This window comes from Vulpes vulpes, chromosome 13, assembly GCF_048418805.1.
Source record: "Vulpes vulpes isolate BD-2025 chromosome 13, VulVul3, whole genome shotgun sequence".
NCBI lineage: Eukaryota > Metazoa > Chordata > Mammalia > Carnivora > Canidae > Vulpes > Vulpes vulpes.
Window position 1 is genome coordinate 89,364,830 of NC_132792.1, and position 1,153,433 is coordinate 90,518,262.

Consider the following 1,153,433-nt stretch of genomic DNA (forward strand, 5'->3'; position numbering starts at 1 on the left):
GAGTAAACATTTGAAAAAATGTATGAGTTTGACACTGCTATGAAATTCAAACACATTTTATATTTTATAAACTTATTGGTTCTTGACAGATTAGGATTTTTAAAATTCTGCTCTTTCAGAAGCTTTGTTTAATAAAAGAGTGTTTGAAAAATGCATTTTTCAGGCTATTTTAAAATTTAAGGTGATTTTCTTTTATACTTTCTCAAAAGGCAAAAAAAAAAAAAAGGGAAAAAGAAAAAATTCTGCCAAAATGAGTTAAACTCATTGTTTTAAGGATCAAACCTGCTCAGATTTTCCTTAACTGAGGCCAGCCAAGATATGACTATCAGTTGGAAATGGGTTTCCCACTGGTTGGGGTTTTGTTTTACTCCTACCAGAATCATATCAGGAGTGGAAAGGCCTCCAAACTACCCTTTCTCTTTATTTGATTCTTTTAATTCTCTATTTTCTATTTCCCTGCCTTTTCCTATTTTTGATTAAAGGAGCAAACTAGTTGAATATTTTTCAGGACCTTATTTGAATGGAGACAAACTCTAAAGAATGTTGCTTTTTAAAAATTTGATTTCTTGGGGTGCCTGAATAGCTTAGTCAGTTTAAGCATTGGACTCTTGGTTTCAGCTCAGGTCATGATCTCAGGGTCCTGAGATTGAGCCCACTTATCCCTCTCTGCTTTCTGCTCCCCACCCCCTGCTTCAGTCTCTCTCTCTCTCTCTCTCTAATAAATAAAATACATTTTAAATCCTAAAAGTTAAAAAAATTTTATTTCTCTCACCTTTTGGTGAGTGATAAGCTGATTTTTTAAGTGTCCATCATTGCCAACTAAAACACCTCAGCAGCTCCCTGTTGCTAACTACATTAAAGATAAATGTATCTTGCTTAAGAAGGGTGAGATGGCTTTCCTCACACTGGCGAATGTGTATATGTGTACAACAGAGGCAGACAGCACTTTGGCACCTCTGTCACTTGACCCCCTTGTTTCCTAGGGGTAGCAAACAGAGTTGAGAGCCCCACTGCAGCAAAGTCTAAGGTGTTATGTTGTGAAATAGAACTCGAGGAGCTGAGCTTTGAAACATAAAATATTCACACTCCCACCTGAAATCTTTTTCCAAGTTACTCTATACAGTATTGGAATGTGTCTAACACAGGAACTATGCAAAGTCTAAATTCTCTGAGGTACTTTATTGTGACCATCTCATTATTCTTGAGTGTTATCAACCGGTAAAAAAAAGGGGGCAAGGGGGGAAAAAGGAATTGGCTGAAATATCATGAGGGTCTATTTTAATATCTGCACAGAGCATAAACCTTTGCTACTAGTTCCAGACTTGACTAGAACAGGCACCTGAGATTCTAAAACTGAGTAGTCAAGGTGATGGAAAAGCAGCATGTAAGAGAGGGGAGATGTTTTAAAAGCGTAATGCACTTACATCATTGATCTTTTTAAGCAGCATCTCTTCTATGGGGAAAGATTCCTCCGTTTATCACAGGACTAATTAAGTTAAAATTACCAAATTTCCAGTAAACTAGCAACATTTATCTAGCACCTACTTCATACAGATTATCATCCTAGCACTCAGAAGGAGGCATCTCTATTAAATGTAATTACTCATTCTTGCCAAAGCAATGCTTCTATAGATTGTGGTGTGTGTGTGTGTGTGTGTATGTAATATTAGCTGTTCCTATGTCTCATTTCTGACTAGACTGCAAATTGTTTGAGGGCAAAGATTAAGACTTACACATCTCTGAACCCCCTCAGTGTCTATTACCATGCTTTCTACATATGAGATGCTCAAAGAATGCTTGCTAAAATGAAATATTGGAGGAATAATGGACTAGTCAGGTGGGGCTCAGATAGAGGAGATGACTACAATTGAAAGTGAGGTTTAATTATTAATGAACTCATTTGGTTCCAAAAATATTGTCTTGCACCTACTATGCACTAGCCCACTTACATGCTAAGAGTATAGCTGCAAAAAGAAAAAGAAAGAAAGAAAGAAAGAAAGAAAGAAAGAAAGAAAGAAAGAAAGGCACATATCAAGCAGTCAATGTAACTCTCGTGGAGTTTACAACTGAGTTTGGGCCCAGGACTAAATGGCTTTATTTCTGGTGTCACACTTGACTTAACTCTGCCGCAGGTATTTATGCTCCTCCTCATCTCACCCCTGATTTCTGACATGTATATACGTGTACCCAGGATTGCCATGATTCTACTTTGGTTGCCAACAGGTATGAAAGTAACAGTGTCTGACTACTATTCCCATTCTCTCTATCCTTAAGAAAAATAAAGACCAGAGTTTTTCAGAACTACCTCACTCTTCCCGGTGTCTAGTTTTCTCCAAGATTTGCTGCTTTGGCCAACCCCACCAGCACACAGACCAGAGTCAGCAACCATGTAGGAAGGCCCAAGCATTTAGTAGAGGGCAGTGCAGTCTAGGATAGACGAGAGGACTGGGGATCTGGGTTCAAATGTCAACCACAATGCATAGTAGATATGTGGCCTGATGCAAGTCACTTGGCTTTTCAGAGCTGCACGTTTCTCAGCGTGCCTAGAAAATAAAGATGCTCATGAAGTAAAACTGATGAACATTGTAGAATGGAAATAGTAGAATTTTGAGCATCAGAATTATCTCAAAATGGATCACAACCTGAAATAGTAAACCTAAAACTCTATGACTTCTTAAATAAAACAAAGGGGAAAAAAGTGTTTATGACCTTGATTTAAGCAAAATTTTCTTAGATACAACACCAACTGCATGGCCCATAATAAGTAAAATAATGAATTGGATTTCATAAATTAAGGACTTCTGCTCTTGGAAAGATACCGTTTAGAAAATGAAAAGACAAACCAGTCTAGGAGAAAAGCTTTGCAAGTAATATATCTTATAAAGAACTTTGCCCAAAATCTATAAAGAAATCTCAAAACTTGGGCAGCCTGGGTGGCTCAGTGGTTTAGCGCCGCCTTCAGCCCAGAGTGTGACCCTGGAGACCTGGGATCGAGTCCCACGTCAGGCTTCCTGCATGGAGTCTGCTTCTCACTCTGCCTGTGTCTCTGCCTCTCTGTGTGTGTGTCTCTCATGAATAAATAAGTAAAATCTTTAAAAAAAAAAAAAGAAATCTCAAAACTCAACAATAATAATAAAACAGACAACCAATTAAAATGGCAAAAAAAATTTACTAAAGGAGATATATGAATGGCAAATGAGCACATTACAAACATGTCCAAGATCATTAGTTTGTAGGTAAATGCAAATTAAAGCCACATGGGAATACCTCTATACACATGTTAAAATGTCTAAAATTAGGAAGGTTGAGCACACCGAATATTAGTGAGGATATGGAGGAATTTACATTCTTATCCACTGATGGTGAGGATGTAAAATGGTCCAAACATTTGGAAAACAATATGGTAGTTTTTCAAAAATTAAACACACACTTACCATATGACCAAAGTTATTACTCTCCTGTGTATTTTTCCAAAGCATATGTCCATACAAAGGCTTGCTCATAAATGTTCATAAAAGGTTATTTTGTAGTAGTCAAAACCTGGAGAAAAAAGTATCCATCAATATGTGAATGGATAAACAAATAGTGTGTATGCTCACAATGTAAAACCACTCGGAATAAAAAAGAGTGAATGTTATCAGTATACACAGCAGCACACATGACTCTCAGATACACTTTATTGAGTGAAATAAGACAGAGGGAAAAAAATACTTGCTATACGATTTCCTAGAAAAGAATCTATGGTAACAAGAGGGCAAAACAGAGTTTGCAGGGAAAGAGTGGGTATAGTAAAGGGTGGGAAGGAGATCAAGGGACAGGGGAAAATGGCGGTGGTGATGCTTATATATTTCATTATCTTGAATTTGATGGTAGTTTTATGATGCTTTTACATATATGCCACACACACACACACACACACACCCCAAAACTGATCAAATTGTACAATCTAAGGTACAATTATTATCTATCACTTCTATTTCAACAAAGCTGTTTCATAAAACTGCAGAGTTCTCTGCCATCTTAAACACTGTATAAAAATAACATTTCCTCTTTTGTTCTAACTCAGGAAAATTATAGGGTATATTAACCATGTTTTAGGACCATAGTAAACAATGGTGCAGAGCCTCTATGGTTTGTGAAATTTTGTTTCAGTTTTTTTATAGTTTATTTGTTTTCTATGATTTCAGATATCAGAATTCCTATTTTTCTGACTTATAGTCTTACACCTGTCATAAAAATGGAACCCTTATCATGCAGTTGTTAAAAGTCAGCCAGAGAGTCTAAGAGGATATGTTGTGGAAAATACAATCTTTAAGGCCAGTAAATTCAGGTTCAAGTTCTTATTCTTCAACTTAGTGGCTGAGGATCCCAGGAAACTCAAGCATCAGTTTCCTTGTCATGGAATGGGACTGCTTTTGGTGAATTCATAGGATTGATTGGAAGAATTAACGGTGTGTATGCAAGATATAGTACACAGTGGACACTCTAAAAACTCCATTCCTTATCTCACTGTATTATTAGATGAATTAATATGAGCTCTCTAACTGACAAACTCCCAAACCTCAATGGCTAAGTGCAATAGAAATTTCTTTGTTGCTCATAGAATATCCATTTGGTAGCAGGGGATAGGCGAGTGTTCTTTGGAGGTTCCTGCCATTTTCACTGTAAGGCACACTCCACGTGTTATCCAGCCAGCCATGCAGAGTGAGGTACTGGAAGGCATAAGGCATTTCTTTGAGCCAGGCTTTGCAAGTAGCATCCATCATTTCTACCTGTATTCAACTTCCCCAGAATGCAGTCATATGGCCATAACTGCAGGGTCATCTGGGAAAGGCAGATGAACTCTGTGCCCAGGAAGGAGTGGGAATCAAGTTTTGATGAATAGCTACCATATTCCTTGTATAGATTAAGAATGAATATCTGAGGAACAGTCAAATGAGCTTTAGGATATAGCCTGAGAAATGCCCCTTTGTTCTGCAGAGCTTATGGCATATCTCAGTTCTGATTGCTGGGATGTAAATTCTTATGCAAGGTGTTCTCACTCAAACACTAATGCTTACAAAACTATAGTAACAGTAATCATTGTGGACCTCATCAACTACCATTTCTTGAAAGCCAACTTTCCAACAAGCATCACTTATGTATTTTATCAATAATATTTCATCAATTTCTGCTTTAGAATGAATAAGTCTTAAGGAGTGAGACATACTTTGTTCTGTTTTGTTTTGTTTGGCTGCAAGTCTCAAGATGTTGAATAAAAACAGGCTATGATATTTTTTGAAAGAATGAATATCGGAAACAGAATCTTAACCCCTAGGAACTCTATCTTAGTCATTCTAGCTTCCCAAACATGAATGTACACTACCAAAGTTTTGAATTTATCTTAAAATGTCTTAGAATGGGCAGACATATCAATATTAATAATGCATGTCTGGAGGTTATACTTCTGAAGATTCGATAAATTATATCTTATGAAAAATGTATTATCTAAAGAAACTGATTCTTAAAAGAATATGGCTTATTCACAGTATTCTTTGTAACTTATCCAGCTATTCATGTAATCACTGGAAATTCACTGCTGACTTTCCCTAAATTATATCTTCTTTCATAGGAAAAGGAAGATGTTTTCCTTCTAAACCTGCTGCACACAACAGTAAAAGCAAAATAAAACTCCATACAAATAATGTACATGCTTATTGTTGCTTTAGTTACTAGCTTTTGTTAACTTCAGGTCATTCCAATTTTATGAATTAGCCTTTAATCTAGATTCTCCTTAACAAGGGTCACATTTATGTAGCATTTTCCCTGACAAATCAAAACCATATCTATCTTTATATGAAAAATTTAAATATAAACTGGTTTGAGAGAGTCAAGTGTAATGCAGAGACAAAATATTGAAATTAATAATGTAATTACTTACTCTTTCAGTTGGCTGGATATATTGCATATAAAAGTAAAGGTCAAATTCTAATCCCATTATTTGTTTTTAAAACAATTTTACTTAATGTAGTCTGTCAAGAACATTTATGTCTCTGGAGAAATTAGAATACTACATAATTATGAGCGATTTCTTGAAAGGGTAAAATGTCTTGCTCAATTAAAATGCTTAAAAGAGAGCTCTTTTTCCCCCAGCTTTATTATAATCGACAAATAAAATTGTAAACTATTTAAAGTGTACATGATGATTTGAGATATATATATATATATATATATATATATATATATATATATATATATAAAATGAAAAATCTCCTCTCTTCTGGTTAATTAACACATCCATCACTTCTCATATTTCCTTCCTCCCTCCCTAACTTCCTTCCTTTTCTTTCTTTTCTTTTTCTGGTGAGAACATTTAAGATCTGCTAGTTAGCAAATTTCAATCTTATAAAACAATGTTATCAATTACAGCCACCATCTTTTACATTAGATCCTCAGATCTTATTCATGGTAAAACTGTAAGTTTGTACACTTTTACTAACCTCATGTTATTCCCTCATTCTCCAAACCCTGATAACTATTTTTCTATTTTCTGTTTCTGTGAGTTCGTTTCTTTTATATTCCACAGACCATTATGCAGTGCTTGTCTTTCTCTGTCTGGCTGATTTCACTTAGCATAATGTCTGCCAGTTTCATCTGTATTGTCACAAATGGCAAGATATCCTTTCTAAAGGTTGAGTAACATCTTATTGACACACCACGTTTTCTTTATCCATTTATTTAGAATGAACACCTAGCTTGTTTCTATGGCTTGGCCATGGCAAATAAGGATGCAATCAGCCTGGCCCAAGCGCTGAGTTAACTTTCAAACTTTTGTGAGTGTCCTGGCTTCCTCTGATCCCAGTGGCCCCCAGTAGTTGAAGATGTGCCAAGACCTCTGTGCACCAAAGGTCTGGAGAATTTTAGTCGGCACCTAGATGCACATGGATTGGAAGGTGGACCCTCAGACAGCAGCTGGGATAGTAGATAGGTGAGTCCCTTCCAGGGGCTACCTGGGAGGTGGGGATTTTGTCTGCTTCCTCTGTGCTGGGCCCAGGTGGATAGCCAAGGGAGGGGTTTGCTGCCCTTGTCATACACTATTTCTTTGTTTGCAACAGTCCTGTGAGACTCATGAATACAAGCCCCATTGATTATTAGAATCAGGAAATGTGAAGCCCGTCCTGGGTAGTGGTTGTAAAAGCTGGGGCTTTACATATACACACAGATACATATGCACACTTACAAATACATATACACGCTTCTTCCAGGAAGATACTGGCACTTTGGCATTATTACTGGGAAGGACCAGAGGGAAGAGATGGGAGAGTAATCCAGCTTCTCTCCTCTCTGAGGAGGATTACAGCCAGTCCGTAGTGTTTGCTAAGTTGTAAGTCTGACCATCAGGCAGTGGTTTTTAAAGAATGTAGGGAAACCTCTTTAAGAGAAAGACTGGGAAAGGGAGGGAGATTTAGCCTGTTCCTTCTGTGCTAAGCCCTGGGAGGTAGAGGCCAAGTGAGAGCTGGTGCCCATTTAGATAGATTTTTTTTTTTTTTTTTGCTATAGTCTTAGGAATCTCATAGACATAATCTCATTGGCTTTCAGAGCTAGGTATTTGGGGATGCCTTCCTCTAATTGGGGTCTTAAAAGTTGGAGTGCCAGATATGGGTTCCCACCCTTCATCTTACAGGGAAAAGTGAAGATTTGAGCGCTCCCTCCTGATAATGTGCTGCGATGCCTGGGTGGTCTGTATTTTAAGAATATGTCTCAGCCTTTCCTACCCATTTTGATGTGGACATTATCTCATTCATCCTGTGTATAGGAATCACTCATCTGGTTTCTGGCTCAAAGAACTGTGCTCTGTGGGTAGCTATACATTCAGTGCATCAATGGGCAGAGGGAGGCTCAGGAGTCTTATGTCACCATCTTGTTTGACTTTGAATCTATGCTTTATTTTCTGTTTTCAATTTCTTGAGGGTTCTCTGTATGGTTTTCCTAAGGAAGTGGACACATTTATATTCCTACCAACAATGTAAAAGGGATTCCTTCATCCATAGCCACATGAATTCCTAGTATATTTTGGATATTAACCCCGTATTCGATATGTGGTTTGCAAATATTTTCTCCCATTTCATACGTTGTCTTTTCATCTTGTTAATGGTTTCCTTTGCTGCATGAAAGCTTTTTAGTTGATGTCATCTCATTTGTTTTTTGCTTTTGTTGCCTTTACTTTTGGCATCAAATCCAAAAAAAAAAAAAATCACTGCTAAGTCCAATGTCAGCTTACTCCCTATGTTTTCTTCCAGGAGTTTTATAGTTTCAGCCGTAATCTTCAAGTCTAATCCATTTTGAGTTGATTTTTGTGTATAGTGTGAGAGTAGTCCAGTTTCACTCTTCTGTAAGTGGCTATCCAATTTTCCCAACATTTCATTGAAGAGACTATCCTTTCTCCATTGTATGTTATTGGCACCTTTGTCAAGGATCAGTTTACCATAAATGTGTGGGTTTATTTCTGATCCACTGGTCCATATGTCTGTTTTTATGCCAGTATCCTACTTTTTGATTACTATAGCTTTGTAATATAGTGTGAAGTCAGGAAGTATGATGCCTCCAGCTCTGTTCTTTCTCAAGATTGCTTTGGCTATTCAGGGTCTTTTGTGCTTCCATACAACTTTTATTTTTTTTAAAGACTTTATTTATTTATTCATGAGAGACACAGAGAGAGAGGCAGAGACACAGGCAGAGGGAGAAGCAGGATCCATGCAGGGAGCCTGATGTGGGACTCGATCCTGGGACTCCAGGATTACGCCCTGGGCCAAAGGCAGGTGCTAAACCTCTGAGCCACCCAGGGATCCCTCCATACAACTTTTAGATTTTTTTTTCTATTTCTTTTTTTTTATTATTTTTTTATTTATGATACTCATACAGAGAGAAAGAGAGAGAGGCAGAGACACAGGCAGAGGGGGAAGCAGGCTCCATGCACTGGAAGCCTGATGTGGGATTCGATCCCGGGTCTCCAGGATCGCGCCCTGGGCCAAAGGCAGGTGCCAAACCGCTGTGCCACCCAGGGATCCCTTTTTTTCTATTTCTAGGAAAAATGCTATTGGAATATTGATAGGCATTACATTGAATATGTACATTGTTTGGGGGTACTATGGACATTTTAACAATGTTAATTTTTCTAATCCATGAATATAGAATATCTTTCATTTATTTGTGTTTTGTTCAATTTTTTTCATCACTGTTTATAGTTTTCAGTGTACACATCTTTCAACTTTTTGGTTAAATTTATTCTCAAATATTTTATTATTTTTGATGCTATTATAAATGGGATTGTTTTATTTTTTAATTTTTTAAAATTTATTTATGATAGTCACAGAGAGAGAGAGAGAGAAAGAGAGAGAGAGAGAGGCAGAGACATAGGCAGAGGGAGAATCAGGCTCCATGCACCGGGAGCCCGATGTGGGATTTGATCCCGGGTCTCCAGGATTGCACCCTGGGCCAAAGGCAGGCACTAAACCGCTGCGCCACCCAGGGTTCCCTAAATGGGATTGTTTTAAAAGGAATTCTTACATATAGTACTTCTATACAAAAAATCTGGAGTTTTATCTCAAAATGTGTACAATAATACATTCATTTATTTTTGTCATTGAGGTATTCAAATTCTTTTTCTCCCATTTACTACTATGCTGATATGTAATTGGCCCAGAGTCATGTACTATCTGCAGTCCCTGGTATATATGGGTAAACATATGTACTTTTTTTGTATTTATTGTTTTAAAAATTCATTTATATTTATTTTTAACTATGAGTTATTTCCACCCTGTTAAAATCATTTTTAAAACATTTTTAATCCAGAATGTGAAAAGTCACCCTATTCAAAAGAATTATTTTGATTTAATGAATTTAATGAAGAATCAGATTATGAAGGGCTTTGCATGCCCTACCTAAAGTTTTAGATTTTATCCTGAAAGCCACAAGAATGTTCTGAAAAACTTTAAGTTGTATAGTGAAATAGATAGCTTATTATTGTTTTAGGAATTTGATAAAACTTGATGACTAATTAGATGTAGTGGATAAGGTGGGAGGAAGAGTCTCAGAGTGACTTCTGTATTTCTGGCTTCAGTATCTGGGTACACGATGGAAGGGATTGTCAGTGGGAAGGCTGTGTGGAAAAGTGCTAAGATGGCCCATTTGGTGTGCATCTACTGAATTTGTCAGATCTATACATTTCTTGCAGGTGGATATATGTGTAGAAATGCTAGTTTGAAATTCAGCATCAAACAGGTCTATCTCCTAAAATTCTTTCATCCTTTGGTTTCCATGGAACTTCTGATTTCACGGCACTGCTCTTCTGGGTTTCCTTCCACTGTAATGTTGGGCTTCTCTGCCTTTACCAGTGGGTATAGCCGAGACCCTCCAGGTTCTGACCGAGGCCCTTTCTCTTCATAGATTTTACCTCACCACTGGCCTCAGCTACTATCCTAGAAGCATGATAACTGCAGTGTAAGAGAGGTGGTGAGAAAGCTTGGGGGCAGAGAGCTAGAAGGAAAACCAGGAGACACTCAAGTAATGGAAGTTTCTGGTGGGAAACTTGAAAAATCAGTTATTCACAGAAGATCATTGTAGTTAGAGATCAAGTAAAAGGAACTGCAGAGGGTCTGTTGTTGAGAAAATTAGGCCACCTTTATCAGAACAAAGTCACATTGCAGTGTACAGTGCTCACACCACATTGCAAGGGTGAGGGCGGGGGTGTGGGGGAGGTAACAAGGAAGAGGAGATAGTGTACATAGCTTAATTTGTGAACAAGAATGGGACAGAGTTCTGTCTCTCATGAATAAATAAATAAAATCTTTAAAAAAAAAAAGGGGGGATGCCTGAGTGGCTCAGTGGTTGAGCTTCTGCATTTGGCTCAGGGAATGATCCTGGAGTCTTGGGATCGAGTCCCACATCGGGCTCCCTGCGTGGAGCCTGCTTCTCCCTCTGCCTATGTCTCTGTCTCTCTCTTTCTGTGTCTCTCATGAATAAATAAATAAAATATTTAAGAAAAAGAGAAAGGGACAGGGTATAAAAGATGGCTTGGGGCAGAAGCTAAATTGTATTTCAGCATTTATATCTTTAATAAAAATGTTAAATAAAGCATAATGCAAAAATGTTCATTGGAAATCATCTGAGAATAACAAGACTTTTATTTCACTGTATTAAAAAGTAAAAATAGACATGATGTCTTCATATATCTCTCCTCAATATTTTTTTTGTCTTTGTTTAAGTATGAAGAAGAAAGCTTTCCATATTCTAAACTTGATGAATGATGGGTTTTAAAAGTGCACTACAGGTTATATTTTTATCACACATAGGCTTCTACTAAATTACATTAAGATGTATACTGACATCACAAAACATTCTCAAAACAATTTGGGTTAATTCATCCCACGAATATGTATTGATATTCTATTCAGAGGCAATTATTGGGCTAAGTAAGGGGATCCAAATAGGGATAACTACAGATTCAAAAAGAAAGCACATAACCTGAAACTTTTAATATAATGTGGTAAAAACCAAGATAGTAGTAGGTACTGTGAGCATTGGCAAATTAATTCAACCTAATGATTCAGGCATGAGGAACACTGAAGCAAACCTTGAAGGAGAAATAAATATTAGCCAGCAAGAGCAGAGAGAGGGCATTCAAGACAGAGAATTTAATATGAGAAAAATACAGATATACTCCAGAGCGTGTTACTTGAATGGCATTATAAGCATAGTCTGATTTACTGAAGCATAATATTTAAGTCATGAGAGTCAAGGCTGAAGAAACAGACAAAAGCAAGTTTATGGAGAGCCTTGTATGTTGTTATAAGACACTAAATTTTATAACTATATAAGGAACTAAACTGTAGGTAGAGCACTGGAGTAACATGATTGGAGTTGGTTTTAGAAGATCATTTTTGTTACAATGAAGAGCAGGAAAGATGGCAGAGTAGGGGGTTAGGAAAGAAGCTAGGAGGCAATATGACAAGCCCAGTGGGGACATGGGAATATAGGAAGGATCCAAGGTGAAATCAGAGGGTAAGAGGAGTCAAGAGTATTGGTGATGGACAAGAGGTGATGGGTAACTACAGAAATCCAGCATAAGTCCCAGGTTCTCATGTTGGTGACTTAGTTGATCACAGTGCCATGAACCCATATATAGTATAACAAGAAAAGAAAGAAAATTTGAATGGAGAGAATGGGGATAAAGTGATGAGTTTATTTTGTACTTGTTGAGTTTGGGATACAAGTGGAAGTTTCAGGTGGCTTTGTCTTTGGATTCACAAATATAAAACTTACCTGAGGGATCAAGGCAGAAGATAAAAATCTGAGATCACCATTTAAATGTTACTTAAAACCAGGAGAATGCTTTATTAATGCATAAGAAACTTGTATATCTTTCATACCATTCAGTTTCCCTTTCAGTTCTTTTTTCTTTAATAATTTTGCTTCATTTTAATGGAATTTTACCTGTTTGACCATGTTGTGGTCTAGGAGAAATGCACCCATTTCAATTTAACCAAAGACACAGAACCTTCTGAATAGTAACTCCGTCTGTCGGTGGTTTCTAACTTTCTCTTTTTACCGATATATTACTGACTTAGCCTCTTTTATTTATTTTTAAAGATTTTATTTATTTGACAGAGAGAGAGGAGAGAGAGAGAGAGAGAGTACAAGCAGGGGGAGCAGGAGAGGGAGAAGCAGGCTCCCTGCTGAGCAGGGAGCCCAATGTGGAGCTCCAACCCAAGACGTTGGGATCACCACCTGGGCTGAAGGCAGATGCTCAACCAACTGAGCCACCCAGGTGCCCTCCTTTAAGTTATCTACTCCAAAAGTAGCTGTAACTTTCTGTGTTTTTTTCTATAGGCAGGGCTCTCATGCTGCCTGCTACCAACAGTATGCTTTGGAGAGGGTGCTGTCTATATTAGTCTTCCATGGCTCCTGCTGTTACGAATTACTAGAAACTTGATGGCTTAAAGCAACATGCATCTATTTTTACAGTTCTGGAGATCAGAAGTCTGAAATCAATTTAACTGGGATAAAATCAAGATGCTAGCAGACTGGCATTCTTCTTCGAGGCTCTAGGGGAGAATTACTTCTTTACCTTTTCTAGTTTCTAGAAACTATCTATATTCCTTTGCTCATGGTGGCTTTCATCCATCTTCCAAGTCAACCTCTGCTTCCATCATCCCATCTTTTCCTTTTGCCTTTGATTTTCTTGTTTCCCTCTCATAAGGGCCCTTGTGATTACATGTGGCCCCATCAGGATAATATATAGAATGATTTTTCCATCTAAAAAATCTTTAACTTAATCACATCTGCAAATTGCCATGTAAGAGAACACTTACTGGGGCACCTGGGTGGCTCAGTGGTTGAGCATCTGCTTTTGGCTCAGGTCATGATGCCGGGGTCCTGGGATCAAGTCCCGCATCAGGCTCCCCACAGGGACCCTGCTTGGCCCTCTACCTGTGTCTCTGCCTCTCTCACTGTATCTCTCATAAATAAATAAAATAAAATCTTAAAAAAAGAGAGAACACTTATTGGTTCCAGAGATTAGGATGTGAACATCTTTCTGTGGCTGCTATATAGCTACCACATTGTCTATAACTGGAAATGAACACAGCTGCTAGGCCTGGATTGCAGTAGTACTTATAGGTACTATAAATATACATAAGGTAACTGGTCACACATATATTCAAATAGCATTCCTTAATTAAAATGCATATGTACAATAACCAGAAAATAGGTGCTATCAATTTTACTTGCATAAATATCACCGTTTATTTCTAAGTAATTCTAAGAATTATGTGAATTTTATAGCCAGCCGATGTAACAGACATTTTTTTTCTTTTTTTAAACCTCAGCATCAAATTATCTTTCTTAACATCTCCCTGAACTTGTTTTACACTTGCCTTCCACCCATGGAAGGATGATCAAGCCAGGCACCTGCCCTCTGGTCTAGAAGTCAAGGAATCAAATATTTTCGCTCTTTCTCCTGGTACTGACTGACTGAAGTTGGGCAGGTCAGATGCTCTTCCCTGTGACTTGCATCTTGATCCAGTGATATGACGTCAGAAGAAACAGTTGGCATTTACTCATGTGGACCATGTAGCACCAAACCAAACTGCTCTTTCAGGCCCCCTTAGACTTCCGGTATTGCCTTAAATCCTGACTGGTTCTCAGACTGCTTTCCAGCCATCGCCTCATTTCTGGAAGCTTTCAGGATCTTTCCAATCAATCACCTTCTCACAAGTTAGCCAAATTTGGTTCTGTTGCTTACAGTCAGAAAACCCTAATCATTGTGGTGTTACATAGATAATGTTGTTGGTAGATTCAATCTACCATAAGAATCGTGTGAGAAAATTGATTTTCTGCTTCAAGTAATTTTATTCACTAATGTCACCTCATTTGAGTTAAGACATTCTTATTTATGTGATCTCATTAAAAACCTATGGATTAAACGTATTTACAGATCTAGAAAGGCAACTCTTTCCAGATTAGGCAGGCTATTTTATTACTTTGCCTTTTCATGGAATCTTAGTTGAAGCACTAAGCACCTGTGTACAACCATTCTTGAACTGGCTGGGGATGTCTTTTAGAGTTCTGTTAAAGTATTCATGATCATGGTACTACAATGCTGAAGATTTACCTCCACTTCTTTGGATGTTTTGTGGTTTAAAGATATTTTTTTGTCTTTAATGGAAAATCACTCAGTGAAATTGCGGAAAAGTGAATATTTATCTGAGTCATATTTTTTATGGAACCCGTTTTTCACTTCTCTGCATTTTTAGAAGCGTTTCTTTAAAAAGGATATTCTATTAATATTTATAATTAGATATCACACAAAGCAGATGCTAAATCTTATGCTATAACTTTATGGGTAAAATTACATAAAGAAGATTATATGCTCTTTGGCATAATGTCCTCTCTAGGAGCTGTAGAACAAAGGGCATTCTCCATGAAGACGTCTTTTTTTTTTTTTTTTTTTTTAACTAGAGGAAAACAGGAAGATGGTGATTAAGCGTGATTATTTTAACTATTATCCAGAACATTAGTATTTAAGTGGGTCGAGCAGGAGCTCAATAAATACTTGATTGATTGACTTTTTTTCCTCTTTGATCCACATCTCAGTTCGCCTGTTCACACTATCTCTATTCTTACTTTGAAGCCACGTGGATTCTTCTTATTTGCAGAGCACGTGAGGGATGTGGTCCTCACCCCCGTGACCCCGCCTGGCTTCCAAATACACGTGGTAGGGGGCGGGTAGTGGAGAGTTTACTGAGGTCAGAGGACGAACGGGGGAAAAAGGAGATTCGGTTTTGTGATTGCCTTTAGATCAGTTCCAAGAGGGACCAACGGAATGAATCTTGTGTAATCTAATCCACGCAGCCACCCAAGACCCATCTTTGTATAGACGGGGAAACTGAGGTTCCGAGGAATAAAGGTTTGAAAGTAATGGCACGGGTTGGGGGGGGGGGGACCCCGGTTCCTGTGAGTCTAGGCTCTTTCCACTACCCGTCTCCTCCCTGGCGATGCCTTCCTAAGAATTCTAGTACCGAGCGGGGGATGGCGAGGGGAGCCAACTTGATCTCCTGTGATGGAACCTGCTGTGGGTTCTGCCGGGGACGAGGGCGGGCAAGATGAGGGGGAAGGTTCAACCCCCGGGCCGGGCCGGGCCGGGCCGCGCGGCGCGGGGACAGGAGGGGGCACGCCCACTGGCGGGGCCGCCTGGCCAGTCCGTCCCCGGGACGCGAGGCTTCGCCTCGGGCCGGTGCGAGCGCGCGGGAGCGCACTTGACCCCGGAAGGCGGCGCGGCCGAGAGCGCGCAGGCCGAGAGCAGGCTCCGGGAGCCGCCGGCGCCTCCCCGCGGCCTGGGCGCACGTGCCTGGGCTGGGGCCAGGACTAGTGGCCGCGCCGTAGTAGCTGGGCGGGTAGGAGAGGCTGGCTCCGGGCCGCGGCCGCCGCCCGCCCGCCGGCTCCGGTGGTTGGGCGGAGGAAGCGCGGGACTCCTCCTCCCCACCGTATTAACATGCACCCAGGGGCGGGTGACCAGCCCAGCCTCGCCGCCCCAGCTCGCCGCGTCCCGGCGCTCAGCCTCCGTGCCAGAGGCGAGCGCTGCGCTCCGGGCGCCGCAATCCCGAGGACACGGCCTCCCCGACACCTCCAGCCCCGGGGAGTCGGCGGCATCCTCCGCGGGAGCGGGCGCAGCCGCCTCGGCTCCTCTCTCGCGTCCTTGCCATCACCTCGCTGAGACCCTGTCCCGGCCGCGGGGACACCCCTCCTCGTCCTCCCCGCGAGGCTCGTGGGACCGACGGACGGACGCAGGGATCCAGGGCCGGACTGCGGGCAGCGGCAAGGTAACGCCGGGCAGCGCGGCGGGGCTGGGGCGTGCGCGCTCGGCGGCGGCCACCGGAGCCCGGGCCGCCGCCACCACCGCGAGCCGGGCGCGCTGGGTGTCTCTCGCCCGCCGCTCGGTCGCCGCTCCTGTCGCCGGCGGAGGGACGGTGGGCTGGGCTCCCCTGGCCGCCTCTCCATCGCCATCCGCCGCCTGCGGCGCATCCCGGACCCCCTGGGGACCCCGGGACCCCGGGGGTCTGCGCGCCCCTCTCCGGGCTTGCGGTCCTGGCGGCTCCCCTTGGGGCCCGGGAGGGGACACATTTCTAATTGCGACAGGGTCCTGGAAGGGGGAGGGGAGAAGAACACTAGTTCCCGTCATTTCCACCGGCCAAATTCACATCTCGCCCCCCCCCGCCCCCCCGCCCCCAGCTCCTGGTACACCTTGCACGGGAGGGGGTGCTGCTCACTGCAGGGGAGTTCTCGACAGGCTCCTGGGTCGTTTGCAAAGCAAGTTGTTGCACTTGCTTTTTAGGTGACATTTTGGCTTTCGGGGTGGAAAGAGCCTCCTCCCGTGTGTGTGTGTGTGTGTGTGTGTGTGTGTGTGTGTGTGTGCGCGCGCGCAAGAGAGAGAGAGAAAGCCTGAGAAACAGAGACAAAGAGACAGACAGAAGCACGCAGGGGGAGACCGAGATACAGAAAGAGAGACCCACACAGAGGACGGGATTCAGGGGGAGGTCACTGTAGAGTCGCCCCCCGCCCGCGGGCCGAGGCCGATGCCCGGCACATCGCGGGGCCAACCTTGAGACGCGGTATTCAGCGCATTGAATGAGCGGGGCCCGGGCCGAGACCCAGCAGGGACTCTCCTCGGGGCTGGGAGAGACAACAAATTGCACTTTCATTGAGGGGCGGCTGCAGCTGCGGGAGGGACCTGCGGAGGGCCGCGTGGAGATGAAGACCCTGCATTCAGGACTCCGGCTGCTGCGCTCTTCGAGGAAGGCGAGCTGTCCCTGCTTCACCCGGTGGCCCCCGGGAGGCCGTGGGAAGGGGCGACGGGCGCTGGGGACACTGAGCGCCTGTGCCGAGCGCGGCTCCCGCCCGCGGCCCCCGGGCTCGCCTTCCTCCCGGCGCGTAGCGCGGCGGGTCCTTCTATTTGGAAGCTGGGGGTCGGGAGGAGGGGAGGGGAGGGGAGGGGAGGGGAGGGGAGGGGAGGGGAGAGGAGGGGATGGGGGGGGCTTGCGGTGGCTCCAGGGCCCAGACCGCGTCGCGGGCGGGCAGATGTTGTTTCTTTTATGGACTCGGGCAAGACCCCATTTACACTCCTGACACAGTGAGCCTGGCTCGGGTTGTGAGAGGTGGATGCCTCCTGTCTCCCTTGGCAAACCGTGTGAAGTTACGGAATTACAAGGATGCAAGACGTATAATAAAAGTGACAATTAAAACCAGATCTGTATCTTTTATAGTGTTCATGAACGGCTTCGTAGAGTGGTGATGGACCAGCATGAGCTGCGTGCAGTCAGACGCTGGGAGGAAGAATGGTTAGAACTAGGAAAGCGACCGTAGGACCGCACTCAGAAACATCTTGCCAATTATTTTTACCAGGAAGAAGCTAACTGCCTTTTGACTGCTATTTATAGCAGAATTTCAGTTTCAGGAAGCAACTTGCTATTGGCCAACGTGATTTTGCATATATAGCGGCAAGAAATGATATAAGGATCCCAATTTCTAAAATGTCAAAAGGATAAAGTTTTCTTTGCTTAAATGTTTACAGGGGAGATTCAAAGCCACAGAAACACACTGAATATGCATTTAAGCCAAATATGTGAAACGTAAATGCCCATTCAGGTCATAAAAATTACTCGGTTCAGAAAATCTATACTCTGGCATAAATGGGAAATTTGATGTCAGTAGCTATGTTATTAATTTCCCGCAGATTTATCTCTTCAGGTTAAAGTGGCGGCAGGGGAAGTCACTGCTTTGAAATATTCCGGGTTTCAGATCTAAAATTCCATAACTACTTTTGGAAAAACAAACAAACAACTGACTCACTTAAGAGAAAATGTTACTTGAACGAGAAAAGACTTGAGCACCTTTGCAAATATAGGATATTTTAAAAAGTTGGACCTATTTCTATTTCTCTATATGTTTCTATCGGGGTTTCTATTCTAAGATTGGTTTGGCAAATAAAATATCTTCTCTCAGATAATGTAGGCAGCATTAATATTGGCAAACTGAACTGGTTGAGAGATGGCTTTAAAAGTTGTGAAGTGATTTTCTGACAAAACTCTTCAAAATAACACATAAGTTGTGCTTTTGAGAGATAATAGGGACATGGGTTTTCCCTGTGGGGAATTTGCATGGGTTAGTATCTTTAATTTCTCCTTCAACATAAACTTTATTCTGCCGGGACTAAAACCTTGATGAAACATATCAGTAATTATTGAAAGCAAGACCTTCTTAAAATATTACATAGCCTCTATGGAGAAATAGCTTAAAACTAACTTTCTAAAAACTTCTAAGCTTCAGTGTTCTGTTGAATCAAACTTGTAAATAGAAATTGCGTACACTGTGATTTAACTCTTCTATTAGATATGTGTGCCTTTCTGCCGTATAGCCATTTAGATTCATTATTTTTTAAAATCTAAACTTAAAACGGGGAAGCGGGGAACTGAATTTTTACTAACTCCTCATTTAGAGATATGTAGCATCGTAATATTTTCAGCTGCAGCTTAATAGAGGCAAGTCCCAAAGTCTATGTATGGCAACTTCTGGAAACAAAACATTCAGCATTCTGATTTTGATTTCATATAATATTTTAATATTATATGAATATTATAATATTTTGAATTGAGTAAGGATAGTAAAATGCTAAATGTGTGTTCTTATGGTGAAGTTTGTATGTTAGACTCCAATTCATATTCTAGTGTCTTCTCGAGCATTCCTACAATTTGCTCCGCCCTTTATCCGATCAACTCTGCTCCCTGCACAAGTTTTCTGTTCCTCTCAGGAAGCATTGAACTGGAGGATTTTTATGAAGATTGCATCTCTATAGAAACCACACTTGCCTCTCTTTGCTTAATTTAAGGAAACAATGTAAGTTCTTTTGTTTCTTTTCTTTTTTTCCTTGGTAATTATTTCTCCCTGCTAGAGGAGCAGCACCTTTAAAGCACAAGGCCGGCAGGCAAGGACTTTTCAAACCTCTCAACACTTTGCCCCACCCCTCACCTCTCACATTTATAATCTTTGCCTTATACCTGTGGTATGTTGCTCTCTTGATATATTTTTATTTTAAAGAAACACAATCACAAGAAGGCCCTTTTCCAGCATTCTAAAAATTCTTGTGCTGCTGAGACGCTTGGAGCTTCAAAAGCACCCCATTTCTTGAGTTTCTTTTATTTCCAGAAGATCCTAAGGGCTTCTAATTCTCCATTTTCAAAGAGAAGAATCTTTTCACTGGCCCTCATATGACTCCCACCTCCCTTTTCAAATCATGGGGAATTTGTCATCTGATTCCTGTCACTGCCCAGTGAAGATGACTTTCTTTGGATGTGTGGTCTCTCAGGAATTGCTGGAAATGTTCCTTCTTCTACCACAGTGCAAGATTTAGAACTAGTCTTGAGTCATTTGCTTTGATTTATTAGACATCCACTGATAACTCATTGTATGAGATACCAGGTACCAGTTTCTTTTCTTCTAACACATATTTGGTCGATGCAAAATAATATTAATAAATTAATTAAATTAAAATATATATTAAATACCATTAATACATAAAGCATTTATGCATATTTGCCACATCCCCCCCAAAGTTGGTATTGCATATGAGATGTGTTGACTCATCAATTTTCCTTTCTTCATTCTAGTAAATGGCAGGGGCTGGACAGGTGGTGTACAGATGAGAAACTAGAGTTATTCTCTTCCTTTATTGACCTAAAGGTTGATGTGTATTGTTTTCTGCTTCCTGTAGGAGTTAATGATTGCAAGGTAAGTAAATCCCACTTCAGAAGACCAACTCCATACACAGGAAGCCCTCTGGATATACAGCCATAGATCTTTGGCCCAGATTCCTGGATCTCTCATCTTGGTTAGATGAGAACCAGTAAAACTGGGGTATGATTGTCCCAGTTGGGGTTGTTGTCAACAAGAGATAGCAATGCTTCGAATCCGCTGTGAAGAAGCAAACCCGCTTTCCTCCTGGAATTTGCCCCAAACTAAACGGTGCATTTTTATATTTACTTAGCGTAGTTTGCTCACCTGCTGTCATTGACAATTCCTATATCTTCTCTCAACATTTTGTTAGATTTGTAAGCAACAACACAAAACAAACCATGGAGAATGTAGTTTGGCAGTGTATTAGCTGTCCAATCCTGCCAGATTTTCTTAGTATTCAGCTAAGTAGGGGCTTGTTGAAGCCATAGATAAGCAATTAGGAGAGGAGGGTTTGTAGTAGGGCTGCCTATCTCCCTAGCTGTGTGTCCCTGTCTGCACTGCGAGGGCTCAGAGACATTGAAATGGCTCCCTCAGGCGGCCTAGGGGGAGGTCTCTCTCTCTGTCTCTGGGCGTGTTTCCAGCCCTGCTGCTTTACTCTGTGACATGGTTTTGGCTAATTTGAAAACATCTGCTAGAGTAACTTCCCTTTATAATTCTACTACAGGAGAACGCTTAGTAGTATACGATAGGAGGACTGGCATTAACCCTTACTCTGACCTCAAGATCATGTCCTCTCTTTGGAGACCCTTTATTGGTTTTAATTTCAGTGGAAACTCAGAGTGAAGTCTATTTCTGGACTAGAAATTTCCCTGCTAGATATCACTGAGATTTCTTTACAAAACACATGCTGCAGTTTCAGAGGCAAATGGCATTTTGATCTTGTCTCAGATTTTGCAAACAGATCTTCCATGATATGATTCATCACACAACTCTAGTAAAAAGGCAAGGTGTGTAGTCACTCCCTTGGAAAGCTCCTTTCCTAGACATTAACCCAGAAGGCAAAGTAACCTTTTCAGTTTTTCAAACGGGGGTGTTCTTTTCCATTAGAGCCTTGGGGTTAGGGGCGTGGGGCTGGGACTCTGAAGTAGTAAACATTAAGCAGTAAAGATTAAGAAACAGAAAACAAATAAACAGGTTTATTGTGTGAATCCTTGCCTAGGCAGTTTAGAGGAGACTCACTTGATTCTATATCTTCTGTGAAGCAGGGTAAAATGTCTCTTCCCTACTTTCCCTGGACCACTGTTTCTTACATTATTTCCTCTTTCCTAGACCTCAGCTGAAAGTAATTTAATCAACGAGGTGCTCCAGCTGAATGCCGTTTTAGTGCTTTATGCTTTTCTCATGGTTCTTTCACAGTAAATAATGCTGCTTTGACTTTTGTGATTATCCTATCAATTGTCTTCCCCACTGAACAGTGCATTCCTCCAGACCAAGAACTAAATATAGCCTGTTTATCAGATATCAGCAATGCATAGCGCAGCTCCTGGCACTTACTAAGTGATCAGTAAACATCAGTTAAGTGAGTGAATTAATAAGCAAACGAGTGAATGCAAATCTGCATTCTAACTGGAAGGACCATGACACTGAAGGTAGTATTATGTGGCTTTTACAGCTCCCCCCACCCCATCTTTCTCCCTGCTCCTTGAAGTCTTAAATTCTACATTATGTGCTCTGATAATACTTGGTAAACACAGGGCTGATCCCATCATGGCCGACATGTGATGGGTTAGGTTGTGCTATATTTCCCGATTAGGGAAACTGCAGTCTACTAGAAAACAGAGAAAGGTTCTGAAATAAGATAAAGAAACAGAAAACAAATAACCAGAAAAGCCTCCCATTCCTTCCTCTTTCTTCTCTTTCTTACTCAAAATAAAAATAATGACAGCTTAATCACCCCATCTGCATTGTGCATGGAGTGCCCACCTCCCTAGGCTTAGCACTAGCTTCTTTCTTACTCTCCAGCCCATAGGATTGAGCACTCCTTCCTACAGCTCCATGGAATCTGATACATATTTATTTCTTAGTTTTGTATTCCATTTTCTGTGTATGTGCCTATCTCTGTAAGACCATAAGCTGAGAGATAGGAGATAGACCGTAAGCTAGTATAGGAGTCGCATATGGAAGGGATACAGGTGTTCAATGGATATTGAAAGATTGAGTGAGATCACAAGAGAGACAAATCTAGTGGGATGGAGAGTAGTGGATACATCTGGTTTTATTACTTGAGGCTGATTTTTGTGTATGTACATACAACCTCTGTGGGGTGGCTCTCATTCGTAGGTGATGTTGAAATCTGCCATTTAAAATTATATGGAATCACAGCCTTCTAAGTAGTTCCATGATTTTTTTTTTTACACTAGTTTCTGGCCAGGCATGTAGTATAGAATATATTCCATCCCTCTCTGTGCTTCTGAGATACTTGAATGATGCAGTGAAATGGGCTTAACTTGCACTTGGGACCCTGCTTTACTTGCTGGATCCATTATTCAGCCTTAAATGAGGAAAAATAAGACACAATAGAGACATGGCTCGTGTTATTAGAAACTATCATGTGTAATAATTTATTTAAGATTTGTTTTTTTTATTGATTATTTAAGATATATTGCTTTGATGATAAGAATCCTAGGAGATGTGGATGATTAATGCAGATTTTGTCATGAATGTAGCCTCCAAGTATGGGCAAACAGACAACAAAATTATATTATCTCCCATGTACTCATTAGTCTGGAGAATACAGAAGTGCAAACATTGTCCAAATCCTTAGGTAGCTTAAAATCTAATCCAAAGGATAAGATTAAAATGAAGAAAATAATTAGTTAGAACATGTTACAGAAAAAAACTAAGGGCTCAAGTATCTGGGACCAGTCATACTTATCCTGGGCTTTTATGAAGGGACAGAACTCAACAAAAAAAATGGGATCGTTGTGGGATCCTCCCTGAAGAGGTAGGTCTTAGGCTGGACTTCCTGGATAAGTAAGAGTTAAATGGAACAAGGGATAAGGCAAACATTTACAAAGACATGGAAATATTCCTGGTTCAAGGAGATAGTCATCTGTTCTCATTCCTCTAGTGCATTTTAATTAGACCTGGAGATGAATTTGATTGAGAAAGATGGAGAATGTTTAGAGTTGATAAGGAACATTGAAGGATTTTGAAAAGACGGTGACACAGAGAAGTGGCCTCTTAGGCTAATGGAAGTAGATCAGTCTACCACCAGATTAGAACAGAGAAGCATTAGGAGGCTGTTGCATTAATTGGAAGCATAAATGATGAGAACCAGGTCTAAGGACTTAAGAATGGGGAAGAGAAGACCTGAAATGTTTTGGAAAAAAATTCAAGTCATATTTGACTCCTTTCTTTTTTACCTGTGTCACAAACTATTTAACTATTTAACTCTTTATAATTAATTAAAAATTGTGAACTATTTCAATAACACCAAAAAATTAAATATTAAAATAAATACATATGTATCCACCCCCAGGTTATGAAATAAGTCATTACTGTTAATACTCCTAGTACTTTCTCCAAGCATATCTCTCCTCATGGTAACCTCTCAAGAGGCAGACCTCAGAAATATTGCCAAGTTCTGGATGACTGCAATAAAGTAAATATCACAGTAAAATGAGTTAAATGAATATTTTGGTTTCCCAGTGCATTTAAGTTATGTTTACACTATGAAATGTGCAATAGAATTATTTCTAAAATAGATGTATATATGCATACCTTAATGAAAAAAAAATACTTTACTGCTAAAAGATTCTAACCGTCCTCTGAGCTTCCAGCAAGTTGTAAATTTTTTGCCTCAGAGAGGCTGCTGATTAATCAAGGCAGTGGTTGCTGAAGGTTGGGGTGGCTGTGGCAATTTCTTAAAAGAAGGCAGTTGATGAAGTTTGCCACATTGATTGACTCTTCCTTTCATGGGAAAACTGAGAGGTCATTGTAAGGTTATTCACTTTCCTAATTTCAATATTTTTGTGTCTCAGGGAATAAGGAGACCAGAGGAGAGGAAGAGAAACAGGGAATGGCTGGTCAGCTGAGCAATCAGAACACACAGTAGATTAAGTTCGCCATCTTACATGTGTATGGTTCATGGCACCCCAAAACAATGACAAAGTAACAGCAGAGATCACTGATCACAGATCACTATAACTGATATAATAATCATGAAAAGTTTGAAATATGGTGAGAATTACCAAAATGTGACAGAGAGACATGAAGTAAGCAAATGCTGTTGGAAAAAAATTTTCCGATAGACTGACTTGCTCAGTGCGGGGTCGCCACTGACATTCCATTTATTAAAAATGCAATAAAGTGGAGTGCAATAAAATGAGGTGAATTCTGTGCTGAACTCTGTGTTTATCATTCCCATACATTTCGTTATGCTTTGCTATGTATTTATGGGTACTTAAGCTGTATAGTCTCATTTTGCTGTTTTTAAACACGTTAGTATTAACGTGCTCTATAGTCTTATTTCACCTTACTTTAATTAATTAGTATTTTGTTGAGAGATGTAGACCCTTTTTAGTCATTTCTACTGCAATATGATATTCCATTGCATAATATATCATGATTGATGTATCAGTCTTCTGTTGGTGGACAGGGCATTTTCCAACAAGACTGCTCTGAACCTTCATATGCATATTTCCTGTAGTAACAAAGGGGCCTCCTTCACCTATCTCCTTAGGGGTAGAATTATGGGAGGATGGGATTTGTACCTTCATATTAAGCAGATAATGCCAAATTACCAAAAAATGTTCTACTTCTTTATGCTACCACTAGCAATCTAGAGGAGCCCCCCCCCTTTATTTTTCCATATCTTTGCCAATTCTTGGTGATACGTATTATTTTTTCTGAGTCTTATGAATGTGAAATGATAGCTCTTTATACTTTAAGTGTGTTGTTCCCTGACTGACTGCTAGTAATGTTGACCATTTTTTTTTACTCTCTTGAATAACATTTAGGTTTCTTTGGAATGCTTACTCATACATGTTGTCCAATCTCCCATAGCTTTAAAAAAAGTTATTGATTTGTGTTATTTATATATTCTGAATATATATGTTTTTTCTGTAATATGCATTTCAATGATCTTCTCCCAACTGTTGGCTTGTCTTTCATATTATTTATTTATTTATTTATTTATTTATTTATTTATTTATTTATTTTTTGTCTTTCATTTTTAAAATGTCTTTGGGTGAAAAGATTGTTTTATTTTATTTTAATTCCAGTATAGTTAACATGCAGTGTTATACTAGTTTCAGGTGTACAATATTATGATTCAACAATTCTATACATTATTCAGTGCTCATCACAGTATGTTTACTCTTAATCCCCTTATTTCACCCATTTCTCCACCTACCTCCCCTCTGGCAACCACCAGTTTGTCCTCTGTGTTTGAGAGTCTGATTTCTTTGTCTTTTTTTTTCTCTTTGTTTTGTTTCCTAAATTGCAGATATGAGTGAAACCATTTTTTTCTTCTCTGACTTATATCACTTAGCACATTATACCCTCTAAATACATCCATGTTGTTGCAAACTGCAAGATCTTTCTTTTTTATGACTAATATTTCACTGTGTATGTATATATATATACCACATCTTCTTTTTTTTTTTTTTTAATTTTTATTTATTTATGATAGTCACAGAGAGAGAGAGAGAGAGGCAGAGACATAGGCAGAGGGAGAAGCAGGCTCCATGCACCGGGAGCCCGACGTGGGATTCGATCCCGGGTCTCCAGGATCGCGCTCTGGGCCAAAGGCAAGCGCCAAACCACTGCGCCACCCAGGGATCCCCTATACCACATCTTCTTTATCCATCATCAATGAATGGACACTTGGATTGCTTCCATATCTTGGCTATTTTAAATAGTATTGTAATAAACATAGAGGTGCATATATATTTTCAAATTAATGTTTTCTGTATTCTTTGGGTAAATACTCAGTAGTATAATATCATATGGTAATTCTATTTTTAATTTTTTGAGGGACCTCCATACTGTTTTCCACAGTGGCTGCACCAGTTTGCATTCCTGCCAACAGTTCATGGGGCTCTTTTTCTCCACATTCTTTCCAAGTGTTGTTGTCTTCCTGATTTTAGACATTCTGACCTGTGTGAGTTGATATCTCACTGTGGTTTTGATTTGCTTTTCCCTGATGATGAGTGATGTTGAGCATCTTTTCATATGTGTTGGCTATCTGTATGTCTTCTTTAGAAAAATTTCTATTTGTGTCTTCTGCCTATTTTTAAATCAGATTATTTGGCTTTTTGGTGTTGTGTAAGTCCCTTTCATGTCCTTCTAGATAGTTTGAATGTTTTACCACAAGCAGAGATTTCTTTTAAAATGATTATTTCAAAGCCCCCTCTATCCTGGAAGGCTGGTCAAATCTCACCTGTCACACAAAGCATTTTATAATGACTCTAGTCCAGGGTAAACTCTCTTCTGAATTCTAGTTGTATTTTTCTGGATCATTTACTCTGTGATTTACATTTTTTTTTAAAGATTTTACTTATCTGTTCATGAGAGACACACAGAGAGCGGCCGAGACACAGGCAGAGAAGCAGGCTCCATGCAGGGAGCCCGACGTGGGTCTAGATCCCAGGACTCCAGGATCATGCCCTGGGCCAAAGGCAGGCGCTCAACCGCTGAGCCACCCAGGCATCCCTGTGATTTACATTTTAAAACTTTTATGTGAAAACTCCTAGATTTTAAGCTCCTTTAGGGATTTCTTGGCTTAGGCACTTATGTATTTCTCTAAAGCCTGAGCAAAGAGCCAAAAGAGTGGGTTTTCAATGGGTCACAGTTGCTTTTTCGATGATTAATAATTAGTTACTGGAGATGACATTGGGTGAGTGAGGATTTGGAATGTGAAGACATTGGGATTAGTAACATTGCTACAATGTATAAGAATTTGGGATAGGGAGCTAATTCTTGGTGAATAAATTGAGCTCTATGTTGTTTATGTTGATTTTTGAGACAATATTGGACATGTCCCATCAGCAACTTGGAAAACATTAAAACTGAGTTTTAGAAAATGACAAAATTTAAGGTGTCGACTAGAGAGTTAACTACTGGAAGGTGATCAGTAGATTCATGATGCCAGCAGCTGTTAGGGATGTTCCCCCAACTCCAAGCTTGATTCTTCTATCCTAAGTCATCTAACTAGCTAGATGACTTTGGGCAAGTTACTTAATTTTTCTGAGCCTAGTTTTCTTATCTGAGAAATGAGGGTAACTATATTTACTTATCAGAGTTTTTGAAAGGATTAAATGAGCCAACCTATGTAAAGTATCTAGTTCAATGGTGGCCACTTAATAAATGCTGTTATTAATAATGTATTTTATCTGTAAAACCTAATCTGTCAACTATCTTTTTACATCAAAGTAGCATCAAGAATTTTAAAAATACTTGTCTACTCATGAAGTATTTCTTCTCCTATAGAAAATTCCTAGATCTTCTTTCTTTTTTTTTTAAGATTTTATTTATTTATTCGTGACAGACACAGAGAGAAAGGGAGAGACACAGGCAGAGGGAGAAGCAGGCTCCCTGCAGGGAGCCCGACGCAGGACTCTAGGATCACACCCCAGGCCGAAGGCTGCGCTAAACCACTGGGCCACTGGGGCTGCCCTCTAAGTCTTATTTCATGCTCCTTTATTATCTGACCCCAGTGACAGCAATTTACTGAACAAGTTCAGTAATAGCTAATGTTTATTGAGCACACACTGGTATTTGTGGTCTTGCAGGATTCAACTTTCAGTATTACCTGTATGCTCCATGTGCTACATCTATAGGGAAAGAAGCCCCTGTAGGGACTCTACAGCCCAGCCTCATCTGATAGTGTGAGGAGATTACAAAAAAATATAATAATAATAATAATAATAATAATAATCAGCCATCTTTTTCTTCCCAAGGGGTGGAGAATTATGAAACAATTCAATTGTGAAACAATTCAGTGCCTTTCAAGCAACATTCAAAATGTGAATTTTAATTTACTCTGGTCAGAATACATATTTACTAGGCATATTACTAGGACAGGGAAAAAATCCAAAGGCTAACCAGAAAGAGGAAGTTATGCTGGATCTGCACAGAGGAGCAGCTCCTTTTTTCTAAAAAAATATTTTATTCATATATTTAATATACAGAGAGAAAGCACAAGCAGGGGGAATGCCAGGCAGAGGGAGAGGGAGAAGCAAGCTTCCTGCTCAGGGATGAGCCCAGTGTGGAGCTCGACCCCAGGATCCTGGGAGCTGAAGGCAGACACTTACCCACTGAGACACCTAAGCACCCCAGAGAAACATCTCCTAAAGGTTCTGGTGAGCCCTGGGATGATTGTACATTGACAGGTGGAGCACAGGTGTCTTCTGATAGCATCCACCTTCCCTGCTCCATGGGGTGTACCTTCTGCCTCCTGTCTTCTTCAGTCAGCTAGCTCACAGTTTCTCCTAGAAAGGGCTCAGCAGATGAAAACCAGTACAAATCAGAATAAGAACTTTACTCATCAATTAGGTGGGGAAATTCCATTGTTTTTTCATCAAAGGACATGTTTCTGGGCAGTTATAGCTAGATGATTTGAGTTTTATAATTTGTTAATCCATTAAGTAACACAATATTTTTTATTTTTATGATTTAGGTTTAAGATTTTTATTTTTTAAAGATTTTTATTTTTATTTTTTTATTTGAGAGAGAGAGCAATAAGTGGGGAGGGGCAGGGACAGAGGGAAAGAAGAAGCAGACTCCCTGCTAAGCAGGAAGCCCCATATGGGGTTCCATCTCTGGACCCTGAGATCTTGACCTGAGCCAAAGGCAGACACTTAATAGACTGAGCCACCCAGGTGGCCCCATGATTTAGCTTTAAAACTCCATAGAACATCATACAAAATATTTTTTTCTCAAATCTTTATTTTTTCAGGAATTCCTTTTGGGTAGAAATGTTGGCACACATCAAGGGCTTGATATACGCTTCATAGAGAGATGAAAAAGTCACATTAAATGTAATTTAAATGTTGGCAATACTAATTTACAGTTCTAAGGTGTGTTCCAAAGATGTACTTATAAGATGAATATTTTTGGACGTCAAACAGGATTATCCCATAGAAATGGTGCTATCTAATGTAACTGACTTCTCAAGTTAAATTTCTAGAGTATTTTTGACCCATTTTCTACAAACAGTATTACTCTAATGAATACCACAACTATCTAAAATTCAGAACTCTTTTTTTTTTAATTTTTATTTATTTATGATAGGAACACAGTGAGAGAGAGAGAGGCAGAGACACAGGCAGAGGGAGAAGCTGGCTCCATGCACCGGGAGCCTGATGTGGGATTCGATCCCGGATCTCCAGGATCGCGCCCTGGGCCAAAGGCAGGCGCCAAACCGCTGCGCCACCCAGGGATCCCTCAGAACTCTATCTATGAAAAAAAGTAATTCTACGTTTTTAAAGGATTTTATTTTTAAGTAATCTATACACCCAACATGGGGCTCAAACTTACAACCCATGATCAAGAGTTTTATGCTTTGCTGACTAAGCCAGCCAGGTGCCACAAGGGATTCTAAATTTTGACTGGGAACACACACTACTCCTTCTACTGCAGAGTTAGGAACTGCCTGCTTCTGCCAATGGTCAGATGCTGGATGATACTCAGGCAATACAGTGATATGGTTTCCATTGATCCAGGACCAGAATCTAGTGAGGGGATAAGGAAACCAAAAGTTCTTACTTATTGGCACTAATAATTGTTAAATGTCTACAATTATGTAAACTATTTCTCTTTACCTGAAGTTGAATAAAGGAAGGAAGCTCAAGAATAGATCAAGACAGGTGTGTTATTTATAAGTTAGATGTCAGTAGATTGGGAGTGATAAGTAGAACTGTATTTCTTTGTACTTAGGTCATTTTTGCCAGATATTTTTTCCCTATGCATTTCAGATCCTAGAGATGTCCACTATTGGATGATGGGAATTACCAATTCATTCATTCACTCATTTAATCAACAACAATTTATTGAAGAATTAGTATATGCTAGGCAGTATTCTAGGTGCTCTGAATTCAGTGCTGAACAACAAAGACAAAAGAGGCATGCCAGTTGAGGAATTTGCAATCAAGTGGGAAGAAACAGACAATAAACAATAAGCATAATAAACACTTCATTTACAATGTTAGAAGGATTGACAGCTATGAAAAAATTGGATCTGATGAAAGGGATCATTGAAGTACTATTCTTTGATAGATTTCTGATATAGAAGGAAATGAAGTTTTTGTTTGTGTTTTAATTCAGACCTTCACTTGAAATGTTCTAGCTTTAGGATTTGACAAGGCTCTAGGAGAGATGTGTGATTACCTTCCCTGTTGTGTCATTCTTCATCATTTCTGTTTTAAAATCTGTGTGTAAAAAAAAAAAAAAAAAAAAAAAAATCTGTGTGTATACTCCTCAGACAATAGTATCTACCATATTACATGGTAGCTAGTTCTGTTTTTAAGTCTCCCACTAGACTATGAATTATAACATAAAACATGTTTCTTACAAACTTACCTTCCTTCAATAATACTGCTAGTAATAACAATAGTGATTATATATCTTATTCAATGCTTGCTATGCACTAAGCACATTATGCCAACATTATGTGGAAAGTGATATTAGTTTATAGAATATCTTCTTAGACCATAGAACTACCATGGGTAGAGCTGATAATTGTACTGAGGTCTGTTAGCACGAAGTTCTTTTTTTTCTTTGTGTGTTTTGTTTTGTTTTTCATTAGCACTAGGTTCTGTACTCCCCTGGTGCCTAACCCAGTGCCTGGTATTTGGTTGGCATCCAAGAAATGAAGAGTGAAATGGAAATCAAATAAGCTGTAATATTGTGAAACTCATAAGTCTCACAAATGTGTCTCCAGTTGTCTGCAAATTATACCCTTCTCTTGTTTTAAATTGTTGGACTTCACAGTCTAGCTGACCCAAGAAGTGGTTATTTGGAAATTTCTTGAAGTGACACACTTTGCTTATTTTTCTTTAATTTCTTCCTCCCATTTCCATGTATCTCATATGTGGAGAATACAATAGAAATAGAATTACTTTTGTTGAAATCACTGCCCTCTAGTTTGAAGGTGAAACTACTTTGCTCTATAACATCTGTTATAATAAAGAATCTCCATGGATTCTTTTTTTTTTTTTTTTCCTTTTTTGGTACCTGCTTCAATGGGTTCTTTCAAGATGCAGGCATTTTGATGGCTTCAGGAACCAAGTGCATAAATAGTTGTGATTTGGCTTAACATTTGCTTTCTACCTGCTTCTTCCTACTTGTCAGAGAAATTTTGTGTGACAGAGGTGAATCTCAGTGGGACCTTCTAGGGGTGTGACCATCTGCTTGCTTTGAGGAAAATCAGTCCCTTCTTTCCAGGAAAGGGTCTGTTGGCTGCAAGAGAAACTTGAGCTGTCTGCTTCCTGTTGAGTAATCTATTTGAAAGGATAAATGAGAACATTCCTCAAAGACAAAGAAGTACAAACACAGATGAGCTCTTCAATAAGGACTGCAATTTAGAGAACACAATGAACAAACCTGACACATCTTTTGCAAGGTCCAGATTAGGACTTTAGTGGCAAGGGGAAACAAAGATGTTAGATCATCCTCCTAAGATAGCTCTGAAAGAAAGAGTTTATTGCTTCTTGCTTCTTAGGATTCTTTGCATTTTGGTATGATGGGATTAAAAAACTTACAACTGTTTAAATACACATTGGTAAATCAACATTGGTAAATCCTTAACTCCAGAATAAGGCGACTCAACTGACCTATAAAGCAGTAGACCTATAAACTGCTCCTATAGTTTTTTTTTTAACTTTAATTTTTTAAGAAAAAGGCAAATTAGTTGTATAAGTTATCGACACAGGGTTTTTAGCTCAGGTCAGTTAACAGAAGCTGAAATGTAGGTGAGTACAGGTAAAACTGAATGCCTTTAATGAAGTCCTTGCTGTCCTGATAGTATTACAGACAACAAATCATTTTATAAATGAAATATCATAAATCTTTCTTTCCATGTTTCTATATAGATTATTTCTACGGCTTTTGTTCAGAATTTATATTCCTGATCCCAAATGCATTTGAATGTCCAGTTGACATGGGACATAAACTTAGTAAAAGTTCTAGACAGGTACTAGTAAAAACAATGTACTAATAAGAATGCATTAATTTGTTGAAGGCAGAAAATAAATGGCTATAAGCTTGGCTATTTTTCAATCTGCAAGTGTCCTACATTGAAATTTGAATTCAATTTATATTAGACATCTTCTTAAAATTAATTTGTATAGACATGTATGGAGTATATGTGGGTCAAAACATTTTATTAGAAATTGTATAATTGAAATTGAGAAGTTCACATCACACAATTACATATGTTCAGGTAAAGGTGTAAGAATAACATTTTCTAAGATATTTTGTTCCATCTGTCTGTAATTTTGCCTCACTCCTACTCTCCACTCCTTTTCACATGACTGCTTTTTTTTTTCCTCATTAATGCCACTTATGACTACATTTGAAAAATACTTCAACCTATCCCCATTATTCTCTTTCTCAGCATTCTAGCATAGAATTTCTTAATAAATATTTGTCAAATATTGCTTCTTTTTTAAAAAAAAATATTTATTTATTCATGAGAGACACAGAGAGGCAGAGACACAGGCAGAGGGAGAAACAGGGCCCCTACAGGGAACCCGATGCGGGATTCAATCCCAGGATCTCTGGATCACAACCTGAGCCAAAGGGAGACACTCAACCAATGAGCCACCCAGGTGCCCCTGTCAAATATTGTTTCTTACTAAAAGTTCTTCCAGAGAAGGAATATGAAGCAAGAACTCAATAATTTAAATTTCTTGCTTATAGTAACAAGGCATGTTTGAATACAAAGTTTACGTCATCATTAGTTGAATAAATGGAGTTTAAAGTTTTGGTTTTTAACTCTGAGTCCTACAAATATGTCAACTCCTTATGAGTTGTTTGTAACTCATCATCAAAAATAGAATCATCCCTATTTCAGTGAACTCATAGACTAATGAGAAAGAAGGTTAATAGGATTCAATTCTTTGAGGTTATTAGGATGATGGGGTGTTAGATGTTGCTGAAGCAGTACTACACAGGGTCACTAACTCAGCAGGTGAGTATCAGGGGAGGAGGGTTTCTCAGAGATGGGAATCAATGATGCAAAGGAAGTGGTGGGAAAGAAGTGCTATAGCTCTTTACTGAGCCTTTTATGGCAATTCACAGGAAGCTCCTTCTCTTCCTACCATTACCTTGCCAAAAGCAGTGCTCTGTGGCATGTAATGTGCACCTCTCTCAAGGTCTGTTTATCCTTTTGTCAGCTGACAGGGATGATCATGTGATTTTGAAGTTCTTTAAAAATACTAATACGCACTGTAATTTCAGGTAAGACTGGTGTTCTGTGGAAGTTTCAGTGAAATATGTAATATACACTGAAGTTGAATGACTTTACAAATCATGTGATTATAATGATGAATTGGCTAGAGACCCAGCAGTTAAATTTTGAAACGCTAGGAAGCCTGTGGAGGAAGATTGAGTATGTTTTATGTAACTAGTAGGTAGTAAGTGTAACAAAGGAAGCTGAAGCTGAACTACATTTCTTTGGGGGAACTATGGGATATATTTTTGGACAAGGAGCCTGATAAATGTGATGAAGGGACAATGGGAGGATGAGGGCAATGGGGTGGTGTTGGGGGTAAGTAATGCAGTGGTTTTGGGGATAAGTAATGTGGGAGTCCTGGGGAATAACTAATGAGGTGGTATTGGGAGTAAGTAATGGGGTGGGGTTGGGGTCAGTAATGGAGTGATGTTGGAAGTAAATAATGGGGTGGTGTTGGGGGGTAAGTAAGGGGTGGTATTGGGAGTAAGTGAACACTGGGAGGGAGCATGAGATATTTTAAACAGTTGTGTGGATTGAAAATCTTGGGAATTAAATGTCTAAGAAGGATTTGTAGAAGTTTTCTATATCATACACTATGTAGAAATCCTACAGAAAGATATACGTTATTCTTCATAATTTCTGGAATCATTTTTTAATCCATCAGATGGAACTGGGCTTTAAGCATTACTGCTATGTAATAAGAATGTAATACTAATAAGAATGAATAAATAAAAGTTATGACTACTTTAAAGGATCATGGGCTGAAACATCACAGCTAGAATGATTTTTAATAGGGAATTAAAGTGAGGTGGGACCTATTAGGTGCTACCATCAGTCTAATATTTCAGAAACATTTATTGGTGATTTTTTGCCACGTATTATGCTTGATACTGTGGTAGAAAAGTACCAGGTCCCGGAGAAACCAGTATATAAGCAAAATTCGGCAATATGTTATAGTAAGTACACAAGAGATACTGGTAGAACCAGAAGAGGTGGTATGTAAGTAAATCTTCCAAAGGAAGCCATGTAAGCTCTTGAGTTGTTTTTTGAAGGGGACAGTCCATTATATTGATGACAAAAATTAGCCCTAGTGAAAGGAAATAAATACCCTCTCCCTGATAATTCCTGTTTCTCTACCTCAAAATATCTTCCAACTATATGAAGTGGGCAATTCAAAGGTTCTAAGAAGCAAACAGAAATGCCATTTCAGTATTTGATAATTTTAAAACCATAATTACTGTGCAAGGAAGGGAAATTGGTTTTAAACAAAAATCAAGATCATACTAGTATGGTATATTATTTTAGATCTTGTTAATTGATAAATTATTTAGTAATTCTGAAAAATGCAAAAGAGGTTGCAAATGTTATCTCAAGATTCAAGCATCTCACCCAGCTTGCATGTTAATAAGGGGCCTGATTATTTTCCCTGTCTCTAAAGTTGCATTAAAAAAAATCTTTGTCAATGTTTCAGTCAGTCGATATTCTTCATAAGATTTCAGAAATGAAGCAGTCCATCTGTTCCTAGAGCACTGTCATTTCTCGGCAACTTTATTGGATTTTCCTCTTGGCTGCTTTATTATTGTTTTGGAAAAATTGTTTTTCTTCTATGTCTTGGTGACATGGATGGAGAAAACCAAAGTCTTCCTTCCATTGTTAGAGGTTATTTCTTTGTTGCCTAAAGATAAATTGAACCTTTTATAATGGTTTATAAATTATTGATGATATTCCCTAAATACTTTATTGGCATAAATTGGACTTTGATTGAATAGGAACTGTTAGTAAAGTGCTTTAGTTAAACATGATCATGATTAGAGTTCATGAATTTAAACTTATAGGCCTAAAGAAAGAAGCTAGCTCCGCTTCAGAAAGTTGCCTTGCCGAATCTAAATTAAGAATTAATTTGCCATCATTTAACTCTATGGGTCCATGTAATCATCGACCTTGCCTAGGTATTGGAATCATCTAAAAAAAAAAAAAAAAAAAAAAGACTGATCTCAGGTTCTATCCTAGACTGCCTCAATATCCATCTCTAGGTTAGGTTCAGTATGAGCATTTACCAAGCTTGTCACATGAATCTGGGGCACGTCTAGGAATAAACCTGGATGGCCAATAGCAGTGGTTCTCACAATATGATCTCTAGGCCAGCAGCATCACATCATCTGGAAGTTGTTAGAAATGCAAATACTTGGGCCTAATTAGGACTTAATGAATCAGAAACTGAACCGTTGGCCATTAGGTTGCCACCTCCAGCCAGGTACTGCTATTTGTATGTCTCTGCCTGTAGGTCTCAGACAATAATGCTTGGGAACTGGCTCTTTTTATAAGAAGAAAACATATAACAGATCACTGCTTGAAACAAGAGCTTGTTAATACAGTCTCCTTAACCTGGACATGTTTGTTTGTCTACCATTTCCCTGGGGACTTGCTACCCTGACTACTTACAGGAATATTTCTCTGAGCTCCTGACCTTTTCTTTGCTACCAAAATAATCTTTTACATTTTGCACTTCTTTGCTGATTGCATTGGCCATTTTTGTTTTAGTCTACTCCTTTCTAAACACCTCAATTATGATACCCCCATGTACACCTCCTTGGCTTTGAGCTACTGAGAACCCCTGAAGTTATTTGTGCACTTACAGGCTATCCTCAGCTTCCCTGGCCTCACTTTCTGAAGCTGTGACCTGTTGCTAACTCTGCTTTGGGGGCTATGCAGTTTAATCTTTTCATGTACTGGGAGAGGGGAGTTAAAAAAAAAAAACTCAGAAATTAGGCAGCTTCCATCTCTTCAGAATTACATTTTTGTAGAGTGATTTTATTACTGTGATTAAAGACTTATGAGTTTGTAGAGCATCTGGAGCAATTGCATTCAAATATTACCAAAACCCTTTCCAGAGTTAAATTATGGATGCAGCTAAATCATGGTAATCTCACATCAGTGCCCTCCCTCCAGTGGTGTGGGGATTGACAGATGACTGAATATTGCCAGCCCTTTTGTGACCATTTTTAACTCCTCTACTTAAATTTCCACTCTCTTCTATCTTGTACCTCGTTTTCTGGGACGGTAGGAATTATCTTTCCTGAGCCCTATTCTCTCTTTTTCCTTTGTACCGTACTACCTTTCCATTATTTAGAATTCTTTGCCAGTATTTTTATGTGACTGTATTTTGCATTTCATGTACCTTATACATCTAGTTGCACAAGCCAGAAATCTGAGGCAGTTTCTGAGGTAGCCTTCAAGGAAGTCAAAAGTGAGGTAGCCTCCACTTTCACTTCCTCACGTTCACTCATCAAATTCTACCAACACCTACCTTTCTCTCAAATAAACTTCCCTCCCACAACCTGGGAACCTCAGCCTACCTGGTCACCTTCCTCATCTCTTTTCTCTGCTAATCTAAGAGCCTCCTTAATATCTATTCTAGGTTGCCTCCCACCATCCTCCAAACTGCCCTCTGAAGTAATATTAGATAAATCATTTTGAAATGTTTTTATTTAGCCAACTTTCCAAATTAAATCATTTTGATGTCTAGCCCTCCATGACCTGTAAGATAAAGTTGCAACTTAGTGTGGCATTTGAGCTGTTATAACCTGGTCAAGTGTTATTTTCTGGCCTTAACTCTTAACACTTGCCTACTGTCATGTGGTTTTATGCCTCAGGCCATCTTCTCTGTCATTTCCTAAATGATGTCATGTTTCTCTTTAGGTCTTGCGCCTGTGGTTTCCTTCCCTCAGGCCATCCTTTCCTGTAAGGCAGTCCTTTTTTTTTAGGTTTTATTTATTTCTTTCTGAGACACAGAGAGAGAGAGAGAGAGAAAGGGAGAGAGAGAGAGAGAGAGGAAGGGAGAGAGAGAGAGAGGAAGAGAGAGAGAGAGGAAGAGGGAGAAGCAGGCTCCATGCAGGGAGCCTGATCTGGGACTCAATCAGAGGTTGAGCGCAAGGCAGTCCTCTTACCAGTGTTCAGGACAGATGGAGTCTTCTGCAGCTTACCTGGAAGGATTTACAATACCACTTCCTTTGGCTATCTCATGTGTACCTATTATGACATGTTGCAAAACACCTATTATGACAGGTTGCAAAATGTTGCCACCATGCTAGTTTCCCAATGAGCAACCATGACCTGGTTGAGAAGATCCAGCTTCTTACAGGACCATCCGAAGAAGCATTCTTCCCCTGAAAGAAGGTTGGGAGTAGGAAATATGACAGGACACTGTGGGAACAAACACTAAGTATGGGGGACCCAAGGATGGTGAACTGGGGGATGGAGTCCTAGCTGCATGAAAAAAGGAAAGAGACTGATGTGTAGACTAGAATAGAGACACATCTAATTTGGGCAGATTCAAGAAGAAAACCGGCTTAGGAGAGAAGTTCAGAAGACAGTATAGCTCAAAAAACAAAGCGAGAGAAAGGAAAAGGTAGAGAAAGTTAGTTCAGTTATCTTTTGTTGCTTAACCAGTCACTACAAAACAGTGATATAAAACAACTAATTTATTATGCTTGCAGATTCCGTGGGGCAAGAGTTAAGATAGGGCATGACATTCTTGTTAGAGAGACATATGTAGATGAGCATCTTTGATATGAAGCAGCAGAGGAAAATGCTATCGTATAGGGTCATAATACTTTGGGGGTAAGAAACAGGTTTTAATTCATGAATTAGAAAATGGAATGGAGAAAACTTTATGAAAGAGTTACCTTCTGGGTTGGGCTTTGAAGGAGAAGTTACATTAAAGGTTTGAGTCAAGAATGAAAGGGCTAAGTATGTTTAGGCAGTGCGTAATTTGTGGTAACTGAAGCATAGGGTGTGTGGCCAGACATAGATCCTAGAGAAGTTTGGGAGCATAAACTAAAGAGTTTGATTTTATTAGTATCATGCTGCAAAGAATCAGTGATTTTTTTTAAAGATTTTTTATTTATTTATTCATGAGAGACAGAAAGAGAGAGAGAGAGGCAGATACAGGCAGAGGGAGAAGCAGGCTCCATGCAGGGAGCCTGACGTGAGGCTCGATCCCGGGTCTCCAGGATCAGGCCCTGGGCTGAAGGCAGCGTTAAACCGCTGAGCCACCCGAGCTGCCCAGAATCAGTGATTTTTAAATATAATTAATTAATTAGCAGAATTGTCTCTTCTAGAGCCCATCTGGATTTCATCACTAGCATATTTTGGAAGTGACCGAAGAGGGAATAGATGACAGTCAAGTAGATGTGTAAGGGGGATTATGTCCTCAAATCTCTAATAGGTAAGATGCTTTAAGGTTCTGGTGATGACTCTGGAATAAATGGTCAAACTGAGGAGAATGATCCTTCCTCTGTACACTGCAGTGTCTTTTAGCATAGTTACTTCTTTGGTTGGGACAGGAATCTCAGCTCTGTGAGGACTGCTATATATATAGTAGCTAGAACAGTGGCTAGTATATTAGTAAATGTTAGGTTAACACATGAATTAGAGGATTTTTTTTATGTGTATCTGTCATATATACCCATTTCCCTTTAACCTCTTCAGAAACATGGTATTCCTGGTAGAACTAGGTGGTTTTTGGAAATTTGGTTTTGGTAACTCATACCTACAAGCTATTTGAACGCTTTTTGTTAAAGAGTTGATTATTAAGTCAAAAAAAGAGCTCCCAAGAACAAACTGCAATTATTTAGAATTATACTATGCTGGAACAGAAAATGTTTCCAGAGAGCTTTAGTCCATTTCCAGCACCTTATTACAGATGAATAAATTGAGACCTAGAGAAGTTAAATGACTTCACCACAGTTACCTGACTAGTAAATGTCAAAGCCAAGGTTAGGAGTAGGCTTCTAATATGCAGTCTGGTGTTGTTTTGATTCTATAAAGCTGTATGCCCCCTTTGATTTTAAAGTCAAATCTTAGCTTGAACTGTACGGAAAAAAAAAATCTCCATCTGGTTTTGCTGAATTTCCAATGGGAGAAGCCACCTCATGTGGCTGTTGAGAAATTTAAATCCTAGAATGGCAGAGCTCAGGAAAGGAGAGGAAATTAGCAGTGTGGTGCAGCTAAATAACTTCATGTTTGAAAAGGCCTATGTGGATGCTCCTACATTTGATTAACTTCTTGTGGGCTTATTTTCCAGAATTGAATTCAGGTAGACTGGATTTTATCTAGAGTAGAAGGCTCAGTGATTTATAGAATTATAAATATAATATATATTCTAATATATTTTCTAAAGAATATATAAAAAATATGTAAAATATATTCTCTAGAAAAAACCTCAAGGATTGCTATCTAGGACCTGTATTTTCAGGTTGGAAATAGAGGATTCCTGAAGAGATTCACTAATGCCCCCAAAGGTTTCAAAACTATCAATGATGTTATCAGAACTGGAAACCAGAACTCTTAATATGGGAGAAGTAAGTACTGCTTTTCAGGGATAAAATGCACATGCTTAAAGGAAATATTTGAGTTTAAGGTGGTGTGTTTCAAAAAATTTTTATCTATTTTTTTTTAAAGATTTTATTTATTTGAGAGAGAAAGAGAGGCAAAGAGAGGGTGCACAAGCTGGGGAGGAGCAGAGGGAGAGGGACAAGCAGACTACTGGCCAAGCACGGAGCCCAACACAGGGCTCCATCCCACAACCCCAAGATCACGACCTGAGCTGAAACCAAGAGTCAGACACCTAACCGACTGAGCCACCGGTGCCCCAACAGAAGGACCTCTTTATGCAAAATAGGATACCACCAACATGCTGCCGTGATGATTATATCATCATCACTCCATGTGCTGATTTCCTAATGTTTGGTCCCCTTTCATTTTCCACAATGAACTATTCTCCAAAGCTTTTCCTTCTTATCATTCTCTTGCCATTTATTCTTTTACCATTACATGCCTTACTCCTAAACAATCTGTTTTTTTTGGCTTGCTTTTTTGAACTTTGTCAAAATGGCAGCAAAATATTCAAATTCTTCTGTAAGTTGCTTTTTTAAAATTTATAACAGTATGCTTCAAAAATCCATTCATGCTGAAATACAGTTAATATCTTTTCAGTCCTGTACAAATTCTGGTTTATGATTATTCCATCCATTTTTGTGTTTGGTTTGTTAGGTAGTTGTTTTTATCTGTATGTTTGTTTGTTTTTGCTCTTACCAACCAGTCTGCCACATACATTCTTATGCATGCCTCGTGATAAATCTGTGCTAGAGGCTGGGCTATGCAATGTGCCAGTTTTTCAACATAATACCCAGCTGTTTTAGGAAGTGGCAGTGCCAATTTGGAATCCCACAAGTGGTACATAAGAGTCCCCAGTGTTCTCAGTCTTTGCCAATACTTAGTCTCACCAATCTTCTTAATTTTTTGCCAATCTGCTGGGTGAATATTAGCATTCACAGGTTATTTTTATTGTGATTTGTGGTCTGTTATTTTTCCACAAGAAATACATATACAAAATTACAAGGAGATTCAAAAAGAAGACATTTTATAAATATTCATTTGAGACAAAATGATTAGGAAAAACACGACACATTTCCATGAAGAAAATCTATAATATTTTTGTTAGAGGATATTTTCACACATTCAGAGTGATGGTTGTTGACAAAATCAGCAATAACACCTTCATGTTCATTAATATTTAATGGTGATCTTGATTCAATAAAATGAAGTTCAATTTATTCGTAGTTATTCATTTTATCCTCTGTTTTAACTCATCTTGGAAAGTAATATAGTAAGAAAAAATATATATAAATTATATATGAATTATATATATATAAAAGACACAGGATGAAATTATGTATTTACTAACTTGATTATGTTGCAGGTTCTAGAAAAAAATAACACTACCTCTAAAAGCCATTTTGAGATTTTCACAATTTAATCTTTTTAAAACCCTCTTAGGTCCTTGGTTAAAAAGTGCTCTGGTTATGCCTATTGTGTGACATGTAATGTATGTAGTGATGTGACACAGGCTTTCCTGGCTCATGTTATAGGTTAGGATTTGATATCGTAACACCCACTTTTTTTTTTCCACTTACTATTTTAATGTGGTGGTAAAGCATTGGAAACCCTAGTACCCACTCCCACCCTCCACTGAGTAAAGTAAAGGCACCTTTGCTATAATAACTTGTTACCAAAAATAGAAGAATACACTCAGAGAAGTGGAGCATCTTTTGATAAAGACCTGGTACATGCCCAAAGTTAAATGAGATTTAATAAATGCCTCCCTCTCTGATCACAGATCTGTACAGTTTATATTTAGGGTTGGAAGGAAAGGTTGTATTTGTAGTATGAAATTATTTTGTAATGAGACATTGAACATTGGCGCAACAAGATCATGTCAGACATTACATTTGCCATAAGGACCTGGGATGGTCACATATCAATAATCAGAAAGGATGAATTAGGAGGCCAAGTTTACTTTAGGATCCACTTGGAGTCAACATTTCCCCTACAATTTACAGTTGAAACCTGTGACCATCCCAGAGTATTTCATAAAAATGGATGACAGCAGTGAACCTTTTTTCTCTCTGAAGCTGGATTGAACAGGCCTAGTCACTCTTGATTCCTGTCCACCCCTCCTACTCCCTCTAGGTGGGTTCCAGCCTTTGGTGACAGCAAAGATCACAATCTAAATGTCAAGCTGTGAAAATTGTCAGAAACCAAGTCAACTTACAAAAGCTCCCCAAAGAAAAAGCTCTAATAATCCAAACTTCTTTCATTGCATGATGAGGCCCAGTAGAAAAGCTCAGGGTCTGTGGAGTCCCAAACACCTGTTTTACTTGCACTGGCAGATTTGCAGGATATAAGAACTGACAAATCATAGCCAAGCATATCCCTCTGGGTCCCACTCTTTGTTCATTATATAACCCCCTTCACTACTCCACCTCCAACCTTCACCCAAGGTGGACCTAACCCATCTGCTTGTTGTTCTGTCCCATTTATTTTTCTCTTCCTCTGCATGTGGTTTTTGCTCAATATGATATCAGTAGCATGGGAAAGCAGTCTCTCTGCTCCATTTGGTTAATTAATCTCCGACTGTGTCTGTGGCTCACCTTGTTCTTATGTTTACAAGATTATAAAAACTCTGAAACTTTACCTTCTTAGTTTTCTTTGTATGTCACACCAAACAATCATTTCCAAAATCCACTATATTAAGGTCTTCTATGAACTCAAAATCCATAATACCTGAAACATTAATGATCTCATAGTCCTATCTCGACAGATGATCTTCTGAAATAAATACATTTCGTATACTTCTGTGTTTTTAAAGATTTTGTTTATTTGAAAGAGAGAGAGAGCAAGAGATACATGAGTGGGGAAGAGAGGGAGAAGAAGGCACCTCACTGACGAGGCGCTCGAGGATGCTGGGATCATGACATGAGCCAAAGGCAGACACTTAACTGACTGAGCCACTCAGGCACCCCTGTACTTCTTTTTTTTAAGATAATAATAATGGACTACTTTTACCAATAGCCGACACTGTCCTCAACATTTTATATCAGTTAAGTAAATTACCATTTCCCCAAGATGAAAGAGTGGAAGCTAAATCAGAGAAGTTGAGTGACTTGTCCTGAAGACTATTCTTTTCAGAAGTGTAGTAAAGGAAGAGAAAGTACAAGGAATGGATATGGAGATACCAGGTTTAGTTTATCATTCAACTGAATTCTTATCTGAATCCTGTCCTCTTCCCTAGAGAAGATGGTGGCTGTATGCCTGGCCCAGAGTCAAGGAAACACGAGAGGGATAAGAGATGAACATGGCAGCTTCCCTAACTTGGAGGTGCTTATGGGCTGTTTGATGAGGCAAGAAATAAACACACAGATAAATACAGAATAGGTGGTGCTTTTAAAGGTGGATTGTAAGGCAGTTGCTTGGGATTTGGAATACATTTTATGTCAGGAACTTTCTAACAATGGGTACTTCTTTTTTTTTTTTTAAGATTTTATTTATTCATGAGAGACAGAGAGAGAGAGAGAGAGAGGCCGAGACACAGGCAGAGGGAGATGCAGGCCCCATGCAGGGAGCCCGATGTGGGACTCAATCCCAGGACTCCAGGACCACGCTCCGGGCCGAAGGCAGCACTAAACCGCTGAGCCACCTGGGCTGCACAATGGGTGCTTCTATAGCTGCATCTGTAAATCTAGTTTGTCCCTTGACTCAGATGAAATGCTGTTATGTTTGTTATGAAAATTGGTATGAGAATTGATGCTGTGGTACTAATAATTAAAGGAAGCAAACTATACAGTTGAATAAGACACAAGTTTTAATGCTGGTATCTGAAGAGAAGCTGGTTTAATTAGGAGTGTTGGATAAGGTAGATGAAGCCTTCAGTCAGATTTCTGAATAGGACATTGGTGCTTTCAGGAGTTTTAGAGGAGGCTGCATGGGTTCTTTATCATGTTTAGTTTTACTCAAAAGCATATGGCTTTTCATTCTTTAACTTGGTTGCATCCACATTGCTCTTAATACTTCTCAACCATTATTAGAGCTTTACATTGAATCATAAATGGAACAAAGAAGAACTGTTAAGGTCACCATGAATCCCTGACTCCCTGGGAAGTGTTTCACCTCCTACATACCTGGCCCTTGGTTTCCACAATACAAGGACCTAGTCCTGTATCTTCCCCAATATCTGCCTTCCTGTGTCCCCCCCTCTCCATACTACCTCCTTTCCTCCATCTGGAACTCCTGAGATGATTTATCTCTATTTTTATACCTAGCCTCTGCACTTATTTATACAATCCCCATGTGCTGCCCAACATTGACCATAAGATGATTGCTGCTCCCACTTTCCTTGAAGTAGCAATATTTGTACTTGTCATATCCCACCCTTACCCATTTTTTAAAAATCAATATCTAATTGACATAAAACATTATATTAACTCAGGTGTGTTATATACTGATTTTATAGTTGTGTTTATTGCAAAATAATTACCACAAAAAGTCTAGCTAACAGATGGGTGGTGTTTTTTTTTTAAGTTTATTTATTTTATTTGTATAAGTGATCTCTACACACAACATGAGGGCTTGAACTCATGGCCCCAAGATTAAGAGTTACATGCTCTTTTGACTGAGCCAGCCAGGTTTCCCCAATATCATTGTGCTTTGATTTGCATTTCTCTGATGATTAGTTATATTAAGTACCATATCATGTGCCAATTTTATATATATATATATATATTCTTTTGTAGTAGGCTCCACACCCACTGTGGAGCGCAGCATGGGTCTTGAACTCACAGTCCTGAGATCAAGAGTCAGATGCTTAATTGACTAAGCCACCCAGGGACCCCACCAATTTCATCTTTTAACTTAATGTCATAAATTTCCTCTTTCGTTGCAATGTGTTTCCTTTCTGATCAGTGCTACTCAGTATTCTTGAAGATACTCAATCACATGTTATTGGTTTTACATAATTTTAGAACTAGTTGGGTAGATTGGTATATATCTAAGGGGAAAACATGATAATTTAACAATATCTAGAATATATTGAGATCTTATCCTGGCCTGAACACATGGTGCTTTGCTAAGTATGTTATGTGTATTATCATTTAATTTTACAATGCATGATATAATGGTATTATTATCCCCATTTTATAGATACAGAAACTGAGGCATAGAATTGTCCATGATTACAGAGGAAGTAATTTATGCAACTCATAGAGACAGAATGCAGGCACAAGAAGCCTACTTCTAGACCCAGCATACTTCATCACTAGTCTCCACTTTCTTATTAGTACACATATTTCATACATATTTCATCCTCTTTAAATCTTCCCTGAATAATATGGGTTTTAAATTTTTTTTACCATTATTATCTTTTTAAGATTTTAAGTAATCTTTGTACTCAACATGGTGTTTGGACTCACAATCCTGAGATCAAGTAGCATCCTCCACTGACTGAGCCAGCCAGGTACCCAAAGATGCCTTTTTTTTTTTTTAAAGAAATTATTTATTTATTTTAGAGATGGGGAGGGGCAGAGGGAGAGAAGGAGAAAATCTCTAGAAGACTTCCTGCTTGAGCCCTACATGGGGCTTAATCCGACAGCCCTGAGATCACAACCCGAGCCCAAATCAAGAGTCAGACTCCTAACCAACTAAGCCACCCAGGTGCCCCCTCCAGATGGATTTTTAAAAAATATTTATTTTTTAAATAAATAAATCTGTTTCTTATTCTGAGAATATGGGCAAAAAGTAGTACAAGAATTCAAGAGCAGAAGCTATCATAGCCAGTATTTATATTTACAAAGAAAGATGCTTGTGGACTTTAACTCAAATGCATGAATGGGTCAGGACTTTCAAATGATGTATGAATACCATTTAGGGAGAGATTTTTAAGGAGAGCACATCTGCTTCTACATTGCCCTCAAGTCATGCCATACTGATTTCCTAAATGCTTTAAGAGTGTGGCGACGGGAGTTAGGGTGGGGGGGGGGGGGGGGGGACTGGAATTGATTGACAGTTAATGTGCATGTGGAATGTCAGTTGAATTGTTACATGACTAAGGCAACCATCACACCCTGATCCATTGAGAAGTTTTACCACATCTGTGCTTCAGGGTTCTGGGTGCTATAACTTTCCTTTGCTATTGCTTTTCCCTGGAAGATAATATGATCTTATCCATTTTGTAGGAAAAATACTGGGTCAATGCAATTGGATATTACAGGAGGTCATAAAAATATCTATGGTTGTAGGGTTCCTGCCCTTAAGGAATTTACTATCATGTCGGAGAGAAAAGACTGGTGCAACCAAACTCACTAGGGGGGAAAATTAGTAGAAGACTTTATGGAAGTTACTATCAAACCATTATAGTATGATGGTATTAGGAGGTTGCAGATGTGGAGAGGAAAGGAATAGGGTTGTCCATTTTCCTTCCAACCTTCCCTCAGTGAATCTTATTGTTTAGGTTACATGAAGGCAGTGGTCAGGTCCACCTTGGTCACTACAGTGTTTTCAGCACCTGGCATAATGCCTATCCTTGTAGCAGATGTTCAGTAAATGTGTGAAGGCATGAATGAAGAAGCATGTGGTCTAAAAGATACAGGGGGATAGTTTATTGCATGACTGAAAATAACGTTTAGAGAATTGACTATATTTTGTGTCTTTAAGTAGAGGTGTAAGCATCTGTGGCCCGGGTTCAATTCTATTTGCAAGGCTGTGTTAAGTGTGCCCTGTCTTAGTGGCTGTGCCATTGAGCCAGTCCCTGGGAAGTAGAGCTGACACCTTCCTTCACCTTAACTTCAGCAGTGAGACAGAAGGTGCCTGAGCTCAAATCTGGCTCAAATTAAGAGCATGAGCATGATTAGTCACTGGTGTCCAGCTTTTGTACTTGTGGCCAAATATGAAACAGATTTACATTTGGGTTTCAAAACAGTATACAATATATTGTTATACTCAAATATGAATTAACTGTGTTGCTATCTTATAGTAATGATTTGTGAAACCATCTATTTTTTAAACTTAATACTTGTGCTAGTTTTGAAAGATTTTCCTAGATTTGGAGCTTGAGGAAGGAACACCAAAATTAAATACAATGCTCACCGAAGAATATATAGTTATGTTTAATTTCCTTGGACACTTGCATGGAGTTTGTTGAGTATTAGGCATTACAAATGTATTGGAGTGAATGGGTAGCTGGACATAGCTATATTTTAGATTTAAAAGAAGTTTTTTTCCAGTAGAATAAACAATAGCAGTAAATGTTAAATCCATGCTGCTAGGGTAATCTACCAATAAATTGGTTTTGGGAAAGTAAATGGAGAAAAGGTGACTATTTAGTCGTCAATTTCACCAGCTCTTGTATTTGCACTTTCCTTCCAAAAATAAAAAGGAAAAAAAGAAAAAGAAAAAAGTCTTCTAAGAAATAAATACTTAAGCAAAACTGCTGCTTACTTTTTCTTTTTTCCAATTTGTGATTAATAACTTTGTGCTTTCAGATATGCAGTGAATTGAATCAGAATCTCACAGAGAACAGTATGCTCAATATTTGGTCACAGTTTGAAGGCATCCCCAGATGGTTTTAGAGAAAAACTAATTTTAAGAGAATGCAGTATGAATGACTAATTTTATCTTTGAAATTATTAAAGGTCCCTCTATCTAAGTGACCATGGTCACCTGTATTATCTTCATATGAAATGTACATGAATTTAAATGTATAATAAGAATTTGGATAATAATAAAACTGGGAAGATGGTATAACAACCAGAAACAGAAGAGTTGGATTCTAGCAAATGTGTTAATGTTTTAAGCTTTCTCCAAACTGGAATGAGGATTCTGGGTTTCTGGGATATGGCACCCTGCATGTTGTCAACTCAGTTGTTTTTCTGGAATCAAGTAAAATTAGACATAAGTTTGCTTAGATACTCTTCTGACCTGCATGGATCTTATTGCATCCTTTTAGAACTCTCCACTAACCTCCCCCAAGTGCATAGTATATTTGAATGGCTTCAAATTCTCTATCCTCTTCTTCCCTAGGCATTGATAAGGTCTCTTCTGGCCACCTCCCACTTGTTGCTGCCTCACACTCTCAGAGTCCCACGATATATCACCCTTTTCAGATTATCTATAGATGTCATTCTGAGGTGAACAACCTTTTAAGAATCCTATGAACTGACACAGTTGAAACAGATATTTCATGATTAGCATCTGTGTTAGAAAAGGTTCATTTAAGAAGTGCTAATTTCTCTCAATGACAGAGATGCGAATGAACGTTTCTACCCTAGTTTTCCTATCAGACAGACGTTAGAATACTCTAGCAACTTCTATTGATAAAATATGAATTTGGAAAAAATGTCTCTTAGGTAATTTATGATGTGAACAAAGTTGAATTATTTACTATATTTTGTTGTAGAAGGCTGAGAATTACAACCTGCAGTAACAGTTTAGGGTAACCATTCTTGTAGCTTGATGTGAAATGTTTTGCATTTAGTAGGCAAACAGTCCTAGAGTGAATTACAAAAAAAATTAACAACCTAATCATTTTCAGTTGTTAAATGAACTGTGCACTACTTCTTACCTTAGTATTAATGCAAATGTTCTGCTATGAACACTGCACAGTTTCCATTATTCATTTTATGGAGAGCTACATAAAGTTCTCCATAAAGCCTTAAGAAGACATTTTTTGATTAATCCATTTTCCAGATGAGGAAGCAAATACCAGTGGAAGTGAATATTTATTGGTTTTGGAAGAATTGGTGGATCACATTTAATGATAGCAAAAGAGCAATTTCATATTTTTTAGGTTTAAGCTATAAAATATACTCTGTACCGGTAGAACATAAAAGATCATTCTTTTATGAGTTAAATATAAATCAAATTAAATCTTGAAAAATGCATTTTGTGGGCAACCGTATCAATAATCACGACACTTAATAAGATTAGAGTTTCTTCCAGAAACAATTAAGTTTCATAATTTATGTGTGTAATTTAAGTTTATAGATGTAACTCATTCACAGTCTCATTTACCAGGCACACATACATAATTGGCTTTTAAATGGCTTGTAGAGTATACTTACAGCTATAGGCTAGCTTTTTCTTAAATAAGGAATATTTATTATACTCAGGAATAAAATTTTTATTTGTTATAAATAGATGATATTAGTATTAATATTTTATATAGGTAATTCAAATTGTGACATTTGGACCTTGTAATATTTAGAAAACAGATATTTATGAATTCATTCATATATATTTATATAGTTTTCTTTTTTAATCTATCAGAAGATAATTTCTGGCCAAATTCCAATGAAATATCTGAATGTTTAAGAATGATTATAGGGCAGCCTGGGTGGCTCAGCGGTTTAGTGCCGCCTTTGGCCCAGGGTGTGATCCTGGAGACCCAGGATCGAGTCCCACGTTGGGCTCCCTGCGTGGAGCCTGCTTCTCCCTCTGTCTGTTTCTCTGCCTCACTCTCTCTCTCTGTGTCTCTCATGAACAAATAAATAAAAGCTTTAAAAAAAAGAACAGTTATAAATATATTTTTGAAGAAGAGTTAATACATATCTTACAAATGAAGTCACATTTTGATTGTTTAAAAATATTATAAATAAGCTCATTGAAGAAAAAAATTCAAAAATCATGGATAAAAATGAATAAAATTGCATTGATCCTACTGATATTAATATGTATATGATCAACTCATTCAGATTTTTAAAAATATTTTATTTATTATGTTTATTTTGAAAATATTTTTTTTTTAGAGAGAGGAGAGAGGGTACATGAATGGGGAAGCGGGGAGGGGCAGAGGAAGAGGAAGAGAGAATATTATGCAGACTCCACAATGCAGAGCCCAACATGGGGCTTGATCTCATGACCCTGAGATCATGACTTGAGCCAAAATCAAGAGTCATATGGTTAACTGATTGAGCCACCCAGGCACTCCTAAAAGATTTTATTTTATTTTATTTTATTTTATTTTATTTTATTTTATTTTATTTTATTTTTAAGATTTTATTTTTAAGTTAATTTCTACATCCAGTATGGTACTTGAACTCCCAACCCTGAGGTCAAGTCACATGCTTTACCTAATGAGCCAGCCAGGAGCCCCTCATCTATATTCTTTTAGATGTACCTTTATACTAAAATGTGATCCTACTATATATACTGTTTTATAATCTTTTAATTTGATGATATTGTGAGGTTTTTTTTACATGCTATAAACACGGAATTTTATTACCTAGTTTAAATATTACACATGATGTCATTGTATGAATCAAATATATGAATGTGTGTATTATATGCATTATGTATATGTGTGTATATTGGTATACATGTATAGATGTCTATATATATATGTTTATGCATATACATAAAAATATAATTTAAAACCAGCTTGACCCCTGTTGTTGGGCATTGTAGGCTAGATCTAGCTTTTCTCTTAGGACATAAAAAAAACCTTTTTTTTTTTTTTAAAGATTTTATTTATTCTTCGTGAGAGACAGAGAGAGAGGGAGGCAGAGACATAGGCAGAGGGAGAAGCAGGCTCCGTGCAAGGAGCCTGATGGGGGACTCGATCCCAGATCCTGGGATCATGCCCTGAGCAGAAGGCAAACACTCAACCACTGGGCCACCCAGGCGTCCCTAAAAAAACTGTTGAACACACTTACATGTTCATATATGACCAAATATCTTCTTGGGATAGACTTCTAAAATTGTAATTATTAAATTACAGGCAATATGCATATTTTAAAAGGCTTTTTCTTGACCTTGCTGAACTGACCTCCAAAGAGATCATATCAGTTTGTCAACCCTAAATGAATACCCTTTCCCTCAGACCTAACAGTGATTTTTATTATTTTAAATTTTTGACAAAGTGCTTGAAGTAATCTGAATAGTGGTCTCTGAAAACATGAGTCTACATCCTAATCCTAGTGCCTGTCAATATCACCTAATATGGCAAAAGTGTGAAGGTGACCCTATAATGCAAAGATGTGATTAAATTGATGATCTGAGAGGAGGAGTTTATCCTAGATTATGTGAAGTCTGAAAAAAATGCAATCACATATGTCCTCATAGGAGAAGGGCAGAGGAAGTGTTGAAATAGATACTTAGAAAGGGAAAGGTAATATTAAGACAGAGCAGAAGTAGATGCAGCCATAAGTCAATGAGTGTTGATAATCACTAGAAGTTAGAAGGGCAGGAATGGATCATCTCCTAGAATTTCTGGAGGGGATGTGGCCTTTTAGACAACTTACTGGCCTTCAGAACTGTGAGAGGATAAATTTTTATTGTTTTAAACCATTTGTTTATAGTAATTTGCTACAGCAGATACAAGGAAATTAATACAGTAGCATACAGAACTCACTATGAAAAGATATTATAGTTTGAAGGATAATTTTCTGATCCAAATTCTCAAGTATCATCAATACCTAATCAAGTTCCCACTTTGTCTTTTATGTCTATTTATAATTCTCTCTTATCACCTCAGTTGCCCTCAGCAGGTCCCAGAGCTTTGGGTTACCTTATTGGCTCTATCCTTACATAAGTTCTCCTCCCTTGGAAAGTCTCGTTCATGCTCAAGACTTCAGTTATTACTGTGCACTATTAAGTCTCAAATTCTTATTTCTGCCTCACCTCTCACGGATCAGATCTAGACACTAGACAATCACTTTCTGGATCACTTATTAGTACCTTAGCCTAAGCAAATCTATAGCTAAAGTGCACATCTTTTTCCATGGTCTTTATCATCTACCTCCTACCTCCCTGCACTTATGTGTGTAAGCCAGAATTATACATCTTCTCATGCAAAACCTCCGTGTGAATCTATTCTCAGGGCGTTATTAGAATGACAAGGGATGTCTTTGGATATCTTATTCCTGCATACATACCCATCTGCCATGCTGTCTTTGGAAAACTATGCTCTAGTAATTGGAACCAATGGCAGCCTTCCAATTTGCATGTACTCTCACAATGTCCTACCTTACACAAATTATTTTCTCCCTGGATATTTCCTTTAACTTAGGTAGCTACTAATTCATTAAATCTTTTTGTATGCTTTTTTATATAAAAATTTTATTTATTCATGAGAGACACACAGAGAGAGGCAAAGGAAGAAACAGGCTGCCTGTGGGGAACCTGAGGAGGGACTTGATCCCAGGACCTTGGGATCATGACCTGAGCCAAAGGCAGATGCTCAACTACTGAGCCACCCAGGTGCCCCTAATTCATTAAGTCTTAATGAGAAGTCTACTATATCCAAGGAACTTGTTTAATTCTCTCAGTTTGGTACAAGCAGCATTTCTTCATGGTCTTCATTTTATGTTGAGTTGTAATGTTCATAAATCCATGTTAGACTATGAGGTTCTTCAGGGTGACAATGGTTTGTCATCCTTATCTCAAGTTCCTACAAAAATGCTTACTAGTTATTGGAAATTTAAAAGAAACTTAGCTGAGATTTATTCAATACTTAACATATGCCAGGCTAAGAGTTGTGCTAAGAGTTCTACGTAATTCTAATCTAATCGAATTCTAATTCTTGTGATATCCCTAGGAAGTAAGAATTATTGTTACCTTCATGCTAGGGGTTAGGAATTTGATACACTAAGAGGTTAAGCAAATTGCCTAAGAACATGTTTTTAGCACGAAGTGGGCCCATATTTGAATACTGACAATCTGACTTGAGAATTATTATTTTTCTAATATTTCATGTTTTTCTGATCATTTTAATACTGTATATTTTCTTCCAAGCATTGCTTTAGCTGCGTCCCACAAATTTTGGCATGTTATATTTTTATTTTATTTCAGTTCAAAATATTTTCCAATATTTTCCATGTTAGAGGATATACTTTATATTATTTCTATTATTTTGAAGTGTTTAGGTTTTTTTTTTTTTTTGTAAGCCAGAATAAAGTATATGTTGGTGAATAGGTCATGTGAAATTAAAACAATTGTATATTCTGATGTGTCAGAAGGAGTGGTCTGCAAATGTTAAGTGTAAATTAGATCATGTTGGTTGATAGTATTGTTCAGGTCTTCTTTACCCTTACTGGTTCACTGTATACTTGTCTGTCATTTACCTAGAGAAGAAGCTTAAAGTCTTCAGCTATAATTGTGCATTTGTGTATTCTTTTTTTTAGTTTTTGTTTTATGTTATTTTGGAGCTCTGTTGTAAGGTGGCTATATACATTTGGAATTGTTAGTCTTTTGGGGAATTGACCCCTTTATTATGATGTAATGTCCTTCTTTATCACTAGTAATATCCCTTTTTCTGAAGTCTACTTTATCTGCCATGAATAGGTACTTCAACTTTCTTTTGGTTACATTTTACATAGTTTGTCTTTTTCCATCCTTTTACTCATAACTTATCTGTATCTTTATATTTAAAGTATATTTCCTCATGCTAAGAAGAGCATGAAGCTCTTGATCTTAGGGATCATAAAATCTGAGCACCACCCCACGTTGGGTGTATACATTATTAAAAAAAATAAACTTTAGAAAAGTAAATAAAGTGTGTTTCTTATAGACAAAATATATTTAGGTCTTGTTTTTTTTTAACCATTTATATTATTTATTTTCTGTTTCATCTGTTGTTTCTTTTTTCTTTTATTGCCTTCTTGTATAAACTGAGTTTTTTTTTTAATTCCGCTTATCTCTTATAAACTTGTTATTTGTTAATTTGTATTAATTTTTAGTGTTTTCCCAATGATATGCAGTACACCTCTTTAATTAATTAAAGCCTACTTTCAAAGATCTTTATATCACTTCATGCATCATGTAAGGACCTTGTTTATATATTCTCAACTCTTCCCTCTCATCTTTTGTTCTATTCTTGTTTTAAATTTTAGTTACTTTTTAAAGTTTTTTTGTTTATTTATATATTTTTAAGTAGTCTCTACACACACTATGAGGCTCAAACTGATGACCCGTGATCAAGATTCATATGCTCTTTTGACTCAGCGAGCCAGGTGTCCCTATATATTTTACTTTTACATATGCTTTAAACACATAACATATTGCTACTAATCTTGCTTTTGACTCAGTTATATTTTTTCAATTAAAAATAAGAAAAAAGGTATTTCATATGCATTGACTCACACCGTTTTCAGCATTCTTCATTTCTTTGTGTAGATGTAAGTTTCTGTTTGTGGTCATATTTCTTCTGCCTGAAGAACTTTCTTGGTCATTTTTTATAGGGCAGTCTGCTGACAATGAATTATCTCAGTTTTCTTTGTTTGAGATATCTTTATTTCTTTATTTTTGCAAATATTTTCACTGGGTATAAAAATCTGAGTTCACTTTTTTTTTCTTTTAGCACTCCATTATCTTTTAGCTACAAGTCCACTATAATTTTTATCCTTCTTCTCTGCATGAAGTGTGTTTTTGTAGCTGCTTGCGATGTTTCCACTTTTTTTTTCTTCATAGTTTTATTTTGATATGGCTAGGTGGATTTTATTAGCTTCTTTTTTTTTTTCTTTTTTCCTGACTCATGTTCTCTGAAATTCCTGGATCTGTGGTTTGGTGTCTGTCTTTACTTTTGGAAAGTAAAGACAGCCATTAGTTCTGCTCTATTCTTTCTCTTCTCCTAGGATTTTAAGTCCATATATGTTAGACCATTTGATATTGTTCCACTGATCTGGAATATTCTGTTGTCTTTTTCTTTTTTCTTCACCTACTTTTCTTTCTGTATTTTAATTTGATTAATTTCTATTGATATATCTTCAAGTTTCTTGAATCATTCTTTGATTGTGTTAAGTCTACTTATGAATATGTTGAAGGCATTCTTTGTCTATTTTACTTTGGATTATTATTATTTTTTTAATTCTAGCACTTTCATTTGATTCTTATTGTTTCTGTCTTTCTGCTGAACTTTCCAAACTGATCTTATATGCATCTTCCTTTTCCATTAGATTTCTTGATACATTTATCATAGTTACTTCAACTTCCCTGTCAGATAGTTCCAACATTGGTGTTATAGTTGACTCTGGTTCTGCTGATGGCTTTGTTGGGGAGTATATTTTCTTTCTTGTCTTCCCATGTGTCTTGTGATATTTTTTGTTGTTTAAAACTAGACACTGAAGTAATTCATTAGAGACTGAAATAAACAGTTTTTATGCTTAGAAATGGGCATGCTGTTACTTTTTCTAGTTCTTTAGTGCAGTGGTTTGAGTTATTCTAGTTAAGAAATGGGTTACTTTTGATGTTGTCACTGTCATTAACCTCAGTGGACTATATGCTTCAAATCCCTCTAGTGACACCTTGTGCTTAGGATTGTTTGGCTTTTTGAGGGTTTTTTTCACCTCAATATTTGCTTCATTTTTAGCTTTAAGTCTTCTTTTTGCACTGAACCTCAGAGAGGGTATCCTCCCATACCTTTGTCCCTCTCTGGGCAGTGTTTTTTCTATGCATGTAACTTGAGATGTGTTAGCATGACAGCAAGACATGGTGACAGAATGTTTTCTGTTGTTATCATTTATGCTTACTATTAGGCAGATATTATATCCTTGGGTTTTTGAGGTGTGGCTTCCTTAGTTCTCCTGCCTTTTCTCCATGTGTAATTCTGAGCCTAGCATATGTATTTTTCCCTCCCTCAGGGGTAGGTTACTTGTTTTGTTTCTGTTTTCTTCCCATAGCTGCAGTGGGTTTTTTCCAGTGCCCTAGGGTGGAAGTATTTGTTGACTTTCCCCCCACAGATTAATGCTTTAATTCTGTAGTAGAGATAGGGAAGGAGATTTCAGGTGGAGTTCTATGAGTCTTTCCTGCTATTCCCTTTCCCCAGGTCTTTTCTCACCTGTCCTTAGATATTGGGCCATGTCCAGCTTTTCATTATAAGTTTAGGAGTGATCTCTTCCCAGCTTTCCATATTGCCAGGTAGAAGTTGTAAGTCCCCAGAGCTCTTATTTTTTGCTAAATCGTTACAATGAGGTGTTCAGGACCCTTTACACAAAATTTATTAAAACATGGAAGATCCTTTGCTTGTGTAAGTTGTATATATTGCCTTTTCTATTTTAGAAATTAAAGCTCAGGTATTTTAAAATAATGTATTAATTCATTTAAAAATAAAAATAATAAGGGGCACCTAGGTGGTTCAGTCAGTTAAGCATCTGATTCTTGGTTTCCACTCAGGTCATGATCTAGTGGTCATCATATTGAGCTGACCCCAGGCTCTGTGCTCAGCTTGGAGTCTACTTCAGATTCTCTCTCCTCCCGCCTCTTCCCTGGTTCCCACAGGTGCTTAATCTCTCTCTCTCTCTCAAATAAATAAAATCTTAAAGAAATTAAAGATAAGTCCATTACATATTAACATAACTTTTTAAAAAATATTTTATTTATTTGAGAGAGAGAGAGAGAGAGTGAAAGAGAGAAAGAGAGCAAGAGTGGCCGGGGGAGGCGGGGCAGCAGAGGGGAGAGAAACTGACAGACTCTCTGCTGAGCCAAAGCCTGACATGGGGCTTTGATCATAGGACCCTAATATCATGACCTGAGCTGAAGCCAGATGCTTAATTGACTGAACTACCCGAGTGTCCCCATATTACCGTAACTTTTTTTGAAAATTAAACATATTTTATAGAACAAATATATTTACTGATATTTTATTGATTGTTTTATAATTTTTCTTTTTTTTGTTTTTTGTTTTATAATTTTTCTAATCTATTTACTGCCTGGTTTAAGACATAATGCAGCTGAAGTCTCATATCTCCTTTCTGCATTCAGTGGATTGCAATGTCACATAATATAACCTCTGGAAAATTCCATGGTAAATTCATGAGAGAATGAAAGTGGAAAGTGGAAATGATGTCTTTTGTCTTAGTATTATTATGAAAATAGTTTTGATCTTGCAGAGAAAACAAGAATTTATCACCCCCAGTGGGTATGGGATCACTGAAATAAGTAATAAATGCAACTATGTCCTTGACTTCTGACCCTCACACTGATGAGTATAAATCAAGTCCCACTGTGTGGAAGTTTGATTTTCTTATAGTGTACAACACTTTGGAAGTTTTAAGAAAGAGAAACATATAAAGGCAAAGCAAGATCCAGTAAGTGACTAATATCATGTTTGAACCCAAGTCTACCTGACTATAAGGTCTCTCATGCCATTATGTTTTTGATGGATTGAAAAATAGGCAAATCAAAATGCACTTTGCAATCAGAGCATGTTTCCTATCGTACTTTATATTGGTCTCCCAGAAATTTATAACAGTAGCTCTTACCTTCTATAGCAATAAATAAATATTTAGAAAATTATTGAAAATATAGAAAGTTAAGTAATGAACATTACCTTTGGGCATTTAGAATTATATGGCTATATATGTATTTAAGTAGTTTGTAGACTTCCTCATGTTTCAGATATTAACCAAACATGTTTAATATTTTTTCAAAGGTCGTATTCTATGGTCTCCAAACGTCTTCTGATAAAATTCTCACTTGAACTAGAAGATAGCCTTTCAACTCCCATGTGCAGGAGAACAGATATGTTACAGAGAAGTGACTCCCCTATATCTAACAGACATTAAACAGTGTCTGGGCATAAAGCACCTAAAGCTAAGAGCCCCAAGTCTGGTCACTCCAAGGCCTTCATTTTACTTTTAAAAAGAACATCAGGTTCTTCAAATCAGGGATGCCGCCACCAGGAACCATCTTCATCATCATCATTATAATCGTGCTTAATGATGAGTTGTGGATTGCTAACTCGCACAGTTTCCAGCGGCTTCTGAACTTCCTCATCAAACACTTCTTTGCACACCCCCAGAACTTTCAATTTACATTCAGGAAACCTCAAGACTTCACATAATTTCATCATTCCTTCATACCCTAAAGTATTCTGTTTCAGGTTTATTTTTATCAGGTCTTGGTTGCTTCTAAGAGTAGATGAGAGATCCTGACAACACAGGGAGGTCAAACCACAGTATTCCAACCCAAGCTTCTGAATATTGCAGTTTGGATGTCTCAAAGCCTCATACAGAATTTTTACTTCATTATCCCACAGGTCATTGTACCCAAGGTCCAGGTTCCATAGATGTGAGTTGTTCAGAATTACTATTAATAAGTAATTCTTTTACATTTCATGAGTGCAGTGTAGAATTTATTGTTAATAAAATGTGTGTATTTTGATATTCCTTTCTAGTGTAGCATAACTCAAATTAGCAACCTATTAACAGTCTGACCTTGGTATTAGCTCATCTATTGAATTTGAAATTAATATAAGTTATCTACTAAGGACACAATTGCTGGGACATCTGACAATAAATAATGACAGGATAGACAATATTTTGTGATGAAGTGAGAACATATGCTTTGTTCTCTTTCAAAGGCCACTCATCTTTGTAGAATTTCATGATGCATTAATATGTCACTACACATTTAGGTCCTGAAGCATAAAATATATTTCAGCTAGAATGCTTGCCAAGATACTAGTGCCAGAATTGAAATACTGTAATGTGTTTATTGAACAGCATAAACATAATGAGTAGGACTGCAGGTTTGTATTTTACTGTGAAACCTCAAAGCAATTAAAAGAGAGTAAGAACTGACAAGTTCTGTAAAAACTAAAACTAAATCAATTCTAAGGGACTCACCAGTAATATAATTTGTAATGCAAAGCTCATGATATAAATAGCCCCCTTTATTGAATTCATGCTATATTTCAGTGTATTAGGCTCTTTCCTGACTTTACTTCTATTCTTCATAATTACCCTTGGAGGCAGGTGCTACTTCCATTTACATAGCGAAACTAAGGCTCAGATAGGTAAGAGACTTAGCTTAAGACACAAAGTTCATAAGTAAAAGAGCTTATATTTGAGCCTTTATCAGCTGAAGTGCAAATTTTATACATATCATTTACCTTCCACCAAACATATTTTTGTAACAGTAGAATAAAGGTAAACCAAATTTATAATAAAAACACTACTATTTGTTCTTGGAATATTGAATTGTTATTCCTTTGTTAAAAGGCAATTCAGTATGTATAATTCTGTTGTAATGAGCTTTAAAAGTCTGCAACCTAATTTATTACATATAAGTTTTCTAATCTAAAAAAATTTAATTTATCACACAAGTAATACAACATAAATTTCAATATTATAAACTTTTTGCAGTTTATATTTTATAAAACATTGTCATATTATCAAATTTTAAAAATCAATTTCATAATTCAAATTGTAAAGCGCTAATTGGGGAAGTTGTCCAGAACATGATACGGTGGTCTAAATATAGATTCCACTTCTACACAATTTTTATCTCATCCATTATAAACATTAGTTAATAACATGTTATTAAAAGCCTCTGTGCTAGATACTAAGGTTTATAGGAAATATGAAACATGGTACTTGATTTAAAATTTCTTTGAGAATTTTATTCATTGATGAAAGACTGTTCCCCTAATACCAACAGCCATCATATAACATGTCCTTGACCATAAATAGGAAAAGAAATGAGAAGGGTGACAATCAACCCAGTGTTCTAAGCACAATGTTGCCTTATTTAATATCTCAGAAAATCCTGTAGAAGGATCATCATCATCCTTACTTTAGAGATGAAAGACTATAGATTCAGAAGAGAAAAAGCTCTCAGACCCAAAAAAAAAAAAAAAGAAGAGAAAAAACTTGTGCAGATTGTTGCAACTAGTAATTGGCAAAGTCAGAATTTGAATATAAGAATATCAAATTTTATAGCCCATGTTTATTGGATAATATGAAGAAGTCACTGACTCTCACTTTGCTGAGAGAGAGTATAGTCTCTATTACTTACCATTGTTCTTGTAGCAGACTAAATAGATGTCATAATAGCAATGATTATTTATAAACTGAGCATCACATAAATATAACTTTGTGATGTACCGTAACCCCGGTAATATCTGTTTATTTTTATGGATAAAATAAAACAAACTATATCATCTTTATTTGAAAAGCCTTTTCCAAGACATGTTCTAGAAATAATTTAAACACACTTTAATCCCTTCATAAAAAGAAACCATGATTATTGACATGTTACTAAGGACTATATTCTTGGTCTTCTGTTCTTTAAATGAATTGTCTTATTTAGTAATTCACAACAACTCCATGGGGTACTATTTTCATTCATGGGAGAAATGAAGAAATAGCGTTAACAGAGTTGAAATCTGACCAGTTCTAAATGTTTAGTATCTAAGTCTAGTGTGGAATACAGGCTATTGAATTCAAAGCTTAAGGATGAAGGGTGATATTTCATATTTATCTTGATCATCTTGTGGCACTTCAAAAGTGAAATCATTTCTGAATTGTCGGGATTGTGAAGTGTAGATTTCTAAAAAGCATTATCTTGAAGTAGAATATATAAATAAAATGCTAGCAATCGTAATTTCCTAGCTTGCTGAGTTTTCGGTGTGACCATATCCACGTTGTCGGCACCCAGTAAGAAATAAAACATTATCAGTTTTTTACGAGCCTCTTATCTCCTCTTGGAGCCATTGCTGCCCTTCAAGAGAGACCACTGCACTGATACCTAACGCTATTTTTTATTTTTGTCTTTGTTTGAGCTTTTTATATTATATTTATATAATATATATATTTATATATATAACATGTAATATAATAAATATATTATATTTATATAATATAAATATTGTTATACTATATATATTCTTCTGTGTTTGGCTTCTGACTTAGATTAGCTTCCCTAGAAACTGAGATGGAGACTGATAAGCAGGAAGTTTACTGGGGAGTCCTCTTGGCAATATTACCTGTAAGGGAATGGGGGGAAGGGGTATCAGTATAGGAGGAAGTTGAATTGAGATGCACTTACACCAGAGGCCTCAACCAGTCTCATTTGGGACTCCAGGGCTGGGTGACCCAGATGGGCAAGGGGACCAAGCCCTTGTATGCCCACCTTGACCATCATTCTTGAAGAGGAGATTGAGGAAGTTCACTTAATATCTACTTAGTACACACACTGGGCTAATGAGATTCACTTGATTCATTTAATCTCATGGGGATAATATTCTTCCAGAATTTTAGTTGGTCTGTTTTCCTGAGGAAACTTTCAAGAGGAGGGCTAGTGGGGTGAAATCAAGCCCTTGCTATATCAGCTGGTCTCTGGGTCACAATGAACACTCATCATGTCTTTCCGTTCCTACCAATTCTAGAGTCCCCTTGTTCTCAGCACCTCTGCATGTCTGGATGGATTACCATGTAGGGTGATCCACACCATCTTCTCTAAGGGGTCTGAGTTCCTGAACTGAACTCTGTCTTTCTTAGGTTGTTGCACTTAACCATTTACCATGGATCAGGAGGCTATCAAAAATGCCCTGGTATCGCCGTTGGTGGTATAGTGGTGAGCATAGCTGCCTTCCAAAAATACCCTGGTGAATTACTTGAGTATTAAACATGACCTTCACTGCCCGCCCCCTTGTGACACATCAGCCTTATCTCCTCCTGATGATCAGAATTCCTGCCAGACTTGTAACTTCCTGTTTGCTGGTCTGTTGATACAAGATGCTCAGTGACTGGGTGGCAGCTTTAGCTTAAATTTTTTGTTTCTTGGGGTGCTTGGGTGGCTCAGTCGGTTAAGCCTTTGGCTCAGGTCATGATCTCAGGGTCGTGGGATTGAGCCCAGTGTTGGGCTCTCTGCTCAGTGGGGAGTGTGCTTTTCCACTTTGTCTGTCTGTCTGTCTCTCTCAAATAAATAAATAAAATCTTTAAAAAATTTTCATGTTTCCTTATGTATCCTCTTTGGAAGTGTTTGGGAACTTGACTTTCATACGGAACTTGACTTTTATACCTTCAGGACCTGGAGTTTTGAGTATGAGAAGAGTATTTTTCCTACGTGGGTCATTGGGAGAAATATCAGATGAACCACTCTTATATTTGCCCTTGGTTCTTAAACAATCTTGATGTATAATCCATCTGTGTAATATCATACCCCCGGCTGGCAAAGGATCACTCCAAGCTGGCACCTCAGTTGCAAATTCAAAAGGCCATTCCATCACTGTTAGGCTGGCAGTTTTGGGGTGGTAGGACCTTGTAGGACTGGTAGATCCTCATGGTCGTATGTCCATCCCCATACTTCATTTGATGTAGATGGTCCTCTGGTTCAATGCAATGTTACGTAGGATCCTATGCCAGTGGATTAAACACTGTGAATCTGTGGACAGTGGTTCTGGCTAAAATTCTTTGGACAGCAAAAGCAAACTCACACTTGGAATATGTATCAATTCCAATTGAGATGAATCAATGCCTCTTCCAGAGTGGAAGTTTTCCAGTGTATTTCAGCTTGCCAAGTGTCTGGTTGTTCTCCCAGAGGGATAGTGCCAAATTAGGATATCAGCGTTAGTTTCTGTAGCTGGCAAATGTGACATGTGGCTGGGGCAGTAGATAGATCAGTCCTAACAAGTTGGAGCCATGATGTTGGACCTGGCTCTCCGACCACAGCCAATCTGTTCTTGCACCCATTGTGCTACCACTGGAGTGGTCAGTGGGAAGCTGGCTGATGTCAGCTGACTAAATCATCTGTCTCTCTGATTGTGTCTGCCTTTCCTGTGGTGGCTGCTCTCTGGTGGGCTTCAACACGGGCTAAAAAATTCTTCAAGCTCTTCCTGCTGGATACTCCCAAAGGTCTTTCCAGGTCTGTCTTCCCTTGACCTCCTTCCTCTCTCTCTTTTTTAAAATTTTATTTATTTTCTCATGAGAGACAAAGAGAGGCAGAGACATAGGCAGAGAGAGAAGCAGGCTCCCTGTGGGGAGCCTGATGCAGGACTCGACCCCAGGACCCCAGGATCACGATCTCAGCTGAAGGCAGATGCTCAACAAGTGAGCCACCGAGGTGCCCTGACCTCCTTCACCTCAATCTTACATTTATTCTCTCTCCAGGTCTTTGACTAACTAGGCAAATCAAGTACTACTGCTGGTAATTTTGTATATTATATCTAGCAGTCCTTTATGTGACTTTATTCCCCTTTTCCTACTTTGTGGGAACCTAAGTAAGGGTCTGTAAGCACCTTTGCAGGACTGTGGGAAATATTTTTTTAAAGATTTTATTTATTCATGAGACACAGAGGCAGAGACATAGTCAGAGGGAGAAGCAGGTTCCCTGTGGGGAGCCCAATACATGGTACTTAATCCCAGGACCCCAGGATCACGCCGAGCCAATCAATGGCAGACACTCAACCACTGAGCTACCCAGGCATGCCAGGACTGCAGGAAATATTAACATGTATGTGCAATGAGCTTCTGGCCTTTCTTCATAGGAAACCTGGCTTTTTATTTCTGTTTTTCTGTTAGTTTGTGGGGTTAGATACCTAAAACTTGGCTCAGGTCCAGAAATTAGGCAAGAGATCACAAATTTTTATTGAGGCAGCTATTCTTAACTTCATGATCGTTCACTTTTGATTTGTTTTGAACATGTAACTGGGAACAGTACCCTTTCTGGCTGCCCATCTATCTCTGCAAAGAATGCTAAGTTTTATTAACCATCTCCAGTAGCCTATATGGGTCAACCATCCATGGCTGCCATTCCTGATAATAATTGTGTTCATCATTGCTGTCAGAGGTATTGCTCTGTAATAGTTTCTCCTCAGCCCTGGCCTTGGAGGACAGCACCATTGAGCGTGTCAGTATAATTCATGATTGTTTAGTGCATTCCTTACGACTTTGACAAACTATGTCCTCCAGCATCTTTCATAGAACATGGTCACCTAGTGGTTTTTTTTTCACCTGAGTATATCCTGGAATATATACTGTGCCATACTCACTTATCTGTACCTTTTTTTTTTCCTTCTTCTTTTTTTTAAAGTAAGCTCCATGCCCAATATCGGGCTTGAACTCACAACCCCAAGATCAAGAATAGCATGCTCTACCAACTGAGACTACCAGGTGTCCCACTTTTCTGTACCTTTTGATCTTTTTTGTTTTTTTCCCTATTGTCTGCCATGGTGTGCACCATTGCTCCCTCCAAATTTCCAGAAGCCATCTTAGCAGCCTGTTAGCACTCTCTTCCAGGATTATTTTCAGGGAGTTAAAGCCTATATTTTGGATGATTATTCTCATATCTGTAAGCTGGTCCTTACTAAGCTTGATGATCCTCTCTACCTGCTCCAGCATCCTAAGAATCCAAACTGAACCCATTCTCCCCACTCTGGCCATGCATGTAGCCTAGGTCCACACCTCCTTCAGTATACAGGACCTCTCCTCCCTCAGTGGACCCAGCATGTACCCAAGTAGATTATATTGTGATTGACCTAGTAATTTTTCTGTCAGCTCAGAGGGGAAATGGGCTGTATTCCAATGGTGACACTGTTGTCTTGCACTGTCTTTATACAGGGAGTAGTGCCAGTCTTAGAAAAGTGGAGTCTGCCAATTGGTTAGACCCAGGAGCTTCAGGGAAATCTACTGATCAAGGATTTTCAAGCACATTGACTGAGATAGCCATCCTTTCCAACAAAGAACCTGGTCTTGGTACAGCAGACTTGCTGAGGCAGGCCAAGTAGTCAAATTTCCCCTTATAATTAAGCTCAGAATCTCATCATCTGCCTTTTTCTGCTCTCTGACTACAGACACTGAGGGAGCCTCTTTATATGATACCAAAACTCTTTAGCCAGTTTCTACTACCATCAATTATTTATGAGTTTTATTGCATATAATTTCATATTCCATTTTAATTTTTGGAAATATGATACTTTATACATGTTATAAACCTTATAGGTGTACATATATATGTATTTCTGATAATTCTTAATTAGAATGCTACATTATTCAGAAATATTTAGAATGCACTTTTTAAAAAATGATTTTATGTCTTTGATTATGTTTGTATTGAAAATCTAGCTGATATACTACATTTTTTAACCTATTTAATTTTTTTAAGGTTTCATTTATTTAACTGAGAGAAAGACAGAGAGAGCATGTGCAGGGGGAGGGACGGGGGAGAGGGTCAAGATGACCTGAGTCGAAGTCAGAAACTTGACCAACTGAACCACATAGGTGCTCCTCAACCAATTTAATTTTTACTCCCTTAAAGCTTTAGCATAAAAATCTGGAGGATTTATTTTCTTTTCAGAAATGTTAATTTTGTATCTTCTGATCCCTTCAAAAGGAGATAAATCTGTTGTTATAATAATTTCCAGATTTGTAAACTTTGATAGAGGTAGGAAGACCAAAAAGTTATTATTTCTCAACATGACATGTTTCTGTGAGGTACCCAAATTCACAGCACACTGTGGTTGACTATCTTTCACATGTGAACTTTTCTATAGATTTTAACCTACTTGAAAAGAGAGGATTATGGAAACTAAAGAAGAAAGAAAGAAGTCAGAAATATAATCTAAGGTTCTTTTTTCTGCTTTTTTTTTTTTTTTTTTTTTTAATGAACACTGTCAGTAAGCACCTTTTCTCACCTAACCTTTTATTATGGTTATTTTCCTTTTCAAGAAACAAAGCTTATGTCATCATTTTAGTTATTTTACATATTCCGTGATGTAGGTATATCATTATTTAAATGTCTTATTGGGACACCTGGGTGACTCAGTGGTTAAGTGTCTGCCTTCGGCTCAGAGCATGATCCTGGAGACCTGGGATCAAGTCTCACATCAGGCTCCCTGCATGGAGCCTAATTCTCCCTCTGCCTCTATCTCTGCCCCACTCTCTCTCTGTGTCTCTCATGAATAAATAAATAAAATCTTTTAAAAAAATAAATGCCTTATTGCTGGGCATTTGGGTTGTTTTCAGGTTTTTTTTTTTTGTCTTTTATCAAAAAAGCTAAGATATAGTCTTTCATAGTAGTTTGATTTGTTAACTAAGCTTAAATTCTAGAAAGAATTTCTATGTTAGGTTAAAGAGTTTTGCTAGATATTGTCAAATTACTTCCCAAAATATTCTTATTTGATAATGTCTTATCTCTACTGTTGGGTATACAATTTTCTTACATTTTTGCTGACAGTGAGCTGCCTTTGAAAATCTGATTTATGGTTAATATATGTTATTATTTTAATTTTATTTCTTGTTTAGTAGTGAAACAATATTTTAGCACACTTTAATCAGAAAATTTACTCTTTAATTTGCAAATTGTCTTTTGTCCCTTTTAAACTGTTCATCTTAAAAAAAAATAAATAAACTGTTCATCTTTAATCAGTTACCGTCCACTATAAACCCTTTGCTATTCCATTGCTAATATGTCCTCTATGCCATATCCCACATGTCAATGTCATGTTTCTATCTTGCCATTGTTTTTTGACTCTTACTGTATTTTTGACAAATTCTTTTTTTTGTTTGTTTATGTTTTCTGATTTGGCTTTATAAAAGACCTTTCTAACCCCCCTTTTTGCCTGTTTTAGATCTTAAGTTGGTCATGTCCACCAAAGTGGACTGCTTACTGTTCTATTTCTATACTTTTTCTTGATATTTTTTATCACTAGGAGAGCACCACCACCCCACTCCCATACATGCTAATTTGTACACCTCTGTAACTACTACCAAGATTATGCACCTGATAAATATTGACCCCTTTGTGAAAACTTAGATCAAGGTTAACCTTTCCCTTGGGGGTTTTTTCAAGTCTCCTCCTCTCATCCCCTCTGTAAAGTTCACTGTTCTTTTTCTTATCCTTCCCTCTACCACTCCAAAGTAGTTATCATAACACCTCCAACACTTTAAGGCTGCAACTTGGTAACATATTTGTATGATTTTATTGAACTTTAAGTTCTTTGGACAGAATTCATATTATGTTTCCTCTTCAAACCCTCAACAGTAAAGCATAGTTATGCACAGATGTCTGTTGAGTACCTGTTGGGTACTATGCATTCAGATACTGCTGGGTGCGTTCAGATATGTGACTGAATGAAGTGATTTGCCCAAGCTCAAGCTCAGAGAGCAGCCAAGAAGCCCAGCCAAGCCTAATCCCAACAATCTATTCTTTTGACTGCACTGTGTTGCTGCTGGTCCACCTGTGAAGGAATAAGGACCATTAATGGATATCTTTGTACGGATACTTAATCCAGAAAGTTCAAATTCAGATTTCCTCTTTTTCTTATCTAGTTTTCATCCAGCTAGAACTTATTTAATTTACTTGTATAAAGATGACATTTCTTTCTCTTATATAAGGGAAAAACTTGAGCAGCCAAATTGTACTTTGGGGTGGTTTAATGGAACACTTTTCCATTTTCTTTAGAATTAAGTTTCCTCCCACCCCCAATTTTCTTGTTTCTTGCTGCAAATGTTAGTTTTCCCCCCTTTTAACTAAATTGTGTTTTGCCCATTATTTTTTCTGGTTGGTAAAATTTGTATTGCTAAAGTGGGATTAAACTTAACGGTTATTGTTTTGTGGCTACAATTGCATGGAATAAGCCCCCTTCTTACATAAAGTAAATGGATTTCATGCTTCAGCAACTAACAGAAAACTAATTTAATGTGACAGGAGAACACAATTTTAAAAATAAAGATCCAGATGATCATATCATCAAATTTTTTTGAGTTGGAAGAGACCACAGAAGTGGTTGGCTCTTTAAATCACCAAAGTCAATATCATAGGAAAGATTAATTCAGCTTGGATCATCTTTTTTTTTTTCATTTGGAAATGAAATGAAGCCACTCATTTCATATAATCCTAGTTATTATAAGGTTTCTTTCTATTTCAAGTTTTGTTGGCCCCGTTATCTCTCCATTAAGTGCCTGTTTGTGGGCACATACTCAACTGCTCTTGTACTTGGACTATTGCAGTACATTTCTGACCGGCATGCTTGTTCCCATCTAATTATCCCTGTCCCACAACCACTTCCAATCCATATTGCACATGAATTCCAGTGTCCTTGGGGTGCAAAAAGACATCTGCTTGCCAGTAACTCTCTTCCCACCTAGTGCAAAGGTATCTCCCTCTTCCCATGCAATATGACCTTGGACATTTTCTGACCTTCTGTTAACCTCAGTATTCTCAGTTATGAAGGATGATAATACCTCTGTCACCTTACAGAGTGGTTTCACAGGGTAAATGGGATGTACAAAAGCCACTATTACAACTAAACTTCATGGTTAATGGTACAGTGTGGGACACTGAGTTCTAAGTCTGTTCTAGGGAACTCTCACCCGACATGTCGAATCCTGCTTCAGTGTAGTCTTGTGAATGTTAAAGGCCCAATGGTGTGCCTACATTCTTTCCCTTATCGACTCTCTCTCTCTCTCTCCCTCTCTCTCTCCCTCTCTCTCTCTCTCTGAGCGAAACACCTGCAGCCTGTTCACTGTTTCTTTCAGGTGCTCATTATTGATACCATAGCTGTTCCTGTTTCTGCTCCTAGAAAGCAATACATTTTTGTTGATTCCCCTATTCTTTCCAGCTCTCAGGACAGTGCCTTTCATAGTTGGGAGGGAGCCTCAGGATGTGGTTGTTTCAATTTCGTAGCACTCTGGCACCCTTACTTGGAAGCCAGTCTATTCCTATAAAGCCAGTTTAGGCTTCCCAGTGAGTGACACCATTGATTCTGCTGCCGTAAGTGAATTCACTGTACCCAGTCTCTGTCCTGGGCGGTGGGGGGCGGGGGTAGGGGAACCTTCAGAACACACGACCTAAGCCAATTAGGTAAGAAATCCTGAAGGCCACTTCATATTACCTGTGAGAATGTGAAAGGTCAACTGTGAGAACTATCATGCCCCCTTTCTACCATCTATTTTTGTTGTTATATATATATTTTTAATTCTCAGAAGGCAAGACACTTTCTGAGAAAGAAAGAGAGATTGGCACTTTGATAATTCTTTATGTTATTTGTTTTTGAATAGTGCTGACCCAGTGCTGGACTTCAGGAAATATGGGGGCTTATGCTGCCTTCTTCCCCTCACAAGTAATGGTAACTGTTTGCATGTCATGTTCGGACTACAGAAAGTATGCAGAGAAAGTGACCTCATACGTGCTGCTGAATCTATCACAAATGCTGTCCATCAGGGGGAAATGGACCAGGAAATTTATACTGTGATTTAGATCCCATCAAGGAATAGCTGTGACATTAATACTCATGCTTGGCTACAGCTCCATTCTGGGTACTGATGTCATTCCAGTTTCAAGTTGTAGATTATAATTGCATAGAAATCCTTTTTTCTTTTCCAGCCACTAACTATGCCAAGTGTTGGGACCTCACTTATGAATGTGAACATTTTTCTACCTGTGTGTGACTGAATGTATTTAATTTTAAGTAGATCTCTGATATTCTTGTTCTTTTTCTATGCAGTGAAGGTACCATTCTCCACCATGCTTATTCTGTGTCTCAGAGATTTGTTCAAAGAACTGGTAAGATATAGTTGTTTCTATTTTTAGCCTTTATTTCAAGATTATAGGAAAGGATGGGGAACAGTTCCTTTTTAATCATACCGTGGACAACCTACAAAATTGTCCTCTGTAAACCATGCAGGGATTTTTCGTTCTTCTGATGAGTTTTCTGTGACTTTGCTATGTTTGTCAGTCCCTTTTATGTTTTCCACTTATTATTGCATCCTCTGAATTACTAAGATTTGGTATTATATTGATATTTTCCTTTGAAGGAATTTGAAATAAATATATATATGACAAAATTTTGTAGAATAAGAAAATATAGCATCCACTCCAACTCATTAGATTTATTTTTAATAAATAGAGAAGGCCTGAGAGCTATTTTCTAGGGGGTGTATGTGAAAGTAAATCACTGTTTAATCTATATGCTATATTATATGTAGCAGTATATATACACCATACATGATAGAATATAGTACTGTATATATACTATACATGATATAGCATATCATGATATCTATACTTAGATTATCCACCTTCTGTATTACTTGTGATAGGTATATACACTTCTGTTGTATAAGCTTTTTAAAAAAGATTTATTTACCTATTTGTTTATTTGAGAGAGAGAGAGAGAGAGAGAGAGAGAGAGAGAGAGAGAACATGAGCAGGGTGGAGAGGGAGAACCAGCTCCCCACTGAGCAGGAAGCCCAACATGTGGCTCAATTCCAGGACCCTGGGATCATGATCTGAGCCGAAGGCAGACGCTTAACCGACTGAGCAACCCAGGCACCTTGTTGCATAAGCTTTATTTTAACTTCCTCCTGCTTGCCAAATTTTCTTACTGTCTCACAGAGCAGTTGGTTTGTGCTCAATAAATGCAAACTCCTAATAATTATTAGGAAAGAATGGTTTCACAGGAAAAAAGATCAAGATGTATTTCAGATTAAGCTAGAATTTTGGGTTATCTCATGCTCTTAAATGAGATTTCATTTGCTTATATTCCTAAATGTATATCTAAATTATCTATTCTTTCCAAATAAAATGTAGTAAAACACTTGTGTGCATGTAGAAACAAGGATGTCTTGGATACAGAATATTTTCTCCACCATCTCCAAACCTTCTCCCCTTCCTTCCTTTGGAGTTCTGACTTTGGTGTCTGGCATAAAGCCACCCTCATTCAACACTGGCCATCTGTAGGATCTCTACTGTCCCTGAACCTGAGAGTATTTAGTAGAAGCGGAGTCTTGACTGGGATTGAAACACTTAAAAGTTGATGACTGGATAGTGTGAGAAGGAGCAACCAGGCTGGAACATGTAGGGAAAATAGGCTGCAGAAGGGAGTCAGAGAGAAAAAAAATAAAAGTGAGATTCAGTTCTCTTTAATATTGCAAAGCCTAATAGACACACAAAATTTTCCTCCAGAATATCACATCAATCCTACAAATAGTCCATAGACTCTCAACTAGAGTTTGGCAAGAAAAAAGAGATAAAGGAAGGATGGGGTGGGGAGGAGGAAGGGTTATTTCCATCCTGAGAGACAATCTCCACTCTTACAGTAACTTTTGCTTGAACATGAGAAGGTTCCTCATTTTGCAATGGAACAAAACATGGATTTGCATAACTGAAACACTTCTGAAAACATAATTTAGAATTTGCCAGGAATATAGACTTACTGGGGGAGGGAGTCTTTATCATCAGAATTTTTATATTTTAGAGACACCTGGGTGACTCAGTGGTTGAGTGTCTGCCTTCAGCTCAGGTTATGATCCTGGGTCCTGGACTTGAGTCTCCCATCAGGCTCCCTATAGGGAGTCTGCTTCTTCCTCTGCCTATGTCTCTGCAAGTTTCTGTGTGTGTCTCTCATGAATAAATAAATAAAATCTTAAAAAAAAAGAATTCTTGTATTTTAAAGCATGCTGACTCTCATTTAAGAAATTATTCTCCTAGGAGAACTTTCAGCTAAAGACATTACTTTTCCTTTTCCTTTTAGAACATGACAGCATTAAACACCATTCTTATAATACTGAGTTTAAAAGATGGAAAGAAGGGGATCCCTGGGTGGCTCAGCGGTTTAGTGCCTGCCTTCGGCCCAGGGCATGATCCTGGAATTCTGGGATCGAATCCCACATCGGGCTCCTTGCATGGAGGCTGCCTCTCCCTCTGCCTCTGACTCTCTCTCTCTCTGTGTCTCTCATGAATAAATAAATAAAGTCTTTTAAAAATAATAAAAATAAAAGATGGAAAGAACTAAATAATTTGAATTGTTAATGTCTTGGTCAAATTACATTGTAGTTTCTGAATTAAAAAAAAAAAATTCAACCTGTATACTCCAGGTATCTTGTAGTTGATCATGGAAAAGTGGCCTTTTTGGCAATACTTTGTTTAATACAATACAATACTTTGTTTAAAGACCAGATGAACATTATATACTCTTAATTCCCATTAGTGACCTACAGCTCACACATTACAATGGAGACTTTTAAACTGTAGTAGGGCTTATGATTAAAAGTAAATTATAATGTATCAACATTGGCTGACATTTCCAAGTCAGGACTAATTGTACCTTAGGTGAACTTATGAGGAAAAGAAACCTGTAGTTTGCAATATTCAGAAAAAAAGAAAAACAAATGGTAAGGATTCCTTTAAATCTGATATTAGCCTAGGCCAGTTTCTGTCATAACTAATACATTGAACCATTACCTTTTGCAGTATGATATTAAGTGAGGATTTCAAAGTACACAATCATGTTGGAGATAAGAATGTCTAAATTCACACAGTCTCCATCAAAACTGGCTTGACCTGTAAGCATTTCAAATAATTTCTCTTGGGGGATGAAAGAGACTGAGACAGAAATACAGAGAGATAGAGAGATTTTATGGGGACTGTGATGAAAACAAGCCAGACCCTATTTCCTGGTAGCCCTGACTTTTCCTTATGGCCTCTAGTGGTCCTTCTGACTTTCTTCTTTTTCTTTTCTCTAATACTGCTTGTGAAATTTTGCCTTTGGCAAACCACCTAGGAGTAAAGTGAAAAGTGAGTATAATTTACAACATATAAAAGACCTATCTGACCGGCAGGCATACATAGAAAAGGGCTTCCAGGTATATAAGGATGAACTTTACCTACACAAGTATATGACTGAAAATAATTATAATTATTGTTATTATAGACAGATTAATCCTTTTACAAGGCAACTTTTGACCAATTCAGTGCTTTTAAATAATAATAACCAATTAGTGCTTTATAGTGGTGAAGTCCTAATGTCAAAAAAGTTGGCTTTGAGGTCTGATTCTCATGTTTATGGACAATGTGAGCTTGGAAATGTTATTTTAATCTACCTGAATTTTTATCATCTGTAAACAAAACTAACCGTGTTTGTCCTCCCATAGGTTTTTGAAAAGCAAATACGATAATACATATTGTTATTTTGAAAATAATTGCTTTAGATGAATGAGATTTTATGATTTCAGTTCCTAACATTAATAATGTAAGTAGAAATATCTGTTTCTGATTAACTGGTTTTGTTCATCAATGTAAAAATAATTTCCGAAAAAAAAATGATTTCCGCAAATTTAGTGGATTTAATAAAACATTGTAATAATATAATTGTGGGTTCAGCTATGATCCCTCATGTATCTTAATATCTTAAAGAAATATTCAACTTTATTATCACAGCTAGATATCACAAAATAATTGATTTCTATGTAGGTACTTATTGGTCATAGGGTAGCAACTTCAGCTGTTGCTATATGGACAATAACTCTCACTGTTCTCTAAAAGCTGCAGCCAACAGCCCCTGCTATTGGTCTGTGGTTACCTTCTTTCCAGGAGCTCTGGGCACATTATTCTCTTTTGTCTGTGCCCCTCAGTCCGGTACTTAAATCACCTTTAAGTGATTTGTTAAAGGTGCTTGTTAAAATACCAATTCCTGGGCCCTTTAACCAGTGAGGTTTTGGGATTATGTGTTTTTTAAGATTGTATTTATTTATCTGAGGGAGGGACAGAGACACAGAGAGAGCATGAGTGGGGGAGGAGGAGGAGGAGGAGGAGAAGGGGAGGGAGAAAGAGATTCCTTGCTGAGTAGGGAGCCCAAAGTGGGGATTGATCCCGGGACCCCAAGATCATGACCTGGGCCAAAGACAGTTAACTGACTGAGCCACCCCAGATGTCCTGGGATTATGATTTTTGAAGAATATCTCCAGGTGCTACTGGTGAATACAAATGATTAGGTATCACTATTTCTTGATCAATAAATTAAAGTGACGAATCAGTAAGTGTAATTCTTCTAAGTTTTATACAGGGAAAGCTGGCGGAGGGCGGGGGGGGGGGGGGGGGATCCATTATCATGCCTAATATAGTGACCAGTACTTTTGTTTTAGATCTTCTTACCAGTAGTTATGGCTAACTATCCTGTTCTATTCAGGATGAGTGGCATTATTTTTGAAAAAATAAATACAAATATGAGGTTTAAAGATTCAAACATCTTTTATACCTTTTGTTCAATGACAGCCTATGAATATTAACTGAGAAATTACATAGCTCATTTTGGCAGAAGAGTTTTGTATTGCCAAATGTAACAGGCATTGATTTGGCTTAACACACCGCTAAAACAAATGGTTGAAACTTTTCATCTGACCATTAACCATTTGGGAATGTTCCCCCCAACATGACTGATAGAATGTAGGTCGAGTTCTCCTTTGCATAATTAATCTACCCTGATACAATTCTAGATATCCTGGCCACATCTAGTCTTCAAAGTAAGTTAGAAGATTTAGCCACTTTCAGTTACTCAAGAGCAGAGTTAACTTGTAGACGGTGGGAAAAAGGACATCTGGTGTTTTCGTGAATAGTAAAGTTGGTAGGAGGAGGTAGCTGGAGGTAGGGGAAAGGAAATCTTTAAAACTTTGAAGCCAGGGTGGATTGGTCTATGGAATTGGTTCTGCAACACATTGGAGCTTGTCAAGAATGTTCCAGCTGCACCCCAGATTTACTGAATCAGAAACTCCAGGTAGGGGAGCAGGCCTGGTAGTGTGTGGGTCTTATGCATGCTAAAGCCTGAGAACCCCTGCTCTACAGTGTAGTTTGCAAGCCCTAGGAGGTAGTCCAACTCTACCTCCTTTCTATATTCCCAACCTAAAACCGCTCCCACTAGTGTTGCTCACAGGGAGGTAAGCCTGTGACACGGGAAGGGCTGGCCTCACCCTTTACTTCTGTTGATTTGAATCAATGCCGCTCTGGTTCAGCCTCTCGGAAGCACATGGCCATCACTCGTGACTAGCAGATGCTGTAGCAGCAGGTTTGAAAGCTCTGCCCATCCTTTCTCTTTGCAGAACAGCAGCAGGAGAATTGTCCTTTGTGATGCACATAGGGCAAAACTTGCATGATTTTACCAAATAATCCAGGCCAGCTTGTCTCCCGCTAAAATCAAACCCATCAGGCACCTATTAAACATCTTGTCAAGATCCCTGATGATCTCTAGTTCCAAAAGCCACACCTGCTCCCTCCATGGGACAGGTCCTGTATTTATTGGCATCCCAGTGCCTTTCCAAAGTTAGGGCTTTGGTATTGATTCTATGAGGGCCACTCAGAGACTGGACATATCTAGCTTCCTGCCCAAATCAAGTCACTACTTAAGAATGCAAAATAATGAGGCTGTGCTTATGCACACAATTAGGCATGGAAGGAGAAAATGCAGGTCTTGGGAAATACAGGGCACTTACAGAATAGGTGCATTAGCAACACACAACCTGAAGGTTTCTTCCTCTTTCCTTTTTTCCCCCTCTCTCATAGCTGGCTCTTTCTAGGCCTACTTGCTTTTCCACCTGTCTCTCTTAATGAAGCCTACCTTTTCACCTATACTTTGAAAGAAAATAAGTGAAACATCCCATGCTTTGGGATTAATTGCGCTGAGTCAGAGTGCTACCAACAACCTCAACAAAGAATTTCTGAGAAAAGATGTGGATAAAACTTTCCTAAACATCATGGCATAGAGAAAAGCAAACCAACAAAACATTCAACATCCGTTATTGTGTTTACGTTTTTGTTTCTCAATGCATTAGCCATTTAACTTCGGACAAATAGCTTTCTGACCCTGTTTCATCACCTGTAAGTTGGGATAATACTCATTTTACAGTATTTTGTGTGCCTCATATAATTAATCTAAGGTACACACATATAAATGATGCTTAAAACTGGTCCCTTCATTTGTTCCTGTTACATTTAGAATTTCATGCTGGTATCAAAAGATCAAATTTATTAGCGATGCAGAAAATGTAAGTTTAAAAAATAGAACTAGATTCTTTCTTTATTAATAATTTGACATTGAAACAAGTTACCAAAAAGATGTTTTGAAATCCTCTTCCTTGAAGATCTTTACAATAGGTCATATTTGATGTAGAATAGCCTGGCTTGTCTTCGATGACTAACCTCTAAAACTTTTTCCCCATTTGGAGATTAGTGATTTATCCCTGGCCTAATGGACACAAAAAAATGATTTAAGTGACATAGATGAAAGCAAAGGAATAACAGTTGCTCTCAATTTACCAATTTCCAGTGTTTGTGAAGTGGTTCCTATGTTTATCTTTTAGTAGCAGCAATAATGCTTTCAACTTTCATCCCCATAATCATCCTCCATCAGTTTCAAAACATTTTCTGCAATAGCTGTTCAGATAATACGCATTTCAGAGTTGGTAAATAATTTGTCCAGGATAGAGAGGGGCCAGGCATCTCTAATTTCAGGCTAATGTATCGACAGCATATCTACTGAACATAAATGCAGTTTCCCCTTTCAACTCTATTTGGCTTTAACATTTAAGATAATTGGAAAATGTGAAAAGTAATATTTCTAATAATGAAAAAAAATTGCTTTATTAAAGTCTTTTTTTTCTGTATTCCTGTAGAAAAACCGAGGGGCCTGCAATATAATCAGAAATATATATTTGGTCTTTATTCTGAACTTTTGAAATCTCATTGGTTTTATTCAATGACTCAAGAATTGGGCATATCCAATCTAACAGGTAGAAAGGAGCTCTGAGGAGCTGTACAAAACAAGAGACTTTTATAGGTTGAAGGGAACAGGAATGGGGAGGTTACACCAGGCAAAGATACAGGTTGGTTTTCGCAAAATTACTTTCATTTAGGGTTTGGCTAGGGTCTGTCACACACATTTCCTCACTAGTGCTAATCAGGCAATTCCTGATTGTTTTAAGATTCTGATTTTGTGGATAAAGAAGATGTGGTTTATGTATACAATGGAATATTACTCAGCCATTAGAAACGACAAATACCCACCATTTGCTTCGAGGTGGATGGAACTGGAGGGTATTATGCTGAGTGAAGTAAGTCAATCGGAGAAGGACAAACATTATATGTTCTCATTCATTTCGGGAATATAAATAATAGTGAAAGGGAATATAAGGGAAGGGAGAAGAAATGTGTGGGAAATATCAGAAAGGGAGACAGAACATAAAGACTCCTAACTCTGGGAAATGAACTAGGGGTGGTGGAAGGGGAGGAGGGCGGGGGAGTGGGGGTGACTGGGTGGCGGTCACTGAGGGGGGCACTTGACGGGATGAGCACTGGGTGTTATTCTGTATGTTGGTAAATTGAACACAAATAAAATATAAATTTATTTAAAAAAAAAAGATTCTGATTCTGGGAGAGCCAGAAACTATAATTGAGTTAAGTCTTGATTTGGTGATATGGGGGTTGGCATAGCAATGACAATTTTTGGCCTTTTGCTTATTTTTAACACCACTCAATGTGTTTCACTTCTTAAACATATGCTGATCTTTTTCCACTGCTGGCTTTACATGAGTATACCTTACCTCCCAATGTGATTTAATATGCCCCGTGGTTCTGAACACATAGTAAGAATTTATAACTATTTTTTGACTTGAAATTACTATTAAACATACACTGATATTTCTAAGAAGTACATATGGCAGAAACAATGCACATTTTAGTACATACACCCTAACTGATATCATATGTTCCATTCTCTGTTGAGAATTTATGCATTAGGGCATGACTACACCTTAAAAATAAAAGCACCCACTAAATTAGAGTAATATTGATGAATGATCTATAAAACAGATTTATCTACTCATAAACTCAGCTTAATGGCCAGATAACTATGTCCTGAAAAAAAGTAGCATTAAGAAAATCTTTACCTTGAGCTGCTTAGATTTTAAATACCATTGGCTCCTAAAATGAGAAAGGATTGAACTACAACTACCACTTGGTTTATCCATTTGCATCCTAACATTCTGTTAAATACAAAAATAATAGGTGAAATTTACTAATTTTGGTACTAATAATTCCAGATCTGTGACAGTTTTACCGCACTAAAAGGTGTGGGTTGGGGATGCCTGGGTGGCTCAGTTAGTGGAGTGTCTTGACTTTTGATTTCCACTCAGGATGTGATTTCTGGGTGCTGGGATTGAGCCCCTTGTGGGGCTCCTTGCTAGTGGGGAGTCTCCTTGTCTCTTTCTCCCTCTGCCACAACCCCTGCTCGCTCAACTCGCTCTTCTCTCTCTCTCTCTCTTAAATAAATCTTTTTTAAAAAGCTGTAGGATTTGTGATGTGCTACTTAGGGGAAAAAGGACTTGGTACTCCTGGAAGTGTAATCAAGAACAATGTATTTGAGAAAAAGTATTTGGGGACTTTAACCTATTCCTTTACAATAAATGGATGTGGGTAATTTCAAGTGAATGTTGTCTGTACAAGGATGGTGAATGTAGGACCCAAGAAGTACTATGATGGAAGTAAAGTGTGGTTTCTAAGTACAGAGAAGGAAATCAAGTTTTTAAATATTACATAGACTTTTGCAATATAAAATGATCTGTTTTAGGATAAGCTCTCACTCTCACTTTCACACTAAGCAACTGCAACAAATTGATATCACTCTCATGAAACTGAGGAAATCTAGGCTTCTGATGACTTATAAATCATGGTTATGGAGGAAACTACTGCTAATGATGACAACAACCTGTTAGACCCAGTTATCCACTAGGTATTACCCAAAGCACTTGAAGTGATTGACTTCCTTCTCACAAATACCCTAAGGTGGAATACTTTACCATCCCCCCTTGACGGGCCAATGCAGAGACTCCAAGTTTAGGTGACCTGCTTTGGTTACACGGCTAGTTAGTAGGAATAGGATTTGAACTTGGTTGTGTTTGGCTCCGGAGACCATATTGGTATCGTTTGGCTCTAAATTCAATGGCAGCTTTCCCCCTTACTTTCGTTCTTTCCCCCCTTTGAAGTATTGCACAGATGAATTCTAAAGGGTTCAGGGAGCAAATCAGTGCTTCTGCAAATCTTCTTGCAATAGAAGTTTTGGAAACAATGAGCAAAACCTAGGCAGGGCCCCTTAGTTGACTGAACCACAAACCCTGGCCTCCAGCCCATTGGCCCTCCTTACCTACCTCACGTACCAATGGTACTGTCAGCTCCACGTGGAATTGAAAACCTACCTTGTTCTTTGGTTCTTGGTAAAGGTTTTTCTTTACTAGATCTTGGACCTCAGAATAACATAATTATTAAGAACAACCCACTCCCCTTAATTTTGAGACTTTGGAGAAATGCTTGGTCCTCACCATTAGGAAGATCCTGCCCTTGAGGGGACAATAGAATTCCACATTTATAGTCTTTTTACAAAGTGAGAGAAATGAGTCTTCAGATGGCATCATCTCTGTGTCTCTGGAAAATGGACTTTGTGTTATGGAAGTTCAGTTTGCTCTCCTGTTTTTCCTTATATTTGGAATCCAGTTTTAAAATTATATTTTTTCATAGGAGTAACTGAGGCAAAATCCTCTATTCCAGACTAACTTATCATGTTTCATCTATTTACGACCAATCACTCTAGCTCCTCCTTGTGCCTAAGAACTATGGAGTGGGACTCTTATTCTTAGTTAAACTCAGGATAGCACTCAGTATATCTGTTTCATAGGATTCCTGTTTCTGGAATAGAAAAAGCCCTGAGTCTGACTTGTGTAGTCTGTCACTTTTCTGATGGTCTGGGGTCAAAGTGCAAGTGATGGTGAATTTGTCTTTATCCTAGGGTTTAGAAACATTGTGTTAATTCCATTGTGTTAATTCCAACTCAGCACATTCAGTGTTAGCTGTGCTATTATTGACTGTGAGTGGTTTTCTATAATTCCTTTTTGGTATTCAAGAGAAGCTGTAAAGCATCCTTGCTTTCCTACAAATTGGGAGGTTTATAATTCAATGAGTATTGACTTAAGCAGTTTGTTATAAACTTGTAGGGTATTAAAAAATCATTAGGTTGTAAAAAATGCCACTTTGCCCTCGGACTATGCATTGTATTTCTCTACATTTACCAGAGTAATTCACCTTTTAATCTTTCCTGCATCTGTCTCCATCCTTACTCTTTAATTAACAGCAGATATTTATAGGATACCTATTTTATGCCCATTAGAATTAGTAGGTTAAGGAATCTTCCTCATCCAGTTAGAGCTCATGCCCTGAGTTCTCTCACTGAGACAAGACAGTATAAAAATAAGAATCTTTAAAATGAGACAAAGATTGTAATCTTATTTTAAACTTGCTACTCTATTTCAAATGTGTTTATCTTGATTGATTTTGACCCAGGAGACTGCAGTACTTGCCTCACTAATTTTTTTTTTTTGAGACCATCACAGTAATATAAAAAGAAAAAAAAGTAAGATTAAATAAGTTAGTGCTCATTTGAAATTTCATCTTCTCCTCTTCCATATTTCCTATGTCGAGAGGGAAAGAATATAAGCTCAATAGGAAATTCCAAATGCAATATGCTATCTTTCTTACAACATGTGTTTTGTGTTGGAACACTTCAAAGTTAAATATAAAACTCGAATGAAAGACTGAAAATCGGAAACTGGGAAATTAACATTGGTGTTTCTCTGTAAGTAAGACTCTTCCTTTTTTGACATTATTGAATACTGTTCTCACTATTCTGAGGAAGATTTTATTTACACTGATGGCTTATTTTCAGCATAGCTGGGCCGAAAGAAGGTATTCCCCATGTGTATCTCAGGACAATCATTACCAAATGAGAGCTGAAATCCCTATAAATTGGTTTATGAAATCCTTTATGATAAAGAACTCTTAAAATGTCAGTGTTGACATCAGAACCTTAATAATTTCTCTCATCATCAATCTTGATTGTCAAAAATAGACTTTGTTCTCACCTGCTTAAAACAATTTGATTCACTGGGAGAGGAATTTAAATTACAAAGAAGGGATATTTTAACAATAAAACTGAAGCTTTCATTTAGGAGCTCCATTTTCATGAATAACTAACTACTTTGAAAAAGCAATGGAGGCCAGAGATTTGGGACCTTCTGTTTTGGAGATTTTTTTTTCCTTAATGCTTTGAGAAAATCTTTCCATGTACAAGTGTGTCTTTCTGTGTTTAGTTTAGATGTTATGCTTAGACTGAAGCAAGTTCTTTTCAAAATGCCAATGAAATAGTGAAGGAGGAAATGAAAGTTCAGTTCTCACACTTTCAATAGCTCCTTGTTTCCTCCTGATGGAGGAATGGTGCACATGTGATAATTGCTACTTCCTAGAATTTCAAAAATCTGTTAACAGCAAAATCCATGTCCTCTAGTAAATGGATACTTCCTGAAGCCTATGAGGCTCAGTGCACCTTACTATGGCTTTCTCCTTTTTCTGCATACACAAAGGAATTCACTCCTTTTTGTCCCATTACTACACTCCGCAGTATAGCTACTTTTAAGTTCAGTCAGTATTTATTGAGTATCTCCTATGTACTTGTTTATACTAGGGGATGGGACTGTAGAGCAAGTGAAACCTTGTGCTTCCAGAGTTCAGGAGATGGCAGGAGAGCCAAAACCCAATAGAGACAAAAATGTCAGTAAAAATGGAATCCTCAAGTAAACAAGCTATAGATGGAGAAACAGAATAAGAGGGGATACTAGTTTAAATGGGGAGGATGCACAGGGAGTAAGGGTGGCCTCTTTAAGGAAATAACATGTGAGATGGGACCCGAGTGATAAAGAAGCAACCAAAGGATAAATGGGAGCTATAGTACATTCTAGCTATGTGCAAATGTGTGCAAAGGCTGTGGGTAGGAAAAATGGGCATGCTCAGGAAACAGAGCAAAAAGATTGCTGTGGCTGAAATATAGTGAGAGTGGGACATGAAATCAGATAAGAGGCTACCTATGGAAATAAAACAAGGGACTAGACACAGTTTTCAAAGATCACAGTAAGGACTTAGAATTTTAAGTGCAAAGAGCACACAACAAAATTGTTGAACTATGAATATGATGATCTCATTCTTGTCCTAAGATTTTTCTTGTTACTTCAAGGAAACCCCATCTCCTAGGCGTTTAACAATTATTTGGGGGACGGCTGCAATTAAAGGTGATAAAGGTCTAGTTCAAGGTTGTAGCAGAGAATATTGAGAAAAGTAAATCAAGACTTCATGCATTCGGGGGATTGAGTGGATGACTTGCTAAAAATGGATCCCAAAGAGTACTTCTTCAACTGAAGGAGAGGGACAAAGTGCAACTCTGATGTTTGACCAGTTGCCTCCTGGTGCCCTATCAGAAGAGGGAGAAGCTTGGGGTAGGGAGTAGATGAAGGCTGTTCTAAGTTTGAAACATTTTTCAAATGCCTAAGATGGCAGATTGGCAGTTTGAAATGTGCAGCTGAATCTCAGAAATGAGACTTGGCCTGGGGATAAAAATGTGGGAATCATAAAATGTAAAGATATTTAAATCCATGGGTCTGGGTAAGATCACTTTCAACTATACAGTTATTTTAAAGAGCTCAGTAGATCATAAAATTTCGTATCTTAGCCTTTAAAACTTAAGCAGGTTGATCCGCCAAGATAAGACATCAGCAGTCTCTTTTATTAGTTGTCCTCAGGAAGGCATTTTAAGTGTAATATGATATGCGGCCAAGTTCTTTTTCTTCCTGGAGCATCTGAAGCTTGGCTATAGTCTCAGAATAAATGATATTCTAGTAAATGATCTATATTGAGAAACCAATCCCCTGATGAATCTCTCCTTCTGAAGCAATCAGTTTCTAAGGGTTTGTAACCTAAACTCCACCACAACAAATAAGTAATAGTGATAAAACCAACTACCTCAGTCTCAATTGCTGGGTAAGATTTTTTTTTTTTTTAGATCCATTTACAGAGGGCCTGGTATTAAAGCAACACACACATGTGGCAGGATCAAGGTCAGACTGCTTCTCCATTTCTGTGAACTACTGTCTGGAATGTTGAGAAACTCCTTCAGCCCCAGCAAGATGATTGATCAGCCTGAGATCTGTTTCTGGGTGCATACTTTAACAAAGGGTATAGATCTGCTTCACTGTTAAACAACATAAAGGTTACTATTTCTACTTCAGCAACTCTGAAGGTTGCTGCTGTGGGGAAGGAGTAGTTAATTTAAGTTGCAAGCCATAATTCAAAGGGGCTATTTTTGGCTACATGGTTGTTTGGTCAATTACCTTCAAGCTAAGGTGCTTTTCATCAGTTAGGGCCATAGAAGTCATCATCTAATTGATGGCAACCTGCTGTTTGTTGGGACCAACATCCCTCATCATTCAAAATTGCAAAGAAACAACCAACAGGAACTCTAGAGAATGGTGTAATGGATAAATAAAGCTCTTAATTGCACAAGGAATCGAGACCCTCGAAATGTAAAATGGTGGTTCAAGTTGGCTAAAGACAAAAGTATGATGAAAAAAGCAAATTTTCTGAGCAAGTCCTTAGCAACTAGACTCTGTCATTTTTCTTGAATGAAAAGATGGGGAAAATAACCTCGGTAAATTTCCCTAGAGACATCTCTTGCTCAGTGTTCTTGAGGGCGGGGAGGGGAGTGCCTGCGTTTCAGAAAATGATCACAGGAGGAACAGTCTTTTCTAGGAGATACTTAGTTTTGTGGAATAGAGAAACTCTCCTTGAAGATGAGGTATATCCAGTTTAGAGCAAACTTGTACAAAAACTTGATCAACTCTATCAGGCTGAATTGGGTTGAGTCAACCGATGTTGCTAATGATGTGTGTGTTCTGGACTGTGCAGTCCTGCATCCAGCTTCCCTGTGCCTGGATGTATGCGGGCTAATGGAACTGGCCCACTGTGGAGCACTTAAAGGTCAGAGAAAAAAGACTTGAACATACTATGCGAGAGGTCCTGTAGATGTGCTGAGAAGGAGCATACATACCTGCACCTGAGGTTTGGGGTAGCTTTATTCCCAATTGCCAAAACGTGGAAATAAACAAGATGTCCTTTAGTAGGTATGTATAGATAAATTATAGTATGTCCAGACAATGAAATATTAATAATAAAGAAGGAATGAGCTATCAAGGTATGAAAAGGCATGGAAGGTACTTATATGCATATTACTAAATGAAAAAGGCTATTCTGATAAAGGTACATACTTTATTATTCCTGCTATATAATGTTCTGGAAAGGGAAAAATTATGAAGGTAGAAAAAAAATTAGTGATTGCCAGGAGTTAGGAGGGAAAGAGAGATGAATAGGTAGCACACAGAAGTTTGGCAGTGAAACTATTCTGTATGATACCATGATGGCAGTTACAACTCATTATACATGTGTCAAAACCCATACAATGTGCAACATTGAGAATGAACCCACATGTAAAATATGGACTCTGGGTGCTAATGACGTGTCATTGCCGGTCTGTGAACTCTAACAAGTGTACCACTCCGGTGGATGACGTTGATAATAGGGGAAGCCATGCATTTGTGGGGGCAGGGAGTTTGTGGGAAATCTCTGTACCCTCTCTATTTTGCTGTGAACCTAAAACTGCTCAAAAAGAATAGTTTATTGTAAAAAGAAAAGTGAGGGGCACTGATTCTCACAATTCATTGACCAAAATGGTGTGAAGTCTGTTTGATCCATAAAGAAAAACAATATTCTAAAGAATAATATAATCTGTAACAACCTCCTCAAGATCAAAAGCTCTGCTGATTTATCCCTGTGTTCACCATAGTAACTAATATTGTGTTTATGTGTCAGTGGGGTTCTAGCAGGTAAGTAAAATTGAATTAATCTTGTAGAAGTATCTAAAAACATGAAAGAAATAGACTTCTAGATTAAATAATACTACTATTCACCAGTAGTATTTAAATTATGCATTGTTAATTACAAGTTGTGGTAATTGTGCATCTTAGTGGATAGTCACTGCTATCAGCAGACTCATGACTTAGAGTATATGTCATAATTCAGTTGATCTGAAGGCATGTTGAAGAAACTTAATTTGCATATAATAGATGGTCTGGGCTTGTTAGTTTTAATAGCCTCCGTTTTGATTGTAAAAGATAAATATCCCTTTGTAATAACTTTGGATAATCCACGAGAAACATGAAAATAATCATTTAATTCAACCAGCAATAGAAAACTACTATTAATCTTTTTTACTATCACCATTCAGTTGCTTTTAAAAAAAACATAGCAAAATACATATAGCTTGAAACTTACCATCATAACCCTTTTTAAAAAAAATATTAAAGATTAAGAAAAGTTTTGTAAAGTAATCTCTACATCCAATATGAGGCTTAAACTTAAAACCCTGAGATTTAAGAGTCCCAAACTCTACTGACTGAACCAGCCAGGTGCCCCATATCATAAGCATTTTAATGTGTATAGTACAGTAGTGTTAAGTACTTTCAATTATTCAATCTCCCAGGAATTTTTCATCTTGCAAAAAAAACTTTGTACCCATTAAACAACTCCCCATTTCCTTCTCCCCCCAGCCCCAGCCCTTCTAACTGCCAATGTACTTTCTGTTTCTATGAATTTGATTACTCCAACTGACTTAAGTAAGTGGGATCATATAGTATTTGTACCTTTGTGATTGGCTTATTTCACTTTGTAACTTAAGGTTCCTCTGTGTTGTAGCATGTGTCAGAATTTCCTTCTAGTTTAACACTAAATACTCTATTGTTTGTACATATCACATTTTGTCATCTGTTGATAGGTACTTAGAGTTCTTCCACCTTTTCACTGTTGTGAATAATGCAGCTATGAGCATGGGTGTATAAATATCTTAAGATATGGTGTACAAATGTTCCAGTTTCTCTACATCCTTGTCAATGCTTATTTTCTGTGTGTGTGTGCGTGTGTGTGTGTGTTTTATGGTAGCCATTCTGGTGAGTGTGAGGTGATACGTTATTGTGGTACAATTTGCTTTTTTGATGCATTTTTGAGATCTATTTTTTTCAAATTTTTATTTAAGTTCCAGGAGATCTATATTGATATGTATGAAATATTCAAAATATTCTATTTTTGTATGAAATAACTTAAAATATGTTAAATAATTTATTGGTTAAAATGTCTTGGCTGTAAGTAAAGTATAACTTTCACTCAATTTTACTGAAACAGAAGAGTTTAAGGTAACTACTTTGCAGAAATCCCACATTATAGTTTTGAGAATTTCTGCATTAAGATTTTACTTTACACTGGATAATAAGAACAATCTATGGAAGAATATTTCAGAGATAAATTTTCAGAGTTAAGTTTCAGGATACACTTAAATATTCTTAAAGGAAGCAGAATGGTTTGTAGAGTTATGACATCAGGATTTAAATCCCAGTCATATCTCTTAAAAGCTAAATGGCCCTCAGATTCGTTGTCCTTAGATCCATGAAATATTTCTGCAGTAGGCAATTTACAATTATCTCAAGTCTTCTCCAAAGATCTTTATCAGTGTCAGTTATTCCTGGGATTAATAAATATACTTATCCCTGGGCTCTGATTCAGGCATCATTCCTGTGATATTTGCTAGCTATCACTCTCTGCTATCCACTCTGAAATATCCTGTCATGTTCTTAAAAGTTTCTAATGTTTAAATCAGCATTGTGCTGTCTGCTGCTCATAGGAAAGAGCTGTCTTGGCCTTGTCTCCAATCTGTTCCTGTCTATTATGCTGTTATCAGAAAGATGAGAATGAAGAGAAGAAACTGGGGAGTCTAAGTAAGGAAAGAACCAGGTAATGAAGGGTCTCTTGTGCCAAGCTTGGAAGATCGGGCCTTTTTCTATAGGGTTTGAGTGCCTAAGTGGGAAGTATAGGGGTACACAGCATGGAAGGTAGATTGGAGACTAGCTATAAACACCAAGAAAAGTTCAGAGATCTTTGCAATCTTTTGAGAGAAATGAAGTTGTATATTAGGGTAAGAGCAATACTAAAGAGCCATTAAGAGAGAAGACATAGTAAAATAAGGTATAGAGAAGGAGAATGGTTTCAAAATTTCTGATCAGGAGATAGTGGAGCTAATGACTGAAGAAGATTTTGAGGGGAAGAAAAAGGCTTCCGTTTTGGACATGTATCCATGGAACATTCAATTTAGAGAGGTATAAGAGTATATGGGTATGCAATTTTGGAGTCCAGGAGAAAGTCCTTGATCTGCACATATAACCCTATCGGAGTCTTCAGTGAGGAGGCAGTGGTTGGAGCCATGGGGATGATGGGAAAGGATGAGATTGCCTGGTGAGAGCATGTAATTCAAGAACAGAACTGTGATACATACCATGCCAGGGATGGGCAAAGACAGAGAAGATAGTGAAACAGAATAGGGAGGTGTAATGAAGTAGTGAACTACAGATGACAAGGTAACCCTGCTTTTCCTAAGTAAAGTCTTTATTAGCATCAGATATCCTATCAGCAAGAAAAAAATTACTTTCCCCAAACTTCTTTAAGTGCAACTCAAAACTTGTATGGATTTGGCATTCAGGAGGCCTTCTTTACACCTGGTTGTAATAAGAACTAGATATGATGTAATGTAAGACACAAATCTCAAGGTAAGAAATAGAACTCAAAAAAGTGACACAGAAAAATGACAGTGAGATGTGGTAGAAAGAGCTTGAGAGAGTTGAAGTCCTGAGTGCTAGTTGAGATTTTGGCACTGAATAGCTGTGTGATCTTGAACATCTAATTTAATTTGTCAGAAATTCAGTTTTATCTTCTGAAAATTAGCACTGTTCTTCATTTCTTCCTTGCTCTAAAATTTTATTTTACTTTATTATTATTTTAGAAAGGGAGTGTGCATGTGTGAGCAGGAGTGGGGAGAGGCAGAGGGAGAGAATCTTAAGCAGACTCCATGCCCAGCATGGAGACCAAGGAGGGTTTGATCTCATGACCCTGAGCTCATGACCCGAGCTGATCAATATCAAGAGTTGGATACTTAAAACCAACTAAGCCATTCAGGCACCCCTAAAATTTTATTTTAAAAACAGTCATACATTGTTTTCATTCAAGGTCAGAGAAATGTGCTGTGGAAGAAATGATATAATATTTTATTTTATTTTATTATTATTTTTTGGTATAATATTTTAAATTAAAATTTACACTTAGGACATTTCCATCAGTTATTTTCAGTAACTTTTTCTCAATTTACTTAAATGCTAAAAACCCGTTCAGCCTTTCTCCCACCCTCTACCCCCCACATCTGATAACCATTGATCTGTTCTCTGTATCTATGAGGTCCTATTATATATGTTCATATAACCCATATATAAGAGATCAAACAGTATTTAGTTTTTGTCTTATTTCACTTAGCATAATGCCCTCAAGGTCCATACATGTTGCAGATAGCTAGATTTTATTCTTTTTTATGACTAAATAATATTTCTCTGTGTGTGTATATTCACCTTTATTACTCATCCATTGATGGACACAAGAATTGTTTACATATCTTGGCTGTTATAAATAATGCAACAGTGAACATTGCAGTGCATGTCTTTTTGAGTTATTGTTTTGTTTTCTTCAAATAAATACCTTGAACTGGAATTACTGGATTATATGGTAGCTCTTTTAAATTTTTTGAAAAATCTCCATGCGTTTTCCACAAAGGCTGCTTCAGTTTACATTCCCACCAACAGTGCACAAGGATTCCCTTTCCTCCACTTCTTTGCCAACATTTGTTTTTTTCTCATATTTTTGATAATAGCCATTCCAACAAGTGTGACATGATAGTTCATTGTAGTTGTGATTTGTGTTTCCCTGATAAGTGATGTTGAACATCTTTTTATGTACCTGTTGGTCATCTGTATGTTGTCCTTGAAAAAACATCTACTGCTCTTTTTTTTTTTCTTAAGGCTGAAATTTGCCTCTCTTATGTAAAAGAAAAGAAACTCTAAGGATGATGGTTCAGGTTGGAGTAGGGGCTTTGTGACATCATCAGGGACCCAAACTTTGTCTGCCTCACTCATATGCCTTTTCCAGCTGTGGCTCCTTCTCATTTTTCCCAGCAGCCAGTGCTACTCACTTGTCATCTAGAAGAGTGGTTCTCAAGTTGGCTATACACGAGAGAATACCTGGGCCCACACGCCAGAACAATTGAATCAAAATCTCTAGGGGTAAGAGTGGGAGAGGGTGAGATGGGACCCAGGCCTTTTGTCCATTTTTAAATCAGGTTCTTTTCAATCCTCGGGTTGTGTTAGTTCTTTATATATTGTGGATACCAGCCCCTTGTCAGATATGATTTGCAAAATGTTTTCTCCCATTTGGTAGGTTGCCTTTTTTGTTCATTGTTTCCTTTGCTGCATAGGAACTATTCAGTTTGATGTGGTCCCATTTGTTTTTTGCTGTGTTGCCTTTGCCTTTTTTTTTTTTTTTTAAGATTTGATTGATTGATTGATAGAGTGAGCAGCAGTGTTGGGGGGAGCAGAGGGAGAGAGAATCTCAAGCAGACTTCTTTCTGAGCCTGGAGCCCAACCTGGGGCTTGATCTCATGAACCTGAGATCATGACCTAAGCTGAAATCAAGAGTTGGATGCTTAACTGACTGATTCACCCAGGCGTTTTACCTTTGCTTTTGATATTAAATTTAAAAAATATATAATTGCCAAGCCTTATGCTTAGCACCTGTTTCCTTCTAGGAGTTGAATGGTTTCAAGTCCTACCTGTAAGTGTTTTTGCCCATTTTGAGCTAATTTTTGTGTATGGTAGAAGATAGTGGTTCAGTTTCATTCTTTGCATGTAGCTGTCCAGTTTTCCCAACACCATTTATTGAAGAGACTATCCCATTGTGTATTCTTGACCCCTATGTCAAGGGTCAATTTATTATTAATGTGTTGGTTTATTTCAGGGTTCTTGATTTGTTTTACTGGTCTGTTTTTATAGCAGTACCATACTTTTTTGATTATGATAGCTTTATAATGGGAAATCAGGAAGTGTGTTGCTGCCAGCTTTTTTCTTCTTTCTCAGGATTACTTTAGGTATTTAGGGTCTTTAGTGATTCCATCCAAATTTTAGAATTTTTTTTCCTATGTTTAGGGAAAATGCTACTAGAATTTTTAAAAAGATTTTATTGATTTATTAGAGAAGGAGAGAGAAAGAAAGAGAGAATAATCAGGGAAGAGAGGGAGAAGCAGGCTCTCCATAAACAGGGAGCCCAATATGGGGCTTGACCCCACTGGGATCATGACCTACCTGAGCTAAAGGCAGACGCTTAATTGACTAAACCACCCAGGCACCCCTCTTTTAGGCTACTTAATTCTTTTCTACTCCCCAGAGAGGCTAATAACATGCGTATAGACATGTTAGTAATAGAGGTCCAATAAATGTCTTGTAACTGATTGATATTACCTACCTTTCCACTCAACCTTGCCCCATTATTTCTCTTTTTTACCCTTTTCATCTATTCCTGTTGTTTTTATTACCATTCCAATGAGGTTTTGAGTAGTTAGAGCACTGTAGGTGTTCAATAAATATTAAAGAACAACAGCACACTTCCCATTCTAATTTAAATCATGTTTCATTTACAAGACAGGTTAGAATTGGTAGTTTTACTCTTGCTTATCTGAGTATTATAGAAGCAACACTTCTACCCGAAATACTCTTGATCCATAGATTTTATACCCTAATTATACCTATTGTGCATCTGTGATACTTCACTATTTTTCTTTTCTTTTCTTTTCTTTTCTTTCTTTTTTTTTTTTTTTTTTTTTGCCTCATTTCCTTTGTTTTAACTGGCATCTCCTCTATTCTAAACATAGCCTTACTTGATGCTTGTTTTCATTCTTGGATTTCTAAGTCTTACAATGTTGGTCTCCCAGTTAGTTATCTTCTAACGTTCTCTAAAATATTGCCCACTGCTCCATGCTTCAACATGCTATTCATACAAGATCCTTTCCAATAATACAAGGACCTAAGAGGACATTTGCCTATGCTTTTTCATTCCCACTTGTATAAACTTTTAACCAGCTCTTTGACCTTGGGTAGATCTACTGGCCTATCTGGGTATGGCTAACTTAAAAAGGTGTAATAACTGTAACTCCTGCTTCTCCAAATTGCCAGTGTGGCATTCATCATGATGAACTGCAGTTATATTTGGTAATTTGCCATATCCAATGGACTATAAATTCCTGAAGGGATGTTTCAGTTCCCAAAGGAGGTCATAGCTATCATTGTAATCACACCACAACCCATCTCTGGTCATAAATGTGCTTAAATATTTGAGTAAATGACCCCTTTAAGACACTTTGTCAGCCCACAACACTACATTTCCTAAATTCTCGGGGCAGTGCTTAAAGTTTGTGGTTTGTATTTTATATGTTCATATGTTCCTTTGTGCTTTTCTATGCTTGAAAAGCTCTCATATGCTTTCCTCTAAAGACCTACAAAAACTTCATATTCTCTACAAAAATGATTTGAACAACAGTATGACATTATGGTCAATTTAGGAGCATGTTTACCCTAACTCAGTTCCACAGTGCTCCACAATTAATATGGGATTACTCATAAATTAAGCGATGAAAGTAAAATAGAAAATACCAATCTAACATTTTATGGTATGTGTGTATCTCTGTATTTTTATTATATGTATTTTAGTAGCCTCTGGGTGGCAAGAACTCTGAAAATGCAGATTTTTTAGTGGAACAGCTTGTCAGTTCTATGATACCCTGTAATTTTTTAAAGGTCCATATGCTAATTGCCATAGTTATTATTTGATTATATAATGTGGTAAATTATTCTTTGCAGCCACAAGCAATCTGCACCTCTCTACTTAGATGTTGCCTGATATCACCTAGGAGTACATATACGAAAAGAGTGAATAAGGGAAAAGGAAGTCGAAGGGTCTAATGACTTGATCAAGGGAGTGGTTGTTAGTGACAGTAAGACTGAGTTCTATTTCTGGCTCTAGTTTCCTTTCTTGGCTACAGATCTGGCTGCCAAAGCTCTCATTATTACTTACTTTATTGTATTGTATTGTTTTTAAAGTGATTATTTCCATGGCAACAAGGCACCATTCCAGGCATCAGGGAGGCATGACAGCCACAGTGGAGTTGGGAACCAGCAAAGATAAAGGGGGTGGAAGAAAAAGGAGTGGGGGTATGAAAATCTTTGAGGGCAAAGATGTAGGATGGATCTGGCAAAATACCAAAGATGTTCTCATTTGAAATGCCAGTTAATGGAAAATTTTGGTTTCTTCATGTTTCCTAAGTCTAGTGAATAATGTAGCTGTTTTTATTTTTCTAATAGTGAAAAAATAATAGAAGACTACCCTGAGATAATATTGGTAATGGAATTATAAGGTCACACTTCTAGACAGAGTAGGTAGTCTTTCCTGACCTAGCCGTCATTCTTTTTATGAGTGTCCAAATGATCAGTGATAATGGGATAATTTTAGCTATGTCAGAATGAGGGAATATATAGAGTTCTTGATCTGGAGGCAGCCCTGATGTGTTTCAAGGGGAAAAAAACCCTCCCACTGTTGCATTGAGGTTCAACCTGTTTTCCAGAGATGAAGGCATAAACCCTTCTAATCAATTAAAACATGGAACATGAAGATTGATAATCCTTGCCATTGCATTCTGACATCACAGTGGACTATGGTAGTTCCCCAGGAAAACAGTAGTGAACAGATTAGTGAGAATGGTAAGGATCTCAACTTCTTGAGCCTTTACTTAGCACTGGTCTAATCAATTTCAATGTATTAGAAAATTCTCTGATAAGAGGGCAATCTTTTGAAATCTTACTTTGTGTGCAATCACCTCCATTATGAGAACCTAACTTTTAAAATGTCATCACTGGACCTGAAGATAAAGATATTAGCTAGGTTAGGGGCGCCTGGGTGGCTCAGTGGTTGAGCATCTGCCTTCGGCTTGGGGCATGATCCTAGTATCCTGGGATCACATCCCACATTGGGATCCTTGTATGGAGACTGCTTCTCCCTCTGTCTGTGTCTCTGCCTCTCTCTGTGTCTCTCATGAAAAAAAAAAAAAAATAAATAAATAAATAAATAATCAATCTTTAGAAATGATATTAGCTAGGCTAGATATTTCTCATGATTTGTCAGATATGGTATTAAATCATACATTTGATTCCATCATTAGTGCTCACCTTAAGAAATATCCACTAAGCTCCAGTTGACTTAAGTGATTTTGGAGGATGCAAATTCCTTCAAGAAGAATTGATTCAAGAAATTTACCATTTTAAGGTATTACCATAGAGCATAGCGTTTAGAAGCTTTTGAACTTTTGCACATCATATTGGCAAAGTGAAAGGACATTTTGTACTAATCTTGTCCTTTTCACTGAATTCCAGAGAAATGATCCAGACCTAATTTATTAGATTAAAAGTCATTGAAATGATCTCAGTTAACCTTATTCTCAAACTTGCGGATTGTATATACAGAGACTATAGGTTCAAATGGAAATGAAAGGATTTAGTTTCTTGCCTTCACTATCATGATACATGGGTTTTCTCCATTTACTTACTTTAAAAAGCCACATGGGTTAAAAAAATCCATTATCTTTGAGTATTTTATATTGTATATAGCATAGTCCCAAAACAATTCTAGTTGTTCCTCATGAGTAAACATTCCTTTGAAATATTACTTGTTTTTTGAATTGGGGATGGGAGAGGGAGCTACATTTTATACAAATCCATACATAGTTCATTAAATGACTAATCCACTTAAAACCCAAGTCTCTTAAGTCCCAGTCTAGTGTTAATTATAGCACAGCCTCCTGCTGCTGAACCAGAGATAGCTTATATTCTGATTTTATTAAGATTATATTTTCAAAATTTAATTATATGGAGAAAGAAAATGAACAGTATTGAAAACCATGAAAGTCTCCTTAGTACATTGAATGTTTTGGGTTCAAGTACATAATACTTTACTTGTTAATAAACATGCTTACACAGTAGTTAAATTTTAAAAGCTAAAACTCCCAAGATAATCTTTCAATTAGATGAATATTAGAACATTATTCCCCAGATGATGATGTAATGTTTTGTTTGTATTTTTATACTCTCTAGAAGATAATGCAGTCATTCTTAAGACATTTAGTCTTTGTAAGAAGTGAGGCTAATTAACCTCTGATTCCATTGCTATGTTCTGTTAGAAGGCCTATCAGTCAGTTGACCTCTATTAGGCAAAATACTGTGGTGGAAAGACATGGCCAGGAATCCTGTTAATTTTAAATACCATTATTGAAATATTGGCTGGACTTATACATGTCACTTGGTTTCCAAGTTATCTGGTTGCCCTGGCTTTGAGATAATTCATCACATTGCTATTTAATCTACAATGCTAGAAGGTAGTGTCAAATTCAAGTTAGATTTAAAGAACAAATGGCAAGGTTTCCTTCTTTTTTATGATTTAATAATATCCCTGTGTGTGTGCGTGTGTGTGCATGTATGTGTGTGTGTATACACACCATATCTTTATCCATTTATCTGTGGATGGACACTTGTGCTCTTTCCACAATTTGGCTACTGTTGATAAGGCTTCTATAAGCATTGGGATGGGGGCACACAGGTGGCTCAGTCAGTTAAGCATCTACCTTCAGCTCAGGTCATGATCTCTTGGTCCTGGGATTGAGTCCCATGTAAGGCTCCCTGCTCAGCAAGGAGTTTGCGTCTTTCCCTCCCTTTGCCCCTCCCCCAGATCCTGTTCTTCTCTCTCTCAAATAATCTTTATTAAAAAATATCAGGATGTATGTATCCCTTTAAATTACTGTTTTTGTATTTTTTTTTTTTTGTAAATATCAATAGTACAGTTACTGGATTGTAGGCTCGTTCTATTTTTCACTTTTTAAGGAATCACCATACTGTTTTCCACATTGGTTGCACCAGTTTGCATTCCCACCAACAGTACACAAGGGTTCCTTTTTCTCCACATCCTCCCCAACACCTGTTGTTTCCTGTGTTGTTGATTTTAGCCATTCTGGCATGAGGCGATATCTCATTGTAGTTTTGATTTGCATTTCTCTGATAAGTGATGATGAACCTCTTTTCAGGTGTCTGTTGGCTATCTGCATGTCATCTTTGGAAAAATGTCCACTTCTGCCCATTTTTAACTAGATTATTTGTATTTTGAGTGTTGATTTATATCAGTTCTTTATATATTTTGATTAGTAACCCTTCATTGGATAGGTCATTTACAAATATCTTCTCTCAGTCAATAGGTTGCATATTTAGTTTTGTCGTTTCCTTCCCTGTATATAGCTTTCTATTTTGATGTAATCCCCAAAGTTTATTTTTGTTTTTGTTTTCTTTGCTGTGAGAGACATATCTAGAAAAATGTTGCTATAGCCAATGTCAGACATTTCTGCCTGGGCACCCTTCTAGGATTTTTATGACTTCAGGTTTCACATTCAAGTCTTTCATCCATTTTGAGTTTATTTTTGTGTATGGTGAAGGAAAATAGTCCAGTTTCATTCTTTGCATATAGTTGATCCGTTTTCCCAATACCACTTGTTGAAGACACTGTCTTTTTCCCATTGGTTATTCTTTCTTCCTTTGTCAAAGATTACTTGGCCATTGAGTTTTGGGCCCATTCCTGGATTTTCTATTCTCTTCTATTGGTCTTTGTGTCCATTTTTGTGTCAGTACAATACTATCTTGATTCCTACAGCTTTGCAATATAACTTGAAGTCCAGAATTGTGATTATTTCAACTTTGTTTTTGTTTTGCAAGATTTCTTTGGACTATTTCAGGTCTTCTGTGGTACCATACAAATTTTAGGATTATCTGTCCTAGCTCTATGAAAAAAAATGGTGTTGGTATTTTATGTCAGATGTGTCTATTGCTTTGGATGATATAGATATCTTAATATTTGTTCTTCCAATTCATGGGCATAGAATGTCTTCCCATTTCTTTGTGTTGTCTTCAATTTATTTCACCAATGTTTTATAGTTTTTAGAGTACAGGTCTTTCATCTCTTTGGATTTATTCCTAGGTATCTTAATGTTAAAGGTGGAATTATAAATGAGATTGTTTTCTCTCTTTTTTTAAGATTTTATTTTTAAGTAAGCTCTACACCCAAATGAGACTTAAATTTACAACCCCAAGATCAAGAGTCACATGCTCTATGGACTGAGCCAGTTCCTGGATTGTCTTCTTAATTTCTCTTTCTGCTCCTTCTTTAAAAGGGTGTAGAAAGGGAACAGATTGTAGCATATTGATTTTGTAAATACATAGAACTGTTGATTCACCATGTTGGATAGTGTTAAACATCAGGTTATAATTTTAGTCAATTTGGTGTACATAAAAGAACAGTTTATGAACTGGCACTCTACACGCTGAAAGCAAGATGAAGCTTGAAGGTGCATTGTCACAGAACCACTTATAAATGTGGAAACTATGTAACCTTCACAGTGAGTAGTTTTAGCAGTGGAGGTTTCCAAATGGCGATATGGGTAGAGTGCTTATCTTATACCATTTTAGGAAAATGATTTAAATCTTGTTAGGTTATTTCTTATAAATGCCTCTAACAAACAGAGTTCTGCTTGTGTTGTAGAATATACTAGATTAGGTTTTGCTTATGTGAGTTAACTGGTTTTGTAAGTGTGGTAGGTTCTCAAGTCAGGTCTCCATTTTCATTTAATATAGTGAATGAAGATTAAATGGCAAAGAAATAGGAAATGGGGATCTCTTAACCTAGTTGGTTTCTATCTGTTGGAATGTGAAATGAAGAGTAAGACAAAGTTAGAAAGGAGGTAAGAAGTACATTGTGGAAGACCTGAAATAGGAAATAATAGAAAGGCATAATAGTGCCACTGATTGGGAAACCTTGACTTTACTCCATGAAAGATTATCTTGGAGGATTTGGAGAAGATTGAATTGATCAAATATTACCTCTGGACTGACTTTTGGAAAATATGTTCCTTACAACTTCTATCCATTGGATACCATTGTGATCATATTTTATGGTATGAATATGCATCCAAATATTTTATCTTTCTTTTTTGTATGTCTATCTCTGAAAACAATTGTAGGCCTAGATGAAACAATGGCCATGCAAGGTCTTAAACTTCTAGGTCTTAGCAGAAGCATAATAATTTTAACATGGGAAAACCAGTAAACTATAGGTCAACCATTTCAAATAGTATCTATAGAATATAAGAAAACATGCATAATCTTTGAGTAGTATTTATCACTTGAGAAATGTGACATGGTAGGCTGGTTGGAAACTAAAGAATATTTATGGAAAATTAAATAAATTAGTATTCTTGATTGTTGGCCAACCCTCCTTAAATCTCAATTTAGGGTGTGTATCACAACTTAACAACCTGTTTTAATCAAGTCAGCAGTGAGGGAAGTTGTATGTATATGTGTAGCAGAATAGAATTTAACTGGTTTCTGCATCCTTGTTTGCCTTCTGGAGTATATCTTGAGAGGCTGAGTCCTGATGCCAGAACAATGGATCAAAGACCTATCTCATTAGTGCTATATCAGAGTAAACTATACCCAAGCAGTGAGTTGAGATACTGTAAAACATTAATGGGGCAGACAAATAGGGAGTCAGAGATTAGTTAAAATGAAGAGCCAGTTTATGGTGAATATCTGCTAGGTTATATTCTATTCTCAGTGATATTTCTTTTATACTTAGTTCAGTGTGCTTCTTGGGATTGGGAGCAGGTCTATAAAGTGATCAGCTTGCACATACATCATCTTTAGTAATGGAAAGAAGGAATGGTTTGGGAGAAGGGAAAAAAAGTGGAGATATGTTAATATGCATTCTATTTCTTTTATGACTCTTTACCTTCCATTTTTACTCTATTTGTAGACTTACTTTCTTCAGCCAAGGCAAATGCTTGTGCTCCTATTGAGCTTGTTGAATTGGCAGGCTTTTAAAAATTGCTTTCTGAAGGATTAGTTATTAAGTTTTAGTGAAAACTAGAACAAGTACAATTTTCAAAATATAACTGTATCCATTTTATTTTCTAATAAATTATATTTGGAAAATCCTCAAGGACTGTATATTTGTGATGCATTGTATTACCCACTAGACAACTCCTTTTAATAGTCATGAGTATAATTTTACTTAAAATTTTCATCTATCTTATTTATTCTATTCCTAGAAGAATATTTGTATAAGGGATATAACACACCAACAGCAATATTTTATTTGCATTCTTCTTCCATGAGCTTGCATCTGGCTTTTGAACATGAAATTGGTGCTTATCACATGTACTTTAACTCTAAATGTTTAAGCAGTGTATACAGGCTTAATATTCTTTTTCAAAATTGACTTCCATTTTCCATTATATAACATTTCTTTAGAGACCTCTTCTTAATTTAAATATTTTTATTAGCTCTCAATTGTAGAATATGTAGAATACATATCTTAATTATTTAAGTTGAATGAGCTTCAGTTATATTTTTGGAACAAAGACTCAGCAACTTAGTTATCATATTTCTCAAATGCCTACTGAGTGGTCCGAAAGCATTCCAAAAGTATTGGAGAAATGTTTACTTCTGCCCTAAAGAAGGTTCCAATTTAATTACTCATAGCCTATCAATGTCATTGCATTACAAATGGAAGTTGATCCCATCTAGGCTTTCTTGTAAGGCACAGACTGTGTGGTCTATTCAGGGAAGGAATAATCTGTGTAAAGTGGAATTGTGTTTTTATTTCCTGTGATTCAAGAAAGAATCTGGGCCTTGAAAGATGGGTAGGTTTGGAATTAATACAGGGAAGATCGAAGGGACATTCTTTATCAGGTATCTAAGACAAGACCCTGTCATGTTTGCTTCACTAAAAGCATACTTATGAAAATTGAGGTGGTAGGCAGTAGAACCAAAGGAGATGAAGAACTGCTAGATTTTCTAAGGGTTCAACTAAAAGCTCTTTAGGAAGAAAGTAGCTGTGTCCCCTCTTCTCTGTTCTCCCTCTACTCTTGTTCTCACTGTCCTCATTTGGTTCCTCATTTGGTTCTTTTTCTACTTCCAAGTGCCTGCAATCTGACTCTCCTGTGTATTAATTAGCACAGATAGTCCCAGGGACTTCCATGGCTCCTGATTCTGCATGATTTTTAGCTTCAAGAACAACTAGTAATGGATTTGGTCTTGGAGGCTATTACTATCTTGATGAAATTCTTCAGAGAGGATATAATTGATTAAGATGATGGATGGAGGGTGGACTCGGTCCCCAAATTGTGATAACACAGGATGGGTAAATGAATATGAGATTGGGGACCCACCCTCTGGAAGGGAAATTCTGGGAGTGTAATTGTCATAGGACTCTCAGAAAAGGAAATGTTGACTGAAGAGGTAACCCAAACACATTAAATGCAAAGGTACATGGTAAGAATAGCATGCTGTTCATGGAATTGTGAGACAACCAAGCTGTAGGAGAAAGAGTCTGTTTTGGGGAAGGGTAAGAAATAAAAATGGCAAGATGGGTTCAAATTAAACAACAAATTAAAGCTCACAGGAAGACAGGATACTAGTACTTAATGAATGCTTATTATGCACTGAGAGTCTTGGTGCTTCCATTTTTTAAAGATTTTATTTATTTATTTGACAGAGAGAGAGAGAGAAAGTACAAGCAGGGGAAGCAGCAGGCAGAGGAAGAGGGAAAAGCAGGCTCCCCCCTGGACGGGGAACCTTTCCTGGGGCTGGATTCTTGGACTCTGGGATCATGACCTGAGCTGAAGGCAGATGTTTAATGGACTGAACCACCCGGGCTCAGTGCTTCCATATTGTGTAGACTGCTTCTTCACCTCCTACTTAGCCCACATGCATATGGGGAGCTACTTTTTGTTTAATTTTGCTTTATCTTTTGAAATAACACTCAGACTGAATTTTCATAGATAGTAACTGTTGACTTCTGTTTCAAGGTATCAGATTAATCTACTTATCAGTGCTATAGAATTACCACTCTTTCAGTTTGGGTATTAATTCTATTTCCTCAGCCTACTTCATAGATGTTTGGTTAATTATAACTGTATGATTTTGTGACTTGAAAGTTAGTTTATTGCATTGCTCCTGTGAATTTCCCTTTTAAACTTTGAAGTGATACAGAATCCATACTTAGTGTAAAACATTTGAAACAATACAAAAGGCTAAATGTGAATGTAAATTGTGAAAGTTTCTATCGCCTCTTTCTTGGCCTCCACATTTCCCATTCCTCCATATTGTAGTATTTTCATTATAGATAACCATAGATTGTAGTATCCTTTAAGATTTGTTTCTAACATACATACACAAACACATAGATAAGTAGGCAGGTAAACTGCTAGTCTTAGTTTTTATGTAAAGGAGGTCATGCTGAAGATGTTATTTGGTAACTTGGCCTTAGATTTTTCATTGAATAGTGCATCTTGAATATCTTTCCATGTTAGTAAATGTAGCTCTACCTCATTGTATTTAACTGCTTTGCTATTCCATAATAGGGATTTAGTCATACTCCCAAGTTCATGCCATAAAAGTTAAGGAATTATACTATTAGTATTAATGCAGTAATATAATTTTATAGATTGTGCATGTGTCATTGTATCATCTTTTTGTACCTCCGTAATGGATGATGGACTCCAAATTGTAGAATCTTTGGATCAAAGCATATGTACTCCTTAAATTTTGATACAGTCAAGTTGCTTTCAAAAATGGGTACTAACATACACTCCCACCTACAGTATATGAGGTGTTCTGCTCCCTCACCCGTTCTATAAAGAATATTTTTGGTACCCTTTCAAAGTGAATCAAGATTGTGTTCCTAATACCTCAGTATATGGATTAAACTGTATTTCATAAGAAAACAGTGTACATGTCATGATATAAAGACAATGTAGGTAATTTTTAAATGATTAAAGATGAAGTTAATTTAAAAATTCTAAGGAATATAATCTCTTGAATGAACTTGTTTATCTTTTAGCAAGAAATGTTTATTACACCTGACTCAGTGAGAATGAAGTAGGCTTCATTTTTCTCTTAAACAAGAAAAAGGTGGCTAATGACTAAAGGTTTTAAAATTTTTATAGACCTTTTTAAACAATACATTTGCATGAGAAGAATCAGCTCAGTCTAGAAATAATGAACTCATGGTAATATGCCAGTTAATTTCTATTCTGAACTCGATTTTTCTTGATGACCAGAATGGTAGTAAATGCTCTCTCCAGTTGCAAAAAGCAGAATGTATCATTCACCTTTTCTTCCTTTCTTTTTTTTTTTTTAAACCTCCTCTGTATTCAGATGTGGAGGGAGCATCATCTATAAACGAAGGCATCATGCCAGAACTTTGCATGTGTGTGTGCATGTGTGTGCATGGCAGATGGATAACAAATACAATCCTCTGAAATCCTTAACATGAATGGGTTCCATGGCAAAGTCCAGACCTTTGAAGATCCCTTATGTTGGGAAGGGAATAGTTCTCTCTTAGATTCACTAGATGGAGTCAGAATTTTTGGAATCTGAAGACTCTGGCAAAATCTTACTCATTCCAAATGACCTAATCTGTAAGTAATCTAGATAACCATTGCCAAGGAAGTTATATATTAAGTGTGCTCTGGATGGTTTGGGATTAATCTTATAGTGCCCCAATGCACAATACCAAACACCGAAATTCTAGGGTGCCGCTTTGTTTCTAATACATGCTTAATGAATCCATTAAATAAAATGTTTCACCTCTAGAGTTAAAGGAGAGAAATCTAGCCAACTAAGAATAACTGACCAAGTGCTCAGAATCATTCTTCAAATAAATCCTGACTTTCTTATAAGACTGTCATTTTAAAGCTAATGACCATTTATTCTGAGAAAGTTTCCTGTCGACACAAGTTATATCTTGGCTAAAACAAATATTTCCCAAATCAGTGAGTATTCCTTCATAAGAAATGACAAAGATCACAGTCCTCAGATAGAAACAGTAGAGTTTCTATCAACTGAGATTGTGGTAAAGATACATCACTTTAGTTTCCACTGAAATTCAAATAACCATTTATAACAGTGTAAGGCAATATGAGATAAAGCAGAGTGAGAAAGGACACAGAAATCGGCCATTTCCATGTGGATTTCAATAAGGGAGTTGTGGTTTTTACATCATGGAAAATGTAATCAGATTGAAAGCTCTCGAGATAGAAAAGAGCAAGTTATAGAACTGGAGTATGTGCCAGAAGTAATTACTGGATATTCTGAAAAATAATTTTAGTAAATTGCGTAGGAGAGCACCAAAGACATTAACAGCTGGTTATTGCCTTGAACTGCATACAGTATTTGAAATAATGCCATTATATATGCCAACTGTTGTTTATGCTTATGATAATTTTAGGTAGCTATTTGATATATTTTATGATTAAATATGATCCAGTGTTTTCAGTTTGCTTTCCTTCTCTTCAGAAAGGTTTTTCTTATTTTAGAATCTACAGATTTTCCTTTTTACATAGATATATCCAATATAAGCATATTATAAACTAAAACTACCCATGTCTGCCAACCTTCTATATATCAACATTTATAAATGATGAGTTTAAACTGATAAAAAATTGTCTGTATAATTATAAGCAATGGGCCTCATATGGATGTTCTTAAATATTAACTAGAAATAAGGATTTGCTGTTTGAAGTAAGCATTTATTTTGTATGATAAATTCAACTCTCAGGTCATAATTGAAAGATTTTATTCTGTTGCTGCTTATTCAGTATAGACCTTTGCATGCAAACATACTGAAATTTCATTTCATGCCAGGTGCTGTGCTCAGTGCTGGGGTGGGCATGAAGAGTGAGGAGCCCTGTCCTCAAGGCATGTTCAGATGAGTATGATGCCTAAGGCTTATAAGAAAGACAATAGAATAACTTTTTTATTGTAATGTTGAAATAAATTGACCTTGGGGCCCTTACAAATAATGCTTGGAAAACCATTTGCTTAAGAAAGAAGAATGGAGCTTTGGTCTCTTGTTGGTTGGTCTCAATTTTGAAGACCAAAATCTATGTATCACAAAGGAGACAACTGGCTCCTAGCATTGGGTGTGGGTGAAAGGGCCCTGAGCAAATTCAGAATATAGGATATGTTTGGTTGACTAACATCTGACTGAATGCTAGCAATAAAATGTCTTGATGAAGCTCAAATGGGGTGAAAGTATTGACAAGATTTAAATTTTCAGACTAATTTAATCTACTTAATCCAAATGCTACTATTGACCTTAGAATGCTATACTATAACTTCATTTGGTTCCTTATCAGCATCTATTTATATGTCTTCAAAAAACATGTTTAGGACTCTTTGACCAGTGGAAAACGTTAAGAGTAAACTGATAAAATTGTATCTGATAAAAGATAAATATGAAAAAAAAAAGGGAGAGAGATATGAACTCATAGTCAAGGAGCTTCCAAACACAATTTAATTTCTGGATCTTCTCCCTATATTATGTGAATCAAATTTCTTTCTTTTTTTTTTTGGTGAACTATGCATAAATTGTTTGAAAAGCATTAAGTCCTCTAAGCTATTAGGAGGAAAAAAAAGTGATATTTTAACTTTTCTGATCAGTTTTTTTATTGGTAAAATTGTTTCTTTTTATTTTAAACTATAGATTTACAGATTACCCGTAATTATATCATATTAAATAGTATTTTTAACTCCCTAATATGATCAATGTGGAAATCACTGTATTTTCTTTTTTACTTCGAAACTCTCACCCCCATCACCACCTGATTAGGTTTTTAACATTTACCTTTTTACTGGTAAAAATACTTAAGCCCACCGTTATTCAATTTAAATGATCTATTGTATCCCTGGTCTCTAAAGGAAAGAAAATGAGAATCTTTAGACAGAATTTTTAGACCATTTTTAAACTTCCTTTTTCAGTTTTTCTGACAGTATTTGTATTCTCTTCTGTTACCATAATCCAGAATTCATTTTAGCCTTAGTTCTACTGTTGAACAGATCTAATGCCCATTGGTAATCATTAGTTACACTTTTTCCATTCATCTCCTGGATGGCTCTAATAGGTTTGATTATACATGTTCTTAGAAAGATATTACAAAATATTTTTGCTTATTAAAACATATGGTGTGGGGGCTCCTGGGTGGCTGAGTCAGTTAAGTGTCTGACATCTACTCAGGTCATGATCTTGGGGGTCCTGGGAATGTGCCCTGCATTGGGCTCCTTACTCAGCAGGGATTCTGCTTCTCCCTCTCCCTATGCTTGCCGCCCCCCCCCCCGCCCCCAACCACTTGTGCTTTTGCACACACTCTCTCTCAAATAAATTCTTAAGAAAAAAAAAAGTTTCTTTTTTACCCAGATGCTACTTGGCAGAGTATAAAAGCTCACTTTCTTTTTTTGTGTGTGCATGTGTTCAATGAATTTTGTAAGCTTTGTTCCAACATCCTTTTGACTATGATCTGAAGCAACCAGTGACTAGCCACCTCACTTTTTTCTCTTATTATTCTTTCCTGCCTATCTTCTCAAATACTCTTCTATTTTTATGGTCAAGAAACTTAGGTTATGTCTCAAAGTTGACTATTTTCCTGAGTTCTTTTCCAAGAAGATAATGTGCTCCTTGAACCTACAGAGTATAATATATATTTTTAAAATATCCTTGAAGTACATTGTTAAGTATTCTCTGATTCTTGTTACTATTTTTTAGGGACTCCAATTACTGCCTACCTAAAACAATATGTCCCAAACAAAAATACTTAACGTGTCCTACAAACTTGCTCTCTGTGACAAGATAAAATACCAAGTGTATCTAAATATTGAATATTGATACTGATCTCTCTATTCCCCAGACATGTAAGATATGCAGATCAAGGGAGGATTTGTTCTTTAGATGGGTGGGGTGACGGGAGACAAATTGAAGAAAAAAGCCTAATAACTCAAGAAAAAGATAACCAGAAAATGATAGAGTATGTATTTTGGAGTGTTGAAAAGAGGATGTGGGAGAGGAACAGAGGGAGACTGCTGTGTGTGCGTGTGCCTGCGTGTCCGTGTGCCTAAGCAGCAAGGGGCAGGGCTGCCCAGAGGCGGGCACTGTGAGCAAGCAGTGGAGGCAGGAGACACTTAGTTAACATTTAATATTTGGATTCCCTTTTGCACCCAAGATAGAACTCGGGGAATGTGCTTGGATTCCTCCCATTTCCTCACCTTATTTTCTCACTTCCATTGAGCCATGAATAAGCCTCTATTTTCTGTTGATTCTGCTTCTGATCTGCTATTTCCTGTTAATTACCCCCGCTTGTCTTTCGCTCCCACCTTAGTGAGACCTTCATCCTCTACCCTTAGATTATTGTCAGAGCCATTTCATTCTCTCTTCCTCTGTAATCAATTTTTAACACTATTATTAGAGTGATCTTGCTGAAATTCAAATGTACCTTTCTCGCAATTAAGTTTTCTCAGCAGCTCCCTACTGTCTATATAGGAAAGAGGATAAAGCCCAAACTCTTTGGCGTGGCTTGTGACCTGACTCCAGGCTCTTTTCTAACCATCTCCCACACACTCCCTGTGCTCTGGCCATGTACAGTTGTAGGTGTTATTTTTGTACTTGATATATTTGTTCTTTCTTTAATCTGTACCTTTTCAGATATTTCCCTCTGCTTCCCCCTCACTCTTATTTTTTTAAGACTGCTTTAGCAGCTCCTGAAGCCTTTGTTCATGTTGGCACAAATATCTTCCACCAAAAACATCTGTTGTAGGTTAGATGAGCCCCTCCTAGTCCTCTTGATACCCTATCTGTATCTCCAGCACATACTATTTTGGACTCATTCCTATAAATCTTTATTGAGTATTAGTACCAACTGAATCGCTTAGAAAGTCATACCTTGGTTCTCCATAGCTACTATATCCCATAGCACATACCAAGTGGTAGACATGTGATAAATGCTTGTTAAATGAACTCATAATTAGCAAGTACTTGTGTTTATTTACATGTGTATAATGTAAATATTAATATTTAATATTAGCTATTTCTCATCTGATTGTATATGTCATGTGAACCAGTAAGCTTAAACTCAAGAAAGAAACCACATATTCTTTCTCTTAAACAATGTCTATCCCCATCTCATAACATTTTGTTTATTACATACATTAAAATTACATGGTCACTTAGTATATTCTTGATATACAACTTGGACTGCTGGTAGAAGTGTGTGCTGTAGTATGATTTAAAGGAAGAGATTTTTTTCTATACCTGAGAACAGCAACGTCGTCTTGATATTAATATCTCTTTAGAGGGATGCATTATTTCTGGTTGAAAATGTCTTTTTTCATGATAAGAAATTAAAACAACAGTACATATTTTTAGATTTATTTTTATTTTATTTTATTTTATTTTATTTTATTTTATTTTATTATTTTATTTTATTAATTAATTAATTTATTTGAAAGATTTTATTTATTCATTCCTGAGAGACACACAGAGAAACAGAGACATAGGCAGAGGGACAAGCACACTCCCTGCAGGGAGCCTATGTGGGACTCCATCTCGGGACCTCGGGATCATGACCTGAGCCAAAGGCAGATGCTCAACCACTTAGCCACCGAAGTGCCCCTTAGATTTATTAATTTTAGAGAAAGAGCATGAGCTGGGGAAGGGGCAGAGGGGGAGGAGAAGGACAGAGAAGCAGACTTCCTGCTGAGTGCAGAACCTGAGACAGAGCTTGATCTCACCACTCTGATATCATGACTTGAGCCACAATCAAGAGTCAGATACCTGACTGAGCCATGGAGGCAGCCCAAAACAATAGCACCTTGATCAGAATTAAGGTCTTGGGACAGTGTTTAGTACATCGCTGAGAGGTCTTGATGAAAAGGACAGGAAAGGGGGATGATGTATTCAGAGACCACAGTTCGCCTGCTTTGCCTTTTTGTCTCAGGCTAATCCCATATACCATAGGGGTGTATGTATCCCTTTCAAATATTTAGTCTGTGCAAATGCTTCCTACATTTGTAGTCTTCCTGCATTTTCTATTCCTAATTGAAATAGATGCATAAGGCCTGATTTTAATAGACAATGACTAAAGACTCCGTCTAACTAGAAGTTACAGAGGTGACTAAAAATGCTTAGAGCAATGATGAAATAGAGCGGGAATGGGTAACAACACTGGAAGTGAAGTAGGCTTTGAGTTATTCAAGTCTTTGTGGGTTAAGAGGGCTGTCTGTTTAAATCACAAATGCATGTGATGTTATTGGTCCTACTAAATATTCATAGATAAATGAACAAAAGGCAAGTTTTAAAGGCAGGATGCTTAAATGCAAGGTTTCATAGTGCCCTACTTTGGCACAACAGAGATAATGGAATTTTCTTTGGCTTCTCTAATTACCTCCCTCCCCTGATCTTGCATTTGGCCATATACATATGTAAGCAATTGCAATAGATTGTTGCCCTTATTAGACTATAAACTCCTTAAGGATATTACCAGTCTTATCCACACTTCCATCTCTGTATCTAGCAATGTACCTAATACAACAAATTGGGTTTTTAAGTTTAAATTTTAAATTTAAATTATTACATTCCATTTTAATTAATTATTAAATTTAAATTTACATTCAAGTTACTTAACCTAGAGTATACTATTTGAGGTATGCAATATACTGATGCAACACTTCCACATAATACCTGATGCTCATCACAAGTGCCCTCCATAATTCCCATGATCTATTTAGCTCATCCCCCACCAGTCATCCCCCACCCATCATCATCATCATCCACTATTGATGGAAACCATGAATCAGTTCTTCATAGTTAAGTCTGTTTCTTGGTTTCTCTTTTTTTTTCTTTTGCTCCTTTGTTTATTAAATTCCACATATGAGTGAAATCATATGATATTTGTCTTTGACTTCTTTCACTTTGCATAATACTCTCTAGCTTCGGGCAGCCCGGGTGGCTCAGCAGTTTAGCACCACCTTCAGTCTAGGGCATGATTCTGGAGTCCAGGATCGAGTCCCTCATCCGGCTTCCTGCATGGAGCCTGCTTCTCCCTCTGCTTGTGTCTCTGCCTCTCTCTCTGTATCTTTCATGAATAAATAAATTAAATATTTTTTAAAAAATGCTCTCTAGTTTCATCCTTGTCCTTGCAAATGGCAAGGTTTCCTTCTTTTTTTATGGCTAATAGTCCTGTGTGTGTGTGTTCATGCACACATATGCCACATCTTCCTTATCCATTCATTAATTGATGGATTCTTGGGTTTCTTCTATAATTTAGCAATTGTAAATAATGCTGCAATAAACATAGAGGTGTATGTAACCATTTCAATTAGTGTTTTTATGTTTTTGTGGTCAATACCTAGTAGTGCAATTGCTGGATCATATGGTAGTTCTATCTTTAACTATTTGAGCAAATGGCATAAAAATAAATACATAGATCAATAGGATAGAATAGAAAACTCAGAAATGAACCTACAACCATATGGTCAATTTATCTCCAACAAAGGAGGAAAGAATATATAATGGGAAAAAGTCTCTTCAACAAATGTTGTTGGGGAAACTGGACAGCTACATGCAAAACAATGATATTGGACCCCTTTCTAAACCCAAAATGGATGAAAGACCTGAATGTGAGACCTGAAAACATAAAAATCCTAAAAGAGAGCACAGGCAGTAATTTCTCTGATACTGACCCTAGCAAAGTTTTTCTAAATATGTCTTCTGAGACAAAGGAAAAATAAACTATTGGAACGACAGCAAAATAAAAAGCTTCTGCCCAGTAAAGTAACAATCCACAAACTAAAAGGCAACTTATTGAATAGGAAAAGGTATTTGCAAATGACATAGCTGATAAAGGGTTAGGATCCAAATTATATTAAAGAACTTATACAACTCAACACCCAATAAATAATCCAATTAAAAATGCACAGAAGATATGAACAGACATTTCTCCAAACAAGCCCACAGATTTTAAAAATTCTAGACCTTTAGTCCTGCTGGTTGTAAGGACTTAGGAAATGAGCTCCCTTTCACTTTCAAAGTCAAATATTATGGAGATTGGTCTTCCCCTTGCAGGCTCCCTGGTGTGATAGTCTGTTTCTCACCCTTCTCTGTGACCCAGCTTCCTCCCAGTGGCACCTAGTCAAGGTCTGTTTCACTCCCAAACCTCATCTCCGCCCTTCAGCCCTTATCCTACAAGAACTCTACTTTTTGTCCTGCCAGGTCTCCAGATGGCTTTTCAGGTTTTTATGATGATGATGTGAGTGTTATCTAGTTGTACCTGTGGGACAAGATGAGCTCAGTGTCCTCCTCCTCTGTGGTCTTCCCAGTCTCTTCCTAGATTATTACTTTTTTTTTTTTTAGATTTATTACTTTTGACTAAAAATATACACTTGACCCTGGAACAACCCAGCAGTGAGGAGGGCCAACCCCCTAAAAGTCAAACCTCCATGTGTAACTTTTGTCTTCAAGGGCTGACCATACACTACGCTGACTGTTGTGGAATAGTGGGTTATTTAAATAGTTAGTTGATTATCTCAGATAAAGGATGGAGAGAGGTTAGCATTCTCTCTCTCTCTTTTTTTTTTTTTTGTATTGTTTTCTCCAGATATCCCAAGCATGTCTTAATTTTGAAAAGCATCAAAAATACACATGAATATACACATGCAACAGAATTAGGGAATAGAGAAACAGATTTTAAAAGAAGGTTGTACATAATGTCACCATTTCACCCTTATTCCGGAGGGTCACTAGCAATGTTCCTTTAGGGGAAACAGAATCCAAGCTCTGTTTCCTTGCTCTTGCCAGAGATGAGACACTGTAATTAGCTGTTGGTGCTATTAAATCCTAAAATAAGATTAGATACATAATGATAAAAGAAATACTAAGGACAAAAGAAACTCAATGAGAAGAATTTTTCTTTTTCTTTTTTGTTTTAAGATGTATTTATTTTAGAGAGCATGATAGTGCATACAAGCAAGGGGGTTAGGGTGGTGGGGAGGGGAAGAAGAAAGAGAGAGAATCTCAAGCAGACTCCCCCCTGAGCACAGAGCCCCACAAAGGGCTCCATCTCACAACCCTGAGATCATGACCTGAGCCAAAAATCGAGTTGGTTGCCCAACCAACTGCAACAGCCAGGCTCCCCAGAAGCAATTTCTCTTTAAAAATGGTGCTTTGGCTTCATGATCTCGTTAATTACTATAGTTTTAACCGCTTGTGTACGTTTAGTGCTCTAGCATCTATTTCCACCCTTTCATGAGCTCCAGGCCTTGCTATTTAATAGATAAGTGAACAAGTTCATGTGAATATTTTATAGGAACTTTGTATTCATGATGTTACTGCCCTCTTTCTTTTCCCTCTACCCCAAATTTGTTTTTCTGTCTACCTTCTCAAGCTCAGCTAAAATATTTATTTTTTTAAGATTTCTAAAAAATTTATTTATTCATGAGAGACATACACACAGAGAGAGGCAGAAACACAGAGAGGGAGAAGCAGGCTTCATGCAGGGAGCCGGACGTGGGACTGGATCCCCAGTCTCCAGGATCACGCCCTGGGTGGCTGACGGCGGTGCTAAACCACTGAGCCACCAGGGCTGCCCTCAGCTAACATCTTTAGATCATTCTTCACTTCAGCCCTTTCTCCTCCACTCTAGAACCATTCTGTAGGTCCTGTTGATTTTGCCACTTGACATTGTTTTTCAAATCCAGCCCCTCCTCCTAGTCTTACTACCTTTGTCCTAAGACTCCAGTCTTGCCTTTGCCCTGTGTGCTGGTCTCCTACTTAGTTTTTCCACCTCCAGTTGTGCTCCCCGTACAATCCTGTCAAACAGCAGTTGTGACAACAATGGCTTCAGGACTATATCACTTCCCCTACTCACACCTACCCCAGCTCCATCTCCTGCCCTGTCCTTTGTATGTCCACATCCTTGGATTATTCTAGCTCCATCACATAAGCACCATTCTTTTTTTCTTTTTCTCCTGACGAAGGCAAGAGTTGAACCAGGTTTTACTACCTCTCAAAATTCTTCCCTGATCCTATTTGGCAGACTCCCCAACCCCAATCACACACTTGTGTTCCCTTTCTCTCTGGGCAAAACTTCTGTTTATTTACCTCTTGGGCATAATTTTGTCACTAACTATAGCATCGAAGTGAGACATTTGTTTCTATTCTTCTAGCATTGTACCTGGCTGTTCAGTAGGTATTTTAATTTTACTGCAGAAAATATAAGACAGGGTCCTAGATGGGTATTATAGTTCTAGAGTAATCAAACAATGTTGAATTATTTGAATTAGATTAAAAAAGAAATGTTGCAGGAAACTAAGGGATTAGTAATGATTCTAGCTCTTGATGGTAATTATAATCAGAAGATAAGACTGAGGAGCTTCTGTCAGCCACAAAGTATGAGAACAATATTTGGCTTCTCAGTAAAATATACACGTACACATACACATATGTACACAGTTACGAAGAATTATTCCATCTGAAGAGTACATCTCAGATGGAGAGGCAGTTCTATTTCTGGCTCTCCCATCAGATGATTTTGTGACCTTACACATCTGTCTTTGCTTCTCCAAACCTATTTCCTTCCCTTGCAAAAACAACTCGCTGGCTCAATAGTCTGTGTCTATCTCAACCCCCTTTCTGTAGAGAGTGGTGTAAATTTTAGTAGCAGCTGTATCTCAAATAGCATTACATGGAATGAACTTTTAATTAATCTAAAAACCTTTCAGTAATGGTATACCACCCTGGAAAATGAAGAAAGCGTTAGAAGTCTGTAGCTGTCAGGATTCTCCAGAGAAACAGAATTACTAGGATAAAGGGTATGTGTGTGTATGGGGAGAGAGAAAGATTTATTTTAAGGACCTGGCTCATGATTGCAGGGACTGGCAAGTCCAAAAATCTGGAAGAACAGACCAGCAATCTGGAGACCTGGGGAAGAGCTGATGTTGCAGAGTTCAAAGGCTGTCTGTCTGCTAACAGAATTCCCTCTTTTTTTGGGGGGGGGGGGTTCTGTCTTTTTTTTAAGGCCAGGGAGCTCTTGTCAGCTAGACACAAGGTATAAGATGAGCTCGCCCAACTAATTGAGTCAGGGATATCCACAGTCTTGAGGGCAATCTGCTTTAATTGTTAATTTCATCTAAAAATACCTTCGCAGCAATATCTAGGCACGTTTGTACAAATATCAGGGTACCATGGCCTCGCCAGGGTGACACAAAACTAACCCTCACGATATTTAAATCCTAAAATTGAAATACCATTGGCAAAATTGGGAGAGAAAAATGTCATGGATAGGAAGGAGAGTTTTTTTAGAAAATTCCTAAAATTTACAATAAAAACTTTAACTATGAGGATGCCTCTGATTTGCCACCATAAAAACTATGTCTTAGGTCTTATATTTACACTTTTCTTGTGAGAATCAGGAATGTTTCCCAGTGTGTTCGTATCACATTTCTTGATCTCCAATTTAAAGGTTATTAAAATGAGTGCATTGCTTCTGTTCTTTGTACAAATATATGTTGATAGAAGAAGATTCACTATTTTTTTAGCCCTTTGAGTAAAATATGTGATCAACTAAATACTAAAGTAGTATCTTTTTAACAAACCCACTTAAGATTCCTGAGGAAACTAATTTACTATTTCTGAGTATTCCTTCTGTTTCTGTAAATCACTTTTTTTTTTTTTTTGGTATAACATTTGGTAGAATTGCTAAATTTCTTAAGGAATAATTTGATTTCTTGGTACTTCGGAAAGAAGTGCATACATTTAACTTAATTTGGAAGCTTTGCAATTTCTTATTATAAAATAAAACTTATTTGGTAAGATGAAGGCAACTTGAAGATGACGTTAGGAAAGTGATCATAATAGATACATTCTTGAATCTAAAAATATTGACTCAAATCATTGGGTTTATTTTTCAAATAGTTCCGAAAGCAATATGCCAACTAATTCTTCGGAAATTATACTATGCTTGTTCCTCTAATGTATCTACATTGTGACTTCTGAATAAATAACTATAGTATGTGTTTAGATGTAATTGGTGCTTAAAATTAGTTTGCTTGATGGTCTTGAAGCCAGTCCTTTATAATTTAGGTCAGCCAAGAAAATGCCAGTGTACTAGATTAGAACAGTTCTCGCTGTTTTTGTTCAACAGCTGCAGGGTAAGAAAACTGAATACAAGATAGAACTATATACCAAGTTACTATATAGAATTTACATATTTGAAAATAAGGAGCACAAAAATAAATTTTTCCATGAGATTACTTGGCTGTTTGTCTGCATTGTGTTTGGTTTATGACATGAACAGTCAGAAATACTATTGACTTTTTAAAATAACCTCTAGAAATATGCATGGTAAACGTTTTTGTATTTGTAATGTTATTTCACATTTTTAGGTAGAAAGAGTTCACTTTTGTAAGGATAATGGACAGGTTCTTAACTGTGATGAAATTTTTTTTTTAATGTGGAGGGGAGAGCCAGATAAATTATTTGGAAATTACTGTTCTTTTCATCATTGCCCCATTAATAATCTTATATAGACATTTTTTTTCTAATCAGTGTCTTGTGAAACTTTAATACCATATATACTATATCCTATTGATGTCCTCTGGCCTTTGGAACACAAGCCATGGTAGCATCTAAGATCTCTCACTTTCCATGAGAAACCATCTCCTTGTTGAAAACATATGATCTAGCTCTTTGTAACTCTTCTCCATCAGATTTAGAAATAAACTTTTAAAGGGATTCAGATCTTTTCTCTCAGAACGCTACATTTTTAAGAAAAACTCAATTTCCCCAAACACTCTTAAAATGGTTCAAATTTTTCCATTCTTTTATTTATATATGAAAACATCACAAGAAATTGCTGAGTAATTAGGACCCAGATGGACTGTTTTCAGAGTTTCAGGATGATGGAAATCCATTTGATACTTAAACTTTGGTTGGTGAAATCCAGATTTAGACCAATTTTATTGGAGAAAGTGGCCCCTGACTATATCAAATAAATCATTTTGATGGTATCTATATGTCTATAAATGTTTGGTCAAAGTTATGATGATTTGTTGCAATTAAATATAATTCTACTTGAAAAATCAGACTCTTTCGGGGGGGGGGTGTCTGAAATCACACCCTGCATCAGGCTCCCTACAGGGAGTTGGCTTCTCCCTCTGCCTATGTCTCTGCCTCTCTGTGTGTCTCATGAATAAATAAATAAAAACTTAAAAAAAAAAAAAGAAAAATCAGAGTCTCTTGCTAAAGAGGAAAAATAAGATTTATTTATACTGATAGGAAAAATCTCCCACAAAACCCCATGCTTAATGGACAAGGTAACCACATCATTGTGGAAAGAAAGAGCGTTTGACTTAATATTTCAGTGGTAAATAAAATTTAGTTTTTTAAATACAAATTTTAACTTGAAAAATTAAGGCCATGGCCCAATAGTTTTATCCATTTAAAACGAAATACTTAAAATAAGGGGGTATTTTATTGGCTATAAACTTATAAGCAGCAGGATTAAATAAATCTCTTTTTTATGTCTGTGCTTAGCATTGGATAGTTCCATTTGGTAATACTCAATTTTATTTGTTTGTGGTATGTGCATATTACTCCACTGCTGGTGAGGCAAATTGTCTTTTAGTCACTTTATTGAAGTATAAATGAAATAAATCATTGAATTATACAACTACAATGATTAATTTGAAAGTATTTATAGAATTACACTATCATCTTTCCAATCCAGTTTTAGGACATTTTTCTATCCCCCTCAAAAAGATCCTTCACACTGCTTGCAGACAATTGCTGCTCCCAGTTCTAAGCAACAGTCACTAATCTGCTTGCCATTTCTATAGATGTGCCTTTCCTGAACTCTTCATAATAATGGAATCTATTTGCTTTGGGTTAAGTTTGCTCTCTTTCTAGTTTTTTTTAAGGTGGGAATTTAGGGTACTGATTGAAGATTCTTTTCTAATACTGGTGAGTGAAGGTATAAGTTTGCTCCATAGCCCTGATTTAGCTGTATCCCATAAATTTTGGTATGTTATAGCTTTGTCTTTAGTTCAAAATATATTCTAATTTTCTTTGTAATTTCTTCTTTGACCCATAAGTTATTCAGAACTGAGTTTAGTTACCCTTGGAAATAGTTGGGCACTTCTCAAATTTCTTTCTGTTGTGACTATTGAACACACTGTATAATTGTTATCCTTTTAAATTTATCAAGATTCTTTTATGGCCTAGAATATTGTCTGTCTTAGAATACGTTCCAGTTCCATGTGAGCTTGAATATGTGTGTTGCTATTACCAGGTGGTGTAGTCTATACAAAATGATTACGTGATGTTGACAAGTATTTTGAGTCTTTAATGAGTTTGATTTTTCTGTCTAGTATTGATTACTGAACCTGGGTATTGGGGTTATTATCAAATTATCTGTTTCTAATTTTGAACTTCTAATTTTGTCAGTTTTTTTTCTCTAGCAAAGAAAGAAATGTTTTAAAATCTTCTTGGTCTGGTATTAGTATATCCACTTCAGCTCTTCTGTGGTTCCTATTTGCCTGTTAAATCTATTGCTATCCTCTTACTTTCAACTTATTTGTATTTTGAATCTAAAGTCTATCTCAACTAGGCAGCATATACTTGAATCTTGTTTCTTTGTGATTTTTAAACATTTTTTGTTACTTTTTGTACGACATGGTAGTACACATTACTTTGTATAATGCCAGCTTGACAGTCTTTACCTTTTGATTGCAGTATTTAATACGGTGACACTTCATGTAATTGCTAATACGGTTGGATTTGTATCTATGATTTTGCTCTATTTCTCTGCCTCTTTTTTCTCTCTTCCTCTTATGCTGCCTTTTTTAGAATTAAGTATATACTTTCTAATGTAAAGAAAGCAACAAAGAAGTTAATACGGTGGTGTGTGTGTGTGTGTGTGTGTGTGTGTGTGTGTTTCTGGTGGTTGTTCCAGGAATTATAATATGCATTACTTCAGGTTAGTATCAATAAAATGCCAGTAAAACTTGGAAGCCTTAGTTGCAATAAGACTACATTTCCTTCAATCTGCTTGTGTTACTACTGTCATATTTTTACATCTTTAAGTGCAAGGATAGTTTTACAGCACTTTATGCAGTTAACTTTAAAATTCATTGAGAAGAAAAATAAAGGTTCACATTTACCTTTTTTCGTGCTTTTATTTCTTCCATCCCATTGGGCATGACTTTTTTTCAGCTAAAGGACTTCCTATAGGGCTGGCGTGCTAGCAGGGGATTACCCCAGCCCTTGTTTGTTTGCTGATATCTTTTATTCATCTTTGTTTAGAAGGAAGTTTTGCTGGATATAGGATTCTCAGTTGATGGGTATTGTTCTTAAACACTCAACATTTGAAAATGCCATCCTACTGCCTTTTAACCTCCCTGTATGTGAGAAGACATTTTTCCTCTTGTGTCCTCCAAGAGGAATATTTATGGGGTTTTTTTTGGCGGGGGGGGCTTCTTGGGGCTTCTTGTGGATTAATGTTTGTCATCAAATTCGGAAAGTGTTCAGCCATTTCTTAAAAATTAGTTCCTTTGTGTCCTTTCTATTTGGGGTCCTCATTTGTGCATATGTTAGTAAGCTTGATGATATCCTATAGGCCTCTATTTGTTCATTCCTTTGCTTTCCATTCTTAATATTGCACAATTCCTTTAAAAAAAAGATTTTATTTATTCATGAGAGAGAGAGAAAGAAGCAGAGACACAGGCAGAGGGAAAATCAGGCTCCTTGCAGGGAGCCCAATGCTGGACTCGATCCTGTGACCCTGGGATCAGGCCCTGAGCCGAAGGCAGATGCTCAACTGCTGAGCCGCCCAGGCATCCCAATATTGCACAATTCTTATGGCCTGTTTAGGTTCAGTGATTCTTCTGCCATCTCAGAGATGCTTTTGAGCCTCTTGTGACTTTGTTTCAGTTATTTTACATGGGAGTACACATTTCAGACTATCTGGGATCAGAGGAAGCTAAAAGTAGATGTATATGCTTCCTACCAGCTACATTTCTTGCTGCTCTTGGGCTATGGAATCCCCAGGGACAAGGGAGTAGCTAGGCCTTGCCCTCCAAGGGGACTCTGTTATTGAGGTCTGTGACTATGAAGTACTTGGCCATGTGACTGCCAGACCTTGCAGAGATGAGGTGATGTCTGCTGTGCTTGCCAGAGCTATCAGTCATGGAACAGATGGGGTTCTCTGTGGTTCTTCAGATCTTACGGAATTCTTGACTACACATTACTCCAAATACCGCAGCTTCCTTCCTACTTGGAAGTAGAAAGGTATTTGGATAATTGTTTAAATAATAATTCATATCACAATTGAGCCTTACATGTTCCAGGCATGATTTAGACAACGGCAATACAGAAGTATAAAAATGGACAAAACCACAAGTTCTGTGAAGTTTGTTTTTTAATGGGAATCCACAGATGATAAAGGAATGAATGGTATATCATTTTTATGATATATGAGGTGGTGATTGCTGTGGAGTATAGTAAGGCAAGGAGTGATGAAAATCCATCTTAAAGGGTAACATGTGAGTACCTGAAATAGAAAGAGAGAAAGTTATCCTTGTGACTACCCATGCTGTTGGAACAGGAAATACAGAGGCTTGTACTTGGTATGTTCTAGAAAAAAACAAGGAGGCCAGTGGATTACAGCAGAGTAAACAAAGGTGCTCACAGTAAGGCGTGAGATCTGGAAAGTATAGGGTATTTGAGGTCAGAGGGTATCTCGAACAAACTATAATTTAAAAGAATTACTTGGGTCACTGCACTGAACATATACTGTAGGGAGCAAGGCCAGAGTAGTGAGTTACAATACCATTTGAAAAACCTAGACCAAATATAATAGCAGATTCAAACAGGGTGGTAATAATGACAGTTGTGGGAAGTTCTCAGATTCAGTATATATTATAGAAGTAGAGGCACTGGTATTATTGATTGGACATGGTTTGGCTTGTGTTACAGGAAATACAGAATTGTCTATTTTGAGATAGGAAACATCCTAGAATGGGCACATTTGGTGTGTTAACAGGTGTTTGGCTTAGGGTGTGTGAAGATTAAGATGCCCATGAATTATCTACATAGAGATTGACCATGGCTGCTACATACAAATCTGAAGTTCAGGGAAGAGGACTAGACTAGGAATATAAATTTGGGAGTTGTCAGTGGATAGAAAAGTCAAACCAAGGAGACTGGATGCATTTACCAAGAGAATGGGTTGACAGAGGGAAAATATCTGGGAAATATAGAGCAACCTCCAGATGAGAGTGAATGCCACATGAGAGAAAAGGAAAGCCAGGAGCATCTATAAAGTAAAGAAAGCATACTTAGGGATATATATGATCACTTCTGTTGAATGTGGTTGTTAGATCAAGAGTGATAGACACCTGATGAAGATGAGCAAATGACTTCTGGACTGAGGAAAATGGATACTGTTGGTGATCTTGATGACATGTTTTAGAGCTGGTAGAGGGGTCAGAGCTATGACTAGAACAAATTTAAAATAGCAGTGTGGGAGGGATGCCTGGGTTGCTCAGTTGGGTAAGATTCAGACTCTTGATTTTTGGCTCGGGTCCTGATCTCCTGGTGGTAAGATTGAGCCCTGCATCAGGCTCCACACTTGACACGTAGTCTGCTTGAGATTCTCTCTGCTTCTCTCCCCTGCTAGCACATACTCTTTCTCTCTGTCTCTCAAAATAAATAAATAAAATCTAAAAAAGAAACAGCAGCATGGGAGCAGTGTATCAGACAACAGATAGCTTTTGAGAAAATTGCTGTAAAGGGGGCAGAAGGGAAAGCAGAGAGCAGTAGTTAGAAAAGTATGGCAGGAGAAGATTTCTCTTTGTATTCTTTTATTTTGAAATCATAGATTCATAGGAAATGGCAAAGAAAAAATGTACAGGGGGGTCCTGTACAAGTTAACTCTGTTTCCCTCAAAAACAACTTGTATCACTATAGTACAATATTAAAACCAAGAAATGGACATTTGGTACACGCAACGGTTAAGATTTCATCAGTTATACGTATACTCTGTGTATGTGCATGTGAGCTCTAGTTTCATCAGATGTGTAGATTTGTGTAACCACTAGAACAATCAAGATCCAGAACTTTCCATAATCATATGGTTCCCTCGTGCTACCCCTTTAAAGCCATAGATATTCCATCCCTGACCCCTGGCAACCATTGTTCTATAATTTTGTTATTTCAAAAATGCTATGTAAATAGAATCATGCAATATAACCTTTGGGGATTGACTTTTTACACTCAGCATAATTTTCTTGAGAATGATCCAAGCAGTTGTGCCCAACAATAGTGTTCCATGGTCTTTTATACCCATTGAAGGACATTTAGGCTTTTCCTGTTTTGTGCTCTTAGGAACAAAGTTACTATGAACAATTGTATATAGAGTTTTTTTTTTTTAAGATTTAATTTAGAGTGGGGAGGAGGGACAAGGGAATGGGGAAAGAGAGTCTTAGGCAGACTTTGTGCAGAGCATGACCTTGACATTATGACCTGAGCTGAAATCATGAACAGATGCTTAAGTAAGCCATTCAGGCACCCCAATTATGTACAGGTTTTCTTTAAAAATATTTTATTTATTTACTCATGAGAGACACAGAGAGAGAAGCACAGACACAGGCAGAGGGAGAAGCAGGCTCCATGCAGGGAGCCCGACGTGGGACTCGATCCCAGGTTTCCAGGATCATGCCCTGGGCTGAAGACGGTGCTAAACCGCTGAGCCACCAAGGCTGCCCCTATGTACAGGTGTTTTGTGAACATAAGTTTTCTTTTCTCTGGGGTGAATGTCCAAAAGTGCAATTGCTGAGTTGTAAAGTGTATGTTGAGTATATGTAGTTGTGTATGTATTCAATTTTTTTGTATTCAATTTTTTATTTAAATTCCAGTTAGTTAACATACACTGTAATATTAGTTTCAGGAGTAGAATTTAGTGATTCATCACTTATATATGAGACACCAGTACTCATCACAACAGGTGCCCTCCTTAATGCCCACCACCCATGTCGAGTCTTATAATATACTGCCAAACCATTTCCGGAGTGGCTATGTAATTTTACATTCTGACCAGCAATGTGTGAGTGACAAAGGTTCTCTACACCCTGGCCAGCATTTAGTGTTATCACTCATTTTACCCATTCTGATGTGTGTGCATAGGGAGAGATTTCTTTTTAAGAAGATTAATTGGAGAAAAGTTGGGAGTCCACTTGTACTTCCCACCTCTTCTAAGAGAACTTGAAGATTGTTAAGATCTAACTCATATGTTAAAATTTTGAGCCTTTGCCGTGGCATGTATGTACATAGAGGTGATGTTGATTTAAAAGGTTATGCTTAGTAGATAAGGAGGTGTGGAGATCATCTTGCTCTGTGACATGAAGACCAGTGATGTTATGCTTCACACAGAGCTTCCGCACCTGTTACCAGTGGGAGCAATATCCAGTGAGTGTTTCTGTTTCCTAGCCTAAACAGATGGGTTGAAGTAGTACACATCTGGATACTGAGACTGCTCAGACAGTAGGGGGAAGTTATAATAGATAGCAGCAACCCAGGAATTATAAATTTGAGTTCATGTATTTTTTAAAGATTTTCTTATTTACTATTTGAGACTGAGGGGAAGGGTCAAGGCAGGGGGAGACAGAAAACCCTAAGCAGGCCCCACACCCATTATGGAACTGGACATGAGGCTCAATCTCATGACCTTGCAATCATGACCTGAGCCAAAATCAAGAGTCAGATGCCTAACAAACTGAGCCACCCAAGCACCCCAAGATCAAGTATTTTTTAAAATATTTTGTTTATTTGAGGGAGAGTAAGAGAGAGAGAGAGAGAGAGAGAGAGAGGAAACATGAAGGGGGGGGGCAGAGGGAGAGGCAGACTCCCTGCTGAGCAGTGAGTCCAATGCAAGGCTGGGTCCTGGGACTCTGGGATCATGACCCAGGCTGAAGGCAGACACTTAACTGACTGAGCCACCCAGGAGCTCCAGTTCAGGTATTTTTTTTTTAATCTATAGATCTTTTTGTAACAAGGATAGAGAATATATAACTTAAAAGTACCTATAAGTTGATAGAAGCTAATCAGACACTGGGGAGCCTAACAACCCCAAAAATAATAATAATAAATGAACACTTGAAAAATAGAGTAGGGGGAATCCCTGGGTGGCTCAGCAGTTTAGCGCCTGCCTTTGGCCCAGGGATCGATCCTGGAATCCCAGGATCGAGTCCCGCGTGGGGCTCCCGGCATGGAGCCTGCTTATCCCTCTGCCTGTGTCTCTGCCTCTCTCTCTCTCTCTCTCTCTCTGTCTATCATAAATAAATAAATAAATAAATAAATAAATAAATAAATAAATGAAAAATAGAGTAGGGAAAATATTTTTACATAAGCTTTATTAATATATAAATTCGATATATTTAAAATATAAAGTTTCAAGATTTCCACATTTTAGGATATAAAATATTTTTCATTCTTAGTCTGAAAATATTGTTTCCTCTAAGCCAAATTTGTTCATCACTAAAAAAAAAGGATAAAAAGCTGCAGAGAGCCCTTCATATTGAAGAGAGAATTGTCTTGTGAAGGAGAAAGGGAAACCTGAAAAGTGCCAGTTGCAGGATTCTGCAGCTTCTTGGGGGACCTAAAGGAGGCTGTACTGTGGTGGTTTTGCTTGGCATGGGGTTCCCTCTTCATGCTGCTTGTAATAACTTGACTGAACAGATGTAGCCACTTCAGGTCACTTGCAACATGTCAGCTCAGGAAGGTTGATCAAGGAGGCATTGTGACTTGTTGCCCCCTACTCAGGGGGATGCCTTTATTGAGCCAGTGCATCTCCTGAGACCTAAAGAAAGAAAGGAAGAACAAAAAAAAAAACAAAGCAAAACAAAATAGGAGATGAGCAGCCAAGTGTTTTGGAGGCCGAGAGCAAATAATTAAAAAGTGGGAAGCTTTGGTGTGTGATGATTTGTATTTTAAGTGCTATTAACTCCTGATTTACAATAGATCATTTAAAAGAGAGTTTTCTGAGAGCTAGAATTATTACTCAAATGCTTGCTTCCTTTCAGTTACTTCCCCTACACTTGATCTATAGCCTTTTGGAGTATAGTTCTGCCCAGAAGACTTACAGGAATGAGTAAAGGAACATCTACAATTCCAGGCTGATAATCCTTATAATCACAGAGGACATTAATGTTTAATTGTGCCAAGGACTTTAGAAAGTTACAAGTGGCCCCTCCTCTCCATGAATATACAACCATCTATACAAAACTAATTGAGAGTCACATACAGAGGATCATTGATAAGGAAACATGAAGTCAAATAAGAAAATAGACTTAGAGATTTCCATAAAATACTGGTCATGAGTGTATGTTTTAAGGGCAAAGTCAAGAGTGTGTAGAATTCCAGGTGATGGTTAGTGGGGAAAGGGAATGCTGGTTTCTCTTAATTCAAATAGAAAGCTTAAGGAAAAGACAAGATGTCATGTGTGGGTAAGTGGATGAGGTTGTTTGACTGCTGGGAGATTTCTCAGGCATCAGGGGCTACTTTATAAAAGAGGAATCACAGGACATCTTTCTTTAAATAAAGATGTGGTCTATGTATATGTGTGTTCCCTGTGATCTATGGATATTTGTGTTCATCAGAGCCATTTAGAGCAGTGACTGACTTAGCAGGTGCTAAGTAAATGGCATTCGCTTGATTAAAAGTTAGAAGGGATGGCTGTCCAAGCCGTGGTAAGAGAAGGAAGTGTTGGTGAGAGGCCAACCACACAAACCAGAGAGATAAGGTACCAAGGAAATGGAGAGATATGGAAGCATTTTTCTCTGAAGGCCAGAGTGTTTGGCATTCATAATAAAATGGGTCTGGCATATTGTAGATAGTCTAGCAGCATAATATTCTTGTTTTAGTTTGCATGAGAGAACAACCACAGTCAGGTAAGAAAGAAATCTGGCAAGAGACGAGGAGGTGTATCTTCATTTTGATGTAAGTGGCAAATGCCTCTGAGTGATTAAATATGTGGTTTGATGTTATTGAAAAAGTTGAGCAAATTTTCTACAAGCAGTACTATGAATACTTTTCTTCATTGATGATCTTATTGTGTGGCATATTTCAGGATCTCATAGTTTTATTTTGAATTTGTAAATTTATAAAGTGCAGCAATTTATGATGTATGATTCTACTTATAATAGAAAAAAATAACATTTAAATATTTCAAATATGCTGAAACAAACTAAAGGATAATTAGTTTTAAATCTTAGCATAGTTCAAAAGAAATGTATAAAGTAGAAAATTTGAACCTAGTATAATCTAACAATTCCATTTATACATTAAGTCTAGGTTATTCATAATGAAACTCATATTTTGATACACAACCAGCTATTCAGATTTATCTTTATTTAAAAAGAATCAGAATAAACTTAAGCTAAAATGCATGATTTTAGATACTAATTTTTCTTCAATTTATTTTAAATAGTATGGATTTTAAAATATTTCATAGTACTGTATGTATATGTATCTTTTAAAGTTAGAGATGAAACTCTATTTACTTTGGAGATAATTAGCTGGATTTTATGTGAGAATGATCTAAGGTTTTAGCATGTGTAATAAAATTAAATTTATCTCACAGTTACTAAGAACTTACAAATGTGACCCTGGAATAAATAAGTATGGCTATTTTTATAAATTGTTACAAACCAGAAAACTCCTCCCTCAAATATGTCAAGCTTAATTTTCTGCTCTGTGGAGCACAGCTAGTAGGGTAGCAAAGCCCAGTGACATTTTCCACAGTGTGAGTTGCCAACCACTAGAAGCCTGCAGCAGTGTCTAAATCTACAGCAAACAAGCTAACAACTGGTTGAAGAACTGATTATGTAATTCTTCTTCAATATTTCTTTGCATGATGTTTACAACACTGTCAGAATCCTAAAGGCAGAGCTTGTGAATGTCTGCTAAGGTAGCATTTTAGTATAACTATGAGCCAATATAATCTGTGCTTTTGTGCAGTTTTATTTACTAACTTCTCCATCTTTTGCTAACCTTGTAAGGAAATGGATATTTGAGTGTGTGTTAGGGCTGTGATTTCAGTGGCCATTATTTCTGCAGCAGGGCCTATATTAATTTCTAAGTCTCTGGGAGAGCATTAACTAGTAAGATAATATGTGTTTATTTGGGTTCTGATAATGCTTCAGTAGTTAGATGAAACCTACAAATTGAAACATTGGTAATGGCAGTGGGAAGAGTTAAATTCAGAGGAAGAGAGAATATTATAAGATTAGAATAAAGCAAAAGTCAAAAGAGGACTTCTGCAGTATAACGCACAGAAATACTTGTACATCATAAAACTCTATTAAGGTTCTAGAGGAAATATAATTATAAATGGTCCTATTCTCATCTTTTTTCTGGATCTGTAAATGACATTGTATGTATGCACAGTAATACCTCATTTCCTTGGAAATGATGTCGAACACAAAGGTGATAAATAAGGACATTTTCTAGATAATTGAAATATGTCCCAATTACCAGAGTTAATTTATTTTTTTGGCTTTTTAAAATTGAATGTATATGTAATTACCAGCCTTCTCTTAATAGAAGATGTTGATCATAATTGGATGTTTTCCTTTCTCCTTAAGGGTGTTACCTTTTAGAATCTAGAAAAACAATATATTGTTAACTGACCATATTGAAGACACTGTATTATAGACCCTGTGGGTAGCGTAGAGGCTAAACATAGACAGTTTATTGGTAGAAATCTATACTTGTATGACTAGTATTAATATTTCATATGTCAATTATGATTTAGTTATAATTCTGTCTTCCATAAAAGAATATGAAACACTTAAGGGACAGTATGTTCATTTTTTTAAAATGGGCTTTCAGAGAAAATCATGGATGACTGCAGTTGAGATTTCAAACTCACTATTGTTAGTTGATTGAGTAGAGTTGATAGAGATGGAAAATTCTAGAAATTCTATCATGGGAGTTAAATGTGATTGTGATTGTAGTTTAATGTTGAGGAAAATTGAAATACATGCTTTTGCTTTAGCACCTTTATATAGGTAGAAGTATATTGTTAGTTTAGACAACTAAAATGCCTCACTACAATGTTTTCAAAACAATCAGTTTGGTATACAGAAATTAAAAATATTTTTCTAAGCTGGCCCAGAGTGCTAACTCTGCAGTATTTACCAGTATCCAATATCTCCTGCCATTTTTTGAGAAAAAATAAACACTTTGTAACAGATGACATAGTCAGCATTTGTAGTAAATGCCAGGATATCATCTTTTATTGCTCTACAAAGTAATAAGTAGATAGCTAAAGCATCCAGTTTCAGCAAAGGGATTGAAAGTTTAAAAACAGTTCTTTTCCTTTTTTCTGTTATTTATGGAAGAATATATTCTCAGAAATTAATACTTGGTTTTAATTTCATCCTTGAAAGCTCTGTCTGGGAATATGTCATGTTTAAACTTGAAAATTGAGACGAAACGATACATTCAGGAAAAAAAATTCACTGAATTATAATCTATATAAATTCATGTGTAAACCACATGAATCTTAAGTGTACAGTCTAGTGGACATGATGGGTACTGGGTTATACTTGTGTAACCCTTAGGAATATAAAGTACTGAATATTATCTCTAGCCCAAGAACTCCTGTGTCGTACTTCCTAATTAATACCCCCAGGGGTAATCACTATAATGCATTTTTCCACTACAAATTAGTGTTATCAGTTTTTTGAATTTTATATAAATATAATACCCTATGCTCAATTTTTGTTTTTGTTGTTACTCAACATTATCTCTGTAGATTTGATGATGTTGTAGGCAACAATATTTTAATACACTTTGTGGCTAGAGAGCAGTCAATTTTACAATTATAGCATAATATATTAATCAGTTCTGTTAATGAAGAAAATTTGCCTTGGTAGTGGTTTTTGCTTTCATGAGTGAAAAACCTGTGAAGATTCTGGTTCCCATCTTTGGCGCATTCACATGATTATTCCCTAGGAGTGCAATTGCTGATCGAAGACTCTGCATTTGTTCAGCTTTAGCTATAGTCTTTTTAAGTGAACCATTTACACTGGACCAACACATGTGAATTTCATCTCCTCTATCTGCTAACACTAGGTTTTTGTTTTGAACCGTTTTTCTAGAAGCTATCTCATTTTACCTCTCATATTAGTATATAATCCATCTGGCATTATTTTTATGTTTTGGATAAAGTCTGAAGAACTGGTCAAGACCCATTTTTTTTCCACATGCATTTTCAGTTTATCAAGCACTATTTACTGAAAAGATCCAATTCATTGTTTTTTCCATTCATATGAGATGTCATAAATTAGGTAGCTATATATGTGTGGGTGTGTTTCATGACTGTTCTGTTTTGTAAGTTACTGGCATGAAGTTTTTTCTGACATTCATTTACTGCAGAGATGTCTTTATTTTCATGTGTTACTGCTAAATTTCTCTTTTGTTTTCCTAATGTCTTAAGAGTTTCTAGAAACAGCTTTTGTTTTTTTCCATTATATACCTGGTTTCAACTCAATTGATTTTTGGATTCATTTTAATTCATTCCTTTTATCTATTATCTTTTGAATTTAGTTTGCTCATCTTTTTCCCAGGTGCTTTTAAAATGTTTTTAAACTTTCATTTTGAAGTAAGGAATTTCAAAACATTTGCCAAAGTATTACCAAAAGTTGATATAAACCCATCACCCAGCTTCACTAAATGTCAAGATCTTCTATAATAACTGTGATACAATTATAAAATTGTGAAGTTAATATTGATACAATTCATAAGACTTTTAAAAATTTTGCCAATTGTGCTACAAATGTCCTTTTTCTAGTTCAGGATTAAATCCAAGATCTTACATTGCATTTAGCTGTCATATCTATTATCCCTTGAGATGGGGAACTTAAACTTCATGTATCTTCGTGACCTTGACCTTTTTGAGGAGTGCTGACCATTCAAGTTGGGGAATTTCTCTGAATTTGTGTTTGTCTGACATTTCTTCATGGTTAAAGTCAGGTTCCTCATTTTTTTAAAGGATTTATTTATTTTAGAGACAGAGTGAGCTGTAGGGAGGGTATAGAGAGAGGGAGACAAGCAGACTCCCTGCTAAATGGAGAGCCTCGTGCAAGGCTCTTATATCAGGACCTTGAAATCAAGACTTGAGTCAAAACCTAGAGTCGGTCACTTAACCACCTGAACTACTCAGGCACCCCTCAGGTTCCTCCTTTTGGCAGAACTGATGAGGTAGGGGCACTTGGGTAGCTCAGTGATTGAGCATCTGCTTCCACTCAGGTAGTGATCCTGGTGTCCTGGGATGAGTCTCTGCTTATGTCTCTGCCTCTCTCTGTGTCTCTCATGAATAAATAAATATATTATTTTATTTTATTTTTTATAATAAATTTATTTTTTATTGGTGTTCAATTTGTCAACATACAGAATAACACCCAGTGCTCATCCCGTCAAGTGCCCCCTTAGTGCCCGTCACCCATTCACCCCCGCCCCCCACCCTCCTCCCCTTCCACCACCCCTAGTTCATTTCCCAGAGTTAGGAGTCTATTTTTTTAAAGTAATAAAGTAATCTCAGTGCCTCCTATCAGGAGGTACATAATGTTGACATGCTTCATTCTTGGTGATACTAAGATAACTTGATTGAGGTGAAATTTGTCAGTTTTCCCTATAATGTATTTATTTCCATATATAAATATATGTAACTTATAAATATATTTAATTATAAATACATATATATTTACAGTTAATAGGTATCTTGTGGGGAGACAGTTTTAGACTATGTAAATAATGCGTATTCTCATATACTTTTCCCCAGTAACATTAGCCTTTGTCAGTGATTCTTGCTTCTGCAATAATTATTACTCTGCTGTTTATGAGATGATGATTTTTTTGCATCCTTCCTTCTAAATTAATTTGAATTCTACTCTAAGAATAAGCTGTTACATTAAATAAATGTCCTTATTTCTTCATGTAATTTCTTACTTGTAGTATAGACTCAGGATATTTATTTATTAGAGGAGATAAAATTCACTCTTGTTTGGTTTGTTAACTTTATTCTAGGTTTGGCCATTGGGCATTCTTTGAGACTGGATCCTTTATTCTTTTGACATGCCATCAGATTTTGAACATTTACTTCCTTTCTGTCATTACAAGATCTTGCTGGCTCTTCTTGCCCCATTTCCTTATTCTTCTCTCTGCCTCATTCCTGAAATCAACCATTTCTCCAAGGACTTTTAGTTCATTTTATTGAAGAAGGGTATTTGGAAACCAAGATCTGGGTGCTGGGTGTGCTTATTGAACTTTGTCCCTGCTTCTAGGTCCTTTGTCACCTGAACTAGGACATATGTGCATATATGCAAACAAGCATATACACACATCTATCATTTCTATCTCTGTTTCTACTCACACATACAATTATGATTTCATTGATATATCTAACTCCATTCCAACAACATAGGGTTTATTCTGGCAAACTCCCCTCCATTACTAGTGATTTGTAACAATGAAAAACTTTACTCTCATTATCATCAATATATTTCATTATTAATCTGTAAGTACACATGAAGTACAATTTCATTGTACTGCAATTTCATACCATTGTGAAAAACAAATCTTTAACTACAATACAGCATGTGAGTAGCCTTATAGTAAGCAAGCAAAACACTTTTTCAACAGTTACTTAGGTAAGTTTTTTTTCCTCTTCTTTTCAGTGTGGTCATATTATTTATTTATAATGAAATGTATATGAAAGGTATTTCTAAATACTAATTTTACATTCTGTTGCCTTACTAAATTATTTTATTGAGCTACTACTGTTATTCTTTAGCATTTTCCAGATGTCACATTGTTCATAAGTAAAAAGTTTCACCTCTTCCTTACCAATTCTTATAACTGAGTTATTTTGTCTAAGTCCTTTTGCTAGTATTTTCAGTACACTAGTGAATAATGAGATACTATGCATCCTCCTCCTATTTCAGATCTGAGTAGAAATGCTTCTAGGGGTACCTGGGTGGCTCAGTCTGTTAAGCATTAACTCTTGGTTTCAGCTCAAGTCATGATTTTGGAGGTCGTGGGGTTGAGTCCTGCATAGGGCTCTGTGATCACGGGAGAGTCTTGTCTTGAGTTTGTTTCTCTCCCTCTCCTTCTGTCCCTCCCCCCAGTGCTTATGAGTATGCTGGTGCATGCCCACACACTCTCTCTCTCCTCCCCTGTCTTTCTTTAAAATAAATATTTTTTTAAGTCTTCTAGAACCTTCTCATTAAGTAAGAAACTGGTTTTTAGGACTGAAGAGTATAAATATTTTTCATATAAGTGTTCTCTCTTATTTTCTTGAGTGTTTATTATAATGAGGGAATGTTGAAATTTCATTAAAACATGTATGCACCTAAGAATGGTGTATGATATTGAGAGATTTGAACCAATCTTGCATTTCTGGAATAAATCACACTTGGTTGTGTGCATTATTTTCTTAATGTGATGCTGTATTCTGCTGACTCAAATTTTATTTAATGCCTTGTGTTTCTATATGCATAGATAGGATTGCTCTGTGAATTTCTTTTCATAAAATTTCTTTTTTTTTTTTGAACACAGTTTTTAGTTTAAGTGTCAACATTATAGTGGCTTAATAACAAGTTTTCTTTTACTTTGAATTTATAGTATGTTGGAACTATGGGGACAATTTCATAGTGTTGGTCTTTGTATATTTTTTGTATATTTGGTCTCTGTATATTTTTTGTTTTTTGGTTTTCAACTGTGATACTGTCTGGCCTGGTTGTTTGATGAGATTGATCCTTAATAGCTTTCTCTTTCTTCTATGGAAATTGATCTCTTTAAACTTTCCATCTTTGAGGGGTCAATTTTGGTAGTATGTATTTCCCTGGAAAACTGTCCTTTTTAATCTAGATTTTAAAACTTAAAGTTTTTTTTTTTTTATAAGCCTAGATGTCCGTACAGTAGTCCCTTATTTATTTATTTATTGCCTTTTTTTCAGTAGTTAATTCCTTCTTGTCATTCCTTAATTTTTATAGGTTTGCCTTTTCTTGACCCCCCCCGCCCTGTCAAAGTAGCCCTGTATATTTTGTAAAAGTTTTTTGAAAGAATATTAATTCCTTAATTAGGTTACTCTTTTCTCATACTTTCATGATTAATTTATGCTTTTATGCTTTGGTCTCTACTTTTTCCCGTTTCTATTGATTAGATTGATTGACTTTTTTTTTTTTTTAATTTTTTATTTATTTATTTATGATAGTCACAGAGAGAGAGAGAGAGGCAGAGACATAGGCAGAGGGAAAAGCAGGCCCCATGCACCGGGAGCCCGATGTGGGATTCGATCCCGGGTCTCCAGGATCGCGCCCTGGGCCAAAGGCAGGCACCAAACCGCTGCGCCACCCAGGGATCCCGATTGATTGACTTTTGAGCTAGAAACTTAAGTTTTTCATTTCTTCTAATGAAAATACTTCATCTACAGGGAAAACAAAAACAAAAACTAAAACTAAAACAAAAAAAACATGATCCCATTATATCATGGCAGACTTTTTTTGTGGAAAATAACCAACTGATTCTAAATTTTATGTGGAAAAGAGATAAGAATAACCAAGATGATCTAAAAGAACAAAATCAGGAGATATGAATAACCAGATATCAAGACTATAATATTAGAGTTATTATAATCAGTTGGTATTGCCACAAGGATGGACAGATATCATTGTGTAGGGCCAGAAGGAAGGTAACACAAAGATGGACTCAATATTTGTGACAAAAATTAAACTGCAGAGCATTAGGGAAAAGACTGTATGAATTAGTGGTTTATACATATGAGGAAAAATAATTCTTCATCTCTAACTTACACCATTCACAAAAGCCAATTTCAGATGGAGCATAAATCTACATATAAAAGATAAACAATAAAACTGTATAAGTAAACACAAGAGAATAATTCCATGACCTTGGACTGAGCAAATCTTTCCTAAAGAAGAGATTTAAAAAAACACTAACTTTAAAAAACAAATTATAAATGTAACTTAAAAGATTCTACTCTAGTTACTCTAGTCCACTAAAAGAGTGAAATAAACCACCGCCGAAGAAAATATTTACTGTAACTATTATACATGATGTTATATATACATATAATATATATAAAATAAAGGACTCCTTTCCAGAATATTTAAAACTGCACAACTAAAATAACTTTAAAGTGGGCAACCAACCTATTAAAAAAATGATAAATTTTGCACTGGAACTTCATAACAGGGAATATCCACATAGTCAATAAACAATTTAAAAAACTTCAGAAGTCATTAGGGAAATTCTAATTGGAACCACAGGGTAATGCCATGATATGTCCCCTAGAATCACTAAAATGAAAAAGACTGAAAATGCCAAGTATTGGTGATGATGTAAAGCATGGTAGTTTTATATACATTGGGATAATAAATATCTCACACATACACACCCCCAAACATGTATGCAGGACTGGCTGAAAAACAGTTGAATTGGTCTCATCTACAGCTAATTTGCTAGAAATTTGATATTTTTTTGAAGAGGATTTGTAGGAGAAATTTCTTTGGCTTTTCATTCTCTCCAAAGCCAAAGGTTGATAGAGGTGATGAGAAAGCACCAGAGGCTTGGAATATTGGATGACTTCTTTATATAATGATCAAAGTTTATTCCCTAAGTCAACAATGAAGAATGCCTGTGATGGTGGTAGATGGCAAGAATTGGCAAAATATTATAGAGCTCAAGACAGGAACGTTAGAGACTGGAGTCATTGAAAGGCACCAATGTTGGAGATGTGGGATGTTTCTGACTCAGGAGAAGCTGCAATGAAAGAAGAGTCCTCACAAGAGAACATCGCAAGGATTCCAAGTCATCAATCCCAGCAGTTGTCAAATGAATGGTGGCAATTGGGGAAGAGAGGAGGGACAAAAAGGGGCATGGTGTGGCAGGGGTGGGGTGGGGTGGAGAGTTAGGGTTGGAAGTCCGGCTGCTATAGGTTGGTTGGGCTGGTTGAGCTTTGAAAGGAGACCTCTTCCAGACGCACAGGACTCAGAGTTACCAAGCCTCTCTCGCAGGTATGAAATAGCAACCGCAGATGAGGGTAGTGACAAACCTGGAAGAGGCTCTGCAGGTGAGCATAAGGAACAGGAAGATCCATTAGACAGTTGCATCTCTAACTAGGCAAAGGGTGTACCAAGATAATTGAAAGAAGAAAAAAACATGTGATAACAGAAATGGGCAAACATTTTCATCATCACCATCACAAAAAGTAAGTTAAAATCAAAGTCAACCATAAATTTAATTTTCTTTGTCTGCCAAATATGAAAAACTTAAAAATACAACCAGGGACAGCAATAAAAACAAACTGATTGTCATTCTTTGTCACGACTAGCACTGATATCCTATTCTAAGAAGACAGCCTGTCAATGTACATCAAGATCTTAAACATGTTGATTTAGCGATTCTACTTCTGAAAGTGAAGCCAGTGGTGACGTATGTTGATTTGGAATGCAGATGCTGGAGTTAGGCTATCTGGATTCAGGCTGCAGATGTCTGTCATTTCCAAGCCCCGTGGAATCAAGCAAGTTACTGAGGTTCCTTGTGCCTCAGTGTGCTCATCAATAAGATGAGATTAATTATAGTTCCTACATTATCAGGGTATTGGGAGGATTATTTGAAGTAAAGCAGTTAAAATAACATGCCGGGCAAATGCTAAGCACCACATGAGACCTTGTTACTATTTTAAGTCTACAACTGCTCATCAAAGATTCTAATCAGAAATCAGATCTTGTTAGATTTTAGAAAAGAACATGAGATAAATAGGCTATATTACATAATGGCCTTCCTGTCCCTGGGGTGTACTGGGGTAGAACCCCGTAGTTAAACCCATTCATAATTTCACGGTGAATCATCACAATATTCGTGTTGAGCCTTTTAATTAATAAGTGGCTTCATATCAGTTCAGATCAGATCAGATTTTCCTACCAAATGAGAAACAAGAAAATCCTTAAGAGAATTTTTGGAGTTTGATGTTGTCATAGGAATCATAGATCTGCATTCCGTAGTTTAAAAAAGTGAAGTTTTACATAAAATGTGTCATGCATTATTTTTTAAAACACTTATTTATTTATTTTAGAGAGCATGTGCCTGTGTGTACACAGGGTGGGGATGAGAAGCAGAGGGAAAGAATCTCAAGCAGATTCCCCACTGAGCATGAAGCTAGATGCCGGATTTAGTCTCACAACTCCTAGATCATGACCTAAGATGAAATCAGAGTCAGACGCTCAACCCCTTGAGCCACCCAGGTGCCGCTATCCTGGATTATTTAATAAAATGTTTACAAACTTTTAAAACTGAACTTCTTGTTCTAATATTAAGTAAACAGAATATAGTGTTGCTATATATCTAGGAAAAATCTCACCATAAAAATAATAGTCTGTAAAAGATAGTATATTATTAACAATGGCTATGATGATGTGGTGGGAATATGATTAAATATTTTTTTTCTGTTGGCAGATTTTTATTAAAGATACTATTATAATGAAAATCTATCAAATTGACTTCAGAACACGACTTTACTTGTTCTATAAATTTGACTAGTAATTTGAACAAGTTGTGTTTTGTCAGTTTTTTCCATGGTAGTCAATGTCAGTATAAATCAATCTTTCATGATATAGAGTTAAATAGAAAAACTTCTTTGAGGGGTGCCTGGCTGGCTCTATTAGCTAAGTATCCAACTCTTGGTTTCAGCTCAGAACATGATCTCAGGGTCCTGAGATCGAGTTCCACACTCAGCAAAAGTCTGGTTGGGATTCTCTCCGTTTCCCTCTCCCTCCCCTTCTGCCCTTTTCCCCACTTGAACACACATTCTCTTTCTCTCTCTAAAATAAATAAAATCTTTAAAAAAAATAAAAATTTCTTTGAATGTTCTAATGTGTTTCATGGTTGAATTTCACTGAGTAATTTCGGTTGCACTCATTCTGTCTCCTAAAACTGAATGTAAGTAGGGACATCTGGGTGACTCAGCAGTTGAACGTCTGCCTTTGGCCCAGGGCATGATCCCGGGGATCCAGGATCAAGTCCTACATCGGGCTCCCCGCAGGGAGCCTGCTTCTCCCTCTGCCTGTGTCTCTGCCTCTCTCTGTGTGTCTCCCGTGAATAAATAAATAAAATCTTAAAAAAATCCTGAATGTAAGTAAACTTAGGGCAACTTTATAAAAAATAGTATATTTTAACATGAGATAATATGAAACCAATAGTAAGAGTTAAATTTTATGTTTGCTGTTTGCTATGGATAGCATCAAAATACTCAAAGTCAGCCCTCCAGCATGAGAGTTCAGAAGTAGCAAAGAATTTGGAGATCAGACAGACATGGTTTTAAGTTCCAATTATACTGATTTCTTGTCGTCTACATATGATAAATTACTAACTCCCCAAATCTTGGTTTCCTTATTTGCAAAACAGATTTAATAACATGTCATCTGAAGATGAAGTGAGATAATTTCTATAAAGTACCACCTACTGCTCTATATTATGTGCTCAGTTAATGGGTGTTCTGTTTTCCTTTCACCAGGAAAAGGAAAAAAAAGGTGGGGGGGTAGGAAGAGATAAAACAACTAACTTTTACTGAGCCACCATTAAGAGCACTGGTATTAACATGTCTTTTTCACAGTCCTCTGCAGAGGGTGTCCATAGCTTGCCCAAGAGGCAGGTGGGTTGCTGAGGGGTTGACCTGAAGTCTCGACATTGGACGCAGAGCCCACATTCTCATTGACTAGATTAGCCTGCCAATGAACTATTGGTTAAAAGATAAGATGAGGCTGTTACTCATTTGGTTTAACATGTGTATGTTAACCAAGTAACTACGAAACTCTGTTAACAAATCTGTGCTTGTTTTCTGTTTCCCCGTGTATTTCAGCACTTTGTGAATGGTGCTCCGGAGCACTTTCAGTGATTACTACTCATACCTCTTCCTGGGAAACTGTTGAAAGGACCAGCAAACATCTGGTTTACTCAGATATAATCTCAGATTAATGGAATTGTGGAACAGATTACACTCGTCTCACTAAGATCGGGTAAGAGTTTCAAAATACATTTACTCTTTGCAGATATCTGACATCATGACCTGCTCAGGAATATTTCTGCCTTCTTATAAATTGGAAAGTTATAACTTAAGAGACATATGTTGGATGGGAAAAATTAGGCTACCACAAAGAGGCATTGGTATATGGATTGAAATGTTTATTATTAGCTTAGCATATGCTGATGTATTTAAAGATATTTTTATTACTTATGTAAAGTATAGGGACTTAACATTTAATACAACGGGAGTTTCATGACAAGCATTCTTCTTGTAAAATAATACTACAATACAATTTTATGAAACCTGTAATTGCTACAATCTACATTCTTCTTATTGCTGTAAAATTACTGTAAAATGGAGAGGCTATCCCCTTGAAATGGGTTATGATGAAAATGGACCTATTGTGATTATCTGTATGCAGATCCTCCCCTAACTGTGAGTTTCCCTTACCTGTACTTCAAATGCATGTACATTTGCTTCTGTATATCTTTCCCTCAATGTCAAAATTTTCTGCTCCAATATATTAAATTGCCAGTCACACCAGTTGCGATTAATTAGCAAAACAGAACTGGAATTGAAGAAAGACAATGACATTTAATCAGACGGAAGAATTGTAGCAGTTACTCCAGGCAGTCCTGGGGAGGAGGGGTGATGAATTAAATGAGCAAAGGTGACATGCCATCTCTTAGACGTATACTCCAGTCCAGTAGCTGCCAAGAAGACACAAGCTAAGCAATGAAATGGTGCTTTGGCCATGACATGAATTTATCTTGGGCAGATAGATGTTGAGAAATACAGGTCATCCAAAGGTTTTGCTTCTTGAGCATACAAGTATTCTGCATCTCAAATACCTGAGATTCCAGGTCAGTCAGTACCTCTTAGACATAAATGGAAAGATACAGAATATTTAGATGGAGGACTAGATCTCTTGGAACGTATATTCACATTTAACCTGTAACAATTTTTCAAATATCTTACACATAATGTAGGGAAGGGGTATTCTGAAAGTTTTGTATTGAACAAAGCCTGATAAATGAAAACTGGGGAGACTGAAAGCATGTAAATGCTCTAGATCATTAGCACTGTGGCTGAGAATGTGAACTTTAGGAACAGATTGATATCTGTGTTTTGGACTCTGACTGGGCCACCTTCTGGCCGTGACTTCCCAAGTACTTGTGAAAATTAAAAGAGCTAATTAACAAAGAGTGCCTAGTACTGGACTTAAACATTAAGTGTTTCAATAAATGACTTAAGTGATCATGCAAACATTTATAAGAGCTTTTGTAGATTCACTAGTCCTGGATTTTAATACTATTGTCTCTGAGGACTTAATTTTTTCATATGTAATTTCTACCTAGTCAACCATAGGAAGACAATATATTTTTCAAGAGTAGAAATTTAAAAAAATCTGGCATGTATTGTATTTCTGAAGGTCACTGATATTTTAAACTCTGATTTCAAATCTGCTGCTTTGTAGCATCTTCATATTGGGTCAATTACCCTGTTTCCAAATCTTTTCATGTTTGAGATGTGAACAATAGAATATCTATCTACAATAATTTTTTGTGAATAATAAATAAGATCTAGTGTATGACAGGGAAACACCCAATGCATGTGAGCTATTACTAATACTACTACTGTTATTATTGTAATTATTCTTCTTAAATACATTCTTACCTACCTCTGGTGTGATTGCTGCTGTTTGTAATTGGCAGAACTTGAAGCAGGATGTTCTACAGAATTTTTAATAAAATATTAATATATGCAAATTTTCAGGTCACGGTTTAAATCTTGAACAGGATTCATTATGTTCATCACTTTATAACCACAAAATATATAAATTTAGTTTAAATGCAAATCTCATTTCATGATATTACTAAATTACCTCCAAGAACAACCACTTATAAAATTCCCAAACTTGATTCTTTCCAGAGGAAACTACATAACTTCTATTTTAAATTGCTTCACATTATGATGATTCCTAATATTAGAGTTCAGCCATTTCATTCATAACTTTTTACTCTTAAAACTGCTGACCTAACCTATGAAATCTGTGGCATTATAAAACACTAGGTAATCAGGATACCATGACTTTCTACTACCACTCCAACTAAACTTCTAACTTGACGTGCAGTCTTATCTCCAGGGTATGTATAGAGTGCTTAGAACTGGATTCTATAATCTAATCTTTTTTTCCATAATCCAATCTTAATGCTCAATTCTGACTCAGATTATATTCACTATAGTACACTATTATGACCAGTGAGATTTAGGCAGTGGAAAACTATGGCTCTCTGTCTCTTGTGGAGGTCTGATACTGACCATGGAAAAACATATACTAGGATTGATGATGATGTTCTTTATAAATTGTTGAAGACAAGAAAATGAAAATTTATTTAGATTTTTTATCCATTTGATTATCCTCATTTTTTGTTTTTTTTTTCCCAAGATGTTTTGAAATAAGTTAATTGTATGAGCAAGCAAGAATAAAAAAATAAATCTTTCAATATACATATAAAGATTTATGGCATATATAGGATTAACCAATAAAATAAATTGTTAATAGATCTAATCTACTTAATTAACCTTTTTATATGATCTGAATTTAAGCCAAATTTTTTATAAGATCAGTATAATTAAATAATTTTACTGAAGCATTTACAATTATGTATATTATAAGGTCTTTCAGAGAGCGCAACAAGGCAATATTAGACCATTAGAACAAATTTTGTAACTTTTTTTACTAGCCATGTATAGTACTTAGAAAAATAAAATAAAAGTACTTATGTAATTTTATAAAAGTTAGAAACTATGAGTGAAAAGAAAGCAAAAGATTGAAACCATTTAGCCTTAGTGGTATAAAATATTTCTTCAGTATTTAAAACATAAGATCTTTGAGGGTGTCCAAATATTTAACATATTTTTCTATTTATAATCCTTGAACATAATCCTGTATAGTGCAAAAATATAAATAACAAACCTGGAAATCACATTGCCAGTCATTAGAATCCAAGCATTATCAAGTTGGGGGACTCTGCGTTAGGTGACCTCAGTATTACTAGAAATAAGTACTCAGGGTTACTGGAAACACTCCGTCACAGTAGGTAATCAGAGGAGACTATGGCTTTTGGAATGTTGTGCATTATCAGATATTTAATATTGTGGCTTTTTAAAATCTATGGACTGGGGAAGGGAAGAATTATTTAGTCTTTACCACATGCCAAAAATTTTACTCAAATTCTAGAGATGATCTTTTGAGAATAGTCCAGGTATTCCCTGTTTTATTTGTGGATAAAATGAAGATCAAGGAATTAAGTAACCTGCTCAAAGTCATACCTCCAAGAAATGCACAGAGGCACGGTTGGAGTGGGCATAGAGGCTAATCTATATCCTTTTAAATTCAAACCACTTCCTGGTCACCTGGATGGCTCAGCAGTTGAGCGATTGCCTTCAGCTCAGGGAGTGATCCTGGAGTCTGCTTCTCCCTCTGCATATGTCTTGGCCTCTCTCTCTCTCTCTCTCTCTCGGTCTCTTATAAATAAATAGATAAATAAATAATCTTTAAAAACAAAACAAAACAAAACAAATAAAAAAAAACTACCTTCTACTACTATCACGTTTTCTACTTTACTCTTCTATTGAAGAGGAAAAAGTTGCTTTCAAAGTTAGGACCAAAATATGTTTTTTGTTTTTTGTTTTTGTCTGACAGAAATATACAATGTCAAGAACATCAACCCGATTTTTTAAAAGTTTCTAGATTGTTTATCCTCTTTTTCATATAGTTTCTTAGGACTGTTTCGATTCTTGGGCAGGAGTAGAACCCAGGGTTAGATTTGTAGAATGGTGAAAGCATTAGGGAAACTTCAGGTATTTGATTACATATATCTAATGTATTCCAGGACAGTTCCTGAGAAGAAAATTCTATTCTCCAGTGCTCTGAAGGGAACTAAACACTTGGTTGGTATTGGTGGTTAATAGAAATCTAAAGCCAACTTTAATTGCTATGACGTTTCATTAAGTCAATACCTAATCATATTTGGTATTGTTTACTGCAGTGTTCAATGATAACACAGTTGTCTTGTTTAAGTTGTTTGGGAAATCTGCAGAGACAAAAATCTCTTTGTCCTTATGATATTTTTTGTTTTTCAAAGTGTATAATACATTATTTGTACTTAGTGTGCATTTTTATTTATTTTTATTTTATTTCTACTTTATAAGAAAACTGATACTTCTCTTTATTCACATTCTCCATATGTTATTTGCATATCCTCATCCTGAAAATATATGGGTAATAGCAGTAATTCATAATTCTTGATACCAATTGACAGGAAAGAGCATATGTGTGATTAGGAAATATAATTTATAAGAAGCATCCCTTTCTCCCTATAAGCTGTATTTCTTGACTATAGTTGTGGACTTGTCCATTTCTCCATTTGGTCCTAACAAATTTTGCTTCTTGTATTATTAGGCCCTGTTGGTATGTATAGACCTACTAAAGATTGTTAGGGCCTCTTGGTGAATTGATCTCTTTATTATTATGAAATATCTCTATTATCCCTGGTTATATTCCTTGTTCTAAAATTTTATTTGACTTTAATGAAACTATTCTAGCTTTCTTTTTATGAGTACTCACATGATATATGAAATTCCCATCTTTTTACTTTTAATGTTTTACACTTTAAATATTTCCACATGATTGTGCTTTTTCCAGTCCTCCATTAATACACCCCCATTCCCCTGACTTTATGTGTCAGTGAATAGAATACCATACACTCAGTTGCTCAGAATAGAGAGCAGGGAAATAGCTCAGTTCCTCTTTAATCTGTCAAATATATCCTTTTTAAAAAAAGATTTTGTTTATTTATTCATGAGAGACACAGAGCAGCAGAAACATAGGCAGAGGGAGAAGCAGGCTCCCCAAGGGGAGCCTGATGTGGGTCTGGACCCCAGAACCCTGGGATCACGACCTGAGCCAAAGACAGAAGCTCAACCACTGAGCCAGCCAGGCGCCCTGTCAAACATATCCTAATGATTCTCAAACAAATACCACACATTCATCCGCTTTTCTCCATATCTATAGCATAAACCTAAGGTCAAAATCTTCACTACTTTACAGTTCCTGACTTCTTCCCTAGCTCTTACCCCTGCCTACCTTCACTCCATTGTCTATGCAGCAGCAAGGGTAATTTTAGCATACATTATATCTTCAATCCATAAAGTGTATAAACCCCGCAGTCTCTCCCATTGCACTTAGAATGAACTCTGAACTCTTTTCAGAACCTAGAGGTCCTGCATGACTGATGTCCTAACTCCCCTTCTAAATTCATCTCTCCGTGTGGACCATCCTGGTTTGGTTCCCCCTGCTCCATTTCTTGATTCTATGAAGCTTTTTTTTTTTTTTTTTTTCCTGTTTGGGACCTCAGCTGTTGCATCTCCCTGGAATAAATTCACCTCAGTCATTTGCACTGTTAGCATTTAAACTGAGACCTCATGCATGCAAAAGAGATATCTCTTCATTAATTCATCCTTTCAACAAATATTGGCTCAGTGCATGCTAGATACCAGACACTGAGCTCCATGCTGAGAATAAATTGGTAAGTCTAAAGATGTTTGGTCTTTGCACTCAAGGAGTTTACAAATCCATGAAGAAGACTGACATCATTCAATGCAAGTGCAAATATTCCCTGACAGGAGTTCCATAAACTGAGCATAGCTCTATGAAACCCATAGTAAAACTGAAATAGACTGAAGTTATAAATAGGCTTCCTTGCAGAGTTCTTTGACCGTGATCTGAAGGGGGGAGTAAGAGTGAAATGACACTTTATAAATTCGGTAGAGGTAAAGACACATTAATTGAAATTTTAGCTCATATACGGAACTGAAAACAAGATACATTATGATTATTTTGATTAGACACATCATGATTAGTAATTAGTTACAACAATCCTCAGTTTGGCATAATCTGATCCTATATCTAAAAGCAAAATGATGGGTTTATTATTTCAAATAGAGAACAATGATATTTTGTACACCATGAGATAGAAAAGCTAAGAAAAGAGTAATGGCAAGCTTTAAAAAATGAACTTCTGATTCCTTTTTGTAAACTTAATAATAAAAACCAATTTACATGACATGACTGTAGAGATTATTTTAATGAAAATAAATGCTTATATTTCCAGAAACACATTTCTTAGGCCTCATTCAAATGTTTCAACCCAATTAAACTCTTCTTTTGACCTGACCTTAAATCTAGAGTCATAATGGACCAATATAAGGGACAGGAACATCAGAGCATTTTGGATTTTTTTCTAGGTCTGTCACCTCAAATGGCCTGGGTTGAAGATAAAGCTAGTAATCTAATTAGAGATATGATGTTTCATGTGGTCTGTCAAATTGACTGAAGTGTAAGAATTTGCTCTTAAGTCCCATTTTCCATCTGTCCTTCCAGCTGTGCTGAATTAATATTCTCATCTTTCTGCTTACCTGTATTTACCTAAGTTTTATTTTTATTTTTTAAAGATGAGTTTAAAACTAAAGTTCCTCAGCTTCTCCCCACTTTATAATAAAGTTTCTCTGCTGGCAAATTCTGGTAATCTAAGCTTAGTAATATTTAGCCATGTTACCCTGCTTTCCTCTGAAATTGTTCTAAAAGCCACATTACTTTCCCATCATGTATCAGTTAACCCTTGATGTTTAATAAACCACCTCAAATCTAATGGCTGAATGCAACAACCATTTGTGTAACTCAAAATTCTACTGGTTTGAGTGAGGTTCAGTTGATGTGTGAGGTTAGCTCATGGATTTGAGATCAGTTTGAGAGTTAGCTGGGAGCTGCTAGTCCTGGAAGGCCTCACTAACAGATCTGGCAGTTGGCTATTGATTTAGATCATGTGCTTTTCATCTCTAGCAGGTTGAGCTATGCCTATTCTCATGGATATCAGGTATTAAAAGTATCTGGAGGGAAAGTTCCAGTGGTAGGCATTCTTCAAGACTCTGCTCACATCACTTAGGCTAATGTTGCATTGGCCAAAGCAACTGACTTTTGGATGAGACAATCTGTAACGTCACTCTTAGCACCGGGAAGGAAAGAATTTGTGGTCATCTTTATAATTGACCACATCCTCAGATTAAACAACAAACAAAAAAAAAATCATGTCCTTTGAATCCCTAAATCAATGCCACCCATTTATGAGAAGCTCAAAATAATTTCTAACTGAATACATAAGCTGTCAGAGATGAAGATATGAAATTCACTTAAGTATCAATTGAAATTTTTGGTGTTAGCACATTAATGCCATTTTCATACAAGTTGATCAGAAGAAATAAGATAACACAAGTTCTTGATTGAGCATCTTGAAACCTGTGGATTTCTTTTGATTTCTGGGCCTCATTTGTTGCTGCAAAAGTGCCACCCTGCCCCCATTACTGTGTTAATGTATGTGGCCAAAGAGTTCTGCTGTGATGATATGATGACAGAGAGCTTCTTCTTCTTTTTTTTTTTTTTTTTTGCAAAAAGGCCATAACCTGAGTTCAGAGATGTTTCTTTATAGTATCAGGTCATTGTGTTGAACTTCAAATTGCATTCTACAAAGGATCAACTCTGTAGGACTACAAATTGCAAGGGAGTGCAGAGGTTTTCCATTTCCTTAGGGCAGGATGGGAAGAGGTATGAAAGCACAGCAATCACAACCATTAGTATACCATTTCTCACTTTCACATCTGCCTCTGAGTCAGGCTTTTAAGAATGCTTTTTAAAAAGGCATATTCCTTTGAGTTTTCACTTCATCTAAATTATGGGAAATTTGCAGTAGTCCTAGTGATACTCCAAGTCTTTGGGAAAAATCAAAGGACCAATAAAAAATTCCATGAGGAATTTTAAAAGCTCAGTAGTGTTTGGCTTTGAACAATAATTAAAAATTGAACACAAATTATATATTTCATGCAATAGATGGATTGAGGTTCTAATACTATTAAAAATAAATTGGTTTTGAATGAAATGAGTGAATGGGGCCAAAAAGTGCAAACTTCCAATTAAAATAAGTCATGGGGATATAATAGAGATATAATGTATAGCATGGTAGCTATGTTTAATCATATTCTGCTGCATATTTGAAAGTTACTAAGAGAATAGATCTTAAAAGTTCCCATCACAAGAAAGTTAATTTGCCCTGAAGTATTTAACAAAATCCATAACAAACTTGAAGCAAATACAAAGCAACTTCTTCATCCTGAAAAATAGCATTCACAGAAAACTTGTGGTTGACATTAGATTTAACACTGGAAAATACTTTCTCCCTAATATCAGAAACAAGGCATAGATGTCTATTCTTACTTTTACTCAATATTTTACTTGGCATCCTTGGTAGTGCAATAAAACGGGGGGAAAAAAAAGCATGAGACTGAAAAGGAAGTGAAACTGTTTTAATTAGATGATTCAATGTTATTTGTAGAAACCTCTAGAAATGTGAAAGAAAAAACAAAACTAGCAAATTTTCAGAAAAAAACAAAAATATATTTCTCTATACTAATGAACAATTCGAAATTGAAATTTAAAAAACAATATAATTTATAATAGCATTAAAAAGTCAATACTTGAAAATAAATTGAGCACAGTATAGTCAGTGTTTATAGGCTGAAAACTATAAAACATAACTAGGAATTTTTAAAAGAAGTAAATGCAGAGGTGATCTCTGTTCATAGATTAGAAAACCTAATATTTTACTATTCCAAAGTGATCCATGTAGTTTCAATGTAATCAGGGAGGAAATTCCATAAAACATCTTTGTAGATTGACCAAGTGATTCTTTTTTTTTTTTTAATTTTTATTTATTTATGATAGTCACACACACACAGAGAGAGAGAGGCAGAGACACAGGCAGAGGGAGAAGCAGGCTCCATGCACCGGGAGCCCGACGTGGGATTCGATCCCGGGTCTCCAGGATTGCGCCCTGGGCCAAAGGCAGGCGCCAAACCGCTGCGCCACCCAGGGATCCCATGACCAAGTGATTCTAAAATGAAAAGAGATAAAGAAAAAGAATAATTAAAACAACTTTTAAAGAAAAAGTGAAAAGCTTATACTATTTGATTCCAATTCTTACCATATATATATATATATACTACATTTGAAAATTATAATACAATAATCAAGACAGTGTCATGTTCAAGTAAATATATTTATGTAGATCAATGAAAAAAAAATAGGAAGTCCATGAATATGGTGAATTGACTTTTGAAAAAGGAACCAAAGTAATTTGATACAGAAATGCTGCTTTTTTCAGCAAATGATGCTGGGAGAATTGTACATCTGTATGGAAAAAAATAAACCCTACTCATTACATCACCAGTGAAGAAAACAAATTCAAACTAGATCATAGACACATAAATTATAAACTATAACATGTAAAAGAAAGCAAAGATTATTTTCGTGACTTTAGGTGAGGCAAAAAGCACTGGTCGTAAAAGGAAAATGATAAATTGGACTTTTTAAAATTAAAATATATTGCTCTTCATAATATACTACTTAGAAAATTAAAAGATAAGCCACAGACTGAGAAAACATTTGTAAAACAGGTGATAAAAATTTTGTGCTTAGTAAATATAAGGACTCAACAATTTAACCTGATTATTTGACTAGGCATTTCACCATAGACTATATAAGGAGTGGCAAATGAGCTCATGAGTAGAGGCTCAACATCATTAAATGCATGTAAATGAAAATCACAAGTGAAATCACACCCGGGAGAATGAATAAAAAGAAAGCCTGATAACACATGCTGGAAAGGATGTAGAGCAACAGGAAATCTCATACGTTGTGAGTAGAAATGCAGAGTGGTGCAGCTACTTTGCGAAACAATTTCATACCAAGTAAAGCAAGCACTTTCCTTGTGGCTCAGGACCCCAGTAGTAGGTATCTCTCCAAAATAAATGAAAACACCAGTTTATGCAAAGACGTGGTCTCAAATGTTCTTGGAAGCTTTATAAGAAAAACTGGGAATACCAAGTGTCCATCAACTGGTGGATAAATAAACTGTAGAATAGGGCTAGGGGAACAAATTATTAATTCATGCAAGTTGGATATGTCTCAACATCATTTTCAAAGTGAAAGAAGCCAAACACAAAACTTTGCATACTGTGTGATTCTACAGATAGAAAATTCTGGGAAAAGCAAGTTACAGGGACAGAAAGCAAAATAGTGGTTTTAGCAACTAGGAGTAGGGTGAGAGTGTCAACTACCATGGGCACAAGGGAACTTTCTGGGGATGGAAAGAATATTCTATATCCTGGCCTAAGTGGTGTTTCTACAATGGCATATAATTGACAAACACTAAATTGTATATGATTTTATTGTATGTGGCTTGTATTTAAATTAAGCACAGAAATATTTGATTTTCTACAGAGACCATAAGGATGATTCATATTTATATTCTTGAGTAATTTCTATTACTAGACTTATAGATTGAATAAAAAATTCTGGAATTTTAAAGTTTTTCATTACTTAAAACTTTGAAGAGTGCAAAACACTGGACAAAATAGAATTACCAAGAAACATTGGGCTTCCTGCATAAAATGCTTTTATAAAAATAAAAATAATTTCATAAAAATTATTTGAGAGTACATTTAATTCCCTACCACCTCCTCATTTTATTACATAATACCTAGAATTAAGAGATGTCCTAACTAGTAAAATATAGAATGTTTTTTTAAGAGTTTTTGAATTCTCATTACTATTTCCAATTATTTGACTGACTTATTTTAATATTTTTCCCAGATGACCTATTGTTCTGCTCTGGCTTTTCTTGGAGTGCTCAAAAGCTGTGTTCCATGTTCAAATGGATGCTATTAATTTTGGAAATCATTAGTGTTTCTTTCTTAGAGTCTGATTTTAAAATGAATGTGATCTGCAGGATGGGAGCTATTTAAGTTGGAAGTTGCTAGAGATAAACCCTTACTATCATACAGAAAAGCACCCTTGCTGTTATTCACCATAACGGAAAGGTCACTGACAAATCAACCCTGTCCCCAGACTTGAAGCTGCTGAGTGTTTTGTCATAGTTGTTTCTCATAAGTATGTAATATTCCTAATGACTAAAGAGATTGGCCCTGTGCAAATTACTTTCACCAACTTATGTTAATAGTCATCTTATATAAGCTTACAGCAACTAGAACTGCTGACAATATGAATAATCAGTTCTGCCTTTTGAAAATGATTTTTGTATTTATCTACGTAGTCCTCAAATGAGAAAAAGGCATTGATGACGTCGCCTTTTAAAATTTTTCTTTTATGAATGATGACAAAGTTAATAACCATGTTTTTCAGTTGTATTAAGTGCTGTTTGTTCAAAAATAGCTACTTTTCCATCCTGAAGTTCTGGAATTAAAAGTGTTATAAAGGTCATTTTAATGTTAGCACTCAGAAAGACTTCATTAAATTTCATGGTATGAAATAGATGCAAGAAGAGGAATTGTCTTGGCAATTTTCACTTCTTTTAAACAACATCTGAGAATCATCAGTTATTTCTGTCATTAGTCTTCTATTTCAATCCTATGTGTTTGTTATTATGCAGTAGTAGTGCATGTGTGTGTGTGTAAAATTTAATTAGGGTTTCCACCACAGATTTTATTTTTCTTAAGGCTTGGAAAGGGCAACTTTAATTCATTATAAAGGAGGGCAACAATGAATTAAGATCATAGCTGTTGATGGTGTTTACAGGAGAGCAAATGGAGGGGACTTAGACTCATTGATTAGGAAGTCCCACACTTGACAGATCTCCTGCTGGCATTATGTGTTTGCCTCCTACTCTGTTTTGCTACTGCTTTGGCTAAGAAGAGAGTCAGAATGTACTGTGGGGGTGTGTTCAAGAGAACAAAAGAATTATAAGATTCTCCAGACTATGACAGAATATATCATTTATTGGACTATCATAAAAGAACACATATATTTGATTCAAACAAACTTATAAAAAGTAGGTCCAGTTTAGCTGTTCCACTTGAATGCATCTAGAAAGAAAAGGAGTTCATCAAACAGGCATCTTCTTCCATATTTGGAGTTGTTATGGTCACTTCCCCTAGCCCACCAGCTAAAATGACGCTAAGCAGCGCTAAAATCGTGGGAGGGACAAACACTGGAAATATGATCAATAAGTTTCTCACTGCTTCACTGTTTCTCAACTGCCTCTTTTCAAAGTATGCTGTGTTGAAGGGGGGAAATGCCCCTAGAGCTTTCTGCTGTGCTCTATTTTGAAAGTGTTTCTTCCGGAATTGAATTAATACATGATAATGAAATTCTTACCGGGCAATCTTAATGGCAAAGGCAAAATAGAAGGGAGAAGAGACCAGGGATGGGTCAGGTTCCCTCTGGGGAGTCACATGTTAAGACCTGCTCAGGAGTGGATCGATTGTCCTCAGAATCGGAGGGTAAGAAGGTAAAGATGTAAGTGGATGAGTGCGAAGTGCTGAAAGTTCCTCCAGCTGCTGCCAAGCTCTGTTTCTAAAGTTCAAATGTCATTTTCCTACTTGGAAACTTTCAGGGGCTACTGTCTACAGTATGGAAATCAGATGGGGATTTAAGGGCAAAAATGACCAGGCAATCTCCTCTCTTAATCAACTTGTTCTCCTTCTCCTTTTAGACCTATCCCTTGAAATGCTGCACCCTGAGTGCACCCAAGTAGATTTGAGCCTTTCCAAAATATCTTTCCTTACCATGTGTTCCTGTTGATTTCTATCAAAACCTTCAGACTTAGTTAAAATAGTTCCACCTTTCTATAATACTCTATGATAGCTACCTATAAGGGGAAAATTAATTTTTCCTCCTGGTACCATTGTGTTTAATAAAACATGCACCGATAGTACGGATTGTTTCATGTGCTAGGTTTATTTGTTTTTAGTTTCCAAACAGAACAGTGCACTACTTTGTCTTTTTAGTCTTTACATTCTTAACATTGTCATGTAGCAGAATTAGATATTCACCAAATGTTTAAATGTTATGTCACGGTATCCCTGGGTGGCTCCGCTGTTAAGCATCTTCCGGCTCAGGGTGTGATTCTAGAGTCCCAGGATCAAGTCCTACATCGGGCTCCTTGCATGGAGCCTGCTTTTCCTTCTGTCTGTCTCTGCCTCTCTCTGTGTGTGTCTCTCATAATAAATAAATAAAATATTTAAAAATAAATAAATAAATGTGATAACACAGAAGAAAATAATTTGAGACGATACAGTACCATGTTCAGCTATATAGTACCATTTTCTCATAAGCAGAGACCTATTCCTTTTAAAAACACAGAAAAGCAGTGAGTGCTATGTAATGTAAAACACTTACTGTTATTTGCTGCTCCACAGATGATGAATTTAGAAATTTAAACTTTTATAACAGAGGCAACTGTTAGTAAAACAAGCAGAGGCTAGGAATTTGTTGAAAAACAAACCAAAAAGACTCTTAGATATATCTTGGTGAAAAATTTTATATTGATCAGAAGCTCTGTAAAGTACTTTGGATATTGATAATAAATATAAGATACTTTAAGACCTAAATATAAGGGATTGTAGTATAATGTCCTTATTTAGGTAGGTAAATACACTGAGGGTTTTAAAATTATTATTATTGAAATGTGGTGGCTTAAGATGGTTATTCTTAATGAACTTGCAAATTGAAAATATCATTTTTGAAAAACAAAGAAAAGAGACCTTGCTCTTCCTGGTTTTCTTTGCCCCAAGATAGAACTCTAGTATCTTCAAGAAAACCTTTGTGAGTATATTCTACTGATATTCTTGGAAAGCAACTGCACTAAGTGAAGACTCTCATTAAGAGTTGGCTTAATGCATTGTTTTAAATTTTGCCTGCCCTTGAATCAGGCTTGATTTTAATGTGTTAATGATGTTCAGATTTCCCCTTGTCATTCACACAATGCAGTTTTATGGTTCAACAGTTCGCATCTTAGTAACTCTTACTCTTCGTAAAGATTTGGAAATTTTGCTGTGTGAACCACTAGAAATGACCTGAATTTTCCTTCAAATGAAGAATGGCAAAACCATAAGAGAGATGTTGCTCTAATGATGTATGGAATAAAAAGAATCCTGGGAGGTATCTGAGCCATTTGCCATGTCAGGATGCTATGATAGGTCTTCTTTTTAACTAGGTCTTTCCTTTTTAGTACCACTTTCTCATAAGCAGAGTCCTATTCCTTCAAAAAGATGACTTTTAGTTCTTTTTATATATTTTAGTCACTATTCTGTATGTTCCTAACTGCAACAGCTGTTAAAGTTTGTGTTTGATCATTTGTGGGATCAAGTGGAATTACTCTTCAGCTCTTTCCCCTCCATCCTATATCTGTACTTGAGACTCTAGAGGGGAAAAAAAAGATACTTTAAAGGAAACAAAATCATGGATGAATAGGGAGTATTCAACTCACTTTGGGAGAGCTTGTTAACTTGCCGATTTTTTGGTATTCGTCAGTAGAGTGAAAGAATTATTCATGAAATACTGACCTTGGAGCCTTGGAAAACATATTTTCCCTCCAGTCCTTTTGATCTCAACTTCAGGGGCATAAGATAGAGAAGAAATAGACTCCTTTATTGTTAGAGTATGTAGGAAACTTCGTGGAGTACATTTTCAAAGATAATTACAGGCCATGGTATCTTAAAAAATATACTACTGCTTTAAAATGAGTGCCATATATCTATTTCTATGTGATGCCATGGTTGGGCATGGCCTGCCCAGTGTTATTAGAGCAGAGGAAGCATGGTGCTAAGTCCAGCCCAGTGAACAGAATCTGTGATTCAGAAAAGATGGTACCCACTGAAGACTGTGAAGAAGGTGAATGTGTCAGTAACATAGGGTCCAACAGCAAGTAATGAATGGGTAGCAGGTGGTAGAGCAGAGCAGCAAGGAATCTCAGGTCCATAGTATGACTATGGCCACGTGTATGAAACAGAAAAGCGTGAGGACTTATCTTTATTTTTTATGCTCTGTCAAATTTTGTATAGAAACAGTAAAACCTGGCTAGACTTCAAAATAGGCAAGTGCCATCTCCACTTTGGGTTTTCCATGTCTCAGGTATGTCAGTGTGGGCCTGGCTGGTAGGCTTGGGTGCAGGACATGCAGTGAGACCAGTGGGGTAGGAGAGGGATTGATAGTAGGAAATGCCCCCACCCCCACTGGAATCTTTAGTTCCACCAAATCCTTGGAAGGGGGTGGTGGCAATAAACAAGACCCTTGTCCTAAATAAACTGGAAGCTCAGCAGGGATGTGGGCGTGGGGAGAAAGTCATGGATTGAATGACCAGATGGTGGCACAGGGTAACCAACAGGGCTTAGAAAAAGTCGATCTTGATCATTTCCTCTTAACTGGGGCACAGAGTAGAGCCAGAACTTGATAAATGTTCAGCTTCAGTGCCTTAAATCCTTCCTGACATAGTCAGGATGTGGCTGCAGCCATGCAGAGGGAGCGGTGGCAGAGGACAGGGCACAGGACAGAGGCTAACACTGTTCATCAGTGGGCTCCATCATTGTTGTCTTTTGTGCTTGGAGATCCTTCTGCTAATCATGGTGCTCCTTGGCACAGTCGTAGCGGGGGAGAGAAGTGCAGTTTCTAGGATATCCCCGAGGAGGTCTAGGTCAGAGTGGCACTTGAAGCAGGGTTGCTACTTATATCTATGCCCCCCCAGCCCCGTCTTATCCCTGTCTTCCCCATCCACCCTGTAATAGCACTTTACTATAGGAAGGGAGTAGAGGCCAGAGGCACTGCTTTTCTCTATCATAAACCTATGCATAGTAAATAGAACTTGAGGTATTTTTATATCCAATATAGAGTTTAAATACTACATAGTTATTTGTTATGATACCCATGTGAGATTGTGTTACTCTTATTGCTCTGAGCATACTACACTATATAATGCAGAGACAAATAAACATTGGCTGCCCAAACTTGATGAAAAACATATAGATGAGAATATCAATATGATGGATTCATTTGAGCACAGGAAATGTGCTTCTTCTGATTTCCCTTTAATCAATCATATTTTCAACTAGTAAAAGAATAAATCCTAGATAGCAATGAAAGAAGATTTAAAAATTTTTTTCTTGTATCAGTTCTTCGACATTTTTCCTTCTATTTGTCTGCCATAGAATAACATATAGTACGGTTATTGGTAATATATTCAGTAGTGATAGATCCCAATCATTCCATGAGCTGCATAGCCCTTCACATATGAAATATTATCACTTCAGCCATTTATTCAATCAATATTTATCAATTAGTTACCATGTGCCTAATATTGTGCTGCTTCACTCATTCTTACTTCAGAGTACAAAAATCATGATGATCTATCGTGTAAATATTAGAGATGATGTGAATACTTACGAAGTATGTTCACAAGCTTTGTGCATTTTTATTCCTTTTTCTTTAATATCTGGTACCTGGGCTGAATTCAGTTTATCAGTTTAACTTTGAAAATCACTTTATTTTAAAATTAATTGATTGTCAGGTTGATTTAAAAGGTATAATTAAAATTAATTTGGTAATTATAAGCATAATAAATAGCATTCAAAGCATATTATCTAAGAGATTATAAATTTTCCTTTGTCTACTTCAACGAGGAATTTGAGGAAATGTACTATTGTAAAGTACCTGTAAAAAAAGATTTATTAAAAGCTCATTAAGAGGAGAAAGAGAGAATTGCCAGGTACCAGGGATGTTTGCTGGGGCAAGTAAGCATTTAATTCATTGTTAAATGTTCAGAAAGTAACATGGTAGTCTGTAGGGTCTATATTATTAAAAATATATAGTTAACAAAAGCAGTAAGAACATATATCGAATTTACCTTATGCCAGGAACTACTGTAAGCACTTCATATATGTAATATAACTACATTCTTGCTACTACCCCCATCTTCCAGATGAGGAAATTGAAATTAAGTGACTTGTCTATCCTAAAAGGGACAGGATTAGGAGGCTACCCTAATGGTTTGATTCCAGGTTTAGGGCTCATACACCCTCCTTCAAATTATTAAGTTAATGCTTCTGCTAGGGATAATATTTTAACATCATGGAAAATGCATTTTAGTTTAATTTAATTCCCTAAATTTAATTTTTAGGAAAAAATACAATATAGTTCTTCAGATAAATGTTTCCTACATTGTCCCTCTATAGACCATGAAGGAAGAACAATGTTTTCAGTTCTTGAAATCAGTACATTTTCTTTATTTCTATAAACATTGGTTCTTTTGTTATTTGTTGCCAACTAGCCTTTCACGTTTGATTTTTTTTTTCTCTTGACTATACTCCTTTGTTACATCCTACTAAAATAATTGGCTACATTTTATGTCCTAATCACTCTGAAGCTCTGTTTTGTGGATGTCCTCATTTACACATTTGAGAAACATTAATGGTGGTGTTTGTTTGATCCAGATACTGGGCTAGGTGCTGGAGAAACAATGGGAAGTAAGACCAACAAACCTGGTTCTTGGCCTTAATGAAGCTTTTATTTTAGAGGGCAACACATACTGTAAATCACTATTATATAATTAATAATTCCATTACATTTCTAGAAATCTTATGAGCTTGAAAAGCCAGGCAAGTTTATGTAGTAGGAAATTTGGGAAGCCTTCTTTGAGGAAGTAATAATTTGAGTTGAGAAATAATACACATTTAGAAGCTGGCTTCTGAAACTTCTATCTCGATCTCTGGCCCCATGGTAGGGGAGGATGGTTCTCCATCTGGGCTCCAGACATTCCTCTCCTCAACAACATTTCTCTAAAAGACCCAACTTGGTCCATCATGGAGGTCTTGTTGAGTACCGCTCCTGGCAAAGTTCTGATCACTTCTTTGTTTTCACTTCCTTTACTGCCTGTCCCTGGAGCATTTTTAAGTACTAACCTTTGGTGAAGTTCAACTTGTTATCTGTTCTTTTTCAATTTATTATAATGGTAAATGCCATCAATTCAGGAGCCCACCTCCTGGCTGCCTGTCTTCTTGCTCTCAGAGCTCCCAAATGATTCCATCTCTTTCAGTTCAGAGGAAAGCCTGATGAATTTCTTACCAGAGTAAGAAATTTCTATCCAGTCTGTTTGCAGAAGAGAAACAATTACCATCTTGGGCTGTTGAATGATGAATCTAGTTTTTTTACAGTTGAAAGTTTCTCTAACAAGAATAAGATTGTACAATCAGTTTTAAGTAACAAAAATATCCTTGACTGACCAGGATGAACTTCCCTCCTCTTCCTGCCTGGCTGACTTCTCCTTTGTCAAGTCAGCTTTCTCAAAGATGCCTGCCCGGGTCATCTTCTTCAGTGTTCCAGCTTATATCAGCTCTCAAGGCGCCCAGTACTTTCTATCAACTAACCCAGCCTATGTTTTTTTCTTTATTCCAGAGCACACATCACTTTCCAATCTACTAGAGAAGTTACATTCATTCATTACATCTATTGTTTGTTGTCTGTCTTCTGATACTAGAGTGTAAGCTCCATGTGAAGGTTGTTTTATTCTACTGATGTATGCCAAGTACCGTGAACATTGCAATCAACAAATATTCAATGGATGAGTGAATACAATGTACAGAAAACATAATAAGCATAATTCTTCAGCTGAAGAATAAGTGGGTCATTTTAAAATAACTTTTAGTAGTCTAGGAAAGAAGTGAAGAAAAATGGAAAAGCAAGGTTTAAATGGTTTGTGTGTACATGTACAGGCATGCATGCTGTCCAGTTAATACCAAGATGTTACTATGGAGATTTAGTTAATAAATTATTATTTTTCCTAAGCAAGTTTTCAAAGGGTATTATTATACTTTTAAAGCATTTATATTTACTCATAATTTTTTTAAATGGCAAAATTCTGTATATTGGTGCAGACTTTATTATAAAAGTAAGTATGAGATTAGTAATAAAAAGTATTGAAATAAAACTGACAGATAAATCTCAGACTATAAATACTACAAATAAGTTGAATAGTTTTTTCAGGAATTTTATAATTTAACTCTATTTTTCAAAATTGAAGTACCTCCTCATTTATTGTAGGATAAAACTTGCTATAGGTTGTAGTGGTTAAGACCCTACAGTCTGGAATCAATATGTTCAAATCCTAGATTAGCATCTTCTTTAGTTGTTAAATACTGAACAGATTTTAAAATGTCTTGATTTTTTTGTACAAAGAATAAGTACAAAAGATACTTTACTGAGTAGCCTTTAGAAAAAAAAATTAATGAAATAATTGGCATTGGATCTAGAGAAAACCATATACATGATTCAAATGTAGAACTAAGTACCAGTCGTACACTGCTAAGAATGTTCAAGAAAATTCTAAACGATACACCAATGGCCTATAATTTCTCGTGTTGGAATCAATATAGAAATCTCAAGAAGAAAATAAACAGAACTTGATTCTAATATAGCCCCTAGACTATTCTAAGGATTTGTTACAAAAAGACATTAAGAACCTAGCATTAATATTTCACAAATGTTGTTCATACATATTGTATTCAGTGCTATAGATAGAAATTGCAAAGACATCCCTGGCCTTTTGGGCTTATTATCTAAATAAAGCAGACAGAAGTGAACCAACCACTATAATTATCCCAGTGGGCACTCCAAAAAAGTGTGGCTGATGTGTAAATTAGGAGGTTTTATGAATTAGAGGCTAAAAAGATTTTGCCTTTGTCAAAGTTTAGCTGTGTGCAATAAAATGCTGAATAGTTCTGCTCAAGTTAGTACCCTGGAGCACTGATACAGATGGATTTTACTCAAAGGGAGAACACTTCCTTATTAAATAGGATGCTTGGGCCTGATGCAATGGAATTATACTTTGACTAATACCTAGGCTTCCTTTGTTTAATGCTGAGAATTTTTGAGTTGTTTTTCTCTTTAGACTTTAAGGGAAGAAATAAGTCAGCATTGTTTACATGCAAGCATAGGGTAAATGTGCATTTAATGAGCTAACTAAAGAACTTGGAAGAATTGAACCCAAGAGAGAATTACTAAAGTGGTTTGTAGGGCAGAGGATTGGAGACAGCTTACATGGATAAAGAACTGGGACAGGTACATGCTGTCTTACATTCAAGAATAAGTTGCAGAAGCATGGAAGAAAGAATAAATGAAACCTTTTGCTTTCATACCTGGAATAATATTTACTATTTAAGTGCTAATGCAAAGGGTGCCATTTTTGTTTTTTGTTAAGATTTTATTTATTCATGAGAGACATGGAGAGAGAGAGGCAGAAACACAGGCAGAGGGAGAAGCAGGCTCCATGCAGAGAGCCTGATGTGGGACTCGATCTCAGAACTCCAGGATCAGGCCCTGGACTGAAGGCAGCACTAAACCGCTGAGCCACCTGGGCTGCCCGCATTTTTGTTGCTTCTAGATAAGTATCTTATAGTCTTATCTACGGAGTGCCTCACTACATGCCAAACTAAACCCAGGATACAAAGAGAGAATCAGATTGTTCCTGCCTTCAGAGAACTCATAGCCTAGGGCAGGAATGAATATCACAACACTATGCTAGGGGGAGCATGACACAAAGTATGAGGTTATCACATAAAAGGGACATCTAATCTAATTGGAGGAATGGAATGGGTTGCATAAGCCTTGAAGATGTGGCAGATGAATTGATCATAAAGAATGAGCTGGAACTTCCCTGGGTAAGATGACAGGTGAAACCTGATGTCAGATTTTCAATTTCAAAAAAACCAAATTAACTAATCATGCATATGTACTCATTAACACACACAATAGTGTTAGAGAATGAAAACAAAAAAGAAAATGTATAATTGAATGCAATAAAAAGAAATTACAGCCATGGAAATGAAGAATATTTTCTGAATGAGAGCCATCTATTCCCACAGAAACCGTTGACTCTAGGCAGACCACATCTGGTGTGGACTCTTAGTGAGGCATCTCATAAGTGAGAGCAGGGACCCAGGGATTCTAACAAGGACAGGGCAATGCCTCAACTGAGGCTTTCCCATTTCTCCTGTCACTTAATAGATTACGAAAGATAGGAATACATCACAAAATATTAAGCCCTCAAATGTAGCTCAGGGAGGAACAAACTTGATTTCATGTATCTGACAAATGTCCAAAAAAACACTCATACTATCTCAGAACCAATACTCAGGTCCTGCTTCTCTAGACTCTGGGAAGTGGCATGAGAAGAAAGGAGCAAAGCATTACTGTAAAAATTTCATTTTTAAAAAGGCAATGAATAGAGTCTTATTGCCCCTGACCCCATCTTGCAGATAAGAAAACTTACCTAGAGGTTTAGAAATGCTAAATAAATTGCCCTAGGTCATAAAAGTAAGAAAATTCTGGATGAGAATCAGCCTTCATTCCTCGTGAGCCAAAGCTGTTGATTTTTCTGACATCGTGTTGCCTCTGTGGCTTGAGGAATTATCTTCCCTTCTCCACTAATCTTGAAGACGTTGGGTAAGGAAATAAAAATGAGGTCAACTGAAATTATTTAATTTCTCTTGATGTCTCTCAGGTCTGTGATTCAGGTTTTGGAGAAGTCAGAGGCCAGCTTTTAGAATGAGGTGCTTAGTTCAGTCTGACCCCTAACCTTTCAGAGTAGACCTGCTCATCCATGCCTGCTCTTAAACTTTTTCAAATCCCATCAGAACTGCAAACCTGAGTGCCTCGCCCCCTCTTGCTTTTGAAACCTACTTCAGCATTTTAAAATTGTTCTCCTCTGACCCACAAAATTCAGTGCTGGCTTATATTATCTCATATATTTAGTCTTCTTCCTCTGGACATTATTTTCATTTCCCTACGTGGTTCAAAAGCCCAGTGTACATGGGTTATGCTGTAACTTTCTTCTTGAGCACCCAAAGCAGCTCTGAGCAAACTGCATTCTCCATGAATGCTGTTGTCAGCGTACTAGTGACCAACTCCTGAATTGAGAATGAAATCCTATGTGTCACCGTTTTTGGCTACCCACATCTAACCTGATCGCTGTACAGGGCCTCTGGTTTGTGGAATGGTTCTGCGTGCATTATTTTATTTTTTACCTGGCCTCCCCCCTCCATTATTTATATGACTTAGTTGTAATGATCAGGGGGTGTTTACTTTTTGATTTGCTTGCTAATGAATGAAGCAATTACACTTCTTCTTCTGGCCTCTATATCATTAAAAGGCTTAGACTTCACATGTCTTACTGTTTAATAACTTACTTTAGCTTAGTCAGAGCTTTTAAAAGGTGAAGTTCATTTTATTTGGCCAAGAGTGTGATAGCTGCTCCTTTGCTTGGGGCATTGTGTTTGGTCAATTAGGTTTTTTGCCAGCTTTTCACAGAAAAATGGATGTTGTCCTTCACTGTTCTCCTCCCCTGTCTTTCCTTACTTGAGGTTCATTAATAGATCTATAACTATTTGTACAAATTTCAACCTTTTAATTTGTGAACATAGCCTGATCTTTCTTCTGTAATTTTTCTGTTGCATATTCTCAAGATCAGTCCCTAAATTTTTGTTCATCTGGTGGAAAAGTTTTTGATTTTCTTGAACCTGAAAAAAGAGTAAGATGTTTAAAGTTTTACGTATGGCAGAAAAATAGATTATTCTCTTTTCACTTAGGGTTTTCTAGTTTGATTTATCTTCCATAAAATTGAAAATGTCACTGGAGGGGCACCTGAGTGCCTCTCAGCTGGATGGGCATCTGCCTTGGGCTCAGGTCATGATCTCAGGGTCCTGGGATGGAGCCCTGCATCAGGCTCCCTGCTCAGTGGGGAGTCTGCTTCTCCCTCTCCCTCTGCCACTCCTCCTACTCATGTGCTCTCTCAAATAAATAAATAAAATCTTAAAAAAAAAAAAAAAACATCACTGGAGATAACTATTACAGCTTACAGTATGTTAATTACTTTATAGAGCAGAAAGAGTCATTTTAATCACTATTTCACGTGTTGGGCTTATTTCTTAGTTCCTTTTTATGTGGCTTCAGATAAATTTATATTGATTAAGTACTTACTAGAAGTCAGCACACAGCTATAGGATGGTTCTACATGATTACAGATATTTAGTCAACAAGCAGTTTAAACATGGGATGCAGGCAACAGCACAGTGGAAAGGAACTCTGGGTCAGGACAGGACAGTTCTGAGGACACATGCCCACTTGGCCACTTGTTGGATGTGTCACTTAGTCTCAGTAAGCCTCAGTTTCCTGATGTGTGCGTATAAATAGTAGCAGTGCCTTGGTCATCAGTTTGTGTTAAGGTCCTAACAGGATGGCAGGTGTTTAACACGTAATACGAGGGCTGGCATAAAAGAAACTCTCGAGGTCACTGCTGGTGTGCAGAGCGGTGATGAGCCAAAGTGCAGAAAGCACAGGCTCTGGAGCCTGGTTCTACCATTCTCTACTTCTGTAACCAGGCACATTATTTCTCCAAGCCTTAGTTTTCTTCTCTATTAACCAGATGATGATTTACTAGAGGGTTGTAATATATAAATCTTGAAAAATATGTAAAGTCTCTAGGATATTGTATAGTATTTAGCAAGACTTAAATGAAGGCTCTTTGAGCACATATGTGTATGAAGAAATGTATTTGCCAAATGCATTGATGCATTTCAAAGGCGAAAATCAGACATGGCACTGGAGAGGCCCTTGAGGACTGGAAAGTCTGTCCTTGAAGTGACATGAAAGAGGAGTAGGAGTTTGCTGCCTGGCAATGGATATCCCAGCAGGAGGGAAAAATCCAGAATATTTCAAACACTTGTGTCTCTGTGCAACATGGAGATTCAATTCTGTTGTGTTAAGTTTGTCTTTAGGGATGCATTCTTTCAGAGATCCCTGGGTGGCTCAGGGGTTTAGTGCCTGCTTTTGGCCCAGGGTGCAATCCCAGAGTCCTGGAATCAAGTCCTGCATCGGGCTCCTGCTTCTCCCTCTGCCTGTGCCTCTGCCTCTCTCTCCTCTCTCTATGGTTATCATGAATAAATAATAATAATTAAAAAAAGGTTGCATTCTTTCCAGGACAACCTGGACACATTCTGAAAGCATTTTGGTGCTCAAAGAAAGGCTCCCTGGGCCAAATCTAAAATTCCCAATTTACTAATTTGGGTGGTTTTACTTATTAGCACCAAAATGGCTCTGTATTTGCATTTCCTGTAATTCTACTATGAAGTCAGCTGGTATGCCTTTTCAAAGTAAAATTACAAATTATTGCAAGAGAAAAACAAACAAAATTCATTCTCTAAAGAATCCTTTACCTATAACCTAAGAACATAAATAATCTGCTTCTCCAGAATAAAATTTAACAGACTTAATACATCCTCCTGTAAATTATTTAAATTGCCTTCAGGCAGATAACTCCCATCCTAGGTTTTATAGTAACATGTAATTTGAAGAAAACATACCAAATCCCCAAAAGAGGCTGAGAAGAGAATTTCAGTAAATTAAACAACTAAAAATAATCAAATCCCTAACTCCTCTATCACTGGGGAAATACATTATAAAATAATTATCAAAATGCAATAAGGGATAGTACCCTTTACATTTAATATTTAATTTTTTCAAAGCTATCCAAAGAGTTTTAGAAGGCTTCCGTTTTTTCCCTCCTCCTTGCCTCTCCTCAGCACCAGCCCCATCTTCTCTCCCTCTCTTTTTTAAATATGCTTCTAATATTACATCAAAATTTTTGAAGTGACAGTAGCCTGATTGTCTGAAAGGAAACCAACTGTTGGTCTTCCTGCTTCCTACATAGGCCGTCAATTACTCTACTCATGCTCCCTCTCCAAGGAACCTGGCTAGAACTGACATGGGAATCAATATGCTGCTAAGCTTGCTTTCTTTTGTTTTTTAAAGATTGATTGATTGATTGATTGATTATTTTCTTTTTTTTCAGATTTATTTATTTATAAGTGGGGGGGCAGAAGGAGAGAGAATGAGGGATAGAGAGAATCATAAGCAGACTTCCACTGAGTCGGGAGCCTGATGTGGGGACCCCAAGATAATGATCTGAACCAAATTTCTGGAGTTGGATGCTTAATTGACTGAGTCATCCAGGTGTCCCATCAATGAGTTTTTGTCAGAGTTTAGGCAGTAACCTTCCTCCAATATGATAATGCTGTTATCCATCATCCATCAGTTTGCCAGACTCAAAATCTTATTGCTCTTCCCTCCTCTTCTGTAACTCTCTCTCCATGGTGTTTCAGAAGTGCCACATTAATGAATCTGATATCATTGTACTCAATGACTTCCCCCAAAGCAAAACCTAAAATTCCTCTGACAAATAAACAGTAGTCATGCCATGTTTCCTGTACTTTCCTCCCAGTTTCCACACTTTGTCATCTTTTTCATTTATTTATTTATTTATTTATTTATTTATTTATTTATTTATTTTTGAGAGAGAGAGTGAGCCAGTGTGAGTGAGTATGTGGAGGGGAGGGGGCTTGTGTAGGGAGGGGCAGAGGGAGAGAGTCTCAAGCAGACTCCCTGCTGAGCAGGGACCCCCAACTTGGGGCTGGATCCCACAACCCTGAGGTTGTGACATGAGCTGAAATCAACAGTTGGACACTTGACTGACTGAACCCCCCTACCCAGACATCCCTCTATTGTACATTTTTGTTTTCGTTCAGTATCAGAAGTGACAGGTACTGTTGTGAAGTGATTCAAAACCTGGGCTTTGTACTGGCAAAGGATAGAGATGGTTATGTACTTCCGATGACCAACTCTTTGATACAGAGAATGTTAATCTTGTTAATCTGTCTGAACAAGACTTTATCATGAGTGAAGTTGGGATGAAAACAGTACTTAGAAAATTGTTGGAAGATCAGGTGGGATCAGCACATATACAAAGTGTGCACCTTTAGAGACTCAGTGTGACCTGTGGAATTTCTAGTTATTGTTTCTTCTTGTACATTTGCTGTCTCCCTTCCCTCTTCCATCTCTGCTCCCCTTGCATGCCCCTGCACCCCAATCGAGACATGCACACCTAGAACACGAGCTTCTTGAATTCAGGGTCTCTTTGTGTCCCCACCACAGGGCCTACCACATGATAAGAATAGGAATATTTATTGAATGAATTGAATGAGTAAATGAATGCACAGATTCAATACTGTGAAGGCTGAAAAGGATGGGTGAGGAGGGAAGTTTATAATGTTAGGAAGATCTTTGGATGAGTTATATTAGCAAATAAAAATGACTACACTTATGTCAGTTCGATTTGAAATAATAAGATAATAATTTTTAATACATTTGCCTAAAGAAGATTCTGCAATATTAATGGAAAAACAAAATATGAAATACCCAGAAATGGAATTGTTATATGGTAATTCTATGTTCAATTGTTTGAGGAATCACCATACCGTTCTCCACAGCAGCTACTCCTTTTTACATTCCTACCAGCAATGCATAAGTGTTTCAGTTTCTCCACATCCTTGACAACACTCACTATTTGTTTTTTTTTTTTTTTGGTAGTGGGCATCCTAATGGGTGGTATCACATTGTAATTTCAATTTGTATTTCTCTAATGATTAGTGATGTTGATCATCTTTTCATGTGTTCTTTGGCCATTTGTATATCTTGTATATATTCTTTGGAGAAATGTCTATTCAAGTCCTTTGCTCATTTTTGAATTAGTTTTTGTTGTTGCGTTGTAGGAATTCTTCATATACGCTGGAAATTGAGGGGTTTTTTTTCTGATATGTGCTCATTCTATTGATGGTACATTTATAAGATGAATGCAATTTTAAAATCCCCCAAATTAAATGTATATATACATTTGTATATGTACATACATGTGTACACACATTATACACTTATGCATATATACCTAGCTTGTAATCTCTTCTGAACAAATTATTGATATATACTGGAGTATGGTATGTATATATGTATGAGTGTGTGTGTGTGTGTGTATGTGTGTGTATGTGTGTGTATGGCCAGGCCAGCATTGCATGCTGATGTTAATAGAGTTGATATTATAGACCTTATCATTAGTAATTAACTAGTCCATTCTTAGTACACAATTACAACATAAATTGCAGTTGATGTTATCATAACCAGTTTCTCAATTCTATGAATTGAAAACTAAAAAATGTGAGGTTAATAACTACTTACCACAAAAATGTTTGAATGAAGAAAATTTGCATTCTCATTGGTAAATAGTTAAAATACTTATAATTTTGCTGAGAAACAGCACAGGGGTGTTCCTTTCATCTTGTTATTATCTAACTCATCATCTCTTGAAGATTTTCAAACCAAATGCTAACATCCCACCAAGAATCCCATTAAAAATAAGCCAAAATTCCCAGGACTAAGGTGGTATCCTCAGTGCATTTGACTTTTACCTTTCCTGATGTACTTCAGAATAGACTCAACTAAAATAATGAAGAACATTTCTCTAACAGGGATGGAAACAAGAGAGCATTCTACTTCACATAATTGAAGTTTTGTAGTTCTCATAGGAAATGAACTGGTATGCCACACCGGTGTCCTTTCTCTACATAGATCTAGTTGATAAGCAAGCAGAGTCCTGTTTTTACTACTAAATTAACATTAGTTTGGAGAAAAAAAAAAGAGTTCCAGCAGCCTAGAACCCTCACTATTCTATGAGATATGAACCTGACCATATACCAGAAAGAAAGAAGGTTTCTGCCCATGCCACTCTTAGCTATGGGTTGTCAGGACCGACACAGGCAAATACCTTACCCTGATGAATGGAGCTCCACACTTGGAGCTGTGTGGCCCTCTACATCCAGTTCAGTTCCTTCTCTCTGTTACCCTGAGTTCTCTAGGTTACTAATGAAAATATAGAACAAAACCTTTCTCTTCTTTTGGCTTGGACCAAAAGAAATGAACATAAGCCATTCATCTGAGCTACCAATGTTGGACTAACTAGACTCATTCACTCATTCATTCATTCATTCATTCACTCTTTGGCCTTTATGGACTGGTCATTATTCTGGTATGTAGGAATCTAGTCAACAGAAGAGGTTCCAGCTCTTAAATTCTAGTGGGATGAAGCAAACTGTAAAAAATTACATAAATGAGATCATTTCACTCTGTGGTAGGTGCCATGAAGAAAATTAAGCCTAATGAAATGATCCAGTCAAATGAATATCTTTGGGTTTAGTGATCAGCAAAGAAGGTGACCTTTGATCTGAGACTTGAATGACAAAAAAAAAAGCACCTAACTTTAGCAGTGGGAGTTGAGAGACAGGGGTGCATTCTCAAAAGAGAACAGAACAGGGACCCTGATGTAACAAGAATATACAAAGAATTCCTACAGATCAAGAATAAACCTATCATTTGGGGGGAATGACAAAAGAAAACATGTTTTGACAGGTCAGGACTCAGAGGGTATAAAGTTTACATATAATATCATGAATAACACATCTGTGGAACTATTTCAATGGATCTAAACATGCCCTGAAAGGAAAGACATTTTAGAGCAGAAACTGGTGGGTAGTAATAATGTTAGAGCTCAGAAGCAAGTGTAAGCGATTATTATTTTTAATGTGGGTGTGAAGTTTTGTGGGTTTGTTTTAAGATTTATTTATTTGAGAGAGAGAGATAGAGCATGCTCGGGGTAGAGGGATAGGGAAGAAGGAGAGCAAGTCTTAAACAGATTCTGCACAAAGTGCAGACCCCTCATGGGGCTTGATCTCACCACCCTGAGATTACAGCCCGAGCCAAAACCAAGAGTCCAGTGCTTAACTGACTGGGCCACCCAGGTGTCCTGCAGGTGTGAAATTTAATGCAAATATAAAAAAGCATTTCTGGAAAAGAAATACAAGATTTTTAAACCATAAAGTCAGGAGGGGCATGGATTGTATATTTGTAGGCATATTTGTGTAGGGGGAGGGAAGAAATGTGAAGAAAGCAATGTATAAAATTCTACTCAAGAGTTTATCTTACATGTGATATCGATAGTCGAAGTACTTTTAAATGTATAGATAAATCCTAGTAGAATACAACTGGTATGCATAATCTATAAGTGGCTGAGGAATTTTTTAAAGCTTTATTATTTTAGCAAAATGAAGCGAAAAGTGATGTGATAATAACATAGTCAACAAAGTCATAAATAAGATGAAGACCAAATATTGTCATTTTTGTGGATTAGCTCTCCCTATTAAAAGACGAACCCTCTTAGAATGAATCAAAAAGCAATACTTAAATGCTTTGTATAAAAGGCTCATCTGAAACAACCACTTTTTGCAAATGAAGACACAGGCAAAGCTTTATCACACAAATGAAAAAGAAAATCTGCTGTTACAAATGTTACTTTTCTTTTGAATGGTCTGAGAGGATTTTGTTGGTACATAGGAAAGCAATTGATTATTTGTAATTAAATATTTACTGATCTCTTACTAGTTTTAATAATTTTCCAGTTGAATTTATCCTAAGGATTTACTTAGACTACTGTGTAATATATTTTGCAATAAAAAGTTAAAAACATATATAAGCTACAATAGTGTACAATAGAGGATGGATTAGTTATAAGTAAACTTACAGTATAAGTTAAGTATAGTATAAGTTTATAAGAATATCCTGTTGAAACTTGATATCCAATATTATTGTAAGGTAACTTTTTTTTTGGTTAAAACATCTGGAAGAATACATAACAGATGTTAATTTTTTCATTCTTTTTCATTTTAATTTTTTCATTCTTTTTAAATTACTCAGTATTTTTCATGATTAATCACAATTAAAAAGTTAATAATTATATTTTTTAAGGCAAGACATTTAACTTAGAGACAATATGACAAAATGTGATTTTATTTTCTTAGATGCTCGGTATATATTATTAACTTTGTATCAACTAAGTAACATAATTATGGTTGAGGAAACTCTTCTGAGTAGTGCTACATCATGGTCATGAATGTAGAGTTTGTACTAGAATTTATTAACAAAACCTCGAAACAAATAGGAATGATTTCTTCCAAGAAATCCAAAATGTTTTAGAGATAGATCTGTTGGGTGTTCTTTTAAAATGAAATTGTTACAGGACATTGTCAAATGGAATGATTATAACTAGAAATAAAGTATGTGTCAGTGGTTCGTAAATTTTATTGTAGGCCTGAATTACCCAAAAGGGTTTAAAGAATAAATTGCTGAGCTCCAGCCCTAGAGTTGCTGATTCAGTAAATCTGGGCTGAGGCCCAATAATTTACTTCTCTAACAAGTTCCCAGGTGGTGCTAATGCAGCTGGTCCAGGAACCCACTTTGAGAACCTCTGGTATTCTGAAACTAGGAAGGTTCTCAAATTCCCTTCCTTGCAAGTGAGCAAGTGAGCCTGACAGTTTATGCTTGCATACTAAAAGAAGACGCTAGGCTCTAGATTGGAGATGCATGGTTTGTGTGAAAGCTTCAGCCAGAGAACTATCTTTTCTCTGTTCCCAGTTTCCCATAACCCAGGTTCCAAAGGAAGATGCTGTAAGACCAGATATTTACTTGCCCTTGCTGTAGGTTTGCATAATAGGAGAGAAACACGAACATTTGGAGGCTCCACTAAGATTAGCTGCTACATATCTGTCTTCCCTCCATTATCCTGGAATGTAAGCAAACTCTTGCAGAAAATTGGGAAGAACAAGGCTTGGTCTCCACATCTCTCCAGTGCTCTCTATTCTAATGGAGCCACTGTCTCTAGCTTCTAAGGCTGTCTGTTATGCAAAGACCCTTATATCATTCTGCTCAGAAGACTGAAGATCCTAAGGAAATGTGAAAATAACCAGGGATCATTGTTTCTCAATCATGGATGTAGAGGATGTGTTAAAATGACAGCTACTTTACATTTTCACCTGAATATCTTTTTTATTTTTCTCTTCATGAATTAGTTTTAACACTAAGAACTTAATTTTTCCCATATGTATATTATACTTCAATAACTTCATGCCCAAAGGGAAGGGATTTTCGTAGTTGGGTTCACCTACATGGATTCCCTTCTTTGCCCCTTGTTAACATCTTATCTTGATGCTAACCCATACTTAACCTCTTCAAGCCTGTTTCTTCACTTATAAAGTTGGCACATTTTCCTTATTCTATTTTTAGAAGATAAAAATAATATGTAATATTCTATATAGCACCTACTCCATAACGGGTGTTCACAAATTGTAATTGTTATCAGGTATGCCACAGGCAAACACCCCTGTGATCCAAAGCAATACACAGGTCTGTTCCATGCCTGAGTCAGGTGAAGTATGAGTGTCATCATCAGCAAAATAACTCCAGATGATGTGCCCATTTATTGTGAGGTGCTGTTTGATGATTAAAGATGTGGGAGGTTTGAATCCATCCTTTGAGCAGGAAGCAGCTGCTTTGCCAGGTAGAGGAGAGCTGCTTGGGAAGATGCCACCTGGTCCAGCAATTACTTCTCAGGCGATGGGAGGAGATAGGAAAATATGGTCTCCAGTGGTGATAGCCTGGCCTCAGGAATGCCGTTCCAGGTGGCTCTTGAAGCTCTTGAAGCTGAGGTTGCCAGTATGCAGAGATAAAGAATTACTTTGGAACACAAACTATTTCATACAGCAGAGAAAGCAGACATTACAGAACTATTAATTAAGGCATCCAAGCAGAAAGTGGCATTAACTGCAGGATTTAGGAGAAAAGGAAGCTATAATGAAGCTACAGAATGTTGCAAGATTAAAGGAAGATGAACTAACCAAATTACAGATTTTAGGGACTCAACAGATTGTATCAGAGAACATGTGACTCTGAATGTGCACCTGTGTTCTGTTTGGGTGGTCTTGCTTATTTGCTCATTGCTAGTGTTTCAGAGGCTGGGCTTCCCTTTCGTCTGTGGTGCCCTCTCCACCTTCACACAGAAGGGGTTTGTCACCTCCTCTACCTTTGTGTGTTCTGTGTGCGTGCGTGTGTGCGTGTGTGTGTGTGTGTGTGTGTGCGCTCCACTTTGGGGCCATGAGAACTAGCAAGGTGAATGACACAATCTCTTTCCCAGTGAATTCACAGTTGATTAGAAAACTAAAGGAAGGTGGGTAACACAGAAAATGATAATAAGGCAAAGTCTAGCAAAATCAAGACACAGGGATCCTGGGTCATAATGCACGGCTGCCTTCTGAGAAGCTGGCTTGAGTGTTGCCTATTTGGTAAGAGCCTGGAGAATGAAGTGAGAATTCTCAGTATTTTTTCTTTCTCCTTGATTTATCTTAAGACTGTTACTATATTATAACTTATTTTTTCCTTGCTAAATTATATAAAATAATATAAGTGAGATGGTGGATGATGGGCCCACAGTAAATGCCCAGTACTGGCTCAGTTGACTCTCTTACCACTTTAATCATTCACATCTTTAAGCACAATTAATAATAATAAGGGCTTTTGATAAGGAGTCCAGGCAGAGGACTCTTAGAAACTATATGATGAAAATAATGTTTATCAAGTATCAGCTTGTGTTTCTGGTGCTTGCTTAAGCACTTTATCCTACCTTTCTTTGATTTTTATAAATAATCCTAAGAGTGTGATACCTTTTTTATCCCTGCTTGACAGATGATACAATAAAAGATTAGAGAGTATATATCACTTGCCTAAGGTTGTACAGCTGGTAAGTGATAGGGACAGATGAAGTGCATACCAGCTCATGTAGGCATTATCTCCATTCATTCATTCTTTCTATCTTCTATATATATATATAATTATCTATCTCTTCTATTATTCTGTCTCCACCCTTGCACACTGCTAAAAAAAATCAATCTTCTGAATATCTACCACTATCTATTCCTATTAATGCTAGACATTGTGCACTGGGGAGTAAGAGACAGTCTCTATTCTGGAGACACAATATAGTGCAATGCAACAAATGTTTATTAGACCCACCTAAGATGAGGCACCAAGGCCGCCATTAGTCTCCAGGGGAAGCCAGATGTATAACCAGATAGCTACAACACATGGTGGTGAATGCTTGTCATTCTGGTGAACATAGATCCCTTTGGAACCACAAGGATGGGAGAGTACAGAAATGGAAAATGTTTAATATCTGCACTGTATTGGATGCTACACATGCCTTGTCTCATTCTCTCCTGACACACAGCTCTGAAAGATCACAGAGGACAGGTGTGGTTTTCTCACAAAACCCTGACTCTTATCCTGTGGAAACCAGGATGCCATCGGGTAGGTTGGGTCATTGGAGCTGTATCTTCCAGACACATTTTAGCTGGGAATATAACCTACCAAATATGATTCATCTGGGAAGAATGCAGTTTGACCTAATTAGAAAATAGTCTATTTTTCTAAGGATGAGCAGAAAGTGAGGTGGGGGAAATTCTTTAGAATAAATTGGTGGAAGGCTTCGAATATCATGCCAGGGAGAGTTCTTGATTTCCAAGTGAAAAAGGTATGTCCCAAAGGATAAAAAATATTATGGATAGGAGATATTCTAACATTTGGTTGTTTAAAACCCCTTTATAACTCACTAATTTGCTAGTATTTGGAAATGAGAGGAAACAGGGTGGGGACAGAGAAGTAGAAGATACCAAGTAAAGAAATAGAAGATACCAAGACATACTTTTTTTGGCATGCCTGAAAAATTAAATTATTCTGTAACCTGAGAGAGTGCCTCATGCATCTGATTTCCTCTGATTTTAGACAGTTGGTAGAAAAGAGGTATAATTATAACATTTTTAAGTAAACGGTGATTTTTTTTCAACAAGTATTCCTAAAGCGGATTAGGCTCTTAATAAGTTTGCATTTGATCTGTCTTTGAAAATGGACTCTAGGTTTTTCAGTTTCACTCACTCTAATAAAAACTTTTCTGTATTAAGTTTTCAGTCTGCTCTTTCCTGAGAATGTAGGAAAGTCCCTTAGACATGGATTAAATCTGGGAAATGAAGTAGGAATGTATCATTTTAAAGTGAGCCATCTTATTCTTAAAACTTTGAATTCTGTCCTTGGTAGGGTGTTGGGGGAGGGGTGCTGTCAATGGGCTGCAGAAAAACATTGAAATGCTTTTAAATGCAGTAAGGGTTTCTCTGATCTGAAGGGTTTTTGTCATAATGATAGTGATTCTGTATTCAGTAAAACACACACAAACATAACCTCTTTAACAAATGCCAAAAGGTCTTGTACATATCTGAATAAAAATGAGTATTAATAGTGACATGTGGTCTAGAGAATTTGGTATCCTGTGACCTAATTGGTTTATATTTGCATGCAGAATCCTGCAAGAGGTCACGCTACTTTTAAATGAGTCAATATTGTTTCTGGGCATAGTTTAATCTGATTTTGCCAACGGCAGCGTTCTTATTTTAGTCGTTGCAACTATGATTTCTTTTAATATAATTGAATTTAACATATAGACTAGATCATACCTATTCCTCCACCTAGAAATTAGGAGATTTGTTTCTCAGTCAGAGTTGACATCTACTAATTGACTCTATCATGGACATTTTTTTCAGATGTATTATTACAGGGAGTGTTCTCTCTATTCCTGAATGGCACTGTGTGTAATAATGGTATGCTTCATATTTGAAGCCAATCTCTACCTTTGACATTTGTTTTGACCATCCTGCACTATGCAGAGAGAAGAAATTTCTGTAGTATCTTCCAAACATTAGAATCATAATGAACTCCATCCTTCAATAGGACCTTAACCTGTCTTGGATTTTGTCTCCTTTGTCCTTTGGAATAATAGTGTGTGTATTGTAATCACAGCTTTATCCAGTTGACCAACTAGTAATATTAGGGTTTTCAAGCGTAGCCCACACACAGGAATCCGTAGTTGGCTACAACAGATCTGTGTTCCCTCATGCTGCTGGCTGCCCTAGGAACATGAGGACAGGGATCACCTGGTGCTCAAAAGCGGCCCTAAGCCTCTTCTACAAGGTGTTCAGTCCATGTCATGCCATCCCTTACTGTATTTCTAGCCTGTTTTCTCCCTTCTGTGACTTCTAGTTCCCACTCGGAGAGAAAAATTGTTCTTGAAATTCTATCTGGCCTAATTTTTACTTGCAAGAAGATAAAATATGTAAGTGTGTGTGTATGTGTGTATTTAACCTCGAAGCCCATTTTTGGGAAATACATTAAAAGATGGAGGGAAAAATTATCCTAAGGACATAATCAAAGAGCAGTATTTAATAATGGATATTTTCTTCCAATTGGTTTAAATAAGAAGCTATTGATACAGTAGATGAAAATCATGAAATGTAGTAAGATATCATCTGACAATATGCAAAATGATCATATGTTGTTACATGAAAAACTCACTAGAATGTAGTTTAATGATCTGATTTTAAAATAAGTATATAGATGTTCAAACATTAAAAAGAAAACTTTCATGGCATTGACAATTGCTGAACATTTTGATAATAGGTGGTTATTTAGACTTTTTGCTTTTATTTCTGTTTTCCAAAACCAGCTACGGATTATTTATATAATTAAAAAAATTTTGAAAAATTGATTTGCATAAGCAGGATCAGTTTCTCATTACTCTGGCCCATCTTTATGGTTACTAAATCTGCCTAAAGAGGACAACTCCACATTACTTAAGCTATAAGCTTTGAACACTGAGTTTATTAAGGGCAGAAAATATATTGAAAAAAACCTGTTCATGTTTTAGATGAAAGCCAGCTAGCAGTGATTTCTGCATATTGCAGGGACCCTGGTAAAAACATTTATCAGTCACCTATTGAATCAATGTATATGCGAGACTCCAACAAATGTCTTTTAAACAGTGCCCCAAGCAATTCTAGTATGTAGCCCTGATTTGGGAACTACTGGATAGAGGCAGCTTTGACAAAATACTTTTCCTTCCTAATTTTATTTTTATGAATTTAAACCATTTTGCTTTCGTGATCCTCTTCTTTCAAGGTCAGTACTTCATCATTTTTCTCAGATCTGCAATCATCAATATTCATTAAATTTCTGAGTGTGTATAGAGCTAGTATATTATTAGGCTTCCTTTGTCAGGTGAGATATTAATAATAAACTCAATAAAAATTACTAGTGAGACCTACAATATTACATAGCACCATACTTGTGGTTCTTATGGTAGGTACAACTGTACCTACTTTATTGTAATAACTGAAGTCTATTGGTGGATTTAAATATGTGATTGTTTATGAAGTAATTTAAAGTTTTTTAAGGAAAAAATATATGTAGAGTCACATCTCATAACTGGAATTTGGAGAGCTAGTTTTTAGTTTTAGATTATTGGGTCATCTGGTTATGGAAAGTTCTAAACTATGTACTTAAGTAAATATATAGTAGTCCCTCATGATAAGAACCACACCTACATGCGTAATACCAAGCAGAAAGTCCTAGTCTCCCAGGGTCACCCCTCCCCAGGACAAAACCAGAAAAATGGAAGCAGCTCTGTAGTTAGTTGTACAAAGACCTTTCCTCCCTTTTAATGAGCTTTAGCTTCTTCTCAGTCTGTATTTCAATTTCCATTTATATTATCTGTCTGAACTGGACTGAGAGCAGGAAGCCCAGTGTCCTTACTGCCATCACACGTAATGTAAATATTCAAATTAGATTCCTTGTATTTTTAAAGTCTGACATGTTGGCTTGAGCTCAGAGCAAATATTTGTTTTAAAATGAAACCTTGATTCCCATATCATCCTATTCCTCCACTTACTATGCTTTTGATTTCTAAAAAGATTAATAATATACAACTGGAGACACCTGGATGGCTCAGTGGCTGAGCATCTGCCTTAGGCTCAGGTCGTGATCCTGGGGTCCTGGGATCGAGTCCTGCAGCAGGCTCCCTGTGGGGAGCCTCCTTCTCCCTCTGCCTGTGTCTCTACCTCTCTCTCTGTCTCTCATGAGTAAATAAATAAAATCTTTAAAAATATATACATATATACAACTGTATTTTAGTTTCTTTTTTCAAATGTTCATTTTGTTATTAACAGAAATAAGAACTATCAAAACATGTTGACAACTCCCAGTATGGCTATTTTAGGGCCATGAAAAGTACATCATAGAGCAAACAATTAATAAGATAGACTACATAGGCAGTTTTCTTTTCATATTCCCTTAGAAATTTTCATTTGTTCCTTCGCTTTCAATATTCATTTTTTTTATAGTAAAAAGAAAATTATGGGGGAGGTGCCTGAGTGGCTCAGTTGGTTTAGCGTCTGCCTTTGGTTCAAGTCATGATATCAGAGTCCTGGGACTGAACCCCAGGTTGGGCTTCCCATTCAGTGAGGAGTTGGCTTCTCCTTCTCCCTCTGCACTCCACCCCTTCTCCCCCGCCAGCTTGTGTATGCTCTCTCTCCTTCAAATAAAAAAATTTAAATAAATAAATAAATAAATAAATAAAATCTTTAAAAAATTTATGGGATTAGGAATGTTAACCCTGAGTGATTACTGATTAAAGTAATGGCCTTCTGTTTGTTTTACTTTTCTTGGATTTTAATTTGCAATTGACATCTTTGGCTTTGGAAAACCTAAATGTATTACTTCGACTGGCCATCTTCTAAAGGTTCTAAAGGTAAATTCTAAAAGGTTGTTCAAGAGGGACTGAACTTCAGTCCTGTATCCTTAACAACACAAATAATGATGCTTACTGACCTCACTAAATATTTTTTTTAAGATTTTATGTATTTATTTGGGAGAGAGAGAGAGAGAGAGAGAGAGAAAGCAAGAGACAAAGAACAAGTGGAGGAGTTAGAGGGAGAGGGAGAAGCAGGCCCCAGAAAGATCCCACAGCAATTTTAGGTCTGTGCGCATATCAAACTCTATTCTCTCTGCCCTGGATTCTGGGAACCCAAGAATCCTATCTCCTGGCGTGGCTTCTCCCTCGTTCTGTTAGCTAAGAATCACTTCTGAAGCCTACACTGAGGTACTGGTTGATGTTTTTCACTGCCCATGCCCTGAGGGACTTCAGACACCATCTTCCCTCAGCTTTGACTTGTGTAGGCTTTGAAGAGTGATCCCTTTTGCCATATTTCTACTCATAGGGAAGGCTCAGCCTCTAGTGCTCTGCTTCCTTTCAACCAGGTTCACCAGGGCTTGCTTGCTCGCTTTTAGGTTGGTTGGTTGGTTTTTATAAATGGCTTCATTTGGCCCATTTCTCCTATACCACACAACACTGTTCGGCCCCCCAAAACAGAAAACTTTGGCTTATGGATCCTGAAATTGTTGTTGTCGACGTTTTTGTCCAGTCTCTGTGCCTTGAAGTGTTCGTCATGAAGAGGTATAAAGTTACTGTGTTCTGAGTTGGCCAAAGCATGATTTTGTTTCCTAAATCAATTTTGGCCTCATTTCTTTCTCTGAGTAAAGTGGTTTTACCCTCAGCCCAGGACCACACTCCATCAGCCTGGCTACTTCAGAAATCAACAGAATGTATGTAGGATGTATGCTTTTTCCCTAAAATCTCTTTGAACTGTCTTATATGTTCTTAACATTGTCCTAAGGTAGTTTCTCTGGTCCCTCCACCAGCATTATTTTCTTTTCAATTTGCTTCTTTGCCTCTGTTCTTTCTTTAGACTTTTGTTTTTAACTAGTCCATTTCTCTTTGAGTCTCTTCTTGGGATTCTAGATTGAAAAGATACCTATAGGTGTAAGAGCTTTCAATTTATTTCTGAACGTCAAATATGTAATTACTGCACTGAACATTTCACTGTATGGGGTTACAGGGCAAAAAAAAACCCAAAAAAACAAACCAAAAAAACAACCAACCAAACAAAAAAAAACGTTGATAAGATGTCTCCTCACCCTACTTGGTTCTTTAGCATTTAGAACTACCACCAATAGTCTGGGTCCCTGGGATCCAAATGATCAGGACCTAGGTGAGAACAACCAGTGTTACTGGAGGTCTTTGAAGCCATCATTCCAAAAGCCCCGTGGATCTAAACTGCCTCCTCTAGGAGAAATCACATTTATACTTCTGACACTGACGGGCTTCTCTCTACTTGGGTGGCCTCACAGGATCTTTAACCGGACATGACCTGTGGCCATAGATTTTGAATCCTTTCCTTATGTTCTTTTATGTGTTTTCTTTAGCACAAGAGGATCATCTGTGTTTGTTTCCACCTTTAAGCCCTTGAAGTTTGTTTAATTCTTTTGGCCTCTCAGGACTCTGGGTACCAGGTTATTGGATCAGACAAAAGCATATTGGTTCTTTGGTTTGATGTGACTATATTCTGCTTAAAATTAAACTTAAAAGTTTGTTAGAAATAGTACTTTTTTTACTTATTAATTTCATTGGTGAAAACCTTGTGCAAGTATGTTGATGACGTCTTGGCAAAGTCTTTTCATTAATGGATGTCTCCATTATTATGTTTAGTATGTTTGGAAAGATTCTTTATCCCAAAACTGCTTCATCTTCTTAAAACTTATAAACTCTACCATTGATAAAGCCTTTCTACAGAATGCCACATAGCGTTGCACACAAGTTTTCTTGGGGAAAAAAAAGGAGTTTCACTTGTAGAATGAAGCATAATGAAATTATTTTTGCCAGAGTTGGCAATCTCCATCAGTTACCATTTTTTACAATTTTTTAATTTATTTTTGCAGGGCCATTTATTTATGCAGGGTAGCAACTAATATATTTAGGTGTCAGTACTGATTTCAGGAAATCAAAATAACTCTAATCCTTCTGTGTTCATCTCACAAATATTTCCTTGTCTCATTTTACGTATTACACCTCCTCATTTTCTTTATCACTCCTATTGCAAAATTTCAGGAGCATTTACTTTATTCTGAAAACAAATCAGCTCATCAATGTTCCTTTGGAAAAGGGACTCCCAAAAATAAGCAGTCTAAATCAGGTGGGTAGGATTTATGCAAAGACCATTGAGATTATAATTTATTTTATTTTACTTCAGTTCTACAGCCTAGTATTTTATTAGCTTCTTTTGACAACCATGGGGTATAATAGAGTAATACTAAGCCTGCAGTGCTCCCTCCTATTGCTAGTTTCATTCATTTTGTCATTTTCCACATGACCCTGATGTCGAAACAAATTTTCCCCATCCCGTGGGGTTGACTCGGTGAACAAGCTCATTACTATTTTTGAAACTAAGTGTTATAAAATAATGTGACTGAGACAAAATAGTCAAGACGGTTTGTTATAGTGTCTGCTGATGTATGACATATTTCCTGTAATTATTTGCTATCATCATATCCATAGTCTATACAATTTAACTTGAACTTAAGGCATGCTGCCATGACATAACTGGAAAGCATGCTCTTTTCTTTCAAAGCTGGCCCTGTTATATGATCACGTTGCTTCTACTTTTTAAATGCATAAGTTTAACAAGGCTTTCCTTTCTTAGCAAATATAGTTAAGGATTTGCTAATGCTTTATGACATTAATACCTTCTATGGCAAACTCTGTTTTACAGGTCTAAAACGTTTTAATATTTTCTAAAATTCTGGCAATGCTGATGTGCTACTTTATTTGGGTAGAAATGCAAACTGGCAAGTTTAGTTAAGATTAATCTTTGGATTCGTACATACTATTTTCAGTTCTACAAGGGACTAATTTATTAGAATACATGCTATCATCAGGTACCTTATCTATACCAATTCAACATTTCGTCTCACCATTACAAAATCTATCATATTTATTCTTTTCATCGTGTATGTTTATAGCAGTTAGGGATACAAATCATTTGGATTATTATTAAAAAGCTTGAGACATTTCCTAGTGACACAAGTGCTCATAAAATGTAGAATGATTTTTAGAGTTTATTAAACTACTACCCTTATAGGAGTTTCACCCAGAGAAAAGCTCTATTATACATGGAATCATAAATATAGGACGCACATATATTTATTTGTATGTATTATGTATGTAAGGAAACTGAAAGAAATTAAGGAGTAAGCTCAACTTTGTGTTTTCCAGGAAACCATGAATATTTATATTGCAGAAAAATAGCTGCAATTCTCTTCGCTTAGTGATATGGAGAACAGTAGAAAATGACAAGTAGTATTTAGGAGTGCATGAAAGCTAATCATGATAATATAAATAGCATCAATGTAGGATTTGTTGATGGACCACATTTTAAAATATTTGAAAACAAGGAAACAAAAAAATATGCAACTGTAAGACTCTAACATTTCCCCAACTTTTACATCTCTCAGAAGTAGCTGCCTTCAAGTCATTGACATAAAATAAATATATGTTAGCACTCAAAAGGTATTACTTTATGGGAATTTCAAATGATGAAACCTGAAACTAGAATAAATTTAGGGCGATAGTTTATTCCAGAATTAGCAAGCGTAATTTGTGTATTTTTATAGTATATCTCAAGATCTAACCAAAGATAATTTTTTTTTACCAAAGATAATTTAAAGAGAAATATTTCTGCTAAGGCCATAAAAAGGTCAGGAAATTTAGCAGCATTATAAGAAAATAAGCTTTAAATGACGATTTATTTCATTATAACTGAAAGGAAACTGGGAAAATAATGACCTTTTTATGAATAGATCAAATTTTTGATTAAATAGTCACAAGTGTATCTTGATCATTTTCCTGATAGTAATAGGAAGTAACATCAATAAAATAACCTGGCATGGTTAATGGAATGTATACAATTAATGAGAACCATTGTGTTGAGATGATATGTTTGTTTTACCAGTCTTCAAACAGTTGAAAAATGATTTTTTGAATATCAGTAAATTTGATAAAATATTTTCTGTTTTACAAGCAATATTTAGTTAAGAAAAATTATTTAGCATCCTTTTAATATTTAGAATGTGAAATGCATTTAAATCATTTTTAAAATTAAAAATATCAGCACTCGAGTGTTTGTTGAACTAGAAGGAGATCAGATAATTTGTTTACCTACAATTCTCTCTGACTTTTACCCCTCACACACTTCCACTCCAGGACCAAGATTCAATCAATCTTTTATTTTTAAAGTCCATGTAGTCTTTACCAAACAAGAAGGCTCTTTAACTATTACCTTACATTAATTCTAAATCCTCACAGCCTCTGGTGTTAAATAACCTTACTGTGGTAGACATTTCACAACCTATATATATATCGCCTTTTATACTTTAAACATACACCATCTCATAGGTCAGTTAAGTCTCACTAAATCCGATAGAGAATAAATTAATAAATACAGCCTCTGGCACTCACCATAAAAACATATTACCCCTGTATCTAAAATGCCTCAGACAGAGAATCCTGGCCAAATAAAAATTAGTAAATGCCAATGCTACTTGTGTTCTTAATCTAATGTTAAGAAAAATGTATGGATGTTTAAAGTTTTTTTTTTATATTTTCATGAATGTTATTATGATTTTTCTATGAGATGTTATTATTCCTATTTCACTGAAGAAGAAACATAGACAATTTAACCGAAGTGCAGTTATTACACAGTTGTAAAGAACCATTAAAGACTTAAATCTACTGTTACCTACTTTAGTGCTTGTTTTTCATGTCACTGTCGCCCACGTCACCAAGGTTCACAGCATCATTGCCTTCACAAAAGACTGCTTCTGGTAGGATTCCAGCTTGTTTGAGCCAGCAGATAGACCAAGGATGTCGGTGTTTACAACTCCATCCACCATTAAGGAATACTTCCTATGTTGGGGAGGAGGGATAATAGAAGGTTTTCTTGTTTGCTTACGGGACTACAGCACTCTTTCAGATTGTCATTCTGAGAGTAAAAGTTCCATGTCAATATAAAACTAACCCTCTCATATACATATTTAACCTGTAGAGCATGCTGTATTTTAAAAACCATAGATCTCCTATGAGAATATTATTACCAAATACTAAATAACAACAATAACAACAAAAGAATAATGAGAACCAAAGATAGGAGAGGGCCTTTTTTTTTCTCCTAAATCAATGTGACTTTGTCCAGGAGTCCCAAAAGATAAAGAGCTGTCCCCTAATTGAAGAGCTGTGTGACTGTAGGTTAGTAAGATAAAGTAGATGGAGAAAGAGGCTTTTAGAGGAGCAGGAGTAGAGTGAGGGCAGAAATTCTATTTCCAACGACTGAAACTCCATGAAGAATGGGATTTAATGCCAATATTCTTGCTATTTGGGCAAATCAAAATTCAGCAGCCCAAATACATAATGGGAGAATAGCAATAGCTTTGTGCCACCCCTGCTGGGTTCCATCACAGTGGTATCTCTGGAAACTGTCTGGGATACAGTAATATGTGATAACAATCCACAAAAGATAATTAGCACTAAATCACCCCCCCAAAAAAGATAGTTATAGCAAATGCAGTTTGCTATAGGTCATGATCTGAGGGTCCTGGGATGGAGCCCCACATCCAGCTCCCTGCTCAGTAGGGAGTCTGTTTCTCCCTCTACCCTTCCCCCCACTCATGCTCACTCGCTTTCTCTTTCTCTCAAATAAGTAAATAAAATATTTTTAAAAAGATGCAAAAAATAGTCTTGGTTCCTGTACTAATGATCTACTAGATATCCTTCATGAAACGTATGACATACAACTTTCCCCACATAAAACCCACACAAACTATTTTTACTTTCTGAATACCAACTCACCTTGGGTTCACAATCACATGACATCCTAAAATGATCAGAACTGGAGTTATAGCTGAACAGTGCATGCTGGCCTATATACACACAGACTCAGACATGTACCCACATGTACCCACAAAAACTCCCCTTTTGTGAAATGGGGTTGCAGATAAAAACATGAGAATTCTGTAAACACATCTGAAATAACATTGTGGAATTCCACGTGTTTAATTAAGGTTCTTTCTGATGAAAGAAACTTGTGGCATTATTGGATCATGAGGATCTCCACTGCACATGATCCCCAGTTGGAGTGTGTCTATTTTTCACATCCTCTGTGTCACCTACATGCATAGGAAGATGATCAAAAGGCAATTACACTGGGAAGGGGAAAAAACACTCCTGGTGACATTTTATTTCAACTCTTTCTCTTTTTAAAAAATCAACATGAACCAAGTTACTAAGAAAATGTTTTTATGAGTTGGAATCTCTATTCATTAATTCTATCAAGCAACTGAAATATGAAATGAACCAGGAACCAATATGCATGCATATTAACCATGAATTTAAGATACACATTCCCTTCATACATATATATTTATGCATATATATATAGCAACAGTCAGATACATAGTAACCGTATTTCTTTATTTAAGTCCATCAAAAGATGAATGGATAAAGAAGATGTGGTCTATTTATACAATGGAATATTACTTAGCCATTAGAAACCATTTGCTTCAACGTGGATGGAACTGGAGGGTACTATGCTCAATGAAGTAAGTCAATCGGAGAAGGACAAACATTATATGGTCTCATTCATTTGGGGAATATAAAAAATAGAGAAAGGGAATAAAGGGGAAAGGAGAGAAAATGAGTGGGAAATATCAGTGAGGGTGACAGAACATGAGAGACACCTAACTCTGGGAAACAAACAAGGGATAATGGAAGGGGAGGTGGGTGGAGGGTTGGGGTGACTGGGTGACGGGCACTGAGGAGGGCACTTGATGGGATGAGAGCACTGAGTGTTATGCTATATGTTGGCAAATCAAACTCCAATAAATATACAAAAAAAAAAAAAAAGGTTTACTTCTTCTAGGTTTAAGGTATCACATAGAATTTAGGGTGCCAGATATTCAATACTTGATTTTCTCTGACTTTATAAAATTTTTTAAAATATATAGAATTTGGGGCAGCCTGGTAGCTCAGTGATTTAGCGCTGCCTTCAGCCCAGGGCGTGATCCTGGAGACCCAGGATCAAGTCCCGCGTCAGGCTTCCTACATCAGAAGCCTGTTTCTCCCTCTGCCTGTCTCTCTCACTGTCTCTCTCTCTCTGTCTCTCTCTTTCTCATTGTGTGTGTGTCTCCCATGAATAAATAAATAAAATCTTTAAAAATATATATAGAATTTGAAAATTACCTATGGTAGACTCATACTGTAAAACATATTGTAATTATATCATGAAATACTTTCAACTATGGGAAAATGCTATGTTTTAATCTATTTTAACCTCTGTCTACAAACAAAAACTCTGAAATTATCCCAGAAGGTCAAGAGCCCATTATAATTCCTCAAGCCGAAGCCAAAACAGTCTCACCACAACATAATTATGATCATATCTCTCATGCCTCCCTACTTCAGTCCTCTCCCCCAAAAACCCCTTGTCAGTGACTTCCCATTTATCCTAGATAATGAGCAAAGCCATCATATAGCGCACGAAGTCTTGACTCTCAAGGTTCTTCCCTACCCTCCTGTAATCACATGTACTCCTCAGTCTGTCTTCCCATGACATACAGGGTATTTGCACATGCTCTTTCCTTGTAAAGTCTCTCCTATACTCTTTCCCTGGATATTCCTACTTATATTTCATATCTTGGTTCAAGAGTAATTTTCTGATATTTGAACAAAGTCTTTCCTAACTGATGAATTCTACCTACAAATATAGATGTTGTTTCTTCATTACTGTGTTCCACAGAACTGTTTCTTTCCTTCAGAATACATATGTATCTCAATTTATAGTTCGTTAGGGGTGAGTATTGATTAATATATATCTCCCCCAACTCAAAGATAAAGACCACCAGAAAAGAGAACAGGTACTTTTTTACACATAATGTAGCAATATGGCTAGTACAGCGGTTAGCATATAGTAAGTGCTCCGTAAATACTTCACAAATACTTCTCATGAAAATGAGCCAAGTTCTGTTCTGGCACTTAATGATATTCAAGAGAAAAATCCCTGCTTCCTTAGGATTTGCATTCTAGCTAAGGGAGAAAGATAAAAATGAACATAATAAGCAGGTAAATGATAGAGTCTGTTAGAAAATTATAAATGCTCTGAAATATAGAAAATGTATCAGGAGTAAGGAGGTCAAGAGTCCCAGGGGAAAGGAGACCTATGGAGGCAGATCAAAATTTTAAGTAGAACTTTTATTTAGGTACTCCTCTTTGAAAAGGTGGCATTTGAGAAGAGGTTGAAGGAAGTGATGAAATTCACCAGGTGGATTTTATTTTTAAAGATTTTATTTATTTATTCATGAGAGACTCAGAGAGAGAGAAAAGAGACATTGGCAGAAGAAGAAGTAGGCTCCGTGCAATGAGCCTGATGTGGGATGTGATCCCAGGAGCCTGGGATCACGACCTGAGCCAAAGGCAGGCGCTCAACTACTGAGCCACGCAGGTGCCCCACCAAGTGAATCTTTGAGCATTCCTGGGAGAGGAAATACCCAGTGCAAAAGTAGGAGGGTTGCTGGGATACCAATGTGGCCCATGTGCCTAGTGGAGAATGAGCAAGTGGACCATGGTGGTCAAAAACCTTAGAGAAATGATGGGGGCCAGATATGTTAATGGAAGTAATGAAAGGTATAAGACTTTAAAATGCATTTTGACTCTGTGTCATTATTATTAACCACAATTTATAATACTAATTATAATTTGCTACCAGATAGAGATATGTTTCTTCTATCTTCCCAGATGAATTCCCCAACTGCCCAAATTAGAAGTCAGACCTATTTCAGGCAAATTCTTGGGAAGAACTTTTATCTTAAATTTCATAAGTATTTTTCAGTTGGACCATACCAATGGGTTCATTTTGAACGATCCATGGAATCTAATTTATTTTAGAATGTTCCTGGTTAGGAACTGGCTTTATCATTTCTGCTGGTTAGACACTGATATCTCTGTGTTTAGATACTCAGTTGTAGTTGAAGTTTCCTTAATCATAGCTGTAAGAATTATGATTTTTTTGAATTGCAACAATTGCCAAGTTCTCCACTGATTTAAAATAAAGGAAGCCTGAATGGATGGGCTGTCTATGTCTACCTGAACCTTATAAAGTTTCCTTTTCATTTGGATAAACACAGACTGATCTGAATTCCAAGGCCTCTATCAGTCATATCCCAGTAGATAGTTTTCAATTACTTATGTTTTAATCTACGTGAAAAATGTTAAGTAACTATTTGAGTTTCCAGAGTTACAGGGAAATGAAACATTTTCCAGGATAGACCAAAAGCTAGGCCATAAAGCAAACCTCAGTAATTTTAAAAGGATAGGGGGCAGCCCCCGTGGCCTAGCGGTTTAGCGCCCCTTTGGCCCGGAGCATGATCCGGGAGACCCGGTATTGAGAGTCCCACGTCGGACTCCCTCCATGGAGCCTGCTTCTCCCTCTGCCAGTGTCTCTGCCTCTCTCTCCTTCTGTGTCTCTCATGAATAAATAAATTTTAAAAATCTTTAAAAAAAAATTTAAAAGGATAGAAATAGGTTCTCTGACCTCAATAGAGTGAATTAGAAATCGTTAACAGAGATTTGGGGAACTCACAACTGTATGGAAATTATATAACACATTCCTAAATACCAGTGGGTCAAAGAAGAAATGGAAAGGGGATGGCCTGGCTGGCTCAGTCAGTGGAATATGTGACTTTTGATCCTGGAGTTGCGGGTTCGAGTCCCACTTTGGGCATTGAGACTACTTAAAAATAACATCTTAAAGAAATGAAAAGTAAAATTAGAACATATCTTTGAGGTGAATGAAAATGAAGTCATCACATATTAAAATTGATGGAAGACAGATAAAGTGTTACTTAGAAGAAAATATGTAGCTATAAATGCTAATGCTAATTTTAGAAGGAAAAAGGAATTTTAAATCAACAGCCTAAACTTTGACCTTAAGACACTGGATAAATAAAGAACAAACTTTATCTAAAGCAAGGAGAAGGAATGAAATATTGAAGATTCAAGCAGAAATAATGGAAAAGAGAACAGAAAATGAGAGAAAAATAAATGAAACTAAAAGCTGGTTGTTTGAACAGATCAACAAAATTGACAAACCTATAGCTATACTGACAAGAAAAAAAGGCTGAAATTGATAAAATCAGAAATGACAACAGGATGTTACTGCTGCTTTTACAGAAATAAAAAGCACTGGAAGAGAATACTGTGAAAAATTGTACACCAACAAAATGGAAGTGGTAGGACCCTTAGTTTATATCATACATAAATTAAAACATAGTCCTAAATGTTAAAAGCTATAACTATGAAACTCTTAGAAGAAAACATTGGAGTAAATGATCATGGCATTGGATTTGGCACAGGATTCTTAGATATGACACCAAAAGCTTGAAATTTCCAATGTTACAGAGAAAAGTTGCAAGAACAACAAAAATAGGTAAATTAAACTTTCTCAAAATGAAAATATTTTGTTCTTAAAAGGACAACATAAATTAAGTGAAAAGACAACCCATAGGATGGGAAAAAATTACAAATCATATATTTGATAAAGGACTTGTGCCTAGAATATATAAAGAACTCTTACAACCCAATAATAAAAAAAGGACCATCCAACTAAAATTGGTCAACTGATGTTTCCAAAATAACATAAATGGTGTATAAATGGCCAATGAGCACATGAAAACATGTTTAATATCATTAGCCATCAGAGATGAGCAAATGAAAAGCATAATGAGCTACTACTTCCCATCCACTAGGATGTCGGGTACATGAAAAGTCAGGTAACAAGTGTTAGATAGGATCTAGAGAAACCTAAACTCTCATAAACTTCTTGTAGGAATGCAAAATGGTATGGCTGCTTTGGAAAATAGCCTGACAGTCCCTCAAATGACTAAACAAACCTATGACCCAGAAAGTTTACTTTTATGTATATACCTCAGTGAAAACATATGTCCATACAAAACCTTATACACTTAATGTCTATAGCTGCATTATTCCTTAGAACCAGAAGGTGGAAAAATTCATATGTGTCAGCTGAAAAGTGGATAAAGAAAAAAATGTGTTATGTTCATAAGAGAAAATAGTATTTGGCAATGAAAGGAATGAGCCACCGCCACATGCTATAATATGGATGAGCTTCATAAACATTACATTAACTGCAAGAAGCCAAACACAAAAGATTTAACATTGTATGACTCCTTACTATGAAATGTCCAGAATAGATAAATCTATACAGACAGGAGATTAGTGGCTGTTCAGGGCTAGGAGGCATGGGGATGAGAAGAGGATGGGATCAGGAAGGTGTGAGCTGAAAGGGTACAAGATTTTAAAGAAATCATGAAAATATCCTAAAGTTGACTGTAGTGACAGTTGCACATATCTTTGAATTGTACAACTTAAGTGGGTGAATTGCATAATATGTGAATCATTTTTTAAGAAAGCCTTTTCTTTTAAGTAATAGGAAAAGGGATTAGCATAGATGAATGGAATCATGGTAGCTGCAAATCTTAGTTTAACCAAGTAATATACCTACTCTAATATAACACTGGAAGGTATTGGTAAAATTCATGTGTTTGGGTTTCATTCCTTAGAAGAGAATCTAATGAACGTAGTCAAGGGAAAACGATCAATCAATGAATGGAGAAAGAGGAAAGGGTCTACCAATCTCCATCCATCTAGGGTAACTGTCAGTTATCAGTATGCAGCTACTAGAGGCCTGGTATGCTCCAGTCGGTCAAGATCACTTGGTCTTGCAGAAGACATTCCTTGTAATGAATCGATGCTACCCACCAGTAGGTCATGCCAGGCCAATCTCAGTTCAAGTGCATAAGTGTGTGAGTGTCTTAGCTAAGCCTTTACTGAACTCTAACTTTTTTCTGGTGGAATATATTCTTAACAATTGTTGGCATAAATTTGGGTGCAACCAAAAAACAAATATTGTCTAGACTATCCATTGTTTAGAAGAAGATCTTTATATAGTGTAGAATTAGGTGTGCCTTAGAGGAAAGTTTGTGTTCCATGCCACGATGGTGAACAATCTTTTCCTGCATAATGGCCATTCTAGGAAAACTAAACATGTTTATTGGTAGCACTTCTATTTATATTTATTTAAAATTGCAAAATACAGAATCTGCAATCAGACTTATCTGTGATTTTATTATCTCCAAAGCATTTCTTTTTCTGGGAGAAAAGATACCATCAACTTTAAAAACAGCATGCAGACATGATTGTAATGCTCTGCTTCTGAACATGTGTCAGGTAATAACTGGTACTGTTGGGTGAAATGTTGGAGGGATTTTCTGGTCAGCCAAGACCAGGAAAAGAAAAGTGAGTCCCAAGAACAGATCTGTGGGAGCTCTGGAGGCAAGAGGGGGAAATGGATGGTTTAAGATATCAGATCATTTCCCAACATGGTAGGAGGTTAACCAGTGACCATTTTCCTTCTTCACTCTCAAATTTGTTAGAATGGAGCATATTTGTCTTGGTGCCGTATTAGTTTCCTAGGATTAGCATTAACAAATTGCCATAAACTGGGGGACTTCAAATAATAGAGATGTACCCTTCCATAGTCCTGAAGACTAGAAATCTAAGATCAAGGTGTTGGCAGGTGTTGGCACCTCTCTCTCTCTCTCTTTCTCTCTCTCTTTCTCTCTCTCTCAGCTTATTTGACTCTTCCTAGCTTCTGGTGGCTCTTGACAATCCTTACTGTTCCTTGCCTTACAACTTAAACGTCTGCTTTTGTCTTCATGTGACCTTCTTCTCTGTATCTTTGTGTATCCTGTTGTCGTCTTATAAGGACATCAGTCACAGGATTTAGGGGCTACCCCAATCCGGTACGATCTCATCATATATATCTATTTATATCTACAAGACCTTATTTGTGACTGAGATCACATTCACAGGTACCAGAAGAAAACATATCTTTTAGGGGGCATAATTCAACCCATTCCAAATGCTTTCCTTGGAGGAGTGTTAGGATAAGCAGGGAATCCTTTTACATTTATGGAATCTGTCTCTTGCTCCTTGCCTCATTTGGTGTTGAAATGAGTCCAACCCTGTCAACAGTCATATCCCACCTTGGCCTACTGAGAGAAGAGTAGCCTTGAATTAGAAAAAAAAAAAGAAACAAACAAACAAACAAAAAAAAAAACAGCTTGAGGACCAAAGGACTAACTGGGATTATTTACTTAACCTAAACATCTCAAGGTGTTTTGTAGCTGAAATGGCTTCACAGGGTATATAATGATATTAGATAGAAACTTTTAGCACATGGATGCTGTATTTCTCTGTATGTTTTATAGGGAATTTTACCCCAGGGATAGCATTTTGTGAAGATATAGAGCCATCTCACATTGCATATATATTTCATATGTGAAAACCCCTATTGGCTTTAATGCAAAAAGGAAGAATAAACTGAATACACCCTATACTGCAACTTTTTGATGGATCCTTCTAAAAGGTTCCAGATGAGGAAAACTTTTATAAGTTTATAAGTGAGAGCTTTTCAGATGCAGTTTCAGTGACAGAAGTAGACAATTATGTGGTTCTAAAAAACGATTTTAATACTGTGAATTCCACTTAATACCATCAGCACTACTCACCTGAATCAAGTTATAATACACTTTGCAAAGATCATGAACCCCATATGTTAAAAACCAAGGAACCATGAATTACATGTATTTTAAAACAATTGACATGTGTTCTCTTTGCATAGGGCTCTCTGACTTCTCTTCCAGCATAGTTACTTTTCACTAAGCCAGTGTTGGAGGGATTGGAGCTAGACCTAGTTATTAATGATAGTTTGTGTAATCTAATCTGCCACATCTGGATTTTTCCAAGCTACAGATTAAGTGCTCTGATGTGGGGTGAAATTATAATTAGAAATTATAGCACAGGGGAGCCTGGGTGGCTCAGTTGGTTAAGCATCTGCCTTCGACTCAGATCATGATCCCGGGGTCCTGGAATTGACCTCGCATTGGGCTCCCTGCTTAGCGGGGGGGAGTCTGCTTCTCCCTCTGCCTCTGTGCCTTCTTCTTGCTCTCTCTCTCTCTCTCTGTGTGTGTGTGTTTATCAAATAAAATCGTTTTTAAAAAAGAAATTATAACACAGAGAATATCAGTATAATATGTTGTGGTAGTACTCATGGACTGTGAATTTGGTAATTGCACCTAGTATTACTTTTCTCACCAATTCTGGAAATTCTAGTTGGAAGAATTGTTGCATTACTCTATTTTATGAAGTATCATCTCCAGATGTCTTCTCTGTCTTTACATTTTCAGCTATTTATCTTATTTAGATCATTTTGCAATCAACTGGATTACAATATATCAGGCAATCTCGTGGCCTCTTTATCAGAGTGGTTCTTAAGTTTAGTGTGCATTTGGGAAGCATGGCAATGCTTCGGCTTGTGCTCAGGGACATCTGCTCACTATCTGAAACTTTGGCCCGTCTCTCATTCAGAGCAAGGCCCTTTTTCTAAATACTGTAGATTTTTTATTCTAACCTACTTATCTAACATTCAGACATCTGCCAATTTGAATTGTCCTGAATACAGCCATGAAAGGAAAATCACTGTTAAAGAATCACAAAGGGAAAATTGGTTCTAGTGTTCACAGGCTTTCCTTTGCAGGAGAACAGACGACCCTATGTTCTCACAGCAGAGCCTACTGACCATGAATTATATGCATCACCAAAGTATTGATTTAATAAGCACAATTACCTGATCTCTCAGGCTTTACAGTCTCCTAAAGTTACATTCAGCCATTTCAGCATAATCAATATTGGCATTATCAGATTAGAAGCAGAAAGGGCAAAAGCAAAGGAAAATGGGTGGGTGAGGTCAGCCAGTTTTAAGTACTAAGAAGTAATAATTGAGACTGATGGATGACAAGAATCATTACTCCCAAAACTTTCAAAATTGACACCATTTAGTGGAGGCACCTAAATATCACACAGACAAGATGGTGCAACCACAAGTGTTTTATAATGATGACATTGAACTGTCAAGAAAATATGAAACTACATTTAGTACAATTTCTCCAGGGCAAGAAATTACATAATATCTCTTTAAAAGATTTCCAACCAAAGTGTTTACATTTTTACTATCTTAGCCTTGATAGACCAGATTTCTGTTATCTGGATAATTCTTTAATTCGTAATAATGGTTCCCCAAGGGTAGCAGGTAAATGATGTGTTTCTCTAAGACTAATTTCCTGTCAACTCAGATATGTGAAATTATATAGTTTTTTTTAAAAGGCAACACCATAGTAGTGTCTTTGTAAATCTCATTCTTACTAGAAGTTTGCAACTGTGGTTGCATTTAGAAATACCTGAAGAGTTTTAAAATACTGCCCACCCACCGCCCTCGTCCCTACTCCAGACCAATCAAATCAGGATCTCTGGGCATTGGGTCTGGGTTTGAGTTCTTTGTAAAATTTTCCCAAATGATCCTAACATGCAACCGGTTTGGAAAAGTTCTGTTCTAAATGGATAAAAATCTTACTGTACCCCAAGAATCTCAGACCACTTTCTAAATCAGGAAGATTCTCAGTTTATAGATAGGGTTTTCAGACAGCTAGCCCTTGTACTTTCTGGAATGAGTCAGAAGGAAGCTGCCTCTGAAATCCTGTCTGTACTTAAGAAAAGAATCCACAGGGAAAGGAAGATTCTCTTATGAAAACTGTTACTTCGTAAATGTTAGTGTTCAGATCAAACAGTAAAAGGACATGGTGAATAAGGAGTATTATTCACCATGAAAACTTTAAGGTATAAGTCAACATCTGAGAACAGCATCTGAGACATGCCCACACAAAATACATGACAGCAGTTCTACAGAAAATTGTTCTTGGAACTTTACTTTTGGAAAGTAAGCTTACAAATGAAGCATCTAATTACTGAATAAAAAACCCAAACCAGCTACTGAGAGCCACTGAATTCTCTTCAAAGGTCTTGGAAGCTCACGTTTGGGGCAGGTGGGCAGGGAGGGTTAGGAGTTTCCATTTTCCAAATGTAACAAATCTGAAAGAGATTTCTTTTTCCAACAGGGAAAAATACTGATTCCTTTTCTGTGCTGTAATTTTTTAAGTTTTCTTCATTTTCTATGAGAGCTCTGCTTAAGAAAAACCTATGCTAAGTCTTTAAAAAGTATTACTTTTGTGTAATAAAACTACTCAAATATTCCATTTTGGTGGAATGTTAACTTACCACAGAATGAATTGTTAGGGAAAATATTTCCTGAAGTTTTCAATGAACAGATTACATATCCTATATCACATATTTTGTACTCCTTTGAAACGGTGCCATTAGAGATGTTGGGATGTACACTGACAACACAGGAGCTGCAGGGAGGAAAATATCTCTGAAAATAGATGTGTCTCTCCAGAGGTCTCTGGGATACTAGCAGAACAAGGTGGCTTTGCCTTGCATCTTACTTTACCTAAGCTGAAGCCATGAAGAGGACAAAGAAGCCATTGCAAATGGTCTACCAGGGGAGGTGCCACATGTTAATGAACTTGTCCTGTGTTTCTCCCTCAGTAATGCTTGCTCAGTACAGCGATGCATCCCATCTGCAAAACTGATTTTCTCAAAGAGTGAATCTGGTTCCTCTAGTAAGAAAAACTTTGACCTTTTTGTCTAAAACTAAGTTTTAACACAGAGTTTTTTTAAAAAATATATTTTATTTATTTATTCATGAGAGACACACGGAGAGAGGGAGAAGCAGGCTCCCTGTGGGCAGCCTGATGTACGACTCGATTCCAGGACCCCAGGATCACGAACTGAGCCAAAGACAACCACAAGATGCTCAACCGCTGAGTCACTCAAGCATCCCTAACACAGAGCTTTCAAACAGTTAAAATTGTATAATAAAATGTGAAGGATTCTATACAAATAGCATGTTTGTATTGTAATCATTAGCTTGCTAACCTGAAACTCACTGCAATAGGGAAGCCAAGATTTCTAAGGAAGAGCTAGAAAGAAAACAGTAGAGACAGAATTTAAATAGAAGTTCAGAATCTGATTACTTCAGAAATCAACTCTTCCAGCTGGTCCTTATGCTTAAACCTAGAATTTTCTAGATAGATGAATACATTTGCAGAATATCTCTGGTGTTCAATACCTTGAATTCACATTTGGAATTTTTCTTTTATAGTGTAACAATAATTTTAGACTTTTTCAATGCTGCATTCTAATGTTTTTACTTCTGGGTGAAAATAAAATATTAGAACATGAATGGAATTGTTATTTTGTTTCCCAAAGGGAAATTATTTCTACTATCAGCATGTTCACATTTAGTCAATATCACATGAGAATTAAATAGGCATGTTGAAAGGTCAAACTGTATTTGTTAGATACATTTACCATGATATCTGACTGCAATTTGTCAGCAATTCAATAAATTAGCAATAGACTTATAAAAAGAGTTTCCTAATATTATAACAGTTAATATTTATTATGACTACTCAAATTTACCAATTTTTTAAAAGATTTTATTTATTTATTCATGAGAGATACAGAGAGAGAGGCAGAGACACAGGCAGAGGGAGAAGCAGGCTCCATGCAGGGAACCCGACGTGGGACTCGATCCCGGGTCTCCAGGATCAGGCCCTTGGCTGAAGGTGGCACTAAACCACTGAACCACCGGGCTGCCCAAATTTACCAGTTTTTAATAATTCATCAATCTGATATGTGTTTGTCACTGCTAAAAACCTTATTTAAATTATCTTTAAATAACTGCCAATCACTAAGCAAGAAAAAAATTATATATAATTCAGCACTAATGAAGCAACTCTTTAAAAATCATTATTTGGGGACACCTGGGTGGCTCAGCAGTTGAGTCTCTGCCTTCAGCTCACGTCATGATCCTGGAGTCCCAGGTTTGAGTCCTGCATCGGGCTCCCCATAGGGAGCCTGCTTCTCCCTCTGCCTGTGTATCTGCCTCTCTCTCTCTGTCTCTCATGAATAAATAAATAAAATCTTTTTTAAAAAATCATTATTTGTATTGTTGATCTTATTCTTCACCAATATCTCTAATGTCTAAATTCTTAGTAATAGTTTTAATATTTACTATCTCAAAAATACTAGCAGATACTGAGCAGTTTTGCCATATTTTGGGTACAAATGGAGTAAATGGAACTGTAGTCACAGCACATGAAAATGGATCCAACTCACAACCCTTACTGCTGACACTAGAAATAGAAGATTAATCCCATAATATGCAAAGAGGAAGGAGGAGAAGTGAACTATGGTCACTGTGGCAAGAGCAGTGGTCCAAATTATTATCCTAAGACCCACTTCAGCATCAAATAAGCATTTATTCATGTTTGCATCTATTTATCTCTCTCTCCTTCATTGGTTATTTTTTCTTCCCTGGTATACTTCCTTTTTTTAAAAAAGATTTTATTTTTATTTATTCATGAGAGACAGAGAGAGAGGCAGAGACATAGGCAGAGGGAGAAGCAGGCTCCCTGTGGGGAGCCTGACGTGGGACTCAATCCCAGGACCCCAGAATCATGCCCTGAGCCAAAGGCAGATGCTCAACCACTGAGCCACCCAGGTGCCCCCCTGATATACTTTCTATTTAGCAATGCTATAGAATAAAATTATTCAAGGCTGTAGGGTGGCCAAGTCAGTGGGAGTGTCCAACTCTTAGTTTCCACTTGGGTCATGATTTCAGGATTGTGAGATCAAGCCCCTCATCTGGCTCCATGCTGAGCAGTAAGTCTGCTTGAGATCCTCTCCCTCTGCCCCTACCCCTGCTCATTTGCTCACTCTCATTCTCTCTCCCAAATAAATAAATCTTTAAAAAAATAGAATAAAATTATTCAAAAATGCTGTTTCTTCCCTTCTAAGAGTTTCAAAAATAGCAATGAGATCAACACTTTCATATTCCAATAATTAAATATATATAATTACAAACATATACTATTTATAATTTTATATATGTATATATAAGCTATTAAAATCAAGTGAATTATAATTGTTTCTGTCCTTCAGCTCTTAGGAAGGTGAATTTTGGTCTCTGAAGAGTTGAACAGTTTTAATTGTACAGAAATATACAGTTGTACAGGTTAGTGGAGACCTCCAAGATAGTCTTCATTGACCCCCACTTCTTTGTTTTCACACTGTTGTGTAGTGCTGTCCTAAATTTTAGTAATTATGTGTGACCAGTAGGATACGGCAGGTATGATAGTTTGTCACTTCCAAGGTGCAGTTGTAAAAGATTATATCATCTATTTTGGCCAATCTTTCTTGCTCCCTTGGGCCCCTCACTCTGGGGGAAGCCAGCCCTATGGAGAGGCCTGTGTGGTGGGGAACTGAAGCCTCTTATCAGCAGCAGGCATCTGAGTGGTTTAGAAGTAGAGCTGTATGTCACATTCAGCCTTCAAATGTCTGCATCACCAGCTGACGGCTTTCTGCAACCTCGTGAGAGATCTTGAGCTAAGTGGTTGCCAGATTCCCAAACCTCAAACTATGTGAGATAATACATGTTCATTGTTTAAGGCTGCTAAGGTTTGAAGTAGTTTGTTGTGTAGCTATAAATAAATAACACACCATCCGACGGGAATACTTCCTTTGGGTGCCAGGTTAGAATTTATGGTTGCAGACATGTCTTCCAACTCTAATATTGGTTTAAAAAAATGTAGATGGAGAAAAGTTTCTCATTTAAACATATGGTTGTTCAACGAATTCAGATATCAGTCAGCAAGTTGAGGGGTCATGCTAATGAGCTAGTTTTAGTCAATGTAATATGCTTTGGAAAATCAGATTAAAGAAAAATGGCTCCCTAGTCAAAATGATCTCTCAGTATTTCAGACTCTATTAAAATTTCAGACTCTATTAAATCATTGAGATTAGTAATCACATTTTTAAGAAGCAAAATGTCACAGGAGAGTTCCATATACAGAACAATTGAGTGTTAATTCTACTTACTGGATTAAAACTTTGTAGGAATCTGTTACTCTTTGAGAGAAAGTCTTAACTGAAGCACAGGGAGAAGGAAAAGGAATGTGAGAATTTCTTGTAAGTATTTATTGCATAACCCGAAGAATTTTGGAAAGCAAATGAAAAGCACAAAGGGAAATTCAAAGGTGAGATTGGAAGTTTCCATAGACAAATTCTGCCTTCCTTGTGGTTTTACCTAGGGCCATGATGGCAGCTGGTGCACCTGGAGAAAGCCCTACCCATCTGCTGCCTTCCCCTAGCATTCAGCTTGCCTCTGCTGGAGGTGAGCTTCCAGAATCAGTTGGGAAGACTAAGAACCTCGAGTTCTATTAATTCAGCCCAAGGTCCCCAAGGATTAGCATAATGAATCTAGATTTAGCCAATTGGCCTACATTTCCCTATACCCACCCGTCACTGCTAAAAGTTGATGGAAAAAAAGCAAGTGAAAGAAATGAGTCATATCAGGGTTTGGCTCAAGGCAGGGATTCTGAGCAGCCAGGTGACAGACAACCTGGGCAGAAGTCCAGACTCAGAGAAGGCAGGGGCAAGGTGGAAAGATGGTGAGGTGAAGAATAAATGCAGGTGGGGAATGAATCTTAGGAACCAGTAACAGATGTAAAGCAGCCATGGAGAGGGAGAAGGTCAAAGACCAGGAGCAAGTCTTGTACAGTCCTGCTTGGGAAACATTGAAATTGGACTTCCTTCTGCTTGTTGGACTGGATCTCAAAATATAAGCTCAGTGTGGAGTATAGACATGTGATGGCTGAGATGGGATCTGAGTATGGGAATGAGGAAACAGATGATTGCCCTGGAATGACTTCAGCATGTGGTTGTACTCACTACCTCTTCTTCTCTTTTCCTCTTTATTTTTAGTTCAATGTACTAGGATTTCCCTGGCTCCTGAGAATCTTAACAACTTTCCCTGAAAATGCAAAAATGCACTGGACAAACTTTATGGATTTTCCATTTTATAATTGATTTTCCCTCCATAACTATGGCCCTCTGGAAAGTAATTTAACAAAGCACATATGACCAATTTATAAGAAGTTGTGGGAAAATATCTTTGTGTGTGCTGCTTGAAGAAACTTTGCTTAGGAAATCTTTCATTATGATGTACTAAGTCTTAGGCAGTTCTGCAATAGCAGCAGTACCAAAGACAGAGTGACTTATAAACAACCGAAACTTATCCCTCAACAGTTCTGGAGATTCAGAAATCTAAGGGCAAGGTGCTGGAAGACTTCATGCCTGGTGAGGACCCTCTTTCTAATTCAGAGGTGGCCATATTCTCACTGTGTCCTCACGTGGAGATGAGGAAGCTCTGTGGTGTCTCTTTTAAAAAGGGACAGATTTCATTCATGAGAGCTTTACCTCATGACCTCATCACCTCCCAAAGTTATTCTCTTCAAATACCATCACACTGGGGATAAGGCTTCAACATAGGAATTTGGGGCAGGTGCAAATACAAATATCTAATCTATAGCATAATAATCAATTCAGTGTTAACCATACTATTTTTAATGAGTAGGGAGTTTTATTTGTAAATCATTTTCTGTTGTTTATGTAGTTGAATGTTCTGAAGTAGCTGTAGCTTATTTAAAGGAAATATATTGGGACACCTCGGTGGCTCAGCGGTTGAGCGTCTGCCTTCAGCCTAGGGCGTGATCCTGGAGTCCCGGGATCGAGTCCCACATCAGGCTCCCTGTGGGGAGCCTGCTTCTGTCTCTCTGCCTGTGTCTCTGACTCTCTCTCTCTCTCTCTCTCTGTGGGTCTGTCATGAATAAATAAATCTTTAAAAAAAAGGAAATATGTCATTAACAAATATGAAAGGCAGTGTATGAAGAACACCTTTCAAATTTGGTAGCAACCCGTTGTCATAGGACATGTTGAGATAAACCATAATTGATTGATTTATAAATATTTAAATTCTAGGCACCAGGTACCAAGATAAAATGAGCAAGATCAATATAGATCCTTCCTTCACTGAACTTAGAATTCTGATGGAAATGAAAGTATTTTTCATCTAAAATTTTCTTTGTCTTCTTTAGCTATGCATTTTGCAGTCAGATTTTACAACCATTTATAAAATCTTTGTTTTTCTTTAGTTTTGCACTTTATTTAATATGCAAGTATTATTTAAACATAATACTTAAAACAGTTTTAATAAGTATTCATTAGAACTAATGAAAGAATTGATTAAACCTCAAATGAGGCGTAATTGCATCTCAGATAATTAAAAGCAATGTAGAAAGATGTCTACTCTGTTCATTTTCTATGGCTACTCTAATAAATTACCACAGGCTTAGTGGCTTAACACAACACAAATTATCATGCGGTTTGGAAGGTCAGATATCTGACATGAATCTCGTTGAGCTAAAATAGAATTGTCAGCAGGACTTCATACCTTTCTGGAAGCTCTGTGGGAGAATCCATTTCCATGCCTTTTCCAGCTTCTAGAGGCTGATCGCATAGCTTTGCTGGTGACCCCTTCTTCCTTCCATGAAGCCCCCAGTGCCCAACTGAGTTCTTGTCATGCTGCCCTCTCTCTTATTATTCTTCCGCCTCTCTCTTCCACTTTTCAGAACGCTTATGATCATATTGGTTCAATCTGGATAATGCAGCATGATCTCCTTATGTTAATTCAGCTAATTAAGAGGTTTAATTTCGTTTGCAACCCTAATTCCCCTTTGCTATGTAACCCAATATAGTTATAGGTTCTGGTTCTCAGGATATGAGCACCTTTGGAGCTTTTATTCCACCTACTATAGGTGCTGAATTGTCTGTCAGTGCAAGAAATGACCACCCAGTCCAATACATATCTGTTCTCTTCAGGAAGAGATTCCAGCACCTGTTTGAGTTACATGCTTCAATTTTTATTAACGTTGTCTAGTTCCCTGTACTGAATCTGAGGTTCACCTTGGACTGTTTGGGCCTTTGCACTTTTTCCTATAGCTCTGGGAGTTACTAGCCGTTATTCTTCTCCATTCGGAAACGGTTCATCCTAGCTACCTAGTGTCCATCAGGAGACTGTAAGGAAGATGTGGTTTATATATACGATGAAATAATACACAACCATACAAAGGATGAGGTCTTGCCATTTGCAACAACATAGGTGGATCTAGAGGATATGCTAATTAAAATATGTCAGATTGAGAAAAACAAATAGTGTATGATTTTACTTGTGTGCAGAATCTAAAAAACAAGTTTATAAATGAAAAGCAGACTCAGACCTGCAAATTTAGATTGCCAGAAAGGAGGGCATGGAGGAGTAGGCAAAATGGGTGAGGGGGGTGGGGCGGGAGATACAGGCTTCCAGTTGAGGAATGAATAAGTCATGGAGTCATGGTAGTCAAGGACACTGTAATAGTGTTGCATGATGACAGATGGGACCTACACTTGTGCTGAGCACAGCATAATGCACAGACAAATTCAATCACTATGTTGTACACCTGAAACAAATGTAACATTGTATGTCAACTGTACTCAAAAAATAAAAAATAAATTGCTGCTTTAGAATTAAAAAAATAAAAAATAAAAATCTTTCACAATTAAAAAAAAAAAAAAAGAAGAAGCCATCACAGCACTCAAGCTTAGTTACTGACAGATGCAGAAGATATATAGAAGATTGGCTTTATGCACAATATTAAACGTATTTATCTTATAGGTTTGATAAGTAGGAATCATAATAACGATAGCAGCTAAACTCCTGGTCATTATTAATTCATTCAATTATCTTAACAATGCTGCAAGGGTAGGTACTTTCCCTGCGAATGAAAATCTTGATGGGAAGGAACATAACTTACTGCATGTCTACCAATCATGATTCCATAGTCTTTATATCTAGCCTCATAAATAAAAATAAGTAAGTAATAACATTTTACTTTATATTGATAACTATGGAGCCAGTTGGCGTAAAATTGTGTCCTGGTATAATTATGACAACTAATATATTTTTAAGATTTTTTATTTGTTTATTCATGAGAGACACAGAAAGGCAGAGACATAGAGGGAGAAGCAGGCTCCCCAAAGAGAGCCCGACAAGGGACTTGATCCCAGGACCTCCGGATCATGACCTGAGCCAAAAGCAGACACTCAACCACTGAGCCCCCCAGGTGTCCTGTGACAGCTAAATATTCATGCATATTTCCCGTGAGTCAAAACCTGGTCTTAGTGCTTCCTGGGACATATCTCATTCAGTGCTCCTCACAAATTTGTTATGTAGGTGACACTGTCCTCATTTTACAGATGTGGAAACTGAGACACGCTAAAATTAAGCAAATTGTCCAGGAACACACAGCTACAGATTACTAGTCCTAACCCCAGGAAGCTGGGGACAGAGACTACCCTGCTGTGCTGCCCACACATTGCTTTTATATTGCTGTGTCTGGGAGGCTTTTAAAATCTATTCATCTTGTCTGCACCCTGAATTACTAGTTCATTCGAACAGTTTTGTTGTTGTTCCCTTGCTTGCCATTAAATCCTAACTATTACTTGATTTTGTTGCACTTAGTACAAAATGCATTCATTTCTTTTGTTTGTTCATAAGTGGGGCCACTATTTTGTGATGGTGCAAGAAGACACTGTAAGTCCTCCTCAGTATTTTCTCTTTGCTAATTTCTTTTTTTAAAAAATATTTTATTTATTTATTCATAGAGATGCAGAGAGAGAGAGAGAGAGGCAGAGACACAGGCAGAAGGAGAAGCAGGCTCCATGCAGAGAGCCTGACGTGGGACTTGATCCAGGGTATCCAGGATCATGCCCTGGGCTGCAGGCGGCGCTAAACTGCTGCGCCACCAGGGCTGCCCTCTTTGCTAATTTCTGATAATAGAACCCACATAGACAAATATACAACCTGCGTGTTTGTGTGCACGCACATAGGCGCATGCACACACACACACACACACACACACCGACTGCACAAGAAATACTTTTACTTCATTAGTTAAGGAACTTAGAAGTGCTGAGGACTAGCTCAAGTTTGCAGTTTTTCTGGTTGTATGCTGCTATTCTGCAACAAAACCTTGGAATTGCTGGAATTAACTAAATGCAGAACTACATAGTTATTGATGTGTTAAAGATACAAATGGATATGTTTTTCTTACCTTTGACAAGGAAAAGAGAAGAGAAAACAGAATCTTAACATTGGAAGGATCTTCAACAGTACCTAATGACCTAGTACATCACTCCAATCATGAAATAATTTTTAGTTAGCATTCATGGCATTTTTAATGATGGTGAACAACTTTTTTATTCATTCCATTCTAACTTTAAGCAGATCTAATGTCTAGAAAGTTGTTCCATTATTGAGATGAGTTTCTGCTCACTTTTTCTTTGTAGGATTAGGTAATGAAGCACACTGCTTCACTGCTTTGTGCTTAATTAGGAGTCCAGTATAGGGACACCTGGGTGGCTCAGTGGTTGAGCATCTGCCTTTGGCTCAGATCGTGATCCTGGGTCCTTGGATCAAGTCCCGCATCAGGCTTCCACAGGGAGCCTACTTCTTCCTCTGCCTATGTCTCTGCCTCTCTCTGTGTGTCTCATGAATAAATAAATAAGATCTTAAAAAAAAATACGGCCTTTAAAAAAAATAGGAGTCCAGTATATATTTGTTCGATGTATATTCATTCGCTTTTAACACAATGAACATTCAGTTCAATTTAGTAAAAATCTGTTCACAGCCACTAGCAGTTAGATAGACTTTCTTTTTTTTTCTTTTTTTTTTTTTAGACTCTCTTTTTACTAGTTCACTGGCTACAGGAGACCAAGTCATACATGGATCACTTTAATTAAACATATATTACAAAATATGCAAAGGATGCCCCAAGATATCCCTAGAGGGATTTTGAATGGGCTGGGGAAGTGGAAAAGAGAGGAGGAGTCACGAAATGTTTTCTGGAGTAAATAAGCTTGAGCTGAGTCTTAAAGATGAGGAAGAGTTACCCCTGAAGAAGGAAAGCAGAGGCGACAGGACACTTTAAGAAGAAGAATAGGAGCAAAAGAGCAAGGAGACAGCATGCTGTCAGAACAATAGAAGCAGCTCTGTAATACAGGAGTGTAGATTAAAGCAGAGAGCAAGCTGCAGGCTGGAGGGAGGATGAAGCCAGCCCATCAAAGGCCACAAATACAGGTGTGGTCACCTTCTATTTGTGAGAGCTAGCTATTAAGGGCGGCACAGGGTCGCACATGAACAGCTATCCTCTTTTCCTTAATTTGGCTTCTTTTCAAGCAAAGCAGCTCATCCCTTTATTCCTGACCCTCTATGACACATTTTCAGTCCTGTTCCCACTATGGACATTCTTTGAATATCTTCTAGATACCAGTGTACTGCTTGAAATGGGGATCCCTAAACTGAACTGGATATTCTGATTGTTTCCTGACAAAACCAAAGTGTAAAGAAATTCAAGTTTTTCTTTTGCACACTCTAATCCCATTAACGCAATCTATTTGCATTAACTTTTTGGTAAGCCATGTCATACTGTTGATACATTTGAGTGTGTAGCCAATTAAAATGCTGAGTCTTTTTTCAGATGGCCTACTTTGTAGGCAGGACTTTCTAATCCTTTCCTGATGTCTTTTTATTTTATTTAACCTTTGCGCATTTCTTTGCATTATTAAATTTCACCCAGCTCACCATGCCTTATCTTCCTGATGAGATCATTGGAATCCAGGCTATGTCTCCTGTATAATCACAGATTTAGCTTTTTGCCATTTACCTATGTGATGAGCATGATTTTATATCTTGGGGCAAAGCAGCATAGATCTATTTGTTCCTAAGAATTTGAGGCTTTGTAAAAGGCATGAAAAAGATTCTCACTCATCTCCTCCCACATAAAATATATATGTAACATTTGCCTAGAAATATGAGTATTAACAAGTGGTTTAACCCCATGAGATCTTCATTTATACTTAATATGTCCATGCATAACAAAATAAACTGAAATACATGCCCCTAAAGAAGATAATGCTCCTTCCTTTCCTATTTCAGACAAAGGTAGAGACATTATTAAATATTTAATCACAAAAAAATGATCCTTGTTTTCAACATACATGTCCCTGACATTATATGTACTCATTCCTTGATTTTCAAGATCCATGTCCTCTTTATTATATGCAATTGTTTTTATTTTCAAGAGTTCTTGCCCTTAACATTATAGACTAGAATGTATACAAAGTAACAGACAATATAACACATAAAAGAGAAATCAGTAGACAACACAGAGAGATTATTCTGAGGGACAGTACATGTTATTTAGAATTCGATTTGAATTCTCCTTTAGGGTGCAAATAGCCCTTTGATGAAACTTGACTGTTTATTTTTGTTTGTTTATATTATTATTTCTATCATTTATATTACATATCACAGTGCATTAACCTTGCTGCCAAATATTAGGTGTTCTACTCTCTAATGACACATAGGTCAGTACCCAACCCAGTAAATGTCAAGGGACTGTTTTAGTTTTCTCTGGGATTTGGTTTATATCTAAAGATCATGTTACTTCTCCTGCAGGGTAATGCAGACCCAGAAAGAAACTGAGTCTCACCACCACCACCACTGAATATATCATATCAGTAAAAATTTTCAGAGCAAAGTCTCTCTGCCATTTGGTAAGGAGAAAGTGGATGGACTTAATTAATGGATAAAATATATTTTCCTTTGCCCTGTACCCCCAAAATATCCAATTTGTGTATGGTTAGGCTCAAAGTAAAAATACTGTTTTCTGTATGACTTTTTGAGTAGCTCACACATATGAAAATAGTAAAGAGCTATTTCTTTGGGTGTGTTCCACATTCCGTATCTCTAACCCCTCATCTCCTCTCACTAACCTCTCTGGTACTTCCTTTCTTTCCCCTCCATCTCTCCTCTGTCTTTTCCAGTTCCATTCTAACTGCCCCCCACCCCCTGCAGTGGTTTGCTGCTTTGCTGTATATACTGTGCTGGGAGTCCTTGAATTCATTTGTGTGCCAGGCATTGTCTGAAACAAAAATCATTGATGCCTTGCACATGTGTATGACTAATGTGTTCAGAGGTACGTAGTTGCTTTCATGACTGATAACCTACAAAGTCATGTACAGGCCGTGCTCAGTTTGCTTGGCTGTATTCCTAACTTGGAAAACAGCTTGTAAGATCAGTGTTTCATGAGATTTGTATTAGGAGCACAGGGAGATAAAGGTTTAGAAATCTGCATGGCTCCCACTCTTCTCAATATCTCAAGGTTCAAGATCACACAGGGTTCCAAAGATAAGGCAAAAGCAAAAGCCTAGGAAATTAGTGCATCCTCCACACTTGCTTCTGTTTGCTCTGTGATCATTTTCATTTTGGTATATGCACTACTAGGGTTAGGGAGGTATTGCTATAATGAAGTATTAGTTAGGAAATTATTCAAATGAAATCAATTAAATTGTATTAATTTTTCCAAGTTGTATTATAATTTGGTTATGGCATATACTGTTTTAATATATATATTTTCAGTTTTCCCACATAATTTTGATATTTACATTATTCTTCCCTTTGGAGAGGAAAAGGAGAAAGTTGTGGGTGATAAGCCTTTCTAGCTGGGGTGAGAGGGGGAATGAAATATAAAATAGAATGTGAATCCAAATCAAACTATCCTGTCCTTCAAAGAGGGAAACTTTACATAGAGTAATTTGTCAATAGTTATTTGACAGTCTTGATAGTTATTTTGAAAATGGGGGTCTTTTGGGGTGCCTTGGTGGTTCAATGTGTTGAGCGTCTGCCTTCAGCTTAGATCATTACCTCAGGGTCCTGAGGTTCAGCCCCATTTCAGGCTCCCTGCTCAGCGAGGAGTCTGCTTCCCCCCAACTCTCTGTCCATCCCCACACACACTCTTTCTTTCTCTCAAATAAATAAAATCTTAAAAAAAAAAAAGAAAATGGGGCTCTTTATTTTGTCTAAATACATATTTGACTCTTCCAGGGAAAATTCTCAAGGCTAATCCTAGCCCTGAATTTGGGGTGATAACATGGATCAGATGAGTCACATGCTTCTCCGAGGGGAAACAAAAAAAAAACCCTTGCTTTTAGCTGACAGACTTTGACAGTTTTTTTTTAAATATATGTATAGCTCCTGTCACAATCCATAATAATTGCTTAATAAGGAAATGGAAAATGAAGTGGCCAATTTATAATTTGCTCTAATTCCCTTTCATGTTGATGAGCATATTAATTCCTAAGGGTTTACCTATTGCTGGATTAGTTTATCTTTTGGAGGGCAGGAAGCCAGCAGGTATCTCAGTAATACAAAATCCTGAGAGTAAATCAATCAGGGGAGAGTAATAGAGCTTTGGGTCTTTAAACTAGAGTATATAAATACTCTGGAAGACAGTTCATTGAGAGAAGTAAATGATTTGACTGTCAAATTTCTTTGATGAATATGGTTTTAAGGCAAGTTCTCGTTAACAATTCTAAAATGCAACAGTTTCCATATTAAACCCTAACTATTTAGCCAGATGTTGCAATGAAGGTCATCTATACATGTATATGACAAACCCCAAATTTCAAGTTTAACAACCTAATGACTTGGCATCAGGTTATATTTTACCAGCTGAAGAGACTTTACCTGAGTGCCCTCCTCTAGCTCCTAAATCAGGTAATGGTCCCTCTTGCCACGTTGATGATTTTGGCATCCCATATACAATTTTGACATTTTGTTCAATATTTCTCCTCATTTTCCTCTTAGGGATCCTCTGCTTACCCTGTATCTTGCATTTACAAGGGTTTCAAAGTGTAAACACAACTAACCTCTTTACTCTTTCTGCCGGCTTCTCTCCTTGAAGTGGTAATAAATACACACACCGTTAGAGTCCTTGGCAGCATGTTATTTCTGCTCTTTCAGCCAGAATCAATGTCAGCGTCACCTTGTGGAAGTTTTAATGGTGCTCTTCACATCTGCTCTGTCCGGGAGAGAGGACCCAGACATTGCATTCCTTCCCCTCCTCCTAGCCATCGTTTTCCTTTTCTTTTGGTCAAGACACACATTTATTTGTGTCTTTGGGCTATCAAGGAAGCCTTGACTTATAGAGCAAGAATAGTCCAATTGCTTTTGTAGCTCATTGTGCTTTACAAGGAGGACACATTTTTAATATATTTGTACAGTTTTAGTACTTAATGTTCTCTGAGGAGAGAGCAAAAACCAGAATATTTGTATAAATCCAAAATATTTTTTCAAGGCTTTTACCACAAAGGACATTCATATAATAATAAAATGAAAACCTTGGTTCATCATGATGTATGTTTGTGCACACACACACACACACACGCCCAGTGGCATATTTTTTCGCTAAGGATTCTAAGTTGAGTAGGTCAGAGTAAATGTTACAAAACACATGGGAGTAAAACTGATTTTTTTTTTTTGGAAGTAGCAAAAGTTGTGGACAGGAGTATGATTTTTATTCCTAGTATTGCTTTTGACTAGGTGTTGCCACAGGGCTGGCCAGAAGAGCTGTGCATTGAGTGATTTGCTTGTGGTAATGCAGATAGTCAGTGGTTCAATCTGGATTAACATCTGAATGCTTGCTTGATGCCTTGAGTTGTCAGTGTTCCACTTCACTCCAGTCCTTGTTCATAAACATGAATACTAAATAAATTATTGGGTAGGACATTAACATCTGATCTTTATTAATTCTATTGCTAATGAAACCAAATAAAAAATACTGACAAAGAATTCCCTTGGGATTAATTGAAATTTTCTAGGTCAAAAGTTTGTAGTATTTTATATTAAACACGGTTGCCTTTGTACCTTTTTCTTTGCCTTTGCAAAAGTAAAAAAAAATTAAATTTATATTTAGCTTATTTGGGAAAAAGATTATTTATATCACCTCGGTAGAGGTTTAAGTAGTAATGCCTCTCAGCCTTAGTTTTAGAGCTGAGACATGTGGGAATACTTTATAAGAAATGACCCGGACTTCAGGATAGATGAAATGGTGGCAGAAAGATGCTGAGTTTCATTAGTAGAGCTCTTTTTTTCCATGCTCAGAGTTGGCACTTTGCTGAATATGGAGAACAGTGGTCACTAATGAGCACAGATAAACACACTCACACACACACGCGCGCGCGCACACACACACATACAAATAAGTAAAATCAGCTTGAAGGAACACAGCAAAGGGTGAGGAAAAACAATTTCCTTAGCAAGATAGTAGACAGACAGTACTTTGTTGAATAAAGTCATGAGTTAAGAGCACAGAAATCTGCAATTTGGGACAAATGAAAACAAGTCTTCATAGTCATTTGTCCCCTTTGCTTCCCAAACAGGATCACTAAATTGTGGCAAAAGGCAATCTGAAGGCGAAATGAACTTGAATGTGTACACTGTTCCATAATGCATTGAGTCTAAACCTCTGTGAAGGGTTAGAATTAGAATTAGATTCTGAATTAGAATTAGATTCTGAATTAGAATTAGAATCTGATTCTAATTCCTGCAGTATTTCCTACTACCCCTCAGTGCCTCTTTTCTGTTTTGACCAGGTTGATTTGATTTCTTCACTGGTTCATCAAGAGAATGTTATGCCTTTGTTTATGGTTTCTCCCACTCTGCCTTTTAAAGCCTCTGCATGTCTTCCCAGATTTTGTCCCATTGAACTCCATACTAGTCTTCACAGTGTAGCACTTGACTGCCGGCTGTCCCTATTCATCCTTCTGTATGTTTCCTCTTCCATTAAGCTATTTCAGGTCATGTCTTCCTCATTTGTGTTTCTATACCTATCACAGAACCAAGGGGCACTAGAGGACATCCCTTGATTCAGTGTGTCTCTGTGAGAAGTAAGAAGTAGGATCAGATGGGAAGAAAATTTTTGCATTTCAACCTTTCCCCAGTTTTCATAAACTGGGACAGGTCAAGATGTACATATTTATATTAAAAAAATGCTAAATTTTTTTATGCTCCCTTAGTGACCTCAGGGTCTGATTGTCTGCAGGAAAATATAAACAATGTGATTGGAAGCATTATTTTAGATTCTGGATGTGCTTCCACCTATAGGACTAAAGATAGGAATAATGTCTTAGATGAGTCATGATGGAGTCTAATAAAACCTAGATATTAGACCTGCCTCCATTACCAGTAGGTAGGCATTTCAGAATTAACATCAAGAGCTATCAATTTTCTTTCAACAAGCTGGGCGACCATGGCCGTGGTGTTTACCTTCCCTGGGTATGATCATCCTTATTAAGCTTCAAGGCAGTTTGGACCAATTGATCTATCTCTAATTCAATCTTGGCAGGGCCAAAGTTTCCATTTCCATATAATTGTTGATAACTGAGGTCATCAATCAATAGAAGCATCTCTTCTTCTTTTTAAAAAAAATTTTATTTATTTTAGAGAGAATGTGTGGGAGGGGCAAAGAGAGAGGGAGAGTCTCAAGTAGACTACATCCTGAGTCTGGAGCCCAATGTGGGGCTCGATCTCATGACCCTGAGCTGAAACCAAGATTCAAATGCTTATCTGACTAAGCCACCCAGGCACCCCAACAGAAGCTCCTCTTTATGCAAAATAAGATACATGTGGTTTATGGCACTTAGAACAATCATTTCTAAGAATTAGAATTCTAAATTTTAGGCCTTGAGAAGAAAAGCCTCCCAGAAATCATTTGCCATGGCCAAGCCTTTTCTCTCTCCTACAACCGTGCCCACCTTACACAGCACAGCATGGACATAATAAAGATGTGCAGATCTTCAAAGTTATTGCGCATCATGTGGTGAGTAAAATATGAGATGTTATCTACTAAAGACTTATTTTTGTCTTCTCTGAAGCAGAAAAATTCTAGAAAGGGAAAGGCAGGGGAGCTGGCACAGAGATGAGAGGTACAGGGCCCAACCCAAGAGCAAAGGGAGATGGAAACAACAGACCAGTACAGATGTAAATGGAACGGACTGCTGGAATTGGATTGAATTACGAAGGACAAAAAAAAAAAAAAAAAAAAAAGAATTACGAAGGACTTTTGTCTGATCTTGAGCAAATCCTACCAGAGATTGGGTAGCTATTTATACTTATTCTGGCCCAAAGCAGCTGTTAGTATCTATACTAGCCTAAATTGTGATCACATTAGAAGTAGGGATAATGTCTTTTCATAATAAGAAATAAGTCCTAAGAAATATCTCTGTCTCGTTTACTATGTTCACATATCTCAGAACATTATTTTCTTTTTCTCACTGAAACTTATCTTTTGGGTAAATCATAATCCTACTGCTCTTTTTTTTTTTTTTTTTTTAACTTCAAAGCATCCTGCGAAAGGTCAGGACTAAATGGATGGTCTTGATTGGCCACAAAATCGTACTGTGTCATGTGTTAATGTATTTCTTAGGATGTTTCCTTCGTGTGACTTTGCTGAGTTAATGAATGATCATTTGCTATTTCCCCAGAAGCAGAGCAAGTTGGTGAGTAGCTGATATATTACTACCTACAGTTCACACTGCAGCAACTGCCTGCATTTATCCTCTTCAGGGGATTTCAAATGCCAGCCCCCAGCACTAGGCCTATTGATAACAATCTTGAACTGCTAGGGTACTTTGAATCTGAAGATCAATCTCCATGTATCTTAAAAGCATTCAGCTTCAAAAATTCTTGAAAGTGAGAAAGATGTGACTTTGTTTAAGAAAGAAAGGTGGCTCATGATTAGTGGCCATCACAGCCATTGTGAAATGTGAATTGGTTTCTGATGTTCAGTTCTGCGGTGATAAACAGCACTGACATCTGGGGCAATGTTCTCTCTTGTCTCATCATCAGCAAATGTTTTCTTTAATGGCTGCATTTGAATTCGGCAAAAAAAAAAAAAAACTGTTATTTTTGGATTTGAAGGTAAACCTAATTGCTTTGTTTTGTTTTGAATATTCAGCTTTCCCTTTCTTAGCTATTAGATTAAACGGAAAGCAGAAATGTTTTAAAAGCCCATTGCTGGAAGAGAGTTATGAGTGCTCTTTTGCGCAAAACAAAGGAGTCAACAATTCAATGTTTTGTGGGAATGTTGCCAATTTTTCTTTTTTTTCCTTTCTAACTCCTCAATATTAGTGAGCTCAGTTTATTTTCAGTGGGTATAATAAAGCCATTGCCAACCCCACCTTTAAATATTTTCCCCAGATTCCCCCTATCGATACTGAATACTCTCAATATTTCAGAAAGATATACTCCAAATTGTTGTTGTGTCAGGCTCCACTTACGGAGGTCTAAGTGAATAGACATCATTGCACACTCACAATAACAGAATGACCAAAAGGAGGCAAAACAGAAATGAGACCCACTCAAAATTCCACAGAATGCCTCCCTCTCTGTTGCGCATGAAAGCATTGCTCCTCTGGTGACACAGCGCTGGTAGACGCTCCCTGAACATTCCTTATGGCTTGAGACAGCTCAGTGTCACTCCGCATGGGGACATGCGCTTCAGTTCTAGGTGCCAGATGCTTGTTAAGTTCTTGGTTCAGAGCTCCTTGAGAGCTAGGATGGTGCCTGGGATAGTGAATGCTCAGTGTATTCACGTTACCCACCCCTCTGACAATGCCAAAATAAATGTGGGCCTGGGAAAGAGGAGACACAGCAATGATGGATGCTTTAGAAATAGATGAAGAGGGTTATTTGTCTTAGAGACACATGAGCTGAAAGTTAAACCATGTTCTTTCTCCCCTCGTAGCCTCAAGCATATGTCCAAGGTACTCTCCTGAGGCTTAATAGGGAATGCGGCCGTGAGATCCTCATTCATATTTTCTTTAGCAAAGCTCAGCCTACATCATTTTTAACATTGGCTTCTGTGTTGGATGTTATTTGAACCAAGGGCCATGGGGCTACCAAATATTTTTAAATCCTATTTTGTTGTATAAAGAAAAATAGTATGTGGCCAACAAATATACTCTGTTTTCACTGGATTTTAAATGATGCAGAGCACTCATGGGCATCTGCTTACTCATCTGTCAAGTGAGACATTGAATTTTTAGTCTTCTTTAATTTTAAGCAAATTCTATCATTCTCCAAGGAGGGCCATATACTACAGGGGATGGTCTCCAAATTGGTTACTAAGAAAATGACTAGCAGGGAGGGGCACCTGGGTGGCTCAATTGCTTAAGCGTCAGCCTTTGGCTCAGGTCATGATCCCAGGGTCCTGGGATGGAGTCCTGCATCAGGTTCTCCGCTCAGCAGGGAGTCTGCTTCTCCCTCTCCCTCTGCCTGATGCTCTGCCTACTTGTGGGCTTGCTTTCTTTCTTTCTTTCTTTCTTTCTTTCTTTCTTTCTTTCTTTCTTCTTTCTCTCTTTTTGTCAAAGAAATAAATAAAGTGGGATCCTTGGGTGGCGCAGCGGTTTAGCGCCTGCCTTTGGCCCGGGGCGTGATCCTGGAGACCCGGGATCGAGCCCCACGTCGGGCTCCCGGTGCATGGAGCCTGCTTCTCCCTCTGCCTATGTCTCTTCCTCTCTCTCTCTCTCTGTGTGTGACTATCATAAATAAATAAAAATTTAAAAAAAAATTTTTTAAATAAATAGAGTATTTTTTTTTAAAAAGAAAGAAAAACCCTGGGGGCAAAATAAGGACCCCCTTGGTCCCATCTTGCCTGACTGATTTAGTAGGCCTCCTCTGAGCTCAGTGCTCCCATCTGTAAGATCAAGTTCTCAGATTAAATGAACTTGACAGACCTTCCAGCTTGCAAAGTCACACAATTCAACATCTGGAAAACTTTCTTAAAAAATAAATAACTGATAGGACTTATGTCTATGAGGTCTTTAAAAAGAAAGACAAACACCTATCCCTCTCTCTGTCTCAGTGCATCTAAGCATGTTTTCCTGGAGCCTGGGCCCCTCTTAAATTAAAGTCCTTTCATGTCTGTTTCTAGAAGGTATTTAGTCCAGTTGAACTTGGCTTCTTGGGGCATTATATATTTTACTTGTGTAAATTCTACTCATGGCTTTGTGATCTCTTTCAACCAGAATTGGGACAGGAAGAGGACTGTGTTTTTATTTGTGTGTACAGGTGTTTGGCATTTTTTTTTTGCTTTGTTTTGTTTTGTATTGGATATATTAGACATGGTAGCTAACTCAACTTGTATAGTTATATTCTTCCTAAATCCATACTTCAGGATTTTGTTTTATTTTTTCAATGTTACATGGATTTGCTTTTAAGTAAATTGTTGAAGCAATCAGATGTTGAAAAAATTCTTGTTTTTTAGTTCAGCTCTACAGGGGGAGTCTGTATGACAGAAGTGACACATTGTCACTCCCCTTCATAGTGGGAAGTTGCATTAAACTGGGTACAAAGACTCCGTTTTTCTCCTTATTTAGGTAAAGTTTCTCAGTAAAAATGCTGCTTACAAATGATGGTGATAAGCCAGAGAAGGTGCAAGACCACTAAATATGAACATAAAATTATGAGAACACATATTTCTGGGCTGAAAAAAATTAGCCCCTCAGCAATTTAATTAAACATGAAATATAAAAGAGCGAAAATATTCTTTAATGGTGATCTTCAAAATTGTTGGCATCAGGACTTTCTCAGGTACAGAGAAACAGTGTGACACTGCAGCTGACGAGTTTATTTTTTGCTCCTTGTGAACTACTCAGGGAGGTGACAGCTATGAGTGTTGTACCTAATAGCAGGAGCCAGCTCACCACAAATTATAAATACCGAGGTTAACGTAGTGATAACTTCTCCCACCTAAACATTTTACCCTCTCAAGTAACAAAACCTTTTGTTTCTTCCAAGTCATAACTTTTCTTTTGAGACTGCTATGTGGGCCAAGGGCAAAGAAAGCATCTTGGACTAGAAGGGAAGTTTCCCCAAGACATCTGCAGATACTGCCCCCTGCCTGCCATGATGTTCCAGAAGAATTTCTGCTGGATTTGTATGTGCAGTTTGCTTGGTGGAGCTTAAACCCTTTTCTCTACAAAGAGCCCAGGCTGGTAAAGTGACCTGCCCAAAGGCATGTGGCTGAAGCATATCAGTTTAGAGACTTTAGATGCAATTATGGACAACAGAATAGTAGGACAAGATAAAGAACGTTTGCAAATGGCCTATGGATATGGGGAGATTGAAAGTTGAAAACCACATAATAAAATCCCTCCCTACTGAATGGCTACTGACTGTGCTTAGGGTCACTGTGTTGCTTGACTCCTTTGGGCAAATACATCTAGAAACAATATCCATTGTTATTTATCTTTGCCAGAACATCCAACCATATCAGGCCATTAATTTGATAGGTTCTTTAGTGCTCCCAAGTAGCCAAGAGCACACCTGGTCTGTTTTCTTTATTTTACAAAATGAAATTCCATTCGTACTTCATTCATTCACTCCTTTATTCATCAATTCAGGAAATACACATGGAGCATTTAATGTGTACCAGGAGATGTTCTATGCATTGGGAATAATAGTGTGAACAAAATGGACCAAAACTTCTCCTCATGCTGCTGACATTATAGAATAGGGAGCATACAACAAGGAACAGAGTAAATTCAGACAGCACATATAGTGTCTGATATGGTGATGGGTGCCCTGGAGAGAAATAAAGCAAGGAGGGGACAGTGTTGGAATCTACAGTACAGGAGGAAATGAAAGAAAGCCTAACCGAACAGGTCATATCTGTGCAGATGGGATGTAGACAGGTACTAAGTGGACATCTGGATGTTCCAGATGGAGACAGCACCCAGGGCCCTACGTGGCAGGCTGTCTGGCAAATCTGGGTATGCTGATGAAGCAGCAGGGGTGCTGGAGAAGGCTGAGGCCAGGGGCTGCAAACATCAAGGAGACTTGGATCCCACTGAAAGGACTTTGGCTTTCCTCTGAGGGAGAAAGAAAACTACTTGGTAGGCTTTGAGAAAGGAGTGACATGACTGCCTTTTTTTCTTGAAATATAGCAGACATAGAAAATTATATTAATTTCAAGTGTAATTGACTGTGTAAGAGTCTCATCGTGGCCACTGTGTTGAGAAAAGACTGAAAGGGAGAGATTGGGCCAGAGTGGTGGGGGGTGGGGGTGGGGGGGCATTTGTAAGCTTGAGAAGGATAATAGGCATCCAGGTGGAGGTGAAGGAGGAGAGCTTGATACTTGAATCTGGAGTTCAGGGGAGCTCTGCGTTGATATTTCTAGCTCTCCTTTTCTACATTTATGGTAATGTGTCTAAATGTCTCCCCTCTTCCCCCGTGAATAATTAAACAGATTCAGCAGCTTCTGTAAGAAAATGATACAAAAGGCAGTTAATTAAAGCAGAGAGCCATTTGTGGGCCTGATTTACGGGAAAATAATAGAGAAGAAAAGGAAGTTTCACTTCAGGATAAAATAAATCCTTATGGGTGAAATATTGACAAATATTGCAGACTCCAAGGAATAAACATCCTTAAGGAATTGAAAATATGGTTAGGGCTTCTGCTTAGGGCTCCTGCCTTGTGTTCTTCAAGTCACTGTGAAGGTCATTGTTAATTGTTTCCTATGAGCTTTAAAGTCAACATTGATGCTTGTTTATTCATTTTTTTTGTTTTTTTTTTTCTCCTCCTGCTAGGCTAATTAATGCAGTTATATAGGAATCCAGGATAGGCTTGTGGAGAGGCAGCATGAGCCTGCAGCTGGAGCTCCTATGTGAAGGGCAAGGGAGCCAGGAGTGCCCTGTCTAGTGCTGACATTTGAGAGTGACTTTGATTAAAATCACCAAGGTTTTGTTCATCTCCCTTTTCACTGGTACCAGGTTAATACCCAAGGAATTAAAGTAGTTTAGTTACGTTTCTCACTGGAATATTGAATTTGAGATCTCTGTATATACCAAATTCTTAGAAAACAGGGATTTAATGATATAGTAGAAACAAGAGTGAAAACTTGGTTTATACTCTCACATATATCACTGAGTGACCTTGGGAAAGGCATTTAATCCTCTTGACTATAGTATCTTTATCTTTCAAAACTTTGCTAAGAAAAATACAGGATAACGTTTCTACGGATGCTCTCACAGTAATGGGAAATAGAAATGAGGTAGTAGATCATAATCATTAAAACCATGAAAGCTGAGTCTAGACCTACTCTGGTTCCAGTTTTCATCCCAGCTAGGTGAACTTGGCCAAGTTTTCTGAACTTCGGCGAGCTTCAGTTTCATCATTTGAAAAATGGGACTACTAGTATCATATCTCATTTAACAGGTGATTCTGAAAATTAAATGCCTTAATCCATACCGAATGCTTACACTGTGCCCAACACATGAGTGTGCTGAGTGGGGATTTGCCGTGGATAGTACTACTCGTATGGCTACTGCTATATTCCTCTTCCTCTTCCCCACCACCAGTACCACTGTAGGTAAACTTCTCCACATAACCAAAGCTTCTTAGAGGGTAGTAGAGTTCCAACACATAATTTTGGAATGACAGACCTTATCTCATTGGGTGTTACAGCTTTGAAGATATCTTGATGAAAGAATTGGTACCTCTCTTGCTCTCTCTCTCTCTCTCTCTCTCTTTTTTTTTTTCTTTTTCCCTTGAATTGAGAAATCAAGTTAAGTTAATAGATGTCATGGGGAGTTGGAAAGAAACCTAATGAACTTGGGGCTTTGTCATTCCAAATCAAAGAAGATACTTGACCATCTATTGTACAGGCCACAACAATTCTGACACAACCTTCATTGTCTGCTACTCTTTTTCATGAGGTGATGATCTAGAAGAATCTTGTTTTCTCTTCTAAATAGTTACCTTGAAGACTGAAGTCCAGATTCACAAGGAGATGGGGATGTGGGGACAGGCGCTGTGGACCGTGGGACTCACGCTAGCCAACTCTTCACTGGAGCAAGAAGTGGTGGCTGAGTTCATGGTCTGCTAGATTCTCAGCACCCCCAGAAGTGTGGAGCATGTGACGAACACTCAATGGGGTAAAATGGGAGTTAGAGGTCTAGTGATATCGTAGATACTCTGCTTTAACATCCCCCTGATATAAATGTTCTCAGGCTATCTGTGCTTAGCCAAAGGCCCACTTGAAAACAAATTTTTAAAAAGCAGAAAGCACCCCCAAACAGAACACTGGTAATAGAGACATTCTAAGTCAGTGAGTAACAGAAAACAAGGATGGGGTGGTTTCAAATAATGGGTACATAATACTTATTGAAAATTAAATGCATACTTTATAGAGTTCGTTGTATACATACACATGCTAACAATACAATTGGTGTGTACTTTTCTGTTACTACCAAATCATCCAGTTTTGTTACTTCTAAAACTGCTATATGAAAATGTTTTTTCCTCAAAATTCTGACTAAATGTGTTTGGTCTTCTGAAATAACACCTGCCATGATTTTTCTTCTTCTTCTTCTTCTTCTTCTTCTTCTTCTTCTTCTTCTTCTTCTTCTTCTAAATAAGGGAAGTGAAAAAAAATCAGAACATTTTCTTCCCTATTGTTAAAAAATGAAATTCAACTGAGTAAATTTTAAAGATCTTATTGGCTTTATCCAATGATTCACGAATTGGGCAGCATCCAATCTAGCAGAGAGAAAAGAACACAGAGGAGCTGTACTAAATGAAAGACTTTTATAGGCAGAGGGTATAGCTGAACTAGTGTGAGTTTGCTCCTTGGTGAGTCAGAAACTGCACCAGGTTAAGCTGGCACACAAAGAAAATGTATTTGCAGCAAATACGGAGACCACGAGTATGGCTTCCAAAGCTAAGCCTCTCTAAGCAAGGGTGAATGGGTTCCTTTTGTTGACGGTTAAGATGAATATTTACATAGGGAAATATGTCTTGTCATCCCTAGAGGCAGGCATAGGGCTGTGCACGCACCTTGAAAAAACATGCCTTTTCAAATGTTGTGTTATGTAAATGAGGCTTGTGCTCCTCCTTGGGTGGAGATTTTAGTATTACAATGAGATAAAGGTGATTGTAGGTCATTCCAAAGGTCACTCCAAGCTGTGTGAGTCTGGGGTTTAGCTCAAAGGGTCTGGGTGATATGGGCAGAGGAAAATCTTGTGTGTGTGTGAGCGGGGCATTGCTACCATTTGAGGGATGGTTTCTGGTTTCATTTGCCTGAGATAAGAGGTAAGCTTGAAAGAAGAGCTTAAGGGAAAATGTAAGATAAAGGTTAGTATGAGCAGGTGGGCAGTAAAGGTCAGATCTTAGGGTCTAGCTGGTGACAGGGGGAGCAGGAACATGGAAGTTTTACTAGCAAACAACAGATTGGTTGGAGCAGGGTCACCTTCTTTTTATTTATTTATTTTTCTTAAATATTTTATTTATTTATTCAATGAGAGGCACACAGAGAGAGAGAGAGAGAGAGAGAGAGAGAGAGAGAGGCAGAGACACACAGGCAGAGGGAGAAGCAGGCTCCATGCAGGGAGCCCCATGTGGGACTGGATCCCAGGTCTCCAGGATCACGCCCTGGGCTGAAGGCAGCGCTAAAGTGCTGGGCCACGGGGGCTGCCCTCACCTTCTTTTTAAACAGGTTATTTCACTAGTTCTGATCAGATGATCTCTGATTCATTGGTTTAAGATTCCACTTCTGGGAGATTTGAAACTGTAATTAAGTCTAGCTTTGATGATAGGGGGCTTAGCACAAGTGACTGTATTTTGAGACTGTTGTCCTCTTTTAAATAAATATTTTTGTTAAGAACTTCATAAAACCTAATTATGCTTTATTATATTTTATAATTTTATCATCCTCTGCTCCTTCTGGGGATATCCCCTAGACACACATGCACACAAACGCTCTCTCTCTCTCTCCACGCAAATAATAAAAACTCCTCAATAATAATAACTAAGACAAAAAGTATGGGGATGCAGAGTTCCTCCTCATCAAGTGGTGCTAAAATTGCATGTTTTCAGTGGTAATGTCTGCATATGTATTGAAGGCACTGGATGTTTATAAAAAGATTCTCCCATTCCATGAAGATGACTTAAAAGGAAGCTTTGCATATGAAAAACTGATGAATCCGAACCCTGCCCCCAATCTTATTTCCTTTTCAGTAGGTAGGTGTGATCATGTTAGGTGAATAAAAGAGCGTGTTTGCATTTCATTGATATAAATGCTCTCCAGCTCTCTAGAAATAGCAGCAAAATCAAATCTTACTTAAAAAGAAAGCCTAATGCTTCTTGGCAAAGTGATACTGCCCAAGCGGATTCTGATGATGCATCATTATTCCCTGCTGTAAGGTCAATGAATTGCTCTGGGACTCTGTGTTATCTCTGTGCTGCTGTTGTTTGGAACTTGCTGCTCATTTTGAAATCTAGGCCTATTGCTTATAAAGAAAAATAGCTTTGCTAGGATTAAGACTTTGAAGACATTGGAATGTTTGTTTTATTGCCTTAGAAGAAAAAAAAAAACAAAGCAATAAAGCTGCTAAAACAGCAAGCTTTGCTTTTTTTCTGAAATCCCTTACTTTAGTAAAGAAATGTGCTGGAGAATCTCTTTGTAATATTAGCTCCTGAATGAGAACATCTATCTTTTGTGGGTTTCTGGTCACATTTCTAACTCATCACAATATATGTCTTGGTAATACTGATGGAAGAAAGGGTGTGCATAAAATGTTGGAGTGCCAACGGCAATTAATATGGCAATATTTGGACTTTACAAAATTAATAACCATAGTACTCGCCCTCATGAATGCCGCGTGCCAAATATTCTCCAAAGCATGTGTAGGAGCTTACACAATTTGAATGCTGGGGTGATATTTTGAATAATAACAGCAGTTGTTAAAATAGTAGTAGACTGCAGCTATCACAACTGCCAGGTTGAACCCTAGGAAATTGCTAATATTAGATCATTTTTAACCTATGAAGTGGTAATTGCATATAATTTAACATGACTATACTTATAAGAATAACAAAGAACTGAATGTTTATTGAATTTTATGAGCTGTTGAGAAGATGTTTTACCAGACCCTTGCCACCTCATAACAAAAGTTCTAGCGATTTGTAATGTTGTCACAGTGTACTTGGCATTATACTGGATTAGGGCAGATATAGAGATGTAAATAGCTAGAATTTACACTATGCCCTTTGGCCTGTGAACTAAAAGCAATTTCATCCTATATTCTTTATCCTCTTAATATCCTTGTGATGTGGATAGTGATAGGATCCTTCCTATTTTATGGTTGGAGAAAATGATGCAGAGATCAAGTAATCTACCTAGAACCATTTAAGTATATGGGCTTGGGAGGGGGACAACATCTGATATAGAATTAACAAAAAGTGACCAGTCACCTTCATTGTACTGTCATTGCCATTTCTCTACTCATTAACTTGGTGACTCCTAGCAATATGATTATTCTGTCATGCTTAAAGCAGTATTTACTCCAAAAGTATTCACCACATGGTTTCTATTAGGTATATTGTGTAAAGTAGGTAGTTTTTTTTTTTTAAGATTAATTAATTTCAGAGAGAGAGAGAGAGTGGGAGAGAGCAGGGGGAGGGGCAGAGAAAAAAAGGAGAATCTCAAGCAGAGCACAGAGCCCAACATGGGGCTCCAATTTATGACCCCAAGATCATGACCTGAGCTGAAATCAAGAGTCAGATGCTTAACCAACTGAATGACCCAGGCATCCACGGTAGTTTTGATTTTGAAGAGATTGAATTTAATGTTATGGTGATGTTGAAAATCTCAAATCTCAAAATCTAGGAAAAAGGATGTTATCTGATGTATAATTCTTTTAAATTAGAAAACTAAAGTTATTTGTTGAATTCTTAAGTGGCACATTAATCTGATTAAAGCATATTCATCTTAAGTATCCTCTCCTCCTACAGAGGATTTTTAGGAAGAAACAGGATCTTGTTAGCCAGACTCCTGCTGACATTCTTACCTATGAAAATACATTTTAAATTATGGTCCTAACTGATGTTAGATAACATTATTGCATTACAATGCCATTTCTTAAGAGTTTATTCAATCTCTACACCCAATGTGGGGCTTGAACTCATGGCCCTTAGATCAAGGGTTGCATGCTCTTCTGACTGAGCTAGCCGGGCACCCCTCAAAATGCCATTTTTGATGTACTTCAGATAATATGATTATGTAGTAGAATATCTGAGTTCTTAAGATACAATGCTGACATATTTAGGGATAAAATGTCATGATGTCTGCAACTTCAAATGATACAACAGAAAGGAAACAAAAAGTAGCAAGGATGAGCAAAATAATGATAATTGGTTAAATGAGATGATGAGTACACCAGTGTTTCTTTTATTACTATTAACTTTTCTGAAAGTACGAACAATTTGGAAATAATGAATATAGAGAGAAAACTTTCCAAAATATTGATAGCCTGATTTTTTAAAGTTCATTTACATGTCTCTTACCTTTTAACCACAGTGTATAGTAGCCCATCTAGGAAAAAACAAACAAAAATAGATAACTGGGTTTACTTTTCCCAAAAAATGAAAACTACACACCTGAATGCAATATCCCACTATGCTTATTTTAAAAATGGTAAACATTTCTGATGCCAAGGATAAATCCCCAAGTGATAATATTTATCATCCAAGTAAATGGACTTAGACATAAACAGCGTGAGATATGGGGATATCATGGGATAGTACATTGCTATGGAATTGTGTTTGGTATTTAAATTTGTGTTATCATGGGTTTGGTGGTGAAATCTAAAACATATAATCATGTACTACAAAGTGACCTTGAGTCACCTCTCTATCTGACAATATCAGTGATGAAGACTATCTTCTCCCACAGGGATGGATTCTCTTCACATGATGCCCCAGGAATGCTGAGCCATGGGAGGACCTGGCAGTTAGTTTACTAAAACAAAACTGGGACAGGACTGCCCTGGTACTCTCAGCCCATCAATTATCATTTGCCTCCACATACCTGAGAAACAATCACAATAATTCTACTTACTACTTCTGTTACTGTTATTTAGGGAACACTTAATTATATGCCAGGCACTTCCTACCAGGAAGGAATTATTATTATATTCATTTTACAAATGAGGAAATTAAAACTGATAAAAATTTTAAGTAATGTTGTCCAAGAAGCCATTTTTTAAATGATCTTAGGCGGACTTTTAATGCACGTAGGTACGAATCCAGAACTACCCCCCTTCGCCATTATGCTGCAGTTCATGAGCTTCACCAAGTGTTGCCTGGTGGCAGCTTCATCGACAAAATTAGCTCTGAGTTTGGGGCAGCCGGGAGGGCAGGTGTGTTGGCAGGTGTTTGCATATTTTCCAATTTCTTTCTGATGTATTGTCACCACACTCTTAAGCTCTGCAGCAGCTGAACAGCTCATGGGCACATTGCATCAATGCATCTCTAACCTTGTGTGTGCTACATGCATGATTGCAGGCAGCTATTTAATTCCTAATGTTACTGCCCACCCTTTCCCTTTGTTTTCTGCTATGGTGTCCTAATGTTTCAGAAAAGAATTTTTGAATGAGCCTAATAGCAAGCTATCTTTACTCCACTATATCAAAAAGAAAATCATGACTCGTTTCTAAAGAAGAAATGTTTCTCTAAGTTTGCAAGTTTCTCTAAGACCAAATCTACCCTCAAACACTCCTGAATGTCTAGCTATTTTCATTCTCTTTCATTTCAAGTCTGTCTCCCAGAATGCTGGGCGTGCTTGCCAATACACGCTGGAGCAGTCAACTGTGACAATGGATAGTGTCCTTGAAAGGGTGATCCATGAGCAAAGTTAATTCCTGTGGATTAAAAAAAAATAGAATAAATAAAATATTTCAAGATGAATCTTGATAAAGTTGTCATACAGAGAATACTCCTTTGGCCTCTTAAAACTGGGGAGTAAGCTGTAATCTTCCACAAACAATGAAATGAAGTGCACTTTATTGTTACGGAAAGACACATTCTACAAAAAAGTCAGAATCATGCATTAACAGCTCAAAGGCTGTGATGAAGGGGAACTGCTTTTGAATAGCAGGTATGTCTGGCACCTGATCGTTTCCATAATGAAACCAAGATAATGCATCATTTTGCTATAAAATGACAGATGACCATCCTACAAAAATAACTACAAGGGAGAAAATCCCAAGATAGTATCACTGGCCACTAAATATATGAACAGAATCATTGATGGGCTTTTTTTCCAAAATATTGGAGCATACTAATGTGTGGCAGTATAATGGCAGTCTTCAAAACCCATGGTTTTTAAAAACAGAATAAAAGAGGGGGATGCAGCTTCATATTTTCTGCTGGAAGCATCCCATATCTAACAGCCAGGGCTTCAGGATTTTGCATCTAATTGTTTAAGATGAGTGGCAAATTATTTCCTTTTCCTCACTCATCCATTCAACAAAGATTTACCTCTTTGTAGGTGCTGTGTAATTTGTTTTTTAAAAGATTTACTTATTTTATTTTAAAGAGAGAGCATGCAGGGGTTGGAGGTAGGGGCAGTGGGAGAGGGAAAGAGAATCTTCAGCAGACTGAAGTGAGTGCAGAGCCCCACATGGGGCTCCAACTGATAACCCTGAGATCAAGACCTGAGCTGAAACCAAGAGTCAGAAGTTCAACTGAGCCATCCACGTGCACCCTCCCTTTTTATTTAAGATTTATTTTATTTTAGAGAGAGAGAGGTTATTTATGTAATTTCTATCATATATTCATATTTCATATGAAATCATTCTTTCAAAGAGCTATTTTCTAAGCTGATACAGTGTATTTCTGTCTAATTTTCTTTAATTTTGGTGAGTTTTCATCATAGTAACATAATGGAAGTGAAAGTCTATGAAAATTCACAGACTGATTCACTCACAGATGCCATTACCAGAGTTCAGTTCTCAGGTCGTGGGATTAACATCACCTGGAACCCTGTTAGAAAGGCAAATTTGGGGGCCTGACCCTTCACCCATGGAATCGGGCATCAGCAATCAGTATTTGAAGAAACACCTTGCATCAGAATCCCCTGGAAGTTTGTTCCATCACAAGATGCTGAGCCCCATCCCCACAAATCTAGCAGAAACAGCCAGTAACAGAGGAAGCTTTGAACAGTAAGGAAAGACATGAACAAAGGCCTGGTAACTTACTGCTTTGGCTTTTAATAGACCAAAAATGTATTTCTCAAGTTAACCAAAAGAGAGATGAAAGGCCATTGTTTTTGTCTGCTTTCTCAGCATCTCCATTAAAAGGAAGAGGAAAGTGATAGTGAATGATGGGCCCATTAACCGTGACATCAAAGGGCATGGGTATCTTCTTTATATTCCGTATCCATCATCATGGAGCCAAAATGAAATTGTGAAAGTTTGTATGATTGCATGGAAACCACATGGTACTTATAAGAAGCCCATCCATCAATTGTTGATATTTTCAACAGGAACATAGCATGCCATAAAACAGATCTGAAAATTTTGCCAATTTCTAGTAAAGTGATTTTATATTCCAGTGTTCTTAACAATTCAGTTCATATAGATGTAGAAATTTTGGGGTTCAGACCCGATGGCCAAGAAAGAATTCTTGAGACATCCTCAGTGCAAAAAGGTGGTTTTATTAAAGCACAGAGATAGGCCCTGTGAGCAGAAAGAGCTGCACTGGAGTTGTGAGGAGGGGCTTATTATATATTTTCAAGTTGGGAGAGAGTTAGGGAGAGCGTCAGTCTCTAAGGAACTTTGGAAGCAAGGTTTCCAGGACCTTGAGGAAGCTAACTATTGCTGGCAAAAGGTAATTTGTTACCATCTAATAAACCCTTAGTAATGAGACCCTTCAGATGTACATGGTTGGGTCATATGCTTGGAGGATGATTGCCAACATAGAACTTGGGGCTTAGAGATAAAGGAAGTTTCAAAAAGAATTTTTTTTTTTACTTTTTTATTTTTATATTTTTTAATAATATTTATTTATTCATGAGAGAGAGAGAGAGGTAGAGGGAGAAGCAGGGTCCAAGCAGGGAGCCCAATCTGGGACTCGATCCTGGGTCTCCAGGATCATACCCTGGGCTGAAGGCAGCGCTAAACCGCTTGAGCCACCGGGGCTGCCCTCCAAAAGAATTTTTATATGTTAAAGTAAACTCACAGGATCCTGGGGTCAGGCTAAGATTGCCTTTTGCCCTTAGCAGAGTGTCAGCATTGAGACAGCTGAGCAACTGGAGGAAGGTTACTCTGCCTGTTCAAAGGCTTGTCAATGAGCTCTAGGCAGTAAGGAGATCAAATTTTTCTCTTTTGCCTTTGTTTCTCACATCAACATCATAAGAGACAAAGTTATTTCTATGGATAATAACTGGAATTACCCAGAAGGCTCTTACTACATAAGTCATGTTAGGATACTTACAATCCTATTCTATTGGTTTCATTTTCATACCTATCCATATGTAGGAAGAGAAAATTATTACACAGCCTAATCTTTTAAAAATTTTTTTGAGGTTTTCAGTCTGGTTTTATATAAGTTCTACTCTTATCAGAAAGTTTTATTTCAAGAGATTAGTCTTAGTCTGATACTGATTCTAGGAAATTCCTATCATCAAAATTCCTACCACATCATGATGTTCATTCTAACTGATAAAATACACCAACTAGATTTTGATACATAAGTACATGTGATAACATTCATTGCCAAGGCTATAAGGAAAAGGAAGTACACATTTTTTATTAGAAAATACATATAAATATTATGGAAATCAAGTAAATAGTAATCATTCACTGGAATTTCCTTGCCTATTAAAAATAACTTGTAACCAATAACTGGTACTACATTTCAGTAAAGTATGTTTGGTTAATTGAGAATTTCTAACATAAGTAAATAACAAAATACAGGAAACATCTCTTTGGAGGGCAAACGACATGCTTGAAGGAGTAAGAAGATGAAAGAAGATATTTAAATAAACAGAGCATAGTAAAAGGATAAACAATATGGGTGAGGAAATGATAAGGCTGCAGTCTTAATGGATTCAGTGTTGATTTGCTGAACCACATCCAAAATTGAAAAATATGCTCTTGAAGTTGTATCAATTTGGATGACCTACACTAAGGTGATGATTTCACTGCTTAACCTTCTAAAACAATAACATTTAGATTCTGTTACTGAAAATACCCATGAACATGCAGATAATAAGGAAGCTTCTATAGTTTGCTTTTAAATTGAAGATACTTTGCTTAACATTTGCTTTGAGAGAATTGATGTTGACATGCTGTAGTTCTGATTGTGTCTCTTGCAGCCACTCATTCTGATGATCACTCAACTACATACCAGTGGCTAATTTTTATAATGTGAGACTATTTCCTACAGAAGGAAATAAAGTTTTGCTACTATTTCCAAGGGAAGAAATAGATTTTTTAAAGAGATTTTTTACCCCTCAGGGATGTTTAAATGTATACTAAGTAACAACAGAGCAAAGACTGATAATACACATTAGGAATTTTTCCTCTTAGCTCCTTGTTTTAAAAACCTAGACTCCCACCAAATATATGATGGAGCAAATGGAATTTTCCAAATAATGTCAATAATTGATTTATTGTTTACAAGGTAGATCAAAATATAACCCTTTGTACATCTCATACTTAAGGACATTGGTAACTGAGGCTTCAAAAGATATAAGTAGGTACCCCTGGGTGGCTCAGCATTTTAGCACCTGCCTTCAGCCCAGGACTTGATCCTGGAGTCCCAGGATCGGGTCCCACATCGGGCTCCCTTGTGGAGCCTGTTTCTCCCTCTGCCTGTGTCTCTACCTCTCTCTCTCATGAATAAATACATAAAATCTTGAAAAAAAAAAAAGATACAACTAGTTTTGGTAACTACTCCTTGGTAGTTGGAAGATAATTAATTAAGTATCGCAATTAGAGCTGCTACACCATAGACTGTGACATCAACAGCACCCTCCAAAGCTGTCCAGTGTGCACCTCCAGCATCATACAGTTGCCCTACTGTCCCTTTGCTCAGTGATAAAGTCTACTATAGATGACCACAGCTATTGTTTTCAAATTTTGATGTTCATGAAAATACATGGAACATGTGTTATCAATGTGTTTTTTAACTCTTTAATAAAGAGTAATTCAGTAAATTGGAGGGGTGGGGGAAATTTCACAAATCTACTCAATAAAAATGTTACTCCAAGTAGTCATTTGGACATAGTAGTTTATAGATGACTCTTGGAGAGATCTTTACCTAAAGTTACACATTTCTAACAATCTGAAATTGTGAAGCAGCCCCCATTGCCGGCTCACTTGCTTTCAGCAGCGTGAAAAGACAGTTACATATTGTGATTAGAATTAATGGTGCCACTATACACGTATAATCTCTCATTATCTTGTATCATCATGTTCCTTTTTACTGAATAAACCTGCTCAATCATTACTGAATACCTTTTTTGAAGGAAGGATACCAAAAATGAAGAATGACAAGAATTTAAATTTTTCAAACTTCCATTATGTATTTACATAGTCGAAATTTTTCCCCCAACTCCAAGAATGCTTTTCTGCTTCTATTTAATTAAAAGAAAACAGTTTAGCAAAATGTTGTCAGGAAGTTGTCAAATTGACTTACATTAAAAAGCTAGATTTATTCTTTTATGTGGTCTAAATGAATTCAGATTTCAGCCCCTTTTTTCTACTTAACAAGGGCATAAACTTCACTTTTAGTTATCAATAGAACATTGTTCGGAATTGCCGTTTAGATTAAGCTCATAATTTATGGAAGATCTTCTGATTACTTTCATCAGTATTATCTCATTTCACTCATAATACTTTAAAGAAGATGGTATCCTAAAAAAACAAAAACAACAACAACAAAAAAAAGAAGATGGTATCCTCGTTCACAAATGAGGAAATCCACTTTCTGCAAATAGAGGCACACCATAACAGAAATACTTTACATGGAAGTGCCATTTATAGGTTGTTTTCACAGGTAGGGAACCCTAGGGAGTTCTTTGCTTTGCATATATAATAATACTGCATCAGAGTATTTTTATTACAGCTTTACAACTCATAGTAACTTATTTGACACTAGTTATGATCAGTGATAAGAACTAATTACCAAGAGATTGATGTTAACATAACTCAGTTTAAATTTAAGAATTCTTGTGTCACTGGAGCTATTTGTGCATGAGTTTCATCTACAAAACTCAGGCAACAGTTGCTTCCTTTTCTTCCCCCTTCCCAAATGGTATCTTTTGTTGCTGTACAGAGAAACTGACTCTGTGTAACCAAGGCATACAGGAATTTATTAGAAGGAACTTGGGGAAACTAATAAATTTGAAGGGAAGGTGACAGAGCCAGTCTTAGAAAAGGCAGGAACCTAGACACGCCAGGCACTTGGTGGCGGGAACAGTGTGACTGAAGTAGCCAAGTGCCTACTCCCCCAGAATCAAGACAAGAACTCAAACCCTGCCTTCCGTCTTTGGTTTCTCCATTCAGTTCACACTCCTAACGGAAGGAGGCACCAGGGACATCTCAAGCTTCCAGGACTTGTCTCCCTTAAGAGTCTGCCTGTTGGAGGAAAGGGGGTTTCCACAAAATGATCAAGGTGTAGTTTTGAGAAGGAAAATAAGTATTAGCCGACAATGAGAGCAAAATGATCTCAATTTGGGGGAAACAGTAATGAGGTGGTTCAGAGTGCTGGGGTTCAGAGCCAACATCCAGGAAAGAATTATTGAGATATTTTTGGTGCAAAAAGGGGTTTTTATTCTAGCATGGACAGGACCCATGGGCAGAAAAAGCAGCTCTGGGGTTGTTAGGAGCAATTGAATATATACTTTGGAGTTGGAGGAGGAAAGACAAAAGAAAGTTTCCAAACAGATTTTCTTCCGTTTTTTTGTTTGTTTGTTTGTTTTTTGTTTTTGTTTTTGTTTTTGTTTTTTTTATATAAGATGTATTCATTTATTTTTTTTCAGAGGCGGAGGTGGGCACAGGGTAAGGTTGGGGAGGAGGGTTAGAGGGAGAGGAGAAACAGACTCCTTGCTGAGTGGGAAGCTTGATTAGGGGCTCAATCTCCTGACCAGAGATTAAGACCTGATCGGAAACCAGAAGTCCCATGCTTAACCCTTTAACCTACTGAGCCACCCAGGTGCCCCTCCAAAAGGATTTTCATATACTAAAGACTTAACAGGATTCTGGAGGCCTGGCTATCATCTGGCTAGGGTTGTTTTTCTCTCTAGCAAAGCATTACCATTAAGATTGGGAGTTCCTGGTGGAATGTCCCACTCTGCCTACCTCTAACACTTCTCAGTGCACAGCTCGTTATAAGGAAATTTAATTTTATCTACATTTCTTTCTACCTCTGTTCCCCACGTCAATAATACATAAGCTCCTTGCTCTTCTGAATTCAGTCACACATACACACACACACACAAACATGCACATGTACACATGCACACACATAAAAACACACATATAAACAGAAAGAGATAGAGAAATTAGAGGTGACCACGTCACCTGTTTAAATCACAGTCTGACTGGAGAATGAGGTGTTAGAATTTCATCCATTTGGGCTTGTTAGATTCTTCTGGAAACAGACTCACACACGTAGGCACTGGTACAGCTGGGAGCACCAGGTCCCCTGGAGGAGGCCCCTGACCAAATGGCAGCCTGCAGCCCAGCATGTGGCCTTCTCTCTGACAGGCAAACCCCTGAGAGAGATGCTAACTTGAGCATACTTGATTCCTTCCATCCCATCACTCCATAACTTGCCATGGAGTAGGTGAATCCAGGACCACCTGTCAAACAATGTCCACCAAAACATGAAGTAGGTGAATCCAGGACCACCTGTCAAACAATGTCCATCATAGTTTTAATTTTTGTATCATAAAGTAATTCTTACATAGTATAAAAAAATCTAGTCAAAAAAGGAAGATATAGGGTAGCCCGGGTGGCTCACTGGTTTAGTGCCACCTTCGGCCCAGGGCCTGATCCTGGAGACCCGGGATCGAGTCCCACATTGGGCTCCCTGCTTGGAGCCTGCTTCTCCCTCTGCCTGTGTCTGCCTCTCTCTCTCTCTCTTTCTGTGTGTGTGTGTGTGTGTTCTCTCTCTCTCTCTCTCTCTGTATATGTCTCTCTCTCTGTGTCTCTCATGAATAAATAAATAAAAAATCTTTAAAAAACAAAAAAGAAAGAAGGTATAAGTAACAAAATTAAAAGCCCCATAATCCTACCACCCCATAAAACCACTGTTAACATTCTGATGGTCACGGTTCTTTCATTCCAGGCATTTATGTACATATCAAACCTACATAACTTTACTTATATTTTAACACATATCTTAACTCTCATGTCTTAACACACACTTAAGAATGAATTATTTTCTTTAGAGATTTATGTATTTATTTTGAGAGACAGCATGCTGGGGTTGTGGGGGAGGGCAGAGAGAGAGAATCTCAAGCAGACTCCCCACTGAGTGCAGAGTCTGACACAGGTCTCAGGGCTCGATCCCTCCAACCTGAGATCAGGACCTGAGCTAAAATCAAGAATCAGTGCTTAACCAACTGAGCCATCCAGGTCCCCTAAGAATGAATCCTTAACTATGCTTTCTCTGTAGTTTTTTGGAGAGCATTTAATGACAATATTTTATCCTTTGTTGAAAACACTGATGATACAGATATACATAGAGAGAAACCCAGAGAGTTTCCAAGGAAGATTACTGAGATGTTTTTTTGTTGTTGTTGTCTTGTTTTGTTTTGTTTTGTTTTGTTTTTACTGAGATGTTTTAAGAGGTGATGCTTTTGTCTTGTAAAGGACAGAGAAAGAGACCCTACAAATGGTTGTAGCTACTAGTTACAATAGTTGTGTATTTTTTTGACTCCGTAACATCAGCATAGTAACAACATTAGCTATTTACTTGGTGTGGAGAACAAAGGCAAAAGAAATGTAGACAAAATTAAATCTCTTTACAACTTGCACCCTATTGACAAATAGTCAAGGCAGTCAGAGTGACTTTCCTCCAGGAACTCAACTGCCTCAATGTTAGTACTTTGCTAGAGGCCAAAAGCAATCTTAGCTTGACATTAGCCTGAACTCTAGGCCCCTGTAGGTCTTCTTTAACATACAGAAATTGATTTGGAAATTTCCTATATCTCTACCCTATCACTCCACAAGATAAGTGTTAGCAATCATCCTTCAAACATATGGCCCATTGATACACATCTGAAGGGTCGCATGACTGATGTTTTACTAGACCATAGTACATAACCTTTTCTTTTTAAAAAGAAAAAAGATTTTATTTATTTATTCATGTGAGAGAGAGAGAGAGACAAAGACACAGGCAGAGGGAGAAGCAGGCTCCAAGCAGGGAGCCCAACGTGGGACTTGATCCCTGGTCCCACATCATTTCACCTCATACTTACCCAGAGACTGTCTTATCCAATTCCTTAACTTTACAGATAAAGAAACTAAGGACAAGAAAAATGTAAGCTACGCTGACATCACGTTCTGTACATTCCACCACACCATACTGTATGACTTTACAATAATTAAGTAAAAAAACTTTGACTTTATTGGGGAATGATAACAATAGCACATGTTACATGCTAAAAATTCCATTTTATATCTTAATCCTTACAATTTTTGCAATGACAATTATCATATTCATTCCTCAGATAATGAACTGAGAGTTCCTGTAGTCTGACTCCAAGTGTTTTTAAAAACATGACATTATATTGGAATGCATTCCACACATTTCTGACTGTGGAAAAATAAGGGAGAGAAACCCCAATTCCTCACTCATAACTGGAAGAAGTATCTAGCTGCTAGTAATAAGTCATGAAATTCTGGTCATTATTATGCTTTGCATTTATTATATTATTTATCTTTATTACAAATCAACAAAGTAGAACACATAATCATCTGAAGCCATGAGATTTAGCAATTTCCTAGGGACACACAACTAGACAATTCAAGAGCTGTGCTAGAGGCTCTCCACTTTGCCTCTCAGTTCTCCTGGTAATGTTTCAAAGCAGATGCTTCAGTAAATTAATTATTCTTATAAAGAATAATATAATATAATATAATATATTTATATTATAAATATAAATTGAAAGACTTTCCAGTGTAGGAACTGTAAGGGCCAAATAGTTGACAAAATGGTGAGGATCATGGCCTTATTTGGTAATTGATGGGTACATTCAGGAGCAGTAACAAAGCATGTTTCTCACTAGGGTTACCTCTAAAGACTGAGCCATTCATTTGAAAGTGTCTTTTGGGAAATGTAGTGGAGTTAGCAAGTTTGACTCACTCTGTGTAGGGAAAATATATCTGGACCAGGAGGAATAGTGGATGTGATTGACTGAATTTTCAAGGATAAGAAAACTACTTATATGTTGGTCTCCCATGCTAAATTGCATGACCAAACCAATCTCTTGAAACTTCTAAATAAACATTTGCTAAATAAAAATGAAGGGAAAAGAGTAAGGGACTTATAGCTAAACAGTTGGTTATTCAATATTCTAGAGATTGGTAGGAACATAAATCTTACATGTTTATAAATCATCTAGAACAAGAAATTGTCTAGATAGTGTTATTTTCTTTCATGTAGTAAAAATCATTTCCTCAAAAATAAATATCTATGAAAATAACTCAATTTCTTGATCTGTAAATGAGGGAAATAAATAATATTGCATTAAAGTGTTAAGATAATTAACTTCAGGCTGTGTGTGTGTGGATGCTACAACTTATTTACAAAACAGAGAGAGTCTGAGCTATAAAGTGTAGCCTGAGAATCATGGAGTCCATTTTTACTGGTTTTTGAAATTATTTGCTATGAACTGCTATGGCACATGAGCCAACAAATTCCTGAGCATCACTAGGAATATATATAAAAACACAAGTGAAAATACTATAACACTCTTACATCATTCCAAGCTTTGCTATACTATGTGCAATTTGCACACTATCCCTCCAGAAGACCTCATGGACATGAGGATCAGAAAAGGGGAAGTTCAATGACTAAAGGCATAATGTCATTTTTACTAAGATAATTATATTATATTCAACACTGCCTGAGTCCTTACTTGTATGCCAGTCCAAGTGGGGGCTTCTTTACATGTATTTATGAATTGGATCTCACAAAATTCATCGTGGGCAGGCAAAAGCATTTTCTTCCCTTTTACAGATAAGGTTACCAACGATCACAGAATATAAGTGACTTACACATGTCATCCAACTAGTAGTAAGTGGCTGGGGGAAGATTTAAACCAAGGCAATCTGGTCATAAAATCCATGCTCATAATCATGACACTAAACAGAGTAGGTCATGGATTCCATTATGGGAAGAGGAAAGCAGAGAAAAGACATTATGGACACTTATAAAACAGTAAACCATGCCAACAAACTTAACTTGGATGTGTTTATTTATCATTTATCAAAACACTGAAAATCCTTTATATTTTCAGACAAATAAGAGACAATGTTTATTTAGACAGTGCAGACAAAACCAAACAATAACCTTAACACATTATTCTAAATAATGCTAGGAATAAAATACCAGCAGATTTTAAAAAAAAAAGGCTTAGATAATTTCATGGATTATACATCCATAGCCAGAATAACTGCTATTTCACCAATGAACATTAAAATTTTTCATGTATTTCACACAATGGCAATATCATGATGTCACCCTTGGTCCTCTATTTGGAGGAGGGGAAATGCACCAGTTCAAAGCCTGTGTTGCTTCTCTCCATTCTTAATAGGTAACTATCATGGACAATAATATCATTTACTTTCCCTTCACTACCACCTCATTTAACAATTTCTTCATACTGGTGCATCTTGAACCTTGCCATGACTCTAACAACTCCATGTGTGAAATTGCTAATTGGCAGTAAATCATTCTTAAATTCATGTTCTTCTTTATTCTTATTATCCCTCTTCTTTTGCATCAACGCCTCAACTCCTTTACCCCACAGTCACTGAACTCACCATGCCATGATTCCAACCTTAAATCCAACCAAAATTTCTCTTCTATCTGCTTTTAGTCAGCTAGAGAGTATCTAAACAAATGCAGTTCCTAATATTTAACATGCAGATATTAAATATAGGATAAATGAGTCAATAAATACAGGAGACACAGAACATCTCTTCTAATTGACTGCCATGCATTTGTGATTTCCAACGTCAGGTGATTCATTAATACCCATTGGCAAGTACAACTTAAAGCCCTTTACAGTATCACATGCTGGTTGAGAACCTAACACTGGAGCTACATTTTTTAACAACTTAACATCTCTAAACCTCAATTTCTGGATCTGTAAATGAGGGTAACAATAATGCCCAGCTTAAAAGTTGAGGGTTTTTTTTCCTTACTGTGTGTCCTCAGTTTTCTTCTTTGAATATAAACAATTTTGAATTTTTAAAAGAAAATACGTTTTTAAAATTTAAACAAATTTTTAATGGATGTCCACTGTGTTTTGGATACCATGAGGTTACAAGATGAATGTGCTGTGCCTTCTGATTCCAAGGACAGCCTCATCAAATGGCAGAAGAAAATGTGCTTCTAGTTAAAATAGTGTTGAGGGATTCCTGGGTGGCTCAGTGGTTTAGCACCTGCCTTCAGCCCAGGGCATGACCCTGGAGTCCTGGGATCGAGTCCCACATCAGGCTCCCTGCATGGAGCTTGTTTCCCCTTCTGCCTATGTCTCTGCCTCTCTCTCTCTCTCTCTCTCTCTCTCTCTCTCTCTCTCTCTTTCTCTGTGTGTGTCCCTCATGAATAAACAAATAAATTCTTTAAAAAATAGTCTTGAGAAAAATAAGTGTTACAAGAGAGGGACAAAAATGTTCTGGGTGAAGTCTTTAAAGGGAACAACACTGACTTGGACAGAAGTCAGGAAATTGTTCACAAATGAGATAAAATAGGCTCTATAATTGTCTTTTTCATCCTATATTAAGAAAAACGGTTAAAAAATAAGTTTTAGTGTCATCATACTTTTATGTTACTTCTTTAGCAAACAACTTAACTCTTTTATATTTATTTTTGTGAATCAGAAGAGAGACAAAGACTGTCTAGGTCTATCCATATTGCCATGAGTAGAAAAGAGTGTAGCAGTATTAGAGGCTAAGGCTGTTTCTTCCTCCTATATAACTACTAGTTATCATAATAGCACTAAATTTGCTCACCAATCGCAAGTCTTCTAAAGGAATATGCATTTGCTAAAATATTATTGAAAGAAATGCTATTATTTTGATAATTTATAGAACAAAAGAACTGGATTATATAAAATATTTTCCACTTGATATATTCTCTCAATCAAGGTTAAAAACCTTAAAGAAACCTTCCAAAGGAAATTATTGTTCTCAGAAGGCAGAGTGGAAGTTTATGATTTGGAAATTAAGTTGGCTGGGTGAATAAGAACACACTGGAAACTTACAGCACTTGAACTGGGTGGTGTTATCATACCAGATCACATATTTTCGTTACATACTGTCAAATGGAAATAGAAATTAAAATTAAACAGAGCCTATTAAGAATTGTTAGTCTAAAGAGCACTTCATCAGTTCTGAAGTATATGTAAGTGTCATGGCTAATTAAAATTGAATTTTACTGCTACTAATATAATCTGCAATTTTAAGAATCTGCTATCTGGGAACTTATCCAGTATTTTGTCAAGATGTTCTTGGTACCATTATTAGTATTCATTGGGGACCATTATAGTTATATCTAGTTGACCTTCCATCCAAAAAACTGAACAACAAAGCATAACAAGAAGCTTCATATATCTTGTGTATAGAGAACAGATTTTTTGGTGTAACTGTAGATATTTGGAATTCTTTTCAAATTGAATTGGAGTAAAATTGAGATAGTTAGGCTATTAAACCATACTTTTCAAAACCTTTTTAAAAATCTGATGTTATATATTTATGGCAGGAGAAAGATGTAATTTATGTGGATTATTTTTACTCATATTAAAATACATATAGGAATAAAGAAATAGTGACAGGCTTAAGAGTAGCCTGAAGGAGAAATATTTTGAAACAGAAATACTTTCCCAAATGTCCTATGGCATTATCTACGTCCTATGCAATCATCTATTTCCATCAAGAAACTGTCTTCTATCTCTAATCATTGACTGAGCACTTTTTTTTCTTTCTTCTTCTTTTTTTTTTTGAGTGAGTGTGTGTGTGTGTGTGTGTGTGTGTGTGAGTTGGGGTATGGGGGGAGGAGGTAGAGGGAGAGGGGAGAGACACTTAATCAGACTCTCTGTACTGAGCCTAGAGCCCACCATGGGGCTCGATCTACACCTTAGGATCATGACCTGAGCCCAAATCAAGAGTCAGATACTTAACTGCCCAAGCCATCCAGGCTCTCCCACTATATGTGGGGTTAATATATATGTACAAATTCTTTGATCATATTCCCTCGAAGTGGTGGATCTTAACTCCTCTCACCTTGGGTGTGGGCAGAACTTAATGACTTGCTTCTAACAAATACGGTATGCAAAAGGAAAAATATAACTGTAGGAGAGAAAATTGGCATTCATCATCTTAACTAGACTAGTGATAATTCATGTCATTATCAGGTACCTTGAAATGATGTGATAAGAGGGTGATAAAAAGGGCATTTCACCTCTTTCTAAACTCATACCTCCAGTCTACCTGAGAAAAAATGCTAGAAAATTCCAAATGTTGGGACATTTTACAAAATATTGACTAGTACTGTTCAAAATTTTCAAGGTCCTGAAAGACAAGGAAAAATATAGAATGAAGGAGACCAAGGAAAAAAGACAACAAAATCCTATATGCTTTTTCTGGCATAGAGGAGGACCAGAAATAGAACATTAATGGAAAAGCAAGAAATCCAAGTAAAGTCTCTAGTTAGGTTATAGTATTGTACCTGTGTTTCTGAGTCATTAATTGTGCTACAGTTATGTAGGATAACTTTAGGGAAAATAGATGAAGGATATAGGAACTCTCTTCACTAACTTTTCAACTGTTTTGTAAATGTAAAACAATTCAGAATAAAAATCTTTAAAAATAACTATTTCACGGGGCATCTGGCTAGCTTAGCTAGTTAAGCATTTGCCTTCAGCTCAGGTGATGATATTGGAGTTCCAGCATCAAGCCCCACATCTGGCTTCCTGCTCAGTGGAAATCTGCTTCTCCCTTTCCCCCTGCTCATGCTCATTCTCTCTTGCGCACTCTCACTCTCTCAAATAAATAAATAAGTAAAATCTTTAAAGAAATAACTAATTCATGAGACATCATGGTTCTTGTAATTAGTTAATCTTGTAGAATGCTCCAAGATGGTTCCTTACAATCCTTGCTGTCTGTATTCTCATACTTTTGTATGTCCCTTTCATTTTGAATCAGGACTGACCTATGTACCAGAGTACTACAAAAGGGATGGTTTGTGATTTCTGAGGCTAGACTATGAAGGTGTTGTGGCATTTACCTTGTTTTCTTAGGCCACTTGGTCTAAAAATTAAACTCCATGCTTTGAGAACTCTCATGAGGACCTGTGGATGGATAATCCTATACAGATAGGAATAAGATCTACCAACAGCTAACAACACCTACTAAGCATGTGTTTGAACCACCTAGAAAATGGATTTCCAGCCCCAATGAGGCTTTGAGATGGCCATAGCCCAGCTAATATCTGACCTTAATCCCTTGCACCAAAAATACCCAACTGATGATCATTGTTATTTTAAACCACTAAGCTTTGGAGTTAAGCTTTCATTATACATCAATAGATGATCTGTAAAATTACTTAAATTGTAATGTATAAATTCATCAAATTATTCATCATCCTGACTAAGGAGATGATACTACATATTATTTCACACTACTTAGAATGTTTTAGAACTTTATTAGATGATCAGCAATATCATTAGCTGCAGAATTTGGAGTTTAATGCTTAGTGAAATGTGTGATTTCTTTCAAGATAGCAGTAAGAGTAAGGCAATGAACACGAAAATTTACCAAACTGAAGAATAATTAAAATTTTAAATATTCATATTTCTTATATTTGCCCTTACTTGAAACTGTTATTTTTTCCCACATTACTATGAATGAGATACATTTCCATTTTTTGAAAATTAAACCTTGACTAAATCTAAAACTCTAGATCCTCTGTAGACCTAATTTCTAAAGGAAACTCATAATAGTTTCACACATCATCAATTATATTGGGGGGGGGGGGGACTCTTCTGTTCTACACTTATTGACTGCTATTTTTTTTCCAATGAACTATAACAGAAATTTATCCTTGACCTTTTCTTTGCATTTAGTTACTCTTCAGAAGCCAAATATTGCAAAATTTCTCACATTTGTTATGCTGGAACTTTGTTTTCCTATTCTAAGTATCTGAATTTTAAAGTTGATGGTTAATTCCAGACTCTTGCAGTTATTTTTGCAAAACTGGCCTTTATAACAGCCTTATCTATCAATTCTGTTGTACTATTATAATCTTTATACCTTAATTCATAAAATGGAACAACTAGCAGACTCCTTCAGGTTGCTGATGTATTATAAGAAGAGAAGTATTGAGAAAACAAGTATAACCCTTTATATCATCTCTTCTATATGTCCTGGCCCATCAATTAGTATATTTGCATCCCCTATGCAAGTATGCATGTCCTTAGCCACATTTTAATTTAGGTTGAGTTGCATTCAAGTATAGATTCTTTTACATTTTTGAATCACCTATCAATAGAGTAAAATAATTTTTCTGTAACTAATGTTTTATTCTTGACCAATGGTATATGTTTTTGTGTTGGGTACCTAAATTCCAGGGGTAGTTTGTGGGTTTTATGCTCAGTTTTTCTCTTTGTGAAACTGGTGTATGAAATTAATAGGCCTAGATATGGTTAAAGGAATCCTTGATTTTAGTAATAATTTATTCTGAAAATTTGAGGTAATGTCTTAGTAAATTCCAAAAGTTTTAAAAATATTTATTAATACCAACTGTTATTAATGGACACAGTGGGCTAGTGGGCTTGTGGAAAAGTAGCCACATAGTTCATCTACAGGGCTTATACCCTATCCTTTACTAACTTGTATATTTTATGGGTATTTGATGTTTACTTCTTGTCTACTAGTATTCTGTTTTCTCAATTGGATATTTTAGTTATGGTTCAAAAACCTTTTGTGTTTTTCATGGTCCTGGCAGGAAATAAGTTGCAGTCAGATGGTTTAAATGAAGAAAATTTTCTTAAGAAGAGTTTAGTTACGGAGTTACTAGCAGGAATAGAAAACAAATAGAGTTGTTAAAGAACCTAGAGAATAGCAATGGTGGTAAAAAGTTATTTCCGTTAAAAACTAAGAAACAACAGAATTAGCCCAGAGAGGACTGAGCCCTATAAAGGAGATCATTCGATGGGAGTTAAAGTCTTCAAAAGTTACAACTGTTCCTGATAATATTGCCAAAATAATAAAGATGCAAGGAGAAAATCTCTTGGTCTCTTTCATCCTACTTGCCAATCTCCTGCTTTCCTGAAGATGTTACCTACAGGCAAAATCCAATCAAAAGCTTGCTAGTTTGACAACATGTCCAAGAGATTAGCCACGAAGGCCTCCAGACCAGGACAGAGCAGTAGGAAGAAGGGATCTTGGAAAAATAATAAAAAAAACAACATAACTTCATATAAGAAAATACTTTATTGGTGACAGGCATTCTGATCTTCTTAAGTCATACTTTAAATGTACTTAAATGTAAGGAAGGATTTGTAGTTATCTGAGATTTCATTCAAATATTAATATAAGTTGAAATAATTATGACATTCATGAATGTGACATGGCTCTTCTCCTAAGACAACATATCTGACAATAAATAAGCAGTAAAAAGAACCTGATAGATCACTGTGAGATTAATTTAAGTATAGACCATTTAACGAAACAAACACTGGTGTGAGTGGCTTCTTCAGGACCATGGACAGACACTCCCCTCCCCCACTGCTTTGTGGTTTCAACAGTATATTATGCTTTTCCTATTTCTCTAGATAAAATTTCCCGAGTAATATTGAAAGCTATGTATTGAAGCTATTATATTACGGATTATATAAATACTTTATGAGATTACAGCTAAACAGTTAAAATTATTAGGCTCTTAGGTGTAGACATTTTCACTGATATGACAGCCCATATGAGCATCTCTGCCACAATGATGCTCTTAGACTAATTCTCTCTCCTCTGTACAGGATAGGGAAGGATGGCTTATGTTACATAGCCAGATGCTAGAAAAGTAAGTCTGTCACTACTATGACTTTTAGAAAATTTGCATTTCTGGCACAGAAAAGAATAATGTAGAGTAGCTTTTAGTAAATGATAATAAAGCCTTTACATATATATTGACCTTCAACTATTGTTACATAATCTTGAAATTTATTATGATCCTTATAGATAATGAAATTCCAGATGACCTCACAAATCACATTTTTTTAACTATGTCAACGAGATCATTTCCTTAAAACAGAAACTGGGTTTTTTTTTTCTTTTTTTTAGGGGGAGGAGTTCTTTTTTCTTTCTTTTTTGCATCTTTGTTTGTTTTTGCACTTAGCACATCTTGTTCAGATGTCAGGAGCACCCACTAATACCTCAGATTGCTACTTAAAAGGCTGCGTCATTTTTGGTGCAGAATCACAGACTAAACCACTAAACTACAGGTCCACTAAAAATGGATCAGTTCTTGGAATATTTGTACAACTTAGGAAATATGAGGAACAGTAAACTAGGTCAGCCTTATTCTCTAACAAATTATAAATTTTACTTCTTCATAAACATGCTTCATGTTCAGCTGGAGATAAGAAAATACCTATTTATATTTTTATTAAATAGTAGTTAGAAGAAAGCAATATTTGTAAAGCATTTGTAGAGTTACTAGCAGGAATAGAAAGAACCTAGATATGGTTAAAGGAATCCATAATAAAGAAATAAAGAAAAATAGTACACTGCACACCTATATAGCTTACACACAGTTTTAAAGGAAAATGGTAACAGTATCCTGAATGTGTATTATTCCCTTGATGTTCTTTTTGTTTCTCTTGAATTATGTCCTTTTATTTTCCTTCTACATTTTAACCTCTTAAAATTAGAAATTCTGGTTTTATTCAGTAAATGTTGTATAAATTTACCCACATATTTGCTTTCTTCTTGTCCTTTACTATTTTTGCATTTCAGACTTCCATCTGTTGTCATTTTCCTTCTGCCTGAAATACATCTTTTGGAATTCCCTTTAGAAGGAGCCACAGCTCTACACACTCTTTATTTTTAATATGTATGAAAAGTTATTAATTCTGTTTTGTTCTTGAAAGATATTTTTACTGAATATACAATTCTAAGCAATATTTTTGGTAGCCCCTTAAATATATTATTCCACTAACTTCTGGCTTCCACTGCCAGTTCTGAGAAATCACTTATAATACTGTAGTCAGTGCTTTAACAACAAGTGACCTTTCCTTTTAACTTTTAAAGGTTTTATTTATTTATTCATGAGAGACACAGAGAGAGAGAGAGGCAGAGACATAGCAAGAGGAAGAAGCGGGCTCCCTGCAAGGAGCCTGATCCCAGATTCAATTCTAGGACCCCCAGATCATACCCTGAGCCACAGGCAGATGCTTGCTCAACCACTGAGCCACCCAGACGCACCTCCTTTTATCTTTAAAATCACATCTTTATCTTCAGTTTCATCCTAATATGTGTAATTACTTTTTATTTATTTTCTCATTTACTTATCTACCTATTATCTATCAAACTTGAAATTTTGGCACTTTCTCACAAGTACTGTAAGAGAAATAGACCAGGACTCTGTGTCATGAAGCTCATAAGGAGGTGAGAGAAAATGAAACAAACACTGGAAACAATGGTTTGAGGCAAAGGGTTATATATATTACATTTTGGATATTTAAAATATATATTTTTTTAAGGTATTTCAGGAGAGATATAAAGTAGACAATCTGACATCTATGTCAGTAAGTGAGAGCAGTTCGGACTGAAGATATAAGTTTAAACATCACATAAGTAAAAGAAGAAAATAAAATCACAGCTTAGTTGAAATTTCCTAAGATTAGAATGTAGAATGAGAAGAGATGAGGTCTTAGGATAGAGTCTTGAGGAACTCCAACTCTATTTAATGGCCAAGGAAATAGGGAATGAGGACTGAGAGGAAGCAACAACATATTGAGGAGAAATCAGAAATAGTATAATTCAAAGATTGCAATAGAATCTTTAAAAGAGAATGTTACAAAAGGAAGAGAATGATCAACTACTCGAAATGCTGCTTGGAAGGAACTTAGTTAAGATAGTGCTGAAAAATGGTCATTTAATTTACTGACACGTAGAAATGAAGAGATAGCCCTGAAGTCAGATTGAAATGTGTTGAGAAGTAATGGACAGGGGGAAAATGGAGGCAAGAAGCCATGTACAAGTCCGTGCAGGTTAGAGTATGAGGCAGTAAAGAACGACATTAAAATTTAAATGGTAACACTATCACAGAGGATGATTTTGTGCTCAAACTATTTTCCATTATGGATTAATATCAGCTCTGCTGATACCCTATATCATTTAGGACCAGATGAACTGGCAGCCATTATCTGGCACATTAGGGGTCCTAAAGAAAAATAAAGTGGCAAAACCATGCAATTACTCTAAAAGCTTCTTCTTGAAAGTAGAACATACCATTTTCACATGTATTTCATTAACTAAAAAGAGTCACATGGCCAAGTCCAATGCGAATGATTTAGCATGTGGGGAGGGAATATTTTAATTAACCCATAGTCTATCATATGTATAGAAAACATTTTTCATTATTTTCATTGTAAGTGAGGAGAATATGAAATGACAGAGTAGCCTAAATTAGTTGATTTTTTAAGAGAGATAATTCATAATGTTTGATTATGATGGGGAAGACTCTAAAAGAATTATTGAATATATTGGGAAAGGAGGGTTGGTTGATATTTTGAGGTTTCTAAGAAATAGAATCCAAATTATGAGCAGTGATCCTAAGCCCTAGACAGGAAGAACTTCTCCCTCAGTAATAAAATAAAAGTAAAAAAAAAATAAGAGCCCTAAGTAGATTTATATTTTGTTCATACTTTGGATGGAATTTCAATATGTATGAGGGCTTCTCTTTGTGAAGTAGAACACAAGAAATCTAACATGAGAAAATTAAGGAATGTTTCAAAGGTCAAGGAAAGTAAAGTTTTGAAACATTCGGTGTAGAGAAGAGAGGGTGGAACAAAAAATATAGTCAAATTGCTAAATATTTGAGGGTCAGTTTGATTTTGCCAATTATAAAGTTACAGCATCACCATCTGCCCTCTTGTGAATTCTCCAGCTATATTTGCTCAGATGTAGGCAAAATAAAGCAGTTGAGTTGTATTCATCCATCATTGGAGCTTTGCCAGTTGGAAATGAAGAAGTAAGAGGGACAGGAGATAATAAGTTGTTGGCAAAGTGTAACTGAAGTTACGAACCATGGAAATTAAGCTGAAAAAAGAATGAAGTGAAGAAAGAATGGTCTATTGTACAGAGGTGAAGGTAGGTCAAATTGGAGATTTTCATGAAGGAGAAGTGGAAGTCATTCATTGCACACAGAAGGCTCAAAAGAGAAGACGTGTTGGAAGTGAGTACTTTTAGTGATGTGGAATTTGAAGAGTATAAGGTATGACAGGTTTTGGAATATGAATGCGGAAGTGGAAGAGGGTAAATTAAATTAAGTAGCTTGGAGAAGGTAGCTGAGAAATTGGATGGGTTATTTACTTGTGTGCTGAAGATATCCATTGTCATGAAAGGAGAGAGAGACTATGTGCTGGGGCCAACAGCTCTGATGAATAACGACTAATATAATTATCTGTAACTTCTGGTGACAAGAGCAACATATGGAGACCTACCAAAATATGATCTTCAATGAATACCCCTTTTTTTTCTCCGAGAAGATAGAAATAGTAATGGTAGATAGAAATGTGGAACAAATAAATCTAATCTTCAGAAAAAGCATTTGAGAAAACCCAACACTCATTTGTGATTAAAGCTATTAGCAAAGTAGGAATGTAGGAACATATCAAAATGTTCAATTGATAAGCAAAATCTACAAACCTCTTACTACTAACAATAGACAATGGTTAGAAATGAGAAGCTTTATCCCTAAGATCAGGAACAAACCAAGGATGACCCATTTCTACCACTCTTATTCAACATTGTATGAGAAGTCCTAACTAATGCAATAAGACCAAAAAAGAAACAAAATATAGAGGAAATAGAATGATCTGTTCTTAATGTCATGATTGTCCATGTAGAAAATCACAAAAGAATTGACAAAAACAGTACTGAAACTAATAAGCAATTATAGCAAGTTTACAAGATATAAAAACACAATAGCATTTATATTAGCACCCAAAAAACCCTAAAATACTTAGATATAAATCTATTATATCTATTCTATATTATATTATATATTATATATATAGGATCTATATGAGGAAACTATAAACTGATGAAAAAAATCAGAGCTCTACATATGGATATTCCATGTCAATATCATTAAGATGACAGTTCTTCCTAATTTGATTAATAGATTTAATGCGATTCAAGAAAAATCCCAGCAACATTTTTAGTGACTATCCACAGACTGATTCTAATGTTTATATGGAATGGCAAAAGACTCAGAATAGCCAATAAAATACTAGATAAGAATAACAAAGTCAGAGGACTGGCTACTGATACTACTTGACTTCACGATCTAATACAAAGCTATAGTAATTTAGATGGGATGATATTATTGAAAGAATAGAAAAAAAATAGTTCAGTGGAATGAAAGGGAGAAATAGACTCATACATTTATAGCAAACTAATCTTTGACAAAGGAGCAAAGGCAATTCAGTGGAGAAAGGACAGGCTTTTCAACAAACAGTGCTTAGACAATTGGATAACTTTATATAAAAATAATTTCTGAAGACATTACCTACCATTTTTCACAAAAATTAAATCAAAATGGATCAGAGATCAAAATGCAAATCAAAAAACAATAAAACCTTCAGAATATAAACCCAAGGTGACCTTGGGTTTGATGATGAATTTTTAGATACAATACCAAAAGTACCAACCAAGGATGCCTGGGTGGCTCAGCAGTTGGGTGTCTGCCATTGGCTCAGGAGGTGATCCTGGATTCCTGGATCGAGTCCCACATCGGGCTCCTTGAATGGAGCCTGCTTCTCCTCCCTCTAACTGTGTCTCTGCCTCTCTTTTTGTGTCTCTCATGAATAAATAAATAAAATCTTAAAAAAAATACAAATACACACAAAAGCACCAACCATGAAAGAAAACATTAAGTTAGGCCTTACTAAAATTAAAAACTTCTACTCTGTCGAAGGCACTGTCAAGAGTTTTTAAAAAACCACAGACTGGGAGAAAATACATGCAAAAGACAAATCTGCTAAAGGACTGTTAACCAAAATATACAAACTCTTAAAACTCAACAGTTAAAAAAAAAAAAAAAAAAGACTTGAACAGGTACTTCATGAAAGAAGATATTCAGATGGCAATTATAATATGAAAAGATGCTCCAAATAAGCTATCATTAGGGAAACACAAATTAAAACCACAATGAGATACCACCACAAACCTATTAGAATGGCCAAAACCCAAAACACTGACAACACCAAATGCTAGCAAGGATGTAGAGCAATAGGAAATATCCTAAATTTCTGATGGGAATGTAAAATGGTATGGCCACTTTGAAAGACAGCTGGGCAATTTTTTACAAAACTGAAAATATTCTTACCATATGATCCAGCCAGCACGCTTTTTGATTTATCCAATTGAGTAGAAAACTTATGTCTACCCACAAGCCTACACACAGATATCTATAGCACCTTTATTCATAATTACCAAAGCATGGAAGCAGCCAAGATATTCCTTAGTAGGTTAATGGATAAACAAACTGTGGTACATCCAGACAATAGGATAATATTCAGCACTAAAAATAGATGAGCTATCAAGCCATGAAAAGACATGGAGGAACCTTAAATGCCATTTCACTATGTGAAAGAAACCAATCTGAAAAGGCTGCATACCATATAAACCAACTCTATGACATTCTGGGAGAGATAAATCTATGGAGACAGTAAAAGTTCGAGGGATTCCTGGACAGAGAGGGAAGGATGAATAGATAGAGCACTGAAAATATTTAAGGTCTTGAAACTATTCTGTATGATACTATAAAGGAGAATGTATGACATATGTCTATCAAAACCCATAGAACTGTACAACACAAAGAGGAAGACCTAATGGAAACTGTGGACTTGAGCTGATAATAACATATCAGTATTGGTTCATAATTTATAACAAATGGACCATCCTGATGCAAGACGATAATAAGGGAAACGAAGTGGGGGGGGGGGGGGGTGAGGAGAGTATGTGAGGGCTTTTTATACTCTCATTTTTTTCTGTGAACCCAAAACTGCTCTAAAAGCAAAGTCTAATAATTTAAAGAAATTTAATATTAACTCAATTCCTTAACCCACTTCTATGGAGGAATCAGATAGATGTTATCTACTCTAAGTGTCTTGTGCTTGTCTCCATCATCAAATTTCACAATGATAGGTGCAGGGTAAACCTGCAGGCTCATTCACTGTTAATACTAAGCTACAAAATGTTTATTAATGCTTGGAAAAATCAATGTGAATGTGTCTATGTATGTTTATGTATGACATCCACACATTTTTCCTAAGCATTTGAAATGCTATTTAAAAAGTTTGACTATGAACGTAGATATAAGATAATAAGGAAGAAAATTAAAGAGACCAGCTTAGAATCAGTTGGCAAGGGGCAGTTGGGTGGCTCAATGGTCGAGCATCTGCTTTTGGCTCAGGTCGTGATCCTGGGGTCCTGGGATGGAGGGAGACTGCTTCTGCCTCTGCCTATGTCTCTGCCTCTCTTTGTGTGTCTATATTAATAAATAAATAAAATCTTTAAAATCTTTTGGTAAGAGGTGGGAGATTTAAAGGATGCAGCGTGTTTGTGTATTGTAAAACTGCTTTATGCGTATCCCTTTTTGTCTTGATTACTTTGATGCAAACCTTGACTTGTTCCCATAAACTTCCAATGTCCATCTTCCTTCCAAAACTCACTTCTCTTACGCTTTTGGCAAGGATAAGGTACACTCACCTTAAGGAAAGCTAGACTGCCAACAATGGGATGTTTTACCCTTGCTATGAAAACTGCATTAGTGATTGTTTTAAAAGCACAGCAACCCATTGCTTGAATGTCCAATTCCTGTCAACGTCCTTGGCACAAAGAGCATGCTCCAAATTAATGCTGATACTCTTCACATTTGGCCAGTAAGTGAGCCAATTTGTTTTAATGAAAGAAGGAAACATGTCTTTTACTCGTCACTTAGACCCAAAAAGACTGAGCTAAGTATCAAAATGGTTGCTGTGCTTCCAAGAGTATTTACTTTTAAGGTTCATTTGGTAAATCAGTTCAATAAAGACACAGCAGTGATGCACGAAGACCTGGGTCATTTGAAAGTACAGTTCAAAGAATAAACGTCTGCTTGCCCCTTTTTGTATCTGTTGATTTGTTCATTCTTTCTCTTGAGACTCTTGGAAATTGTGTGAGCCTATCTTTAAATATAGACATACCATTCATTGGTAGCAACATAAGTGCTACATAAAATAGCATTTTTGTCACATATAATATTTAAGGTATTTCATTGTAGTATCTCCCACTTGATGTACATCTAGATAACCTCATTGTGTCTTCACATTGAAGAATTTTTTAAATAATCAAAGATGCCATTTAAATGTATAAAATAAAAATTATTTGTGCAAATAGAAGAATTTCAAAATATTTTTAAAATTTTTTTCCAAGTTTTATTTATTTATATGAGAAAGAGAGCACACAAGAGCAGAGAGAGAGAATCTCAAGCAGACTCACCATGAAGTATGGATAGAGCCCAAAGTGGAGGCTTGATCTCATGACCCTAAGATCATGACCTGAGCTAAAACCAAGAATCAGACATTCCACTAGGCGCTCCCAAAGTATTTTAAAGTTTATCACATTCTTTATTAGATATGTAGAACATCAAAGTATCTTGTATCTTATATACAGGGAAACTTTTACAAAATAAAATGAAACAAAGTGAAGAATAAAAAAATCATTTGGTATTACAATAAAACAAATCCCAGCTTCCCTGATAAATTAGACTGTACTTTTCATTTATTATTTTCCCTATTTATAGATCTAAATTGTCATCTTCATTTTATTATGCATTTTCATATCAGAGGAAGGACACACTATATCAAAAATTACATTATAATCCTGATAATTAAGGTAAAAGTTTTGGTGTTTATATGTTTTGTTCAGTAGGGGTCCTTTCCCTAAATGAACCAGATAATTAATTATGTTCCCCAGAGTGGAAAATTGGCCTAATTAGACCAAGGTCAAAATGAAATCCCCTGCTAAGGTTAATTAATTCTGCTCCCTTGGCTAGAATTAATAACTAATCTAGTCATCTAGTGGTCAACATTTATGAGATTGTATTTTACAATTATGTTAGAGTAGGTAGACTGCTTTAATATTGGCTTTCCTGTCTAAAAGAAAGGTATATATGAGTTTTCTGTACCCATTACAAGCTATAAATAAATGGTAAGATTATCACAGATTGCCTTTGAATTAGAAATGTTCGTGTGCACCCTCTGCCTCTACCCCATTCTAAAGCAGTGTATTCTTTGGGGCTAGGACCTTGTTGGAGTTACCATTATGACCTGTGAGTGCCTAGAACAGTGTCTGAACAAGATAGATCTTTGATAAATCTTGTTAAATGAATAGGAAAATTGGCCACTGTGAGAATGAAGTTACAGTCACATATATGGTTTTACATGCCTCCCCAAATAAAACAATGAAATGATGGACAACTCTGCCTCCTTAACTTGTAACTGTATGCTCTGATTAATTTGTGATCCAGATTAGTGCCCTGGATCAGTGCCTTGATTCCCATCTCCATCTACCTCTTCATTAGTTTTCCTCACTTTCCTTTCAATCTCAAAAGCACATTTTGACTCTTTATCTATTGCCATGCTTTTTCATAGCCTTTACACTTGGGTTTCTTGGAGGCATTGTCTTCACAGTATCTTATCTTTCTTATCTTCTTTAGCAACTATTCCTCATTTAGGGCTCTCTGCCCCCCATTGAAACTTCTTTGTCCTATGTCCTCTCTTTGGTGCCAGATCAAGATGTCTTCCTCTCTGGTCGCTGAATCAGTTGATGCTCTCTGCCCTGTTCTCTTTCCTTACCTTTAGTTTCTAAGACATGGACACCACTCACTACTTGGATTTTCCTCCTGCTGGTCTAATTCCCAATCTCATCAGGATTTTCAGTACCTAACTCTTGGGAGTCCAGGGCTTGTTCTTGCCTTTGTCTTATTGATCTCAAAAAACCATTCCCTGGGATGGAGGGGGTCTCCTATGGTTTTCTATGGTTGTTAGACAGTGTTGATGCCTATATCTATATAATTCCCACTTAGAAATCTTCCCTGAGTCTCAAGGGGAACCATTTCTATTAGAATTTGCCATTGACTTGACATTTTCAGTATAAAATACCCAAAATGTATCTCATAATTTCCCTGCTATTAAACCTGCTATTCTTCCTTTGTCACATCTCTGTGAATGGCAATATCATCTTTCTGGAGACCCAAATTAAAATTTGGGAATAACCTCCCCCCTTATTAGTTCTAAAACTATTGGATTTTATGGTCCTAATGTCTCTCCAGTGCATTTCCTTCTCTCCATTCTTCCCACTGACTCTATGTTGGTTCAGGGACCTACCTGGTACCATTTCTTGCCGAAATTACTTCAGTGGCCATTTAGCTGGTCCCTTGCTGTCCTTTCCCATACCAATATAAATGAAAAGCTGGTCATGTCATTTCTCTCCTCCATACCCCTTGATAGTTCTCTGTTGTCCTCAGTGTAAAGATGAAATCCCCAGAACTGATGTTCATGTTTCAGCCCTATTTACTCTAGCATCTACTTCAAGGAAGGACAAAGATTATCTCATTTATTTTTATCCCTCAAAAATTTAGCTTAGTGGCTTGTACTTAATTAATGTCAAAACATATTTGTTCAATACATAGGCAAACAGGTGAAAAATACAAATAAATGTTATCATTATGCTTTAATACATGGGAGAGAAAGTATCTTATGAAATAACAAAGTGTAATTTACTTGTCACTTTAAAAACCACAGATTTCTTTTAACCTGGCCTCCCTCATGAAAAATATGAATATTCATGTTACTGCTGGTTATTGGCAAAAAACTTCCTGCAAAACATTTCAAATGATTAGAAATTAAGTTATATTAACTTCAGTAAATAGTGTGTTTTTATACTCATTAAAAATTAATGATTCATGTATGATATATTGATACTATTAACATAAATATTTGTATCATTAATGATATTATTTAAAGCATATGGCACACCCATTAGGCTACTTAATTTTCATAAAGGTCTTATGATGTGGTATAATTATCCCTAATCTAAGGAATGCATCCTACTCCCTTCTTTTACATTTCTAGATTAATAGCAGAATCAGTCGGGTTGGGAGTTTTGGACACAGCTGAAATAGCTTAAGGACTAAATGGCTCCAGCAGCATCCTACAATCCAGCCAGACCATCTGAAAGTCGTCATGTTTGATGACACTTGGAGTTCAGTGTCCCTTGCCCTTCCATTAGTACCATTCATTAGGCACAAGCTGCCTGCTTTCCTGTCACAGAGTTAAATGATGTACAATTGGAGCTTTGCAGATTCTAACACTGCAGGGAAAATGTATTCCTGTTGGGAATATCTGCTCTTGGAAAAAGAAACACAGGAAAGCAGCAATAAATACAAAAGGTGGTAAATGAGCACATTTAAAAAAACATATACAAAACTTGTATATATTTCTATTTTTAAAGAGACTTTTTAGAACTGAAACATGAAAACGTGTTTGCATTCTCTTTTTCTCCACTGGGTGAATGAGCTGCAAATGATCAAAATAAGAGAAAAGGTAGAAAGTAAAACTGAAATAGAATTCAGAATAGCCTCATTAGTACAATAAGTTATGTTACCATCACAAAAGTAGCATCCCAAAACTCACCTGTAGTGCTATGGTCATTTTACATAGTGATTCAGCATATTATCCTGTCTGGAGAGATTAAAGGAGGATCTTGACCCTTGTTTTTCTATAGAACTATATTGAGTGCTGATATGTCTGGGTAAAATGAAGGGAAAAGATTTATCAGCAAATCGTTCAAGTAGGATCTGTGCCAACCTTATACTAGTTCTGTTGGGGGCTGTCTAGGGTATTCACTGAGGAAGTACTTGAAAGGGCAGATGTCTTACTAGGCTCTAATGAGACATCAATTCGCATCACCCTCTGCCATTTGCACTGAATAGGTTTAAACTAAAGGACCCCCACAAAAAAAAGTCCCATTAAGCAATCTTTTTCAATAACTAATGATAATGAAAAGAATTAATGCATACTTAAGGGCTAAGTCTGTACACTGTAACATTGATTCATTGTTTTTCTTCTGTACTTAGGAGTTGAGAATAAAAAAATGTTTATCATTTCTACAAGCTGCTCTTGGATACTATTAGTAACTCACCCCCACCCACCCACCCACTGCGCTCCTCATAAAACCACCTGCTATATGCAGACCCACTATCATCACAAGTTTAGAAAATCTGTGAGATTTATTATTATCGTGATTCACTAAGCAAAGTGGCTGAACTGGAGAGTGTGGGCCTTTTCTCACTCTTGTACCTTTGTGCTTGGGTGGAAAGAGCTAGTGTCTACCTTTAACTTCAAAAATGTATTATTATAAGAGGATTAAGCTACATTATCCCTTTTGAAGTTGAAACAATTTTATTGTTTCAACTTCTGGCCAATTCTTGTGCTTCTTTGTTAATTCTAATTTAATCCTGTGAGCTCTGGCTTCCAGGTCAAGAAACTGGATTTGTGGTCCTAGGTTGACCAATAAGGGCTTGAGCAATGCCAACAAGTCTCTCTTGCGATCAGTTTCCCTACTTGTAAATGAAAGAGTCAAACTAGATCAGAGTTTTTCTTTGCATGTCAGGATTACCCAAAAATCTTTGAATGGATCATAAGGGCTCACCCAGACCTAGTGAGCTGGAATCCTCTGGGACTGGATTAAGGAACCCCCCTAAGCTTTCTCGGGTATTCTTATGCAGCCGTGTTCTATCTTAGAGATATATTTTATGTCCACCCCTGCTTCTCATTTTCATGTTCATTCTCAGAGGGGCTAGCACCTCCCTTTCAGCTGCAGAGCTAACTCTTTCCCTGGCCCATTTACCTGAGTGGTATTCTGTGAATCGGAAATAAAGAATCAGGACACCTGGGTGGCTCAGCGGTTGAGCGTCTGCCTTTGGCTCAGGGCGTGATCCTGGAGTCCCGGGATCAAGTCCCACATCAGGCTCCCTGTATGGAGCCTGCTTCTCTCTCTATGTCTCTCTGTGTCTCTCATGAATAAGTAAATAAAGTCTTAAAAAAAAAGGAAATAAAGAATAAGTCAAGGCAGTAAAAATCATGTTAGTAAGTCTCTTTCACTTAAATAATCCTTTCCTTTTCCTAATCCAGTACATATGGGACATTAATGATAACTTATATGTCAATTTTGCTTGTTGTCAGTAGTGTTTGACTTCAACAAAAAGAGAGAGACCAGTCATGCCATGACCTGACTTTGGCTACATCTGCACCCACATCCTGCCATCACTCTCCAACTTGAACTTGATGCCTCTGGTTAGGATCATAGAGCTATTCTTCTTCCATTCATGTACTCGTTCCTTCATCTGTAAGTACTTACCCAACACCTTTTAATTACCGTACACTTGATAGGGAAATGAATTCAGTGAGAACCTAACTAAAATGATGTCTTGATAGATGATAGATAATGAATTGACATTTTAAGAAGGTGTGAGGAGTGATAGAGGTCACAGGGCATGCCATGGGAACACATAGGAGGATTAACCCACCCAGTCCACATGTTTAGGAACAGTTCTCCAAGGAAGCATATTTTGAGCCCAGGTGGAATTGCTGAAGAATGACACGCTCAAGGCCAATGAAAAAATCACCTGTGAAGACTCCAGGTTTTAACGAGGTAAAGCTGAAGTCAAATAGCAATAAATTAAGGAATAGGTTGGAGGGCCAGGAAGTATAGACATTGACTATTTTATCCTTTCTATTCCTGGAAATATTCCCTGTGTCTGTTCCCTGTACATCTGCCTCAGTAATACACTGTCTACATGGTAGTGGCCAATTGCTATGTGTCTATCTTCCCCAGCTATGAAACTGTGAGATCTTTGAAGGTAAAGACAGTCTTATTCTTAGTTTCTTTAACCTCTTCCACAGTGCATTAAATGAGTAAGTATGCAAAATTGCCTTTCAAACTCAGCCTCTCCCTGCCTCTGTCTCCATCTTGGCTTCTCTTCCACCACCACCCTTGTGCACGCTTTGTTACCACAGATCTTCCTCATCAGTTATGACCCCAAACCAGGAGGGCGGGGGATGGGGGTGAATGGGTGACAGGCACTGAGGGGGGCACTTGATGGGATGAGCACTGGGTGTTATCCTGTATGTTGGCAAATTGAACACCAATAAAAAATAAACTTATTATTAAAAAAAGAATCATGACCCCAAACCTATCCTCCTACTCTCCATTCTTCACTTTATGCCCCAAAACAAATTCTTCTTTTTTTAAAGATAAATATATTATGTTTTGTGTAAACCCTTCAGAGGTTAGAGGACAGAAATAGAGGACAGAAATTTCCCATGTGGCTTTTCTCCCTTTCTGTTTCTGGCTTCTTCATATCATTATGTTTTCCATAGGAAGTAAAAGAAAAGCTGCCCTCAAACCTCCCTACACACTGAAAAAGTCATTATCTCACATGTCCAAGTGCAGAAGTAGAATGGTTTCTAGGTGCCACATATCAGGGCTCCAGCTTTACTTCTTTGTAATGAGTCTGCTCAGCCTTTCTCAATGTAATGCTTCATTCTTAGTCTGGTAGCAAAATGGCTATAGCAACAGCTCCAAGTGTCAAATTCCAACTTGAGCATGTCTAGAAGAAAAAAGAGGGACTTCAGTGTCTCTTGTGGCTTTTGTATGATTTTTCTGGGGAAAGCCCAGAAACTTACTCTCATGTTTATCTTTCAAGAATGAGAAAAAATGGAAGAGTTACTATGCTTGACATGGCTTACTGTACCTGACATGACCGTACCTGTTGGTCTGGGGCTGGGATCATCTTCTCTTGAGCAAGGAGGGGTGGATATCTGAATGGGGTTAGGGTTCTGTTGGCAGCCAAATGGACAATTATTGCTGGGTACACAACTAATGGTGAGAATTACCCTCAATGCTTTCCTGATCTCCCTTACTTCCTCTCCCAGAAATAAACCAGTCTCAATAACCCAAATATCCTAGTGCTATCTGGAGGTTTTTTTCCCTACTTCCTATACTCCTTCCACTGGCTAACTCCAGGCTCTACTTTATAGTGTATTTTAGACATATTCTTCTCTCAAAAAAGGATTTAAATTTGAATTGATATAATGTAACCATCACAAATGTATTTAAATGTGAGGCATGCAATCTTTAATTTTACTAAGTTAAAACAGGAGTGTACGTTTCAAATGTCTGATGGCTGTATCAGTGTAAATTATTCAAATTGAAGACTTGATAAAAAGAAGAGTACTTTGAAACAATCAAGGTAGATATGTTTGTCAAATATTCAGGATTAAAAAGGAAGTCTCTGACTTTACACACACACACACACACACACACACACACACACACCTGGCTACTGTTCTTTAAATAAAAATGTTGTTGGGGAGCCTAAGAGGCTCAGTTGGTTAAGCATCTGACTCTTGATTTCTGCTCAGATCAGGATCTCAGGGTCATGAGATCAAGCCCCACATTGGCTTTGTGCTTAGCACAGAGTCTGCTTGAAATTCTCTCTCCTTCTCTCTCTGTCCTTCCCCCTGCTCTCATTCCCTTCATCTCTCTCTCTAAAATAAATAGACAAAAACTTAAAAGAAAAGAAAGTGTTGTTTGCCTTTGTGACCCTCCTATTGTCTAGCAAGAATGACTTAAGTTGGCCTGTTTTGGCCTCTTAATACTCTGTGGAAATTTACCACTGCTATACCTTAATCCTTCCTCTGTGAGCACCACAGCCAGAGGAGCCTCAGGTCTCCTGTCTTCTGTATGATGGTGGATGTGGGTGAACCATTATACTAATCAGTTTACTTCAGTGCCTGTGCATTGCTTATTAACCTTTCCTCTCCTCTTTGGTAGAGGCAGCAGCTTTATTTTTATGTTATTTTCCATGGTTTTTCCTCCAACTGAGAACAGTTACTATTGTTGACTTTTCTTCCCACTATTTGGCAACTTAATTGCCACTGACAGATACTGTGGTCATGTAGGAGCTCTTTCTTCTGTGGTAGAAGATTCCGATTGTTGTGGCTGCCATTTTGGCTTCCATCTGAGTGCATGTCTGGATAACTGCATCTCATAGCTCCCATCCATATTCCCTCTCTGTCTACCTCTCTCTTCCCTCTTCTTTCCTCCCTTCTCCCTCTCTTTCCCCCATTGGTCTTGGTGAGAGAGGGGCACCTTGATTATTTGGGGTTTAAAGATTATGGAAATCAAAATTTCTTCCCTCATCGCCACATTCCTCCTAAATTACAAAAACATGTTACATTACTGCATAATGAAAATAGACCAGAACAAGCTCCCAGCTCTTCCTGTGGCTAAGACTCGAGCATTAAATTAGTCAAGCAAGGCAACACTGGGCTTTGCATTGGTTCAAAAAGTGCTTCGATGTGTGTAAAAGGAAAGCAAACCATGACTCCATATGCTACTTTCTACTATTTTGTGCAAATGTATGGTATTTCAAGTATATTTTGTCTCAAATTGCTTGAGTTAAAGTGGATACCTAATTACAGTTTCTAATATTTTTACTGTAGGAATCAGGATCTATATTCCAAACACATAGTTTACTAGTGAACTTCCAATCATAGCCTGTAACTAAGGTGATGACAGCCTCTACAGGAAATCATAATGGCATAAATATTATGCCTTATTTCCTCTTTGATTGTTTCAAGAATAAGCAGAACAATTTCCATTTTAAAATTTGTATAATGTCTCTATGTAGCTAAGTGTTCACTCAAAATTATGAAGAATATTTCACAGATACAAATACTCGCGGTTGATTAAAATTCTAAGTATTTGAACTGAAACAGATACCTGGAATCATCCTTTGAATGGAAAAAGTAGCATGAGCATGCCTGCAAAAAATGTTTATGACTTTTGGTTAAAAACTGACAATTTGAGGCATCCATTCTTCTCTACACTTATCAATGTTTTAAAATAAATAATGAAAAACGGAAAGATTACAAGACAGAGTTAGGATTCCAATCAAGATAAATATATCCCTGGGCAGAAAATGAAACACAGATCTGGGATTGGGTCCAAAAAAACAGGTGATAGTGGGTGACAATTTATTCTTTTGGGATTACAAAGACTGACACATTCTATGTAGAGGAAGGCGTGGACAAAGCCTCTGGGTTGATGTCTCTCAAGGCCAAGAAGCTGCCAGGTACTCCCAGAAGCCATGACTTCTATGGAGCCAGATGAATAGGGAATCAATCTGCAGGAAGGCTTGGTGACTCCCTAATGAATAATTCTTTTGAAGCCTTTAGGATTCAGGTTAGGTGCTTTCCCTTTCCAGAGTCTGCATTCTTGCCTCCTTTTCTTCTGTAATGATGGAAGCGTGGTTCCCCTTCCACTTCAGTGCCCATCTGCCACCCGTGCTTTGATCCCATCTACTCCAACTTTGTAGGAGACAACATCAAGGAGGCTTTCTCTTCTGTATCTTCTGCTCCTTGGTCTTTGCAGTCTCTTTTACATGAACATTTAAACATACTCGGTGAACTCTTATCCTAGAGAAACTATTTTTTACCTACCTGTCTCCCTCTATTGTTCATCAATGCTTCCATGCATCTTTTTGTAAATCAGCAAATAGGAATGCCTTCCTGTGAAATGAGCAGGAAAGTTGCAGGAAGGAATGAAGGTAGGAGTGATGTGGGAGTTAGGATGTTCCTCTCTTTTGTGAAGTAGGTGGCTTATTCAATAGCTAAAAATAGAGGATGGAAAAGAGAAGTTTGGGGTGGTGGCATGGCCTGAAGAAATGAAAAGTACAATACTGAAGCTTTGAACAGTGGTTCAGAAAGAATTTCCTTATCTGACAGTAGGTAGACCCTTGACTGCTGATGTGAACCCTGTCCAGGCTCCAGGTGGACATTAAAGGCTGGTGGCCACAGTCCCTCAGATATCTAAGCATCGCTGATCCTCAGACCTTAATGATGGTGACACTGGATAGCAGGAGCCATTTCCTCGTATCCTCAGCTGGCCTGTATTCTTTGTGTTGCTTACTTGCAGCTTTCATAGTAAAATAAGGTTCAAAACCCCTGAAAATTTGACTAAGTCATGTTTTTCCTCCCAATTTGAGCCTCAATTCTCCTTTCTTGTTTAACTTACTTAACAAACTTTTAAAAGTCAGGTGAAAGCCGAGAATGCTTGTTTTAGGCAATTGTGAAAGGAAGCCAATGGTAAAGGAAAAATAATGAGAATGACTTCACAGATACCTATTGACCCAAACTTCCTAAGTCCCAGGGACCTACAACTCAACAGGCCAAAAGATTAACTAATATCTGCTCTCTAGCCCACTATAACTTCCCCTAGTATCTTCCGGTTAAGGCATGGTCTTTTTCCCAGGCATCCACACAAGGAACTTAGTCTAGTGCTCTTAGTTCTACACCCCCACCCCCACTCCCAAACTTGCTAAAATAGGCAGCTTCCTCCACTTTCCCACAGCTACAGTTCTATTTCTGTCTCTGAAAGAATTCCTTCTTATTGGCCTTCTAACTCCAGTCCCATCATGATCCCTATGCCTATCCTTCACACTATAGGAGTTACCTGTTTAATCAAGTGCAGTTTTAAACAGGTCAGTCTCTTGCTTTAGAATTCACAGTTGGATATGGTTTCTCCTTACTTAAGGACACACTGTCCCAATAGTACTTTCAGTGATACGGAAACATTCTGTATCTGTGCTGTACAGTATGGTGGCTGTGAGTCACACATGGCTACTGAGCACTTGAAATGTGCCTGGTACAACCGGGGGACTGAATTTGTTCTTGTATTTCCTTTTAATTTAAATGTAAAAAGCCCCATGTGGTTAGTGACTATCAATGGGACAATGAAAGTCTAAAGAATAAGATCCCAAATCTTCAGCATGGTAAGATCTTCCAAGGACCAACCCCATCTTTGGCACCTTCCTACTCCCCTCCCATTCAGTGGGCACCTGTGGACTCACAGCTACTTATCTCCTCAGAGCATGAAAAGGACATCACGTTTAAAAAAATAATAATAATAAAAGAAAAGGACCTCACGTTCTGACTTATTCTTTGTATGTGTTGATTTGTGTATATTTTGTCTGATACACTCTTTTTCTTCTTAAGCCTTCTTTGAACTTCTGTAAATCCTGTAAGGCTATGCTCAAATGTCCTCAGGCATAAATTGACTTCCTTTTCAGGGTTCTCATCCCAACTTGTATATTTTCTAATAAAGCATTTAATGCAGTGCCTGGCAATTATTTGTTTCCTTATCTATTATCCTAAGTCTCATTATTCCCCTTAAGTGGTCAGTGAGAAAACAAGTTTCAAAATGTATGACCTATAATAGATAACTAATATGTTGAGGAGAAAGGGGTCACGCTAAATTTCAAATGAATTATGAAAAGGAAGAGTGAAAAATGAAGTAGGAATAGGATCACCAAGTTACCATCACGATATACTTCAATGCATATGTCTTTTGAGAGAATATAAGGGGAAGAGTGACTTTGACCTTCACAGAACATCTAACATTTTCCTTTACAATTCTAAACTGTATTCTTTTACCTCTTACTTTGTCTATATTTCAAATGTTTCTATTTGATCTTTTAAAACTAACTAAATGATAAATTTTCCTTTGAGCACACCATGTATCTTTCAAGGTTAAGCAAGAGTAAAACACTTCCCTGGATTTTCCATTGTAAAATTGATTGGAGGGAAGGGAGTGATATTTTTAAAGTGATGCACTGTGGTTAGGGGGAAAAAAAAAAACAATTGTCAGTTAAAACTGCAATATACAGCCAGCCTTATATGTTTTATAATTGTTATAAAAAATCAATGTATTAATGATATTTTTGAAATTTCCTGGGAAAATAACTTCCTGCTCATTGAAATATCTTGGCAACATTCCCATCTCTTGAGCTCACTGGAGGGTGAAGAGAATAGCATCCTTATTGTCCTGGTTTTATGGAAAGCAAAGCAATCTGGTATGTTTTTGAGGATGATATTACCATTTTTTTAAAAGTAATTATTTTTAAAAGTCTGCTCCTTAGTACCTATTCAAATTATTCTGGTTTCATTGACACTATTATGTGCAGACAGTTGAAAGAATTATGGCTATTAAATGGAGTTGAATGTTATAGGAAATGAACACATAATGACTGGGTTTCTGTTACTTTCTATTTTTACTACGAAGTGTTTCATAGTCAACCAGATTTAAAACTATGAACCATGAGTTATTTGATAGTCAAATCTAGAAATGCTCGTAATCCTAACCCTCTTGTTTTTGTGGGAATAATGTCAGGAAAGACCTGAGAGTGTCTAAATGTTAACCCAGGTACCTCCTCTTTTTATTCCTTTCTGACCTCCTGAGGCCTGAGTGGGAAAATTCTCTATGCTCCAAAGCACTCTGTGTACATGTACATTTATCACTTAATTTACCAGGTTACATTGCAATTAGATGTGTATATTTCTACAACCCCACTGGCCTGAACTCATTGAAGCTAAGGTCTATGTACTATTAGTCATCATTACCTTCCCAGCACATTGCCTTAAACTAGAGATGCACTCAAGCAAATATGAAGAGAAGGAAGAGAAGAAGGTGGGGATTATTTGGGGGACAAAATTAATGATGAGCATATTCTCATTCAATTTTAAGAGACCTAAAAGCCTAAAAGCTTTAAACCAAAAGGAAACCAAAAGGCTTCAAAGTAAGATTAATAAAATAAAAATAAATACTCAGGGCAAAACAAACTTATATTTTAAAAGATTAATTGAGAACTGCTTCTATATTAACGATCTAAAAAATGGAACTAAAGTCTACCCATTTCCAAAGTATTTCCTCATGACCAGTTTGAGATCCTTGAAAATATTTAGTGGATATTTCAAGAAGGTATTTTTGCAACTTGGGAGTATTTTATGCTATCTCTTTAAAATGACACCTTTTTTTTAAAAGAGCTCAATATTTTAATGAAGTGATTTAAGGACCACTTAAGAGACTATCTGCCAATGTCCATTTGTACCTCTAGAATGCAGTACGATTTCAAGTATTGTTTCCCAGTGAAATATTTCTTAGCACATGTTGTTTATGTTGGAATAATTGTTGCCATGTGAATAAGGGAAAAATTGTGGCTCTTCTCTGATTTTGTGGCTATGTTATTGCTATGTTTTACTGGTATATGAATGCCACATTCCAGTATCTCCTAAATTAGGGGGTCAGAATTTAATTATGTTCTCATCTGCATTAGTAATCTACTGATGACAGCCATGCCCACATCATCTTGATCTACCTTGGACTATGCTGTTATATTTATTAGAGAATTATGGTCTGATTTGGTGAATATGTAGTTGGGCTTCAGAATGGATACCCAAGAAGTCACCATTAGTTTCATCACTAATGTTAGAGATTAAAAGATTTTTGAAAACGCTTTGCCTAAATTTGCATTTTAGCAATCAGGTATGAAGCCAACTTCCTTAAGGAAACTTATCTTTAAGCGTCATGTGCAACCGTTGAACATTCAATGACCTTGGGTGCTGTTCCCTTGACCAGTAGCTACCCATGCTCCATGTGCTATGCTCTCTACTTTATCTACTATCCCTAACAAATTTATTTTGTTGTACATCTCAAAACCTAGTCATCTTAATACCCAACTTAATTTTATAAGTCCTATTCTGAAACATCTTAGCCCTGTATAGTTCACCAAGAATGGAATGAAACTTTCTGATCAGAAATGGTAAAATCTTACTGCCATCTTTGTTCCACCAAACAGAAGTGGGTATCTAAAACGTCATGAATTCTGTTACATATGCAAAGCCATATAGATTGAAAAAATTGTAATAATAAATGAATGTTTGTCATCATTAGTGTGATGATGCATTTTCTATTTTTGTCACTATCAAGCATAAAATTTGACTTGTTTTTTTTTTCTTTTAATCTTTTAGAAATATTTTCTAACTTTTTCCTGGTTTGCCATAATGTGTTGTTCTTATTGATGTTGGTTTTAACTGGATTTTCTTTTTCTATTTGATATGGTCTTTCTAATCAAATTTTACTCAAAGTCTAATAGAATTGAGGAGAACAGACTCTCATTACGAAGTCATGATGATACTAATGAAATGAAATAACCTCAATTTTTCTAGGGCCTTCATATTTCCTGCTTTTCCTACCTCCCTAAAATTCTGAAGCAAATTCTTTAAGTTGGATAAATGGAAGTGTAATTGACAAATGGTAACACTAAAATGGGAATTGTGACCAATCATTTGCTTCACACATGGAAATTAAGGCAAGAATTGCCCTAGCTTCAATATACAGTCCCCCCCCCCATCCAAATGTTAGTGTTCCAATGAAGTTTTTCATAAGCCAAATGGTTTAAAGCGAAGAAGCAAATAAATACCATTAATTAATGTGAAAACATTTCTAAAAATTCCCAGACCCAAATAGTAACCTTTTATTGGCTTGTTTGATACCTTCAGGCACATCTTGCTAACAGATACACAAAATAAATCAAGATAAAGTACAGATGATGGCAGACACTGTTCAAAGCTATGGTGACTTGATGTAGAAATAATGAATGTAGTTTCCGGGGACAGAGCTCAACAAGGACCACTCTTGCTGCTTGAGGACATATTACCCCTCTAACAGCTTACTGCAAGACAAACACTGAACACTGTTTTCGTTTTTTGCAAAAATCCTCTTCAGATTTCTTTCTGTTAGCAAAAATCAGTCATAGTGTAGTTATTTCATAAAAGCAAAGTGGCCTAATGAAAACTTTTGAAAAGCAGGAGATACCTATATACAAAAGTCAGTCGATTATAATTTACCTGTGATCTACTGGAGGCATTTATCTCAAAATAAATACAATAATGGTGTTTAGTATCACCATAATTATCTAATATTGTTTTGAAAATTTTGACCAATGCAGTACAAAAAAGAGATCTACAAATATTAGAGACTGTTAAATAGTGATTCTTACTCTAAGCCATTTTCTTAAATATCTTTTAGATCAAGAGGAATCAGTTGAAGAAAATTCAGTTAATAAAATGGTGGTAACTTGGAGAGATATAAGATTCAGAATAAGTTCAATTTTTGTGAACATTCTTTTAGAAAGTAAAATGAAGATATTTATCTTGGCAAAATATATAAAATGGATGGTAATCACTTAAATAAGAATTATATATAATCCATGTAAATTTAAAAATCATAAGAGAAGACATTTCTAAAAGAAAATGGTACATATTGGGATGCCTGGGTGGCTCAGCGGTTGAGTGCCTGCCTTTGACTCAGGGCATGATCCCAGGGTCCAGGATCAAGTCCTACATTGGGCTCCCTGCATGGAGCCTACTTCTCCCTCTGTCTCTGCCTGTGTCTCTGCCTCTCTGTCTCTCATGAACAAAAAAAAAAAAATCTTTTTTAAAAAAAGAAAATGGTACATATTATAAATATTTCAATTCTCTACCATTAAACAGGTTTATTGTAATCCTAACAGAAACATATTTTTTTAAAAAAATAAATATTTTTAAATTTCACCAGGAATATTGAGGAGGAGATAAAACATAAAAATAAGTAAGGAGGTCACAAGTCAGCATCGCAAGACATTTGCCCAACAATAATTAACATAATGTGTTGTTACCTTGAGAGTGGACAGATGGATTAGCCCAGAAATAGATTCTGATATATATAGAAATTTAATAACTTTTTAGGACAATTATAAGTCTACAAAGAGAAAAATTATTCAATATATAATATTAGAATACTTAGCTAACAAAAAGATAATGAAATCAGTATAAGCCCTCATCTCATATAATGCAATAAAATAAATCCTTAAGAATTAAAAAAGTTTTTTGTTAAAAGAACAGTTGAAAAAAAAATGAAAAAAAGAAAAAAAAAAAAGAACAGTTGAAGAAAGTTTTTTTAAAAGATTTTATTTATTTATTCATGAGAAACAGAGAGAGAGAGAGAGAGAGGCAGAGACACAGGCAGAGGGAGAAGCAGGCTCCATGCGGGGAGCCCCATGCGGGACAGGATCCCAGGTCTCCAGGATCACACCCTGGGCTGAAGGTGGCGCTAAACTGCTGAGCCACCCAGGGATCCCCCTGATCTACTATTTATCAAATGTGTGAATGGTAAAAAATATATATATATATATATATATTGCTTTCAGAATATATAAAAATAATAGAAAATATTTAAATTTTCTTCAGCTTCTGGGTATCAAAATCCCCATATAAAAAGGCATAACAGAATGTTGCATATTTATTATGCAAAATGATCATAACAATTAAGTGAGAAGGCTAAAGTAACTCAATATATAAATAGACATAAGTGGGACACTTGGGTGGCTCAGTGGTTGAGCGTCTGCCTTCAGCCCAGGGTGTGATCCTGGAGTCCCAGGATCAAGTCCCGCATCAGGCTCCCCGCATGGAGCCTGCTTCTCCCTCTTCCTGTGTCTCTGCCTCTCTCTCTGTGTGTGTCTCTCATGAATAAATAAATACATAAGCATGGACAGACAGTTCACAAAACAGAAACATAATCATCAAGCAAACATGTAGAAAGTTATTCAGCCTTATAATTAATAAAAGAAATGCAATTATGTTTAATTTCTTATCTATTAAAAAGAAGCCCACAATAAAAGTAAAGCTGTTCATCATCACTAGACTCCTGTGCAAATATAATCTATCCTACTATACATTATATACAAATAACTAATATACTTATTCTACAAAAGTCACAATAAAATATATACCCATTGATACCCTTAATCTTATTTCTCACACTCTGTGTAAAGAAATCTTTCAAAATACACAAATCTTATAGCTTTATAAGTTTTGGAATTTTGGAAACAATAGGGAAAACCACATGTAAACTACAGTACCTTCATTTAAGAAACTGTTCTGTAGCCGTTAAAGATGACAGTTAACAAAGGCGAGATAGCACTCAGAAAATACTTGTAATCCCATTGTAAAATAATAGACACAATATACGAAATTACATATGCTTACAATAACAGTGTAGAATATGCTCTTTAGAAAAGTCTAGAAGAAAATGCACCCATAATATTAATAGTTGTATTTGGATAATAAGACTAAATTTATAACCTGGACGATTAAAAATATATTGCAATTCAGGGCCTTTTGAAGAATGGAATTATTTATCTAGGTAGTCAAGCTATCATCGCTATACTGCTAATTCCCTATAAAGCTCTTACAGAAATGCTTTTCTACCACAATGAGACTCTCACATCCTCTTTTTGATACCCAAAATGCCAACACTCTCAGGAGGAAGAACTGCCAAGGAGTGAGGGAGTATTTTGCTTTCCCATTTTTTCCATGGTCTTAAAGCTAATTTATTAAAATAGTTTTCTTGTAGCTGTCCAAAAATGACTTAATACCTCAAAGCAAATCTAGATATCAGAGATTGTCCCTGTATGTGTAGTGATTATTTTAAGGCAATGATTAAATGGGAGAACATTTCCCCCTCAGTTCAGACATGTCAGATGATATTAACAATTATCTCCCTTTTCAGAAAGGGAGAGGTGGGGAGGGGGAGCAGAGGGAGAGAGAGACTCTCAGGCAGACTCCATGTGTGGAGCGGGAGATGGGGCTCCCTCTCATAATCCTGAGACCATGACCTGAGCCGAAATTGAACCAGATGCTTGACTGACTGAGTCACCCAGGCCCCCCCAACATAATTATCTTAGTTCACCAAGCCTGGCACCAGTTGTAAAATACACTGTAGGAATGCCTGGGTGGCTCAGCAGTTGAGCGCCTGCCCCTGGCTCAGGGCATGATCCTTAGTCTCAGGATCGAGTCCCACATCAGGCTCCCTGTCTGCTTCTCCCTCTACCTACATCTCTGCCTTTCTCTCTCTGTGTCTTTCATAAATAAATAAATAAAATCTTTAAAAAAATACACTGTATATACCATTGAGTCAGAAAAAAAAGGTTCCTAAACTATGATACACTATTGACTGTAAGAAACATCCTTGTCTCATAGATGTCAATTTTTTTAAATGCACGTTAAAATTGATGAAAACAATGATACCAACTTGCTTACGATCACTCCTCCTTTAGCCTAATCAGGAAAAAAATGTCTGAAAGCAAGCAAGAAGAGACAAGGATGTTTATCCCCAGGGTGGGCAGGATGTCTGAGTGGATGATCAGCGCTTCTATGCTGCTTCCTTGAGCTGCTTGCACACAGGCTCAGTCTGCATTTCCATTTTCCACTTTCATGCTCACGAATGCCCTATTATCATTCATTGTCAATAAAAAGGAAGGTATATTTGTGGTAGGACTCTCATGTAGAGCACCACCCAGGTGTGTGTGCAGCTGCATCTCTGCTTGAGCACTTGAGCCAGAACATGCCTCTTGCTGACCCTCTCACTTAGTTTCCTGTTCTCCTCCCAACACTTGCTTTTGCTTGAGCCACAAGACACTGTGGTGTTTGTGCACCATTCCAGTGCAAGTGAGAATGACATTGTTATAATAATATCAAACATATCTTTTAAAAAAAAAGATTATTTGGGAAGGTAGAGAGAGAGTGAAAGAGCAGAGGGAGGGACAGAGGCAGAGGTGGAGGGAGAGAATCCTCAAGCAGACCCTGCTGGGCATGGAGCATAATGTGAGGCTTGATCCCAGGACCCTGAGATCATGGACCTGAGCCAAAACCAAGAGTCCAATACCTAACTGAGCCCCCCAGGAGCCCCAATATTGAAGATATTTTACTTGATTTTAAGTATATCATTGAAAAACTTAAGTGTGCACCAACTATTTGATATACATCTATAAAGAGTCTGGGAAAAAGATTATTTGTAGCTTGAGGCCAAATACCATAAAAACCTTGTCCTTACTCATGTTAAAGTTCTGCCAAATAGAGCATGTTAAAGGTGTAATTTAACGAAACTGCATAGGGGCACCTGGGTGGCTTAGCTGGTTAAGCATCTGATTTGGCCCAGCGGGGGAGTCTGCTTCTCCCTCCCCCCCCACTCCCTCCCCCTGCTCCTGTTCTCTCTCTTGAATAAATAAATAAAATATTTAAATAAACAAACTGCACAATGGGAACCTTTACTACAACATGTAACTTGAGCTAAACATTTGCTGATATTTCTGGCAACTCTTTCATCCTATTAAATTTAAGGGACTTCATATTTGAGATTAGAGAGTTGTTACACTATTATCAGGGACAATCCTAATATATTTTTAGAGGATTGGAAAAGATTACATCTGTCTGAGGCATTATTTAAATGTGGATTATTCAAATATATTCTTTAATGATATCTACTGATTGTTTAGTGGACACGTTACAGTACTTAAAAGAATAAAAATATGTATTGTCATGGCATTTATAGGGGTAGAACTAATTGCTTTCTCTGATAAAACACTGATTTGAGATCTCCAGAAACCTGGTTTCTTTCCCAGATGTGGGATATGTCTAACATCAGTTATGACCCTGTCTTAGAAATATAAGAATTGGTTTTAGCTTCTTTCTCCTCAGTTTTTCAGCTGCCCACCTACTGCAGCACCTATGTGGCCTCTGAGAAATAAGGGCTGGCTCCCTCTTCTCAGGCAATGTTTTCACCCTGTTGAATCTCCAGTATTCTAGAGGTTTCAGCTGACACCTGAATCTTTTGTATCCTCTCTTCTCTTAGAAATTCCAATTCTGTATATTGTGCTGGCAGCTTGAACCTTGCATGTCCATAGAGGAAACCATCATCCCCCTCTACGCCTACCCTTATTCTCTTTTGTATCTCATTTAACACATTGAAAACTTCTTTAACTTTCTCCCTCTACCCTCCCTCACATCCAGTTCATCACAAATCTTCTCAAGGTCATCATGCTGTGCCATGTCACATTGCTGCCAGAATTATCTTCCTCAAATACAGACCTGATCATGGCCACCCTGACGCTGCCAGAAACTCACATCCAAACTCCTAGAATTCTATCATTCTAGGTCCTCAGCATTTTGAGATCAGCCTATTTCCACAAAATCTCTGCCCTATATCCTCCCAAGAACCCTACAATCCAATGTGCCAGCAGGGCCTACTCCACATTCTTTATATTTCTGGTCTGTCTGCCTCCTGCTGTATTTGGGAGGTTCTCCCAGTCTGGAAAGACTCACTCTGGAAGGGTTGCTGCTTTTGTTTTTCCCTAATTTTCCCTTAATATCCATTTATTTGTGCCTCTCTTTGTGAAAGATGGATCACAAAAATATGTGTATTTGCAATGCTGTCAAATTACATAAAATGGGTGATGAGGGGATGCCTGGGTGTTTCAGTCATTTAAGGGTCCAACTCTTGGTTTTGGCTCATGATCTCAGGGTCATGAGATCAAGTGCCCGTCACTCACCAGTCAGGCTCCACATTCAGCAGGGAGTCTGCTTGAGATGCTCTCCTCTGCCCCTCCCCTAACTCTTATTCCTTGCCTCTCTCAAATAAATAAATCTTAACAAAAGGAAGTCAAGAGGAAAATGATAGAAATGTAAGTATCTAGCACAAAATCAGAAACCAGTTTAGTTTAAAATTTTTTTAAATGACAATAGACTCCATGCACTTGCTCAAGGTAGATTCATCACTGTGATAGCCTTTACCTGTACTCTTCTGGTTCCTTCTTATTCTTCTCTCACCCTCTACCTTGTCCATAACAGTATATCCTTCTGTCCAGGTAGTCAATAAGCACATTGGAAGTAGAAGTTCTGTCACATATTTGTATTGTAGACAATGCGTAAACCCTACTCATGTAGGAAATGTATTTTTATAAATAATTAATGAATAGTTCTCAGATAAGATCCACATGACAAGCAGATTGGTGCTTCTCTTTTTCTCAAGCTGGGAGCAAAGAACCTTCATTTTACTCCCTAAACAGATCATCCATAGAAGCTTTGCCTGTAACCAGGTGAGGTTGGCTTTCTTCCTTATTTCTTTTTTTCTCTCCAATTTCTTCCCTTTCCCTCACAGACCATTTCTCCATGGCCCTTTTCCAGTTTGTAATAATTTATTCATTAGCATGGCACTTAATAGGTGTCTCCTTTACTATGATGTTCATAAGAATGGACTCCTGACCCTTCCTTTTCACAAGGGCCTCACTGGGCACTTGGCAGGCAGTGGTATCCAGTACTGCATTGTTGAAGCACTGAAACGAGGCTGCACATCCCCATTACTGCCCTCTTTTCTTATTTTTAAGGTTTTTTTTATTGAAATATAGTTTATACACGATTTTAAGTTAGGTTCAGGTGAACAACATAGTGATTTGACAACTCTGTACATTAGGCTATGCTCACTGGACATGTAGCTACTGTCACCATACAAAGCTATCAAAATACCATTGACTGTATTCCCTGTACTGTGCCTTTTATCTCTGAGACTTATTTATTCCATAAGTGGAAGGCTGCACCTCCCACTCTTCTTTACCCATTTTGCCCATCTCTCCACAGCAACCATCAGATTGTTCTCTGTACTTATTACTTATGGCTCTGTTTCTGCTTTTGTTTGTTTTGTGTTTTAGATTCCACATATAAGTGAGATCATATGGTATTGGTCTTTCTCTGTCTTGACATATTTCACTTAGCATAATACCCTCTAGGTCCATACATGTTGTCACAAATGGCAAGATCTCATGCTTTCCATCACTGAGTAATATTCCATTGTATATGTATGCACCATATCTTCTTTATCTTCCCAACTATCAATTGACACAGGTTGCTTCCATATCTTGGCTACTGCAAATAATAGTAATATTGTAGTAAATATAGGAGTGCATATAGCTTTTTGAATTAGTGTTTTCAGTTTTGTTGAGTAATTACTCAGTAGTGGAATTATTGGATCATATGGTATTTTTATTATAATTTCTTCAGGAACTCCCATCCTCATCCCTTTTGCTGTACTAACAGTAGACCAAGTAACGGCCGAGCCTTATTTACCCTACCTGGGTCATGAGGTGTGAAAGACAACCAACTGATAGATAATAGCAATAACCAGGATGCAAGCAGAGTGTGTCTTTTCTGTGTTCTGATTTTCTTATTCCTAAAGTTTATCTTGTCTGCAAACTCCCTCATCCTTGAGTGTGACATTTGCTGTAGAGAATAAGGCTGTCCTTATAAAACCAGTCTTCAATGAAAAAAATTGTATCATCTGATCTTCTGATGATGATTGAAAAATCAAGCCATCATAAGCAGCATACAAATTTCCATCTCTCATCATTTTTAGAATAAAGCAAACATAATGGGGGCAACAGGCATAACACATTTGAAGCTTCTTCTACTTATGGCTGCTCATAGGTTTAAGAGTTGGTAAAGATGCACATTGGTTCTCCAGTGCCTTGTTTTTTCATGGGGTTGGTTTTAATGAGGGAAAAATTATTTTTATACCCTTTTATATTCTATGTCTCATGAATCTTGGATGGAAGTTGCTTAATTTAAGAATCTTCAAAAGCACGATAGACTCTCTGTGATAAAAATTTGGTACCTTTCTATACTATATTGTTTCTCTAAAAAAATTAATCATTAGTGATGGGGGTGATTTCTTTTTTTTTGACATATTTTTTTCTTCAAATGATCTTTGTGAATTAAAGCAAATAATCCTATAAACTCTATAACATAATGGAAGACATCCTAAAATCACAAAACTGGCATATAAATGAATTTTGTTAAATATAAAGGCAGAGTTAAATTTAAAATGACTATCAGTAGAGTTCTTTCCATTGAGAAATGTTGATTCAAGAATAATGTATAAATCTAGAAAATATTAAGTAAAATGCTAGAACATGTTTTAAATACCTACATATATTAAATATACAAGAAGCCTTTGGTGTCAGTTGTAAACAATTTTAAGATTGTTTTGGCCTTGAATTTACTATTCCAATTTGATAAGATTTTTTATGTGCACCAAAGATAATGATTTAGGAATTTATATATATATAGGTATATATATATTTATATAATATATATATTCAATCCCTTTGTGTGTGTGCATATATATATATAATTAATCCCTTTGTTTCTGTATTACTCACTAACATTAAGAGGTATTTCCAAAATTTCAGCTTCAGTTTCCATATTTGAAAAATAAAGACCAAGAAAACTCTTTAAAACAATAGCTGCTGAAAACTAACCTCTTCTATATCTATGTTATTCTGTTAAATTTCTAGACTTTCACATTAGCATTCAGACCTGAGTCATTAAAAAATTATTTTTATTGATGTGGATGTTTTTGAGTTTACCTGGACTTCAAAAACATAATAAAAACAGAAAAGTCAAGGAGCCAATGTAGAAGAGAATATACAGAACTCCAGCTTTCAGCTTTGTTTCAAACAAATTTCCCTCCTCGCATTCATTCACTATCTATTGAACCAACATTTATAAAACATGAATAAAAGACATCTTCAGATATCATCAAAACATTCATTTATAAAATCCTTTGGATATAGTTATTGCTATAATCATGTCTTTTTTTAATCAAAAACTGTAAAGCTGTTTAATTTTATTTGTTGTTAAATCAATCTCTTCATAGATTCCAGGATTGAAATTGGTGTTAGTGTAGTGTTTGACCCTTTTTCCCCCCCACAAAAGCTCTTGTTTCTGGGCAGTTTCATAGTTATCATATTGGCTCTACTTCATACAACTGCAAACCTTCCCTAAGCCTTATATTTAAATGGAAACAAAGAGGTGAGTTATTAATGTCATTCAACTGATGCTTTCATTTTTGACCTAGTTTCAATAATGTATGCATAATTTGGAAAACATAAAGAAAACATCTCTAAAATGAGATTAAAAAATGAAGCTAGCCAGCGCTGGCAGTATCCCAGTATTGAAATCCAGGCCAGGCCTTCATCCAGCTCAGGCTGTCCTCTGCAGCATGCCCCAGAGAAGCCATATCATCATCCCAGAGAGCATGGAGACCATTGACCCTTTAGTGCACTCACTGGAGTGTAACAATGTCCCGGATGGCACTGGCATCCACTTCTGTTCAGTGGCTAGCTCTTCAGTGCAGGTGGCAGCCTGCACAAATAGCACATAGAAATTTAAAGTGAACCTCGGTAAGGGGAAATGTGAAAACCCACTGTACTATGTAGTTTTATATCAGCCTTTAAGGGCCTTTAAGATATGTTTTTCCTGGAATTTGGATTAATGCCATCTTTCCGTGAGAAGTTGCTTCCTATCACTGCCTATCTTCTCACATTGCAGTTCATTAACAACTTCTGTCAACGGTGTGTCCAAAACATAGCCTGAATTCCTCCCAAGCCTGTAGAACCCATGATCTGCTGTCTGCCACAACCTTAACCTCATTGGGTTCTATTCTCCCACGTTAGGGAACACTGGCTCTTCCCTTTGGCCTGCTGCTTGTTTCCTCCACATCTTCCCTTGGCTGCTTCCTCTTGGCTTCAAGGTTGATTCCTCTCAGGGGATATGTTGCAGGATCATAGAAATAGGCAAGATCAACAGCTTCTCCCTGTACAAGTCTTTTCCAGCTATGTCCTTCTAATAAGGTGCCTTAAGGAGCAGTGTCAGAGAACGAGTTCAAATTAGTTGGGGTTACAGGGTAAAGGTGTTCCCATGATAGCTTCTGATCATAACGATTAAATTACCTAATTTTACTCTGTTACCACTTCTAAGAACTGGCTGTTTGGGGGAAGGAGAACGAGTCACAGTGGTTATCAAATGCTATGCTTCTAAAATCCCTGTTCCTTCTCTGAGTGTCACACTGATGTAATCCATGCGTGTTAGGGCTGAGGACCACTCTGCTTTCTCTTGTTCAGTCAACAGACTCATCAGGCACTTTAAAACAGAACAGAAATTCAAAACAAAGCTTTTGGGTTTTTTAATGGCTTTTCTCAGGACAATGGGAGATAGATTATGACATAGAATGCCCATCCCTCACATATCAGAAATATTATACAAGAGAACCCTTTAATGGTCAGAAAAAGAAACAATGTCCTAAACCAAATATATTGTGGAAGTTAGTAATCTAAATTTGATTATCCTTCTTCCTCTGTCATCTCTTTGCAGTGAATCCCTTGTTACTTTTTGTTTCTTTGAGATGATTTAGAAATATCATCAATGCATAAATTTTAAAAAATATTTATTGAACATCTATATGCTGTGTGCCCTGTGCTAAGTTTGGAGATAGATACAAGCTTTGTGCATCCACGGAGCTTATTTTGCATTGGAAGAGACGAGAAGCAAACAGGTAATTCTATAGATCACTGTATCACTACAGATGGCTAAGTGCTCTGAAGGAGCTCACAGTGTACTTCCCTAAGGAGGTACCATATAAGCTGAGTCCTGAAGAATGAAAGACAGCAGAGAAGAGGGGAGAAAACAGTAAACTTTGTGCTTGGAGCCTTTGAAGGATTTTAAGTACACATGTGCCGTGATCACATTGCACTTAAGGGCGATCTCAATGGGTATTCTCTGCAGAATGGATTAGAAAGGAGGAAAATGAAGGCAGAGAGAACAGTCAGGAAGCTATTAAAGTAGCCTGGGAAAAAGATGGTAATGGCCTAGATAAGGGAAGGGTATTGGAGATTGAGAGAACAGATATACTTTTCAGTTATAATTAAATCTTATGTAAGTACTACTTGGGGACTTGCAGAATTCTGATTAATAGTGTATCTATGGTGTTCCTTATTTAGCATTCAGGCTTTATTTAAATTAAAATTTATATAATAACTTCTTTGATATGAATTGTTAGGTTGAATATTTAGAAATACACTTTGGTTATCAGATCTCATGGAGTAATCATACAAGTCATGATGCAATCATGAAAGGTATAGAAATAAATGTAAAAATGTCATTTTCCATCTGTCATAGCACATGTATTTTGATGTGCTAAATTTAAAAAAAAGCAGTTGCATAAAGGAAAATATTATTTTCAAATATACCTCCATGAAGGAAAAAACCAAAATTTGTAACCATTGGTAAGAAAGTGTATGCTAAGTACATTCTTTCTAGATACTTCTTTCTAAATTAAGAGAATAAAAAGATTTTTTTTATACTATCGGTTTCTTATTTAATGATTTTTCACTTAGAGTGATATGCTTTGAAATATTTCAAATGAAAACAGTTATTCTCAGATAATTTTCTCTATTCCAAGGATAGTTTAGCATTATTTCTAGAAAAGAAATTTAAAAATTTACTTGTATTTTAAAGAGAAAAAAACTGGTCCTTAGAACTTCTGTGATAGCAAATTTACTGCTGTTTCTTCATAGTTCCAAAGTTTCACTGAAAATTCGTAATATATGAAGAGAGTGACAATATCTACCTTTTTTAGTTTTATTTTTTAAGTTTTTATTTAAATTCCAGTTAACATATATTGTATGTTTTTATGTAGATTTTTTCTTTTTTAGAACAGTTTCATATATGCAGAAAGCACAGAAAATTCCCATATATACCCCCTTCTGGACACAGTTTATCCTTTTATTAACATCTTGCATTAATGTGGTACATTTTTTCACAACTGGTGGGTCTTTACTGATACATTAATATTAATTAAAGTCCTTAGTTTACATTAGAGTTCTCGTTGTGTTGTACATTGAGTTTTGACAAATGTATAATGTCACATATCCACTGTTATAGAATCATACAGAATAGTTTCACTACCCTAAATATCCCGTGCATTCCATGTACTCATCCTTCCTTCTTCCCCCTGAACTCTTGGCAGCCACTAGTCATTTTTTTGTCTATATTAGTTTTGCCTTTTCCAGAATGTCATATAATTAAAATCATAGTGGCTTTTTAAGACTGGCTTCTTTCACTTAGCAATATGTTTGGAAAATTCTTCCATTTCTTTTTTGTAGCTTCACAGCTTATTTCTTTACATCGCTGAGTATTATCCCGTCGTATGGATGTACCACAATTTATCTATTCACCTGCTGAAGGACATCTTGGCTGCTTCCAGTTTTAGCACTTATGAGCTTGTGTGCAGGTTTTGCATGGACATTACTTTTCAAATAATTTGGATAAGTACCTAGGAGTGCAGTTGCTGGATTGTATTGTGAGACTATGTTAAGTTTTGTAAGGAACTGCTGGACTTTGTTCCAAAGTAGCTGTGCCACTCTCCAATCAGTAATGAATGAGAATACTTGTTCCTTCATAAGGCCTGTGTCTAGATGCATTTGCTTGCGTATGGATGGCCAATTGTCTCAGCACCATTTGTTGAAAAGTCTGTCTTTTCTCCATTGAACTGTCTATGCTTTTTGTCAAAAGTCAGTTGACTACCTTTGTGCAGGTCTGTTTCTGGACTCTGTTCTGTTCTATTTATCTGTTTGTCTCCACCTTTATGAACTCTGCACTGTTTTGATCACTGTAGTTTCATAGCAAATCTTAAAGTCAGATAGTGTCATTCCTTCAATTTTGTTTTCTCCTTCAAAATTGTGCCAGCTATCTGGGTATTTTGCATTTCTATATAAACTTCAGAAGCAGTTTGTCACTATCCATAACGTAATTTGTTAGGATTTTGATTGGGATTCTGTTGAATCAATAGAATGAGACTGAGAAAACATAACACCTTAATAGTATTGTCTCTTATTTATTTAGCTCTTCTTTGATTTCTTGCATCAGAGTTTTGTAGTTTTAATGCTTCCTTTTTAGATGATGTATTACAGAAGTTAAAATTTCTCATCCTAAATGTGATAGAACTTTATTAAGACATACTTTTAAGCTACTACTATTTTTAAGTAATATTTTCCAGTAATCAAAAGAACTAGTTGCAACATCTGGGGAGGCCTTGTTGAAATAAAAACTATATCAGTAATGAGAATTAGCAAAAGCAGTTTTAATACTTTATGCATAAAATACTGCAAAGTCATTGGTAAAAAAAAAAAGGCTAGTTGCACAACCTTCATTATATGAAGATGTCTTTCAGAAATAATGCAATTTTTAAAATTTTTGGTAGCATGATTCCTGGATGTTTATAATATTTGATCCCCTACAAATTGGAAAGGAACCCCCCCCAACAGAAAAAGTAATAGTTCATAATTTTTGAGAGTCTTTATAAAGAGATAAACTTTAATATGACTAAATGTGAAATAAACCATTGACAGCAATGTCATTTAAAAATATCTGCAAGGATATTATTTCTGCCAAGAAATTCAATGACTAAAATGTCTACCAAGTGAATTTATTTGATTTAACTTAACCTGTCATTGACTTTAAATGATGTTTTGCACTGTTGCAGAGAGATTTGAAGTAACCTATAGGAATGAATCCAATCGGAAAATACTGCCTAATATAAGTTGGTTTTCAATAAATTTTTGAAATTGAATGAATGTGTTTTAAATTCACAAGTATATAGAGACAAAGGAAAGTATGACATTTTTAAGATAAAATCGATCAGCACAAAGAAATAAGAACACATAAATGTGTACTATATTTTTTCTGAAAAATTACCAGAATTAGTTTTTATCAATCATAACAAGGAGAAAAAATAATCAGATACCAATGTCCTTTAGATATAAATTCCAATTACACAATTTATTCTTGAACAAAATAAGTTGTTGATTCACTTTAGAAATATCGTTAGTTTTTTCATAAGAAGGGTTATTCTCTTTAGTCCAATTTTCAGGAAAATAATTGTGCCATAGCCCAAATTTCATTGCAACAATACAGAAAATGTTGATAATTATACTTGGCTTGTCATCTGATTGAATTCATTTATATACTCATTTGACTATATATGCGTGTATTGTGTGTATATTTAAACACAATCTTCTGTATATCATATGTTATAAATTATATACAGATATATAGCACATGTGTTTTATACACACACAATATGAACATAGTAAGACTTAAAAAGGGGAATTTCTCTAAACAATAGTTCTAGTTCTTAGTACTTCAGCACTTAACATCTCCATATAAAACATAAAGTAATATACTTTAAAGAAAGATTCAGAGTTTAAATACAAATACTGCTTGGTACACACGTGGGAGCATTTACAGGAACATTCACTCACACCTTACATACATTCACTATATATTGAAATAATAGTGTCCAACAGGCACGGTCCAGAGCCCTGGGAATAAAAAGATAAATAGGGAAAGAACGACAAGGAGAATATACCATCTAATAGAAAGATGGGATGTTCACAAAACATCAAAGGAACCAGAGAATTGTTGCCATGGAAGGATCTCTGAGGGATAGTCCTGGAGTCGACTCGGAGCACATGTGTTCAGGCTTCAAAATATCCATGACTTTTGCAAGGTACTTAGAATTACTCCATTAAAACTGCATACAGGTGGTAGCTTGCATGATGGGACACCAGAATTATAGTTCTATGTGACAAAATAGGTAGATGCCATTCCTAGCACTAAAAAAAGCACATGAAAAGGCAGAGGACTGTTCATACTTAACACCACCATTGGACAAAATCAGCGTGTCTGTTGCTGAGATTTATGTTTAATCCCAATTTATTGAACAGATTTAGAATAATGACCTAATGTTTACATTAAAAGGTTTGTTTGTCTTCTCTGGATAAAGTAAATTATGGTCTGCTAAAGTCCAGTGGGAGAATTTTTGACTTCTGAAAAAGTCTATTTTAATACACCATTCACCAGTAAAGACTTAGCTATCTGGTGTCCCCCTGCCCCCCAAAAATGATCCTCATCTCCATATTAACAAATGTAAATACTTATTCTGCCATTTGGTAATATTAGGATGGCTGTGAATTTTCTTTTCCCAGCGTTTGGTTCTGGTACTTAATGTCACACTACAAACTGCAGAAACAAATTTATGTCTTGATCAATATGAGCAATTAAAAAGCCTTTGTAAAGTGGCTGAGCCTTTGAATTCATTTAATTATTTTAGATCCAATGGGAGAAAAGAAGAGGTCACTTTTTCTCAAATTTTATACAGAATTATTTCACACACTTAAAGAAATTTGTTCTTTTTGCTGTACAGATTTGCTTTGCGTAAACCAGTTCTATTAGCCTAAAAACAGACTCCTCGTAGAATATTATTAACTTTTATGTGTAGGCACTTATGCACATTCTGTACTGTCACTCCCTGTAACAAGATGAGAAAATACCCCTGGATCTCTTTTTTACTGTGAAAGCTTTCTGGAAAAATAAAATTACAACTACTCAGACCATAGTTGATGTGACAAAAAGTAAAGTATTTTCAGATGTTAGTAGTAGACTAAGAGGCAGAGTAAATTTACAGGTATGACACTTAGCATTGTTAAAGAAATGATTCTACGTGAAACACATATAAAGGCTATTTGATTGTCTTCCAAGGAAACCTATGTGGAACTTAGTTCTTCTTGGATTCTGGAAGAAAGGATAAAATCCATATATCTTACCTGTTTGAAGGAAAGAGTATGTGGACTACCTACGGTAACCACAACATTTTAAAAGAATAATAGTTTAAAAGCTAAAAACAAGGTGAAAAGCTTAGGAAAGTGAAATGACAGTGCACAACATATTGGAGACAGGTTGATGATATGACTTTTACCTTGAAATAATTTTTTGTTTCTCTAAACTGCCTACTTTTAGTGATTATGCACAGATACACACACAAATATATAATATACATGTAGATATATCTGATACATAATATTTTTTAAAAATGTAAATAATATACAAGGGAATCTTCTCTTCAATCTGTCTGTTCTCATACCATCTATGCAATCTATGAAGCTATGATCTACCTGCCTTCTTTCTAAATACTTACTTCCTCAGTTAGTCTTTCACATTAAATCAATTAACAGTCATTCAATTTTGTGCTACAGTTAAAGTTGTCTATTTAAAAAAAAAAAGAAACAAAAACCTCAATTAGGGAAAGTCATTTGCTTGGTAGACACAGTTATGTGCAAAAGGTACTGATGGCTTTCAGCATGACATGTGTGTTCAACCTTCTTATGTAATCAGCATGCCAAAATTGGATTTCATGTATTTTTTTCTCTAGAAATGTTGTCTTATTTTTTAGTTCTTGTTGTCTTTTAGCTCTCTTGGCAGCTTTTGTTTCTGTAACCACTAGCCATTAGTTTGTCTGTGAAGTAACAGAGATTTGTTTATAGTTGCTGTTTTTAAGGACCCCAACTATGATCATCTTGATTTGAAAATCTTTCCTTCCTTATTCACCATCTTCTCCAAACGTTCACTTCCTCATGCTGCTTACAAAGTGAATTTAGTATTATCAACTATTGATAGACAACAACTTATTGACAGACAATAGCTCAACACTTTTTTCTTTACTCAATTCTCTACCTGTCTATGATCCAGTATTCATAAAGCCTGAGTCATAACCCGAAGGTCTTGTGTAGGCAATGGTTTGCTGGTAATGTTTCATAACCAACTTTCAGAATAAGATGTGTGGTATTTGCCAGCTTCCATGGTGTGTGTATTTTGTCTGTGGTCATGGTCAAGCCACACAGATCCCCTGGTTTGGGAAGAGAAGAGCATAATCTCTCCAGCCCATACCAGCAGGCCCCAGATCTACCCTATGAAATAATTTTGAGCCTGAGGTTCTGCAGATCCTTACCTCATCTTCTCTTTAATTGGCTGCACTTAGCTCTACAGATTGGGATACATGTGTTGCCCTTGGTGTTTCTTTTAAAGGAAGAAAAGAGCCCCTGTGTTATTACCACCGCTACTATTGTCTAAGAACTCCCCTAATCTCTTTCCTTGGAGCAAACAGAACATTATCTACCCAAAGTGGCAGGTGTAGATGTGTTTGTTTATTAGAACACATAAATAAGGCCCATGTGAGAAGCAAGAACACCAAAATACTAGACACTTCAAAAGGAGAAAAAAATCCAAAGAGATTTTAACAAGGGACTAAGAAAGTAAATTAAAGGTTGATTTTTGTCCACATAGAGTAGTAAAGATGCTGAGTGGGCCCTTGAACTTCTATTAGAAGATCAGATAGAGGAGCTTTGAATTTTGTTATGTATAAAAGTGTGTTTTACCAAGATGATAGTGCTACTTCTCGTTTACTGATGTATATTCTTCTGTTCCAGATAGCCATTACTGAATTTTCTCCTTTATACTGCAGGAGTATATTTTTCACCCAACTGTGAAATTAAAAAATTCTCCCTGTAGCAGTTGGATACAGTTTGTTAGTTTGTATCTTATCAAAAACTGCTTAAATGTATCTCTGGTGGCATTTCAATGATAATTAAAAGCAGAATTCCAATGTTTCTGGAGTGAAGAATATACTGAGTTACTACTTAACTCATCTGGTTTAACTCTGCTGAGAAACTTGTCCATCATGCAAAGTAACAGGGGTCTAGGTCTTTCCATGGTCTTTAATTTTGTGCCACCATTTATAAATATCCAAGGTGAGAGAATGGATTTGATAAATGGGTCTGTATTTTTTAGAAGAAAGGCAAAGAATCTAAGACATAAATCATCTTATTAAGTTAGGTCAAATAGTCAAACAAATGTGAGGCACTATTATCTGATTTGGGCAGTAAAAGAATATTATTTCTTTCTTACTCAAACCCAGGAGTAGCTTCTGTCCATCAGCAGAGGTTCTTGGTGCAGGAACTGCTCAGCACCCTGTAGAATATTCTCTGTCTCCAGACTTTTCTTCTTTCTAGACTTTATTGCACACCCTTGCAGTTGTTACCTTCCTAAAGCCAAGGTCAGAACATTTGATTTCCCAGTAACTAGCTGCGTAAGGCCAGTTTCTCCATTATTTCTTTCTGGTTCGACATGGTTTCTCCTGCCTCTGAACATACCTGGACTATGTCAATTTAAAAAACAAAACAAAACAAAAAATCTTCACCACCTAAAAAATACATAGATGTGTGTGAGAGAGAGGAAATGAGGAAAACACAAATGATAAAGCAAAGGGGTAAAATGCATTAACATTTATACAGGTGAATCTGAGTAAAAGGTCTGAGTGTTCTTTGTACTATTTGTATTCTTGCAATTTCCTTGTATTTAAATTTTATTTCCAAGTAAACAGGTAAAAAAAAACATAAAATGAAAACCCTTCAGTATCTGATCCCAATCTAAGGAGCTCAGTTATAATTCTCCTCTAAGTGCTATCTGCTCCATTCACACCAGGTGATCCAAATGATCATGGTATGGTGTTTGTGGATTAAGCTTTGCAAGGTATACACCTCCTATTAGAGCAACACAGGGGAAGAAGTCAAATATGTGGGGACTTGAGAAAGTGTAAGTCCTGTGAGGTAGGGTGATCAACTCTTCCAGTTCCCTTGGAGAGCAGGGTTTCCCAGACACAAGAATTTCAATGCTAATCCCAGGTAAATTGGGATGAGTTGGTCATCCACCCTACTCTGAGGAGACTGAATAGATGAGTTTAGCCCATTTCGAAAATAGGTTTCAGGAATGCTGGGAAATGAGGCTTGAGCAGAACCCTGGATTCCAAATGAAGGTATTTCAGCTTCACTCTGTGCACAATGGGAAACCAAACAAGCAGATTGAACTATGATGGAACAGAGTTGTATTACAGGAAATCTAGGTTGTATTAAAAGAAAATCTGATATACACAGGATTGTTCAGATAAGAAGACTGACTCTATTGAAGATCTGTGTGGCTTCATTGTTCGTAGATTCCCATTGTCTACTCAGTGAAGTCCAAATTCCTTAGCTCAGAATGAAAGACATATTTATAAGAACAACTAAGTATCTAGGACTGTATTATAGAATCTCCCCCAAATTTGTGAAGTTTGTGTTATCATGTCCAGTTTGCAGATATGGGAACTGAAGATCAGAGGTATGAATTGCTTTCCCCAAGGGCTCTCAGCACCATTTGGCAGAATTATAAATCACACCAACATTTGCCTCTGGATTCTCGCACTTCTATCCTAGTTAATTAGCCACAGCCTCCCCATAGAAGACCATGTGCTCTAGCCTCATAGCTCTCACTACCTTCTGGATGGACCCAGGCTTTCCTCTGGTGGGCATGCCATCCTGAGGCTCCTCCCACCTAAAATCCTATCCATCCTTTAGTGATTCTCCCTTCATGCAAATTCCCTGACATTAAGCCAGGTAGAAATTATTTCTCTCCCCTCTAACACCTGGCATGTTCTGTTGGTCTCATTCACATAGTCCTACCTTTTGGACAGTTACATGAAAAACAATGTAATGCATTACAGAGTATAGATCGTGTTTTCAGACAAGATCTAGGTTAAATTCCAGATCTCCCCCATTTGTAGATAGTATATAATCTTGGTCTGTGGCCCTAAGCCATTTGAGCTTCAGTTTTCTCCTGTATAAAATCAATATAATGTTACATTATTTGTAGGATTACCATAACAATTAACAACGTAAGCATCTACAAGATGAAATAATGTAATATCTGACCATTGTCACCAATTAAATTTTAAAGCTACTGAAGTCAAAAATTCACCTTGCATTTTGTTCTTGTTTGATTCTAAGCCCTTTGTTTTGCATATAATGTGACTCAATATAATGTTTACTTAATGAATAAAATAGGGTTATATAGGACGGTAGCATTGGAATGGAAATAATTTTTCAGGAAGAATATTGGAAATAAGATTTAAACACAAAGATGTTATAAAAATACAGAGTACAAAGAACACTCATACACCTTTTATCCAGATTTACCTTGATAAATGTTAATATTTTTCACTGCTTTGCTTTATCATTTGTGTTATTTCTCTCTGTCACATATAATATTTCTTTTTACACCGTAAAGGTTTAAAAGAATTAACATCGTATAGATATGTTTAGAGGCAGGAGAAATCACTTCTAACAGGAAAGGAATAATGGAAGAACTGGACTTAAGAGATTTTATAAAGATTTAATAAATGGGGCAGCCCCAGTGGCGCAGTGGTTTAGCGCCACCTTCAGCCCAGGGTGTGATCCTGGAGACCTGGGATCAAGTCCCAAGTCGGGCTCCCTGCATGGAGCCTCCTTCTCCCTCTGCCTGTGTCTCTGCCTCTAAATAAATAAATAAATAAATAAATAAAGATTTAATAAATGGTTTGATATATATGAGGCATGCTAGGGGAAGAAAAAAACACTTGAAGTTTTGAGTCTAGGATTCATGTACTAAAAGGAAGCGATAACTTCAATTTTATTAAAGATAATATTATCAAGCTATGAAAGCCAGATAGCATAGGGTGAGGTTTCTGAAAGTTAGAACTTGGCCTGCATGTCAGTCTAGGCCAAAGCGCCAGTTATACCAGCAGTGTGACTTTGAATAAATTACCTGGGCCTCTGTTTCCTCATCTCTCATAGAATGGTGACACTTCCTATAATGCATATAAAACATTTACCACAGTAGCTGCCATGAGATAAGCACCAAATTAGCGAGAACAATAACAAAAGTTAGGATCACTGTAACATAAAAAGGAAATGGTCTAGGAATTGGCGGAGAACAGCCTAGGAAGTTTTAGCTACAGAGCACTTGGCCTTTAGTGTTATAGTCAAAGTGGCTTTTACTTGACACTGAAGCATTTGCAGCTGCTAAGGGATCGTATCATTTAAAGCATGCACTCTCCTAGACTTTTTTGTTGAAGGAAAATGTCATATTTGACTTTAACATGGATTACGCTTTTTTCCAAGAATATTTCTTCTAATTTTTCTGTGGCAAAGCAGCTGCTGTTGCTATGCCATCAGCTCTGTTGCTATGGGGGATGCCTTGGGGGCTTGCCAGATTAGGATTGGTTATTTCAGCACCCTCATTTTCACAGTTGACATTTTTCTATGTTGAATCATGCAATTTTATCTTAATTCAATGGGTAGGCTCAATAATGGTGATCAGCTCAAAAGAACTGAAATTAGTTATAAAGGAATCAGACCATGTCTCTCCTCAGAAAACTTAGATTAACAATTCAAGTGGTACGTGTAGGAAGCATGCATTTACACACATGTCTGTGCAAGACTAAATGGTGATATATTTAGAAGCTTGCCTGTGTTTAAGACATGTGACTCTAAGTCATGAAATTCAGAGAAATAAAGAAGGATAAACACTGGCATTTATGCAGTTATCATGAACAGAGAAATTCCAATCAGAGATGACCACATCCTATCAACTTCAATGACAACGGTCAAGATTAATGTCATTTGGAAGCCATTCTCCCTAAATGTAGTTCTCTTATGCTTTCAGGATGTTTGTCTCTGGTAAAGCTTCTCTACCATCAGATCTACTTTCTAATGAGCTGTGCCTGCCTCTGTCATATGGTGATGTTGACTATTTCAGACAGTCGCCAAACTTCAAATTGCCAAAATTTGAAAGTCTGAAAAAAAAAAGTCATCCTCACAACAATTCTCTCCCTTTTTTATCATCTTTATTTCAAATGCAAGGAGAAGTAACCTTTGGAAAATAAGGTCTAGGAGCTTCTATACCCTGGTTGCTTAGTCACTAGTGTATTTAAACAGGACAAGACCTGAATTTGAAATTTTTCCAAATATACATTCACAAATGGGCTTGTAAAAAGGATATTAGTAAGTTGGCCTAATACTGGAAACCAAGATTTTGCTACTTAGAAGCAAATTTTGTAATATTTTATGGCATTTTTACTCATCAACATTAGAGAACACTGGAAGCTGGGTTTATGAACAAATTTGACATTTCCACAATAAAATTTATTCTAGCAAATAACTTTGATCATTTCCTGAAAGTGCTCATTCTCAACTGCTGAGTGCATTTTTTATCTCAATATCTCAATAATTCCTCTCCTAAAAAAAAAAATCCTCTCCTAAAAAAAAATACTCTTTACTCTTACTCTAGAGAACAAACTGATGGTTACCAGAGAGGAGGTTGGTGGAAGGATGGGTGAAACTTGAGATGAGCACCAGCTGATGCATGGAAGTGTTGAGTCACTATATTGTACACCTGAAACTAATAGTATACTGTATGTTAACGATACTGGAGTTTAAAGAAAAAGTTTTTAAAATGCTGTCTTTAACAATTAAAGAGGCCATACACATTTGAGTTGCACAATTTAATGTTAATTACAAGGAATTATTTATATAGATCTTTTCAGACTAGTAAGATATATGTATAAATAAAGACAGATATTATGAATAAAAGGTAAGATTTTTAGAATTCTAAATAGAAAATTATATATAACTCAAGAGGACTTCAAAACATGAATAATTCCCATGACCAATTCATGATGTTATAATATATATATACTTTCCTGCATACTTTAAGCCTTAAAAATATGACATATTTAGAAATAGAACTCAGTGAAGTCATGAGAACAGAAGCAAGCACAAGTTCTTAGGTCTTATCCTCATCTCCCCCTTCCATTTATCCCAGCTACCAAAAGGAAACAAATGTGAAATCTGAATGAACGCTAATATTCTGTTACAACATTTGTAAAATAATTTGAATTATTTTGGGAACCATTTGGGAACCATTTGAGAAGGTAAGAAGTAATGTCATTCTTTTTAAAATTATTTATTTATTATATTTTAGAGAGAGTATACATGGTAGGGAGGGGCTGAGGGAGAGAATCTCAAGCAGACTCTCTGCTGAGCATGGGAGCCCAACAAGGGGCTCAGTCTCAAGACCTGAGATCATGACCTGAGCCAAAATCAAGAGTAGGACATGGGATCCCTGGGTGGCGCAGCGGTTTGGCGCCTGCCTTTGGCCCAGGGCGCAGTCCTGGAGACTCGGGATCGAATCCCACATCAGGCTCCCGGTGCATGGAGCCTGCTTCTCCCTCTGCCTGTGTCTCTGCCTCTCTCTCTCTCTCACTGTGTGCCTATCATAAAAAAAAAAAAAAAAAAAAAAAAAAAAAAATTAAAAAAAAAAAAGAGTAGGACACTTAATCAACTGAGCCACCCAGGTATCCTGGTAATGTTATTTTTACTTAAATCATTAAATGCTTTTAGATGGCCTGAAGTATACGAGATACGTTACATGGCAGCATAATACAGTTAAAAAAAAAAAATAGAAGCAATTTGCTTCGTGTCCTATTCCATAGGTATTTCTGTCCTAGCTAGCTCTCAGATACTTATGTAATATACCTGTCTTTGCTCATACAACATTTTGTTCTTACTGTAATCACTTTGTTACCTGTTCTTCCCAGTGACCTTCTTAATGGCTGGGCCTTACTTTGTGTAAAATTGTAGCTGAAAGACCTGGATTAGTGATTGCTGTATATTTTAACTCAGCTTTCCCCTCCCAAATTTGCTCCTTCCCACACAGTATTCAACTGCTATCTAACATCCTATGTCAGACATCCTGGCGTCATTTATGAGCACTGCATCTCTTTTATTGCATCAAATTCTGTTCAACTCCTGTAGATCCCTCACCATTCATTTCCTGCCACCACCACTTTAGTCCATGCCCTCACTCATTTTGCTGAGACTACACCAGTAACTTCCCTCTGGCCCCTGTAGCCAGTTTCACTCCTCTCCAAGAATTTCTCTAAAACACAAATCAGGCCTGTTACCCATCATACTGATTTGCACATCTAATAGACCTTTTATAAACTTAATATGTCCAAACCTAACACTGGAGCTTCCCTAACACTCCAAACTTTTCCAACCTCTTCCTCAAAGTAAATGGTAGTCTATTATTCCCATTTCTGTGGCCCCAAGCCTTGGAATCTCTCTCTTCTTGTACATGCCAGGTATTCAATCCAACGACACATCCTATTGACTTTGTCTTGACAATATGTGTAGAATATTACCATTCCTTCAAATCTGCCAACGTACCAGCCCACTAAGCTATCATCCCCTGACATCGAGACCTCTGCATTAGTCCCTGACAGTCTGTCTGCACCTTTGCCTTCTGTTGTTCCTAATTGGACTCAGACAAAGGTGAGTATAAGGTATAGTGGATGGATTATTTTCACATTTGACAGATAAGGACTCTGACACTAGGAGTTTGAGCATGAGTGATAGAGTGAGGATTTACTCCATTCCTAAACTCCTGTTCTGTTCACCTCTGACATTTGAGGCCTGTAAAGGGTTAAGTGACACGTTAGCAAGGACCACCTATACTGGAAGAACAAGGACTGGAACTAGACACAGTGTACTGCCCATCCAAGTATTGAGTAATTCATAGAGTGAAACAAGCACTAAGGATCCATTTATTTTGACTAATGGCATTTTAAAATGAAAATATGCCTAGGAGTTCAGCAAATTGAGCTTTAGTTAATTCTGTAGGGAAACATAAACCCTTCTTCTGAGAGCTGAAATTAATTCATTGAGAAAACTGAAAAAATTTTAATGTATTTTCACAACAAACAGTATGTCTGTGAATAACAAAGGCAACTACAGTAGATACCTTGAATTTTCTGTATATATTTTATAAGGTTATCTTCCTTAAGTGTGACTCATATGTGGACATATGTTCCACAAGATTCAGTGGGTTTAACACAAATGACTCCATTTTGGCCTCTTATTTACTTTTAACAATTAAACAAAAAAAGTGCATTGTTCATGCATTCTTTATTTGTTCACTCTTCAGAGTACCTCTAAAGTGTCTTGTCATTCAGAGTTGTTTTAAAATGTAGCATATTAATAGAAAACTTGAGTTCTAGTAAGGCCAACAGATTGGGAGATGACTGACATTGAAAATATAGCTTGTTTTTTATGTTACATGGGGAAGGGGCATGCCATGAGAGGAGGTATTACAGGCAAGCACCAAGATAGGTCAGGAGACAAAGAGGGAGAATGTATGGACAAGAGCCTTTATTGTGGCCTCTAAATGAAGTGTTGAAAACAAGACAATAGGCCCAAAATGGTGCCAGGCCCCACATCACCAGACTTAATTGCAGATTTGTCTTTACCAGAGATAGAATCTTTAACCAGTTAATCGGGAATCACCAGGTCAGTATTGGTGAGATAATCTGCATTATAGATCCCTGCCATCCCATGGGGGAAAGTGGCCTCTACACACCAATCCACTTTTGCTGGTATAACTTCCTTGTTCTCATTTCCTTCTCCCTACAAATACCTCCTTCATTTTGTCCAATCCCTCGAAGCTCCTTTCTATTTGCTAGATAGGATGCTAATTGGCTTCATGAATTGAATAAAACCAATAGGATCTTTAAAAAAAGATTCAAAGTAATTTATTTTTTGAATCATAAAGAGTAGAACAGGTTGTGCTCTTTTCATGCTTTCTTTTAAAAATTATTGTTCACCAAAAAAAAAATTATTGTCCACAGTAGGGAAATGCAAATTAAGACCATAGTGATATACCACTTAATACCCATTAAACTGGCTGTTATATATTTTTTAAAATAATCTAACAAGTGTTGGTGAGGATGTGAGGAAATTGGAAATCTTGTATATTGCTGGTGGGAATTTAAATGGTACAACCAGTATGGAAAATTATATAGATGTTCCTTAAAAGTTAAACACAGAATTACCATATGCTACAGCAATTCCATTCTAGGTATATACCCAAAAAGAATTGAAAGCAAGAAATCAAACGGATACTTGTACACAAGCATTCATAGCAGTAGTATTCACAACAGCCTAAAGGTGGAAACAACCCACGTGTCCATGAACAGGTGGATGGTTGGGGGAAAAAAAAGTGGTTTATGCATATATAGGAATATTATTCAGCCTTTAAAAGGGGTTGAAAGTGGGGCACCTGGGTGGCTCAGTAGTTGAGCATCTACCTTCAGCTCAAGTTATGATCTGGGGTCCTGGGATTGAGTCCGGCATTGGGTTCCTCACAGGGAGCCTGTTTTTCCCTCTGACTGTGTCTCTGCCTCTCTTTCTGTGTCTCTCATGAATAAGTAAATAAAATCTTTAAAAGGGGGTGAGCTGAAAGTTTGATATGTGCTATATAGCACAGATAACCCTTAAAAAATATCATTCTAAGGGAAATAAGCCAGACATAAGAGGGCAAATACTATATGTTTCCACTTATCCAAGGTATCTAAAATAGGCAAATTCATTGAGACCATAGTAAAATTGTTTTATTAGGGACTGAGGAGATGTAGGAATAGGAGTTACAGAATTCCCATTTGGAATGATGAAAATGTTCTGGAAATGGATAGTGGTGATAGTTACATAACATTGCAAATGTGCTTAGTACCAATAAATTACACACTTAAAAATCATTGAAATGATAATTTTGTTATGTGTACTTTACCACCATAAAGACTATGATTCAAGAAAGAAGTTAAAATGCAAATCACAAATATTGTGACTTTATGATGAAGTTCTTACATAGTATATTGAAAATACAAATTGTATGCTTTTCTGTTTCTCATGAATATTATGATTTTCATTGAACCTTAGATTGAAAACCAAGCTTAATGTGTTTTAATTGATAACCTTATTGAGATATTTGTAGATTCACACACAGTTTTAAGAAATAATACAAACAGAAAACCACATCCATTTTACCCCGTTTCCTCCAATGGCAACATTTCAAAAAACTGTAATATAATATCACAACCAGGATATTGACATTGATGAAATCTACCAATCTTAAGACTTCCACAATTTTATTTGTATTGGTTTGGGGTGTATATATCTATGTACTGAGTGTTGTGCAATTTTATCACATGTATTTAGATTCCTGTATCTACCATCACAGGGAAGATACTGAGCAGCTACATCACCACAGAGATCCCTGGTTTGACCCTTCTGTAGGTACATCTACTTTCTCCAGAACTTTCCTGCTCTACATTTTCATCCCCATACCCATCCCTAAACTCCGACCAAGCATTAATCTGTTCTCTGTCTCAGTAACTTTGACATTCAAAACTGTTACATAAGTGGAATCATTTATAAATGATATGTATCTTTTTAGGATTGGCTTTTATCACTCACATAATTCCCTAGAGTTTCATCCCAGTTGTTATTTGTGTTAATGTTAATTCCTTTTATTGCAGAATAGTTTTCCATTGTGTGAATGTTTCTTCACCCCTTGAAAGACATCTGGTCTTTTTCCAGGTTTTGGCTACTCTGAAGAAAGCTGCTATAAACATATTATGAGTTTTTGTGTGAACATGTTTTTATTTTTTATGGAATAATGTGTAATTGCTGAATCATATTGTAATTGCATATTAATTTTGTAAGAAACTGTCAAACTGTTTTCCAAAGTCCTGATGTCATTTCACATTTCTACTAGCCATATATGAGTGATTCAGTTTCTCTGCATCTTCATTGCATGTAGTGTTGTGACTATCACTTATTTTAGCCGTTCTTTATGAATAATATTATCTTAATTTGCACTTTTCTGACCAAAGATGTTGAATATTTGTGTATGCACTTGTTGCCATCTGTATTCATTCTTTGGTAAAATATCTACTCAAGGCTTTGATTGAATTGTATCTGATCTATTTCCTTGTTTATAGTGCTGTAAATGTCTTTCTCATCATGGCTTTAGCTGCATACCATGTATTTTTAGTTTTCATTTTCATTGCTCTTTGACTCATGGATTACTTAGAAGTCTGCGTTTTAATATCCACATATTTGGAAATTTTCTTGTTAGCTTTCTGTTACTCATTTCAAGTTAGATTCCATATGGTTGGAGAAAACATTATGTTTGATTTCAATACTTTTATTTTTGTTGAGGTTTGTTTTGTGGCCAAGGAACTCATCTATCTTGGTAAAGGTTCAGTGGTGGTTTGGGGGAAAAAAAATGTGTACCCTGCTGTTGTTAGGTGTGGTGTTCTGTATATGTCACTTGAAGTTTGTTGATTGTGTTATTCAGATCTTATGTGTCTTTGCCGATTTTCTATCTAGTAGTTATATAGTTGTTAAGAGGAAGATATTAAAGTCCCTACTTAAAATTATGGATTTTTCTACTTCTCCTTGAAACCCTATGAGTTTCTGCTTCATGTATTTTGAGCTCTGTTTGTATACATCTTTTGGATTAGTATCGTTGTCTTCCTCACAAACTGATTCTTGTATCACTGTGTCATATCTCTTTTTTTTTTCTTGATATAGTTCTTGTTTTAATGACTGGTTTATCTGTTATCAATACAGTCACACCTGCTTTCTTAAAATTGTTGTTTGCATGGTATTTTTTTTCCTGCTGAATTTGAAATGATTTTCTTATAAACATATTTTGGAGTCATGTTTTATTTCATGCCAATCTCTATCTTTTAATTCATGTAATTAGGTCATTTATATTTAAGGTAATTATTGAAATGTTAGTGTGTAAGATGACTACTTCATTATTTGTTTTCTGTTTGTTTCCTCTGATGCTTTTTTTTCTGTTTCTCATTTCTTACCTTTCTGTAGGTTACTTGAACAGTTTGGGGGAGTCTGTGTTGATTTGATTTTAATGTTTTTTATTGCAGTATAATACACATAACATAAAACAAACCATTTTAACTATTTTTATGTGTATACAGTTAATGGCATTAAGTACATTCACACTGTTGTGCACCATCGTCACTGTCATCTCCAGAACTTTTTCATCATCCTAAACTGAAACTGAGTACCCCTTAAACAGTAATTCCCCATTCCTAGCTCTGGTAACTACTACTTTGCTTTCATTCTGTATGAATTTGCTTACTTTAGGAACTTCACTTAAGTGAAATCATGAAATATTTGTCATTTTGTGTCTGGCTTATTTCACTTAGCATAATGTCTTCCAGGTTCATCCATCATAGAGCATGTATCAGGATTTAACAAAGCTGAATAATATTCCATCATATAAATATTATTTTATTTATTCATTCATCTGTCAATGGACAGTTGAGTTGTCTTCCTTGTCTTCTCCTTTTGGCTATTATGAATAATGCTGCTGTGAACATGGGTATATTAATATCTGTTTGAGTCCTTGCTTTCAAATATTTTGGTTATATACCAGAAGTGGAATTGCTGGATCATATGGCAATTTCATGTTTAGTTTTTGAGGAAACACCATACTATTTTCCATAGTAGCTGTATCATTTTACTTTATTTATTGTATTTTTTTTCTTTCTAACTTTGTTGAGAATAAATTGATATGTAACACCGTGTAAATTTAAGATGTACAACATTTTGATTTGACCTTTGCATATTGCAAAATGATTATCACCATAGTGTTAGCTAATGCTTCCATCACATCACATAATTACTGTTTCTTTTTTATGGTGAAAACACGTCAGATCTACTCTTTTAGCAACTTTCAAGTATACAATACAGTATTATTAACTATAATAATAATCTATACATTAGATCTTGAGGATGTATTCATCTTATAACTGGAAGTTTACACTCTTGGACCAATATCTCCCCACCTCTCTCACCCCACAGCCCCTGGTAATCTATACGTTTTTATAAATTTGGCTACTTTAGACTCCACCTATAAGTGATATCAAACAGTATTGGTCTTTCTCTCTGACTTGTTTGACTTAGCCCTCAAGTTCCATCTATGTTGTCACAAAAAGGATTTTCTTACTTCTTGTAGCCACATAATACCCAATTGTGTTTGTATTTGTGTGTGTGTTCATGTGTATGTGTATGTGTACACACACACATACCACTTCTTCATTCAGCCATTGATAAACACTTAGGTTATTTTCATATTTTGCTTCTTGTGAATAGTGCTGCAATGAATATAGCATATCTCAAAGATACCTCTTTGAAATACTTTTTTCATTTCCTTTTGCTATATAGCCAGGAGTAGGATTACTGGATCACATAGAAGTTCCATGATCAATTTTTTGAGGAACCTCCATACTGTTTTCTATAGTGGCTGTGCCGATTTACATCCCTATCAACAGTGCACAAGGGTTTCCTTTTTTTCCAAATTTTCGCCAACAGTTGTTATCTCTTGTATTTTTGATGATTGTCATTCTAACAGGTGTGAGATTATTACTTGTTGTGGTTTTGATTTGCATTTCCCTAATGCTTAGTGATGTTGAACATCTTTTCATGTACCTGTTGGCCATTTGTATGTCTTCTGTGGGAAAATGTCTGTTCAGTGCCTCTGCCCATTTCTAATTGGGTTGTTTTTGCTATTGAGCCCCACCAACAATGCACAATAGTTCCAATCCTTCTACATCATCACAAACACATATTATTTTCCATTTCGTTTGTTTTATAATGGACAACCTAATGGATATGGAATTATATCTCATTGTTGTTTTGTTTTTCATTTCCCTAATGATTAGTGATGCTGATCATATTTTCATGTGCTTTTTGGCCATTTGTGTATATTCTTTGGAGAAATGTGTTTTCAAATCCTTAGCCCATTTTTTACTTGGGTCGATTGATTTTTGTCATTGTTGACTTGTAGGCATTCTTTCCTTGTTCTGGGTATTAATCCCTCATCAGATACATGACTTTAAAATACTTTCTTTATAGTGGTTTGGAGTATACTTGTTTGCATAGTTATCACAGTGGTTGCTCTAGGTATTACAACATATATATGTGACTTATCATGGTTTACTGGCATCAAAATTTTACCACTTTAAGCATGGATACCTCACTTCCATTTAGGTCCTTTTACCTTCCACACTTCTACATTTCATTTTTTAAAGTATCGGATTATTCTACTATTCTATTTCTTTTTCAATCATCAAATTAACCTGTGAAACTCATAAGTAAAAAGATTGTATATCTGGGCTTCTGCTCTTTTCCTTGTTCCTTCTTTCCTTATGTGCTGAGTTTTTGTTGTTGTTGTTGTTTTAATTATCTTTCTGTCAGATCTTCCTGAAGACAGCTTTTAAGGATAGGTCTACTCAAGACAAATTCTTTTTTTTTTTTTTTTTTTAAGATTTTATGTACTTATTCATGAGAGACACACAGAGAGAGATAGAGACATAGGCAAAGGGAGAAGCAGGCTCCCTATGGAAAGCCTGATGCAGGACTTTATCCCAGGACTCCAGGATCACGACCTGAGCCAAAGGCAGAAACTTAACCACTGAGCCACCCAGGTGCTCCAAGACAAATTCTTTTAATTTTTTATTGTACAAGAATGCCTTCATTTTTCTCTTCATTCCTAAAAAATAGTTTTTCTGAATACAGAGAGAATGTGCAGTTGACATTTCTTTTCCTTTATCATTTGGGGAAAAAAGAATGCTTTGCCACTTCTTTCTGAACTCCATGGTTTCAAGTGAGAAATCTGTTTTTCAAATTGGTGTTTAAATGTTTTAAAATACTTGTTTTTCTCTCATTACCTTCAGATATTTTCTTTCTCTTTCATTTTCAGAAGTTCAGTTATAATGTGGATGGGAGTGTATTTCTATGGCTTTTACCTGTTAGGAGTTTTCTCCACTCCATAATTTGTGGGTGTGTCTGTTTTTACCAAATTTGAGAAGTATTTGGGCACTATTTTTCTCTTCTTTTTCTGAGATGCCAGTGATATGAATGTTGGATCTTTTGTCCTTGCCCTACAGACACCTGAAGTTTCTGTTCATTTCTAAAATACCCTATTTTCTCTCTGTTGTTCGGACTGGGTGGCTTAAATGGATCTGTCCTCTGTCCTCTTCAGTCTTCTTTTTGAGTTCATCCATCAACTTTTTATTATTATTATTATTATTATTTCTGTTGTATTTTTTAGTTCTATATTTTCCATTTAATTCTTTTTATAACTTTTATTTCTTTGCTGAAAGTTTCTATTTTTTCATATGTTCCAAAAGAGTTTGTAATTAATTGATTATTGAAACAGTTACATGATGGCTGTTAAAAATCCAAGTCAGATATTTGAACCATCTGACTCATCTCAACATTAACATCTGTTGATTGTCTTTCTCATTTAATTTGAGATTTTTCTTGATTTTTGGTATGGCAAGTGATCTTTTATTGTTTCCTGGATATTTCATCTGTTAGATTAGGAGACCCAAGGTCCATTTAAGTTTTTTCATTGTTGTAGGCAGTCATGGATTTAATTAAGAATGGCTACTTTTGTGGGCCATGATTCCAATGGCAGTTTATTTTTCAGTGCCTTTCCATTGTTATTTTGGTCAACTAGGTTTATCTAATCTTGCTGGATTTTTCCATTGACCCCTGCTGGCACCGCCTGAGGGAACTGAATGGATTTTGATAGCCAGGCCTTTGCATGAGTCTCAGGGAGGGAGACATTTGATGTCTGCAGGGACCAAGAGGCTTTCTGGGCTGGGCTGCTTGTATCCAACTATTAGAGTTTTAATGAAGGAAACTTGAATAACTATATCTGAAAAAAGATATAAAAATGGAAAATATAGGTGTTCAACAACAACAGCAACAACAAAAAGACACAAGGTGCTAAAAACAAAATGAATCTCCTTCACAGCATTTTCTAGGAATGTCCCTTTATAATTCCCATCCACGATGGAGGTAAAGGAAATAAAAAGAGAGACCTATGTTCCTGTCCATTGATTTTCTGGAATAGACTGTCTTACCTAATTATTATGAAAACTAAAATTATTGAGCTGTATTTTAGCAGACATATTATTGTGATGGTATTACCTATGGGAAGTATGTGCACAATTTATTTCTACCGAAGTAACCAAAGAGGAGACCAAAGAAATTAAGTTACCACAAATGGCATTATTTGGAAACCATATGTACCATTCATGGCATAGTCTCATGTAGGTTAGCTAACCTTGCCACATGAAATATGTTTTCCTCACTGGGTTTTCTAAAGGCACCATGAGAGGGGGGCCTGGGTGGCTCAGTCAGTTAAGCTTCTGTCTTTGGCTCAGATCATGATCCTGGAATCCTAGGATTGAGCCCTGCATTGGGGCTCCCTGCTCAGCAGAGAAAATCTGTTTCTCCCTCTCAGTCTGCCTCTGCTCTCACTATCTCACCTGTGCTCCCTCTCTTGAATAAATAAATGAAATCTTTAAAAAAAAATGCATAAGGTACTATATAATAATAATAATAATAATAATAATAATAATAATAAATAAGGTACTATTCATACCTACATTCCTCATGGAATGTGGGTATGAATAGTAAAATTAATAGTTCAAATAGTTGCTAACCCCTTAGATTTTTTTTCCAACAGTTATCATTCAGAATATTTTCTGAGTGTGAATTCTTATATATTTACCTTTCAGAAGTTTTGAATGGTAGATATATGCATATTAGCAGATACATCTTTAGCAGTTCAGCACTTAATAAGTATATGAGTAAAGGTGGTTATAAATTTGTAATGATTAGTCATATTTTGAATTCTTATGTCTTCCTATTGCTAGATTTTCATTGAGCAGAATCTTTAGGAGACATCAGCCATGTATGTCTATTTGACATACTTATTAAGTGGGAGAGTCAGAATGAAGCTTTTAATATCTTGGAAGACACTAAAGCATAGTGTGTTGTCAGCTCAGAGCACAACTACATTTTTAAAAACCCTGGTTATTGCAGATAATGTTGTTTATGGACATTGTGGAATATTATAATTAAAGAATAGGCTTAGTATAGTACTTTAAACAGCATTGCTCTGTATTTTCCATTATGAAATAGCTTTAGGGTGACTGTTTCTATTTGAACTAATAGCAAATGCAGTAGCTTTGTGACCAAGAGCTCAATTTTGTTACTTCATTATGATAATTATTGGCAAGAGGATGCGGTCATATATTGATTTAGAGGAAAATTTACATTTTATTATTGTTATTTCTCTGCCACTGGACAAGTTGACACAGAATATGGTATGCATCACTTAAAAAAAAAAAGACTTGAAATAAATCAATTTCAGAAAATTTAACTTGGGTTTTAGGATATTTCAGATTACTCATTTAATTATAGTTTTAATTCTTAGCAGCTATAGAGAATGATTTCTAACTGTCACAGAATAAAAGATAATGTTTTAAATGTTATGGAATTTGCTTAAAGAAGTTTAAATCGAAGGGAAAGCATTTCCCCTCATCTACAGACTCATATATCTCAAACTTAAGCTGCTTGGGAGCATGGACCTTCCTTACTTTCTCTATCTTTCCATGTGTACCACAAAACCCATATGACCCCTGTTTGTATAAAGACTGGGGTTTGATCATATGTATAAACTGGTATATGTAATAATAAGCTCCTCCTTCTATAATGAATATAATGAATATAATGAAACATTACATTCTATAATGAATATAATGAAACATTATAGCTTTGAATCATCCATATTTCAAGCCAGTGCTTCTGGCTGTGATTGTTTAATCACTTTTTTTTTTTTTTTACCAGTGATTAAATTTAAAATAATTTAAATTCATATGACATTTTATTATTTAAAACTTCAGGACATTTTAACATCACAGTGCCAGTTTGTAAAGCTCTAAGAGCCGTGAATTTTTCCTTTATGTTTACTGCCCTGTCCCTAGCAACCTAGTATAGTGTCTGGGACAGAGTAGCCACTCAATATCTGTTCAAACAGATATGAACACATTTCTAAAGACACTGTGAAAAAATAACCATTAGAAGCTGCCTTTGTTAATGGGATGAGATTTAGTGTCAGAAGATCTAAATTTTTATCCAGTTCTACTACTAATTTGCTGTATGATCTCAGGTATTCTACTTAAAAACTGTGCTTTTCATACTATGAAATGAAGCAATGAGATTTGATGAATGATAAAGTTCAATCCATATTTAAATATGCATAATTTATCAATTCATGTTTAGCAGCATGCATTTGGGAAGTGACTGGATGGAAACAAAGTTACAGTTTGTGGCCATGGAACTAGAGTTGCCAACTGGCATATCTGGGCTTGGAGCTAAGACTTTGGTCTCTGGCTACTAAACTTTGGCTCTACCATCGAATTTATCACCAACTTGATGGTGATGATAATAATAATAACAATGGTAATAATAAGGCTTTTCTGTACTTTGGCATAGAAAATTCATTTTTAGGAATGAGCAAAACAAAATCTGACACAGAAGAGTGATAACAAAATGATAAAAAGAACTAGATTTAAATCCTGGTTCCAAAATTTTCTGAGATTTTGGCCAAGTAATTTAAATCTCTTTGTGTCTCAATTTTGGCATCTGTAAAAGGGGATCATGATAATAATATCTAAATGAAGCAACTTATTTCAAGTTCTAGGACGTGGTAAGCTTTGGAAGCCTTACAGCCCAGCTGATATAAATGAATTAGGTGAGTGAAATGAATTCATGAAAAATAAATCTGTATATTTGGCTTGAAACAAACATTGGCAGGTGAAACTGTGGGGAGTGCATGGTGGAAAGAGACTACTGGCTTGTGTCATGCCATCCCCTACTGACCAGCTCTGTCAAAATTTGGTCCATCTCTTACCAGCTCTCTCATTCTTCTCATTTGTAAACTGGTGATGATAACATCACCTACCTAATAGGGTTATTGTGAATTTTAAATGAAACAGTCCGTGTAATGAGCTTAGTTAGAACAATGATGGCATATAGTAAGCAGTCAATGAATGTGGCCACTCTTAACTGTGTTTCATTAAGTCCATCCAGGGAGCTGGGTGGAACTGAAAGAGATATGGGAGACATTCAGCCTAATGAATGAAGAGAAAGCTATGTGAATTCACTAGAACTAAGTAGGTTAGGATAGTCTACTATAGTTTCTTTTAAGTAGGCTCCATGCCCAGTGTGCATGGAGCACGGTGTGAGGATTGAACTCACGACCCTGAGATTAAGACCTGACCTGAGATCAAAAGTCCAAGGCTTATCCTACTGAGCCACCCAGGCACCCACTACTGTATTTTTTTTTTAATAAAACCACTCATAAACATATTAAAACTTTGAGATTTACAAAGCTATACAGATGTGAGATGTTGAAAGTTCCCACTTAAGTCATTGACAATAAATATTGCAGTCTCCAATTTATTCTCAGGCAATGAGCATTCCTTTTAACCAAAAAGATATGCCTAAGGGAAAAGGTCTTTTAGTCTCCCACCACATGGATTAAAAGATATTTCTAAATAGTGCTCTCAAAGTTGTAAATAGACTGTCAGTCTTTCGGTACAAGGGCAACAGCTGTGGTATCTCAATGAGTCACTACCCACTCTCTGTTTATGAGGGAACCCAAAATCATCTTGTCCTTAGAAAAGTGAGTTGGTGGGGGGGGGGGGGGGGTCAATACCTTAAAATTTTTGCACAGAGTCCTTCAGCTAAATTCCTGAAGCTGCAAAGTCATCACAGGCAGACTAATAAAGGACAGAATTGGAAGAACAGAGGTCAAATTCATAAAGACAAATGAAGGGAAGCTATCTACTATATGTATTAAAGCATATTTCTTTCTGGTGAGCTTTAAGGAGACATGAAATAAGCCTATGTATTTCATATTGTGAAGTCCTTTTTTGATTGAAAAAATATTTGTATATGTGGCCATAAATTGCCTCATTTAAAAAAACCATGTGTGGTTGTTGAGAAACAGATCATAACCCTTTTTCAAGTGCATTGGGGTCTAACCGCCCTCTTAGCAGAGAGTAATAGAATGTTTCCTCCTTTAGAAGCATTGTTTCTTATACATTAAGGTCATTTAGCCTGAACTAAGTGCTTCTTTAAAATCTAAATATCCTTCCAAAGTGTCAGGTGGCTATATTCCCACACTTTAAAGTAAATTACTTTTACCGCTGACTTTTCTATCTTTACCAATTGAGGATTTGACCTTGAAGGCAGTGGAGTTTCAAATGGAAGATTAAAATTAAATTAAATTAAAAACTAAATTAAATAAAAAACTGAGGGACTTCTGAGGTGGGTTAGCTCAAATTAGGAATCTTGGTCAGATGTCCAAGGAGTCATCTGGGAAGGAAGGAGAAGACATTAGGAGATTTGATGAAAATGGAGACTAGATTAATTTAGTTTGTAATTATACTAGGCTTTTCAGAAGCAGATTGTCTGTTTCCAAAAATTATGTATGATACTTACACTGTAAATTAATAATACTTGAAGCACTTAATAAAGTCTGCACTAGTTCATTACAATAGGGTGAATGTTAATGGCTACAGAATTAGTAGGGTCCAAAGCAAAATGAAAATGCAGGTTCCTTGTTCAGAAGCAAGACAAGAATTGTTAAATATACTAAAGTATAAAACTGTTTGCTTTTTTCTGCCATATTCCTCTCAACTGATCAGAGTGTATTTTATTTCCTATTTAATGTTGTTCCAAAAAAAGGAAAAAAAGTTAAAATTATTATCATGCATTTTACCATTCATCTTTATATTGTGTGATGCAAATATGAGATTATTTAACTTACGTGCAGAATCATCAAATTATACAATTTGTATATCATAGATCATGTATATATATGTTACTCTTACCAAAACAATGGAAACACTACACAAACCTTCTCTACCATTTTTTAAAGATTTATTTTTTTTTAATTTTTATTTATTATTTATGATAGTCACACAGGGAGAGAGAGAGAGAGGCAGAGACACAGGCAGAGGGAGAAGCAGGCTCCATGCACCAGAAGCCCGACGTGGGATTCGATCCCGGGTCTCCAGGATCGCGCCCTCGGCCAAAGGCAGGCGCCAAACCGCTGCGCCACCCAGGGATCCCCTTCTCTACCATTTTTATTTCACTTCTTGATATATGCCCACTGTACTGATGACACTCTTTCCTTTGGCTCACTAAAAGTAAGGAAGAACTGCAAAAAAAAGAACTATGGCTTTCCCTTTCTCTTTTTATGTCTTATTTTCACCATAAGCAGCCTGCTAATTCAAGGCGGGGAAATGCAAAAAAATAAAGGATATGATAGAATTTCTTGTGTTGGGGAGGAAAATTTTTTCCCTCTTAACTTCTAGGTTCTTTGGCTGGTCTAATAATTAAATCAACATAAGACAGAGTCTCAGGAGAAAAACAAGTTTAATTTCCTACAAACAGGAGCCCATAAAAATATAAGATTCAAAGAGGAAACTAAACCAGGCAGCTTTTATACCTTTCAGGCAAAGAAACAAGAAGTTCGTAAAAACTTGACAAAAATAAGTTCAGACTTTGAGTAGTAAATTAGTGAAGAAATAAGAGGGTTTGTTGATATAGCCTTGTCTCAATTCCCTGTCTCTTTACTTCCTGGTACAGGACAGGTATCACTCACATGGGAGATTTATTTTCTGCTTTCAGGGGACAGGAGAGGCTCAGAGTGTCCTTCTTGCACAGGCTGTGTCCCAAATAACTTTAATTCAAGATAATCAATATGCCACTTTGGTGGCATATTCTGGGTGGCCTGTCCTGAACCCCATCAGTTGTGACTCCGTGTTTCTTAGAATACAATTGCCTTCTGGAGTATAAGCCAAATCCTGATTGCTATGAAAACCCATGGCCTCTTGGGATTGTCAGCTTCCCCACTTAGTCATAGACAGAGAATACTTAACCTCACATCGAATCTCCCTGCACTCCCGGGAATTGTGGTTCCACCAGAATTCACCACTATGCATATTATGCATATATATGTAAATGAGGCAGCAAGCGATTGCTAGGGGTGGGCATGCCCTAGCAGATACCCCTTCTTACCCATAGGTTCCACTATCCCATCAGACTTCACCCACAAAAACAATTATTTGAATTATAAAAAAAAAAAATTAAGTAAGGGGCTATTCTGAGCATGGGCTCCTGGGCAGTTGCCCAAGTTGCACACTCATGCATTCAGCCCTGCCTTGAAGTTTTTTAAAAAATATATAGATTTATATACAAATGACCGGGGATCCCTGTGTGGCTCAGTGGTTTAGCGCCTGCCTTTGGCCCAGGGTGCGATCCTGGAGTCACGGGATCGAGTCCCACGTGGGGCTCCTGGCATGGAGCCTGCTTCTCCCTCCTCCTGTGTCTCTGCCTCTCTCTCTCTCTCTCTGTCTATAATAAATAAATAAATAAATAAATAAATAAATAAATAAATAATCTTTTAAAAAAAAATGACCAATCGCTTAGCAACCTGATATGCAAAAGAAGTTGAAGCTGGCTAGCCCTCGTTTTCTTATGTGCACTAACACTGTCTCAGACATATAGGAAGTCAGAATAAATGCCAACCTTATTCTTATTTCATCATCTGCAGGAATGAGTAGCCAAGGAGGGAGATAGATAGTTTAACTTTGTCTTCAAACAAACACAGTGCTTTATGGACTATAGCATTTCAGCAAATATTAAGATAAGACATGAGACTTCACAGAAATGATGCTGTTTATTTGGTATAAGAGGTAATTGAGTGGTGAAAAAAACCCTGAAGAGAAACTGAGTGGAAAGACAGCTATACTGAGTTAGGTTAGTAGTAGGTCTAGTCCTGGCCTTGCTGTTGGCTGGCTGTGGCCTCAGGCATAACACTTCACTTCCCTAGTCCTCATTAACTTCATCTGTAAAAGAGGGTTCATACTCAGATGGTTTCTAGGTTAAAATGTATTTGATTGAAGACACATTTATAAATTAAGTACCCCTTTTTAAAGACACACTTTTAGACTTTATTGAATTCTTTCTAGAATTTCCGAAGGTCCCCAGATGTGCCTTCAAAATATGTACACTGGGACCTGCAGTTTGAATAAGCACCTTTTCCACTTTCTGCATCTTCTTTATCCTGAAAGACTGCTACTCATTGCCCAAAATCCAGGAAGATTTGTGACACATTGAGAGACTTAGAGGTCCATGGATTATTTCAGTCCTGTTTTCTTTTTTTCTTTAGATCTTTTAGCTCATGCCCAAATCACAATTTACCTCACTACCTGAAAGTTCTACTTCATGACTTATTGAAACGTATTAATATTTTATCAGAAGATTATTTTTGCTATATTTTTAGAAGGGCTGCCAACATATAAAATATGATTTTTATTATATCTTATGGAGAATTGATTTTTTCACACAAAAAAATAGACTCAATCTTATAGTCAATAGAGAACTAAATATTTGGAAATAAAGGTGGGAGACAGAAGGGAATTATAATATGTTGAGTTCCTGTTATATACCAGGCATTGTGCTTTCTATATATTATTTTTGTTTAACTCCTTCATAATCACTATGGTAGGTGGCAATAAGAATATTAGCAGTCGCCTATGCTAGACCAGAAAGTCTTCCGGAACCTTTTAATGAAACTCCAGCCACACTTCTCTCCCACATTCCAGTATTGCATGACTAACTACCTACATGGCAAGTCCACTGAGCACTGACCTCTCAAAATCAATAAGACCAGGTAAGTTCATCCTCTTTCCCTAAAAGCCTTTTGTAGGCACAGCCCTTCTCATCTCAAGTGATGGTGAAGCTATTCTTCCAGTTGCTTTGGCTAGAAGCCTTGGGGGCCATCCTTTTCTCCCTCTTCTCTCTCCATGCAGTACATCAGGAGATCCTGTTGCTCTCACTTCAAAATAAGCCCAGCATGAATCTGACCACTCCTCACCAGCATTTCCTGACTTTGAGCCAATGTGGCCTCTCTCTCTAAGCTTTCTGCCTGCCTCTATCCTGACCTCCACTGTGATCTGTTCCCAACTGGCAGCCAGGATGAACTTGTTAAAACATAATATGTTAGTGTCACTTCTGCGCTCAAACTTTTGCAGTGACCCCCATTTCACACCGAGGGAAAGCCAAAAAGCTGAGTACCCTTGATCCATCCCTCCCTCTACCTTCCCACAGTACTCCCCACTGCCCTACCATTTTCTCTTCTACTAATCTCCCCTTCCTTCTTTCACTCCATCCCTACTGACCACATAATTCCAAAACAACTGCACGCACTCCCAGCTTCCAGCCTTAACCTTGGTGGTTCTGTCAGCTTAGAACACCCTTCTCTGGTACATGAAGGTACCACATCTTTCCCTCTCTCACATCTTTCAAGTGTCTGGTCACATCTTACTTTCTTAGTGAGGTTCTCTCACCTCCTAATAACCTCCAGCCCATGTACTCCTCATCCCCCTTAACTTGATCTATTCTTCTTACATCAGTAACATATTCATGTTCTAAAATACTGTATACTTTATTCCTTCACCGTAGTTATTGTTTATTTTCTATTTACTCACCTTAACTAAAATGAAATGTTCATTATTCTAAACACTGAGCAGAGTGCTTGACATGTGATAAATGCTCAATAGATCTTTGGGACATGAGCAAGTGTGTGAATGAGTGAATGAGTGAATGAATATACAAATGGTCTCATTTATTCCTCATACTAACCTGACTAAGGTAGGTTTCCTTGCCTCTATTTTACAATGAAGAAATTGAAACCCAAAGAGGCTAGGTAACTTTCAGAACCCAGAAGTCCTATTAAGAGAAAACTCTCTGATCTGGACCTTTCCCCCTTTATCACACTGTAAAACATGTACTTTATGAAAATATCAGTATTTCATAAAATGTGATGCATTTACAGTCTCCATCTCCCCTTCTCCATACTCTCAGCCAATATTTTTTTTTAAACGAACCTCTTAACATAATGTAACTAAAGTGACTGGCTTATAAAATAACTTGCATGACAAGAATGATAGGAACAAAATCGTAGAATCGTAGAATCAAACCACTTGAACTAGTGTAAATCAAAAACTTAAAACTAAATGATTTGAAAAATATAAAGTAGAATGCATCATAAGGCTATAATGAGCTCATGAGAGCCACACACAAAAAAATAAAGATGTAAGTAAGAGCAGGAAGCAAATGAATTGGGAGAGCTCTCACTCTACCTTCCATGAGTCTTTTTCACTTTTCTTTTCTGCAGATTACCAGTATGTGCTCCCTCTGCCCATAAGGGGCAAGGTGACCACACTCCAGCTAAAATTCTTTCACCTTAAATGAGACTGTAGTCTCCTAGTTCCAGATTAGAAGCCCAGTGCAGATGATGCCCCCTTCCCTTGAAACCAAAGCCCAGGGATCAGGACTCACTGACAAACAACTGATGGAGGACACCTCTGAAAGTTGGGGGAATGCAGAGAAATGGATTAAGCAGACACTCCAAAAATAGATGACTGTCGAACAAAGTGGAACAGCAGAAAGCACCCTACTGAATCAAACAGCTTAAGTTCAAATTCCCACTTTGGCTTTTTGTTGATTTTGTTTGTTTCTTTGTTTTTACTTTTGTTCTTAGATGTCTGCACTAAATATTGGTTACGTGGTGATAGGAAAGAGGAAGAAGCAAAAGAAAAAACACTTGGACTAAAGGAAAATAAGAAAATTAAAATATAATAAAATACTAGAGATTCTAACTTTTTCCGTTCTGTCACCAACGACTAAATGCCATGGGCAAGTCACTCACTGGTCTAGTTCCCTTATCCATATAAATAAGGAGATTAGGCAAGAATCAATAAGTTTCCAAAACCAACTTGATCAGGAGAATGAACTGGGGACCCAGTTTAAAATGCAAATTGCCCTGACTTTATTAATAAATATGCTGATTTAACAGCTCTTGCATGACATTCTATAATTTGTATTTTCCTGCAGCTTTCCAGATGATCATGTTGATCAACCATACTTGAGAACCACTAGATCAGATGACATTTGAGACACCTTCTAGTGCTTGCAATATTTGTTTACATCAATATTTTCTAACTTCTGAAACGTTTCAAGTGTAATAAAATTGATTTCTTATTGTAGATCTGGGTGTGTTTTTGAGAAATTTTATAATCTTTTCATTTCGTTTTAGTAGAAAATTAAGAATACCTGCACAAAATAGAGTCTCAATAAATAATATAAATGAATAAATGGCCAGTTCTCTGCTTTAAAATCAACATTTTTTTTGTTATCGCTTTGAGTAATCTCATACATGTAGGGAAAAAATCAGATTCATTCAGTTTACTGGAATATTAAGAATATTTAATAGAATAATTTTATATAAATCAGGACTCCTACCTGAGAGCTACTGATAATAGAGTATCATTTTTGTCTTTTATAATGTGGATACATGAAATATATATATATATATATATATATATATATATAAATATGTGATATTGTTATGCTACTGTAGTTTTTGTATTTGACCACCCATAGCATCTTATTCTTAACCTATCAGCTTTGTCAGGCTCAAAATATTGCTCAGCAGAGAATTGTATTGGCCCCTATCTTTCTGAATGCCATGTGTTCTTTTTGGAAACAAATACAGTGTTATAGATTTCTAAAGGGGTCGAACTTTGAGGCAGAGATTCTGGAATGTCATTCTGTCTTTGTGCCTATTAGCTGAGTAAAATTGGGCAAAACACATCACCTCTTTGGGCCTCCAATTCCTCTTCTGTGAAATGAATTCCATATTCATTCAGGCACTGTAATTCCTATAAATAATTAGGAGGTAAAAAAAAATATTCATACCAGTATTCTTAAATCTGAAGGTCACTTTATCTTTGTTTAATACTTAGATCTACTATTTTTCTCATTCTCTACGGACTTTCTTTTAATATGCTACCTAGAACCACAGAATTATATTGCTTAAGCAGAATTCTGTTGATACCTATGCTTTTCCAACACCAGATCATTTTTGTGACACAAGTCCCTTTCTATGTGAACTTTTAGAGAAGAAAAATGACAGCTCAGCATAAAGCATGTGATATGATTGGAAAAGTTACCTCCCATGACTCTGGGCCTAGTTACAATTCCATTTTGTCACTTTCTTCAGAAAGCATCAATAATTAGGGGTCATGGTTTGTTTTGAGCATCAGCAAGCCTGTGGTAGTGTACTTGGGATTATGCCCTGATTTGTGTCCTCCTGTGATGTCAGAAGAACCACCCTGTGAAAATTGATACCTCTAGCCCTTTATTTACAGCTGCTTAGTTGCAGCGAAAAATGATGATAAAAGAAATAATACACGGGAAGTGAATACAGTCCTGTGTGTATAGTGTATCTTACAAAATCAAAAGATCAATGTGTGCATTTTATTGCTTTTTAATGAATATCAAAAGTTAATAGTAGAATATCAAACCTAGTTATTGTGGTGACATTATACTTTATTTCTGGTGGTGGATTTTATTTTCTGGGAAGCACAAAACTACATGATGTATATAACATCATGCAAACACACATTCATGTAAATTTTCTGTAGAATTCCCTTCTCACATCACTGAATTTAATGTTTGTCGGAGTAATTCTTAAGAGAACTTAAGTATCTTTTTGTTTCAGGTTAGTTCTTAAATCTATTATTGTGTTTTGTTATGTTTCAGAACAGCTGAGCATCACAAACCAAGAGTGACAGCCAGTTTAAAAAAAAAAAAGCCTGAAGAGTTTGGATCTTTTTTTCCTTAGAAGCAAGAAAAATGGAAAATTGATAATCAAAGGTAAAATTGTGTCATTTCTTCTAATATAACACAACCCTATGGCTTCTTTTCCAGCTATCTTACGGAAAACAATTTCTTTTTTTTTTTTTTTTTTTGATAACATGGTATATTCAAGCATAAATATTTCTGGCTTGTAATTCCAGACATATTAAGAGGCTGCTGAGTACAGAGTGTGATTTTTAACTCCCTGGTTTGCTTGTTACAGAATGTAAAAGAGACATGTTTTATATGTTTATATGTTTAGTCTTCATTCTTGTTGTTAATCTAGAATGGCAGATGAGGTAAATGCCGTTTTCCTGACTGTGGACCAAAATAGTGTACTTTGCATTAAGCATAGAATTACAAAATTAGATGGCATCGTATCAGCTTTTAACTTTTTTTCTTTTTAGTGTTGTGCAGGTTTGAACTTATCAGTACTTATCAGTACAGTGTGCTCACCAAGATCTACATGCTCTAAGAAAGGCAGTGGAGACACTTAAGGCAATGCTGTATCTCCACTCCACTCCTTTCCTATCATTATGGAGTTTTGAGAAGGAAAAAAAGGAGATTCTTAATGATGTACAAATCTGAAACACCACATATGTGGTGTCTAATCAGAAGGGGATTAAAATTGCTGAATGTATTAATAAGCTGTCATCTTTCTTGGGGTTGCTTGCTTGAGACAATGATTTGAGCATGGTGATTAACTGGGAAGCTCATCCCAAGGATGGGAGTTAGAGGTCAGGGAGTGTGAATTGGGGAAGAAGCAAAGGCCAAACCAAGTGGGGAGTAGAAGGCCCTCAATGCGGACTGCAGGAGCATTATTCCCTGGGACCTCTGGAAGCATGGGGGACCTCCCAGAATTTCTGCCTGAAGGACATGTGGCAAGAGGTTTATCCACTGGGTTTCCCACATTGGTTGTGGATTGGTCCCAGGGGCATTGATAACCCCTTCAATGTGGGGCTGTGCTGGCATTGCATGGGTCTGGAAGTCACCCAGTGGTCACTTGAGTTTGGATGCTAGAAAGGTGAAGAGAACCCCAGCTGGCGCAGAACCATCTGTCTGTGCAGCTATGGCTGAAATCATAGAAGGGCCAAGGGGTGTGATACAGGGAACCAGAGGCATCCATTAGATTTCCTTTTAACTTAATTATCATAAAATAAATCATAAAATAAATCATAAAATAAATCATAAAATAAATCATAAAATCATAAAATAAATCACATGTTCCTCCTAAATGAAATACCTCCAGGAAGAAAATGTTTTGTGTTATAAGACATTGAAAAGTTAAATCCAGGTGTCATAGAACCAGAGTGAACTATATTTCAAAATTAATTTCATCAATAAATTGTGTTCAGAGTGAGATGTACAACTTGGTCCACAAGTACATTTGAGATATTATATAGTAAAATATAAAGTATGACCCAAATGTTGGAATAAAGACAATGGCATTTCATTAGATCTGTACTTACTACTATTCAGTGTAGATGATTTTATGCACAAGAAGGTGTCTGGATACACAGAAAACCAATTATCATCTTTCCTGTTTGGAAATAACCCAGTAAGCAATGTCATCACTTGTGTGATAAGAGTGACTTAATTATGCATGTCTGAGCATAATGGTACAAGGATGGTCAGCTTGTGAAGTGGATTTAACACATTAAAGTGAATCAGGGGTTTTTGACAGATTTAAGTAAGATCAGGTGAAGGCTTCAGTTGTGTTGTGACGTAGCAGATCCTATGTTCAGAGGAGGACTGTCATTTGTGAACTCACCAAGAAGCTATACAAACAACCAGCAACAAACATTTAAATTGATTTACATTAGCATCCATATTGCTAGTGAAGGAAATGAAATGTGGGCATAGAGGAGGAACAGCAGAGAGACTTAGGGCAGGGGAACCAGGGGAGGTAGTGACAGATGGCAAGGCAGAAATACCAAAGGGTACATAGAATCAGACTATGGGATAAAGGAAACCCTGTGACAGTGGAGAGAGATCTCTTAAGAAGAACCACATCTGAGGGCAGAAGGTGAACAGAGTGAATGGTCCCAGTTAATATTTGAGGCTGACAAATTCATGAGTCATCAAAGATTAAGTTACTTTGTCTTCTCAACCTGAACAATGCAGTTGCCCCTCCGTGGTCTCATCAGGCTGTAAAGTCTTCCAAAACGAAAGCTCTGATCATGGCTGTACTTTGCTCAGAAAATATTCTCTAATTTATCAATCTATCATTGTCCAAACTTCTTAACCAAACATGTAAAAACTGCCACTCTTAAGTTTTCAGACTTACTTATTCCTTGGCTTCCCCCACCAGTGGTCTAGACCATTGTGTATAATGCAAATTCTGTAGTTTATCAAGTCTTCCAAGTGATTTACTGTTTTTTGGCTCTCCAACATAGATTGGCCTGGGATAAGGCCCAAGAATTTGCATTTCTAACAAGTTCCCAGGTGATGTTGCCAGTCCTGAGACCTCCTTTGTGAACCACCCTGTGAAAACAAACATGAAGACTGGCCACTACTAATTCCCACATTGCAGTTTGAGTGAAAGACTGATTGCAGTAAAAGGGCTCCCTTGCCAACATCACCATCGTGGGAAGGTATGCTAGTTTAAGAACAGTCTGAGTCTTCTGGTCAGTTATTATCTCCATATCATAAAATTCCCAACGATAAGCTTTGTGATAGATGTTTATATCCCCTCCTGGGTTATAGACATTGTAGACCTATACATATTTGTTGGAGGGAGGGACAGATAGATGGATGGATGGATGGATGGATGGATGGACAGATAAATGGATGGAAGGAAGGTAGGACAGGTGAATAGGTTTGGCAGCCAAGGGTTGGTTTCAGCAAGAAACTTATCTTCTTATGAAGAAGTTGCTCTGGGATATGCTATTAGGGAAAGACTGATTTCCTTCACATGAAAACCTTCTTATCATGTAAGACTGTACGCAGTATATAAGACATTGAATTAGATGGATTAACTCTACGTATTCAGAGCCTGAGTGTCTGGCATCAATCATATTGTGCTCCTTAATAAGCAGAGTCTTTCACAAAAGACTTTTTTTGCTAGTTGATTGAGTGCAACAGGGGGCAAATGTCATTTATATCAAGGAAAATTGTACATTTCACTTTATAAAAGAACCACTGGGTATGTGAGACCAGGAAATCACACCCATTTAATAAATTTCTTTGCAAACATCTCTTCCTTGAGTTTAAATTTTGCAGCTGCAGCATAATTTGAGTGTTTATTCACATGTAGGACAATTGTGCTTTCTGGGTTTTGCTTTCTCGCATTCAAATGTGTTTGTGTAGCGACGTTGCACATTTTCTCTTCGCGTCTCTTATCTGCGTACATCATCCCATGATTGGCCTGGTAAATTTATCCTACTTTTCTTGCTAAAATAACTGTTCCTGCTGTCTGCTTTTTGCCTACTCTTTGATTTATTCCAGAAATTGGGCTCAATGCCAACTTTTATAGCTCAGTGTGAAATTTATTCTGTATGTTTCTAAACCAAGTTCCCACATATTTTTTTCTGTTATGTGATCCATAGTGATGTCAGCTTTAAAATGCACACTTGAAAAAGTCTATTAGGATTATGTATTAGCATAAATAAGAACAATCAATGATGACATGAATCTTGAAATTTTCTTTTTGAGGATTTGTTTCGTAATTCACTTTAATAGTAGAAAATTCACATGTTCACGTCCTGTTACGGCATGCCTAATGGGAAACGTAAACGAAAAGTCTAGTCATTACTTTGGTGCATGCCCTTGGCTGAGTCCTTACACCTTAGTTGCCTCCATTATAAAATGAAAGCTTTAGGATCACCATCCCTGGGATTCATGCCAGTATCTTATATTGCAATGTCAGGATGCAGATCATATGAAATGCTCCTTAAAATCAGGCACAGAAGTGGAGTTGGTCAATACACTTACACAGCACATGTGTGACAGTGAAGTTGAAGGAGCAGGGTTTTGGATCTAGAAAAATCTGAGTTCAAAACCTAACTCTTTCCCTAATTCCCAATATGAGCTTGGAGAATTTCCTGTACCACTCTACATACCTTAGCATTATCCTCTGTGAAATGAGGGCAGGGTTGGTAGTACCTGCAAGGTTGCTTTCAAGATTAGAGATAATCCAAAAAATATCCAGCACTCACATGCCGAACATGCATAGCTCTGAGAATCTGTGCCAGCCTCTAAGCTGGCCAGAGGCCAAACCATGGTTTTAAAGGTTAACAGAAGATTACATTCTTCTCCAATATAATTCTACCAGGCTAATAAATGTTTATTTGTGACTCTGAAAAATGAACAGGATTTAGAAAACGTACCCATAATTTAGTTGTCCGAGGCTGGCAACACTTATGGGAAAGCTCAACATAGTTCTTCATGTAGACAGGATACCTGGTTCTACGCACTGGGAATGATTATCCACAGCAAGAGGAGCCCCTTCAGGGTCAGAGCATGAAGTCTGCAAGTTGCATTCTGTCTCCTGTTTTGTCATCTAGCCACATTTTGGGCAGAAATTAAAAAAAGGATTCTTCAATCCTTTCAAGACATGGGTTTAGCCTGAATAATTGTTCATACACTCTTGGTTTGTATCTGATTCCAGTAAGTTAAAAGGTATTCCTTTTTTCCCCTTTCTTGTCCTCTAAAAAAAGGATTTTTATAATCAATTTGCCTGATGCAATCTTTTACCCCGAAGCAAAAAAGAATCAAATTTTAGTCAACAGATGATGCATTTACTACAGGATTCATGCAAATATTAAATATTTTTCTGTTCTTTTTAAGTGTTTCTGAGGCTGAATTGTCATTTTGATATTGATGAGCCACAGTGCTTTCTCAGCAGTAATTCAGATCTGCCTACTTAATAGGAGTAGATCAATAAGGCTTTGGTGGAATAATTCATCAATCTTAGCAGAAGACCCAATCCTGTTGTTGTTTCTCTCTATTTCAATCTTCTGTCATTCCTGTGCATGTTTATGCATTTTGAGATAAATCTTACTATTTACTCTTGTATACTTTTTATGTCAGAAATAATTTAGGAGCTCAGAACTAGTGGTGCTATTTGAGTACCTTGATGATTTCAGACATCTGTAAGAAAACAAAAATCTAATTGTGGAATGTTGTGTTTATTTGTCATATCTTAGAGACATATCATAGTCAAGATGAAAATCATCATACTGATGAGGCTGTTTCAAGCCCTAGGAAGGAGAGTGTGCAAGAGAAACATACACACACACTGCGTGGTGGTGGTTGTCATGGTGGTGATATTGTTTACTTAGATACACTGGTCCTTTTAGAGTAGCGTAGTTATATGTAACTATAACTAGTTATTAAATATATTGTGTATATTTAATATATAAATATATAATATTAAATCTTAAGATTATGATTAATATTATTAAATGTTAATAATATATTTCTGTATAGACCAATTATTACTAAAGATATTTTTAATGAAATGATTATTAATTACTCTCTGAAAAAAAACTTAAATATTCTTTCCTGGATGATAGAATAACTTCGCTATCAATAGATTGCAATAGACTTTATCATAACTCACATTTTTGAGTGTTGACTCTGTAAGAAAACCCAAGGATAATGTATGCAGTAAAATGATACAGCTTCACAAGAATTATTTTAAAAGGAAAAAAGAAAAAAGGCATGTTGGTCGAATTTATTTGATTCTTGTTGTATTATTATCACATGCTAGAAATTTTCACCTAAAATATCTTATTTATTTAAAAACTATGTTTAGGGAAAAGGTAATACTATTTGAAGTAACCCAGTATTGTCACTGGGATCCTTTTATCCTTCTCTATAATCTCGGGATCGTAACTCAAATGAGGTACAAACTTGAGAAAATAATCGTGAAGATGATGCACACTGCCCATCTCTCTAGCAATTCAGATATTTGAGGCTATTCTTGGTATCTCTTTATGATTAAAAACACAATAGCAAACACAGATTAAATATTTAGGTATATGCTAGCATGGGGAGGCATAATTTTATCTCATCCCTCTGAGGGTCTTCACCTGGGTCTGAGAATTTTGAATTAACATAAAATGGATTAACGGGGGAAAGGCACTCAAATTTATTTGCATTTAAAGTGACATGGGAGTCTTCATAAGGAAATGAAGAGCCAAAGAAGTGGCAAGACTTCAAAGCTTTTATAGTAGGTTGAACAGAGAGACAGTTGCGGAAATGTAACCAAAGTACATGGGGAGGTAAAAGGAAGATAAGAAGGTACTTTAGCAAGATCTGTTTGTACAGCATTCTTTCTGCCTCCACTCCTTGCTTTGGTGATAAGAATGTTTCTTATTCTTTCTGATACAGGAAGGATATCTTTCACATGGGAGTTTTATCTTGTACTTTTAAGAAGCAAAGGGGAGGTCAGATGCAGAATGTTCTCGTATCTGTTTTTCAGATGCCTTTGGCTCAAAGTAATCCTTATGCCAAGGTGGCAGGTTTGGGGCAGCATATTCTGCACCCCTTCACCAGGCATTGTTGTAAGCACTTTACCTGAGCTACCTCACTTCATCCTTACTATAACCCTCTGAGGAACCATAAGAAGAAATCAACAAATCCACCACCATAGGGCACCTGGGTGGCTCAGAGGTTGAGTGTCTGCCTTCGGCTCAGGTTGTGATCCTGGGGTCCTGGGATCAAGTCCTGCATCCGGCTCCCCACAGGGAGCCTGCTTCTCCCTCTGCCTATGTCTCTGTCTCTTTCTGTCTCTTGTGAATAAATAAATAAATAAAATGTTAAAAAAAATCCACCACCATAGTAACCAATCCCAGGATGCTTTTCTCAGTGATCCATGAAGCTCACAGAAGATTCATTGGAGGTAGCGTGGTGTTCACATATTCTCTCTATCATGTAGAGGATATGAACAACAGACTAAGTTTCATTTACTGGTCATGTAGAGACGTCTTCATCTGACAATTGGAGAATACCTCTTCTTCCCACTTGTATATTGTACAATTTACGTATACAAGTGAATGTATGGTATTTTAAAATTATATACCGAGCCATGAATCAATTCTAAAATGTACTTTCCATGTTACAGATGAAGACACTGAGATATGAAGGGACTAAATAACATGGCAAAGAGCACAGAGCTAGTATGCAGCAGAGCAGGGCACAAACCTAGCCTGCCATTAGAGCCACTCAGCTCTAGCATTATCTGTCCTCATTGGTGGTCATACAGGTGGAAGACAAAGAGCTGGTCTTTAGGAAATAATTTGTATATCAAGAGAAGAGAGGCAGAGGGTAAACCCAATTCATTATGTAATGCTTTGAAGCAAGGATGTTGTCAGTTTGGGATAAACCAATTAGAATGTTATGCCACCTATGAAGCTAGACTTCTAAGAAAACAATCCCAACCATACAGTAAAAGTAGATTTTAAAAGTTGCCAAATGTTTAAATAGCGAAAGCAAGGCAGAAATGACGTAATTTGAGTTATTACCGGAAATTAATTTTTTCACAAGTCAGACCTGAATTATTGATCATGTTTAAGGCCTCAGACATGAGGACATGCACTGATGTTTTCACGGTCACATCAAACTCATGACAAACTCCTTTCATGACCCTCTCCCTTATCCACAGGGCACACATTTCAAGAAGCTCAGTGGATGCACAAACCACAGATGGTACCGAATCTTATATCCACTATGTTTTTTTCCTAAACGTACACACCTATGACAAAGTTTAATTTATAAATTCGGCACAGCAAGAGATGAACCACAATAACTAGAAATAAAATAGAACAAGTATAACAATATAGTATAATAAATGTTATGTGACTGTGGTCTCTCGCTGTCAAAATATCTTATTGTACTGTACTCACCCTTCTTCTTATGATGCTGGGAGATGGTCAAATGCCTACGTGATGAGATGAAGAGAGGTGAATGACCGTAGTAATTGGGGCACAGCGTTAGGCTACTATTGACCTTCTGACAATAGGGCAGAAGGAGGATCATTTGCTTCCAGATCACACTTGACCATGGCTAACTGAAACCACAGAAAGCAAAACTGTGGATAAAGGGGACTCCTGTATTTCCAAAACTGAACTCATATACGCCCCCTCCCATCTGCTCCTCCCTCTTGTGCTATTCTCTGGCCCCATCTATGCCGCCACTACCCACACACCCAACTGCTTAAGTTAGAAACCCAGGAGTCATCTATGAAATCTCTTTGCCCCCCACCCTTGGTAAATTTGAATGAATTTGTTGAATGAAATTCCATATTCTCCATCTAATACTTTAATCCCCAAGTTAGACAGTTGACAGAGAAAGTGTAGAGATGAAACTGGATGCTGTTCTGATGGTTTCTAATGTGTTTTGGTTTTTCTGCCCATATTGTTCAATTCTCCTTTATGGTTTTGTTTTAGGTTTAGGGGGATGTTTTTGCTTTTTATTGATAATGGTAGTATTGCTGTTGAGTGTAAGTACATTCATGGAGATTCACTACAGAGCAGTGGAGATGTTTTCTCCTCTCCAGGAAGTATTGTGTCTGTTGATAAACATAGTGCTTTGCCTTTGACACATACACACACACACACACACACACACACGCACCCACTCTGAGTGGGATTGCCCTCTTTAATTATGTCCCCTGGGGGAAAAATCAGTTTCCTGGCAAGGTAGCTTTCCTAATCAAAGTGTTCCTGGGTCTTAAGTAATAAGAAACTCAAATGTTTCAAACTGAAACTTACAGTGGGGCTTAATTGGGAATGTATTTTTATCTCCTTTGGGGATCAAAAAACTTTAAGTGTTACATATTTAGGAAATATTTCATGAGGGACACAAGGAAGGCTTCACCCATTTTGATCCATTCCTATTTAAGAGAAGTTTCCAGTAAATAAATGTACACATTGGTATCAAAAGCCTGAATAATTCATCTCTCCTGTGACTTTTAAATTACTGCTTTCCAGATAATTTTTCACTTGAATGTGTTTCTAAGTATAGAAAATTTTGCATTGATAGGATATGAAGGAAGGTGCCTTGGGCAGGTAAACTGGAGGCCTGAGTTCCAATTGGAATTTAATGGGAAGATGAACTCTGCCCCTTAACCTCCCACCCCAGGGAAAGAGTTAATGAAGAAAGAGAGGAATTATGGATTGAACTTCAGGGAAGCCCTTCATTTAATGGGCAGGAGAGGAAGAAGGAGTCAGCTATATAAATTCCAAAGAAAATCAGAGCTGAACAATAATGAAATGGTCACAAACAGATTTTACTCAGGACTATTATAATAGGGAGAAAGAGACTCCAATGGAGAACAGGGTTCAATTCCAAATACACCACAGACAAGTAGGGATTTTTAGCCAGAGTAGGGAGTGGGGATCAGAGGATAGAAATGACTAAGGGTAAACATCAGGAGTTAAGAAAGGACTCTGGTGAATCAGACTTTACAGGATTCTTACTGAAGGCAGACCAGGGTGATCAGATACAAGAGTAGAGAGTGAAGAATTTGATCAGATATTGAGGATAACCAGTTATGGAGGGTGAAGTGTTCCCTCTAAACTGATTTAAAATTCTTGCTACAACTAGGCAATGCAAGCCTGACAAGGACAGACACTGAACCTGAGGTAGATAGAGGCCCAGACAGCTCAGAGGAGCCTGAAGGAAAGTTAGTCAGGGAAGTAGTCTTTGTCAGGAGGACGCACAGCCAGAAGACGGATGGTTTTTGTCATGCAGGCTAAAAAGTAAGTTCCAAGATTCAGACTAGCAAATTCAATTAACAAGGTCGTATCATAATTTTAAGCTCAGCAACTTCTTTCACACATGACATCTATTTGGTAAGTTTTGAGGGGTTATAATTTGTAAAATTATAAAGTCAGTCATCCCATCTCACTTCTCTGACTTCTCCATCTTTTAAAAATAAGACCAACATTACCTCAACGTCAAAATTTTGATGTCATCTTTGTCTCTCCCCTCATCCCATTCCTACTGATGCAGCCCCTCCCTCAATCTTGGTGTTTTTTTTTTCCCTGGTGCTTTCAGATCCCCTTCCTTTCCCAGCATCCTCCCCACCACTCTAGGTCAGGTCCCCACTGCCTCACAACCCAGTGGCTATAGTAATAACACTACCAATATTTGTGCCTCATACTAACCTCATTCTACAATTCTATTTCACAAGCCATCCTTAGATTCATCTCCCCAAAATACCATTTCTGGTACATTTTTATAAGTAATATTTATTAAATCCTTATAGACCAGACACTACAGTAAGTGTGCTATTTCATTTAATTCCTAGAATCAATTTTTGTTTGTTTTCTGAGAGAGAGAGAAAGAGAGAGCAAGGGGGAGGGGCAAAGGGAGAGGGAGAGAGAGAACCTCAGAAAGGCTCCACGCCCAGCACAGAGCGTGATGCAGGGCTCTCGATCTCACAACTCTGAGATCATGACCTGAGCCAAAATCAAGAGTCAGATGCTTAACAAAATGAGCCACCCAGGCACCCCTTGAATAAATTTTAAAGAGTATGTTTTATTATTTCTACTTAGCAAATGAACAAATTAATCTTTAAGAGTTTGAGTAACTTACCTAAGATTGCAACAATTAAGTAGAAAAATCTGACTGCCTCCAAAACGTGAGCAGTTAACCATGTCGCATATTATCTTCTGTGGCTGTGTGTGGAAGGAGTGCTGGCAACTCTGGGGAGATACAGCTCAGCAAACTACAGTTAGATTTTGAGGGAGCCCCTTGACCTCACCAAATGGATAAAAGCTTATTCAAGATTTTTAAGCAGGGGATGAGGAGGGACACATTTAGATGGTGAATGGGTTTGAATGATTAAAATTAGGGAATGAATCTCTGCCCACCATGAGCCCTGGCCTCAAACCATGTGCCATCTACTCTGTATGGGATGTTCTTACTGAATTCCTCACCTCACAAGTCTTTTAGACATTCCTCCAAGGTCATCTTCCTGGAGACGGGGAATGTCTCTCCTCCATACCCTTACAGCCTCTACCCAAAGCACTTAGGATGTCAGGAGTCTATCATGTTGCAGACTGTTGTGCAGTGGTTCACATTTGATTCTCACAATCATGTTGACACATTTCTACCCTTATTACCAAGGTGAGGAAAATAAGGCTCAAGAATTTTGCATGACTTAACCTTCCTAGATTGTATCTGAATCATCTTTGTGTTATCAATGCCTGGTACCTACTAAGTGCTCAATAAATATGTAAGGAGTACAACAATAACCTTTATCTGTTTATATATTTTATTTTATTAAAAATACTTAGAACTCCTAGATATAGGAATTATCTTTTCCACATTTTCATGTTCCTCATAATGCCTAAGTGCATTGCACAGAGCAAATAAAAATAATTCATTTATTTATCTAGATAGGTCTTCATTGTACTTACTCCCATGTGATTCTGAATGCAGCACACTTTAGGGTAGGGCTTTTTGGTTTTTTTGGGGGGGTTGGGGTTTTTTAAGATTTTACTTATTTATTCATGAGACATAGACAGAGGGTTTTAAATGAATATTGTTTTGGTAGAAATTTATTTAAATGAATATTGTTTTGGTAGAAATTAGTATAATGCCAGATTCTCTTGGAAGACCATTTCTGCCCTAGAATTATATGATATTTATAAGCCAGGTAAATATTGTACCTGGTAGAATGAAAATAGAGGTGGAAATAGTACCAACTCTTAGTGAAACTTGACTATGTAACAGGCACTATGCCATTCACTTGACATATAATATATCATTTAATTCTCATAAGACCCTATGGAGTCGGTATTATTTTTAGCCCCCCTATATCAGTGAGCAAGGAAGGCACAGAAAGTTAAGTAGTTTCTTCAAGATCACACAGCTAGTAAGTGGCAGACTGGAGTTTGAATCCAGGCACCATGCCTCAGAGTCTATATTAATTCTCTCAATTAATAAGTATATTTTTACCCTTGTATATAGCAGTCTTCATTTTAGGCTCTAATAGATGGTCAGTGAGTTTCTATTTGATTGCTTGAGGTCTAGCAAGGGTATTTGCTGACTGATGTATAAAAGTGGAATTATTTTTTAGTGGTTGATGACTCATTTCAGTTGAAAAAATTATTTGTCTAAACCACTCATTTTTAGTATTCACATTTTACAAGCTGTACCAATTCATCCTCAATTAAAAGAAAGCACTTGCAAAGTGACTAGGAAATAGTCAATTATTGTTTGAGCTGCCAAGCTTCAGGAATTAGCATCCTAGAATTTGCAAAAATGTTAAGCCAGGAAAAAGAAGTCCTGAAACACCATTTCAACTGCTTTTGAAATTCTGTCAGATATTGGTAATTGTATTATAATTTAAATTTTGGAATCATAGAGTTTTAGAATTGGATGGGAACTTTGAGATCATCTGTGCCAACTTTCTACTTAATACCAGAAGTGTTCACACACATTTGGGAAATAAGACATTTGATAAATGTTCCTCTAACATTTATGTAGAGTTGATGGAAACAATCCAGGGAATTTTTTATACTATTATATAACTTTGTGCCTTTGGCTAGCAAAATATTACAATATTTAGCCAACCCAGTCCAGCAGGGGCTCTTAACTACTCCTTCCTGGGTCTTTCCCATGCTTACATCTGACCCTTTGAGAAAAAGCTTGCCAAGCTCTGCTCTGAAGTATTGTAGCTCTTTATGTTTTATTTTTAAATCTTATTTCTCATTTCTTCCATCATGTGGAATAAAATGATTGACAGAATAAACAATGCAAGCACAAAGAGCCTACACATGGCTTGACTTTCTTCCCACTATGTCTCATGAGTAATTGTTCTTTCTCGTTCCCTCTCCTACCTCCAACCTGCCCCGCATCTCCCTCTCTCATACTCACACTTTTTCCTGAAGCTGATAAACTGGACACAATGGTGGTCTTTCTTTCTTTCTCACATTCAGTCTGCATGTCATCAGTTGCTCTAGGATACAAATAACGTTGTTGCATAATATACATCTAAAAAGACATAGTCATCGTGTTTATGATCATTTAAAGATATAATTTATTGGTATCACATGTGTATGAAACTGAATGTTTTTAAACAAAATTAGATGCAGGGGACACTTGGGTGGCTCAGCGGTTGAGCCCTTCCTTCCACCCAGGGCGTGATCCTGGAATCCCGGGATGGAGTCCCACATCGGGCTTCCTGCATGGAGCCTGTTTCTCTGCCTATGTATCTGCGCCTCTCTCTCTCTCTCTCTCTCTCTCTCTCTCTCTCTCTGTGTGTGTGTGTGTGTTTCTCATGAATAAATAGATAAAATCTTTAAAAAAATGAATTAGATGTAAGTAGTCATTTTTTCAGTAAATCCTTCTCTATGTGGCCCTGCCCTCTCCACTGCCTTTCTCATGATCTCTCCCACAGGCTACCTCCTCATCAACCAAGGCAGACAGTTTTCTTAAACATATTGTAAAAGGCTACTTCTCACTACTCCTTCTGCCTACTCTCTGGTATTTTTCCTGCTTCCAAAGTCATGAGGGTCTTTGTTACAATATCATCATCTCAGTGTGGGCTTCGATGACACTCTTTAATGCCTGCCTCAACTCTTTTTTTTTTAGACATTCATGACATTCATCCTAATATGTAGTTTTCTCATTGTCTACATTTGGTTTATATGTGTATGTGTGTGTGTGTGTCTGTCTGTCTGGGTCTGTGAGGTGATACTACTCTTTCTACGGGAATATAAACTTCACAAGGTTAAGGAGTGGATCTGTTTTGTCTACCACCATTTTCTAGTTTCTAATATAGTATTCAATAAATAAATGTCAAATAAATGAATGTCCTGAAATTATAAGTGTCAAAATGGTCAGAGACACTACTACATATCTAATTGCCATTGGTATTTTTAACCAATTTTGCTGATCCCATTTTTTTTGCATTTTTTTTACTAATAGATTATTTATCATTGAACAGTCATTATTCCAGATACTGTGTGCATACATCCCTTTCTTTTTCATTGATGGTAAGATAGGTATATTTGTCTCAGTAATGCCTCTGGAATTTACATATTCACAAAATTTGGGAAATTGGAAATAATCATCTGTCTATATAACTGAGAAATATTTTTTAGATTACATAGAACTTCAAGAATAGCCTGAAAGACAGCAGACAGGGAAGGTATCTAATGTTTTTATAATGAAATTGAATCTAATAGTTTTGAGTGGTTTTAAAGGTTTTTTTTTTTTTTTTTAATTTAACTTATTTGAGAGAGAAAGCATGCAAGCAGGAGGAAGAATGAGGGGTGGAGGGAGAAGCAGGCTCCCCACTGAGCAGGGAACCCAAAGTGGGGCTCAGTCCCAGGACTTCAGGATCATGACCTGAGCCAAAGGCTCAAGGATCATGACCTCAGCCAAAGGCTCTTTTTTTTTTTTTTTTTTTTTGGCATTTTTAATTTAGGTTTGTTTTATTTAAGTTTAATGTTAATTCCATGCTGTGTTTCAGTAAGAACAATACAGATTCTGTATCTGTGGCTCCAGTCAGATATCCAGTAGTACAAATTAACTAACTGAGTCACTTAGGGGCCCGACTATAATAGTTTTTTATCACAGTGTTAAAGAAGGCATATAGTAGAAAGGCAAATGACTATGTAATTATGCTTTTCTAAGAAAATATGGTGAGACATCAATTTAGCATGCTCTGAACAGTACATGGAATGTCCTATTCACATATGTAATAAATAGTTCAGGATGGTACTGATTATGTTTCATCACTAATTTTTGAAATAATTATTTACCTGACAGTTTAAAGTCTTAGAAACATTATTTTACTGATTCTTATATCTTTCCTTCCAACCACTATTTTGGAAACAGGAGATTATTTGCCTTAGGAATCACACTTGTTTATTGAATTGCTATAGGGTGAGTTCCATAGTCCTAATGCTGTGATAAAAAAAACTATTAGAGTCCACCGTATCTAAATATTACATCTTCTTTACCTATTCATCCACTGATGGACACTTAGGTTGTTTCCATATTGGATATTATAAATAATGCCACAGTAAACATAAGGATGCATCTATCTTTTCAAATTAGTATTTTTATTTCTAAGGATAAACACATAATATTGGAATTGCTGGATCATATGGTGGCTTTATTTTTAATGTTTTAAGGAAAATTCATACTGTTTCCCATAGCGGTTGCACCAATTTACATTCCCACCAACAGTGTGCAAGGGTTCCCTGTTTTCCACATCCTTCCACATCCTTATTTGCTGTCTTTTTTTATAAAAGTCATTATGAAAGTACACCTTACACAGGTGAAGTACCGTGATTTTGATTTGTATTTTCCAGGTAAGTGATATTGAGCATCTTTTCCTGTGCTTGTTGGCCATCTGTATGTTTTCTTTGGAAAAATGTCTATTCAGATTCTCTACTCATTTTTTAATTGGATTATTTGTTTTTGTTATTGAGTTGTATGCTTTCTTTATATATTTTGGATATTAACCCTTTATTAGATATATGATTTGCAGATATTAGGTTGCCTTTTCATTTTGTTAATGATTTCCTTCACCATGCAGAAGGTTTTTAGTTTGCTGCAATCCCATCTGTTGTTTTAGCTTTTGTTGCCCTTGCCAGAGGAGTCGAATCCAACAAAAGCATTGCTAAAAACAATGTCAAAGAGCTTACCATTTATATTTTCTTCTAAGAGTTCTATAGTTCCAGGTCTTATTTTCAAGTCTTTTATCTCTTTTTTTAAGAAGATTTTATTTACTCATTCATGAGAGACACACAGAGAGAGGCAGAGACACAGGCAGAGAGAGAAGTAGGCTCCTTGTGGGGAGGGACTCTGATGCGACTCTCAATCCCAGAATCCTGGGATCATGCCTGAGCCAGAGGCAGATGCTCAACCCCTGAACCACCCACGTGCCCCTCAAGTCTTTTATCTCTTTATCTCTTTTGACTTAATTTTTGTGTGTGGTATAAGATACTGGCTCAGTTTTATTCTTTTGCATATAGCTGTCACTTTCCCCAGGATTATTTATTGAAGAGACTGTCCTTTTCCTACTGTATATTCTTACTAGCTTTGTCATGAATCCATTGACTTTATGTGTGTGGGGGTTTTTTTTCTGGGCTTTCTATTCTGTTCTGTTGATCTGTGGGTCTGCTTTTATGCCAGTATCATACAGTTTCAATTACTAGAGCCATGTAGTATAATTTGAAATGGGAAGCATGATACTTCTGGCTTTGTTCTTTTTTCTCAAAATTGCTTTGGCTATTCAGGCTCTATTTGGTTCCATATAAATTTTGGAATAATTTGTTGTAGGTCTGTGAGAAATGTCATTGGAATTTTCATAGGCTTTACATTAAACACTTTACATTAAGGGGCACCTGGATGACTCAGTCATTTAGGCATCCAACTCTTGATTTGGGCTCAGGTCATGATCCCCGGGTCATGAGGTCAAGTCCCACATCAGACTCAGCCCTAGGTGTGGAGCCTGCTTAAGATTCTCTCCCTCTGCCCCTCTCCCCACTGCTCATACTCCCTCTCAAAATAAGATAATATTTATAAATAAATGTATTTGTATATATAAATGTATATCTATATAAATAAATATATTACATTAAATAAATATAAATTGCTTTCAGAAGTGTGGACACTTTAACAATATTATTTTTTCCAATCCATGAGCATGGAATATCTTTCCATTTATTTATGCCTTCAATTTCTTTTATCAGTGTCTTACACTTTTCTTTCACCTCCTTGGTTAAATTTATTCCTATGTATTTTATTCTTTTTGATTCAATTGTAAATTGGATTGTTTTCTCAATATCTCTTCCTGATTATTATTATATATAAGTTAAAAGATTATATATCTTAATTTTGTATCCTGCAACTTTACTGAATTGATTTATTAGTTCTAACAATTCTTTGCTGTGTGTAGGAGGAGTCTTTGGGTTTTCTATCTGTAGTATCATGTCATTTACAAATGATGATGGTTTTACATTTTCCTTCTCAATTTTGATGATTTTTCTTTTCTTGCATAATTGATGTGGCTAGCATTTTCAACACTGTATTGAATAAATGTATGGATACTGGGCATCCTTGTCTTATTCCTAATCTGATAGTCAAAGTTTTTAGCTTTTCCTGACTGCATATGATCATAGCTATGCATTTGTCATAGGCCTTTGTTATGTTGTTGTATGATCTGTCTGTACCCATTTTGCTGAGAATCATTATTGTAATTGGATTTTGAATTTTATCAAATGATTTTTCTGCATCCATTGAGATTATTATAGGATTCTTATCTTTCATTTTTTTAATAAGGTTCAATTGTTCATTTGTAAGTGTTGAACCATCCTTGTATCTCTGGAATAAATGCTATTTGATCATAATATATGATCCTTTTAATGTATTGTTGAATTCACTTTGCTAATATTTTGTTGAGGATTTTTGCAGCTGTAGTCATCAGGATATTGGCCATTCTATTTTATTTTATTTTGATCTATGCTTGTCTGGTTTTGGTATCAAGGTATTATGGCCTCATAAGAGAAGTTTGAAAGCTATTTCTCCTCTTCGATTTTTGGGAGAGTTTGAAAAGTATAGGTATTAAATGTTCTTTGAATGTTTTGTAAAATTCATCAGTAAAGCATCTGGTCCTGGATTTTGCTTGTTGGGAGATTTTGATTACTGATTCAATCTCTTTACTATCAATTCATCTATTTAGATTTCCTATCTTTTTATGATACATTCTTAGAAGACTGAATTTCTAAGAGTTTATCCACTTTGGTTTATCCACATCAGTTGTCTGATGTGTTGGAAGATTAGTATTCACAGTTCAGAGTAGTCTCTTATGATCCTTTGTATTTATGTATCAGTTGTAACTCATCTTTTATTTCTGATTTTATTTGATCCTTCTATCTTTTTTCTTGATGAGTCTAGCTAAAGTTCTGTCAACTTTTTTTTATCTTTGCAAAGAACCAACTCTTAATTCCACTGATCTTTTCCCTTGTCTGTTTAGTTTCTAGTTCATTTATTCCCACTCTGATGTTTATCATTTCTGTCTACTAAATTTGGATTTTGTCTGTTATTCTTTTTCAAGGTTTTTTTAGATATAAAGTTAAATTGTTTATTTAAGACTTTTCTTGTTTCATGAGGTAGGCCTGTGCCACCATGAAATTCCCTCTTAGAACCACTTTTACTGCATCTTGTAAGTTTTGGTATGTTGTATTTGTTTTTATTTGTCTGTAGGTTGTTTTTAATTTCTTCTTTGATATGACACAATAGTTGTTCAGTAACATGTTTAATCTCCACATATCTGCAGTTTTTCCATTTGTCTTCTTGTAATTGATTACTAGTTTCATACCATTTTGGTCAGAAAAGATGTTTGATAAGATTTCCACCTCTTGAATTTACTGAGACTTGTTCTGTGGCCTCATGTTTGATTTATCCTGGAGAATGTTCCATATGCACTTGATAGAATGTGTATTCTGTTTTGGGATGAAATATTATATATATATATATATATATATATACATATATATACACACACACACATATATATACATACATACCTACTTACCTCTATATATGTAGTATACATACACACACACATGCACACACATATGGGTAGGTATGTATGTGTATATATATGCACATATATATGTATGTATGTATATATGTAGTATTAAATGTTTATAAACTAAATATATGTATGTATATATGTGTGTGTGTATATATATATATATATATTTCTTAAGTCCATCTGGTCTAATGCGCTGTTAAGGCAATAGTTTCCTTATTAATTTGTTGTCTGCATGATCTATCCATTGATGTAAGAGGGTATTAAAATTCCCTACTATTATTGTATTATATATATATGTATACATATATATATACATACATAGCATATAATATTATATTATTATATAATTCCCTATTATTATATTTTGATGTTCCAGTGTTGGGGCATATATATTTACAAATGTTATATCTTCTTGCTGGATTGACCCCTTTATCCCTTTTTGTCTTTTATTAGACTATTTATTTTAAAGTCTTTTTTGTCTGATATGAATATAGCTGCTCCCACATCTTTTCATTTCATTGTGTGTTTATATTTTATGGCCGAACTATTTTGAATTATGTTGTCTGCCCCCCAGTGCCCTGCCTTCTGTCTTTCCAGCACCCCAGCTCCCATTCTCCTGGTCTCTGGTTCTCCCCCACCAGGGTCTTCTTCAGTTTCTTATGTAGTTGACCCTCCTCTCTATTCTCCAAGACCTGCCCCATGGCCCCACTCCTTTCCTCTCTGTGGCAGTTTCATATTTACTTATTAAATATTTTGTTGTATTTTTTAAAAGGTTACATGGAATATATTTCTTTATCCCTTTACTTCCAGTTTGTGTGTGTCCTTACTTAAGTGAGGCTCTTATAGGCAGCATATAGACAGGTCTTTTTAAAAGTCCATTCAGTCATTCTGTGTCTTTTTTTTAAGATTTTATTTATTTATTCATGAGAGACACACAGAGAGAGAGAGAGAGAGAGAGAGGCAGAGACATAGGCAGAGGGAGAAGCAGGCTCCATGCAGGAAGCCTGACGTGGGACTCAATCCCAGGTCTCCAGGATCACACCCTGGACTGAAGGTGGCACTAAACCGCTGGGCCACAGGGGCTGCCCCATTCTGTGTCTTTTGATCTGAGAATTCAGTTCATTTATATTTAAAGTAATTGTTTATAACTATGTACTTATTGCCATTTTGTTCATTGTTTTCTGGCTGTTTTTGTAGTTTTTCTGTGTTCCTTTCTTTTCTATCTTTTTCCCTTGTGATTTGATAACTTTCCTTAATGTTATTTTTAGATTTCTCACTCATTCTTTTTTCTGTATTTACTATTCTTTGTTGTTACCATGAGATTCACATAAATCATCCTATTTAACAGTCTATTTTAAGCTGATAGGTTAAATTTGAACACATTTCAAAATTCTGCATTTGTATTCCCACCCTCTTCCACTTTTTATATTTTCAATGTCACTTTTTAATGTTTTAATTTTGTGTATCACTTAACAAATTATTACAGTTTTAGTAACTTTGCTACTTTGGTCTTTTAACTTTCCTAGTAGCTTTATAAGTGATTAATCCACTGCTTTTACTGTATATTTGCCTTTTCCAGGGACATTTTTACTCTCATGTGTTTTCTTTTTATTAGTCAGTTCCCTTTTCAATTTAATGTTGCCCCTTTCATAATCTCATAAGGCAGTTTAGTAGTGATGAACTCCTTTATTTTTTGTCTGTGAAACTCTTTCTTTCCATCTGAATGACAGCCTTACTGGGTGTAGTATTTTTGGTTGTAGGTTGTTTTCTTTCAGCACTTTGAATATGTCCTGCCACTTTCTTCTAGCTTGCAAAATTTCTGCTGATAAATCTGATTATAGTATCATGAGGATACCCTTATATGTAACAAATGATTCTTTTTTTCTTGCTGCTTTTAAGTTTCTCTCTTTATCCTTAACTTGTGATATATTGATTGTAATGTTTCTTCGTGTGGGTGTCTTTAGGTTTACCTTGTTTGGGACTCTCTGAGCTCCCTGGATCTCTTTTTCCTTCATTAGGTTAGGGAAGTTTCAACCATTATTTTCTGCTCCTTTCTCTCTCTCTTCTCCTTCTGAGACTCTTAAAGTGCAAATGTTATTGTATCTGATATTGTCCCAGTGGTCTCTTAAGTTATCTTCATTTTTTTTTTAATTCCCTTTTTCTTGCTGCTTTGTCTGGGTGAGTTTCATTGCTTTATCCTCCAGGTCACTGATCCATTCTTCTGTGTCATCTAACTTGCTGTTGGGAACTCCTCTAGTGTCTTTTCAGTTTGATTATTATGTTCCCTAGGTCTATAACTTCTGTTTGGCACTTTCTTATGTTTCTGTGTCTTCATTAAAGTTGTCATTGTTTTCATACTTGTCCTAACAGACTATGTGGAGAGTGTAACAATGGCACCCACCAGTGCCTCAGTCTCTAGGGAGTATCCCAACTCTCCCCTACCCTCCGGCCAATGCCCTCAGATCAACAAATGAATCTCCCCACATGTAATCCAGGTGCTTTTCCAAGCACTATTTTTTCACTGGGTCTTTAATGAGCAAGACCACATATGAACCCTGCAAGAGAGGAAATTCATTTTCCTATAGCACTTTGGGACCTCTGAACATGAGCACCATTGATTTTCCAAGTAGATATTCTGGGGAGCTTGTCTTTCCAGTGCATTCCCAAGGGCCAGGGTATCCCATGTGGAATAGCAACTCCTCACTCCTCCAGGAGAAGCACCCTTCTGGTGGGCTCCCTCCCTATTGTGTGTACTGTGCTAGGAATGAGATTTTCAGTGAGACCATGTTTCTCCCTCTCCTACTCATCTCGATATGGTCCTTTTGTCCTTTGTTATGGAAGGGAATTCATCTAGTGTTCAGATCTTTTTCAGAGTGAAATGATACATATGGAGCTGTAGATTTGGGAGGAGGTGAGTTCAGGATCTACTACTACACATCTTGGACCACCTCCTCAGATAAATATCTTTATTTTTTTTTAAGATTTTATTTATTTATTCATGATAGAGAGAGAGAGAGAGAGAGAGAGAGAGGCAGAGACACAGGCAGAGGGAGAAATGGGCTCCATGCCGGGAACCCAGCACGGGACTCGATCCCGGGACTCCAGGACCGCACCCCGGGTCAAAAGCAGGTGCCAAACCGCTGAGCCACCCAGGAATCCCCAGATAAGTATCTTTAAAATCTATCTTTCAGGGCAGCCCCTGTGGCTTAGCGGTTTAGTGCTGCCTTCAGCCCAGGGCATGATCCTGGAGACCCAGGATCGAGTCCCACGTCAGGCTCCCTGCATGGAGCCTGCTTATCCCTCTGCCTGTGTCTCTGCCTCTCTTTCTCTCTGTGTCTCTCACAAATAAATAAATAAAATCTTTAAAAAAATAAAAAAATAATAAAAAAAAATAAAATCTATCTTTCACAATGTAATTTTTTTAGGTGGGAGAGGGGCAGAAGGAAGGAGAATCTTAAGCAGGCTCCATACCCAGCTCAGAGCCTGATTTGGGACTCAGTCTCACAACCCTGAAATCATGACCTGAGCTTAAGTCAAGAGTCAGATGCTTAACCAACTAAGCAACTCAGATGCCCTTCACCTCTTATTTTCTGATTTGCCACCACGTTAAAAGAGAACTTAGCAATAATATAGTATTTTAATATCTGCTTTCCAATTTTGTGGCAAATATATGATTTTTGTAATTATCCTTAGTTATGCTTTCCAGACAATACATTTTTTTTTCTAAAACAACATTATCAAGTCAATTGTTAGTGAGTACATTAGTGTAGTAGTACTGATTTTGCTTCTTGATGTCAATTGACATATTTGTTTCATCAATGAACCAAGTATATAAATGTTCTCTCTACTATCATTCCTCTGAATCGGAGACCTTCCTTTTACTTACTTTTCTGTCTCCCTCTTTTCCCTGCTGCACTTCTTTGCCTCTCTTTTTTTGCAGTAGGATTTGACTAACAATTACAAGTAGGGTGTCAATAGTCAACACCCTGGTTTATCAGGAAAAAGAGGGTTTTTTTTCCTTTTTGACAAATATTTATTCTTTTGACATTATTGGCTTCAAATCTATTTTCTCAGCTATACAGTACCACATCCTATTTTGCAAAGAGTGAATGTAGTAGGTAGGTGCATAGTTTTTGAATAATCTTGAAGATGCATGTTGCTCATGTTGATGATCAAAATTTTACCTTATTTATAGGTTTGAATCAGATATTTCTTTTAGTTCCTCTTCCATAATGATTATTCCTAGAAATAAGAACTGATAGTACAGTTTTCTGAGTCAAATGACTAGAAATACAAAAGTATTCTTATGCAAATGTTTGTCTTTAAAATGGAACCAGAAGGCTACTGCTATAAATGTACAGAAAACTCAAGTGAAGGAAATTCATCTTCTGGATCTTTTGCTATTTCCTGTGAAATGTTCCTGCTTTCCCTTGAGGGAGAAAAATGGTTTCATCAATCTGGGACAGCTATCTGTAGAGGTTTTATCCTTTTCAGAGGTTGTCTTTGAAAAGTTTCTTTGATATCTATATATTTGGGTTTCTATGATTTAAAAATAAAAACTCTTTCAATACCAGATGTAACCACTTTCAGAGTAAACGGGGTTGCTGCTGTGAGGTTGCACAACAGTCTTGTGGCTGGTCAGGGGGAAAAGCCATTTTATGGTTTTAAGCATCTCGTATATCCTTAAACGTATCTTTTAAGAAAAGAAGTGTCCCTATTTTTTTAGAACTATAAGTGCATGGCTGAAATATATAGATGCATATAAACATATGACATATTTATACTCTATGTATATATATTTACATATATGTGTGTATATGTGTATATGTAAATATACACACATACATATATTACATTTAGATAACTAGATAATTGAAGCAAATAGTTATGGGGATGTTTAAAAATATGCTATGCAAGTACTTTAAACTATGTATTTGTGCGTGGTATTTAACAGGTTAACACTAGGCTGGCTTTTTTACAAGTATTGTAGCTTTCAGAGAGATGATCATAGAAGTTATCCCTTTGTAATTGTTGAGAGAATGAGTTTGTGCACAGCTGAGATTCCTACTGCCATCCCTGCACTTAAGGGCAGGGGATCCCTGGGTGGCTCAGGGGTTTGGCGCCTGCCTTTGGCCCAGGGTGTGATCCTGGAGTCCTGGGATTGAGTCCCGCATCGGGCTCCCGGCATGGAGCCTGCTTCTCCCTCCTCCTGTGTCTCTCCCTCTCTCTCCCTCTTTCTCGCTCTCTGTGTCTATCATAAATAATAAATTAAAAAAATTTTAATAAAAGGGCAGTACAAAGTCAGCTCAGAGACAAAATGTTTAATGATGGTAGAGAGATCCACTATATCCATCTTTGCAATATAGATTTTATTTATTTTTTAGTGTGATCCCCCTCCTCTACCCATGAGAGGATTCACTTACAAAAAGCTACAGCTGCATCCCTGCTCTGTGTGCACTGTCTTCACCAGGTGCTTCTAATTGCCAGCTTCCGTCTGGAAGCCTGAGCCCAGCTGTGCTGGGATTGATTCCTGCCACACAGGAAACTAAAGAGAAATCCTGAACTAGGTCAGAAAACTGCCTCACTCATCAAGTCTCACCAACTCTGGCTTGTGCCCTTACTTCCTTGTTTGCCACCACCTTTTTTACATTGGTCTCTGTGGTTCCCTGGTCTTCTAGCCCTGAAAAACTTAACAACATCCACCTGTGGACCCAGCTCCATGCTCTGACTTGGGGATAAGTTCTTGGCCCCAGACCAAAATGGAAAGAGCAGTAAATATCTGGCCAAGGGCAGTCCAGGTGGCTCAGTGGTTTAGCACTGCCTTCAGCCCAGGGCCTGATGCTGGAGACCTGGGATCGAGTCCCACGTCGGGCTCCCTGCACGGAGCCTGCTTCTCCCTCTACTTGTGTCTCTGCCTCATTCTCTCTCTCTCTCTCATGAATGAATGAATCAATCTTTAAAAAAAAATCTCTGGCCAAGAAACAAGTCACTCTCTGTGTAGTCTCACTGTTTTGTCAACTTGAATTTAGTTTCTTCAACGTCCCTGAGTTTTCCCTGTGATTAGACTTCATGCCCTCGTATTGTTGACTCCTTTTTATTTTGTTTTTTTGAGTCCACAGCTTAGCCTTCCCGGGGTTACCACACTGCCCTGGCACTGGCCGTGAACCATGTATGCCTGCCGCTTGAATCTTCGTTATTTCAACCCTATTTCTGCACAGTAAGATACAAGGTCTGAGTCTTTTGCTAATAGTGGTTGGTCTCTGTGATGCATTGCAACACAACTTGAGACCATTCTGTTGTCCCTAGTGATTAGAATTCTCCTTTCTTTGCTCTGTCAATTACTCCACATCTGCTTTGACTCAACTCAGGTAACAACTCATGATGTCTTCTTTGGCCTCACCCTACACCTGACAGTCCCACTGCTAGGCTGGGCTAAATGCTCTTTTCACTGTGATTTCCTGATGGCCTGGGCATATTTCAAATATATGCATTGATTTATATTATAAATATTATTATAAGTCCATTTACATTTCCTTTACCTCTCCCTCCCCCACCCCCTACTGGCCTGTGTGTCTTCTGGTGGCTAGCAGAATATATGGCTTTTAAATGTTTCTTGGATGAATGAATGAACTTGTGTTCCTACGTGCTAAGTCTGGGTATAGTAGTGCCCCCCCTTATCTGAGGGGGACATATTCCAAGACCCCAGTGGATGCCTGAAACTGTAGATCTACTGAACCTTATACAAGATATTTTTTTCATATACATACATACCTATGATAAAGTTTAATATATAAATTAGGCACAATAAGAGATTAACAACAATGACTAATAATAAAACAGGACAATTATAACAATGTACTATAATAAAAGTTATGTGAAGGTAGTCTTTCCCTCTCAAAATAATTTATTGTACTGTACTCACCTTTCCTCTTGCAATGATGTGAGAAGATGGAATGCCTACATGATGAGGTAAAGTGAGCTGAACAATGTAGACATGTGACCTAGGTTACTATTCACCTTCTGACAAGACATCTGAGGTAGGATCACATGTTTCTGGACCACAGCTGACCAAGAGTAACTAAAACTGGCCAAAGTGAGAACACAGATGAAAGGAAATCACTATATAATCACTAACCCTTTGTCTTGCTACTATATTAAGCTCTAAGCTTTATCCAACTATCACAAGCCTTCACTGGTCATGTCCTAAGCTGTACTGTTAGACCTCCATCCTTGTTTGCCTGATGCTCTGTAACCTGATTCCCATGTACCTTGTCATGCTCATTAAGTGATGGACTGCAGAAAGGTCCATTGAAGTGTCTAATGATATTGATAGTGACTACAAGCTTAGGTAGGATAGATGTGTTCTCTGTCTCAGGCTAAAAAATAATCCAAATCAAGATAATGTGATTCTTGTGAACACTGAACCTTTGAAAGAACATGCCAAGCACTAGAACTTTCTCCTTAAAAAGAAAATAAAAAGTATTGAATGAATTACTTTTAATACGTTTCATGATGATTAACAAGATTTCAAAATATTTTATGGAGAAGGGTTTCTAAAAATTCAAGGCCATTATTTCAGTATGAGTGGATAGTGTCTGCTGAGACCCTAACTCTGTCTGAGATCAAAAGCTGTTTGGGACCTTGTGAGCCAGAGGCTCTGTTTTGCCATTGTTTCAAGTTATGAGAGATCTTGGAATGCTGATTTCCTCAACCTACCAATATTTGATATTCTAAACTATATTCGGTGAGAGATGTGCCTACTTTTAAAGACAGTGTTCAAAGATTTTTCTCCCAATATATTATATTTTGATAGTATTCATTTTGGAGACAAAATCGTCCCACACATTGTCATCAGAAATCTGCCTCGTACACACCATTCTGTTGAGATTTTGTTCAAATCTCTGTAAGAGATTGTGCTTATAATAAGACACTAAGGAAGAGAGAGAGTGACCTTCCCTTTTGATATTTGTAAAGCAGTGGATGATGAGGGTCCATGATCGTCTCATAACTTTTAGGTCATAATTTGTTCAGTCAGTGACTATAGTCATTTCCTTTAAGATTTATTTATTTATTTATTTATTATTTTTTTTTTTTCCTTTAAGATTTAAAGAGCAGAATCAGCACTTCTAATTGTTCTACTCCCCTGGGCTTTTAGGATCATTTGATGATGCTAGATAAGCATTATTTAAGATTATCATTTTTGATACATTCTTGCCAGAACATTGTCTCTCTCCCATATTCTGAGTATAAATCTATCTATCTTTTGGTCAGTCCATTTCAAGGATTTTGGTCTTGATGTTTCCTTAGCCTACAATGTTCTGACAGGCAATTCCTTCTTACTCTCTCCTCTGGGATATACGTCTTTAAAAAAAACACTCCCTAATAGCCCTATCTAAAGTGTCCCTCAGTCACCACCCCACCTCACCCCACCCCTGCTATAGGCACATTCTGTCACATTAACCTGTTATTTCTTAACACATAGCCTGACATCATCCTTGCCGTCTATTTTCACCTCTTCCAACAACTGCCATTAGAATGTGTGTTGAGAGTAGGGACTGTGTTTTCTGCTCTGTCCCCATTTTCTTTCAAACTGCCCAGCCTATTGTAGACATTCAGTATATATTTGCTGAATGAATAAAAGAAAGAAAAACAAGAATGTAGGAGAGAGGAAAAGACAGAGATGAAGGAAGGAAGAAGTGAAGGAAGGTAGCCAGCCTTAAGAATGAGTTGTTTGTGTGATGAAGTACTTTACATTTCAAAGAAAAGGAGCCTGTGGAAATGATACCAACTATGCCACCATTTTTTTTATCTCTCCTTTTTTCAGGAGAAATCTTCATACCTCCCTAGCTGCTTTGAGCCCAGATATCTTCCTCACCTGTCTATCATTGCTCAACTGACCCTGCAGATTTTATAATTACCAGTTATCTCTCAGTGATTCACTTCAAGATTGGACTGTGGACAATGATTATGAAAAGTCAAGAGTAGTGTGAAATTCACCTTTTCATATTGGATTTCTGTCATGACACGGATTACATCCAGGACTCATATTGTCTGATTATTTCCTTCGCAATGAAGGCTTTAACTTCAGCCTTTTCACCAGTCAGTGACGCCATCTGATGACCTGTAAAAATTTAATTGGGCACTCAGATATATTTAGTAGCAGCTCGCTGCTCTTTTTAACAGTTGCTAACGTTGTAGGAACAACCGGGCACTTAATTTTATGGGTGTTTTTGAAACAAATGATGATTTTTATTGGTCTCTTAAAAATAGCATTATAATTAATCTTCATTAGTTTTCAGTCAAGATAAATATTCATGTTCAAAACAGTGGTTGTGTTGAAGAGACTCTTTCTGTTAGATTGAAATGTAATCCAGTGCTTTCTTTTTTATTAATTCAGCCAGCCCCCTCTGCTGTTAAAAGGTATTTTTTTCATTTTTAATAGCTCTTTTTTTACCTCAAAGAGATAATTATAATTCAGTCATTGTATCAGATAAAGAATAGATGCTTATGTCAAGTAATTTCACCAGTGAGAATATTTATATATCCAAGTGATGTCTGAATTCATAGGAAATCTTAGCAAAAGCACAAGTTTCATCACATTGTCACTGAATTAAAATATGGTAAGAGAAAATTTCCAGTTTAATAATGATCTAAACCTTTGTGGGTAGATAAGCTACTTGTCCAAATGGAAAATAAACAGATTTTTTTAAAAGATTACTTTTTTTTAGTGAAAAGTGTGAGAGTTGGAAGTCAGAAAAAAAAACCATGGATTCTAGTGTAGTTCTGCCACTAATCACTTATGTGCCCTTGGGCAGTTATCCTCAGGATAATGCCCTTATTGATAGAACATTCTAGCTTCCTTCCAATTATTGCTAAGTGCTGGTATAATCTTAGTACCATTGTGAAACAATAACAAGCAATTTAGGGGTACCTGGGTGGCTCAGTCAGTTGTCTGCCTTCAGCTCAGATCAGGATCCCAGGGTCCAAGGATGGAGCCTGGACTCAGACTTGGGCTCCCTGCTCATTAGGGAGTCTGCTTCTCCCTCTTCCCCCCTACCCCCGCCTGCTGCTACCCCCACTTGTGCTCTCACTCACTTGCTCTCTGTCAAATAAATAAATAAAATATTTTGAAAATAAGATAAAATGCAACTTAAATGTAAAGCAATTTCAGAGAGCATGAGGACATGACTTTTCTCTATCTTATAATAATTACTGGTGGCTCTATCATTTAAAATACTAAGATGAAGTTATAAGAACATATGTAGAAATAAAAAAAGTTATCTTCTTTGTCATAAAAAAACGGTTATCCAAAAGAAGGTGTCAATATTCTCATTTACATCATTTACAATGCAAAGGAAAATGCAATACAATGCATTTTCCAGAATGGATCACTGCAGATTCTCTTCCCAACAATCACTTAACTCGTTAAAATAAAACTTTTAAAATAATTATTTAAAGAGAATTGTCTGGAGGACATATAGCAAATAGAGAAGTGTTGATTCATTTTCTTACTTTCTTGTACTAAATCTCCTTTAAGGCACTTGGTCTATGACCCTACCTCCCACTAAGATTAAACTGTGCTCTAATCCAGGCAAATACAACCAAGAAAAGTAGGCTTTTTCATCCCCCAACTCCCATTCTGAGGCCAAAGTTTCATCTCAGGAAAGACAAGCTGGCAGTGTTCTTATCTCTTCCATTTTACAAAAGTTTGCCTAGGCAGGTATACTTAAGAGGTCCAGGACTCCTTTCCTCTTCTTAGCTACTACTTGAAGACAGAAACCCTGGCTTAAGCATAGCAAACCAAAAATACTAGTGCCCTGGTTGCTCTCACCCCAACTCACTTATAAGGCCAAGGTTCCATATAGGGGAAAAACAAGCCAAGAAAATAGGTACCATCTCTGCTACCACCTACTGATGAGGGCAGGGTATCGCTCTGAGAAAAGTGAGTCACTGTGTTCTGCCCCCCAGCTCCTTTGTGGTGGTACAGAGGTTATGCCAGGAGATGAGGTAGGTCTCCAAGGATGATGACATCTATAGATCTGCCTGAAGGAGCTCACTTTATTTGGAATAAAGCATGAAGAATTCTATACCTAAAGGACACTGTCAAAAGCAACGAACATCTTGGTATAGTTCAATTAGGAAAGTACTCATAGTTCCATGATACATGCAACAACAAGCAAAGTGGAAGAGCAATCAGAAATTTAATAGAGAGAAATAATGGAAAGAGACAGCCAAGAAGATCATTGTGGTCAGGAAGGCTATGTGCAAATTCTAGGCTGTACTTACCCAGTAGCAGTCAGAGCTGGATGTGGACAGACTTGAAAATATCCCCTAAGCCACACACAGATCAATAAATAAAGAACAGAAGCCTCACTGGCACTAGAGTTTTCACCAAAAACTGGATGAACAACAACCTGGCTTGACTCAGACGCAACTCCTAGGAAAGCAGGCTTAAGAATGAAAATAGACCTGTCCTTGGCAGTCTGAAAGACCGTGCACATGCCTTCAACTGTGCCTTCTCTGAAGTGCTAGAAGAGGAAAAATCCAAACTAGTAGTCCCTGACTAAATGAAGGCAATCACATATAAACTATTTAACCTGCAATAGCAACTTTTAAGCCCCACACACATCAAATGGTAAAAATATAACTGTCTAACAGAGCATAAGCATAACTTTGACCAGTAAGTGGCTTATGCTGTCCCAAGAGAAATCCCTGGGGAGCCAAGCTAAAACATAAAATAAAAGGCTACATGCTGTTGGAGAAATAGATTCCAAGTCCCTAAATATATAAACAACTGACTAAGAAAACAGCAAAAACTACCAGCCCATGAACATAGGAGGTGAGGCAGTCAGTATACAGAGTTGCTATAATATATTACTCAAGACATTCAGTTTTCACCAAAAAATCACAAGATATGTAAAGAAACAGGGAAATGTGACCCTGTATTAGTTTGCTAGGCCTGCCATAACAAAGTATCACCAATTATGTGACTTAAACAACAGCAACTTATTTTCTCAAAATTCTGGAGGCTAGAAGTCCAAGATCAAGATGTCAGCAGAGTTAATTTCTTCCAGAATCTCTCTCCTTAACTTGTAGATCATCATTTCCTTTCAATATCTTTGTATGGTCCTTCTGTGTATCTGTCTTAATCTCTTCTTATAAGGACATCAGAACATTGGATTAGAGCCCACCTATATGAACTCATTTTACCTTATTTACCTTTAAATGACCCTCTTTCCAAATATAGCCATATTCTGAGGTACTGGAGATTAGGACTTCAATAAGGAATTTTTTTTTCAATATAGGAGTTTTAAGGGGAAACAATTTTGCCCACGATGATCTGTGCTTCAGAGAAATATGGGACATCATTCAGCATAGAGATTTATGTATAATAGAAATATCAGAAGGAGAAGTAAAAAAAAAAAAAAAAAAAAAAGAAGGAGAAGTAAAAGAGAAAGGGGCAGAAAAAGAAATTTTAAGGGAATAATGTCTAAAAACTTCCTAAATTTTACAAAAAGCATGGATTTACACATCCAAGAAGCTCAGCAAACTCCAAATAGTAGATCCACACCTAGACATATCACAGTCTACTGTTGAAAGAATGAGAAAATCTTAACAATAAGAGAAAAGTTATTTACCACACTCAAGGGAACCTCAGTAAGATTAAAAGTTGACCTCTTATCAGTGGAACATCAGGCAATGAAATGACATATTCAAAGTTCAAAAGTAAAAACAAACAACAAACTGTCAACCAAGAAACTTCAGCAAAATAATCTTTGAAAAATTAAGTCAAAATAAAGGCATTCCCAGATAAACAAAAGCATTTGTTGACCTAATTTTTAAAAATAATACCAAAAGGAGTGTTTCAGGCTGAAAACAAATCATACCAGAGAATAATTTGAATATACATGTAAAAATAAAGTGCTAATATAGGTAACTATGCAGGTAAATATAAAACACAGTATAATTGAGTATTCCCTTCTCTTCCCTAAACTGATTTAAGAACAATTAAATAAAACAATATGCATAACATGCTATTGTTGGATTTAGAACATATAGAAATTTAATATATTTGACAATAGTAGCACAGAAGGTGGATAGAAGCAAAGTTGTAGTGGAGTAAGAAATGATACCAGGTGGTAGCTCAAATACACAGAAAGAAATGAAGAGAATTAGAAATGATATAAAAGAAGGTAAATATAACAAACCATATAAAGATACAATTGCTCTCCTTTTCTGAATCAGTTTCTTTAAAAGGCATAACATATAGAGTAATAATTATAACAATATGTTGTTTGATTTGTTGCATATATGCAGCCCAATATATACATATATATTATACATATGTATAAATATATATATGTATAAATAGCATCAAAAAGGGAGAGAGCAAATGGAGCTATATATAGTAAAATGTCTTTATTTCACTGGAATTAATTTTGTATAAGTCTGAAGTAGGTTTTGATAAGATGTACTTTGTAAGCACTAGATCAATCACTAAGAAAATAACACAAATATAAATATGAAATTAAAATAAATAAAATATTACACTTAAAATATCTATTTAATACAAAATAAAATTAAAGGAAAACGGGGGAACAAAGCAAATATGAGACATATGAAAACATAAAAAATGAAATAGCAGATAAAAATCCAAATGTTACAATAAAAATATTAAATATAAACAATGTAATCAAAAGGCAGAAATTATTAGATTGGATAAAAGAATAGCTCCAACTCTACACCCTCTATGAGAGACACATTTTACATTCCAAGATTCAAAGAGGTTGAAGATGAATGATGAAAGGAAATGCCATGCAAACAGCAACCTTAAGAGACCTGGTGTGTTTATATTAATTTAAGACAGAATAGACTTTCAAACAAAAAATGTTGCTGAAGAAAATGAGGAAAATTTCATAATAATAAAAATATTAGTACACAAGGAGGATTTAACAATTATAAACATATATGCAACTAAGAGCTTTCTCTAAATACAAACAAAACTGATAGAATTGAAAGGAAAGAAGAAAAACTGAGTAATAGTAGTTGAAGACTTCAGTGCTCTATTTTATAATATAGGCCACCTAAACAAAAAGTAAACAAGAAAAGCAAAGATTTTAACAAGAATATAAGCCAACTAAACCTACAGATATCAATCAAACACTCCATGCAACAGCAGCAGAATAAACATTCTCCTGAAGTGCGAATAAAACATTCTCAAAGATAGATGATGTGTAGTCCATAAAGCACACCTTAGTAAATTTAAAGGATAGAAATTACACAAATTCTTTTCTCTGACTGTGGTGGAATTAAATTAGAAATTAACAACAGAAGCAAGTTTGAGGAATTCACAAATACATGGGATTAAACAGCATATCCTAAATAAATAATGGGTTAAATTTTTAAAATCACAAATTAGAAAGGAATAAATATTAAACTAGAACTCCATAGGATGCAGTTAAAGCAGTGCTCAGAGGGAAATTTATAGCTTCAGATGCTATATTTAAAAAGAAGAAAGGTCTCAAATCAATAAGTTGACTACCTATCCTAAGACACTGAAAAAGGAAAAGCAAACTAAATCCAAAACAAATGGAAGGAGATAATAAACAGTACAACAGGAATAAGTAAAATAGAAAATATAAAACTATAAAGAAAAATCAATGGAATCAAAAGCTGATTCTTTGCAAAGATCAGTAGAATTGGTATCTATTTACTAGACAGACCAAAGAGAAAGCTCACATTGCCAAAATAAAAAATGAAAAACTGATTTTACAGAAATAAAAAGGAAGTATAAAGGAACAATATAAACAATGTATGCCAATAAATTAGGTAAATTAGATGAAGTGAACAAATCTCTAAGAAAACACAAACTAGTGAACCTGACTTTTTAAAAAATAGAAAATCTAAATAGACTTACAACAGATTGAATTATTAAATTTTAAATCTTCCTATAAATAAAATCCCTGGCCCAGATCCCTTCACTGTTGAATTCTACTAAACATTTTATGAAGAACTAATACCCCTAAACAATTAAAGAAGGAACACTGTTAACTCATCCTATGAGGCCAGCATTACACTGAAACCAAATCTGGCAAAGACATCACAAGGAAAGAAAACTGGACCAATACTCCTTATGAATATAGATGCAGAAATCCTCAGCAAAACACTAATGAAACAAATTCCAGCAACACAGAAAAAGGATGATAGCTGGTGGGATTTCTCCCAGGAATGTGAGGTTGGTTTAATATCTGAAAATTAATAAAATAATAATATAATACTTTATATAATAGACTGAAAAAAACCAAAAATCATGAGATCATCTTAACAGACATGGGAAAATATTTGACAAAATCCATCAGCCTTTTCTGATTAAACAACAACACCACCACCCATCCAGCAAGATGGTGATATAAAGACACTTCCTCAAGCTAATAAAGGAATCTATGGAAAACCTGCAGCTAGCATCATAACCTTTGGATGAAATCAGCTTCATGAAGTGTGCACAGCTTTGTTTGCATTTTGAAAGAAAAGTGATCTATAGGCAGAGAAGATTGTAGAAGTAGAAGCCAGCCTGGGTTGGGCACGTGGCCGAGTTGACTGGTATGGCAAGATAGGCAGCAGGAAGATCTTGGGATTCTAGGGGCAGAATGACTCAAAAGGGAATAATAAAGGGATAAAAATAAATTTAAAAAATGTGCAGGGACACCTGGGTGGCTCAGTGGTTGGGCCCCCACCTTCAGCTCAGGGTGTGATCCTGGAGTCCCCAGATCGAGTCCTACGTTGGACTCCCTGCGTGGAGCCTGCTTCTCCCTTTGCTTATGTCTCTGCCTCTTTCTCTGTATGTCTCTCATGAGTAAATAAATATAATCTTTTAAAAATGTGCAGAGGGTTTGAAAGGTATCAAAAATAAACTATTTCAAAATATCCCTCAAATGAGTCAAGTAAAAGGAAAAGAGGAGACAATTGTATTTTCCTTCTCTCCTTCCTCCTGTTCTCAGGATCCTGATTACTCGTACTATTACAACTATAATTTAGTTTCATTGTGGGCTACATAAACCTGTAGGGAACCTGGACATCTAACCAGCATGATATATTATATTATATTCTCCAAAATATAGTATCTCTGGGACTGGGGTCTAAACAACTGGCTGAAATAAACTTTGGGGACCTGACATAATTATAATTTGGAGACTGCTTGTGCACAATATTTTTTTACAGATGATTTGTTTTCCTAATTATGGTTTATTAAACTTACTTCTACTGTCAGTTTCCATTCCCTTAATACACACTGGGGGAATTAAATGGCTTGAGAGTAACCACCATAACCAAATACATACATACATACACACATATGCACACATACACACAGACACACACAGTATCTGCTTTTTTTCCTCTGGACACAATAGAAATCTTCTAAATATGTCAATATTTAGAACTTCATAGTTGTCAATTTCATAGTTGACCCTCAAAGAACATGTGGCTGAGCTGTATGAATCCACTTAAATGCAGATTTAAAAAATAATGAAGTATAATACTATAAATGTATTTTCTCTCCCTTATGATTTTCTTAACATTTTATTTTCTCTAGCTTCCTTTTTTGTAAAAATACAGTATATTATACATATGCAGAATATGTGTTAATTGATTATGTCATCAGTAAGGCTTCTAGTCAATGGTAGATTGTTAGTAAATATGTTTTGGGGGAGTCAAAAGTTGTACATGGATTTTCAACTGTGCACAGAGTCAACTTCCCTATCCCCTGTGTTGGTCAAGAGTCAACTGTATGTATTTAACATTCCAAGATTTGAATGAGCCCCTCCAGAAAAATAAATAAATAAATAAATAAATAAATAAATAAATAAATAAATAAATAAAACCTAGGAAAATACAAAGAAATTAAAGATTAAGAATTTAAAAAGAAAAGTAATTTTCAGAATGGTCTGAGTTAGGATTAATGGTAATCAGATTCATTTGAGGTAGATTTGGATTAGTCCTGAATTTGTTGTAGGCTGGATTCCAGGAGTGAATCTAGGGAAGTGAGAAATGATTTCAGGAGTAGGAGCTCAGGATATACTCTACTGGATTGTACCTGGTGATTATGTCATTAAGTTGGAAAGGGCCTTCTTTGAGGTCAGGAACTTTAAAAACACAATGTAATTGAAGCAGGGGCTCTAAAATCAGTTGGCATTTTAGCCTTTTTTGAACATTGCAGTAACCATGGACTGTTTAACCTCAGGTACCCTGCAATAGGAAAATCCTGTGAATGACCCCCCCATGAACCTTGATCTTATGTAATCGCTTCCCTTGTGGGTATAGATGGTACCTGTGAGAATAGCAAAAGGGATATGATTTCAGTTGACCCGGTCTATTCACATGAGCCCTTGAAAAGCAATCTTAGTTGTGATCTGACAAGATGGTCTGAACCCCAGGAAGTCCAACTCAGTCAATGCACATTCACGGCCATATTTCCAAAAGTACACCCCAGTGCCATTGTGTATAGGGCAAGAAGTTTTCCAGCTGTTAGTCACAAACCAGGCCAGGAATTAGCACATCCCTTTCCACAACATATTCAGTGATGCTGAGACCAGGTCATTAAACCAGGCCTCTCAAATCAGAGCTCACAAATGAGGTAACTCATTCCCCTTTGGACACTTCCAAACATTGCAGAGTTCTTACACAAGTTCCCCCATAATTTATATTTGTACTATTTGATGACAGATACAATTTTGTACTATAAGGGATATGTCACTTGACAGCTCTTCAGTTACTGAGGATAGTTAGACATAGATTTCTCCTTAGTTTTCCCTGGACTTTTCCTCTTTCCTCTCTAAATGCTTTAGTCTACAGTTTTTAAAGTTGAACACAAAGCCCTACATATACTGACCAGTATCAAATGAAGGACCATTTCCTTCTCAGTCTTAGAGCTTTTCTTTAATAAATGCTGCCCCAGGGACGCCTGGGTGGCTCAGTGGTTAAGCCTCTGCCTTCGGCTCAGGGCATGATCCTGGGGTCCCAGGATCGAGTCCCACATCGGGCTCCCTGCATGGAGCCTGTTTCTCCCTCTGCCTGTGTGTCTCTGCCTCTCTCTTTCTGTGTCTCTCATGAATAAATAAAATCTTAAAAAAAATGTTAAAAAATAAATAAATAAATGCTGCCTCAAATGGCTTTAAAGTACTTTGTTGTTGCATCACATGGGAAAATTGTTTTAATGTAATAGGAAGGTTTCTCCAACCTTGTTTTGCACAGACACATAAAAGACATCAATTAAAGAAAGTTCTAAAATAAAACAAAGCAAGATATTGTTGAGTCCTTTCTTGGATTGTGTGACATGTTTTCAATTCTTTGTAAGTAAAGGGGGGAAAAAAAGCCTAACTTTTAATCAGACCAGTTGGCACTAAAAGGAAAATCTTGCTAGAAAGTCAGACACACACCACATGCCACATGGAGATAAAACAACATGAAAAGGAAATGGAATTCAACAGCTAAATTAGCTTCCTTTGACCCTCATTTTCATTGAAAAGCAAGAGCAGTCAAACATTGCTATCTACATTTATATTTTCATCAGAGAGATAAGAGAAATCTCCTTTTTTAAGATTTTATTTATTTGAGACAGAGTGAGAAAGTGTACCAGCGCATGAGTGGGGGTAATGACAGAGGAAGGCAGAGAGAAAGAATCTCAAGCAAACTGTGCAGAGCTTGATCTCAAAGCCCTGAGATCATGACCTGAACTGAAATCAAGAATTAGATGCTTAACCAACTGAATCACCCAGGCGCCCCAAGAGAAATCCTTTTTTTAACAGCTTTATTAAGAAATAATGCACATAGCACACAGTTCACCCACTTGAAGTGTACATTTCAAAGTTTTTATATATTCATTCACAGTGTTGTGCACCATTACCATCACCTGTCCCTCCAGTTAAGAAACCCTGAAACCCCTTTTTTGTGTGTCATGACGAGGAAGAAGGCACTGCCATCCATTTGGGGTCATGGAAACAACGAAACTGGAAAAAGGGAAGGGATGGAAGGGGCAAGGGATGGATCAAGGAATGTCCATCCACTCTGTAGATCTGGACTCCCGTGCCTCAGCTAGACAGCAGGCATCTTCAGAACAGTTCTCCCTAGTAAGTACGGCTTGTGGAATGTTCACTGTGTGATTCCATTTAAACCTAATGGGAGTGTCAGGACTTATAAAAAGGCTGAATTGTGAATTACATTCTTCACCACTGGGCTCTCCCTTTCCTTTCAAAAGGGGTTCAGGCTGAAGTCGAATCTAAGTGCAGTGTGTGTTTTGCTTCAGCAAAGAGGCAATTGTAATCAAGTGGTGCTGTGTTTTAGCTAGGCGGTTTTAAAACAAGTACTGGCATTGGGTTGCTTTTAATAAGGTCTATGCAATTTTCTCTCATTTTCTTTCTAAGTTTCAGGGATAAGAGTGTTAAAGAAAATCTAGAGCACTTTATTTTTGAATGATCAGAATGTGACTCGACTATTCATTAAAAGCAAACAGCTATCACAAAATGCATGAATCTTGTGCTTCCTGAGAGTTATAAACTCTTGAATTCATCTAAAAATTGACTCAAATTTGAACATTGGCCACACCGGCTGATCATCCTCATCCGTGGTGCCTGTCTCAGACCCAGTTTGGGTATATCTGGTAGTCTTTACATCAGAAACATCAAGGACTAAATTAGGTCTATTGTGCTGAGAGCATAAGCGCTGATAAATGGCTGTGTTCAAAATGCTATTTTTCTACGTACTATTTTTCTAAAGAAACAAGGGAAAATATGAGGTTTGGTTTTGGTTTATGTCTGTGTGGTTAAGCAGCATATCACTAGATCTATGAAATTCTGTTCCTCTCTTCCCTCTGCCGGCTGAAGAGAAGTATTGCTGGTGCTTGGTGTTTTTCTGTGAGTGTGGGAGCACATTTCTGGCCAAGGTGATTAAAAGAGCTAAAGGAAATGCAAAGATCAGTATTAAAATTTCCAAAGACAAATGAAATTTCTCCTACCTATTCCTTTTCCTACCCTTTTTACACCCTCAGGATGTAAAAAGGTGACACATGCTGGGCTTCGAGACATGACAGCTGATAAAACAACCTATTTCTTCCAATGAGATGTTTGTGTGATGGTTGTAAAAAAGAGGTGAATTCCAGAGGAGGAAGTTGTGTGTGTATGGAAGGGGGACGGGAGGTCCTCCGGAAGTTTCACGATTCTGTACGAGCTATAATTCTCAGTAACTTTTCAGTATTGTAGGTGCCTTAGCACTGAATAGGCTCATCTCTGAGTTAACATAAGGAATCTCTTTCTTTTCCCTGTCATATGCTGCTTTAAATTTTTTTAAGTTTTTTTTTAAGTTAAGCAGGTTTTTTGTTTAATTACTGCTCGTAAATCTTCCTTCCCCTTTACATTTGGATATTGGAGTTAGAGAGGCAATGAATATTGTGAGAAATAGATTATATTTAAATTATTTTAAGTAGCAATGACTTTCTGTCATCTACATGCTTCTTTGGGTTAAACCAGAAGTTCAAAACTAAATCCAAATTGCTAAGTTCAATTCAATACATTACTTTCACAAATTCAATAATAAATGAGTATAAAAGGACTTTAGGAAGCATGGCTCAAAGTATTGGAAAAAACTTAAAACTTGAGATTGAATTTACAGTTTACCTTAAATGGCTGTTCTACTTCTGACATCACAGACTTGGATTTGCTATTGTATATTCTGAAGCATCATTGGTTCACCTTTCCCTCAAGAAGGGATAACTAAAATTCACAAGCATATGTGACACCAGGGACTTAGCCAAGGACATTCAGAGTTTACCTTGTCTCCCTCACGGTATCACATCAAAGCTTAAAGAAGGGTATGCTACACATGGTCATGAACTGAGGCCACATGCCTGAGTGCCACTTCTGTGCTTGCTATTTGTTTCATCCACCCCTTCCAACACTCGGTCTCTCAGGACTAAGGGTGCTTCCTAAGCACCCATCCCCTGATGGCTCATCTTGGTTTTAGAGCATTGAGTATACACCTTGGCTTAAAGATGTGTCTCAGAGCATTCCATACCATGCCTGTCCTTCTCTGCCACCCTAGAGGAGACTCCTTTAATAGAGGGGCATTGTTTTAATTATTTGTGTGTTCCCCAGCACCCAGCACAGTGTTAGCCCTTAGGATGTGGGGGTGCATGTATGTTTCAACCATTGTTCATCAAATGAGTCAATGTCCAACAGCTAGACAATTGGACAGTCTATTTTATTATTTCTATTTCTGGGAGTTAAAGCAGAAGAAGAAAAGAAGATTGGACAAACCTAATAGAGTGGTCGCAGGAATAATTGTAATAACTAGGAAGACTTGGACCTTAAGCTATTTTACCTGAACTAGAGAAGGGTAAAAGATTGGTTGAGTCACCAAGACCAATCTCTCCTAATTACTTTCTTATCTTCTACTATATATTCTGGGATGAGAACTAGACAGAGTAGATATGAATAATGTACATAATCTGCCATCTAAAAGCAGAATGTATCAGAAAAAGAATGTTGTTATAAAATCAGCATATTTGAAGAATTTTCAAAAATAAAAAGCATAGAGGGGCACCTGAGTGGCTCAGCTGGTTAAGCATCTGCCTTCAGCTCAGGTCATGATGCGAGAGTCCTGGGATCCAGCCCTGTATCAGGTTCCCTGCTTAGCAGGGAATCTGCTTCTCCCTCTCCCCACTGCTCATGCTCTCTCGCACTATCTCTATTGCTATTTCTGTTTCTTTCTCTCAAATAAATAAAGTCTTTAAAATAAAACTAATAAAATTAAAATAAAATTAAAAAGCATAGGAGACAGCAATGATCAGAACAGAAAAATTAATAATACTGGAGTTAGAACAATAAACCAAACCTGGTTCCTTAAAGTGCCCAGTAAAAGTGACACACCCTTGGCAAGGCTGATCAAACGGAAAAGGGAAACTCTAAAAACAAATGATATTAGAGATAAAAATAGGGATGGGGTGCCTTGGGGGCTCAGTTAGTTAAGAGTCCTCCTCTTGATTTCGGCTCAGGTCATGATCTCAGGGTCATGAGAAAGAGCCCCAGATGTCAGGCTCCATGCTTAGCAGATAGTCTGCTTGATATTCTTTCCCTTTTCCTTGTCCTCTGCCCCACACCCCATGCACACTCTCTAAATAAGTAAATAAATAAAATCTAAAAAAATAAAAATAAGGATATAACTATTGGGGGGGTAGATTCAAGAAAGCATAAGAGATTACCATGTACATGTTGGAAAATTCTGGGTGCAATTACTAGTTTTCTCAAATATATACATTTTCAAAATTAACTAATGGAATTACTTTCAGGAGAAAAATAACACAGAAGAAATGAACGTAGGCAAAAATCTACCCATAAAGTAAGCATTAAATTCAAAGAATTATATAGGTTATTCCTATTACATTTAAAAAAATAGTTTTATATTTAAAAATAAAAACATTATTTCCTATTAATTCATTGTTAACATAACATTGATAATATGTATGAAGTCCATATAATTATATTTATATAGTACAAAGAATAGATGTTTATATTATAAGTTATTTCTGTTATAAAACCGTACCAACAGGACACCTGGGTGGCTCAGCAGTTGAGTATCTGCCTTTGGCTCAGGGCATGATCCTGGATTCTGGGATCAAGTCCCATATCAGGCTCCCTGCAGGGAGCCTACTTCTCCCTTTGCTTGTGTCTCTGCCTCTCTCTCTCTGTGTCTCTGCCTCTCTCTTTCTCTGTGTCTCTCATGAATAAATAAATGAAATCTTTAAAAATAAAAATATAAAATATAAAACCATATCCAGATAATAGAAAAAGATTGTAAATATTTTGGCTAAAAGATTGTAAATGTCTTGGCTAATTAGGAAAGACAAGCAAAACTCTGATACCAAACTAGATGAGAAAAGACACATGCAAAAAGAAGAACTGTGATTCAGTCTCACTCATAAATATGGATGCAGTGGTGCCTGGCTGGCTCAGTCAGAAGAACATGCAACTCTTGGTCTTGGGGTTGTAAGCTCGAGCCTGACACCGGATATACAGATGCTTAAGTAAGTAAATAAATAAACTAAAAAAAAAAAATGGATACAAAAGTCTAAATGAACTATTAGTAATTAAAATACAGCAATGTATCTTGAGAATTAAATATGCTAAAAAAGGAATTAAATATGCTGACAAAGTGTGGCCTGTATTTCTCCAAGGTAGTTTGATTTAGATATTCATTGTTATTCTCCATGTTAACAAAGAAAGGAAGAAAAAACAGTAGGGCTGGATGCTAAAAACAAAAACAAAAAAACCTTTTAATATAAAACCCACTGCTGCTTTTGAAAGAAATAGTGAACAAAGAATAGCGAAAACTTTGTCTAACTTGCTAGAGCAAGCATCATAATCAATGGTAGGATCCAGGATATATCAGCTGTTCCAACACTATAGAATTCATAGTCAATACAATTAATCCAAGAAGTATAGTGGGATGAAAAGAACAAACTCTTATTACTTAAGATTATATTAATGTGTTTGTGGAAATCAAAGGTAAATAGATAAATAATTTTTAAAACTAATAATAGATTTCATCAAGTTGGCCAGAATAGAAATCAATAAGTAGTGGTTTTCCTACACACCTTCACTAACCAATTAGAAAATGTTTCTTAAATTCCCTTCCTATGGTAATCAATATCCTAAAATGCCTAGAAATAGTTATACAAAGACACATAAAATTTATTGAAGAAGACTCTTAAGAATTTATAAAGTGCATAACACCCTGAGTAAATAGAAAAATACGCCAAGCTCCTGGATAGGGAAAACTGTTTAGGATACTGGTTCTTCTAATGTTACTTTATAAATTTAACACAATACAGTCCCAATCAAAGGCCCAGAAGCAGCTTTTTAAAAAAATTTTATTTATTTATTTGAGAGAGAGAGAAACAGAGAGCACCTGAGCATGCACTCAAGCACAACGAGGGAGGGGAGGGACAGAGGGAGACTGAGACCTGGGGCTGCACCCCAGGACCTCAGGATCATGACCTGAGCTGAAGGCAGATGCTTAACTGACTGAGCCACCCAGGCATCCCCTAGGAGTTTTTGTCAGTTCTGAAAAGTTGGCCTGAAAATTTCTCTGCAAGAGGAAATGGGCAAGAAGAGCCAAGAAGGGCAGCTTGGGTGGCTCAGCGGTTTAGTGCCACCTTCAGCCCAGGGCGTGATCCTGGAGTCCTGGGATGGAGTCCCACTTCAGGCTCCCTACATGGAGCCTGCTTCTCCCTCTGCCTGTGTCTCTGCCTCACTCTCTCTGTGTCTCTCATGAATAAATAAATGAAATCTTAAAAAAAAAAAAAAAGAAGAAGAGCAAGAAAAGAAAAGGAAGGAAGGAAGGAAGGAAGGAAGGAAGGAAGGAAGGAAGGGAGGGAGGGAGGGAGGGACATTTCCTCTCCCAAGTTCTTTCCTCTCCCAAGTTCTTTCCTCTCCCAAGTTCCAAAAAACACTGTTGAGGGTTTTCAACACCAACCCCCAGGCATCTTTCCTAATTGTGAAACAATCATGAGTAACTTCATAAGCTAGTTAAGAATTAAAATACAATTTCCTTCACTGGCAATAAAGCCAGAATGGAGAATGCAGCCTGGGCTTCAAATTTAACTTACCCACAGGGTCACAGGCAGAACAAGTGGGGAAATTGTATGTGGATCCTGTAGAGCTGGAAAACAATGCCAGGAGTCTCATCTCCCAAGGTAGCAGAGAGGGAAATCACTTGTTTGCAGGCTCTGCAGGTCCCAGACACAGTCGAGAGCTTCATTTTCTCAGGCACTTCTCCTCCCAAGGGAGAGGGTAAGTTAGTGTAAAGAGAGAGGATTGGGAATCCCTGTTAAGAAACATGGGACTGAGTAATAGAGTTTCCTAACACAAAGGGTAAAGCAAAGAAACTGACACTAATGTTGACACAAGAATAGACAAAGTACTTGCAGGAACAGAAATGAGAACCAAACACATTCAGGTATATGTAGACGTACATTTTATGATGAAAATAGCTGTCAGTTGTGAATGTTTCAGCCACATGTAACAGAAAATCTAACCTATATTAGCTTAAAATTTAAAGGGAATTTATTGGTTTATGTAACTGAAAAATCTAAGAGAAAATGAAGAATTCAGGTAGGATTGAAAAATCAGAAATTAAAAATGGAACTACCATAGGATCCAGTAAGTCTACCCACTTCCAGTTATATATCTGAAGGAAATGAAATTGCCATCTTAAAGAGATACCTGTACCCCCAAGTTCATTGCAGCATTTTTATAATAGCCAAGACATGGGGAAAACAGCAACAACAACAACCTAAGTCTGCAATGATGGTTAAAGAAGTGCTACGTGTAATCCAGTTAAATATTATTCAGTCATTAAAAAGCAAGAAACCCTGCCATTTACAACAACACAGATGGCCCTTATGGGCATTATGCTAAATTGAATTAGTCAGAAAATGACGTATACTATATGATCTCACTTACTTGTAGAATCTCAAAAAAACAAACAAACAAACAAAAAAACTCTACAAAAAGAGGGCAAGCAATAGGTCAGTGTGGCCTAAGGGTGCAAACTTCCGGTGATAAGCCAAATGAATTCGGGGATGTGTTACGTAGCATGGCAACTAGAGTTATAATACTGTATATTTGAACATGACAAAGAGAGTAGATCTAAAAAATTCTCACCACACACCCAAAAATTGTAACTCCGTAAGGCAATGGATATGCTAACTCACCTTATTTCCCTGTACTGCAGCCACTATTTTGCGATGTATACATACATGAAGTCATCACACAATGTAGCTCCAACTCACACAATATTCTATGTCAATGATATCTCCACAAGCTGGGATAGGAAAAGCACACTGCTGAATAACGATACGTCAAAGAAAATGTCACTATGGCAATTTATTTTATTTTTATTTTTTAAAGATTTTTATTTATTTATTCATGAGAGAGGCAGAGATATATAGGCAGAGGGAGAAGCAGGCTCCCTATGGGGAACCCCATGTGGGACTCGATCCCAGGACCCCAGGATCATGCCTTGAGCCGAAGGCAGATGCTCAACCACTGAATCACGCAGAGGTCCCTCACTATGCAATTTAAAAACAGTTTGAGTGGAATGAAAATGAAAGTCCAACACGTCAAAATTTATGAAACACAATTAACGCCATACTTACAGGAAAATTGATAGCACTAAAAGGCTTATATTAAATGAATGATGAAGTTATTGGTTAATTCAACAAAGTTAATTAGCAGGGTCATTTTTTTACTTAGCATGTTAGAGTTTAGAGAACAGCCTTATTCATACTTTGCTATTTGGACTTTGCTCTGAAGAGTCAAACTGAGAGAGCAGTCAAATGGGTTAAGTCCATCCAGGTTTAGTGGACTGCGGCAGGCAGCCAATCTTCTTCCAGGCGCAGTGCTCCCTGGAAAACCTCTTGGCCTTCTTTTCCTAAGCTTGACCCAGCAGCTCCCCTCAACTCCTTGCCCGCCCTGTCACATGGCATCACTATCGTCCTTGCACTGTTTCACAGCTCAGATGGCCCCAGCAGAGAGAAGCAGAGAAGCATCCTCTAATATCCTCCCTTCAAAAATAAACCAAAGGCAATTATTTGGAGCAAATGACCTTCTTTTCCTGTTTCTGCCCAACTTAAGTTTCATTTAAATTACCAAATTATTCATTCAAACCAAGCTGATAGCAAAGTCAATAATCACTTTCAAAAGAAGTCCCCACAGTAAGCAAAACAGAGCTAATCGAGAATTCAAAAGGAAATGGAAATAGAAAGACCTGGGAAGCCTTGAAAGGAGAGAGGATCGGGTCAGAAAGAATTGCAGGACTTAACTTCAGGTTGTTTGGACCCGGTAATTAAGTTCTGAGGTCATCTACGAAAATCCATTTCGTAGGATTAAATGGAAAAATCCATTTTGTTTTCTTTTGGGACAGGGACTGAGATGAAACAGGATGAATGACAAGTAGGAAGGCCTGTGATGTAAACATACCTTATAGTTTGTTAAACAGAAATTGACAGGAGGTTTCGCTCTCAAATGATTTTCATATGTTATTTAATTTATGTTGATGGATAAAACTCTAGAGCTAGACTAAGTATAAACTGATAGTCTTGTCCCAAATGTAAAAAAGGTTTCTTCTTGATAAGGAGAGGATAAAGGTTTCCTAAGAAGCAAACTTTTGATTTAAGCTGGTTTTGCTGAGTTAAACAAAGGAAGCAGATTCTTCAATGAAGATAAAGCCTCTAATTAGCATGTAAGTGAATCGGATGCTGATGCATATAATCACTGCTTGGGGAAAATAATCAAACCTCAAGAACACCCTTTTTTTTTTTTTTTTTTTTTTTTTGCCTTGGTGACTTGTCTGCAGTAAATAATTAGCTTCTTGATTTTTTAAAGAGGTTGACATTTGGAAAGACTGTGCAAGTAGTATTTTCCCTCTCTTTTCTTCATTTACCCATTTAATTCTACCATTCAGTTACACCAAGACTGCCTGGACTGCCATGATAATTTTCTTCTGGTATATATAGAACAATATAGAACAATCTCTTCTATATTTATGTCCTGTGAGTACAGAAAACCTTCCTGATTCTTAGACATGTAATCTGCAGTTTTGAGTGTGCATGTGTTCTCTATTAACCACCCTGATACCTGCCCCTTGCTTTGATGGAGAGTCAATTATAAAAAAAAAATTTAAAAAAAATTAAAAAAACCATCAGGTTTTAAAAAGAAGAGAACAAACCTAATTTTAGCAATCGGGAGATTGTTAGGCTCTTGTGAAGAATCATTTTTCCCATAAAGGAAATCCTTAGGATAAATTAAATGAAGACAGAAAACCACAGGATTCAAATTCCAATCATGAATTTTGTGATTCCAAATACATGATAGGTTTGAGAGAATCCTAACTCGAAGCAGTCCATGGAAGTGAAGCTGGCTCAAAAAATAGTAAGAATTTCAAGGCACCTGCAGCAGAGCATGAGAACAAGCACGGGACCTTTAGAAGTGGGTGACCCGGGAGGCCTGGGTGGCTCAGTGGTTGAGCATTGGCCTTTGACTCAGCAAGTCCCGGGGGTCCTAGGATCGAGTCCCACATCAGGCTCCTCTCAGGGAGCCTACTTCTCCCTTTGCCTGTGTCTCTGCCTCTCTTTGTGTGTCTCTCATGAATAAATAAATAAAATCTTAAAAAAAAAAAAAAAAGTGTGTGGCCCTGGGTGAGCATACAAATTATCTATAGATGACACCATCCCCAAAGAGAGGATTCGCTCTTGGAGCCACACAGGTCTCACTGGAATCTTGTTCTAACACCAGGTGCCTGACTGTCACAAGTCACTAAGTCATCAGAGCATCATTTCCCCCGTCCACAAAAAACGGAGGCCTTCTACAGAGGTCTTCTACGTGAAGACTAGCACTGTGCCTGGTGTCAAAGATAAACGAAACTAGACACTAGTCAACCAGGTAGGGACACATTTTACCCAGTAATACAGTATTCCAATCAGAAGAGTCCTGGGTAACTGAACTCTGCTTCAATTGGTACCAAGGTGACCAGTCATTTTAAAGGAAAAATGAAGGAGTAGGAAGGAGGTAAGTGGGTGCTGGGTGCTCAGGGATAAAAAAAAAATGGCCCATGTGACACCCATTTGGTTTGCTCACTGGCACTTTGCAACATTAAAGCATTCCCTTCCTCCAGGTCTGGGACACTGGGGCCCTGTCTTCAGGTGTCACTGGAACAAACCATCAGTTCTTTGGGCAGTTTCAAGTTTTCTCAGGCAGGGACTTTAAGGGGGTTTGGGTCACCTAGGGATGCAGCCTGGAGCAGTTAGAAGTCTTTACAGGCTGAGGTTGAAACATAGGGGAGGGAGGGCTCCAGGGAGCCTGACTGTCATTTGGTCACAGAGACAGTCTTTTCTACTCTCTACTTCTCCAAATATCCATTTCCTCCATTATATGAAAAGACCGAAAACAAGAAAAATAGCCTTCTGGAAAACTCTTGCTCATTTCCTTAATTTATATTTTACTTTAAGTAATTCCAGTGATCTTTAATAAGCGATTTCATGGTGTGGCACAGTGAAATGGGATTAAAATGAAAGCCTGGTTCCTCAAAAGCAAATTTTATAGAGGACAGCATTACAATATGTCTATTTTTAGGCATAAAGGAGAACATTGTTCCCTCACTTCACATTCCTGGTAAATAGGAATATAGCTCTTTGACTAAATGTCATAAAGCATTTTTAATAGAACAAAATCGAACTTGAAATTTTCTTTAAAATTGGAATTACCTAGGAAAGGGAAAACAACTCCTCATTTAGTTTAAGGCACTTTTATTTTTGTCTTGTTTCTTAACATTTTTAACAAAGAAAAATTTGTTGAGCATTTACTTAAATTATGACAGGAACTTTTTATGAGAGGTACATCTGCTGGTTAATGGTTGGCTTGGGCCCCCATTTCTCCAAAAGTGTATAAGGTGCACTTGATGGAGGTTGTTTAAATCACAGATGCCTGGCTCCAGTCAGATTTACTGAAGCAGATGGAGTCTCTGGCCAAGAGATTCAGAAATCTCCTTGTTAACAAGTTAGTGAATCTTACCTACTTCAAAGCTGGACAAACACTCTCAAGTCACCTCTGTCTGATTCATGTCAAAGTAGATGACAGATGAAATTTAGTGAGAATTTCAATGTGTAAAAATCAGAAAGGCAGCTTGCTTTCTGGTTGTTTTCTACCCTAGCCAGGGCAGTTCTGTCTACCTCTGCTCACACCACTTCACTACATATTCAGGACTTTTTTTCTCAAAGTTCCAGATTCCAGATCGGGGAGGGGCAGGGGTGAGAGAATAAAAAAGGAACCCAAAGGTCACCCTGTGGCTCATATCCATGAAAAGAATTCCATCACACACACACTCACCACCACCAATCCTCTCTCTCCTACATCCCTTCTGTCCATAAGCCAGTGGAGGCTAGATGATGAGCATATGCCTAATGGGGCAGACAGCTCAGACCTGCTTGCTCCACCTTTGGTTTGCCTTGAATTTACACAGGTAGTTGATGCTTCTAATTGGTTCCCATCAGTATGAGCTCTACTTCTGTTGTCTTCCTTCCATGATGACAGTCTTTTTGCTCACTGAACTACTTCATCGCCTAAGCTTTATGAACAAAAAGACCTATTTGCAAAGCAGCTAAGGTTTAGGAATATAATCTGTGGCTATCAATAAAGAATTGCTAACTTGTCCACATGGGGATAGGATCAGGGGTCTTTATTACCATATCACAGGATTATAAGCCTGGGTTTGGCAAACTGGTGTTCCCTAAGAGTTCTCAGGTTTTAAGGAAACAAAATGTGTACTTTAATCCGTATCTCCACCTTCCTCCCTTAAAGCTCCATTCTTCCAGTCAGCAAACATTACTGAATAGAAAGTTTCCAGCTCATGTAAAAGTACTTCAAAGTAAGTTAGAAAGGCCATCATTGTCTTTTAAAATTGTGGCACACATACCACTGTATACATTTATATAACTTCTTGGTGAACGATTCTTTTATCTGAAAAATGGAGATTTTGAGGATTTAATCAGATCCAATGTGTGAAACATGTTGGGGTTTACTTCACATTTACACTTTCACCTACACTGGGGATTGTCAACCCAGGTTTTTCGTGAGTCCATGGGGGGAGAAATTGAACATACCAAACCATGGGTCCCTCCTCAGAGATCCTGAGTGTGATTTATGACCACTGTTCTTAAACTGGGCTATCTATTCAATCGATTTCTTTTACATATAAATGAGTGTAACTTGGCAAGTATGTCCTGCTTGCATCAGTTATTGATTAGAGGTGTTTTAATCTCTCAATATTTCAGTATTAATTGCATTAGTAATACAGAATAGCCTTTCTAGAAGGATCTGTATGAGGATAGTAAAGATTAGATTTCACTGTGACTGTCAAGTCTCTTAAGCTTTTGATAACTTATTTCCCTGGAAAAAGCATTCAGCTTACCTTAAGCTTAGAAACCTAAAAAGGCACCTAGGGAAGTATCTGTTGTTTTCACTGCATAGGAAAGCTTCCAATGTTGAAAACCCCATGACCCATTTCACAGCCATCACACCATTGCCCTCAGTGTCTGGGCCTCAATCCACTATGGGCAGCTTCATATTCTGTGTGGTTGCATGGCCTGTTTAAACTACTGTTAGGTAAACCTGCCACTTCTTACAGAGTTCTTGAGTACCAAATGCTTTCCTTCACAGAATGCCTAAATGACCTGCAAAGATGATCTAATAGCTAGCTTAAATTTCCATATGGCTTTGGCATCTATATACTCTAAATAGCTTTTTCTGCTATCTTCTATAAAATTTAGGGACTTAAACATCAATGGGAATGCTGTTGTCAACCATAGCTCTTCTCTACTTAGAATTGAACACCTTTTAAGTAAGTGTTACAGAACTATCACTGGATTCTTAACCAATTGATTTAGTTCTTTCCCTTGACATATTTGCATTCATTATGCATTTAGATGATACATTCTTTTTTTTTTAGATGATACATTCTGAGGGGCAAAATCTCATTCTTTTTTTAACAACTTTTTTTTTCCTTAGTAATCTCTGCACACAACAGGGGGTTCAAAGTCATGACCTGAAAATCAATAGTCATGTGCTCTACCTACTGAGCCAGCCAGGTCCCCTGGGGACAAAATCTCATTTTTTAAAAAGATTTTATTTATTTATTTATTTATTTATTTATTTATTTATTTATTTATTTGATAGAGAGAGCCAGAGAGTACAAGTGGGGGCAGTGGCAGGAAGAGGGAGAGGAAGAAGCAGGCTCCCCACTGAACAGGGATCCCTATGCAGGGCTGGATCCCAGGACCCCGGGATCGTGGCCTGAGCCAAAGGCAGTCAACCAACTGAGCCGCTCCATTGCCCCCAAAATCTCATTCTTTAACCATGGACTTTTGGGTAGCATAGCATAAAGGGAAACCATTCATAAATTAATTCAGCCTGTATCTATTGGAGATCTGAATTGAGCAGAACCAGTTCCTGCTCTCACACTCTCCTTTAGTCCTGTGGAGACAAACACCAGCAAACAAGCACTCACTATGTAATAACAAATCATGGTGAACACTATGAAGAAAGAAAGAAGACAGGGTGTGTGAGAGCAAAATGGGAGGAGGATGAAATATGAATACAGAGGGCAAAGTATTTACATCAAGCCACAAGACTTTAGAAGTGATGTCTCCAAACAGATTATGAAAACCCCAGGGGTACGGGAATGGCTCAGTGGTTGAGCAGCTGCCTTTGGTTCATGTCGTGATCCCGGGATCCTGGGATCGAGTCCCGCATTGGGCTCCCCACCGGGAGCCTGCTTCTCCCTATGTCTCTGCCTCTCTCTCTGTGTCTCTCCTGAGTAAATAAATAAAATCTTAAAAAAAAAGAAAAACCTTCATTTTCCAAACCCTAGCTCCTTTATATTAGGGTTTTTTTTTCTTCTGTTTTTCTCTATTTCATCATGTTAATTCCTCATTCTGAGTCTATTCTACACATGAAAATATAGTTTTAACCCTTTCAAGGTATAGATTTTTTTTTTAGATTAGGTTTTGAATCCCTTGGTAACTGAGGCTTTTATAATACCTTTGTTAATTTTTCAGTTCTGGCAAGTTTATGCCAGATCCAGTCAAATCTACCAACTACAATGAGCTTATATATATTGCACATAATTTTTTTTTTAATTTTTTATTTATTTATGATAGTCACAGAGAGAGAGAGAGAGGCAGAGACACAGGTGGAGGGAGAAGCAGGCTCCATGCACCGGGAGCCCGATGTGGGATTCGATCCCGGGTCTCCAGGATCACGCCCTGGGCCAAAGGCAGGCGCCAAACCGCTGTGCCACCCAGGGATCCCTTGCACATAATTTTTTAAAAAGAAAATACAAGGTGTTGTTGAAGGCGACAAGAAAAACTGTATATTTGGATGAAAATGCAGTGAATTGAGAATCAAAAAAATGAAGGTTTGCTCTTTTTTCTACACTTCCAACCAAGTGGCTTCAATGCCAGGAGTCCTCCACTCATTTCTAAGGGAATGCAGGAAGGAGGGGGAGGAGTGAGCCTAGCCAGAGAGGAGAGAAACACTGGAACACAAGAGGCAATAGCTGTGTCAGAGAAAGAGAGAGGGGAGGAAAGGGATGAGAGGAGAGAGAGGAAGAGGAGGTGAAACAGGAGAAGAGAGTAGAAAGGAAGAGATAGAGTTAACTGGGGAAGGAAACTGAGCTATGGTGGGTTCAGATCTAACAATAAGCTCCATTATTAGATACAGACAGCAGATTTAAAAAAAAATCTTTAGATTCTTTTTAGATAATCACCATGTCTCTTGTAAGGCATTATAAACTCATGTTTCATTTAAATACAACCGAACAAAGAACAGCTCTATAATGAGAAACAGTGCTTGACTTGTTGCTGTTGGAAAGAAATAATCAAAGTGAAATCTGCTGTTGTCTCAGTTAATGCCATTATCAATACTTATGCTCTAAATAATTGAATAGCATTCTAAGCTTGCTGTTGTTTTCCAGTCTAATGATGCCAGACAAAACAAGCTGCCACTGTTTTGTTTGATGAGATCCTTGTCACTCATTATTTACCATACACATTTTAGAAACAGAGTACCTGTAACTGAAATCAATGATTTGGGGCCCAATCACATTTTTTCATATGACTGTAGCCATGAGGAAGCACAGGTGCCTTTGAATGGGGAACAGTTACCAAAAGTTTCTCTAGTTATTAGAGATTCAGGTCATTCTCTATTACAGTTTGTTGAGTGTTTTTATTTTATTGTATTTGTTAAGAAAGGTAGGAAAGGAAAGTATTTTTGTTTCCTAGTTATTTCTTATTACACAGTAAGGAAAAAAAAAAGGTTGACACAGTCACAGCTCAGAAGCCTAGAACTAGCAATCTTATTAAAATGTTTGAAGATTTCTTGCTATTACGCACCAGCACCAGATGGTATTGCAACAAGAAAGCCTATCTGGAGAAACTATTGGTACTGATTTTTTCTTTTTTAATGTAGTCATGTTGAGAAAGCTGTTTAATGTCAAGTTGCCACCCCCATGAAATAAACAAGAGGAAAGTTCCCACTGGTAAAATTTGGGGATTCTAAAGTGGGAAAGGTTTTAAAATCCTTTTATTGTCAAAGAAAATTAATGGAACTAAAATTTGTCTTTCTAAAAGGTTAGATTAATGGAAAATGGAGAAAAATGTTCTGAGCAAGAAACAAAGTCTTTTAGCAGAATCTGGAAATTTCAATACTCTGATTTGCCCAAGTGTGTTAGGTGTGGTGATTCATCCATTTATTCAGGAAACGTTTTCTGAATGCCAACAGTATACCAGAAAAAGATGTACTCAATGAAAACTACTGTCTATGCCGACAGGATAAGAAAGAATAAATTCGATGACACAGATGGTTTTTATCTGAGGTTTTCAGAAAGCAGCATGTTATATGTCTGTTTAATTAGGAATCTATGATATGGGTTAGGCTTGGTGAATAGAGATTAGCTGTGATATGATACTTTAAATAAAATACCAAAAAAAGGTATTTTTCTCCCTAAGAGGGAGAAGACATTTGGCATAATAATGTAAGTGACCAAACTACTTTTAAATAATATATTAACTTTTTTAGATGATTGGCAATTGATCTGCCTTCCAAAATTAAGACTGACATTAAAATGAGTTTCTGGGGGTCATGCTGAAATTATAGAAACTTGGACTTGGCAGTGATAAGATTTTAGACTTATTTCTTTGATAACAGATTCTCTCTTCCTCCCTTCCTTTTAAATAGAGCAGATGGCTATTTTTCTGAAAATTTAGGTGACGGAAACTTGCTGAACCTCTTCAAGCCCTGAGATAATCTAAGGAAAGAGTGTGTTTAGCTAGAGTATTAGAGGTAGAAAGAACTTTATACATAAAATATCCACCCAAGGATCTGACCCCAAAAATGTTACTGATGCACCCAGAGATGACTACTTATGTCGGTTTAGGCAGATAGTAGAACTAGATCTAGAATCCCATCTGTTGGCTAAAGTTCATCTATTAGTGCAAGGATCACTCTTTCACATGAACCATTGTCTTCTTATCTTCTGCATGCATATCTCTTGATAAGTACTTCAAGTTTTATAAGTATCTGGTTGTGGGGAAAAGATGAATTTCATTTATTTTCTTCAAAATAATCTATTCCTATAAATAAAGTTATGGGCTCATAAATAAGTTCTAAAGAATGCTCTTTAATGCCTTTACCGGGATCCCTGGGTGGCGCAGCGGTTTGGCACCTGCCTTTGGCCCAGGGCGCGATCCTGGAGACCCGGGATCGAATCCCATGTCGGGCTCCCGGTGCATGGAGCCTGCTTCTCCCTCTGCCTTTATCTCTGCCTTGTCTCTGCCTCTCTCTATATATATGACTATCATAAATAAATAATAAAAAAAAAATTTAATGCCTTTACCATCAGCTTTCTGTTGAGAACCATTGACCTTGTTTTCATCTCCAAAAAAGGCCTTATTGGGTTGTGTATGGTGTTTAAACTCTGGCAGTGTAAGCTGTGAACTAAGAAAATCATTGTTTGGAATATTACTCACCCATTAGAAACAACAAATACCCACCATTTGCTTCAACGTGGATGGAATTGGAGGGTATTATGCTGAGTGAAGTAAGTCAATCGGAGAAGGACAAACATTATATGGTTTCATTCATTCGGGGAATATAAAAAATAGTGAAAGGGATTAAAGGGGAAAGGAGAGAAAGTGAGTGGGAAATATCAGAGAGGGAGACAGAAATGAGGGACTCCCAACTCTGGGAAATAAACAAGGGGTAGTGGAAGGGGAGATGGGTGGGGGGATAGGGTGACTGGGTGACGGGCACTGAGGGGGGCATTGACGGGATGAGCGCTGGGTGTTATGCTATATGTTGGCAAATCAAACTCCAATAAAAAATATTTTAAAAAAGAAAAAATCATTGTTATAAATAATTTGGTTTTTGTTGATTCATTTGACAAGAGAAGTAGAATCAAATGATAGCTAATATCTAAATGTCATTGCCTCTTAGGGTCAACAGAGATTTTTTTTTTTCTATTTCTTATGAAGCAGCTGATGTTGAGAGAAAAATCATTCATAGGAAATTATTGGAATTTCTGTCCACTTAATTTTCTATGTGTAAAGAATCGCTTTGCTTATTTATTTTGTTTCTGGCTAACATTAAAATAAGGTCACTTTGATTTATGCATTAAAACACTGTGTCAGAATTTTTAGATTTGCTTCTTTTTTTTCCCCATTCATTATCCTCAGATAGCACTGTTTGAAGGTGACTTTCCTGATTTGAAAGTGTAAAGTTAGAGGATTAAAATGGATAAATCTTCTCCCTAGAAAAGCATGCTATCTTAGTGATGACAGGACATTTTAATATCTCCGTTCTCTCTCACCAAAGTGTGAACTCTTCATTCCATTTTCCTCCCAGATAAATTAGCTGTGCCTTCTCAGGTCTGTATGGATTTTTACTCTGGAGTCCGCCCTGCATCAGACACTGGCATTCACCAAACCCTGCTCTTTATTTTTGTAATTTGGTTATGTGTTAAGAACCTGGTAATGTCAACATCTGTGGGAAACAGCATGAATATAAAAAGTGCTGTAGAGTAATGTGGGCTTATGCCATCCAGTTTGCCCAATCTTGCCTCTTTCTTCAGTTGCTACTTCCCCTCCCCCCCCCCACCTTAACCTTCATAGTGCATGTCTGTTATTATGTGCTACCATTGTGGATGAAAAAGCTAAGATTCAGGGAGGTTAGGAAACCTGCCTCCGGTCCCATTGTTCATAGTGGGGGAATTGGATTTCAAATACAGGCAGACTTACTCCAGACCCTAAGTTCAGACTCCATCCTCATTAACTCTGTGAAGATGCGCTGCTCGCTTAAATGTCCTTGCATCAATTTCATCTGTCAATTCAGGGTAATAATAATACCTACCTAATGGGGTTGAAAGAGTTAAGGGAATTAACACTTATATGTAACTCATGATAGTAAAAATAACTATAAAGATAATAGTGATGAGAATTATGAAAATGATGATTTTGGTGATGACAGTGAAGGTGAAGAACATTGATCTGTAATGTGATTAATACAGTGACTATTTAGGACAGAGCACATCTTAGAGAAGCCAATCTCAATCTGCAGGGGGGATGGGAGGGCTCACCTTCCCAGTGAAATCAGATTTCAGTTAAAAATACAGTAAGGGGTTCTTTCTTGCTTTGTGCCTCTAAACTATCTTGGTTCAAGAGAATTGCTCTAAAGAAAAAGTCTGCAGAAAAACATTGACTTGGAATCTTTGTTCCATGATACTGAATGTTTATACAGAACCAATGTACCTACTTAATATTCATTATCTGTTGTTCTGGGGCATAGAACACAGACAGGCAGGGCATATGCCCTTAGTCTTTAGAAGGCAGCTGCAGAAACCAAGAGATAATTAAAATTTAGACACAGGTGTATGAACACACCCTTGAAAGCATATATGCCCTCAAGCCAAACCGAAACTCCTTTTGCATTGCAGCTCAGGGCTGCAATATACTTAGGAACAATGGAAATTTTGAATTACAAAGTTGACCATTCTTTCTGTAACATGAATAGATTTTTTAATGGAGAGAAATCATAATGACAGCCCCCGCAAGTAAGAAGGCAGTCCCTGCCTCTTGCTCTTCACCTTCAGGGTAGCTCTGACAGGCAGGCTCATCTTGTTGGACCCATCAGGATGTCAGAAAAAGTAATTTTTGTAGAAGGGATTTTTAAATTGTGTCATTGTTATACATTATGAAATAGTGATCACTAATATAATGGGACCTCTTTATTAGAAGTAATTCTACCTTGGAATGTGGTGATAGCCATGTCATTTTCCTTAAATAATGCTGATGGACGTTTCTAGAGGGTTCTGGGATGAGTGCTGTGCTGGGCAGTTTCAGATCTAGTTGTGCTTCACATCATTAACTTATAAAGCATTTTAAATAGCAAATGGGTAATTGACTAGGAGAAATTTAAACAGTCTTAAGATTCATCAATTTATCTTTTTGATGTGCCTATTATTCTTTTTTTTTTTTTTTAAGTAATCTCTATACCCAGAGTGGGGCTTGAACTCATAATGACTGAGATCAAGAGTGCATTCTCTACCACCTGAGACGGCCAGGCATCTCTGTTATTTTCTTAAGAGAAAATGTTTATGTTAATATTTAATCATCCCAAAGAAAGACAAATAGGGACCAAGGATTTCTGAGTAAATTTGCTTTTCCAATAAATATTTAATATATATGTATCAATGTGTGTATATATATGTATATAAAATGCACACTAGATATATAATATACACTCAAACATATACATATATGTATCAATGTGTGTATATATATGTATATAAAATGCACACTAGATATATAATATACACTCAAACATATACATGTGCATATGTATATATTTATATTTAGTTTTCAAATAATATTTTCCCATTTCTAAAAGTCAGTCCTAGGAAAATATTTATGTTCCTAATCATAGAAGTAGACAATAAATTTTGAAGCCTCTAAAATAGACAAATATAATCAGTCTCCCACATTAACTTAGATTCTCTGATAAAAAAATCACATTCATCATAAATTATTAGGGGTCCCCAAAGAAACATATCTTAGTTGAGTTACAGTAACACCAGATTTTTATGTAAGGCTAGTCTCTGATGATGCTTATGGTCACTAAAGCCTGAGAAACAGTGCTTTTATTCTTACTTTATTTTTTTTTAAATCACTTGTTAGGTAGATTTCTGAGAAGTATGCATTTAGGTCACCCAATAGGATTTTTGACTCCTTGTACCTATTATTTTTGCTTTATATATTTAAAAAGCTCTGTTGTTTTGTATGCTTATTATTATACCTTCTTTGTGGATTCAATCTTGTTGTCTGTACAGACATCTTTTAGTCTTGTTCAGTGCTCTTTGTCATGCCTTCTGTTTTTTCTCATATAGTTTCCTTACCTTCGGTCTTGTTATTATTAGTCTGGTTTACTTTTAAAATCCACTTATTAGAGGGATCCCTGGGTGGCGCAGCGGTTTGGCGCCTGCCTTTGGCCCAGGGCGCGATCCTGGAGACCCGGGATCGAATCCCACATCAGGCTTCCGGTGCATGGAGCCTGCTTCTCCCTCTGCCTGTGTCTCTGCCTCTCTCTCTCAATCTGTGACTATCATAAATAAAAATTAAAAAAAAAAATTAAAAAAAAAAAGAAAAAATCCACTTATTAGAAACATTTCTGTCATTTTGCTTTAGATATGTCTGTTGTAAGCAGGCATTTTGTTATTTCACATTATGCAAGAGTCACTATCTTTTAAGCAAGAGATTTTATCCATTTGAATATGTTGCAATAACTCATGTTTGGAATAATGACTAATTTTGTCTGTAATTTTTTTTCGTTTCTTTTACCATCTTCACCAGTTTTCTTTTTTTTTCCCCTCCTAATGTGTAAGCATGTTAGTTCTAGCCCCGGAGGAGTTCCATTTAAATCTTTAGCATACTGATCGATGTATTGATTTGTCAATGATTGTATCCCTCCACAATTTAAGATCAGAACATTAACATGTGTTTACTTTCTTTTCTACAACCTTCCTCACTTCCCATTCCTGCTTGATCCCACACTGAGATGATCTGGGATCTCACTTCAATGTTATTCTTGTTTTACATTGTATCAATTATTTACAGTTATGTATGTTTAAGTAATTGTCACTTTTTTCCAGAGTCAACTTATTTTGTTTTTAGGTAAGTGTCTTGTTTCACTAGAATACAAACTCTTGCCTCTTTCAAGAAGGCTACTTTAGCTAGGCATAAAATTATAGTAACAGTTTCTATCTGAATTTTGGGTCTTTTTATTTATTATTTATTCATGAAAGATAGAGAAAGAGGCAGAGATATAGGCAGAGGGAGGAGCGGGCTCCATGCCAGGAAGCCCTATGCAGGACTCAATCCCAGGACTCTGGGATCACGCCCTGGGCTGAAGGCAGGCACTCAACTGCTGAGCCACCCAGGTGTCCCTTCATCTGAATATTGAAGATTCTCCTCCGTGTCAGTTAGAACTTTTAAGGAAATCTTATAGAACTGAATCTCCTCCTTCTTAAGTCATAAGCCTGCAAGAGTGCATGTTATCTTTACTTTCTGAAACATCAGCATAATGTGTAATTTCAGTTCTTCAGTCACTCTTTTTGATGCTTAGAAGATCCTTTCCACCTAAATACTTGTGACCTCTAAACTCTGAATATGCTAATTAAATTACTCTCCCACTCTCCTCTTTTATAGGACTTTCTAAAACAAATGTTGAACCTTGTAGAACTTTGCAATTTTCTTACATTTTTTTCTTACACTCTTTATCTCGTTTATTAATGTTGCATTTGGGGAGATTTCCTCTCCTTTTATCTCCTATCTCATTAATACACTATTTTTCCTACACCTCAGTTGTAAGACATAAGATGCACTAATGCTTAGCTTAACTATTGATTCTTTTTAGTACTCACGATTTAAATATCTAAATTCTCTGTATTTATTTCTCTAATCAATGTATTCTTGTTTAGTGCACATAATGCTCTAATCTATATAAAGATACTACTCATTTACTATAGACTTTCGTTTGCTCTTTTATACGAGTGTCTTAGGGTATTCTCTTTATTGTTGAGTTTTGTCTTTCTCTTTTGATGGTACTGAATTTGAGCAGTTGTTTGATGATTCCTTGTTGTCTGTTCTCATTTCCTTTCCACCAGTGTCTGTTTACGCCTCTAAGGATACAAGTCTGATTATGAAATCTGGCTTAGGGGAGACACTCAGGCTTGTTGCAGTCAGGTGCACCTCTAACTTGCCTTGTAGATAGCACAATCTACCTGGGGCCTTTCTATTCCCAGAACCTGTGTTCACTAGTTTATCCTGGAAGCTAAATGTGCTTATATTGAGCCTCTCAGCCACTGTATAGTTATCCAGTTGATCCATTGGGATTTCCTTCATGATTCCTTACGGATCCTGCTTCTGTTATTGTAGCAAACCCTCCTTCTCATCTCTCCAGCAGTCAGCTGTGGGAATGTATTTATCCAGCCTGTTTCCTTCCCTTTCTCATGACTTCTGCTTTACATCTCTCAGAGATTTTCTAAATTAACTCTTTTCTGCTAGTGGTAGTCTTCTTTTCTTTTTTGGTGATTTTTGGGGAGACTTTAAAAAATACATTGTTTCCCCAAAAACCATATATGTATGTATGTATGTATATATGTGTGTGTGTGTATAATAGAAATGACATATGCCGTTTCTATTATTTCTATAATTTTCCAAGTTTGAAGCAAAAGACCTAGTAGACATATGTGACAAGTTTACCATCAATACCAACTTTCTATCCACCCTTGACAATTTCCTTAAAGGGCATACATTCTAAATTTAAAACCCTAATAATTTAAAATTCTTTTCCAACCATCCATTATCCATTTTATAAGCACTCTTCTGCTTATTCTGTTCTTAAATACTTCATCAATTTAATTTTAGAATCCATAAGGAACCTACAGAATAGATTAAAAGATAATATTACATATATAATGAAATAACATTAGAGAGGGACAAATATTATATTCAAGATGCTTCCACTATTCTGTCACCATTCATTTATTGCCATGCTCACTGTCTTCTTGCTATTATTGACCACAAGTGTTTTAAAACTTAGATTGTTACTTATTGTTAGTCAGATGTTAGTTGATTTTTCTAAGAGAGCTCTTTCTCTAAGCTTAGATTTGAAGAAATGAGGAATGATTTCATATCCATCATATTTTAGAGAAATTGTTACTTGAAACTACTTTATAAGTAACTTTCATATAATGTCTTGGTATCTAAGTCATATAATTTTCCAAGATTAATAGTCTTCTTTCAGAATTATGATTCATCATAAACATATGGTTTCTGTGAAGGTACTAAACAAGTCTGATATTTAGCTGTTGTGAAAGACAGCAGGGTAGAAAATGTGGAATTAAGCATTTGCCTGTAAACTCTGTTTGAATCAAAAAGTAGACAATATGAATATTCTGGAATAGGTTAGGGCACTTCATGGAAAACAAATGAAGCGATAAATTGGTCAGTATAACTTGTACTTTACAACACAGATCTATCATCCCAATATATGATATCCAGTGTAATTTGTAATAAGATGTGAGGAACCTCCTTCTTTTGTTTGTTCAAGAAATATTTAAGTACCTATTACAATCAAATGCTTCAGACACTATCTCACTGGGAATCTAAAGATAAAATGCCTTTGCCATGGAAGAGCTTAGATGCAAGCAAGATAATAATAATTGCTATTTCTTTTTCTTTTCTTCTTTTTTTTTTCTTTTTTTGAGAGAGAGAGAGAACCCATATGCAGTGGGGAGGGGCAGAGCAAGAGGGAGAAATGGTTTTAAGCAGACTCTGCTCTGAGTGATGAGCCCAATGCAGGGCTCAACATGGGGTTTGACAACCCTGAGATCATGCACTGAGATGAAACCAAGAGTTGGATGCTTAACTAATTGAGCCACTCAGGTCCCCCAATAATAATGACTATTTCATTAGCACAGTCATATGTTTGGAAGATGATATAGATGTTATATATAAATATATATGCATATCACATTTATTTCTCATAGAGATCACATTATGTAAATATTACTAATCCAAAAGGACTTAGAAACCTAGAAAGGCCAAGTAACTTGCCAGAGGCCATGTAGCCAAAATGCTAAATGAAGTCCAACTCCAGAACTAGTTTTCTACCACCACACAGCACTTCCTCCACTTTATGCCATGCTAATAACAAGACAGACAGCACATTTGCAAATCACTGAATTTCTCATGTCTCTTTTTCCTCAGCTGACCTTAATGAAAGTTGGTTTCAGGTGGCTTCTAGAGTCTTTCCCAGCTGTCAGGTTTTAGACATTTGACGTGTTCGCTGTTGTTTCACCAAACCAACAGCAGATGGCAGTATAGAGCAAAGACCGGCTCATCCATTTCCCTCTCTGTAGGCCCCTCTGATTCTAAGGATTCTTTTTCATTTCTGTTACTAGATATCCCACAGCCACTAAAACCGTAAAAATACTCTCTTCTACTATAGCGTATACTGTGAGGAATATTTAACATATGTGTTAAAAACACATAGTTGCCCATGATGGTTATCAGTATCTGCAAATAACCCAAAGATCTAAATCTGTGTTATTGATATTTTAAATATTTGGAAATCAGAATATGAAAGATGTGATTTCAAAATGTAAACATACATGAAAATACATAACATGTATATATATATACTATATTATACATGAATATCCAAACATAAACATGAAACACATTTTATATGTGTGATTTAAAATTTATACCAAAACATAGTGTATAATTCACTAATTCACTCAATGTTTATTAAGCAGCTATTAAATGAGGCACTATCAGAAGCCTTGTGATCAGTAATAAACAGACAACTAACTAATCCTACCCTGATCAAGTCTATGTTACTTTGAAGAGACAGCAGACAGTTACATAAAAAGAGTATGTTAATATATGTAGTATGTCAGATGGTGATAAATGCAAAGGAGAAAAAAATTCAGAGAGGAAGAATATGTTTGTGTGAGGAGGGAGGGTGTGTGAATGTGAGTATACATATGCCTTTACTCCAGGTGGGAATCAGTTAGTGAGGGAAAAAAAAGCAGAACATAGATACTAGATGTGTAGCATAGAAAATGTCAGGTCAAGGGCAGCAGGGCTGTGAAATGGTGATGCTGACCCTTAAAAGAGAGGATCAGTGTTAGATCCATAAAAGTGTTTCAAGTGGGTGAGATTATATGAGAAGTGCTTGGATTGGACAAGGAATACAAAATTCCTCTCTCTTCTACATCTTATTTATTCAGATAAATAAAAGAGACTTCCCTCTTATGCAACATTGTCTTACCCAAGTTTATATACAGATATACAGTCATTCCTACACAGCAAAGCCAAAAACCATCCCCTCGTGGCTTGTAGCAAATTCCAATCCTGAATACTAGTAGGAGAGGAAATGGAATACAGCTTCAATGACTTTACTCTGTTTTCTGTACGGGTCATCGGTGTTCCCCCATGACAGAAATTCTACTCTCATTTCTATCACCTAGGGACTTCTACATGCATATCACATGTTCCTAATGTAAGGCTCCGAGTTGCTAATTTTCTATTTTTATTTTCTGGGGGGGTTTTGGTTGATTTCTTTTTCTAACCATAGAAAAGCATTAAGTAGAGGCATCTGGCTGGCTCAGTCAGTAGAGCATACAACTCTTGGTCTTGAAGTTGAGTTCAAGCCCCACATTGTGTGTAGAGATTATTTAAAAATAAAATATTTAAAAAAGAAGAAGAAAAGAAAAAGCATTAAGTATACCTGGAGGAAGGTTTCCAAGGACATATGTACGGTATGTCAGATGGTAAAATAAATGCAAAGGAGAAAAGAAAGAAAGCTTCTAGCCAACTTCTCCAACCTGCTACCAAATCTAGCAATGTTGCAGGGGCATAACTGCCTGAGAGCTCAGCTGCCCACCTTGAATCTACCGCCACATTTGTGCCAAGCCTGTGCTTGCCATATGCTACTCCCCACCAGTCACTAAGCACATCAGGACCACAGAGACAGACCCATCCCAAGAACTGGGGGACACCACCTGTGGTTGGCTTTGGCTGGTACACTTCGTATCAGACTTCCCAAACCTTTCCAAGAAATACTTTGCAGTTTGAAACTTCTCCTTGCTTCCCTCTCTCCTTCCATAGGTGGTAAACCCACTTCAAAGCCTGAATGCTCTTGTCACATGCTCCCTCCTCCATAAATCTCTTGCATTTTCAAAATCACCTTTGGCCTCTGCTTCATAGCAGACCTGAATTAACACACATCATATGACTGTGTTTCTATCTTTAGTGTGAAGACCGTCAATCCTCTGTTTTTCTACCTCCTTGGGATTCATACACCCTTTATAAAAGTATTGCCCTCTTCTGTGAAAGTCATCAATCTGACTGACATTGAGAGATTGGCAACAGTGGGGTGAAAGGAATGTGTCCACCTGCATATCTCACCTTTTCATTGATGACAATGCAATTGTAAGTGATCCAGGGTATTCTGATGTTTCTCTTAAAATTTTATGACAGCCCATTTAACTGGCATCTCTGATGGCACCAAGGGCACTTAGTGGCACACACATCTCATCATTCGGTGGTCATATTAGTGCTGTTCATCAAGTAATGCCAGTTCTCCCCCTGAGCATATGGTAGAGTTACATGTGCCCCCTTTAAAGCTGGATGTGACCATAGGACTTGCTTTGGCCATTAAATATGAACAGAAGTGCCATATAACTGCTGAGAATAAACTTAAGTAACCAGTGTGTTTGTTCCCAGTCTTTTCCCACTATGCTATGGTGAACTTGGAAGCATGTGTCCAGATGAAGCCCTTGTCAGCCTATGCCCTTCAGTGATTGCTGGAAACAGAGCCCCTCCTGCCAACCTCACTGTTCATGTGGTGTGAGCAAGAATTAAGCTTGTGTTGTGTTGTCACTGGGGTTTTAAAACTTATTTTGGAATTAATCCTCTCATAACATATGCTGACACAAAACCTCTTCCCACTAAAAACTCATTGAGAACAGGAAACATCAACGTTTGCTCCCAAAGGAGATAAAATGATACTTCATGGTAAATAATTTATTGAAATAGTGTTTAGACCATAAAATCTGATCTCAGCTTGATTCAAGGTTTTGGTGGCTAACTTTAAATATAAAAAGAAAGTTTTCTTCTAGCCATTTGAGGGAGTATGTGTTTCCAAAGCCAATGTTCAATATGAAAACGATGTTCATTTTCTTTGAGTAGCATGTTACTGGAGAAGGGATGTTATGAAGGATTTGATACTGCGGCAGAAAATTTAGCTAAATTTTGAATGTTACCAAATATGAACAATCCTAATTCAGATTGTCATCATCTAGCATTATCATCTTGAGTGTGTTTGGGTCTCCTACTTTTAGAGTGATAGTTGAGAAAACAATTTAAAAGGATAAAGTCACGGGATTTTCAGCTAATTAAATTCCTGCTAATACTTAAACCAGTGTTTGTTTCTCTTTCTAAAGGAATGATACATCCCCTTGTCTAGGTGTACTATTGTATAGTTATTACTTATACTTGTTGATTTTCTATAGTTATTTACATGGAGCTGTTACATGAACTGATCAAGTCCATACAGAATAGAGGGACTCCTGGGTGGCTCAGCAATTGAGCATGTCTGCCTTTGGCTCAGGGTGTGATCCTGGATTCCCGGGATCGAGTCCCACATTGGGGTTCCTTGCAGGGAACCTGCTTCTCCTCCCTCTGCCTGTGTCTCTGCCTCTCTTTCTGTGTCTCTCACAAATAAATAGATTAAAAAAAATGTTTTAAAAAAAATCCATACAGAATAGAGATTCTTCTCAACTTGGAATAGGACTTTCAAAGATAGACTAAAGCTTACTTTGCCATCTTGTGAAAGCTTTTGATTAAATCCCTCAAATAAAAAATTAATATTAAAAGAGCCCATCTCATAAGAGAGTTTAGGTTTTTCTCTCTCCCTATCAATACAGTATCTCCCATGGGGCTCCCATGGTGACAAGTTTATATACTACCACTCAGAAAATCTTTAGAGAAAGAATAATTATACCTAGGGGATCAGAGAGCAAATGAGAACCATCAGGAGAAAGTGGTCCATTTTACAAAACCAAGTGACAGAACCACTTGAGGATAAATGGCAAAGAAGTAGCAGGGTGACAGTCACAATTCCCTTTGACCTTCCCCAGTGGCTCTCAGGTTGTTCTCTGCTTAAGAGAATTAAGGAGTTATGCAATGGCTTTTTAAATTTTTATAACTCTTGCTTCAAAGTAATCCTGATGCCATAAAATCCCCTTTTCAGGTTTATCTGCATATGCAGAATTTACATAAAAATGAAAAATCTCATATTTTAAATATATTTTTAATTACACATTGCTGAATACCAGATTTTTCTCATCATTCCAGAAATATGTAAATAGGAAACTGGATTAGCCAAGATATGGTAGTGTAGGACACCTTTGAATGTGTTTCCTAGTAGCTTGGCATCATAAAAGCTTACTGACTCCCGTCGATTGAAGGAGGGCGACCCTTTTAGGAAACTCTTAACTGCAGTTTCAAGGACACAGGCTATTTGGAGAAACAAAAGTCATATGGATATATGAATTTTAAGAAAAGAACCAAACCACATATAACAACACATTCTGATGACTCTAATTCAATATGATAACAGATGAGAAAAGGATGAGTCTTTGCCATTAAGGGTGGTGAGAGAAAATGCCACAGTACAGCGTTAGCCATGAATCAAGGTTTCCAAGTGTTCTTTGGAAAATGTTTCAGAAGCTACCTGCTGTTTTTGTGAGGGTTCGGTCATGATCCCCCATCTTTCAAAGATAAGGGACAAATGATTTCATCTTTCTACCTTCCCATGTGGGTTCATAGATTAAAATAATAAACATTTAATGGAAGGTAAATCAATATTTTTTGGAGTTCTATGTATGATTTTTTGGAGCTTTTTCAGAATAGGTGACAGACAAGGCTAACCTCTGGCATTTATCTATTTAAAAATGTAGATAGTAAAACCTGGACCTGGCATTATTACTAAGATGTTAGAAACTGTACAAGTTTCCATTGGATTATTAATAAAGTATATAGAATTTCATATTAGCATTAAAAAGGCTTATTTTTTAGTATCAGCTTTCAACTTTGCTAAAGCTATTTTAACTTCTATGAACCTTAGTTCCTTTTTCATAAATGAGTGTGAAAATAATACCAACCCTTCCAGTACCTCATGGGTATCCTCTGATGATTGAATAAATCTGTAAATGAAAGAATTTGTATGTGGTAAAACTCCATATAAATCTAAAGGCTTATTATGTAAATATGAATATAATATTAGTGCTTGCTTTTCTGACTTGAAAGGATGTTTTCTCCCTAAATTTTTCAGTGGAGGAACCAAAAATATTAGTTTATTTGGCCTCAGCAGGGTTTAGCTATATGCCCACAGAGACACAGGGCCATAAAGAATGTATGAGAATTTGGCAATCTGTCTCCCCTGCTAGAGCAAGGATAATGTCTGTTTTAGGAATCACTATATCTTTAGCACTAGGCATAGGGCCCAGCACATAGTAAGCTCTTATTTTTTTTTTAAGATTTTATTTATTTATTCATGACAGACACAGAGAGAGGCAGAGACACAGGCAGAGGAAGAAGCAGGCTCCATGCAGGAAGTCTGACATGGGACTTGATCCTGGGTCTCCAGGATCACACCCCGGGCTGAAGGCAGCGCTAAACCGTTGGGCCACCGGGGCTGCCCCTAGTAAGCCCTTATTTTTTTTTTTTTTCTAGTAAGCCCTTAATAAGTAAGAATGAATACATGAATGTGAAGATGGATGGATGGATGGATGGATGGATGGATGGATGGATGGGTGAATAACCCCACAGACAATTATGACTGTAGTCAGAAGAAAAGCCAAAGTCTAGTCCAAACACATGGTTACAATAGGGTATCCTAGAAGAGTACAGGGTTGGCACTCAGTAGTGGGTCCCACTAAGCAGTCCACATGCAGTCTGTCGCTGGGTAACATACTGGAGACAGAGACAGACTCAAAGCAAGGCAAGGCCTCTGACAGATTGCTTGCAAAGTCAAACTCAGAAACAGGCCTAAGGCAGATAGCCAGTCCCAGAAGGGAATTGGCATGCTTATCAGCTTACCAGAAAAGGAATCCCATAAGGAGACCAAGGCAAAATCCCAGACTAAGGTATTAAAGCCACCAGAGAGCTCAGGTTTGGACCAAGCAAATAATTTGGAGAACAGGAAAATGATGGAAGACCGGACCAGGGGAATCGTTGCAGGAGCACAGGCCCTAGAGAGGACAACCAGCCTGAGTAACTTGGCCAAGCAGCAGGAGGAGACCTGAAGCCAGCCAGCCAGGACTGACTTGGGAAGTAGAACGGTACTATATTGGCATGATGGCAGCATCAGTGAACCCAATGACACGGAGCTAAATATAGCCCAGCAGTGGCTGTCATCTGTGTAGCATGATCATTCATCCAACATGTATCAAGTTTTTAGTTTCAATATGCGATTGGACTCATGGCTTGCAAAGAAACATTTTAAAGAAGAACTCTGCATATAAGTAGTTCCCAGATTATAGAGTATGCGCAGAAAGGTGTTGTTATAGAGACAGTGACAAATGTCAGTCATTCTTTTTCAATCCCAAAGCAGCATTTTGCCTTGGCAACTAATATTCAGACTTTCCATGATTTGTTGGCATTTACAGTCAGGATTGTCCCCACACCCTCCTCTGGTTTGGTGCAGGGTTGGCCTAGCAAAGACCATAAATTGATCAGGTCACATTTTCCAGTTTCTGAGTCTACCCACCTTCTAGAATATGTATGGCTGCCAAAGGAAGAAAAGAATAAAATTATCAATGAGCACTCCCCTTAAATCTTAGACTATTATACTAGATGGGTGAGTGTGTATTGCCTGACTGACAGGATTCGTCAAGATAAATGCTACTGCTGACCAAAAAAAGATTTGCCAAACTGCACACTTCATGCTTTGTCATGCTGTGAAAAACTCTAAGTAATTTAGAATCAATATGGTACAAGATAAGTATAAAAGGCAAAATTTGAATTTCATTACTTTAAAATGTCAGGAATGGGCTCTGTTGGCTTAGATTAATGTTGCAATTCTTCTTCCTAAATGTGAGTAATCACATTTCTTGAAAATGGCCAAATGAGAGCTTTTACCCATCTTTGTTATGAAGTAAGGCACCAGTTTTCCATTCTGTTTTTTGTTGTTTTTTTTTTTAATGATCGATTCAGCTGAACATGGGATAGTTGGGATGAACAGTGTCCTTTTAATTCAAATAGGGGATTTTGCTCTTTGTCATTCCTCAGCCAAATAATGGGAGAAGCCATTTTAGAGGTGATAAGCAGATGCATGTAACCGTAACAACTCAATTCTTGATTTGGATGAAGGTGATTAACCACCATTTTTTTCTCCAGGTAAGGTGTACCTTGAGATATGATACAAATGTACTAAAAGTAACCGACATCCACCCCTAGCTACTGACACTGAAGTCACATTGGACTTGGTTTCTAGTTTGTAAATTAATCTTATCAGAGATAGATAACCTTTGAAGTGTGTTTGGGGGCTCCTCGGGGGCTCAGTCGGTTAAGCATTTGCCTTCAGCTCAGGTGATGATCCCAAGGTCCTGGAATGGAGCCCCGTGTCCTGCTCCCTGCTCAGCAGGAAATCTGTTTCTCCCTCATCTTCTGCCCCTCCTCACTGCTTGTGGTCTGTCTCTCTCTCTCTCAAATAGGTAAATAAAATATTTAAACAACAAAGTTATGTTTGGTAGCTTGTCTTCATCTCATAAATAGGATCTAGTCTGTTTCTTGTACCCATCATATTGCTATTGGCTTGCTATTCATAAAGCTTGATCATGATGTAAGCAAACACAATTTGGGGGTATAACTATGTAGTCTCCTTACATTCATCTTGGCAGTATTTATGAAATATCTTTCTAAATAAAAATGTTTGGATAATCTGCAATTTCTTTCTACTATTATCCATATGCAGATTAATATGCTAATTATAGATATGATAAACTAAGCTATTTAATTTCTCTGCAAGAGTGCATGAGTATTTCTTATAAAGACAGAGAGCTCTTAGAGATGAATTTAGAAATGGTTACATTAACAACGAAACTACTCATTCTGTTTTGTTTCAGAAGAAGTTGAGGAAAATTTGACTTTAAATTTCTTCTGGAAACCCACTAGAATAAGTTACTAGAATAGGCTGGAAAATAGGCTTTATAGCAAAGCCTTCCTTGTTCCAGGATAAGTTACTTGGAGTGAAGAGTAAGGGTCATTAGAATCTCAGTCTGAAAAAAAAAAAAAAAAAAAAAAGAATCTCAGTCTGGTCTTATCAGTCTTCATTCAAGATTTGTCATACCTCTTAACTCAGGCCTTCTGAGCCTGCTCAGCTTAGAGAACAAAGGTGAAGACACAGTTATTCCCAAATTTGAGCTCCAGACCCATATATCCAAATATCTTCATCTGTATGTTCCACAGGTATTCAAACTCAGTCTCTTCAAGAAAGAACTTTGTATCAACTCCATATCCTACAAGGCTATATAGTTCCAATGTATTCTTTTGGTTACTATAATCTAAAAATCATTTAGTCAATCATTTTTATATTGTTTTTCTTTCAAGAAACATTTACTGAGACTACTTCAAGCATAGTGCTAAGTGCTAGCTAGGGATACAAAGAGATAATGCCCTTGTACACATAATTAAGCATTTCCTTTATTTCAAACCCAGCATGGTACACAGACCTATTTTTTAACTATTTGTAATTATTCATTGATCTGAATGATTTCTCATGAGGCTATGAACCCCCTGGCATATTTAAAAATTTCCCTTTTAAATGTTCCAAGAATTATTCAACCAACATCTATTGGATGCCAAGATGATATGGAAAGACACCCAGTTTTCCTAGGCTAGAACAGTAGGTCTGATGAATCATTTATCAACATACTCACCCCAATTGATCTTGCTCACTTCTGATCTATAATTAGGTAAATATTATTATTGAGATTTGGGCAGTGGCTCATATGCAATCTTTAGATGCTCTACCAGTAAATCAACAGTTGTACAACCAGCCACCAAGAGTAAATTTTGCAAAATTCCATGTATGATTTTATTCATCAGAATTTGAAAATAATCAGCTTATAGGTCAATTCTATTCTGGTTAGTTCCTTTGTACAGTCAGCAGGCAAATGCCAGAAGGAGACATACAGATTATAGGTAAACGGAAGTTCTGTGTAGAATCTTAGTTTTTTTTTTTTTTTTTTTTTTTTAATGATAGTCACAGAGAGAGAGAGAGAGAGAGAGGCAGAGACACAGGCAGAGGGAGAAACAGGCTCCATGCACCGGGAGCCCGACGTGGGATTCGATCCCCGGTCTCCAGGATCGCACCCCCGGCCAAAGGCAGGCGCCAAACCGTTGCGCCACCCAGGGATCCCGGAATCTTAGTTTTATTTTTTTTTATTTTTTTATAATTTTTTTTTTTTTTATGATAGTCACAGAGAGAGAGAGAGAGAGGCAGAGACACAGGCGGAGGGAGAAGCAGGCTCCATGCACCGGGAGCCCGATGTGGGACTCGATCCCAGGTCTCCAGGATCGCGCCCTGGTCCAAAGGCAGGCGCCAAACCGCTGCGCCACCCAGGGATCCCGGAATCTTAGTTTTAATGCCAAAAGGTGAATGTGCTTCCTTTGAGGTCACCGCTATTCTTAGTAACTATTTAAAGTAATATCTGGTTTACATACATTTTTTTTTTAAAGATTTTATTTATTTATTCACAAGAGACACAGAGAGGAAGAGACATAGGTAGAAGGAGAAGCAGGCTCCATGCAGGGAGCCCATGTGGGATTCGATCCTGGATCCCAGGATCACGCCCTGAGCGAAAGGCAGACGCTCAACCTCTGAGCCACTCAGGCATCCCTACATACATTTAAAAAAAAAAAATATTTGAAAGATTCTGAAAGAATACTAAACAATTACCCTTTTTAAATTTTTTTTTTTTTTTTTTTTTTTTTTTTTTATGATAGTCACAGAGAGAGAGAGAGAGGCAGAGACACAGGCAGAGGGAGAAGCAGGCTCCATGCACCGGGAGCCCGATGTGGGATTCGATCCTGGGTCTCCAGGATCGCGCCCTGGGCCAAAGGCAGGCGCCAAACCGCTGCGCCACCCAGGGATCCCCAATTACCCTTTTTAAACAGAGAATGCTAAAATGCTAAAATGTTATAGATGGCATGATCAACAACAAAACAGTCTAGTTAACATATTCATCAATCAAATGATAGGGAGGAGATGTAGTTATAAGATTATGAAAACAAAAATATTTTTCTTTATTCAGTATTTGCTACAATCTGATCTCTATTTCCTAGAAACTCAAAATACAGATAATTCTGAAATTGGAATTCATTTATCAAGAATTATTGAAAGTTTGTTACCTTTTTCTTTTATTTTAGAAAATAAAATTATTTAGAGAATAAGTCCTTGTGGTTGGAGAGGGACTGAGTAGGCCTGAGTGAGTAGGGCTGTTATGTCAGTAAGAGATGAACATGATATTCTTGGAGTATCGATACCCCATAGAGTACACCCATCCCTTAGAATGGATAAAAATACAATGTTGACTTGGGAAATCAATTTGTGTTATTATAAAACTTCCATTAGTTATTCATCTCTTGTGGATATAGTTATTTCATTTCTAATGGTGTTTATTGATGTTTGTTTTCCTTGTGGGGAGAGAAGGCAGTCACATGTAGTGTTTCCCCGGAACTGCCCAGTAGTAGGAGGCAATAAGACCTTTCCTTAGAGATCACTATAATCATTACAATTCTTTCCTAGAGATCCTTTTCATCTTACAGGAGATTTGAAATTTGCATTTTTAACAAGTGTGCCTGAGGACTCTCAGCATTAGACAATCGGGGGAAATGTCAACTATCTGCCCATTGATTACAAGTGTTCAGAATAGAGGTTTGTAGATACGTGTTCCATGGCTTTTTACTATTGGAAGTTACACCCTTTTGTGAGGTCCTAAAGAGTGTTTAGAGAGAGCTCGTTCACTCTTGGGTGTCTCGATCATGAATATTCCAAAAATCAGCATTAGGTGAAATGATTGACCTCTGAAGGAAAAAAACATCAGGCTTTAGCAGACTATAAGAAATATCACTAGTCCCTTGTACTTTACCCTTTTCTCTTATAAGAAATTTGTTGTCCTTTGATTTTTGATTGTTTGAAAAAATTCTGGCTTGCCAGAGGTGAACTTTGCATTTTTTTCTCATTTCTCACTTATCCATATTCATTGACAGTACCTGCCAAATGTCTTGCTAATTACCTTTGAAGTTTCGGCATTTAATATAAGTATTCTCTATTACTTGGTTTATATTTACTGCTAATTTTAAATACTTTAAAAATAGATAGTTGTGACATTTTTAGTATTCAATACTCACTATTAAGACAATATTTAAATGTCACATCAGTGAACCCCCACTTAGTGTTTTTCATTTACTAACACTTAAGAAAATAATAAACTAAAAATCTCACCACCAAGTTTCTGACCCAGCTTTTTTTTTCCCCTCAGTAACTTTCTCCTGAGACTTGCTAATCCTATTGCTCCAATGAATCCTTGAAAGATACCCACAAAGGGAAAAAACAAATTGCTTCTTTGGATTTTAAAAATCAGAGTAGTGCTCTATAAAAGCTTAGTGTAATAGGCTGCTTTAACTTCTTACCTAAAGCTGGGGATGTTGTATTATAAAATAGCAAATGTGTCTGTTTTTCCAAGACAATCTTCAGAAATGAAAGGCACAAAATAAGATGTAGGTTACATCTAAACTGATCATACTTTTGAATTCTTCCCCATAGAGAATATTCTCTACCTGGGGATTTTACATGACCGAGCTAAATATAAGATATGGTCTGTTGGAGGATTTTAATATCAATAAATGCCAGTTTCATCAGAACACAGGGATCTGCCCAAGAACCATGGAATTAGATATTATTATGACTCACACATTTCAGCCTTGACAAATTTCTGTTTTAATGTCAGACATTTGGTGATTAATTCCAGGTTTGTCATTTTCTATATTTGCATAAGGTCCAGCCAGAGTGACTATGCAAATGCTTTTCTTTAATTGAATTTGACTGTATTACCTATACTGGTATAGAAAATATATTTATAGTAAATATTTCCAATAGAAATTAAGTATGTGCAAATATTACTACAGTATTGAAAATTGTATGAGGAAATCTACCCTTCTGCTTCCAAGGAGAAAATGTAAAGTCTAGATTTTTGGTGAATATATATATATATTTTTTTGGTGTTTGTAATATGAAACATATTTTGTGTCAAATGATTTCAAATTTTTTGAATAAATCTCTTAGAGGGAAAAAAAGATTCTCTGTTGTACCATCTATAAGTTTTGAATATCTTATGATATTTCTTTTAGTCAGTAGAATGATCTTTTGGGGGGAATTGAGATGTTTTAGTCCAAAAACTATTAAAAATTAAAAGAAGTTCTGAAGCCCCTGGGTGGCTCAGTTGGTTAAGCATCTGACTTGGTTTCAGCTCAGGTCATGATCGCAGGGTCATGGGATCCAGCCCTGTGTCAGGCTCTGCACTCAGTATAAGCCTGCTTGGGATTCTTTCCTCCTCCCTCTTCCTCCCACCCTGCTCCTCCCCCCCCCCCCCCTCACTTGTTCCCTGTCTCTTTCTCTCTAAAATAAGAAAAATAAATATATATTTTTTTAATTTTTTTTACATTGTTGCTTTGAACCATATTTTTAAAATAAATTTTTAAATAAATCATAGGGGTATCAGAACCTATATTAAATTTTTTTATCATGGCATAAATTACCACAAACTTAGTGGTTTAAAATAACACCTGTTATCTCAGAGTTCCAAAGAAGTCCAGGCAGGATTGTCTGGGTTCTTTGCCTTGGGTACCACAGGCCAAATATCAAGAGAATACCAAGGTGTCACCTTGCCTTGGCTTATATGTGAATGCTCTGGAACAAGAATCTGATTCCAGGCTCTTTCACATCATTGGCGTAATTTGGTTCCTTAGGGTTATAGGACTGAGGTTTCCTATTCCTTGCTAGCTGTCAGCTGGGGCTGTTCTCGGCTTCTAGAGGACATCCACATTCCTTGGCTTGTGGCTACTTCCATCTCAAAGCTCACATTAGTGCGTAGATCTTCTTGTGCTTCCAGTCTCCCTGGCTTTCCCTTCTGCCTTCTTCTTCTGCCTTTCAGAGGCCCATGTGATTAGATCAAGTTTAGATCATAATACCCATAGCTTAAGGTCACCCTCATTGGGACTTTAATTACAACTGCCAAATTCTTTCATAGCAGCACCTACATTAGTGTTTGACTGAACAACCTATGGACCTGGGGGCCATCTTTCAAATTGTGCCTACCACAGAATTCTTGTAATACTTCTTGCTGAAGCTCCCCCTTCATCTGGGTGACAAACTGCCTGTGACTTCTAGTCTTGCAGAAACAAACTTCATAAAGTTTCGGCAAATATCATGCAATAAACATTAATAAGAGTTTGAAGTGTTTTATTGAGCCACAAATGTGAAATAAGTTACATTTTACAGGGAACTAGGAAGAGAATATTACCCACCTTAACTAGGACTTTTAAGGCATTTGATTTTTGTAAACTTTCCAAGTGACATGAATGATTACAATAGTATATTATGAAACTCACTAATCCAAAACTGTCCACTCTAGTACTATAGGAAAAATGGCATATCTGTTTAAAAAACAAAATCAAGGGGACACCTGGGTGGCTCAATGGTTGAGCCTCTGCCTTCAGCTCAGGGTGTGATCCCAGAGTTCTGGAATCAAGTCCCACATAGGGCTCCCTGAATGGAGCGTGCTACTCTCTCTGCCTATGTCTCTGCCTCTCTCTCTCTCTCTCTCTGTCTCTGCCTCTCATGAATAAATAAATAAAATCTTTAAAACAAAAAACAAACAAAAAAGACCAAAACCTCACAAAAAATGTACAGCTATTTTCTCTTTCTTTGGAGAGACACATAATTGTTAGAAATATAGGTCTTATCAAGACATTTATATAACACAATACAATGAAATATATTGTTTTCCATAAAAATCGGCTCACTTTATTGTTCGTGCTATTTGACACATCTCAACCCCACAGTTAGATCAAAGTATTTTTATTTAAAAGTGCTTATTCACAAAATAAGATTTCAAACCCTTTATTGTCAACCTTTGTACTTAAATACCCTTTAATATGTTGAGAAACTATGTTTTAAATCCCTAATAGAGATGAAAAGCAATTAGTCACTATCTTTTGTAGGAGGAATCTAGGAAGAAGAAAATGTTCCATATGAATAGAATCACATGACAATGTGATGGAGATTCTCCATTGCTAATGGTCCAGGTGAAAGGGTGACTTATTAATGAAAGGAAGGTTGCAAGCTTAAAAGGTCAGTACACCCCCATCCTTATTCTTTCATTGTTTTCTCATATTATCTATGCTAATATAATCATATCCCTGGTGTGGGGGAGGGGTAGTTACTGTAAAAATTACAGAAGATACTTTCAATTAGAAATAGGGTAATTATAAGACAATATTACTCAAACAAAACATGGACCATTAAATTAAAAAGACACTGTGGGGCTAGGGATTCCATAAGAATGCCACATTTGACATCAAAAACGTTTGTTAATCTTGTAACAATTTGACCTCTGTACCTATAGTCTCAGGAGGTCATTTCCCACTTACGTTCTTCATCTATACAAAGTTCTAAGGACTGATATGATAAACCTTCTATAGAAGAATTATCCTTTATCCTTCAGATCAAAGAGGATTAGGAAATATAGTGTAACATTATGATGATACTGGATATGGATAAGTATCTTAAAACCCATTAGATGTTTCCATTTACCTCCTAAAACGAGTCCTTGAGTCAACCCACTACAGGGAAATCAAGTGTGTTTTATATTGACATCTTCCCCCAATTTGATTGTAAAGCCAGATTTCCATACAATTTGAAAAACCTTTTGGGTGCTACATTTGCTCTGTTCTACTCGTTTACCCCTGCAGCTTATGAATATGAAGCCAGAACAGTAGAAATGCAGACCCTGTGTCTATTAGGCCATTCCTTTGAAAGTTCCTCTCTGGGCTTCTGTACATGGAATTAGACATATGGGGTTTGATCCAGTAAGTAAAGGTGTGGAGGTCTGAGGATAAGAGCTATCACACTATTACCATCAGGCCTCGTGGGAGCAGACCTGTGGTTGCTCACTGGCAAACGTGTTGGGTACTTTTAGCCACAGTAAGAAAGCTGCCCCTTGATACAAGAAACTGAGCAGCTCTTCATTTTGGTGAAACTTGCCTTAAAAGAATGCAGTGTTAAAACCTGAAGCCCATCTGAGATTCTAGTTCTGTGCTGTAGCACACTGCCATATTCATATGTTGGCTTCTCAAATAATAGACATTTTCTTCTTGAACTTCATCTCCCAAATAACCTGCTGTTGAGCACCATTTATTTCCAATCTGTGATATCTTGGCTGAACTCAGTCAAGTCATGCAGATTTTTTATGACATGTCAGGATATGTGTGAGAGGGACAGAAGAGAATAGAAGCTGTACTTACGTCTTACTTGGTACTTTTTTGCCTCATGGTGAAAATGGAGTATTTCTTTTTTCTTTTCTTTTACTTGAGTATAGATAGAAATCTCTGTGCTCTTAAATGGATTCCAAGGTCATATTATGTATAAAATATTTTGAGAATTGTATAGAAAAAAGTTATATTTATCCACTAGACTGGATAAAACCCCCTTTATATTTTATGTATTATAAGTATTTTTTCAACACAAAATCCAACTTCATCTTTTTAAAAATTTCATTGTGATAGGGACACCTGGGTGACCCAGTGGTTGAGCATCTGCCTTTGGCTCAGGTAATGATCCTGGGTCCCAGGATCAAATTCCGCATTGGGCTCCCTGCAGGGAACCTGCTTCTCCCTCTGTCTCCGCTCTCTCTCTGTGCTTCTCATGAATGAATAAAATAAAATCTTTTTTTTTTTAAATCTCACTATGATAGAACATTTAACATGAAATCTATCCTTTTAGCAGTTTTTTTTTTAAGATCTATTTATTTGAGAGAGAGAGAATGAGGGTGCCCAAGCAGGGGGAGTGGCAGGCAGAGGGAGATGGAGAAGTAGGCTCCCCTCGGAACAGGAAGCCTGATGCAGGGCTTGATCCCAGGACTATTAACAAGTTTTAAGTGCACAGTATATTATTGTTAGTGATACATACAATGGTATACAGCAGATCTCTAGAGCTTATTCATCTTAACTGAAACTGTATACCTCTTAATTAAGAACTCCTCATTTCTCCCTCTCCAGTCCCTGGTAACCACCATTCTAGTGCTCTGACTTTATGAATTAGACTATTTAGGTACCTCATCTAAGTGGAATCATGCAGTACAGTACTTTTCTTTCTGTGTCTCGTTTATTTCATTTAGCAGGGTAGCCTCAAGGTTCATCCCTGTTGTCATTTGTTACAGAATTTCCTTCTCTTCTAAAGCTGAATAGTATTTCCTTGTGTGTATATACCACATTTTCTGTATTCACTCATCTGTCATTGGGCATTTGGGTTGTTTTCACATATTGGCTATTGTAAATAGCGCTGCAATGAACATGGAGCGCTAAGCTAATATCTCTTCAAGAGCCTGATGTCAATTCTTTTGGATATTTACCCAGAAGTGAGGTTAATGGATCAGATGGTAGTTCCATTTTTTATTTTTTTGAGGAACTTCCATACTATTTTTCAGAGTAGCTGCACACATTTACATTTCTACCAATGGTGCATGAGGGTTCCCTTTTCTCCACAACCTTGCCAGTGCTTATTTGTCTTTTTTATCCATTCTGAGAAGATATTTCATTGTGGTTTTGATTTTCACTTCCCTGATAAGTGATGATGACCATTTTTTTCTAATATACCTGGCGACCATTTGTGTCATCTTTGGAGAAATGTCTATTCAATTCCTTAGCCCATTTTTAATTGGGTTATTGGGAGTTTAGTTGTTACTAAAACTGCATTCCTTACAATTTTTGAAGATTAACCCCTAACCAGATATATGCGATTACTATCTGCCATTCTGTAGGATGCCTTTTCACTCCTGTGCAGAAGCTTGTCAGTTTGATGCAGTACCACTTGTTTTTGCTTTTGTTTCTTGTGCTTTTGGTGTCCCATCCATGAAGTCCTTGCTAAGAAGCTTCCCCGCCACCACCTCCTCACCCCCACCCCATTTTTGTCTAGGAGTTTTGTAGTTTCGGGTCTCACGTTTAAGTCTTTCATCCATTTTGAGTTGATTTTTGTGTATGATATAGGAAAAGGGTCCAGTTTTATTCTGTTATATATGGATATCTACTTTTTCCCAACACCATTTGTTGGAGAGATTACCTTTTCCCCATTGTATATTCTTGGCACCTTTGTTTAAGATTAGTTGACCACATGTAAAATCCAACCTCAATATAATGACTATGATTATAGTGGCCAATATCTAGTGAGTGTTTACTGGCACACTGATCTAGGCTCTTTATATTTAATCTACTTATTTAATCTTCATAATCACAAATAAGAATATTACTGCCAACAATTGATAGATGAGGAAACTGAGGCAGACAGAGGTTGAGGCACTTGCTTAAGGTCAACCTTGCAGTTGAGCCCAGAGAGTCTGAGCTATTATCCACTATGCAATAGTAGTTCTGAAAGGCATATTATTTTAAAATGTCTCTAGAAAACAGTTATAGGTACTCACTTTCCCCAGCTGAGAGTTCTTAAATACAAAGCTCTTGTTTAGATCACTGGAAGGGAACTAAGATGAAGGAAAACATTTTTCCAAATTCTTATTATGTTCTCAACATGTCATAATAAGAATGATGCTAACTCAAAAGTTGTCTATCTTCAATAACAATTACAATGAATGTTTGCAGCATTATACAAAAAGCTTTTACATACAGCTCCCTTGATTCTAAAGATTGAAATATCAAATGCATGAAAAATAAATAGCATAGGGATTAAAATATTTAAAATAGAGGTTCCTATTTTTTTGTTATTGCTTCTTTTGTATACTATCTAACTTGTATACTATCTCAACAAATAAGTAATTAGTATTATTACCATTACCACTTTACATTTGAAGAGTTATATTCCAAGTAGTTAAAAACTCACCCATACTTATCATTCCTCCTAATGAGCTTCAGTGGTGGGAAGGCAAAAGGGGGAAGAAAATGAATAAAAATGAATTATCAAGAGGAAAAATAACCCATAAAATATTTTGAAAGTATTTTCTATGTGTGTCTTGATGATTCAGTCAATACTAGTTATTATTTGTGGACCAGCTAGACCCTTAACTATTCTTTTTCTCTCTTTTCACACTCATTTTTTGGGTCAATTTTACAGCTTATAAAGAGCATGCATGAGAAGATGAAAAGATTAAACAAACCTTTATAGAATGGATTTGAAATGGAGGGAGATAAAACTTAAAACAGAACTATCTGCAAGCTTTTTCATTCTTCCTCTTCTTTTATGTTCTTATAAGCTTCTGCTATTGACTATGAAATATGAAATGAATTATTCATAAGCTACATACATGGTTAAAGGCCCATACATATGCCTTCAAGAGTGCATGTTTATGTGAGTGCATACTAAAGTCATTTACTGAAAGTTACCAACACTGGCTTGAAAACAGCACTTAAAAAAAATTCAAAAGTATTTGAGTGTCCTCTATATATTTGGAGCTCAAGTAGAGCAACCTGGTATTGAACCATAACCAAACCACCTTCCAAAGCAAGTATACTAAACCAGCAGGTATTCAGGAACTCAAAAACTACTGATAATGATCAGAGCCAAATGGAAATCAGGTGATATCAGAGGACAGAGACACAGCAAGTCCTTAGTAATTACTTCAAGAAGCATGCGACAGGCTCCCCATCCTTCTGCACCATATGTGAGATGTGTCCATCAATGCATAACACAAAAACCAAAATTAACTGAATATGCATCATAAGCTGGAGTTAATACATGTTTCAACCATTATTTAATGTTGATTAAAATCTGTTATCGAGTCTCTTGCCCTGATTTGCTTCTTTATAACTGTGGAATCTAGAATTCAGAAACCATCTTTAGGTCTATGGGGAATCATGCTTGTGTTTCTTAATTATACATTTAGAGTTATCAGAATGAACAAATTTAACGTCGGAAGACTATCAAAAGAAAATTAGGGATGATATAGCCATCCCTATTTGTCTTTGCCTCTCCAAATAAAGGGTAAATTCAGTCTGTTCTCTGCATCTGAAAAGCTCTGTCCCAAGTTTCAGAGATCTGTTAAGCCTTACCCTTGCTAAATAGCCTTCAAAAGAGAGAAGGCATGGCTCAACTCATAATAAAAGAAAAGGTTGGATTAGTGATGAGCTTCTCCCTTTCCAAAAGTCATGTTCAGACTTGGTACAGTGATACAGTACGTATCACCTAGTGTGGCTCTAACCAAGTCTCAGAAGTTTTATTTTATTTTAAAGATTTTATTTATTTATTCATGAGAGATACAGAGAGAGAGAGAGAGAGAGAGAGAGGCAGAGACACAAGCAGGCTCCATACAGGGAGCCCGATATGGGACTCAATCCTGGAACTCTGGGATCCCACCCTGAGCCAAAGGCAGAGGCTCAACCTCTGAGCCCCCCAGGCATCCCTAAGAAGTTTTAAAGGGAAGTCTCCATATAATATGTACAAATGAAAGTTAAACTCACTGGTTCTGTATCTTAACTGAAACAATGGATACAACCCTGGCCTCTTTTGATCACATGATGGCCATTATTCTTACGTAGACTCTGTTTCCATATATCCCTATTAAGAATATATGTTATAAAATGTCTGTAGCCACAAGTGGAGCAATATACTTTTTAAATTGACCCTAAAATATTGTTTTAGATCCCTCTGACAGGTGGATAATGTCTTTACAACTGATACCTTGTTGCTCTTTTTCTCTCCCCTCAAGTACAATTTTTCTAGTATTTTACTGCCAGCCAATGATCAATTCTCACAATTCAGGAAACAAGGAGAGTTTGTGGCACTGTACTATATGGCACCTATTAGCATGAACTGACAGAAATCATGAATTCCAGTTTACAGAATTATCAAATGAATTTATCATGCAAAACCAGTTTCATACCAATGTTAACAGAGAAAATGTTACCAGAGTCTGTAGGATAGACTATAATGAAGAAGAAATAATGCCGCTTTTGTTTCATCTACTACTTATGTTGAGCTTTATTGATTTGGGTACTGAGTTTCATTCCGATTTTTTTTTCTTTCTCATTCTTACAAGCAAAAGAAATTTACAACCCCCTCTTTTCTTCCATTTCACTCCTGAAAAAAAATTTTAAATCATAATAGATTGAATGGTACCCAGCTGGGGCTTTAAATGTGTAATCTGTGTTGAGAGAGTCAACAAGATAAACAGACTCTTTGTGCCAACTTAACAATCTTAAATTCCTCTTGAAAAGGTATTTAGAACAAAGATGGGCTACGATGCAAATAATCACATGTGGGGTTGGGGGTAAAGAATCTATGAGGTGGCATCCCTGTAGTTTCTAAGAGTGCTTGAGAAAGAAATACTGATGCGGAAATGAAACATATTCTACTCAAGTCAAATGAACTGTGAAGCTTGAGGGAAAGACCACTATAGCAATTTTTTTCTGTCTCTGTGTATCATGTTAGGGCTCACATTAGCTTGTTTACTTGTAAAGGGAGAAGTTAAGTTAAATGCTCCTCAGGATCTGTCCCAGCTACTGTGATTCCAAGTGCAGTGCTTTTGCACCAAGATTAATTTTCATGTTCTCCTCACACCAGCTTTGGATTTTAACACATCTGCTTTAAAACGATGCCTAAACTGATAACCAGCTGTGTTCCTTCTAGCATTACCTCAGATCAAGGACTTGGTTTGTACAATAATATCTAATCTAATATTTTAAGCTGTCAAAGAAAGCTACTAGCTTTAAAGGTATCCAGCCTATTTTTCCCTAACTAAAATAAATAAACCATAACCTTTCCCAAATGACATATTTATAATACCATTAGGTTTTCCAGGTAATATTTGTCAAAGAAATGGACATGAGTTGCAAAACTATTGAAAATATTGGATCAATTGTCACCAATTGATCGTATCCATAAGAGTTTTCAAAACAGAACAGAACCGAGTACCACATTTTAGAAATCAGATTAGCTGGAAGACTGTAATTGATTTGGAAAGAGGTGATCCCTTGGAGATGAAGACAAAGAAAATCAAATCTTAAGCAGAAACCATTAGCAACTGATACAGTGTCGAGTGAGTAGGTGGCTCTGTGGCAGCGTGAAATCTTTTGAAGTGTCTAAGTGGCAATTTCCTGTTGTTCTTAGCTCTACAGATTTATTTCGGGAACATTCCTAAAGCCCAGAACCTGATGAGGTGGAGGTACATGATCTCCCCTCATTTAAGATGAGATAATATTTTCTGTGGAGTAAATGACCAATCTTTGTGTCTTTCCATCCCTGAAGATTTTTTTCGAATCATTTTTTTCCATCAAGAGCTTAAAATATGAAATAGGCCCAAAACACAGCATTTGACTTACATTCTTTCACTTCATGGCATTTCTGTATCTTTACCACTGACTCAAATACCCTATAACCTGTAATTTAATAGGTATTCTTTTCCCTGTAATTGCAAAGAAAGTAAATTTTAATTCAGTGGAGTAAGACAGCAAAGTGGAAATTTGTGTAAAGAACAGAACTAGACTCATCTCAATTACATTTTGGAAATTATAAGCACAGTATTTGTTGCCAGGTGGACTGGGGAGACACCCGGGCCCTGAGGCTTCCTCCTCTCAGCAGTCCCTGGGATGTTGCCAGAAGATCCTGATCTCATTGTAAGAAAAAATTCAAGGACAGATCAGACACAACAGTTGAGGGTGCAAGTAGGAAAGTTTATTAAAGTGAGAATACACGCTGGACGTGGGAGGAGGCAACTCAAAGGAGCCAGCGCACCCTAGGGTTTGGGCCTCTATCTTTTATTGACGTGTGTTAAATAGGGGGTGGAATATTTGTTAGTTGAGGGGTGGGGGAGATTTCTTTGAGAACAGGGGTTGGGCCTTTTCTCCTCACTTGGTCAGGGTTACTGGGCTTCTTTGTCTTGGGTCTGTCTGGTTTGATGCGGCTTCTCATGGCTTTGTTTGGGGGAAAATACTGCCAGAACTGGCCTCTAACTGCCTGCTCCCCAACAGCTAGCCCTGACTCCACCTGGCCCCAAGGCATACTGTTAAAGCCTAACCAACTGCCTGCTCTAACATATTGAGGTGATATGGGATAGCTAAGAAAGACTACCCTAAGTAAATGAGATAGATACAATATGAAGATAAATGGAAAATAAGATTAGGGCATAAATACTACTAATAGGTTAGACTTATAAACTGGTTTCTAAGACCTAACATACTTCAAAATCTGAGAATAGAAAATATTTCATAGCCATGTAGCTAGGTAGTAAAAAAATGAAAGTCTGATTTGTCTCGTTCAAATATGTATCTCTGATGACACTGAGAAGTCCCTGAGTAGGGGCTAGAATAGACTCTAAAGACATGTAGTTATTCTTTCAAGTGGCTTTCATCTCAAATATAACTAAGGCTACTCCTATCTGATAATTTATGCATCTAAGCTTCTTTGAGTCACTTGTCTTTATTTAAGTGCTAACAAAAACTGTTCAGAATGTTATAGATGCCTATCAAAATGTAATACAAATAAATTCTTCAAGTGGGTGCAAAGGCAGTTTCCCATAATTGGGAAAGGCTTCTTCAGCTCCCAGCCTGGCTCCTTCTTTCATTCTTACCCACACTTTATTATTTACCTAATGACTTTTTACCTCCTTTGAAGCTATTACCCTGTTTCCAATGCTCAAGTCTTCCTTTTGTCCCTTGTCAAGGTTAAAAAAAAAAAAAAAGAAGAAGAAGAAAAAGAAGAAAAGCTATATTCAAAGTCAATCTTTGAAACCAAGGAGATCATTTGATTCTGTAGGCCTCTGTGTCTTTTATGTAAAATGGAGAGTTTTGTAAAATAAATCCCATAAAGAGGATTCAAACTTTCTCTGCACGATAATAATTTGTGTTGCTCCAGCTCCACTGCCCTCTCATCTGGTTCTCCTCGACAGCAAGCTGGCGGATTGCCAGGGGCTTTAAGAGCAATGGCTGAGTAGAGAATTGCACAAGACTGGATTCCTGCTGCCTGTGGGAGCTAGAAAGAATCCGGACTTCCAGCCCTTGGTTAAGCAGTCCATAGAGAAAGATTACTGAAATATCAAGTCTACAAGGATGATAAAGAATAAAATCTGGAAATGAGGAGATAGCATGCAAAGATGCTTAGGTAGAATGATTGAGTTGTTTAAGAAGAAGGCCTTCTTCTTCCCTTCAAGGTTCTTCTAACTGGATTTAGAATAAAACTGACATAGGACAGATTAGCGGGGGGGGGGGGGGGGGGGGGGATGGTGGAATCAAATGTAATAGGTGTAAGTACAAGAAAGCTATTACAGACATGAAATTCCAAAGACTCTGAGGCAACATGAACTGATAGGAGTTAGGGGGAGGATAGGTTCTAAAGGTACAAAGAGGAAGATGGCTGTGGCAGGAAGGAGAAAGGAGATGTTTGGAAACACAAAGGTTGCTTATTACGCAGATGAGTTTCTTAGATAAAGGAAAATCTCTGTTCACAGCTGTTTTCCTGGTACAGGCTCTCCTTTCCAATGTAAATTTAGGCAATCAGTTGTGGTCCTGGAAGAGAGCTTTCCCTGCATCTGCTGGGTTTTAGATTCCTCTTAACTCAAAATAATGTTCATGCCAAAGTGGCCCATTTGGGGGCAGCCTGCCTTTGGCCCCTACAAAATAGACATGAAACAAAGCTTAGAGAGACCTGGGAGGCATTTGTAGAGTTGAAAGACAGAAGTCTTCCAGAGAAGTCTGTAACTGAGCCTCTGTGAGAAAGGAGACAGGAAGATGTAGAGTCAATTTGAACAGATTAAACAAGTCTTTCTGGTATCTTACCAGTAAGTCTTTTGGGTCCTCAGCCTTTTGAATTTTAGAACATAAAATCTCCATAGACTTTTGTCTAGCCTTTAGTTGACACTGACTAAGTGTAGGGTCTACAGTACATAAATGTAAATAAATGAAATGGGCCAGGTAAGGCTTACGTGAACTGAGAGGTCTATGCTCCATAGGTAGATAGGGGTACTGGTGGTGAAAATATAGGACCCATGGACTCATGTCACCAAATAACTCAGGACTTCAAGAAACAAATTGAGTTTGTATCTCTCTCTCTAGCCAAAGTCATTGTTTTTTCTAAGACACAAACCTTCAGAAAAATAATCATATAAATTGTGTCAGTTACGCAGAGGTTTTGTGTCAGAGCCCAGATGTGCACACAGTCTCCTGATTCTCAGTGAAAGCTTTTTCTCACATGATTATGAATTTCAGGGGGTGGTTTTGTGAGTAATGGAGACTGAAAGAATTTCAGGTTGTATTACACAGTAAAATACAGTCCTCTAAAAATATCATAAGATGAATTTTCTTCAATCTCTCATTTATTTTCATCAAATCAATGAATAATGAGCAATATCCAGTAATTTTTTCTTATGCTTACTAATTGAAAGTTACTTTGATAGGAAATAAAGAGGAAAACAAACTACTTCATAGTCTCAGCATTAAGTTGCCATAAAATGGGAATTTGCGTTCTCCTTATTAATGATCTTTTAGTGAAAACCAAACCCATTTCTTTAAAAAAAAAAGGAGGGGGGGCAACTGTTCATGACAAATATGGTTTGAGAATAATAAAGAAGAGCTGTAAGTTTCTTTCTGTAACACTTTTCTTACCTTAATAATCCATTTTCCAAAAAGATTAGCTCAAAAAATATTCAACATTATGTCACCTGATTACTATTCAGGCTCTGTGTGTGTGTGCACGTGTGCTGTGTATTTAAAGTATCTTAACTGCCTTTGTCTCTGGTAATTTTTTCATCCAAACACTGTCTATAGCATTCAGTTTTGCTAATAAAATAGAGATTTTTATATGCCATAATCATCAAATAAGTCAACTTTTTACCATTTGATCACAACAGTCTTTTCTGCCTATAATCATGAGCATGCTACTTAACAGCATAAGAAGAATCTGTCATTTCTTTCTTTTTTCTTTTTTCTTTAATGATGGCAGAATTAGAATTTAGTGTGAGGGGAAATAAGACCAACTTGTTAAATCCATTACAATTATGTTATGCCCAAGATTGTGAATCTGAGAAACCACCAAGGAGCCAACACTGATGCAAGCACACGAGGGTTTATTAGCAAGCTCAAGCTTGGGTCCAAGTATACCTGACACAGCGGAGCAGGGACTTGGACCCCGAAGTGGGTTACAGCTGGGTTTTTTATAGGCTGGTTTACATTCTGATATGGGGCTTTCAAGGGCATTGAGCTCTGTTCTCATTCTAATATGGGACTTTCTACCACGGTGTGGGTTCTGTTGTATTTCTGATATGGGATTTCCTGCCGAGGACATTCTGCAGTTTTTCCTGTAAAATTCAGCTCTTATTCACAGAGGCCTAAGATGGCTGTACTTGTGCTAATGCTAAACTTTAGGTGAAATGGCCTTAATTTTTCTCGGCCTCCACAATTATAATACATTGGTTGTCAATGTACCAACACTGTGCTAAGCACAAAGGCTACAGAATTATAAACATACCTGTCCTCACGAAGGTAATATTCGTGAAGGAAGAATCACTTACAAAGCACAAGAAGTGATGTTTTCTTTAAGTAAGGACTGTTTGGAAAAGTGACCTTCTCCGTTATAAAGGTGGTGGGCATTGCAGCCCCCTACTGAAGAAGATTATAAAACAAGTAATTCTACAGGTTTTTTAGGAGCCATGTGAATAGACAACTGTATGTTTGTGAATAATTCAAAGGTACAGTTTTGCTTAATTACAGGACCCTGGGATTATAACCCTGAGCCAAAGGCAGATGGTTAACCAACTGAGCCACCCAGGCACTTCTGTTTTGATTTTTTAGACTGGTTAAAATTTGATACACTGACAAATACTACCTGGAAGTTGCTAAACTTCAGCACTAATTTGGAAAATAAGATACCATTTTTTCACCCAAATTATTAGAAACAAATTAAATTTGATAGTAAAAATATTTTGGTATAAAAGAAAAAACTATATCGGCACAAATATAGAAAATGCATATGCTCTACAGTGCTAGTAGGAATGTAAACTTGGTGAGCATTTTCTTGGTTGACAATTTGCCAGGATTTCAGTTTTAAAATTTATGATTAAGTAATTTTGTTTCTCAATAGCTAAACTAGGATGCAAGGATGTTCATTGCTGTATTTCTCATAATAGTAAATCTTGATAACATCCTGAATGACTATCAGTAGGGGGAAATTAAATTTCTTACAGTGTAACCATTTTATGGAATCCTCTGCAGTTACTGAAAATTTTATGTAATCCATCTTTCCTAAAGTAGACCTCAAAAAACAGTGATCTTTTGTGCCCAACCAACTATACAGTTTCCAGCCTCACTGTTGATAATTAGAAGAGGAGTTAGCTTTTCCTAAAATGTGTGAATGTTTTACAATATTTTGTTATAAAATTAAACATAAATATGAATTTTAAACTAACAAGCAGAGCAGAAATTAGGGAAAGGTTGAAAATTATTAATCTAGCACTTTCTAATCAATATAGAGAGTTGATTTACAACTATTTTATTTAAGAGCTAAATTTGGAAACAATTTGAGTTTATTGGGCCCAACATTCTGTAGAGCACAAGGACAGTCACTCGTTCACTCACTCTTTCTGTTGTTAATTCAGTGTACATTAATTCAGCACCAATGATCTCCCAGCTGCTGTGAATACAAAGGTGACCATAATGGTTGCTGTTATCAAGCTTACTGAGAGAGGGAGAGAGGGGAGGCAGGGAGAGGCAAAAGGAGGGAAAGCCAAAAGAGCTCACAAGCTCCTGAGAACAATCCCTAAGAAAATTAGTAACACTCTGATTGCGAGCAATACAAAGTATGATGGGAGTACCTGGGTTCTGGCATTTTGCTAGGAGCTCCTAACTCCATTCTATAATCCTAAAACTTGGGCTCATCTGCCTGTGGAACAGATTCAGTCCTGCTATCAAAGGTCTTGATGGTCAGACTTTTATTTAGCTGCTTCTATTTTTTTTTTAAGCTTTTATTTTTTTAAAGTAATCTCTTCACCCAGCGTGTGACTCAAACCTACAACCCCGAGATCAAGAGTTGCGTGCTCTACCGACTGAGCCTGTCAGGCGCCAGGCAGCTTCTATTTTTAGAGAGAAGTTTCCTCTTTGTTTCTTGATTCCAGCAATTAGACACAAGGTCAGTCTTTCTCAGACAGCTTCCAGAGATAAAGCAACCTGGAGCCAATTGCTCAATCTTTTTTTTTTTTTTTTTCCTTGATTTCCTCTATTTTTCCTTATGTTCAAAGCTTCATTGGAGAAAAACCAAGATCCCTGTGTGCTTAACATGCTGTTTCCTAGTGGTGCCCTCTGCAGAACTGTGGTCTTTCTCAGGACATCCATAGGAAAAAATAGCTTGGTCAAATAATTTGGTGAAAAAATGAAGTGTAATTGAACTGTTTTATTTTACTACAGAAATTTTTAGAGCCTTGAATTATTAGTTGTATCATAAAGCTCCAATAGGAGTAAAATCTTATTTAATCTCACATTCCTTTTTGTGCGGGGGTGATGCAGCTATTATTATCTAGAAAATCTTGAAGACATAGTTTGGGAAATCCCTTTCAAATGTTTGGCTGAAACTATCAGTAATTGCCTCCCTTATGAACTGGCTTTTCTTTAGTTACCTTGGATAAAAGGCTATCACTTTTGCTCCCTGGTCAATATATTTCTCTTTTTATTATATTTTTAGTTAGAGTATGATACTTCAAACCTGGAAAAAGAAAGAAAAGAAATTATTTCACTTATCACTTATAATGTCACGTTCAAGTTTGTCTCCACACATAGTTTTACATGGCTTCAGGCACCATATGTGGTTTCCAACATGGAAAGAACAGAGTAGTATTTCTTAAGCTTTTCTAAGTTGCTCTGTGGTCTCCTAGTCAACTTTTTCCTTGAAACAACATATTTCCAATCAGCAGCTTACTTATTTCCTTACTCTTAAACATTAGGTTCCTTCCAATTATCCCTTACTACAAAGCTGCAAAGAACTTCTTAACATTCATATTTTCGGTAGACACTCTTGTTGACTTCCCATCAATTAGCTTTAACTTGAGCTCCCAGAAAACAAGCAAGGCCGCTTTGGGGCAGACTGGCTAGACTTACTGGGTACACTTGAGAGAATTTTCATAAGTAGGTCATTTTATTTTTTTAAAGATTTTATTTATGTATTTGGGGGGAGCATATGTGGGGAGAGGGACAGTGTGAGAGGGAGAAGCAGACTCCCTGCTGAGCAGATAGCCCAATGTGGGGCTTGACCCCAGGACCTGGGATCATGACCTGAGACAAAGGCAGATGCTTAACCAACTGAGCCACCCAGGTTCCCCAGTAGGTCATTATTTTAATTCAAAATTTAGTTTCACTGATGCCACAGTCATCAATGCTTTCACTAGTTTGGTGCAAATATATTTGCAAGCGCAACAAATATTTTATTATATCATCTAAAAAGAAATCAACTTTAGGCTAGAGATTAACCAGCTAAAACTCAACTTTACTTTAAAAAAAAAAAAAACAGAGGACTTCCTTTAACAAATAATTTTTTAACTTTGTCTACCGACATGATAGCACCTGGTTTATTCAGAAATCAAACTTCTGTGAAGTTTAAATCATTCAGACCAGTAATTTCTTTGATAAATATTCACTGAGCCCTTATTATTTGCCAGGCACAGTTCTACCACTGGGGATGTATGGTCATGAACAAAATAGACAAGACTTTTCCTCGCAGCGTTTACATACTAGAGTAAGGAGAGAGACAAAAAGCAAAATAAAGTAGATCACATATATGTAAGATTGGAAGGTGATAGATGCTTCAGAGAAAAAGTAAATAAATCAGAAAAAGTGAGAGCACTGCCAGTGCAAAGGGAGAGTTACACATTTCAATAGGGCCATGAGTGAGAACCTTACTGAAAAGGAGACATTGGGCCCCTGAGTGGCTCAGTGGTTCAACGTCTGTCTTTGTCTCAGGTCATGATCCCAGGGTCCTGGGACTGGGTCCCACATAAGGCTCCCCGGAGGGAGCCTGCTTCTCCCTCTCTGCCTATGTCTCTGCTTCTCTGTGTCTCTCATGAATAAATAAAATCTTTAAAAAGGTAGGGGTGGCAATCAAGGGAAAATCCTGAACTATGTAAGAGAGTGAGGCATGTGTGAATCTAAGGGAAGAATATACACAGCAAGGAAAGTGACAGGTACCAAAAATACAGTATAATTGTGAATTACCAAATATGAGAAAGAGCAATGAAATTGGGAATTTGGAAACATAGATTTTCAGGTGAGCCTCTGTAGTATGCACCTAGATGTGTATTATCAAGTTGGTTAGGATCTTGAAGCTCAAGTATAAAATGTGGCATGGGCCTGGGGAATAGAATTGTGTCTGAGTTTCTTAAGTACTCTATTCACTAATAACTGAGTCCTAAAGAAGAGGTTAGATGGCACTTAGCATATTTAATTCATGAGATGTAAAAATACATGGTGCATTCAAGAAAACTCTCCATCACAAAAGCTTCCAGTAAAGAGTCTCAGTGCTTAAATGTTAAACTTAAATAGTCTGGAAAACAAAATTATATCCAATAACTCATTTCCCTGAAACTGATCAGTGGTGGGATGATACTAGGAGCGAGAAGGATAAAGGTGAGCTACAGCAACAGATTTTACTTTTCATATATTAGAGGCACCAACAATTTCCCCAAGGTTCTATTTAGTTCAATATGATGCATCATTTCAACATGTGGTGTGGCATGCTCTGTCCATGAATTTTTAAAAACTGTGCAAGATCTGATAGTAATTTATTTTCTGCCAGTGGAAATAGGAGGCTGAATTCAAGTTAGGAGACCACCATCCCATAAAACAGAGCAAGGTGATGTGTTCCTTGTGTTAAATCTGTGATCTGTCATGGGCTTTTATATTTCCTTTAAAGATAGCAACAACAACAACACTGCCTAGAAACACAAATGAAATAGATGTGCATGTCAACACAAAGAGATGGTTCCCTGTATGTTTACCTGCCTTGGGTGAACTTTGGTAGTGTCAGAGAGGAAGAATTTCCTCTACCCTCCAAGCTGGGCTTCTAGCTGGACTTAGAACTAAATTGACAAGAGACATATTAAAAGGAGAAAATCAAATTTAATGCTGTAGGTATGGGGAATCCACACAGACTTGGAAATTCCAAAGACAGGCAGCATAATGCCATATGAGCTAAGGAGAGGGGAAGGTGTCTGAGGACACAAAGGAGAGAATGACCATTAGCAGGAGCTGTGTCGGCAACAAAGGTGGCTCTATTATATAGACAAGTTTCTTAGGTAAAGAGGAATCTCTTTTGATAGTTCTTTTCCTGATACAAGCAGGCAGTTGTAGGGAGGTAAAGAGCTTTTCCCAAATCTGCTGAGGTTTGATTGCCTTTCAATCAAAATAATCTTAGTGCCAAAGTGGTCCATCTTGAGGTGGCCTGCCCTTGGCTCCTACAATGGTTAAAAATCCATAGGCCTGACAGTCTGCACTGATAGCATCTCATCAGGGAAAGGAGGAGCTAAAGTTTTAGTCTTCTCGGCTGTTTGGGGTTTATTTCTAAATTTTTCTATTTGGTTCCACTTCACAGCAGTTTCTAGGAAAGAGGCACACTTTATTCTTCTCCAGGTTGAAATGATTTTTTTTCATTTTTATTGAAGTAGATCAGACTGAAACAGATTGGCTTATCAAGAGACATTTAGGAAAGGCATGGCCGGCCTGAACCTTGTAAGCAAAACCATTACAAAGGCACCACAAGGAATAGTTTTAAAGTTCAGCTCTAAGTGAAATAAATCAGATTCAAGGTTATTTATTACCCAAGCTCTGCCCAATGCTGCTGACCTGGCAAGTAAATTACTTTCGTCACCATAAACTGAAGTGTTTTATATTTTGCTACATCTGTGTTTTCACAACAATGATATTCTAAGTTGATCTCAGTTAAAATTTTATATAGCAAGTGAATCTGTATTAACAAGAACTGTAGAACTTAACCTCCTCCAATTGTAACTGAATTAATGTGCGTTCACTCCTTGGTGAGTCACAGTTAGAAGGTGCATCAGATCAGTTGTCACACAAAGGAAACTTTATTCGCAGCAAATAAGGAGATCACTCTCTGAGCTAGCGTGGATAAGTTCCTTTTATTTAGGGTTAGAATGAATATTTAAAAAGGGAATCCTTGTCATCATTTGTAGAGACAAGCGTAAGGTTGCACATATACCTTAAGGAAGCCTGCCTGTACACACATCGTATGTTATGTAAATGAGGCTTGTGCTCCTCCTCGAAGGGGGGCAGGTTTTAGGAGGTCAAAGTAAACTCCGTGATCTATCTGGACAGGCAGGAGCTCAAACTGGTCTAGGCCACCAACTCTCTGGACCATCCTTATTGCTTGATGGGTAATTTTGGTTTCCATCATGGGATGCTACGCCTGTCCCTATCGGGTTTTTTGCCTGAATTAAGAGATAAACTGGAAAGAAGAGATTAAGGGAAAATGTAGGACAAAGGTCAGTGAGTACAAGCAGGTGAGCAGTAGAGGTCAGGTCTTGGAGTCTAGCTGGTGACACTATGGAGAAGAGAAGGAGTATGAGGGAACTAACTCTTTTGAGTCCTTACTGTACTCCAGATTCTGGACTACAAAGTTAAATATGCCATTTCACCTAACCTTAATATAGTATATTGTTATTCCTATTCTTAAATGGGGAACTGAGACTCAGAGAAGTCATACAGTTGGTGCATAGTAAAACCTCCAAAATCTCCATACCTCTCTCAAAGAGAGCATGCAGACTTCCATTATCTAGCCACTGATGGCACTGATATAGTATGCCCTTGACATTAAACCCAGGGGCAGTGGTGTGGTTGCTGTAGAATCAGGATGGACCCAGGAAGCAGGTGGCTCTCTGAACCCCTGTGATATACTCTGCTTCTGCACTGCCGAGGCACCTAGCTTATTCAAGCTGAGTCTCCTGGGGCTGAGCCACTACCCCAATCATTCATATCTTAATAACAACGACAGTTATTATCATTAATAATGATGCCTTGGAAAGTAACAAAACTCTTGGACTCCTGAGACCAAATGCCAACAGATACATTTATTTTATGAGATATTCCAGGAATGAGACCAAGAAAAAGATGCTTGTGTCCCTTTTCTGAGAGGTTGTTTCCCTGAGTGGTGTATATCACAGCCCAGAAAGCCACTGTGTAACCAAAGAACCAGCAATAGGCACTACTAAATAGATAACGCCGGCAGCCCCGGGGGCTCAGCGGTTTAGCACCGCCTTCAGCCCAGGGTATGATCCTGGAGACCCAGGATCGAGTCTCATGTCGGGCTCCCTGCATGGAGCCTGCTTCTCCCTCTGCCTGTGTCTCTGCCTATCTCTCTGTGTCTCTCACGAATAAATAAAATCTTTAATAAAAAAGTTATAAAAATAAATAGATGATGATAGATAGATAGATAGATAGATAGATAGATAGATAGATAGATAATGCTCTAACTAGGAGAAATGGCATGATCTCCTGGTGCTTTTCCTAAAGAACCAGGAAGGACTGTTTATAATCAGCACTCCTTCTTCTAGATGGTGTAAGGACTCAGAAACTCTTATATTTTCAACTGTTCCCTTTTGGTATTTATTTAATCTTCTGGCAATACTCAACCCCTAAGTATATATTGCCTAGTAGACTACAACAGTTAAGCATTCTACCCTGAAAGGCAGAAAAACTATTGTAAACTAGGGAAGGGAGATTTGGCTTCACTATTTTCTTGATGCAGCACATTTAATCTTCTTTACTTCCTGTTCAGAATGGCTTGTGAGAGACTGGATACCTCCAAGTGAAAGAGCTAGTGTGTGACCCTTTTAGACAAAAAGCCACCAAGTCATCCTCAGAATGGTTTTCAACAGTTTAGAAGACTCAGCCTGACACTTCTTAGTATATGTGCATCTTTGCATATGTGCACTTCTTAGTATATGTATATGTGCACTTCTTAGTAACTAGTATATGTGCATCTTTGTGTGGGGGAATGGCAGAGGTCAAGGGGAATCAGTTTGAGAACCTTCTTTGCCTTTCATAAACTGGAAGCATTATTGCAGCCACAGGGACCTGACAGCATGTTGCAACATAACCCTGTCAAAGCAGAAAGTCTGGGAAAAGCAGGCACCCTTTGGACCCTGAGACTCACTTCCCACAACAAGGAAGCAGATTCCGAGTTACTCATCTGTATTTGGCTATTTTAGAGATGAGACTGCTTGAATCATAGCAAAAGACTGTTTCAAATCAAAGTAACAATTTTCTAAAAATACTCCTGATTTCCTTGGTAACTGAAAATGTCAGCTTGAAGAGTTTTTAGTGGTCATATAAAGAATCCAAGAACTAGCGAATGAATGAATGAATAAGGTTATGGTTAGATTAACATTCTATGTATAGTTCTTTTAATTTGTAATTGCCAGCCATAAACAAGACTTGGGTACAAAATGTCAAGTGTAGACAGTGAAGATCTAAATTCAGGGGATGGGTGACTTCGGAAATCCTACTCTTCCGCCATCTTGCCCTGCCTCCAAGATCTAAATTCAGGAAACTTGTAATTTGATGCTTGTGTTCTGTTGAGAATGGTGGTGTCATAGTCCAAAAGTAAAGGGAAAAGGCCTTTGGAATCAGAGAACCAAGACTTGAACCAGTTACGTGACCATGGGCCAGTCACTCTCCCACCCTGAGGAACTGTTACCACATCAGTAAAATGGTTATAACAGTAATACTCACCTGAGTTCCTGCATCTATCTAATGAGATGTGTAGCATGCACACACCTGACTTTGGACGGAGTCACAGCTGTCTCCCTGTACACACTCCAGGCTTCAGATGTCCTTTCTGTCATTTTTCCTCCAGTTGTCTTATTCGCTGCTAAATCTCTAAAACCTGGAATTGTACTTATTTGTAATATTTGTGGAACATAGGAGAGCAGGTAGGTTACGTGGTGACCTTATCTAGTTTGCCTGGTGTTTGCATCTCACTCTCTCTGCCTGGTCCTTTCACATTGATGACTTAGTAGCATCACCTGCCCCCACTCTTGGTTTCTGTTTCACTCCTGGATTATAGTCTTATGGGCCATCCATCTGCATCTCAGCACTACAGTCCCCAAATCCATCACCCTCTCCCATCTCCAGATCTACCCTGAGTGCTTCTTGATTAGACACAGCAGTACTCTATAGGACAGAGAGGAGTCACAATCATCATCATACCACCAAAAGTGAGACTTTCAGAGTATAATAGCGAGTGGTGTACTCTCCCCCAAATATTTCTAATCTCTCATTTCCAGTACATAAAGAGTTATATTTCCATAGTTGCCCTGAGTTACCTGTGGCCAAATGAGTTTCTTTGGCCAAGGACATGTAAACATGTCCTTCTAACATGTTGCTTCTAAGTCAAACGTTCAGAACCAGAGGAGAATTTGACGTATCCCTTTTCTTGTCTTGGTGAACACAGACGCAAATACTTAGTGAAAAACCTAATATTGATATTGCCAGGGTAATATATTCACTTGATCCAAGTCAGAAATAATGAAAGCTTGCCCAGCTTGTTGTTCCCTGTCAGCTCAGGCCTTATCAGGGAAGCTGGGTCTCCAAAGGGACATGAGGCCAGGACTCCATCATTGGAAGCTCCAAACTCAAGTACAACTTTGCCTTCCAGTCCTAAAATTGACCAAGAATCTTTCTGATGCTGATACTTAATCCAGAAAAGGAGTAATTCATGGATAATTTAAGAACAGAACCAACACCCACATAATTAGCAAGTAGGATTTTTTTTTTTTTTAATTCAGAGAGAGAGAGAGAGAGAGAGGGGCAGAGACACAGGCAGAGGGAGAAGCAGCCTCCATGCAGGGAGCCCAATGTGGGACTCTATCCTGGTCTCCAGGATCACACTCTGGGCTGCAGGCAGCGCTAAACCGCTGCGCCACCCGGGGTGCCCCAAGTAGGATATTTTTATATGCTATCTCAGAGATTACTGAAGAGAGCAATTTAAATTCAACCTCCCAGATAAATAGACAGACAAATTCAACTTCCAAAACATGACTTGTAATTTTATGCTTCTAGATTAGATTCAAAATCTATAAAAAAAAAAAAAAACTTTTAAAAATGGCAGTGGTACAAGATCAGAAACCTCAGATCAATCACATAGAGATGAATGCCAAAGGGGAAGAAAGTAACTCATGAATTTTACAAAAGGTGTACATACACATGCACACATGTCCCCCTATTTATCTCTTTTCTATTAACTACAAAATGCAAATTTTAAAAAATAACTTGATAAATAAAAAGAAATGAAAAATCACATTCAGTGCTAGGCCATTCCAATTTTGTCCCTACCTACCTGTACAGCCTGAATGATTTTAGAGGACCTCTACCATCTTCCATCTCCTAGATGAATCAGATACTCTACAGAGCCTTGTAATTCTATTCTACAGAGCCTATTGTCACTTCAAGTGAGTGGGAACATATTTTGTCATAGTAAGGAGAACAATTAACTCAGTATATTTTGAAAAATGTATTGATTCACTTATGGCTGCCTCCTTCAAGACATCTTTTTGAGTTAGGTTATGATAGGAACATAAAAAAGGTAATAACATTGAAATAAAGTGGGTTCACAGAAAATACAGGATGTAAGTACACTCACTGAAAGGGTGAATATAGCTGTGATTACATGTTAAGTGTCTGAAAGCCATAGCAAAAAGTTCACTAGGAGAGTGGTATAGCTTTCCTAGTATAAAAGTCTTAAAGGCAAATTTTTCTACATAATGCATTTTTATTTTATTTTTTTCATAATGCACTTTTAAAAGGACAACTTGAATAATATTGTTGGTAGGATCAGTTATGTCAGCCTTCCTCCTACAAAGTGAGAAAAAAATAAGAATAAAAAATAGGTAACATCTCTGAATAGGCAATTCACAGTAGGAAAACCCTAAATGGGTAATAATTATTAAGAAATGCTCAAACTGTATAGAAATCAGGGAAATACTAAGTAAGCCATCAATAAAATGCTAATCTGAAATCATAAGACCGCAAAAACTAAACAGCCATGCAATATCAAATGCTAGTGAAAAAAAATGGAGACCCTAATAAAATTATTTGTGAAAATACTTTCACTGAATTTATTTTTTTTTATTTATTGAAATTAAATATGTACACATCTAACAGTCATGCACATAAACAAGCAATTGTGCTATCGGGTATTTCTTCGATAAGTCAGGTACTCAAGGAAAAAGTGTATTGATATTCATGACAGCCACAATCATTGGTAAATCTTATCAATGGATGAAAAGGATGGCATGTTGTAGAGTATAAAGCCAGTGACTTAGATGTATATGCAATAACATGAGTAGATCTTTAAAAACCATGTTGAATAGAAAAAGTTATTTATACCACAGTATCCTTAAACACACTCCATGCCATCGTTCAGAGCTTCCATGTATGTGTATGTAAAAGTAGAATAAAGGAATATACTTTAAATATATTGTTAAAGTGGTCTAAGTGGGAGGGGGGTGTAGGATTAGTGACCACAGATAATAGAGAAAAAAGTTAAACTGCAGGGAATTATATAAAAGGGCATTCTGTGGATTGATAATAAAATGTCATGAACTCAAGTCTACAATCATCTCTAATTTGCTTATCTGAGGTCCATATTTAAAAAAATGAAAGCTTTAAAAGTTGAGAAAAACAAAATTAAGAACCTATAAAAAAAACAACCAGAAAAACACCTGCTCTATTTGAGAGGCTTCATGAAAGTTGGCCTTGAATCTCACACCCACTGAATTTACAGTAGTTTCAAGGATTCATTCTTTCTTGGGGAGAGCAAAGATGATAAAAGCTGGCTGCAGGCACAGCAGTTGAGGGTGGGAATGTACCTGATTCATTCGAGGGTCCCCTCGAATGGGACTGGGGCCCCAGCACGGGACTGGGCCCTTTACAGATACTCAAGTCTATAGGATGAATGAATTCACATTTAATTTCTTTAAAAAGAAGTATTATTTTTGTGGCTAAGCCTTGGGACAAATCTGATAACATGAGAGAGGTTTTTCCATTAGGTAAACAGTAAGAGCTGTATCAATTGCACTCAGTCCTGAAGATAAGGAGCTCGTCATGGCAGTCACTGCAACCAGAGGCCAGCGCTGTTGTCTGTGCTCTGATTTCTATTACAGTTCAAATCTTTCAGACTAGGAGTCCAGGTTATTTTCTTCCTTTAGACTGAAGCTGGACTCAGAGTGAGGTTTAGCCATGCAGTGACTTCATTAATGCTGGAAAAAAAAAAAAAGGAATGGACCTATTTTAAGACTTTATCATTCTCATACTTGAAAATAGAGTGCGGATTATTGTCAATATTAGAAAGGGGGAAAAAAATCCACAAAATCATTAAGTGAAGTCACATGGCTATATCAAGTATTCCTTATCCCTGGCTTAAAAAAAAAAATGTATCAAATGCCTTGTTAGGTCTGTCAGTAAAAACTAATGTTAAATTTTCCATTATTATTTTTGCAGTGCTGATTCATGCATCAGACCTATGCCTGGGCAAAATTTAGCACTTCTTCCAACACAGGAAATAGACATAGTACTGTGCCTCTGCTTTCTCCTATCACTTTAATGATACCCTATTTAGGAATATTTTAACAGGAGACCATGAGAAGAGTTAATCTTAAAACAAATGGTATATAATTACTGTTGGTGGGGTTTCAGGCTTCAAGAAAGGTGCACATGTGTGTGTGGTGGGTGTGTGGGTGTGTGCCCATTTGTTTCCCATCCTAGATCCCCTATGCAGGCATAGCTGGTGATCCTGGCTAACTGTTCAGTCCTGCAAGACACAAGCATCTTGTTTAATGTATTGATCTGAAGGTGCACCTGCACCCCAATGTTAACAGCAGCAATGTCCACAATAGCTAAACTGTGGGAAGAGCTGAGATGTCCTTTGACAGATGAATGGATAAAGAAGATGCGGTATATATATATAATGGAATATTATTCAGTCATCAGAAAGCATGAATACTTAGACCATTTGCATCCTCCAGTTGGAACTGGAGGGTATTATGCTGAGCGAAATAAATCAGAGAAAGACAATTATCGTATGGTTAACTCGTGTGGAATATAAGAAACAGTGTAGAAGATCATAGGGGAAGGGAAGAAAAACTGAATGAGAAGTCATCAGAGAGGAAGACAAACCATAAGAGACTCTCTAACTATAGGAAACAAACTGAGGCTTACTGGAGGGGAGGTAGGGGGAGATGTAGAAATTGCGTAAAGAGCATTTAGGAGGCACATGATGTGATGAGCATTGGGTGTTATACCCAACTGATGAATTATTGAACTCTACACCTATAACTAATGATATTCTCTAGATGTTGGCTAATTTAAATAAAATTTTTAAAAAGGCATCTTGTTTAATTACACTTATATAGCGTAAAAATGCCAGGAAGAGGACTATCTTTTAAACTAAGCTAAAGGGATCCCTGGGTGGCGCAGCGGTTTGGCGCCTGCCTTTGGCCCAGGGCGCGATCCTGGAGACCCGGGATCGAATCCCACGTCAGGCTCCCGGTGCATGGAGCCTGCTTCTCCCTCTGCCTGTGTCTCTGCCTCTCTCTCTCACTGCGTGCCTATCATAAATAAATAAAATAAAATTTAAAAAAAATTAAAAAAAAAATAAATAAACTAAGCTAAAAATAAACAAATTCATGAGATGGCCAAAAGTTATGTTTGTACTTATAGACAGATTATTCCTCAAATACTTTTACATATTTTACATAATAAAGTTAAAAGCATTTTTATTTGAAGAAAATACTTGCTCTTTTGCATAAAAATGAGTTCTAAATACATTAAACTGTTTAAGTTTTTTTTTTAATAGTTTATTTGAAATATTGGGATTCTTTTAAAATACACGGGGATGACAGGAGTTTTGGGGATCTACACAAAAATGATTTAATCTTCATAGGAACAGATTGGTGAGTCATAATGAAAATTTATAGTTAGCACATTGAATTTATGCAATTTTTTGTGTCATGATAGCTTAAAAATATTTAATATATTATTTTTAAGTCTTTCACTGGATAAATCTTGAGCAACAGAAATGCTTGTGGACTGTTAGCATTTACATTAGTTTGAAGACCACTGAAAAAAGAAGGTGAAGCATCTTTGAAATTGCCATGAAAGTCCCTGGATAACATATATTCAATGCAAGCATCTAATTTTTATACCTTTTTTTTCTTTAATGTGGACATTGAGCAAAGTAAGGGGCATCATCTAATGCAGGAATGTGTAATGCTGAGGAAATGTCTTTGTGATTAAATTGCTGGCTCCCAGGTGAGGGGGTCCTAACACTTGGAGGAAGGTGCTAGATCATTAGATTGAAAGGAATGATTGTGCTCAGAAATGATCTTCAAAAAGAACTTTAGATGATTATTTAGTTGAAAGGCTCCAAGCAGAAAGAGTCATTAATTTTGGAAAGACTCAGTCAATGATGCCTTTCACTTCACTTAGATGCTTCACAAAGGACTCTTTCTTACAGATGTGAAATTTCCTATCACACCAATGTAGTGAAATAATCGCTAATTTACAGTCTGAGGGCTCACTTGAACCTTGATTCCCCAAATCAAATCAGAGTCCCTTTTGGAACTTTTCCTTCTACTTTACCCCCAAGGCTTTATAATTCAGATTCTGAATTATTTTTAAAGATTTAATCAAGTGACAAAGTCACAGATATCTGAGCTGGAAGTTCTGGTTTCTACGTGGTCTATTATAATTCCCTATTTTCCTGGAGCCCTGTTTAAATCCCTTCTGAAAAAGTTTAAATCAACTGGATCTCATTCTTCCCTCATAATAACTACTCTTCATTCAACAAATATTAAGTGTCCTTTATATATAAATTATATGTCAATTATTGTCTTAAATATGTTATTAAACTTTCCAGTTTTAAAAAAAATAAACTAACAAACTTGCCAGGTTTTTTTTTAAGATTTTATTTATTCATGAGAGACAGAGAGAGGTAGAGACATAGGCAGAGGGAGACGCAGCCTCCCTGTGGGGAGCCTGACACAGGACTCCATCCCAGGATCCTGGGATCATGACCCAAGCCAAAGGCAGACGCTCAACCCCTGAGCCACCCAGGCATCCCAAACTTGCCAATTTTAATGGATGCTGTGTTGGGCCATCCAGATACCCCTTTAGGATCAGGGTCTTTTATTCTACCCCCTGCTAGGAGTATTGGCATGGACGCCTCTCAGCCACATCCCTTCTGGGGAATGGCCTTTGGTTGAAAGGACCTGCCTCACTCAAGGTTGTAATCCCTCTCTAGGGCAGTCCACATCCAGTGACTAGTCATTGAAGACGATACAAAGGCCCAGCCCCCTTTCCTCAATTTGGGAAAATTCTGAAGGCCATCCCAGCTCCAAAGTTCAGCTGCAATCCTTCTTCCCTTACTACTTTAGTGGTGGTTTTCTCCACTGCAACCTCCCACAGACCCTCCTGCTCTCAAATGCCCATCGCAGAGCCTGTCTTCAGGGAACCCAACCTAATACAAGAAAAACCATGCTAGCCATTAAGGAATCATATTCCTGCTTCTTCATTATCAGAGCATGCATCATTATTTCTACAAATAGAAATGAATTTCTTATTCACATTATCTTTTCACTGTTGATGTCTAGTGTTAGTAATACAGATCGACAGTGTGTTGTGTCATGTAAGACAATATTGATTAGGTACCAACAAATACTCATCTTTTAAACTGATGTGTAACTTATGATATCAGCCAATGTAGGACAGTGCTATAAATGTATTTCCTTTATGATTTTCTTCTATTGTAAGAATAAAATATATAACACATCTATAAAATATGCGTTAATATACTGTTTAGGTTATCGTTAAGTCTTCTGGTCAATAGTAGGCTGTTAAGTCTTGGGGGAGTCAAGAGTTAGTCAAGTGCAGACTTTCCACTGTATAGGGGGTTGGTTCTCCTAATCTTTACATTGTTCAAGGCTCAACTCTACAAATAAACCTATTTAAAGCATAATGTGCTATACTAGAAAGCTGAGTCAGTAGAAGAATCAACTGAAAATATGATGCTGGACCAGTTATTATTTGCTTTAAACACACACACACAGACACAAACCTAGCATGGAGAACCAGTCTTCACACTCACTTTAAATATAATCTAGATACTGCTGGACTTACTCACATGCCACCAGTTAGATTGTACCATTTTGGGGCAAAATCCAGTAATTTTGTTGGGTTTTATGGTTAGTATCTGATAAGGAGTGGAACTTTTGATAACCAGAAGTTATACTGCTCTGGATACTAACAGAGATGATGGAAACAATGGAGGGAGCTGTGAAGAATGGTTGACAGATAATATCCTGTGGTTTGGGGGCTCTCTTCTAAAACACTGACAATCCTTTCCATAGAGTACTGTGTGTAATGAGCCTTAAGACTGATCTATAGGCGAAATTAGGAATGTGGTATTTGGAGGCAAGTACACTACTTTGACACCTTCAGTTCTGAGCTCATGGGACTCTGGATAGGTGGGTGAATTGTCCAAGATCAAATATACTTCAAAAGGCAGCGTCTTACTGACAAGGTACTTCCTGACTTCAGAAAAAAGCATAGATGGATGCAATTCAGAAAAAGGGTTCTCATCTAAATCTTCTTGTACAACCAAAACTCTGGCAGCTGGTGTTTATCTTTTCCCTTCAAGGCTCGAAAATTAGCAGCTTTATAGATTGATCATAAACCCAATTGCATTTGTACAAAGCAGTAGAGCTTACCTATCCCTTCCTGCCTTAAAACTGGTGCTTACTTCTCTCATTAATAAATGCTTTTTGTGGCTTTTTTTCCCCAGAATAGAGTACATTTGTCTGTCTTGAAGACCTGTTCAAGCAAATATCCTTCCTCATCAATGATTTTCTTCATGGCATCTGGGAACTCATCTGCTGCCTCTTGTTTGGCAGAAGCTACTTCTGTTGTCTTGACATTTTTTTTTAAGCCAAACCTCTTTCTAAAATTATCAAACCATCCATTGCTGGCACTAAATTCTCCAGCTTTAGATCCTCCACTTCCTTTTTACTATGTCATATAATAACTTCACTTTTTTTGCAAATCATATTAGAGACTATAGGTATGTTTTCTTATAGCAATCCTGCACCTACCTAAAAGCTGCATTTGTGGGTCCAAAAGGTATTTCACAAGAAAAGTGCAAGGTTTTTGCTCTTGCTGGTGTAGCTACAACAGCTTCATGAATTCCCTTTTCTTAAAATGGTCCTGAGGCACCTGGGTGGCTCAGTCAGTTAAGCGGCCAACTATTGGTTTCTGCTGAGGTCATGATTTCAGTGTCTTGGGATGGAGTCTGCCTCAGGATTCTCTCTCTCCCTCTACCCCTCCCCCTACTTGCACACTCCCGTCTCTCTAAAATCTTAAAAAAAGAAAATAGTCCTTACACTGGATTCGTGTACCTTGAACTGGTGGGCAACCAAAGCTGCAGACCTCCATCTATGGTACTTATCAAGCAACTCAGGTATTTCTTGTAATGTCAGGACTTTTCTGCACTTCTCGGGAATACTTCTAGCATCACTAGTGGCATCTTGTATGAGTCCTGCAGTCTTACTTAAGATTTTTGATATTATACTAAACACGACAAAAAATAACATAAGAACCGGGGAGATCATGTTTTACTGTGATACTTAGTTTACCAGCCAGACTAACTGCTCATGTGGAGATAATTGGTGTCATATGGGGTTTTAAGCAGATACTCACAACATGAGAACTCACAAAAGCAACCATAAGAGGCTATAAAATATTACAGTAGTATGGTATGGACTATGGTTAATTTTATGCAGTTATTTACTTCTGCATCTTTACATTCGTTCAAATCTCTCTTGACTGCAAATGGTACCATGTGTGGTCTGTATGTGCATAAGTTTTGATAAATTCTAACTTTTTATAACATATTTGTGTATATTTTATGGTAGTAAATGATAAAATAGACTAATATTTACATATATTTTATGCATTCATGACATATCTTTTTCTCAATCTTTTTCTGCATTTCCAGGCTATGCAGTTCATCTCCAAGTTTTTTAAAACTTGTCACAAACCTGAAAAAAAATTCTAATACATTTATTCAAAAAAATCGACATAAAAATGGACTTAGGTATTAGTGGACCCGCGCAGTTCAAACTCATTGTTTGAGGGAAGACTGTGGAGTGTCTCACCAATAAGCAGAGCAAATATTGAGTACTAGCAAAGCAGTTCTGAGCACGTGTTTGTTTACAATGCAGATGAACTACTTGCTTATGCATCAGACATTGCACATCATACTTAAGTCCAGACTGGGTCAGGAGAGCATGAGAGTCCTCCTAACTGAAGAGAGAACAGTTTCAGCAAGGTCACTCTTGGTCTGTAACTTCTAGGTACACTGGGGGTGCAGAAGCAGCTTATAGATGTCTCTGGTATGTATTTGAAGAATATGAGTAAGATCAACCATCTTTTCTGTAGTGGAAAATTAAAGACTTTATGTTGCTTGTTAGAAATGATTATTTTTGTCCCTGAACTCCAGAGAAAACAGAGGGTTCACTCCCAGAATGTTCCTTTTCTTTTTCTCACTATTCTATTTATCAAATATTTATTAAGCATCATTAATCCATCTGAGGGTCCTCAGTTATGTACTTGAGATGACAAAACCATAGCTCCTGCCCTAAGTTCCTACCTCTGTTCCCTCTCTTGAAACTACTACCTAGGGGGCAGAGAAGGAGAGAAGCTAGGAAAGGATGTGGTGGATTATAGATAACATCTTCATGTTTTCTGCGCACACAGACCTTTTAATTCTCTGTTTAGAGCATGTGGCTAATTTGTTTATATTACATGGTCACTTTATTTTGACTATTAAAATGTGATTTTTGGATGCAACTAAAACTGAAAATTCTCAGCCCTTCTTCATCATCGATAAATATTGCTGGAGTGATGAGGGGCTGGGAAGATGAAGGGAAGACATACTTAATGAGCATTTCATATACTCCATGTGCATATTATTTAAGATAAGCATTTGATCTGCACAATGATTCTGGGAGTTAGATACTATGTTTGTTTCTATTTTATATGTGAGAAAATGGAGAGAGGATTTGCAAAACTTCCTAAAGATCACAATAATAATGAATGACTGACCAGGACTGAACCCAGATTTATCTGCCTTGTCCCTACCATGCTGATTCTGCAGGTAGAAACAAAACAGTCAACCTAACTTATCTTTATACCCAGAGCAGAGAAGGGATTTCCCTAATTTAGTAAATATTTTTAACACTTTAGAATGAATACATTTAAGATGAATTTGAGCAATAGAGCTTGGTGGACATAAGAAATTTAGAAGTATTGCAAAGATTGGCGTAGGGGGCACCTGGCTAGCTCAGTCAGTAGATCCTGCAACTTTCAATCTCAGGGTTGTAAGTTCAAGCCCCACATTGGGTATAGAGATTATTTTTAAAAAAGAAAAAAGAAAAGAAAAGATTGGTGTAACACTTGAGGCTTACTTTATGGTGTCTGCTCTCCAGCCATCTTTAGGTGGGAACTCTGGCTGTTTCCTCATACGTGTGCTCATCTTAGATTCTTCCACAGAAGCTTCTCCAAGAGAACATACAGAAGAGTTTCTGTGTAACCTACTCCTCCATCCACCTCTGTCTCCTAAATCTTTGAAATGGGAGTCATTCCACACTTAAATACCAGTTGAGGGGGCTGGGGCAAAGATTGAAGCCTCCAGGAGAGCCCGATCATTGGCAGCCATCTTTGTAGACCTATGAATCTTGTTTTGGAAGAGTTATTTGAACCAGTGGTTTGTTTCTATCAATAACAAACTCTGAAAACCACTGTAAACTTATATAGGCTTTATTTTTTTTAATTTATGATTTTTATATATTTAAGCATCTATAAAATTAAAAGCTAAAAGTGCTGGTCTCAGCCTATGAATAACAAATGTGATGTTTGGACAGGCCTTTTTGGTTCCTGTTATGATTGCAAGATGCCCTTTAGCAACCGCCATCAGGAAACTTTAAAAGTAGTGGTTTATTACCTGTAAGACCTGGCAATTACCCAGTACACCTGCAGCTACAGCAGGAGGTTGTGCAGAGAGAGAACATGCACAAGCTAGGGACTCTGCTTTTAATGGGGTTGAGGGTTGGGGTTTATGGTTTTATAGGCTCACTCTTCATTGGTGAATTTAAAACATAGAAGCAGGAATTTAAAGCATGGGAAGAGAAAAGACAAGGTGGTCCAAAAGATCAGTTATCAAAAATCAACCCAAATATCTAAAACAAAGGAGCATCAGTGGGGTGAGGTGGCCTGGCTGTATCTAGTCTTATGGCCAACTATGTGTTTATTGAAGATAGTCATCTTTGAAGTGGATGACTTAGTAATTAAAGCTTTAAATCAGACACTTATATAAGGAAAGAAGAAAGAAAAAAAAACTATCAGGGCTTTACAATACAATCTACCCTGTAATCCCTGTGTAGTTGATAAGCTAAAAGCCAGGGATAGGGCATGCTATAACTCAGAAAGTACATATCTAAATAGAATTATAGTAGCAAATCCTGTAATAACACAAGCGACAATCTGAAATCCACTCAATAGCTATTGTCCCAAACTTGAAGGGCCCCACAGTGAAATGAAGTCAGTGACTTCGGGGACCCTAGGAATCTGGTCAAAGGTTTGGGTAATATTGTGAAATATTTTAACACCTTGGGCCCTCTGGTATATATCTGTCTTCCAGCTGAGGATGCTTTCAGTCTGATATCTGGAAATCTCAACTGGAGGGTTTCAGAACTCAGAAACAGATTATAATCTGCTCCAATCATTACCCTTTGCTTTTTGTTTCACAGAAATGCCTCTTACTAAATGCCTGATGCAAATACTTGTTCCACATAGGCCTAACTTTGGGAACCTCCTGAAATGAAACACAACCTTTCACTGAACTGACCACTATTCTGAAGATCAAGAGACTCATTTAGATGAGGACAGATGGTGGCATTCTGTTAGAATCTCTAGGTTTGCAGTTTGAACGTCTCTGGTGATCTTGCTCAGTGGCCTGCATGGCAACAGCCATGAAGACTGCCCATACAGGAATTGGTGTGATTCCTCTGAAGTTTGTAGCAAGCTCTCCCTCTTTAGTCTACATGGCTTTGGGAAAAGGGCAGTTTTCGTTCTTAATGATTCCAGGTCAGAAGTGGGAGAAAATTGGAAATGCTAGTTTGAAGTGTTATAGTCTACTGGTTGGAGCAAACTAGTAGAATTCAGCCTCCAGTTCATTTGACAGGTAGAAAAACAAAATGTCAGTTAAGAGCACTGGAATCTAATATCCACAGGTATGCATTAGTTTCTCCTAAAATGCAATTTTTTCTCCCTACAATTACCCGTATTGCTGTCAAAGAGAACCACACTGAAACTAATTTGTGTGCAAATTTAGTCTAGTTTCAATAAGCTTGACCTAGTTATTTACATTAGTGCAGCAAGAATTACAGTTGACCATATGGAATCTATAATCTGCTTTGCTGGAGCTTTTCATAAGGAATCTCAGATTGCACTTGTATCAGACTTGCCTGCGATACCTACAGATTTGGGTTAATTCCCCTCATTTTTAGGTCCACAAAATATCCGGAGGTTCCTGCACCTGCCAGGAGGTAACCTTGTTTCCTTAAGGGATAAGGCTGCTGGAAACCCTGTAAGCAAGGTCTCAGGCCAATATTTCCAAGGGGCTATACTGGCTTCTATCAATTCAACCCTAGTTTCTTGAAGTTGTGTGGTTATATCTGTGTATGTCTATGTATGTCTCTATCAGATAGGACTTTCCTGTCAAAACCTTGTTAATGCAACCAGTCTTAATTCTGTCCTGTTTAAAAGACATCAGATTCTTATTGGACTTATATAATTAAATATATTGCTATAAAACTTAAAGTATTCACTAAGTTTCTGAATTCTGGAGGGATCAGGTAGGAGAAAAAGATAAATGTTTTTATTCTGCTTGGAAAGGTATAATTTACCAAATTGCTGTGAGAGTTAGCCTATTTTCCTTATATCTGAAAAACAAAGATTAAAGAACTAGCAATATTTCAAACATAAAGGCATAAAAATTATAATCTTCCTCCTCTATTTATTCGGTCCCATGTAATTGATCCTTGTTCTGTTTGAATTCAGTTTTTCCATTAGTTTTGGAAATTTTTTCCAGTTTAGTTTTATGATCCTTTGAGATCAGAACCTATATCCTAGGGTCTTTTTCATGAAACTCCTTAAAGATGAAACATATTTACAGGAACACTTCTGTAAAAGCACCTGAGTAAAAGAATAACTGTCTGTAAATGATAAAAGACTTAAAAATGGCATGGTTAATTAAAGGTCAAAATAGAGTCCATTACAATGCAATTGATAAAAGGAAATTTGGTTATTTCTGTGACATACAACAGTTTTTTAAGTTTTTACTTAAATTCCAGTTAACATACAATGTTGTTTAGTTTCAGGTGTACACTATAGTGTTTCAACACTTCTGTATATCATCCAATGCTCGTCACAAGTGCCCTCCTTATCCCCATCACCTAGTTCACCCACCCCACATCACCTCCCCTCTGGTAACTGTCAGTTTTTTCTATGTAATTAAGAGTGTATTTCTTGGTTTGCCTCTTTTTTGCCCCTTTGCTCATTTGTTTTGCTTCTTAAATTTCAAATATGAGTTAAATCATACGGTTTTGGTCTTTCTCTCATTTTGCTTAGCATTATACTGTAACTCCATCTATGTTACTGCAAATGGCAAGACTTCATCCTTTTTATGGCCAAATAATATTCCATTTTGTGTGTGTGTGTGTGTGTGTGTGTGTGTGTGTGTGTGTGTGTATAATATACTGCTTCTTTATCCATTTGTCAATCATTGGACACAGACTATTTCCAGAATTTGGCTATTGTAGATAATGCTACTATAAACATGGGGGCGAATATATCCCTTTGAATTTGAGGGTTTTCTTTGGGTAAATACCTAGTAGTATAATTGCTGGATTATAGAGTAGTTCCATTTTTAACTTTTTGAGGAGCTCCCATAATGTTTTCCAGAGTGGCTGCACCAGTTTACATTCCCACCAACGAAGCAACAGGTTTCCCCTTTCTCCACAGCCTCACCAACACCTGTCATTTCTTGTGTTTTGATCATTTTATTTATTTTTTATTTTTATTTTTTAAAAGATTTTATTTATCTCTTCATGAGAGACACAGGGCGGGGGCAGAGGGAGAAGCAGGCTCCATGCAGGGAGCCTGATGCAGGACTCGATCCTGGGACTCCAGGATCACGCCCTGAGCCGAAGGCAGGTGCTAAACTGCTGAGCCACCCAGGGATCCCCTGTGTTGTTGATTTTAGCCATTCAGTCAGGTGTGAGGTAATATCTCCTTGTAGTTTTGATTTGTATTTCCCTGATGATGATTGATGTTGAGCATCCTTTCATGTGTCTGTTGGCCATCTGTATGTCTTTTTGGAGAAATGTCTATTTATATATCCTATCCATTTTTAAACTGCATTATTCATTCTAAGATAACTAATTACAAGTGGTAATACAAGGACATATTAGGGTGCTAGGAGTTTCACACAGTTCCTAGAACATTTTAATGATATATATTCACATAAATGTAACCTAACCAGGTGTGGCATCACCTGTTTGATGATGCTTCCCAGGTAATTAACATACATACCAACTAAACTTAATTTGTTTAACAAATCTTTTGAGATGTTCCAGGAACCCTCTGGAATATCCCAAAGTCCTCCTGACCCTCAAGTCTAAAAAAGACTTCATTTAGAATTTGGGGAACTTTGCCAAAATAACAAAAAGATTTTAGAAGACTTAACTAAGCACTGAATCATAGTGACCTATGATTCTATTTGACTATTTAACCAAAGTGATGAAGACTTCACAGGCAAATAAAGAAGATTACATAGTTCTAAGCTAAACTCAGGTCTTTTAATATCAAGAAGACTGGGGTTATTTTAATAATCAAAGACCTGATCAAACACAGGAAATTATTTGATAAAACACAGAATCCTTGTTTTTTTTTTTTTTAGGCAGATAATTTCAAAAGATAAAAAAAAAAAACCTTTACAATCTCTTATCAAGAGGAGACCAAAAGTTCAAGAATACTTTGTCCTTTTAAAAAAGAGAAAAACCTAATTTTAAATTTGTACCAAGTTCTAATTTTGAACTAATGTACTTTCCATATTAAAACTAATTTACTTAATTAAATCTATTCCAATCTTAGTCAGTCCTGACCACACATAAAAATCCCTTCTCAAAGATTCCTTTTCTGTAAACCTTCAACAATTTTCTTTTTTACATTCAGATTTTGTCCTATGTTTTCTCTCTTTCCCAGCCTCACTTTTTTTTATTATGTTTAAATTCAATTTGCCAACATATAGTATAACACCCAGCGCTCATCAAATCAAGTCCCCTCCCTTAGTGCTCGTCACCCACTTAAACCATCTCCCCTGACCCACCTCCCGTTCTGCAACCCTTTGTTTCCCAGAGTTAGGAGTCTCTCATGGCTTGTCTTCCTTTCTAATTTATCTCCATTCAGTTTTCCTTCCTTCCCTTATGGTCCCTTTCACTGTTTCTTGTATTCCACATATGAGTAAAACCATTTGATGATGGTCTTTTTCTGATTGACTTATTTCACTCAGCATAATATCCTCCAGTTCCATCCACATCAATGTAAATAGTAGGTATTCGTCCTTTTTGATGGCTGAGTAATATCCCATTGTATATATAGACCACATCTTCTTTATCCATTCAGCTGTCAAAGGACATCATAGCTCCTTCCACAGTTTGGCTATTGTGGACATCGCTGCTATGAACATTGGGGTGCAGGTGTCCCATCATTTCACTACATCTGTATCTTTGGGGTAAATACTCAGTGGTAAAACTGGTACGTGGTAAAGTAACTCTATTTTTAACTTCTTGAGGAAACTCCACAGTTTTCCAGAGTTCAGCCTCACTCAAGAACACTATTACTTTTACTTCAACAAAAATATATTTCCATTCCTTATACCATCTTTTACCAAAAGCACATACCTTACTTTGCTTGCATAACAGAGAAGTTTCCCTTATGATTTTTAGTAGTATTAACTACATATATTAATTGGAATTCTTGATTCTAGGAACCTTGACTAAGAAATACAGAATTGTAAGCTGTCTTTTACATTAATGTTCTGTGAATTGGCAAACCAAGACTACTTTGTACTATAAAAAAGCACATATTTCTAGAAATCACAATCTTTAAATAAAGCATAAAACATGTTTACTAATAGGCCCAAATTTTGTCTTTAGTTTCTCTGAAATAGGGAAGCCAAGAGTGATAAATCTATGCAATAATTTTCATTATTCTATCTTATTTAGAAATGATTTAGATATTCAGTGAATTTAACCTTGCTTATCATTTAACTTAGCAAAACTTTTAGGTTTCAGATTGCCAAAAAGATTAGGGGAAACTACTTTAAAAGTTTACCCCAAAACTTTTTATCTTACTTACATTTATTCAATTTACTTGTTCTTAACAATTCTGTTTAAATTACCGACAAAAAATGTTGAGACATTAAACAAAGTCTACCAGTATTCTAAGTTAATTTTTGCTGACACATATTGCAACAGAGATAACATGAATTCAATAAACCCAGAGTTATTTATCTGCCCCTATAGTTAATGCTGATAATTTTGAAGATATGTCCATTTTAGTCAAACCAGCAACCTTAAATTAGCTTTAATACCAAATGTTTTCTCAGATCACATGAATATGAAATTCATTTGAATTGTTTTCATTTTATTTTTGAGAATTTTTATGAATACTAAATTTATGGAAGCACTTAGTTTTCTTAAAGCCAATTAAATAGAGCTCTTTTACAAGTTAAAATTGGCAATATCATTCAGAGGTAGAAAAATACCACACATCTGCAACACGTGAATGTACAGGCAGATGCCTACAGAGACCTTTTAAATCTTTAGCCATGAGTGGGTACATTAATGCAAAACTCACTAGTTTATAAAAGAACAGTTGGACTCAAACTTTTTCTAGAAGATAGAATAAGTTAAGGTTACTTGCTCAGGTGGTTAACATCGTTTTCTCTTTGTAGAGAAGACTTTTACCATTTGTATTTGTCCCTGGAAGTAATCTTAAGGAGGCTGTGATCTAGTGCCTGGGAAAAAGAGCCTTTATTTGCAGCTTGTCTTTTTAAAAGGTCTCTCCCCTTTCTTTCCTTCCTTTCCTCCCTCCCTCCCTCTTGGGCCAGTGTGGGCATTGTTTTAGAGACCTCCTGGGTGTTTTCATTTCAAAGACATGGTAAGACTTACATGTTTAAGGGGCAGAGAAAGCGTTCAGATTTTCTTCTAGGAGTTTGAGTGCCTTTTGGATGGTTTTGGCAGCCCGAATTAAAATGTGGTAGTGCGGTCATATAATAAGGCGACTGGCCTGTAAAAACTAATTCTCTGACCTCAGGGTCAAATGGAGCCTCGTTGGGATTGGAAATGAAGACGTGATCATTGGGATCACTATGGTCATAGAAATGATAAACCCATTGGATTATGACAGTTTTGCACAGTGGGAAATGGGCCTCATCTTAATGTTTTCCACTCACTGTAAGCCTTAGCCATGATCACTGTGATGGAAGGAAATGAGCAGATAGGCTGGATGGATCTTTAAGAAAGTTATAGATTTCAGAGTCTTCAGAGATACCTACCAGTTGACCTACTTCGGCATCTGTGAATAAGAATCCAGAGCCCTTTAAATAAAAAAAGAAAAACAACAAGAGCCAATTAGTTCCCTTCTCTCTTTCCTATCATATAAAATCTTTAAGAAAGGGTTGAATTTCATTTAAGATATAGTTTAATTTCAGTTTCTATTTATTGACTTTAGTTGTTACCTTAATCTTGGGTGGTGTTACTGGAAAATTTTGGATGACATCACTGTGAGGCCTCTTCATAGGCAGTTGCTTTTCTTTCCAGGGTCCTAGGAAACCCCGCTGGGATTGGGTGCTGCCTCTGCCTTCACTTGTGTGAGAAAGCCCACTGGCCTCTAGAGCTTAATACTAGAGTCTTAGCATACTGGTACACCTGGCAGTGAATAACACCCAAAAGCATTCCTGGGATTTTGCATTTACTGAGGAGCTGCTATACCTCCTCAGGATTCTTAGGAGGTACTGGCATGAGATGTTCAGGACATTTATATTGTTACATTAATTTTTCTAACACACAACACCAGTAACTGGGCCCATAATATTCTACAGGATCAAGGATGAAGAGTGACTACAGAGAAGTAGTGATGACACAGAAACTATGGTGTCTGTTGTGTTTTCTCTCTGATGGTGTCATTGGTTTCTTATTGCAATAATACCCTTGCAATCCATTCTGCCCTTCTCAGCTCTCATGGGGAGTGGAAGTCTTTTTCTCATGTTAGTCAAAACGTCTGACAATATGACCTTGATCATGCCACTCTGGGGACACTGTTCATGACTGTATTATGATTCTTTGGGTTGGATACTGCAGCCAACACATTACAGAGGCCATATATAAGAGCACATAGCAGTGCCACAGACCCCCAGCAAACAGGCTCATTTCCCAGATGGTGTTACTCTGAGTTAGGTGGCTAGAAAGCAAATTATAGATAGAGAGCATTCCCCTCAGTTAAATGCAAAAGCAACCGTGCAATCCTGTTGACTCCATTGTTTTGTACCAGTCTCAGCCTATCAACAACTAGTGCTGTAATTGGACTGGTCCTCATGGTTCTTATGATTGCAAGATGCCCTTGAGCAATGATCATCAGGAAACTTTGAGAAAATAGAGGTTTATTACTTAAAAGACTTGGAAATTACACAGTACCCCTGGGCCACTCAAGGACGTCATGGACAAAAAGCATGCACAGGCCAGAAGTTCTGCTTTCACTGGGGTAGAGAGTGGGGGCTTAGGGTTTCATGGGATCCCTCTTTATTGATGGATTTTACAAAGCATGGGAAGAGAAAAGGCAAGTGATCCAAATGGTCAGTTATTGGAATCAAGATCTCTAAAAGAAAGGGACCTCAGTGAGGTGAGGTGGCCTGGCTCTATTGCTGTGGCTGACCATGTGTGAATTGGAGATTGCCATCCTTGATGTCTTGGCAATTAAAGTCAGGCACTTGCATTACAGAAAAAGAAAAAACTGTCAGGGCTTCACATGAGAGTCTGTCTATAGGAAAAAGAAGTTGTTTAGTCATACTGGAGGGAGGAAACAAAAAGAAGGCCTTAACTGTTATACTACTTGGATATAATAATCTGTTAATAGTGTATGTTTATTACACTTTGGTCTTAACACTGTAAAATTAATGGTCTGAAGCTACAAGAGGAGAGCTGTTTATTTTTCATATTATTTGTTTTTAAATACCCTGCTTTGTTCCACTAGTGATTTGAAGTGGTCTACAAGGATAGTTAGATCAGTGGAGAGAGACGGCTAGATCTATCAATAGATATATCAATAAAAATTAGTATTATTGTAGGCTGAATTTAGGTCCCTGGATGATTAACTGACATCATGCTGATACTTCTAAAAGCTGAAATGAAAAGGAACTGTATATCATTCATATATATTGACATGAAAGATAGCATTCTCCAGTGAAGCAAAGATTTTCCTGACACCTAGGTTTGACAAGGACTTCTTATCTGACATGTGGTGGCCAGTATTTTTATGACATTCTGACAGCAAAAGTTTACTTTTAGGCAGGTCTGTCAGGAAACTTTAATTTTTTTCCCCTAACACAAGATGAGGGTATAATGCCCAAATCCAACTCAATGGATGCAATTTGCTGGAGAAGTGGGAAAGCATGTGGACAATACCTTCACACTGCCAGGAAAAGGATGCCACAAACATAGCTCATTACAGGGCCTGGCACTTTGCTAAGTCCAAAATGGGCTGAGATTTTTGAAACAAGTGCTCTTGGCCATCTCTACCAATTTATTAGAACCGACAAAATTGAAGTCTATTTGTCATCATGGGCTAGACCCTCTAGGGTCAATATGTGCTTCAGAGAGTAGTATTATAGACACCATTTTCTGTGTATTTTTCCTATGTGTATTTTTCTAGGGAAAGACTTCAGAGTTTTCAATCCATGAAAAGGTCACAGTAAGGAATGCATTGACCACAGATCCTTCAAACACTCATCCTTCAATGTTTCTGTCAAGAGCTTTTGATAAAAGGTGAGCAGCACTGTTCAATGGCCTAGTCTCTGGTAAGGACCCAGGGCCAGTGTTCAGTGCAGCTGATTAAAGGCAGGGCTTTAAGCACCATGGATCAAAACCACAGTTGGCCAAGGGAGTCTTGTGAGAGGTAAGAGCCTCACCCTCCTGGCACTGCCACCGACCTGCGCACAGAAAAGGTGAGGCAAAACCTGGAGCTTTGTGCCAGAAAAAACAGATTCCTGCCCAGATTGTGCTTATGATTTTATGATAATTAACTACTATTTTTCTTATTTATTGTAAAGGACAGGAGGGCTGAAATTGTCCTTAAAAAATGAGGTGAGTTTTCTAGAACACAAAAGAGAGGACATGTCTCAGAGTCCCACGAAGCATAGACAAGGATGTAGTATTTATTTTCAGAGTCTGTTACAGATCTAAAACCATCACTTTAGTTTAGATCCAATTATAAACATTTCTATACCTCTAAATTCATTTTGCTAGCTTAGGACTATAGAAATATACTGTTTATAACTTTGGCCATAAAGTAGATTACTCAGACAATAATTACAAGTAGCTTCATTAAATCTGCATACATATTTAATGTCTACCATAAAATGAAGTCACATATTGACAACTTTTTTTTTTTTTTTTAAGAGAGCATGGGGCAGGAGAGGGAGAAAAATAATGTTAAGCAGGCTCCATGCTGAGTGCAGAGTTCTATTTTACAACCCAGAGGTCATAACCTGAGCTGAAATTTTTTATATGTATATTGATAACTTCTGAGGATTTTCTCCATGAAGTATAAGAAAGCTGCACAGAGAATAGAAAAGGAGAAATGTCAGAGTAGAGCATTTAATCAGAGTATCTCTTTAATTTAGAGATAATTAAAAATTATCATTATATGAATATTACTCCGCCATCAGAAAGGACGGATACCTACTATTTGCTTCGACGTGGATGGAACTGGAGGGCATTATGCTGAGTGAAGTAAGTCAATCGGAGAAGGACAATCATTATATGGTTTCACTCATATGGGGAATATAAGAAATAGTGAAAGGGATTTAAGGGAAAGGAGGGGAACTGAGCGGGAAAAATTAGAGAGGGTTGGGGTAACTGGGTGATGGGAAATGAGGAGGGCACTTGATGGGATGAGCACTGAGTATTATACTAAATATCGGCAAATTGAACTTTAATAAAAAAATAAAAATTACCATTATGGTTGGACCTCACTACACAAAAGCAGAAGAGACCTCCAAGTTAATCAACTTAATGCTAATTTTTTAACCAGAAACAGATATCCAAAATGCTCTACACATTTAAAAACTGGTATACCATAAGATTCATAGGTCAGAATTTTGGATTCAGAACCAATGAACTAGCTATGTGATCTTAGACAACTTACTTAACACTGTGCCTCAGTTTCCTCATCTGTACAATGAGGTAAATGATAGGACCTACCTTAGAAAAGTGCTTTAGATAAATGATATATTTAGTAAATGCTTATAGTGCCTGATAGTAAGTAGGTGTTAGCAATAATTATTTAAGGAAAACTAATAGCACAAGACACTAAAGCTAAAATGAACATTAAGAATAAATTATCCTGGGATCCCTGGGTGGCGCAGCGGTTTGGCGCCTGCCTTTGGCCCAGGGCGCGATCCTGGAGACCCGGGATCGAATCCCACGTCGGGCTCCCGGTGCATGGAGCCTGCTTCTCCCTCCGCCTGTGTCTCTGCCTCTCTCTCTCTCTCTGTGACTATCATAAATAAATAAAAAAAAAAAAAAAAAAAAAAAAGAATAAATTATCCTAATGGAAAGAGGAATTTTAAAAATTTCAAATAAAAAAAAAAATCCAGAAATTAGAATTTAATATTTTCTCAATTAGTATTTTCATAAAACAATTAGGATTATGAAATAGGACCAATCTGCTAACAAGGTAGTCAAAATTTATAGCATAACAACTAAAAGGACAAAGCTGAAAAAGGAGCACGGGGGCAGACTGCTTGCTGCTCAGTGAAATTGGCTTTCTCTTCCTCTTATGCCCCCAGCCCCTCTTGCAGTGTGGTGTGGCTAAAGGGGTGAGTTCCAGCCAGTGGAACCTGAAAATTGATGTGTGTCCCCAAGCCAGCTAGTGAGCACCTCCCTGGCACAGTCTGTGTTCTATGAGACCATGGCCTGTATTTCACGGTGTTTGTCTGAGACCCTGGCATCACAGGGGCTGGGAAGGCTGCAAGACGTGGCAAGAACCGTGCATACTGTGTGAAGGAATTTGGAATTTGAACTTTGCCTTGGGGCCATGGGATCTCCTGTGATCTCAGGAAGTGTGTGTGTGTGTGTGTGTTTTTTTTTTTTTTTTTTTTCTGAAATCAGATAAGTCACTCCTTTGGCTGGGTAGAGAATAGATGAGAAGAGAGCAGTAGAGGTGGAGTGGGGCAAAGGCTGGAAGCAGTGAAGAGACTTGCATAACCAAGTGGGATGGAAGGAGGAGATGGACTCCAAAGGAAATTGGGAAGGGAGAGTCAACAATCTTACTGGGTGTGGGAAAATGAGATACCAGGGTAAGAACTAAAGGTGAATAGAGATGAGGGGGATGGCTATGCCTCTTGTCCTCTGTGTTCTCTGAGCATTGGGAGAATCCTCACCAACTGTCACATCTTAGGAGCTGTCCGCCTCAAACTACCCATGGGCGGTTTCATTTATCCCCGCCCTTTCTGGTGCTGTGCTCTGTCTAGAAAACAGTCTAGAAGGTTTCTGATCTGTCTTTCCCCCACATCAAGCAACACCCCTTCTCTGGGGGCTTCTCTCCCTCCTCCAGTCATGCTTGGTTGCTCCTCCTTTGTGCTCCCGGCCCCCACCCCCCCCCCAACCCCTCTTTTTAGCACCTAGGAAATGTGCTCAGCACACTCACTTGACATCTCCACAACTGGATGGAAAGGACTTTGATGGTAAGGACTGATTTTTTCATCTTGGTATTTCTTATTACTAACAGAAGGCCAGCAATAATGGGTTCTCAAGAGATGTTTAATGAATGAGCTAATTACTTGAGAGTAAGAGGACAGGAAAAAAAGTAGGGATCTTAAAATAGCACAATCCTTACCTCCATTCTCACAGAATCTAGGAGGCTGAATAGCAACACCTGGAGGGATTGACAGCACTGAAAAAGATTATAATTAAGGTGGGAGAAAAAAAATACAATCCACAGTTGTAGGATTCTTATTCCTTTAGGACAAAACTATCAATTTATGAGAAAACTCTGCATGTTTGGCCTGCAGAGGAAGGTAAAAAAATACCCCCGGTTTTCTAATGGCCAGCATTTTCCAGAATTGTACATATACAACATAGTCAAGTTAACATCACCCTCACATTCACACAGTGATATAAATGATGGGTACCTTCTACTCTTCATAGACTGTTTTCCATAGTTGGTGGAGTCTAGACTCCTAATTATTTACCTGTACATTCTCCCCCTTTCTTAGTATCAGAATTCCAGTTTTAATTCTGGCCAATCTGGCCAGCTAAAACCCCCATTTATCAGCCTGCAAGGCAGTGAGATGTGATCATTTATTTATTTGAAAGAGAAACAGAGATAGTGAGAGCACGAGCAGGGAGCCCAACACAAGGCTCCATCCCAGGACTCACTCTGGGATCATGACCTAAGCTGAAGGCAGGTGCTTAACCAACTGAGCCACCCAGGTACCTTAAGATGTGACTATTTAAATAAGTTCTCAATATTAAGGAAAGGGTAGTATGGGACATTACTGGGCTTTTCAAAAAGCTGACTCAGATGGGAGATTTGCCCCTTTAACCTCCTACTTACTTCCCTCTAGTCTTGTGTCTAAGGGCTGGCATTCTAGCAGCTGTCTTGGAACATGAGGTAGGCTTAAACTTGGAAGTGACTAGAAAGAAGAGCATAAAGAGAGTAAGCACTGGAGTCCCTGACTACCAAAGAACAAGACACTAGCTCTGATATATTCAGTTCTGAATTGCTTTTCTTGAAAAAAGTTATATCTCTATGTTTCTAATAAAAAAAACCAATGATGGCCCACAAAACCAAACCTAACATTATGTACTAGGGCTAAACTTCTGGTAACTGACATAGTGCCCTCATGATTCTTGATCTAATTTTACTATGATTGCCACATATTTACTGCAGCAGTAGGCTCAGGTGGTTACAAATTTTTACCTCAGTGAAAAAGCTGGAGAAATTCTATAACCTTGCATTGTGTTCTGCAATATCTAAAAAAGCCTGCACGTGGGGGGAAAAACAGAAAAACCAGCACAATTGTACTCCCTGAATATCACAGAGAAGCACAAATTCTGGGACGTGGTGCAAATCATTTGCCTTTTGTACAGCTTTAGTCTTTAGAGAGTCGGTCAGATATGGCAATCCAAAAATCCTTTTCTCTCTTGTAGTGCTTCTCTTCTTCTTTTTCACCACCCTGTCCTCCCCACCTGCTACAGCTCCTTGTGGTCTCATGGTGTACCCATGTGCCCAAAGCTTCCAGTTCTTGGGAAGGTGATAGTGAACCTTGGCATATTTTCCCCAGCTACATTGATATATGATCAACATGTAACACTATATAAGTTCAAGGTATGTAACATGATGATTTGATACATGTATACAGTGCAAAATGATACTAAAATATTATATCTTAAATATTCTTACTACACCCCCCCACACCCACACACAATTATGTGGGGTGATAGATGTGTTAACATTATTGTGTTAATTTCAACTATATAATACAGTATTTTTTGACTAGTCCCCATGCTGTACACAGCAGGCATACCTTGGTGATATTGCAGGTTCAGTTCTAGACTACTACAATAAAGGGAGTATCTTGTTGAGTATCTCAACAGGGCTAGTGAAATGAAGTTTTTGGTTTCTCTGTGCCTATAAAAGTTCTGTTTACACTACAAAGTGCACTAGCAAATGTCTGAAAAAACAATGTACATCCTTAACAAAAAAAAAAAAAAATGCTAACCATCATCTGAGCTTTCAGCAGGTCTTATAATCTATTTGCTGCTGGAGGGTCTTGCCTTCATGCTGATGGCTGCTGACTGGTTGGGGTGGTGGTTGCTGAACGGTGGAGTGGCTGTGGCAATTTCTTAAGACAACAACAGAGTTGGTCACATCAGTGGACTCTGATAGCATTTTACCCAGAAAACTTCTTTCAAAATTGGAGTCAGTCCTCTCCAATCCTATCACTGCTTTCTCAAGATTAAAGGAATACTCTAAATCCTTTGTTGTCATCCAGGAGTAGATGCCATCTCACAAAACCTTTTTTCTTTTTTTTTTTTTAATTTCATTTTATTGGAGTTCAATTTGCCAACATATAGCATAACATCCAGTGCTCATCCCATCAACTGCCCCCCTCAGTGCCCGTCACCCAGTCACCCCCACCCACAAAACCATAAGAACTAACTCCTCATTCATTCAAGTTTTCTCATGAGATTGCAGCAATCCAATCATATCTTCAAGCTTCACTCCTAATTCTAGTTCTCTTGGTGTTTCCACCACATCTCAAGTGACTTCCTCCACTTAAAGCCTCCAAACCAACCATGAAGGTTGGAATCAACTTCTTCCAAACTCCTGGTAATGTTGACATTTTGACCTCTTCCCATGAATCAAGAGTGTTCTTAATGGCATCTAGAATAGTGAATTCTTTCCAGAAGGTTTTCAATTGAATTTGCCCAGGTCTATCAGAGGAATCACTATCTAGGGCAGTTATAACCTTATTAAATTTATTTCTTTGATATTAACACTTGAGTGTCAAAATTACTGCTTGGTTCCCCAGCTGAAGAATGGATATTGTGTTGTCAGACATGAAAACCACATTCACCTCACTGTACATCTCCATCAGAGCTCTTGGGTGACCAGGTGCATTGTCAGTGAGCACTACTGTTTTGAAAAGAATTTTTTTTTCCTGAGTAGCAGATCTTAAAAATGGATTTTAAATTTTCAGTAAGCCATATTGTAAACAGATGTGCTGTCATCCAGGCTTTGTTGTTTCAGCTGCTGTTTCTGCACAGGCAGAGTAGATTTAGCATAATTCTCAAGTACCCTAGCATTGGCTTCACCTTAAAGTCACCAGCTTCATTAGCCCCTAACAAGAAGTCAGCCTGTCCTTTGAAGCCAGGCATTGATGTTGTCTCCTCTCTAGTCGTGAAAGTCCTAGGTGGCATCTTCCTCCAATAGAGAGCTGTTTTATCTACAATGGAGGTCTGTTGTTTAGTGTAGGCATCTTCATAAATTATCCTGGCTAGATCTTCTGGATCACTTGCTGTTTCACCTGCACTTTAATGTTACGGAGATGGCTTCTTTCCTTAAATCTCATGACCCAACCTCTGCCAGCTTCAAATGTTTCTTTTATAGCTTTCTCACCTCTCTCAGCCTTCACAGAATTGAAGAGAATTAAAGTCTTGCTCTGGATCAGGCTTTGGCTTACAGGGATTTGGGGGCTGGTTTGATGTCCTATCCAAACTACTCAAACGCTCTCCATCTCAGCAATAAGGCTGTTTCATCTTACAACCGTGTGTTCACTTGAGTAGGACTTTTAATTTCTTCAGGAAATTTTCCTTTGGAACAAGAGGTCTAGCTTTCAGCCTATCTGGGCTTTCAACACATCCTCCTATTAACTTAACTATTAGCTTCCTATTAGCTTAACTATTTCTAGCTGTTGATGTAAACTGAGAGTTGTGTGACTTTCACTTTAACTTGAACACTTAGGTCAACTAGTAACTCTGCAATGGCTTCTAGCTTAAATATTGCTGTGTCTCAGGGAACAGGAGAAGGGTGAGAGATGGGCAACACTTAGGTTGGGAGAACAATCTGAACACACACAACATTTAGGTTCACTGTCTTAATATGGGCACAGATTCTGGTCCCCCAAAAACAGTTACAATAGGAACATCAAATTCACCATAGCAAATATAATGATGAAAAGGTCTGAAATGTTACCAGAATTACCAAAATGTAACCCAGCAAATGCTGTTGGGAAAATGGCACCAACAGACTTGCTCCACAGAAGGCTTCCACAAACCTTTTTTTGTAAAACACACAGTATCTGTAAAGTGCAATCAAGCAAAGCACAATAAAACAAGGTATGTCGGTACACCCTGGAACTGAGTCACCTTATAACCAGAAGTTTTCACCCTTGACCAACATTTCCCCTCTTCTCTCACATTCTGGAGCACCACTGTACTCTGTCGCATGGAGTTCATCTTTTCTAAATCCCACCTATAAGTCAAATCATACAGTAGCTGTCTTTCTCTGATTTATTTCACTTAGCATGAACCTCTCAAGGTCCATCAATGTTATCGCAAATAACAGGATTGTGGTTTTTTTTATGGCTGAAAATATGCCATTTTGTGCATGTATTTATGACACATTATGCATTCATTTGTTGATGGGTGCTTAGGTTTTCCTGTCTTGGCTATTGTGAATATTGCTGCAGTGCACATGAGGGTACAGATATCTTTTCAAGATCATAATTTTATTTCCTTCAAATATATACCTAGAAGTAGAATTACTGTATCATACAGTTCTTTTTTTTTTTTTTTTGAGTAATCACCAGACTGTTTTCCATTATGACTGAACTAATCTACATTCCCACTGACACTGTCATTCTTTAAATGGGAATAACTACAGGACAGTGCCATTTCTATCATAAGAACATTAATTACACACATAGCATAACTTACATGTATTATTATGCCAAAATTTTCCTTTTTTTTTTAAGATTTTATTTGAGAGAGAAAGTGCATGTGCACAGAGGGAAAGGGAGAAGCAACTCCCCGCTGAGTGGGGAGTCCAACATGGGGCTCAGTCCTAGGATCCTGGGATCATGACCTGGGCAGAAGGTAGATGCTTAACTGATTGAGCCACCCAGATGCTTCTATAATTTTCCATTTCTAGGAGTGAGGAGAAGAAGGAAAGAGAGGAACAAAGAGTGAACCCTATTCAGCCACAAGCATCTTATTGTGTCCTTCATTAGACCTTAAGTTCCTTGAGGGAAAGTACTCCTCTTGATCTCCAATGTCAAGGATAGTGACAGGCACATTTTAACTGTTTTGTAATTTATTTGTTGAATGAGTGAATGTGTAATAATGAGGCAAATGTTTGCTGCTGGCACAGTGGTTGTCCTAGCATCTGCTGTAAAACAGAAGGAATAATGGATGTCACTCAATGCTTGCTCTTCTTAATGCAGTTCACAAAAGATTACTAATGCCAGACAGTAAAATAGTGACCTGGCCACCTGCATCCACTCATTCATGGAAGGGGTCAAGAGGGGTTTGCAGCATAAGTGGAGTTAAAAGAGAATTGGTGGTTAGCTCTCCTTTCCTATTTCCTGTAGCAGGCTTTGTCAGCATTTGTTCTACTGTGAATAACCCAGTTTCCTATTTTGTGCATTGACTCAAAAGTCAGAAAAGCTAAATAGGACCCCTAAAAAGCAGCATGTTGAGCACTTGTGCTATCTGAATAAAAAGCATATGGTAATTATATAGAAACTGTAATCATTATTTTTCCCCATCACCAGTTTGGGTTTGTCTGCCTTTCACAGCATAATAATAAAACACTTTTACAGAACTCAGAAAGTTAGAAAATGCTGGGCATGAAAAATGACTTGCATTTTTGGACAGATGTGATATATCTTCAGGAAGCTATTTATAATCGACAGCTGTACCTGTCTTTGAGAAACTTTATTTTTTAAAAGATTGTAGCATGATGAAAGACTCTACAGGTTTCTGCACAGTCTTTGGTAAGACTTTTGCAGCTTGGATTTACAGACAGTAACTAAGAGATCAAGCAAATATTTTGTAAAAATTACTATACTTATTTAACTATACTTGAAAAATATAATTAGAGGTGTGATTTTGTAAAGAGATAACAAGTTGCTATCTGCATTTCACATAGTAGCTGGACATTTGTGGTTGTTAAATCATAAAGTTCTACTGAAAAACCCTAAAGAATGGCCCAAATAGAGGAAACTGTGCAGTATTTATTAGTAACTCCACTTTTAAAAATGGCTTATGTGACAATTAAGCAAGTGAATAGTCACATCTTCAAAATTTGAAGTATTAGCTTACCATCAACAGAATGAACAGCAGCAAAAAAGGGAATCCTAACAAAAGCAATAATAAAAAGCAAACTTAGGACAATCTAAAATTAAAGATAGAAAATAATTTCAAAGAATTCAACCTAAGTAAACCTTGACTTAGACTGGTATACATTATGTGATATGTATGGATAAGTCTTTGAAATAAGTCTGCAGTGATAGAATAGCAAACCAACACTAAACTCAGATGTACCAAAAAAAGTAATAGAGCTGGAGAAATACAATAAGTTAACTGCAAAGTACAATCGAAGGGATCAATGACCTTAAAGTAAAACTCATTCACTGAGAGCAGAAAAAAAATTTTAAAAAGAATGAAAAAGAAAGAAAGAAGACAATTTAAGGGATATATGGGAAAATATCATGTAAGCCAGCATTCATTTTATAGTGGCTCCAGAAGGAGAAGGGAGAGAAAAAAAGGACATAAAACCTAATTGAAATAATGGCTAAGAAAAAAAAAAAGAAAGAAAGAAAGAAATAATGGCTAAGGGATGCCTGGGTGTCTCAGTGGTTGAGCATCTGCCTTCCACTCAGGGCAGAGTCCTGGGGTAGAGCGCCATCTCAGGCTCCCTGCTCAGTGGGAGCCTGCTTTTCCCCCTCCTCGAAGCTCACACTTTCTGTCGATATCTCTGTCTCTCTCTCCCTCAAATGAATAAATAAATCCTTTATTTTAAAAAAAAAAGACTCAAAGGGACCCACAAGACAAATCATAATTAACATAGCAAAATTAGAGGCAAGAGAAAAACAACTTGTTACATACCAGGGACACCCCACCCACACCCACCCCACACCTAAGATAGAAAGTTTGCAGGCCAGAAGAGAGTGGCATAATATATTCAAAGGGCTGGAAGAAAAAAACCTGCCAAACAAGAGTACCCAGCAAAGATGTCCTTTACAATTGAAAGAGAGATCATTTTCCAGACAAGCAAAAGCTAAAGAATTGACCTCCACTAGATTGGCTTTACAAGAAATGTTAAAGGACTTCTATAAGCTGAAACAAAAGAATGCTACCTAATAATGTGAAAACATAAAAGTATAAGTTCCATGGCTAAAGGTAGATAAATAGGAAAATTCAAAGTAATCTAATGATGTAAAGCTGGTACATTAATCACTTATAAAGCTGTTATGAGAGTTAAAAGTAGTAAAAGTAACCATAATAAAAATAATTTGTTAAGGAATACGTAAGATAGATGTAAACTGTGATATCAAAAACTTAAAATGCTGGAATAAAAATGTTCAGCTTTAAATGCATTTAGACTTATTGTTATCAATTTAAAATATAATATTATCAAAAAGTTGCTTATGTAAGCTTCTTGGGAACCACAAAACAAAAATCTGTAGTAAATACAGAAAAGTTAAAGAGAAAGAAGTCTAAGCAAACCACTACAGAAACATCAAATCACAAAGAAAGAGAGCAAAAGAAGGAGTAAAGGAATTTTTAAGACAACCAGAAAACAATTCACAAAACAGCTATAAGTACATACTTTAATTATTTTGATATAAATGAACTAAATTATTTTTTTTAAGATTTTATTTGTTTATTCATGAGAGACAGAGAGAAAGAGAGAAAGGCAGAGACACAGGCAGAGGGAGAAGCAGCCTCCATGCCCAGAGCCCGACTTGGGACTCAATCCCGGGTCTCCAGGATCACACCCCAGGCTGAAGGTGGCGCTAAACCGCTAAGCCACCAGGGCTGCTCAACTAAATTCTTTAATCAAAAAGACATTGACTGACCATATAAAGATAATACCCATCTATATACAGTCTACAAGAGACTCACTTCAGATATAAAAATATACACAAACTAAATGCAAGGGAGGGAAAAAGATATTCCATGCAAATTGAATACCAAAAGAAAATTAAGTAGCTACACTAAGATAAAATAGGCATAAGACAAAGATTTTTAATAAGAGATAAAGAAGGTTATTACATAATGATAACAGGGTCAATCCAGCAAGAGGATATACCACTTATAAATATCTATGCATCCAACAGAGGAGCATCTATATATAAAAAGTAAATACTGGGATGCCTCTGTGGCTCAGCGGTTGAGCGTCTGCCCTTGGCTCACAGCATGATCCCGGAGTTCCCGGATCAAGTCCCACATTAGGCTCCCTGAATGGAGCCTGCTTCTCCTTCTGCCTAGGTCTCTGCCTCTCTCTCTATCTCTCATGAATAAATAAATAAAATCTTTAAAAAATAAATAAATGAAAAGTAAATATCAAAAGACATAAAGGGAGTAATTAAAAGCAATATAATAATAATAATAATAATAATAATAATAATAATAATAATGGACTTTAATCCCTCAATTTCATCAATGGCTAGATCATTCAGACAGGAAAACAACAACAAAAAATATTGATCTTAAGTGATATGTTAAACCAGGTGGGTTTATGAGACATACAGAAGAGCCCAGCCAAAAACAAGAGGACAAACATACTACTCAATCAAAAATAGCACATTCTCCAGAATAAACATTTTAGGGTACAAAACTTATCTTAATAAATGTAAGAATATTGAAATCATATCAGGCATCTATTCTGACCACAATGAATAGTGGTCAGTTACAAGAAAACTGAAAAATTTACAATTACGTAGAGATTAAACAGCATGCTACTGAATAACCAATGGGTCAAAAAAGAAAATAGAAATTTTAAAATTACCCTGAGATAAATGGAAATACAACATACCAAAACTTATGGGATGCAGAAAACAGTTCTAAGAAGAAAATTCATAGCAATAAATGCCTATATCAAGAAACAAAGATCCTAGCTTTATGCCTCAAGGAACTAGAAAAAGTATAACAAAGTTCAAAGTTGGTCAAAGAAATGAACAAAAATCACCACAGAAATAAATAAAATAAAGACCAACAGGACAATAGAAAACATCAATGAAACTAAGAGCTGGTTCTTTGAAAAGATAAAATAGAGAAAACTTCAGGTAGATTCACCAATTAAAAAAAAAAAAGAAATATATTTCTTTTTTCAAATAAATATATTTAGAAATGAAAAAGGAGATGTTATTACTGATACCAAAAATGTGGAAAGGCTCATAATAGACTACCAGCAATAATTATAAAGCAATGAAGTGGACCACTTAGAAGACCTGTTTGAATTTTTAGAAACATAACCTACCAAGACAATCATACAGAAGAAGAAAATCTGGACAGACTGGTTCTTAGTGAGGATATTAAATCAGTAATAAAAAATCTCCCAAGAAACAAAATTCCAGGATCAGATAGATGCAATAGTGAATTCTACCAAACATTAAAAAAAATTAATAGCAAACTCTTCAAAAAACAGAGGAGGAAAGAACACTTCCAGACTAATTTTTTGTGGCCAGCATTACTCTGATACCAATGCCTGACAAGAAGACCATAAGAGAAGAAAATTATAGGCCAATATCCCTGATGAACATAGATGCGAAAATCCTCAAGAAAATATTAGAAAGCCAAATTTAACAGTACATTACAGGTAGTCCCTGCTTTCCAGAAGTTCATGTTTTCATAAAAGCAAAGTGGTTTTATGTAATCTTTTGGAAAGCATGAAATATTCCATTTTGCTCCATTTCGGCTTATGAAAGTTTTTAAAGGAAAGCTCTTTCAGAGGGTGGGAGAATCCTGTAGAAGGATCATACTCCATGATCAAGTGGTATATATTCCAGGTTGCAGGGATGGTTCAACAGATGAAAGTCAATGTGATAGAACACATTTTAAAAAGGAAGGTCAAAAATCTTATGATTATCTCAATAGATGCAGAAAAAATATTTGACAAAATTTAATATCCACTGATGATAAACCCCCAAGAAAGTGGGTATATAAGGACTGTACCTGAACATAACAAAGGCCATACATGACAAACCCATAGTTAATTCATATTCAGGTGTCAACAGCTGAAAGTGTTGACTCTCAGATTAGGAACAAAAAGTATGTCCACTCTTGCCACTTTTTATTTAACATTATATGGGAAATTCTAGCCAGAGTAATTAGTCAAGAAAACTAAAAGGCATCTAAATTAGAAAGGAACAAATAAAATTCTATATTCAGATGAGATGGTATATATAGCAAATCCTAAAGTCCCAAAGAAATAAATAATCTGTTAGAACTGAAATAAAAAAAAACTGCGGAATACAAAACCAATATACAAAAATTGGCTGCATTTTATACACTAATCACTAATCATCAGAAAAGAGCTAAGCAAATAATTCCATTTATAATAGCATCAAAAATTCCTAGAAAATACCTAGGAATAAATTTAACCAAGGAAATGAAAGATCTGTACACTAAAAACTAAGAAATTGAAAAAGACACCAATAAATGGAAATATATTCTGTGCCCATAAAGAATATTGTTAAAATGTCAAAGCAATCTACAGATTCCATGCAATCAAAATTCCAAATTTTATAAGTATGGAACCACAAAATGCCCCAAGTAGCTAAAGCAACCTGAAGAATGAAAGAAAAAGCTGGAGGCATTATGCTTCCAGATTTCAAATTTGATTACAAACTATAGTAATCCAAATAGGATGGTATTGGCATAAATCAAGTATTTAGATTAATAGAACAAAACAGCCCAGAAATAAACCCATGTTTATATGGCCAAATAATTTATGACAAAGGAACTAAGAATATACAAATAAGAGAGGACTTTTTCTTCAATAAATGGTGTTAGGAAAACTGGACATATATATACAATAAAATAAAACTGGACTACTGTCTTACACTATACAGAAAAATTAACTCAAGGTGGATTAAAAAATATAGATGGTAAGCAGATTGGTAATGGTCTTGGCCATGACTTTTGAATTTGTCACTAAAAGCAAAAATAATCAACTGGAATTATATCAAACCATCAACAAACTGGAAAAGCAACCTACAGAATGGGAGAAAATATTTATAAATCATATATCTGATAAAGGGCTAATATCCAAAATAAATAAAGGATCTCTACAACTCAATAGCAAATATCCCAAGCAATCTATTTAAAATATGAGCAGAGGATCTGACTAGACATTTTTCCAGGAAGACATACAGATGGTCAGCAAGTACATGCAAAGGTGCTCAACATCACTAATCATCCAGGAAATGCAAATCAAAACCACACTGAGATAATTCACACTTGTTTGAATGACAATTGTCGAAAATACAAAAATGCCAGCAAGGATGTAGAGCAAAAAGACTGTGCACTATTGGGAATACAAATTGATGCAGCCACTATTGGAAAACAGTGTGTGATGGTCCTCAGAAAACTAAACATAGAACTATCGTCCAATCCAGCAATTCCACTTCTGGTTAAATAAAAATGAAGGTACATTGAGACCATGATGATGGAGCAGGAAAATCGTGAGATCATCTCCTCCCACGGAAACATCAAAACAACAACAACAACAACAATAACAACATATGTATCTCTCTGGAAATGACATATAAACTAGCAGAACAACTCTTCTACAACTAACAGTATAAAGATGAAGCCACATTGAGATGGGTAGGAGGGGCAGAGATGCAATCTAGTCAGGACCCATTTCTCCAGGAGAGCAACTCAAAAGTGGGAGGGATATCATGAATGCGGAGGTCCTCCTTGAGGAGAGAAGGGTTTAAGGTTCGCATCAGGCATTCCTATCCTAGGCACCTACATCAGGAAGATAAGTTCCTATAATTTTTGAAAATCAGTGGGACTTAACTATGGAAGAGCCAGAGAGCTATATAAAATGGAGACTCTGGTCTTAAAGAGCCCATGCACAAATCCATTCCTAGACTCAGCACAGAGGCCTCAGTTTATAAAGAGCTTTATGTGAAGGATAGACCTCCTGACTAATTTTAGAGTGTGTTCTGGAGGGTAGATCTTTCCCCAGGAACAGAAGCACAGACAGGCACCTTGGTGGCTCAATTGGCTAAGCATCCAACTCTTGGTTTCAGCTGAGGTCATGATCTCAGGGTTGTGAGATCAAGCCCTGCATCAAGCTCATGCTCAGAATGAAGTCTGCTTGAGATTCTTTCCTTATGTTTTCTGCCCTGGTCCTCTCTCTGGTTGCACTCTCACTCTCAAATAAATAAATAAAATCTTTTTAAAAATTAGAAATCAGACCTGAAGAATATAATAACTGAACTGAAAAATGTACTTAAAGGAATCAACAGCAGATTTTGTGATGCAGAACACATTACCAATCTGGAAGACTGGGTAATGAAAATCACCCGAGCTAAACAACAAAAAGAAAAAAAAGAATTTTAAGAAGTGAGGATACTTTAAGGGACCTTTGAGACAAAAATCAAGCATACCAGCATTTGCATTATAGAGATTTTAGAAGAGAAAGGAGCAGTAAAGTTATTTGAAAAAATAATAGCTGAAAACTTTCTTAACCTAGGGAGGGAAACAGACATCTGGCTCTAGAAGCACAAAGATTCCCAAACAGTATGAACCCAAAGAGACCCATACCAAGACATATGATAATTAAAATATCAAAAATTAAACATGAAAGGAGAATCATAAAGCAGCAAAAGAAGAGCAATTAGTTAATACAAGGGGACTCCCATAAGGCCATCAGCTACCTTTTCAACAGAAACTGAATCTCTAAGGTGACTTCCTTCTGGCTGGAAAGAAAAACCTACAACCAAGAATACTCTACCAGCTAAGTTTATCACTCAAAATTGAAGAGTTTCCAGACAAAAGTTTTAAGAGTTCATCACCACTAAACCAGACTTAAAAGAAATGTTAAAGAGACTGCTCTAAGCGTAAAACAAAACACTATTAAAAGCAAAATGTAGGGAGTAGCTCAGTGGCTCAGTTAAGCATCCGACTCTTGATTTCTGCTCAGGTCATGATCTCAGGGTTGTGAGATCAAGCCCTGCATTGTGCTGTATGCTGGGCAGGGAGTCAGCTTAAGATTCTCTCTCTTCTCTCCCTAAAAAAATAAAATAAAATAAAAAAATAAAATGAATAAAAAGTGGTAAAGGTAGTGGATCAACCACTTATGAAGCTAGTATAAAAGTTAAAAGACAAAAGTAATAAAATCAACTATGTCTGCAATAATTAAGGGGTGCACAGAATTATATTATGTAATATGATGTCAAATACATAAAATGTAGGGGTGGAATGGTAAAAATGTAGTTATTTTTTAATGTGTAACCAACAATTTAAAACAGACTGCTATATCCATCAGTTGTTATATGTGGACCTCATAGTAACCACAAACCTCTAATAGATACACAACAAATAAAGAAAAAGGAATCCACATATAACACTAAAGAAAGTCATCAAATCACCAGAGAAGAGAAAAAATGAAGAAAGGAACAGAAAATAACTACAAAAACAACCAGAAGCAATTAACAAATTGGCAATAAATACATACCTATCAATGACTACTATAAATGTAAGTGGAATAAATTCTCTAAGCAAAGGATATGGGGTAGCTGAATGGATTAAAAAAACAAGACCTATATATATATCCTGTTTGTTAAAAGACTTATATCAGACCTAGAAACACATACAGACTGAAAATGAAGGGATGGAAAAATATATTCCATGCAAATGGAAATTTTTTAAAAAGCAATACTATATTAGGAAATAGACTTTAAAACAAAGACTATCAGAGAAAGACAAATACCATATGATTTCACTCATATGTGGAATTTAAGAAACAAACAGCAAAGGAGGAAAAAAAAGAGAGACAAACCAAGAAACAGATTCTTAACTATAGAGAACTGGTGGTTACCAGAGGGGAGGTGAGCAGGGCATGGGTTGGATAGTTGATGGGGATTAAGGAGTGTACTACTTGTTGTGAGCACAAGGTGTTTTATGGAATTGGTGACTCAATGTATTGTGCACCTGAAGCTAATATTACACTGTGTGTTGACTAACTGGAATTTAAATAAAAGCTTTTTAAAAAGGTAAAAAAAAAAAAAAACTGCAACAAGAGAAAAAGTAGGGCATTACATAATAATAAAATGATCAATTCAACACAATATAAATAACTATAAATATGTATGCATCCAACATAAGAGCACCTATATATATAAAGCAATTATTAACAGACATACAGAAACTGATAATGATACAATAAAAGGAGGGAATTTTAACACCCACTTACGTCATCTAGACAGAAAATCAATAAGGAAATCATGGCCTTGAATGACACATTAAGACCAGATGAGCTAAATATATAAATACAGAATATTCCATTTAAGACAGCAGATGATTCATGCTTTTCAAGTGCACATGGAACATTCTCCAAGATGGATCCTAGGCTAGGCTACAAAACATGTCTCAATAAATTTATGATATAAATAATATCAAGCATCGTTTATGACTGCAACAATATGAAAGTAGAAATCAATCACAAGGAAAAAAAATAGAAAAAAAACCCCACAAACATGGAGGCTGGACCACATGCTACTGAAAAACTAAGGTGTCATTGAAGGAAAAAGGAAATCAAAAAGCACCTTAACACAAATGAAAATACAATGTTTCAAAATCTATGGGACTCATCAAAAGCAGTTTTAAGAGTGAAGTTTATAGTGAGACAGGCTTACCTGAAGAAACAAACAAAAACCTCAGAAAAAATCTAATTGTACCCCTAGAGGAATAGAAGAACAACAAACTCCAAAATTAGTAGAAGAAAAATAATATCAGGGCAGAAATAAATGAAGTAGAGACTAATAAATAAATAGAAAAGATCAATGAAACTAGGAGCCAGATCTTTGGAAAAATGAACAAAAATGATCATCTTAGCCAGACTCATCAACATAAAAAGAGACAGAACCCAAATATATAAAATCAGAAAGAGAAGTTAACAACACCATGGACATGCAGAGGGTTATAAGAAACTACTATGAACAATTATCCACAAACTACTATGAACAATATATACAATTATACAAATTGAACAATCTAGAAGAAATGAATAAATACTTAGAAACCTACAATTTTTCAAAAAAGAATCAGAAAGAAAGAGAAAACCTGATCAAATTGATTACTAGTAATGAAATTGAATTACCAATCCAAAAACTCCCAACAAACAAAAGTTTAGTACCAGAATGCTTCAGGTGAATTCTACCAAACATTATTCCACCAAACACTGTTTCTACATACCTATCTTTCTCAACCTATTCCAAAATTAGAAGATGAAGGAATGCATCCAAATTCATTCTGTGAGGTCAGCATTAACCTGTTTAACAAACACAGTACTACCAAAAACAACAAGAACAACAACAACAACCCTTATATATACTAAGCCAACATCCCTGATGAATAGAGATGCAAAGTTTCTCAAGAAAATATTAGGAAACCAAATTAAACAATACGTTAAAAGGCTCATACACCATAATCGAGGAAAGTTGTTCCAATATCCACAAATCCATTAACATGATGTACCACTTTAACAAAATAAAGGATAAAAACAATATGATCATCTCAATAGATGCAGAAAAAGCATGTGACAAAATTCAAAATCCATTTATGATAAAAACTCTCTAACAAAGTGGGTATAGTGGGACCACACTTCAACATAATAGAGGCCACGTATGACAAAAACCGCAGCTAACATCATACTCAACATATGACAAAAACCACAAGTAACATCATACTCAATGATGAAAAGCTCAAAGCTTTTTTCTAAGACGAGGAACAAGATATGATGCACACTCTAACCACTTAACACAGTACTGGAAGTCCTACACTTATCAATCAGACAAAAAATAAAAGAAGGCATCCCAGTTGGTAAGGAAGAAGTAATACTGTCACTATTTGTACATGGCATGATAATATATATGGAAAACCTTGGAAAGTCCACCCAAAAACTATTAAAATAAATGGATTCAGTAAAATGGTGGGATACAAAATATACATAAATGTATTATTTCTATACACTAATAATCAGGAAAAGAAATTAAGAAAAAAAATGTCATTTACGATTACATCAAAAAGAAGAAAATACCTAGAAGCAAATTTAACCAAGGAAATTAATGGAATTTGGGGGCATTTTGCTGAGTGAAATTAGAAAAAGGCAAATACCTTATGTCATTTATAGTGAATTAAAAAAGAAAAAGAACTCACAGAACAGAGTGGTGGTTGCCAGAGGCCGTGGGTTGGGGAGGTCAAATAGACAACTTCTAGTTGTAAAACAAGCCCTGAAGATCATGTACAAACACAATGACTATAGTTAATACTATACTGTATTCTGAAAGTTGCTAGATGAGTAAATTTAGAAAATTTTCGTCCCAAGACAATAGGAATTTGTAACTATGTGTGGTAACAGATGTTAACTAGACTCACTGTGGTGATCATCTTGCAATATATACAAATACCAAATCATTATGTTGTACACCTGAAACTAATACAGTGCTATATTTCAATTATATCTCTTAAAAAAAAAAAAAAAGCAAAGAGGTAACAGAGGCAGAGGCACTGATCTTCCAGGAGCATACCATTTGTGTGGGTTGATAGGTCAGGATGTTGATAATTATGACTATTACAACTACGCCTGCAGCTATGACTGTAAAAAAATTTTTTTTTAATTCACAGTTGGAGTAGCCTCCTTACAGTGACTCCAATTCTCTTTATGGAACTGAATTAACCTTATGCTAGTTGGTGGGAATAGAGTAGTATTCTTCTTGGGTGGAGAAGAGAATGTTAATGAAGAAATCACAACTGATAAAGCTCAGTCCCATGGAGAGAAGGGAATGCTAGAATTCAGGTGCTTCTTGGACATTCTAATATTCATGGAATATTGGAATCACTCATTTTTTGTCTCTTCAAATTCATTTTAGCCACAGTCTTGCCCTAGAGGACAAAGAGGATGAAGGAACTGTTTTAGTCCCTAATAGTTGTTCTTTTTCCCTCTCTCCAAAATGGCCATAGACAAATACTTGATTAAAAGAAAATGTATCAGGGCGCTGGGTGGCTCAGGGGTTGAGCATCTGCCTTTGGCTCAGAGTATGATCCTGGAGTCTCAGGATCGAGTCCTGCATCAGGCTACCCACAGGGAGCCTGCTTCTCCCTCTGCCTATGTCTCTGCCCCTCTCTCTCTGTGACTCTCATGAATAAATAAATAAAATCTTTAAAAGAAAATATATCAAGAATTCACTCTGTATCATTAGACATTAAAGATGGGGCAAAAGGAATTAGTAGTAATCACACACAACAAGTGAGTCAGGAAACATTCCTTGGCTCCGAGGCTCTGTCCCCCAAAAGCGGTGAAAGCTAAGCATGTAGGACTACAGACACACAGTGAAGCAAACACTGTCTCTTGTCTAGAAGCCCAGGGAAGGTATCACTCAGAGTTTACATGTGAACCAACCCAAAAAGATGAAGGAGGCTTTTCTGGATGAATAAAGGTGGCAAGGTGTTCCAAAAGGATGTCTTTTGAGGGCACACAGATATGAGAGAGACGAGGCTCATTCTCAGAGCCTTTAAGTACCCTCAAATGGGAACATCTGCTGCCCGGGAAGAAATGGAGAGGATACTGAAACAAAAGAGGGGACCCAGATTTTAAAGTGCTTGGTGCATCATACTAATAATTAACTGTGGTTACTGGGCACCACTTCAGGCTTCTAAGTGGAGCTTTGATGCAATTGTTCTAAAAAAATGAACACTGGCTATAGAAGGAGGATGTACTAAAAAAGAGAAGAATGCGGTGATATGGCAGGGAAAGAGGGGTGCAAGCACAGCCTGGCACAGCTGGGTGGGGAGTGCCGCTGCTCCCCCGGACAGGCCACCCTGCAATGCCACAGAGTATTCTTTACAGCAAAAAACGGTGCTGCCCTTGTGTTCAATGCCTACCAAATCACAGGCTTGAAAACCACACGTCTGACACTCACGCCCTCAAGCTATGCCTATTCTATCACAGACTCTTGAGCCACAGAGCTCAGCTCTGAGATACAACCCTGCTCCTACTATAGATACTCATTAGCTGTGCAGTCTTGAGAAACCATGTAGCTTGTACAAAACTCACCACTTTTTTTAATCTATAAAATAGGAATAGCCATAACCTATACCTTGGCGATTTGGAGAACTAAATAACATTTGTGAATTTGTTTTACAAATTGTAAAATGAATTGCATTTGCTAATATAGTGTAGGCCTGTTAAGTAGGGATTTCCAAAAGAACCATAACTTTGAAGGATATTCTTGAGAGGGACTTACTTCCTTGATTTTAGGAGAAAGCTCATGGCATGGGGGTAAACAAACGCTGGTACCAGCCTACTGAGTTTAATCCTGGCTCTGGCACATGCCTGGGATCCAAAACCAATTCAATGAATTTTCTGTGCTTTTGTCTCATCTATAAAATGGGGCTTAAAAATAACTCCCCCACCCAGGGTTACTAATAAGGTTAAATAAATTTTTATAGGAAAGTACTATCACTGGCCAAGAGTGACTGCTTGATAAGGGGTAGCAGTCACTGTTCTGCTGTGATTTAAATTCAGGACTTGAAATTTTAGGATTTAGGAGTTGAGCCATTATCTGTACTATCATGGATGGGTACAGTACGCAAAGTAATGGCTGTCCACATGCATCCAAGTCCTAATCCCCAGAACCTATGAATATGGCACATTACATGACAAAAAGGGATGTAGGACTTGCAGGTAGAATTAAGGTTTCTAATCAGCTGACTTTAAAATAGGAAGATTATTCTGGATTTTCTCGGTGAGCTCAGTTTAATCACACAAGTTCTTTAAAACAGCATTTGACAGGTGGGTGAGAAAGAGGAGATGAATGGAGAAAGATTTGGCCTGCCATTGCCAGCTTTTCAGGTGGAAGAAAGGGGCCCAGGGCATAGTGAGCCTCCTATGTGCAGTGCAGAGTCTGATGTACAAGAGAGCAAGAAGCTATAAGATATTCCCTATTCCCAAAGAATGTACAAAATAAAAATGTAATAGAAAATAACAAGGGGAACTTAAACTGAGTTCCTGGAGGGGTCCAATTATGAACTCACTTGTTCAGATGGGGAAGAACCTTCTAAAGACTTTAAGTAAAACCTGAAGTATGAAGACTTTAAGCATTAAGGAGCAGGTGGGATTTAGGCAGAGCCATGTATTTGTGGGGGAAGAAAGGTGGTTGACTCTCCTAGGTGCAATAGCTGCGTCTATGAAATAAGTTGACAACAGGCAGATTAACAGGAGGAAAAGCATACAAGTGCATTGATGTTTAATATTACTTGTCTGGGGCATTACAGGGAAAAAATTAATACCCTAAAAAGATGTGAGATTTGAGAACTTATATATTATCTTGATAGGGAAGGTAGGAAATTGAGGAAGATGTAGGCCACTTGAGGGCCTGTAAATGATTTTTAGGAAGGAAGAACGGGCCCTCAGAAGATTAGATGGGAGGTATGGTAACATGTGACCAAGTTTATCTGGGTATGGTGTCCATTTTTAATCTCTTCTCCTGTGGTAAGAGTCAGTTTCCCATTATGATAAAACTCTGGGGAAAGGATTGATGACAACTGAGTTCCTTTTTGGAAGAGCTGTTTTCAGGTAGGTAAAGGAATTTCAGAGAGCCTCTCCCTTTGCATTTGCTGTTTTTCAAATGCCTTCAGCTCAAAATAATTCTTAGACAAAAGAAGTACCATTTAGGGCAGCAGATTCTATCACCCTGCACATTCAATAAACAATTCTTAATCCCTAAAAGACTCAGAGATGAATGTGGCATGGTGTTTGCCCTTAGGGCTTCAAGAAAGAGTTTAGGGGTTTGATAAGAGAAGTGCTAGCTGCTGAGTGGAGCACCGACTCAGAGGCAGGGGTGTGATGACTTTGGTGAAGGATGGTAATTGTGGATCTGACGAGCCCACAGTAGGTGAAGGTTCACACAGGTGACCAGTAAGAGACTAAGTCAGCTTTTTTCAAAACTGGCTGCACATCAGAAACCCCAAAGGAAGCTTTACCAAAGCATCTGCTCTACATGTGAATATCTGTGTTAAGAACCCACTGACCAAACACAATTGCCAATGGATCTTGCTGCACAGCAAGGGTTGACCACTACTAGAACAGGTCAGACCATGGAGACTAGACTATAGAGGTTCTAAATTTCAGATTACCTGAAGCCAGTGAGCAGTAGACTGCTGTAGACCAGGTATGATGGAGAGGGTCCCTATCCAAGTGGCTAAATATGGATGGAAAGGAAGAAATGAAAGACACAGGTACTGTGATAGTCATGGTGAACAGGTAGGAGGGAAGGAGTATGCAAACAGGGCCAGCTAAATTGTAAAACCCTGAGGACACGCCGACATTCACTGCCCCACCCCTGAGTGCCTAGTACCTCAACTCACACATGACAACTGGACAGGTATTTGTTGAATAAATTATTGGATAGGGGATCCCTGGGTGGCGCAGCGGTTTGGCGCCTGCCTTTGGCCCAGGGCGCGATCCTGGAGACCCGGGATCGAATCCCACTTCGGGCTCCCGGTGCATGGAGCCTGCTTCTCCCTCTGCCTGTGTCTCTGCCTCTCTCTCTCTCTCTCTCTCTGTGTGACTATCATAAATAAATAAAAATTAAAAAAAAAATTATTGGATAAATATATGAAAAAATCTGGAAAACTGGAAGCTGCGGAATATGTGTGACCAAGAGACAATCAAGAAACTCAAGAGGATAAATGTTCAGAGAAAAGATGTAAATTCAGTTTTAGACTTACTAAATTCAAGTGAACTGATGTGATAGTAAGGGTCCAAAGAGCTGACAAGTCTATCTGGTATATAAAGGAAAGTCACAGGGCTCCTGAGTTTCAATAAGTTTCTGTCACCTCCTCCTGTTTCATGTGTATGTGACCAGGAGGCTAAAATATGCATTATATTTCTAACAGGCTAGATCTATTCTGAGGTCTACTGAGTGCCACTAGAAGGTGTCATATCTGCCACAGAGAATTCCTGATTGACAAAGACATTTAGAACAGCCACAATGGAGAAGCAACATGGAAACAAAGGAGCCTGTGAAGCACAGCCATCCTAAAATGAAGTAGGAAAAACTTAAGGCTATATTAAATATATATCTAAATTTCCAAGAAATCTGCCAGTTTCCCATATGCCTCCCCAACAATACACATACCCCTAAAGGCAAGTATGGGTCTAAAGAACCTGTTTAGTAAATTCCTGACTTCTGTGGGAACCATAATATCATATGCCAAAGGGAAGAGGTAAATGCACAATCAGAAATCAATGCTATCTCTGATTTCTCCAAGCTCAACACGAACATTTTAACTTTAAAAATGTTCCCCATTATTGGGGTGCCTCGGTGACTCAGCCAGTTGAGCATCTGATTTTTCATTTTGGCTCAGGTCATGATCTCATGGTTGTGGGATTCAGTCCATACCTGGTGGGTAGTTTAAGATTCTCCTTCTCCTCTCCCTCTGCCCTTCCCCTGCTCTTGCACATGCTCTCTCTAAAATAAATAAATCTTAAATAAATTAATTTAAATGTCCCCTATTACTTATAGCTTGATTTTTTTTTTAGTGATTTCATATAGGTTATTTTGATGAAAGCTGAAAGTCTTGGTTATTACGTATTATGCACCTGAAATTAATAGAATAGAAAGACCCTCCCTTTAGTGACTATTTTTCCCCTTGTGACTCATACAATTTTCCTTTTGTCCTCTCCACCCAGTATGGATCAGTGAGTGTTCTGGCAGTCTAACTCATGTATACGTCAGTGCTAAAAACAGAATATAAACATCAACTGATGGTAAGACTAGCTAATGTTAACATCTAGGTGAAGAAGAACAGGTTAATTAACAAGACGGGCAAAAGGGGGGAAACAGGACTATGAAGAAGGAGGAGGGAAGTCCTCCTAGCTTTTCAGTACTTAACCCACCTGTTCCATATATGATATTCAGGAAACAAGGAAAAAAAATATTAATACCATAGAAAGGAGAACTGACTTTCAGTTACCTCCAGATCTATGATCCTGCTTTAATTATGGAAGAAAAAGCATATGAACCCAATAAAACAAAAATGGCTCAGGGATATAAAGCTACTTATCCTTCTGAAGTCAAAATGATCACTAGTCTTGCTTATAAAAGTCTACTTATTTATGAGCCATTTTTATGAATTATTTAATTATGATATGACCTTAAGTTACTGTTATTTCCTGGAAACTGTAGCTTCTGTAGATTCCTCAGAATTTATCCTGCACATTCTATGCTATTATACTCTTGAATCACCCAGCTGGACTCGTCCAGCTATTAGTTCCTTCACCCTTCCCTTTCTTCAAACCCTGTTACCAAATCTTTGGTGATCTTCCCTTCTAGAACCAGAGGCAATACCAACCCCAGCATCTATCCAAACCTTTAATGCACCCACACAGCACCTTTATTTGTGCAAATGAAGATAAATACATTTAGGAAATTGTCAGAGCTTATGGCTATTTCCGGTGTCTGTTCTCTGATTTCTGTCCTTGTCTTGGGAATTTTCTCCATATCGTGATGTCCTTCTCCTAACCTCTCTGGCTCCCTGTATTCTCTCCCTCTGTTAAAACAGGAACAGATTAGTTTGTCTTTGACAGAAACACTTTGAGACAAAATGCCACATATTTCAAACTATCCCATTCAATGCCTGCGTGGACCAATCTCTACCTGTATGACAAAGGATTTTGTTTTCTGTTTAAAGTTGAGTTTCTAAGCTGAAAATTTGAAAGGTATGACTTTAAATGTCTTGAAGATAGAATAAATAAATGCCTTGAAAATAAATCTCCTTCAGATGCTAAGATGCCTAAGGAAGAAAATACCCCCAAAAGTAATTAGATCCTTGGACCACAGCCTTTTCTTTTTTTCACCCCATCTCTTAATCTCTTTCTCTTTCTATTCCTCTGTCCAAGGCCCCTCATATGGTATAGAGCCAAGAGCAGAGAACCCAAATACCAAATACAACCTGTCTCCTGTCTCATTCACGAAGAGCAGAGAACCCAAATACCAAATACAACCTTATTAGAGGTCTATTAAAATCTCTTGGGAGGCTTTTTATCAAACTACTTCCAGTGTATTCCCTCTTCATTTTTCTTCATTCCCACTGGGGCCATGCTTCTCTAAGCCTAATTTTCTACCACCCCAATTAAGAATCGGTGATAGTACCCCATTGGGGGAAGAAATGAAGTAGGGGTGTTTATGACTACTCCAAAACCTGGTGATCAAACAGGAGTACTTCAGAAGAACAATAGTGTTAGCATCCAGGACACTCAGGACTTTATCAAGAATGAGATGTTCAAGAGATTCCACATAGACTACATAGCAGCCTGGCAGCATGAAAGGGTTTCAATAGATCTCTGAACTGTGAAGATAATACTTGAATGCTCAGTGGTAAGTAACACATGTGGGCACCAATACAACCAGCATTAGAGTATATCAGAAAAACTGTTAAAAACTGACGGAAAGAGGGATCCCTGGGTGGCGCAGCGGTTTGGCGCCTGCCTTTGGCCCAGGGCGCGATCCTGGAGACCCGGGATCGAATCCCACGTCGGGCTCCCGGTGCATGGAGCCTGCTTCTCCCTCTGCCTGTGTCTCTGCCTCTCTCTCTGTGACTATCATAAAAAAATAAATAAATAAATAAATAAATAAATAAATAAATAAATAAACTTCTTAAAAAAAAAAACCTGACGGAAAGAGCCCAGATGTCCATGGACAGTTGAATGGATAAAGATGTGGTATATATACAATGGAATATTACTCAGCCATCAGAAAGGATGAATATTTATCATTTATATTGACATGGTTGGAACTGGAGGGTATTACGCTGAGTGAAATAAATCAATAGAGAACGAATTATCATACAGTAAATAGCATAGAGGATCATAGGGGAAGGGAGGGAAAACTGAATGGATAGTCATCAGAAAGGGAGACAAACCATGAGAGACTCTTTAACTCTAGGAAACAAACTGAGGGTTGCTGGAGAGGAGGGTTTGGGGCATGGGGTAACTTGGTGATGGGCATTAAGGAGGACATATGATATAATGAGCACTGGGTATTGTATACAACTGATAAACTGTTGAACACTGAGACTAATGGTGTACTATATGTTGGTTAACTGAATTTAAATGAAAAATGGAAAAACAACAGAGCTGTAATAAAGGGGAAAAAGACTAAGAAACATAATAATGTCACTGCAGACACTGAACACATGCCAGAAAGACATGCCAACAAAATTGTAATCTAGTATTTGAAAAAAAATTGGAAAACAATGATAAGAGCTTTGAAAAAAAAAGAAAAAAACAGCATCATCCAGATTTAGAAAAACTCAAAGAGAAGCTAACTGGAGAACACAAAGACTTAAAAAGTTTATACCATTTAAGAAAATATTTGAGAAGAAAAATTTGTCTTAAAACTTCAGACTAAAAAAGAAATAAAACCATGAATGAAAACCACAAAAAATAGCTTAAAAAAATAGAAGAGGAAATAAAGATTATTTTAAACAAAAATAGTATTTATAAATATAAATTATAAATCATATATTTATATAAATACATATTATATATAAATAAAAATATGTATTATATATTTATATATATATAAATGAGATCCAGGATAAACGTAAAAGAAATCTTTTAAACAAAAGAGAACAAATACTATCAGCCATAATTCAAAACTACTTTTCTGAGATTAAAAAAAGACTTGCACTACATATCAAAAAGGCACACCTAAGCAAAAAAAAAATAAAAAGACACACCTGGCAAAATTTTTTTTTTTTTTAGATTTTATTTATTTATTCATGAGTGACACAGAGAGAGAGAGAGAGAGAGAGAGAGGCAGAGACACAGGCAGAGGGAGAAGCAGGCTCCATGCAGGAAGCCGGATGTAGGGCTCGATCCCAGGTCTCCAGGATCACACTCTGGGCAGAAGGCGGCACCAAACCGCTGAGCCACAGGGCTGCCCACACCTGGCAAAATTGACCCAGGATTGCCTACACCTAAACATAATCTACTAAAACTACCTATCTTTAAATAAAAATTCCTTGTGGCACACAAATAAAAGGTCAGTATTCTTTATAAAAGAAAGAAAATGAGACTGTCATCATACTTTTAGATAGCAGTACTTTATGCCAGAAGACAATGGGGTAGCACATTTAAGAAATACAAGGAAAATGAACATGAGCTAAAGATTTTATATGCAGCTGCAGTGATCTTTAAATGTAATGGTTACAATTTTTATGCTCCTGTAAGAACTCAGAGAGTATTGCTCCGATGAGCATTTCCTGAGGAAATTAGTGGAGAACAAGTTCAAACAACCAAAATTGTTTAAAAAAAAAAAAAAGAAGAAGAAGAAGACCTCAACAATACAACTGATAGACATTAAATATATTTAATGAACAACTGTATATTCTAAGGGAGACACTATAAAATGTAATAGTAACTTGCTATATACACATCGAATTGAATTATCTAAAAATGAAGGAAGGCAGATCAGAAAAAGAAGATGAAAAGTAGAATAAGCTCTCTGATTGCCTCAAAGGTATCAATGGGGGCTAAAAGATACTGGTTGAAAGTAGATTCTAGAATCTGAGGGACAAGGTGAAGAATGGGTCGCTAGCTAATCTCAATTTTATTCATAGTCAGATATTAAGAGAAAGTAGTTAAAAGGAAATTAAAGTCATCACACAGATATTAATAAATCATAACTCATAAAGAAATAAAAAGGCATTAGAACAAAGAAATATCAAATTTTCTCAATATAAAAAGGTTATGCAAAAGAGAGTGCAAGCAAGTAATAGAGACAGGTGCTTCTTAATCTCTGTAGTGGAGAACCAATAGTTCACTCTTCCAGTCAATTGCACCTCACTACTTTTGCTAAGTAGAAAGTCACATGGTTTGATTTGTCATGCTTAATGGCATGGCAAATTAACTCAATATTTTCAAATGTTTTATTTCATTTTCTGTACATATATCATGGCTTGGTAACAAGCTATTCATGGACAAGCACTGGTAAAGACCATACAGTGAAAAAATAGTATAGGAGCAAAATAGACTTAGGTAAATAGATATGTGTGTATTTGTCTACACATACATACTTCTATATATATGGAAATAGGTGTAACAAATATGACAAAACTGATTTAAATAAATTAGAACGTTATTAGACTGAGTAACTCTAATTCCATGGTGGCTACATAAGCAAACCAAAATCTAAGCCTGTAAATGCCTCAAGGTTACCAAATTGAAACCTAAGGACAGCCAATCACAAATAGCTGGTTGGGCTATAATTATTTCAAATGGAGAAAAGTCTGCAAATTATGCTACCATATCTAGTAAAGAGGAAGAGGATAAAATGTGATATGCATGTTAATTTTATATATATATAAAAAACTCATATATATGCATATATTAAAATATGGCTACAGGTTTTCTTTTGCTTCAGTGCCTGTGGTTCTTGGTCACACTATCTGGAAGAAGGAAGAGGTAGACCAGATGTAGAGTGGTGGGCAGCAAAACAAAGTTTACTGAACGATAACTAAAGTTATTGAGCAACAGTACAAAGCTCTCAAAGAGGGAGACCCGAGAGTTTTTAAGTCTAGGGGTTTTTATGAGCTTGTGGGGCTGTTTTAATCTGATTAACCCCTCCCTGTGCCTGTCACCCAACAAGGTTTTTGTCATCTACTTGTCATGTGGGAAAGGGTGGAAGGCTCCCTCCAGGGTGGTGTAAAATCCTTTTACGAGTGGTTTCCTCTCTGGGCACCGGCCCTGAATCCCTGGCCTGCCTTTCTTCCAACTCTCCTTCATTAATATGAATGAAAAACAAATCACAGCATTTAAAAATAAAATAGTTACTTAAAAGTAGAGAAAGGAAATAGGACAGAGGGGATAGGGAAAGAAACTAGGTTTATGTTGTAAATTTGGCTTTAGAGTCATATAATAAAACTGTACATAATTATAAAACAAAATTCAATTTAAAATAAAGCACTCCCCTACACGTCAAAAGCCAAATGGGACGACTGTGCCTGTGCATCCAGTAGGTGGCATAACAACACTAAGAGGGCTAGTCCAAGTGATTTAACACAGCGATTTGACTGTTCCTCCCAAGTGGAATGTTATTAGAAGAACAAAACAACTGCCAAGAAGCTTCGACTTTTTAAATCAGTTTTTTGGTGGTAGCCTTAATAACTGTTGTGTGTGCATATTATGGGTCAAGTGAATGTGTAATTATACTCCTGATGTGAAAGACTTTAATATTTGACATGGAAGGACACTCAAAAAAATTCCCCTCCAACTAAAAGCAACCAAGGGCTCCTTGAAGAAATAGCTGATTACAGATCTGTGGCAGGAAATGTACGAGATGAACCTAGCATATCAAAGGCTGCTTCCAGGATACCAAGTTAGAGAGGCTCCCAGGGGCCCAAGATGAGAAAATTTGAATAATAAATATAGTTACTGCAGTAGATTGAAACACATCAGATGGATTAAAAAATTCATGAACTCCTAATGATGCTGTGAAAATAAAATACTAATGATTATCCTCAAGAAATCATTCTTTTACAAGCTAGCAAAGGGATGAGATCATTTCATCTGCCTTCTCTATACAAACTATTCCAAGCAACCACATAGTTAAGATGTTTCTTTAACATAGGTATTCCATCTAACAAAGTTTTTAAATTCCAGTATCATCATTTTACAACCTTTAATTAATTACTAGATCTAGACAATGATAATCAATGACAGTATCACAAACTCTCTCCCACACACACACAAAATCTCAACAACAACAAAAATCTACCAGACAGGTGCTTCTGCATGTAGGTATACACTACTGCCTGTGGCATATTTCTGCCAAAAATTGAACCTCAATCTAAGGACATCTGTAAACTATCCAGCACTAACCACATGTGGCTACTGAACATTTGAAATGGGACCAGGCCACATGCTGCAAGTGTAAAATACACATCAGATTGCAAAAAGTTAGTATGAAAATAAAGTGTTTGACTACAAACTAAAATAATACTTAAATATAGTAGGTTAAAAATTATGTCACTGGATTAATTTCAACTTTTTTCTTTTTTAAAATGTCTTATTTTAAAATACTTATGGTTCATGTTCAGCTTCTATTTGGACAATGAGTCCTGCTCTAGTTCTAACTACAAACTTTATAGGAAATGCCTTGGACAGAAGAACATGTTAGATGACACCAGAAGAATGGAAACAAAATGCAGGCTTTCAGAAATTCAGCAATTCCTATTTCTAATTTGTTTTAATGAAAGAATCAAAGTAACTAAAAATGTATGTGCCTGAGTATTGTGGTTCATGTGTAAGGTCGCCCTAAATATTAATATCTATGAATTCATGGATTTGGAGTTACATTTTCTCCACTGCTTATAAAAATAAGTGCATGACAATTAAAAACATATATCTTAGCGTCGCTTTATCATCTGTGATATGTGAACAGCACTATGGAAAACAAACACATAGTTATTTCTTTTTATTAGAAAACCTTTTTTTAATATTCCTTATATTCTGAAACTCCAAATCTCATTCTACCTCTCATGAGAATGAACTTGTTTAAAATAATTGTCTTGGTAAAATCTAATACAAAAACAAATTGGATATGTAAAATTTTTAAATCCTGTCATCTGTTCCATCTTTACTATTTACCCCAAATTAAAGATCAAATTAATAAATGTATTATAAAACTTTGAAAACTGCAAAAGTTACATATGAAGTTTACACAGACTTCAGCTTTAATATGGTATTTCTTACATACCTAACATAATAGGCACCCAAAAATATTAGGTAATTTGTCTCTCAGTTCATTAAATGAGAAATTACATAATGGTACCTAAATTTTTACTTCTATTTTTACTCCAAGGCGTAAAATTATGAAGTCAGATAAAATTATAAAATTATATGACTTTAGCATGCTTTAGCCTTTTATACAGACACATATAATAAAATATCCAACCCACAGAAATATATATTACACACTAACCTAGCAAATATACTAATACAATATATATATATTGAAAATAAATCTTGGAACTTTTTTCCCCTTTACTCATACTGCATGAAAGCTAGAGAACACTAGGGGGCAGTGCTGTTAGCTCAACCATCTCCCCTGGGATTGGAAAGAACAGTTCCTGTCAAATTACCAACCACTACTGAGATACATGGGGTCTAATGGCGAAAAAAACAATGTTTAACCTTCGTTTTCTAAACTTGTATGGACTATACTATATAAAATATATTTATATATATTTAAATAATATATGTATATATACATACATAAATAAAAATTACAATCTCTTGGAAGAGACACCTTGCTTCAACCCTGAGCCCGTTAGCTTGGTGACAATCTCAGTAACATTCTCAATTCAATTCAGGTGAATTCCAAGTCAACAAAAATATATTAAGGAATTAATCCATAATGCCACCTACTACCTACAAAAAGAATAGGGTCAAAATGAAAAGGTTGAAACTTAAAAAAATGAAATGCTATGATTTTTTACAGCCTTTTTACATTTTCTAAAATTAAATTTTTTGTCTATTTTGAAAACATAAAATTCTTGTGAGCAGTGACGTGATGGTATTTTGCAGAGTATTGGGCATAGTCTAAAGATGCATAATACATGGTAATAAGATAAACACATACATGCCAGACTCATAACAAGGAGACACTAAGTCTCAATGCCTTTTTAATATATGGTGAAGTTTCTAATAAGCAACAAATCCATTTATTTCTTTCAGAATATAAGAATCTATCAGTACTATATGAGTGATACTCTGAATAGTGGGTTTGACCTACTTAAATTTTCATAAATCATTTTACAGAAGGCATGTTATTTAGTGTTGAGCAATTCTTGCTGTCTACAATATACAACGTAGCAGCAGGTGGTTCAGGTGATTATACAAGTGCATGATTAATGTAATTAATACTAGTTGATTTTGATTCATTTCTTCAGATCTTTTTGGATTTGAAATTGTACCTGGGATTTCTATAGACTATTTTTGGATTTTATAAACAATAAATGGTTCACTCTCTTTGATGCAGTGGCAATCCTCTAGCCTTTGCAGCCAGCAATTGCAGCTCACGATGGTTTCTATCAGATTTGAGGTATTTTTAGTCTTTATCAGTCGGAATCTGATGGCAGAGAGACCTCACTTCAAAGAGTTTAAGTGAGAATTTAAAGAACAAGGGGCATGTGGGTGGCTCAGTGGTTGAGCATCTGCCTTCTGCTCAGGTCATGATCCCAGTCCTGCGATCAAGTACCACATCGGGCTCCCTTCAGGGACTTCCTCTGGGTCTCTGCCTCTCTGTCTCTCATGAATAAATAAATCTTTTTAAAAAATGACGGGCACTGAGGAGGGCACTTGATGGGATGAGCACTTGATGGATGAGCACAGGGTGTTCTACTATATGTTGGCAAATCAAACTCCAATAAAAAAAATACATTAAAAAAAACAGTACAAATTGAAACTGTCAGGATCCAAATAAATACATAAAAATAAATAAAAATAATAAAAATAAAAAATATTTAAAAAATAAAAAGGTTATCCAGAAATAAACACAGTGGGCATTGGGCCCAACCGTAGGCCAGAAGGGAGAGGAAAGGGGGAGAACTAGCATTTCCTGAGCCTGTAGTAACTGTGGCTATAGAAGAGCCACTGTCTTAGAGGGCTCACTACAGAAATGCTGGTATTGGGAGGAAATGGGCCAGATAGACCCAGACCTGCCCAACATCCTCCTCCACTCCTCAAGCCAGGACCACACTGGACCACCCAGAGCTGGGCAGGGAAGGGTGGATAGCTGGATGGTGGGAGTGGCCACCCAAGATGGAGAATCTCAGGACCACTACATATACTGACTTAATAAAGACCATCTTCTTATCTGAGGTGTCTACATGGTTTCTTCCTTAGCTCTTTATTTGACTCCCCACATGGTCACCAAATCAAAGAGAAAACATTATTTTAAGGAAACTCTTTCTTACAAATGTCAAGCTTCTAGATGGAACTTTGTTTTCCCTACCTCATGTATCTTGTCTCTTATGTCATTCAAGAGGAAGCATTTTCCAAGATATAAAAATCTAGAACTTTTTATCCTCATCATCTCAACATGAGCAGCTTTGGAGTAGATTTAGTGAAGTCTGCTGCCTGCATTTGGAGAGCTCAGTCAGGATCCAGCAAGAAGGGAGACTGGGTTCATTCTCTCCTATATGTTTAAGGAGTTCCTGTTTAAAACTCCAGCTACACAAATCACCCCCACCCAGGACCAATGGAATCTCACCTTCTTGCGTGGCTCATTCATAGCATTTTTCTTCTTATGATCTACTTTAAACTCAAGCCAAAAATAAATTTAAATGCAACACATGTTGTCACTTTCATAAAATATTGTTCTTCCTGTGTCCTGCCCTCCATGCCTCCTCATCTCTCCTTCCTGATTTGTACTAAAAGGATAATAGGAAAGGAAATCTTGCTGGTTTTGTTCATTACAGTAGGAATTATTTAGTGACTGAGATTTTTGTCACATAGGTATGGACAAAGCTCTTAAGGAAAGCAATTGAGGGGATCCCTGGATGGCTCAGCGGTTTAGCGCCTGCCTTTAGCCCAGGGCATGATCCAGGAGTCTCGGGATCGAGTCCCACGTCGGGCTCCCTGCGTGGAGCCTGCTTCTCCCTCTGCCTGTGTCTCTGCCTCTCTCTCTCTCTCTCTCTCTCTCTCTCTGTGTGTGTGTGTGTGTGTGTCTCATGAATAAATAAATAAAATCTTTAAAAAAAAAGGAAAGTTGATTAAAACCAATGACTTTCTTTCAAAAAGCACATTCTGTCCCAAAATGTAATCAGTGAATGAAAATTTATTCTGTTATTTTTCTCTTTCCTCAGAGTCCTCTGCATCATTCAAAGGAAGCCTTGTCATATTTTGTTTCTAACCTTCTTTCCCTCTTCTTTCACCTGCACTGTTGAATCCTGTCTTCTTCCCACTTGCAGTACTGGGGCACTGAGTGGGTTGTGTGTGTGGTCCTTGCACATGTAATCTTTGCTTCTTCATCTACTCACTTTTGAAGATAAATGCTTTACAGAAACAGAAAACCAATGGTCTTGTACATTCCTGCCAGGGTGAGGCTATTTTGTGATATTTTATAGCCTTCCTTATGCCACCAAGTCACAAAACTGACTTATCTTCTAACTATTCTGACCAAAATTAAAAACTAGACTCTGTTACCTGCATTGACTCAGATTTTTAATATTGCTCAATCCTCTTGTGATTACCAGGGTACACTTCCTGACATCATTTACAAATAGGTCTTAAAGGTCTTTCAGGGACCACTTGTTAGCCAAAAAATCTTGAGAATTATTACAAAGAAATTTTAAATTTTTAAAAAATGTGTGCAGTTATCAGTGCCAGTATTTACAAGTGAGTCTCTTTGTACAGGTTATACAAGTTACTAACAAGACCTAATTTAAGTAGGTGGTAGCTTTTTGTGCATTTTTACTTTTGGAAAGAATGAAAAGAAAAGCTACAGATCTGTGCCTTAAAACCAAAATCTATAACCTTAGTTTTAAGGAGCAAGTAAGGCAACCAGGTTTCCCTATTTTGCAAAAGAGTTGCTTGGCCATGGATATTCCAAGCAGGAAATCATTTCCAAAGAGGTTTTAAATCACTAAAATAGAGGTAACAAGTCTAAGGAGATAAACCAAAAAAGTAGGAACTTCTTAAATAAACACTTTTAAGGCATATAGAAATTACCAAAAGTAAATGGATTTTTTTTTGGCATATACTGTCTTATTAAACCAGATTTATCCCATTTATTTTGGAACTACATGATTGGGTTGGCCATCAGGGGAGAGAATTACTCTGTGATATAGAAGCCCAGTCTCTAATTTTACTTCAATTTTTAGAAATACCACAAAAAAATACACTTCTCCAGAGTCTTTAATATAGAAAGTATGTCAAGGCAGGAAAAAAGGGGAAGTTAAATGGTTAGTTATAATGAGATAACCAACCACTGTACTCAACAAATCTACATGTATTACAGTTTTCCTTTTGTGGGGAAAGGATAGAAGATCTTAGAATCTAATCTGGAAGTTAGGTACAATATTAGCATGTGAAGCAGGAATGTGCTAAACTACGTGGTGTGTAGGGTTAGCTGTCTGAGCCCAACGGAGCTGGGTCTCGGAAGAAGGGAAGACAAAGCAAAGCAGAAAGTATCTCCCTGATTCTCTAGGCTGCTCAGTCTGTAGCCCTCAGGAGAGACCTCCTCTGCCCCCGCCCCTGCCCCAGGAGTCTGGGTCCTCCAGGCACTGGCTGTCCACGGTTTCAAAGACCCTGAGGCACAGCCCTAGATTCCCCATGATTCCCACTGGCCAATGAGGGAAATTCCCCTGGCAACACTTCCTCACTACCTTAAGGCTTTGACTCCTGATAAAAGCAACAATGTCTCTTACCCCTTCTTTTCAATTGTACCCCATTAACCAAAACTAGAGGGGAAGATACACAAAAACAAGTGTCTCCGAGTCCAATTTAATTCTAGTCATTTGAGTATTTATTGAGAAAGCCTGAGCCAGATAACAGGTAAAATTCATAAGGTCTCAGAATGGACTGATGCTTTAGGGATTCAGGAAATGAGGTTTTTAACCTAAAATCAGGACTATAATAAGTCAATGTATACTTTTGGGATTAGTAGGACAGAATAATTGGAGTCTGGGATGGATAGTTAATGCCGTGTAAAGCTCATCTGGTCCATCCACACATCCTGTTTAAATTCATTTATCATCTTGGGCAAGCTTTCATACAGCCTCTGTGTAGATACCTCCAGTGGCTAGTATTCCCTTCCAGTGACATCCAACTGCTCGTCAGCTTGATTCCTGCCCATGGCAGCTGCAAAAATGGATGTAGTTCCTCTGTGTTCCATCACTTTATTAAAATACAGGAACCCCTGGAACCTTCTCCTCCTCATCCTGTACAGCTTTAGTTTGTATCACCCTCCTCTCCTGGACTCAGAAAAGTCAGCACTGCCTGCCAGCATGGGCCTGAGCTTCACTGATGATGGAAACAACAGCCAGGCTCCATCCCTCCCAACCAGAAGCTCATTTGGATGGGGCTGTTGGAGAGAGAAGCACAAGAAGCTACTGACCACTTAAGGACCTAAAAAGCACTACAATGGAGGGTAGGTGGAGTGAGCAGTGAGTCCAGGGTCTCTTCCATAAATTCATGGGGGAAAGGCAGCAATAAGGAACTATATGCTAAGTTTTGCATCCAGTTGTTTATCCCAGTTAAGTAAACAAGTGTTGAGAACTGGTGCTCAGGCAATTTCAAAGCACATTAAGAGCTCTCTCGACTCATGGTCATGGACTGTCACTAAAAATGGACTACCAGGTCTTGGTTGAAAGTGAAGAAACACCGTACAAGCCATAAGGAAAGTACATGCAAAATTGCTACTATTAGTCTGATGATATCCATGAGTTAAAGACAAAATGCTCTTGAAATTTGTCTAGAAATCTGTATAGTAGGGATACCTGGGTGGTTCAGCAGCTGAGCATCTGCCTTTGCCTCAAGTTATGATCCTAGGGTCCTGGGATCACATCCCACATCGGGCTCCCTGCATGGAGCCTGCTTCTCCTTCTGCCTATGTCTCTGCCTCTCTATGTCTCTCATGAATAAATAAATAAATAAATCTTTTAAAAAAGAAATAGAAATCTGTATAGTACATAAGAAAGACAATATCATGATTTGTATTTCATTGGATAATCATTGCAGGATTACTACCTTTGAATAAATTATGACTTGAAATATATCTAAGGAAATAATAAAAGTGAAAATAGATACATCTGAACACATACCTCTTAAACTTTAATAATTATAATGATAATTACAACACTAGCTCATATTGTTGTTCTGTGGATTAAGTGAGTTTAAATATGTAAAGTACTTGGAACAATGCCTGGCCCAGAGTAAGCCCAATATAAGTACTTGCTATTATCACATAGACATAATTTTTAATAGATAGGGTTATAATTGAATTTAGAAATGTAAAATAGGATGAAAGATTAGAAAGATTACCATTCATCTGAATCAGTGGCTTTTTTTTTTTTTATAGCAGCAGCAAAGTCATTTTTCAAAGTACTTTCTGCAAACAAAGAAGGCAGAGTGGATCCCAGTGAGCAGGCCAGATAAAGAGGAGCCTCTCTGCTTGAAGTGAGGCCCAGATCTCCATTATCAGCAGTATCCACTTCAGGCAACTCTGGAAGCCAGTCTGAAAATTAAGCCAGTGTGCCCTACCATTTCACTGATGAGGGAAATAAGCCCTAGGGAAGTAAATGCCCTTATTCTCAAAGCTAGCACATTCAGATTGCTTTCCAGAAAATAAATAATACTTAATCTACCTGGAAACAGATGCACTTTGCAGGACAGTACTCAAAATATTTAACCAGTAACCAGTAAGAATATCTCTGCCTAGCACCAGCCTGGTGCTATTGATAACTTGTTTGTTGCTAAATTAAAGGGCATTATTGTGGGAGGCACAGTGTTACAGTGGAAAGGCTGGGGATACAGGGTATAAAATTGACCCCAGTCTTAACAATTGGTGATTTCAACAATGTAGGGTCATACTGAATGCCAGCTCTGGATGTTTGAGACATCTTCTGCAGGCTGGAGAAAAGCCACGTCAGATTGGAACTCTGTTGAGTAAACCTACAGTAAAATGGAAGCTCTGGAGAATGGTATCTATTTCCTCTCATTTGGTCTTTCTAGAAATTAAAGTTCTGTTCTTCTTCCAAAACATTTAGGCATTTATTGTCTTCCAAAACATTTAGGCATTTATTGTCTTCCAAAAGAAGGAACTACTAATGATGTTTACCATTTAAAGAAGGTAACAGTATAAATCACCTCTCTTCAATGGGAAAGAATCATGTAGGAGGCATCTGGGTGGCTTAGTGGTTGAGTGTCTGCCTTTGGCTCAAGTCATGAACCTGGTGTCCTGGAATCAAGTCCCTTGTGGGGCCCCCCACAGATAGCCTGCTTCTCCCTCTGCCTATGTTTCTGCCACTCTCTCTGTGTCTCTCATTAAATAAGTAAAATCTTTAAAAAAAAAAGAGAGAGAGAGAGAGAGAAAGAATAAGTAAACCAAATATCCATTGCCATAAATGAGTTGGTACTAAAAAAGCATTGCTAAGTTAAAATAAATTTTTTAAAACCAGGTCATTGCAGGGAGTTGAACAGTAGTTGTCTGGGATGAAATTGTAAATGATTGCTCTATTTCTCATCCTAAATAAGCTGAAGAATCCAAACTGGTAGCTGAAAGCTGCTAATTTTAAGAGATGATCTGTAGCTCTTTTTAAAAAATTACAATAATATTTATCATTTCCTTGCACTTATTGAAATAATGACTTCCACTGGTGGTTCTTGACACAGACTATCTGCCTACATAATAGGCAGGTGGTGGTGATGGGGAAAAAACAAGAACAAAGACCCTGCAGGTGTCCCAAATGAGAGAACTGGTAGGTTGGATTTGAATGAGAAGGAGGATGTTCTGGGGGTGTGTGGGGAGAGATGAGAAGGGGGAGAGAAAGCATTATGTGTGTTGGTGGGACAATCAAAGCATACACAAAGACCTTATTATTTTGAGCTAGGATGGCTTCCTGCCACTTCATGAAGTTTAGACTACCCCATATCAAAGGCAGATCTGTACCTCTTTAGTATTCCAGAAAAATGTCTGTGCATCACTTTCTGGCTCCTGGGGGAAGGAGAGAAGGATGGGAGAAAATTCATTTAAGTGTATGACTTAAAATGAAGAGCATTTGGCTAATGAGTAAGCAGCTGTTTGGTTAAGCAAATGACTCATCCTGGGATATTTATGGAGCGCAACTATTTTTCAAGCCTGTAAAAATGTGAGGTTAAAAAAAAGTCTCCCTAAGATCCAAAAACAGATGTTTCTGCATTTATGAAAAAAGTACTACTGAACAGTAAGCTCTTCCATCAGGTTTGTCAATTTATCTATGAAAACATGGGAGTCTTCTTAAGAAGTACTACGTTTATTTTCCTTTCACTGAACAGAGAACACTTACAGATTGGTTATTTTATGCCAAGCATTGTTCTATATCAAAAAATAAACAAATAAATAAGACAAAGCTCCTTTAAGAAGTAAAGTCTGATAGGAAAGTTATATACCTCAAAAATATAATAATTATAAGTGTTTTTTAAAAAACACACAAATAAAATTGACAGTATATAAGGCCATAGGCTACATTGACATAACATTTTTTGCTTATAATAATTATATACATATTAATTATATAATTATTATATTCAATTATTATACAAATATATTAGCTATATTTATATAAATCTATATTAACATGTTTTATATGTTAATATAATATGTACTTATTAATAACACATAATTAATAGTTGATATTTACTGAGAGCTTACCATGAGCCAAGCTTTATGCATCTGAGGCCTCCTATTAGAAAAGGATGTGTTGGGGTGCCTGGGTGGCTCAGTAAGTTGAGTGTCCAACTCTTGGTTTCAGCTCAGGTCATGATCTAATGGGATTGGGCCGCACACTGGGCTCCATGATCAATGTGGAGTCTGCTTGAGATTCTCTCTCCTCCTATTTTTAAATCAATCAATCAATCAATCTTTTTTTTTTTAAAGAAAGAAGAAAAGTGTATGTTCTGGGGCACCTAGCTGCCACAGTTGGAAGAGTGTGAAACTCTTGACCTTAGAATCACAAGTTCAAGCCCCATGTTGGATATAGAGATTACTTATATAAAACTAAAAAGAAAAGTATGTGTTCCGAAGAAAGTTTAAAATTGAACTGAAAGAAATAGACATATTTAGAACAGGAGAGAAGTGTGACTATAGCCTGAGATGAGAGATGGCTCTTGAGATGGAGCATTGTATTTGGCTCAGAGGCACTTACTAATCACGATAGAAAAGGAAGCAGGATAGGTTACAGAAGCTCAAGGAGGCAGATCATCTACCTGATGTCTTTTTTTTTCTAAGATTTTATTTATTTATTTGAGAGAGAGAGCACACAAGCAGTGGGTAGAGGAAGAGGGAGAATCAGACTCCCCACTAAGCAGGGAGCCCAATGTGGGACTCAGTTCCAGGACCCTGGGATCATGACCTGAGCTGAGGGAAGACACAAACTGACTAAGACACCCAGGTGTCTTTGAATAAAGGCCCATACAGGAAATGGATCTGAAATTTCCTTTGAAGAATGGGTGATATTTGAAAAGTAGAAGGGATTTTTGAGGAGAGAGAATGGCTTGAGCAAAAACAATGAGGCAGAGGAGCATCTGGACTCCTGGTCTCAGCTCAGGTCTTAATCTCAGGGGTGTGAGTTTGAGCCCCACACCAAGCATGGACCCTACTTTCAACACAACAACAAAGCAGTGAGGTTGGAAGTGGGAGACACTCACTGCTCACTAAGTGCAGGGACATTCAGACCAGAACATAGACCCACTTGATTAGGATGGAGGACACACGTGGGGAATAAAGGATAGCAAGAGTGGTCAGGAATCAGAGGCTCCAGGGCAGGAGAAAGCCTCAAAGACTTACCAAAGACTTACATAAAACTAAAAAGAAAAAGAAAAGTATGTGTAAATGGAGGAGTAGCAGGAGGATTATTCTGGTTGATCACAACATGTGTTGCTACATGGTTAAGTCTGGAAGGGAGATTCTGGTTAGGAGTTTACTGCAGGTGGTCCTGGGAAAGAGGTGCCATGGGGCTTACCAAGGTTGAGGAAGATAGGATGGCAATGATTGCTATGCTAGGAGATGCACTGAGAGAAACCAACTAAAGATGCTTTAGTGGATGAAAGCAATAGGAGTAAATCTGTCTCATCAGACAAACCATGAGTTCAGACAGGGAGGTTAGAGAGCCAGGTAGTGAAGGACAGCCAGGGATGGACACATGATACAGTCTCGCAGGCATCTAAATATGTGGAACCACAACTCAGTATCTACATGGAGACTTGGGATAACTGAAGTGATGAGATCTCTGAGGGAATGTTAAGAAAAAAGCATGCAGACTTGAGGGGGACTATTGAAGATTACCTGCCCTTAAGGGACATAGTTTTCAAGGCCTGCTGTGACCACATACCACAAAATAAAATAGATTTTCTCACAGTTCTGGAGGCCAGAGGGCCAAGATCAAGATGTTAGATTCTCGGGAGCCCTCTTCTCCTTGGCTTGTCTTCATATGGCCTTCCCTCTATACCTGTCAGTGTCCCAATCTCCTCGTCTTATAAGAATGCTAGTCATTTTAGTTTAGGACTCACTTGTGTGACCTCATTTCAAACACAATAACCTGTTTTCAAGCCCTATCTCCAAATACAGTCATAATCTGAGGTACGAGGGGTAAGGACTTCAAGATATGAATTTTAAAGGGACACAATTCAACTTTGGAGGCAAGAGAACTCATAAATGGGGAAAAGGCAGAGCATTAAATCTTGAACAGAAGGACCAGAGAAAAGCACACTCCTCTTTTTGTTTGTATGTTAAGTGGTACCAGAATTGGCATTCTCTGAGATCTTGCCCAATTAAATATCTCTCATTATATAATAGCATTGCAAAGTTAATTTTTAACATCACGTTTTTTCTCAGTTCTGCATGCCATGGAGCAGAGTGCTTGTATTGAGCCAAAAAGGACCTAAATAGACTGGCTTGGGAAAAAGGCAAAGTAGGAGGATCCTGAGCTCACCTCCTCTCACAGACACATCAAGGCTACAACTATATGTATTGCAACTCAGTCTGAAAATGACCTAAAGACTAGCAGAACAGCTCTTTCACAACTAAAGATATAAAGAAAAAAAACATATTAAAAAAGGTAGGAGGGGCAGAGACACAGTAGGGAGCTAAACCCCCAGTGCAACAATCCACAAGCAGAAGGGTTATCACAGGTGTGGAGATCCTACCTGAGGAGCAAGGGGATCACCCTGCCCTGGGGATCTATACCAGGCATATAAGCCTTCGTAATGTCTGGCTTTAATAATCAATGGGCCTTGGGATGCCTGGGTGGCTCAGTAGTTGGGAAGCTGTCTTCAGCTCAGGTCGTGATCCTGGGATCTGGGATCAAGTCCCACATCGGGCTCCTGCAAAGAGCCTGCTTCTCCACCTCTGTGTGTGTGTCTCTCATGAATAAGTAAATAAATCTTTAAAAAAAAATCAGTAGGTCTTAACCCCAGAAGAACCTCAGGATGTGAAACTGAGGAACTGCTCATAAAGGGCCAGTGTACAACAGTACTCACTCCAAGATTCAGCATAGAGGCAGCAGTTTGAAAAGTGTGTTATAAAAAATAATAACAAAAAAAAAGTGTGTTATACGAGAAGGAGATTTAATTGGTTTTAGGACATGTGCCAGAGAGGCAGTGATCCATGGGAATTTTGTGTAGGAATGCGAGTGTTGATAGATGCCATTTTTCTTGCCCTCTTTTAGCCTAGCTGTCCCAACACTGGTAGAAGCCAGGTATCATACTTTCCATCTACCTTGTGAGCACCATTTGCTTCATATTGGGCATCCCCCTGTAGACTCACTCTACTGACCTTGACAGGTACCTCTCCAAAGCAACTCCTACCTGCCATACATGGTGGGCAGACTTGGTAGAGACCAACTATCCCCCAAAGCAACCTCCACCCAATCATGTGTGGCAGGCAGCCCTGGGTGAGACTAGTATCCTTCCAAAGTGTTTCCTACCCTAGGGAGTGTGGGGCCTGCCCTGCCCATCAGCAGGCCCACAATATTTGTGGCCAGGCCTCTCATCCAGCTTTACTGGAAGTTAAACCCATCCACCAGCATGCCAGCAGCAACTGCAGCTGGACCTTTCAGCCAGCCCTGCCCACCAGTATGCCTGCAGGAGTCGCAGCTGGTCATTGCTGATGGCTGGGCTAGGGGCAAATTTTGCCCACAAATGTGCTTGCAGCAGTCATGGTCCTGTCACAATAGAAAGGTGCATGCAGCACACAAAGAGGATACCTTGAAGCACCTGATTCTGATGACTGAGGGGATACACTAGAGGGCCCAACAGAAAGACCTCCTTAATTGGGCCACTTCTTTGAAGACCAGGAGACCCAGCTGACCTACCTAATACATAGAAACAAATGCAGAGTCAGACAAAATGAGAAGGCAGAAGAATATGTTCTGAATGAAAGAACATGACAGAACATTAGGAAAAGAACTATATGAAATGGAGATAAGCAATCGACCTGATAAAGAATCCAAATTATGAAGACTTCAAAAAGAGAAAGTATTTAAAAAGAACCTATCAGAGCTAAAGAATACAAAAACTGAAATAAAAATACACTAGGAGCACCTGGGTGGCTCAGTGGTTGAGCATCTGCCTTTGGCTCAGGTCATGATTCCAGAGTCTGGGATCAAGTCACACATCAGGCTCCTCTCAGGGAGCTTGCTTCTCCCTCTGCCTATGTCTCTGTTGCTCTCTGTGTGTCTCTCAAGAATAAATAAATTTTTTTAAAAAAAGAAAAATATACTAGATGGAATCAATAGCAGATTAGAGAAGGAAGAAGAATGGATTAGCAATCTGGAAGACACAGTAGTAGAAATCATCCATGAACAGCAAAAAGGAAAAAGAATTTTAAAAATGAAGCTAGGTTAAGAGACCACTAGGACAACATCAAGCATATCAACATTTGCATTCTAGATGTACCAAAAGGAAAAGAGGGAGAGAAAGGGACAGAAAACTTATTTTAAGAGATAATAGCCAAAAGACACAGTATGTAATTTGGGGAAGAAAACACATTCAGGTCCAGGAAGCAAAGAGAGTTCCCAAAAGATGAACCCAAGTAGTCCACACCAAGACACATAATAATTTAAATGGCAAAAATTAGAGATTAAAAAAAAATTTAAAGACATAAAAGAAAAAGCAACTAGCTATAAACAAGAGAATGCTCATAAGATGATCAGCTGATTTTTTGGGAGAAATTTTGCAGGCCAGAGATATAGACAAAGTGCTGAAAGGAAAAACCTAAAACAAAGAACTCTATTCAACACATTTATCATTCAGTTACAGCTCCCCACACAAATAAAACTTAAAGGAATTCATCACCACAAAGCTGGTCTTAAAAGAAATGTTAAAGGCACTTTTTAAAACAGAAAAGGCCATAGTTAGAAGAAAATGATGAAAGAAACAATTTCATTAGTGAAAGCAAACATATAGGAAAGTAATAGGTCAATCATTTATTAAGCTAGTATGAAGGTTAAGAGACAAAAGTAGTAAAATCAACCATATGTACAATAACTAATTAAAGGATATACAGAATAAAAACCTGTAAAATAGGACATAAAATATGTCATATGCATAAAAGGTAAAGAAGGTTAAAAATGTACTGCTTTCTTAATATGTTCAAACAGAATCAACTATCAACTTAAAACAGACTATACACAGGATATTATATATGAACCTCATGGTGACCACAAGCCAAAAAATCTATAATAGTTACACAAAAAAATTAAAAGAAAAGTATCCAGGCATCACATTAAGGAAAGTAATCAGATCACAAGGGAAGAGAACAAGAGAAGAAAAAAAAATAGAGAAGAATTACAAAAAGCAGCCAGAAAACAATTAACAAAAGAGCAATAAGTACATACATATCAATAATTACTTTAAATGTAAATGGACTAAATGCTCTAATGAAAAGACACAGGTTTACTGGATAAAAAAAACAAGATCCACCTATACACTGCCTTCAATAGACTCACTTCAGACCTAAAGATACAGACTGAAAGTGAAGTGATGGAAAAATATATTCCATACAAATAAAAGTGAAAATTAAAATAAAGGGTAGCAATACTTATAGCAGACAAAATAGTCTTTAAAACAAATACTGTAACAAAAGAGGAAGAATGATATTACATAATGATAAAGGGATCATTCTAACAAAAGAATATAAAAGTCTTAAATATCTATGCACCCAGCATAAAGCACCTAAGTATAAAAAGCAAATATTAACAAACATAAAAGGAGAAATTGACAATAACACAATACTATGGGGCTAGAACCTCCTGACAGAAAATCAGTGAGGAAACCGTGGGCTTGAATGACACATTAGACTAGATAGACATAGCAGATATATACAGAATATTCCATCCAAAAATAACAGAATACACATTGTTTTCAAGCGCACATGGAACATTTTTTCAGGATAGATTACATGTTAGGCCACAAAGCAAGTCTTAACAAATTTAAGTAGATTAAAGTCCTATCAAGCATCTTTCCCAAACACAACTGCGTGAAACTAGAAATTACAAGAAAAAAATGGGAAAAACCACAAACACTTGGATGCTAAACAACATACTACTAAACAAGCAAGTGTCAACAAAGATAACGTGGGGGAGATAAAAAAAATAAACTTAAAAAAATAAAAATAAACTTGAGGCAAATGGAAATAGAAACACAATAGTTCAAAATCTTTAGGACAAGGAAAGTAATTCTAAGAGTGACAGTTACAGCAATATGGGCCTACCAAAAGAAAAAAGAAAAATACCAAATAGTGAATCCTTAGATCTTAAGAAACTAGAAAAAGAACAGAAAATAAAACACACAGTAGAACAAAGGAAATAATAAAGATCAGAATGAAAATAAATGAAATAAGGACAAAAACCAGAAAAGATCAATGAAACAAAGTGCTGGTTCTTTGAAAAGATAAGCAAAACTAATAAGGCTTTCACTAGACTTCTCAAGAAAAAAAAAAAAAAAACAGGAGAGAAAGTGGACTCAAATTCAGAAATGAAGTTAAACTAACATCACAAAAATATGAAAGAGATGAGAGACTACTAAAATAAATATATGCCAACAAATTGGACAACCTAGAAAAGACAGGTAAATTTCTAGAAACATTCAATCTTTCTACACTGGATTAGGAAGAAATAGAAAATCTGAGCAGAACAATTACTAGTAACAAAATTGAACTAGTTATTTTTTTAAAAATCCCAACAAACAAAAGTCCAGGAACAGAAGGTTTCACATGTGAATTGTACCAAATATTCAAAGAAAATACCCATTCTTCTCAAATTATTCCAAGGAATGAAGAAGAAAGAATGCTTCCAAATCCATTTGACAAGGCCAGCATTACTTCTAATACCAAAACCAGACAAGGGCATTTCAAAAAAGGAAAACTATAGGGCAATATATCTATGAACATAGACACAAAAATCCTGAACAAAATATTAGCAAACCAAACTCAATACATTAAAAGTATTATTAAACGTGATCAAAGGGGATTTATTTCAGGGATACAAGGATGGTGTAACAACCACAAATCAATGTGATACACCACATTAACAAAGGATAAAAATGATATGATCATCTCAATAGATGCAGAAAAATAATTTGACAAAATTCAATATCCATTCAGGAAAAAACTTTGAACAAAGTGGGTTTAGAGGGAGCATACTTCAACATAATAAAAACCATATATGGAAAACCCAAAGCTTACATCATGCTTCATGATAAAAGCTGAAAGCTTTTTCCTTAATAACAGGAATGAGACAAAGATGCCCACCCTCACCACTTTTATTCAAAAAGGTTAGAAAAAAGGGGGGATCCCTGGGTGGCGCAGCGGTTTGGCGCCTGCCTTTGGCCCAGGGCGCGATCCTGGAGACCCGGGATCGAATCCCACGTCAGGCTCCCGATGCATGGAGCCTGCTTCTCCCTCTGCCTGTATCTCTGCCTCTCTCTCTCTCTCTGTGACTATCATAAATAAATAAAAATTAAAAAAAAAAAAGAAAAAAAAAGGTTAGAAAAAAGGATGGAAGAAGTAAAACTGCATCTGTTTATAGATCACATGATACTATCTATAGGAAATCCTAAAGAATCCATCAAAAAACTATTAGAAATAATAATGAATTCAATAAAGTTGCAGGAAACAAAATTAACAAGCAGAAATCCCTTGCATCTCTATACACTAGTAACAAATTTGCAGAAAGAGAAATTAAGACAACAATTTCATTTATAATTGCACTAAAAGAATAAAATGCCTAGGAATAAACTTTACCAAGGAGGTAAAAGATCTGTACTCTGGAAAATATGAAACACTGTGATATTTTCAATTTTTTATAACCAAACAAATGGAAAGATATTCCATACTCCTGGATTAGAAGAATAATACTGCTAAAATGTCCAACTATCCAAAGAAATCTATAGATTCAATGCAATTCCTAATATTTTTCAAAGAAGTAGAACATTTTTCAACGCAATCTACAGATTCAATGCAATTCCTAGCATTTTTCAAAGAACTAGAACAAATACTAAAATTTGGTTGCAGGGATCCCTGGGTGGCTCAGCTGTTTAGTGCCTCCCTTTCAGCCCAGGGCATGATCCTGGAGTCCCAGGATCGAGTCCCACGTCAGGCTCCCAGCATGGAGCCTGTTTCTCCCTCTGCCTATGTCTCAGCCTCTCCCTCTCTGTGTGTGTCTCTCATGAATAAATCAATAACATCTTTAAAAAATTTTTTTAAATAAAATTTGGATGCAACTACCAAAGACCCCAAATAGCCAATGCAATCTTGTAAAGAACAAAGCTGGAAGTATCACAATTCTAGATTTCAAGATATACTACAAAGCTTCAGTAATCACAACAGTATGATACTGGCACAAAAAAGAAAAAATGGATAAATGGAACAGAACAGAGAGCTCAGAAACAGGCCCACACTTATATGGTCAATTAATCTCTGACAAAGAAATGAAATGACCACTTTCTTAAACCATACACAAAATTAAACTCAAAATGGATTAAAGACCCACATGTGAGACCTGAAACCATAACTCTCCTAGAATAAAACAAAGTCAGTAATTTCTATGACATCAGCCACAGCTTCATTTTTCTAGATATGTCCCTTAAAGCAAGGGAAACAAAAGTAAAACTAAACTATTGGGACTACACCAAAACAGAAAGCTTTTGCACAGGAAATAAAGCCATCAGCAAAATGAAAAGGCAACCTACTGAATGGGAGAAGATATTTGCAAATGGTATATCCAATAAGGGTTTAATATCCAAAATATATAAAGAATTCTTACAACACTGATAAAACAATCTGATTAAAAAAAAAAAAAAGTAGGGCACAGAAACCTGAATGACATTTTTTTCAAAGAGGACATACAGATGGCCAATGGGCACATGGGAAGATGCTCAACAGGACAAATCATCATGGAAATGCAAATCAAAGCCACAATGAGATATCACCTTACAGGTGTCAGAGTGACTAGTAGCAAAAAGAAAAGAAATAGAAAATATTGGCAAGGATGTGGGGAAAAAAAAAGTAACACTCATGCACTGTTAGTGGGAATTTAAGCTAGGGCAGCCACTGTAAAAAATATGAAGTTTCCTCAGAAAGTTAAAAAAAAAAAACCTACCATATGATCCAATAATTTCATTTTTGGGGATTTACCCAGATAAAATGAAAACACTGATCAGAAAAGATATATGCACTCCTAGGTTTATTGTAGCACTACTTACAATAGCCAAGATATGGAAGGAACTTAAGTGTCCGTCAGTAGATGAATGGATAAAGTGGTGTATCTGTATACAATGAAATACTTTCAGCCATAAAAAAAGATGAGATCTTGCTCATTGTAACATGATGGACATAGAAGGTATTATGCTAAGTAAAATAAGACAGAAAGACAAATAGTACACGATTTCACTTATATATGGAATCTAAAAAGCAAGTGAAGAAACAAGAACAAAAGAGACTTAAAATACAGGAAACAAACTTAACAGAGAGGGGACGGAATGGGGGGAGGAGGCAAAATAAGTGAAGGAAATTAAGAGGTACAAACCTGTTATAAAATATGTCATGGGAGGGCAGCCCCCGGTGGCTTAGCGGTTTAGCGCCACCTTCAGCCCAGGCATGATCCTGGAGACCCAGGATTGAGTCCCACATTGGAGCCTGCTTCTCCCTCTGCCTGTGTCTCTGCCTCTCTCTCTCTGTGTTTCTCATGAATAAATAAATAAATCTTAAAAAAATATATGTCATGGGGATATAACGTACTGCATAGGGAATATAGTCAATAATAGTGTAATAATTGTTTGGTAACAAATGGTAACTAGACTTGTGGGAATCACTTTGTAATGTATAAGATGTACATGTGAAGCTAATAGGATATTTTGTGTCAATTATACTTCAATAAAAAGAAGAATGAAAGTACTGAAAGTACGTGTTTTAAGAAATCAGAGGAAGGCAGCGTCATTGGATTAGGATGAATGAGGAAATTCTTAGGAAATATAACCAGTCACTATATCATATCTACAGATGGTATAGTATACCACAGATTCTCTATTCATCTTAGGAAAACCAGACAGTACTCAATCAGCTCTTTATTTCAATTTCAAGCTTTTTATTCCAGCCCATACAAAATCTGAAGGGCACTGAAGATTTGGAATGAGCTTTTCTTACCTAGTCAACTCATTCTCGAAGCTCTTTCCAGGATCCTGCTCTTAGCTGTTGGACCTTTTAGAGCAATGGGCAGAGAACATTCCCAGGGAGCTCATCCATCCTTCCCTTCCCCTGTGGTTCATAAATCCTTTTGTGTAATCTTTTTAATTCCCTTGTGCCAAAGCCCTGCCTCCTCTTTTTTTTTTTTTTTTAAAGATTTATTTATTCATGAGAGACAGAGAGAGAGGGGGGTGGGGGCACGCAGAGACACAGGCAGAGGAAGAAGCAGGCTCCATGCAGGGAACCCGATGTGGGATTCCGTCCCAGGACTCCAGGATCATGCCCTGGGCCAAAGGCAGGCGCAAAACCACTGAGCCACCCAGGGATCCCCCAAGCCCTGCCTCCTCTTATATAGCACTCCAGTGTGGGTTGTCATCTCAGCCATGTCTGAGTTTATGCTAGCAAGTTCATTTCCCTCCTAGCTTTGAGTCATAGCATAAAAGGTGACAGATGGGATTGCCTGGGTGGCTCAGTGGCTGAGCATCTGCCTTCAGCTTGCATGTGATCTTGGGGTCCTGCAATTGAGTCCCACCTCAGGCTCCCTGCAGGGATCCTGCTTCTCCCCCTGCCTGTGTCTCTCCCTCCCTCTTTGTGTCTCTCATAAATAAATAAATAAAACTTTTTTAAAAAAGTGACAGACATGGAAGTAGGGAGGAAAACCAAACCTTCTTCAAAGACAACTATGATCCCAGTCTTTAAAAAGGTGTTCTGGGCAGCCCCAGGTGGCTCGCAGTTTAGCACCACCTTCAGCCCAGGGTGTGATCCTGAGGTCCTGGGATCCAGTTCCATATCGGGCTCCCTGCATGGAGCTTGCTTCTCTCTCTGCCTGTGTCTCTGCCTGCCTCTCTCTCTCTCTCTCTCTCTCTCTGTCTCTCATGATTGAATAAATAAAATCTTTAAATAAAAAATAAATAAATAAAAGGTTTTCCAAGTTAATAAAGTACATTTTGCCTACAGAGGCAAATACCCTATAATCTACCTATCCAGAAATATGGATCTTTGTAGGCAGGCATTTCCAGTTTTTAATTTTCTTGTATTTTGAAATTTCACTATTTCCAATATATTTGAACATCTTTTAAAAAATAGGAATACATGTAAAAATGAACTAAAATCCTGTCTTTTAAAAATAATCTCAGAAAATAGGCAGTAGTGAAGATATGGATATATTATCTGGACCCTGGAGCAAGAACAATGCAATGAAAATGGCAGAGACTCTTTCTTAGGAATAATAAAGACAGTGGCCGTAACACCTGCACTTCTAATGCAAAGCTCAGTTATTCTGCTAGAAATCACTAAAACAGCTTCCTTTTGCAAACACAATGTAAATCACATTTAACAAAATCATGGGCACAGATGAAAATCCTACCTCATTATAGACAGAAATTATTAAGACATAAGCACTTTCTGTTCTTGTTCATCAGGAACTATTTCAAAATCTGATATTTCTAATTTGGCAAAGTCTTTCTTATCTAACTGAGGTTCTGCTTAAAACTGGGCCACTGCTCTCAGGTCCTACTACCTCCAATTATCCAAGACTCCCATTTGAGGCAGGGTGTACCACCTTTAGTAAGCTGTGATGCATTAGACCAGATCCTTTTAGCCATTCCTCTTCTCCCTTCTCACCATTTTTACCTCTCATTTTATCTTCAATACTCAGTGCAACCATCCAGACAAGTGCATTTACATTCCACAAATTCTTCATTTAAATGTACTTCTAAAATTTTGCTGTGCTGTTCACCTAGTTTATTATTTTTTAAAAAAATTTATTTATGAGAGAGACAGAGTGAGGTAGAGACATAGGCAGAGGGAGAAGCAGGCTCCCTGTGGGGAGCCTGATACAAGGATTCGATCCCAGGATCCCAGGATCATGACATGAGCCAAAGGCAGATACTCAACCACTGAGCTACCAAGGTGTGCTCATTTGCCTAGTTTATATACCCTCCCTTGCCTTCTTGCCCATCAAGAACTATCCTATATATATCACAGTAAATTCCAAATGAAAGAGTTCGGTATGCAAAATCAAACTATAAGAAAATTAGAGGGAAAAGAATCTAATGGTCTCCAAAAGCTCTAAAGTGAGAAGAACTTTTAATTTTTGGAACAGTAGAAGAAACCATGAAAGACCCAATGCAATTGATTCAGGAAATTTTAATATTTCAATACAACTTTAAAACACAGTGTTAATAAAAAAGCTATGTAAAAATATCAAAGCATCACAATTTTAAAGAGAAAATATAGCTACTAAAGAGTAATATAGGAACATGCTAATGATTCAGTGTCACTAGTAATTTAAAAAAATACCAGTTTAAATCATGAGGCACAGTACTTTATTAAACCACCATTTTATTTATTTATTTATTTATTCATTCATTCATTCATTCATTCATTCATTCGTGATAGACATAAAGAGAGGCAGAGACACAGGCAGAGCGAGAAGCAGGCTCCACGCTGGGAGCCCAATGCGGGACTCGATCCCGGGACTCCAGGATTGTACCCTGGGCCAAAGGCAGGTGCCAAACTGCTGAGCTACCCAGGGATCTCCTAAACCAGCATATTTTAATATGTCATCCGATATTTGGTCTGATAAGAGGACCTTTATATCTTGCTGATAGCATTATAATTTAATACAGATCTCTTGAAAAGCTATTTGGCTTATACATTAAATGCTAAGAATGGATTCAGGCCTTACAAGAAATTATCCTACAGAAATGATACAGTCTCTGCAATAAATGGCATTGGAGAAAATGAACAGTCCTAAGCAAAAGAATGAAACTGAGCCATCATCCTACTCTACACACAAAAATCAACTCAAATGGATTAGGGACTTGACCTTAATATATTAACCCATAAAACTCCAAAAAGAAAATATAAGGCATAAGCTCTTTAACATCAATCTTCACAATGATTTTTTGGAGGGATTTCAAACCAAAAGCAAAGACAACAAAAGTAAAAATCAACAAGTAGAAGTACATCAAACAAAATAACTTTTGTATAGCAACGATCATCATCAACAAAATGAAAAGACAATCTATGAAATGGGAGAAAATATTTGTAAATCATGTATCTTATAAAGAATATCCAAAATATATAAAGAACTCATACAACAGAAAAATTGGATTTAAAAATGGGCAGTGGATCTGTATAGACACCTTTTCAAAGAAGAAATACAGATGTTCAACAGGTACATAAAAAAGTGTTCAACATCACTCAATGAAGGAAATGCAAAACCACAATGAGATATCACTTCACATCTTTTAGAAAGGCTGGTTTCAAAAAGACAAGAAATCACAAGTATTGGGAAGGATGTGAAGAAAAAGGATGTGATGTGATGTGAGTACACTGTTGATGCAGCCACTATGGAAAACAAAGGAAATGAAATCACTATTTTCAAAAGATATCTGTATCCCACAATTCACTGCAGCATTATTTACAGTAGCCAAGCAACCTAAGTGTCCATAGATGAATGAAGGGATAAAGAAAATGTGAGGGACACCTGGGTGGCTCAGTGGTTGCACGTCTGCTTTTGGCTCAGGGTGTGATCCTGGGGTCCTGGGATCGAGTCCTACATCAGGCTCCCCACAGGGAGCCTGCTTCTGCCTCTGCCTCTGTCTCTGCTTCTCTCTCCATGACTCTCATGAATAAATAAAATCTTTAAGAGAAAAAGAAAATATGATACACACAATAGAATATTATTCAAACATATAAAAGAAAATTCTGCCATTTGCAATAATATGAATGGACTTTGAGGGCATTACACTAAATAAAATAAATCAGAGAAAGACATGATCTCAATTACGTGTGGAATCTTTTAAAAATGAGCTCACATGGATAGATCTCGAAGACGTTATTTTAAGTGAGATGTGTCAAAGACGAATACTATACGGCATTACTCATATGTGGAATTTAAAAAGCCAACTCATAAAAGAAACAGTAAAATGGTAGTTAGCAGGGAAGAGGGATAAGACAGATGTTGTTTAAGGGTACAGACTTGGAATGAATAGCAAATAAGTCCTAGAAATCTAATGCACAGTATAGTAAACATAAGCAGTATTGTAATTATCAAACTTACTAGGAGAATAGAACTTAATCATTCCAACCCCTGAGAAGAAACAATTATGTATATGATGGAGCAAATTATTGTTACAATGGAAATCATATTACAATATATAAATGTATCAAATTAACAGGTTGTACCCCTTAAATTTATACAATGTTGCACGTCAAATGTATTTCAACTTAAAAACAACAGCCCTGAACTCATAGAAACAAAGGATTGGTGGTTGGGGGTGGGGGATGGGCAAAATGGGTGATGGTGGTCAAAACTTGAAGTTTATAAGATAAATAAGTCCAGGGGATATAATGTACAGCATGGCAACTATAACAAACTATACTACATATTCATACTATACCTCATATCTCAAGTGCTTTTTACACCTTTTGTTTATAAATTTTGGAATCCTACCCAGCCATATGACTATCATAGTGACCTCTCCTCTGTTTTAACCATTTAAATCCCCCTTTCTATACTAGGCCTTTTGACATTGAATTTATTTGTACCATGCTCTCCTTTACCTGCTTAATAGAAAGTTCTTAAGGTTTCACTTTTAAACCAAAAGAGAAACCCAAGGACAATCAGCCAAATAGAGAAGAAAAGTATCTGTGGCCATGCTAGAAGAGAGACAAACCCCTGATGTATTCTTGGAGAGACTGGACTGTTTCTTCTCCTCCTAAAGTGAGGCCTTTTAGATTTAAGGATGTTGAAATCTGATGCTTCCCTTAGAAAGTTGGGAAGTTCTTCAGACAATATTTTAAAGACCTCCAGCCAAATACAGCCTAATACATTATCTTCTCCTGTGGACTCATTGGTACTCAACATGGATGCAGAACCCTGGGCCTAGATCCAGTTTATTCGGTTTCAGAAAGAAGAAAAATCATCCAAACTAGAGCAAAAAACCTCACTGCCAACAACAGATCAAGAAGCCTACCAGCACATTCCTTATGGTACTCACTCAGGATGCCACAAGTGAACCAAGAAAGGCTGTAGCTCCTAACAGATGAGCCAGGACCATAGAAGCTCTTGCACCAGCTCCCTCTCTCAAAAGAGGGATCAATCCCCAAACCAGGCTATTTGATCATCAGTAAAAGGGACACAAAGCTAACAGAGCTCTGAGGGAGAAATATTGCAGCTTCCAAGAATGAAATAAATAGCATCTTATTATTTGTCATTGGTTCCAGCAAAATCTTACAGTCTAATTAAAAACAAATTTATTGACTACTTTTTACAAAGGGGAATATGATAGTTAATGTTATGTGTGAACTTCACTACACCACAGTATCTAGGTCATTCATAGCCCAAATGCCACTGTAAATATATATTTTTAGGTGAGATGGGTCTCCAGCCTGCTGGCCTATCCTGAAGATTTGGGACTTGTCACAGCCTCCACAAATATGAGCCACTCCCTTAAAATAAATCTCTGTGCATGGATATGTATACACACACACACACACACACACACACACAGGTTCTACTTCTGTGGAGAACTCTAATATAGGCAAGAAAAGCCTGGTCATTCTTTTTGCTGTGCCTATTCTCTTTTACTGAAAATTGCTTTTTCCAAATTGGATATAAGCAGCTTAAAGGCAGGACCCAGTATTACATTTCTCTGTTTTCTTTGTAGAATCAAGAAAGTGCTTTGAATGCAGTAGGTATTCAATAACTATTTGATTACTCAATTTGAATAGAGAGAGCCAGATGATAGCTTAATACTGCCAAAATTAAGTCTTCCTGGGCAGTGATTTGTTGAGGTGTTTTTTTTTTTTTTAATTAACTGTTAAACGTGACAAGACTGCTTACTTCAGTTCATACTTCATTGTTATCCTTTTAGAGCACCAAACCGAATTAATGTAGAGGCCCAGAGTCTAGTTCATCTTCTGGGTGATTGCTACAGATTGAAATCTGGGTGGATAAAGGCAATTCAAAGTTATCCTCTAGCTCCTGAGAGAAGGGGAGTGAAGGAAGCTCTTCTTTGGTCAGAATAATCTGGAGCGTATCGGGAGTACTACAGGAGGTCAGATGTGGAATCAAAGGCTAACGCACCCATCCCAATGACTGATTAGGCCTTAAGCCTGTATTCCAGCTTTCCTAGTTACAAGGAAACAATGTATGGCTAGACCAAAGAGTAGAATGGAAACAAACCTCATAGGTCCAGGGTATAGGACTTCTGGGAGGTCCTCTGACCAAGGGAGAAAGCTTATATATAATTTATGAATCTCAGTTTAAAGTGAATTTTAGTGACATTGTTAATACTGAGATACTTCTAACATGATTTAATAAAATATCCTTAGTTCTAACTTTTGTACCTGTTCGAGGGTTAACAGATTAAAGACAAATTAAAAATTGTACTACGTTAGATTGATAACAGGTCAAGATATTTATTTCCTTCTTTGCTTCCCTTAAGATTTTTTAAAAGGTGTACCATTTATTTCATTGATTAATCCAGTATTTCTTCCTCATCTTCCATATGTTTGAGATACATATTTGCTGTAATCTGTAGCAACATTTGTAAAAACAGCTTTTAGCAGTTGTACCTGAGTTAAAGTACAAAATATGTTTATTACCAAGGCACCCCTTCTTTGGAGGATTTTTTATTGTTATTGCTACATAATCGAGTCTAATGGCTCCAATAAGAACGCTAGGTTGAAGTCTCTCTGTAGTTACCACATTTTCCTGGAGCCCCAGGACTTGAAAAATGCAAACAAATGATCTCATATTTTCCCTTTGAGATTTGAAACTAAAGCTCTGATCATTTAGCCAAAATAAAATTCAGTGAAATCATATTTTTATGTGAAAGAAGAGAAGGGTGAGTTGCATAAGCACAATAGCATTCAACTCATCTTAAATTCTGCATTTTCATTTGTGTAATATGTTTGCTTCATCCTGCTCTGAAAAATCGTGTTGTTTCTCTTCTTACAACGACAAACATTAATCACACTTGCCATTATTACCTAGCAATGATTAAACACCCACATCCTAACACAACAAATCTGCCTGCTTCTCTATATGTGCTCTCCATCTTAACACATACACAGACAGACTTCAGGGAGCCTTTTTCCAGAGATATTTACTCCTAGACTCTTCCTATACATATTCTCCACATGAAAGTCCCTTTACGTGAAGCACCTGTCAATGTATTAATAGAATAAAATGTGCAGCAGGATATTTTATAAAAATCAATGGTCACTATATAAATGGGAGATCTCATTATGCTTCTCTATCATTTGGTCTTCCCAAAGGAGTGGTTCAAGATAATATTTCTTTTTAGGCAAGAATTATTGGATGCTTTGATTGACCAATAATAATGAAATTTCTAATATACCCCCATAATATTAGGATACTGTAAAATTTGGTGGATGTAAATTAAAATATTTTGACCTGGAAAATTAAATCACCTTAATCTTCAATATATTTCCTCCAAACACTCAAAGTGACGAAACAGGGCAGCCCAGGTGGCTCAGCGGTTTAGCACCTCCTTCAGCCCAGGGCCTGATCCTGGAGACGCAGGATCAAGTCCCACGTCAGGCTCCCTGCATGGAACCTGCTCCTCCCTCTGCCTGTGTCTCTGCCTCTCTCTCTCTCTCTCTCTGTTTCTCTCATGAATGAATGAATGAATGAATGAATAAATAAATAAATAAATAATTTTTTTTAACTGACAAAACAATCACTATTTTTAAAAATATTATTAGGGAAAATAGTATTTCTCTTTCAGAACATATTCCTTATCTTCCTGATGCTGTTCATTCCTTCTTTCTCCTTGTCTCACTGCGGGAGACATAGATCTTTTAGGAGACATAGATCTCCTAAAAGAAAGTTGAACTTGAAAGTTGCTCTTCAAAAAAAAAAAAAGGTTTGTGGGTTTGTTTGTTTGTTTTTACTAGTTCCTATTCATTACTTGTCTTTTGTCTTAATGCAAAATGCTATCTGTTCTTCTGATTATTAGCTCAATAAAGCTGGGCAGGGAAAATTTTTTTTTTAAATTTCCTTTACATAGTATTACTTACTAGCTGTTCCAGTAAATGTTTGATTGGGTGTGATGATTTAAAGTTCTCAAGAAAGGCGCTTTCTTTGAATTTCAATTATCTCTACTTTTCCTAGACAATATTTGCCCAAGTAATTGAGTATCAGTTCTAAATCATCCTCCAAACATTATTCTGCTCTCTTCAAACTTCATGAAACTGTTTTGTGTCTTTTGAAGACTAGGAATATAAAGATGTTAACTGTCATAATGGTTTTATTTTGTTAAAGAGATAATAAATGATATTTTGGGGTAACTTTCTATATTTTTAAGGTGTATATTGAGCCATTTTAGTCAGGAGATATTAGTGGGTTGTCCAGCAAAGGCCAAATGACATGCTAGTCACTGGGGTTATTACTGTGACTGGGATACACAGGTGCTACACATTTTACTGCACCAAATAAAAGATTGAGATCAACAGCTTGAAAATGATGGAAAGGGCAGCCCAGGTGGCTCAGCAGTTTAGTGCCGCCTTCAGCCCAGGTTGTGATCCTGGAGACCCGGGATTGAGTCCCACGTCAGGCTCCTTGCATGGAGCCTGCTTCTCCCTCTGCCTATGTCTGTTCGTCTCTCTCTGTGTGTCTCTCCCATGAATAAATAAATAAATAAAATCTTTAAAAAAAAAAAGAAAATGATGGAAGATTGAGGCAAGATTTGGCTTTTCCTTTTATGAGGAAAGAGCCCTTCACATTTAAATCTATAATGAAAGATACTGATGGACAGTGAAGGGTTTAGGATTATAGCAGAAAGAAGACGTGGGGGCTTGGCAAACTCATGCTCCTATCGGAGTAGTTACAGCTCCTCCTTGGAAACACTATCAAAGGAGAAGAGATGTGAAGAAGTTTAGGTAAATTTTCAGGATGAGTGTCAGGAACGTTCTCCAGTAAGTCCTTTTACTTACAAGGAGTAAAAGATAGATTTACTTGCTGGGAATGATAAGCAAATAGGCAAATGAAATGTTCAAAACAGTTGCTGAAGAACACGAGGAAGGGTGGACAAGGAAAATATGGGGCTTCTTCTTGGTGTCAAGTGTCCAGTGCAACTAAAAGCCATACATTGATCCTGGGACCAGTCAGCTCAACTGGGTGATTGTCTCAGAAGTGCTCAGTTGTACTTACATACTAGAAATAAACAAACCCCCCAAATTTTAAATAGCTTCACATAGTCTAAGCCAAAAGTAGACTGAAATATGCCTTAAGCCAACAGAACTAAGTATGGGCTTCAGAAATGGAACAGGGAGTGATAAATACCACCATGACCCCTATATGTGTTATCTTCTCTGTAGACACTCGAATTCTTAAATGGAGCTTAAATGAGCAAACTCTCTCTTACCAGTTCTCAAAATTGAGGGTGCATTGGAACCACCTGGACCGGGGTCGGGGGGAGGCTTGTCGAAACAGATTGTTCATTTGGTAGGTCTAGGTGGGGCTCTAGAATTTTCATTCCTAATAAGTTCCTAGGTTCTGTTGAGGCTGTTGTTCAGATACCACTGTTCTAAATCAAACTTTGCAACACCAGGATGAATACGTGCATGGTTCAAATCACTGGAGCTCCCAGGTTCTGGATCTATTGTTCATTCGTTGCTCATTCTGCCCATGTCTACCACAGCACCTGGTATATAACTGGCACCCAGTCACTGTTTTGAGGAGGAAGGTGAACTAGCTTTTCCTGAATGCCCTCTCTCAATGTGGCAGGCACAATTCCGTGAATGCAGAGAAGCACTTCCATATACATGAAAATAGTAATGGGTTGATACACCTCCGTGCCAAAGGTGTAAAATGGTGAATTATGGGTATACCCAAAACTCCTCAACTAATGGCATTTACTTCAGAATATAATATTACTTCAGCGTATAAAGATAATAAAAGGTCACAACTAAAAATGTATTCCTTAAAAACCATAAAATGCCAAAAGGTATATTATTTGCTCCAATAAGCAGGACATTAACTTTGGTATTATCCCCATTTTAGGGAAAATCTTAAGTAACATTCATAACTACTAAGACTAGGACCACAGTCTCTCAATTCTCACCACGTAACCACTGACCTCTGTCTTGCCAGGTGCCTGTGATAGTTTTCTGTGTCTTACTTGGTCAACTCAGCAGTTTTGAGGCAGTTGACTAGTCCTTATTTTTTCAGACCACTTACTTGAGCCTCTGTGCCACCTTGCCTCCTCCTTTCCCTTCTGCTTCTTTTAGAAACCCTTGCTTTCTCCCCCTCCCCTGGACCTTGAAACACTGGAATCCCCCAGGGAGCCTGTTTCCTGTCTGCCTCCTCTTCTCCCTTGATGATCTCATAGACCTAGGGCTATAGATAACACCAGCCTGCTGATATCACCCAAATCTGCATCTCCAGCCTGAACTCAGCCCCACACTCATCTAACTGCCAACTGGGCATCGCCACTGGAATACCTAAGAAGTGTCTCAAATGTAACAGGTTCAAAACGGAATCCTTATTCACCTTGAACTTTGCCTTCTCATTTTTGTAGCTGTGACCCCCCAAATATCAGTTGTTCAGGATGAAATCTTAGGTGTCATCTTGGATTTCTTTCATGTGCTAACTTCCCACAACCCCTTGGATCAGTTTTTACCCCCACATGGTTTTTGGATCACCTCCTTTGTACCATCTCCCCTGCTACAACCACAGTTGAAACCGCCTTCTGTCTTCCCCTAAATCCATGGCCATAGCTTCATCTCACAGCTTCCATTGTCACCTCCATCACTCTATGTCCCACGGAGCTGCTGGAGTGATTTGGCTTTAGGGTGAATCAGACTTCAGGAATTCTCTGATTATAACCTGCCAGAGATTTCTCTCCACAAATAGGATAGAATCCAGTCTCTCACCACGGGATGTCTAGAAGGCCCTACTTCACCACTTCATCTTCTACCACCCCTCCTACCCAGCCACTTATGCCTTCTTTCTCCCTCTTGGCCATAACAACCTCCTCTTGTCCGTAGGCTACAGTGGCCTCTAGCAACCTAGGCTTTTCTTAACAAAAATGATTAAGAAAATGGTTCCCCACGATTTCACTCTTTGTCCCATATTTATTTCCTTCACAACACTTATTTGAAATTGTTCATATAGTTGTTTAAATAGTTATCTGTATTTGGCAAATAGTTATCTGTATCCAAGCAGAGAGAGATTTTGTATTCTACATTGCAAGAACATAGCACATCACACAAGTGTGTTGACTTGGTGGCCTTTAAATCCATTGATCTTCTACTACACCATCTTGATGCCTCTTCAGATTCAGGTTTCACTTCATTATCTGACCAGAATCTACTCCAGTGTCTGAATAATGGATTATTCTAATCAGTGATAAATCTGTTAACTCAATTTTGTTATTCTTGAATCCCAGAAGCCATAATTCCAAAGACAGATGCTTGGGCTGCTTAAAAGAAGTCTCATGCCATTGTCTTTATGTTGTTCTGGGTATATAATTTTAACCCAGATCATAGACTATGCTTTTTTAACTCAACATAAACTCCTTGTGGCTTGTATTTTTCAAAAATTACAAATAGGATTAAGTTTTAAACTTTAGGTCCTCTAGATATTCTAGATACACCTCAACTTACGAATTAGTGAAAGTTGGGCAGGCTGGGTGGCTCAATGGTTTAGTGCCTGCCTTCAGCCCAGGGCGTGATCCCGGGGTCCTGGGATCGAGTCCCACATTGGGCTCCCTGCATGGAGCCTGCTTCTCCCTCTGTGTCTCTACTTCTCTGTGTCTCTCATGAATAAATAAATAAAATCTTAAAAAAAAATAGTGGAAGTTTCAAGGCACCTGGGTAACTCAGCTGTTTAAGTACTCTTGATTTCGGCTTAGGGCAGGGTTGTGAGATTGAGCCCCATATCAGGTTCTGTGCTCTACTGGGAGTCTGCCTGAGATTCTTTCCCTCTCCCTCTGCCCTTCCCTCACTTGTGCATGTGCTCTCTCTCTCTCAAGTAAATAAATATCTAAAAAAAAAAAAAAGTGGAAGTTTCAATATTGACCTGTAGCCTCAGCTCAAATAAATTTGACAGTGGGATGCCTGGGTGGCTCTGCCTTTGGCTCAGGGCATGATCCCAGGGTCCCAGGATCAAGTCCCACAAAGGCTCTCTTCGAGGAGCCTGCTTCTCCCTCTGCCTGTGTCTCGGCCTCTGTCTCTCATGAATAAATAACATCTTTTTAAAATATATGTATATATATTTTTGACAAATATATGTGTCTAATACACACATATATATGTTTGACAGTGATTATATACTTTGTGGTGATGTTCAGCATTTTGTGTCCAAATTTAGGCCACAGAAATGAAATAAAGAGAATCCAGCCTCAAGCTGTTTACAAAGTTCTTTTTCCCTCATGCTTAAATTCTATTACTATAACTTTAAAAAACACAGGAATCTCCACTTGGCCAGGTACTAAGGATTTGAAACATCATTGTACTGTGCTTCAGATTTGGAATTAACATAATTTGGTCCCATTTCCTACCATGGCCAGTTTATTTTCTAGTAGAATCTTTTATAAACACGCAGGAATAAGAGCAAGATTCATTCATCCTAATCTGAACCAGGAAGAGACTCCCTTGTTTCCATGGCAGACTCCTTGTGTTCACAGGTTTCCACTTTCTCCTCATATTTATGTGCCACCTCTTAAAAGCCTTTGACTGATAAAAGCTTCCACTGGTTAAAATATACCTCACACTGTACTAATTCCTGAAACACCAAGTGTATGGAAAGCTACTGTTGTCACCTTAGAAGTTAAATTACAAAAACATCCACCCAAGGCCTACCTTGTACCACAGCTATGCTAGATTTTAGAAGACAAATTTATCAACGTTCCTTTTGCCAATACCCCCTTTCTCAAGGCTCTTCCTCATCAGCCTACTCTTAAGTGGTGGGTTTTCCAAAGCACCACCATGGATGTGAACACCTCTGGGTGATTTCATGTACCACACTGATGGCCTCCACCTATTTATCCCTAGCCCCAAGTCCTTTTCCCAGCATCACTCCTGCTCCCATCTATCTATTGGACATGAGGATAGCCCAGGGATGCCTCAAATACTGCCAATCCAAAACCAAACTCATTATCTTCATACCTCCTCTGACATATCTGCTCTCTTTTCCTTTTGTATGAAGATCCCAATTCATACGATTAACAGCACCATTACTGACCCATTTCCCCAAGCTGGAAACAATTTTTTCCTGGGCTTTCTTCTTGAAATAAACTGATACCTAAATCACATAAATTATAATAAAGAATATGCTTCTGGTCTGACTTCTTTCCATCCACACTTTACCTTTAGGAGCATAATTTATCTCACTCTTGTGGTGTGAGATCTTGGGCATGGATGGATAGTCGATAGACATATTCAGTTCATCATCTTGGTCCACTCCCCATACTTTTACATTAGAAATAGCTCCTGCAGCAGTGAGCAGCACTGTCCAGTAGAAATATAAAATGGGACACATGTGCAATTTTGTATTTTTCTACTGACATTATATATGTAACAAAGAAAAAAGGGAGATTAACTTTAAGACTATTTTATTTAAGCCAATACATAGAAAATATTAAAATTTCAAACTGTAATTAATATAAGAATGTTTAATAATGGATATTTTACATTTTTTTCCTTTGAACAAAGTCTTTAAAACCACATTCTAGTGACCATATGTGGCTAGAGGCTATTGTATTAAACAACACAAATGTAAGGGTGAGCTGGAGTGGGGCTAACACTCATGTAGAAGGATATACCTAAAGCTTCGGTGGGAACTGAGGCCATTCATTAAGGTACTGGCAATGGAAAAGACTCAATCCGTAACCACACTGAAAAAATAGGAAGAAGAACTATTAGCAGAGAACTTATAAAAGCAGATGAAATCACATTGAGGATAAAACCACAGCCCAAACTGGGGAGATGTTTAAGGGTACATACAAACTTGCAACTAGAAGATGAATAAGTTCTGGAGATCTGAGGCACAGTATAAGGATTAGAGTCAATACCACACTATATATTTCAAAATTGCTAACACAGTAGATCTTAAATGTTCTTAGCACAGAAAAGAAATGGCAATCATGAGATCTGATAGAGGCTTGAGCTCCAGTGGTATTCATGCTACAATATATAAGCATATCAAATTCACATGTCGCACATCTTAAACTTAGACCACGTTCTATGCCAGTTATATCTCAATGTTTAAAAAAAGCCAAAAAACCACAGCCCAAGATACAAAGAGAATGCACCTTCCCCAGTAAAGTAAAAATTAAATAAATAAGTAAAATGTCATCAGAGAAACCCAGCAGCCCAAACGCAATCAAAAGCTCAGGGTCAAGTGCATCAGTAATTCAGAAATGGCCTTCAGAAATGCAAGGTAATGTAAGGCACCTCGTCCTCATGTGCACATGCCCTTGTGCAGCCTTTCCTCCAGGCTAATAAATGGCCCAAGAACTATTCTCCCAACAAAGTGAAAGATCCTCTGCTGGTTTGTCTTCAAGAGAAGCAGATGAGAACATGCCTTGGAGGGTTGGGTAGGGGAGGGACAAGGGCACTGGTCCCCAGGGTAGGGCCCCAAGTATGTATTCTGAAGTGGAGACTTCAACAAGAGAGGCTCCCAGGGCTATGCTGCAGGTAAGGAAATTTTCCTTCTTCTCCACCCCCAAAGCAAGGGCAGCTTCACTCATCCTGCCTTCCATGCAACTGTGAATGGCAGACTGCAGAGATCAGAACCCATGTTAATAGAAAATTTAATAGGGTTTCTGATTTGAGCTGACAAAATTCAGTCTTCAATCCAATCTTTCAACATAAGTGTGAACAGACAACCAAGAACTGCCAAACTTTGAACGAAAATCAACACCTTCAAAGAGAAACATCAAATTCAACCAATTGAAAACCTAACCCCAAGAAAACATTGTTGTTGTTTTTTTTAAGATTTTATTTATTTATTCATGAGAGACACACAGAGAGAGAAAGAGAGAGGCAGAGACACAGGCAGAGGGAGAAGCAGGCTCCATGCAGGGAGCCCGATGTGGGACTCAATCCCGGGTCTCCAGGATCACACCCTAAGCCAAAGGCAGTGCTAAACCACTGAGCCACCCAGGCTGCCTGAAAACACTGATAATAGAAAAAACGAAGATAATTTAATATATAAAAATATGTAATTATTATCCTCAAATATTAAATACTTAATAAAATAAGAAGATACTTTTTTTTTAATTCCCAGGAGTTAACCATATGATCAGAAACAAACACACTCTCAGTCTAGACTGAACAGCAGAATGAATACAGCTAAAAGAATGAATGTTCTGAAGGATTCTCTAAAAGATCATGTAAACACCCATAAGGATGGAAAGAATGGGAAGAGTCAAGATGTGGGAACAGAGACTAGAGCCAAACCTCAAACATCTGTGTGATAGGAGTTTTAGAGGAGCAAAAACTGAAGGAGAGAAAACACTGAGCAAATTAAAAGAAAATTTCCCTGAAGGACACAGCATGTCTCCAGAACATTCAGACATAAATAAACACATGAATCAATGAAAGTTTCCAGGTTAAGGGGGAGGGTGAACACAGATTACATACAAAGGAGCGTGGGCTGGGTAAACCAGACACTTCACTATTCTTTGTGTAGCAAACATGGGATCCATTTGCCAAAGTGCTGAGGAAACTTGAACACTAGCTTGTATCTAATTCATACTTAAATTTAACACGGGAAGACAAAGAGTGCTTTGAACCAAGTTTACCAAATGAAGTTCTTTCTGAAAAGCTATCTGGGAAATTTCAGCAAATGAATCCAAGGAAGAAGAAAGAATAAGGTACTGGAAATGGTGCTAAAGGAAAAATGTTACCACTTAGGTTCAAATGCCCAACTGCATATAATACAATAAAAAATAAAATCTCAGAAATTCTCAGTTGTTTTCAAAAAGCAATATGCTAGGACATTATCTTGTTCCAAAGAAGGATCAAAGTATCAAACATGGCCTGTTACTCTATAGCCATGGAAGCCTGAGGAAGCCTGATCCTGACTCAGTCTGAGGATCCACTCAATCACATTAGCATGCCTCATCCAGTTCTAAGACCTGAGCAGCTGGGGTCCCAACCCCAGGGGCCCTGCTTTAGGAGACCCACTCTGGTCCTCTTACCATGCCCCCTCACAGTAGCATGATGCTGGAATTCCCCATCAAGTGGCCTTGAGCCTACTTTCAATGCCTGCCTGCCTGGCTTTTTTTCTCTCTGTCTCTCATGAATAAAATCTTTAAACCCCTGTCTTTCTACTGCCTGCCCTTCTGAGGCTGAGGCTGACCAGGCACTGATGTGTGTACTCCTCAGATGAAGGAAGGCCAAGGGGTGTGGCTTGCAGGGAGTGAGGAGTTACAGCGGAGCTTGGACACCATCCATGTGTGTCTGTGTGCATGCTGCTCATGGTGTGGCATGATCCACATGTAGAAAGAGAAATGGGCAAGGCCACACAAGCTAGGATCCTTCCGTTGTGTTCCGGACCTAAACCTTAAAAATTAGAGACTGGCTTGCTCTCATCTGTGACAGCAAAAAGACATGGAGGAGAGAGAGAATTCAGTAAATTAAGAAGTGGGGTCAAAAGGTGACTTAAGCATAGCATCAACCAAATATAGCAACTAGAGAGAGAAGAAATGAAACCTCTAAGAGGGAATGTCAAGGGTTTTCTACAGTAAGTGACAGAAAACTCAGTTAAAAGTAGCCTAAATGATATGTATACTTGTTAGTGCTCATACCTCAGGAGGGAGGCCTCAAGATGACTTCCATGAAATCCTCAATAACCTGCCTCCCTTCTATCTTTCATTCCTATGACCATGATCAGTACGTGGCTTGGTCTCTTTGGCCATTCCCTTCAGGGGCTCAGGATAATGACCATAGTGTTGAGGGAAGTACCTAGTCAACAGTGTCCAGAAACAGGAAGAGCAAGCCTGTCTTATATCCTTTTTACAGAGTATGAAAAGCCCCTAAAAACTCCTCTGTCCCCCACCTTGCAGGTCTGATCTTCCAGAACCCAGCACTAGCTAGAGAAAGTGCATTCACCATCAGCCAGGTTAGACTGTGGCTGATACAAGGTCAGCCCTGATATGTCTAAGAGCCAGCTGACCCTGAACCACACATTGGCTATGCCAGCTAGAAGAGGGGACATGGCTGTTGAGCACTCTATCCAGGGAGGAAGGGTAGAGTGTCAAGGACTGAACCTTAGAGCAGCAGTTCTCAAAGTGGGGTCCACAGACCAGCAGCACCTGAGAATTGATTAGAAATGCAAATCCTCTGGCTTCACCTCTGATCTCTGGAATCAGAAACTCTGGAAGTGAGGTCCACGAGTTTGTGTTTCAATAAATCCTCCAGACTCTGAAGTCGGAGAACCACTGCCTGTCCTTGACCTCCCTAACAGGATGAATCCACAAAGGAGAAGCAAGGAGGGGGAACAAGTAGACAGCTGTAAAAGCAACCCTGGGCAGGAAAGGAGAGAGTTATCAGCAGTGTGTAGTGCAATAAAGAGGTCCTAGTTTTTATTTGAAGGGTTTCTCAGGGATAGGAAATTGGGAAATAGAACTTAAAGCTGTTACAATTCAAGCGAAGAGCTTTCAGGGGAAGCCTGTACAATTTAAAGACAGAAGGGGGAAAAATCCAATGGAAAGCTGAAGATACTGGAGGTAAATTAATACTCAGGGGAAGAGTCTCCCTGAGGACAGTTAAGAGAGATTAGACCATGCTTTCCAGGGTGTTAACCACCTGCCATGGGTGGCTATGGAGCACTTGGAATGAGGTTTGTCTGAATTGAAATGTGCTGTGGATGTAAGACACACTGGATTCCAAACATTAGTATAAAAAGGACAGATGATAGCCCAGTAATTATTTTGTATTGATTACATGTCAAAGTACTTTTTGATATATGGGGGTAAATAAAACATTCAAATTAATTTCACATTTTTTTTATGTGGCCACTAAAACCATTTTAATTACACTTGTGACTCATACTATGTTTCTGTCAGAGAATTCTGGTACAAGGCAAAAGAAAGTCTAATAGATCTAAAAAAAAAACTAGATGAAAGAGTATAGAAGTTTCAGGTTGGTCTAAGGGCCTAAGGAAAACACCACATGCAATTCTTTCAAGATTCTTATGTTAAATTGTGTCTTAAAATAATGAGTGAAAAAGGTTTCTGCTGTTTGGGGGGAAAAAAAACTAAGGAAATTATAAAGATCCAAATTAGCTTGTAAAAGACTGGCTACAAATTCAAAACTAACAAGAATTGAGTTCATTGAGTGAGGATATAATTTGGTGCTAAAATTTCTGTGTTTGAAAGAAGTCTTCAGTAGGTTATACTGAACTTTCGGTGGGCGAGGCAAGAAAAAGGACCAAACGTCATCCCTTGCTTTTTTGGTTTCATGCTTGAAAGGAAAAGGTCAAGGTATAAGAATAAGATGTTGAAGTCTCCCGTCTGATATCATTTCAGAAATGCACCAAATGGCTAAACACAGAGCTTGTCTAGGAAGGATCTGGTACCAATGACTAAAGCAAACAGGAGGAGGCTGCTCAATGGGGACTGTTAAAAAAGGCTTCACATTACCTCCTGAGAAGCTGTCACTCAGAAAATTCCTCTCAATGCTTGGAGCAGCACAGGTGAGGGAAATAGTGCTAAAAATCCCATTTATAACTCTGTATTCTTAAATTCCACAAAACCTGCCACAAAGGCATCTTTCCTCAAGAAGATTAAATTGCCCCAGACCTTCCGTTTCTAAAATCGTTAACTCTCTTAATCACCTTTTTTTGATCTTCATTTGGTTTTCTGGCCAATCGTAAGCACTTGTCTTGGCTATGAGGGGACTTCTTTTTTATTCTGTAGGGTCTTTTTGCCTCCCCTAAATGGCATTCTCTTAAAAATAACACTGAAATCCCAGCTGCAAAACCAGACTGCTCCCCCACTCTCCTATTTCCTCCAACCACATCTTCCTTATTATTTAAAAAAAATGTGAAAGGGGCAAGAATATAACAATGACCTCACCAGAGAATGTACTCCCATCAAATACAGACTTTAATGTTCTAATACTGGGTTCCACATGATTTAATATGAAGGAGATGAGTGATTAAGTAAGAAGGAAATTCCTTTCATTAGAACTATGAATTTACCTGCTCTGCTTACAATGGCAAAAAGCTTTTAATAGTCAGATTTCAAATTTTCAAGTAACCAGCATTAAAGAGAATTTTGAAGCAAAACACATTGAATACATTTTGAAGGTTAACAAAATAGAAAGGAATTATCAAGTATACTTATAAGTGAATAGGTAAAAGTTTTGGAAATATCTGACTCGTGTAAAATCTACCCGGTTAGTCAGTTACAACACAAATGTCATCTCCTGAATATAAATGTATTAATTTACTTGCTGTTATAATGGATTACCACATATTTAGTGGCTTAAAACAGCCCAAATTGTGATCCTACATTTCTGAGGGTCTGAAGTCCAAAATGGGTCTCACTGTGCTCAAGTCAATGTGTTAGCTTGGGCTGAGGCTCTAGGGGAAAGTCCTTTCTCTTGTTTTGTTTTCAGCTTCTAGAGGTCACATGCATGCCCTGGCTCATGCCCCTTCCTCCATCTTCAAACCAATCTCTGACTGCAACTGTTTTCCTCTCACTTACAAGGATGCTTCTAATTACACTGGACCCACTGGATAATCTCCTAATCTCAATATTTTTATCTTCATCCCTCCTACAAAGTCCCTTTCATCATGTAAGATAACTGCTATGGACTGAATATTTGTATCCCCCCAAAATTCATATGCTGAAATTCTAATCCCCAATGTGATGGTACTTTGGGAAGATAGGATTAGTGTCCTTATAAAGGAGACACCACACAGCTCTCAAGTCTTCTCTGCTGCATGAGAATACAGTGATTAGTTAACAGTCTACAACTTGAAAGAGAGCTCTCCCCAGAACCCAATCATCCTGATCTCAGACTTCCCATTTTCAAGAGCTGTAAGAAATAAATAGTTAAGTCCCCAATCTATGGTATTTTTCTTAGAGCAGTCTGAACTGACAATAACATATTCATAGATTCTGGGGATTAGGGCATGGACATCTTTGGGGGGCATTATGCTGTCTATATGGTAGGGCTCTAACCATTTTACTTGCTGGAAAAGAAAGGAGTAAAAAATATTAGAGGACTTCCTTTAGAATTAAACATCTATATTTTACCTCCACTTTTGAAAGGTGTTTTCTGTGGGTAGATTTCTAGGCTAATAGGTTCTTTTTTTCTTTCAGTACTTAAAGATAGATCTCAGTTACATCGCTTTCATGAGAAATCTGCCGTCATTTATCTTCTGTGTGTAATGTCTGCTTTCTTTGGCTGCTTTTAAGATTTTCTCTTTATTATTGGCTTTATACAATTTGATTATCATGTGCCTTGGTGTAGTTCTATTTCTCATGTTTGTAATATTTTATAATATTTTATAATATTTTATTTATAATATGTTCATGGAACTTTGTATTATGGTTTTCATTAAATTTCAGCCATAATTTCTTCAATAACCCCTTCAAGGGTTCCAGCTACTCATCTATTCATCTGCCTATAGTCCCAAATTGCCAAAGATTGTTTTTGAGGGATTCTTTCTTCTCTGTGTTTCATTTTGGATCGTTTCTGTTTCTAGATCTTCAAATTCACCAGTCTTTTCTTCTGCTACATCTGATCTGCGATTAATCCCATCTCCAGTGTATTTTTCATCTAACACACAGTTTTGTCTTCAAAAATTCAATTGGGTATCTTTTATATCTTCTGTGTCATTAACTTTTTGATTACCAGACCTTGTGAATTTTATCTTATTGTGTAGCGGATTTTTTTGTTTTTTGTATTCCTATAAGTATTCCTGAGCTCTGTTCTCTGAAACAGTTAAAGGACTTTGAAACAGCGTGATCTTTGGGGGTTTTACTCATATCTGTTAGGCAAGTCCAGAATGGTGCTTAATGTAAGACTAGTCTCCCCATTACTGAAGCAAGACCTTCCTGATTCTACCAAATGTGCCATGAATTCTGAATTTTCCAGTTGACTGGTGTGAATAGGCACTACTCCCAGAACTGATTGAGGACCATCACTGTTTGCTAGCCTTTTTTGATGTTCTTCCCCCAGCCTTGGGTAGTTTCTTCACATGCATTTGCTGGTCAGACCCTATGCAGATCTCTGGGATTCTCTGTGTAGCTCTCACCTCTTTGGTATTCTGTCCTGAGAACTCCATCTGTCTTAGTCTCCCTTGACTCTCTCTCCTAAACTTGGAGTCATCTGGGCTTCACCTGGATTCCTCTCCCTGCACCAGACCCTGGAAATCTCTCTGGAATAAATGGGAGCAACTGGCAAGCTCACCTCATTTCTTTCCTGTCTCTCAGGGATCATTGTCCTCCCTCTTCTTATGGCCAATGCTCTGAAATCTGTTTCATATATTTTGTACAATGTTTTTTGTTGTTTCTAGAAGGAAGTATATCTAGTACCTTGTGACTCTACTTTGGGCAGAAGTACCTCATCCTTTCAGCCATTTGTGGACTCTTTGAAAAGATCCTAAATGCATATGTATTATTATCTCAAAAAACTCCATGTCTTATAGACAATTGAGACTTTCTATTTATTTGAACATGATGCTGTGGAACTAGAGATAACTATTTTTAAAGCAGAAAAAGTTATTGGACTTAAGTGTGACTGGAACTTTCTAATGTGAAATAGTTTATTGTACTTAGGAAAAATATTAACTTTTATTGAAGTACATTCACTGTTTGATCCTTCACTCATCCTATTACCATCTTCAGATGTGTCAGCTAAGATAGAATATGTTCACACCACTTAACATCAAAAGCTGAATTTGACAGTTTAGAATCAGAGACTTCTGAATGGAGACAGTGCCCTACAGGGCCTTTTATTTTCAACCCTTGAGTGGTATGATATAAACATGGTTCTAATTTATGTAAAATGAGAAATGTTATTAAGATAACATCTTTTTATGAAGTTAGCTTTATCCTAAAATATATTTGATTTTTTAATTCTGTAAGTCTTTATCTTTTCTACATTGGGCCACTTTCTTCCTTAAAATACCTATGTATTTGCAAATGATAAACAGTTGCCTATAGCTTTTATATTTTGAAAAAAATCTAAAATATCAATACTTAAATAATATTAAGGACAGGAGATAAGTATCTTCTAATAATAATGTTAAAACTAATTTTCCTTCTTCAGTACAATGGCAGAGATAAAAAGTTTCAGGCCAAAAGCCTTATGTGAAATAACTTCATCCAAACCATTGAGTTCCCTTGACCATTCTCTTTCCATCTGACTAGAGCCTAATTTATGAGAATTCCCAAGAGAGGACTATAGGGTTCTAAAGAGAGAGAATTTCAATATGGTGGGGTTGGCGGGGGGGGGGGGGGGGGGTGGATGGAGGTTCCCCATCAGTTGAGTGTCAATTGAGTTTGTTCAATTCTGACACTATTAATGTGAAGATACCATCAGACCCCAAAAGTAACAGGGCTCAGTCCTACAAGACTGTTCTCCTTCCTCCCCTGCTTCAGATATCAATTCCCAGTTTCCTGTACTTCTGACTGATTTGCTATAAATCAGAGGTTCCCACAACCCTCTTCTTGAGTTTGATTAACTTGCTAGAGTGGCTCATAATCCTCAGGAAACCAGTTTACTCACTAGATTACTCTTTTACTACAAAGGATGTTAAAAGATCCCAATCAATAGGCAGATAAAATGATACATAGGGCAAGGTATGGGGAGAGAGTGCAGAGCTTCCATGCCCTATCCCAGCACTCTATCCTCCCTAAAGAGCCATGTGTTCACTAACATGAAAGTTCTCCAAATCCTGTCTTTTTGGGTTTTGTGGAGGCTTAATTACTTAGGCACAATTGATTAAATCATTGACCATTGGTTATTCAACTCAATCTCTAACCCCTCTCCCCTCTTTAGAAGTCAGAGGGTAGGACTGAACATTCCAACCCTCCAACCACATGGTTGGTCCTCCTGTTAAGCAGCCCCTATCATTAGGTACTTTCCAAAAGCCACCTCATTAACATAACAAAAGACACCTTTATAACTCTCCACATTTTAGAAATTCCAAGGGCTTTAAGAGCTCTACCAGGAACAAAGACTAAATATATATTTCTTACTATAAGTCACAGTTTTAACAATGACATGAAAGCTCACTATGTGTTTTATACTGACTGAAATATCATTTAAGCATCAATATTTCAATGGTTAAAATGTTTCCATTTAGCAAATACAGAATAGAACACTAACGATATTTATTTTAAAAATCTGAAATAATGCAAATTTTTTAAAAAGATTTTAAGAGAGAGAGCACACATGTACAGAGGCAGAGGTGAGGGAAGAACAGAGTGGGAGGGAAGAAAAGGGAGGGGAAAAGAATCTCAACCAGACTCAGTGGTGAGCCCTACTCAGGGCTCCACATGGGGTTCAATCTCACAACCCTGAGATCATGACCTGAGCCAATATCAAGAGTCTGACTGAGCCACCCAAGCAATTTCTTAAAACAATTTATTTTAAAAGACTTAGCTTATTTTCTATGCTGTATATTTGGTTTACAATTAAGACTTGGAGGTGAGGACTTTCATTCTTCTAATTGCTGAACATAGGGACTAAACTGTATGTAGATGAATACTTTCATGGTTAAATAGGCCAATGCCCTGATATCAAGAAAGCAACATGTAGCAATCTGTCCTGAATGGTTTAAAGAGATTCCAAGTACTTATTTACTTACTATAAACTCTCTCCTGCCTTTAATTTTTTTTCCCATTGCTTAGGATTCTGTGGCAATCGAGACAAATTGATCAGTATCCTCCAAAATCTTTCATATACTTAAGGGTGTAATTATTCACCTGATATCCATCTTTCCTTATGAAAGATAATCTCAGTGAAGTTTGATAAATGAGTCTATGTTTACTTAAATGATCAATATTAATTTATTCTCCTCTTTGTGAATGTTTGAAGTGGTTTTGTTTCTATTCTCAGCACACTCTCACATACCCCTCAACTCAGTTGAAACACAAGGCTAGTGGGGTCCAGGCTGCATGCTTGAAGCCAAGGTCAACCAGTTCACTCAGGGGTAAAAATCAGTCCCTTGAAGTGGTCATAGGCCACCAAGTTATCTCCTTTCAGGCACCTGGTCAACAAGTAACAAGGGGAACTAAACAGTTGTGTGGAATTAACTGAGAACAGCCTTTGCCACCAAAATGAAAACCTGCTCCAAAGGTGTAGACTTGGTCATGATGCCAAAGCACCATTATTTGATACATCATGATACAAAAAAAATCAAAGAGTTTAAAGGAAAGTTCCTTGATATTTTTCCACCTGGCATTAAAAAATAAAAGCAGGGAAAAAAAATAAAAATAAAAAGTAGGGAAAAAAATTCTTCTCAAAGATAATCTAATTCTCATAAAAGTGTGCTCTGAGTCAGTGTTCATTGACTTCAGTCAAAGCCTCCACACATGGCACTGGAAGCCATCTTAAAAACCAACTAATCATTAACAAAAATGTAATATATCATTGGTAACTGTCTTACTGTAGTATAGCAATTTCCCTTTGTTTTTCTACTATCCTACATTTCCTATAAAAGATCTCAATTATAATAACCTAAATCTTCAAGAAAACTCACCCTCTGTTAATAATTTTCTTCTTTATAAACCAGAGATTTTTGAAATTACAAAAGGTTTTAGTGGAGGCATCTGAAATTTAGAGTGTTGGACTAAACACTTTAGTGGAGGCATCTGAAATTTGGAGTGTTGGACTAAACAATAAACAAAAGAAAGCTTTTAAATGAAGGACCCATGTACCAATTTCAAGATATTTTGACAACCACTCTCCAAAAATTTTCTAGTATATTCATCAAGAGACACATTTTAACATTTAAAAACCAACCATTTAAAAATCATAAATGTCATAAGTGTATTAAATGTCCATTTCCACTGTATTATAGTGATTTCCTCTCCTTAGAAATATTTTCATATGTATATGCACGTGTGTAATTTGATGCTTTTAACACCAAAAATGCAAAACCACTACAAAACTACTGTCAATCACATTTTAATTCACTCATTGTGTTCTGACTGGAACATTAATGCTTGAGTAAGCTCTAGATAAATTGCATTGGTCTGATAGCATTGGGCACACATGTAGCAACTCAGTGAGCTGTCTTCCATTGCTGTCCAGGGTCTGCTGACCTGAAAACCCTTGATTTTTTTAAATGAAGGGCAAATAAGGCAACTTCTTGAGTAATTATTTGCCTTCATATGATACTGTTTAAAGAACATTTTTCTTGCTTTTTCTTGCATCATGGAGTCCTCACCAATCTTTCCATTCCTCAGACATGAACAGCTGTCATCCCATGTACTTCATTCACATTGATATCTATTTTTTTTTAATATTGGCCTATCAAAATCCTTTCAGTTTTAATACTACAACTAGAAAACACCGTGAACAACTAACTAGTCCTTTTTTAGGGCAGGTAGGGATAAAATAATCTTTTCCAAGTGAATTTGCCTCAGGCTAGCACAAATGAAAGCAGTGTCCAGAAGAGTCACCTGAATCTGCAAAGTAGAAGTTGGGGCCAGTTACAGTGTCACCCCTACTTCCTGAGCTTGAGAAGTTCTGTGCCTACTCTTTGTTCATTCATTCATTCAGTTGGTTTGCGTTAAGGATTACTATGTGCTATTTACCAGGACAATAGACATAAGCAATATTAGAAACAGACCCTGCCCTCACTGAGCTTCCTGTGTAGTAGGAAAGAGAGGCTTCTAATAAATTCAGCCAACAAGTATAGTGTGATGTGTGCTACTGAGGACTGTGAGGGGATTTGACTCCATGAGGAGGTACTAACTGACTGAAGATTTAAAGGACTAGAGGAATTAACTAGGTGGAAGAAGATAGATCATTCCAAGATAAAGTCCATCTGTGTGAACTTATCCCTTAATTTGGGACCAACAATGATGGTGACATGACTTTCCACAACTGATGAAATATTGGTTTCTGTCTTGTTTTCAGAGAGTTTGTCTGTAGGGTTTATTAACTAGTCCTATAAGGTTTTCAGAGATGCTCAAGCAATTGTGTATGAAGTGGTAAACCTAACAGGCAAAGAGCCCCAATCAGCTTGTTCCTGAACATGGAAATATTTAATTAGTGGCATGAAAAATTGGAGTAATGTGGAATTCACTTCTCACTGTGCCTTTAGATCTCACATATTGTTATAAAGCTGCATTATTCTAATGTTTTTCCTAGCATATACCATCTGTTTTAAGATTTAAATAAATGAATTTGTTTTCCTGACAGAAACAAAATATCATGTGGACTATAAAATATGCAGACAGGTGGTCTTCAGTAAGATACATTTTTCCATAATGTGATTTACACTTACTATTTAGTGTAATTATTACTAACACCTCACCCATCTTCTAAATGATCTCATAGATTTTCTCTGTAGAAAATAACAGATTTCCTTTTCAGAGAATAAACTAGTATTTATGCCAAATGTTTTATCTATGTGATATTAAATGCAAGCAATTAAATGTTAGATTGGGTCAACCACACATACCCGTAACTCAGGAGATCATGCTGTCCTATGTTTAAAGAGAAAAAATGTATTACCTAATAGAATACAAGAAAACACATTCTGACCAATGAAATCCTCTACAGTAATGCAATGGAGAAATGACAGCCACAGTCCTGTGAAGAAAGCCAAACACCTGCCACATGATTCAATGGAGGTAATTTAATAGAGGGAATTGGTTACAAAGATAGTGGCAAGAGTTGAAACACAGTAGCAATAGGAAGCGGAGGGGTGGGAGAAGGAAACAGAGGAAAGGTGTGTAATCAGAACCCAAAGCCACAGCTGGGTTCCTCAACCAATGAGGTCACTTGAGACAGAAATACCCTGGCTTCTTACTTGCTCCTGACCTTCAATTTTCCTCTGATTCAACCTAACTCTAGCCAATTGTAAGGGAAGCCGGGAAGTAGAGTTTGCAACCAGGCAGACAGAGAAGTGGCACAGAACTAGAAAGCAATGCTGAATGGTACCAGCCCTAAAGATGCAGGGCCCTAGGACTATTGGTGCTTCTTTTCTTAAGCTTTTCTTCAAAAACAATCTTTCCTCAGAAACGTTTTTAACTGTTCCTTACTCAATATGTTATTTTTCCTTCTATACTTTCACCAATGTTAGACACTCATATTTGGCTTTTCCTCTATTAAAAACACCAGACTAACAAGCTCCACTAATCTGCAGTGCTTGAGTAGCCAGGCTGTTGGCAACATACACAGCTACAGGCATGGTGCAAAGAAAGAATCCTGGGAAACTAACAGCAGGATGGGAGTGGGGAGGAGGAACTAGTCTATACATAACCCAAAGTGTGTAGACTAGAATGCAGTGATTGGCAAGGGACAAAGAATGGTAGAATGGTAGGTTTAGGGACTGGAGCAAGGAGCAAAGGTTGGAGGCCCTATCTACAAGCATCTCTCCCACCCTCCAGTCTGCCTTCTTTATTGTTGAAGATCCATCCAAAGAACAAAACAAGGAGCTTTATTCCATTCATGACATAAGACTGCTTTCTAACACAATCAAGAAGTTAGTGCAAAATCTTATAAATATATCTCCAAATTAAAGCAGTAAGTCCAAAAGCATGTCAGGGTTTAAATAAAATGAGACAAATGTGATTCGTTTTTTTCAATCAAAATTTGGTGTTAATTTTAGCAGTGACTCAGCTCATTGCTGGCATCCTTTATTAGCAACAAATCAGAACCTTTCATTATGAATAACTTCAATCCACAAAGAAAATGATAGGATTTTTCCAAAGAGATTTTCATCAGTTACAGACCAAATAATTCTAAGCTTGATAGTTTTCTTCAACAGAGGAAATACTCAAGATTTGTTGTCTGTTTGCTTGTTTTAGATCTGGTAAATTCCCAGAAAAAAAAAACTCTTTGCAGATATAGTAATGTAAATAATTTGACCAAGCAATAAAGCATATATAAAATGGATCAGATCTATTCTAATTTGGCTTGGAAAAGGATTTAATCTCTTAATATTTGGCTTTATATGTAAGATGTTAATTTCCTTTTCATTGATCTTTGTTGCTTGTAGAAACCATACAATTGACACATTAGTTAAGGCCCTAGACTAATATCTGGTTTAATAACTAGTATGAAGTGTGGTGAACAAATAAGCCAAGCCAGAGTTTTCTTGATTCATATTTTTCCACCACACTTATTAGACTGGGCCATCCACTGTCAGAGAAAATCCACAGCTGCCCTGACATCTGAAACAGCAATGGAGTATAAAGAGGCTTTCATAAGAGAAGCTCATTACTTTTTACTCTTTTAAAGTTATTTGTGCAACCAAAATATTCAAGAAAAAACAAGGGAATAAAGTAATCTAAGCTGTGAAATCCCTAACCAAAGGTTGATATCAAGTATACATGTTACAGCTTTCTACCAAAGTCAAAACCATTATCCAGCATTCTTAAGATTCAAGTTTTGAGACCCCATTTCCTAGAAGACGAAGTTTCTGATAGTAGTGTCCTCAGTCTCAGCTTATCTAATAATTATAATCTACTGAGCTTCTAAATATGTAGCCTAAAATTACCTTCATCATCTATTCTTGGAACTATATGTTAATATGTTCATTATATTTGAAGGAAACCTCATTATTTGAAACCATTCCTTCAGAGAACATATTAACTCTTGAAATTCCGTAAGATGCTATTGTCTTTCTTTTGTATAAAAAAATCCAGAGCAAGTGTACTTAAGAACGCTTGGAAATGGTGGTTTTTTCCTTTGGAAATTTACCTTGACATTCCCTTTAACTTTTTTATTTCTATGTAAATGTTAGGACAACCCCGGTGCTCAGTGATACTTCCAAGACTTATATCCTGCTCCAAACAAAACACTTCTTAAAATATTACGTATTCACAGTCAGACATGACGAGATCAAAGAGTGATATATATTTGTTGCTTCAAGCTTGTTTCTGTAAGATGGTTTATACTTTGGCTGGTGAATCCTATTATCTTCTTAAAGCACACTATTAAGTATAATTAGAGATGTTCTATTGGATTTAATGTTAGTGAACTCACATGCCAGGCACTGTTCTAAGGAAGTGATGTGTATTAATTCATCTAATCATATCAATCTGATGGTATAAATATTGTTATTCTCATTTTTTAAAAAAGATTTTATTTATTTATTCATGAGACACAGTGAGAGGCAGAGACATAGGCAGAGGGAGAAGCAGGCTCTCCATAGGGAAGCCCAATATGGGACTTGATCCCAGGTCCCTGGGATAATGCCTTGAGCTGAAGGCAGATGCTCCACAGTGAGCCACCCAGGCATCCCTGTTGTTCTCATTTTAGAGACAGGCAAACTAAAAACAGAGAGGTTACTTCCATGTGGGATTCAGACCCACACTCACTCCACCCACAGCCTGCCTTTCAATGGCTAGAGAAATGGCTAAGAATGAAATTCTTACCCTAGATGTAAGGAATTCAAAATGTTCTTGAAATGAAGACAAAGTTAACAAAAGGCCACCCAAGCTTGGTTATTAGAACATGAGCCACATTCTCCAGGGGTACCATGACAGGTTTCCTATCCCACCTCAACTGGGCAGAAGGCTCAGTAGGTCTTTCTGTCCAACTCAGAGGCCTGAGGTATAAGTAGGGACCCTCTCAATGAAAAACTGATTCTTAACTTCTTGATGTCTTCATGCCCTTCTGAGGGGCAAACACTTTCTTCAGTAGCCGAGTTTATTACAGGCAATAATTCTTAAACTGGGGATGTCCGTGCTCCCTGGAAGGGACATCTGCCAATCTATACAATCCTGGTCCCAACTCACACCATGAACAGAAAGTTGGCTAAGGCAGCTGTGCATCAGCATTAGAAATGCTCTTAGGGAAGGGGGCACTCCAGCTGTTTTTTTGGAGTTGCCAAAAATTTTTTTTTTCACATTTTCAATTTGGGAGGGTACTGAGCAGGAAGAAATGTAAAGACGTATTTCTTCCATCCTCTCCAATCATTGTGTGACAGAGACAGAGAGAAGTGATGAGATAACCATGAAAGACCATTAGTTGGCTGGAGCTGCCAAAACAAAGTACCACACACTGGGTATTTAATAAAAAATCTCTCACAATTCTGGAGGCAAAAAGTCCAAGATCAGAATGCTAGCAGGCTTGGTTTCCTTGGAGGCTGCTCTCCTTGGCTTGTAGAGGGTCATTTTCTCCTTGTTTCCATGTGGTCACCTATGTGTGTGTCTGTGCCCTAGACTCCTCTTCTTATAAGGACACCAGTTATATTGAATGAGGGTTCACCTTCATGACCTCATTCTACTTTAATTACCCCTGTAAAGACAATTTCCAAATATAGTCCCCTTCTGACGTACCAGGGGTTAGGACTTCAAACATGTGAATTTGGGAGGAACACGGTTTGCTCCCTAAAAGCCCTAAATCCAAGCACTGTGATACTGAGGAGAAATGAACCACACATAGAAATTTAAGATTATATGATATCACTTTAATTGCTCTGTTATTAAATAGAATCACTTAGAAGAAAATTGGGATGTTAGTTGTTATTTGAATTTGGATTTATTTTTGATGCCAGTTTTTCTTAGGTATGGGCTGCAGCTGGAGTTATCTCCCCTTTCCAATGGCTGAGCAGTTCTACTGATTTGCAAATTCACAAAAGAAGCAATCCTATGTTAGGCCCAGACCATTTCTTGGCAGCAATATTCTTTTCCTCATGCCAGGGGGAAAAAAATTTCTTTCGCAGGAGATAATCCTCTATCTTTGTTGTTGATCACCTTTAAAACCTTAACATGAATTAAGTTCTGTGATGAAGCCAAAAATCAAGATAGCGTTGCATCATTAAGTCAGCAAACCCTGACCATCTGTGAAGCCAAACCTCTCAACATCCAAGTTGTTTTTCCTTTTTTTTTTTTCTTCCCTCCTTCTAAAATTTGTATTTGTCAGCTTAACCTTTATGATCCTTGGAGAATGAAAGAGAAGAGCAGATCCAGAAACGGGAGATGATAGGACCTGGTGAAATTAATACAGCAGATTGATCCCAGAGAACTAAACAACCGGAAAAGAGATGTGACATAGAAAACTGAGAGAAAGAAGGAAAATGGTAACTAATTTTCCTTGAGAGTGAATGATGAAGAGAGCTGAAAATGAAACCACTTTTTTTTCTTTTTCTTTCCTTTTTTTTTTTTTTAATAGTAGCATCGAGAGAGGCCTTAGGTAGAAAAAGCCCAAGAATGTTACCAATCTCCAGTCATTTTCATCCTTAAGCTAAACTTCTACTAGGTGCCACATCTCCCAAATTTTACCCAAACAGCACCTCTCCCTTATCCAATCCCTGGAGGGTATGTTAGGTGTAGAAAAAAATGTCTTCATATTCTGGACATAACAATGATCTTCCTTAGAATTTTGAGAACAAATCAGTTCAAGAGACTTTAATGATCTACTACATCTTAGGTGCTGTATAAAATGAATTTCTGCCCTCCAGGAGAAAAAAAAAGGCCCCAAACAGATAAAGGTTTCTGGTCTTGACTCTGGCTACAGACCCTCCTGGCTTGCCATCATGGGGTGCTTGCACTCTTTCCTCATGTTCAGGATGGACATGACCTGCAAACACCGCAGCCCTTCCTTCCCTAAGGTAGATTTGGTTGTCACAGGTCCAGATCTAATACATTTGTTCATTTCTCATTCTCCGAGAATTCAAACCTGATTATGAGAATTCCAAGATTGAGTAGGAATTTCCCAGATCATCATTTCTGTCTTCAGGTCCCACAATACTCATTATCCTCTGTAGCTTCCACATCTAACAGAGATGGAGAGTTCAGTCAGATGCCTGCCTTTGAACATATGCACTCCTAGTTTGGAGTCCTTGGGCAAATGACTTAACTGCTCTTTTAGGCTCAGTTTCCTCCTCCATAAATTGGAAAGACAGCACTGAGAACATTGCTGTTGAAATCCAGCAGGAACATGCGTGCAAATCCCTGGGCACAGGTCCTGGCTTATGTTGCTATTCGTTGGATGAGTGACCCCTGATGACCCTTCTCTTGGGTAAAGAGGCATTTCTCTCTCTGAATCCCAAGAGTCTTCCAGGTTTCTGATCTTATAACTTTCCCCTTTCACACTTTCTAGAATTGTCTCCAGATTCTAGGAACCAATCTTTTCTCTCAATCTGTTTTCCTCCACCCAGTTGCATTTATCAACCAATTGATAAGACTCCTTCCACCTCAGCTCAGCTTGGCTCCTATCCCTAGGACTCTCAGCCAGCATCTCTGTTTAGGCCAAGTGGCCCCATGGAAGAAGTAACACGTCCCTGGAACCTAAGCTTACTCCAGAAGCCGGGGCATATCCATCTCCTTGTCTTACTAGCCTCATTGCATTTTGAGCCTGGTGTCCTACACCATGTTCCATGTCTGACAAGTGCAAATCATTGGCCAAGCAGAAATCACTTGCAGATTCTAAATTCAGTCCAAGCTAAAAGCTTTTGCCCCAGGTTATAAGTTCCATTTACATCCTCGTGTTCTGATTTACTAGAATTTAATCATAGTTTGGTCTTTACTGTACATTTTAAGTATTATGGCAAGCGAGTAGACATCATTTCCAACAAGGGAAGAAAATGCTATTCCCACTTCATAGCCTGTGGCTTTCTCCATTGTGATGGACTAAGGTATTCACTTATTCCTGCCAAGTTCCTTAATAGACTAAAAGGATCTTTCATGGACCACTCTCAATCTCTCTGTCTCTCTCTCTCATCTCTCTCTGTGGAAAATTTTAAAGTCCTCATTAAAAGTCAGGAAATACAAAATTATTTCACTCATTTAAGCTCATCTGTTTATGATGTTCTATATATCTGCCTTAAAAAGCTCTATAAAGAGAACAAACAGAAGAGGTTTCAAAGCACGGTGATGGCTTCTCAGAAATCTGGAAGAAGAAAAAGAAGCTTTCATGAAACCAACTGTGCAATTTTAGGATTATTTTATCTGCTTAAAGATGCTAAAGTTGATTACAGTGCCCAACATTTGATTTACAGAGACCAATTTTATAGGACTTGATTTTACCTGAATCACATTTTTTTAAAAAAATAAAGTGATTGCTTTTAGCATCTTTATCAATGGGTCGAAAGGAGGAGATGACAAGAAGCAATCAATCTGTCCCAAGCCAGATGTACCTTTACTCCTTCGCAACTCTTAGTAAGGCAGTCCTGAGTGAAAGAGTTCAAGGTACCGGCTAAAATTGGGTCCATTTAATCTATTGTTGTATAACAATTTACCCCAAAAGTTAGCAACTTAAAACAACGATAACCATTTAGTATCTGTGTAGTTTCTGTGGGCCATGAATTCCAGGAGTGGTTTACTTGGATGTTCTGGCTCAGTCTCTGGCAAGGTTGCTCTCAAGGTATTGGCACATTAAGTCATCTGTTAACTTCACAGGGAGTACGGGCTTCGCTGCTGAGACAGTTCACTCACATGATTGGCAAGTTCATTCTGGCTCTTAGCAGAAGGCCTCAGTTACTGGCCATGTGGACTTCTCTGTGGAATTCCTTGAGTATCGTTCCCCTAAATTGAGTGATCAGGAGCACCGGGGTGGCTTAGTGGTTGAGCGTCTGCCTTCAGCTCACGTCATGATCCCAAGGTCTGGGATCGAGCCCTGCATCAGGCTCCCTGCTCAGTGGGGAGTCTGCTTCTCCCTCCACCTCTCAAAGAGAACAAGGCACAGCCCAAGTGTTGTTAATGACCTAGCCCTGGAGTCAGATCATGCCATTCACCTGCTCCTAGCCCCCAGTAGCCCCCCATTGTTCTGAGAACAATGCCAAAGTTCTGCGCCATGGCCACCACCACCACCACCTCCCACACCACCACCGGCCCCCCGCCCTGGCCCACAGGGCCAAAAAAGTTCATAGTCTGAACTTTTTTGTTGGCCTTCTCTTCCACCACACTTCTCTTTGCTTCTGATATGCCAGCTACACTGAATTCCTTATGTTAATTTATTCATTACAGAACATTAATTCATCAAACACTGTGTACATAACATTCTCTGAGGTACCTGGGATAGAGCAGTGAACAAAATAAACAGGCTTGCCTCATGGAACTTTCATTCCAATGTCTGAACACCCACCAGGCACAGCAAGGCTCCCCTGCCTGACACCCACTGTTCCCTCCACCTAGAATGTTCTTCTCCAGATTTTCAGTCGCTCCCTCACACTATTTTAGGTCTCAGCCCAAGCTCTCCTCAGAGGCTTTCTCTAATCCCCTCCCCACTTTCTCCATGCTCAGCTTCATTTTTCCTCATATCTAACATTCTACCTCCATCTACTAAAAGTCCAGGTCCCTGGTCATACTGAAAGATCCAAGAAGAGGTGACACTTTTTCATCTTTTCTAGTTCTTAGGCCAATAGCCCCTATGTATTGAGCTATTTAGGTGTGTGTTTTGTTTGATGCCCACATTGCTGCCTAGACCTCAGCTGACTCGGCTCTCAGCACATCTGTCTTAGGACCACCATCTTACTCCCTGCTTCTACTTCACTCTGAAGTGTAGATAATTACACTTTATAGTAGCCAATCTCTGTCCTATGTCTTCATTCTCATGACAATCCTGTTATTGTCTATTATTATTTCCATTGTGTAGTTCAGGAAACTGAGGCACAGGATATAAATACCTTGTGCATGGTGACTCAGCTAATAAATGTCAGAGTCAGATTAGAATGAATGCAGACTGGTTCAAATGCACCCACCCTTCACTACTGTAATACCTGCCTATCCTTTTCTAGAATTGCATGCAAAACAATGATAAACTGGCTCTAAGTGTCTGAGGGGACCTCCTAGGAGTAAAGGTCATAAATGCTAATGCATGGATTTGGAGATACACTTATTTTGATTATTCCTGATTTAGCACTGCAGCTAGAGAGGTGAAAGTGTTGGGAGGCTAAATTCCAGATATACAAATTGTTATCGTATTCTACAAGCAGAGATGGCAAAAAAAAAAAAATGCATAATACTAACTTGGAAGCACATGTACAGTAATGAAATCTAGAACATTCACTTCACTTCCTCCACATTTTAGAAGCTGGCCTCTGTGGGGCATACTCATGTTTCAGCCTCCATTCAGAGCTTATAAGCCTTCCATGTGCTCCCTCCATGACTTCCCTGAAAACTAGTTTTTAATAAGAGCTGAGACATGTAGCTCATCGGTCAGAGCTGACTGACTTCAAATGCCCATGTAAAATGAGTCTCTCAAAAAAAATAAATAAATAAAAATAAAATGAGTCTCTCCCTCCATCCACCTTCATTGGCTTTTAACATGCAGTTTAGAACTTCTTGGTCAGGGGTCATCATCCCTGGTTCTCTGCTCCTGTTAATCTAACCTTTGCCACATCACCCCATACATGTCTCCAAATTGTGAATAGTTTTATACATAGTGAATGGCATTTCACCAAGGTTTCAGCATTCCAGGAGCTTCTTATTCACTTACTCACTCATTCATTCAAACATCATTTTTAAACTCTTATCGCAGACCAAAAATTTTGCAAGGCTTATCAGAAAACGGGGCCTTTCCTCAAGGCATTCATGATCTAATAGACAGGAATGTACCCCAATTTCCATGTTGGGGAAATAATGGCAAAATTCATATGAAATAAAGGAGATGCTTGGAGAAGGAAGCATCTATCCCGCAACAAGGGGTAAGTGGACAAGAGAAAAGCAATGGGATAAGAAAGGAAAGGTCCAGCACCAGGCAGAAATAACATGACCTGTGGGGAAAAACTCCAACTTATATGTCCCTGTGGGGAAAACAATGGAACAGGAGTGGAGCTAAGAGAGGCACAGGTCAGTTCATAGAGGCCTTCATGCAGGGAAGGCACATGGAACTGAAGGCTTTCAGTACATTCACATCAGGATGAGATCACAGGCTGAACATAGTCTAAAGTCTCTGGAGATTGGACTTGCAAAGGGAAGATGGTAGAAGGCACCTAGTGAGTTTCAGCAGGGCAGGCTCTGACCCCATCAGGGAGCACTCTAAGATGGTGACTTAACCTCTAGAAGATGAGCCCAGGATGACTCGAAGCAGAGAACTATATATTGTGGGCTGGTTAAGTCTCTTATTTAAGTACTTATTGGAGTTAATGTTGAAGATTTGATTCTTGTACAGGGTTTGTATAGATAAAATATTTTTCTTTGGTAAAAGACAACCTCCCAATTCCATTCTGACATTTTTCTCATTAGGGAAAGAACAGAAAAGGCTTGGACTTTGGATTGAGGGTGGGGTTCAAATGTGTGTTCTAGCACTAGCTATGTGACCCTAGACAAGTTATCAAACTTCTCTGATCATGGCTATCCTCATCTATAACATTTCACCATATATACACAGTTCTAACACACTTTTGGTACTCAGATCCAGTACCTATCTAACACACTTTTGGTACTCAGACACAGTACCTATCACGTCGTTTGCATTATTGTTATTTACCACCACTGTCACTTTGCAAAGAAGAGGTAGGCAGAAGCAGCAGATGGACCACTGCACCTGTCTTGTTGATATGAGGAAATGTCAGATTGCATCATCTGTCCATCCTTGGGTGTGGTAACCTGTTATTCCTATAAGCAACAACAAATACCAATATATTTGCTTGAGTCATTCTTGAATAAGTGCTTCACAGTTCATTTTGCCCACCATTGCCAGATTTGCCTCCCCCAAATACTGCTATTCTATTTCTGTTTTAGGATGTTCAGTGATATCCTATTACCTATTGAATTAAAACCCCAACACCTCAACTACTCCTCACATCTATGTTTGAGATAACCATTGCATACTGTTTCTTTTCTATTTCCCTAAGAATGGATGGCAGAGTAGAAATATCATAGGACCTATAAAATGAGGGTATTTATACTTTCTTTTTCTATGTCTCAGTTTGTGATAAGGATCACATGAGATAGTATCTACAGAGTATTTTTGAAACTGTAAAAGAAAAAAGGAAATAGCACCTACTGAGGGCCTACTATATGTCAGGCAGTGTGTATTCTTTTTTACAGTCATTATAGAAACTATTAGGATGGTTTTTTTGTCACATTTCAAAGATTAAAAATAATCTGAGCCTCACCAAGATTAAGTCCCTCGAGCAAAGATGCATGACTCTCAGGAATGAAATAAAGGTATGAATTCAGAATGGTTTTTAAAAAATTATTCCTCATTATTCTGTTTCATGATCCTTAAAAAAAAAAAAAAAATCCCAGACTAGCTACACTAATCTAGTTACTGCTCCATGAACACATGTCCCCTTTTGCTGTCTACCCAAATTATATCCCCTCCTCATGGCTCTGCTTTGGACCTGCCCTGGCTGCCCCCCAAACAACCAATCATGTCCCCTTAACCTGACTTCTTTATTTGGCACTAAAATAGTACAGATAGCATGAGGGATCTTTTGTAATACTGTCTGGTATTACTCTCAATTCTAAAAATCTTATTTTACTTTATGTATAATCTGTGTCACCAATAAGTCTACATTTTTTGAAGCAGAGAATACCCCCTTTTCTAAAATGCCAAACATTCTATCGATCCATCCATCTATCTTCACCAACATATGGTAGATGCTCTTAGATATTTACATATATATATTGAATAAACAGAAGAATGAGGGAGTCCATGACAGTGAGTTTAAATATTCTTGTCTTTGTAAGTCTCCTCTGGAGGACCCCCTCTTTCCAGGGAGCCTACTAGCTTGAAAGCATTCTGTTCAGGCCTAGAACCTTTAGGGAAATTCACACGACTGCAGTCTGCTTTTATAGTGTCACAGGCATGCTCACAAATTCAAAAGAGTGAACTGCAGAAGTGTCTATGCTTTGTCACTACCTCTTTTTTTTAGTAAATGCAGGTCCAGTTTTAAGTGACTGGACAAAGTCACTAAATAAAAATTACACTTAGTGGGCAGCCTGGGTGGCTTAGCAGTTTAGCACCGCCTTCAGCCCAGGGTGTGATCCTGGAGACCCAAGATCGAGTCCCACGTCAGGTTCCCTGCATGGAGCCTGCTTCTCCCTCTGCTTGTGTTTGTGCCTCTGTGTGTGTGTGTGTGTTTCATGAATAAATAAATAAAACATTTTTAAAAAATAACACTTAGCTAGCATATCTAATCCAGAGAGACCTCCCTTATTGCATGGCTGCTCCATGCTTGGGACAAATCATAGATCACGTCTGTAACTTCGTGTTTAGGAGTTCACTGGACTGCTTTGAATGACGTCACATATCCAAGACTCAGAAACCTGTTGTCTTCAAACCAATGGGTCTATCAGTGACAGTTTTAGAATCCTGTGCAGGAAGACACCATCTCTTTCTAAAGGACTATCAATGTGATGAGTCTACTAGCTTTTCTGTACAATTGTGGCCACTGGAAAACATTGTACAAGGTTCTCTCCTTCTAGCCTACCCCACCCACATGTCCCTTAATTCTGTTCGAACAAAAGAGCAGGTTGCAAACCAAGAGAGTTATGAGAAAGGGAGCATTCACACAAGGTTCAGTTCCTCTCTAAGAGGGGATTGGACAGAAGCTAAGCAGTCTGTGATTAAGGCCAGTAGCCAATGACCAAGAGGGCCATGCTTTCAGAAAGAGCACAATAAGCAGGCAGAAGGAGAAGCCCCTGGCCAGGCCCATACTGTTGTGTCACCTTCTCTGCTACTAAGAGTAAATGTAGAAAGAATGGAGAAGATCTTTTCCACTTAAAGAATAGAGTTTAAACTTTGACTTAAGCTTAATTTCTAAATTGACTAGAAATTACCAAAAACGTTATGAAAAAGACTCCAAATCTTTAGCAGAAATGGGTTCTCAAGAACAAATAGAGTTCAGATATGAGGAAACAGACCATATAGTCTGTTACCTCTGTTATAGACCATATACTGTTATAGTCTGTTACCTATAGTCTGGTGACTACAAATTGCAGCTCTGCTGCATGTAGTTGGTGATTTTATTCATGTCCATTTCCCTCAGCAGACCATAAGCTACAAAGATGACAAAGGCCATTGTATTTTCCTCTCATTTTATCCTCTGCTCTGAGCTCACTGAGTGCTCTCTAGAGTAACAAGAGAGTGATAAAGAGTACAGCCTCTGAAAATAGAGGAGCTGAATCTTAGAATATTAGTGGCATAAATGAATGAATGACCAAGTGCAGTGCTCTACTATCTTGAACTCATCCCAACTCTAAAGGTCAAATGTTCGCCATTCATCATCTCTAAATTGTAGAGCCTGCCTACACAGCAATATCAACCCATAATCTCTGTCCTCTCCTTACCCCCACCAGCAGCCTGCCTTTCAAAGTTTCCAATAGAAAGCAGGCTAGGCCCAGCTTACTTTACCTGACTTCCACACTGCATTCCAGGTGCATATTCATGAAACTGAATCCTTTTGTCCCCTAAGTGACCTGTACCATCGATTTAAGTTTTTATGGTTCAGATAGGTGCTTAGCATCAAGTGGCCAAATGGATATGGAATGTAATTTAGGGTTAGGGAAAGCCATTGGCCTTGTTCATGTTCCATTTGTGCCCTGGATTCCATTTTTCTCCATGGCATATTCTGAACAGAGAGGACATGTTCCCTCCAAATGTGGCTCAGTCCCTGCTACCCTTCTCACATCCCATACTTTGATTTCACTGGCAGCCTACCCCTTATGTCCCTTAGGGATCACAGGAGGGGGAGATTTGCCACTGCTGGTGAGCAGGGCCTGAGCTCTTCGCAAGGGTGTTTCTGCATCATTCCTTCTTAAGAGGCTGGTACCACAGCTTCATTCTAGCACAAACCTTTGGAAGATGGAGGGTTGTTCCCACCTGCCAACATATGAAGAGGCCCCAGGAGGCACTTTTTGTTTTTATTGGCTAGATCTGCAGAGGAGGCAAAAATGCATAAAAGGACTTTTTGACCTCACAATCTGTGGGAGGTGGGATGTCATGAATTATTTGGTTTAGGCTGTCTCCATTCATTTACCTACCCACCTTGAGGGTAGGTAGGAGAATCTTCATCTACCCAAATGTTTTCAAATAGCCCTTCCCAAAGTGACAGGGACATAGCAGATCTCTTTAGAAGTAACCATGTGGGAGTTAGGAAGGAGCCTTATTAGGCTGTGTAAGTGCATTCTGGATACCCTGATGCAACTTTTCTACTTCTTTGACTGGGCCTGTGGGTGTTTAGGGTCTGCCACAGCAGCTCTCATTAAGAGAAAAGTGCACATAAGGAAGAAATCTGAGCAGCAAGATTGGAGGGAATGCTCAGAGATCCAGGACACACTCCCAAAGGCATGTAAGCCGGAGGGTGGCAGATGAAACCACCCTGCCATGGCTGGAACAGGAAATGAGTCACAATGGAGACCAACAAAATGTAGGAAGCAAAATGTGAACTCCTAAATGACTTCCTGTATGTTGCATTTATAGTCTATACTTGCAAAAAGAAAAAACAAAAAAAAAAACTTCAAGTGCAATTGATTATTGCCATAATTACTTTACGTTTTGAACGATAATCCTCCACCCAAAGGTAACACCAAACTGCTGTTGAGATTTGTGGGAAGAAAGACATTCAAAGTGATGCATGTTTAGATTGTTTTGTCTAAAACATACCAGTTCTACCCCCCTCCCAATTCTTGCTCCCCAATTTCCAGATGTGCTATGTTAGAATTATCTGAGAATAGTTGATTACTAACACAGATTCTCTCTATCCTATTCTATTGAGTCAAGGGGGAATAGGGCACAGAAATCTAGATTTTATAGGTACCCAACTCATCCTGCATCACATCCACATTTGACAACTACTATGTGACCATTGTCCAGCCCTACCCCTTTCTTCCCAGTCCCTGAGGAAGGCACATGTTCAGAGAAGAAGCTAATGACTCCTCATTCCCAGGCTTAGAACTGAGTGAACAGGGCAAGACTGCATGAAGAGCTTCTTTTGAGTTCCATCCACCTACAGGGCCAGAGCCAAAGTAGATGGAAGAACTACTGTTGCTTATTTCAACCCTAACCCCTAAACCCAAAGCTTGCATCATGCCTCTCCATACAAGGAAAGGCAGTAACTTCCAGTAAGATGCCAGCAGGAGTATGAAGGGAGCACGGGCACCAAGTCAGGCCTCAACGAGTGAACTGGTAGAGCAGGGAGCACGTCACGGGACTGACCCAACCTTTACCTTGCCACAGTGTCTGTACCCAGAAGCCATGCTGTGTCCTTAGGGCCTTCTTAGGGGAGGAAAGGGGCAGACAGTAGAGAAAATGGTGAACATAGTTGATAGGCTCCTACACCAAGAAGTCAGCATAGGGGCCATTTTAGACCAGCTTTCACAGAACCATGACAACAGGATAGACAGTTGCCAAAACCACAAAAAGGAAGCATCTGTCTCATGATATTTTAATGGCCAGTGGGTCATCGCTGTTCTTTCTTGATTTTAATATGGCTTTCTATGAGGGCCACGATAAGAGGCCAAGAGCTTCCTAAACTGTTTTTTTTTTAAGATTTTATTTATTTATTCATGACAGACAAAGAATGAAAGAGGCAGAGACATAGGCAGAGGGAGAATCAGGCTTCCTGTGGGAAGCCCAATGTGGGACTCCATCACAGGACGCCGAGATCACACTCTGAGCCAAAGGCAGACACTCAACCACTGAGCCATCCAGGCACCCTCCCTAAACTGTTCTTAACCCACATTTTAGTGCCACTGAAAAGTGGCATCATTATCACCTCATTATGCCTACTCCTGTGATTCTGTCACTTTGGGATCCACTGAAAGAGGGATGTGCACAGAGGGATGTGCACCGAGTATGGAGGGCCTAATTTTAAGGCTACCACCAAGAGTCACAGGCCAGAGCATCCAGGGCAGTGACCACGTGTGCACCCTGTCAGGCTGAGGCCTTTCTAATGAAGGATGTGTTTGGAACCACAAAAAACTCAGGGGCAGCCTACACGAGCTCTGCGCCTCAGTCCCCCACTCAAGATGTTAAATGCTAAAAATGAACTAATGCAGACTTCTAAAACAGGCTGCTCCAAAAACTGCCTCAAGAAATAGGAGTCATGATTTCATTAGAGTATTTTAAAATTTGAGCCTCCTGGGAAAATTTTGCTGTGTATTTGACAGCAGTGGGCTCAGCACTGTGCCAGGCACAAAGTACTCAAAAACTTCTATTATTTCTGCCATTAAAACAAAGCTTTCTACAAGTCAATAGAAAAACAGGGAAGAGTATCCATAGCAGACCGTTCACAAAAGATGAGGTTCATGTGGCCCACAAAGCATTAAAAATAAATATAAGTTAAAATAATAAAACACTTCTCCACACATTAAATTGGCAAAGTTTGCTTTCCGACCAGTGTTGACCAGAGGATCAGCTGACCTTCAACCTTTCCATAGAATGATCTGCCAATTTATCTTACAAGATTGCAAACTTAGAAATGTTCTTATATACTTTGGTGCAGTAATTCCACTGGTAGGGAATTCATTCTAAGAAAAATATAGAACATGCACAAATATTTATCTATAGAACATTACTTACAAGGTTTATAAAAGCAAAAAAATAATTATCTAAATATTCAACAATAGAGATTTGGCTACAAATATTATCATACAAGATATTCAGGCCTATCTGTGATGTTGCAGACCATTGTCTGTTATCATGTGAAGACAGTCAGGACAGCCATTCTGGGGAAAAGGAGCTTACAAAACACTGAATTAAGGTAGGAAAATATAACATGTAATAACTGATCGTCTATGCGTGGATTATAAATTTATTGTTTTGTTCTGCTTAACAGCATTTTCTAATTTTTCTGTAGTACATTTTGTTGCTTTTGTATTAAGAAAAGCAAGAAACAATTTTGCCTTTTAAAACTTTAGGACATAGTCCCAGACTTAAATGCATATCTGAATTGGGATTCTTTTTTTATCCCACTAATATTTAGAGTACCTACATATGCCCAACTCTGTGCTGGTGCTGGAAATAAAAGTACATGTCAGCTCTTAACTACTGGCTAGTGCTTATTTTACTGTCAACAGTATTATTTGCTTTCATGCTAGCATCAAGCTAAGTATTACTATTATTAAGGTAGTGAATATAGATCACATAAGCAGGTCATTGAAGCATAGTAGTTCAAGCACAGGGATATACGGAAGAAGTCACTAACCCAGACTTCAGGGGCCAGCAAAGGAATGGCTACCTGGAGGAAAGGATAATTGGTAATTTAAGCCAACGAGTGGCTAGGGTAGGAAAAGGGGAGGAGAAATGTTGCTGGCAGAAGGAAGAGCACATGCACAGAATTCAGTAAGTGAGTTATGGTACAGCAAAGAACCAAAGTTTTTTGTTCAGCTTGGATGTTGAAAGTTAGGAAGGGAAAGAACTAGAGGTTGGGAGGGAGGACTTGTCAATAGGCTGGGGACTCTGAACTTGATTCAGAGCTTTTGGAGAAGATTTGCTTTATGGAAATGGTCCTTGCCATGGGAAGAAGACACTTAAGGCCAACAGGATGGGAGTCATGGGGCCTGATCTCTCATCTGCTCCCTTTTACTCTGTCATGTGCTACATAGTCCTCCTCTGCACATATTTGGTCCACCAACGATGTGGGCTTTCATCAATTCAAGATACCTCAGTGGATCTTCCATTATATACTTCTAACCCTCTGAAGAACCCAGTGTTACAGTTGAATTCAGATAACACTGCCCCTGCCCTGATTTGCTGTTATTGACCTGAAAACTCCTTCCTGCTTTTCTGGGGAGAGATCTTATTACCAAGCCCATCGAAAGTACTACAGTTCATTAAAAGCTGCATGATATGGGTCTCTCCTCCACTTTTCTGCACCCTGTTACTGTTGTCTCTCCCAGTCCCCTTCTTTTATAGTTTTTAAACAATGGCAGACCCCAGGCTCTTACGGAGCCTTTCTTACCAACAACTGAACACTCTCCCTTTGCACAAGAAACTTTGATAAATACAATAAGGCAGTTTTGCTATGAGTAGACAACAAAACTCCACAGCAAAGAATTTAAAGTTCAGCAGAGAAAATAGAGCCGTGAAGGCTAAACAACATGCTACTAATCAAACAGTGGGTCAGCAAATCAAAAAGAACATTTTTATTAATGCAGAGAGATAAAAATGAAAACACAACAGTCCAAAATCCCTGGGATGCAGCAAAAGCCATTCTAAAAGGGAAATTTATAGCAATGCAGGCCTCAAAAAACAAGAAAAATCTCACTCTAACCTTATACCTAAAGGAATAAGAAAAAGCGCCACCAATACACCAAGTAAACAGAAGGAAATAAATATTAGAGCAGAAATAAAGAGACAGAGAAAATAGAAGACATCAATGAAATCAAGAGCTAGTTCTTTGAAAGGGTAAATAAAATTGATAAGCCTTTAGGCAGACTCATCAAGAAAAAGAGGACCCAAATAAATAAGATCAGAAATGAAAGAGATGATAGTTTTCTACATTTGTGTGGTGTCAGCATACAACTTTTCATTGTCTCTTACAACCAAGAAATTGCACAACTTAGAAAAGAGGTGGTTAAACTCCTAGAAATGTGCAATCTTCCAAAAGTGAATCAGGAAGAAAACAGAAAATCTGAACTAATTACTAGTAATGAAATTGAACTGATAATCAAAAAACTCCCAACAAACAGAAATCCAGGACCAGATGGCTTCACAAGTAAATTCTGTCAAACATTTCAAGAAAAGTTAGTACTCCTATTCCTCCAACTATTCCAAAATTTAGAAGAAGAAGGAGAGCTTTCAAATAAATTCTACAAGGCCAGCATTACCCTGATACTAAAACAAGACAAAACACCACAGAAGAGAGAGAGAGAGAGAGAGTGAGAGAGAGAAATTTGGATCAATATCCCTGGACATAGATGTAAAAATTTTCAATAAAATACTAGCAAACCATTTACCATGATCAACTAGGATTTATTCTGGAGATGCAGGGATGGGTCAATATCATTATCAATGCAACACATTAGCCAAATGAAGGATAAATATCCTATATTCATCTCAATAGATACAGAAAAAGCATTTGACAAAATTCAACATCCAATCAGGATAAAAAACTTCCAACAAAGGGCAGCCTGGGTGGCTCAGCGGTTTAGCGCCGCCTTCAGCCCAGGGCCTGATGCTGGAGACCTGGAATCGAGTCCCATGTCACGCTCCCTGCATGGAACATGCTTCTCCCTCTGCCTGTGTCTCTGGCCCTCCCTCCCTCCCTCCCTCCCTCCCCGCCGTGTCTCTCATGGATAAATAAATAAAAAAAAAAAAAAAAAAAACTTCCAACAAATCAGGTGGAGAGGGAACATACCTCAGCATAATAAAGGCCATATACGAAAAACCCACAGCTAACATCATCATACTCAATGGGGAAAAAACAGCTTTTTTTTTTCTAAGATCAGGAACAAGACAAGGATGTCCACCCTCACCATTTATTCAACATAGTACTAGAAGTCCTAGCTGCAGCTATTAAACAAGGAAAAGGCATTATCTAAATAAGTAAAAAAAAAAAAAAAGTCACTATTTGCAGAGTACATGATACTATATACAGAAACCCCTAATAACTCCACCCCAAAACTATTATAATAAATTCAGTAAAGTTTCAGGATACAAAATTAATATCCAAAAATCAGTTGTTTCTGTACACTAAAAACAAAGTAGAAGAGAAATTAAGGAAACCATCCCATTTATAATTTCACTGAAATGAAAATACTTAGGACCAAACTTAAACAAGGAGGTCAAAATCCTGTACTCTGAAAATTGTAAGACACTGACAAAAGAAATTGAAGACAACATGAACAAATAGAAGATATGTCATGATCATGGATTGGAAGAATATCATTAAAATGTCCATACTGCCCAAAGAAATCTACAGATTCAGTACAATCCTTATTAAATACCAATAGTATTTTTTTGTATAAAATTAGAACAATCCTAAAGTTTTATGGAACTACAAAAGACCCCAAGTAGGAAAGCAACCTTGACAAGGAGATCAAAGCTGTAGGTATCACACTCCAGATTTCAAGATATACTAACAAAGGCATAATAATCAAAACAGTAGGACACCAGCACAAAAATACATATAATGGCTCGATGGGGCTCGATGGAACAGAAGAGAAAGCCCAGAAATAAGCCCACGTTTTTATGATCAGTTAATCTACAATGATCTACAGTGGAGAAAAAGACAGTCTCTGCCATAAATGGTGCATGGAAAAGAATGAAACTGGACCACTCTCTTATACCCACCCCCCCACACACACACAATCTCAAAATGGATTAAATACCTACATATGAAACCTGAAGCTATAAACTCTTAGAAGAAAATCTAGACACCAATCTCTGACATCAACCATAGAAACATTTTTCTAGATCGGTCTCTGATGGCAAGGATAACAAAAGCAAAAATAAACTACTGGGATGACACCAAAACAGGAAGCTTTTACAGGGCAAAGGGAACCAACAAAATGAAATGGCAACCTATCGAATGGGAGAAGTTATTTGAAAGGATATATCTGACAAGAGGTTAATATCCAAAATACAGAAAAGGAACTAATATATCTCAACACCAACAAAACAATCTGATAAAAAAAAAATAAACCATGGACCTGAAGAGACATTTTTCCAAATAAGACACACAAATGGCCAGTAGACATTAAAAACATGTTGAACATCACTAATCATCATAGATATGCAACTCAAAACCACAATAAGGGGTGCCTTGGTGGCTCAGTGGTTGACATCTACCTTTGGCTCAGGTTATGATCCTGGGGTCCTGGAATCAAATCCTGCATCAGGTTTCCCACAGAGAACCTGCTTCTCTGTCTCATGAATAAGTGAATAAACTCTTTAAAACACACACTCACAAACACACACACACACACACACACACACACACACAAGATATCACCAAACATTAGTCAGAATGGCTAGTATCAAAAGATAAGACATAAGGTCGCTAAGAATGTGAAGAAAAAGGGCCCCCCATGCACTGCGGTGGGAATGTAAATTGGCACAGCCACTGAGGAAAACAGAATGGAGGCTCCTCAAAAAATTAAAAATAGAAGAACGATATAATCCAGTAATTTCACTACTGGGTATTTACCTAATGAAAACAGAAACACTAATTTGAAAAGCTATATGTACCCCTTTATTTATTGCTGTATTTACAATAGCCAAAATATGGAAGTAACCCAAGTACCCATCAATAGATGAGTGAATAAAGTGGTATAAAGATACACAAGGGAATATTATACAACCATAAAAAAGGAGATCTTGGGGATCCCTGGATAGTTCAGTGGTTTAGTGCCTGCCTTCGGCCCAGGGCGTGGTCCTGGAGTCCCGGGATCGAGTCCCACATTGGACTTTCTGTATGGAGCCTGCTTCTCCCTCTGCCTGCATCTCTGCGTGTCTCCCTCTCTCTCTCTGTCTCTCATGAATAAATAAATAAAATCTTTAAAAAAAAAAAAGATCTTGCCATTTGTGACAACCTGAATGGACCTAGAGAGTATTACACTCAGTGAAATAAGTCAGAGAAAGACAAATACCATATGATTTCACTTACATGTGGAATCTAAAAAATCCAAAACAACGAACTAAACAGAAACAGACCCATCAATACAGAGAACAAACTGGTGGTTGCCAGAAGAGGGAGGGAGATGGAAAAAAAAGAATGAAAGGGAGGTACAGACTTCCAGTTATGGAGTGAACAAGTCACAGGGATGAAAGGCACAGCACAGGGAATATAGTCAATGGTATTGTAATAACACTGTATCTTGACAGGTGGTAGTTACACTTGTGGTAAACATAGCAGAACCATGTATAAAGTCACTATGCTGTATACCTAAAATTATTTTTTTTACTTTTTTTTAATTTTTATTTATTTATGATAGTCACAGAGAGAGAGAGAGAGAGGGGCAGAGACACAGGCAGAGGGAGAAGCAGGCTCCATGCACCGGGAGCCCGACGTGAGATTCGATCCGAGGTCTCCAGGATGGCGCCCTGGGCCAAAGGCAGGCGCTAAACCGCTGCGCCACCCAGGGATCCCTGTACACCTAAAATTAATGTAATATGTGTCAACTATACTCCACTAAAAAAAAAAGAGAGAGAGAGGAATAAAAATGAAATCATCCAAAAGAGCAAGAAAAGAAAATTGTGCATGGAAATCATAATTTGAGTAAAAAAGGTGAGGACCTTCACTCTAGAGTCAGATGCCTGTATTAAGCCAAGTCTCTATAACTTACTAGCTTTTCTTACTTTAAAAATGTTACTTCTCTGTAGTCCTAGGTCTTCGTCTGAAGGGAGGTGAGGGTACAATTGTTCTTACTCCACATTTTTGAGGTTACATGAGCTAATGATTCTGAAGTACTTAGTACCATGTGTGGCATCTAGTAAGGACTCTATATAAGGCAATTCTCACCCTTCTCCTCCTCAAGTTATCAATAATAGATGCCTTTATTTCTCTTTTCACTTTTTATAAGATAATTAATAAATTAGAGCACTTAATTCCAACCTCCTTTCCTGCCTCTTTAGGAATATTTTTAAGGTACGTAATGAATTTTCAACATACTGACTGAGGAAACACTTCTCTACATTCAAACGCTCCTCCAAGGAGAAATGCTTAAGTACATCAACATGGCCACAACTTAATTGCCAAAGGGGTAGTCAAAAGGTCTTTTTCCAAAAACTGGACCTAGCTCCTCAATAGCGAAAAACTGCAAGTGTGTCCTCATAGTCATATTTGTTCAACAAATCTCTTGAGCATCAGATGCTGTGCTAAGTACAAACACGGATAGAAGATGCTACAGACATGTACCAGGAAGTAGAAATAGTGATGGGGATGAGGGTGGGGATAGGAGGAAAGGGAGATCCAAAAAGTTCACCCAGAGAAACTGAGCTGGTAACTTAGAATGCAGAGAAACATTCATTGGTGGGGCAAGCCACACAAGACAGGAAAATCCCCAAACAGGTAGACCTGCAGGTCTTCTGCTTTACATGACTCATTTGCAAATTAGATCACCACAGCTTTTTGAAAACATCATAACAGAGAAGAATGTTCTTATTGGTGTACAAGTCAGCAAAAATCAAATTATTCTAATGTTACTTTATATTTGATGTATTTTTTAAATGTATTCATACTGCTTAATGATATACAACGTACACTTACAATAAGTATTACTTAATTTCAGTTGCTTGTATCCCTATCAATTATTCTAGTGGACTTCATATTAAAAAGCTGAATAATAGGGGTGCCTGGGTTGGCTAAGCATTTGTCATAGGCTCGGGTCAGGATCTTAGGGTCCTGGGATGGAGCCCCACATTGGGCTCTCTGCTCAGGGCCGAGCCTGCTTCTTCCTCTCCCTCTGCCCCTCTACCTGCTTGTGCTCTATCGGAAATAAATTTTTAAAAATTAAAAAAAAAAAGACTGAATTTAAAATAATTCCAATTTGCCTTCCTTATCCCATTACTAGAAATTTTTTTCAGTATCAAAACTAAATCATACACATAAGCTAGGAGCCTAACATTTAAACTTTTTTGCTAACGTAATAAAATTCTATTTAGGCTAAGAAAAAAACCACAACTGGCTGCTTCCTTCATATGCCACAATGACACATTTACAATTCTTATATTGATGCAACAACTATATGTCATACTTAATGGGGAGACATTATTCATTCAACAAATATGTATTCTGTCAGACATTGATGCTAAGTGTAATTACATATACTCATTTGAATCTGGAATATACTATACTATAATTTAGATTTCTTTCAACCTTTCAATAAAAGCATTTATACAAGAATTCAGTCACATGCTCCTCAATCAAGCCATTGATTTCCAAAAATTTAAAGATATAAATATACTGTTACTCATCTACTTTTGTCTACTAGTTTTAGCACCCATTATTCTTGCCTGAATCATGACCAGCTTATGTGATCTCCTAATAATGAAATCAGCATTATTTCTAGATTAATTGATACTATACTATAAAAAATGCTTTATCTCTTTAGTATAAACTGTATCCTTATTTTACTCTACTGCTTTGTTACTCAGATTTTCTGAATCTGTTGCCCTAGATTTGATCAGAGGGATCATCTTCAAGCAAGCTATGTTTGATATGTCCTCAATGTCTTTTGAGCTTTCCCTTAGTTTTTTGACATGAGATATTCCAGGATTATCTTGTATTTTTCCAGGTTTAGCCCTGGACAGGGTAGAGAAGCCATTTCTCCAAGGTGTCCAGTTTCCTTTTAGATAAGAATGGGACTCCTAACCCAAGGCCTGGGTGTAAGATGTACTCACTGCTCTTATGGTATCATTGCCTCCAAGTCAATAGAAATAGGAAATACATGTATGTACACATATATACATATACATATACCTATATCTATCTGTATCTTAAAAACCATTATCTTAGACAAATCATTTTCCACCAGGGAGATTTTGGTCCCAAAAGACATTCAACAATAGCTAAGAACATTTCTGGTTGCCAGAGCTGGAAAGAATAGTACTTACATCTGGTAAGTAGAAGCCACAGATACCACTAAATATCCTACAAAGTGCAGGAAAGCCCTCCACAACAGAGCATAGGCTGACCCAAAATGTCAGTAGTACGGAAGCAGAGAAATCCTGGATTATAGGGTTACCTCCAATTTCAACCCAGCAGCACAGCGTTTAGCTCTTGCATTTCCTTCCCTGACAGTGACAAACATGGCTTCCTGTGTGCTCACTTATGTAATCAGTCCCCAAACACACCGAGCACTTTCTGCATAGTTGTCCCATACCTCTGCAGAAAAATAAACCTACTTACTGAAACTATTTGTTTAGATAGACTTTTTTTGTCTTTATGTATGTGTATTTGTCTTTGTTTCTTTTTGGTCTTTAGCCTGAACGTAATCAAAATATCTTATTCAAAAGTTACTTGAGTCGTTTTCTCCTCCTGAATCTAATTTTTAAAGATTTTAGAGAGAAAGAGAATATGAGAGAGTATGGTGGGAAGGGGCAAAGGAGGAGGGAAAGAATCCCAAGCAGACTCCCCACTGAGCATGGACACATACCCTCCCCAACGCAGGGCTTGATCTCACAACCCTGAGAGCATGACCTGAGCCAAAAATCGAGAGTTGGGCACTTAATCAACTAAGCCACTCAGGTGCTCCCTCTTCCCAAATCTAATTAATGCAAGAGTTCAACTTGACCTTTATTGGTTCCCTCTTCTCTGTACCTGTAGCTTTAAAAACAGACTAGGTTTTACTCCGATCTCTAAGTCCTGGAATATGGAGGGCTTTAAACCTATCACCCTATTGGCCTATGTGATTCTCTGGCTTAACTTCTAATATGAAAGAAGATTATTTTACTGATATTGTTCTTTCCTCATATTTGCCTTAAAATAACCAGGTTAAAATTTGATTTTTGACAAGTTACAGGTATGCTGAGGCTGTAACAGGCAGAACCAGAGCATCCTGAGGCTGAGCCTAAAGGTGACTACCCAGCATTTTAACTCAGTTAAAAACCAATGGTCAACTATCATGTGAAAGTTGAGATACATGGGCACTCCTTAGTAGCAATGACCTGCTACTCTTAGGGCTATTGTAGCAATAGTACAAAATAAAATTTCCAAATTTGCAGATGAGTTGCTTTTGGGGATCTTAGAAAAAAAATCCCATAAATCTTACTAAATAGAAATGTAACCAAAAAAAAAAAAAAAAGTGATGCTACTGAGCTACTTTCCTTAGGGATGATGTATTTTGAACTCCCACATACAACTCAAGATTTTAGATATCATCATAGATTGTGACTTCTTAGAAACAAGTAAAACAAGCAAACAAAATTTTAAGAATAGCTTAAAACAAGATTTCTTTATTATCAAACCTAGACTTTTTAATAGACCACTCTTCTGAATTCCGGAACCTCAAATCCAACTGTATGCTACACGTTTTCTCCAAGGGCCCCAAGTAACCTACCCTCATCAAAGTGCATTGTGGTACAGCTGACTCCAATTTACTGGTCAGGATGAAGTGTTTCAATGCTGAGAAAACTGGGACATGAGCCCATAGCAGGGCTCAGAACCTAGGTAAGGTGATACGGTCTCTAGGACTTCTTTAATTCATTAGCAACATGTTCTGATGTGCTCATGACCCTCAAGAAGGGCCTGCGTGGGTTTTTCTATTTATTCTGACATTTATATATTCACAGTTTACATTGTAGTTTGACTTTTTTTTTACTTGTCTCTGCAATCCTGTCCATCTAACCCCTTGCCTTTTTTAAAACAAAACTCATGAAGTTTAATGGAATTTGCAAATTCACACATACATATGGAAATTGGAGAGAGCCTAACTTCAAACTCATATATCCTAAGTTGGAAAGCCATGTTCTTTCCAGCACATCTGCTTTCTTCTTCTTCTTCTTTTTTTTAAGATTTTACTTATTCTTTTGACATGGAGAGAGAGCACAAGCACGGGGAGTGGCAGGCAGAGGGAGAGGGAGAAGCAGGCACCCACAGAGCAAGAAGCCCAACGTGGGGCTCGATCCCAGGACTCCAGGATCATGACTTTGAGTCCCAGGACTTTGAGATCATGACCTGAGCCGAAGGCAGATGGTTAACCAACTGAGCCACTCAGGATCCCCCACACATTTGCTTTTTTGAGTAGTATCTGCAATGTCCACATAGTGAAAGTGCAGTTTCCCTAGCGATCATCTTACCATCCTCCACAGAGAAACTGTTTGTGCACACAAATATATCCATGAATTTTCTCAGATTCTTATAACACTTCAAAATCTTCCCATTTTATAATTGTGGAATCTCAGAATATTGATATTCTAATATCTCAGAATTATCTTGCCATATAACACAGATAGGAAATGACAAAACCAGAATAAACCAGTTATAATAGTTTCTAGTTTAATTTTCTTTCCTTACATTTGTGACTCATGAAAGAATACCTCCTGGTGTGTTTTGTACTTCTCTTGGGCTGTACAATTGCATCAGTACACTGGGAAATTAAAGAAACCCTTTTGCCATGTAGTGATTATAAATACAGCACAACTATAGTTTTAGAAACATACATGTTAAATTTTTGGTGGTTGGAACAATTGTTAAAAATGCAAAAAAAGAATATGTAATAGTCTTGGCTAGCAGTTATCAGCATTGTAAGGTTCACTTTTGCGAGAGAAAATAGACAATTGACCTAAGAATACTTACATGAATCAGAATGTAGCCTTTGATATGTAGTCTGACTCTTGGAAAGGAGAAGCAATCAACAAGAAGTGATTTCTTCCTTAAAACAAGATGTGGCTATTGAATGCTATCTGGTCAACAAGACCTTTTACATCAGGAGACATTGTTCCTTGTATACCTGGTCACAGAATCTTGAGTGGGGTGGAATGGGACAGGAGAGGGCTATGCTCTAAAAGCCCAATATAACAAGCATTTAACTTACCTCATAGCTATCACAGAGAAATCCAAGGGTGAGATATGTGGCAACAGGCAGTACTAAAAATACTCTAGAGAAGAAATAGGGCATTAACTGGACATGCCAGGTGGCATTAATGGGAAGGCACAAGACTTAAAAAAATTCACCATAATTTTTACAAGCTTAATGGTAGCCTGGCTTATAATGCAGAGAAATAGTGCAACTAGAATGGCAGATCTATTCCATCCTACTAGTTCTGCCTCAAAGCATTTCTAAATTCTTTCTCACATTCATGGTGATTGATGTACAAAAGAAAGATTTCTTTCCTCAGGCCAGTAACTTCTGCCTAAAAGCCATCTGGGCAATAACTCACCTCCCAGGCAGCTGAATCTGTGTGGCCTCTACTTCATACTGCGTCTTGCACTAACTCTTCTTTATCCTTGCCATTTTCTTGTTTACTAGTTAAGAGCACAGGTTGGAAGTCAGATCTTTGTCACATACTAGCCACATGGCCTTAGGCCAAATTTTCTGAGTCTCTGTTCTCTTCTATAAAATGTGAGTGATGAACTTGCTGCACTGCTATAAGGATTAAATGAGAGACTACAGGTTAACTGCTATAGTACAGTGCCTGGTATGTCAGAACATTCGATCGCTCATTGCTATTACAATCAGTATCATCACATTTCAGCCAGTTCCTATTTAATAGCATGATTCAAGAAACCTACCATTTATCCACCACTGCCATATTAGCTTGCTAAAAGAATACCTTAACTATGGCATCCTCTGGCACAAAACCCATCAAAGCTTCTCCCTTATCAATGCAGGGAATTCAATATTTAAAGTAGTTCACAATCTACCCTCAGCCTAACTTTCCAGGCTTACTTGCCAATTAAACACCCAGGAATCTCTCTGGTCTGCACCTGATGGACTCGTGTAACCTTCAGACAAAGCTAAGGATATGAAATGTGTGAATTACAGGTCATTTTAAGTGCCTACCAGGGAGACCAAAATTATTCAAGATACCTACAAAACTCGGTATTGGAGAAAGGTCAGTCTGTCTTGTTGGTCAACTTTATGTCCAGGAATCTTCAATACAGCATGTATATTATTTTGGCAAAACCCTCATTGAGCTGGGCAGATTACAAATTATCCAAATTTGTGGAAGGGTGTGAGGAATTAGCTGGTCCCTGTAGTAGGGAGTATAGATGGAAAAGAGGGTGGGAAGTGTAGGAAGAAAGAGAAAGAAAAGTCAAGGCCTTCATCCCTTTGTGTATCTAAACTGTGTATAACTCTTGAGAACCCTGTACAGTGCCAGCACTGGTCGGCTGCCCCACATACAGGTTCCAGAGATATCCACCACCAGTGTTTGCAACTTCCTTCCTGAGCCTGGCCTTTCTCCTGATTCAGCTCCACAACAGTTCTTCCATCTGCCCTGTCCTTTCTAGTCCTCCACCCTTGGCAGGCCTAGTTCAGGGCCTCATCACAAACAACTGTAGTCTATTTCAATGGACAACCACCTGGCCCCCCTCCTTTCACTTTTTCATATTGTGCCTGTCCTCCACAGGAAGAGTAGTCTCTGCCCAAAATGTCAGCCCCTAGGTAGAAAGCACTTCAGAGAAAACTTGTGGAGAAAGGCCCCAGAGGCACCTATCCAATGGCCTTCCCAGGGTCATTGCCTTTAAGTCCCAAGCCCAGAGTTCTGTAATCCAGTCCCCTGTGTGGCATTTTATCACTTAACCCCTTTTCATGACTGTGTCTGGTTGGTTAGTACATCTCCTCCCACCTAACTGTTGGAGACTAAAGAGAACCTGGAACACATCTGAAGAAACAGGCTCAGAGAGGCAAAAGGACTTATTTGGCATATATTCATTCAAAACTAGAATTCCACTGTGTGTTGGTGTCTGCTGTTATGCAGCTTGTGTCTTTCAAGTCTGAGTCCAGCCGTGCGTCATTTTCATCACAACAGACACGCTATTAGAACAACAGTACCAAAGTGCACGGCTAAGTCCACGTGCCTGATAATAACAGGTGTGGTGTGTCTCGCAGCTCAGCTTGAATGGAGATGATTGGGAAGAGCCAAAGGAATGCAAATGCGTAAGCAGCATCTTCATCCTCCAGAATGTTAATATCCTAGCATTTCTGTCTCTGTCCTATCCTTTAGCTTGTGGTCAGAGGAGGAAACCATTACAATTGTTACCTTTGGGTACTGACTTTCCCCATATAGACAATTTTCACAAAATTAGTAGGATGATTCTTACTCTAGCAGAATATCTGCTATGTATTCTTACATACATGGTGCTGCATTAAGAACCACACAATGTGAGCTCAACCGTCAAGCCAAAGTCTGCTCTTATGTCGTTTGGTAGCAAATGGCAGTTCAGTGGGACAGGCCCCTGGTATTGACCAAGGGTGTCCATCTAAAGACTTGACCAACTCTCACATTTGTAAATACTAGTGTAGCTCATTACTCCATAACATGATGTAAAATAACATTTATCGTGCTTTAGAAGACTCTTCCAGAAATGAGGACATACAATAAAAACTGATAGAAATAGATATTTGACCATTTGGACCATAACCATCTTTTCTTAGACTGAACTACTCCAGGGCCTCCCTGATCTTATCAATTGGTGCAATGGTAGGATGCTGCTGGCCCCTGTCTATGGGTCCTCAGCCCCTAGTGCAAACCTCTTGTTCTCTAACAGACACTACATCCTTCTGTGGGAAATTCACTGTAGTGTGTATAAAACAGGGAACATCCTGCTATATCCTGTGCTCTTTCTTCCTACCCTCTCACCCTCTCTTCTATCCACACTCCCTACACTACAGGGACCAACCAGTCCCGCACACCTTCCTACAAGCATGGCTCATCCATTAGGTGGGAGACAGTGAAGCCTAATGGTTATAAACACACACTCCAGAGCCAGCTTTTCTTTACTGGCATCCTGACTCCACCACATACTGTCTGTATTACTTGGGATAAGTTACTTCTTTGTGTTACAATCTCCCCATTTCTAAAAAGAGAAAATACCTACACAGAATTTTATCAGTAGAATTAGAGAAATTCTAATGCATAATTAACAGGTCATCTGAAACAGAAATGTAGTCTTTCAGGGTGTCCTGCTTAATAAGTAACTGAATTTTGAAAAAAAAAAATCAAACTTAGGAGTTTCAAAGTACCTAGTGATTAATTTGCACAGGCTTTTAGTAGGAACCGTCACCATAACCTCATAGGGCCACTCACAACCATCTCCTTACCAGGAGTGGTCAAGTTATATGTTTCTATAAGATTTCATTTGGTAGAATGAAAGAATCTATTTATAGATGCCAGTCCAAGTCAGAAGAAAGGGTAGCATATTCAGGGTGATAAAGGATGCTGCTGGAAAAATCAGAGATCTTTTTTCCTGATTAAAAAAAAAAATCACCACTGTCATGTTCATACTTTACCCAGTAGAGCACAAGTAGAAATGGAAGTGAGTGATACACTGGGTCTCAATTCCACTGAGGAGGAAATCACACTGTGCTAGTTTTTAGAAATTTAAATGGGAGTTACTGGACAACAGTTCTGTGCACGTGATTATTGTTTACAATGATTATGTGGCAAATGAATGAATGTCCAAGCTCTGTAAAAACTGAGCAGGGAGTATGGATTTTCTCGTGTAGTTTGATCCACGAGAGCTTTGGGGGAGATTTGAGAGGAGAATAGGGTTATTTCCATTGTGTGGCTTCTCCCCATCTGAAAACTCTTCTTATCTGGGGCCAGCAGACCCTTCTCTGTGAAAAATTGTTATCTCCCAAGCTTCCGTGCCAATTGGGATTGCATGTGCTGTCCTGCCCACTCTTGACAGATGGCAAGGAGCCCAACCCTTCCATATGCTCCTCTGTTCTCTGGGAAGGCACGGGCGCACGAACAGATTTGGCTGATGCTACCATGACCGTGGGTGTCTCTCGAGCAGCATCCCTGTCCTAGGGCTATTTAGCACCCGACAAGGCTCCAGCAATATGAACATATCTGTGGTGGACGGCACAGAGAGCAAATCAAGTTCTCAGATGTTTGGCTAGAAGTCTCCAGATACCGCCAGGGGATTTAATTAGTTCCTTGAGCAAGAGCAATACAGTTCAACGTAGCATCCCTTTCTACAGATTTCCAGGCATCTTGCTATCCTGGACAGTAGGGAATAGGCTGTTTTCACTGGATTATTCTCATGCAAGGTCTAAGTCTTGTCAGAACTCACTATTCCTTCACCATGGCAGTAAAAGGTTTTCAGAAATGACATTCTCCCAACAGAGAACTTGCAAATTTTGCATCTAAATGATATTTCAGAAATATTCTGTTCAGGGCCAATAGGAAAACAGCCTACTGTTTTATCTCTTCATCCCCCTTGTGATCATTATTTTCAAAAGTCAAAAGCTTAACTGAGTTTGAAACTCTTGAGTTTACAAAAGAATTCCCAGGAACAGATCAATCACATGTTGTATTTGTGACTCAGTTCTACAGCGCCTTTTTCAGTTGCAATTAGCAGTTTCAATTCTTTGTTCTTTTTTTTTTTTTCTTTCCAGCTTTGTTCTTTTTTAATCTTCTTGATTACCTCCTTAGGTCAGAACTGGGCTACTCATTCCTTGAGCTACGGTGCTGTGAATCGCCTGCCATTTCATTCACAGGGTCACCCACTACTTTAAATCTTATGAGGTTCACTTCAAAGGGCTTCTGACTGGGGCTCAGTTAGCGTGCTTTCAGTATTCTCAGTTATTTTGGCACATAATTGCCATAGCTGAGTTTATTGCTCACTGCTTATAAAACTATTAAAATTCTTTTAAAAGCAGCCATAGTGACCATTGGAAGCAGCCACACTGACCATTGGAAGTGTTCTTAATTAAAACTGAGTTGGTAAATTGCTATCAAAGTAAAGCATGAGAGTTTCAGTCGAACTAGCTATGTGTTTCTTGTTTGTCATTTGAGTACTATTCTCTTGATTTCTGTTTGGAGGAGAAAATCTCATATGGTAACGTTTTTAAGCTAGCAAGCATACAGCAGATTTGGGAAAGAACAATTTCAGTCATTGTATATTCATAAATAGAAAAAAGAGTAGAATTTAGTTTAACAATAAGACTTTGAACTCTAAGATTTTTCTTCTTTCAGTTGGGATTTTGATCTACTTTGAAACTTTTTTTTTTAAGATTTTATTTGTTTATTCGTGAGAGACGCACAGAGAGAAGCAGAGACATAGGCAGAGGGAGAAGCAGGCTCCCTGTGGGGAGCGTGATATAGAACTCAATTCCAGGATCCTGGGATCATAACCTGAGCCAAAGACAGTCAGTCGCTCAACCACTGAGCCACCTAGGTGCCCCATGAAATTTTTGTCCAAGTCCAAAACAGTCTATATTTCAATTCTGCCATGGGAAAAGTGTTCTGTTCTTTGATTGGGATAGAAAGTTGAAAAGGTATGCCTCTTAAAGTGAATCTTGAATTTTCTTTTTCTATCCCATTGAGTGATAAGCAGAAGCTGCATTTAGTAGAAATATTTATTGTTTCACCTTGTTACTCCATTACAACTTTCTGCAAGTATTCAAGATTACTGGCTACCAGTGAATCCTCCCAGGACCTTAAGAAGTAGAAACCATAGAAACACAGAAGGCTGTAACAGACCTGAGATCATCTAGTTCAGAAGTTGGTTTTTTTTTTCCCCCCTTCAGCTACGGAAACCCTTTTCAAACAAAAACTTACATGGGGGCCTGATATATAAATGGAGAAACAATGGAATTTCCCGGTTGAAGCAGAAGGCATGGAGGAATTTGGCTCCCGACACCCCCCAACCCTTCAAAGTCAGCAAAGAGCATTTTCAAATCATAGTTCTTGTCCCACCCCAGGCTATTTTAGAAGGGAGATGGGGCAAAGGCACAGAAAGGAACTGGCTTTGACCTGGGAAAACTCACCTGCCCACCACAGGGCTGAGGCTTCAGTCTGGTCACACCTTGTAGATGCAACAGCACCTCAGAGCACATGTGTTTCTACTGAAGGCTCAGCCCCATTTCCTCCCTGGCCTTAACTATCTCCATAGATTTTATGCATTTATAAATTTAAATATCCTTCCTCCACTCCTAGATTGTAAGATCCTGGAAGAAAAGAACTGGAATCACGTGTTTGCTTTATATGGAGCAGGTGCTAAGGCCAGTTATCAATGTGAACTGAAGTTGCTCCACCTGAAATGATAGGTCCTGCTAGGTAATAGCACTAGAGTTGCTAGAAGTACAAGAAATCTGAGTTTAGCCGGTTAAAGTTTAGATATCCATACAGAACAGGTTAATATGTAACAGTCTTTTATTTTCAAAATAAAAGTAGACCTAAGAAGAATAATCCTTAGTCATTAATTGGAGCATTAAATATCCTGCATCTTTGGTTTGAAAGTATTAGCAGGTATTTGGGGTGCCTGGATAGCTCAGTCAGTCAAGCGTCCAACTCTTAGTTTGGGCTCAGGTCATGATCTCAGGGTTGTAAGATCGAGCCCTGTGTTGGGCTCCATGCCCAGTACAGAGGCTGCTTGTCCCTCTCCCTCTAATTCCCTCCCTGGTCCTTTCCACTCTCTTCTAAATTAAGTAATTTAAAAAAAAGAGGTTAGATCAGAATCACCTGGAGGACTTATTAAAACAGTTTCTGATGCAATAGGCCTAAGTATAAGGATTTGCATTCTAACAAGTTCCCAGGTGATGCTGATGCTGCAGGTCCCCAGACCCACTTTGAGAACCCACCACCACTGACCTTTCATTGTCCTACTCTAATTTAACACTGAGTACAGTTTCAACCTCTGCAGTATGCTGAGTCTATAGCAGCTAAGTAGATGTTATCAATTAACCTCTTTGGCAGTCCAGTTGCAAAAGGAGAAAGGGAAAGTACTGAGATTTAGTCAAAGGAATCAGGACCTCTTTCAATACCTTCTAAAAATTTCAGAGCAGCCATCAATCAGTTCATTAGGAAACTGACTTGGGTTGCCATTCTGTAGGGCTGAAAATGTATATAATTTCCTTGCTAGGTGATTCAGTAAGCTACAACACACCATGGCACTATATACCCCACAATACCTGATACTCTAGTCCTTGAACTTGCAAATTACAACAACTTGCTTATTACCTAAGTGTTCTAATCCACGTACTGACTCTTTAAAATGCATTTCTCCTGATAACCATAAAATGAGGAAAAGAGGAAAACTTGCTTTCAGTAAGGATTTGATCTCGACTTTCTTTGCATGATTACTACACACCATCCCCTTCACCTACTGTAAGAAAAAAAAAACATTTTCCTTCCTACATATGAATTAATTTATGCAAAAGTCAATTCAGTTCCACAAGTATTTGTGTACTAAGAAGTCAATCACCGTGCCAAGAATAATAAAATATGTATAAGATCCAGCCTTCATTCTGAAGGCCTAAGAATACATGTAAAGCTATGGATTTATCCCCAACATGACTCGAAGTAGTTGTCCAGTAAACTTTGTCTTCAGAGAGAAAGCAAGTTTACCTGATAGACATTTATCAATCAAAACTTTCTAATAAGGGGTTCCATATTTGCTCTTTGTATTCATCTAATTGAGCTAGGGCTTTCTCAGTTCCCAGCTGAAGAAATTAAACCTTAGAGGGTTTAAAGGTCTATCCTCCAGCAATTTGTAAGCCAAAAATCAGGATTAGAACTATGATTCCTAATTCCCAGCAAGCAATCATCCTGGCAGGTTTTATAGAAATTCTCCCACTTCCACTTAGCCTTTTCTGTTAGCACTGATTTTTTTTTTTTTTTAGATACTATTGATGACATCAGAAAGATTTCTATTCTAATTTTCTTCAATATTTTCATATATTTAGAAAATGAGGTATCCCTTCTCGATCCTTTATTTCTATCTAGGGGAGGAGGTGAGTCACCCCACTGAAGCTAGCTACAAATACAGCTCCATAATCACCATCCCCCGGATGCTGCAAAGGCAGGCACTGGCAGATGGCAGTGATTCCTAATCACCAGTTGCGCCCTTATTGCAAGCAGTCACTTCTAGAGTTTTAATTGCTCTGTAGTCCACCAAGAAGATGGTAAAACTTTACTCCACCCTAGGTCACTTACCCAAATGTTGTGTTTTGTTCTAAGTGGCTACTCAAGTTGGATTTGGCCTGTAGGAAGATTTTAATGGATAGAATTTTGGTTTAAAACTACTTGATTAAAAAAAAAAAACAACTACTTGATTAAAAAAGAAAAAAATATTCAACCCCAGTCTGCATGCTTTGTCCTCAGTCACTACATTTCCCTCAGCTTACGCTCACTTGCCAGCGAATAACAACGCAGAAGGTGCCAGCAAATGTATTACATTTTCACTTCTTTGAAGATAGGGGTTATTGGGGAGAGCTGTCCTGTGGATAGAAGGTAACCTCCCCAAGTTACTGCTTTTGACTCCAGCACTTGCATGAGGGTATAACGCCCACATTCATCAGAAAGATGTTTTAAGTATTTCTTATTAGCTAGGAATACTGGATAGCTGACAGCAGACACTCATTTTTATAATCCAACTTGTAGAAGTTTTTAACCATGGGGGGAAAAATAGCAAATGATTACTTCCTGTTCCTATACCACTGAAAGTGAGCTCCTAGAACCTCCATTGGAATCGGTCAGAAATCATGCTAGATCAAGGAAGCTGTAGTTTATACATATAAACTATGTATAAGCCTTGAACCAAATTGGTCTTAAAAGCAGGGAGAAGGGCACCTGGGTGGCTCAGTCGGTTAAACCATCTGACTTTTGGTTTCAGCTGGGGTTGTGATATTGGGGTCCTGGGACCAAGCCCTGTGTTGGGTTTTGCACTCAGCCAGGAATCTGCTGAGATTCATATTCTCTTTCTCTCCCCACCCCTTCTGCTTCTCCTCCTGCTCTCTCTCTCTCAATAAATAAAATCTTTTTTAAAAATTTAGGGAGAGGGGATCCCTGGGTGGCGCAGCGGTTTAGCGCCTGCCTGCCTTTGGCCCGGGGCGCGATCCTGGAGACCCCGGATCGAATCCCACGTCGGGCTCCCGGTGCATGGAGCCTGCTTCTCCCTCTGCCTGTGTCTCTGCCCCTCTCTCTCTCTCTCTCTCTATCATAAATAAATAAAAATAAAAATTAAAAAAAATAAAAATAAAAAATAAAAATAAAAATAAAAAATTTAGGGAGAGGGCAGTCCAGGTGGCTCAGCGATTTAGCACTGCCTTGGCCCAGGGCATGATCCTGGAGACCTGGGATCGAGTCCCGCATCAGGCTCCCTGCCTGGAGCCTGCTTCTCCCTCTGCCTGTGTCTCTGCCTCTCTCTGTGTCTCATGAATAAATAAAATCTTTAAAAAAAACTTAGGGAGAAAACTTTTATTCTAGAAAACTCAAAACTAGTTGAACATACCACAGCTATCCAGGTAAAAGAAAATCCTGTATGGGGTTATCTACTTCTAATACAGAACTTTTAGTATTCTGGTAAATAGACAAAATTACACAAAAGGTGTCTTTTAAGGCAGGCAGTCAACAATAACTGAATATCTTCTGTGTGCAGTACACCAGAGAGAGGCCAAAAATTGAGCATGTGTATGGTCCCTGCTGTTTAAGGAATTTCCTATAAATACGGTTTACCAGAAGAACCAAGGAAAAGAAGTCCAAATATTTTTACAGTTCCCCATTTTTTTATGCAAACACTATCAGAAATAGAATTGTCACTAATACAAAAATCAAAAACAAGAAGATATCCATAGTAGTAAACTAGTATCCAGGATTCATGGGTGTCATTACTAGAGAATTGGTCCCTTGAAAACTCAGTCTGAGACTATGACAAGTTTCGGGTTATGGTTCATCAAGGTGGTGTGGCCAGTGGCAATAACTTGACACCACAGCATAGAGTAACTTTATTACTCAAACCTCAATTTCCATCCAGCCATTTAGGTCTTAAGTAAGAGAATGTAGGTACTATAAACCCATAAGCCATGACTCCAACAAGTCTTCTTGCCTATGGCCAAAAATCTCACTTGCTACAAGTCTTCAGCAATTGGTTTCAGCTGTTTAGAACAAGAACCACTTTACCACCTTTTGCCTTCTACAGCAAAAGGTTGACATGAAATAAACACCCAGGTGGTTTTAAGTACAGAATTATCATTGCACCTTAGAGTTTCCAAAAGAGAGAAAAGCTCATGTGTAACTTGTGCTTCCAAATATCACCACCAGATTTTCAGATAGTATGCTTGTTACCTCTGATTTCAGCAACTCACACTAGGATTACCTGAGCAAACTATACCTTGCCACCTGAACTTTGAAAAAGAGGAGGTTTCCCATTACTGCAGGTTCAGCATCTTTAAAACTGAAAAATGCAAATCTCTACCTCATAACAGTTACTCAAGACTTCAGAGTAGTCTCCCCATAAGCATAATGCTTCGAACACATTTTTATAAATTACTTTTCACAGCTTATTAAAGTATGTTCTAATGCAGAATTGGAGGTCACGTGGGATTTAAGGCTGTTTCCTCATGGAGAAACTTTTGCGAGCTAGCCTAAATGATTTCTTTCCTTCTTCAGAATACCACCAAAGGTAATCAGACGCAAGTAGAGAATCTATAAGAAACACATAGAGCCTTCTGTGGCAATGGCTACTACCATTTGGAGCTTCACAGCAGACTCACCAAGGAAACATTCTGAAAATACAGATGGCCCAGCCAAACCCCAGCTTTTCAGGGTGGGGGCCAGAAATCTTTTTCAAGAGTGTGGCTGCTGATCCTGAATCACAGCCAGCCAGAGTTGACACCGACATTCTATAGTTACACATTACTTGAGATGTCTAATCGATGACTTACGAGTGCACAATTTTCATCCCATAATTACTTCTAAATAACACATCCTATTATTTATACTTCCTAAACATGCACATTCATGATTATGCATATATCCCTTCCCCCATCCCTGTCTTTTTGTATATTGTGTTCTTCCTATTTTTGCCTGTGAGCCAAGTGAACAGAGAATTAGGTCTGATTCAGTGTTCAGTACAGTGTCTAGAACATTGGCACTGAATACGTGTTAAAAAAAACCAATAAGAACTGGATGTTGCTTTCATACACCATTCTTTCAATGCAGGTTTTTCAGGTTTAAAATACACCGTTAACAAATCATATGTACAGAAACAAAACATATCATTTTCTACTAGTCCGTTAAGCTTAACTCTTGAGACCTCAGTTCCACTCAAAACTGAGAACTTGGCTGACTGGTGCCATGAAAATACTAGTCATTCAGTGTGAGGTTCTCTCTTTCAGAGAACTATTTGGGCGAATGAAATCCTCTTTTATCCAGCTGAAAGGCTTACCTAGCATCTGGAGGGCTGTCTCCTCACAGCCTAGCCTTATGGCCCTTTGGTACAGCTTATCCCTCCTCGTCATTGGTGTCCGCCAAGAAGTAGCCATACCTGTCTGGCCCTCAGGTCCCTTGTGCTTCAATTGTTGGTGACACCTGTGGTCTCCACCACAGCCTTTGGTCATGAAGTGGGTGCACATGTGTCCTCCACACTCCAACTTCAAGCTTCTGGTTCCTTTAGCGCCTCTGCAACTACTCAGCACTGCCACCTGTTTCTCCCTCCCCCAGCCAAGGGAGTGAGGGGTCTCCGAGGTCACTTGTCCATCAAGTCAGCCCTGGATCCTCACTAATTACAACATGAATCAAGCCTAAATATTAGGCTTCTATGGGAGGCTGGCCGTCTTTCCAAGCTTGGAAGTCAGGCAAGAAAACTGGGATATTCCCAGACCCATCTCACCTGAGCATTTCTTTTGCCAGGTGTCACCCCAGGAATTGATAACTAAAAAATCAGCCTTCTGACAGCACCAACCATTACTTCTACACTGTTTTCTAAACTGTCGGTCAAGATACATTAGTGCTTGTGGCCAGCAGTTTTAAGTTGGATCAGATCGGCTCAACCAGAAAAGAACATATTGCTGTATTACTTTTTTAAAAATCCTGGATCAAGAAATAAACTTTATATTTCTTACTGTACATTTAGTCAAAAAGATTTAGAGACTCTGGTCTTTCCTTTTGTCCCCCTTAAACTCTTCTGGTTTCCTAATAAGAGTTTTTTATCTTTGATATCTCTGACTTTTCCAGTAAGAAAGCACTCCTGTGGAATCACCCTTCAAACTCTCTTCTCTGGTTGATTTTGTAAACTATCCTCAGAGCCTCACAGACTTTCTGGTCAGACTTTTCTCCTATGTCTCAGCTTCCCAATTTAAAGTCAAGATGTTCATCACAACTGCATCTAAGCGGAGGACGTTTTTTGTTTAAGGATTTATTTTATTTATTCATTTGAGAGACAGTGAGTGCACAAGAGCAGGGGGAAGGAAGCGGACTCCCCACTAAGCAGGGAGCACTATGTGGGGCTCAATCCCAGGTACCCAGGATCATGACCTGAGCCCAAGGCAGAAGCTTAACTGACTGAGTCACCCAGGTGCCCCACAGAACACTTTTTTCTCTCTGCTCTTGGGGCATTCCTTTTGCCCTCCCTACCCTGGAGCAATTAGCTTCACCTTCGGGTCTAGTTTTAATATCAAAGGATCCAGGGAATCCAGAGAAATAAAATACAGTAGAAGGTAATTCAAAACTTCAACCTGCCATACAGGAACATGGCCCTTTCCAACATTTTAAGTCAGTATTTTTAAATGCTGAGACATTAATAACAATTTCCCTAAAGTATTTGATTTATTTGTACTGGTAGTCAGCTATCTAGAAAGGCTAGATAAAGCAAAAGAGTCATTTAAAAACATTTCCTCAAACTTTTAGTTTTAACTTAAAACAACACATACATGTATATTCATTCACTAACCTTGTCATGGAACCAAGGCCTTTTTTTTTCAAAGTGAAATGTATTGTTTGGAGTTCCAAGATGTCTTTCTTGCATGAGCCACATTCCAACTGTGTGTCTATAAATTCAGGTTTCAATTTTCTTTAGATTTGGATATGCAAAATGATCTGAATAGAGAATCCTTCTAAATTGTCATGACTCTTCTCCATTACTCAAACTTGTCTCACCCACAACTCCTTTGGCAGCAATTTTTCAGCACTCCTGTCTGTTCAATCTTTACAACACTTTCTAAATTCAAAGAGAAACAACTCCTTTTAAAAGAGATTTTGGAGAAGTGACTCTTCTCCCTTCATACCGCAATACTCTGTAATATATTTTTTAAAGATTTTATTTATTTATTCATGAGAGACACAGAGAGAGAGGCAGAGACACAGGCAGAGGGAGAAGCAGGATCCCTGTAGGGAGCCTGATATAGAACTCGATCCCAGGTCCCCAGGATCATGACCTAAGCTGAAAGCAGATGCTCCACCACTGAGCCACCTAAGTGTCCCAGAACTCTGTAATATTTAATTAAACTACATCATTGCAATTTCAAGTGTGATTAAAATAAATGGATTTAAGGAAGTCTGGGAGAGGTCTAGAGTAGCTTCAGAGTGTGAGCATTCTTTGGGCTGCCAAAGGCAGCCTGGCTGTGTATTCAGAGAGCCACAGATGTCCATGGAACTGGGGAGTGGGTTAGGTGGAGCTTTGTTAAAAGAGCCTCTACTGTACTGAGGAAAAAAGATCTGACATGAGATAAAGCAAAATGTAAGGTATAATAACTTCAGAAAAATGCACTCATGTCATAGAAAGAGCCCTTTTTTGATGAGAGGACGGGAAAAACAGAAGTGAGGAAATTCTAGATTCTAGACAAGGACATGGTTATTAATTGGAGATTTTGGGAAATCGATTAAGCTTCCTGAAGTTCACTTCTTTCTTTTATAAAGGCGGGCTAGGTTCTCTTCAGCTTCAAGGCCTATTATCCGTACTTACCTGCACTTCCTTTGGGCAAATGTGGTTTAGGTGAGTGAAGAGTGAATCATGCCGAATTTCCTCATCTGTAAAATGAGGGAGGGCCTTGGCATCAATCAGAAATTCCTCAGGTATGTTCCACAGAATGATCCCCCTCAGAAATGGCAAGAGAGAGTCTTCAAGAAGTTCAGTAATAACAGTTTTACAAAATGCTAGGGTACAAATGTAAAAGGTTTCTTCACTGTAAAACTTCACAGTCTTTAATAGGTGGAAGGGTGTTGTGACTCTCTAAAGAGAAGATATAATAGCCAGCTTCCACAAAATATATTGCACCAAATACCTCTCCTCCACCCCATAAACTAGAGATCCACAGAACACACTCTGGGGAAATTCTGGCCTAGCTATCTCTATGGTCCTTTCTAGCTCCAATTTATGTTTTGCTTGGGCCTGCATCATTGACTCACTGAGACTTAACAAACAGGGTATTGGAAATGGCCAGAGAGATAATGGAGATCATTTTTAAAAGACAAAACTTTGAACAAGGTCAGGAAGGGGAAAGTCACCAGAATTTTCTTTTGATGTTTTCCTTGGCACCAAGTCACGACCACCACTAAACTTTGTCATTATAAAGAAATTTGTGTACAGCATTGGCATATGTTGGAAGTGACTTCAAATTACCTTTTAAAGGCCCCTCCCTTTATACATTTCAGTTCAACTGACTTATTTTTCTAGTATCGGTGAAGGGACTATATACAGAAAATAGAACAGAAAGTAAAGATAATAGTAATGAATAATAATAATGAGTAAGAGAGTTGGGCCTTTCTATCAAGAAACCTTGCAAATTCACATACCTTCAACAGTCCAGAAAGTATATTTATCTGTACCAAATGCTGTTTTTAATTCAGTTTATAGTTTATGTACAACATATAAGTGAGTGAGAACAAAAGTGTATCTTGAAAGACTGAACAATCTCAAGACTTCTTATGGAGCGAATGACACTTGAGCGCATCATCAGCTAAGAATTGTATAAATTATACACATTAAAGTGACTCACCTCTGTGAGAGATCATGCAAATAAAGGCCCACTGAGGCCAACTGTCTGCCATGGGTTTGTCTCTTTTGTTTTTGTTTTTGTTTGTGTGTGTGTGTGTGTGTTTTGCTGAATAGTGCTGGACATATTAGTGTTACTAACGTCATTATTAACAGCATGACATCTCAATATTGCCATTTTTCTAATGTGGCACCTGGTATGAAACAAAACAAGTTAAGGGTTAGAGGCAGCTATTCTAGAAGAATCTTTTCTGAAACGTGTTCCATGATAATATCACTTCACCCTGGAAGTAATGGTCAGCTTAATTAGCCCACAGACAGCTATCTCCATTGTTTCTATAAACGGCCAACATATATTAAACCCAGTGGAGTAGACTACATACTACAAATATGACCCTTGTTTATGATTGTGTCTGAAATTTAGAGCATTTTAAAGAGTGTAGTTCCTCTGAGGTTTGAACCATATGCTGCAAAGAACCAAAGAACTGTTTTTACCCATGCATATTTGCAGTGTGAACACTGTGTTAGTCACATATAAATTTATGTGTGTCTATGCATTATATTTGCAGTGTTATCTCAATTTTCTTGCCTCTACAGTGGAAGGATTTGGACTAAATTGTAAATAATATTAATTTGAAAAGTAATTTTTAAAATTATCACATATAATTTTTTTAAGAATTTATTTATTTATTCATGAGAGACACAGAGAGAGGCAGAGACATAGGAATACGGAGGAGAAGCAGGCTCCATGCAGAGAGCCCGATGAGGAACTCAGTCCCAGGACTCCGGGATCACACCCTGGGCCAAAGGCAGACGCCCAACAGCTGAGTCACCCAGGTGTCCCTACATATAATTTTTTTAAAGGAGGTGGATTTTCACAAATTGGATGAATTACCACATTCAAATTCCAATGAGTTTACTCCCCTATGAGTTTGTGGTCCATTTCTTCAGCTGAAATAGCATTTGTAAGCAGTGCACTAATTTCTTATATCTCTTTCCCTCAGAATATCCCCCAAATACCTCCAATCATTTATTAATTCAGTCAATAGGTAGTTAACCAATAAAAATAGAATGAGGATAGAAAAATGTATAAGAATTGGTTCTTGGGATGCCTGGGTGGCTCAGTGGTTAAGCATCTTGCCTTTGGCTCAGGGTATCATCCCAGGTTCCTGGTATGGAGGCCCACATCAGGCTGCCCACGGGGAGCCTGCTTCTCATTTTGCCTATGTCTCTGCCTCTCTTTGTGTGTCTTTCATGAATAAATAAATACAATCTTTAAAAGAGAAAGAAGAAAGAAAGAAAAAGAAAGAGAAAAGAAAAGAAAAGAAAAGAAAAGAAAGAAAGAAAGAAAGAAAGAAAGAAAGAAAGAAAGAAAGAAGAAAGAAAGAATTGGTTCTTGCCTTCCTGGAGCCTGCAATCTGAGAGAGAAAACAGGACACTTAAGAAAATACTGAAGGAATGCCTTCAATATAATATACACATGATGAATATTTTCCCACAATTGAAGTGATGCTGTAGCTCTAAGGAGAGACAGATCAAGTCCAGATGGAATCAACAAAGAAACCTTCATGAAGGGAGGATGATTTGAATAAGACTTGTAAAAGTTAAGTAGGATTCTGAGGGCTTCCCACTAAAGGGAAGTCCTAGAGCCACGAAGAGACCAGGTACTGCTTAGGATTCGTAAATGTGTCTATGCAGAGGAACTTGGCCCGATGCATTTGGAAGGACAGATTTGAGCCAGCTTCTGGGCAATTTGAACCAGCTTTTCACAAATGTCTAAAAGCCAGTGCTTTCTTGCTAAACAAGAAGGAACCATGGCACATTTATGAGTAGGTCGTGCTAGTGCATGGGGGAGCTGAGCAGAAGGTAGAGGCAGGAATATAGCTTCAGAATATGAAAAATTACAGTAATGCAAACTGCAGGCAAAGCCACATTGGATTTGGAAGTTAAAGAAGCCAAAAGAAGAGATACAATGCTAGAGACATTCAAAAAAAAAAAAAAACAATGCTAGAGACATTCATTTATCCATTAAATTAACATTTATTGAGCACCTGCTGTATGTCACTGTTTTCCAAACATCCATCATTTATAAATGACCATCATGGTTTTTGCCACATCCAGCTCTACTGGCATTATTTTTTTTATTTAATACTTTTCTAAGATAGACTCATTTTTTATTTAAATACATTTTTTTAAAAAGCAACTTGATATCACTTCCATTTGCCTTGCCTCCAATGGAAGTTAACCATGAAAACAAAAAGAAAACAAAACAAATTACTCCGGTAGATGCTGTGGCTGTTGAATCCTGCTTAAAAGGAAGGAAAAGCAAAAAGAGGTGTTAAAATCCTATCGTCAAAAAAAAAGAAAAAAAAAGAAAAAAAAAATCCTATTGTCAAGAGATGGGGAGCTTTCTGCTTTGACTCAACTAAATGGATTGGAAGAGAATTGAAATAGAAGTAACTTCCTCACTGTGTGATTCAATGCCAGGGACTCTGCTCTGGGCCAGCTATGGTGCAGGGTACCAGGAAGGCAGAGGAAATGCAGAGGTGAGCTCCACCCTCTGCTCTCCAAGAGCCTGGCTGATAGGGAAGATGGGAATCACACACACCACATAGTGTCAGAAGAAAATTCTAGTGTGCTGTGGACACCTTAGGGTACTGCTGGCCACTTGAGAGCTTTCTCTTAGCCTTCTCCCAGCTTGTTATGACTTGAAAATTAAATTCTAGTTCTAGGGTTTAATTTCATTCCAATTCCATGAGTGTGGGCTGCTTCCCCCTAGTTGCTGAGAACAAGCATAATAACCTACCTTTATTTTCTGAGAAAACAAAAGGGAGCAATTTCTTAGGCCACACAGAAGTGTTAAAGTACATTGGGAAACACTTCCATGTAGACAGGAAAATAGTGCCATGCATGGGGATCCAGGAGGCTGAGGGTCAGGTGTCAGAGACATCAGGGTCAGAGCCCCACCCTGAGATGGCTTGACCTCTTACAACAGCCTAGGATCATGTGTCTGATAGCTGGGAACATGGTGGCCACTGTCCCTAGGCAATCAGGTCCTAGGTTTCTTCATGTAGGGTAGCTTTTACAATTTTAGGAGATTGTAAAGCTTCATATTGATGAACAGTGGACTGGACATAGAGTAGAAAGTGTACTGGCATTAAGTGTAACCGTGACTGCCTCACAGCAGAAGGGATAATGAGAGAGAAGGAAGATGGGTAGAGAAAACAGTGGCAGAGCTTTGTTGGACATGTAACAGGAAAGGTAATGGGGACATGAAGGGGGGTGTGCAAATGCATTTGAAGGATGGAGAGGAATTATGTGCAGTGAAGGGCATCCCCCCAGCAGTGGAAGCAAGCACCTCACAGATGTCATAAGGAATGGGGGTGGGGGCAGGTAGATAAGGCAAAATGCAAGCGGCCTGGTGGTTGTAGCCCGAGGTTTGAGGTAGGCAGAGGTAGGGTGAGGCTGGAGGGTAGTCACAGCAGGGCCATGAGGGACTGCATGGGCTGTGTGGCTATGCAAGTTTTCTTTTTAAGGAACTGGAGAATTTTGTGCAGGGAAGGGTGTCATCAGATTAGGAGTTTAGAAAGATCATTCTGGAGGGATGCAGAGGGTGAGGTAGATGGAGTCACAGAAGAGACATGGGACTTGAGCAGGGAATCTGTTCTATCATTACTAAATCTCTTTCCCCTTTGCCCATTTCATTGTTATCAGGACCTGTGACCCAAACATGGGATATCCAAGGCAGGATTTTGTTATATCCAACTCTCACATTGGAGAAAATAGCTTCCTGAAGTCAGATTCCTTTCTTCTCTTAACAAACTCTGTCTAATCGAACACAATCATGTGTGGCTCTTCCCACATCCCAAAGGCACAGTGTTCCCCTGTTACCAGTCTTGGAGTGTCCCCTCAGAACACTTAGGGAACATGCAAGCGAGCCAGCAAGCTGATGGGGCTTTTTTTGCCTCCTTTTGTTTTATTCATTTAACATTTATGAAGCATTTACTCCATGTCCAGAGATTGGGCTAGTTGCTGAGCCATCAAGCCCTTCAAGGAGTTGACATTTGGAAGGGAGACAGAATAATGTGCGGATTAACTACTCTTCAGAGTGAGTTAAATGCTTAAAAAGTGCTACAAATGCTGTTCTTTCCAAAGGGCCATGAATGCCCAGATATGGGGATCAATGGTGGAGGCAGGAGAGACAGTGAGGAATCCTGAGCAGGGGATCCTGAGCAGCCCTGATGAAGAATAGTGGTGTTACTGATTGGCACACGTGTTGTCAGTTACCTGACACTTGCAGCAACCCACGGGAGAGCCGAAGTGTGGCGCCCATAACAGAGTCCCTCTCTGTCCTCCTTTCCAGTTCTCTTATCCTGTGGACGTGCACAGGTCCCCCACCACCCATGGGGCCAGTCTTACATTATGATTATTCTGCTGAGGTCCCATTTGTTCATATAAACCCTTTTCTCCCCCAATTTATTTTTTGGGGGTTTTTCACATATACTGAGTGACCCAGAGTAATTCTCAGAGTCTAAAAGTAAAAAACAGATCTTGATAGAAAGCCTAAGTGAAACAATTCTAAAGGGATTTCCTCATTCAAAGGACGCAAAATGCTGACCGTGTTGAAAACTGGTGATGTAGCTGCCAGTCACTGCCTTGCACTTTACAGAGCTGATTTTTCCTTAAAGAGCAACTCGAAAGGAGAGAGAGGGAAAGAAAGAGAAAGAACAACACATCTCTAAGACCACACAAGCAAAAAGTGTGATAGGATAGCAAGAAAAGACGCCTGTTTCTAGTTAAAGATGCTAAGTGCATCTTTACTGAAGGTAGGCTGAAGCTCAAGGCAATGGGAAGGATGTTTTCTAAAATCTGACCAAGCCTGGGCATCTTGTGTACAGAGAATAAGAAAGAGGGCAAAAGCATCCCAATTTTGAATCTCATCTCCTAAGTGAGAATCCAGAAGTTTTCTTCAGATCTAAAGTGAACCGTTCCCCTACAGACGGCATACCTTTAACATTCCGTCCCCATTTGAAGTCACTTGTCATCCGATTTAACACCCTGAACTCACTCAACACTCACCACCTGTTGCTCCTGCTTGGATCTGCTCCTCTGGGATTTTAGGCTGCCCAGGTGTTTGGTTGGGAAATGAAACTTATAATCCTCCTTAAGTGGAATTTTGTCTTGAGGTAGATTTGGGAAGAGGAAACAATACCCCTTCAGTGGTCAGAGGAAAATCTGCTACGGACAGTGGTCACCATAGGAAGTACTAGAGCAGACTATTAGATGCTACCCCAATGAAGACTTTATTGTGGCTTCTCTCCCCACAACTTATTTCTTTCATTGGCCTTAAGTCTGTATCACTGTAGCATAGGATGGCTCCCTGAACGGTGTGAGTTACCCCACACCTCATGCCAGCATTAGCAGATGGTGAGCTGTATGGAAATTGAAATTTTCCAGGTTAAGCTCAGGGAGGTACAAGGGGGAAAAAGGCATTTTGTATGGAGAAGTTCAAAAATTCTTCTAGGTTTCCAGCATTTTCCCCTTTAAATAGCCTACCTAAAAGTGTCATCAGATTAGGAGTTTAGAAAAAGTGTTGATAAGCTATGTATTAAGTACATGTCTATGTCTCTAAAATATGTCATTTCAATTATTGTTTTATTAGGTAATACTAATATAATAATAGGTGAATAATCCTATTTTAATTTGATGTTGGGAATGCATGGTTTTTTTCCAGTGTCTTCTTTGAAATTATGCTGACAATAAATTTTTTAAATGGAAGTATATTCCTTGCTGGCACATCAGTGATAGCAAAGCAACAGAACCGCTGCCCCACAAGTCAGCTTGCCCTCTGCGGATGTGCTGTGCACAATTTATGCAGCCATATGCTGCAGCCTTGGTGGTGTCTCATCAATATGCTGAATGACAAAGGCAAACTTTGTCATTGATAGAGTAGTGATGCCTAGTTTGAGGTCTGGGGTCTGACTTCCTGGATTAACTCTGAGCAAATTATTTAACTCCCCTCTGCCTTGTTTTCCTCCTCTGGGAAATACAGATAGTAAGTGTACCTACTTCATAGGGCTGCATGATAATTGGGTGGAAAAATACATATAAAGTGCCTAGGACAGGGTCTGGCACACAGACATATCTAGTTACTTAATATTTGCTGAAATATACTAACAGGCATAAACTTTACCAGCACCTCTTTGGAGCACCTGGGTGGCTCAGTTGGTTAAGCATTCGACTTTTGATTTTGGCTCAGGTTATGATCTCAGGGTTTGAGATCAAGCCCTGCATCAGGCTCCACACTCAGTGGGAAGTCTGCTTAAGATTCTCTCCTTTTGCCCCTCCTCCCACCCCTACTCACACTCTCTCTGAAAAAATAATAATTAAAATAAATTACCTCTTTAATAAATAAGCCAGTACTCTGTGCAATTTTCAATGTGCCTAAGTCAGCCAAGAATTTACAAAAGACTAGTTACAAAAGACATTCTATATGTCATCACCTGGCAAATGATATAATCATCAGATGATATTATCATCATTTTATACATTATATATTGGTTTGCCATCTGTCTCTCCACACAAGAATGTACTTTCCATGAAGACATAGAGTTTTCTGAGGTGTATCCATTACTAGATCTCTGGCACCCTAGACTGCACCTGTCATTTGGTAGATAGTAAATATTTATTGGGGAAAAAAGGAATATACAAATGTTAGCTCCTTTATAGATAACTGAAAGGTGATTGTCTACACTGGCTCACTTCTATGTTGAGGCTAAAAACATTATCCACATTTTCTATGAAGGTCTAGGTAGTGGGGAGAAAAGTGCATGAGTAGTATCTACGGCCTTAGGCTTAGCAGAATTTACAGGCCGACATCTTTGGTACAAAGTCAGAGTTATAAACAAGATCTCAAGGTCACCTATCCATATCTAAGGATATGTATTCCCAGGGAGAACTCTGCTATGCAGCTTATTAAACGTCTAAGCTGGAGGTCTTTTTATATCCAAAAGAGGAGATCTGGGGTGCCTGGATGGCTCAGTTGGTTAAGCACCTGCCTTGGGCTCAGGTCATGATCCCAGGGTCCTGGGATTGAACCCCACATCAGGGCTCTCTGCTCAGTGGGGAGCCTGCTTCTCTCCTCCCCACTTGTGCTCTCTCTTACTATTTCTCTCTTCCTCTCTCTCTCAAATAAATTAATTAATTAAATCTTAAAAAAAAAAAAGAGGCAATGTGACAACGTATTGGTGGTATTATCTTTTGGGTTTATTCCCATTTTTTTTCTTTTAACAGCTGAACTTTTCTTCAAAGGAAAGTCCAAAAGCTGTGAATTGCAGGGTGGTCCCTGCTTGCTGCCCCCAGCATCCTGAAGGGTCTTAGAGCTACTGATGGGGCAGGAAGAACATGGGCTTTCAGCCTTACAGACCCCTCAAGTCCTAGCCTAGCTGCTTACTCGTTGTGCTCCTTGGGCAAGTTATTTAACTTCTGAGGACCTCACTTTCTTCATCTGTAGAGAGAGGAGAGAGCAGGCCACACTTGCAAGGCTTCCATAGACTGTATGTTGACTTCCTGACACCTAACAGGCCTAGGATAAAGCAAAGCTTGTATTTCACTGGATTCAAAAAATACCACTGAGATCATGCCAGAGCCTACCGAGAGCCTTAGAGCCCACTACAGAAAGAGAAAACATCTTCCTACGTGACATCAGTTTATTAGCTGCCATGTTCTAACCAAAAAGTCTCCCTGTCTTCAGGGAGGTGCAGAGTATTTGACCTGGAGTTTTCTTTGTTTTTACAAATCGTTGCCACTGAAGCTCAAGAGCCTCTGATTGCTGAGAAGGTTGAAGAAGGATGAATGGGCTGCAGGACAGATGTAGCCTGCGTGCTGTGGATGAGATAGCAAGGCAGGCTTCTTTCAGCAAGCTGCATTCAGCACCACTCAAATACTTACTGAGTAGCATGGTGCCTACACTGAAGATGCATTATTCCTGGGATAAAAGAAAAAGTTTTCTTTATAAATTACTATATTTATTACATGAAAATATCATGTTTCCCAAGCAGGAGACTTCCATTCACATATTTATTTGGCTACCATTCATTGAGTGTGTACTGTGTGTCAGGGCCCTTCCCAGGAAATGGTGAGATTAAAATGAGTGAGATCCTCTCTGTCCCTAAAATTTCATAGTCTCCTGGGACAGATATACATGTAACACCATACATTACAGCAAGTGCTTCAGTGCCCGGGGTATGAATAATGTGCCATATGAGAACACACAAGACGGTTGTTAACTCTGCCTACTGGGTTCAACAAAGGCTTCCCCCACAAAGTGACACAGATCTGGGGAGTGAAGGAAAAGTATGAAGGTAAGCCTGATACAGGGAAGGAAGGTGTGCATTCTAGAAAGAATCATAGACTGTTGTGCCCAAGATTACGTACCCGAGAAACCACCAAGGAGCCGACACCAATGCAAACACACGACGGTTTATTTACAAGCTCGAGCTTGGGTCCAAGTATACCCAACACAGCGGAGCAGGGACTTGGAGCCCGAGGTGGGTTTCAGCTTAGTTTTATGGGCTGGTCTAGGGGACCTCCAGAAGGGGTGGAGGAATTTCTCAAGTTCTGTTTACATTTTGATATGGGGCTTTCAAGGGCATTGAGCTCTGCTCTCATTCTAATATGGGGCTTTCTAGGTGTAAGCTAGAAAATGGCACAATCAGATAACAAAGATGCATTTTTTTTCCCTGTAACTGAAGTAATGTAAATTTCAGCTCTTATTCACAGGAGCCTGGGATGGCTGTATGTGCTAACGCTGAACTTAAGGTGGAATGGCCTTAATTTTCTCGGCCTCCACAAGACATGAGAAATAGTCCAGTTCAGTAGTTCTCAAAATGTGGTTGTTGGATCAGCATCACCATCACCAGGGAATTTGTCAGAAATACAGATTACTGAGGACCACCCCAGAAACTCTGAGAATGGTGTCCAGCAATCTGTGTCTTAGCAAGCCCTCCAGCTGATTTTTATACTCACTCAGGTTTGAGAACCATTGTTACAGTCAATTGATGGCATCAAGTGAAAGAAAAAAATATATTAACAAAGTATTTACTTTTACATAATACAAAGATATCTGGGTAGATATAGGTTTTCCACCCCAACTCTAACCTTTCTAACTCCAGTCCAAACAAAGGATTGGTTTATAAGATTATGTAGATCATGTCATGAAAGGAGATAAAGGATGTAGCCAAGGGAAAAATAATGAAAGTAGAATAAAATTAGAAAAGTAATAAAACCATTACCATTTTGTCATATATTTACCAATAAATGCCCTGATACTCAAAGCAGGTGTGGAAACACATTCATTTTACAAGGGTCACAGTACCTGCAAGATTAAATGGCAGGTGCTAAACATACAGCTTTGCTAATGTTGAGACCTGAGAGGGGTTCCCCCCATGGCACCTCATTCAGAAGACACTCTGCCAAAGTCGATGACATCCAGACAGTAAAAACCATGCAAGTATAAACACCTGTTTTGTATCACTGCCTTGTACAGGCTCAATATCAAAGAGAAGATCAATGGAAGGAAGCCAGACAGAGGCCTAAATATTGAGGCCAAGTTTGCAGCTCTCAGACAATTCAACTCACATCTGGAGAGTATCATCAAAGACAAAAGCAGCAGTAAAAGTGGAAGCATTAAAAAAATCCAGAAGGGAGATGAAATAGTCAGATTTGAACAAAATGCAGAGTAAGCATTGTACATCAACCAAAGAACCTTGCCTTAGAAGGATGTGCTTCTCTGGACTTCCTGAACCTCCTAGGTTGAGATGTCTATGCACTCCTTAACTTTTGCAGCTTCTAGTGTGTTTTTTTCTCCAAAAGCTTTCTCCTTGGTGCATTACATGTGCAACATGTACCACACAATCTAGGGCTTGATTAGATTCTGACTTGTATTATTCTCTGATTGTTTTATGCTTATGTTGTTTATCTCCTCAACTAGATCATAAATTAGATAGGGCCTCCCACTTCCAAACTTCCTTTAGCACAGGGAAGATTTTTAACAGGAGGCTGTCTTTGTACCTCCTCTTGAAGGAGAAATGAGAATTGGCTCAGTGAACAGAGATGAGTATTTGAGAGAACACAAAGCACAAGGACACTGGAAAGCATGGCATATGGGGAAGAGTACTTGGAGTCCAGTGCTGCTGGTGTAAGGAGTGGGGTGACAGGAGACAAGGCTGCCTAGGAGATGGGGTCTAGACCATATAGATCATGAAAATCTCTACTGTGGGTCATCTTCAAACGTTTAGATTATACTGTAAAAGTGTAGGAAGTCTGGAGAGAACTTAAAGTGAAAAATGGCACAATCAGATAACAAAGATCACATTACAAATCATACTGTTAGGATTATAGAAAATGCTGTGGAGTGTGTGTGTGTGTGTGCTAGAGGGCGTGGGAACAAAGTCATTGTGGCTTAGTGCAAAGAGCATAGTAGCTTCAAAATTTACCAGCTGTGTTATCCCAGACAAGCTGTTTAATCTTCAATAGTCTTATTTTCTCATCCAGAGAATAGTCCCTACCACATATTGTTTGAGGATGAAATGAGATAATGCATTTAGCATGGTCAACATGTGCCTGGAATATAGGTGCTCAAAAATGTCTGTAGGTATTGTGGTTACTGGAGGCAGAGGGACCGTTCCTTTTCTATTCACTTAGTATTTGTTGGTTACTGTCTTGGTTTTTCCAACCAAGTCCAGATGAGACTCAAGGAAGGGAGTCAAGGGCTTGGAACAGAAGCAACAGAAGCAGGAGATCCACCGCGTTCTTCACAATCAGCTTTGGGATTGGAGCAGAGTTTGGACACTGGGAATTTGTCATGGCACCAGTCCCATCCCCAGTGACATGCAGCGCCTGTGTGGAAAAACAGAAGGACGGTGGCACCCCTCCTCAGTTTTATATTGTCCAGAATAGATGAGGCAGATAGAAGAATCACAGAGCAAGGAGCTGAGGGTGCTTGACATGGGAGTGTTTGACACGATGTGTCTCCTAGGCCAGCAAAGGAAGGAAGCGAGACCCAGGGAGCTAAATAACTAGAGGAGAGAGAGTTGTGGGAGAACAGGAGAACTCAGGAGGAAACTATCCTGAGACCCATCAGAGAACCCGAGTGGGGAGAAGGGAAGGAGGAAACAGGAGAGAGCAGAGGTGAGGGCGGGAATAATAAGAACCCTTAATTCTTTTTACAGTGCCCAGGGCACTGCATGTGAACAATAGTTATTCAGTAAATTGATGTTGAATTAAATTCATATGCATCAATGCAATTTGACTCCACGCCCAGCACATTCAAAGAATACAGGCTGCTTCTTACAGGCTCACACCCTCATCTGTCAAAAACTGAGTGATTGCTATCCAGGGACAGGGAATGTCATCATGTTTTCTTCTCCCACAGCAACGGTGTTTCAGAAAGTTGACTGGAGCAGGATTTCTTTGTTTCAAGTTTGAGATGGGGTGTAGAATTCTCAAGGGGAAGGAACAACCTGTTCCAAAATGAACAAATAATGATAACAAATCAAAAAGGAGTCTAATTGCTGGATATGTGAAGAGTAAGAATAAGGCCCTTTACAAATTATGCGAACGAGGAAGCAGCAGGAGTGGTGTTGGAGAAATTGCCAAGCTCATTCCCATCAACTACAGCTATTGCAGGGGTGCGGCGGCTGGGAGGGGAGGTGTGGCTGGCGAAGCACCTGCAGTAAAACACTCCAGATGGAAGGCATTGACAATGGTTAGCTGCAGAGGCGGCCCATCTCACCCTGGGGGTACTGCCCACCTCTCTCTCCGGCAGGCAAGCATTGATAATTCAGGATAGCACTGAAAGAATGAGTGTGAAATCGGAAGGAGTGTGTGGGGTTTGTTGGGGCCAATACGCCCTTAAAGTGGTAAAAGCCATTTCAGATGCCTTGGCCAGTTCTGATAGAGCTGCTTCTGAGACTCCATTTGGGCCTCCTGTGACGTAGAGGCCCTCTGATGGTGCCTCTCTTGCGCTTGCAGCCACCCCAGCTAGGCAGGAGGGTCTCTTTCCTTGCATAGGTATGCTACTGTCGGCCTGCCAAGGTCCTGCCACAGACGGCTGGGTCCTGGCCATTCTCGATTTGGAAGGTCGCTGGGCAGCTTCTCTGTTTCTTTCCCTGGGGCTACATGGATCTGCTTCTCTCTGCATGTTTGCTCCTCTTCTCACCGCCCCCACCCCATGCTTCCTCTGCAGGGCCCCAGTTTCTGCTGCCCTAGAGTTTCTTTTTTTTTTTTTTTTTAAGATTTTATGTACTTATTCATGAGAGACACAGAGAGAGGCAGAGAGGGAGAAGGGGGCAGAGACAGGAGAAGCAGGCTCCATGCAAGGAGCCCGATGTTCAACTCAATCCTGGGACTCTGGGATCACACCCTGAGCTGAAGGCAATTGCTCAACCACTGAGCCACCCAGGTGCCCCTGCCCCAATGTTTCAAGTAGCACTCGACTTCAGCTTCCTAGGGGGCAAACACTGGCCTTTCCTCTACTTGACTTTGCAGATAAGCTCACCAGCATTCAGTGACTCTAGGAACATTTCCATTTAAATTTCTGGGAGCCAGCATCTGATTAACTCAACTAAGCCTCTGCATAGATGCCCCTGAGTTGGGTCTTCAAACCCAGTTCAATCAGGTCAGAGGAGGTAGTAATCGCCTTCAATGTCCCCGGCCAGGACACCGGCAGCAGAGGCTGTGGGCAGGGGAAAATATTTCCCCAAAGCGGGTGTCAGCTGACAGCTACCGCAGACGGTACCACTACAGGTACTTCTGGCGCCTCAGCACTCAGTAGATTTGTACAACAAACTTAGGAAGAAAAGCACCAGCATATAAAAGAAGGACATTTACGAGAAAAATAAAAAAATCTTTGATTCAGGTAAAAAAAAATATATAGTCTGGCTCTGAAGCAAGTTGTCTAGAATGTGCCAGAACATGTTCACAGGACTATTTAGCTAGTTATGAGGGATGTAGACAAAAATAACTCCATTTTCATCAGAGGCTATTTCCACTGCTTCTTTTCAAGTTATATTGTGCAGTTTTGATTGTCACTGGTGTTGCATTTTTTCCCTTTCTCCATCATGGCTGTCTTTATATCCCATTAAATAGTTTTATTCTATCATCACTCCTGTTTCTCCTATATTCATCAGTGGCTTTCATATCTTTCCCAACATTTTTTTTGAATAGACACTGATGGTCTTTGCTCTCTTCTGCAAAAATTCCGCAGACATGTGTTTTACTCCAGTAGGATAGGGTGTCCTGCTGCCACAGGGCCTCCCCAAGAGCTATTGGCCATGGCAGATCAAGTCCTTTATCTGTGCTTGCTTTAGTTCCCTCCCAGGGGAATCCATCTGTAGGCATAGCTGAGGTAATCAGACCCTCTCCTAGAAATCCCAATGGGAACAACTCCATGGGGAGGATATCTCCAAGGTCACGGAGAGTCAGAACAGCCGCCTTCCAAAATCACCAGTCCAAAATAATGCTGTGAGGTTTTCATAATGTATTGCCTCAATTATTTCCACAATAAAAATCCCCTCCTAAAGTTCTATGAGATTTTACTCAACCAGCAGTAAATGTATACCCATATTAATGAGGACTTAGTAACTATTTCTTGAGAAATGTCACCCTCCACCTTTTTATGCTCAGAAGTCAAAGTGAAACCACTTTCTAAAAGCTTTGTATGAAGACAAAGGCAGTTGTAATTGTGCTACCTACTGGGGCCAAATTGGAGGAGGTTTGGCTTGTTGGGGTTTTTTTGTTTTGTATTGTTTTGCGTACAATATCATATCTTTTGAAAGGGAAAATGCTCAAAAGGCATTTATTTGTAGAAGCAGGTTGACTAAAGGAGGCAGGTATTCACAAACAAAATCCAACTGCAGATGATTAGGATGGCAATTAATGTTAATGGAAAACCAGAATATATTCTGTGTACGTAATACGGCTTAGCATTGTACTCTGAGTAAGATAATGGGTGTGTTTCAGACTGTGCTTATTCAACGGCGCTCTAATGGTATTTATATGACTTCAAGTATAGAACATATGAAAATCTTCAAGCAGGGAAGTCTGAAAAATTGAAAGAATGGCATTCAGCTATCTTTTGTAGCTACAGATCCAGAAGGTCAGAAAATGTCTGAAAAATGGGCCTTCATGTTGGGCAATGTTAACTCATGCCTTCACCTCTGCTGGGTTTTCTGATTACTTTTACCCCCAAGTGGCACAGCTTTGTTTTTTGGTAGTATATCAGTGAGAACCATCCCTCTATTTTTTAATTTTTTTAATTTCAAAATCATAAGCCCATTGAGCATTCATAAGGGTCTTCTTTCTTGATCCCCATAGAGTTGAGATTCATTACTAATAGAGTAAAAAAAAATGCTGAGTAAAAAAAACTGCATCCATATTGCATAGAATTTTGTTCTGTGCAGAAAGAGTGCCCTGTGTGTTTACACTGTAGTAGAAACACACGTTGCAAGCAAAGAGAAGTTCAAAGAGAAGCCATACCCCAGCGGGCCACATTCTCACTCTCTTCAGAGATACTCTTTCCTCCTTTTCAGGGTCCTGCTGAACTGCCCAAGCAAGAAATAATTGCTTCTTTTAGATTTTCTTGCCTCTCTCCACCCCTAGATCTCATTTCTAGCTACAGCCAGGGAAATCTTTAGTTCATGGATGGCCTTGTCACTCTCTGGTTTAAATCACCCTCGTGGAGTACCACCGCTTGCAAAGCCAAGTCCTGGGTACATAGCTTACGGAAGCTCCTCAGGATTTGGCCTTGAATGCCCACCTCAAGAATAGCTTCAGATGCAAGTGTCAGAAGACAGAATAATAGTGACGCAGGCAAAGGTAAAGGTCTGTTTTCTCTGGCATAAGCAAGATGCAGAGCTGGGCTGAAATGGCACTCCCTTGTGGCCACGTCCTTTATCCTGTGCTGCTCCAACAGTAACTTATACCTCGTGGCATGTCAACATTCCAGCCAGGGATGGGGCAAAGAAGGGTGTACCCTTCCCTTTAGATACATTTTCCAGAAACTGCACATGCCATTTCTAGTCTTATTGCATTAGCCAGAATTAGTCACTGGGAAACATTGTCATTATATGACATTATTATTCTGAGACTACTTTTTAAAAATTTATTTTATTTTATTTATTTATTTATTCATGAGAGACACAGAGAGAGAGAGGCAGAGGGAGAAGCAAAATCCCTGATTGGAGCCTGGTACAGAACTCGATCTCAGGACCCCAGGATCACGACCTGACCTAAGCCAAAGGCACTCAACCACTGAGCTGTCCAGGCATCCCCTGAGACTACTTTCTACTCTTCCATAAGGGAATCCTTTCTCTCTCTCTCAGTTGTATGTTATAACCTAGCATGGGCAGATTGCACAGAGGAAAGACAAAAAGACCACTTGACCCTGAAAAAGATTTGTGGAAATTTCTTCATCCCAGTGTCTCCCCAAACCAGAACACAGTGCCCCCTGTTCACCTGGACAGGGTCTCCCACATTGTTCTTTCTAAAGCAAGTCATGATGACCTGGCTTATAGTCTTCATTGAATGAGAGAGTAGAAGCCCTTCACTTGGTTCTTCCATCTGCATCTAAAGAAAAATCAAGAACAGCAGCTCTAAATAAAGACATGCACAGAAATCAAAATGAAATACGGACTTGCCAGCTTTGCAAGACTATTTTCTCTTGTCAGCATCTTCTAATATGTGGTTTGTTTGTTTTTCCCTCAGGTCTAATAAATTACCTTCCTTGAGAATTTCCTTTACAGTGCTGGGTTGTTCTTGCTTTAGTCATCATTGGTACAGCAGTGTTTCTGCTCCAGGTGTGGGAACTCTGTAAAAACCAGGCACATCTCAGGCACCTGGGTGACTCACTCAATTAAGCCTCCAAATCTTGGTCTTGGCTCAGGTTATGATCTTGTGGTTGTGGGGTTGAGCCCCACATTGGGCTCCACACTCAGTGTGGAATCTGCTTAAGATTCTCTTTCCCAGGGATCCCTGGGTGGCTCAGTGGTTTAGCGCCTGCCTTTGGCCCAGGGCGTGATCCTGGGGTCCCGAGATCGAGTCCCACGTCGGGCTCCTGGCATGGAGCCTGCTTCTCCCTCCTCCTGTGTCTCTGCCTCTCTCTCTCTCCCTCTCTCTGTGTCTATCATAAATAAATAAATAAATAAATAAATAAATAAATAAATAAATAAATAAATCTTTGAAAAAAAAAAGATTCTCTCTCCCTCTTCCTCTGCTTCTCCTTCTCTCTCTCTCTCTCTCTCTCTCTCTCTCAAAATTAATTAATCTTTCAAAAAAATGTTTTGGGAAAAAAAAAAAAAACAAACAGATGCATCTCACACTCAGAGTTCATCTCATGGTGGTGAACATAGTCAAGAAATTTTCCAAGCCAAAAATCAGGATATATGGTCTGACAGTAAAATTGAACTGAGGACAACAAAACAATTTTGAAGTCATAGAGATGATCATTGTAGTCATAGAAACCCTATGAAGGCATGTTGACCCACACCTCCCACCCTTGCTCAAAAAGGAAGGCATGAAAGGCAATTTCCCTTTTTATTTTGAGAAATATGACCACTTAAAGTCTAATTCAGGGGCTAGCAGCTTCCTTTTCCAAGAAAACAGAAGATAATCAGAATTATTACTCCTCTTTTTTCATGACTAGGTCATATCTCTCTGAGCACATCATAAGCCTTTGTGCCATTAGAGATTTGCTATGTGCATTTGGTTGTCTCTGCATGAGGGATGCTCAGTTAATTCTTCCCAGTTACACTGAAGGATGGAGCAAGTATTGTCCATGGGTGTTACTTACTGACCTTAACAGGAGAGGGGAAGAAAGAAGTGCCAGAAAGGAGTACATGGAAAGGGAGTTTAAGAGTAAGGGAAAGGAAGAATGAGAGAAGGAAGAGCAGGTGTCCCAGCAATTGTTGAGCCATTGAGGGTTATGGGTCATCTTGCCCCCACTCCCCAGAAGGCCAACAAATGTGTTGCTTTACCTTATAAACACAAACTGATCAATTGTCCTTTTGAAATGGAGGAGGGTAGAAGAGAGTGTCAGATTTTCTATAGAAAAATGTAACTGGGCCAAGGTATTAAGTTGTTTGTTTGGCCTGGACCAGAAAGAGCATTCAGAAATGTTTATGACTGTTTATTGCCATTTTTTCATGACCATATTTGCCCACATCATAGAGAAAAGAGATTAAGGTCTCAGTATCTTTTCACAAATATTAAGAAGGGGGAAAGTTAACTTATGTTTCCTTGATGCAATCTATTACTCTCTAAGAAAATATAAGTGCTTGACTCTATGCTGAAAATGGCCCACTTACATTTTAGTAAAACTTATGCTGTGTATGTTTAATTTACAAAAATTATCATTGGTTACATCACTTAATTCATATAAACGGCTTTGCCAAGGCTCTTCATTTGCTCTGCTAGTCTTCAGGTAACATTATTTTATATGAAATGCTGTTGTCATATTAAAGATAGCTAAATATTGAATAATGATTCAAATAATTTTGTACATTTGGAATAAATATGTATTATTCACGTTTTCAACTTTTGCCGGTTTCACATTTTACCTAGCAGAAAGTATCTACCTGAGACCTGGCTACTTCAGAAGGAAATTCTGAAGCATTATTTCATTATTATTTTATATACAGAGATTCTAATATGTGTAATCATGAGGCTTTTTATGTGACTATAACCCTATTGGGTTATTTTTGTGGATATATTTTTTTAACTGTTAAGTCCATATTTAAAAGGCAAGAATGTCTTCAACAGGACCTGTTTTATATGGAGAGACTCCCTCATGCAATGGATTTTTCCATCTAAATTTGTATGTGCCACAGTTTTGCCAAAACCATGTATTATTTAAGCCTTTTAAATCCCTCCTTGTCACTCCCCAATTGTGGGATCATAACTTTATACGAAGCAGTCCCGAATATTTTATGCAAAAGTCTTCTTCACTAGTCTCTCTTCAGTGGACAAGTTTTGATTTACCTGATCCACAGGTATCATGAGTTCTTCTTGCCTTTTTTGTCTCTTCAGGTGTCAGTTTCTTTCTGTCCTTTGGACAGACTGTCTTCTCTCCAGACATCTTGTCTTCAGCAGGGCAGGCAAGCTCTTCAGACTTTAACTTCAAGGCAGGTAGAGAGCTTCAAGAGGTGGGATGTTCTCTCATGAGCCGTGGAGGCTCAGAAGTCAAAGGTTCACAGAGGCAAAAGGAACATCCATCAGCCTGTCTCCTGCACTCTGAAACCACTGATCTCTGGAACACCCATGAGATGATCTGTCCCTTCCTTGTGCATGGCCCTCGTTTCGTCACACAGTCATCTTTCTACTCAATACACCTGATTCGAATTTCAGTCTAGACCACACTAGGAAATTTTGCACTGATGCATGAATTCGTTGAATAAATATTTTAGCCAGTTTGCACCATCAGCCAAGTATCTGCTGGACACTGGATGAGTAAAACATAGTCCCTACCCTCAAAGAGCTCATAATTTAGTAAACTAACCAATTTCAAAAGACTCTAGTGATTAAACTCCCCCAATCAGCTTTGCTGAGCCATTAATGCCATTAATGCAGGAACTGAGACACTACAAAAAAAAAAAGAGAGAGTTATAAAATCTAGATGGGAATTTTCAGCGGTCAGGAACTCTCACATACAGTAGCCCATGGTATAGATAAGACCTGACCTCTCAAAAGTATGTATTTTTCTTCATTAGGCCACGTGTGTGTGTGTTTTATTTTGTTGTGATTGTTGTTAAGTTAAACCATTTATTTCTCCCTCTCTGAATATGAAATGACATTAGTGATATTTTGGACAGTCATGCTGTCTTTTCAGGACAAATCCTATCATGACAATTTTTGTTACAGGGAGCTTTAAAAATAAATCAGGCTGTTAATAGGAACTCAGTCAGCTACCAAAGAAGCTAGTCAAAAGAAAATACTCTGCCCTGTGGAACAGCAGCCTCTGCTACTAAAGCATAGGAAAGACCTATGCTTACAACGAACTGGGCTCCCACAGGTAGATCTGTAGGAGTCACTTCTCTTTGAGGCAGATCTGACCCTCAGGCCCAGGTATTTTGTGTCCTCGGGAACATTTCCAGGGCCTTTCCTTTGGCCATCTTGCCATCGCTTGTGAACGTTTAACCAGAAACCTTTAAACCAGGAAAAGGAGATGCCATGACATTCAAAGTAGCCAGTTCAAGCTGATCCTTCAACTGCTCTGTTAAGAAGAAGCCATTGGGTCACCTGGGTGGCTCAGTCAGTTAAATGACTGACTCTTGGTGTCGACTCAGGTCATGATCTCATGGGTGGTGTGATGGAGTCTCTCATCGAGCTCCATGCTTAGTTCTGTCTCTGCTTGAGATTCTCTCCCTCTCCCTCTGCACCACCCCCACTCTTGCCTACACAGGCTCTCCCTCTCTCTCTCAAATAAATACATGAAGAAAGAAGAAAGAAGAAGAAGAAAGAAAGAAAGAAAGAAAGAAAGAAAGAAAGAAAGAAAGAAAGAAAGAAAGAAGAAAGAAGAAGCTCTTGATTCCTCTGACAAAAAACAGGGCACATTTTCTCTACAGCTCTGATTTATTTGCCACCATCACTATTTTCAACTCTAATCACTGTGGTGTTGGAGGGAGGGGGGAGCGGTTATTTGCGAGCTGTAATGGTCACTACAGAATTCTACGGGAAAGTCATGTGAGGGAAGGGAGAAAGATCTATCCTCCAGTTATAAGAGGCCAGTCGCTTCTCATTTTTTACCACCCACATTTGTTTTATTTACCCTGATGGAGTGCTTAGTGTGTGTTTACACAGCCAGCCTGGGGCCAGGTAGGGGGGACAGAAAGGTGACTAAGGGGTATAAGCTGACCTGCAAGGAATGGAGGGAAGTAGCCCGGGAATGCCTGAGGCAAACAGTTCCATAGGAGCTGGGAGAGTGTGCAGCAGATGCCATGGAAACACAGAGGGGAACTAATTCTCTCGGGAAGGGGGAAGGGGGATCCGCAAAGGCTTCCCGGAGAAACTGGGCCTTTCGGGTGCCGGTGCTCGATGACTGGCAGACAGGCAAGACGCAAACCTGCCATGCATCCCGTTACTGGAATCCTAGAGGGAGAGGGTTTGCTTTCAAGTAATCTGAAAACAGTTCAGCATGTTCATAGCTCCCTCCCGCAGGTGTCCCAGCCCTCACCCCACCATCTCTGGGTCCCCGGCTGCGGTGCGCTTTCCCACCCTTGGAGGTCATAGAGCTGTTCCGATAATGCCCTGGACCCGCTTTCCAGGCTAGCGAGGGGTCCTTCCGCGTCGGGCGGTCGCAGATCCTCCAAAGGGCAACATGGACCTTCGAGAGAAGTGTTAACCGTTTCCCTCTCTCGTTCCTCCTCCCCGCCCGCAGGTCTCCGGGAACCCGACCGCGGGGTGTCCATGCCCGCCGGGGCCGCCGCCCATCCGCCATGAAAGGGTTATCGGGCAGCCGCAGCCACCACCACGGGGTCACCTGCGACTCGGCCTGTGACTCGCTGCCGCCCCACTCGGACCGCAAGCCCTACCTGCTGAGCCCGGTGGAGCACCACCCCGCGGACCACCCGTACTACACGCAGCGGAACTCCTTCCAGGCCGAGTGCGGGGGCCCCTTCAGCGACCCGCTGGCCAGCAGCACCTTCCCGCGCAGGCACTACACGTCGCAGCAGGAGCTGAAGGACGAGTGCGCGCTGGTGCCGCGCACGCTGGCCGCCAAGGCCAACCGCATCCCCGCCAACCTCCTGGACCAGTTTGAGAGGCAGCTGCCGCTCAGCCGGGATGGCTACCACACGCTACAGTACAAGCGCACGGCCGTGGAGCACCGCAGCGACAGCCCCGGCCGCATCCGCCACCTGGTCCACTCGGTGCAGAAGCTCTTCACCAAGTCGCACTCGCTGGAGGGGCCGGCCAAGGGCAGCGTCAACGGGGGCAAAGCCAGCCCCGACGAGCCGCAGCCGGTGCGGTACGGCAAGCGCAGCAAGAGCAAGGAGCGGCGCCCTGAGCCCAAGGCCCGCCCCAGCACGTCCCCCGGCTGGTGGAGCTCCGACGACAACCTCGACGGCGACATGTGCATCTACCACGCCCCCTCGGGCGTGATGACCATGGGCAGGTGCCCCGACCGCTCGGCCTCGCAGTACTTCGTGGAGGCCTACAACACCATCAGCGAGCAGGCGGTCAAGGCCTCCCGGAGTAACAGCGACGTCAAGTGCTCCACCTGCGCCAACCTGCCGGTCAACCTGGACGCGCCCCTCCTGAAGAAGAGCGCCTGGTCCTCCACGCTGACCGTGAGCCGGGCCAGGGAGGTTTACCAGAAAGCCTCGGTTAACATGGACCAGGCCATGGTGAAGTCCGAATCGTGTCAGCAAGAACGCTCCTGCCAGTACCTTCAGGTACCATTTATGTCCAGGGATGGATGCTTAGAAATTGTCACCTGCCAGTTGTGTGGTGTGTTCTGGGTCCTGGTCTTGGCTCTGCTCTGAATTGTCGGCAGGAACCTGAGCACATGGTTTAGCATTTGTCTGGCCAACTGCTCCTATCAGGAAGCAAACTTGCTACCAACTCCATCCAGTTATCTTGAGATACTAGATATAAAAAGTGCTTTGAAAAGCACGCCTACATAAAGGCAAGGAGTTATTAATGTTTAGTGTTCCTCTTTTGTCTGAGGGAACATGGGATAGGGAGGAGAGGAAAGGGGAGTCCACACAGAATTTTAAAATAAATCCACCTTTTTTACAAAAGCCAACAATGATCTTTTGAATTTTGGAAGGAGTTTAATCAGATCTATCCAGAGGGGTTGTTTATTATTATTATTATTATTATTATTATTATTATTATTTATTTTTTTATTATTATTGTAAAATTCTGCCTTAAGCTATTTGTTTGGGAAACTTGATCTATATCGTCACCATTGCAATTGTTGTCACCACCTCCAACACTAACCACACTCCCACCGGAACTCGCCAACCCCCACCCAAGAGCACAGAGAATGGGAATAAGGCCCTGGGCTCTGAGGAGGTGGAGATCGAGCCAGTTTGGGGACCTGACAAGCACAGCTGCAGAGACCTGGGACAACAGAGAAGAGGAGGAAAAGCGGAGGGAAGCATCCACACAATAAAATGCAATTAGTGTCAGCCTGTAAATCCCACACGGGTACAGACCCCAAGGCAAGCTGCTCCTCCTCTCTCAGTCTCCTCATGTCTTTCCCTAATGCCCTTCCATTCACTGAACCTAGATTCCCCTGGATAAAAATGTCAGGAGCAGAGTCTTTTTCTCCCCCACCACCCACCCCTGGGGCCAATTCCTCTATCTAGTAATTTTCATTTTTCCCAAGATACAACCCTTCCAAAGAAGGACCTTCATATTTTTCCTTTTCACGGTGTCTTTTTTTTTTTTTTTTCCTCCCTTCTCTCCTGGTACAACTATCTTTAAAACAAAACAAAACAAAACAAAACAAGTTTTTACTGGACTATAAAGGCATGGCATGATTGTTTTGCACTCTTACCTTAAGAAGAAATGCAAGAAAAAAAGTCTTCTGCTGAGAAATTCAACTTTTTTGCTCTCAGAATTCCTCTTGAAAAGACTGGCTCCCTCTCAAGGGAGCCAAACCTTGAGAATATGTCACTGGGCAAGGACAGTGTCCGAGTCCATCCCAGTGTTGAGAAGGTGCCACCAATATGAGGATAGTTTTCACAAACAGCACACAATTCCATAATCAACACCACTCAAAGTGGTATTGCCTCATTTAGTATAAGGTTGCTAGATGAGTTAAGCCACAGAAACTATTAATGGAATTTTAGAGCTAAAGAGTACATCTATTCCAACCTCCTCATTTAGCATATAAAAAAACTAGCCTCAAAGAAAGGTAAAGGCTTAGTGGGCTATACTGTTAGTATTAAAGGTAGGATAGAATCCAGGTCACTTAATATATAGAAATAACCATTGCTGGGGTTACAACTAAAGGCTTTAGAAATTCTTTAAGCGTATCAATCTTACCTACCACCATTAAGTATTTTGATTAGAACATCTGTTCCAAAGAAAGAATGGATAATGAGATAGGAGCCCTAGAACAGGATAGTTTATCTATGAAAGTTCTGTAATGAGAGGCAAAAAACAACAAATAAAAAAAAACTGGACTTTAATAAGCAGCGATGACATTAAGTAAGAAATATCAGATTAAATAAGAAAACTCTACATGGATCCAGGACCAGCCTCTGTTAGTTACATAATAAAAACAAAACAACAACAACAAAAAAAATGCCTTTTTAATGCTTGCGTGATTGCCTATGTTCTTCTTACCTCAAATTCATTTTTCTTTCTTTTTTGTGCTTTTTAGAAGTAAAAGGTTCAAGTAGTAAAGAAAAGTGGAAGGATAAGGAAGGAAAGAAGGAAACTGATATTGATTGAAAATCTACTATGTATCAGATACTGTAGCAAATGTTTTCACGCTTGTTCCTCCACTTAATTTTCAAGATAATCCTGAAAGCTCGATATAATAATCCTCTGATTTTCCAAGGGAGGAAACTGAGATTAGAAATATCAAGTGATTTTAAAGCCATATGGCCAATAAATTAGAAAACTAAGAATTAGACTTATATCTATTTGATGCAAAATAGCTCTTTTCAATACATCCCAGCACAGCCCTGGAATCAAGGGCATGGAAATAGTGAATAGGAGGGGGGGGTGGGAAATCTGTAGAGTAAACAGATTTTTGCTATTATTAAAAGCTTTTCAGTAAAATGAGAAGGAAAGCCTGAAGATTTAAGTATGAGATTTAGTATCGTAGCATTATTAGATCTCATATTCTAAAGATTTGGGAAGTCTATTTTCAAGTTATTTACCTTCTTTTAAGCCAGTTTTTTAATAAAATATTTGGGGTTTACAGAGAGACATAAAGAAAAACAATAATAAAACAAACACCTATACACAACCCAACTGGAGAAATAAAACATTAATTATAGTGGATCACATATGTACCTTTCCCGATCCTATTTTCTTCCCTCCCTCCCCAGAGTAACAGCTAATCCAACTTTGTTACCCAAAGGACCTTTGTTTTTAATTCTGAAGTTATTGAAAGATTGAAAAAAATTAATATTTTCTATCCTACATTGGACAATAATTAACAATGAACCAAGCCAGTTAAACCCTTTAAATATAAACTGAGCTCAAAGGCACACCTTCTTTAATAAATATTGACATTTATTGAGCTCCTATTCTATGCAAGGCTTTCAAACTGGAAAAGAAAATTCTTCTCTTTTTTTTTTTTTTTAATTAACTTTTATTGGTGTTCAATTTACCAACATACAGAAAAACACCCAGTGCTCATCCCGTCAAGTGTCCACCTCAGTGCCCGTCACCCATTCCCCTCCAACACCCGCCCTCCTCCCCTTCCACCACCCCTAGTTCGTTTCCCCGAGTTAGGAGTCTTTATGTTCTGTCTCCCTTCCCGATATTTCCCAACATTTCTTTGGAAAAGAAAATTCTATATTTTGGTGTGAGCAGATAGTGTGTCTAGCAGATAAACTAAATGTACAACAGTATGTTCCTCCCACTCTATGTGCAGAGGTGAGAGGATTCCTTGGAAGAAGGGGAAGAAGGAGTTGGACATTCATGAGGGGAGGGAGGAGAACAACAACAACAACAACAAAAACCTGAAACTGGACATTCTCTCCAGCTCTCTCCTTGCTTTAGAAGAAGGAGGGACTCCACTGTCCTGCCAAAGCTTCTCTCAGGAAAACAGGTGTAACCAGCCCCCACCAGCTCCCATGGAATGATTTTATTTATAAGCTCATTCTGAGAAGCACATTTGGGGAAATAAAGAAAATTGTTTTTCCAGTTATATTATCTTAATACCAATTAATAGTGAAACTGGATTTACAAATGTGATTGACTTCAATCTCACAAAGTTTAGTCGACAAAGCATTGACTTTCCAAGGAGAGGGTCCATGTTCCAGTCCCTATTTGCCACTAACAAGTTAGCAGCCACTTATTAGCCAGTTATATGGCTTGGAACCATTGTCTCAGCTCTCGGTCTCCTTCCTCTGATAAAAGATGAGGCACTTGTTCTAGAGGACCTGAGATCTGAGGTCACGTTTTTAAACTCCTTAGTTACATATGAAGAGTACTAATTAGACCAATTTTCAAGAGTTGCAAGGCCTGGAAACTCTCATTTAATAAATGTCTACCAAAAGTACATGCTTTTGCAATGTTATTTAATTTGCTCTGTAAAAAACTCTGTAAAGTATCTTACAGTTGAAGAAACTGAAATTTAGTAAATTAAATTAAGTAACTTGCCTAAGGACACACAGTTAGTAGGTGGCAACATGGAGGGTCAGAACAGATTCGTCTGCCTCCAAAGCCTGGATTTTTCTACTTACCATTCCAATCCCTACCCCTTCCAAATATAAAACAGAGGGAGGAAGTGGCATGCATCAAATCCCTGGTGTGTGCCAAAAACCACACAGTATCTCATTTAGGACTTGAAATAAGTTTGTAAAGTACTCCTGTTTACTCCAGTTTTACAGATGACTAAACTAAGGCTTGAATGATTAAATCACTTGCCCAGGAATGCCTGGACAGTAAGTAAAAGAGCTAAGACTTGATCCTAGATCCATCTGAGTCTAAAATGTGCTCCAGAAATGGAAATAAAGGCTCATTACTTTCATTTTATGGCCTGTTTTATTCTGTAGCAAATGCCCATGTTCCTTTGACCTCATGTCTGTGCATGCAGTTAAGACTGCATGTGCATGAAAAGTGACCCATCTTAGACAAACAACACAAGAACTGATATGTCCGTAAATTCAAGACTGCACAAAGGTTAAATTAATATTCCCTAATAAGAGAATCTAAACACTAGCAGAGTTCTGATTCTCTCTTTGGAGAATTACCACCTGGAATTAATTTAACTTAGGTCATTGCCATGATTATATAGAAAATGAGAAGTCTGTAGGTATTTGGCCCCTGTCTGATGTTTATTTAGAAAAAAAAAAAATATTGTGGCTTGAAATTATTGCAATATCCAGTTAATACAGTCAATTGTGGTATGTGCTCACTCACAAGCTGTTTGTAGTTAATAATAATAAAAAAAGAAAGACTCCCTTTTCCCCCCAATATTGTTATTTTTAAATGTCAAGAATCAGATGTCTGCTGTTTAGAATCTTGTACTGCTGCCAGTGACTGTATCAGGATTTGGAGCAGGGACATGGATTTGAAGACATTAAAACTGTTTAATTCTCAGTTGAGATGTGGTTGGCTTTTATACATTTGGAATAGAGCATTTATGGCACATCTCCGGGTAAGTGCTAATAGTTAAGTAAATAAAATAGGAATAGGCTCAAAGGAGTAAAAGGAGTTTTTGTTGTTGTTTTGTTTTGCTTTAAAAAAAAAGCAGGATTCTTGGTTCTGTATATGCCTCTTTATGTGAACGTTATGTTTTGAGTGACTAGCATATAAAGGCATTCAGAAGAGCAAGATTTTAGATTTCCAACTGTTAACCTGAAAAAAAAAAATCCCTTCAATCATGTATTTTGCATTCATCCAGCAGCAGAAACAGGAAAAGGGAAACAAAACGCTCTCCTCGGTAGAAGTAGAGACACAGAGAGAGAGAGAGAGAGAGAGAGAGAGAGGGAGAGGGAGAGGGAGAGAGAGAGAGAGAGAGAGCAAGACAGAGACCAGAAAGAAAGCCACTCTCAGAGATGAAATTTTAGGAGAGCGAAATGATCGACCTTTTTAAGGCTGAGTGGGTTTCTTCAGTTTGTGTGCAAGTTTCAAGAAATGGAAGGACTGACCAGGTTTGGGTACAACTCTTTTATTACTTTGTATTTGGTGACAGTGTGTTGTTGGTTTGAGTGAGGTTTTCTTTTGGGGGGAGGGGGAGATAGTTTTTGTTATTTTATGTCTTCTCTTCTAATAATAGCCAGAAAGACTGAAAGAGCTAATAAACTACTGTATGTTCAGATGGTAAGAAAACAGGTTGAGGCACTGGATACCTACAAATCAGTGTCTCCACAGAGGCTTCATAAAATCCTCCATTGACACTTTTGATCTAAGGTGCTAGGTGCTATTAGAGGACATTGTGTGGCTAGTGATTGAAATGTGATCGGCTGTTTTCCATGACAAGGATCCTGAGTGCTTCCTGAATGCTTACCGGTCCTTTGCAAAATTAAAATTTCTGGACGGCTGGGGCTTTTTCTTTTTTCCTCCTTTTCCTTCCCTCCTTCCTTTCTATCTTCCTTCCATCCTTCATTCCATCCTGGCTTTTTAAAAAAATTTTTATCTCTTGGTTAAATTAGACTCCACAAAAGATCACTGAAGAATCATTCATAACAAGCATAAGCCAGGATTTTTTTTTCCAGTGCAAGGACAACTATTTTTTCAAAATTTTGTTCAAGATTTTTTCAGTCTGCCTAGTGAGAGTTTTCCTTCCTGGGCTGAGGTTTTCTTTCCTCTTGTTTTAGAAAATTTAAATTCTATTAAAACTACTTTATGTGAAATGTGTGACAGTGCTGAGCAATTCTCCTAGTGACTTTGGTTACTTGGTTACTGCAACGTTTGCTTGCTCGCTTTAAAAAAAAAACTTCAACCACATTAATTAATAATTTTATTTTTAATTTAAATTGCCTTAATAATCCAGCAAGGAGTGTCAAGATTCTTGAATATATTTCCTTCTTGGATTGCACAATCTTCTCCCTATTTTTCACTGATTGTAGTAAATATGTCCTCTTTGTTGATAGAAAAATGAGGTTACTCCTGCCTGATCCTAACTTTGAATATAAAATTAAGTGCACAGCTAGCAGAATCCTGATTATTTCTCTCTGATTCTAATTCTCACGATTACCTATATCCAAATAATAGTGGAGATGTGGGGAGACAATTAGCAAAACATTGTCAGAAAGCAGGGGTCCAGAAAGAGTCAATGGCAGCCAAAGCAAGCTCAAAAAAGAAATAGGTAATCCTTCTTGAAAATTGTTAAAGAAAGTTTGTGATTCTTGGTCTGCAATTTCATTATTCAAAGGTATTTGGTTAGCTACAGTCAAGGGTTCCATAACACATGTTTTCTAATCAGAGAGTGTCCAATCTGCTAATGGAAGGTATAGCACTGGTTAGCATAGAATAAGAGAAAAACTAGCCTTGGATCTCTTTATGACCAGTGGCCTTTACTTCCTCTTTCTCTATCTTCCTTAGAAAACAAGTTACTTTGGTTGCATATTAAAGGCAAAATTCCAGGTAATCATTTGTATTCTGTAGAGAAAGATTCATCCATAATCTCCTGTCCATTTGAGATCATAGGTTTACACAACTTTACATGAACAGTCATTTGTGAATGGTATAACACATTGGTCTTTTGTTTGAGATTTTATATGAGCTACTACCAAAAAAATACATCCAGTATTACCCAGTTGACTTTGATTTAACGATTAGATTACATTCTTACCATTTCATTTTAGGTTCAAAGGCAACAACCTCCATTAGTAGGTTATTGTGCTCCCCGTTATGCTACTGAATAATGGAGAAATTCCATCTTTATTCTAAACAGTTGAAATCAGAAACTTCACATGATTCAAACTATAATACCCCTTGGTCAGGTTTTTTTCTGTCATTTGCCAGCTTACTAGAAAAAAAAATAATAAAATTGTTCTTTTCAGGTAAAACCAGGTTACTACCAATGATATCCAGAGTTATGTGACCTCACTGATTTGTATTACTCATTTAAAACTTTGAACTCATAACTTTTCCCACTGAATAAAAATAACATGCATGTGTAACTTCCCATCCAGGGCTCATTTATCTGCTTCTCAGAATCATCTTACTCATCTCCTATCATTAAGTTCTGCCCCTAGTAACTACCATTTGGAACACGTTATGGCACGGGGACATTTTTATTTTACTTAATTTTTGTAAATGCATATTTAAATGTTTTTATAAATTGTTAGTCTGAAACCACAGTGGGAGCCGGGGGCTAGTGCTTTAATTTTTTCAAGGAATGATTTATTCTCCTTCAACCCAGTCCTCTCTCTAGCTAAAAAATAAAAATATAAAGAATGAATTAATTGCTGTTAGACAATTAACAAAGGTAAAGGAGGGAATATAGTGTAAGGAGAAGCGTATCATCTCAATCCTGTTGCTTTGACCAATTTTTTATTTCTGATACTTTTTTTTAACTCTTCTCTTTCTTGGAGAACACTCATATGACCAAGGAAATTCTGATTCTCTGGTCTTTTAAGTATAAGGATATATAAAACTATCTTTTAAAATGGTTGGTTTTTTTATTTGCTCAAGTTAAGCAATATACCCTACTGTGTTTCCATTTCTAAGATTAAGAGACTTCTAATTACATTTGCAAAATGAGTTTTCTAAACATGTAGATCTTTTCTTCCATGTACATTAAGTCATTACTCTCTATCAATTGACGTTTCTACTCACTATTCTCACAGAATTATGAAATTTTCTACAAATTCAGTCTTGTGATATCACAGAACTGTTATGAAGCAGAATTACGTAGAGTCCAGAGTTACCAAAAGTAGTATGCATGTGCACAAGTCCATATATACATGTTATATCTGCATAGACATCCCTGCACCCATACTTCAAAATCTGCATTTATATATATGCTTTCTTTGATCTCTGATTCATGACATAGGATCCATTGTATGTATGTATGTATGTATGTATGTATGTATGTATGTATTTATTTATTTATATTTATGATAGACAGAGAGAGAGAGAGAGAGAGAGAGAGAGAGGCAGAGACACGGGCAAAGGGATAAGCAGGCTCCATGCCGGGACCCCGAAGTGGGACTCTATCCTGGGAACTCCAGGATCGCGCCCTGGGCCAAAGGCAGGCACTAAACCGCTGGGCCACCCAGGGATCCCCGGGATCCATTTTAAACACACAATTTCACAATGTCCATGGAAGAAGAATGACTATAAAGTGGGGAATCAGATTTTTCAAAGATCTCACTAGAAAACTCATTGCTTTGCCATTACAGGGATTTTATGGACCTTTATCTCAGACCAATAGTGTAAACCAGTTAGGAGTGGCCTACTTCCCTGGTGTGAGGACAAGTCCCTTTCATACAAAGAGACATCCAACAACAATGAAAGGAAATTATTTCTGCTCCACTTGGGTTTTTTTTTTTCCTTCCACTGTTTAATATAGAATTGCAGAATTGTCTAACTCCTCCCTGATTTACTCTCCAGGTTCCTAAAACCTTAAGGTGTATAAAAAATCAACAAGATTTGTTTTTTGTTGTTGTTTTTGTTTTTCAGAAAAATGATAATTTTAGCATTTTAGAACCTCCTCATTGGAAGGCCATCTGGCATATCTTCTCATGTACAAATTTCTCTTGGCAAGGTGGACATAGCATCTTCCTGCCTACCTATTTCTCATCTAATAATAACCTTATGGAAGAATTCTTTATGATTATTTTGTCCAACCCCCTCTTTCTAAAAATGACAAAAATAAACCCTAGGGAGACAGCTTGACTGATACAAGCTCAGTCATCCTGTCGGTAGCAGGCTGCAACCAGCATACTTACTGTCCAGCGACAGCCCTGTTCTTCTTCCCATTATGTCTCACACATCTGTGCAAACCTTTAAGGCTCCTTTTCAAAGACTAGATTACCTGTCCTTACTACATCCTTTTAAGGTAGTAGAGTCAAGGCACAAGGAGGCAAAGGGAGGAAAGAACTGATTTCAAAGTTAGGTTTGTTTGTTTGTTTTTAATTTATTTATTCATGAGAGACACAGAGAGGCAGAGGCAGAGACACAGGCAGAAGGAAAGCAGGCTCCATGCAGGGAGCCCGACTTGGGACTCGATCCCAGGACCCCAAGATCATGCCCTGGGCCGAAGGCAGGCACTAAACTGCTGAGCCACCCAGATATCCCCTCAAAGTTAGATATGAAGCATGTTTGTGGCTTAAAAGATTCACAAGAGATGAAAACAGTTGTTAACTAAATCATTACCTGTGATTTGTAATTCTGTGGTTACTAATGCCAGGGTAGGACATTTTTAACTCCTAAAAAATAGAAATATATATATTTTTCCTGTTATCCTTGTCAGTCCCTTCTGCATCTCAGTGGTCTTATTATGAATAAGCTATGTACCAAAGGAGGACAAATGGAGCAGAAATGGCCCACGTTTGGATATGTTATCTTTAACCCTGGGACTGGATTCTGAAGATGATGTACTTCTCTCTGGCATCCTACACTATCTTGGTAGCCAGTGTCCTACACCTCTCACCTTACTTTTCTAGGATAAAAATTACTAATGTACCTGTGACTGTATTATAGAATCATATATAGGGCAACCCCGGTGGCTCAGCGGTTTAGTGCTGCCTTCAGTCCAGGGCGTGATCCTGGAGACCCAGGATCGAGTCCCAGCTCGGGCTCCCTGCATGGAACCTGCCTCTCCCTCTGCCTGTGTCTCTGCCTCTCTCTCTCTCTCCCTCTGTCTCTCATGAATAAATAAATAAAATCTTAAAAAAAAAAAAAAAGGAATCATATATATGTGTAAACACTTGATCTATCATGGAATATTTAGGACAATGGCTCCTTTACTTTGAGTGCACAAGAATCACCTTGAAAATGGCTAAAAATGGAGGATTTCTGACATTAACCCAAGAGATGCCGAATCTGTAGTTTTGGGGTGATTCCAACACAGAGATCAAAGAGCCACACTTAAAGCCAATTCTAGAAAACTATCAGATTACATTTATCATTTTATTTACTGAAGGGGGCAGTAGAGTCTAACAGATGAAAACATGGGCTTCAGGCGCTCCTGGAGCTTTCCTCTCTCTGCTGACTTCCAACACGATTTTAGTCTCCCTTCCCTTTGTATTTCCATTTCTATACCTGTGAAATGGGTATGACAATATGACTCTTTTGTTTGTTCAGGTCTTAGAAAAAAAATTATTTCTGATTTTGAAAATAAACAAAAAATAATGTGAAATGTTTGGTGTTTACAAATCTTCAGACATCAAAATGCTTCACTGATTCTCCATGTGTCTCCTATACCACACTACTTTCTTATATTTTCCTTGACCTCACTTTAATTCAACCAGGGTTAAGATGAGCTTATCTGATTCCCTGGTAAAAGAAAGCCTTCTCCAGTGTTGAATGTCAGTTGGTCTTCAGCCCTGTGTAGGTTTAAGGCTTCTTTACCCATGTTCCAACTAAACACGTGAGGCTTTTGTCTGCAGATGAAAAGATCACACAGTGTAGATCTTTTGATAGCTAAGCATCAGTGGGTCAAGTTTTCCCATGGCTTGTATTTGCCAATGGAACACAATTCTTCTAGCCTCCTGAAGCTTTAGTTTGTTCACAGAATACCTGCTTTTGCTTTCATACCTTAAGTTTGTCATGACCACCTTATCCCAAGCAGCTTTGGTAAGTCAACAGGACAAATTTAATTAACAGCAGCAGCTATGGAACCTGTCTACAAGGGGACTCTATCCATTTGCCTCCCTTAATGACTCATCCAGGTTTTCTGGGGAGCATTTCCAGCAGGGCAACTTTGATAGGTGGGAGTTCTTCCACCACTGCTAGCAGATGACAACAGGCCCTTGTCTATCTCTTTCCTTTGCTCATGACTGAAGTCCCATATTAATCGTCTCCATTCTCTGAAGCTCGCTAACACATAGGCCACCTGCCATGCACTGGTCTGACTGGTGGCCCCTCCAGCAATAAATAGATACAGAGAGAGGTGTGCTTCTAAAGTCCCCTTAAAAGCCCCAGTTACTTAGAATCTTTGGAGAATTCGTATCTTTTTTTTTTTTTTTTTGTCTTTTTTTTTCTCCTCAACTAGTACAAGTTTAGCTGGCTTTTTGGTAACTTAGGGGGTGTCAGTGAAAGTAACTGTCATTTGTTTGCAAATGAAACCTGAGCTTTCTGAAAATGATTCCCATGTAAAATCTTTCCCCCATAACACTCCTCCAGCCTTCTAGTTGATTTTAGATAGTTTCCTGTTCTCCCACCTCTTGGAAGTATTCCATGGCACGCTGAGCAGACACTTTTCGTCAAAAAAGACTATAAATAGCTGATTTTCCTGCTTGCTGCCTTCTCTCTAAGGCTTTCACAAAGGAGGTGAAACAAATCCACCAAAAACAAGAACCCTCTGTGAGGGGTGTGTGGTGAAGCTTATAAAAAATCAGATCCATAGGCCGAAAATTGTCGTGTAGGTCGCTTTGCCATATTTGGCTTATGCAATCACTGCACAGAAAAAGAAACATTTTATTTCATGCCAGATGATCTCATGAACTGAACAATCAATCAAAATTGTCTCCTATGAGCTTTCATCCTTCCTTAAAAATACATATTTTGACTTTTCATGCTGTTAAAAAAAAAAATCCCAAAGCCAACTGTTATTTAGTAGATTCCATTGGTATATCTAGATAACCAATTCCTGTAGCTGTTCCATGGTAGGAAATTGGAAACTACATCCTCATTTCTCCTCCAAACTGACCTTGCTTGTCTTCCCTTGGTCCTCTATGCCCCACCCACCAATAGTACCACCCCATCTCCCAGGTTGGTGGTATGGAACTCCCTGGAAGACAGTACGCATGCTGAGCAAGACCCTAATGATGTCCTTCACTTCTCTTACCCGCAGTGATGCTCAGAAATCAGATATGTGCTTCCCACTTCTACCTCCCCATCCCCCACACCCTACTGAGCAGAAGAGAATTGGGCTTAGCTGTGCTTTCTTCTGTTCCTTTCTTCCTTGTCTTTCTTCTTGCCTGGATTTTTAGAGAGCTATTTTATTATATAATTGGGAACAAAAGACTGCCCCCAAATCACACTTACAAGGTGTGAACTGAAGCCTGGAGAAATTAATCGGAATGCTCATGGCTCCTCAGTTGTAGAGAGCAGTGTAGAAGCAAGGCCAGCAGGAAATCTTCCTCCGCAACTCTTACTCCTCTGCACTCACGTAGCACGAGGTGTTCATTTAGTTTAGTATTCTGTAGGCTCAAGAAATTCTGCTCCCTGCCCCAGCCCTGCTTTTCCCACTCCAGGCACTGACTGGGTCTAATTTGGTTATGGCTTCCTCTGTTGCTAGAGTTTCTGGAGTGCCTTTCTTCTTTATGAACTCCCAGTGAGCACGCGCAGTAGATATAAGCAGGTGTCCAAAAGAACTTCAATGGCCACTTAGCCCAGTGCTTTTTACACTTTTGAACCATGCAATTCCTTGTCCATATACAGAAAACCTTATGAAACCATTCAAAACAGAAGCAAGAATTGAAGAATTCAAATCCAGATCCTTTCCCCCTCAATCCACCGCCCTGCTAAAACCCTGATAAAAGTAAAACAAAACAAAACAAAACAAAAAAAAACAAGAAAGAAAGAAAGAAAGAAAGAAAGAAAGAAAGAAAGAAAGAAAGAAAGAAAGAAAGAAAGAAAGAAAAACGAGGGAGCTATCCCGAGTTTGGTAAACTTAATCAGCAGCAATAGCTCTCCCTAGCTGTGGTCCTGGTGCCCCATCCATGAAGACAGTAGCCAATCGTGGGGCACCCAGAATTCCTGAGTCACACTCTAAAATCACTTCTTGGCTTTGACAGACAAATTTTTATATCATCTTCATACCTGCTTCCTTGCCTGTGACCCAGAGTAACTGACATTTTGGAGAACACACAGGGCCCTGGATTCCTTTTCACAGCACCATACTGAGCATCTTCTCATCACCATTACATGCCAGATGCACTCCCATGTGATAACGAATGATGGCCATGAGTAAAAGAAGAAGGCAAAGAAAAGGAGAAAAGGGACCATAATTTATCAAGAAAATTCTATGGACCTATGCTTAATATATATTGTCCTTATTTCTGAAAGTTATTGGAATAGCTGTTCATACCCGCATTATACACAAAATGGGGTAATTAATTTGCTCAAGATTATACTACTAGTAAGTGATGTAATGGAGATTTAAACCCTGCTCTGATTTCAAAACCTGTTCACTTTCCAGCATATCATGCTGCCTCTACTTTGTGAAATTCTCTTTGTTCTCTTCCTGAAGGATTGTTTCTTGATGAGACTCTATTTTAATAACAATTTAAAAAATGATCAATTATGATGAGGGGCTTCAGGGTGGCTCAGTTGGTTAAGCATCTGCCTTTGGCTCAGGTCCTGATCCCGGGGTCCTGAGATCAAGCCCAGTGGCAGGCTCCATGCTCGGCAGGGAACATGCTTCTCCTTCTGCCATTCTCACTCTCTCTCTCTTAAATAAATAAATAAAGTATTTTTTAAAAATGATCAACTATGGTGAAAAACCAGAATCAGCCTCTATGATTGGGTACGAATTTAAGTCTAGTTTGGAAAGTGACCATGTTAGAAAGCAAGGAATATGGGAAATTTGTTTACAAAGTCAGACATATGAATTGTTAAACTGTAATAGAACACTATTATTTCATGTAGCTGGAAAATTATACCTCAATCTGTGATACAGCCATCTCTCAAGGCTGTTTTGATTATTCATTTGTTTCAATGGGAAACATTACTGACCTCTTGAGACTGCCAACCTGATTGTAGTTATGATGTTGTTAGTAATACTGTAAAGTTATGTCCAAATAAATGCAGTATTAAATGCCTATTTAATATCCTTTGCTTGGCTTAATGTAGGGATGTTTGTTTCCATGAGAAGTAATTTCACTGAAATGATGAGGAAATGAATGAGGAATCCCCAAACCCAATTCCTTTATAAGTCACTGTGACTTTATATATTTTTGTCCTTTTGGGAGACCAGAGTGTCATTTCTCAGGCATATTGTGAGTCAGAATTCTGCTTGGCACACGAGCTCCATATAGCCTAGATCATTAACTAAATATTTAAGAAGTTCACCAGTTTTACTGTTTGTTAAATTACTATTCTAGATATTAAGAAAAAGGTAACTATAGGTCTACCTTTAGAATGCTTCTTAATTACCTATAAACATATAGCTTAATTGAGTCATATAATATACAGTGCCAGAGCCCTCATGTATGTCACCTTAGAGCTGGCTGTGTATATCCAGTAAATATACGCTGCTAGGGAATGTTAGAGTTTAAACTTAATTCTTATAATAAGTAACAATACGGAATGATCAGACTTCAGAAATGCATCAGGATAAAAGAACTGATAAAAGGCAGTTAAGTCATGAACTTAGAAGTCAATGGAGTCTGCACCATCCCACTTCTCCGCTCATTTGGGATTTTTCCTCATATACGTGTATCTCAGTGCAGATAATTCAGTGTTCTAGCAAGCCCTTACTAAATGCTCTCCCCTTTTTGTTTAAACCCAAATGAAGATCATTTAAAGTCATGGATACAGTCTTAATATGTTCCACAGCCTCCACTTTCTCTTGGTTCAATATTTTATAAAATAACCTCATGCATAAGAATGAAATGTTAATTATTCACTTAATAGGGACTTGTAAGAAATGAAAGAATTCACTAAAATTAAACCACACCAATTTAATCTCACTTAATTAGATTAGTGGATGAATAGAATGTAGCATTGTATCTCTTAGCTTCAACCAGGGATGAATCCACCCAACTATCAAAATATGTAGTCCCTTTGCATTATCTAGATCACAGGTGTATAATAAAAATTTTTGTTAAATGGCTTAATAGAATTGCCATTCTCAACAAATCTTTCATTCAACCAAGATTTATTTAGCGACTGTGAGACCCAGACTGAAATCTGGGAGAGGTGACTAGATAAATGGGGAAAAAGAAAGACCACTTTGGCAAAGGAGCTGAAGAGATAAGGTAGCTTCCCATGCAGCTGGGGAAAATAAGAAAATGGCAGACAGGATTCTATCTGTCTTTGACAAGATGATATAGAATTTTTTTTTCTAAAATACTCGAATTTCCCAAAGATGAAGGATACGGTTTAGCCTGGAGGCTAAACCCAAACAATTTGACTCTCTGGGCAACATGTCTAAGGACAAGCAACAGTAGGAGGGAAGAAGGAGCAGGGAAAGACTCCCCAGAGAGGCCTAGGAGGCATCAGATATCAACTAGGCTGAGCCCAATTCCCAGGCTGCTGGCCCTGGAGGCAGTAGAGCTGCCTGGCCCCAGAGAAGAAATCTAGGCAGAGAGCAAAGCCCTGGTGATGAGGGAGGCTTCCTCACATTCATTCTGCATCTGGTGTTCAGCTCCGCCACACACAGGTCAGCACGATAGGATGGCTGGGATTTTGTGGATGGCAATGTAACACCACACACCCAGAGAACGGAGATACAGCTGAGGCTGCCCTTGGAGACCTAAAAATTCACAGGCACAAGAGGAGCTCCTAGAAAGCATATCAAGAGGTACTATCCCTGGGAATATTACACCAAAACCAAACTGTATCCCCAGATCATACATCTGAAGAGGCCACTGTTAGATTAGGAAACTTTTTTTCCTAACAAAGGCATCAGATCCCAAGTTAGGGGGAAAGCTTCTTTAAAATGTGTAAAAGGAGGCTGGATGAACATGGGACAGAGTGAAGAAAATTAGGCAGATGGCCCCTAGGGCTCCTTTTAAATCAAATAGTCTAGTTCTGCACTGTCCAATATGGCAGCCACAACAAGTGGTTACTGAAATTTATGTTAATTAAAATTAAATAAGAACACAAATTACAGTGTCTCAGTCACAATAGCCACATGGCTAGTGCTCAGCAGTCACATGTGGCTGGTGTTTATCCTATGGGACAAACAGATATTAAACGTCCCCATCACTGCAGAAAATTCTATTTATCGGACAGCATCATTCTAGTCGTTTTTAATGTAATGACTTCGACTAGTTGTTTTTAATATAACAAATTCTACTAGATTTGGGCTTGCCAAGAGAAGGTAACATCCTGTTGTGATGCCTCACGCTTAGAGGTGTCAGAAGAGGCCAATCCTTTTCCACGTGTGCACAAGAGCACAGGGAGTGAGGCCTGTCTTGTGTGAACTCTGGTCCTCCATGCACTCACTATGTGGCGTTAAGTAAGCTATTTCCACTCATTTTCTAGTTCCTGTTTTGCAAAAAACTTACCTCGGGAGTTATTTTGAGGAGTCAGTTCTATAAAGGAGCTAGTTTTCAATAAGTAAAACCAACTTTTCACTAGAAACATGACAACTAGCTTGGGATTTTGCCCAGATTTCAGCTACCATTTATCAGTCATTCATTTGGCACAGGACATTGCGCTGGGCACCTTACAAAGTTTCTCTTAATCTTCCACCCTGCCCAGGCACTGTCCTACCCAGGAGCCCTACTCTGCTCCTACTCTGCATTTTGTACCTGACTCACCATTAGTCTACCAGGCAGTACCCAGAGTATTTCTACTCATACTTTTTGGGCTTAGGGCTAAAGCATCTCCTGGACAATGCAAAATTTTTCTCCTACTCACATTTTTTTGTAAATTATGATCTTTTGGCACCTCTAGGAGCTGCATCTGGGTGCAAATAGATCCAGAAGTTGGCAATGCATAGTAATATGTGCCACAGCCGGCCACACAGCTGGTACCAATCAGGCTCCCCACCCCACCGACAGGTATGGTTCGCATCATGGTTGGACCTGAGGTGCTCCTGGCTGTCTCACATTCTTCTGCCTTTGATCAAAGGACAAGAGCTTTCTAGAGAGGCCTTGGAATTTCAATTATGAGTTATCAGGGCAGTATTCACTTCCATTCATTGAGATGAGTGAATCTCACACTTTCCCACTACACATTAAAAAATTGATGTACTGATTTATGGGTGTCAGTGTGAAACTCATGCATACTATTCTGAATTATAAATTACTTCTTTCGATAATAGGCACTCATCTCCTGAAATGATAACCATGATTTACTTTTTCAAGTAGGCTTCTGTCTTAAGGGAACTGGCGTGCCCAAAAACATGCTGCCTGGCCTCTTTATTTATCAAACTTCAAAGCCCCTATTTTCTCATTTTGCTCTCTGAAAACAAGTGTTCTTTGGCCATGTTTGAGGCCTGGAAAGAAAGAGATTGCTTCAGGCCAGCAGGCCAGAAAAATGTCATTGGTGGCAGGCCAGTTGGAAAGCTTACTTTCCAGGAAAGGCCTTTCTAGAAGAGCTTCTGAAGGCAGAATCCCTTGATGCAGACCCTCAGAGGCAGAGTGTTTCCAGGCTTGGAGCATCTGCTGGGAGGCCACTCATGGGGCTGAGGCAGTCCAGAAGCTGAACTGGGGAATGGCTTGACTATGGCTGAAGTAATCCTACTTTGAGAAGACTCCTGAGTGGGAAGGATGGCATGTTAAGGAGAATTCAGATGAAGAAAGGCAAGGCATACCCCTCCCCCTACTTCAAGCGTCCTTAGCCTGGGGCTATGGACATTTAGCGGGTACAAGGGTGTACTCTATGGTGTCAGGGAACTCCAGAACTTAAAAAGCCAAGGAAGAGAGGTGTTTGTGTTCATCCTGCTTAGGGGGAAAGTCCACGGCTTTTATCACGTCCCCCAAAGAGTTAAAGACAAAAAGCCACTGACCAGTTTAAGTAATGATATCCTTAAAATGAGGCAGTGTTTTCCTGAAAACCTTGAAACAGATGACTTCCTTTTTCCCTTATAATAGTTCTTTAGAAAAATCTTTTGGGTGATAACCTTAGGATAATTTGAGGAATGTGCAGTTTTGAAACAGTTGTTATTGTGAATGAATATTACCTGAAATAAGTAAGGCCTCTGTCGGAACTTGGAGATCCTATTACAAAGTCAGGTTTGTAATAGGATTTATTTATAAAGGAGCTTTTCCTGAGTGCTGAAGTGACAACAAATGAGGATTTTTCTTCTATAAGGGTTGAAGCTGAGAGGAGAGGGGAATTCAAAGTTTTGTGAAAACAGTCCTTCTTCTCATAGTCTAGCAGAACTATAGATTGTTAGATAAATATAATACAAAGCAAAGTGAGAAGCAGCAATGATAACTTGAACATGGAATATGGGTACTTGATTGGAAGAAGAATTTCAAGCTGGGGTTTAGAAAGAAAAGACAGAGAAGAAAGGCTTCCCCATCTTTGGAGCCAGACAGCGGTTCTTGAACCCTGTGTTTCTCCCGTCCTCTGGAATATGAAGCTAATACCTATCACATAGGGGGTTTGAAAGGATTAAATGAGTTAATATAATGTAAAAGGTATGGAACCGTGCTTGGAAAGGGGACATTATGTAATGCCTCAATAAATGCTATTATTTGTATTAAGTCTTACAACATGGTGGAGCATCACAAATTGAAACAGGAGAACAGATTTAAAGGCACTGCAGAAACCTCACTGTCAGAGATCACAATGACATTTAGTCGGGCTTTGGATAAAATCCTAAATGTCTTAGTTTCTTATTGCCACAAACCTAGTGGTTTAAAAAACACACATACTTGTTTACCTCAGAGTACTGGAGATCAGAAGTCTGAAATGGATCTCACTGACCTAAAATCAGGTCAGCAGGGTTGTGTTCTTTCTGGGGGTTCTGGAGAGAATCCATTGGCTTGCCTTTTCCACTGCCAGGGGGGCTTGCCTATATTCCCTTATTCTCACTACTTCTTCCATCTTCAAAGCCAGCAATGGCATCACTGCTCTCTGCTTCTGTGGCCTGGGCTCCTTCTCTGACTCTCCTTGCCTCCCTCCCTCCTTTACAAAGACTCTTGTAATTATGTTGGGACCACCCAGATACCCAAGGATAATCTCCCCATCTCAAGATCATTACCTTTATCACATCTACAAAGTCCCTTTTGCCATGTAAGATCACATCCTCACAAGTTCCATGGAATAAGATGGGAGCATCTCCAGACCACACAGTCTACCATCTAATACATGATATATTTCTTAAACCTACCCATTTTTTGAACTTTGTTTGAAAAGTACGTGAAGTCATCCATCTGGTGCATATCAAATGAGATCACTGTATATATCCAGTACTCCCTGGATACTTCTTTTATATGGAGATGGAATTTTAAATTTTTATATCTGTTAGATTATTTTAAACTATTAGACTATTTAGACTATAAAACGATGTTAGTCTATTTTAAACTATGTAAGCTATTTTTACCTGTTGGGTCTAGCTTCCCCTTTGCCTATGCATTCCATATTTGCTGCTTCCTTTCCATTTAAAACATTTGTTATTTGCATCACTTTACAGTAAAACACCAATTTTTTATATACTTGAAATCTCCTTCCAATATCCATAAATGTAAACAAGTACATTTTACACGTTTACAATGTGTTATACATATTTTTGCCTTTTGTGGTACATAGTACAATTTTTAATTTAAACACTGCGAGCACTAACTATATGTTAGGCACTCTGTGAAAGACTAGGAATACAAAGTTGAAAAGACATGACTTCTGTCCTCAAGGAGCTCTTACTATAAATGGAAGGGTGAGGGATACTGATGATAAGAGTTTCTAAAAAGGAGAAAACATTTTTAAAATATATAGAATTGGCTAGACTTGGACATTGAATGAGGTGTCAGGAAAGAAAGAGTAGAAATGATGACCAAGCTATGGTTTGAAAAACTAGGGGCATGTCAACACGTCCAATTGAGATAGATAATATGGGAGGAAAAATAAGTTTGGATGGAGAGAATGATTTAGTTCTAGACATTTTGAATGTGATGTGCCTTTAGAATATCCAGTTGAATATGTCCCATAAGCAAGCATTCATTCATTCAAATACTACTTGGGAGGTTCTTATAATAATCCAGACAAGAGATAACTGTGGTTCAGCCCAGGGGAGAAGTAATAAAGATGGAGGGAATTCAAGATAATCTTTCTACCTGACCATGAAGGTATCAGATTGGTCAAAATTCCTCAGATGAGGAAGACAGAGTGGTGGCCACTGAACGTGTGGTTCCAGAGTTCAGGATGATGTCAGGACTGGAGAAAGGTTTATTGGGGTTATCACATAGAAGGTAGAGCCAAGGGGTGGTCAGTGGTTGAGCATCTGCCTTTGGCTCAGGTAATAATACTGGGGTCCTGGGATTGCGTTCTTCATCGGACTCTCCGGAGGGAGCCTGCATCTCCCTCTGCCTATGTCTCTGCCTCTCTCTGTGTGTCTCTCATGAATAAATAAATAAAAATTTTTAAAAAAGAAAAGGAGGTAGAGCCAAGTTTAAGAGTGAATGAGATCACATTGGGGCATGCGGAAGTTAGAAGATGGAGCAGTACAGGCCTGTTTCCTGTACAGGGCTACAGAGACATTAAAGCACAGACAAGAAGCAAAGATAAGCAATATTTTAAAAGCCAGAAAGATAGAAAGGAAATCAAAACAGCATGGAAATGAAGGGAGAAGAGGATTTCAAGAATGGGAGAATTCAACAAGGTCAACTACCAAAGAGTGGTCAAGTTGGACGAGGAATAATGTCTGCCAATTAGAATGCTGCCTAATTATCTCTGGCAATTAGGAAGCAACTACTGGATGTGCCAGTAGTTTTCCTAAAGAGATAGAGTAAAAATAATTTTGTGTACATTTGTATGCATACATATGCTTATTATCTTAATAAATGCTTATTTATTTTAATGTCTATCATTTTAAAGAAAATATGCTAGCTATTGAAGTATGCTACTACACTATGGTCAGAAGATTAATTGCTCAATTATTTAACATTTGAATTCATTTTAATTTTTCACCATTAGGAATAATGCCATAAATATATTTTTCAATGAAATGTGGAAACTTTTTTTTCTGGTTAGTATGTCCAAATGTTATACACTATTCTTCAATTAAAAAAAAAAAAAGGTACAAGCAAATCTTAGTATCTCAACACAAGTTAAATATTCTAATTTGGAGTAATTCTTCTGCAGAAACTTTTTTGCTCTGTCATTTTCAGATGGAGATAACACAAATGTCTGGACTATCGTTGAACGTCAAGTGCACACTTTTAAAACAAGCATCTCCGTAGCAACTACATGCTGAAACCCTCTCGATGTAGCAGTATAACATACAATAATCTGCACACGAATCCATTTTCTTTCTCTACGTTACAAACAATTTAACACCCATTTGTAATGGGTTTCTTTACTTTCAAATGACTAATTTCCCACCTATTAGCTATTTTTGTTGACCTCACTTCACTAGAGATCCTCAATCTGAGTTTTATTTTAGCAATCACAATTCTCTCATCTAATTAACAAAAAAATTGGGCCATTGCCTCAGTGGCCTGCATTCAACCTTATTTTGACTGGCAATCTTCTAATAATATCTTGCTGTCCTTCCTGCCCCCATCTTTAGAATACTAGTTTCTGTTTCATGGAGTTCATCCTTTCCCCCTGTTCTCTTTGCCCCCAATCTATTTCTCTCTCTCCCTCCCTCTCTCTTTGCCTTTCCTCTTCTTTACCTAGTAACCTATCCAAATTTTTTACTGTCACAAATGCCTCAAGAAGTATCAAATTATTTACTCAGTAGAAATTCCTAGAATTAGGGGCTCCTGAGTGGCTCAGTGATTGAGCCTCTGCCTTAGGCTCAGGGCGTGATCCCAGGGTCCTAGGATGGAGTTCTGCATCGGACTCCCCACAGGGAGCCTGCTTCTCCTTCTGCCTATGTCTCTGCCTCTTTCTCTGTGTCTCTCATGAATAAATAAATAAAATCTTGGAAAAAAAAAAAGAAAGAAATTCCTAGAATTAGATTAGCCCAGCTAACGGGTGTGCAAAATGTTAAGCATTTTTGCACATATTACTCACTAACCTCTAGAAAGACTATCTCTATTTTTACCCAGTACCAGTTTCCATTCTTGATACCTTTTTAGAAGAGTCTTCACTGTTGTAATACAAATCCACCTCCCTTTAACCTGGACATTAAGTGCCATGTAAGGTGAATCAAATTACTCTTTCATATGGCAATTCTTCAAATGCTTAATGATTTATGATTTGCCCCTAAGTCTTCATTGCTCTGTCTTCAAAAGCGAGTTCCTTCAGCAATTCTTCAGCAGTCCAGAACTGGACTCTACACACTCTCAGCATCCCAAATGACAAATCATCTCTCGTTCCAAGAAAAGCAACATCCCTCTTAACTTGTGATATAATTGTGTGAACAATATTTCAGTTGAATTCAGACTTCACAATGTCCATTGAAAAGCTTTGGACATGAACACCCTACTTATATCAGTGTACTAGCTTGTCTGACAGTCATGCCAGACCTGTCTTGCATTCAGGTAAAATTTGTAAGCCATTTTTTCATGGGAAATCACATTGACATGTTTCTCCCACCCTGAACTATGCCCTTAAATGGTTTGACATAAGGTACAGCATATTTATCTTTGTTAAATGTCACCATAGAGATGTGAATATGTCTTTCTAGCTCAGGGACACTCCTCATTATTGTGTAGGCTGTACACTATCTAACTACAGGGAACACCATTTATATTAGTAGTCATCTTAGTGTTATTTACTTATTACTGTAATTTGCCAGCAAATGACAATAGAATCTTGAGGAAGGGACACCTTGTTTCCAATTCATCCATCTAAAAGTGCCATTTGGACTACCAAAAAGAATGTTTTTGCTGTCAAAATTGGAGAATATGAAATCTGAAATACAGTATTTTAAATATTTCCCCAAGATGTATCATATTGTAAATCTCATAACAATGTCTAATATATCATTGTTGAAGTTGATAATTAAAAGTGTTCAGGGGCACCTGGTTGGCTCAGTAGTTGAGTGTCTGCCTTTGGCTCAAGTCATATTGGGGTCCTGTTACCCTCACTGGGCTCGCTGCTCAGCAGGAAGTCTGCTTCTCCCTCTCCCTCTGCCCCTTCCCAGCCCCCTTGTGCTCAATCTCTCTCTCTCTCCCTCTGTCAAGTGAATAAATATTTTTAAAAAATCAAGTATTTGGGGGCAGGTTCATACAGTTAATATGTAGTCTAAAAAATCTTCCCAATAAAATGTATAAGAAAATAAAGAAGATCCTAGAAATCACCCAGAGATAATCACTGTAAATATTTTTGTGTTGTTGCTGTTCTTTAAAAATACTGATAACATTGAGCACAACCTCTGAATAAGCTCACCAAACAGAAAAAAAGAAAGTATCACATAAACACTATTAGAAATGCAGAAAAGAACAAGGACAAATATACAGTAAACATTAAATCTATCATAAAAATAGAACAGAAACAGACTTCATACTGATATATTAAAATTTTAAGTGATTAATTTCTTAGAAAATTAAGTTCTTCAAAATGTGATAGAAACAGAAACCACATCCATGACAATTAAAGAAATTGACACCTTAATTTGAAATTTACTCAGTAAAAAGGCCAGACCCATAGAGTTCTAGGAAACTTTCAGGGAAGAAGTAATCCCTGTCACACAAAAACTCTTCTAGAGATATGAACAAAAAAGATGCCAAATTCATTTTAGGATTTTGTATAGTCTTAGACAAGGGCAGTTTGAAAAGGAAATTTTTAATGCAATTTTTTTCACAAATCTGATGCAAAAAAATTTTTTTTTTTTTTTTTTTAGAAAACTTTTAAAGATTTATTTATTCATTTGAGAGAGAGAGAGTGAGTAGGAAGGGGCAGAGAGAGAGAGAGACTCTCCAAACAGACTCCCCACAGAGCATGGACTGGGCTTGGCCTCAGAGCTCAATCCCATGACCCTTGGATCATGACATGACCCCAAACCAAGAGCCACCCTGGCACCCCGATGCAAAAATTCTTAATAAGTATATCAATAAAATTAAATAATTATAAATAATTTAAAATAACATAACTGAATAGGATTTATTTGGTAGTGAAAGGGAAGCTTAACATTAGAAAAGATACATAATTCACAGCATTAGGAAATTAAAGGAGAAAACACATGACTTCCTTAAGAAATGCATAAAAGGTATTTTGTAATATTCAACAGCTATTAATGATTTAATTAAAATTATGACAAATTAGAAATAGAAAAAGAATTCTTAAAGCATATGAACAAATATATAGCTGACAGGAACTTTGTGCAATGTTGGATCATCCCTTTTAAATCCATGAAGAAGATAGTAAATCTCCTCAAAAATATTTTAAACTAAGTTTTGGCCAGTTATTATTATTTCATTATGTATAATTATTGTGTAAAATTAAATTTATTTTAGGTATAAAACATAACAATTTGGGTATCCCTGGGTGGCTCAGAGGTTTAGTGCCTGCCTTTGGCCCAGAGAGTGATCCTGGGGTCCTGGGATCAAGTCCCACATCGGGCTCCCTGCATGGAGCCTGCTTCTCCCTCTGCCTGTGTCTCTGCCTCTCTCTGACTCTCATGAATAAATAAATAAAGCTAAAAAAAACATAACAATTTGATATTTGTTAATAGTATGAAATGATCACCATACATGATCACAAAAAAATTTTTTCTTGTTTTTTCTTGTGATGAGAATTTTCAAGATCTATTCTCTTAGTAACTTTGAAATATGCAGTGCCATATTATTAACTATAGTTACCATGCTGTATATTACATCCCCAAGACTTATTTATAACTGGAAGTTTGTACATTTGATCTGAAACAATTGCATCCACCCCCAATCTTCCACCTCTGGCAACTGCCAATCTGTTCTCTAAGAGCTTGTTTTGTTGTTTTGTTGTGTTTGTTTTTTAGATTCCACGTATAAGTGAGATCATACAATATTTGCCTTTCTCTGTTTTATTTCACTAAGCAAAATGCCCTCAAAATCCATCCATGCTATCACAGATTCATCATTTTTGTGGCTGAATAAATATTCCATTGTATATGTACCTCATCTTTGTTAGCCATTCATCCATCAAGGGACATTTAGGTTGTTTCCATATCTTGGCAGTTGTAGATAATATTGCAATGAAGATGGGGGTATTGGCCATTGGATTTTTGCTGACATTTTTCTGTTTATATCATGTCTGTATATAGCTTGTCCTCTATGATCTTCCCATAGAAAGACTTGTTTGAGCAATAGAACCCAAATTCTCACATGTTCAAAGCGATCTTTTTACTTGAGACTTTATATTTGAAGGAGAGCTTGACTTGATAGAAAGTCCTTGACTCCTACTCTTTGGGCTTGGCATGTCACAGATGTTGTTCTGGTGTATGCTAAGGGTAAGTGTTTCTGTGGGTTATCTCCTGTCAGCCTCATTTTCTCCCCCTTAACCTGATTTTATCTTTTTGCCAAGGGGTTCTTTCCAATTGTTTTTTCTAAGCTATGTCTTTATGTTTACCATTCTGTATGACTTTTCACTGATAAAATGAATACCTTTTCATTAAATAGATTTGGGTCTCTTTTTACTTGAGAAAACCCTTATTGAATTATTTTAAGATACTTATTCCATGCTATTGCTTTGCTTTTCATCTTCAAAATTACAGCTATGGGTATGTTGGATATATTTCCTTGTTTATCTAATCCTTCTCTATCTTTTTCTCTCTGGATGATTTCTTTGCTCTTTTTCATTTTTATTATTTTTTTTAAGATTTATTTATTCATCCATGAGAGACACAGAGAGAGGCAGAGACACACAGGCAGAGGGAGAAGCAGGCTCCCTGTGGGGAGCCCAATGTGAGACTCGATCCCAGGACTCTAGGATCACACCCTGGGCCAAAGGCAGACGCTCAACCGCTGAGCCACCCAGGCATCCGATCTTTTTCATTTTTATCTTTTATGTCCCTTCTCTTCCTTTCCTTCAATTCTTCAGTTCCCATTTCATACCCTCCAGCTGTCTACCTGCAACCTTTGGTTGTATTCTCACTTCTTTCCTGAGTTCTTATAATTCTTCATTGTGATCTTCTTTTATAGCTGTAACTGCTTCATTAATTATTGTTTTGAATGTGGGTTATGCTTTTAAACTTCTTTATGGCCATTTCCCAGTGCATTTTTACCATTTACAAGATATCTGTGGCTACCTTTTTTTAATATTCTTTTTTTCTAATAAATTAATTTTTTATTGGTGTTCAATTTACCAACATACAGAATAACACCCAGTGCTCATCCCATCAAGTGTCCCCCTCAGTGCCCATCACCCATTCACCCCCACCCTCCTCCCCTGCTACCACCCCTAGTTCGTTTCCCAGAGTTAGGAGTCTTTATGTTCTGTCTCCCTTTCTGATATTTCCCACACATTCCTTCTCCCTTCCCTTATATTCCCTTTCACTATTATTTATATTCCCCAAATGAACGAGAACATACACTGTTTGTCCTTCTCCGATTGACTTACTTCACTCAGCATAATACCCTCCAGTTCCATCCACGTTGAAGCAAATGGTGGGTATTTGTCGTTTCTAATGGCTGAGTAATATTCCATTGTGTACATAGACCACATCTTCTTTATCCATTCATCTTTCGATGGACACCGAGGCTCCTCCCACAGTTTGGCTATTGTGGACATTGCTGCTAGAAACATCGGGGTGCAGGTGTCCCGGCGTTTCATTGCATCTGAATCTTTGGGGTAAATCCCCAACAGTGCAATTGCTGGGTCGTAGGGCAGGTCTATTTTTAACTCTTTGAGGAACCTCCACACAGTTCTCCAGAGTGGCTGCACCAGTTCACATTCCCACCAACAGTGCAAGAGGGTTCCGTTTTCTCTGCATCCTCTCCAACATTTGTGGTTTCCTGCCTTGTTAATTTTCCCCATTCTCACTGGTGTGAGGTGGTATCTCATTGTGGTTTTGATTTGTATTTCCCTGATGGCAAGTGATGCAGAGCATTTTCTCATGTGCATGTTGGCCATGTCTATGTCTTCCTCTGTGAGATTTCTCTTCATGTCTTTTGCCCATTTCATGATTGGATTGTTTGTTTCTTTGGTGTTGAGTTTAATAAGTTCTTTATCGATTTTGGAAACTAGCCCTTTATCTGATAGGTCATTTGCAAATATCTTCTCCCATTCTGTAGGTTGTCTTGTAGTTTTGTTGACTGTATCCTTTGCTGTGCAAAAGCTTCTTATCTTGATGAAGTCCCAATAGTTCATTTTTGCTTTTGTTTCTTCTGCCTTCGTGGATGTATCTTGCAAGAAGTTACTGTGGCCAAGTTCAAAAACACTGTTGCCTGTGTTCTCCTCTAGGATTTTGATAGAATCTTGTCTCACATTTAGATCTTTCATCCATTTTGAGTTTATCTTTGTGTATGGTGCTAGAGAGTGGTCTAGTTTCATTCTTCTGCATGTGGATGTCCAATTTTCCCAGCACCGTTTATTGAAGTGACTGTCCTTCTTCCAATGGATAGTCTTTCCTCCTTTATCGAATATTAGTTGACCATAAAGTTCAGGGTCCACTTCTGGGTTCTCTATTCTGTTCCACTGATCTATGTGTCTGTTTTTGTGCCAGTACCACACTGTCTTGATGACCACAGCTTTGTAGTACAACCTGAAATCTGGCATTGTGATGCCCCCAGCTATGGTTTTCTTTTTTAAAATTCCCCTGGCTATTCGGGGTCTTTTCTGATTCCAAACAAATCTTAAAATAATTTGTTCTAACTCTCTGAAGAAAGTCCATGGTATTTTGATAGGGATTGCATTAAACGTGTAAATTGCCCTGGGTAACATTGACATTTTCACAATATTAATTCTGTCAATCCATGAGCATGGAATATTTTTCCATCTCTTTGTGTCTTCCTCAATTTCTTTCAGAAGTGTTCTATAGTTTTTAGGGTATAGATCTTTTACCTCTTTGGTTAGGTTTATTCCTAGGTATCTTATGCTTTTGGGTGCAATTGGAAATGGGATTGACTCCTTAATTTCTCTTTCTTCAGTCTCATTGTTAGTGTATAGAAATGCCATTGATTTCTGGACATTGATTTTGTATCCTGCCACGCTACCAAATTGCTGTATGAGTTCTAGCAATCTTGGGGTGGAGGCTTTTGGGTTTTCTATGTAGAATATCATGTCATCGGCGAAGAGGGAGAGTTTGACTTCTTCTTTACCAATTTGAATGCCTTTAATGTCTTTTTGTTGTCTGATTGCTGAGGCTAGGACTTCCAGTACTATGTTGAATAGCAGTGGTGAGAGTGGACATCCCTGTCTTGTTCCTGATCTTAGGGGAAAGGCTCCCAGTGCTTCCCCATTGAGAATGATATTTGCTGTGGGCTTTTCGTAGATGGCTTTTAAGATGTCGAGGAAAGTTCCCTCTATCCCTACACTCTGAAGAGTTTTGATCAGGAATGGATGCTGTATTTTGTCAAATGCTTTCTCTGCATCTAATGAGAGGATCATATGGTTCTTGGTTTTTCTCTTGCTGATATGATGAATCACATTGATTGTTTTACGAGTGTTGAACCAGCCTGTGTCCCGGGGATAAATCCTACTTGGTCATGGTGAATAATTTTCTTACTGTACTGTTGGATCCTATTTAATATTCTTTATAGTACCTGTATGTGTATTCCTTTTATGTTCCTCCTATTTGAATGAGTTGTATTTTCCTAGAGAATCAGAAGGTTCCTTTAGAGGGAATGGTGGGCAGTAGTTTCCCAAGAATCAAGGGCTTCGTTTGCTGTTCCAACAGTTACAGATTGTTTCTTTACAATATGAGGCATCTATGTAGTCACACATCCTCTGACTCTCAGACCAAACCTAGTTCTTTTCTCCCTCAATTACTTCATGGATGACCTGACAGGCTGCCTGTCACTTGGGGACACAAATGATACAATGATTTTTAGAAAGAATTGTTCTGGCCCTTAATGAGGTTTACCCACTTACTCTCTACCACCTACATAAGTCCCAGACTTTTCCACAGCTCTTTCCTTTCAGATTGAGGTCCTCACTTTGAGGAAGTGTATATTTGACAGAGCTTTCTGAGCTCCGCTACATCTAGGTCCCTTTTGTTCCTATTATTTATCTTCCACATTATTATGATTTCCCTCCTTGGTTTTCTGCTGGACTTTGGAGTGTGTGGATTTTCTGCCGGTTTTGCTGAAAATGTGATTTGTGGGCTTGTCTTCATTTTGTTGTATTGTTGTTGCCAGGAGGAGAAAATTTAGTTTCTATGAAAACCAGTCCTGTTAACATTTAGAAATATTTTCCTTCTGTTTTCTTTCTGCAAAGATGACTTTGCATAAGAAAGCTCAGAGCATGTGTTTACTTATCAACTAAGCTGATTTTCTAAAATAAAAATAAAAACAGAGGCACCTGGGTGGTTCAATCCATTAAAGCATCTGCCTTCTGCTCAGGTCATGATCCTGGAGTCCTGGGACTGAGCCCTGCATGGAGCTGTCTGCTCAGTGAGGAGTCTGCTACTCCCTCTCCCTCTACTCCCTCTGCCCACACCCCTCCCCAGCTCATGTTCTCTCTCTTGCTTGCTCTCCCTCTCTCTCAAATAAATAAATAAAATCTTTTAAAAAAATAAAAATTAAAAAAATACAAAGCACAGTCAGTTTAGCATGCTACTTCTGCATAATCCCAGGTTGCTTTGCTTTGTGCTGAGGCAACTTCTATTTAACAGCCTATTCTAGAATGATATTGCACTGTAAATTCAAGCCCATCAAGCTGTTATCTTTTGGATGATTCAAAAGCCTTCTCCATCTTTGTCTTTTGCTACTGCATTTCCTTTAACAATCTTTAAGATTAGCCACCTTGATTCCGCAGTCCTACCAAAAATTCCTTGAGTACATAAAAATATCATTTGTAGCGGCACAAAAAGTTAAGCTTAATTTTTTTAGGTGTGTCCTTTTTTTAAAAAAAGGAAAATGTTTTTATTGAGAAAATTAATTTATTAATTTCATAAATCTTATCATGTTTTAAATTAACATCCTGCATGCTGATTTTTGGAGGAAACTGTATTGTTTGACTAATAGTGGCTCTACATGCAGTAGTGACATCACAGCCATGTTCATCAGAGAAAGAGAGAATGGTCAAATTTTACAAACAAGAATAGCCCTAACTCCCAACACAGAACACATGCTTTAAATTATTTTGCTAGTAACAATTATACTGTCAGTACCCTCTCACCGCAGCCTGCCAATTTAAAACTCTTTCCTTTATTCATCCAAAAAAAATGTTTATTAAATGCTCACTATTGCCAGGTCCTGTGCAATTGCAAAGGATACAGTGATGATCAGAAACAGACATGATTCCTACTCTCATGCTCCTTATTATCTGTCAATGGAGAGATAAATATTACCAAAATCAATTACACAAATAAATTTAAATTTACTACCATGGCAAAGGCTCCTCTTGGACTGGTGAGAGCTCTCCCTTGTCTGAAGTCAATGCTGTCCTTTTCTTTACTGAGAGGAATTGGCTGAATTCAGGTTCCTACGGAACTAGGGCTTCTGCGGATTCTAGGGGATGGACAACTGGTATTTCTTAACACTGCATAAGCATATTTCACCTAATATCGGACTCCTTTAAAAAAAAAGATTTTATTTATTTATTCATGACAGACACACAGAGAAGGAGAGAGAGAGGCAGAGGGAGAAGCAGGCTCCATGCAGGGAGCCGGACGCGGGACTCGATCCCGGGACTCCAGGATCTGGCCCCGGGCTAAAGGCGGTGCTAAACCGCTGAGCCACCCAGGCTGCCCTAATATCAGACTCCTGGAACCCTAAGCCCAGAATGTTTATTCCCTGCCTTTCCTCCATGTAATGCATTCTTCATACTTGCCTTACTAAAAGAGTCATCAGTGAGGAGGCAGTTCTCTCCATAGTTCATTTAACTAAGGCACTCGAGTAAGCCTCTTCAGAGATGCCAAGAGTGGCCCATGCACCTTCTGAGCTCACAAATACAAATGTATCCCAAGTGACCACTGTGTTCAATACCTACGAAGAAGATTATGATACTCTATGATTATACTCTAAGATTATGACTTAAGAAGTTCAGGGAAGCATGTCCTAGGAAATAATGGTTGAGATAGGTCTGAAAGAAGAGCTAGAGTAAATTAGACAATGAACCAAGGGAATCATACAAAGGCAGGAAGAAACAAAAGGGTCAGAGATAAATCTAGTGTGGCTAGGTCATGAAGATGGTGCAAGATGAGGCTGGGAAGATAAGACTATATCATTCAGGGCCTTGGGGGTCATGTTTAAAATTTGAATCTTTATATCCTTGCTTTTGTGTGTAGTGGGTAGAAGTAGGGAAAGCTGATATCCACCTTGCCTTCTGAAAACATTCCTTTACATGGAGTGAAAGATAGGTAAAGCAGCAGCAGCAGAAGAAACAAAAGGTAAACGTAGTATTCCGGTGACAGACAATGGTGGCTGGGACTAGGGTGGTCATGGTGATATTTTTTTTTTTTTTGTCATGGTGATATTGAGGCAGGTGGGTTGGTTTCCAGAGATCCCAGATCTAGAGGATTTGGTGATGTAGAGGGAGAAGTAAGTGTCCAGAATAGGGCCTCTGTTTCTGACTTGCATGAAAGATGGTATTTCCATTCACTGAAGTGGGGAACTCTGGAAGAGCTGCAGTCAGGAGTGGGCTGGGAAGGAGGGAGAAGAAAATGAGCTTGATTTGGTAGATGCTGCTGTAGATGAAGTGCTGTGAAGTGAAGCTGTCAAGGACCTAAAGCTCCTATGGGAAATCTGGAATGAAAATATAAATTTATGACTTGCCCACATACAAGAGGTTTTCCTGGAATTCAAAGTTCTCTTCACCGTGCTTCTTCTTCTACACTTTCCATCTTGTAGATCGTTTTCTTTGATAGAGAAAATGGGAGAGTTTGAGAGCTTAATGTTTTGTCCTCTTCCTCCCTCCTCCCAACTGCTCCTCCTCCTCTACCTCCTCCTTCATCATCATCTGTTATACCGTTATACCATCTGGAACAAGCCTTGGGATTATCCTTGTTCTTCTATTTGTTCCAATTCATATCTTTTTAAAAGGCCTCTTTTTTAAACTGTCCTTGGCTTTTTAAAAATTCCTTTTAATATTTTTGTCTTTCTTTCCTCTTTTTTTTTTTTTTGCAATTTACAAACTTCATTTTATTTGTGCTTTAGCCCTCTTGATGCAATTCTTATGCACTCATCACTTACACTCATCACTTACCTGATTTGTCTTTGATAGTAAACTCATCTCTCATGTCTGAAACAAGCTCCTTCAGTATGAAAACTTCAAAACCATCCTTGTACAATCTTTTGGTTCCTTTATAGCCTTTCTTATTTTTATTCTCAACTAAATCATTTGATATTATATGAACAGAATTAAGATTTGTGATCCTACTTTCTCTCTTGAATCATCTGCCCTTATCAAAAACAAGTCTGCCCTTTATTTGCCTTTTTTTCCTTTACTCTTTCTTCTCTCTCTCTTTTATTGCCATCCTCCTTCTCTTTTTCCTCCTGCTCTCACTCTGATTTTTTTTTCTTCTTTATTGAATTAGCTCTGACTAAACACCAGCACAAATGGTTCTTTTGGGCAAGTCTATGGCTCATGGGTTCCCAAGGGTTTCCCATGTTTGTTATCATCCTCACACTCTCCCAGTTTCTCCTTATCTGCCTTCTGCAGAATTTATTTTATATAAGTAATTCTTATCATTACAAACACTATGTGGCAGTGTTTCCAAGAAAAGTTAGTAATTTTATCAGTACATTTATTGAGATATAATTTACCAACCATAAGATTCCCTTATTTAAAATATACAATCTGATGTTTTCAGTATATTCACAGAACTGTGCAAATGTCACTACAATTTAAGATATGAACATTTTCATCATTCCAGTAAGAAACTTTTTATTCATCAGCATTTTCTTCCCAGTACTGCTACCCTGTGCCTAGGATGACCTCTAATCTACTTTCTATTCCATAGCTTCTGCCTATCCTGGGCATTTCATATAAATGGTATCAGATAATATGTGATCTTTTGTGACTGGCTTTTTTTCAATCAGCATACTGTTTTCAAGATTCATCCATGTTATAGCATATATCGATATTTAATTTATTTTTAATACCAAATAATATTCCATTACACGACTATATCACATTTTTTAAACATTTATTTATTTGAAAGAGAGTGAGTGCTCAAGGTCAGAGGGGAGGAGCAGAGGAAGAGGGAGAGAGAGAATCTCAAGCAGACTCCTCACTGACACAGAACCCAATGCGGGGCTCAGTCCCATGACCCTGAGATCACAACCTGAGCCGAAACCAAGAGTCAGATGCTTAACCCACTGTGCCACCTAGGCACCCTGAATATATCTCATTTTTTTAAAATCCATTCATCAGCTGATGGAAATTAGGTTTGTTTCCAGTTCTTGGCTATTGTGAATAATGGTGCTGTCAACATTTGTGTACGAATTTTTGGGTAGACACATGTTTTTATTTCTCCTGCATATATGAGTAAGAGTGGAATTATCGAGTCATATGGTAGCTCTAACATTTTGAAGCAAGTCAATTACTTTCTTTATGATTTTTTCATTGGAAGCAGCCATGTTCTTATTAATTGGGGAGAGGAGAGTTTTAAGATCTGGTTTTGCAATGTGACAAACACCAGAAAGTTTTGAAGTCTTCAAGCTAAAATTTCTTTGCTCAGTCACACTGTTCTTGTCTATTGATCATCTTGGACTTGTCTCGTTGTTATGATTGCACATTTTACTTGGTCAAGCTGCATTTTAATAAATGCCACTTGCTCAAATTCCATGAAGTAAAACACCTGGGAGAGGACACAGCAACACTTCCTTCACCCATATGGAAAGGAGACTCACACTTGAACTAAATGAGGTTTTTCTGGGATGTTTTCTGTAGAAGTCATTATTTAAGAAAGAAAAAGTGTGCGAAAGTTTCTAAAACCAGCTTAATTCATTTTCAAAAAATTAATGAATTATTAAATAATATGACTTATTTTTTAAGTGAATTTGATGTCCAGAGGACAGATACCTATTGTTATTTTACTATTGGAATGCTAAAATCTCTCTCTTCATTAGCTAATAGAATGTCATATCCAATTTATGTGTGTCTGCACACTTATCAAAATTGTAAAATGCATCTGTCCTGTCTCTGGTCAGACAACCAAGTATTCTTTTTCTAGAAAGTCACAGAAATCACCTCCCCCACCCCTGTATATATTATCCACTGTATGTGCTGCAAAGTGAATCAATAGCCTAAGAATCTACCGAGATAATGATAGATAGCAATGTAATTTTACTGGGACAGTGAGCATGCAAGACTCTGACAACTGCTATACAAAATTGCATGGGCTTTAAAAATCCACACTATTTCCTTAAGTGTTATTCTTCACTTATATGGTTTGATTTCCTTATGTATCTTCATATGAATGAAAATGTAAAGTTGCAAGTCTGGAGTTGTGAGCCATGGCCAACCACTCCCCACCTCCCAAGTTCTGTGTTTACTGCCTTACTCACCCACTTTGCATCGGCAAATCATAGAGAGAAGCTAAATGCTCTCAGCTGCACTATACCAAATCAAAGCTGAGATGAATAATGAACTTAATTTTCCATAAAGACATTCTGTTTGGCATTTCAGCTAATAAGGTAAGCTAATGGCAATTCTGGGCTATGGAAAAGAAAATGAATAGTCTTTTTGTGTTTGATTTCTGTTCTAATCCATAATTTTTCTTTTAACATGCTGGAGTTAATTTCATGTTTCACGATGTATGTGAATTTGGGATGAACAGTTTTATAAAGAGTACCCCCAATGCACCCTTTAAAAAAAATAGGTTGCTTGTGGTACTAAAGGGGCTAAGGAAGAAATTCAGCTTTTTAGTAAGAGTGGCATCTCTGTAATACTGTTTTCATCATCTGTAATGCAAAATGAATTTACTTAAACAGCAGAATATTTAGATGCAGCAAAGACTGACAAAATTATTTAAGCACAGCTTATTGAATATATTTGGCATGATATATTATAAATTGATGTTGAATGTGCTCTAGAGAAAACAGAATACATCATGTTGGTTTCTGAGTCATTTTGTTTCTAAGTACATGTTATTCTAGAGAAGGTAGTAATTTTCAATTGCTAAAATTATTCCACAGCTTCAGGTTAGGTGGGTTTTATTTTGTAGGATTATATTTTTAAAATAGCATACCGGTAACATGAATTTTCGTTCTTATTACTTTCTTGATTTACCATGGCTTTGATGATTTCAGTTTGTGTGGAAATGTACTTGTTTGTCCACTAAAGTTCATGGGACTAAAAACTATCAGACCTCTCTGAGACTTTCATTGCTACCTTGGCTACTATGCATCAGAAATAAGAGCTAAAACAATTACTGGTTTGACTTAGCTTTTTGTGATACCATTTTTCAGTGTTTAACACAGGGATTTTTATTTTAGCCAGTTCATAGCACAAACTAGCAAAAACCTAGCAAGATGGGGAAAGAAACGATCATTTTTTCTTTTTTTTATAAGAATAACAAAAATGAAAAATGCGATGAAGATTTGTTTCCTGGGCTCACTGCCATGTCACCTGAAAATCAGAGACTCTATTCTCTCAAAGTAGGTGACCTCAAAAGAGATTTCAGAAGTTCTATGCAAAATAGCCAAAGTATGTGGGAAATTTTGGAGAAATGAAAAGGAAATGTTTCTTCTATTCCTACTGTGTAATCTTCCCATTCTGTTTTTACGCGTGGGAAATGAGCTGTGGGCACCGGATATTTTTGTTTCGTGGAAATCTTTAAACATCACCACAGACTTTTATAGAAAATGAAGAACTTTTCTCCTTCCTCCCTTTTTAATGTTCCCAATGTCTATTTTCCCTTGAGGTATAAACGGGATGCTAAGTTTGAGCACAACTATCCAGCTACTACTACTGATTTAGTTCTCCCTACAGATCACCCATGTTTCACCTACAAATTTTAGGCATTTCTTTTGAAAAGCCTCCAATTTAGTAAACCTATGAGAAGCAGGAATGTGGCATTTTAGTCTATCACGGCTCATTTTTAAGAACACAAAGACAGACATATGTTACTCTTCATACTTCAAAATTCTAAAATATGTTCAATTTCACGGCTATTCTGTGTTTGCAGAACTCTGTTGGAAGCTCAAATATGGTGGCTTGTTTGGGATTTGTAAGGTGTTCATTTTCTTTTCCTCTTTTTCCCCTTCCTCTCTCATACCTCATCACTCTAGACCATTCTTGACTGCCCCATGCACTGTTCTGCTTTCTTAATTCTGATATGCTCCTCTTTCCCCTTCTCCTCAGTATCACTGGTCCAGACCTACGCGTTGCACTGTGTCTATTTTAAAGCTGGAAGGAACAAACCAGAAAGCAAACTTTTGTAACCACCCAGTTGCTGTTTCCTATTCCGTGTCATTTGTAAACTAAGAAAACTTGTATACTAGCACACCTTTTTATCCACCATTGCTATCTAACACCAACCTTATGATGAAAATGTGCAAGGCTGTTGACCTGTATCCTTCTCATGTTTCTTTTTTCTACAGTGGTCAACCCACTCATGCTTCAAGATGAGATGTAAAGTTGTTAGTCCTTTCAGACATTCTTAGCAATGCCAACTGCAAAGGCATGTGTTATTTACAGACTCACATGTTAACTCTGTGCTTATTAATCTATTAGGGAGAAAATCTACTGAAAACAGCATCACCACCTTCCCTATGTCTGTGTGTGTGCATACACACACACATGCACTTAGCAAAGACCACAGAGCAGCCATCTACTGGGGAAACTAGTAACCGAGCAGTAGCATTGTCACAGATGGCCCACCATCATAAGAAGTTCTTGGCACTGTTGCAGGAAGCCTGAGCAGGAGGCGGCCAACAGATTTGTTCCCAAATACACGTGAAACCCATTCTTGGGGACATTCAGGATTAAGTGGAGGAGGAGCAAAGATGAGAGAGGACTAAAATATCACTAGACTTAGTTATTAATTGTCAATATCACCTCATTTATGCTCACAGCTTGGGGGACCTCAGGATATCTGTGTTATGAAAATAAAGGCATTACTCCAAACCTATCATCTCTAAAACTGGGCTCAGTATCCTCACTACAAGCCTCCTTCCCCTGTGTTCCCTACCCCTGTAAATAGCACCACTAACTAACCATTATTTTCAACCCAGAAACCCAGGGTAAAACTTTGATTTCTTTTCCCTCTACCTCCCTCACATCTCCAAGGTAGACTCATAAAAGTTAGTTGAATGAATGGATAGATGAATGGATGAATGGATTAATCCCCAAGCCCTAGAAATTTTATTTCTATTCACTTCTCTCTGTTCTCTCTGCCACTTTATTAGTTGAGTCTCAAGAGTTTCCCACCGGGCAGCCTGGGTGGCTCAGCGGTTTAGCGCTGCCTTCAGCCCAGGGCCTGATCCTGGAGACCCGGGATGGAGTCCCACGTCAGGCTCCCTGCGTGGAGCCTGCTTCTCTCTCTGCCTGTGTCTCTGCCTCTCTCTCTCCTCTCTGTGTATTCTCATGAATAAATAAATAAAATCTTAAAAAAAAAAAAAAAAAGAGTTTCCCACCTAGGTGATTACAAATACCTCCTAAGTGGTACCCTCCTCACCCTCAGGATAAAGGCCAAACTCCCGACCATGACTTACAGGGTAGGACCGGTCCGGGGAACATTTTTCTTCACAGTCTCACTGCCTCACACTCCCTCTATTGATGCTGTACTTTGGCCATACTGTTCTACTTTTAACTTTCTCATAGGTGCTGTGCTCTCTTCCCAGGGCCTTTGTACCAGCTGCTTCCTCTTTTGTCTCTTCTGTCCATCTAGCTCAAACTCCTTCCTTCTCTCCTTAGCCCCTTTCAACCTTCTCATCTGGTCTGAGACGGCACTTCCTCCAGAGAGGGCTTCCTGGAGGGCTTCCAAATTTGAGCCAAATTCCCTCTCCCAATAATTCTCATAGCACCCATTATTTCCCCACTATGCTTCTACTATTTTATATAGGATGCCTATTCCACTAGCCTATCAGTTCCGTGAAGGTAGATATCCAGCCTCTTAGTCACAGCTGTGGCCACAAACAAGTGCAAAGCCAATTCCATCTGAATGCATGAATAGACACTTGGACTCCTTAACAAGCTTCATTACCTTTTGTTCTGATGAGGTTGCAGAAACCAAATGCAATGATTCTTTATGTTACTCATTCCTACAAAGTACTGTGCTAAAGCAGTTCACATAAATTCTTTAGTCTTCTTATCCTCGTTCCCATTTTACAAATGAGACCACTAAGGCCCCAGTTGCCATAAATGAGCTGGATATTAAGGCATGAGCCCCTCCCTCTGATTCTAAGGGCCAGCTCTTTCTATTCTCCACATGGCCCACTGCCTGCCTCGAATAAGAAAGCATTTTCAACTTAAAAATGAATTATGAATTGTTCATTAGCTTTCTGACCTCCAATAGTCTGCTCTGAATGCATTTTTTTCCTTATTGTTACTCTGAAGGTAACTTTCTTCGTGCCATACTCTTTATTCTCAAGCTTTTTTCTACAGACTCTGTGTCTGCAGCATTTTGTCTTTCTTGCTTTCTCCGTAGTAAGAATAACAGCCTCCTATTTTTTTTATTTCCATTGTCCTTTGACTGGGGGGCTTTTGTGGGGGTGGGGTACACAAGCAAAGGGAGAGAGAATCTTAAGCAGGCTCCACACCCAGTGCAGAGCCCAAAGCAGGACTTGATCTCATCGCCTTGAGATCACGTCCTGCACCGAAATCAAGAGTCAGATGCTTAACTGGCTAAGCCACTCACATGCCCCATTTTTGGCTATTTTAATGGTTTTATTATAGGCTATAAAAATATCAAGAAAGATAAATGTGATGCAATGATATATATCCTAATATGAAGAGCTTTGTTTCAGTACATTGTTTTTCTTCACAATAGTCCATTGTCCTTTTCAACATAGATTTTTTTTCCCGGTCCTGCTCTATGATTACTCTTTCCAACAGTGCTTTTGCCTGAGCTCAGTTATGCCTTAATGCTTGTCGGCCACAGTCTGATGTCAAACACTTAGGGGGCTTCCACTGGTCTTTCATGGGAGAAACAAATTACTTCTGGTTACCACCCAAGTGTTTATTTTCTGTGGAAGAAATATCTAGAAGGTTGGCTAGAGACAGGACATACAGTTTCTGGAAAACAATCCATTTTGTGCTGATCATGATAGTCTGTGGTCCTTGTGATCCAGACCAACACGATGCACACAGTCACAAAATGTGAGAGATGATTCAGCATTGTGTGCACAACAAATGCTTTCAGATTGGGAAAACTTGGGTTTGAATCCTCTTTCTATCATGTCTCTATCTGTGTGTCCTGGAACAAGTCAATTAACCTTTCTGTGCCTCAGTCTCTTCATTTGTAAAACAAAGATAATAATGGTACCTAGCTCATCAGAGTAAGTACTCACCATGATGACACTGTTGGTGGTTGAGACAAATGGAAAATAGCCCAAATACAGCTACATCTCAATCCCAGGAAGCTGTGAATGTTATCTTATGTGACAAATGGGACTTTGCAGGTGTGATTAGCCAAGGGAATTGGGAAGGAGAAATTATCCTGGGTTATCTGGGTGGGCCCTAAGTGTAATCATAAGTGTCCTTATAAGAGGGAGTCAGAGAGAGACTTGACCACAGAAGAAGGCCATGAGACCCTGGAAGCAGAAGAGAGATTTGAAGATGATATGCTGCTGGTTTTGAAGACAGAGGACAGGGCCTTGAGCTAAGTAATGCAAAGAATGAAGCTCTAGAAGGTGGAAGAGCAAGGACATAGATTCTCCCCTAGAGCTTCCGGAGGGAGCTCAGCCCTGCCAAGTACCTGGTCTCAGTTTAGTGAACCAGTTTTGGAATTCTGGCTCCTGAACCATGAGAGGATAAGTGTGAGTTGTTTTAAGCCATTAAGTTTATGGTAATTTGAAACAGCAACCTTAGGAAACTAACACAATGGTGATATTTTGGGAACTGAAAGATGACTCCAAATGAGCTGATAACGCAAGAAAAATGGCATTACAAAGGCTGATATGTAGGGCAGAGAGGACCTCTGAGTACTCCATGCAGTGCCATGTGTCAGAGAGAGGCCCAAAAGGAAAGGGGCAAAGGGTGAAGCCATGTGTGGGGATTCAGACATGAACAGAAGTGAGGTCTTGCACGGAGAAGAGTGCACGGTGGCTGAGGGTGGGATGTGCTAGTGGAGAGCGGCTGAGCAGATGATGAAATGCCTTGTTGAGGCATGAGTGATCAGTTTTGAAGAAAGGCTGGTGTGGGCAATTTCCCTGGACAAACAGGCATGCTGAGGAAGGGAGGAAATGTGGATTTAGAAAAAAGAATCTGTGTCCCCGAAACAAAACAAAAGGATCCATTTTCTATTGTTCTCTTGGTGCCATATTCCTGATAGAAGACAATCCGAGGAAAGGATTTCTGAAAAAGATTTATTGTGCTTTAAGGCAAGTCAAGACTATTAGCAGGAGACTGAGTGCCTTCTACTTAATCTATTTCTAGCAATACCCAGAGAGGTGTAGGCTGAAGTGAAGTTAGTTCATTTGCAATCTCCACGTGTTGTACATAATTTGGTATTTCCTCCAGAACACACTGTGCCTTTTCACACAGCCATGCCTCCCATGTGCTATTTCTCTTCTCTCCTGTAATATCCTCTTCCACCTGGGCCCCACTGGCAAATTCTTGCCCATCATTCAAGTCTCAAGTGAAGTATGACCTCCTTGAGCCAGCTTCTGTGTTAATTGCATTGTCCAGTAGGTATTTGTTAGCAATTTCCACACTTCATTGAAACCACATTTAAATGATTGTTGCTCCCTCCCCTCCACTAATTCTACCTTTCCCTCAGTAGACAGAGATCCCTGGGGGTGAATACCAGTCCACTGATACCATGTCTTCTTCTCCCACAGGACTTGGCATGTAGAAAGCATTCAATAAATGTGAATGGTTGCCAAGAAAGTAGATCTTAAATGTTATCCCCACAAAAAAGGGGAGGTGTTTTAATTGATGTGATGAGGTATTAGATAAAGCTATGGTGGTAATCATTTTGCAATATATATCAAACCAATATGTTGTACACCTTAAACTTACACATTATATATTATATCTCAATAAAGGTGGAAATGGGAAAAAAGAAGATTTGAGGGAGTTCAAGAACAAAAAAAAGAGGCACCTGGATGGCTCAGCTGTTGGGCATCTGCCTTTGGTTCAGGTCATGATCCTGGGTCCTGGGATCTAGTCCTGCATCGGGCTCCCCACATGGAGCCTGCTTCTCCCTCTCCCTATGTCTCTGCCTCTCTCTGTGTCTCTCATGAATGAATAAATAAAGTCTTTAAAAAAAAAAAAGAACAAAAAAAAAGTGAATGAATGGATGGATGGATTAATTGATTCACCAGTTGTGCCCTACAGGCAGAGTTATCATGAGATAAAGAAAATAATAAAGTTTATGAATCCCAGGGTCAGTGTGTAAAGAAAATAAGGCCTTCCACCCAGTTCTCTTGAAAGTAAGAAATTACATAAGTAAATAATACCAGAACTGCTTCATCCATGATGTGGATATTAATTCCTTATCTGTTGTGTAGCTCAACTACACAACTCAATATGTGATCTGGAATCTAAAAAGAGATTTTCTTCACCTTCCAGATCAAATTTGCCATCTCCTTCCTGACATGTTTTTTTTTTTTTTAAATCAAGGCAGGCTATAAAAGGAAAACAAAATGCCATGTTAAATGCACACTAATTTATTTTCAAATACAGTAAAGCCACAGGTTGTTTTTACCTATTGTCTTTCAATTTGAGGGCAAATTGTCTAAAATTCACAATTGTTTCCTTAAGGAAGATAAATTTATCATGTGCAATGGATGCTACAATTACTTATGGTTGCTGCTATTATCTTTTTATTACAAGTATAAATAAGAAGAGCAGTAGTAAAACATGTCACATTCACATTTGGAATAAAATTACCCTATATGAATTGAATGCATCATTAATAAATTATCAAGGGTTTGAATGTGTACAGAATCTACCTACAACAAACAAGCAACTCAAAAGGGCCAATTAGTATGTCCAAATCTCAGGGACAAATTATAAACTAATATCTAATCATTGTACATCCATCTGAAATATTTAGTAAATTTAGAATTACGTAGTTAATAACCTGGCTCTAAGAACTCACTCATTCTAAACAAAGAAGGTTGCAGCTCATTACCAGCTAGGGTGACTATGGGGGAAAGTGAATCCTCCACTTCCCATGTACATCAGCATGAACAATGTGAACACATGAACAATGTGTGTGGAAGGCACAGTGCCAGGCATTTTAGGTAATACAAACATGCCTTCCAAGCATGCCCAGTTACTGTGCTTGACAACAGTTGAGCATTTCTAGTTAACGCTTGTTTATAAACCACACAGTGGTATATTTGATAGCAAGTGAAAGAGCTCAATCAGCATGACTGAAACTGATGAAGAGCTAAAAGAAAAGTTGCCTTGAAAAAAGAGCAACTAGTATTTTAGGATTTCCTTATTTCAAGTAGACCAGTGAAATTTTTGCTAGCTTTCATTACACTAGAATCAAGTCCCGTGCTTGTGGAAGGAGAGTGATTTTGTTGGGCTAAAACACCAAGAAAATTCTGTTCTTTTACCATTCATTGAAGATTTCTTACCGCAGATGCGCGGCTATTATTTCTACCCTCTGCCTCTTTCCTCTCCCCAGTTTTAATTCCTGGCTCTATCCTAATCTACATTATTTTTAAACTGCTAAGAAATCAGATGTCATCAACTAGTAATGTGCTAGTTAAAAAAAAGTCTCTTTTCCAAGCTATCATGGGATCTAGAAAGAGAAAAAAGGGGTTAGTACTTGCTGCATTCCTCACTTCATGTGACTTTGATAATCTGGGGTATTCTGTTTTCTTAAAATGAAATTATAAATTAATGTTTTTATAAATTTGGTATTTTTGAAAGTTTCGTTTACAAAGAGGATATGTTTGTATAAAGTATAAGATTAATAATGTTCATTGCTTGCCAAAATTAACTTTTTCACACCAGGTCAAAAACCACATACAAATAGAACTGAAGAGTCCTAAAAGGGGCTATATTTAAATTTTACCATATGTCTAAGTGCTTCTTTTTTTTTAAGATTTTATTTATCCATTCATGAGAGAGGGAGAGAGAGAGAGAGAGATAGGCAGAGACACAGGCAGAGGGAGAAGCAGGCTCCATGCAGGGAGCCCAATGTGGGACTCGATCCTGGGAATCCAGGATCACAAACCTGGGCTGAAGGCTGGCCCTAAACCACTGACCCACCCAGGTATCCCTAAGTGCTTCATTTTTATAGAAAAGAAAGTTATTGGGGAGGGAGAGTTAATTAGTTATAGTGGTTAGTTATAGCTATTAGTAGTTAGCTAGTGGTAGTATTAGCTAGTAGTATTAGCTAGTGGTAGTTATAGCTATTATCATTTTAACATAAAAGGTATAAAACAACATATGCTTGAATTCCAAAATCCTGTTATATCACAACACCCCAAATCAGAAAGAAGATGGAAAACCTATCTTGAAAGCCTAGTCCACATGCATGGTGCCCCCTCACAAAACCTCTGTGCCATTTTTTTAACACACTTTTTCACATGTAGCAGCTGGATCTAATAAGAGGTTAAATCTTGCTTTTGTGGTAGAAATTGATTTATTTCCCCCCCTCATTCTGAGTTCTCCTGTAGCCAGCCCCAGGGCTTTGAGAGCCTGCTTCCTTGTCCCTCATTAGTATTTATCACTTTTACAGTATGCCACGGGGTACTCAGCACTATACCATGCTATTCAAAAGAAAACACAAAATCCCTGCTCTCAGGTGGAGTTGGGGGGCGGGGACCATTAAAAGCCTTCACAGAATCCAAGCAAAGGAAGATACGATAGTGATGAAACAATGTGTCCAGTAGGAGAGCTACTTAGGCCACCTTTGAGAAGTAGATTCCAAGGAGAGATGGAAGAAAGTGTGGTTGAGGACTCTATCTCCTTCTTAACCTGATCACCCTCTGTGATGACTTCAGGTCAGTGCACTACCTCAGAGCAAGAAGCAGGTGCAAGCCCGAAATGGAGCAAGCCAGGGATTCAAGTCACATAACAGGAGGGGCGAAAAAGTGCAACGCCTCCTTGGTGGGCAGATACCATTCACCTACTGTCTGTGTGGACAGCATTCAGAGTCAGGAGAATGCTTGAGAAGGGAAGAAAGAGAATCTAATCCCATTACCTTTTATGAGTACTCAGAGAAAACATCTCTAAAAACTGAGGATAAAAATGTTGCCTAGTAATGATATGCACCCGGGCTCTCACACAGATCTGATTTCCTCTTTCCTATTACCTGATAGATGCAATTTCCTCCTAACATGTATTTTTTTAAATAAAGAAAATCAGTAGGATTCTACGATAGGTGTATTTTTCTAGGTGGAAAAGTGATGCATTTGTCTTCATTTCCTCCTGATGTCGTAATCCTTTGGCATCAGTAATGCTACCAGGATTGGAACACTGATTTTAATATTTCATACTTTAATTGACTATAATTCTCCCATATATCTATTCAGTTTGAAATTTTGGATGACAGTGTATTTTCAGCTCAACCTACTTTAATTCTTATTCTAGACTCTGTGGAGTCATATGACAGCAGGTTTAAGGCTGATATTAACCACTTCCTATTTTTGGCAGGTTCGTATAAACATTATTAAATAGGTCTATAAATCAGGTAAAATATACTCAAAATCACCTTTATATGCACTTTCATAACCACGGTGCCTGCTGCAGAGCTGACACCAACAGATAGCTGCTGAAGGAGTGATCGGAGAAAGCACATGTCTAGAAGGGTGAACGAAGACAGAGTCTCCATCTGCAATTATAAGAAACTACTTCCATCCATGTTTAGGCTTCTGTTAAATTAATTACAATCACCCAAAAGCAAAACTCAGATGAGATGCCCTTCTACAACCAGTGACGGTGATCGGTTCCAAAAGTGCTAGAGTTTATATGTTAGAAAGGAGAATAATTTATGTGAGGTCCTCCTAACATAAAACTTGTCTTTCTTATATAATGTACATGGTAAATGTGGCATTAGAGTTCTGCTTCTTTCTCCAAAGGGTATTTTTTTAAAAACACCCACAAATGTCATCCTATCTATTTTTAAGCAGAGTGCTGCTGGGTAACCAGCTGAGTCGTCTAAATCCAATGAGAAAATTCTACGTTTAAATATGCTGTTTTATCTCATTGAAAATAAGTGGTGCAGACTGACATGGACCATATGGATTTTTGCATACAGTTACACGTAAATTTTCTTAACTTTGAATATAAAATTCTAGCCCAAGCTGAAAAAAATAGGAAAGCAAAATAGATTCTTTAGTAATGGCTCTCTAACAATTCCATTTTCTGATTTTCCCGCCCAAGTTTCATCAATTTCCAGTAAAAACCTGTTCCTTGGGTTTTCTTTGCAAGTGACGAAGTAGTACCTGTAGATTGAAATAATGTAAAGACAACATAAACGTTTAAAAATAGACCTATATGAGTTGTGAATTTTTGGTTTTTTTTTTCATAGATTTCATTTTTTAAACCGATTTGGGGGTTTTTCCACAGAATTAATTTTCCATTAAAGTTTTATTTGTTAATTCTGAAAAAAAATACTAACAGTACAGAATGGTATAGAGTTAAAAGTAAAACCCCTCTGCTTCCCAGCTCCCCATTTCTACTTCCTAAAGGTAGCCACAACTATTATCATTTTAACATCTTCCTTCTGATGTTTTACACATGTATTCAAACACAATATATACACACATTTCTTTTCTTTCTTTTTAACAAACTCTTATCATACTGTAAGTTACTGTTCAGCATTTGGCCCTTTTGACTTTATCATATATTTGGTCTTCTCTTCATGGCAGTACATATAAATCACCTCATTCTTTTTTAATAACTGTAAAGTGCTTCATTATCTAGGAGCGTTCATTTCTTTAGCAAATGTTTAATGCCCATTAACCATGTGCCAGGCACAGTTCCAGACACTAAGAATATAGAATTAAATTTAAAAAATCCCTGCTTCATGAAGACCACATTCTACTATATTTTAACATTTGAGGAACTGCCACATTAACAATATTGAGCAACATTATTCACCATCCCTTTTTTAGCTTTTACAAACAATGCCGTAAAAAATCACCCAGTAAATAAATCTTTATGCTAGTTTATCAGTTGGATAAATTGCAGATATTATTTGTATTCATTCAGTCTTTCAGTCAATTCTTTCTTCATATCATCAACTTCTCTAGGAATGGGTTGTGAAGCGTTGTTAATTGAATTAATGCAATGATAGAGTTTTTACACTTACTCTACCTTTGTAAATCTACCTCTTAAAGTCTTTGACTTTAATAAAGATATTATCTTTATTATCATCTGAATTGTATCCTTCTGAAGCAGCCAATGATAATGCTCATAGGGGAATTAGGTCAAATGAGCCAGTTTCCCTCTACTTTTATTGATCACACATGCTACAAACTTTTGATTTAAGCATTTCATGATAACCAGATGCCTCCCAGACACAATTTTAATGTCCCCATTGGTTTCTGTGTAGCATAAGAACAAAGGCAAGATATTTTGTAAATTGGGGCACCTGGGTGGCTCAGTGGTTGAGCGTGTGCCTTTGGCTCGGGGTCCTGGGATCGAGTCTTGCATCAGGCTCCCTGCAAGGAGCCTGCTTCTCCCTCTGCTTGTGTCTCTGCCTCTCTCTCGTCTCTCATGAATGAATGAATGAATGAATCTTTTCAAAAAAATGTTTTGTAAATTAAAACAAAACAAATAAATGTATTTCTCCATAGAAATTTCAAGAAAATTATGCCTTCTACAAAACTGGGCAAAAAAAAAAATCAATTGTTACTCATGTGATTCTCATTCAAAAACCCATCCCTAAGAAACCCCAGAGAGGAAAAATCACTTATGAGTTTCTATTGTTTTTATGCACCACATATTTATTACAATTGTAATGAGTTCAAAATTTACATCTAGGTGCATCTTGGATGAAACTAGAGAATGCATTCAAGTTGCCAGATTGAGGGGCGGGGGTGTGTGTGCCAGGGACAAAGTCATCTAACCCCCTCTGCCTCAGTGGTTGGAGGGGAGGGTCCCCCTTTCCTGCCTCCTACTCCACAATATCCTACTCACCCCCAGAAAGTATTTGCTACGTTTTAGACTTCCAGTGATATCAGGGACATTTGACTGGTTTGGGTAGAAATTAGGAAGCCACTTAGTTTTGTGGGTTTTTTTTCCTAATTTAACAACTATGTCCTCGTAGGAAAAATGCTTCCTGTGGACATTCTGACACAAAACTGTTCTGTTTTGTGTCGTCTTCTGGTTGTTGTCCAAACCCGTTTCAGGGAAAACAAAAGTAATTCCTTTTTGTCGAATGGGATATCATAAGTGGAGCTTAATTTAATGCTTTTCTATTAATTCAAAATTTGTTACTCTGCACAAACAACTGCCAGCTTGAGTGGGAGGTTAAGGACCCACTCGGCCAGCTGTAGTGAGGGCTGTATGAATTGCAGAAAGCCAGCATTGTTACCAGGAAAGCACGAGTATCTGAAAAACCTGAATCAGGTCAGTTTGACTTATTACCAGAAAGCTAAAGAAAGAAAAGAAGACCAAAAGCCTTTCTCAAAACAAATATATCTGTGTTGCTTCTGTCTCTGGGTAACATACAACTTCTGTAATAGGTTAAACATCACCCTTGAATATGAAATCTGCCTGTGTGTTCGTGGATGTGAGAGAGACGAAATACTGAAGACTGAATTGCAGTCAGTGTTTGGCAATAGAAGGGATGATGGTGTGCTTGCCATTCGCAGAGATTCTTTTGTATCCAAAGAGAATCATGTACTATCTTGAGTAAGACATCCTTACCTCATTACCATTTTCACTATAAAAGCGTGGCACAATCTAGGTTTATGATATAAAATGCAAGCCATGTGCCACATACCTATCCTTATAGATCAATGCCACATTCATTTCTCTGTTACTGTCTTTCATTTGCACAGATTCCTGAAGTGAAAAAAATAATGACATAGACTTGACACAAAGTGGAAGCTCCCAAAGCCTGAGTCTTGTTATGGTTTTTTTCCCTTCTACACACAGAGCCCACCCTCCGTTTATCCTCTGCAGATCCAGATAGGGAGATCAAAACAGTTTTACAAGTTGTGGAAGGCACTCATTTAGATTAATGTATTTTTTTTCCATTTTGTTGAGCCCACTGGATGGATAAATAAGTACAATATAATGGAGCTGAAACGCTCCATATAGGTCCAAGAGAGAAGAGACCTGAATCCTAGCCCAATTTTGCCACATATTAGCCATATAAACTGTAAATGAGGTAAATGATATTTATCAAAACATAATGTGGACAGATCTTCACCCAAAGGAGAGGCATAGAATTTGATAAACTGAGTGACATACTCAGGTTTCTTTATTAGTAGATATCCTGTGACCATTATGCTGCTCATATGGATGGCAACTCTCTAAGAGAACAATGCCATATAGAGCATCTCCCAAACCTCTTCTGTCTTAGAACCCTCTTCCATGAAGCATTTTGATGGAAGAGTGATCCATTAAATGTGTTTTAGAATGCACTGGGTGAGCTAAAAATTTTAGGATTCTGCTTGACTGGTCCTCCCGCAATCTGGTGATGGGGCCGTGTGGGTTTAGTAGGGGTTCTATTCCAACCCACTGTGGAATGTGGTTGTGTTTCCCCAGAGATCTTCATAGAAACATCCAACTTCAGCTCCCTGGAGGCCACCACAACCTTTCCTCTGGATGCTGGCTATATATGTCTACCCCCTGACAAACCTACCACAGATACTATACCAACCCCCATCAGCTTCTTCACTGACCAGGCCCCTCCTGACCTGCAGTCCTTCCTACTAGCCCACATTGGATGCTACATTTCTTCCCTGCCATTGGTGGAGAAAAATCCAGGACTAAAGATTCTCATGCTTACTTCTCAACTATTTAATAAGTCAGGTATATCTTAGGTGATATAATAAAAGATTTCATGAGCACTTTTTTCTTATTTTCTTATATCTTATTTGATACATTGCTTGGAACTGAATATATAGACATGAAAAAGGCAGAGTTTCTGCCAGACAAATAATATCATCCCTCCTCTCAAGTTGCTTACAGATTGGTGGGTGAGCCAGATATATAAACAAATGATCTTAAAATATTGCAATAGTGTCACATTAATAGTATGTGCAGGTTGTTACAGTAATTCTCTATTTAGGTTAGCTCTATATTCATTTTATTAAGGCAGGTCATTGTGGAATTCCTGGCCTTTTAGAATGTAGAAGGGCTGAAATAAAGGATCTGAAGCTCCTATTTATTTCACATGATGTGATGGTTCAGGTGACTAGATTTTCCTGTTCATTGGTCAGCAAGAAACAAACATTTCATAAATGGCTTCTCTGCTTTTAAAAACCTGTCAGTTAAATTCAGAATAACTTATTTTGTCTTATTAAAGAGAATGCACCTGTCAGGCACTCCGCTAGGCACTGTGTGCAAAGCTGGCACAGCAAGGTTTCTCTGCTTGGATGGCCTTTGCAGATGTTCTGAACAGCTGATTAGGGAGTTGGTGTTTACTTGTAGGTTTTTGGCCCAAACTAACTCCTTAGAAGAGTGAACAGAGCATATGCAGCTCACAACTGAGGAGAATGTATATGACAGTAAACATTGAGGTGGCCCTGACTGCCTCTGGAGGAGGCAGCGCGCCCACTACCTCAGAAGCTGCCGCTAGAGTCTCCATCTGTGATGGGTAGTTCTGTGTGGCCACCTGGCTAGACTAGAGTCCTTAGTTATTTAATCAAACACTAATCTAGGTATCGCTCTGAAGGAAGCTTACAGATATGGCTACTATCTATAATCAGTTGACTCTAAGGAAAGATTACCCCCTGATAATGTGGGTAGGCCTCATCCAATCAGTTGAAAGGCCTAAGAACAAAGCTGTGGCTTCCTAGAGCAGAAGAAATTCTGCCTCAAGACTCAGCTCCTGCTAAGTTTGCAGACCACTAACCATCCCTACGGATTTCACACTTACTGCTCCCCACAACCACATGAGAGAGTTCCTTTTTTTTCCCACTTCTGTTGATTTTTTAAATTTTATTTTTTATTTAAATTCAATTTGCCAACATATAGTATAACACCCAGTGCTCATCTCATTGGGTGAGTTCCTTAAAACAAATCTGTTCTGGGCAGCCCGGGTGGCTCAGGAGTTTAGCACCACCTTCAGCCCAGGGTGTGATCCTGAAGACCCGGGATCAAGTCCCACGTCAGGCTCCCTGCATGGAGCCTGCTTCTCCCTCTGCCTGTGTCTCTGCCTCTGTGTGTGTGTGTGTGTGTGTGTGTGCGCGTCATGAATAAATAAATCAAATCTTAAAAAAAAAAATCTGTTTTGTCTGTTCTGCTCTGAGAACATCAGCCCAATCAACTGTCCCTTACACACCAGCCTCTAGAAATTTCGCAAGTGCACTGATCTTCCCCCATCCCAAGCCCCCTCCTACTCCATGCTGAAGGAACCTTGACACTATTGCATATTCCATCATGGTTCAGATCTGCTATGAATTAAATAGAAGGTAGGGGTTGGCCCCATGAGGGAATTTAATCATCATGGACGATATAATTTCTACATGAAAATACCCTTTGAATTCCAAAATCAAGCAATTATCTAATAGAAATTGTATATGCATTTTTTACATCATTTATGTCCTTATAGTTAGGTCCTGATATATATGTTACTGTCCTCACTTTGTTTGAGAACACTGAGGTTAAAAGATGTGAAAGTCATTGGACCAAAATCACACATCTGGGAAGTGAAAGAGTCAAATCTGAATCCAAGTTTACCTGATTCCAAATTCTACACTGTATTCATTGTGCTATGCTCCTTCCTTATAAGTGAAAAGCTACCTGGGTAAGAATTGCCTGGTAGGAAAATATTCCATTTTTTTTCTGTGACACTTTTGTAGGAGCTCTGTATGCAGAAGGATTTAAACATTAAATGTCACATGTTTCATATGGATGTCAGAGGCCATATCAATTAAAATTAAAAAAAAAACAGGATTGTTCTAAGGTGAGTGAAAGCCTTTTTAAAAATTGTTGTTATTGGCTTTTTAAAATGTTTTGAACCTCACTGCTCCTGCCCTTAGAGGCTGATATATCAAAAACATGCAAAGGCATTTCCACCATCAGGCTGCCTTGACCTGGCTTTGTAGAGGTTGTCCTAACCCAACTAATAGACTCCCTCCATCTGTTTAGGCATCCCTGGCCCTGGCCAGTGCTTTCTCTGACTCTTGGCTACACAGGGGCCCATTCAGAAAGGACAATCTTGTTGTCCTCATTCTGAAGTTAGAGAACTTTTATGAGATATTCTTCTACAAAATTTCAATCAGTGAAAGTTAAGGTAGGTAAGAGCCAGAGAGCTCAATTCTAGAACTATTACTTTAGGGTCTCAAAGCTATTCATTCAACAAGCACATATTTAAACATTTACTACTGTACAGGAGGTACTTTGGGAGAAACAAAGATGAATCACATTGTCCCAGGATTAATAATGAATGCGGCGGTGCTCTGTGCTAGATGTTTTCAAAACAGTGCTTTTCAAGCCAACGATAGCAACCAATTAGTGGTTAGTGAAATCAATTCAGTTGGTCATAGAAAACATTATTTTTAATTAAATTGAATACAATAGAAGAGAACAGAAAAGAAGATAGAGTACATGGCACACAGGTTAAGTTTTTCTTTCTTTCTTTCTTTCTTTCTTTCTTTCTTTTCTTTTCTTTTCTTTTCTTTTCTTTTTTTTTCTTTTCTTTTCTTTTCTTTTCTTTCTTTTCTTTTCTTTTCTTTTCTTTCTTTCAGTTGTATATGTGCATATACAGTTTCCAAAGGAAGATGTATTCCTTACTGTGAAATGTAGTCAAAACTATTTAAAAGCTACTGCTCTAGAGAGAGAGCAAAAGAAGAAAACAAAAGCTTCGCTCTCAAGAAGCTTGCATTTTACTGGGAAGATAAAGCTAATTAATGAACAGCAGAACTCTTTGTAGAAAGCAGCTAATGACTAAGGGATACAATGAATGTTGCTGATTTAGTGTACCCGTGATATTAAGACCAGGAAAAAAATCACTGTGACAGTTCATTACTCCTTCCTCCTTAAAAAATTCCTCACTTGGCTTCCAGGACAACACACCTTGCTGATCTTTCTCAGAATCCCTTGTTTGTTCCTCCTTAGCTCCCTATCCCCTGTGGTTGGGTCAGTACCAAATGGGCACAGCTCTTGGTCACTTTTCTCTATCAACATTCATTTCTTAGGTCATCTCCGTTATTATCTGAGCTTTAAATATCATGTGAGTGCCCACATTTGTTTCTGCAGCCCAAACAGCCTGAACACCCAGCCTTTCATATCCAGGGCCTTAGTCAACCTCTCTACTTAGATGTCTCATGGGCATCTCAAACTTAATATGTCCCAAACTGAACTCTTAATCTTTACACCCCAGCCCACACCTCCCTTAGGTTTTCTCATCTCAACTAATGGGAATTCAATCCCATCAACTGACCAAGCCAAAAATCATTAATTCATTCTTAACTTTTCTCTACTCTCAATTCCCATGTCCAAGTCATCATTGAGAAGCCTACTGGCTCTATCTTCTCCCTACCTCCTCCACTACCACCATTCTCACTGCCTTCAATTCCAGTCTGGATTAGTGTATGAGCCTCCAAATTTTCCCCTCTAGAAACCTCAACTCAGTAAGCCAAGTGATTCTTTTAAACCAGGACCCGTCACATCTCTCATCAGAAGTTCCAAGCTATTCGTATCTCTCTGAGGAAAAGTGACAACCCTTCTAGTGGCCTATGAGGCCCAGTGATCTGGACCCCCTGCCCACCCATCACTATTCTGTGCTCACCTCCTGTCTCCTCTCACCCCACTGCCCTACTGGGCCTCCACAAAGCAGCATGGCAGGCAGGTCTCACCAGCCAGACTTTCTTACTCTTCTTTCTACTCCAAACACTTGCCCTACAGATCTTTCAGCTGATTCCCTCCCCATTTGATCTTTACTCAAGATCAGCTTCTCAGTGAGGTCTCCAAGGACCATGCTCTGCAGTACTGCAAATCCCACCACACTCCCCCTCCCTCCTTCGTGCACACTCTGTTCCCCTATCTTGCTTTCTTTTTTTCTGTAGTACAGCCCATCTAATATGCATTTTACTTACTTTATTCATGACTATCTTCCTCCTTCCCCATTATACATACTGTATCCCCAGTACCTAAAATAGCACCTGTTTCACAATAATAGGCTCAATAAATATACATTGAGTAAATGAATAAATCCCATTAAAGAATTTTGAAAGAGTCACAAAAGAAATGGTACTTAATTAACTCCACCTTAACCACTAAGAAAAGGAAGAAAATACCATAATAAGGTTTGGTCTAAGAAACCTCACCTCAGATTCTACAAAGAATACTCCAACTGGGGCATTTCCTTTCAACAGAGCCTGAGCTAGCTTGGAAATAATGGTTCAGATATATGTTGAGTGTCATGCTCATCCATCCACATGCTTGTGTAACAATTCCTATTAGTTCTGTATCATGCTGCCTAGAGGAATTGGATTGAAATATAGCCTTCGAGTACAAATCCTCAAAAGGCCATTTTCCCATATGATAATTTTGAAAGGGGAATTTGTATTACACATGTGCATAAAGACACCCAAAATATTATTCCACTCTTTCTAGATGTCAAGAACTATATTCACATAATTTGAAAGATGATGGTTTAATTGAATTAAAATGAATGGTGTTCACAAAGGAGAGATTCTATTTTTGCCTATTTGAATACAGTCTACTTTTAGGTGTCATGAATGTATCTTGGAATAAAAAGTCCAAACAGGTGGACCACCAAGGTGTCCCAGTAATCAGATGATAGTGATTTTTTGAAAAGCAGAAAATTTTGAGCTGTATCTCTTCTTAAATCTTTTGGTTCTTTCTGATAGACACCAAATAGCTAAGTTAATGGTGCATGTACAAATCTAATAATTTATGGTCCTGTTTGAGAAACTTAGTATCCCAAACTTAATAGTAAACGAAAGGAAAATATTTGCTGAAATCTGTTTCAAAATTGGTAATTTTTGAAATTAAGAATTAATACTAGAGATGATTGATTTGATGCAAACTAGCTGTTCTAAGCTTATCAGACTTTAAGTTCTGAGGCTAGAGATCCATATCTATAAACATTGACAAGTAGCAGGGTCTCTGAACTGCTGAGAGATTTAGAAGATTTTAGTCCACACCAATGTTTAGTTTTGATGAATGATGTTTCTACATTTGGGCTTCAGTTGACTTCAGGAAGATCACTAAACTACCTACATTTCTGCTTTTGAACACAAGACACAGAATTCAAATTTGCCTCAGGGAATTTAACTTCTGGAATTATAGCTACAAACCACAGGGGATATAGTGGACAGATGCCACCATGCATGACTACAGCGACGATGGCTCACCTAGCCATTGCAAGCAAACAGATATGCCTCAAATATGCCAGAAAGACATGCGAGGAATGAACAAGTTGCATTAAAAACTAAGAAAGTCTCTAAATTAGCTTATCATTGTCAATGGAAATAAATGTAAGATACTTACTACAGACCTAAACCTCTGTGGTTTTTAATCTTGCAATTTTTAAGATGTTTATGATCTTGCTTGTATATAAAATTTGTAGCCAACTGTAACTGCTGGATGATGGGTGTTCTGTGGTTCTTCCAAGCATCTAACCCTCCTTTCTTGTTACAGTCGTCAAAATGTTACAGCATTGTAGCTACTCGTAACTTAATGTTTGAGTTTTATATTTAATGGAAAATTGCTAAGTTTTGAAACACAGACAGAATAATATAACATAGAAATTTGAAATAAACCTGCCCTTCAATTATAAATGATTTACTAACTGCACAATTTACTGTAAGTTATTTAATAGCACTAAGTCTCAATTTTCTCATCTTTGCAATGGGATTAATAACAACATAGGGTTTTGTATTGAATGAGATAATGTTTGTGTGTTGGGATTATGAAAAGGCTAGCAGTAAGTCCTAAGGCCAATTTCTTCCCTATGGATGTTCTGACTGAAAAAGGAAATATCTTTAACCCAGTGTTCCAAGCAAGGGTAGAGATTCTTGCCTACCAAGCAGGCTTAGATCATATGCTCAGCCCTGACCCGAGCCAGGCGCCTGGGGAATGTGATGTGCTGATTGGCTAAGCCAACTCTTATGCTGCTCCTGAGATGCATGGACCTCAACCCTTCTGGGGAGGAAGGGTTCTCCAGACCCAAATCATGAAGATGTGACTACAAGAACCAGAATTAGAATCAGGGTCACAAAACTCACAAACGCCCACTACAATCAAAATGTAGGGTAGACAATGAAGAAAATTAATTTTCCTCCCCTATCCTCACATTATACCAGAATGTGATATCTTAGTAGCTACCTCTTGATGCGGAATCACAGGGCACCTTCCCAACAGCAGTCCCTTTGTCATCAGCTGTCACCTCTCCTAACATTTTCTACCAGCCCCAAAAGCTCATGGATCCCTCCCCTCCATTAAGGGGTCACAAATCTTGCCCCTTGCATTTCTCCCATAATGCCTTTTCTCAATGGTATCCATGCACTTCACACATAGACATTCAACTCCTAAGGAACAGTTTTACCATCAGGGAAGATTTTGAAGAACAAAGTACAAACTCAGTAAGTGATTCAAAGGTACTGAAATACTCCACTCAGCTTCACTTGCTTTAAATCTACTTTTCCCTTTCCTTCATCTATCCCCTAAATTTGCCCAATCACTTAAAACTTGTAAACACCTTTGAGACCAGAGACTGTGTTCTATAAACTGCTTTCGGAGTATTTACCCAGTACTATTGTGTTAGGTACCCTGTAGATACCTATAAATGTTTGTGGGTGAGAATAGTCCCATAGGGTCATAGTGATGGAGTCACTATTGCGCCGTGCTGTTTACAAAGTTTTGTTTAAGAGTGTTTAAATTTTTTTCTTTGGAGGGAGATGTAGCAAAGGATCTAAGCCCTATTTAAAAAGAGGTAGGTATTCGCTCTTGTCCTTCAAAGGTCATTTTTCATCCATCTGAAGCAAATTAAGTTTCGCACCCCCTCTGGGCTTCATGGGGAGTTAGAAAGGGTGGTTGCCAGGGAAATCTGATTGCAAAACACCAATCAGACCTGGGGATCTGCACATCGTGTTAATTGTCCTTTTCCTATTCTTGCTCCTTTTTTTCTGCTTTTGCTATGAGAAGAGCAAGCTTAAAAGGCTACAGGGACATTTATGCCAAGTCGCATTTGTCAAGTTGAAAGCTGTGTGGAGCAGAAAAGCAGTTCTCCCAGCTGTAAAGAAGATGCAAAGGACCCGAGTGAGTAGGGAATCTGAGAGCTCGCTAAAAGTGCTTAGAAGGCAGAGACATTCACGCCATTCCTGTAAACAGGTTAGGCAGGCATTCTGAAATCCAGGGTGAAGCCTTCTCACCACCGGGGTGCATGCAGCCCCCCACAGCCATCCTTAAAAGGTGTGGTTGTCCTGCAGGGTTTCCAGTCCTCCCAAAACTGTCCATTTGTGTTTAAGCACTGGCTCACAATAGCAGTTGGTAAGGGCACTGTGAGACAGTGAGACAGCTAATGCTGTTTTACTTCTTAATTATTTTAAGTATTTATTAGTTTAAACCCTCTTCATCAGTACTAGTAATTAGTGACAAGATAATATTTCTGCTTATTTCATTAGTTCCATTTTATGCTTATTTTAAATATAAAGTACAGCTGTGTGGGAGCATGCACTCCTTCCCCCCCCCCTTTATTTGTTTAGTCACTCAATCAATATACATTCATTAGAGGCAGGATGATATTTAAGCTTTGATGTCAGACAAAGCCAGACTCCTACTCATTATTATGACCTGGAGAGCGTCATTTCTGCTTTTTGAGTCTGCTTTGCAGCAGTAAAATGGACATAGTAATGCCCATCTTACATAAGACTCCTAGGACTGCTGGAAGTAGTAAAGTAACATAGGTATCTCTTCCAGCCCTCTGAGGTTATTCCACAAATGTCAGATTATTCTATAAATATCAGATCACTAGCTCTCCTTTCATAAATACAGTTTTTCCTCCTCACATTTATTCTTCTTTATCTAGCTCAAGTAAGACCAAGTAGGTTGATCCCCTCAAGCCATAGCCAAGCCCCCTGGTTGCTTTAATAGAAACACTCAATGGTTGAAGAGATCAGCAGCTACTGGGGAGCAGCCTTGCAAATAGCAACCTGTTATTGACATCCACCATTTTAATCACTGTTCTCACTTGCTATATTGTCTTTATTTCTACCTCATCAATCAAATGCCTACTTTATTTTTCCCAGCTTCTTTGGTTCCTGACAAATTAGAACTTTGATTTAAACCCCACCTCAGCCTTAGATGCCTCAGTTTTCCTCCCAAACCTCTGCCATTCAGAACTGCTCACAGAATTGTACTGGCCTCCCCTGGTATATTTCAGGACATACGCTCCATTTCAGCTGTCCCAGCTTTCTAAGGGTCTGCATTCCTTTTGTGGCTCTCAGATTTCCCAAAATCTCACGCATTTTCATTCCTCCAAACCTCACCATCCAACCTCCCATCTTGAGATGATCCGCTCTCCAGGAGTCACTCACACATGGCTTCATCTCCCAGCCATCATCTCTCAGCTCGTCATTGGCACACAATGTCTGACTCTATCTACATGTAGCTACACTGTCCTTACTGCAGCCCAGCAAAAGTGGGGGTATGAAACCACAAGTCCTGTGGAAGAGCCTTTTCAAAGTAAGCCTTCTCATGTCTGAAATAGTATTTCTTATGACTTTTACTTCAAAGCTTGTAATCCTTCATTTGTTTTATTAACATTTTTTTCCTCCAGACAGATCTTAAAACCATAGGGAGTGGTTTTTCTTATCTGAAAGATGTATTCTTAGATAACAATTGTTATTCCAAAGACAGCAAATATCTGAATATGGGGTGAGGGGACAAATCCCTGGATTGTAAACAGTAGATCCTATCTTGGGTATACTTGTCAGCCTGTGCTAACTACTAAGCTCTCTGGACCTCAATTTGTTTATTTGACAAGCTGAGATTACAATAATTCTTCTTATCCTTCAAGATAGTTGTAAGGATGATGAGACATTATGTGGGCTTGTGTTTTTTTGCAAAAGCATGGAACTGATGAATGGTAATTATTGTTATTAATGTGGCCACTATTAAATATGAACATTAAGTTATATAATTACTATCCCAGAATACATCCATTTCTTGTTTTCATTTTTGCACATATTTTTCAAAAGGCGTTTGATTCTAAGACATATGTTTTGGATTTTAGCATCTTTGATATTGGAATGAATCATATAATCTAGGGAGAGTCAGAGTTTAGTTGGTGGCATTTATTTCTTTCTTAGTGGCACAAAAACATACTGAGGGTTTTGCATTAGTATCTTAGACTCTGGAGTGTGGCATTTGGATGGTAGAGGAAAGCTGCAGATGAGTCAAAATAAGAGTACTTTATCTATTCAAAATGAAAACTTTATTAACCAAGTGGGGATGTGACCAACCCCCAAAATCAGCAAAATGTTTGAGACCTTCAGAACAGAAGGTATTTTCTTGGATCATATAACTTTCAAAGGTACTCCATGGGAAAGATTTTTATAAGGACCCCTAGCTTATCATAGCTTTTGCTCACAGATCTCCCAAAATGAATGTGATCCTCTTTCATCTGAGTTTAGGGAAACATAAAGGGTAATAAATTTGGCAGCACCAAAACACAGTCTACTTTCAAAGATCCTGAAAGAGAAATAGATACATTTTTGTGTATGAAATGTTTATGTTTTTATATAGGATAACACATATATTCCATTTGCATTTATATTCTTATACTAGAACATCTACTTTAATGAGTAGAAGATTATAAGCAAAAATGTCACTGCTTTTTTAATTCCCAAGATATTTATGGCTGGCCTTACTTTAAAAGTAGCCACAAAGAGACAGATTTCTTCTAACTTTTTTCTCAGATTTTTATGGTGCTTTGAAGTTTACAAACTTCATTCACACACACACAATTCCTATTCATTATACTTCTATTATCATCCCCATTTTAGAGATGGGAAAAGTGAATCAAGGTGAAAAGACTTATCCAAGGTCACACACACAGTGAGTGAAAGCAAAGTTGCTGTGGGCATTCATTCATTCATTTAGTGTCACATTTACCCAGAAATCTATTGTCTCTCTAGAAATGTACTAGGTCCTAGAAATAGCAATGTAAACAGTAAGAAACTTGCCCCTCTTTACCTTTTCAACCTCTCCCCCACCTCTGTGACTCAGAGCGGCAAAGAGCAGAACTTTCATGTAGCCCAGACTTCCTCTCTTGGTCTGGACAGTCCTCATACATCTGGAATATGCAGGTCTAGGGTCAAGGTTTAAAAATAAAAAATTCAATACAAACAAAAGTTTCCAAGGAGGCTTTTTTTCCCCCTTCTAGGTTTCCTCCTTTGTGAACCAAAAAGAGGCATTTGGGATTCAATCACTGGGAGTCCAGGCAACCTTCTGGTGGCCCAAAGGCTACAGGCTCCCCTCTCAGCCCTGCAGAATAAAGATGAGACCCCAGGACAGAGAGTTGGGGTACTTACTGATGGGAACTCTCATTTAAAATGATGGGAGTAGGTAGTATATTAGGACTTTATGTTTTGCTTAATATATTTCAATTATTTTTTACCTTTCTTTGAGAAAGAAAATTGGAAGCAGGCATGAGTCTTGGAAACCCAATGTCATCCATCATGAGGGAGCATCTGAGTGCTAACAGTAGTGCAGAGCTCTGCTAAAAGACCTTTACTGAGCACTCCCCATGCATTTGTGGGCATTACCTCATTTAATCCGTGCAGAACTCTATGGGGTAGGAAACAGACAAGGAAGCTGAGTCATAAACCTAGTAAACAACAAAGAAGGAACTCAAACCCAGATAGTCTAGATGTAGAGCTCACACCTCTGACCCTCCAGCAATACTGCTTACCCTATTTCTGTGAGCTTACAGAAATAGGAGAGCATGACACAAAGGCGCATAAAACATGTGGTACATATAAATGCCATTGTGTGATTATGCAAAGTAGGTGTGCAGAAGGACAATGTGGATTAGGTTTGGGGCCATACAGTCACCAACACAACCATGCACCTGGGCTCTTGTAACTGGACATTAGTCACAGCCAGTTGTAAGGAATAGGCATGGCTGTGTGCCAATAAAATTTTATTTACAAATACAGATGGTAAGTTGGATTTAGTCTATGAGCTATAGTTTGCTGACCCCTAACATAGAGATACAGGCTATAGGTTTCATTAAAAAGATCAATTTAATCTGGAGCAGTTGGAGGGAGCTTCAGAATTGCTGAGTTCAGCCTGGAAGGAAGATTTGAGACAGACATGCAAGACAGTTCCACAGCCTAGCCCTACACCTCTGGGCTCTCCTTCTATAACCTTCCTCTTGCTGGGTACTCTCCCATCATGCTGGCATTTTCATTCCTAGGCTTTAATTATGTACCAAGCTTATTCTTACTCTAGAGACTCCACACTGACTGATCTTTTTGCCTGGGAGCTCTTCCCAGTTCTCCTCCAGGCTGGCTCCTTTGGTCAACAGATCTCCTCTGGAGTATTACTGCTTTCCTAGTGGCTTCTCCGAGGAACAGGTTAAAGTATTCACCCTCCAGCCACATTGTTACCCCATCTTATTTTCCTAATGGCATTTATGATTCCTGAAATTACCTTCTTCATTTATGTGTGTGTTTGGCTGTTATCTATCTCTTCCTTCACTGCTTCCAGAATATATGCTCCATAGCATGAGATCCATGTTTATATTCTTCACTGCTGTATATTCCCAGCACCCAGACCATGACTGGAAAAGAAACAAGCAAAAAATACTTGCAGATGTGAAGGAAGAGTGAGACCGGACAAAAAGAGATGTGGGAGGAGACAGAAAATGCAAGCATGCCCCATTAGGTTATGTTTAATTTTCTCCTGTTCTGTAACTGAATAGACTATAGCTATGATTAGAATGATCCATCATTCAGTGCCCATACACTATTTCAATTAAGAAAATATCCTCATCCTGTAATTACAAGATGATAGCACTTGGTTATGGTCATTCTTTGGTCAGAAGTCTTCCATATTTCTGAACTATGACATGTGGTCTGAGTTATAGAATGGCTATTCCTGAAATAAAAAAATGTACACTAATCCCCATTTTGTTTGATTGAAAATAAAGCTCTCTATTAGAGTTTAATGCTTAAACATATGCATTAAAGAGCAAATAATCCTTTTTTTCTAATTCAAAACTATTGTTAAATCAAGCCTTTATTATATTAATTTTATTCTTCTTCCTTTGACATTTGTTCGTTCCAACCAGCTCCAAGGTTAGTGCCTACAAGCAAGACATCTGGCTGGCCTGTCATCAACAAGTGCCCAGGCTGCTTTTCTATTTGTTCCAGTTTTCCTTCCTTACCAAGACTTCTATTCCCTTAAACTGCCAGGACCAGTCATACTGAAGGCTTTCTCAGACAGCTGTAAGGTTAACAGTTTCTCTGGATTTCCCTACATTTTTTCTTTCTGTGCAAGTAAGGCAGACAGATTCATTAACCTTTGACTAGATCATGGTAGTAGCTGTGGCCCATGATTCTCCTCTCTTTCCAATAAAAAGGGAGTAACATTTCACACTCGGACCCCTTAAAAATTGGTATACCTTCTTTGAAAACTATGTGGTCACTCTCTCCTCTTTTGCTTTTGCTTTAAAAGAGTCAGAATAAAGCTTCGGGCTTGGTCATAGCAATTTCAGCGACATTATTTTTTTCTTCTCCAAGATCTTGATTTTCTTTTGTTTTACATTTTTATTCGAACTGATTTCAGTATTAATTTATAGGTAATCTTGTTGTAGGCTACCTTAAGTGTATGAACAATGGATTAATTTTTAAATTCCATGCAACTTCTTAGCTGCTATCATTTGAAAACTGTTTCACTGAGAGATATACAGATTAAATACTTCCTAGTTGATTCCCTTCCCAACAGTTGCAACCTATTTCTAGTGCAAACCCAAGTTTCTAGCATAAACTAACTTTGGGAAAAACATCTAAACAGAAATTTGCCACATTTTGTTTTATAACTGATATGACCTGATATAAGTTTGTCCTTAGTCTCTGACATATTCCAGAGACCAATGCTTATTTATGAACTGTGCATCAGTACTGAGAAATGGCCAAGTGCTAAATGCATCGTTTATGACCCTCAACTGTACCAACTTAATTTTTAAAATGTAACTGCTAAGCCAATAATGAGGTTCTGAACATGATCATATCTTTGCAATGAGTCACCTTCCAACTGAAGGAAAACAAGACTGTTCTAAACATTTATAATTTCACTAAGAAATCTTCCTTGTTGCTGTAGTGATTTTGATGCTTTTTAGCTAAAAAGGTTAAAACTCTACACTGTTACTACCATGGTTAACAAACGGCAAATGGATCAGATGGAATGGATTACTAAGGTGACATGGGACTAGAGTTGTTTGGGTCTATAGCTGCCAAGATTATAGCCCAGAAATAAAGACAGCATTAAATAGTGGTCAAGAGCAAGTCCCTGGGAGCTGCCAGGTTGGAACTTTGCCCCTTCATAGTTGAGATTTATGTGTTCCGATGTGGGGTTCAATCTCACAACCCTGAGATCATGACCTGAGCCAAAATCAAGAATCGGATGCTTAACTGACCAAGCCACCTAGGCACCCCTTTATGGTGCTTTTTTAATGGAACATTCATTCTCACTTCCTAGGCCTTATAACATTTAGAAACCAGTGCTATTATGTGTTCTTTTATTAGTTGTGTGTTCTTTGGCAAATTCCTTAAGCTCTCTGAGTTCTTGTGTCTCATCTGAGAAATACAGAAAAAAATTATGCAGAGTTGTTACATAGATTAAAAAAAAGATCCTGTAAGCAAGTACTTAGCATAGTCAAATGTTAATAATGAAACAGTATATTTGATGGATAATCAATAAGTAGTTAGCATCAAAATATTAAATCCTGTTTACTTTCTCATTGAAACTTGGCCAGTTTCAGGGAACCCCTCCTGGCTACTCCTTCCTCATCACCATTACTGATAACTCCTACTTTTTCTAGTCTCTCTTCAGTTCATGTTCCATTTATGAAGCCATATCTTAAACTTGCTGATGTGTTTATTTGGAACTATTCCCAACTGTGTTTATGCTGTCTTCTCATTGCTGTTAAAGCATGTGAAGGGCAAAAGAAACCTCCTTTTTTTTTTTTTTTTTTTTTTTTGGTTTCTTTTCATTAAGCCTTGCACAGTATTCTATGCACCATAGGCTGTTTGTTGTTTCTTAATGGATAAAAACAGTGGTCATTATGCATTTCTTTTACTAAATGGAGGAGTAATGAGATCCTAGGCTGAGTCCATGTTGAAGCGGAAAATCTAAGTGGAACTGAAGAGAAAGTCATAAAGAAATCTTCTATAGCATAGTGTAGTATTCTGCTGAACTCAAAGGAAATGATTGTAGAAACAAAAGGGGGGCAGTGTACTAAGAAAATTATCTTCTGTGGTACCCCCAAGTGAGGATTTAGAATAGGATCCAGCAGAGCAAGAGGAAAAGAACAATTCAGATAAGTAGCTCTACCAGGTAAGTAGAGAAATACTTCAGGGGTAGTGTGTGTGGCAGAAGCCAAGGAAAATTTAAACTAAGAAAAGGCCTCTAGCTTTTATGAGATCATTGGAAACCTTTGAAGACTGCTTTAAATACAAATTAAGAGGGGTTCGGACAGAATAGGTTATTGGGAAGTCAATGTAGCTGGCTCAGGAAGAAGAGAGATTTGATACAAGACAGTAGAGATGAAAGGTGTGAGGAGGGTGGAGATAAAACCAAAAGATTCTTAAATTTTAAACAATAATTGAAAACAAATAATTGAAAAGCTCAAATAAAATTGTTCTCCTTTCCAATGGCATTCTTTTTGGAATTGTTTCTTAGAATTCTTCTTATTAGCATGAGAAAAATGACAAAGCCAATGGTCTTAATTTTTCCTAATACACAGGATGTTTTAAAGATCAAGACATGGACTTGCATGGATTAAAATGTTTTCAAATCAATTACAGTAAAACACAACACCATTATTGAAAAATGAAAGTCTGAAGCTCTAGATAATTCATCTATATTACCCACGTTCAGTGTCATATCAAAAAAAAAAGAAAGAAAATTATAGGATTTTATTAAAAATTAATTATGTTTTCAATATGAATAGGTCCCTCAGGATGACTGGACAGGGTACACCCCTCGTGGTAAAGACGACGAAATCCCGTGCCGAAGAATGCGGAGTGGCAGCTACATCAAAGCCATGGGAGATGAAGACAGTGGTGACTCCGACACAAGTCCCAAGCCTTCTCCCAAAGTTGCCGCACGAAGAGAAAGCTATCTCAAGGCTACTCAGCCATCCCTTACAGAACTCACAACACTCAAGTAAGTGTTTCTAGTGCTCTACTTCTTGTAGTCCAGCCCCTTGTATTAGCACCTAGAATCAGATAGTGTGACTCCTGGAGTGACTAGGGCAGAGTCCACCCTACAGTTGGAGCAGTGCAATGCACTGGATGGCCTATTGATTTTGACCTGGGGCCTGACTTGTGTATTCTAGTGCCTTCAAAGATATGGACATCCAGGTATGTTCTGTAGAGATCATAAACTGAACCCCAAACTCCAAGAAAAAGAGTTTAAAACCATCCAGAATGGCTTCTGAAATGAATTAAGATTTCCGGTCAAAGAGAAGATCTATGTATCTCAACTCTTAGATGTTTTCTTAACCACTAAATCTGAATTTTTCAGATAATTGAGTAATATAATTGGGCAGATGATCTTGGAGAAATTTATAGAAAGCAGCTATGTTTAAAAATTGAGTCATATGTGAAGGTTCTTGATATAGGTTTTTAAATTGGACACTAAACACATATAATTTATAAGACCTTAATAATGCTTTGGGGGGCACATGGCTGTGAGTCTTGAACTTAGAATTTTAAGTATGAGCCTCACATTGGGTGTTGAGATTACTCAAAAATTAAATCTTTTAAAAAATAGTTTTGGGTTTTGAAAAATATAAGTAGTCCTTACCTCCATTTGTGCTATTTGTAAATAGAGAACAGGACTGCAAAAGAAACTACTGAAATTGATTAGTTTAAGCAAGGCCTGATTTAATTTTTAATATTATTTATGAAGAGTAAATCAGAACCTTGGAATATGTCAAGACTTGGACCATAATTTGAAAAATATATTATGAATAATTCAGATTTTTAAGTACCTTTTCCCATATTTTGAAGAAATACATACTACTATTCATGCATTTACTTTACGTTACAGAATAAAATATTAAAAGACAAAATAAATAAAATACAAAAAGGCCAAAGCTGTCAGATTAAGGAAAACAAACTAGATAATCTAGAGCACTGAAAAATAGTGGACTATTCTATGAAGGAAAGATTTAAATAGCAAAATACGCTATATCTTCAATAAGTAGACAGAGAGAGTCCTCTCACAAAAAATTTTTTTCAAGAGGTCATGTGGAAACTCTCCAGATCATTTCAATAAAAAATTAATACCAATGACACTAGTAAACCAACTCAAGAAAAGAAGTTTTTTTTTTTTTTTTTTAGATTTTATTTATTCATTTATTCATGAGAGACAGAGAGAGAGGCAGAGACACAGGCAGAGGAAGAAGCAGGCTCTCTGCGGGGAGTCCGATGCACACCCTAAGCCAAAGGCAGATGCTCAACCACTGAGCCACCCAGGTACCCTCGAAAAGAAGCTCTTCTTACTTTCCTTCGACTTGCAGATGCCCTTCCCCCTTCCCTTGATGACTACTGGTATTAGTTTTCTAGAACTGCCATAACAAAGTCCCACAAACTGGGTGCCTTAGAATAACAAACACTTGTAATATCACAGTTCTGGGAGCTAGAAGTCTGACATCCAGTTATCAGCTGGGCCATGCTCCTTGAGAAACGTGTTGAGGACAATCCTTCCTGGCCTCTTCCCAGCTTCTTTTTTTTTTTTTTTTTTTTTAATTATGATAGTCACAGAGAGAGAGAGAGAGAGAGGCAGAGACACAGGCAGAGGGAGAAGCAGGCTCCATGCACCGGGAGCCCAACGTGGGATTCGATCCCGGGTCTCCAGGATCGCGCCCTGGGCCAAAGACAGGCGCCAAACCGCTGCGCCACCCAGGGATCCCTCTTCCCAGCTTCTGATTGTGCTGGCAATCCTTGGTATTCTTTGGCTGCTGCACTTCAATCTCTGCCTCTGTCATCACATGGCGTTCTCCCTTCTGTGTCTTCCCACAGTTGACTTTCATGACACCACTCATATTGGATTAGAACCCTCCCTAATGACCTCATCTGTACTTGATTAAATCAGCAACCCCCTATTTCCAAGTAAGGTCATGTTCACAGGTACTGGAAGTTAGGACTTTGATATATCTATGTGGGGAATGTCATTCTGCCCATAACACTGCCACACAAAGTAAAAGTTGATCATGGGTATGAAAAATATAAACAGGTTATGTTGTACATTGGCACATCTCACGAAGGCTCAGAAAATCAAATATACCCAGTCTAGGGGGGAAAAAAACCAACCAACCTGGATTTATAATAAAGGCAGTCTGCCAAGTGGTTTAAAATGAGGGTGGCCAAGGATAACTTGTGGCAAATATCTTCTATGGACTTTAAAATATCTCTCCACTAGAGACCACAATAGGCAAACACAGTCCTGGTGTTAATTAACATCTTCCAGAAGAACCGAAGAAGAGAATACTTAGGTCATGAAAGTCATTTAGACCTTCAAGAGCTCAGTTTCCTCAGCAAGCAGTGGGACTCTGCAACCTCCAGAGTGCCTTCCACCACATTAGTATTGTTAGTTGATCTCTCAGGATGCTTTAGTCACATGGGTCTCGGGTAATGTGACATAGTGATTGCTGCTGCTCACGGTAATACCCAGGTATGAGGAGAACCGAAAGGAGTGGAGCACAAGAAAAGTGAGGGAGGTGCTCTGAGGAGGCTGAGTACAAAGGTAGGTGCAGAAATCACTTCTCACATTTATATGCCTTGGGCTACTTTCCACACACCTTCAGGGCTGGGGTGGGGGGGTGGCGGATATTTGCTCTGAAGTCATTGGAACTCTTTCTTTTTCATTTTGCTTCCTACATAATATATTCCTTTCAAGTCCTGGGCCCTATTTTTACAACCATCATGTATTTCTTCAACTTCTCAGAAGTTTTAAGAGCAGCAGTGTTTAAGAGTTTTAAGAAAGAGACTAACACAGATAGTGGCTAAGATGTTGGTAGAGAAGTCAGCTACTTCAGACAGTGAAAACAATCACTGAGCTGAGCTGTTAGTGAATATTTTCTTCCTCCAAACCTACGGAAATTCAAAATGGCAACCAATTTACTAGGGGACCCCTAATAAATTAGACATTTTTTTCTTTACTCAAGATGGAATTTCACCAGACCGTCTCTATTCTTTAGCAAGCAAGACAACATCTGATCATCATTCAAATATGCCGTTCTTCTCTTTCCTATCATCCCATTCCCCAGGCTTATTTCTCAGTCATGTTTGTTTCCATTCATTCCTCCTTCACCTGGCTTAGGGATTCCATTCCTCTTTACAGTCTATGTATTAAGCTTCCATCATACTCAACTACAGATGATTCCTGGTGAGTTCTAGTTTAATGGTTCTTAAGGAGGCACACAAGAAGCCAACAGAAATACACTATGGAGGCAAAAATTCAAACATGACATGACTTATAATCAATGCTGTATTTTATTCCTTAATGATGTTTTGACTCAAGACCATCATTACTTCTCTAGAAGTTTGAAGCATTTAGTCCCTCGTGAGAAAAAAAATATATATCCCATATCCTGGAATTCTATTTCCCCAAAAAAGAAAACTATATTTTTGTTCTTACTTCTTTGACATTTAAGTCAATTTTTTTTTCCTCCTTCCTCCTCAGCAATTCACAGCTTTAGGGATGAATCATAGCCATGAACCAAGATAACTAAAATTAGCCAAGTGAGATTGGGGCAACATTTTGTTTGAGGTTTTCAACTCCTATCTTCTGTCAGAAATGTTGGAGAGAAAGCACTCCTGTACTTTCTTACATTTTCTCTTCTCTATTTTTAAAAGGCATCTTGAGGGTTTATTTACGTCACCTACTCAGTGTTATTGTGTCCAAAGGCCAGTTGAACATTCCAGAGTCACGAGCAGGCTTCAGACAGGGAACTCCATCTTTGGGCCACAAAGCTTCTGTAGCTACTCACTGAGGACCATTATATCTCTCTTTCCCTTGTCTTGTTCCACAGCTGGTAACAAATCCCTTCACCTCCCCATTAGCTTTGCCTTCTTTCTTTGTTATTAGCTAACCATGAACTTGAAATGGATAATCAAACATTAGTATTTTCAAAAAATAACTTCTGGATGCTTAATAGTAAATTCTCAGGCAAGTCCAGAAGAGGTTTAGTGGCCAGAATCCCCTCAAAGTGTGTTGCCATAGCTTGGCTCTGATGAATTTAAGCCTTAGTTGGATTTGTTATGATTTGCTATTTATTCTAGCATCGAGACTACTGCCTACAACCCTGATTAGTTAAAACCCTGTCCAAATCCTGTCTTGGACTACCCCCCCCCCTCCAATAGAACTTTTTAAAAAGTGAGCTGCCATTTAAAAGATTCTAAAGTTAAATTCAACCATCCATTAATTCTAGGTAAATAACACTTTAAAATTTCCTCATACTTCTTTATCCCTCATCCAAGCACTAAGACAAATTTTCTCCTTGAGGAAGTAGTCATTATAATCATAGACTTTGAAAGGCCTCTGAAATTGGCAAGGAGGGCTCCAGGCTTCTTTGCATGTTTGGCTTTGGGGGTGACCAGTTAGGTCGAATGTGTAGCAACTTTGATAAACTATCTAACAAAAGATATCAAGAAGGTTCATATTCAGTCCTAAATGCCTTGAAGGTAGGTAGTTTTTCATTTTCAAGATGCTTAATCCTCTTAATATTCATTATTTTCCTGATCCTGAACATATATATCATACATATATATAGATTAATGTCTCTGAGCCCTACCCCCCAACACACACCCAAATATAATGAAAGGCTTAGGCTCTTAGCATGATAGTACCACCTAGATGACTCCCATCACAACTCCCCCACCCCACCCCACAACCCCATTAGCCAATCCCAGCTTTAGTGGATCACAGGACCCTTTCCACTGAACACAGATACATTTCAGAACCCTTCTCAACACGATTCTCCAGCCCCTACTTCTCACTGACTGATGATGCCATAGGCTCCTGTCTCTCATTCACATGGTCTCAGACTTTTCAACACTACTGTATATAATTGTAAGGATGAGGCACAGAAGATCTGGGAGTTCACTGTTAAAAGACAAAAGGAGCAGTATTGGTAAATAAAATAATTTGAGAAGAGACATATGGGGTGTTCTCCTACAACTATAGTCTGGAAATTTAAAATGGATCCATCTTGGGGATCCCTGCATGGCTCAGCGGTTTAGCACCTGCCTTTGGCCCAGGGCATGATCCTGAAGTCCCGGGATGGAGTCCCGCGTCAGGCTCCCTGCATGGAGCCTGCTTCTCCCTCTGCCTGTGTCTCTGCCTCTCTCTCTCTCTCTATGTCTGTCGTGAATAAATAGATAGAATCTTTAAAAAATAAAAAATAAAATAAATAAAATAAATAAAATGGATCCATCTTATTTTATTTTGTAAGTGGAATTGGGACGTGCCTAATTAAATCAATCTGATCTGCTTATTTTGAGAGACTGTATACAGCTGGAGCTTAGTGTTTTCACCAAGGGCATCTTTACCTCTGCTTCACCTCTGTTCTCACATCTGCTTGTTACCATTGAGAGCTGCAAGGAAGGGCTGATGATTTTTTAAAGATTTTATTTATTTATTTATTTATTTATTTATTTATTTATTTATTTATTTATTTATTTATGAGAGACATGGAGAGAAAGGCAGAGACACAGCAGAGGGAGAAGCAGGCTCCCTGCAGGGAGACTGATGCGGAACTCGATCCCAGGACCCCAGGGTCACACCCTGAGCCAAAGGTGGACGCTCAACCATTGAGCCACCCAGGTGCCCCAAAATGGATCAGTTTTATATCAAGAACCCAAAACAAGCTTCTTGCTAAAGTGTCTGTTTTTGGGTATCTTCGTATAAACTATTCACTCCCTTTTTTCTCTCTAGACACACTGTGTCCTCTGCTAGTTCCTCACATTCCACAAGCTCCTCCTGCCTACTTACAGTTCCTCAGATCCTTCTCTCCCCAGAAAAAGGGGAATTAGAGTATGTGGACATGAGAGCATTGAGATTTTTTTTTCCCTTAGAACATAAACCATGTTTAAGAACGTAGCCATATATATCTCCTCCCATCTTTGTCGTAAAGTGGTATGAAATGCCTGTTTTCCTTTGTGGTCTATTTTCCCCAGATACTTTGATGTTCCTCTCCTACCTGACCCTCAGTATGATTTTACACATAACAGCTGATGCTCTTTATAATGGAAGAGAACAGAATAATACGACCTGATACTACAATAGTTTGTGACTATAATTCAGTGACACTAACTCAAGAGAGTTTCCCATCCTTTCCTGACCATAGTACTTTCTTTTATTACATTCTATCCTCCCAAGTCCCCCATCCCCAGGTTCCAGAGTGGTAAGAAATGGAAAAAAAGTTTAAAACTAAAACTCATTCACTTGCTCATAGAGAAAGTATCTAAATATGTTTCAACCCCTTGCTAGAAATAAGCCTCATTGAAAAACAAAACAAACAGTAACTGGTACAAGAAATTGCCTGTTATATTCAACTCAGATCACCATTCCCAGCTTAAGAAAAATCAATTCCTCTTTCATTATGAATACCCTCCTCCAAATGAGATGAGCATGGGCAAGCACTGTAGTCTATACCACATCTTGATTTCTTGCCATATAATTGCTCTTTATTTTAAAAAAAAAAATTTTTTTTTATTTACTTATGATAGTCACACAGAGAGAGAGAGAGAAGCAGAGACACAGGCAGAGGGAGAAGCAGGCTCCAGGCACCGGGAGCCCGATGTAGGACTTGATCCCGGGTCTCCAGGATCGCGCCCTGCCAAAGGCAGGCGCCAAACCGCTGCGCTACCCAGGGATCCCTCTTTATTTTTTTTTTAAAGATTTATTTATTCATTTATGATAGACATAGAGAGAGAGAGAGGCAGAGACACAGGAGGAGGGAGAAGCAGGCTCCATGCTGGGAGCCCAACGTGGGACTCGATCCCAGGACTCCAGGATCGCGCCCTGGGCCAAAGGCAGGCGCTAAACCGCTGAGCCACCCAGGGATCCCATAATTGCTCTTTAGAAAAGCCTGTTTGAGAAGGAAACTGACCTAGATTGGCCTGTTCCTATAATGATCATGACCTCAGAGGAAAGAAGTGCTTCTGTATCTTTGAGGAAGGTGAAAGAATGAAAGGAAATTCAGATACATTTTAGAGAAAGAAAGATTTTAAAACATAGAATAGAGATTTAAGTTTTAATGATCTAAGTGCCTGAGTTCTAAGGACTCTACATTCTTGTTTTTTGGTTTGGGTTTTTTTTTTTTTTAAATCTTCTAAATCACCATAACACTAAAAATGAAATTTTCCCCCACATTACAAATGAGGAATCTACATGTCAGGGAGATGAAATAATTTGTCCAAGGTTATATGTCAACTGGCCATCAAAGGTAAGATTGTAGCCCAGGTGTTGAAAGCAGAAAGGATACAAAGCTGGGTGGCATGATGGGCTTCTCTAGACTGCAGTGATGAGCTGCATAAGAGGAGTCAGCACGGAGGAGAAAAGGAAGGTCTCCTGGGTGTGGACATCTGAGAAGTGGCATCCATAAAAAGAGCTGAAAAAGCAGATTTTGAGGGCGAGGCAGGGGTATAGGCAGGGGTATGTCAGAGGCTGCAGTGAGATACATCCTGGCCCAGAAGTACAAGCAGGCACACAGGCAGCTCAAACAGGACGGGCTTTGAGAACACTTTGATTCAGGCTTGACTCAGGCTTCACCCTGGGATGAAGGAAGGAAGGACCAAATGACCAACAGATCAGAGATAAAGGAGGCATTGGCTGATGGAGGTTACAGGAAGAAGTAATAGCTCTTAGGAGCTTGGGTCCAGCTTCATCAGGGCTGGTATAATAACAAACCCTATCCCTGTATCCATTCTGTGGCTGTACCATGTATACCTGAGCCAACTTCTTAGCATCTGGCAAAGCCCCAAAGACCGGAGAAATGTGAGCAGGGGAGAACCCCTGAAGCAGGTTCTGGAAATGAAGATTCCTCAGTCCCTTTGGGTAGTACTGATCAGAAATGCTACCCACTGGTCTGCCAGGAAGGCTTGTTTTTGCAGAGAGCTTTCAAATTCCTTTACATTGACTGTCTGCTGGCTACCATGCCTTCAGTGTAATATCTATATTCGCTATTAAAGTGCAGAAAACCAGGCAACAGAGGACACCCTACTAATAATCAGCAATGGTATTTATGCAATCACTCACTCATTTATTCAGTACCTTTAATATTGAAGTACTGTGGAAGACATTTGTACCAGGTTTCAATAAATTTATTAAATGCTTCCCTAAACTCTAGTTTTCCATGGTCAAGTGGAAAACAAATATATATGTTTTTATATAGACATATTTTTGCATAGGCATATGCTTTATTTTTGCATCTATTCTATTTTTATATCTATATCTGTTTTTATATCTATATTCTTATATATATTCTTATATATATTTATACATATTCTTATAGATTCTATATTCTTATAGACCTGTGTTTTATATAGGCATAAATATATATTTATATATAAATACATACATTTTTAGAGATATAAACATACCATAAAAGATACTCTAGAGTATATAGATTTGCTCTAAAACCAAAGAATGGTGGAAGAAAGCACTGCAAAGAAGAAATAAAATTCAGAGGCTGAAGGTATTAAAGTTTATTATTTTGTTCAGAATTTTTTTCTGGTCAGAAAAATCCACTTGATATGGGGAGAGTGTTTTTTCTTTTTTTCATTGCAGATTACTATTGTGTCAACATAGTCCATATTATTAGTTTTGCTTTCATTTTATTTCATTAAAGCAATCCTCCTCATGCACCTCAGATGGCAGTGCACTCTGAAGGAAAGAGAAAAGCTACTTTAAAGAAAGCCTCGGCAGACATATTAGGAGCCGCCTCTAACCCTTTTAGAAGAGAAGCTGTGTGAGTCCTAAATAAATGTACCTTTACAGAGAATGCCTATGGAATAGCAAAACCATTGACATTCCTGTATTTAAGTAAGATGAAATGAAATCAAAACCACAACCCAAGGATTTAGGTTAGCTGCAAGGTGAAACTTCTAATCGTGAAGTTATTAATTATGGAATAAATTAATTTGAGAGTTTGGAGAGAAATTTTTCCAGGCACTTTTCAAAACAACCTGAACTGTACCTCCCAGAGAGCTTTGATAATTCTGCTTGGTGATTTTGGTGAAATGGACAGAATCTCTGTGTGAGATCTTCCCGACAAGTGGAGTCTAAGATTTCAGCCTAAGACCACCATCATATTCTTATGTACATTCATCCTGTATTTCTAAGTGAGATTTGTAGGCATCCAGATAATTCACTACTCCATAAGTACATCACTGCTCTTCCTCTTCCTGACTCTTCCATTTCTGTCACCCAAGTTACCAGTCTCCTAAATTCAATCATGAAATACTGCAACTCAAACTCTCACCTCTTCAAGCTTTAGGGTTTCACTGCTCATCTGAATGATCACAAGGACCAATCTCTCTTGCTGCCACCAGCCTGTCTCTGCAACAACTCCTTCTGCAGACTTTCTGCCAGGTTACTGAGACTTCAGCTCTGAATCCCATTGTGTCTATAAACTTAGTCCTCAATAGCATTCAGTGTCACAGTAAGATTCCATTCTCACTGGAGATCTTCTTTTCTGCTGTTCCCTTACACATACTCTATGCTTTGATTAAACTGCTAAGCTACTAAGATCAATTATAATCTTAGGATCTACTTTGCTGGCTTCAGACCCAAGCTAGTCAAGATAGGTTAGATTATGCTAAGAGTGAAAAACAACTCCTAAATCACAGAGGCTTCCAACAACAAAAATTAATTTCTTGCTCATGCTACATGTCCATCTTGGGTCAATGGGAAGCTCTGGTCATCATGATCAGTCAGGAACTAGGTTGTGGATACTCTATATCAACAAAGATTTCCAAAGGCACCAAGGCAGTTCAAGACCACAGCATCTCTTGCTTCTACCCTTAAGTGAAACAAATCACCTCCATTCCCATTTCATAGGCAAAAGGTAGTGGCATGGCAATGTCCATCTTCAAATAGGGCAGAGAAAACAATATTACCATGTGCCCAGGACATGAACACACAAAACAGTATTTGATGAGCAGCACTGATGACTACTGAAGCCTATTCTTCAAAGATCAAATATCTGGCTCTCTTCCTCTCCTGCAGGCAAAATATATTCAAGTCCATCGTCCCCATTAAAGGGAGAAAACCCAAATCTTAGTCCTATCCTAAACCTCAGAGATTATGATCTGTAGGTGATGAATGATAATCTGTAGAGCAGAGAATGATACACTGTCCTATCTACAATCAGTTCAGACGTAGCTTCTCTACACTTGGAGACCTGCAGACTCTAACAGAAAATGACCTGTCCCCTACATACCCCATTTATAGTGGTGGAACAGGTACAAAACATCCACAATAAAAACTTCTATTCAAAACAAAAAGAAGAAGGAGGAGGAGGAGGAGGAGGAGGAGGAGGAGGAGGGAGACAACAGTAGTCACTGATCCATAGAAATTCTACAATCCCATTGGGGAAGATGCAGTCAGGCTCCCTACCCTGGGGAAGACAATGTTTCTTGATCAGGGTACAATTTGGCTCCCTAGAAGCAACTTCTTATCCATTGTTCTCCCTGTCTCCTAGCTCCCCGCCCTGGGAAAGTCTCCCATTTCTATTATCTTTCTTGACCATATCCAAGTACACATCTAGAAATGTGTGCTTCTTGGACTTCAAGAGACATTTTAGGACCACCCCCCCCCCCCATTGTTACTACATCTTTTAATTTAGGCTTATAGTTCCTTTGGCAGTATAGCTCTCTCACGACTGTAGCTTCTCATCAATGGATTCTGGTGAGTCCCCTGTAAAAATCACACTCACAGAACCCTCCTAGAAACAACGATTGTTTTTGCTCTGTTTGTTTACCCTCCCACCCCCATGCCTCTATCTAAGATCAACTTATTAGCTGCTTCCCTCTGAATCATTTTGTCTAATCAAAGTATTTACCTAATCGTATCTTCATTCTAAATCATGTGACTCCATTCAAAGGTTTGAACAAGAGGGTGAGGTAGTCATATCCTTGACTTGAACCTTGCCCCCAGGGTAGGTTTTCATTATATCTTCATCACTCAAATACCATATCCAGTTTACCTTTTACAAATTGAGTTAAAATCAGCTCCTTCTTCCAAATCCTTTAGGTTTTTGAATGTCTAGCCTCTTCTTATTCCCTTTCTTTGCTACTTACAGTCTAACCAATTCTTTTCTGGATTTCTTTCAAACTGCATAATACCTTGTTGAAGGCTGCCAACAGCAACCAACACATGCTATTAACATTGTGTTTTGCATCTATCTCCCCTATAGTTATGAGTTCGCTTATTACACCAACTTGTTGCAGACAACAGTTTACCAAGTGATTCACCGCTGCATAACCTAGATCAGAATGTTTCCAACCTCTAATAATTACCTTGATGCTCCATACCAATTTCTGAAGCTATACCCACATATATTAGGGTATTTTGTTGTTGCTATTTCATAAGCACCCCATTTCTGGTACTAATTTATGTACTAGTTAGGATAGACTAGGTTATGCTCTGTTGATAAAAAACCTCCAAATCTCAAAAGTTTCTTTCTTGCTCACAATATGTGTCCATTGTGAATTGTCAGGAGGTCTGCTCATTGCAGTCATTCAGATACCCAAAATGACAGAGGGTATATCTCAATTGGTGCTTTCATGGTCACTAAATCAGGAAAAGGGAAGGTGGTGAGTTGAGCCCTATTTCCTAGAAATGATGTGTGTCATTTTTTGCTCACATTTTATTGCTAAAGCCATCCACATGACCACCCTGATTTCCCAGACACAGAAGTGTAATACAACTATGTGCCCAGAAAATGGAGAGCTTGGTGTATTTGGTGAAGAGCTGTAATGGTACTTCAAGGTCTCTGTTAATGCTGTTCCTCACCCTATCCCCCAGAAAAGCCACCTCCTCATCTATTCATTCAATTAAGATTTATTACAACATATTGCTGAAGAGCACAGGCTCTGCAATTACCTGGGTTCAAAATCATAGCTTTATCACTTCTAGGTGTATTACTGTGAGAAAATAATTTAACCATTCTGTGCCTCAATTTCCTAATCAGTTATACAGGGAATAATATTTCCTACCTCAAGAATAATTGTGAAGATTCAATAATGTAACATACACAAAACTTCAAACAGTGCCCAGCACATGGTAAGTACACCATACATGTTAGCTATTACCATCATTATTATTATTTTCGACCGCCTACTATGTGCTAAGCATTGGGATACATCAGTAGTCAGGGTTGTTAGCATAATAGAACTTACAATGTAATGGGGGAGAAGAGTAAGAAAAAATTCTTTATTCTTTTGGATCATCCTCTCAAATGTAACCACTCCCTGTTGGGTACTATTTCTTTCTCTGGAGAGTTCCTGAAGCACTGAATTCAAAGATTTCTCAAGGTAGTTGTAGCCTTCTGACACATGCTTCTATTTTCTCTGTCCCCACATCATGCTATCTGACGTAGTGTTTGCGAAGCACTGGGCACAGGGTCAGCCCTGAGGAGGTGCTAAATGAATGCTAACTTACTGTTGAACTATCCCTAAATGCCTCAGGTGGCTTGAACAGTAGCTTCGCAGAGTAGTTTTAACTCATATCTGTTGAGTTGAATTTCCATTTGATATCTGCCCACCACCCATTGGCTGTGTTTGTGTTTCCTCTTACTCTTTACCCTCCCTGTGCTTCTGAATCTGTGGTTCTCTGCAAAGCTCCCTGTTGCTTCTCAACCCTACTTAGCATTGCCAGCCCACCTGGAGGCTGGGAGCTCAGTCTGGCAGGTACACATTAGCATGTTAAAAATATCTATGCAGCCATCCCAAGTGTTGTCATCCATGCTGAACATTAGCATATTTCTGTTAGTTCATCTGGGGAATCCCTACTCATTCTAGTTCCATTAGGAGGAGGGGAGAGGCTATAAGACCAACATTAACTAGACCTTTTAGAATTGGAGGATTCTCTGCAATAATCACATTAATTTCTTAGCATTCTTTCAAATTGATTTGCCACTCAAAATAAAACAATGAGGAAGAAACATACTTGATCATCTACCCTGATAATAATATTTTAATTTTCTTTCAAGCCTAATTTTCAAGCTAAAAATTATTAATAACAACTTATCAAGTGTTTTCAGTGTATCTCATTTGATCCTCCCAATGGTCTCAGAAGGAATTTAGAATTGATTTTTACCAACACTTAACAGATAAACCAAGGGTTCCACATGGTTTTGAGCCTCAGGAGGTAGGGCCCAGCTTGGTGTTGGGTCTTAGGCTCCAGCCATCTGCTTTCCACTCTACCTTTCATTCTTCCATTGCTCTGGGGACTCTTCTCCGAGTAAGACTATCTTCACCATCTGGACATTGTTTCTGGCTTTCAGTTCAGAAACTTCTTTTAGTTCTTTGGACCACTTCTCTTTCCCAAAAGAAGCAGAAATGAGAGTTCTAGGCATAGATCCAGGTTACCACCTGCATATGAAATTGCCACTACCTCAGTAGCATCATCCCTGGGCCAGATTTTAAGAGAGATGGATGCTGGATTTGGGCACCTGAGGAGACTGGGCTGATCCTAGAGCTCATGTCTGGAGAGCCTGAAATTCAAAAGCCAAGACAGAACCACTTTCTTGTGTTGTTTCCCTTGCTTCTTTTCACTCAGTGGAGAAAGATAATGTCAGGGTTTCAGAGTAAGAGAAGCTGAGAATTAAAATAACCACATTCTTTAAGCCTGAGATCATGCCTCTCTTGTTAAAAGGAACCACTCCATGATGTTGGCTGGTCTAGTCTGCCAGTGAGAACCAATGGTGTGCACCTCTTCTCCAATTCGCTCTTGTCACTCTGGTAACTTGACGCTGGCCATGATGAGAGAGTTTACACTACAGAAATCAACAGACCTTACAAATCAGAGATTTCTTTTTTCTTCCTAGAGAGCCAGTTTTTAAGCATTTATTTACCAGTTATCTTCATGCAGCCATCCTTCAAAGACAGGACAAGAGGGAAATCTTAGAAGTACAGCCCAGAAAAACCTCAGAGATTATTCCAGCCCAGTTATATTATGAGGAGGCGGAGGCCCAGAGAAGAGACTTGCTTAAACTGTTTGGCAAATTTTAGTATCCAAGTCTTCTCATTCACAACTAGTAATAATTCTTACCAGAGAAATCAAAGTTTTCAAGCTGCTACATTCCCTGAGGGGGACAAGAGAAAGATACAGCTGTGTCTCTACTACCTGTGATTAAGTGCCACCAAAATGGAGAAAGCAATTTTTGTATAATTTGTAGGTTTCAAAATAACATTAATTGTTCAGAAAATAGAAAGTTATTCTGATAGAAAAAGCAGAGGATGCCTTCATGAGAGAGAAAGGATTCAGCATGGAATTTAAATAATTACCCAGAGATAAGAAACTGGGCAGGGGAAACACATCTGAAGAGAAAGGAACCAAGCTCACTGCCACAGGAGTGTTTAAAAATGGGAAACTATTGTTAGAGAGTGAAGACTTTCACCAGCAAGATCCTTAAATTAGAGAATTCATTTTGTTTGAATCTAGTTACTGATAGGGAACCATTGATGACAGAGGAAGAAAATAATGTCAGTGTTGTTTTAGAACAATGGCCTCTGTGGCATGTAAAAAAAAAAAAAAAAAAGCCAATTACAGGAGAATTTTTTTTCCCATCTAAATAAGAGAATGATCAAGATTATTTACAGGGGGATCTATATCTGGAAGGATGTTTGCTAACATCTCAGTGGTCATTCTCTCTGTGAGGAGACTTTATGGGTGATTTTCCCCCTTTCTTTTGCTTTTCTCTTTTTCTTTTTTGTTTCTTTGGGGGTTTTTTCCCCATCATCACTGTGTAGCTAATTTTAACAACAAAAATCACCTCAAACGATAATGACTAACACCTAGAAGCACTTCCTTTACGCCAGTACAAATAGTAATTCTACGGGTACCTCCAGGCAGGAATTATTATTATCCTGAGTTATACAATAAGGAAACAGACATAGGAGGTTAATGGACTTGCCCAAGTTCACAGAGGTAGATGTCCACAGCCAGGCTTTAAATCTAGAGCCCACATCGTTAACCACTACACTACACTGCCTCTTGATGTGAGAGACATAGGCAGACTGTGAAATCAAGTTAATGAGCCCGAGGAAAGTTGTACTGATCCAGGCATGAAGTACCAGAAGTGTAGGCTAGGATGATACCAGAAAGGCCTGCTATGCAGAATTACACAGATAAAGATTTTTTGATAAAAATCAAAAGTCAACCAAGAATGGGTCATGTCCCTCGTTGTTGTTTTCTCTTGTATATTGTGGTAATACTTTATACCATAACAAATTTTATGCCTACACATATCTCCTTTGTTTTTATTATAAAAATAATACTCCTAAGACTTTCAACAGCACCAACAAGTATTTTAATAATATGTAAAAGTGGCTCAGTGGTTGAGCATCTGCCTTTGGCTCAGGATGTGATCCCGGGGTCCTGGGATCAAGTCCCACATCAGTCTCCCCATGGGGAGCCTGCTTCTCCTTCTATGTCTCTGCCTCTCTCTGTGTATCGCATGAATAAATAAATAAAATCTTTAAAAAATAATAATAATATGTAAAAGTCTTCCTTCTTGTCCATCCCTTTTTACCACTTAGAGGTAAAAATTTTTACAAATTTTTGTGTATTTCAGAAGTGATCTATGCAGATATTATTTAAACATATGTCTATACTTTATATGCATGGTTCTGCAATTTGCTCTCTTTGCTAAAAACTATTTCTTAAGTATTGTTTCATATATGTGCACATACATTTTTTTAAGAAATTCTTTTTGACCACTGAAAAGTATTCCATTGCAGAGGTAAACAATAACTTAGGAGAATATTCTTTGCATGGAGAATATTCTTTATGCAAAGCCAAAGAAGGCAAAAAGGCTGAGTTATAAGAAAAAGAATCATTGGAGTCTAACTCTTAGGTAAGAGGGCAGGAATGAGTAAGAATTTTGCAGTAATCTCCATAAACGTGAAGCTTAGGATCTCAAAGCACTTGATCATTTGAAGAAAATGAAGACAAAACAAAAAGCATGATGTCAAGTGAAATGTTCCCAGCTGTCAAAATCAAAGAATATAATATAATCACAAAGTCTGCCTTTTCAATTCCTTGCAGGCAGGACTGGGTTCTAAAACTATGCCACTCAGGAGGTAAATATAAACAATTCACTACTGCAAAAACAATCCAGGTGACCATTGTAAAAATAAATGAATTTTTGTTTTTTTTTTTCTTTTTGTGACCTACAGTCATGGTGATATATTTGATCAATAGCTAGAAATTTCCAGCTTATTTTCCTTTTTGAATATTTTGAGATCAGCTGAGTGGTTTAGAAAACAGATTAAAATCTTCCTATTCTTTCCCTAGCTGTCATGAAAAAACAAACAAAAACAAACAAGCAAAAAAGCAATTATCTTAGGCAAAGGAAAGTCCTAGTATTAGCAGGAAGAAAAAGTGACCCTTGAGGGGAAAAAATCTTAGGTTTTCTCGTTTTGTTTTGTTTTCCCAAAATAAGGTAAATCTATTAGATGCATGTGCTGCTTGACCCCCCTGGACCATCCCTGAGTTTATTTAAGTAGTTACTATGGCAACCACCCATGCTTTAAGTAGCTGAGCTTGAGTATTGTGGAAAATAGCTTGCTGAGCTTCTGTCTGGCTCCCATGATCATTTCCTGTACCCTGATCATTCTCTGTACCCTGGAGAATAATGGTTTTTGTTCTCCTTTATTTTTCTTTAAAGATTTATTTATTTATTTGAGAGGGGCAGGAGAGAGGCAGAGGGAAAAGGAGAGGGAGATAAGCAGACTCCCCACTGAGCGCAGAGCCCAAGGACTGGGAGAAGGGCGGGGAGCTCCATCTCTAGACCATGAGATCACAACCTGAGAGCCAAAATCGAGTCTAATGCTTAACCAACTGAGCCACCCAGGAGCCCCTGTTCTCCTTTATTTAAAGAAAACACACACATACACACACATCACACACACTTTTTTTTTTTTTAAGATCTTATTTATTTATTCATGAGAGAGAGAGAGGCAGAGACACAGGCAGAGGGAGAATCAGGCTCCATGTAGGGAGCCCAACGTGGGACTCAGTCCTGGGTCCCCAGGATCAGACCCTGGGCTGAAGATGGCGCTAAACCACTGAGCCCCCCGGGGCTGCCCACACACACTACTTTTTAGATGACATGATAAAGTAATGAAAATATAACGGTTGCCATTTGAGTCTGCTGGCTCCCCTCAACCCTGTAAGATATGGGATAATTTCAGGAACCAGAAGAGTGCAGTGAAGAAACCCCAGTGGGGACAGTACACTTAGCCACTGCCCCCACCCCTTTCCTACTTCCTTTCCCCATCAGCACAGTGCCCACCCCTCAAGGGCTCACCATGACCATCAGGTCACAGAGCTGCTGATGTAGAGGTAGCCCAAAGTAATAAGAAAAGGCAGCTCTGAGGACAGATCTGGACTTTACCACTTTGCAAACTTAGGCAACTTACTTAACTTCTTGGGGCATGGCTTTTGTTGTTGCTTTGTGGGGTTTCACCGCAGGGGAGATTCTCATTTCTAAAAATAGTTCTAATTATTTATAATTAAATAAATATTGTGAGAATTCAATGAGCTAATATGAAGCACTTAATCTGAGATGTTTTATCCAGGAAGCATGTCTATAGTGTTTCCTGTGCACAAGATATAAATTTTACTTAAAAATAAAGAAACAAACCTAGAAGAAAAAAGACAACTGGAAAACCATAAAAACAGATACATTTACAGAGAATAGATTACTCAAACACCGCCATGTGCCAAGCCAATTAGGCAGACCTTGGCCAGTTTCTGTGAAATTCTTCCTCCTTCCCAAATCCATCCTCGACTATGTTTTTCTTCTATTTTGTATCTGCCCCTGATCCCCTGTATGTTCATCCCTGGTCCCAGGCTCCGAAAGGAAGGTACTTCCCTGGCTGACCTGAAAGGCCTCTTAGCTGAGGGAGCAATCTGCTTCTACCAAGCCCTCCCCATTTAGACCTATACGACTGAGGACATATATGTCTTCCCTGGAAATCCTGTCTGTGTCTCTTTACCCACTTCTCACTGATACATCTCCTCTGTTGGAAGATTTCACTGGCAGGTAGCTGAGACTGATTTATGGTTTGGTGAAGTTGTGTTTTGCTTATTGTTCTAAATGAATATCTTTGCATGTGTTTCCCAAAAATCAATGTCTGAGGAGTAAGGATTACTGTGGATCAGATGCTCATGATGCACTGATTTCTTGACTCACTTGGCCAATCTGGGTGGAAACCCACCCTTCTGATAGTGTAGGATAACCTACCTGATCCACCACCAAGAATGTTAAGAATGTCCTGTTTCCATCCTCACTAGCCTTTAATACTAGGAAGTTTTCTTTCTTCACATTTTCATCCTCTGATCTACACCATCAGGCAGATTCACTGGCTGCCTCCAAGTACAATAGTTCAAGAAACCATAGTGTTAAGCCACAGGAAGGAGAAAGTACTAGTAAATGCATTCTTTCATTATTAAAAATGAATTCTGGTGATTATTTTTACCAACAAAGTACCTGTGGCTATAATTTGCTTGAACAACATGATGAGAACCCACCAGTTCCCTTCTCCAAGGTGACTTCAGCTCTTAGCTCAGTGGCTGAGAGTTTGTGACTGATAAATCAATAACATTCACAGACCAAGATCAGATGGCCAATTTTGGTTTCCTCCCAGGATCTCCTGAATGTACTGTCACTCAGTGCACATTTTCTCTCTTCCAGGCTCCTGAAGAGAACACACTATCCAAATCCTTTCAATGGAGTGCCAGAACTATTGGAAACATTTTTCTTACGCACTCGCTATAAGAGTATTTTATTTTTATGTCATTTTATAGTTGTAAAAGTTTGTTATTTATGATCTCATTTGATCAGTAAACAGCCCCCCTTCTCTGCAGGAGAATCCACTCCACTACTTGAAGGGCATGAGCAGAACTGGGGCTTAGCTCAGGTCTTCTGACTCTTCAGCCAGAATATTTTCTAAAATATTAAATGTCAATGAGAAACAAGTAAGGGACAGAATTCTTAAGAAGAGAAAAGCATTGTGTCCTCCAAATCTTCACTATGGAAAAGTTTCAAAGAGCACCTTGAGTCTAGAGTTCTACATGCTGTGCCTATCTTACAAATTAATTTATCTCTCTCAATCTCCATACTAGAACCCAGGACAGATGCAAAGGAAAGCCATCAGTAGTCACCCTCCATGATGAGATTTGCCTGAAGCTGCTGGGGAAACCTGGCTGCCAACTGGCAATAGCCCAATAGCTATGATTCTTGCCTCCTTAATCATGTTAACCATTTTATCATCAGATGACGTCTCTCTATCCTCAACCAAGACCTGTAGCCCTGCTCATTCCACTTGTTCAGCATCTTAGCATTGCCAGATGGCTAAAGAAATCATATCATGAAAGAATAATAAATTGTCTTGTGGGTTTTGGTTGGCATGTACAAAGAAAACATGTGTGTTATATTTGGGTAATTTGTATTCAACAGGCCATGCAACTCTAAGAGATAAATATAAGAGTGAAAATATCTGTAATGATATGTCACTTTGCCCCCAATAAAAAAAAAAATCCCTGTCTTTTTCAAAGGATTTGGGAACTTCTTCTGAGCTTCTCACGACATCCAGCTCCCCTGTCACTTAGGACACTCAATAAGTGCCTCTGTGATCCTCCTAAGCCAGGTCAGTTACATACGTCCATAGAGTGTTAAGGGTGACAACTCAGAAATGACTGGTAACTCATGAGGAATGAAGTTGGCTGAAGATACTTCCTCCTTACCAATAAATAAGTTTTCATTGGACCATTCTACAGTCCCTAAGATATTCTGTCTTCTTCAAGAGACATTATTCCTTCATGCAGGAACAAACGTATGGGCCTCACAGTGGGACACAAGGAGCCAGTAACTTTGCAGAAGTCAGCATGGTGGGAGAGGAAACTAGTGACGCACTTTCTCTCCACCATATGCTATCAAATTAGCCAGATCCTGTGTGCTCAGAATTGGCAGAGCTTCCTCTGCTGCTGGATACATTGGACAGTAGCTCACAGCCACGCAGCTACCTTGATAATTAGGTGGTGTCCCTGCCAACTTTTGCAATCTGCCCTCTAGGAGGCAGCCAGCCAAAGCATGCCTCTGTGGCCATGTGTGAGCCCATGTGGATGATTCTTACATTCTTGTATGTGAGCCTTTCCTGCCCCACACAAATCCCCCAAGTGTGAGAAGCTCTCTTCACACATAGCAGAACTTTCTACATTCAACATAATGTAAGTGCCAAATGGGAAACATCCTGGCTTGGTTACTTGTGGGCTCCTCTGCAGGCATCACTTCCCATTGCCATAGTCATGTTCAGCAAGGTATTAGGAGCACGATTTTTAACATGGAGAGTTCTGAAGTCAGATAAAGCATATCCATGCCTATGATTGAGATGGGCTTCAAACATAGATCACAGTAATGGTTGTGTTGAACTACACGGAGTCTCTTATTTATATGTTATGTCCTGCCTTATTGCTGATCCCTTAGCTGCCTCCCATGCTGGCATGGTTAAGAAGGATTAAAGGAGGAGCTAGGTGGGGAAGAGGGTGGTATGAGGGCAAGCAGTAATAACAGATCACCTGGGCCCTAGCCACCCACACCCCACCATTGAAAGGGGAAAGGAAGAGATGTGTACAGTTAGGAGTGAAACATTCAAATGTGTGGGATATCTTTGTTCATTTATTTGTCTATTCAATAAGTGCTTAGTACCTGCTGGATACCAGACACCACAAGAAACAAAACAGATAGTAACCCCATGGAACTTTCATTCTAGCAGAGTAGACAAAAATAAGTAATGTAGATAAGGAGAGGACAGGTCAGATGGAGATAAGTGCTGGGAAGGAAAAAATTAAGCAGGAGAGGTGCCTTTTAGACAGAGTGACCCTGAGAAGCCACACTGAGAAGTCTTTGGGTAAAGACCTGAAGGAGGTGAGGGAGTGAGGTTTGCAGCTGTCCAGGGGAGAAGGGTTCAGGCAGATGCAATGAGTGCAAAGTCCCTGGGGCATACCTGGTATGTTTAAGGCATATCCCAAGGGCATGTGTGGCCAGAACAGGGCGATGGGTCCCAGAGTGAATGGAACCAGTGTAATGACAGGCCTGGACAGCATGGTGGGTTTTGCTGTGGTAGATGGGAAGACATGAGAAGGCTTTAAGGAGAGGAGTGGCCCTGTCAGAGAATTTCTCTGGCTGCTTTTTGGAGAAGAAACTAAAGGGGAACAAGGATAGAAACAGGGGAAGGCTAAGACAGCATTCCAGAGGAGGGGTAACGAGGGCCTGGATGGTGGCAGCATCAGGAGGCAGTGGTCAGACACTGCCTCTCTTCTGAAGGCAGAGCTGATGGGGATCAAAAGGGATCAGTTGGGGATCAGAAGAAAGGGCCAAAGCGAGAGTTCTGGCCCCAGTGGGGAGGGGGGAAGTGTGAGATGGACAGATGTGGGAGGAAAGGATGGGAGGAAGCTTCCTTCTGCATATTCAAGTGTATACAACCAATCAGAAATCCAAAAAGACACTTACTGGCAACTTTGTTAAAGGCCCGACAACTTAGGCCAGGGGAGATGATGAAGACGAGACGTGCCTCCCCTCGGGCATCTTACCTGCAGTACCAGGGACTCCCCAAAGCCCATAGGTGTCATGTGGAGTCGAAGACACCTCCACTGCTAGCAAAGAGTGGGGACAGTCCCCAAAGAGGGTTGTTTTTTTTGTTTGTTTAGATTTATTTATCTATTTGAGAGAGAGAGAGAGAGAGAGAGAGCACAGCAGGGAGGAGTAGAGGGAGAGGGAGAGAGAATCCATCCTCAAGCAGATTCCCCACTGAACTGGAACCCCAAGGTGGAGCTCGATCCCACAACCCTGAGATCATGACCTGAGCTAAAACCAAGAGTCGGACACTCAACCAGCTGAGCCACCCAGGCGCCCCCCCGGACCCCCGCCAAATAGGGTTTTAATGGGATTTCATTTATGTCTTTCTTTTACAAAATTGCCTGTGGAGTATATAGGAAAAACACAGTGACTTTTAAAAACATGAATCGATAATTATTTCAGAAAATTATAAATGCTATAATAATTTCTTACAAAATAGGTCCTAGTGCAAGCTAAGGCTCCGCATCACTGTTTCCTACTGTCTTCCCAAGCTTAGTCACTAACCCAAGGTCAAGCTTCTCTACAAGGTGCTACCAACTCAGCGCTCCAAAGAGGACCTATCCTGCTCTGGGCCACTAAACATTAGAAATATCAAGCCAGAATCTCTTCTGCGTAGTCCAGGCCCCATGAAACATGACCTCTCAGAACAACTACCAATAAGTCTAAGAATCTGCCCATTTTTATCATAACCCACCTGGCCACAGGTGAGAGACAAGGCTGGAACCCCCACCACAGAGCAGCAAGTTCCAAATGGGTAGAGTCGGACATAGGCCATCCAGTCCTTCGGCTAGGCCATCTTGCTAAGTCACATGGTCTGTCTTAACAGGGTTCCCTAGAAATGAAACCTGAAGCAACACTTCCATGCTCTCCATGGAAGGAGGAGGAGGAAGAATGAAGGGAGGGAGGTGTGAAGCTGGGAAGAAGGCAAAGCAAATACAACGTGAGATGGTACCAGGTGGTCCAGTGCTTTGTGGGAAAACCTACCTGCTCGTGTGGTTCCCTGTGATGTCTCTGGAGAGCAATATGGAATCCCCTTATGCTGGAACAGTCCATCAGAGAGAGAGAGGCAGGCAGTTCATCCGCTAGCTCCTTCCAGTTCTGGTCTTTCAGTGGTCAACACTTGCTCCACAGGGTATTAACTGGGCCACACATCTGAGTGGCAATATTTGGCCCCTCCCGTCACCCAGGAAGGAAGCCTGAGTGTCCCCAGGCCCAGTGGTTTATGGGGAACAGAGGCTGAGGGGTCAGGCGGGGCCCAAAGGATGTAACAAGTGCATCGGCATGATCCAGCACATTATCCTAGCAGTTGAGCTAATTCATGCTCAATCTGGGTTGACCCCAGCACCCAGGGAATCCAGTCTGTGTCAGAAGGCATGGCAGGAGTGACTTCAGGCAGTAGTGACACATGCTGTCAGGTCAATGGAGTCACCCTGTCCCTCCTGGTCTGCAGTGGATGCTGGGCCAGGAAGTGAATTACATAGCTCAGGGTCCCACTTCCAGGGTGGAAGGGGTTGAGGAGCGACGGGAGAGGGCATAATCGCAACCAACAGGATCTGTATGACACCAAGGCCGAATGTCCCATCGTAATGTCTTAAGTACACACAGCTCGGCTTAGGGAAAACTGCTGCCCTGTAGACCTGTGAGGACCCAGGGCCAGCCCGTCATGCAGCTGGGGCATGGCTTCCTGGGAGAAGACACTGCCACGCTGGATATGGATCCAGTTAGAGTCCTAGGCAGCTAAAGGTGGAGGGTCCCCTGTGAGAAGGTGGGAGCGCTTGAGAGCTGACATATTGCTTTGCTATTAAAAATGATAAATTGTGGGGCGGCCCCAATGGCTTAGTGGTTTAGTGCTGCCTTCAGACCAGGGTGTGATCCTGGAGGCCGGGTCATCCCACGTCAGGCTCCCTGCGTGGAGCCTGCTTCTCCCTCTGCCTGTATCTCTGCCTCTCTCTCTCTGTTTCTAATAAATAAATAAAATCTTAAAAAAAAAAAAAAAAAAAGATAAATTGTGAGGATCCCTGGCTGGCTCAGTGGTTTAGCGCCTGCCTTCAGCCCAGGGCCTGATCCTGGAGTCCTGGGATCAAGTCCTACGTCAGGCTCCCTGCATGGAGCCTGCTTCTCCCTCTGCCTGTGTCTCTACCTCTCTCTCTCTCTCTGTGTGTGTCTCTCCTGAATAAATAAGTAAAATCTTAAAAAGTAAAAAAAATAAAATAAAAATGATAAATTGCCTATTTTCCTTTTTTTTTTTTTTTTAAAAAAAAAAGGTTATTTATTTATTCATGGGAGACACACACAGAGAGGCAGAGACATAGGCAGAGGGAGAAGCAGGCTCTCTGTGGGGAGCCCGACGCAGAACTCAATCCCAGGCCCCCAGGATCAGGCCTGAGCCCAAGGCAGACGCTCAACCACTGAGCCACCCAGGCACCCCAATTGCCTATTTTCCATTTTAATTGTGCTTCCTTTTAATTGCTCACCCTGAGCAATGGGCTTTAAACTGCTGAGATTGTCATACTTTCTAGGAAAATAGATTTTAATTCATATAAAATACGTGGCCACTTATGTATAATACCAGGTATTACATAATGATTATCACTGACACCCATGTCAATATTCTCTGTGTCTGTGCCTGAATAAGGTTTCTATCAACATCTACCACCACCTCCTGCTTCACGCACAAATACGCACACACATATATCATCTTGTTTCAGTGGGTGGAATCATGCAACACAGACTAAATTTGACAGCCCTGGATTCAAGCCAGCTTTGTGAGTCCATAGCCCACTGTTCTTAGGAGCCACTTTGCGCTTTCTAACGCCACTGCAGTAACAAATGTCTATAAAATTTAAAAAAAAATGTGTATAAAATTATGAGGGAAAAATGCTACTTTTCACAGCTTTCCCATCTATGCTGATTCCTAGTGAGTACCACTACGCTACACTGAGCCAATTTTGATTAGTAATTATCATCATGCCTTGCAAGTTGCTAGAAGATAAGGTGCTTGTCAAGTATATTATTACAATGCCTGTACCTCCTTTTCCAAAGGATATCATTTTTCACATCCTGATGAGCTGCCACCAATTCCCCACCGGTTCTCCGGAAACATCATCATAGTTGACAGGTCTTTATTGCCTCAGCCCAAAAGCCATGCCCATGGCATACCATGGAGGTGAACCTGCACTAATTGATTCTGTCATTTCTAAGAGGCAGAAACCGCATCTGCAGGAGCCTGGTTGGTTCTTTTGTTTTAATGAAGCAAAAGTAGCTTCCATGTTTGTCTGTGCCTGTCTGCAAAGTGACAGTGATTTATCTCATGCTGAAAGCAAGTTCAGGGGACTCCTTGAGCAGCACATAAATCTACCAACCCCCTGTGACAGATGCTGAAGTCCTGCCAGATACCCTCACAATGAGTCCTTCAGAGGAAACCTTGCTCACCTCCCAATCCCGAAAACTTAGTGCCCGATTCGCGATCCCTCTGTCCCCACACCCCCACCCCCACCCCCACCCCCCAGATTCCCTTTCCAGGTTCTGTTGCGGCCATATTGTGTTTAAAAGAAATGCAAGCAAATACACTTCCACTTCCTTCAGTTAAATCTAGTGTCTGCCTCCTGCTTTCCCTGTACAAGCTAGATAATAATCACAATCCAATCAACTTTCTCATTTTAGAGACTAGAGAAATAAAGTCTCAGGGAGATTTTGAAACTGTCTGTACAAAGAAGTAGCATCCTTCACCCAGGACCTGCTTGTTCTACAACTAAACAAAGAGAATGAAGCTCATTCTAAAATCCCCTTGGAGATTTAGAATTTTAAATGTTTCCACTGATTCTAAGGTATGATTTGGGGGCCAAGAGGCATCTCCCCAAACTAAAAACTAACCATACTTAGTTAGCCATTAGGAACTTGTCAATATTTGCCTACATTTGGATTAAAAGAATCTTCTCTGACTCTGAAATAACTTATGTACCAGACTTACTGCTCACAATAGTTTCCAAAGTATCGCTTCTGACAAGTAAAAATATTATTGCCACTTACCTATTGCCAGGTACCTAAATTCTGATATTTCCTTATTGTTTTTTTATTCATTCAAACCTATTTTTTTCTCAGTGTGATGACTATGTCACTTCTTTTGTATTTGTCTCTAACTCTTTGATCCTCATCACTCTTGAGATCACTCACATCTTCCCAAATGTCACAGACAAGGGACATTTCTGAATTCTCATCTTTTTTGACATATCTATGGTATTTTATGCTGTTGACCATGATCTTGAAACTCTTCTGTTAGCTTGAGTGACACGTCTCTCTTTTTCTCTCCTAAACATCATCATTCTCTCTGTGTGTCTTTTAGAGACTCCCTCTTTCCCATCCTTTCAGTTACTGCCATGCCCTTCTATGCTTCTCCCTCCATCATTGTCTCTTCTCATTGCAACGCTCTCTTTATTTAAGGACTTATTTGAGAGAGAGCATGCACACACATTAGCTGGGGGAAGGGTAGAGGGAGAGGGAGAAAGAGAATGTTAGGCAGACTCCCCACTGAGCATGGAGCCCAACAAGAGATCAACGGGGGCTCAATCCCACAGCCCTGAGATCAGGACCTGAGCCAAAACTAAGAGTCAGATGCTTAACTGATTGAGCCACCAGGAGCCTAAATGCACCCTTTAGACAATCCCAGTTACGTCTGTAGATTTTCCCATTGTCCTTGTTTTGTTTTAAGATTTTATTTATTTATTCATAGAGACACACACAGAGAGAGAGAGAGAGGCAGAGACACAGGCAGAGGGAGAAGCAGGCTCCATGCCGGGAGCCCTACATGGAACTCAATCCAGGGTCTCCAGGATCACACCCCAGGCTGCAGGAGGCACCAAACTGCTGCACCACTGGGGCTGCCCTGTCCTTGGTTTTCATTCTCAAGACTACCTCCTCAGCCCAGGCCTTCCTGAGTGGTACAACTTTTAGAAGTTTCCAGCTACCTCTGAATGATTTGCTGGCAATTAAGTATTGAAAGCTTCACAACTGGGCTCTTTGCTCTCACCAGCCCTTACCTGTCCCCTCTTCTCTGCTTCCTACTTCCATGAATGACATGTCCATGCAAAGCCTCACCAAGTTACATACCCAGCCTCCTCTTTGCCATCTCTTTCTTCTAGTTTCTATTTCAGTAGGTTATTCAGTAGGCAATGAGAAGGACATATGTTAAGTATGTCCCCTAAATATTTCTCTAATAAATATTTCTCTAATAAATTCTCTTCTTTATCAGATTCTTCTGAAAGGCTTTTGCTATAGGGTCTCTGTGTTGTGACATTTGTCTACATGTCACTCTTCCCTTCTAGACTAGGAACTAGGACTAGACTGGTAGCTAAGACTCTTCTACCCATCTGTTTCTTCAGAGACTCGCACCGAGGTGTGTGTCCACAATAGGTACTAATTTAATTCTCGTGTGAATGAATCATACAATAAATGTACCATCAATGACATTAAAAGATTTTTGATAATGGAAAAAAATTAGCTATAATATCACCACACAACAGGGGTGGTTTTGTTGTTCTTTGTCATCAAGTCTTTTCAATGTTTTGTCTGTAGGCACACATTTTTTCGGTAGTTATAATAATAACAGATATAATTTTGTGTTCTGTTTTTCACTGAAACATTGATTCATAACCATTTCCCCGTGTGCTTAAGGGGGCTTTATAGTTATTGTTTGTAATGGCTACATTATATGGCAAAAGTAATTCTGGAATGATAGTGACAGGATTGCCAAACCAACCCGTAAGGATTATATCTGATAAACAAAGCTGAGTGCCAAAGGAGCCTGCCAAAGTATAATGACTTTGAAAAACTACTTATCTCAAAGCCCAAATTTTCCTATTTGCCAAATAAACCTAATCACAGTTGTTTGCAAGCCTCAGAAGGTGTCGTACAAGTAGAAATTATTCTTAGTATCTTATAGGTTTGAAATATGTTTGCAGGAAAGAAATAAGTCACTTTTCCTATCTCTGCCTTTGAAGGCAGAGTAGAGTAGTGATAACCTACCTTCCCAGAGCAGCAAGAGTGAGAGGATCAAGTGGGGAAAGCCAGGCAAAAACATTTAATTTCCTCTGTTGTTTGGAGTCATTATTTTCATCTTTTAGAAGTTTTCCCCCTGCCTTTCCCCAAAATAGTAGCATCTTTGCCTGAAATTATCCAGTTTTAGCAAGGAATTATCCCCAGTCCAATTCTCATGTTTTGGATGATGACAGAGAGTTCTGGAAACCCTAGGCAATATAAAAGTCCACATATCCTTCTTCTCCATGGCCCTTCCAGAATGGCTTATTTCTGGCAAAATTTGGAGTCAAAAAAAGTCCAAACTTTGAGTGATTTTCCATGAATTCTTCAGGAGAAATGAAGATCGGTAAGAATGGAAAAACCTCTCAGAATATAGTGAAGTCCCCCTGTCCTCATAACAATATTATATTCGTATGATTCATCTGTTAAATAATACTAAGCACGGTGAAATCATAAGGAAATCCACTATGTTAATATAAGTTCATTTTCCTCGTTTATTTAATGTGACAATATATCTCTGCCAAAAAAAGACAAAGCCATTTTGTGATGTTCCTGCTTTGATTATCATTTTCTCTGAACTTTGTTTCAGAAACATAAATTGTTCAACAATGCTCATTACCTCTGCTGGTTGCCTTAAACAACCAGGCTTAATTCTCTAATTTTTGTCTCAAAATCCACTATAATAGCCATTTTCATTTATGACAATGTGAAAGTGCAAATGAGACACTCCCTGAAATCTTTTGTAAATTGCTTTCCCCATTGAAATAGACATATTTACCATTCTTTTTTTTTTAATGTTGATGGCATATACTTAACACATACAGCATGATGATTTAATAAACATGCATAGGGAAATGACTTTGACAGTCAAGCTAATTAGCCTATCACCTCCTCACCTAGTTACTATTATTTTGTGGTGAGAACACCTGAAGTCTACTCTCAGCATATTTCCAGTATTCAAGAGACTATTATTAACCATAATCATCATGCTGTGCATTAACTCTCTAGACTTATTCATTCTACATAACTGCAAATTTGTGCCCTTTGACCAATATCTCCCCATTTACCTCACCCCCCAGCTACTCTCTGTTTCTATAAATTGACATTAGATTCCACAGGTAAGATTATGTGGTATTTGTCTTTCTGTGCCTATTTTGCCACAATGCTTTAACCTTAAGTTATAAGCCAGCATTCATCACTAATATTAAGTTTTATAAGTCATCACCTGCAAAAGCCTTCTTTTAAGAAAACTATGCAATGCCTGAAAGCAACGTACAAATGAAAATTGTCTTACTCACATTGTCCATTATCTTAGCTTATTTTTGAGGGATATCTAAAAGGCTTGGTTTTGTTCAATGAGGGCCTCAAGTTCTCACCTGTCACAGGAGAGGATGACTCAAATGCTGAGACTTTCTCGTTCAAGTCAAGCACTGTTAAAGTCTGTGGATTTCCTGTTGGCATACAGCTCAGTCCAAACCTCTCCTTAGATTTTTCTAGTGGGTGGCACTCAAACCACTAGTAGCCTTCTCCACTGAGGACACATCTCCTTATCAGAAAAAGATTTACTTATTGAACACACTCTTTGTAATTTTTACTCATTTGTTCTCATTAGATATTAGCATATTTTAACACACACACAAAACATTCTAAAATCTTCTAGCAAATGAATAAGCTTTATCCCCTTTTCTAAAAGGTCAAGTTTTATGTAACATATCAGACTTCAGTGATAGGGGCTCCATTCATCCTGTAAAAATCTATCAGACAGATATGCACAAATTTTCCTATATCTGGGAATCAGTACTGAGGTACATTCTTAATATTTTTTCTGGGTTTGTTTCTATTATCTGTAGCTACTTTATGTTTTCTAGTATTAAATATGTGACTAGTCATCATCATAAAAGTCAAATGGAAGCATTCAGCCCAAAATGATGCACTGGAACCATCTCAGCCATTAACCTCTGTGGAAAGTAGTATAATGACCCCCAAAGATGTCCATGACCTAATCCCCAGATCCTGTGGCTGTGACCTTACATGGCAAAGGGGACTTTGCAAATGGGATTGTTATGGATCTTGAGACAGAAATTTAACCACAGGGGGTCTATAAAAAGGGAGGCAAGAGGGTCAGAGTCAAAGAAGAAGATGTCAATAGAAGCAAAGATCAGAAAGAGAGAGAGAGAGATTGGGTGCTACTTCGCTGGCTTTGAAGATGAAGAAAGGGGCCACAAGTTAAGGAATACAGGCTGTCTCTAGGCAGCAAAAAGACAAGGGACCAGATTTTTCTCTTTTTTTTTTTTTTTTTTTTTTCAGATTTTTCTCTAAAGTATCCATAAGCAACAGAAAACTCAGCCCTGCTGATACCTTGATTGTGGTCCATAAGACCCACTTTGGACTTCCCACCTCTAGAGCAGTAAGATAATAAATTTGTGGGATAATTTTAAAGTCATTTACATATAATGCAATTATTGATATGACTGGGCCTAGGTTTATAATGTTATGATTTTGTTTTACTCTGATTTCTGTTTTTCTGTGTCTTCTTTGCTGTGTTCCTTTGAATTATTTGAATACGGCTAGTATTCACTTTGTCTATTGGTTCTTTACTCTATGTTTGTATAGAGAATTTAATGTCCTATATTAAAGGATTACAGGATTACAAAATACATACCTTTCTATATCCTACTTAATATTAAGGAATATTTCCTCCAGAAATATAACACTCTACTTTCCTCCTTTTTTGTTGGAATCATCATGTATGTTACACTTTCATACACTAAAAAATCCCGATTTCATACACTAAAAACCATAAATGATTCTACATTTGCTTTCAACATACATATTTTAAAGATTTTGAGGTTAAAAAATACTGTCTTTAGCCAGATAGTCACCATTTTAGTTGTTCTTCCTCAACTGTTCCAGTTTTCCCTCTGATATCATGATCATTCGCTCTGAAAACCTTCCTTTAGCATTTTTTTTTCTTAAAGCTGATCTACTAGGGATTAATTCTAAGTCTGTGTTTTTTAAGTCACTAAATCTGTGGTAATTTGTTACAGCAGCCATAGGATACTAATACAAGCTCTCATTCAGAACAACTTACGTCAATGAAAGGATATAGGCACAAATAAAATAAGTACATAATTGTCACACAGATTATAAAGAATATGAAAAGGGAAGGCCATTATTTTCACAGTTCCTAAAGTGAGGTGGATATTTTAAAAGGGAGGCAGGGCATTGGAATTCACTTTATAAATCTGGAAAAGGCCCTGAAGCAGGAGTGTGGTCATCTCATACAAGGAGCTGCAGAAAGGCAATTGGGTGGCAGGAGGCCAATGGTTGGCCAGGAGACCAAGGAGGCTAGCAGAGCCCTTGTCAGGGGCAGTTTACAGGCTTTGCTGAGAACCTGGAATTTTAGAACACTCCCAGAGCTCATTTTCTTCTTGATTTAGTTTTTAACAAGATAAGATTTTCAGAATGGCCTTCCCCTAGCTCTGGCACCGTGCTCTGGCTCCAGGTCTGGCCCCAGCTCTGCACATTTTCCTTGTCAGCTGCAGCCCTGTGTGGGCGCCCTGAAGTGCAACGTGGGGGTGGTGGAGCTGGGCAGGAATGGGGCCCGTCATTAGAGTCCTAATCACAGAACACACTGACACTGTGGGTGGCTTGCCGTTGATTGGAAGAAAATATCTTCATCGTTTGGACACCTGAACAGATGAGTAAAAATAGAATCTCCAGGATTTTTAAAAAATAAAATACACGCAGAGCGGATCCAAATCTCCCCTGAGACTGTAACAGCTTGAGAAAAAAAAGAAGAAAATGGAGAACAAACACTGATAGAAAACTAGAGAAGAGGATGGTAATTCCACAGACCCCAGGTTGCTGCTTGGGGTGGAGGGAGTTGGCGGGAGCAAACTGGGGGGGCCGAGCAGCCCAGATAGACATGTTGTTCTGTTGCCTTAAATGTGGAATGAGCCACTTCCAGGAATCCCAGGGTGCGGTGCCCAGAGACACACTATGGTTTGAAGGCCTTCTCCCTTTAACTACCCCCTTACACACATGTGTGCAAGCATACACACAGTTCATTTCTTTCCACTCTAGTCTTTGGAGATGACTCCTGTTGTGGTTAAAAGATCACTTGTGTTGAACACTCAAGATCTATTTACAAAAAGAAATGATTACACCAGGCAGGGGCCAAGGCAGGAACAACCTTACCTCAGTGCTTGAATCATCCATTTTACATTAAGAAAACACATAGTATTCCCACCACCACCACCATCACCACTCCTTCCAGAAACTGCTTTGGGATCCATAGGATAGGAAGAGCCTTATGTCAATATAAGCATGTATGTGAATACAAGTAAGCAACTTCAAAAGATATTACCTTTTTTAAAGATTTATTTCCTAGAGCATGTGTGATTGGTGGGGAGGGGCAGAAGAATCTCTCAAGCAGACTGTCTGCTGAGCCAGGAGTCCAATGTGGGGCTCAATCTCATGACCCTGAGATGATCATGACCTGAGCCAAAATCAAGAGTCAGATGCTTAACCAACTGAGCTACCCAGGCACCCCGAAAAGATACTATTTTTCTTATAACTGTATTAATATGAAATATGCATATACAATTTGCCCATTTCAAATGTACAGTAAAGTGGTTTTTGTACATTCACAGTTGTGCAACCACCATCACAATCAACTATAGAACATTTTTATTATCCCAAAACACCATGCCTCATTTCCCAGTTCCTTTTCTGGACTTCTACAAACCTCAATCTCCTTTCTGTCTCTACAGATTTGCCTATTCTGGACATTTTTGTATATGTGATCCTTTGTGACCAACTTCTTTCATTTAGCATGTCCTCAACGTTAATCCATGTTGTAGAATATATTGGTACGTCATTTCTTTTTATGGCTCAATATTATTCCATTGTTTGAACACACTACATTTTATTTATGCATTCATCAGTTTATAGACTTTTGGACTGTTTTCATGTTTTGCTTTGCTATGAATAATGCTACTATGAACATTTGTGTACAAGTTTCTATATGGGCATATGTTTCATTTCTCCTGACTAAATATCTAGGAGTAGAAATGCTGGGTCATATGGTAAATTTATGTTTAACTTTTTGAGGAATCACTAAACTGTTTTCTAAAGTGGTTGTACTATTTGACATTCCCACCAGGTGTGTATGAAGATTCTAATTTCTACACATCCTGGCCAACATTTGTTATTATTTATATTATTGATTTAGCCATCCTAGTGGGTGTGAAGTGGTATTTCATTCTGGTTTTGATTTGCATTTCCCTGATAACTAATCATATTGAGCATCTTTTCATGTGCTTATTGACCACTTGTATATATTCTTTGGAGAATTATCTATTCAGAACTTTTATTTTTATTGGGTTGTCTTTTTATCATTGAGTTGTACAAGTTCCTTATGTATTCTAGATACAAGTCTCTTAGCAGAGATATGATATACAAATGTTTTTATCCTATTCATCCTTAGAACTGAAGTTGTAAATTTTTAAGTAGTCCAATTTATCTATATTTACTTTGATTACTATCTTTATTACTGTAGTTTTACAGTAAGTTTTGAAACTGGGAAGTGGGTCCTCCATCTTTGTTCTTTTTCAAGATTGTTTTGTCTGTTCCAGATCCCTTGAATTTCCATAGGAATTTTAGGATCAGCTTGTCAATTTCTGCAATGAAGCCATCTTGGATTTTGATAGAGATCGCACTCAATCTGTAGATCAATTTGTGGGGTTTTGCCATCTTAACAATATTAAGCCTCCCGGGACACCTGGGTGGCTCAGCAGTTGGGTGTCTGCCTTTGGCTCAGGGCATGATCCTGGAGACCCAGGATCAAGTCCCACATTGGGCTCCCTGCATGGAGCCTCTCTCTCTCTCTCTCTCTCTCTCTCTGTCTCATGAACAAACAAATAAAATCTTTAAAAAATGTATTAAATATCCCGATCCATGGACATAGGATGTCTTTCCATTTATTTAGGTCTTCTTTAGTTTAATAATTCTGTAGTTTTGTGATTTCAGAATATAAGTTTTTCACTTCTTTTGCTAAAGATAGCACTGAGTATTTTATTCATCTTAATGCTATTGTAAATAGATTTTTCTTAATTTAATTTTTGGTTTGCTCATTGCTTCTATATAGAAATCTAACCAATTTGTATATATTGGTCTTGTATCCTGAAACCTTCCTGAATAAAGGAATACCACTTTTGCCTTGGGATTAAAATATATGATTTTTTAAAAACAAGAAAATCACAGTGAGGTCAAATACATTTAAAAATAAATTTAAATATAAGTTTTAAAAAGAAGTAAAGTCATGTTCTTGTTCATAAAAATAAAGGGGAATAGTACATGAAGGTCTGCAAAGAGGTGTGATAGTTTATCACTGGAATAAAAACATTGCCAACATTTTTTGTTGAGATTTTAACTTTTAGAATTTTTAACATAAAACTCTCTTGATTCTGATGAGATTCATTTCCTTATTACCTCAACACTTGTACAACATAAGCCAAGTTTCCAGACTTGCTTAGCATCCTAGGTTAGAGGCCACCTTACAATGGCATAGTTGTTACACAACCAACTTAACAAAAACAAGAGGGGCAAGATTTTGTGGACCTTCATGAATTACTGACAATGCTTTCTTCTTAAAAACAAGCTAGGCCATTCTGAAGGCATTCTGAGTCTTTGCCCATATTCTCCCAAGCTAGCCTGATGCATGTGCCATAAACACCAGCAAATTCCTCCTTGATGACCAGTCCAATGCAACTGAATTGACCTAATGTTTCATACTTAAAACCTTGGAGAAAAAGTGAATTTCAATGAGCACTGAGGCATCTATTGTACCTTCAAACCAAGATGGTTATCAGGAACAGCTTGGGATACATAGATTCCATCCAGAAATCTCTTAACTTCGTTTTTAAACAAATACGCAAGCAATAGGAACAACAAAGATAAGTGAGTTATAATTAAATTAAGGTACACAGATGTGGATCTTCCATATAGATGAGAAGTAGTTGAATCATTTAGTCTAGAAAATATGTAAATTTATTGAATCTAAAATAATTTGAACAGTGAACAGTTTTAAATTTTTTACTTTATTTAATGATAATATAATAAATATATTTTAAAACTTCAAAATATCATTTGAAAATACACATGTATCCTTTGCTCCCACCAGATCCCCTTATGGACATCAATGCTGTAGATAGTCTTCTCTAAGATCACAAATATATACATTCAAGGCTAAAAAAATCGAAAGCTGCTCAAATGTCCATTAATAGGATGTTTCGATAAACTATGGAACATTTATTCCATGGGATACTATGCAACTATTAAAAATAGTGATGGCTTCTAAGTGAACAGACATAAAAAATGTACAAGAGAATTAAATATATATATCACATATGTATGGCTTTTGACAATTTTTTAATCATATATTAAAAACAAATATCTCTCCATAAAGATTTTGACATATGAATGTAAATTAGAAAAAATATATAAAAGGATTTTGTGGTAAACAGAGCGCTAACCCCTAAAGATGTCCATATCCTAATCCCAGAACCTATGAATACGGCAGAGAATTTAGGTTATCAGTCAGTTGACCTTAAAATAGGAAGATTATCCTGGATTATCTGGATAGGCTCAATGTATTCATAAGGATCCTTAGTAATTGAAAGAGGTGGCAAGAGGGTCAGCATTAGAATCAGAGGTGATGGAACCTATAACAGACTGAACCTGCCATTGCTGGCTTTCAAGATGGAGGAGGGGGCCATGAGTCAAAGAATGAAGCCTCCCGTAGAAGCAAGAAAAGGAAACAAATTCTTCTGTAAAGACTCTAGAAAGAAACAACCCTATGCCGATATCTTGATCTTAGTCCAGTGAGATCTGTTTCATACTCCTGCCCTCCACAACTATAAGATAATAAATTTGTATTGTTTTAATCCACTAAAGTTATACTAAGTTGTTACAGCAGCAATAGGAAATGAATACAAAACATAATAAATAAGTTATTTTTAAAGGAGTAGAAATGAAGTGTGAAAGAAAAGATACTTTTGCTTTTTACACTTTATAGTTATTTGTTTTTATATGAACACATATTCCCTTTTTAATCTGAAAGATTTGCTTAAGCCTGTGGGGTTACCCGTAAGAGAAGAGTGACATACAACTCTAAAAAAGAATGCACTCACTCCTCTAAGTGATTTCCTATTAAGGATGTTGAAGAGAAAAGGGATAACTTCATTCCATTTGCATCAGAGCACACTTCCTGGTAGAAGTAGGATTTAAACTGGGTCTTAAAATATAGACATAATATTGACCACCAAAGACAGAAGAGCAGACAGTGTGAACAAAAGATACACCAGGCACTTTGGAAGACCATCAGGTTTCATTTTCAGGGTATATAGCAGAACAGCAGGACTTAAAGCCTACAAGAGGGTGTAGGCCTGATCCCAGAGACTTGGATGAACTCTAGTGGGTACAGGCTTCTTTTGCTGGGGGATATAAACCAGGGAAGGTTTTGGCATTGTGGAAAAGATTGATTGCATTACTTTTTAAGATGGATCCTTCAGTGTGGAGAGATAAAGGGAGACTGGACAGGAGAACCCCACCAGGGTCTAGGCCTTGAGATAAGGACAAAATGAAAGGGGGCAATGGGTAGATATTTGGGAGACACTGTGGAAGCCAGGTCTGGAAGGCTTAGTCACTCACCAGCTGTGGGCTGGCAAGGGAAAGAAGCAAATAAAATGTGCGCAAGAAAGCAGGTTGGAATAAACTGAGTTTTTGATGCCAAGAGAGTCTCCTGTGTAGATGCCATGTGGGCGGCTGGGAGAAGGGTGACTTACAAAGCTGTGGGACTGGGCGGGCCATGGCTGAAAACTGGACAGCACCCAGCAGCATCTCCAAGGGGATTCACCTCTCTGCCACATCCTCGCCCCTTCTCTCCACCCAAACACTTCCCCTGCCCGTTATCTCAGTCAGTGTTTATCCCTAGTAGAGTGGTCATTTGTTCTTCCCATAACTGTGCTTTCCCTATTTCATAAAGGGAGTGGCTCCAAAGTCCTGCACCCTGGCACACTCCAAAGAGTGTGCATCTCTCTCCATGTGCCACAGCTGAGCATGGGTCTCTCCCCAAACATTCCAGCTAAAAATTCCCCAGCAGCCCTGAACAGCCTGTGCTCACAGCCCACACTATTAGGAAGCCTGTTTTTATTCCTAACTAGATCCTTCCATTAGAAAGATCTGTTCTTCCCTACGTCTGCTAAACAGAGAGGCATGACCTGCTTTTTATGTGCATCCGAAAAGGTAATTAGTTCAAGACTCCAATATGCACAGTTTTTCCTCTATGGACATTACGTCTTTAACCAGAAATCCTTCCAAGTCTCACTGACAACAGTGCTAAGTGAGGGACTGGTAAAAAAAAAAAAAGAGAGAGAGGGAGAGAGAGAGAGAGAAAAAAAAAAGAATGGACAGGACAGACTGATTATGTTGGGAGGATTCATGCCATTTGAGTTCTGCACACACGTGCACACCCACACGTGTGTCCCTCTGATCTCAGAAAAGGATCTCCACCCCTAGGCTGTTCCATTAGATCTGAAGAACCTATTTGTCGCAAGTCTTTTCCTCTTATTATCCAGGAGAACAAGGGACCAATTATTATTAGCTTAACTGTATTATTGTATTGAAAGAAGCAGTATTTGATATCCAAATGCAAGACATTTTTCTGACCACATCTTGCTGGTTCATTTAAATTTGTCACTGATTTGGAACACTTTTAAGAATTAAAATATGCTTAGTGTTTACCCCCAGAAATCCTTGGAATGACATTTTCATCTCCTTACTTTTACCGAAGGAGATGACCATACTGATATTGCATTAAAAATTCCAAGTAAAATGGCTGAGAATTGCCTTCTTTTCCTTACTTTCAACATGAAATAATAACAAATAGGACTCTAGGAAATGCAATGTTGTATAACCCCTGCTAGCCTCTCTACTCAGCCTTGAATGCATATTCCTCCATCATCTCCAATTCTATGAAATTATCTCCATTTTCTTTCTTGTCTTCAACATCTTCCCTTCAGTTTACTCTCTGGATGATCACTTAGAATCATATGGATTGATACTGAAATCAGGCTCCTCCTCGGTAAGGACACATTTCATCCTGTGGTTCCCGGTAACTGCAGAATATTTTTGAATTTCTCTCTGAACGTCCATGTATGGCCCTTTCCCCATCATCTGCCAAAATACCCCAGCCGCATTTATGAATGCATATTTAAAGGGAAACTGAACTATCACTGAAATACAGGTTTTTAAAATATATAGTGCCTTACTAACTATAATAAAGCTAATGTGTTTACCTTTTCAAAACATAAAATTAAATTTTAAAAATAAAATGCATAGGGCCTTGAAGATGATTTTATGATGACACATATAAAATAGTTTTCCCAAGGATCTCTTTGAATCAGTTTCTTGAAATGGCAACTGAGCAAATGCTACATAATTTCCCCTTTATCACTTTCAGGGTTAGAGAAATAGTGTGATGTCCCCAAAGAAACATACTGGCACTAGGGCAGAGTGGAGTGAATAGGAAAAGCATTTTCACTTTTAGGTTATGATAGAGAGTCAACATAGCCCCAAGAGTGGCCAAGGTCCCTAAGCAGAGAAGCCAAAAACAAGTCAAGGTGACAAGTGAATGCATGTGTTCCTCTCAGAGGTCAGTCTCTTGGATCTAGGTTGAGGCCACTAGAGCATGGGGAAATGACAAAACATGACAGGCTGTTGACTTCCTGAGGATTCATCTCATTTGACTTCCACAAACACTCGCAAATATACCCTCCTGACCTTCTAGAGCTACTTCCCTTGGAGACAGAGAGCTCTAGATGGTGATTGTGAGACTGGTAACCTTTAAAAGCCAAAAATTAATTTTTCCTTTAAAATTAGCCACATGTACTCTTCTAGATTTCCGAAGATTTATATTCCTCCTCTGAATGCAATTTTTTCTTCTGAATGTGATTTTTATTCAGTGTACAATCTGTTTCGGAGGTTGATGATCCAGTATAAGAATTAAACAAACCATCCATTCTCCTCCGCCTCTCTTTTCTTTTTGCCTGGTCACTGGTCATTTGACTGCTTATTCAATCATGTGCCAGCAGGAGAACTCGGACAAGTTGATACTTGTTATGAGAGTTGAGGTGTCTTGGCAAAATGTACAGTGAAGCGAGAGTACCAGTTCAGGATTCAGAGGACTAGTTTCAAGCTGTGCCTATACCACTTACCAGATCAGACAACAAATGTGGTGACTGCCCTGAATTTGGCCTTGGAGATGAAACTCATCCTAGATTGAAACAGCAGCCCTACTACTTATAGCTGGTGTAACCGTGGGCAGGTGAATTAACATAAGTCAATTATCTAGACATTGGGAATGATAACGATACCCATCATATAGCACTGTAATAAAACAATTCACCTAGAAAGCACCAGATACAGGGCTGATATGCAAGAGGTAACTTGTTATCACAGTTGTATAAAATCAAACATGGCCCTTTTTTGTCTTCAGTTCCCTAATCTGCAATATAATTGCGTACTCCACAGAACTGTGAGCATTATCTTATTTGATAAAAGTTTCATGCACATAAATGCCAATAAAACACTAGCTATAGCAACTTCTAAAAAATCTGAGTGAGAAGAACTGTAAGAATCTCATAGACTACTTTGGGAAACTATTATGCATTGCAGCTGAACCAGCACTGTCAGAAGAGAAGCCCAATCTCATCAAGAAGAGCAAGGAGTAATAAGACCCCATAGGAGATGCCTGCACAGACAAGCAGGGTGGCTTGCCACAACTCCATAGTTGCCAAAAGTGAACTCTGAAATGTAATAAATTGGAACAAGATTGTTTATTAGTCACAGCATAGCAAACACTAGGAATATCAGGTCATACTGGCTCCCAAATCTGCTGGGCAACATGATGGGCCTACATGGAAACAACTCCCAAAGTTTTTGCACCACAGCTGAGGAACACAGGGCCCAATGCTCTGCACCTTTTGTAGCAGGCAGCAAATAAAGCCAGTGTTACCACTGATGGTAATGCATGAGCAGCAGTCACACCGTGGTTGCTGTGACCAACATAGTTTCTATATGACCAGCTACAGGAACTGCTCAGTATCAGGTGTGGATATGGCTTGAAGTTTGGCACACTGAGGAAGATGTGCAGGGGGACTAGAGCCCCTGGAGGACTGTCTTCACAAAATACACATCTTATATACCAGTAATACCATACCTAGCTATATATACAATGGAAATGCATGCACATGTACACCAAAAGACACACAAAATATTCATAGCAGTATTATCTTTAACAGTCTCAAACTGAAAAGGACTAAACTGCCCATCATCAATAGAATGGATAAATAAAAGTGTATGCATACAGTGGAATACCTATGCCAGTAAATAAACTACAGCCACACCAAACAACCAGGATGAATCTCATAAACATTGAGTGAAAGGATCAGACACAAAAGAATACACACTTTATGATTCCACTTACCTAAAGTTAAACCCAAGCCAAACAAATCTATGGTGTTAGAAGCCAGGACACCAGTGACCTTGAGGGAGGAGGTGGTGACTGGCAGGGAGCCTCTGGGATACTATTAATATACTCTCTCTTTAAAAATAAATTCGTTTGTTTGTTTGTTTGTTTGTTTGACAGAAAGAGGACAAGCAGGGGAGCAGCAGAGGGAGAGGGAGAAGCAGGCTTCCTGCTGAGCAGGGAGCCCGACACAGGGCTCGATCCTACAACCATGGGATCATGACTTGAGCCAAAAGCAGATGCTTAACCAATGGAACCACCCATTGGTCACCTAATATACTCTTTCTTGATTGAGAGTTGGTTTCATGGGTTCAGTTTGTGACAATGCTTTGAGCTGTAAACCTATGACTTCGGTACTGTTTTGCATATACTTAATCTTTCAATAATAACAATAAAACCATTTTTTAAAGAAGTTGGGCCAAGCAGAAGGAATGAAATGATCAGGCCCAGTGTCACTACCACTTTAATAATGAGCCTTTCCTGCCTGCAGCAAGAGAGAAAACAGAAGTTAGCAACCCAGTCCTTTTAGCAAGAGAAGTCTGCTTCCTTTCCCTTAGGCAGCTCCCTCAAACATCCCAGATAGGGACTCACCTAAAAGAGCATTAAAAAGGACATCACCAACATTCCGTGACGTTTCAGATATCATCACACCATAAATGACTTCTCCGAACTCTTGCTTCCAGAATCCCCAATCACAAGTGTTCCTATTTCTGACCATTACACATACTTCCTAATTACCTGGTCACTAGAAGGAAAGAGATAATGACAGCCTTCAGTCATTCGCCAGACCTTTATTAAGGGCTTAAACAGGAGATCTGAGCTTCTTTTATCCTAGCACTCACCAAGAGGAAAATTCTGGCACTGAGTTATTTGAACAGTTTATGGATGCCACCAAATCCCGGAAGTTGGCAATTGCTGTGAAACTTTCTTCAGACAGCTGCTGAAAATTATTTCTAATAAGTAGGAGGATGGAGGTGGGGTACCAGCTGCTGGGAGACAGTGGGGGGAGGTAAGCAACCTAATTTAGAGGTAGGAGACTAAGCAAAGCAGTCTTCATTTCCCAGCTTGGATTCTCAATAACAAATATACAGATATATATGTTATTTCTGTTACTTTTTTTTTTTTTTGGCAATTTATATCTTGGCAGTTTGTAACATCTAACATCTGACTGTCAGGCTGCACAGAAATATTAGGAGAGCCTGAAACTATTTCCCCCTCTATTCTGTTTACGTTAATGTAGTACCAGTCTTTGGGGCTCCCAGAACACAGTGTATTTACTAATATATAGCATATTAAAATCAGCTTAAAATAAATAATGTTTAGCAATCAGACAAAATTAGTTTGACTAGATTTTTTATCAGTAGGACAAGAAGTTATTCAAAAGACCCATGTAGTTAGGTACACCAGAATTTGGCCTACCAGTTCTAGCCTTCATCTCTAGAAGATCAATGGTCATCTTATCTGAAAGCAAACAGGATGGCTAGAATCATCAATCCAAACTGTCACTATAGAATTATTTTAGAGGTGCGCCTGTGGGGCTCAGCCGGTTAAGTGTCTGCCTTCAGCTCAGGTCATGTTGCCAGGGTCCTGGGATCGAGCCCCGCATCAGACTCCCTGCTCAGCGGGGAACCTGCTTCTCCCTCTCCCTCTGCCTGCCACTGTGCCTACTTGCCCTCTCTCTCTCTCTGCCAAATAAATAAATAAAATCTTTTTTAAAAAGAAAAAAAATTATACTAGAAATCCAGTTTAACAATTTCTCATAGAAATTTTTATCCAACTATTTATCACCCGGGATTTTTATTGTCCATTTACTTGCCAGTTCCCTCTGATGACTATAGGCTTCCTTATGCCAAAGATTTCTTACTCTACCATAAGCTCTAGCATAGTATCTGCCACACAGCTGGGAGTCAACACATCCTCTTGAATGAACAAATAAATGTGCATGGCTAGTAGCATGGAGAGAGAGAACAGGAGTGCTTATGGACTCAGCTCAGCCCCTGTGACCAAAGATTTCTCACCAGCTAGCTTTGACTATCACTACTGTCCACCAAGGCTTAGAACACAATGACCCCAATTTTTCCCAGACTTCCTCATCCTTTCTACATTTTTAAAAATAGACTTTACTTTTTTTAAAAGCAATTTTGGATTCACAGGAAAATCGAACAGAAAGTACAGAGTCTCTGTAACCACTCCATAAACCTACACATGCACAGCCTCTCCCATGATTTACATCCTGTTCCACAGGAGTACATTTGTTACAATCAATGAGCCTACACCAACACATCATCATCATCACCCAAAGTCCATGGTTCATGTCAGGGTTCACCCTTTGTTTTGTACATTCTATGGGCTTTGAAAAATGCATAATAAGCCACCATTGTAGTACCCCTACCCTAAACATTTTCTGTGCTGTGCTCTGTCCTACTCATCCCTCCCCCCAACCCAACTTCTGGAAACTGCTGTTATTTTTTATCGTCTCCATAGTTTTGCCTTCTCCAAATGTCATATGGTTGGAATCAAATAGTATATAACTTTTTCTGATTGGCTTCTTTCACTTTTCATGGCTTCATAAGTACTTATTTATACTAGTTCTCATTCTTTCTGGGGAGGAGCCTACAAATTCATTGTGTCAATCCTATGTAGTTAAAATCATCTAGGCAGGGGCTCAGTCGGTTAAGCATCCACCTTCGGTTCAGGTCATGATCCCAGCATCCTGGGATAGAGCTCTACAGAGGGCTCCCTGCTCAGCAGGGAGCCTGCTTTTCCCTCTCCCCTACTGCTCATGCGCTCGCGTGCACATTCTCTCTCTCTCCCTCTCTCAAATGAATAAATAAAATCTTTTTAAAAAATCATCTGGGCAGATGCCCACGTACATGCCAAAGACTTATTTAATTGGTCTGGGGTGGGATCCAGACAAGATTATAAAGTAATATCTCCCCAAGAGATGCTCCCCAAATGATAGGACCAGAGTTGAGGACCATTGCTATAGTTGGTGCATTTGTTCTAAACACCTCAGAGTTCATGAATGTCTCTAATAAAGGAGGCTGTGACTCCAACCACAACATGCCCCACAAGTAATAACTTATTTTAAAATAACCAGCAAAGTTTTTGCCTCACATCATCTCTATCAATGCCTTTTTTTTTTCTTTTTTCACCTCCACCAGCTTGTTGCTTCATTAAGAGTATAGATGACCTGGGGTGCTTGGGGTGCTCAGTTGGTTGAGTGTCCAACTCCTAATTCCAGCTCAGGTCATAATCTTGGGGGTCATGAGATTGAGCCCCACATTGGGCTCTGCACTCAACGGAGAGATTCTCTCCTCTCTGTCCCTTCTTCCACTCTCTATCTCTCAAATAAATAAATCATTAAAAAAAAAAAAGAAAAAGGGGATCCCTGGGTGGCGCAGCGGTTTGGCGCCTGCCTTTGGCCCAGGGCGCGATCCTGGAGACCCAGGATCGAATCCCACGTCGGGCTCCTGGTGCAGGGAGCCTGCTTCTCTCCCTCTGCCTATGTCTCTGCCTCTCTCTCTCTCTGTGACTATAATAAATAAATAAAAATTTAAAAAATAAATAAATAAAAATTAAAAAAATAAAAAAAAGAAAAAGAGAAAGAAAAAGAAAAAGAAAAAGAAAAAGAAAAAAAAGAGTGTAGGTCAGCCCTGGTGGCTCAGCAGTTTAGCACTGCCTTCAGCCAGGGTGTGATCCTGGAGACCCGGGATTGAGTCCCACATCAGGCTCCCTACATGAAGCCTGCTTCTCCCTCTGCCTGTGTCTCTGCCTCTCTCTCTCTGTCTCTCATGAATAAATAAATAAAATCTTTAAAAAAAAAAAAAAAAAAGAGTGTAGATGACTTTAAGATAAACTATCCTATTTTCTTTTATGCTAAGATTATCTCATAGTACAACTCTAGGTTCAACCCATTCTTGGCCTCTTGGGCCACCACTTTAAAACAGTCTAGAACTGGAAAGTCAGTTCTACTTTGGTTAGAGCCAGGAAGGATAAACAATCCCAGCAATATGCAGCTAACTTCAGGATATTTGAATGCAGATAAGTCACATAAACATTACTTTTAACTGTGAGTGCCATAGATTAGGTTGCTTTCCTCATTAAGGAAAGTGTGAAGTATACACTAAACAAATAACTTAGAAATGGAATAAAAGTCCAGTTTCACTTAGCCAAGTTTGACAAACCTCTTGCAATATTTTGGTGAAAGACAAAGACAAGCCTGTCTTTCTGCCAACTCTTACTCAAACATCAAAGATCAGTGAGGTTTCCTCTGCCGTGTGCCCTTCAGTAATAATTGCAAATGGGCAGAAAGAGATCAAATTTGGACAAAGATTAATATCTGACCCAGAGGGGAGATTACCTTTAGGTCACCAGAAATATGAGAAGGAGGATCATTTAACAGGAAGAGCTCTGGGAATTAGGAGATTTACCTTTAGGTATATTTATTTAAGCTCTTCAGCTTTTGTTTTATCATCTAGTAGAGCAAAGAAGTGTTCATTTTATTTTATTTTTTAAATATTTTATTTTTAAGTAATCTCTACGCACAATGGGACTTGAACTCATAACCCCAAGATCAAGAGTCATGTGCTCTCCTGACTGAGAAGGCACCCTAGGGAGTGTTCATTTAAATGCCAACACTATGTACTGATGACACCTTTCTTTGAGCTGCAGTACTCCCACGTGCACCTTCTGCCTTGATGGGTCCACTGGAATGGCTAAGAGATAGTGCAACTGTAACATGTTCCAAACTGAACTCCTTGCTACCAGTCCCCACCAAAGTTGTTTCCTGTAGTGACTCATGTCTTACTCTTACTCTTGCTGCCTTTCTTTGTCACTTCTTAGCAAAAGTCTTTGAAGATGTTTTATGAGCTCACTTGCCTCCAGGTCATCTCTCTTGAACCACTTGAGCCTTTGCTCCCACCATGCCCTGTAGCTGCTCTCATTGAGAGCACCCATGACCTCCTTTTGCAAAATCCAGTAGTCAACTCTCACCCAGTAATCAACTCTGAGCTATCATCTCAACTTCCACCAGGACAAGTGGAAAGCCCCGGAAATGCTTTCTTCACAGGGCATGTAGGACATCTTCCTCCCCTGGCTTTCCTCCAACCCCATTGGGAGCTTCTTTCACAATTTTTTTTTTAAGATTTTATTTATTTATTCATGAGAGACACAGAGAGAGAGGCAGAGACACAGGCTGAGGGAGAAGCAGGCTCCATGCAGAGAGCCTGACGTGGGACTTGATCCTGGTCTCCAGGATCACACCCTGGGCTGAAGGCGGCGCTAAACTGCTGAGCCACCCAGGCTGCCCTCTTCTTTCACAACTTACTTGCTACTGCCTCATCTCTGCAGCCTCTTCCACTTTGAGTGAGTTCTCAGTGCTGTGTTCCACTCCCACCATGGTGTCAGTGACTAGCATAGCTTTACATATCATCTCTACCATGGACTCCAAAATGCATATCTCTACCTTTGACTTCATTCCTGAACTCTAGATTGAGACTTGTAGTGTCATCCTCAACATCTTGACTTGTGGTGTCTCAAGCTTAACAGATCCAAAACCAAGACTCTTGTCTCTTCCCCACACCTGCTCCTCCCTCAGCCTTCCCACTTTATTTAAAAATCTCTCCAACTTTCCAGTTGTTTAGACCGAAGCCTTTGGGGTCATCCTTCACTCTTCCTTTTTCTCATATTCTACACCCAATTCATTTACTTGGGTTCTATTGACATAATATATCTATAATCTGAGCCCTCTTGGCACCTCTACTGTCAACACCCTATTGTGGGTCACCATCATTCCTTTGTGAATTACTGAAGTCACTATCAGACCAGTCTCCCACTTTCACCCGTGGCACCCTACAATCTCTTCTCCACACAGTCAATAGAGGGATGGAGTGAAAACCTAAGTCATATGGTGTCTCTGCCAGAATCCTCTAGTAGTTTCCATTTCAATCATCAGAGATAAAGCCAAGCAAAGGCCAGTGCAGTCTATACACACACTATCTCCTCTCTGATGCCCTCTCCCACTTCTCTCCTCTGTTCACTCCATGCCAGCCACACTTTGCTCCCTGCTGTTCCTGGACTGCACCAGGGGCATGCCCAAACAGGCATGTGGCCACATGCACACAGCAGGGCATTTGCACTTGCTCTTTCCTCCAACTCAGTGCTCCTTCCACCATCATCACAGTATACAGTTGCTTAAGCCAGGAATCTATAAACATCTTTATTTTCTATCTCAGCATCCTGCTCATTTCCTTTATAATGCAATCATGATTAGAGATATTTCATTAGATTTTCTTCCTTTTTCTGTGTTTGTGCTTAGACTTTTGCTTCCCCTACCCTAACCCCCGGAAGTTGCTCTTGCTGCATCCCCCACCCCGGGAAATGATAAGCGCCATAAGGATAAGAACTAGATTTACTTACTCCCTATTATCCTCAGCACTTAGCACGTAGCAGTACAATACATAGCAGTTTTTCAATATATAATTGTTAAATATATAAATGAGCAAATGAATTAGACAAATGACTAGCTCAATCAACCCTAAGCTGATTATAATTGGGACTATATAATTTCTACATCATTATGCGCATAACAATAGGAAGGATTGGCATGCTGTGCCTGCCACTTAGAAACAAGGGAACAAGGCAAAGGAGAAGTGTCATCTGGCATCTGAGCTGGGACCCTAGAAATCTATAGGGAGGGACCAAAGATTAAGAGTAGAGGCTGGATAGAGTAGCTTCCTCTGGAACCTGGGTCCTGACAGGCAGGAAGTTGTCCTCTATTGTCTTTTCAAAAGCTAGATCAGTTCAAGCCAGCCTGCAAAAAGCCATTCTCTACTTGGAATAGATTCTTTGCATTTCAAGGTGACTTCATGGACCTGACAAGGTTTTCTCAAAATCTGTATCATTTGACAGGAAAATACCCATTCCTGATAGAAAGATTTAGTAGAAATTGAACGTTTTGAGAATTTGAAGCCTGTGTTTAAAAAAAAAAATAATAATGTTTTTTGCAATTCTAACTAAAGACTTTAGTGGGACAAATGGACAAACTAAATGGACAGGTAATTTTTATCCTAACAGATGAATCATAAAATGCCTCCACAAGAGGTCTCTCTCTCTCCACATCTCTATGTCCCTCTCTCCTTTCCTCCCCCTTCTTTCCAGCATTTGTAATTACTATATATTTATGAAGAAACTTAGAGTTGCATTAATCCTGACAAATTCATAGAGCAAGGACAGCAGCTTCTTTTTATAAAACTCTTCTAGATAAATCTATTTTTATGGATATTTTATATGTAATCCAAAGATGTTGCACTCTTGCTTGCTGAAATAGTGTGTATTTTTTCAACTTCTTGATTTAGCAGTTTGAGATGGCAATCTATTGTCCCCATTTATGGTATATGGAATATGCCCAGTCCTTCATATGGCCATGTTCATAACTTCATGGAGAAACTGTACTCCTGATCAAAATCAATTTGGGGTTGACCTGAATGGAAAGTCTCACTATTTTATCACATGGCTTGGGTCCAGAATACCTAATCAGATAATGCCATATTATACTAGGATATCTACAAAGCCACTCATTGCAAGAGTTTACATAGAGAATTAAGCTGCTCTGCCAAAACTCACCTTTGGCTGAACCTCACTCTTCACACACACTTCTATTCACGTTCATTTCTTCATCGATCTTCATCATAAAAATATTTCTAACTCAACATTAAAATAGCCATTACAAAAGATCTTCATTAATAGATAAATGCCATCATCATTACAGATATTTTTTCATGGCACCATATCATTCCTATGTTGAATATGAGCACTGAAAATGTTATTTATGCATAGCTGTATCACTATTTATGCAGAGCTGTATCACAGTTTCTCTAAGCTTCAGAATAGAACACAGGGGACCTTCTTTTCATCATTACCTGCAAGGACCCTGAAAATGTGGGCACTGGTGCCCCACACTTGGAGGTTGCTGAGGTAAATGGGCTGTGGTAGGTGGCTATGTGGGCTCCCCCACCCACCAGAACCAGGCCTCCCAAATGAAGGGCTTCGCAGAAGCAGCCTGCCAAGAAAATTGGCAAGTGAGGATTTGAATAGTTCTAGAAGATTCTAATCTCCTATTTGGAAACTTCTGGACAATTTCTCAAGTCTCCAAGGCTAGCATGCTATGACTTGAATAAAGTATGTGTCAAAACACTGCTAAAGTTTACTCTTTTAATCATGCCAACACTTATGTTATGAACTTTAACAGAATAAACAAGCAAAAATGAGTTTAATTCCATGAGTTCTGAAACCCTTAAGCTTAATAGCACTATTATTTAGCAAGTCATTTGTCCTCAGAATTGATAACTCTTCAGAAATATGTGATGTAAAGGGATATATGATTTTATGTACATAATAGGGTCATCAGAACGGGTTAAAGATGTTCTTCTACCTACACCCTTGCATTGATTGCAATATAATATTAACTATTTTAGCTAGTTAGGAAAACATTATGATCACAGTACTTTGTACATAGTGGTAGTCAGTAAATATCTACTATTACTATTATTAAGGATAGTTAGGCACCTCTTATATGCAAACAGAGTTTTATGCTTGGTGAAGAAATGAAACAAAACAATGAGAAGATAAAATTTCTGAGAGTACTAGTTTATTACCAAGCATTCTCATATTCTGGGAACTGACAGTTCATATGTCTGTTAGAGGGCTCTTTTATTTTTTTTTTAAAGATTTTATTTATTTATTCATAGAGACACACAGAGAGAGAGGCAGGGACACAGGCAGAGGGAGAAGCAGGCTCCATGCAGAGAGTCTGACATGGGACTCCATCCAGGCTCCCCAGGATCACACCCTGGGCTGTAGGCGGCGCTAAACCGCTGCGCCACCAGGGCTGCCCTAGAGGGCTCTTTTAGATTCCTAGACCTAATTCCAATGTGTGACAGGGAGGTTTCTCCACACCAACAAGCAATTCTCTGAACATCAGCAGAGTGTCCTACCATTCAACTCAATTCTTATCTACTCAGTCACAGCATTAGACCCCACAGGTTAATGGATCAGTTCACACACACACACACACACACACACACACACCCTCCTATCCATGCCACCCACTTCAGACACCAGTCACAAGTCCAGGCTGTCACCTGTGCTTCTGATGAACCAGCTATGGATTAGCGATTGCAATGACCCCTTCTTTCCTTGGGCTTGATTAATTTGCTGGAGAGGCTCATAGAACTCAGAGAAACATTTTACAGTACTTATTAGATTACCGGTTTATTACAAAAGGTTATAACTCAAGAAGAGCGATGCATAGGGCAAAGCATGTGGCATGGAGAGAGCTTCCATTTGTTTTCCAGGTACGCCACTCTCCCCATGCCTCCCTATATTTACTGACCCAGAGATTCTCCAAACCCAGTCTTTGAGGTTTTCACGGAGGCTTCAATAACAGAGGCATGATTGATTAAGTCACTAGTGATTGATTCAAGCTCCAGCCACCCCCACGGCCTACCCCATCCTTTCTGAGGTCAGGAGGTGGGACGGAAATTCTAACCCTCTAATCACAAATTGGTGGCCCTGGCAACCAGTCCCCCACTATAGGTAGGGTCCAAAAGTCACCTCATTTAAATAGCAAACAGTACCTCTGTTGCTCTCATCATCTAGGTCAAAGCTCTGCCAGAAACGGGGATGATGACCAAATATATATTTATTATAAATCACAATTTCACAAGATCCTAACTCATCACTAGTAAGTCAAGCACTGGGAATGAAGCCCAACGAGAAACTGGTTTTATTTTTTTTTCCCAGCTCCCCTGAGTTTTATTTCAAACCTTCTTTACATAATATGTAACATCATTGTGCCCTTTCACATGAAATAGTCCTATCTAAGAATACATAGGGAATTCGAAGAACTCCTTCACTCCAGGAATCATTCTTTCAGCCTAATTTTAAAGCAGAAGTAATAATATTCTCTTTCTCTAAATGGGAGATGCTTAAGTTCATTTTTACCAGGAACATTCAGGTAAGGACTATGAGCCTAATTCAACATAAGGAATGAAGAGGGGAAGCCGTCTGCCAATTGATACTGGAGTTATAGGGCGTTCCCACTTATTATTTTCAAACTTTAATGCACATAAGAAACATCTAGAAATCCTATTAAAGTGCAGATACTTATTTAGTAGGCCCAAATATGACCTGTGAGTCCACATTTCTAACAACCTCACAGGTGATGTCCATGTTGCTCGTCGTAGGACCAAATTTTGAGTGCCTTGCTTTTAGGAATACCCTGAGAGCCTAAATCAACTGTTCTGGGGTGGGACTCAGAAATAGAGGAGGAGATAAAAAGTAAAATAAAATTCCCAAAATAATCACTCAAATGTATAGTTCGGGGAGGCTCTTTGTTTCTAAATATACTTATAGACAATAGACAGATACAGCTAGGCTGGAAAAAAAAAAGTTTATTAACTGTTTTTACCATTAGAGCCTATGGCTGTTCTAAAATAATCAGATCTTGCAATATAGTCACCGTTTTATCTTATTCCAAATTTGTTCTTGTTCTTCCCTAATGAGCCTCACCACTTTCAGCTTAAATCCTTAAAATGCTAATCAGAAGGGAGGAATGTTCTTTTAGCATCAGATATTTATCTTGTAAATAAAAGCAGACAGAGACCACCCGCAGTTTCACAAAGAGCCCAGGGGCAGGTTATTTATTAACGGAGGTCAGTCCTGGTTAGCTTTGCCTAACTAGCTAGGACCTCAGAGCTCTTCTGAACTTCAATTCCTCATCTGTAAAATGAGAGTCTTAGAAAAGATGAGTCCATCACTCCAGACCTCTGACACCCTATGATTCCTTGATTAAGTCACCAGTGGCGAACATTTAACAACTTGATCTCAGCGAATTATCTTGTCCTTGAAGGTACCCTTCCTGCAGATTTGCATCCTGCCTGGGCCGCAGGAGGGGCGCGAAGTCCGGGGCAGCCGGAGCCTTCTGTTCATTCCTCAGTGTCGAGCGCCCCCTGCAGGCGCTCCGCGGGACTGAGTCTCCGCGTGGTCGGGGCTCGTCTCCGTGGAAACACAGACTCGCTCTCTCCCTTCATTTAGACCATGGGGCACAGGAAAGCCTGGGACAGAGCATAAGTGCCTTTTTCATTAGAGGAAAGACAAAGGCCAATTAATAAAGACCCAAAGAAGAGGAAGGGCCCTCAGGGGTTAGAAGAGGGAAGGAAATGAGGCGAGTCTGAGCCTTCCAGGCCGCAGCCTCTGAAAGGGGAGCTTTGTTTATTTTGTCTAATCTTCTAGCTCCCTCCTTCCTGTCTCACACACTGTTACTTAGCAGAATCTTGGGATTTTTCACAGCAGAATATGTATAATCTATTGTATTGCTACCATAATACATTTTGACCAGAAAGCTTTTATCCCCTTTTATGTGTTGCACGAATTCAGGGCTTCTCTATGGAAAAGTTAAACCATCCTCAATAAGAATATTATCTTTCCATTCCCGCTCATTTAAAGCATGAGAAATTACTATAATTTACCACAGTGCAAAGGTAATAAAAGAGGGGGAAAGTCGTCTTTTCAACATCTAAGCACGTATATGGAAAAGCTTTTGACTGTCAACAGTCCTAATTATTACTTTGTACCTAATTGATTTAATCAGAGTCCATGATTCGTTTGAATCAGAGTCGTTTGAATACTGTTTGATTCTGGCAATAATGGGTCGCTCGGTAGGGCAATGTTTCCGCAAATGCTTAACAATGTGTTTCTGCCTTATAACCCGGACAATTCTACTTTCCTTTCAGAATTCCGTTAAGTTAATGATTCTTCCCTTTACCTGGGGAATCTTTTCCTTTCTGTCTGGATGAACAGGTAGTCATTTTCGCTAAGTTTCAGAACTGGTGTGTCTCTGCAGCTAAGGCTGAGGTCACACACAGCCAATGAAGATACATTCATTCATGTGTGTTTTGTGGCACTTCAATGTTGTATTTTAAATGCTTTTTCCTGTGGTCACTTCTAGTCTTTTTATGCCTTAATTAAAGCATCAGGGCAGCTATAATGCAAGTATAGTAGCCAATGATGTGCTGAAAATGCAAGGGGCAATATTCAGGAGAGGAGTCTGGTTATTATTATCAACTACTTGTGCTTCCCAGAGAAATAGAAAGCAGCAAGGATGCTGTAATCAGAGAATAACACGAGTCCTACCACCTCCCTTGGCTCCTGCCTGCCTTCCTTCCTCTCCAGTGACAATAGCACTGAGCTGTAGGGCAGGGAAAGGGAACATGCCAGGGCTTCAAATACAGTGACGCCTACCGAGGCCCTTGAGCCCACACCCATGAGTAGGTTCCTAGAGTGTATATTTTTTACTCAGTGTCACAAACAAACCCTGGTTCATCATAGCAGAAGTTTTAAAATCTGGAGATTAGGGGATCCCTGGGTGGCTCAGCGGTTTAGCACCACCTTCAGCCCAAGGTGTGATCCTGGAGACCCGAATAGAGTCCCACGTCGGGCTCCCTGCATGGAACCTGCTTCTCCCTCTCCTGTGTCTCTGCCTCTCTGTTTAGTGTGTCTCTCATGAATAAATAAATAAATAAAATCTTTATAATAAAAATAAAATTTGGAGATTAAATTGGCTCAGCTTACTCTCAGGTATGAGCCAGTTCTAACATCTAGCTCTGGACTAGGTGAGGCACCACATTGTTTAGTTTCTTTTTACCCAGTTTCTTTCTAATCCATTCATTGTCTGAGGGTGGAATTGTTTTTCATTAAATTTTTATTTTGTTGTAATTGTAGATTTACAACGCAGTTGTAAAAATAATAAAGAAATCTCATATACCTTTTACCCATTCTCCTCCCTGTGGTGACATTTTTAAAAACTATAGTATGACATCACAAGCAAGATAGTGACACAGCCAAGATATAAAAGCTTTCCATCACCATAAATAGCCTTCATGATGCCTTTTTATAGCTACCTTCCCTTCCCTGCACACACCCCTCCCACTGCCATTACCACCCACTTCTTACTTTACCCCTGGCAACCACTAATCTCTTCTCCATCTCTATGAATTTGTCATTTCAAGAACTTTCTATAAGTAGAATCATATAGTATGTAACCTTTTGGGAATTACTCTTTTCACTTAGCAGAACTCTCTAGAGATCCTTCCATACTGTTGCTGAGTAGTGTTCCATGGCATGGACGTACCACAGTTTATTTAACCGTTTTACCCATCGACAGATATCTGGGTTGTTTCCAATTGGAGACTGATGAATAAAGCTGTTATTACATTCCTATAAAGGGTTTTTGGGCTTAATTTCTCAAAGATAAATTTCCAGGAATACAATTCGAGTCATACAGTAGGGTGTTTCATTTTTTTAAGAAATGGTCACACTTCTTGAGTAGCTGCACTGTTTTACATCTCACCAGCAATGTATGAGTGATTCTATTTCTCTAAATCCTTTTTTTTTTTTAATTTTTATTTATTTATGATAGTCACAGAGAGAGAGAGGCGCAGAGACACAGGCAGAGGGAGAAGCAGGCTCCATGCACCGGGAGCCCGATGTGGGATTTGATCCCGGGTCTCCAGGATCACGCCCTGGGCCAAAGGCAGGCGCCAAACCATTGCGCCACACAGGGATCCCTATTTCTCTAAATCCTATCAACATTTGCTGTCATTATGTTTTGAGTTTAGCCATTCTGATAGGTATGTAGCGCTAGCTCATTGTCAATTTCATTTGCATTTCCCTAAAGGTAAATGATGTTCAATGTCTTCATGTGTTTATTTGTAAAATGTCTCTTCAGGCCTTTTGCCCATTTTCTTTTCTTTTTTTTTTTTTTTTTTGCCCATTTTCTAATTAGATTTTTGTCTATTAGATTTTGAGAGCACTTTTTTTTATAGCAATTACAAGTCCCTCTCAGATATATGATTTTTAAAATCTTCTCATCTCTCACTTGTATTTTCATCTTCTTCATAGAGTTTTTCAAAGAGTCAATGCTTTTAATTTTGATTACATCAAAATTACCAAGTTTTCCTTTTATGGATCATTCTTTTAGTGTCAAATATAAGAACACTGGGCCTGACTTAGAATCCCAAAGATTTTTCTCTGTTTTTTTCCACGTTTTATATTTAAGACTAAGATCCATTTTGAGTTAATTTTTTATAAGGTATAACAAAGTTTTGGTTTTGTTTTGTCTTTTGCCTATAAATGTCAAATTACTCCAGCACCATTTATTGAAAAGTCTATCTTTCCTCCATTAAATTGCTATTAGAATTGTGATAATCACTTGGGCATATTTATGTGGGTTTATTTCTAGATTCTCCACTCTATGCTATTGAGGTACATCTACATGTCTATCCCCCCACTAATACCACACAGCCTTGATTACTGATGCTATATATATACTTAAATTGAGTAAAAATAAATAAATATAAATTGAATAGAGTGAATCTTACTTTATTCCTCAAAATTATCTAAGGTCACCTGGGTGGCTCAGTCAATTAAGCATCTGATTTGATTTCAGCTCAGGTCATGATCTCAGGGTCGTGGGATTGAGCCCCATGTCCAGATCCAGGTTCAACACAGAGTCTGCTTATCCCTCTCCCTGCCTCTCTCCTACGTGTGTGTACTCTAATAAATAAAATCTTTTAAAAAAATTATTTAGGTATTCTAGTTCCTTTGACTTTCCATGTAGATTTTAGAATAATCTTGTCTATATCTAAAACTATAGAATTTTGATAGGAAATGCATTAAACCTGCATATAAGTTTTGGAAGAATTGACATTTTTACTACATTGAGTATCTCCATTGTTCTAATATTGATTTCCTTTTTAAAATCTTCTTTGATTTCTTTCACCAGCATTGCATAGTTTTAAGCATACAAGTTTTGAGGATGCTTTGTTAGACTTATGCCTAAGTATTGAATTTTTTAAGCTGTTGTAAATGGCATTGTATTTCAAATTTTGGTGTTCATGTGTTTATTCCTGTATGTAGAAATACAGTTGATTTTTATACATTGGTCTTATATCCTGTGACTTTGCTGAATTTACTTCTTAGAACAGGAATTTTTTTGTAGATTCGTTGGAATTTTCTATGTTGGCAATCATATTTACTGCAAATAAGGACAGTTTTATTTCTTCCTTTCCAATTTGTATGCTTTTTATTTCCTTCCTGCACTAGCTAGAACTCCCAGCGCTATGCTAAATAAGAGCAGTGAGAGTGAACATCCTTCCCTTATTCATAATCTTAGAAGAAAAAATTTAGTCTTTTGCTATTAAGTATAATGTCAGCTGTACACGTTATGTATTATTTCAATTATTTTAAATTGGTTGAGGCTTCACTTTATGGTTCAGAATGTGGTCTATCTTTGTATATTTTCCATGGGTACTTGGAAAGAATGTGTATTCTGTTCTTGGGTAGAGTATTCATTAAGTGTCTATTTGATTCTATCAGTTGATATAATTTTGAAATCTTCTGTATCCTCCTTGATTTTCTGTCTACATGCTCTAGCAGTTTTTGAGAATTGATTAAGTCTCTAACTGTAATTGTGGATTTCCTATCTCTTTTGGTTCTATCAGGTTTTGGGGGGTTTTTTTTAGATTTTATTTATTTATTCATGAGAGACACAGAGAGAGAGACAGAGACACAGGCAGAGGGAGAAGCAGGCTCCCTCTGGGGAGCCTGATGCAGGACTCGACCCCAGGACCCCAGGATTATGACCTGAGCCAAAGGTAGACACTCAACCACTGAGCCATATAGGCATCCCGGTTCTATCAGTTTTTGCTTAACTTATTTTGCAGCATGATTGTTTGGTGCATACATATTAGCATTGCTTTGTCTTCTTAATAGATTGGTTCTTTACTTACTATGTAATGTCCCTCTCTGGGCCTTTTTCTTTACCAATAAGCTTTACTAATAAAATTTCTTTATCTGATATTAATAGAGCCACTCCTGTGTTCCTTTGATTGTTTACATGATACATTTTCTATCCCTTTATTCTCAACTTGTTTACATCATTATATTTGAAATGAGTTTCTTGGAGATGGTAAGTAGTTGGGTCATGGTTTTTAATCCAGTCGGAACATCTTTGTCTTTGCATTAATGCACTGAGACCATATATTTAATGTCATCAAACCTTAGGGTTTAAGTCTTTCATTAGATTTTTTTTGTTTTCTATTTATTCTGTTTTTGTTTCTCTAATTTTGTTTCCAGCTTTCTTATGGGAAACCTGAATATTTTTCAGAATTCTACTTGGATTTATCTGTAATGTTTTTGAGTATGCCCTTTTGGAATAGCTTTTTTAGTGGTAGATTTAGGAATTATAATTTATCACAATTTAATGGTATCATTTTACCAGTTTGAGTAAAATACAGAAACCTATTTCCCTTTATATCTGCTTACCATCTCTTCTCTATAACTACCTTAAATATTTCCTCTGCAAACATTTTGAACCCTGCCAGACAATGTTGTAATTTTGGCTTAAACCACCAAACATAATTTAGAAAACACAAGAAAAGAGAGAAAGCCTTTTATATTTACCCATACTTACCGTGTCCTTTCTTCCTTCCTGGTGCTTCAAGTTTCCTGTATACATTGATCATTACCTTTCTGTTTAAAGAATGGTCCTTATGGGACACCTGGGTGGCTCAGTGGTTGAGCACCTGCCTTTGGCTCAGAGCGTGATCCTGAAGTCCTGGGATCAAGTTCTACATTGGGCTTCCTGAATGGAGCCTGCTTCTCTCTCTGCCTCTCTCTCTCTGTCTCTTATGAATAAATAAATAAAATCTTTAAAAAAAAAAAAAAAAAGAATGGCCTCTACACATCTTTCAGGGAGGTATGCTGGCAACAAATTCTTCTGGTTTTCCTTGGTCTAAAAATGTCTTTATCTCCCCTTCATTCCTGAAGGATAATTTCACTGGATGTAGAATTCTGGGTTGGCAGTTCTTTTCTTTCAGCCCTTGGAAAAAACACCACCTCTTTTTCACCTCCATAGTTTTTGAAGAGAAATTTATTTCATTCAAATGGGGTTTTTTTTCTTTTTTTTTTTCTTTTTTTTTTATATTTTTATTGCCTCCAAACACAGAAGACAATCTACATGATTTGTGTCAGCCAGGGTCCAAACAGGAGACAGAAATGACAGCAGTTGCTTAGAGGGAATTTAAGATTTTTTTTTATTATTATTTATGATAGTCTCACACACACACAGAGAGAGAGGCAGAGACATAGGCAGAGGGAGAAGCAGGCTCCGTGTACCAGGAGCCCGATGTGGGATTCGATCCCGGGTCTCCAGGATCGCGCCCTGGGCCAAAGGCAGGCGCTAGACCGCTGCGCCACCCAGGGATCCCAATCGGGTTTTTTTTCTTATAGATAAGTACACTGTGGTTAGTTTCAAGATTTTTACTTAGTCTTTAATGTTTAGAAACTTAATTATAATGTGTCTTTCCATGAACTTCTCTAGACTTATCTTGCTTGAGATTCACTCACTTTCTTGAATCTATAGCTTTATGTCTCTAGACAAATTGAGGACATTTTCAGCCATTATTTTTTTGAATACTTTTTTTCGGCTCCACCCTTTTTCTCCTCTCCTTTCCAGACTCCAATGACATAAATGTTCATCTTTTGTTGTAGTCCTACAGGTCAATGAAGTCCTTCCTTCTCTCTCTCTCTCTCTCTCTCTCTCTCTCTCTCTCGTCCAAACTGGATGATTTCTCATGTTCTATCATCCAGTTTGATAGCTCTTTCCCTTCCCCCTCTGTTCTGTTGTTGGCACCATCTACTAAACTTTATATTTGGTTATTGTATCTTTCAGTCCTAAAATTTCTATTTGGTTCTTCTTTATATCTTCTATTTCTTTGCTGAGATTCTTTATTTGCTGAAGCTATTTATTATTAGTTTCAAGTGTGTAAATAATTGTTCTTTGAAGCTTTATTATCCTAACTGCTTTCAAGTTGTTTTTTTTTTTTTTCAGAAAACTTAACATCTGTCACCTCAATATTGGCATCTATTATTTATCATTTTTCAATCAGTTTCAGATCTTCCTGGTTCTTAGTATGGTAGTTGAAACCTAGAAGTTTTTTGTATTGTTATGAGACTATGGGTGTTGTTTAAACCTTCTGTTTTGGGGCACCTGGGTAGCTCGGTGGTTGAGCGTCTGCCTTTGGCTCAGGTCATGATCCTGGGATCAAGTCCTGCATCAGGCTCCCCACAGGGAGCCCACTTCTCCCTTTGCCTATGTCTCTGCCCATCTCTCTGTGTCTCTCATGAATAAATAAAATCTTTAATAAATAAATAAACCTCCTGTTTTAGCTGGTTTTTAAAATAGCACTCCAATAGGAGAATAAGGAGCACAAACTCATCACTGCTAGTTAGATGTACAAGTCCAAGTTCTTTCATTTAAATTCTATTGACACTTGAAGTCAGTGTTCCTCATCACTGTTGGGTGTGGGTGGAAATTCTGGGCTGATTCTACACATTGGAGGCAGTTTTGTTACTGCTGTGCGATGAAGATCTACGTCTCCACCAGGCCTCTTCTGAAACTACCCCTGCAAGGAGGGGCAGGGATGCCTCATTAGTGTTGGATAGAAATGGAAGTCCAGGCTCCCCATATGGTCCCCACCAGTACCAAATGATAAGGCATTCCTCACAGGGATAAAATACTCAGCTCCCTACTTGGTCTTTTCTGATACCACCTTGGCAAGAATGCTACAGCATCTCCTTATAACCTTATGAGAGTGGAGGTCTAAGCTCCCATTTGGCCTTTGCTGGCATGGATAGAGATGGTACCAGTTTTTCCTTTGGTGTTCAGTTAGAGTAAAGTCATCATTGTTTAAAAGTGTTCTGTCTTAGAATGGCTAAAGTTAACAAAATAAGAAACAACAGGCGTTGGCAAGGATGCAGAAAAAGAGGAACTGTCTTGTACTGTCAGTGGGAATGCAAACTGGCGCAGCTACTCTGAGAACAGTACAGAGGTTCCTTAAAAAGTTAAAAATAGAACTACCCTATAATCCAACAATTATACTACTAGATATTTACCCAAAGGACAGGCTCAAAGGGATACATGCATCCTGATGTTTATAGCAGCATTATCAACAATAGCTAAACTATGGAAAGAGCCCAAATACCCATCAATTGATGACTGGATAAAGAAGATGTGGTATAGATGTACAATGGAATATTACTCAGCCATCAAAAAGAATTAAATCGTGCCATTTGCGATGATGTAGATGGAGCTAGAGTATATTATGCTAAGTAAAATATGTCAGAGAAAGACAAATACCATATGATTTCATTCATATGTGGAATTTAAGAAACAAAACAGATGAATATATTGTGGAGGAGAGACAAACAAAAAGAGAGAGGGAAGCAAACCATAAGAGATTCTTAAACATAGAAAACAAATTAAGGTTTGATAGAGGAAGGCAAGGGGATGGGCTAGAGGTGTGATGGGTATTAAGGAGGGCACTTGTTAATGATGACTACTGAGTACTATATGTAAGTCATGAATCACTGAATTCTAGTCCTAAAACCAATATTGTACCATATGTTAACTAACTAGAATTTAAATAAAAGTTTGAAAATAAAAAATAAAATAGAAGTGTTCCTTCTTATAAATACAGAGAACTGGTAGTTGCAGAGGAGCAGGGGTTAGGGGATGGGAAAAATAGAAGTGAAGAAGATTAAGAGAAACAAATCTCCAGTTATAAAATAAACAAGCCATGAGGATGAGAAGTAAAACATGGGAAATACAGTCATTAATATTGTAATAACATTGTATGGTAGCTGATCATAACTACAATTACTATGGTGAGCATTATATAATGTACAGAATTGTTGAATCACTAAACACCTAAGACTACTATAACATTGCCACTTTTTGGTTCTGGGTTGCTCTTATGTTGTTGGCATATTTTTTTAGGTCTAGTAAAACCAGGTAACTGCCTTAAATAAGAAAAAGACTTAATACCATTTGATAGGAAGATCTAAAAGTTGTCCAAAGAGAGCTTGCTAGAAGAGGGTGATTATAGACCAAACAATCCAGAGCTTTCCCAAGTCATATCCCAGGAGGACTTTCTGTAGAACAGATGATAACATTTGGAAGTTTAAGTTTGCTTCTGGGTGCTTTGTTGTCAAAGAGAAAGTAACAAATTGGACCGACTTTAGAGACAAGTCACCAAGGTAATGGACAGCCTGGAAGTCTTGACACAAGAGGATGAAATAAAGGACGAGCATGTCACCTGGAGAAGAGAAGGCTTAGCCGCGATAAACAGCTGTGTTCAAAACAACTGAAGACTATTGCATGGAAAAGAGGTCTTTTTTGTGATCTTTTGGCATGCCAGTAGTGAGTGTAGACATGGAGCATTTGACAATGGAGATTAGAAGAAAACCAATATTATAAGAATTATTTAAGACTCTGTCTTTAGTTGCTTTTTGTTCTTCCCAAAGTGAAGTCAGAATATGAAACATTCTGTGAAAAATAGATCAAAACTCTTTTACACAGATTTTAACTGTTCCAATTTGTCAATGTCAAGTTACATCTATGTACGTACATCTGCTCTGCCCTGACACTTTTTTAAATTGAAGGAAACACTCTGTATTCAGCTCAAAGCAGCATTTAGGTTACTATTTCCATGCCCTCCTAGGCATTACTGTCATGGGCTTTTTACTAACTAGTACATTTAAGTTGTCATCGCAGCTTTCTTAATGATGACATTATTTCTTTTCTTACTGGTTTCTAAAATGACACTATTGCCAACAGTCTTTCTGCAATCTAACTGCTTGCTGAATTACTTTTTTGGATGTCTTAATTATTTCGATGCAATTTATTCTCAATAATGCTGTATCAAGCTTTAATTATATTCCTGTTTTGCACTTACTAGAGCAGTAAAATTATACTCACATTTTTACTATACTTTCCACCAAATAATAGATGTATGATTTTTCTCTTTTCAACCATACCAATAATAGGCCCTGAAATACCACGCTATTATCTACTGTGCCTAAAACTTACCCTAAATGATCAATAACATGTCTTCCCAAGAGGAAAAAAGTGTCATTTCTATCATGTTGGTTCCCAAATCTGTTGGGAGTTTAATTGCCAAAAAGTGAAATAGGGAAGATTAAATACTTCTGCTAAAGAGATATTTTTTACTTCTGGGTATATCCCCAAAAGAACTGGAAACAGGACTCAAACAGATATTTGTACACCCATGTTCATAGCAGTTTTACTCACAATAGCAAAAAGTGGAAGCAACTCAAGTGTCTGTCAATAGTTGAATGGATCAACAGAATGTAGATTACACACACAATGGAATATTATTCAGCCTTAAAGGAAGTTAGTTCCAACACATGCTGTACCATGGGTGAATCCTGAAGATGTTATGCTAAGTGAAGCAAGCCAGACAAATACTATATAATTTCACTCATCTGAGATACGCAGAGTGGCCAAACTCAGAGAGACATAAAGTAGAATGGTGGTTGCCAGGGGCTGGGGGGATGAGACCACTTAAGGTCTACTCTCAAACACCATACAATCTCACTTATGTGCAGACTCCGAACAAATAAACACTGACCTTATAAATACAGAGAACAGATTAGATTGGTGGCTGCCCAAGGCAAGTATTGGGAGTAGGAGAAATGGGTGAAAGGGTCTAAAGATACAAACTTCCAGTTATAAAATGAAGAAGTCCTGTGGAGGTAATGTACAGTATGGAAACGCTAGTTAACAATACCATTCTGTATATTTGAAAGTGTTCAGAGTAAATCTCAGAAGTTCTCATTCACAAGAAAAATCTGTGTGGTGACAAATGTTAACTAGATGTATTAGGATAATCATTTAGCAATACTCACTGACAGTGAATCATTACATTGTACGTCCAAAACTAATATGTCAATTTTGTATCTCAATTTAAATTTTTTTTGTAAAAAATGATCTACTCTCTTAGCAAATTTCAAGCACACTATTTTTAACTATGGTCACTATGCCGCACATCAGGTCCCCAGAGTTTATTCATCTGATAAAGTTATACTTTCAGTACTCTATTACAAAGTTAATCATTTTCACTTCAGGGACATTGGCTTAAAACATTGCAGTCTGAATATTACTGCATTTTTCTCTTCTTTGGCAACCTTACTGATACACTGAGCCAAGCTTGCTTATGTAGCTGACCCATGGCTAATGTAAGGCTATCCTATCTTTGAGTGCACTTAAAGGACATGATAATGAAAGGGACTCAGCCGGGCCAAAATCTCAGCTCTGATAAGCCACAAAACATTAACTTAGCCCAAGCAATTTAGGGAGAAAAGTGGAAAAAGAGAGATGTTATTTGAATAGGCCAACTCAGAAAAATAATTAATCTAACATGAGAACTAATATTTCTGAATGTGCACATGCCCCTTCTTCCTGGCAAATCACCTTACTTTTGAGGTGAGATGAAGTCATTGATACACTGTCTTCTGGTATTTTTTTTTAAGATTTTATTTATTTATTCATGAGACACACAGAGAGAGAGGTAGAGACACAGGCAGAGGGAGAAGCAGGCTCCATGCAGGGAGCCTCATGTAGGACTCAATCTCGGGTCCCCGGGATCACACCCTGGGCTGAAAGCGGCGCTAAACTGCTGAGCCACCCAAGCTGCCCTCTTCTGGTATTTCTTTAGTGTTTCTACATCAGCAGCACATGTACATACTGTACATTTTATATCGATAGCTGTGGGCTCTGCTGAATAGACATGACAAAAGTGTTCATTTCCTTATATTTAGTGTATGATTAAAGTATGTGCTGTTTTATCAGAAATGACTCAAAGTAGAGCTATTCAATCCTTTCTGAATGACTTTTCACTTAGAACTTTGGGAATTATGCCTTATTTCATAACAAGTGACCAGGGTGAATGATTGTTGCAATGATGCCTCATTTCCCCATCTCAGCCGGCAGATACTCATTTTTCAAAGCACTGGACTTTTACTTCTTCTTTTGAATATACACCATTTATGAAACCATCACCCCTTCCCATTGCTGCCCCCATAACTATTTGACACAGCATCATCATTTATGTTGGCAATATCATTGCCCTGGGTCAGGTTGCAAAAGACCCAAAGAAATACATTTGTCATCTAATTCTCAAGTTCTAAGGGAAAGTAAACTTTAGATTATAAATGCTTCTAGCTAAGTTTCTCTTTTCCTAGAAGAGATCTTAAAAGGGGAAATGAATTCTTCATTTGGTTGGTTAGTTGGGATCGGGGGCACGATCATCTATAAAGTGACCCATTAGTGAATCATCATAATAGCACATAACACATGGCAAACCTTGGCTTGAGCTTACAGAGCAAATAGTTCATGTTTGATAGCTACTTGTAGGATCCATTGAGAACATTCATTTTTAAACGGTTTCTCTTTTGTAAAATAATGTAGGAGGGTTGACTTTTGCTGTTAAATTCTAGATTTTTAATTTGTCCCCTTTTTCAAAAGCTGCAATTGCAAAAAGTAGCTGCTCAAACTCCCAGGTTTTAGTATTACTGAGTCTATCTTTTTTGACTATTATATTTAAGTAATTCCATACAAACCTTAAGAGCGAGTGCAGTCTTATACTTTGCAAAGTGGACCTTGGGATTTTGGAAATTATCTTTACCATTTGTGGACATGGACCTGGGTGTACCTGGATCTGATGTACAAATGGTATTTATAGTTATCAATATTTCTCTAATTTACTGAGCCTTTGCCATATTTTATTGCGTTTACATTATTTTTTTATTCGCTAAGTCCATCTTAAATATTATAGGCATGTATCCTCTTCATTACCTTGTGTGGTGTTGCAAATATGTTTCCTACCTTGACTATTATTCTTAACTTTGCTTACAGTATCTTTTTGTTAAACAAGGTATAATTTTTTATGGAAAAAAATAATAATAATTTTTTATGGAGTTCTACTTGTTACTCTTTCTTAATGGCTTTTAATATCAATATCTTGTTCCTAAAATCTTTCTCCACCACTTTCTTTTCATTTCTTAGGCTTTATTCATTGCCTTCCATAAGATTTTATAGTTTTTCCATAAAATTCTGATAATTAAAAAAAGAAAAAGTTTTGGGACACCTGGGTGGCTCAGTGGTTGAGTGTCTGCCTTCAGCCCAGGGCATGATCGTGGAGTCCCACGATTGAGTCCCACATCCGGCTCCCTGTGCGAAGTCTGCTTCTCTATCTGCCTGTGTCTCTGCCTCTCTCTCTCTCTCTCTGTCTCTCATGAATAAATAAATAAAACCTTTAAAAAATAAATTAACTAATAATAATAATAATTTTTTTAAGTTTTTAGGTATAGAAATTAAGATTATACGGGGTGCCTGGCTGGCTCAATCATAGCACTAGACACTTGAGCTCAGGGTTGTAAATTTGCATGTAGAGATTACTTAAAAAGAAAATCTTAAAAAAATTAAAAAGTTTATAGGGGCATCTGGGTGGCTTTGTCAGATAAGGGTCTGCCTTCAGCTCAGGTGATGATCCCAAGGTCCTAGGATCAAGCCCAATGTTCGGCTCCCTGCTCAGTGGGGAGGCTGCTTCTCCCTCTCCCTCTGCCCTTTCCCCTCCACTTGTGCTCTCTAATAAATAAAATCTTTTTTAAAAAGATTATAAAACACATTCTTCTATAATATATTAAACAATTTTAAATTTATAAATATTTGGTCTTTAGTCTTCTTAATCTACATGGATAGTAGGAATCCATTTTTTCCCATGTGGACGCAAAGCTCATCTAACACCATTTTAACTAATTGATCTCTTTCCTGCTTATTTGAATTGCCACCTTTGCAATATACTAAGTTCAGATACCCACTCAGTTCTGTTCTGTACTTTATTCCACTGATTTTTCTATTCCTTCACAATACCACACTGTTTTCATCTTTGTGGTTAAAATGTATCTTTGAGATCTGATAGGATATTTATTTCCTTCTTTATTTTTATTTTCTGGTTGTTTTTTTAATCTTCATATAGGCTCTGAAATCCATATGCTCAAGTTCCCCTGCTACTTAACTCAATCCTAGCACTTGTTATTTAAATTATCTCCATATTGCAACCGCTTCAAGGGCTTTCCCTCTTTATTGTGCCAACCACAGTCTACTCTCTAAACTCCATTAGGAAATCTGATTATTTTGAGTCCTCGTATGATTTTTAAAACAGTTTTATTGAGCTGTAATATGTATATACTAACATACTTATTTAAAATGTGCAATTCAATGGTCTTTAGCATATTCAGAGTTGTGCAACCATCACCACAATCAATTTTAGAATATTTTCACCACCCCAAAGAAAAAGTCCCACATCCAAAAGTTGATACCTTTTGGATATCAACCCCCAACACTGTCATCTTCCTTCTCCTTTACTGCACCCCACATCCCACTCTAGGCAGCCACTAACCTACTTTCTGTCTTTAGAGATTTTTTTTTCATTCTGGATATTTAATATAAATGGAATCATATGATCTGCAACTGGCCTCTTCCACTTACCATGATGTTTAAAAAATTCATCCATATTGTAGCATATATCAATATTAAACTTTTTCTTATGGCCAAATATACCAAATAGATATACCATATTTTATCCATTCATCAGTTGACAGACATTTGGATTGCCTCTACCTTTTGGCTCGTATGAATAAATTGCTGCTATCAATCTCATATAAACTTGAAAATGAGTTTGTTACACTCTAATAAAATCTCTGAGAATTTTTATTGCAATTGCAATTTGTAGATTAATTTAGGAAAATTTTAATTTTTTTCTTATATTACTTCCATCGAGAAATTATGTTCCTTTACATGTATTTAGGCCTTGTTTATTGCCTTCCATAAAGTTGTGTCATTTTCTTCATGAAACTCTGTTGCAATTTTTTATAATTTGTACATATTTTATGTTTTGCCATTTTGAATGGGATTTTTTTTAAAGATTTATTTATTTCACAGAGAGAGAAAGAGCACACATACCAGGGGAGCGGGGGACAGAGAAGCAGATTCCCCACGGAGCAGGGAACCTGACACAAGGGTCAATCCCAGGACCCTGGGATCATGACCTGAGCTAAAGGTAGACATTTAACCAACTGAGCCACCCAGGCACCCCTTGAATGGGATTTTTTAATTAAAATTTATATTTGGTGGTGGCAGTATATAGAAAAGCTATTAATTTTTGTATTTTTTAACCCTGTATCTAGCTATTTTGTAGATCTCTCTTATGCATTCCAATAATTTTTTGGGCTTTTTTAGCTTTCTAGATAATTTTATATCTGTATATATGAAGCTTATCTCTTACTTCACAATACTTATATTCCCTGTATATTTTTATTTTCTAATTTCATTGGTTATGATCTCCAGAATAGTGATAAATAATAACAATATTGGGCATACATCTTTATTATCAACTTTCATTTTTACTGCAATGTTTCAGCAAAAATAAAAGAAATTGAATACTGAAAAAAATCATTCTGAATCCTGTGTGAAAGCAAACTTGAAAAATAACTGAAAATAAGTTGTTTGTATATATAGAGAGAAATGCAGGAAGGATATACACCAGACTTCTACAGGTAGTTCTTTTAAGAGTATGGAATTCTGGAGCAGAATCAGATGGAGAGGGAGACCCACTTTCTGTTTTATGTACCCCTGTATAGCTTGGCAAAGAGCCTTTCCTATTTTTATAATTTTAAAATGCGTCTTGGAAAAAATCCAAAGAGTATGAAGTGTGTAAAGACTTTCTTTACCTATCAATATTTAAGATGTGTGCATTGTTTTTAAAGATTTTTTTTAATTTATTTATTCATAGAGATACAGAGAGAGAGAGAAAGGGGGGGGGGTGGCAGAGACACGGCAGAGGGAGAAGCAGGCACCATGCAGAGAGCCTGACATGGGACTTGATTCAGGGTCTCCAGGATCATACCCTGGGCTGCAGGCGGCGCTAAACCGCTGCGCCACTGGGGCTGCCCAGATGTGTGCATTGTTAATGGCTAAAATTTAAGTTTTGTTCACTAACAAAGAAGATAAATAGACAAATAGATGATAGAAGAATTGGTAGAGACACCAATATAGTTATAGATATATACCCACCGCTGTTACTAGAAAGTCCAAAAACAAAAAGATGGCCACAGAAAGGAAAAGACAAAAACTTACAGACCACACAGGACAGGATTCTGGGGTAGGGCAGTCAGCACTATTATCTCCCTCCCAGCATATGTGGGAAAATGCAAATGAGGAATTTACTTCATGGGCTAAAGAGAATTTTAATTGCTCTCTACTGTGATCAGATCTTAATGATTTCCTGTCAGAAGTTTTTCCTTCTAAGACACCATGGGGGAGTCTGGTAATCAGAGGAAGGCATCTATTTTATTCACCCCAGTATTTAGGGTGCCACATCAACAATAGAGCCCTCACATCTTATGACTGCTTACATGTTGGAATATGACTAAATGTGCCCCTTCTCTTGTTCCCTTTTAGGATTTCCAATGAACACTCCCCCAAACTCCAGATCCGGAGTCATAGTTACCTGAGGGCAGTAAGTGAAGTCTCCATCAACCGAAGCCTGGACAGCCTTGACCCTGCTGGCCTGCTCACATCACCAAAGTTCCGCTCTAGGAATGAGAGCTACATGCGAGCCATGAGCACCATCAGCCAGGTGAGCACCAAGGCTGTGGGCCATTCCCTGCATAAGGGTTAGCGGAAACAGGGCATGAAGTTAAGGGGTGGCCACTTACAAAGTAAACCACTGATGGATCAGCTAGGAAGCTCAATCAAAATGCTACACATTCAGCTACAGCAAGCACCTGGTATCAACAGTCCACCAGCAGGGAAGGGGTCCTCTGCAGATAGATAAAGGACACTGGAGCAAGTCCATGGAAATTCATCAGCAGTCAGTACCAGCAAAATTGCCATTAAGAAGTTGATGGATGATGTTTGTAAAGACGTTTGAAGGATAGAAGGACAGAGTAGATATTGTTGGCAAAACCATGGTGGTATCTAATCATAAAAGTAAAAGTATTGACCAGGTCATCAAGATAGGGGCCCAGGGACAGAAAGTGAGATACAATCTACTTATTGCAACTGGGTCCCAGGTGAACATTGTGTCTTGGTAATGAGACAAAAGCCACTTCTAAGAACTGGTAGGCCTGAAGAGGGATTAAGACTCAATGAAGTTGGGGCACCTGGGTGGCTCAGTAGTTCAGCTTCTGCCTTAGGCTCAGGGGTGTGATCTCAGGGTCCAGAGATCAAGTCCCCCATCAGGGTCCCCATAGGAAGCTTGCTTCTCCCTCTGCCTATGTCTCTGTGTCTCTCATGAATAAATAAATAAAATCTTTAAAAAAAAGAAGACTCAATAAAGGCAATTTAATGCTATATCCAAAATATTCAGCTGAAGGTCCCCTCAGAATATGGGAGAGGGCTGGGCTACCTAAAATCAGGGGCAGAAGACCTGGGACTCTTGGGCGTTCTGATCCTGCAGTTTTTAGGGGGCCACCAGAGGAGCCAGTGGTGCCCCAGGGGCTGGCTTCCTCTGGGAGCACAAAGAGTAGTTTTTTAAATGATGCGTAGGAACTCTGAATTTAAATTTCTATCACAAAAATAACTACTATTATATCAGCTAGTATTTATTGAACAGAACACTGGACCAGATCATACAAGTTATTCAGCAATGAACAATACAAAATCCATTCCCACCAAGAGCTTATAAGAGAACATACAAAAAAGATAAAAGTGCTATCATAATTATTATTTACTTGAACACCACAAAACACTCTGAGGTAGGTAGGGCAAGTATTAATAACAAGAGGCACCATTATTGGGTCAGACACTCAGTGAATTGCTTTATATTTTCATAATATTATTTTATAAAACACCCTGTAAGATATGTAAATAACCAGATGTCAAATGGGACTTTGTGGCCACAAAATAGTCAACAAGGTTCTGAAACTAAGGAGAAAAAAAAGAACTCAGGATTCTAAAGAGAGTTTCCAGGCATCCAATCTAGGAATATACATTTTAACAAATATTTCAATAGATTCTAATGAAGTAGTATTTGATCTGAACTTTGAAAAAATGTTTCCTTAAAGCATATTCAAGGAATAGCGAAAATTCTAATTTTGTTGAAATGCAGAATAGTTGTAGAGGCAGCAATGGGAAATCTGTCCTGAATTTTGCCATGAATATATCTTTTTAATTTTCTTTCTTTTTCTTTTCTTTTTTCTTTCCTTCTTTCTTTGAGAGCAAGAGCAGAGTGAGAGAAAGAGAGAGTGCGAGCAGAGGGGAGGGGTAGAGGGAGAAGCAGGCTCTGCTGAGCAAGGAGTCAGATGCCAGGCTCCATCCCGGGACCTTGGGATCATGACCTGAGCTGAAGGCAGAGACTTAACCAACTGAGCCACCCAGGTGTCCCTCCCTGGGTATATTTTTTAATGCATGGTTTTGCATGCCAGGCCCAGGGGACTGGACTTAATTTATTAGAAATGAGATTGATTATAGATTATTAAAATTTCAGCTTTTAACCCGGCAAGAGATATGATCAGAACTTTAATGTGAGATAATTCATATGGAAACAACATAGGAAAGATGAGAGGATAAATGGCTAGAACTAGAAAAGCCAGTTTGGAAGACATTGTGATCATCAAGGTGAGAATTAATGCTACTAGCAGTACTGCTGCAAATGGTGATAGCGATGATGAAGATGGTGGTGGTAATTGTGGTGATGAGGAGGAGGATGGCAGTAAGGGCAGTAGTGATGGTAGGGGTGAGGATGATGGTATTGGTGATGATGGTAAGCCAAGCACTGAAGTTGAACAATAGGCTGAGAGCTGAAGCATCTCTGATCTATCAGAGTGAGACCCTGAAATAAGATCACTGCTCTTACTCTGCCCCTACCTTCAAAATAGAGCTCTTTACTCTAAATGCATTGCTGAAGAGAAAGGCAGGGGCGATAACAAGGCCCTGACAGCAGGGCAGAGTGCGAATTGGGGAAAGCTGGCATGGGGGATTCCAATATCTGCCCACTGTACATTTTCTTATTTTAAAGAATCCTCAAAGAACATGCATGCCTATCTGTGCTAACGCTGTCCAAGGATACCACCCCAACTCTCAGGAAAATAATTGGTGCCTCATTTGGTAAAATTTTAACTTGTTTGTCATTACTTTTTTCACAATAAGCAATATGTTTAAAATTTCTTTAAGCTTATGTTTATTCCAGACAGCCTTCATAGTCACAAAGCCTTCTGGAAATATAAATTAGTCTATAAATCCAGCTGTCATACATGTAGAATTCATCAGTAGGTTTAAAAAAAATTGTTGGAAAATATTGATACCCATTCACTGCTTTCATAATTTTATATATTTACATTTTAAATCATGCTAGGAAAAACATACCACTTCCCCCATCAGGACATTGCATCTACACAACTGCCTGACTTTAGTCCCTGTGCCACAGATCTGACTTCCTGAAACAATCTCATGTCCTAGTGATAGCTTAGTAAGATATCAACAAACCAGAGACACATGCAGGGCCCTGACGCTAGAGCAGGTCAAGTTCTGCAATTCTGTGGTATAATCATTTAGCCTTAAGTAAAATACAGAAATAGGCATCCTAAATGGATTCCTAATGATACATCATTTTTCTAGTCCCATATTTCAATTTTCAAGTAAAACAATATATTTAAGGATAATTTCAAACTATTGCAGTCCCAACATTGTCATTATTCAAAGGAAAATAGTTTCCTCTTCAAAGCAATACTACCATATATATTCTAGACTTTTCAAAAAGTGGTCAGCTTCTATGATGTTGGGGATATTCTCTCTTCTAGATCTTTAGTAGCAGCTCTAATAGTATATAATTTAAATGCATTATATCCTCCCCCTCCTTTTAAAACCTGATATATTATTCATCAAAGTCTCCTAGAAAGATCAGAGTAAAATGTTGTAAGCCAAGATATTGGTCTAGAATAACTAAATTGTTTGTTCCTGCCATTCATACCTCATAGAAGTAAAATATCCCTAAAAACAGATTGTGTTTGCATGGTATAGAAAAAGGGAATTTGTTTATATTTATTCTCTTTCCATATTTTGTTCTATATATATAATAAAATGGGGACTTTTTAAAAAAATATTTTATTTACTCATGAGAGACACAGAGAGAGAGAGAGAGAGAGAGAGAGAGAGGCAGAGACACAGAGGGAGAAGCAGGCTCCATGCAGGGAGCCCAACATGGGACTTGATCCCGGAACTCTGGGATCACACCCTGGGCTGAAGGCAGACACTTAACTGCTGAGCCACACAGGTGTCCCAAAATGGGGACTTTTTAAAACAGTCCCCATGAGAAGAAAGAATTTTTAAAAGTCACATTTTAAATATATATATTTGGTATAATAACAGTCATTTCCAAATTAGCCTAATGTATGTCTTTTTTTTTTTTTAAGATTTTATTTATTTATTCCTGAGAAACACAGAGAGAGAGGTAGAGACACAGGCAGAGGGAAAAGCAGGCTCCATGCAGGGAGCCCGATGTGAGACTTGATCCCAGGACTCCAGGATCACACCCTGAGCCAAAGGCAGACACTTAACTGCTGAGCCACACAGGCATCCCTGTCTTCATTAATTTCAAGACCAATTCTCAAATATCTTCATCTAGAATGGTAAACTAGAAGCCAACAGACATTTTTGTCTGGCAATGGGTTGAATTTCTATATCATTTTTTTAAGTGAATAGGCAGTTATGCTCAGGGGTAATACCTGCAGTTTAGTTGTAACTTGTGACTTAGACCATCCCTTCATTGTATATATACAAAGAAATACTCAGATGAATTAAGTGTCTAGGAATACAGTCAGGAACAGAATCTAGAAACCCAAGTATCCTGACCTCTCACTGATAAGTTTCTTCAGTACCTACTGTATGGGGGGTATTGATAGCAACAATATTGTTAATAATAGTAGTAATAATAGGAATGATAACAATGGACTAGTCATATATATTGCTTACCTGTTACATACAAGAAGCTTTTTATGTTATCTTAATTTCATATCAACTATAAAAAATATCATTTCTTAATCTGTGAAATTCAGTCTTAGACAATTGAAGTAAATTGTTTCATTCTTCCCACTACACTGTCTCTAACATCCATTATTTATGGAGTGTCTACCATGTGCCTAGAAATATGATATGCATTTTGAATATTTTATTTTTACCTTTAAGCCTCCATAGGAGATAGGTATCATTATATCCATTTTACAGGTGAGTTTTTTTTTTTTTTTTTTTTTTTTCCAGCACAAATATATTTAATGGAGGTGGGCGGCAGTATGTTCCACTATGATTAATTAGTCCAGGGGCCTGTCAACACTAAGTAGAGAAGAAGCCACCATCATTCTTTCGGGAGTAGCCTCCATTGGTGGCAGCAGTGTGAGGGGACACTATGGATCCCTGGATGCTGTGGATAGACTCCTTCTTAGGGTTGATCCAGTGTCTGATGTTAGCTCGGGAAGTGACGGAAGGTGGTGGAGGAGGGGAAAGCAAATTGCCCAGGCTCTAGTAGAAAGAGCATTAAACTACACCTGAGGCACCTGGGTAACTCAGTCGGTTGAGCCTCCAATTCTGGACTTGGGCTCAGGTCATGATCTCAGGGTCTTGGGATAGAGTCCCATATTGGGCTCTGCGCTCAGCATGGAATCTGCTTGTCTTGCTCCCTCTATTCCTCCCTAGCCAGTGTTCTTCTCTTCTCTCTCTCTCTCTCTCTCTCTCAAATAAATAAAATCTTTAAATAAACTACTCCTTCCTATATAATAAGTTCAAATTAGATCTCAAATCTAAACAATAACACAAAATGACAAAAATTAAAATTAGGAAAATATGTGTATGATTTGGGGTAGTAATTAAATAACTTTTAATAAAATACGAATTCCAGGAAACAAAGTAAAAGATTAGCATCTATTCTAACTAAAAACTAAATATTTTTGTGTGGCAAAAGATATCATAAAGTTAAAATGCAATTGTTGGGGGGATATTTAAACATACCAAGAATAGCTTCCAGTTGCCTAAAGTATTTCTACCAATAACTATGAAAAGATAAACAGCCTAAAAGAATGTGGGGCAAACATGCAGAAGAATGAAACTGGACCATTTTCTTACACCATACATAAAAATAAATGCAGAATGGATGAAAGACTTAAATGTGAGACAGGAATCCATTAAAATCCTAGAGGAGAACACAGGCAGCAACCTCTTTAGCCTCAGCCACACCAATGTCTTGCTAGAAATGTCTCCAAAAACAAGGGAAACAAAGGCAAAATTGAATTATTGTGACTTCATGAATATAAAAAGCTTTTACACAGCAAAGGAAACAATCGACAAACCAAAAAACAAGATATTTGCTAGGAGAAGATATTTGCAAATGCATTTTTAGATAAAAGGCTAGTACCCAAAATCTATAAAGAACTTATCAAACTTGACACCCAAAAAAACAATCCAGTCAAGAAATGGGCAGAAGACATGAACAGACATTTCTCCAAAGAAAACATACAAACGGCCGACAGACGTGAAAAAATGCTCACCACCACTCAGCATCAGGGAATTACAAATCAAAATCACAATGAGATACCACCTCACACCAGTCAGAATGGCTAAAATTAACAGATAAGTAAACAACAAATGTTGATGAGGATGTGGAGAAAGGGGAACCCTCGTACACTGTCGGTGGTAATGCAAACTGGTGCAGCCACTCTGGAAAACAGTATGGAGGTTCCTCAAAACGTGAAAAATTGAGCTACCCTATGATCCGGCAGTTGCACTACTGGGTATTTATCCCAAAGATACAAATATAGTGATCCAAAGGTATACCTGCACCCCACTGTTTATAGGAGCAATGTCCACAACAGTCAAACTATGGAAAGAGTCCAGGTGTTCATTGATACATGAATGGATTAAAAATATGTGAGATTATATCTATCAGATGTTATATATATATATATATATAAAATATATATTACAGATTAAAAATATGTGAGATTATGTCTATCAGATATAATATATATCTGTATATATATTACACACACACAGACAAACGCACAATGGAATACTACTCAGCCATCAAAAATGAAATCTTTCCATTTGCAACAACATGGATGGAACTAAAGGGTATTATTCGAAGCAAAATAAGTCAATCAGAGAAAGACAATTATCATATGATTTTACTCATATGTGGAATTTAAAAAACAAAGAACAGAATCCTAGGGGAAATGAGGGAAAAATAAAACAAGATGAAATCAGAGATGGAGACATACCAAAATAGTCTCCTAATCATAGGAAACAAGCTAAGGGTTGCTGGAGGAGAGGTGGTTGAGAGGAGGGGGTAACTGAGTGATGGGCATTAAGAAGGGCATGTGATGTAATAAGCACTGGGTATTATATAAGAATGATAAATCACAAAACTCTACTTCTGAGATTAATAGTATGCTCTATGTTAATTAACTGAATTTAAAGAAAAAAATTGAAGAAACAAATGTGGGGCAAAACTTATAAAAATAGCAAATCAGATGGAAAAATACAAAGATGAGTAAATATAAGGAAAAAATGTTTATGTACACTAGTAGGCTGATAAATAGAAAGAGCACAATATCATTTTTGACCTATAAGAGTTGCAAAAACTGCTAATATGCAGTTTTATTGACCATGCAGAAAAATGAACTCTGGATTCTTGCTGTTTGTGGTGAACTGCTGCAGTTGGAAGTAAGTTGATAAAATCTTCAAAATGTAAAACATATCTTTTGGCACAAGAATCCCATTTTTGGAACTCTATAATACAGAAATAAAAGTACCAATATATAAAGATAAATACACAAGAATGTTGGTCATAGCACAGTCTCCAAGGACATATCTGAATCATCATCCACAAAGGAGTAGTTGAATAAATTACAGTATAATCATAGTAGACAATATTATGGTGGCAGTGACAGTGTTTGAATTTCCCTGAGTATCCATATAAAAAGAGAGCAGCTAGGTAGAAAAACCAAAAAGGCATGGAGAACACTTATAACAAAGTGAGGTATAACAAGATATTCCATGAACCCAAAATACACGTGGGTGAGAGCAAACCACAAGTAGCCATAACTCTGCATTGCATCCACTTCTGTGTAGGAAGACATACAGGGAAACAATGACTTGTGACAAGCTTGAGCATAGCAAGACAAAACAGCAACAGGTATTCACTGGAAAGTTCAGGGCACTTATTTGAGAACAGCAGCTGAAATGGAGAGGGATGTGACTTCTCTAATAGCAGATAAATTCAAGGAGCCTGAAGTAAATTCAAAGAAGACTGGGGCAATCTGAGCCCATATGTACTTTGGAAACCAACCAACCACTGTTTCCTTCCAGAGCAGGGCCCAGGGCTGAAAAGAAACAGATGAGAATGGAATCAAGTCTGAGCAAGTTAGAGACAATAGAAAAGAAGAAAAGAAAAGGCCCAGGCGAAAGTTGAGGAAAGGAGCAAAAGAATCAGGAAATCTCAGAAAGCTTAAATAAGTAAATAAATAAAATAATAAAACAAAACAAAACAAAACAAAATAAAATAAAATACAAAGTCCTGGGAATCGGGGGGGATATTTTGACTGCATCCACCCTCTCAAGATCAGAAGAACTGATTTTGCATTCAAAGTCACTTATCAGAAGAAAAGACAATAAGGAACAGGGTAACATTCCTACAGAAAATGAAAGCATGTAGAAAGACATACCACAAAATAAATCAAAATTCTAACACACTACAGTTGACCTTGAACAACATGGGTTTGAACTGTGTGGGTCCACTTATATGTGGATTTTTTTCAATAAATATAGTGCTATATTGTAATTGTATTTTTTCTTCCTTATGATTTTAATAACATTCTCTTCTCTAGCCAATTTTATTGTAAAAACATAGCTTATCATACATATAAGATACAAGATATATGTTAATCAATTGTTTATGTTATCAGTAAAGATTCTAGTTATCAACCAGAAGGACAAGCAGACTGCACTGAGTACACAGTGCAGAGCCCAACACAGGCCTCTATCCCAGGAGCCTAAGATCACAACCTGAGCCAAAATCAAGAGTCAGATGCTAAACTGACCGCCCCACCCTAATGCCCCTATATGTGGATTTTCAAGTGTGCAAGAGTGGGAAGTAGATGCCCCAACCCCCGTGTTATTTGCTCAAGGGTCAACTATATTTTAAAATGCACTAAACTACATTAAGAACATGATATAGGATATGAAAGAAAAAGATATATCTTAATTTCAAAATTTTAAAAATGATGTCACAAAACCCAGGAAAGAATTAGAAGTAAAAGAAAAAATCATTTCAGAAATGAAGATTATTACACTAGAAGGACTATAGAAGCAAGTGATGGGAGACATTTCATACACTAAGAAAACAGAATCTAAAAAGCAGGGAAATATTTAAAATCAAAAAGAAATGAAGAGGTAAAAAGAATTCAAGAGACATTGATAAATATTTTGGGCAAATATTGAACATATAAATAATAGACCTCCCTGAAGAAGAAAAGCAAAGAACCATTAAAGAAAACTTTAATGAAACAAAAAGATGTTTCAAAATTACATCTAAGATTGACCTGAGATTGACCCAAAATAATAACTGAAACATAGTCTAATAAAATTAGAGGACTCTGATTTCAAACAAAACAAAGTTCTTTGGACTTCTAGACAAAGCAAGTGACTTAAAAAGAACAAAAATTGATGAATCCCTAAATTCTACTCCTGAAACCAATATTACGCTCTATGTTAACTCACTAGAATTTAAATTAAAATTTGAAAGAAAAAAATTCTCATCAGATTCTTTAACAATGGTTTATGACAAAAGAAAACTGAGTAACATTTATATTCAAGAGCGCATAATGTGAAAAGATTTTACACCCTCAAAAAACTGACTTTCATATAAAAGGCATAGGCAAACTATTATAAGCATAAATGAACATAGGAAACATCATTTCCATGAGCCCAACCTGAGGAATCTACTAGACAATGAGCTTTAGACAACCCCTATGACCAGACATAAGAACTAGTGGTGAATAGGTGTATGGACTTATTTCTGGACTCTCGATTCGGTTTCATTTGTCTATATGTGTCTTTATGTCAATGTGAAACAGTTTTGATGACTGTGGCTTTGCAGTAAGTTTTGAGATCAGGAAGTGTGAGTCCTCCAGCTTCATTCTTTACCAGTATTGCTTTGGAAATTATGATGCATCGATGTATTTTTCTCGTGTTTTTTTATTCTTGGAATTCTTTGAGCTTCTTGGATTTTAATATCTGACTAGTGGGAGTTCCAGAAAAAATAAATAAAAGGAATGCAATTACTAATGAAATAATTCAAGAAATGGTCCCAGAACTGAAAGACATGATTTTGCAGATTGAGAGCGCCTACCCAGTACCCACCTCAATTGTTCTTTGTTTTGGTTTCTTTTCAAGATTTTATTTCTTTATTCATGAGAGACAGAGAGAGGGAGGCAGAGACACAGGCAGAGGGAGAAGCAGGCTCCATGCAGGGAGCCCGATGCGGGACTCAATCCTGGGACTCCAGGATAACGCCTAGGCCGAATGCAGGCACTAAACCCCTGAGCCACCCTGGGATCTCCTACCCACCATAATTGATGGAGAAATGTGCACATGGGGAACATCATAGTAAAACGTTAGCTCATTTGGGACAACAAAATCCTAAAAAGCTTTCAAAAAGGGGTGAGAAAAAAAAAACAGTTCATATGGAAAGTCTCAGGAATGAGAAAGGCATTTACTTTCCCAAACTCTAGCATATATGAAGGCTAAGAGATAAGGAGCAAAGCCTGAAAACATGGGAAAGAAGGGATCCAGACTAGAATCCTGAATGCAAGCACACTCTTCCTTAACAGTGGGGGTGGAATACAGACATTTCCATCAATGTCAGATGGCCCCCTTGTCCAGGAAAGCACTGGAAGATGTGTTCCACCAAAAGGATGGAATAAAACAAGTAAGAGGAGACAGGGACTCTACCACAGTCAAGATAATGAAGGGCACCCCCACAGTGATAGGGAAGAGAGCTCCCAGGACAGCAGTGTGCTTGGCAGCCATAGATTGCAATAGGGAAACAGAGGCCCCAAGGGTAATGCTTTAAAGGCAGGAAGGAAACCACATAGGTTTATCAGAGGTCTATGAACGTAGCAACCATTCACATAAGCAAGTTTTGGGGAATATGGATGCAAATACCATAAGATCCAGCTGGAACAATTAAAAGTGATTGCCTCTGGGGAGGGAGAATCTGGACGGGGCAGGAGGGTGGTGGTGAAAAGTAAGGTGGGTCAGGGATTTGCTCTTTTCCTTTATAAGCCACCTAGAACTATTTGACCCATAACTGTAGGATTTTGAAAAAGAATAATCTGTCTATATGAAAAGTGTAGTGGCAAGCATTAAATATATGTTTATAAGAGACTAAATGAGGGCTAAAGCAGGAGAGAACATGTAGGTTATGTGCTCTGCAATGTATATACAGTACAACTGTTTTAAATGAGGAAAGAATGGAGAGTGCATACGTACCCACAGAGGAATTGTTAACTGTTTCCAATATTGACGTGGGCACGGTATTATTCATGTGCGGAGATGGTTATGTATATGTTATGGAAGAAACAAATGAATAATTGTAAACTCTCGCAATACTATCATTCCCTATGCCCCCCGAGAATAGAGATTTTATTTTTAGTATGAGATCGAGGCATAAGGATAAATATAATCTAGAAGACTACCTGAGTGTCAAGCATCTGCCTTCAGCTCAGGTCACGATCTCAGGGTCCTGGGATTGAGCCCCACATCAGGCTCCCTGCTCAGGGTGGAAACTGCTTCTCTCTTTCCCTCTGCCTGCCTCTCCCCCTGCTTGTGCTCTCTCTCCTTCTGTCAAATAATAAATAAAATCTTTAAATAGATAGATAGATTACATTAAAACTCTGCAATCTGAGTTTTAATTGGACATATTCACTAGGTACTCCCACTGAAAGACCTAGTTTTGCCCACTGAACAGTGACCAACCCAGTAGCAATGACAATGAAGCTTCCTGGTGCCCAGACTGTGTTCTTGTGATACACTTCCCACTGAAAGAAGAAGGGCTTTTTGAAAAAATACTGATTCCAGGACTGAACAGGAAAGATTTAAGACGAGTTTAGAATGCCTTGACATACCTGCTATCAAGGACTATCAAGCTATCAAAGACTACTAGTTTCTTGTCAAAAGGATTCAGGAGTCAACGTAAGAGGCTCCTACCAGTTAAAAATAAGACAAATTTGAGTTCAAATTTGAAGTGAACTTAAAACCATGAAATATTTTTTAAATCTAGGAGTTCATTTTGATATTTTGAAAAATTAATTGATCACCTTTGGTAGATAAGAGGGAAAATTTTTATTATCTTGAAAATAAACAAGGGGGAAAAAAACAAACATTTATTCTCCCATTTCTATATGACCTAAAACACTGAGTAACCAAATAATGTGAGAGGAAGCGTTTATTTATAAAAATGTTCCATCTAGTAACTTTTACAGTAATGACGGAATTAGAATATCACCATTTTACAACTCCCAGTGAATTGATGGATGTAGGCTTGGAGCACAATTGACTCCTAACAACATAAAAAGAGAGACAACCAGACATAATGTGTCTCCTGATAAAAGAACACATGACCTCTAGTCTTGCCAAAGGGATTGAATCTGAATCTTATAAAGCCCCCGGATCTAGCTTACAGTTTTCAGGAAATACAAAAGACAGGCGAACATGCTAAATCCTACCATGAGTATGAAATCAGCAAATCCAGACTGTAGGAAGCTTTACAGGTCAAACAACCCAGATGCTTACTAAATAAATTGTAATTTAAAAAATGGGTAGGAGATAGGGCATCTGGGTGGCTCATTGGTTGAGCTTCTATCTGCCTTTGGCTCAGGTCATGATCCTGGGGTCCTGGGATCAAGTCCCGCATCGGGCTCCCCGAAAGGGAGCCTGCTTCTCCCTCTATGTCTCTGCCTCTCTCTGTGTGTCTCTCATGAATAAATAAAATCTTTTTTTAAAAATGGGTGAAGGGAGACCTGTATGTTAAAAGTGAATTAAAAGATATATAGAACTTTTTAAAAGGGTATAACTAAACTATAGGGTCCAGGGATACACATGAGTGAAAAAAAACTCAAGCATTTCCTTATGAAAATAATTCTTTACATTATTATTTATTGTAATAAATACATTTATTATTTATATAATACATTTATTATTTATATAATAATCTTACATTATTTACATAATTTATAAAAATTTATATTTCTTATACAAAATTATTCTTTATAAAGATAAAACTCAATGTAGTGTTACTTTTGGAGGAAAGATGGGGATTATCGTTAGGGTAGAGCATATAGAGTTTCTGGAGTGCCAGGAAAAGCTCTTTCTTGATCTGGGTAGTGGTTACAAGGGTGTTTACCTTATTATAATTAATGAAGTTATAATTTATTTTGTGTGGTTTTCTGTATTTGTATATAGTAGAAACAAAAGATTAGAAGAGAATGAAGGAGAATCCTATTAAGATATAAGTTCAATATAGAAGGTTAAGTGGCAAGAAAACAGAATGCAGAATTATATTTACTTTATGGTCCAATTTTTATAAACAACAGGGGAGGGGGCATATATATCCTCTGAGCAGACGGGGAAAATTGCTTGCTAGGGGAAAATCTAATAAAGTATATATGTATGTATATATGTATACACACACGTAAATACGGTTTTACTTTGAAATTATTTCAAGTTCACAGAAGAATTCCTTGTAAAATACAAAGAACTCTTGTACATCCTTGTCCCAGATTCATATTCAAATTCCTTTGGGCTCATTTGCTCACTTTCTCGATCTTGTAGTTTGTTGCAAATAGCATGTCCCTTTACCTGTGAAAGCATTTCCAAGTATTTCCTAAAAACAAGGAGATATATGTGTATTTTTTAATATGGACACATACAATTATTATCCTTGAAAACAGAGGGATTTTATGTCAAATTAGATTAAATTATGTGAAAATGCTATTTTATGCTTCAAAGAATCATTAAAAAATATATCTTTGTCTACTTGATATGCCTAAAGGTAATTAATTGGTCACCTCTATCTTAAGTTTAAAGAAATTTGCCATTATCAAAGTATATCCTCAGATAACACAAAATGAAGAAACAGTCAGTAATTGCAATCATTTTCAGTATTTGCTCTAAGCTTGCTTATGGTCTAATCTGCTAAATTCTTTTTTAATCTGCTAAATTCTTAATTACTCATTAATATTAGGGAAACTAAACATAAAAGTCTAGAGGGTGGCAGAAATTTGACGAATGCTCCCCTACCTATCAAACCAGATAGGTATGAGAAAAATTGCGAGAAATTAACGGGAGCACCTGGTCTGGTTTATTTGTTTTCTTTTTTAGGTGGTGCTCAAACCCAATGAAAGTTATGTACCGAGGAACATAAGCAAATAAAAACTAATTTCCTCAAAACAGCAAAGACTTCGTTTGGCAGATTTTAAGACACATAATTTGTGAACCCTATCAGCTTTGTATAAAGAGTGAAACTTCTTTAGGTAGTGTGTAGATTGAAAATCCCCATAGTGCTTTTCAAGATTCTGACATATCTGGGTTTGGTCTATTTTTGTGCAGAAGGAGAGTCTCTTGCCAGAAAATATAGGGCCTGTTTCCATACTTTGCACTAAACGAAGCTGCCTTCGACGCTGGAAATATTTGACAAGCCAGTCACCTCCATAGCACGAGAATAAAAATACTAGGGTCTCAAGTGCTTCTGCTTAGAAGCGTTGCGCTGAAATACCCAAACCGGCGGTGGACTGAACTTGTTCCCCGGGTGTGCGTGGGTCAGGACAGGGAAGGAGCGCCTGGGCAGGCCCTGGCGGGGACTTCCGAGCCCCACGCTTCCTCCACTGGGGAAATAACGCTCTTTTTTTCTTTAAAATGGAATCGACGGTGTGAGGTCACAAGCGAGATGCAGTTGCACTGTGGATGGTAGCACAGAGGGGAGAGGATGCTTTGGGGTTCAACGCGTCTCTCGGGGCGCAAGGGCTGGAGGGTGCGGCTGGGAGCTGCGCGGGACGGGCTGCTCCTGGGGGAGAAGGAGTCACGCACCGGGGTCTGCCCACAGGTGAGCGAGATGGAGGTGAACGGGCAGTTCGAGTCGGTGTGCGAGTCGGTGTTCAGCGAGCTGGAGTCGCAGGCGGTGGAAGCGCTGGACCTGCCCATGCCCGGCTGCTTCCGCATGCGGAGCCACAGCTACGTGCGGGCCATCGAGAAGGGCTGCTCGCAGGACGACGAGTGCGTGTCCCTGAGGTCCTCCTCCCCGCCGCGCACCACCACCACCGTGAGGACCATTCAGAGCAGCACCGGTGAGTGAGCGCGGCGGCTGTCCCCGCCCCCCCCCCCCCCCCCCCCCCCCCCCCCCGCGACCGCGACCCGACCCAGGGCCACCGCAGGCCCCGCTCCGAGCCCCGCTGCGGCACACGGTGTCCTCGCAGTCGCCGGGCAGTCGCCAGTAACGAAATCCCCCCTGTGCCCTACAGAGAACGGTTTTGCCTCCGTCCCCAGGCTTGGGCCGCCTTCACAGTCCTCTCTGCCTCCACCTCTGGCATCAACAGAGAAACTTCAACTGCAGATCCAGAAGGGACAGCGCCAAGGGGGCAGGTGGGGTCTCCCCAAGATCCCCACACAGCTGTCCCAGCAGCCAGCAAACACATCCCACCAACTCCTGCTGGCCACAGTCAGGCTCTGACCTTTAGGGGTGACCCTTAAGCAAATCGGTTCCCCCCATTGCTGAGCATCCCACAGTTACAATGCCTTTTTTTATTGCAAGATATCCACAAAATGACTACCCCCCAAAGACCTGAAATATCACTAAGAAAATAAGGAAGAAACAGATGATCCAGATATATTAGTTGAACATCTAATGAGTTTTCTTTCATTATAATGAAGACAGATTATTTTAAAACCTTTGGTCTTATGTATACATCACTTCCTTTTCCTTCTAACCTACAGTTCAGTTGATGCAGTTGAACTGTATTTTTATCAGATTTTAAGCAGAGAGGCACAGAAGAGTTTTACTGGTTTCCATGACACCGAAACCTGCATAGAAATACAGCTATGGGTTATATATGCCAACGTGTGTGTGTGTTGGAGGTTTTTTATAATATTTGGGTCCAAGAAGAGAATCCCCTTCATCTTAACTAGGCTTAACTATATGATTGAATTCAATGTAACTCCAATACAGAGTAGTTCTACAGGAAGATATCAAACCTAGAGTCATGGTAAATAATAATGAATAAATTACAAGGAAAAGCTTGTGCCAGACTATTGCAGCATTTAATTTTAATTCTAAGTGCATCAAATGCCAGTAATTATCATTCAGCCTAGAACTTTTGCAGGCTTGGGGAGTAATAGGTCCTCAAACCTGAGTTAAAACCCTACTAACTAGAGATGCGGAGTTGAGGTAGCAATATGTAAGAAACCATTAGAGGTTAAACACGGAGAGTTCATTCTTGACCAACGCAAGCTAAGATATCAGGATCAAAGAAAGGGATGCTTCCAGAGAGTTCACAGACTCCAAGGCTCTACAGGGAGCCAGCAACTCTGTCCTCAGCTGGCTGGCTCCAGCCAAATGGTGGATGTGCATTCTTGCTCATCAGGAAATTCTACAAGAACAGCCACAGATGAGGTTAACAAATAAGGTTGACTTATAAAATGGAAAAAAAAAAATTTCAATCATCCATGGGCATATTTCTGTGTTGTGTTTATGTTCATGCAGTAACTGTAATTTGAAGATCTGCCCTGTGCCTATAGCGTATCACTGTCTCTTCTTGTCCCATTTTCACCCCCACCCCACGCTCTCCCACCATCTAGTCTACTGCTCGCTCTAACAGTCTCGCCGCCTGCCAGCTGTTCTCCTGTGCTGAAATCGCTCGTTAAATACACAGTATGCACCTCCTTGCCCAGAAGTGCCAGGGGAAGGAAAAGAGCCACCGGCTGTCTCCTTCCCCCTGGAGGAGCAGTGCCGTGGATAAAGCGGCAAGAAACTCCAGGACAGCTTTTTTTCTGCTTCCCTCTCAGAGGATTTGTGCCTTTGTCCTTTGAGAGACAATTTGCTTACACCTCCTACTGTCAGTTCTTGTGCTGTGCTCTTCACCCCACATGCCAGGACATCTGGCTTTTCCGAGACCTTTCCCAGATACTTGGGAGATTCCTGGAGTTCCAACAATAGGGTTGCTAGGGTTGCATTTGAATTTCAGATAGTGAATAATTGTGTAGTGTATATCTCAAAGTTGCACGTGGCATACTTATACTATAAAATTATTTGTGATTTGCTGAATCTGACAAGCCTATCAGAGAAGATGAGTAGAATCTGGGAGGGTGTTGCTCCTTTTAGAATATAAATTGATTGGTAGGTCTTTAGCTGGGGACCCTATGAGGGAGAATACCCAAAAACAGAGAGGGGTAAATGAAAATATCAGAGGTGATTGCATCGCTTCTTCTGGGGTTCTCTGTGTCTCATCCTAAGAACTGGCTACATCTGGCTGCCTGCCGCTCTGAGGGTGAGAAGGCTCCATGCTTGGCCACAGCTGCAGAGGGGCAGGGGCAGGAAGACATGACCTGCCCCTGGGAGTAGTAAAGCATAAAATACCAGATTTTTGCACAAGGCAGCTGATGACTTCACCCTTCATCAAACTAAACATTATGATAGATGATCTTTACAGTCATGGAAAAATTAACAAGTTAAGAACTAAAACATTGTACTAGCTTCTAAGTAGGCCCATCAGACATTTTACGAATCTGGCCTTAAGGATTCTAATGTCACTGTTTGGTTTTTCTATGCCATAAATTTGTTCTTTTAAAAAAATCATTATTTTAGGATATAAATAAGGTTCTGTGCCATTCATTCTACCCCTCTCTCATTACTCCTGTGTCTCTTCTCTCTTTCACGCCCACACTTTTCCTTGCCTCTCACATGATCTCAGTACTAGCATATCAATTTTCTTCTTCTACTGCTTTCCTTATTACACTGAATCAAATATAATTTCCTGTAGAAAACACGGAAAAATCTACTTTCTCATAAAACCTACTAATTTTTGAAAGAATGTGCTCATTTGTGGAAATCAGGAATACTTTGCTCTAATTTTAACCATTTCCCCCATGCACACAGGTTAAATTTACATCCGTGTTCAGTAGGACATGACGTAGATTTCTCCTTTTGCTTCTCTTCCTTTGCTCATTATTCTTGGATACTCACAACAGATTCTATTTTTCCTAAACTTCCCTTTGCTTGAATAAAGTTCTTCTGTTTTGTCAACTGCAGTTATTAGCTGTAACTTTTCCCCCACAACAACGCACATGCTGAGTCTTTGATTCCTGTGTCGGCCCATTCTAATTGTTCAAATTGTCAAAATATATTAGCTTTTCCCTTCTAGCCTTGTCTATTCTTCATATTAGCAAAATTAAATCATAGACAAAAATCCACAAAAGTATCTGCCACCATGTGAAAGTGTCACGAGGATGTGCTCAGCCAAAAGTGGCCCCAAGGACCCCCCTAAACAATGTGAGGAAGAATGGCAACTCATCCCAGCAGATCAGGGCCAATTAAGAACAGAGTTATAGAGTGACTTATAGCTACACTTCTTTTAGGTTCTTTTGGTTTATTAATGTTTTGGCCTATGTAACTATGATAGAATCTTATATTCTTTCAGCCTGTCATCCGCTTCAAGCACTCAGATCTCTCTCCATCTAATAACGTTTGGTGTTATTTGCTCTACTCTTTTTTTATTAGGGAAAGCCTTAAAAGTTAGTGGAGTTGAAGTTATTTCCTTTCCTGCAAGAAGCTCCCAGAAAGGTCAGCAAGACCTTCCTTTGCTCATTATTCTTGGATACTCACAACAGATTCTATTTTTCCTAAACTTCCCGGAAGTTAGGATAAAGATAAAGCATCTTCCCGGGCCAGCAGCCAGTGTCCTCCAGCCAGGGAGTCAGTGCAGTGTGCCCTCCTGGGTGTGGCTTGAGGCCACAGTAACACCAATATTTACACTTTTTTTAATGAGATATTTTCCCTTAAATTGACACATTCCCTTCCATAATCCTACTTCACAGTCTATCATTGCTGCCAGTTCTGACCCACCTACTCAAGTTCTTGCTCAGTTCAGCAAAAGCTGACCCTTTGATCAGCTGAGGTCCAAGATCACCTTCCAAGAGTTTTCCCACTTGCTTGAGTCTTCACCCCCAAACAGCCATCCCACCCAGGATACCAAAGCTACTTTCATGCGCCCTACCTTTGTACACCTTCGTTCCCATACATTCTGCTCCCCACCCACCCCCAACAACAAAAATCCTTAATGCGCAAGATCTTGAACAGAATGACATTAAGGCAATAATTTGTATTTGCAACACACATAGTAGGCATTCAATAATGGAGGAAGAAGGGGTAGAGAAGGTGCAAAAAAAAATACTTGTTTTTATCGCAGTATAATTGATATATTACATTGTGTAAGTTTAAGATGAGCTACCTGTTGATTTGATACATTTATATTTACTGCAATATGATTACCACAGCATTAGCTAACATCTCCATCAAATCACATCATTATCATTTATCTTTTGTGGCAAGAACATTTGAGATCTAGTCCTTCAACAACTTCGAAGTATATAATACAGCATTGTTGACTATAATCACTGTGCATCAGATCTCTACAACTTATCTTCTAACTGCAAATTTGTGCTTTTGACCAACATCTCAATTCCCCCACCCCCTAGCCCCATAGTCACTATTCTGCAGTTTCTACTAGTTCCGTTTTTTTTTTCTGATTCCACGTATAAATGACATCATGCAGTATTTGTCTTTATGTGATGTATTTCCCTCAGCATAATGCCCTCAGGGTCCCATCCATGTTGTCACAAATGGCAGGATTTCCTTCTTTCTTGTAGCTGAATAATATTTTACTATATATATAAACCACATCCTCATTCATCCATTGATGGCTTAGGTTGTTTCCATATCTTGGCTATTGTTAATAACAAATAGCAGAAAAATACTTACAGACCTCACAAACTGCATGTTTGGTGATTGGATAATCAAGGTAACTTTCCTTGGGAAATAGCATTGCTATTAAGACAAATTGAATCATAAAATATTAACAGAAGAAACTTCTACATCATCTAGTCTAGGGATCTGCAAACTACAATCTACGAGCCAAATCCAACCCCTCTGCCTAGTTTTATAAAATTTTATTGGCACAAAGCCACACTTATTTGTTTACTTATTTTCTGTTGCTGCTTTCACTCATTAACAGTAAAGTTAAGTAATTGTTGCAGAGAGACTGTAAGGCCCAGAAAGCCAAAAATATTTACTATCTGAGTCTTTACTAGAAAAGGGTACCACCCTTGATCTAATCCATTGACCCCTTTTTAACATAAGAAAACTAAGGTGGGCTTCTGACTAGAGGCAAAGTCAGAATAAAACCCCCTGGTCTCCCAGCCATAGCCCTTCTTTAAGTTATTCATTGCTTGATTATACAGTTAATCCGAACTCATTTTCTTTATGTGTAAAATGAAATTATAGTGCTGTTTCTCTTGCCAGTTTTAATGACCACTTTTGGAGCATCCTTAGGGTTCAGAGAAAGCATACTTCTTTCTACAAGGCACTAATTCAATTAATAGGTTGTATTTATAAAGCAATGAAGGGAAGATTCAGAAATCCAAGGGGGCAGACAGCAGCCAGAAGTGTTTTAAACAAAGAGCCCTTCTTTTCTATTCAAGATAAGATCAAGTAATAAATATTCAAACATAGCCTGGACTGGTTTCTTGTTCCTCTGCTAATGAGGTTCCCTTTCTTGAATTTCTCCAACCATCCAAGTAAAAATGGAGACTATCCACTTCCTCCATCTGAGGAGGCAGTAAATAAATAAATAAGATTTATTATGGCACCACCTTATACCTCTTATGAGGTAACTTGTCTGGTTTTTATATTTAAGAAAACTGAGAGTGGTAACCTTTGGAAGAATTTTGACTATAACTTTTCTTCTATGGGACACTTCTATGGGACACTTGAATTGGAATTCCTCTGTATTCCCGTAGAAACATTATGAAGTCATAAGATGCAAAAGTCTTATTAGATAGAGAAAGAAGTCTGAAAAACTTCTTATACTTTCATCTCCTCCAGCTGTTTTGCTGTGTATAAATCACCTCTCAGGAATAGAGTGCCAAGCTTCAAGGTGCCATGCTCCATAGATAGTTCTAAAGTCCACCTTTGCTCGTATAAAGGGTTGTCACATGGCCAATAGTGAAGGGGCTCCAAGATCTTCTGGCCTTTATGGTTAATGTGAGGTTCAAATCAATAAGGAAGTAATAAATCAATAAGGATGATTATGAAATCATCAATAAGGAAGTATTATGTAAATTACGCATTAAAATGTCTCTATCCTGGCTTTGATTTTAGAGCTCTCAATCTGGCTTACTTTATTAACAATGAAAATGGCTAACCTTTTAGCATTTCCTATTTGACAAGCATTTTGAACCAGCTGCATAGACAGTCTTGTGTAATCCTAATGAATATTATAGGACATGTATGTAATATATCATTCTCAACATACAAAAAAAAATTAAGGCCTATGGAATTTATACAACTTATGCAAGGCCCTACTGCTAGTAAATTACAGAGCAGATTCTTAACTTCTCTTTACTCATCATTGAATGCTTAGTATAGTGTACCTTGAAATAGTTTAATACAAATCTGTAATATAGAAGCTCTTTTCTTTCATGCTTTCTTCCCACAAATTTTCACTTAGCTGCTGCCATGTTTGAAACCTGTGTTTTCCTTTTTTTAAAAAAAAATCTTTTATTCACATATTATTGACATGATTTTCATGTTGGTTTGTCTAAATGTGAAACATTGGTTTAAACTTAAATATGTAAAAAAAAAAAAAAAGGAGAGCTGGTTCAAGATGACAGGAGAGGAAGATCCTGATTTCATCTCCTCCCATGGACACAACACGTGTACCAGTATACATGGAGAAATACCCTCTGGAAAAGCCCTGAGAACTACCTGAACAAGTTCCTCCACAAAGGATAAAAGGGCTATGTCAAGACCAATAGGAGAGATAGAGATGCAGTCCTGCCAAAAATCCCACCCCTGGTACAGCAGTTTAGTTGGAAAGGGTCTCACAAACATCGAACTTCTTCCTGAGGAGCAAGGGGTTTGTGCCCCACATCAAGCATCCCAATCCTTGGGACCTGCACTGGAGAGATGATTCCCCCAAAAGTCTCATTTTGAATACCAATGGGGTGCATGTCCAGGAAATCCTTAGTCTGTAGGGAATGGAAACTCCACTCTTAAAGGGTTCACATGCAGACTCCTTCATCCCAGGATCCAGCAAAGAAGCAGCAGTTCATAAAGCACCTACACAATTAATAAAGGCAATGTATTTGCTACTCTTTAAGCACTTGCTAGAAAAAACAAGAGCCTGTTGGGACTCTCTCCAGGGACAGAGATGCTGGCAGGCACTGTTTTTGGTATTCTCCCTCTACCCTGCAACATGAGCACTGGCAGAGGCCATTTTTGACTCTCCTCTAGCCTGCTAGCCCTGACAGATGTGTTCTATCCTTGGATGCCACTCCATCATGACTACACCTAAGCCACCAGGTGGGAGCCCTGCCCCTGTACACTACTCCATCATAGCCCCACCATAGTTGGTCAGTGCATGCGCTCCACACAGGGGACACTCCTTCAGCACCTGGCTCCAGTGGTCAAGGGAGATGGCATTTTGGGGCCCCATGGGTCTGAAATAAATGAAGAGACAGTTCTACACATGCTACTACCTCCAGGGCACTACACCAACAGTATACTGAAACATACCCCAGTCCTCCAGTGAAAAAGGCCTAGTTACTTGACTTGAAGCTTCAGCCTGACAGACAGGATTCTAGTTTACCACACATCTAGAAACTATGGAAGTGCTCTCAGAGAATGCCAACTGAGAAATACCATCTTTGAGCTCTCACTTGGCCTTGCTTGCTAGTACCTCCTAAAAAGAGCACATACACTTACTTAGAGTCCAGAATTTCCACTAAGGGGATACCTCCAGATCCCTGGGTCTAGAGGCCAGCAGGGTGTATGACTACTGTCCTGCAGGAGTCTGTATATTTGCCTACCTTAAAAATCTGATGTCTGACGGTCTACCTCCAATTAGCCTGAAACTATGTGCTGACTGAGATTCCCTCCCTCTGGAACATTCATACATCTTGGCACACCCTCCACAACTGTGATCTATCAAGAAAAAAAGGCTGCTTAGACAATCACAAAGGTTCTAGAGACAGCCAAGAGCTAGGACAAGGTTATGGGATAAGGTTTATCTCCTACACAAGGCCACTCCTGTAAGACAGAGAGAGAGAGAGAGAGAGAGAGAGCTATTTCACCTAATACACAGTAGCAAACACAGAGATTCAAGCAAAATGAGGAGACAGAGGAATATGTTCCAAATGAAAGAACAAGATAAAATCTGAGAAAAATATTAATGAAATGGAAGTAATTAATATTATCTAATAAAGAGTTCAGAATAATGTTCATAAAGATGCTCACCAAACTCAAGAATGGGTGAACACAACAAAGAGAAAATATAAGAAAGTACTAAACAAGTTAGAGAACTAAAGAACACAATAACCAAATTGAAAAACATGCTAGAGAGTTTCAACAGCAGACTAGAATAAGCAGGAGACAGAATCTGCGAGCTAAAAGACAAGGCAGTGGGGGCAGCCCCAGTGGCTCAGTGGTTTAGCGCTGCCTTCAGCCCAGGGTGTGATCCTGGAGACCCAGGATCAAGCCGCACGTTTGGCTCCCTGCATGGAGCCTGCTTCTCCCTCTGCCTGTGTCTCTGCCCCTCTCTCTCTGTGTGTGTCTCATGAATAAATAAATAAAATCTTTTTAAAAAATTTTAAAAATAAAAGACAAGGCAGTAGAACTCATCCAAACAGAATAGTAAAAAGAAACATACCAAAAGGTCAAGACAGTTTAAGATCTATAGGTCAAGATCAAGTGGGATATTTGCATTATAGAGTTTTCAGGAGAAGAGAAAAGGGGGCAGAAAACTTATTTGAAGAAATAATGGTTGAAAATTTCCTTAACCTAGAGAAGGAAGCAGACATCTAGATTTAGGAAGCCTAAAAAGTTCTAACAAGATGAACCCAAAGAGACTTACACCAAGACACATTATAATTGTCAAGAGCTAAGGATAATAAGATGATCTTAAAAGCAGCAAGGGGAAAACAACTTGTTATATACAAGGAAACCCCCATTAAACTATCAGATTTCTCAAGAGAAACTTTGCAGGCCAGAAGAAAGTGACATAATATATTTAAAGTACTGAAAGGAAAAATACTTTCAACCAAAAATACTCAACCAAGCAAGGTTATCATTCAGAAGTAAAGGAAAGGGAACAAGCTTTCCAGACAAAAACAAACCAAAGCGGTTAATGATAAACTTTAAAAGGAGCTCTTTAAGCTGAAAAGGAGGCACTAATTAGTTACAAGAAAAAAATATGAAAGTAAAAATCTCACTTGTAAAAGTAAATATATAGTAAAGGCAGTGAGTTAGTCACTTATGAGCTAGTGTGAAGGTTATACGACAAATAGTAAAGGTAACTGAAACTACAATAATTATCAAGGTATACACAAAATAAAAAGATGTAAAATGTGACAGCAAAAACAAAATGTGAGAGGTAAATCTGCTGTCAACTTAAAATAAATTGTTTTTTTATATAGGTTGTTGGATATGGGCCTCACGGTAACCACAAGCAAAAATAGATAGCAAATAGAAGATAATGAGAAAAGAATCTAAGCATAATACTATAGAAAGTCATCAAACCACAAGAGAATAAACCAAGGGAAGAAAGGAACAGAGAACTACAAAACAGATTTTAAAAAAAACACAATTAAAATAGCAACAAGTACATACTTATCAATTATTACTTTAAATGTAAATTGACTAAATTCTGTTAAAAGAGTGACTAAATGGATTAAAAACATGAGACCCATCTATGTGCCGCCTATAAGTGATTCAATTCAGACAGAGAAGACACACAGACTGAAACTGAAGGGATAGAAAAAGATATCTCAAGCGAATTGTAAAGAAAACAGAAGTAACTATACTGATATCAGAAGAAAATGGACTTTAAAACAAAGACTGTAACAAAAGACAAAAATGGGTATTACATAATGATAAAGGGGTCAATCCAACAAAAAGAATTCTTGTAAATATTTAAGAACCCATTACAGGATCACTTAAATATGTAAATATGTAAAGAAATGTAAAGAAATATGTAAAGAAATACTAACATTGGAGAAATAGACAACAATACAATGATAGTAGGGGACTTTAATACCCCACTTACATCAATGGATAGATCATCCAGATAGAAAATTAATAAGGAAACACCAAAAAAAACACATTAGACCAAAGGGACTTCATAGATACATGCAGGGTTGCCTGGTGGCTCAGATAGTTAAGCATCTGCCTTTGGCCCAGGTCATGATATCTGGGTTTTGGGATCAAGCCCCCACATCATGATCTCTGCTCAGCAGGGAATCTGCTTCTCCCTCTCCCATTCCTCCGGCTCATGTGTACGCGTGTGCACTTTCTCTCTCTGTAGCTTTCTGTCTCAAATAAATAAAACATTCAAAAAAAATTGATACATGCAGAACATTACATCCAAAAGCAGAATACATATTCTTCACAAAAACCCATGGAATATTTTCCAGGATAGATTAAATGTTAGGCCATAAAACAAAGTCTCAAGAAATGCAGGAAGATTAAAATCCTATCAAGCATCTTTTCAACTACAACAGTATGAAACTAAAAATCAATTACAAGAAAAAAATAGAAAAATAAAAAATATGAAGATTTTTTTCAAAAATATGTGGAGATTAAAAAAATTTAAAAATAAAAATAAAAAAATAAAAAATATGTGGAGATTAAACATATTACTGAACAAGAAATGGGTCAAAGAAATCAAATAAGACATTTAAAAATACCTTGTAACAAATGAAAATAGAAATACAGCATTCCAAAATCTATGGGGTATAGCAAAAGCAGTTTTAAGAGGCAAGTTCATAGTGATATAGGCCTACCTCAAGAAACAAGAAAAATCTCAAATAATTTCATTTTACACCTAAACAGAACTAGAAAAGCAAAGCCTAAAATTAGAAGGAAGGGAATAATAATAATCAGAGTCTTTTCTCAAAAAACAATCGGAAAAAAGAAAATCAATGAAACTAAGAGCTGGTCCTTTGAAAATATTTTTTTTAAATCGAGAAGTCTTTAGCTAGATTAACTAAAAACAGAAGCAAGAAGGCTCAATTAAATAAAATCAGAAAGAAAAATTACAACTAATACCAAAGAAATACTAACGATCATAAGAGACTGTAAACTAAATGATACACCAAACTGAATGATCTAAAAGAAGCAGATAAATTCCTAGAAATTTAGTCTTCCAGACTGAATCATGAGAAAATAGAAAATCTGATAGAGCAATTACTAATAAGGATATTAAATCCATAATCAAAAAAAAGAAAACTCTCAACAAATGAAAGTCCAGGACCAACAGTTTCACTGGTGAATTCTACTAAATATTCAAAGAAAATTTAATACCTATCCTTCTCAAACTCCTTTAAAAAACTGAAGAGAAAGCACGCCTTCCAAATTCATTCTAGGAGGCCAGTATCACCTGGATATCAAAACCAGGTAAGGACACCACAAAAAAAAGAATACTATAGGCCAATACCCCTGATAAACATAAAGCAAAAATCCTCAACAAAATATTGGCAAACCAAATTCAACAGTATGATCAAATGGGATTTATTCCAGGGATGCAAAAATGGTTCAGCATCTGCAAGGCAATCATCACGGTACATTAACAAAATGAAGGACAAAAAATCGTATCTCAAAAAACGCAGAAAAAAGCATTTGACAAACTTCAACATTCATTTATGATTAAAAGAAAAAAACTTTCAACAAAGGGGATATAGAATGAACATACCTAAACATAATAAAGGGCATATATATATATGGGACGCCTGGGTGGCTCAGTGATTGAGCATCTGCTCTTGGTTCAGGGCATGATCCAGGAGTCCCGGAATCAAGTCCCACATCAGGTTCCCCACGAGGAGCCTGCTTCTCCCTCTGCCTATGTCTCTGCCTCTCTCTGTGTCTCATGAATAAAATAAATAAGATCTTCTTAAAAATAAAAATAAAAAATAAAAGCCATATATGACAAGCCTATAGCTAACATCATACTCAGTGGGGAAAGCTGAAACTTTTCCCTTAAGATCAGGAACTCATGCCACTTTTATTCAACATTAGAAGTCCTAGCCCAAGCAATTAAGCAGGGGGAGAAAAAGGCATCTATACTGGAAAGAAAGAAGTAAAATTGTCACTATTTGCAGATAACATGATTTTACATATAGAAAAGTAGTCCTAAAGGGCAGCCCCGGTGGCGCAGCAGTTTAGCGCCACCTGCAGCCCAGAGCGTGATCCTGGAGACCCTGGATTGAGTCCCATGTCGGGCTCTCTGCATTAAGCCTGCTTCTCCCTCTGCCTCTCTGCCTCTCTCTCTCTGTGTGTCTATATGAATAAATAAATAAAATCTTAAAAGAAAAGAAAAGAAAGAAAAAAAGAAAAGAAAAGAAGTCCTAAAGACTCCACCAAAAAATGAATGAATCCAGTACTTTTTACAGAAATCAATATAAATAATAGGTTGCATTTGTATACACTAATAAAGTATCAAAGAGAAATTAGCAATCCCCTTTATAATTACACCAAAATAAGTAAATAAAATATCTAGGAATAAAGTTAACCAAGGAGGTGAAAGACCTGGACTCTGAAAACTGTAAGACACTGATAAAAGCAATTGGAGAAGATACAAATAAATGAGAAGATATTCCATGCTCATGGATTAGAATTAATATTGCTAAAGATTCCATATTACCCAAAGCAATCTATAAATTTAATGCTATCCCTATGGAAATTCCAAAGGCATTTTTCACAGAAACAATCCTAAAATTTGTATGGGATCACAAGAGATCCCAAAGAGCCAAAATAATCTTGAGAGAGAATAAAACTGAAGGCATCATGCTGCCTAATTTCAAACTGTACTACAAAGCTATAGTAACCAAACAGGACAGTATCAGCATAAAAACACACGCAAAGATCACTGGAATAAAAAGCACAGAAATAAGTCCACGCATATACAGTCAATTAATTTATTATATTTATATAATTCAACAAAGGAAGTAAGAATATACAGTGGGGAAAGGATAGACTCCAATAAATGGTGCTGGGAAAACTGGACAGCCACAGGTAAAAATAAATGAAACTGTACCACTATCTTATACCATATGCAAATATCAACTCAAAATGGATAAAGACTTGAATGCAAGATGAAAAACAATGAAACTCATAAAAGGTAAGCTCCCTGACCTTTGTCTTCTATCTTTTGCGATCTGACTCCAGAAGCAGTAACAACAAAAGCAAAAATAAACAAATGGGACTATCAAACTAACAAGTTTCTGCACAGCTAATGAAATCATCAACAAAAAGGCAACCTTCCAAATGGAAGAAGAAATAGACAATCACATATCTAATAAGGGGTTAATTTCCAAAATATATTTTAAAAACTCATATAACTCAATAACAAAAAAAAAGGAAAAAATCAAGTTTAAAAATGAACAAAGGATCTGAATAGACCTTATCCGAAAGAAGACTATGCAGATGGCCAACAGATATATGAAAAAATGTTCACCATCACTGATCATCAGGGAAATGCAAATCAAAACCACAATTAGCTATCACCTCACACCTGTCAGAATGGCTATGATTAATAAGACAAAAACAAAACAAAACAAAACAAGCATTGCCAAAGACGTGGAAGAAAGGAACCCTCATGCACTGTTGGTGAGAAAGTAAATTGATGTAAATACCTTGGAAAATAGCAGAGGTTCCCCCCCAAAATAAAAATCGAACTATTCTATGATCTAGCAATTCCACTTCTAAGCATTTATCTGAAGAAAACAAAAGTAGTAATTTGAAAAGATACATGCACCCCTCTGTTCATTGCATTAACAATGAACCATACACACACACAAAATGAAACACTACTCAGCTATTAAAAAAAAATGAATTAAAGTTTGCCATTTGTAACAACATAGATGGACCTTGAGAGCATTATGCTAAGCGAAGTAAGTCAGAAAGAGAAAGACATATATGATTTCACCTATATCTGGAATAAGAAAGAAAGAAAGAAAGAAAGAAAGAAAGAAAGAAAGAAAGAAAGAAAGAAAACAAAACTCAGATACAGAAAATAGATTGGTGTTTGCCAGATGGTAGGAAGGTTGGTGCATCAATGAATGGGTGAAAGATAGCAACAGGTACAAGCTCCCAGTTGTAAGTCAGGATATAATGTAACCATGGAGACTATAGTCAACAATACTGTATTGCAAATTTGAAAGTTGCTAAGAAAATATATCTTGAATGTTCTCATCACAAGACAAAAATGTAAAAGAAGAGGCAATTAAAATGGATAGAGGGTCACCTAGGTGGCTCAATTTGTTAAGCATCCAACTCATGCTTTCAGCTCAGGTCATGATCTCAGGGTCATGAGATGGAGCCTCATGTTGGGCTGGGTGTGAAGCCTGCTTAAGATTCTCCTTCTCCCTCTGCCCTCTCTAAAAATGAATGAATGAATGAATGAATGAATGAATGAATGAATGAATGAAATGGATAAAGAAAAAGCCTAAGCAAAATACTCTGGGTTGAAAGTTCCATATTACGCCTTGTCATTTCGACATTATGACAGATTTAAAAGATCAAATATTCAATCCCTTGATCTAGTTAATAGTGCTGGGATCCCTGGGTGGCGCAGCGGTTTGGCACCTGCCTTTGGCCCAGGGCGCGATCCTGGAGACCCGGGATGGAATCCCACGTCGGGCTCCCGGTGCATGGAGCCTGCTTCTCCCTCTGCCTGTGTCTCTGCCTCTCTCTCTCTCTGTGACTATCATAAATAAATAAAAATTTAAAAAAAAATAGTGTTGTCAGCACTGCATGGAAAAAAGAACTTTGACCAACTCATATAAACTGCTCATGCAAACTGAGTAGGTGGCAAATTCTGTGTTGAGGCTGATGAAATGAGCAGAGTTTAAGCTAAGCAAAGAAATACTGCAATATTATATGTCAATTTTATCTCAATAAAGCTGGACAGAAGCACTACAATAATGTAATCCTGATCTGACTGGTCCTTTGAATGAATTGTGAGCATTCATAACTCACAAAGGTCAATCAGAAAACACAATTTAGAAAATCAGATTCATCTAAATGGAATATTAAATGGAAAATTTCTCAAAAAAATTAATGACATGACAATATGGAAACTAAAAATTCACTTCTTTATGATACCACCACGGACATGTTTTGTAACTAAAGAAACTGACATGTTTCGGACTTTATAATAGTCCAGAGATTTCTGATCCAATTCACATTAAACTTTAACAAATATAGCAATGTAATAGCAATTGAAAACGATATTGTAATTAATGCTGACAGTCTGATGACCCTGCACAGTCACTTTTGCGGCAGCATTTTTTAGCTCCAGGTGGTAAATCTAAGAGCAGAGGTTTTATGTTTGTCTATTACTCTTGCTATTAATGTTCAGTCAAGCTTTCACTACAATTTGTAAATGCTGCCAAGTGTTTTTATTTAGAAACAGATCAAAATGAATAGCACCATGATTTTACTATATTGACAAATAATCTTATGTACATTGTAACAAGGAGTCGATGTAACTATTAGCACTCTGAAAGCTTTCTTTGCCATCTGCTACTGTCTTAATGACAGGCAAATTCTGCCAACATATAAGTAACTGGTAGAAAAAAGTAACACAATAAAGAAAAATTATCAGAACTTTTGAGAATTCTAATAACCTTTAACTTACAGAAGAAAGGAACTAGTCTATATTATATCTAAGAGTGTGAAAAACTTAAAATTTAGTTTTTAACCCTACGATATGTTATGGTTTTATGGTTTCAGGAGATACATAATATTATTAAAATTAACTTTGCTTAGCCAATCTCCTTCTTTAGAGGTGTATCCCTAGCAAGAGATGTGATCAAGACAGAAATTTGTGAATTTCTGGATAGGATTGCCATCCTGTAATTTTTTTTCCAGCTGATATTCTTATTCTGGGACATCTTCTCTCCCACAATTTTAAATTTTAAGAAAAGTTGATGGGTCCATATCATCTACTGCTTTGCTTCTGAAAAACTTCTCTCTTTCAAAATGTTTATTATGGCCAGTCATAATGAGACAGTCTGTATCTCTTTCAAAGAGCTTCTTTCCATCAACATTTTTAACTTTTTGAGATATAAATTTACAGGAAATTACAAAGATAGTACAAAGAGGTAGCCTATATACTCCTCACTCAGTTTCCCCAACAATATATAAAAAACAATTAGATAACTGTAATACAATGTAAAACCCAGGAAATGGACATTGGCACAATGTATGCAGATAGTTCATATTTTATCACTAATAGAGTCCTGCAACCACTGTAATCAAGACACAGAACTATTCTACAACCACCAAGATCTACTATTGTCCATGTTTTATCAGTTTGAGGTATAAGAACTTTCCTCCCTTCTAGTACCTGTGCTCTCTCCTATTTATAATACAATTTCCTTAGTTTCTCACATACATTGTGAGCCACATCTATTAATGCTATACACTATTTCAAACATTATTTAGGAAATTTTAGGAGGGAGAGAAGATCTATTGTAGCCATCCTATTTTTTGGCAAAGTGCCAAACTTGAGAAAACGTCAGACATTATTTATTACTTTTTTTTTTCTATATCCCACTTCCTCTCTCCCATCCTTCTGGGACTCCAATGGTACAGTAGCCATGTCTCCAATGAGTGATTTGAGTGATAGAAGTGGGTGTGGGCAACCAGGTACTGTTACATGAGAACAATTTTTTTGTGTGACTCAACTTTTACAAGTGGGAAACAACCCAAAGTTACATTTAGTTGCTACATCCTGTATGCAGTGCCTCCTATCACTATCAGAGTCCGTTATCATCCTTCCTAATCCTGTCCAAGTATTATTTCTCACCATTCAGCAACTTATGGGCTAAATTATATACTCCTTTAAAATACCTGAATACTCAAAAACTCAACAATCTTGATTTAGGAAAGGAAGGAGACAAAGAATCCTCAAGGACATCTGTATCCATTTTCCTTCAAATAATCTAGGATGACTTCATTGGCATATCAAGTCACAGCTGAACTTTAATACAGCACAACTTGTCTTAAATAATGCTAATACCAGACATTCTATTTCTATAGCTTATGGAATTGCCTTTGTGTTTGTCAGATGGTAGCCACATCAAGTTATACTGATAATGCATGTACAGTATTCCATTAAATAAAAAGAATGTTGGTGTAAATCCAGGTAAAATTGACACAAAGTAACTTTTTTTAAAAAAAAGGATTTATTTCTTTATCTTGAGACAGAGAGAGAGAGAATGAGCAGGGAGGAGGACAGAGGGAGACAGAGAGAATCTCAAGCAGATTCCTGCTAAGCGGAGCCCAAGGCAGACTTAATCTCCCAACCACTGAGATCATGACCTGAGCCAAAATCAGAAGCTCAACTGACTGAGCCATCCAGGGGCCCCACAAAGTAACTTTCCTTTCACTTTAAAATTAGTTACTTGAAACATTACTATCAGAAAAAGAAAGACAAAAAAAAAAAAAAAGAAAAAGAAAGACACCCAAAGTCCTTAATATTTCTAAACTGCTTAAGTCAAAAAGAATAAAAGCTCTTGGCTTCAGCCTGTAGCTGTCTTTAAGTCTCTACCACTCTTGCATAAGATCTGTTAGTATCTTGTGACCCCAACAATGGGTTAAAGAGTTTAAATGCCACTTAATTTATAGCTTTGCAATTGATCAGCAATTAGCCATTGAAACACAAACATACAGTTCTCACAAATAAGAATTGTGTCACAAATATTTGTTGATAACGTTGATAGATGTTGATAGATGAAAATGTAGGATTGCCTCAGAAAATTTTCTGCCTCAGTGACTGCTTACGTTTCTGGGATGATTCTAACATCTCCACAGAAGCAGAGAGTTCTTTTCTTTTTTCTCATACACCTGAAAATAAACCATTTCATTTTATACAGAGTGGGATGGTCATGTGTCTCCCCCACACTATCTTGAGAAATGAAGTTTCAATAATTTCTTAGTTGGAGAAAGAATTTATAGAAATGGATGATAGTAAGAATCAAGAATACTGGTAAATATTTTCTACAAATAAAGGCATCCACTTTATTCTCAGGCTGTTAATCCCATGTTATGTTCTTTCTCCCTACTTCTTCCAGCCAAAGCCCCCAAAGAGGTTACATCCCTACCTTTTCCTTCTCATGTCTATAAATAAGGAACTCATACTAATAGTCCTGACCTGGTCTTAGAGCTCTGTTTAATCTGTGAATACCTGAGTAAGAGGACTCTAAGGACTGCTTACCTCATCTCTGCCATGACTATTATAACAGAGAAAACCTAGAGAAAATATGTATCAACATTTTTTTTTGCTTCATCTTAAAATGCATCATATTCTTCATCCTCAGAATCACTAGAGTACGATGAAAGGCCGGAAAAAATACCAACAAGTTCTAAAGCTGCGGGGAACCTGGATCTCTTCCTATTTTGAATCTACATTTAAAACCCAAAACAGCAAAACTCCTCCTTTGTGCCCATCCAAGCCATGTGTTGAAATGTCTAGAAACTTTTCAAACATTCATTATTTTTTACCTCGAATTCCCTTCCATGAAACTCTGCAGAAATAACCCGAGACAGAAAAATTTACAAAGATGTTTCCTACAGCATTATTTATCCCGTTGAAAGATTTTACCCATTTTTGTGGGTGCTGAGTAGAGGGAAGAGGGAAGGTTAAATGGTGGAGCCTCCACTGCAATGGAATTCTTGAGCAAATGGAATTCTTGAGCAAACTGTAAAAATTGTGTTTAGAAAGAGTTTAAATAATATAGAGGGAGAGAATTTCTGATATTATGTTAAGCTAGAAATCTATGGCACCCTGAAGCCCTATCCAAAATTGTGTATGTGTGTATATACACCCAAATATGCACACATTGTTCAGAACTATGTCAAGATATTGTACCCAGAAAAAAAAAGCTAAAATGAAATGCACCAGAATTTTATATGGTGATTATCGTTGGCATTGAAACCAAAGATCTGGTTTTGGTTTTCCTTTATACCTTTTTTCCCCAAATATCCTGTAGGGAATGTTTTATTTTAATAAAAGAAACTTTAAAGAAGCAACAGCTAACATTTCATGGTTAGAGCCCTATTTGGAAACAATAATACATCTCACATCAGCAAATCCTGCAGATTCCACCCTTTGCCTTTTAGTTTTCGTGATTAAATGAAGTTTCTTGGGCTCAGTGGTTAGATTGGATAACTGAAGATGATCTCTGGAAAGATGCTGCTTTGTGATTGTTGTTATCTATCTAAGCATATATCTCCTAGAAAGGAATTCTAAAACAATAAAATATTTTTTAAAATCCTCTTCTTTATTTTCTCTCTCATTGTGGTAGCAGGTGAGGTTTCCCCAGATTTTGCAGGGTTTTCTTTTCTCCCTTCAGATGTCAGAGGCAGTTAATTTGCAAACGACAGTTGCAGGTGGTTTTCAAGAAGGGAGCCAAGGACAAAGGCATAAAAGCTACATAAAACCAGCTTCTTTAAAAACCAAACCAGAAAATAAATCCATGCCTTTGTAGCTCTTAACTCTGACAAAGCTCACTTCTCCGAAGCACGCTTTCAGCTTTTTATTTGTGTTCCAGCCAAAAAAGCTCCCCAAGCAATTATGGAGAGAAAAGATTTGCGCCAGGGCCACAATCTAATATAATAGTCTAGGCAGCCCACCTGCATTTTGAGACAGGTGAGAACCCTGTGGAAGGTAGACAAAGTGAAGTGCTGAATGGAACTGTGGAGTCATGGAGAATATTCGACATCATCGCTCACGGAGAAAGAAAGTGATTTTGACAAAATTACACTAGAAAAGTATGAGGAACTTCCCTGAGAAGAAGTCAAGGCCATGAAACAAAGGGTAGTGCCTTTTGGGATTTTTGCCAACTCCAGCGCAGCACTCAGCTGCAGAGGGAGGGTATCGCCTTAAATGGTGACATTTGTCACTGCATCTGCTGTTCTTTCCTTCTCCTTTCCCTTCTTTTCCAGAGAGGACTCGCAGGCACCTGGTCATTTCTCACCTATTCCAACAGCTCAAGGGGAAACATTAGGAAAGGTGAACAGAGCCACGCTAACCGATTCTTTCTTTGCTCACGCATGTTCTTCTGAAGCCCTGAGAGCACACGACATGAAGGAGAGCCCAGAAACCAGTGACTGAGTTCCTTCATTCACATGGTCACACTGTGTGGACAAGAAAGAATACCATAGGCTGGCCATGGTCTTGTAGGCCACATGCTTCAGAAACCTTGTAAAGCCTTCATCTAAGGAATGAAAGAAAACATACATCTGCTTCGTTGTCTGCTGAATTTTAAAACCCACACACATCAGGGGCTCCTGGGTGGCTCAGTGGGTTAAGCGCAGGATTCTTGATTTCAGCTCAGGTCATGATCTCAGAGTTGCAAGATCGAGCCCGCATCAGGCCCCCTGCTCTGTGGGGAGTCCGTTTCTCTGTCCCTTTCCCTCTCCTTCTACCCCCTCCCGCCCCCATGCACGTGCACTCTCTCTAAAATAAATAAATATCTTAAAAATAAAATAAAACCCACATGCATCTGTTAATACTTTAATACCTGTTTGTGGACCTGTGGCATTCAAACTGAACATGTGTAACGGGAGGATTTCAACCAAGAGATGATGAGCAAACCAAAGCTTATCTCCTGCCTTGTACATTAGGGTGTTGCCATTAACCTCAACAATAACTCTATGTGTTAATTTAGAGCCTGCCTTCCGGGGTCGCATCTCCATCCCCTCACACACAACCTCTGGTTTGGTTTGGTTTGGAAAACGATTGACTGTTTGAACCTGACTGTAGTTTGTAATGATCCTTCCAAATATAACTCTTTTTGCTTTTAAGTCCATAATGGGGAGGCCTTTAACTGTCTTAGAAAACCATGCATGGTTTTGTTTTGCTTCCAAAGACAGACTTAACGGGATTATATTACTAAATAGGACACCCACACTTCTTTCCCCTCAAATTGGTTCTGAATCAAAATGTTGTTGTTGTTTTTTTTTTTAGGGGATTAAGAAACTTGTGGTTCTCAGATAAAGTTCTTCCTTAATTAAGGAGCTATTTCTGAGCTAACAGCTCAGCACACCTCCAGAAGCATTTGGGCGTTTCAGAATAGGGCAGAGTCTTGATAGTGTCCCCACTTGCCTGCCTGCCTGTGTTTTCCTATATAACTCAAAATGGTAAGTCATCCTCAAAACCTCTTATTTTTGGAGTTCCCCATATGTGAGTTTTCTCTCCTTGTACTTAGGCTGAAGAAGAGGCACAGGCAAATAGGTGAAGCATTAATGAAATGGTTATATGGATCAATGCTGCTTCGTGGCACTTCCTCTGAAGGTTCCAGAAGCAAAAGTGAATACTCTGCACCACACGTCCATCAAACCTTGGGTGTCCACCAAACCTCCAAGGCCGCCAGGTTTTCCTGCGTGCTCTGTTTCACAACCAGCGCATGTTTGCATTGCACCCATGTCACACTGCATACCAGGGAAGGACTCCCAAGTACTTACAACATGCTAAAGGTCATGATTAAAGCAAACTGAGTTTTGAGAAGAGAACTATATAAGCGAAAGCATAATTTATCAATTTGCTCATTCTCCCTCCACCAAACATGCTTCTATCCCATACCACGTGCCTTCAGTTCATCCCAAAAGGCAATGTGCACATACTCCTATTTTCTAATTACTAACAAGCTACTGGAAAGTTTACTCATCCTCCCTTTCAACTAAAGCCTCTTCCAACTTGGCATATCTTTCCAATTACTGCATAAACCTCAATTATCTAAGTTATGTGTCCACAGGCTTCCAAACTCATCCATCTTGGATTTACTCTGTCCTCATCCTTATCATTCCTTGCTCCTAATCTTCTCACTTGCCTGGTTAATATCAGCCTTTGTAGGTTTTGGTACCTAGTAAATGGTCTGGAAAAGGTGATGGGGAGTTCAATCAGTTGCAGCTGTGCAAACTCTCTCTCAGCCGATAAAGCTGTGAATGGTTGGGGGGAAAGCAGGCAGCAGAGAAATGGTAAAATCGCCTTGATTCAAAATTAACCCTGATTGTACTTGGTGGCAGTTCAGGTTCTGGCCTGTATATAGAGTTCTCCCAATGGCCAATTTGTGATTTTGCATCAAACCCTGCCGTATGAGGGTTAATTAAAGATAGTAACAGTTTGAAATGCTCGTAATGGATCTTTTGCAAGTATTCACTATATCCTCCCCCTGCTCTGTCTACACACCCCACGCCCATCCATCTGAGCACATCTAAAGGATAACTCCCCAAGGAAAAGAATATCAATAGAACTACTTCACGATCTTACAAATTTGGCTTTCACACTGGCAAACTGATTGAGAGATAATCGGTTCCATTTAGACAGAATTGCTTTTGGCTTGGTGTGTCTGCTTAAGCTTATGACTCTGCAAGCTGCAAACTGGTAAGGTAAGCATTTGAACTTAAACTTGTTATCACCTCCTTCGCCTTCCCATTTTCTCTGCTGGAAACCCCTATGATTTCAACTACAATGGGTAAAAGAGTGATTAGCAGGGCAGTTTTGAGACTTGACGAGCCCTTGCTAATACCTAGCTGGCCACTCACCTGCCATTTGACACCCTGTTTGTTTCCCTTTAACACACCTGCTTAAAATCAGGGCCTGTTTGCTACTTGGAGAAAATAATCAGCTCTCACAGAGGCGAAGTGGTCAGATGTCAATTATACTTGACTAAAAAAAATAAATAAGGCGATCAGATATTTCTCTAAGGAGATCCTTGGGGAGGTGAACAGATATAAGTGAGAAGCATAAGCCCCAGGTAACACTTTACAATGGGAAGCCAGGGGTTGCCAGGAGGTAGAGAGCGTACTCTGGGTGAAGACTGACACACAAGCCCTGTACCCCAGACTGTCAATGCCCACAATGCCCAGCCTGCTGGAGACCACAGAGGCTGCTGGTCCATCCCCTGCTACAGTTCACATTGTAGCCCACCCCTCTAGAACAGTCAAGAAATGAAGGTTGGGATGCATTTCTCAAGGGGGGCTGGGGGTGAATTGCAGTGAGAATCTACATTTAGTAAACATTCATTCAGGGTTTGCAACCCCAGCCTTGAGGACAGCAGAATGAAAACCAAAACTTCTAGCCATTAACCCACCAATCTCTCCCACCTCCCCCCACACACAGCCAGGGCCCAGTGTGAACTTACCAAAAGGCCTCCAACCATCCTTACAGCATATCCCCAAACCATGTAACCACAGGAAGATGGATTTATGTCTTATTCCTAGCTACACTCAGCTGATACCGGTTTGGACTACCTGAACCATTTCTCAGGTGGCTGGTCTATAAAAGTCTCACCTGCATAAGCTATTTCTCTTCCGCGTTACTTTTCCTTTTTATTCCAATAGACAAATTAAGCATAAACATTCATAAACAGGCCAGTTCACCTGGATATTTTTTAATCTGATGTTCATAATTCATAAGGATAGGATCTGACTCACTTTTATAACAAAAAGATGGATCACTGTAGTCATTATGTGAGGCATCAGGCTGTAGCATTTATCATCCCAGTTATCTGGCTTTTATCATATTTCAGTGCCTGAAACACTGATATGCTTTTTTACTTACTTTTGTGTTGCCTTCTTACACTCCCAGGGCTGAGATCATTGTATTTCCAGCCCAGGACTTGCCCGATATGGGCCCTCCCACCTCTCGGACTTCTGCTGTTCTTCCAGACTCTCCAGGAAGGAGGCCTTCTTATTACCACTCATCCATAGTGTTTCCCAGACTTACCCCATTATGACTACTCAGGCTCTGCCCTCAGGCCTCAGCTTTAGTTCAGGTGCTGATTTGCAAAGGAAACCAGATTTGGGCCTATCCTGTGTAGGTCCCCTTGTATCTCAGAGGCAAGAAGGCATCCCTGCCATTCCCACACCACCTGCTTCTGATTTCTCTGTTAACAAAGTATGGCAGGCAGTGGAAATAAGGAGAAAAAAGGAAATCAAGTATCAACTAATTCTTCGGTTCAGGGAACACTGAACCCAAGTTTAGGGCTAGCCACACCAACATGATCAGAAATCATCCCTGCCCAGAGGAGTTCACAAGTCTAGCATGAAAGCCAACGCTTTCCGTTTTAACGTCATCTGCTCAATTCTCAATTTTTGCACTGTTCTTAGAGTAGCAGAGTTCTCCAGGACCCTGGGCAAATGCGTATTTCTCTGCAGACTGAAAACCCTGGTGTGATCTGTCTCCCTAAATTACTACAGGGTTTTACAGCAGACATGTGCAATTACTTTCAACTCCATTGGTGTTAGGAACTCTCAACTGTGGCTCATAAGTGCTAACAGTATGGCTTACATTCGAACAGAGCTTCTCAGATCAAAGGAGCCGGCTTAAGACTGCTGTTGATTTATCCATGTGCACTGAAGGATTCTCAAAATGCATCCTTCTAAGTCTTAGGAGGACTTCGAAAGGAGTGTCATGTGGTGAACAGTGGGAGACTGAATGAGACCAGCAAAGAAATGAAGGAAGGTGTCCAGGGGATGGCACGTATATTAGGTTGTACAACAATTTTCTAATTTTATTTAGGCTGGGACTTGGATTTGAGCTTACTTGTATGTCATTTTCCGGCATAGCACTTATCATCATTTGTAAATATATAGATTTCAATGAGCCCCTTGAGAGAAGGTGCTATGTTTGTTTTCCCATCATTTTCTAGCCAGTGGCTAGCATATAATAAGTGCTTAAAAGGTATTTATTGATCAATTAACTAAAACAGGTAGACTTTATAAAGTTCCTGTATCCCATTCTCTGTGGCAAGTGGATTCAACCAAATCGAAGGCTTCTCTAGAGGCTTAAAGCATCTCAAGGACAGGGCTCACTTCTGTACTAAAAGAAACCTGGCTCTTCTCTCCTCTCTTCCTTCCACCTGATGAAAGCCAGAAAGGGAAGCTTGAAAATGCTGCACCTGCATTACTGATGAGGGGCCTGGGTGAGTCCTCACTCCGAGTACTCTCAGGTGCACTCCTGAGATTTTTTTTTTTCTCCAAGGAAAGCTCATCCAAATCCTTTTGTGTCCTTCTCTTTCATCACCATTCCCAAGCTTTGGATCACTTAACAATGTAAATTCTTGTTGGACAGTAGGCAGCAAAATTAAAAGCCACATTGGTCCAGATGCTCACCACAAAGAGGTCCCCTTCCCTTCTGCCCTTTCTGTAGGTTCACTTGGGGAAGAGGAGCCTGAGCAGAGAGGGACCCTCCCCTTGACTGCTGCAGGGCCTCAACAGTGAGGCAGAATCCTGGGTGTTGGCTGACGAGCCATGGCTCACCCAATACTTCTCACAAAAAATGGGTGAAGACCACCCCCATATAATCTTCAAGTTGGTGAATTCACAGCTGTGACAGAAAGACCTGGCTTTACCACGTCAGATCTGTATTCTGTCTCAGATAGGAAGTACAGAGGATGAGTTGTATAAGGTATTTCTGCCACTTTCTTACAGAGGGAACAGTGTCCAGGATTGCAAAAGAACTTGCCGCCCTGGAGGCTCTTCTGCTCCATGAGGGTCCTCAGCCCTATGCACCCGGCATTGATCCTTTTGAAGGACTTTTTCCTATGCCTCTTTAATGTGACCAAAGGCTCCAAGGGGACCCTTTTATTTTTTTAAGATTTTATTTCTTTATTCATGAGAGACACACAGAGGCAGAGACACAGGCAGAGGGAGAAGCAGGTTCCTTGGAGGGATCCTGACATGGGACTTGATCCCAGGACCCCAGGATCACACCCTGAGCCAAAGGCCAACACTCAACCACTGAGCCACGCAGGCGTCCCTCCAAAGGGACCCTTTTTAGTGAGACAGAGATAGCCTTTGCCTTTGGAGAAAATACGATCCTCACCTTCCAGAAATGCACAACCATGCTGTAGAACAGATATGGCAGTGATTACAGGGCACCATCAGAAGCTTACAAAAGGTAACACTGGGTCCATTTTCTTCCTCCTCCATCAGAAGCAAATGAGAAAGTAGTCCTCCAAACATTGAAACCTGCACACCAGCCTCTCTCCTCTTCTGTCAGGCTGACACGTGGTTACGGCAAGAGAACTTGCAAAGTCATGAAATATTAAGATGTAAACCGTATTTTGATAGGAAGAGTCACACTGGTGAAAAAGTGATAAGCAGACAAATGCTAGATCTTGGCTTACTAATTAATCAGGCTTTTAGCAACCTGTTTCTCCATTTTATTCCCACAACATCACCTGCAACGTGGTGACATTCAGCTCTCCCATCCCGGGCTCAAGTCTTCTCTTAAACTTCTTATCAGAATGCCTTCCCCATCCCGTTCCCAAATTCACTGGTCCCCACATCCCCTGCATTCTTCTGAATACCTCTCCAGCACGTTCTCACTGAGGGGACTTGTCTTTTGCCGGGACAGATGACTTTAGTGTTGCCTCCTTCCCTGCCATTTCTTGCTTCCTTGTCCCTGGTCAAGGAAGTTAACATCATCCTGATGGGAGAACTAGCTCTGGGATCTGTATCAAATCACTACATCATCTCCTCCATTTCTCTCTGCATCTGTGACCTGACAAGTCACCTGATGTCGCACATACAAGCTTTTGTTGGGCCTTATCTTCATCGTTCGTCATCAACTCTTTATACATTGGCAGAGCCCATCTAGGTTGTCATACCTGCAAACTCTTTGGGTAAGAGAAATGTTATTATGTCTTCCGTCACATTCTGTCTTTGCCCAGGAGCTGTTGATGTGTGAACATCCCAGGGAGGATGAAGGGAGGGGGTGCAGCCTGTGCCCATTGGGTGCGTCAGTGCTGTTCCTGCATGTAGAGAAGGAATATCCCAATGTACTCATCATCCTGCATGCTCAGGGACTGGTATGAGATGCAAAGGGGGGGGGGGCATTTAATTTATCATCCAAACTGGATCACTTTTGAGAACTGAAAAGGCACCATTAATAATTACACTAGGATATATGGTCACCCTGTTGAAATGGGACTTTGAATCTGAGATTAAGCTGTGTCCTAATGTTTCTTTGCTGACGGTTCAGGCAGAGAAGACTTTCACAAAGAATGACACAATGGCTACTGAGGTGTCATACACGCAAGAGACAAACACAAATAACTCATTCCCGTTGCAATGTCTTATGAGTACAATACTGGTGTACAGAGCAAAACAAAAACTGCATTTACCCCTTGAAGTTCCAAAGAACTAGTCTGAAAAGTTTCAGTGTTTCTTTCCAAAAAATAAACTGAAATAACCCCTTCATTTATTTTAGATTCCTTTCAGATAGCCTTGCAGATGGTTTGCTGAAATCACCACGCCAACAAAATCTGTTTGGCTCAAAAAATTAAAATAACCCTACCAAATTATCTGCATTTCTCTGTAATAAAAAACAGAATTTCTTACTTTTGTCTATGAAACTTATTCCCACTCTGCATTTTGTGAACTAAACTACATAAATAATTTCTTAAAGGCCCACACATTTGTCCTTTATTACCTAATCCTAGAACCCTGAAGTAGAGTATTATCAACATTCACTTCTTCCCTGTTTGCTTTTCCACATATTCATGTCTTTTCTCTTTACATGAGGCTCTTCTCAAAAATAGCCAAAAGACATTAAATACCTATTAATAAATCCTAGAGGTATTCTTTCTTCCTCTAATTGCCTGCATCCCAGCTACCTCCATGACATCAGCTCAGTAACAAATAGATAAAGCTCAAATTAAAAATACTTCCCTCCTGGCAAAATACCAATGACCCAATGGGCCACTGGGTTGAAAAACAGGGGCATGAGCACTGTTTTCTCTCAGAGGTTTTAATTCAAAATTGTTTTGAGAAGATTCTTTTTAAGATTTTATTTTTAAATAATCACACCCAATGTGGGGCTCGAACTCACAACCCCGAAACTGAGAGTCGCACCCCCCACCCACTAAGCTGGGCAGGTGTACCTGTTTGAAAAGATTTGGAAGAAAACCTGGCAATGGGCTCAGCAAAATTTCTCACTTGGTCATGAAACAGAATCTTTTGTTTAGGGTGAGAAACAAAATTGCCTCCTCTGACCAAAGGGAACCCAGTGCAAAGCCGATCATGCCAACCTTCTGGGTCCCTAGCACCCAGCACCCAGCCCTTCCCGGGGCCCCTGCAGAGACACCACCTCGCGAATACACGATGTGGAGAAACGCAGTGAGGTGACTCCCCTTCCATAATCCTAACTGCTGTCACTGCGGTCTTGTCTTTACATTTTTTAAGGCTTCTGTTCCTGGGTGCTTATGGTCTTACAAAGCTGTTGTGATGTTCCCGGTGGTGCAATTGCCGAGATAGAGACATGCCTGCTGCTCCGGGATCAGTCAAGATTTGAGGCTCGGCCTGAGAAGCAGAGCTCGGGAGGAAGTGGTCTAATGTAGGGCACATTGATCCCCAAGGGCGTTCTCGCTGCTGAAGGCCGGTGGGCAAAGTCGCCCTCTGGCCACTGCCGAGGTGTGTTCACGGGCCCTGGGGGTAGGGAGGACGGGTGCAGGCCGTCATGCACCCGTGTAACGCATTGCTGCAACTAAAGCACTGCAAGAACACTGGGTAGCATCCAGGTGACAAACAGCCCCTCACTTTCCTTTGACCATGTGCCCCCTGCTCCCCCGCATGTCCACGTTCTCATCAGAGATCGAGACCACCACCGTCTCACACCTAAAGCCGTTCTGGCAACCTCTGTCTCATCTTCTATCTAGCTCACTAGCAGTCCCATTAATTGGTCCTTTATAATATCTTCATTTCCTGCTCTTCTCATCAATGTCCCCAGCCTATAACCACACAGATGTCCAAAGCACTTGAAGAAACTGTGATCAAACTCCAAACACATGAATCAAAGGCTCTCCCTGGTAGGGAGTTCCAGTTCCTTGTCAGGACAGCTCCAAACATCCATCCCGGCCACCAGCTGGTTTTGGTGATCCTGAGCCACAGCCTGCACGCCATTTCGAAGATTCTGGAACCTGGGCTAAGAGATTTCTCGCACCATAATGTACCTAAATACATGTCCTCCTCCTTCATCCTCCTTCTCTCCAAAAGGTCTCATGACCAGTCATCATTGGCAGACTCCACACTTGCAGGTTGATTGTGCCCTTGTTGAACTTAGGACGTCAGAATAATCCTGGCTCCCTTTGTCCTAGCCACTTGGTTTCCTGTCCATTTCTAAGACCAGGTTCCCATCGAGTCCTCCCTTTCTAAGACTTGGATCCCTGTCCTCTGTCTTCTTACCCTGTTGCTGAGTGAGCCACCTGGTGCCTGTGTGGCTGCCGGAGGGAGAGCCTACCTTCCTCCTGCCTCTCCTTCCCCTCCACCCCAGTGGCAAAGGCCAAGAACAGGCTTCTCTGACTCTTCAGTTATTCCTGCTCCTACCCCAGCAGGTATGTCCTGCGGGGGCCAGGGCTTCTGGCTGCCCATGGAGCTATACTTAAATTCTTCCAGCTGTGAGCATTGCTCAGACCCCAGCTACCTTGTTGGGACCAGTTGGTTCTAGGATGGTGTATATGGGAGCCCACAGCCTGCCTGCCTCCACTGGTTATCAAACCCAGCAAGAGAGTTCAGGAAGAGACTCAGCATCTCCAGAGCACTGCGCACAGAAGGTCCATGCCCCTGCCAGGCTCCACTCTAGTAATCCACCGGGCATCTCTCGAGAACTTTTGTACTGCCATCCCCTAGGAAACGTGAAGAGAACGTGTGCACCCCCGGGCAACCTTTCCCAACCCTGTCTATGATAACAAAGCACTCACAACCCAACACTGTAAAGCACTCCTGCTGTTCTAAAATTCGAGGCGATCTCAGAATACTCATCTATAGAGTATGATATAAATGCATACGTTGTAACATTGCCCTGGTACTTTGCCACACATTTAAAATCTTAGTCACTTGCAGGAACTCTCAGTGTCTCTCTGTGTCTCTCACACACGACAGCCCACCCCACCACTCCTCTACATTCTTGAAATCGTAGTGCATTATCTCTTTCTCGGTCTACCTGTCGATCCTGACTGAATTATTTCCATTTATCCTACAGAAACAGATTCCTTTTTGCTCTGGGCCCAACATATACCAACACAGCTTCAGATGGAATCTTCTTTCTTCTTTATTACCCTCAGTCCCCTGGACTCAGCTCCCAGAGCCTCTCTGCATCAGTTTCTTCCCTTCTCTGGGCCTGCGTGGCCAACCACAGTCCTCCTGCCACTCCAGCCCATCAGCATCCTCAGCTCGATTGGCTGGCACAGAATCCATCACATCATTGTGTCTAGAATCCTGCTTCCACCTTGCCCTGCCATTTTGTTTGACATTATAGCATGGCCATTCTCGTAATTGAATATTATAACCTAACATTCTTTAGAGAGCAGAGTCCTCACCGATTTGTGGGGAGGGTGTGATTGCTTCAGGAGGCCCCCCTCCTTACCTTTTCCCCACCAAACAGAACACCGCACACTGGCATTACAGAAGCGCCTGAAGAATCCTCCACCCTGGGGAGCCATCAGGCCAATTTGATTCTTTCTCCCTGCTTCATGCAGTATTTTGCCCCTCTGATAAGATCAGACAATTTGTACACCTCAAAAGCCATCAGCAGCTTCCACCAGCAGCTGATGCAGGCAGTACCGACCCAGAGCTCTAATCAGTAGAGAGCCAAAGAGGAAATGTTCCTCCTAGCAGCCTCCTTGCCCAACATGTATTCCCCTGTGTCCTTTTCAAATAAACAAATTTTCAGTGGAGGAAATACTTCCATTTTAAATGTATTGCGACACTCTGATTTCAGCTGTGAAATCACAGAGCCCCGAGTAGCATCATGTGCCAAGTTGCGCGTTACCCTGGATATCCGACTTGCCCTTTCTCTTTCTCTCATCATATTCAGCAAGCAGCTACACCACGAATCTGACTGACACGCACCTATGCAGTGATTGCCTTCATACTAAAATAAAGTTTGCTGACACGTTTTTGCCTGGGCACAGTATAATTAACTGTTTTGTATTTCTTCAACATGCAAATTCGTGTATGTAGGAAAGAGAAAATTCAGGTGTTAAGAACTACAGTTTGCCTCATGTTTGCTCCCTTGGGAATAGCAGTGCACATAAATATAATGACTTTTATATTGAGAAACCCCAGATGCCCTAAGCAAAGAGTTGAAGAGCTTTGAAAATGATCTGGGTTCCTGGATTCATGAGGGCGTGCTGCCTGGCTATCATTAGCATGAGCCAGCCCACAATTACTAACCTAGGTCCTAGCTCTACAGTGCCAGCAGGCCCGCCTCATTCGCTAGTTCTGGAATGCTAGAAAAGCTAGTTGGATTTCCAGGGACACAGTTTCTTGATTTCCTAATGGAGGAGAAAAGTTAATAAAGAAGGTTGGTTGATGATAGTAATTCAGCACTAATGTCCATCTCCCCCTGACTCTAAGAGGGGAGCTCAATAACAGAGAGCATTTTGAAACTTTAAAGTGCTGAAACAGCTGCCATATCTCAGGCAAATCTCAGCCTGCTCGATCATCTAGCCCTTGCTCAGAGAAACAGGGTTGCCTCCCTGGGCCTGAACCATAGCCAGTGTGAATAAATATGGATAGGTATTGAGTGACCTTGGAGAGCTAATGTCTCCCTATTCCACTGTAAATTGGGGAGGAGGGGTGCAGAGTGATGCCTGGCAAAAGAATAAACTGCTAATTAAAATGATAAAATTGGATTTGAACTCTGGAGACCATGAGAACTTTATAATTGACTCTTTAAATGTGCTTTGGATGCCCGTATGCAACTATTAATGGTTTGTAGGGAGGGGTGGGGAGTCCATTTCATTTTGTATTAACAATAAAAACACTCCAAAAAATACACATAATGGAAGTGATGACTTCTCTCCTCCAGTGAGAGACACTTAACCTTTGATCTCGAGCTAAATTACATTACCAGAGGCAGCTTATAAAGAGCCAGGAATTTGTTTCTTTTGGTATTATTTTGATGACATGTTAAAAGGATTAGTAAATGTTTCAGAGTTCTCCTAAGGATAGTTCCTTATACATTAAGATGAACTAAAGAACAACAACAAAAAAAAAACATTGACTTAAGCAAATACATAGCAAAATATGGTTGTGTCCCATTGTGTCCCATTTTCAGGATTCTCTTATCATTCCTTGTGTGAAATTCCTCAACCCTTTTTTAGAATACTATGGTATGGTGAAATTATGGGATTACTTAGGCCAGTATTTATCATTAAATTGTTATAAAAATAAGTGTAAATACAAGCCAATAATTTTAAAGATTAAAAAAAAGCTTACTTGGTCAAAGCCATACTCATGTTAATTTAACCTTTCTGAGTAATTTTTGTTCGTCCAACTCATGGTTTTTCAAATTAGCATAGTAACTATGGGAATCATCTGGCTCAAATATTATAGAGAGTTTCCTTAATCAGGAATGGTCTTTATGTGGGTGCTTCAGCGGGTCCCTACTAAACCACTCTTGTGCATGCCTTTGATCTATACCAAGTCGTGTTTTGTGTGGCATGATAATACTGCTCCATGTTCCCAACTTATATTTTCTTTTCCTTACATAATTAAAAGCCAGCCACTCTTTGTACACCTGACCATAAGTCTTGGTCTCAATGAATAGTGGCATGAGATGTAGAGTGTAATCTTGTGGTGGTGATAGAAAAACTAATAAATTAGGGAACTTGAAGGGAATTTCAAATGAAAGCGAAAATATCTAAAGAATAGATATTAGACATAAGAAAATTCCCTTATAAAGAAATACTTAAGGATAAAGATGGGAAATCCAAAAGTTCAATCACTTCTTTTCCTCATTCCTTCCTGAAATAAGCAGACACACTGTATCAGCAGAGATCCTGCAAAAAGGCCATTTCAGGCCACTTACAGAACATGGTGCAGCAGATTCAAAGGTGCCAAGGCTATCTGGAATCCCCAAACATTTCTCCAAGAGCTAAACCAAGGCCAAGTAAATCTCTCCTTGTTTGGCTTTGACCATTCAAATCCTGACCCAGGCCTTAAGATACCACTAAAAATCCTGGAATTTAGAAATTCTCAACAATGCTTAGGACCTTCACAAAAAAGCAGGCAGGGGTGATGCTCATCTGCATTTCTCAAACTGTATTCCAGAATTTTATGAGGTGTTCTAGAAAAAAAAAAGTTAAAAACAAAAAAAAATATATAGCTCACCTATTGAGATACATTTGAATATACCTTACTTGTAAACCTCTTAGGAAGTGTCAGTGCTTATTAACATATTAAAAACACTAAGAAACCCTGCAGTAGAGGAACTTCTTTGATTCTAATTGATCCAGAATTTTCCAAATTGCTTTAATCACAAAACCTCTTTTTTATTCTCAAAACATATTTTTATATCTCTTAGAACTGGTCTTCCAATACATACAATCTGGAAGACTTTGAACAACTATACCACACTGATCTAGGTGTATTTCTGTGGGTCCAAAACCTAGACACGGGAAAATGTTACCTGTAAATCCATCGCCTGTGTTTTGTTTTGCTAAGATGGGTAGCAATTCTCAACATGCATCCACTTCCCATTGAAATAGTTGATTACCCCCTCTTCTTAGTGATGATGTTTAGAGGAGGAAAACGATAGGTCCACTAAAAGGGATACATGATACGTGTTGTCTGGTACACACAAGGACAGAGATTGTTTTTCAGACATTCAGAGTACCTTCAAAATGAGGGCAACCTGACCCTGGCTGATGGAAAATCTTAAAATTACATTTCTGAAACCTATTAAAGGTCAAATGGAGAAAAGAGCTTATTTGGCCACTAGGTTTTTAACTTTGTTGATCTAGCTGATGAAAAGGTTTGTTGTTTCAGGATATCAATTATAGTCCGAGATCTGAGAGCATTTGGGGCATTTAACATGAACAGGGACAAATTAACTTAATTTCTGCCAGAAACCACAGATCCTGCTTTACAAATAACACAATAATACAAAAACAATACAAAGAATTTTCTTCAAAGGTTCTATTTTAATTTAGTAAACATTTGTTCTGTGCGACAGTCTGCAAAAACACTGTGCTGAGAGGAGACAGAACAAAGGGGTAGGACCTTAAAATCTTTCTCAGGAGATATACACGGTTGACCCTTGAACAATGTAGGGGTTAGGGGCACTGACCCCAGCACAGTCAAAATTCCACATATAACTTTTTGCTCTCCCAGAATGTAACTACTAATAGCTTACTGCTGATTCGAAGCCTTACTGATAACATAAACAATCGATTAATACATATTTTGTATATGAATTATAGATTGTATTCTTATAATCAAACAAGCTAGAGAAAAGAAAATGTTATTAAGAAAATCATAAGAGAAAACACATTTACAATGCTGTGCTGTAAAACCTTTGCGTGTAAGTGGACCCACACAGTTCATACCCATGTTGTTCAAGAGTCTTCACTGTGTGCATATATGTACAACCAAGGGCAAAGTGGGGCCCTGCTGAACGTGTGCTGGGCATGAATGAGTTCAACTCAGGTTCTCAATTGCTGCCCAACTTTATCAGATAAGCTAGCAGACTCTGCTGCCTTCTCTTATTATGTTGGTTCCTGTGTTGCCAGCTAATAATGACCTTGTACGTACAGGTATAATTTAAGGGATCGGTTGTATCAGAATCATGGTTTTCTACCCAATTGTCTCTGATCTTCTCATTCTGCTCCATCAGAATCTCAGCAACTTTTCTGCTGAAGAGAAAGACCCCCTTTTCCAGGTTCTGCCCACTATCTCTCAGAGAAGGCCTCCAACCGTCCCCAGATCCCCCTGCCCTACTGTCTTTCCTTCTTCAGCTTCTCATAGACAATTAGTTGCTCTATCAGATCGTAGAATCTTGGGTGGATTATTTTTCCTGTATGAATAAGAATGAGAAAAGGATTCATGCAAAGTGGAGGATCTCCAAAGAAAACCATGAAAGATGATTTCAAGAAATCATCTCTTTCAAGAAAATCATGGCCTAAGTAAAAATGCCTTACTCAATCATATTGTTTATTTGTGGTATTTTAATGAGCTGTCACAGGTCTTGGAGAACATCCTTCATGTCGATGATAGAATACCATTATTGGACCAGCTGGATCAAACATTACTTGTTTCTCTTCTTAACTAACAATAGGCACTGATTATTGATCCCTTTAATGGTTCAAAAATATCCCTAAGTGCCTTACATTTGTTACTTTATTTAATCATTGTGCCACTCCAGTGAGGGAAATACAACTTGCTCCATTTTACAGAGGGAAAAATGAGGAATCTTGGAGAATCAATAATTTGCCAAAGAACATACACTTAGTTAGAAACCACAATATCATGCTCCCTCCCAAATACTGAGTTTATTTCATTCACTTTTTCTTATCATCACTTCTCAACAATATGGCTAACAATATTTGCCTTTTATAGTTTCACAAGTGTTCTCTGAGATGATTTAATACTCCCTAATTATTTGCTTCATGCCTCATTTCCTCTCTGTGATGATAATCCTTTGTCTGATCCTCATTATTGCTATACATTTCTCATATGGAGAAAGCTGCGACTGTGTTTATTTCTAGCCCCTTAAGCACTTTTTATTTCATCCTTGGTTTTTACTTGGGCCTCTAGAAATGAAATGTATCATTTATCATCGTAAATAGAGATGAAAAAAAAAAGTTCCTCTCTTAACAGATTTGGAGGCTTGCTAGTCTAACTTTTCCTCCATAAAACCTTAGTCTAGGTTTCAATAAAGCTATTTCTTTTTATAGGTTTGTATCAGAGCAGTTCTTGTTTATAGATTGTTGATATTTTTAGCTTGGGTTGTTTATTATGGAGAGAACTTAAATGATCTCCTGAGGTTTTCTATATATTTGGCCTTTTCTCCCCTGACTTCAGCTAACATCAGCATCTTCTTCACATTTATCAGTTAGAACACTCAATAAGAAATATACGTTCAATGTATTTTTTGTCAGAGCTGTGAATACTACTCCTCAATCAAATAATGCTGAATGGAGAATGCACCTAGTTCCATGCTATGAGAGCTTTTCGTAGAACCCAGTAAGAAGTCCTGTATTTCAACATCACACCAGTCCTCAGAGAATCACAATCCAAATTCCACAGTTGAAAGGGACTTTGAGTTCATCGCTACAGATGAGGCAACAAAGATGACTTAACAGTAGTCAAATACCTTATTGAAGAAAAATCAAGATTCACATCCAGGCCTTCTGACCCATAAATTAACATTTTTTCAAAAATTAGAAATCTAGAGAAGATTGGGTCCAACTTCTTTTTCTCATGTATTTTCTTTACTACATATCTAAAAATTGGTCCTCTGGCCTTGGGCTTTAAATCTAGAGCTTTTTCCAGAAAATCATGGTCTCCTAGTAAGAACATATTGGCTTTTTGGGGCAAGCAGGAATAAATATGAACCCAAGCATAAGGCATCTGCAATTTATCCAGCTGTATTAATTTATGTCAATACTTTATGTGCCATTCTCAGGGGAGACAAATGAGCATTTCATTTCATCATTATCTCCTATCATGTAAAATAACTAGAGATCAGAGCTCTTTGGAAAAGGATGGTTATAAAAAAATAACCTTGAATTTTAAAATGCCTCCCCTTTTTATCAACATCACACAGTGAATGTACTGGAAACACAGTTTTCCCCTGAAGTTCCGGGCAAGAGAAATTCTTTCCTTTGGAAGCCCCTGGTCACAAAGCAATTTGAGAAATATCCTTTGATTAATTCCTCTCAGACATCATCTCTGATCCTAAGAAACCAATAAAGAATATGAGAAGAGATTGTTGTTTTCAAATCCGCTTAAACCTCTTGAAACTTCCTAGCTCCCATGCTGCTGGAAGTGGTGGTTACATTGAACCCTGATGAACCATTTTATGTTAAAAATGTTTGTGCCTGTAAACTGAATTGAAATCATCCTCTCTTCTTTCACCAAGACAGCTAATCCCACACTTTCTTAGGTTTTAAGTCTCACCAGTTCCCCTGTGATTCCAGTCTTGTCTCATCCCACAGGAACTAGGTCATTTAAGTTTGCTTTGCTCTGCTCATCTTTCAGTAGGGTTATGGAAACCAGACTGGGAGCGAAAGTTCAGCAGATACTTTCTCCATTCTTCCCAGGCCCACGTGTGTGAATGATAGCATTTCTGTGGAGAGAATGATCATGGATAAACAATATTTTTTTTCCTAGCTTTTCAATGTCTAAGCTTTGAGAACGAAAGAACAGAACACATCTGACAACTGAATAGAACATTTAAAATCAGGACTTTTCTCAAAAAAATTTGACTCTGTGATCACTGTACCAGCCTATACAGCTTTCTTCTATCCTCAAGCCTGTGACATCACTGCCATCCTTTCTAAATGATAGGCCTTGAAGGCATAAGTCACAGCTGGTCATCTTGTGGTTTCCTTCATTTAACCCTAAGCAATTTGAAGTGAAATTTTTATTTTATTTTGCTCCCAGTTCTGCTGTCACAGTCATATAGAGATAACAAATGGGAATCTCCAGCCCTTCTGTCCTGTCATGCACTGGCATGCCTCTACCAGAGAATACAAATATTTCACCATCAACTAGAGATAGGAAAGCCACAAATATTGCACAATCTCAACCAAGCTGTCTCATGAAGAACTGCTGTGCTCTTCTCTTAAAGAATAGTTCACAGTGTGTGCTATTCTCTTGGCAAACAGCTCCCTAGTAGATCCCTAATAGAAGTCAGAAAACTATAATGGCACCTCCTGTCCCAAAGTTGGCTTTCTTAGCCAGAGCAGCATTGAGCTCATAGGCTGCATCTAGTCTCCCATATACTCTATAATGCCCCTGCATGTGTGTCTTAAGTGATCAGTAAGGGACTGAGCACAGGGATAGCTAAGCCTTGGGGAATGATAAAAACTGTGGATGGTCATCACATGCCCTTTCCTGGGGGTTTATAGTCATTCATTCCCAGTGAGACTCCCTGTGTCAAATGCCTCAATCCAGAGCTGTATTTTTCTGGAAGTAAAAGTTGATATTAATTCCCATAATAAAAAGAATGACAATGTTGTCACACAAGCACTTTTATGATTACAGAGACCTCACTCTTTTTTTTATGTTGGGAAAGACAACTATTATGGAATTAAGGAATAAATATGGGAGAATAGGGGTCAAAACAGAGCTGCTGTGAAAAGGTAAAAATCCACAGGGGAGAAAATGGCATTTGCTACAAAGACATGGGGCCTGGTTGATCAAGAACACAATAGTCGCAATTTAAGCACAGACCACCAGTGATGGTGATAGCTGCTCTTGTTCACTGACCATCCTCTGTAAGCTAGGGATTGCCCCCAACATTCAGAAACTAGACACATCCCACACATGCATGGGCCATGCTAATATCCTACACATTGTAATGTGTAGCATAAATAAGTGCTCACATTTTCCTTTATTGGACTCTCGTTGTAAATTTAGGTAGAAAAAGAACAGTTTCTAAGGCAACTGGAGGAGGGGAAAATTCTATTCTGTTCTCTATAAATTTGGGGATGAAGTTAAGTAATATAGTAACCTGTCAGAACATTGTAATATTGATTCTGTCCTATTTTGATTACAGATCCTAGCTAGTTCTTATGAGGAAAAAATTAAAATATATTCTATCCAAATGTATAAAGGAATTAATATTGTAGGAACTATAAGGATTAAAGCAAGAGTCCTCAAGAAGTTCAGTGTATTAGGAAGATAAGACACAAAAATAACTATCAAATTAAACACAACGTGCTTTGTTTTACAAAAGGTGTAAATTCACACAAAGACTTTGAGAATTTATAGAAGAGAGGGGAAATGAGAGAAAGATTGGTGAAGGTGTCATTTGAGCTGGGCCTTCAAATAGGCAGAGATATGTAGATAAATCCATTAACAGATTAAGCATAAGGAATTATCAAACCAATGTTCTTAAGGTAGGAAAGCCCAGGGTATGTTCAAACTAAAGCAAGTAGTTGAGTTTTGCTGAAGCTTTGGATCCACGAGGTAGATGGTTACAGACACACTAGAAGCATGGACCCTCCCAGCTCATAGAAATCACTTGCTTTTTAGCTGAGAATTCTGGGTTGAATCCCTGGGGAGCCACTGAAGGTTTTTAAGAACAGAAATGTCTTCATAACTGCCCCAAGAATATATACATGATGAGTCATTTTGGATTACATACAAGCGGTAGTTGGGCAAGAGGATAGAGAATTCTCTTGTTGAATTAGGGTCCAGGCCAAGGAAGAAAACACATAAAACCTGTAGAAAGCTGTTTACCAGGGAGAAATACAGAAGTGCCGGAGTTCACAGATGGCCCTAGGGGAGAGAGTCAGTTGCATAGAAATGATGAAGGTGTTAAGATTAAAAGATTGTGGCCAAAGGAGTACTTTTACTCTTCAATCACTTAGGGATGAAGTATTTTTGAGAAACATTGATATCTGAGGCATGGCTGGGCTGAGAGTTGGAGTGCCAGAGTGGAGGTAAAGAACACTAAAGTTGGAGAAGTTTTGTGAGGCCATAAACACGAGTGTTGACATTTCAGACCATGGAATGGGAAGGTCAATGAACAAGGGGCCAAAGTCACTACAGAAGATGAGGACTATCCTGGAAGCTAGTAGATATAGGCAGAGAAAATGATGTAAGCTTTTACCCTCAAAACAAGAGGTAGTAGTAACAGAAAAAATGATCTATAAATGACAGTGGGAAGTATGATGATACATAAGAAAACTGAGAACAGGGACGGCTGGGTGGCTCAGTGGTTGAGCATCTGCTAGAGTCCCATGATCAAGTCCCACATCAGGATCCTTGCATGGAGTCTGCTTCTCTCTGCCTGTGCCTCTGCCTCTCTCTCTGTGTCTCTCATGAATAAATGAATAAATAATCTTTAAAAAAAGAAAAAGAAAACTGAGAACATTGATTGCATCCAGGGAGAGAAACCTGATGAATGGAAACACAGAGAAGAAACAGACTTCACTGACTACATGCTAAATCTTGAAGTTTAAACCATAAAAAGATGGCATCTTTTCTAATTAATTAATGTATTTTTCTGTGTATGCTGACCTTAGCATCTCTTCTCATGAAAGAGTAAGGAAATGTGGCTTCATATTGGCAAGGGCTTGAGGGCAACGGAATTAACCAGGAAAAGCCCGTTTCCTTGAGGCAGAGATATGGAAGAAGGGTATGGCTCACAGAGGAAAGGGCTCGCATAGGACCCATGGTGCATATTGGTGCATACTGGAGCTCATACTGGTTCATGAGAACCAACAATGAAACTTTCAAGCTAGTTGATATCAAGTTGGTAGCTTCCAAATAGCCATGTGGTAGAACTAACATATGGAAATCAGAAAGTCTGATAAATCAGAAGCCCCCTCTCCCTTCGTTCAAAGAGTCTACTGTTAACCTTTACCAGCACAACTCTGCATAGGCATAATGGAATTTGCTGTTATGGTAAATGGTGGAGTGAGTCCAAAGGAGCTGGGAATGGGCAGGTCAATGCAGTATCTTATGAGTAGCAGGGAAAGATGACTTATTCACCCCAGTTCCGATTGAAATGCTGGAATGCTGACCTCGCCCCTGCAAATTAGCCTTCCTAATGTAAAACTGTGCCTGTCCATGGCTTGCAGTTTGGTGATAGGCAGGTGATATAGTTGTTCGTTGCAACAGATTTTCTCACAAGATAGGTAAGTGAAAACAAAAGCATGTAAGAACTCCTTTTGCATAAATTTGTCCAATTCCTTGAGCATGAGGTGACATGTACAGGACTCATTTTTTCCTGTCAATTCCTTTCTTACTTTTGGATCTTCCCCACATAGGGGTCTCCTTTTGTAATGACATTCTCAAACATAGACATGAGTCTCCAGTGGGAACTGAGATTACCTTTTCTCTTGCCTTGGTATCTTAAACCAAAAATTCAGTGTCTTGAATTCAATATGAAGAGCAACATGACTAAAACCAGGTTTGTGGTTTTGAAATGGAGACTTTATGAGAAATATCCAAACAATTATTCGTGGTATGATGTGTCTTTTTAATTAAAATGCATGCACACCTAGTAAGCAAGCTAGATGTTAATTAGGTTACCAACCTTTGCAACCAGATTTGAATTTCAGCATTTATTATATTTTCACCATGTGAAAAGCACTGAAAGAAGTTAAAAGGGGAGATGCCTGGGTGGCTTGGTGGTTGAACATCTGCCTTCAGCTCAGGGCATGATCCCAAGGCCCAGGATGAAGTCCTACATTGGGCTCCCTGCAGGGAGCCTGCTTCTCTCTCTACCTCTGTCTCTGCCTCTCTCTGTGTGTCTCACATGAATAAATAAATAAAATCTTTAAAATAAATAAAAAGAAAAAGAATTGTGAAAGGAAATCAAATGCATAGCCTTCAGTCTCCAAGGAATTTGGAAGGTAAAAGACATTTAGCCTGGAGATGAAGGACTCAGACTCAGGTCAGAAAACCTCAAACTCTTCTACCTGGAACTGTGTCATCACAGAATGTTCCTTAATCTCTCTGGGCTTCAGTTTTTTCATTGTCCCAGTCCATTCAAGCTGCTATAAGAAAATACCACAGCCTGAGTAGCCTATGAGCAACAGAAATTTGTTTCTTAGAGTTTCAGAGGCTGGAGGTTCAAGATCAGAGTGCCAATATGGTCAGGATCAGTGTCTGGTGAGGCCCGCTTGCTGGTTCATAAAGAGCCTCACACATAAACTCACCTGGCAGAAGGGCTTAAGAGAGCTCCTTCTGGTCTCTTCTATAAGGCACTAATCCCATTCATGAGGGCTTCACCCTCACTACCTCCTCACCTCCTAAGGGCACCACCTCCTAAGACTACCACACTGACTATTAGAATTCCAACATGTAAATTTTATGGAGACACAAACATTCAGAACACAACACTCATCTTTACTCAGATTGTGGAGGTGAAATGAGATCACACTTATAAGAATCAACCCAGTGTGTGGTATTTGGCAGTGCTTGAGAAATACAACGGGGGTGGGGGCAGTGATAGTGGTGGAGTTGGTAGAAATGATAAAAGTGATAGAAGTAGTGGAGGCAGGAGGTAGTGGAGGTGATTGTGTAGAGATGATGGTCAAGGGGTGCCTGGGTGGCTCAGTCAGTTAAGTGTCTGCCTTCAGCTCAGGTCATGATCCTGCACATCCTGCTCCCTGCTCAGCCAGGGGTCTGCTTCTCCCTCTCCCTCTGCCCCTCTTGCCTGCTTGTATTCTTTCTCTTTTTCTCTCTCTCAAATAAATAAAATTTTTAAAAAGGAAATGGTGGAGACAGTGATGGTGAACGTCGTGATGGCAGAGGTGATGATGGTAGCAGTGATAGTAGAAGTGGTGATAGTGGATGGAGGTGGAAGTGGTAGAGAAGGTGATGGGGAAGGGGATGATGGTAGAGGTAGTAGTGGTGATGGCAGCAGTTTTAAGTGTAATAACCATCTAACGACAACAGTTACTAACAATAGTATTTTACTAGAATTGCTGTTTACAAGTAGCCTATCAACAGGGATTTTCTACCGAGTAGCACTTTGAAGAGCAACAGTTATAAGATAACCAATGGGAACAGTGCCCTAATGGAATGCCTAAGCCACGAAGTGCAACAGAAATGTAAATAATTAAAATCCTGGGTCCTAGGGGCCATAACGGAGACATATAGAATGCTAAAAGAATGCAAGAGGGGAAACAGATTTGTGCCTCAAGAGGATTGAGAAGGCTTCACTGTGAAAGGCAGTGAGTTGATTCCAGAAAATGACAAGAAATTGTTCACATGGAAAACATGGGAAAAGATTTCCAGGCAAGAAGGTAGCACATGCAGAGTAGTGGAAGCACAGAAGTATGCGATGTGTGAAGGAAAGAGTGAAGCCAAACATAGGGCACATGGAGAAAGTGACCTAAGAAGAAGTTGAGTTTACACTCAAGGGCCTGGCATGGATCCTTTGGGCAACAGAGCCCTGTTAGCTGTTTTTAGGTAAGGAAGTCATGTTTATGGAGAGTACATGAAAGAGGAAAAACACTGAAGACAGAAAAGCCAGTTGGGACACCACAGAAAGGGTCTAGACAAGAGGACAGAAGGGCTTGCCCTGCCTAGGGAGAGAACAAGGGTGTGAGTACTGGAACTACAGGAAAAGGAGTGGGCTTGGAGGAAGTTCTTCCCAGCATCTCTGCATCTAACGTGCCCAGATGTGGGCCGTGTGCTTGCCACACAGTCCATAGCAGCTAAAATTGAGCCAAGAATGAGATAGAACACAATGACATTAAAAGAAGACAGAAGAAGCACTAGAACTTAGTAGCAAGTGGTTGCTAAAAGTCTTAAACAGGGGCGCCTAGGTGGCCCAGCGGTTGAGCATCTGCCTTCAGCTCAGGGAATGATCCGGGACCCTGGGATGGAGTCCCACATCGGGCTCCCCGCATGGAGCCTGCTTCTCCCTCTGCCTGTGTCTCTGCCTCTCTCTGTGTGTCTCACATGAATAAATAAATAAAATCTTAAAAAAAAAATCTTTAAACACTCCCTCACCTTTAAGGAAGAAAATGAAGAAGAAATGTCACATTCTTTCTCATGTGTTTTCTACAATTGGCAATTGAGTGACCAAATGGTGGAGGCCATGTTTCCTATTAAAAAAAAAAATCTTCTGAAAAAATCTGGAATCTTCATAACTGATTTTTTTTTAATTTTTATTTATTTATGATAGTCACACAGAGAGAGAGAGAGAGAGGCAGAGACATAGGCAGAGGGAGAAGCAGGCTCCATGCACCGGGAGCCCGACATGGGACTTGATCTTGGATCTCCAGGATCGCGCCCTGGGCCAAAGGCAGATGCCAAACCACTGCGCCACCCAGGGATCCCCATAACTGATTTTTAATGGGGAAAAAAAAAACACAGAATGTTAACTTTCCAAAGCTCCTTTCTGAAAGTCATTGTTCTTTTTCTAATAATGATTTTTATTTTTCCTGAACAAAAAAATGTCTCATTGTGGAAGATTCTGAAGAAATAAATAACACAAAATTCATAGATAACATGAATTATGGAGGACCTGTTGGCAATTGAAAGAAGTTGGCTTCTACTCTAAATGAAATGGGAGCCATTTCTGGGTTTTAGTGAATGGGTTACACGATCTTGGTTTTTAAAGAATTATTCATGTTGCTCTGATGGGATTAGACTATATCAGGACAGATGTAAAATCATCTATGATTATTTCTCTAAGATAGATTTTTAAAAATAGAAAGTAATGCGGTGCCTGGCTGGCTCAGCTAGTGGAGTGTGAGACTCTTGATCTTAGGGTTGTGAGTTTGAGGCCCATTGGGTGGAAAGATTACTCAGAAATAAAATCTTTAGGGATGTCTGGATGTCCCAGTGGTTCCGCATCTGCCTGTGGCTCAGGTCGTGATCCTGGGGTCCTGGGATCAAGTCCCGCATTGGACTCCCCACGGGAAGCCTGCTTCTCCTTCTGCCTATGTCTCTGCCTCTTTCTCAGTGTCTCTCATAAATAAATAATAAAATCTTTTTTTAAAAAAAAGAAAATCTTAAAAAATAAATATATCAATACAAATAAACCAATAAATAAAATTAAAATGGAAAATGGAACTACTTCATCAAGTGTATTTGCTTAGAATTTCCTACAGATAATGCTCCCATCAGTCATGCATGCATATGCAGGGAGAGAATAATTGTTTAGAAAGTTAGCTCCTGGGAAGGTCAAGTTCAAAATCTGTTTTCTACCTTTATGAAAATAACTGGCTCTATATCTGACTTAAATAATAAACTTCCAAAATATGGTTATCATTTCTGCTCAAGGACACCATGAAGCAGGAAAACATGAATTGCCAATTTAAGAGTGAATAGAATTAAGAATCCCTTTCCTTATTTAGCAAAGCATTTATCAAGTATCTACTGTATACCAAGCATTTGCATTGCCCTTGAGGACTTAGCAGTAACACTGACCCAGTCTCTGCCCCAACTTCAAGAAGCAGAGAACTGAGACTTTTTTTAAAACACTTATGCATAGGGATCCCTGGGTGGTGCAGCGGTTTGGCGCCTGCCTTTGGCCCAGGGCACGATCCTGGAGACCCGGGATCGAATCCCACGTCGGGTTCCCGGTGCATGGAGCCTGCTTCTCCCTCTGCCTGTGTCTCTGCCTCTCTCTCTCACTGTGTGCCTATCATAAATAAATAAAAAATTTATTAAAAAAAATAAAATAAAATAAAATAAAACACTTATGCATATAATTGCTTATCATAGTTACAAGTGCTGTAAAGAGAGAAATAAGGGTGTTAGGATCCCAGGGAAATAATGAAATATGTGAACAGGGAAAATTCACTGCCCTTTCCTCAAGGATGTCTTTCTTTAATTCCTGGTGAATGGCAAAGCACAAAGCCCAAAAGGATAGATGAGAAGAAAAGTTATCAGAAAGAAGTTTGTGTAGCTGCCATGCAACGATTGGCAGGAGGGAGAGGGAGGGATGAGCATAAGAGGTTCTAAGATAAAACAAGAAGTAATAAGGGTGTAGGTAACCCCCGAATGCTTTATGCCATACAAAGGGTTTTGAAAATTTTGCAATAAAAGGGGCAACCCAGGTGGCTCAGCAGTTTAGCGCCACCTTCGGTCCAGGGCCTGGTCCTGGAGACCTGGGATCGAGTCCCCCGTCGGGCTCCCTGCATGGAGCCTGCTTCTGCCTGACCCTGGGATCGAGTCCCCCGTCGGGCTCCCTGCATGGAGCCTGCTTCTACCTGACGCCTCTCTCTATCTCTGTGTCTCTCATGAATAAGCAAATAAAATCTTAAAAAAAAGAAAAATTTGCAATAAAAGGCTATTAAATGGTTTCAAGCAAGGGTCAAGCAGCCTAGCCTATTCAAATGTTCTTTGTTTTTTCTTTCTTTAAGTAAAATTAACATATAACATTATATTAGTTTCAGGTGTACATTGTAATGATTCAATATCGTATATATTGCAAAATGATCACCACAATAAGTCTAAGTAACATTTGTTACCATACAAGGATATTCTCAAAAAAGTAAGCTAAAATAAACCTAATAAATGGAATTTGATTTCAATATGCTTAGTAATGGAAAAGTTAATGTCAGATGACCCATCAACCAAATATCAACCATTTCACTTCCCTGATAGCTATCAAATATTAATTTCAGGATAGGCCTAAACACGGATGATCAGAATTGTTATTTACATTAAGAGACACTGAAATAGAAATGACTTAGAAATTTCTCAGAAACACGGCAACCTTGTCGGGACCCTTCTCACTTTTGAGAGCTTTCTCTGTATCTCTGCTTAATAAACTTCTATTGCTTTGCTCAGAGAAAAAAATAAATAAATTTCTCAGAAACATAACATGGTGTGAGGATTGCATTTGTAGAAAGTATACCCTTGCATTTTTGCTTTTGTCCAAAAGAATAACAACATTTTTGAAAATCATTTGCCGAATGAAAAGGAAAACCTCTGAGATGAATTTGTTTCTGTAGGGTGGATATTGCACTCACATAAAGATTTAGTGGACAACTAACAAAAAAAGAATTTGAGAAATAAATGGAGGAAGCAGCTGTCCAGGAAGGTGTCAGTTGCCAGGTTTGCGTGGAATGCTATGGAATTCCCAGGCCTGAGTGTGCTCTGCCAGTTTCATTTAGCTCACTGATGATTGTGAACCTCGTGAAAATCACATTAGAGTACCCAATTTTCTAAGTTTTATCTCCTCTTGAAAAGGAGTATATATTTCCGGGCTCCCACAGGATGCATAATTTTGTACCATTGTTAGTGGTTATTACCACCATTTATCTTTCTGGTCATCCATTTATTCCACTTTGTGTAAGTCTAAATATGCCCCCACACACATTTAAAAATCCCATACCTGGTTACGCTTCAAAAGGCAGAACATAGGGCAGCCCCGGTGGCTCAGCGGTTTAGCGCTGCCTTCAGCCCAGGGTGTGATCCTGGAGGCCTGGGATCGAGTTCTGAGTCAGGGTCCCTGCATGGAGCCTACTTCTCCCTCTGCCTGTGTCTCTGCCTCTCTCTCTCTGTGCCTCTCATGAATAAATAAATAAAATCTTAAAAAAAAAAAAAGGCAGAACTTAGTTAAAATGATCTCACTTGGATGATCTTATTCCCTTACTCAAACAATAAAAAGTTTTAGCTTTCTTAATTAATAACATTTACGCTTTACATCATCACATACATAAGATTACAAAGATGCAATGTGAAATTATATGTATATATAAAATTTTATTTTGTCTTAAAGATTGTGATTGTGCAAGACAGTGAATATTTTTATTTAGCAAATGCTTATCTAGCACTTGCATTTGAGCTATTGTTCAAAGATGCTGTACAAATATGAACACATCAAATACTACATTCTATTTCTGATTTATGGTGGACTTAAATTTTCCTCAACTCCTTAAAATTGAGGATACCCTGTTACGAGGCGCCAAGCTAGCTCTGAAGACCTGAATAGAGGTTTAGCATAGTGGAGTCCAATATTTGGCCAAAGCCTTACTGGAATGTTTGGGGAGGAAGAACTTTTTCCCTAACACATTCCAATATTCCTCTTGTGTTTCTTTATTGAGCCTGCAAATTAAATTTACAAAAGACAGATTAGCAAGAGAAAAGACAGAGTTTTATTCACATACATATAAGAGTTTACAGAAAAGTATGACTCGAGGAGGCAATAGAATTTGAGGTTCAGATCCCAATGTACTCCCAGGTGTCCAGAAAGTCAGAGATATGCTTAATTCCAGGTTTGCACAGAGGTCAGCCTCAGAGACAAGATCAGCACTGGAAAAGTCCTACCACCTAGAACGTTCCTTTGTGTTTTGAGGTTTTTATTAATGTCTCATAGAATGGACTTGACCAGAAGCCTGGCTTTTTCAAAAGTGCAGAATGTTTTAATTTCTCCTCCTCTACACAGTGGGAAATTTCTATGGTTCTCATCAACAAACACACATTTACCAGGTACCAGACAGTACATACTATTAATGGCATCCTCAGTTTGATCATTGAGGAAACAAAGACACAGCCAAGCTTAGTAACTTTTCCAAGGTCAAATGGCTAGTCTGTGGCACAGTCGGTATTTGTACCTATTCAATTTGACTCCAAAATTCAAGCTCTTAACAACCACGCTCTACTGTACTAGACTTCTCTCTTGAAGAGTTTTACTTTAACTGAACAAAGGTATAACAAATAGCTTGAAGAAGCTTTTATTTATAGTACTAATGTGACCAGGGCCCCTGGGTGGCTCAGTGGTTGAGCATCTGCCTTTGGCTCAGGTCATGATCCTGGGGTCCTGGGATCGAGTCCCACATCGGGAAGCCTGCTTCTCCTGCCTATGTCTCTGTCTCTCCCTCTGTGTCGCTCATGAATAAATAAATAAAATCTTAAAAAAACATATCAACCTCCTGACCCATTCTAATGCAATAGATTCTTCAGATCTGGTCATTTCTTCTGCCATGAGAGAATACCTAAGATAGAATAACACTGTGCATATTATACATAGGGAGCCTGACACCCGACTCACAGGTTCAATTCCTCTACACTCTGCCCCTGAAAACACATAACCTGCCCCAGACCCCAATGTTTTCCACTTATTGTCACTCAGCTCAGGGTTGATGGCCTCAGCCAACATGCAGAGTATCTTCAATAACATTGCATCACACTTCTAAAAATATCTGCTCCATGGAAATGTGTAAGTAAAGTGGTGATAATGATCACCATGATATACTCATGATTTCTCTAGAGCAGAGGTTCACTTGGGGAAGAAATGGAAGGTAAAGTTTCAATGGTTTTCTAGATTCTTATATTATTAGAACTAAATACATCCTAGTTTTAGATTCTTGTTACCACTCTCCCCCATAATTGGACATGGTGCCTGCACGGTTTCAGGGACTTAGGATACTCCAAGTCCCATCTAGGGACCATGTTCTCCTGCCTTCAGTTCTGTTACTACAGTGACTTTCCATTGCTATTGATTTAGGAGTGTATTTGATTCTTTTGTGAACAGCATTATGGCAGGCAAGCGACACATTATTATTGGACATATACTATCTGCCAAGCACCACGTTAGTCACAACGCATACAAAGATAAGTCAGGTGTGATTCTCACTTTCAAGTTTTCATCAGCTAGATAAACAGGAAGGCAGAGAGGCGTGACAATTCAGGTGTGTACAATATGCCAAGGAGTAGTCAGGGAAGGTTTTACAGCACAGGAAATATTTGAGTTGGTTCTGAAAAAAATGGGTAGGTGTACAGCTGCCGCTTGCGTGACTGTGCATATACTAAAAATTGGCAGATTCGAACTTGATCAATTTCCTTTACGAGCTACTGAAAATCTCAGGAGATGCCACTAAGGGTGGAGAAGGGGTCTTCATTTCAAGTGTGCATTCTATGTCTTGTCAACCCATGTCTACATTTCGGGGGTTAAGACTAACTTCTGGGGTCCCAGGTAAGGCTGGCAGGTGCACCCTGCCTGCGGCCTTCTCTCGGCTTCCTCGGCGACGGCGCAACTACGGCGCGCGGACGCCAGGGGGCAATACCGTTTCACCAAAACTCACAGGGAACCGGCCCGGCAGCGTTTTAGTACTAAGAAAAGTGTACAGCATCCTGCTTGCCAAGGTGAAAGCCTCAGGAAACACAGCTCTACGAAGAAAAAAAAAAAAAAGCTGATAAATCCTCTCTTTAAAAGCTTCCTGAATTGCCATCAAAATTGCCTTTCAGCATTGGTGCACATCTAACGTTTTGCAGAATTATTTGCCAAAGAATGACTTTTCATTTGTTCGCAATACAGCCTGCCTGGTCTTTTCCAGTCCTCTGCGTAAGGACCGGTGATTCCGGGCTCCCTGCATGGAGTCTCTCTCTTGAATAAATAAATAAAATTAAAAAAAAAAAAAAAAGAAGAACCGGTGATTCTCACCAAGCCCTCGCTAGCCCGAGTCCCACCCCACTGTTGGGACTCGGTTCCGGCCACCACCCTCCGCACCGCCCCCCCCCCCCCCCCCCCCCCCGGGGCCTCCTCCCTCCAGGCCCCTGCAGCGCCTCCAGCTGCCTCTTTAGTTGGCGCTGCGGCTCCCTTTAAGGTAATTCCTGTCCGGGCCTGTGTTTTGTTTCCAGCTCGGCAGCCGCCAGGTGTCTGCCCTCCCTTAACCCCCAAGGATGAGAGATCAAAGGTGTGCCTCCATCTGCCTCCTGACCAGCTCTTTAATCTGTTACATGTTCAAAGAGGGAAAGGGCCGTATTATGCACTTAGGGAGGGAGGACCAATCGGAGAAATGGAAATGGGCAGAGTCCCAGAGTGTGTGAACTCACCAAAAGGATGTGGAACATGTCTGTCTGTCTACCTTGTAGCCCTGCCATGTGGGAGTGTTTGCTTTGAAAAAGAGCAATAATATTATTAGGGCAAATGAAGATCCTCGTGTATCTGACTGGAACCCTCCTAAACCCATTTAATGATTGTACACAGACCCATTTGGAGACTGGTGCTAAGAGAAACTCAACAACGGAAAATACTTTTTATTTATTTATTTATTTTTTTTATTTTATGTAGTCATACAGAGAGAGAGAGAGAGAGAGGCAGAGACACAGGCAGAGGGAGAAGCAGGCTCCATGCACCGGGAGCCCGACGTGGGATTCGATCCCGGGTCTCCAGGATCGCGCCCTGGGCCAAAGGCAGGCGCCAAACCGCTGCGCCACCCAGGGATCCCGGAAAATACTTTTTAAATTATGAAATGGAGATTATACGGACATTTAGAGCAATTTGCGCTTATTTCACTTACAGCAAAAATGACAGACTAAAGACTTGATAGAACCAAAAACAATTTTTTTAATTTTATTTATTCATTCATAGAGACACAGAGAGAGAGAAAGAGGCAGAGACACAGGCAGAGGGAGAAGCAGGCTCCATGCGGGGAGCCCGATGTGGGACTCGAACCCAGGTGCCCAGGAGCACACTGCGGGCTGTAGGCGGCGCTAAACCGCTGTACCACCGGGGCTGCCCTAGAACCAAAAATTTTTGAGAAACAGTATATCCTGTGGAGTTTCTCCTTTCCACATCCGCAGGACTAAATAGGCAGGGAAATGCATTAAAAAAAAAAAAAAAAAAAAAAAAAAAAAAAAAAAAACAAAGAGCAGGGCAGCCCGGGTGGCTCAGCGGTTTGGCGTCTGCCTTTGGCCCAGGGCATGATCCTGGAGTCCCAGGATCGAGTCCCACGTCGGGCTCCCGGTGCATGGAGCCTGCTTCTCCCTCTGCCTGTGTCTCTGCCCTTCTCTCTCTGCGTGTGTGTCATAAATAAATAAAATCTTAAAAAAAAAAAAAAAAAATTCCTCCACCCACAGGTTTGGTTTCAGGGGTAGGGTAGAAAAGAGCTCACCATCTACTGAATTACACTTAGGAATAATCTAGATAAAAGGGGGACCCACAACGTTCTTTGGATTCCGAGGAAAGCTGGCTGATTTGCACCCATGTGAGCTAGCACCAGGGCTTACTCCTCTCTGCGCCCCGGGCCTCGCATGCCCACGAGCAACCTTCCGCTTCCTCCTCTGTGCACCGGCTTCCAAAGGGAGCAGCAGTCCCTTGGGTTGTGCGGAGCAGCCTTCACAGGCGGTGGCGAGGTAGTAGTGACCTAGCATTGAGTCACACTGTCCTCCCCAGTTGCAATGGCTCTGAATCACATTTGTTCACCGTACGTGAGAAAGAATCAAAGTGGTACAGTTACAGCTGTGGCAGGAAGGGCGTCCTTATCAGCTGCATCAAACGTTTCATTCATCTATTTCACAAATATGTACTCGGCACTATGTCCACTCACACTACTGCTGGACTCTGGGACATCAGTGATGATCAAAGAGTCTTGCCTTCTGTTCTTGGAGTGTACAATCTAGAGGTGGAGCCTGGCATTAATACCCTCAGACAAAACTGCTCTGAAAGAAAGGAAAAAACACAGGGCTTGTGGGAGAATGTACAGTACCAGTGGAACTGACCTAGAGGGTCAGAGAGAACTTCTCTTGAGAAAATCCTCATAAGCAAAGAGCTGAGAGATCAAGAAGAGTGAGGGACGGCATGTGTTAATATTCAGAGAGTTGAAAAGGTGGCATAGCTAGAGAGCACAGAGCTCAGGGACTCATATTGGGTGAGACCAGAGGATTGAGGCACATGTAACTTTCAGTGGCTACATATTACTTCAATACATAGTGTAGTGGCTTAAAAACCCCTTTATTATACCCAAGATCTAATGGGTCAAGAATTTAGATAGGGGTTGCCCCTGGATGGTTCAGTCAGTAAAGCATCTACCTTCTGCTCAGGTCATGATCTCAGGGTCCAGGGATGGAGTCCCACATGGGGCTCCCTGCTCAGCGGGGAATCTGCTTCTCCCTCTGCCTCTCCGTCCTGCTCGTGTATGCTTGCTTGCTCTCTCTCAAATAAATAAAAACATTTTTAAAAACAAATAAAAGAATTTAGGTAGGGTTCCACATTCAGCTGGAGGTTGGGCTGGTCTAGAGAGTACAGGATGGCATTATTCATATGCCTGGCACCTTGGTTTCAGTGGCTGGCAGTGTGGGCTCAGCTGAGGCCGTTGAACAAAACACCTGTAGGGGGCACCTCCATCACTTCAGCTTCAAGACTTCTTACAAGGCAGTTCAGGGCCCCAGGGATAGTGTCCAAAAGATAGGAAGATAGGAAGTCTTAAGGCCTGGGCCCAGGTACTAGCAGAGTATCCCTTCCACCATCTTCTACTGCTTGGAGCAGTCGCAAAGCCCCCCGAATGAAAGAAAATGACAGATGTCATCTCTCAATAGGAACCATTTCAAATAACTTGTGAACATCTTTAGTCAGCCACAGTTTATCCTCTGGACACAAATTATTTAGACTCTCCTATAAGGTAAAATTTACTCCTCCTAAAGTCCTCTAGAAATCTCATCTTATTATGGCATGAAGCTCAAGTTTGAGGTCCAGGTTCTTACCCTCTAAATAACATTCAGGTGTTGCTGAGGATCCTTGGATCCAGGTGTCTAGTATAATTTTTCTCAATATGAAGACTTGTGAGCTAAAATGAAAGGGTACCTGCTCCACACACACCAGCATATACTGATGATACAGAGATGAGATCAGTGCAATGAGCGCTCTCATTCAGGAGTGGAGGAAGGGAGGGGCACAGAGCAATCGCTGGTCCATAACAATTCTGAAGTCCATCTGTTGCCAGTTGCTTGACTGGGGGGCCTCCTCCTGTTTCCCAGGGATGACTCTCTGCAGGTTTTATCCTCCTTCTAGCCCCTTGGTTGCATCTTCTGAGTCATCTATCCTGTTTCCTTATTGTCTTGGCTCAGGTTGCCAGAACAAAATGCCATAAACTGGGCAGCTCAAACAACAGATATTTATGCCTCACAGTTCTGGAGGCTGGGAAGTCTGAGATCAGGGCACCAGCATGGTCAGGTTCTGGTGAGAACTTTCTTCCTGTCCTGAAGACAGCCTCCCAAAGGCCCCCATCTTGAAATACCATCACTTTGAGGATTACTTAAGGCTTCAACATATGACTCTGAGGCAGGGGTAGGAGCCAAGACTAAGTCTATAGCACATAAGATATCATTTGCAACGGATTAATTGTCTCAGTCTATTCCTTGCTCATAGAAGCTTAGAGGTTTTCAAAATTCTTGCTTTGAACTACCTCAATCCATTTCTGTCTATGCTGACAATGTGCCCACTAATTCTCTGAAAATCTTCGTGGGCTTCCTATGAATCCTATTAGACTTTACTCTGTTAGACAAAACACATCCACAGTTTTCCTGCAGGAGGCCCTTCTCTGGCCTGGGCTCAGAATCAGGACTATGGGACCACAGTCCTAGGGCTTTTAAAAGCCCTTTCATCTCTTCAAAAGTTTTTGAGGCACACATTTAAATCTTTCTAAAGTCATAAAAAAGAGTCGTACAGCTACACCCTTGAGATGATCATCATCGTCAGTTACTAACTTTGGAAGTCTTTTGCCTTTGAAAAGGCTAGGAATATGGAACCCTATTATCATTTTTTTTAACCAAGAAGTACTAGCTCTATATTTCCTCTAAATTTTGCTTGAAAACTGAACAGTCCTTTTTTTTTTTTTTTAACATACTTTTATCTGTACTTTATCATATACAAAGGTTTAAAAAAAACTAATTGGCACTCTACATGTTCTTCCTGGAAGTCTTCTTACTAATAATGTATAAACTCATTAGGTCTATTTTCTATTTTTCCATGGTACTATAGGTCATAATGTTGCCAAACTTCCCACCACTATATCAGATGACTTGACTTTCCTTCCAGTCTCCAAGGATAGCCTTTTCCCTGTTCTCCCAGCCTCTCCCAGCAGTTTCCCCAGGGCCTTCTAGCTTCTTCCCTCAGCTTATATTGGTTGTCAGAATATCTACACATGGCCTCTCTATCAGAGCAGTCTCAGGACTTGTAACCTGGTGTCCCAGGGTTCTTAAAGGGAGTGATCCAAGAGACAGGAAGAGGCTTCCAGGTTCCTAAGGCTTGGGCACAGACACCTGCAGAGCATCATTTCTGCTTTATTTTAAAAGTCATAGCAGTCACAGAGTTTGCCCAGGATCAAAAGTGGGACACAGCCTCCATCTCTCTGTGGGAGGTGAATGGAAGAATTTGTGGGCATTTTTATTATGCCACAGGTGACATCAGGAAGGTCTGTGTAAGTCCTGTTAAGGCTTTTGATCTTTGTCTTAAAAATAATGAAAAGCCATTTAAGAGGGGCCCCTGGGTGGCTCAGTAGTTGAGCAACTGACTTTAGCTCAGGGCCTGATCCCAGGGTCCTGGGATGGAGTCCCACATCAGGTTCCCCACAAGGAGCCAGCTTCTCCCTCCGCCTATGTCTCTGCCTCTTTCTCTGTGTCTCTTATGAATAAATAAATAAATAATTTTTAAAGCCATTTAAGAGTTAAAGAGCTGAGGGGTGTGACATAACTGGACTTACTTTTTGAAAAGACCACTCCAGCTGCAGTATAAGAATTAGAAAGAGAACATGAAAAATTGAATGGTCCTTGTTTAGTTCCTCTTTCTCTAGCCATATCATCATTATTCAGATTTGTGTGGGGATTGCTATGATAGCTTGCCCAAAGGTGGTAACAGCAGAGATAAAAGAACTATAGATCCTTGAGATATTTGGATGTAAAATCAATAAGCTGATATTTCTTGAAGTCCATTTACAGGATAACTTTGTCTCCAATTAGTTGATAAAATTACTTATTGGGAATCTTTTTTTTAATAGTATAATCTTGAAACCTAAATATTACTGAAACTTATGTATATTTGCTCCGCATGTCACTGTTCACTAACTTCCATGAAGACCACCCTCTGAGTAGAAATAGACAGTGATCAGTATAATGAAATCTGAAGATTCTGCTCAACAATATCCACAATTAAGACAAAATGTCTGAATTACATTTGCAGGGATTGATAAAAATTCTCTTTTTAGGAGCCTGGAAACACTTGGGAATAATCACTTATTCATTAGATAAATATTTGAGTATTTGCTTTATGCCAGGCACTGTTCTAGTCAAGGGAGTTAAAGCATCAAAGATCTCTGTTCTCATTCTGCTTCCATTATTTAATGAGGCAGACAGATATAAACAAGGAACTGAGTGATAAATCAATGACATAATCCCAAGTAGTGATAACCTCTTTAAAATAAATAAATGAGAGAGGGTCTACAGAGTTATTACTGGGTCTACTCTAAACACAAGAATCAAGGAAGGGCTCTCTGAGGAAGTAACATCTGAAGTAAAATCTCAATGAAGAGAAAGGGAAGGCCTGAGTGGCTCAGTGGTTGAGCGACTGCCTTTGGCTCAGGTCATGATCCTAGGGTCCTAGGACTGAGTGCCACATCAGGCTCCCCAGAGGGAGCCTACTTCTCCCTCTGCCTATGTCTCTGCCTCTCTCTCTCTCTCTCTCTGTCTCATGAATAAATAAATAAAATCTTTTTTAAAAATTTAATGAAGATAAAAGGCTAGGTGTAGGAAGATCCAGCAGGTCAGGGGAAAGCACTCAAGACAAAGGGAGCAGTAAGTGTACCAGCCAGGGGCAAAAGAAATTGGCATTGCAGGGCATGGGGAGAAGACCAAAGGGGCTAAAGCATCTTGAAAAAGGGAGAAAGTCAGGTGACATACAGTAGAAGAAATAACAAAATAAGCAGGAACAGATGACATAGGACCCTGACAGCTAGGGTTAAAAATTTTACTACTAATTCAACAATAATGAGATGTCACTGAAAAAATTTTAGTGAGCCCTAGTCATTCACACTTTAGCATGGATTATTTTAACTTGACTCTCTTAATTATTTTAGATAATCTAGATTAATAATTAGGTGAGAGTGGTAGGAAAGAGAGTGGAATAATTTTGGAATTGGGAAACTGTCATAGAAAGCATACCCAGTTCGTGATTGGCTCTGACTTGCAGGAAGACAACCCACATGGTCTGTATGAAATACCACAAGATGAGGAATTTTGTTACACTAAAGATAACAAGTTGAGGGAAGAACAGTTAGTTTTCTTTCCCTTTCTCTCTTTTTTAAATTTAATTTTCAAACTTCTCTGCAGACAATGAAACATTTAAAGGGAGGAGGGGGAGGAGTAGGATCCATTGTGTGTGTATATATATATATATATATATATATATATACATATATGTATGTGTTATGGCTTACCCTGAATTCCAGGCAATGTCAATGTCAGCCAATCACCAGATAATGTCTATTGTGTGTCCTGGTAGTCAACAGTGCTACGTGTAGCTTTTCAGCATCAACATCAACCATTTCTTAAATATTCAAATTTTTAAAAATATTCCATTCTACGATTTTTGTGTAATATTAAAATTAGGTAGCTAATTAGATTTAGCCAATTCTATATTTTCACTACAACATAGTTACTTTGCAATATCTTTATAAAGGTCTATTCTACTATAGGAAAAAGCCTGATTTGGGATTAAAAAAAAAAGTCTATATGGAGTTGATGAATCACCAATGTTTTTATTAAAATAATGTTAATAATTAGAGCTCTAAAATCAGACCGTTATTTGTTTTCTAACTTACCTTTTTCCCCTTGTTCAACAAATGTATTACTGGGCTCTGGTCCACCACCACCCACAAATCCCATAAAAATTTGTATAGATTTTCTGGTTTTACCTGCAAAAGGCCTGATCAGAGCACCTTGATTAGAGCACAGTGTTGTCCTTTTATTTGAATGGCAATTGCTGACACCATGGTCATACACAAAAATAAATATGGCTGGAAAAAATCAATATCAAGACCTCATTTCCGGTATAAGAATTCTATAGTTTAAAAAAAAGGCAGGATCAATGCTTCATAAGCCAGTGACCTCTTGGCATAAATGCACTTGGCAAGTCCATTTTAGGTTATGTTCCCAGTTGATTGTCAGCGACTATTATTTCTAAGGTGATCTGTGTATAGTATATTTTTAAGTATGACAGTTCTAATAGGTTTTGAAATTACTGGAAAAATAATTGCAAATGTTACTCTTACTTACATTTGCCTCATTCAGTCAAATTATAACCCCTTTTGTAAATAGCTCAGAAAGTATTCTGAAGATCCAGATTTTCTTCTCTGGGCCTGAGTGGAAAGAAACACCAGTGATGACAACCTCATGCTACACCTGATTCGTACCACCTTGCAAGAGAGAATTATATTAATTATATTTTGTTTTGTGAGCCCATTATCAAACACAGCCATTATTATAAAATAAAAGGTATAATTTATAATTAAATTTAAACAAGAGTAATATACTTAAAACTCTTTCCTTCCTCCTCATTTGACTACAGTTTACCTTCCATACTCTTGAGTTTATTAACAACGAGTGTACTTGCCTGGCAAAAATACTCCCAAATGGTATTGCTATTTGCCCATCTCTTTTCAGCTTCACATTCGCTGATATCAGGCTGGTAGCTTGAAATAGGCCATGGTGGAAGTATTTACCTAGTGGTAAAGTGGAGTCTTAATTTAGTGAAAATAATTTATATGACAGTGTGAAAAACAGTTCAACAGTAGATCATGTAAGAGATGTAATGATAATAAATTTATTGGGGAAAGAGCAGATTGGGAAGAAACTCAATGCATGATTTTGTCAAATTGTGGTTGACTTGCTAGCTATGAATACAAGAGTTTGACCAATCTGAACAAAAGCACTGTGTGTGAATCAATTGGCTACAGGTAACTTGCAGTAGAGAGCACTGTGTATTTTATTATTTTTAGATTATGTACCACATATCATTTATATCAGTAAAACTCATGAGAAACACACCTACATTTATATGCATACTTTTTGCCCTGGAGAGTCCCTTGTTAAACATCGACCAGACAGTACTGGTTCTGCAGGAAAGATGAAATTTGATAGGCCACTTAAAGGCAGCTCTCCAGAAAGTTGTAGTGGAGAGCAAGTTTGTCTCTTTGTTAACCTAATCTGTTAAAATCAGTGTGTGTTCACCACTCATACCAATTTGGCTTATCAATTTTGAAAAGGGTTTTGTTTCCATTTTTAATTGAAACTCATCTGGTTGGAAAGAGAACCAGAATGTCAACCACACTGAACTGTAAAAAAGACATTTTTGCTCAGCCTAAAGTATCATGGCTATCACATAGGGTTTAGGGAATATTGTTTATTTTTAACTATTGCCTACCAAAAAAATGATTTTTTTAATCAAATCATTGGACCCACTCTAATCGATCGCAGATGAGTGTTTTCACCTTAAATTCACCAAAAAGGCACATGAACATCCAGTCAAAGACTACCGTCTACTTGCTTCGTGAACAATTTGACATGCTTGGAGAGACCTTTCACTGCCCTGCAGGGCATGGGGTCACTGAACATATTCGGCCAGGGAATAGCGTGTGGCCCAACCACCTCAGAGGAGGAAGTTGCCAAGTCACACCATGGTTTTTAACCACCTATTACATATTCCAACAGAAGCTCTGCCCCAACACGTATCAAATGATCTCTCTACCCAGCATTAAATAGAAAGTACTAGACTCTGGTGTCCTGTGTGGGAAGTTTCATCAATTCATTATCCAGCATGATTTATTTACAGAAATAGTCATTCGGACAAACTTGGCCTTTGTTTCACCCAAAAACGGGTCAGATCCCTTATTTGGTAAAAAACTTGCCCACATGGTTTTAGCAGGGGAAACGAAGACACCATGTAGGCTAACCAAGAGCTGAAAATTACTTTTGTCTTCAAAGTTGGTATTTGTTCAGTTAAATCCTCAAGGTGCCAGCAAAGACTCTGGATGCGAAGCATGTGTGTGTGTGTTGAGAAGACTAGGAAAGGTCATTTGGGTCCATTATATAACTGCCACTTTTTGTTTTTATTCAAGGTGTCATAAAACTGAGTTCTGCAGTTGAAGGTACGTTTTCACAACCACAAAATCAATACTGTTTTGCTTAAAGGTTGCCTAGCGTGCCTTTGTAGCCAGAAAGCATCTGCGGCAGCAGTGTGTGGTGCCTGTTCTGATTGCCAGCTGTCCCCATTCCATCTGTGTCTCTCGTCGTTCTGGTCGTTTTATGCTGTGAGTCTCAGGCCTGCGCCAGTGGCATCAGCGCTGACCCCAGTGAGCGGTCTTTCGGAGTGCGAACGTGTCTGTTTCTGTTCCCTGATGTGACTGCCTCAGATCCTGTGCTCTTTACAGATCCCCTTGTTCTCCAGCAGCCTTAGTTGAGGCTGGACATGGAGTCTGGCCAGGAACCTGCCCCCACTCACTCTGCCTTTGTTCAGCAGGGCCTCCTCCAGAGTGTGTTGGCCTCTTATCCCAACGTAGTGGACATGCTTGGCCAAGTACGTGGGCGTGGGGTTAAGAACACTAAGTGGTGAAGGCAATGATGGGCTGTAGACACAACTTTTTCCTGGGCAGTGTGATCCACCACATCCGGGAGGTACTGGAAAAACCAGCTTCCTTCAGGGTTGCTTGTATCATCCATCTCTAGAAAGTGGCAATCTCCTGGAGTCTTGCATCCGGAGAGCTGTGAAGAAAGGGAAGAGTGGTTTAAGGGAACACGAGGATTGGTGTAGAAGAGGACAGCAATGTTTTGCTACCCCCCACAAATGTTAAAAATACCCCATCGCCTGAAATGATTAATTGATTATTGGTGTAAAAGTGATCTCCTGATACTCAGAGAAGAATGTAGTCCGCAAGTAGCTAACGTGTAATTTCCCCTTCTTGTGAGTTTCTGTGTTTGTTTTGGGTGTGCGTGTTCTCATTTATCGAGAGTCTGTCAGTCATGCGTTGGAGCTTCTTTCATCCCCACTTAATCAGGGGAGGCTCCTTGGAAGAGGTGGTGGGCTTGCAGGTGAGTTCTCACATTTAAAGAGAGATGTGGCTTGATGAATGGGCAATGCATGGAGGTGGGAAGTGCAAGAATGCCAGGGGGGCCGAAGTGGTGAGACCATCTGCTTGATCCAAGAAAAAGGACTGGATGGGCTGGGGTTTGAAAATGGGGAGATGACCGAGGAGCTCAGTCATGTAATCCACCGGCCCGGCAAACCCGAAGTGGGGAACTCTGTGCCTTATCACATTTTACAAAACAAAGTTGTAAAGGCAATATTTCTGACATCACGGTGGAAAGCATGCCTCTCTTCTCAAGTAGAAGGAAAGCATGCCTTTGCTTCTCACGAAGAAGAGCATTGAGGACAAGGGAGGGTACCATGCAACTTTCAGGCCTCTCTGAGGCCAAGCGGAAGTCAAGTTTCCTCTGCATGGTACCATGGAGTTTTATTCAGAGTCTATCCAAACCTCTCCAAGCCTAACAAAACATAGGAGACACAGCACCAAAATTCAAGCAGGTCCATGAGAATGGCCTTGTCTGCAGAAACTCCCAGTGGCAACAGAGTGCTGAGTTTCAGTTAATTATCTGTAGAATTCCAGATAACAGTTGGTCCACCCTGGGCTGTTTTGATGTTTTATCAAGGAATGGCTTTGAAGTCAGAGCTTTACATTGCCTGTTTGGCTTAAGCATAGTATTCAGCTTGCAAAAGGATGGAAAAACAAAATAAGTGTTTTAAAAGCCAGGAAGCCTTAAGAATGTTAACTAATTTAAAAACCCTTGTTCTGCTGGAACTTATGTTCTGTTCATCATTTTGCCGGTAACTGCTGTCACTACTGGGTAGCATGACCCATCTGAACCCCCCAAAGAGGTTTGCGTTCTCCAGAGAATGAGTCAGGAAAAACAAGGGCAAAAAGCAGAATGACTGCTTGGGTTTTTTTCAGCAGCTTCCTTAACACCAGGCCTCTGTGAGCCCCAGGGGCTCTCAGGAAGTGCACTGGGGCAGCTGTGGGTATCAGAGGTGGGGCCCACTTCCACTGTGGCTTGAGCATCTTTGGGGCAGCTTCGTGGCTGAGCGCTGTGGAAGCTTGAAGGCTTGGGAGCATGCTCTGTTGTAACTGTGTTAGAACACATGTGTGCAGGGGGCTGTCTGGAACGCAGTCTTTGGGTGGTGTGTGTGTGTGTGTGTGTGTGCTTAATGCATGCATTCTTGGTGCATCTGGAATGGGAAATTTTTGACCAGCATGCTCAGTGGAATGTGTGTGAGGCACTATCTCTTAATTCGAAATCAAAGCTCAGTAGTCCTTATGTATGCGTAGCTGATTACTGTACGTGGTGTTCTACATCTGCGGTATGAACTCAAGGCAGCTTCATCCAGCTAATCATGTCAAGGAATATGTGAATCAGTGGAGGGGATCCACTGCCCGAAATGAAACCTACCTTTTCTTGAAAAATGACTCCATTCTGGATTATCGTAGAACTCTAAAAATAGCATTAATATTTTAGGTGGGTTGTCTTTTCTCTTCTTTTAAAGGAAAAACAATTCTCAAAGTTGTAAGAGAAAAATCGACAAAGATTCCGGTGCTACTTCCCACCAAGTATTTCTGGCATGCAATTTTCTTCTCTTTCTCTGAAGCAGGGGTGCCCCCTTCAGCATCCTGCAGCTTCATGTAAGCTTTTTAAATCAGCAGAAAGAAACAAAGCTATTTATATCACATGAATGGTAAGATTAAAAGTCAAATGTCCTTTCACGTTTTAAAGACTAAAAATTATGTTTTAAACAGTAATACACCTCAATGCTTTCATTATTATGCAATGAAGAAAAATATTTGACCAGGGGAAAAGCTGTGAGAGAATAGTTGCAAAGTTTTATCGATGATACAGATGAATTCCAGACTCTAACTTTACATTGATAATCCCCCTGGGAGAAAATCAGGGTAAGAGAGAAACCTCCAGAAGGAAACTGGGAGAAAGGGAAGGTGGGAGATGGTTGGGGAGAAGGTGGTTGAGGTAAGGGAAGGAAAACTCTTTCAGCCAAGGGGAGCAAAACCATTCTGTACCAAGAATGCCATGATAGAATCTTCTAAATATTCCTCTTAAAAGGGATTTTCCCTCTTGAAATTGAAGCAGGAGAAGGGAGTCAGCACCTATTTCCACCAGTGGGGTCTGCACCGCCTCATCAAGGAGAAACCAGAATGCAGGTCACAAAGAGCTGAGTCATGCCTGGGTTAGACCTGCCCTGACATTCCATAGGCAGCTATTTCTTTCCAGAGAGGAAAGGTCCAGCCCCAGCCAGCAGCTCCTTGTCCAACAGATGCAGTGTGTTCAGACATGCAGCAAGGGAGCATTCAGGCGGAGGCATCCAGCCTGGAGGGACAAGATGAGCCGCAGAGGCTGATTGATGACAGGCCTTGGTGACTGATAACCAGGGTGTGTTCGGTGACGAGAACCTGCCTCCAAAGTGATTTGTTTATACCTTAGAATTGGGTGAGAATCCAAAATGCCAAAATAGCATCCAAGTCTTTGGAAAGCCTATACAAGGGAATGAAGTTTGGCTTTTTGGGAAAAATTCCATGTCTTCAAAAATGGCAACAGACGAGCCTCTGTGAAAAAAATCTGATAGACCAGATAATTATCCAAGCCCTTGCCCACAATCATCTTCTGTGTGGGCATGCTGCATGCAGGGCTTCAGTTAGCAGTGGAGGTGAAACTCGTGTTAATGGTTAAATCTCATATGTCTCTGTGACAAGCTTCCATTTTAGAAGCAAAAGCTCCTCTAGCCATGTGGAGCTTCTGTTTTCCTCTTTTCTTCTTGTCATTTCATTTAATTTAGGTATATTTTAAGTATCTTACTTCTCCGTGGTAATGGCTCATGAGCCACAATCCCCTTCGGAACGGACTTAGGATTTTCATCACATCCAAGGTGGTGCTTTCTACAACCTCATAGCCTCTGACTCAGAAAATGAAATGACTTCTCAGGCATAGGAAAAAAATAAGGAAAAGCTTTATTCAATCTTTGATCCTGTTTTCAAAATGCATGATACCCACAGCTTCATGTCTATATTGTAAATCAATAAAAATGGAGCTGCTCTTCTGATATGAAACTATGATCTGGCTTTACCTACATGTTGAATACTGAAATACTCCCATTCCTTTGCTTAAGAAATACTGTTTCCCATGATATGACATGCAGTGTACCTTAAAGTATCCTTGTCATCATCTGCTTGGGTTGCTGTAACAAATTATGTCAGGTTGGGTGGCTTACACAACAGGGATTTATTTCTAACCCTTAAGGAGGCTGAAAGTCCAGGATCAAGTCACTGGCAGATTCGGTGTCTGGTATGTCCCTCTCCTGCTGACTTTTCACTGTGTCATCACAGGGTGGAAGGTGTGAGGGAGCACTCTGGGATCCCTTTTATAAGGGCCTTAATCCCATCGGTGAGGCTCCACTTTCTTGTCTTATTTGCCTCCCAAAGCCCACCACCCAATACCATCACTTTGGGGGTTAACGTTTCAACATGTGAATTTTAGGGGAACAAAATATTCATATCATAGCAACCCCAAATGAATTAAACATTTTAAAAATATTCCAAATTTATTAATATCATTTCCTCCCTAGCTGAATTTTGTTCTTGTCATTGTGTCTATTTTTTGAGCAAAGCCCATATGTTCAGTTGTCAAGTCAGACTGTGGTAAATCCATTAACAAATAGATAACTGATGGACCTATTTCTAGTAATAAACTTAGAATGAGGTCTCAGTATTTTTACTGTAGGAAATGAAAACCACACATCTCTTCAGACCTTTATGTCAGATAGCCACAGAGATAGGGAAGGGCTGCCTGGGGAATGGACTTCCTCCTGGTTACACCAGAGTGAAAGGCAAAAAGCCATGTGTCAGGAATCTAAAAATGGAATATTGAAGAAACTGAAATCAATACTCGACAGAGTTGTTTCTGCAAAGAAACCCAGGCCTCCTGCTTACAAAGCTAATTTGGAAACTGGATCATCCTACTGAGCAAATCAATGTCCTCTTCTCAAATGTATTTTGCAGAGTCTTATTGTACTTTGGGTGAAATTTTCCTGTTACATAGCAATGTCTCTTGGCAGGATTAGCATTAAGTCAAGAATTTACCAAATAGCTTCCAAAAACTACGCTCCTCCTGAAATGGCAAAAATGGCCTAGTGTGACCCAGAAACTGGAAGTTGAGTCAAGGTATGCCTAGTTTCCAGTCTTACCCTCACTTCAGCGTTAATGCCGAACAAACACTGGCAGAAGTTCAGAGCTCTCTCACATTCATCCTTTTTTTTTTCAAGTTTTTCTTTTTTCCCTCTCCCTCCTCCTCTACTCCAACTACATTTCTTTTTCTGCCTTGTGATAGAAAGTGAACAGGGTGCCCCGTCAGGAATAAAAAGACAACCACTAACTGGATGGCCATTAACCACCATTTGCCTTGTTGTCCAATAAAATGGAGATCTCTATTTCTCAGGGCATCTATAAAGACCAAACAATACCATAAATGTAAAAGACTTAATATGGTGTACTGAATACAGTAGGTGCTCAATAAGCGCTTGTTCTCTACCTTTCCTCATTCTCTGCAGTCTTCCCAAGCCTTCCTACAGCACCCCCTCTTCCTAGTGTCCAAAGATCTTACAAACAAATAATCACTTGTAGCCTACTGCTGGAAGTTAAGTTTGACTTGGGGCCAAGCCATAGACAACCAACCTAAGCCTTTGCTTTCCCACTTTGAGAGAACTCAGAGAGAAGCAGGTAAGAATAGGGTTCCCGATTATGTCAGCAGGAGCCATGACATCTCTGTGGAGAGAGAAGCTGCCTGAGTGAACGGTGTCAGGAGCCAACACCAAACAGGGAGGAGGGTTCTCATCAGATGGACTATCCCCTTATCTGCTCTTCTAGTCCTGAGGGGATGGGAAGAAAGGAAAGGCTTTCAGGCTGGTTCAACAAAATGACAAAGACTAATTTCATCAACAGTATTTTCTTATGAAATAGTTTATAAACCTACAGTGTTCCTGAGTGTGACATTTGTCAACACTGATCAAGAACATTTACAAGAACATGGAAGTTTTAAGTAAGGAGGACTAAAGGGATTGCAACCACAGCTATCTGGAGAGCAGTCTTCTGTAAATCTTTGAACCTCTGTCACCAAAAACTAATAAAGTCTCTGCTGAATAACCGGCCTTGAGCAGCACCTAGCAACAAATTAGCATAACCCAGAAGACCACTTGCTTCCAAAGCACCATAACCTACCCCTCACCACCCTCTCTGGGGTTAGACATAGAATTTTTTTTTTAAGATTTTATTTATTTATTCATGAGAGATACACAGAGAGAGCGGCAGAGACACAGGCAGAGGGAGAAGTAGGCCCCATGCAAGGAGCCCGATGTGGGACTCGATCCCAGATCCTGGGATCACTCCCTGAGCCAAAGGCAGATGCCCAACCGCTGAGCCACCCAGGCATCCCAGGAAATAGAAAGTTATAAATCAAAAACAAGCTATATAGGTAAATCTACCAATTTTAGACAATTTTCTTTCTCTTTTTATTTTCAATATCTATGTGTTTGCTTTAATTATTTTTAATGACCCACTGGAAGTTGTCAATGTAAACAAAACTCCTCCTATAGAAGAATATAGAAGAATAGAAGAATAACTAACTCAATTAAACTATGTAAGAAAACAGCTTTTAGGGGGATCCCTGGTTGGCTCAGTGGTTTGGTGCCTGCCTTCGGCCCAGGGTGTGGTCCTGAAGTCTCGGAATCAAGTCCCACGTCGGGGTCCCTGCACAGAGCCTGCTTCTCCCTCTGCCTGTGTCTCTGCCTCTCTCTCTCTGTGTCTCTCATTAATAAATAAATAAAATCTTAAAAAAAAAAAAAAAAAAAGAAAAGAAAACAGCTTTTAAGGACAGTGGTCTAATTAGCAGTCTTTGAAGCCAATTCAATAGTGATATCAGAGCCACTTCTAGTATTTCAATCCCAAATTTAGAAAATGGCTTTTACATTTTAAATCTGAAATTATATTCTAATTAACTTACTGCTAATTTTGAAACATGCCATAATTCAGACAATTGCTAAAATCACTTGACACTGAGGTTTGGAATTTGACCTTGGAAATCACACCCTCCTAAATTATCTTTCACACCCATTAAAATTAATTGTAAAATCAACTTGATGTTGATCCCTCATATATTTCGTATTTAACTAAAATGTTTACATGTCTAAATATCGCTGCATGTGCACATACAATTGCTCTGTGGAAGACATGAATGCTTTAAGTTGAAAGAGTACACACATGGCTTCAGTTTGGTTTTGCTGGCAAAAAAGCTGAAGTATTTTTACAATAATATGTCAATGAAATGCAAAATCAGATACCAGTCCCAATATTTATGGATCTGAAATGTTTTCGAGATATGTATGGATGTTCAGGTCTTTTCTAGCTTTTAATCAACATATATGCTTAAGTGAACACAGAAAGCTACCGGATGTAGCTCTACCAAGTATAGTGTTGTTGAATATATGCCCATCAGGAAACAGAGGCTAGTTTAATTTCCTTTCCAGTGTTGATTTTATAGATGGCCTCCTTAAATATAAACTCCTGAGTTTGGAACACTCTGAGTTTGGAACACTCTCTTTTGAAAGAAAGTATAGGATAGTAAAAAAAAGACATTCCTAGTTTCAAACTTTGTAGCCATGATTTGATTTTATTTGGAGAGGGAGAGAGAGTAGAGGGAAGGTGCAGAGGAAAAAGAGAAATAATCTTTCTTTTATTAAAAAGATTTTATTTATGTGAGACAGAGAGAGAGTATGAGCAGGAGGGAGGGGCAGAGGCAGAGGAAGAAGCCTACTCCCCACTGAGCAGGGAGCCCATCGTGGGACTCAATCCCGGGACTCTGAGATCATGACCTGAGCCGAAAGCTGGTGCTCAATTGATTGAGCCACCCAAGGCACCCCAGTCACCATGACTTCTTGATGTGATGTAATCAGAAGCGAGTGACTGTCTGAACCACACTTGTCTTATCTGTTAAATGGATTGAGAGCTACTTAGCACTCCAGTTGGTTAGAGGCTTAAATAAAATGAGACAATGTTGAAGTATATAGCAAAGTGTTTGGCCTATAGACACTCAATATATTTTAGGTGTTTATAATTTTTTGTTTTTACTTTTATGACTTTGGCTCAAAACTCATAGAAGTTTTGGCTGGCTGAGTTGGTGGAACATGCAACTCTTGATCTTAGGGCTGTGAGTTCAAGCCCCACATCGGATATAGATTACTTTAAAAAAATCATTAAAAAAAAAAAAAAAAACTTCTTAGAGGTTGAACCGCTAGGTCAAAGGGTAAATGCATACATATTTGTACTAGATACTGTCACATACCCCTCCACAGGAGCTGTGCCTTCTTCACTCGACCAGCAATATATAAAAATATCTCCTGGGTATGCTTTTTAAGTCCTGTACAAAGAGCTAGGCTATTGATATGAAGGCAAGCAATAATACAAAGAGCTAACATTTGTTGAGCACTTTATAAACCATTCATAGTTATAGCAAGCAAAGAGAACACATACATTATTTCATTAAAACCTCACAATAGGGGATCCCTGGGTGGCTCAGCTGTTTAGTACCTGCCCTCCGCCCAGGGAGTGATCCTGGAGTCCCAGGATCAAGTACCACATTGGGCTCCCTGCATGGAGCCTGCTTCTCCCTCTGCCTGTGTCTCTGCCTCTCTCTCTCTCTCTCTCTCTCTCTCTCTGTGTGTGTCTCTCATGAATAAATAAATAAAATCTTTAAAAAGAAAAAAAAAACTCACAATAACTCAGTAGCTACTTTTATTATCATCTGGTTTTATAAAGAAAGAAACTGAGGTATGGAGAAGTTACTAATTTGAGGTCATAGATTTTTTAAACCCAAGAATGACTAACAGTTGAACCCTTGAAGTCCTCTGCTATACAACCCTCCTTTTCTATGTGGCTGCATCTCCAGATAGGTTAAAAGTGATTTTATTTCAGTTTGTTATAAACTGTCCAAGGGAAATCACACAAAGTGAAATCTCTAAGTTTACATAGGGTACCAATTGCTTCCAGGCACAGTCTCACAAGATTCAATGAGGGAGCAGCTGGTTAGTTTTTGTAAATAATTACAGTGAACATAATTCAGAATATGTGTCCATCAATGACAGACACTGGTTTGGCTGGTCCTATTTAAACTTTACTTTTTTTAAGATTTTTATTTATTTATTCATAGAGACACAGAGAGAGAGAGAGAGGCAGAGACACAGGCAGAGGGAGAAGCAGGCTCCACGCAGGGAGCCCGACGTGGGTCTGGATCCCGGGCCTCCAGGATCACACCCCAGGCTGCAGGCCGTGCTAAACCCCTGCGCCACAGGGGCTGCCCTGGTCCTATTTAAGAAGGGGATCTAGATGTCAATGGAGATGGCTCCCCAAAGACTCTGACCAAAAGGAACACCATGCTCCGGAGGTGAGGTTTGAGTTTCACCTCCATATTTAACTACTTGCCTTAGGCAAATCATTTCTCATCCTTCTGGGGGGTAATCAGGTGATTTAAAAACTTCATAGGAAAAAACAAAAACTTCATAGGACTAAGACTCCGCTTCTTTTCTTTTTTCTTTTTCTTTTTTTTTTTTAAGACTCAGCTTCTTTTAAAAAATACACCCTGTAGGGGGTGCTTGGCACGCTCAATCAGTAGAGTACATGACTCTTGATCTCAGGGTTGTGAATTCAATCCCCACTGTGGGTGTGGAGCCTACTTAAAAACATAATAAATCAAAAAACAAAACAAGAGAGATTAATGGGGCACCTGGGTGGCGCAGTCTGTTAGGCAGCCAACTCTTGGTTTTGGCTCAGGTCCTGATCTCAGACTGGTAAGATCAAGCCCCATGTCAGGCTCCATTCCCAGTGCAGTCTGCTTAAGATTCTCTCCTCCCATCCCCCAACCCTTCTAAAATAAATAAATAAGAAAATCCACTCTGTACATTTCAAAAACCTTACAGTGATCCCCATTTTTCTCAATGAGTTTTCTGTAAACATTTTGAAAGTGTTTTTATCTATAATTAAATTACATATGTAAAATTCATTTCATTTATGATTAGCTCTGATTCCTTAGCAATCATACATATTTCAGAATTTCTCACAAAATGAAAAATACCTAATCCACAAAGTATTTTCAAATATAATTGAATTTTGTAATAGTAAGTGTAACAATTAGTAATGCTAACATAATGGTAGTTTAGCATTTCATTCCATTTTTATTAATTTTGATTTTGCAGTTTTTATTCATGGTTTAGTGCCAGTAACCCTTTTTTCAAGACTCAAATATTCTATATCATCTTGAAAATCTCATAAACTGGGACCTGGCACCCACAGCACATAGGACCTAATAGTAGTACTTTATGTCCCTATGGGATTGCTGTCAGGTTAAGTGCAGTGAGAGACGGGAAGTACGGCTCATCTCTAGAGTGAAGTGTAAGTATTTGCTATCATGAATTTGTTGCTATGTGTAGAAAAACCAATCTACTATTGATACCATAGAGGACCAATATATAAAATTGCCCCTTGAACAATGTGGGGTTTTGGGCATGGAGTTCCATATAGCCCAAAAACTGCATATAACTTTGACTCCCCCAAAACTTAACTGCTCAGAGCCTACTGATGATTGGAAGTCTTACCAATAACATAAACAGATAATTAATCCATATTTTGTATGTTATATATTATATACTATATTCTTACAATAAAATAAGCTAGAGAAAAAATATTAAGAAAATCATCAAGAAGAGAAAATACATTTCCAGTATTGTAATATTTATCCAAAAAATCATGTGCGGGGCACCTCGGTAGCTCAGTCGATTAAGCATACAACTCTTAATCTCAGCTCGGGTCTTGATCTTGGGGTCATGAGCTAAAGCCCCATGTTGGGCCCCATGCTGGACACGGAGCCTACTTAGAAAAAAAAAAAATCTGCCTATAAGTGAGTCTGTACAGTTCAAACCCTTGTTATTCAAGGTAATAATATACTGTATCTAGAGTCTGACTGCCTGGGTTTCAGTCCTGGCTCTCCTATTTACTAGCTGTGTGACTATAAGCAAGTTAACTTCTTTAAGCTTCTCTTTCCTCACTTACAGTTGAGATGACAACAGTTAATATATAGCAAGTTGCATACACTCAATAAATGATGATCATACTAGTAACAGTAGTAGTAGGCCTATTAGGAAAAAGGAAGTTGAGAATGATTCCAGACATAAGCATTTGCTACAAAGTAAAGGAAGCAGTGAGCAGAGGTTGCTCTGCTTTGAGCGGTACATGACTTGGCCCTCAGCTGGAAAGGCCTTTTCAATTTATACATCAGTATAGGAAGAACGCAAGCACAGGTGCCGGTTTGGCTTCCCTCAGTGCTGTGTCTTCCGTGTAGAATGTCACATGGGAACATGACTGAGTCTGATTAACCAACCTCTCTGTATGCTTGGTTCTCCTTAGTTTGGGAGCTTTGTCAGTTTCCATGACTTGTTCAACCAAGGATTCATTTCAGACCCCGGTCAAGGGGCCTACTGCTCTGTTTCTTGCCATGGCAAGTCCTAACTTTCCTGGTTACTTTGAAGTACTTTTGAAGATTGTATCCTATTATTGTATGTTGGAAAGAAATCTGGTTTTGATCATGGGAGTGGGCCATTTTGCATTGGTTGGCCCAGAAATCAAGGATTTCAGCAGAAGGCTTGGAGGAAGAGCCCCTTGGCTTTGAGAACAGGGCAGCATGGCTCTCAGCCCAGAGTAGGCCTTACACAAAACTTTAATTCCAAATTACTCCATTTCTTTCTCTATGCCTCTTTTTTTCAACAAATATTTAGTAAGCATATATTGCAACACAAAGACACTACTATCCTAAGAGCTATAGGAGATACAAAAAAGAAAAATCATCATGTAATCTATCTCATTAGGCTAATCAATTTAAAGGGCAACTCCATGAATAGCAATAGTGAAGGTACGTCAGATGGTATATTTTGTATCTTCTTCAATCTGATGCTTCATCATCACATGCATACAAGATTTAAGAGTGACCCTTGCCTGGGTCATTATGGTAGACACTATGCCAAGCTGACTCTTCAGCAAAGGGGCCATGCTTCCTACGCAAAATTCTTGTCCTGTGATAGTCCATGAACTTGGGCTGTCTCCATAAAACAGCACATTCATGCTCTTCCTGTGCTTTTGTATGGGCCCTTCTGGACACAGATGAGAGCACCCAGGCGATGGACCACAGCTTATGGACTTCTCTACTTGTAACTCATGGCATTTGAAGGCTGTACTAGGAAACCAAAGGTACAGTATAGTATCAGTTTTTACATTCTTGTGGAGTTATTACTGAATATGGAGGTAAAATAGATCAAATGAATGAGACATTATACAACTATTGCTGCCTAGCTAATATCCACTTTGATACCCTAAACTGATGTGACAATTGTAGTATCTTGGCAAACTTTATGCTACAATGAGACTCGTTTAGAGCTGTTCTCTTAATATAGGAATCAGATACTGACAGCATCAAGTACTGATGAAATAGAATGTTGGCTGATGTTAAAAATAGCAAATACACAATGCCTCAAGACCTTGATATTGCACTTTAGATTTTCCCACTCCTAAAAATGTAAGACTAATAGAATAGTCACTATGACCTTATAAAGCATATTAACAAGATGACGTTCAGAGCAGGGAAATGCACATCATTGTGACTGAGAGAAGAGAACAAAAGTATGAGATCACAAAACAGAAAAGGAGGAAAAAGCTGTCTAGCAGAAAAACAAACAAAATGGATAGTGAAACACCAGTTGATTTGTGAGTCGAAAATATTTAAAACTGGCAGCACAACATAAGGATCAGATGGGTCAGTCTTTCTAACCATTGCAATTGGTTTTTACCACAACTCTATTAATACATATTTTTAAATATTGATTTATTTTAGACAGAAAAAGAGAAAGCAGCGGGAGAGGCAAAGGGAGGAAAGAGAGAATCCAAGCAGACTCCCTGCTAAGTGCAAAGCCCAATGTGGGCCTCAATTACATGACTCTGAGATCATGACCCAAGCTAAAATCCAGAGTCAGACACTCAACTGACTGAGCTACCTAGTGCCCAATATTAATATATTTTTTAAAGAACCAGAAAAACATTTTTAAAAAAGTAATTAAAATCATAGGAGACAGCAGCCCCAGAAGATAAACATACCTCTACCCGCGAAAAGAAACATATTTCTATAAGGCAGATAAGAGGAAAGACTCTGATGGAGAATTGTCCAGAGTCTGCAGCCTCTCCATTTTATATTACTGTAGTAGGGGGCTTAACATTAGGAAGAAGTGAAATTCCTTGATTAGCTTTTGCCTCTTTCTTGCTTTATAACTATCCCTATAAATACCCATAAACATACACATACAAAATTATAAAACAGTAGTAATAAGGGCAGGGTATCCCCAATGGCCATTAGGTAATCAGGCTGTTTCTGAGGTTCATTTTGTGATAGTCCAGTTTTGTTCTTAGGGAAACATCAGTCACCTTAGAAAGACATATGAATTGGTTTCAGATGTGCAACGTATAATTGAAAAAAAAAATTGTATTGAGCCAGGCACTGTGGAGGTACTGGATTGATCAAGACACAGGGTGTACTCTCTTGTGGAGAGACAAATCTATAATGATAGTGCAATGATGAAAGATAGAAGAGGCTCCTTCTAAAAGTTAAGAGAGGACAGGGACAGGGTAAATAATTCAGGAAGGTTTTACAGGAGGGATAATAACAGATATGAAATCTAAAAGATGAGTATGAGTTTGCCAGGTAAAGAAAGAGAGGACAAAAAAATAAAGGCAGAATGAACAGCATGTGCCAAGCTGCAAGCAGAAAAGTAAGAGAAAGGAGCAAAATATGTATGGGGAGAGAATAGTAGGAAACAGAAAGGAATGGATTAAGTTATAAAAAATCCAACACGGAGTTTGGATTTCATCTTTAGGAAGTAAGGAGCCATTGAAGATCTTTAAGCTGGTGAATGCAATGATCATGTTTGTCTCTTCAAAAGATAATTCAGAAGACAGTGTAGAGAATGAATTAATAAGGGTTTTGACTGGAGACAGAGAATCCTCTGATTGTTATGGAAGATCCTGTCAAGACTAGGGCAATCTGGGATGCCTGGGTGGCTCAGCGGTTGAGCGTCTTGCCTTTGGCCCAGGGCGTGATCCTGGAGACCCTGGATCGAGTCCCACATCGGGCTCCCAGTGCATGGAGCCTGCTTCTCCCTCTGCCTCTCTCTCTCTCTCTGTGTCTCTCATGAATAAATAAATAAAATCTTAAAAAAAAAAAAAAGACTAGGGCAATCTGTGGGATAGAGGAGATTGGATTCATGAAACTAATGACTATTTAAACATGGATATAAAGGAGAAGAATGTGGGGCTGCAAATCGGATATTGCTAATTTTTTTATTTTTGAAAGTTAGAATTAAATGTAAAGCTGTTTGATTAAATAAGAAAGTTCAATTGAACATAAGAAAGTTGTCAGTAGGGGCACCTGGGTGGCTCAGTGGTTGAGCATCTGCCTTTGGCACAGGGCATGATCCTGGGGTCCTGGGATGGAGTCCTACATCGGGCTCCTGGCAGGGAGACTGCCTTTCCTCTGCCTATGTCTCTGCCTCTCTCTCTCTCTCTCTCTCTCTCTCTCTGTGTGTGTGTGTGTGTGTGTGTGTGTGTGTCCCTCATGAATAAATAAAATCTTTTGAAAAAGAAAGTTGTCAGCAAATAACCAATTGCAAGATGTAGATGGTGGCCATCGGTCAAAGGGAATCCCCATTAAGATACATCCCAGGAAGCTTCTGGAATCCCTGGGAGGTTACCTCAGCCAATCATCTACCCTCTGTACAGGAGAGGCCACACTCATGCTCACATGTGAATGAAGGAGTTGGCTGCATCAGTGATACAAGTCTGAAAATTTTCAAGGAGATGGAACCCCATTTGTTGAAAAAAAAAATGGGACAACCAGACTCTAGACCAGTTTGTATATGAAACTTTCTGTGATCAACAGGCTAGGATAGTTGGAGTTTCTATTGTAGTAATTTCTGTGATTATTATACCCATTTCTTGACTTCATTCTTTTTTTTAGAATATTTTTATTTATTTATTCATAAGAGACACAGAGAGAGAGAGAGAGACAGAGACATAGGCAGAGGGAGAAGCAGGCTCCATGCAGGGAGCCTGACACAGGACTCGATCCTGCAACTTCAGGACTGCACCCAGAGATAAAGGCAGATGCTCAACCGCTGAGACACCCAGGCATCCCTCATTCTTTTTTTTTTTTTTAAGACATTATTTATTTATTTGAGAGAGAGAGAGAACACAAGCAGGGAGAGTGGCAGGGAGAGGAAGAAGCAGGCTCATCACTGAGCAGAAAGCCCAATGGGGACTCCATGCAGTGGCTCAATCCCAGGATCTCCTAGGATTATGACCTGAGTCTAAGGCAGACATTTAATTGACTGAGCCATGCAGGTGCTCCTCTCAACTTCATTCTAAACCCCACTGTAACTGAAGCCAGAAAAAGTGTCTCTTCTAATATTACCCAAAATGCCTTATATCAGAAGATAAAATCAGAAAATTTGCTCTACTTATAAAATAGGATATAATTAAATTGAAATAGCAGGTGAGAAATTTAATCTCTGGTAAAAACTAGAAATATTTTATTCACCCCCCCCCCATAAATCCATTGCTGCAAATATATGACAGATTGAGTCTCCTAGTATTTAAGATGAAGATCATCATGTAAGAACATGATAACTTTCTAATTAGCTCATGTCATGTACTTGACTCTGACAGCATAATTTGAGTTAACAATCCATGAAACATTTTGCATAAAAATAATAATCTATGTATTAGTAGGTCATGAAATAAGAGAATTAATGTAGAAATTCAAGCAATATTCTCAATATAATTTACATATGTCTAGATTTCATTCATATAATGCATTATATAAACAAGAAGCAAAAGCAAGATAATTGGACAATGATAGTCAAGTCAAAAAGGAAAAGTCTAAAAAAAGAAAAGTCTAAAATGTCTAACCTTTTGGAAAACAAAGAAGCTAAAGGAGAAAAAAGTTTTCAATTAGAGGAAAGGATCTCATTTGGATAGTAATAAATACATAATATGGGCTTCTTTCTTTGGGGTAGATTATAGACTATAAACATTATATTTTAGAAGAATGTTCATCTTTTTTAACTTAATTTGCCTTAATACATACTAGAAATACAAGTTTATGGTGGGAGGTCCAAATATTATTTGGCTTAAAGAAAAAAGTCTCCACAGCACTCATCTAGTCACAATGTCTTTTGCGTATCCCTGCAGATATTTTCTACACATGTACACAAATAGAATAATAATTACACAGTGTATACACAAAATCATTCTAATCTACAATTTGTTTTTTTACTTGATATTGTATCTTTAGCATCTGTCTATATTAGTATACATAGAGTTACTTCCCTTTTTTTTTTTTATTTTTAAGTAAGCTCAATGCTCATAATGGGGCTTAAACTCACAACCCTGAGATCAAGGGTCACATGCTCTACCAATTGAGCCAGTCAGGCACCCTGAGTTATTTCCTTTTTAATACCTGCATAAGATTCTACTTTTATGGACTGCCATAGGTTATTTACTTTATTCTTTTATGGAAACTCAAGTAGTATTTAGTATTTTTATTTTTTTATAAAATTTTATTAATTTATTCATGAGAGACACACAGAGAGAGGCAGAGACACAGGCAGAGGGAGAAGAAGGCTCCTCACAAGGAACCCGATGTGGGACTTGATCCTGGGACCCCATGATCACACCCTGGGCTGAAGGCAGATGCCTAACTGCTGAGCCACCTGGGTGCCCCAAGTACTTAGTATTTTTAGAGCTGAAGTTCTTAATCTAGACCAAAGAATGGCCTTTTTTTTTTTCTAGTGAGTAGACTTTAGAGGGTCCCTTTAACCCTCTAAACCCATATTTATATATGTGTACATGTGTGAATTATTTCTGAAGAAGAGCATCTATAACTTTTAACAGATTATCTAAAAAGTCAATGGCCTAAAATGTAAAAGAGCCCCTTCATTATAGAATTTGTAGAATTGCAACTTCAATGACGTTTTAGAAACCAGGATTGAATCATTATGGAATAGTGTTTCTAAACTTCTTGAAAATCCAAGTTTGATATACTTTATAGATACATATATCTGTATCTATAGATAGATATAGATTAGATATAGATATAGATATAGATATAGATATAGATATAGATATAGATATAGATATATACATAATCACCCTTACATAAATGGCCTCTTTCCACTCAGAAATTCTGATAAACTTCTCCAAGGGAAATACGCAAAGCATCCCTATTTCTTTATTCCCCTCTGTCCCCCAAACCTCAGTCAAAAGAAGAGTCATGGCACCTCCAGCCAAAAAGATTTGGCCAGGCTTTACTTTCAGTCACTGTAATATAAAACCAATAAATATTTCATTTTACAAATTTAAAATTATGTTTTCACAGGGCTTCACTTCTAGTAATATGGCAGGATGCATACATCTATAAGCATATATATATATATATATATATATATATATATATATCCTGCAAAACAAAGATCTAATGAGTTAATAAGGAGTTACTGGAAAGCAGGAAGTTAGAGAACAAAAATAGTAAAGGTGCTTCTGTACTGAGGGCATTTGCTGAATCAGGCTGATCCCACGTTTAGGTTTTGATAATATCCTAGAATAGGAAGTAGTAGGCAGATGTTAAAGCCCCAGTCTTCCCAAGGAGAGGTCTAATAAGAAAGCTATCCCAGGGGCAGCCCGGGTGGCACAGCGGTTTCCTGCCTTCGGCCCGGGGTGTGATCCTGGAGTCCGGGGATCGAGTCCCACATCGGGCTCCCTGCATGGAGCCTGCTTCTCCCTCTGCCTGTGTCTCTGACTCTGTGTGTGTGTGTGTGTGTGTGTGTGTGTGTGTGTGTGATGAATGGATAAATAAAATCTTTAAAAAAAAAAAAAAGAAAGAAAGCTATCCCATAAAACTTACACCCCTAAAGGATTACACTCTATAGGTAAGCATGAACCAGAAGGTAAGTCTATCACTGTGATCCACTTTCCCTCCCCCTTTCCCTTCCCTCACTCCAAACAAAACAAAGCAAAATAAAACACATACACAAAGAAAACTCCCATCCTGGTGCTAATGTAGGGGTGGGTAGCCATTCATGAGAAATTGTAACCATACATGGACTTCTTTCACATCCTAGATCCAAAGTTACATCAGTTGAGTGGTATAAAGGACCTCAAGCTATGAATATTTCCATATTTTTTGAAAGGACTATTTTATGAAAGGACACTCATTTTATTTTATGAAAGGAATATTTTTCTAGGCCACAAATAACTTTGCAAAATAATTTTGCAAGGAACATGATCTTCTTGCTGTCAAAAATAACTAAGCATAAGGAAGAAAGGCATCATGAAGGAGAACAATCACATCAATGATTAAGATGTTAAATCATTAGAATTAAATAGGTTTTTCCCTTCTAAGAAAGATTAAAGTTTGCGGGATTCAGGTGTGACAACATAAATATAGTTATAATATGCCTATACAGGCTATGTGTAAATAAATAAAAGATAAACTTTAGAAGATCTACAGGGAATAAGAAATGAACAATGATTGGGAGATTTGAAAATGTAGTTACTCCTGGGGAAAGGAGAGGTGGTTCATAATGGGGAAAAAATGTAGAAGGGGCTGTGAGCTGGGTGTTTTAGGGTGCCAGTCACATTCCAAATCATGATCCCAGATGGTGCTTTGTAATTATTCTTTAAGAATATTATCTGGAGGGCACCTGGGTGTCTCAGTCAGTTAAACGTCTGCCTTGGGCTCAGGTCATGATCTCAGGGTCCTGGGATCTAGCCACTGCATCAAGCTCCCTGCTCAGCAGAGAGGCTGTTTCTCCTTCTCCCTCTCCCTGCCACTCCCCCTGCTTGTGCTCTCTCTCATTCTCTCTGTTGAATAAATAAATAAAATCTTTAAAAAGAATATTACATAGAGAAAGAAAGAGCCCCTTGATAAATAATAAAATAAATAGATTACTAGGCAAACTTGCTTTTTTTTTTCTTTTTAAGATTTTTTAAATTTATATTTGAGGGAGTGTATGTGTGCACACAGGCAGGTGGGTGAAGCAGGGGGTGCTGGGGAGCAGAGAAGGAGGGAGAGGAAGAGGGTAGGAGTCCCAAGAAGACTCTGCATTGAGTACTGAGGTTGAGGTGGGACTTGGTGCTCAATCTCAAGACCCTGAGATCATGACCTGAGCCAAAACCAAGAATTGGACACCCAACCAATTGAGCCACCCAAGCATCTCTATGCTTTTTTAAATTACAAAAACTACCCTCTGTCCTGTTTCCCCCTGAAGAGTTTTTATGTCCTCCTGTGGGAGAATCAGCTGGGTGATGTTTAGGGCTGTAGAGCACAGGGGAATGACTCCAGAGATAAGGTAGATGGAACCACACATGCTCAGACAGCCCCTTCTAGCCCATGGATCTGTAATGCAAGAGAACATAGAAATAAACTAAAGAACATTCTGACTGAGCAAATCCACTCCAGCATTTTCGTGCTTGGGACCTGATTCTTGTCTGAAGCCCTACGACTTCTCCAGTCTATTCTTCCCAAGAGCATACATAACCTAAAGTATTAGTCATCACACACCAGAAATAATTGGTAAAAAATGTTACTAATGCCAATAAAATATTAGGGCTATTTTTATAGAGCATGTAATTCTCTCAGAATTAAATGTCTAACAGCTTGAGATGGAATTCACATACCATAAAATTCATCCTTTTAAAGTATGTAATTAGAGTGTTTTTTTTTTTTTTTAGTATATTCACAGAGTTGTGCAAACATCACCCATAATTTAAGGTTGGAACATTTTCATCACCCCAATGAGCCATTCTCCACTCCCTACCTCCAAACTTAGGCAACCACTAATCTACTTTCTGTCACTCAGAATTAAAATTTATGCTTCTGGTTTAACTGCCTTAAAGTAAACAAACTCTTTTGTATCATGAATCCTTGAAGATGCTCCTGAAAATAATCGCTAATTCAGCCTCCCACTGTTTTGTTTGGGGCATCTGTGCGGTGCCACCTTGAGGAATATTACACATGCCAAGCAGCTTCATGGCAAATGCTTGACCTGAGGTGGTCTCTCCCCACCACCATGACTCACACAGGCCCAATACACACGCAGCCTTTAACTGAGTATGAGGACAGAAAGGGCCAACACAGCAGCATATAGGTCTTGGCCACCAAAGCTAATAGGTGGAATATGTTCACTCCTAGATAACCTCATGAATAGCAGTAGGCTATTCCCAAGTCCCACCTGGCAGGCATGCAATCATTGGCATATAATGGGCTAGATTTCCATGAAGGAAGAAATGAAGCATGCTTGGGAGAGAAAATGAAGAACCATCTCCTTCAGGAAGCAGGCCAGTAATAACCACTGCCAAGAACCCTGGCTAGATGGAGGGAGAGGCTCTGTCTGTAAGCACCAGACAGATCCAAGGGCTCCTTACTTTGGTTCTTCCCTTTCACACATTCTTTGTGTGTGTGGAGGGTAGACTCTCCTGCAAGTATCTGTGAAAGGCCATTATTTTGTCTTTGGCAATGAGAGAAGCATCTGGTGAAAGCTGCCTGGGTCTTTGTAGCCTATTTCTTGGAGTTTAGATTATTTTGCTCTTGAGGCACTGTCTTAGTCTTTGCAGGGGCTGCTAGAACAAAATAGCACAGTCTGGGCAGCTTACACAACAGACATTTGTTTCTCCCTGTTCTAGAGTCTAGAAAGTCCAAGGTCATTGCCAGCAGGGTCATCACCTAGTGAGGGCTCACCTCTTGGGTTGCAAATACTAGCCTCTTTGCTGTGTCCTCACATGACCTTTATATGTGACAAGAGAGAGAACAAGAGAGAGACTGTTATCTCTTCTTATAAGGGCACTAATTCCATCATGAGGACCCCATCCTCATGACCTCATCTAAACCTAATCACCACCGAAAGGCCTCACCTCTAAATACCATCATTTTAGGGGCTAGAGCTTCAGCGTATGAATTTAGGGAGGACACAAACATTCAAGCCCTAGCAGACAGACACCCTTAGGTGCAGATGGCCTAAATCAGATATAATATTATGACCAATCCCTCCCTTGGGTTAACCAGAATAAATAAAATAAACTTGAATTAAAAGGGAGCAGGATACTCTTCATCTGTTTGTTTCCCCTGTTCTTGTAATTAGTCTTTATCATGACCTTTGGGGACATCTTGAATCTTCAGAAATTAAACTGTTTCTGCTGAGGTAAAATAAATAGGCTTTCTCCTTCTAAGAAAGGTATATCTTAAGGCTGCTCCCCCTTGAAATTCCAGGGGCTCCCCGAGGCCCTCTCGTTTCCTGGAATGCTTTCACTCTGCTGCATGGGGTGGCCAAGGAAAAGCCCTGCAGCCCCCTCCTCAGTGGACTGGAACAACACGTCACCTAACACCAGGGGACAGATACCCAAAGTGATGCGCTCAGAGCCCCACGTGTGCTCCCTGGCACAGACGAGCACAGAGGGGCCTGTCACATACAGCAGCAGCTCACTCAGTGGCAGCGTGTCCAAGGCACCCACTCACAAGGGACTGTTCACACTCGGGTCACCAGTGCCCATGGTCTCACGGAAAAAGGCCAACACGACCCGATCACGCAGACAGACGTGGCCCGGGGCTCGTTTTCTGTGTCACGAGAAAGGAGGAGCAGAGGTGACAGGGGCAAAGTCCGGTTTCCCCTATGCGCTGGCATTTTATTAATCTCATCTCAAAGGCTGTCACTCACCCAGGAAGGTCCTAAAGGGGCCTTCCTTCCGCTCCTGGAGCAGCGGGATATGGCCGTGGCCGTCTGGGTGCTCTGGAGGCCAGGCCCTGGAGGAAGGGGAAAAATACCAGAGCCACCAGGACAGGGGACAGGCCCGCCCGGCCAGCCACCTCCTCGCTGCTGCGAGGACTCCCATCAGCTGGGAAGCACCAGGAAACTCCCTCACCTTCCAGGTGACCTTCCCTGTTCACAGAGCCTTGAAGAACCTCAGAGAGGTGGTGTTTGCAGAACCTTTTTTTTTTTTTTTTTTTTTTTGAGAGAGAGAGAGGCAGAGATAGAGCATGAGCAGGGAGGAGAGGGAGAAGCAGGCGCCAGGCCAAGCCCGGAGCCCAATGTGGGGCTCGATCCCTGGACCCCGAGATCATGACCGGAGTTGAAGGCAGAAGCTTAACCAACCGAGCCACCCAGGGGCCCCTTGTTAGCAGAACTTAAACGGGCGGAGTCTCTTTTAAGGATGAACTTGTGATTTGGATCCTTTATATGTGTGAAGCCTGGAAATAGACTAAATTCGGGGCTGGTGTAAATAATAGCTATTTGTGGCAATTAACAACATTAACTACAATTAATGAGCATAAGTAGCAATAGTATGAAGCATTTACTTTGTTCTGGGCTCTGCCCTGGGACCTTCACATACATTATTTCAGGAAACTTCTCAACAGCTTTATCAGAGAAGTACTTGAGCACGTTTGTTTATGGACTCAGAGAGATAGGAGGCAGAGCTGGGACTGAATTCAGTGTCTGTGTGATTCCAAAACTTTAAGCTGTGGCCGGAAGGGACGACCACTCAGGCTTCCAGAAGTGAGTACTTTTCCAGTCAGTCAGCTTGGGCTTGTCTGAGTGAGGAGTTGGTAGGAAATAGCCACCTCCTGTGCTGCCCCAGGCTGGGACAGGTGCATGTGGCAGTGCAAGGCTCTCTCAGCACCATCTAGCCTTATTCTCGGTCACTCCCACAGGCACAGGCTGTGTGAAGGGGGGTGGGGACTTGTAGGGGCGTGGAGACTGAACTCTGGGCTTCTCCTTCCCCCTGCAGAACCCATCTTGGGATTGGTAACTTTGCCCATCGTTCCCAGGTGCCAAGCCAAGCATAAATCATGAAATGACTAATGTAAGTGTAGATTCAATAGGAACACACCCACTTCGAGGGTCCCCAGGTATCCTTCACCCCTGAAGAACCAGCCCAGGTCACTTATTTTTGAAGCGAACCTTGGTGTGCTTTGGAGTCACCTGAAAAGCTTGTTAAACCGCAGCTTGCACAGCAGCCCCCCACACTACCCCCGAGTTTCTCCATCAGTATGTGTGGGGTGCAGCCCAAGAGTTTGAGCCACAATTTCCAGGTGCCACGGACACTGCAGGTTGGGAGACCACCCTTTCAGAACCACTATTTTAGGGGATGGAAGCCTTAGCTTTGTCTGTCATTTCCTGGTGGGGCCCTTACCACCGCCTATTCAAATGTGGTAGCAGCTCTTCTCAAGGCCTTCCATCCTCACCATCTACACTGATTTCCTGTGGCTGCTGTAAGAAGTTACCACAAACTTAGTGGCTTCAAACAACACCATTCATCTCACAGCTTGGAGGTCAGAAGTCTAAAATGGGTGGGCAGGGCTGCGCTCCATGGTGGAGACTTTAGGGGGGAATCCACTTCATTGCCTCTTCCTGCTTCTAGAAACTGCTTGGCCGCTTGTATCCCTGGCCTTGTGGCTGATCCATCTCTAAAGACAGCAGGACGTAGCATCTTAAAACCTCGCACCTCACCCCCCTTCTCTCCCCCTTCCCTTCACCATTCCCTCCTCTGTTTCTTTCCACCATCACGTCTCCTTCTCTGACTCTGACCCTCCTGCCTCCCTCTTACCAGGACCCTTGTGATTATATTGGGGCCACCTAGATAATCCAGGATAATCTTGCTATTTCAAGATCCTTAACTTAATCACATCTGCCAAGTCCCCCACTGCTGTGTAAGGTAACAGCACATTTGCAGATTTCAAAGATTCAGAATTTAGAGACCATTATTCTGTCCACCGCCCCACTCACTCCACCACCTGTTTAAACAGCAGGTGTCCCTCCTATCCCATATTGTCCTTCCCACAAAAGAAACCCAAAATAGTATTGGGATTTGCATGATGCAATCCTTCTTGCTTTCCTGGTAATAAAGAAGAAGAGGGAAGGAGTTAGGAGTTAGTGAAGTGCCCGTCCAGATGAGTCTATCAGATCGTGCCCCAAATACCAGTGAAGTCTCCCCGTACTTGCCAGACTTTCTAGCATCTGGAGCCACAGTCCCTCTTCCTCTGAGCCAGGATCCTCCAGGGGCCCCACTGAGCTTGTTCACTTTGGGCTCAGTCACCAGCACCACCTTCCAGACCTACTAGCAGGCCGCTTGTGAAAGATGAAGAAAGAGGAACTGAATCAAAACGCTTTCTTGCCTTCTGAGTTTCATGATTATCACCTTCTGAATGTCTGGGCTGAGGTCCCAACCTCAAGACTGTGAAATTTCTGTTGGTGGTGTATTAATTTGCTGAAGCTGCCACAACAAAGTACCACATTGGGGGTGGCTTTAAACAACAGAAATGTGTTTTCCTAGTTCAAGAAGCTGGAAGTCCAATGTCAAGGTGTGGGCATGACCTCATGCCCTCGTTGTAACTTAATCACACCTCTTTAAAGACCCTGTCTCCAAAAACAGTTGTTCTGATATACTGAGAGTTAGGGCTTCCACATGTGAATTTGGGGGTGGGAATGGGAGACACGTTCAGCCCATGATAGTGGGCTGGGGCCCTCCCAGGGAGATCCCAGAAGGTTACTTCCATTCTGTCTTGCTGTACCAGGTGGGCTGGATAGAAGTAGGGGGAGTGTTGAGGAGAAGGTCAGGCTGTTGACTTTAAGAGTGTGCACCCTGGCCCAGAACTGCCTTTCGGTTTTAGATTAAGGATGAGAAAGGCACAGAAAGTCAAAGTAGCACCTGAAGGCTCAGTCTCTTAGGCTGTGTAAGCAAGCAGCAGCCTTTAAGGCCCACCTTCCCCAGAGCCAATTCCCTGAAGAAGGCTTATTGCTTGATACATAATTTACGGCTAGGCACAGAAATTCCACCAAGTCCATATGCACCCTGGACGCAGAGGAAATCAAGGAGTAGACAGAGAGTGTTTGTGTTTGATGTTCTGGAAGGACTGTGTGACAGAAAGCAATTTCATTCTCGAAGCTTGGTTCTGAGAGGGAAGTCAAAGAGCCCACAAGTTGGAACAAACCAAACAGCCTTATCTTATTCTTGATTCCCGGGTTCCTCTGTTCAAAGCCATTTAGAGGCAGGATACTGTGAATTGTCCTTGTTAGAGTGTCATTGCAACATGTCCTGGGACATGCTGAGTTTATGACTGACAGGACTGGGAATCTCTGACATTCTTCCTTGACACACCTTTGCTACTTGCTGCTCAGACTCACTAACCAACTTAGGCTTCACACACACACACACACACACACACGCACGCGCACACACACACACACACACATGCACACACGGAAATAAGCCAATCTCGAAAGAGACAAATATTGTATGATTCTGCTTGCACAAGGGACATAGAGTGGCCAACTTCATACAGATAGAAAGGGCAGTGGCAATTGCCAGTGGCTGGGGGAGTTGTTTTTGTGGGTAGTTTTGGTTTGGGGAGATGAAGAGTTTTGGAGCCTGGCTGCACGACAACGTGAATGTACTTATGAACTGTACACTTAAAAATAGTGAACATGGTAAATTTTTTGTGATGTATATTTCAGCATAACTTTTTTTTCTTTCTTCCCAAAAAAGGCTGCTGGAAGCAATCACATAATAGAAAAAACACATGGCTGGGGTCAGGCCAACACAGGTTAACCCCATATCTGCCACTCATTAGATTAGAGGCAATTTTCTGTTTATTTCCATGTCACAAATCACCCCAAAACTTAGGACCTTAAAACAACAGCAATCATCTTGTTATTCCTCAGTTTCTATGGGCCAGGGATTTGGGGAGATCTTTCGCTGCGTAGTTCTGGCTCAAGGGCTTTCCCGGGCTTTCCCAGGCTTGCAGTCTGGTGGGGAGCATCGCTCTCTTTTAATAGCCTCACGGCTTCCCCATGTGATCTTTCCACATGGCTGATGTGGGCTTCCTTACGGATGGCGACCTCAGGACAACTGAAGTGCTCCTGTGGTGGCTCAGAGCTTCAGGCAGGCAGCTGCCCAGGGAGTGAAGTAGAAATTGCATCACCTTTTCTGATCTAGCATCAGAGGTCACACAGTGTCACTTCCTTCAGCCTCCCTTGATCACAAGCAAATCGTACATCCCTCAGATTCAAAGGGAGAGGAGAACAGGGGTTCGCCAGCTATGCCCTCAGACCAAATCTGGCTCACCTCTCCCAGACAGCCATGCCCGCTCATTTGCGTGTTGTCTGGATTTGCCTCAATGGCAGAGTTAAGTGTTTGGGACCAGAGACTGCATTGTCCACACAACTTAAAATATTTATGGCTCTTGATAGAAAAGCTTCCTAGGGCAGCCCGGGTGGCTCAGTGGTTTAGCGCCACCTTCAGTCCAGGGCCTGATCCTGGAGACCCAGGATCAAGTCCCACGTTGGGCTCCCCGCGTGGAACCTGCTTCTCCCTCTGCCTTGTGTCTCTGCCTCTCTCTCTCTCTCTCTTTCTGTGTGTGTCTCTCATGAATAAATAAATAAAATCTTAAAAAAAAAAAAAAGCTTCCTGGCCTGGTCTAGAAGAAGGTGTCAGATGGAAAATAGGTTGCATCCACCTCTGGCAGGTTACTAACCTCTCTGAACTTCACCTCCCTCTCCAAGTCTGTAAAATGGAATGAAGATCATATGTAAAAAGTACTTAGCACAATTCCATGCCTACACAGGTAAAGTATAAAATGTAGTTCTTCCCTTTCCAGGCTTTATTATGATTAGGGAGCCACAGAATGGTGTTTGCCGTCACTGTGGGCCTATTAGCAGTATTGGAAATTCCCAATTTTAGGCACTTCTTGGAATTAAGGCAGACTTTACAGAGAACCTCTTTTAAAATACATTTTTATTACTCTGGAGGAAAAATGTTTGCAAGAATTCTTCTAAAAATGCAATGCATTCATTTATCAGACTAGCGAGAGTTTTTACCCTTCAAGGAGCCAGTACCTAAGGGAATGAAAGAAATCTGGGAAATTTCGAATTGAGTGAGTGGGGAAGAGCAAGGTGGCCACAGATCTCCCTTTGCCTATGGAGAGAAAGACTCAGGAAATTTTACCTACTTTACATTTGTGCTCAAAGCTGCCTGTCTCAGACAAAGCAAAGAAAAATGTTTTCTTGGCCTCCCCTTATCCATCACCTCCTTTTCCTATTGCTCAGACTAGTTAGCTCCATTCCAACTCCCTCCCACCTGCCAAGGTCTCCCTGTCTCATCACTTGGCTATTTTCAAGGCCAATTCCTCAGCAACTCCCTGAAAGATGATCTGCACCTGACACAGCTCTCTTCCTTGTGCCAAATTCACAAAGGGGCATCCTGGATCCTATTAATTAGGTGCTTCTGGACTCTATCTCTTTAGAAGCACTTTCTATTCAAGAAAATAGAGACCCCTCAACTAGCACTTACTACGGTAACATTAGACCTGCCAGTCCCAACTTTTCTACTCATTTATTCAAAACCACCAGTTATCAACTCTATTTATGCAGTATTTGAAAAATTATTTTCTATCTCCTCTCCAAGTTTTGTTTGATTCCCATCACTTTTAAAATCCACTTAGCGGGATCCCTGGGTGGCGCAGCGGTTGAGTGCCTGCCTTTGGCCCAGGGCATGAACCTGGAGACCCGGGATCGAATCCCATGTCGGGCTCCCAGTGCATGGAGCCTGCTTCTCCCTCTGCCTATGTCTCTGCCTCTCTCTCTCTCTCTCTCTCTCTGTGTGTGTGTGACTATCATAAATTAAAAAAAAAAAAAACTATAATCCTTTAAAAAAATAAAAAATAAAATAAATAATAAAATCCACTTAGCTTCACTTGAAGCAATGTTGGAAGAACCGTTCATTTTTCATGCAGCTATTTGTTGCCATGTTATTTTTATATCAAATATTATAAGTGTTTTGGGGTGGATGGGAGAGAAAGTATGCAATTTGATGATTAGAGACCATTCCCTTTGGCCCTATTAATTTTTACAGCATTTTTCCCCTCCTAGTTACCTAAATTTTGCAACTTCATGCAAATTTTATAAAATTATCCCCAGAGTCCCAACTCAACATCAGCCAAAGGTCAACTCAATTTATGCTGCTTTAAAGAAGAATTGGGGTTTGGAAAAATTACTCATCTGGCTCCCAAAAAAGTATCAATTGTTACTACTACTGCTGTTTTTCCTACTATAACATCTGCAGAGCCCTTTGCAATTTACAAAGAGCTTTCATACTTGCTGCCTCTTTCATGTTCATTATAACAACTATCTTACTGTAATGGTCCCATCCTACAGATCATTATAAAATGAAACATAGAATGCACTCTGCAGTTTGTTATAAAATGAATATTTAAGTGCAATGCCCTCGATCATAGACCTACCAATTTACCGACCCAGAGTTCCATAGACTTTTGCTTCATCCAGGCATTCTATTCATTTATAAATTCATACCACCTTGGTTTTTTAAAAAGATTTATTTATTAATTTTAGAGAGAGTGGCGGTGGAGGGAAAGAGAGAGAGAGAGGAGAGACTTAAGAAGACTGCCCTGAGCACGGAGGAGCCCAACACAGGGCTCTGTGCCATGACTCTGAGATCATGACCTGAGCTAAAACCAAGAGTCAGTCACTCAGGCACCCTGTAAATCCATACTTTTTAAGTGCCCTGGGCCCAGGGCCCTCTCAACCAACACTGTTCCTTTTACTCCTTTCTCCAGAATACCAACCTCTTTTTTCTCGAGAAAGGTTAGGTTGATTTTTTTTAAAGATATTTATTTATTTATTTATTTATTTATTTATTTATTTATTTAACAGACAGAGAAGAAGTGGGGAAGGGGCAGAGGGAGAGGGACAAGCAGACTCCCCCCTGGGCAAGGAGCCTGACACAGGGCTCTATCCCAGGACCCAGAGATCATCACTTGTGTCAAAGTCAGATGCTTAATTGACTGAGCCACCCAAGTGCCCTGGATTGGTTGATTTTATACCCAAAACTTATAAAATAGAATGCTACCCACATCTCACTTAAGTTCAAATTTTAATCTAATCTCTCTTATGTTAGCAATAGAAAAAGGGACTAAATGACCCACATTGAGATATCTTCAGTAGAAAATTTTGGTTGTTTTGTTTATTTTGTCCTTGTGAAATAACAAAAATGAAAATATGTTTGAGATGGTCAATGTTTCAGAAGTACTTTTATAACTGAAACTATGAATTTAAAGGTCACATGAAATCAGAAGTTTGAGGACTTCTCTGACAGGAGCCCTGCTAGTGAATATACTGAACAACAGAGTTTTACCCTAACGTTCAATTTTGTCTCATCACATACCATCTACCTGGCACTAGACAAGATAACTGAGACATCTGGTTGCTATGGAGGCGGGATGACATAATCTCACCAGCTTTGCATGCTTTGGAGTGGGCCCTTTGCACAGGCTGCACCTAGCTTAGTAGCTGCTAAGACAAAATGAAGGGATTTCTCTTCTGAAATTGTTGACATTATTGTTGCTGTTACTGTACACGATGTATTCAGCACTTACTGTGTCAGTTAACATGGCGAGCATTTCTCATATATTACCTCATTTTATCCTCCCAACAACCCCCTAAGGAAGGTATTCTAATCCTCATTTTATACAATAAGAAACTGGTACTCAAAGAGAATAAGTAATCTTCCCTAGGTAACACTTTTAAATCAAGGTCTGCCTCTAAAACTTGCATTTTGAAACATCATGCGATATTGTTTGCTAGGCATGGAAAGCAAAGCAGTTGTTGTTTAATAGATTTCCAGTAATTTACGTGGATAATTTTAGAGCTGGTATCCTACCTTGTTACTATGGTAAACTAAGGAAATCTAGCTGACAGGCCTTCAGCAGAGCTTGGAGAGGGTCTGCAACTTTAAATTCTCAAGTACTTGAGCTTACAGTAGGCAGGTCCCTCCCGCCCTGTCTGGCTGGAAATTATGTGTTGACTATGAAGGCAAAGGGAAACATACTTGCAAGGGCTTTGGTTTTTGTCTTGTTTTTGTCTTTTCTGGACTCTAGAGAGTCTGAAATAGTTTTAAACAACCGATAGGGATCTATCCTGCAAGACATCAGAAATTCATAGCAATTTCTACTTCTTCCACAGTTCAAGGCAGCAGAGGCTGGAGCTAGTCACACTGTGTGATTTGAATGAGTGGCGGAGGGTGGAGGGACGCAGGCCCTCTGGAGACAGCTGCAGCTGGAGGCTGCAGAGGTGCCAGGATGGGGTACAATGACACGAGACTGGTAAGGACTCACCTGAAGAGCAGAACGGGTCAGTGATAACTTCCCACCCTTGGAACGTGTTTCTAGCTTATGAAAGATGCATCACCTTCGTGGCCAATTACATTTTTTTCTGTGCATCTCCTATTCGTAGGTGGCTACTGGGCTGTGATGGGAGAGCTTGAAACTCGGGCAGTGAAGGAAGGCTCTCTAAAGAGAGAATTTATGAGTTGAGACCAGAGTGATAAGATGAAGTTTTAATATTACCCACCAGGGAGAGGCATCTGAAAATGTGTGCTCATGCATGTAACATTTGTGCCGGATTCTTCAGGCTATGGATGTGTGGAAACACAAACATATGAAAAGTATAGAATTTCCCCCTCAGGAAGTTAAGTCTTCAGGATGGTTTTTGTTATATTTGAATTCTGTTGTATCAAATAATGTAAGAAGGAGAAGTAAAGGAAAAGAGCCTGCTTCCTCTGTGTCAGATACAAGTACCACGCTGTGTTAATTTACCTGTATTCATTTTCTCATTCATCTCATTACACGGAGATCATCAATGTCATTACCCTAACTCAGCAGATAAAAAAACAGGGGTTAAAAGAGTTGAATCATAGGAGGTCCTGTAGCCTATAGTTGGCAGGTCAAGATTTGCACCAGGTCTGGCTAACTTTGAAGAACTACCTTTCCTAGTCACCATACTACTGCAGATGGAAGTTGGGCCACCAAGACTAAGAATCTTTCTGAAATAGAAATATTTTGGTCTGATGATATCTTGTGTAATAGAATTTGTCACGTAGAATTATTTAATCCAACAAGTAAATAGAGGAGTAAACAAAGATCTTCTTGATCACTAATTTTCCTCTGCTTTCATCTAAAACCATTGGAGTAGTACTGTACCAAGCAAAGTGTGATGAGGGGCTTTTTTTGTTTGTTTGTTTCTTGGGGTTTTTTTGTTTGTTTTTGTTTTTGAGAGAGAGAGAAAACAGGGGTAGGGACAGAGAGAGAGAGAGGGAGAAAGAGAATCCTAGGCAGGCTCCATACCCAACACAGAGCCCAATGCAAGGCTCAATCTCATGACCCTGAGATCATGACCTGAGCTATAATCAAGACTCAGATGCTTAACCAACTGAGCCACCCAGGTGCCCCCGTTTTGAGTTTTATAATAAAGATATGTTAGGAGGTACTAATGGAATACAAATGAAGTGAATCTTGATGAATGAACGGAAGTGTTAAAGCAAGAAGGACAGCATATATAAATTTATTTGCATAGGTCCAAGCCAAATAAATAAGCAAATAAAATTTTAGAAATAAAATCAAAGTGACTTAGATGAGAAAGGCATCGTTTTGTCAAATAATAGCAAATCTAGAGGTAAGGCAGGCAATGAATATATCCAAACCAGCTTCCTGACATCTTCCCACCCATCATCCTCAGGGTGGGTTTGTCTGTACAGGCAGATGCCCCTTGGGTTCCCCAGAAAGGCAGCCACAGCTCAGGGTATCTTGCTGATGACAATGTCCAGAGCTGAAGAAAAGGGATGTCCCTGACTTGGGTGGCTTTAACTAGGGAGGTAAACCTTCCCAGAATTACTCCCATCAGACTTGGCTTCAATGAAGACTCAGCCTCCAAATCTGAGGGGCTGACCTTCCCAAAAAGTCGTGGCTGCTTGGAAAAGTTAACAGCACTAAGGTCCTGTTGGCAAGGAGGGTGGTGATGAGAAAGCAAACAGCAATGTGTGCCCCAGGCATAAAGACATGTAAAAAGATGGCATTCTGGAAATGGGAAGTTGTTAGGTGTGAAAACATCAGGAGTTCTATGCCAGTGTTGGGTGGTATCTTATGGATCAGTGTTCCTTACGCTCTTAAAGGCAGTGAAATATCAAACGATATTAAGAGGTTTTCATTATTTCCTTAAATGTGGGATTCATATAAAATTTTCGTCAAAACTAAATGGTTAAAAAAATACAATATATATGGTGAGAATGAAGTTTTCAAATTTTAGTCAGGCGTCACAACAGTGATGACATAATAGTGTATCTAATTGGTATTCTGATAATGTTTTTGTATTCTGATATGTATATGTTTTTAATGATTACAACAGTAATGATTCTTTTAATTGGAAAATTTAGGAAGCTCAAAGAATAAAGTAAAAATCATCCATAAGCACATCACTTGGCTATAACTACTTGATGTCAGAGTACATATAGTTTTGTACAGAATTACAATAGTGACTTTTTTTCCTTGTTAGACTGCACTTTAACGTCAATTTCTTCTTATCATAATTTTCTGTCAAATTTTCTGCCAAACAAAGGCAAGCTACTGCTGGTCAGTTTATTTTTTTTTTTAAGTTTTTTTTTTTTAATATTTTATTTATTTATTCATGAGAGACATAGAGAGGCAGAGACACAGGGAGAGGGAGGAGCAGGCTCCCTGCAAGGAGCCCGATGCAGGACTCAATCCTGGATCCTGGGATCATGCCACTCAGGCATCCCAACTGCTGGTCAGTTTAGAGAAAGAAGCAACACACTGGCTTACAAATTATAGAATTTAAAAGTTGCTGGTGGGATGTCTGGGTGCCTCAGCGGTTGAGCAGCTGCCTTTGACTCGGGGTGTGATCCCAGGGTGCTGGGATCAAGTCCCACACAGGGCTCCCTCCGTGGAGCCTGCATCTCCCTCTGCCTGTGCTTCTGCCTCTCTCTCTGTGTTTCTCATGAATAAATAAATAAAATCTTAAAAAATAAATAAATAAAAGTTGCTGGTTTTGTTTCTTTTTTTTCTCTAAAGAGGTGAATTTCTGTTGACTTTCTACTTAATGGAGCAAGTTCTCTAAATCCAGATTCCATAACATAAGTAAGGCAAGCAGCAAAGAAGCAGGGACTTCTTTTAGTATGGTGGGGGTGGGGGGGGTTGAGGGAGGGTTTGCAAGAACTGGAGCCACATCTCTTCCCAGCAAGATGCACTTTCACCTGGAGAGTGGTTATGAGTCAAGGCGGCAGGGCCCCAGCACTAAGAAAGGGATGAGGATGTGCTTGTTCGAATCTTCAGGAAGGTGGAGTCTGTCCCATGTGCTTTCGTGGAATGACCACTACAAGGGGTCAGGATGTGCAGATATCTTTAATTTTTCATTTACAGTATAAAAAGGAAATCTGAACATCTCTCCGTATAATAGCAAACAAAAGCAAGACTGTTCTCTTAAATGTTACACAAGAATCCATTATGGAGGTGGTGGTTTTATTTTGTTTCTTAAGTCCCCTTTTTCTTTCTAAGGAACTCAATGCTTTTAATAACTAAGAGTAAAAGTGGTCAGGACAATATAGAGTTCCAAAGCCCTTTTGCAAAGCGAGCAGAAACTGAGTTATTCAGAATCTCCAAAGCCCTAGACTTTATGCGAGACTTGTCTCCTGTGGGGAGACCTGTCAGCTGGAGGGTGACAGGTTCTGTTCAGTATCTTCAACCTTTGCTCTAAGCGTCTACAGTAGTGCGGAAGCACGGATAAGACAGACCCAGTGAGACCAATTAGAAAAGTATTTCTCAAAACATCTTGGCAAAGAAAATTCATTTTTACCTGTTGCCCAGAACGTACACAGATCCACACACAAACTGAAACAAGTTTCACGAAACAGTACTTACTTTTTCCTTTGTTTGATGCAACCTCACATTTTGATCTACTTCATTTTTTTTTTAAATCCACTTCATTTTTTTAAAGGGTGAAACTGCATGACCCACCTCAATTGATTTCATGACCCCTGAATAAGTCACAACTGGTAGTTAGAGAAACTGTGAGTTAGGAAGTTGCTGTGATCCCCCAGAGGGGAGGTAATAGGATCTAAGAAAGCAGAAAGCTGGCTTGTAGGAGGTAGAAGGATTCCAGACGGATTTAAGAGAGAAGAGAGGACTCAAAAGGAATTAGATAATGCCCAGTTTTGGCTTGAGCTCTGGGTAGATAAAGGAATCACTTGCAGAGATGGGTAACGTTAACTGCAAGACATATTATGAGGGTCAAGATAAGAAGCATTTGAGAAAAGCCCCTTTTTGGGGTAAACACAAATGTATCCCTGAATTGGGGGCATAGCGAAGAAAACCTATCTAAGGACCACATAACATAACTCCAGAGTGTTCAACTTCTACTAAAAGAGGAAGCAAAATGGGGCAATGGAAAAAAAGGAAATCATTAATGGGGAGGAGTGGGCTCTGAGCCTGGAAATTCTACTTGGAAAGGACAGTCCGGCTCTAATTCCCAGGGAAACAGCCCAGATCAAAGACTCACCTGGTGCTCTGCTATTGGTGCTATCAGGGCTTTTGTAAGGCTGAGAATAGGGTAAGTGTAGCCTATGTCTTTTCACTTAGCAAGCCCGTTGGCAGGAGTTCGCTTCTTAACGCACAGAGTTGGCATCAAATTTAAAATTTCCCATCACCAGTTCAGAAACTTAACAGGCATTTCTTAGGCACTTCTTATAAAAATGGAAATCCATTAACTTTATTCTTCATGCACGCTCTCTGACAGCATCGGGTCAAAGGGACTTTTTTCCTTCCTCTTTTCATAGCTTCCACAGAGGCAATCCTTCTCCTTCTAAATCTTTTCTTTTACAAAACAATGGGGAGTGGTGGTCGCCTGTTGCTAGTTGAAGATTTCGAACAATAGGTGTTTCTGAGCCGGGTTTATTGAAATGGTCTTGTCTGTGTCCTGGGGGAGATTGTAAATGAGATGTCAACAGGAGCTCTTTTGTGCGGATGGCATTCAGCCCGAAAGAGGAATTTCCTTACTGTGCTAGTATTTAAAGTAGATTTGTTGCTGCTTTGGCTAAAACTTTTTATCCAACTGCCTGGGCTCCCAGCACTGAATGAGTCACTCGTTGGGACTGTGACTTCCTTCCCTCCTTAGCAAAGCACTGACTCAGTCATTTACATTCAGAAAGGAAGACTCCTAAGAAGATTTCTTGGGTTTTCATCAGCCTGAGCCTCTTTCCTAGGCCATCACGTGGACCTGAGCTGTCAGCAGTCCTGTCACCCCCAGGAGAGGGCGGCCTGGCCGGGCTGTTTTCCTCCCTCCTCTGACTTGCTTGCTTTCAAAATCCAAGAGAGACAAACTGTTTCCTGCCTTCAGCCCTTTCCTTTCTCCCTCCCTCCCATTTTTTTGAGTAAATGGCAAGCAATTTCAGTTTACCATAATCACCACGGAGGTCTGCCTGACTCCACCCTTAGAAGATAAGGCCACCGTTTCATTACCTCTCAGCCAGGTGCCTGAGGGGGACAAGACTCGCCTTTATCTGGAGACCGGACGAGGCGTCGGCGACGGCCAACGGGCTGAATCCTGAGCAGCGGCCATCCAAGTGCTCCCCTTCTCTGTGTTCCATTTCCCTGCTCTTTATTGGTAGTTAATTTTGATCCAAACGCCAACGCTGGTTTCCTCCAGCCTTTCCGCAGGCCTGCACCTTGGCACCTCGGCCCACGCTACCGTAATTACCAACGGTGTGAATTACAAAGCCCTGGCCCCAAGCGTGCAACTCACAGTCGCCTCGGACATCCTCTGGCTCCTCTGGCTCCTCTGGCTCGGTGGATTTGCGGTGGGCATGGTCACTTTTTCGAAGCGTTGAGACTTGATCAAATCTTTCACCTGTGACGGTAGAAATCCAAAATAATCCAATCACTTGCCTCTACCTCCTCTGGTTCTTTTTGTAAAGGGAGACCGTTACCCACCCACGTCAGGAGGTTGGTGGTGTAGCGCTTGTTTTAGGCACTAAAAACTTCTAGTGCTTGATCTATATGTAGGTCTGCTCTTCATTAATGTGTCTACCCACCCCTCGGTTTATTCTTTAATTCAAGCTCTCACGTGGATTATCTCTGTGATCTCTCGGGTTGGAAATGCAGTATAAAAATATGCATCTTGAAAATTATTTTCAAACTGTGTGTGCTTGGTAGCACTTCAGGGAGTGAAGAGTGCCTTTGCAGACAAACTTCTAGGTGAGTGTCCTAAGCGGCATCACTTTGGCAGGGTGCCCAGCCTGGACCTAGGGCAGGGCCACCCTCCCGTGAATACAAAAATTACGGTGGGTCAAGGAGAAGAGCGCTGGTTTTATTTATTTTAAAATAAATAATGACTTAATTATGGGAAATAACTATTGCCTGAGGGCAGGGGGGGTGAGAATGAAAAAAAGAACGAAGGAAAAGATGAGTGAAGACCCATCCACGCAACCTTGCAAATACAAGGTGTTTGTCTTCAAGAACACATCCTGCGGTTTACGTAGATGTTATTCTGCCCTGTGGGAAAAGGTAACTTGAAAGCCCATACTAGCACCCCCATTGCCATTTTCACAAAAATCAAAACCAGATGTTTCTGAATACAGTGTGTGAAACTGGTGAACAGGGCAGACCGGATGGCTCAGCTGTTTAGCACCGCCTGCGGCCCGGGGTGTGATCCTGGAGTCCTGGGATCGAGTCCCACGTCGGGCTCCCTGCATGGAGCCTGCTTCTCCCTCTGCCTGTGTCTCTGTCTCTCCCTCTCTCTCTTTGTGTCTCTCATGAGTAAATAAATAAAATCTTTAAAAGAAAAAACCGGTGAACACCCAGAAACTCCAACACGGTCAAGGCAAGAGAGGCGACATCGGGAGTCTTATCAAACCTGATCTGGGATTTCTCTTTCCCTTAAACATATGGAAACCTTGCCCACCTGCAAAGCAGAGCCCGCCCCCACCCCTCACCAGCCACCCACCATCCTCTTCCCGGCATGTCTGGGACAGGGCTCCAGGCAGCACCCCCCACCCCAAGCCTCTGAAGGAGGACGTCCCCAGCTGGAGCCTTACTGCTCTGAGGCTTCTGAAGGAGCAGGTAAACGTCATTCTTCATCTGCAATTCTGAAAGGCACCAGCCAAAACCTGACCTTGGAACTACCTGCAGGCTCCTGTTCCACCTCTTTCTGCGGACAAAGAGGTTAGAGTGAGCCCGGGATTCAGAGGTGCCACCCAAGACCCCCGTGGGTGTGTCGGGTGTATTCACCTTCCACCATCCAAAAAAAGTTCGGAATTCCAAACATTCAACCAAAAGAGTCACATAAGAGCTTTCAGATGCAGACGATGTTCTCATGAGGGTCCAAAGGAGAATCTTCAGGACAAAACTAGGAGGCAGCTCTTTCAAATCTAAGTACGGAGGCTGAGATGGGAAGAACTCCGGCTCCGGCCAGAACCCCCCCCCCGCCCCACCGCCCAGAGCCCCCGGAGAACGTGGGCAGCCCGCACTCTCCAGCCCCCTTGTCCCTTGCGGAACCAGGATCCCAGGCGCGGCGTCTGGCTCTCATGGCGAACCAGCAGGACGCTAGACACAGGTGGAAAAAGTGATGCCAGCTTTAGTGCGAGCCTTGTCAGTGTCCTTAGGTTATTTTTATTTAATTTTTTTTACCGAAGGACAAAACCCAACTGTAAAGTAGAATTTGTAATGCAATCTTTAAGGGGCCTTTTCCATACCAACCGTAAAGGCTGACTGGAGGGCCAAAGTCCTGTATGGGGCATGGCATGGGCCGAGAGCTCCGGGGACACCTGGACAGTCCCTCTCTGCCTCTATGTCCTCCTCTGTCCAGGCAGGTGGGTAAGGAGCTGTCATTTGTAAGCACTGGTTCAGTTCCTTGAGACTCAGCAGCAGGCTGGTATCCTTCCTGGGCCGAGTGGGCTGACCGAAACAGTTCTACAGATTAACCCAGACAGTTTTCCTGTTTTTCCTTTGAAAAGGGGGGTTTCAGAGAGGAAGAGGAATGGAGTGGGATGAATAATGAACTGCCTAACTCCACACACCAGGGTGTCCTATGGCCTCCCACATGCCCTGCTCTGCAGACCCGGGTAATCACTCCTCATCATGCTGAAACCAACAGGAAGGAATGGTGGATGCATTTTCTTTCTTTTATGCTTCCCCACATATCCTGTTTTCCCAAGTTTGGGGATTTGAGCTTGCCTTGTGCAAAAGCTTCTGCTCCAGGCCAAGCCCTCCCTGCACACCCTCCATCCACAAGGCAGCAGAAGCAGGCGACTTTGATAGGGCCGCCCTCTTTCCAAAGCCCAGAGAGCTCGACAGGCAGTAGGGGTTACTGACAGAGCCAGCTGGAAGTTTCCGTTAGGACTTAGCCAGACTAGACTGGTGACATATGCAGGTTTGTGCACAGGTCACGGTCTACACGGCCAACTCACTTTCTGAAGAGGGACAAGTTGGCAGCATGTGTCTGATGCCTCGCTGCTCCTAACTACTGTTAGCTACTCCAGTACAGACCCAGGGTTAGGTGGGCTTGAGTTCTTTTTTTTTTTTTTTTTTAAGATTTTATTTACTTATTCATGAGAGACACAGAGAGAGGCAGAGACACAGGCAGAGGGAGAAGCAGGCTCCCCATGGGGAGCCTGATGTGGGACTCGATCCCAGGACCCCGGAATCACATCCTGAGCCAAAGGCGGATGCTCAACCACTGAACCACCCAGGTGTCCCAGGTGGGCTTGAGTTCTACTTTGTTTACCAGTCCCAAAATGACACGACCGGAGAGTCCTGTTTGTTTGTGTGATTCCATTACAGATTTTTCCTTGTATCCCAGGCTCCAGGTCCCATTGTGCAGGTGATACTAATTCTCATGAAATAAGACCAAGAGGTAAAGAAAGTTCTGGGCTCGCAGATATCCATCTTGTGCAAGCAGAGAATAGCAGGATAATAAGAGGGCAAAGAAAGGCAGCTGCACGGGAAAAAAAAACAGCATCACAGGCCCCTCACACAGCCATCTGCTGAGGTCCATGGGTAAAGCCAGAGGATGGAGGAAGTTAGGTGAATAATCCATAGGACCAACTGCTTTCAGCTGATACTAGGTCGGGCTTTTGCCTACTAGCTCGTGGTGAAAGTTGGCCAATCGCAATTGCACTCGGCCAGCCCTCAGCCAATGCCAAAGAGAAGTGGGTGCCGGTGACAGGAGATTCAACTGTAAGACCCAAGGTCACCCAGTATGGCTTTGCTGAGTATTCATTTCACTTCCGCCCCAGTGACTTCCCTATCCTGATTAGTAGTCCTTTTTTTCTTTTGTCCAGGAAGTGCCTTTTCATCCCTGTTCATTCCTTCACGTAACAAGTACTTTACTACGGTCCTACCATGTGCCATGTGTGTTTCAAGCACTGTGGTCACCATGAAAAAAACGGACAACAGTGCCTGACCTGGTGGTTCTTACATTCTTAACTAAATTCCTTTCTCAGAATTCCTAGTCAGGGGAAAAAAAAAAAAATCACCTACAGAGACTATAGGAAAGTATCACTGTGAAGTGACCTCTGACAAGAAATCAAAGCTTGATGAAAAGCTTAAAAAAAAAAAAAAATATCCTTCCCTGCTCCTGGCACCATCCCTACCCCCAGGCCTTGTAGGCATGTTGTCCTTTGGCAAGACCCAGTCTGCACTAACCTGAGGGGTTGGTAGACCAACTGCCCAAACAGGAAACCTTATATAATTTGGTAACCCTGACCTTGGGCCCTGAATCTTCCCCTCCTGTAAACAATCCATTCAGTCCAGGAAAACCTGCAGACCGGCTGGGACAAATTTTCAAAAACACACACAAAGTTACAAACATTGAAAAAAATCCCTAAGTCCTAGAGGAAGTGATGTATCTGACTCAATGGTAGAAATCACTTCATAAAGTGATGGAACAAATGGAAACTTAATCCTAACAGATGAAACTGCCAGGGCAGTCACTTCTGTACATGGATGACTCAACAGCACCTGTTGGAAAGACCAGGAAAATGAGCCGTGAAATTCTGATCGCATTCCCTTCTGGAAGCAATGGCCCTGCCTTGCAAATTAGTAAGCCCAGTGTTCTCAACATCCTAGTTCTTAAGAAGGAAGGCTATGACTCACCGCGGCTACTGGTCAAATGATTCTTACTCAGAGCCGTGGGCTTTTAATCTTTAGCATTAAATGGTCTAAGCAAATACTAGCCAAATGTCTGTCTACTTCAAGATGTTCCTTTGAAATGATTGATTTCAGGCAACAACTGGTTTTCCATATGGTAACCCTCAATTTCTAATATTATTTAACTTGCTGCCAAACTTCATTAAAAGTCCACATTAGAAGTTTTAGACTAAAGTCCCTGGACCTGGGCCTTCTAAAATGACTTTCCTCCAAACATCATTGAACTTCCTTTAATTTAGTTAATTAATGGAACTTTCTGAAGAGCACAGTTACTTTGATCTAAACCTCTTGCTTGGTTTCCAGTTAACATTTCCAGAGAGGGAGAAAGAACGGATGCCCTCACAACTGGCTGGAGCTACCAGCAGCTCGCAACTGTAGCCATTCCTCCAAATCAAGAAACACCAGAAGGGAGAGTACCTGAGAGAAAGAAGACTGGTTAAAAACAGTGCCCTTGGCATTTCTGTGGGTGTTTGCCCCACACAGAGATAAAAGAGCTAAACTAGTACTGCAAGCCCTGCTTTCTGGGAAGCTGGGCCTGCAGTCTGGAAATCCTAAATAATCCTTGCAAGTAGACTAACTGGAAACCAGAGATGTGAATTAGAAATGCCTCTGCCCCAGAGCAAGGTTTCTGCACACAACTCACGTAAAAAAAGATAAAAATGGAAAATGGAAAATGCAAGTCTCACCCAGCAGGAGTGCTCAGTTTCTTGGCTCTTAATCCTTGCTGCCATCCACCTAACCAAAGGCGGCAGCAGTTCTTGCTTTAGGGTAAAATTCTTGTTACGGTGAGAGTTTAAAAGCAAGGCATTCTGAATGTTGACTAACACTCCCGGTGTTTCTTTCCGGAAGACAAAGCCTAGCAAAGACGTCCACCCCCACCCCCACCACCCCCACCACCCCCAGCACCCCCACGCATAGCCTGACTTGACTTACCTTGGAGCTGGGCCGCAGATTTGCAGGTACCTCGGTGCTGTTCCGAGTTTAGCCACAAGGCGGCACCCGAGAGCAGGGCTGCCGGCAGCGCTACCTTTTTCGCAGCTTCTTGGCCCCGGGGGGAGGGAGGGGGGGCGGGGCGGGGTATGGAGGTGCTGGGAGGGGAGCTGCAGTTGGCTTTAAAAAAAAAAAAAATCCACTTGTTCTCTGAAGTCATGCCACTTGCCACTTTCTAAAGCAAAGGTTGCCACGTTACCTGTTGCCAGGTTCCTGGGAGTGCTCGGGGGAAAATGTGGGCGAGAAAGGTGCAGCACAAAGTCCTGCAGCTTGGTGCCTTTCAAGCTCTTTGGACCGGGCTGGCGCTGACATTTGGAGCGCAGCTGCCGCGGATTGCCCGAGCATTGTTTGGTCGCAGTTCTAACAGAGGAGTGGCTGCCGGTTACATCATTTCCAGGCATGAAGTGCCTGGGGCTCTCCCCCCCCCCCCTTTAATGACTAACTCCGCGCCCTCCTCCCCGGGAGGTCGGTACAGTGCAGGCTCTGTGCGCCGCGGCCTCACCTCGGGAAGCCCAAGGATTGTAGCAACTTGTTAAAACAACTTGGGTGCCTCTTAGAACAGAAAGGGGGGGCGGGGAGCTGTGACCGAAACAAACCTTTCCGTTCTTCCCGGGGAGAACAATGTGGTGCTTGATCAGCAGCAGCGCGGCGGGGCCAGCTCTGCCCCGCGGGAGCGCCCGCTCTCGGGCACAGGCCTCCCCGCCCGCGTGCCGAGGCTGGGGCGCGCCTGGACACCCGCAGCTACCAGCTGGCGAGTCCTGCGACCCGGGAGTTCTGGGCGCCCCGCCCTCGGCCCGCACTCCGGGCCCTGCCCCGCGCGCTCACACAGGCGCGCTGTTCTCCGCTGGGACCCAGAAAACCTCCCCAGGCCCTGCGGCTTCCGTGCAGGACGGTCGGCGGGACGGCTCCCAGGGCCCCCCCCCCCCCCCCCGGACCCAGGCCTCCCCCGCGCCGCGCCCTGGGTGGCCCGGAGACGCTCAGCTGTAAATATTTTGAAACGAGGGAGCGATTTTTCCATGTCTATATTTTGTTTTGGGGAGTTCCTCCTTTTTTTTTTCCCTTGGGGGGTGGGGGGGGCAGTATTTCCATCCTGCCAGGAGGAGCACAGGCGCAGTAGAGCGGCTGGAGGGGCTGGGACGATCTTCAGCAGGTTGCACGCCCAGCGCGGAGCCCGACTCTTGCAACACTTTTTTTTTTAAGATTTTATTTATTCATGAGAGACAGAGAGAGAGAGGCAGAGGCACAGGCAGAGGGAGAAGCAGGCTCCGTGCAGGGAGCCCGATGCGGGGGCTCGACCCCGGGGCTCCAGGATCACGCCCTGGGCGGAAGGCGGACACCCAACCGCCGAGCCACCCGGGGATCCCGCAGCCTCTGAACCGTGCGGCCGGTGCACCCCTCGCTGGCCACCCCAGGTGTGTTCGGTCTCCAGGCCTCTGACAGGTTCCGGCAGGGTGCCAAGCACAGCAATGGGGAGCGTTAGGGGGCATTTTCTCACGAGAAGCATGATATACTGTACTGGGCAAGGCGTTTAATCGAAGTTTTGTTGGGCAGCTGGTTGCAGGCGGTTTGGGGGAAGGAAAAGAACTGGGAACAAGGCCTCCGACTTAGGCAAACTCCACTACTTAGTAGCTGTGTAAGATAAAGACCTCAGTTACCTGCTCTGAGCCTCTCTGTCTTACCATCAAACAAATGGGGGTGGCAAGAGCTTCCTCTGTCATGACATCATGTCTATTAAATACTTAGCACAGTGTGTTATGGAGCAAGGATTCACTCTGGTGATTTGGTTCACCTAAGGGCAGGTCAAGAGCCTCAACTAAAGGGGCACCGGGCTGGCTCAGCTGGTGACGCACAGGAGTCTCCATCCCTGGGGACTGTGAACTCAAGCCTCATGGTGGATGTAGAGCTTTAAAAAAAAAAAAGAGAGAGAGTCTGGACTAATGTTCCATCTTATCATTGTTTTCACCTGGGTTTGTGCCTTTCACTGTGAAGGACTCATGCCAGAACCTGGTTTGTCTGGCACTTGGTGGGAGAGGAGTCCGGCCTGTGTAGCATGCCACCCCGGGAGCCTGACCTCCAGTTGGTTGCCAGTTCAGAACGCCTGGGCCTCCTTGATGCGAAGCAGCAGCAGCAAATTTCTCTTATTAGCAGCTTTACCCTCGTCTGTGCCAGACGCATTCCCAGGATGCCAGAACATTGGTCATTGCTACCAAACATCCTTGTTGGTAATGCTCCCTAACGGCTTCTCTTGGCTTCCTTCTTCAGCTTTTTCACATCACTCTCAATGGGTCTCTACTTCTCAATTTTTTTCTATCTTTTATTCATATTCATAAAACCACAGGAGCTTCAGTTTGAAAGAAATCTTGTCACCTCCAGCAGGCTCCTCTCACATGGTGGTACAATCTTAATAACTGCCCAGCCAGAAGATGAGCTGGTCTGTGCTTCACACGTCCTGAGACCAAAAGATCACTACCCAGCAAGGGCCCCATATTCCACCTTTGGACAACTGACTACTAGAGAATTATTCTTCATACCTTTGTGATTTCCCACGGGGCCTTATACAGAACTAGTCCATGCCAACGTTGAGGCAAGAGCCTTCAAAATCATTGGAAATTCTTCCACCTTCCTTCTCTTGCAAACTAAACATCCCCTCTCCTTAATCCACTCCTCCTAAGAGATGGTTTTTCTTTCCTCGGAGCACTTTGCAATTTCCCCTTAAAGAGAAGAGCCCGGAATGAAATGCAGCACCACAATCCTCCCCTTGTTCTAGACATCACATTTGTACTCCTGCACACCCTCTTAGAAATAGGCAGCTTACCTGATGTTAAAACCACAATCTTGTATTTGTGCAGCAGTCCCTTTATGTCCTACATCCTTCCCCATTTCCTTTTTTTCCTTTGGCCTTTTCACATTATTTTGCTTTCTAAAATAGCCTGTAGTTTCAAGTTACTTCCCTAATATGTTCTTAATCCTACATGCACTACCTCCATCCTGTCCACTGGATTTGCAAATGTTTCCTGTAAGTGCTTCTCAAACTCTCTCTGGTGATGGACTAGTTTGTTTGTTTGGTGTCTGATTGTTGCAGATTGACATTTTGATAAAAATGCAATAAAAGAATCACTAGATAAAGGAAAAGTTTAAAACAGGGCACCCCAAAACAAGCCCCAGTCTTCTTTGTTGTTAGATTTGACCAATAAACAGTCTTTAGAATCGTTGTAAAAGTTTCTAAAAGTTCACTCTCAATTTTCTTGGTGTATTTCACTCTACGCTCATCAAATACTTTGTGATTGGACACCAGTCTGTGGACCACACTTTGAACAGTGCCACTCTATGTGTACAGGTGTGCTGGAAATGCTTAACAACTGGCTCTCTGAGGCAGGGGTAGTATTTCCCAATTTCCATTATGTAAACATTCACACCAAGGTCAGTTTCAAGCTATCGATGAAATGTCACTAAACAGAGACTTGGGAAGAGATTTGCACAATTACCTGGCAAACTGAGAAGAGCCAGTTCCAGCACCCCACTGGTAACCCCATTTGATTAAAGAAGATTAAAAAAATCTTCTTTTGAGGGCTCGTTAAATTATTGTTGGCTGGACCAAATCACCCAAATCAGGAGACCTTTGCCCTCAACAGAAACTAGACAGCGGGTTGAGGTGGGCCTTCTCTTTCTGGTGGTCTTCAGCTGGGTCAGAGCAGACCTGTCTGATACAACTCTGCAGATCCAAGATCGCTTTGACCATCACTCCTGTGTAGAAGGCCCGCAGCTACTAAACACAGATCAAATCACAGCCTGCTTTGTGGTTAATCAAGTCTTAGGATAACTTGTTTACATCAAAAAGCTGTACAACTCTATGTATATGTATATTTTGGAATTCTTTTGTTGTCCTTTTGTGGTTTTAATCTGTACTTCTTATGGGTTTGTCATTGTATTTGAAAGTTTCTAAAATTCAGTAACAGGGAAGTGCTAAATAATTCCTCAATGTAGCTTTATAGTATGTGACACAATAGTTTAACCAGTCAGAAGGTTGTTGTTGTTGTTGTTTTAAAGATTTTATTCACTTATTTATTTGAGAGACAGAGTGTGCGCTAGCATGTGCAGGGGGAGAAGTAGAGGGCGAGGGAAAAGCAGACTCCACTCTGAGCTCAGAGCCTCTGGTGGGGCTCCATCTCACGACCATGAAATCAGGACCCAAGCCGAAATCAATAGTCAGATGCTCAACTGAGACTGAGCCACCCAGGCATCCCAGTCGGAATGTATTTTTGAGAAGATCTAAAACATGGGCTTGAACCTACATCTGTTTTGTGGCTGTCTGACACATGTGTGCTCTTGATCACAGAGGATAACCAGAATGATAAGAAACTAGTGGGTTTTTTTTCTTTTTTTTTTTTTTCTTTTTTTTTCAGAAAACCTTCACCACTACAGAAAAAAATAATTCCTGGCACAGGCCTTCCTGAGGCTTTCAACACCAGCATTATCTTTCCATTCACATAGAGACAATATTGAATAGTCAGCTAGACGCTGAAATAGGATAGGAATCTGTTCTCTCTTTTTTTTTACTTCTCCTTCTTTTCCTCTTCCTCCTCCCCAACCCCTCCCCCTCCTCCTTCTTCAGTAATTTCTTAACTCAATGTAAAAACCAGTCTCTGCTGTCTATACTCTGCAGTATCCTCTGAATGAAAGTGAGGTCATCAAAATCTGTAACTACACTCGTGCTGATCGTCCTTATAAATAGGAGTCCTTTCACCAACTTTGAGCTGGGGTAATAAATCATCAGGATCCAAATAAGAAAGAAAATCAGTTTATTTGAAACGAACAAATAAATATATCAGGCAAAGGAAAGCAATAAGTTAAAGTACAATATCTTTTCTTTTTCATGTTCCAGTTGAATAAAAGGAACACTTGCATTTTTTTTTGAGCACTTATATTTTTTAATCACAACTTTAATCAATGTTACTCTCACATAAGAGAAGTATTTCATTTTATGGCATATACGCCACTTGTCTTCTCTTTCTGTCTTGACCAAACAAGATTTATTTACTTGTGTTTCATCTTCTTGAATCCCACTCTACTGCACCCCTCCTGGCACTCAGACTCCAGTGGATTCTAAATTATTCATGGTGCTGAATCATGAGAGTAGAATTAGAAATATATGTAGAATTAGAAATATATATATGTATAGATATTTATATATATATATATCTTAGGAGAGAATATATATATATATCTTAGGAGAATATATATATATATATATACATATATATATATATATATATATGTGTATATATATATATATCTTAGGAGAGAAGAAAGGATTCAGAGCCTAGCCTGGGAAACCAGTTAAGAGTGATGCTGGGAAAAATTGGGGATTTGGTTGTATGAGTTTCTGGAGCAGCCTTGAATTGCAAAAGAATTGGGGCATGAGAAGGAAGGGGATTATGGGAAGTGTAAGTTGTGTCTTGGATCTCCTTCTCTGACAGGGGGCGTTCTTAAAGATTGGAATTCCTTTTAAATTTCTGTTTGAAAATTGATGGGCGGTGCTTCTTTGAGTGTAACTGTGGTAACTGTGGCAGATTTGTGCCAAGCCCCACAATGCAGTGAAATCTCATAAGATTTGTGCCAAGCCCCTCAAATACAACACCATAGTAAGTGATTCCTGGCCTCTGTTCAGTTCCCGTATTCAAGGTAAGGCAATCTCAAATTCTTACCTTCTTTGGGCATTGGGCTGGGCCTATTGGGAAAGCCATGTGCCCAAGATACTCCCTCTCCAGTCTTATCCTAGTGGATTTCTAGCATTGCTGCTGTGCCCTGCAGGTCCCCATTGATCAAAGTACTGGGAGTTATCCCTATAGATCAAGAAGGGGAGCTGACAACAGCCAGCAGGTGGCACCAAATTGCAGTTGGCCCCAGGGAGTGTCCCCAAACCCCATCATTAGACTGGAAATAATGTGACACCCTCCTTTCTATGTTCCCTATAGCACACATCCCATCATGGCAAAATTTCTACTGTAACTCACAGCAAATGAAATAATACTCTATTTGGCTGCATTGTGCAATTTTGATTATCCACACCGAAAGAGGAAACAGGGTAACTAACGAGGCATAAACAACCCAAAAGATCAGACTTTCTTTGTAAGAACGTGGCATTTCGTTTCTTTGGAATATGAGTGGGCAGACTGTCCTGAGCATCCATTTTGAGCAAAATACTGAGTTTACACTGTAAAGACTTGTCTTAAGAGAAGTAATGAAATTAACTGGTTTCACTAGATTTGAAGAGATAGATTGATCTTATCCTACATATGGTCACTCCCCGTCCCACCCAGTCTGGTCTGCCAATGAATAACTGAGACTGAGCATCATCCTGAGTAGGGTTATCCCTCCAAACCTTCCTGGAAGCAGAAGGTAGCTCCACAGTAGGAACACTACCTGACACGAAATTGGGTGAAGTGAGAAAATCAGCATTGCGTGTGTTTGCATTAGTAGCCGGAGGCTTCACTGTAGCCCAGAGGGAGAACCCAGACCAGGCTGGCTTTGCTCCTGGCTCTGCCCGTCTCAGGGGGCACTGGGAGCCTCCCCTGGTTGCATTACCTCTTAGGCACCCGAGCTGAAAACTGTAGACGATGGGCTGGGAATTGCTGAGCTCTGTTCAAATTAAAGGATGTATAGTCCATGCACTAAGCCCAGGTGGAAGGTTTTCCCCGCGTGAGCCTCTGGCAATCATTCATCCCGGGTAACTGAGTGGTGGCTACATTTATATTGTTTACATTACCCCCCACCTCCAGGGCTTAGTTCCATCAGGTAATCCCTAGGAAATAGCAAAATATTTCTTTCCCTGTTTTACGGTTAAGGAAATTACTCCAAATCACAAGCCAGTGAAACCACAGCACAGTGTAATAGGATCCTTCTGTTTATTGTTCCTTATAGGACACTTCCTTTGAGTGGCCTCAGGAAACATCCTAAATATTAAAGCAAGTATTTCATTTAGTGAGATGGCCCAGTGGCAGCTCAAACGACAGTTGGATCCTGTGGTCAGGAGTAGCTGATTTGGTGTGACAGTGACCGCCCACTGTGAGTGGGAGCAGCCTGGGGGGTGGGGGTGCCATGGAAACACAACTGTTGGAATCATTTTTAAAGAGGTCTTAACAAACATCTTTAGAAAGCTGGTCAAGGAATTGTTCTCTTCTGGCAGGGCGTTCACTTGAAAACTTCATCATTCTTTTTTGATCTGCATTTTGCACCTCATGCTCCACAAATGGAAAGCTAAAAAGCGGTGTGTAAAGCTTCTTATATAACCTCACAGTCCTAATCAGGTAGTTGGGGAGGAGACCAGAGGCGACTTCAGCCGGAGCCTCAGGGAGGACCTCGACTCAGCCCTCACAGGTCTAGAAAGGACATGTTTAGGCACAGACTCAGGCCTCTGAGTTGATTAAGTTGCCTTGAAGGACAGGATTTTCGTGAGCCACCTCACCCCACCCCCCCAGACTTAGAAACAAGGGAAACTACAATAGGAGACTTTTTTTTCTTAAAGATTTTATTTATTTATTCATGAGAGACACACACAGAGAGAGAGAGAGAGAGAGAGAGGCAGAGACACAGGCAGAGAGAGAAGCAGGCTCCATGCAGGGAGCCTGATGCGGGACTCAATCCCAGGACCCCAGGATCATGACCTGAGCCAAAGGCGGACACTCCATCACTGAGCCACTCAGGTCTCCTACAATAGGACACTTTTGTGCAGTGTATTCCCTCTTAGAGGACAGTTATGCTCAGAAAAAAACAACAACAAAAATTCAAGTGGAAGTTTATATAGTGAGCATCTATCCAGAGGAAGGAGGGAAGGAAGGAAGAAGGGAAGGAGGGCGGGAGGGAGGCAAGGAAGGAAAGGAGGGAGAAAGGAGAGGAAGGAAGGAGGAAAAGAAGGGGGGGAAGGAAGGAAGCAGGGAGGGAGAGGAGAAAGGAAGGAAGGAAGGAAGGAAGGAAGGAAGGAAGGAAGGAAGGAAGGAAGGAACGGAGGGAGGGAGGGAGGGAGGGAGGGAGGAAGGAAGGAAGGAAGGAAGGAAGGAAGGAAGGAAGGAAGTAGGGGGAAGAAAGAGGGAAGGAGGGAGGGAAGAGGGGAAGGAGGGAAGAGGGCTGGAGGGAGGGCAGAGACCAAGACAGGAAGGGAGGGAGGCAGAAAGGAAGAAAGGAGCCCCAGGACCCTGGGATGGCTCTGGGCGCTGCCCCGCCTGCCCACCAGGGCACTTCCCGCTGTGTGGTTAGGATGAGACCACACTTGCTCACAACCTCTTTGCTTTCTTCCTTCCTGTCCCAGTGTTTATTACCGACCACTGCAATCTTCTCCAGTGAGTGGCCTTGTCCAGCGTTAGCTATAGTTAATATTTTCCTGAGCCGGCAGACGCGTGTGTATATATTACCTCTCAGGGGACTGTTGCCCGGGAGGATTTCCACAGAGGCTATTCTATGTTGATTCGTATTAACTTCCATTTCAGAAATGTCCATCTCAGAGGTCGACCTGTTTTCCAGCCTTTTTTCCCTCCGTCTGGTGGGAGTGGCTCCCCACAGGAGGCTCGGATGTCCTCCTTAAGCGGGGATCTCACTTACTCTATCAACGGACTGTTTTCATGGTCAACGTCTTTGTGTGTTTCGTGTGCACTGATTTCCAGTGGATGTTAATTACGATACAGAAATTAAAACCCACACAGAAATCACAGTGTCTTTGTTTTCACTGTCTTCCAGTGTCATCTTGCATTACAACATATAAGAAGACACCACCTCCAGTCCCACCCAGAACTACCACGAAACCTTTCATTTCTATCACAGCCCAGAGTAGCACAGAGTCTGCGCAGGATGCCTACATGGATGGACAGGGCCAGCGAGGAGATATTATCAGCCAGTCTGGACTGAGCAACTCCACGGAGAGCCTGGACAGTATGAAGGCTCTGACAGCCGCCATCGAAGCAGCAAATGCCCAGATCCACGGCCCGGCAAGTCAACACATGAACAACAACCCTACCACCGTCACTACCACAACCACCATAGCCACTGTCACCACAGAGGACAGGAAGAAGGATCACTTTAAGAAAAATCGATGTCTCTCGATCGGGATACAGGTAACAGCCTCCCTTTCTGTCCTTTGAAATAGGGACCCCAAACTTAAGAAATGTAGCACTTTTTCTTTGTCCAGAAGATTTGCCACCTGGCCATTTTGGGTGACGGGTCCATGCGTGAGACCAGATTTTTAGATGATTGGCCCTGGAATTCCTACACGGCTAAATGTGACTTGAAAAATGACAAAGATATCTTGTCTGTAAGCATTATCAGAGGCTATTATTTTTGTTCTCTAAATCAAATGTGTGACTCAAAACATTAGGGTAGCTAAACAAACACGAACACAATCAAACACAAAGTGCCCTCAATCCCGAATGCACATTTTGATTCTCAAAAAAGGAGTGGACGTCCAAGAATAACCTGGGTTACTGGGTTGTGTTACAGTGTGTTCGACACTATTGAGTAACCACATGAGAACAAAAATGTGAATCACTTCTCATACACGTGGGAGTGAGGGAGAGCAAGACCAAAGTGACTGGTAGTGTAGAAAGCAATCACTCCCATCACAGCTTCATGAGCAAAGAATGTGCAGTAGTTTCAGCATAATTGTTGGTTATTTAATCATGCATTTCAAAAAATGGTAGATAATTCAGCAGGCTTCTCAGTTCAGCCCAGTGTTTTCTGCCGCTCAAAGATAAGATCAGACCGATTCTTGTTTTTCACATCTGTTCAGCTTGGCTTACCCTGCTAGAAATTTCCTTCTCTCAATGGAGAAGAGTCATTCCTTTCTCCCTTTTTTCTTGTGCCATATCATGCAGGTGCCCTTTGAATAATAACTTCCTGACGTGGTGGCCAATAAATCTATTCACAATGAACCAACTCTAAGGCACATCTAAAAGCCAGGCGTGGGGTAGGTTTTCACAATGATGATGTATTTTCACAGTGCATTCTGCACAGTGCACTTCTAAAGGGCAATTAAATTTTTGTCTAGTAGCAAAGAGTCAAATGGTTTGGGGTTGTTTTTTTTTTTTAATATAATTTACAGGTTACCATAGCACAAGTTGTCAAGTTTCCTAAAAGAACTTGTGGTGTTGGTGCCTGGTACTAGAAGACACGCAAGCACATGCGCAAAGCCAGCCTCCACATCCCCCCCCCACCCCCGGAGTGGCCGGTGCCCACTCCCACCTCCTCCTAGAACCCAAAGGATTTGGAGGAGTAGGGAAGAGCTGGGGCCCAGTCATCCGTGCTGTCTCAGGCAAATGATGTGATCTTCCTGAGCTCGTTTTCTTAACTATCCCTCACAGGATTATTTTGAAGTTTGAATTTACAAACTCCAGCTTTCTATGGGGGTACAGAATTTCAATTTGGAATGACAAAAAAATTCTGGACGTGAATAATGACAATGGTAGCACAGCATTGTGAATGTACTTAATGCTGGCTGGAACTATATAGGCTTAGAAGGGGTTAAGATGAAGAACTTTATGATATATATATTTTACCCACGATTAAAAAAAAAAACTACCTTCCTTATCTGGCACATAGCTGGCACCCAGTCATGTTAGCTTTCTCCTACTTCCCTAATCTTCAGTTAAGTTTTTTTTCTCTGTTTTACTTTATTTTTCAATAGATAATATATTCCTCTGGCTCAAAATTCAAAAGTTATAAAAAGACGTTCAGTGACTATCTCCCTCTCATTCTTATTTAACAGAAATATTAAATCAGTTCTCTTTGCCAGAGGAAATTAATATAACCAATATTTGCATCTCTGTACAGAGATACTTTGTGCATATTCAAGCAATTATATATTTTAATTTAATCCCCCTTGTTCACCCAGATGTTAGCATACCTCAAACTGTTCTATATCTTGCCTTTTTGTACTTAATAATAGCATATTTTAGAGGTTTGTCAGTTTACCGTTCATTTTATTTAAAAGTGTCTATATATCTGTCTTAACTCAGCTTCCAGGTGTGCCAGTTGGTCTCCTAGGCTCTTTTCCAAATAATTTTTTTTGAGTAATTTCTCGAACTTATAGACCCCCAAGATCAAGAGTCACATGCTGTAATGACTGAGCCAGCCAGGCGCCCCCTCCCCAAATAATTCTTACTCAGAATAAAGCCTTCATATACATGAAATCCACCTTATATTATTGTTATTTTCACCCAGTAAGATGGAACTACTCTGAAATCCACATATAATGTTGTGGAGAAAGTTTTGTTTCGACACCATTCTGCCTCTTAAATATTTTAATAATTTAGTGACCGAAAAAATTGCTCTAACTCTTCTTCCAATCACTGTTCACTATCATAGAAATTATATGGAAGTACTGAGTGCTCTACGTGATTGTCTCATTTAGCCCCTACAGCAACCCTATAGCATAGGTGGTGTGATTATCTCTACCCTATAGATGAAAACACAGAGAGGTTAAGTAACTTGCCCAAGGCCACACATCTTCCATTGACAGAACCTAGATTGTACCTTGGTGTTTAATGTGACCATGCTATACCACTTCTTTGATGGAGCATAATAAATCAGTAAAAATTCAAAACGCAAAATAGTCATTAAATTTCAGTGCGCTATAACCTAATTTAAATCCTTCTTTTTAAAGATGTTATTTATTTATTTGAGAGAGAGAGAGAGTGAGTGGGAACAAGAGGGAGAGAGAATCTGAAGTAGACTCCGCACTGAGCACAGAGCCCAACACGGGATTTGATCCCATGACCTCAAGATCAAGACCTGAGCAGAAACCAAGAGTCAGATGTTTAACCAACTGAGCCACCCAGGTGCCCCCCCCCCAATTTAAATACTAATCCCCAAAATATATAACACTAATATCTTGGGCTCTTTCCCACCCTTTACCTCTTTAGGGTCAGAGTTTCCAAACCTTCCCCAACATTTTAAATTTAATCCATGCCTAATAACTAACATTACAATAATTTACTTTACAACCTGTGTGAGTTTAGACTAATTACTTAATAGTCCCAGTCTCCTCATCTGGAAATTGAGAATAACAGTCACTATTCCACGGGGTATTTTATTACAGGTTGTAGTAAAAATTGACTGATACAATGTATATAAGGCTCTAAGTGTGGTGGGCTCACTAAATATCAGAGCTGGTTATTATTACCTTCCTCTAAAATCATAATCAGACAAACATGCTGAAATGTTATCATCTGCCAAGGGTTTCTTAATTTTTTTCAGGACAGAGATATAATTACTAAATTTCTTGAAACATTTTGAAAGTCGCTTCACAAATTTAAATAGATTACCCTAATTACTATGTAAGAGTGGTGAATTGTGCATTTTTGGATCTAAGGGGGAAAAAGTCACAAAGATAAATTTACATACAATGACTAAAGCTTGGAAGATGACAACACTTTGATGCAAATCAGCTGTAGGTTTAGATGGGTGGGGTGGGGCTCAAACACAGAGTGCAATGTCCTCCATCTGCAGAGTGCAATGTCCTCCTTCCTTTCTCCCTTTCTCAAAGCATTGAAGATCGCAGTTCTTAAGGGAAATACCTATAATGCATCTTTGGGAAAAGTTTCATTGGTTAATTTTGCTACTACCCCATATTGTAAAGCTGTAACATCCTGCTTTGGCTGATACTCTAAGCATTTTTCATTGCTAGGAGTGTAGCCACATGGAACCTGTTAGAATCCCATTCAGGAAAACAGAAATGACACTAAATTCTCAAACAGAGGCAGTTTGATAGACAGTTCTATAGGTATGGGAAGGTTAAGAGAGCAATAATGGGATGCATGAAGCAATTACCACTTCTAGAACTAAGGGAGCAAAAAGAGAAAGGTGGGGTACCCATAGTTTTGGAGCTCAGGGGAGAGTCCCCAGTACAACCACCCCTGGACCACAGCAGCAGGTGTAATCAGCTGGTGCGGGAAGTCTAAGGGAGCAGTGCATCTGGTGCATGGTTCAAAAGGGCTGGAAGGTGGAGCACAGCTGCCTTCACATGCTGGAGTAATGCCTACAGAAGGGGGAAACAGGAAGAAAATCCCTTCCTTTCTCCCACCTTCTTTTGTTAGACTATAACTGGAAGCTGGCCAGCAATGAAGCCTGGGAAATGTAATTTGTAGAGTCAAAATTTGTAGGCCCCAGTGCCACAGAGCAGATGGGTATAGAATATGGGCTTGGAGCTGCTAGACAATAAGTAAGTCACCAGAAAAAGGCACTTTGTCCAATAAATAAAACAACCATAAGCATGTGTATTAAAAAGCTTAAGATGGTTAGGGTGAATTTCTAGTCTTAGTTCACTTAAGTCTTAGAATACTTACTTGGAGTGGGGTGCCTGAGTGCCTTAATTAGTTAAACATCTGCCTTTGGCTCAGGTCATGATCCTGGAGTCCTGGGATCAAGCCCCCCATTAGGCCCCCCGCTCCATGGGGAGCCTGCTCCTCCCTCTCCGTCTGCCTGCTGCTCCCCCTGCTCGTGCACATACACTCCCTGTCAACTAAATAAAATCTTAAAAAAAATACTTACTTGGTATTCTAGTGGGAACATTTTATGGCCCTAAATATGATTCTATAATATCTTGAAGTATGTATTCTTTTTATAACATGACTCCAAAATTCAAGTCAACAATTTTATCTGGTGCTTTTTCTGGTGGTCTAGGGCTGCGCAGGTCAAAGGGAGGGTAACTGGTTGCTCTGGATTTAGAGCAAAGTTGTATGTCTTTCTAAAAAGTCAAGAGTCACGTTAATGGTAATTTGATTTCCTTAAAATTACAAAATAAGTAGTGTATGCATATGGTATTGTCATATAAGAGTCATACAGTATGAAAGTATACACAACAAAATATGAAATCCCCCCTTCGGGCAGCCCGGGTGGCTCAGTGGTTTAGCGCCCCCAGGGTGTGATCCTGGAGATCTGGGATGGAGTCCCACATCAGGCTCCCTGCATGGAGCCTGCTTCTCCCTCTGCCTGTGTCTGTGCCCCTCTCTCTGTGTCTCTCATGAATAAATAAATAAAGTCTTTAAAAAAAAAAAAAAGGAAATTCCCCCTTCTTTCTGTTTCTGACCCCTATGCCCTTCCTGGAAGGTAGCAGCAGGTTATACTGTCTTTTAGTCTCTCAAGAATTATTTCAAGTATAGCTGAGTTTCATGTAGTAGCTTTAGACCTTAACCTCTCCACCTCCAGATATTAGATTGTGACTTCCCTCCAGGATCACTGAACTCATGTTGACAGCCTAAAAGAGCTTTAAGCCTAATCTTGACATTACATAACATGTGGTTGCTTTCTCATTCTTTGAATTAAAAAGGAAAGAACATTAAGTTATCTGAGATTGTACTCCTAGGCCTTCCTTACTGATTTCCTTTAATGCCTGTCCATGTGTAAAGAGATCCATGTTATGCCCATGTGAAGAGATGAGTCCAACTGCCAAGTTGAGTGAATTATTTCAGAGGATGATACAAGCCAAGTGAGTTGTTACTGTTAATTGAAAGAAGGCCTTAAGAAATAAAAAGGTCATATCATCTCTGATTCATAATCAATGGACTTAAAACAATGAAGGAAAGCTGTGGAGGGAGTACTGTGGAGGGAGTATTGATAATGAGCCACCTCTTGGCCAGACTCTATCTACTCAGGCTACTCTGAAATCTCTTCCTGACTAGGCCTCGACTTTTGTACTTGTGTGTCCCTTTCCATCACCCAGTTTTAATGAGAATCCCGCTAAGTCAGCTAAGCCAGAATGCCCCAGGATTGGTATCTGGACATGTTCTTCATCGGATCATGCTCCGCATCCTCTATTATCTCCCAAGTGATGCCTGATTACCCTGGCCTGCCCCCAGCAAGGACTCTGGGATGTCCCCTCTTATCCCTGGGATCTATTCTCTATAATTTTCTACCCACTGACAAGCCCCCACCCTGTTCCTTGGCTGTAAATTTCTACTTTTTCTTGTTGCATTTGGGAGTCCAATCCCAGTATGGTCCAAATGCCTATCATAATAGTTTCCCCGAATAAAGTGTACCTTGCCAATTTTTTAACAAATGTCACAAATAGTTTTTTCTTTAACAGTACTCAGTACATTCAGACTTTGTAAACTTTATTTTGATGTCCTTGAAGCTTTCTTTTTTTAAAGATTTTATTTATATATTCACCAGAGACACACAAAGAGAGGCAAGACATAGCAGAGGGAGAAGCAGGCTCCCTGAAGGGAGCCCGATGTAAGACTCGATCCCAAGACCCCAGGATCATGACCTGAGTCAAAGGCAGATGCTCAACCACTGAGCTACCCAGGCGTCCCTATTTTGATGTCCTCGAAATCAGAAGCAGTGCATATTCAGGAAGAGATATTTTAGGGGGATTTATCTCAAGTCAAAACTCCAGAGGTAATTTTAATGGATTCCAAAAAAGAGATATTAAAATCATGATTTCCAATCATGACATATTAAAACTAGAAATTAATGCTAAGCAGATAACAAAAGCTCGCCATCTAAAAATATTAAAAAAATATTCTAAGTAACATTTGAATGGAGGAGGAAATTCAAGATTATTGTGAAATAAATGACAAGAATCCTATAAATCATCACTATGGGTCATGATCCTAGCTATGATCTGAGAAGAATTCATAGACCTAAGTTTTTTCATAGCTAAGCAAGAAATATCAATCACAATATAAACAAGACTCAATTCACAAAGTCAGAAAAGAATGATAAATTGAAAGGAGTTATTAATGATGAGAGTAGAAATAAATGCATTGGAAGACAAAAACAGAGCAGCTAAAGTAGAATTGATACACTAAGCCAAAATTGGCTTTTTGGGAAAAAAATAAAGAATATGTCTGATTGAGGCTTATAACTTACCCCAAATGGGAAACTGGGATAGAGTCACAGAAAATTTCCATCATTCAAGAAGCAAATAATTCCTGTTTTATTTAAAGTATTTAATAATACTGGGGCACCTGGCTGGCTCAGTCAGTGGAATGCATGACTCATGATCTCAGAGTTGTGGTTTCAAGCCCTATGTTAGGAGTAGAGATTAAAAAATAAAGTCTTTTTTAAAAAAGTATTTAATAATACAAGAAGAGATGCCAAGATTCTCAATATATTTTATCAAATAAACATAACTCTGATACACGTGAAAGAATACAAGATAAAGAACTATAGGAAAACATGCCTATAAATACAGATGCAAAAATTCTAATTAAATTTGAAAATATATCCAAATACATGTTTTTAGGGCACCTGAGTGGCTCAGTCAGTTAAGCGTCTGCCTTCAGCTCAGGTCATGCATGATTCCAGGTTCCTGGGATTGAACCCCACATTGGGCTCTCTGCTCAACAGGGAGCCTGCCTCTTCCTCTCCCTCTCCCTCTGCCTGCCCTCTGCCTACTAGTGCTCTCTCTCTCTCTGTCTCTCTCCCTGTCAAATAAATAAATAAAATCTTAAAAAAAACCACACATATTTTAAAAATAATACACCATTACCAAATAGTGTATGTTACAGAAATTCAAAGTTATTTTAGCTGTAGGGGGGAAAATATGACATCCAGATGCATGCTAAGAAATACAGTATTGTATAAAATTCAGAAGGCATTTCAACTATTAACGTGATAAAAAGCATCTATAAGAAACTGAATTAAACATATTTAAAGGTGAAATGGTAGAGACATTCCAATTAGGTTCAGAAACTAGATATAGATGTCTGTTTTTCAGAGATTTATTCAAAACTATTTACCCTTATTAGCCAATACACAAAGCAAGAAAGTGAAATGTGGTCTAATCATTCCAAAGAAAGAGTAAAATTGCTTTTTTTTTTTTTAAGATTTTATTTATTTATTCATGAGAGACACAGAGAGAGGCAGAAACACAGGCAGAGAGAGAAGCAGGCTCCATGCAGGAAGCCCAATGTAAGACTCTATCCTGTAACTCCAGGATCACACCCTGGGCCAAGGCAGGCGCTCAACCACTGAGCCACCCAGGGGTCCCTAAAATTGCTTTTATTTGCAGATAATGTGCATGTCCACTTGGAAAATCTAATGGAAACCACTGAAAAATCATTAAAATTCAGTAGAGTGAGGGGCACCTGGGTGGCTTAGTCAAGTGTCTGACTTGATTACAACTCAGGTCATGATCTCAGGGTCATGAAATTGAGCCCCACCTGGGGCTCCACACTCAGAATGGAATATGCTTCTCCTTCTCCCTCTGCTCCTCCCCCTGCTCTCTCTTTCTCAGATAAATAAATATAATATTTTTTTAAAGAAAGAATTTAGTACAGTGAAACAATACAACATAAATACAGAGAAATCAATAACTTTTCTGTATATTATTAATAAACAGAAAATGTGATGGAACAAAACAAGCCCATTCACATTAGTAACAAAAAAATTTAACATGACTGAGCTTCACAAAGAATATATAACACCTATTTGAAAACAATCTAAAAACTTCCCATTTATAAAACATGAGAGATCTGAATAAGTGGAAAACTATTCAATATTCCTGCACAAAAGTACTCCATAATGTAAAGATAGCAATTCTCTCAAAAGTTATACAGAAATTTAAAGAAACTCTAATAAAAATTCCAATGTGATTTTTATCAATAGCCAGAAGCTGGAAGGAAGGATTTGACAATCTGATGTTAAATTTATTTAGAAGCTAATACTCCAAAATAACCTAGAAATTTTAAAAATTACATTAAAAAAAAGAATTACAGGAAGATTCACACCATAGAAATTATCAAGATCTATTACAAAATTGGATTAGGAAAATAAGTGGGAGAAAAAATAAGACCAGAAGATCAGTAGACCAAAAACAGGGCTGTATACATGGAAATGTTTGGATGAAGTTTGATAGAGCATAAAGTTGGCATCTCAAATTAAAAAAAAAAAAAAAAGGATTAGTTAATAAAAGGAGCCAGATAAATTGATGATGATTCATGTAGGGGAAAAAAATATTAAATCTCTACTTTCTTACACACGAAAAGTTTAGAATAGTGGATTTAAGAGCTAAATATGAAAAAGAAAAATGAAAGCATGAAAGTAAATACATGAGAACTTTAAAAATTATGCTCAGGGTAAGAAGCCATACAAGCCATACAAAATTTTACCACACAATGATTTTAAGATTCTGTACAATGAAGGTCAAAGTTTTAAAAACAAATAATAAGAGACCTTGGCTGGTTCAAGTGGTAGACCATAGGACTCTTGATCTCAGGGTTGTGAGTTCAAGCCCTATGTTGAATGTAGACATTACCTAAAAATAAAATCTTAAAATAAATAAATAAGACAAATGATAAACTGGGAGAAAATATGTGTAGTGTATGTAACCAAGAAAAGATTATTAAGGGTCATAAGATAGAGATTCTAGGGATCCCTGGGTGGCTCAGCGGTTTAGTGCCTGCCCAGGACATGACCCTGGAGTCCTGGGATCAAGTCCTGCATCGGGCTCCTTGCATGGAGCCTGCTTCTCCCTCTGCCTGTGTCTCTGCCTCTCTCTCTCTCTCTCTGTGTCTCTCATGAATAAATAAATAAAATCTTTAAAAAAAGAGAGAGATTCTATAAATAAGAAAATTTTTAAAAACCTCAATAGAAGAAAGACACAAAAACTAGCAAAGGATATGAATAGGCAATTTACAGATAGAAATATTAGAGGCCAATAAATATTTTTCACCTGTGATATTAGCAAAAATTTTAAAGTTTGCCATATTTAGCATTGGTGAGTGTATAGGAAAATGGATATCTCCATACATCAATTATGGCAGGATGATAAATGCTTTGAAAAGCAATTTGGCAATATCCCTTACTGTTGAACACATTCACTACCTTTCTATCTAACATTTTGACTTCTAAGGATTTTCCCAAATAACATTTGCACAATTTTTCTAATTGTTCTAAATTGTTCTATTACATGTGCAATAGTAATTGTAATACTGGATAATAGCAACAAAGAGAAAGAAAATTACCCTGATGCCCACTTTGCTTATAGTCATTACAAGGAATATTTATGTAGTGAATAAAAGGATTAAGATAGAGCTATATCTACTGATGTGATAACATATCCAAAAGATATCAGCATTATTGAATAAAGTAAGTCACAGAAAAAATATCGATAGTGTAACCTCATCTGTGTATATTTAGGGTTAATAATAATTTACATATATTATGCATATTAATAGATGGATAAATGTGCTTCAAAGGCTTGAAAGTGATTCTTGAGGAGGTTTATCTTTCTACATTTTATATTTATGTATTTTAATTCCATGTAACTTACATTAGATTGCTTTTATATTTAGAAAAATAATTTATTAAACACACAGAAAAAAAAGAGGAAAAAATCTAATTGCTCTGAATCATCATAAGACTTATTTCATTTTTTTTAAGATTTTATTTATTTATTCATGAGAGTCACAGAGAGAGAAGCAGAGACATAGGCAGAGGGAGAAGCCGACTCCATGTATGGAGCCCAATATGGGACTCAATCCTGGATCCCGGGATTATGCGGAGCCAAAGGCAGATGCTCAACTGCTGAGCCACCCAGGTGTCCCATAAGATCTATTTCAAATTTAGGTTTGTCACATAGGTTATCATTTAATATAGATACATTTTCTGTATGAGCTATAGTCTATACATAGCCATTTAGGAACCATGTGGCATGATATTCAAAGTGAATTTCTTAGTTTAAGGGGGATAAAAATGAAGATACTATATAGTTTATCTTAAAATGTACCTAAATCTCTCAATATCAACAATTCTAACTACAATAAATGAAATTTCTTCTTTCTTTTGTATTTTGTTATCTGCAAATTCAAAACTTCTAAGAACCCATTTCCATGCAGTACCCCTTTCTAATATAGCAGTCACAGGTAAGCACATACTCATATATCCATGGAGCAATCATAGACATTTATCTTAAGAGTGAATAAAATTTCATTTTACTAAGATCAGCAGAGTCAAAGCACATGCTAAGAGTGTAGTGATGGCCCTCATCAAATATACAAATACTGAACAAAAAGATTACAAATCACAAAATATTCCAGTAGTACTGCAGATGTTTCTGATAAAATGTGACATTTGTTTTTCAAACTAAGATGACTAAAATGGGGCACCTCTACATATTTGATTATTTCTTCAGGTGGATGATGCCGAAGAGCCTGACAAAACAGGGGAAAATAAAGCACCCAGTAAGTTCCAGTCCATAGGAGTGCAAGTAGAAGAAGAGAAGTGGTGAGTCCATTTGCATTTGTCTTCTTTCGTCTTGATATTGGCAAGTATGGTACCAGTATTTTCCCCTGACATAAACCTAGAAGATTAAATGATATTTTCCCTTAACTTTTGGAAGCATTTAACTGATTCCCTCCTCTATTTTAATACTGAAGACCACTCAAGTTATTACGTTTCAGCTAGAATATTAGAGTTAAGTAAGTACATCACATTCACATACACATAAACACTGTGTCCAATACTGTTGTGTTGCCGAATCATTCTTCTTCAAAAGACCTTTCCATTTTGGACTGTAGACTTTTTAAGAGAAGAGGACATATTTTATTCCTATTTTTACTCCTGGCACTTAATTGTCTGGTGTTCAGTATGCACTCAATGATGAAGAAGGAAAGAAGAAAGAAAGGAAAGAAGAAAGGAAGGAAGGACCAAAGAGAATATTTCCTATCACTGTCTTGAATCACAAGTTCTTTTAGATTGCTCTTTAAAATAATCTTTCAGATGAGCACTGGGTGTTATTCTGTATGTTGGTAAATTGAACACCAATAAATAAATTTATTATAAAAAAATAAAATAAAATAAAATAAAATAATCTTTCTCTAGAATCTTCATATCTAGAATTGGGAAATTTAGAGTTTCAGAAACTAGAAGGGACCTCTGAGGTCACTACATTCATTTTATGAATGAGAACCTGATCCAGAGAGGTATGTGAATTTCTCAACCAAACTGTGAGGTCCATAATGGGTAAACTATGTTTTATTGATGGTAGTACCCCCAGCTTCTAGAATTGTGTTTTGCACATGCTAAGTATACAATATATATTGGTGAATGAAGTAGAACTGCAATTATAGTAGGAGAAAAATCTCTACATTATAAATTAGAGTATCATCTCAACTTTGCCACTAACGTTCTATGTGTTGATTAGAAGGAATCAGTTGGATGTCATCCGTCCATCCATCTATCTATCCATCCAATAAATATCTATGGATTGCTTCCTACATGCAAGGCTATATGCAACATAGACTGAGTATCTGGGAAAAGGTTATGCATCAGTTTAGGGAAGGGATACAATTTTAAAGCCGTCTGGTATTGACACCGCACTTGGACCTAAGAGGTTTTCAATATATGTATCTATAATATTTTCCATAATCTCCTATAATTATACAATGTTGGAAGCCCAGAAAATCGGTACAACCATTCTGGAAACTAATATGACAAAAGTCAGAGATAGTTACACCTGTATCCATACCCATTGACTCAATAAGCACATTCATGGAGTCATCCTGAATGAAATTACTCAAAGGAGGGGAAACAGCTGAGAAAATTATCGATTATTGCAAATTAAAAATAATAATTAGCAAATGTCAAACTATAAAAGAATATTTTTATAAATTTTAGCATCTCACCAAGGTAGAATAAATAGCTATTAAACGTACTTTGTAAAGATGATAGAGAAACATGGGGAAAGCCCCGTGATGCAATGTTAAGTGAAAAGGCTGAATACGTAGTATCCATGTAATGTCCATGAAGATGGACAGTCTTTATAGACTGAAATGTAATCTGTAAAGATGGTAGGTTTAGGAGTGTTGTGTGTGTGTGTGTTTTTTTTTTTTTTTACTCTACAATATTTACTCATTGTGTCTACTTCAAATTTTAGTAATCATTATTTTCAAGCCAACCTTTCTGACACTTGTTCCTTGAAGTGTTTTGGAAAACTTTTTGAAACTCTAACGTAGGAGACATAAATGATCTCATGGTAAGAACACATAATTTTCTTTTCCCCACTGGCCCAACTTGTTTTCCTCAATGGTGTGGTGATTGAGGGCACAGACCCTTGAGTCAGAACACCTAGATTCAAATCCTGGCTCTACTGCATGCCAGGTGGGGGCCTTGATCAAATTAATAAATAATAGCTTTGAGCCTTGGTTTCCTTATATGTAAAAAGGGGGGTAGCAGGTGGCTTCTGGTCCAGCATGAGAGGAATTTAGAAGCTGTCACTCTGTTGTAGAAGCTGAACAAATGGAAAAATCAACAACTCTACTTCAATCAGTCAGAGAAGTGAGGGCCCAGGGCAAACCACTGCCCCCCAAATTGAAGAGACAGACATACAGATATAGAAAAGACCAGAGTAGAAACCCACAAGCAAAAACCTCCGTGGGAAGCAGTGCCAGGGTAGGAACAGCTAAAATGCATTGACAAATTGCTAGAGGCTTGGTGAGGACAAATTTGAGAATGAAATATTTCACGGGGGCCCAGTAATGGGTGGAGGGTATGTCCTTCCAGTTTTGTAAGTCACTCCAAGAGGTTACCAAGTCCCCAAAGCAAATATCAAAGAAAAATCCCCAGGTGCTCCTTCTAGCCAAGAGAGGAGAAAGGAAACCATCTTGAAATATGCCAGAACCTTCTATTTTTAACGAGATCTGCCCTCAGGAGAAACTGCTTTACCAGAGCCTAACCTGCAGGGGTCTTATCAGAATCTAAACTACCTGGGGGAAAGGAAATACCAACTCTAGCTCCCTCTAGCCTTACATGTGGAAGAAGGGAAACACCCAACCCCTGCCCCCTCTAGCCATTCTGTCTTAGATAAGATGGAAAGAAACTGAAAGTTCACAGTCCAGGGTGCAAGCTTACAAAAAGATCCCTAATCAGTCAGAATGCTTCCTCTCCCCTTCACCTAACCATTACATTACCAAAGGGCTATCCACCAAGGTTCCTTTTACCCAGGACACCATGCCTACTTTTCAAAATTAATTTACAAGGCATACTAAAAGGTAAAAAGCACAGTTTAGAGTGTCTGAATCAGCATAGAGCCAGAGTCAGATATGGCAGGAATATTGGAATTATCAGAGCAAGAATATTTTTTAAGATTTGATTGATGATTGATTGATTGATTGATTGATTTGAGAGAGAGTGAGGGAGAGAGCACAAGTGGTTGGAGGGGCAGAAGGAGAGGGAGAAACAGACACCCTACTGAGCAGGTAGCTGCCATGGAGTACGATCCTAGGACCCTGAGATCGGATCGTGACCTGAGCCGAAGGCAGACACTTAACCCACTGAGGCACCCAGGTACCCCCAGACCAGGAATTTTTAAAAACTATGATTAATATCCTAAGTGCTTATGGAAAAAATAGCATATAAGAACAGATGGATAGGAACACCTGGGTGGCTCAGCAGTTGAGCATCTGCGTTTGGCTCAGGCGTGATCCCAGTTCGGGGATTGAGTCCCAAATCAGGCTCCCTGTGAGGAGCCTGCTTCTGCCTCTGCCTGTGTATCTACCTCTCCCTGTATCTCTAATGAACAAATAAATAAAATCTTAAAAAAAAAAAAAAAAAAGAACAGATGAATAATAGAAATGAAGAGATAGACCTTCTAAGAAAGAATAAAAAAGATTTGCTAGGGATCAAAAACCCTGTAACAGAAAGAAGACTGCCTTTGATGGGCTTATTAGTAGAGTAGACACAGCTGAGCAAAGAATTTCTGAGCTTGAGGGTGTAATAATAGAAACTTCCAAAACTAAAAAGCGAAGAGAAACAAACTGGAAAAAAAAAAAAAAAAAAGAAGCCCCAAACCGGGATTTCCAAAAACTGTGGGAAAATTATAGAAACAATAATATATGCATAATGGGAATACTAGAAGGAAAGAAAGGAAAAGAAACAATATTTTAAAAAATAATAACGGAAAACTTCCCCAAATTAATGTCAGACTCCAAACCAAAGATCCAGGTCTCAGAAAAGCTCTAGTAGGATAAATGCCCAATACACCACACCTAGAGATACCATATTCAAGGATAATCAAAAGGAAAAAGTCCTGAAAGGAACAAAAGGAGGAAAAAAACAAAAACAAACTACCTTTCCTATACTGGGGCAAAGATAAGAATGACATGCGACTTTTCTTCAGAAAACATTCAAGTAAGAAGAGAGTGGAGTGAAATATTACATATTTAAAGGAAAAAACAGGGATGCCTGGGTGGCTCAATGGTTGAGCGTCTGCCTTTGGCTCAGGTCATCATCCTGGGGTCCTGGGATGGAGTCCCACATCAGGCTTCTTGCAGGGAGCCTGTTTCTCCCTCTGCCTGTGTCTCCACCTCTCTGTCTGTGTGTGTGTCTCATGAATAAATAAATAAAATCCTTAAAAATAAATAAATAAACAAACAAGGGAAAAAACAATCTGTACCCTAAAATTATCCTTCAAAAGTGAAGGAGAAATAAAGGCTTTCTCAGACAAACAAAAATTGAAGAAATTTGTTGTCAGGAGAGCTGGTCAGGGTCACCTGACTGGCTCATGAATTGAAGCCCACATTGGGCTAGAGATTACTTAAAAATAAATAAATAAACTTTAAAAGTTCTTCAAAGAGGACACCCCTGGGTGGCTCAGTGGTTGAGCATCTGCCTTTGGCTTGAGGTGTGATCCTGGAGTCCCAGGATTGAGTCCTGCATTGCGCTCCTTGTGGGGAGCCTGCTTCTCTCTCTGCCTATGTCTCTGCCTCTCTCTCTCTCTTTCTCTGTTTCTCTCATGAATAAATAAATAAAATCTTAAAAAAAAAAAAAATTCTTCAAGGGAAAGAAAAATCATATAAGCCAGAAATGAATCCACATGAAAAAACAAGAGCATCTAAAAAAAAAAAAAAAAAAGAGCCTCTCAGAAGAAGTAAGTGAAATTAGAAAAAGACTTTTATTTTTCTCATTCTTTCTTTTTTTCATGTCTTTTATCACATAAGTTTCCTATCAACCCAGTGAGAACTCTCACCTCCAACACAGAGCTTGTCCAAAACCAAAGAGGTAATAAGATAGGGAAGCCTGACTTGGAATCCTAGTGTCCACACCCTGTTCTGCCATGTTTGTGACCCCCCCTTAGAAGAAGTCTTAGTCATATGAGTAACCTGAGGATGCGTTCTGTCCTAAAGTTCAAACGATGGAGATATCTGGAGACATGGAGAGCTCTGCTCTGAAGGTGTCTTATAGTCCCATCATTTTTCAGCCTGAAAGGCTGTGGGAACTACATGAACTAAAATAGGCTTTCTTTAAAAGCTAATCATCACTAACTGCTATGAAATCAGTTAATTGTAGAGCACCTAGGTGGCTCAGTTCGCTAAGTGTCTGTCTTCAGCTCCACTCATGATCTTCAGGGTCCTGGGATCCCACTCCAGGCCTGGGTCCCTGCTCAGTGCGGTGCCTACTTCTTCCTGTCCCTCTGCCACTCCCACTGCTTGTGCTTGCTCTTTCTCTCAAATAACTAAATAAACTATTTTTTTAAAAAAAGGAAAAAATCAGTTAATTGTAATTAAGCCTTATTAATGTACAATTAAGTCCTTATTAATGTACAGTTAAGATGCTTGCCACTCCATAACCATTTTTATTTAAAAAGAAATAAGCTATCTAGCCACAAAAAGACATGGAGGAAACTAAAATGCATATTACTAAGCAAAAGAAGCCAATCTGAAAAGACTACATACTGTATGATTCCAACTACGTCACATTCTAGAAAGGGCCAAACTATTGAGATAGTAAAAGTAATGATTAAGAGAGGAAGAGGAATGACGAGACACAGCACAGATGGTTTTTAGGCCAGTGAAACTACTTTGTATGCTGCTATGATGGTAGAGACACATCATTATACACCTGTCCAAATCCAAAGAATGTACCCCACCAAGAGTGAACCCTACATGTAAACTATGAATTTTGGATGGTACCCATGTGTCAACAGGGGCTCAGTATCGTAACATATGTACCACTCTGGTGGGGGGTGTTGTTAAAGGAGGGTCCGGGGGTGGGAGAAGGGACAGAGGGTATATTAGAAATCACTGTACTTTCTGTTCAGTTTTGCTGTGAATCTAAAACTGCTCTAAAAAACAAAGTCTATTAATTTAAAAAAAAAAAAAAAGAGGAGTGGTAGATAATAGTGTTAACCTCAGAGTGTTGTCTTAGGGTGTGTTGTTTAAGATACATAAAACTTTTAGAAAAACACCTGACACATGGGAAGCACTGTATATGTGTTTACTACTCTACTATGTACCCAAGTAGAATCTCTCTAAAGATTGAAATCTCAAGAAAGCAATTATACCACCTTTTCTGAAACAATAAGAAAAAAAATTACCTCAATTTTGTATTTTGACTTCAAACATTTCCCCTGCAGGCAACTATCCTGTTTTATCAAATAAACACCCTAACACATATCCATCTACCAGAATGCTGAATACCACATTCTTTGGACACACATGATAACAACCCCAGAACTTCAAATGAACCACTTTTACCGTATTCTGAAAAAGTTGAACATTTAATGAATTACTGAAATTTATAGGATGGTCAATTTCTCAGTACTTTGAGTGGCTTATGGACCAGCAGCCCAAATTTCCTGCTTAATTTTTCAAAACCACCCTTCCTCAAAGGTCACTTCATAGTTAACTGCTGTAAAGTAAATAAGCATTTAAATTGATGTTAATGATTGTTTTCAACCTCTCCAGAAGAAATCCATTGTCAAACAGGGATTCTTACAACTTCTGCCTCCAATTAGGATTCTTTTTTACAGTTCTGCCGGTAGTAATTCTTTTAGATAGGATCTTAAAAGCAAAATTGGGCAACTGAGATTACCAATGATAGCTAAGGGAATTCTTTTTAAATTTTCTAGTGATAAATTGTCTTCTCGTTGGAATGGCCAGCACAACCCATCTTTTCCTTCCCCAAATAAACAGACTGATAAACAAGTACAACCTAACAAAAAGTGAGAGAAAGAAAACAGAGCCAGAGAAAGAAAGAGATCATACAAAGAGAGGATGATTAACTAGACTTTGTAAGAGACCAAGAAACTCATTATCACCTTTTGAATCCATCACAGTTTAGAAACCAAAATTAACATAGCAAAGTACACCTGGCTAATTTGTCTATTAGGGGGAAGACTTCAGTGTTACAAATTAAAACAAAAGGAGGAAGTTAATAACTCACTAGTAAAAAGTAAAATGGATTAAATAGCCTGTCTGCCCCAAAAGAGGAATCTAAATGGAGTATTATAAATCTGCCTGGTATATTTGCAGACGGCCATGACATCCTCAAAATGCCATCCATAGCAGATGTGCCATTTCCCTTCTCCAGGGCTCCCTCATGGTGGGGACCGTGCACTGAGGAATGCTGTCTAAAGGTCACTAGTTTAAATGCCATGGCAGCGCCAAACCAGGGATAACGAATGCCTGTGGTTTTGAAACAAGACTAGTCATCTTACGCCAATGAAGAAATGCCTCATCTCCATCAAACATTTGCTGTCTTTCCCCAATTCCTGTTTCAAGGGTCACCTAGCAGCACTGTTCGATAGGATCCACACGACATAAGGTATTTGTTCATATGCAGGATTGACTTACCCCAAGCAAAGCCAGCAAACCTTGCCAACACCTCCCCTGCTCTGTCTTTGCTCTGCATCTCAATGCCTCCCAGCATCCGGTCCCCATTCTCTATCATCCTTCTGACTGCTCTCCAGGAATTTGCGTGAGGTCTTCTTGTCTTTTGAGCTGATAATTAGCAAATCCAGTAAACCAATCCTTCCTATTTACTAAGGTGAGAAAGCTAAGAGGCTCTCAGGGATCTCCCCTTTCCTTCCAAGTAACAATTGTATATCAACCATGGTTCATACAAGGCTTTCCTTTTTTTTTTTTTTTAAGACTTTTAAGACTTTCTTACATTACCCCACTAGTGACTCTAGGACTCTAAGAGTGGACACAAAAAGAAGAAGAATATATTTATTTTCAACATAAAAGTGGCATGTAAATTTACTTGGAGGAGAACATAGAGCAGCAGCATGTTGACAGTTTATCTGTTGACAGATATCTCTCTGATGGACTTTGGAACAATGAAGACACTGTGTGTGTGTATCTTAAGCATTATCTATCTTTTCTTTTTTCTTAAAAAAATATTTATCTATTCATGAAAGACAGAGAGAGAGAGAGGCAGAGACAGGGAGAGGGAGAAGCAGGCTCTCTGTGAGAAGCCTGATGTGGGACTCGATCCCAGGACCCCAAGATCACGACCTGAGCGGAAGGCAGATACTCAACCACTGAGCCGCCCAGGCGCCACCATTATCTATCTTTTCTATAAAAATTATGTATTATTCAATCTAATTAATTATTAAAAAATAAAAAAATTAACTATTAAAAAATAAGATACTATTTATACATTATTAAAATTTATAAATTAGAGGGATCCCTGGGTGGCGCAGCGGTTTGGCGCCTGCCTTTGGCCCAGGGCGTGGTCCTGGAGACCCGGGATCGAATCCCACATCGGGCTCCTGGTGCATGGAGCCTGCTTCTCCCTCTGCCTGTGTCTCTGCCTCTCTCTCTCTCTCTGTGACTATCATAAATAAAAATTAAAAAAAAAAATTTATAAATTAGATAAATAAAATTCCCCATAAGTTCACTCATTAACCATTAATTAATAAAGGGGTATGTTGTTTACACATACATTTTCCATAAACATTTTATTTATTTATTTATTTATTTATTTATTTATTTATTTATGAGAAAGAGAGAGAGAGAGAGAGAGAGAGAAAGCAAGATAAGATGGGGGTAGGGGCAGAGGGAGAGGGAGAAGCAGACTTCCTGCCTGAGCAGGGACTTGAACCCAGGCGCCTGGGATCATGACCTGAACTGAAGGCAGAGGCTTAACTGAGCCAACAGGCACCCTTTCCAAAAACATTTTATGAGTTACTAAAATTGCTCTATGTATTAAATTTGGTAATATTTTGGGGTGCCTGGCTGGCTCTGTCAGAAAAACATGTGACTCTTGATCTTGGGGTTTGAGTTCAAGCCCCACATTGGATGTAGAGATTACTAACAAAAAACCCACAACAAGACTTTATTTTATTTTTTTTTCACAACAAGACTTTAAAAAGAAATAAAATTAACTAATGCTAGAAGCTTTCTCATTATTAAAAATTCACAACAAATATTTCTTTTGTTGAAAAGAAATATACAGTATTTGTATATTGTATATATACTTGAATTATACAGTATTCAAGAGTAGGTATGAATCATAATTTGCTCCCCCTGTCTCGCACTGTTGAATATTTCCATTATTTCTAGATTGAATTCTGGTTAAAGACAGTGAAAAAAAATACACATATCATCTTTGAGGCCTTCTGAAACTAAATGGCAGTAAAAGGATTTTTTGTTTGTTTGGGCATAAACTGCCAAGGATGTAGAGAACAGGACAGAAAAAAAGAACAGTGACCTGTTGGAAGCTGGAAGGCAGAAAGACAAGTGATCTCTGACTCAGCTGACCAGGGGAAGCAGAATCTAAAGCCAGGGATGCAAAAATCCAAGATGCAATTCATTTTAAATTTCAGAACCCACAGATGCCATGGGGCCTGACAACCTTGGGTGCTCAGAGAAGTAGGGTTGAAGGAGCTAAGAACTTTGTCCCTGCAGAACCAGGTGATGGCCCCTCCCACTCGGGCAGAGGCCTGGAGATCTCTCTTCTTCAGATGCTAAAACAAAGGGTCTCAGAGCTGCTGGACAGCAGCACAGTTGAGAGCACCATTACTACCCTAAAAATAGGAAGATAAGTGAAATTTTACCAACAGAATGCTGAGGCACCCTGCCCTAAGCCTCCTTATGCTCCCACTGCTCCCAGAATCCTGGCAGCCAGGCTTATTTCCTCTAAGCAGAAGTGTGGAACAATCTATTGTGGGTGAACTGACCAATCTGAGCCCAAAGACTCAAAGACCCATAACATCAGGACTCTGCAAGGTGAGAGCCCAGTGAGGTCACCTACACTGAGGATCATAGTGGATAAGCACCTACTAAAGGACGGATTTCTTTTTATTCCCCCCCCCCCCAAAGATTTTATTTATTTAATCATGAGATACAGAGAGAGAGAGAGGCAGAGACACAGGCAGAGGGAGAAGCAGCTCCTTGTAGGGAGCCCAATGTGGGACTCAATCCCGGGACCCCAGGATCACAACCTGAGCCGAAGGCAGACGCTCAACCACTGAGCCACCCAGGCATCCCTAAAGGACAAATTTCTAAGGAGGCTTTTATTGTGCCTTTCAGCCATGAGCAGACAGCTAAGAATCGATAAACTCAGATCAGAGTCATAAAGAAGAACCAAAAGTTTTAAGGAACATTTAGAAAATTTAAAAGTTATTTTTGAGAGAAAAGAAGGGAAAGGCATACAAGGAAAGCTCCATGATAGAAGTGAAAATTGATATGGTCTCTGGGGCACCTGGGGGGCTCAGTCCGTTAAGTGTTGAACTCTTGATTTCGGCTCAGGTCATGATCTTAGGGTTGTAGGATTGAGCCCCACATGGGGCTCTCCTCTCAGTGTGGAATCTGCTTGTCCCTCTCCCTCTGCTCTTCCCTGGCTTGTGCTCTCTCTCTCTCTCTCTCAAATGAATAAAAAAAGTAGCATCTTTTTAAAAAAGAAAAGGAAAATGTATATGGTCTCTTGAAGAGCATCTTATCCTCCTGAGGTGGGGAGGGGGCAGTAGGGTGGGAAGAAAAAGAAAAGTGCTCTTAGAAATTAAAAACTTAATAGCGAAACTGTAAAACCTAATAGAAGAGTTGGAAGATAAATTGAAGAAATTTCTAGAAAAAGCACAAAAGGGGAAAAGCAAAGAAGTAATCCAGGAAACACGTAATCCCATCCAAGATAGGGGAAAAGGAGGGCCCAGGATGACGGAGAAGAAAAATCCCCAGACAACAGTTGTGCAGCAGGTCTAGGGAGGGACCAGCTATGATGGAGCAGGTCAGATGCTCTGTGAAAGATTAATTCAAGAAGACCTGTAGAATACCTTATGTGTTTGTTTCAGTGCATGCAGAGGAAACTACACATCTGGGGGGATTTTGAGGATTGAGAAAGTGCTAAGTACATAAACATTAAGCAATTTCTAAATAAGAAAAAAGGTATAGGAAGTAGAATATAATATGGCATAATAGCTTGCTAAGGCTATGATAGCGAAGCATCACAGACTGGGAGGTGTTAACAGCAGAAATTTATTTCCTCACAGTTCTGAAGCTAGAAGTCTAAGATCCAGGTGTTGGTAGGGTTGGTTTCTTTTGCAGGTTTTGGCTTGTAGATAACTGTCTTCCCCCTGTGTCTTCAGATGTTCTTCCCTCTGTGTCTGTCTGTGTCCCAGTTTCTTCTTTTCTAAGGATATCAGTCACATTGGATCAGGGCCCACTCATATAACTTTACTTTAATTACCTCTTGAAAGCCCAATGTCCAAAACCAGTCACATTCTGAAGTACTGGAGGTTAGGGTTACCGCATCTGAAAGTGGGGAAGTGCACAAGTAAGGCCATAACACACAGTCAGCTGTGTATACTATTTCCTGTTCAAAATAGTGTAGTTACAAAAAGCAAGTTCTGAATATTGATCCAAATATACAATGTAATTGTATCAGGAGAATGGAAAAAATACTAGAGCAGACCAGAAGTGTGTGTGTATGTGTGTGTGTCTGTGTGTGTCTGTGTGTGTGTGGTGAGAGAGAGAGAGAGAGACAGATAGACAGACAGACACAGAGACAGAGAATGAAGAGGAGAGAATGAAGACGAGGTGAGAAAAATCTAAAGGTTCATCTTTCCTAAAGACAAAAACTAAATGATTAACAAATAGCAATGTTTGTTATTTAGAAGTAATAGTTAAGAGTGGCTGCTTGTGGAACAGAAAATTATTACATCACTGGACCAGGAATTTCTATTTTTCAGAGCCAGCCTTGTAGAGCCACTTGATATTTTAAAATTGTGTGTGCATGTATAACTGCTAAAAATCAGAAGTGACCAATCGAAATAGTGATGTATAATATTGTGGTAAATATCGTTGTGCAAAAAGTATTGTTGCTATTTCAGCTTATTCCATTTCTGGGCTTAAGAATGCAAACATTTTTTAATGTTCTTGATATCCATTGGCAAATAGCTCCTGAAAAGATCTGCAGCACTTTCCACTCAGAGGGAAGAGGGAAGCACTTGAGGCCACAGTTACCTGTCCTCTTCAAATCCCCTCATTGTCTTAACAGCTTTATTGAAATTGACGTACAATTTCAATACATACATATATACATATAAAGTGTATAATTTGGTAAAATTTTACATGTATTTATGATAAATATCAGAAGAGATGGGTGGGCAGGAGGGGCTGAAAGTGAAGGGGTAAGTGGGGACCTTTGGAGGTGAGGATTGTGTTCTCTATTTTGATGGTGGAGAGAGTTCCATTTTATGTATATAATATATACATGTATTTGTAATAAAAGTTAAGATTTCACATCTTAACAATCTCTCTAATTTATTTATTTATTAAAAGATTCGTTTATTTATTTGAGAGAGAACACATCCATATGAGGAGGGGGAGGGGCAGAGAGATGGGGGAGAGAAGTAAACTCCCCACTGAGCGAGGAGCCTGACTCAGCTGAGATCATGATCCGAGCATAAACTAAGAGTTGGAGGCTTAACCAACATCCACCTACGCACCCCTCTCTCTTCTTTTATTTAGCAATATTATATAATTTACAGTGTAAAGGCCTTGCATATAATTTGTCAGCTTTGTTCATAGATATTTCTTTTTTTTCCCCTGATACTACAAATGGTATTTATTTTAACTTCACTTACCAACTGTCTATTGTTAGGGCATAGAAATACCATTGATTTTTGTGTGTTGATCTTCTATCCTGTAATGTTCCTAAACTAGCCTATTAGTTTTAGTGGCTTTTTCGTAGAGTCCATATGATTTTCTAGACTACTACATTATCTACCCAAAAAAGGACAGATTTATTTCTTCTTTTCATCTGGATGTATTCTTTCTCTTGTTTTATTACACTAGCTAAAACTTCTAATACAATTTTGAATAGAAGTCATGAGTATGGACACCCTTGCCTTATTTCTGATCTTCTGTAAAAATATTCTCTCACCACTATGTATTATGTGAGCTTTAGCTTCTTTTAAAAAAAAAAGATTTATTGATTTGAGAGAGCAAGAGAGAAGGAGAAGGAGCATGAGCAGTGGGGAGGGCAGAGGGAGAAGCAGACTCCCCACTGAGCAGGGAGCCCAATGAGAGGATCAATCCCAGGCCCCTGGGATCATGACCTGAGCAAAGGCAGAGCTTTAACTGACTGAGCCACCCAGGCACCCCAAGCTATAGGTTTTTTTGTAGATGCCCTTTATTGAATTGAAGAACTTCCTATCTATTTCTAGTTTGTTGAGAATTATGATCAGGAATGGATATTGGATTTTGTCAAATGCTTTTTTTGTATCTAATGAGATATCACAAGGTTTTTCATTTTCTTTTCTTTTATTTTTAATTTTTATTTATTTATGATAGTCACACAGAGAGAGAGAGAGAGAGGCAGAGACACAGGCAGAGGGAGAAGCAGGCTCCATGCACCGGGAGCCCAATGTGGGATTCGATCCCGGGTCTCCAGGATCGCACCCTGGGCCAAAGGCAGGCGCTAAACCGCTGAGCCACCCAGGGATCCCAAGGTTTTTCATTTTAAACTATTAATATGTTGAATTGCATTGGTTAATTTTTTTAAATTATGGTAAAATGCATACAAAATAAAACTTACCATTTAAACCATTTTACATGTACAATTCAGTGGGCACTAAGTACATTCACAGTGCTGTACAACCATCACTACTACCTAGCTGCAAAATATTTTTGTCACTTCTAACAAAAATCCCATAACCATTAAGCAGTCACTGTCTATTCACCCTTCTTCCCAGCCGTTTGAAACTGCTAATATGGTTCTGTCTTTATGGATTTGCCTATTCTGGATATTTCTTTAAAATGGAATCATACAACATGTGGCCTTCTGTGTCTGGTTTGAGGATCATTCATATTGTAGCAAGTATCAGTATTTCATGCTTTTTTATGGCTGAATAGCCACTATATAGTCATATTACATTGTTTCTTGGGGATCCCTGGGTGGCTCAGCGGTTTGGCACCTGCCTTCGGTCCAGGACGTGATTCTGGAGTCCCGGAATCAAGTCCCATATCGGGCTCCCTGCATGGAGCCTGCTTCCTGCATGGAGACTGCTTCTCTCTCTGCCTGTGTCTCTGCCTCATTCTCTCTCTGTGTCTCTCATGAATGAATAAATAAAATCTAAAAAAAAAAAAAAAAAAAAACATTGTTTTTTCATCTGTTCGTGGCCATTTGGGATGTTTTCTCTTTTGGTTATTACGAATAAAGCTACTACAAACATTTGTATACAATTTTTTGTTTGAACATCTGTTTTAAATTCTTTTTGGTATTTACCTAGGAGTAGAATTGCTGGGTCATATTGTAATTCTATGTTTAAGATTCCTTTTGGAGGAAGCACCAAATTATACTCCACAGCAACTCTTCCATTTTACATTCCCACCAACAATGTATGAGTGTTCCAATTTCTCCACATTTTGGTCAACACTTGTTATTTTCCATTTTTAAAAATTATGACCATCCTAGTGAATATGAAGTGATATCTCATTATGGCTTGAATTTGCATTTCCCTAATGACTACTGATGTTGACTATCTTTTTGTGTGTTTATTGGCCATTTGTTTATGTCTTTGGAGATATATCTATTCATCTCTTCTGCCCATTTTTAATTTTTTAAAATATTTTATTTATTTATTTATTTATTTATTTGAGAGAGAGAGAGAGGTACAAGTAGACTTTGTGCTGAGTTTATAGCCTGACATGGAGATCTCACGATACTGAAATCCTGCCCTGAGCCAAAATCAAGAGTAAGATGCTTAACCAACTAAGCTACCCCAATGCCCCAACTTTTGCCCATTTTTAAAATTAGGTTGTTTGTTTTCATTGTTGAGTGCTTATAGTTCTTTATATATTCTGGATACCAGACCCTTATCAGATATTTGATTTACAAATATTTTCTCCCCTTCTTTGGGTTGTCTTTCTTATTTATTGGTAGTGTTTTTTCATGCACAAAAGTTTTTAATTTTGATGAAGTCCAGTTTTTCTCATCACTGTGCTTTCTATATCATATTTAAGAAACCATTGCCAAAGCCAAAATAATGCAGATTCGCCCCTATGTTTTCTTCCAAGAATTATATAGTTTAAACTCCTAAATTCAGGCTTTTGACCCATTTTGAGCTAACTTTTCTATGTGGTGTGAGTTATAATTCCAGCTTCATTCTTTTGCATGTGAATATTCAGTTGTCTGGCATTTGCTGATTTTTTTAACATTAACCCAACTTTGTGTTCCCGGGATAAGTTCAATTTTGTCATCATGTATAATCCTTTTTTATGGGATGCCTGTGTGGGTCAGCGGTTGAATGTCTGCCTTTGACTCAGGGCATGATTCCGGAGTTCTGGGATTGAGTCCCATGTCAGGCTTCCTGCATGGAGCCTGCTTCTCCCTCTGCTTATGTCTCTGCCTCTCTCTCTCTCTCTCTCTCTGTGTGTGTCTCTCATGAATAAATAAATAAGATCTTTTTTAAAAATCCTTTTTTATATGTTGTTGGACTTGATATTCATTGGTTAAGAATATTTGTATCTGTATTCATGAGAAATATTGTTCTGTAGTTTCTTGTATTGTCTTCGTTGTCTTTGGTGTAGAGTAATGCTATCCTCATAGAAAGCCTTAAGAGTTATTTTTTTCCTCAGTTTTCTAAAAGTCTCTGTATAAAATTGTTATAATTTTTCATTTGATATTTAATTGAATTAACCAATGAAACTGTGTGGATCTGGAGTTTACTTTGTGGGAAAGTTTTTTACTACAAATTCAAACCCTTTAATAAATAGGGCTATTTAGGTCATTGATTTCTTTTTATTTGATCCTGGGTAGTTTGTCTTTCAAGGAATTTGTTTCATCTAAGTTATCCAATTCATTGATATAAAACTGTTCATAATATTCCTTTCATATAATTTTTATAGCTGTAGAATCTGGAGTGGTGTCATCTCTCTCGTTTCTCATATTGGCAATGTGTGACTTTTCTTTTTTTCCTCATCAGCCTGGCTAGAGGATTATTAATTTCATCAATTTTTAAAAGAAAAAGCTTTGATTTCACTGGTATTTCTCTACTGTTTTCCATTTCATTGACTTTTTACTTTTATCTTTTTCATTTCATTTATTTAATTTACCCTATTTTGCATTTGCTCATCTTTTTTAAATTTCTTAAAGTAGCAGTTGAACACTGAATTGAGACCTTTATTTTTTGTACTATTGGTGTCTAATGCTATATATGTCCACTTAAATACTGTTTTAACTACATCGCATGAATTCCGATTATTGCGTTTTCATTTTCATTCAGTTCAAAATACTTTCTAATTTCTTTTTTAAAATTTAACCCATAGTCTATGTGCCATCTAGCTCATAAATATTTTGGGACTTAGTAAATGTCATTTATTTTCTATTTATTTCCATTGTGGCCAGACACTATACTTTATGTCTTGAATTCATTAAAATTCATTTAAGGTTTGTTCTGTGGCCCCAAATACTGTATATCTTGCGAAATAGTCTATGTGCACTTGAAAAAAAATGTATGTTCTGCTATTTTTAAGTGGAGTGTTCTGTAAATGCCAATTAGGTTTTCTGCAAAAACCAATTAGGTTTTTTAGTTTCTCCATAAATTTCTGATTTTCTGTCTATATATTCTATCAATTAAAAAATATATGTATTCTATCAATTATTGAAAAGGCAACGTTGAAATCTCTGACTCTAATTGTGATTTTATCTATTTTTGTTTATTATTCTATCAGTTTTTGCTTCAAGTATTTGGAAGCTCTTTTATTAGGTTCACAAACACTTAAGATTGTTATGTCCTCTTCACGAATTGACCCCTTTATGATTATGAAACCTCCTTCTTTCTCTCTGGTAATATTTTTTTTTTTTCTGGTAATATTTTTTGTTATGAAATCTACCTTGTCTGATAGTTTTTTTTTTAAGATCTGATAGTTTTTTTTTTTTTTTAAGATTCTATTTATTTTTTCATGAGGGACACATGCACAAAGAGAGAGAGAGAGAGAGGTAAAGACATAGGCAGAAGCAGGCTCCCTGCTTCTGGGGATCCCTATGTGGGACTTGATCCTAGGATCACAGGATCACACCCTGAGCCAAAGGCAAATGCTCAACCAACTGAGCCACCCAGGCTCCCTACCTTGTCTGATATTAAGATAGCCAATCAAGCTTTCTTTTCCTTCTTTTTTTTTTTTTTTTAAGTAAGTTCTATACCTCAAGATCAAGAGTCACATGCTCTATCAACTCAGTCAGCCACGTGCCCCTGAACTTTCTTTTCACTAGTGTTGGCATAAAGTATTTTTTCATTCTTTCACTTTAAAAATTTGTATGGCTTTATATTTATAGTGGTTTTTTATGAGAAGCATATAGTTGGTTCTTGCTTTTTTTTTTTTTTAAGATTTTATTTATTTATTCATGAGAGACACAGAGAGAGGCAGAGACATAGGCAGAGGGAGATGCAGGCTCCCTGCAGGGAGCCCAGTGTTGGACTCAATCCTCAAACTGGGATCACATCCTGAGCTGAAGGCAGATGCTCAACCACTGAGCCACCCAGGCATCCCTGGGTCTTGCTTTTTAACCCAATCATACAACATCTTCCTTTTAATTGGAATACTTGGACCACTTACATTTAATGTAATTGTTGATGTGTTTGGGTTTAAGTCTACCACTTGTGCTTGCTATTTATATCTCTTCTTTGTTTTACTTTTCATTTTCTTCTACCTTCTTTTGGGTTGTCTTTTTATGATTCCATTTTATTTCCTTTGTTGTCTTATTAGCTATAACACTTCATTATAATTTTAGTGGTTGCTATAGGAATTATATTATATATCTTTAATTTATTATATTATACCTTCAACTGAAATTAGATCATTTCTTGTGTAAGAAACTTATGATGGTATGTATGCTTCCATTCCTGTACTACCCAAGTTTGTGCTATTGTTATCAAACATTTTACTTCTACATATATTAAAGATCCATAATATAGTGTTGTTATCTTTGCTTTAACAGTCAATAATCTTTAAAATTATTTAAATAGGGGAACCTGATCTGCTCAGTCAGAAGAGCATGTGACCCTTGATCTCAGGGTCCTGAGTTTGAGCCCCATGTTCATTGTAGAGATTACTTAAAAATAAAATCTTCTAAATTAATTAATTAATTAATTAATTAAATAAAAGGGGAAAAAGTCCTATTTATCCATAAAGATATGATTTCCAGTGTTCTTCATTCTTTTGTATAGATCGAAATTTCCATCTAGCATAATTTTCCTTACTCTTGAAAGACTTATTTTAACCTTTCTTATAGTATATATCTGCTCATGATGAAAGCTTTCAACTTTAGAGTCATTATTTTGTCTTTATTTTTTAAAGATGTATTTTCTTCAAAGAGGAACAAAGATACCCCAGCTGTGGGTAGATTTCTTACCCCATGAGCTTAATGTTGATACATACTCTACTGGGACCCTATGGATCTATGGGTTCCTTCTGTGCAGTTCTCTCTTCATCCACACTCTGCCTTGCAAACTCCCACTGCATTACCCTCCTGAGATTCCCAGCGATGTCTCATCAGCTCAGGGAGACTGCTTGCACCACACTGAGACCACTCCCTGTGCTGCAGCCTGGAAATTCTATAATCAGTAAACATGAACAATCATAGACTTTATTTGTTTCCCACATCTCAGTAATCAATGTTCTTCCTTGACTGATGTCAAGTATTTTGAAAACACTTTTTTCATACATTTTGTGAGGTTTTTTAGTTGCTTCAGGTAGGAGAATAAATTCAGTCACTCTTATTCCATCTAAGCCAGAAGCAGACATCATCCATATAGGTTTTATTTTATTTGCCCTACAATTGGTGTAAGCCCCGTTATTGAGCACTGCTCTCTGGCTCAAAAAGTCATGGAATATATGGGAATGTACTGAAGACCTGGGGGTAAAAATACTCCAGTCATATGATCCAACTTGAAAATAACTTTAGCTTTCTGTCTTTACAATGTGGGAGTTGGATAGAATTAACATCAATAGCCTCTTTAAGGTGTAAGTTCTCTGATTCAACATTCCAGCAGTGTTTCCTCAAATTTAGATACCATTATGCATACATGAAGACTCTTTGTTGAGGTCTAGGCCTAATCTTCTGGGTCTTGCCTTTCTGCTTATTGTCATATTTCCCAGGTGGCTGTGTTGTTGTCATAATCTCTAGTTTAGAAACAAGAGAGAAGTGTGGATAAGTGTGTGATACAGGTTCTGGCTACCCTGGCTACCTGCTTCTGTTGTAACTCAGCTACCTTTTATAAAGGTAGATATTTATGATACATTTTAGAACATTTATAAAGCAATCATCTTTTGTCTTTACAACTGAGAGGTAGAGACTTTGAAATTATATACTCCTGTTTATTTATTAACACTGTCACATTGACAAATTGATGTCTGTCTTTCATGGTTGCATAAAGAAAAACTACTGGTCTAACAACAATTTTCTGGGAAGGATATTCTGTAATGCTATATTTCTGGTGTGTGTATATTTAATTTTTTTAAAGATTTTTTTAAAAAGATTTCTTTATTTGAGAGAGAGGGGACATGAGAACGAGCAAGGAGGAAGGGTAGTCAGGGGGAGAGGCAGAGGGAGCAAGAGAATGTCAAGCAGACTCCCTACTGAGTGGGGAGCCCTATATGGGGCTTGATCCCAGGACTCTGTGCTCATAACCTGAGCTGAAATCAAGAGTCGGATGCTTAACTGTCTGAGCCACCCAAGTACCTCTAAAAGGTTTTGCTTTATTATTTTATTATTTTAAAAAAATTTTATGTATTTATTTATTCAAGAGAGAGAGTGAAAGCATGAGGTTGGGGGGAGGGGCAGAGAGAGAAGCAAGCTAACTCCCCACTGAGCAGGGAGCCCAAGGGGGGGGTGGGGGCTCAATCCTAGGACCCCAGGATCATGATCTTAGCCAAATGCAGACACTTAACCAAATGAGCCACCTGGGCACCCCTAAAAGATTTTATTTTTAAGTAATCTCTACACCCAACATGGGACTTGAATGTACAACCCCAGGATCAAGAGTCAGGTGTTCCACTGACTGAGCCAGCCAGGTGTCACTTAATATTTTTGGGACGCCTGGTGGCTCAGTGGTTGAGCTTCTGCCTTCAGCTTAGAGCATGATCCCGGAGTCCCAGGATGGAGTCCCACACCGGGCTCCCTGCATGGAGCCTGCTTCTCACTCTGCCTTTCTCTGTGTGTCTCTCATGAATAAATAAATAAAATCTTTAAAATATATATATATTTTTTATATATATTATATATAATATATATAAATATATTATTTATATATATAATATATAATATTATATATAATATAAATATATTTATTTATATATATATAAAATATATATATATTTTTTTTTCTGTGTCTTTGTATACTACTTCTTACTTGGCTGGGATCTTTATCTAAAGACCATCCAAGTGAGAGTCAGTGTTACTGAAAGGAATATTTTCCTTCACCATCCAGGGAATTAGAGGAGAAAACTTTTCCTAGAATAAGTGGGTAGTAAATCACTTGTGACCTCTTTCCTTTCATCATCAACTCCCCCACGCCTGCCATTCCTTTATTAAATCAGTGAAGTTGGGTAACAGTGAATGTCTAGAGCAAGATCTGTATGTTTGGAAGAACGTGCATGGAAAGGGAAAAACCAAGATCTTTCCATTTATATTTCATTTATGGGATGGGAACAGGAGCAGATGGATATTTTGATGATGTGCATGAAAAGTCTGTTGTCTTTCTTATCTCCATTTGGTAGAGCCATCTCCTTCTCCCCTGGTATACCTTTTGTACATTATGAAATAATACTTTCAACGCTCAAGTGTCAGGACACTTTAATGCTAAGGGGAAAAAATGCTGGCATCAAAACGTGGTTGTGAATGACACCTGCCATTTCAGCAGGTCTGTGAGCACACATACTGAGTCATCAGTGTTAAAAGAAAGCACCTTCAAGCTATTATCAAAGCTGCTCCCCATTTCTAGAGACAAATGCCTCAGTGAATAAGATAATCAGATTCTTATTTTTCACCAAAATTACCTCTCTTTCCAAAAAATTATAAGTTTTAAAAATTCCCCTTGCTTTGCCCATTGAAGTTCATGGCTTTGTAACTGGGTATAACAGGCATGTGCAAAGATAGCATTGTTTTCTCCTTTAGTATAACATCAACTACTATAAAAGATCTCTTTTGATCATAAATGACTTAAATGTATAAACATTTGGGCTTGTAGTGAGTTGTGCCTTTTCAACTAAGCAGGATGTGAAAACATGAAGCCAAAATTGAGATATCTTCTGACAGCCAGTTCAGGAACCACAGACTTAGAAAGACCATTGGCATTCAAACACAGCCCTCCTTTGCCAACCTGGAAGCTTTGGATCAATCCCCACTCCTCACAGCTTCACTGGAGTACTACATAGCCCGGGACCCACCCTTGATATTACATTTGGCAAATGACTTCTTTTCTTTGCCAAGTTAACAACACCATGACCCAGCCAAATAGTCCTTACAATACACCTGAGCTTTAAAGGCATGGCATTCATGCATTTCAAATTTGAAAAGCCTGAAACTTGGCATAATTCCTGATATGCTTCATACATTCTCCCCTCCCTCCTTCCCTTCCTTACTTCTTTCCTTCCTTCCTTTCCTTTGTCACCTTCCCTCCCTCCATCTCTCTCCTTCCCTCTCTTTCCTTCCTTCCCTTCTTCTGTCTCTCTTCTCTCCCTCAGTCTCTCTCTTTTTCTTTCTTTCTTCCTTTTCATGTGTTTTTACAGATAACCTCTTTTGCAAAAGAAAAATGATCCTCCGACTCACAAGCCTCCGTGGCCTCCATTTGACCCCAAAATCAGACAATAAAACCGAATTATGGGTGAGACCTCTCTGGCTTTTGTTAGTTACCTGGAGTCAAGAGTCAAGGAGTGACCTAACACTGTGGTTGCTGGGGCGCAGTCAGTTTGAATATGTTTTGTTGAGACTCCTAACTAAGGTTCCTATAGAGATAGCCCATCAGGGATGCTAGCACCTGGCCAGGTGGTGCAGAAAGATCACTTTGGCCCTCTCCAGAGTGATCCCAAAGATTACAAACCCACTGTCATTATTGTCCATTTCTTCCTTTTCTCTAATTGGCAGATGCATTACAATCACTTAGAATGGAAAGCATCTTTATGTAGAGAACTTATTCTATTTCCTTTGCTTAAAGAGACCTTCAGGTAAGAGAAACAATGAACATGGTGGCTTGTGAATAATGAGCAGATGCTTTCAGATGTTGAGATGTTGTGAATAATGAGCAGATGTTTTCAGGTCGTTGTGCAATCTGTCGAGAGGATGGTGCTGACCATATAGGAACTGGGAGCAGGATTGTCCCTTCCCCTGGCCAGGGTTTGCATCTGTGACCAGGCTTCCATTCTGCCTGGGATCCCCCATTCACTGTTCTAACTGCGAAGCTGATGTGACAAGAAAGAGCAAATCTCTTTTGTAGAAAGCTTTAATTCTGGATCTCAATCTCCTCTCACCCCCACACCTTTCTTTTGATCTATCTTTTATATAATGAGACGTCTTGGGTTTTTACATCAGTTAAAGGGTGCCATTTCATAAAATACCCAGATGGTTGCACTTTTGAAGAGTAGCATTTTCAGATCCCACATCTATTCAGCCTTGACAGCAGGCTTAGTGAAGAATGTCTAAAGCCTCCTACAAAGAAAGAAAGAACAGCACTGAACTAGTGTTTCTCCCTTTGAAACCAGAGTTAGCCCTCAAAAGCAACCATTATGTGAATGAGAGGGATGAAGAAGATAACCAGAGGCCAGAGAGTTTGGTAACAGAATGACTGAGTTGTCTCCTCGAGATAAGTTTATGCCTTGGGTCTCACACAGTTGAACGACTTGCAAGTCCAAAGCATGTATGTTCTAAAGATACTGGACTGCACTTTGGGTTTTTTTTGCTCATGACTTAACTTTGTTTAAATGCAGCCCCATCAGATAGGGGGAATAAGAAGGGCCTCTGTGATTTACCATCTATGTGTTGATTTGTAACCCACTGTACAGAAAAGTTGCAGCAGGGTGAGTGAGGCAGGCAGAAAATCCTCTAACTGCACATATAAACGTGTTTCATAGAAAGGGCACTTGGGGTGTCTAACTGGCTCAGTTGGTAGAGCATGCGACTCGATCTCAGGGCCGTGAGTTCAAGTCCCACATTAGGCATGGAGCCTACTTAAAATAATCTTTTTTTTTTTTTTTAAAGGAGGGCTACAAAGCAACAGCAGAGGTGAATGCTACCAAGTGACTTTCCTCTTGCAGTTCAAAACAGACAGGGTATTGTATCCCATACTGGTTGATCCAGTCTTTGGTTTCATGGTTTTCTGCTCCTTAGGCCAGAATATTGGCCGGTCCTTTTCAGAAGTTGTAATTACTACACATTGTACCTTCAGGGCATGAAATACTGAAGAAGCCTCAAGACAGGGGATTGTAGGTTTGGAAATGGCACGCCACTGGGTTCAGCTTATAGGTTTATACCATCTGCCAGCAACCGATCTCTTTTTTTAAAAAATACAGAAATTAATCCAATGACTCCTTTTGTGCTCCTATCAAAATTTTAAAACAGCAATAACAACTTGATTGTACTCTTCACTCAGGAGAAAAACTTTGCACTTGAAAGACATAAAACGTTTTGTAGAGCTGAGCATTCTTTGAAAGCTCTGGGTAGAAGAAAGCCCTTGCTTAAGGAACTTAATTGAGAGAAACTGTGCAGCCTGGATGGGGCTGCCTGAGTTCAAAGGCACCGCTTTTAATCCCAAACCTTTTTAATTTTACTTAACTTTTATTTCTTTCTGGGTGACTAAACTGCAAACTTCTACTCATCTACTGCCAAGTAATTTTTCTTAAGAAGGTGGATACTTTACAAGATTCATAGCCAGGAGCCCTCTGTCAGGAATGCTGGTGGTACAGTTTTGTGTAGGTAAAAACAGAGACCCAAGAGAGGTCACTCTGTTATGAATGTGGAACAGACTCTATCTCTGGCAAGTCTGCTGCAATTGAAAACAATAAGGCACTCCTTTAAGTCTGGAAAATGTAATGCCTCTGGCAGTACATGATCTTGGAGGGGGAAGCTTAGTGTTTTCACAGTTGAGATTTTGTGTTGGTAGAACAGCCAGAGTGTCAACTGTTGCAGGGAAAGTCATCCAGCTCACACATATGTGTCGGGAAAGAAAGCTGAGCTTCAGGAGATTACATTTAACATTTGCGGGGGGATGAACCAGAAGAGTGCAGAAAAGGCGTGCTGCAGCCAAGAAGTAAGTAGCTATTGGAAGAACCACAGTAGCAAAATTGTTCTTCCTTTTGCTCTAGTACAAGACACCTGTAACTTGGCTTTCAGACTTTCACACTATGTGATTTTTTTTTTTTTTTTTTTTTTTTTGGTATGGCCATTCTAGGGCCATACCAAGAACTCATAAAATGACCAGCTAAACTAACCCTCAACATAAGTAATTTCTTGAAAACAGCAAATAATGAGATAGGCCAGCTTTTTCTGGCTGGTCTATCTTCATAAAATGAATGGCCAGATCATACCATATTGGATGATTTTGATCATCCTAACAACTAACACAGATCAACAGAGCAGCTACCTTTTTTTCTCAACATTTCTTTTTAAGGGAAAAAAATAGATTTTTTGTGATGATTGTACTCTCGCCTTTTTGTGACTTCTAGTCCTTCTACCGTCTTACAAATAACTACTTATCTGTATTGTTCTGGTCACTTTTTCTTTTTTCATGAACCAAATATCAATTGGCTTTAAGAAAGTGTTCCAGAGGGATCCCTGGGTGGCGCAGCGGTTTGGCGCCTGCCTTTGGCCCAGGGCGCGATCCTGGAGACCCGGGATCGAATCTCACATCGGGCTCCCAGTGCATGGAGCCTGCTTCTCCCTCTTCCTGTGTCTCTGCCTCTCTCTCTCTCTCTCTCTCTCTCTGTGACTATCATAAATAAATAAAAATTAAAAAAAAAAAAAAGAAAAAAGAAAGTGTTCCAGAAGAATTAAGAAAGAACACATAATATGGTTTATTAAATGTTGTAATGACATTGTTTAGCACATCATCCTATAAGACTGGTACTATTAAATATGAAACATCAATTGAAAATCAATTGGCACATAAACCAACTTAACATGGCATGTAAAGAGCCAGTAAAGAAAATGTACCAACTCACACAGGTCTGGATGGCTACTATCAAAAAGTGAAAAAATATTTGTTGACAAGGATGTGGAGAAATTGGGACACTTGCATATTACAGATGGGAATGTAAAGTGGTATAACCAGTATGGAAAAGAGTATGGTGGATCCTCAAAAAGTTAAAAATAGAATTACCATATGATACAGTAATTTCTCTTCAGGGTTTATATATCCAAAAGAATGGAAAACAGGGTCTCAAAGAGATATTTGTATACCCATGAACAAAGAAACATTATTCAAAATAGCCAAAAGGTAGAAGCAGCCCAAGTGTCCATCCACAGATGAATGGATAAACAAAATGTAGTATATACATAAAACAGAGTATTATTCAGCCTTAAAAAGGAAGGAAATTCTGACACATGCTACAACAAGGAAGAAGCTTAAAGACATACTACATGAAATAAGCTGATCATAAAATGACAGATACTGTATGATGCCACTTATATGAGCGACATAGAGAAGTCAAAGAGTGGTGGTTGCCATTGGCTGGGAGGAAGGGGACACTGGAGAACTTTTTAATGCATACAGAGTTTCAACTGAGACAGATGAAAAAGTTCTGTAGATAGATGGTTGTAGTGTTTGTACAACAATGTGAATACACTTAATGCCACTTAAAAATGGTTAAAATAGTAAATTTTATGTCATGTACATTTTTACACAAGGAAAAATATTAGATAAGGAAGTTACCGTTTTATTTTTTTTTTAAGATTTTACTTATTTATTCATGAGAGACACACAGAGAGAGGCAGAGACATAGGCAGAGAGAGAAGCAGGCTCCCTGTGGGGAGCCTGATGTGGGACTTGATCCCAGGACCCCAGGATCATGCCCTGAGACTCAACCATTGAGCCACCCACGTGTCCCAGGAAGTTACCTTTAAAAAAAAAAATACAGGTGTGCCTGGATGGCTTAGTAGGTTGAGCGTCTGCCTTCGGCTCAGGACATGATCTCGGGGTCCTGGCATTGAGCCCCACATAGGGCTCCTTGCTCAGCAGGGAGTCTGCTTCTCTTTCTCCCTTTGCCCCTCCCTCCACTCCTGCTCTCTCTTTCAAATAAATAAATAAAATCTTAAAAAAAATTAAAATTTAAAAACCTAAAGAGCATTTTTTTTTGGCTGCCTTTATTGGACTTACATATGATGCTGCCTTTATTGGACTTATATTCTCTGTCATTGTTGCCTGCCTGCTGTAGGAGCCAATGAAATATTTTGTGTGAGTTTAATTTTTTTTTTAAGATTTTATTTATTCATTCATGAGAGAGAGAGAGAGAGAGAGAGAGGCAGAGACGGAGGTAGAAGCAGGCTCCATGCAAGGAGCCCGATGCGGGACTCGATCCTGGGTCTCCAGGATCATGCCCTGGGCGGAAGGCAGGTGCTGAACTGCTGAGCCACCCAGGGATCCCTTTGTGTGAGTTTTAAATTACGTCAGGCCCACACCTTCCCTTGCCCCTTGTCTGAGAAAGAATTCATTGCTCCCCTGTTCTTCCCCACCCCTCCCACTTCCCATATACCCTCACCTTTATTGTAGGGGTCAACCAGAGATGCATAGAGCCATCTGGTTGAGAAACACCAATTATGTGAATATCTGTATAAAATGCTCAGATTGAATCTGTGAACAAGTTGTCTTTTATTATCTTGGTACAAGGACTGTGGGAAGGGAAATTAAAGGTGCAAAGGAGAATGGTACCAGAGAACTCTAGAACTGTGAACTGATTTGCCCCAGACATTTTGTGCCAAATTATAACAATGACCTAGTCCATCAAGAAACAGGTGAATCCTTACCAGGGGAAGGAGTTTTAATTTTGAGAGGAACCTAATGGCATTTTAGTTTGCTTTCAGAAAGTCTGACTTTGTAGGAGCTGTCCCGGGGGGGGGGGGGGGGGGGGGGGCCGGGTTATGCAGGATTCACAATAGGCTTGGGGCCTGGTCAGGTTGGTTTTGTTTCCCCGATTTCTAAGCAAATCATGCAGACTAAGATATAATTGGATTGTTTCCCTACCCCCTCAGCAACGTGAATACCAGAATTCAATGCACACGGACTTGAGGAGGAAGCTGGACATTGGACATTGCGCTGGCTGCGATAGCTGTACACATTGTTCTGCTTCTGAAGTTTCCCTAGATGTGCTTTAATATTGTGTTGAACAAAGATGAGAGATCTGTATTCTGTATATGAGGGCCACGGCAACTGCTATGTTTGCATCAAGGGCCACGTCCCCACACTGAGGGGGTGAGACCCCCTTCCACTGTCAGGCTCCCGAAGGAAAGTAGAGGTGCTTTCGCTGCGAGGCATAGCCTTGAACTAAATTTCCTTTCTCTATTCCTCCAAGCTTCCGCAGGTTCACTCGATCCAACAGCGTGACGACTGCAGTACAGGCCGACCTGGACTTCCACGATAATCTGGAAAACTCCCTGGAGTCGATAGAGGACAATTCGTGCCCCGGCCCCATGGCCAGACAGTTCTCCCGGGACGCCAGCACCTCCACGGTCAGCATCCAGGGCTCAGGAAACCACTACCACGCCTGCGCAGCCGACGATGACTTTGATGCGGATTTTGACCCTTCGATCCTGCCTCCCCCCGACCCCTGGATTGACTCCATCACCGAAGACCCCCTTGAGGCCGTCCAAAGGTCAGTGTGCCACCGGGACGGCCACTGGTTTCTGAAGCTCCTCCAGGCCGAGCGGGACCGCATGGAAGGGTGGTGCCAGCAGATGGAGAGAGAAGAGCGGGAAAACAACCTGCCGGAAGACAGTAAGTAACGGCCGCCGCGCAGCTGCGCTCCGGGCCGCTGGAGGCTTGGCGGCTCCTTCCCCGCGGTGCCCGGCCGCCGGAGGGCGCGCGGCTGCGGTTCCCGCGGGGAGTCCGCCCGCCCCCGCCCGCATCCCCGTCCGCCTCCCCGTCCGCATCCCAGTCCCCGCCCCCACCCCCGCCCCCGCCCCCACCCGGGCGGGCTCCTGCGCGCCCCGCGTCCTTTCTTCTCCGAGCAGCGCCGAGCTCCACGTGGGGTGGCCCCCGTCTCCCAGCGGTTCCTGCAGTGGCGCCGACTCTCAGGGAGCTGAGCGGTTCTGACCTCGGCGGAGGCGGCCCCGCAGGCGCCCTGGCCGAGCGCACTCGCGGTTTTGTTGCCCTCGTTGACCTACGGTGTCAGGACCGGCCGGTGCCGCGGGGGCCCGCAGGCCCCGGGCTCGCTCACGCTCCCGAACCCCGAACCCCGAACCCCGTTAGCGCGCACTGACCCTTCCGGGTTCGGGGGAGGCAAAGCTGCAGCCTCTGAATCAACTAACTCAAATTTCGACTTAAAATGAGGGTCAAAACTAGTGATAAAATAGGAGTAAAGAAAATAAGTGACGGGGGCCTCGCGCACCGTTGTTGTCAAACGTGCCTTTTTAACGCAGCAGTAATTCCTGCTGACAAGGGGCAGCTGACGGGCAGACGGGCCGGCCGCTGGCTGCAGTCGGTAGAGGGTGGGACTCCTGACCTCGGGGTTGTGAGTTCAAGCCCTACGTTGGGCACAGAGCGTACTTAAAAAAAAAAAAAAAAAAGGAAATAATTGACAAGAAAATGACCAGGTTACCTCGATTCTGAGGCATGTTTTCCACATTTTCAAGAATTCTGAAACTGAGATACAGTTTATAATCAGTGTGTGTTTTAATGCTGTGTGTTTATTTTCCTCTGAAAAACTATTAGGGAATGAGTGTGAATCTTCCAACTGATGATATTTTTGAATCGAAGAAATTTAGGCATCTAGAGGTAGGGCTTTTTTTTTTTTTTTTTTAAGATTTACTTATTTATTTATTTATTTATTTATGATAGACACAAAGAGAGAGAGAGGCAGAGACACAGGCAGAGGGAGAAGCAGGCTCCATGCAGGGAGGCCGAAGCAGGACTAGATCCTGGGGCTCCAGGATCGCGCCCTGGGCCAAAGGCAGGCGCCAAACGCTGAGCCACCCAGGGATCCCCGAGGTAGGGCTTTTTTAGGCCTATTTTTTAAGTGATTTAACTTTTTCTCATAAAAGATTTAAAACATGCACAAAAGTAGAGAGTTTAGTACAATGTACCCATCACCCAGCATAACCTGGCCAGTCTCCTTTTCTTATCTTCCCCCCACTTATCATTTTTGCCAGATTATCTTAAAGTCTGAGGCATCATAGCACTTTACTCTGTGTCCACTGATAAGGATTCTTTTTTACATAATCATCATATATTATCTTCTGTAATAACAGTATCAATAATTTCTTAATGATTAGACCTTGAGACTATGTTAAATCATGTTAAATAGATTAAATGAACCAAACTAATTGTGTCAAGGGGCTGTGAGTTTTCCATAAAAGAAGCATTTTTTTATGAAAACCAAATCTGGAAAAATATCAATTAGCAGACTGTGGGATTTCCTTGCTGTGTCTTGTTCTTAGCTCTTCTCTGCACTCATTCCTCCTGCCTGAACCTTACCAACTGGCTGAGTAGCTTACCTGTCGCCTTTATGAGCAGGGCAGAGAATCCATAAGTAGGTTTCTATAACATGCTTTTTGTTCTTTTGTATTATAATACAAACAACTTAGCAGTGGGAAAGTAAATCTCCTTGACATTTGCCCCTAACAGTTGCTGCCATGGCAGGCTCACCTGAGTGTTGATCCACAAGCAGATTTAGCTTTTGGCCTGATAGGTGAAGGAGGCACTGCCTAACAGCAATGGATGGTGTCGTTTTCAGCAAACAGTCTTAGCACTTACATCTTATTCTCCTTTTCCCTTGTGGGTATAACCAAAGTTCCTTGGATTCTTCCTAGGAAAAATCCTAGTGTCTAAGGAGCAACAGCCTCTGGTGCACTGCTCAACAGAACAAGCTACCTTTCAGATTTCAGTGCATTCAACTCATTAACCGGGGGCTCATTCTAATTTCTGGTGGACTTCAAATAGGACCTAGGAAAGCTGCTCATCTGTTGTCTTTTGATCTGGATTTTTGTTGTTTTTTGTTTCCGGTTTTGTTTTTCCATCTAAGAGTAGATCTCCTTCTCTCAACCCAGCTTTATAATGATGCATGAGGACAGTCATTGTATCAAGATTTAGGAAAATCTGTGACACTAAGATTTAGGAAAATCTTCTGTGACACTAAAGGAGGTATGAAAACAAGTTAACATGTTTTGATACAAACACATGTATTTGAAAGGCGAAAGTCTTGTCAGAAAACTGAGTTCTCCATAAGTAAATACATTAATAAATAAATAAATAATAATAAATTTAAAAAAAGAAAACCAAGTTCTTATCTTGTGTTTGGGATAAAAGGGAAGTGTTTTTGTATTTAGAAACATACACTATTGGAAAAGTCCCAAGGTAATGAACACGAAGGAGCAACCCATTCATTTACTGTTATAGAATTTTACTTCACGTTATTTAAAATATTAACTTATACATAGGACTTAACAAATCTATTCCATATGAAGATATTTTGCTATAACAAGGGTTGGGGTTCTAAAGAATAATAATTGCTATCCTTGTACATGAAGTTCCCACCATTAATAAGGTATACACCTTGTGGACATTTTCTTCAGAGTAGTGATAAATTTTCTCAGATCTACCACTTTATTTTACAAGGTTGCTGCCTGGAGGGAGGTGCAGTGGTCGTGGTTGCAGAACAGACAAAGATAACCAGGGGTGGGAGTATTTTTTGATACTTTGCTTTAAAAGCACTAAACTGAGTAAATCAGTCTTAGGTGGCAAGTGTGCAACAAAACCTGCTTCACTGGGCCATTGGTCTTCCTTTGTAGTTTGAAACATATTTTAGGGGCATCTGGGTGTCTCAGTGGTTGAGCGTCTGCCTTTGACTCAGATCATGATCCTGGGGTCCTGAGATCGAGTCCCACGTTGGGCATCCTGTGGGGAGTCTACTTCTCTCTCTGCCTGTGTCTCTGCCTCTCTCTCTGTTTCTCTCATGAACAAATAAATAAAATCTTAAAAAAAAAAAAAAAGAAAGAAAGAAAGAAAGAAAGAAAGAAAGAAAGAAAGAAAGAAAGAAACATAGCCTCTAATGCCAAGATCTCTAGCAACACCTCTCCCCCTCCCCCAACAGCCAAAAGATTCTAGGGTTTCTAGAATACAGTTTTAAAGCCAATGGTCTTCAAAAATAAAAAAATAAAATAAAATAAATAAAGTCAATGGTCTGTAGTGAAAAGTCCAAATTATTAATTTTTTCGAATATAATTTTATAAATTTAAATTTTTTTATTTTTTGAAAATTTTTATTCATTTATTCATGAGAGACAGACAGAGGCAGAGACATAGGTGGAGGGCAAGGCAGGCTCCATGCAGGGAGCCCCATGCGGGACTCGATCCCAGGACTCCAGGATCACACCTTGAGCCAAAGGGATATGCTCAATCCCTGAGCCACCCAGGCTTCCCTATAATTTTATAACTTTAGGTCAAACAGCTAACACAAATTTTATTTTATTTATTTATTTAGTTAATTAGTTATTTTGCTAACACAAATTTTAGATGTAAATGCCCTTTATGCTTTTTTGAATGTACGGAGCTGATTCAAATTAGTAGCATCCATTCATATAAGTCCATCTTGCCTAGACTTCCTTCAAGTCTCAGCTTGGGCCTCACCTTCTGGAAGTTTGTGGAATGCTTCCCCTCAGGCTCAATTGGGTGTGTCTCCCTGGTGATTCCATAATAGCCTGTACATTTGTCTATCAGCAATTTCCAACAGTATTTTACACTCGTCTATTTATCTCTCCTCCACTGTAAAGTGAGCTCTCTGAGGACAGAAATTATTCTTATTTCACTCATCTGTACAGCCCACCGCCCCTCTGATGGTTCCGGTACATAGTAGGGGATCATTGAATATGTATTTGAGTCCTCGAAATATTTTGGAAATTCTGTTTTACAAAAGTATTTTACCTTGCAAAAATGTTTCCCAGAATACTACAGAATACTCCATGAGTAACTAGCAGTTGTTGTTGCCAGAAATGGGAAGGGGGCTTCCCTGGTGAGGTGATGAGCTCTTCTGATCATCAGAGCAAGAATCTGGCAGAGAGAGATGAGCACCTGCCACAGAAATGGTAGAAAGGACTTCTGTGTTGGTCAGCTGAATAATCTAGATGAACCCTCTATGCCCCGTCCAGCTCTTGGACACGATTCCATTTGACAAGCACTTGAAAGCTTTATCCTTCACACCCAAGAGCCTCAATCTACCAGCATCCCAGAATTCTAAATAGTGCAGAGGTAACTTCCCATGCCAAATTTCACAGGTCAAAGAGTTGCCAATTTCCAATGAGGCAAACTCCAATCCGTGAGGGTCTGACCAGAGAGCTGTGGCCACCCTCCCCAGGAGGAAGGGAAAATAGAAGCACATGAGAGAATATTCGTCTTGTCCTTACAATACCCCTGGCAGTGGGCCGGAGGGTTTGACAGGTGTTTTATTTGCCCTCAGAACAGCTCTCTGGCAGGATCTTGTCCAAGGTCACAGAACACAGAAGTGTCTGATAGGACAGATACAACATGAATAACATTTGACAAGATAATAACACTCCGTGTGTCGTGTGTCGCTTGGTGCTGTCCTCTAAAGCTCTCCATACGTATCTGTCTCTGGCTCCTTGGCAACCACAATTCTGTTCTGATAACTGTGCCTGGAGCCGTAGAGGGCCTTTGTTTTACTCATTCTCTAATTTAGTCTTTTCTTTTTTTATTAAAAAAAAAAAGAAAAGAAAAAGAGGAAGAGAGGCCAGTCCTGTCCGGTAGGCACAGCCAATGTCTGAGTTACCAGCTTCAAAAAAAATTTGTGTACATCCAGAAAAATAGCTTTGACATATGGGTCAAGCCTGGATATATCTATCTCTTGGCCAAGCCACCTTATGTGTTTTGGGGTCCCCTACAAGAAGGTCCATTCAAGGTATATGATGTAGGTGGCTCCTTGACAGGTCTCTCCTATGAGATGTATCTTCAAAATCATCATGGAAGGGGAAGTAGTTTAGAGTGAGAGAAAGGAAGATCCTTACCATACTTGCTTAGTTTATTTTGTAGGGCACCAGAATCATCCCAATTCTTAAATATTAAAAAATGTTCCTAAAATGCCTCTGAATTGCACCTAAAGCCTCTGAACTGTACACTTAAACATGGTTGAAATGTAGATCTGATGTATATTTTACCACACAAAAAAATCCTGCCTCCCTCCAAAAAAAGTCTTCAGCAGCTGAAAGGAGTGGAAGAAGCACTCTATCATCATGTTCATAGTTATTCATCACGCTTATAAGAATGTAAGGTATTGGGGACCTGGGTGGCTCAGTTGGTTGAGCATATGCCTTCGGCTTAGGTCATGATCTCATGGGTCATGGGATCAAGTCCCGAGTTGGGCTCCCTGCTCAGTGGGGGCGTTTGCTTCTCCCTCTCCCTCTGTGTGCAGTCTCTCTCTCAAGTAAATAAATAAAATCTTAAAAAAAAAAAAAAAGAAAGAATGTGAGGTATTTCATTCAATATCTTCCTGAATTTAAAATGCGCTATGTTCATGGGGGATGAAAAAGAAGTTAGGAACAGAACCTATTCGCTCAGTGGGAGCATGAGATCCAGATTTAGGGTCTTGGGCAGTTGCAGTCATCTTTCCTGATTAGAGCATTAAAAAAGAAAGGAGCCATCGATTTTATATAATTATTCAGTTATCAATTATTTTACGATGCCACTATCCAGATTCTGACAGCTGCTTCCTAGGGACGTTGTTTTCGACATTCCAGAACTGGAAAAACCCTTTCCTGGTTTACCTGAAGCTGTGAAATGTGTGCAACAAAGGGCAGAATGAGAACAGGCATTTGTGGTCGCCTGGTAACGTGGTATTATCTTTGCAAAGTGTAACTGTAAATTCTTTGGGTGCATGGAGCTATTATGTTCCCCGATAAAAATAAAAGCAGAGCAGAGACTTCAGTTCTTGTTTTAAATGTTCATCCCCAGGAGTCAGTGGTAGAGTTTTGGCTTGGTGACCAAATAATAAAAATCTGCAGCGAGTGAGGTTTCCTCCGAGGCCTGGCAGCTGATAGAATGCTTGTTCCCCCAGCACTTGAAGTAAAATGATACAAGCTTTTCTCAGACAATGAAGCCCTTGTGTGAACCAGCTGTCTCGGGGAGATGGCTCAGTGCTGTTTGACAGTGGCTTGTATGTTACATAGATACGTCTGGTATTATCTGACCGGGAATGAAATGGCCAGATGGAACCAAATGCTCCTAACTAGGAATGCAGTCTAGCAATGCGGGCGAAAAACAGAGGCTCAGGTTTCAGTGGCCCCAGGGCGAAATACTGGCTGATTGTCCTCAGAAATCTATCTTTGCCTCCTGAATTGTGGACAACTTATATGCGGAATTTTCAGGCTTTATCTGAAATGAACTGATAAACCTAGAGCGTGTGCAGGAGGCCGATTAATTCCGCTTTAATTTTGCCTGGTAATAGCATCCAAGTTAGTGAAACTTGGCCTTGGGTCCCCCCAGAAGGCTTGTGAGCCTTGGCAGCGAACGTGGGGCTGGTGATGAAACCTGCAGTGGGGGTTCACCTGGTTTCAGGTTGAGTTACAGAAGCTGCACACGGTCATCACTGGGAGCGCCGATCAGTGCGGTCACCGGGCTCCTGTGGCCCGTGTTGCCCGTGGCGTGGCCCTGCAGCCTGTGGGTGGCAAGCAAAGGAGCACGGCCTCTGATTTCTGCAGGTCATCTGCCTGAAGCCTCGTGTGTTTTGAAGCAGGGTGAGGTGGGTGCATCCTGGCTCTTTTCTGTTTATTCTCATCTTACTTTTTAAAAAAAAAATTTTTAAAAACATTTTATTTATTTATTCATCACACACACACACACACACACACACACACAGGCAGAGACACAGGCATAGGGAGAAGCAGGCTCCATGCAGGAAGCCTGATGTGGGACTCGATCCCGGTTCTCCAGGATCACACCCTGGGCTGAAGGCAGGCACTAAACCGCTGAGCCATCCAGGGATCCCCCTCATCTTACTTTTGAAGTCATCTTCAAAAATTCCCTCCCTCCTCCAGCCGTCACGCACACACGCACTCGCACACACACCACCACCACCCCTACACACACACACACACTGCAGAGTCTTTCTTTTAAGGTCTCGCCAACCTGAAATTAGTGACCACAGAGGAAGTGGCAGTAATGACAAGGAAATCGTGCATGTGTGATGTGTCTTATGCTTAACCTTCTGGAAGGCTCAGTTTACTTTGCTCTGCACAGCACAGGTCACAAAGAAAAAGGTCTGGATGCCAGAAGGCCATCACAGAGCATCCTTTTGTGGGCGTGTTCTGTTGGGAGTAGTCTGGAGGCTGAGGCTGAGGAGGGTGCCCGCATGGAGAGGTGGAGTGTGTGGCAAAGTGAAGGCCAGGCCTGCAGAGGATCTCCCGGTGCGGAGGCCGCAGGCGGTGGTGTCTCAGTTTCCAAACTACCTCTGCACTGCAGTGAGGCAGAGATCGCAGAGAAGCACGGGGGCAAGCTCCCGGGTAAGAACTCTGCTGGTTTTCTCCAACAGTAACTATTTATGGGGAATATATTTGCAATAGTCTTCAACAGAGGATTTAGTTCTTTTCTTCTGTATTGCCAAGGGATCTTTGTTTTGTTTTGTTTTTAAAGATTTTATTTATTTAATCATGAGAGAGACACAGAGAGAGGCAGAGACACAGGCAGAGGGAGAAGCAGGCTTCCTGTGGGGAGCCCGATGTGGGACTCGATCCCGGGACCTCTGGATCACGCCCTGAGCCGAAGACAGATGCTCAATTGCTGAGCCACCCGGGTGTCCCAAGGGAAATGTCAACTAATTTCATTTCACTGGGCTTTCAAAAGCTCAAGAAATGATGTTCTTATTTCATAGCTCATATAAATTGAAATATGGATTGAAATATAACCATCTTTTATGAGTAAGACTCCTGGAGTATGGACTGAGAGAAAAAATTAAATTAGTTGAGCTTTTGAAAACTTGCTCTTTACAAAGAAATACCTCCTGACCCCACCCTACCCCCCTGCCCTCACCATGTCTTAACACTACAGAAGCTTTTAGCCTATGGCATAATTTCTTTTTTTTTTTTAAGATTTTATTTATTTATTTATTTACAAGAGACACACAGAGAGAGGCAGAGACATAGGCAGAGAGAGAGAAGCAGGCTCCATGCAGGGAGCCCGATGTGGGATTAGATCCTGGGTCTCCAGAATCATGCCCTGGGCTAAAGGAAGATGCTCAACCATTGAGCCACCCAGGTGTCCCCTATGGTATAAATTGTACTTGAGAATTCTATTCTGTATTCATTAACCACTGACTTTTGGCTCAAAAAAAAAAAAAATGCACTCTTGTAAAATACAGAGCAACCACCATCAGCCAGGAAAGAAACAGATCCATGTTTTCTATGGAGACCCTTTGTTGACAGTAGGTCTGGATCACAAACGTGTTTGAGGAGCAGCTGGGCAGTTGGTTGGAGAAATTTTTTTCCACGAGGACACACTTGTAAATAAGAATGCCTCTACGTGAATAATCCCAACTTGAAATCACACAGATTTGGTGTGGCAAATCCACATGAATTTAAAGAAAGTGGGTAGATCTACTTTTTAAAAATTCCTTTTCCCTCTTCTTTTTTTTCCTTTTCCCTCTTCACCCTTAAAGTCTACAACTGGGATTGGGGAGAGCCAGATGAGTAACAAGAAGTCAGCCTAACTCTGCCCAAATAGTTCTAGAAACAGAAACCCAAAAGGAATCATAGCCCAACTGAGACTGTATTAGCTAATTAATTAGTCAGAACTCTAACTTAAAAAGTGACGCTAGACATGCTAAAACCTTAAAGAATCAGAATGTGGGAGTCCTGGAAAGTTGTAGCTAATTTATTTTTCTGGTTAACATAAACTTTGTAGATGAGTCCGTTAGTTTCAAAACTTACTTCTTCAGCGGGACACCAGGAATTACACGGGCACAGTCTGTGCCATTGAAGGATTTGAGGTTTGGTTAGAAAGTCAGACATATAAATAGATCATGTTGGAAAGAATGTGGAAAGGGCAGAGAGTTCTATGCAACTTAAGGAGTAACAGGGAGGGAGAGGGGAAAGGAGGTAGAGTTTTCTGGAGGAGGTATACCTAAGTGCAGGATGATGAGTTAGTGAAGGAACCAAGGCAGGGGGCATCCCCAGCTTGGTGTCTAGCCTGAGCAAAGGCACTGAGAAGAGAACAGCTTTTAGATGTGGGCAGCTGGGGACCCAGAGCACAGGGGAGGGCGCAGAGGTAAAGCTGAACAGGTGGGTCTTGCCTACAAGCCATTGAAGAGAGTTCCCCACTTACCCCAGGGATGAGAAGGAGCCATGGGAAAGTCTTAAGCATGGAAATTATATGCGATAAAAAGACGCTCTAGTTCCCCTACTAAATAAAACCAAACCTCCAAGATTGGCAAGAGAGGGAGAACAGTCACAGGGTGGATGGGGTGACGAAGCCTGGTCACCCTAGTAGTAATCAGCTAGGGAGTCCTGAGGGAAATACGGATCTGGGGAGACAAGAGGTGTCGGGTGGATGCTCAGCTATGCAGCCCTGCAGCTTGAGGGCTTGTTAGACGCTGGAGTTACACATCTGGGAAACAAACAAATTTCCAAAATAGCTGAAACGAGGAGAGTGATGAACTGGTGCAAGCAGAGTAAGGAAAGTGGGCTTGGGACTGAATTTTGTGTTCAGCATTTATGAGGTGACAGGAGAGAGCCCTAAGGAAGAAAGAATGCAGTGTCAGAGCCAGAGACTGTGTGTGGGAGCCTTTGTGCCAAATGCAGAGCTATGGGGGGTGGGGGGTAAGGGGGGTGAGGAGAGGCCAGGTGGCAGAGTAGGGAGACAAATGGTGGCTGAGGAAGTAGAGGAGCAGAGGCAGTCTGTCCTTTCCAGAGCATTCACAGGAAGGTGTTAGTCCACCAGGGCTGCCATCACAAAGTCCCACACACTGCTGGCCTGAACAGAGATGACGTTTTCGGTTTGGGAGGCTGGAAGTCTGAAATCAAGGTGCTGGTTTCTTCTGAGGCCCCTTGGCTTGCAACTGATCTTCCCTCTGTGGGTCTGTGTTCTGATCTCCTCTTATAAGGACACCAGTTACATTGCGTGAGGACCCACCCTGATGACCTCTTTTTAATTTAATTACTGAATCAAAGGCCCTGTCTCCAAATACAGTCATATTCTAAGGTATTGGGGGTTAGGACTTCAATCTTTGAATCTTGGGAAGACTCAGTGCAGCCCAGGACAAGGAAGAAGAGGAATTTTAAATATAAACTAGGCTGGAGGGGATCATGAGATGGGGGAGGATCCCCCATGACTACCACCGTTTAGAATGAGAGTGATGGGAGGATGGATGCTCATAGGCATCCCCAGTAGTGTTCTAGCACAGGAAACAGAGATTGTAGAGATGGGGACAGATTTATGTAGTATATTATCAGAGCAACGAGAAGGGAATAAGGCCGAGGACTCAGGTATATGAGAAGAGTGAATGTAGAAAAAGTCTTTAAGGAACCCGTGGGTGGCTCAGCCATTGAGCCTCTGCCTTCAGCTCAGGGCGTGATCCTGGGGTCCCGGGATGGAGTCCCATATTGGGCTCCCTGCATGGAGCCTGCTTCTCCCTCTGCCTGTGTCTCTGCCTCTCTCTCTCTGTATCTCTCACGAATAAATAAATTAAAAATCTCCAAAAAGAAAAGAAAAAGTCTTTAGAGGTGACATTAGAAACAAATAGAAGTTATTTTCAATATAAAACACATAAACCCTATATCATGAACTAGTACGTAGCTATTAAAATTATAGTGTGGAAATATAATTGCAGAAATGTATTTATTGATATGGAAATATATTTGTGATGTTATGCTGCATTAAAAAATGCAGTTTATGCAAGAGTATGTATGCATGGTCCCACATACACAATGGGATATGATGTATGGATGTGTAGGTGTCTGTTTTCAGGAAAAGTAGTCACCAAAATATTAAAGGGTGATTTCTTTCTTTTTTTTTTTTTTTTTTGAAGATTTTTAATTTGTTTATTCATGAGAGACACAGACAGAGAGACAGGGACATAGGCAGAGGGAGACTCTATCCCAGGACCCCGGGATCACAACTTGAGCCAAAGGCAGACCCTCAACCACTGAGCCACCCAGGTGTTCCTTATTTTTAAAATTTTTTTATTTTATTTTATTTTATTTTATTTTATTTTATTTTATTTTATTTTATTTTATTTTATTTTATTTTTAAAGATTTTATTTATTTATTCATGAGAAACACAGAGAAAGAGGCAGGGACATAGGCAGAGGGAGAAGCAGGCTTCCTGGGGGGAGCCCAATGTGGGACTCGATCTGGTGACCCTGGGATCAGGCCCTGAGCCAAAGGCAGACGCCCAACCACTGAGCCACCCATACGTCCCCCCAGGTGTCCCTTAAACTATGACTCCTTAAAATAAAAAAAAAGAATGAATGTAAGTAATTCTCTTCTGGCACCTGGCATCTTTGCTGTTATCTAAGTAACCAGAAAGGTCGACTGCTCACCCATCATGGAGAACCCCCACACCCTTTAGAGGTTAAGGGGACTAGACAAGTATTAGGAGAGGCCAAACAATGAGAATATTCCTGCCTGATTCTGCTTTCTTCATCTCATAGGAGGCAAAGTTATTGCTGAAGATGAGGAAGCAGGGTTGAGTTGCAAGTAAGAGTCAGAAAGGGAGGGTCAGAGAGGGCAATAACAAATCATCTCAAAGGACAAATGAACAGCAATGAAAAACCAGCTGAGTTTGAAGATGATGGGTTCATAATGGCACTGACCCACATGACCAAACACTGTTTGGAACACAAGGTGGGAACGTAGATCTCCAGGCTAGCAAGATTTTCCCAGCATGCTCTGCCCTCGATGATGGACCTTGTTGTGTGTTTTGCAGTACAGCTGCTTCTCATGAGGAGGATTCCGGCCCTTCATTTTGCAGTGAGCTTGCTTTTTGCACAAGACTCCAGCTGGATAAGCTTCAGCACTGGTTAGAGTCTGTCTTCTCTGTGTATCTCCATCACCCAGCAACCAGTTGGCCATTATTCTAGCTCGGATAGGTGGGGGAGCCATGCCAGACTATGCCGGAAGATCTGGGCCCCTGAATAATTGCTATGGATGCCTTATACACACAGACCAAAGAAGTTATTGACACTTGCCTAAATCTGCCTGGGTGAAAGCCACCAAAAAAAAAAAAAAAAAAAAAAAAAAAAAAAAAGGACATTCAATCAGTCCACACTACTGGGGAGAGAGGTTGGAGTATGAAGATTAGCAGCAGAAATAATCCCCTGTTTTGGCTCTTGCCACCTTTTAGTTTCCCAGGTAAATGCCCAAGAACTAAAGAATGTCAATAGAATAGAGGAGTTACAATTTCTGCTACAGTCTAACAATTTTTGTATATCATTTCATTAAATAATCGGCAATCCTATGAAGATAGTATTATGATTATTTGACAGATAAAGAAAACCGAGTCTGAGAGTACACTAAACTCTCCCAAGACCAGCCTCTGGTAAGTGGCGTTCCTGACTTCCACCCCATGCTCTTTCCAGTATGCTACACAGAGAAGGAAAGTGAGACTGGAAAGGGAGTGTACTAGATGAATCACTGTGTAGGTGCAGGGCGTGGGGAACCCCCCGCATGTCCACTGGGCAGGAAGTGGTGAGCCTCACCACTGGCATTGATCTTTAGCATCCAGGTTTCGGGGACATGCTATTGAAGATACAAGAAATATGCCTATTCTTCCCCGTTTCTGACGCCTAATGTGGGGGCCCGATGATTGTGGAGTTGGGCCTACTAGATAAAAATCAGAAACAGTGGGGATCCTGGTTGAGTGTCTGCCTTTGGCTCAGGTCATGATCCCGGGGTCCTGGGATCGAGACCCACATCAGGATCCCTGCAGGGAGCCTGCTTCTCCCTCTGCCTATGTTTCCTGCCTCTCTTTCTGTGTCTCTCATGAATAAATAAGTAAAATATTTAAAAAAAAAAAAAAAAAAAAAGAATCAGAAGCAGTAAGAAAAACCACTGCTTCTGCCTTTTCAGTTCGAGAGACTTAATTCTTCTTGGAATATTAAAGGCTGCATATGTTAATTATGCTTAAGGACTTCTTCTTTTTTTTTTTTAATGCGGTTGACTGTTCCTCACCATGTCTTCCCTGCTCACAAGACTTTCAGGATCAAGCACTTCTTGTTTTATGCTGCTACCACCGCATACTTGTGGCTTTGCCATGGATCCACTTGCAGGATTAAAGGAGATTGCCCTTTTCTTCACTCTTACGTCTTTTATAATCACCTCCTCGGTCCCAAAATAAAAGTCATCCCCCACAGGGGTCAGTGGGAAGGAGGAGGTATGCTCTTCTTTCTGGGGTTTTATCTGCCTGTAGCCAGATTTAAAACCAGAGTTTTCAGAAGAGACCCATCTCACACCCCAAAATAGTCTTTCTCAGCTTCTATTATGATGTGGAACCTTTAAAAGGAAAGCCCAGACTTAAACCTTACACCCACTAGCATCTCTTTCAAGTGATCCCTGGTTCCTACATTCTTTTCACTCCTGAAATTCCTCTGTGCAACAATTACTTCATGTACATGTATGTGCTTTGCTCTCTCATCTGATTGTGGAACAGAGATGGAGTTTGCTGAACTCCCTCACATTCTTCCATCAGCTTGCTCTGGCCGCCCCCCCTTCTGTCCAGGGGCACTGGCTGGACAGTGTTGATTAAGGAAAGAAATCACCCTCAGTTGGCTTAATGTTAAGTAGATTCAGACCCAGTTTTCAGTAGGAGTTGAGAGAAAAGAAGACAACTAACGAGGGAGTGGAGAGAAGACAGGGCCCCAGGGAAGGCACTTCTTAGTTGGAGCCCAATTTTCTCAAATGAAATCATGATATCTGCTCTGTCTCACAGGGTCCTGAGGGGATCTGATTAGATGTGCATGTGAAAGTGCTTTGAAATACAAGGTAATAATACAAATAGGCAGAGGGGTGCCTGGGTGACTCAGTGGGTTAAGCGTCCGCCTTCAGCTCAGGTCATGATCCCAAGCTTCCTGCTCAGCGAGGAGTCTGCTTCTCTGTCTCACTCTGCCCAGCCCCGGGTTCATGCTCTCTCAGTCTCTCTCTTTCTTAAACAAATAAATAAAATCTTTTTTAAAAATACGGATAGGCAGATCTTTGCAGAAACCAAACAGTGATGACCTTCTAAAAGATCTTCCTGGCTTTTTGTGCTGAACTAAAGCCAGGCCTGTGTCTCTCTCATGATCACCTTTAACCATCTAATGTAGGATGAGAAGAGTCCAGAATTATAAGTGGGGGATTTGGGCACCTCTAAAATAGGAGGAATTTAGTTCACCAGTGTTTGGGGTTGTTATTTTGTTCTTCCATGGAGGAATAGACTAACAACTGGGGAGGAAAGGAAAGGAAAGGAAGAAAGAATCTTAAAAACAAACTGTCAGGGTTTTATAAGACACCTAGGGAGACCAGACTACCTACATAAAAAGAGTGGCACAGCAGAACAAGGCCTATAATATGATTAAATATTACATAAATAGACAGTATAAATCTTGGCACTAAATAGCATGTCTGAGGAAATACAGCAGAGAAGCATGATTCCAAAAGATGCAGTGATGGGTGGTACGAACGGTTGAGTATATTTGAGTTGAACAATCTGGGAAAGGTATATGGGCCAGAATGTGAAGGAAACCAACTAAATGCCACTGCGGGAGTACATCCTCTTCATTTGCTTTTTTTTTCTTCCTCAAGGCTTACATAACAAATAGGAAATTTACCTTCAGGAGAAGAGAGAGTTACCTCACACACCAAGTATATGTCTAATGGAAAAGCAGAACAAAGTCCATTGGAGCTTTTTTTTTTTTTTTCTTAAAAATTAAAGTGAGATTTTAGGCCTGCCTGGCTGGCTCAGTCAGCTAAGTATCCAACTTTTTATTTCAGCTCAGGTCATGATCTCAGGGTTGTGAGGTCAAGCCCTGCATCAGGCTCCTCACTCAGTGTGGAGTCTGCTTGAGATTCTCTCCCTCTCTCTCTCTCCCTCTCCCCCACCATATACATGTGTGTGCATGTTCTTTCTCTCTCAAATAAATAAAGCTTCAAAAAAATTAAAGTGAGTTTTTAGTTCTCTAGATACAAAAGTGTAGAGGGCAAAGAAGTAGGAGTTATTGTCTGCTTGCCCCAAGCCCTCCTGTTGCATGGTTTCACTGAAGGCCCACATGAGCATCTCCCCTCCCTGGGCCCAGGAAAGATTATCACTCAGACACTAGAAATGCACACAACCCCAGAGCCAGTAGGGAATTTCCACTCAAGGAACATGATGACAAAAACATGGAAATCAGAAGGGTCACAACTCCACCCCAGTTATTTTTGCTCCAAATCTTTTATTTTATTTTATTTTTAAAAATGATTTTATTTATTTATTCATGAGAGACACACACACACACAGAGAGAGAGAGAGAGAGAGAGAGAGGCAGAGACACAGGCAGAGGGAGAAGCAGGCTCCATGCAGGGAGCCCCATGTGGGACTCCGTTCTGGGTCTCCAGGATCACGCCCTGGGCTGAAGGCAGGTGCTTCTGAGCCTTCTGCTGAGCCATCCAGGCGTCCCATTTTTGCTCCAAATCTATAGCTCTCACCAGACGATGCTGAATGAAGAAAGATACCCTTTGTTTTACTTTCAAGAAGACATCTGTAGGGATGCCTGAGTGGCTCAGTGGTTGAGCATCTGCTTTTGGTTCAGGTTGTGATCCTGGGGTCCTGGGATGAATCCCGCATCAGGCTCCCCACAGGACACCTGCTTCTCCCTCTGCCTATGTCTCTACCTCTCTCATGAATAAATAAATAAAATCTTAAAAAAAGAAGGAGGAGGAGGAGAAGGAGAAGAAGAAGAAGAGAAGAAGAAGAAGAAGAAGAAGAAGAAGAAGAAGAAGAAGAAGAAGAAGAAGAAGAAGAAGAAGAAGAAGAAGAAGACATCTGAGTTAGCCCCTACATATAGGGTTGGGTGTTGCCTCAAAGATTGGAGCAGTGTTTTCTTCTCATTTGAGAATCACTGCCTTACTTAGCTACTCTTATTATGGTAATCTATTATACAGCACAGGTATTTAGGTGTAATTGAGAACCATTAACTCAAAGTTTTTAAAAATATCAGAATAGCTTGAGTTCTGTGACAGGAGTTATGCAAATTTCCCAGCCAGCAAATTGGAGACCCCTTGGTACTAGTTCTAAGTCCCCAGGGTTCATTCTGAGATTTGCTGGTGTCACAATCTGACCCATCAGCAACATCATTCAGAGATGTTTCTAGGGACCTTGGAGTCTGCCTAAAGCCACATGTTCACTTAGGAAATGCCTCCTCAGAACTGTCTCAGATCTGGGACAGGTCATCCGAAGCACATACCTGTCCCAAGCAACCAGCGATGTCTGGAGACCGTCAAATGATCCAGACTTTGGTTTTTTTCCTCTTCTCTTCTGGGCAGAGCAAGCGTGAGGCCCACAGGTGGGACACCCATAGAGGCAGAGTAGTGTCCTGGCCCTCGGGAATAACAAACACCTATTGGTCCTTTGCTATATATTGGACACTGTCTTCTTTTTTTTTTTTTTTTTTTTTTTATTCATGAGAGACAGAGAGAGGCAGAGGGAGAAGCAGGCTGCATGCACGGAGCCTGACATGGGACTCGATCCTGCGTCTCCAGGATCACGCCCTCGGCCGAAGTCAGCGCTGAACCACTGAGCCACCCGGGCTGCCCTATCGGACACAGTCCTAAGCGTTTCCCAGGCATTACTGCTTTCACCCTACAAATAGGTCATGTTAGCGCAGAGATTAAGTGTTGGGGGCAGGGGCTGGTAAGTGTTGGAGCAAGAACCCTCGGGCACCTCAGAGCCTGAACCCTTAGCTACGATGATGTGATGATGCCCCGTGTCTCCTCCATATGCTCTTTCCTTTCTGTTTCAGGGGTGTGAGAAAGGCAGGAGGGCCTCACCCCGGATCCGTGGGTTACGATGGTTGTAGGATAACCATCCCAAAAGACGTTAAGAGCAGACACTTAGGCCTGAGGAATGGCTGTCCGGTGGCCGTCCAGGGACCTCCAGCGATCCCTGAGGAGCCAGTTTGCTGTGACTGGTGACAGAGTGTGTGAAGTGAACACCCTGACTCCCGGGTGTGTGTGTGTATGTGTGTGTGTGTGTGTGTGTGTGTGTGTGTGTGCTGAAATACTGAGTAACGTCGAGGTGTAATGTGCATCATTAACCTTACCTAGCCTGGCAGTGTTTGGGGTTGGAGGTTTTGGGCTTTGTTTGTTTGTAGTCTGACAGTTGTAAGCAGGGAAGAAAATTGCTAGAACCCCCTGAGCCCAAACGAAGATTCTTATTCTTTTGTTTTCTCCTCACAGTTCGTGGGGACCGAGGTCGAGAAAGGGAGACCTCGTGGGCCCCGCTGCTTGGCCTCAGGCTCTGTAAAGCCACAACAGGACAACCAGGGCATGCCCGGCGGGTTGCAGCCCGGGGCCAGGGCCTGCTGAGCGGCCCCCTCTCTGGTTTTCTGTGCAGAGGCAAATGGGGCGCCCTCTCCCCTCCTTGCCGGCCTGGAGGAGGGCGCAGGTGGAGGGCAGCAGGGGGCACGGGGTACCGGCTCAGCAGGGTTCCCCTGGCTCAGCACACATCTCGCTTTGGTCTACACCTCCGAAGACAAGAAGTAGCTTGCAAAGGAGATTTTCAGCCCAGTGCATAGGGAATTAAACCTATATTAACAATAAAATTGGTGTGTCGAGTGGAAAAGCTGGACCGGTGCTGGCGTTCCCTAGGCAACAGGCTGAAAATGTTCCTTCCTTAGGAAATCTTTCAACTGGCCATGGCACTTTCCTGACAGCCCCGGTGGCCGGGCTCCGGAAAAGGACCTAAGGCTGTGGCTATAGGATGTGGGGGTGCCCAGAGCCCCCCCATCCAGGGTAGGATGGCCTTTCTTGTGTTCAGATTTGGACCAGAAAAAACGAGCCAGCGGACCCTGATTGTAAATCCATAACTGTGTTGATAAACACTTGACATTCATCCCTACAGTAAAAGGCCTGGGGGGACCGATGTGCCTCTTCTCTCGGGCACCGCCGGCGCTGTGATGGAACACTTCGTCATCCCTAAGAAATGTGTGTGATGAGCATGTGTTTTTTTTTCCAAGTCGGTTTTACACGTCAACCTAGGAGCCTCTCTCTGTTCTGTAGACCAGCACGGGGCAGTGTGTGTGTGTGTGTTTAACTTCATTTTTTTAAAAGATTTTATATATTTATTCATGAGAAACACGCATACACACACACACACACACACACACACACACAGAGGCAGAGACACAGGCAGAGGGAGAAGCAGGCTCCACACAGGGAGCCCAACGTGGGACTCGACCTGGGTCCCCAGGATCACACCCTGGGCAGAAGGCAGCACTAAACTGCTGGGCCACCTGGGCTGCCCTAGAAGTATAACTTTATAAATACATTTTTACTTGTATTTATTTGGAAGCCAGACCAATAATGTTAGTCTATCAAGGGCTAAAAGGTTCTTTGTAACCTATTAACTTTGATGACTTTGCACTTTCTGAAAGTTGGTTTTTCAAGTACAGATGGCCTCAGGTTGTTATGTGGTGTGAGGTTTCACAGTGTATCAAGCTGGCTTGAATACCCACAGGTAACCAAAACTGACCAGATGGAAGCCCCTGACATCTGGAGTGTGGGGGTGTGTTCACGAGCTGCGTGTGTGCTGTTTTCCCTAATTATGACAGCGTAACTTCCTCCTTGCTTTACCAGACTAAATCTCAGCAGTGAGACCTAATGTGTAAACTTCTTGTATGTTTGCTCTTTTCAGTTCTAGGGAAAATCCGCACCGCAGTGGGCAGTGCCCAACTTCTCATGGCCCAGAAATTCTACCAGTTCAGAGAACTGTGTGAAGAAAACCTGGTAGGTAACATTCCCCGTCGCTCCCACTTCCCAGCTAGTCAGGAGAAGAGCAGGTTGTCAAGACTGGTGCCAACTGAAGCAAAACTGATTTTGAGCCACATGAAGGCCCGTTGGACTCTCTCACCTGTAAGAGAGCGAGTTTTCTGACGAATCCTGTTTCCTGCTTTTCTTAAAATTAGAAATATCAGTTTTATATTTAAATTATCTTAGAAGATAAATCCAATCAGATTAAAACTCCCATTTTCTGTGTTTTTTTTTTTTTTTTTTTTAAGATTTTATTTATTCTTGAGACACGCGGAGAGAAAGGCAGAGACATAGGTCGAGGGAGAAGCAGGCTCCGTGCAGGGAGCCCAATGAGGGACTCTATCCTGGGACTCTGGGATCCAGACCTCAGCCAAAGGTAGATGCCCAACCACTGAGCCACCGAGGCATCCCATTGTTTTGTTTTTTTTTATAACAGAAAATTTTCCATCTTCCTGGCTTTCATGTGGCAGCCCTGATTTCATAATTCTTACCAAAATATGGAACTGCCTGATATTTCAAAAATAGTATGACAGAAAACCATTTTGGATAATGATTTTCCTTCCAAAATACCCTCAGTGCCTGTTTCATCATCAGGGTTCAGTTTTAATTCAAGGCCAGAGGTGGACAGCATCGCAAAGGATAGATTCGATCTCCTTGAGAGGGATGAATAATTCATCTTTCTTGGACATACAGAAACCGAATAAAGAAAAACAATGGTGCCTGGGTGGCTCAGTCTGTTGAGCATCCACCTGTGGCTTGGGCGGTGATCCCAGGGTCCTAAGATCAAGCCCCACGCCAGGCTCTCTGCTCAGTGGGGAGCCTGCTCTTCCCCCTCGTGCTCTCACTCTCTCTCTCTCTCAAAAAAATAAATAAAATCTTTAAAAAAAAAAGAAAGAAAGAAAGAAAGAAAAACGAAGACACAAAAACACCACTAGCGTCAACATTTTTAAAATTGGCTGCAAAATACAAGGGCAAGAGCTTCCTCACATATGCCTCTTTAAAAAAACTGCTATGATCTCTGCAAATGTTGTTCCATAAGAACAGTGTTTATTGGCCAATTGTTGGTCAGGCTTGCTCTAAAACAAAGAACATGAAAAGCAATTTGTTTATCTTGTGGAAAGTAAAAACATGATCATTTGCAATCTAATTGGCTATGATTTTAGAGTTTTAACCACATCTTCTTGTTCACAAGGACAAATATAGACTGAATGGGATTGATTTATCAAGATGGGGTTCAATCAAGAGAAAGTGGAAAGCATGCAAAAGTTGGTGTTCTCCACTCCTCTGCATCAGGCTTCTCTTTCTGAAACTTCGCTTTTGGGAGCTATCCTTTTCCTCCTCCTCACACCCACCCCCCACATCTGCAGTTTCTCTTCCCTTCCCTCAGCAAAAATTACCTGACCCTTTTTCCTCCTTCTCAGAAATTCTATTCCGGATTATGAGATAATATAGATTAGTAAATGTACTGATAACTGAATCCAACAAATGTTTTATTGAGCTTCACTGTGTGCCACGAACAGAATTCCTGCTAATTTGCAAACTTGCTAATGTGTCACAGATCTTAATTAACACGACTCTTTGCTCTTTAAATGTACAAAAGTTCATATAAAGCTATATGTCTCAAACTGGCTAAAGAATACATGGAAACCCATATATACACACTATAGGGCAAACACAGCACACTTTTTAACAGAATTATAGGATAAGCAGATATATTATGAAGTAGAACACTAACACTGTGCAGATTTTGAGGATGACATTGCAGACAAAACGTTTTGAAAAATTTGCGGATTTCTAGGAAAGGTTAACTTTGTTAAAGCCAGCTTTTGACATTTCCCAGTTCTTGATGAGTTCACGTGCCTTCACCACTAGAGGAACTTAGTTGGAAATGTGGGCAGCGTGTTAGACGCAGGAAGCAGAACTACACTTTAGGCAGAGAGCCACCGATGATGGCTGATTCAGATCCTGCCCCAGAAGGGGAAGACGGAAAGCCCACTGTGTGCCAGGCACTGTGCTGAGGGCCGATAGATGTATGATATGGTTCAATCCAGATGGAGCAGATAGTGACATTATTTTTATGACAGCTTTACAGTTGAGGAAAATGGATATGAGAAAGCTAAATAACTTGGCCAGGAAAAAAAATGATAAATAAATACATAATTTGGCCAGGGTCACCGTAAGAGGCAAAGCCAAAACTCAAATCCCAGTCTGTTCGACCTCTGTCCCTGTTTGATATCCCCTTAACCCCAAGACTTCTACTATTGAGTTCTACTTCTCACCCTCCTAGAGGGATGTGGGACTGATCGGTGTCTCTGCCTCCTCTGGAGTAAGAAACATGATTGCTGGGTGGTGGCATTGCCTAGTTCAGAAAATGCAGCTAAGATTGGCCACAACCAGACCCAGCTCTCCTTCCTTGAGTTCTTACCCTGAGGAAGAAAACACTTGAAGCCCTTGCATGTTATCCCAGGCTAGAGTTTCAGGCATAGAATAAATGGACAAGCATTACTTTTCCCAAACAAACTAAACTAAGGAACCCAGCCCCCTTCATCCTTCCACACCCTCCATCACCTCTGATCTACAAGTCTGGTTCAGTCTCAGGCAAGAACATGAACTCCTTGTGCATGGAATGTCACATGACCCACAGATTTTCTCCTTGCTTCCCTGTCTGTCCCCTTGACCATGCAGGGGCAAGAGATTCTTGGTGAGGATAGAACAAATTGCCCACGGTACAGAATTAAACAAACTCTTTGGGCCTACCCAACTATCATGTCATGCATTGCTCCACTGAAACAATTTTGCCAATAGGACTTGTGACCTAAAAGACTTTAGTAAATTCCCAAATATGAACAATTTAGTTCTTAGTTGCTGGGGAGATAAGGAAGACCATAAAACTCTATTTGCAGTGTACTTTGTTAAAGCTATTATCTATCTGTTCTGAAACTAGATGTTGAAAAAATTTTTCGTTAGCTTCCTAAATGAAAAAACTACAGAGAAAGTCTTTAGTTTAAGTTCTAGTGTCAGTAGACTAGAGTTTAAACCATACACTTAACAAACTTTAGAATTTACATCTTCCAATGAATTCCAGAACTATGGGTAGTTTTAGAAGTATAACTTTATAAATACATTTTTACTTGTATTTATTTGGAAGCCAGACCAATAATGTTAGTCCCTCAAGGGCTAAAAGGTTCTTTGTAACCTATTAACTTTATGCACTTGCACTTTCTGAAAGTTGGTTTTTCAAGTACAAATGGCCTCAGGTTATTATATGGTGTGAGGTTTCACAGTGTATCAAGCTGGCTTGAATACCCACAGGTAACCAAAACTGACCAGATGGAAGCCTCTGACATCTGGAGGCTCCCACCCAGTTAACCATGAATGCCTTTAGCTACTATTGGTGATAGTGATTAACAATGAGCAGGACACCTTCAATCTGTTAGTTATGTTTTGTCTGGTTTACATCATACAAATTAGTGGTTTATACTTTGTAGTACCTCTCAGGGATATATGGATGGGGGGAAAAAGTCAATCCTTAAACACTGAAGACTATTTAATATTACCTAGAAAATAGGTCATTACAGACATCTATGTGTATGTGTAGATATGTGTTCTCACATTTGCTATTTTATGTTATAGTTGATTGAAAACTCATTTCCAAATGATTCTGTCAAACTACTTTATGATAAAATAACTTCCTACATTAGTAACATCTTAATTGTTAAACACATAGTACTATAAAAATCCAATTATTTTATTACTCATCATTTGTTTACCCTATTGTTTCACTCAACACAATTGCTAAAACAAATCTTACCATAGATTCATTATCTGTTCTCTGAATAAGTTGGATGGCATGGAGTCACATTCCAAATCTAATAATAATATATTGTATTTTTCCCCAGAGACAGTATCTTCATTTAAAAAGGTTTTAAATGCATCTTGCCATAGTTTTTTGATGTTTGGCCTCTCTCCCCCTATCACATTGATAGATGTTGTATTACAAAAGAAGAGTTTTACAACCTTGACATTTGAGGATCATTGACTCAGAGGGATGAGTGTATAAAATTACCATTTGAAATAGAATCTTTTAAAAAGCATCGAAACCATAGAAAAAGAGAGTAGAAAAGTGGTTGCCAGGAGTTTGGGGGTGGGGAGAAGGGGAGAGATTGTTAAAAAAGGTACAGATTTTCGGTTATAAGATGAATAAAGTCTGAAGATTTAAATGTGCAAACATGGTGACTCTGGCTGATACCACTGTATTGTATAACTGAAATTTGCTGAGAGTTGAACTTTAAATTCTCTCACACACATACAAAAAGATAAATATGTGATGTGATGGATGTGTTTATTAATTCTATGGGATGCATCCTTTTTTTAAAAAAAGATTTTATTTATTCATGAGAGGCACACAGAGAAAGGCAGAGACATAGGCAGAGGGAGACGCAGGCTCCCCTCAGGGAGCCCGATGCAGTTCCATCCCAGGACCCTGGGATCACCCCACCTGAGCCAAATGCAGACGCCCAACCACTGAGTCACCCAGGTGCCCCATGGGATGCATCCTTATACAATGTGTGAATATATCAAATCATCATGTTGTACACTTTAAATATTTTACAGTTGTTATTTGTCAATTCTTCCTTAATAAATCTTGATAGATAGATGATAGAGAGAGAGGGAGAGAGAGAGAGAGAGAGAGAGAGAGATGATAGATGATAGATGGATGATAGTATTACTATTTGTAGCCTCACTTTTATCTCCTATTTGAAAGCTGACAGGAACTCATCCCCTTTATGTTATTTGAAATATTTGAAAATAGCCCTTTAGTGCTTGTTGTCACAGACTACCTCTAAAGCGTGAATGTTTTCTTTCTCTTGTACAGAATCCCAATGCTCATCCAAGGCCCACCTCCCAGGATTTGGCGGGGTTCTGGGACATGCTGCAGTTGTCCATAGAAAATATTAGTATGAAATTTGATGAACTTCATCAGTTAAAGGCCAATAATTGGAAACAGATGGATCCTCTTGACAAGAAGGTAGAACAATGTAGATTTTGTATGGTTCATTTAAAAACCTGCACAAACACTGGACAGTCTAAATAGGCTTCTGCATTCAGTCTTGCTGTTTACAATGTGAAATGGAGCTGATATCATATTAATCTCATTGTAATGACAATGTTTACATAGTAATCACTTGGGATATTATCTGTAATATGTTTCAGGCATATTTTTAAAGAAAAACCTGTCTTTGTGAATTGGAAAATGGGAATGTGGCTTTTTTGTTAATTAAACTTTAAGTTAAACCATTTTAGTCACTGGAAGGAACTGCCTCCATTTTGCTTTTTAAACTAAAATAAATGACATCTTCAGTGCATGATTATGTAGAGCAAAGAGTTCAACTTCCTTACACCCCTAGGATGTGTTTCTGAGAAAAATAGGAAGCCCTGAAAACTAACCGACTTTGATAATCATTTCATAAATATAGTAATAAAGAAACCACTGTTGTTCAAGTTTTAAAATATACACCGTAAAGTTTCGCAGTAATCATAAATGTTGGGATTTTTTTTTTTTTAAGAGTTCTACTTTTGGTTGATTTGCCTTTGGGGAATATTGCTCACTGGGTTCCTCATTCAAAAGTTTAGAAATAAAGACTCAAAATCTTTTAGTTTAATTCATAAACTGCAATTTTCACATTTGATTATGGTGGTTCCACCAGGCTCACACAGGTATCCAATATCCACCGCCCTAGGCTGGCCTGTCACTCTTGACTTTTTTAACCCTTTGCTCTCTTATGGCCTGAGGTCAAACAGTTCCCAAGAGATTCAACTTCTAAAAATTAGGCTTGGCTATTCCCATGAAGCATTGGTGGCCCTGCCCTTTTCAGATCTCCTTTACCCATGGGAGAGCTAAGAGTAATCCAGTCCAATCTGCTGCTCTCCATCATAGAATCCAGGTTCATAGGGTCAGTAGACTCCCAGAAGAAATCCAGTCCCAAGGGCCAATGCATAATTGACAGTAGGGTTATTGTCATTGTCCCTCATCTCCAATTCTGTCACCATCAACCTGGGGGTGTTAGTGTTAAGTATGAAAGGATCATTGACATATGTGTGGCCTCTCACTTGGGACCAGACATTTGCACCCAATCTAGTTTTCTTTAATCTGTGTTTAAAAACTGCCTACTAAATAAGCTTTTAAATTGTTCTTATTTTAAGAAAACGCTACAGATGTACATATATACTGGTAATTTAGTGTCTAGTGTTGATCCATCTAACTTCTCATTCATTGATTTTTTTCAAATATTAGTTTTTTTAAGCATGAGTAAAGGAGGATATGACTAAAATGTTTCCAATATTCTTACTTTTCAAAATATCACTAAGTGACCCAACAATGAAGATTTAAAATATCCGAAAATTGTGATGCTCAGAACTGACATATGTACCCTATTGACATTTATACAGTGAGTCATTAGCCAACTTGATTTCTAAATTTTTGTACACTTTGTCTATGACCAGACCTTTTCAGCATCCCATGAACTTGAGGGGAAGAAACGAACAAGCACAATCAGAGTTGGCCAAATACTGTTTGCACTCCGTACCTCCCTTTTCTGTCCACGCAGATTCTACCTTAAGCAGCTTGTGGGCAAACTCCAGGGTAATAAATTTATCTAGGCACTTCACCCCGGCAAGCAAGGAGGATTTGCTGCAATGACTGTGTAAGTGTCAAGACACAAAGAGTGCCCTTTGGAGAATCACAGAATCCCTTTTGTAAGATAACTTTCATGTTTGTGTCCTGAGAATTGAAGGTATTTCACTGAGAACGAAGACAACAGATTCACACAGACCTTTTCGGAGCTCGAAAGCTCACCAACCTACAATTCCTTGGTGGTTTAGATTCATTTCTTTCCCACTGCATTTTTTTTTTTCCTGAGACCCAAGTGTTGAATGGCTCTTGTTTTTGCAGTGGCATTGAAAAATATCCAACCATTTCACGGTTTGCTGATGCTGAGGGGGAACTTCTTTCAGTGTTAGATTTTCAGGGCGCAGTGTCTGTCCCTGGGATTGCCTTCTGGGCCACCACAGCCATCCTGAAGGCCCTCAGGAGGGACATCCCAGGGGGATGTGTTAGAAGCCATCCTGGAACTGAATCCAGCCTTCCCTCCCGGGCCCCCTCTCCCCAGGATAGGAACAACCAGTGTCCTCTCTCCAGGGGTGACCCCAGAAAGTACATCGCTGTGCGTTTGTGTGTGATGTGCAAACGGGTATAGCTCACCGTGGCATCAGCAAAGCTACAGCACACACAGGCCTACCATCTCTTCTTCCTCATTTGGGCCATTTAGGTTTGGGTGTGGAGCGGGCGGGGATGTTTTTAAACTCTGAGCCCAGCTTGCACCTGCTGCCTCGCCTCCTTAGAGGGGGCTGCCGCTGCCCGAGCCCCCCGCCCCCACCCCCGCCCCCCAGCCATCCTCCAGGGAGGATCACACTAAACGTGCTGGGAGCTGCAGCCTTTGGGGGCATTTTACTTATTTATTTATTTGTAAGGTTTTATTTATTCAGGACAGACACAGAGAGAGAGGCAGAGGGAGAAGCAGGCCCCACACAGGGAGCCCGACGTGGGACTCGATCCCGGGTCGCCAGGATCCGCTCCAGGCTGAAGGCGGCGCTAAACCGCTGCGCCCCCCCGGGCTGTCCTTGGGGGCATTTTAGATACCCACATCCTCCCTTGGAGGGACTAGTTCTGCAGTTCAGCCTTACGCTTGACCTTAAGCTTCCCGGTATTCATTCCCCACCCACCCCCTGCAACTTTTGAATACCCAAGCCAGAATAATAAAGAAAAATATATATATATATATATATATATATTTACGGTGTGCAGATCAGAACTAACCACCCTTAGGTTTAAAACAAAAACAAAAACCGAAAAAAAAAAAAAAAAAAAAGGTGTGCGTGTTCTAACTCCTGACCTATCCCAGTTTCCCCCAAGCTTGTCCTGAGAAGCTGTGTAATGTCCTGAACCTTCTGCTTTGATCAGGAGAGAAGGGCCCCTCCTCCAGTGCCAAAGAAGCCGGCGAAGGGCCCCGCGCCGCTGATCCGGGAGCGCTCGCTGGAGAGCTCGCAGCGCCAGGAGGCCCGCAAGCGCCTGATGGCCGCCAAGCGCGCCGCGTCCGTCCGCCAGAACTCGGCCACCGAGAGCGCCGAGAGCATCGAGATCTACATCCCCGAGGCGCAGACCCGGCTCTGAGCGCGCGCCCCGCCGCGCCCCGCCGCGCCCGCGCCCGCCCCGCCCCGCCCCGCCCCCCGAGCCCGTGCGCCCCGGAGCTCAGTGACTTCAGCGTCGCGGTGTAGTCGTCGGTCTTGCAGGAGCCGCCCCGTAGCCCCCGCCGCCCGGACCGGTTTGCCCACGTTGGCCACCGAGCTTCGCCCCCCGCCCCTCCCCTCCCCGCCGCGCCACCCACCTCGTCCCGAGAGCCGGCCCTTTCTTTTCTTGGCAGAACCAAACCCGCCCGTGTAGAAGTGGCCCCTGTAGGTCGCCCGCCATCCTCAGTTCTCCCGAGCTAGTCTGTCCCTAGAGCTCAGCAATATAAAACCATAGGGAATTTCAGAAATCCAGTATCACAGGGTGGTCCTTTGGGACTTAACCGTCTTCCACGCGAGAGAAACTAGGGCTCCGATTCCCTTCATCTCCCCTAAACGGTTATTATTTTGTAAAAGCAGATGGAGCACTTTATTTCCAACCTCAGAAATCACGCCATCTCACCGGAGTCGATGAGTGACAATCCAGGAGGGGACGCAGTTGGGCTGCGGGTGGGGGACCTGGACGCGTAGCGGGGACCGGGGAAGCAAAATCCGCAGGTGCTGGGGGTACCTGCTTCACTCACAGCTGCACAAACTGCCTCACTGTTACTCCATCAATCACTGCTTCAAATGTTTCAATCAGCAGAAGATTGTAAATTCGATCTTTCAGGGAAATTAATCTATTCTGAAAGGCAATAAAATGAAGAAAGGCAAGGAAGCACTGATAGTTTCAGATAATACTACATAAGGGGGATATTTTCTTTTTTGGTCCTATTATTAAGAAAACTTAGACCTGAAATGTTTTATCAACTTTTATTGTACTATGTGTATTATATTGTTGTGGTGGTGGGGGTCTTTCAAGGGGAAAGTGTTGGTCCTCTTAATTTGTTAGTGTCCATCCTGGGGGGCCTACCTAATTACCCATATATAAGTACACATCTGCTTAAGAAGTGCTGTAAATGGCAGCTAGGGTGTTTTCGGGGAGCAGTTTGGATTTTCCCATCATCCCTTTGAATGCTACACGTCCATCTGTCATAACCCAGTAGTTTGTAATGCAGACATGTTTTCTCCTTTGGTCTTCTCTCACTACTGCCCAGAGCCCTCTCCTACCCCAACATAAGGATTGTGTCCACGTCAAACCGAGGAAATCAATTTTCTACCCAAGTAGACACGCAGCCTCATTCCAAAGAGCTGCCCTCACATTGAGGTCCCAGGTAGTGAGAGAAGAGATTTGACCTGGAAGGTTCAGCAACCAGGAGGAAGGGGGAAAAGTCATATTGATTCGCAAACATTGAAAGAAACCCAGGCTTTTGGCAGAGAATGTGGATTTACGTTTTTTAGTCCTGGCGGATAGGCCGTGTGCACTTTGCATCTAGCCGAAGTTCTCTCTAAATGCCCTTACTCCTAGCAGTTTAAACATTTAGATTCGGTGATCTTAAAATGTCACTGGCATTTTATGTCAGCTCCCACCGCAAAGCATTAGAAATCGCCATTGAAAAATGACAGACTGAAAACACACATCAAATAAGCTTGCACCAGAGCTCTTTAAAAAACAAACAACAACAACAACAAAAAACCACTCTCGTAGCCAGGTGCTAATTTAGTTTTATTTATGAAATTAAGAGAGGTGATGGGTTCTGGCAACAACTATTTTCACGGACATATTCTAAAACCACTAGGGAATTCGCTACCTCTCAGAGCCATGGATGCTTTGAGCTATCTTTATACACAGGGCACAAATGTTTACTGCTGTGGTTTACAAGAAAAGGGCTACTAACTTATTTAAAAACCAACCAACCACCTTTTAACTAGAGTGAACAAAGCATCTCGAGCGCTTTGCAAGATTGGAGCTCACAGAGATTTTGAACTTCAAGTGTTCGCTCGGGTTAAAAAGATTATACCTTTGCTTTGCTTTGTAGCAGCAATGGAAGGTCATACAAAGTTTGCATCAAGTAAGGCCAACTGCAGCCTTGGGTAGCCTATGGTCACATTCAATCCTGAAAATGACTTGCAACTCCTAGATTAACGAGAAGGAAGCGGCATCCATTTGAAGATCCATGTTCCCAACTACAGCTCCATGCCCTGAGGTAGAGGTGAGATTGGGATTAAGAAATAGATTTCTAATACGATTCAAGATCATCCTACAGTATTTTCTTTGGAAACTGGTTTAGCCCAGGATATTTTAAAGAGAGACAAGAGAAGGCCTATTTATCTTGTCTATGTGAATGGTATTTGTATATTCATAAGCTATTTTTGGTAAGAATTTTAAATCTTTTAGCTGAATGCCTACAGGCACCATGACCTTTGCCTTCCTTAAAAACACAAATTGTACAAACACTTTATAAAAGCTAATTATTGATCTTAAAACATGACCCCACATAAAGCTGCTTGTTAACCACTTGCCCCCTTAAGCTGACATCCATGAGCATAACCTTTGTTACATTGTTCTTTTTGATGTATTTGTAGAAATGTTTTTTAGTTCATAATGGAAAATGTATGTACCCTGAAAAATTACTTATTTTGTTTAACTTTGGTATAAAGCTGTTTGGGCATTTTCTTGGGGAGGGGGGGAATCACAAAAGAGGTTTGTCTCCCGCATCAAAAAAAAAACGTTCAAAGAAATTAAGTATTTATTATATTTTTTGCAGATGTTTCCATACAATTCACATAACCTTTTTGTAAAGAGAGATGAAGAAATGGATTAAAGATTTTTAATATTTGAAATGGTAAATAGAACTAATTTATTTGTAATATATTTCTGTTATTTATAGGTGTTTCCTTAATGTTTTACTGTGCATTACCACTTTCATTTAAGCCTTATCCTTGTGAATTTACCATTTCTTTTTTAAAACATGTCTAGATGCATATTTTAAATAACTGGAATGTAAATCACTAGCATATCTGAATTCCCAATGTAATTTTTAAAAATTATTTTGGTTTGGAAAAAAAGATTCATTTGAAAGCCTTCAGATGGAGGGGTGGGGAACATTTTTATGGCTTTATGAAGTGGAATTTCATAGGCTTATTTACCTAGATTGTGTGTGGACAAAAAAAAAAATTGTAAATAGATGAATGTTTCCCATAATGTAAAAAGAAGAAATTAATAAAATAATTAATGCACTGCTTTCAGGTCTGCGTGTTTTCACTACAAAGCCCTGCCTCTTCCAAAATATAAGTAGTTGTCTTTGGAGGGGTTAATTGAAAAATTAGAAAGCATACCATTCTAACTCTTATTGTAACAACACATATGCTAGCCACTTTTGAGCAGATGGTTAGACCTTGTATCCTAGGTAAGGGATCAAAATACTGGAAACCGAAAGGCCTTTTACTATGATGATCACACGCATATGAAACTTTCAGGCCAGGAGCTGTATATTTTACTAAAAAAGTTATCAGCCTCTCAGACATGTGCAAATCTGTACATATCTTACCCACTTGGTGTCTTCTGAAACATTTCATCCATTTTGTTTCCTACACAGGTCTTACCCTTGGAAGATCAGAATAATGCTTTGTGGTTTTTATTTCATCCCGGAAATAATGAAAAACTATCCTCAGTGGGACACAATTATTAAGTGACAGATCTGAGTCCAAAATCTAAGCCTTTGTTCAGCTTCCTCTTCAGTGGAAGGTCTCTATCATTCTTCCCGTGTTTAAGGTCGATAATTATTTGCCACTGTCCATTTCCTCTGGTTCTCATCTTGATCATATTCATAAACCTTACTTTATACACAAAAATACAGATTTACCCCCAAAGAGGTAAATTAGCATGATTTATAAAGTGGACTTGCACATCTCTGAAAATGCCAAACTCTGAAACCTGTGTCCATAGTAGTTCCTCCCCACCAAGCTCTTGGGCAAACCTTCCATGTATATGCAACAAACATGGCAGTTAAGCCGAGAAGACACTTTTTCTGATTTTTGTACATAAGCAAGACCTTTGCCAGTTTCCAAAATAACACGATGTACTTTTGAAACTGTTTCAAAAGAGGATGCATCAAGTGGCTCAAGCGCTGTGAGACTGTACAGACCTTGTTACTTGGGTTTGTGCACTGACTATTACCGTAGCGTGAACCGTGATTCTACTTTTTGCGTTTTACCAAATTAATCCTTATATTTCACTGGGGCTTCTTAAACATTTTGGCCAATCTCAAAACAAAACGAGTTTGTTTTCGCATGTAACACCTTGAATTTCAGTGAAGCAAATTTCAACTTCCCATGTTTCATGGTCCACTCCCTCCAAAAAATGTAATATTGTTTTTTTACAAAATTGAACAAAACTGTTTGCTCTAGACATGAAATTTTTAAAGTATCTTTGAAAGCTACCCCTTGAAAATACAAATTGATTTTGGTTTAAATAAATGGCATGTTAAAAATCATAGCGTCTGAATGTGTTCATTCTCAAATGCCAGTGATACTGAAATGTTGAGGTCTGCTCATTAGACTGACTTTCAGCCGCTAAAGCAAGATGAGATCAGATCCTTTTGCAAACAGAAATTGGTGACCGAGTCTGAAAACCCTCTGGGTCTCAACTCATTTACTGTAAGTTTACATTCTAGGTCTTAAATTCCTCTGTTAAGTCACTCATGATCTCCCCTAAAGCAGAGAGAGGAAATAGAGTGCTGCTTCCTGGTCCACATGCTTCCCTCCCGGCTTACTGCTGGCTTAGGGAGGCATCGCCAGACAATCACAGGAATGCGAACCCCCAGTACCGATGATTTCTGATTCCTGGGTCTCCATTTAGCCTGTCAGTGGATTATTTCATCATGTCTCTATGTAAACGAGCACGAATCTGAATTGAAAGAAAATGGCTAAAAGCAGGAGAGCACTCTGATAAAAGCCAAAAGTCAAGCTCTGCTATGTCGCTGATTCAACTGTTGTTATTCCTTGCACCAAATGTTTTCCTTAGTACATCTGAAGATTGCTCTTCTTCCTCTTCACACTTCGAGTCTTCCTTAGATGCTAATTTCATCTTTCCAGGTTACTTGATAGGTAAATCATTGTCACGGGGATCTTCTACAGAGGTCACAATAAAGAGATTTTTCCGTAGGAAATTCACCTTTTCACTTTGGAAAGAGAGAAAGGGAAGCAAAAAGTCTTGGTTTTCTCTTCTGTTACAAAAGAGGAAAATGCATTCTATTGACACAAATTGTGATAGCAATTACAGGTTGCATAGTCTTAAATCTTAGTATTTTCACTGCTTCTGGAGGTCAGTGCTCTGCAAATAGAAAACACTACTGCAGGGCAGCCTGGGTGGCTCAGCGGTTTAGCGCCGCCTTTAGCCCAGGGCCTGATCCTGGAGACCCAGGACGGAGTCCCACGTCAGGCTCCCTGCTTGGAGCCTGCTTCTCCCTCTGCCTCTCTCTCTCTGTGTCTCTCATGAATAAATAAAATCTTTTTAAAAAGTAATAGTGAAAATAAAAAAATAAAATAAAAAGAACCTGTTGACTTTTAGAAACAGAGAATAGAAAAACCAGCTTACTGGTTTATTGTAAAGAAATATTTTTTTCCTTGGGGTTACTGGATGGCTCAGGTGGTTAAACATCTGACTCTTGGTTTCAGCTCAGGTCGTGATCTCAGGGTCCTGAGTTTGAGACCTGCAACGGGCTCCTCACTCAGTGTGGAGTCTACTCGAGATTCTCTCTCTCTCTCCCTCTCCCTCTGCCTCTCCTGCTCATTCTCTCTCTCTCTCTCTCTCTCTCGGATAAATAAATAAAAATCTTTAAAAGAAAACACTACTGCATTAGCTTTCAGAGATTTGCGCACATAGTCATGATTTGAGGAGTCCTTTGTTGTTCCTAGGACTTTCAAGTCCAATACCTGATGAAAAATGAGGAGGGGGAGCCTGGATGGCTCAATCGGTTAAGCATCTGCCTTCAGCTCAGGTCATGATCCTGGCATCCTAGGATTGAGCTCCGAGTCGTACTCTCTGCTCAGTGGAAACTCTGCTTCTCTTTCTCCCTCTGCCTGCTGCTCCCCCTGCTTGTACTCTCTCTCCCTCTCTCTCTCTGTCAAGTAAATAAATAAAATCTTAAAAAAAAAAAAAAAAGGGAGGGGGGAAAGAGAAATGAGGAGAAACATCTAGGGAGTTAGATAATATTATACAGATGGCCTCGTAAAGTGTATTAGAGGAAATATCTCTCCAGATTAAAATAAAAACATTTTATTAACTTTAAAAGAGGGGCCATTTGAAAGGATTTTTGGTCCTAAGGAATAACCTTTTGCTATCAAAAATATTTACTTCCCTAAATTACCTTTTTAAAAGTAATCTTTACACCCACCATGGGGCTCAAACTCACAACCCTGGGATCATGAGTCCAGCAGAGCCAGCCAGACATCCCTGCAAATTGCATTTTTCAAAATACCAGCTTTGTCATATTGTTTCCTTTCTAGAATAAGCCCTAATGTACTTTGCAACCTTGGCCAATACAGTGTCTGTAATTCCGAAGTGTGAGAAGAAACAGACCTCAAAGGCAGGACTTAATCAAAGGTAAGCAGGAGATAGGTAAAATAATTTACTCTTAGATTCCTTTCCTGTTTGATTTAATGTAACACATTGATCAAGAGCCTCCTCTCTCCCCAACATGCTCAATGAAGAGATTTTCTCTCCTCTGCAGGCTGGTCCCTGGCCAGAGCAGTACCTGGGAGATCTTGGTTGAGCCAGACACTTCCAAGGTTGAGCTTGACAAGCATGAAACAGCAACTCGAAGGCTCTGAAATTGTTTCTTATATTAGTCAAGCAAGGCAATGAGTGTGAATTGATAGAAGGACGATCCTTTTGAAAGAGCTGGTATTTTCGTGTGACTTGAACTGGTACACCAACCAAGGATCCTTTGGCTAGCAGATTGTTCAAGACGAAATCTTACAGAGTACCCAAAATTGATCAATAGTTTGGAAAATTAGAACAGTGGAGAGATGTTGGCACAGGAAAATCATTTTTTTTTTTAACAGAGTGTGAGTGAGTGTTAAGCCCTTTGTAAATAGTGGTGAAGTGAGGAATAATTTTTCAGATAATTCTGAGTAATTCTGGAGATAAAAATAAAGCACCCTAACCACACAAGCCTAAGATGTTTCAGTGTTAGATTCTTCAGGATCTGTCAGTGGCTGAATTCACCACGCAGTTGCTCTAAAGGGCACTTCTTTTCAAGATAGGTTAAGAGAAGGCCAAGGACTACCTAGTCTTTCAGCAAAGGCAACACATTAGAATTGGGTTAAATATTCAACTGAGAGAACTTGGGTTAAATATTAAGGAAATGCTTACCTGGGGAAAGTGCAATGTCTTGACTACCCTGAGAAACTTGGTGCATCATCCTGAGAGAAGTCATTCTGACAATGGTGTCACCCGAATGATACCCATGAAAGAGGCCAAGTCTCCCATGGCTCTTGGTATTTAAATTTGTTTATTAGATAATAAATACAGAAAACACAGGTCTCTCACCCCCTCCACACTTCATAATCCCTGTTGGATTCAGCCCAGAGTTATAATTTCCAAGCTGGGTTTTGTCAGTGACTCCAGATTCACAAGCAAAGAGGATTCAGCTGGAGAGAAATAAGCACAGAGGGAAAAGTCCCCACATACTCCAGGGGAAAGACTCAGGTGACATTTTGATCATAATATTCTGTCTCAGAGTTGGGTAGGAAAGTACTGCCATACGCTTACAAATATTTCCAGCATTTCTCTTAGAAACCAGACCGACTCTCTTAGCAGCTTCAAAACGGTGCCGTGAGTGGGCCTGTGTGCCAGCAGAGGCAGGGACCTTCTGCAAGTGGGAAAGAGCTCAGGCTATGGCCAGACCACCCGTGTTTGAATTCCAGCTCTACCACTTACCAGCTGTGTCTTTTTGGGCAAATTATTTAAACTCTCTGTACCTCAGTTTTTATCCGTACAATTAGGATGAAAATAGTACTTACCAGAGAAGCAGGGTGGCTCAGTCAGTTAAGCGTCTGCCTTTGGCTCAGGTCATGATCCCAGGGTCCTGGAATCCAGACCCACGTCGGGGGCCCCCTATTCAGTGGGGAGTCTGCTTCTCCCTCTCCCTCGGCCTCTCATCGCAGCTCCTGTTTTCTCACACACTCTGCTCTCTCTCTCTCTCTCAAATAAATAAATAAAATCTTAAAAAAAGAAAAAAGAAAATAATACCTCATAAGGTTGTTCTCAGGATTAAATAAACCAACACATGTAATGCTCTTAATACAAAGGGGGCTGGCAAATGATAAGCACTCAATAAATGGTCACTGTCATTATCACCATTATTATCACACATTTACATTTACTGAGGAGGTGCCTTGTGTCCTGGCTATACTATTTCATATGCAGTTCCTAACAATCTTCACAGTTACCCATACTATGAGATAGTCACTACAAGTTACAGAGAGGTTAGGGAGCATCTCGAGGTCCCTGGTAAGTGACAGAACTAGTCTTTCAATCCAATCTAACTCTAGATTCTTTGTTCATATGTGTATGATTTGTGCAAGCAAAGCCATCTATCTGTTTTTTACTGATGAAAAAGTACACATATGAACATTTCAAACAGAACAAAAGGGAATACACTGAAAATAAGCCTGTTTTTCTCTCCAGTTCTTTTCGGCAATATTCAACATCTTTGAACAATTTATTGTCTATCCTGTTGAAAGGCATCTATGCATTCTCAGGCATATACATTTTATTTCTCCACAAACACAAAGCATACTATACACATTCCTTTATTGTTTGCTTCCTTTCATTTAATAATGTGTTGCTTCATTTCAGAACATCTATGTCTTCTCTTTAAATGGCTCCATAGCATTCCATTTTATGACTAAACCTTAATGCATTATTTAGTCCCTGAGTTGATGAACGTTTAGGCTGTTTCCACAGCTTGCTGTGACGAACAAAATCTCCAGTAAAAATCATTTTACCATGCATCTTCAGTACATGTGGAAGTATATCAATGGGTTATACTCCAAGACAATTGGACGTGTACTTTGTTTTTAAAAATTGCTAATTGGGGGATCCCTGGGTGGCGCAGCAGTTTAGCGCCTGCCTTTGGCCCAGGGCGCGATCCTGGAGACCCGGGATCGAATCCCACTTCGGGCTCCCAGTGCATGGAGCCTGCTTCTCCCTCTGCCTATGTCTCTGCCTCTCTCTCTCTCTCTCTGTGTGTGACTATCATAAATTAAAAAATTTTTAAAAAATGCTAATTGGGGGATCCCTGGGTGGCTCAGCAGTTAGTGCCTGACTTCAGCACAGGGCGTGATCCTGGAGTCCTGGGATCGAGTCCCACATCGGGATCCCTGCATGGAGCCTGCTTCTCCCTCTGCCTGTGTTTCTGCCTCTCTCTGTGTGTCCCTCATGAATAGATAAATAAAATCTTTTTTTAAAAAATTGCTAATTGACTTTCCAAAAAAGGCTACCCTGATTTTCAGTTCACCAAACAGGGATGAGTTTTAGCACCTACTTTTGAAACAAGGAAACAAATCCTTCATAAAGTGAATTCGAGGTATGCTTGGAACAACAACAACAAAAACCAGGAATCTTCCAGTTGTCTTTCAACCAGGAAGAAAAAAAAGTCTCTGGAAATGTGGAGGTCGTTCCAATGCGACTCCCAGAACAGAGGTGCCAGAACTGAAGGAAAAAGTAAGCATAGCGCAGCCCTAGGGTATGAACTCATCTGGGAATTGGTTCTACTTGCATATACCTGAGATGATAGCCTAGGAGCCCAACAGGCTGGGTGGGACAGCAGGGCAGGGTCTACACTCACCGTAGGGCCCTGTCTGCACTGGGACAGATCACTTTGATGATTAGAAGGTTTATACCACAGGACATCAACTTCTATGCATGGAAGGTATTTTTCTTTTTTCTTTAGTTTTTGTTAAAAAGTGAAACTCCTGGGCAGTCCAGGTGGCTCAGCAGTTTAGCGCCGCCTTCAGCCCAGGGCCTGATCCCGGAGACCCGGGATTGATTGTCAGGCTCCCTGCATTGAGCCTGCTTCTCCCTCTGCCTGTGTCTCTGCCTCTCTCTCTCTCTCTCTTCTCTCTCTCTCTCTCGTGAATAAATAAATAAAACCTTTTTTTAAAAAAAGTGAAACTCCTCTTCTAAAAAGGCTTTAAGATGATTTACAGAATTAAAACACAATTTTTTAAACAAAAAAAAGAAAAACAGAAAGAATTGGTGGATGACTTCACTGAGCTCTCAGACCCCCAGGGTCCTGAGCTGCTGTCAGATGAATACTAAATTTCTTTCTCGGCTTCCTGATAACCACAGCAATGTGGTCTGCATTTTATTTTATTTTTTTTTTAATAATTTTCTTTTTTTAAAGATTTTTTATTTATTTATTCATAGAGACAGAGAGAGAGAGAGAGAGGGGCAGAGACACAGGCAGAGGGAGAAGCAGGCATCATACAGAGAGCCTGACGGGGGATTCAATCCAGGGTCTCCAGGATCACGCCCTGGGCTGCAGCGCCAAACCGCTGCACCACCGGGGCTGCCCTACCACCCTGAATGCGCCTGATCTTGTCTGGTCTGCATTTTAAAGCCTGCTTTGGGATTCCTGGCTGCCTCAGTTGGAAGAACATGTGACTCTTGATCTCAGAGTTGTGAGTTTGAGCCCCACTTGGGTATAGAGAATAATTAATATCTTTAAAAAAAATAAAGTTCGTCTTCATTCAGTTTGGAGACTCCAAGTCTTTAAAAGTTTCTTCTATGCTCGAAGAGCCACCAAAATAATTTTGCATATGTTACAAACGTACCATGTAGATACAATTGCCTTGCTAATCACAGCATCAAAAAATGACCACATAGAAGAAGTACAGCTACCACTGTGTCTTTAAAATAAACCCTCTTGGGCATCTGGGTGGCTCAGCCTGTTGTGCATTTGACTTTGGCTCAGGTCAAGATCCCAGGGTCCTGGGATCAAGTCCCACTTCTAGCTCCTTGCTCAGCCGGGAGTCTGCTTCTCCCTCTGCCTCTGTCCCCCCTCCCCGCTCCGTCAAATAAATAAACAAATAAAATCTTTTTTTAAAAAATCAAAAAAGAAAATCAACCCTCTTTTACTTAACTGATTTGAGTGACTTTTTGTTCTTGGTAAACGAGTCCTGTAATAAGACAGAGCTAGTTCTGACATCCTTGTTGAGATCGACATCCTTTGGAGTTCAATCCAAGAATATGTCCTTCCTCTAGGAAGTAAGCAATATTTCAGTGGGTGGCTTTTTTTTTTTCTTTTCTTTTCAAGCAGACCCCCTGGCAAATAAGAAGTCCTCCCCTTCCTGTTCAGATGGGCCCATATCAGAGCGTATGACTTTCAAGACCTATTTGTCCATGAGCAGGAACTCTTCATTTCCCAAAAGCCTCCCTTTGTCTCACTAGAGGTTGCAACCCTTTCTTCCCAGCAGGCCTGGCCGCTCTTGCTGGGTGGAAGTCGCTGCTGTCACCACCTGACACCAGTGTTCATGCTGGGACAGCTGTGACCCTGAGGGCAGTTTCGGCAGCATTTAGGCAAACAGCCCTGTGCCTTTTAACACACATTTGGACAGAGGACTCTTCTTTAGGGGTGGGAAAGCCACAGAGGACTTTACACGGCAGCTAGGGTTCTAAGGTCTCGTGAATATTTCAGCCCCAGTCCTGGAAAGACTATGCTTGAACATTGAATTTAAGCAACTATCTCTTTATTGAATATAAACCACTGGGCGGAGCTGTCCCTTACCCTCTCGTAGCCACCGTTTGGAAGGTGGAAGAAAGGGAAGACACATGCTGCAAATGCAGAAGAAGAAAACCAAAATGCAGAAGATAACCCGAAAATAGGTCAAAGCATTTTGCCTTTGACAAAGTACAGTGACTGATGAATTGCAGGGAAGGAGGCAAAGATGTATAGAAGGTGGAGTTTGACTCACAGGCTTTTAACAGCCCTGAGAACAATGGTTCTGAAACTTCCTAAGAGTCCCTCAGGGATCACTCAGCCACCCCAACCCTCAAAGTAGATCCTGACATGGTAGGTCTGCTTTGGAAGCCAGTTCTGCATTTCTAACAAATTTACCCTGTGGATCTGATGCAGGGTTCACAGGCCACCCTCTGAGAAAATGTTGTCCAACAGTGGTCTTCCACCTGGGAAGCCTTAAGAAATCTTCACAGGAGATCTGTTCCATCAGAATGGGGTGAGGGGAGGGGTGGGGAAGGCCCAAAGTATCCACATCTGGATGAAGCCAAGGTTGCGAACCCCTACTGAAGAGGCATTTTAAGCAAAAGGAACAGGTTGAGCAAAGGCATAGAGAGTCAAAGCAGTGAATGAGGAATCCATCACAGGTAATTAGGTATGGCTAGAATGATAGGTGCCGTTTAACTCACATGCCAGGATGATGACAAACAAGAACTAGTGTACTTTGCACAAGGGGAAAAAATTCTATCCTGACCTAAAGCATTAGTAGGAATTTTATGACCGGCTTACTAGTGGAACACAAACAATTTTTCCATTTGTATCTAAAGGGAGCTTGTCTGGAGCATAAGGATGTCAGTCAAGTGCGAGGTTTCCCATTGAGGTTAAAAAAATATCTCTACCAGTCTGGCTCTTCAGCAGTCATTCTGAGAATCAGAACATAGGGATATCTGGGTGGCTCAGTGGGTTAAGCAACGAACTCTTGATTTTGGCTCAGGTCATGGTCACAGGGTTGTGAGATTGAGCCCCCAGGCAGGCTCTGCACTCAATGTGGAGTCAGCTTGAGATTCTCTCCCTCTGCCTCTCCTCCTCACTCGGGCTCAAGCTCTCTCTTTCAAATAAATAAATAAATAAATAATTTTTTAAAAAAAGAATTAGAACACAGAAGGCAGAAAGTTAAACATTATGTAGCATACTCCCATAAATTGACTTAGTCACATCAGTTTATTTTCAAAACCGTACTTTGCAATAAAATGTGAATCAATCAGTATACACCTGAGACTTTTCTGCATAGTCACGTAGTGGAGACAATTAGCAGCTTATAAAGAATCACCTAGGGGGCTCCTGGGTTAAGTGTCTGCCTTCAGCTCAGGTCATGATCCCAGGGTCCTGGGATGGAGCCCTGTGTCAGGCTCCCTGCTCAGTGGGGAGCCTGCTTCTCCTTCTCCCTCAGCCACTCACCCTGCTTGCGCACTCGCTCTCTCTCTCTCGCGCTCTCTCTCTCGTTTGAATAAATAAATACAATCAGAATGAAAGGAAGGAAGGAAGGAAGGAAGGAAGGAAGGAAGGAAGGAAGGAAGGATCTAGGGGCACCTGGCTGGCTCAGTCAGTAGAGCATGTGACTCCTAATCTGAGGATTGTAAATTTGAGTCCCAAGTTGGGTGTAGAGATTATTTAAAAAACATTTCTAAAATTAAACAAACAAAAAAAGAATCACCTCAAAGAACAGTTTTATCATGTACAATTGTCTTAGCCTGTCTGGGCTGCTAAAACAAAATACCATAGAGTGGATGGCTCAAACAATAAACATTTCTCACAGTTCTGGAGGCTGGGAAAGTCAAGATCAAGGCACCAGTAGATTCAATATTTGGTCAAAGTCCAAAGTGTCCTTACAAGGCAGAAGGATTGAGGGACCTCTTTGGGTTCGTTTTATAAGGGCACTGATTCTGTTCATGAGGGCTCCACCCTTAGAACTTAATCACCTCCCAAAGGCCCCACCTCTAAATACCATAACTTTGGATATTAGGTTTCAGTACATGAATTTGGTAGGGGCCCTTGGGTGACACAATCACTGAGTCTCTAGCAACCACCCTCTTGCTTTTGTATAGCCCCAGAATCTAGAGAATATTGGTCATATGTACTTAGTTATTTATATGGTAATCATTGCTCTTCTCCTATAGAATGTTAAAGTCTGAGAAGTCAAGTCCTATATAAAACAACAACAACAAAAAAAAAAACCAGTGATAATTTGTGTCATATAAATATCCTCAAGCTCTGGTCTGTGAATGGACTCCTTATTTCAATCAACCTTCATATCAGTGAATTTCCTAGACAGTCATATTTGAGATTTCTCTCTGGATATTACATATAAGAATGAGATTTGAACTATAGTTGACCCTTGAACAACACGGGTTTGAACTGCAGGGGTCCACTTATACATAAAGGTTTTTTTAATAAATACAGTACAGAACTACAGATGCATTTTCCTTATGATTTTGTTTTCTCTTTATGATTTTCTTTTTTTTTTTTAAGATTTTATTTATTTATTCATGAGAAACAGAGAGACAGAGAGGCGGAGACACAGGCAGAGGGAGAAGCAGGCTCCATGCAGGGAGCCTATCACCCGGGACTCAATCCCGGGTCTCCAGGATCAGGCCTTGGGCCGAAGGTGGTGCTAAACCACTGAGCCACCCAGGCTGCCCTCTTTATGATTTTCTTAATAACATTTTCTTTTCCCTCACTTACTTTATTGTAAGAATACAGTATATAATACATATGGCATCTAAAATTTGTGTTAATACATTGTTTATGGCATCCCTAAAGCTTCTGGCACACAGTAGACCATAAGTAGTTAAGTTTGGGGAAGTCAAAAGTTCTATGTGGATTTTCAACCAGACAGGGTGTTACCACCTCAACCCTCATGTTTAAAGAAAAAATCAGCTGTATAAGAAAGGAAACCATAGATCCTGAACTTTCCAGGACAATTTAGATATCATAGATTTTGCCTATGGTTGTTGATATTGATGTATATACAGATCAGGAAAGAAAAGTCCTTTGCCAAACCAAGTGGTTTAATATTTGGTTCAGAAACATACCGTTCTTATCTTCATCAAATCACTGCTATTCTTCCCCCTTTCAGAAATCTGTGCAGATTTTCTACAGATTAAAATTTGTTAATCTAACTGGCCTCTAGGATCAAGCTCTCTGTCCTCCATACTTTTAAAAGAGCTCTAAGGCCTGCTGGTCATTTATATATGTACATGTGGTCTTATGCACATATAAATATCAGTGATTATAAGGCCAGCTTTCCATGGCCCTGAAGATTATTTTGGGCCATCTACTCTGTTCTTCCTCCTCCTCATCCCAATGCCCTACCTGTGGAAGTCCAAAGTAACTGTCCTAGATGTCCATTAATTCTGAGGAAGCGGCTTAAAGTCTGTGGCTTTTAGCCTTCGGGTCCCTGTTTATAGATGTTTATAGATGCAATGCTTATATTTGCAATCATGTTGAATCAGCTTCTCTTTTTTTTTTTTATGATAGACATAGAGAGAGAGAGAGAGAGAGAGAGAGAGGCAGAGACACAGGCAGAGGGAGAAGCAGGCTCCATGCTGGGAACCCGACGCAGGACTCGATCCCAGGACTCCAGGATCGCACCCTGGGCCAAAGGCAGGCATGAAACCGCTGAGCCACCCAGGGATCCCCAAATCAGCTTCAAATTCAGTCCCTTTTTCTTTTTTCATACATCTACAATTCAAAGAGCTTCATGAACTCAGGATGTGGGCAGTGAGGAGGCAAAGTGAGTGCTAAAACCACACACACACAAAATACTTGGCATAAAATGGTTCTTAAAGTATAGCAGGATTCTCAAAGTATCCTTCAGCTGCCTCTCTTCCATGGAAGCCTGTGGACCAGATTCCCAGCACCCACAAACACTGTGTCTTTCTTCCCTAAATTGTTTTTCTCTATACCTCTTCTCACTATCTATCCTACAATATCCTATAATAGAAGATGCATAAATAAGAAGTGCCTGGGTGGCACACTCCAGGGCACCTGGGTGGCTCAATCAGTTAAACAGGTCATGATCCCAGGGTCCTGGGATGGAGCCCCACACCCAGCTCCCTGCTCAGTGGGAACCTGCTTCTCCCTCTCTCCCTGCCCCTCCCCTCTGCTTGTGCTCTCTCTCTCACTCAAAAAATTAAATAAAATCCTTTTTTTTTTTTAAAAAAAGGAGGGGGACACACTCTAAGAATCCAGAGAACTGAGAATTCACGGGATAATAGAAATATCACAAGCCTGAAAGCAAAATTTCCCACGTATCTGAAATGTTACTATGTGCTCCAAGGACACATTTGCATAAAAAGGAATTTGCGTGACTGTTTTATAATCCAGGAAAAGCCTATATATTAAGTTACATTTGCCAACACTTTAGAAATCATAAAGCATTTCTCCACATGTTGTTGGGTTGTTTTTTGTTTTTTTTTTAAGATTTATGTGTTTTTTTTTTTCTTAAAGATTTTTATCTTTGGGATGCCTGGGTGGCCCGGCGGTTGAGTGCCTGCCTTTGGCCCAGGGCGTGATCCCGGAGTCCTGGGTTCGGGTCCCGCATCGGGCTCCCTGCAAGAAGCCTGCTTCCCCTCTGCCTGTGTCTCTGCCTCTCTCTTTCTATCTCTTTCACGAATAAATACATAAATCTTTTTTAAAAATTATTTTTAAGTAATTTCTACCCCCAGCGTGGGGCTCAAACTCACCACTTGAGGTCAAGAGTCACCTGCTCCACCGGCTGAGCCAGCCAGGGCACCTAAATCTTATTTGATCCTCTGAAAAACTTTCTAAGGTCCAGCACAAGCACTGGTTTTACCAGTCATCAGTCCAGCCCTCGTTCAGGAGCTGGGGATTTCCTTCTCCACCACAACTGAACCTGTCCTCTGTGGGAGTGCAGGAGTTGGGGTGTCCCTGCAGGGTCCAGGTTGTTTGGAGTTTTATCTGCAGGGTAAGCCACTGGCAGAGTGTCCTAGTAGAGGCAGGAGCTGCTGTCCTGATGTCTCCACAGCATAGGAGGGTGACTTTCTCCACAATGGAGTCCCCGGGCAGGTGCAAATGGTACATCTCATGAGCCTGGCTTGGAGACTTCCAACTGCCTGGCCCTTTCTCTTGTCCCACAGTATCAGCACCTCTCATTGACAGCCCCAGCCATCTCCAAGGCCACAGTGCCCATCTCCCTTGCCCTCCCCATGGCAGCCTCGATGGCACCTCACCTCGGTACCTCATTTCACCACATCTACCAACCCTTAGTGTAGTAATACCTTGCTTATCTTCAACTGCTGCTATGCCTCCCCGATCCTCTCTCTCTTTTGATTCTCCAAAGCGTATTTTGAGGGGCATCTGGGTGGCTCAGTCAGTTAAGCCTCTGATTCTTGGGTTTCAGTTCCAGTCATGATCTCAGGGTCAAGGGATCGAGCCCCTGGGGGCTCTGCACTAAGCAGAGTCTGCTTGAGACTTTCTCTCCCTCCGCCCCTCTGCCCTGCTCAATCTCTCTCTCAAATAATTAGGTGAATCTTTTTTTTTTTTTAAGCATACTTTGAGAGTAAAACCAATGAAGAAAAGGTATATGTTTTTCTTTGGATTTTTGCCATCACTCTCCTCAAGCTTGTGGATGCGTCAAGCTAAATGTAGAAGAAGCCACACAAAAAAGCGTGAAGAAGGAAAGCACGTAAAGTCTTACTCTTTTTTTTTTTTTTTACACAGGTAAGTTTTGTTGCCTCCATTTACAAATGAAGGCACTAGTGTACAGAACTGTGACTTGTACAAGATCACAGCCAAACCACTGCGTGCAGCTGAAAGGGGCACAAGGCTCCCGACCCTCACATGTATGGGCAGTGAGTGTTTTAGTCCTCAAGGTGGCTGCTCAGAAGCACTCTGAGGTTGGCTAATATATTCCACATGTGTAACCTTAATTTTCCCATCTACTTCATGACAAGATGTCAGTAAGATTGAAGCAGCAGACAGAGCAGGACAGAGTACTGGTCAAGAGCAGCCTGGCAATCATTCAGCCCAGAATTCAAATCCCAGCTCAGTCAGTTACCAACTCCATGACCTTGAGTAGCTCATTTCTTAGCTTGGTAAGCCTCAGTTTCCTCATCTGTCAAAACCAGATAATAATACCTTTTTGACCTACTTCAGAGATTGTTGTGAACATTCAACAGGATGACATGCTTCCCTGAAAACATTCAACAGAACAAGAAAAAAGTGTTGGCAAGGATGTGGAGAAAAAGGAACCTTTGTGCACTGTTGGTGAGAATGCAAACTGGCACAGCCACTGGGGAAAACAGTATGGAGATTCCTCAGAAAGTTAAAAATAGAGGTACCTCAAAATCCAGGAATCGCACTACTATTTACCTACAGAATAAAAAACACTAATTTTTTAGAAAGGACATATTCACCCTATGTTTACAGAAGCATTATTTACAATAGCCAAGTTATGAAAATAGTCCAAATGCCCATTGATTGATGAATGGATGAAGAAGATATGGGTGTGTGTATATACACACACACACATACATTATTCAGCCATAAAAAAAAAAATCTTGCCATTTACAACAATATGGATGGAGCTAGAGAGTATAATGCTAAGCAAAATAAGTCAGAGAAAGACAAATACCACATGATTTCACTCTTAAGTGGAATTTAAGAAACAAAGCAAATGAACAAAAGAAGAAAGGAGAGAGAGAGGCAAACCAAGAAACAGACTCTTAGCCCTGGAGAACAAACTAATGGTTACCAAAGGGGGCGGGGGGGGGGGGGGGGGGGGGAGAGGGTGCAATGGGTAAAATAGGGGATGATGACTAAGGAATGTGCTTGTTATGATGAGCACAGGGTAATCACTGGGGGGCCTGGCTGACTCAATCTTGGTGAATGTGACTCTTGATCTTGGGGCTGTGGGTTCAAGGCCCATATCCAGTGTGAAGATTACTTTAAAAAAATTGTTGAACCATATAACATACACCTGAAACTAGTATTAAACTATATGTTAACTATACTGGAATTAAAATTAAAAACTTAAAAAGAAGAAAGAAAACATTCAGCAGAGTCCTGGCACACACAGTAAGCATTCAGTAATTAGTACCTTAAAACTATTACAATAGCAGAAGTTTAAACTTTTGTTTCTTAAACAAAGGCCTGAAACCTTTTAGTTACAGCATCTTAGATTAGCTATTAAATCTAACAGCTTTTAACCAGTTGAACAGGTTATTTCATGTTGTTCATTTTTTCTGCATTAGTCATGAAGACTGGAGGCCCATGGGATGCCTGGGTGGCTCAGCAGTTGACTGTCTGCCTTTGGCTCAGGGCCTGATCCCAGAGTCCCGGGATTGAGTCCCCCATCGGCCTCCCTGCATGGAGCCTACTTCTCCCTCTGCCTATGTCTCTGCTTCTCTATGTCTCTCATAAATAAATAAATAAAATCTTTAAAAAAAAAAAAAAAAGAAGACTGGAGGCCCAATCACTCATCTTTTTCCCAATGTTTATCAATGTAAAATTTCAAATATGCAGCTAAATTGAAACACTTTTACAGTGAACATCCCAACATATGCCCCCTGCTTAGATCTTACCACTAATATTTTACCGGACTTGCTATATCACCTAGCTATCCGTGATCCATCTGCTTCTCCAACCAACGATCTTTCCTATATTTTATGCATTTCAAAGTGAACTGCAGACATTTCCTCTGAAAACTTCAGCATACCCTCACGAAATCCAGTTAAGTGTTTGCTTACATTTTTTAAACCCTACATTTTGACATGGTACACTAGAGATCAGTTTGTCCCACTCCCTTTGCTTTGAGAGTGGTGACTCCCAAGCAACACATATAGCCATGATTTGAGATTTTCTCAATTTCATTTTTTCAGTCTTTCTTGTTTTTTTTATTTATTTTTTTAGAGCAGTTTTAGGTTTGCGACAAAATTGCCAGTAAAGTATAGAGATTTCCCTTATTCCCTTAGCCCCCGTATATGCATATCCTTCTCTATTATCAATATCACTCATCAGATTGATACTTTTTTTTTTTTTTTACCAAGAATGAGCCAACACTGGCTCATTATTTTTTTTATTTTACCAAGAATGAGCCAACACTGACACATCATAATCACCCAAAGTCCATAGTTTACCTTAGGGTTCACTCTGATGTTGTACATTCTGTGGGTTTAGAAAAATGTATCATGGGAATCCCCAGGTGGCTCAGTTGGTTAAATGTTAGCACCTGCCTTCAGCTCAGGGCATGATCTGGGATCCTGGGATCGAGTCTCACATCAGGCTCCCTGCATGGAGCCTGCTTCTCCCTCTGCCTGTGTCTCTGCCTCTCTTTTCTCTGTGTCTCTCATGAATAAATAAATAAGGTCTTTAAAAAAAAAGAAAAATGTATCAGGACATATATCCATTGTTATAATATCATACAAGAGTATTTTCACTAGCCTAAAAATCCCCTGTGTTCTCTCTATTCATCTCTTCTACTAACTCCAACCCTGGCAATCTTCTTACTGTCTGCATCATTTTACCTTTTTCAGCATGTCATATAGTTGGGATCACAGTAGGTGACTTTTCAGATTGGCTCCTTCACCTAAGTAATATACATTAAAGTTTCTTCCATGTCTTCTTGGGGCTTAATAGCTTGTTTCTCTTTAGCACTGAATCATATTCCATTGTCTGGATGTGCCACAGTTCATTTTTCCATTCACCTACTAAAGGACGTCTTTGTTGCTTCCCAGTTTGGGCAATTATGAATAAAGCTGCTATGAACATTCATGTAGGCATAAGTTTTCAAGTCTTTTAGGTCAATACCGAGGTGCACAATCAGTGGATCTTATGGTAAGAGTGTGTTTAGCTTTGTCAGAACTGCCAAACTGTCTTCCAAAGTGGCTGTACCATATTGCATTTCCACCAACAATGAATCAGAGTTCTGTTGTTCCACAGCCTCATCAGCACTTGGTGATAGCAGCATTCTAGATTTTTGCCACTCTGATAGCTGTGTAGTGTTATTTCATGTTTGTTTTAATGTGCATCATTTGGTTTGTTGAAGTCCATCTTGGATACTTGTATGTGGTGCTATGGACTGAATTTGTGTCTCCCACAAATTGTTTAAATTGATAGACAATGTCTGTCTGTATGTTGAATAGACAGACATTTCTCCAAAGAAGATATGGAAAGGGCCAATTAGCACATGAAGAGCTCAGCATGACATGAAGAGCTCAGCGTGACTAATTATTAAGAAATGCAAGTCAGAACCACAATTAGACACCACTCGTACCCATTAGGATGACTACTATCAGAAAACAGAAACTAACAAATGTTGATGAGGATGAGGGAGATGCTTGTGCATTGCAGATGGGAATGTGGAAAACAGTATGATAGATCCTCAAAAAATTAAAAATAGAAATACCATATGACCCAGTAATTTCTCCTCTGAGTATATACCCAAAGAATGGAAAACAAGGTCCCAAGGAGATGTTTGTACATCCACATCCATAGAAGCATTATTCAAAATAACCAAAAGGTAGAAGCAACCCAGTGTCCATCATCATTCAGGACACCTGGGTGGCTCAGTTGGTTAAACATCTCCCCTCAGCTCAGGTCATGATCCTGACCTGACCTGAGGGTCTTGAGATTGAGCCCCATATTGGCTCCCTGCTCAGCGGGGGCCTGCTTCTCCCTCTTCCTATGCCCCTCTCCCCCTCCTCATGCTCTCTCTCTGTCTGTCAAATAAATAAATAATTTTAAAAAGTCTTAACTTAAAAAAAAAACACCCCCCCAAAATGGAATATCATCCACCTTTTAAAAAAGGAAGGAAATTCTGCCCCATGCTACAACATAGAAGAATCTGGAAGACATTATGCTGAGTGAAATAAGCCAGTCATAAAAGGGACAGATATTGTACGATTCCACTTAAACGAGACTTAGAGAATAATCAAATTCATGGAGACAGTAAGTAGAATACTGGTTAACAAGGGCTGGAGGCAGGGGGAATGGGAAGTTATTGCTTAATGGGTACATAGTGTCAGTTTTGCAAGATGGGTTCTGGAGATGGATGATGGTGATAGTTGTGCACCAGCACAAATATACTTACTGCCACAGAACCGTACACTTACAAACAGTTAACGTGGGGGGTGCCTGGGTGGCTCAGTAGGTTAACTGTCCGACTCTATCTCATCCCATCCCAGGTCTTGATCTCAGGGTTGTGAGTTCAAGCCCCATGCCCAGGGTGGAGCCTACTTTATTTTATTTATTTATTTATTTATTTATTTATTTATTTATTTATTGGAGCCTACTTTTAAAAAAAATGGTTAAGGGCAGCCTGGGTGGCTCAGCGGTTTAGCACCACCTTCAGCCCAGGGCCTGATCCTGGGGACTCGGGATCGAGGCCCATGTTGGGCTCCCTGCATGGAGCCTGCTTCTCCCTCTGCCTGTGTCTCTGCCTCTCTCTCTGTCTCTGTGTCTCTCACGAATAAATAAAAATAAAATCTATTAATTAATTAATTAATTAATTAAATGGTTAATATCGTAAACTTTATTTTATATGTTTTTTACCCCAATTCCCAAAAGAATAAAATACTATCATATAATAACTAAGTACCCTAAGAAAGAAAGAATTACTTTTTCGTAAATGTCTACAGGTCTCTGAAAAACTGAGGGTCACTAGAGGGAAGGGAGATAGGGAGATGAGGTAACTGGGTGATGGACATTAAGAAGGGCATGTGACGTAATGAGCACTGGGTATTACATAAGATTGGTGATTACCGACCTCTACCTCTGAAACCAATGATACATTATATGTTAATCAATTGAATTTAAATAAAATACAAAAATTAAAATAACATACTCTACCAAAAATTTTAAATAAATAAATACTGCTTTGCCAATAATCTGCTGTGTTTGTACAATGTTCAAGGAAGGGGAAATGGCTTTCAGGGAGGATCCAACATGTGTCAACAGCAGAGCTTCCCAAGTCGTCTGTTTCGGCCTGTAAAGTAACCAGCTAAGGGACACTGAGTGCTCAGCAGGCCTTGGAGCCCCAGGCAAGGTTGGGGGCAGCGGAGTCTCCACAGATGCTCCCCAGGCTTGAGCTACATGTAGTTGTATATGCTAGACAACATGATCGCTTTCTGTGTTTGCCATGGGAAGAAAGGATTGAGAAATTCTGCGCTACCAAGGCATTTTAATGGTTCTCAATCCATGAAAGTAATTTATCAACCATGCTACTTTTACGAACTGCAATCCTATCTCAAATTTCCATTTCCAGAAAAGGTTGTGCAAAAACTAGTTTGGATGCCTCTTAATCTAAGTTTGGGTCTGAAAATAGGGTAATGTGCACATTGGTTTGATAACAAGAGAGCAGTCTTCACCAACATTCCCTACATGTGGGTTTGAGGATTGAGCCAGTTAGATTTGATTGTAAATGGATCTAGACTAGGATTTCCTATTTTGGGCTCCAACAGGTAAGCTCGCGACCTCAGCCGGCTGCTGTCATGGTCTTTTGACTTCTAAGGACAGAAGGCAAAATGCAGGTGGAAGGACGGATATATCCTTCACCAAAGCCATACATGGTCCCATCTCTCTCAACTCTTAACATCACAAAATGTTGGCACCTGTTCGGACTTTCTCCAGTGCCAGCCTGTGGCTTAGTTGAGGTGAACCCTTCAACACATACTGACAATGAGGACCCAGAAGAAAGGGGGAAGGAAGGGCAACCTGAATTTCCTTGCCTGCTGTCTCTTCACTCAGACCTTTAGCAGCATTGATGGGGCCTGGCTCTTCCATGCTTCCCTCACCTTGCCTTCATTTCAGAGGCTCTGGCCATAGAATCTGGTAACTTACCAGTTAGAAACAAAGTCTGGGGTGGGAAATACAGAAATGGACATGCGATGTGCAGTTGCAGGGGGTTCTGTGCTCTGGAAAGCCCTGTGCTTGGTATAATGCTCTGTGAAAATTCTGAATAATTGTACCTTTGTATTTGTGTTTTGTAGGTGAAGTACAGTGGGACAGTGGATGTTCATAAGCAGAGGAGTCCTTCTGGCTCATTCTCATGTAGCGCACCACCCCCATGCCCCAGGAGAACGGGACTGCAGTGGACTCACTGGGGATCCCCACTGGAGACAGTAGGCTGTCACTGAGATGTCACTCTCCATGCATCTGTCTCCAGCAAAGAGCAGTCACGACAACTGGGCAGGCCTGGCACTCTGCACTCCTCTGCTCCCTTCCACCTCCGTCTCAGGGCATGACCCCACTGGGGCCCCCCCCACCTCCCCTCCCCCACCCTGCTGCATCACTTCTACCTGAAACAAAACACCTGGCCTCTCCAATTTAGTAGTTTAACGCAGACTTTTCTCCTCCCTGGACAGAAGCATCACCTCCTAAGTTTACAGTTCCCTTCTTGATAGCTTTGCCCAAAGAAAGGAGACATTTCATCATTTTGGGACCCAGTGGTAAACTTCTTCTGTCACACAGTAGATCTTTTACCTATCCTTATGATGATCAGTATCTTGGGGGCCTTTTATTGATTTCAAATAAGCTACGTTGTAATCAGATCTACATGCATTATTGTTTATGTCCTTAGAGAGTTAGTGCTTTCAGGGGCTAAGCTGTTCATCTTATGTAACCCTAGCTTCTGCTTTACTGGTGAGAAAACCAGCTTCCAGAAGCTAGTGTTATGCGGGCCTAGCCCAATGCTCATTTCTTCTGGAGTCTAGCTCAGTGTTCTTCCTCCTGCACAAGAAAGCAGCTCCAGCTGTGGATCAAAGTCACAAAAGGCAAGAAGCCTGCAGGCTGATGAAGACACAGACAAGTGGTGGGGTGGAGCACTGAAGCTCCTGCACTTCTGACCCTTCTGGAGCTCACCCTATCCCACCCCTTCACCTGGCCGTTCATCTGTACCCTTCATAATGTCCTTTATAATAAGCTGGCAAACAGAAAAAGGGGATAAAGAAAGAGAAAAGGGAGAGCAAAGAGAGAAGAGTTGAAGGAGAGACATCGTCTCTGAGTAACTGGAGAATGAAACAAAAGCAAGACATCCATGAAGAGACAGATGAGGTTCTATTCGACTGGTTATTGTTTCTAGTAAGAGATTGACTGTGGAATATTAAAAATATTCTCTAAAGGATACACAAGGAGATGGGGGGACTTCAGGCTTGGGGAGGTCACATAGCCTGAAAAGGTTAAAGAGACAAACCCAGTTTTCTCATCTCATCTACATGTTCCACAAAAGTCCTTCTGTGTCTGAGAAAGAAAATGAAAAAACATACCCCTGCTTCTGTTCCACAGTCATAACAAATTTACCATCTTTCACGAGAATAAGAAAAAACTCACAAAAGCAAGATGAGATCTCTTCAGAGTATTTCCCTTAAGTGAACCCAAAGGGAGGAGAGAGCAGATGTCTCTGGACGGTCAGTCCTACAGGAAGAAAGAACTGCTGTTATTTTGAACTTTGCAGAAATGATGCCCACAGTAAAGATTCTGCTTTGTGTGAGAGAGAAAGAGGATTGATTACCTGGTAAAAATTCAAACTGCTTTGTGAGAGAGATTGGATTACCTGGTTGTCAGCAGGAGGGCCTCCCCTCTCTCCAGCCTACAACCCACCTCTGAAGCTTTCACACCATTTTCCTGTATAACAGAGAGAAGGAAGGAAGGTAGCACTAAGAGTGGGGGAAGGAGACCTGAACTGCTGCTATTGTAAAAGCTGGTGAGAGGCAGGGAGGAGGTGGGAGAAATACGAGGGGTGGAGCCTGGCGGGTCTAGATCAAAGATGCAGTTGGCTTCCCAGCCTTCACCTGCCTGAGGCTTTGTGGAAGCAGGACTCTGAACCCAGCCCAGGTAAGGGGTGGGTGTGTAGAGGTGGGTTCCTTCTATCTAACATGCAACAACATTTATTTGCAGGCCAATCTGCTTTGCTCTAAAGCTTTTTAAAGAGTTTCCTCTTTAGGTATTTATTTTTACTAAATTGAGAGGTGAAACCCAGGCTTAGCGATATGCCAAATAACTTGCTTGAAACTTAACAAATTCAGTTGTCTTTCACCGACACCCCTGTTGTTCTGAAATACCTCTCAATGCAATGCCAAGAAAAAAAGCATTTTTATTATTTTTTAAAAAATATTTTATTTAGGGCAGCTGATGGCTCAGCAATTTAGCGCCGCCTTCAGCCCAGGGCCTGATCCTGGAGTCCCAGGATCGAGTCCCACATCGAGCTCCCTGCAGGGAGCCTGCTTCTCCCTCTGCCTGTGTCTCTGCCTCTCTCTCTCTCTCTCTCTCTTTCATTTATAAATAAATAAAAATCTCTTTAAAAATTTTTATTTATTTATTTGAGAGAGAGAGCATGAGCAGGGGGAGAGGCAGAGAGGGAAGCAGACTCCCCCACTGAGCAGGGAGCCCAACTTGGGACTCTACCCCAGGACCCTAAGATCATGACCAAAGAGCCTAAAGTAAGACACTTAACCGATGGAGCCAGCCAGGAGCCCCCAAAAAAGCATTTTTAAAAAAATTCAAATGCAGGGGCACAAAATCTTTTTTTTTTTTTTTTTTTTTTAACAAAATCTTGACGGCCAAAATTGTATGGGCTTTGACAGAGAAATGAAGCCCAAGGACATGTTATTGACTTGTAGTTGAGCTCCAAACGGATGAGAGACTAATTCAAAAAAAGAAGACTGGATGTTATCTGACCATTCACTCTCGAGGTGGTGATACAATCTTGAGGTATAAATATATCTCGGGATCCCTTGGTAAGGGACGTTGCTTTTTGTAACTCAAAAGTCCCAATCCACTGTCAGAGTCCCGACTGGTATTACCCAGACCTGTTGTCTGAATGCCATCTCTCTGGACAGAATATGATGCACTTACTAGCTGCCTTACTGATAACAGAATTCCCCTAAACTGAAGTGTGTCTTCCGGTTACTTCCAGCATCAGGCCACCAGGTGTTGATTTACATAATCACATAAATGTCGTTGCAAAGGAGCCTAAGAACCCTCCCAATTCTCCATTGGCAGAGATTGAGTTACAAAAAGGAGTAACACCCCCCTCCCATACCTGGATGCAGGTTGGACGTTGTGACAGTATGATCAGAGAAAACGCCCCTCAAGGAAAACATGCTGTTGTGTGAACCCAGTGTGCAGACATAGAAACAGGAAGGCTGAGATTAGAGTCTGCTTTACAGTTCTTTTGATGTTTCCGGAGCCAACTCGGGAAGCCCGGGAGGCTCTCAGGGAGCTGATCAAAGGTACCTCGGCAGGTTCAAGTTAACATGGACTTGGCGAATCAGGGCAGCACCTGCCTGCGAACAGCAAAACGTTTCACCAAATAAAGCTAACCTTTTAGGCAAGCTTGGAGGTAGCAGTGCATTATAAAATGGGCACAAAGTTTTTTTTCCCGCTGTATCTTGGGTCTCTGAAAGGGAAATAATGTTCTGCTCTGTTTTCTTTGCTTGGAGGTATTTATTATAAAGCTGACCCTTGCCCCCTGGTGTATACCATTTTAGACCTCTGGCTCTAATCAGCTTACATGGCCTTGTTTCCAAAAAGGTGGTATTTGGGGGTTGGAGGAGAAAAGAGTGGAAAGGCACTGTCATAAATCTTCACTTTCTATTTAAAATGGGTGTTACTTCTTGAAGCTATGCCTTCGACCTAGGGCAGTCCCTCATCTCTATTTGCGGAAATACAGTTTAGAAGACTTAACTTTTGTACATAAGTAATTTAAAGAAGTAGCACAGAGTAACAATAGATACCAGGTTGAGTCTAAAGTTTCTCTGAGTCAAAAAACAAACAAACAAACAAACAAACAAAAGAAGCCTCATCCCCAAAACAGACATGTACTAAAAAAAGGTAGTGGCCTCAGGGTTGCAGGCTCAGAAAGCTGATCCTTAGAAAGGGAAATGAGATGCACTGAATCAGAGATTAGGTGTTAAGACTTACACAGAGAAGCTACAAAACAGATTTCTCGGCATTGGTGAGTTCCTGATTTCAGGCCCTGGCTAGTCATAGGACTTAGGAAATCAAGAAGATGTGTCAGATCCTGCAAGTCAACCTGAGAAGCAGACATGGCCAAAAAGTAAAGCAATGGGGGATGGCAGGGAGTTTGATAGACAGCAGAAAAATAAATAGAGGCATTTAGAAAATAAAACTTGTATATATATGATCATCTGACCATCAAATTTTTATTGAACAACAGTATGATAAAAGTGGGATGATTCCAAGTGGTTTTGTTTCAGGCATAGTGTGTGGAAAGAGTGGGAGCCCATAGAATCACCTAATGAATCGCAAATTTTTTGTTTTAAAGATGTTATGTATTTATTCATGAGAGATACATATAGAGAGAAAGGCAGAGACACAGGTAGAGGGAGAAGCAGGCTCCATGCAGGGAGCCCTACGTGGGACTTGATGCTAATTCTCCAAGATCATGCCCTGGGCTGAAGGCAGGCGCCAAACTGCTGACCTACCCGGGCATCCCATGAATTGCAAATTCTATTAGCCGATAATCACAGATGAGTTAAATTTGGATGATGAGTGCCAGTTTCCTTAGCTACATAATGGGAATAACATCTCTCCCACCAGGGTTGTGAGGACTGAAAGAGATATGCCCATAAATGGTATGATAACTAGTAAAATACTAATAAAATAAGTAACATAACGTGTTCAATAAATATTGTTTCTTTTCCTTTCCTAATTAAACTCACATTTTTCATTGCAATATTTGGATTTACAGATGATACATTTATAGAAAAAATTACAATCGGAAGGACTATTGATTAGAGAATTTAAAATAAGTAATGTTCCATATTGTGGAGATTTATGATATGCATAAGCAGGAGGGGAAAAAAGTGTTAACTAATGTAATACATATCAGCTTTTCACAGAATCATTTGAGTAAATCAAATTTCAAAACAAAAATCATTGGCAAGAACTTTAAAGCAATAAAACATTAATGATCAGATAGGGTAACAAGTCAAAAGGTAATGACAGGGTTTTTTTGAAAGGCATATATTAAAAGTTAAATGACTGCTTTTTGCTTATCTATTTATAGTTTCTGCAAGCTCTATACTCACATTAAAACTATAAAATATCATTTATAAATTCATAAAATTATATAAAAAATATATGCAATACTCTGAAACAAGGTGGAAGAGCTTATGATCCTAAAATTCTTATGATATAAGATCATAAAACTGATTGATCCAACCAAATGTGAATATATTCAAGTTTCAGTAATTTAATTTATAAATCAATAGTTTGGAATATTAAAAAAAGAAAAAAACCCAAGCTCGCAAAGCTTCCTAAGGTAACAACTTCTCTCTCATTCCGTCTTTTTTCTCATTCCCCTTTTTTTTTTCTTTTAAGATTTTACATATTTATTCAGGAGAAACACGGAGAAACAGGCGCAGAGCATAGGCAGCAGGAGAAGCAGGCTCCATATAAGGAGCCCGATGTGGGACTCGATCCCAGGATTCCGGGATCACACCCCTAGCCAAAGGCAGACGCTCAACCACTGAGCCATCCAGGAGTCACAGTAACAATGTATCTTCTGAAATCCTTCTAAGGTTTCATTTTCCTTACCTATATGTTATTAGTCAAATGTCTGTAAATATATAAATATAAATTATATATATCAAAATATCTAAATAAATTCTATAAATATATATATATAATGGGATATATATATATAAATATATATATATATATATATATATATATATATATATATATATATTCTAATTCTGAGTGAATTCCTATCATGGAATTTGATTTCATTTGCAGGTCAACCATACAGCACTTCAAAGGTTGTAATTCTAGTGGGGTCTATAAAACATTTCATTCAAAAAGTATTTCCTGGGATCCCTGGGTGGCTCAGTGTGATCTTGGAGTCCCCGGATCAAGTCCCACATGGGGCTCCCTGCATGGAGCCTGCTTCTCCCTCTGCCTGTGTCTCTGCTTCTCTCTCTCTCTGTGTGTCTCTCAGGAAAAAATAAATAAAATCTTAAAAAAAAATCAAAAACTATTTCCTTGACATTTAATGAGACCCTTGTAGTACTTATTGCTGCATTCATCATTTTATCATACTTTCCCCATTACTAGCTGTCCTCTTATGACCATCAGCCATAAATTATTGCTATTTCTTTGGTCACAAAGTATCTATTGAATATTTTTTCAGTCTTTGAATCATAAAACTCATCTAGGATGGGCAGTCTGTTTTCAGTAGGAGGTCAAGATTTGACACATTCTTCTCTTAATGAACTTAATGTGACCTAAAACCTGATTTCTGAACATCGCTTTTTACTCTCTGGCCAAGTCTCCAAAGATGAACTTTATTTTTTCATTTAATACAAATGCATGTTTATCTTCCTGCAGTATTAGGTCTACTTGTCAGTGGCTTAGTTTTACATGGTACAAGGACATGGTACAAGGTATGTATACTTCAATATGAACCCAGTGTCAAATATCAAATTTATTTAAAACTCTAATTGACAAAGTTGACTTAGATGATAACTCTACATCAAATTACTTTTTTTTTTTTTAAACCAAAACTGTCTGATACCTCAACAAAAAGCAAAAGAACACTTTTTTTTAAGGTTTGGAGAAAGAATGAATGGCTAACCCCTAGTTTTCTCCTTATGTAGAAAAACTGGCTAATAAGCAAGCCACAGGTTTTTGGTTTGGGTTTTTTTTTTTTTTTTTAAGCTTTCCAGGTCATTCCAATGTGCAGATAAACTTGAGAGCTCTTGATTTAGCATTTCAAAGTAACTATAGTAAAATTCTTGTTTCTAGTCACAGTGGAGTCATTTCTCTTCAGACTAACTTCCCTACAGAGAATAATAAAATGTCAACAAAAAAATTAAACAAAAAACTAATTGAAGGCCTGGGGAGTGACCAGCAGCAGGTAGAAACTGGAGGGTTGTTTGACCTAACAGAAGCGAACTTTAAGGGGTAAGATGTGCAGATGTGGCTTGATGGCCAAGGGCCCCCTTCCTTCTTCTGAAGGCAAGAGTGGCAGAAAGCTGAAGCCTCAGTGGCGGGAGGTGTTAAGAACAGAAGTGGAGTTGGCGGAGCAGATGGAAAGTTAGAAGAGGAACCCTGCAAAGGAGGGAGCAGCAGAAGGAGCAGACCTCCAACTTGGAATCTAAACTCTGTCCCACTCCTTGGTCCACTTGTGCAGGGAGATCCCAGTGGGCTCACTGAGAGGCAATAGTTGGAAGCTGAAAGAACTGATCAGACATTTGAGCTACTTTTTACTACAGGGAAGACAGACTTTGAAGTTTCAGTCCAGCCAAATGAACTGCCTGCCGAAACAAAAATAACACTCTTCAGAGGAAGGTACAGAATCCAGAAAATCCAGAATCCTTTTTACTTTTTTTAAGATTTTATTTATTTATTCATTAAAGACACACACACACACACACACACACACAGAGGCAGAGACAGGCAAAAGAAGCAGGCTCCATCCCAGGAGCCTGATGTGGGACTTGATCCTGGGTCTCCAGGATCACGCCCCAGGCTCAAGATGGCACTAAACTGCTGAGTCACCCAGGCTGCCCCAGAATCCTTTTTAATGTATCATTTATAATGTCCAGCACACAATAAAAATATCATTAAACAAGCAAATAATAATAATAGTAATAATATGACCCTTCCTGAAGCAAAGTGCAGTCAAACTGACTGATTATGACATCTTAATTAACAAATACTTTAAAACAACTATTATAAATAGCTTATAATATACTTGTAATTAATAAACTGATGAGGAAATGTCAAAAGGGTAATAGAAATGATTTAAAAAAGAACCAGATGGGAATTATACATGTAAAAAATATAACTGAATGAAAATTCAGGGATCCCTGGGTGGCGCAGCGGTTTGGCACCTGCCTTTGGCCCAGGGCGCGATCCTGGAGACCCGGGATCGAATCCCACGTCGGGCTCCAGGTGCATGGAGTCTGCTTCTCCCTCTGCCTGTGTCTCTGCCTCTCTCTCTATCTCTCTGTGACTATCATAAATAAAATTTTTAAAAAAATTTAAAAAAAATTAAAAAAAAAAGAAAAAGAAAATTCACTGGATGGGCTCAATAGCATTATTAGAGACAGCAGAGGAGTCTGTGAATTAAAAATTACTTCATACAGGGGTATTTGGGTGGCTCAGTCAGTTAGGCATGTGCCTTTGGCTCAGGTCATAATCCTGAAGTCCTGGGATCAAGCCCTGTGTTGGGCTCCCTGCTCAGCAGAGTCGGCTTCTTCCTCTGCCTCTGCCCCTCTCCTCAACTCATGTGCACGCTCTTCTCTCTCTCTCTCTCTCTATCAAGTAAACAAAATCTTTTAAAAGAAATTTCTTAATACAAATTATCGCGATGGAAAAATAAAGAGAAATAAGCTCAAAGAAAAACAGAGCCAGGGGCATATAGGACAATGTCAGATGATCTAATATAAATATACTGAGGTTCTGCAGAGAAGAAAGCAGAAAACAAAATTTAAATAATGGCCACAATTTCTCAAATTTGGTAAAAACAAAACATCAACTTACGGATGCAGTAAGTTCAATTTCAAGCAGGATAAGTAGAAAGAAAACCATACCTAAGGAGTCATAGTCAAACTGCTGAAATACAAAGATAAAAGAGCCAAAGAAAGACATCACAAAAAAGAGAGCAATGAGACCATTGATGTCTCATCCAAAATAATGAAAGCCAGAAAACAAATGCCTGTAAAGTGATGGAAAAAAAAAACAAAAAGCAAAAGCATCAACCCAGAATTCTATCTTAAGTGAAACTGTCCTTCAAAGATGAAAGTAAAATAAAAGTCATTTTCAATGAACAAAAACCGATGATTTGCACAATTCTCAAGGAAATTCTTGAACCTGAAGAGAAATGATAACATGTCATTTGGATCCACAAGAAAGAATGAAGAGCACCAGAAATGATAAATATTTGACAAAAATAAGACTGTGGGCAGCCCAGGTGGCTCGGCGGTTTAGTGCCGCCTTCAGCCCAGGGCCTGATCCTGAAGACCCCGGGGTCCAGTCCCACATGGGGCTCCCTGCATGGAGCCTGCTTCTCCCTCTGCCTGTGTCTCTGCCTCTCTCTTTCTGTATCTCTCATGAAGGAATAAATAAAATCTTTAAAAAAAACAAAAACAAAAGCAAAAAAAAAGGAAGAGTGAATGAACTATACTGTTGCAAGTTTCCATATTTTGTTGGAAGGAAGCTGTATAACATTAACCCTGAATAGATTGTGATAACTTAGAGATGTAAATTGTAATCCCTAGAACAACCATTAAAAAAAAGTGTAGTTCACAAGCCAAGAGAAAAATTAAAATGAAACAATAAGAATAGTCAATTAACCTGAAAGAAGGCAAAGAAGAGCAGAGGGAGAAAAACAAAAGCCAAAAATGGTACACTGAATCCAAACATATAAAAAATTATACTAAATATATATAATACTGTATGTTAGCTGGAATTAAAACTAAAACTTAAAAAAAGTAAACAAAAATTATATTAAATATAAATCAAGTATATACACCAAGTAAAAGGCAGAGATTGTTAGACTAGAAAAAAAAAAGCAAGACCCAACAGTATCCTAGCTAAAAGGGAAGAACTTTACACTAAAACACAAATGGCTAAAATAAGTAAATGAAAAAAAAGATCACGTAAATACTAAGCACAAAATTCCTTTCTATTTGGCTTCAACATTGATAGTTATGTAGGCTCTTACATTTGGCATCCCAATCAGTATTTACCTGGGTTTTTCTTTTAAATGGTTTACATTTATTACACACCAGTTATTATTATCAACCAGACTCTATAGTAACCTCAAAAGGGGAAAAAAAATCAAATAATAAAACACAGTTTTGGAGGACCTTTTTTTAAACCTTTGGACTTCATTTGACCTTTGACATTCTTCTAAATCACTCATATGATTCCTTCTCTCCCTCTGCTATGATTAACGAAACATTTTAACAAGGGAAGCCTTTCAGGATTTGCTGGTCTCCTTATCTCTACTCAAAGAATCTCAGCCTTTGATCTAGCTATTAGAGCAGGTAATGAGTCTTAGTCATCTTTATTTCACTTATATTTGCTATTTCTTTCCTTTTACTGGCTTTATTTATTTTCTTGGTTTACATCTATTTCTGTGACTCTGAGGGGGGAGGCCAGCCCCCTCGTGGTTGAGATGCCTTTCCACCCGTCACAGCTAGAGCACACCTTTTACCTCACTTATTTTTACTTACACCTCTTACTTTTCCTTATCAGTGTTGCTTTTCTATTTACAAGGCTTTGAGTTTAGCTCTTTCTACAGTAGGGACTTTAATAGGTTTACAAAATTAGACAAACTTCAATTTGAAAGAATTTTTCTACATTCTTTCAGCAGTACCAAAGCTCTGAGGCTGCCTCAAACATAGCCAGTTGATAGCTGGAGCAGGGCTGGAAAGAACATGACTGTAATAACAAAGAAACCTCATACTAAGCATGACTACAAAGAATGGTTTTGTGGCATGTGACAAATCTGGTCAACCATGTAAGTGAAAGGAACACCACCAATTCCCTTCTGGCTATCCTGGCTTCATACGGAACTGTCTATCCCAACAAACTCCACTTGTGTATGGCACCAGTTTTCACCAATGTGACCTTGGAAAATAAACCTTGTACACTAGCAATCTCATGGCAGACAGAACCCCATTGTCTTAATCACTTTTGATAATGTTTTAAGAGGCGATTTCTGTACAAATTCATACCATATTTGAATGGAGAGGCATAACCTAACTGTAGCGCCTGATAAAGGTTATTTTAAAGGGTAACATGAAGGAGGGAAATACAGAGAGACCACTTGGGTTGTTTACTTCTGAAAACTTAGGCCATGATCAGGTGCTTTGAGACCTTTTTTCAACACTGGCCAGGTCTTAAAATATGCAGGACAGATCACCAAGGGTTTTAGTGGTTAGCTAAACACTGATGGAATGATTCATTTCAATTTGTCATGCAGTTTTAAGTTAAGATTTAAGGGCCTGCTTATGCCTCCTATCAAGAGTAAATATCACACATCCTGTTTATACGTACTGGCTTGTTGTCCACGGTTCTTCAAAGAGCTGGTGACACCCCCCTAACTCACACTCCACCCTACCCCCAACTTCCTGCTCATTCAGTGCTATATTCCTACTCATTTTCAAGAAGTGCCTCCCTCAACAAAATACTCTGCATTACAGTAAATTTTAAAGAAAATACTTTATTATGTCATGAAAAAAAGGCATCAATCAACTAGATTCATACTTATTTGAAAAAAATTGAAAATTTATTAGACAGTATGTGGGCATCCTGTTCCACATGGGAATGAGAAGATGCTATACGTTCTCTAAGTATTGCACAGTCTGGAAAAAAAAAAAACCAACAAAAAAAAAAAAGGGAAGGGGAGAGAGAGAGAAAAAAAAAAAAATCACATGATCTTGGGAACCATCTCACATTATGAATAATCTACCAAGAAACATTTAAAAAAGAAAACCCTCTGTTTCTACAGTAGCTTTGAGTTTATAGTTCTTGGAATGACTGTATTCCATTGAAGACATCTCAGTAACAGGAAGCTTCACTTTAGCAATCCCATGTGCAAATATTAATAAAAAAATATATAAAATAATGCAGTTTGTCTCTTGCCATCACCCCGGCAATCATAACATTTGTGAAAACTTTTCTTCTTGAAAATGGGTTAAGCTGTTAGTTTAGCCTGAAGCTCCATTTCTGCAGCCCTTTTGAGTGCAACATCCACTAGAAGCTGAAATCCACTAAAATCCTGGTTGAGGTCCGGTGGAGTAGGGGGAGGAGTGTTGAAAAGACCACTCTGTGGATTTGTACTTGGTCCGGATTTACATGTGTCCTCTGGGTACATGAGGGAGGTGTCTGTAAAGCTGCTGGTTGCTATCTGCTGTATATCTGTGTTTTGTCCCACACCAACTGGCTGGCAGAGAGAGAAAGGCATGTCTTTCAATGCAGTCACAGTGGTATGACAAATCACTGATGGACGAGCCAATATAGATCCTGGGGATGACGGCTTCGGGGACAGTGGCCTCCCGAGGGCTGGGTTTGGTCCAGCTGTACAGGAATGAAATGGGCTCTCCTCTAGAGCTGGTATGAAGTTTTTGATGCCCATTGCTGACTCCACAGAGCTCGCTTCAGAAATCTTGGCCCCACGGCGGGAAATTGTGAACTGATTTGGATCTTTGCCATCCTTTCTCAGCATGTCTGGGAGGAGCCTGCGGCGCGCGTTGATGAACCAGTTACAGACCTGAAATCAGATGGGTAATGTTTTAACGCTCAGCAAACCCAGCAAACCCATTCTGAGAACCTACCGTGGGATGCCTAATTGATCTCTCTCTTTGCATTAAAGAAGGCTTGAAAAGGCTTCTCGGAACTTCCAAAGTTATTTCAAGGTATTTGAGCTCAGCCAAGAAAGAGCTATTTCCTGCCATAAACCTCCTACTCTTCTAATACAAATTCCCCCTTTTTAGCTCATCATCCTTAAGCCTTTTCATGGGGAAGAAAAGGATAAAAATTCTCAAATGTCTGAAAATGATTTTAGGGAGGGGAGTTTACCCTTTAATGCTCCCGTATTAACCTATTACCTACTGCCCCAGCATTCAAGTTAATCAACTACAGGAAAACTTTTCCTGGATGAATAGGGCCACTCCTCCCAGTTACTGATTTTTCCCAGTTCAAATGACTGTGTCAACAGACATAACAAGAATTACCTCACTGAAGTCTGTCCTTGTTTAAATATCAAACCAGTTTCCTGGGCAATAGAGGAAGATTTAACCTCCTCTTTATGTTTGGTGCATTAAAAAAGGCTCTCTTAGGCCTGAAAGGAAATGCTATTTGACAGATGACTGTCAAGTGTTTCTGTTTCTCTAAATAGCCAGTTATTAACTTTTAGTACTATAAAATTTACAAGAGAAAAATATTCTTTTTTTTTTTTTTTTTTTTGAGTGGGGAGGCATCTAATGATCTGATATTACAGGAATGCAATAAAATGACTTTGGGAAGCAAAGGAAACAACGCACATGCATACACCTCAAGTTCTTCTTCCTTTACCTGTAGTGTAGACAGGTGTGTTTGCTGGGACAGTAATGCTTTCTCTTGCTCTGAGGGATAGGCATTGTATCGGTGCTCATACAGCCAATCGCGGAGAATCTGAACAGATTCCTTGGGCAGGTTGCCCCTTCGCCGTCTCTTGCCTGCACCAGCAGAGGAGGAGAGGTCCAGGGGGATGTCCATGTTGTCATCATCCTCTGTCTCACTGCCTGATGCTGCAACGACACCTAGGAAAGGACAAAGGCCGGCCGTCAACCACTTTTATCAGGGGAGCACCTACTGCAAAGCTTATCTCTTCTGACCATTCAGTGTATAACCATATTGTCTTAACTCCTGAAAGCCAAGCGAAGGACCACAGTTCTCTCTTTAAGTCTCAGAGCTCGTGTCAAATTCTCTAGGGTAATCTGACTAGTAGCACATTATAGATTCTCAACCAAGTGTCAGAAGCCCTTTCATACCCACTTTCCTGTAGAATTTAACTTCTCACATTCCTTTTGAGTGATGCTCGGAAAAGTCTAGTGCACCAGAAGAGACACAGCTGTACCCAAAGTGAATCGTCTGTCACATGTGAAATAGTAAAGGTGCTAGAGCAGATGGAATATATCTAACAACCTTCTCTTTGAGGTCATTGCTAGCTTAGGAAAGACAACCCAAGTGTCCTAAGGTACATTTTAAATGCTACTCTTCCTTCTTCCCTTGAAGGTTTGAAATAAAAGGGCAGAGTCCACACTTAACCCAGTTAATATTCTTTTTCTTTTAAAGTAGGGTCAAGGCCCACTTACAAGAGGTTAGAACTCACCACCCTGAGATCAAGACCAGAGCTAAGATCAAGAGTCGGACGCTTAAACCGACTGAGCCACCCAGGTGCCCTAAGCCCAGTCACTATTCTAAAGGTAAAATACAGGTCAAATTTTCCTGCCAACTCCTTGGTCATTTTTTTCATTCATACATTTATTCAAAACTAGACACCTACTTTTAATGGACAGCACTGGTCATTTTTTACTAAATACAACCACTGAAGTTTTTTTTCAGTTTCATTACACAAAAATATTTTTCTACTCTTAGTACTTAATTCAGAGGTCAAAAGATGCTGGTACTGAATAAATTTTTAAATTTCTATAAATTTCAACTGGCAGTTTAATCAGAACCTAGAATACTAGATACCAAGAAGTAGAGTTCAGTCTTAAATTATTACATGACAAAGAAAACTGAATTTGCACCCCCAGAGGAAACTCTTTTGTCTGTAAGTACTTTAATCCCACCAGAAATTTTAAGAATTCACAGCCATAGGGAATATCTACATCACATATAATAGACTGAGGTCAACAAAAATTCAGACTAGGCCCTTTTAACATTTAAAATAGAATTCTGAACTTTAAAACATTTAAATTACAAATGCTATAAACCCTTCCCCCTTTCAAAAGGACAACTGGCAACCCTGAATGACTAAACAAATATATTCTCTATTTTGAAAACAATCTCGAATTTTAAAATTGTAAATGAATTACAAATTATGGCATGCTTGAAAACGCCAGTATTTCTATAACAAAAATTAAAATAACAATAAACTGAAAGGTATGCATTCTTAGCTTTGTTGATGCAATTCAGTGGCTTACCTCGAAAAAAACCAGAATATTCTACATAGTAATAAACCATTTGATCCATTAAAAATTTTTTTAACACTCAAAAAGCTCCTCATCCCAAGATTTGTTGATGAGCTAGTTCAATTGAGCCGGACTTTACTTAGGAACACATTTTTAGTTTTGGACTGCAGGGGGCAGTGCCGGAGGGAGTGTCCACAGAGAAGGCAGAACTTTCCAAAGACAAAGTAAAGCAAGTTCTAACAAAAGAGTAGGATGATCTTGCAAATTCACTTTAGCTCAAGGCTTAACAAGTACCCATCAATAAACCGCACAAGAATCCTAAGTTTTAACCGTTGTTTATTTGATATTCCCTTCCCCGAAGATTGCATGAAACTGCTTACAAAAAAAAAAAAAAAAAAAAAGTCTTTATAAAAAGAGGCGCACTTAAAACTGAAAGTGCTTTCACCATAGAAAAGATGAGAAACTTTTAAAACCTCTGTGGAAATTTGAGTAAAGAGCTATTAATAAAATGCCTTCAGAAATTATAAATGAGTTCCTGTTTTACATTTACTTTGATAAATAAAGAACTTTTTAAAATGTGTCAAGTAATTGAATGACTAAGGCAAATTTGAATACAGCAATTTGTTTAAACTCTTCAACGCCTGAAAACCCAGACATTCTTCTCCAGGCTATAATCCCCCTCCCCCTCTTTCAACTAGAGAAGTGTGAAAATTTCCTCATGCACAGTGAATTCCCAACTGTAAGTTGATAATAACAAAGAGTTTGAGACAAACAAACAAACAAAAAACCCCCGAAGCCTGCCCTTTGATCTGCTTGCTTAGTTTGACAAGAAGCCTGAGCTCTCAAAATAGGTTAGCCACACACAAAAGTCGGTTTCAGTTAAGCAACACCAAAGTGCAGTGCGACTTCACTCTGTTCTCAGTCCATTTAAATAAATGAATGCCAGGCTTCTGGACCTCTTAACAAATATTTCCAATATGTGCACAAAAGCTGAAGCAACAGGAAGTTAAGACTTGAAGTTCCTTGGCCACACCAGCTGATATTTCACTGCAGCAAACCACGTTTGCTGCTGTCAGGACTGTTTTCATTAAAACTCTCCCTCCGGATTGTGGCTCAGCTCGGAAAAACAAAAAGACTTTTCCACGTTACTCATTTCCTATTGTAACAGAGCTTTTGAAAAGTTTCCCGGTTACCACTTGTTTCCAAAGGTCCTGCTCTGCTTACACTTAAAAGGGGAAAAAAAAAAAAAAAATATGTGGTGGGGGGGGGGGGAGGGGATCACAAGGCTCTTTGACTCCATCCACATACAAGGAAATGTTTAGAAAGCCACAAGATGGCCTGGGGATCCCACGGTTCTAAAAATCAATCTTTTCCTGATAGGAACTGGGGTTGGGGGCGGCGAGGGAAGGCCAGAGGCCGTGGCTGTGAAGTTGGGACTTTTAGAAGAGCCTGGAAAAGGATCTAGAAATAGGAATAATCGAAGGAAAAGCTGAAGTAGACCATCAGGAAAAAGGAAACCTGGCCTAACCAGTCTCCTGATTAGAGTATCTCCGGAGATGCCCCGGGAGCCGTGGTCAACATCCCAGGCACAAACTCCAAGGTGCACTTGGCTGGACCCGGCCGTGGAGCAGTTCTCAAGCAAGAATTGCAAATTGTCAGAAACTAGGGGCAAAGAAGACGTCGGGGATTTTCCTCCCTGAATCTTCTTTGCTGGTCTAAAAGCCACTTGTGGGGTGGGATCTTTTTGATTATCCTCCGCTTTCTCGAGGCCAGACAACGATGATCACAAACCACGCTTACCAAATCCCGGGCCCTCGAGTGCTTTTGTTTTCAAGGAAACTTGAAAAGATTTTCACAGACTTATTAGGCAAACAGTCCAACTCCACAAGCCCGGCTGGGCTGAGCTCCTCCCGGCTCCTGCGCTGAGCCGACCCGGAACGCGGGCCCGCTCCCAGGTGGTTTCAGGGAAGCGGCGGGGAGGCAGCCGCCCGGGCGGGAGCACGGCGGGGAGGGAGGCGCCCGGGCGGGAGCACGGCGGGGAGGGAGGCGCCCGGGCGGGAGCACGGCGGGGAGGCAGCCGCCCGGGCGGGAGCACGGCGGGGAGGGAGGCGCCCGGGCGGGAGCACGGCCGGGGAGCTTTTGTTCTTGCGAGTTCCTGAGCCTGCACCGAGCTCGCCCCTCCAGCGGCACCTCCCGAGGACTTCGGGAGTTTCAGATTACAAGGAGAAACGAGAAATGGGGCCGTGAATCTCGGGGGTCTGCCCACCCTCAATAGTATTTGCCGGGAAAACCTAAAAAGGGAAAGAAGCCGGGCAATCTCAGCAGTCTCGGCTCCCCCGCACAGGCTCCGAACCAGTCGCAAAGTTTCCCTTCCTACACGTCACCTTTCATTGTTTCCAGGAGTCGGCGCTCGGTAGCAGGACCTCGCGCGCCCGGGGCCGCTGACCCCGAATGTCCCCACCCCGCGGCCGGCGGGTCCCAGCCTCGTTCCCCGGCTGGGAGGGATGAAGAGAGAGCGGGAGGCACCCCGAGGGGGGAGGGCTCCGGGGAAGGACCGGGGGCGCTGGAGGCGGGGGGGGGGGAGACGAAGAGAGCGGGGGAGCGCCCCCGGGGGCTGCGGGGGAAGACCAGCCGGGCTGGATCAACACCTTGCCCGGCGCAGCCCAGACAATGGGGGGAGCCCGCCCCCGGCGGAAACGCAGCTTTGCTTGCGGCTCCTAAGAACCACTCTGCAAAAACAAAACCCCAACTGGACGCCGTCAGCAGCGCCAGGAGGGGGAGGACGCCTTCCACCACGGATCCAGACCCCGGTGCAGGGCACGCGGCCTTGCAGGCGCCACCCCGGGCGCTCCCCGCTCGCGTTCCTCCCCAGCCCCGTTACGTAGCCGAGCCTCTAAGCCCTCACATGCTCACGGAGTCCTCCCACCGACTCCGATGAGTGCCCCAGGTCTTGACGTTTTAATTTTACTTTCGCTGGGGAGGCACGGGCTGAGAAGCCCCGCCAGAGAAGCCACCAGCCCAGAATGAAAGGGAACAGAACTCCAAGGTGAAGAACGTGGCCGAAGGGACCCCCTCGGGTAGAAGGCTGCCCCACTAACAATATTGGGCTCCTAACTGCATGGGCTGGAGGAGTCTGAAAGAATGTGGAGTTACAAAAACTCCGGACGCTCCTGGGCATGCGCAGCAGCTCCCCCCCCCACCCCCCGCCGCCCCCGCGCTGCCTTCCCCGAGCGATTAACTTCTGTTTTGAACCACTCCACATAAATCACAACAGAAAAGCCAACTCTGGCTCGCCACGGAACGTTCGGGGTACCTCCCAGCCAGGGACTCAAAAGTTTTAACTTCAAAAGGGAGTTAACTTTTTTTTTTTTTTTTGGCCTTTCGTGGGGGTGGGTTTCTTGTTGTTGGTTTCTCCCTTTCTGTGTACTTTGTTTTTAAACCAGACTGACGGCAAGTTTTAGTTGTAACGCGTCCAGGACGCTTCGTGGAAACAATGACAGACTCGCTCTGTGCACTTACAACCAAGCCTGCTTGTCACACTTGGACTCATTCGGACTCCACGCCGCGGTAAGCGGCTCGCCCTCCGTCCTAACTCTCCATCTCGCCCCAAATTCATCGTGGGAAAACTTTGAGGCTGGGAGTTTCTAAAAGTCTTAACTTTGCAAGGCCACCGACGCCCCAGGGCGGTGTGGGGGCCCGAGCTGCATTCCTTCGACCGTGAAAACACCCCATCCCCGGTGAGGAGGGTGCCCGGGCCCAGCTGCGGGGGAGGGAGTGGGGGCCCAGGAGCCCAACTTTCAGACAAAGGCGCCTCCGCTCCGCAGTCCCGGCCGCCCCGGGTCCCGGCCCGGAGAATCGGGGTGGCGGTCCCCCCCCGCCCGCCGACCCCGGCCCCCATCTCGGCCCGCGAGGACCAGCTAGAAGCCACGCGGCCGCCCCGCGGAGCGTGGGGGTGTCGGCGGAGACAATGAAACTTGGAGGCGCACAAACAAGGCGCTGAGCGTGTTTCTTGACAACGTGCCAGCAGCGTGGAGAGGCCCGTCTCCCCACAACAGCCCCTCGTGTTGTGTCTAGGAGGAAAACGGCAACTGCCATTGCAGACGCAGCCCCAACAAAGAGAAACGGCCGCGGTTCCTGCCCGAGAGCCCCGGGGCTGGAAAGTCCACCAAGTCCCTCTCGCCCCAAGCCCGGCGGGGCGCGGCGAGCACGTTTCCCCGGGACCCGGGACCCGGGACCCGCGCCCACGGCGGGCACAGCCCACGGCGGCTTACCTTTCTTGCTCTTCATTCTGGAGCTCCCCGTCCAGCGCGAGGCGATGCTGGGGTCTCGAGGGGCCAGGAGCGGGGGCGAAGGGGGCACGCGATTGTCCTCCTTCCCCGCCGACTCTCCCGTAACTTGTAGGACGCGCTCCAGCCGTTATTGCTAATCCAGGCGCTCGGATCCCAGGCGCCCGCTCCCCGGGCGGGATCCAAGTGACACTTGGGCTTCCTCCGGCCGGGATCTTCTGGCAGCCGGCTGGGGGCTCTCCCTCGCCCAACTCGCTCCCCTCCCCTCTCCTTTGTTCCCCGCTCCTGCTCGGCGTACCTCGGCGCTGTCAGAGTGAGAGAGGCGAAGAGGGAAGGTACAGGAGGTCCTGCCTCCGCCCCCAGCCGCCCGCCCCGTCCCCCTCCCGCCCCGCCGCTCCTCCGCCCCTCCCCCGCCCCTTCCAGGCCGGGAGGACGGCACCGAGCGCTCCGGCCGCGCGGCCGCTCTCCGCGCCTCCCCGGCCGCTGTCACCCGTCCCTCGTGGGGGCGGCGGAGCCCAGAAACTCGAGCCTTCCTCCTTGCGGCGCGCACGCCGCCCGCATCCCTCGCTCGGCGGCGGCGACAGCAGCCGAGCGCCCGGGTTTCTCCTTTGGGCCTTTCTTCCTCGGGCTGGCGAGGGTGCGTTTGGTTAGGAAATTGCAACAGATGGAAAAAGGCTGCCCCCTCCTCCACCCCAGGGAAGAAAAGGCTCCCCTCTCGTTTTTTGACAGCTGCCCCAAACTCCACCGTCCCGGCTCTAGCCGCAGGAGAAGACAGCTGCTTCTGATTCAAGGGGCGGGGCACCGCAGGAAAAGTATTCAGGACAAGAACCAACTTCTTCCAGAATGCGCGGCTGCCATTGACACGCGGGCGCGGCGCGGCGCACCCTGCTCCTCCGGGGCTCTTCCTCCAGCGGCGACGGCGGTGGGTGGGGGGAGGAGAGCGAGACACAGACACCCCAGGCAAGTGTCTGTTACCCCGGGCTAGAGCTGCGAGTTCCGGGCTGGATTGCAAGGCAGTTTCAAAATCTAACACGTTGCGGACAGACACTTGTCATGCTCACATGCTCTTTAAAAGTCTCAGCGTGGGGACTGCCCGGGCGCGCGCCCGCCCCGCTGCAAACACTCGGCCCGAAGCCCCCGCCCCCTCCCCCCTCCCGTCGCCGCGGGCCCAGGCAGCTGCCGCCCTCAAGGAAAGGGGGCGACCACACGGGGGCGGGGGGCTGCTCCACTGTTTCGGTAAACAGTCTACTTTTAGGACTTAGTTAAGGGACCCCTTCTCCCCCTCGCGTATTTCAAACAGAAACTGGCCATTGAGTAAACACATGTTCCTGTTGGTTTATTTTGGTTGAGAGTTGGGGCTCCAGCAGGAGTTCCCTGATGAGCACCCGGGTCAAAGACCAGACGCCGTTTGGCGGATTTCAAGAAGCGCCTGCCTCCTCCCCGCCCTCCCCACCAGGTCCAGTTTTCTCGTGTGTGTCTCGTTGTTTTGAAGTAAACGAACTGTCGCATGTCACTGTAAGACTTTCCCCATCACTTTAAAAAAAAAAAAAAAAAAGAGCCAAACCGTAAATAAGCCTAGCAGAGACGTCAGCGCCCGAGTCTGCCTCCAGTTTCGGCTCTGTGCTGTTTTTGTTTTGCAACCTCGATGGAGAAGCCGGCAGGAAAAGCTCCGTGGAAATAAGGTTAAACCCGAGGAGGACTCAGGCAGCCAAACGATGACTAACTAGACTTTGGAGCCTCTGTTTTAGGATTACAGCGAAAACTAAAGCCAGAAGCCAGCCTCCCACCCACTCGCCGCCCTAAAAAAAAAAAAAAAAAAAAGACACCCCCGCCTCGAGAGTGAATTAGGGTTAGAGTTTACAAAGCTTGGGTGGTTTTACCAATTACAGGACCTAAAATGAATAAACAAGGAAAAAGGCGTCATTCTAAGAAGGCTGCAACCTTCCGACTTTTTCTTCTTCTGTGGTTCGCCGACTGCTCGGCACCTAAGGGAGCACACATCTAAAACGGCAAAGGAGGGGGCAACACGGTCCTGGGGGAAACCACCAGCCGGGAAGCTCCCCTGCAACTTGCTGGAGCGAAGTTCCTTCCCCGGGCCTGGCTGGAGATGAATCAGCTGCTGCGCCCCAGCGCCGGACAGATGTGGGGCGGGGCGGGGGGGCCGCCCGTTGCAGGGCCGCGGCGTTCTCGCATTTGAAGGCTTGTTTGTTGCTGGGATTGGTGGCTCGAATCCGTTGGGGAACTGGGAGGAGGGAGGGGGGAGGAGAGACGCAGGGAGGAGGAGCCGGGGGCCGGCTGACGCTGCGGCTCCGAGGTCTGAGTGGCAGGAGCCCCGTCTGGCCCCGGGCGGTTACTGGGGAGACGCTTTGTTTGCTAACTTCGAAAGCGGCTCTCGGAGCCGCGCGGCCCTGCACGCCTCCCGGGCGGCTAAGCCCGACCCCCAAACGCTTCCTTCTGCGTGGTTATCCTTGGCCACGCGGTGGCTCTCATTGGGTGCACAAAGGTATCTTTTTCTTCGTCTAAGAGGACTTGGCTAATTACCGCGATTCTCAGGCAACCGGGATGGAAACCGAGAGTCGAAGCGACTTTACAGCTAGAAAACAAACTTTACGGGGGAAGGAGGAGGGGCGGGGGGGGGGAATTAAAAGCTTCTTTCAAATTGCGAGGAGGAAAAAGAAGTCCAACTTTAAACCCTCTGGCCGGAGGGCCGGCTTGATCCGGCCAGGGCTCACCTTTTGCTCGAGCGAGCGAATCCTATCCGAGCTGTTATTAAATCTGATGAGATGCTCCAAAGAGGAACACAGGCACCGTTCAGCGTGATGGCCTTTCCAGTAGCTACCCCACCCCACCCCCACCCCACCCCACCCCCCCCGCCCAAGGCCGGTCCCAAACTTGTTTGGAGCTTTGGGTTGTTGTTGCATTCTGGGAAGAAAGTGCCTGGAGTCTGCATAACACTGGGAAGAAAAACAACCAAAAAGAGTGGGCTCGAAAAACCAGCAATGGCTTAGGATATTTTTTGTTTATTTGCTTTTCTCAAGGTGGAAAAACAAGTTTTAGTTCTGGCTCCGTCAGTCCCTTCATGTCTCAGGCAGGGCCTATTAAACTGATCCAGTGACTTTTGAGTTTTCTTTCCAGGGCTGAAAGAAATGATGATACCGATTCGCTTTTGCCACCTATTACTTGCTGAATTCAGATGAATGTTAAGTTGGAAGGATATGGGAGTAAAGGTGAGAAGGTGCTTGGTGCTGGAGAAGGCGGCTGATAAATATTTTCACCATTATTTATTTTTTTCCCTCCAGGCACACATAGTTCCATTTGGTGTCATCTTTTGAAGCTGCCTCAAGGCCAAGAAAAGACACAGAGTTGTGTAAGTTAAGTTTACTCTTCAGAGCCTGCAAACCCTTCAAAGGCAAAAACCCAACAAGGAACTCAAAGGCAAATAAGCCAGGAAAGTGTGTTGATGCGTACAGTATATATATATATATATACATACATAATACATACTAGGTCTCTCAAGTGATTAGAGAATGTATTTATTTCATTCATCTACTGGACAACCATTGATTAAGCATGATTTCCCTCCAGCAAGAAGGATGACTCACAAGGTCGCTGGATCCCTTTTGCTTCTAGTCTCTGGGGAGCAGATACTTTTATAAAATATGCAGACTGCCGGGCTCCAAACCCTGCACAAGGATTCCACAATCATCTTTTCCCATCTCAGGTCAGAGGTCTTGGGCTGCTTGAGGAGAAGCTGGCCATTGTCTTTCCAGGGGTCTGGACTGCAACCACGGTCTTGTGGAGATTTTATCCACCCCATCAGGATTACTCTCCTCCTCTTAGTTGCATGAATAATGTAACTGGTGCTACTACTTTTGTTTGTAATCACTTTCCTCCTGGCCTGTGCTTCCTTTCCCAGGCTTTTCCTCTCTGTAGTCCAGTCCTCATTGCTCTTTACCTAGAAGGGGTTTGGAATCAAGGGAACAGAGCAGAAAGATAATTAGGTGAGCACAGCCTTTCTCCTTCTATTCTCAACAGCATATGTCTATATTATGCTTCCCGGTTTATGAAACAGTTATTTAAATTACCTCATACACACACTGTAAGGTGGCTTATTTTCTCCCCTTAAAAGTCGAGATAAATAACAGACCAAATCTAACAAAACTAAAAGGTAGGAAACCAAGTATTGGACATAGATATTTGGCTTTATTATTATTTTTTTTATTTATTTATGATAGTCACACAGGGAGAGAGAAAGAGAGGCAGAGACATAGGCAGAGGGAGAAGCAGGCTCCACGAGCCCTACATGGGATTCGATCCCGGGTCTCCAGGATCGCGCCCCGGGCCAAAGGCAGGCGCCAAACCGCTGCACCACCCAGGGATCCCAGATATTTGGCTTTAAATCAGGTGATCATTGTTATTCTTTGGGGAGAGGTCCATTGGATGTGGAAGGTGGTGAAGAGTGGAGACTCACCACAGATGATGCACTGGGGCCTCCTAAACAGGTGGGGGGTGCTCTAAGATCTCCCTCCTCTCTGAAATCTACGATAGTTTTACAAGAGTCTGTCTTCCAATCTGCCTGCTTTTTGTACTCCTCCCCTTCCCCATTTTTAAATTTAAAAAAAGGGGGGGGGGGCTGTTCTCCAAAATTCAATAAGATAGCCATACACTGTGAAACATAAAAGATCCTTTAATTGCCCCCTCACTCTCCACAGGGGCATATGTATACTACACACTAAAGTAAGGAATTTTTCATTGTTATTTGTTGTTTTCAGGTCTCCTCCACCAGGAATAGGCCCAAGCCTGGCACTTTTTCGCCAGTCAAAATGTGGCCTAAATGTCCCCTCAGAGAAGTCTCTGACCGCCTGACCTGAATTCAGGTATCCAGCCCCCCAGCCCCCCACTGCCACCATCTTGCTCAGAGTTTCTCAACCACAGCCCTGTTAACCTGTGGACCTAGCTAATTCTTTGTTGCCGGGGCTGTCCTGTACATTGTTCAGCAGCATCCTTGGCTGCTAACCAGTACTTGCCAGTATTACCCTCCCTAGCAAGTTGTGACAAATGAAAACATCCCTAGACATTGCCAGATGTCCTCCAGAGAGGGTGGAAATAGCGGCAGGGGGAGGCAGGGATTACCTCTGGTTGAGAACCACGGATCTAGCTCAACCCTTTCTTTATTTCTTCCATAGCCACATTTTAAAATTATTTTGCTGTTTTTTATTTGACTATTAACTTGTTTATTTTCCTTTGACTCCCCTACTTTTTTTTTTTTTTTAAGATTTCATTTATTCATGAGAGACCTAGAGAGAGAGAGGCAGAGACACAGGCAGAGGGAGAAGCAGGCTCCCTGCAAGGAGCCCGATGTAGGACTCGATCTCGGGGCCTCGGGATCACTCCCTGAGCTGAAGGCAGACACTCAACCACTGAGCCACCCAGGCGTCCCTGATTCCCCAACTAAAATGTATGCTCATTATTAAATTTTCATGCACTTAGCACAATGCCTCACACATCATAGATACCAAATAAATATTTATTAAACAAAATAATGCATGAAAATGAGACTGTAAGAGGATGTATCTGTTTGCTCAGTCGGTAGACCATAAGACTCCTGATCTCAGGGTGCTGAGTTCAAGCTCCACAAAGAGCTTACTTTAAAAAAAAAAAAAAAGAAAGAAAGAAAGAAAGCAGGAAGAAAGAAAAAAGAAAGGGAGACTGTAAGAGTCATTAATAAGAAGAATACAATCCTTTGTTGACTATAGCATGCCAGACAGCATGCAAACACTCCACTTTTTTAGTCTTATTTATTTCTGAAAACAACCCAAAGAAGTATTCCTTGATATTACCCCATCTGACAAATGAAGTTGTAGGAGTCCGAGGAAGTTAAATAATTTGCCCTGTCCCTCTGATCCCTAGTCAATGATCCAAACAATAATGATTATGCAATTTGCTTTTTTCACTTATGTAACACTTTGTTTAGTGATGAGTATTCAAATAGTTTCTAGTTTGTAACTGAACACAAAAGGATAGTCCAATTATATTTGAAATACTTAACATTTGAGAGAAAAGGGGTTCACCATCTAAATTGAAGGAGCTCCTCCAGATTGTAAACTAGTGAGTCTCAGCCGAATGTCAGCGTGCATACAGATTTTTGCGGGCTTGGTATTTGCAGGAGTCCCAGGGAAGCAGACTGGCTGAGTCACAGGTAGTGGTGTTCAGAATTTTCAAAGATATTGTCCAATGGCCCTCTAGATCATCTTACTTATTTAAAATCGCACTAAGAGTATATGAGAAAACCTCTTTATGCCCTTGTTAATTCCGCATATTAACAACCAATTTCATATTTGTCAATCCCCTGGGCAAATACATGGCACCTAATTTTTGTAAGGTTCACATTTCTTTGTTTGAGAAGATGAGCACATTTTAATGTATTTATTGGCAATCCTTAATTCTTCTTTTTTTTAAGATATTATTTATTTATTCATGAGAGACACAGAGACAGAAGGAGAGAGGCAGGGACACAGGCAGAGGGAGAAGTAGCCTCCATGCAGGGAACCCGATGTGGGACTCCAGGATCAGGCCCTGGGCTGAAGCCGGCACTAAACCACTGAGCCACCGGAGCTGCTCCTTAATTCTACTTTTACCCAATTCGTGACTTGTGTCAAATATTCTAATGTATTTGTTGTTTTTATGTTCTTTTGTCTTCTTTTTTTTTTTTTTTAGAAGAGTAAGAAACAGTCTGCTTTTGCTCATCTGACAAAGAACTAAAAAGAGTGAATTAACATTTAGGGAACAAGGTAAGGCGAACCAATAATGACTGCAGGGAGGTGACATGTCTGTTTTTTAAAAATATGTGTCATATAGAATAAGCACCCATATTTACGCAGTAAGGATAAGACTTTCAGAATATCATACCCATTTTTAAGTTATTCCCTTTCTCCTTTTTCAAAGGGTTAATTCATTCGCGTGTTTCCATTTATCACCATTACCTCTTCCCAACGCAGTGGAGGACGCATTTATAATAGCAATAAAATGATGAAATATCTAGGAATAAATTTAACAAGAAATATGTGCAAGTTTTATGAAGGAAACTTTAAAACCCTACAGAGGGACATAAAGGAAGACTTAAGTAAAATAAAAGATATAATTTATTCTTTCTAGCAAGATGCAGTAGTGAAGGCATAAAGATGTTTATTTTCCCCAAATCAATCTTTAAAGCAATTTCCATTAAAATACCAACAGGATTTTTAAAAATTGCCACAGTTCATCAAAATTAAACAGCTCACAGGCAGGAAATTCTGAAAGAGAAGAGTTGGGGATGAAAGAGGGCAGGGGAAGCCCCTTCAAGTATTAAAGTATATATTTTTAAAGATATTATTTTTAAGTAATCTCTACACCCAAAGTGAGGCTCAAACTTAAAATCTTGAGTCAAGGGTCGCACACTCCACTGACTGAGCCAGCCAGGTGCCCCTAAAGTGTATTTAGAGGTTGATAATCATTAAAATGTAGAAGTTTCGTACTGAGAAAAAGAAAAAACAAAGAACAATGAGATACATTAGAATATATATGGAGATTTAGATTTTGGCAAAGGTGTCCTTTCAAATCAGGGATGAATTGAATTGGGACAATAGACTACTTTTAGTTACAAATAAAGCTGGATCTCAGTCTTACTTCTTTAACAAAAATAAAATTGACCTGAATCAAAGATTAAGATGTTGGGGTGCCTGACTGGCTCAGTCAATAGAGCATGTGACTCTTGATCTCGGCATTGTGCCTTCAAGCCTGATGTTGGGTGTGGAGATTACATAAAAATAAAATCTTTAAAAAAAATTAAAATAAATTTTAAAATAAACAAAATAAAGATTAAAATGTTAAAGTCATTAAAAAGTCACCTACGCGTGTTCTAGAACAGTGGTTCTCCAGGCACAATGTATATGGCAATTTTTCCTCCCAGAGGACATTTAACAATGTCTGGAAACATTTTTGGTGAGCATAACTGGAGAGGAGGGGATGCTACTGGCATCTAGTGGATAGAGGCCAGGGATGCTGCTAAATGTTCTATCATGCCCAGCACAGACCACAACAAAACTTACCTTGCCCACAGTGCCAGTAGAGCCAAGATTGACACAACCTGTTATGGAAGAGGACATAAATACGATCTTGGAGTTAGAAAGTCCTCCCCTATCAGGACATAAAATCAAGAAACAAAAGATATGCACATTTATACACATTTTGCTTTTAAAAAGACCTTATAGGGCAGCCTGGATTGCTCAGCGGTTTAGCACCTGCCTTCAGCCCAGGGCGTGATCCTGGAGACCCTGGATCGAGTCCCACGTCAGGCTCCCTGCATGGAGCCTGCTTCTCCCTCTGCCTGTGTCTCTGCCTCTCTCTCTCTGTCTTTCATAAATAAATAAATAAATAAATAAATAAATACCTTATATTTGAGGAAAAAATACCATAAGTTTTCCAAAAGCAAAGAAAATGGGAAAAATATATTTGCAGCATATGTCAGGCATAAGATCAACTTAGCTAATTTATGAAGAACTCCTACAGACCATAGGAAAGGAGCACTGTTTTCAAGAAGTTGGGCAAAGTCTGTAGATAGGCAGTTCACCAAAAAAAAAAAAAGAAAGAAAGAAAAAAGGAATCCAAATTAAAAAAAAAAAAACAACGACATGAAAACCTAATGTGGCGGTCATTACAACAGGAAAAAGTAAATTAGACTGAGCTGCTTCAAAAAGATTAATAATATATTGACAAAGCTTTTTAAAGCAAGGTACAGAACAATTATCCCTTTTGTATAAAATATTTTATGCCTATATTTTTTTGGAATGAAACACAAGGAATTATTAACTCAAGGAAGGATCCACAATGGCTACTTTGGGAAGAAGAAAAGACAGGGAATAGGATGCATGATAAGGGGGCTTTTGCTTTTTTTCACCTTGTACTTTTTGGTACAAGCCCGAGGGAAGAGAGAGCGGTGTGATGGAGTGAGGGAGGCAAGTACCCAATCATAGACTGGCCTACATCAGTCTTTTATTTTACCTTCATTTACTCCTTCCTCTGTGCTCTTCCTTTATGTAGGTCTGAGTTTCTGACCTATATTGTTTTCCTTTTCTCTTAAGAACTTCTTTTAACATTTCTTGCAAGGTAGGTCTCCCGTCATCATTTTTAATAATTAAATAATAATCCCTTGCAACTGTGGGCATAATTTGTGTACGAATCCCCACATATTGGACATTGAGGTTTTGTTCTGGTTTGAGTTAGAGGAGATTCTGAAGATCCTATATAAAAAGTAAGCAGGGATCCAAATAGGAGTTTGGAGTTGTTTTTGGGGCCTTCAAGTCTGGCTCTGCGGTCCAGGAGCCATGGGTGGTTAATCATTAGCAAGTGTGAATAACCCCCAGTGACACCCTGGGAGCTCATTATTCATTGCCTTTTACAGGACGTAATAACAAAGGCTGTCAAACCATTTACATTGTTGAATTGGATGACCAAATCTGCAAAATTAGAAAGGTTAATCCCGATGCAGGTAATATTTATAGAAAATTTGGCCAAGTATTACAGCATGTAAAAATAGGACAAGATGCTTTCCCACAAAACAAATTAATACATGCTATCAATGTACGAAGGGAGTCCGCGTATGCTCTGAAAGGCATGGAGCATTTAAGTAAAGGCATATTTGTAAAAGGGAACAATCTGTTATCTCCTGAAGTGTTTCAGCAGGCCGCCACAGGATGTCATGAAAAAGCCAAAACAACTCTTCCATATTACCTTAAAAGGCAGGAAAACATAGTCATGCCCAAGCTACTTGGATATACTTTATTTTTAAAACTTAGATATATTTTATTTTATTTTTCCAACCTGTTTTGGGAGCTCTCCTCAGCAACACATTTACAGAGTAGATTATCAGGGCTCCTCTTCAAGGGTGAAATAAATGTTTAAATCAGTCCCATTTTCCTCTGCCCTTCCACTTGTGCTTGGCAGTAATCCACACACGTGTCTACGAGTCCCAAATAAATTCTTTTTTAAAAGACCTTAAAAATAACCAGGTGACCTCAAAAACAAAGACTCAGTCATGCCTAGAATGTCTGTCTTTGTTTTGCTTTTTAAAGTTTTTATTACAGAAAAATTTAAATATATTTAATGTGAAGATCCTAGTATAATGACTCCCCACATATCCATCACCTAGATGCAACAGTTATCAACCCAAGGCCACTCTAGCTTCATCTGTACCCTCACATACTCCCTTCTCTCCTGTTTTATTTTGAAGCAAATACCAGACATCATATCGTTTCTGGATAACCCCTTACAGTTAATGTTCTGGCTGGAAACTCTATTCAAAGCCTAGTTTAAATGGTTTGTTTACTAATGGGGCAAAGACGTCCCAGAATTATGCCCTATTGTATTTTCTTCCTTTCTAGCTATATCTGTTCCTGTGATTAAACATTTTCTTCTTGCCAGGAAGAATAATTACATTTTATCTGTAGATGGCATTTTAAGGCTATTAGTCCTACTGGCCTCTTTTAGAGCAATAACTGAGGTAAATTTTTTGGGCGGGGGCACTTCTTTCTTCAAATATTTATTTCCGTTTCTCCTATTTGAGCAGTCAGACCATGTGTTCTGGGTTTGGTTTTTTTTTGTTTTGTTTTGTTTTGTTTTTGGTTCAGGCAACGTTCACCAAATCAGTGGCTCACTTCGAGTTTTACTTTAGTGGCCCTAAAAAAATAAATTACTTTTAAAAAATGGATGGCTACAAATGTTTTTAAGACCAGTTATTTCCTGCTTGGGCATCGTGGGTGTATGACAAGAAGAGGGAGATGGGAGAGTAAGATCTAGAAAGATTTGATCCATCTAGCGTGGAGTTGTTTTCAGCCAGGACAGCCAGATGGTCACATGAAAACACACACAGGCCGTATTCCACGGTGAAGAAACATGATGTCCTGATCATGAAGTTTGAAATAAACAGAATTTCATATAGCTGAACTGTTTTGACTTCCTCCTCCCTTTCTCCTTTCCTTCCTTCTCTCTCTTCTGTCTGTCTCATAATTCTTGGACACATTATCCCTCATTGGAAATCAGAAATCTGGGCTGTCTGGGTGGCTCAGTGGTTGAATGCCTGCCTTTGACCAGGTCCTGGGATCAAGTTCTGCATCAGACTCGCTGCAGGGAGCCTGCTTCTCCCTCTGCCTATGTCTCTGCCTATGTCTCTCTTTTTCCATGAATAAATAAATAAAACCTTAAAAAAAAAAGGAAATCAGAAATCTGTGATTTGTTCTCAATATTTTGTATTTCACAAGAATCCCATTTAGTTTCATTTTATTTTGTTTATTTTCAAATTTTCAGCCAGCCCTATGCCCAATGAGGGGCTCAGACTCACAGCCCTGAGATGAAAAGTCATGAGCTCTAGGGACTGAGCCCGCCAGGTGCCCCTTAGTTTTAGAAATTAAACAAAACAACTGTTTTGAACAAGCGTCTAGATTTCTTGAGTTAGGTTCACTTTGTTTTCATTTAATAAAATCATATGTTCATCTACCAGCTTCCTTATGGGAGAGAATATAGAAAAAGCCTACACAAACTTCTACTTCATTGGTCACTTGTCACTTCTTATTTGTCTGATTGCAAAGTGCATTTTCCAAAGGGATTAATGATTCTGTAAGCACAGGGCTTTGCCGTCTGTCGACATTTTGTTGAGCCTTGAAGAATTCTTGAGACCACCCCCCCTCCTCCCAGTCTGAGATACAAGCCCTTCTTTGTAGCTTTGAAATCCAATTCACAAAATAAAGTCCTTGTTTTTCATACTAATGATATTGTTTAGGAAAAGTTTCTTCTCCTGTAGAACTTAAACATACACTTGCTTTTCCCATTTCTCTCAAATACATATCTTATAAATTGTAACTTGCCTGAAAAATGCAAAAACAAAAAAACCAAAAACCTCTAATCCAGGAGAAAAAAAAACCCTCACAATTTTAGTTTGCTAGACTTCAAACTGTGAAAAAAAAGTATAGCGAAGTTACTGTTAGAGAGAGAATCCTTATCTGGTAACAGGTGGTCTAAGCTGGGAAAAAAAAAAAAAAAAACAACCTTACAATGCTGGAATGGGAAGCTGACATTCATTCCTCATCGAATAGCTGATGGGCTGTAGGATTAGAGGCCTCACTCACCTCCACCCCCACTCACACAGAGCAGTTAGCTATCCCAGCTACAGATTGTTCTTGGGAAATAAAGCAGAGACGTTTTGGGGGACATTCAAGAGTTTATACTCTTTTTTCCAGGTTAATTAAATTGAAGATTTATTTCTTTTAGTTGGGGGCTTCTAGATCTACACTAACCTTCATCCACTACAGACATGATTTCAATGTCCACAGAAACAAAACAAAACAAAACAAAAGGTGTACTTCCAGGATTCAGCTTCATTTGCTACATCATATCTATCACCCTCGATGTAAATAATGCCTATGTCCAAGTTGTGAGATTATGGCACCCTTCTCTCGCACGTTTTTGTTGGTCTTTTTTTTGTTGTTTGTTTGTTTTTAAAGATTTCACTTATTTATTTGAGATAGAGAGCAAGAGGAGCATAAGCAGGGGAAGCAGGGGAAGAGCACTCCTGAGCAGGGAGCCCGATGTGGGACTCCATCACAGGACTGTGGGATCATGACTGGAGCTAAAGGCAGACACTTAACCAACTGAGACCTCTTGCTGGTTTTCTGCAATGAGCTTGGACTGACCGACTTTTGTCATCATAAAAACCAGTAGGTGTTATTTTTTAAGTCAAAGAAAAGACTTTGGCCTCAATTTTTAGGTACAATGAGAGGATCTGCGTGGGAAATGAAATACCACTTGGCAAATATTGACCAATATTTTCGAGAGCTCTCTAAGTATACAGTGTGAAGTTGGTTGGTGTGAAAAGTAAGTAAGCAAAGAATAATAGGTGAAAGTGCCTAGGAGTTCAAAAGAGAAGAGATGAGTAGTTCAGTGACTTTCAAAAGCTGAAGAAGGTAGGATTGGCAAGGATTTGAGGAAAAGGAGACCTTCGAGTTAAAAGCTGGTGAGAGAACTCATTGATGTATATTTAAAGTCTTGAAAATGGATGTACTCATTGGGAGATCTGTTCCAAGGTTCAGTGGTCTAATTTGGCAGATACAGAAGGCAGGTTATGGAAGGTAAAACTCAAGAGAGGTCAAACTGCTAGGCTGAGGTGGGGTGTGGGACCTTATTCTGTAGAAAATGGTGACTATTTGGCAATACTTTTGGAAGATAAAGTTTGTGGTTTTCTCCAGAAGGAATTAGAGGTAACGTGGTTATTAGGGCTTTAAAAAAATTTAAGGCTTGGAGGTAAAAAAAAAAAAAAAAAAAAAAAAGGAAGGCCTGCAATGTCACTGTGGCTATGAAAAGGGAAATGATTTTTTCCACTTGGTCCTCGAAGTTTCTAAAAAATAAGACAAGATTTACTGTGCCTTGATGTGTGATGCTGTATAGGCAATTACTACACACACTTCAAGTATAGAAGACACTTTGCCATTGTTGATACTATAAAAAAATAATGAGTCACCTAGATGAGAGCTTGGGCCTGCTTCAGGCCAGACTGTGCCAGAATTCACACTGCAGAAGTCAGCTATTTCACTTTGCTTTAATTTTCCTGTTCACACTGCTAAGGTCAAAGGGTGCGACAGGCAAAGGCTTGCAAAATGCTTGGTTTCTCGGTCACCATCCTTGGATGTCTGCAGACAGGCTGTAGGCTCATGACTGTAGTGATTGAGATTACTTCCTGAGCCAGCTCATAACTATAATAGGCTGTTTCTTACTGTGATTGGCAAGATGTTAGGAGATCTCCGGTCTGGACAGAAGTTGTTCCTTACATGTTTTGTTGAATGAATGTGCAGTTTGTAATCAGTTCTGGGGAAGGAGTGCTGCTGATGTGGAGTTGAAATATAAATCTGAGTTATACATAATGTAAAATGGTACATTTTTAAATGTACAATTCAGTATATTTACATGAAGTACATTCATGATGTTGGACAACCATCGCCAACTCACCAACGTTAGAACCTTTCTCATGACCCTAAACTGAAAGTCTGTATCCACTGAACACTAGCTCCCCATTCCTCCCTCTCCCTAGCCCTTAGCAACCTCCATTCTACTTTCTGTCTCTATGACTTTACTACTAGAGTAGTAAAGTTATGTAAGTTAAATCACACAATATTTGTGCTTTTGAGTCTGGCTTATTCCACATAGCATAATGTCTTTAAAGTCCAACCATGTTAGAGCATGTGTCTAAATTTCCTTACTTTCTCATTTACTTTTGTCTTGTGATTTTTTATTGTATTTTTTTTTTACTTATTTTATTTATTCATGAGAGATACAGAGAGAGGCAGAGACACAGGCAGAGGGGGAAGCAGACTCCCTGCAGGGAGCCCAATGTGGGACTTGATCCCACCTAAGCCGAAGACAGATGCTCAACCACTGAGCCACCCAGGTACCCTGTGGTTTTTTTCTTTTAATATACTTTTGGCTTAACCAAAAAAAAAAAAAAAAAAAAAGTAGGAATAGTACAAAGAACTCCCATATGCTCTTCTTCAGGTTTAGTTCATTATTATACACACACTCACACATACACACACATACATACAGTTATTTCCCACATATATGTCCCTTTTTTCTGAGTCAGTTGAGAATAAGTTGCAGATAGGCTGCCCATTAAGCCCAAGGTATTTCAGTGTGTATTTCCTAAAAACGAGGACATTCCCTTACATAATACAATTATCAACATTCGGAAACTAATGAGACCCCTGGGTGGCTCAGTCAGTTGGGAAGCTGGCTCTTGGTTTTGACTCTATTTGTGATCTTGGGGTCCTGAGGTGGAGTCCTAGGTCAGGCTCTACACTCTGCAGGGAATCTGCTCGAGGATTCTCTCTCTCCCTCTGCCCCTCCATGCTCTCTCACTCTCTCTCAAGTGAGCAAATGTGTCTTTAAAAAAAATTAAGATGGGACGCCTGGGTGGCTCAGTGGTTGAGCGCCTGCCTTTGGCCCAGGGCGTGATCCTGGAGTCCCAGGATCGAGTCCCACATCGGGCTCCTGCATGGAGCCTGCCTCTTTCTGCCTATGTCCCTGCTGCTCTCTCTTGAGAGAGAGAGAGAGACAAGTCTCTCTCCTTGTCTCTCATAAATAAATAAAAAATTTAAAAAATTTTTAAAAATAAAAAAATAAATAAAAATTAAGAAACTAACATTAATATAATGCTATTACCCAAAATACAGACGAGATTCATATTTTCTAGTTGTCAAGTACAGTCAAATAACATTTTTTATAAGAAAGCAAAAATTTCTAGACTAAGACTCAATCTAGAATCACACATTATATTTAGTTAGTATATCTCTTGAGGTCTTTGTCATTCATAACCTTGCTGTTATTTTACAGCAGAACACTCAGTCTGGCATTGTCTCACATTTCTTCATAATTAGATCGAGGCTGAGCATTTTTGATAGATATATCACAAAAGTGACATTATGCCCTTCTCAGTACATTGTATTAGGTGACACTTGATTTTAAAATTGACTTGTCCCCTTACTGGTAATATTAACTTTAATTATTTGGTTAAGGTAGTGTCTAATCCATTCTGATTCTAGCTTGAATCCAATATTACTATCATATTTACCAATTTCTTACACCATTTCTTTTACATTTATTTGTTGGCATTCTGCTACTATTCTACTAAGTGCTTTTCCTCCTCCATTTGGTTGTTTACTTGTTTATTTATATCAGTATACATTTGTGGAGTCTTTCTATTCAGTGGGTTATGACTGATCACTATTTATTTTGATGCTCAGATTCTCTCTTATTTGGCCAATGGGAGCTCCTTAAACTGACTCCCATATCATTTTGACTTAACTGTCATTTTTTGAGGACTTTCTTATTTTCTAGTATGAGAAAATTCTCAAAAAAACGCTAGTTATTTTCATTAGAGAAGACATTTAGAAACCAAGACCTGGGCTATAGGTGTGCTTATAACTACTGGAGTGTCATTACTTTAAGGACCCATCAGAGGGGACAGAGGTAGAATGCGTACATGCACACACACACACACACACACACACACACATAACTCTGTACCCATAGGCTGAAAACCATGAATTTTTGGTTTCAACTCAACACCACAAGACTCATGCCAGTCTTCCTGGTTTTCATAGTTTCAGGCCACTTTCAACATCACTATCAGCATGACCGCCAAGACATTAGTCCTGATGATGGGCAAAGAAGGTGTCCACCGTGGTGTGATCAACAAGAAATGTTATGAAATGGCTTCCCACCTGCATCATTCCCAGTACTGAGCTTGTCTGTCCCTGCCCCCCACCACTCCCCACTGTTTTTGCACCCCTCTTCTCCCCATACACACATGTATACACCACTTTTATTTTTTGGCCATTACCCCACACCCCTTATTGCTGCCAAAACCACATGGGCTGGGGGCTGGGGCTGGATGGATAGACACCTCCACCTACCCAAACCCCTCCTGTGTGTGGTTGGGAAAAAAAAAAATTTTTTTTTTCAGAATAAAAAAAGATTCTACTAACAAAACAACAAAACAAAAACCTCTCTTCTCTGACAGGGAGAAACCTGTTTTCCCTTACTCTCAAGCAATTAGCACATTTTCAATTCTAGAATATATCAACCACATCTCTGCAAAGAACAAACCTACTATTATAATTCAATACTTATTTTTTTTTCTTTAGTCTGAGGTTTATAAGGTCAAAATACCATGTTCAAAAGCTACTTGAGTTAGTTCTTTATTCTACCCTCTTAAAATGTATTCTTTTGAAGTACATTTAGGCTTATATTCTATTTTATGGTTGCCACACATTCTTTTGGTTTTATCATTATTTTTTTGTATTTAAAAATAAAAATTTAAATTTCCATTTAAAAAAGTGTGGTTCCAAAATCAATACTAAGTGAAAGGTTTACCTAAGGAAGGGTCAGTCCTGTACATTCCTCCCACCATGTAGGTAAACCCTCTAAGTAACCAATATTATTAGTTTCTAGTGTTTTCTTCCAGTGTTTCTTTTTGCAAAAAAAAAAGTATATATATATATAATATATATATAATATATATATACACACACACACTGTATATATGTATATACAGATATATACCATATACACCATGTATATATATGGTATAGATAACCAATTCTCAAACTTTTTCATCTCAAGGCCTCTTCACACTATTGAAAATTATTGAAGTAGCGAAGAGCTTTTGTTTATGTGGGGGACATCCATTATATTTACTGCATTAGAAATTAAATCTGAGAAACTAAAAATAGTTATTTACTAGTTCAACTAAAAGTAACAATAATAAGCTCATGAAATGTAAATATATCATATTTTCGTGAAAAATGACTCCACTTTCTCAACTAAAAAAACAGAAAGAAGATAGCATTGTTTTACATGTTTTGTAAATCTTTTTAATGTCTTGGTTAATAGAATACAGCTGGATTCTCTTTCTGCTTCTTCAAGTGATCTCCTGTAGTATATTGTTTTGGTGGAAGCATATAGAAAAGCTAGCCTCAAATAGATGTGTCTTTGGAAAAGGGATGAATATTTGAACAGCCTTTTCAGGTATTGTGCATGTTCTTTGATATGACTTTAAAACACAATAGTGGGCAGCCCCGGTGGCACAGTGGTTTAGCGTCGCCTGCAGCCTGGGGTGTGATCCTGGAGACACAGGATCGAGTCCCACATTGGGCTTCCTGCATGGAGTCTGCTTCTCCCTCTGCCTGTGTCTCTGCCTCTCTCTCTCTCTCTCTCTCTGAATAAATAAATAAATAATTCTTTTAAAAAAGCCACACACAATAGTGATAGTTTCTTAAAAGTTAGTTGCAATGTGGAATCTGAAGCTATATCAATGAACTTCTAAAAATTCTACTATGTTAAAAATCTATTGATCTATCTTTGATAGCATTTTTTAACCATGCGTGATTTTTTTAAAAAAGATTTTATTTATTTATTCATGAGAGACACAGATTGAGAGAGAGGCAGAGACACAGGCAGAGGGAGAAGCAGGCTCCCTGCAGGGAGCCCAATGTGGGACTCAATCCCAGGTCTCCAGGATCACGCGCTGGGCCAAAGGCGAGCACTAAACCACTAAGCCACCCAGGGATTCCCTCATGCATGATTTTGTACCATCATTTGGTCATTTGGAAAATTATGGTCCACTTAAGTATATGGACTCCTGAATGTTGACACATTGCATTGTACTGTATCAAAAACTACTTGATTTACTATCATCTCTGATCCCATCAGAAAAGGCTTTAAGCTGAATCAATAAGCTGAAAACCCTTCATGGTAGTGGATGGGGCTTTTCCAAAATTACAATTTTGACTTGAAAGTTTGAATTTTTCTATTAGTAACATATACTATCAGTGGTTTTGCTTGAAGCAATGGGCTCACTTCAGTCATACTTGAGAAAACAACAACTAAACTGTCAAATACCCATGTCTGAATAACAATAGTTTGTCTATCATTGGTTCTTTCAAGTAGAAATGGTGTTCTGTGAAAAAGTGGCTAGTTTAGCTTGTAACTCAAACAGCAGAAATACCATTCCTTGAGATAACCATCATACTCTATCAGAAGTGCTTCTATCATGAAGCACTACTTCCCATTTAGTCACACAGAATATTGAAAAGACATGTACTTAGGGTCAAGTTTCAATAAAATCACCAATTTTTACTGCTCCATTAAGGTGAAATTGCCTCCCCCCCTCCTGATACCACCCTCCCACCCCCCACCCCCACCAAGAGTATGTTGCAGGAAAGTATACTTGTCACAAGCTTGATTTGTGGTGGCCTCAACAGTTTTACCCTCATTGTTTTGGCACCATCAGTGAGATGCCAACGTTGTGAGAAAAGGCAAATAAATGATGGTTTATTTTTTATTTATTATTTTTTAAAATTTTTATTTATTTATTCATGAGAGATGGAGAGAGAGGCAGAGTCACAGGCAGAGAGAGAAGCAGACTCCATGCAGGGAGCCTGATGTGGGATTGGATCCTGGGACTCCAGGATCATGCCCTGACCTGAAGGCAGACACTCAACCGTTGAGCCACCCAGGTGTCCCATAAATGATGGTTTAGTAGTATTAGGAAAATAGTTTTGATTTCATGGAGAGTCTTGGGGACTCTCAGGTTGTGGACCACATTTTGAGAACTGCCATAGATACTTGTTTGTACTTTCCTTTTTTCACTTAAAAATATAGTCTAGAAATCACTCCATATCAGTTTATAGAGATCAACTTTACTACTTTCTTATAGTTCCATAGTTTAGATGTACCATACCTCAATTGCTTTCTGATGTTTGGACATTTAGACTGCAAACACAATTTTGCAATGAACAATCTCATGCGTATGTATTTTCATATTATTGGAGATGCATCCTGAGGACAACTTCCTAGAAACGCATTTGATGTGTCAAAAATAAACATGTGTGGTTTTGTTAGATATTGACAAATTCCACTTCATAATGCAAATACCAATTTGCATTTCTACCAGTGATGAATAGGAGTTCCTATTTCTTCATACCTTGCAATGAAGTATAATGTAAAAGATAGAAACATAAATTAGTCATATATTAGATCCATAGGTTATCTGTGAAGCTGGCACCATCCTTTTCTGAGAACTTTCTTCTCTAATACCAGTCGAAGGGATGGTTGAATTAAGTAGACCCTAGCCAAAGCTGGGCCAGATTCCCTATCTGGGAACTCTAGAATTAGAAAGGAGGTCCCATTCTGTCACTGTTAGGAAATGAAGTAAAGTTGGGACCAGTTCAATCATATTGGGTCATATGTCAACCAAAGTAGAGAAAGTCTGTTCTGTAGAAGCAGAGATTAGAATAACCTCATTTCCTGATATCTTCTCTAATTCCTATTTTAGATCCTGCAAGGGTTGGTCAAACTTTCAGCCCTTGGATTATAGTAGAGACTTGTTACATGTTATTATTCCTAAGTATTCTTCTTATTATTACTCATTGGCTGCTTATAATAAAAGAATCACAATTTATTGTTTTATTTTTATTTTTTAAAAAGATTTTACTTATTTATTCATAGAAATGCAGAGAGAGAGAGGCAGAGACACAGGCAGAGGGAGAAGCAGGCTCCATGCAGAGAGCCCGACATGGGACTCAATCCAGGGTCTCCAGGATCACGCCCTGGGCTAAAGGCGGCGCTAAACTGCTGTGCCACCAGGGCTGCCCAAGAATCACAATTTAGAAAAGAGTTACAATGTAATGAGATATGATACTTAATCATAAACCTGCATTAATTAAGTTTAAGCTTTAGTTGCTTTAACAAAGACCCAAATAAACAGGAAAGAACTTTATTTCTCTCTGTGTCAGTCTGAACATAAGCACTCCAGAGCTAATATGGTAGCTCTATGGTACTGAGGGTCAAACCATTTCTTGCTACACCATGGCTGCCCTCTTGTTTTTTGTTTTGTTTTGTTTTTCATTTTAAAGATTTAGTTATTTTAAAGAGAGAGAGAAAGCACAAGCAGTGGGAGGGGCAGAGAAGAGGGACAGAAAGAATTTCCAGCAGACTCCCCACTGAGCAAAGAGCTGGACACGAGGCTCTATCCCAGGACCCTGAGATTGTGACCTGAGCCAAAATTAAGAGTCGGATGCTCAACCAACTGAGCAACCCAGGCACTCCTGCTCCCCTAGGATCTAAGATGCCTATTTTAGCTCTTTTGACCTATCAACTTTTCAGACGTTGGAGAGAGAGAAAGGAAAAGGGCAAGCATGGCTTTTTCCTTTAATAGCTTAAGAATATATGGTATATATGAATTCTCACATCCCATTAACTAGAACCAAGTCACATGGTCAACCTCAGATGCTAAAGAGGTTGAGAAATATAGCCTTTGGTTGAATGGCCATGAGCTAATCTAAAATATGATAATTCTATTGCTAGAGGAAGAGAAGAAAATGTGTACAGTCCCAGCTACAATCTAGCCCTTAATCACCCAGTTATACATGCTTAACCTTCTTCCTACATATAAAACACACTGGTCCCCTGTTCAAATGAAACAACACAAATTTTCATCTGACCACTGTATTTAGTTCAAAATCTAGCATCTTTGTGACATACATTTCTGCATCAGGGCACCTTATGACTTTTTCATGTGAGCATCTTCTGAAAAACAAGTTATCTGTCCTCCCCACCTCCACTCACCAAAAACAGTAGTGAATTAGGAATGGGTTCATAATAATCCTCTTTCAGAAAAAGAAAGGGAGGAAACAGCAATCACTGAACTATGACAATGATATAATGCTTGCTAAGGTGAAAGGCTCCCTGCCCTGGCAATAAATTGTGTTTCCCCATTAGACCCCAATCTGCCAGACAATCTTCTTCATCACCCTCTGTGGCCTTTGGCTTTCCCTCTGGAAGGTTCTTCAATAAATTACCCTTCATAGTCCCGTCTGAAGTGGTATGGAAGGGTATGCTTTCAGTTAGGTTCAGTTGTGGGAGCCCTGGGAACTGCTTTCAGAGTTGAAGAATTACAAGTTCTTGAAGGCCAGTCTTGTGGATTCTTAATACATTTCTGGTATATTTCCTTCCATTCAACTCCTTGATCAAGTAACCGCAACCACACATGATGTCTGGAAAGTCTGAAGAGTCTTCTCTTTTGAGGAGACTAGCTGGTACATGGTACATATCCACACTCAAAATACTGTGATGGGTAACCTGATGCTGCAGGCTTAGGTTGGAAAGCAACCAAACCTATTCATCTGGCTGGCTCTTGCTGACTGGTATAGAGCACATGAGAGAGGTTTTACCAAACATCCTTAGTGGAAATGTATTCCATTTCACTCTGCTTTCAAACCTGACTAACTCTTGCCGGCTTCATCTCTTTCATAGGACCTTGCTAAAGACCTTGCTATTAACAGAAAAAGCAGTTAATATACATAAACATTCTGACTTTCCTCAAACTCTTCTACTAGAGCTATGAGCCTGATTGGCATGATTACTGCCTTTCAAAATATTGCGGGAGATAATTTGTCTGAATTTAACATAGTTCCTGCCACTTTCTTTTGGTCACTGTTCACGTGGTATATCTTTATCTCTTTACTTTTAATATCTTTATATTTGAGAAATATAATATTGTAGAAAACATATTGCTGGGTCTTGTTATTTTATCCACTCTGATAGTCTCTCTCTCTCTCTCTCTCTTTTTTAAGATTTTATTTATTTATTCATGAGAGACAGAGAGAGAGAGAGAGAGAGAGAGAGAGGCAGAAGCATAGGCAGGCAGAGGGAAAAGCAGGCTCCATGCAGGAAGCCCGATGTAGGACTCGATCCCAGAACTCCAGAATCATGCCCTGGGCCAAAGGCAGGTGCTAAACCACTGAGCCACCCAAGGATCCCTCTCTTTTTTTTCTTTAAGATTTTATTTATTTGACAGAGAGGGAGAAAGAGAGCAAGAGCAGGGGGAGTGGCAGGCAGAGGGAGAGGGAGAAGCAGACTCCCCATTGGGCAAGGAGTCCAATGTGGGGCTCAATCCCAGGACCCCAGGATCATGACCTGAGCTGAAGGCAGATGCTTAACTGACTGAGCCATCCAGGTGCCCCAGTCTCTGTCTTTTAATTGGTATATTTAGACCATTCACATTTATATTCACATATATTTATTGATGTAGCTGGATTAATATAGTCTGTATGTGTTTGTTCTTTGTTGTTGTTTTTGTTTGTTTTGTTTTTGTTTTTTCTTTTTTTTCTTTTTTGGTCTTCCTCTGCCTTCTCTGCTATTTTTTTTTTTTTTAAGATTTTATTTATTTATTCATGAGGGACACAGAGAGAGGCAGAGACATAGGCAGAAGGAGAAGCAGGCTCCCTATGGGGAGCCTGATGGTGGACTTGATCCCCAACTAGGGATCATAACCTGAGCCAAAGGCAGATGCTCAACTACTGAGCCATCCAAGTGCCCCGCCTTCTCTGTTTTTAATTGAGCATTTTGTATGATTCCATTTTTCTCTCCTCTTTTATTTTTATTTTTATTTTTATTTTTTTAAAATTTTATTTATGATAGTCACACACAGAGAGAGAGAGAGAGGCAGAGACACAGGCAGAGGGAGAAGCAGGCTCCATGCACCGGGAGCCCGACGTGGGATTCGATCCCGGGTCTCCAGGATCGCGCCCTGGGCCAAAGGCAGGTGCCAAACCGCTGCGCCACCCAGGGATCCCTCTCTCCTCTTTTAGTGTATCAATTATACTTCTTTAAAAGTTTTTTTAGTCATTGTCCTAGAGTTTGTTTGTAAATTAGTCTACAACGAAATTAAGTCCACTTTTAAATAACATTATACCACGTCAGGGGTAGCACATGTACCATATAACAGGATATCTCTAATTCCTCCTTCCCTTCCCTTATGATTTTATTTTCTTTTTTCTTTTTTAAATTTTTTTTATAAAGAAACCATTTGTTTTTTTTTTTAAGACTTTATTTATTCATAGAGACACAGAGAGAGAGAGAGGCAGAGACACAGGCAGAAGGAGAAGCAGGCACCATGCAGAAAGCCTGACGTGGGACTCGATCTGGGGTCTCCAGGACCACGCCCTGGGCTGCAAGCGGCACCAAACTGCTGTGCCACCGGGGCTGCCCTATTTTATTTTATTTTATTTTATTATTTATTTTATTTTATTTTTATTTTATTATTTATTTTATTTTATTTTTATTTTATTATTTTATTTTATTTTTTATGGTGAAAAATTTTATTTATTTATTTATTTATTTATTTATTTTTTATTTTTGTGAAAAAATTTATATTTAGATTTATAGCCAGCTGGACTCAGTTTGGATGATCCCAATTTTGTTGGCAACATCCAAAGCATCATAGTCAGGAGGCAGTCGAACACATGCTTTCTTCTCTCCATCAGGCCTGATCAAGGTGTTGACCTTGGCCACATCAATGTCATAGAGCTTCTTCACAGCCTGTTTGACCTGGTGCTTATTGGCCTTGACATCCACAAGTGTGTTGTTGTCTTCTATTTTCTTCATGGCTGACTCAGTTGTCAGGGGGAACTTGATGATGGCATAGTGATCAAGCTTGTTTCTCCTGGGGGCGCTCTTTTGAGGATATGCCTTCGGAGACGCAGGGTCCTGGGTCATTGGAACATAGGTGACATGCGGATCTCCTATTTTTTTTGTGACTGTGAATGCCTTTCAGCACTGCTTCTTTAGCTTTCAAAGCCTTTGCTTTGGCTTCGGCTTTGGGGGAGCAGGAGCTTCCTTCTTTGCCTTTGGTGCTATCTTCGTGAAAGGGCCCCTTATGATTTTATTGTCATACACTTTACTTATCCATAAGCTAGAATTATACTATATATTACTGCTGTTATTATTCTGATCTGTTAGATCAGTAAAGAATTTTAAAAATAAATTATTTTACCTTCATTTCTCAATGTTTCATTTCCCAAACTCTCTTTATGTAGATCAGATTTTCTGGCCTTTATCTTTTTCCTTTTTTCTAAAGAACTTCTTTTAACATTTTTTTTTCTTTTAACATTTATTATGAGGCAGGTCTATTAGAGAAAAATTCCTTCAACTTTTGCTTGTCTGGAAAAGTCTATTTCTCCTTCAGTTTTGAAAGATAATTTTATTGAATGTAGAATTCTGGGTTACTGGCTTTTTCTTTTAATGCTTTAAATATTTTACTCAACTCTCTTCTTGCTTGTATGGTTTCTGAAGTAAAGGCCAATGTAATTCTTATTCTTGTTCCTTTAGAGATAAGATGTCTTTTTCTCCCCTCTGGCTTCTTTCAAGATTTGCTCCTTGTCTCAGCTTTTCTGCAGTTTGAATATAATATGCCTATTGGTACATTTTTTTTTTTTTGTTATTTATCCTTTGTGGTATTCTCTGAGCTTCCTGAATCTGGTTTGGTGTCTCATAAATTTTGGGAAATTCTCAGCTATGATTATTTTAAGTCTTTCTTTTGTTTTTTTGTCTTTCTTTTCCTTGAGGTATTGTAATCACTGTATGTTACACCTTTTTAATTGTCCCACAGTACTTGGATATTCTGTTCTATCTTTTTCATTCTTTTCTTTGTTTTTCAGTTTGGGAAGTTTCTATTCATATATCTTCAAGTTCACTGATTCTTTCTTCATGGGTAGTCTATTGATGTGCCCATCAAAGGCATTCTTCATTTCCATTACAGTGGTTTTGATTTCTAACATTTCCTTTTGATTCTTTCTTAGAGTTTCCATCTCTTTGCTCTTATCACCCAGTTGTTCTTATGTGTACACCTTCTGCATTAGATTTCTTGACATATTATTCATAGTTATTTTGAATCCCTGGTCTAGTGGAGCATCTGGATGGCTCAGTGGTTGAGCATCTGTCTTTGGCTCAGGTCGTGATTCCAGGGTCCTGGGAACAAGTCTGGCATCAGTTTCCCTGCAAGAAGCCTGCTTCTCCCTCTGCCTATGTCTCTGCCTCTCTCTCTGTGTCTCTCATGAAAAAATACAATCTTTTAAAATTAATTAATTAATTCGTGGTCTGGTAATTCCAAAATCTCTGCCAAAAGTAGTAGCCCCATTTTTTTTTAAAGATTTATTTATTTATTCATGATAGACATAGCGAGAGAGAGAGAGAGAGAGACAGAGGCAGGCAGAGGGGGAGAAGCAGGCTCCATGCAGAGAGCCTGTCGTGGGACTTGATCCCAGGACTCCAGGATCACGCCCTGGGCCAAAGGCAGGCGCTAAACTGCTGAGCCACCCAGGGATCCCCAAGCCCACCCAGGGATCCCCAAGCCACCCAGGGATCCCCAGTAGCCCCATTTTTAAAAAGTAAAGAGAAACAGTTAAAATTAATGGGATATTTTTAGAGGGGAGGAGCAGGAGAAGGAGAGAGAAATTCTCAAGCAGGCTCCCCACCCAGTGTACAGAGCCCAACCCTAGACTTGATCCCACAACCCTAAGATCATGACCTAAGCCAAAATCAGGAATTGGATGGTTAACTGAGCCACCCAGGCACCCCTAAAATTAACTTTAATAATATATTTTTACTTGAGGCACCCAGATGGCTTAGTCAGTTGTGTCTGATTCTTGATTTCAACTCAGGTCATAATCTTAGGGTCATGGATCAAGCCCTGAGTGGGGCTCCATGTTGAGCAAGGAGTCTGCAGAAGAGTATCTTTCTCTCTCTCCATCTGCCCTTCTCCCTACTTGGTGTGCTCTCTCTAAAATAAATCTTTTAAAAAATAATACTATTTTTTACTTAGCCTAATATATCCAAAATATTATCATTCAACATATAATCAATATAAAGATCACTGGATATTTAAATTTTTTTGCACTAGATCTTTGAACCTCAGTGTGTAATATTACTATTATTTTTTTAAGATTTCATTTTTAAGAAATCTTTACACCTAACATGGGGCTTGAACTCATAACCCCAAGATTAAGAGTCTCATCTACTGACTGAGCCAATCAGGCACCCCTTCAATGTATGTTATTAAGTTATAGCACATCTCAATTAAGAATTAAGAATTAAGTCATTTTAAGTGCTCCATGGCCACATGTGGCTGGTGGCTATCATGCTGGATAGCTCAGATATAAGAAATCTCTATTTCTAATTCTTGCAATCTGAAACCACAAATTCTGTAATAAGATTAATTTTTTAAATTATGGTAGGAGCACCTGGGTGGTTCAGGTGGTTAAATATCTGCCTTCAGCTCAGGCTATGATCCCCAGGGTCCTGGGTTGCGTCCCATATCAGGTCTCTGCTTCTCCCTCTGTCTGCCATTCCCCCTGCTTGTGCTTTCTCTCTGTCAAATAAATAAATAAAATCTTTTTAAAAATCCATAAATAATAAATGTTTAAAATTATGGTAAAACACATATAACACAAAAATTTACTATCTTAACCATTTAAAGTATACAGGTCAGTGGTGTTAAGTATACTAACATTGTGCAACCAGTCTCCAGACCTCTTTTACATTGCAAAACTGAAACTTTGTACCCATTAAACAACTCCCCGTTTCCCTCTTCCCTCAACCCCTGGTAACCACCATTCTACTTCCTGTTTCTATGAATTTGTCTATGTTAGATACCTCATGTAAATGGAGTCATACAATATGTGTCTCAGAAGTGGAATTGCTCGATCATATGGTGGTTCTATTTTTATTAATTTTTTGAGGAACCGCCATACTGTTTCCCATAGCAGCTGCATTCCCGCTAATAGTGTCCAAAGGTTCCAATTTCTCCACATCCTCACTACTTTTTCTGTTTTGTTTTGTTTTAAAAAATTTTTAATAGTAGCCATCCTATCAATGGGTAGAATGTGGCATGAAGTGAGATCTCATTGTGATTTTGATTTGCATTCTCTATTTTATTCTTTCTTTTTTAGGTAGACTCCACATCCAATGTCAAGCTTGAATTCATGACACTGACACTGAGAGTCACATGCTCTACTAGATGCTCTACAGACTGAACCAGCTAGGTGCCCTTGCATTCTCTAATGTTAGTGATGTTAAGCATCTTTTTATAAGTTTCTTGGCCATGGGGATCCCTGGGCGGCACAGCGGTTTGGCACCTGCCTTTGGCCCAGGGCGCGATCCTGGAGGCCCGGGATCGAATCCCACGTCAGGCTCCCAGTGCATGGAGCCTGCTTCTCCCTCTGCCTGTGTCTCTGCCTCTCTCTCTCTCTCTCTCTCTCTCTCTCTCTGTGACTATCATAAATATAGAAAAATTAAAAAATATATATTTAAAAAAAAGTTTCTTGGCCATTTACATATCGTCTTTAGAGAAATGTCTATTCTAGTCATCTGCCCACTTTTTTTTTTAAAGATTTTCTTTATTTATTCATGAGAATACACAGAGAGGAGAGAGAGAGAGACTGAGAGGCAGAGACACAGGCAGAGGGAGAAGCAGGCTCTATGCAAGGAGCTCGATCCTAGGTCTCCAGGATCACGCCCTGGGCTGTAGGCGGTGCTAAACCGCTGAGCCACCCGGGCTGCCCATCTGCCCACTTTTTAATCGAGTTTTTGTTGTTGCTGAATTGGAGACTACTTTTTATATGCAGCAAATACAATGAGATGCACATTTAGGGTAGTCTGGTGGAAACTGAAAGTCATTATATGGGTTACTATGCATTTTATTTAGCAACACATAAGATCGACATAAAGGAAAAAGGATCAAAGAAAGGATACAAACAAACCAACAACAACAACAAAAAATACAAACATGGCCTTCCATGTGGCATATGACTTGCAGTTCTGGTTGCCAAAGGTCAATGAAGAGATAATTAAACTCAATAAGGCCTAGAGATCTGTGGAACGGGGAACCAACTAAAGCAGAAGTACAATCTGGTCACCATTTTCATCAATATTTCCCTTTAGCATTTTAAGTATTTAAGACATCTGGAATACATGTTGTTATTTAATCTAATTTTTTTCCCCAAAGGGTTACCCAATTCTCAACATAATCGATTGAATAATTCATTCTGTCATGCAACCTAATTTGAAAAGCTTTGATTTTATATGCTTAAATTTTATTTTATTTATTTATTTTTATTTATTTTTAATTTTTTTATATGCTTAAATTTTAAATGAATTCAAGCCTGTTTCTGGTTTACCTGCTCTACTCCATTATTTTATTTATTCTTGAACTAAGTATTACAGTGTTTTAACTACAGTAGCTTTAAAATATCTGGGGGAAGTGTCTACTAATTGATTTCCACTATTCATTCTTCCTTCTTCATTTTAGTAGTAATTCCTTCACCCTCCATTTCTGAACATGTATCTTTGGCTGGGAGCTATAGATCACAGCCTGCCTTGCAGACTAGTATGGTCATGTAACCAGGATGAAGCCCATAATGAATGGAAATGAAGTATGCAATTTCCAGGTCATCTCCTTATAGGCAAATCTACTTGTACTGGACTCTTCTGTGGGCTAGAATATGGATATGGAGGTTGACCAGCTGCTACCAAGTGGAAAGTATGTAAACCCAGATAGTAGCAGCACGAGGTGAAAGAAATCTGGCTCCCTGAAAAAATGTGAAATACCGCTTCATCATAACACTAAACCATTCATCCCAAGTCAGTTTGGGGAGATTTAAAACCTTTTTATCTTATTTGAGCCCTAGAGTTTGTTTTCTCTTTGCTGAAGCCTAATTGACAAAGAGCTGTCAAAAATAACTTTTTTCCTATTCCAAATGTAATGTATGTCAATTGTAGCAAATTCAGAAACCAGTGATCAAAAAGAAGAAAAGAAGAAATACACCATATTTCTTCATAATTACACAATGACACAATTATTACAAAATTGAATATTTGGAGGTATATATTTCTGTTTTCTGTGGTGATTTCTGTAATGATTTATAAATATACAGATAGATAATAGATATTTATAGTCTATAGACAACTATAGACACTAGATATATAGAGAAATGAATATGTCTTTATATAACAAAAATGGGATTATACTCCGTATGTTATGATATACTTCTTGCATCTAACAGTATATATTGTGAACTTTCCCATGTTATGAAACATGTAGTATAATTTATTTAACAAACCATTCATTGTTGAACATCTAGATTCTACAAATTTTTAACCATTATAAATAATATTGAAATAAAGGCTTTTATAGAAATATATTTGTGTTCATCCATGATGACTTGGGATAAATTCCAACAAGTGAGATTTCTCAGTCAAGGAATATGCAAAATTCTATGATTTTGGGTTTTTTTTTTACATGCACTGTCAAATTGCCCTTTATAAAGAATATGGAAATGTAATGTAGAGAGTATCACTTCTCTTTAGCCTTCCTGACATTAGGTATGGTGAATTTTTAATTAAAACGATCTTGTCAATTCCTCTTTTTCTTTTTTTTCTTTTTTTTTTAAGATTTTATTTATTCATGAGACACACAGAGAGAGTGAGAGAGAGAAAGAGAGAGAGAGGCAGAGACACAGGCAGAGGGAGAAGCAGGCTCCATGCAAGGAGCCCGACATGGGACTTGATCCCAGGCCCCCAGGATCACACCCTGGGCGCAGGCAGTGCTAAACTGCTGTGCCACCGGGGCTGCCCCAATTCCTCTTTTTCTTGTTGTTTTCAAAGATATCTTAAAGGGAAGTTGGGAGAGACTTTGATGATGTATGTTGGTAAAAGGAAATTCTGGGCTTAAATAGGATGGGGTCTTGAGACCTAAAGAAGACACAGAGATGAGCCATCCCTTTATTTAATTTCATTGGTAGAGTCAGGAGACCATTACTGGAAGCAGTGTCACAAGAAAGTACCAAATAAGATCCAGGGTCAACAGGATCAGCAGTCCAACTAGAGCTAGACCTGAAGATAAAGCTTAGCTACAAAGCCAGGAAACTTAGGGAAGATGATAGATGAAAAAGTGTGAAGTATGAGGTTCATGCTAGAGTGGCATGGAACATGCTAGAACAGGTGAGAATAGGTTCTGAAGTAGTAGCGTGGTTGAGAGCATCAATTCTAGACTGAGACTGTCTGGGTGCACAGGAAACATCAGGGATTCCTGTTATCATTACTGCAGCTGACTACAGCATCATATACTCATATCCACTCAAGGTATGAGGCTTCAGGAACATTTAAACGTTGGTAATTATTTAACATTTTACTACAATTATGACCAGTTCTGTGCATCATGAAACAAAAATAGGAGACTTAACCTTGGAAAGGAGTAGACAAAATTTTGTTTTTGTATAAATGATATGATTGTGCATCTAGAAAACCTAAGGGAACTAATTAAGTGCTCAGTAATGAACTGAGTGACCCTGGGCATGTTATTTCATCTCACTGAACTTCAGGTTTTTTCATTTATAAATTAGGAAAACAATGATAAATAACTATAGGGTTACTGTGAAGATTCAATGGAAAAATCCATATAAACACACAGCATAGTGCCTGCCATTTGGCAACTGTTCAATACTAGTATAATTTTATCACTTCTTATTGCTATTTTTATTATGGCAACTATAGGACAAGTTTTTATTAGGATAATAACTTCCCTCTATATCATCTATAAACAGCTAAAATATGATGGAGAGAAGTCTCTTTTATAGTAGGAAAAAAAAACCTTTACAATTCTGAACAAAAAAATACACTAGACTCTATGAGGAAAACTCTAAAATGTACTCAGAGAAAAAAAGTAATTTGAGTAAGTGAATGAAACTACCTGAATGAGAAGGCTTAGTATCACAACATTTTGGGTTTAACAAAATTCTAATCAAATCCCAAGTCAAATTTTGGGGCAGAATTTTTCCTAATGATTCTAAACTAATCTCTTTGTTAGAATGAGTGGTGAACAGGATGAGGTTTGGGCAGCAGTTAGCAGACTTTTTTTTTTTTTTTTTTTTAATTTATTTATGATAGTCACACAGAGAGAGAGAGGCAGAGACACAGGCAGAGGGAGAAGCAGGCTCCATGCACCGGGAGCCCGATGTGGGACTGGATCCCGGGTCTCCAGGATCGCGCCCTAGGCCAAACGCAGGCGCTAAACCGCTGCACCACCCAGGGATCCCAGCAGTTAGTAGACTTGATTGCATTAAAAGCCAAGTCTCAAAGAATAAAAATGATCATCTGCCACATTTTTCTCTTTCTCTCTTATTTCTCTCTCTCTTAAGATTTTGTTTTTAAGTGATCTCTGTACCCAAAGTGGGGCTGAGCCATCCCTTTATTTTTGGGGATGAAACTTACAACCAGAAGAACAAGAGTCACATGGTCTATGCAGTGAGCCGGCCAGGCACCCCTTTATTTTTCTTTTTCAACATGGAAATAGTAATAATTATTCCATGAAAGAAAAAAAAAAACCTCTTATTCTTTCTATTCTATTAAAGAATGCCAGTGAGAAAATAAGCATTTCTTTTTAGTCACTAACCTATTATTATCTGGGGGTATTGAAGAATTAGGAAGTCTCTTATCCCTACCTTTCTGAGTTCACCAAGTGACATTCAATATCGCCTCTTTTTCACACTTGAAAAAACCTTGCGAGGTCAGTTTTATTTATTATCAGCTCCACTCTATATATGGAAAACCAGATACTTACCCAATAAAGCTTGACAAAGCCAAAGAGTGAGTCAGTGGCAAAGACCAGAATTTGTCTACTCCATTCATTGACTGTAACATTCGCTGCGAATCTAATGAGCCAGATCCTGTGTCAGGTAATAGGAATGTAGACCTAACATACCTGGGTTCTTCCTGACCAGGGCTCTTCCTACCTCGGCTGATAAGGACTGGGCGAGCCCCATGCAGCAACCTAAGACTTAGCTCCCTCGGTGAAGGGAGATCTCTTCCACCAGGTCCTGGTCTTTCCCAGCTGAGGCAAATCATTGTTGTCCTAGAGACTTCTTTACCCCTTGTAACAGATAAAATGTTTTTAAATGATTCCTGGCCTGTGTTTCCTCATGATAAGCTGATTTCTGTTTCCTGAACCCTTTCCACCCTGGGGGCAAGGGCAGGAGTCACCTCCGGAAGAAAGAGGATATGATGAAGGGGAATGTTCTGTCAGGCAGGAAGGGGGGGGGCGGGCAACGTCTGCCCTTCTTCCTAGGGTCATTGCAGACCAGCGAGGAGCTGGAGGTATATGACTGCAGGGTTAGATGTGTTCCGATGTTCTTTTGGGGGGCTGAGACAAGGTCACACACGATGGGTGGGACAGAGGAGAATGGAGTATAGGTTCCCAAGGTGCTGTTGATTATCAAGAAGTAGTACCAGACACAGACTCTCCCTCAGGCAGGTGTCAGGGACTGGGGGAGATACCGAAGTGGTTGGCTTGAAAACTGGGGGCCCTGTGGGTCCCAAAGGGGCAAGAGTGGGAGACCCTGGCAGTAGAGGCTTGGGTGCACCCACTGGGCAGAGGCATGGTTGGAGGGGAGATATAGGCTCAGAGTTGGTGACTGTAGGTGAGAGAGCTCGCTAGGCACCTGACCAAGCCATAAACTACTCTAGCAGCAAACTCGATCAAGCACACGTGGCTCATTACCTCTGAGGCTGCTGGAGGCCTGGACACTGCACCATCGAGCATCTTTTATCTGAAAGACATCAAGAAGATATGGAAGTCCTGCCCATTTTCCCAGATCAAAGAAGAAAGGGTGGATGAGACTACATTTAAGTGATAGAGTATTTTATCTAAAGATATTGACTCAACCAGATAAGGATTTTTATCAGCTCTAATGGGAAGCTGAACTTTGAATGGACCAGTTGCTGACACTGAAACAAACCTGCATAAATGGGATGAAATGGAAGTAATGCAAAGGAATGAAATCAAAGTTTCCTTTTGATACCTGAGAAATGAAGAGGGTAGAGTAGGAGAGGAAGTCTGCTTACAAGTGAGCAATCAAAGGGAACAGACTTGAAATTGTTTTTGCACATCTGAGTTGTATAATTTTACAACCTTGTTGCATTCCATTTCCTCCATGTTGTGGGAACTGAAAGGATGCATTTAAAATAAAGTGGGCCTTTAGGAGCCATGGATTTCAGGATGATTATCACTGTCTCTAGAGAAATTAATTACAGCAAAATAGCAGGTGACTCCTTGCAGGTTTCTTCTGTGTATGCAATTTAATACAAATTGAGGAGGAAACAGAGGTGCCTGGATGGCTCAGTTGCCTGAGCATCCAGCTTTTGATCTCAGCTTGGGTCTTGATCTCAGAGTCTTGAGTTCAAGCCCCACGTTGGGCTCCACGTGGGCTGGGCATAGAGCCTACTTAAAAAAAAATTTGAGGGGGAAGGAGGGCTCAAAAGGAAAAAAATAACTGAATAAAGCTACTGCATCATGATAATTGACCATAGCTTTCCTGGCCAATCTATAAAAATATGTCTATGTAGTCCTCCATCAATATTTAAGCAAATTAAATGAACTCTTTTGAGACTAATTCTTCTCTATTCTAGATAATAAACTTTGTGTTTTTATAATAGTCTAGAATTTGCCTTTTCTGTCTGATGTAAAAAGTTAATCTTGTGACATGGGGGAAATGTACCATTATCTCCATTTTACAGGTGAGGAAACCATCAAAGAACTCATAGGGTTACTTGCGGTTGAGCCATCAGGTAGATGAGAGAAACAATCTGCAAACCCAGGCCTTCTGATCACTAGTCCAGTGTTTATTTCACAGCACCAGTGATTTCCAGGGAGTTATTTCTGGAACCTTCTTCCTCCCAAAACATAAGACAGGATAGGATCAGCTACTGTGATTCAAGTGGGAATGAGGTGGCATCTAGAGTCCTGGCTACTCCTTCCCAATCCCTGGAGCACCTCCATGGAGGTGTCTCTGCAGCACCCCAGGACTCCACTGAAAACTGTCTGAAAACCACTGCCCTGTGCCACACTACTCCCAAACCACTTCAACCTCCCCCATTTCCACCTATAATTACATGGTGTTGAGAACAGAGAGCCTGACATCAACTTGTGAGACAAGTAATTTTGGGCACAAAGTAAATCACAAAAATGACAGTATGGTGAGAAGAAACATGCCAACAAATTTAAAGACATAGACACGGTTTAATTGCTCCTCATACAATATACCATCATTATTACTGTCTGCTCAAGTGCTTTGAGGCAATTGATTGTTGAAATATTGTGACTTTCCATGCTGCGAACATTCAGCTGCCCAATCAGAACTGAGACTAATGAGGACGAATCTGCTAGTGCAAACATCCGTTACCCATTAAGGCTGTGTGCCCCACATCTGAATGAGAAAGCGGGGGTGGCCAAAGAGAGGAAACTCTACAAAAGGTGACAGCAACAAGACTGCCAACAGAGCTCTCTGAGCTGGTTCTCATTCAGGCTAGCCACATGTGAACTCTGTACAGCGGTCCAAAGATTATGCCAATGAGGAAAGGGCTTTTGTCAGAAACTCTGTCCCAATCCAACCATTTTTAAAGCTGCCTTGCAAGAAAGGAGAGACTCAGGGCTCTGCACACATTCTGATGGCCCCACTCCTGAACAGAATTTTACAAAGGAACTCTTTGTAGGAGGACTCTATCCCGCATTATGTATACTACCTCTGAAAACATAATTTTTAAGGTGTTCATCATTGGAACACATTGCCTAATTAAAAAAAAAAAAGAATTGAATTGTAGAGAAGGGTCAATGATAAAGAGCAGTCCCCACTCCAGCAGGGATAAATATTGATAAATATTTTTAATTATTTTAGTCACTCTGTTTTTATTCTTATGGAGATTGCCTCATGTCTTTAAATAATATGCTAACATTGCTATTTCTTTTTTTTTTTAAGATTTTATTTATTTATTCATGAGAGACACAGAGAGAGGGACAGAAACACAGGCAGGCTCCATGCAGGGAGCCCGATGCGGGACTTGATCCTCAGAGCCCAGGATCCCGCCCTGGGTGGAAGGCAGGCGTTCGACCGCTGAGCCACCCAGGCGTCCCTAACATTGCTGTTTCTTGCTATAGCATTTTCTGAAATTATCTGTTGACTCCCTACTATGAAAGATGAAAATTTAGCTTAGCTCTTCCCTAGCCTCTTTCCCAATAGATTTGTGGATTTTTAAAAAGTTTTAATTTTAATTCTAGTTGGTTAATATACAGTGTTATCTTAGTTTCAGGTGGACAATATAGTGATTCAACACTTCTCTACATTACCTGGTGCTCATCATGACAAGTGCATTCCTTAATCCCCATTGCCTGTTTCACCTCCCGCGAACACCCACCCCTCTGCCAACTATCAGTTTGTTCTCTATAATTAGGAGTTTGTTTCTGAGTTATCTCTTTCCCTTTCTCTTTTTCTCTTATTTGTTTTGTTTCTTAAATTCTACAGATGACTGAAATCATATGGTATTTGTCTTTCTCTGATTGACTAATTTCATTTAGCATAATACATTCTAGTTCCATACATGTTACAAATGGCAAGATTTCATTCTTTCTTAAAGTATTTAGTTTAAAGAGAGAGAGAGAGAGAGAGCAAGTGGGAGAGGGGCTGTGGGAGAGGGAGAAAGAAAACCTCAGGCAGATGAGACCAACACGGGGCTCAATCTCATGGCCCTGAGATCATGACCTGAGCCAAATCATGAGTTAGACACTTAGCCCGACTGCGCCACCCGGTGCCCCAGTTTCATTCTTTTTTTTTAGCTGAATAATATTCCACTGTACATACATACTACATCTTCTTTATCCATTCATCAGCTAGTGGACACTTGGGCTGCTTCCAGTTTGTGTTCTTATTTTGAATTCCTCTCTTGGTTACATTTTTTAAGATTTTATTTATTTATTCATAAGAGACACAGAGAGAGGGGCAGAGACATAGGCAGAGGGAAAAGCAGACTCCCATGGGGATCCTGATGCAGGACTCAATCCCAGGACCCCAGGATCATGCCCTGAGCTGAAGGCAGACACTCAATCACTGAGCCACCAGGCATCCCTCTTGATTACATTTATAATTTTAAATGAGCACCTTCATTCTTGTTCTGTCAGCTGTTGACTTTACCTCTTTTCTCTTCATTTTCTTTCACCTCTCTTCTTGATTGCTATCACTCAGTCTGTCGTCTATACTTTCATATTTTCAGTGGCCATGGCCTTTACATTCTGCTATGAAACTAAAGTTGACCCTTGAACAATATTTGAACTGTGCAGGTCCACTTATACATGGATTTTATTTGATAAACACAACATAGTACATAAATGTATTTTCTTTTCCTTATTTATTAACATTTTCTTTTTTCTAGATTGATTGTAGACATATAGTACATATAATACACATAACTTACAAAATATTATTAATTTACTGTTTATGTTATCAGTAAAGCTTCCAAGTAATAGTAGGCTATATAGTTAAGTTCTGGGGGAATCAAAAATTATAATTTTTGACTTCATGGGGATAGGCATCCCTAACCCTCATGTTGTTCAAGAGTCAACTAAATAGGGATCCCTGGGTGGCGCAGCGGTTTGGCGCCTGCCTTTGGCCCAGGGCGCGATCCTGGAGACCCGGGATCGAATCCCACATCAGGCTCCCGGTGCATGGAGCCTGCTTTTCCCTCCGCCTGTGTCTCTGCCTCTCTCTCTCTCTCTGTGACTATCATAAATAAATAAAAATTAAAAAAAAAAAAGATTAAAAAAAAAAAAAGAGTCAACTAAATAAATAAATCTCTGAGTGGCTTAGTTGGTTAAGCATCTGCCTTCAGCTCAGGGTGTGATCTCAGGGGCCTGGGGTCAAGCCTCATGTTGGGCTTGCTGCTCAGTGGGGATCCTGCTTCTCCCTCTCCCTCTGCCACTACCCCTGCTTGTGCTCTCTCATTCTCTATCACATAGATAATTAAAATCTTTTTAAAAATAATAGGCAAATCTTTAGACTAATTCTAGGAGTTGAAAATCAGTTAACTAGTTTATTATAACAACGGCACATTACATTGGTTGCCTACCAAGCATCCATTCCAACCTCACTTAAGACAACTTAATAGGACCCTGATTTTTTCAAGTGCCTGCCCTCATCTACTTAGCCAAAATTTTGGGAGAGGTCAGCTCTATTTTCAGCCAAACAAAAGATCCCACATGGGCCATTCAGTGTTTCTCAAACTTGGGTATTCATCAGAATAACCTGAAAGGCTTGTTAAAGCACAGACTGCTTAGCTACATTCACAGATATTCTGACCCTGTAGATCTGGGGTGAGGCCTAAGAATTACATGGTAATCTCCATGCCCAATGTGGGGCTCAAACTCACAACCCTGAGATCCAGAATTCATGCTCTGACTGAGCCAGCCAGGCTCCCCTATACTACTTCTTTTAAAGGAATAATCCAGAACTTGCCCACAACATCTTCAGTCACATCCTATTGGCCAGAACTTAGTCACATGGCTACACCTAGGAAGAGGCTGGAAGAGGTGGTTCCTAGCTTAGTGATTATCTGGATACATATCCAGATAAAAATTCAAGGTAGTTCTGTTATGGAAAGAAAGTTAGAAGAGAATGGATATCAAGTGGCAATTAACAATCTCTGCAGCAGTGGTTCCATTCTCCTTTCCAAGAGTTGTTTAGACGAACACCTGACACACTTTTAGCCAATGAGATAGGGAAGGATGTCTGCTGAGGGTCTCTGAGAAAGTTTTCCTCTCTCTAGAAGAGGCATAGTAACTTCTTCGGGTTCTCTCATGTTGGATGTGAACCTTAAAAGAGCAATGGGAAGGCACCTGACTGGCTTGGTCAGAAAAGCATGTGACTCTTAATCTCAGGGTTATAGGTCCAGACCTATGTTGGGTGTAGAGATCATTTAAAAATAAAATCTTAAAAAGAGAGAGAGAGAGAGAGAGAGAGAGAGAATGCAGTGGGTTTCTTGCTACTGTGAGAAGAGCTAGCCTTTGGACAAAGCTTACAAAGTAAAGCTTTCAGAGGGAAAGACTGAAAGAACTTATGTGCTTGGTGAAGACCCAGAACCACTGAGTTAACCAGCAAGCCCGAAGCTTTCCTGCATATAGTGCCCTTGTTACATCAGATAATAAATTCCTTATTCTTTCAGCCATGTTGGTTTTCCTGTAGTTTGCAGCCCAATCATCCAAATCAATAAAGTAGCTTTCTAATTTTTTTTTTGTACTGTAGGCCTCTATACTAGCCTAAAATCACAAAGTTCTTTTTTTTTTAATAATTTATTTTTATTTTTATTTATTTATGATAGTCACAGAGAGAGAGAGAGAGAGGCAGAGACACAGGCAGAGGGAGAAGCAGGCTCCATGCACCGGGAGCCCGACGTGGGATTCGATCCCGGGTCTCCAGGATCGCGCCCTGGGCCAAAGGCAGGCGCCAAACTGCTGTGCCACCCAGGGATCCCTAAAATCACAAAGTTCTTATGAGATACTCAGCCTCTTCCTTTTTTGTCCTCAGATAATTTCCTCCTAGCCTCTTGCTTGCTGGCCAGGTCTGCTGGACAGCTGTAAACCCTGAGACTTCCCTTAATGACTTTCCTCATTAGAATCCACCTTTTCCTGAATGCCAGTGCTTTTCCTTGGTTTATTCCTTTGTCTTGCTGAGGCATATTGCCAAGTAACTTCCTGATAAAAGATACATGGGAAGTGAATTTTCTGAGTCCTTGCATGTTGGGATCTGTAGGCAATTGGCTTCCTTCTCAGGTATGGCCTCTTCATTCATCCTTCAGGCTGGAATCGCCTCCACTGTGTTTGTCTGGTCACCACTTTCTTCTTTGTCTTCCAGAAATTTATTGAAAGATTTAGATCATTGATAGCCCTTTCCTCTTCTCTTGATTGCTCCTCAATTATACCTCTTTATTTCTTTATTGTCATTTTAATGAGGTCTTAGGAAGAAGATCACATAAATATGTCATTCCTCCATCTTGAACCAGAAGTTTTATCCCCTTTTAATAATACTAATAAATAATTCAGACTTTGAAACTGAGTCATTAGATTGGATACTTCACATTTCACTACTCTGTGAAAGAACATCTTACTATTTCTCAAAAAACATTTTTTTTAGCACATTCAAGATAAAATTAAATGAACAAACTATTTGCCTGGGAATTTTCACCCACTCACTTTCCTGAATGTTCTTCAATATATCATCAGGAACTAGAGTTTCTACTGTCTATTCTCCATTAGTTATGAATAATTCCTCTTTTTTTTTATCATTACTGCCAAAAGTGTGACTGAGCATTCAGGCCAAAACTTACAGTTTTGTTTTGTTTTAAGATTTTATTTATTTATTTATTTTTTTTTTTAAATTTTTTTTTTTAATTTTATTTATTTATGATAGGCACACAGTGAGAGAGAGAGAAGCAGAGACATAGGCAGAGGGAGAAGCAGGCTCCATGCACCGGGAGCCCGACGTGGGATTCGATCCCGGATCTCCAGGATCGCGCCCCGGGCCAAAGGCAGGCGCCAAACCGCTGCGCCACCCAGGGATCCCAAGATTTTATTTATTTAAAAAAAAGATTTTATTTATTTATTCATGAGAGGCACAGACATAGGAAGAGGGAGGAGAAGCAGGCTCGATGCAAAGAGCCCGTTGTGGGACTCGATCCCAGAACTCCGGGATCATGCCCTCAGCCAAAGGCAGATGCTCAACCACTGAGCCACCCACGCATCCCAGAAACTTATAGTTCTAAAAGAAGTTTGGTCTTTTTTTTTTTCTTTCCTTTTTTTTTTTTTTATTTAAGGATTTTATTTATTTATTTGAGAGAGAGAGACCATATGAGCAGAGGCAGAGAAAAAGGGAGAAGCAAACTCCTCGCTTAGCAGGGAGTCCAACTCAGGACTCTATCCCAGGAACCCCTGGGATCATGACCTGAGCCAAAGTCAGACACTTAACTGACTGAGCTACCCAGGTGCCCCAGATTTTTTTCTAATAATTTTTCAATAATTCAATTGAAACGCAATAATTTTTTCAATAATTAAATTGAAAAGAAAGAAAAGAGCTCTTAATTTCCATAACTACATGAAATAAACAAGAAAAAGCCCATGTCAATAGTACAATGGAAAGAGCATGTAAACAATAACGTCAAAATGACTGAATGTTAATTGGCCACTTAAATGTGCTCATATATAAAGAATGCAAATTAGCCTTTCTTGGGAGCCTACTATGTGCCCTGTAACTTTCATATATTTAATAATTAATGTCCTCAATCTTATGATTATCTTATTTCTATTATATTGCTAAAGAAACAGACTAAAGTAATTACCATGCATAAAGTCATGGATAGGAAAGGAATGGCTGGATTGGGGCTTATTTCCACTTTTGGTGAACCCCAAAGTCTGCACTCTTCATACCTCTTCATCATTCTATAAGGTAAGTGGGTGTGTCCATTCCCATCAGTATTCATTTCCTCTGTAACAGAGTGCTACAGCTGGGTGACTTAAAGCAACAGAATTCATTGTCCCACAGTTTCAGAGGCTGGAAGTCATAAATACAAGGTGTTGGCAAGGTCATCCTTTCTCAAAGGATCTAGGAGAAAATCTGTTCCATGCCTTTCTTTTAGCTTCTGGTGTCTTAGGTGATCCACAGTGTTCCTTGGCTTGCAGCTTCTTCGCTCCAATCTTTTCTTCTGTGGTCACATGCCATTCTCTGTGTGTGTGTTTATCTCACATGGTCATCTTTTTTCTTTCTTTCTTTCTTTAAAGATTTTATTTATTTATTCATAGAGACACAGAGAGAGAGAGAGGCAGAGACACAGAGGGAGAAGCAGCCTCCACGCAGGGAGCTGGATGTGGGACTCGATCCGGGTCGCCAGGATCACACCCCAGGCCGCAGGCGGTACTAAACCGCTGTGCCACCGGGGCTACCCTGGTCATCTTTTTATAAGGATATTGGTCATAATGGGTTAGCACCAGCTAAATGCCCAGCTCAAGTGTGACCTCACCTTAGCTTATTAGATTTTTAGTGATCTTATTTCAAAGAAGGTCACATTTTGAGGTCTGGGGAGTTAAGATTCCAACATATTTTTTTAGGGTGAAGAATGCAACCCATAACACCATCTAATTTAGGTTCCCTGGGCTTTATTTCGACCATTTCCTAATGAATGTAAGTATTAGTAGCATTGAGGAGGAGAAGTTTTTCACTGTCCCTCAAGATTCTTTTGGTTGATCTAAAAATTAAATTGACATGAGACAGATTAACAGGAGCAAATTGAATTTAATTACCTGTGTACAGAGGCTCTATAAGAATATAAGGCCCATAAGCAGTTAGACGGGTGAGGCTTATGTGCCTTCCAGAACTAAGAAGAAGGTAGGCATCTGGGACCTGAAAGGAAAGGAAGATAATTCACAAGGAGATTAAAAAAAAAAAAAAAAAAGTAAATGAGAGCACCTGACTCGGTTGTCTGAATCTTGGTTTTAGCACAGGTCATGATCTCAGGGTCATGAGATTGAACCCTGCATCCCGCTCTGCACTTGGCAGGGAGTCTGCTTAAGGATCCTCTTCCTCTGCTCCTCCCCTCTATTCTCTCTTGCTCTGTCAAATAAATGAATAGATCTTTAAGAAAAAAAAAAAAAAAAAGAATAAGTATTCAGGAAACAAATGTGGCTGGGTCACAGAAACAATGGAACATAGAAAGGAATTTTAACAGACTTTGCTAAGCTCCTCCCTGTTTACCACACCTAGTTTATATTATACTGTAATTATCTATGGTGATAGCTCCTTTCCAGGAGCAGGTCCTCTAAGTAAATTGTTTCAGGCAGCTCAGGGAAAGATTAGGATTCTTACTGAGCTTTCTATTTTTTGTCTTTTTTTAAAATAATCAGCCTAAAATAATCCATATGCCAGAGACACATTTTGAGGTGGCACATAGTGCTACATTAATTAAAAACTCTAACACAAAATTAGCTTACATAATACCCTAAAAATATGGTAAAATGATTGTTGAAGGAAACCTGGTTTTTAAATCTTAAATCTGTAGTAGAATCATACTATTGAAATATTTTATTTCAATGGATAATTTTTCTTTGTGTTAAGTTTTTTCACAGATTAAAATATACACATTAGTTATCATTATCACATTAGGAGTAGTTGAACAACGTTAATTCCTCAAAAAGTCTCACCAAAAGTGATTTCATAGTATTAACCAATGCATTGTGATGACAACTAGATCTTTTAGAATCCAAAGATTATCTTCAGAGTACTGTCCTTTTTGTAGACTATTAGGCATAACTGAAATAAATTTGGAGCTTATCTCAATGCTAAGTCTAATTATTACCACATAAATATTTACAATGCAATTGTTTCATTGCTGATGGTTCTTCCAGAAACATCTATCTTCCCATTAAGACTAGATATACCTGCTGTGTACTAATGTTTTATTTATTTGAATAGACAGTAGATTATACCAAAGACATAAACAGGAGTATCCCACAAATGTAAATAAATGAAGGCTGTTTGGGTGATTAAGATACCTACCGTATTCTTCATAAAATGAAAGGTCTATAGAATTTGAATTCCCCTGGCTAGAACAATGATCTATCTAGGCTATAGCACAGGGCCACTTTCAGGTGCCTAAATTATCAGGAGGGACCAAGTCATATTTGCAAAAGGGCACACATTTACATGTGGCTTGCATAAATCATTTTGCTCATGCTGCAGTTCTGTTACTTCGGTGGTTTCATTTCCCTTAACTTATTATCGATCACTGACCCCCAGCATCCAGAGAGACAGTTTTAGTGTGAGGCAATGTCATTTTCTGTTTATCCATGTTGTTCTTCTAAGATTCCAGACGTGTGGAAGTTCATTCTTTAACAAAAATAACCTGACTCCTCCCCTGGCCCTCCAACTTTTCAACTTGGGAGTGTGTGTGACTGGGTACATTTCTATTTATATAAAGCCTGCATGCACAACCTGAAGCTCCTACCCTGCTTGTCTCCAAGTCCAATTTCCTCCACAACTAGTTTGGGGTATCCTTGGGGTGGATGAGTTGTTTTTCCTTTCCACACTCCCATTCTGGTCAATATTTCTCACCTCCCTCCATTCATCTCTGCTGTTTCACAAACATTTCTCCACATCTTGTTCTTTAATCTCTATCCCTCTTACACCATGGGCAGAACCCTTTCTCAGGATGTAAAGCAAGGCTGCCATGTTTAACACACTTTATCAAAGTTTGAAACTAACACAAGAGAACTATTTTGCAGAAAAGGGAAAAATTTTTTTTAAGATTTTATTTATTTATTCATGAGAGACACACACACAGAGAGAGAGAGAGGGAGAGAGAGAGAGAGAGAGAGGCAGAGACACAGGCAGAGGGAGAAGCAGGCTCCATGCCAGGAGCCCGATGTGGGACTCGATCCCCATTCTCCAGGATCATGCCCTGGGCTGAAGGCGATGCTAAACTGCTGAGCCACCCAGGCTGCCCCAGAAAAGGGAAATTTAAAGCTGGATTACCTATTATTTTGTTAGTGGCATCCATTGACCACACCCTTCAGTTGGGATCACTTTGGGCCCTCTCTTCTCTAATCCCACCCCCACCACTCCCACCACCCTCACCCCCTGGCCCACCTCTGTGTTGTCTAGGCCCACTTCCTCCTTTTCAACTGTCTAACCTCTACCACCTTCAGGTAAAGGAAACTGAAATCCCCTAATAATTTAAAAAAAAAAAAAAAAAGCTGTGCTCCAAATTAAGACCCTCCTTCTCTTACATCTTTGAAAGCATTAATAACAGAATTATGTTATCAAACAGTACCTACAATCCTATCCCATCCCAGTCTGAAACACATGCCCTGGGATTACTCAACTGCCAGCCTTCCTTGAGAACAATGGACAGAAAGGACTCAGGAAAGGTCCTCTTTAAGCTTTTATGCTTAAAATAAAGGTCTCTTTTAAGCTTTTATGCAGAATGCAGACACTGCTCCAGTTTTACATCAGCACTTTAAAGTTATTCCTGCTACCAAAGCGTGTCAACACTACCTATTGAAGATCTATGATGGGTTAAGTATTACCACATTAGTGACCTGAGAGTTCCCAGAGAATAGGGACTTGACCTGGCCTGCTGAGCTTCCATCACATGGGGACCACTCACTGAAAATGGGTTCTTTTCCTGGTTCCGTCACGTGTTAACTCTGTGTCCTTAGATAAGTCACCTGAACTCTCAGAACTTTAGTAATCCCACCTTTAGAATGAGAATAATACCAACCTCGACATGTTTTCAGGATTTTGCAGGAAGTGAGAATATAAGAAAGTAAGTACTTATAAAATTGTATGCAAAGGGAGCACCTGGGTGGCTCAGGGGTTGAGTGTCTGCCTTTGGCTCAGGGCATGATCCCCGATTTCAGGGATTGAGTCTGGTATTCGGCTCCCAGCAGGGAGCCTGCTTCTCCCTCTGCCTATACCTCTGCCTCTTTCTGTGTCTCTCATGAATAAATAAATAACATCTTAAAAAAATAATATACAAAGACACACCGTTTCAATTACTGAATCTTAGGAATTGTAATCCATTGTAAGAGATTCTTTTTTTTTTTTAAGATGTTATTTATTTATTCATGAGACACAGAGAGAGAGAGGCAGAGACACAGGCAGAGGGAGAAGCAGGCTCCCTGCAGGGAGCGGACGCGGGACTCGATCCTGGGACCCCAGGATCATGCCCTGGGCTGAAGGCAGCGCTAAACCCCTGAGCCACCCGGGCTGCCCCATTGTAAGAGATTCTTGTGATGAATAGATGTCTTGTAGAAAGTTATTTTTGTAAAAAAAAAAAAATTAAATTAAAATTTAAAAATTAAAAAAAAAATTTAAAAAGGGGGGGTTGCAGCCCAGGTGGCTCAGCGGTTTAGCGCTGCCTTCAGCCCAGGGCATGATCCTGGGCTCCCGGGATTGAGTCCCGCGTCGGCTCCCTGCAGGGAGCCTGCTTCTCCCTCTGCCTGTGTCTCTGCCTCTCTCTCTTTCTCTCTCTCTCTCTCTTTGTGTGTTTTTCATGAACAAATAAATATCTTTTTTAAAAAAAGTTCATTAAAAAAAGGTAATTTTTGTGGTTTATGGGATGTTTCTGGAAGCTGATTGGAAGCTGAAAGGAAGAAAGAGACATATTTGAATACAATTATTTATAATATCCTAAGCTATTATGCCAGGCTCCTGGTGGACAGAGGTATTAAAATAACAATTAAAATTTTTAAAAATAAAATAATAATTAAATAAACTCAAGGAGGAAGGTCAAGGAGTGAGCTCTACAGATGAGTGCAGTGCCTGAAAATTGGAGCTCCAGGCTCCTGGAGACAAGTCAGGTTTCCTGGGTGCAAAACCTTCCACTAGCAGCAAGATCTTAAGGGAATTACTTAGCCTTTGTTTCAATTGCTTTATTTGTTAAAAAGATAGGGGCGGGGGTCTGTTTCAGCTCTCATTTCATAATGTTTCTGTGAGGATTAAGCAAACTAATACATGTGAGGCCTGTAGAAGTTTGCATGACAAATGGCCTAACACAACAAATATTAACCATTGTTATATCTGGATGGTCTAATGATGGTTTACCCCAGATTGGAGACCTTTTTACTTAAGTTTAAAATGCTTAACTGAAACCTTTGACATGGGGGATTATACTTTATGTGTCTGCTAGTGAATGATGTGAACTCATCTCCATAAGTCTCCCCTTCTCACTCTACCTTGCAAGGGCCTTCAATATAAGCACTGTACATTCATTGATTACTATTGCACTGCTATAAAACATTTTTGGTTTTATTTAATCTCTCCTCATTGGCACATCAGATTTCATCCTACCATTGTGTGTTTTTTTGTTTTTGTTTTTGTTTTTTTTGCAACAATATTCCACTTGGTTCTTCAGACAGGGGAGCAGAGAAAGAGGTAGAATTGTCTTACAAACAATGCTTTCATTGAACATTCTCAAATGCTGTGTAAGTCCGTGTGTGTGCATGTTGATATATGTTTTCTGTTGTTTTATTGACTTAGACCCTGCTGGTGGTCTGCTCTCCTTCCCAGACTTTCTTCCTTGGTTGCATCTGACCAGTGGTTTCCCAGTTTGTGTGTTTATGGAATTTATTCGTTCCTTATCCACAAAAATCTACCTTCGTAACCTCAAAATGTATGTGGGTGTGCCTGTCAGGGACAAACAGTAGAGGTGTTGTGTCTTGGAGCCAACCTATACTCTGTATGAGATCTCAGGACAAGAGCATTTACTTTGGGCCAAATGTCATTTACAAATACAAAAAGCTAGTCCCTTAGTTGAATGATCTCAAAGCTCTCTAGGGTGAGGAAATGGGCAAGGTTGGTAGGCAGTTTCAGGTTGAACCTGTTTGGTTTCTTTTTGCTGCAGCAAGGTAACTACGGTTGAAGGTTTTGCTTTCTCTGCTCTGAAGTTTCACAGCTTCCCTGGTGAACTCCAAGGTGAATGAGGTAACTGTCTCACTTTACCCAAACAGGGGCTGCTTTGTAACCCAGACAGCCGACCTAGTATTCTAGTGAGACAGGGCCATGCTCTCAGAGAGACAGACAAACTTGAGAGAGCATCATCTTCCCTGTGCCAAAGTACCTGGTGAGCTTCAGAATCATAAATCCACTGTGTAAAATGCCAACAAAGGGAGCTAACCCTGTGACTCAATATTTTTAACAGAATGTAGGAACCTGTGATGTGTTTGTCTGCTCTGGGATCATCTGCCTCTTGATCTTTCGCAACAATGATGCTGAGAAGCATATGCTTTCTTGCCTTCCTTTCCTGTTTCTAGTACTGCGTTGATTGGTATTTTTCATGACTCTACCCTTTCCCTTCCTTTCTTCTAGCCTTTAGTTTAAACTTTATTGTTCCTTCTTCTTCTTCTTTTTTTTTTTTTTTAGGGCTTATTTATTTTAGAGAGAAAGAGAATGTGTGCACAAGCTGAGGGAAGATAGAGGGAGAGGGAAAATCTCCAGCAAATTTCCTGCTGAGTGCAGAGCCTGACTTGGGCTCCATCTCATGACCCTGATATCATGACTTGACCTGAGCCAAAACCAAGAGTGGGACACTTTACCAACTGAGCCACCCATGTGTCCCTATAGTTCCTTCTAATCATTTAAAAATGCACATTATGTTCATACAATATGTGATGTATTTAGAAAATTTATCCTGCTTCTTTTTTAAACTTCATGTACTTTGAGCATTTCCCCATGCCATTACTTTTTTTGGAAACACTACTGTTGATGATTATATAATATGACACTTATGTCCTATGATTGCTTAATCATTCCTTTTTCTCTCTAAATATATTTGTATTGTCACTTTTTTTAAAGATTTTATTTATTTATTAATAGAGGCACAGAGAGAGAGAGAGAGAGGCAGAGACAGGCAGAGGGAGAGGCAGGCTCCATGCAGGGAGCCCGATATGGGACTCGATGTGGGACTTGATTCTGGGATTCCAGGATCACGCCCTGAGCCGAAGGCAGATGCTTAACCACTGAGCCACCCGGGAGTCCTGTATTGTCACTTTGCAAAAGTGTACTTAATTCTGATGTTGGCTAGCCATTCTCATGTAGGGATAACTCTGGGAAAGTCCCCTTCTCACAATGACACAAAATTCAATAAAATCATTTTAATAAATTAATAAAAGTGTGCCATTCAGGTATGCCCACTGTAGGGAAAGAAAAAAATCTTTTCCCCAATCCATCTTAGTTTTATAAGACTGACAAATTGATTAACAAGAGAAAAACAGAAGTTTATCCAGGCCCATATCGTACATGCATGGGAGTACTCAGTGATAAGTAACTCAAAGAGGGCTTATGTAGCATCTCAATAAAAGAACAATTTGGGGCAGCCTGGGTGGCTCAGCAGTTTAGCGCTGCCATCAGCCCAGCGTGTGATCCTGGAGACCCCAGATCAAGTCCCACATTGGGCTCCCTGCATGGAGCCTGCTTCTTCCTCTTCCTATGTCTCTGACTCTCTGTGTGTGTGTGTCTCTCATGAATAAATAAAAATCTTAAAAAAAAAAAAGAACAATTTGGTAGAAATGTGACAAAAAAATGACTCTGAGCTACTCGGGGTGGCAAATTGTGAGAAGGCAAATATATGGGGAAACTAAGGAAGATACAGGCAAGTTAACAAAATTTGTTATGTAGATTCCTGTTAAGGGTCTCTAAGGGTTAATTTCTGTTCTTTCTGGTAGAGAGGGGAAGGGGGGAGTACCTTTACAAACTTATGCCTTGCTTATTGGCAAATAGGGGGACAGCAGAGAGATTTTCTTGTGTCTGCTTTTTCTCAATGTGTTCAGCTCAAAATAATCCTTATGCCCAAGTGGTACATTTTAGGAAATGTCCTACTACCTTTCACTGTGCTTCATGCCAGTCATCTTCACTAATGCTGGCATCCTCTTCTAAGGAGACTTCTGTCTCTGATGGTCACTGCTGCAGAGATTGACTTAGGGGATGTTATCTGAACCCCATGGGTCTTCTCACACCAGCCACAACTGATGGGACGCAGTGGGCACCAACCCAAGGCAGGCCAGAGGCAATGGTATGGGCCAGTGGGAAAGGAAAACTGGTCAAACTGAAAAGCTATAAGAGCAGGAGGCAGTTTCCTGAGGAAGATAAAGGTGAGAAGATGCAGAGAGAAGCCTTGAGGATAAAAGCATGCTGAGAGACAGCCTGAAGATTTGAGTTCCAAACCTCGTTCTGCCACTTGACCTTGAGGAATTTACTTAACTCCGTCAAACCTCACTGTTCTCATCCATAAATTGGACATAATCACACTCACCTCATAGGCTTTGAGGGAGTATTAGAGATAGTATATATAAAGGGTATATAATAGAATAGGACCTCAACAAAGGGTAGCTATTATTGTTATTGTATTACTTTAAAGTATTTTTTAGAAAGGAAATAAATACAATAGAATATTCTAAAATCATCACTTATAATAAAGAATAAAGCATATGGAGGAAGTAAAGGATTCCTACAATAGCTAGATTTTGAGTTCTTAAGACACAGTCTGTTATAATGACAGGTTTACAGTTTGTACTTAGCACAGTGCCTGACAAATCTTAAGTGTTTGATGAATGCATATTGTTTTCAGCAAGTAGCTTTGAAGCAAGATTTTTCTTTGATTTAGTACCACTCAGGTAGCTAGTTGACTGAGCATTTTTACCAGTGGAATCACTTTGCCATGATTTGCCTCAGTGTACAACTCACTGGGCACCTCGCACGTGGAATTACTGCAACAATGCTTCCCTTTGAAAAATTGGGTTTATGAGGCCATTTTTCCCTTCAGTCTATTCGCTACTCCTTTTGATGATCTTTTGCACTTTAGTTTCTACCATATTTCACAGGCAGGCAAAATAAAGCAAACAAAAGACTTTTCATTCAAGTAACTTCCTACTGTAACTTCTCTCCATGAAATCTGCTGAGAAGACAAAAAACAATCACAGAAGAAATGAAAACATAAGCCAGGCTACTTCCTCAAATCTTTAATAGGATCCCAATATTGATATTTAAGTGAAAAGTTTCTGCAAGGTCCTGCAAGTAGCCCTGAACTCCAGGAAGGATGAACCAGGGAGAGAAAGAGAAGATTTCCATACCAAGAGTGTGAAGTGTAGTAGATTCCTGTTGTTTTATCCTCCCTGGGCAATACTCCTGTCTACACTAGGGAGCTGGTCTTTGCAGAATCCATAGGATTCCCATTGGACTGGCAATGGGAGTGGGTACTCCATCCAATCATGACTCCCCAGCCATGTTAATACAATACAATTGGGCACTGACCCAAGCAAATCTGATCCTATTACTTCCAGGGAATTTGATATATATTGGGAAAGAGAGAGAGTCTCTCATTTTTTACACCATGAGTTATAAGGTTATACATACAACTTGCACAACCAGTAGCCATATTTCCTACCATATATAATGACCTTATTTGTATCAGAAGAGAATTAGATCACATAGGAAAAAAAAAAGCAGAGATAAACATAACCTGAGAGGAAGAGTGGGAAATATAATCTTGATGACATCATTTGAACACCTGAATGCACCTGTGACTACAGCCTTTGTTTGGTGGAGCAGATTGTAAGAGTAGAAAATGAGTTCTACTGTCCCCACCCCAGGGCACTACTAGCTCCAGGCTTGGTAAGTTGGTAAAAAGGTTTTAAAGAGAGAGGGAAGTTCCTGGTGCACAAATATAAGGAAGAATTTGGAACTGAACAGCTATCCAGGAGGGATGGGATGAGGAGCAGAAGTGGAGGAAGAATAGAGAGAGGAGATGATCCACCTCTGTGATAGAACCACTCCTTACAGCTTCTTAAATTTTAAACATTCAACTAAAGATCACTAAATATCGAAGTCAGTCAATTTCTTGGGAAAATCAGGTTTTTAAAATAAAGGCATGTAGCTTTGTATGCTCATAGTTTTGTATCTATGACATACAGAGAAAGAAAAACATAGGATTTAGTTGATATTGTGAAGTCTTTGGTCTTTTATAGGTCTTGAAGTTGTATGGGGACTAAAACAGTTATTTCAGTCTTCAAAGGGCCAAGAGGCCTAAGCTAACATCTGAATTATAGATGTAAAAGAAACAAAAATGACTCAACATACACATAATAGGTGTTCCTAAAAAGGGGGGGGGGGAGGATTATTCGGAGTTAATACAAAGAATTTCTCCTGAAAGAAGAGATCTAGGGGCACCCGGGTGGCTCAGTGGTTGAGCATCTGCCTTTGGCTCAGGTTGTGATCCTGGAGTCCTGGGATCAAGTCCAGCATCAGGCTCCCCATGGGGTTTTTCCTTTGCCTATGTCTCTGCCTTTCTCTGTGTCTCTCGTGGATAAATAAAATCTTTAGAAAAAAAGAAAGAAGAGATTGAAATATACAGGTTAAAACAACACATCAAGAAAAAAGTAATAATGACAAGATCATAAAGTGATCAAGATCAAGACATTCTCTGAAGAATTTCAAGCATGAAAGAGATATTACAAGCATCCAGACAGAAAATACTTGTCACCTTTAAAGAAAAATAATATACATCAGGCAGGGCTTAGATGTCTATCTGTAGGGACACTAGAAACAAGGTAACGGAGCAATGTTGAAAAGAAAAAATATGGTACAGAATTCTTAGCCTCACCAGAGTATCTTCCAAATGTAAAAGCATGAGAAACACAATCTATATGAACTTCGTAATTTTAATATTAATAAAACCTTTCTAGAAAATCTACTTAAAAAAAACTCTGGCTGTCTGAAAGAATAATCAAATTTAGAATTCATAAGTTAAGAAATTGTGATAGAGATAGATTAGAAATAAATACTGTTATCTGTTACACAGAATTAAATCATTTATAACTGTAGTACCTCTTGCTTCTGAATAATGTGATTTTTATGGCTTCTGAAAGAAATGTGTCTTTATTATTTTACAAAGTGAAAATATAAGAATAATTTGGCAATAATAGATTGAAAATTAAAAAAAATAATCCCAGAACATGCCAACAAAAAGCAAAAGATTTGTAGTTGGTTCACGGTGGCACGCTAAACAGGTATGTCCCCTTCTATTCCATGTTCCTTTGAGAAGTTGGAAAGGAAGCTGAAAGACAATCAAATGACAAGAGTGCTAGAAAGCAGAGAAAGAGTGCAGACGATGAAGTTGGAAGTATTCATGCAGACAGTGGAAGACTTTGCAGGGACAAAAAAGGGAAATAATATCACACCCTGAGATATCAGAAGTAAGACAGATTTTTCCCAGGGAAGCACCTAGAGAGGCTCTATGCTCAGAGACAGGAAATCGAGTACACAGACAGAGGTGACATCATGCCAGTTCCAGGCCTCGCCCTAGAGGGGACTGGCAGCTTCTACTTTCCTTCCTCTTGGCGCTCTTGGAACGCAGCTACCTCTCAGAACCCAGAAGCCACTCTGTGAAAAGCACAGGCCACATGGACAAGTCAGGTGAAGGTGCTGCAGTCAACAGACCGTGCTGAGCTTCCAGCTTACAGGCAGGCACCAAATGTGGCCATGAGACTGATCCATCTGAATCATGCAGCCCCAGGGAAGCTCTGAGGGACACAGCTCCGCCCATATCTCCTGGAACAGAAGATGACCCAGCAGAACAGTCAACCCACAGGAGCATTGGAAATTATAGAATAGTATGTAAAGGTTGACAATACTGATAATGAGAGAGAATACAATCATTAACAAATACTGAAAGGCAAATATTCAGAGGCAAGGGAATGTAAAAGATAAAGTATATAAAGCCTTCACACACACCCTTTATTTTGGTGACAAAAGTATTCAGATTTTTTTTAACACCATAGCTACATCTCAGCATCAGTTCTAATATCTAAATGTAAAGACTTCATCCTTAATGGAAGAAATCAAGACATAGCAATATACTTTATTTTATTTTTAAAGATTTTATTCTTTTATTTGAGAAAGAGAGCACAAACAGGGAGAGCAGCAGGAGAGGGAGAGAGAGAAGCAGGCCCTCCACTGAGCAGGGAGCCCGATGTGGGGCTCAATCCCAGGACCCTGGGATCATGACTTAAGCCACTCAGGCACCCTAGCAATATGCTTTAAAGTGTTAGTTATAACCACAAGAGAAACAAACCCAGAAAACTTTAACTTGTTTCTGGAGAGTGGGACTAAGAGCAGGAATAATTCAGAAGGCAGTTTAAGTGTTTTATTTTAAACTCTTGTTTTCCTTTGTTTTTTCTTTTTTTGCCATGTAAATCTACTTCCTTATTATTTTTTTAAAGATTTTATTTAGTTATTTATTTATGAGAGACACAGAGAGAGGTAGAGACACAGGCAGAGGGAGAAGCAGGCTCCCCGCAGGGAGCCCGATGCAAGACTCCATCCCAGGAATTCTGGGATCATGCCCTGAGCTGAAGGCAGACCGTCAACTGTTGAGCCACTCAGGCATCCCTACTTCCTTATTATTTTTAAGAAACCTAGTTAGAAGGTTAGATTTAATGCATAAAAAGAAAGGAAAGAAATATATCAAAATATTATCACTTCTCTCTGGGAAGTGTAGAATTTCCTCTTTATTCTTCATTTTTTAATTTTATCAACTTGTATATATTATATATGGTAAATATATAAAAATATTAAGTATATCTTAAAATCAATTTATATATGTAAGGACTGATTAAGTGAAAATACAAAGCTCAGACACATGTACACTGAAGATAAAAGACCTCGGAGAGACTGAAAATAAAAGAAGGAATGAAAATGTTGCCAGCTGTGGCACCTGGATGGCTCAGTTGATTAGGCATCTGACTCTTGAACTCTGCTCAGGTCATGATCTCAGGGTCATAAGATTGAGCCCCTACATTGGGTTCCACACTCAGCTCAACAGGGAAGTTGCTTGAGATTCTTTCTCTCCCTCTCTCAGCAACCCCACCTGGGGTGTGCACATTCGCTCTCTCTCTCTCTAAAATAAGTAAATAAATCTTTTTTTAAAAATTGAAGATAAAAAGTGTAGCCAGCCAACCCAATGAAAAGAAAGTAATGGCAAGATGTAAGGCAAAAAGAAATAAATAAGACAAAGACATTCACTTAGCAATAATTAAAGATATTTATGCACAATTAATACATAAATGTCCCAGAACTTTGTACACCAAATAAAGCATCAAAATATATGAAGTGAAAAATTCAGAAAATAGAACAAGAAGCAAAAAAAAAGGAAAAAAGTCTGAAAAATTAATACACTTCCCTTAGTATTAAGAAAAATGAGGATAAAATAACAATTAAAAGATAAAATATGTATGTGTTAAAGAAAATAGAACCCTTTTCTTGCTCTTTTTTTTAAAGATTTTATTTATTTATTTATGAGAGACACTGAGAGAGAGAGAGAGAGAGGCAGAGACACGGGCAGGCTCCATGCTGGGAGCCCGACGTGGGACTTGATCCCGAGACTCCATCCGGAGACTCCAGGATCACGCCCTGGGCCGAAGGCAGGCGCTAAACCACTGGGCCACCCAGGGATACCCCTCTTTTCTTGTTCTTAACAAGAGTTTAGGAGCAGCCCAGGTGGCTCAGTGGTTTAGCGCCACCTTCAGCCCAGGGCGTGATCCTAGAGACTCGGGATCGAGTCCCACATCGGGTTCCCTGCATGGAGCCTGTTTCTCCCTCTGCCTGTGTCTCTGCCTCTCTCTCTCTCTCTCTCTCTGTGTGTGTGTGTGTGTGTGTGTTTCTCATGAATAAATAAATAAAATCTTAACAAAAAAACAAGAGTTTAGGGAGAAGGGCAAGGAGATAATTAACTTTGCATTTACACATCTTTATTATATTGTCATATTTAATTCAGCATGCTTTTATACATTCATTGTTGAAGTGAATGTATAAAATCAAATAGAGAAAATTTATGACAGTTTACAAACTGGGCATATTTTGAAAAAATGTTGATTTCATTTTATTTTTTATTTTTAAGTAATCTTTATACCCAACATGGGGCTCGAACTACAACCCCAAGACCAAGAGTGGCATGCTTTACTAGCTGAGCCAGTCAGGCACCCTGAAACTTGGGTATATTTTGAAATCTATACCTTGAACACACCTTCTTTGCAAACATTAGGAAATAATTACTGTCGTTTACTGTAAATATTGCACCACAAAGAACACCTCAAAAATCTCCCAAAGAAGAGAGAATAATCTGCTTTTATTCTGACAGCAATATAATAAAAAATGTAATGTAATAAAAGAGAAAATTAGCAATTAAAGTGATGAGGCAAGTCAAAATTCAACAGATTGGAAATCTCGTGATGATCAGTAGAAAATAGAATAATAACAATAATAATAGAAATTGTAATAATACAAGTAAAAACATATGAGACAAAGTTAAAATTACAGCAAGAGAAAACTTCCTGACCTCCAATGTCTTCATTCTTTATCAAGGAAAATGAAGAATTTTTCAATAAGTAAACAATGAACAAAGTTATTTAAAGAGTGACAACAACAACAACAACAACAAAAAAGAATGACAACAACATTCTAAAAAAAGTTGAGAGAAATAATAGCACCAACACCTGGGTGGCTGATTCAGTTAAGCATCTTCCTTTGGCTCAGGTCATGATCTCAGGGTCCTGGGATCAAGCCCCACATTGGGCTCCCTACTCAGTGGGAAGCCTGCTTCTCCTCTCCCTCTGCCTGCTGCTCCCCCTGCTTGTGCTCTCTTTTTGTCAAATAAATAAATAAATAATCTTTTAAAAATACTAGCAGCAACACTTGCTAAATCACTCTAACTAGTTCTTGGACCACGAGATCTAAAACAAAACCTATCCCACAAAATGGAATAAATGCTGGCTGTGCTGTCATGGGAAAAACTGGAGAAAGCAACAGAAAACAAGCAAGGAGGAAAATCCAGACTGGCCCCACCATTCCACCCCACTGGTTTGTGGTTCCTGGTTAGGACTCCATTTCTTCCGGCTTTCATTTGTGAAAGATAGCCCTGACAGATGAAAATTCTGAGAAATGAGTGGAGACTAAAGCAACAACCATATTAATATGAAGTCCTCAGCGCAGGATGTTTCTGTGGTACTGCTTAAGAATAAGAGACACAGGGCAGCCCGGGTGGCTCAGCGGTTTAGTGCCGCCTTCAGCCCAGGGTGTGATCCTGGAGACCCGGGATCAAGTCCCATGTCAGGCTCCCTGCATGGAGCCTGCTTCTCCCTCTGCTGTGTCTCTCCCTCTCTCTCTCTGTGCCTCTTATGAATAAATAAATAAAATCTTAAAAAAAAAAAAAAAGAATAAGAGACACATGACAATTAGTAAAGAAAAGCTGACTTTAAGCAACAGGTTTTGTCATGGAGAAAGTTCAGCTCCTCATTTGATTAGCCATCAGTCAGACACCCATGAACCATTTGAAATGGTTGATGAAGCTACAATCGATGTGATCAGCAGTAGACAAGAGGTATCTACTCAAAATCAAAGAAACAAACAAAAAACCACATACTACTTCTTTATTCCACAATAAGATGTCATAATAGTATTCTCATGTTGGTAAAATATGATTTAATTCAGCCACATCTTGGCAGGTTTTCTGAACATCATTTTTATTTCTCTATAGTAGATGAATTATCTGGTACAGGTGCATAAGCAAAGTACATTTCTTTTGTTTTTCTTTTGTTAATTTCAATGGTCAGAATCGTGAAGATCAGCCAAAAAAAAAAAAAAAAAGAAAGAAAGAAAGAAAGAAAGAAAGAACGAAAGAAAGAGAAAAAGAAAAACCATTCTAGGAAAATGCTAGCTTCTTCCATGAGTAGCATGTTCATTCAACTTGTTATAATTTCATTAAGGTTAGCAACAACAATATTTACTGTCCTTTTTTATAAGATAAAAATCAATGTTTTCCTTGTATCATTGTAAAACTAAGGTTCAATTCATAATTTTTTTGTGTGTGTATATAGACCTACCTATAAGAGAAAAGAAACACGTGAGCGAAATTGATTCTAGAATCTGGATAGTCTTTCCTACATATTGTCAATCTTCGTGTTTAAATACATTTCTAGTTATAATTCCAAGTATTTTGGTTATTTAGAATTTAAAATTTCATCACTAATTTTTGTTTTAGAGCACTGTGTTCATAGAATGTGCACAATAATTTCTTCTCTCAGATTTCATCAGTAGTTGACTGATAATAAGTTCCATTGACACTGGAAAAGTATATTATCCATATGAAAGTCTTAACATTCAATAGGCAGTTATTGGGGTAACTTTGTTCATTTTTACCACAACCTCCATAATCTAGCTTATTTGTTGCTTGTGTGATATATGAAAAACTAAGAAAAGTATTTTTAAAATATCTTATATCTATCAATATTGTATGTATTAATTTCTTTTTTGGTTATTATGTATTTTGACAGAATCTTATTCGCAGTTTAAGGGACTATGAAATATAAAATTTATTAACATATTTGATAGGACTTCCTTTTAGGAGTAGAATTGGGTTCATAGCCAGAGCAAATGCAAAATTTAACTTTTAATTTTATAATATTCTGTATTATCTCTGCTTCCCAGCCTTGTCCATGTGTTGTTTCTATTTTTCAAAGATACAGAAATAAGCAAAATATAAAATAAGGTAGTCATTTGTATCTCAATGCTTTATATCTTCACCTCTATACTATATGATATTCTTGCTTTATATATTTATGTTTTGTTTAGGATTGCCTGGTAAACATTTGGCCATCTTTTCTTTTAGTTTATATTAGAAACTATAGGGGGCACTTGGGTGGCTTAGTCGGTTAAGCAGCTAACACTTGGTTTCAGCTCAGGTCAGGATCCAACGGCCATGGGATGGGATGGGAGGGGAGCTCGTAGAACTCCCTGCTCAATGGGGAGTGTGCTTGAGATTCTCTCCCTCTCCCTCTCCCCTCCCCCATGTGTGTGTGTGCCCGTGCATGTTCTCTCTCACTCTCTCTCTAAAATAAAATAAATAAAATCTTCATATCAGAAACTATAGAGTCATCTATTAGAAAATTTGTTACTATAATGTTACATTGTTAAATTAAACAAGGTCATTAGACTGATGCCCTGGCAGCCTTCATGAGCAAACCAAAACCTAAGCCTGGAAATGCCTCGAGGTTACAAGGACAGCCAATCACAAACAAGCCAATGAGGGTTTCCACTATAATAATCTATGATTTTCTTTCTTTGTCTCTGCACTCTTTCTGTGTAAGTCTTTCCCTGAGTTCCTTACAGAGTGTCCCTAACCACTTCTTATTTGGCACTGCCTGATTTGAACTGATTTTTGCTCAAATAAACTCTTAACATTTTTTATATGTCTCAGTTTATCTTTTAACAATATTAGTAAGTCCAATAAGCCTTTTATTTCTTATTTTTTAAAAAAGGACCCCTTTAATTCCAAAAGAATCATAATTCTTTTTTTTTTTTAAGTAGGCTCCAGATTCAACAAGGGGCTTGAACTCACAATCTTTTTTTTTTTTTTTTAAGATTTTATTTATTTATTCATGAGAGACATGGAGAGAGAGAGAGAGAGGCAGAGACACAGGCAGAGGGAGAAGAAGGCTCCACTCAGGGAGCCTGACATGGGACTCCATCCCAGGTCCCCAGGATCACACCCCAGGCTGTAGGCAGCCCTAAACCACTGCGCCACCAGGGCTGCCCTTGAACTCACAATCTTGAAATCGAGAGTCTCATGCTCTACTGACTGAGTCAACCAGGTGCACCCCCCCCCAGCCCCCCTCAACAAGTCTATTAAAAAGCAGTATGTGCTAGAAGGCATTCAATAAAATTCAACATCTATATACCAAGTGTCAGAAAACTAGAAAAAGAAAGACCCGTCTGAATCATTTTACCTTTACTCTTTTCCATAACTTATTTTTCGGAGTGTCCCTAGAAATCCCATAGATTATAGATGGATGCTGTCTAAAAATTGCTGAATTCAATCTGTAAATCTTTGTCTTTTCATAGGAAGTTTAACCTATTTATATTCATTGTTATAACTGATACAGTGATCTTTCATGTGTTATTTTGTTTCATAAGTGTATTTTTTTTTTAAGATTTTATTTATTCATCCATGAGACACACAGAGAGAGGCAGAGGGAGGAGAAGCAGGCTCAAGGCAGGGAGCCTGATGTGGGAATTGATCCTGGGACTCCAGGATCACACCCTGGGCCAAAGGTAGGCACTAAACTGAGCCACCCAGGGATCCCCCATAAGTGTATTTTTAAATTCTCCTAGGGATTACCTTTTAGGCTATTGGAACAAATCTGCATTTCTCTGAATGACAAAGCCAAAAGAGAAATGGAGCTCTCCTTACCTCTCCGGCTCCATTCAAGATAAAATGCTTAGTTGACTTTTGCATTTCCTAAACCACAGGTTCCCTAGCCTTTGCTACTATAAAAATCCAGATTATTGTTAGTTAAATATTTTTACATTACGTGTCTTCCCTTCAACATTTCCGTGAATGAACTGCAAAACTTTATAAAATATTAATAAATAGAATTCAACAATTTAAAAAAAGAACAGCATATCATCACGAAGGTATGCAAGAGTGGCCTAGCAGTCAAAGTATGAATCAGTGTAACTTGCTGTATTAACAACAAAAAAGCAAAGCGGAAAAATATTACATGAACATTGCAAAAGATGCAAAAAGAGCACATGTTTCATCTTGTGTTATAGTCGCGCTGACAGCAGAGGCTCTGTTTTTTTGTTTGTGTGTTTTAAGTCTATTTTCTCTCTGTTGTTGAGTTGGGTAATTTCTTTTGTTCTATCTTCAAGTTCACAGACTTTTCAGGTCATCTCCATCCTCCTATTGACTCATCTGTGAATTTTTTCATTTTGGCGTTTGTATATTTCAGTGCTCCCCAACTAAAATAACAATACAGGAATGAAACCATTGCAACCAGCCGGGACAAAAGGAATAAGATGGGAGCCAGACAACAGATAGCCAGGAAGAGTCACAAAATGGGAAGCTTATAAAGGAGTGTTCACTATTTTAGCAGAGAAGTTTGATGCTAATTCTGCTGCTGGTTGGGGTACCTCAGAATTGTCCACTGGAAGGATAAAGAGGAGACTATTCATCATTGAGCTCCCCACCCCATTGTCAAAGGCTATCTTAGGGTATCTTAGCTCTCTGTCCTTCCAGCTTACACAGGTATCTCAAAGGCGAGGCAGCTTCCTGCAGTCTGCTCCCCCACTGGGGGAGGGATGATGTATTCATAACCCTTAAGATTCCTTCCAGCCTTAAAATTCCACAAGTCAATTTCATCTTCCCATTGACCATCCAACCACACAAAATGGTAACCCTGGGTCAAATGTTTGCACTTTATTGGTAAACAATTTCCTTAGAAAATCTAAATCATGGAACTTAACAATGATTCCTTTTCCAATGTATTTTTACAAAAAGAATACAATTCAGGCAGAAAATCTAACTGTATTACTTGTCTGTTTCATGTGGTCAAAAATGCTATTATTCAAAGTACTAAAAAATAGTTATGAGCTTGAATACAGACTCTTATAAGCCTAGGTAATAACAGAGACAATGTTAAGCAAAAACATAAATGAATGAAACGTGTGGTAAGGACCCCCTTTTTTTAAAAAGAAGATTTTATTTATTTATTCATGAGAAACACGGAGAAAGAGGTAGGGACACAGGCAGAGAGAGATGCAGGCTCCCTGTGGGGAGCCTGATGTGGGACTCAATCCTGGGACCCCAAGATCATGATCTAAGCCAAAGGTGGACTCTCAACCACTGAGCCACCCAGGTGCCCGGTAAGGACAGTTTTAATGCACTTTTCCCGAAACTTTTTATTTTGAAAACGTTTAAACTTACAGAAAAGTTAGAAGAATCTTTCTTTGTTTTTTATTTTTTTAAAGTAATCTCTTCGCCCAGTGTGGGGCTCAAATGTACAACCCCAAGATCAAGAAGCACATGATCTGCAAACTGAGCCAGCCAGGCACCCCTAGAAGAGCTACGGGAATAGCATAAAGAACTCCCTGGTACCTATTCCCTTAATTCACAAATGCTTAACATTTGGCCTTGTTTGCTTATACTCATTCAATTTCTCTTGCTCTTGCTCTTTCTTTCTCTTTCTCTTTCTTTCTCTGTCCTTCTCTCTGAATCATATGAAAGTACCTCATGGATGTCATTGCATTATATTCCGAACTACTTAATCCCTAACTCCTTAGAAAAAAAGACCTTTTCCTACATATACTGTGATCATATTCAAGAAGTTTGACATTGGTATGATATTATCTAATAATCATTTACTATTAAAATATTAAGAATAATGGCCACAAAGGAGTAGAGAAAAACATCTTTTTCTCTACCTCTCTTTCAGGGAGACCCTATAAACTAGATTGGCCAAAGACAGATCAACAGGAGAAAAGCAAACAGAAGTGTATTAACATGTATGCTGTTCGTGTCCACATGAGAGCACCCAGAGATGAGTAATCCAAAGGAGTGGTTGGAACTAGGGCTCCTGTACCATCTTAGGCTGAACAAAATGAAAGGTGGCTTTGGCTTTTGGGCAGGGGAGGCAAGTTAGGAGAAGGTGACCCAGAGAGTCTGGTAATCTAGGGCTGTTTAGTATGGTTTGTTATATAGATTTAGGTCAGCACTTTCTCCTTGGATAGGAATTGGAAGAGACTTCCTTTTCCTGCCAATGGGAGGGAGAGGCATCTTTACAAATGGAGATTTCCATTTCTTTTACAAAAGGAAAACTTGTACCTTATTTTTAGTGCTTTTCCTGCATGTGCCATTAGCTAAAATAATCCATGTGCCAACAGAGGCCTATTTTGGGATGGCTTAGTCACAGCCAAAAATCCAATTTCCCCAATTGTCCCAATGACACCCTTTATAGGGTGTTTTTCCCCCCTCTTTTTAATCCAGGACCCAATCTAACATCGCATACTGCATTTAATTGTCATAGCTTCAGTTTTCCTTAATCTCAGTATAGTGCCCTTTCCCTGCCCTTTTAAGATACAACACGTGGGGCGCCTGGGTGGCTCAGTCAGTTAAGTGTCTGCCTTTGGCTCAGGGTCCTGGGATGGAGCTGAGCTTCTTTGCTTCTTGCTTCTTCAGGTTCCCCAATCAGTGGTGTGTGTGTGTGTGTATGTGCACGTGCGCTCTCTCTCTCTCTCTCTCTTTCTCTCTCAAATAAATAAAACCTTAAAAAAATACAACAAAGTTCAGGCCTGTTGTCTTATAAAATATATCAGAATTAAATTCAGATGAATCACTTCAGCTGGCTGTTGTGTCTTTAGCATCTTTTAGTAGGCGCCTATGCTTTTTGACTGTTCTCACACACTTTTAAACATTTCCTTACTTTCTAGATCAATTAGATGATGATGATACAGACCTACCTTTGCTTTTCCTACTCCAAGCCTAAAATCAACCAGGGAGTCAGTTCCTTTCAGTGGGAATCGTATTTTGTTTACAGTGTTCTAGTATATAGCATTTGTATGCTGTGGGGAAAAAAAAAACTTATTTCTGGATAGGATGGAAAACTGTATAATTTATCCCACGATCTACTTTCTCCAGCAGATATCAATTACTTTATAGTTGCTAATTATGAAAATAATCTCTGACAATTGGTTTTTAAAAAGATTATCATCAGCCATGTTAAATTAATTAAACAAGGAGGCCACTAAACTGAGGTGGCTTTGATACCTTAGTAGCCTACAAAAGCAAACAAAACCTACACCCGAAATGCCTCAGGGTTAAGAAATCAAAAACTGAAGGACAACCAGTCACAAATAACCAACTAGGCTATAAGCTGTAACCAATCGCATAATTTCCTTGCTTTGCTTCTGTCTTTATAAAAGTCTTGTCTCAGCCCTTGTGGGTGGAGAACTCCTTAGCACTTCCAGGTTGGTACTGCCTGAGTCAAATTAGCTTTTGCACAAATAAGTTTAAAATTTTTTAATATGCTTCAGTTTATCTAACAGCCATATCTTGTCCTTAAAGTGATCTATGGAACTTTGATAAAATACTTGTTCACAGGTTTAAAATAGATTATTCAAAGTAATGAGATTCATAGGATGTGTTTAAAAAATAATTTGTATTCCAGATGAATAATCTTATTTTATGATCTTAAAGTAATCTTCTAAATCAATGTTACAGGATTTTGCAACGAATGGCAGTGACCCCTACTGGGATTGGTCATGTAATGATTTACTTAATTGAATGATTCATTGACCATGACACACGAGACAATTATTTCTGCTACATTACAATATTGTCTGTCTAATGCAGTGACTGAGCTGCACCCAGTGCATGAGAAATCCTTACATGCTGAGTCATGAGAGCAACCACACAAACTTGTAATTATTTTTACTCTGTTTAGTAATAATATTTCAGAAATTTGCCCTTTTACCCACTTCACTTTTGTCTTTTGGGGGGTGAAGAATGGGAAGCTATTGATTTCTTAATGCACGAAGAAATTAGGAAAAGAGAAACCATTATTAAGAAAAGATTCTACTTTAATGACACCATCCCTGGATACACATAATGGCATCTTCCCAGTCTGAAAAATGTTTAAGCTTTTTAGAAAATTTGTCTGTGCTACAAATGTTTGTGTGCCTTAAAATCGTACTCTTTCAAAACCCACTTAAGCTTGAGAGGGGTATGTTTTTGTCTGTTTTATTGTAAAATAAACAACATTTATCATTTTAACCATTTTTGTGCAGTTCAGTGGCATAAAGTGAATTCACAACGCTCTGCAAAGGAGCAGATATGACTATAAGTTGTGGCCTTTGCCAGTTCAGGTCCATTTTAGATTGTGTCAGTCACGAGGCGAAGGCTGTTTGAACACACTTTATTCTGGTTTATATACAGCAGTGACAAGAGTCGAGACGTGTAACATCCCATCCTAATTGGTAGACACTATTTTAAATACTATATATAAAATGAGGAAAGCTTACATAGAATTAATTTTTTATTGTATAAACACACATAAAAATAGACAACAAAGAGGTGCCTGGGTGGCCCAGGTCCCCATCTCAGGGTCATGAGTTCAAGCCCCACATTAGGCTCCATGATGGGCATGGAGCCTACTTAAAAAAAAAAGATAGACAACAAAATCTTTTTGAAACTCATAAAATATAATAATAGTAGTAGTAATATGAATAACAGAAGAACAAAAACTTCTTGTGCTTTATTTTATGTCAAGCACTGTTTTGGTCAAGAAGCAGTTCATTTATGTTATGCTACTTTTTTTTTTATGTTATGCTACTTAATCTTCATAACAGCTGTATTAGGTAGACACTTGTATATCAGAGATGCTATGCAGTGTTAAGAACATTGCTGTTGGAACCAAAGTTCATGGTCTGTCATTTACTTGCTGTGTGGCCTTGGGGAGTTACTTAACCTCTCTGTGCCTTAGTGTCACTATTAGAAAAATGGAGACTGTGCCAATAATAGTACCTACCTTACAGGATTGTCGTGAAGATTAAATAAATCACTATTTATAAAGTACTTGGAAATGTGAATCAGAGTTGTCCAATTTCAAAGCTCCTAGCCACTCCATTATGCTCTTCCACTCACTCACTCACTCCACTTTCCTGAGATCTTTACTGAGAGCTTTCTTCAGTGCTAGGCTCCATGCCAGAGGCTGCAGATTCAGTAGTGACTATAATAAGAAAGCCCCAAATTTTTCCCATCCTAAAACTTACAATATGAAAATTGTTCAGCCTCAATATATTCAAAAAATAAAAAGCTAAACTGTTAGATGCTAAAAGCCAGTATCAGTGTAAGTTTACTGAAGTAGTATTCTCATGTACTATAAAAGAATGTGAAATTAGCACAGTTGTTTTAGCCAAAAATACAGACATAGGCATTTAAAATCATAAAAAACTATTGGCATCATTTATTCCATGAACCTCAAAGAAAAACTCCAAAATATGAAACCATATTTACCAAGGTGTTTGTTAAGGTATCCTTTATTAAAGAAAAAGAAAAAATCCAAAGAGTTTATCAACAGGGAAATTTTATTTTTTATTATTCATTTATTTATTTATTTTTAAGACTTTATTTATTCATGAGAGACACACAGAGAGAGAGAGAGAGGCAGAGACACAGGCAGAGGGAGAAGCAGGTTCCATGCAGGGAGCCTGACGTGGGACTCGATCCTGGGTCTCCAGGATCAGACCCTGGGCCTAGGGCAGCGCTAAACCGCTGAGCCACCTGGGTGCCCAACAGGGAAATTTTTTTTTAATAAATTAATTTTTATTGGTGTTCAATTTACCAACATACAGAATAATTCCCAGTGCTCATCCCGTCAAATGTCCACCTCAGTGCCCGTCACCCATTCCGCCCCACCCCCCGCCCTCCTCCCCTTCCACCACCCCTAGTTCGTTTCCCAGAGTTAGGAGTCTTTATGTTCTGTCTCCCTTCCTGATATTTCCCACACATTTCTTCTCCCTTCCCTTATATTCCCTTTCAATATTATTTATATTCCCCAAATGAATGAGAACATACACTGTTTGTCCTTACTTCACTCAGCATTATACCCTCCAGTTCCATCCATGCCAACAGGGAAATTTTAAATAAATAATGATACAGCCACGTATAGCATAAGTGCATAAGAAAATTCCACATAATAATTGTGTCAGGCAGCATAGTGATTTCCCAAAGACATCCATGTCCTATCCCCAGAATCTCTGACTGTGTTAGGTTACATGACAAGGGAGTTAAGGTGGCTAATCAGACGACCATAAAATAGGGAAATTGTCCTTGTAGGCCAAATGTAACCATAGGGTTCTTAAAAGTGGAAGAGTGGAGCAGAAGAGTCAGTGTTTAATGATATGTTGTGAGAAATATTTGATTGGCCATAGCTGAGTTTGAAGATGGAAAAGGGGACCATTAACCAAGGAATGTGGGCAGCCTCTAGAGGCTAGAAAACATAAGGAAATGGATGTTTCCCCCCTAGAGTTTCTAGAAAGGAATGTATTAGCCCTGCCAATCTTTTTTTTTTCTAGAGTTTCTGGAAAGGAATGTATTAGCCCTGCCAATCTTTTTTTTTCATTTATTTATTTACTTTTCTTTTTTATTTTATTTTATTTATTTATTAGAGAGAGAGAGAGAGAGGCAGAGGGAGAAGCAGCCTCCATGTGGGGAATCCGATGTGGGACTCCATCCCGGATCTCCAGGATCACGCCCTCAGCTGAAGGTGGTGCTAAACTGCTAAGCCACCGCGGCTGCCCCTCCTGCCAATCTTTTGATTTCAGCCCAGTGATACCCATTTTGGACTTCTGACATCCAGAACTGTAAGATAAGTTTGTATTGTTTTAAGCTGCAAAATAAATACATGGCAATTTGTTACAACAGCAGTAAGAGATTAATAATCTTGGGTGAGAAGGTGTCAAAAACTTGCTCTATGCTCCTAGGATGCATCCCAACTGATATTTTTTTTCTTTTTCTTTCTTTTTTTTTTTTTCTTTTTAAGATTTTATTTATTTATTTGAGAGAGAGACCAGACAACCTGGGAGACAGAGGAAACAGAGGGAGAGGGAGAAGCCCACTCCCCACTGAGCAGGGAGCCAGCCCTTGGCTTAATCCCAGGACCCTGAGATCATGACCTGACCAAGGCAGCCACTTAACCCCCCTGGGCCACCCAGGCACCCCCCCACCCCAGATGACTTTTCAAAGACTGCAATCATCCTTTATCTAAGCTGAGTCTTTAACAGATGCTTGGAAGAGGAGAGATGGGAGCAGAAACATGGTGCCCTCCTGGAACCCAGTTGTATTTTCTGATAAATCCTCCAGTTTACTTCCTTTACAGATAACTATCCTTAGTTGGGCAGATAATTTGGTTTTTGAATTCCAGCAGGCTTCAGAACAACCAAATATACAACAATTTTGGATTTCCTTCTGAAAACAGAAAGGACATCTTTAAGGAAAGCTTATATGATTTCTTCCCCCTTTCCTTTCATGGGCCTCCTTCAGCTGAATTTGCTTTTGCTGGAGATCCTTTCCAAAGGCTAAAGATACATCCAACAGCTTGAGTTTTTCCTACTAATGTCACAAATGTTGTAGTCCCTGTACAACAAACCTTAGCATATCTACCAGTTCTGCTCCTGTGGGCCAAGAACTGCCAACTTCCCAGCCCAGAACTTTGGCACCCTCAGCCTACCCCCAACCTCAACCAATTCCGTATAGGATCTGTTGCCTGTCACAGTCCATGCCAAATTCTGTATAAGTAAGGATTAAAATTAAAAATACATATTTGGGCAGCCCGGGTGGCTCAGCGGTTTAGTGCCGCCTTCAGCCCAGGGTGTGATCCTGGAGACCTGGGATAGAGTCCCATGTCGGGCTCCCTGCATGGAACCTGCTTCTCCCTCTCCCTATATCTCTGCCAATCTTTCTCTCTCTCTCTCTGTGTCTCCCATGAATAAATAAATAAAATCTTTAAAAATGTAAAATAAAAAATAAAAAAATAAAAATACATATTTATTCAGGGGTATCTGGCTGGCTCAGTCAAAAAAGTGTGCAACTCTTGATCTTGGGGTTGTGAGTTGCAGCCCCACGTTGAATGTAGAGATTATTTATATAAAAGCATTAAAAAAATAAAAATAAAAATAAAAAACATATTAATTCAAACTATCTAAAAAAATAAAAAGAACCTACACATTAAGGACCTTAATAGTGATAGAGGTGACATTGCAAATCAGTATGAGGATTGATTTTTAGTAAATAATATTTTTAATAGATCCTGTCAAAACAATTGACTAGCCACATGGAAATGTAAAAACAAAACAAAACAAAATAAGGCCCTACCTCACAGCATATATACAAAAAAGTGAATTCCAGGTAAACTAAAAACCTAAATGTCAAAAGCAAAAGTTTTAAATTATGAACAAAAGAAAGAAGAATTTCTTACTTAAGATGTAAAAATCATAAACCATAAGGGGAAAAAGTGGCATATTTAATTACATTAAATTTAAAAATTCTGCTCAACAAAAAAGGTATACTTTAAAAGTAAAAAAATAAAGTGAGTCACACATGGGATAAGATCGGTTCAATATATTTAGCTTACAGAGAATCAAAATACAGAACATTGAAAAACAACTCTCAGAAATTAATGAGAAAAGGGCAAATAATACTACAAAAAAAATGAACTAAAGCGATGGATAAAGAATTCACAGATGGGAATGGAAGGAGGCCAGTTGGGGACGTGGCCACGACTGCAGTGGCTGATGAGCTAACCCAAGAACAGATGAATGATGTCAAGAAGTTTGCTTTCTTCCTATTTGACAAAGATGGCCATGATTCTTCGCCACAGAGGAACTTGGACCTGTCATGAGGTCACTGAGTCAGAATCCAACAGAAGCTGATTTGCCAGATGGGATCAACAAAGTGGATGTTACCAATGAAGCATTCTTCTGAATCTGTTTTTAAAACCTTCCGAATCATGACTTGGAGCCAGCAGAATAGGATGTGATTGTGGATTTCAGCATGACCACCAATACTGCTATTTAAGAAATTAAAGTTTACAACCAATCCAAATTGTAGACACTAGTCTTTTTTTCTTTTCCAATAAAAGGCTTACTAACTTAAAAAAAAAAAAGAATTCAGAGATGAGGAAACTTACACAAATAATAAAAGCAAAAAGATTCTCACCCTCATGGTAATCAGGGAAATGCAAATTTAAAACACAAGATCCTGTTTTACATGCATAGAATTAGCAAAAATTTTGGTTCTGACGATACCGACTGTTGGGGAGGGTGCAAAGTCACTAGAACTCTCATCTCCTCTTGGTAGGGAGTACAACTTTGTAGACCTGAGTGCGGTAGGGTGCCAGGTTGAGGTTGAACGTATACTATGGCAGACACAGGGATTCTTAGCTTAACTCAGGCTGGCTTCCCTCAGTGTAGTGACATGAATGGTGGTAGAAACTGGGGTTTTGTGCTTCCAATTAAAAATCAAATGGTAAGGAACCTCTGAGTGGCTCAGTGGTTGAGTATCTCCCTTCAGCTCAGGGGGTGATCCTGGGGTCCTGGGATTGAGTCCCACATCAGGTTCCCCACAGGGAGCCTGCTTCTCCCTCTGCCCGTGTCACTGCCTCTCTCTGTGTGTCTCTCATGAATAAATAAATAAAATCTCAAAAACAAAACAAAACCCACAACCCCAAATGGTAGGAAATGATACCAGGAAGAGAATAAAGACCTCTCTTTCCCATTGTCTATAAATATAGAGGTGAGCTCCACTTGGCTTGAGTCACATGCCTTCTGTGGTATGTTCCCAAGGACATGGAGTCACTATCATTAGCTTAGTCAGAGTCCAGTAGTATCTACTCCTTTGACAGACAGGAATAAGGCTTGGCATTCTGCTTGACGGTTACATCCAGACCACCAAGAATCAGGAGGAATGGACTATCAGAGGGAAAAGATGGTATGGGCAAATTCAAACCACAGATGTCCACTGTAGGATCAAACCAAGCATGTTGTTTTGTGGTCTTTTTTCTTTACCCAGAATTACTAATATTATGTAAACATTTCTCAGGGAAGGATTTATTTATTTATTTATTTATTTAAGATTTTATTTATTTATTCATGAGAGACAGAGAGAGAGAAAGAGAGGCAGAGACACAGGCAGAGGGAGAAGCGGGCTCCATGCAGGGAGCCTGACGTGGGCCTCGATCTGGGGACTCCAGGATCACACCCTGGACCAAGGCAAGCGCTAAACCGCTGAGCTACCCAGGGATCCCCGGAAGGATTTATTTTTAATTTTTTTTTAAATTGAGCTCATCAAGAAGGAAAACCTTTTCCTCTATCCTTTTAGGTTCAGTAACTAGACACCTGTGAATTAAACTAACAAAAGACAGATTAATAGGGGAAAGCACACAATTTTAATTAACAGTCACATACACAGGAGTTTACAGAAAAGCAGTGAAACTCTAAGAAATGATTAGACTTGGCATTTATATTCCCTTTTTAAAAAAATTATTATCTTTTTTATTTATTCATGAGAGACAGAGAGAGAGGCAGAGACACAGGCAGAGGGAGAAACAAGCTCCATGCAGGGAGCCCGATGTGGGACTCGATCCCTGGTTTCCAGGATCACGCCCTGGGCTGAAGGTGGCACTAAACCGCTGAGCCACCCAGACTGCCCTATATTCCCTTTTAAGAAAGGAAAGATGCTTTGGGTTTCAAGGGATGATCAGTTATGCGGGAGTGATGAGCAAATATATGGGGCAGATAATGGAAGACATAGGTTATTTTTGGTAAGGCATGTTTATGCAAACTGGTCTCCGAACCAGTCCCTCATCTACAGTGATAAGAGTCACTGTCTTTCTGGTGGAGGGGAGACACCTTCACAAAAGGAAATTTGTGCCCTGCTTTTAGGCAGCTAAGGGGAGGGAAAGAACTCTTCCTGCACCTGTTGATTCTCAGTTTCCTTTAGCTAAAAATAATCCTTGTGCCAAAGTGGCCTACTTTGGGGTGGCACATTCTGATCTCCTCCAAGGTATAACTCACAGGTAGTAAAATCCACCTTTCTGATATTTAGTTCTACGAGTTTTGACAAATAAATTCGGTGGTAACCGCCACCACAATCAAACTGTAGCAAGTTTTATCACACACCTCCCCATGCCAGTGTAGTGGCATGACACAGTCTCCCAGACTCAATGGATCCAGGCTGACAACCCCCCCCTTAACAGTTCACTGTTACTGGTGGCTGGAGCACATCCCCACTCCTGGGGTCACCTGGTGAGCAGGTGAGTGCCAGAACTGAGGGCCCCCCAGAATGATCACACTGAGTGAAAAGAGAAGGCTCCTTTGAAGGTAGGTGTACTGGACAGAGGAAAGTTACAGCTTCTGTGACAGTGTCCAAGGAAACAGATTCAACATAAGTAAAGTCTTCTGAACTTGAACAAAGCTCTTCTGGTCTCTGGGATCAAAGCCACCGCACGTATAGAAACTCCTGCTTCATATGGTCCTGAGCCGGGCCTGCATTCCCCATCCCCAGAAGGTACAGTGATTCAGGAGTCCCCTGTCACCCAGTCATCTGAGCTGCTGAGCAGTGAGAGTCTTACTGTGTGCAAAGTGACGATTCACACAACAACAAGGAAGCCCCATGAGGAAGTTTAATGGCCGTGTCCCTGAGGAGGGCTTTGAGAGATAAAGAAAGAGCTTGGACATGGACAGCTAGACAGGCTCTTAGGTAGGCTAAGCCCTGGACAGCATGTTGATGGCAGTGACCCTTATTATGTGGATTAAAACTCCAGAACAATGTAGTGCCCGATTTGTCCAAAAAAGTTTCCTAGGAGTTGGATGTACAACAGTTTGTCCCAACTTCAGAATAATCTGGACATCAGGACCCCGACAATGTCATCAGGGTGCTTTTTTTTTTTTCAATGCCCCCTGTTTGCAGCTTCTTTTTTCAGAGTCTCCTCATATGACTTGAAAGATAAATGCCCATATCCTCAGAATCACTTGCTTGCAATTTGCTGGCCAGAGCCCCAGACAAGCCTGGTTCCAGCAAGTTCAAGTGCCTACAGCCAAATGAGGTCTGGGTGTTTAAAGTAGACTCACTCAACACATATGGTAGAAGGCGGTGGCTGAAACCAATAAAAAGTAAAGCACTAATCTAAAACAATAAAAGGCATTATTCATAATTAATGAAATAATTTCAATAATAATAATAATACATCGAGTTCTTACTAAGTACCAACAGCTGTCCTTTACAAAGGTTTTCTCATTTAATCCCTACCACCCATGAGGTAGGTATTATTCCCATTTCACAGATGACAAAATTGTCCTCTCCCCAAGTTTTGCATCTCCAATGCCTGTGGGGCTGTCAGATGCAATGGCTCTCTCACTTGTGTTCTTATTTTCCAATCTCATTTCCACCACTCAAGTGTCTATTTCATAATATATCCTGGCCATTGTCCGTAGATCCAGAAGACACTCAGCTGCAGCCCTCTTGCAGGGGAGTTGTTTAGTCCCAAACTTAAGAGTTGACTTGTGAATTTTTGTTTCAGAGGCTGACCTTTGAATAACCTTGTCTTCAAACTCTGCATATCACTAAGCAGTGCTAAAGATGAAGAAGACTGAGCCTTCTTCCCAGGAGTGAGAGACAGGGACATCTCAACAAGTGGCTATCCTGCAATAAGCTATAATCGAAGTGTGCCACTTGGGAGGGAAAAATCTCATTCTGTAGAGGAAATCAGAAAGTAAGATCCATTAAAGGTAGAAATTTGGTCTGTTTGTTCATTGTGGTATATTCCATTCCTCAAATAGTGCCTAACATGTGGGAAAGATCTATCAAAAACCTGAACAAAGCGAGTGGTATTTGACTTGACTCTTGACCAGTGAGGACTGTTCTAGGCAAGATCAGCATTTGCAAAGTCACAACAGGATGAAGACCTTCAGAATTTGCGGCTTTTGAGATATCTAATGTGGTTCCCCCTTTGCCCCAAATACAAACATGTGCTGGGAGAAAATCCTTTGTTTAAAACATGATCACTGGTGGTTGTATGACTACAGAAGTGAGTTCTTCAGGAAATTAGTAAAAATGATTGTTGGAATAACTCTTCTGAAAAACTCTCTGATTCATTAAATATTTCTTGCTTTCCATCTTTTGGATGCATGGCAGGACTGCAATTCACTCCCGCTGAAGTTTAGCTGTGGCCATGTGACTTTCTTTGCCCCCCTAAAATGTTAGAAGACATAACGGAAACTTTAAGAGTCTCTACTCTGTTCAGTGGATGTGTAACGTAAGCAAAAAATGAGGCTTTGTGCTATAAGCCACCACACCTTTACATTCCATTGGTAAACCAGTGAGTCCTCACTGAAGCCCTCTGAGGGAGATACAGTTCTAATTTTCCAGATAAGGAAAATGAGGGTTGTCAGAGCCAGCACACCTCTGGACCTGTGTTCTCCACTGTGACAGCCACCAGCCACCTGTGGTAGTGAGCATTTGAATGTGGCTGGTCCAAACTGAGATAGGCTGTAAGTGTTAAATACACACCAGATTCAAAATGGTATGAAAGAAAGAATGGAAAATGTCTTGTTAGTAGTTTATATTGGGTACATGATGAAATAATATTTTATTTTTAATTAATTTATTTATTTTTAAGATGTTATTTATTTATTCATGAGAAACACAGAGAGAGAGAGAGAGGCAGAGACATAGGCAGAAGGAGAAGCAGGCTCCATGCAGGAAGCCTGATATGGGACTTGATCCCCGGAACCGGGAACACACCCTGAGCCAAAGGCAGATGCTCAACCACTGAGCCACCCAGGCATCTCTACCTATTTATTTTTTAAGATATTTTGTTTTCTTTCTTTTTAAAAATTTATTTATTTATTTTACTTTTTTTAGCAAAAGAGTGAGCACAATCAGGGGAGGGGCAGAGGGAGAAGGAGAGAGAATCTTAAGCAGGTTCCATGCCCATTATGGAGCTCAGTGAGGGGCTTGATCTCAAAGACCCTAAGACCATGACCTGAGTCAAAATCAAGAATCAGATGCTTAAACTGACTGAGCCATCCAGGCCCCCCAAGATGTTTTATCTTCAAGTAATCTCTATACACAACATGGGGTTCAAACTCACAACCTGGAGATCAAGAGTTGCATGTTCTATGGACTGAGCTGGCCAGGCACCCCAATGATATAGACACATTGGGTAAAATAAAATACGTTATTAAAATTCGTTTGGGGCACCCAGGGGGCTCAGTGGGTTAAACATGACTCTTGGTTTCTGCTCAGATCATGACTCAGGGTCTTGAGATTGAGTGCCCCCCCCCCCCCCCCGCCACACCCGCATTAGGCTCCCAGTATTTCGAAGAGTTTGCTCGGGATTCTTTCATGCAGTCACTCTCTCTATTAAATAAAATAAATAAATAGATAGGTAGATAGATAGATGATAGATAGATAGATAGATAGACAGATATAGATAGATAGAATCTTTACAAAATTAGTTTTACCTGTTTTATTTTTTCTCCAATTTTTAATTTAAATTCTAGCTAGTTAACATAACATGAAATATTATTTTCTTTTTATTTTTACTTTTAAAAATAGAGCTACTAAACAATGTAAAACTCCATAAGTAGCTTGTGTTAGTAGCTTGCACTATTATTTCTTTTGGATCCCACTGGTTAATAGGTTACAGATTGAGGAAGCAGAGACTGGTTCTGGCAGCTCTAAATTCAGTGCTCTGTCTCTCTGGGATACATTCCTTCCCTTCTGGAGCTGTTTTATTTGATGAAGTTGGTTTGACTGACGGCTCATCTACATGTATTTATTCATGGATTCATACAACAAATATTTATTGAACACTTACTGTATGCAAAATATGTGGGAGAGTGGTGTGATTCTACTCTGCCCAGGACTCCCAGGGCTGCTGAGGATAGAAGCCTTGTGCTTGGAAAAGTGACAAATGGCCAAGTTGGAAGGTAAATTAAATGCTAAAATAGGAATGCTGTTTAGGAAGGGAAATATGAACTGGGTTGGGAGTAACACAATTTTTTTTTTTAAGGCTTGTTTGGAGGATGCCTTGGTGGCTCAACGGTTGAGCGTCTGCCTCTGGCCCAGGGCGTGATCCTGGGGTCGTGGGATCGAGTCCCACATCGGGCTCCCTACGTGGAGCCTGCTTCTCCTCCCTCTTTCTATGTCTCTGCCCTTCTCTCTGTGTCTCTCATGAATAAATAAATAATTTTTTTTTAAAGGCTTGTTTGAAAACCATCCTGCTCAGCTTTAAAACCAATTTGCCCCTTGAACTTTCCTAAATAATCACAACCTAGGGAAACTAAGCAAGTCTGTATGTTTTTGTTTTTGTTTTTTTAAAAGATTTTATTTTATTTATTGTTCTTTTTTTAAAGATTTTTGTTTTTAAGATTTTATTTATTTATTAGAGAGAGAGAGAGACAGGCAGAGAGAGAAGCAGGCTCCACGCAGGGAGCCCAACATGGGACTCGATCCGGGTCTCTAGGATGACGCCCTGGGCTGAAGGCGGCACTAAATCGCTAAGCCACCGGGGCTGCCCTAAAGATTTTTATTTATTTATTTATTTATTTATTTATTTATTTATTTATTTATTTGAGAGAGATACAGAGATAATGAGAAAGAGCATGAGTGGGGAGGAGAGAGAGAGACAGGCTTCCCACTGAGCAGGGTACCAGACTCTGGGCTCCATCCCAGGACCCCAGGATCATAACCTGAGCCAAAGGCAGATGCTTTAACCAACTGAGCCACCCAGGTGTCCCTATTTTCTTTATCTTTTTAAGCCAAGTACCCCCTGCCCGTGATTTCCCCAATGTGACCTACAGTCAGTATTGTCAACTGTCAATATTGGAGATAGCTTGCCTTGGCCCCGGGTTAGAGCTTCAGGGAATGTGGCCTGAGAATCTGTATTTTCCCCAGCCATCCTCATGTACCCTAACTTTGGAGAAGCACAGTATCTAGAAAACATAGCAACGACTTGCTATCTTGCATTCTCCCTGACAAGATCAAAGGGCAGAAGGGCTGAAGGCTAGAAGACATTTTTGAAAGGCTTCCAACAGTCAAGGGATGTGGAGAGGATCATTCACAATCCCCTGGTGCCAAGAAATCTGGAACTTCTGAAGCTCTGGGCTGATGCATCTTGCATTATTTATTTAGCATGCAGGAAATCCCTCTACCCGCAGTGCCAGTCTCACAAGGAGTCTTGGCATCCTTAAATAAAACAAAGTTGGGATTTTTTCAGGTTACCCAGGGACTTCTGATTTCCTGCTTTGTTATCTCAAAGTAAGCACAATGATTATACTCTTTTCCTTCTTCAAGGTGGATGACTGTACTTGGTCATTTTTCTTAATGGCAGAAATAAAACAGTGGTTTGACGAGACATATTGAGCAAGGGGTTCAGGGAAATCGATCTGGTGAAAGATCGTTCCTTCTTGGCAAGAACCGAGCAGCCTAGAAGGGTGTAGATACAGCATTTTTTTGTAAGAACAATCTTGTGTTCTTTCAGGGTTAACAACCTCCTTGACTGAGTCTAGATACTCTCTAGATAACTCTCTCATTTTAACTTTTCATTCTGAATTCATTTCAGACTCACAAGAAGTTACAAAAATAGTACAGTAAGTTCCTGTGTCCTCTTCATCCAGCTCCCCTCAGTGATAACATCTTACATAGCCATCGAGTATTATCAAAACCAGGAAACTGGGCAGCCTGGGTTGCTCAGCGGTTTAGCGCTGCCTTCAGCCCAGGGCATGATCCTGGAGGCCCGGGATCGAGTCCCACGTCGGGCTCCCTGCTTGGAGCCTGCTTCTCCCTCTGCCTGTGTCTCTGCCTCTCTCTCTCTCTCTCTCTCTCTCTCTCTCTCTGTGTGTGTGTGTGTGTGTGTGTGTGTGTCTCTCATGAATAAATAAATAAAATCTTAAAAAAAAACTAGGAAAATTTGTACAATGTTTTTACAACATTACTAACTACCCTACAAACTTGGTCTTTTTTGGTGTGTGGTTATCTAAACAAGAGGGCTCAGGAGCATCTGGGGAAGCATCCTACAATTTGAAACACTAACTTCACTTCAAACTCCATGAACATTCACAAGAGCCGCCTAAGTACCGTGTGGAAGGTAGCAACATTTTCTTTTTGTAAGGATTAGGCATGACATCTCTATACAGCAGTGGTGTTTGGTTCAAGTTTTCTGAGAGCTGCAAACAAGTGCTAAAGAACCAGCTATTTACTGGTATTAGTTTTCTTATGTTGCATTTTGCCTTGTGTACTTAATAAATACAAGTCCTTACATTTCTATAGAGTTTTAGATTTATAAAACTTTTACACATATCTTACTGTATTTATCTCTTGCAATCAATCCAGGGTGTTGGGATCTATACTATATTTTATATTTTAAAGGTTTGGAAACTAAGTGTCAGAGAGGTTAAAAGACTTGGACCCACACCTAGATTCTGGTGATCACCTCATTCTAATGCCTCTTTTATTGTTTCTACTCTCCAAATATTTTGCTGTTTTAACTTTTTATTGTGAATTTTAATGTATCAAATGATTCTATAAGGTTTGTTCTAAAAAAGGAACAGCGCCAAGCACAGCCCTTCCTCCCCTGCCCTGGTTAACAATCTCCAGAAGGAACCACTTAAACTTTTATCCGTAACTTTTGGTCCTTATCTTCACATCTCTAATAACATGCTTATACCACTATTTCTTGATTTTTCACCTTTAAGCATTATCTACTGATTTCTCTCATTGGAAGGTGAGGATTTTGTTTTCTATCATTGTTTTCCACTGCTCCCATCTTATATGCACATTCCTTGACCACCCTCCCCTCCCCAACCCCACACTCCAGATATATCACAATTTTGGGGTATTTTGGTATTTGGGTATTTCTTTATAGTGACTATAAATGCTAGTCACTGCTAACTAGCTGGGTCTTATATATACTATGATTAGTTTTCTAAGCAACTTACTCATATCTAATATATTTCTGTATTTTTCTCTGCAGCCTGAGTCTCCTGTCAATATAACCAATTTTCTATCAGTTTTCATCTGTTTGGAATTGTCTCTTCCCAACTGTTTTGACCTGCTTCTCGAGAGGCTGGTTACTGTCTAGGCTCAAAATAAAACTGTCATCCTGGATTCCTTTCACCTTTTTCCTGGGGATTCCTTCTACAGCTCTCTTTTGTTGGATTCCCTGAATTCTTTCCAGGTTTATTCACTCATTTTAGTGGAATACTTCCTCTGGTATCTTCCTTTAATAACTTCCAAGCGTAGTTGGAGATAAATTTTTTGAGACTTTGTATATCTAGAGACATCTTATTCTAGTCTCATATTTGATTAATAATTTGGCTGGAGATAGAAATCTAAATCTAAATATCATTTTTCTGAGAATTTTTACAGTACTTTATTTTTTTTTGCTTACAATGTAGTTATTAAGAAGTCTAGAGTCATTTTAATACCTGATTCTTGGGATCCCTGGGTGGTGCAGCGGTTTGGCGCCTGCCTTTGGCCCAGGGCGCGATCCTGGAGACCCGGGATCGAATCCCACGTCGGGCTCCCAGTGCATGGAGCCTGCTTCTCCCTCTGCCTGTGTCTCTGCCTCTCTCTCTCTCTCTCTCTGTGACTATCATAAATAAATAAAATTAAAAAAAAATAATAATACCTGATTCTTGATAAGAAATCTGTTTTATCCTTTTGGAAGTTTTTTTAAAAATTATTTATTTATTTATGATAGTCACACAGAGAGAGAGAGAGAGGCAGAGACACAGGCAGAGGGAGAAGCAGGCTCCATGGACCAGGAGCCTGACGTGGGATTCAATCCCGGGTCTCCAGGATCGCACCCTGGGCCAAAGGCAGGTGCCAAACCACTGTGCCACCCAGGGATCCCCCTTTTGGAAGTTTTTAAGGTTGTTTTTTCCCCCTCATTTCATGGTTGTGTACCTTTGAGTATTACAATTTTCATCGGTAAGCACTTTCTATCTGAAAACCGTTGTATATTGGTTCTAGGAAATATTCTTGAATTATTTCTATATTATTTTCTCCTCCCATTTGGTCTGTTCTCTATTTTTTCTCAAATTTTCTTACATTCATTTGCTGACCTTCTGTATTCAGTCTCCAATTTTCTTATCTTTTCTCTTTTCTTTTCCTTCTCTGTGTCTTTTTACCCTTATTTTCTGAGAGATTTCTTAAATCTTCCATCTCCTCTAGTGAGAGTTGTTTTTTTTAAATGTTGTTCATTGATTTCAAGATGCACATTTTTTCACATTTTAAAGCTTCTGAAATCAGGATGTATTTCATAAATGCCCCATTACAATGACTGTTGTCCAGGAAGTAGCCATAGCATCATTGTCATTGTCTGTGACTTTATAAAATTGTCATTTTACATGAGTTATAAGTGCTGTTGATACCACACCCACCAAGAAATGTAGTTGAAGGCAGGAAAAATGCCAAATGCCTTGGCATTTCCTGAAGGCTAAGGAACTTTCAAAGCGACAAGAAGCTGGTGTGACCAACTTATACCTTGTGCAAGATCATCATTAAAGTGTGGAACCTCAATTGGTCCAGAATTTTCTGCTGACTTTGAAGAGAAGTGCATGATATCCACTGATACACAACTCAATTAGAAAAGATGAAACTGCAATATAAGTCAAATAAAATCATACCAGATTTATTTAAATTTTTTTAAAGATTGTATTTACTTATTCATGAGAGATACAAAAAGAGAGGCAGAGACACAGGCAGAGGGAGAAGCAGGCTCCCCGCTGAACAGGGAGCCTGATGTGGGACTCAATCCCAGGACCTTGGGATCATGACCTGAGCCAAAGGCAGATGCCCAATAACTGAATCATCCAGGTGCCCCAAATAGTGGCAGATTTAAATTTTGAAAAATGGATATCAGTAGGTTAGAAAAAAATCCCTAAGATTATAGTGGAGCAATTGGCTAAGAAGTGCTGCATAATCTGGGGTACCTGGGTAGCACAGTTAAGTCTCTGACTCCTGGTTTCAGCAGGTCATGATCCCAGGATCATGAAATCTAGCCTCATGTCAAGCCCCACATCAGGCTCTGCACTCAGTGTAGAATCTGCTTAGAGTTTCTCTCTGCCCCTCCCCCTCTCCCCTCAAATAAATCAATCTTTAAAAAAAAAAAAAGAAATGATGCATAATTTATACTCTAATAACACAAAGAGAGAAATTCAATGAAGGAGAAAAAATGTCAGTGATTCTGAGTTGGGAAGTGGTTTCAGAAGATTCAGACCCTGAATGTGAAGATGTTTAAGAAGTAATGCATTTTTCTTATATTTTCATACACACAAACAATGGTGATAATGTATAACACATCTGTCTTTTTTTGTTTTTACATCTGTCTTTAAGTCATATTAAAAGTTCTTCAGTAAGTAAAAATAAAAATTATGCATTTAAAAATTTTTGCATGCATTTAAAAAAATAGTACAGTCTTTTCCTCCCCAGCTGCTAGAAGCTCGGCTGCCATCATGAACCACACAGTAACTTCATGACCAACCGACTACTTCAACGGAAACAGACGGTCACTGATGTTCTTCACCCCGGGAAGGCAACAGTACTTAAGACAGAAATTCAGGGAAAACTACCCAAAATGTACAAGACCACACCAGATGTCATATTTGTTTTGGATTCAGAACCCATTTTGTTGGTGGCAAGACAACTGGCTTTGGAATGATTTATGATTCCTTGGATTATGCAAAGGAAAATGAACCTGAACATAGACTTGCAAAACATGGCCTGTATGAGAAGAAAATGACTTCAAGAAAACAACAGAAAGAACACAAAAACAGAATGAAGAAAGTCAGGGGGACTGCAAAAGCCAACATTGGTGCTGGCAAAAAATGAGCTGGAGATTGGACAACAGAAGGAGTAAAGATTCTGCAGTGGCTTTATCTGTGGCGATTGTGCAGATTTTTCATGAGAGGATTAATAAACTAAGAACGTTAAAAAATAAAAATAAAAAATGGTACAAAAATAATGATGTATCTTATGGTTGATGCCATTTTAGAGAATGGGTAGTTTTTATTTCTAAGAGTTAGTTTTTTTCTGGAGATTTTTTGGTGACATCCTGTTCTTGTTTCACAAGTAAAATATTTGATAATTTCCGTGAGGACATTAATGACTTTTTTTTTTTAAGTTTTCATCTGCACGTTGGTCTGAGTTTCCTCTGAATTGCTTTTTCCCCTACTGATGTTCAGAACCTCATTTTTCATGTAAATAATTTCCCCTCAGATGTCTGATAATAAAAATTTACTACTAACAAGCTATTTGAACTCTCTGTAGGTAGATTAGAGTAAGTCTTGGGCTTTCCTGAAGGATGAGGACCTGTTCTTCAATGAAAACTATTACTGCTTCAGAAGTTTTTAGGTATTTTCCCTTGAATTGTTTCCTGCCTGGGAGGTTTATGCCTGGTAGCCAGCATTCAGGAAGCAACTTTGGTCCTCTGACAAAGTGGGGGAGGGCATTCATCCAGATGAAGGTGTGGGGAAGAGGGCTGAGGATGTGACCCTCCTGTCTTCATTATCTCTCAATTCTCAGATTGCAGCCATTTCTCCGTTGTCTGGTGCTATTCATGGAAAACCAGGCTTCCTTTTATGGAGGGCTAAGTGAGTTCACTCTTCTGCTTTCTGCCTTCCAAGATTTTGCAGCTATTGTCTTCTCTTTAACTCTCTTTGTTCTCTGGGTTTAAGGCTTTTGTTTGTTCCTTTGCCACAGTTTTAGTTGTATTTCCAGGAGAAGCAGTTAATGTGTATCTTCTGTCTTTAAACTGAATCTCTGCATATTCTTCTGCCTAATTGGAATATTTTCAAAATAAATCATAATTTTCTGTAATGTTAATATTTCTAGATGTTTCTTTTCTTTTTTTACCTCCTCACTTTATACTATCCAAACCATAATCATTTTGTTTTGTTTTGTTTAGAACAGAGAAAATAATTTAATTTAGGAAAGAAGAGAAGGAAATGGAAGGGAACATGACTTTAAGTGGTATTTTATTTGATTCCCACAAACCCCAGTAAGATAGGCACAAGCATCCTGTTACATGGAAGAGAAAGGTCAGGAATGTTACATACCTGCCTCAGAGTTTCATTAAGCAGATCTGAAGTAGTTCTTAAACTCTTGACTCTGATTCTTCTTGCTCTTTCTGTCACTCTATGCTGAGAAAAGATGAGAACTATTAGAAGCACCCTGTCAAATGTCTTTGGTACACATTCTCTTCTTCTATACCCTCAACCAGAAGCAACTCATATAGCATTTTACTAACCTCTAGCTCCCTCCAACCCCTAACACCAACCAGCTGTAGATCACCAATCTCAATCAAGACTCCTTATGGTAGAAACTTTTTGGGGGGTTTTGTTTCCCAACTGAGAAATGGAAGTATTGATATATAGACATTTCCAGTGATCAACACAGGTGAAAGTCAGCCCTGACTGATAAGCCTAAAAGGGAGTCATTTATTCTGATTATCAATGTCAAAGTGAGCTGGGTCAGTGAGGCCTGGAGCCAGATCGTCCTCATGAGTTCAGGTGAGAGTGGAACATGACAAAGGCTGGGCCTGAGGGGCAGAGGTCAACAGACTGTGATCTGAAAAGGGAAGAGTCACCACTGAAGGCTTAAGGGGCAATCACCAAAAGGGATCAATCAGACAAGGCGATCCTTAACATCCCACTTTGGCAGGATCTGGAGTAGTAGAAAGGGCTGTTGGTTTATTACAAGTAGGACAGGACCACAGATAGAATACAGGGCACTGAGTTAAATTTTAATTTCAGATAAGCAACTGATCATTGCTTAGTATGAGTCTGTCCTGTGCAATATGCAGAACATGCTTATACAACAATTATTTTGCTATTTATCTGAAATTTGAATTTAATTAAATGTCATGTATTTTTATTTATTAAACTTAGGAACCTTAAGTCAGGAGTGGATGTGAGTAGCTTCCAAAGATATTTATAATGGCAAACCACCTTGAAGGCTTTCTTGCAACGGATCTTATAAGGAAGCCAAATGCATGTAAAAGAGCAATGAATCCACTCACATTGAAGCAGGGATTGGGGGCCTCTCTCCCATTAGCTCCCTATCCCACTCCCCATTTCCTGCAATGGCTTGAGGCACCACCACCAAAAGTGAAAATTTACTGAAGCGTGTGTACAACTTCTTCCATTTAGGGGGACAGAGGTTTCTTGGGTTATTTCTACAGGCCCCTTTGGAAGGTATTGCCATGTCCATCAGTGGAAATAGGAGAGTAAGTGTTGACCAGCTTTGAAGGTCGTGAAAGCCATACTTGCAGGAGCCCACAGCATCAGTGCCAGGTGGCGGGACTCTGCCCCCCAAGGAATGAGGAACAGGGGCTCCAGTGAGCAGCACAAGTCCGTTGCCTTGGTCCTGGAAGGGGTCAGTGTGGATGGTTTTACAGGGCTTCTCTGGTATCTAGGGGATCTGATACATGAGCCACTGAATGGGGTCTAGATACTATCAGTATAATCATAGAGGGAAAGAAGTATATACTCCCTCAAGTGGCACCATTTAATGGAGAACCCAGCATGGTATGATTTAGTGCATGATATTTATTCCTTCTGATACTTCTACTTTTAAAAACATTGTTTGTAATGCATGCCAAAGACTCCAGATTAGTTCAAGACTCAAAGGAATAGGGAAAAAAATAGAACTATAGTTGAAATTCCTGAGTGTATTTATAATAATACAAATTTTGAGAGCATATCAATGGATCTTATAGTCAGCAGGGGAATCACTACAGCCCTGGATGGTTCCAACTGATACTGACTTAATGAGATTTTGCAGCATGAAGGATATTCATGACAGCGAATAAACTTTTGCACAGATAGGACCAGGAAAGACAAAAAGGAAAGATGATCAGTGTGAATAAAAAAAGTGCAAGGTCTATGATGAAACCGCACAAATGATAAAGCTTTTGTCTTCTGTTCTAAGCAAAGTGATCTTCAATCCAAGACAGATGCAAAGAGAGCATCTAGCTGCTTAAAATGAGAGCAAGGCTGTTGGCTTAGATAAATGACACCCCAGAGTCCTGAAAGAAGTTGCAGATGTGATCACAGGGCAATCTGACCGGGAGGGCTGGGGGAACAGAGAGACGGCAAAAGACCGGAGATGGGCAAATGAGTTCCAGATTTTCCAGCGCAACAGGAAAAGTGACTTATGGATCTGTGCACTGGTTAAGTTTAATGCCGAGCTTCAGCGAAACTCCAGAATGAATGATTAAAGGGGCTTTGTATGTATTTATTAAAGAAAGTGGTGACTGCAAGGCACTCTCTTGAGTTCCCTGAAATCTGAGCTCGGGCCAGCCAACCTTGTTTCCATTTTGAAGCGCTTGACTGGAGGAACAGGAAAATACTGTAGTCAGGAGTGACTTATGTTAGCAAGACATTTGCCAGGAGACTCTCATGACATCCTTGTGTACAGAGAAATGTCGACTGCTGATTCCAGGGTCCTCTGTGTTCCAGGATTCACCACATTTGCGACCTCAATCACAAGGCTGCAAGGAAATAAAATGATTGTAACAGAAATACTTACAAAAGAACTTTTTTTAAAACTAGTGACTTTTGAAGTAAGATAGTCACACTCAAATATCTTTCCTCACTTGTGTTAGTTTGCTAGGCCTGTAATAACAAAATACCACAAACTGAATGGCAGAAATAAATTTTCTCACAGTTCTGTAGGCTGGAAGTCCAGGATTAGGGTGTCAACAAGGTTGGTTTGTGTTCAAACTAACCAAACCATTTCCTTGGCTTGTAGATGGCCATTTTCAACCTGTGTCTTCAGGTGGTCTTTTCTCTGTCTGTGTCTTAATCTCTTTTCCTTTTTTTTTTTTTTTTTAAGATTTTATTTATTTATTTGAAACAGAGAGAGAGTGCGAGTGCAAGCAGGTGGGAGGGGCAGACAGAAAAGCAGACTCCCCACTGAGCAGGGAGCCCAATGTGGGGCTGATCCCAGGACCCCAAGATCATGACCTGAGCCTAAGGCAGACACCTAACCAAATGAGCCACCCAGACACCCCTAAGCTCCTCTTTTTATAAGGATACCCTAATGACTTCTTTTTAATTTACAGGAGGCATTCCCTCTATAAAGACCCTATCTCCAAATATAGTCACTATTTAAGGTACCAGGGGTTAGGACTTCCACATATGAATTCCAGAGGACATAATTTAGCTTGTAACGTCACTTTTTACTAGCATCTGTGCCAGCCCAAATCACCAACTTCTCTGTCTGATGATGGCCTGCTGATTTTCTTGTATAATACAATAATAAAAAAAGGCACTATAATATTAAATGCTTACTATGTGCCAGGCACTATTTTACCTGCTTTACCCATATGTACTCATTTAATACTTATTAAAACCCTATAAGGTAAATATTATTCATTCATTCATTCTCGAGAATTGAGGCTCTTAGTCAAGTAGGATTTCAACCTGGATGAGCTGGATCCAGAACCCATTTAAATAGCTATCTTATTTGAAGGAATTCAAATCAGTTGCAAAGTGAAATTTTAAATCTTGCAAATGATGTAGGATTTCAAGATGTATTTCAGAGAATTGCTTGAATGAAATCCAAAATAGAAAACAAAAAAAGGGATATGGCACAGTCAGATTGTTAATTGAAGAAGAAAAAAAAATCAAGAAGATGGCAAAGGACCACAAAAGTGAAGTATTTGAATATGAAAGGAAAAGCAAGGACCTCAGGACAATGAATCAAGCCTTTTAATATTTTTGCAAGAATGACAGTCTTTAAAATTGTAATCTGAATGTCAAAAATAAAATGAAGATGATTGTACCTCACTGACATAGTTTTGTTAGAAAATCTTCCTTCTCCCGTGAAGTAACAGGACTTGAGCCATTCTTTTTTTGTTCTCAGAACTGACACACTATTACCATCATAACTGAAATCTTGTTAACTCAAATGTGAAGTAAATTAATTTGCTAGATGTTTGGTTTTATTTTTTAAGATTCATTCTAAAAAAACATTATTTTCAATATTTAGTGTTTTTTTCCCCTGTTTTAAATGGTTTTAAGTGGGTTTTTTTCAGGATTAATTATGCTCTCCTAATGACCTTCTGTATTATTTCAGCTGATTAAACAGTTGCATCCAGAAAGTATTAATTAATTAGTGTCAAACTGCAGATAAGTATTTCTGATGACATATCTTGGGGATTTTATTTTATTATTATTTTTTTGAAGATTTTAAAAATTTATCCATGAGAGACAGAGAGTAGCAGAGACATAGGCAGAGGAAGAAGTAGGCTCCCTGTGGGAAGCCTGATGTGGGACTTTATCCCACGACCCCGGGATCACAACCTGAGCTGAAGGCAGACACTTAATCACTGAGCCACCTGGGTGCCCCAGGGGATTCATATTTTAATGTTTAATTTGGTGAAGAGCTATCAGACATGCTTATCTAATAAATCTGTGTTGAAAACCTGGGACGGAGGGGTACCTGGGTAGCTCTGTCAGTTAAACATCCTCTTGGTTTCAGCTCTGGTCATGATCTTAGCATCCTGGGATGGAGTCCTGCCTCAGGATCATTGCACTCTGCTTGGGATTCTCTCCCTCTCCCTCTGAACAACTCCCACCCCCCACCCCCAGCTCAGGCTCTTTCTGTCTCTCTCTCTCTAAAATAGATAAATAAATCTTAAAAGAAAAAAGAAAGAAAAAGAAAAGGAAGGAAGGAAGGAAGGAAGGAAGGAAGGAAGGAAGGAAGGAAGGAAGAAAACCTGGGAGGGATAGCTTATAGGACAGATAACATCAAGATCCACCATGATTTCAGGGTAAGAACATGAACTAAAACCATAAGGAGAATTTTAACTAGAAAAAAATGCATTTAGGTTAAACAGTATCTATTTCATAAATGCAAAAGAGTTACAGACTCCAAAAGCACGATTTAGATGCTTGATGTATTCTTAGATTAAGCTAAATAACCCTAGTTTACCATGTCCTACCTACCTATCTACCTATCTATCTTGCGATCCTTCCTAGGTATTATTAAAAACAACAACAACACTGGTGTAAACCAGAATATGACCAGGATATCAAGATATTGGGAAACAATGTCCTATAGAAAACAGGGAAAGAAAATATCGAGTCCTTAGGAAATGATACAAAGACATACGTAGGTGCCATTTTCACATGATTGTCAGTGCTCTCAGGTATTTGGAATGTGAAGAGAGTAGCCTGTTGGGGGTTGCTCGAGGGAACCTGGGGTGAAATAGTCAAGAGGTATATTTGGGTTTAACATATTAGAAGAGCCTGTAATGCTTAAATGAAGGAGGGCAGTAAATGCACAGGAAGCCATGATCTTCTTGTCCGTTGGTCTCCTTCAACCATGTTTTGTATATTTTAGTGTCTTTCGCCTCCACAGTTAAGTTGACTATAAGTATTTTATTCTTTTTGATGCTACTGTCAACAAAATTGTTCCTTAATTTCTTCTTTGGATTGTACATTTTTCTCCACATGAGATTAGCTTTGCCTGTTCTAGAATTTCATATAAATACAATCATACAGCATGAACTCTTGTGTAAGGCTTCTTTCAATCTTCATAATTGTTTTGAGTTTCACCCATACTGTTGAGTATATCAGTAAAATTCATTGCTTTTTTATTCCTCAATGGAACTGCATTGAATGAACATACCACAGCTTGTGCAGCCAGTCCCAATGTTAATGAGCATGAGGCTATTTCCACTTTGAGGTTATTATGCATAAAGCTGCTATAAACATTCTTGTACAAAGCTTTGTGTGGACGCATGTTTTCAATTCTCTTGGGTAAGTACCTGGAAGTGGAATTGCTAGGTCATAGGGTAGGTGTATGCTTAGTTCATAAAGAAATGGTCAGGGCAGCCCGGGTGGCTCAGGGTTTAGCGCCATCTTCAGCCCAGGGCCTGATCCTGGAGACCTGGGATAAAGTCCCACATCAGGCTCTCTGCATGGAGCCTGCTTCTCCTTCTGCCTGTGTCTCTGCCTCTCTTTCTCTCTCCGTGTGTCTCTCATGAATAAATAAATAAAATCTTAAAAAAAAAATAAAAAAGAAATGGTCAAGACCTTTTCCTAAAGTGGTTGAGGTAAATGTATTTTTTAAATTTTAGTAATATTTTTCTCCAGTTTTGCACAGTGGGTCTCTTGATGATCACCACCTGCCAGCCAGTGCCTGCTACGTGCTGGTGTTAACCACCACACCAGGGGAAGAAGCCGCTCATCTCTGGGAAATGAAATTTGGGCGCAGCACCTCTTACAAAAAGAGGTTTTGTGGTCACAAGAGTTTATTGCTCAGACGATCCAGGGGTTCTTCCAGCCTCATTCACATGGTTATGCCCACTGCACTTCATCTTCCTTTTTATTTGGTCTGACTTGCCTTTAAAGCACTTTTCTGTTCAAAGACACATGTTCTGAGGAGTCAATGAAACCCTTTTCATTGTGGATGTGATAGCAGGCCCAGCCTTGGGCATCATGACATTCTACTTGACCCTCGTGAGGCAGGAAAAGGATATTTTTACTTTTCAGCTTTAAATCTTAAAGTAAAATACAGTCTGAAGCTCTAGTCTGTATTACTGGCATTTGCCCACCCACTGGACCACAAGGCAGTAGGTAGTTTGGGGCAACTGAGATACAGTGAGATTGTTTCTCTCTCAATGAGGCTGTTAGCCAGCTGTGAGACAGCTCCCTTCTCAGGGTTATTCATGGAGTCAAAAGGGTCTTTGTGCATGTAGAACTTAGAACATTTCTAGAGGACAGACCACAGTAAGACAAGACACTGAACAAGACATTGTCACAAAGGGTTTTCCGAGGCTTCCTGCTATAGACTGTGACAGACTTTGTTATAGGCAAAACCCATCTTATGGAAGTACATCAGTTAAGATTAGGCTCAGAGGAAACTCAAAATATCAATAACATAAATAAGGCAGAAGTCTGTTTCCCTCACACACAGGAGTCCAGAAGCAAGTGGCAGCCCAGGGCTAGATAACTCCATGATGGCGCTCCAAGGCTCATTCCAATAGACATAAGAAAGCCAAAAACACTTCCTCCCAGAGCTCCAGAGGAGAGAACTCAGCTTGCTCTTTCTTTTATAAATTGAAGTATAGATGATACGCAATGTTACATTTAGTTTCATGAGTATAACCTAGTGATTTGATGAGTCCATACATTATTCACTCTTGCTTAAAAAGAAGAAGAAGAAGAAGAAGAAGAAGAAGAAGAAGAAGAAGAAGAAGAAAGAAGAAGAAGAAGAAGAAGAAGAAGAAGAAGAAGAAGAAGAAGAAGAAGTTTCTCCTAAGCCAGATGTTAAGCACAGGTAGTGTTAACAAAGAGTATGTGCCTTTTCCCCATAAGGAGACATCTGGGAAGTACCAGACACTGTTGCTTACCTCTGGTTGGCCTGAACCCTTGGTTACAAGGCCACACTGAACAGCAGGGGAGACTAAAAATTGGGGTTCTGGTAGTAAGCTAAAAGGGGAAAATGAATGTTGGGAGGTAATAATCCAGTTCTGCCATAGCAGCACTGGTGCAGAAAAAAATCTGTGATTAGTTTCCACATGTGCTGGAAGGTGCTGGTCAGCAGGCTGATAGGGTTAGGACCACTGCAGTAGTCAAAGCACCCTGGGGATGGTCACACATCAAGCTTAGCCCTGTGGAAGAACCTGACAACAGATGGAAAAAGGCACACAATACTCTTCCTCCTAGAGATCCAGAGGAGAGAATTCTTTTTTAATGATAGCTTTACCCCAAACCATATGTTAAGCACAGGTACAGTTGAGACAGAATATGGAAGAACTGGCAAGTCTCTGGTGAATTTAAGCTAGGTAGACTGCTACCTTAGATCCACTTTGGGAACTAATTTATCTTGATTAGTTATCCATATTGATTCAAAAGGAAAATACTGATATTGTTTCAAAAGGAAAGAGGTTTTTCCCTTTGTTTTGAGGACCAGTCTAGATCTAGAGAACTCCCAAATCTCTGTGTTACTTTATAATTTTTACCATCCACAACTCTGTTGTCATGAGGATGAGTAGAGTACAGCATTTTATTAAGTACTTAAAATTATTATTTTTTTTAAAGATTTTATTTATTCATGAGAGACACACAGAGAGAGAGGGAGAGGCAGAGACACAGGCAGAGGGAGAAGCAGGCTCCATGCAGGGACCCCGACATGGGACTTGATCCCGGGTCTCCAGGATCAAACCCTAGGCTGAAGGTGGCACTAAACCATTGGGCCACCCGGGCTGCCCAAGTACTTCAAATTATTACAGACAAGGGATGATTTAAGGCCAAATGATTATATTATAATAATAATAGTAATTATTATTATTACTAATGTAATTTTAAAGGCTATCCAGTTTATCCAACTTGAAGTCTTTCATTTACAATTCAATGACTTTTAAAAAATGTTATTAAAAATATACTTTTCCAAGATTTGAAATTTTGAGACAGAAGTTTTAAGTTTAGGGGCACCTGGCTGGTTCAGTCAATGGAGCTCATGACTCTCCATCTCAAGGCTATTAAGTTCAAACCCTATGCTGGGTGTACAGATTATTTAAAAAATAAAATCTTTTTTTTTTTTTTAAGATTTTGTTCATTTATTTGAGAGAGAGAGATAGTGAGAGAAAGCATGAGCAGGGGGAGAGGGAAAAGCAGATTCCATGACCAACAGGGAGCCTGATGTGGGGCTGCATCCCAGGACCTGGGATCATTACCTGAGCCAAAAACAGGCACTTAACTGACTGCCTTTAGTGCCCCCAAAATAAAATCTTTTAAAAAAAAATAGTTTTAAGTTAGATTCCCTAAAACTCTGTATATGCAGTTCAACTGTATTTGGTTATGCCTGGCCATATTTAAATAGGTGTTGTGTTTTATGTTACACATAGTACAAAATCAACAGGAATTATAGGATTTCTACCAATTTCAGCCATCTACTAATAGATCTTGTTAACATTTAGAGTTAAATAATCAAGGTAGGAAATATAAATGTGGCTAAGGAAAGAATTACTACTTGTCTAATAGACAGTCATGGGGTGGAGATGTAAGCATCTTTTTTGATGGAAGCCTGGGGAACATTGTTATTACTAATAATAGTAAGTAGGTAAGCACAATGAATGACGGTGGAAGTCTTTTTGGCCCTGGGAAGTGGCCCAATGAAGAAGTAATATCATAACCCTCTGAACCTGCTTAGACAGGTAGGGGTGGAAATTTTATGATTATAGTTTCTTACTCCTTTCCCACGTGGAGTGTGAATATGCTTGTGTCATGACTCAAAGGGGTTAATTTTCCTTTAGAGGGAGGGCGGTGAGCAAGGGCCTGGAGGCAACTGCCTTTGAACAGCTGTTTCTTTGGCAAATTTTGCTAGTGGAGGAGAATGAATGTCACTGTTACTTCATACGAATTTTTTCCCCCTAAAGTTCAGCCCTTTTCGTTTTACAAGAGTATTAGGTAGGAAAGCTGGAGCTACATTGTCCCTCAGCTGGAACTAGCTAAGTAGTGGTATGAGTTCCCTTTACTAAGGTATGAAATTCCTGCAGCCTACAGAAGCCCATTGAGGAACTGTCAAATCAAAGAGTTCTAGAACAGAAGAGACCTTAGAGCTGTTGGTCTAGCTCTGCAGGGTCAAGAGTCAAGAATGTGACCCTCGGAAAACAATCCAACGCAAGGAACTGTGACAGAGCCGGACTGACACCCATCTCAATCGAGCTCTCTCTTGAAGGACAGATACACATCATTTTTACTTTTAACTAAAACAATAGGTGCAGGTAGTATGGATAGAATGGCTAAAAGGCCTCATTAGGTTAATCAAACAAAAATGTGCTTTTAGATACGAAGTTAGATTCTTGCTCCCAACCTGAAGTGACATAAACATACCACATCCTCATCTCTCCACCAGTCTTCGTCCAGCCTCTAGCACTAAGTGGGCACCTGCTGCCAAGGGAAAGAAACTGCACACTTCCCGGGATCTGGGTTCTGAAGGGGAGGAAAGGGGCTGGAGAGAGGGAAGGACACAACTAGGAGTTTGGAACCTGTTCCTCCAAATTCTCAGCCCAGTGGCTTACACAACTTTTAATTGTTGCTTTCACTAGGCGAGAACAATAATAAAAATCCACTTTACATCCTGGTACCCTGATTTGATTTATATCAGATATGCTAAATTCCTTACCTTGTTTCACATACAATTTTTTTCTTTAGAGAAAGAAGTCCAGCTCTCTGGTATCAAGAGGCAGGAAGACTAAGGCATCTCAGGGAAACTATACTATGTCCCTTTTTTTTTTTTTTTTCCAGTTTTGGGAATAGGGTTGCCAGATGAAATACAGGGCGTCCAGTTAAATTTGAATTGATAACAGAGACAAACTCATTAAAAAACATTATTCATTGTTTATCCTCAATGCAGATTTGACTGGGCCTGCTGCATTGCTATTGGCAGTCTCCCGCAGTTGAGCTGCCCTCCCTGGCGCTGAGCTCAGCTTCAGGAAGCAGATTATTTGCCAGGCTTGCTCTGGGAGTCGGGTTGAAGTTATTTGGATTTGATGACCTCCCATTTTTCTCCTTTGTGCAGGAATCCACTTACCAAGACAACTAGAGGAAGTGGTAATCAGATACTGCTTTCTAGAAACTATGAAATAAGCAGTTGCAACCTCTTTTTCTCCACCTTCCTTCAGTCTTGGCGACGGGATTGCTGGGATTGAGTCACTCTCCCTCCTTGTTTTAAAATTCTTTTTTGCACACCCTTTACTGGAGTATCGTTCTTTAGAGTGGTGTTTAGTCAAAAGCCCCCTGATTCAGTTATATTAAACATTTAACTGTCTGATGGTTTTCTTCTGGGACATGTGAGCCGGAGGTGAGGAGCAGTTTCTCTCTCTCTCTCTCTCTCTCTTTCTCTCTCTCTCTCAGCAGCTCGGATTCAGGGCCTTTCTGCAGATAGAGGCGGGGCCTTTCTGGCCGTTTCTCTGGTATTCTCTGCTGGGCACAAGGCCTGGGCACCCAGTGAAACTGGACAGTGACAAGCACATGGCCTCCAGCGGGTGACGCTCTGCCACCTTCTACCTGTGCAACCAAATGAGGTGACTTAACCTCTCCACGCCTCATTTTCACATCTATAAAATGAGGATAATGCTGCTATTGTGAGGATGGCAGGTGATAATAAAGGCAAAGCCCTCAGAACAGTGCTTGGTAAATACCTGTTAAATCAGTAGATCAGCCTTCTAGGCAGTTCCTGTTCTCTCTAGAAGCCATCAGTTAAGTGGTTATAACTGCTCCACCTAACGTATAAGATTCCTAAAGGAAAGAGTTAATAACTCTGCAGGAGTACAGGTTTAGAGAAGTTGGCCATTTTGTATGAGAAGAATATAAATTGTTGTCATCAGGGATGGATCCCTTTTAAAAATCTAGGAAATGGAAAATTTAAAATCAAACAAAGGATATGGGGGAGGCGGAAGTACTCTTTGCATTCCTGGGTAACACAGGGAAACCGGCAACTATTGGCAAGGATGTGGAGAAATGATCTCACAATGCTGAGATCACCACCTGAGCCAAAATCAGAAACCCTCCTACACTGTTGGTGGAAATGTAAACTGCTGCAGCCACTCTGGAAAACTGTTCCTCAAAAAGTTAAAAATGAGCTACTCTACAACCCAGCAATTGCACTACTGGGTATCTATTCAAAGGATACAAAAATGGTGATTCAACGGGGCACATGCACCCTAGTGTTTACAGCAGCAACATCCACAATAGCCAAAATATGAAAAGAGCTCAGATGTCCACCCACAGAAGAATGGATAAAGGGCAGCCCGGGTGGCTCAGCAGTTTAGCGCCACCTTCAGCCCAGGGCATGACCCTGGAGACCCGAGATCGAGTCCTGCGTCAGGCTCTCTGCATGGAGCCTGCTTCTCCCTCTGCCTGTGTCTCTGCCTCTCTCTCTCTCTCTCTCTCTGTCTCTCATGAATAAATAAATAAAATCTTTAAATAAAAAAAAGACAATCTATGATATTGTTATATGCCAGTAGATATGGAGAGATAGGAGGACCAAGCTTCTTTATCAGGATAAATGAAATGTAGATAATAGTAAGATGTACCTAAACACTGCAGTAATAAATTAAGAAAGGAGCTTCACACTAATACTTGGTGCAAATGTCAGTAGGAGTCATCACTTCTTAGGCCTGACCCCAGGCTCTACATGGGGCTCCACATGGGGCTCCATGTGGGCTTGCCCTCACAGGGGGGTGGAAGGGGAGCCCCACACAGGGCTTGATTTCACAACCCTGAGATCAAGACCTGAGCCAAAATCAATAGTCAGATACTTAATTGACTGAGCCACCCAGGAGCCCTTTTTTTTTTTTTTAATTTTTTATTTATTTATTTATGATAGTCACAGAGAGAGAGAGAGAGAGAGGCAGAGACACAGGCAGAGGGAGAAGCAGGCTCCATGCACCAGGAGCCCGACGTGGGATTTGTTCCCGGGTCTCCAGCATCATGCCCTGGGCCAAAGGCAGGCGCTAAACCGCTGTGCCACCCAGGGATCCCCACCCAGGTGCCCTTGAGCACAGATAGTTTTAAAAAGCTCTAGGGGTTAGGTGTAACCAAATTGGAATATTCTAAATCCCACACTTACATTATTTTATTTAATCCTAGAAAAGTCTTACTTGTTGGTTTCTATATTTCTTAACTATGAAAAATTAAAATCTGAGGAGGTTGAGAAGCTTGTTCATGTCACACAGCTGGTGTGGGCAAGATCTGGCTATGAAACTAGGTCTGGGTGGCTCCAAAGGCCAGATTCTTACTGTTGACACTGTTTTCAATCCCTAAGTGTTTCTAGATGCTCAAAAAGAGTTCAAAGGTCTGCCTTGCCTTGGGGCTCTGCCTTTAAAAAAATTTTTTTTAACTTGTAAAATACACATATAAAATTTTACCACTTTAATTATTGTTAAAGTAGGATGCAAGTTAGTGACATTCAGTACATTCACAATGTTGTATAGCCATCATCACTATCCATTTCAGAACTTTATTTTTATCATCCCAAACAAAAGATTTTTCTTTTTTAATAGGAATTTTCTGGCCACAAATAATGTATCATGTGGTTGGATGCAAGAGGCTTTTTTTTTTTTTCTTGTGGGCTCCACGCCCAACGTGGGGCTTGAACTCGTGACCCTGAGATCAAGAGTCACATGCTCCACTGACTGAGCCAGACAGGGACCCCAAGAGGCTTTTTTAAAAATTGTGTTTATAAAATAAAGAAACAAAACACAACAAAAATAAATCACAATTTAGTGATTTTTTAGAATTATATGGTTAGATATAATTGAGAATTAGTAGATAATAAAAAAGCAAGATAATTTGGAATGATCTCAGTTTGATTTGTGCTTCACACAGTTCTCAAGCCTTTAATTCCACTTCAAACCTGGCCACAATCTCTCAGCATCCTCTTGGGCTACTTGACCTGACCATGGCGGGACTTCTCCAATGCAGAACACAGCCTCACTTGCTCTGTCAGTTCCTCTCAAAACTCATCTCTCCTGAGAGCCTCAACTCACCAAGCAAAATGTCAGTCATTACATGCAATATCCGCCATGGAGTACTGCCCAGAGTGATTCCTTATGAGATCTTGACATGAAATGCATGGGTTTCCCACTCTGTAGCTCAGTTTTGGTCCAAGTGGGGGCCCAAGAGAGAATATTGGGATGCTATATATGAGGCTAGGGCTGGAGAGTAAATATGTCCCCTCTTTATTTTAGCAAAAAAGGGCCCCAGTAGTGAATGCAGAGGAAAGAATGAGGCACTTGCGGCTGGATGGTAGAGAAAGCCATTTACAGTTTGGGCCCTAAATAGACAATCTTCCCCACAAAGAGAAGACTCTAGGAACCTCTGTCTTGTTATACTGTGGGAAAGATTCTCAGAGTGGCTGAGGGAGCTCAGAGAGAGGCCAAGAGCCCACCTGGGCAGAAAACATAGACTAGCTGGTTCCTAGGCAGATAGTATTCTACAAAATCATCTTCAGAGTAGTTTCTGAAAACTCCTATCTCATTTATTTATTTATTTATTTATTTATTTACTTACTTACTTACTTATTTATTTATTTAAGAGAGAGCTTGAGCAGGGGAGAGAGGCAGAGGGAGAGGGAGAAGCAGACTCCCCAATGAACAGGGAGTCCAATGCTGGGATCACGACCTGAGCCTAAGGCAGCTACATAACCAATTGAGCCACTCAAGCACCCCTATTTTTGTTTTAAAGTAGGCTCCATGACCTGAACTGAGATCAACAGTCTGATGCTTAACTGGCTGAGCCACCCACATGCTCTACTGAAAACTCCATCTTAAAATCTACACTTTGAGCAATTGTAAACAGAGATGGAAAATTGATGATGTAAGGAAACAGTGACACAGGATTCCCTCACTCTGGTCATTTCCTAAGTGATAAGAACACCAGGAACATCTTTTGTTCTAATCTTTGATCCTGGTTCCTGACATCAGCTTCCAAATCCCTTGGGACTTACTGGGTGATAGAAGTGTCTTTTGTTCTAACGAGGCAACTCTTGATGGGCTCCTGGGTGGCTTCAGGATGGGGGCGGGTCAACAGAAAGACCAAGCCAAGATTATTATTTTTTTTTTAAGATTTTATTTATTTATTCACAAGAGACAGAGAGAGAGAGAGAGAGAGAGAAGTAGAGACACAGGCAGAGGGAGAAGCAGGCTCCATGCAGGGAGCCTGACATGGGACCTGATCCCGGGTCTCCAGGATCACGCCCTGGGCTGAAGGCAGACGCCAAACCGCTGAGCCACCCAGGGATCCCCAGCCAAGCCAAGATTAGAAGCTTGGAATGTTCAGCCCCAATCCCCATCCTCTGGGAAGAGGAGTGGGCTGGAGATTGAGTTTAATGATAGATCATGCCTACATGATGAAGCCTCCACAAAAACACCAAAAGTATGTGAGTGGGAGAGTTTCCAGGTTGGTGAATGCATTTATGTGTTTAGGGGGTGTTACACCCCAACTCCAAGGGGATAGAAGCTTCTTTGCTCAGAGTCCTTCCAGATCCTACCTTACGTGTATACCCCTTCATCTGGCTATTCATTTGTATCCTATGAAATATCCTTTACAATAAATCGGCAGTAATAAGTAAACTGTTTTCCCGAGTTCTGTGAGCCATTCTAGCAAATTATTGAACCTGAGGATGGGGTCATGTGAACCTCTGATTTGGAGCCAAGTCAGACAGAAAATGTGGGTAATTTGAAGGGCTACCACCTGCAACCGGTGTCTGAAGTGGGAGCAGTTTTGTGGGACTGAGCCCTTAAAGTAGAGTCTGTGCTAACTCATTTATTATTGGAATTCAGTGGATTGTAGGACACCCTGCTGGTGTCAGAGAATTGGGCGGATGTGGCTAACACTCACACATATGGAGTGAGAACTATGGACAATCCGGTGTGTTTTTCCTAGACAGACACACAGAAATAGGCCAACAGAAGCTTGACTGCAGAAGAGAAATGAAAGAATAAAGGATACTAGAACTGCAATAGAACAAAGACAACCCTCCTAAAGTCGTTTCAGTGGACAGATTGGAAATTGGCACAAGACAGTCACACTGAATTATAGTGTGTTGCACATTTATATTAACTATGTGATAAGCTGTGGATTGTGCTTATTCCTTGGTGTGCATTCATTCCTGATTGCCCCCTTTGTTGCTTTATCAAGTCCGATTTAAAGTTCCCTCTAGATATTGACCTAGGTAACCCTTTGGATCAGATGGCTCCCTCTAACTGTGAACACCAAGAGGACAGTTTCACAAGTCGGAGGTGTAAGCAATTCCTCTCACATTCTGCCCAGTGAGTTGTGTTTCTTTCTTTCTGGGTGGAACGCATGAGGTGCCTGGGTGGAAGGATAGGTAGCCCCAGGCGTGTGTCTGCAGGTGTTGGGACAAGTTCATGAGCATGCCACGCACTATAAAGGTCTGGAACCCTCAAAAAGAGGATCACCCGGGAAGCCCGGGTGGCTCAGTGGTTCAGTGCCGCCTTCCGCGCAGGGCATGATCCTGGAGATCCAGGATCGAGTCCCACGTCGGGCTCCCTGCATGGAGCCTGCTTCTCCCTCTGCCTGTGTCTCTGCCTCTCTCTCTCTCTCTCTTTCTGTGTCTCTCATGAATAAATAAATAAAATCTTTAAAAAAAAGAGAGTATCAACCTATTCAAATATAAAAACCATAGAGAGCTGATCTGTTGGCAAGAGGGCTGTAAATTAAAGCCTTTTTCTTTTAGTTATGGAGCAGGTGACCCAAGGACAAAAGCTTTGAGTGGATTAGGCTGTCAGAGCCACAGTTATAACATTACTCTTCCTAATTTCCTCAAGGAACAGGTGAGCCTGCACACATCTGAAAGCTGGAAAGCCCTGTCTAAATGCAACACATTGTTAAATCAGCAAGTGGGTACATGAGTATTTTGTCTAGGTTTAGCTGGCCCCCTGCGTTGTCTTGTGACATAGTTTCTGAGAGCAAGGACCCATTCTCTACTACATGATACAAATATGTGTTATGTATCACTTAGCTCAAAATGATCTTTCAGTTGTTGGCCTCCCGAAGGCCAAGTGCTATAAGTAAGCTTCGTAAAAAACTTTAAGTCGGCCATCTCTATGCAACATTCTTATTTGGGCAAATGGAGAGAGGCTTACACAGGTTTACAAAAGATTTCATGATACAGGCAGTGCCAGCATCCAGAAAGATCTTTGTTGTCTTTATAAACTGCTGTAAGCATTAGACTCTCCCAAAGGAATATTCCCCTTACAGCATCACAGAACTGGCTGCCCTCTGTCCAGTCTGGGATCCATTTCTTGTAGAATTACGACATCGTCAGGGCATCCAAAGGTGAACAGTTTCTCAGATTCTGATTCACACTAATCAATTTCATAAGAGGTATCTATATAAAATAGAATATCAATTAATCAATTGATTAAAATAGAATATTAATTACTTGATAGAAATATCAGTAGGGTAGATATTCATGTTTGCTGATTGGCACATTCATTCTCTAAAGACAAAAAACTATGAAGAAGCTTAAAACACTGAGGTTCCCTGCAAAGCACAGAATCAGAACGAAGGAGGGCAGAGAAGCACCTACTGCCATTGAGCTCTCACAGCCTGGGATGTCCATTTCCAGCTCAGGGTGACCCTATCACACCCACCAGTGGGGACCCATTCCCTCCCTCCCTGTGAGGATATTTACTGGTCAGAGCCAGATGGTTTTAAATAAAGAAGATAGAAGATTTTATTTATTTATTCATGAGAGACACACACACACACAGAGAGAGAGAGAGGCATAGATACAGGCAGAGGGAGAAGCAGGCTCCATACAGGGAGCCCAATGTGGGACTCGATCCCGAGTCTCCAGGATCATGCCCTGGGCTGAAGGCGACGCAAACTGCTGAGTCACCCGGGAGGTCCTGAAGAAGATAGAAGATTAAAATGCTAGAATGAATTGTATCTAGAAATGCAAGATGTTTTTTATTTTTTTAATTTTAATTTTATTTTATTGATATTTTCTTTATTCATGATAGACACACAGAGAGAGGCAGAGATACAGGCAGAGGGAGAAGCAGGCTCCCTGTGGGGAGCCTGTTGCGGGACTTGATCCCAGGATCCTGGGATCACGACCTGAGCCAAAGCAGACACTCAACCGCGGAGCCATCCAGGCGCCCTGCAAGATGTGTCTTATGAAATTTTTGCTTTAGTTAGATAGATACATAAATAGGAAGGAACGAAGGGAAGAAAAAAGAAAGACCTGGGTCCTATGTGAAAAACAATCTGTTTCTTATAGTGATTGCTTTCCCAAAAGAATGTATGAATGTCACTTCTATTGAGACCCTGATATCTTTTAATTTAATAAATATATATATTTAAGATTTTATTTATTTATGAGAGACACAGAAAGAGAGGGGGGCAAAGACACAGGCAGAGGGAGAAGCAGGCTCCATGCAGGGAGCCTAATGTGGACTCAATCCCGGGACTCTGGGATCACACCCTGGGCCGAAGGCACACTAAACCGCTGAGCCACCCAGGGATCCTTAATGTAATAAATATTTATTGGGTGCCTGCTCTGTACCAACAATTCTTCTCGTAGAGATTACAGTGGGGGAAGGATTCTGGGAGAGATTTTAAAAAAGGAATAAGTGAAGAGACAGGTGAGATAAGACAGGTACTAAATAAATAAAGTACCCATTGGGTCTCCCCTTCTTCTAGGCCCGGCGTATCTGGTGACAGCCACTCTCATTCTGGGTACTGCTGTCGATGGGCTCCTCCACTTCCACTGTCCTGGCATCATGCCTGGCCCGCTCGCTGACACATCATCTCTTCGACAGATCCTTTGCAGAGCCGCTGCCTGTCCAGTTTTCCTCTTCTACCTCTCTCAACTCCTCCTGGTGCATATTACCCACCTACAGTCTTGAAACAGCCCTATGATTCTTCAATTATCTAAAAAGATATCTAAAGATGCTCAGGCAAAATATCACATACGTTTACATTTCAAGGTCCTGAAAGAAGAAAACCTGCAGAATGTGATATGGCTGGAAGAAGTCCTAGAGCCAGTCTTCTCAATTCCCTTATTTCCTGGTGGAGAAACTGAGATCCAAAAGGTGGGATCTTTGGAAGGTCATAGAGGTAGAAGAAGTCATGAGGGTGGTGTCCCCATGGTGGGATTACTGGCCTTATAAAAAGAGAAAGAGATCTCCCCCCACCTGCCACACCAACATGCATGTACTCATGAAAAGATCATGTGAGGATATGGCAAAAAGAGGGCCATCTATAAGCCAGGAAGAGTGCTTTTACCAGAAACTAAACAAGCCAGCACCTTATTCTTTGACTTATAGCTTCAAGAATTATGAGAAGTAAATTTCTGTTAAGATACCTAGTCTATGGTATTTTGTGCCAAGCAGACGAAGCAGACCTGAGCAGACTAAGACACATCTTTTTTTTTTTTTTAAGATTTTTATTTATTTATTCATGAGAGACAGAGAGAAGAGAGGCACAGACACAGGCAGAGGGAGAGGCAGAGACACAGGCAGAGGGAGAAGCAGGCTCCATGCAGGGAGCCTGACATGGGACTCGATCCTGGGTCTCCAGGATCACGCCCTGGGCTGAAGGTGGCGCTAAACCGCTGAGCCACCCGGGCTGCCCCAGACTAAGACACATCTAAAAGAACATCACACCTAAGAGGACATAGAGTGCTTTCTGTGTTTTCATTTTCATGATGAAAGAGTGAAGGACTTCTATTCACTGGGATAAAAATTTTAAGGCAATTTGTGCATAGCTTTAAGGATATCTCCAATCTAGTAACTGATTTCATTTATTCATCCAATCAACATGTACTGAGCCCTACTATGAGCCAGGCTGTGTTCTTTTTTTTTCTTTCTTAAAGATTTATTTATTTATTCATGAGAGACAGACACACACACACACACACAGAGAGAGAGAGAGAGAGAGAGAGAGAGAGGCAGAGACATAAGCAGAGGGAGAAGCAGGTTCCTCACAGGGACCCCAATGCAGGACTCGATCCCGGACCCCAGGATCACGACCCGAGTCAAAAGCAGACACTCAATCCCTGAACCACCCTGGTGTTCTGAACCAGGCTGTGTTCTAAGTGATTATTAGAGACTAAATCACTGCCCTCATGCAACTTCATTAATACAGGGGCCGGGAAATGGGTGATAGACACAAAGATGCCCCCTCTTCAAAGAAGAGCTTGCTGCCCAGCTGTAGGGCATGGTCAGCAGCAGACTCCAGCTATCAGCTCTTTCAGGGTCAGCTCAGCTGCAGACCAGACTGCTGTTTTGCCCAAGGTCACCCTGTTTCCAGGGCATCCCATATCCAATGGCTCAGCAGGGATATAAAGACCTGGTCATTTCAGCTCATGCAGGAGAATTCTTTTTTTTTTTTTTTAAGGATTTATTTATTTGGCTCATTCAGGGGAATTCTTTTTCTTTTTTAAGAATTTATTTATTTATGTATGTATTTATTTATTTATTGGGGGGTGCAGGGACAAAGGAGGAAGGAGAGGGACAAGCAGACTCTGTACTGATTACAGAGCCCCATGCGGGGCTCGATCCCATGACCCTGAGACCATTAGCTGAGCTGAAATCAAAGTTTGGACTGAGCCCCCCAGGCGCCCCTAATACAGGATAATTCTGACTATAATACTTACTTTAGAATTCCCCACCAAATTGGCCAATAACTTTTTGGGCCTGTATCACAATTTAACATCACTATTTATCCTCCTGCCTCTCCTAGATCTTCCTTTCACAAGTGCTCATCTCTAATAAGCAGCTTACACCCCAAACTGCCTCAGTGTCTACTTCTAGAGGACCCAACTTGCCCCAGGCACTATTTTATGTAAGTGTGACTATTTTATGTGATTGTTAGTGGAGGGTTTTTAAAATAAGGTGATATTTAAGCATCTCAGTAAAGACCTGGAGAATATCAGGGAATGAAACTGGCAGAAAGATGAGGGAAGAGCATCCTAGATAGAGGGAATAGCTAGTGCAAAGGCCCTGAGGTAGGACTGCATTTGGTAATTTGAGGAACAGCTAATGAGCTAAGGAGTTAGGGCACATGAATGGAGGCAGGAAATGAGATGCAAAAGACATCAGGAGTGAGGTGGGGGGAGCTGACAGAGTCCTATCATGTAGGGAAGGTTCACATATAAGGAGCTGGATTAGTTGCTGTGGAGAAAAGACTGGTTAAAAGTTGTAATGGAAGAGATCTACAGAGGGAAAGAAGAACATAGAGTAGACAAGACAAGAACAAATCAAAAGACATCGCCTCATATTTTGTTGAACCCATCACCTAGCCCTGAACATTTAACAAAGGGTATTCCTATTGAAACAAAAAGAAAAATAAAAGATTAATTGTTGGAGCAGGCAATGAATCCCATTTTTTTTAAGATTTTATTTATTTATTCATGAGAGACACAGAGAGAAAGAGAGAGGCAGAGATACAGGCAGAGGGAGAAGCAGGCTCCATGCAGGGAACCCGACGTGGGACTCAATCCCAGGTCTCCAGGATCACACCCTGGGCTGAAGGTGGCGCTAAACTGCTGAGCCGGGGCTCAGCAATAAATCCCATTTTTGAGCTCAGAGTGCAACTAGTCGAGATTTCTAGATGTGGCACTCAAAGCATGTTTTTTTTTTAAAGATTTTATTTACTTATTCATTAGAGACACAGAGAGAAAGGCAGAGACATAGGCAGAGAGAGAAGCAGACTTCCTGTAGGGAGCCTGATATGAGACTGGATCCCAGGCTTGAGCCGAAGGCAGATGCTCAACCACTGAGCCACGCAGGTGTCCTTGCTGCAACTTTTCATAAGGAATCTCAGATTGGACTTTCCAAAGCCTCTCAAGGGTGGGAAGCACCAAGCCAAGAACTCCCTAGCAGACTCATACTACAATACTTATAGAATTGGGTGAAATCCTCTCTCCTTGAGGTCTCCAAAATATCCTAAGTTTCCTGAAACTACCAGGAAGTGAACTTCCTTGGGGCTCCTGGGTGGCTCAGTCAGTTAAGCATCTCCCTTTGGCTTGGGTCATGATCCTGGGGTCCTGGGATCAAGCTCTACATTAGGTACCCTGATCAGCAGGAAGCAGGCTTCTCCCTCTCCCTCTGCAGCTACCCCTGCTTGTGCTCTCTCAGTCTCTCTCTCTCTGTCAAATAAATATATACATAATTTTTTTTTTTAAAAAGGAAGTGACCTTCCTTACCCATCTGTAAGACTGGAAATCCTGTAAGCCAGGCTGGTTTTTCCAAGAGTAATTTGTAAGCATTGGGTCCGTTTCTTAAAACTATCCTAACATACCCAATTCTATGCCCATCATTCTCAATGATATTCCACTCAAAGCCTTGGTTATGTTTCCAGTTATGTTCTCTTATAGGAAGAACAATTCTTATTGAACTTATGCCTTTTTAGCTTTAGGTGGTAACTTTTGGTAACCTTTTTTATTATCTTTTGTCCCTCAAGACCTCCTGATTGAGGGTGGGGGTCCTAAAGCCTGGGTGACTGTAGGGAGATAAGCAGCTAAACTAGGAAGGGAAGGGTCTGGCAGTGGTGGGCAGAAGGATAGAAGAGGGAAGCATCTTGGGGGGGGGGTGCATATAAAAGGGGCTAAAGGGAAGACGGAAATTTGGTAAAAGGAGGAAGGAGGAGTGGAGATAATAAGAACGGAAAAGTCTTAGAGGAACCAATTTAGGAAGATCTTAAGTTGCCCAAAGGCGCCACTGAAGTCCCAAAAGTTCCTTAGTAAAATCATACCAATGAGAATGGAAGAGAACAGTTAGCACCATAGTGGTGGAGCATGTAGTCAGCAAGGGTTGGAGAAGGCAGAGGGTTTTGTCAACTGAGAAGTTGCCGAAAAAGGCAAGGAGGGAGAATAGAGAGGTCTCCAAAAAAGGTCAGGAAAAAAAAAAAAATCCTTCCAGGCCAAGAAGTATATTACAAACAAAGAAGCCTGGGACTCGAACTCAACTTCAGAGAGTTTACTCATTTCAAACGTGACTTAAACCAATAACCTTTTAATGGCTTAAATATGGACACAACACACATCCCCAAAGAATGCACAGAAGAGGCAACCTCCATATCCAAAGATAGCCAAAGAGAATGAAAGAAAGGACTCTTGCTGCCATAAGCAGCAGGAATGGCATTTAGGTATTTGTGACTCCAACCTCCTACAAAGACGAGACACCTCCAATCACAGACCCACTATGATACTGATGAGAATCCTCAATACTCAAAGGCAATGAGGAAGAGACAACACAGGTCCTTATGGGTTGGGATTCTGTAGGATTTATACTTAGACAAACCTCCTGAAAGCTGGCAACAGTTGGTAGGAAAGCATTGCTCACAAGCACTTCCTGTGTCAGTCCTCAGCCTACCTGATGGTTAGTTGCCTCTGAGCACAGACTCAAATATCTGTGCTGCCCAGCAGGTGGAAAACCAGAGAGAATGTTCTCTCTGGATCCAAATCAAGCTCTCAGGACATAAAATCAAATCAGAAGAGCCCCATCCAGTTTTACTGGTGGTCAACAGCAAAGCTTATGTGGCCACCAGTCTGGTGAGAACTATAAACTAAGTGGTCTGTGAGGCTCAAACAACGGGTTCATAAGACCTGCTTATGTTGTACCCTGTGACTTATGATAAACAGTAATACAAAAGACAGAGGCAAATGAGCAGGACCAAATGGATATCTAAAACAAGAGTCACAATACCCGAAGGTCTGCAGGCATACCTCAGAGATATTATAGGTTTGGTTCTAGACCAGCAAGGTAAAAGTGAGTATCACAATAAAGCAAGTCAAATGAGTTTTTGGGTTTCCCAATGCATATAAAAGTTATGTTAACACTATTAAGTATACAACAGTGTTATTTCTAAAAAATCAACCTACATATTTTAATGAAAAAATATTACTAAAAAATGGGGCACCTGGTTGGCATGGTCAGTTAAGTGTCTAACTCTTGGTTTTGGCTCAGGTCATGATCTCAGGGTCTTGAGATCAAGCCTGGGTCTGGCTCTGAGCTTGGCACAGTTTGCTTAAGTTTCTCTTGCCCCCTCCCCTGACCCCTCCCCTCTATACACACTCTCTCTCCTCAAATAAATAAGTCTTTTAAAAAACATATTGCCAAAAAATGCTAACCATCATCTGAGCTCTCAGTGAGTCATGATCTTTTTGCTGGTGGAGGGTCTTGCCTCTATGCTGATGGCTGCTGACTGATTAAAGGGTGGTTGCCAAAGATTGGGGTGGCTGTGGCAACTTTGTAAGATAAGAATGAAGTTTGCCTCATTGATTGACTCTTCCTTTCATGAGCAATTTCTCTGTAGCATGCAATGTTGTTTGGTAGCATTTTACCCACAGTAGAACTTCTTTAAAAATTGCAGTCTGTTCTCTCAAACTCTGCAACTGCTTTATTAACTAAGTAGTTATATAATATTCTAAATCCTGTGTTGTCTTTTCAGTAAGCTTCAAGCATCTTGAGTTATCTCAAGAAATGACTTTATTTGCCCATCTATAAGAAGAAACTCTTCATCTGTTAAAGTCTGATCATGAGAGTGCAGCAGTCCAAATATAATAGTGAAAAAGTTTGAAATATTGCAGAAATTACCAAAGTGTGACACAGAGTCAGGGGGTGAACAAATGCTGTTGGAAAAATGGTTCTTCTGGATGTCCTCAATGGAGTAGTGCCAGAAACCTTCAAGTTGTGAAAGAACAGTATCTGTGAAGCCCAACAAAGCCAACAGCGTTAAAAGGAGGTATGTCTGTAGTTCTAACTGAAAAGTTTTCTCATATAAATCTAAAGTTTGGAAAATCCCTTTTTGAAAACCAAGATTAAGAGGACAAAGACAGGGGCAGCCCAGGTGGCTCAGCAGTTTAATGCTGTCTTTGGCCCAGGGTGTGACCCTCGAGACCTGGGATCAAGTCCCGCACCCGGCTCCCGGCGAGGAGTCTGCTTCTCCCTCTGCCTGTGTCTCTAACTCTCTCTCTTTGTGTCTCTCAAGAATAAATAAATAAAAATATTTAAAAACAAGGGGGGGGGGGCAAAGACAGGGTTTATTTACATTAGCACTTAGGAGTGTTCATAATGAGTACCATGAAGCCAAGAAGTAAAGGTTTGTAAACTAATTTTAAGAAAAGGGAGTGAATTTTGGTTTTGGCAGGAAAAATATGGAAAATTTTATTGACTTTTTGACGCTCATGGTAGCTGAATTTGCGCTTCCTGGTGCCCAGGTCAGTCTTCTCCCAAAAGGGAAATTCCCTCAGGGAGTTCAAAGGCAGCTGTATTTGCAGGAGGCTTTGCTCAAGTTTAGCTTCTGGTTGTTCAGATGTTTTAAGTTTAAAGTGCTTTTCATACCATTTTGGTGAGGTTCTAATCCCTCCATTGGCTAGCTTTGTGAGTTGGGCATAACTGTTCTCTAACCTCCTGATAAGAGAGTCATAGGCCTAGAAACCTTGCTTTAAGAGAGGAATACTGGGATCCCTGGGTGGCGCAGTGGTTTGGCGCCTGCCTTTGGCCCAGGGCGCGATCCTGGAGACCCGGGATCGAATCCCACGTCGGGCTCCCGGTGCATGGAGCCTGCTTCTCCCTCTGCCTATGTCTCTGCCATTCTCTCTCTCTCTGTGACTATCATAAAATAAATTTTAAAAATTAAAAAAAAAAAATAAGAGAGGAATACCCTATAAAGTTGAAAACCCAACCCCAGGATTGTCCAGGCAACTTGTCTAGCACAAATCCCGTATCAGCTGAATTAACTTGAAAGTCGTAGACCAATAGTCAGACAAATACAGATTTCAATTGAACATTGTTTTAATATCACAAAACAGTTATGAGGTCCTAAGAATAAAAAAGGATCTAGGAATCAAGCACATTCGAAGTTCTTTAGGGAGCCAAGGAGATTACAGTTATATATTTTAAAAGCAAAAGAAATGCAAAACCTAATTAAGTGTTGTAGTGGGGGCAGGACTCCTCTACAGCAAGAATCAGAGTCTTTGTCTTGGACTCTTTGATCCATGCTCTCCTGAAATTAGGGGTAATTGACACAGCAACTGCAAATACAATTCAGTTCCTCACAAATAAGAATTCAGTTAGCATCCTGGCTTAAATATTTAGTGTTTGTGCAACCTCAAGAAATATCATATGAGAAACTTGTAGATTTTATGGGAAGTGCCTTAGATCCCCAGAATGATTTGAAGGAACCAAATTCATGGTATTAATATTTTTGTTTTAACGGATGTGCACGTATTTGGTATTTTATATATTTGTCATGTTTTCAGATACTTGAAGTATTAAAGTAACTGCCTTGTCGATTCAATATGAAATGTGCAAATGCATAATTGATTTGGAGATGTGATTTAATATAGATCCAGAACTGACTTGTTTAAGAGAACTCCCCATTCAACATCTTATAAGTTTAATTGAACATATCAGATTTTAAAGGATTATTCCGTTTATGTGGTGATACAAAAGGATGAGATCATGCCATTTGAGATGATGTGGACGGATTGAGAGGGTATGATGCCCAAGTGAAATAAGTCACACTTAGAAAGACAAATACCATATTATTTCACTCATATGTGGAATCTAAACAAACAAATGAATGAATGAAGAAACAAACAAAAAGCAGCCTCAGAATCAGGCCTGTAAATACAGACAACGGATAGATGGTTGCCAGAGGGGAGAAAGGTGAAGGGCAGGAGGAGTTACAGGCTTCCTGTTATAGAATGAGTAAGCGACAGGATTAAAAGGCACAGTACAGAAAATAACAGGCAATAATATCATAACAGTGACGGATGGGGACAGGTGGGAGCTACACTTATGGTGAGCATAGCATAAAACAGAGGCTCCTTAAGTCAAAGTCACAAGTTGTACATCTGAAACTAACGTAACATTGTGCATCAGCGATACTTAACAATTTTTTAAAAGATTTTATTTATTTGAGAGAGAAAGCACCAGCATCAAGGAGGGACAGAGGGAGAGGGAGAAGCAGACTCCTCGCTGAGTAGAGAGCCCAACCCGGGGCTCAGTCCCAGGACCCTGATACCATTACCTGAGATGAAGGCAGATGCTTAACCAACTGAGCCACCTGGTGCCTCAGCCAATACTCAAAAATTTTTAAAAAGAATTATGTAGTGCTCAGGAATGTTTTATTTGTTAAGTCAGATATTTAACAAAATCAAACATACATTAAATTTATAATTGCAGCCTAAAAAGTCCTGAAATATTTGATTATGTTTATAAATAGGACCATTTCAATCAAAGGTCTTTTTAAAGTCATTGCCAAACTTGTTAGAGTTGTAAAAATAGAATTTGTAGGCCAGTTTTAAAAGCCTGAGGAAGGATTAGATTGTGAGATTTGTATTTTAATATACTGAATATTAAAATCAAAATTAATTTTGGGGGGTGCCTGGGTGGCTCAGTTAAGCATCTGACTTCAGCTTGAGCCCTGCATCAGTCCCTATGCTCAGAGGGATCCTCCTTCTCCTCCTCCCTCTCCCTTTGCCCTTCCCCCTGCTCATGCTGTCTCTCTCCCTCTTTCTCTCTCTCAAATAAATAAATGAAAAACTTTTTTTAAATTAATTTTTTCCTACACATAAAACCATCCCCAAGGACAACCCAAAACTTATATTTAACATAGACTGTTGTGAAGATCAAAAGCAATAACCACCAAGAAAAAAATTCTGAAAACTCAGACACACTGTAAGTGTAAGCGGTGCGGGAGGCAGCTGTTGGCTTTCTAGCACCCACCCTACTCCTCCTGTAGCTCTTGGTGATTCTGTTCCCTTGGAAATGATTGGTTAGGAGAAGGCCTATTGTTGTGTCTTAGTGTGATTCCCAGGATCTCCGTGACCATCTAGTGAGAGCACCCAACCTCAGGATGAAGCCCATGCAACGTAGAGAAAAGAGCAGAGAAAGGGAAAGAAACTGGAGCAGCAATTAAGATCATGCCTATGGCTAACTCAACCTCACGATTTCATGTTATAGGGGCACCTGCGTGGCTCAGTTGTTAAGCATTTGCCTTCGGCTCAGCTCATGATCCCAGGGTCCTGGGATGGAGAGCCATGCATCAGGTTCTCTGCTCAGTGGGGAGCCTGCTTCTCCCTCTCACTCTGCCCACCCCCCCCAGGTCTCTCTTGCTCTCTCACTATCTCAAATAAATAAATAAAACCTTAAAAAAAGATTTCACATTATAGTAAATTTCTTTATTCAAATGGATCTTATGTATAGTTTTCTATTTCTTTGCAGCTAAAAGCATTACATGGACATAAGAGGTAATTGAAATCCATAGGACAGTTCTTCTCAACCATTTAAACAGGTAAGTAACAGAACTGAATTTGATTTGATTCGCTAGTCTTGTGACCTTGAACAAGTTTGGGCTCCAAGCTTCACTTTCTTACAAGGTTGTTGCAAAGATAAAATAAGTAAAGTTTTAGTGTTAATTTCTTCAGCTGTAATATAAAGATATTATTAGGAACAAATAATCCAACTTAAAAAATGGGTAAACAACCTGAATAGATATTTCTTAAAAGAAAACACACGGGGCAACCAAGTGGTTCATTTGGTTAAGCATCTGTCTTTGGCTCAGGTCATGATCTCGGGATCCTGGGATGGAGCCCCAAGTCAGGGGCTGATCAAAGAGCCTGCTTCTCCCTCTTCCTCTGCCTCTCCACTTGTGCTCTCTCTCTCTCTCTCTCACTCTATATCAAATAAATAAATAAAATATTAAAAAAAAAGACACACAAATGACCAGTGAGTATAAGGAAAAATGCTTGACATCACTAATCACCAGGGAAATGCAAATCAAAACCACAATGGGATAGATATTACCTCACACCAGTTAGGGTGGTTATTATCAAGACAAAAGACAAGTGTTGGTGAAGATGTGAAGAAATTGGAATGTTTGCACACAGCTGGTGGCACAGTTGCTATGGAATACAGTATGACAGATCCTCAAAAAGTGAAAAGGAGGGGGCGCCTGGCTGCCTCAGTTGGAGAAGCATTGGACTCTTCATCTTGAGGTCATGGGTTCAAGCCCCACATCACGTGTAGATATTGCCTAAAAAAATAAACTTTTTTTTTTTTAAAGTTCAATATAGAACACCCATAAGATCCAGCAATCCCACTTCTGGGTACATACTGAAAAGAATGGAAATAAGATTAGGATTTCTGTTATATGTGGAATCTAAAAGAGTTGAACACAAAGAAGCAGAGAGTAGAATGGTGGTTGCCAGGGGCTGGGGAATGGAAGAAATGGTTAAAGAATATAAAGTTTCAGGGCAGCTCGGGTGGCTCAGTAGTTTAGTGCCCTTTGGCCCAGGGCATGATCCTGGAGTCCCAAGATCAAGTCCCGCATCGGGCTCCCTGGGAGGAGCCTGCTTCTCCCTCTGCCTCTCTCTCTCTGTGTGTCTCTCATGAATAAATAAATAAAATATTTTAAAAATATATAAAGTTTCAGTTATGTAAGATCACTAAGGTCTGGAGATCTAATGTACAGCTTGATGTCTATAGTTAATAATACTGTACTGTATACTTGAAATTTGCTAAATGAGTAGATCTTACATGTTTTCACCACAAGACAAAAAGGTAGCTAGTTAAAGTGATGGATATGTTAATTGACTTGATTGTGGTAATTATTTCACCATGTATACATATATCAAAATATCACAATGCACATCTTTTTAAAAAAGATTTAATTAACCTATTTATTTTCAAGCAAGAGGGAGGGGATGCAGAGGAAAAAGGAGAGAGAGAGAATCTCAAGCAGATTCTACTCTGAGCACAGAGCCTGACATAGGGCTTGATCTCATGACCCTGAGGTCATGACTTAAGTTGAAATCAAGAGTCCGCCACTTAACTGCCTGTGCCATCCAGTCGCCCCCATCTTAAATATATATAATTTCTTGTTTGTCAATTATACCTCAGTAACGTTGGAGGAAAACAAGATCTTAGAACAGTGCCTGGTACATAGCCATTACTGTTACTGATATTTTCAGAATACCATAGTGGACTGCAAAAACCCTAACGGAATGGCTCCCAGTAGTTGAGACTTGAGGTAGATTTTTACAGTCTGGAACATTCCCTCCAACCTCTTCACTATCACCTATCTTCTCATGTGAGGTCTGCAAGGGAGCATTTGGAGAGTTCATGGGTCTTTGGAAATATCCCCCCAAGGGATTCTGGAGGTTTAAACCAGAGAGGATGGAGTTCTTATAGTAGTTTATATCTGTCCCTCACTTTCCCTAGCAACATTTACTGATACAGGGGACATGTAAATGAACCTCACCCCCATAAACTCACAGTCCACTGGGAGCAGAAACCAGTTCATGGAAGAAGTTTATTAACTCACACCAGGTGCTGTGAGGAATTCTGGAGAGTGTGTAATGAGGCACAAAGGAGACAGGATTTTCTTCCCCGGGGTTGTCGGGAAATGACTCAGAGGTGAGGCGATGGTGGGCTGCAGGTGAAATGGTGAGTAGAAGTTTGCTAGATGGATTGGAGGGGGAGGCAGGCCAGGGGAAGAACTTTTGCAGAGGAGGCAGGGTTGGTTCTAAGGCAGTGGCTTTCAACACTGGTTGCACTTTAGAATCACCTAGGAAACTTAAACACACACACACACACACACACATACACACACACACACACACTGGTGCTTGGGCCTTACCCCGGAGCAGTTAAATTAGAAAATTAGAATCTCTAAAGATGGAGAAGGGGGAAGGGGCAGTGGGGGGGGGGGGGGGGGGGGAATGGCTGGAGCGCAGAATTAAATACTTAAAAACTTGCCATTTTAATTTGCAGCCAACATTGAAAACTAACAATCTAAGACCTGGATTTTTTTTAAAGGAGAGGCATGATGTGGGGCTGCGGAGCATTGAGGGGGACACAGGTTTGGGTTGGCAAGACTGGCAGAAGTCACATCATGGACAATGGTGAAATATGCAGTGAAGGTAGTTTTGTTCCAGATTTTAAAAAATGGGGGAGGGATGCCTGAGTGGCTCAGTGGTTGAGAGTCTGCCTTTGGCTCAGGGTGATTGTGATTCCGGGGTCCTGGGATCAAGTCCTGAGTTGGGCTCCCTGCAGGGAGCCTGCTTCTCCCTCTGCCTGTGTCTCTGCCTCTCTCTCTGTGTCTCTCATGAATAAATAAATAAAATCTTGAAGAAAGAAAGAAAGAAAGAAAGAGAGAGAGAAAGAAAGAAAGAAGAAAAAGAAAGAAAGAAAGAAAGAAAGAAAGAAAGAAAGAGAAAGAAAGAAAGAAAGAAAGAAAGAAAGAAAGAAAGAAAGAAAGAGGGAAAAACACACCAGTAGCTACTAAGAGGCTACTTTCATGGAGATGGTAGGATCAGCAGCTGTAATGGACTATTCAGCTTTATTTATCACATGAGTAAGCCAGAAGCTCAATCTTTGTAAATTAGACTACTTTAAAATCCTTACCAGTTTCTCCATTTTTCCAATCTTCCAGTCAAAAGTCTGGCTAGCTTTGCAGTGATAGTGATCAATGAACAGTATTCAGAATTTGCTAATTCTATCGAGAAAGACTTTTTCTCATTGACCTTTGACCTTGGATGAAGCTATAGCTACTTCCAATTTCAGCAGTTCAGATTTCAAAGTATCTGAGTAACTAATATTTTCATTTTGTTAACATTCCCCAAATCTTTCCATGTCTAGTGTGTAATTTGAGGAAGCAGTTGGGCTTTTGAAGTGCTTGGCAGCCCTCTTGTCTGGTGAATATTTTAGTACCTTCAGTAACCCTTCAAAATTGGCAATACTCTCTTTAAAGATTTTATTCAAGAACATGTGATAATTTGAAATTAAAGTGCTGCCAGATTTTGCATTTGCAACAGTAACTTTGATAGTACAATATCAACAAACGGATTTTGTCAGCCATGAATGGATAAATGCAGCTGTTTTCTTTACTGATAGGAAGGACAGAAAACTAAAATTATAGGGAACCTATGGGCATATGACTTAAATTCTTAGACTGACTCTTCTAAACTCTAAATAAATTAATTATATTTTGTTGGGTTAAATAAAATACACTGTACTTTATAGCAAAAAAAATAAAATAAAAAGTTTTAGAGTAGAGTTGTCCTAATAACTTCCTAGAATAGTCAATGCTGATAGATAAAAACAGTGCCCGAAGCTATTTAACAGATTTATTTAAAATCCCTTGGCAGGGGTCACCTAGCTGGCTCAGTTGGTGGGGCATGCAACTCTTAATCTCCAAGACATGAGTTCAAGCCCCACGTTGGGTACAGAGATTACTTAAAAATAAATTAATAAAATCCCCTATTGGGTGAAAAGAAAAACCCATAGATCCCTGAAATTCTTAATTTAACAAAATCTTAAAACATTCTTTGCATTTTGGGGTTTGTTTTTTCTTTTGTTTTTTCTACCTATTTAATTCATACAAGAAGAGGAATATTCTCAAAATATAATCAGTAAACCTACTGGGAAAGTCTTACCTAATCAAACATCAGATAGAAGATAAATTTGTGGAATTAGTTTCCAGAAAGAAATAAAGTGAAAAGAGGAGTGAACACATTCTTTTCAGCTCTCTGTTCATCACACACTGCTCCGTTCTCTAGTTTATCTTAGTAAGAAATTAGCTTAATCAGTAAGATGTTAGCAAATAACACCTATTAATTTTTATTTTACATTTCCAATGTGTTTATTTGGTATTTATCTATAGAGATGCAAGCAGTCATTCATTTATTCAATTTATTCAGATTTTATGTAAATGAAATTAAAAAACATATAGTCTTTTGTGTCTGGCTTCTTCTACCCAAAATTGCACATATTTGGTCATTTCATGCCTGTTTCTGTGGTTCATTCATTCATTGCTGAATAGTATTCTATTGTATGAATATGCTGTACTTTGAGTTTTGATAGAAATTGGGTAGAGGTAGACTGATTCCTTCTGCTTTATTCTTTTTCTTAAATTTGTTTCAGCAATTGTAGTTCCTTTGCCTTGTCATATAGATTTTAGACTAATCTGGTCTATATCTACAGAAATCATACTGAGATTCTGATAAGAATTGAGGTAAACCTACATATCAATTTGGGAAGAAGTACCATTTGTGCTATGTTGGGTATCCAGTCCATGAACACAGCACAGACTCTAGAGTGTTTGTGTGGCTCCTCCCATGGCCCTTTGACTGGAGAGAATAGGCTCTTATTGTTGTTTTTGTTGTTTTATCTGTACCTGTTGGCATTTCTGGGTGGGTGGCTCCTTCCGCTTTACATCTTGGCTATCTCAGGGGAAAAGCAAGCCTAGGGCTTGCTTGCTTGTTTTAAGATCCCTAACTGATCTGACTTTCTCTCTCCACTTCTCAGAGCTTTCTTTCTTTCTTTCTTTTTTTAAGATTTTATTTATTTATTCATGAGAGACAGAGAGAGAGAGAGAGAGAGGCAGAAACACAGGCAGAGGGAGAAGCAGGCTTCATGCAGGGAGCCCGACATGGGACTTGATCCCAGGGCTCCAGGATTAGGCCCTGGGTTGAAGGTGGCACTAAACCGCTGAGCCACCCCGGCTGCCCCCGCCCCGCCCCCCATAGCTTTCTTATGTATGTTTTATATATTGTGTCCAGGGCTTAGGGTTGTATTTACTGGGAGAATAGGTAAAAGTACATCTGCTCTACATTTCCTGACACAACTATCTCTCTCCCATATTTTTGGCATGTATTATAAATGTTCTTTCAATATCTTGGTAGTAAGAAAAATTCCATTTTGCAGATCTAATGATCCTGAGAGAACTTTTTTAAAAAAGACTTTTATTTATTTATTTATGAGAGACACAGAAGGAGAAGCAGAGACATAGACAGAGAGAGAAGCAGGCTCCTCACAGGGAGCCCAATGCGGGACTCCATCCCAGACCTAGGATCACTCCCTGAGCCAAAGGCAGACACTCAACCACTGAGCCACCCAGGTGTCCCCCTGAGAGAACCTTTTAAATTCACACACATGACTTTGTCTAACTGATGAAGTTAGTTAGGCTGGACCGACACAAATTTGCCCTCATTGACTCTGCTGACCTTACCCTCCTCCAGCTTGGCTCTCACCACCTCCTCCTCCTTTCTTGTCCTCCTCTCCTTTCCTTCTTTCCTTCCTTCTCTGCCTCTTGTCTTGTCCTTTATCTTTTTGCCCCGGGTTTCAATGTGGTTATTTCACAAAACATGCCTGTGGCCAATATACACTCAGGTACCTTTTAGAGGGCTTAAATGAAAAACAATATTTATCAGGCAACTCTAGAGATTTGCTCAGGGCAGAGAGATGCTTGTTTTTGTAGCTCAAAGGAAAGTTGTAAAAACTCCTAGAGATTCTTAGGATTTCTTGTGGGAGTAGTGAAAGATAGTCACATGTGATAATTTTTGAAGCAGGGAAATGTTTCAAGTCTTAAATTTTATTTCAAATATGCCCCAACCTAATGACTTGGCATTCATCACTAATTATTACTGAGTGTCATTTTTCCTCTCTGTAAATAGACATGTTCCTACCAGCTGTGTTCAAGGATGTCTGGAAAGCCGGATGCAAAATAACACGGTTGGTTTTCAACAGTTATATTTCCGCCTGAAGTAATATCAAGATAGGGTATTGCACTTTGCCCTTCTTAAGGATTAGTAGGTAGCTGTGAGGATAGAGCCTCCTGGATCAGAGAGAAAATCTACATAATTTAACTGGAGAAAATTGTGCATGTTCTGCAAAACATAATCTGTCTTTCCTTTTAACCTGGTTGCTCTGGGAGCTGCTAGATCACTCCCTGTTCAAGTCTCAGGGCACAAGGTAGCCCATGGAGTGTACATTTTGTTTTCATCTCTATCCGTTAAATTGTAGATGTGCCCATTTACATTTTTTTCCTGAAACTAAATGAGGGACTGAAACAGTGCAAATGTAAGATGCATTTTGATAGTCTTTAGTAGCTTAAGCAAATCTTGTTAATTGTTAAACTTCCAAAGTTATCATAGAATAAAATGACTGATAAATGCAAAACATCAAGTACTTAAAAGATGAAAGAGACCTCTCTGTGAGGCCAAATACAAGGAAGCACATGAAGGCTGGTAAGCTTACATCATGTCATTCTGATCTTAAAATCCACCCCTTACCATATATTTACATATAATTGACAAAAATGTAAAGCTTGGTAATGCCCAATGTTGGCAGAGGTGGGAGGAAATAGGTATTCTAACATGATTGGTTGGAGGATAAATTGATAAACCTTTGGAAAGGTAATTTAACACAGACTACTAAAATTTAAAATCCACTCATTAGGCTGGCTCAGTCAGTAGAGCCTGTGACTCTTGATTTCAGGGTCACAAGTCAGAGCTCCACATTGGACATGGAGCCTACTTAAAAAAAATGCACAGAGGCACCTTGGTGGCTCAGCCGGTTAAGCATCTCACTTGGACTCAGGTCAGAGTCTCAGAGTCTCAGCGTCTTGGGATCAGGCTCCACATCATGATCTGAGGGCCCCCCACTGAGGGGGGGAGTCTACTTGCCCCTCTTCCTCTCCTTCTGCCCCTCCCCCTGCTCATGCTCTCTTTCTCTCTCAAATAAATCAATAAAATCTTTTTAAAAAATGCACTCATCATTTGACCTAGTAATTCTACTACCGGAAATTATCTTACAGGATATACTTGCAAAAGTTTACCTATTTATATACATAGAGAGTTGTTCATTACAGTATTAATTGTAATGACAAAATTCAGGAAATAATCCAAACAACCATTAGTGGGAGACCAATTAAATACATTATGTTGGGGATGCCTGGGTGACTCAGCAGTTGAACATCTGCCTTCGGCCCAGGGTGTGATCCTGGAGTCCCAGGATCGAGTCCCACCTCGGGCTCCCTGCATGGAGCCTGCTTCTCCCTCTGCCTATGTCTCTCCTGTCTTTCTTTCTGTGTCTCTCATGAATAAATAAATGAAATCTTTTTTTAAAAAAAAAAGAGGGCTCTTCAAAATATGCTATCACTTGAAAAAAAAAAAAAGCAAACTGTAGACAGCATCTAGTACATCATTTTGTGAAACATTTTGGGGTCTACATACATATCTGCATAAACATTTCTTAGAGGATAAGTAGTCTAGGGACTAGAATTTGTGGAGAAGGAGAGGTCATTTTATATCTTTTTATACTGTTTGAATTTGTTTCTATGTAATTTCTTATTTAAAAAAAAATCACCTCTGCCTTGGGGACAGGCAACTGTCCAATTCATCCATTCAAAGAGTTTACAAAATTCAAATTTTTATAATCTCATAATTTCAGAGCTGTGAACTTTTAGATTCTTACTTCATGAATAAGAAAAGTGAGGTCCAGAGTGTTCAGATGACTTGGGCAGAGTGAGTAAGCTGGTTACAAGACCAGGAGGAGAAATCAGGTCCCCTAGCTCCTGGTCAAGTGACTGGCCATTGCACTTTGCTACCTTGGTATATAGACTCTGGGAAGTTGCTCCAAATGCACCTGACATTTCAATCAATTTAGATCTCATTGCTTAAACAACCATTCCCTGAAAAATACCATACTTCACATATATTAAACAATGGCCTCATAATTATTAAATATTGTTCATTCAATAAGTTTGAAGTAGCCTAAATGCATTGTAATAAAAACAATCCCCTCCAAACTGAGGTGGCCAGACACCCACCTGATTCACTGGCACCTGGATATACTTGCAACATGTAGTATGATATGTGAGTCTCCCATTGTGCCCACCAAACATAGTGTGAGAGGTGTCAGGTAGCCCAGTACATTGTATCAAGTGGTCTAGAAATGCTCTTTGGACTTCTAAATCAGCTAGTTTAAGTCAACTCTTTACATTGATTTTTAAAATTATTTTTCATGAAGAGGTAATTTACATTTAGTAATGGGCCCATGTTGTAAGTGCTCAGCTTGATGAACTTTCACACACACACACACACACACACACACACACACACACACACACACACCTCCTGTAGCCATCACCCAGCCCAAGCACCCAGTGGACTCCTCTGGATTACTTTCCATCAGTATCCCCAAATGGTAACCCCTTTTCTGGCCTCTATAACCAAAAATGACTTTTTAGGTCTTCATTATTAAAACAAAAACAAAACAAACAGAAAGCACTGCAGATGATATGGGGGAGTGATCTGGGTATCAAGAGGGGGCAAGAGCACTTAATCTATTCCATTTTTTTAAAAATCGTCTTGTTATTTTTTAACTTATCTTCCTTGTTCACTGTGTTCTTTTTAAAAAATTATTATGTGAAAGATCTTACACTGAATACATTTCTTTTCAAAAGAGAATTTTTCTAGGCCTCTTTTGTTGTAGTTTATTTGTGCTTGAACTTTGACATGCTCTAGAGATCAGAGAGAACCTGGCAGAAGGAGGAAAAGAATTACAGAGGGACATTGATTTTTTTTTTTTGTTTGTCTTAAGCTCTAGTTTTCATACCTGCTGTTTTCTTGCTGCTTTTACTCGGAATCAATACCTACCTCTACCTTCCCCCAAATGTGAGCATAACATCTATTATATTACATATTATATCTATTTCTTATAAACATCTATTATATAACATCGCATATTGAAAGTCTTTAAATGGACTCTGAAGTTCGAGAGTAATACTCTGGAGTCCCAAAGCACTGACTTAAAGGATGCTCATATTGGACCCCAGTCCAAAGGGAGTGTCTGGTATGTGATACCAAAGTTTTGGGGTTGGGGGAACTTCCAACTGAACCTAGCACCGCCCAGAGTTCTGGTATCTGACCATCAGCTGACCTCATGTGATCTTACCTACCCAGAGCAGATCGCCTCAGGGGATACAGGGAAGCTGGGATTGAGAAAACTCTAACTCCAACACCCTTTCTGCTATGTGGAAGGAAGCTAAGAAATACCTGACAGTAGACTGGAGATGGCAGTGGCAAAGACAGCTAATGGCTCCTGTAGACAATGACACTGTCCCCAGACACTTAGGATCAGAGAGCTAGGATATGAACAGAAACTCTTAGAAAGCAATTGGTTACCAACTTTCTGTAGTGTTGTAGCGAAAGGCAAAGACCAAATTCACTTCTGATCTGGTATAGAACTATACAATCAGTCTTCAGTGTAAGTCCAAAATGTTGAAGCAAAAATGACAATTGATACTTATTTAAAATCAATGGTTTCCTCCCTGTGCCACACCCTTTAAACTACTCTTTCTAAATATCTTCTGATATGTTTAACAACAAAGACAAACATTCTGGGAATGGCAGAAGAAAGTGAGAATCCTGATGATTAAGAGTGAAACTTCAGGCTGACACGAAATGATATTCTGCTCTAGAAATGGGAATCAGAGGTAAGAAGCTAGGACAAGTCCCATTCTTGTTTCTGCTTTCACAGAGGTGTGACATCTCCCCAGATCAAGGCTAGATAATTGCAAGAGAGCTTGCATTAATGGTTGCTCTTCTTGCAAAGAGCTAATTCTCTCCAACTTCCTGTAAATTGGGATTTCTGAGTTTGAGGCAGAACAAAGACTATTATTCATGTCTCATGATCTGGATGGGCATTCAAATGAAAACCAGAATCAGCACTACATTCCCCAGGGATTTACATTTTCTGGAAAAAAAGAAAAGAAAAATCTCTGCCTACCCAAGATGGATATAAAATGAAAATGCCCCCTATCCCCCAAAAGCAAAGCTACTGAAGAGTGTTTGTAAAAAATCAAATTGCCAGAGTCACCACCCATGATTCTGGTACATCTAAGGAACCAGAAGAGTTAGTTGAGGTAATAGAAATAGAAGCACATAAAAGGGAAACTGCAGTGTTGTCTTCCTTGTGGGGATGTGGGCAAATGAGTGAATCAGCAATGTGTAACAGATTTCTGGACACTGAGGCCAGTATTATGGGGAGGAGGTGCTGTTTACAATATAAGTGTCCCATTAAAACAAGAAGGGAAAAGGAAGGAAATTTTCATACTAAAGTGTAGGAATCTAATTTTGAAATAAATACTATATTTCTACTTCTGTATAGCACTAAAGTTGAGCAAAGATATTATTGGTAAGATCTCAAAAAATGTTAGTTATAGCTATTATATTTATCATTATCATTCATTGTAATCAGGCCTTTCATTTTTTTATTATTTATTTATTTATTTATTTATTAATATTTTATTTATTTATTCAAGAAGAAACAGAGAGGCAGAGACAGAAGCAGACTCCATGCAGGGAGCCCGACGTGGGACTCGATTCCGGGTCTCCAGGGTCATGCCTGGGCCAAAGGCAGCCCTAAGCCGCTGAACCACCCAGGGATCTTCCTAATCAGGCCTTTTAAATGAGCCAGACTGTTATTACAGACCAGTATGATTTTTAGGAGACAGCTGTCTAAGGAGAGAAATACAAAAGATGTGTAATAAAGATGAAATAAAAATCCATCCGTAAGATAGTTTCTGAAGTTCGCTGAGAGTCCCTTTTAAAGTCTTATAAAATGTCTTCATTTATTGAGTAAAAAATACTTTTTGGGTTATTATCACAACAGAGTTAGAAACAGAAACATAGCCAACAGCACAAGAAAGGAGAATATTATTACTTCTAGATAATATAATCTGGTAATTAGTGTTCTAAGAAAAATATAAGGGGATCCCTGGGTGGCGCAGCGGTTTGGCGCCTGCCTTTGGCCCAGGGTGTGATCCTGGAGACCCGGGATTGAATCCCACGTCGGGCTCCCAGTGCATGGAGCCTGCTTCTCCCTCTGCCTGTGTCTCTGCCTCTCTCTCTCTCTCTCTCTGTGACTATCATAAATAAATAAAAAAATTAAAAAAAATAAGTGTATATCTTTGGATAAGTAAGAGTTACTACGTGTCATTTTGGATTACTACAGTGTCCATGATAGGGACATGGGAGCCACAAAAGAGACGAGTTTTTCTTATTCTGATAAATTAATCCACCCAATTTATAGCTACAGATTTTGTCTCCATCTAGGGATATTTGAAGAAGACTTTGGGATAAGATAATAAACTGGTAAAGCAAGTTCACAGAGTCTCTCCTAAAATTAAATGAATGGAACAAAAAAGAAATGCACAGAAGGCTACATTTGAAACTCCTCCGTCCCCCTTGCACGCTGTCAAAACCACAGACTTCATTTATCTTTTCTTTCCTTCATTGTGGGGAGTGGTAATCAGCAGGTGAAGCAGAGGGGAAGGGGAGGAAATAAATGCCTGCATTTTTCCTTAATCAGAAACAAAGGCTTCATGGTTCTACTCTTAATTGGAGAGCAGCTGGAATCTAAGAGTAAATAGACTCTACTGATAGGATGACTTCTAGAATAGGAGTTTTAACCCACCCAAGTACAGCAAAAGGAGCAAGGATCAAGTCCATCAACATGCAAGCCTGTGGCCTCAACTGAAGCTCCTCCTCTCCTCCCACCTCAAACCCCATCCCTGCAGACACCAAGAGTTGCACCCACTGTCTATTCCTCCTTTCCTCCTTACTTAAAACAAAACAAAACAAACTTCACATTTTTACTGAGCACAGGCACTCAGAAAAAAAAGAGATTTCTAAGCCACCCTTGTAGTGAGATACGCACAGGTGTTAAGTTCTGGACAATGGAATATAAGCTGAAGCAATGTGTACACCTTACGGGAAAGTCCATAAATGGAGTGGGCATTCCCGTTTCCTCTTCTCTCTTCCTTTCTGGCTATGAAGCAGTTGTGATGGCTAGAGCTAGAGTAACCTGGGACCACATGGTGAACTTGAGTTTGTAACCCTGACACTGCAAAGTATCATATCAGCTGTGATGGTTGGCATAGACTGCTAAGTGAGAAAGAGAGAAACTTCTTTCTAAGACACTTTGAATTTTCTCTCCTACAGACAAGTCTAATTCTAACCAATAGATGCCCTCTCCAACCTGTCCTCAGGCAATGAGAGAGAAAACACAAAAGACTCAGCCTCAGACTGAATTACTAAAAGGAAGACAAACAGGTCTCAGATCATTGTGAAAAAGACTGTAATAAGAATTCATCCACACTATATATGTGAAAATAGGAAATCTGGATAGCGCCCCCCATGTTAAACAGTTAAGATGGAGAGGAGGATTGTACAAAGACAAGACAAAAACACTATGATAAAAAAAAGAGCACAAATAAAAGATTGAAATATATCTGGGAAGAAACATGTATTAAAAAACCTAAAGAAATATTCTGCAGCAGTTTCTTTGTATTCCATGAAAAAAATTACAAAGTATATAAATTCAATGAAACAAAAAATCAAGGTGAGCTAAGGCAATAGAAGGCTGAGATTGCAATGTGTGATAGTTAATTTTATGTGTCAACTTGATGGGGCTCCAAGATGCCTGGTCATTTGGTCAAATATTATTTTGAGTGTTCCTGTGAGTTGTTTCTGGATGAGATCAACGTTTTAATCTGTAGACCAAGTAAAGCAGATTGCTCTTTCCAGTGAGTGGGCCTCACCCAATCAACTGAATACCTGAATAGAAGAACAAAAAGGCTGACAATATGAGGAACTCTTCCTGCCTGACTTCATGGGGCATGTTGTTCTTTTCTGGCCTTTGAACTCAAACTGAAACATTGGCTCCTACTGGGACTTGAGCCTGCCAGCTTTCTGACTGGAACTTATGCCGTCAGCTCTTCTGGTTCGTAGGCCTCAAATGTGGACTGGAATCACATATCAGAACTCCTGCATCTCCAACTTGCAGCTTGTGAATCTTGGGATGTTTTGGCTTCCATAATAATATGAGCCCATTTCTTAAATCTCTGGATATCTCCTATATATATATCCTATTGGGTCTGTTTTTCTGGAAATCCCTGATACACAATGCTAAGTTAAAAAAAAATGGAACCCAATAATGCATTGTTTTGTTTTGTTTTCATGAACACATTGTTAAAAAATTGATTAGGAATAGCAGAGAATGGAACACACATGGCTGAAAACTAAATTAATAACATGAAGGAAAGGTCTGTAGTAATCACAGAGAATGCAGAGGAAAAAGACAAAGGTATTATAACAATCTAGAATAGAAATCAGATGCAGAGTGGACCATAATAATAGTCTGACATCAGGATGGCTGATATCCTGAATCAGAGACCACAATAAGTGGAATAGAAATCATATTCAAAGATGCCATAGAAGAAAAATATTGAAACAAAAAATACAACTGCATGTGGAAAAGGCAACTGTGTTATAGGATAAATTGCTTAAGAATGATCAACAATAAACAATATTATAGCTAAGTTACTAAGTTTTAAAACAAAGAAAGAATTCTCCAAGCTTCAGAACTGCAAACAAAGGTAATCACCAGCAAAAGAGAAAAATAGGGCTAGTGTCAAACTTTTCCTGATCAATAGAAGACTATTAAATTATTATTTTTTTAAGATTTTATTAATTTATTTGACACAGAGTGAGAGTGTAATGGCAGGGGGAGCAGAAGGCAGAGGGAGAGGGAGAAGCAGGCTCCCCACTGAGCAAGGAGCCCAATGTAGGCTCCACCCCAGAACACTGGGATCATGATCTGAGCCTAAGGAGACACTTTGAGACAGACTACAAAATTCTAAGGATAATAATAATAATAATAATAATAATAATAACAACAACAATAATAACAATAATAATAAAGAAATCTAAACAACTAGGGGAAATTAAAGAAGATAGAAAAGTTATTTTAAAAAGTCACTGAAAGGGGCACCTAGTTGGCTTAGTAAGTTAAGCATATGACTCTTGACTTCAGCTCAGATCATGATCTCAGGGTCATGATCGTGGGGTCGTGAGACTGAGCTCCCCAGCTTGGGCTTGGCACAGGTCTGCCTGAGATTTTCTCTCTCCTCTCCTTCTGCCTCTCCCCCGTACTCAAGCTGGTTGCTCCTTCTCTTTCTAAAATAAATAAATAAAATCTTTTTTTAAAAAAATAGGGGCACCAGAGTGGCTCAGTTGGTTGGGCATCTACCTTCAGCTCAGGTCATGATCTCAGGGTCTTGGGATCCAGCCCCAAGTGGGGCTTCCTGCTAAAGGGAGTCTGTTTGTATCCCCTCCCTTCTGTTTGCCTTTCCCCCCATTTGTGCTTTCTCCCTCTTTCTCTTTCTCTCAAATAGATAAAATCTTAATAAAATAAAATAAAAAATAAATCTAAAATGACACCACTATATATATATATATATGTAACTAGCAAAAATTAGGAGATAGGGAGATGTGAAAGGAAGTCTAAGTGTGATAATTTTTCATCCTTTCTAGTACAGAGTCAATAGATAGTCTTTATAATTTATCACTAAAAATAGCACTTTAGTCTATTATATAGATTCATAAAGGTAACTATTAGAACTAAAAGCATCTGGCTAGCTCAACTGGTAGAGCATGTGACCCTTGATCTCTGGGTTGTGAGTTCAAGCCCTGCGTTGGGTGTAGAGATTACTTAAAAGAACAAAATCTTTGGGAAAAAAAAAAAAAAAAAGAAGACCTAAAAGTGGATAATAAGCCTTTCAAGTTACCAAAAGGAGGGTACACTTTAAAGCAAAAGAAACAGAAAGTTTCTTGTTTTACATGAGGTAAAGGGTGCATTAAAAATATAAACTATATTATGACTATATTAAATATATGGTATATGAATAAGTATAAAAGTATTAAATACTTATTTTTAAAGAATCAAATTAGTTTAAAAAGCAATTAAATGCTGAAGAGAGCTATCAGAAGCAAAGCTTAAGGGATGTCTGGGTGGCTTAGCGGTTGAGCATCTGCCTTTGGCTCAGGGTGTGATCCCAGAATCCAGGATTGAGTCCCACATCAGACTTGCTGCAGGGAGCCTGCTTCTCCCTCTGCCTTTGTCTCTGCTTCTCTCTCTGTGTGTCTCTCATGAATAAATAAATAAAATCTTACAAAAGAAACAAAGTTGTTCAAAAATATTGAAAGGGAAAGGTAGATCAATGTATCTCAGGGGAATGAAAACAAAAAAAATAATAAAATCTTTTAAAAAAAGAAGACATGCACTTAATTTGATAAAAATGTGAGATTCTTATTTAGTTAAAGATCACATAAATACATTTTTAAAAAACAAGCAACAAAATTTGGAAAATACTTGCCATACACGTTACTGAAAAGGGCTAATTTCAGCAGGTTTAAAAATGCTTACTAAAAATGAGTTTAGTAAAATTGAATTTATGATGTGTGAGCAAATGTACTACCAACTCCTAAAAAAAATTTGTTAATAGCTTTTTTGTAATAGCTTTTTGATATACAGAGCTGCCATATTAGCCCTGTAGTGCTTATGTTCAGACTGACACAGAGAGAAATAAAGTTCTTTCCTGTTTATTTGGGTCTTTGTTAAAGCAACTAAAGTTTATGTTAATTAATGCAGGTTTATGACTAAGTATCATATCTCATTACATTGTAACTCTTTTCTTTCTTTTTTTTGGGGGGGGGGTATTTTATTTATTTATTCATGAGAGACACAGAGAGAGAGAGAGGAGACAGAGACACAGGCAGAGGGAGAAGCAGGCCCCATGCAGGAAGCCTGATGAGGGACTCGATCCCAGAACCCAAGGATCACAACCTGAGCTGAAGACAGATGCTTAACCGACTGAGCCTCTCAGGTGTCTTATAACTCAGCATAAATATTTTGAGATTTATCTGTTGCTGTGTGTACCAATAGTTCACTCTTTTTAAAATCATTGATTAGTATTCCATTATACTATATATTTTTAAATTATATCTTTTATTGCTGATTAACATTCCATTTATAGATACAATTGGTTTAGCCATTCACCTGGTGATAGTTATGTGGGTTGTTTCCAGTTTGGGACTATTACAAACAGAGCTGCTAGGAGCATCAGTATGCAGGTCTGGTATAGACATATGCCTTTATTTCTCTTGGATAAATACCTGTGGGTGGTATATTCTGATATGTAAGGTTATCCAAGATAAATTACTCATTAAAAATTAAATATAACTTGTATACTTTGATCTCATTCATGTAGATTTTAAAAATACATATACTTTTATATGTACTTCAACATCAAGTTCACAATTTGGCTGAATTCCAAATGGCTGGCTGTTAAAATCAATATACAGTTAAAACTAAGACTGAAATAGATTATACCATTATAGAATGAACTCTGGGTTACTATAAGAATAAATCTGAATTTTTACTTAAAAATTAAAATATTATGGAATGTCTGGCTAACTCAGTTGGAAGAGCATGCAACTCTTGATCTTGGGATTGTGAGTTTGAGCCCCATGTTGGGTGCTGAGGTTACTAAAAAAAATAAATAAATAAACTCAGAGGCACCTGGGTGGCTCAATCAGTTGGGTGTCTCTCTTCAGTTCAGGTCCTGATCCCAGGGTCGTGGGATGGAGCCCCACCTGACCCTAACCTTGCTCAGCAGGGAGTCTGCTTCCCCATCTGCCTTTCCCCATCCCCTGCTCATGCCCTCTCTCTCAAATAAATAAATAAAATATTTTATAAATAAATAAATAAATACTTTATAAACAAATAGATAAATAAAATTCAAATATTAGTTAAATATTTAATAGTCACATCCTTAACAATTGCCATCACGGTTCTGGAACATGATTTCCCCTGCAGGGTCAGCAGGTCAGCAGCTCCTGTGGTCATGGTACTGCACATTTAACAGGTAAATTACGTGTTCTTTTTTTCAACCAGCACCTTTAATTGTGTGCGTGTGTGTGTGTGTGTGTGTGTGTATGTGTGTAAAGCAGAATATAATTCAGGAAGTCGTTTCTTGGTAGCATGTTTTCTAGAAAGAGCTTTGAACTTAAGATTTATAGATTGGGTAACTCTCCAGAATCTTTTTACTTCAATTATTGAAAATGGTTGGCAATCAATAGGAGTCATTTCAATAAGCTTCTGTTTAGATTTTTGAGTTCAATAGACTCAAAGCTATAAAGTAATTGTCTTCTTAAAGTACTGTCATAGAATTTTTTTATTGTGGTAAAATACACATGACATAAAATTTACTGTCTGAACCATTTGTAAGTGTACAGTTCAGTGGCATTAAGTACATTCACATTGTTGTGCAACCATCGCCATCATCCATCTCCAAAACTTTTATCATCTTGTAAAACTGAAGTTCTCAACCCATTAAACGATAACTTTCCATCCTTTTTTCCCCACAGACCCTGACAACCACCATTCCACTTTCCATCTCTATGAATCTAACTACTCTAGGTACTTCATAAAAGTAGAACCATACAGTATCTTTCCTTTTGTGATTAGTTTATTTCACTTAGCATCATGTCCTTAAAGTTCATCCATGGTGCCTTCTGAAGTTAGAAGAATGAGAACAAAATGTGTTTAGGGTACCTCCTTTTTCTCTATACCTCTATATAATCTTTTTTTTTTTTAAGATTTGATTTATTTATTCATGAGAGAGATAGAGGCAGAGATACAGACAGAGGGAGAAGCAGGCTCCATGCAGGGAGCTCAATGCAGGACTCGATCCCAGGACCCCAGGGATCACGCCCTGGGCCAAAGGCAGGCGCTAAACCACTGAGCCACCCAGGGATCCCTATAATCTTCATTTTTTAAAAGATTTTATTTATTTATTCATGAGAGAGAGAGAGGCAGAAACATAGGAAGAGGGAGAAGGAGGTTCCATGTAGGGAGCCCAACACGAAACTCAATCCCAAGACCCTAGGACCATGACCTAGGCCTAAGGCAGGCACCAAGCTGCTGAGACACCCAGGTGTCCCTATATAATCTTCATTATGTCTAAACATTTCAGGGTTGTTGTTACATGTGACATTGGAGTTTTTCTTCTGTGAAAAATCTGAAATGATAACAAAGATGACATTCTGCATTTAATTCATCTTCAGAAGATGTGAGGAATTCTCAAATAGAATTTTTTTTCTTAAAATAATCATGGCCTCATTGAAATTCAATACAAAATAATCAAAATTCTTTTTTTTATAATCAAAATTCTTTTTTTTTAAGATTTATTTATTTATTTATTCATGAGAAACACACACACACACAGAGAGAGAGAGAGAGAGAGGCAGAGACACAGGCAGAGGGAGAAGCAGGCTCCATGCAAGGAGCCTGACATGGGACTCGATCCCGGGTCTCCAGGATCACACCCTGGGCTGCAGGCGGCACTAAACCGCTGCACCACCAGGGCTGCCCAATAATCAAAATTCTTAAGAGCTATTTTTTTTTTCACTCACTTCACCAAACAAGTCTCCAGCTACTTGGCTTTTGAAACTCTTTAATCTCGATTATTGTCCTTTGTATTAATGCTTAATTTTTTATGAAGATTTATGGATTCAAAAAGGACTTTTTATTCTTTCCTAAAATTCTCAAACTCTGTCTTAATTATTTGTACTATCAATCTACTCTTATTTATTTAACTCTTTGAAAATTCTCAATAATAGCTTTTGTTTACAAACTTGACTTTTACAACATTAATTATTACAACACTTTTTACAGTGGTAGATACAAACTTATACTTTAACTGAAAGAATTTCAACATAAAACACTTGGGGAGATATTTCTCTTCACATTGTATCTAGAATGCCTCTTATGTTCAAAAGTGATTGTTCAGATATTAGCAATCAATGTCTTGCTATGTTTGGATCATGGGTGTTTTCATGCTGATTAGCTATGATGACAGCAAATGAAATGGCAAATCTTTTCCCTAAAAGGCCATAAATGAAAAACTTTTGGCTCTGTGGGCCAATTACTGTTGCACCTACTCAACCCTGCCACCTAATGTGAAAACAGCCTTAGACAATTACAAAAAGAAATGGGTGTTGGATTTTACCTTTATTTACAAAACAGAAGAAAGGTGGGATTTGGCTTGAGGCTGATAATTTGCAGGGACCCCCAACCTCCACCCTTACCCACCCAGATTGTGCAAAAGATTCAGAATCCCAGGGTTGAAGATGAGTTGGCATTTGACTATTCAGCCTTCCACAGGCCAAAGTTGAAGTCAAATAATTATGAAGGATAGTTTGAAGAAGGGCAGGCAGGGACAAGAGCAGCCCCCCTCAAAGAAACCACCCTTAGAAGGATTTTATACCACTCTGGAAGGAGCCTTCCACACTTTCCCATGTGATAGATGACAAAAACCCGATTGGATGACAGGTGCATGGAGGGTAAGCCCATAAAAGCCCCTAGACTTAGAAACTATTTTGGCAACCCTCTCAGGTCCCCTCCCTCTTCAGGAGCTTTGTACTATTGCTCAATAAGCTTTGCTTTACTATCAGTCAATGAAGCCTGTTTTGCTGCCCACCACTCTGTCTGGTCTTCATTCATTCTGCCCACCACTCTGGTCACTTCTTCATTCTTCCAAGCACAAATCCTGCAACAATAGCAGAATTTGGCAGAACTTTTAGGCCAAACTGTTGTACAGTGCTTCTAGAATATATATCAGTATAAGCATTTAAAAACTTCTGGAAAGATAAACAAATAATTGTCAATCTTGGTTCCCTCTGGAGAGGAGGCGGGGTAGGTAGACTTTCTTTTCTTTTCCCATCCTTGTTTACTCTGAATTTTATATCATGTGCATTTTATTGCTTTAAAACAAAGTCAAAAAGGGAATCCCTGGGTGGCTCTGCGGTTTAGGGCCTGCGTTTGGCCCAGGACATGATGGTGGGTTCCCGGGATGGAGTCCCACATCGGGCTCCCTGCATGGAGCCTGCTTCTCCCTCCGCCTGTCTCTGCCTCTCTCTCTGTGTGTATCTCATGAATAAATAAATAAAATCTTTAAAAAACAAACAAAAATAAATAAAACAAAGTCAAAAAGCAACTCCTCACTAAAAGACTTGGGTACACAGAATTGGAGAGTTTGATGTTTTGTATCAAATACTTGTTGTGGTGGCATTTTCTTTTTAACTAGAAGATTAAAATGAACAGACCTCCTAAAATTCCCTTATGATCATAATATGTGGCAACCCTTACTCAGCATAATATGACTTAGTCAGTTTTTTTTGCACACTGTGATAACTGCAGAATCAGCCGGGGTGGGGGGTGGGGTGAGAGGAGACAAAAGGTACAAATTTCCAGTTATAAAATAAATAAGTCATGGGGATGTAATGTATAGTATGGTGATTCTAGTTAATGATACTATATTGCATATTTGAAAGTTGCCAAGAGAGCAGAGCTTAAAAGTCCTCAATCACAAGGAAAAAAAGTGACTTTGTATGGTGACAGATGCTAAATTAGACTAATTGTGTTGATCATTTCACAAGGTATGCATTATACAAGTATCAAATCATTATGGTATATACTTGCAACTAATATAGTGTTATATGTCAATTATGTCTCAATAAAAAAGTAAAGTATAATTAAAAAAAGAACTCATAGAATAAAAAAAAAATTAACCTGAAATGCTAGTCCACGTGTTCAAAGGCTATAAGAAGCATAAATAAGAAACATACTAAACTAAATATGATCAAAAGGTGGAAAAAGTTTATTTGGTTCATTGATTATGTTTTTAGTCTTCTCTTGTCACAGTGATCATATTCTTGACAACAAATTTTAACCAGAAATGATTTTATAATTCATGATCATACTGTGCTGTAAATCAGAATATTTATCAACAAACCTTAGAGAAATATTAATGGCTAAAGTGTCTTGAATACTTATAATAAGCCAGACATTATGTTAAGTGCTTACCATGAATTACTATAGTCAATGCTCACAATATCCCTCTGAAGTGGGTGCTAATGTTATCCTCTTTTACAGATGATAAAAAATTATGCTTAAGGAGGTTAACAATTTCGTCCAAAACAAGACAGCTAATAAGTTCAACTAATAAGCTAGTAAGTTCTGGGATTTGAACATCAGCAACCTGATTCAAGTCCTTTTTACTCTCAGTATTTGACCCAAGGAAAAGAGGATGGAGTGGATAGTTCAGGAAGCCTTTCAAATTGTCTGTAGAATGCACTCCATAACTTCCCAGTGTATAAGGAATGAGAAGATGGGAAGAGTCACCTCCCTAAATGTTATTGGCTTAGAACATTGACTAAAGTTGCCATTCCATTTCTGACCAAATGTCATTTGGGCTCAAGGGGAAAACAGTACTTTGCATAGCAACTGTAAAACTTATTCAGGTTTGAAAATCTGCTGGTGTTGCTAGACATGATAACTGAAGAGTAATTGTAATGGAGAGAAATCGACATTACTAATTCAATCCCTCCTCCAACCTAAATGTTTTAATGCAGTAAAAACACTACGGGGTTTCTCAAAATGCTTAGGAATGCCAATAAAGACATACTCAGAAGCAGGCTGAACTTGGGTGAGGGCCAGATGTGACAAAAGAAAAGAAACAACAGGCAAGATCAGAAGGAAGTGATGAGTGCTGAAGCCAAGGCGAGAGGAGCCAGAATATTATCTGCAGAGCACGAAGCAATGTGTGCCGCTTGCAAGCACGGCTGTAAAGAGGAAATAATGTAAACATTTTAACAAGGAGGCTCCCTCAAATCCTTGAAAGCCTGTGTTTGCCCTCTGAATGACCGAAGCCCATATAAAGATAATATTCACAACCAAGGCAGTAGTTTGCTGCAAATCAGGGCTGCATGAGACAAGTCGGCCAAGGAGATGGAAGGTCAAGGCCATGTGGATCATGATGGCCCAGCAAGCTCTTGTCATTGTGTTTGAACGTTACTCTGTTTTTACTTTTTCCTCTTGTTGGTGAAGCCTGGCTTCATAACTAAAAACAGAATACTGAAACTTGTAAAGACTTTACAAATTTTACTTCCATTTTTCTTGTCCAAGCTCCAATTCCTTCAGACTCCATGGTCATCTAATTAATCTGAAAAAACCAACATAACCAGTCTGTGAATGGTGCCATGTATAAATTATAAACACCATTCCTCCCCAGAGGCTAAATTCGTTGGAGTGCTTAACCACTATGCTTTAATGTCTCAGCCATTAAGTGAAATAACACATATCCAGATTACCAGGTGCCCATCGAGAATGAAAGTACCCTGCAAACCCCACAGTGACTGGGGTTTGCTGTGGAAATGTGAGGCGCCGGATGTAGTTTGGTGGTTTCTACACCCACTCTACATCAGAATCTCCAGAGATTTTCTATTAAGCATATTCCAGGGGGATCCCTGGGTGGCGCAGCGGTTTGGCGCCTGCCTCTGGCCCAAGGCGCGATCCTGGAGACCCTGGATCGAGTCCCACATCGGGCTCCCTGTGCATGGAGCCTGCTTCTCCCTCTGCCTGTGTTTCTGCCTCTCTCTCTCTCTCTCTCTCTCTCTCTGTGACTATAATACATAAATAAATAAAAATAAAAATAAAAAAAGCATATTCCAGGGCTTTTTCTCCAGAGATTCTGATTTGAGGGGTCAGGGCAAGAAACTATTTTCAACAAGTCTCCCATGTGCTTCTGAGGTTTGGCTTTTGATAATTGCTGTTTGCAACTGATCTTCACAACCTCTGCCCTCACTCAGGCCACCCAGTCCTTAACTTGCCTCATTCCTTCCTTCTGCCCAAGTAAAACTTGTAATTGTTTCTATTCTTGTCTTCTGCCCAATGTAGGCCTTTTTCCCTGTCATACTGGCATGTCCTTCAACTTCACAACTACCAAATGCACTCCCTCCTTCCCCTAAAAAGTATTTTTTACTGAGTGCCACTGGTATAAATTGAGTATAAGTTTTAAATTGGAGGGAATATAGAGATGAGGTGGGAGGGCTATAAGGATACCAGTAGAAAACTTCCAGAGCTTAAAATATATACATTTTGGAAGGAACATTAAAAGTTAAACAAGAAGGGACACCTAGGTGGCTCAGTTAGTTAAGCGTCTGCCTTTGGCTCACGTCATGATCCCATAGTCCCAGGATCAAGCCCCACATCAGGCTCCCTGCTCAGTGGGGAGCCTGCTTCTCCCTCCCTCTGCAACTCCCTCTGCTTGTGCTCTCTCACTCACTTTCTCTCTGTCAAATAAATAAAACCTTAAAAAAAGTTAAACAAGAAAAAATGATAATAAAAAAATAAAATTACATGAGAATGTTGCTTTTCATGCAAGGAGCTTCCACTTAATCCAGAAGAACTAACCACTAGTTAGTTGAGAGGGGACGCAGAAACATGTCATGGGGTGCAATCATCAAAATCCAGATGGTAGAGAGCTCTAGAGTTTGCTAGTCTGAGTGTGGTCCTGCAGCATCAGCCTTACCTAGGAGCTTACTAGGAATGCTATCTTGGACTCCCTGCCACATCTTCCTTTTTTTTAAATAAAGATTTTATTTATTTATTTATTCATGAGAGACAGAGAGAGAGAGGCAGAGACACAGCCAGAGGGAAAAGCAGGCTCCATGCAGGGAGCTCAGACTTGGGACTCCATCCCGGGTCTCCAGGATCACGCCCCGGGCAGAAGGTGGTGCTAAACCGCTGAGTCACCCGGGCTGCCCTACATCTTCTTTCTAAAGCAGAATCTACTTTTAAAATAAGATCTCAATTTGTGTGTACTTTAAAAGTTTGAAAAGTACTACTGTACTGAATAAAACAACAAATAAATTGTGAAAAAAAAAAAGAGAAAGAAGGAAACATAGATTAAAAGAGCTTAAGAAATCTATTGACAAGATGTGACATGGGGATTTGTTTGGATCCTGATTTGAACAAACTAGCTGTAAAAAAATTTTTTTGAGATGCTTTCCTCCTTTTTTTTTTAAGTTGTTAATTTGAATTCCAGTATAGTTAATGTACAATGTTATATTTGTTTCAGGTTTACAATACAATGATTCAATAATTATATACATTACTCAGTGCTCATCACAATAAGGGCACTCCTAATCCCCTTCACCTATTTCACCCATCCCCCTGCCCACATCCCCTCTGGTAACCATCAATTTGTTCTCTATAGTTAAGAATCGGCTTCTTGTCTCTCTCTCTTTTTTTCCTCTGCTCATTTCTTAAGTTCTACATATGAGTGAAATCATATGGTATTTGTCTTTCTCTGACTGACTTATTTCATTTAGCATTATACTCTCTAGCTCCAACTATTTTGTTGTAAATAGTAAGATTTCATTCTTTCTTTATGGCTGAATAATATTCCATTGTATATCTTCTTTATCCATTGACATGTCAATGGATACTTGGGCTGATTCCATAGTTTGGCTATTATAGATAATGCTTGCAATGCAATCTTAACATTAAGTACCTGATGTGAAATAACAGTCTAAAGCCACAATCTCCCACCAGACTGCCCTCACCTCAGACACTAGTCCTTGGGACCCACCATAATCAGATACACACAACAGATGAAATTCTGTGGAAAGTATTTCAGTATAGCTAAATTGATATATTACAAGGCCACCACACTAATTAATTAGTGCCTGGAAATAATCATTTAAGGGCCAAACAACTGCATAAAGAAAACAGACATACATGGTAAACCAAATCCATATGGGAAACATATTTGCTTTGTCACATATTATTCTCCCCTCTAGTATAAGAACATAACATCTCCCACCAATTCTCCATTTGATCTGGATTCCATTTTTTATGTTCTCCCAAGGATCATGGTCCATCAATTAACCTCGCAAAAACATTCTTATTTAGAATCCAATGGATATTTATTTTATTTCTTTGATGCAACAGACATTGCTTCTTCTTTCTTGAGACTCTTTTCTCTTAGCTTCCACCACATCTCTTGCATTACCTAGATGCTTTCCAGAGTAAATGTGGCCCAGATGGCCATCAAGCATCTAAGATTCAAAAAAGTTCAAAACTGAATTCATCATCTCCCTAAAACTCTTTCTTTCTGAACTCTCCACCTCTCACTTTTATACCTCCACCTACTCAGCTACTCAAGTGAAGAAGTGAATGACCCTAGATCCCTCCCCACTCCCATATATATGTTCTATGTTTGTTCCTTCAGGACTCCTGGAATCACCAACAGCTGCAGGCGTCCCACAAAATCAGGTTACTGTAGTGACTACTTGCACTTTCTCACTTCACTCTTTGCTCCTCCTGGCCTTATCCCTTACTTCCTGTCTCTTGGTTAAGTTTGTACTCCTTACTTATTCGGGTCTTGATCTGACATATACTTGGATGCTGTCTGGTCATTTCTCCTGAGCTCCTTTCAGGAGACCTGAAAGGTTGACCTGAAAGTGACATCCTAACCCCATGTTGTCAGGGGAGGAAAGTCAGAGTTGTCCCTACTGTGCATTTCATCTCCTTTCTTCCCTTTTCTGGCAACTGCTGCCTCACTTTAGATCTCATCCCTCCTCTGCTGAAATGCTACAGAGGCCACTTAACTGGTCTCCTGCCTCTAATATTTCCACCCCTTGATACATTCTCTCTATTGCCTTCACTTATCTTTATAAAACACAAATCTTATTAGACTGTGTCATTCTCCAATTTTGGATCTATTCAAATGCCTTAGTCTGACATTTAAAGCCCCTCATCTTCCCTTGATACTTCTGTCCTCAGATTTTATGTTTCTAAATGCTGCCAATTTATTTATTTGGAGAGGAGGGAGAGAATCTCAAGCATACTCCATACTGAGGAGAAGCCAGACACGAGGCTCCATCTCACCACACTGAGATCATGACCTGAGCTGAAATCAAGAGTCTGATGCTTAACTGACTGAGCCACCCAGGGGCCCTTAATCATATACATTTTTTAAAAATCTATTTTCTCCATTAGATTGCAAACTTATATGGTCTTGCATCTCTAGAGCCTACGGTAGCCTAGAGCTTTTGGCCTACGGTAGGTTTTTCATACATATTTACTAAATGAACAACTAAGTAAGTAACCTAATAGGGTAAAACTATATGATATGTATGCCATCTGCATTCTGTCCTTTCACCAGTCTCTTTGTTCTGGGCCATGTGCAAACAGGGAGAACGGATCATGCTGGAGGATCTGGAAGAAATTGGAGAAAGCTCTGGATTTATGTTCCAGAAAAGTAGATGAGGGCCCATCTAGTGGTGGCAGCAAGAAGTGAAGCAAGATGTCATAACCAAAGTGTTAAATGCATCTGGGTGTTCCACCTGCCTGGCTGAGGAGGAGCAAAGAAGGTTTCCACAACCTGCTTCTTCAGTATCTCCTTTTAATTCATTCATTTTCTCAATCCCCATTACTCTAGCCTTAGTTCAGATCCTTCCAAGAATATGGGCCTTTCAGCAACAGGAGCAGAAAGGTGTCATCCAGGCTCAACCAATACAGGCACCAAAGTCCTCACCATCTTTTCCATAGCACTGTTATCAGGACCCCCCACCCCCCAAGCTCATGGTATTCAAGAGCATTTTACTACATGGTAACATATCTTTGGCACTTAACCATCCCTGTAGTAAAATTATAGTGTATAAACATACCATATTAATCCCTCTTCCATCTGAAGTAACGAGCAGGATTTTACTCCTCTTGTGCAAAAGGAGAAATTGTCTTAGGGGGCTACTTTTAGATTTACCCAGGCTTATAAAATATATTCTCTAGTTTTGATGATTATAAAAGTTTTAATTTTTAACAGGAAATGCAACCACGAATCCTAAAGTTTCAAAAAGAAAGTATTTACAGTGAAATGAAGTCTCCCTCTCCTCCCTGGCCCATGGCTACTCAATTCCCACCTCAACAGCCACCAACTTCTTGTATGTCTTTTCTTTTTTTTTTTTTTTTAACTTTTTTTTAAGATTTTATTTATTTATTCATTGACACAGAGAGAGAGAGGCAGAGACACAGGCAGAGGGAGAAGCAGGCTCCATGCAGGGAGCCCAATGTGGGACTCGATCCCTGGTCTCCAGGATCACACCCCAGGCTGCAGGTGGCGCCAAACCGCTGCACCACCGGGGGTGCCCCTTGTATGTCTTTTCAGAGACATTTGATGAATTTATGTTTGCATGAATACACATGTGTGTGCCTGCAGGTGTAGATAGAACACACATTATGAACATGAATACGATTTCTCAATGTGGTATGAACTCTATCTGGACTCTAAACCAAGGCCACAAATTTCCATATCCGCTTTCCATTCCTGGCCTCGACGACACAATGTGGCATAAAAGGTTGGGGAAACACATTTGACCTCTGCCTATCCCACCCTGACCACCACTCCCCGATAGGTCACAGTCAGTCCTTGGTCAGTAGTATATCTTCCATGAGTCAGAGGAAACCCATTTTGCTGTGTACTTCCAATTTAGCCCAGATGCAAAGAAAGTAGGGCAACCTCTTTGTATTTTTCTAAATCAAACATGCCTTTTCAAATAAAAGAAAAATGTGCCATGAAAGAGTTTAAAAATTGAGGTCTGTTTTGAAATATTCAAGCAAAGTAGCAAAGTGGTGAAGGTGACAGGCATCTGGAACACAGGTGGAAAGAGAAAAAAAGTCCCAACAAAAACCATATGCAAACAAAGACGTATATCTCTGAAATGATAAGCAAAAATACTAACATTTTCAATCCCCACAACTGTGGAGGGATAGAAATGCTTGTTTTTGTCTCTTTAAAGTGATTTTGTCTGTCTCCTCTTTGTACTAATTCAATTCCATCCATTTACCCTATACTTCACTTTATTCACTCAATTCTTGGTCAATCCTGCCAACTTGCAGGGCCAGCCTGGGTTTGCACATCTTTCCAATGTGACCATCTTGGACTGGTGATGGGTTTTCTTTCATCTGCTTTCTGGGGAGTACACGATGGATTTGCTTCAGATCAGCCAGTTAACTACTAGTCATGGATCTCCCACTCAGCATGGCAAGTCTGTTAGATTAAGGGAGGTTCCTGCTCTGGAAGGGTTGATGTATGGAAGAGGCTGGGGTTGTAGACTCTTTTAACAGGGAAATAGGGACACCTGGGTGGCTCAGCAGTTGGGCGCCTGCCTTTGGCTCAGGGCGTGATCCTGGAGTCCCCGGATCAGGATCCAGTCACACATAAGGCTGCCTGCATGGACCCTGCTTCTCCCTCTGCCTATGTCTCTGCCTCTCTCTGTGTCTCTCTCATGAAAGAATAAATAAATAAATCTTAAAAAACAAAACGAGACAGGGAAATAGTCAGACTCACAAAGAAGGTAGAAAAAAACAGTTCCCTGAATGTGATACAGTTCAAGAAGTGTGCTACAAAAAATGTCCTGGTTCTCTCAGAGATCTGAAATGAGGGTAGGGAGGGAAACTGCCACACAAGTCCTTTTTCTTGGGAAGTTTCTAAGAATCACTGATTAAAATTTGCTATTATGTTTGTTTTCTGGGATTGCTCTGTTTATTCCCATGAATGTAGGCATTGTTCCCTGTTTGTGTCTCTGTTTACAGAATCTTATCTCTTTGTCTGCACTTCCAAGGTTTGGGCCCCAAAGGTGTAAAAAGCCATGTGGGGAAAAGTGAGAGGGAGGGTGCTGAGCTCAGGGGCAATTTGAAAACAAAGGGAAAAGCTCTTGAGTGGGGCAGAGCAGTCAGTTCTGCCCAATAAACTGGATGAGGGGGAGGAGGCCCTGCAAGCTAGGGACAGGCTGGGGTGGGAGGCTAGTTCTGCCCACAACTGGCTGTGATGCCTCCAGGGAGGTTTGAGAGGCCTAATCTTCTGACCTGAGAAGTGGGAACTTCTCTGGAGATCCCTTTCAGCAACTGGCCCCACCTCTCAACTATTTATAAACTGGTAGGGGGATCCCTGGGAGGCTGAGCGGTTTAGCGCCAGCCTGCCTTCGGCCAGGGCGTGATCCTGGAGTCCCGGGATAGATTCCCACGTGGGAGCCTGCTTCTCCCTCTGCCTGTGTTTCTGCCTCTCTCTCTCTCTCTCTCTCTCTCTCTGTCTCTCATGAATAAGTAAATAAAATCTTTAAAAAATAAAATAAAATAAAACTGCTAGGGACCTAACATACAGACTGTAAGACCGCTGAATCACTGACCTCTACCTCTGAAACCAATAATACATTCTGTTAATTAATTGAATTAAATAATATTTTAAAAAAGAGAGAATATGCTGCATTTCTTTAGCTATCTTCAAAATTAGCAGGAAATCATGAATATTTTCAATGTAATTTTTTAAATCGAGGTTATTCTTTTTACTGAGTTCTTAACTACCATTGTTTCCTAGTCTGAAGGCAAACAATGGTAGTGCTGGGAAAATAAGCATCCCCTGACGGGCATTTTGTAAAAACCATCTTTGGCCTCTTCTGTGAGCTGTTAGGCCATCAGCTGCAGCCTCAGCACAGTTGTTTGGGGTTCTCGGAAAGAGAAAAACTAACCACTGTATTACCTGCATCCAGAGTGCTAGGCGGTCAGACACTTTGGGAAAGTAGGCTCACCATCTCTGTCTCCCATAGCACTTGGACATAATGTCCACTTCAGTAAATAAGAACTGAATAGATAGATCACACATAAGAAGATAACTTGAGAAAAGTACAATGAGCATAACCTTCTAAAATGAGTCATTGTTAACTTACCCTCAGACTATTATAAAATGTGAATAAAGTATTCACATTTAGTTTTGCTGTGCTAGTTAACAACATCCATGAGGAAATATGCTTTGTCATCATGTTCATTCAGGAGTCTGAAAGGCAGTATTGTACACTGGAAGCAACATCAGTTGTAGCACGAGCAACTAGTAAAAGATTAGGTTGGCTTCCTGCAAGACTTGTTGAAACAATTTTTTATATTTAAACACACCCATTCATACACACACACCCCACAACATACTCCTGGTATCCCTCTGCCGAAACACTTCAGATCTACCACCTCCATTTTTGGTTCTGACAGTATTACCAAAAGGGAGGTAGAGGCAGGGAACAGCTACACTAAGAAACTGTCTCCTGGTCATCTGTGTTGAGGCTGATTTTAATAGAGCCTAGATTAGCTTAGATTGTGTGACTTAATAGAGTATATCATATAGAACTACTAATATAAATAGCTCTCAACATTCTTGAGGTAGTAATAATATTCATTTATAGAACATGATTTTACAAAACATTTTCATACACATCCACTGGCTCTGTGCCTCCATCTTCTCAACTCTGAAACAGAAGTGATAATAATAATACCAACTTGCACAAGAAGACCTTGTCAGTAAATGGAGGAGTCAGGGCTTAGGAGGCCTGACTTATGAGGCCATAATCTGACTTTCAATGAAAGTCCTGACTTCAATGTGAAAATAACCAGAGCATTGCTGAGATCTTGGCATTTTCCAGACACTCAATAAATATTTGTAAGTGGATGAATGAATGATTCAACTCTAAAAAGGGAGTCCAAGAGATTGCTCCCTGGATTTTTGGGTTCACAAAATAGTACGAATTTCACTGCAATAGACTGTTACTAATATTTCCCCTTTAAGAAACAATTTTGACATTACAGCATTGTTGGGACTAAACTCCACAAATTCATAGGCTTGCTTTATCACTCTCAAGTTCATTGAGGAATAAGTTATTACAGTACCCAGAATAACAGTGCCATCTAGTGACACTTCTGATTATTGTCTCTAAAATCGTATATGACAAGAGAGTGTGATGTATTCAGTCTGTGATCCTCAGCATTTTTCTGTCCAAAAAAACTTTTCTCAAAATTTCAGCATGTGATAGACTTTCACATCCTCATTCAAAATTCCAGATGACATATTTACAGAGCCTATTCATACCAGATTTTCAGGAGTTTATACATTTATATTTTCAAAGATTATTTCTTATCTTGTAAGACCTATCAGTTTTGAGTGGCAACACTGCTGCAATTATTTTTCAGAATAAACAATATTAAATATACACATTGATTATAAGACATCCCATTTTCAAAAACATTACAATATTTTTAAAAAGTCAACTTACAATCAAGGAAATTCATTATTCAAGTATTTATTCATATTGTATTACTGAACCTTGAAATTAACTTCTATGTAATTATTTTATTAGGAAAGATAATCTATTAAATGTATAATTAAATATAATTTTATTTTTATAAATATTAATGGCTTTTATATATATGATATATAGTATACATAAATTTACATATTAGAAAAAACTTTGGCCAGACTACAGATATTATTTAATTAGTAAATTATAGGTTTAGTGAGAAGCCCACTATCTCTCCAAAAGTTCAGAAGCTAGTCTTGGCTCAGATATTGTCTTGTTATATGAAGCTGAGCAAGTCAGGGAACTTCTGTAACTCCGTATTCTCACCTGTAAAATGGATTAACAATGACTATATTATCCACCTCCTAGAATTTTGGAACTTCTTTATGATGCTAAGAAACTAACCATTTTCCTAAGAGAGCAGGTTCTGGAGCTAGACTAGCTGGACTCAAATTACAGTCCCATTGCCCACTAGTTGTATAACCTTGTTACTTCTCTGTCCCTCAGTGCTTCATCTGTAGAACAGATGTAATAAAAATATCTATCACCAAGGGCAGTAGGGTAACATGCTTAATACACAGTAAATACTTAGTATAGCTTTCACGATGTGATTACACACATACATACACATCCAGTGTGATAGCCAAAAGATCAATTGTCAACTTAAGAGATCATCCCTGTATGGTTCTCAAGAAAAAGAAAGCTACTAGTGTTTTCACCACCATCACCAATATTTATTGAACACTAGAAAGGAACAAGGTCCTAACGCAGGTGCCTTATAGTACTAGATTCCACAACTCTCCTTAGATACTATAGACAAAAACAGAATGGGATAGGGCAAGTCAACATAAGACATTAAAAAACAACTGAATTTTTTATAATCTTGAAAACTTCCCTTCCAATCCTTCACATCTGCCCTTAAGCAGAACAACAGAATAAATCAAAATGATGGAGATGGAATGATGCCAGAGAGCAGCAAGGGAAGGTTGGAGCAGAGGAAATAGACAAGGAGAGGCATTTTATAGCTACCTCCTCTATTTCTGGAGTCCAAGCCACCCTTGTGTCTTACCTGGATGACAGTGAGAGTCTCCTAACTGGAAGCCTTCTTGCTTCTAATCTTGCCTCTCCTTTCTGTACACAATGGCAAGGTTAAGTTTCCAAAAACCTAACTCACCTTTCTTCCTTCCCAAAGCCCTATGATTCCACACTTTTAAGCAGCAAATACCATCCTTATGTCCTTCTCCTATGCTCTCCCAGTGCTCCCACCACAGCCCTGAAAGGAGCCTTTTAAGTGAGAATCCAGGGACCTCTTCTTGTCACACAGATCTCTGCTTAATGTCACGTCTCAAAGGTCCTCTGCCGCACTTGCTCTGTTCTTCATCCCACAGTAGTTATATGATATGGCTTATGGATCCTGCCTCTCACCAGAGAATGTGAGCTCCAGGAGGGCAGCATTTTTGTCTGTCCTTCCTCTCAGTTACCCCCAACACTTGCAACAGTGCCTGGCACATAACAAGTGACTGATAAATAATTGGTTTAATGACAATCAAGATTATCGCAGGAGGTATCACCTTCTCTCAAACATATAGTGATTCTCCACCTGGTTTGACACTGCATGGTGACTTTAAGCTCGGACAGGTGCTTCAGCTTTTCTAAACTTCAGCTCTCATTAAAAAGGCAGGAATGACACCTGTCTTACCTACCCCGTGAGTGCTGTGAGGATTAGATAATAAAGCTGAAATTTCTCAGAAGTTTGGAGCACGTACTAGACAGTGGAACTGCTCTCTCATTTTAAAGATGATGAAATGGAAGCCCAGAAAAATTATGTGGCAATAAATGACCAGGATATGCCTACCACACCATGCTCTAAGGCTCCAACATTAAATCATATGGAAATGGGTTGATTTTAAGCAGATAAAACATCAATAGCTTAAGAGAGGAAATAGATGCTGAACAAGACTGGGAAAATTTAAGATTTTTTTTCCCTTTTTTAGGTTTTTCTCTCCTATTTCTCATATTGCTTGGCCTTGAGGATTTTAAATGAGCTCTGTGGCAGCCTTGTGTTTTTCAGGCCTTGCCTATAGTCTACATGAACTATCTTCAAACATGATTGCTTAAAATCCTTTGTCTTCTATTTTTTTTAACGGGAGAGTTTTTCTGAAATTCTCCTCAAAAAATCAATTTCCACAAATTATTAAATTTCAATGACTATAAAACTGTTAGAATGTAACAGAAATGTCTTGACCTTTTAGGCATTTGGGGCTTTTCAGAGAGTGCATGGGGTTTCCAGGAATATAAGCTCTGGAGTGAGGTGCCCCACGTTGGAATCCCACCTCTGACTTACTCTAGTGACTGATCAATCACTCCACTCTGCAGAGCTCAGTTCCCCCACTTGAAACAGAGCTAATAAAAATGTATCTCACAAGGTTGTTGGAAGATTCAGTGAAAAAAATCACCTATGTGCAATGCTTTACACATAGTAAATGTTAGTAAAACTATTCTTCAGAATTTTGCCTCATCTTCTTAGGCTCTAAGATCCATAAAATGTTAAATGTTTTCTCAGAAATATATTTATCATCCAATAGTTTAAGCATCTGACTTACGAAAAGCATGAAAAAAACCTAAAGGCAATAAGTAGTTCTGACTGCATAATAATGTTATTTTGTACTTAGAAGTTCTGAAGAACATGGTCCCACATCAGTGAAAAATCAGCTTTACCATGAAATTTGAATTATGTGAAGTTGGAAATCTGAAAAAAAAAAAAACAAACAAAAAAACACTACCCCCAACTACCACTTACTTGTTTAACTTTCCATTATATTCCATTTGACTCAGCATAATCTTTATTTCAAAATAGTGTTTTTATTATTATAAAAATGTAAAAATCCAGCAAAACCAGAAATACCGGATATATTTTCCTGGGCTTTCACATTTGTTGATTTTTATTCTCAATCTCTTTTTCAGCACAATTTACAACCTCAACTCCATTTGCAGTCTGATTATACAAGTGCTAAGTGGCAGAAAGATCTAGAATAAATAGATAAAAAAAAAGAGGCCAAGCTGTGAAACTAAGTTGCATGCAACAGGTCTATGAGGGTGGGGGAAAGTGTCTGAGAATTAAAACAAAGACAAAGCAACTGGAAGTTTTAGCTAAAGTTCTTTCAATCATCTTTGTCTTTTGCTCCGTGTTTAAGGATGCGCGTGAACTCAATGTAATTGAAATTCCCCTTCTTGTCGATAGGTGCTTCCCTGTACAGCTCATCCACCTCCTCATCTGTAAACCGGTCTCCCATGGTTGTCAGCAGCTCTCTCAGGTAATCTTCCTGGATGGTGCCTGGAAGGCAGTAGAGAGAGAAGAGTCATGAACACTTCCTGGCACTTTAATGATTTCTTCCTTTTTTTTTTTTTTTTTTTAAGATTTTATTTATTCATGAGAGAGAGAGAGAGAAGCAGGCTCCTCACAGTGAGCCTGATGTGGGACTCAATCCCTGGATCTGGGATCACACCCGGAGCTAAAGGCAGATACTCAACTGCTGAGCCACCCAGGCACCCCTAATGATTCATTTCTAAACTAGGTCAGTGTTAGAAAATATTTCAGAATATGCACATTTATGTGAACAAAATAAATTAGTGAACTAAGGCAATTTGTAACTATATCATTGTTTGCCTATTTTAGAGTTCTTTCATTTTAGAGAGTTTTTTTAAAAGATTTTATTTACTTTGGAGGGAGATTCTGTGAGTAGAGGAGGGGCAGAGGTAGAGAGAGTCAATCTCAAGTAGACTCTGCACCAAGTGGGCTCCATCTCATGACTCTGAGATAGTGACCTGAGCTGAAACCAAGAGTTGGACGCTTAACCAACTGAGCCACTCAGACGCCCTTAGAGTTCTTTCATTTTAAAAGACCAGTTATTAGATTATAATGCTTATGAAATTAATTTGAAGAAAGTGTTTTCTAGAGGGAAAAAAAGCCCTCTGTATTTCAGAGATGTAAAGAAAAACAAAAAGGCAGCTGCCCAGAAAAACAGACCAAAAGTGCAGGAGGGACAGTGAGGTTGTAACAGGTGGAGACGGGAAGCAGGAAGGAGGGAGTTTATCTGAGTAAGTGTGCAGGTGGCTGAGGAGAGGGTTAACGGAGAAGAAAAGGGGAAATGAAAGAAGTAAGAGATGTGAACAGCTAGGCTTTATACTCTTCAAAATGAGAGAAAAAAATTTCTTAACTGTTCAAGTTAGTTAATTTTACTTTTTGGTGAGTTTTATAGTCTCTTGAAGAAGTAGTTTTCATTGTTTAAGAAATTCTATTTCACAGACAATTCTCTATTTGGCTTTCAGGAAGCTCCGAACCAAATTCAAAGATTAATACCACACACTGGGTAGCTTTTTGACCCACATACCTGTGGACTCCCCATTCTTGGTCATATAATCCTATTATAAATGATATTCATTTTTTAAAACAAGTTCCATGTTACTCACCTTTTTTCATTTCCTAAAAAGTGTTTCATATAGTCTGGAATGAGGGTGGGCATGCACAAACAAAGAGTACTCACCAGTTGCTTCTTCATCAAAGCAAGCAAAAGCATTTCTGATGACATCTTCCGGATCTGTGCCGTTTAACTTCTCACCAAACATCGTGAGGAACATGGTGAAATTAATGGGCCCTGGAGCCTCATTCATCATGGCCTCAAGGTACGCATCGGTTGGATTCTTCCCTACAAGATTTCACATTTTAACATTTAAGGACAAAGAACTAATTTCAATACACAATTATTTGGTTACTGTTATGCTCCCCAGCATATTTTTAAGTTACATCATCACCACATGGAACCATTTTTTCAATTTAGTTGCATTAAGAACATTCTTTTTATTTTCTGTATAAGAACATTCTTAAAAGACAATTTTTGACAATGTAAAAAATCTTTGATATATCATTATAAAAATATATTGTGGGCTTAGGTTAAATATTTTTCATTCATTGGTACTTTCTACAATTTTTCCTTCACTATTTTTCATTAAAAACAAGCACCTGAGGGGCACCTGGGTGGCTGAGTTGATTAAGCATCTGCTTTTGGCTCAGATCATGATCTCAGGGTCCTGGGATCAAGTACTATTCAGGGAGAGGGCCTGTTTCTCCCTCTCCTTCTGCACCCCCCCCCCCCCAGCTCATGTTCTTTCTCTCTCACTTTTTCTCAAATAAATAAATAAAATCTTGTTAAAAAAAAAAACAAAAACAAAAACAAAACAAAACAAACAAAAAAAAAAAACAAGCACCTGAAACCATGAACCAGGCAATGACACATTTTTGCAACTTGAATGTTAATGTTAAAGGTCCATTAAGGCATTTCAATGCCAGTTGCTTAAAAAATTGAAATATCTGTATTTTCCATTGTGGCAAAGTTGCCCATGAATTGGTATGCTTCAAAAATTTATTTAATAAGTTGGTCAATTAGGCTAAAACTATTAGGTTGGTTTAGAATTGAGAGCTCATTTCTGGAGTAACAAAGGGTTCCTCTTAATCTAGGCATTTGCGAGGATCCCCAAAATGGAAGGACCCAAAGTCAGCCTCTTACTCTACCATCCCTCATTCACCTAACAAAAATTAATTAAGCATCTATTATGAGCAAGGCACAGGCTTGAATGTTCAATCTTTGTAATACAACTAAGTCCTTCAGTTTTCCTCCAGGCCTTTTTCAGTAGTGACCCGCTCAAAAGAATACACTTAGCTATTCTGAGCATGAAAAACACTGGGATCCAACCTACTTCCAAGTCAGTAACTTAGCTTGGTATCCTGATTCTATTCTCACTCTGAATAAAGAAAATGTTGCAAAATGTTAACTGGTACATCTAGGTCATCTAGGTAACAGATGTATGCATGTTTATCATACAGTTCTTTTTTTTTTCTTTTATCATGCAGTTCTTTCAACTTTTTGCAGGCTTAAAAAATTTCAAAATATTATGTTAGAAAAAAAGCAAATATAGGAACAAATTTGTGTCCTGGTTACTAAGAGGAAAAGAATAACAACCTCTCTCTTTGCTCTCTGGCCCTTGAACTGTCCTTTCTGCCTAATAGTCAAGCACAAGAAAACTCCAGAGTATAGAGCCTAACTTTAGGCCCTCCCTGACCTGCACACCTTCTCTGCCCAATCTACAGAGGACTCTTAGGCTTGCCATTCCCAACTGTAAGTCACTGCTGACTTGGGATGGAACATGAAAGACGTTCCCTCTCATCCTTTTAAAATCACAATAAACAACAAAATCCTAAAAGGAATAATAAATTAACACCCGTATACCAAAATGACAAAGCATAGTTTGTTTGCTTTAAATCTTGTATCTTTATATTTTCTTTTATCTTAATTATAAAAAAAATTATAAATAAAATCCTCTTATGACTGGCCAACCCCAATACAGCCCTTCTCACCCAGACAGCTCTCAAAAGGCCTTTGAGATAAGGAAATCCTACACATCACAAAAAACAATTCATACAACACTGAATTATTATTTTTGGGAAGTGGGCATATTCAGAATATAAAAGCCTACCTAGAGAAGCAAGCATATCATGCAAATCTTCCTTGTCAATGAAACCATCTCTGTTCTGATCAATCATGTTGAAGGCCTCTTTGAACTCCTGAATCTGTGACTGGTCAAACATAGCAAATACATTGGATGTTGCGCGCTGGGGGCGCTTCTTGGTGGTCTTGGTCTTTGCCTTTTTGCTCGACATGGTGGCTGTTTAATTCTAGAGCTAAAAAGAAAAAACATAAATAAAGAATGCATAAAACAAACAAACAAAAAGAACCTGTAACACCTAAAGTTAGTGAGCAAAAATATCTTAATGTAGAATTATTACTTCAATTGTATAGGAATAAATATACATTTTTTTTTTAATAAATATACATTTAAACTTTATTTACAATGTTATAATTAAATGGCTAGGAAAAAAGTAGTTTTGAAAATTTTAAGAAACAGAATAGAAATTATTATATAGCTTGCCTCCAAATTTCATGAAACCCATTTTTATTAAGTAGAAGTTAACTGAAAAATCTGTATCAATAGCTAGCACTTACTGAGTAGTTGACTATGTGCCAAGCACTATTATGAGGGTTTGGAGTTTCCCAAGAGAAAAGCTCCAAAGTTGACACTTCACCATACTTTTTTACAAGGATCATCCCAATAGATCCTAACAGTCCAATGCAATAGGCATTCTTTTTACTCCAATTTATTACCAATATTACATAACCTCTCTGAGCCTTAGATTTTCAAAATACAATGTGAAAACCAGAAAAGCTCATGCAATCTTGTTTCACAGCAAAACAGTCTCTACTTCAACGTAAGTGAGACTTAAGTGAGGGACCATTCGCTGAGACTAGTATAGTCACTGTATAATACATGTTTACATATTCAAAAGGCTCTCATCTTAACAAAATTATTGTAACCATTAAAAGGATCTTTATGCCCAACATGGGGCTCGAACTCACATGGGGCTTGAACTCAGGACCCTGAGATCAAGAGTCACATGCTCTACCAACGGAGCCAGCCAGGAACCCCAAACCTACTCTTTTTTTTTTTCCCCAAACCTACTCTTTAATCTTGCATCCTTTGTAGCTTCATCCTCATTTCCTCTTTCCTTTGACAAAACTTTTAGACTAGCAATCTGATACTCAACTGTCTCCATTTTCTCTTCTTTCCAATCACTTCTCAATTCTCTATAGTATGTCTTTGGTGACAGCCTCTAATACTCTACTGAAAGCCACCAATAATTCAGATGTCAAATACGGGGTGCCTGGGTGTCTCAGTCAGTTACATGTCCTACTCTTGATCTCAGCTCAGATCTTGATCTCAGGTTGAATTCAAGCTCCACGTTGGGCTCCACACTGGGCATAGAGCCTACTTAAAAAAAAAAAAAAAGTGTCTTATAGAATGAACATATTTCATTCCATTTTTATTTGCAGTTTTAAATAATCAAACACAACACAAAAATACTATCAGCTGTGGAATTAGAAAGTCCTGAGTTCCAATCTCAGCTCTATCATACATACTACCTTAGAAAATCCAGAGACCAGAGCAATTTTTCCATCCAATGTCTTATTCAATCTTCACAATTGCCCTATGAGATAGGTATTATCTAGGTTAAAGTATACAATCAATGGCCCTATGAAATAAACAATATTGCCCAAAGAGAGGCTTGGCCTTTGTCCCTGTGCTTCTGGGAGGTAATCTCTAAGCCTGTGGAATATCCTGCCTGATATCTGGAGTCTTGAGTCACATCAGACAATCTAACAGTGTAATTTATTGTGGAGGTAATGGGTCATGTGTTATCAGTTTGACCTCTCAAGGGGCTGGAGACTGAGGTCAGCCACAGAGCACCTGACAGTATCTACGTGATGGAGCGCCAATAAAAACTATGGATATCAAGGATCAAGTGAGCTTTCCTAGTTGGCAATACTCCATGCATATTGTCACACCTCTTTGCCAGGAGGAGTCAACCCTGTCCATGGGAGGACAACTGACAGCTCTGATTTGGAACCCTCTTGGACTCTGTACTGTATATCTCTTCCTTTGGCTGATTTTAATCTGAATCCTTGTATTGCAACAAACCATAACTAAGGGTGTAACAGCTTTCAAGGATTCTGAGAATTCTAGCAAAATTATCAAACCTGAGGGTTGTCTTGGGGACCCAAATTTACGATTAGTATAAGAAATGAGGGCAATTTTGGGGACTGTTTTCTAACTGTGCAGCCCCATAGTATGAAAGCAGAAGATTAGCTGGGGCAGTGGCTGACCAAAGCAATTCTGTACCAAGTTTCTAGGACTTTTAGTCTTGAACTTTATTTTACAGTAAACTCTACACCCTCCTTGGAGCTCAAACTCACAACCCTGAGATCAAGAGTTGCATACTTGATCGACTGAGCTAGCCAGGTACCCCTAGCCTTGGACTTTTAATCTACGTTGTTTATTTCTTTCTTCAATCCAAAAAAATATCCCACTGGGTCTACTGAAGCTTGGCTTAGTGGTACAGGTTTGAAGTACACCAGCCTTTGAGTTCGTACTCAAACATTCCAACTCCTTCTCTATCCCACATAAATGTTAATTTTCCCTTCTGTCCTGTAACTTAGCTTATTTGAGCTTAGTTATATTGAAGGTTAAATCAGAGACAGAATATGGCCCACCAGCAAGGCACTTGTCTAAGCTTTAATTGTTCCTATTCCAAAACAGTTGGACTAAAATTCTTTCATGCTAAAAATTCTATGATTCTACTTCTTCAAGATAGAATACGTACAAAAGATAGTAAATCTGAAGATAAGAATTAGTTCTCTCAATATCTGTGAATTGTGCAATAGTCATTTAGAAAAACTTCCCAGAGTAAATTTTTATTCTCTCTCTTTTTTTTTTTTAAAGATTTTATTTATTTATTCATAGAGCGAGACAGAGAGAGAGAGGCAGAGACACAGGCAGAGGGAGAAGCAGGCTCCACGCAGGGAGCCCGATGTGGGACTCGATCCAGGGTCTCCAGGATCACACCCCAGGTTGTGGGTGGCGCCAAACCGCTGCGCCACTGGGGCTGCCCAGTAAATTTTTATTCTTAAAAAATAATTATTGTGTCATGCTAATCCCACATCTAACCCAAAAGTATATTATACTTAAACGTTTCTGCAATTCTCCAAGAAGCTGATGCCAAGATGGGATTAAACATGCAAAGATTTTTATTACGGCAACACCTGTGAGAAAGAATGAGGGAGGTAACCAATAAGGCTAGAAATTCCATTAGATGGTAAGGCAAGTCTGACCCCGGCGAGTAAGGTAACACGGAAGGAAGGTGAAAGATGAGCAATTCACTAAATGGCCCTAATCAAAATAGGGCACAGAGCAGTAATAAGCTCAATGTATTAACACCATAATTTCTTCTAAAAAAGTTTTTTTTCCCAGCACCTGCATGGCTTAGTTGGTTAAGTGTCTGCCTTCGGCTCAAGTCATGATCTTGAGGTCCTGGGATTGAACCTTGCATCAGGCTCCCTGCTCAGTGAGGAGTCTGCTTCTCCCCCTCTGCTCATGCTTTCTCTCTCAAATAAATTTTTAAAAAATATTTTATTTATTTATTTATTCATGAGAGAGAGAGAGAGAGAAGTAGAGACACAGGCAGAGGCAGAAGCAGGCTCCTCACAGGGAGCCCAATGTGGACTCGATCCCCAGACTCCAGGATCTTGCCCTAAGCTGAAGGCAGGCGCTCAACTGCTTAGCCACCCAGGCATCCCTCAAATAAATTTCTGTAAAAAATTATTTTTTAAATGTTTTTTCCCCCTGTGCTTTATTTTAAAACTGTACACATTTATATATGCACATGGTACCTAAACACTATACACATACACATAAAATATCAGCTGATAAATTATCAGCTGAAAAGTGAGGCAAAGTTGTTCTGAAAAGAACTCTACCCCCCAAAGAAACTACCATTCTCTTTTTCCTTTCTTTCTGAGATAAATATCTTGGCTTCCTCTTCTTTCTCACTTCCTACTCACTTTCAACCCACCACAATCTGGCTTTTATCCCTCTACTGCAACTGCTTTCAAACTGCCAAATCCAGTCGAACTCCTTGGATTACTCTGTTGTATTTGACATCATTTTATTCCTCTTTTCTTTGGAGCCTCAACAACTCTTGGCCTTGGTGTACAGTAATAGTAGAAATGAACTGTCCAAAATGGGAAGACAGTACAAGGTTCCCAACCTTGAAGACCTTCCACTCTAACAAGGGAGACGCCTAAAAGTGATATTGGAAGGTTGGTTTATGTAAAATGCTTCATTTGACTTGGTAATACCAATTTACTCTTATCTCAGTTCTATTTTTATGATTGGTCCTCCTCCATTTTGTTAGGTTTTTATCTTCTCCACTCACCTAAATATTCATGTTTCCCAATATTCTAGCGGTCCATGGCTTATTAAAATTCTTCCCATTCTGCTTTCCATGGATGATCTCATCAACTATCACTGGTGTGACAACACTGATGACTCCCAAGTCTGTATCTCTAGGTCTGAACTTTCCATTGGGCTCCTGATTCTAACTTCCACTTGCTTGTGAAAGGCACCCATTTCGACACTCCACAGACACTCATAATCAGTGTACCGAAAACTGAATTCATTCCCATTTCTAAATTTTCTTACTTTTCTGTCTTCACTAAGCCAGAAACCTACGAGTCATCCCCAACTCATCCCTCTTCCGGATGAATCAAGCTCTGCCTCTTAAATATTTCTCAGATTTGCTCATCTTCCTCATTCTTCTCCCACCATCCTTACGTAGGCCTTCATTATTTCTGCATAGAATATTTCTATGGCCAACTAACCTATCTTCTTGCTTCTCCATCCCTCTAAACTGTATGTTCCAGCTAGTGGTGTCTAACACATGAATATGACCTTATCTTTCCCTTAAAAATCTTTGGCTCCCACTTCCTATAGGACAGAGAGTACAAGGTCTTAAGCATGTGGGACACTTCGGTGGCTCAGCAGTTGAGCGTGTCTTTGGCTCAGGGAGTGATCCCAGATTCCCAGGATGGAGTCCCACATCGGGCTCCTTGCATGGAGCCTGCTTCTCCTCCGTCTGCCTGTGTCTCTGTCTCTCTTTCTGTGTCTCTCATGAATAAATAATAAAATCCTAAAAAAAAACCAAAAAAAAGTTCTTAAGCATGGTATACAGAGTCCTCCTTTCCATACTTTACATTGATCTTTCCAGCCTTATCTCTAGCCATTCTTTGCTTTGTACTCTTCCTTTAGCAACACCAAACTGCTTGTATGTGTCCATGGCACCATGCAGTTTATCTTACATACTTCTGTTCTTGCTATTTTTCCATCCCAAAATGCGTTGACGCCAGAGAGAAAATTAAAGGTCTATTCAATTTATGGCTCCACTACCATTTACTGAGTGACTCGTGCTAGGCACATTATGTGCATTAAACTTAACATACCTGCTTTATAAATGAAGAAACTGAAGATCGAAGCTATTAAATAACTTCCCCAAGGTCACCTAAGAGTAGAGCTGGGGTTCAATCCCATTTATTAAAGGTTATTTCTACTTTTATATTTTTCATTTTGTATTAAATGTTCTTCTAGTTATTTTACCACAAAAGTTTTTTTTAAAAAACTTTCAATACTACCAATGTAATCCAACACTGACTCTTTTTTTTCCTTAAAATTTTATTTGAGAGATAGCACACACATGTGTGCAAAAGAGAGTGGAGAGAGGGGCAGCGATAGAGGGAGAGAGAGAACCTCAAACATATTCCCCTCGTTTAGCAGGGAGCCCCACATAGGGTTCGATCCCACAACCCTGAGATCATGACCTGAGACAAAATTAAGAGATAAATGCTTAACTGAATGAGCAACCCAGGCACCTCCCATCCCCAATACTGATTTCTGAGTAGCAACTTTCCTCTGAATTCAAATCCTCAAGTTTTCTTTTTTTTTTTAAATTTATTTACATTCAATTAATTAACATATAGTATATTATTAGTTTCAGAGGTAGAGTTCGGTGATTCATCTGTTGCATGTTAACACCCAGTGCTCATTAAATCATGTGCCCTCCTTATTGCCCATCACCCGGTTACTCCATCCTCCACCTCTCTCCCCTCCAACAACCTTCAGTTTGTTTCCAATGGTTGAGTTTCTCTTGGTTTGTCTCCCATAATCTTGAGTTTTCAAATAAATTCAGACTATACTGGGGAAACCAATGTTTCCAGTGCAATGAATAGAATTGCATAGTGGAATGGACAGTATAACGTAGGTTTCTTTAATTAGGTGACAGTATTTCCTACCAATCATGGCCTTGGGTTGACATCATAAAGGCTTGAAACCTTTATCTAACACTGCCAAATTAACGTTTTAACATATACATGTTAAAGCGAAAACAACCATCAAGCCCCACTCTTAAACTGTAATTAAGAAAATTCATATAAACCAGTATTTAATGTAATGAAGAACACTGAACAGCAGTAAAAGCTTCTCATTTTCTCTTCAAAGTTTTTATTTCATTATTTTTGTAAATTTTTCATATAGAGTGAACTAAAGGTTGTATGTACTGTTATACAGAGCTATAAGAAGGACAGAGATATGGGAATACTGGTTGTGGTGTCAACATATTTAGATAATAAATCCACATGTCTACAGAATACCTATAATACTGATGTGTAAATCAAAACAAGGGCACAATAATCACTAATAAGCAGAAACTGCTTGTGAACTCCATCCAGCCTATATGACTTTATTGGCTTTTATGGGGCACAGTCCATCAGCTCCCTAGGACTCACATTCCTTTGAGGTTTCTTCCTTTAAGTATCTTAAGTCAGTCAGTTGCTGTCACCATATGGCAAGTAAACATGTCTCTCACAGCAGTTAACCTTCTGGTTTCAATCTTGGCTGCACATTAGAATCACCTTGGAAGTTAAAAAAAAAAAAAAGAAAAAAACTGATGCCTAAGTCCTAGTCTGGTGTAACTGAAACTGAATAATGGGTAGGGCTCAGGAACTTCTGCTTTAAAAAGTGCCACAGGTGATTCCATGCATGAGGATTGAGAACAAATGAGTTAACAATTTAGAAAGCACTATTTATTCACTGAGTTCCCTTCAGTTTTTAAAATTTGGTCATTATGTTTCAGTGGAGACCATTATTATGTTTTAATCTAGAGATCTGGATACTAGCTCCAGTTCTGTCATTCACAAATTACATGACCTTTGGTCATTTTAGCTTTCCTGGGCCTCATTTTTCTCATCTATAAAAGAAGTAGATCAGAAGTCACAAACTGGCAACTACAAAACTATATGCAGTCTGCCGGAAGGTTCATTTAATTCTCCCAAGGATGACCTTTTAAAAAGCCTTTAAAAGTAACAGAATTAGTTTGCCACATTTTAAAAAACTGAAGTTACTTTAATAAGAACAAATTTCAGACATCTTGAAAAACTGTTATGATAAGGAATCACTTGACCAGCACTCCCAAGTTCCTGTCGATAATGAGTATTCAGTGTGCAATTCCCATTGCTCCCTACAGCTTCCTGTCACAGTTGGAATTTGTTTATGTGACTGCCTGGCCTCTGAGAGCATCTGAACTTGTTCCTTGGCTACAGTGGTAGCCAAACTCCAGGATGGCTCTCAACATTTCCCATGCCCTTGTGCAATCCCCTTCAACAGTGAACAGGGTTGACCTGTGGAGAAAGGTAAAATAATTTTCCTTCTACCTTTCTGAGTTCTTGGCTGATATAATTATAGATTCACAAAAGAAAAACAGAAGTTTATTAACATGTATACATGGGAAATATCCAGGAACAGCCAACTCAGAAAGGTAACTTAGAACTCAGCTTAAATATCATCTCCAGGTAAAGCCAAAAGGAAGGTATGTGTGAGGGGAAGAGGCTAGTTCCGCAAGTTACACAGTAAACAGGGTAAGGCTTGTCATGTAGACTGAAGTTAGGGCTTTCACCACTGATAAGAGTCGCAAAGTTGTCTCCAGAGAGTAATCTTTGTTCTTCCTGGTAGGGAGGGGAGGAAGGACACCTTTATAAATTTATGTCCTGCTTTTGTGCAAATAGGAGGAGGACAGAGTGCTTTTCTTGTGTCAGCTTCAACTGCCTTCAGCTTAAAATAATCTTTATGCCAAAGTAGTGTATTTTGGAGTGTCATATTCTGCTACTCTTCATAACCAATAGGATACTGCAAAAATGATAGTGTGTGACCTTGTAAAAGACATTGCAGCTTCTGCCTTGCTCTCCCTCAGACCACTCAATCTAGGGGAAGCCAGCACCAGGTCACAAGGGCCCTCGACAGCCCTATGGAAAGGTCCATGTGGCAATAAACTGAGGCCTCCTGCCTAGAGCCAACATCAAGCTGCCTAGAGCCTTGCCAGCCATAGGAGTCAGCCAACTTGGAGGTGGATCTTCCTTCAAATGACTGCAAACCTAGCTGACACCTGGACGCAACCTCATGAGACTCAGAACCACTGACTAAACTGCCTTGCAATTCCTAACCCTCAGAAACTGTTGATTGTTTTTTTAAGGTGCTAAGTTTGGGGTAATTGGTTATATAGTACTAGAAAACTAGTAAAGCCACTGTTTCCTTGGCCTCTTTAATATTAAAATAGGGCAGTGCCTTTATTTCAGAATTATGGCCACAGTCAAGTTTGTATTAGACAGGAAAATTTTTTTTTTTGATGTTTATTGTAGAGTTTTTGCAAATATGTTTTATTTTTTTTTTATTTTTTTTTTAATTAATTTTTATTGGTGTTCAATTTACCAACATACAGAAAAACACCCAGTGCTCATCCCTAGACAGGAAATTTTTGATTCCAGGTCAGAAAATTTTAATTCCTTCCGTTCAATTTCTCCAAGTTCTGTGGGTTCCTCTTTCTTCCTTTTAAAAAGGATTTTATTATTTTATTTTTTAAAGTAATCTTTTACACCCCGTGTGGGGCTCACACCTACAATTCTGAGATCAAGAGTTGCATGCTCTACCAACTGAGCCAAACCAGGAACCCCTTATTTTTGCCATTTAAAAAGTATTTTTCTAGTAATTTAACCATTTCATCTAGATTTTTAAGTGTTAACGCACAGTTACTCATAAAACCATTTAATTACTTTTTAAAAGGGTATTTAAGTAATCTCTACCCGCAACATGGTTGCTCAAACTCACATCTCCTGAGATCAAGAGTCACATGTTCTAACTGGGCCAGTCAGGCACTCCTTCTGTGGCTATCTCTTTTACCTACAACAGAGTCACCACTTCCTCAACATTCCCATCAACACTACCCTGTTCTTCTGATTCCTATGCTGATTTGCTAGTTCTTCTTGCTTCCTAATTAGGGTTTTTTTCTCAAAGCTCTCTTCTTGAAGTATTGTGCTTTTCTTCAGTACTGGGTAGAAAAAAAAAAAGAAAAGAAAGAAAAGAAAAGAAAAAAAGAAAAGGAAAAGGAAAAGGAAAAGAAAAGAAAAGAAAAGAAAAAAAAAAAAAAACCAAGAGCAGGGATCCCTGGGTGGCTCAGCAGTTTAACTCCTGCCTTCAACCCAGGGTGTGATCCTGGAGTCCCGGGATGGAGTCCTGCATCGGGCTCCCTGCATGGGGCCTGATTCTCCCTCTGCCTGTGTCTCTGCCTCTCTCTCCCTGTGTCTGTCATGAATAAATAAAATCTTAAAAATAAGAAAAAGGAAAACCAGGAGCATAAAGTTACTTCTCAAAAATGATGTAACTGGGGAGGGAAGAGGGGCTGGTTTTGTGAGCAAGGGATGATGAAGAGTCTGAGTTTTAGCCAAGTTCCAGTAGAATGGTAGTGGAGAGGCCCAGAGGCAGGATGGTTAGGGGGTCTCCTTTAGCAAGTCCAATTTGTAAGTAAAGGCACAAGAAGAGGCCTAACCTAATGAATGCAAAAAAGCAGAGAGCAGTTCTGCTAAAAACTAAGGTCATTTCTTTTATTTATTTATTTATTTATTTGGTCATTTCTGATTCAATTCTCACACTCACTACAGTCTATCAGAACTTTTGGAAATTTCTCATGGATTCCCACGGTCATTTTTTTTTCCCCACGGTCATTATTATAATCAAGACTAATGTTAGTGCTACTTAGGAAGATCAAATGACTGTATACATGAGCCAAAAGTCAGAAAACAGCAATCATAAGGAGAATTTAGTATATAATCAAGCTAAAATAGTCCACAAAATTAACTTCATATACTTAATGACATATCATTGTTTTTATGCTGCATATTTAGGCAAATATGTAATCGGATCTATAAATTATTATATCTATTATTTCTTTTACAGAGCCAAACACAATTTTTACAGCTTTCTTCTTAGTACCAGTACCAGCTAAGCTTTCCCCATAGCATACATTTTTTAATATTTACCACATACATTATAATGCTGTCAGTTTTTAATTATGTGTTTTATGATCATCACAGCTGGCAGTAAACTCTCCGTCTCCTGAACTCCCATATCATTTTGTTTTATTATAGTGAAATTTATACATGGTGAAATGTATAGATCTTAAAATGAGTTTTTATAAATGTGAACACCCATGTAATCACCATTCCAATCAAGTTTAAATGTTAACAACACTCCAGAAAGTTCCTTTCAAGTCAATGACCCTCTCCTATAAACAACCATTGTTCAGATTTCTATAAATCAGAAATTTATTAAATCAATTATAGTTTTGTCTTTGACATCCTTAGAAATGGAATTATACAGCGTATATTCTATAGGCTTGACTTCTTTCACTCAATATAATATTTCTGAGATTCATATGTCTTGTTGGATTTATCACTGGTGTATTTATTATTATTATTTTTTTACTGCCCAGTACTGTTCTCTTGTCCTGCCATTTACTTATACATTTTTATGGCATTTAGCCTCTTTACCTTGGATCGTATGGTATAGTAGAATGCCTTACATTCAGCAGGTGCTCCATAAATACTAGTAAAGCAAATAATATGCTTCCTTCCTACTGCAAAAAGAATTACACATATAAGGTAGATCCCGGATCTGACTCCCCTAATAAATCTTTTCTCTATGGTCTACCCATAGTTCGGCACTAACTCTACTGGACTGTTCCCCAAGAGATCCTCAACAAAACTTATCAGTTAACCCGTTCTGTACCTGGAAGAAGACAATGGTAATAACAGATAATAACTGAGTGCTAAATATGTGCTAGCCGCTGCTCTAAGCATTTTACATATTAACATATTTATCCTCAGAATTTATGATACAGATGCTGTTATCCCCATTTTTCAGATGAGAAAATTAGGGCAAAGAGAACAAACAATTTGCCTGCAGCCACACAGCTAGAAAATGTAGTTTAAATTCAGGATCTGTACTCAGGAAGTCTATCTAGCTCCAAAGCTTGTACCACTGGCCCCTGGTATCCTTTGTATAGACAGCTGAAATTCTCTATCACGAACACATGGATATTGGGGGTACCAAGCAATGTCACCACACAGCTAACATGCAGAATAAGGAAGATATCAAAGATTCTGGCAACAAAAATCATCCCCAGATACTTGGTGTCTTTGAATCCTAGAAGAGGAGGGCAACCAGCCCATTTTTGGGCTCTTACCTTTCCTAATCCTACAAACCTTGCCTGAGCTGTCCTTCAGAAGTTTCAGTTCATCCTGTCAAAACTCAGTCTTTTTAAAGCATAAATGAATATCATATATTATCAATATTATAAAAGTCGTTTCATTCAACAGAGCCTGAACAAACAAAAATCTGTGCACCTAGTTATGAGGTCCAGTGGGGTCCACCTAATGCTCAGAGAAGATGGACGGCATATGTGAATCCTTCAAGTGACCTTGGGCAAATTCATTTCCCTGGGTTTCAGTTTCCTCAATTATAAAATGAAAGATAATCTATAAAACAGGTAATCTATTTCACAAGATAATCTATAAGGTTCTTCTAAATTCTAAAATTTAAAAATTCTCTGACCAAAAGACCATTCTAAATCCATCTTTAAAAAAGGCTGCCAAACTAATCCTCTCAACACCCCCTTTCTTCCTATTACTCTCTTTCTAAAGAATCCAAAATGACGGCCTAAAGCCTCTTACATAATCTTTTATTTCTCAGTCAAGTTTTCAAGATATCCATGAAAACACCTCACTTATCTACCTACCTACCTTATTATATCCAACTATTTTTCATTTTAGTTCTTGTTCCATGCAGGCTGGTCTCCCCACTGTCTCCTTTTCACACGACACAATTCCCACCTTTTCAGCTTTTGGTCTTATTACTTCCTACTACAGATCCTGCCAGAAATACTTAAGTTCTACCTCCTAGGGCTGAGTCCAAGGTCTTCAATGAGGTCATGATTCTTTCTCCAGGAAATCTTTCTTGACTTTTGTTACTCATCCTTTTCTTCAATCAACAAGAATGAACTAAATCTTTGTAAGATGCAAGACACAGAGTTACAACCCCTACAGGAATTGTTACATTTTAGCCTGTACCAACCATGTACTCGGGAACAGGTTCTCTAACAGTCTGGGACTCTTCATTTAAGGCAAAGCGCAGGCACCAACGGACTCCCACCTAAAGCACCCAGTGCTGTGTCCAGGGGCACAGAGGCACACATCAGTGTGTTGGGGGGCACAGAGCACCCAGCACCCTGAGGGGACACAGAGGCACCTAGCACCGTGCGGGGGCACAGAGCACTCAGCACCGTGCGGGGGGGGGGCGCACAGAGCACCCAGCACCCTGAGGGGACACAGAGGCACCTAGCACCGTGCGGGGGCACAGAGCACTCAGCACCGTGCGGGGGGGGGGGGCACAGAGCACTCAGCACCCTGCAGAGGGCACAGAGGCACCCAGCACCGTGCGGGGGCACAGAGCACTCAGCACCCTGGGGGGGCACAGAGGCACCCAGCACCTGGGGGGGGGCACAGAGGCACCCAGGACCGTGTGGGGGGGCACAGAGGCACCCAGCACCCTGCAGAGGGCACACACAGAGGCACCCGCACCGTGCGAGGACATAGAGGCACCCAGCACCTGGGGGGGTGCACAGAAGCACCCAGCACCGAGTGGGCGCACAGAGCAGCCGCTCAACACCCCTCATGGGCCCTGGGCCCGCGAGGGCAAGGCGCCGGCAGGCACCAGGTGGGTGAAGTCACCCGAGGACGCAGGGCCGGTTACCCGCGGCTGGGGGCCCGGCGAGCAGGGCGTCTCCCCTGCCCGGCTCCAGCCGCCCGGCGCTACCCGGCCTCTGCACTTGCAGGCCCGGGCCGGGCGCCGCCAGGACCTCCCCGCCCGCCCCACTCGCCCACTCGCCCACTCGCCCACCCTGACGGGTCCCGCCGCCCCCCCACGCCCCGCGCCCCTGCCCCCGGGGGCGGGGTCCGGCGGCGGGCGCCGGGCTGGAAGGGGGGAAGGGCGCGGCCCCAGGGGGTCGTGCGCTGGGGCGAGGGCCACTCACCGACGCGCGACCCCAGAGCCCGGCTGCCCGCACGGACGACGACGGCGGCGACGACGACTGGGCTGCGGCGCGACAGTGGCGGCGGCGGCACTTCCTGCCTGGAGAGGTGGGCCGGAAAGCGCACCGGAAGGCGCGGCCGCATCCAACTCGGGACGGGGGATGCCGGCGGGGTTGTCGCTCAGGACCGAGGGCGCGGGCCGGGGGGCGGGGCCGCGGGGCCCGGCCGGGGCGGACGAACACAGCCCGGGCTCCAGCGGCGGCCGGCGGGACCCGCCGCTGCGTCGCCCCCGGCGTGCGGCGCAGCCCCCGGCCCGCCGTCCCCCCCGCGTCCCGCCGCAGTGCCCGCGGCCCTTCCGCATTCCTCGGCCGCCGCACGCCGGGCGGGCCGCGCCTGGAATTTGACCCGGCGGGGCGGGGCGGGGCGCGGTCCCTCCGGATTTGGGGGTCCCCGGGCGGAGGCCGCGCACCCTGAGCTCCCAGATTAGCGCGCCAAAGTACAGCCCGCCTAGTTCCGTTTGAGGTGGAGGCAAAACGAGCCACTGTTCGGGGTGCGTCCCACCTAGTGCTGCGGGAGGCAGGAGGGCGGCGGCCCCGCGCACCTGCCTCCGGGAAACGCTTTTAAGACCGAGCTTCAGCGGGCCTTGGAACATCTGCCCGAAATTATCCGGCCTTCCAGACCCCGGCCAGCCCGTGACCGTTTCGCTCTTCCCTTCCAACCACGACAAAGTTTTATTCAAAATATTTGCTTTCCTTTGGGTCAGCGGATGACAGGACTGCGCACACGCGGGCAGGAGCGCTGCACAATGTAAAATGCCCTTCGGGGCGGGGCGGGGCGGGGCGGGGCGGCCCGGGGCGGGGGGGGGGGGGGGGCGCGCAGCGGTTTAGCGCCGCCTTCGGCCCCGGGCCTGATCCTGGAGTCCTGGGATCGAGTCCCGCTTCGGGCTCCCAGCATGGCGCCTGCTTCTCCCTCGGCCTGTGTCTCTGCCTCTCTGTGTCTGTGTGTCTCTCTCATGAATAAATAAATCTTAAAATAAAATGCTCTTCGTCGAAGCAGGAAGCCACGAAGTTACATGATCTGGGTTTTGTTTTAGAGATTGTTTGTTGCCTATACCCTTCGGTTTCCTCATCTGGAATAATATAGAGGAATAGCACTATTTCTGGGTAATGGAGGATAAGTCATCCTAATACCAAACCTTTATTGAGCACTTGTGAGTGCCTGCCTGAAAGTGTGACAGATGCTGGGGAAGAGGAATAAAAATGCCTTTGTATCCTAGAAATCTTTTTTTTTTTTTTATCCTAGAAATCTTTGATCAGAAATTCCTAGATAGTAGGAACCATGTGTTCAGCACTCTACCAGTTCTACAGCAGCACGTGTAAGCAAAACCTGGAGGGCTTTGTAGAAGATTCTTGAGCCCCACACACTCAAGATTCGGTACCTCCATGGTGGGGCGTTAGTTTGCATTTCTAATAAGCACCTTGGGAATGCTGACGCCGGGGTCCTCATCTGGGAAACACTGTCCAGGGTCTGGATCACTACGGAATGCATCTTCTCATGATTTGAAAAACAATTTCTGAAAAGTCACACCATTCCAAAATATTTACTCTTTCCCTTGGCTGCAATGTGCTCTTTGGTCCAAAAGTGTAACTTTTTATTCCACTCAAAATCAGAAGATTTTGACTTCCTTCGGCCTATAGAGTTCTTCAAGAGATCTATTACCATCCCATAAGCCATCACCTTGGCCACCTTAATTAAGATCATACCTGAGGGACCCGGACTGTACCTTGATTGTGATCTCCGTATTTGTTTATGGAACTGCTTTCCAATACAACAGTCATTGACCACATGTGGCTATTTAAATGTTAATTAAAAACTCAGCTCCTCGCTTATATTAGAAACATTAAGTGCTCAATAGCCACATGTGGCTAGTGTCCTTATTGCAAAGCAGAGAGAGCATTTCTGTCTCCATAGAGGAGAGAGCCCTGTTATAAAAAAATAATTAATTCTAAGGTATATTGTTCTCTAGATTCAAAAGAAAAACATATTTATTAATGAAAAGCCCAACATCTAAATGTCCACCACTTGGGTAATGGCTAGGGCATATCCATGTCAAAGACAATTATGGTCATTAAAAAGAATGGCTAAAAATAAAAATGGTGACTATATCAAAACATGAAAGGTAAGCTGAGATACATTAAACTAAAAAACAAGTTGTATATTCATTACAACTATAAAATACATTTTAGGACATTAGGACACTACCTGAGTAGGGAGATAGAATCTAGGGTAAAAGGATACAGGTACTTGGACATTCAAGAGCAAGTGGAAATGGGAGAAGCAGCATTGGGAAAACTGGGGCCTTCCATGTGGGATTAGTTCTGGTAATGCCTTCAAGGATAATAAAAAACCAAGTTTCAGGGAAATAAATTGTACACTTAAGGAAGACCTAGGAAGATACAAACAGGTCTACATATTGGATCTACTCTAGAAATCTAAATTATTTCAGCATGTAGCTAGTACTAGGAAACTGATAAGACTTTTTAATGTATTCTCATTCAATCCGTATTAACCCTTTAGTATAATACAATTCTAGTATATGTGCTGCCAAAGTGAGCACTAATATAATACAATTCTAGTTTGAGCTAATTTACTATCAAACAACTATGGACCTTTCTCTTAACCTCAGCCTTTTATTTCCAACTACCATTTAACTCCTATCACCCACCCTTCCCTCTTTTCAGAGGGAACAGTATCCATTTTTATTTCTCTAGGATAATAGGATAATCCTACAACATGTGATCTAGGTTCTGTCCCTTCCTATCTCCTGGACATGTTTCATTTTGTGTCACTGATTGTTTCCTCTAGTCTTTTTCCTCTCTGTCTACAAACAGGCTTGAATCTCTGAAGCTGAGCCCTTTGATCCTACCTTCCCTTCAAGCTTCTCTTCATTGCCAACTTCAGACCCTTCACTGGTAAACAGAGCAGTAACTTTTTGAATACCTACTGTGTGCCAGACCATTTAGCTTTAGTGTCTCTGATTTTCACAATACAACTTGGAGGTTATCATCCCTGTTATATAGGTAATGAAATGGACACTTAAGAGTGACCTGCCCAAGGATACAAAGCCAAGTAGTGGAATTCACTAAATCAAGTCTGGCTCTAAATCCCTTACTGCTCTTAGTCACAAAAAAGTGCTGCTTTGTGTATTAACAGATTATATTCCTATGATGAACCAATATCATTACTTCTATTTTAAAAATGAATAGAGGTCCAGGGAATTTAAATAGCGTACTTAAGGCTATGAAGCTATGTAGCAAAAATGGGATTAAAATGCAGATTGGCTTGATCCCTAAACCTAGGCACTGTCCACCATTTGGGTCCTGTGTTCAAAACTCTACCTTGGGGTACCTGGGTCGCTCGGTCAGTTAAGCATCTACCTTCAGCTCAAGTCATGATTTCAGGGTCCTGGGATCCAGCCCCACATCAAGATCCTTTAAGATCCCTCCTCAGCAGGAACCTGCTTCTCCCTCTGCCCCTCCCCTACTTGTGCTCCCTCTCTTGCTCTCTCAAAATCTTAAAAAAATAAAAAAAAAAACCCTCTCTAATAGATCTAACAAAGGTGACCAATGATGTGTCAAATCTAGTGGCCCCATTTCAACTTTACTCAGCTTTTCTGCAATTTAATACTACTGACTAACCTCCTCATTCTCGAAACTATTCACTTGATTTCTACAATACTGATTGTGGCTCTACTTCTTCAAGCCTTTTTATAGTCTTCTATCTGATTTTTCTTCTAACTTTTCTCCATGTCCCTAAATCCAGGTATTTTACTTCTTGTCCTTTCTCTATTCATATTTTAGAGGAAATGGTTGCCTTTCCTTTTCAGAATATGATTTTTCTAATCTCATATAGTTTGGTTTTCCTTTTTTTCTCAGTAGCACTCAACAATTTCTGCTCTTGAGTCATAGGCTCCTTGATTGCGTAAAATTTGGGCCCTCGAGTCCAATGATCATATAATAATCATAGCAGATGGATAAGGATGCTCCTTGCACATATGCTGGTTTCATGAGAACTTTTGAAATATAGGACCTTCTTCATGGAGACTGGTTTTTCAGTCAAATCCACTGCTGGGAGTAGATGCTTTAGCTTTTTATTGGCAATCATCCTTGCTTAAATAAAACCTAGCTACTATGTAGAGAATGCTAGTACCATATTAGGAGACATTTCATTCATGGGAGACCACTCACTGTTCCTAATGGAAGCTGATTCTTTGAACAGTTATTTGAAATGAAAATGGGGATACTGCAAGAGCTGATTTTAGTAGATGAGACCACTTTGTTTCTGTAGTGGAAACAATGTTATTTGAAAATTTGTTAAAAACAGCAGTGACCATGTTTCCAGTAGAAATGGAAATTCAACAAACCAGGTTTTAGGCATCATGGCTAAGAGCCTTGTACAAGTATTTTGCTTAACCCACTGAATGAAATACAGAAACACATAAAGGGCAAAGAGTTAGGGAGGTGCTAAGATTCTAATCTTGAAGGGGGCAGAAGCAGTCTTGTTTCTAGTCTTTCTACTTCTGCTCTGTAAAGCTGGCTGCACCACAATTAAAGGATCTAGCTCAGCTATCCTGTTGAGTGCAAAGGTCTGCTGCCTTGAAGGCATTCAGTAATTGTTTATTGAATGAGGTAATGGTTTTGTCCAAGGATAGTCTTGTTAATAGTAGCATAAAACATAAAGTTATTAGAGTAATTGTCAATTACTCATCTTTGTAGGCCATCAACTCTCTTCAACCAACCTTTTCTCCCAGCATTTCAAGGTCTTTTTTAAATTTATGAACATTTGAAAGATTTTTGAAGCCTAAAAGCAAATGAAACTCTACCACTTCCTGATTAACTCTGAAACAGTCCTGCATTTCTGCAAATAGCAGAAGTTATTTTTAGGATTGAAATAATGATCTCACTTTCCCAGGCATGTAGCTTCAGCTGTTTTGATTGTGGGCAAGTCAGGAATGTCCAAAATTCATACATGGACTCATGGTGAATCTCTGTGTAAACAAACATGGTATTTCAAGAGGGACTGTTGTATTTAAAAAGAAATTACATTCAATAAAAAAATACTGGATTGTACTTCCAACATTTCGCAATACAACACAAAAAAGTCTTTTTGGTAAAAAGCATTTCACAGAACCTTTTGGGGCTAAAATAGTTTTAAAAAATTAGGACAAATTAAAATTACACTCAGTGGCCTGCTCTAATTTTAAATGACATAAAGTAACGCACACAAGCTTAGGATAGATGAGGGATGTTGACAGATACGTTAAACTTAAGGATTTAAAGCTACCAAAACTATCATGTCCATGCAAATTCTATAGAGAATTATTTTTAAAAGTGAAAGACAAAGTGCAGGAAACCCGATTATGGCAGTTAAAAGTAGATTTCTTTGGAAAGGGGAGGAATATATGGTAGAGAAAGGATTGTTAGGGAAACTGGAAGGAGTAAGGGAGTGGTGTAACCACCACATCGTTTGCTAGGATGTGTCTCATCTACCTTTTTTTTTTTTTAAGATTTTACTTATTTATTCATGAGAGACACAAAGAGAGAGGGGCAGAGACACAGGCAGAGGGAGAAGGAGGCTCCATATAAGGAGCCCGATGCAGGACTCGAACCTGGGCATCCAGGATCACACCCTGAGCCAAAGGCAGGCACCCAACCACTGAACCACCCAGGCGTCCCTCATCTACCTTTCTTCGGAAGGTGCAACTAACAAAAGCTCATTTTGGTTAATAAGAAGTTTAAACAAGTACAAGTAAGTTTTTATCATAAAGTTTAATTATGGTTCAGAAAAAATTGAGTGAATAACTTTCTCTGAAAAAATATACTGACTCTGTGTAGACTGCGGTTATTTTGGGGAGGGGGGCTGGTAAGTTAAATTGACCTATTTTCTATTCTGAAAAATCATAAAAAATCCCATTTCCAGTCTGATTATAGAGATGCATGTGCCCCCAATGGCTGAGAATAAATACAACAAGAAAGGCAAAAGCTGCAAAGCTAAGGGCATGCAACAGACTCTAAGAGAAAGTCTCAGAAATACCCAAAGTGGCAACAAGGAACGTTTGGCTGGAATTTGAAGGTCTTTTCAGTCATCTTTGTCTTTTGCTCCGTGTTTAAGGATGCGTGTGAACTCAATGTAATTGAAATTCCCCTTCTTGTCAATAGGTGCTTCCCTGTACAGCTCATCCACCTCCTCATCTGTAAACCGGTCTCCCATGGTTGTCAGCAGCTCTCTCAGGTAATCTTCCTGGATGGTGCCTAAGGAATAAAGAACTGGGGATCAAAATACACACTACTCTGAGGAATAATTACAAGGAACATCTACACTTGACCAAGCATACAGTTCTCTACGTTAAGAACTATAAATATGCAAATACAGGAAATATGGGCTCTCTACATGCTTGATCCAGCCTCAGCAGACAGCTGCTTAGCTCTATCATCCTGCTCTGCTCTATCAACTTCCCTCCACAAGTCTTCATAATAGGGCCTAAACCTATACCTAAACAACAATAAAGTATGATTAAGGAAGCTAAGCCTCATGGTTCCTTAAAGTAGCATGAGTGGTTACATTTAGTCTTTTTAAAAAATTGTTTTAAATAAGCTCTAGGGCCAATGTGGGGCATCCCTGGTCACACTTATTCTATAAGCAAGTAACACTGAAATACCACAACATAAGCATCAATAAAGTGCTTAAGTGGAAATAATACTATAGTCTTAAGGCCCAGTTTTTTTGTATTTTGTTTTCAGTATATTAAGTAATCTGTACACCCAATGTGGGGTTGAACTCACACCCTGAGATCAAGAGTCACATGCTCTACCAACTCAGCCAGCCAGGTGCTCTGAGGTCATTTTAATAAGTTATATTACTTCAGGTATTTCACTTTATCTGACTTTGGTTTTTTGGGTTTTTGTTTTTAATGTACAATGAGATTTTAAATTTTTCCCTTTTTGCAAGTCTAATTTAAATTTTATCACAAATATAGATAGGCTCTAGGTATGCAAAAACACTGATTATATACTTGAGCATTAACTATGTCGCAGACACCAGGTGAGGAATTGGGGATATGGAATGGTGACTCAAAAAGTCTGCTTTCGACTCTGCATATGTGATATCAAGTTTCTTTTTATTTTATTTATTTATTTATTTATTTATTTATTTATTTAGGCATCAAGTTTCTCATAAAATCTGATTATACATCAAAATCACTCAGGGAGCTTAAAAAAAAGCTCGGATACCACCTTTGATTTCTTATCCAGCATTGATTTTTTTTTTTTTTTTAAGAATTTATTTTCAAGTAATCTCTACACCCAACATGGGCTCAAACTCGTGACCCTGAGGTCAAGAGTCGCACGTTTTCCAGCTAGGCACCCCAAGGCTTTGATATTTTTAAAAGGCTCCCCAAGTAATTCACATCAATTGTGAATTGATGAGAACCACTAACTTTGTGTACTAACACAAAGTTAATAAATGACCATGCAGGGATTTTGAAATTCATAAAACAAAAAGAAAAATCTGACAATTTTCTTGTATGTGAAATTAAGCTAAAATATTGACAATATATTTCCTCTAAAATGAGTTTAAAGTGTAAGGTCAGTTCACAAAAGAAAGTCTAGACCTCACAGGGTTTTTGCTAATTCAATTCTACCTTTAAAAATGTTTCTCAGGAAAAAAAGAAATGTCTCTCAGGGACGCCTGGGTGGCTCAGCGGTTGAGCGGCTGCCTTTGGCTCAGGTCGTAACCCCAAGGTTCTGGGAACGAGTCCTGCATCGGGCTCCCCGCATGGAGCCTGCTTCTCCCTCTGCTTGTGTCTCTGCCTCTCTTTCTCTCTCTCTGGGTTTCTCATGAATAAATAAAATATATATTTTTTAAAAAATAAAAATAAAAAAATAAAAATGTTTCTCAGGATGCCTGGGTGGCTCAGCACCTGAGGATCTGTCTTTGGCTCAGGGCGTGATCCTGGAGTCCCGGAACAGAGTCTCGCATCGGGCTCCCTCCATTGAGCCTGCTTCTCCCTCTGCCTGTGTCTCTGCCTCTCTGTCTAACAATCTCAAATGTCAGACTTCTATCTTGTAGAAATAAATCCTTATCTCCAGCCAAGTTGAATGAACCTATTATTGACTATGTGCAAGGAGTTGTGGTAAGTGCTGAAAGGGGTAACAAAGATGAGAACATAATGCTGTTGAAGACACAGAACCATTGCTCTGCATGTGGGGAGACTGTGATGATTGGCAATAAGTACATAACTAAAATAGAAGGTCAAAAGAGTATGTGCCAGGAGAGAGAGAATAAAATACTTAGATGCGGAAAGAAAGGAGAGGCTTTAAGTTTTCCTGGGACCAGGAGAAAATAGTATAAAAACACACCCCATCTCTTCCAGGTAAAACTGTTAAGAATTGCAGTTTTAAAGAAGACAAGGTAATATGATAAGGAAGGCACAGAAGCAGCAATGGTGGAGGTAAATTAGGACAACAATGCATAGAAGAGCTTGGAAGGAGGTTAGAAAGATGATACAAGAGTCAAGGATGGTATACCTGAAGAGGCCTAATAAGGCCATATTGTGTATGGAGACTATGTTTCCAATAGCAGCCTGTGCTTGGACTATTTAAAATAGTTCAAGTAGGGGCGCCTGGGTGACTCAGTTGGTTAAGCGTCCAACACTTGATTTTGGCTCAAATCATGATATCGGGGTTATGGGACTGGCCCTGTAGCTGGCTCTGCACTGGGTATGGAGCCTGCTTGAGATTCTCCCTTTCCCTCTCTAAGGTAAAATAAAGTAGTTCAAGTAATATGTAACTAAAGCGTGTGCCTTCCTTCTCAAAAAACATGCCATGTGTGTTATTCCTTTACGTGTCTGTCCCTTGCCAAAGGTTCAAGCATTTCTTTCTTTCTTTTTTCTTTTTTTTTTTTTGAAGATTTTATTTATTTATTCATGAGAGATACAGAGACACAGGCAGAGGGAGATGCAGGCCCCATGCAGGGAGCCCGACGTGGGACCCAATCCTGGGTCTCCAGGATCACACCCCAGGCCAAAGGTGGCACTAAACCACTAAGCCACCAGGGCTGCTCCTGTTCAAGCATTTCTATAGTTAACTTATGGTTTTTTTTTTTTTTTTTTTTGAGAGTTAACTCTATGCCAGCAGTATGCTAAGCACTTTAAATAAATTATCTCACTTCCTCATTTAATCCTCACAAGTACCCTATGATGTAGGTAATATTATTGCCCACTTTCTAAGTACAAAAACAGAGGCTTAGAGAAGTTAAGTAACTTGCTCAAAATCGCACAGCTGTCATACAAAACAGGCATATGAAATCAGGGAGCCTGATTCTAGAGCAAAAGGTTAGATACTAGGTTTAAACAATCTAAGGACTGAGAGGTACCTGATAAACAAATACAGGACTGTAATGGGATCACGGCCTACAGCAATTCATATACTTCATACAAGATTGCTCTGGTAAAAGTTATTCATTCAACATAATGACTGAGAACCTAACCCTTGTAGAGTTATTCTAGTAAAAGGGTAACAGAAGTTTCCTCGAGAAGTTCCAAATACGACTATTAAATTGTAAATCAAATATTTAAGGGAAGAGGCAGTAAAATGAATGATTAACATGCCACAGGAAAAGCCTGTCCAAAAAACAGGTATGGTATAAACCTGAGGGTGTTATGTCATCACATTTTAAGTTATTATATGTTTAGTTACCCCAACTAAAAATTAAATCACTTGGTAATTAAAGGTTACCTCAGACTTACCAGTTGCTTCTTCATCAAAGCAAGCAAAAGCATTTCTGATGACATCTTCCGGATCTGTGCCGTTTAACTTTTCACCAAACATCGTGAGAAACATGGTAAAATTTATGGGCCCAGGAGCCTCATTCATCATAGCATCTAGATACTCATCGGTTGGATTTTTCCCTAAAAAAAAAAAAAGGGGAGAGTTATAATTTTGATTACATCACAAAATGCACAAAGTATTCATCACAGTAAACATTTTGACAAGAGAAACTATCATTTATACAGTTTGCTATTTGTATTCACAATAGCAAAACTATTCGGGAAAAAATCTTCTCAATGAATAAGGCCTGTATTAAGAGTCTAGAGATTGTATGCTATTCCCCTGGAATGTAAGGAGGCATACTACTGCTCTCATAATCAATATCACTGTTTACAGCACACACACACACACACACATATAACATGCTGGCCCTTAGCCCAATCATAAAACCTGGCTGGAAATTTGCAGGTGGTCCAAAGAAACTTTGGGAAACACTGTTTAGACTTTGAACCTTGGTAAACTATAACGTCATTAGGTTGGCTTCACAGGCAATACAGAAATTCCATTTAGCTTTAATATTAAAACTGATCATTACCCAGGGAGGCAAGCATATCATGCAAATCTTCCTTGTCAATGAAACCATCTCTGTTCTGATCAATCATGTTGAAGGCCTCTTTGAACTCCTGAATCTGTGACTGGTCAAACATGGCAAATACATTGGATGTTGCGCGCTGGGGGCGCTTCTTGGTGGTCTTGGTCTTTGCCCTTTTGCTTGACATGGTGGCAGTTAAATCCTAATTAGGAAGGGGGGGAAAAAGTAAATTGAATCAAACTTCTTAACTTATCTGAGCTACTTAGAAATGGAACTAAAAACTACTCACCAGAGTAGTATCACTTGACAAAAAAAATCTCATTCAACTAATCAATACTATTACTTATAAAACCAAACTACAAAGAGAAAAACCAGACTCAGGCTTTGAGTTCACTCATCCTTAGCAGTTGTGTCAACAGTTCATCACTAACTTCAAATTCCAAACTAAAACCAACATAAATTCAAAGCTCAGAGCGTATCAACAAGATTGGATGCCCCCCATGCTGCTGGATAGCCAGATAAGGTACTGGTAACCAAATCTACTGGTTTAATAACAATAAAGAAAACAAGAAACAACAACAACAACAAAAATGTAGGTACCTGGGATACAGTCCTATACTTCAGCGCTATTGGTAGTAACTGGGGAATACTAATTCAATCTTCAACAAGTCTAGCCTGCAGCTCTAGCCTAAACTAGCTGTCCTCATTCTAAGGTGGACAGAAAGCAGGAAGACTCATTGATGGAATGAGGAGGTCTTCATCTGCTAATCTCCACTGTCAAATAGCATTCTTCCACTTGCAAGTAACCATTTTAATTATACCCTCACTTCTGGAATCAAAGTAGTTTAAGAAACATATTTGTTGAACAACTAACTGAAGAGTATAAAAAACTACAAATTCACCTCTGATTTTTTACTTCCACTCTATCCGAACCAATTTCTTGCACAGATCCAAGCTAAATTACTTGAGGTGACTGAGTGCTCTATAGACAAAAATCATATAGGACAACAGTTCTTAAAGTTATTTAGTTGTTTTTTTTTTAAGTTTTAGCAAACATTTTAAGAGCTATAGAAATTACCTTGCTCTCTAATAATCTAAATTTATCCCTGTAAAATTTAAGATAAAAGTAAAAAGAATGCTTAATACCTAAAATGAAAAGGCAATTTAACTTTCAAAACTCAATCTTTAAAATAACATAAAAATTTGTTTGGAGTTAAAAACCCCATAGTCATCAGACAATAAAATTTTACCGTACCATCCTTCAGAGCTGAAGTGGCGATGGTAGTCTGCAAAATCTCTTAACCAGCAAGACTAGGTCACTGTATTGAGTTATATTCTTCCAAGCAGGCCTAAAATAGTCACTACTGATTTCACTCTCTGACCAGGGTAACAATTTTAAAGCTTACGTTCTGAAAACAACATTTAGCTATGATGTAGCAAAACACTATGCCCTTGCTCTAAAAATAAATCTGTGGACTGCAAAGAATGAAGCACTACCTAGATCTCGGCACTGCAAAGTGACCTTAGAATACAATGCTTCCTATGAGCTTAAAGTTATTTCTTACATTCTTCTCTTGATTAGACCACATCACCCAGACTAAATTCAATTATAGAAATAATTAGAAAAGCTCTGCCTCAGATTTTTTTTTAAAGCTAAATTGCTCTCAGATTTTAGCAGGAAATTCCACAAAGGAGAGTCACAAATTCCAGGCCATCCAATATAGCACTTGGTGATACACTGGAATGTGCTGTTGGTAAGATATACCCTACACAACACACAAGTTATGATATACACTCCTCCCTAATTTCCAAGTTTCCTTTAATCATAATTTGGGAGGCTGCCTATCATAACTTATCTGCACCATTCTTGAATTTATATTTTCATTTTTGCAACATCTTTTGGGGGCAATAAATACCATTATTACCTAAACTAGAGCTGGAAAAAAAAAAAAACTAAATAGTGCTGTAATTTTTTCCTCTATTCTGAGTGTACTTTTATTTATTTTATTTTATTTATTCATGAGAGACACGGAGAGGCAGAGACCCAGGCAGAGGGAGAAGCAGGCTCCCCGAGAGAAGCCCCATGTGGAACTCAATCCCAGGACCCCAGGATCATGACCCGAGCCAAAGGCAGACGCTCAACCACTGAGCGACCCAGGTGTCCCCTAAATGTACTTATATTTTAAAAATTGTTTTAATTTTTAATCCCCCCCCCCCAAATGTCTTTTTAAAAACTACAAAGAGATATAGTGTATATTATTCCTCCATCTCTTAACTGTACTCAAGGACTTAGGGTGAGTGGCTGAGACCCAGTGAGTGGCACATATTTACCAGTCCACCTCTCGTTAATATTTTAGGCATGCATATGTTTGCAAACCAAAGTATGTCTTTAAAAATAGTCTGTTTTGTTTGACAACACTGTCCTCCCCTCATGAGGCAGGAATGTCAGTTATTTTAAGAACAAAGAAACTGATGAGAATTATAGGTCAAATGGTTGACACATTTTTAAATCTATAAAACTTCATATTAATTTGGTAGGAGTCCTCTAGGTACCTTTTAAAAACAGTTTGAGCTATAAAGTTTTATACATACATCTGAATTTTAAAGTATTTGCCATTAGTTCTTCTTTTAATCATGCATTATTTAAATCTGTATTCCTTGTAAAATAGTTTCTAAAAGTTATAAAGGTTTTTTTTTTTTGGTCAGCACTGACAGTGGTCTCACATAGAGCTTTTCTTTAACTCAATCAATAATCATCAATCATTAATATGATCAGTTAATTACATCGAATGTCACTAGTGTTAAATACTACTTAAAAATTAAGAAATGTGGGATGCCTGGGTGGCTCAGCGGTTGAGCACTGCCTTCAGCTTGGGTCATGGTCCTGGGGTCCTGGGATCGAGTCCCATTATCAACCTCCTTGCAGGGAGCCTGCTTTACCCTCTGCCTCTCTCATGAATAAATAAAATCTTAAAAAAAAAAAAAAAAAAGTAAGGCAAGAGTTCTATCTTCAAGAAGTTTAACATATAGGTAGGGAAGCAACTATGAAGAAATGAGTGGTTAAACTTATGAAATGAGTCATAGTTTTCATTCCTGAAGTAGGACTCTCAAGTTAAAACATGTATAACAATAATGAAAAATAAAGGTGGTACATGATTATAAAATACTGTGAGGTGAGAAAAGATCTTTGTTTCTAAAATAGAGAAGGTGGGGGAAGACCTTGAAAAACCCTGTATCATATAGCAGCTAGAAGATAACCTTAGAATTAAGAGATTCAGATGTTAGTTTTAATTCTAACAAATTAAGGTAGTTAATTCTACCAAAAACTAGTAGTATAATGTTAGGCAAGTTAGTACCCAGCCCTTTACTTTTTCAAGGAGGTTGTGTTTTTGTTTATGAGTTTCTCTCCCACCAGAGACGAGGAGCCTTCCAGCAATAGGCAGTTCAGCTTCACAGTAAGTTGTTCTAAAATAAGTGTGATTTACTTTTTCCTACCAAACTCAAAGTATGGGTGGAATAAATGATGTAGACGGAACCAAATCAGGGACAGTGCTATGATCCCAAAGAACAGGTCGCTTACGATACTGTCATTATCATCTTTGCTATGATTCTAGTTTGTTACCCACTTTTACTTTCCTCAAACAAGTAAGACTGTAACTCTCCTCATGTAACAAGCCTTCAGCAAATGCACAACTCTCATAGAAGTTTAGAAAGCTAGGGTAAAAAGCATTGAAAATATTTCATGCATCAATATAAATATTCTTTATGTAGTATAGGAAGACATAGGCATCTAAGATTTTCAAGTTATGAGGACTCTCACTCATTCTAAGTTAGGGCCCCGAGTCTATTTTTCAAGTACTTAATGAAAGATCCTTGGTGTGAAGGCATTATTTGTTGTATAAAACTTCAGAGCAGGGAAACATGCAGAGCAAGCGTCCGTGAAATATGAAAGGATTTCAGGTGCACAAGAAAGTGAACAAAAACACCATCAGTGGTGATCAAAAAGATTCAGTTTTCAGATCTAGAGGAGTATAACTTTGTTTTAAATCAGGGGAGGTAAGTGTTGGTAGCAATGAATTTATGTGTGTTTTAGTTGACCAAATAGGAAGAGACTCAATTCAGGATCACGACAAAAGGAAGGCTACATATCATGTAAGGAAGATGTTACACTAGATTAATTGGTAGAAGAAAAATAAAGATCCTTAAAGAGATTTGTCCCGTACATCAAAGGGTAACCGGAAGAGTTTTCAGCCTCTCTAGATTCTATGGTTTCATTTATAAAATAGGATCAATCCATACATACTAATAGTACATTAAATTGCTCTAGGACAAATCCTAGAATCTAACACTTATTTATATATTTTTTAAAAAGATTTTATTTACTTATTCCTGAGAGACAGAGAGTGGCAGAGACATAGGCAGAGGGAGAAGCAGGCTCCAAGCAGGGAGCCTGATGTGGGACTCCATCCAGGGTCTCCAGGATCATGCCCTGGGCTGAAGGAGGCGCTAAACCGCTGAGCCACCCGGGCTGCCCTAGAATCTAACATTTATAAAGTGGTAATAAATGTAAAATAATCTAGAGATTTTTTTTTTTTTTTCCTACAGAAATGACACCCAAACTGACAGTAAATAGGAAATGTGACATATTCTTTAAGGAAAAACTTCCATCTTAGAAAACAATTCCTAGTGGGGTTGTTAAATGTCTGACTCTTGATTTCAGCTCAGGTTTCAATTTCAGGGTCTTGAGTTCAAGCCCCTCCATGGATTCCACGCTGTGCCTGGAGCCTACTTAAAAGAAAAAAAGAAAACACTTCGTAGTGTGACAGCATGTAGTATCCGTACCAAATCTCCTGTTTCATTTAATCAATGTACTTTATCCTCAAGCTAAGCATATGTGATTTTTTGGTGCCAGCCAGTTTTTTTTAAAAATACATTTTCAGTTTGGTGCTTCCTTTTCAAATGAACCAAGTCTTCATTTTCTATGCAAGCTTCCGGTTGGAGGTAGGATTAGATCTCTGACTGCCACACCCAAAGAGTTCTTAGCACTTGACAAAGGCAATTAGTTGTCAGGGCTCACTGACCGTCACATCAAGCCTCACTGTTGAAAATGGAAAAGTTTTATCAAAGTCTTCCAGTAGTAAACAAACAGTACTAACTTTAAGAAATACTCACTTCCTTCACTTCGATATATAAAGCATTTTGCATTTAAGTTAAAATCTCAACTGAACCCCTACTTCTGTTCCAAAGTTCTGTTAAGAAATGGTATACTCTTTCATACACCCACTCACCTACTTTAAAAGGAAATATTAAAAAATAAATAAATAAATAAAAATAAAAATAAATAAATAAAAGGAAATATTTTGGAAAAATGACCCGACCCAAAGTCTCCACCCAAAAGGAACATGGTGTTGTACTTTGGAGTTTTCTCAAGGTGCGCGATCTACACCCTCAACCCTTCTTTGACAAATATCACTTTTTAAAAAGCTCTAATTATAGAAGTGGATGCTGAGCTGAGAAAATTGCTAATTTGAGTTGGTTACTCCTACTAAACGTAGCTACACAGCTGCAACAACAGCTGCAGCATGTGGGGGGGGGGGTGAGGGCGGTGGACGCTGGGCTTCGGATTTTGCGCAAACTCTCTTGAATCGGGCAAGTTTACGTTAGAAACTAAACATAGTGCAGGAGTCAGCGCGGCGGGGCTCGGGTTTCACAGGCCCGGCTGCTCGCGAAGATCGCGGCGCCACCCAGCTAAGTCCTGCTCCCCGAGCTCCAAGTTTGGGCAAAGGGACAAGGTTCGCGCCTCGGTACTTCCGGGCGGGGCCTCCGCTCCGGGAGCTGGCCCCTGGGCTCGCAACCCGGGAACCCGCCAGGACACCTGCCCAGGTGCGCTCCCGCCGCCGGGGGCCGCCCCCCGCCGCCCCCCGCCCCCAGACGCCCCGCGGAGACGCGTCCCCGGGGTGGGCCTCACGCGCCGGACCGCAAGCGCCACTCACCCTGCACGGCCGCGAGAATCGGAGCGCTTCGGTGACCCCCTCGCTGCCCTGGCTGCGGCCACCAAGTCCCCTCTGCCGCCAGAGCCCCTAAAGCCAGCACTTCCGGCCTCCGCTCAGCAAGCCGGAAGGAAGCCCAGTCACCATTGTCGGCCGACGGAGGGGGCCTGGCTTAGTAGAGAGGCGACGGGCGGGGGGAGCCGCCGGTGTGCTTGGGGGGTGCAGTTTTGAACGAGTGCACGGGCAGGGGTATAAAGCGGGCGACTCAGAATAGACAAGAGTGTGTAATGGTCCGTTCGTGTAAAGGTTGGGCTGAGTTCCCGTCTCTTTATACCTCCTCTTTCAACGTAAAGCTTCTCTTCCCCCCCTTTCCCGTTGGAAAATGGGTGAGCCCGTCCCGTCGGTCGGCCTCCCCGCACATTCCAGGGCACGGCCAGGGGCGGGGCCCGTTAGCCCAAGTCCTTGTAGGGACATCGCGGAGAGGGCTGCGCGGCCCACGTGACCCGCCCCCACGCCGCTCCCGGGTGCGGGCCAGGGCAGCCGGCCGCGGTGCGCCTGCGCGCGGGGCTCCCCCACCCCTCCCCCCTTCCTTGGCCCCCGCCCCCGCCCCCGCCCGTCCCGAGTGTGCGTCTCTCCCAGCGAGGCCTTGGGGCCCGAGGTTTTATCTGTGCGTCCTGTACGGTCGGCTTGCAGAGTCCCAGCCCTTCCACCCTGGAGCAGAACTTCGGAAGTCTTCGGGGCCCTCAGCCAAGCGGCCACTATCTTTTTGGCCCAGACGGACTTCATGAGGTCACGAGTGATGGAAGACTTCCTCCCTCTTCAGAAACGTCTGTGGGTGTTTTTCCCACCAGAGAGAGCTCCGATTAACAAGGAGAGACTGGATTTGACTAGGAGGGAAGACAGGCGGCCAGCGAGACCTAGCTCAATCTTGCCCCGACCTCTCAGTGTGATGCAGACTTGGTGAAAATAGGAGTAGAAAAGTCGTGCCTGTTTTTCTCTCAGCTCTCTCTTTTCCTTGGACAGATTTTTTTTTTTTAATTTTATTTATTTATTCCTGAGACACACACACACACACACACACACACAGAGGCAGAGACACAGGCAGAGGGAGAAGCAGGCTCCGCGCAGGGAGCCCGATGTGGGACTCGATCCTGGGTCCCCAGGGTCACGCCCTGGGCCGAAGCCAGGAGCCTAACTGCTAAGCCACCCAGGCATCCCTCCTTCGGCAGCTTCTAACCAGGAATCTTGTTAAAGGAAAGACCTCCCCAGTTCTGTCCAAAGCCTGGTGAGAAAGACTGTGGTGCTGGTCACCTCAGCTCCTTGGATCTCAACTATGAAAGGAGTGAGTTGGATCTGATAACGCCCAGGCCATCCCAGCACTGACCAGGTTCAGTGCCTAGTTTGGCTCGTGGCCAGAAGTTCCCTGACCTTGGGGGTGGCCCTGTGTTCCTTGCCTCTCACTTGAGTTACTCCGCCGAAAAAGAAGGTAAAACCTCTAGAATAACATTCTGAATATTAATAAACCAGAGTTTGAGGACCTCAGGAACCTTTTATCTGTTAACCAATAGCATATCCCAACGGTAAACATTGAAGTAAAAACCACTGAAAAATAAGTAACTGCCCTAATTGCATAGAGTGAGCGACAGGAAGATGTTTGGTTTCCTAAAGTTTTGATAATAAGAATCACTTGGGGGTACTGGTTAAAAACACAAAATACTGGTTCCTTATCTCCAACCTAATGGTTCAGAATCTTCTAGGGCACGTGAAGCCCTCTGTTTAGCTGGGGTCCTGAGTCACTCTGACCACATGGGGACATAGAACTAGACAGCTTAGGGCTTAAGACGCAGGGATAGGGCCAGCTCTGGCTGGCTTAGTGGTGGGGGCCTGCAGTTTGGTTTTGAAGTTTGGCTTGGGCAGCAGTGTGAGCACCCTGCAGTGCACTCCTACCTCCACAGAGGGGTGGCCTGCCACCACGGAGGGAGGAGCGAGCGCTGGAGCCTTCTAGCGACTGTCCTTTTCTTTAACCCTTTTCTTTAAATGGGTAGTTTAGTCTTCTCAGCTCAAAAGGAAGCAGTAGCGTTCTCTTCAATAGTGTCAGATAATTGCCTTGTCTTCTTTCCTCCCACTCAGTCAACAGGTGTTACACAGCAACTGCATTTCTAAGCACTGTGGTGGGATTGGTGGTTTATGCTTTTTTGAACTAGGACATAGTTGCTACCTCTGGGATGGAGGGAGATGGAGTAGAAAGGGTTGCAAAGGCACAGGGAGTGTTAGGGAACAGTTATAAAACAGATCATTACAGTGACAATTAGGTAAGGCCTTTAGGAGGAACACGGAGAAGGAAATAAGCCCATCTGGGGATTTGTGGAACATGGCCCCTAGAGGACTATGGAAGGGCTCTTTCTAAAAGTCAGTGGGGAAGGGCACCTCTGCAGAGCATGTGACTCTTGATCTGGGATTATGAGTTCAAGCCCCACATTGGGGATAGAGCTTACTTTAAAAAATAAAATTAGGAAAAAATAAAATAAATAAAATAAAATAAAATTAGGGCAGCCCGGGTGGCTCAGCGGTTTAGCGCCACCTTCAGCCCAGGGTGTGATCCTGGAGTCCCGGGATCCAGTCGAATGTCAGGCTTCCTGCATGGAGCCTGTTTCTCCCTCTGCCTGTGTCTCTCATGAATAACGAAATAAATATCTTTAAAAAAATAAATTGAAAAAATTAAGAGTTAAAAAAAAATTCAGTGGGAAAAGAGAGAAGAGCTTCCAAGCAAATGGAGGAACATGCTTGATTGAGGGTGATCGGAAGAACTTGGTGATTGAAGATGAACAGGAATTGTGTGGTCAGTGTGTGCATTCATTTATTCATTCCATAAGTGACTCTGGGTATACAAAACTTAGCAAGCCAGTGTGGAAAATAAAAATCTTGATGAAATGTTTTTCAAACTTCCATCTAATGTATTGATATCTAGTTTTAATGATTGGACCCACTGCCAAAGACCTACGACTCCATGGTGTCTCTATTCTTCTGAACCCCACAAGAGGTCTTGGCTCTCAGGTAACAATCTCCTTTTTACCTTGTAACTAGAAGTTTAGAGACTTGGGTTCTACTTCATATTCTTCCTTTAGCCTACTAAGTAACACTGTGAACTGGTCCCTCAGCTGATCTGAGCCCCAATTTTCTGATTTGTAAAATGGGCATAACATCTGTCCTGCCTACTTTATAGAGTTTTCTGATTAAATGGGATAGTTTATGTGAAATGTCTTAAGTACAGAACAGTGGCTTTGAAACTTGATTGAAACTCGCTGTAAGGGGTGCCTGGGTGGCTCAGTCAGTTAAACGTCTGCCTTCGACTCGCGTCATGATCTCAGGGTCCTGGGACCGGGCCCATCGTTGGGCTCCCTGCTTGGTGGAGAGCCTACTTCTCTTTTGCTCTGCCCCTTCCGTCCACTCATGTTCTCTTTCATAAATAAATAAATAATAAATAAATAAATAAACCCTGTAAGAAATTCATATCACTAAGCAATACTTGAGTATCTGTGATGTTTTCTAAGATTTCTATTCTGTTTCAATTTCATGTCATTTAACTTTTAAAAATGTTCCTTAAGACCCACTACATGTGAGTTTATGATCCACTAATGCAGAGGTCTCAACCAGGAGTAACTTTTTCCCCTGAGGGAATATTTGGCAATGCTTGGAGACATTTTTGATTTTCACAACCAGGGAGCTGCCAATGGCATCTTGTGCATAGAGTCCAGGAATAGTGCTAAACATTCCACAATGTACAGGATAGCGCCCTACAAACAGAGCATTATTCGGCCCACAATGTCAGTAGTGCTGAGGTTGAGAAAACTGAGTATATGGTATTTGATTCTTGTGTGGTACTATAATTATTAAAAGGATACTATTGCTCTTGCCTGAAAGTGAGGTGTTTTTGTGAGACCAGAAGAATCTAAAAGGAGAAAGAAAAGGAGCTCACATTAGTACATACCTATTATGTATGTACTAGTATACCTAATATGCTAGGTATTTTTACCTAAGTATTTTTATCATTTAGTTTTTACAACAACTCTGTGAGGTAGGTATTATTACTTCCATTTCACAAATAGAAAACTAAGCTCAACTACTGTAATGACTTGCCCATGTTACCAAAAGGGTAATAAAAGAACCAGGATCATAACTCATGTCTCTGCTTGTCCAGGGGTAGGACAGAAGGGAGGACAGGGGCCAGTATTTCTTATTCATCTATCTCTAACTGCTAGGATAGTGCCTCATTGTCCATGAGTGCCAGTAAACATTTGGTAACTGGTTATTTTTTCAAATGCACATAGCTGATAAATGGCCTAACCCAAAGCCCATTTTTTTTTTTTTTTTAATAACAATTCCGTGCTCTCTGGTTCAGAAGGGAAACTCCTTACCCAAATAACAGGAAGCACGGTTGAATTAATCTTTGGTATTTCCTGCCAAGGCAGGTAATTTCCTAGTGATCACTTGCAATTTTTATTGCATGTAATAAACTTTTGAATGGTGAGAGACATGTCTTACATTCTGGTTTTGCTTACATAAATGGAATTCTAATCCTTTCTACACAAACTAGGATATAACAAATTAGCATTAATCCAGGAAAACAGTAGGAGGAGCTCCATTCTTTTAAATGAAGTTAGGGCCTTTAAATTAATCTGCATAGAAATGAGTTTTAAAAGCTCTAAAACTACAAATAAGTGTATTAAAAGGGTATAGAAAGTTCTACATGAAAAATCCTTTAAAAATTAATTATAGTCATTTTTAAATTCAGGAATGATGTACAAGATAAAAGAAATAATGTAGAATTAAGAAAATTGGGGGGGTGGCACATCTGGGTGACTCAATCTAAATGACTGACTCTTGGTTTAGGCTCAGGTCATCATCTTGTGGTCCTGGGATCAAACCATCCTGCTCAAGGATTCACTCTATCCCTCTCCCTTTGCTCCCTCCTCCCCTGCTTGCATGCACACTTCCTCTCTCTCTCAAATAAATAAATCTTATTTTTTTAAAAAAAAGAGTATTTGGGGAAGTTATTACTTCTATACTAATAAGTTTGAAAAAAAAAGATAAATGCTTAGGAAAATTCAAATACTAAACAAGATTCAAGAAAAGAGAATATGAATAAACCATACTAACAGAATAAATAAGAATTTTCTAGAAAATTACCTGATCTTGGTAATTAATTAAAGAAATACTCCAATGATTTTTTTTTTTTTTAAGATTTTATTTATTTATTCCTGAGAGACACACAGAGAGATTGAGAGGCAGAGACACAGTCAGAGGGAGAAGCAGGCTCCAGGATCTCCAGGATCACGCCTGGGCTGAAGGCGGCACTAAACTGCTGAGCCACTTGGGCCACCCCTGCTCCAATGATTAAAAGACAAATATTAGTTCCTAAACTGTTTTGAAATGCATAGTCTCATGATACTAAAAGTAATTTATTAATGAATGAATGTAGTGACCAAATTACATTTGCTGAGTTAATCTTGTGAGGCAGATTTTTTTTTTTTAATACTCCCAAATAAGACCAACACCTAAAGGAAAAATTATGGTTTAGGCTTATTTCAGCCAAATCTTTAGTTTTCTTATCTAGAAAAGGGCATAATGATAGCATCTACTTTAGTCATTCATTGTGTGCATTAGGTGAGATAGTCCTTGTAAATTTCTCAGAGAGACATCAACTTTAGTTGTGTTAAGCATCTGTCCCCGTATGTTGTCTCCTCCCTTTCCTTCTGTTAAATAGGGGAAGTCCCCTCCTTGCTTCTGTGGAAACCAGTTCCTCCATTTGCTAAGTCATGTCACTCCAATGATTCTACCTTCTCCTGCGTCACCAAGTTTTCTCTTTTTTTTTTTTTTTTAATTTTTTTTTTTTTAAATTTATTTATGATAGTCATACAGAGAGAGAAAGAGAGGCAGAGACACAGGCAGAGGGAGAAGCAGGCTCCATACACCGGGAGCCTGACGTGGGATTCGATCCCGGGTCTCCAGGATTGCGCCCTGGGCCAAAGGCAGGTGCCAAACCGCTGCGCCACCCAGGGATCCCCTTTCTCTTTCTTTTTATTGGATTATTTCCATCAACAGGTCTGCAGTAATGTAGCCTATATGTAGCAGAGTCTTGGCTCCCCAAAGACATCCACATCCGAATCCAAAGAACCTGTGAATATCTTTACAATACAAAGGGGAATTAAAGTTGCAGATGAAATTAAGATTACTAATGAGCTGACCTTAAAATAGGGAGAGTTTCCTGTGTTATCCCAGAGGGCCCCGTATAATCACAGGTGGCCTTAAAAGTAGAAGAGCAAGGCAGAATAAGGCAATCAGAGGGGGATGTGACTGGGGAAGAATGGTCAGAATGATGCAATGTTGCTGGTTTTTAAGGTGGAGGAAGGGGGCCGTGAGCCAAGGAATGTGAGTGACCTCATGGCTAGAAAAGCAAGAAAACAGATTCTCCCCTAGAGCCTTTGAAAGGAACATAGTCTTGCTGACTATGAGATTTTTAGCCCAGTGAGATCCGAGTTGCAATTTTAACTGATAGAAGTGTAAGATAACTAAATTATGTTGTTTTAAACCACTAGATTTGTGGTAATTTGTTACACCAGCAATGGAAAATTAATATATTACAAACAACAACAAAAAACCCTCTTCCTGGTGCACTTTCCTCCTCCAGTTATTATTTTTTTTGTTGCCCTTTATAAAACTCCTTAAGTCACATGTACTTGCTGGCTCCAATTCTCTCTTAAGTCTTCTATCATAAGGCCTTTTCCCCCAACCATTTCATTGACTGTGTGCTTGCTTATCAAGGTCACCACTGGTGTTGTCATCCATTTCATTAAGGCCAATTCTCAGTCTTCAAACAGATTTGACAGGGTGACCACTTCCTCATTTTTGAAACACTTCTCTCCCTTCTAGGATGCCTCACTCTCCTGGTTTTCCTGGTTCCTTATGGCACATTCCTTATGGCTACTTTTCAGATTCCTTTGCCAATTTCTCCTCATTTTCCCAATCCCTCAGAGTTGTTCAGGATTCAGTGTTTGTCTCTCTTCTTTTTCTGTTAACACTCCTTCCCTAGCTGATCTCATCCATTTTCATGGCTTAAAATAGTACTGAGACACTGATTACTCTCAAGTATGTATCTTGGCCAAGACCCCTGTTCAGACTCCAGACTCATGATACATTCACTTGACATCTCCTGAAGGAGGTTTGCTAGGCATCTAAACCTTCAGATTCCCAAACTGATCTTCTGACCTTACCTATCAAATCTGCTCTTCCTTACATCTTCTCCATCTAGGTTAATGGCATTCCATCCTTTAAGTTGCTCAGGCCAAAAGCCTTTGACTCATCTTTGCCACCTCTTTTTCTTTCCTGACCCTCATCCACCCTTTCAGTCAAACCACTTCCAAGGTCTAGAACAGTAGTTAGCCAAACCTATTGGTTAAGTCCTTCAAGACATATCAATCTGACCATGTCCACAGCCCCTACCACTACTATCCTAGTATAAAATATCAAGCCTTCTCACTGGTCTCCTTACTTTCAATGTTCCTTTAAATTCTAGTCTCCACAGCCACAGAGTAATCCTTCTAAAATAGAAATTAGATCATGTTATTGTTCTACTCAACACCATCCAATGGTGTCTCACCTCAGAATGAAAGCCAAATGCTTTACAGTGGCCTATAAGCTCCCAAAAGATCAGACTTGAGGAACTTTTCACCAGTTGCTCAACCATCTTGATTAGGCTGTTTCTTGAAGAAGGTATTTTCCCTCTTCAACACCTTTGGATTGGCTGATCCTTTTGGTTTCAGTGATCTTTCTTCTAATGTTTTTATTGCTTTCTCCCCCACCTCTCTTGAGTCTTCACTCAAATATCACCATCTCAGTAATGCCTGCTCTGGTCATTTAAGATTTCCTTGTTCATCTTCCACCTCCAGCATTCTCCTCTTTTGCTTTATTTTTTCCACTGCATTTATTGCCTCTGACATATGATATACTTCACTTACTTTTTTACTGCTTACCTTTCATCCCAAGTTCTATGAATACAAGGTTTGGGGATTGTTTTGTTTACTCTAGTATCTCAAAGACCCAGAACAGTAATTAACACATTACTGTTCTCTGCTTTTTCAAGAGGAACTTGAAGCTTAGAGAGGTTAATAAAACCTGCTCAGGGTCATACTGTGGGAAAGAGAAGGGTCAGGAATCTAACTCAGGTCAGAATGACTTCAAAGCCTGAACTTTCAGCCTCTATACTATATTGATTGGTGAAGCATGCTAATTATTGACAAAAATGATAGTATTAATAATTTGGAGTGGGAATATTTGCCCAAAATGTTGACTAATTTTTTTTTTTGTTTTGTTTTTCCAGGAAAAGAGACTCTATGGTCTCTTGCAGACTTTCCAGAAAGGGTTAATTGCACTGAAATCGGTGCTCAGGGCCATATCTATTTTGCCAGCCACCTATATGACAGCTTTTGATTCTGAGTTCTTCTTTCTCCTGAAGGAATAATGGTACATGAAAGTAATTTCTATCAGCAGTTTCAATTTTGTATAACTTGTCCATATGTAACAACGAACACTTCCTTCTGCATTACCCTGTGGAGGGCCAATTCAGGAAAGCATTAAAGCACTGGTCTGGCAGCACTACCCAATAATCCCTGAAAGACCAAAGAACCTGAAGTTAAAGGGACTTTTTTAAGATCAGTATTCTTCAGTGTCTTACTTTGTGCTACATAATTTATTACTTGCTTCAGTTCAGGAAGAAGAGCCATGATATGAATTACATACACTTCCCAAGGATGCCACCTTCTGTTTTTATTCCTATTACCTTTCACAGTCCTGGGCATGACATATGTGCCCAATTAAACCTAAGTTAAAACTGTAAACCTTATTCAAGAACTTTGAGGCATAGTTAGTAGAAAACAATAAAGGCAACTTAGGAAGTGGTTGAATGATGAAAATAGTCCTGTGTTGAAACGCAACCAGGTGTATGTTATCAGACTTCTGTGTGGCCTGCTAGGTCCAGAATGAAAATTTTCTCGGTACACAGGTAGTTGTGGTGGCTGGATAACAGTTACACGAAATTTATTTCATTTAAGTATACAAGAACAACTGTGTGTGTGTGTGTGTGTGTGTGTGTGTGTGTACTAACATTAGCTCCTTTGCCTAATGTAAAATCCTTTACATGACTTAAAACATTACAAATATCACAACGGAATAAAATTCCAGACCTCCAAAGCAGATAGTATTAGGTTTAAAAATAGAAAAATTGGCCAAGGAATGAAAAATATGAATAGAAATAGACTGAAGACCATAGGGTTTTCAGCGCATGACTTCCTAAGTGTAATAAACAATGGTGAAAGAACTATTTATAAAATGTAGTTGAAAAAGAATATTAAAACTGAGAAAAATAAACTTGGATTAAGTTCTTATAGTATAAACCACAATAAATTGCAGGTGAGTTCCAGTTAAGCATAAAGCATAATGAGTTGAATGAAATAGAATTGTATAAGTATCTTAACTGGAAAGAAGAGTATTTGTTTTAACAAATTGTTTAGGAGTACATGGTTGGCTCATTTGGTTAAGCGTTTGACTCTTGATCTCAGCTCAGGTCTTGATGTCAGGGTCGTGAGATTGAGCCCCACAATGGGCTCCACACTAGGCATGGAGCCTTTCTAAAAAAAAGAAGTTTAAATTATCATCGGCATGCAATAAACCACACATACTTAAAAATGTGTAATATCATAAGTTTTGACTAGTGTATACTTGTGAAATCTTCACCACGCTCAAGATATTGAACATATCCATCACCCCCAAAGTTTCTCCATGGCCATTTTTAAAGCTTCATTCCCGACTCCTCCCACTTTTTACCTCCCCCATCTTCGGGCAACCACTCTCTGCTCTCTGTCATTATAATTTCTGTAAATGTAAGTTTTTGACCAGTGAAAGTATTACTGATTATAAGATTGATGGTTCCATTTTTATAAAAGTCAAAATGTAGTGCAAACAAGGAAAGAATTGAAATGGAAACATTTTATGATAAATATGACAGATAAACAATACCCAGAATATTTAAAAATTTTAATTAAAAGAGTGTTTTATTTTGACTTGTTTGATAGCAAGGTACAGAGACACAGACCAGTTAGCTCAAGAAAGAGGATACCTATGTTAGGGATATACATGAACTGCATCTAAACTGGAGAGTTGCTGAAAACAGAGGTAGCTTCAGGTATTTGACTCTTTGGTTTTTCTCTCATGGGCCAAATGATTGTTCTCTGATTAGGTCTCTACTTCTTTAAGCACATCTAGTTAGTTTTCTCTCTACCAATTGTCTTTCTCTGCTAACCCTAGTTTCTAGTTCCTCATAATTTCAAGTTGTCATGGCTCCTCTGACTCCAGTATACACAAGACAACTCTTCATTCAGCCTTTTTCACTTTTGCTCCTTCTATTCAGTGCATCAACACTCAACAGTTCCAAATTCAAATTCTCAACAGAGGAATGTAATCACGGTTTAGAAACTCCTAAGCTATTCTAATGTGGCTTGGCTCACCACAGGTTGCTGACCAGGACATATTATTCATCATTTACCTATGGGTCTGAAATGACCCATCACTGTGGGTCAGAGAGCAAGAATCACATGGTGCAAAACGTCAGCATGTACTGTGAACAGGACAGGCATTTAATGTTTACCTGTCCAGTAAAGAGGGTAGTCCTTGAAAGCTACATGGAGGTGGATTCAAATCCCAGCTCCGTTATTTATTAGCTATGTGACTTTGGGTAACTTGCCTAACCTGTTTGAACCTTAGCTTTCTCATTTATAATGTGGGAATAATAACGGCCTTGTATAATTTTTGTAAAAAATAAAATACATGTAAAGCATGGTACAGTAGCACATGGTAGGTCTCAATGGTAGCTATTTTATGTTGTTTATATTAAAAGATTAATAATGATCTCAAGAAGGATTACCAATCTCCATGGCAAAGCTCAAAAGATAGTGCTCACAGAGAGAAATCAAATAGCTAACATTGAAAAAATGCCCAGTCTCACAAAGAATTTTTTAAATGCATTTAAAAATAGCTATGAGATATATTTCACATCTGTTAACTTGATAATAAATAAAAATTCTGTATTGCAATATTGATGTGGCAATGAAGAAGGAGTATATTCATATTTGGTAGATGGCATTGTAGATCAGCCTAATTATTCCAAATAGCAATCTCACAAAATATACCCTTTAGGGACGCCTGGGTGGCTTAGCGGTTGGGCATCTGCCTTCAACTCAGGGTGTGATCTCGGGTCTGGGGATCAAGTCCCGCATCAAGCTCCTTGCTTCTCCTTCTGCCTCTCTCTCTCTGTATCTTTCATGAATAAATAAATAAATAAAGTCTTTAAAAAATACCCTTTGATTTATAGTCCCTTTCTGGGGAAATACTTTCCAAGGAGGTAATTGAAAAGGAAAACCTTTATTTGTGCAAAATATTTATAGCTCGCTCTTTAATTCAGAGGCTTTCATCATTTTAGAATAGAAAGAGACCTAAGACGTTATTTTTTCTTTGGGCTGCACATAAGGGTCATTTAGGAGCTTTTAGAAACACTCATGTCTCATGCCCAGAGATTTTGAGGTCATTGTCCTGAAATATGGTCTGAGCTTGAGTACAGTTTAGAAACTCCTAAGCTATTCTAATGTGTAGCAAGGAAGGAGAACCACTTTTCCAGTCCCACCCTATTAGGGGAACTGTAAAAAATCAGAGCCAGAGAGGTTAAAGGGACCCTGAAAGGAACATATATAAATGTAATAAAAGAGCTGGGTTGAAAATAAAGATGTTCCTAATTCCTAACCCTGACTTCCAGGCTTTTTTTTTTTTTTTAAAGATTTTATTTATTTATTTGAGACAGCAAGCACAAGTGTGGGGGGCATGAGTCCCCCATCTCTGTTATGAAGAATGGGGTTATTGATGTCCAGGACTGCTGAATTGAGGGATGTCCATGCTGAACAGTGATGAATCAGAAGCCATGTTTTAAAGTTGTGAAATTTACATAACACAAAATTTACCATCTTAACCATTTTTAAGTTGCATAATTCAGTGGCATTAAGTTCATTCACACTGTTGTACCATCATCACCACCATCTGTCTCTAGAACTTTTCATCTTCCCTAACTGAAACTTTCTACCCATTAAACAATAGCTCCCCATTTTCCCTACCCCATTGCCCCAGCCTCTGGCAACTACCATTCTACTTTCTGTCTCTGTGAATTTAACCTAAGTACTTTATGTAAATAGAACCATACAACACATGTGTTTTGTTTTGTTTTGTTTTGTTTTGTTTTGGCAAGGGAGGTAGACGGAGAGAGAGAATCTCAAGCAGGCTTCATCCCCAGCATGAGCCCAATGCTGGGCTCCATCTTACCACCCTGAGATCATGAGCTGAAATCAAAAGCCAGATGCTTAACCGACTGAACCACCCAGGTACCCCCAAATGTGTCCTTTGTGACTGGCTTATTTCATTTAGTCTTCCAAGAGTCCATTTTTAAGGATAAATTATTCTTTGTCTTTCTACTCCTTGTTCTTTCCTCCAAAGGCTCATTTCCTTCTGGGTTGAGGGTCACGCCATTCCACCTATTGGTCCTTGCTCTCCTGCTCTAGTGGCTACCCTGCCATTTGCCTCCTCTTTTCTAGGCTCAGTATTATCTAGTAGGTGGGATAGGAAAAGCTGGCTTTATAAGCTTGTACCTGAAATTGCTAAGTCTGAAGATTTGTTTTTGCGTCTTTGTTTTTTTGTTTCAGAGTGGCCTGGGGGAGAAAGGGACAGGGACTATCAGAGTATGAGAGAGAGAGAAGGAAACAAAGAATATAATCAAATTAATACTTGAAGACATGCCTGCCCCAAATGTAAAGCTGATATCTACATTATTAAAAGATTTGAAGAAGTTACAGAATTTTATCACAAGTGGATTGTTTTAGTTGTGAGCAAATACTGTATACAGGTTAAGTCCATGAACTCTGGATCTGGGTTATCTGAATTTGAATCCTCATTCTAACACTATCTGCCCCCCCCCCCAGTTTTATTGAGATATAATTGACATACAGAATGTAGAAGTTTAAAATGTACAGCATACAAACAAGGTTACCTGGGTGGCTCAGTCAGTTAAGCGTCCAACTCTTGATCTCAACTCAGGTCTTAATCTCAGGGTTGTCAGTTCAAGCCTACTTGTGGGGCATGGAGCCTACTTTAAAAAAAAAAAAGAAAAGAAAAGAAAAGAAAAAAGGAAAAATGTACAGCATAATAACTTAAATTATGTATATTGTGAAATAATTACCACAATATATAACATTTTAGTTGTATATACTTGAGCAAATTACTGAACTCTATAGCTCAGTTTTCTCATTAGTGAATGGATAATAATAATGGGTAATTAGTGAATGGGTAATAATAATAGTACCTACCTTATAGAGTGTTGTGAGGAATAAAGAAGTTAATACATATAAAGTATTTATAATACTACTTGGAAAACAGTAAGTACTATGTAAGTGTTAGATATCAATACTTTTTGGTCAGCATTTCAAACCTTGTTATCTGTGAGACCAAATGTGGTTAACTATATAAGAACAAATATATTTTAAAAATTCAAGATAGCATTATTCACAACAGCTCCAAACTGGACAAAGTCCATTAATTGATGAATGGATTAGCAAAACATGGTATCTTTCAGTGAAATATTTCTTAGCAATAAAAAGAAACAAGCTGTTGAATCATACAACCATATAGATGAATCTCAAAAACAGCTTGCTAAGTAAAAAATCCCAGACATACGGGACTACATAATATATGATTCCATTTGTTTCTAGGAAAGGCTAAACTGTAGAGAAAAAAGGCCAGGACAGTGATTGCCTAGACTGTGGGTGTAACCAGCGATTAACTATAAACTGGCATAAGGGAAGTTTTTCTGGTGATGGAAGTGTTTTAAAACTGGATTTTGGTGATGGTTGCCCAATTCTGTAAATTTACTAAAAATCACTGAACTTTACTCTTAAAACGGATGAATTTTGTTATTTGTAAATTCTACTACTATAAAATTATCAAAAAGAAAAATAAAATGAAACTGAAGATTCACATCTGTTGCTCTTTAGCCCGGTTCTCACTTTAAAAAAAGAAGAAAAAAGTTATTGTTTTTGTAAAAATAATGAATGTTGATTGTTGGGAGATAGTTTTCCATGGATCTGTCATGTTTCTGTGTACCTTGCAAGCAAGGCCTAGCTTCCATTTGTTCCAGACTGTCTTTTCAGGGATGTTTGTGCAGTGAACAACCTTTAAAGATAGAAAGAAGGTCTCCTTCCAGGGAAAAAGGCAGGCAAGCTTACTATTCAATATAATAAAGAAAATGTCTACCTCTGGAGTAAAGGGCAAACATGCTTAATGCTCATTATATAGTATTTAGGTCCATAGCTAAAGTTCCTGTGTTTGTGCAGGTTTCACTGCCCTTTTCATTTTTCCCTATGGGAATTGGGGGTTAGTAAACCAGTAAAGAATTTGCTCATGCTCTGGCCTTTGCCATTGCTGAGAGTAATAAAGTCCTTGGACTCTGACCCAGGAGTCTCATGCCTTGTCAGCATCCATGTTACCTTGTTAGCTTGAGAGTAGGGTAAAATCTCATTATTTTCTGTGTGTGTGGTAAAATATACATAATGTGAAATTTACCATATTAATCATTTTTAAGCATATAGTTCAGTGGCATTAAGTATGTTAACCTTAAAAATAAAACTGCTAGTTATTTTACAAGCAAAAATAAGTTTATTCAGGAATAGCAGAGGATTATAATTAGGGACTAGCAAGCTATGGCAAAATCATAGCCAAGTCCAGAGAACAAAGGAGAAGAATGCTTTTTTTTTTTTTTTAATAGAGGGAAAGAGGGAGTTGGGAGGGCTGTAATAAAAAGTCTATTGGAGTAAACTGGGAATTTGAAGTATGGTGGCTTTTCATTGGCTAAGTCATGATAGTTTCATATTGAATGGGCTGTTACAGGGGGAAGAGAAAAACCTTCCTTCCTCCTGCTGGAATGGTAAAGTAATAGTAGCTAAAGTAATATGGCTTGTAGGGTACATCTCTTCATGTGGGGTCTGCAATTGACCTCAGGTGGTAGGGCATGAGAACTCCCCCCACAGCCTTCTGACTCCATTCTAAATGAGGTTTCCTTTTATTAATTTTTCCAAGTTCATTCACATTGTTGGCCAAGTGTCAGCATTACCCATCTCCAGAATTTTTGCATCTTCCCATATTAAAATTCTACCCATTAAATGCTAACTCCCTCTTCTCTCTCCTCCCAGCCCCTGGTAACCACCATTTTACTTTCTGTCTCTGCAAATCTAAGTACTAGGATACCTCATGCAATATTTGTCCTTTTGTGTCTGACTTACTTCACTTAGCTTAACATCTTCAAGGTTTACTCATGTTGTAGCATGTATCAGAATTCCATTCCTTTTTAATACTGAATAATATTCCATTGAATATGTTCACAGTTCTTTTTTTTTTTTAAGATTTTATTTTGGGCAGCCCCGGTGGCTCAGTGGTTTGGCACCTGCCTTTGGCCCAGGGTGTGATCCTGAAGACCCAGGATTGAGTCCCACATTGGGCTCCCTGCATGGAGCCTGCTTCTCTAATCTTTTTTTTTTTTTTAAATTATTTATAATCTTTTTTTAATTTTTTTTTTATTTATTCATGAGAGACACAGAGAGAGAGAGAGAGAGAGGCAGAGACAAAAGCAGGCTCCATGAAGGGAGCCTGATGTGGGACTCTATCCCGAGACTCCAGGATCACGCCCTGGACTGAAGGTGGCGCTAAACTGCTGAGCCACCTGGGCTGCCCTATAATCTTTTTTTAAAAGATTTTATTTATTCATGAGAGACACACACAGAGAGAGAGAGGGAGGGGCAGAGACACAGGCAGAGGGAGAAGCAGGCTCCATGCAGGGAGCCCAATGTGGGACTCGATCCTGGGTTTCCAGGATCACACCCTGGGCCTAAGGCAGGTGCCAAACCATTGAGCCACCCAGGGATCCATATGTTCACAGGTCTTGACACTAATTATAAAAAAGGAAAGAAAAAAACAAGAAAGAAAAGGAAAAAAAAAGCTCACTAATTGAGTTACTATTGACATTGACTGAGTATCACTCTAGACATCTATTTATGAGTAAACAGAAAAATAGGTAGATAGAAATAATAATAGAAAATGGGCTTTGCCATTTACGAAAAGCCCACAGCAAATATCATTCTCAATGGGGAAGCACTGGGAGCCTTTCCCCTAAGATCAGGAATAAGACAGGGATGTCCACTCTCACCACTGCTGTTCAACATATTTCTGGAAGTCCTCGCCTCAGCAATCAGACAACAAAAAGACATTAAAGGCATTCAAATTGGCAAAGAAGAAGTCAAACTCTCCCTCTTCGCCGATGACATGATACTCTACATAGAAAACCCAAAAGCCTCCACCGCAAGATTGCTAGAACTCATACAGCAATTTGGTAGCGTGGCAGGATACAAAATCAATGCCCAGAAGTCAATGGCATTTCTATACACTAACAATGAGACTGAAGAAAGAGAAATTAAGGAGTCCATCCCATTTACAATTGCACCCAAAAGCATAAGATACCTAGGAATAAACCTAACCAAAGAGGTAAAAGATCTATACCCTAAAAACTATAGAACACTTCTGAAAGAAATTGAGGAAGACACAAAGAGATGGAAAAATATTCCATGCTCATGGATTGGCAGAATTAATATTGTAAAAATGTCAGTGTTACCCAGGGCAATTTACACGTTTAATGCAATCCCTATCAAAATACCATGGACTTTCTTCAGAGAGTTAGAACAAATTATTTTAAGATTTGTGTGGAATCAGAAAAGACCCCGAATAGCCAGGGGAATTTTAAAAAAGAAAACCATAGCTGGGTGCATCACAATGCCAGATTTCAGGTTGTACTACAAAGCTGTGGTCATCAAGACAGTGTGGTACTGGCACAAAAACAGACACATAGATCAATGGAACAGAATAGAGAACCCAGAAGTGGACCCTGAAATGTATGGTCATCTAATATTCGATAAAGGAGGAAAGACTATCCATTGGAAGAAAGACAGTCTCTTCAATAAATGGTGCTGGGAAAATTGGACATCCACATGCAGAAGAATGAAACTGGACCACTCTCTTTCACCATACACAAAGATAAACTCAAAATGGATGAGAGATCTAAATGTGAGACAAGAGTCCATCAAAATCATAGAAGAGAACACAGGCAACACCCTTTTTGAACTCGGCCACAGTAACTTCTTGCAAGATACATCCACAAAGGCAAAAGAAACAAAAGCAAAAATGAACTATTGGGACTTCATCAAGATAAGAAGCTTTTGCACAGCAAAGGATACAGTCAACAAAACTAAAAGACAACCTACAGAATGGGAGAAGATATTTGCAAATGACATATCAGATAAAGGGCTAGTTTCCAAAATCTATAAAGAACTTATTAAACTCAACACCAAAGAAACAAACAATCCAATCATGAAATGGGCAAAAGACATGAAGAGAAATCTCACAGAGGAAGACATGGACATGGCCAACATGCACATGAGAAAATGCTCTGCATCACTTGCCATCAGGGAAATACAAATCAAAACCACAATGAGATACCACCTCACACCAGTGAGAATGGGGAAAATTAACAAGGCAGGAAACAACAAATGTTGGAGAGGATGCGGAGAAAAGGGAACCCTCTTACACTGTTGGTGGGAATGTGAACTGGTGCAGCCACTCTGGAAAACTGTGTGGAGGTTCCTCAAAGAGTTAAAAATAGACCTGCCCTACGACCCAGCAATTGCACTGTTGGGGATTTACCCCAAAGATTCAGATGCAATGAAATGTCGGGACACCTGCACCCCGATGTTTCTATCAGCAATGGCCACAATAGCCAAACTGTGGAAGGAGCCTCGGTGTCCATCGAAGGATGAATGGATAAAGAAGCTGTGGTCTATGTATACAATGGAATATTACTCAGCAATTAGAAACGACAAATACCCACCATTTGCTTCAACGTGGATGGAACTGGAGGGTATTATGCTGAGTGAAATAAGTCAATCGGAGAAGGACAAACAGTGTATGTTCTCATTCATTTGGGGAATATAAATAATAGTGAAAGGGAATAGAAGGGAAGGGAAAAGAAATGTTGGGAAATATCAGGAAGGGAGACAGAACATAAAGACTCCTAACTCGGGGAAACGAACTAGGGGTGGTGGAAGGGGAGGAGGGCGGGTGTTGGAGGGGAATGGGTGACGGGCACTGAGGTGGACACTTGACGGGATGAGCACTGGGTGTTTTTCTGTATGTTGGTAAATTGAACACCAATAAAAATTAATTAAAAAAAATAATAAAAATAAAGATAAAAAAAAAAAGAAAATGGGCTTTGGTGGGTGTCTGGGTAGCTCAGTCAGTTATTTGTGACTTCGGCTTGGGTCATGATCTCATGGGTTGTGAGATAGAGTCCGCATGAGGCTCTGTGCTCAGCAGGAAGTCTGCTTGGAATTCTCTCCCTCTGCCCATCCACCCATTCTCTCTCTCTCTCTCAAATAAATAAATCTTAGGAAAAAAAAGAAAAAGAAAAGAAAATGGCCTTTGGGGTCTTGCTTTCTAATAATCAACTAGAGCTCCCTTGACTGAACTTTGGGCATGGGGGTGCTTCTGGGCTTAGAGACTTGGCCCACTCCTAGAATTCACCCACCAGCTCCTGAGCAGTTCCCCTGCCCTCAGCCAATCAGTGAATAGTTGGCCACCATGACTCTTCATTTTTTTTTGTTTCCACCTCTAAGTAGTTCTTTAGTCCTGAGGATTTTTTTCAATACCACATTTCCCACTTTTATTTATTCAGCAGTTATTTATTCATTGCCTATCTTGTGCCAAGAATTCTGCTAGATACTGAGAGTGCTTAGACAAAAGATTTGTCTTCTGCCCTCAATAGTTCACAGTACGGGAGACAGAAAAGAAAACACATACATTAAATATAGTTTGATAGACTTCCTACCCTAGTGGAATTAGAAACATCTTCCAGAAGAGATGACCTTAGGAGAGGAAGCCTTCAAGAACTGAGAGTTAAGGAAGTGAGGAAATATGCATGTGCTCAACAGGGATGAGGGAGAGCAGAGAGGAACAGTACTTGTGAAGGAACTGAGGCATTAGATGCCTGGAGTTTGTGGAAGTACAAGGAATTACATGTGATTGGAATTCCACAAGGCGGGAAGGGAAGTGGCAAGGAGTAGAGCTGGAGAATTATGTGGGGTAACATGACAGATATCATCTTATGCCATGGTGCCGTAATTATTTTTACATAAGTACCCAATTTGTCTACCCAACTACATGGTGGCTACTATATCCCAAAGGGACATGAATTAGTCACCCCTGGACCCTGGGGCATGGCATAGTGCCTGACACAGTAGGGTTTCAATACATGCTCTTTTCTCACATTTTTAAAAAAGATTGTATTGTTTATTCATGTGAGACACAGAGAGAGGCAGAGACATAGGCAGAGGGAGAAGCAGGCTCCATGCAGAGATCCTGATGTGGGACTCGATCCCGGGACTCCAGGATCACATGCTGATCCAAAGGCCATGCTCCACCACTGAGCCACCCAGGCATCCCTTTCTCACAGTGTTGATGCATGTATTGTAGTTAACTACAACCAGCAACTTTTTAAAAATTTCTTGATTTCAGTTGGAATTTAGTTTTTGTTTACATTGCATTTCTAAAGAATATTTATTTGTTTATTCCCTCATATATAGAAAAATGATTTGCTACTATTTTCTCTTCTACTATAAAAATGAAAATTACTAGATAGCTAATATTTATACATTTACTTTGGCTTTTAGGATACACTATTGTTAAACTCAGTACTTCACACTTATAAAAATGTTAATACTCTTTACTTATTTATTGAAGTTTTATATTTAAAAAAAATGTTTTTAAGGAACCTGGGTGGCTCAGGGGTTGAGCATCTGCCTTTGGCTCAGGTTGTGATTCCAGGGTCCTGGGATTGAGTCCCGCATCAAGCTCCCTGCTTGGAGCTTGCTTCTCCCTCTGCCTATGTCTCTACCTCTCTCTCTGCGTCTCTCATGAATAAATAAATAAAATATTAAAAAAATTTTTTTTTGGTAATGTCTACACCCCACATGGGGCTTGAACTTACAACACTGAGATCAATAGTCTCATGCTCAGGGACGCCTGGGTGGCTCAGTGGTTGAACGTCTGCCTTTGGATCAGGTTGTGATCCTGGGGTCCTGGGATTGAGTTCAGCATCAGGTTCCCCACAGGGAGTCTGCTTCTCTATGCCTATGTCTCTGCCTCTCTCTGGGTCTCTCATGAATAAATAAATAAATAATCTTTAAAAAAAAGTCTCATGCTCACTGACTGAGCCAGCCAGGTACCCCCAAAATATTAATACAGTTTAAAGTTGATTTGGAGAAAGAATACATCTACTTTATTTATTTTTAATTAATTAATTTATTTTTTAATGAGAGACACACACAGAGAGAGAGAGAGCAGAGTGGCAGAGACACAGGCAGAGGGAGAAGCAGGCTCCATGCAAGGAGCCGGATGTGGAACTTGATCCCAGGTCTCCAGGATCAGACCCTGGGCTGAAGGCGGTACTAAACCGCTGAGCCACCTGGGCTGCCCTATTTATTTATTTTAGAGCTAGATGGTGACAGGAAGAGGGAAAGGGAGAGAATCTCAAGCAGACTCTACACTGAGTATGGAGGCACCCAGGCACCCCTGGGTGCCTTAAGTTTTCAGAATAGTTACACATCTATAAGGGCATTATGATTACATCAGAGTAATTGACAGAATGATTATTCACCGATAAGGGAATCATTATTAAATCACAATAATTGGTTTTTATGAGCCCAGCTAAATTTTCCTTCTTTAATTTTAGTTTAATTATGCAGTACACCTCAGTATGTGTGTGATCTGGTTAACTATATTTTACATAAGTATATTGTTAGAAAAGGCTGAATCCAGATGATTCTATAGCAGAAAGATCACTTAGTATACTAAGCTGGGTCTATCTCTTGCTGTTTTATTAAATCTTATTGTATATCTGTTTGAAATAAACTTCCACTGGGATCCTGAATGTCAGTGAGTAAATGATAATAGTTTAGATTTCCATAAGTGTGTGTGGACTTCTCTAATTTTGTAATCTTAACATAGATTAAAGCCCAGTAAATATTTTTTTTAAAGCCCAGTAAATATTTGATTGATCTAATAAATGTTACACTGGAAATAAAATTAAAATTCTTTAGTAACAGTTCTTCCTTCTAATGGACATTATCGGCACATGGCTCTATCTATCTACACACCCCCACACACACACACAATAAAATTATTGAAAGGCAGGGTAGTATGATATAAAAGAGACTGTGTTCTGAGTAGAATAGAACTGAGTTTAAATCCTCTGTCACATTTAAATCCTCTGTCACACACAGTTGTGTGGTATTAAGAATACCAGCCACTCTAAATCTCAACTTCATAATCCATGAAATGTTTTTATGCATATGCAGTGTTCAAATAAGATACTGTAAAGCAGTTAGTATTAATGCATAAGATATAGCAAATGGTCATAAATATTAGTTAGTATTATGATTATTTATATCTCTTATTTTTATCTATATTTCTTCTCTCCTGCTTCGAGATTTGAAACAACTTAACCCTGTTCTCTACAGAAACAGTTCACTGGGAACCATTCTCATGCCTGGTAGATAAAACTCAGAACCACTTACCATTCTATACTGAGTGTTTAGAGAACAAATGGATGCTTGAGGAGCATGAAGCTTTGAAAACTCTCATATGGATTCCGAATAGCCAAAACGTCCATGTGCACACGCATTGGGGGTATGTATAGATGAAGAAATGCCAAGTTGAGTTTTATCAGGAAATAGCATTGAGGCTAAGTGGAACACATTCTTTTACACACTTTGGATAGTCCAGAAGCGGGTGTTGGTTGTGAATGGAGACTCACAGTGTGTTTGAAGGCCATTTCATTTTTTTTAAAGATTGATTCATGAGAGACACAGAGAGAGAGAGACAGAGAAACTTAAGCAGAGGGAGAAGTAGGCTCCTTTCAGGGACCCCGATGAGGGACTCCATCCCTTATCCCGGGATCACACCCTGAGCTGAAGGCAGATGCTCAACAGCTGAGCCACCCAGGTGTCCCTTGAAGGCCATTTCAAAATAGCTACTTTCTTATAAACGAAGTGTCAGTAGAGGATCCATCAATGCATGACAAAAAGTGCATGGGGTTTGGAATCCAAATATGGATTGAAGGAATTGCCTTTGCTGTGTACTAGCTGTGTGATCTTTGGCAAATGACTTTGCCTTTCGAGGCCTTGATTTCCTTGGCTGTATAATGAAGCTAATCATACCTAGCTTGCAGGGCACCATGAGAATTAAATTAAATGAGGTCGTGTGTATAAAGTGCCCATCACAGTGTCTCAGTGTTACTGTAGTTATCACCAAGAAAGTAATTATAAATTAAACTGTGATACTGGGTCTGTTCAATATTCTGGTAGTTACAAGTGATCTGCATTCAGTTGATGTATATCACTATAATATGATGTCAGAACACAAACCACTCAATACGTATCATCTGAACAAAGAGCTTTCAAATTATTTCTAGCAGTAATAATAGTTGATGTCCACTGAGTATTATGTGGCAATCACTGGGTTAAGTGCATTATTGCATTTAATTTCTGCAGCATTCCCATACTTTGGATATTATTTTGTAGGGAAGGAAAATGAAGCTTAGGAAGGAGAAATAAATTGCTTGGCTATTAAGTGCGATGGATAGCCAGGAATATAGCTCTGGTCTGACTCCAAAATGTGGGCTCTGACCACAGATTATACCACATGCTAATTTGTTACATACTCTACAAAACAGAGAATCTCTTGTTAGATAGATTGACCCTACTCTGACTTTAGGAAAGGTAAAACTTGTTGCTTCTCAAAAGCTTTACTTCATGAAAAAAGGATTCAAATACTCAAGCTTGAAGCTCTGACTTTGAAAACTTTCCTGACGTGAGAGAAACAGTGACTGTGTATTGTCAGACCCAAATTACCACCACATGTAACCCATTTTAAACAGTTTTGCCTGTAGTGAGCCTCAAGTTCTTTTTTCACCTCGTGTCTTTTAAATGTACTGTACATGTGTTACAAATAGCATACCCAGAATCATATCTTGGCATTAAAATTCCATGAAGTCCATTTTGGGAATCAGATTACTACATCTATTTTTAGTTCTCAACACAAACTACTTTTTCTATTACACTTTTAAATATTCAATGATAAAGAGATTGAAAGTAGCTCCTATAGCCAAATAAAAATCCTGCATTGGGTTAATCAGTACAGATCCATTGACAGGCATTAATGTAATTACATGACCAAGGCGGCTACCTGTCAGTGCCTCTTTCTTCCTCTGGTTTGGGACTACCCTCCCCATTTGCTGCTATATTTGTCTGCCTTCTTGGCCATAAAAGGCTGGCTATGTGGCTCTGACATTCTGCTGCCTGACCACATGCATTATTTTTGAACTGATCCCCAGGGTCCTGTCTTAGCCCTGCCTCTTCACTGTTTTGGGGATTTAACCTACGTGAGTTTTTCATTCTTTCATCCAGCTCCACGGCCACATCGAAGCATTCCCACCACCATCACTCCTTTGAAAACTGGTAAGTGTGACATTGAGGCAGAAGAATGCACTTGATATTTTACATGCTTAATAGCATTGTGTGTGCGTGGTTTCTTTCTATCTTGTGAGTTCAGTGGTTTTCTCAAAGAGAGGTCAGAATTGCAGAGAAATAGGGCAGTGGAGCCCCTGGGAAGGAAGACAAAAACAGCGGGGTGCCAGTTTTTGCTGGCACAGCTCTCCTCTCACATCCACACTGTTCTTTTTAAGTTAAGCTACTTTTCCTGGAACTATAAGGAGATAGTATCTGTCTCAGATGGAACTGTAAGTGTGAGTCCAAGTATTTTCTAAGTTACAGTTCAGTGGTTTGGTTGAAATCTGGGATGGATGAGGTGGCAGGAAATAATGTGTTTGCTATCTTCCATATGCCTACAATGTTCCCTGATTATAAATTAGACCAAAAGGAGGTGAATTAAGTCTGAAGTCCCTAGTTTCTAATTCAGTGATTTTGTTCTGACAATGCCATGTGGATAAATGTAAGAGTACATTATGATATATTTAACCTGAAAATGGCTAAATAATAGCTCATTGGCACAATAGATCTCCACAGAATGATCCTAGAGTTAACACTTCTGTGAATGATTTTAATCAGCTTTTGGCCTTCATGCCTATGCGCAAGTATCATATCAGGATTACAATTATGGAATTAATATTTCTTCCAAAATTCCCAAATTATATTTAGAAAGAAAACAAACTAGGGGTGATGGAAGGGGAGGAGGGCGGGGGGTGGGGGTGAATGGGTGACGGGCACTGAGGGGGGCACTTGATGGGATGAGCACTGGGTGTTATTCTGTATGTTGGCAAATTGAACACCAATAAAAAATAAATTTATTATTAAAAAAAAGAAAAAAAATAAAGAAAATCCAGGCCTTAAAGGAACAGAAGACAACCAAGCCAGCTTTCTTCTCAACATACTCTAGCTGTCATGTGTTGGGGATAATCCTCACTTACTTGATGAAGAGGAGGTAGTTGTACCTTCATTCTAGAGGTCAGAGCAGTGACAACCAGCTCTGATGACTTAAAGCCAGACTCTGTTTACTTGTAATACATTATGAATGTGTGTGCAATATTAAGTACTATTAAAAAGAAATATATTTGGGGGAAACTAGAAAGAGAGTGGAAAGTAAATTGGGGCAAGATATTTCAAGATTTATTTTATGAAAAATGACAGCATTTCAAGTCATGTTAGCATGGATGAACTTAGTTTATAATACAATACATAGGAAGGTCATTCATCATTTATTTGGAGATCATTTAAGTAATATTTGCCATGTTACAATGTAGTATGTGTCACTAAAGAAACATCTATTATCTTTATAACTATTTAACTTATTTCCAAGTAATATATTCTAATCCTTTTGTTTTATCAAAATTTATCTAATAATTATTCATTACATATGGTAATTATTCTGTATGTTTTAGAACAGAAGATAGCAATCTATTTAAGGCTTGACACAAAGTTGCTTGCTAGTAGCTATTTTTTTCCTCTTGGGAAATGCCATGTAGACTGATACCTTCCATGAGCCCCAAGATAAATATTTCTGAAGTGCAGTTTGCTGGATTTTCTTCTCGGGAATATATACTGACTTTTAAAAGAGTTTAAATAAAAAGTGGATTTAAACTTGACAGAAAAACATGGCAAGTTTAAAAGGATTCTTTCCTCACTTAAAATAACCAAAAAAGAGATTGGGAAAAAAATGGATTACCTCATAACCAGATTGACTTTAAAATTTAGAAATAACATTTCAGAGCATGCATAAACACATTAAGAATTGGGAGAGGGGCTTCCATAAAACTATTACTTCATCCAGGTCCGTTAGCAATGTGGCTAATAGACTCCCTGTCAGGGGACACATTATTCAAGAAGCTCATACAGTGTGAAGCTGCCCCTCCCTATGCTAAGCAAACTTATCTTTGATCATCAGTTGAACTGGTAAAAGTTCATAATACAAACTGCTACACTGTGACTGACTTTCTTCCTTCTTTGTGTAGGAAGACTAGAAGGCTTCATATTCTTTAAGGGAGCAAATAATTTGCCTGGTTTGACCCTGTACCTTTTGGAAGTGTTTGTGAAATTTGGGAGAGCTCATTATAGGATAATACAGTTGCCCCTTGAACAACATGGGTTTGAACTGCATGGGCCCCCTGACAAATATTTTTGGTTAAAAATAATACAGTATAATTAGTATAGATAGTATAGACAATTATATAGTTATCTATAGTTAATAGAGGTAAGTATAGTTAGTTAACTATAGTTAGCATAGATAGTATAGACAATTATATAGTTATCTATAGTTAGTATAGATAAATATAGTTAACTATAGTTACCTGTAGTAGTTACTATAGATAATATAGACAAGTATATAGTTATCTATAATCAGCATAGATAAGTATAGTACACTTTCTTTTTGATTTCTTAATATTTTCTTTTCTTTTGGCTTACATGCATAATATGTGTTAATCCACTGTTTACATTATTAGTGAGGCTTCTAGTCAACACTTGTCTATTAGTAGTTGAGTTTGGGGGGAAGTCAAAGGTTATATGAAGATTTTTGACTGCACGTGTGGAGGTGGAGTTGGAACCCCTAGTTCCAGCATCATTCAAGGGTCAACAATATAAACAAACTCCAAGTTTCAGTCCTAGGACTTCTTTTTCCATTTTGAGTCATTTTCATCTGTTTTGGCTTTACATACCATCTATATGTTGGTGACTGCCAAATGTAGGTGTCTTTCCTGGACCTTTACCGTCTACTCCAAAGTTAGGAATACAACTTAACATCTCCACTTGGATGTCTAGCACGTATCTCAGCATCACTCACGCAAGAGTGAGTCTCAGCTCAGAATCTTCTGATGGTTTTTTAGCCCTTTCAGAATGAAAAACAAAGTCCCTATAGTCACTTGTTGGACTCTACACTGTCTATCCCCCCACCCTGACATCATCTCCTGTACATCTCCCTGCACCCCACTCCTTGCAGTTTCACTGCCTAGAGTATAATAGGAATGGGCACATCTAGTGTCTTTGCGATGCTCTTCCATTTGGTACACTCTGGATGTGAGCGTGAGGTATTCTCATGCTATATGTCACTTTGAGGCTCCGAAGCCATCCCTGATGAGGCTGTTTAAAATCACATCCCAATTCCCTCTCCTGCTTCATTTTTCTCTGTAGCATTTAGTACATTCTGTTATACCTTACATTTTATTTATTTTCTCTATTGGCTATCTCCTGCAATAGAACATAAGGTTCTATCTAAGGTTATCAGATGAGGGATTTTTTTGCTTTGTTCATCTCTGTATTTCTTGTGCTGCAGCAGTACCTCACAGTAGGTGCTCAGTAATTATTTGTTGAATGAAAACCACATTGACTGTACACAGACTCACCATCATTACATATCCTCTCAGATGAAGCCCCTACCTATTAGAATGAAATGCCAGAAAATTAGAAATACATTTTATGAAAGGTCTGAGGGAAAAGCACAATAGCTAGGGTAGGGAAATTTTGTAAAGACCTCCTAGATATTAAAACAAAAAATAAAACAAAAGAACCCACACAAGAAGGCGACCCAATGGCAGAAAATTTGAGTAACCAATTAAGCTAACCTTTACATCCTTTTCTATTTGCTTCTTGGAAAAAATAAGAGTATTTATTTTTACATATGGATTTAGATACCTTGTTCTTAATGGTTCGCTCAAAAGTTGCTGCTGTCTTATAGGTTACCTGGTTCCCCCCAGGGCACAAGATGTCTCTGCCCTTTTATCAGAAGCTCCACCAGCACTATGACAGCAGCTACCGCAACAGGGACCTTCGCACCACCATGAGCCAATACCAGCAGGAGAAGAAAAGTTCTGCCATTTACACCCATGGCTCCACGGCCTACAGCAGCCGCTCCTCAGCGGCGCACCGCCAGGAATCCGAGGCCTTCAGCCTGGCGTCTGCTGCCTCCTACCAGCAGCAGGCCTCCCGGGCCACTGCGTCCACCCATGCATTTGCTGCCAGTCGGAAGACAGCCTCAGCCTACGATTATGGCTACTCCCACGGGTATGTCAAAAACAGTCTTCCAACCTTAGCACAAAGGCACTTTCTCTGAATAACCCTCCTATATCATGTTTTCCTTTCTTTTTAGTCTCGCAGCCCTGCATTTATATCAAGTGTGGAGCGGGGCGCCAGGGTGGCTGGGTCTGATTCTTGGTTTTCAGCTCAGGTCATGATCTCAGGGTCCTGAGATCAAGCCCTGCATAGGGCTCGGTGCTCAGCTGGGAGTCTGCTTGTCCCTCTTCCTCCATACCCCCCACCCCCGCTCCCCATGCCCTTTCAAATAAATAAATAAAATCTTTGAAAAAAAATAAATCTGGTGTTGAGCGAGGCCATGTTTTGGAGAGATGTGGGATTTCTGTCTACCTGTTTCCTTTTACCTTTGAGCTTCACAAAGAGCACATAATCACACTGGTGTGTCTCGCCTGCATTGCCAACTGTGATATTGCTAGAAGCTGAGAAATTTTGCCACAGATTGATTTCAACATTCAGTAGCAGCAGAGCCAGAAAATATCAATGCTCACAGCAGGTTTCCTGGCCCTCAAAATGTTTCTACTTAGTTGAGAAGCCAGTATAGAATTTAAAATTCACAGGTCACAGGCACCCAAACTACAGCAGAGATGTGTTCTACTTTTTTGATATCTGAGAGCCAATATTAGAATTCTGAGTATTGTTCAGGCAGGCAGCACATATTTTCTTTAGCTAGAGCATTTTATGAAACCAGACTCCTCTCTCAGTCAGCCTAAGATTATCAGGAACAACCCTATATTCTGATAAAAGTAGATTTATCAACCTATTGCAATGAGGGAGACCACACAGCAAAGGAAAAGAGAGTTACTATAGGATTCTAGGATGAATGGAGTTTACATGCAGGTCTGGTCTGCAAAGCAAACCCAGGGGCCCATTTCTTTTGGAAGCAGTGAAGTTGAGATGAATGAGGATGGTTGTATCCAAAAACCCTTTATGTGGAGCTCAGCACTTGGGTTGGGAACTGAAGTTGCTTCTCTGTGTCAACAGCAATTGGGGTCATCCAAGCAAGAGTACAGTGTCTCATTCTGACAAAGTTTCAAATAGCAAACTGACTGATAATCTTTGATATTAGAGAAGAACATTTCTCAGAGAGCCTGTAGTCATTCAAAGATGGAGGTTAGCACAACCCTTTTTAGCAGCAGCGTCCCTGGGAGACAAGTTTCCTGTGAACTTTGCAGTTGGCTTCTGTCTGTTGTTCCAGCCCGATGAATGCTGGGCATATGCTTACTGTCTCAGCCCAAGCCAGTTTTTATTTTCTTGATATCCAGAGTGAAATGTTTCATGGGGATTAAAAAACACTTGCGAGATTCATGTGATTTTATTAAAAATCTATTTATAGTCCACAGAAGGAATTACTGAACTTGAAAATGTAAACATTTCTGGGATATATGATAAATAACCACTTGCTGCCTCCAGTCTGCCTCTCCAAAGCATCTGGCATAGATTGCATTTTTGTCCAGTTATAAACATAATATAATTTTAAGTCTTACAGAATTTAAGTCCACAAAATATCTGTTAGGACAACTAGAAAAGTGTTTATTTCTGGGAGTTAAAGAAGTTATTGAGGACATAGTATAGTAGTTTGTATGAATAGAAGTGAGGATAGTTTCTGAATGCAGAAATTCCTGAATCCCTTTTGGGTTTAAGCAGCACCTGATCTATGGCTATTATTTCTTGGGCACCGACAGAGACCTCCTGGGAGCGTCTGCTCTGTTCAGTAACAGAGCCAGAGTCTGCTTGGGTTTACCTGGAATGTGTAATGGCAATGTTATGAAATTCCATTTAAAAGGGAACAGGATCATTTTGCAATCTCATTTTCATGGGATGTTCCGAAGGACTTTGTGTTGGCTGTAAATATGGAAATATTGTCGCTAAGGTGAATTCATTTCTTTTAGCACTTGCTTTAAATGAACTGTCTTCCAAAGGAAAATTTGGGAGGAATTAACACCATGTGTGTGTGACAGCATCATTCTGTTCCGTAGAACATTAAGAATCTCATTTGGGAAAGCAGCTGTCTTTTAATAGAGGAGGATTACATTTTAAATATCCATTTTCATGGACTGTCTGTGCTGAGTCTATAGATGTTGTTAATGTAACTGCTTATGTACTTATTTCATTTCCCCAAGGCCATAAGATCTATAGAGTTTTATGAATTTGTATTTTAAAGAGATCTTTACTTCTTCAACTCTATTGCTAAATTTTATGTTAAATTATTTTAAGGTTAAACAAAATCTCCTTTTAACCACATGAATAATATCCAGATTTATTTATAATTGGAAATATATATTAAACATTAGTAATTAAACCTTTGAGCATTTTTATATTTTATTCAGAAAACACTTGCTCTGTGTTATTTTTGGAAGACTTAGCCATTTCAGCTTTAAAAAGCTTCACATAGTAAAGTTTCTATAGAGAATGGAACTGTAATAATTTTTCTTTCTTTTTTTTGTAATCATTTTTCTATACTCAACATCATATTCTTTCCTTTGGTGTCTATATTTATGTATGTGTGTAGGTAGCTATTCATTAATAGCTTAAGGTTGGAACAACTCAAACTTCTTGGTAGAAACATGTTGACCTAGAAATAAGAGAGGGAAGAAAACACCAATATTTTTTCCTTTGTGAAGGAAAGGAAAAGAACGTAAATGTAAATTGTAAATGTAAAGGAAAAGAAAGCTGACCTAATCCTGAGGTTATTTTAGCTTTTCTTTTTTTAGACCTAGAGCTAACAGGTGCAGCTAATGTTCTTTGAACATTTCAAAATCTTCATAATTCCTTTAGGTTGTAGTTTTACTCTCTCAAAATGGAATAACTTTTCCCTGCTAAATAAAATAACTCTCTTGGACTGTGAAAACTGTTGGTTAAAACTCCTATGTTTAGAAATGCAATTCTGTGGAATGTATGTAAACACCAGACTTGATCTATTTTTAGCCTCTGCTTTGTAGTTAGATGTCCAGTGGTAAAGTGGAAACTATGGAGATTTATATGTGCTTAGGACTTGGCTGACCTCAGTAAGTCTGAAGAACAATGGCCCGTTCAGGCCAATGTGGTTATAAGCACAGATCAGTTACCAATTGAATTCTGAGCCAAGGGTTATAAAATAAATCCTGGAAGGCTTATTATAAATGCTTTTATTCTTAGTCACAGTGAAAAAAAAAACCCCTAAATTAAAGTAATTCAGGAAGACAAAATGGCACAAGATTATTGTTTTATGCTAGTAATCCACAGATACTATCAGAGATTAAAAAAAGAAATGGTACTCATAACTACCAGTAGGCAAGGATTCTTAACTTCTATCTGTGAATGGAGAGTTTTAGGTGATCTGAAATTATGTACAAAATTAGGCCTGGCTGAGAATTTTTGCTGAGAAAGACTATAGCTTTCACCAGATTCTCAGAGAACCCTGTGACTCAACAAACATCAGAACCACTGTGCTAAACATCAGACAACCCAGTATATGGCCCGAGGATCCCCTTCTTAATGCCTATATAATATAAAATTAGGATGAAATAAGGCAGATGTTTACAGGAGTGTGGTATTATGGGAGTCATGGTTCCTTCCTTTCTTTTGAGTAAACTGGATCATACAGTAAGATGGAAGTAATAAATGAAATATTTTGTTAGAGGAATGAATAACTTTCAAAAAAGCAGAGACATCACAGCATAGTTCTTGGATTATGGAAGGATTTAGAGTTGTCCCTCAACCCTCTATGGTAATGGTGGATATTTAATTGCTTGATTCTAAACAGATTGAAATTCAACACATATGATGCAGGTCAGCACGGCATCCTCTATACCACTGTATCTTTACAATAACCCTGAGAAGTAGAAATTAACTCTATTTTAAAAATGAGAAAATTGGAGAGCAAATTGATTGAATAACTTTTCTTGCACTAAGAAGTGGTAAAATGATTTGAACCCTCAAGCCCCCCATCCTTTTCGTGGGTAACCAGTGACAGTTATAATTGGCCAACTCCCCTTGATCTCATGGCCACCAGATTTTTCTTAAAGCATCAATATATAGTTTTTCATTATATTTCATTTTATTTGCCCTCCTTCTGGAAAAGCCATTGAGCACCAAAATAACTAAAAGTCAGAGTAGGGAACGATTGATCCTAGGAGCATTCATGAATGACAAACCTAGAACCTCACAGACGTTTAACTTGTCACTTAGACACAGTGACTCACAAGGGACTGTAGAAGTCACCAGTGTGGGGATGAGAAATCTGAGGTATGAGTGACTTGCCCGAGGCACTTTGCCTACCATTAAATTGTGCCCTCACCTACACTCATGTCACATTGATCAACTCCCCTTGGTTGTTACCTGGATGATAACCTCTTTTCAAACTATTATAGTTTGCAAAGAGCACACTAATGCTCAAAACAATTCCAATTCAGACACAAGATACCAGTGCTAAAAATAAAGACCACTAAACACAGAAACCCTTGTCTTTTATTGTCAGGTCTGATTACAGCAGGGACTGAGGGGGACCTGAAAACTTGCTCCATTTCCCATGCTGGTGTGGTTTCAAAAGATGTTACCAAAGAAATCTACTACCTTGTGGACATTTTTGTGTCTTAACCTCAACTGCTGGTATCAGACTAGTATCCATTTTCTACATACTCATTTCCAGATGTTACAATGCAAAGTGGATAGTCTTTGGGGTCAAAGAGCCCTGTGCTTCCTACAGTTAGGCTTGTGACTTCAGAAACTAGTTCACCTTTCAGTTTCTTCATCTGTGAAATGGGGAAAATGTTCATCCCTCATGTTTCGAAGTCTAAAAGAAATAATGACATAATGGGATGCATGAGTGGCTCAGTGGTTAAGTGTCTGCCTTTGGCTCAGGTCTTGATAATGGGATCCTGGGATCGAGTCATATCAGGCTCCCTGCAGGGAACCTGCGCCTCTCTCTGCCTATGTCTCTGCCTCTTTCTCTGTGTCTCTCATGAATAAACAAATAAAATCTTAAAAAAAATAATGACATAAGGTATGGAGAACAGTCATTGAGATTTAGATATTGTTCATTCATTCAATAAATATTTACGGGGTGCTTCCTGTGTGCTAAGCACTGCTCTAGGTGCTTGGGATAAATCACTGAACAAAACTGACAAAGAGGGATCCCTGGGTGGCGCAGCGGTTTGGCGCCTGCCTTTGGCCCAGGGCGCGATCCTGGAGACTCGGGATCGAATCCCACGTCGGGCTCCCGGTGCATGGAGCCTGCTTCTCCCTCTGCCTGTGTCTCTGCCTCTCTCTCTCTCTCTGTGACTATCATAAATAAATAAAAATTAAAAAAAAAAAACTGACAAAGATTCCCTGCCTTCATGGAATACATATTCTAGCATAGAGAGACAGGCCATAGACAAATAGTAAAAAAAGACATTCAATTTTATGTCATGCTGGAATGTAATAGATGTTATGGAAGCAATAAAAAAATAGAGTAGGCTAAGAGGGATCAGGTATGTGGAGCAGGAGGGCAAGTCGGAATTTTAAATAGGGTAGTCAGGCCTCTTTAAGAAGGTGTTATCTGAGCTAAGACATGAAGTAACAGAGGGAGTTATCTGGGGGAATAGTGCACCAGGGCATTAGGAATAGCCACTGCAAGGCCTTTTAGCAAGGAACAGCATCAAAGCCACTGAGGGAATGGAGGAGTGAGGGAAAGAGTAGGTGAAGATATCAGAAAAGTAATGATAGGGCAAGGCTAACCATATAGGGGCTTGTGGGCCATTGTAAGAATTTTTTATTCTGAGTTCCAGAGAGGAAGTTGTGACAAAGTTTTGAGCAGAGAAATGACATGAGCTGATGTAAGTTGTAATAGGATCACTGTGGCTGCTGTGTGGAGAACAGACTGGTGCACAAGCAGAAGCAGGTTACCCAGGTGGGAAGCTAATGTTATAGTCCAGGCAGGAGTAGATGGGCAGGCAGAAAGGATATGGTGAGCATATTTCTGGATCCGTTAATTACTACTGATTCTTAATTCTCCCAGATTTTTTCATAGGGCTTTTCAGCTTCCACAGCCCATAGTTTTGAGGCTGTGAAAAGATCCATGCAGATTTTCTGTATATGGTTTATTTTCTGAGATTCTCTTTAGGTAATGTGATGGTTGTAAAACCATGTGCTTATTCTCCATTCCCCAAGATCTAACAAAGTAGCTTGTCCCACTGTTAGTGCTTTTCATGGTACTTCATAAGAAAAACACCTGAAATAAACATGATTGTATGGGGATTTGAGTCCACTTGTAGATTTCAAGTAGCTGAATCTGAATTACAAAAACTATTGAACCATAGACTGTTATAGGAAATGAAGTTTGCTTAGAAAACTACTGATATATCCAGGTTGTGTATTCTTATCTTTTCTCCCCTAGAAATAGTCTTATAGCCTCTTCTCTAAATAAAAGTTTAATTATTGTATATAAGGGAAAAGCACCACAGTTTCTGGGTTGCAAAAATCAACACAGCTCTGGGATTTGTCTTTGAGAATTTAAGTATCCAGAAAATGATGAGTAAAATTATTTCCCATATAATCAGAGAAGGTGAGAAGAAAATCTAATGAAAGCAGAAAAACCAGTTACTTATTTTCATCCTGCAGAAATAGGCAAGTTTATTACCAACTGCTTATTTAAAAGGCGATTATGTTCTGAATCCCAAAGACATACCCTAAGTCCAAGGAGAGAGAGAGAGAGTAACTCTCACCATGTGTCCATCTCCTGTCCCTCCTCTCACTGCTATAAACATGTAGTTTGCACAGAGAGAGCTAGGAGTATCACTCTTGAATAATACCAGCTTCATGTGATCAGCAGTTTGTAGATATGTGGTACTGTGAAAGGGCAAAGCAGGAAGAGACTAAAAGCTCATCTAACTCCAGCCCTTCCTTTCACAGATACTTACACCAAGGCTAAGAAACATGTGGTTCATTTTCTGCTACCTATGTTTTACTCTATTACCCAAAAATATTATTTGCTGGGCTCTTTTGCAGGTTAAATTCAAGTTTAGATGATACAAGATACCTTCAGATCTTCCACAGACAGGTGAACCACCCTGTGAGAAGGAAGGCATATCCTTTAATAGAGTAGGAATAGAAGGGGTCAGCCAATAGTGGAAGAAGGGCAAAGTGGTTAACTCTTAGGCTCCAATGTGAAATGTTAGCTCTGTTCCTGGCTGGCTGGGCCGTGGGGTGTAACTGAGCTTTCCCACAGAGGTCTCTGAACTCTGGAAGGCCATGGGAGCTGTTGCAAAAGGCTTGACCTTTTCCACAGCAGCTTTTCTAGATGAAGCAAAAGAAAGCAGGAGCACCTCAAGTGAGGAAGGTAACTTCCATGCCACCACAGTGACCATCCTCAAAGTAGGGTGTGATATGAGTTTCTGGGCTGCCTTGTAAACAAGTTAATAAGACTAACTTTTAAAATCCCTGGACAATTTTTAGTTCACAGATTTAGTTTATAAGGCATCTCCTGATACTGTCTTCAGTCATCCTGCAGAATATAATTTCAAGGAAATAAGGAGTAATCCATTTCACTTCTGCTTAAAAATAGGCCATAATCTAGATTAATTTCTAAAATAGAAATGGATAAACACTGAAGGGTGTATGTACATAAGAACCACAAAAGATTTAAATCTCTCAGTGTTTTACTCACCTGCCTTTTCTAGAACACCTGACTGTTCTACATTCATGACAAGAAGTGGTTCAGACCTCCATGGTATTTGCTTTTGGATCATGGCTATACGTTAGCTATGGAAAGTTACTAAGAAGAAGATAAAATGTTCCTTACTGGTAGAAATTTAAATTGTGGGAAAAATAAAGCAATAAATGGAAGAAAAGATTGTGGTTATATTCCTATCTAAGTAACTAAAATTTTTTTAGAAACTAAAAATGAGGGGCACCTGGGTGGCTCAGTGGTTTTGAACGTCTGCCTTTGGCTCAGGTTGTGATCCCAGGGTCCTGGGATGGAGTTCAGGACCAGGGATAGAGGATTTTAAAAATAAAAATATTAAAAAAATAAACTAAAAATGAGATATTTATATGGCTGAGAGTGAAATGGAGAGGAGGAAAAAGGATAAGTGTAAGACAAATAATGCAAAAAGAAACAAACAAACCAAAAAACCCAAGGATGATCATTTATTATGACACTACATGTCAGTAAATTTCAAGAGTGATGTTGATCAAACTAAATCCATGTTTGTATCTTATAAGAAACTTTTCCTGCAAAGTATATTAGCAAAAAAGGAAGGACTCAGAGCCTCTTATCTACTAACTTTCATGTTTTCCTGAAACCTTCATAAATGTTGAGATTGGGAAAAGAGAACTGAAAGGTCAGTAGAAAGTGTTGAGCATGACATGATACCCATATCAAAGGAGGATCATAGAACAAAGCTGCTCTAAATCAAAAGTAGATCCAAAACAACCTTTTCATAAAACCCCAAAGAAAGTATTGTCTTTCAAGTTTTGCAAAAAGGAGAAATGTGGCTGATGGAAAAGTAGAAATGAAAAAAGGACTGCAAACTTCAAGCTTGTTTCTGACCCTCCAAGGGGTCCTTAAGATGAAAGAGATGGAGCTTCAGATGCAAGAAGCCCCAGGAGTGGTTGACTAGATGAGCAAAGACAGACAAAAAGGATGGTTTTCTAGCTGACCCATAGTTCACTAAAACCACTGTTCTTTCCTTTCTTCTGGTACATAGCTGGGCATTTTGTTTATATGTAACAGTACTAGGTTGTAAATACATATAAAGATGCCGATTTATTTATTTATTTATAAAATCTTTTATTTATTTATTCATGAGAAACACAGAAAGGAGAGAGAGAGAGGCAGAGACACAGGCAGAGGGAGAAGCAGGCTCCATGCAGGGAGCCCGCTGTGGGACTTGATCCCGGGTCTCCAGGATCAAACCCTGGGCCGAAGGCAACGCTAAACTGCTGAGCCACCCGGGCTGCCCTATTTATTTTATTTTTAAAATATTTATTTATTTATTCATGAGAGACACAGAGAGAGGCAGGCATAGGCGAGGGAGAAGCAGGCTCCCCATGGGGAGCCCAATGCGGGACCTGATCCCAGGGTCACAACCTTAGCCTAAGGCAAAGACTCAACCACTAAGCTACCCGGGTACCCTGAAGATGCAGTTTTAAAGGAAAACTGTTGTAATAATAAAAATGAGTTCAGCTCTTTTGTAACCATTCAGTAAAGTCTAATGGCAACACATATGTAGCAAAAAAAAAATGGGAGTTTTTATTTTAAGCTTTTGCACCTACCGCTGTCATCCTGGGATGACCTACCCATCTTTCAATGTCCAGCTCTTCCACAAAGGATTCCCTGATAACCTCAGACAGAAATTTTCTCTCAAGCCTGTGAATTAAACTTTTGTTTGTACTAGTCTTTCTGCTTATCTGCCTGCCTTTCTTCTGTCCTGTGCTTTCTTCCTTGATTGACATTACACAACATGTCAGGCCTGGTAGCATCTATTCCCCTATTTAATTGTAAAGTTCTCAGAAAGCAAAGTCTATAATTTATCTTCGTATCTCCCTCCCACCTTAGTCAGACACAGTATTTTGCAGACAGTGGAATCCAAATAGATCTCTTTCTAGAATCTGTTGAATAAATTAAATGGTTAAAGAAAGTTAAAGTACAAACCTGTGAAAATTTCAGTGAGACTCTAACGTAACAGTCTGAAAGGCTATTTTTCAGTAAACCTTTCTCCTGCACTTTCTAAAATATCAGCTGGATTGTATACTAAGCTTATATTTTACTTAATGAGAAACTCTTCAACTATTTTTCCAAAGTGTCTTTACTGTTTTACGCTCCCAAAGCAATGTATGAAGATTCCATTTTATCCACATTAGTTATTTTCTGTCTTACGTATTATAGTCATTCTTCTGAATATGTAGTAGGGTCTCATTATGATTTTAATTTGCACTTAATGACTAATGATATTGACCATCTTTTATATGCTCATTATTTGAACAGGTGAAATACCTGTTCAAATTTTTTGCTTATTTTTAGTTGGATTTTTTCTGCTTATTATTAACAGTTATTTAAATATTTTATATACAAGTCCTTTATTAGATATGTATTTGCAGAGGATCCCTGGGTGGCTCAGCGGTTTGGCGCCTGCCTTTGGCCCAGGGCAAGATCCTGGAGTCCCGAGATCGGTCCCGTGTCAGGCTCCTGGCATGGAGTCTGCTTCTCCTGTGTCTGTGTCTCTGCCTCTCTCTCTCTCTATGTCTATGATGAATAAGTAAAAAAAAAAAAAAAAAAAAAGTCTTTTAAAAAAAAAAGATATGTATTTGCAAGTATTTTTTATCATTCTTTTCATTTGCTTGACGGTGTCTTTCAAAGGCCAGAACTTTTTAATTTTGATGAAATTCAGTTCATCAGTTTTTTCTTTGGTGTTATATCTAAGAACTCTTTGGCTAACTTAATATCATAAAGAGTTTCTCTTATCTTCTAAGAGTTTTATAATTTTAGCTTTTACATATAGAAATTTGATCCATTTTTAAATTAAATTATGTGTGTGTTATTGAGTAAGGTTCTAAATTCATGCTTTCACCTATGGATGTACAATTGTTCCAACACCATTTGTTGAAGACTTTCTTTCCTCCTTTAATTCCTCAGCACCTTTATCAATAATTAATTGATCATAAATAGGTTTGTTTCTCTCAATTCTGTTCCATTGATTTATATGCCTGTCCTTACACTAGTGTCACTGGGATTTAATTACTGTTGCTTAGAAAAAGTTTTGAAATTGGTGACTAGAAGTCTTCAAACTTAGTTCTTCTTATCAAAAAATTTTTGTCTATGTGTTCCTTCATATTTTTGTGTAAATTTTAAGATCTCCTTGCCAATTTCTACAGAGAAAAACATCTACTGGGATTTTGGTAAGAATCATATTGAAACTGTATAACAATATTGAAAAATGTGCCATCTTAACAATGTCAAGTCTTTTAGTCCATGAACACGGAATATTATTTATTCAGATATTTTTTTCACCATTATCATAATAATGTTTTGTCATTTTCAAATATAAGTTTTATACTTCTTTGTCAAAGTTATTCCTAAATATTTTATATTTTTGGTACTATTATAAATGCAGTGGTTGTCTTAATTGTACTTTTGCATTGTTTGTTGTTAGTATATAGAAGTATAATTGATATATGTGTTTTGATTTTGTATCCTGTAACCTTGCTGAACTAATTTATTATATTAGTACTAGTATTTCTTAGGGTTTTCTATATACCAGATTATATCATCAACAACTAAAGGTAGACTTTTTCCTTCCAGTTTTGTTTTCTTTTTTTTAAAAACTGATTGCCCCAGAAACTCTAATACAGTGTTGAGTAGAAGTGGCAAGAACAAATATCATACCCTTATTCCCAATCTCAGGAGGAGAGCATTTATTTTTTACTATTAAACCTGATATTAGCTATGGATTTTTCATAGATGGCCTTTATCAGATTGAGGAGGTTCCCTTCTCTTCCTGTTTTGTTGAGTTTTTAACATGAAGAAATGCTGAATTTTGTCAAATACTATCATGTATGGAAATGATAATGTGATTTTTGTTCTTTATTCTATTAATATGGTATATTACACTAATTGATTTTCAAATGATAAATCAACCTTGGATTCCTGGAATAAACTCCACTTAGTTTTATATTTTAAATGTTGCTAGGTTCAGGTTGCTAATACTGTGTGAAGGATTTCTGCATCTATGTTCATGAGGGATATTGGTCTGTGTTTTTCTTTTATTAATGTCTTTGTTTGGCTTTTTTTGTTTTGTTTTGTTTTGTTTTGTTTGGCTTTGATATCAGGTAATACTGGCCTTAGAGAATAAGTTGGGAAGTCTTCCCTTCTCTGTTTTGGAAGAAATTAGAAAGCAATTGGTTTTAGTTCTTTAAATGTTTGATGGAATTCATCAGTGAAGCCATTTGGGCTTGGGCTTTTAATTGTGCAAATATTTTAAATTACTAATTCAACTTTTTGATTTGTTATTGGTCTGTTCAGAGTTTTCATTTCTTCTCAAACTAGTTTAGGTAACTTGAGTCTTTATAGAAATTTTTCCATTTCATTTAAGTTACTGAATTTCTTGGTATAAATGTATCTACCATATTTATTTGTGAGTCTCTTAATTTTTGTAAATAGTGATGTTTCCTCTTTCATTCTTGACTTTGATAATTTGTGTCTTATCTCTTTTTTCATGGTTAGTCTAGTGAAAAGTTTGTCAATTTTCTTCATCTTTTCAATGAACCAACCTTTGTTTCACTGATTTTATTTATTGTTCTTTTCTTTTTGTTTCACTGATTTCTTCTCTAGTCTTTATTACATCTCCCTTCTCTTTGTTTCATGTTTAATCTTTTTTCTAATTTCTTACAGTAGAAGCTTAAGTTATTAATTTGAGACTGTTTTTCTTTTCTAAGATACTTAAAGCTATAAACTTTCCTCTAAACACTACTCTAGCTGTATCCCATATATTTTGAGATGTTGTATTTTTTTATTTCTTGCAATTCATAATATCTTCTAATTCCATTGTGATTTCTTTTCTCACCAATGGGTTATTTAGAAATATGTTGTTAGTCTCCTGATACTTGAGGATTTCCTAAATTCCTTTCTGCTATAGGTTCTTATTTAGCTCTTCTGTTGCCAGAGAATATATTTAGTATTTTTTTATTTTAGATTTTATTTATTTATTCATGAGAGACACACACAGAGGGAAAGAGAGGCAGAGACACAGGCAGAGGGAGAAGCAGGCTCCATGCAGGGAGCCTGACGTGGGGCTCGATCCCAGGTCTCCAGGATCACGCCCTGGGCTGAAAGTGGCACTAAACCGCTGAGCCTCCCTGGCTGCCCCTATTTAGTATGATTTAAATCCATTTAAATTGATTGATACTGTTTTGTGAGGTAGCATATGAACTGTCCTGGAGAGTGTTGAAAAGAATATGTACTTTGTTGCCATTGGGTAAAGTATTCTAGAAAGGTCAGTCAGGTCAAATTGATTCATAGTGTTATTTAAGACACTTGCCTCCTTGTTGATTTTTGTCTAGTTTTATTGAGAGTGGAGTATTGAAGTCTCTAGTCCTTTTCAATTTTCTAGTTTTTCATTCAGTTATGTCACTTTTTGCTTCACATATTTTAGGACTCTGTTAGTAGGTTCATATAAATTTGTAATTGTCATATTTTTCTGAGGAATTGACCCTCTTATCATTATGAAAAGTGTCTCTCTGTCCCTAGCAATATTTTGGTTTAAAGTGTATATTTTTTAAAGATTTTATTTATTTATTCATGTGAGACACACAAAGAGACGCAGAGACATAGGCAGAGGGAGAAGCAAGCTCCCTGTAGGGAGCCCAATGGGGGGACTTGGGACTTGATCCTAGCATCCCAGGATCACACCCTGAGTGAAGGCACACGCTTCATCACTGAGCCACCCACATGTCCCTACAGTGTATTTTTTTAAATATTAATATAGCCACTCTGACTCCTGTGGCTATCATTTGCATGGTATAACTTTTTCTTTCTGTTACTTTAGCACATGTAGTCTTTGAATTTTTTTTTTAAAGATAGTATTTTTAAGTAATCTCTACAACCAATATGGAGTTTGAACTCACAATCCCAAAATCAAGAGTTACATGCTTTACCAACTGAGCCAGCTAGGCATCCCTCTGTGTCTTTGAATTTATGGTATGGCTTTCATAGCAGCATAAATTGGATTTTTAAAATTCATTCTGACAATCTCTGCTATTCCTTGGAGTTTTTAATCCCTTCACATTTAATAAAGTTACTGATATAGTTGGGCTTAATTTTGGTACTTTTGTGGGGTTTTTGTTATCTTGTATCCTTTGTCCATTTCTTCCTCCTTTATTGCCCTGTTTTGTGTGAAATAGATATTTTTAGTGTACCATTTAATTTGTTTCTTAACTATATTTTTTGTTTTTTTAAAGAGGGATTGCTTTGGGAATTACAATACAGATATTAACTTATCCCACTCTACTTCAGATTTTTACTAATTTATTACTGGTAGAACATTGAAACTTTACTCCAATATATAGCTTCATTTCCTCCCCTGCCTTTTGTACTATTGTCATATATATTACAATTATATATATTATAAACCCAACAATGCCTTGTGTGAACTATTGTTTTAGGCAATCTTACGTTTTTCAAAGAATTTAAGAGAATAGAAATCTATACATATGCATGTATATTTACTCAATTATTTACTTTGTGGTGCTCTTCATTTTTTTTCTGTGGATTCAAATTACTGTCTAATGAAATTACATTTTGTTTAAACCTGAGGGATTTGCATTAGCATCTCTTGTAAGGCAGGTCTGCAAACAATGAATTCTCTCAGTTTTTATTTGTCTGAGAATGTCTTTACTTCATCTTCAGTTTTGAGTGATAGTTTTATTAGATACAGAATGTTTTATTGAAGTATAGTTGACACACAATGCTACATTAGTTTCAGGTGTACAACATAGTGATTCAACAAGTCTATACATTATGCTATGCTCACCAAAAGTGTAGCTACCATTTGTTACCATATGACACTGTTACTATACCATTAATTACATTCCCTATACTATAACTTTCATCTCCATGACTTATTCATTCCATAATGGAAAGCCTGTATCTCTCACTCCCCTTCACCCATTTTGCCCATCTTCCTCCTACCCTGGGCAACCATCAGATTGTTCTACATATTTATAGGTCTGTTTCTGCTTTTTGTTTGTTTTGTTTCTTAGATTGCACATAAAGTGAAATCACATGGTATTTGTCTTGTCTGACTTATTTCACTTAGCATAATGCCTTCTTGGTGTATCCATGTTATAAATGGCAAGATCTTACCTTTTCTTTCACTGAATAATATTCTAATATATACATATAATTCCTATATATAGAAAATGGAATATACATATAATGGAATGAAGTATATATATATATATATATATACACACACATATGTGTATATATATATATATATTCATGACATGATCTTTAGCCATTCATTATCAGTGGACACTTGGGTTGCTTCCACATCTTGGCTATTGTAAATAATAGGGGTGCATATATCTTTTTGAACTGGTGTTTTCATTTTATTTGGGTTAAATACCCAATAGTGGAATTACTAGATCCTATGACATTTCTATTTTTTATTTTTTGAGGCATCTCAATACTGTTTTCCACTGTGGCTCCACCAATTTACATTCCCACCAACAATGTACAAAGATTCTCTACATCCTTGTCAACACTTGTTATTTTTTGTCTTTTTTATTCTAGGCATTCTGACATAAGGCAGTACTCTCATTGTAGTTTTGATTTGCATTTCCCTGATGAGTAATGATGTTGAGCGTCTTTTCATGTGTTTGTTGGCCATCTGTATGTCTTTTTTTGGAAAAATGTCTACTCAGGTCCTCTGCCCATTTTTAATGAGTTTTTTTAATGCTGAGTTGTATAAGTTCTTTACATATTTTAGATATGAATCCCTTACTGGATATATTATTTGCAAATATCTTCTCCCATTCAATAGGTTGCCTTTTTGTTTTGTTGATGGTTTCCTTTACAATACAAAAGCTTTTTATTTTGATATAGTCCCAATAGTTCATTTTTGCTTTTGTTTTTGCATATCTAGAATTCTTGATTAACTTTTTTTCAGAACTGGGCAGCCCCAGTGGTGCAGCGGTTTAGCGCCGCCTGCAGCTCACGGTGTTATCCTGGAGACCCTGGATCGAGTCCCACGTCAGGCTCTCTGCATGGAGCCTGCTTCTCCCTCTGCCTGTGTCTCTGCCTCTCTCTCTCTCTCTGCATCTCTATGAATAAATAAATAAATAAAATCTTTAAAAAATTTTTTTAAAAAAACTTTTTTCAGAACTTAAATATGTCATATCAATTCCTTCTGGGATATATTGCTTCTGATTAAAAGTCAACCATTAATTTTTTTTCTCCTTTATGTGATTAACCATTGTACTCTTGCTACTTTCTTTTTTTCTTTTTTTTTTAAAAAATTAAATTCAATTAATTAACATATAATGTATTAGTTTCAGAGGTAGAGGTCAAGGATTCATCACTCTTATATAATATCCAGTGCTCATTACATCATGTGTCCTCCCTAATGTTCATCACTGAGTTACCCTGTCCCCCCAGCCCCCTCCCCTCCAGCAACCCTCAGTTTGTTTCCTATGATTAAGAGTCTCTTATGGTTTATCTCCTTCTCTGATTTTGTCTTGTTTTATTTTTTCCTCTCTTCCCCTATGATTCTCCTCTGTTTTGTTTCTTAAATTCTATATATGAGTGAGGTCATATGATAATTGTCTTTCTCTGATTGACTTATTCCACTTAGCATAATACCCCCTAGTTCCATCCATGTTATTGCAAATGGCAAGACTCCATTTTTTGATAGCTGAGTAGTATTCCATTGTATATAATTATATCACACCTTCTTTTTCCATTCATTTATCAGTAGACATCTGGGCTCTTTCCATATTTTGGTTATCATGGACATTGCTTCTAAAAACATTGGGGTGCAGGTGCCTCTTTGGATCACTACATTTGTATCTTTGAGGTAAATCCCTAGTAGTGTAATTGCTGGGTTGCAGGGTAGCTCTATTTTCAACTTACTTTTGCTACTTTCAAGATTTCTCTCTGGCTTTGGTTTTCAACAGTTCGATTATGATTTATCGAGGTGTTTATCTCTTTGTGTGTGTCTTACTTGGGTTTGTTGAACATCTTTGATCCATAGAGTAATAGTTTTCATCAAATTGGGGGAAATTTAGGCCATTATTTCTTTAAATATATTTTCCTATCTTTTCTCTATCCTCTTTTCAATATTACTGCTACTCATATGTCGGTATTTTTAATATTGTCCCAAAGATCTCTAAAGGTTTTTAAAGTTTTCTTTATTCTTTTATCTTTCTGTTTTTTAGATTGGGTAATTCTTAAATCCAAATTCACTGATTCTTTATTCTTCTATCTAAAATCTGCTGTTGAGTCCATTTAATAAATTTTTCATGTAAGTTATTATATTTTCAAACCCCACAATGTTCATTTGATTCTATTTTATAATTTATTTTCTAAAGATTTATTTATTTATATAAGAGAGAGGGTGAGAAAGAGAGAGTGGGGGGAGGGACAGAGGAAAAGAATCTTTTTTTTTTTTTAATTATTTATTTATTTATTTTTTTTTTGAGGAAAAGAATCTTAAGCAGACTCCCCTGCTGAGTGTGGAGCCCAACATGGGGCTCAGTCTCATAACCCTGAGATCATGACCTGAGCCAAAATCAAGAGTTCGACACTTAAATGACTGAGCCACCCAGGTGCCCCCCGCCCCCCGCATTTTGTAATTTCTGTCTCTTTGTTGTCATTCTTTTTTTGAGTCATTGTCATAATTCTTTTCTTTAATTCTTTAAACATGGTTTCCTTTATTAGTCTTTGAACATATTTATAACAGCTGCTTTGAAGTCCATTAAATCCAGCATCTGTGCACCCAGAAACAGCTTTTATCTACTGCTTTTTCTGTTGGTGTGGATTACATGTTTCTATTTCCTGGCATGTCTCATAATTTTTGTATTGTTAAAAATTGGACACATTAGATAATATATTGTAGCAATTCTGGATTCTGTGTTTTCCCCTAATGTGTTGTCATTGTGTTTTGGTTTTAATATCTTGTCTAAATGCACTTTACTGTGTGTGTATAAACTGTGTGTATAAACTATGTGACTATTGATGTCTCTACTCAACTTGCTTTTTAAATTATTGTTCTCATTTTTGAGTCTGAATTCATAGGGATCACATTGTGTTTGCATAGGTTAATGACCAGTAAATTAATGGTCAGATATTGTGCTCAAACAAAAACTTTCACTCTCTGGCAGTAGATCTGTATGTATGTTGGGGAGGATATTTAAAGTTCAGGTAACTTTTAAATATATACATCCTGGCTTTGCTTACTTCTAGACTCTCTTGTCTGTTCTCTACACATGAACATAGGATTAGTCAGCCAGTGATATGTGGATAATTTGAGTCCTCTCCAGTTTTTCCTATGCAGCACATGGTGAACTTTTGAAGCCTCCTGTGGTGGTCTTATTTCCCAGATCTTCCTATTAAATTGCTGACTGATCTACCAGTCTGCTGATTTTCCCAACCATGATTGGAACCTTCAGCTAACTCAATTGCTGGTCTTCCCTTGTTTGCTTTCCACTAGATTGCTAGTGTTTCTCACAATGCTGCTGGATATGGAGTTTTATCATGTTCTGCTCCAAATCAAGTCAACCCCCTCTGGTAATGAACATTCTGATTGTCACGCTTTTTTTTACTTTGATAGAAACACTGTATAAACTGAGCTGGGGGAGGAGGAGGGGAGAAGGCTAGGCAGAGTGACTTATAAACTTCCATTGTTCATATCTAAAGTTAAATGGCTTTTTTATGAATACTACTTCTCAATGTAGTGTATGCCTTTGGTTGATTTTCAGGGCCCTGAATGGGTTGGTTTTGACACTTGTATCCAGCTTTTTCATTGGTTTTTGGGGAGAGTAACTGCTGAAGTATTCATTCCATCATACTAGAAGTCCCACCTCTACATTGGTCATTTTTAATAACTACTCAGCAGATTCTGGTGTGAAGCCAAGATTGAGAATCACTGAGTTAGGATATGATGACAGGAGGATGAATAATTTCAATTTCATTCATTCAATAAGCATTTATTGAACACCATCAGTCACTGGACACAGTGCAGATACAAAGATAACTGAGACTGTCTCTCTCTATGAATGGTCATAGGCAGTGAGAAAGATAGAGCAATAATGTACTATAACCTGAGCATATAGGGCTGGGTGATGCTGGGTTTGGGAGCAGTGCCTACAGCCCATCGTTTTTCTGAAACATGCCAATAGGTTATCACATTTTCAGAAAGTAATAAGCAGATCCCTACTTAATGTAAGTATGAATAAAGTTTCTCATCTTGGGGAACTAGGACAGTTTCTCCCAAATTATATGATGATTACAAACATAACTTTAAGGAGCTAGCATTTTATTTCATGTAAAATTTAACAAGTTTTTTAATGCTGTATTTTCTCCTGAACTATGATAATTTCATAACTTGTGAATAAATTCAGGAATAGCAAATCCCTGTGGAAGTCATTATGGGCAGTGTGATATGGTATTATGGTCCCCAGAGTGATGTGTTCACAAAGGCAAACCATGGAAATATTAGCACTACTTTTTTTTTTTTTAAATCTAATTTGGGGATTCCTGGGTGGTGCAGTGGTTTGGCGCCTGCCTTTGGCCCAGGGCGTGATCCTGGAGACCTGGGAGCGAATCCCACATCGGGCTCCCAGTGCATGGAGCCTGCTTCTCCCTCTGCCTATGTCTCTGCCTCTCTCTCTCTCTCTCTGTGTGACTATCATAAAAAAAAATCTAATTTGGTCTTTAAATGTTTCTATTGATCGAATGTTTCATAAAGTATAACTTTATATAGCAGTATATGTGTATAACTTATAAATAAACAAATATAGGTAGATACCCCCAATATTTTTGGATTGGGAATACTCAATCACAAAAGTCAGAGACCACTGGTAGAGTGGTAATAACACTGACCTAAAGGGTACTACTCCTACTTCAGCTACAAACTTGTGTGTGAAAAATGGGTTGGTTACAAAGGTACTCTATGTCCTCTAAATCTATAAAACAAGGAGCTTGTTGTAAATATCCTTGAGATCTCTTCAGTTCTGGGATTTTATAAGTGATTTTTTTCTTTATTGTCCTGTCCAGTATAATTATTACATTGAAAGAACAGAAGGTTATCTTTTGTTGTTGTTGTTCAGTATTTGAATTGGATGAAGGTGTAAGCCTGTTTCTGAGTTCCTGGAATATTTCCAAAGGCAGCTCTCTGTACCTTGGCTACATTCCATCTCTTTGATGTTGCTGACTGTAGATATGATGATGCCATACACACTATGACAGTTCTTTAAATTCTGTTAAATTTAGGCATAAATTTTGGTAAAGGACATACCCCAGTTAGTAGCAGAGGGCAAAACTTTGTACATAGACACAGTTACATATGTGCAAGTGCATGCATGCACACACATATCAATCCTTAACTATTGCTTAATTTCATTGCCTTCATAAACTGAAATTCAGAAAGCTTCAAGAAAGCTTCAAGATTTAAGCTCAGTACACAAAGAACATTAATTGTACTTTTAATAGTTAAAAGATCCAAATAGATCCATGCATATCAAGTTTAGTGTCTACTCAGAAACTGACTTATGAGATAGAGGATTATTTTCAAAATTTAGATATAACCTAAAACTCAAGAGGTTAGCACAACCTTATTTCACCTTTTAATTTTTTTTAAGATTTTATTTATTTATTTATTTATTTATTTATTTATTTATTTGACTGAGCGCAAGTGGGTGGCGTGGGGCACAGAAGGAGAGGGAAAAGCTGCTGAGCAGGGAGCCCGATGAGGGGCCTTGATCCCAGGACACTGGAATCATGACCTGAGCCAAAGGCACTTAACTGACTGAGCCACCCAAGTGCCCCTATTTCACCTTTAAAAAAGTTTTTTTATTTAAATTCAATCTAGTTAACATATATTGTATTATTAGTTTCAGGGGTAGAAGTTAGTGATTCATTAGTTGCATATAATACCCAGGGCTCATTCCATCAAATGCTCTTCTTAATGCCCATCACCCAGTTACCCTATTCACCACCTTCCACCCCTGCCTCCAGCAACCCTCAGTTTGTTTCCTGGAGTTAAGAGTCTCTTGTGGTTTATCTCCCTCTTTGTTTTTATCATATTTTATTTTTCCTTCCCTTCCCTTATGTTCATCTGTTTTGTTTCTTGAATTCCACATATGAGTGAAATCATATGGTATTTGTCTTTCTCTGACTGACTTGTTTTGCTTTTTATTTCACCTTTTGATTTAAATTCAAAGGAATTTAAATTTTACATATTCTTCTTAGAACATTCTCCTCTAAAAACAATATTCAACTTTAGAATTCAATAGAATAAGATGTTAAACTTCATTGTTCATGGATCATAACAAAATAGACTTTTGATGTTTTTTTCTTCAAATAATTAGTTACACTGATTATTACATAGTTCCTTAAAACTTTGTTTCTCTGACTTAGTTTTGTTTGCTATTTTCAATAAGGAGTTATTGCTAAATAGTCTGTTGGCCTACTATTTTTACATTTCATCCCTTACATGCTCTTTCTTTTTTTAAGTTTATTTATTTATTTGAGAGATTGAGAGAGAGAGAGAGCAGGAGCAGGAGAAGCAGAGGGAAAGGGAGAGAATCCCAAGCAGACTCCCTGCTGAGCACTCATGGAGCTCAGAGATTGATGTGGGCCCTATCTTACAACCATGAGATCACAACCTGAGCTGAAACTAAGAGTCAGCACTTAATAGACTGTGCCACCCAGGTGCCCTGCTTTTTTTATTATTATTAGTAGTAGTATTCAAAAGCTTGAAGAAACTTTAGAGAACATAACAAAGGTTTTTTTTCTAAATACTTTGGATTTTTAAAATAATACTATATAATATAAAATATCATAATGTTTTTTGTGAAATTCTGTGTTCCAAATATCATATGAAATGGAAACTGATAATAGTGCCATGAATCTTTACCATAAAGTTCAATATTAAAAACCAGCTGTTGTGATTTACCTATGAGGATGGAGTAATCACATTCTGGCACATTCTATAAAATAAGTGCATCATTTTAAAGATTTATCTTAATAGGAAAAATGGCAGAAAAAAGAAACAACAACACAACACAAAGAATGACAAATCATAGCTGTTTCCATGTAAATAGATGTTGAAAATATGAGCTCACGAGAATGACTATAGGCACAGAATTAACATAAAGAAAAAGAGCAAAGAACAGAAAAATGAGAACAAAATGAAAAAATGCAAGTGTTTTATAAATAGAAAGAAGGAAACTCTTAAACTCCAAAATTGATTTTACTTTGCATGGTAATGAAATAAAGAGGAGAAGGAAAATACCACTTTAAACTTAGACCTGTATTAGCACAGCCTGTACTTTGTCATCTGCTGGGAGTATAGGATGCAGTCATTTTGCTGCTGCCTAGAACATGCAGCCAGGAACAAATTTCACTCAGCCTTCCAATTGGTAACCAATCCTCAACCGTGAATTCAAGGTTCTAACCTTTAATTTTAGTGCTGATCATAAACTAGGACTGAGATATTCACCACAGGGAAGGAGCTAGTTAGCGGGAGAGGAAGAAGTTTGCCACTTTATTCTGGGGGATCAAAGGCAGTAGCCCACCTTCTACCCTCCCCACCACCACCAACCGGCCCAGAGCCTCTGCACTCTCCTATACTTTCTAGAAGCCCTACAGTTCTGTGCTACTTGTTTAGCAGAGGATAGATTTACTTGCATTATTATGTGTTCGTTTTGCACTATGTGTATATTTGCCCTGTCTTCTGCTTTTGATTTAGGTCATCTCTTCGCTTTTCCTAATGCCTCTCAAAGATGGAAAAAGGATGAGGTTTGGATGGTTTGGAAGGTGTTTCTGTTTCAGCTGTTTGCTCTTCTCATGACACATCATACACATGCTTCACTTTCTTCCCAAATTTTCTCGAGACAAGGGGACTTTTTAATACTGTTTTTATTTTAGAATTATTTCAAATTATAAGGATAGTACAGAATTCTGGTAGACTTCCCTATTGTCAACATCTTTCATTACAAAGTAGACAGGGGCTTTTAATATGAGTCCACAGATTATTTTTTTTAAAGATTTTATTTATTCATGAGAGACAGAGAGAAAGAGAGGCAGAGACACACAGGCAGAGGGAGAAGCAGGCTCCATGCAGGAAGCCCAGTGTGGGACTCAATTCTGCGACTCCAGGATCACACCCTGAGCTGAAGGCAGACGCTTAACTGCTGAGCCACCCAGGTGTCCCAGAGTCCACAGATTAATTTGAGAGTCCATGAGCTCCTGAAATTCACGCCCACTTGTATATATATAAATGAAAATGCATTTCATTTCATTCAAGAACCACACAGATTAAGATTGCACTTTTGGATTTATCAATCCTTTGCCCTAGGTGCAATATATGTACTCAAGTTTCCTGCCATGCTAATACATTTTTAGATTTATTTAGCACACTATCTACCTCCAAATGCACATTTGCACAAATATGCATGGGCGGATTTTTGGTACAACAGAACTGACCAAAGGGTTCTTTATCACATCCCTGTAACTCTCTGAATTACTAAACACTATGTGTTCACATAAAATATATTAACTCTTGTTTGAAGAACTCAGTGTTTCTTCTAAGAGAGGAGTCTGTCTATACTACATAAAGGTCTCAAAGTTTGAACCTTGGGGTCCTGCATCAAAATGGTTTGGTGGGAAAGGGAGAAGGACTCCCTATCCAGAACAATTTATATTTTATCAGTCTCCTGAAAAGATTTGGATAAAACCATATTTATAGACTTCCTAAGTTTTGAACATTAATTTAACAGGAAAGGGTATTTGGAACTATTACAAAACATTACTGTTTTCTCTTGAAACTTTGGGGGTGGTAGATAACAAAGCTATGAAATTACAATAGACCTAATTTTCTCTTGTGTCTACATAGAGTGCATTGTATGAAGTCTTTCTCATTTCACTTAAGTTCTAAAGACGAAAGATATTATAACATCAGAAATCCAGGATTCTGTGAAAGCTCCCCCAAGTTAAAACTTCTGTGCATAAGCAGTTTTGAATATTTTCAATGCTATTTTTGCTTATTTCCTAATATTAGGGGTTTTGTTTCAGACTTACAGATTCCAGTCTGATGTTAGAAGATTATTCATCCAAGTTGAGCCCCCAAACAAAGAGAGCCAAGAAGAGCCTTCTCTCTGGGGAGGAGAAGGAAAATTTGCCAAGTGACTATATGGTGCCCATTTTCTCAGGACGGTATGTATGCATTCTCTTCCTGGCTTTAAATATTTGAAAATGAAGAGTAAATGTCAGGTAATAATAATAATTGCAGCTGATATTTATTGAGCACTTAACTATACTGATTGAGAAAGATGTAAGGAACTTTGGAACTCAGCACTTAGGGAAACTTGTTCATTGTGAAAATCTGCCATCACCAGGATGGCTACATGACAAGAAAGAATGATCAAGAACTTAGTTCTAGTTATGTAACTGATTGAAATTAGGATGAGAGCATTGGATGCTAGTGATTGGACTCTATATATAGTCACTAGAATAGAAAGGTTAAAAACCATAAAATATTGGATGAATGAAAAAATTCAGATGTTATGTTTAGGCAGAAAGAAGCCATTGTGGTTGCCAATGTGGTTTTAATTATTATTCATTTTGAAGAAAAAATTCTTAGATAACATAGACCAAGTAAAAGAATGGCATCATAATTTGAATGCCTGCTTATTTGATATTTTTTAATGTAAAAAAGATTACTATTTATCTTGAGGCAAACTTCAAACAAAATAATCATGAAATCACAAGTCCATAATGCCAAATTTCTGTGTTTACAAGGTAAATATTTGTGTATGTTCTTTTTTTAAAAATGTAAACTTTTTTTGAGTTATTATAATATCTAGAGGAATCTTGAAACCTGTTTGAGACACCCAATTAAGATTTAATGTGAACCTTTGGAACCTTCCCTGTTTATTTTCCTTTGAATTTAGATCAAGCATGCAGTCCCATATCAGGATCACAGGCACACAAACAATATATCATCTTACATTTTTTCTGGAAGGAAAATCATAAGTTAATCTTTTATTGTAGACTCAATCCTATTTAAATACCCTAAAGAAACCAATGAAATGACCTTAAGCAACTATCTAATTTCTCTGAGCCTTGTTACTGTATGTCTAAAAAACAAATGATAGAGTTTACCACATAGGATTGTTGTGGGCATAAAATGAGATAATGTATGTAAACAGCACTTGGCGACACCACAGTCATGGTAGGAATTATTATTGCTGTGACCATTACAGGTTAAAGTGATGATCACTTCTGAATCGGAAGCTTTAACTCCTGATTTACTAGGTTTTTCTCTGTCAGGTTTTCTTTGGGTACAGTACACAATGTCTAAATTCTGATACTTTAAACTTAGCTAAATTAGGCAATCCTATCACTGCCATCCACAGTATCCATGTTTTGCTCTTATATTTTAGCCAAGTGCATGTCAGTGGACTTACAGATACGGAAGAAGAAAGAATTAAAGAAGCTGCTGCTTATATAGCCCAGAGAAATCTTCTTGCTAGTGAAGAAGGAATCATGGCATCCAAACAGTCTGCAGTATCCAAACAGTCTGCAGTATCCAAACAGTCTGCAGTGTCCAAACAGTCCACAGTATCCAAACAGTCCACTGTATCCAAACAGTCTGCAGTATCCAAACAGTCCGCGGTATCCAAACAATCTGCATCCACTCTTCACCAGGAGGAAGCTTTTGAGAAGAAGTCAAGGAAAGTAGCAATTCGAGAAAAGGCAGAGCACCTGTCGCTGACAAAAACAGTAAGAACAGACAATTTAATATAATTTACAAAAGTAAAAATGTATATGACATTGTGTGTGTACCTATAGATTTGTTTTGAATGAAGAAAATACGTAGTCTTACAGAGAAACAAAACTAAAGAAAACAAGGAGGAAAACATCAAAAATGTATGAGTCAAAGAAAGAGGTAGTAGTTTTATTTTTTATTTATTTGTTTTTTAAAGATTTTATTTATTCATGAGAGACACAGAGAGA

The 1,153,433-nt window shown here is 38.9% G+C and overlaps 6 protein-coding genes, 4 long non-coding RNA genes and 1 pseudogene across 44 annotated transcripts in view; 4 read left to right on the forward strand and 7 right to left on the reverse strand.

The window, feature by feature from the left end:
• Positions 1 to 15,806: 15,806 nt before the first annotated feature.
• DLGAP1 (DLG associated protein 1) lies at positions 15,807 to 883,731 on the forward strand. Of its 23 annotated transcripts, none has more exons than XM_072734994.1 (14): positions 15,807 to 16,358; positions 134,346 to 134,502; positions 300,933 to 301,046; positions 555,980 to 556,994; positions 621,632 to 621,846; positions 689,632 to 689,809; positions 704,321 to 704,561; positions 763,813 to 763,842; positions 813,719 to 814,092; positions 825,111 to 825,202; positions 852,700 to 853,121; positions 872,208 to 872,299; positions 877,200 to 877,352; positions 880,344 to 883,731. In XM_072734994.1, exons 4-14 carry the CDS (start codon positions 556,038 to 556,040, stop codon positions 880,551 to 880,553), a joined length of 2,964 nt encoding a protein of 987 aa, XP_072591095.1. In that variant the 5' UTR covers positions 15,807 to 16,358; positions 134,346 to 134,502; positions 300,933 to 301,046; positions 555,980 to 556,037; the 3' UTR covers positions 880,554 to 883,731. The 23 variants fall into 23 exon arrangements, with proteins under 23 accessions (XP_072591095.1, XP_072591099.1, XP_072591096.1 ...); XM_072734998.1 differs by having other exon boundaries at positions 813,803 to 814,092; XM_072734995.1 differs by having other exon boundaries at positions 300,938 to 301,046.
• On the reverse strand, positions 143,330 to 309,086 carry LOC140595219 (uncharacterized). The gene is made up of 3 exons (XR_011996736.1): positions 308,879 to 309,086; positions 176,749 to 176,911; positions 143,330 to 143,518 (listed from the first exon to the last, which is right to left on the reverse strand). It is a non-coding gene; the product is annotated as an uncharacterized lncRNA (long non-coding RNA).
• Positions 761,438 to 772,065, reverse strand: LOC140595218 (uncharacterized). The gene is made up of 2 exons (XR_011996735.1): positions 766,196 to 772,065; positions 761,438 to 764,455 (listed from the first exon to the last, which is right to left on the reverse strand). It is a non-coding gene; the product is annotated as an uncharacterized lncRNA (long non-coding RNA).
• Positions 797,182 to 805,777, reverse strand: LOC140595217 (uncharacterized). The gene is made up of 5 exons (XM_072735019.1): positions 805,585 to 805,777; positions 805,188 to 805,348; positions 804,932 to 805,108; positions 800,887 to 800,999; positions 797,182 to 799,700 (listed from the first exon to the last, which is right to left on the reverse strand). The coding sequence occupies exons 2-5, from the start codon at positions 805,331 to 805,333 to the stop codon at positions 799,462 to 799,464; spliced, it is 675 nt and encodes a 224-aa protein (XP_072591120.1). The 5' UTR covers positions 805,334 to 805,348; positions 805,585 to 805,777; the 3' UTR covers positions 797,182 to 799,461.
• LOC112925267 (uncharacterized) lies at positions 883,076 to 905,660 on the reverse strand. Its single transcript, XR_003236052.2, has 4 exons — positions 905,581 to 905,660; positions 891,641 to 891,757; positions 888,515 to 888,715; positions 883,076 to 885,669 (listed from the first exon to the last, which is right to left on the reverse strand). It is a non-coding gene; the product is annotated as an uncharacterized lncRNA (long non-coding RNA).
• Positions 905,661 to 915,431: 9,771 nt separating this feature from the next.
• Positions 915,432 to 923,313, reverse strand: TGIF1 (TGFB induced factor homeobox 1). The gene is made up of 3 exons (XM_026005886.2): positions 923,180 to 923,313; positions 917,305 to 917,531; positions 915,432 to 916,501 (listed from the first exon to the last, which is right to left on the reverse strand). The coding sequence occupies exons 1-3, from the start codon at positions 923,193 to 923,195 to the stop codon at positions 915,926 to 915,928; spliced, it is 819 nt and encodes a 272-aa protein (XP_025861671.1). The 5' UTR covers positions 923,196 to 923,313; the 3' UTR covers positions 915,432 to 915,925.
• A 2,498-nt stretch (positions 923,314 to 925,811) lies between these two features.
• On the forward strand, positions 925,812 to 928,683 carry LOC112925223 (uncharacterized). 2 transcript variants are annotated; one of them, XR_011996734.1, is made up of 3 exons: positions 925,812 to 926,561; positions 927,111 to 928,071; positions 928,470 to 928,683. It is a non-coding gene; the product is annotated as an uncharacterized lncRNA (long non-coding RNA). The 2 variants fall into 2 exon arrangements; XR_003236047.2 differs by lacking the exon at positions 928,470 to 928,683 and having other exon boundaries at positions 927,111 to 927,195; positions 927,967 to 928,442.
• Positions 928,684 to 1,002,896: 74,213 nt separating this feature from the next.
• On the forward strand, positions 1,002,897 to 1,003,358 carry LOC112925222 (small ribosomal subunit protein eS24-like; annotated as a pseudogene).
• Positions 1,003,359 to 1,064,291: 60,933 nt separating this feature from the next.
• Positions 1,064,292 to 1,084,272, reverse strand: LOC112925265 (myosin regulatory light chain 12B). Of its 3 annotated transcripts, none has more exons than XM_072735023.1 (4): positions 1,084,091 to 1,084,272; positions 1,070,111 to 1,070,309; positions 1,068,124 to 1,068,285; positions 1,064,292 to 1,066,913 (listed from the first exon to the last, which is right to left on the reverse strand). In XM_072735023.1, exons 2-4 carry the CDS (start codon positions 1,070,292 to 1,070,294, stop codon positions 1,066,741 to 1,066,743), a joined length of 519 nt encoding a protein of 172 aa, XP_072591124.1. In that variant the 5' UTR covers positions 1,070,295 to 1,070,309; positions 1,084,091 to 1,084,272; the 3' UTR covers positions 1,064,292 to 1,066,740. The 3 variants fall into 3 exon arrangements, with proteins under 3 accessions (XP_072591124.1, XP_072591123.1, XP_072591122.1); XM_072735022.1 differs by lacking the exon at positions 1,084,091 to 1,084,272 and adding an exon at positions 1,083,492 to 1,083,736; XM_072735021.1 differs by lacking the exon at positions 1,084,091 to 1,084,272 and adding an exon at positions 1,083,492 to 1,083,731 and having other exon boundaries at positions 1,070,111 to 1,070,315.
• Positions 1,084,273 to 1,089,298: 5,026 nt separating this feature from the next.
• On the reverse strand, positions 1,089,299 to 1,100,420 carry LOC112925264 (myosin regulatory light polypeptide 9). 2 transcript variants are annotated; one of them, XM_026005884.2, is made up of 4 exons: positions 1,099,902 to 1,100,420; positions 1,093,912 to 1,094,110; positions 1,093,295 to 1,093,456; positions 1,089,299 to 1,089,800 (listed from the first exon to the last, which is right to left on the reverse strand). In XM_026005884.2, exons 2-4 carry the CDS (start codon positions 1,094,093 to 1,094,095, stop codon positions 1,089,628 to 1,089,630), a joined length of 519 nt encoding a protein of 172 aa, XP_025861669.2. In that variant the 5' UTR covers positions 1,094,096 to 1,094,110; positions 1,099,902 to 1,100,420; the 3' UTR covers positions 1,089,299 to 1,089,627. The 2 variants fall into 2 exon arrangements, with proteins under 2 accessions (XP_025861669.2, XP_072591121.1); XM_072735020.1 differs by lacking the exon at positions 1,099,902 to 1,100,420 and adding an exon at positions 1,095,164 to 1,095,341.
• Positions 1,100,421 to 1,100,490: 70 nt separating this feature from the next.
• Positions 1,100,491 to 1,153,433, forward strand: part of MYOM1 (myomesin 1) — a 155,610-nt gene continuing 102,667 nt past the window's right edge. For 2 of the 9 annotated variants that reach the window (XM_072735026.1, XM_072735032.1), the window contains exons 1-6: positions 1,100,510 to 1,101,384; positions 1,121,657 to 1,121,825; positions 1,123,604 to 1,123,654; positions 1,127,382 to 1,127,707; positions 1,151,490 to 1,151,630; positions 1,152,860 to 1,153,199. In XM_072735026.1, the coding sequence (XP_072591127.1) occupies positions 1,127,409 to 1,127,707; positions 1,151,490 to 1,151,630; positions 1,152,860 to 1,153,199 (780 nt within the window). In that variant the 5' untranslated portion in view covers positions 1,100,510 to 1,101,384; positions 1,121,657 to 1,121,825; positions 1,123,604 to 1,123,654; positions 1,127,382 to 1,127,408. Of the gene's footprint in view, positions 1,101,385 to 1,102,809; positions 1,102,953 to 1,121,656; positions 1,121,826 to 1,123,250; positions 1,123,655 to 1,127,381; positions 1,127,708 to 1,151,489; positions 1,151,631 to 1,152,859; positions 1,153,200 to 1,153,433 lie in introns of those variants that run through there. The other 7 variants (XM_072735025.1, XM_072735031.1, XM_072735024.1 and 4 more) reach the window with 6 other exon arrangements.

Excerpts from the sequence above, each read along its gene's own strand:
- LOC140595217 (XM_072735019.1), bottom strand. The coding sequence starts at position 805,333 with ATGCTCGGGCAATCCGCGGCAGCTGCGCTCCAAATGTCAGCGCCAGCC. Across the intron at positions 805,109-805,187 it reads TCCCAGGAACCTGGCAACAG|CCAACTGCAGCTCCCCTCCC; the intron begins GTAACGTGGCAA and ends TTTTTTTTAAAG. Across the intron at positions 801,000-804,931 it reads ATCTGCGGCCCAGCTCCAAG|AAAGAGGTGGAACAGGAGCC; the intron begins GTAAGTCAAGTC and ends CTTTGTCCGCAG.
- LOC112925265 (XM_072735023.1), bottom strand. The coding sequence starts at position 1,070,294 with ATGTCGAGCAAAAAGGCAAAGACCAAGACCACCAAGAAGCGCCCCCAG. Across the intron at positions 1,068,286-1,070,110 it reads TGATATGCTTGCTTCTCTAG|GGAAGAATCCAACCGATGCG; the intron begins GTAGGCTTTTAT and ends GAAATCTTGTAG. Across the intron at positions 1,066,914-1,068,123 it reads CTTTGATGAAGAAGCAACTG|GCACCATCCAGGAAGATTAC; the intron begins GTGAGTACTCTT and ends ACTGCCTTCCAG.
- LOC112925264 (XM_072735020.1), bottom strand. Across the intron at positions 1,093,457-1,093,911 it reads TGATATGCTTGCCTCCCTGG|GGAAAAATCCAACCGATGAG; the intron begins GTAATGATCAGT and ends TTTTTTTTTTAG. Across the intron at positions 1,089,801-1,093,294 it reads CTTTGATGAAGAAGCAACTG|GCACCATCCAGGAAGATTAC; the intron begins GTAAGTCTGAGG and ends TTTATTCCTTAG.
- TGIF1 (XM_026005886.2), bottom strand. Across the intron at positions 916,502-917,304 it reads CACACCTGTCTACACTACAG|GTCTGTAACTGGTTCATCAA; the intron begins GTAAAGGAAGAA and ends ATCTGATTTCAG.
- DLGAP1 (XM_072734994.1), top strand. The coding sequence starts at position 556,038 with ATGAAAGGGTTATCGGGCAGCCGCAGCCACCACCACGGGGTCACCTGC. Across the intron at positions 814,093-825,110 it reads GTCTCTCGATCGGGATACAG|GTGGATGATGCCGAAGAGCC; the intron begins GTAACAGCCTCC and ends TTATTTCTTCAG. Across the intron at positions 825,203-852,699 it reads CAAGTAGAAGAAGAGAAGTG|CTTCCGCAGGTTCACTCGAT; the intron begins GTGAGTCCATTT and ends TATTCCTCCAAG.